Source organism: Ambystoma mexicanum, chromosome 6p, assembly GCF_040938575.1.
Source record: "Ambystoma mexicanum isolate Mex_15411 chromosome 6p, UKY_AmexF1_1, whole genome shotgun sequence".
NCBI lineage: Eukaryota > Metazoa > Chordata > Amphibia > Caudata > Ambystomatidae > Ambystoma > Ambystoma mexicanum.
The window spans coordinates 812244430-813397862 of NC_090935.1; the positions used below are offsets into that span (position 1 = coordinate 812244430).

The following is a 1153433-nucleotide window of genomic DNA, read 5'->3' on the forward strand; positions in this document are numbered from 1 at the left end:
AATGGAATGTCCTTTTCCTGCTGCCCCTGTTCTCTCCACCATACAGAGGAGGCAGACAGCATTTATGCTGGCATGCCATTTTAATGCTGGTGTAAATGCTGTGGATTCCTATGGAATCCGCCTGCTGCCTAGTGTTTCTCTCTAAATCCTGCCCAATGAAGGCCACATCCCAAAAAGACTGCTTTTTAGGACGATTTGGTGCAGCCCTCAACGGGTAGGATAATGGGTATTTTTGGGCGCTTTACCCATGATCCTCCTGCCCCACCCGCTCCATATTCCCACTGTTTCGCACGCTGGTGTGAATGTCTTTTAATATGGGAGTTTAACCCACAAACATCCCTTTTGCTGCCCCTCTCTCCTCCCTTCCCCACCACAAATATTGCGTGCCCCCACCCCTCACACATAAAGACACACACAGACACACGTACCTTCTCTCTGCACCAATGTCTTCCTTCTTCCAGACCACTCTGAGGATAAGCATGCCAGACCCTCCGCTCACTCGAGTGAGGCGTGGGGCAGGGTTCTGCCTCAGCTATGTTGTTCTGCTGCCTTTGGTGTGCAGTATTGTTTGCCTGCATTTTTAGAGCACAGGCAAAGGACTGCATACCCTTTACACAAGCAAAAAGCAGGCAGATTCCATTGGAATCGATTGTAAACTCTGATTGCCAGTTGTAAACGGCAGGCGATATTTACTCAGTTGGCAGTGTGAAATGCAAAAGGAAAGCTTGAAAATGACTGTGCTTACTATTTACACCTCCCTTCCTCCTCTTTGCACTTTGTAGTGCAATTGCGAAACATTGAATGGTGGGGAGGTGTTTGCACATGTCTTGGGAGGATAGCTCAGGGGCAACGTGCTCGCCATGGAAACAAGACAACACGGAGCAACAAAGGATCGATCACCGGGTCCGTGCTTAGAAACCCCTGGGTATTAAGCACGTTGCAAATAACCTATCATATCAAAAGTATGCATGTTTTTTACACTGGGCCATATTTTCATTGAATTGTATCCTCATATAACTTGCTAGGGTGAGATTTGGTATTGATCACATATGGGGTGCCTTTAGATTTAGATATTCCTATTGAACATGAAAACTAGATAATTGACATGTTGCAATGTTACATTGCTAGACAAAACAGAAAAAGATGTATGTCTTGAGCAAGACATGGCAGGACAGGATTTAGACGGGCTCTAAGCTAAGGTGCCCCAAGATTTATGGACTCAACATGCAAATGATAGGAGTTTAATCCGTTATAGTGAACCAGTAAACATCCAATAGACCCTAGCAAACCCTTACCAAGAAGACCTCAATATCCATTAAAGGATCAAAAGCAGAGGCAGACATTTCTGTGGTGATAGATTCCTTATCAAAAGAGAGAATACTGGTACCCACAACTAGTCCATCTAGCACTCCAATCTTACCCATAAAGGAACCCGGTTGGGAAGTATATGTATTTCTCCAGGATTTATGAGCAGTAAATGCAGTGATGCAACCCTCATTTCTTGTTCCAAACACAACAAATATATTATGTATAACGCCCAATGACACATGGTTCAAGATGGTTGATCCGTGTGTACCATTCTTCTCCACCCCAATACATCCCAACAGACAGTAGGTTTTGCATTTTAGCCCTTAAGGTACCAAATAATGTGGCCCCTCACATCACAGGGGTACTGTAAGCGATATTCAATCAACACTACAGCCAAGTCAATGCCTAGTCTGGGATGCTGAGGAAAACCCTTATTAATGTATTTTTATGTCTAGTTCAGTACTCTGGATGACCACCCTTGTATAACACGCCCCTCTTAGAATCCCCCTGACCTCACTGAGCCAAGAAGTAGGTTTGTTTTGCAAATTAAAAGGTTTATTTGAAAAATTAAACAATATATATATATCACACTTTATAATAAATTAATATCTGATAGTACACTTAGACATATGATGTTGATCAACAATGGGTAATCTGGCACTAGCACACTTCTTGACAATCCATGAAGAGTTAGTATAGGATGGATAAAGTAGCAAAAATACTTTTATGATTTCAAGGGAAAAGCAATGAGGAATAAAATGCAGTACAGAAATACTTGATATGATTTTAGCAAAAGATAAGATAATCACTTTTTCTCTGGCAATTCACCCCCCTCCCCTATGCAATGTAAGACATGGAAGGAGATGGAAAGAGGAGCACACAGTTCTCAAGAATGCAATCAAATGCAATACGAAATTCAGTTCCCCCCCCAGCAAGCATAGAGGAAACAGGTAGGAGTTTGAAACACATGCCCAAAATGCTTTTTAAATGTGATGGCAATGGATTGAGAAATATGCTGAAAATGCTTTTAATACCCTTTAGGAGGTTCAGGGTGAGTGAGAGATACTTGGGATGAGCTCAGGCTCACTTTAGCAATGATTCAGGGATGGTTATTAAGAGGCAAATGAATTTTTAGCAAAGGAAAGCAAAAAGAAGCTATCTTTTTAAGGTAAAGAAATCAGGCCAAATCACAAATCGCGGCAAAATTCGTGAGTGCGTGAATCGCGTTTACGGCAAAAGTATAAGTCGGTTCATTGGAAAGCTTAGATTCTAATTTCGTTCCTAGCCCAAACGGTTCCAGAGATACGGACGATTAAATAAAGGTAGTTTTCCGGATTTAAAGTAAACTCAAAATGACAGGTGACAGCTTGCAGCTGCAGAATTGACAGGTGACAGTTGTGCAGCTTTAAAAATGACAGATGACACGATTTCTAGGAGGCAGTTCTACTTAGGTTAAAATAGTTTGGATTAGATTATTTTAACTACGAGATTGGTTCTGCACAGTTCTGCTAGGTACTCACAATATAAATTTGAAATAGGCCTCACCACGGATCTGGTCAGGTTTTGGACTGGACTCCGGTTCTGGTCTCGGCACTTCACAGTGATCTGGGCCAGCTCTCTGGTTCTGCTCACAGCGGTCTGGGTCACTCTGGATCTCTGGTCTGGTCTCTGGCAATTGTTCTTGGCAAAAGAATTCAAACAGCTCGCCCGTCTGTGGAATAGTTTGCAAATGATTTTAAGGATGCTGAGGCCTGCTGAGAAGAGTTCTCAGTTTGTGGGTTTAGGCCCTTGCTTTAAGTTCTAAAGTAAAGTTCTGGTCTTTGGAGATTGATGGATTTGAAGTCTGGATCTCTGGATGTGAAGTCGTTGGTCAGCATGCTCCGCAGCAAATGGAATTGAATGTCTCTACCTGTCCCAGCAGTCTCTTTTTATGTGTTTTGGAAATGGGTGTGTGCCTGGGCCTAGCTAAGCCTGCCCCTCTCTACTTGTCATTGGCCCAATTCTCCCCTCTCCCATGATTGGGGGAAGGAAATGGATTGTCATCATGATGAGGTCTGTTTATGGGCCAGAGGATCCTCCCCTGGTCAGTTTGCCCGCAAATCTATATTTGATTCAAATACATCTTTCCCAGATATACAATTTGTTGAAATTACATGTGCACATTATATATTCCTTATGGTCCATGCTTGTCCGCCTCTGATCTTCCTGGGGGCTTGCATTCAAAAATGACAACATTTTGCGCTTTTTAACTGGTTTTGTAATATCGGACATTTACCCAAAATTACACACATGTGCGCAAGGAGTATGGACATTAATTGATGAAGTGTCAGATTTTTAACATGCATACATTTGGAGTGAGACCCTATTTTCCGCTAGCAACCCCCCAGAATACACCACAGGGTCCTAACACCTCTTAAAATGTTCACAGAAAAATCACAAAAATAATGATATTACTTATATCATTCTGACAAGTCCACACTATGAGTTATCTATCTTTTTAAAATTATGTCCTGGTCAAAAAGGGGTGTGGCTTCTCACATCACAGGGTGGAATAACTGGTTTATCCACTTCCCCCAAGCTCAGCTGCTAGCAGAGGCACTGCCCCTCCCAGTTTCCCCTAAGAGGAAGCCACTTTACGACGCCCCCAATATAACATTTGCCTGAGTCAAGGGAGTTGCATTGTTCTGTTCCTTCCAGTTCCCAGGTGCTCCACCCCTAATCTAATCAGAGAGGTGACAACTCCTTTTTGCAAGGGGCAGCAGGATGCAGCTAGCCCTGGGAAGAGTGGCTGAACAGGTTTCTCCTGTCGGGGGTAGTTGTCAGGCAGAATCCAGTTTCACTAAACCAGGTTTCAGCTAATGTCACTTTTTGTTCCCAGTTTTCTACATTCAAATCAAACTGACAATTTGTACCTATACATTAAATAATTACTTCCTTCAAGTCATTTCAGAATATGGTTTTACATTCTTCCACCTCTTAGCAAGTCTTTTCTTGGTCTGGTTTTGTTTCATTTGTTCAGTTATACACAAAAGTCTGGTGGTTTTAAAACGCTGGCTTTCTGATAGTGGTGAGGACTGGTAATGCAACCATTTTTGGGATTAAGAAAATGAATTCCCCACAGTTCTGAGTTGCTTTTTTTGCAATCAGCATTGCCATTCCCAATGGTTTTAGGCTACTGTGTGTGTAGCCCAATGGTGGTTTTAGGCAGTGCCCTCCTGTGCTCACAACATAGGCAAAAATGGGTGGCAGCCTATTCTTCATGTTTCCCCTGTGCACTCTCTGGGGAGTTCTGGCCATCATGATGTTGTCCATGCCAGTACTGCAGTTTTATGGTAGGGCTTGTATGCATGGGTAAAACATCCCACAAGCCCCCCCTCTTGCTATGGCCATTCTGTCCTTTCGCTGATGGAACTTGCAAGATCTGGGCTGTTCTCCTCATCTTCTTCCGGTAGATGGCACAGTTCAGCATCTTTTCCCCCATCCAGTTGTATCGATCGGTTCTCCTCGCCGGTCCTGATGGGAATATTGGGCGGTACCCCGGGCCCCTCGGGTCTCTGCTCCCGGTCCCCGGTCGTCCTCCTTGGTCAGTCTCCATGGTTTAATCTCTCCTAGGATGATAAAGCAAAGCGGCAATACACATTCCTAGACATTTTTCCACCACTATTAATGGTGTGGCGAACATATACATTTTATGAATCAGAAGACATGAGCATATACATTTTCTTTTTTAATTTAGGAGACAAGAACATATATATATATACAAGGATCACAGAATCTTATATGCTATATGTGGAATATTTTAGGGTTGGAACTGAATTACTCTGGAGCGGCCCTCTCTGGGATTCCAGTGGATTCCTCCAGTTGTTGCAGAGTGTACCTGGGATGGCAACACTTTAGCTGATTTATATGTACCCACTTGTCTTCCCCCTCTGCCAAACCGCCTTTGGGGATGCGGATCTTGTAGGCCACAGGGTTGTCATGATCTCTGCTTCCAAGAGGTCAGGGTTTTCCCAACTCCCTTGGAAGCAGATTCATAACCCAGGTTCCGAGTGCCAACCAGTCCCAATTGGGACCTTTTGGACCCAGTCCTGGCGCCAGTGGCACCAGGCTCATAAATATGCCCAGTCCCAGCGCTGGAAGCGCCGGGCTCATAATGCTTGGGTGGACTTACCTGCAGCAGACCATGCTGCTTACTTGCCTGCCAGTTGAGCCTCTGATCCTCTTCTGTTTGGAACTACTTTTCCTGTTGGGTGGGGCAGGAGCCACTCCCTAGGTTCAGAACACTGGAACTCTTCTGGAAAGCAGGAACTCTTTTCTTACCTAGGCGTGGCTGTGGAAGGAGACACCTAAGCACTACAGGAGGCTATTTAAACCACACCCGATGGATGAATCTTGCTTTGCGTTATTCTGCATCCTCTGCAGCAGAACGCTCATCGTGTCTTCTGCATCTGATCCTGGGCGTAAGGAAAAAGGCTTACCATCCTGAATCCAGTCTTCAGCAACACCTATAAAGACAAGAAAGAACAGGTTAGCATTACGGTCTTCAGTGACAGCTCTTCACTTACCTGGGCCATCGGCTGTCACCAACGCCTCGCGCTGCATTCTGAAAGACAAAACTTACCTACTCTTCGTGCGCTCCGGAGGTCTTCACACTGCATTCCGGCATCTGAAAGACAAAAGCTTACCAACTCTTCGCACGCTCCGGAGGCCTTCGGCGCTGCATCCCGCATCTGAAAGACAAAACAAGGTGCGTTTAAAGACATTGGGGAACTTTAATACTCACGTGCCATTACTCCTTTCCACATCTAACCCAGTGGGTATTCCGGCACCCTGCAGCCGCTCCGAACTTGTACCTGCAAAATAAAAAGACAGTTAGAGCGCATCGTGAAGCAGGCAACAAGCGCTTACTTACGTGCTTCCAGGCGCTTCTATTCATCACACGGGCTCCATCTTCAACTCACTTCAGCCCGTCATCCACCATCGCCGGAACCCTGCAAAACAAGAGACATCATTACTAAAGACTTTAAAGACATTAGAATTACTCGAAACTTACCGTTCGTGCAGTAAACGACGGACAGCAGTCCTCTGAAGTCAAGAGGCCTGCTCCCCTTATCCAGTGAAGAAACTGGTTACAGCACCCTGCCCCGAGGCAGATGGAGAGTACGGCGTTCACTTACCTAAGGTGAGAGCGTTAACCTTCGGGGTCCTACAGGAGAAGAGAAAGGGAAGAAGAGAGAGACATTCAATAACCCAGTTCATTAATCCCATATTTTCTATCTGCAGACATCTTACCCTTCGAGTCAAACATACAGTGCACAGAGGTCCAGCCCAAAGAGCCAGCCGTGTGTTACACATCACCTTTGAAGATACGGTATACGCCCAGTCAAGACCGGCGCCTCTACGGGAATCAGGTGAGCGTTACAGAACGCAAAGCCTACCACAAAACTCCCGTCCAGGCGCTATGGAAACCTCGGATACCGACCAACTAGCCCAGTTACTTGGGGAACTAAGGGCAGAAGTGCATGCAGCCCGTCAGGAAACAAACGCTCTAAGAAGGAACTGATTATTTCCAAGGAGCGAACAGATGATCTCGCTAGACAATTGCTACAGTCACAAGCCGGACAGACCCCGTTACCCGCATCTGGGGGAAATCTTCCTTCTACATCCTCTATGAATCCAGTGCAGATCAACCTACCTGGGAATGTACCTCTGGCTCCGCCCGAACGATTTTCTGGTGACCCAAAGAGGTTTGCAGTATTTATCAATCAGTGCCGGTTGCATTTCTTATGCCGGCCAGCAGCCTTTCCAACTGATCAAGTTAAAGTAGCTTTCGTGCTTTCGTACCTTAGTGGCAATGCAGCAGACTGGTCGATCCCTCTAGTAAATCAAGATGATCCGGTCCTCCATGATTTTCAAGCTTTTCAGCTCAGTATGGAAAAACTGTTCGCAAGACATTCACAGGGGCAGGCCTTGGACAATGAGCTTCTTTCGTTGCGACAAGGTAATCAAGACCTTTTGGCTTATATTGCGTCTTTCAACAGACTGATAGTGGAAACTCAATGGCCTGAGGACAAAAGGATTACGCTGTTTTATAGAGGTCTACGTGGAGAGCTCAAAGATGTGTTAGCCCAAGTAGTGAATCCCCCACAAGATTGTTCGGACTATATAGACTTAGTCGTTCAAATAGATCACAGACTGCAGAACAGGAAGGCCGATCGTTCCAAGTTTGATGCTCGAGTATTTTCCAAACCGCCAACTCCTTCCAAAGGAGTAGACTCCGGGGAACCCATGCAAATAGGGGGTCTGAAAGGTCCTCTAACACAAAAGGAGCCGGAAAGGAGAAAACAGTTGCAATTATGCCTCTATAGCGGAAACTCAGGGCACTTTCTTCGAGACTGTCCGGTGAAACCTGTTAAGAAGGTTGTAGGAGCTGCAGTTACCAAAGTTACAAACTCTGAGCAGGGAAACGACCTCGCCCGACAAGAATAGAGGTCCTCTTGCCGAGCGTGAAAACCAGTTCTGTGACCTCGCATTTCGTGATACCTATGGTTCTCATTAGCCCTGATAATCCGGATCGATTACATGCAATTGAAGCTTACGTCGACAGCGGTGCCATCGGCAATTATGTGGATCATGAAATGGTTTTGAGGATGAATCTAACTCTTTGTCCCAAGGCTGTAAAGGACGTCATTACTACGGTGGATGGTACGGAGATAGCCTCCGGGCCAGTAACGCATACCACTCAAGAAGTGACGCTAATAAGTCAAGATGGACACAATGAGAAGATCGTGTTCGATGTGATCAAGGCCCCTCAGTTTCAGATTATTCTAGGAATACCTTGGTTAGAGAAACACAATCCTCTGATCGATTGGCGAGCAAGAACGGTCCAGTTTCCAGAATGTGTCTCTACTTGTCACCCTCCACCTGGTGTTGCACTGGCAGCAATTTCTTCAGAGACTCCCCAGTTACCTCCCGAATACCTAGAACACCAAGATGTTTTGCGGAAGGATCAGGCTAACTCTCTACTTCCTCATAGGTCTTATGACTGCCAGATAGACCTGATACCTGGATCTACTCCTCCTTGTAGTAGAATGTATGCCCTCACCGAGCCTGAGAACCTTCACCTTCGACAATACCTGGATCAATACCTGGCAAATGGGTTTATTCGTCCTTCCAAGTCCCCTGCTTCTTCAGCTTTGTTCTTCGTTCCAAAAAAGGAAGGAGACCTTAGAACTTGTAAAGATTATCGCTCCCTGAACCAGATCACCGTTAAGAATAGATATCCGTTACCTTTGATCCCTGAACTCCTGGACCAAGTCAGAAAAGCATGCATATATACAAAGCTGGATTTTAGAGGAGCTTACCACTTGGTACGAGTAAAAGAGGGCGATGAATGGAAGACGGCCTTCCGCACCAAGTATGGGCTATTTGAATATCAGGTCATGCCCTTCGGACTTTGCAATGCCCCGGCCGCCTTTCAATATTTTATGAACGATGTCCTCAGAGAGCTCATAGATGTGTGTGTTGTTGTTTACATTGACGACATCCTCGTTTATTCTTCATCGGAATCTGAACATCGGAAACACGTGAAAATGGTCCTCGAAAGATTGCGTCAACAGAAACTTTTCGCTAAGTTGGAAAAATGTGTTTTCAACGTGACTGAAGTTGAATTCTTGGGATTCATATTATCACCTGGCGCAGTGCGTATGGATTCAAAGAAGGTCGATGCAGTTCTCAAATGGCCATCACCATCCTCCGTAAAAGGTGTGCAAAGCATGTTAGGCTTCGCTAACTTTTACCGCAGGTTTATCCCCGAATTCTCTCGAATAGTCCAGCCCATCACTGCCTTGTTAAAGAAAAACAAACGTTTTGAATGGTCTACCGAGGCGGAACAAGCTTTCCAGGATTTGAAGACTAAATTTATCTCTGCACCAATCTTAAAACACCCTCGCCCCGAACTCCCTTACATCGTGGAAACTGATGCTTCAAGCCTTGCCATGGGGGCAGTTCTATCACAAAAGGACCCGGTAACCAATCAATTGCATCCCGTGGCATTTTGGTCCCGCAAATTGTCGCCTACTGAAATCAATTACACGATTACTGACAAGGAACTTCTGGCTATCAAGTCTGCCTTTAAGGCTTGGCGGCATTATCTGCTGGGGGCCCGACACACCGTTACTGTGATTACGGATCACCGAAACCTGCAATATTTGAAAACCGCAAAAGCCCAATCCTCTAGACAACTCCGTTGGGCATTATTCTTTGCCGAGTTTGACTTCATAATTACCTATCGACCTGGTACAAAAAACAGTAAAGCTGATGCCCTTTCTCGGATGGGAGTGGAAGAACACTTGATCAATCCTAAACCTGTACCAATCATTCCCGAACAAAGAATCCTGTGTGTAATCGCCACACAATCCATAGAGGAAGTTAAGGATAAAGCCAGGCAACTTGTAACTCCAGCAGACATACAGAATTGGCATCTGCAGGGAAAGGACTTTGCAGTAAAGGACAACTTATTGTATTTCCAAGAACGATTATACCTACCCAGCACAGATTTACAGAAAGAAGTAATCTCTTGTTATCACGATTCTTTAATGGAAGGACATCCCGGTATAGCCAAGACCTCAGAAAAGATCAAGCGCTACTTCTGGTGGCCGTCTTGGAAAAAAGATATCAGAGACTTTATAATGTCCTGTGGAGTATGCGCCCAAAACAAGAGTCAAAAGGAAAGACCAGCAGGCGTCTTACGCCCTATTGACATCCCACCTCGCCCTTGGCATACGCTTTCTATGGACTTCATCACCGATCTACCTCCATGCTCCGGATACAATACGATTCTAGTAATCGTGGACTTATTCTCCAAGATGGCGCATTTCATTCCGCTCAAAGGCTTGCCAACAGCAGCAACTCTGGCCCGAGAATTTCTCGAAAACATCGTCCGACTGCACGGTTTTCCTTCGGTTCTAATTTCGGATCGAGGTAGTCAATTTATTTCTCATTTTTGGCGAAGTTGCTGTCGGTCGGCTCAAATTGATGTGAGACTATCGACCAGTCACCACCCTCAGACCGACGGACAAACCGAGAGGACCAATCAAACTCTGGAACAGTATTTACGCTGCATGCTGCAACAAACTGAAAAAACTTGGAAAGACATCCTTTGGATAGCCGAATATGCCTACAATAACTCTGTCCATTCGGGAACTGGGAAAACTCCGTTTTTTCTTTTGTACCGCAGTCACCCTCGAACCTCGGAGTTGGATCCCCTCCAAGATCTTGAAACACCAGCAGTAGACTACCTGCATTCTACAATCACCCAAGCCTTTAAGGAAGCTGTTTCTCACCTTCAAAGGGCTAAAGAACAATACAAGAAAGGAGCAGATCAACATCGGAAGGAAGCCCCTCAATATCGAGTAGGGGATCAAGTCTGGTTATCCACCAAATATCTACCTCTAAAAGGGCCACGCACATTCAACCCAAGATACCTTGGTCCCTATTCCATCACTACCATAGTAAACCCAGTAGCGGTCAAGTTGGACTTGCCCCCGCACATGAAGATACATCCGGTCTTCCACGTCTCTCTATTAAAACCCGTGCAACCTCAAACCCGACTAACTAAATCTCCAAAACCTATCCTAGTTGATGGGGAACTCGAGTTTGAAGTCAAAAGCATTCTGGACTCCAAGATCTCCAAATCTAAACTATTTTACCTAATTGACTGGAAAGGCTACGGCCCCCAAGAGAGATCCTGGGAACCTGCTGAATATGTCCACGCTCCTCGCCTAATCAAAAGGTTTCACCGAACATTTCCTGACAAGCCAAAACCCCCGGAGAAGCCCGGTTTGGGAGGGGCCTTGAGGGGGGGTACTGTCATGATCTCTGCTTCCAAAAGGTCAGGGTTTTCCCAACTCCCTTGGAAGCAGATTCATAACCCAGGTTCCGAGTGCCAACCAGTCCCAATTGGGACCTTTTGGACCCAGTCCTGGCGCCAGTGGCACCAGGCTCATAAATATGCCCAGTCCCAGCGCTGGAAGCGCCGGGCTCATAATGCTTGGGTGGACTTACCTGCAGCAGACCATGCTGCATACTTGCCTGCCAGTTGAGCCTCTGATCCTCTTCTGTTTGGAACTACTTTTCCTGTTGGGTGGGGCAGGAGCCACTCCCTAGGTTCAGAACACTGGAACTCTTCTGGAAAGCAGGAACTCTTTTCTTACCTAGGCGTGGCTGTGGAAGGAGACACCTAAGCACTACAGGAGGCTATTTAAACCACACCCGATGGATGAATCTTGCTTTGCGTTATTCTGCATCCTCTGCAGCAGAACGCTCATCGTGTCTTCTGCATCTGATCCTGGGCGTAAGGAAAAAGGCTTACCATCCTGAATCCAGTCTTCAGCAACACCTATAAAGACAAGAAAGAACAGGTTAGCATTACGGTCTTCAGTGACAGCTCTTCACTTACCTGGGTCATCGGCTGTCACCAACGCCTCGCGCTGCATTCTGAAAGACAAAGGCTTACCTACTCTTCGCGCGCTCCGGAGGTCTTCACACTGCATTCCGGCATCTGAAAGACAAAAGCTTACCAACTCTTCGCACGCTCCGGAGGCCTTCGGCGCTGCATCCCGCATCTGAAAGACAAAACAAGGTGCGTTTAAAGACATTGGGGAACTTTAATACTCACGTGCCATTACTCCTTTCCACATCTAACCCAGTGGGTATTCCGGCACCCTGCAGCCGCTCCGAACTTGTACCTGCAAAATAAAAAGACAGTTAGAGCGCATCGTGAAGCAGGCAACAAGCGCTTACTTACGTGCTTCCAGGCGCTTCTATTCATCACACGGGCTCCATCTTCAACTCACTTCAGCCCGTCATCCACCATCGCCGGAACCCTGCAAAACAAGAGACATCATTACTAAAGACTTTAAAGACATTAGAATTACTCGAAACTTACCGTTCGTGCAGTAAACGACAGACAGCAGTCCTCTGAAGTCAAGAGGCCTGCTCCCCTTATCCAGTGAAGAAACTGGTTACAGCACCCTGCCCCGAGGCAGATGGAGAGCACGGCGTTCACTTACCTAAGGTGAGAGCGTTAACCTTCGGGGTCCCACAGGAGAAGAGAAAGGGAAGAAGAGAGAGACATTCAATAACCCAGTTCATTAATCCCATATTTTCTATCTGCAGACATCTTACCCTTCGAGTCAAACATACAGTGCACAGAGGTCAAGCCCAAAGAGCCAGCCGTGTGTTACACATCACCTTTGAAGATACGGTATACGCCCAGTCAAGACCGGCGCCTCTACGGGAATCAGGTGAGCGTTACAAGGGGAGATCTTGTCTATAATTTCAAACGGTCCCTTCCATGTAGGCAAGAATTTTCGCTGTTTGGCCTGGTTCCTTTGGAAATTGTATAGGTAGACCCGATCACCCACCTTATATTCCTTTCGGGTAGTTTTTAAATCATAGTGGGTCTTCATGCTCTCGGCTGATCTTTCTAGATTCTGCTGAGCATAGGCAAAAGCATGCTGAAGGTGTTTCCTTAAATTCTCCACATACTCATGAGTTGTGGAGGCATTTATCAACGTTTGCTCTTGGGTTCTTTAGAACAAATGCTGGGGGAGCACCATCTTGCGTCCGGTCATCAACTCAAATGGTGACATTTTGGTTGCAGATGAAGGGGTAGATCTGATGGCCATTAGGACCAGAGGTAATCGGATATCCCAACTTGGCCCAGAATCTGCCACAAACTTTTTTAAAATGCTCACAATGGTTCGGTTATATCTCTCTACTGCTCCAGAAGAAGCTGGCCTGTAAGCAATGTGTAGCTTCCTTTTAACCCCCAGTATCTCCCACATCTTTGTCATGACTTCACTGGTGAAGTGGCTACCCCTGTCTTACTCAATCCTTTGAGGTAGACCAAAACGGGAAAAGATGTGGTTAATCATCAGGGCAGCTGCTGTTTCTGCCTTGCAATTTGGGGCCGGGAGACATTCCACCCACTTGGTAAACAAGCATGTAACGGTCAACATGTACTTGTTTCCTCTACACGAGCGAATCACAGGGCCTACAAAGTCGATTTGCAAATCTGACCATGGCAGTGTCATCCCCCTCTTTTGGAGAGGCGCACGGTGTGTGAGGGATGATGGCTGAAATTGTGCACACACAAGACACCCCTTCAAGTATTGGTCGAGGTCCTGCCCCATGTGTGGCCAGTATGCAACCTCTCTTAAGATTTCCAGTGTTGTGTGAAACCCCCTATGTCCGGCGGTGGCTGCATCATGGGCGTGACTTAACATCAGGCTTCGGAATGAGGTAGGAACCACCCACTGATCGTGGCCAGCTTTGGATTTCCTTGCCAACAAACCGTCTTGGATTCAGAACATTTTTGGACATTTCATCAACACTCTTAGGTCCTCTTTCCCAATGTAATCGGTATCCGTCAGGGGAAAGTTCTCAGGGTCCTCAAGATGTTGGTAAAACTTACCAATAATTGGATCCCCCTTCTGAGCTGTAATTAAATCAGCATCAGGGGTCTCCTTACTCCATTGTGCAGTTGAAAGATCATTGTGAGCATTTGTCTGGGACCTAGTGCTAGCAGTGACCTGGATTTCCCCCAACAGGGAATCTATTTCGATTAGATCCCCTTGGATGGCCCCGGTTTTGGCCAGCTGATCAGCTAAGTCATTTCCAGTTTTGTCTGGTCCCTCTACTTTGGAATGACCCTTGATCTTCTTCCAGTAGATGGTCATCCCATTCGAGGTGACCAGATCATCAATGTTTTGGATTAACTTCCCATGTTTCAGGGGTTTGTTATTAGCACATAACATGCCTCTGGTTTTCCAATTAACCAGGTGCTCCACGAACCTGTTCCGTACATAATCCGAATCGGTGATTATGACCAGTTCGTGGAGTTGATGTTGGACAGCAGTGAGGATGGCCTGATGCACAGCCATCAACTCTGCCACCTGACTACTTCGGGGACCAATTTTGTATCCAGCGGAGGGTTCTGGAAACTCCTTCACCCAGGCATTCCCTACGCCGGCCACCAGTTCTTTCTCCCCGTGGTTGTCAACATGGTAAGAGCATCCATCCACATAGACAGTGGGCATTCCCTCACACTTGTCTTCTTCAAAGACTTTGTGTGGAAAATTAAGGTATGCCTCCATGTTGTCCTTGATTTTTAGACTGTCGTCCTCGAGACAGTTTTCTCTGGCACAATCATGCAAGTCAGCCAGACCTTGCGCGGGGGGACTCTTCTTGTTTTGGCCATATCTGACCTCCACAGGAAAGCCTTGCATTGACAGAATCCAGGAAGTAATTCAGGAATTACTCACATTTCCGGCCCGGATTCTGTCACTTTGGAGATATTGCAGAGGCTTGTGTGGAGTCTCCACTATGATGTGTTCCCCCTGGATAAACGGGCGGTAATTCTTCAATGACCACACCGTTGCCAGGAGTGCCTTCTCACAATCGTTGAATTTTTCCTCGACAGAGGATAAAGTTTTGCTCGCATAGGAGATTACTTTATTGACCTTGTCATGCTTTTGGTATAATACTGCCGTCAAGCACGTATTAGAGAACCCCGTCTCCAGGAAGAACTCCTTGTTTCTGACAGGGTAAGCTAGGCAAGGCGCTTGTGAGAGGCTTCTTTTGAGTTGTCTTACCGCCTCGGATTGTTCTGGACCCCATTCCCACTTGACCCCCCCCCTTCAAGAGATGAATCAGGGGTCTAGTGATCTCTGCGTAGCCTTCAATGAACTTTCTGCTGTAATTAGTCAGTCCAAGGAGGCTCCTTAGTTCCCGCAGAGTTGTGGGGTCTTTCAGTTTCTGGAGTGCTTCCACTTTCTTTTCTTGGGGACAGAGACCCTGAGGAGTAATCTCATGCCCCAAGAAATTAACACGGGTTCTACACCACTGTGCTTTCTGAAAGGAAAGTTTTGCTCCAGCGGCCCTCAACTGTGTCAGAACATAACGGATCTCTGCTATGTGTTCCTCCACAGATGAACTTTGATGAGGACATCATCTACATAAGCCAGGTTACCCCTCGCACCCAGGTCGGGCATGGCCTTATGTAGGAAAATGTTGAATTCATTGCCGGAGTTGAGGTATCCGAAGGGAGTCCGGGTCCATGTATACTGCTGGCCCCCAAAGGTAAAAGCCCGTTTGTATTGGTCCTCCCTACTGACAGGCACGGTCCAGTATCCATTGGTCAGGTCTATTGCTGTGAATACCTGTGACCCCTGAATCTGGGCCAGCCCTTGGTCAATGTAGGGCAGAGGCCATCGGGAAGTATGGACCCGTTTGTTGAGCTCCCTAAGGTCGGCGCAGAGTCTCCACTGGCCGTTTGGCTTCAATATTCCCAGCACCGGATTATTGAAAGTGCTGTGGACTGGACAGATTATTCCCCGGGACTCAAAGTTTTTAATTATTTCAGTAAGGGACTCCATGGATGTGAGAGGCAAGCGATATTGCTTCACAAACACTGGAGTCATTCCAGGGTCCGTGGGAATTGTTGTGGTGTGGATGTCGGTGCGACCACAGTCATATGAGTCTACCGCAAAGAGATCTTGGAAATCCAAGAAAACTTGTTTCAACTTTTGCTTCTGTTCCAGAGTCACACAGGCATCAGCTAGGTTGACTCTCTCTTCCACCATCTGCCTGAAGCCTGGAAAGACTTCTGGTTTGGCTATCTCAGCGGCCTCCTCCAGCTGGGTGGAGAAGTCCCTGGTCAGAGTGCTGATTTGGACTGGAGGCTTCAGGTGGGAAAGGCAGCCCTCATGGACCTGGAAAATCACCTCATCCCTCCTGAAGTCACAAGTCACATCTTCCTTACCATAAGGGCAAGAAGTGTACACCAGGAAGTTCCCTCCATGCCGGGTGAAAATCCTGTCTGGTGTTGTATTGTCCTCACTGTCACTGTCAAAACAGTCCTTGGGGATTGGTCCTAACAGTTCATTTCCTAAATCAATGGAGAAATGTCGGTCATCAACCGCCATTCCAATAGTGGTGCCTGCGGCTAGAGTAATATTCTGCAAGTCGCTGTTATCCACCTCTTTTGGAATGGTGTCATGTTCTATGTTGACTAATGGTGTTGGGTTTACCCCTAACCCTTGCTGTTGGAGAGAAGCATTTAGATGAATATAAGCATCAGGGTTTTGCAATTTTTGTCCTCTTTTAACTTTCACTTCCAGGGAGAATTGTCGGGTCCTTTCTGGGATGGTGACTTCCTCTTTGAGCTGAATTTCAACTGCATAAGGTAGCAATTGAGCTTACCTGAATGCTTTTTCTGGATCATCAAAGCCCATGGGATTATCCGCTAATCGGGACCAAGCTTTGAAGTTTATTAGGTCCAAACTAATGGCAAAGCGATTGAGAATGTCACTGCCTAAGTAAAAGGCGGCAGTGACGTCTCGCACGACCCAACAATTATGGACTATGCTCTTGGTGCCAATGGAGATTTTGAGCATACACCTGCTTGGCAGGAGATGTTTGGAATTAGGTGCTTCCAGGTCCATTTCCCATTTGTCTATCAGTTTAAATGTGGGAATGGCTGGATCTTTTGGGAGTTGGCGGAACATGGCTTCGCTGATGAAGCTCTTACCGCTGTTCACACACACTCGAGCGAGAACAGAGTCCTTCCCATCATTTAACTGAACAGGGATGAACAACTGCTCTCCAATTTGCTGAATATCAGCCAGGCCCTGAGCTGATTTCACATCTTTCTGGACTATAGGAGTGGGAGTTTCTGATTGTGGATTAGTAAAGAATTTCAGGGTGTTTCCTTCCAGTGTGGAATACCACCTTAAACTGGAAGGAAGGTTGATTTTCAGAAATAGAGAGGACCCCCCATCACCAGTCTGTTGTCCTACTGCTATTACTGTCACGTCTGGTTGTTCTGGAAGTGAAATTCTACTTGGTCAGATTTTTGTTCAACCATGTGGCAGGTGCCGTTTAAACTAACATGGTTGACACTCTGTTTTAATTTTATTGGTTGGCTAGTCTGGGTCCAGAGGACCGTGTTTACACAATCTATTAGGGGTGACAACCTTCTCAGGAGGTCATTCCCTAGTAAACAAGAGGTGCCCTCTGGAGTCACTACTATGACCGGGTGTTTCACCTTGTGTTGCCCAATTTTAATGTCCAAGTCTGCAGTCCCCTCAACAGGAATTTCCTTCCCGTCAAAGTTCTGCAGTTGTCCAGGAAGAGAGGTGAGAGGAATTCAGTAATTCTCCCCCCTTCCTGCATTTAGTTCCTCAAAGGCCCTTTTGGACAGAAGGGTAGCTTGGGATCCAGTGTCCACCAGTGCCAAAATTGTACCCTGCCCCTGTACTTGCACCGGGGCATAGTATCTTCCCTCCTTCTCCTCAAGGAGGCACAGATAATGCACATTTTTGGACAACTGGTGGGCTAACTTTCTGGTTTTGGACATTGCTAGCGAAGAGATTTGGGCAGGATTATGTGGAGAGCCTTGGGAATCTGAAAGAAAAAGTTGCCAACTGGAGATCAGAGCCATTGTGGGTTCCCCTGGTTCCGGTTCTGGGCCGCCCCGCCCTTTTTGGAGGCAGTCAACAGGATGGGTTTGACCCTTGGGATTTTGGTATTGTCGGTCCTGGGATGAGATGATGGGCGGCGGTAGCTCAGTCTCCACATCTCCCCAGTCTGGATGGGAATCCCTTGGGACCCATTTTTCCTTGGGAGGAGTTCCCCCATCTCTGAAGGAGAAGATCCTTTTCCCAGGATCTTCTGAGGATCCCTCTCCCTCAAATTGGAAGACCTGTTCCTCCTCCACAAAGTGGGTCTGTTGGGTCCTTTGTTTCTCCTACCCCCCCTCTGCTCCTTGGGAGGCAGGCTTTCAGGGGCAGGAGATTTTGTTTCCGGTTCCTGGTTTTCCAGGGGCTGTTTACAAGTTGGGAAAGGAGCTTCCTCCAAGGCTTTACACCCCCCTTCCCCTTGTGCCTCCTCCCTGGGAACCGGTGGGTTATCGGGGTGCTGCCCCCGTCATTGTTCTGGAGCACCAGGTCCAGGGTTTGGGGCATTCTGCGGTGGCATGCTCATCTGAGGGTTCTGTTGAGCCCTAAGTATGTGACCCAGATCTCGTGCCATATTTTGGACCTGGCGCTCAAGTTGTGAAACCCGCTCAGGCTGATACGGGGCTCTATTCTCTCCCCTGGGCTGATCCCGGGAAGGGTAGCTATCCCTTCTCTGGTAGTACCCCTGGTTGGGAAGATTTTGGTACTCCTCCACCCTTGGCCTCCCCTCTCCCGGATTAGGTTGTCTGGGATCAGGGAATTGGGGAAAGAAGGATGGATGATTTTGGGGCTGGAAATTGGGTGGATACCTGGGGAAAAAGTTCTGCCCAGGATTTGGAGAATTTCTGCCTTCTGTGGGAAGTTGGGAGGGAAGGTCCCTGTGTTAGGTGCTTGGCTGGATCCCCCCCTTGGGCTGGAGGAGTCCACACATAATCCAGGATTGGTCTGTTTACCTTGTAGCAGGGACTTACATAGTCAGGGGGGCGGGGGACCCCATTTGTGGGACTACCTCCTCGACTCCCTGTCTGTGACTGGCCCGAGGGCCTTCTGGGCTGTGAATTATTTGGTGCAGGCAGGTTTTTAGGCCCCCCCATCTCCAAATCTAAAACGGGGGCAACCTTTACCTCTGCCACCTTGGCAGCAGCAAGGGTGCTGTTGGTTTTGGGGTTTTTCGGCGCATTATTTTTATTTTCGATGGGCTTCTGCACCTCATAGATCCGGGTAGCCTGTTCAATGACCCAGTCTAAAGATCTTTTCTCATGAAAATCTCTCACAAGCTGGGTCATTATGTATTTGGGTAAAGCATGGAAAAACGTATTGATAAATTCTCTGCTATCCGTGCGCACCCTTCTGGTGTTCTGCGCAAAAGCACGCTTTAATTCTTGCACAAACTCTTGTGGGGCCTGATCCTCCCCACATTGCAAATTGTAGGCTGCCTTGCGAGCCTCTTGAGTATTTCTGTGCACAGAAAAATGTTTCAAGATGGCCGCCCTGTATGTGGACCACCTTGAATGGTTTTGATCCTCCAGCCCCGCAAAGAAACTGGAGTATTCTAGTGAGAAGGTCCACTTTACATATTGAATACAGCTTGGGCTGTCCTTCAAATGGAAAGTCTCCATCATTTGCTCATAGAGCTCCAAGTGTTCCCAAACAGAATACTTGGCGTTCTTATGATAAGGCGTGATGACACTCCTTATTGCCTTTATTTGTTTCAATGGGTCCTTAAGCAAGGCCCTTTTTGCCTTATTGGCCTTTTTGGTTCGGGTAACCCTGGTCCATTCATCCTCCGACTCAGAAGCGCTGCTCCCAGAGGTGCCCGTCTGACCTTCCAGGTTTTCCCGGATTCTGCGAGCATGGGAATGGATGACAGAATGTGGGGACCTGGTCTCCTGTGTCCTGTAATGCTCAGAGGAGTCTTCAGACCCCTCCTTGCTGCCAGGATTTGATGGGTATCCCCCCCCACTGACCTAACTGGGCAGCGGTTTTCAGGATGCCCTTAATGGGCCTACTCTCCTGGGGTTCCCCACTAAATTGCACTGTTCTTGGGTGCCCATACCCGGATGCCCGCCCATCCATTCCTGGGAGGTACTGGCCTATGAGCCCCATACTTCTACCTGGATAGTAATCTGCCATCCCCGTGGCCCTGGGCTCATGTGCGCGAGGGGACATGGGGGTGGCAGAGTCCAGGGACTGGGAGAGATGAAGGCCTCTGGTACTAGGGCTCCTGAGGTTATGCTCAGGAGTTTCTCTTTCCCAGCGAACCTCATCTCTATCCGCCCCTGTTCCCTGTTGCAATGCAAGAGCCTGCGCTTTCAGTTCCTCAGTTAAGGCCTTACTAGACTCTATCAGTCTCTCCTGCATCGCTACCTGTTGCTGGAGCCTATCATTGTGCTGGCAGAGAGCCTCATTCTCTCTCTGTGCCTCCTGATTGGTCCTGGAGTACTGGGCCAGTCTTTGCTGCAGGAGGGGTACCTCCTGAGCTGTGTCCCTATCAGCCTGCTCCTTTCTTGCCAGAGCATCCTCCACCCTCCTGGTGTGCTCTAACAAGTTCTGGTGTTCTTTTTGGAGGTCACCCATTCCCTGGAGGGCCAGGTGATTTTCTTCCATTTTCCTTTTTAAGTGGCAGATTTCCTGGCCTAAGGTATCCCTTTCCTGACTAAGAGCCTGCATCTGTGCCGCCAGGTCGTCCCTTTGCCTTTGGAAGGCACCAGCTTTCTGGCGCTCCTGGTCAAACTCTGCCTGGGTATCCAGGTCTTTCAAAATCAGTTTATTGCTCTCTGCCTTCTCCCTATCTAGGTGGCTTTGCACGGTGACTACCTGCTCGGCACATGCCCTATTGAAATCTAATTGTTGCTCCAGCTTTTTCTGGCTCTGCAGTAGGGAGTCCAAACCTTCTTGGTACTCCTTCTGCAAGGCCAGAAATCTGGTATCCTGGTCCACCTTTTCCTGTTGCAGCACATCCATATCCTCCTTTATTTAGTGATGTACTGTTTGCTGTCCTTTTTTGACTCCTGGCTCCTGAGCAGCCTCTGCTCAGAAGAGTCCAGATCAGATTGGGCCTTCTCTAACACCATCTGTTGCCTATTTGCCAGATCTTGGCCTTCAGCACATTTGTCCTGCATGGCTCCCATATAAAGATTGCAAATTGTAGGCTGCCTTGCGAGCCTCTTGAGGATTTCTGTGCACAGAAAAAATGTTTCAAGATGGCCGCCCTGTATGTGGACCACCTTGAATGGTTTTGATCCTCCAGCCCCGCAAAGAAACTGGAGTATTCTAGTGAGAAGGTCCACTTTACATATTGAATACAGCTTGGGCTGTCCTTCAAATGGAAAGTCTCCATCATTTGCTCATAGAGCTCCAAGTGTTCCCAAACAGAATACTTGGCGTTCTTATGATAAGGCGTGATGACACTCCTTATTGCCTTTATTTGTTTCAATGGGTCCTTAAGCAAGGCCCTTTTTGCCTTATTGGCCTTTTTGGTTCGGGTAACCCTGGTCCATTCATCCTCCGACTCAGAAGCGCTGCTCCCAGAGGTGCCCGTCTGACCTTCCAGGTTTTCCCGGATTCTGCGAGCCTGGGAATGGCTGGCAGAATGTGGGGACCTGGTCTCCTGTGTCCTGTAATGCTCAGAGGAGTATTCATACCCCTCCTTGCTGCCAGGATTTGATGGGTATCCCCTCACTGACCTAACTGGGCAGAGGTTTTCAGGATGCCCTTAATGGGCCTACTCTCCTGGGGTTCCCCACTAAATTGCACTGTGCTTGGGTGCCCATACCCGGATGCCCGCCCATCCATTCCTGGGAGGTACTGGCCTATGAGCCCCATACTTCTACCTGGATAGTAATCTGCCATCCCCGTGGCCCTGGGCTCATGTGCGCGAGGGGACATGGGGGTGGCAGAGTCCAGGGACTGGGAGAGATGAAGGCCTCTGGTACTAGGGCTCCTGAGGTTATGCTCAGGAGTTTCTCTTTCTCAGCGAACCTCATCTCTATCCGCCCCTGTTCCCTGTTGCAATGCAAGAGCCTGCGCTTTCAGTTCCTCAGTTAAGGCCTTACTAGACTCTATCAGTCTCTCCTGCATCGCTACCTGTTGCTGGAGCCTATCATTGTGCTGGCAGAGAGCCTCATTCTCTCTCTGTGCCTCCTGATTGGTCCTGGAGTACTGGGCCAGTCTTTGCTGCAGGAGGGTTACCTCCTGAGCTGTGTCCCTATCGGCCTGCTCCTTTCTTGTCAGAGCATCCTCCACCCTCCTGGTGTGCTCTAACAAGTTCTGGTGTTCTTTTTGGAGGTCACCCAGTCCCTGGAGGGCCAGGTGATTTTCTTCCATTTTCCTTTTTAAGTGGCAGATTTCCTGGCCTAAGGTATCCCTTTCCTGACTAAGAGCCTGCATCTGTGCCGCCAGGTCGTCCCTTTGCCTTTGGAAGGCACCAGCTTTCTGGCGCTCCTGGTCAAACTCTGCCTGGGTATCCAGGTCTTTCAAAATCAGTTTATTGCTCTCTGCCTTCTCCCTATCTAGGTGGCTTTGCACGGTGACTACCTGCTCGGCACATGCCCTATTGAAATCTAATTGTTGCTCCAGCTTTTTCTGGCTCTGCAGTAGGGAGTCCAAACCTTCTTGGTACTCCTTCTGCAAGGCCAGAAATCTGGTATCCTGGTCCGCCTTTTCCTGTTGCAGCACATCCATATCCTCCTTTATTTAGTGATGTACTGTCTGCTGTCCTTTTCTGACTCCTGGCTCCTGAGCAGCCTCTGCTCAGAAGAGTCCAGATCAGATTGGGCCTTCTCTAACACCATCTGTTGCCTATTTGCCAGATCTTGGCCTTCAGCACATTTGTCCTGCATGGCTCCCATATATAGATACAAATATGCCGCTATCCTGGCAATCTTATTATGTTCATCTTTGGCTTTAGGGGCCATATATAGTTCACTCAGGGCCACATGTAGGGGACCCTGATCTCCCCATTTATCTGACCCTGTTTCAGTGACCTGTTGCGCGATTTCCTGCAACCAGACCGTTTGGTCCTGATGGGTCCACTCACCTCTCACAAATAGCTTATGTAAGAAGTGCTCTCTGGCTATTTTGATATCTACCAGTGTCGTCATTCTGGAATTTGAGTTCCTTCCTGATTTACAGAAGTTTGTATTTTATTTTTTGCAAAACAGACCTTCTCCTTAGAGCGTTCCTTTGAGGAGTGCTTTACAGCGTAACACAGCGTGCTGATCCGACCGGATGTATGTCTTCTGTCAGTTAGCACACTGTATTAATCTGCACAAGTGATAGATCTAACCCAGAATCTCCGGCTACGAGCCCCCACTTTTGTAAGCGATATTCAATCAACACTACAGCCAAGTCAATGCCTAGTCTGGGATGCTGAGGAAAACCCTTATTAATGTATTTTTATGTCTAGTTCAGTACTCTGGATGACCACCCTTGTATAACACCCCCCTCTTAGAATCCCCCTGACCTCACTGAGCCAAGAAGTAGGTTTGTTTTGCAAATTAAAAGGTGTATTTGAAAAATTAAACAATATATATATATCACACTTTATAATAAATTAATATCTGATAGTACACTTAGACATATGATGTTGATCAACAATGGGTAATCTGGCATTAGCACACTTCTTTCCAATCAATGAGGAGTTAGTATAGGGTGGATAAAGTAGCAAAAATACTTTTATGATTTCAAGGGAAAAGCAATGAGGAATAAAATGCAGTAAAGAAATACTTGATATGATTTTAGCAAAAGATAAGATAATCACTTTTTCTCTGGCAATTCACCCCCCTCCCCTATGCAATGGAAGAAATGGAAGGAGATGGAAAGAGGAGCACACAGTTCTCAGGAATGCAATCAAATACAATACGAAATGCAGTTCCCCCCCAGCAAGCTTAGAGGAAACAGGTAGGAGTTTGAAACACAGGCCCAAAATGCTTTTTAAATGTAATGGCAATGGATTGAGAAATATGCTGAAAATGCTTTTAATTCCTTTTAGGAGGTTCAGGGTGAGTGAGAGATACTTGGGATGAGCTCAGGCTCACTTTAGCAATGATTCAGGGATGGTTATTAAGAGGCAAACAAATTTTTAGCAAAGGAAAGCAAAAAGCTGCTATCTTTTTACAGGTAAAGAAATCAGGCCAAATCGCAAATCGCGGCAAAATTCGCGAGTGCGTGAATTGCGTTTACGGCAAAAGTATAAGTCGGTTCGTTCGAAAGTTAAATTTCGTTCCTAGCCCAAACGGTTCCAGAGATACGGACGATTAAATAAAGGTAGTTTTTCGGATTTAAAGTAAACTCAAAATGACAGGTGACAGCTTGCAGCTGCAGAATTGACAGGTGACAGTTGTGCAGCTTTAAAAATGACAGATGACACGATTTCTAGGAGGCAGTTCTACTTAGGTTAAAATAGTTTGGATTAGATTATTTTAACTACGAGATTGGTTCTGCACAGTTCTGCTAGGTACTCACAATATAAATTTGAAATAGGCCTTGCCACGGATCTGGTCAGGTTTTGGACTGGACTCCGGTTCTGGTTTCGGCACTTCACAGTGATCTGGTTCAGCTCTCTGGTTCTGCTCACAGCGGTCTGGGTCACTCTGGATCTCTGGTCTGGTCTCTGGCAATTGTTCTTGGCAAAAGAATTCAAACAGCTCGCCCGGCTGTGGAATAGTTTGCAAATGATTTTAAGGATGCTGAGGCCTGCTGAGAAGAGTTCTCAGTTTGTGGGTTTAGGCCCTTGCTTTAGGTTCTGAAGTAAAGTTCTGGTCTTTGGAGATTGATGGATTTGAAGTCTGGATCTCTGGATGTGAAGTCGTCGGTCAGCATGCTCCGCAGCAAATGGAATTGAATGTCTCTACCTGTCCCAGCAGTCTCTTTTTATGTGTTTTGGAAATTGGTGTGTGCCTGGGCCTAGCTAAGCCTGCCCCTCTCTGCTTGTCATTGGCCCAATTCTCCCCTCTCCCATGATTGGTGGAAGGAAATGGATTGTCATCATGATGAGGTCTGTTTATGGGTCAGAGGATCCTCCCCTGGTCAGTTTGCCCACAAATCTATATTTGATTCAAATACATCTTTCCCAGATATACAATTTGTTGAAATTACATGTGCACATTATATATTCCTTATGGTCCATGCTTGTCCACCTCTGATCTTCCTGGGGGCTTGCATTCAAAAATGACAACATTTTGCGCTTTTTAACTGGTTTTGCAATATCGGACATTTACCCAAAATTACACACATGTGCGCAAGGAGTATGGACATTAATTGATGAAGTGTCAGATTTTTAACATGCATACATTTGGAGTGAGGCCCAATTTTTCGCTAGCAACCCACCAGAATACACCACAGGGTCCTAACGCCTCTTAAAATGTTCACAGAAAAATCACAAAAATAATGATATTACTTATATAATTCTGACAAGTCCGCAATATGAGTTATCTATCTTTTTAAAATTATGTCCTGGTCAAAAAGTGGTGTGGCTTCCGACATCACAGGGTGGAATAACTGGTTTATCCACTTCCCCCAAGCTCAGCTGCTAGCAGAGGCACTGCCCCTCCCAGCCACTTTACGACGCCCCCAATATAACATTTGCCTGAGTCAAGGGAGTTGCATTGTTCTGTTCATTCCAGTTCCCAGGTGCTCCACCCCTAATCTAATCAGAGAGGTGACAACTCCTTTTGGCAAGGGGCAGCAGGATGCAGCTAGGCCTGGGAAGAGTGGCTGAACAGGTTTCTCCTGTCGGGGGTAGTTGTCAGGCAGAATCCAGTTTCACAAAGCCAGGTTTCAGCTAATGTCACTTTTTGTTCCCAGTTTTCTACATTCAAATCAAACTGACAATTTGTACCTATACATTAAATAATTACTTCCTTCAAGTCATTTCAGAATATGGTTTTACATTCTTCCACCTCTTAGCAAGTCTTTCCTTGGTCTGGTTTTGTTTCATTTACACAAAAGTCTGGTGGTTTTAAAACGCAGGCTTTCTGATAGTGGTGAGTACTGGTAATGCAACCATTTTTGGGATTAAGAAAATGAATTCCCCACAGTTATGAGTTGCTTTTTTTTGCAATCAGCATTGCCATTCCCAATGGTTTCAGGCTACTGTGTGTGTAGCCCAATGGTGGTTTTAGGCAACATAGGCAAAAATGGGTGGCAGCCTATTCTTCATGTTTTCCCTGTGCACTCTCTGGGGAGTTCTGGCCATCATGATGTTTTCCATGCCAGTACTGCAGTTTTATGGTAGGGCTTGTATGCATGGGTAAAACATCCCACAGTACACAGAAAGCAAACCCTTTCCTGTCAAACCCAGAAGAAAGATTTAGATGAAATCACAATTCTGTGGAGTTCTACATTACTGCACATACTCCTGACCCACTGGTCACATCTCACACATACGAAGCATAGAAACAAGATACAGTGTTGTTAACAGCTTTAGAAAAGAAAGGACATAAAGTGTCAAAGAAAAGTTGCAATTATTCAAAAGAAAGTTGCAGTACCTATGTAATTATATAGTGTCAAGTAGCCAAAGATACACAAAATCGTGCACAGAGGTCCTATTGAAATTATCCAAACCAACAGGAATTAGTCAAATGATATAATTGTGGCTGCCTCTGAATGCTGCCACCAGTGGATAGTTGTTAATGCATCTATGGTGAAAACACTCCAGGAAACGCCCAAGCCCTTAATCCGGACAGAAGAAGCATAGAAAGCGTTTCCTCAGATTAAACAAGCCCTATGGACTTCTCTTACACTTGGGCTCCTAGATTATACAAAAACACAGAGACAAACACTGCCCACTCTAATACCATAGTACAGCACTAGATACATTCGCGCCGAGGCCTGTGTGTTGCCAATATTCAGTATCGGCAGCTGCACTGGCCGTACAGAGTTCCAAAAATATAGTGCTGGCATCACACCTTGTAGAGGCAATGCCACACAGGGTGACTACCCTAGGGCTTAAAACAAAAATGCAGCCCCTCTCTACATCACGCCTGACCAAATATGAACTAATAGTGTTGCATTTGGCAAGCGCCACACTTTCATGTTGTTCTGTATCTCTAACCATCCCCTCCCACAGATGAAGAGGAACCAGGAGTGTCCATTACAAAACCTAGAAAAAGAGATGTATGTAGATGGAAGTTGTGTGAGAAATTAAAAGGTTAATTGAAACTGGCGTGTGCTGTATGAACCACATTGGGAGTCATAGGAAGTAAACAACTAGTGTGAGTGAATTCAGCTCAGATAGCAGAATAAGTCATGTTAATGTGAGTGTGCACCAAAGCAGCAGGAAAGTGAGTTAATATTGATTCAGACTCTTGCTATGCTTTTGGGACAGTGTTACTGCATGACTTTGGTAGCTTGTCGAGAGAGAGTTGTTGTTCAACTGCTGCAGAGGAACCAATGACAAATGCATAATATGAAAATGCCCGTTTAGAAACAATAAGACTCCTAAAAGAAATAGTGGTCATGAAATGCAATGCAGATCAGACCCCTCGAGATGATGTCGGCAAATGAAAGGTGCGCGCTTGTCAAACAGCAAGAGATGTGCGTGCAAAGTGCACACAGAGTTACATCAAGGGAGACATTGTGATGAAGGAATGGAAATAGACTGAAAATAGGCTGGCGGTATAAATTGCTTTTCAGAAAAACGATTGTACAAAAAGTGTTGTTCTATTTTTCGAATCCAAAAAACTGTATGAAAACTATTGATAAATCCAGAAATGTTGTGGTATTTAAATGTGAGCAATGGATCAGATCCAGAAACATGCAGCTTTCCCTTAGTGCCTTCTGGAGAGCCATGATACAACACTGGCAACAAGGGAACCCACTAGTGCTGTACCTACCTGCTGATGTATCCGTGCTGCACTGGGTGGAGAGCCTGAGGGACATCTGCCACCCCCAACCAAAGGGTAACCTCACCCTGCTAGTTCTGAGACTGCCAGCCTCACTGGAAACTGACGTCATCCGTGCTGCGCATGTATACCATTCTGCCCGGGCGCAGTTGGCTTCAATGCTGATACTGATGTCTACTGCTCTGAGAGGTGCTTCTCATACCAGAAACTAGTGGGTGGTTTCCATTGTGTGAGCTGAGTACTAGGGATCACCCCGTGGATGAAAGCTGCGCAGTAAATGCGACTAGCAGTAAGTAAGCACAATGGTTTTTTTTGCAGCTCTCATGTTGAGTGAGGAGCAGAAACAGCTGTACTGCTTGCCTAAGCTGATGCTGGGGGATAGCAATGGCTTACCAGGGCCATGTGAAGGGCTACTGTCTGGATCAGGTGATGACTGGACTAAACTGTGGCAAACTATCCAGCTCCACTGTTGTAATGAAACTCATGCTTCATGAGTTGGTGTTTAAATTCGGTTTATTGGATGGAAGTCCCCAAGAGGACAACTCTCAACAGCCATGCATCATTAAAAGGAAAGGTCCTCGACAGTTGGCGAGGCCCCTAACTTCTTCACCGTGCTCGTATCCTGATCTCTCTATCCATGCTAGCCACTGTGAGTCTCGAAACTCTTGCTCTCAGATCCACATGGTGTGATAGATCTTATTTCAGGCACTCCAGACACGGAGGCCTCTCTTAGTCCCCCATCCATCTCCTCTGTCTATCGCACACCTAGAAGAGTGCAGGCTCCAGACACACAAGAGTGTTCTTTTCGGAGTACGGTGGAAGATGGCATCTCTCCAAGCTTACCTGTCTCTCTCTCTCCCTGTCCATTAGATATGTCTGGCGCGGCTTCTACTGCAGCCCCTCCCGTGCAATCAATCCCCCGAGCTCAAAGTGTGCAGACTGTGCCCATGCCCTCTACTTTGGAAGCCGTATTAGCGGTAGCTCCTGCCTTCCCTCCAGTGCTTGATATCACCTTAGCTGCTATGCAGCTAAATCTGCAAAGTCTGTTCAAATTATTTGAAGGACTAGATGCAAAAGTAACAGAACAATCAGTGCAAGCCCATGAAATTTTGTCTTTATTAAAAACCTTCGTTAGCCATCCTAAATCGAATCTGCAGAGTACTCTGACTGCTGATAATGCTTTAGGCGATGAGGTCTCAATCATTACTATTGGCTCACCCGGTGTAACGCTCACCTGATTCCCGTAGAGGCGCCGGTTTTGACTGGGCGTATACCGTATCTTCAAAGGTGATGTGTAACACACGGCTGGCTCTTTGGGCTGGACCTCTGTGCACTGTATGTTTGACTCGAAGGGTAAGATGTCTGCAGATAGAAAATATGGGATTAATGAACTGGGTTATTGAATGTCTCTCTCTTCTTCCCTTTCTCTTCTCCTGTAGGACCCCGAAGGTTAACGCTCTCACCTTAGGTAAGTGAACGCCGTACTCTCCATCTGCCTCGGGGCAGGGTGCTGTAACCAGTTTCTTCACTGGATAAGGGGAGCAGGCCTCTTGACTTCAGAGGACTGCTGTCCGTCGTTTACTGCACGAACGGTAAGTTTCGAGTAATTCTAATGTCTTTAAAGTCTTTAGTAATGATGTCTCTTGTTTTGCAGGGTTCCGGCGATGGTGGATGATGGGCTGAAGTGAGTTGAAGATGGAGCCCGTGTGATGAATAGAAGCGCCTGGAAGCACGTAAGTAAGCGCTTGTTGCCTGCTTCACGATGCGCTCTAACTGTTTTTTTATTTTGCAGGTACAAGTTCGGAGCGGCTGCAGGGTGCCGGAATACCCACTGGGTTAGATGTGGAAAGGAGTAATGGCACGTGAGTATTAAAGTTCCCCAATGTCTTTAAACGCACCTTGTTTTGTCTTTCAGATGCGGGATGCAGCGCCGAAGGCCTCCGGAGCGTGCGAAGAGTTGGTAAGCTTTTGTCTTTCAGATGCCGGAATGCAGTGTGAAGACCTCCGGAGCGCACGAAGAGTAGGTAAGCCTTTGTCTTTCAGAATGCAGCGCGAGGCGTTGGTGACAGCCGATGGCCCAGGTAAGTGAAGAGCTGTCACTGAAGACCGTAATGCTAACCTGTTCTTTCTTGTCTTTATAGGTGTTGCTGAAGACTGGATTCAGGATGGTAAGCCTTTTTCCTTAGGCCCAGGATCAGATGCAGAAGACACGATGAGCGTTCTGCTGCAGAGGATGCAGAATAACGCAAAGCAAGATTCATCCATCGGGTGTGGTTTAAATAGCCTCCTGTAGTGCTTAGGTGTCTCCTTCCACAGCCACGCCTAGGTAAGAAAAGAGTTCCTGCTTTCCAGAAGAGTTCCAGTGTTCTGAACCTAGGGAGTGGCTCCTGCCCCACCCAACAGGAAAAGTAGTTCCAAACAGAAGAGATTCAGAGGCTCAACTGGCAGGCAAGTAAGCAGCATGGTCTGCTGCAGGTAAGTCCACCCAAGCATTATGAGCCCGGCGCTTCCAGCGCTGGGACTGGGCATATTTATGAGCCTGGTGCCACTGGCGCCAGGACTGGGTCCAAAAGGTCCCAATTGGGACTGGTTGGCACTCGGAACCTGGGTTATGAATCTGCTTCCAAGGGAGTTGGGAAAACCCTGACCTTTTGGAAGCAGAGATCATGACAGTACCCCCCCTCAAGGCCCCTCCCAAACCGGGCTTCTCCGGGGGTTTTGGCTTGTCAGGAAATGTTCGGTGAAATCTTTTGATTAGGCGAGGAGCGTGGACATATTCAGCAGGTTCCCAGGATCTCTCTTGGGGGCCATAGCCTTTCCAGTCAATTAGGTAAAATAGTTTAGATTTGGAGATCTTGGAGTCCAGAATGCTTTTGACTTCAAACTCGAGTTCCCCATCAACTAGGATAGGTTTTGGAGATTTAGTTAGTCGGGTTTGAGGTTGCACAGGTTTTAATAGAGAGACGTGGAAGACCGGATGTATCTTCATGTGCGGGGGCAAGTCCAACTTGACCGCTACTGGGTTTACTATGGTAGTGATGGAATAGGGACCAAGGTATCTTGGGTTGAATGTGCGTGGCCCTTTTAGAGGTAGATATTTGGTGGATAACCAGACTTGATCCCCTACTCGATATTGAGGGGCTTCCTTCCGATGTTGATCTGCTCCTTTCTTGTATTGTTCTTTAGCCCTTTGAAGGTGAGAAACAGCTTCCTTAAAGGCTTGGGTGATTGTAGAATGCAGGTAGTCTACTGCTGGTGTTTCAAGATCTTGGAGGGGATCCAACTCCGAGGTTCGAGGGTGACTGCCGTACAAAAGAAAAAACGGGGTTTTCCCAGTTCCCGAATGGACAGAGTTATTGTAGGCATATTCGGCTATCCAAAGGATGTCTTTCCAAGTTTTTTCAGTTTGTTGCAGCATGCAGCGTAAATACTGTTCCAGAGTTTGATTGGTCCTCTCGGTTTGTCCTCCGTCGGTCTGAGGGTGGTGACTGGTCGATAGTCTCACATCAATTTGAGCCGACCGACAGCAACTTCGCCAAAAATGAGAAATAAATTGACTACCTCGATCCGAAATTAGAACCGAAGGAAAACCGTGCAGTCGGACGATGTTTTCGAGAAATTCTCGGGCCAGAGTTGCTGCTGTTGGCAAGCCTTTGAGCGGAATGAAATGCGCCATCTTGGAGAATAAGTCCACGATTACTAGAATCGTATTGTATCCGGAGCATGGAGGTAGATCGGTGATGAAGTCCATAGAAAGCGTATGCCAAGGGCGAGGTGGGATGTCAATAGGGCGTAATAGGCCTGCTGGTCTTTCCTTTTGACTCTTGTTTTGGGCGCATACTCCACAGGACATTATAAAGTCTCTGATATCTTTTTTCCAAGACGGCCACCAGAAGTAGCGCTTGATATTTTCTGAGGTCTTGGCTATACCGGGATGTCCTTCCATTAAAGAATCGTGATAACAAGAGATTACTTCTTTCTGTAAATCTGTGCTGGGTAGGTATAATCGTTCTTGGAAATACAATAAGTTGTCCTTTACTGCAAAGTCCTTTCCTTGCAGATGCCAATTCTGTATGTCTGCTGGAGTTACAAGTTGCCTGGCTTTATCCTTAACTTCCTCTATGGATTGTGTGGCGATTACACCCAGAATTCTTTGTACGGGAATGATAGGTACAGGTTTAGGGTTGATCAAGTGTTCTTCCACTCCCATCCGAGAAAGGGCATCAGCTTTACCGTTTTTTGTACCAGGTCGATAGGTAATTATGAAGTCAAACTCGGCAAAGAATAATGCCCAACGAAGTTGTCTAGAGGATTGGGCTTTTGCGGTTTTCAAATATTGCAGGTTTCGGTGATCCGTAATCACAGTAACGGTGTGTCGGGCCCCCAGCAGATAATGCCGCCAAGCCTTAAAGGCAGACTTGATAGCCAGAAGTTCCTTGTCAGTAATCGTGTAATTGATTTCAGGAGGTGAGAATTTGCGGGACCAAAATGCCACGGGATGCAACTGATTGGTTACCGGGTCCTTTTGTGATAGAACTGCCCCCATGGCAAGGCTTGAAGCATCAGTTTCCACGATGTAGGGGAGTTCGGGGCGAGGGTGTTTTAAGATTGGTGCAGAGATAAATTTAGTCTTCAAATCCTGGAAAGCTTGTTCCGCCTCGGGAGACCATTCAAAACGTTTGTTTTTCTTTAACAAGGCAGTGATGGGCTGGACTATTCGAGAGAATTCGGGGATAAACCTGCGGTAAAAGTTAGCGAAGCCTAACATGCTTTGCACACCTTTTACGGAGGATGGTGATGGCCATTTGAGAACTGCATCGACCTTCTTTGAATCCATACGCACTCCGCCAGGTGATAATATGAATCCCAAGAATTCAACTTCAGTCACGTTGAAAACACATTTTTCCAACTTAGCGAAAAGTTTGTGTTGACGCAATCTTTCGAGGACCATTTTCACGTGTTTCCGATGTTCAGATTCCGATGAAGAATAAACGAAGATGTAGTCAATGTAAACAACAACACACACATCTATGAGCTCTCTGAGGACATCGTTCATAAAATATTGAAAGGCGGCCGGGGCATTGCAAAGTCCGAAGGGCATGACCTGATATTCAAATAGCCCATACTTGGTGCGGAAGGCCGTCTTCCATTCATCGCCCTCTTTTACTCGTACCAAGTGGTAAGCTCCTCTAAGATCCAGCTTTGTATATATGCATGCTTTTCTGACTTGGTCCAGGAGTTCAGGGATCAAAGGTAACGGATATCTATTCTTAACGGTGATCTGGTTCAGGGAGCGATAATCTATACAAGTTCTAAGGTCTCCTTCCTTTTTTGGAACGAAGAACAAAGCTGAAGAAGCAGGGGACTTGGAAGGACGAATAAACCCATTTGCCAGGTATTGATCCAGGTATTGTCGAAGGTGAAGGTTCTCAGGCTCGGTGAGGGCATAAATTCTACTACAAGGAGGAGTAGATCCAGGAATCAGGTCTATCTGGCAGTCATAAGACCTATGAGGAGGTAGAGAGTTAGCCTGATCTTTCCGGAAAACATCGTGGTATTCTAGGTATTCGGGAGGTAACTGGGGAGTCTCTGAAGAAATTGCTGCCAGTGCAACACCAGGTGGAGGGTGACAAGTAGAGACACATTCTGGAAACTGGACCGTTCTTGCTCGCCAATCGATCAGAGGATTGTGTTTCTCTAACCAAGGTATTCCTAGAATAATCTGAAACTGAGGGGCCTTGATCACATCGAACACGATCTTCTCATGGTGTCCATCTTGACTTATTAGCGTCACTTCTTGAGTGGTATGCGTTACTGGCCCGGAGGCTCTCTCCGTACCATCCACCGTAGTAATGACGTCCTTTACAGCCTTGGGACAAAGAGTTAGATTCATCCTCAAAACCATTTCATGATCCACATAATTGCCGATGGCACCGCTGTCGACGTAAGCTTCAATTGCATGTAATCGATCCGGATTATCAGGGCTAATGAGGACCATAGGTATCACGAAATGCGAGGTCACGGAACTGGTTTTCACGCTCGGCAAGAGGACCTCTATTCTTGTCGGGCGAGTTCGTTTCCCTGCTCAGAGTTTGTAACTTTGGTAACTGCAGCTCCTACTGCCTTCTTAGCAGGTTTCACCGGACAGTCTCGAAGAAAGTGCCCTGAGTTTCCGCAATAGAGGCATAATTGCAACTGTTTTCTCCTTTCCCGCTCCTTTTGTGTTAGAGGACCTTTCAGACCCCCTATTTGCATGGGTTCCCCGGATTCTACTCCTTTGGAAGGAGTTGGCGGTTTGGAAAATACTCGAGCATCAAACTTGGAACGATCGGCCTTCCTGTTCTGCAGTCTGTGATCTATTTGAACGACTAAGTCTATATAGTCCGAACAATCTTGTGGGGGATTCACTACTTGGGCTAACACATCTTTGAGCTCTCCACGTAGACCTCTATAAAACAGCGTAATCCTTTTGTCCTCAGGCCATTGAGTTTCCACTATCAGTCTGTTGAAAGACGCAATATAAGCCAAAAGGTCTTGATTACCTTGTCGCAATGAAAGAAGCTCATTGTCCAAGGCCTGCCCCTGTGAATGTCTTGCGAACAGTTTTTCCATACTGAGCTGAAAAGCTTGAAAATCATGGAGGACCGGATCATCTTGATTTACTAGAGGGATCGACCAGTCTGCCGCATTGCCACTAAGGTACGAAAGCACGAAAGCTACTTTAGCTTGATCAGTTGGAAAGGCTGCTGGCCGGCATAAGAAATGCAACCGGCACTGATTGATAAATACTGCAAACCTCTTTGGGTCACCAGAAAATCGTTCGGGCGGAGCCAGAGGTACATTCCCAGGTAGGTTGATCTGCACTGGATTCATAGAGGATGTAGAAGGAAGATTTCCCCCAGATGCGGGTAACGGGGTCTGTCCGGCTTGTGACTGTAGCAATTGTCTAGCGAGATCATCTGTTCGCTCCTTGGAAATAATCAGTTCCCTTCTTAGAGCGTTCGTTTCCTGACGGGCTGCATGCACTTCTGCCCTTAGTTCCCCAAGTAACTGGGCTAGTTGGTCGGTATCCGAGGTTTCCATAGCGCCTGGGCGGGAGTTTTGTGGTAGGCTTTGCGTTCTGTAACGCTCACCTGATTCCCGTAGAGGCGCCGGTCTTGACTGGGCGTATACCGTATCTTCAAAGGTGATGTGTAACACACGGCTGGCTCTTTGGGCTGGACCTCTGTGCACTGTATGTTTGACTCGAAGGGTAAGATGTCTGCAGATAGAAAATATGGGATTAATGAACTGGGTTATTGAATGTCTCTCTCTTCTTCCCTTTCTCTTCTCCTGTAGGACCCCGAAGGTTAACGCTCTCACCTTAGGTAAGTGAACGCCGTACTCTCCATCTGCCTCGGGGCAGGGTGCTGTAACCAGTTTCTTCACTGGATAAGGGGAGCAGGCCTCTTGACTTCAGAGGACTGCTGTCCGTCGTTTACTGCACGAACGGTAAGTTTCGAGTAATTCTAATGTCTTTAAAGTCTTTAGTAATGATGTCTCTTGTTTTGCAGGGTTCCGGCGATGGTGGATGATGGGCTGAAGTGAGTTGAAGATGGAGCCCGTGTGATGAATAGAAGCGCCTGGAAGCACGTAAGTAAGCGCTTGTTGCCTGCTTCACGATGTGCTCTAACTGTCTTTTTATTTTGCAGGTACAAGTTCGGAGCGGCTGCAGGGTGCCGGAATACCCACTGGGTTAGATGTGGAAAGGAGTAATGGCACGTGAGTATTAAAGTTCCCCAATGTCTTTAAACGCACCTTGTTTTGTCTTTCAGATGCGGGATGCAGCGCCGAAGGCCTCCGGAGCGTGCGAAGAGTTGGTAAGCTTTTGTCTTTCAGATGCCGGAATGCAGTATGAAGACCTCCGGAGCGCACGAAGAGTAGGTAAGCCTTTGTCTTTCAGAATGCAGCGCGAGGCGTTGGTGACAGCCGATGGCCCAGGTAAGTGAAGAGCTGTCACTGAAGACCGTAATGCTAACATGTTCTTTCTTGTCTTTATAGGTGTTGCTGAAGACTGGATTCAGGATGGTAAGCCTTTTTCCTTAGGCCCAGGATCAGATGCAGAAGACACGATGAGCGTTCTGCTGCAGAGGATGCAGAATAACGCAAAGCAAGATTCATCCATCGGGTGTGGTTTAAATAGCCTCCTGTAGTGCTTAGTTGTCTCCTTCCACAGCCACGCCTAGGTAAGAAAAGAGTTCCTGCTTTCCAGAAGAGTTCCAGTGTTCTGAACCTAGGGAGTGGCTCCTGCCCCACCCAACAGGAAAAGTAGTTCCAAACAGAAGAGGATCAGAGGCTCAACTGGCAGGCAAGTAAGCAGCATGGTCTGCTGCAGGTAAATCCACCCAAGCATTATGAGCCCGGCGCTTCCAGCGCTGGGACTGGGCATATTTATGAGCCTGGTGCCACTGGCGCCAGTACTGGGTCCAAAAGGTCCCAATTGGGACTGGTTGGCACTCGGAACCTGGGTTATGAATCTGCTTCCAAGGGAGTTGGGAAAACCCTGACCTTTTGGAAGCAGAGATCATGACACCCGGACCTCAGCCTTCCATTCATTTGCCCACTTCAATTCTTCCTGCATTTGCTGACATTATCACTTCAGAGGATCACGTGAGTGCTCCCACAGTCCCTGCTCCTTCGAATAAGTCATGGGTGAGCCTCCCGCTTTCCCCACGTGCTTCTGAGCCCCTTCATATTCCAGCTTTGGTGACTCTTACGAATCTCCCCAAGGAATGGAATAGCATACTTTGTTTGCCAGTTATGAGAAAAAATAAAAAGGCTATGAAGGTGCCTCGCCCCACAACCAAGAAGAACCCCAAACATTTCACACTGAGGGTTCTGAAACAAACAATGAAAACCTTCTTTCAAACCTTGAAACCAGTGTCGGTGCCGACAGTCGCCGTGCAAGCCGCCCAGTGTTCAGTGCCTCTGACAATCCCTGTACTTCCGATGCCAACATCTGCCCCTGCTTTACTATCCACTGTTAGCTCAGAGAAAACTGTTCTACCTGTGCAGGCTCTTCCAGCACCTTTGGCAATTGACCCAGTGATATCATTAAAGGAGAACCTGCCCGCTCCTTCGTTGCGACAGGGCTTTTTAGAGCCCCTTCCTAGGCCCTTTGTCCCCGTGGCCCAGCCAGCGTCTATTAGTACCTCGGCTTCAATTTACCCTCCCTTGAATGCGCTAATCCGTGAACTAGATTTGGCATCTGCTCGAAAGCAACTCATCCCTGACAAAAGCTCAATGGGCCAGGTTGAGTGCGGTCACACCATGACCCCTGTTGCTAACGTAAGAATCAAAACTGCTTCTGATCTCTCAATCACTCAAATACATGAAGCGGTGGATACATATTTAGCATCTTGTTCCCAGCCTATCCCTCTTATTCCACCCCATAAGCCTTCCCACAAGCCATGTGAAATAAATCCCAACTTGCACCAATGGCTCCTCCCAAGTTCCCTGCCAACGATAGCTGGTATTCCTCAGCATTCTATGTCATCTGTCAGTTTGCCTCAGGTTGCTATAGCCCAGTGCATGGAAATGCCTAGACATCAACTGATCGAGGTTCCTAAACCTGTTAACCCCAGCCACGAAACGGCTCGGCATTGATAATCAATCCCCATGCTTTAGCCTCCCGGAAATGTCATTCATTGATTTTAAAATGTCGGGGAGGGAATTTTGGCTCCTATGATCTCAATCGACGTAGTGTGCTAAATATTTTTTCCGAACTAGTGGAACTCGAAGATATTTGTTCAAGTGACATTGAACAAATTGAATTTATCTCCGAGAACACTTGTTCGGTAGTGCGATTGTGGATACCGTCGGGAATTGTCCTAAATACTATGTGGAAATCAAAAATGCAATTGTTTAACATGGGCTTCTTATTAGTACAAGATCCTGTACGTATGAATGTGGGAACCAATGTAAAACAAATGGCTTCTCACACCAATTCGAGTGAATCACATGTAAATAACATCTATGGTGTTCAGTCTCACATGTCATAACCATCAAGGATCTTGCAAGAATGCCTCATTCCTATTGCTAGTTGGAACACCAGAGGCCACGCACACTTGCAAACTTCCATTGCTGGTTTTCCGACTGTATTTGATATAATAGCACTTCAAGAAACCTGGCTAATGCAAATTCCAGCATGGAATAACTATGAGATAGTTTTACTTCCTGCCATGGCTGGCCAAAAGGGCCGACCGTCTTCGGGCCTATTAGTCGGAGTAAATATGTCCAGAGGCTTCGCTGTCCAGGCTTGGGCCTCGGTATCGGTTTTTATTCAACTCGTAAAAATGACATGCCCGCTGCATACTATTGCACTAATCAACATCTATCGTAACCCTCTTGGGCTAACTGATCTTGCTTTCTATGCGGGTTTGACTAGTCTTCTGGATTTAGTACTTCTCTCTACGGACATTACGGACACCCTGATTGTGGGCGACCTCAATTTAGATTGTCTCCATCCTAAGGGGAAAACCACCATTGATAAGGTTAAGCGGTGGTCTTCCTTTATGATGGAACGCAATTTCCATATGACCAATGGTGCAATAGAGGGTGATATCCCAGCCCAGCCAACGTGGCAAAGAGGGTCGGTACACACTACAATAGATTATATATACACTCATACCAACCTAACTGGGCAATAAAATCTTTCCAAATTATCCCTCAGGTGCATAGTGATCACCATTTGCTGGCTCTCACAAAATATTGAAATTATGTAGCTCCTCATAAGTCCTATTTGTCTGAGCTGGTGGTCAATAGTGCTAAGACGCGTTTTCGCTGGTCGAATTCTAACTTATCAGCCTTATCCCATTTGATCATTTCGAATAATAACTCCAATAATCCAGACAGTATACTAATATTCTAATTACATTCCGGCATGTAGCAAAACATAGCAATCAAACAGAGACACCCCACAAACCGTCTTTCAACCCTCTAGTCAAAGCTAGAAATACTGAATTCTATCGTGAAAAAAGGGTAATCAGTACATTAAAGCAGGCCAATTGCATTCAGCAATTGAGAGCAGCCAAATCCAGATACCGCAATTGGATGCGTCAACACCGAGCACACGTCCTGCAAATGGATAGTGAGCACATGCTCAGACTAATAGCGAACAAAAACACAGCTGAAACCTGGGCTATTATTAATCAATGTGCCCACAAGAGCCAGAGTGCCCTACAGGTTCTTAGTGTATCTGAGGCTCAGTGGATCGAACACTACACCAATCTATATGCGGACCTGTCCTTTGTGCATCAGGACCAGCTACCTGATAGCCCCCAGAGTTGGTCTCTTGATTGCTGCACGCTTATTCTTGAGGGTTATATTAAGCATATCAGTTCTTCTAGAGCCAAAGGCCCTGATGGCCTTAGTAACTTCATGTTTAAATCGAATCCCCCAATGTGGGCTAAAATCTTGAACAATCTTTTCCAAAACATTATCCTCTTTCGTAATATCTCACATTCATGGAAAACCTCTATCATCGTACCCATCCACAAGAAGGGTGATCGTACCCTTCCCTGCAACTATAGGCCTATTGCCCTTCTAGATGCTCCAGGCAAGCTTTTTTCCAAACGTATACTTCGGGATTTTAACAGATGGACCAAAGCTGCCCACGCAAGAGAACCTTTGCAGACAGGCTTTCTTGCTGACCTAGGTACAAACATCAATTTGCTTTGTCTTAACGCCATTAAATCCCAAGCACAAAGTTCCAAACAAGCATTATATTTTGCTTTCGTGGATCTTCATACAGCTTTTGACGCCATTTCCCATCCTATTCTTTTAGCTAAACTCATCAGAGATAACTGCCGCCGGACATTACAGCAAATTATTCAATCACTTCATTGCGAGACATCTGTGCGCATTAGACTAAATCTAGAAAATCTATTATCTAGGGCTATTCCGACTGCCCCTGGTCTCAAGCAAGGCTGCCTTATGTTCGATGTACGTCAGGTTTTTGAGGCAATATCAACGGATTCACCCAAAATAAACAACCATAAAATTCAGACCCTTATGTATGCGGACGATTTGGTGTTAATTTCCAAAACCCCATCTGGCCTGCAAAAACTACTTGATGGTTTCAACAGCTACATAGTGGCTAACGAACTGTAGGTTAACACTGCTAAAACCCAAATTGTCTTCTATACACCACATAACACGGCTAGATCCACGTCACGCTGGTCTATTAACCAAATGAAATTGGCTACAGTATCGAGTTGTATTTATCTGGGTATGATCTTTGATGGTAGTGCCTCAGTTGTTGCTCATTTGGATGTTATAAAGTCCAAACTTGATTCGGCCATCTCCCAGACTAAAATCATAATGCACCGTTTTGGTGCTTTTACGATGAAACCGGCAGTACTCTATTGGAAACAAAAAGCGACTCCATGTATTTTATATGGGCTTGAGTCACAATCACCCTGGGAGTCAGGAGTTTTAGATAGGTTAGAAGGAACATTTTGGAAAACAATTCTTCAACTCCCACAATGTATCCCAATAGCTTGGGTGTGTTATGAACTAGGCCTAACTTCCCTGAATGCACAATACCAGTGGAGAATTTGTGCCCTTCTTCGGAAATGTCTGTTGCCTAATTGGGAATACAATGTCTTGCAACTCCTGTTGAATTACATCTTTCACACTACGCATCATTTTGTTAAGCAGTGGTTACGTGCCATTTATTACATCTTAGTAGAAGCAGATGCATCCCTTAATATGCTTTTGACAAATCCCGATAAAGTAAAACAGCTAATGTATCGTAATGATTGGATCAAGAATCGATCCAAATGTCTCCAATACAAATCTGCAACACCTGAAAAATTTAGGCATAAAGGTTGGGATACATAGAACCATATCTTCTGAAATTCCCTTGTAAAAAAATACGATCAGGTATTCTGAGAATGCGCCTGAATTTATGGCATACTCGCGAACGACTGGCTCAACGTAAGACTGGCGAGGGGGTTGTAACTTTCTGCAGATACTGCCTAGACACTAAGGCCACAGAAACCCTGGAACACATTTTATCGCTGTGCCCAGCCTTGGTCCAGGAGCGCCTGAAATATTGTTCTAGTCATTGTAGTTACTGTCATGATCCCTGCTTCCAAAAGGTCAGGGTTTTCCCAACTCCCTTGGAAGCAGATTCATAACACAGGTTCTGAGTGCCAACCAGTCCCAATTGGGACCTTTTGGACCCAGTCCTGGCGCCAGTGGCACCAGGCTCATAAATATGCCCAGTCCCAGCGCTGGAAGCGCCGGGCTCATAATGCTTGGGTGGACTTACCTGCAGCAGACCATGCTGCTTACTTGCCTGCCAGTTGAGCCTCTGATCCTCTTCTGTTTGGAACTACTTTTCCTGTTGGGTGGGGCAGGAGCCACTCCCTAGGTTCAGAACACTGGAACTCTTCTGGAAAGCAGGAACTCTTTTCTTACCTAGGCGTGGCTGTGGAAGGAGACACCTAAGCACTACAGGAGGCTATTTAAACCACACCCAATGGATGAATCTTGCTTTGCGTTATTCTGCATCCTCTGCAGCAGAACGCTCATCGTGTCTTCTGCATCTGATCCTGGGCCTAAGGAAAAAGGCTTACCATCCTGAATCCAGTCTTCAGCAACACCTATAAAGACAAGAAAGAACAGGTTAGCATTACGGTCTTCAGTGACAGCTCTTCACTTACCTGGGCCATCGGCTGTCACCAACGCCTCGCGCTGCATTCTGAAAGACAAAGGCTTACCTACTCTTTGTGCGCTCCGGAGGTCTGCACACTGCATTCCGGAGGTCTTCACACTGCATTCCGGCATCTGAAAGACAAAAGCTTACCAACTCTTCGCACGCTCCGGAGGCCTTCGGCGCTGCATCCCGCATCTGAAAGACAAAACAAGGTGCGTTTAAAGACATTGCGGAACTTTAATACTCACATGCCATTACTCCTTTCCACATCTAACCCAGTGGGTATTCCGGCACCCTGCAGCCGCTCCGAACATGTACCTGCAAAATAAAAAGACAGTTAGAGCGCATCGTGAAGCAGGCAACAAGCGCTTACTTACGTGCTTCCAGGCGCTTCTATTCATCACACGGGCTCCATCTTCAACTCACTTCAGCCCGTCATCCACCATCACCGGAACCCTGCAAAACAAGAGACATCATTACTAAAGACTTTAAAGACATTAGAATTACTCGAAACTTACCGTTCGTGCAGTAAACGACGGACAGCAGTCCTCTGAAGTCAAGAGGCCTGCTCCCCTTATCCAGTGAAGAAACTGGTTACAGCACCCTGCCCCGAGGCAGATGGAGAGTACGGCGTTCACTTACCTAAGGTGAGAGCGTTAACCTTCGGGGTCCTACAGGAGAAGAGAAAGGGAAGAAGAGAGAGACATTCAATAACCCAGTTCATTAATCCCATATTTTCTATCTGGACCTACAGAGGTCCAGCCCAAAGAGCCAGCCGTGTGTTACACATCACCTTTGAAGATACGGTATACGCCCAGTCAAGACCGGCGCCTCTACGGGAATCAGGTGAGCGTTACAGAACGCAAAGCCTACCACAAAACTCCCGTCCAGGCGCTATGGAAACCTCGGATACCGACCAACTAGCCCAGTTACTTGGGGAACTAAGGGCAGAAGTGCATGCAGCCCGTCAGGAAACGAACGCTCTAAGAAGGGAACTGATTATTTCCAAGGAGCGAACAGATGATCTCGCTAGACAATTGCTACAGTCACAAGCCGGACAGACCCCGTTACCCGCATCTGGGGGAAATCTTCCTTCTACATCCTCTATGAATCCAGTGCAGATCAACCTACCTGGGAATGTACCTCTGGCTCCGCCCGAACGATTTTCTGGTGACCCAAAGAGGTTTGCAGTATTTATCAATCAGTGCCGGTTGCATTTCTTATGCCGGCCAGCAGCCTTTCCAACTGATCAAGCTAAAGTAGCTTTTGAGCTTTCGTACCTTAGTGGCAATGCGGCAGACTGGTCGATCCCTCTAGTAAATCAAGATGATCCGGTCCTCCATGATTTTCAAGCTTTTCAGCTCAGTCTGGAAAAACTGTTCGCAAGACATTCACAGGGGCAGGCCTTGGACAATGAGCTTCTTTCGTTGCGACAAGGTAATCAAGACCTTTTGGCTTATATTGCGTCTTTCAACAGACTGATAGTGGAAACTCAATGGCCTGAGGACAAAAGGATTACGCTGTTTTATAGAGGTCTACGTGGAGAGCTCAAAGATGTGTTAGCCCAAGTAGTGAATCCCCCACAAGATTGTTCGGACTATATAGACTTAGTCGTTCAAATAGATCACAGACTGCAGAACAGGAAGGCCGATCGTTCCAAGTTTGATGCTCGAGTATTTTCCAAACCGCCAACTCCTTCCAAAGGAGTAGACTCCGGGGAACCCATGCAAATAGGGGGTCTGAAAGGTCCTCTAACACAAAAGGAGCCGGAAAGGAGAAAACAGTTGCAATTATGCCTCTATTGCGGAAACTCAGGGCACTTTCTTCGAGACTGTCAGGTGAAACCTGCTAAGAAGGCAGTAGGAGCTGCAGTTACCAAAGTTACAAACTCTGAGCAGGGAAACGAACTCGCCCGACAAGAATAGAGGTCCTCTTGCCGAGCGTGAAAACCAGTTCCGTGACCTCGCATTTCGTGATACCTATGGTCCTCATTAGCCCTGATAATCCGGATCGATTACATGCAATTGAAGCTTACGCCGACAGCGGTGCCATCGGCAATTATGTGGATCATGAAATGGTTTTGAGGATGAATCTAACTCTTTGTCCCAAGGCTGTAAAGGACGTCATTACTACGGTGGATGGTACGGAGATAGCCTCCGGGCCAGTAACACATACCACTCAAGAAGTGACGCTAATAAGTCAAGATGGACACCATGAGAAGATTGTGTTCGATGTGATCAAGGCCCCTCAGTTTCAGATTATTCTAGGAATACCTTGGTTAGAGAAACACAATCCTCTGATCAATTGGCGAGCAAGAACGGTCCAGTTTCCAGAATGTGTCTCTACTTGTCACCCTCCACCTGGTGTTGCCCTGGCAGCAATTTCTTCAGAGACTCCCCAGTTACCTCCCGAATACCTAGAATACCAAGATGTTTTCCGGAAGGATCAGGCTAACTCTCTACTTCCTCATAGGTCTTATGACTGCCAGATAGACCTGATACCTGGATCTACTCCTCCTTGTAGAAGAATTTATGCCCTCACCGAGCCTGAGAACCTTCACCTTCGACAATACCTGGATCAATACCTGGCAAATGGGTTTATTCGTCCTTCCAAGTCCCCTGCTTCTTCAGCTTTGTTCTTCGTTCCAAAAAAGGAAGGAGACCTTAGAACTTGTATAGATTATCGCTCCCTGAACCAGATCACCGTTAAGAATAGATATCCGTTACCTTTGATCCCTGAACTCCTGGACCAAGTCAGAAAAGCATGCATATATACAAAGCTGGATCTTAGAGGAGCTTACCACTTGGTACGAGTAAAAGAGGGCGATGAATGGAAGACTGCCTTCTGCACCAAGTATGGGCTATTTGAATATCAGGTCATGCCCTTCGGACTTTGCAATGCCCCAGCCGCCTTTCAATATTTTATGAACGATGTCCTCAGAGAGCTCATAGATGTGTGTGTTGTTGTTTACATTGACGACATCCTCGTTTATTCTTCATCGGAATCTGAACATCGGAAACACGTGAAAATGGTCCTCGAAAGATTGCGTCAACACAAACTTTTCGCTAAGTTGGAAAAATGTGTTTTCAACGTGACTGAAGTTGAATTCTTGGGATTCATATTATCACCTGGCGGAGTGCGTATGGATTCAAAGAAGGTCGATGCAGTTCTCAAATGGCCATCACCATCCTCCGTAAAAGGTGTGCAAAGCATGTTAGGCTTCGCTAACTTTTACCGCAGGTTTATCCCTGAATTCTCTCGAATAGTCCAGCCCATCACTGCCTTGTTAAAGAAAAACAAACGTTTTGAATGGTCTACCGAGGCGGAACAAGCTTTCCAGGATTTGAAGACTAAATTTATCTCTGCACCAATCTTAAAACACCCTCACCCCGAACTCCCCTACATCGTGGAAACTGATGCTTCAAGCCTTGCCATGGGGGCAGTTCTATCACAAAAGGACCCGGTAACCAATCAGTTGCATCCCGTGGCATTTTGGTCCCGCAAATTCTCACCTCCTGAAATCAATTACACGATTACTGACAAGGAACTTCTGGCTATCAAGTCTGCCTTTAAGGCTTGGCGGCATTATCTGCTGGGGGCCCGACACACCGTTACTGTGATTACGGATCACCGAAACCTGCAATATTTGAAAACCGCAAAAGCCCAATCCTCTAGACAACTCCGTTGGGCATTATTCTTTGCCGAGTTTGACTTCATAATTACCTATCGACCTGGTACAAAAAACGGTAAAGCTGATGCCCTTTCTCGGATGGGAGTGGAAGAACACTTGATCAACCCTAAACCTGTACCAATCATTCCGAACAAAGAATTCTGGGTGTAATCGCCACACAATCCATAGAGGAAGTTAAGGATAAAGCCAGGCAACTTGTAACTCCAGCAGACATACAGAATTGGCATCTGCAAGGAAAGGACTTTGCAGTAAAGGACAACTTATTGTATTTCCAAGAACGATTATACCTACCCAGCACAGATTTACAGAAAGAAGTAATCTCTTGTTATCACGATTCTTTAATGGAAGGACATCCCGGTATAGCCAAGACCTCAGAAAAGATCAAGCGCTACTTCTGGTGGCCGTCTTGGAAAAAAGATATCAGAGACTTTATAATGTCCTGTGGAGTATGCGCCCAAAACAAGAGTCAAAAGGAAAGACCAGCAGGCCTCTTACGCCCTATTGACATCCCTCCTCGCCCTTGGCATACGCTTTCTATGGACTTCATCACCGATCTACCTCCATGCTCCGGATACAATACGATTCTAGTAATCGTGGACTTATTCTCCAAGATGGCGCATTTCATTCCGCTCAAAGGCTTGCCAACAGCAGCAACTCTGGCCCGAGAATTTCTCGAAAACATCGTCCGACTGCACGGTTTTCCTTCGGTTCTAATTTCGGATCGAGGTAGTCAATTTATTTCTCATTTTTGGCGAAGTTGCTGTCGGTCGGCTCAAATTGATGTGAGACTATCGACCAGTCACCACCCTCAGACCGACGGACAAACCGAGAGGACCAATCAAACTCTGGAACAGTATTTACGCTGCATGCTGCAACAAACTGAAAAAACTTGGAAAGACATCCTTTGGATAGCCGAATATGCCTACAATAACTCTGTCCATTCGGGAACTGGGAAAACCCCGTTTTTTCTTTTGTACGGCAGTCACCCTCGAACCTCGGAGTTGGATCCCCTCCAAGATCTTGAAACACCAGCAGTAGACTACCTGCATTCTACAATCACCCAAGCCTTTAAGGAAGCTGTTTCTCACCTTCAAAGGGCTAAAGAACAATACAAGAAAGGAGCAGATCAACATCGGAAGGAAGCCCCTCAATATCGAGTAGGGGATCAAGTCTGGTTATCCACCAAATATCTACCTCTAAAAGGGCCACGCACATTCAACCCAAGATACCTTGGTCCCTATTCCATCACTACCATAGTAAACCCAGTAGCGGTCAAGTTGGACTTGCCCCCGCACATGAAGATACATCCGGTCTTCCACGTCTCTCTATTAAAACCCGTGCAACCTCAAACCCGACTAACTAAATCTCCAAAACCTATCCTAGTTGATGGGGAACTCGAGTTTGAAGTCAAAAGCATTCTGGACTCCAAGATCTCCAAATCTAAACTATTTTACCTAATTGACTGGAAAGGCTACGGCCCCCAAGAGAGATCCTGGGAACCTGCTGAATATGTCCACGCTCCTCGCCTAATCAAAAGATTTCACCGAACATTTCCTGACAAGCCAAAACCCCCGGAGAAGCCCGGTTTGGGAGGGGCCTTGAGGGGGGTACTGTCATGATCCCTGCTTCCAAAAGGTCAGGGTTTTCCCAACTCCCTTGGAAGCAGATTCATAACACAGGTTCTGAGTGCCAACCAGTCCCAATTGGGACCTTTTGGACCCAGTCCTGGTGCCAGTGGCACCAGGCTCATAAATATGCCCAGTCCCAGCGCTGGAAGCGCCGGGCTCATAATGCTTGGGTGGACTTACCTGCAGCAGACCATGCTGCTTACTTGCCTGCCAGTTGAGCCTCTGATCCTCTTCTGTTTGGAACTACTTTTCCTGTTGGGTGGGGCAGGAGCCACTCCCTAGGTTCAGAACACTGGAACTCTTCTGGAAAGCAGGAACTCTTTTCTTACCTAGGCGTGGCTGTGGAAGGAGACACCTAAGCACTACAAGAGGCTATTTAAACCACACCCAATGGATGAATCTTGCTTTGCGTTATTCTGCATCCTCTGCAGCAGAACGCTCATCGTGTCTTCTGCATCTGATCCTGGGCCTAAGGAAAAAGGCTTACCATCCTGAATCCAGTCTTCAGCAACACCTATAAAGACAAGAAAGAACAGGTTAGCATTACGGTCTTCAGTGACAGCTCTTCACTTACCTGGGCCATCGGCTGTCACCAACGCCTCGCGCTGCATTCTGAAAGACAAAGGCTTACCTACTCTTCGTGCGCTCCGGAGGTCTGCACACTGCATTCCGGAGGTCTTCACACTGCATTCCGGCATCTGAAAGACAAAAGCTTACCAACTCTTCGCACGCTCCGGAGGCCTTCGGCGCTGCCTCCCGCATCTGAAAGACAAAACAAGGTGCGTTTAAAGACATTGGGGAACTTTAATACTCACGTGCCATTACTCCTTTCCACATCTAACCCAGTGGGTATTCCGGCACCCTGCAGCCGCTCCGAACATGTACCTGCAAAATAAAAAGACAGTTAGAGCGCATCGTGAAGCAGGCAACAAGCGCTTACTTACGTGCTTCCAGGCGCTTCTATTCATCACACGGGCTCCATCTTCAACTCACTTCAGCCCGTCATCTACCATCGCCGGAACCCTGCAAAACAAGAGACATCATTACTAAAGACTTTAAAGACATTAGAATTACTCGAAACTTACCGTTCGTGCAGTAAACGACGGACAGCAGTCCTCTGAAGTCAAGAGGCCTGCTCCCCTTATCCAGTGAAGAAACTGGTTACAGCACCCTGCCCCGAGGCAGATGGAGAGCACGGCGTTCACTTACCTAAGGTGAGAGCGTTAACCTTCGGGGTCCTACAGGAGAAGAGAAAGGGAAGAAGAGAGAGACATTCAATAACCCAGTTCATTAATCCCATATTTTCTATCTGCAGACATCTTACCCTTCGAGTCAAACATACAGTGCACAGAGGTCCAGCCCAAAGAGCCAGCCGTGTGTTACACATCACCTTTGAAGATACGGTATACGCCCAGTCAAGACCGGCGCCTCTACGGGAATCAGGTGAGCGTTAGAGTTACCTGGGGAACTTAGACTCAGTACAAAGGTGGTCCACTCTATTGTGCACGACAAAAGTCTCCTTACAAATTGCAATCGTACATTTTCTCTATGCAGTGAAATTGGCTTGTTGATGAATTGTGTGATTACTTATTTCCTGGCCCTTTTCATTTTTGTTTGTATTTTGTCAATTGCTAATTTGTTTGATGTTTTATATTAATTGAATAATTCTATCCTCTTTTAAGGATTACTACATGTGTAAGATTCATCTTATATTTATGAAATGGTGTTAAATTTTATCCATCATTAATCGCATGTAAAGGTTTATATTGAAAAGTTGATTTATTTCAACGATATCAATAAAAATAAAAATAAAAATAAAATAGCCAAGCATCTTCTTGTATGGTTCTGGAATCTTCATCATACCAGAACCATGCAAGAACATGTAACTAAGAATACAGAACTATATACAAGTTAACATAGCTACATCACAACATCTTTTCCCCCACATTCATTTTATAATCAACAACCAAAAGAAAACAAACATGTCCCCCACATTCAATTTGTAATCAACAACCATATGAAAAATGAATATGTAAGACTATACCATATTATAAGTAAAACACCAAAATGACAAAGTTATAGCCAACAGAACATTGAAGATGGTCATTAAACAACTTAAAAGGATACAAGCGGCTGTGGGTGTCTTTAAAATCTGGTAGGTTGGACGCGTATCCATCACTGTAATTGTCCTACTATTTTGCCATTAAAGTTTAATAATATATAAAATCTTACTTGCAATTCCGCACAATTCTCCCGGGTCTTGAAGACATATAATTGTTCCCACACATTTCTCCATTTAGTTCTTTGTTGTAATTGTCTTCCAACATCTCTCTGGTAGAACTTTGATTTGCTTAATTTCTCAATATTTCCTCCCTCTTTGCAAGCATGACATCATTACAAGACCATTTCTTACCATCCTCTAAAGGTACTGACTTTTTAGAGAAATCCCACACTCTTTGAGGAGCCCGATATCTTGACTCTCCTTTCATTACTTTCTTAGGTTCCTTAACTGTGATCCAATTACCCTTTTCAATTCTGCTCCCTAGTACATGTTTCTGTTTATCATAATATTTTTTATATTCATCTTGTCTTTTCTTCACTTTATTCACACATTCTTCCAAATGTATTTCTTTATTTTTCCTTAGTACCATCCAAGCAGGTCTTAGTCTATTAGTGGCAACTCTCCCCCTCATCAAAGTGAACGGTTCCTCTTCGGTCACAGGGTGTGGAGTGACTTTATATGTGTTGAGTGCTTCCTTAAGAGTCTCTTTCCATGGCAAACTATTTGCAACAGCCAATTGAATAATACCTTTAGTAAAACGGTTCATTCTTTCTACTAAATTGTTACTCATAGGATGATACAATGCTGTTGTACTGTGTTTGATCGCACGCTCCTTCAAAAAATGTTGAACTTCCTGTGACATAAATTGGACTCCATTATCGGATATCAATTCCTGTGGTTCATCTTCTCTGCTGAATATCCCTTCTAAAAATGTTATGACTTTCATGGCTGAGACTGCTTCTTCAATAATTCTGCACTCTACCCATTTAGATTTGTAGTCCATCAACACAATGAAGTAGACTTTTTGTGGTCCAAGTATCTCATATGGGCCAGCTATATCAATGGCTAACTTTGTCCATACTGAGCTGGGTACTCCTATAGGTTGCAACGGCGTATTCCGGGTCAATTTTCCTTTATCACTTACTGAACACACAGTACATTCTTTGACCAAACTTTGTAGTTTACTCCACATTTTGGGCCACCAGTAGGCTTCTCTCACTCTTCTCTTTGTTAAGTTTCTTCCCACATGGCCTTCATGGGTGATTTCTATAATTCTCTCTCTCAACTTCACTGGAGGAATTATACGATCCCCTCAGTAAATAGATGTATTATCACATGATATTTCATCTTTTATTTTCACCCAGGATCTAAAGCTTTCATCCACATCTCTCCAGTCATTGCCAATTGCACTTATCAGATATTCTTGTTCTGTATCTTGATTCATAGCCTCTATCCAAGCTTCTTTCGAGAAACCAGGATGTATGTGTGCTATGATACATTCCATTCTCTGATCTTCCGGTAACTCCTCGTTGATATAATGATCATCACTTTTGATGTCACATGGCAAATGAGAAAAACAATCAGCCACTACATTTGTTCTTCCTGGTGTATATTTTATGGTAACATTGTATTGCATGATGACTAATGTCCACCTCCTTATTCGTGGAGATGCCAAGTGAGAGTTTCTGGAATTCACTACATGTATAAGCGGTTTTTGATCAGTTTTGAGGTCAATAGGAATGCCCCAAATGAGCCCTTTGAAATGTTCTAAAATCCATTTAACTCCTAAAGCCTCCTTCTCAATAGTCAAATAATTCTTTTCTGCTCCTCTAAAAGTCCTGAAGGCAAAAGCAATTGGAACAACAAGACCCCCTTGCACTTGTTCCAAAATGCCCCCCAAGCCTATATTGCTGGTGTCTACTGATATCATGGTTTTGGCACTACAATCAAACATTGCTTTGTTAATTAACGTTTTGATCATATTGAATTCTTCCTTGCATTCTTCAGACCAGAAAAATATTGTACCTTTACACATTAAATCTCTCCTTTGTCTGGTTTTGTCTGAGTAGTGGTCTACAAATTTGGAATAGTACTCCGTTAGACCCAAAAAATATCTAAACTGATCTTTATTGATTGGATCAGGAATTTTAAGGATGGTATCCACTAATGCTTCCTTGTGTTTTATGCCATCGGCATTGATACAGTGACCTGGGTAGGTTACTTCTTTCTTCTTTATTTTACATTTCTCGATCTTGAGTGTCAGACCTTTCTGTTGAATAACTAGTAAAACCCCTAACAACTTTGCATCATGTTCATTTTCGGACATAGCGGACACCAATATATCGTCTTGGAAGCAATGTACCCTTTGTAGGCCATTGAACAAATGATGCATAAGTCTCTGGAAAACAGCAGCTGCTGACGCTAGTCGAAACGGCATCCTTTTATACCTGTATGCCCCCAATTGTGTTATGAATGAGGTGAGATGCCTGGATTCCTCGTCCAATACAACTTGGTGATATGCAGAAGACAGGTCTAACGTTGTGAAGAACTTCGCGGTTTCATTGTGGTAAGCATTTCCTCAATGTTTGGCAGCGGATGACGATCCACCCAAATATTGTTGTTAAGATCTCTCAGGTCGACACACATTCTGATCGACACATCCTTTTTTTTACGATGACAATTGAGGGTAACCATACAGAGCTCTTGATTGGTTCAATAATGTCTTTCATGTATAGTTTTTCCAGCTCGTTTTGTAATGCTTCTCTAGTACCAATCGGTATATTCCTTACCTTATGCACTACTGGTTTTGCCCCTCTCTTGAGTATAATGCGATGTATGAAACCATTAAGAACTCCAATATTATCATTGAATATTTTAGGAAAGCTCCTGGCCAAATTATCAGATGTGTCACAACTCTTTTCAGTTATATTCAGTATGGGTACACTCTCGCCAGGATGTATCCTGATTCTCAAAGACGCTTGTTCCCACCAATCAACTATGGAAAACCCATTTTCAGCCACATATAACCTGCAGTAGGTTTTCCTTCCTTCAAAGTCTAAACTTACCCATGTATAACCTATAATATTAATAGGCGTCTTACCATATCCAGTCGCTCTTACTTTAGTCAACTGTAAATCCTCAATTTTCTTTTTTAACACATTCTGAAAGGTTTCCACATCCACCATTGTATATGGAGAACCAGTATCAACCATAGCTTGTAATGTGACACCATTTATGGTCAGAGGCACCCATGGACCAACCATGCCTTCAGCTTGCGTAAAGGCCAGTATTTGTACTTCTTCTTCAAATCCATTTGTGATTGCCAACAAACTACTTGGACCAGCAATCTCTTCCAAAGCTTTTATGCTCGTCCTGGCACCTCTCCCATAGCGACCGGCATTCCTTTGTGCATTATTCATATAACGTGAATTGAATCTGCCTCTTCCTCTGCTGTTTCGACAGACCTTGCTAAAATGACCTACCTGTCCACATTTGTAGCATTCAGCTGAAAGTGCTGGACAATCCTTTTCTGGGTTCGCATGTCTTTGCCAAACACACTTATAGCATCTGCTATGTGACTTATATGTGTTGTCTTTATCCTGCCTGGAACCTAAACCAAAATCTGACTTGACAATTCTCTTCACCATGGCAACCAAAGCCTCCTCATGCTTGTTAAATCCTTCATTGTCAATTCCTTGGACTGACTTTATTTCGATATTTTCCGGTTTGTTTTGAATCTCTCTCATGCATCTCTCATCCAGTTCTATTGATCTGGCAATTTCAACTGCTTGTTCTAGTGTCGGATTCTTTGCCTGCCACAAGCGTTGTTGAATACGGGGATCCGCCACATGTAAAACAAGTTGATCCCTCAAATATTCATCTGCCACTCCCGTGAAATCACATGTTGATATCAGATCTCTCAATGCAGCAATGTAGGCATCAACGCTCTCACCCTTATTTTGCTTCCTAGAAAAGAATCTGTACGTTCTAGCACAATGTTGGTTTTATTTCCAAAGTGTTTGCTTAGTTTTGCCATTGCAGACTCATATTTTCTGAGTCCCCAGAGCCTTCTTCAGCGTCTTCTAACTCTGGTAATGTCCTAAAAATCCTCAGTGCCTCTGCACCTATACAATTGAGCAGGGTGGCTTCTTTCAAATCGTCATTATATTTAGCCGCTCCAATCGCTCTTAGATAAACTTGGAAGTTGCCCTGCCATTGCTCCCACTAGCATATAGGATTCCCCGGCTGTGCCAAAAATTTAATAGGGGCCGCAAAGTTCTGCATGTTGCGAATGTATTTCTGGCTGATTTTCACCCCAAGTAACTTATTCTCCGATGTGGATGATTGTTATTATTGCATAAAAATAATAACAAAAAAAACTTCTTTTTAACACTGTGAAACTGAAGTTTGCCAATGTTGTTGTGACACAGTCATGAATATGCCGTTTTGAACAATATATGTCCATATGTGGCCTTTCCACTCTTACTTTGGTGCTCATACAATTCTGCACATGACTGTGGCGATGTATACACTGTCAGGCCGATTCATGGAATAATTAGCGCGGCGCAAGTGGGCATAAACGTGCGAATCGCAGTGGAATAGCGAAAATCGCAGTGAACGTGCGAAAATCGCACGAAAAGCAGCGCACGTCGATTCATGGAAGGCCGTGCGCGAGAAAACCAGCGGATGTGCGATAAAAAGTGCGCGGCGCACGTTAGCGCACAGGCCATCTAACAGCGTGCGCCAGGTCACAGCGAAAATCGCACAGGCCACAGCGAAAATCGCACATAGCGCGGCGCACGCAATAAAAGTAGGCGGAACACGGGCGTAACACTCGGAATGGGGAACAACTTGCCAAAACGTGGGCGTCACGGGGGAAGTACAGGGCACAAGTGCGCGGAACGCCCACACGCTCGCCTACAACACGTATTCATGGAATAGAATAGGGGAAAAAAGCGCACGCTCAAACCAGCGCACAGGCACAAACACGACCGCCACAAGAAAGGAGGCGGTAGCGTCTCTGCGGCTGTAAGAAATGTGCGCCAAAAGGTGCGCCAACAAATAGCACCTATATACTGCCATGATGAATGTCCCATACTGTGGCCCTCCAGGAAAAATGACGTGCAAAGGGGTACCCACAAACACGGACACCCGCTGACAAAAAATACGTGTGCATGTATACCGGGGTGCGCGGGAAGTGTCACACGCGATTTGCAGGGTACGTGCATCACAGGGGTTCGCGTGAAGTTATTCACGCGATCGGGCCTGGGGGAGCGGGCTACGTGTATTACAGGGGTTCGCGTGAAGTTCCACACGCGATCGGGCCTGGGGGAGCGGGCTTCGTGTATTACAGGGGTTCGCGTGAAGTTCCTCACGCGATCGGGCCTGGGGGAGCGGGCTACGTGTATAACAGGGGTTCGCGTGAAGTTCCTCACGCGATCGGGCCTGGGGGAGCGGGCTACGTGTATTACAGGGGTTCGCGTGAAGTTCCTCACGCGATCGGGCCTGGGGGAGCGGGCTTCGTGTATTACAGGGGTTCGCGTGAAGTTCCACACGCGATCGGGCCTGGGGGAGCGTGCTACGTATATTTCAGGGGTTCGCGTGAAGTTTCACACGCGAATAGCCTGGGCGCGTGAATTTGAGGGGTGCGCGGGAAGTTCCTCACGCGATCGGGCCTGGGGGAGCGGGCTACGTGTATTACAGGGGTTCGCGGGAAGTTCCACACGCGAATAGCCTGGGCGCGTGTATTTCAGGGGTGCGCGGGAAGTCCCACACGCGAACAGCCTGGGCGCGTGAATTTGAGGGGTGCGCGGGAAGTTCCACACGCGAATAGCCTGGGCGCGTGTATTTCAGGGGTTCGCGGGAAGTTCCACACGCGAATAGCCTGGGCGCGTGTATTTCAGGGGTGCGCGGGAAGTTCCACACGCGAATAGCCTGGGCGCGTGAATTTGAGGGGTGCGCGGGAAGTTCCTCACGCGATCGGGCCTGGGGGAGCGGGCTTCGTGTATTACAGGGGTTCGCGTGAAGTTCCACACGCGATCGGGCCTGGGGGAGCGTGCTACGTATATTTCAGGGGTTCGCGTGAAGTTTCACACGCGAATAGCCTGGGCGCGTGAATTTGAGGGGTGCGCGGGAAGTTCCTCACGCGATCGGGCCTGGGGGAGCGGGCTACGTGTATTACAGGGGTTCGCGGGAAGTTCCACACGCGAATAGCCTGGGCGCGTGTATTTCAGGGGTGCGCGGGAAGTTCCACACGCGAACAGCCTGGGCGCGTGTATTTCAGGGGTGCGCGGGAAGTTCCACACGCGAATAGCCTGGGCGCGTGTATTTCAGGGGTTCGCGGGAAGTTCCACACGCGAATAGCCTGGGCGCGTGTATTTCAGGGGTGCGCGGGAAGTTCCACACGCGAATAGCCTGGGCGCGTGAATTTGAGGGGTGCGCGGGAAGTTCCTCACGCGATCGGGCCTGGGGGAGCGGGCTACGTGTATTACAGGGGTTCGCGGGAAGTTCCACACGCGAATATCCTGGGCGCGTGTATTTCAGGGGTGCGCGGGAAGTTCCACACGCGAACAGCCTGGGCGCGTGAATTTGAGGGGTGCGCGGGAAGTTCCACACGCGAATAGCCTGGGCGCGTGTATTTCAGGGGTTCGCGGGAAGTTCCACACGCGAATAGCCTGGGCGCGTGTATTTCAGGGGTTCGCGGGAAGTTCCACACGCGAATAGCCTGGGCGCGTGTATTTCAGGGGTTCGCGGGAAGTTCCACACGCGAATAGCCTGGGCGCGTGTATTTCAGGGGTGCGCGGGAAGTTCCACACGCGAATAGCCTGGGCGCGTGTATTTCAGGGGTGCGCGGGAAGTTCCACACGCGAATAGCCTGGGCGCGTGTATTTCAGGGGTGCGCGGGAAGTTCCACACGCGAATAGCCTGGGCGCGTGAATTTCAGGGGTGCGCGGGAAGTTCCACACGCGAATAGCCTGGGCGCGTGTATTTCAGGGGTTCGCGGGAAGTTCCACACGCGAATAGCCTGGGCGCGTGTATTTCAGGGGTTCGCGGGAAGTTCCACACGCGAATAGCCTGGGCGCGTGTATTTCAGGGGTGCGCGGGAAGTTCCACACGCGAATAGCCTGGGCGCGTGTATTTCAGGGGTGCGCGGGAATTTCCACACGCGAATAGCCTGGGCGCGTGTATTTCAGGGGTGCGCGGGAAGTTCCACACGCGAATAGCCTGGGCGCGTGAATTTGAGGGGTGCGCGGGAAGTTCCACACGCGAATAGCCTGGGCGCGTGTATTTCAGGGGTGCGCGGGAAGTTCCACATGTGATTTGACAGTGTGGCTCCTCCCAGGTGTACCCTGTACACCCTCCACGGCCCCTGCAGGCAGCCCACACCACAGGGGACTACCCTGCATCCCTGGTCATGTCCCGCAGGCAGCCCACCCAACATGGGCATGCCCCCCAGCAAAGGCACATGTCTCCTTGAACTAATGAACACCAACACATGTCCCCTTGCACCCCCACCCCCCAGCACTGTGGGGCACCTGCCAGCAGGCCCCCACCCATGTCCAACTCATGTCTCCCACCACCCCCAAACCCCAGCCACCAGGGTCACCCTCCACCAGGGCCCCACTCATGTCTCCCACCACCCCCACCCCCCAGCACTGTGGGGCACCTGCCAGCAGGCCCCCACCCATGTCCAACTCATGTCTCCCACCACCCCCAAACCCCAGCCACCAGGGTCACCCTCCACCAGGGCCCCACTCATGTCTCCCACCACCCCCACCCCCCAGCACTGTGGGGCACCTGCCAGCAGGCCCCCACCCATGTCCAACTCATGTCTCCCACCACCCCCAAACCCCAGCCACCAGGGTCACCCTCCACCAGGGCCCCACTCATGTCTCCCACCACCCCCACCCCCCAGCACTTTGGGGCACCTGCCAGCAGGCCCCCACCCATGTCCAACTCATGTCTCCCACCACCCCCAAACCCCAGCCACCAGGGTCACCCTCCACCAGGGCCCCACTCATGTCTCCCACCACCCCCACCCCCCAGCACTGTGGGGCACCTGCCAGCAGGCCCCCACCCATGTCCAACTCATGTCTCCCACCACCCCCAAACCCCAGCCACCAGGGTCACCCTCCACCAGGGCCCCACTCATGTCTCCCACCACCCCCACCCCCCAGCACTGTGGGGCACCTGCCAGCAGGCCCCCACCCATGTCTCCCACCCCCCCACCCCCCAGCAGTGCAGGGGCACCCACCACCAGGCCCCCACCCATGTCCAACTCATGTTCCTCACCCCCCCACCCCCCAGCACTGTGGGGCACCTGCCAGCAGGCCCCCACCCATGTCCAACTCATGTTCCCCACCCCCCCAACCCCCCAGCACTGTGGGGCACCTGCCAGCAGGCCCCCACCCATGTCTCCCACCCCCCACCCCCCAGCAGTGCAGGGGCATCCACCACCAGGCCCCCACCCATGTCCAACTCATGTTCCCCACCCCTCCCACCCCCCAGCACTGTGGGGCACCTGCCAGCAGGCCCCCACCCATGTCTCCCACCCCCCCACCCCCCAGCAGTGCAGGGGCACCCACCACCAGGCCCCCACCCATGTCCAACTCATGTTCCTCACCCCCCCACCCCCCAGCACTGTGGGGCACCTGCCAGCAGGCCCCCACCCATGTCCAACTCATGTTCCCCACCCCCCACACCCCCCAGCACTGTGGGGCACCTGCCAGCAGGCCCCCACCCATGTCCAACTCATGTTCCCCACCCCCCACACCCCCCAGCACTGTGGGGCACCTGCCAGCAGGGCCCCACCCATGTCTCCCACCCCCCGACCCCCCAGCACTCTGGGGCACCTGCCAGCAGGCCCCCACCCATGTTTCCCACCCCCCCACCCCCCAGCAGTGCAGGGGCACCCTCCCCCAGGCCCCCATCCATGTCTCCCACCCCCCAACCCCCCAGCAGTGCAGGGGCACCCTCCACCAGGCTCCCACCCATGTCTCCCACCCCCCCTCACCCCTCAGCACTGTGGGGCACCTGCCAGCAGGCCCCCACCCATGTCCAACTCATGTTCCCCACCCCCCCACCCCCCAGCAGTGCAGGGGCACCCTCCAACAGGCCCCCACCCATGTCTCCCACCCCACAGCAGTGCAGGGGCACCCTCCACCAGGCCCCCACCCATGTCTGCCACCCTCCCACCCCCCAGCAGTGCAGGGGCACCCTCCACCAGGCCCCACCCATGTCTCCCACCACCCCCACCCCCCAGCAGTGCAGGGGCACCTGCCAGCAGGCCCCCACCCATGTTCCCCACCCCCCCACCCCCCAGCACTGTGGGGCACCTGCTAGCAGGCCCCCACCCATGTCTCCCTCCCCCCCACCCCCCAGCACTGTGGGGCACCTGCCAGCAGGCCCCCACCCATGTCCAACTCATGTCTCTCACCACCCCCACCCCCCAGCACTGTGGGGCACCTGCCAGCAGGCCCCCACCCATGTCCAATCCATGCCCCCCTGCACCTGGGTCCCAACATTCCCCAATCATGTCCGTAATGCCCATCCTCCCCTGCCAAAAGGCCCAACCAACTATCACACCCACCCACATATCAAAGCCAATTACATGTTACACCCCCAATGTAAATAATGCAATTTAACACATGTCTGTCACACACAATGGCTGCAAGTGAATGACAAAACACCCAACATGACATGCCTGAAAGCAATGAGATGATACGACACATTGAAGATTAAAAAAATAATATGTATTGAACAGCAAATAAGAAAAAACACAAAGCAAATCAAACAAAACAAGATGAATGTCCAAGAAAAAATTATGAAAAATTAAAATAAGCCAATCAAGAAGATAATCCTGGGTCCATGAGCCCTACCAAATTAAACCTAACTGACTACTAACTAAAAATGGAACTATATACAAAAAAGTGGTGCATTGTCCAATCGCAACCCAAAAAAAATTCAAAAAAACAAAGGAAACCTAACCCTAACTATACAACTATATACAAAGGCAGCGGGCTATTCGGACGGCTCACTGGTTGTCGTCATGGGCCAGGGCATCCTCGAACTCCTGGTCAATGGCTTGGAGGCGGGCATGTTCCCTGGCCCCGAGGTCCCGCAGGGATAACGCAGTGTCAAGCTCAAACTCCCTGCGAAGACCCTCGAGGCACTCAGCCCGCCTCAGCGCCCTCCGCATGGAGTCCTCCGCCCTGACCATCGTGAGCCGTTCCTCCTCTGCCCGCTGCCGCTCCGCACCTATCCGCTGGCACAACCTCTCCCACACGGAAGCCACTCCCATTCCAGGGTTCTCCTGCCCTCCGGCCGATGCCTGCACCCCTGATGTTGATGGCCCCGAGCCATGATGCCTCCCACGTTGAGCCTGCTGCTGCCTCCGACGCAACTGCCTGTGCCAGCACGACGGCATCCAGGCTGATGGAAACCACCGACGCCGTCGTGCACGTGCCCTGCCCGATGATGCCGTCACATCCTCCATCTGCTGGGGTCCAGTTGCTCTGGTGTCCACCCCTGCTGGATCTCTGACTCCCGACTGTGGCAGGGATGGGATCCCCACCGAGCTGGCTGCATTGGTCGGGGCAGGTCCACAGGGGGCCCTGGTGGCATCTGGGCTGGAAGACGGCAAGGAGAACGACTGGTGGATAGCCTGCACAGAGGAGGAGAGGGCCGCCACATTGGCCAACACATGCAGGAAACCCCCGAACATGGCCGATCCCAATTGGGCCACGTCGGCACGGTGCACTTCGTGATGACGTGCGTGCTCCTCCCGGGAAGCACGCACGGCATCACGAATCGCAGCCGTGCGCAACGCGACCCCAATCAGGACCTTCTCCGCACGGCCAGGGGTTCCCACGTCCGCAGGTGGAGGGGAGTCAGGTGACATGGACATCCCCTCTACCTGCGGACAGGCCTGGGACGGGGCATCCCTGCTGGTGCATGGTGGTGCACTCACAGGGTCAGGGACAGCGACATGCACAGGCCCCTCCACGGTGACCTGTGCTGCCTCCTGCCCCTGGCCCTGGACTGCACCACTTGCACCAGCAGGGATGCCCCCACCAGGCCCCATGTGTGCCCCAGTGGCGGCCTCCTCCTCCTCTGTGCAAAGCACCAACCTGGATGGCTCCTCACCGTCTCCCACCGTAGCAGGCCCCTGTGGGGGCTCACCCACCCCTTCCGCTGCAGCCGTGGGGGCATCCCCGCCGCCTTGCTCCACAGCGCCGTCTCCGCCCTCTTCTTCACTAGCCGCTGCGTAGAGGGAGACAAAGAACACAAGCATCAGGGCACTGTACAATGGTCCCCTAGACAGGAAGCAATAGCATATGAGCACCACTGTCAAAGTACACTTCCATCATGTCCCTCCACAACACATGGGCCAGTCCAGGCAAAACACACACAGTAACAGGCATGGTGCATGCCATGGACATTTCCATGCATGTCCAATGGACTCTTGAAACATTCAATGATATGTAACTCACATGCATCATGCCTCATGCCCATCACATGCACACACATCACCTCAGTCACATCCATCTGGCCCCAAACACACCAAACACAGCGGATACAAGGGTAATTTTGCTGCTTTACTGAATCTCTGCATTGTCACACACATGTGTCATGCATCCATGGCATGCACAAGTCACAGACACGCAGGTCAGGCACACAGACATGGCTACCATATATGTACCTGGCATCAGCACCCATCCCTCACCCCCACCCATGTTCAGGTACAGAGACTGGCATGCTCTCATGTTCATAATCTGATTAGGGCTCCCCATGCGGCATATCAACACATGCAACAACCATGTGCATCACACATCACTGGTCGCACATGCATTACCATGATGTCCCTGCACACATACATGCATACATGGGCTATGGCACACATACAGGCAAGTATCATAGAACCAGCACACCGCAACATGCCCTGTCTCACACAGTAATGCATGGACACTTACCGCTCAACTCCAGACGGGCCTCCCTCTCAAGGATCTGGGCGTGGAGCGCTGGGCGTACGCGTTCCAGGACCCTCATCTGGATGGTACTCATGCGGCCCCGGCCCCCCTCCACGAGGCGCCGGGCCTTCACAAGGGTCCTGGACCTCAAGTCCTCCCAGCGCTTCTTGATCTTCAGGACGTCGCGGGTTGCCACCCCCTCCGCGTTGATGGCAACCACACAGTCGGCCCAGATCCTCTGCCGTCCTTCCTTGCTGGCGCGGGACGATCCAAAGAGGGCATCATACTGCCCCAGGACATGCTCCACCAGGACACCAACTTCGGTGACAGTGAAGCTGGTGCCCCTCTGCCCCTCTGGCCTGGGGTTGCCACTGGTGCCAGATGTGGAAGTGCCCGACATGGCAACCCCAGAGGCAGGTGTGGGTGGGCAACTGGGTCCTGGGGCTGGGCTGTGGAGCGATGTAATACCAGTCGGGAGTCTTCAGTTCCAGCAGGGGTGGACACAGCAACTGGACCCCTGCAGATGGCTGATGTGCAGGCACCAAATGGCAGGGCACGGTGGCAGCAGGCAGGCAGGCAGCAGCAGATGGCACGTGGGAGGCTGCTCGGGGCACTGGGGGGCAGTAACTCGGCCTTCTGGGCAGGAGCGTGGGCTTCCGTGTGTTTTCGCGTGGCCAGCTTGATACGGAGTGATTTGGCACGTGAAAATCCTGCACGTCAGCGTGAAATCCGAGGAAAGGCCCTTAGCGCGTAAGCGCGTCAGCACGCATACGCGATTCTATTGGACCAGAGTCCCTCAGCGCGTAAGCGCGTCTGTGACGTGACCCGCACGGGTGTTCCCCACTCAGGACGTGATGACGGGGCACACGTGGAGATACTGCACGTCAGAGTGTCATCGCGTGTAATTGGACAAAAGTGCGCGTACACGCGATTGGCCTATGTACGTGTATTTAATGGGTGCGCGGCCACTTACACACGCAAGTACGTCAGCGAACCTGTATCCCGTGGTGCGTGTGAATTTCCACACGCTATTGGACTGGGAACAGGATTCCAGGGCTGCGCGGGTCACACGCTGTATCCCGTGGTGCGTGTGAATTTCCACACGCTATTGGACTGGGAACAGGATTCCAGGGCTGCGCGGGTCACACGCTGTATCCCGTGGTGCGTGTGAATTTCCACACGCTATTGGACTGGGAACAGGATTCCAGGGCTGCGCGGGTCACACGCTCGCCTAGAACACGCGCTAAGCATAAATTGCGGACTTTAACAATAACAAGCTCAGACGCCAGGATGAACATACCGTTCCTAGCAGCAGTGGCAGTGGGCTACCAAAGGAGGAGGAGGAGGATAGTCAGGGCCAGAATATTCACACCCAGAACCAGCCTTTTCGGGATGCCTGATGACCAGGTGTATGGGAGGTACAGGTTTCCACCACACATCATACTGGACCTGGTGACTGAGTGGGAGGATGACCTCACATCACCCACCCTGTGCTCCCAAGCACTCAGCCCCCTGGAGAAGGTCCTCAATGTACTGCACTTCTTAGCCACTGGATCATTTCAGCGGACAAGTGCCATAGTGGGTGGGGTGTCACAGGCCACCCAGTCACGCTGCCTACACCAGGTCTTGAACATCATGACTGCACGCCCATCAGTCCGCAGGCACATATACCTGCCCAGAACACCTGCAGAAAGGCATGCTGCCGCCCTGGATTTTTACGCAGTGGCACGATTCCCCAAAGTGCTAGGTGCCATCGACTGCACCCATGTGGCTCTACGTCCCCCCAGGGCATCTGAGCACATCTATAGGAACCGCAAGCACTGGCATTCCATCAACGTGCAGGTAGCATGTAATGCCAAGGGAATCATCACCTCAGTATATGCCAACTATCCCGGCTCCACCCACGACAGCTTCATTTACCGAATGTCCACCCTAAGCCGGGACCTAGAAGCTGGGCGGCATGGCGATACATGGCTGCTTGGTGAGTATGTATGCCACTGCACATGCATGCATGTTGGATACTGAGCAAGGTCACAACCTCACCAATGATACCAATCCCCACCTCCACAGGGGACAGTGCCTACCCTCTCAGCCCCCACATGATGACGCCAATTCGGAACCCCACCACGCCACCCCAGGTAAGATTTAACACAGCCCACATTACAACCAGGGGCATAGTGGAGCGCACATTCGGAGTGCTGAAGTCACGCTTTCGCTCCCTTGACCGTTCTGGCGGGCAGCTGTTATACGCTCCCCCAGTAGTGTGCAGGATCATAGTGGCAGCATGTGTCCTGCACAACGTTGCAACACGCCGGGGCCTGGCCGTGGACATGGTGGTGGCCCCACATCCCCAACCACATGCACAGCCGCTGCGCATGGGAGGGGAAAGGGCACGGGGGGAGGCAGCCCGTACACAGCTAGTGGCTAATTACTTCACATAGAAATCACACCCCTGTGGAGTGCACACTGCCCTGGCACATTCCATCTGACAATCAATGATGACTCAACCTGACACTGATCCTGAATGTGTGGAGAATGAACCGGGAATTCCATGTCAGCCTGAGATTGTTCACCTGGAAGTGTCACAATGTGTGCATCCCTACCCACAAGGACACCACCAATGCAGTTTTGTGAAGTTACACATTGAAGCAGCTAAAATGAATACCCACTTGCAAAATGCAACAAGAGGACAGTGCCATGTCAGCCAACCCAACCCCAGCACTGCCACACGACACACCGTGCCATGTCATGCTAATTGCAGGTAAACAAAGTAATCCCCACAACATGACATCACTCTCACTATGTACAGTGGCACTATTAGAAACCTGCAACACCTGAAATGCTCACAGCAATGCCGGACCAACAACATACTTGAGCACGTAGTACCATTAACATGACATCAAAAATGTAACATATTAGTAGTCTCACCACCTGGAAATGCCTGCACTCCCACCACTACCAACTGTGCAGTGTTGGCGCCATGTAGAGTTGTAGGTGCACTGCTGCCAACATGGTCCCCATCGCCAGACTAGAGGTCCTTGTGTGGACTTGAGGAAGGGACCTGCAAATTGGGAGGTAGACACAGAAGAAGAGTTACACATCAATGCAACATGCAGTGTACAACACAACAGCAATATGCACTAGGAATGTATACACAGTATTGACTACAGACTGGCCACACTGCTCATGGGAGTCCAACGTCACTGTGTAATTCACTGTCACTTGGGCACACCCTTTGCAAGCCCATGGAAACGGGAAGCAGGAGGGGTGTGTGTGACTCAAACCCAAGCATCTGAACCAAATACATTACAAGCCTGCATGTGCCCAGCCACAATGCAGCGTATGCCCACAGGAACCACGGAAGCCAACAGATCGGAGCCAACAGATCGGAGCCAACAGATCGGAGCCAACAGATCGGAGCCAACAGATCGGAGCCAACAGATCGGAGCCAACAGATCGGAGCCAACAGATCGGAGCCAACAGATCCTCCCAAAAAAATTGGGAATAAAAGAAATCAAAATCAAAATAAAAATAAGAAACAATCAAAAATGGCCATTGATGGGCCCGGGGGGGTTGGGGAGGCCACCCAGGAGGTCCGAGGACAGGATGCACACCAGAACCCACCTGCGTGGATCCTGGGAAAATAAAACACCTCCATGGGCTCATGGCCCACACGGCTACCCTAATGTGGGAGTGTCACTGCTGTCGCTATTATCACCCTGTGCAGCTGCATCCGGAGGTGGTTGCACTATGGGAGGCAGCCCACGCAAGGCCCTAGTCTGCTCCTCCATGGCTGCAAGCATGCGGGTGTGGTAGGTCTGGTTCTGGAGGATGAGTGTGCGGAGGTCCCCATGCAACAACTCACGGGATGCCCGGACCTCCGCCCTCGTTGCCTGCATCTCAGCTGAGAGCGTACGGGTGAGACGCTCCAGCTGCTGTTCTGTCCTTTGGTGTGTTGAAGCCTCAAGCTCAACAAGAGTCGTCCTGAGGTGTAGGAGCTCCTGCCTCAGGGCTTCCCTGTGGCCCTGGGACTCAATGGAGATGGCCTCCTGCAGAGTCGCCAGTGCCGCCCGCCTGTCCCTGTTGGACCCCAACATGTCCTCCCTGTGTGACTGGCAGATGGAGTCAGTTGCCTGCTCTAGTCGCTCCATCAGCCTTTCTGGGGGGACAATGGAAGTGGCCACCCTATCCATGGCCTGAGCCATCATCTCGGATGATGCAGCCTGTTGGGTAGCCATACCGTAAATGGATTGCTCCCATGCGGTATTGCCAGGTGGCGTACGGCCACCACGTCGGCGGGCACCACACCTGTCTGGGGCAAGGCGAACTGCGCCTTGCTGTGCCGGCACTGCCTGAGGCTGCAGGACTGCATTCCCCCTCTGATCTGCTGGCCCAGGAACAGGATCAGATGTCGCGGAGTGTGACCCTGCATCCGTAACCACCGAAGGCGTAGCTGCCAACACTGACATCCCCATGGAGGGTACTGACCCTGGTGCAGGTGGGTGAGACAGAACAGAATCCCTCCCTGGAACACTCACCTGCGACGGCACGTAGGTCTCATCCGAATCAACACCTGAGTACAGCTCGGGGGAGGTGCAGCCAGAGACACCCCTTGAGAGCACGACCTGCAGCACTTGTGGGTTCTCCCCCACCACCACACCACGTCCCTCACTGGTGGTTGGTCGGCCCTGGGACACCTCCTGGGTCTGCACCATCTCCACAACCCCAGCAGTATCAGGTGCGTCTTCCCCTGCAAAGACATGAAAACAAAGTAATGGAAACAGGCATTAGCACCATGGCACACATTGAGGGCTGAGAAGCAAGAGAACCAGTACTTGATTGACATGTCCCACATGACTAAAACCCTCCCATGCATGCACCCACACTGCGTATGAAGTGCAGGCAAACGGCACACACTGATGACACCAAGATGGAAGATGAACAAATTTTCTGCATGCTGCCTGGCAGTGGCATCACACATTGGCCTGTGATTGGCAGGTGAAACACACATGCCATCACACAGATGGCATGTACCATTGCTATTGAGTGAAGATGGAGAGGAGGGCAGCACCTATTCATTCAGTCCAGTTCCCGCATGTAATAGCTTTTCTGATTCTAACAGGTCAGATTTTTCACCTGGAGCTGCCAGTCTGTAATGGTCAAATTGCACAGGGACATGTGTGTACAAATGATATCCAGGTAACAAAGTCACTCCCCTTTACCATACCCATGTCAGACATGTGACTAGTGGACAGCGACATGCCTAGTGAAAGTGGTGGAATGCAAACAAACTGACTGAATGAACAGTGAAAAATAAGCAAATCTGTTGTGTCAAGGTGACACTTCAAGGGCAACTGGCGTGCAGTTGTGCTAGATGTCTACTGTTGGCAGAAGGGATACTGCTATGGCCAAATGCAGCTGCGCAGGAAGTATTGCATGAAGCACATGGCTGACCCATACGGCTGAGGCGCACACACTCTCTCCTGCCACCCAAACAGAAGCCCTCACACACACACCATGCACATGTATGACACACACATGCATGTGCACTCACCGGACAATGCCTCGTAATCAGCCAGATCTCCCACGCCTTGGATCTGTTCCTCCGTGACGTAGGTCCCAGCGACTGACTCATGTGGAGTGAGTTCCATGTCTACTACTGGAGACCTACCTCCAGTCACTAGAGTTGCGGCATGACTTGAGGCCAGCTTACTCTTTGCCCTGCGCTTTAGGTCATTCCAGCGCTTATAGCAATCATTGGCTGTGCGCCTCACGATTCCAAGGGCACTTACGATGTCCGCAACGGTCTGCCAGTGTGCCTGGCGTTGTGCAGGTGTGGTCTTGGATCCTGCAACAATGACCATCTCGTTGTCATGTCCGGACACATACTCGACAAGTGCATTCAGTTCGTCATCCGTGAAGCTGGGCTTCCTGGACGGGCCGGACTGTGTAGCCGTGTCTGGGGCATCAGCCTGTGCCGGACGAGCACTCTTCCTCTTCCGCTTGGAAGGTGGTGGTGATCCTGAGTGTCCTGCGCCGCTCTGGACACTAGGGGCAGGAGCCCTGGTGGACTCTGTATCAGGAGTGTGGGATTGCACACTCAGCATGGGAGTTGGTGCAGGCATTGGCTCTAGTGTGATGGTGTCAGGGGGAATGTCAGCAGCATGGACTAGGACCGACACTGTCCTGGCTGGGTGTGTGAGGGCTGGGGTGGATGGAGCCGCAGCTGCCCCTGCAGCCACTCCGCCCTGCCTCCTTGGTGCAGCAGATGACCTTGCTGCCCCAGATCCACGTGGCATGATGGCATCAACGTGCACCAGCGCACGTGTCGTAGCCCTGCTGACCTGGAAGTCAGCCATGGAGTCAGCCAGGTCTGGTGCCACAATGGGCTGGTCCAACAAGGGCTGAGCATGGATGGTGTCAGCCACTTCAGCCTCAACGGGAGGGGGGGAGGGGGGGGAGGGGGGGGGATGATGGGTGCCCTTGACTGGTCCTCCACACATGGGGGGACAGGCTCACCCTGCAAGTTACGACCACGTCCCCTACCGGATCCACCACGGCCACCACTTGTGGCTCTTCCACCTTTGCCACCCTTACGGAATCCTCGCCTCCCAGCCATGGCACTGATATTAATGTGCGTATGGGAGTGGGTGTAGACAATTGTCCTGGGCAATTGGGGGTCAAAGGGGTTGGGTACCAGATGGTAATTGTACCCTAGTGCTCTAGCACGGCTGATTGTAACCCCTGGGGAAAGATGACGGGTCACGCAACGCACAGGAGGCCCAAAAAAGGGAGATGACGTGCACGCAACCCCTCCTAGACCACGTGTGCAGAAAGAAAAACCTGCACTACGCTGTGGCACCCAGTAACACAAGAATGAACGTATGCGTGTCACACGCAGCCTAGAATGACCTCTGAAGGGGTAGGCAACACACGGGGCAAGCACAGAAGTTGGATACGTGCGTGACTCACCGTCTGCCAGGTAAAAGAGCGTGAAGAATGAGCGCGTTTGGCTGGCTAAACCCCCGCCAAAAGAAGATGTGTACGCTGTCTGAGAAGACAGGACAACAGTAGAAGGGGACACTGTTTGAGGGAACAGGCCCAGGTAAACCAGTAATAGAGAAAAAAGAGAAAAAGCTGTCAGAGGTAACAGGGAATACGAACTGGAAACGCCGTGAAGTAAATCGCGTGTGAAACGACAAGAAGTACAGATTTCACCCACTCGCTCTCCACGAAAAGCACGTACAAGGAAATGGTGTTCTACATGTACCTTATATACAGGCCCACACGTACAGCGTCACTTACGCGGCGTGTACGTTCACCAATCACACGCTTTGTCACTCCTGCGTGTAGATCCATTTTCACCAATCACACGCTTTGTCACTTCTACGTGTACATCCATTTTCACCAATCACACGCTTTGACACTGGGACGTGTCACGCAACAATTTCCTGCACGTGCAGGTGACTATAGGCGCGCATATGCTGTTGACGGGTTTACGCGCTAAGGGCCTTTGCTGACGTGTGGGATTTCACTACCTATCAGGCTGTCCACGCGTTCACACACGAGAGACCACGCTCCTGGCCAGGTGGCGAAATTACTGCCCCCCCAGAGCCCTGAGCACGCTCCCACCTGCCATCTGCTGCTGCCTGACTGCCTGCTGGCCACGTGCCCCACAGTGCTGGTGGGTGGGGGTGTTGGGAGACATGGGTGGGGGCCTGGTGGAGGGTGCCCCTGCACTGGTGGGGGTGGTGGGAGACATGAGTGGGGGCTTGGTGGAGAGTGGGAGACATGGGTGGGGGCCTGGTGGAGGCTGCCCCTGGTGGCGGGAGGGTGGGGGTGGTGGTAGACATGAGTGGGGGCCTGGTGGAGGCTGCCCCTGCACTGCTGGGGGGGTGGGGGTGCAGGGGGACATGAGCAGGTGTGCAGGGTAGTCCCCTGTTTTGTAGGCTGCCTGCAGGGGCCGTGGAGGGTGTACAGGGAACACCTGTGAGGACCCACCCAGCCTAATCGCGTGTTAAACTTCCCGCGTACCCCTGTAATACACGTACCCTGGCTAATCGCGTGTATAACTTCCCGCGTACCCCTGTAATACACGTACCCTGGCCAATCGCGTGTTAAACTTCCCGCGTACCCCTGTAATACACGTACCCTGGCTAATCGCGTGTATAACTTCCCGCGTACCCCTGTAATACACGTACCCTGGCCAATCGCGTGTTAAACTTCCCGCGTACCCCTGTAATACACGTACCCTGGCTAATCGCGTGTATAACTTCCCGCGTACCCCTGTAATACACGTACCCTGGCCAATCGCGTGTTAAACTTCCCGCGTACCCCTGTAATACACGTACCCTGGCCAATCGCGTGTTAAACTTCCCGCGTACCCCTGTAATACACGTACCCTGGCTAATTGCGTGTTGAACTTCCCGCGTACCCCTGTAATACACTTACCCTGGCTAATCGCGTGTTAAACTTCCCGCGTACCCCTGTAATACACGTACCCTGGCTAATTGCGTGTTGAACTTCCCGCGTACCCCTGTAATACACTTACCCTGGCTAATCGCGTGTTAAACTTCCCGCGTACCCCTGTAATACACGTACCCTGGCCAATCGCGTGTTAAACTTCCCGCGTACCCATGTAATACACGTACCCTGGCTAATCGCGTGTATGACTTCACGTGTACCCCTGTAATACACTTACCCTGGCTAATCGCGTGTTAAACTTCCCGCGTACCCCTGTAATACACGTACCCTGGATAATCGCGTGTATAACTTCCCGCGTACCCCTGTAATACACGTACCCTGGCCAATCGCGTGTTAAACTTCCCGCGTACCCCTGTAATACACGTACCCTGGCCAATCGCGTGTTAAACTTCCCGCGTACCCCTGTAATACACGTACCCTGGCTAATTGCGTGTTGAACTTCCCGCGTACCCCTGTAATACACTTACCCTGGCTAATCGCGTGTTAAACTTCCTGCGTACCCCTGTAATACACGTACCCTGGCCAATCGCGTGTTAAACTTCCCGCGTACCCCTGTAATGCACGTACCCTGGCTAATCGCGTGTTAAACTTCCCGCGTACCCCTGTAATACACGTACCCTGGCTGTTTGGCTGCCCTGTAAACTGGTCCAGAGTTAGCGCAGCCCTTTGCGATGATTTCGCGATTTTGCTGGCTTTTCCTTGCGCGAGGGCGTTCTTGGGGGCGTTACTGGCGCTGCTGCAGGGTCGCTGCGATACTCTGCGCCACGGCTGGTTTGGGAGCATGAAATCCATGAATACGCTGTGCGCGGAAATCGGTTTTATCGCACGTGCCTGGCGCAGTCAATCGCACGCGGACACTCTGCGCCAGCCGCTTGCGACACTTTTCTGCGAAATTCTATGAATTACCCTGTGTGTCTTTATTCGGGTGCCAATAACATAAATATTTTGTATAACCCTGTGATACAAACAAATCCGTTATTAGATTCTACAAATATGATGCATTGCGTCTGTAACATACCATCCAGTACATGAAACAAGCATATTTACTATTTTGTCATATGCGCGTAATACTGCACTAAAGCTCTGTCTCGCGGTAACCATGGTAATCTCAAACACACAACGAAATGGTGGCACGTAATCCACGTTGGAAGGTACTTTACTCTAGATTCTTTGCCGTACCTGCAATGTTTTAATAGGCTGCACGTAAATGACGTTCTGGGTGCTTTACTTTAACTGTGCTACCGTTGGCCTCCTGGTCTCGTGCGCCTTTTGGATGATGCAGGTCGCTGGTAAATATTGAATGAATGTTATGTCCTTTTTCTTTTCTATTTCTTCCAATTTAAATGTATGCCGCACTGATACAACTTGCCTCCATCTGCACGTAGGTGCAAAATGTCTTGTCAATGGGCCTCATTACACGGAAGGCGGTAAGGGTTAACCGTCACCGGTAATGGTACCGGTGACCGTTAACCCTTACCGCCTTACTACGAGGTCCCTTTGCGGGTAGGTACTTTAACGCCTGCTGTTTAGCAGGCATTAAAAACCAACCCGCAAAGGGACCAGGTTGCTAATTACGGTACCGCAATTTGCGGCACCGTAATTAGCACCTTCCCCATTCCCATAGAGCCCTATGGGGCAAAAATGGGAATGGGGAAGGGCAATGGGGGAAGGGGGAATTACCGCCCCGCCAACTTTGGAATAGGGCGGTAATTCTCCTTTCCACCAAGGCAGTGGCGGTATTTTACCGGCATGGACCAAGGTGCTAAAAGCACCTTGGTCCTCCGCCTACTGTGTAATGAGGCCCAATATCTCTCCATCATCAGTAACTGCATCCAGGAAATCAACACTGCAGTCGGGGCTGGGGACTTCCCTCAAGACAGCTCCTCATCGCCAATTGTTGTAATGAAACTCATGCTTCATAAATTGGTGTTTGAATTCGGTTTATTGGAAGGAAGTCCCCAAGAGGAGAACTCTCAACAGCCAGGCATCTTCTTGTATGGTTCAGGAATCGTCATCATACCAGAACCATTAAAATAACCCGTAACTAAGAATATAGAACTATATACAAGTAGACATAGCTACATCATAACATCCACCCTGCACGCTAGCTGGAGTTACAATGATAATGTGACAAAATGAGGATCTCGGGAACAAGTGTGCACAGCCTCCGGAGCATGCTGGTTTATGACGTTACCACATCTACGCATTCCACATTCTGGACTACGGTGCATTTGCCGGATCATGCCCTGGAGTGTGAATAACCATGGCTGACCAACGGTGCTGCCATTTACCATGCATCCTTAAGATGGGTGCCTCTCTTCAGTGGTCAATGTGGGTACTAATGTGCTCAACTATTTCTTGAATTATGTTCCGATTGAAGGTACATTAAAGTTTAGAAGTCTAGCTTTACCATGTCTCTCCACCCAATTATCCCAACATCTATCATCTCTCATGCCTTCTGCCATTAGAATTGTCTTAGAACTTGACCTTGCAAAGTATCACTGCTCCTGAGAATAGAAGGGAGTGTAAGCACGTTCTTATCTTCTGGTCTGGTGCTGCACGCCCAGTTTCTATTTACACCTAATGTTAACGTTAAAGGATATTTGTACCGTGCACTATCACCACCAGATTGGTCCCCTGGCGCTCTGGCTGCTCTGAAAAAAAGGAGGGGGGTGAGTTAGTGGGTGTGAGCAGGAAAAGTGCAAGATAGCGGTGAGGTGCTGTTGGCAGCCTCAGCCCGGTGGGTCCATTGGCTGAGCTTTGGGTGTTTTATGGTCGGTAGTCGTTGTGTGCTGTTGTGCAAGTCTATGTGCGGTTTGTTTTGTTGTTGCAGTGTAGTGAAGTTTGTGTGGTTTGCTGAGTTTAAGGCTTGTGGTTGTGTTTTGTTCGAGTTTGAGAGGTGTATGCAGAGGAGTGAAATTGTTAGTAGGTTGGTTATTGATTCATGGATTGCACGCTTGGTCGAAGCTTGGCAAAAGAGTCGTATATCAATCGTCAAATTACATTTTTATCTAGATGTGACAGAGGCTACATTGAGGAATCCATCTAAGTGTGCAACACACTAACATTCACAATTCTATCTAGATGCGACGCAGGCTAGGTTGAGGAGTCCATCTAACTCATGTGACAAGAGACCGTGTGACAGGAGACCGTGCTGTGGCTCCTTTTTCGTATTTAATAGTATTAAATGAATAAAACTTGGCATTAATGGTGATAACTAGTTCTTGGCTGCCCCAGCCTTTGACACCAGACCAGACAGCCTTCTCGATCCTTCCTCGATCTTCAGCTGCTTTCTTCGCTGTGCCACACTTTCAGCTGTTAATCCTTCTTTCACCATAAATCTAAGCTTACTTAAGTTGCAACATCAAATACCCAGATTCTCTATATGAACATACTGGTGGCACCACCTGCAGTCCATTAACTACGTATAGCTAGCCTTCATGAATACTTAGCCTACTTGCGTTGCTGCATCTGAACAGAAAACGGCTTGCAGTTTCTGCAGTGCTTTTCACACATGCAATCTTCATTCCGCTTGTGAACATTTTCTCGATTCTTTACTTCGTTATCAGATTTTATAAGGACTATACATCCTTTCCTTCAGTCACTCTTCTCCGTGCGTCACCTTTATTTCATGTGACGTCACCAATCTTCTATTTTATTCATCTTTGTATTCCTTTGGGAACTTCTTCCTGGAGACCATCAGCTCTCCAGGGGTACATCAGATAGGGGTTTCTCAATGGATATATTGTCTCAAAGGCTTTTTGTGGTATAGGAATCATTACTGGCGTTGCACAGGTCACAACGTCTGGTTCCGGTAGAGGTATTCAGCTGCTTCTCTACACTAGGGCCTCGTTCTGAGTGTGGCGGTCTGGAAAAAAGGGTGCTGTTAAACTCACTGATACCCTTGTTTCCGGACCACCACACTACTAGTTTGCCTGCCGGTGCTGCTGCTGCACCCGACATGTCTGACCCTGCTGTTGGCAAACACATCACGGAAGTATCAGCACTATTAGTAATGGTGCCCATGCTTCAGTGAACCCATTCCCATGGAGTCCTGCTGGACTCCATGGGAATGGGGAATAACATTTATCGGCAACCAGCTTCCTGGTCCACTGGGGCTTGTTATGTCCTGGTGGCACCGGGAAGCTGTGTGTCGGTAGGGTTACCGCTGGACTCTTAATGAGGCTCATTTTCATAGTCTGAGACCACTAGAGTGAACTTATTTCAGTACAACCTCTGAGATTACCAGCAGAAGAATGTGTAGTTTTGCTGTCAGAGCTGATGTAGAGCCCAGGTTTTTGGTGTGTGTCTTGGTGTATAAATAATTTCTCATGTGTAAATTATCATTTTACTGAGTTGCATGGAACTGCATATTTTGAGTGTGAAATAATCACAGGAATAGTAGACTCATCTGGGTAAAGAACTAAAGAGTAGACCCAGAATGGGATATCAAGTATTGCATTACTTGTCTCAGCTTGCACTATTCATTCTACATTATACATAGTACATTACCTTTTCTAAACGCATACTGCCATAGAATCACACCATGCATACCTAGAGAGTTTTGTCATCTCCAGCCTAACTCCATTCTTGGCCTGACTGTAAATGTTGTACTTCATTACGCACTAACACACTAGCCAATGTTAATTAGCGGCACATCTATGGAGAAATGTCAAGGTTAGCCTGCATCACCTTTGGACAGGTGTAACAATGTTAGCATGTACCACACTTAGCTGGAATTCTCAATTTTAGCTTGTGCCGCATATAGATAGAAATGTGAATGTTAGCATGTACCACACTTAGCTGGATTTCTCAATTTAGCTGGCGTCACATCTAGACAGGATCATGAATGTTAGCATGTACCACACTTAGATGAAACCGTAATGATGACAAGGGCAACACCCGGATGGAATCCTGATCACTAGCCTTCCTCACATAGACAGAATTTTGAAATTAGCAAACACCACACACTCAGATGGAATAGTGAATGATAGCAAGCATCACACCTAGACATAATTGCAAGGACAGAAGGGCCAACTAACCAATCCACTAACAATTTCACCCCTCTGCATACACAGCTCAAACTCTAACCAAACACAACCACAAGCCTAAAACTCAGCAATCCGCACAAACTTCACTACACTGCAACAACAAAACAAACCACACATAGACTTGCACAACAGCACACGCCGACTACCGATCGTAAAACACCCCAAGCCCAGCCAACGGACCCACCGGGCTGAAGCTGCAAACAGCAAATCACTGCTCTCTTGCACTTTTCCAGCCTATTCCCACTAACTCAACCCTACCCCCACCCACCTTCTTTCAGAGCCGCCAGAGCGCCAGGGGACCACTCCAGTGGTTATAGTGCACGGTACAAATATCCTTTAACATTAACATTAACATTCTAAATCACACACATTCAATCTACATTGTAATGATGTTTCTCATCGGTTGTGTATTGAGAAGCATCTCATTGTATCCCATACAAATGTTGCTCTTCTGCATTTGGTAATACTGGTGCGTGTGGCTCTTCCAACTGCACCAAATATGATCCTCTTGTTCTGTACTAGCTCCTTGCACAGAAGTTAGTATTTGGAATCTTTGCCCAGAGAATAAGGTACTTACACGCCAAACTGCGTGCAAATCCGCGTTCGTCGATTCATGGAATTGAATGCAACGTACTTTTCCTGGACATGTGTGGAGTTCGCACAGGCTCAGCATGTCTCTGCGAGCTGCCGAGGGACTTGCGCGAGACTCCACGCAGAGCCCACACTCTGCGTGGAGTCTCGCGCAAGTCCCTCGGCAGCTCGCAGAGACATGCTCTGCGTGGAGTCTCGCGCAAGTCCCTCGGCAGCTCGCAGAGACATGCTGAGCCTGTGCGAACTCCACACATGTGGCTTGCGCAGAGGGCTGGGAAGGGGGAGGAAAACCAAAAAAGGGCAAGAACTTGCGAAAAATGGCTGTTTCGAGGGACGGCATACAGGCAGTCACTTGCACACCCACAATTGCATGGCATGAGACGTATTCATGGATTCGATTGTGCAACCTCTCGGCTGGGAAATGGCCACGCAAGTCTTTCATACTATCCGCCACCCAAAGACAGGCGTAAGTACACTTGAGCGTGGGATTTGCAGCATGGATGTAGGGTTGCATGGGGAATTTCGGGGTGTGTGTACTGAATCGGGGATCTGATGTAACTTAGGGGTGCATGTATGCAGTTAAGCGGGGTGCAGGAATGGTTTACGGGGGTTTGCACGCAGATTCCCCAAGTAATTACTGAGTTACGATTTTTCTATACCATGTTGTCAGGGTACCGGATAGAGTTATGAGGTACTCCGCGCAGGGTCCCTAAGATGTAGGCCTGCTTGCAGGGGACCCCATGCACCGTTTTAAGGGTGCATGTATGCACGCCTAGGAGAGCGCACAAAAGGAGCTGTTCTGGCTGTTATTGCTTTGCGTGTGGGCGTGTCGAGGGCATTCTGGACGCGCCTTGCGATTACAGTTACTTTGCGTTGTAAATTCCATGGATATGCAGAGTGCACATTTTTCTTTCTGTGCTGATGCTTGCACTGTGTACTTCTCGTCACGCAGCCCTTGCAGGATTTCTGAGCACATTTCCATGAATTGAGCCCTTAGTGTCTCCAAAGTTAAACATTGGGGACCTAATTTACAGACATTTTTGTGTGGCATAATGTGACTTTGCGCTGAAAAAGGCACACTTTGCACCTTGCTAAACACCATTTGGTGGTTCATAGATCAGATTTGGCGCTAGTCTCTACCACTTCTCCTGCTTTGCGTCCTACATGAGCGCTTTGCATTGGCTTGACATCAATGTGAAGCAAAGGGCCTACGCAAAGAAGGAGAAGAGGGCGGGGCATGCAAATCCCCTCATTAAAAGAAGAACATGTGGAATAACATGAGCGTGGGTAAGGAGGCACTGTGCAAACTACAAACATGTCCCATCAAGCGCTAAGTAAACGGTATTCACAGAATCAATAGTGTTTCTGCATTGACAGCAAAGGAGAACGATCCTACCACCACCCGTCAGCTGTCGAAAAAAACAAATGCGCAATGAAATCCCACGTATAAAAAGTGCAAAAAGGGCAATGCAATTCCAGCAACCAATGGATTGCCACAATGCCAGATCCTGCATTGCTAGCACTGATATTACTACATGGAATGAGGAGAAGGAGGAGGAGGAGGGCCAGAATCGTCCATGCACAAACAACAATATTTGGCATGCCAGATGAGGAGGAGTATGGAACATACTTTCCCCCCCCATGTCATCCTAGACCTGGTCAGGGAGTGGGAGAATGACCTGACATCACCAAACATGTGCTCATAGGCTGTAAAACCTCTGGCCAAAGTGCTATCAGCCTTACATTTCCTGGCCACTGAATCATTCCAGCAAACCACAGCCATTTTTGAGGATATTTCACAGCCCACAGACTCAAGATGTCTCCACCAGGTCTTGCGTTGCATCTTAGCACATATGCATAGGCACATTGACATGCCACGCACTGTGTAGGCAAGGCAAAGAGTGTGCCAGCAATTATATGCAGTGGCCCACTTTCCCTCTGTCCTGGGAGCCATAGGCCCTGATTAATGGAATTATTTGCGTGTAAAATGGGGATTTGCGTGCCATTCTGCCCGAAAATACCCATTTGTCAAACAGGAATTTGTAGGCACATTGGCAACGCAAATCCCCGTTTTACACACAAATAATTCCTTGAATCAGGGTCATAGACTACATCAATATATCGCTACGACTCACCCTCGCCCCCGGGGGACAGATCACATATGTTGCACCAGGAAACATTGTCATTCCATAAATATGCTGGTGATCTATGATGAAAATTACCCAGGATGCATGCATCAGTCCCCTCTGTACCAGGCACTGGCTACTGGAACCTTTGGCAAGATGTGGCTAATAGGTGAGAATCAACCATCATGCACACACAAGCAGTCACATTCCCCACAGACACACCAGAAATTACACTACATGAACTCAATAACTATTTACTAATTTTCAGGGGACAGTGCCTACCCACTGCCACCATTCCTGTTGACACCGATCAGGAATCCAGCCACCCACTAAGGGCATAGTGAAGCGCACGTTAAAAGTGCTTAACTCACACTTCCACTCCCTTGACCACTCAGGTGGCATATTGCTATATGCCCCAACTGTAGTATTCAAAATCATTGTGGCATGTTGAGTCCTGCATAATATTGTCACATGTCATGGCATAGCAGTATAATATGATAAGTTATTTATAACGCACTTAATACCCAGAGGTTTCTAAGCTCGGACCCGGGGAATCGAACCTGTGGTGCTCCGTGTCGTCGTGCTTCCAAGGCAAGCGCGTTGCCCCTGAGCTATCCTCTTGAGAAAAATGAGGTGCAGGAGGGCTTGCACCTTAATCCACAGGCACCACCTATTCCCTTAGCAGGCCAATGGGCACAGGGACTGGATATATGCAACCAGGTAGTGCAAACGTAGTTCACATAAATAACAACCACTGTAGAAGACGCACACTAAAACCACACCCATGATGGCCTTCAATGATGAAATCTGGCAAATCCAGTTTGCTCATAACAACACCCTGAGAATGCGTGTCTTGGATGGGAAAATTGTGTGTGCCCCATAACATTAAAAGTACATCCTTGGCATAAAGTGCACAAACCATGTCCACACTCATGTCAAGTAGAAAGAAATGTGTACATGTCAAAGGTACAATAATCCAAATATTGCAAACCTAGCCACAGGCACAATGTCTCCTTTCAATGTGTTCCCCTCAGGCGCTTCGGAAGTGAAGTCGGTCTTGCGCCGGTCCCGCCGGCCTCTACAAAAGGCCCAATCTCAGTCCACACCCACCAGGGGTGTTTGTTGTCAGGTCATCAGGCAACACGCTGGTGAGCCCGTTCATTTTGTTAGGAAACAGACTTTGCTAGGAAACAGAACAGACCTTGTTCAAGGAGGACGGCAGCCTTTCTGCACATATTTGTTTGTAATTAGGAAACTTTGATCTACCATTACCTTTATTGAAGTACCTAACAGCTAAGTTAAGTATTGTAATTATCTAGTACTATATCCGCACACACACGCTGTGAACCTTTAAAGCAGCGTGTTAGTGTTAACCATTGCGCAGTAAATTTAAACAAGCAATTTAGAACTGCAATAGATTGTGTTCTGTAGTTGAATTGGAAAGTGTGAATGTGTGCTTATCTTGGCTGCAAACACAGCTTTAGACTTGGAAATCTAATCAGAGTGCACAGCAGTATAGAACACTCTTGCACTCCTGCCATGCGTGACTCCATCAGAAGGACTTCAAGTCCCAGAAACGCCTGGCTTGCATTAAACGAAACATCAGGAGCTTCAGCGCCGGCATTTCTGAAGCCAAGCCAGGGACCCTGGTTTTTAGTTCTAAGGCTCCACAAAGAGAGCTTCTCTTGTAAAGAGGTAAGAATAGGGTTCAAGGAAGCTAGCTCTGGGGGTTCTGAACTCATCTATTAAGCCTGCGTAGAAATGGTGTGTTATGTTGCGTATTGGGTCATGGAAAGAGACAAACCCGTAAAGTGCAATATAGATTATGTAGGATCTCAAGGCCAATATCCACAGACACACTGAAGGACAATGCACGTGCCCAAGGTGCATAACCAAAAGATGAAGGCCTTAAGTTCAAATAAAACCCTCAGTTCACCTAATGAAGGAAATACAAGACAACTTAAAGTCTGCCTATTAAACACACGATCACTTAACAAACATGCGCAAGACATCCATGATTTAATCATTGACAAAGCCAATGACATAGCTTGTATTACGGAAACATGGCTGCATGACCCTGTAGGGCCAACATGTTCCATTGCTGTCCAAAATGGGCATGTGATTCACCACAAAGCCAGGGAAAATGTTATAGGAGGGGAAGTTGCCATATCATCAGAGACTCCATCCAGATGTTTCCATCTACCACCTCAAGTGTGGGTTGCGAAATACTCCATCTCAAACTCACGCCATTGGAAAATCACTGTATCAATATCATTCTACTATACAGGCCTCTGTCTCTCATTTCTGAGTTTAATCACACAGAAAATAAAACTCCTTGAAATGAGCAAACACTGCAACACTGGTTCTAGGAGACCTCAGCAGATGGTGTGGGAATTCTAAGGATAAGGAGGCAATTTGCCTAGAGAAAATCCTGAATAATATTGATTTCCGAGTTATGAACTCGGACCCCACCATGGAAAATGGAAATCATCTGGATTGGGTTATTATCCACATTCTGGAGACAAATGGATTTCAAACTAAACCATGCATCTGGTCAGACAACTCCATTGTGTCTTTCTTCCTGACCATAAAAACTCCTTTGAGGAATAACAACGAGAATGTGCCAACAATAAATCCATAACAGAAACTATAAAAGAAATAGACTCAGTACATCTAGAGCAATGTATCTCTAAAACATTAGAGGGAGCTAAAGAGGAAGACAAAATGGTTGCAAACATCCTTCACCAAGCCAACCTAATGGTGGAACAAAAAGCCCCACAAAAATCCAAGCTAGTAGGACCTAACAACAACCATGAGAAATGGTTCAATAATGCTTTAATTGCACTAAAAGAGAGGACATATGGCAAAATAAATCTCAAGAAAACAAGGATAGGTGGAAAGAAAGTGAAAAAAACCTACAAAAGTTGCATGTGTGACACAAAAAAAACTATTTCAACGAACAAATAAAGACAGCGGGACACTCCACGAGCAGACTGTTTGAAATTAAATTAAAATCCATTGAAAGGCCCAAAGCACTAGTTCCGTCATTTTCTCCCACACAGGAAGACTGTGATAACATTCAATCAGCCTTTACTGAAAAATTCAAAAGAGCTAGGGACCTGCTAACAAATTCCCAGAAAGAGTCATCGGGCCTAACACATCCCTCATTAGGAGTTACAATTCCTTGCAATCAGGAACCTTTCCACTTTAAAAAAATCACCACAGAGGAAATACTCAAAACCCTGAGCTCAATGAAACCCACCACATGGGCCGAAAATGTCATCCCCCTAAACTCATTTTGGAAAATGCAAACATCTTCACTCCCCTTCTCACCAAGATGGTTAATGCATCATTTCGTGATGGACAAGTCCCGGTAAGCATTAAATCAGTCACTGTAACACCGTTGGCAAAATAAAACAGAGCTAGATCAAAGAAATCCAAGTAACCTAAGACTGATAACAAACTGTAATATTCTGGTCAAAGTAATAGACAGGATTGCCACCTCTCAACTTCAATTCAGCAATCTGGATTTCGTGAGGCACATAGTACTGAAACAGCTATGTTGGACCTTCAGTCCCACATGCTCAGCAATGTGGAAAGGCGAGCACTGGGCTCTTGATATTGCTCAATCTCAGTGCAGCCTTTGATCTTCTAGATCACGATCAACTCAAACTCGCACTGGAGAAGGTCACAAACTATTCCACAGAAGCAATCAGTTGGCTTACATCTTTCCTTTCGGACAGAAAATCTAGGGTCCACTGGGGTGACAACTTCTCCTTTGAGGGCTGCATCAGCTGTGGTGTACCCCAAGGGGCAAGCCTGTCCCCATTGCTCTTTAACCTGTTTATTAGATTCTTTTGTCTGGTCCTAGACAAAATGGGAGCCTTTTTCACAAACTACGCTGACGACACCCAGCTAGTTTTGTAACTGAGTGGGAACGATACACAGGATAGCGTGAAGGTGGAGGCACTTTACAAATCAAATAAGAATTGGATGAATAACAATTGGCTGTGCTTAAAAGCAAAAAAGACGGAGCAGATGATCTTTGGTCCAACTCAAGCTAGGGCCAAACTTGACCACCAATATGAACTTCCTCATAGATGATTCGTAAATACAGGTGGTTAATAAAGTTAAAACATTGGGAATGTATATGGAAGCATCCCTGAGTGCGGAAGCTCAAGACCTTCAGTTAAACAAGAACTGTTCCCACTATATCCGGCTCCTCAGAACAATTTGCCCATTCCTAAGCAATGACAACTGTTCTACAATCGCCAGAGCAACCATTTTATCTAGGCTGGATTATGGCAAGGTGCTCATGTTAGGGGCAAACAAGGGACACATCACCAAACGCCAAATAATCCAAAATAGCGTAGTCAGGATTATAAAGAGGAAAACAAAAAAGGAGCACATTAGTGAACAGCTAACCAATGCAGTAACCTGCATTGGTTAGCTGTTGAGGATAGAATAATTTTCAAGGCTCTTACTCTAACACACAGATGTATTCATGGAAAGGCTCCAGCCTACCTTAAAAGCAAATTGGTGACCTACCTGCCAAAAAGTGCGCTAAGATCAGAATCAAAAGGCCAAATAGAGATAGCAAGATTTGGGCAAAGCATTCCACATCAAAGCTGCTGTTATGTGGAACAACCTCCCTCTACAAATCAGGCTAGAACAGAAACACATGCTTCTGAAAAAAACTCAAGACTTACCTCTTTAAATAATCCCCCTGTAATCAGTAATATGATCTCTGACACTCTATGTATGAGTTAATACTGTCCAGTGACTGTTATATGTTTTTGTCCATTTGTCTACATGTTGCCGCCCCGATGCTTTCAAGCTCACGGTGCAATACAAACAAATAAATAAATAAAAAAATGCATCAAGTGCAACCGAAAAGGCTCACTGAGTGCCATGCAGGTCAACTACTTACACTGAACACGTTCTTGGTCACAGATTGCTGCACCACCTTTGCCTTATCCCTTCATGTGTACCCCTGTCCTTCACCCCTGCCCCACCTATCACAGTCTTCCATACAACATCCGTCCCCTTGCTCTCATCCCCCACCTGCACTCAGACATCCAGCACCTTAACCCCAAATGACACTGCTGATGCACCACTCACCTCCCTCAGCTTTTTAGCCCCCCAGTGGCCAACAGCCTACTTCACACAACCCTGCTGCACCCAGCTCCTCCCCATCTGCCATGCCTTTGACCAGTCAGTTTCAGGCTTACCTGAGTGCCATTGTGATGCAGGGTGCCTCGGCTCCATTGCTGCTGGTTCTGCTCACCTCCACTCACCTCCACCATGTACATGCTCCTACAGTGGGAAAAAACAACAGCTGCCCACCCACTGTACGGGTTTACCTTCCTTTCCCTATCCCACCTTCCCCAATCCCATTCATACCCCTGCCACTTACATCTACTTGTACCATCTCCACTATGTAAATCCATCAATGCCCCTCACAAGTCCTGTAGCACCCTGTACCACTTCATATCCCTAACACCCCAAGTGACTCCTTCCTCCACATCTTACCACAGGGCGTCACCCCCGACACAACCTCTCCTACCTTTATGGGGAATGGCCTGCCCATTATCTTGCTGCTCATTGCATTTGTGGGCATACCACCTGATGTCCCCACCTCTGTTTCCAACCACGGTGAAGCCCCATTCCTCCTCTGCTGCCCTGCCACCATCCGTAGTAGGGTTGGACCAGTTCACCTGTCATCTGTGGCCACGTTGGTTTATGGAGCTCTGGCCATACACCCACTCTGCCTCATGCTCCCCAGAGCGCACCCATCACACTATACATGAACAGTTGTGGCACATGTGGCTACAAATCCTTACCATGTCCCTTTTAAACCCACACCGGCAGTACCCCTGCTAATCTCCACACCTACTTATCCCTGTGTGTCCTCCTGCCCCAATGCCCCATCAACACAGGACCTACACCCTTTGTCAGCATCCCAGCCTCCTATCAAGCTCCTCACCTGCACCAATCTTGATGTCAAATCCCCCTACTCAATCCACTCTCTTTAGCTGCCCCTCTCTCCATTTGTCTACACCCTCCTCCTCTGTGTTTACATCCGATCACTTTGGCACTCCCAGTTCCTGTGCATCCATCTCTGAGGTACTCCGTCTCCACCCCCACCTGAACTGCCATGGCTAACACCAACTCAACCAGCTGCTGCATAAGTGCCCTACCAATGAGACAAAGGCCCACCCACTGCAGCTCTTTGGGTACATGCCCCCCTTCCATTGAAATTCACCCCGCAACACTGGCCCATGCAGCAACTGTCAGAGATCAGTGGAGTCAACAGTCCCCATGCAAAATACCAGGATCAAACACAACCTACTCACCCCTGGGCGTTAACCACCCTTTTACACTAACCCTTGTCTCACCCACCCAGAGAGTCACCCCCCCGTTGGCTCTCCCTGTCAAACACAGAATCATGGGGTGTTCCTTTGCCATCCTTTGCCATGTTCCCTGGGAAAAGTCAATATGGAAGCCTGCACCAACCCCTCTCACCTGCCGGCAATACTTGTCTCCTTCGCCTGTCCCTCTTTTCATGGCTGTGCCTGCCCAGTAGCAGGAAGCTGGAGATCCTCCCACCAAAGCTGAGTACTGTTGCTGCACAGTTGCCTGCAAAACTATGTCCAACAGGTTATGCAGCCCAGCCTGAACTGTTCACAAAACACAAAATGCTGTCCACCTAGCTCACATGTCCCGGGGTTGCTCAGGGCCACATCCCATCCTGCAGTCCCTGGCCCCATTGCGGTGTCCAAATATCCCTGAGTGACAAGATGCTCTGTGCCCTCCGGGATCCACTATTCACAGCATGCTTCACTCATCATCTACATGCATACTTGTTATCTGGATCATCCTCTTACGTGGAAAGTGAGAGTCAGGGGTGTTGCATGCTCATTAAAAAGTGGCTACTTGACATGACATATGTCAGGAGATAGCATGCAGTGCTGACATGACAGGAGTGTAAATGTAATACTTCACAAAAAACAGGCTACTGCATCACACCTCACCAAAAACATGTGCGCATGAGCAACCTGAGGAGACTGACTCCAAACATCATGCTGTGGAGGTGTAACCAATAAGACAAAGTGCATGCATAGTTGATTAAAGAGACATGTCCTCACTTAATAATGTAGGACAACTCCCATCGTTAGTGACAGTGACCATCATCCATATTTCACCAGATACATTTATTCATGCTCATCCCTGCGTGTGCCACTATTGATATACATAGATCAACAGCAATGCTAATGCATGACGGTGCACAACCTTACCTGCTGGTACTTTTGGTGTGCTGTGAATCCCTCACCACCTCCACTGAACACTGAGGCTTTGCATTGGCACTAGGAGGGTCCAGCAGAGGCAATTGGGACTTGGATGGGGATAGAGGGCTCAGGGTGTTTCCTCAAGAAGTGTGTGTGGGTGCTGGTTGAGCTAGGAGATCTGAACTGACATTGGACATTTGTTAGGACCAGCTAAAGGAGTATGGCTGACAGACTGCACATGTCATACACAACCTTGTTCAATGGAATGTTCACCTGTATGTGTGAGTCTGTTGCAATCCAGATGACCACGTCAGTTGGCTTCACTGAGAATGTCTGCATGTACAGTCCCCCAGCTCAATCTCTGCACAATGGCATTGGCAGTTAAATCACTGCACTCTAAAAGACTATGGCTCTGTCAGGAAAAGAAATACAGTCCTCCTTGGACGGGAACAAAAACAAAATATTAAAAAAAACACTGCATCCAGGGTGCATAAAGAAGGGGTGGTGGTAGCAACAGGATAGGGTTATGTGGGGACATGGTCAATAGCATCACCTGCATGATTCAGTTGGAATCCCCATCCTTTGGTGGATACAGGAATGGGGAGCTCTGACCACTCATGGCCAAAGCCTTGTCATCATTGGCTAGGGCCACTCATGAGTGGGATGCATGCATACGTCGTCCAAAGGCAACAAGGTCCTGATGATGGTTACCGTGAGTGGCCAATGTGTCAGCATGCATGCTGACCTTTGACTTCTCCAACTGCATGACTTCCCCTCAAGGGAAAGTGGCAGTTAAGACACAGATACCTTAAGACAATCTCTGCATGAGGAGATGTTTGACTCAAGGGACACCCATTGCCAAGAAATGGCCACGTTGCGGGGAAGTCTCAACATGATATGCAAAGATATGATAAGTCATTTATAATGTGCCTGACAAGACACGGATGGGGGGGACTGAAGGAGGACAAAACAATGATCTTATTATGTCTTCTGTCATTCAGATCACACAAGTGTGGGGAAGTCATGCAGTTGGAGAAGTCAAAGGTCAGCTATCAGTGAGCTTTAGCACACTCAAGGATTAGACATTATCTAATGTAGAATGTCCAACAAACTTTGTGACTAATTACTTGTAACTGGCTTTTTAGTCAAATATTCTTGTATAGGGAAAGTCTCTCCACTCTATAACTCTTAGATAGGCGGTGCAACACCCGACCTCTAGGGAAAGTCCGTCAGAGATAGGGACAGCGTGTTCTTCCAGCAGGGACAGTTTGTATGTGTGTGTGAATAATTAGATGGTGACACATATACACTATGTTATTAGTATGTTTACTCCAAAAACCGTGATAGAGTGTTACAACGTTGCATGATTAACGGTAGGAATGCAAGGTATGGTCTTTAGTTATACCCTCTGTGTTTCAGTAACTCTTTAGGATGCCACATACTGTCCTCTGGTGCCTTCTACAGGACATGGCCTGTTTGTTCCTTCTGCATGTCAAAATGGGTGTGTGTTACAGTGAGCATTGACCACTCAAGTGCACTGCAGGAAGCTCATGATTGTGTACTCACAAAACCCATTACATGTGCTGCACACCACCTTCACACTGAAGTTGCTACAGTATTTCCACATCACAGTGTGTTCACCCTGCACTCTGTGAAAGGCCTACACTGACGGCGGGCAAATCACTGAACACACAGTGCCTCTTATTTACTTCTAACACTGTACTGGCAGAAAGGATAGTCCATGACTTCACATGCACAGTGTACAATGACACAGTATGGATGTGTGTGTGCAGGTTCTGCCTATCTTCAAATGTACACACAAATGTGAGCCCACATAAGGAATGCACTGGTGCTTCACGTTCAATACTCAAATTGGAGGAGTATGTGACCATACATACATACATATATATATACATACATGAGAGTGGAAGATGTAGCAGTAGACAAATGGAATAAATGGAATTCCTGACTTCATTGCTGAGCCCATTCTTCACTTCATCCATGAATACTTACAACATGTGAAAGTATCATTTCTTTTCATACTGACAAAACCTGCAGTAACTTGTGTTGCCAACATCGCCATCATTGCCTTCACCTGATTGCCCATGGACAGATGTGTAGTTACTCATGTTCATATGCATCTGAGCCATGCGTGTAGCGACTACAAAACGGGCATGACCAGCGTGCACTTGCATGATCACAGAAACACTGACTGTCCCGGCCAGTGCATGGATTACTCTGACATCATCCATTCTCTCACATCATTCACTTCTGAGTGTGATTCAAAGTAATAGTGCATTCACACTGCCCTATCCACAAGCAAGACACTGTGGGTATGCCCAATGACGTGTGTGCTCGATGGACCCCAGCTGGTCCATAGGACTGGGGTTTTCCAAACAGCACTTTAAGATGAGCAGCAACACCCTTGAGATGAATGGGATAGAGATTCGTACTCTTGCACCAAATCAATAATGACAACTCAATAGTTTGGCAAAGGGAGTCTGTTTAATGACAAGTACAAAAAACGGGGAGTTCAATGAATATCAGCAATCGCTCGATCTTCCTTCTCGCTTCAACTCCAATTAATTTCAGAAAAAACACAATATGTATACCAAAAACTCATCATCACTGACGTGTAACTTTCAAAACTTAGCATGCAACTTGATTGGTTCTAGCAAGGTAACTTTAATATAGGTACTACATCTGTGTATGGTAACGGGGAAAGGGATTGGAAAATGGCTACTGTAAACGTCACTAAAAGTATGACGTCTCATTGGGTCTACTAACTATAGGACCCTAGATTACATGGTCCACTATGATTGGGTTGGCATAAACCCCACTCATACTTTTCCACTTGCTTAGCAGCGTGCAGAAAGGCCAGCCAGGTGCCGGGAGTTTGTCTGCAGTCCCAGCTTTCCTCCAATTATTGTTACAATCAATCATCACTTCAGTGGTTATGTGTCAATTATTTATTTGTGGTTGGCCTCGAGTCTGCTTCATGGTCTGGGAAAGATAAGGCGTCTGTGCATGGCAAAGGTCCATGTGTAGGTGTGAAAGTTTCATCCCTTCCTGCTCGTCTGGTCACGTGATTCTGACACCGTGAAATCGTCTTTTCTTCATGCAATTTTGTGTATTTGATTCAATTCTGCCAGTCGCCTGCCATCTGTGGTTTATCTTGACCTGTCTGAACAGGATAATCTGTTCTTCTTTCTCTTAATTGTATCCACTGCCAGCCTATTCCAGCCGATGCGACCTTGGCTTCTTGGCATAGTTACCCTCGTCTGAGTTTCTCTCTGTCTTTAATTCTCGATTTGTTTGCTGCAAAGCTCTCCTCTTGAGACCTTTAGTAACCTTTGGTTGATTCTGCTCTTGTGCATAGTGGAAGTATACTTATATAAAGTGCTTATTTGAGGTAGATATATGTATAGGTGGCATTTGCTGACATTTATCTTACTACTAAGGATAAGCAAACCTCACTATTTCTGTGCTTCTTGTGGTTACTTTGTATATGTACAAGTTTAAACTGAGTGAATATCTTCATCGTGCATATGGCATAATTTTCTGACATTTTGACATGAATTGTTTCACTTTAGGCTCAGGATGTCATTTAAACATGGTATTTCGTCTCCTTTTGTCATCATTCTCAGGTCGTCATATCTTCTATATGTGAGTCAGTCTAGGTTCTTATGACGTCACCATTCATCTTCCTTCAGTATCTTTTTAGCTTCTTCAGGTATTGTATTCAGACAATCGTCATTCTGTCTCACTTATCGATTTGGTTTTCTCAATGGGTACCTTACTGTCCAGGTTTTCTTAGGTGTCGGTACTTCAGCAGGTGCTGTTCTTCTGATAGGTACTGGACAGAGCCCAACTGCGGCTCTCTGCTGGTTTCTTTGCTCTTCATACATCACAGATTTCAGCGTGAACGTTCATAATACTTCAAAATGGGCGATTGGAGTGTGAATCAAGCTTGGCACCTCCTCTACACGTGTCTTGCAGACCATTGGCACATATATGTGCATTGCCCTTATTCTATATTTCTGTACACAGTAATGTGTTACATAATATCAATGTCAACGGGAGACATAGACCAAGTGATGGGTCCGCAAATCTTCCTGAAGAGAAAAGAACATGCAGATTGTGTGGTGAGGAGATTCTTAAATCTTTGAAACACTTGACTTGAAGAAAAAGTATTTTATAAAATGTATTCATGAATTGTCATTGTCATCACTAGAATTTATATGAAATGTTTTTCTACTGGCCAATCAAATGTCATTGATTTTAGCCTTTCGGTAGAGTGGTTTTTGAGCAATAAGATCAACTAAAACAGAAAAGAATGTTGCAGTGTGCGAAAAAGTACTCATATTCTCAATTGGTTGTGATATGCATTGCATTTTATGTATCATATTGTAATGAAATGAAATTCTATGTTTTGTTTATGAACTAGGTGAAACTCTTGCAACTACCATAACATCAAACATTAAAAAATATATAGATGTAGTTTGCTGTAACATGGAGTTTGTGACATAGGGCCGTTATCTGGGGAGAAACATTTATAAAGAAAACTAATCCTTTGCATCTACCCTGTGCAGAAATAGCAGGATGGCTATGTTAAAAAAAGAAAAGAAAGACCTACCATTTATCATAAATGAATGGATGTATTCATGTTGTGGATCTAAAAATGTCATTTCCCAATGTAGATCCAAAAGCACAAAAGGGCTGCTTGTTCCCCATACAAAAATGGCAAAAAGAAATAGACAATATAGAGGACATTCAAAAAGTCAAAGGGAAAAGAAGAGTCCTTCATTTCACATTCCAGAATGCACGGAAAGGGGCAGCTGATTGCATTTTAGAATTTACCAAGCCCTTCAGCAGAAGTGGTATATACAACCAAGTGGCCATTTCATACTGACACTGAGGCCACACTTCCTTAATACCAAATCAGTCAGTGGCTGCCTAGATTCTCCTCTCATCTCCCAACAGAAGATACACACAACACAACATAATCTGGCAATGCTGTGTAAAGTGGGCAATGCAGAATCTGGAGCTGGAGCTATGCTAACGGAAGTGACATTTTAAAAATGGAGCCCAGCACTGTTGGACATCATGGAATTGAACAGTGCTATGGCATTGCCTTGCTAAATGGTCAGAGCTGAATTTCATACTGTACACCTAGCTGGACATAATCTAATCTGGGTGTATTTCACTATCTGGGAACTATGGAATCTGGCTTTACTATGTTAACTGCCTCCCTCAAAACCTTGCTCTTCAAATGAAGGCTTAGTCCTCCAATGGGAGTGAGGTTTCTTCGGCTCGCATGATTTATGTTAGTCCTGTGCTTTTCTGTCCTTCTTCTGTGTTTATGTTGGCGCGGTATGCATCAATAAATAACTCAAATAATTAAATCGGCCACTGATGGAATAACAGGGCCTAATAGTGTCTGGATTTACTGTGTTTCATTGGAGCCTGACACTGAAGAAAAATATCACATAATGAAATATACAACAGCTGTGTTAACTAGCCAAAATCGACTCCGACATTGCTGCATTAAATGGGCACAATGGAAACTACCTTTACCATGCAAACTGGGCATAATCATAAAATCTGATCTTGCTGGGTTAACTGGATATGCTGGAACATAGAAGTGCTGACCCAAAAGGGTCTGGTAGAATGTTACACTGCTCCGCTAATTTGGGCATAATGAAATCTGGCACTACTGTGCTGATTGGGTATAAGAAAATGTTAGGGTCTCATTAAGAGGTTGGTGGTAGTGTATTTGGAAATACCACCTGTTTTGCCATTCCACCAGATTTAGGTTTTGGGAACCACACTCAGGAAAATCACCTCATTTCGAGTGGAGGTAAAACAGCTGGTGGTTGGGGCAGGAATGTCAGCGGTAATAGTTGGCAGTATTATTATCACCTGCCCCAAATGCAGTCAATGGGTCTCCAAAACTGTCAAGTCAAGTAAACATTATTTGAGCAATATAAAATGCTTTGACACACAAAAGTGAATAAGATCTAAACAATAAATATTCAGTAAACAGCAAAGTAATACCATGAACACGAAAACAAAAACAGTACAATTTGAAACATTTAGCAACATATACATTCCTGCCCACTTCGTGTGATGTTGAACATGTGGAGTGCTTACACACAAGCTTTCACAAACATGCTACCCTTTCTCTTCTTAACATCCAGGCTCTCCATATATACTGAGTGACCACAACAACATTGCCTCGCGGGTGTGGCTGTGAGCCCACACAAGGGCACCTTGCAAGTGCAAAATATCTACCTTCGTTCGTAGACGTTTCAGCCATTTTTGTCCTGGTGAGGTGATTTGAGAAGATGAACAAGAAAAGCAGAGTTGCTTCAAACAAGCAATCACATACACAGGGACATTTGCCCAGAGCCTGCTCCTTCCTTCGCCCTACCACAGCACCTATTGTGAGGGTGTCTATTCGAAATGCATCTAAATCCTATCACTTAAGAATTTTAGGTTGAAGTATTGTGAGAGTCTAGCATTACAAAGAAATGTTCCGAGTAACACTCTGTCCTTACCTTCCCAGTGCCTTGCCTTTAAATCCTGCCTATCTGTCCTGGACATTTGCATCAGGCGGTCGCATAGGTAGCGCATATTCATCTTGGTTAAGCTATAATAATTGGATAGCTTGGAACCAATCTAGTTCCTTACAACCTGGCTGGACATGAAGCACTGTCAGGTGGTCCTTACTGAAGCCCATATCCTGCCCAAACGGTCAGCTGCTCTAGGGCAGGTTTGGCACATATGGCTTTAACATCTAGCATGTGTGCTGGCTAGGATCATAGAAGGTGTCACTGGTTTGAGGGTTTTAAGAACGCATTATCAGCCTTCTGGAGCGGTTATTATTCTGCATGGCACCAAAGCCAGCCACTACCGTGTCTCTGTAGGAGAAGAAGAGACCAAATGCCCCCATAGTGACAATTAAAGTGGGGATTCCCCCATCCCTGCATTGTCTGTTTTAATGTCATAGTACCTGTTCCCACCTGCGATTTCCATGGGTCTGTGCTTGATGCCGAGGTAATTGAACCACTGGCCTTGTTCGAGAACACATCTTCTTAGAAGGATCCTAGATTTAAATGATTTGTTCATTACCACAATCATTATTTTGGACTTACGCCCATTGATGAGGGAGATGCTTAAGCTGGCAGCAGTTGTTACACCCTTAAAAGAGCAGGCCAAGAACAGGTTCTTTCTTGGAGAGGACCACTGCATCATTCACAAATAAAATAATTGAGACTTGCACATTACCCATCCTTGGTGGATCCCCCCCCCCTATTTGCAGCTAGTCATTTATTTCATGAATATATACATTAAATAGCATGGGGTTGAGAACGTGGCCTAGCCTCACAACTCTGGTGTTCTCAAAGTCCTAGCAAGCTCTCTACTAGGGCCCAATCTTACTCTGCCCCCTGACCCTTAAGGAAGTGACTTAAGTAGGTCAATCAGAGCGTAATATAGGCAGAAGCCCGCTGGACTGCTTTCAGAAACAGCCCCCAGTGTTCCCACTCCTGCACCCTAGACCAAAATAGCATAAACCGCTCGGGCCGCTTTCAGAAATCAGTCATGTACCTTAGCCAAAACAACGTATGTGTCCTAGCCAAAGCAACCTTTGAAAAAATTCACCTGAGGCTCTCAAGGCTGATATAGGTCTATAATTTGTGAGATCGCCCTTGCGCCCCAATTGAAAATGGGGACAATTTCTGAGAGCTTTTAGGAGGCAGGAATGACTCCTGTTCTTAAGATAGAGTAAATCCAGCTCCGAGGTTTGGAACCCATACAGCAGGTTGGGTTGAAACATGATAAATAGTGCAAGGCTTACCTCTCACAAAGAAAAGAGAAAGACCTGGAATGGAGTTATAGTAGTATCCAACGGCCGGCTATTAGCCGGACAGTCTCAAACTATTCTACTGTCCCCAATCATCCTGCTTCCATGAAATTAAGTGGTTCGTCCAGGTATCCCCAGAGATCCTACTCCCTGGGCCTCATTCCAAGTTTGGTGTTATCGCGCAAGTAAATCCGTCAGGATACCGGCAAACAGTAATACTGTTGCCGGCACTTGGTCTGCAGGATACAAGTGCTGGTATGGTATGTTAACACACATTCCATGGAGTCCAATAGGACTCCATGGGGTATTGGCCAGTATTACCAGCACCGGTACGGTAATATCAGCAATATTTGCTGGTGGGGTGGTGGAAATACCTCCAGCCCTTAGAGGCAAACTACAAATTTGCTGGTGCAGAAAAGTGCCGGTAAACTGAATTACTGGCACCTTATTTCCACACTGGCAAACAGCATGAGGCCCTCTGTTTTTGCAGTAAACAATGCTCATGCCCCATGTTACCAGTGATCAGAAGGCCTGTGAGCCTTTATTGTGTATGTCTTGGGACAATTCCTCTCAGGAGAACTCCGAGCCCCAAGCTTTTTTTTTTTTTTGGTTCAATCAAGCTCCCTGTACTCATTCCTAATCAAACTGTCTTGAGGGTAATACTCTCTCCCAACTAGTTTAAAAAATAATTTCCACTTCTTACTAATGCACTCATTTTCAAACTAGGAGCACCTCAGAGACTTCTTTTTTTAATGGAAATTTAACTGGAATTTTCCGAATGCCTATAATGGATTACAAAACATCAGGCATGAGACAAATTTTAGCCCAAGGCCCCTCTTCCTGACCTACTAATATCAGGAGTATAGTTGAAAACATGGCTTGAAGAAAACTAGATAAACCTACATTACAACATCTTATACTTCACCCACTGTTTGTGATCGTACCCAAAACCTTGCCCTCTGCCTCGGGTGTTCAAATCTGTATATGCATAAGGCAAGAACAATATGCCATGGATCGTGATCACTTTCAACTCTTAAATCAACCCAAAAACCCTTGATGTGAGCCAAAGACTCGAATAAGAAAAAATCAATGGTCAGTTCTAGAGGTCCCCTGGTGAGCGTTAAACAAATGTGCTGGTGGCGAGGCCCTCTGGGATCCCCCAATAAAAGAGCTCTAAAATCCACACCAAGGGACCAGTCTCTTTTCGGGTGGCCCAGGCTGTTAGTTGCATCACTGGGGCAGATCATTGGTGGGACCACCTTCATCCAGCAAGATCCAATAAGCGCACATCAGTACTTTCTCTGCTCATTTCATCATTGAAGTCTCCTACAACAACAGCTGCCCAGGCCCCCTTTTAAAGCAGGTACCCAGCCTGTGCCAGGGTTAATGATGGATGATAAGCAGCTAAAATCTGACTCCTCCTTTAGATATTTTGAAACAAAGTCGCAAGGGGTATGTCCTGAGTTACAGCCGCTGATCCCTCAACACCGGAGAGAGAATGTTTGAAGAACCTGAAACCAGATGGCAGACTCCTTGTGCCAATTTGATAAACACAAAAACAAGCATACCCCCTTATAGTCGACCTTTATGTGTAGAGGTTGCAGGGACACAGAATGAGACAAAGCATTCTTTATAACATTGACCCACAGCTCAGGGTACTTTTAACATAATAATGTTCTCCTGGCTAATGTAAGAGTGGTAGTCCTTATCTCCCAATTTCCCTGTGATCCCTGAAATGTTCCTTCTAAATATGAACTGGAATTTGAAGTTTGAATACCGAGAAAGGCTCAGAGGAAGAGGACACAGTGGATCAGGTATAGACTTAGGAAACACTTGTCAACCAAAGACGTCCATCTGCCTCACCTGATTTAAATCTTGGTTATCGTCTCATAATTCACGTGCTTCTTGTATGATTAACTTTTTCTTCAAATTGAGAGATTGTCCCGCAATCTCGGAATTTCTCCTTCTGTTGCAGGGTGCTTCTGATGGCCCATGATGGATCTGAATTATGGAACTGAAACCTGTTCTAGTGAGAACTCCGGATCGGAAGGGTACATTTTATTGATATTCACACATCTGGAGTGAACCCTCTACCAGACCTGTATTTCTCGACTTCACTTTAACACAGTTTGCACATGGAGTGGAACCCTTCCCTTGTAATCTGTCAATATCAATAATTTCACTCCAGAAGACAGATATGTATCCCCTAGTATCCCTGAGCCAGTGAACTGCGTTATTGGTTCGTGATTGATTTTGCTCCTTGAACCCTTTACATTCCCTTGAACTTCTGAACTCATCCCTAAACGAGCATTGGTATTGCCAACAGTTTGGGCTTTTTTGTAGGTATGGGAAAGGCGATTTCCATGTACAGCCATAATGGTATTAACTGGCTATTGAAGGTAGCAGGTGAAAAGTGGTTCGAGTAACTGGGCATCTAATAGCAGTGCCTGGCAAATACCTTATTCTTATACAGAAGCCAAAACTGTAGGCTTTGCGAATGCTGGTTTTAACAAGACTTCAGTGAAGCACAAGCAGAGTGTTTATAAATGGAGTTGCTGAAGGTACGCCTGTAAGACATTATTATTACACCAGTAGTGGGTTTACAACTCCAATTGAGTCATTACTTCACATAAGATTTCTTTGAAAAAACACTGGCAGGCACTTTGAGTGCCAGGTTTGGTAGTTAGGCTTGGTTTACGTGAGCTCAAAGAGTTTCCATGAGGGGTGGGAATGGCCAAGGAATTATAATGGCCATGGGCAGTCAATGGGTGGGCATATAACCAAACAACACCTAAATTCTGTGTGTCACTCGTCATATACCATTACTCCCTATCTGTACTCTAATGCAATAGTTTCAGCTTATAGGTGTTGCAAGTGACATCTACTAGCCCAAACTCCAAAAAGGCACTGGAATTTATCAAAGAAAATATACAGAAATACAGGCCAAGAGGAAGTAGGGGCAGGGGCAAATGCTGAACAGGTAGTAGAGTGTCCCCAAGACTGTTATGTGGGCTTCCACCTCCCCTTTGCAATGCTGTTATTGTAGGTTGCTGATCTTCATCTCTGCTCCTCAAGGAGATGCCCCCCTCCTCCCTATCCCACAGTCAAGTAAGAAGGTCTCAGCAGTGAACGTGCAGTGTACGCTCTTGCTGCACTCAGTCCCACCTGTGGTGGCTCTAGCAAGAAAGGTAATGATTGTAGTGGTGAGTCCAAAGGAACAGCACCCAAATGGTCCTTCCTGGAATTAGATTCTTCAACCCCCTGCTTTGGGCTCTCTATGTTTTCCTAAGCAGTATCCAGAGATATTTTGAGCAGGTCTACTTCTGTCCACATCAAGGTTAAATGCTCCCAAGAGGTCATAGTTGGAGAAGTCCAACTTGAAATATGCTGAGATATCTGATCAAACTCATGACTACAAGGCTACGAAGGAGTTAAAGGACTTCTGCAGACCTTTATAAGCCAATATATTGTCCACTGGAGTGCAACCAACGGCTGACAGGTTGGGGGGACACAGTACACACTAGGGGCACTACAGGGTAGTGGCGTAGGGTTAGAAGGTTGAAGCTAGAAGGTAGAAGCTATACTCAATGCAGAAAACATATTCCAGATTTCAAAGAAAGATCTCAAAGTGTCTGACACTACAGCTCTGTGTGGTGCATCAGCTGTGAATTCTCAGGGAGCTCCCTCCTGCGCCAAATCCTATCCCTGCCTGGGGTGTGGTCTCGAACTGACAAGTGAGCTCCCTCACCACAAGTGCCAAAATGAGTTCCAGGCAACCCTGTTCTGCCCCTTCCTCCCTCCTCTTGTTTTTTCACTGTATCCCCATGTACAGACTCCCAAAGGGCCTTCCCCTTTGAACTGCCAAAGGAACAAAAACATAGGCCACTAACTGCAATTGTAGGAAGAAAAGGACCACCAGCAACAGTCGCAAGCCACACACTCCATGTCAGCACCAAGTCAATCCATGATCAAGCCAGACACACACATCAAATTGCGGGATATCGCCCTCCCACTGAAGTCGGTCTGCACAAACGCTAACAACGTTTTCAGCATTAACTGCTCCAAACATAAATCACGACAATCGTAAATCTAACTGCCACTTGTCCCAGTCTCAAATGTATCTACCATGCGCCAGTCAGCCCCGAGAATGCCCAAACTAGGTGCAAAACAGCATAGTCAGACGCTCAAACCGGAACCGCAATAGGCGACAAGGGTCCAGCATATAGTGGGAAGGAGCAGGAAAATAGAGAACTCAAGTTGCATCCCCTACTGGTGTTCCAAAACGTTTGTAACATATGTTGTGCAAGTGGCGGGGGCTGCCTGCCAGCTCAACTCGGGAACCAAACCCTGACTATCTCAGTGGTAATCGGTATTTACCACTTGCAGAAGTGGTCATCAAGTTTGACTGAATTATCCGAAGTAATACTACCAAACTAACAGTGTGGCCCTTAGACTTTCAGGTCATTCAGCATAATGGTATCCCCTCTGTACATGGGCACAAAGGAAGCTGGCACTCCTATTATACCTGAGCCGATTAGGGTCTGGCCTTATTTTGCTAACAGGGCATAATGGAACCTGTAGCTTCAGTGCTACCCGTGCATAAGGGAATCTAGTCCTGCTTTGCTCGCTTGCCAAAACCGAATCTACCTGATGAATGACGTAATAATCTTAGCATGCCTGGCCAACAGGGTGTTAAATGCGGGGGACAGAGGCATTGCTGGGGGCGAGGGGCGTGAGGGGGCTATAGCCCCAGGTCTTTTGGATGGATCCCCAGATAGAAGCTCAGGTGCTACAACCAAAATGCTAGCTCGCCTGGGTCCTGTCAATCCCGACATTAGCCTAGCGCCGGATCTTTTCCAGACCTAGCAACACCCCAGGCGGGGGATATGATGGCAATGTCTGGCAATGGTGTGAGAATCTGGTAGTACAATGCCAAAGCCCAACCATCCCTCTACACGGCCTACACAAAAGCAAATACAATTGGCCTTTTCAATTCTTGTTTATTTCTTGTGCTGTAATCCTAGGGATGCATCCAAAAACTTTGCTGTGATCTTTTTGTTGAAATTCTCTTCAGTTGCGTGTTTATCTGAAATGAAACGCAGGTGGCGTTGCTACATGAGCACCAGAGGTCATATTTGGAACAGTCCAAATCACGTCAGATGGAGCAACAGTTTTACGTAGCTCTCTCTCGGTCGGCCAATGAGCAATTAACGTCTCTACGCTTGTGTAAGCCATGAACCAAGGGGGTTTCACTGGTTTACAAGTCAGTGAGATAAAAACAGGCCTGCAGATGCGCAACGCAGTTGCAACATGGTCCTTTCTTTTAATTCGTGACCTGCAGGATACTCCCGTAAACGTTACGAGGAATAAACAAAAATCCATTTCTGTAATATGGTTAAGAATTGACTGCGTGCCTTCGCAAATATTTATTAAAACGCGTGTGGACATTTAAATGGCAGTGTGTTTATGCGATGTCTTAATTGGATGTTTATTAATGAGTGCCGTCTCAGCAATAAAAGCAAAAAATAAGTGCAGCCATAAACCGTTGGACCATAATCCATCCCGGGCAGAGGGTAATAGATGGGGGCCTGGCGCTGTTAATGGCGGTTGGCTTCATTCGTAAATGAGCGAGTCCTTGCAAAAAACAGGAAATTTTCATTAAAGAGGCGGGCGCTCATGTTTTTCTATTAGTCATGGAAGTAAGCATGAGGGGCATGGTTCGAGCAAAGCTGAAATCTAGTGAATTTCCAGGTCGATCTCCCCGGTCGGGCTTTGCGCAGTTTTCCCCAAAGTTGGAGATACGAGGTTCGACCGCTTTTCTATATAAGGACAGGCAAGTAGAAACTCCCACGTACTGTCACCGGTTTCACAATGACACCCATTTCACATCCAACACTGCGAACGAAAAATAATGTTAGTTTATGGATTATATGCGGAAATCTAAAGGGGCCTAACATGGTAAACATGTAGGGAGAGAACAAGGGGAGGGAGGTGTAAATAAGGGGGAAGGGTTCAGGTATGTATAGTGAGCAAAACCCCCATTTAAAACAACCGCTGGCAATGCCAAAATGTTCGACTTTCGTGTAGGCATGGAAAAGGCACTTGCCAGGACCTGCTGTAGTGGTATTAACTGACCATTGATGGTAGCAGTTGCAAACGTGGTTCAATAATTTAGCATCTAATAGCAGTGCCTGGCAAATGCCGAATTCTTAAGCACAAGCCATAGCTGTTGACTTTGCCAATGCTGGTTTTTAGCAGGACTACAGTGAGGGACACGCATAGTGCTTATACACAGAGTGACTGAAGGCAGATCTGGTTAAGACATTTGTGTTGTGTAGTGTATTTTGTGGTGGGTTTTCAACTCCAATTAAGTAATTGGGGATCATTACAGCAACACCTTATGGCCGCCTGATAGTCCGGTGCCAATGGGATATCATAAGTGGTGGCGGTAACGGTTACTCCCCATTTCCATAGGACTGCATGTAAATAGAGCCACTGAAGCATCGGCACTGTTACTAACAGTGCCAGTGCTTCAGTGAGAGACATGCCGGTAGGGGCCTGAAACCCAGCAGCTCAGGCCTGCCGGGGGATCTGTGGCATTCTCGTATTATGGCGGTCCAGAAAGGGTTCCGGTACATTGCATAGGGCCATTAACTCTCAGAAGACTGCTTATGAAAAACACTGGAAGGCACTTTGAGTGCAGAGTTTGATGGTAAGGCTTGTTTAAAGCAAGCTCAGAGAGTTCCGAAGAGGAGGTGTTTTGGGTGCGTAGGGTAGGGTAGGTGGGTAGGGGCCTGAACTGGGTTACCATGGGCAGCCACTGGGTTGTCAAATAACCAAGCAACACCTACAAGCTGTCTATCCCTCCTCAAAGGCCATCCATTTCTCCCTATATGTACACTAATGCAATAGTTTCAGCTTTAGGTGTTGAAATCGCTCCCTACAAACCCAAAATACAAAGTAGCAAAATATGTTTTGCAGAGAGAAATGCAAAATGAAGGGCGAAAATATAACCCATTTTCATTTCAAGGCAATTTGAATTCATAACATACAGCCAAAACTCAGGACAATCGATGATTGGCATATGAAGAGGAAGGAGCAGCATAAACCAGGTAGGGAGGGATTTGTAGAATATTTAAGATATGGAGTGAGGGAAGTAGGTTTGATTTTTTGAGGGGTTTGGTTTGTGGGTGGTTGTTGAATTGTGGCTGAAGGGGCCCTACAACCCCCTTACATTCTGTACAAGATGGCCAAAGCCCTGTGAAACCCACATGCATTTTCTAGACATAGAAGACTAAAGCACTGAGAACTGCTTGTGTATTTACTGGGTGTAGGAGAAGGCCATAACCCTGAGAGCCCATTGGCTTTTACTCGATCTAGCAGAAGGCCAAAGCACTGAGAAACCTGTATGAATGTATGAGGTCTAGAAGAAGGCCACTGCACTGGAAACCCCATGTGCATTTTGCAGAGGAAGGGGAAGGCGAAAGCACTGAGAAATCCATGTGCATTTACTAGGCATGGAAGGATGAAGCACAGATAACCCACATGCATTTATAAGGCATAATAGAAGGCCAAAGCACTGAGAAGCCCATGTGCATTTACTAGGCATGGGATGATGAAGCACAGAGAACCCACATGCATTCATAAGGCATAATAGAGGCCAAAGCACTGAGAAGCCCATGCATATTTACTAGGGATATATGGCTAAAGGACTCAGAATCCCGGGTGCATTTACTAGGCCTAGGAGAAGGGAAAAGCATTGTGTAACCACCATGCATTTAATAGACAAAGGAGAAGGCCAGGGCACTGAGAACACCATGCCCATTTATTAGTCTTAAAAGACTAAAGGACTCTGAATCCCAAGTGCATGTGCTAGCCATAGGAGAAGGGTAAAGCAGCTTGAACCCCACATGCATTTAATAGGCAAAAGAGAAGGCCAAAGCACTAAGGATCCCATGGGCATTTACTAGGCATACAAGGCTAACTGACTCATTATCACAAGTGCATTTACTAGGCAGAGGAGAATGCCACAGCACTGAGAACACCACAAGTATTTAATAGGCAAAGAATCCCATGTGCATTTACAAGTGTTTCAGAAGGTCTTAGCAAAGAGAACCCAAAATGCATTTCTTAGGCAAATGCACTGAGACTGCCACATGCAATTAGTAGGTGGAGGGGAGTGCCATAGCACTGGGGGTCCTGTGTGCATTCACAAGGCAATGGAGATGAGGTAAGTCTTGGTCTGGGAATGTATCTGTCTGGCATTTTTCACCTGCTACCGCAGCAGTGTTGGGTAAGGCAAAGTACATCACATGCATTTACTGGGTGAAAGAGAAGGCCATGCCCATTGAGTATCCCATGTACATTAATTAGGCATATGAGTAGGCCACAGCAATGGAAAACCCATGTTCATGTAGTAGGCAGTGGAGAAGGCCATTGCGCCGAGCACCCCATGTGCATTCACTAGACATAGGTGAAGGTAAAAGCACAGAGAACCCCGCCTGCCTTTACTAAGTGGAGGAGAAGGTCAAGGCACTGAGAACCCCGCATGCATTTATTTAGTGGAGGAGAAGTCCAACGCACTGAGAACCTCACCTGCATTTACTAGGCAGAGGAGAAGGTCAAGGCACTGAGAACCCTGCCTGCATTTACTTAGTGGAGGAGAAGGCCAAAGCACTGAGAACCTCAACTGCATTTACTAGGCAGAGGAGAAGATCAAGGCACTGCTGAGAACCCCGCCTGCATTTACTTAGTTGCGGAGAAGGCTGTGATGCTGGAAATGCATCGGAGGGACAGGACCTCCGTATCCTTGTCCTTTACTGCTTTTTGTGTTCTGTTGTGTTTTCCACGCAGGAGTTCAGATGGGACTCCTGGCGGTGAAGCTCTCTTTCTTTTGGTTTGGTGAACGGACTGGTGGGATACCCTTATGGCACCTATATGTGGGGGTACAACCCTATGCCCCGAGTGTATGTTTTTGGGCACCTGTGGGTGGCCCGCAGAGCAGGGTATGGGCTGATGGCAGCTCCATGCTGAACTTGACAGGTGCGCGGAGTATCCTCCATTTTGGGATACCCCGGCCCTGCAATTGGGATCAGTTGATTCCTGATGGAAAACAAGATGGCCCCTGTGGCCTCTTGCTTTCTATCACCCATTACCTTGTTTTCCCAAAGTCCTGGGAAGCCCTGACTCTGTCCCTTCCCCCTGACTGGCTGTTGGGTGGAAATGCCATACATGGTGTTGTTGTGAAGGCCTGGCCAGACTAGCTGGAGCCTTCCTGGTGATGTATGTTGTGGGTACCACCTGTGGGTGGGACCTGGGTGAAAAGAGTGTGTGACGAATATGCATTCTGTGTTGTGGGTGTCTAGTATCTGGTGGTTGACACAATGACTGAGACAACCCTGCCCGAAACCGGTATGAATGCAGCTTGGAGTGTTGAATGGCTCAGTACTTGTCCCAATACACATAACTTGTTGTGAGTGTCTGGAGAGAAGTGAATGGCCTGAATACCTCGTGTGCCTGATTGGCTGCCTGCCTGCATGAATGCCCGTAGTCGTGATTGGATGCTTGAGTGTGACCCAGCGGAATGAATGGGAGATCAACAGTTTATCTGGGGACCTCTCACTGCTAGGAATCGTGTTCAGAAGCCCACTACGACGAGTAACTGGAGTAACTGACGCTTGACCTTGAAGCCCCGCTGGACGAGAAGGAGTGCTGTGGCTCTCCCTCGCAATCTGAAAGCCGCTGTGTTTCCAAGGACTGACCCAGAGAGGACCTCGTAAGGCGCCCTCTTCCCGAGCTACCAGGGACCATCGTGCACAGCTGATCTTTGCCAAAGCTCCCTGGTAGACAGACCTTCGACAGGCTGCTAACCCGATACAGGGACTGCTGCAGAAGGCCAAGGAGAAGCAATCGGACTGTTGTCCGCCACTGTCGACGACCGCCGTCGCCGACCGGAGCCGCCGTGCTCCCGTTTGCCTAAGAACTTCAATTGATCATCGGACGCTCTCGTCTGCATCGTCACCCGCTTGTCTCCCGCTGGAGAAGGCCAGACCATCGACGCGCCGAGGAGCCTCCACCGGTGGGTTTCCTGCCACCTAAGGACCACAGAGACGCTGACGACTCGACACCCTTGCTGGGCCACAGTTCTTCATCCTCTCTTTGCGATCCAGAACTATCGTCAGCGAGGTGCCCCGCAAGCCTCTTCCTTGCAGGACGCCAACGCTCTGTTGTCGACGAGCACCGCTAGGAACGAAGATGTCACTTCTCTGCCGTAGTTCACCCTGTTCCCCGTCGGACATTCAACGACCCGTGACTCCTCTCTTAAAGGGAGGGCACTCAAGAAGGGCCGTCGATTCCCCGACACCGAACGCCGAGCTCCTCGACACCTCTCGACGATCCGTGGCTCCTGCCTGAAAGGGAGTCACTCAAGAAGGATCGGTCGACACATCGTCGAAGAACTCTACTCCACCAGGTACATTGGGGGGGGTAAAACCTTAATAGGAGGAAGTAAGACTATCGAACATTATATGGATTGGGCTTGTGCTATATATCTTTATTTACAGGTTGCCCAGGTGGGGGTTCTCAACTGTGCCTCGTGGTAGGGGTCAGTATTCTGCCTACTGTTTCAACCATCTTGCGTTCCTTCCTATCCCTATTGCTGGTTTCCTCATTATTAATCTGTGTGACATGTTAACCGTACAGTTGATGCACTTTAATGAGATTTGATAACATTAGTGGTACCACTTTAGAATTGTATATATTTATCATTATTGACTTCCGAGTACAAAGTGCGTTATTGTGATCGTGTACATACCTTTGAATATTAATTATATAAAGATTGTGTTTTCAGTAATACAGTGTGTGGACATTCCTTTGTGGGGGTCGGGGACTACACTGTACTTAAGAACCAGCCTGCATCACCTCCTGAGAAGCTAGGCCTTGATTGCTCGACCACGTACCAATAATAGAGAATCTTGGCTGGGGTCCTCTGTGCCTCTCCTCTACCATATAGAGAGCGGAAGTACAGACACCCCCTACCAGTCTTTACACTGGTGGCAGCGGTGGGATGCTTATGGTTTTAAGAATCAGTGTATAACCGTGCCACTTACAAAATATCTGCACTTTATTAGATTAAGGTTTGGGTGTGGACAAAATAACTGCATTACAAGCAATGGAGTCTATTGCGAATGGTAAATTGACTCGGATGAGCTTAGAGGCTCTCCAGAGTGCTTGTGAAGCCAGGGAGTTAGACTTTGTGGGTATGTCTAGGGCTGAGCTGATAGCTGCCCTGGTGGACTACCAGACCGATGGTGAAACTCTTGATGAAGGGGGGAATGCAACCAATGAGGACTCTGCCCCTGGGGTTTCTACTGAATCTGTTTCTGGGAATGGCGCCATTCCTGCTGCCTCTGTTCCGAACCCCAGCAATACCTTGGAGCTTGAGTTATTAAGGATGAAATTGGCCTTTGAATATCGCAAGTTGGAAATAGATGCTGAGCTTAAGAAGGAGGAGTTGGCTCAACAAGTGGAGCTCAAGAATAGGGATCTTGAACTCAAGAATAGGGATCTTGAACTCAAAGACAAGGGGCCTCATTATAACTAAGGCGGTCCGGAAATAACGGTGGCGGTAAACCCGCCGCCACCGTTGTTTCCGGACCGCCTGATCCCAACTCCTGCAGGCGGGAGGTGATGTTCCCGCCAGGTCTAACCTGGCGGGTTTAACACCTCCCACCTGCAGGCGGACGAGGAAACACCGGCAGCATTACGAGATGCTGCCAGTGTTTCAATGATCCCCATTCCCATCGAATCCTTTAGGACTCGATGGGAATGGGGATTAACACCATTCCGCCTCAGTGATTCCTGGAAAACCGGGGTGCTAATGCCCCGGTAATTCCGGGAATCACGGAGGTGGAATGGTAATACGAGTCCGGCGGTAACCAGGCGGTTTTACCGCCGCGGTTACCGCCTGACTCGTAATGAGGCCCAAGGACACTGAATGTCAGAGAATCCAGCTAGAGAAAGCTCTAGTGGAGACTTCAGCGAAACCCAATGAGAGTGTCAGGTCCCCAGCAACTAAATTTATGAAGGATTTAGTTGGTGTGTTTTCGGAGGGTTCTGATATCCTCCGAAGGATTGAAGCGTTTGAAATTCATGATGTTGACAAAAGAGATTGGGCTAAGTGTTTGCTAAGCAGAGTGCCTCAAACTGGATATGACTGTATTCTGAAGCTGAGTGTGGAAGAAAGAGGTCAGTATGAGTGTATGAAAGCTGCTTTGATTGCCAAGTTTGGCAAGACACCTACCCAATACCTTAAAAGGTTCAGGGATTTTAAGAAAAGAGAGAATGTGTCTTGGGTTGACTGGGTGAGTGCTGCGCACATGAATATGATGGGGTGGATAGATGGTTACAAGGTGAAAACGTTTGTTGAATTGTCCCACCTGTTGTTTTTTGAGCATTTTTCTGAAGCCTGTTCACCAGAGCTGCGTCAGTATGTTGCTGACCAGAACATTTTGTATCGCTTTAAGCCCCCCTAAGGACTCCAGTGGGAAGGACAAGGACAAAGAAAAGGGGGCCTCTCAGAAAGCTGAGGAGTCCCAAAAGCCGTCACAGTCGAATAAACCTAAACCCTCCTCTCCTAAGACCCAAAAATCTAGTGGGGATAAGTCCTCTGTGGGTGGGAATAAGAGTAGTGGTCCACCTGCTGCAAAGCAGGCTCCCGGTGGTTCCAGTACCGTACCCCGCACTCCCGGCACTTGTTGGGACTGTGGGGCTCTGGATCACAAAAGGGGTGACTCCAAGTGTAAAGGTAAGGCACTCGGAGTACAGGCTGTTAGCCTGACCTACCCTCACCCCATGTCTGAGGTGGAGGCCACTGTCCTCCCCTCCTCTACAGGGATCACATTTGGTGCTCCCGTAGAGATTTCCTTAGTGTCCCTTGGGGCCTGGGACCAGTACGCGACTATCCCACAGAACACCCGTAGATTTTTGAGAAGTGTCCTCCTGAATGACCAGCCTTCTACTGGTTTGAGAGACACTGGGGCAAGCATGACAGTGGTGGACAGGACCCTGCTCAAGCCAGAGGACTATGTAGATGCTCCTCTGAGAACCACCAGGTTAGCTGGTGGGCCTCCCAAATTATCGCCTGTAGCCCGAGTCACACTCGTAATTGGAGACAAGACAGCAAAGCTTCCTGTCCTGGTTCAGGACAATGTCCCTGCTAACATTCTGTTAGGTAACAATCTAGTAGAGTTGGGGTTGATCACGGATGGTCTTCCCATGACTGCTTCTGCGGTCACTAGATCACAGATGACACCGGGTCTGGCTGTAAGTCAGGTACCCGAGCCGAAGGCGCGGCCTAAGGCAAGACGAAGGAAGAGCAAGAAGGCCACCTCTGTGGAGGGAGCTCCTTCTCTTCCTGCTGTTCCTACAGCACCCATTGGGATCCATGCTCCGGACAGGCTGGGTCCAGTGGTAAACCCCGTCTCAACTCCTGTGGGAGAAGAGCCAGAAGACTCTCCTGTGGGAGAGGTTCCCAACCCGGAAGATCATCCCGATCTTCAATGCTTGTTAGCTGAAGGGGGACCCTCCCCGGCAGACTTCTGTAAAGGACAGAGAGAGTGTCCCTCTCTCGAGGGTCTGAGGAAACAGGCCCTGTCCCAGGCACAAGGAGAAGTGCCTAGGACTTTCCGGATTTATTGGGAGGGTGAGCTCCTTGTTAGTGAGCCCACTAAGCCTGAACCTGGTGCCCTCAAGAGGTTGGTGGTACCCCAGGTTTAGAGGCCCTTCCTACTGCAGTTGGCGTATGAGGTGCCCTTGGCTGGTCATCTTGGTACCAAGAAGACTAAGCAGACGCTCTCTGCCCATTTATGCTGGCCTCGGATTGGAGTAGAAGTGGAGTCCCACTGCGGGACCTGCCCGACTTGTCAGTTGTCTGGCAAGACTGGAGGCAGTGTCATGGCCCCACTGCAGCCATTGCCAGTGGTTGGCACACCATTTGAGAGGGTGGGCATCGACATTCTCGGTCCCCTTGACCCTCCTACGTCAGGTGGACATCGGTTCATCCTGGATTTGGTAGATCATGCCACCAGGTACCCTGAGGTTATACCCCTTCGGACTGTTAGGGCCAAGGTGGTTGCCCGGGCTCTCCTGGGCATTTTCACCCGTGTTGGATTCCCCAAGGAGGTTGTCTCTGACCGAAGATCCAACTTCATGTCTAGGTACATGAAAACCATGTGACAAGAGTGCGGGGTAACCTACAAGTTCTCCACTTCTTACCACCCCCAGACCAATGGTCTGGTTGAGAGATTTAATAAAACTCTCAAGGACATGCTAGGTGCTTTGGAAGAGCCCCTAAGGAGGAAATGGGATCTCCTGCTGCCATGCCTGCTGTTTGTTTACAGAGAGGTACCTCAAGGGAGCGTTTGGTTTCAGCCCCTTTGAGTTACTCTTTGGACATCCCGTGAGGGGGCCCCTCTCCTTGATCAGAGAGAGGTTTGGAAGCCACCCCTCCCGGTCCCGCCAAGCAAGTGGGGGACTACGTGTTAGGCCTCAGATGGAGGATGACACAAATGATGGGTCAAGCAACAGCGAATCTCAAGGCCAGCCAGGAATTGAACAAATACTGGCATGACCTTAAAGCATCGCAAGTGGATTGGACTCTGGGACAAGAGGTCCTCGTGATGGAGCCTACCAAGCCTCGGGCATTGGCAGATAAATGAATTGGACCCTTCCAGATAATCTCCAAGATGGGCGAGGTCAACTATCTGGTTGACATGGGAGTCCCAGGGGTAGCCCCTCAGGTATTCCATGTCAATAGGCTCAAGCCTTTCCACAGGCGAGCAGAAGTCTCATGTCTCTTGCTAGCTTCAGAGCCAGAACAGGATGAGAGTGAGCCCCTTAATGATTTGCTGCATAGCAACCCTCAGGATGGCTCAGTGGAGGGAGTGCAGCTCTCTCCAGATTTGACAACCGAGCAGCAGAGAGCCTGCAGGACTTTGCTCCAGCAGTATGCCTCTCTGTTTTCGCTGACGCCAGGCCTTACACCGTGGTGTAAGCACGAGATCGACATTGGTGACAGCTGTGGGATGTTTTACCCATGCAACCGAGCCCTACCACAAAGAAACTGTGCATTACTGGCATTGAAAACATCATGATGGCCAGAACTCCCCAGAAAATGCACAGGGAAAACATGAAGAATAGGCTGCCACCCATTTTTGCCTATGTTGTGAGCACAGGAGGGCACTGCCTAAAACCACCATTGGGCTACACACACAGTAGCCTGAAACCATTGGGAATGGCAAGGCTGATTGCCAAAAGCAACCCAGAGCTGTTGGGAATTCATTTTATTGATGTCAAAAAGTTGCTAAAATCATGGGGGTGCAGTACCAGCTTTGTCCACAAACCGGCGCTAGTGGTCTAAACTCTGACAGGAGAACTGCTAATTCAGAAGCTAAACAGCCTCCTGAGACAGCTGGAAACTTCAAAGGCCCGCTGGTTAATTAAAACTCTTAACCACCTGCTGTTCCCAGAGACAATCTGATTGCATTAACAGGCCAAGAGGCTGGGAAACCTTCTCACCTCAGAGACCCACACAACAGCCCAGGAAATCACAGGTTTATGCTAACCAAATGCAGAGTGGCCCTCTGGCCTGCTGACCTCAGCCGACACATTAGAATCTTGCAATTGAATGGGGTATGTTGATTTTCAGTGTGGACTGTAAACAGAGCCCTGCCTGGGAGAGGAGAGACATGTGGTACTCCCAAGTTTCTGGGGGTGGACTCAGACACGTTTGTGGAATCATATTGCAGCAAATATATGTTTAAGTTAAATGCTTCTAAAATATTGTATTAAGCTCACAAAAATGTGCAATTTGGAGAACCTTAATCTAAGAAATGTACCCACAATTCAAGACTTGATTCAACTTTGTACCATGTTCTGAGGCAAAACCCCGCTATTTATTGATATTACAGACACTGGGTTTATGCTAGAGATCTAGTAAATTACTGGAATGTGTGTAGAAGGAGGGTGTACATTTGTGTAATTTTTGATACAGAGTTAACATTGGTAAACCAACTAAAACGAAAATAAGTTGTCCTTTTTGGATGTAAGCCCCCAGGAAGATCAGAGTTGAACAAGCATGGACCATAAGTAATCTGTAATATGTACATGTAATGTCAAACAACTGTATATTGGGAAGTATGTGTAGTTATGAAAAATGATTTTCCAAGCAAAAGTAAAGGGGCGTTCTTCAATAGATCATAAATGGCTGACATTACTCTGACACTCTATTTCCTTCCCCCAATCAAGGAAGAGAGGAGGAACTGGCCAATGATAAGTTGAGAGGGTTGGGATGCAGAATTAGCCGACCCACCCACTTTCTAAACACATAAAAAGAGCCACTGGAAGCCAGATAGGACTTTCTTTTTCACTTTCTGCGGAGCATTTTGACAGACAACTCCACATCCTGATTTCAGGCTTCACATCCAGAAACTCCAAGAACTCTAGAACCCAACAGCTGAACGCCTATCAGCAGGCCTTCAAAACCTAGCAACCAAACCAAACTATTCAGACAGCCGGGCTGAGCTGTCTGATTCTGGCTAAAACACTGTGCCAGAAGCACCCAGAAAGCAGAGCTGTACCCAGAACCAGAGACCAGACCGCCATGCAGTGCCAATAACTTTTGTCAGAACCAGAGATCCAGACCGCTGTGCAGCGCCGCTAGCAGAGCTGACCCAGATCGCTGTGAGCAGAACCAGGCAGAGATCGTCCGTGGCGAGAGAACCGCCAGGAGTCCAGTCCAACCGGTTGACCCGATCTGTGACGAAGTCGCATTGCTGTCCAAAATCTAGTGTGAGTACCCAGCTAGCACTGTGCCAAAACCAATTTCTTAGTTTAAAATAATCTAATCCAAACTATTTTAACCTATTAGAACTGCCTCCTAGAATCGAGTCCTTCTGTCATCTTTAAAACTGAAAACTGTCATCTGTCATTCTGAAACTGTGATTTCATTTCTGAAAAACTACCTTCACAAAATCGTCCGTATCTCTGCAACCGACTTGCTACCCCTTATAGTGCCTCCGTAATTGCGCTCGACGCACGCGACTAAATTGCCGCGATTTGACATTTTGCTTCATTTCAGCCATGGGAAAAAATATTTGTCCTTGCTTTCCTTTGCTGAAATTCGTTTTCAACCCGACAATCATTCATAGAGAATTGCTAAAGTGATCCTGAATTAATTTAAAGTATCTCTCACTCACCCTGCACATCCTATAGGGAATTAAAAGCAATTTGAGTATATTTTTCACTTCATTGCCACCACATTTAAAAGGATTTTGCCTGTGTTTAAAACTCCTACCTGTTTTCCTCTAAGCTTGCTAGGGGGGAACTGAATTATATTTGATTGCATTCCTGAGAACTGTGCGCTTTCCTTCGATCTCTTTACATTGCATAAAGGGGGGCGAGGGGGTGAATTGCTACCAGGGGGATACGTGATAACATTGTTTTGGTTGAAATCATATCAAGTTTATTTTCTGTATTTCATTTCAATTCATCATTGCATTGTCTTTGAAGCCATATGAGCATTCTCAGCTACTTTATCCTCTCTATCTCAACTTCTAAGCCATTAAAAAGAGTGTACCTCTATAACATTATCCATTGTTGATCAACATCATATTCTCAAGTGTGATATCAAATATTAATTTATTATATAAAAGTGTGATATATATATATCTTGTTTCATTTTCAAATAAACCTTTTAAATTTGCAAAACAAACCTACTTCTTGGCTCAGTGGGGTCAGGGGGATTCTAAGAGAGGGGTGTTATATAAGGGTTCTCATCCAGAGTAAACAAACTGGACATAAAAATACATCAATAAGGGCTTCCATCAGCATCCCAGACTAGGCATTGACTTATCTGTAGTGTTGAATTGAAGTCGCTTACAAAGTGGGGGCTCGTAGCCGGGGATTCTGGATTAGATCTATCACTTGTGCAGATTAATACAGTGTGCCAGCTGACAGGATACATATCCGGTTAGATCACCACGCTGTGTTACGCTGTAAAGCAGTCCTCATAGGAACTCTCTAAGGAAACGGTCTGTTTTGCAAAATAAAATACAAACTTCTGTAAGTCAGGAAGGAACTCAAATTCCAGAATGACGACACTGGTAGACATCAAAATAGCCAGAGAGCACTTCTTACATAAGCTATTTATGAGAGGTGAATGGACTGAGCAGGGCAAGGATGCGTGGTTGCAGGCAATCACACAACAGGTCACTGCAACTGGGTTAGATATCTGGAGAGATCAGGGTCCCTTACATGTGGCCCTGAGTGAACTATACATGGCTCCTAAAGCTAAAGATGAACACGACAAGATGGTTAGGATAGCGGCATGTTTGTATCTATATATGGGAGCCATGCAGGACAAATGTGCTGAAGGCCAAGATCTGGCAAATAGGCAACAGATCGCGTTAGAGAAGGCCCAATCTGACCTGGTCTCTTCTGAGCAGAGGATGCACAGAAGCAAGGAGTCAGAAAATGAGAGCAGACAGTATCTCATTAAAATCAAAGAGGACATGTGTATCCTGCAACAGGAGAAGTCCGACCAGGATACCAGATTTCTGGCCTTGCAGAAGGAGTACCAAGAAGGTTTGGACTCCCTACTGCAGAGCCAGAAAAAGCTGGAGCAACAAATAGATTTCAATAGGGCATGTGCTGAGCAGGTAGTTACCCTGCAAAGCCACCTAGATAGGGAAAAGGCAGAGAGCAATAAACTGATCCTGAAAGACCTGGCTACCCAGGCAGAGTTTGATCAGGAGCGCCAGAAAGCTGGTGCCTTTCAAAGGCAAAGGGACGACCTGGCGGCACAGATGCAGACTCTTAGTCAGGAAAGGGACACCTTAGGCCAGGAAGTCTGCCATTTAAAAAGAAAAACTGAAGAAAATCACTTGGCCCTCAGGGGCTGGGTGACCTCCAAAAAGAGCATCAGAACTTGTTAGAGCACACCAGGAGGGTGGAAGAGGCTCTGGCAAGAAAGGAGCAGGCCAGTAGGGATGGGACTCAGGAGGTAACCCTCCTGCAGCAAAGACTGGCCCAGTACTCCAGGACCAATCAGGAGGCACGGAGAGAGAATGAGGCTCTCTGCCAGCACAATGATAGGCTCCAGCAACAGGTAGCCATGCAGGAGAGACTGATAGAGTCTAGTAGGGCCTTAACTGAGGAACTAAAAGCGCAAGCTCTTGCATTGCAACAGGGAGCAGGGGCTGATAGAGATGAGGTTCGCTGGGAAAGGGAAACGCCTGAGCATAACTTCAGGAGCCCTAGTACCAGAGGACTTCATCTCTCCCAGTCCCTGGACTCTGCCACCCCCATGTCCCCTGGCGCACATGAGCACAGGGCCATAGGGATGGCAGATTACTATCCAGCCTTAAGGATGGGGCTCATAGGCCAGTACCACCCAGGAATGGATGGGCGGGCATCCGGGTATGGACACCTAAGTATAGTGCAATTTAGTGGGGAACCCCAGGAGAGTAGGCCCACTAAGGGCATCCTGAAAACCTGTGCCCAGTTAAGTCAGTGGGGGGGTACCCATCAAATCCTGGTAGCAAGGAGGGATCTGAAGACTCCTCTGAGCATCACAGGACACAGGAGAACAGGTCCCCACATTCTGCCAGCTATTCCCAGGCTCGCAGAATCCGGGAAAACCTGGAAGATCAGACGGGCACCTCTGGGAGCAGTGCTTCTGAATCAGAGGATGAATGGACCAGGGTTACCCAAACCAAAAAAGCCAATGAGGTGAAAAGGGCCTTGCCTAAGGACCCCTTAAAACAGATTAAGGCAATCAGGATTGTCATCACGCCTTATCATAAGAACGCCAAGTATTCTGTTTGGGAACACTTGGAGCTCTATGAGCAAATGATGGAGACTTTCCATTTGAAGGACAGCAGTAGCTGCATCCAGTACGTCAAATGGACATTCTCCCCTGAATACTCCATTTTGTTTGCGGGGCTGGAGGACCAAAACCATTCAAGATGGTCCACATATAGGGCGGCCATCTTGAAAAAATTTTCTGTACATAGAAATCCCCAAGAGGCTTGCAAGGCAGCCTACAATTTGCAATGTGGGGAGGATCAGGCCCCACAAGAATTTGTGCAAGAATTGAATCGTGCCTTTGCGCAGACCACCAGAAGGGTGCACACGGACAGCAGAGAATTCATCAACACATTTTTCCATGCTCTTCCCAAGTACATAATGACCCAGCTCGTCAGAGATTTTCACGAGAAAAGATCTTTAGACTGGGTCATTGAGCAAGCCACCCGGATCTTTGAGGTGCAGAAGCCCAAAGAAAATAAAAGTAATGCGCAGAAAAACCCCAAAGCCAACAGCACCCCTGCTGCTGCCAAGGTGACAGAGGTAAAGGTTGCCTCTGTTTTAGATTTGGAGATGGGGGGGCCTAAAAACATGCCTGCGCAGAATAAGTCTAACACCCCAGGGCCCTCGGGCCAGTCACAGACAGGGAGTCAAGGAGGTAGTCCCACAAATGGGGTCCCTCGCTCCCCTGATTATGTAAGTCCCCGCTACAAGGGAAACAGACCAATCCTGGGTTATGTGTGGACTCCTCCAGCCCAAGGGGGGGGATCCAGCCAAGCACCTGACCCAGGGAACTTCCCTCCTAACTTCCCACAGGAGGGCAGAAATTCCCCAAACACTGGGCATAACTTTTTTCCCAGGTATCCACCCAATTTCCAACCCCAAAACCATCCATCCTTCTTTCCCCAATTCCCTGAGCCCAGACAACCTAAACCGGGAGAGGGGAGGCCAAGGGTGGAGGGTACCCAAATCTTCCCAACCCAGGGTATTACCAGAGAAGGGATAGCTACCCTTCCCGGGATCAGCCCAGGGGAGAAAACCGGACCCCGTATCAGCCTAAGCTGGTTTCCCAGTTAGAACGCCAGGTTCAGAACATGGCACAGGATTTGGGCCGCATGCTGAGGGCCCAACAGAACCCTCAGATGGGCATGCTGGCACAGAATGCCCCAAACTCTGGACCTAGTGCTCCAGAACAATGACAGGGGCAGCACCCCGATAACCCACCGGTTCCCAGGGAGGAGGCACAAGGGGAAGGGGGGTGTAAAACCTTGGAGGGAGCTTTCTTCCCAACTTGTAAACAGCCCCTGGAAAACCAGGAACCAGAAACAAAATCTCCTACCCCTGAAAGTCTGCCACCCAAGGAGCAGAGAGGAGGTAGGAGAAACAAAGGACCCAAACAGACCCATTTTGTGGAGGAGGTACAGGTCTTCCAATTTGAGGGCGAGGGCTCCTCAGAGGATCCTGGGAAAAGGATCTTCTCCTTCAGAGATGGGGGAACTCCTCCCAAGAAAAAATGGGTCCCAAAGGATTCCAAACCAGACTGGGTAGATGTGGGGATTGAGCTGTTGCCGCCCCTCATTCTATCCCAGAACCAACTAGACCGAAAACCCCTGGTTCAAACCCATCCAGGTGACTGCCTCCAAAAAGGGGGGGCTGCCCAGAACTGGAACCAGGGGAACCAAAAACCACATCAATATCCAGTTGCAAACTTTTTCTTTCAGATTCCCATGACTCTCCACAGAATTCTGCCCAAATCTCTTCTCTTGCCATGTCCAAAACCAGAAAGTTAGCCCGCCAGTTGTCCAATAATGTGCATTATCTGTGCTCCCTTGAGGAGAAGGAGGGAAGATACTATGCCCCGGTACAAGTATAGGGGCAGGGTACAATTTTGGCACTGGTGGACACTGGATCCCAAGCTACCCTTCTGTCCAAAAGGGCCCTTGATGAACTAAATGCAGGAATGGGGGAGAATTACCGTATTCCTCTCACCTCTCTTCCTGGACAACTGCAGAACTTTGACGGGAAGGAAATTCCTGTAACGCTCACCTGATTCTCGCAGAGGCGCCGGTCTTGACTGGGCGACTACCGTATCTTCAAAGGTGATGTGCAGCACCCGATTGGCTCTTTGGGCTGGACCTCTGTGCCCTGTATGCCTGACGTGCAGAGTAAGATGTCTGCAGATAGAAAATACGGGGTTAATGAACTGGGGTTATTGGGGTGTCCCTATCTCTTTCCTCTTCTCCTCTCCTGTAGACCCCCACAGGTTAACGCTCTCACCTTAGGTAAGTGAATGCCGAGCTCTCCATCTGCCTCGGGGCAGGGTGCTGTAGCCAGGTTCTTCACTGGATAGGTAGCGCAGGCCTCTTGACTTCAGAGGACTGCTGTCCGTCGTTTACTGCACGAACGGTAGTTTCGAGTAACTCAAATGTCTTTAAAGTCTTTAATAATGATGTCTCTTGTTTTGCAGGGTTCTGGCCATGGCGGATGACGGGCTGAAGTGAGTTGAAGATGGAGCCCGTGTGATGAATAGAAGCGCCTGGAAGCACGTAAGTAAGCGCTTGTTTCCAGCTTCACAAAGCGCTCTAACTGTCTTTTTATTTTGCAGGTACAAGTTCGGAGCGGCTGCAGGGTGCCGGGATACCCACTGGGTTAGATGTGGAAAGGAGTAATGGCACGTGAGTATTAAAGTTCCCCAATGTCTTTAAACGCACCTTGTTTTGCCTTTCAGATGCGAGATGCAGCGCCGACGGCCTCCGGAGCGTGCGAAGAGTTGGTAAGCTTTTGTCTTTCAGATGCCGGAATACAGTGTGAAGACCTCCGGAGCGCACGAAGAGTAGGTAAGCCTTTGCCTTTCAGATGCCGGAATGCTAACCTGTTCTTTCTTGTCTTTATAGGTGTTGCTGAAGACTGGATTCAGGATGGTAAGCCTTTTTCCTTAGGCCCAGGACCGGATGCAGAAGACACGATGAGCGTTCTGCTGCAGAGGGTGCAGAATAACGCAAAGCAAGATTCATCCACCGGGTGTGGTTTAAATAGCCTCCTGTAGTGCTTAGGTGTCTCCTTCCACAGCCACGCCTAAGAAAGAAAAGAGTTCCTGGTAAAAAAGAGTTCCTGCCTTCCAGAAGAGTTCCAGTGTTCTGAATCTAGGGAGTGGCTCCAGCCCCACCCAACAGGAAAAGTAGTTCCAAACAGAAGAGGATCAGAGGCTCAACTGGCAGGCAAGTAAGCAGCATGGTCTGCTGCAGGTAAGTCCTCCCAAGCATTATGAGCCCGGCGCTTCCAGCGCTGGGACTGGGCATATTTATGAGCCTGGTGCCACTGGCGCCAGGACTGGGTCCAAAAGGTCCCAATTGGGACTGGTTGGCACTCGGAACCTGGGTTATGGATCTGCTTCCAAGGGAGTTGGGAAAACTCTGACCTTTTGGAAGCAGAGATCATGACAGTACCCCCCCTCAAGGCCCCTCCCAAACCGGGCTTCTCCGGGGGTTTTGGCTTGTCAGGAAATGTTCGGTGAAATCTTTTGATGAGGCGAGGAGCGTGGACATATTCAGCAGGTTCCCAGGATCTCTCTTGGGGGCCGTAGCCTTTCCAGTCAATTAGGTAGAATAGTTTAGATTTGGAGATCTTGGAGTCCAGAATGCTTTTGACTTCAAACTCGAGTTCTCCATCAACTAGGATAGGTTTTGGAGATTTGGTTAGTCGGGTTTGAGGTTGCACGGGTTTTAATAGAGAGACGTGGAAGACCGGATGTATCTTCATGTGCGGGGGCAAGTCCAACTTGACCGCTACTGGGTTTACTATGGTAGTGATGGAATAGGGACCAAGGTATCTTGGGTTGAATGTGCGTGGCCCTTTTAGCGATAGATATCTGGTGGATAACCAGACTTGATCCCCTACTTGATAGTGAGGGGCTTCCTTCCGATGTTGATCTGCTCCTTTCTTGTATTGTTCTTTAGCCCTTTGAAGGTGAGAAACAGCTTCCTTAAAGGCTTGGGTGATTGTAGAATGCAGGTAGTCTACTGCTGGTGTTTCAAGATCTTGGAGGGGATCCAACTCCGAGGTTCGGGGGTGACTGCCGTACAAAAGAAAAAACGGGGTTTTCCCAGTTCCCGAATGGACAGAGTTATTGTAGGCATACTCGGCTATCCAAAGGATATCTTTCCAAGTTTTTTCAGTTTGTTGCAGCATGCAGCGTAAATACTGTTCCAGAGTTTGATTGGTCCTCTCGGTTTGTCCGTCGGTCTGAGGGTGGTGACTGGTCGATAGTCTCACATCAATTTGAGCCGACCGACAGCAACTTCGCCAAAAATGAGAAATAAATTGACTACCTCGATCCGAAATTAGAACCGAAGGAAAACCGTGCAGTCGGACGATGTTTTCGAGAAATTCTCGGGCCAGAGTTGCTGCTGTTGGCAAGCCTTTGAGCGGAATGAAATGCGCCATCTTGGAGAATAAGTCCACGATTACTAGAATCGTATTGTATCCGGAGCATGGAGGTAGATCGGTGATGAAGTCCATAGAAAGCGTATGCCAAGGGCGAGGTGGGATGTCAATAGGGCGTAAGAGGCCTGCTGGTCTTTCCTTTTGACTCTTGTTTTGGGCGCATACTCCACAGGACATTATAAAGTCTCTGATATCTTTTTTCCAAGACGGCCACCAGAAGTAGCGCTTGATCTTTTCTGAGGTCTTGGCTATACCGGGATGACCTTCCATTAAAGAGTCGTGATAACAAGAGATTACTTTTTTCTGTAAATCTGTGCTGGGTAGGTATAATCGTTCTTGGAAATACAATAAGTTGTCCTTTACTGCAAAGTCCTTTCCCTGCAGATGCCAATTCTGTATGTCTGCTGGAGTTACAAGTTGCCTGGCTTTATCCTTAACTTCCTCTATGGATTCTGTGGTGATTACACCCAGAATTCTTTGTTCGGGAATGATTGGTACAGGTTTAGGGTTGATCAAGTGTTCTTCCACTCCCATCCGAGAAAGGGCATCGGCTTTACCGTTCTTGGTACCAGGTGGATAGGTAATTATGAAGTCAAACTCGGCAAAGAATAATGCCCAACGGAGTTGTCTAGAGGATTGGGCTTTTGCGGTTTTCAAATATTGCAGGTTTCGGTGATCCGTAATCACAGTAACGGTGTGTCGGGCCCCCAGCAGATAATGCCGCCAAGCCTTAAAGGCAGACTTGATAGCCAGAAGTTCCTTGTCAGTAATCGTGTAATTGACTTCAGGAGGCGAGAATTTGCGGGACCAAAATGCCACGGGATGCAACTGATTGGTTACCGGGTCCTTTTGTGATAGAACTGCCCCCATGGCAAGGCTTGAAGCATCAGTTTCCACGATATAGGGGAGTTCGGGGCGAGGGTGTTCTAAGATTGGTGCAGAGATAAATTTAGTCTTCAAATCCTGGAAAGATTGTTCCGCCTCGGTAGACCATTCAAAACGTTTGTTTTTCTTTAACAAGGCAGTGATGGGCTGGACTATTCGAGAGAACTCGGGGATAAACCTGCGGTAAAAGTTAGCGAAGCCTAACATGCTTTGCACACCTTTTACGGAGGATGGTGATGGCCATTTGAGAACTGCATCGACCTTCTTTGAATCCATACGCACTCCGCCAGGTGATAATATGAATCCCAAGAATTCAACTTCAGTCACGTTGAAAACACATTTTTCCAACTTAGCGAAAAGTTTGTGTTGACGCAATCTTTCGAGGACCATTTTCACGTGTTTCCGATGTTCAGATTCCGATGAAGAATAAACAAGAATGTCGTTGATGTAAACAACAACACACACATCTATGAGCTCTCTGAGGACATCGTTCATAAAATATTGAAAGGCGGCCGGGGCATTGCAAAGTCCGAAGGGCATGACCTGATATTCAAATAGCCCATACTTGGTGCGGAAGGCCGTCTTCCATTCATCGCCCTCTTTTACTCGTACCAAGTGGTAAGCTCCTCTAAGATCCAGCTTTGTATATATGCATGCTTTTCTGACTTGGTCCAGGAGTTCAGGGATCAAAGGTAACGGATATCTATTCTTAACGGTGATCTGGTTCAGGGAGCGATAATCGATACAAGTTCTAAGGTCTCCTTCCTTTTTTGGAACGAAGAACAAAGCTGAAGAGGCAGGGGACTTGGAGGGACGAATAAACCCATTTGCCAGGTATTGATCCAGGTATTGTCGAAGGTGAAGGTTCTCAGGCTCGGTGAGGGCATAAATTCTACTACAAGGAGGAGTAGATCCAGGTATCAGGTCTATCTGGCAGTCATAAGACCTATGAGGAGGTAGAGAGTTAGCCTGCTCCTTCCGGAAAACATCTTGGTATTCTAGGTATTCGGGAGGTAACTGGGGAGTCTCTGAAGAAATTGCTGCCAGTGCAACACCAGGTGGAGGGTGACAGGTAGAGACACATTCTGGAAACTGGACCGTTCTTGCTCGCCAATCGATCAGAGGATTGTGTTTCTCTAACCAAGGTATTCCTAGAATAATCTGAAATTGAGGGGCCTTGATCACATCGAACACGATCTTCTCATGGTGTCCATCTTGACTTACTAGCGTCACCTCTTGAGTGGTGTGCGTTACTGGCCCGGAGGCTATCTCCGTACCATCCACCGTAGTAATGACGTCCTTTACAGCCTTGGGACAAAGAGTTAGATTCATCCTCAAAACCATTTCATGATCCACATAATTGCCGATGGCACCGCTGTCGACATAAACTTCAATTGCATGTAATCGACCCGGATTATCAGGGCTAATGAGGACCATAGGTATCACGAAATGCGAGGTCACAGAACTGGTTTTCACGCTCGGCAAGAGGACCTCTATTCTTGTCGGGCGAGGTCGTTTCCCTGCTCAGAGTTTGTAACTGTGGTAACTGCAGCTCCTACTGCCTTCTTGGCAGGTTTCACCGGACAGTCTCGAAGAAAGTGCCCTGAGTTTCCGCAATATAGGCATAATTGCAACTGTTTTCTCCTTTCCCGCTCCCTTTGTGTTAGAGGACCTTTCAGACCCCCTATTTGCATGGGTTCCCCGGAGTCTACTCCTTTGGAAGGAGTTGGCGGTTTGGAAAATACTCGAGCATCAAACTTGGAATGATCGGCCTTCCTGTTCTGCAGTCTGTGATCTATTTGAACGACCAAGTCTATATAATCCGAACAGTCTTGTGGGGGATTCACTACTTGGGCTAAAACGTCTTTGAGCTCTCCACGTAGACCTCTATAAAACAGCGTAATCCTTTTGTCCTCAGGCCATTGAGTTTCCACTATTAGTCTATTGAAAGATGCAATATAAGCCAAAAGGTCTTGATTACCCTGTCGCAACGAAAGAAGCTCATTGTCCAAGGCCTGCCCCTGTGCATGTCTTGCGAACAGTTTTTCCATACTAAGCTGAAAGGCTTGAAAATCATGGAGAACCGGATCATCTTGATTAACTAGAGGGATCGACCAGTCTGCCGCATTGCCACTAAGGTACGAAAGTACAAAAGCTACTTTAGCTTGATCAGTTGGAAAGGCTGCTGGCCGGCATAAGAAGTGCAACCGGCACTGATTGATAAATACCGCAAACCTCTTTGGGTCACCAGAAAATCGTTCGGGCGGAGCCAGAGGTACATTCCCAGGTAGGTTGATCTGCACTGGATTCATAGAGGATGTTGAAGGAAGATTTGCCCCTGATGCGGGTAGCGGGGTCTGTCCGGCTTGTGACTGTAGCAATTGTCTAGCAAGATCATCTGTTCTCTCCTTGGAAATAATTAGTTCCCTTCTTAGAGCGTTTGTTTCCTGACGAGCTGCATGCACTTCTGCCCTTAGTTCTCCAAGTAACCGGGCTAGGTGGTCAGTATCCAAGGTTTCCATAGCGCCTGGGCGAGAGTTTTGCGGTAGGCTTTGCGTTCTGTAACGCTCACCTGATTCTCGCAGAGGCGCCGGTCTTGACTGGGCGACTACCGTATCTTCAAAGGTGATGTGCAGCACCCGATTGGCTCTTTGGGCTGGACCTCTGTGCCCTGTATGCCTGACGTGCAGAGTAAGATGTCTGCAGATAGAAAATACGGGGTTAATGAACTGGGGTTATTGGGGTGTCCCTATCTCTTTCCTCTTCTCCTCTCCTGTAGACCCCCACAGGTTAACGCTCTCACCTTAGGTAAGTGAATGCCGAGCTCTCCATCTGCCTCGGGGCAGGGTGCTGTAGCCAGGTTCTTCACTGGATAGGTAGCGCAGGCCTCTTGACTTCAGAGGACTGCTGTCCGTCGTTTACTGCACGAACGGTAGTTTCGAGTAACTCAAATGTCTTTAAAGTCTTTAATAATGATGTCTCTTGTTTTGCAGGGTTCCGGCGATGGCGGATGACGGGCTGAAGTGAGTTGAAGATGGAGCCCGTGTGATGAATAGAAGCGCCTGGAAGCACGTAAGTAAGCGCTTGTTGCCAGCTTCACAAAGCGCTCTAACTGTCTTTTTATTTTGCAGGTACAAGTTCGGAGCGGCTGCAGGGTGCCGGGATACCCACTGGGTTAGATGTGGAAAGGAGTAATGGCACGTGAGTATTAAAGTTCCCCAATGTCTTTAAACGCACCTTGTTTTGCCTTTCAGATGCGAGATGCAGCGCCGACGGCCTCCGGAGCGTGCGAAGAGTTGGTAAGCTTTTGTCTTTCAGATGCCGGAATACAGTGTGAAGACCTCCCGAGCGCACGAAGAGTAGGTAAGCCTTTGCCTTTCAGATGCCGGAATGCTAACCTGTTCTTTCTTGTCTTTATAGGTGTTGCTGAAGACTGGATTCAGGATGGTAAGCCTTTTTCCTTAGGCCCAGGACCGGATGCAGAAGACACGATGAGCGTTCTGCTGCAGAGGGTGCAGAATAACGCAAAGCAAGATTCATCCACCGGGTGTGGTTTAAATAGCCTCCTGTAGTGCTTAGGTGTCTCCTTCCACAGCCACGCCTAAGTAAGAAAAGAGTTCCTGATAAAAAAGAGTTCCTGCCTTCCAGAAGAGTTCCAGTGTTCTGAATCTAGGGAGTGGCTCCAGCCGCACCCAACAGGAAAAGTAGTTCCAAACAGAAGAGGATCAGAGGCTCAACTGGCAGGCAAGTAAGCAGCATGGTCTGCTGCAGGTAAGTCCACCCAAGCATTATGAGCCCGGCGCTTCCAGCGCTGGGACTGGGCATATTTATGAGCCTGGTGCCACTGGCGCCAGGACTGGGTCCAAAAGGTCCCAATTGGGACTGGTTGGCACTCGGAACCTGGGTTATGGATCTGCTTCCAAGGGAGTTGGGAAAACTCTGACCTTTTGGAAGCAAAGATCATGACAATTCCTGTCGAGGGGACTGCACATTTGGACATCAAAATTGGGCGACACAAGGTGAAACACCCGGTCATAGTAGTAACTCCAGAGGGCACCCCTTGTTTACTAGGGAATGACCTCCTGAGAAGGTTGTCACCCCTAATAGATTGCGTGAACAAGGTCCTCTGGACCCAGACTAGCCGACCAATAAAATTAAAACAGAGTGTCAACCATGTTAGTTTAAACGGCACCTGCCACATGGTTGAACAAAAATCTGACCAAGTTGAATTTCACTTCCAGAACAACCAAATTCCAGATGTGACAGTAATAGCAGTAGGACAACAGACTGGTGATGGGGGTCCTCTCTATTTCTGAAAATCAACACTCTGAAATTTTTTACCAATCCACAATCAGACACTCCCACTCCTATAGTCCAGAAACATGTGAAATCAGCTCAGAGCCTGGCCGATATTCAGCAAATTGGAGAGCAGTTGTTCATCCCTGTTCAGTTAAATGATGGGAAGGACTCTGTTCTCGCTCGAGTGTGTGAACAACGGTAAGAGCTTCATCAGCGAAGCCATGTTCCGCCAACTCCCAAAAGATCCAGCCATTCCCACATTCAAACTGATAGACAAATGGGAAATGGACCTGGAAGCACCCAATTCCAAACATCTCCTGCCAAGCAGGTGTATGCTCAAAATCTCCATTGGCAACAAGAGCATAGTCCATAATTGTTGGGTCGTGCGAGACGTCACTGCCGCCTTTACTAAGCTTGGTCCCGATTAGCGGATAATCCCATGGGCTTTGATGATCCAGAAAAAGCATTTAGGTCAGCACAATTGCTACCTTATGCAGTTGAAATTCAGATTAAAGAGGAAGTCACCATCCTGGAAAGGACCCGACAATTCTCCCTGGAAGTGAAAGTTAAAAGAGGACAAAAATTGAAAAACCCTGATGCTCATATTCATCTAAATGCTTCTCTCCAACAGCAAGGGTTGGGCTAAACCCAACACCATTAGTCAACATAGAACATGACACCATTCCGATAGAGGTGGATAACCTCTAGCCGCAGGCATCATTATTGGAATGGCGGTTGTTGACCGACATTTCTCCATTGATTTAGGAAATTAACTTTTAGTACCAATCCCCAGGACTGTTTTGACAGTGACAGTGATGACAATACAAAACCAGACAGGATATTTACCCGGCATGGGAGGAACTTCCTGGTGTACACTTCTTGCCCTCATGGTAAGGAAGATGTGACTTGTGACTTCAGAGGGGATGAGGTGATTTTCCAGGTCCATGAGGGCTGCCTTTCCCACCTGAAGCCTCCGGTCCAAATCAGCACTCTGACCAGGGACTTCTCCACCCAGCTGGAGGAGGCCGCTGAGATAGCAAAACCAGAAGTCTTTCCAGGCTTCAGGCAGATGGTGGAAGAGAGAGTCAACCTAGCTGATGCCTGCGTGACTCTGGAACAGAAGCAAAAGTTGAAACAAGTTTTCTTGGATTTCCAAGATCTCTTTGCGGTAGACTCATATGACTGTGGTTGCACCGACATCCACACAACAACAATTCCCACGGACCCTGGCATGATTCCAGTGTTTGTGAAGCAATATTGCTTGCCTATCGCATCCATGGAGTCCCTTACTGAAATAATTAAGAACCTTGAGTCCCGGGGAATATTCCACCCAGTACACAGCACCTTCAATAATCCGGTGCTGGGAATATTGAAGCCAAACGGCCAGTGGAGTTCTCTGTGCCAACCTTAGGGAGCTCAACAAACGGGGCCATACTTCCCGATGGCCTCTGCCCTACATTGACCAAGGGCTGGCCCAGATTCAGGGGTCACAGGTATACACTGCGATAGACCTGACCAATGGATACTGGACCGTGCCTGTCAGTAGGGAGGACCAATACAAACTGGCTTTTACCTTTGGGGGCCAGCAGTACACATGGACCTGGACTCCCTTCGGATACCTCAACTCCGGCAATGAATTCAACATTTTCCTACATAAGGCCATGCCCGACCTGGGTGCGAGGGGTAACCTGGCTTATGTAGATGATGTCCTCATCAAAAGTTCATCTGTGGAAGAACACATAGCGGAGATCCGTTATGTTCTGACACAGTTGAGGGCCGCCGGAGCGAAACCTTCCTTTCAGAAAGCACAGTGGTGTAGAACTCGTGTCAATTTCTTGGGGCATGAGATTACGCCTCAGGGTCTCTGACCCCAAGAAAAGGAAGTGGAAGCACTTCAGAAACTGAAGGATCCCACAACTCTGCGGGAACTAAGGAGCCTCCTTGGACTGACTAATTACAGCAGAAAGTTCATTGAGGGCTACGCAGAGATCACCAGACCCCTGATTCATCTCTTGAAGGGGGGGTCAAGTGGGAATGGGGTCCAGAACAATCCGAGGCAGTAAGACAACTCAAGAGAAGCCTCTCACAAGCGCCTTGCCTAGCTTACCCTGTCAGAACAAGGAGTTCTTCCTGGAGACAGGGTTCTCTAATACGTGCTTGACGGCAGTATTGTTCCAAAAGCATGACAAGGTCAATAAAGTAATCTCCTATGCGAGCAAAACTTTATCCTCTGTGGAGGAAAAATGCAACGATTGTGAGAAGGCACTCCTGGCAACGGTGTGGGCATTGAAGAATTACTGCCCGTTCATCCAGGGGGAACACATCATAGTGTAGACTCCACACCAGCCTCTGCAATATCTCCAAAGTGACAGAATCCGGGCCGGAAATGTGAGGAATTCCCGAATTACTTCCTGGATTCTGTCAATGCAAGGCTTTCCTGTGGAGGTCAGATATGGCCAAAACAAGAAGAGACTCCTCGCGCAAGGTCTGGCTGACTTGCATGATTGTGCCAGAGAAAACTGTCTCGAGGACGAAAGTCTAAAAATCAAGGACAACATGGAGACATACCTTAATTCCCCCCACAAAGTCTTTGAAGAATACAAGTGTGAGGGAATGCCCACTGTCTATGTGGATGGATGCTCTTACCATGTTGACAACAACGGGGAGAAAGAACTGGTGACCGGCGTAGGGAATGCATGGGTGAATGAGTCCCCAGAACCCTCTGCTGGGTACAAAATTGGTCCCCGAAGTAGTCAGGTGGCAGAGTTGATGGCTGTGCATCAGGCCATCCTCACTGCTGTCCAACATCAACTCCACGAACTGGTCATAATCACAGATTTTGATTATGGACGGAACAGGTTTGTGGAGCACCTGGTTAACCGGAAAACCAGAGGCATGCTATGTGCTAATAACAAACCTTTGAAACATGGGAAGTTAATTCAAATCATTGATGATCTGGTCACCTCGAATGGGATGACCATCTACTGGAAGAAGATCAAGGGTCATTCCAAAGTAGAGGGACCAGACAAAACTGGAAATGACTTAGCTGATCAGCTGGCCAAAACCGGGGCCACCCAAGGGGATCTAATAGAAATAGAGTCCCTGTTGGGGGAAATCCAGGTCACTGCTATCACTAGGTCCCAGACAAATGTTCACAATGATCTTTCAACTGCACAATGGAGTAAGGAGACCCCTGATGCTGATTTAATTACGGCTCAAAAGGGGATCCAATAATTGGTAAGTTTTACCAACACATTGAGGACCCTGAGAACTTTCCCCTGACGGATACCGATTACGTTGGGAAGGAGGACCTTAGAGTGTTGATGAAATGTCCAAAGATGTTCTGAATCCAAGACGGTTTGTTGGTAAGGAAATCCCAAGCTGGCCATGATCAGTGGGTGGTCCCTACCTCATTCTGAAGCCTGATGTTAAGTCACGCCCATGATGCGGCCACAGCCGGTCATAGGGGCTTTCACACAACCCTTGAGATTTTAAGAGAGGTTGCATACTGGCCACACATGGGGCAGGACCTCGACCAATACTTGAAGGGGAGTCTGGTGTGTGCACAATTTCAGCCAACATCCCTCACACACCGGGCGCCTCTCCAAAAGAGGGGGATGACACTGCCATGGTCAGATTTGCAAATCGACCTCGTAGGCCCTATAATTCGCCCGTCTAGAGGAAACAAGTACATGTTGACCGTCACATGCTTGTTTACCAAGTGGGTGGAATGTCTCCCGGCCCCAAACTGCAAGGCAGAAACAGCAGCTGCCCTGATGATTAACCACATCTTTTCCCGTTTTGGTCTACCTCAAAGGATTGAGTCAGACAGAGGTAGCCATTTCACCAGCGAGGTAATGACAAAGATGTGGGAGATACTGGGGGTCAAAAGGAAGTTACATATTGCTTACTGGCCAGCTTCTTCTGGGGCAGTAGAACGCTACAACCGAAACATTGTGAGCATCTTAAAAAGTTTGTGGCAGATTCTGGGCCAAGTTGGTTTATCCGATTACCTCTGGTCCTAATGGCCATCAGATCAACCCCTTCATCTGCAACTAAAATGTCACCATTTGAGTTAATGACCGGACGCAAGATGGTGCTTCCCCAGCATTTGCTCTACAGGACCCAAGGGCAGACACTGATATATACCTCCACACCTCATGAGTATGTGGTGAATTTAAGGAAACACCTTCAGCATGCTTTTGCCTATGCTCAGCGGAATCTAGAAAGATCAGCTGATAGCATGAAAACCCACTACGACCTGAAGACCACCAGGAAGGAATATACTGTGGGAGACCGGGTCTATCTATACAATTTCCAAAGGAACCAGGCCAAACAGCGAAAAATTTTGCCTACATGGAAGGGACTGTTTGAAATTATAGACAAAATCTCCCCAGTAGCTTATAAGATCCACATCCCCAAAGGTAGTCTGGCGGAAGGGGAAGACAAGTAGGTCCATATTAATCAGCTAAAGTGTTGCCATCTCAGGCACACTCTGCAATAACTGGAGGAATCCTCTGGAATCCCAGAGGGGGCCGCTCCAGAGTAATTCAGTTCCAACCCTAAAATATCCCACATATAGTCTCTAAAATATTATGATTCTTGTATGCAACTGTCTTTGAATTATATCTTGTTTTTCAAAATAAGAATGCTATGTCTCTTGATTTATAAAATGTATATGCCGCCCCACTATATCAATAGTGGGGGAGAAATGTCTACGAATAAGTATTGCCGCTTTTGCTTTATCATCCTAGGGGAGATGAAACCATGGAGACTGACCAAGGAGAACTATCCGGCGACCGGGAGCAGAGATCCGAGAGGCACGGGTACCGCCCAATATTCCCATCAGGACCGGCGAGGAGAACCGATCGATCCACCTGATGGAGGAAAAGATACAGAACTGTGCCATCTACCAGAAGAAGATGAGGCGAACATCCCAGATCTTGCGAGTTCCATCAGTGAAAGATCAGAATGGCCATCGCAAGAGGGGGGGCTTGTGGAATGTTTTACTCATGCAACCAAGCCCTACCACAAAAAAACTGTGCATTACTGGCATTGAAAACATCATGATGGCCAGAACTCCCCAGAAAATGCACAGGGAAAGCATGAAGAATAGGCTGCCACCCATTTTTGCCTAAGTTGTGAGCACAGGAGGGCACTGCCTAAAACCACCATTGGGCTACACACACAGTAGCCTGAAACCATTGGGAATGGCAAGGCTGGTTGCCAAAAGCAACCCAGAGCTGTTGGGAATTCATTTTATTGATGTCAAAAAGTTGCTAAAATCATGGGGGTGCAGTACCAGCTTTGTCCACAAATCGGCGCTAGCGGTCTAAACTCTGACAGGAGAACTGCTACTTCAGAAGCTAATCAGCCTCCTGAGACAGCTGGAAACTTCAAAGGCCCACTGGTTAATTAAAACTCTTAACCACCTGCTGTTCCCAGAGACAATCTGATTGCATTAACAGGCCAAGAGGCTGGGAAACCTTCTCACCTCAGAGACCCACACAACAGCCCAGGAAATCACAGGTTCATGCTAACCAAATGCAGGGTGGCCCCCTGGCCTGCTAACCTCAGCCGACACATTAGACTCTTGCAATTGAATGGGTTATGTTGATTTTCAGTGTGGACTGTAAACAGAGCCCTGCCTGGGAGAGGAGAGACATGTGGTACTCCCACGTTTCTGGGGGGGGACTCAGACACTTTTGTGGAATCATATTGCAGCAAATATATGTTTAAGTTAAATGCTTCTAAAATATTATATTAAGCTCATAAAAATGTGTAATTTGGAGAACCTTAATCTAAGAAATGTACCCACAATTCAAGACTTGATTCAACTTTGTACCATGTTCTGAGGCACAACCCCACTATTTATTGATATTACAGACACTGGGTTTATGCTAGAGACCTAGTAAATTACTGGAATGTGTGTAGAAGGAGGGTGTACATTTGTGTATTTTTTGATACAGATTTAACATTTGTAAACCAACTAAAAATGAAAATAAGTTGTCATTTTTGAATGCAAGCCCCCAGGAAGATCAGAGTTCAACAAGCATGGACAATAAGTAATCTGTAATATGTACATGTAATGTCAAACAACTGTATATCTGGGAAGTATGTGTAGTTATGAAAAATGATTTTCCAAGCAAAAGTAAAGGGGGGTTCTTCAATAGATCATAAATGGCTGACATCACTCTGACACTCCATTTCCTTCCCCCAATCAAGGAAGAGAGGAAGAACTGGCAATGATAAGTTGAGAGGGTTGGGCATGCAGAATTAGCCGACCCACCCACTTTCTAAACACATAAAAAGAGCCACTGGAAGCCGGATTGGACTTTCTTTTTCACTTTCTGCGGAGCATTTTGACAGACAACCGACAACTCCACATCCTGATTTCAGACTTCACATCCAGAAACTCCAAGAACTCTAGAACCCAACAGCTGAACTCCTATCAGCAGGCCTTCAAAACCTAGCAACCAAACCAAACTATTCAGACAGCCGGGCTGAGCTGTCTGATTCTGACTAAAACCCTCTGCCAGAAACACCCGGAAAGCAGAGCTGTACCCGGAACCATAGACCAGACCGCTGTGCAGTGCCAAGATCTTTTGTCAGAACCAGAGATCCAGACCGCTGTGCAGCGCCGCTAGCAGAGCTGACCCAGATCACTGTGAGCAGAACCAGGCAGAGATCGTCTGTGGCAAGAGAACCGCCAGGAGTCCAGTCCAACCGGTTGACCCGATCTGTGACAAAGTCGCATTCCTGTCCAAAATCTAGTGTGAGTACCCAGCTAGCACTGTGCCAAAACCAATCTCTTAGTTTAAAATAATCTAATCCAAACTATTTTAACCTATTAGAACTGCCTCCTAGAATCGTGTCATTCTGTCATCTTTAAAACTGAAAACTTTCATCTGTCATTCTGAAACTGTGATTTCATTTCTGAAAAACTACCTTCACAAAATTGTCCGTATCTCCGGAACCGTTTGTGCTAGGAGCGAGTTTTAACTGTCATCTTAAAGCTAAGATTCTAAGCTTTCCAACGACTTGCTACCCCTTAGTGCCTCTGTAATTGCGCTCGACGCACGCGACTAAATTGCCGCAATTTGACATTTTGCTTCATTTCAGCCACTGGTAAAAATATTTGTCCTTGCTTTCCTTTGCTGAAATTCGTTTGCAACCTGACACTCATTCATAGAGCATTGCTAAAGTGATCCTGAATTAAATTAAAGTATCTCTCACTCACCCTGAACCTCCTATAGGGAATTAAAAGTAATTTCAGTATATTTTTCACTTCATTTCCACCACATTTAAAAGGATTTTGCCTGTGTTTAAAACTCCTACCTGTTTTCCTCTAAGCTTGCTAGGGGGGAACTGAATATATTTGATTACATTCCTGAGAACTGTGTGCTTTCCTTCCATCTCTTTACATTGCATAAAGGGGGTGGAGGGGCGAATTGCTACCAGGGGGATAAGTGATTACATTGTTTTGGTTGAAATCATATCAAGTTTATTTTCTGTATTGCATTTCATTCATCATTGCATTGTCTTTGAAGCCATATGAGCATTCTCCGCTACTTTATCCTCTCTATCTCAACTTCTAAGCCATTAAAAAGAACCACTATAACATTATCCATTGTTGATCAACATCATATTCTCAAGTGTGATATCAAATATTAATTTATGATAAAAGTGTGATATATATATCTTGTTTAATTTTCAAATAAACCTTTTAAATTTGCAAAACAAACCTACTTCTTGGCTCCGTGGGGTCAGGGGGATTCTAAGAGAGGAGTGTTATATAAGGGTTGTCATCCAGAGTAAACAAACTGGACATAAAAATACATCAATAAGGGCTTCCATCAGCATACCAGACTAGGCATTGACTTAGCTGTAGTGTTGAATTGAAGTCGCTTACACAGCGTGCCTGTCAAGAGCAGGAGCTACCGAATGTCAGATACGGTTAAGAACGACATCCAGGCTGAAGTCGCCAAGATGTTGGATCTGGGTTTTATTGAACCTTCAACCAGTCCCTGGTCCAGTCCCATGGTCCTTGTCCCCAAGGCAAGTTCCCAGGCAGGTACCAAGGATTGGAGGTTCTGTGTGGACTACCGAGGAGTCAATGCCGTCACCAAAACTGACGCGCACCCATTGCCCATGGCTGATGAGCTGATGAGCTCGTGGACACCATAGGTGCTGCCAAATTTGTGAGCACCTTTGACCTCACCTCAGGCTATTGGCAAATAGCTCTGACGGACCATGCCAAGGAAAAGACGGCGTTCTCAACACCAGAGGGACTCTACCAGTTTAGGATCATGCCTTTTGGGTTGAAGAATGCCCCTGCCACCTTCCAGAGATTGGTCAATCATGCTCTCAGTGGGCTGGAAGCCTTTTGTGTGGCTTATTTCGACGACATTGCAGTCTACAGTTCCACTTGGGAAGAGCACTTGACACATCTGGGTAGAGTGTTGCAGGCCTTAAAGAGGGTTAACCTCACTATCAAGGCCACCAAGTGCCAGATAGCTCAGGGGAAAGTCACGTATCTTGGTCATGAGGTAGGAGGGGGTCAAATCCAACCTCTCTCCAGTAAGGTACAGGATGTACAGGACTGGGAGACTCCCACTACTCAAACCCAGGTGAGAGCCTTTTTGGGCATCACCGGGGATTATCGCAATTTCATGGCGGACTATGGAACCATAGCTGCACCACTGACAGCTCTGACTTCACCCAAGCAGCCTAGGAAGGTTAATTGGACTGAATACTGTCAGAGGGCCTTTGATGGCTTGGAAGAAAGTCTGTGTCGAGCACCCGTGTTGTGTGCGCCTGACTACAGCCGACCCTTTATTGTCCAGATGGATTCCTGCGACACCGGAAGTGGAGCTGTCTTGTCCCAGTTAGATGACAAAGGGAGAGAACATCCTATCATATTCCTCAGTAGACAACTCAAGGGTAGAGAACTTAGGTGGGCTACTGTTGAAAAGGAATGTTTTAGTATAGTTTGTAGCCTTAGGTGTTTTAGGCCCTACCTTACGGGGTCTACCTTCAAGGTCCAAACAGATCATAAGCCCCTAAAGTGGCTTATGCAGATGAAGGGTGAAAACCCGAAACTGCTCAGGTGGTCCATTAGCCTGCAAGGGCTAGACTTCACCATAAAGCACAGAACAGGGAAGAGTCACGATAATGCAGATGGCCTTTCCAGAAGGTATGTTTACCGTCTTGGTGAGGGTGTCTATCCCGTGGGAGATTAGGCACCCTCCACCTCAGTCTGGGGGGGGCGACTGTGATGCTGGAAATGCATCGGAGGGACAGGGCCTCCGTATCCTTGTCCTTTACTGCTTTTTATCGTGTGTTCTGTTGTTTTTTCCATGCAGGAGTTCAGATGGGACTACTGGCGGTGCAGCTCTCTTTCTTTTGGTTTGGTGAACGGACCCGTGGGATACCCTTATGGCACCCATGGGTGGGGGCACAACCCTATTCCCCTAGTGTATGTTTTTGGGCACCTGTGGGTGGCCCGCAGAGCAGGGTATGGGCTGATGGCAGCTCCATGCTGAACTTGACAGGTGCGCCGAGTATCCTCCATTTTGGGATACCCTGGCCCTGCCATTGGGATCAGTTGATTCCTGATGGAAAACAAGATGGCCCCTGTGGCCTCTTGCTTTCTATTACCCATTACCTTGTTTTCCCAAAGTCCTCGGAAGCCCTGACTCTGTCCCTTCCCCCTGACTGGCTGTAGGGTGAAATGCCATATATGGAGAACTCCATGTGCATTTAGTAGGCAGAGGAGAAGGGCATTGCGCTGAGAACCCCATGTGCATTCACTAGGCATAGAAGGCCAAAACACTGAGAACCCCACCTGCATTTACTTAGTGGAGGAGAAGGCCAAAGCACTGAGAACCTCACCTGCATTTACTAGGCGGTGGAGAAGATCAAGGCACTGAGAACCCCGCCTGCATTTACTTAGTGACGGAGAAGGCCAAAGCACTGAGAACCTCACCTACATTTACCAGGCAGAGGAGAAGATCAAGGCACTGAGAACCCCGCCTGCATTTACTTAGTGGCAGAGAAGGCCAAAGCACTGAGAACCTCACCTGCATTTACTAGGCAGTGGAGAAGATCAAGGCACTGAGAACCCCGCCTGCATTTACTTAGTGGCGGAGAAGGCCAAAGCACTGAGACCCTCACCTGCATTTACTAGGCGGTGGAGAAGGCAATGCCATTGAGAACCCCTCATGCATTCACTAGGCATAAGAAAAGGCTACAACAAAGAGAACTCCATGTGCATTTAGTAGGCAGAGGAGAAGGGCATTGCGCTGAGAACCCCATGTGCATTCACTAGGCATAGAAGGCCAAAACACTGAGAACCCCACCTGCATTTACTTAGTGGAGGAGAAGGCCAAAGCACTGAGAACCTCACCTGCATTTACTAGGCGGTGGAGAAGATCAAGGCACTGAGAACCCCGCCTGCATTTACTTAGTGACGGAGAAGGCCAAAGCACTGAGAACCTCACCTACATTTACCAGGCAGAGGAGAAGATCAAGGCACTGAGAACCCCGCCTGCATTTACTTAGTGGCAGAGAAGGCCAAAGCACTGAGAACCTCACCTGCATTTACTAGGCAGTGGAGAAGATCAAGGCACTGAGAACCCCGCCTGCATTTACTTAGTGGCGGAGAAGGCCAAAGCACTGAGAACCTCACCTGCATTTACTAGGCGGTGGAGAAGGCAATGCCATTGAGAACCCCTCATGCATTCACTAGGCATAAGAAAAGGCTACAGCAAAGAGAACTCCATGTGCATTTAGTAGGCAGAGGAGAAGGGCATTGCGCTGAGAACCCCATGTGCATTCACTAGGCATAGAAGGCCAAAGCACTGAGAACCCCACCTGCATTTACTTAGTGGAGGAGAAGGCCAAAGCACTGAGAACCTCACCTGCACTTACTAGGCGGTGGAGAAGATCAAGGCACTGAGAACCCCGCCTGCATTTACTTAGTGACGGAGAAGGCCAAAGCGCTGAGAACCTCACCTGCATTTACTAGGCGGTGGAGAAGATCAAGGCACTGAGAACCCCGCCTGCATTTACTTAGTGGAGGAGAAGGCCAAAGCGCTGAGAACCTCACCTGCGTTTACTAGGCAGTGGAGAAGATCAAGGCACTGAGAACCCCGCCTGCATTTACTTAGTGGCGGAGAAGGCCAAAGCACTGAGAACCTCACCTGCATTTACTAGGCGGTGGAGAATGCAATGCCATTGAGAACCCCTCATGCATTCACTAGGCATAAGAAAAGGCTACAGCAAAGAGAACTCCATGTGCATTTAGTAGGCATAGAAGGACAAAACACTGAGAACTCCACCTGCATTTACTAGGCAGGGGAGAACGTCAGGGCACTAAGAACCCCATGTGCATTAATTAAAAGGAAGTTGTAAATTCAATTAACATGTCTGAATCTACTGCAGTAACCACACATTGTAGGGGACAAGTTAAGGGTTGGGCTAGGAATGCATCTGCTGGCCATTGTTAACCTGTTACAGCAACAACATTGGATAAGGCGAAAGTGCTTAGAAACCCACATGCATGTACTCAGTGTAGGACTGGGTACATGCGTGTGGCTAGTGCTACTTGTAAATGCACATGGGATTCTCAGTGCCTTGGTCTTGTTCTATGCCTAGTAAGAGCAGTGCTTTGGACATCCTCTGACAGGTGCAACTTCTTCCAAACACGAAAGGCCTTGTAGTTGGGCCACTTAAGTCACATCCGGTGTGTCCACATAATTATGACTACACTTACACAAGTTGTAAACTATGCCTGCAGATCCTAAATTTGTGATTCGTGTGCTTTTCGTATAACTTGAAGTCAAAATACAAGCGCTTTAAAAATGTGTGCTTGATTTGGTTAAATCCCGTTTACTATAAATGCATCCTCTTTCTCAACAAAAGAGACACGTCCTTCACATCACGCGCACAGTAAACGAAGATATTTCTTTACGGCCTTGTCAGTTGTCACGTTTATAGTTGTTAACGAGCACCTCATAGGTCTGTGTTGAATGCTGGTTTGATTTCTCATTGCTCCTCCATTTTGGTGTCTGGTTATCCACTTGCGTAGGCGTTTGGAATTTGACTGTCTATGTACCCGCGGTGAAGTAAAAGTGTTCTCATGGGGAGCTTGAGGGATATAAGCAGCCAGGACTTAGACTCGAGCAGTTCACACGAGAGCACTTAAACGAGGCGCTATAAACATATCATTACTGAGAACACGTTTGTTCTATTCGACATAATGCATCAAAGGGAAAATATAGTTTTGTTTGAACGTAACGCCTCACTCTTCCTGCAGGCATTCACATGGATTTAGAAATTGACATGGCACAACATGAGGGGACATTTCTTTTGAAAAATACGTGTGTGCAGCCTTCATCAAATGATTACAACGATGTGCTTGAATCCCATTTGCTTACAGAAATACATATGTTTGCATTTACACTCTTGAATCTGCACGCCCTACACCACTTTCGCTGTAGCACTTCTCTGGCACTGGACAGTGTTGGATCAATCCGCGGGCAGCAATCAATTCTTTTAATCTGAAACTATTGCATTAGGGTACAGATAGGGAATAACGTCACATGAGGCGGGCGACACAGCTTGTTGGTGTTGTTTGGTTATTTACCCATCCAATGACTGCCCATTGCCATGCTAATCACCATGGCCATTACCACCCAGTTATTGCCCCCCTGCACACAAAACACCAACTCTTTCAGCTCACTTCAATCAGGTCTGCCTTCAGCCACTGGACTTATAAGCACTCTCTGTGTCCTTCACGGAAGTCCTGTTAAAGGTTTTGGCTTGGGTATGCGTTTCAGGCAATGCTATTAGATGGCCAAGTAATCACTACCATCAATGGGCAGTTAATACCATTAGCATCCCGGCGAGGGAGCCAGCCAATCAGATGGCTAGGAATGTGGGCATGAACCACCGCACCAAACCCGCGTTCCAAGCCGCCTGACGACTGGCTCCCCTGCCACCATCTTCCCCCCACCCTCTGTTCCTTTTTAAAAAATATCAAGGGCAAATCTTTTTTTAAGCACCCCAGGTTACAGCTTTTGGTACCAGATGCTAATGGCGTTAACACCCGATCCAGCCTGCCAGATTGGGTGTTAACGCTACATTAAGGGTGTGCCTAGCAAGTGCTTTTCCCATGCCTACAAAAGCTACTGGCACTGCCAATGCTTGTTTTGTTATGTTGCTCTGACATTGTTCAAACACACGTGCCTGTCTGACAAAGTATGTCAGTGAGCTGAGCAAATGACCAGTAATTTGCAGGTAACATGGGTGTATCCCATCAGGACACAATTTGAATCTGTTATTTATTTATTTATTTATTTATTGTTTTCTTGCTAGACCCTTATACAATAAGAATAGACTGTTTCAAAGTGCTCACAGGACTGGGAGGGAGAATGGGAAGTACAATTACAATATTACACACACTATTAGGAGCAGAGGGAGGACAGGAAGGGGGGGAGGGGTGAACCTGCTATGCCTTGTGAGAATTCAGAATGTGCAAGTGCAAACAGGAACAGGGGGTAAGTGCTGGGGAGTCCGGGCCCGTGGGTGAGCCATGGACGAAGTACTAGAATGTTGAGTGCTACATGGCCTGGCTGCAAGAGGTGAAGTGAGAGTCTCCAGAGTGGAGGGTATGCAGATGCAAAGTGCTGAATCACACAATATTGATTGTTTCGCCCAAAAACAGGATTTACCAAACTTTGAGAATGGTTTGGGCAGTACACCCCCCTCCCCCACACACACACACACACCCACACACACACACACAATGGCACCCCAGGCCACTCCCTGGGCATGCCTATGCAGCTAGCATGACCAGGGGACATGGTAAGAAGCGGAGCAGCATGAGCAGCTAGACCAGCTATACCAAACATCACTGTAAAGTGCCATTGGTCGTAATGTGGGGAAGATGGTACTGCAACAAGTATTTCACATAAGTCGACCTCTGATTGTGAATTGAGCCGCATTATCAGAGGCATGTAGAAGGGATTCACTGCTATAAATGCTAAAGTGGCTGCAAATGTTAGCTCTTTCCAGTCAACGCTTGACAGAGAAAGAGCCCACATCACTGATGCCAGAAGTAGAGTAAGCAGTGCTTAATTTCTAAAACAATAAGTGCCTGGGCCCAAATATTCTCTAGCAGTGAGGGCACAGGGGGGGGGGGGAATTCCCAGCCCCCTGCTGCCACCACCCATGGCTGCTCTCGACAATGCCGGTTTATGTACGGTTAAAGCAGCAACTTCCACTACCTATTGTGGGTGAAGGAAGCACAAACTATTGCAGAAGTGCAATTTATAGATACCAATCAATATAAAACAACATAACATACTGGTAGGTAAGATGTTCAGTTTAGTGGTAAATCTCCCTAACTTGTGAAACCCCCAGTACTGTTTGCTGGACTGGTGGATTATTTGTCCTTATACCTCAGCGAGTGGGAATCTTTTTCCACACGCCCAGCTTCTTATACTCTTTTCATGGGTGTCATTTTAAAGACTCCCCATAGTGGCTTTTGGATTTTATCCCATTTGACAACTTTTTGGCATATACCTTTTATTGTTGCTGGGTTGCCCTTTGGGCTCCCTTTTGAATTTTCTCTGGCTAACCTTGTGAGAACTACAGATCCCAAGGATCGAAAATATCCTCTCTAAACTTTATTTTTGTGAGAGCTGCACACCCCACCTTATGTGCGGTGCTGGGGTGATACAGTGTATCCCCTTTTTCAGTCCCACTGTAACCTTTCTGTTGCAGGGAAAAGCTTACACTAAATGGCTGCTGGCAGTGAAACTTTTTACTAATTCGGTGCCCCTTACCGCAGGCTATTTCCACAGCTAAGGCACCTACAGGTGCCCATTTTACCAAAATGGCCTAATCTTCTTTTTTTGCCATTTTCAAGTTTCTTGTCCTTTCCTGATCGTTCCCCTACTGTTCAGGGTGGGGAATTCCTTTGTGTGGGATTTGTCTTTGGCGAGAGACCTTGGGGATGCCTGCCCAGGCTCCAGAGTTTCTAGGACAGCAGGAAGCGAGGGAGGATTCCAAAACTCTGCAGTCCTTTGTCTTTCAGCCTGCCTTCTGGAATCCGTTCCAACTGAGAGGTTGGCTGTCCTGAAAGGACTGCAACCCCCTGAGGTTTGAAAGTTGCATGCCTGTCTGATTGGCTGGGATCCTTCACTAAGCTCTGATCCTGGAAGCTGAAGAGGTACTCGATCACTGGAGCTGAAACCGAAGAGGAAGATGCCGAAAAGATAGCTGTAGCAATTTCCAGCAATCGGAGAGCCTGTTGTGTAACCAGGACCTGCTGTTACCCTTCCCTCCAAGCGATCTGGGGATCCCAAAAAGGATGACCCTCAGCCAGAGCCTGATGAGATCCACTAGACTCAATAAGATCTGCCTTTTCGAGCCATCCCACTGTGTGCTGCGGCCTTCCGGCTGCAATACTCTAATACACTGGGATCTCAAGCCATCGGGCGGTGCACAGTCTTCTGAATTCTGAATCTTGCTGAAGCTTTGGGGGCATCCTGCTGGACCTCCAGAGATATGAATGAAGTCTGTCAAGTACCCTCACCAGAAGGCTGGACCAGTCTAGCAACGAGAATCCAACCAGTGATATTCATTCTTCTCTTGGTTCCTGAAAAGGGCGCCAAAACCACAGAACCGCATCCAGCCATGGAAATTCTTACTTGGAGCCTTCCCTGTTGTTCTCTACTGTAAAATCCTTTCCAGTGTCCTGTCTTCAGTCTTCATGAGAAGGAATTAATCAACCAGGTATTTGGCTGCTTATCTCTTCTTCTGTGCTGAGGTACTGTGTTGGCTGGGGCATTATTTAGCTTAAGCCATGTGTGATTCCTGAGTAAATTTTGGCGTGTTTCATTTGATTTGGGGTCCTCTCATCCAGTTTACCCAGGCTTACTGCTGCAGTCCTCTGAGGGTGTCTTCTCTGACGTCCCTGCACCCTAACTAACTCCAAAGTGAACTACTTATCTGTTTTTAAAGTGACAGGAACTCCGACTGTTCCTGCATCTGTGCCTATTCTGATGGTCTGCTGGACACTAGAGGACTAGTGAGCTCCTCCTGACACTGAGAACACTTGTGCTTCAAGAATAGGGAAAGACTTATAGGGTGTGGGCCTTTTGGCTAAGAAATGTAATAAGTGTTTAAAAGTGCTTGTTAAAAAGTTTGTTTGGTAACTGGCCCTCTGAAAAAGGGACAGTTGCACAAGTTCTCACTATCCTGTGAATGTGTTTTGCCATTCTGAAAAGTATATATAAGGTTATCTTACTCACCTGTGAATTGGGTCCCCCTCTTCCCAAAAGTAATGCAGTTGGCTTCACTTTACTATTTATTTTAGGATATAAATGTATACGTTCGCCAACTGGGTCTTGTTTCCCCTGACCTGATGTTTAGCCTGTTTAGAATAAGTCTGCCTTGGGGTTTACTTACCTTGAGTAGCTGTGTGTAATTCGTAATAAGTGTATTGTGGGTTTTATTAAACTTGGCCTGCCTTGTGCCAATCAAAAATAAGTTATGCAGCTATTGCTTACCTTGGTCTGTGTTCCACTGATCTGAAAAGCAACTGTAATTGTTAATAACAACATTAGGTTTTACTCACCTAACTTAAATAAGTCTTATTCTGAATGTAGTTTTAGGTTTATACTGTTCAATGAATTTGTATTTCACTATTCAGAAAAGTATCCTGATAACAGGGTTGGTTTACTATGTGATTCCTTAGCTGAGTGTCACTCCATGACTGTGAGCTAAAGACTCTGGGTTAGGCTCTCGTAACCGGGACTAATGTCCGGCAGAGGGACTCCCAAGACCCTCCTTGTTTTTTTTCATAATTTAAGTAACTTTGGGTCTCACCCTAAGTTATTAGGGGAATCCAGGTGTGGACCCCTTGCTTACTATTCTTAGAGAGGCACAGCTCTGCCCTACTGATGAGGTCCAACCAGACCAAAACACGTGTCTGGGGTTGCTGTTGGTACTCTTGTTCAGAGGAGTATTTCCTAGCATTTCGGTGCTGGACAACCCCTGGGCAGGACAAAAACTGATATGTTTTGGATATTTCTCATCTGTGAAAGATAGTGAGCTAAAGACTCTGGGTAAGGCTCTCGTAAACCGGGACTCATTTCCAGCAGAGGGACTCCCAGGACCCCCTTTGATTATTTCATGTCACTGCATGACTGACAGGGTCTATTACCCTTGACATACTGTGAAGTAATCTAAAAGTAGCCCCAGTCCTAGCCAACATTTTCATGGGCATGCTTGAAGACAAAGCTGTTTATCCGGAAGCGTTCTACAGAGATAAAATCAAGATGTGGACACGGTACATTGATGATGTTTTTTGCATTATTGATGGGAGCATCGATGACTTTCAGGACTTTGTGACATCTTTAAACTCGAACTGCTTCGATATTCAATTCACAGGGGACTGCAACCAATATGAAATCAATTTTTTGGATCTAACAATACACTCAGACGGCCATAAATTACAGACATGGACGTACAGGAAACCAACCGAAGTGAACTCGACACTATATGCTAACAGCTGTCATTTTCATCCGACTATACACAATATACCATTAGGTGAATATATTAGAGCCAGACGTAATTGTCAAAAAGAAACAAAATTTGAAGAGGAATGCACTCTATTGCAACAACGCTTCAGGAAAAGAGGTTACTCTGACAAATCCGTAAGAGCTGCATATAAGAAAACAAAACCTATGAAGCAACAAGATACTTTAGAGCACCGACCAAAGGACAATTCAGACTCAACCAGGGCAATAAGTTTCATCACTCAGTATTGCTCTGATCATCATAAGATTCAGAAAATATTGAATTGGTATCTATTGAAACTGGATGACCACATTTGCAATTTCGGGGGTGACCGCCCACGTATGACGTACAAAAGAGCAAGCACTCTCACATACATTCTCAGCCCATCTCTTCTGCCAGATATCGTAAGGGACAATCAAGTCACATGGTTACATAAGAAAGAACTTGGTTTCAGGAAGTGTGGCATATGCCCGCAATGTAAATATGCACATGATCAAACCACGGTTTTTGTAGACATCAATGGTAAAAATTGGACCATCAAACAAGGGATCAATTGCAAGACAAAATGTGTGGTTTATGGTATTATTTGTGTATGTATGAAATATATATAGGTAGCACAAAAAGAGAGTTGAGAATCAGAATACGTGAGCATCTGGCAAAAATTGGTAGCCAGGACCCATCTATCCCACTAGCTGAACATTGGCAGAAGATGCACCAATTACATAATAAATCGGAGATTAGATTTATCGGCCTACAACAGGTTACTATTAATAAAATAGGTGGGGACAGGTTGAGAATCCTAAGACAAGCTGAGGCACGAGCAATTTGCTATTTCAATTCAACAATCACAGGTCTCAACAGTGACAGTGAAATGGTGTCATTCCTGTAGTGTTAGCCCATTGTAACTTAGCGACTAAGCTCCTGATTACCTGTAGCATATAACAGGTTAATGGGTATAGTCACTTTGCCTGAAGATTCCTATAACAGGTGCATTTTTCAGTGCTCTTATTACAATGTATCAGTACATGGTGGTTTTCTTAACGACTTCCAGATCTAGGTTCGCAAATTCTGAGCACTACTGTATGACGTGATTGGGTGTGAGCACGTGCTGGGGCGTTGATTAGAGTTGTTTCTTACACATTAGAAAGAACATTGTTTATCTTGCTGAGATATTTCCAATATTAGATTTGTACAAATTGGTTTGTTGAAATCACAACATTTGAAATAATCAATCCAGGGTAATTACAGCCACTTTGGCTTTGGTTGTGAACTTTAGACACCACTCAATAATGGTGGAGTCCATCTACAAGATGGACAATAGCCACTGATGCTCTTTTTGCGTCAGTTGCTACTGTAGCGCACCGCTTAACGCGGATCACCATGGCGACGTGACTCACGTTGCCATGGTCACCGTGTTCAACAAAGTTATCAAGATGGCGTACGCAAAAGGCTCCGTACTTTGCCGATGCATGCGACTTTTTCTGCTTGCAGGAATCAGGTAAGCCTAGGAGGTTTTAGACTGGCATTACTCGTATCTTAACGATTGATTGTGCTTACTTTGCAAACTCTGATTATTCATAAGGTGGGCCATACGGGCTCAAGATTTGTCATGTGTAACGCTAGTTCTCCGGTTTGGTCGTAGTCTGTGATTATTTCGAAATTGTTTAATGAAGGATGCCTATCACAGTGCTTGAACGCATTTACAATATGGTCTGTAGATGACAGCAGGATGATATTTAAGATTGTGCACACATTAGCTATATGCCCCACACACCTAAGCCCATGGCTAGTTTTATACAATGATGTACTTTATGAAGAGTCAAAACAATACTTAATATGAGTCAAATGCAGGGAGATAATTTTCTTTTGTGGATTTTCATTCCAATAATGAGTATACATTTTATAATTATACCATGACAAACCTGATTTCACATTTATTTAATTTCAGACTCTATACTGGGGATATAACCCCGTTACTACTACAGGGACATCAGTCCTATGGATTGATTATATGCAAATACGGGTAAGGACACCTGATTGATTTTGGTTCAGGATATTATAGGGGTCAGTTGACCAGTATGGATTTGTTACCATCATTTCAAAATAACGATACATTTTTCAATTTTTTTCTCTTTTGTTCTGTCTATTTATGTTTTGATCTTTTGAAATTAATATGCATCTATGATGGGTTTTTTGCTTTTTCTACACCCTTGAATCCTCCTTTCACCAATCCTTGTTTCTCTGTCTACTCACTATACGCTTATTACTATGATATTTATTGTTTTATTGCGGCATGATGGAATAATGCAACGTGCAATATGACCTTATAATTGTTTGTACATTTATGTCATGTTTTCGTGTGAATTATATATTTTTTATTATAATATTATGTTATTTACGTATGGTGATTTGTTGTGGAATATTATGTAGCCCAGATTTGAAAAAGGCTCAGCAGAGCCGAAACATGTTATCATATATGGGCTTCTTCTTTTATGTGTGATTATGCAATATTATTAAATTTACACACATTTTGATGGCGCAGAATCCTGCATTATTTTCTTTTTTACACTGTTTACGGTGATGGTGAGGCTTTATTACCGTCTGGATACAGGGACCTGCGACATCTTTGAACTTATCCTATGGCCTCAAAGATACGGCATTAGATTACCAACTCAAATTGATACCAATTCAAGGAATTGTAAGGTGTCGTCCTCCAGAGCAACTTACACTAAAGCCACCCTTTTCAGTTAATCTAAAAGTAACTTGTGGTTTTACTCCCCCAGAAATGGTGTGTTCTATTCTTAATGTGTATGATTAGTTCTGACTTGCCTAGAAGTACTGTTAGTTATTCTGAACAAGGTCCATGATTTGGCCTGTGTACTTTAAGCATTGCTTTGTGTTTTTACATTGTGTTTATGATTCTATTACACAGTACTTACTCACCAGGATTTACCTTGGCCTATTTATATTTATAATAAACCTTTTAAAAAATATATACTTCTGGGTGTTAGTGTTTCCTTTGAACCATTTGTATGCTACAGATTCTTTGTACCTTCCTTTGAACCATTTGTATGCTACAGATTCTTTGTACCTTCCTACAACGCTCTCTCCCTTCTAAGATAAGCCTGGCTGCTCTGTCTATGCTACCAAATACTGGTCCAATGGCTGGGTACAGTTCGTGGTGGAAGGTCGAGGCGTGCCTATGGGCAGCAGACTATGTGGGGCATGCAGTAATGCAGCAAACCTTAACAGCAGTGTTAGATTGTTCGTCACGTAGGCTAGGTCAATGAAAGGATTGTTTGCACGGTGTGCAGTAGAGCACAGTACTTACACTGTGCCTTCGGCCTCCACCAGGGTTGGAGGGACGTCGGGCTAATGACGGTGATTGCCTCAGTAAGGAGCCAGACCTGTCACGGTGATAGTGTGGGTAGTTACCCAAGTGATTCTCCGGCAGTCATAAATAGCAGATAATGGGCTTGACTATGGCCAGCTCTTGCGCCTGATGGCGGATGTTCTGCTGTAAAAGGAATCAAGTTGCCTAAAAACCAGAGGGAAGTGTAGCCTCGCTTCCATGCCGCATCGCAGCCGAAATTTTGGATGAGGGCAAAGTCGGCGCCTGCAGTTCCGCTCAGGAAAGCAGATAAGGAGAGAAGATATTAAGCAAAAATAGGGGCAAACTGGTGCCCAGGCATGGCACAACCTCACCAAAGGGCCATGATGTATATATGGATGCCTAATCATCGCAGTTGTGATGGTGAACTCATGAATATCTGTGATGGCTAGCCGTGGATCTCAGAGTGCTCGGACTGGCACTTGAATCGATCACTTTAAGGCTCTCCCATCCCTAATTAGAAGTGGCAAAAGTCAGAGCATTTCAGTTGCGTGTTTTGCTCTGGAAATCTGATTGGAGTGCTTGATCCTCGAGGTAGTCAACAATGCAGTTAAGAACACCACACTGAATGCGCCCGATCTCGTCTGATCTCAGAAGCTAAGCAGTGTCGGGCCTAGTTAGTACCTGGATGGGAGACCGCCTGGGAATACCAGGTGCTGTAGGCTAATAAAAAAAAGCTTCTGAGCCATTTCCAGAGTTGGGCAAGGCTATCCCCCTCTGTAGACCCACTACAAACGGGTTTTCAAAAAAATGCAAGTACGGCAGCTAATATAATGATCCTGAGTATCATCAAAGATAAAGTCTTGTCGGGAGCACCAAGGGTCTTCCTAGCTTTTGTTGACCTCTCCCAGGCGTTCGACCGAGTCGACAGGTCATTATTGTGGAACAAATTGAAAGCGTGGAAGTGTCCTGAAGACATCCTGGATCCCATAATTGGCCTTCACTCGAACACTAGGATGGCCGTTCGCCTGAACAACCAAGGACTGCTATCCGATCAAATTCCATCTTATCGTGGAGTGAAGCAGGGTTGTCCGCTGGCCCCCGCACTCTTCATATCTTTCCTAGGCGACTTTAAAGACTCCCAAGATATGATCAGGTCATTTCCACCTAAAGTCGGCAATGTAGTGGTCAATCGGCTTCTGTACGCCGACGACCTAACAATCTTGGACCATACGCAGATCGGACTTCAGCGGCAACTCGACAATCTTGTCCAATATACAAAGGATAACAACTTGGAGATAAATAAATCAAAAACTAAAGTCCTGATTATTCAAAAACAGGGGACGAAAAAGAAAGAAAATCTACAGTGGTTCCTCCACCAAACAAAAATTGAAGTGGTCACATCATTCAAATACTTGGGAGTTGAAATTGATAGCTCTAAGAACGCTACCACAATGCAACAAACTCTATGGATAAAGGCGAAACATCTAACATCTCAGCTTCAAGCAGTCCATAGAAAATATGGCAAATTCAGTCTCCTTCCTGCAATCCAGTTTTACAAAGCTAAAGTTATCCCGTCCTTAACATACGGCATGGATGCAATGCCTACAATCCCGTCGACGCTCTGGACTAAACTGGAAGGCTACATCTGGCGAACAGCACTTGGACTTGCAAAATCCACATCCTCTCCAGCAATAAGACGCGAATTAGGTCTGCTCTCTATAGCTGCAGTGGTGACACAAAGTACGATCCAGCTATTCAGAAAAATAAGACATCCAGAGAGTCTTCAAATATATCGTATGATTAATGAAGAAATCAGTAAGGGAAACAATAAGCTACTTAAAAACTGGGTTGAAACTCAGCAACAAATCCTGCAGGAGATAGCCTGTTCAGAAGACGAACTACTCGGGAACCCTTCAAGAATAAAATCAAAAATGGAGTGGTTAGACTGGATAAATACTAACGAAAAAGCATCATCAAACAAACTGCTAAACCATCTGCCACCCGCTTTTAACAAACTGAAAGAGCCTATGGAGTATTGCAAAAAATACCCGTGCAAGCGGTTGATGAAAACTCTATTGAAAGCCCGTCTCAATTTGTTTCCTACAAAAGAAATTTTAGCTATCCGAACTGCTACTAACGAGAAAACATGTCGCCTCTGTAAAGATCCTGAAACTACAGAATCTATAAGACATCTCCTGATGGTTTGCCCGGCGATCGCACAGGAAAGGGACGCCTTTTTTGGTCCCTGGCTTATAAATTCTTTCATCAACGACGAAGATACGTGGTGGAACCGTCTAATTACAGGAGCTCAAACTAGATGGCTAATCCCGACGGCAAAACTTTTAAACATCACCATGGAAAAGATTAGTCACCTCTGATATCTTCGATATCGAACGAGAAAATCCCCTCAATTTTGACAAACCTTGGACGGCGTAAATAAGCTATATGTAATCATGAGAACTTCCTTTGTAAAAATCTAACAAAGATTATATACAAATAATAAAAAAAAAAAAATAATGTTTTTGGAATGGTGGTGAGGGGAGATAAGGGTCTGTAAAAGGAGGGATTGCTACAGTAAGAAATGTGTGCCGGTCAGTTTGGGGATGACAGTGATTATTCTGTTGCTGACAAAAAAGATGCTGTTGAGTTAGAGAGAGGAAAGAGTAGCTGACAGGTCTGAGCTCCTTACGTTTTTGTGATTCAATGGGGTTCATGGAAGCACAGGATGGGTAAGCTAAGTGGAGTTTGGTTAAGAGTTTGGGGAGAAGTGCTACAGTAAGGAGAGGGTAGGGGTAAGCGGAGCTGTAGAGAAGAAGGAAGAAAGTGGGGGATATAAGAGGGTGGACTGGGTGAGAAATAGGAAGCAGAGAGAGGGGCGGAAAGGGGGAGCATTTTCGAGAAATAACATTTTTTCTGGGGTGTGCGTGAAGAGAGAGCATAAGGTCAGTAGTGTGAGAGAGGATTGACAGAGCGAAGAGCAGTAGTGAATGCCAGAAGAGGGACTTTATAGGCAGGTATAATATTAAGGGAGTGCTCCTTGTGCAGCAGTGTAGGTGTAGGTGTATATTCTCCTGTGAATTGCCTCCAGAAGTGGCCATATTATACTTTAGCCTTCTAGCCACCCCAGCCTTGCTTGCTCGAAGCCCCTCTGTCATCTCGCTCCCCGGGGGCCTTTGTGATTGGGCTTTAAAATAAACTCGTTTTTCTTTGTAGTTGTCACCATGACTGTTGGGCAAAATCCAGGGGTTGAGCCCTGCTCCACAAATATAGGCATGGTCTGGTTACCCGACTAGGGCTAGGCCTCACTGGTTACGTTTGGCCTTCCTAATACTGCCAAACCGCCAATGAGACAGTTATTGTCACCTTCCCACCGGTAATCCATTTTGCTTTCCCAGTTTCCGCCAAAATCTTGTTGCCAATGAGAAATTGTTCACTCCTGTACATTTTGTGTCTATGTAATTGAATCCCGGGTGACCGGTGTAATGTGCTGTGCACCAGCAAAAATCCTCCATTACCTCCCATTTTATTTTTTTTACCTTCAACCACGATTATAGTTTTTGTGAGTCTGGCAAAATATTCCATTGGTTTCTGAAATACTACACTTTTCATGCCTATAGGATAGCAAAACATGGGACATCTAAATTCGTAAAGAAAAGGCAGTACCCACAAGAACAGCAGAGTGGGTGGCAGGAAATCTGCCTTCGAATGACTGGCAACTCATGCATCTCCCTTGGACTTCGAGCATGGAAATAAGAAAGCAAGTATGTTTTACATGCTAAACTAAAGAAGTCAAAGAATAATTAGGGCCGGGTTATTGTCAAACCGTAACATCAAAATACAAAGAGCTTGCGAGGACATATTTGGAATGGATTTCTTTGTAATGTATCTGCCTCTGTGAGGTGCAACAAGCAAGCAATTTCATTGTGTGGAATTCTATTATTCGGCACCAACGCTGTGACATGCTGGGACTACTGAATCCTTTCAAATTCGCTATTAATATCTAATGTCACTTTGCAAGTGAATATATGCTTTTTCTTCTTTGCCTGTACTGAAAATATTGCAAGGCTTGTACATACTCAAAAGCTCAATTGAGCCTGTCAAACTAACACAGCATCCTTGATGCCGCCGCGGGAAATAGGAAGGTATTGTTTAGCACCGCCAACTAAAATCACGTGCAGTCATTCCAACGTCAGGACATTGCCACTTTTGTGAATTCATGTGTAGTTTGGGTTGCCCCGTTTTGAAAAGAGAGTCGTACTTTGTCTCCACATCAGCAAAACTACACCAGTCAATCGGTTAATACATTTGTCCTTCTTACTGTGAAAGGTTCCTGTGTGCCAGAAAATCTTTTATGCCTAGAATCTGGGAGCATTGAAGAATATAATATTGCCCCCCTGAAAAATGTTTGATACAACAGGAGACTGTGTTGAAAGAGATAGCTTTTTTGGTGTGTTTTGAGCTGGTAATATATTTTGCATAGCACCATGCATATAAGACCACTGCAAGGTACAAAAAAAGAAGACACGTTAGACCACAAAAGGGAACATGAAGGTTATGGAAAGGTTCGAGAGAAGAGTAAAGTGTTTTGGTCTAGCCTCTCCATCTAGAGATCTGAAAGGAGAATAAGCCATTTGAACCAAGTCAGACATGCCAGAGCGCAACCTAGTATCCTTCTGGTGAAGCTCATCTCCAGTTCAGAGCCACATGAGCAAAGCATTGTAGGGTTGCAAATGAGCCCAAACATGATTCTGTAATCCAGGAAGTTGTCTTTGTCTCACAGGGAAGTGCTCTTTTATACATAGCAATACACCCACAGAGCAGATAGTTCTCCAGGCTGCACATAACTGCATACCAGTTTCAGCCTTATTGAGGGATTTTCAGTTTAGTATAGTCTAATAAACTTGTTTTTGGAGCTTTGGGGCATGTGCAGCAAACACCAGGAACGTTATACAGATGTGTAAATTAGGAGGACTAGGAATGCTGAAAGGAAGTCTCTTCCAAATGTTAGGAACATACACTAAACAGTTTCATCTCTCCTACCCAGATATATCAAGAGAGGCACATTTAGTGATAGCAGCATTAAGATGTCTACAGGAATGTGAGGATTATCTGTTCCTGAGGGTAAGAGGGTCCAGGAAATGTCATGTACTGCAAACACATTGGGGGTCATTACGAGGTAGAAGGTAACCATGCCGCTATTAGCAGCATGGCTACACCCTTACCGGTTACCGGGTCCGGGTTCCTTGAATGAGGAATTACCGAGCCATTCCGACCTTGGAGGGCCCGGTAATTCCTTATTCAAGGAACCCATCCCCATTCCCATTCCCATTTAAGCCCCGATAGGGCTCAATGGGAATGGGGTGGGTGCTAACAACGGGCCCATTATTAACAGGCCCGTTGTTAGCACCCTGGTCTGCTCGTGGGACCCGCTAAGGACGCTTGGTTTTATCAGGCATCCTGAGCGGGTCCCGCGAGCAGAACACGTAATGAGGCGGTAAGGGGTTGATGGCTCCGGCACCTTTACCAGCACTGTTAACCACTTACCGCCTACCTCATAATGACCCCATTTATATTAGCATCAACCCTGTACAGTGAGACATAGCTTGAAAGAGAACAAGATAACCACATGTTCCTGTAGATTTGGTAACACACACCCACATAATGATACTATTAATAATAATTCTGTTTTGTTTTTAAATAGAGCCTCTATAACTGGGGTCCTGTTTCAGAGTGCTTGATGATAGGTGTTAGGAATTGCTATAATTATTTGTGGAACTTAGTTTGTGAACCAGGTAGGATGAAAGAAGGTAGGATGAAAGAACATGTCAACCAAGAGGAGTATCAACCCCTTGTCCATGAGGTAGCTTCTCCTCATCTGAGAAGTGTACACTATTTATAGAATTATTCGCTCCTCTTATACGTTAGGTACCCACCCACTTGCACCGGTCTACCAGATGCTTGAAAGACATTTTCCAAATGTCTGGATTCTCTCTCCTCATACATGGGCACTGACAAGATGAGTTGGAGATCCACAGGACAAAGCAAGGAGATCAGATTGTGGGTTCACTCCCTGTCAGGGTTAGCGGAGGTCTCTGCCCTCACTCTGCAGGCTGCACCACTTGCTTGCTCAATTTGTCAACGCCGTTACGATGAGGATGGAGGTTTCCTCGTGTCTGGGACTACATGCATACAGGACAGCAGCAAGCAATGCAACGATGCCGGATGCTGGAAGACCTTCGGCGTTTAGACCCAGCTTAAGAGGAAGAAGGCGCTCCACAAACCATTGTCTAGTTGCATCTATTTTCCATATTGATTCTACTGAGTATTGTGTGTTTTTTTTTATCTGGACTGTCTGACCTGCTCCGTGGAAGCAACAGTTGAAAGAGGTTCATCTTTCTCTTTGCGGGGATTAGCAGCATCCCACTCTCTCTCACTTGTCCTCTCATGACCTTCTTCCCTATCCTGGGCATCTGTAACCCTGGTTTGTACTACCGAATGTTGACTCCTACTGACTAAAAAGTGGCTTGGGCTAGTGATAAAGTGCCTAGTATCTAAACTCCCTCAGAGGCTTCCTAACTGTCCCTACTCTAACCATATGTTAACGATCTAATGGGATTTGGGATGTTGTCATGTTTTATCGCTCTGTCTCCTTTAGAACACCCTAAATCCTGATGTTGTTTTGCCTACTGTGATTTTCAAGATTATTGACAGAATGCCGTAGCCCTTGAAACCTGTTTTCTAGACTGGTTCTTATTTCTGTCATCCTCACATTTGGGCACACATGCTCAATGTGCCTCCACTGTCATTTTGAAGTGTTCATCTCACTCCTGTACAACTGTCTCTCAGCAATCCCTTCATTCATTTGGAATATAAATGGTTGAAGAGCGGCATTTTCTACCATCAGGTCTGATTATGATTATTCAGATTAGGATTTATGCGGGATGGAGGTTGGGTGTTTTGCTTGGTTCCCGCAGTGAGTATTGTGGTGATATGTGTTACATTTGTAAATGTATAGTTGTCCATAGTTGTTTGGTTTCAAAAGATGAGGTTGATTTTTAGAGCGCTGGAGAAAGAGAAGGAGGCTGATAGGTCTGGGCTGCTTCTACGCTGTAACCTTAAAATTAAGAATAAAGATGAGTAACTCACCACAGCTATGCAGGCATCTTCATAATACTGGGGGCAATGCTTTGTGGATGCTGCAGCAGCCCTAGTTCCTTGGATGCCGCCTTCATCAGGGATGTTGTTACTCACCTGGCGTGATCACCTGGTGGTTTGAGGTTTGCCGCTCTGTGGTTCCACCCAGTGTGGGGGTAAGGGAGCGGGCCATGTGTTTGGCTATCGAGCGTGTGCCGCCTAGAGTACCTTTTCAGGTGACACGCACATCAGTGTGCGCATTTGTGGAGCGTGAGGCACGTTGCGAACTTTGCGGCATCTAATGTGTGGAAAGCTACAGCTGTCTCTGCAACATGCTTGGCGTCCTTTACAACGGCACATGAGTTTGGTTGAATGGACAGCTAGATAGAACATAGCACTATGTGAATATTGAAGCACTATTTGTATAACAGACGGAGGGGTCTCACCAGGGGTGTATGACACATGTTTGGTTAGTACAGCAACTCCTTGTTGGAGTGAGATGTCAGCAAGTCAAACAGGCACAGGGGGATATCACATGATTTAATTATTTAAGAACAAATAAACGTTGTAGCAAGCACAGAAGACAGCCAATCTTAATACGATAACATGGCAAATCTCCAAGGACCACCATTGCTTCTGCAGTCACCTGGGAGTCTCTCATAAAGTGGGAGTCTTGAAAAAAAGGATTTCTACATTACGTACATGGGGCCTCATTACACGGAAGGCGGTAAGGGTTTACCGGTACCGGTAAGGGCACCGGTACCGGTAAACCCTTACCGCCTTACTACGAGGTCCCTTTGCGGGACCCGACCTAAACAGCTGGTGTAGACCAGCCGTTAAAGTTGGGACCCGCAAAGGGACCTTAGTGCTAATTATGGTACCGCAATTTGCGGTACTGTAATTAGCCTCTTCCCCATTCCCATTGAGTCCTATGGGGCAAAAATGGGAATGGGGAAGGGCCATGGAGAAAGGGGGAATTACCGCCCCGCCAACCTTGGAATAGGGTGGTAATTCCCCTTTTCTCCATGTTGGTACCGGTATGGTACCGATATGGTACCGGCGGCAACCATGGTGCTAACAGCACCATGGTTTACCGCATAAAAAAGGGCCTCATTACGACCCAGGCGGTAAGTTACCGCCTGGGTCGTACCTTTACCACCATGGCGTAAACTACTTTTACGCCATGGTGGTTGGCGGACTTAACGCCCCATTCCGAGGTGAGTGGGGCGGTAAGTCCCCATTAACCCATTTACCCTTCCCCATTCCCATTTTTGCCCCATAGGGCATAATGGGAGTGGGGAAGGCGTTAATTACGCCACCGTAAATTACGGTGGCGTAATTAACAACAAGATCCCTTAGCGCCATGGATTTTAACACCTGCTAAAAGCAGGTGTTAAAACCTCCATGGCGCTAAGGGACCTCGGAATCAGGCGGTAAGGGTCGGCGCTGTTTACGCCACCGTAAACACCTTACCGCCTGGGTCATAATGAGGTCATTTGCTGCAGACAGGAAAGACTGCCTCCTGAATCATTGTCTGGGCCATGAAGGTCAAACAGTGTACAAAAGATTGACTAATTTATTGGAGGCGGAAATCGTTGATATAAACGTTTTTGAGGACAGTTTGAAGAGACTTGATAAACATTATTTGGTACAAGAGGATAACATTCTGCTGTGATATCACTTTGCTACAAGGGAGCAGAAAGCAAATGAGTCCATTGAATAATTTCTCACTCCTTTGCGTGGTTTGGCAACAAAGTGTGATTTGGGGCATTGTAGGGAGGAACACTTGAGAGATCAACTAATGATCAAGTGTAATAATCATAAGATTCGGGAAGCCGTCTGGAGAGATGTTGACATTACAATAGAAATAGCAAAGATTGTGGAACATATGGAAGCATGCATAAACGAGTTGGAAGGTGATCGTAGGAACCCTGCACAGGATAGTGTGAGCACAGTGGAGCAGTCAGAAAAAGGGAAACCTGTGAGGGAAAGTCCCACAACATTTGTGAAGCAAAAGACTGAAGGCAAGAGGAAGTATGGTGCACCAGGGAGATGCGCTTGTTCTGGAAGCACAGAACATCTTTCAAGTGACAAGGAGTACTTTGCCTGTCATGTGATGTGTAGGAACTGTGGGAGGAAGGGGCACTTTGCCAAGTGCTGCAGACATCGGTCGAGTGGAGTGAAAGTCGTCTATGAAATGGCATTATCTATGGGTGGGACAGTGCCAAACGGGGGCGTAGGAGACACATAAAATCTGGGGAGGACAGGGGACATTATTTATTTATTTATTTATTTATTTATTTATTACATTTATTTATTAGATTTATATAGCATGCAGGCAGCCCAGGGGCATTGTGGCACCGTTATTTTAGGGGAACTTAGGTACAGGTACAGGTTGTGCCATGGGTTACAGTAAGGCAAGATCCTGTGTTAAGCAATAAGGAGTATCATACACCATAGTACATCATACATGTTAGTCATGAGAGTTTAAACATATGGGGTTGGTTAGGTGAACAAAGTAGTTTTCATGGCTTTGCGGAAAGCAATTAATGAGGGTTCAGCTGGCAGAGAGGTGGGAAGGGTGTTCCAATGTAAAGCAGCAAGGTAGGGGAAGCTGGCGCCACCTGCTCTAGCTCTTTTTACCCTGGGTACGGAGAGCATATTGGCATAGGGTGTCCTGGTGGGTCTTGTAGATGCGGCCGGGTGGATTCTCTGGGTTAGGTACGCTGGGGCTGAGAGGTGGATGCATTTGTGGGTGATGCTTAACGCTTTGAATAAAATCCTTTCCTTTATGGGGAGCCAGTGGGACTCTTTTCTGGCAGCAGTGATGTGCTCTGTCTTGGCAATGCCTTGTGCAGCACGCAGGGCGCTGTTCTGGATTATTTGCAGCTTCTCTAGGTTTTTGTTAGAGGTCCCTAGTTAGAGAACATTACAGTAGTCTAGCCGGGAACCAGTTATGGCTCTGGCTATGTTGGTGCAAGTGTCTTTTGACAGAAACGGCCTGATTGCGTTGAGGAGTTTTGCATGGTAAGCCTCAGAGGAGGTGATTGCATTTACTTGTCTGGTCATGGACAAGTTGGAGTCAAGATAGACCCCTAGTGTTTTTACCGTGTCCAGTTCTGGAATTCTGATTGAGTCAATGGTAAAGTGGCTAAACTGGGCGTCATGTTTCTTGAGGGTGTCGGGGGAACCTACGAGTAGCAGCTCAGTTCTGTCGGAGTTAAGGCAAAGGCGGTTGATGGCCATCCACATTTGGATTGTGTTATATATGTTGTTGAGAGTTGCGCAGTCAGTGTCATAGTCACCTGTTAATGTGAGAAGGATCTGAGTGTCGTCAGCGTAGTTGATGTAAGAGATGCCCATGGCATCGATGATAAGGAAGAGGGGGCGGGTAAAGATGTAGTATAGGGCAGGGGAAAGGCAGGAGCCTTGGGGCACACCACATAGCATGATGGTGGGTGACGCAGTGGCTAGGTCAGAGAAGATCTGCATGGTCCTACCTTGGAGGAAGGAGGTGATCCAGGTGGTGGCTTCTTGGGAGAAGTTGGCTGTGGAGGTGAGGAAAAGGCAAAGGATGTCGTGATCTACGATCGAAAGCTGCAGAGAGGTCGAGGAGGAGGAGCAGGACAGGTTTGCCTTGGTCCCTTGCGTCATCCATTTGGTTTTTTAGGTCGAGTAGGGCGGTCTCTGTCCCGTGCCTAGGCCGAAAGCCGGATTGTCTCAGTCCTAGGAGGTTATGCTCTTCGAGGAAGTGCTGGACCTGCAGGTATGCTGCCTTGTCTAGAATCTTGAGGAGGAATGGGACTGTGGTGATGGGGCGGTAGTTGTTAAGGGAGGTGGGGTCAAGTGTAGTGTAAGAGGTCGGACCCATGCTTCCTTGAGGCATGAGGGGACTTTCCCCGTGGTGAAGGAGGCATTGACGAAGGCTGTTAGGAAAGGGGCAAGGTTGTCTGCGCAGTCTCTGATGATGGAGGCGGGGCAGGGGTCTCCTTTGCAATTGGAGGGTTTGATGTTTTTCATGATGTTGATCATGTCTTTCTCCTGAATGGTTTTGAATAAGAAGGTAGGGGGGGGCCTCTGTGGCTGAGGAAAGGGGGGATGGTTGGAGGGAGTAGGGTGGGTGGTTAAGGGGGTAGGGGGGGTGGGGAGCGCTAGTTTGGTGTTCAGAATTTTGGCTTGGAGAGAGCTGATCTTGTTTTGCATGGCTGTTTGGATGTCATCACACCATGCTTTATCTTTGGTGAAGTTTTGGGGGTGGGTGTAGGGGTCTCAAGTTCCCTGAATATGGCGAACATTTCCTTGGAGTTAGATTTGGCCTCAGAGATTCTATCTTCAAATGATTTGGCTTTGGCTTTGATGATGGCTTTCTTATAATCATTTGCGAGGGATTTGAAGTTAAGTTTGTCTTTATCATTACGGGATGATTGCCATTGGGCTAATGCTGCTCGTTTGTCAGTGCGCATTTTGAGAAGGTCTTGGGTGAACCAAGCATTGGTGTGGCTGGTAGGTTTGGTTTTGCACGGTTTAAGTGGGGCGATAGCATTGATTGCTGCCGAGATAACAGAGTCGTAATTCTTGGCAAGAGTTTCTGGGTCATTGGAGAAGGGGGGTCTAAAGGCAGGTCCCTGTAGGAAGGGTAAGAGTCTTTCTTTGGTCAGTTGGCGGCCACTTCTTGTGAGGGCTGGTGGTAAGGGTTGGGGGGGATAGGGTGGAGGTGGGGATGTTGAAGGTGATGGTGTGGTAGTCGGACCACGGGGTGGGGGTATTGCCTGTGACTGTGAGGGGGCAGTTGTGATGGGCTATCCAGTCTAATGATCTGCCTAGGGCATGAGTGGGGTCTGTGATGGTGTTGGTGAATCCTAGGGTGGCTAAAGCTGCATCAAGTGATTTGGCAGCAGGGTCTTTGGTGTCATTTAGGCCTAGGTTGATGTCACCGAGGAGAATGGCTTTGGATGACTTTTTTAGGTTGTCAGCCAGGAGGTGGGTGAGGGAGGCCTGAAAGTCTCCCAAGGGACCTGGTGGCCGATAGATGAGGTGTAGGGTGCTGGTGCAGTGGTGTGAGATAGTGAGTTTCAATTGAAGGTAGTCACTGTTATTGTTGATAGTTTTGTCTACTTTTCTGATGGTGATTGAGTCTTTGGCTATGAGAGCGACACCGCCTCCTGTGGTCAGGTGATCTTGTCTCGTGATGGCATAGCCTTGTGGGAGAGCGAGGGATAGAGCGGGGCCTGAGGCTTCATGTAGCCAGGTCTCAGTGACCATTAGAAGATCTAGATCTAGGGTGGTGATGAGGTTGTGGATGTCTAGGCCGTGAGCATTGATGGATCGGGCGTTGATGAGGGCACATTTGAGGTGGGGTTCAGGGGTGGCATTGGTGGTAGTGGATAGCATGGCTGTGGTGGAGGAGTTGCCCATTGCAGTAGTCACATTCAAAGTAGTGGGGGCACATTTTCTAGGGTCCTAGACACAGGTAAAGTAGCATTTACATCAGTGGATAGCCTGGTTGTGGTAGATCTTGGGGACTTTGCGTTATTTATTTATTTATTTATTTATTTATTTATTTATTGTGTTTTAGTCAAAGAACTTGACTTTTCACAAAATTAGAATTCAAATAGCAGTACATCTTAAATTACAAATATCACTGTATAAAACAAGTGAAAAGAAGAAAAGAAAACAGAAGAAAATTAAAGGATGCAGCAGCAAAGAACATGTCTTTGTATGTTGCATTTCTGGATTTTTCATCTGACAATGAGCTCATGGTAAGAGAGAGGAAATAACAATTACTTCCAGTGGGCCACAGCTAGGACACCAGCTTGTTAAGAGGCAGATCACCTGTAAGTGGACTCCTGCCAAATAAAGGAGTTGAAGCCTTTTCTACCAACTACAAGTTGCTACTTTATTTGTGTGGGGCAAGGAGACGTGTGTGTCTCTTGGAATGGAAGGATGGGGGTTTCAAAGAAAGAGCAAATCTTGTTTGTACCTCTGAGTAAGCCCTGTTATGGGAGTAGAGGGACCAGGTGTGTGATGTTGCTGCTTTGACTGTCCTCCGGGGAGGGAGGGGGTACAGCAAACAAGGAGGATGAGCGATCGCAAGCCCACCCCATTATAAGCACTCCCCAGTAGGTGGGGTGTATGTGGACCCAGGGGGTGGCCAAAGGGGCAGCCCGCTATGTGGGCTGCCCCTCTAGTGCCCCTGTGAGGGCCGGGCCAGCCTCTCACGATGAGTCTGGTCCCTCTTATTCCATCTCATGCTGGCTTCAGAGCCTAGCCTTTCTTTGCCTTTGTTATTCTGAATTCAGAGCTGGACTCTGTTCCTTTCTCGTTTAACATTTGCTGCAAAGCCTGATCTATTTGATTCTCGCATATGCTGCTAGGACGGCAGAGCATGGGTCCTCTGCCCTGTTACATTATTCAAAGAGCCCCTGTGGGCTTTCTTTGCCTCTCCCTTGTCTCACTGCTTGCTTGCTTGCTTAATACATACCTCCTTGCTTGAACACTCAACATATTCTCCCTAACACAGCAATTGCAGCTGCAGTCTATCTTAACTTCTATTTGTTCCATGTCTTCAATTGGTCTCTTATTTCCGCTTGTCTGTCTTCAGGGGAAAGGCATTTGCCAGTCACTGCCATGATGGTTCTAGCTGGCCATAAGAGGGCAACAGCTAGCCAATATTGGAAGAACGTGGCAATATTATGCCAGAGGCTGGCAACTGTCTTCCTAATGCCTACACAAGAGACACAACTCTTGCCTTTGTTTCTAACAGTAATTCAGTGGATGAAGAAACGCGAGAACACACCAATTGCTTATAAATGAAGGGGATGATGTCACACTTGGTTAAGACATTTTGATCACGCCAGGAGCTAATTTCCAGCTGCAATTAAGCGATTACCCTTTAGACTTCTGGCTTTAAATAACGTTAGTATCACCTGGAAAGCACAGAGGTTGCTCAACAGGGTTCCTGGAGCACGATGGGTACCCTACTCCTGGGCATGGATGATTGAAGGGGAAGGGTGAAGGGGTGGCAAAACGTACTGCCCCAGGCTTGGGGGGTGGCTCTTTGCAGCAGCATTCCTCCACCCCAAACGGATGGGAACATCTCATGTACCCCTTCCTAAGGGCAGGACATAAATTGCCCCCTCATCCACTTTCACCTCCCTTTCAAACACAAAAAAATCTTGGTGGTCTACTGCCCCCCCACCCCCACCCAAAACAAGTTATAATATATATATTTTTGTTTTGCCCTTCCCTAGGGGCAGATGGGCACATGTGTGTGGCCATCTGCCCCCGGGGGGGAGTCAAAAGGTACTTCCCCAGGCTTGGGAGGGGTGGCTCTGCCAATATTGCAAAAAGCAGGCGTTAAATCCCCCAACCCGCAAAGGGACCTCGTAGTAAGGTGGTAAGGATTTACTGGTACCGGTAATCCTTACCGCCATCCGTGTAATGAGGCCCAATATCATTAACACCTTAAAGTTACTTTTAGAATGAGAGTGCTAAGATAGGATTTTGGACCTCTTGACACAGGACAGACCCTTCATTTTTGGGTGAGTAAGGGAAACACCTCCTAGATTAGGGGCAGTCAGGCATTTTCTAATACCCTTTATTATTTAACAAAGTGTATACCAATCACCATGAGTCCTTGTGTCCACGTCTCATTCCTGGTTCCTCACAGTTGTAATGCTGGTGAGACATATGCTACGTGTGTGGCATATGTATGGCGGGGCTGGCTGAATGAAACAGTTGGGGATGATCTTAACAGTTATCGCAGAGTGAGAATAGAAGTAGGAACGGAAGGGTAGAAGGCACAGGGTTGTGGTGCCGCAGAACATGAGGGAGAGGATAGTGGGAATTGCACATGAAGGACATGGGGGTTGGGGAAGACTAAGGCACTGATTAGGCAAGATTATTGGTGGCATGGGATGGATGAGATATACAATTTATTTTTAAGGAGTGTCATGAGATGAGCAAGAGCGAAAAGGTGTTGATTGCCAGGACTCCCCCACTGAAGGTTCCTCAGATGGTGTGAGACTTGGTGGACATTTTGAATCCGTTGGCTATGAGGGGAATTCAAGGGAATTATGTGGTGGTGTTGATGGGTGTGTTGTCTAAGTGGCCCGAGTTGTGTGTGGTGAAAGAGATTTGCGCCAGGAAGATAATTCATTTTATGGAGTCAGTGTTTTGACGTGAGAGTTTCCCTCAGTGGATTGTTTCTGGAAGAGAATGGGATTCAACACTCAACAACACTGTTGTTTACCCCAAAGGGAAATCTGTTGTTGAAAAGATTCAACAGGATGATAGTGGATGCAGTGAGGCTGGCATCCATGACAGGAAGGGAGTGGGTGTGTCTAGTGATGGAAAGAGTATTCCAGTATAGGTAGGTATCCCATGATACCACAGGAGGTTGGTTTGTAGAGGGCTGAAGGAAGAGAAGGAGGATGAAAGGCTTGTGCTGCTGCCACACTGTAACTTTAACAAGAAGAATAAAGATGAGTAACTCACCACAGCTGTAAAGGCGTCTTCATAATAATATACATGCAAGCAATTGTGGGTTTTGCTGCTGCATCAGATATGCAGACTGGGAAGCCAGACCTGACCTATCAGGATAACCCCCAACTTTTGTAAGTCCGATTTTTAAAACAAGTGCATAAAGAAATGGCAGCGACACCAACAAAGACTTAGCTGACGTAATTCTCAAAAGATTAACAGACCAAAATGGAGATGATACAAATCATAACCCAAGTCCTATGGTGGTTATGGCACTGTAGTGAGAATTGTATTCCCAGGTGCTTGCAGCAGTGACTGAGTGTGAGCATCCCACTGAGGGAATGGGGCACAGTAATGAAGAATCAACCTCCCCTGCTGTGATGGTAAAAGTGTTACAGGGATTACGCGGCACCACAGTGACAGAAAAGGATTGGGCTGGTGGTGGCAAGATCGAATGTGGCTAAAACCTTAGAAGAATGATGTGTTACAAAACAAGAAGCCACATTTGTAGTGAATGATACACCTATCATCCATACCTTTTACATCCTTCCTAGAATGTAATTAACCTGCCTGGTTGCCCTATTGTGTCTGGTATTTCATCAGTAAGAGAACCGTTACTCAGATTATTTTTTTAAACCTTTTGTACAAATAATAGATTCATATAAGCGAGACTCCACAAGTGCAATTCATACATTTTAACACTACCCCTTTAATTCTAATAGTGATATCTACCCCTTTAATTCTAATAGTGATATCTTGATCACTCTTGATATCGACAGATTTCACAATGGGCTACCCTAGAGGCAGTTGAGGAATGCTTGCAGAATAGGTAAGATCCTCTTTCAATACCTCTTTCAATACTTAACTCATTCATCTTGTGGTGCACAGAGTTAGCATTGGCTAAGAACTACTTTCAAATGTAGCTGTCCATTTACAAATAATCTAGCCAATTTATATTTCAACATGTTTTAATTGAAGGATGTTTATGGAGGAAAGAATGGATCCCTTTCATGCACCCATCAAGATCAGGCTTTGCTACATAGATGATGTGATATTGATTTACTTGGGCAGTCACATGCTGGCGAAAGCATTCACAGCATGGCTCAGTAGTAAGAATAATTATTTAAACTTAATTTTTTCTATGAGCAAAGAGGCAGTGAATTAGTTCAATCTAACTATTTATGTCTAAGAAGATCATCTTGAAGTCAAACGATATCACAAGCCTACAGACCGTAATGCATTATTTATTTATAAGAGTAATCATGGGTGACATCTAAAGGACAACCTGCTCTTCAGTATATATCTTGGATTGAAACAGAATATATGTCAAACCCATACATGTGATACAGAGGCAAAACTACTCGGAAGTTACTTCAGAGAGGAGACCCTAAGAAAGTAGTTAAAAATGCTGCAAAAAGATCCAACAACTATTATAGAGATGCACTCTTGTGTTTAAAACAAGGACGTAAAAAAGCTACCTTGCTAGTCTGTGTAATAATTTTCACAAATGTATCATACAATATTAAACAGATACAAGTTGGGAGAAATGCTATCATAAAACCACTAATGGTTGCTTTAAAAAAAAACATCATGATTGGTAATTTGGTAATGAAGAATGATATCAGTGTGAATAAACGTCACACTCAACCACTCACAAAAAGTTTGGAGTTAAATCCCATACAAGGACACCATCCATGTAGCAAATGCATGGTCTATGGACTGACTAAAAAGAGCACTGAAATTGATACTGGTTTACCAAAACCATGAAACCAAACCACATTCACAAGTTGTGACACCAGGAACATAATATAGATTCTGTAATAATTTTGGTAAAACAGGATGAAAAGTCAAGACGAATGATTGAACTTTTTAGCTGCCTACGGGACAACGTTGACACAGAGTCCTTGCTAAGGCATTAACAGGACACATAACATAGGTTTGATGACTTATTCTGGGGAGTAATCCTAAAAGTGACAGGTCGGAATGATGCTCAAATCTAGAAAAAAATAAGGACATTTGGAAGAAAAGTTCATTTTATTAACTAGAAGCGATATTGTCGAACTAAATGAAAATATTGAGTGGCAGACGGTGACAACTAACATGTACGTTGGAAACTTGTTCTGTGGGTAATTAATGTAATAGCCAGAATAAGTAGGAATCCCTACCTGTTTGAAAATGTTTGCTGCTTGAATTATATTTTCATTTTGTGCATGATGCACATGCAAGAATAGTAGTTGAGAAGTATCTCCTCACAAATGTGCACTCAGTATCATGTCTTTTTCTTTCACACGGATGTTTCCATATACAAGTTGGTCCCAGGAATATTTCCTCATATTCCTTTGTTACAAGCATATCAGTATGTGACTTGGTGACATCTTACATAAGTTGCATACAGTTGTTATGCATGGGCCAACAATAACCTTTGGTGCATGTGGTTTTATGTTTCACCAATCCTATTGCTTTTTCTAGGCTCAGTTGACTACTATCTGTCACAGCAGTGTGTGATCAACCGATTAGCTGTGTTACATTAATTCTTTACTGATAAGAGGTTGTTTATTAGTTGCTTAAATCATATCATGGTATTACATTACATTCACATTTGAAAAAACATACACCCTTGTAATTGATATGTATGGTTGGTTGTGTTCCATTTGGTAGTTCGGGGACGGCTCACAATGGTTTCTTGTGTTTCACTCACATTCTTATGCTCTAGTTGTTTGGCAAATGTTTCAAATGCAACGTATTAGTTGTTCTCTGTTATTTCACGTTATAAGGTTGTTCACAATGAGCGGGGTCCTGCTGCTTCCTGCAAGAGTAGATTGATAGTACCATTCCTCACAATCATTATGTGTTCATATAAAATGATGAATTGTAGTGTACCCTGATTGTTAACCAGAAATCAATAAAATATTGTTTTTTACATATGTTTGAGGTGCACATAGCATCCCATGAAGGGAAACTGAACTATAAATAGAAATAATGTGGGATAAGTTATTGATGAAAATAGATCAGTTGGTACCGAACATTAGAAGGACATGAATACAGTAGAACTTTGTTATATGTAATTACGTTTAAACATGTTTACTTATGTGTTGTAACAGGTCTGTGTATGCAGTACAGCAGTTGGGTGTTCTTATCCTGCATCTGTGTAGAGTTATGGGATTTTCATTCAGCAATGGAATGAGTGCATACAGTGTATGTACATATGGGAGGCTAGAATGTGAGGGAGGCAGTTGTTTGCTGGAGTGCGGAGGGGAGTTGGATTTAGGTTGGGGCCTCATTATGGTGGACATAACCAATAAAGCGTAACTAAAGACAGATGGGTCTAAGTCCTTACTCAACACACTCCTTTCCAAAATGTCCCCCGGGAAAGCGTTTGCCTTATACCATAAGAACACCTGTTCACTAACATAATGATGTGATTTTAAATCACCTCAAATTCATTTCAAATTAGCGATTTGTAACATGGAAGAGAGAGGTGCGTTAAAATGGGCACCATATTTGATAAACATGGATTTCTTGAATAAGGTGAATTCAGATAGAATTGTATCATTCAATCCGTATAATAATCGGCTTGATAATAAATGATGATCATTTTTACCCTTTGATGTTTCCAGAGAAGAGAAATAGCTAAACGACCTCCGTCCAAATGCAAAATAAACAATGAGGTAAATGCTTCTTTGCATTTATAATTGACCAATACCGAACAAGTACTTCTCTGTTATTGAGTTGTCCGTACCTAGGTTAGACTAATGAAATTATACATTTTGCATTGTAGGCAAGATAATAACCCATTGTAGCACCTATTTACACATGGGACTGGAGGATTCACTCTGCGACCCATGAGAAAAGCTAAAGTATCAAGTAGGCCCAACTCCAGTGGGGGGGTGGGAGTGGCTGAAGGGGATTAAGTCCCTCCAAGGCCACCGCCACCCCCAAGAAAGGAGGCCTCCTTGCCAATGGTGTTAAACACCACTGGGACCAGAGGGATTGGTGGCGGTAGGGTAAACATGCAGTAGTAACAGCAGTGAGATTGGTATTCTGAGAGCCTACAATGCAGGTGACCCAGACAGAATTTGTTTGCTTGCCCTGTACAATGATTTCCATAGCCATGAAAACACGCATGACCACAGAGATGGTGGCCCATTTACATCGTGAGGTAGCACACTGTTGATCAAGTAGACTGCCTAAACTATTTTTTCAAACATAAAGTCACAAGTTGATTTCTGTAAATTAAAGTATGTTTATTATTATTTTTGGTGGAAATATAACAGTTATTCCTGTCATAATAAGATGATGAACTGTATCAAACAATAAATGATTGGTGAGTTTACTTGCACACAGATTTCTGCAGCAGGTACATCAACAGACTGAGGGCCTTAACACATTTTGTTCAAAGTATATATTCTGCTGCATTAACTACTTGATGATAAGTGAAACAAATGTCATTCTGGTTATTCTGGAGGGGAGAATGTCGTAAAATCAAAACATGATAGATGCAAGCCTTTCAATTAAACATTACCACTATCATGGCTCTGGGGAACATTCCATGCCATAATTCTTTAGTATGTCCGTGCCATTTCAGAAGGGGACCAAGCATTAGCAAATGACTCTTGGTTCTGGCACCAAAAGGTGCAGTTCAATTTCAATTGAAAGGTCATGTATCCTCTGACTGGAACACAAGCATCCACAGGCAATTGTAGGCCTTGTGGTCTAGCAGTCTAGCAATTTGGGTAGGGCTGCTCACATTGGTGGAGAGGCCAAGGCTGATTTGCAAACAATGGTATTGAATGCCTACCAGAGCAATGGCTGTTGTTATGATTCATTCAGATAATTGCATCAATCCTTTTTTATGTTTTGCCTTTTCAGTGTAAGGAGTGGAACACAGGTAGGATGGAGATGGGATGTGATGACAAATACCAAACATACTATGGGCATGTTTGTTCATTTGGCCACCCAATAACTTAGCCATGGCTGTGTTAATGCCTATGGCATTACCACCAACTACGCGCCCCTTGCTGCCAAATGCAGCCTTTCAGGAACTCTTTGAGCAAACTATATTACAAAGTAACACCAAACATTAGGTCTCATTATAAGTTGGGCAGTGCAGGTAAAATGCAGCGTATTACCGTATACTGCTGCATTACCGCACTGCCCAACTATGAGTTTGGCAGAAAGTTAGAGGATTCACCTCCAGGTATGAGCGAGTGGTAAATCTGTCACCTTTCTGCCAAATTTCAGCAGAATTCCCGCCTGTAGAATTCCTGCCGCAGTAATTCAGCCAAAATCCCCCATGCATTCCTATGGATTCCAATTAAATGTGGACTAACACTGCCACTTCCACTTGTAATCTGGCAGTAAGACCGCCAGACCTACTGGCAGTAACATTATTACAGTTTTGTGGTATCTCAAAAGATTTACCACCGAAATACCACCAAACTCGTAATGAGCTGTGCTATATAGAGCCTGCCAGTGTTATATCTAAGCATTCTTTTGAATGTTTAATGACTTAATTGCCTCTTTAAATGAGCTCTTGGTGTAATACAAATATTTTAACAATGTTTGTCTTCAGCCAGTTAATTGTATAAGTGAATGTGTGTCATTGCCTCCGTTCCTTCCACTGGAGTCCTTTCTAAAACAAGCAATCACAATGCCAACCATGTTGGGTTGTATATAGGTATTAGACAGACATTTGCCAGGCAATGACATCATATGACCTGGTACTTGCACCATTTTCCAGCTGTTCCCATCTTTTGGCCAGGATGTACCCTTATGGCAGTGCCTGACAAATGCCTAATCATGCCTACTCAAAAGCCCAAGCATGTTGGTTTCAGTTTGTCTCCCTCAGTTAAAGTGGTATGCCCAGATGTTGGTGCTGTGCTTGCTATGCCTAGGGAATGAAGCTGCACCTCACTGATTTGGCTCAACAAGGCCCTTTCTGAACATGACAATGCTAGGATGGCATGAATGGACCAGTTTCAGATCTTCTTCTCTTGTGTACTTAACAGTAGGGTTCCGGCATACGTAGACATCTTTGGCTGTGTGAAAGCCTAGACTGCCCTGGCAGACCTTTTCATAATTCAAACTGATAAGTACGGGCTTAATAACCTCATCATGTTTGAGTACTTTAACAGAGTTTGCATACAAACAGAATATATCATGTGTATCGTGGGACTTGTTTGGAAAGTATGATGTAAATCCTGGGTTCTGGGTGTTTAGGCAGTGCCGGAAATGGCAATTATTTGTTGTGGGATCCCACCATTGATGGCGGGGGCGAGATGGAAGTAATGTTCCCACCACCCAATACAAATTTGCCCCTACGTCGATCAATCATGAACCCCTGGAAAATAACACAAGAGTGTTTCCTGCAATGTTATGGGCAAAGTATTAAAGTTGCACATCTTTTAAGCATAAAAAGCCGAGTTTGAGTGCAATCAGAGGTGGATTTAACATTTGGAAAAAGAGTAAATGGCCCTGCCCCATCCTGCTCTGCTTCTCCCCCCTCATCCATCCCAGTAAGGTCTTATATTCTCAGTGGCAGATTATTTAAAACAGGAAGTGATTAGCGATGGGAAAATGTTACTGGCAAGTATCATTGCTGTGGCACTTAAAAAAAAACAGACATAAGGTCTTAAGGTCAATAGCTTGGAAGCTATTGGAAGCTATGACCTAGGGGGGCTACGCACCGAAATGGGGGGATTTGCAGGTGGGGGACATTAACTATGCGGACAATGTAATGCTGATGGATTGCACCCCGGCAGGACTTCAGCGCTGCTTGACTGAGCTTGGAAACTATCTGCAAAAGAACCACCTCACAGTGAACCCAGCCAAATCCCTTGTAATAACATGTAGTAGGAGGAGGAAAGGGAAAAAATCAGCTGCACATGGAGGATCAGTGGGTCACCGATAAGGAAGGTGGAATGTTTGCAATATCTGGGATTCTCTTTGTGTGTTTTATAAGGAAAAGGAGAACTGAGGAAGGCAAGATGGAAGAAAGGGTAGGGACATGTCTATCTCTGGACAGGAGAGTTAAGGGTACTCTATGTGAATTCTCATTTCTGCCTCTCATAGAATTCTATCAGGCCAGGTTATCTGCAGTGGTGCTGTATGGTGGTGAGTTAACCACCGGCAGGTGTAGAAAGTTCTTCAACGTCATGGAAAGGAAGATTCTGAAGACTGTCTTAGGGCTGCCAACCTCAGGGCCGGTGAGTCTGATTAGACTCGAGCTGGGGCTGGTTGCATGGAGGGCACAACTGGTGAAGCGTAGCCTCACTGTGTTCTTCAGGATGACAAAAGCAGAACATCCCCAGATAGATTACGTCTTAAATCTCATGATGGGGAAACAAACAAATCCCTTCCTTTCCAAATTCCCCAAAAAGTGCAAAATGTTAATGGAAGAGCTTTTGGGTCTGGTCTCGGATGCCCTACTAAAGACAAGGATAAAAAGATGGGATAATATAGCGTGCCTGCACAATATAAGCCGATTGAGAAGGTTCAGGTGTTATGACGCAGTGTTCCTACCAATGAAGGAATCCAGATTGTATGAGAACAAACTCCCTTCAGCTAAGCATTGAGATGGGTACCTAATGTTTAGGTTTAATTGGCTGCCAACGCTCAAAGTAATGTGGCCCAAGTTGGAGATCTCTGCGGAGATGTGAACCTGTAGATTGTGTGGGCAGGAAACAGAATCACTGAAACATCTTGTAATGGATTGCCAAAGGTTACTGAACAGACAGATTCACATAATGGGGCCCTTTGACAATTCAACAGAGGGCATTATAACTGCTGACTTGTGGCACAGGCTCTTGACAACATCCCATCTTTCATTCACGTTGGCCTTGATGAAATTCTTGATTTTGAATTTTTAAAGTCTTGAGGAAGTAATGAGAGCAGTCACAATTTGGGGGTGGTCTAATCTGGGTGGGAGGGGGCGTTAGGGCCCGCTCCAAAGCGCCATGGACAGAAAGTGCAAAAGGATTGGGACCATCTGTGAAATGTGTGATTGGATTGGCAAATGACTCATTGAATAACTAGAAGGTGGTAAGATTAACTTAGTTTACTTATTCTAGAGGGCTCTAGTGCCGTGTATTTGATTTTGTGCTTCGTTAGTCCCTGTGTATAATGGACTTGTTAGTGAAAGTTACATGTAATATAATGTAAAAGGAGCCATATGTACTGAAAACATTGGTAATACATAAATGTACATTTTCTTTTTAAATAACCTATTATTGGGGTGGTCATGAAAAGATCCAATGGAGAAGAGGGGTTCATGCTGCGAGCGCCATATTTGTGACTGTGGATGTGGCAAGGTTAGTGTGAAGTTGCAGTTTTTTTATATGTATCCAGTGTAGTTAAATGTGAATGGATGTGTTACTTTAAGTGTTAATTTGTGTTCAAGTTGATACATATCAGCTTTGGATGTGCATAGAAAGATAAATGCCAAACACTCTCACAGGGCATTTATAAATCTACATGTAGTGGTCATTTTTATAAATGGATTAAAATGTGGCAATCAGGGTTTGATTTTGAGAAACTGATTTTGAAATGTTTTCAGAGGCCAGAGGATGGTTAACTAAGTAACTACAACCCAAACTGCTTATAGTTATATGGCCTATTAGTATTGCAAAAGCAGATGTAATCTCTTTTAAGTGCATGGGAGCTGGAAGGAGGAGTTTCGGCTATTTTCTTTTACCGGCAATAAAGATGGGTGAAATGGCGCTCGAAGCCAGAAGTGACCAATACTCAGGGGTGTTGATTGTTTTTCAGGGTGTGCCACCCATGCTGAAATGGTAGTCGTTTGATTAGGATTTTACAATGACGCCAAAGAAAGGGTGGGTGAGATGGTTATTGACAGTTTAAAGGGAAACTGTTTATTCTGCTCTCTCTCATGTTGTTTGAAGTATCCCTGCAAACCATGTGCAAATTACATTTAGGATTAAGAGATCTCAGACCAGCTGGGACTTGTAATGAATTATATGTGTATGTGAATGTTTAAACTGTCTGATGATGTCATGACCTACCACGGACGAATACTAAAAGAGGTGTGTTCTACACATGAGCTAAATATGGTAGTTAAGATAACAATGACCAATGGGAATTGTGGAATTGGAGAAAGATGGGATTTATTTGTACAGGTTTTGACCAATCATGTATGGGGTGGATTGTAATAAAATGTATGGGAGTGTTTTACCTGTTGCAAACATTTATATAATGTGTCAACTATAATGCATTAGACTTTAGTTAGTTGGACTCGACAGGGTCATATAGCTCCTCCCCGGACGATTGTACAATAAACCTGCTTTAAGTACAACCATGCACTTGTTCTGTAAGTGGTGGGCCTACTTGGTTAAAATGATTAGGGGCTCAGCCATACACTATTTAAGTGTGATTGTTGGATGATTAGAAATGAAGGGGATACAGAACAAACTGTGTGAAGCTTTGCCATGCATTTCATTTCACGTTGTGTCCGCATAAGATTTTTTTGTAATTTCTCAATTTCCATGCTGCAGCTTGACGGCTTCAATTCAGAAAGGGGAAAATAACACTACATTGATAGGGGGTCATTTTCGAAGTAAAACAGACTGGGAAAAGTGGTGCTAAAAGCATTTATCACCACTTTTTATGTGCTGCAGGATTTTATATGATTTGGCAGGTGAGGTCGGAGAGCAGATCAGACTTAACAGGTTTGCCTGCTCTTAAAGGTCCCACTGCAATATCCTATGCCTTACATGCCTAAATGAGGTGCCTCTAGCAGTGTTTCAGTTTACAGTATAGGCTATTCCAAAAAAGTCTCACTCATGGTTTAATAGGTGGCCAGCGTAGGGTTTAGGGCCTACCAAATACACACACAAACACAATCACACATCATTCTTTGAAAAGATCAGGCTGCATTTATTGAACAAAATGTTGAAATTCAGTAGCATTGGGGCATAGCAGAAGAGCAAGGGCCCCCTCCTTCCAGCCACGCCCAACCAAGAGCAATACCAGGAGGCTGCAAACCGCTCGACTTGACCATCTGCTTCCTGATCTTGCTACCCCGCTCTGGCTCTCTCTCTCCTGCATGCTAGAACTCCCTCATACTCTCAACTCAATTAAAATGTGGTGCACAAATTAAAGAAAGAAATCAAATTTAGTGCCATTTTCGAGAAACAAAATTGTTACAGTGTTCAGGAGGGCGTGGGTTCTGCCCTGCACCTGCGCACACACCTGCACCCACACCCAATGGAAATTGGGACCCCCTGATCACCAACCTGTCCAATCCATATGAAAATTCCTGGAGCCGGGTCTTGTCTCAAGTAGGATCAAGATCAAGTTAAAATTTGAAACTTTTATATTATTGACCTACCATGTATGGATAGAAATATGTGAAATAAACCTTTGATTTATAATCCAAAGTGGAGATGATTAAAATGATGCTAGATGGTGTTGACTAACTACAGGATTAGAAGTGAAAAAAAAAAAGAAATGTAGTGGAACTATGCATTGTAGATATGTGCTTATAGTTAACTCCGTGAATCTGGAAACAAGGGTTGGATTTTATACAACAAAACATAACACTAAATTGGTTGTTTTAACAAGGATTTCTCTGATGAAAGTCTAAATACTAACACTTGAAGACAGAAACTTGTTGGAAGTTGTGATTTATGTCATATTTAATGTGCTACAATTGGAATTCTATCTGTGTACAGAAATTTCGGTAGAACTATGGCATTGTTTTTAACAAAAGGTGTACAGTTGATTTTGATATGTATTTGTATTTGTGAACTGTAGGAAGTATTAGTCGTTTGTTATGTCATTTGGAATTAATTGTTGTGTTATTTCTTTATTATGTTGATGAATTAGTCTAATGATAAATAGAGATATGTTAGCAGCACTGTACTGTTTGTTTTATAAGAGATAATAAAGTAGAAAGAATTTAGTGGGCCATACTTCTGATGTTTGTAAGTATTAGGTAGATAAGGTTGGCTATGGCCCATTCTCTAATTATGTGTTTACAGTAATGTTTGTGGTCAGGCTATAGATGGATGAAGTGATAGGGGACCTGTGACATGGGCACTAGATGTGTGTGAGGGATTAGTCTGGTGTTATCAGGGAGCGAATTGAGAGATGGCCTGCTAAAGGCCACATGGAGGGCAGGGTCATCACTGAAAGGGACTGCATCCTAGGCCAATAAGTGATTTGGATGGTGGCTGAAAGTGAGGCAGAAGTGGAACAATTTCCCTACTCACCCAGTGCTCCTTTGACCCCTTTGAGAGAGGGGCAGTTAGTTCGAGCAGGATCCCACAGTTTGGGTTGCACCATGGTGAGGCAGTATAGAAGGGTCAGTACCTGATAAAAACAAATCTATCCCTGATGTATGGTGTCATTTATAGTAGCTAATGATGACATCAATCAGTGCAATGTCAGGGGAACAGAGGACAAAGCCCATCACCTGTTTACTTGTATAACATCTTCTATTTTGCAGGTTGCTTTGAATTTCAGCTGGCCTGGCAGTTGGGGGGGGGGTGCAGAAGAGGTGATATCTCCTTGGCCTCGGGGACAAGATCCATACTAGCAGTCCAGGTCCAAATAACAGTACAACAAAGAGGGTCCTACCAGTGAAAAACAGGGATCCACTTGTTATTTTATTCATTAATCTGGATCTGTTTATGATGCACAGTCAACTCTTACATTTCACAGGAATGGTAGCTAAAGATATGTTACTACATATTTTTCATTATGATGTAATCAAATGTTTTTCAATGATTTTTTGACTGCATACTTATAAACACACACACTTATAAATACAGTCACATCCCACATTCACACTTTTGCAGAGCATAATAAATGAATATCAATCACCCAGTTGTGATGAGACACAGGACACAAAGTGACCAACAGATAGAACCTAACTATCAATTGTAAACTTCAAAATAAAGTATTCTAAAACAATGACACAATGTAATTGCAGGATTTTTGCAAGCTCTACGCATATACAGCGTTTCAGTGGAGATAGATGTATTGCCTTCCTCTGGAGTAAGTACCTAGAATCTTCAGAATACAACTATAGTTTCCATGAAAGGAGGCAATGAATGGCTCACCAGTTTATTCTTGTTAGTGGTCCCATGTTAATTTGAGAACATGAATAATTCAAAGAACCACTGCATTATAGCAGGGTTAGTTGTCTTCATAAGATTACTTTTTCTTTGGAGACATACAGATGCACACAAAGGCAAAAGAGAATAGCATTGCAAGTGTTTTTAGAATGTAGCTGAGTGTCCTAGAAGGCAGCTGTTAGATGCTGTATACATTCTTCACAGCAGATCATCCCTACCTTTCGGACCGACCTTCCCAGGTTGAACTGGGCCCTTTTCTATCCTCCATCTGACTCTCTACCTATGGTGTCCCTCAGGGCTCTATCCTCTTGCCTTGGCTTTTCAGCATCCAGCGTGCCCCTCTAGCCCATTTGATCTCCGCCCTCTCTCCTAACTTCCAGTGTTATGTAGATGACAGGCCGCTCTCCTTTAAGCTTCCTTCCTCTGCCTCCCCATCTTCCTCTCTCATTCCTGATTGTCTGTCTGCTATTCAGGCATGGTGCACTGCTAACAATCTCTGCCTTTATGCCATTAAGACTGATATCCTTCTCATTGGGATCCCAGCTCCCTCCTTCCCTCCTACACTCTGACCGTCCTCCATATGCCCCCTCCTCCTACCCTCCTGTGAGGCAAAAAACCTTGGTTTCATCTCCGAATCCTCTGTCTCCTTCAATCCTCACATCACAGACCTTGCCAAGAAGGCCCACTTTCAGCTGCACCTCCTCATAGGCATTCTCCGTTTCCTCACCTTCCCCCAGAAACTCAATGTCTCCAGAGCACTGGTCCTCTCCAGGCTGGACCACTGCAACACCCTCTTCCTCAATCTGCCTAACTCCTCCCTTTGCCCCTTCAACTAATCCAGAATAGGACTGCAAGACTTATCCTTGGCCTTAAACCCAGTGACCGCATCTCTCCAGCCCTAAAATCGCTCCACTGGCTTCCGGTTGCTGCGAGGATCAAGTCCAAGACCCTTTGTATCACCCACAAGGCCTGGAACTGCAAAACATCAAACTCTCTCTCCCTACCTCCCTACTAGAGCCCTTCGTTCTTCTAGCTCCAACTCTATGCAGATCAGATGCTTTTCCAAGCAGAGAGTGGGGGGTCGATTTCTCTCCTCTGCAGGTTCCTCCCTCTGGAATGACCTCCTGGCCTCTCAGACTTGAGCAGGATCTCCTTAAGTTCCGGAACTTTCTCAAGACCTCCTTTTCTCTTCCCCCTTCCCTCTCCCTCTCCCCCGCTCATGTTCCCCTCTGCCTTTTGACTGGCTTCCTGGTTCATTCATATTCTTACAGGGCATCAGGCCCTCCCCGACCAGTCTACCCCTGCACTTGGTCTTCTCTGCTCCCTCACAATCCTGCACTTGCCCTCCTGGATCCCTCCCGCTGCACTAGCCTGGCTGGGCCTGCACCCCTGGCCCTTCCAGCCCAGTCCCTTGTGCTTTGCATGTGGACCTTCTCTCCCCTTCACTATCTGCATTCCCCTGCCACTGTCCATCAGGCCTCCCCTGAGACACGCTTCACCCACAGGCCCTTCCGCCCTGACCTGCACTTCCCCCTGCCCCTCCCACCCACACTTCTTGGTACTGCACTTGCACAATCCGAATGTCACAAGGCCTCGTATGATCATTTTTGTTTCTTCATCCCTGTCTTGTTTGATCCCCCCCCTGTCTTGTTGTGCCTTGATAACACTGTGCATTATAAATACCCATTAAAAACATTTACATTTTTATTTAAATTGCAGGGTATAATATTGAGGCGGTCTGCCCTTGTAGAGACGCCCTTTTTGAAATGGCGAATGCAGCGCCCCTGGGCTCAGGTCAGAAGTGCTTGGTTACAATGCCTAATATTGCATGGTTGACTTGGGAATGGAGAGGGATGGTCCAAACAAAACAACTATATATATATATATAAGAGACAGAGCTCAAAAACATGTTTTACACTGAACTCTAGAAGTAAAAAACTTTATAAATCTTTAATCTAGTACACATAAAAGAATATTAAATCACTCTACAAATAACAAGGACTAGTTCCTACATACAGAAGTTAAGAACAGTAACTAAAAAACAAGGATTTCGTCAGAGACCATCAAATGGTTAGGTGATACGTATTTCTATAGTACATTCAACAAACAAATAACAATGTACTTCAGTTTCTGATTAATATAAGATAACATCAGTTATTCTAATCCTGTACATATCCAGGACATTGTCTCGACATGTTTCAGTTCTTGAAAGGATTACTCAGAGAACATTCATCAGGAGAATTATTCACGATTACGAATATCCACTTTTTAAAAATCATCAGGTGTTATATTAATATAACAGTGTAGTGTACTCCTGCAACCTGTAAAGATAGAATGAAAAAGGAGACAGGTGAGGAGCTAAATAATAGCTAAAATGTATCTGTCTATTGCCCCGTTAGAGGGGGCAGAGTGAGGACCAAACGATGGGTTATAATTACCTTTCGCAGTGCTCGTGGGGGCTCACAACGTGAAATAATCAAGTTGCAGTCAGCTCAAACATATGCTGAAGCACTGTAATAAATACGTGAAAAACCTATATAAGTGTTTTTCAAAAGAGCTTAAAAAAACGGCATTCGAGAATTCCCAAAGGTCATAACAACCGGTCATAAGACTGCCAGACTCACCTGATAGTGATTCAGTACCTGCAGTCGTGGCAAAAAGAGATTAGGAAGGGCACATCAGGTCACTCCTCGATAAGAGATCAAGCTTCGGTCCCTCTTCTAAGTCACCAGAAATGTGAAGACTGGCTTCCAGTCGGAAGACTCTAAAAAAATCCAACCATCAATTCTTAGCAGTTCCTTAGTCAGTGGATAGCTAAATGCAACCACCTCTACAATCTGAGGGGTCACTGTATATGGGCAACAAGCTCTGGAGCATTCGAGTATAATTCGAATATAATCAAATGGAACACCAAAAACTCAATGAAACTGGTATAGTCGCAATATAGAGTGTGTCCAACCAGGGTAAACCAAAGAGGTGAGGAAACAAGTCAGGGGATCCTAGAACAAGCATGACCAGGTGGTAGAGTAGCACAATAGTTACAGAAACCTCAAATCCATGCAAGTACCAACTATATTCCCGGTTCGTACATTGTCCCTTGGGTGCGACCCGTGTAACGCGTTAGTGAGGCGTTAGCAAGGTGTAAAATAGCACTTACCGCTATTCAGTTAATCTGTGCCGTAACGGGTGTTACTCGGATACTGGAGCCTTGCGTTATGCAGGCCCTTGATCGTCGGCCAGTTGTGGAAAAATACGTCTACATCGGGAAGGAAAAGTAAGAAAGTCCTTGACACATCTTTACTTTCCCTCGTATCTAGACAAGCGTGTACAGTTATATTGGTTTATCGAACTCAGTAGCGCTTGCACGTACCTTCAAAAAAGATATAAATCAGATATAAATCGGTCCGCGGGTACCAGGCAAGCCTTTAATGCTGTGTCCGTAGTGTTAACCTGCATCTCTAGCTACTGCGCTCGGACGCCATCTAAGCTTAAATCAGTTGCTTTGGAAACCTTGCAACCCGGCGTGTGGTGACCCGGAAGAAGATCCAAAACCTAGCAAAGGAGAATGGAGCGGCCATCTTGGACGTGACTTGGCTAAGATGTTAAAGATATATCGCAATCTGTAGCTTCTAATGTAGTCAAAGAGCTCACAATTCTGGTGGACAATATAGTAAGGGCGACTCCCGCCTATCATGTCGGATGCATGCATGTAGAAAACTCCACGGAATAACATGTCATTCGCCGGGGATGGTGTATGCGGCACATAATTAACGATGAAAAATGGTTACATGTAGATGTGCTAGGACAGTTAGATGGCATCAATAATATTCCACATTGCTCAAAACAAATGTTTCCAATTAATTCCGCAATTTAAAGCAATATTAACAATTATTTTTCAAATAAACCGTCATGTCTAGCAATAGCTGTCTATGCATTCTTACACATTCTACTCCTCAAGTCTAGTGAAATTTAATGTGGTACCAGCATATGATCTAATAGATCAACGGTTACAAGTATGTTACATTTCTACATGCGTGTCATCTATTTAGTTGTTAGCCCCATACTTCATCCATTCTGATAAATCAATAACTTCAGGCATGCTTCTGTATGTAAACTGCAAATGTTGGTACATGCTAATTAATAAATTTTGTGCCATTCTACAGCGTCGTTTAGACCCCTGGTATCACTTTGTAGTCTAATAATAATTTCCTGTTCTTTCCTTAAAAGTCTATTTTCTAATGTCTGTGGGTTGCCACCTGTTAGTGTCAACAAAACAGTCCAGGTAAAATCTTCATATTCATGTTTAGCCTGAGTAAAGTGTTTGACCATAGGTGCATTATCAGTTTTGTTCTTAAGGCAACTACGGTGTTCCATAATACGTATTTTGATCTTGCGTATAGTTTTACCTACAAACATCAGACCACAATTGCATTTTATTAGGTAGACTACATAATTGGTGTTACAATTAGTAAGGTTTTTCTGAACCCAGGGTTTTGGGAGTCCTACATCAATCTCTTTACTTTTGCAGGTAAGTTTACAGACTCCACAAGTCCACTAGCTAGTGGCATGCCCCAGAGTGTGGTTAAATTCACTATCTTCGGAGGTTGAGATTTTAGTCTGCTTCCACTTATTCTGTTTTCAATTGTGGTGCTTCTTTTGTAGGCAAACATCGGTGTAGGTAAAGATGCTTTTGAGGTTTTGAAGATTTTCCATTCTTTGGTAATCACATTCTTGATTTTCAGGCTGAGGTCGGTGAATGTATTAACACATACAATTCTTTCATCCTTGGGTTTCTTAGGTTTATCCTCTAGTAATGCATCTCTATTGTTATTGAATGCTCGTTTGGATGCGCGTTTAATCAGTTTTTGGGCACCCAGTGGGGGGTGGGACACAAACCCCCAGCCAATTTTTTTTTTTTTCTCCTCTCCTCTCTATCATCTCATTCTCTACATGAGCCCCAGCTGATAGAGGAGATACAGTCTCCACACATGGCCATAAGGAACTGCAGTATCCACCCACTGACATCCAGGGGTCAAATGCACCACGGCACAACGCAGGAAGACGCCACACACGCGGCATGCACGTGTGATCACGGCAACCAGATGTGGTAAGCACCTGGATCGAGGCAGCAGACCCGTCCGCCACAGCTCCAGAATTCAGCCACAGAGGAGACCACAGACGCCTGAAGCTACGCACCAAGGTGAGGCGAACAAACCCCATCAGGTGACAGCGAGGCCCTGCTATGGCGACCGGCGCATCCACCCCCAGGCCCGGCACGTCTTCGAGACTTGCGGCTAATCTGTCGATGTCATCATCGCAAGCGCGCCCACAAGGGGGCTCCTCTGTAATGATGCAGCCATTTGACCCATTCACGGATCCATCATCAGTTGGCCCCCGGTGGCAGCTATGGATTCAAAAATTTGAAATGGCAATGGAATGTAAGGACATAACCACCGACAGGAAAATTAGATCACACCTGTTGCTAAATGTGGGGGATGAAGTGCTACGTATTTTTTACTCGCTAACCATTGATGATGGCCAGGACATCTACCAGCAAGCGAACGATGCTCTGACGGCTCATTTTCTCCCACAACTCAACCCTGATTACGAAACCTTTATATTCTGCACCACAATTCAAGCAGAAGAGGAGACCTTAGATGCCTACCACACCCATCTCAGGAAGCTGGCAATATCATGCGAGTTCACAAACGTTAAAAAAGAAATCCGAAGACAGCTCATCAACGGCATCCAATCTGAGAAACTGAGGAGAATGATACTGAGTGAAAGAGGCATCTCCCTAACACGCATTCTGGAATTGGGTCATCAAAACAAACTGGCACACGCTAGGGCCGCTCACAAGGGCACTACTCTTCAAAAACTACAGCCTGCCCTCACGACAGCCATGGTAGCCCAAGTCACCAATCGACAGTCGACAAGGGATGAGACTAGCGGAAATTACACGCATGCCAGATGGCAACCACAAATCCCCAGACCTACGGAGTGCAGATGGTGTGGTGGACCGCGACATGGGCGGCGGAACTGCCCGGCGCAAGGGACAACATGCGGTGCATGTGGCAGGAAGGACCACTATGCTAAGGTGTGCCGGTCATCGAGCACCCCACAACCACCACCACAAAATCCTCAAGAGAAGAGTGGGACCAAGAAAAAGAAGCAAGCAAGTGCCCAGCGAGTGGAAACGACAAACTCCTCGACTGAGGAGGAAGGAGATGACACGACCGGGACCCAACAGGAGCCTAGCAGGGAACAGTGGAAGAAAGGGAGAAAGGTCTACCTGGTATCAGCCCTGAATCATGGACATGCCATGCAAAAAGAAGGGCCGAGGAGGCGCAAGTGCCAGGTCACACTCCAAAACCAACAGGTATGGATGACCATAGACACGGGAGCATCCGTAAATGTTATGCCCATGAGCACATTTCAAACACTGCAGCCACAACCAGACCTGAAGGACACAGACACTTTGCTGTTTGCATATGGGTGCAGGAAACCCCTACCGGTGGTTGGCAGATTCCGCACTACCCTCAGCCATGGTGAAAACATTTTACCGTCAAAAATCTACGTGGTAAATGTGGGCATCGAATGCCTTCTAAGTGGTGATGCGGCCGAAGACCTGGGGCTAGTAAAGTTCATCTGTCAAGTAAAGGAGGCACAAGAAGTCAAGAAGATCCTGGCACAGTATCCCAACTTGCAAAAAGGAATGGGGTGCTTAAAAGGAAAGGTAATCAAACTCCACATTGACGAGTCGGTCCAGCCAAAGGCCGTAAGACACAGGAGAACCCCATTCCACATGCGCGAACAAGTGGAAAAAGAACTCAAAGGGCTGGAAGAAGCCAGCATAATAGAAGAAGTAACAGGACCTACACCATGGGTCTCCCCGATGGTAGTCACAAAAAAACGCAAACAGCCTGGAAAAGTCCGGATTTGTATCGACATGCGTCTCCCGAACGCTGCCATCAAGCGGGAGCGCCACATCACACCTACCCTGGAAGAAATTGTGGCTGATCTCACGGGGTCAAAAGTTTTTACCAAAGTTGATTTGAAAGCAGGATACCACCAGCTAAAACTGCATAGGGAATCTCGTTACATAACCACTTTTTCGACACACATGGGCTTGCGAAGATATAAGCGTTTGAGCTTTGGGATCTCCTCAGCTGCCGAAGTTTTTCAACAGACAATTCAGGAGGTCATCCGGGGCATACCAGGTGTCCTAAATGTGAGTGACGACATCCTGATCCATGCCCAGGACAGTGAAGAACACTTGAGGAGGCTGCAGATGCTCCTGGGCAGACTAGAAGGAGCTGGACTAACTATTCACAAAGAAAAATGTGAATTCTTCAAAATGGAAATATCATTCTTTGGCTACCAGTTCAGCAGCACTGGCATATCACCGGATCCCCAGAAAGTTGCAGACATCCAGGCTGAGAGTCTGCCCATGACACCCACTGAAGTGCGTAGTTTCATGGGGATGGCCACATACTGTGGGAGATTCATTCGGAATTTGGCCACACTCTCGGAACCCCTTCGAGAACTTACCAAACTCAACACAAAGTGGGAATGGGGACAAGCATGTGAGGAAGCTTTTGAAAACATCAAAGAGTCGCTATCGGCAGACACGAAAATGGCGTACTATGACAGCGGGCTCCCAACTGAACTATATGTGGATGCCAGCCCCGTAGGCCTGGGGGCCATCCTCATGCAGGTGACCAAAGAGGGTGAGAAGAGGCCAATTGCATACGCCTCAAGAGCTCTCACAATGACAGAACAACGATACTCCCACATTGAGAAGGAGGCAATTGCCGTACTTTGGGGGTGTCGTCATTTCCATCTCTATCTGTATGCCAGAAGATTCACAACATTTACGGACCATAAACCCCTGCTGCCAATTTTCATGGGCACATCCTCCCACCCACCGGCTAGAATAGCAAAATTGCTGCTACATCTCCAAAAGTACAATTTCGAGTTGGCCTATCAGCCGGGAAGTGGGAACCCGGCAGACTTCATCTCAAGACACCCTCGAGCGGTGACTCCACAAGAAGTTCAAGTAGCCGAAGAGACTGAGGAACATATCTGCCAGGTGGTGCGTGCCATGAGACCAAAGGCCATCATGACATTGCAGAGGAAACACACAAAGACCCGTGTTGTGACCTACTAAAAGACACCATTATCTCAGGCGATTGGAAGTCCTTCATGAAGAACACCCACAACAGGACAGCGGAAGCAAAGGCATTTCTCACGGGGATGTTCACCATACGGCAAGACCTATCTATAACGGAAAAAGGGTTACTACTCAGGGGAATCGCATCATCATCCCGCCGAGCCTTCAGGACAGGATAGTGGCGTTAGCCCACTAAGGCCACCAAGGGATGGCCCGGACGAAAGCTCGAATCCGGTACCGAGTGTGGTTTCCACAGATAGATGAGAAGGTCGAAAGACTAATCAACACCTGTCTACCATGCCAGATAACCGGAGCTCCACCTGACCCTGAACCCATCCAGTCAGCAGAACGTGGACTTGGCAGATGGGACGCAATCAGCATCGATTTTTGCAAACTACAAGAAGGCCTGCACCTCCTGGTGGCCATTGACGACCACTCCAGATACCCCGAAGTCGAAATCTTTTGCAATGCATGGACTGCCCACAAGAATAAAGAGTGATAATGGCCCACCATTCCAAGGGGAGGAGTTCAAACAATATCTGCAAGAACTAAACATACGTTACCATCACATCATGCCAAGGTGGCCCCAGGCGAATAGGGATGTGGAACAATTCATGAGGACACACAACAAAGTGCTGAGGTTATCGAGAGCAAATGCCAGTCCGTGGAAAGTCGACCTCTATCGTTTTCTGCAAAACTATAGGGTTACCCCTCACAGCACGACTGGCGTCCCACCAGCCGACCTGATGTTTGGCACAGTCATAAAATCTTCCATTCCACATCACCCCAGCAGAAGCCCAGACAGGATTGACAATGAGCGCACCGAAAGAAGGAGAACGTAAACCAATGCACACATGAGCGCCAAGAGGAGGTCGAAACCATCCGACCACCAGGTGGGAGACCAGGTGGTCATGCTGCGAAACCCGACAAAGTCCAAACTGGACTCCCGCTATGAGTCTCTCCCATGGTCTGTCAGTGAGAAACAGGGGACCATGATAACTGTACGAAGAGGACACCAACAGGTGACACGAAATGCGTTGTGGTTCAAGGCGGTGCCACGCAACGTATGGACGGATGGAGAATGTCTCCAAGAAGATGAAGACCCACAGCTGAACGAAGGAGAACCCGATCACCCTCAGGAAGAAGATGAAGTGAGTGACAGAACGTGGGAGCAGTGGAGCGAACCTGACATGGGTGAGCCGGACATGGAAGGTGAGACACCCAATGAGACAGCGGGGCCCAGCACCAGGGGTGGGAGATATGGTTTGAGAACCGCCACCAAGCCGCCAGCTCGGCTCAAAGACTATGTGTGGTAGCCAGCCCCATAAGAACTATGAGACGGGGAGGCCCCTTATTTGTAGTTGAAGTATTTGCAGATGTATGACATGTTTTGTTTGATGTTGAGTTAAGTTAAAATAAATGAGGAATGTTGTATTCGCCCTGCGTCCCGCAACGCGGTGACGCAGGGTGTCTAAATAAAAGCCCCGCCCCCGCGGATGGGAGCCAGTTCCGGGCCGAGATACCAACGAGGTGTGGCGTGTCTTATTTCGCTCCTGCCGGAGCTGCGCCGCTGCGGCCTACTTCCGAGGCCTCTGACGTTCTGTCTCCCCAGGCGCCGCAGCGCAGAGCCAGAAAGTAAGAGGGTCCTTCCATTATTAGCACAGTGAGAAGTCCAATAAACTATTCCTGTCAGTACCTCTCACTGTTGTTTTGTAGGCAGGCCATTTTCTTCTGCTTGAAGCAGCCTCCAACTCGATTTTGGGAACCGCACAGAGAAGCCGAAGACTATTCATGAGACGGCTCCTTGGCTCAGTTGCACAGGGCACCCGGTTTCTATTTGTGTGGCATTTTAACATCATACAATTAAGGAATACTAATATCTTCTCTATTTTCCACAACATCAAACTCCCTCATTGTGAAAAAATGCAGACCTACTCCTATAGATCTTTGTTTAACAGCATTCAACAGTTCGAGATATTCACATCCATTTCTTCTTTGGCTCCTCGTGGATTGTGTAATTCTTGGATCCCATTTTGATTTCCCAACCCATGTTATTGGATTGAATACATCCTTTTGCTCCTCTTCCTTCTTTGCGTTGATCTGCGAATACTATAATGAACTAAACGTATGTAATCAGTTTGTCTGAGAAGCAATGTCACCGACTGGTGAAAGGAGTAGTATACGTGCAGAGACTGTATCTATAAGGTTTACTTGGATAACTGCTGTCATTTGGTGCTCCAATGAAAAGGAACATAAAAGGAAATGATAGTTGCACTTTAGTGAAATTAACTAATGCACTTTGCGCATGGTCACTCTAAGCATACAGAAATACGTGTAGATCCAGTTTTGTCAATTATTCACAAAATAATGGGGCGAGTCACTGTCTATATTGTGCAGCCTTTGCATCTGCCTAGAAAGTCAATGGTGAACAGTGATGCACAGTCAATGGTGAACAGTGATGAACTCGGGCAGACGCCCTGGGCTTGTTCAATAGGTAATTTCTGCCTTACTCATGTTGTCCCGGTGACAACAACATATCCATTTCACTATCAACATGTTTATGTTTCATAGGGCACTTCGGGACTGTGCAGGTAATTCAAGTTGCTCACATCCCCTATTTCTATACTAGCAAATGGGAGCACACCACTCTTGAAACAATCCTACCCATTCCTACTATAAGAGCGACGGGTGAGTACATATTCAGGCCCATAATGCTCCATTCAAAGTTCTTATCTGGGGGAGGCAGAAGTGAAATGTCAACTTTCCAGATAATGCCTGTAGTCTCTTTTGCAACAAAAAAAGGGAAAGGAATACTTCTCCCCACAATCATACGTCTGAGAATTTATGGTCTGTCTTTGTTTTTATGTCATCTGGTTGATGTGCAATATATATCACCCAATCAGTATTCACTTACTACTCGCTACCTTGGAGGTTCTCCTTGGCAGTTTTGATACAGAAGTTAAGAAGCAAAGAGCCACGATCTGGCAAGAACTCCCATGCTCATCCATCATGCCCACCACACATAACAATTTTCAATTTAAGAGACACTTTGCACCTGATGCCTTGCAACTTTACATAGGAGTGTACGCTATTTGTTGACAGCTCACAATTGCCTTTCCTCTGGACACCTTCCCCTGGTTCCCATTGAGATGTTTCCTGTCCTTCCTTGCACTTGAGCTGTTGAATTACAGTCTCCCTTGGCCTCTGGAGTTTACTAGCTTCAGCCTCTTCTTCTTCGCCCTGCTTGATTTTTTTGACAGATCCACCTTCTCGTCTACTCTTTGGAACATTGGTTTACTGTCTCCTTTGGATCATCTCCAAAAGGCACTAATGATATTATATTAATAATGCAGTGTCATATCACTGGCCTGTAACTGAGTGTGAGACTTACTTTAGCATTGTTTTTTCCACAGGGTGCCTGTCTCTATCATTCCTTGCGTGTGAGCCCTTACCTTCCTTCTGTGTACTAGCCCCTGGCGCAAGACGTTGCCAAAGTGTCAGTAGGTCTGAGGTCAGGAGATTACCCTTCAACTCTTGTTTGGCAGCCACTTATTTAATGTCCTTTAATGCTCTTATCTAATTGGAGCGCTGCTGCTGGATTGTTATTTCATATATTACTCATTGCCATTCAACTCTCCTTGGGCAGGCACTTATTTAATGTCCTTGAATGATCCTATTTAATTGGAGCACTGCTGCTGCATTGTTATTGCATTGATTACTAATTTCCTTGTAGCACGTAGGGCAAGTGGCTGCTTTGACAATTGGTTGTATCCATATAGTTCAAGTTACCATTGGTTGTATCATTTTATTTCGGATTCTGTGATTTGTTTTTACTTTCCTTGCACTGCAACTACTCCTGCTTGGAGTCTGTACAGACTCTGTGTTATTTTCTGATAGTTTATGAATCTTGTTTATTTCTACTCCCTCTTACGATGGACATCATATTTGACCAAATTGGTCTCTCTCCTTATTGGTCTACAGGCATCAGAGAGCCTTCGTGTCACACTTATGTGCAGACAGACAAAGTCTCTGTGTTGCTTCAGATAAGGAGGTTGCTCTTCACTGTACTCCTTTTCATGATCTTGTATTCTCCAACTTACTAGGAGAGTTGTGGTTATCTGGAAACTGCTAATAGTTGTTTCCAATTTTACTTATTTCCTTACAACCTTTTAGGTACGTGGATGCCTGAGCACTTGATTTTATCATTTGATTTAAGATTCTGTGATTTCTATATCCCTTTACTTCCCTTGGATTGTCATCTACTGATGCTTGGAGTCTTCCTGGGCTCTGCCAGTCAGCGCCAACAGCCCCTGCTCACTACCTGGTCGAGTTAGGCTTCAATTTATGATGATCCATGAATTTGGACCACCAGTGTGACTGCCATTCGTCCCAATGGAGCAGGTATTTTGAAACCTGGGAGATCCCTGATTGTCCCTTTGACCTCGGGTGATTGCAAGGCTACTGATCGTTTTGTCAGTCTAGAAAAATGGATACCTCTACTTTGTGACCGCAAACGTATTTGGGTGGCCGTGGGCCAAGCGTCTCATGCACGATATGACAGAATATAGGTTTTCGAGTTTGCCAATGAACGGCCATTTTGATGTAACAAGAATCACCATTTTGTTTTCTAACCATTGCTCATTGCTTTCTGTTCCTATTGCTTTGCAGTATATTTTCCGCTTACACTGCTCGACTGTAAAACATTGTTGTCTGTACGTAAAAAGGACAAGGCCGCAGGGCCGAGAGGATAACAAGAGTTTGTTGGAACACAAACGTAGGCAGCGCCAGGAAGAATGCCCGGCTCCCTCCCGAATGTAGCCTTGAAGCAGAGCTGCAGGGCATTTAATCATTTTGCAGCTGCCAGCCAGTCTCGTTATATGGTCGAATATGTTAGAATAATATAGCTAAAGGCTTGAATTATGCTTTTCTTACGGCCCCCCCTTTGCTGAGCCCGCTAAAGCGTGTCGGCTCCCAGGACATGAATAGCACCTAATAGATAGCAAGGTCCGGAATGCAACTCTCCCCCCCCGTATGTAGCTCGCTTCCAAGAACAGAAGCGCTGTGTTCTATTCAACAACTGAAAGATGCCTTCGCACTCACAAATTGCAAATTGTTACTAGAATAGATGTTTGAAGGTGTCATAGTTGTCGGAGATGTCCATCATCACACCAAGTTCAAAGAAACCCAATAAAAGGGGGGTGTTAAACATGTCATAGCTGATTGTTTGATATGCATTTTGTAAATATGTAACTGATGTACGTAATTCACTCTCTTGCGTCCCTCGAGGTCTAGAGATACATGTCGCGGGGCGTGAGACCGAGTTGGCCAACTGAGACTTTTGCTTTGCAATAAACCCTAGCTTTGGGAATACAACCTCTTGTCTGGCGTATCTATTGTGTGTGGTGACTCGCCTTGTTTCCATAGACGTTAGGGACCCCTAGGGGCCCCTTTCAGTTTCTTATCATCATTGCTCTGTAAAGCATTGAGCTCCTTATTGGACCCCAGAAGATAGATGCCTGTAACAAGCCCTGCTCTTTCCCTGGTGGCGTTAGAGACCAGCTGAAGAAGATCCCTTCAGTTCAACTGCCATTGTGCCTGGCCTTTGTCCAATCTGAGCAATTTGAGCAGCCATTTTGTAATCATTCAGCTCCCTCATTGGCCTTTCCATCCTATTGTCCATCCAGAAATTCCCTGTCCAAATGTGTCTCACCAACTGGCATCGACAGCAATGTGCTGCACAGATAGGTCCAAGTTGGCACTGTTAGAGCCTGGTAAGACCTACGGGAATCCATTCTGTGCTATAACTGTATAATTCCTGTTATGAAATTCCATGTATGAATATACCAACTGCACCTTGTCCATCAAACTATTTGGTCACCCAGATTTTTAAAATTGTCTGTCAAACAGGAACTTGTGCTTTACTAAAGTGTACTGTTGAGTCGTGTAGGAGCCTGTGATTTTTTTATTTAATTTGAATATTGTGTTTAGTTTATTTAAAAACCATTCACAATTATACTTATATATATATTCAGTGAAAAAACTTTGTTAAAGGGACGTTATGGTTAAGTTGCGCTACTAAAACCTATGAAATTCAGTGACAAAACATTGTTAAAGGGACGTTATGGTTCAAAGTAAAACCGAAAAACCCCTGAAATTCGGCAGTTATGGTAAGATAAGCAACCATAACTCGCGCCACCGTGCACTGTTAACACTAACACCCAGGACATCAAAGATGACATCACAAATGTCATTGATGACATCACTGATGACATCACATGGCTGGCTCTTCCTTTTTTTCCTTTACTGACATATCTAAGCCACATAGTTTTCTTCAGTAACAGTCAGGAAGTAAAAATTGAAAAGGTACTATATTTGTAGACCTAGGGTCAAGTCAAATCATATGAAACATATACATAGCGGAAGACACAGGCTTGAAAGAGAGAAATCCTTTCTGTGCATGAAGATAATCATTAGGGTTATCAACACTTTCTCATAGCTTTATTTATATTACTCTACCTTCCCTGTATATGCTCATATTTGTATACATTATACTCACTCTCCTTTCCTTTGGGTGCAGTCACATCATGTGATACACATACATATGGTAAGTAGCAGCTTTGAAACAGAGCAATAGTTTCTCTGCATAAAGACAATCAGTTAGGTTATGAACTCTTTCTGCTACTACTTCTGCTTTTTTGTTTACTTCACTGTCCCTGTATATACTCATATTTGTATGTGTTGTTGTCTCTTTGTGTTTTGTCTGTAATAATTATGTATTAAGTGGGTTTTATTATCTACTTATTACATGTTTCACAGTACGCAAAACTCTAATAAGAAAGCAGTTATCATTTCACTATTCAACATGGCAAGATCATGAATATGGCACCTTCATCATGTATGCTGCACACACTGCCTATGTTTCTGCATGAGTAGTTTAGTATACTGGATAGAACTTCATAATAGAATGCTATTTATATCAATGCATTGCTTAATGCACTAATTAGCTAATGATATTTATCCCAATGATCCTTGACAGTTTTTGGTCAGCATTATAAGAATCCCTTGTACAGAGTTTTTACTAAAAGTAAATGCACATGTGATGTCATCAGTGATGTCATCAATTACATTTGTGATGTCATCTTTGATGTCCTGGGTGTTAGTGTTAGCAGTGCACGGTGGCGCGAGTTATGGTTGCTTATCTTACCATAACTGCCAAATTTCAGGGGTTTTTCGGTTTTACTTTGAACCATAATGTCCCTTTAACAAAGTTTTTTCACTGAATTTCATAGGTTTTTAGTAGCGCAACTTAACCATAACATCCCTTTAACAACGTTTTTTCACTGAATTTCATAGGTTTTTCGTAGCGCAACTTAACCATAACGTCCCTTTAACAAAGTTTTTTCACTGAATTTCATAGGTTTTTAGTAACACAACTTAACCATAATATCCCTGACTTCATACACATGTAACATAGAACATACTGAACCCCCACGTAGTGATTTTGATGTCCGCGGACTACCGCCATGTCCGCGGACATATCGAGAATCTGAGCGTGGTGAATGTAAATTTAAATAGTGTGCCCCATTTCCCCTTTGAAGTTGGCTCTGAAAAGAGCCAGGTTTTTTGTTTTTTTTTACAGATGCTTGACAGACACCTGTTATTTTGTATTTTTTTTCTTGTTTTTTTTTCTTACTTTACTCCTAACATCTTCACATAACCTTCTCCAAAGCAACCCTTACATTCCAAAATAGAAAGGCATTTCCTGTAAAAGATAAAGAGATGCCATCTTCTTTAAAATTAACAGTATTACTGGCATCAATATTCTCATTATTAGAGAAGAACATACCAGCTCGAAGCATGAAGGCACACATGCCTCGGTTGATGACACACCTAGCACTGTTTTGCTGAGGACAAAAAACTGAACTATTGTCCCATATTGCCCTAGGTAGTAATCCAGAAAAAAGATTTGCTGGAAAACCCCGGATGTAGCACACCATGTCCATGGACAGCCGTGGTGTCCGCGGACCGCGTAACTCTTCGACACCCCTTCTACCATTTCCACTTTACTCTCTGTGCCATTCCCTCATTGCATACAGACATCCTCAGAACACCCCCATTTTGTTTATTTTCGAACATTTCAGGACAATTATCATTTCATTATGCAAAATATTACCATTACAAATATTATACTTTCATCTTGTACGCTGCACACAATGCTATGTTTCTCCATTAGTAGCTCAATATACTAGATAGAACCCCATAATACAATGCTATTTATATCAATGCATTGTTCAAAGCACTAATTAGGTTATGATATTTATTGCAATGATCCTTGACACTTTTTTCGCAACATTATAATAAAAATCCCTAGTACACACATTTCATGAAAAGTAAATCCACATGTGATGTCATCAGTGATGTCATCAATCACATTTGCCATGTCATCTTTGATGTCCTGGGTGTTAGTCTTAGCAGTGCACGGTGGTGGCGCGAGTTATGATTGCTTAGCTTACCATAACTGGCGAATTTCAGGGGTTTTTCGGCTTCACTTGGAACCATAACGTCCCTTAAACAAACTTTTTTTATTAGCACGCCAACAATATGCAAAGTGTAAACACCAAGTTCTCACAGATGGCTTTACACAGAATGTTGCAAAGTAAGCATTTATGCTCGTTCACAGTGAAGGTCAGCTGCTTCCATTTTTTTCTCGCGGCCCGGAGAGGCCCACGACTCCCAGTATAAGGTTATATTTTTTTTTTACCTTGACAGACAGAGATTGTGCTGAAAGACTTCTTTTGAAGAAGTGTAGCAAAAACCTAAGACACGATAAAGATGACATTTCTGAAACGAAACCACTTTTGTATATTATATCACTTTGAGAAAGATCGTTGGCACACGCAGAGTCGTATTTTGGGACTGCACTACACTTGGACAATGGAAAATGCAATTATAATGTAAGTAACCCTTTAGATTATTTTATACCAGAATATAATAACAATAGCGTGGCATTAAAGCCCGGTCAAGTTGTACTTGTTCGTTCAATGTGACATATTGTTTTCTACCGCGCACTATCACCGCCGAATTGATCCCCTGACGTTTAGAGGGCTCTGAAAAAGGCAGACGACACAGGGTGGGTTAATAGAAATAATTTAACCGGTCTGTAGCCGGTCAAGCGCTCTACTCGCTGTGCCTCTTCACTGTAGCCGGTCAAGTGGCACAGCGGGTAGAGCGCTCGCTTTTCACATCCGTGCACAGCTTGCTAACGCAGGTTTGAATCCTGGCACAGCCAAACTCAGCCTTTCATCCTTCCGTGGTCGATAAATGAGCACCACACACCATGGCTAATAATAAGCAGTGCTGAGATACCTGACGGTTCTTAGCACTATATAAATTCGAAAATATTATTATTTTATTATTAACATACTCCTTTTCACTATCTTTGCTAGCAAATAGTTTCACGCCCTAATAAATAAAATGAATATTTTTAATAAAGATCATCTGGTGAGACTAATTTATGTTTTTTAAAACAGGTATGTTGCCCCATTTTGCCAATGTCACGATTTTCAGACTCCGGCGGATGGATTTTTCAACTGCCAGGTGCAGCTCCATGTAAGCAACTTCATTACCCTCACCATTTTATGGGACAATCGCCAAGGACCAATATGCCCTTACGCAGTGGTGGTCTAATGCCTCGTTGTTGGACCAACCTTTCGATTATCAGTGCGACCATTTACTGCTTTTATCATAAACCAACAGCCTATCTACCGCAAAGGAACAGCGCGTGGCTCAAAATAAACTTTTGCTGATCGACAGCAGAGACAATTGCAAATTGCTGAATATTCACTAAACATTTCATGTGAAATAAATGTACTTTACCAAATGTACAATCCTGCTGTTTACTTTTAAACCACAGTTTAATATTCCGAATTGTGGCGCACTGTTTTCTAAGTTGATCTAACACCCTCTGTACCGCAAAGGAACATCGCGTAGCTCAACATGCACTTTTGCGGATCGACAACAAAGACAAATGCAAATCGCTGAACATTCTCTAAACATTTGATGTCAAATAAATGTACTTTACAAAATTTACAATCTTGCTGTTTGCTTTTAAATCACAGTTTCACATTCCGAATTGTGGCGTGCTATGTTGTGACATAATGTGTGTTGTCTTCCGGGTTCTGTGTAAAGTCACGTAGGACTGGAGACGACTGGGCGTGTTTGATGACGCACCCTGTAACGCCACGGAGAGAGGCAGGGAATATGAATGCTTTCATAATGTCAGGCTTAGGGGCGGGAGATATGATTTAGTGTCGCAAAAGCAAGTCAGCCAGGTCAATAGCGCCAGTCATAGGATTATCACATAATGTCGGCGCACACCAGCCTGATTTATCGTTTCTTTAGTGGACAAAAAGTCGGGTGAGGCCCATAGGAAATTGTACTATTAGCGGACAAAAGGAGGGTTCGTAGAACACTTTCAACCTGACAACGAACAATACAAACAACGTTCTCAGAACACCCCCATTTTGTGTAATTGCAACCATTTCGGGACACCGCGAGTGTTCTTAGAACACATTCAACTTGACAGATTACACTACGGACAGCGTCCTCAGGACACCCCCAGTTTGTGTATTTACGAACATTTAAATATACCGCAAGTGTTTTTAGCTCAATTTTACCTTCCTTGCGAACAAAAAGGACACATACTCCGTCCTCTGAACACCCCACCATTTAGTTTATTTACAAAATGTCAGAACAGCCGTGTTCTCCGCGGACAAATTGAACACAACAAAAGGGTATAGCACATAAAAAAACAAAACATTGAACCGATCTCATACTCCCCCACCCTCCCCAAACACTCTTACACACCAACATACTCCACTAAATACAATTTTTAATCCAAGTTTCACCGCGCTGTACGCGGTCGACGGTGAATACAAGATGGCGGGCGCCACAGAAAATCTGGCGCGCTCCACGCCCCACGCCGTCCAATCAGCGAACACGTCGCATGTCCGTGGACATGACGCAAGCCCATGGGCCAATCGGGGTGCTGTCCGCGGAGCGAACAGGGAAGTCTGTCCGCGAAGCGAACACAGATATCACACATTTTTTTTGCCTTACATTTTGGTCATTTTTAAAAGAACTACTGGACGGATTTACACCAAATTTGCAAAAGCACGCTTTTGGGACCAAGCCGCCGCTCCTGCCGCAAATTTGGTGTAAATCCGTCCAGCGGTTCGGGTTGTAGCCGTGCGCAAAGTTTTTCCCATTATGTCTATAGGAAAAAACAAAAGTTTTGGGACCCCCCCTATAACTTTGCCCCCCCTGCACCAAACCTCTCCAAACTTTGCAGGAAAATCCAGAGTGGGCCATATACTTGTTTTGCAAAGTTTGGTGAGGATTCGTCCAGAGGGAGCGAAGTTATAAGCCACCCAAAAAGTGCTCTTCCTATGGAAACACCAACTTAACCATAACTACATGGACGCTAATGCGTCCATGTAATATATATCATATATATATATTAAGCCTGTCAGATAGCACTGCGAGTAGAGCGCTCGCTTTGACATCCGTGCAGAGCCTGCTAACGCAGGTAGGGCCAAACTCTGCTTTTCATCCTTCCGAGGTTGATAAATAAGTACCACACACCATGAGTAATAAAAAGCAGCACTCAGCTGCCTGAGGGGTCGTAGCGCTATATAAATGCAAACATATTATTATTATACATAAGCATATAAACGATGTACAATTTCCACTTCAATGTTAAGAACACTTAAAACATTATTTCAATGTCAAAACAAGTTTGAAAACCAAATTTTACTAATAATTTTGTCATATTAAACTAACTATCATTTGAATGGATGTTAAAAGTACAATACCAATGTCTCTTCCCTTGAAGGCGCTATTCAAAACAGCATAGCTTTTTCCTAGTTTGAAATCAGGAATCCAGTTAATTTCCTTGAATAATACAAAGTTAAGCTGTTCAAAATTAATTCCTCTCAAAACCTTCTATGTGCAACAATTATCGCCCATTTTGGCTAATGTATTCACTGTCGACCGCGTACAATATACAATTCACCTCTCTTTTCCAACGCCATACCCCCTCAATGGGATTAGCCCAAACTCCAACTCCAACAGCAGATACTCCATGGAAGTAGACAGGGACAGTCCTAGGACTGTACTCCAGAAAAAGCCCTCTAATGTGTTCACCATGTGTACTCAGTCCTTCATAGCTAAAGCCACTAAACCATAAAGTATAGTAGGACAGAAAGATTGCTTGTATATTGTCAGTATACCTTCCATGGAGTATCCTGCATGTTGTCCAGCAAACCTACACACCTGGTTCATGAGCTGAGAGGATTTTATCTCTATTATTTCAGCGTAATCAGCTGTATTACTAATATCGAGGCCCAAGCATGGGTAATTTACCGTGTAAGCCAAAGTGCTCAACACTATGTTCATTACGAACCTATTAACATTTTTCCCTGTTACCGACATAACACAAGTTTTGTTGAGGTTTATGGTCAAGTTGTTTTCTACTGCATAGTCATTTAGTTCATTAATCATTGTCTTCATTCCTGTGAAAGTCTGATCGAGAATGACTTAATCATATGTGTATAACATTGCAGCTATTTGGGCGGTACCTATTCTTGGGGGGACAGTTAGCCCCATCTCTAAGACACTGTGGAACGTCAGCTAGATATACATTAAGTAGCAGGAGAGCCACCACATAACCTTGCTTGACTCCCCTGTTTATCAACACAGGAGGTGACAACAAACCTTAATTGTTCATACGCACACTAGAGCTGGTGTTATTAAGTGGAGCAATTACTATATGCAGCAGCCACTCCGGGTATCCGAGTTTTCACATTTTTAGCCACAGGGTTTTGTGGTGTACCTGATCAAAAGCTGACCAAAAATCAACGTAGGTGATATATAAAGATGGTCTGTCACCCAGTTGAGCTCCTTCGATCAAGGAATCTAACAGCCTGATGTTATGCACCATGGCTGAACCAGAGCGAGAGCCATTTTGAAAAGGGTTTAGAATGGTGTCTGACTTAACCCAGCCTTGCAGTTCTTGCTATACGAAGGAAGCCAAGAGCTTTCTTGTGACGTCCAGCATGGACAGCAGTCTGTAGTTGCCCGGGGATTAGGCAATCTCCCTTTTTATACACCGGTACTAAAATGGACTGCCACGTCTCTGGGACACAACGCTCATTAGAAACTCTCTCAAGTAAGAGGTGCAGAACTCTAGACCACCTTATCGATATTTTTTAGTACTGCATTGGCTAGGCCATTAGGACCCGGGGCGCTGGAACTTGTTATCTTTACTATTGCCTCTTGTACAGCTTCAATACTCATTTGAAGAGGCTGCATCTCTTGTGCTGAATTTGGGGGAGAAAATCTGCGGGAACATCTTAGAACGTATGTGTCTGTCACGCTACTTCAGTAATTGGATTGACTGTGGTGGTCTATCTCTCTTAGCAAGGGACAGTACCTGCCACAATGAGCGAGTTTTACGGCTACTAAGAGTCTCTAACATTCGTTGTCAATTTACATTTACAAGAGAGACGCATTGTGCCTCTTTAACCAGTTTTAATAAGCGTTTTTCCTTTTTCTGGTCTTTTCAAGAGCCTCGGACCTAGAGCAACTGGTTTTATTGATGTCCCTAATGTCCCTATGAGGTATACACTTTGCATCCCATATCTCAATGTCAAAGGGTTTTTTACGCTGCCTTCTGGACACCATATACGATTTTCACATTGGTTGTGAGATCACTTAATTCTGTCAACGTGACCTCCTCTAAATTAATAATTCTTGCACAGGCTTTTTCTATGTTAGCATTCAACCAGTACAGAAGATTGCCTGCCTGGTTAGTTACTAATTTTCCACCATCAAAGGTTCTTACCTTCTTGTCACCGGTATTAAAACTGAGGGAGAGAATAGCGTGATCACTATATGTATTAGTTATTATCTGCAAATCAGTAACTTGTTCCAGCAGGGCGCTGCTCCCAAAATAATAGTCTAGTGTTGCCGACCTAGTCCCATTGTACCAAGTGTACTTAGACGGGCAATCGCTCTTCGTATGCCCATTTAACATTGTCAATTCCCACTCTTTCAGGAAACTCAAGCATTGGTTTTCACGGACATTAGAGAACTCATGGGCCATTACACTCTTAGCCTTAACATTCTCCTAAGAGGCAGACATTTCTCTATAAAGACATCTAGCATTTAAGTCGCCCCACACTAACACAATGTCATTCTCAAGCGAATTAAACCATAAGGCTAGTGCCATGTCTATGTAATCTTAGACATTATCATAGATGGATTCAACTGTGCCTTCATAAATGTTAATAAGCAACATGTTTGCTAACTTCACCAGAATTGTTCACAACCTCCACTGCTATTAAATTACAATGTTTATCATCTGGCAAAATGCTAATTGAGTTTAGTTCGTTTTAACTCCTACAAAAAGTCTGCCGTAAAGGCAGTCTCTGCTGCATTTTTGCACACACTTGGTGGAGTTTATAGCCGTCTAGGTGAATCCAAAACAACAACCACATCTCTTGGAGCATGAATATGTCACGGTTCAACAATCCTTCCAAATAACCATCTTTAGCCAACAGATATGAATGGCTCCTAGTGTTCCAACATACTGTTTTATATATTCAATGTGAAGGGCCCCCAACATCCGGTAGTACACTTCTCAACCATTCCCACCCTCATACATCATTATATTTTGAGGCATTGGGTGGGCAAACCTAAGGTCCCCCATTGCACTTAGCGTTCTGTTGCCCCTTGCACTTTTGGCAAAAAGATGTTGCCTCGAAGACACGTACTTATACGTGTTGCTGTTTCAGGTAAAAAGCAGTGTATAAGAGATGTTTTCCCCGCATTGACTACTTAATGGCTCTATAAAATCTAAGTCACTGGAATTCAATATTAGCGTTGGGATTCTTTGAAATAGTCTTAATAGTTCCGAATGACTAATACATTTTTTAGGATTGTCTGATGGATCTACGCTATCGTTAAGACTCTTGAATCCAAACAGAAAGGTTGGTCACCTCCTTTGTCAGTTTTTGTGCATAATCTTGTGGTGTGAGAAGGACATGGTTGTCATTTTCGTTCACTCTAGATAATCGTGTTATGGGAAGTGCTGCGGGGGGTTTGTTCCTTTTCTCCTTTAATGCACACTCCTGCACCGCAAGCCAGCTAGTTAAAGTTTCTACAGTCTGGAGGGACCTTCTCTTTCAACGTGCATCTCTTTTCCTTTGATTTTATTTGCGGTATTGACGCAATTGTGGCTTTAAAAGGCTGCTTGTAGAATCGCTGTTCTGTGGAATTGACTGTAGCACGTTTAGTGGCTGCTTGTTGTTGGCGTTTTTTCATACGCCTTTCCTTGTGTGTGGGATAATTAAATAAGGAGACTGCAGATTCCTCAGCTATGTTGTTTTAGTCCTGAGTTTCTACCAATATATGCTCAGGTAACAATGGAGGGGGCTGTACATTTTCACTGTTTTTGGGTCGAGGATTTACTTCTGTTTTGCTTTCAATCAGGTTTTGCAATATGTGTATTGAGTCTCCTTGCCACTTGATGTCCTCTGTATTCTTCCATATAAATTTAGCAGAAATGTTACTGCGAATTATAGAGCTCCATGACTGGTATTGGAGCTTGCTTTTGTTAAGTCCCCTGCATTACTAGCTGAAAGGCAACCTGCAGATGATACTGCGGGCTGTCCTCTTCTCTAAGTGTATCTGATTCAAAACACATGGTTGGGCATGCTTATAGAGCAGGAGAGTTATGCAGGTCTTTAGGTAGAGGCAGCGAAGCTGACATTTCTTTGGATCGTGAATGGCTCTGTGACTTTTGTGTATGGTGAAGGAGAGAGTAACATAGCTCTAACAAACAGTTGTTATCGATATCATTGCCGTTACGTGTAGACCAACCTGAGTGTTTTGCTCCTCAATCCTCCCAGTTGTATTTGATTTATTGAAAGGACGGAAAAAAACAGTTATTTTCCAACACGGTTGGGGGCCGCTGGGTAGTTGAGGGTTTGCGGGGGGGTCTTCTCTCCTCTCTCTAGAAGCATTTACATTAACCCCACTCAGTAGATCAGGAGTCACAGTCACTGTGTTAGGACTCCTTTTGTCTCCTTTCTTTTTTCTGTACGGTTTTGCCTTCCTCAAGTGGTAGATTTTAGTTTTGTCAGTAACTTTCTCTGGCATTTTTGCAATAGACGGGGTCTGACCAGGGAAGAATGTCTTTGTGTACATGATGCATTACTACTATATATCAGTCAATTCCAGTTAACAGTTCAGAATGAGCTTACCTGAAATGCTCTCAGGATTTGATCAATACTTTTTCTGTGCCTGTACTCCAGTCCCAAACAGTCCTCATACGGACCACAAACAGACCACTTGTGAAACCACTTTCACACCATGCTGCTCCCCGCTCTTCTGAAGCGGTTTTAAAGTGGTGCAGGTGACCGTGTTGAAAGCTCCTCCTCCAGCTCCTCCAGCTGCAGGGAAATGGCAGAAAGACTCCTGGGCACAAATACAAACAGACCACTTGTGCAACCACTTGTACGCCACCATTTTTAAAATTGTGTTCTTTGGTCGCCCAGGACCCTGCCGTACCCCTACAGCCTACCCATCACTCCTTTCCAACTATGCTCCTCCCAATCCTGCTTATCCTCTTTAATATTTTACCATTTTTCTCTCTTGCATGGCCTTCTTCTATCCCCTTTCTATCCTCCACTCACCATTTCTCATTGTCTCCATTCTTTACTCCTCACACATGTGACTCAGACCGCTCCTCTCTCTCCCCTCCCACAAACTCCAACCTCATCTGCCCTAACTGATTGCTTTATCTACTCCAGCAACTACCTCCTTTTCTGCTGCTTCCCCTATTGACCTCACTATGGGACTCCAGAAAGCCCAATCTCCCTGCAAAAAACCCTTCCACACAGATCATTTTTATTCCCATCACCTCACATTATTAGTGATGGCTACAGAAACCTGTTTTCCAGCCCATTACACTGCCAAACTGGTAACCCTTCAGACCGACTTTGTCTCTTTCTCTCACTCCTTTTTCATCACCACAAAAGGCACTTGTTTTGTTCTCATGAGCATCAATGGCCCACTATTGGAATCCCTTCCCCTGTCTGATTTTCCTCCCTCCTCCTTTTAGCAAATCTCAGCCCAACTCATCACTCCCACACACCTTACTAGTCACATGTACTGGCAACTGAGCACTCTCAACCTCTTCTTCTCCGACCTTGAATTCTAACTTGGAAGGCTTCTAGTGGATGTCCGCACCATCATGATGGACTCAACCTCTACAATATGACCGAAGCCAAACTGCTCCAACTTCACACCACTGTTGCTGACAACTCACTAGTCAACCTACACCTGAAGCAATTCTCTCGATGTTATTTTGCTACGTTCCACTCTGCTGCTTCCACAATTTACCCCTTCCTCTCTGACCCTCTCTCATTAGTTCACCATCTCTACACACCCACAATTGTCCATTCCTCTCCCTCATCTATCACTACATGTAAATTCATTCTAAACAACATGGTCCCTAACTTGACAAATACCAAACCTTACTTTGTAATTTCCATATCCTGTATTCTTGAAATGCATAACCAATTGCCTAACTTCCATTTGTCACTGGCTGGCTCTATGATACCTTATGCTAAACTCTTCAAAGATTAAAGTCATCTTGCTCCCTGCCTCCAATGCCAAACAGACTCTACCCTCTCCCCTTTCTTTCCCCCTGACCTCCTCACTCCTAAACCATGGTTCACAACCTTGTGGTTATCTTTGACAGTGGCCAAAGGTTGTCCTTCACAACTGCCAAAGCAGCCCAACTCAACCTCCAAAACATTAGAAAACTCCACCCACACCCCATGCACAACTCAACTAAAACCCTTAATCTACTTCTTGGTCTACCTCCTCTATTCTTTTTCTCCCCTCACCAAAGCCCCCATCTTTACGACACACTCTTTTCTTTCCTCCTCTGTAATGCCTTGCCAGGCGAAGAACTATGGTCTGAAGGGTTTCCCAAAGCAATGCCAGATGTTAAGATTATTTCTAAACTTTCCAGCCATCACCTCTTGTGTTTTGCTATAGTTCCCCTGAGTGGTAGGGGTAAGCCCAGCTGTGGATCCTGTCCATACTGGGTCAGAGACCCAAGGTACTCCTCACTGATGAGGCCCAAAAAGGCTGAAACATGTCTGGGGATGCTTGTGGTCGTGTGAAGAAGGGATGTGATCTATCTGTTTGGGCTGGACTGCCCCTTTTGGGGTGAGACCAAGCCTGATTTGCATATGGTGTTTCCCCTTCTGTAATGGCTTGGCTGGTGAAGAACGATGGTCTGGAGGGTTGCCCAGAGCAATAACAGCGGTTAAGATTAATTTTAAACCTTCCAGCCATCACCTCTTGTGTTTTTGCTATACACCCCCTTTTCAGCCAACTCAGACCCTGCTCATCTTTATCTACCATCACCACGCTGTTGCTCTTTCCTTAAATTTCAGCTACTCATCTATCACTCCATCCGTGGTCTTGCAACTGCCCACTAACTTGCTGACTGCATCTCACTGTACATTTCCTCTTGTATTCTTAACTCCTCATTGCTTCACGGTTCCCACCCCACTTGCCTCCTCCCAATTTTGTCATATTTCCCTACTTGCCGCACACTACTGGAATGCTCTCCCCTGGCCATCAAAGTGATCTCTTCAGTGGAATTCTTCAAAAGGATCCTCAAGCTCCACTTCCTATCAATGAAAGAAACCCCTCAAACCCTCCACCCTCATATCAGAATTCACTACCCAATCCACTTCTCCTACATTTTGCCCTCAGGACTACACTATGTAGTTGGTAAATATGTAAATACTGGATTTAGGATCTCAATGCTGTCACACGTTCTTGCCCATTATATTTATTTCTTTGTAGCCCTTGAAGAAAACTGTTGCCTACGCATTTGGTTTGATCATTTAATTTTGGATTCTCTGACTTTTTACTTCCCTTTGCTTTTTTCCTAGTCTTCTAACTTCTGTGATGTGTTATTTTTCTCTTATTGTTCTACTCCCTCCTATAAGGGCCATCACATTGAACTAAAATATGCCCTCTCCTTATTGGCACCCAGATGGCACTTGATCTTGCTGACAGACTACATCCCTGTGTTGTGTGAGGTAAGAAGGTTGCCCTGTGGCTCTGCTTTGGCAGGCTTTTATGTAGTTTCTGTGTATTCTCTGACTTAATAGGAGCACTTTTTGTTGATCTTCTGTCGAAAGTTGCCTGTTCGCCTCCTACAGTCACTGGTGTTCATTGGGACAACGTATTACTTAGCCTTGTAATTTTCTTTTGATGTATATGAATGTGTTGCTATTGTATTATATTTTTATATTAGATTTTAACAATCATTTTATGTACAGACATTTTAAGCTCTTGATGAAATCTGCTAAATTATTCTTCATACTCTGGTTGTTTTATTGTACGAACACCACCCCATAAACACCTCATCACTCCCATCCCATGACAAACCGGCCTATCTGCTCACATAAGCGTTCTACAGGCCTAACACAGCCAGAACCCAGTCTGGGTGTCCAATCACCAGACTACACACATTTAACTGATTTCCCCTCCACCACACCTAATGCTAGGATGCAGCTACCATCAGGCTATTACATCAGCTGCACACATAACCATTGCACCCACGCACCCTACGACACTAACTCTCTGTACTCTCTCTACTGACCTGGACTGAGGTCCCCGAGGGCGTTCAACCCACCAGCGCTTTGAGGTCATACCAATGATATATAGAGCGCTATATACAAGCAAAATAACATAACGTAACATATACGATTTTCACATTGGTTGTGAGATCATTTAATTCTGTCAACGTGACCTCCTCTATATTAAGGATTCTTGCACAGGCTTTTACTATGTTAGCATTCAACCAGTACAGAAGATTGCCTGCATGGTTAGTTACTAATTCTCCAACATCAAAGGTTCTTGCCTTCTTGTCACCGGTATTAAAACTGAGGGAGAGGATAGCGTGATCACTATATGTATTAGTAATTATCTGCAAATCGGTCACTTGTTCCCGCAGGGCGCTGCTCCTAAAATAATAGTCTAGTGTTGCCAACCTAGTCCCATTGTACCAAGTGTACTTCCCGGGCAATCGCTCTTTGTATGCCCATTTAACAATGTCAATTCCCACTCTTTCAGGAAACTCAACCATTGGTTTCCACTGACGCTAGAGTACTCATGGGCCATTACACTCTTAGCCTTAACATTCTCCTAAGAGGCAGAAATATCTTTTATCAAGACATCTAGCCTTTAAGTCGCCCCGCACTAACACAATGTCGTTCTCAAGCGAATTAAACCATAGGGCTAGTGCCATGTCTATGTAATCTAAGACATCATCAGAGAAGGATTCACCTGGGGCTTCATAAACGTTAATGAGCAACATATGTTTGCTAACTTGACTAGAATTGTTCACATCCTCCACTGCTATTAAATTACAATGTTTATCATCTAGCAAAATGCTAGTTGGTCTTAGTTCATTTTAATTCCTACAAAATGTCTGCTGTAAAGGCGGTTTCTGCTACCTTTTTTTGTACACACTTGGTGGAGTTTATAGCCGTCTAGGTGGATCCAAAACAACAACCACATCTCTTGGAGCATGAATATGTCACGGTTCAACAATCCTTCCAAATAACCATCTTTAGCCAACAGATATGAATGGCTCCTAGTGTTCCAACATACTGTTTTATATATTCAATGTGAAGGGCCCCCAACATCCGGTAGTACACTTCTCAACCATTCCCACCCTCATACATCATTATATTTTGAGGCATTGGGTGGGCAAACCTAAGGTCCCCCATTCCCATTGGTTTTAGCATTCTGTTGCCCCTTGCATTTTTGGCAACAAGATGTCGCCTCGAAGACACGTACTTCTTTGTCCAGGGTGTACACAAGATAACCTAAGGATGTTTGATTTGAATGTATACGTGTTGCTGTTTCAGGTTAAAAGCAGTGTATAAGAGATGTTTTCCCCCCATTGACTACTTAATGGCTCTATAAAATCTAAGTCACTGGAATTCAATATTAGCGTTGGGATTCTTTGAAATAGTCTTAATAGTTCCGAATGACTAATACATTTTTTAGGATTGTCTGATGGATCTACGCTATCGTTAAGACTCTTGAATCCAAACAGAAAGGTTGGTCACCTCCTTTGTCAGTTTTTGTGCATAATCTTGTGGTGTGAGAAGGACATGGTTGTCATTTTCGTTCACTCTAGATAATCGTGTTATGGGAAGTGCTGCGGGGGGTTTGTTCCTTTTCTCCTTTAATGCACACTCCTGCACCGCAAGCCAGCTAGTTAAAGTTTCTACAGTCTGGAGGGACCTTCTCTTTCAACGTGCATCTCTTTTCCTTTGATTTTATTTGCGGTATTGACACAATTGTGGCTTTAAAAGGCTGCTTGTAGAATCGCTGTTCTGTGGAATTGACTGTAGCACGTTTGGTGGCTGCTTGTTGTTGGCGTTTTTTCATACGCCTTTCCTTGTGTGTGGGATAATTAAAGAAGGAGACTACAGATTCCTCAGCTATGTTGTTTTAGTCCTGAGTTTCTACCAATATATGCTCAGGTAACAATGGAGGGGGCTGTACATTTTCACTGTTTTTGGGTCGAGCATTTACTTCTGTTTTGCTTTCAATCAGGTTTTGCAATATGTGTATTGAGTCTCCTTGCCACTTGATTTCCTCTGTATTCTTCCATATAAATTTAGCAGAAATGTTACTGCGAATTATAGAGCTCCATGACTGGTATTGGAGCTTGCTTTTGTTAAGTCCCCTGCATTACTAGCTGAAAGGCAACCTGCAGATGATACTGCGGGCTGTCCTCTTCTCTAAGTGTATCTGATTGAAAACACATGTTTGGGCATGCTTGTAGGCACTGTTGCTTTCTTAGAGCAGGAGAGTTATGCAGGTCTTTAGGTAGAGGCAGCGAAGCTGACATTTATTTGGATCGTGAATGGCTCTGTGACTTTTGTGTATGGTGAAGCAGAGAGTAACAGAGCTCTAACAAACAGTTGTTATCGATATCATTGCCGTTACGTATAGACCAACCTGAGTGTTTTGCTCCTCAACCCTCCCAGTTGTATTTGATTAATTGACAGGACGGAAAAAAAACATATTTTCCCAAATAGTTGGGGGCCAATGGGCAGTTTGGGGATTGCAGGAGGTGGTGTCTTCTCTCCTCTCTCTAGAAGCATTTATATTTACCCCACGCAATCGATCAGGAGTCACAGTCCCTGTGTTAGGACTCCTTTTGTCTCATTTCTTTTTTCAGTAAGGTTTTGACTTCCGCAAGCTGTAGCCTGTCCCAGCCCTGTGCCCTAATTCTGTCTGCAATTTAGGTGACCCACTATTTGCCTGACTGTCGCATTTACAGCATTTTCAACCTATGTTCATGGTTGAATTTATAGTGATTTTAGCTCATATTGCTCATCTCGAATTTAGGTGGCCTATTACCTGTGCTCATGGTCGCATCTACAGCATTTTAGCCTGTCTTCATGGTTGCTTTTATAGTGATTTTAGCCTATATTACTTATCTCGAATTTAAGTGGCCTAGTACCTGTGCTCATGGTCGCATCTACAGCATTTTAGCTGTGTTCATGGTGATTAAGCATCAGCGTCCTCCGCTGCCCAGCGTGACTTATCCTACACCTAGGTATCGCGCATTACCACCATGCGGCGCTCCTTATACTGTGCCACGTTCTGCCCTCTCAGACAGCCATTGCCACTCAGATACCCACACCTCCCCCACGGCTAATAATCAATCATCTATTTGACACCCTGATGCACCTAAGCCCCCTCCACCTGACTCTGCCTAGTGTGATCACTACAATAAGGCCCGCGACCACCACCATAGGCCCACATTTCATTAATAACTACACCAACCTCTAGCTCAATGGCCCAGGCCTCTGGCTGGAACACTTCGATAGGAAACCTACTCCGAATCAACCATGCTCTTTATCTCTCAGAAACAAGAGATTAGGCACTAGATTCCGCATACGACCTACCCGCAGTAACATCCCCAAGCAAACACTACATACATCACCGTGCTCACCCTCTCCAACCAATAATAGCAAATCCTCTACTACAAAGGCCAAACTGCCTCTCATCAAGGGCGCCCCTATCAACGCCAGATCTCTTCCAGCGCACGCACTAAACATTGCAGACCTCATCACATCCTCAGACCTTGACTTTATTGCCATATCTGAAACTTGGCTACATGTCGCATCCGGCCCCTCACTGTCCCTTGCCTTACCACCCGACTACGGTATCACGTGATGTGACCGCACCACTGCCCAAGCGAGAGGCGGTGGGGTAGCCATCATCCATAAAAACACTCTTGATCTTAGAGTATCGACCAACCCTAAACTTGAGTCAGCTGAATTACTATCAGTTAAACTCTCACTAACTCCCAATCAAACAGCCACCCTCCACCTTATCTACAGGCCCTCAGGCCCTGCACCATCCTTTGACGGAGAAATATCCACCCTCCTCCTCGACAATACCAAAACCCAACTCTCAAATTATCATCCTAGGCGACTTCAATCTGGGACTTGGAGACCTGAAAGATCCCACTGCACTGGACCTGGAGAACGCTCTAACCAACATTGGTTTAACCCTGCACATTCAGGAGCCTACTCATACTAAAGGCAGGACCCTTGACTGGTTAGCCGGCTCCAATTGCAATATTAATGTCCTTGCCAATACCCCCTGCTTATGGTCCGACCACCACATCATCCCCTTTACCATTGAAGCCACCCCCTGTGTCCCGACTCTGATCGCTCCAGCCCTACCTACTAGAAATAAAAGGGACATAACCAAGGAGAAACTCCTCCCTCTGCTACTCCCATCTCTTAATGCTGCCACTGACTCCTGTAATGATACCACCACCCTAGCAGACATCTACAACGGTAGAATGCTCACAGCTATAGACTCTATCGCCCCCATCAAACTCAGGAAGGCTAAACCACGTGCACACCTTAACTCCTAGTTCACACCACAGTTAAGAGAGCTTCGCAAAGCTAAACTCTGTGCCGAAAATCGCTGGAAAAGTCACCCTTCTGATGTGCATAAAGACAGCTTCTTCCTGGCATCGCTCACCTACAAAGAAGCCATTATCGCGGCGAAAAAAGACTACCTTAATAATCGCATCCTGCAAGCTGACTCGAATACTAAGGAACTCTTTAAGATCCTAAAAGAGCTTGAAGCCACCCCCCCTGACACCTGCATTAAAGATAGTAAATGGTGTGCCAACATTCAGTCAGCCCTATTGAATAAAATCTCTATGCTCGAATCCAAAATTAAAGACAAACATGATAGTCTGAAACTGGACAATCGCCCTCCCACCCCTGCATGGGCCCTGTCTCCTGACTCGCCTAGTTCTAAACTTTTTGCCTTCTCACCGCTCACTATTGCTGAGGTGGAAAACATCATCTTGAGGATCAAACCTTCCAACTGCCAAGGTGATCCATGCCCCCTCCCATTGTTAAGGAATCTGCCCACGATTTGGCCTCATTCATTACGTCCTTTATCAACTCCTCCTTTTAAACAGGTATTGTCCCTGACAACCTTAAGGACGCATGGGTGATCCCATTGCTTAAAAAACCCTCCTTAGACCCAAGCATACCCATCAACTTCAGACCCATAACCACCGTCCCGTTCCTGCTAAAAATTTTAGACTGTGCAGCATACTTGCAGATCCAAGAGCACTTGGAATCCAATAATCTTCTTGGCCTTAGACAATCTGGATTCCGCTCCAGACATGGGACTGAGACGGCTCTAATAGATCTCAAAACACAAATAGAAGTCTTGAAGGACAAGGGCAAACTAGCCATGTTACTCCTCCTCGACCTCTCTGCGGCATTCGATCTGGTCAATCACCAAATCTTATGCAGGCACCTCCACTCTGCTGCCCACTTCTCTCGATCAGCCACGCCCTGGATCAAATCCTTTCTGAGTAATAGATCTATGCAGGTCTTTTCTCAGTCCGCAGCTGCAGATCCCTCCCCAATTCACTGTGGCACCCCTCAGGGTTCTTGCGTGTCACCCACACTCTATAATGTCTTTACTAAACCTCTCTTTGATGTACTTGACTATCTGGGTGTCTCCTACACAAACTATCAAACTATGCCGACGACACCCAGATACTCATTCCCATTACTGGACACTACATAGTTGACACCAAGACCCTGAATGACGTCTACCTGGTCATCCAAGCCTGGATGGCCCAACACCATCTACGCCTCAATGACGATAAGACCGAGCTCCTCATCCTGGGCACTACGCAACACCTTAGCAAACTTGAGCCATCCTACCAGTCGTTTATCATTGATGGCAACCCCAACCAAGTTTCGAAAGACACAAAAACCTTAGGCTTTTACCTTGACGTCACTCTATATCCTTATCTCGACAAACAAATGCAGTCAGATCCGCCTCTGCATACACCTGCAAACTCATTGCAGCCTGCAGGCCATTTCTGACTACTCCGAACAGTGTCACACTAGCCAGAACCCTCATTATGTCTAAAATTGACTATGGTAGCGCCCTCTACTTAGGAACTAGCCAAGAGAGCCTGAATAAACTACAAATCACCCAGAACAATGCTATCAGAGCTGCCTTAAACATCCCTCGTAACCACCACATCTCTGAATCCAGAACTAACCTACAGTGGCTACCCGTCAAACAGAGAATTACACTGAAATCACTCGCCCTCACGCACAAATGCTTGGCCAACAAGGCCCCCCGTACCTCTGCATTCGGTTATCCCGCCATGTGCTTACCCAACCTCAAAGAACCGTCCAGACCCACTGTTTATCGATCCCTAGGTTCAAACTTCAAAAAGCAGGGGGCACAAGCTTCCCTGTCCTTACCTCCAAGCTTTGAAATGCTATCCCCATCTCCATCAGATCTGAAGATTCCTTTAACGCATTCAAGTCCAAAACGAAATCCTGGCTTTTCAATCAGCACTAAAACATGCTCTTCACACCTGAAACTATTTTGCACTGCCTAAGAAAGTATTTGTTATCTATTCTATTAACTTGTGCCTTTTACTCCCATTTAAAGTGACTGAAATGCCATATTGCTCCTATTTCAGGGGAGCCTAATTTACTCAGAAACGAATTGGTTCAGTACTGAAGTGTGTTTGTGTATGATATTATGTTGCCTCCTTCTAGTGAATGCTTTCTAAATGATTGTGTTTTAAATTAATAAGTGTTTTACCAAGAAACCGTGAGTGTAAGTGTCTACTTGAACCACTGTGATTGTAAGACCTCTGTGTAACATTCTTGTACTGCTCACATTCCCTCTTGAGATAAGCCTGGCTGCTTAGCTCGCTACCAAAAACAGTGTAGTGCAGACTTATACCAAAGGTTGGTTTTGCTTACACCTGTAGTCCTAATTGTATGTGGTGGTCCCAGAGGGTACTGCATGCAATTCTGCCTAACAGGGGGTTATTACAATACTGGTGCAATGCCTATATCATGCAAGATGACAGGGTCAGTGTGCAGGCATGGAAAGCACAAGTGCCCAGTGTTCTCCCCTTGCAGCTCATTATTTTTCATGAAAATGAAACACTAGCCCAGAAGCGCCACTGCGCCTCATCAGGTTCAAGATTAGCAAAGAGCTGACCCAGAAGGCACAGACATGTGCCCATGAACATTGTTTTTGCTTGTTGTGTGACAACCACAGACACAACAGTGCCAAAACATAACATCATAATAGAACTGAGTCTAGGAAAATAAGTGCAGGAGCTCAGGAATACGTGCCAGGGCTCACCCATGGTAAGCACCCCCAGTAATTAAGAAGTTCCTCTTTGTAGGTGTCAGAGTGTAAGCATTCGAGGCGTTACACAGGGATGGAGGTATGGGTTTTCAGCAAAGCAAATATGGATTGTTTCAGTGCATGTTTGCACTGGTTCACATCTTGTAATGACACAAACATTGTACTGACCCAATGCAATGTTTTAGTATTATGGGCCAAGGCGTTAGTGACTATATTATTCCAAACTTTGATATGTGAGCAGAGTGCATGGCTAGAACATGGATCTCCCTTTGCATATACTGCATTTTCTCAACTGCAACATTTCTAAGGACAATTCAACCAAGCAGCAGCCATGCACACATGCTATCATACAAACACCCAGTTACAAACCAAACAGACAAACTGCCACACAAAAAGACGGAAATCCCAAATCAACTTCCCTCCACTACTCACCACTTCATCCATCTATGAACTTCGCAACACATGCACATACAAAAGCCAACCATGTGAGCGTTGGCATTGCTTGTTCGTTAAATCATCTGATCTGACACGATTTTGAAATAACTCCAAGTCAACACACTCATAAAACCAAATTAAGAAAAAAGGAAAATAATTTATTTTTACAGTTGTACAAATGATAAGAAGGCAAAGAACACATTGTACGTAACATCATAGACTGATAGTAAACAGAGCACTTCTTCATATTATTGAAAAGGCCTGAAGACCTAGCTATACACATCATGTGACTGTGCCCAGTAGTACTGTGTGTCAATGCTGCCCTCTCTTCTGTGTACCCCTATTAGGTACTTTGCAAGTTACCCACGTAAACACCAACAATGCTTAAACGTTAACAAAGATCGTAAATGCAAAAATCTAGATTGTTTAGACACACGCAAGGACCAGAACAAGTGTGTCCTTTGGAGGGTTTTTTCGCAAGTAAATGTAACAGCAACACAACTACATTCTTGTTTCTTCTTCCTAATCTTCAGACTCGCTGTCTCCCGACCGCACACGCTATAGTGCGCCGTATCCGCGAGTCCCTCGAGTTTTATCAGTCAAGTGCTACATTATGTGTAGTATTATGAATTCGTCAGAATACCCATTTCTGCGCTCGCTTAACTGTGTATCCCAAGTGATTTCATTACGTTATTACTTCTGGGCTTTTGCTCCGAGACATAATTGGATTTCAAACGCTTTGCAGGAAACGGCATCACATACAATTTACAGATTTTAATTGGGCGATAATGAACATGAAACATAATGCGGGAATGCTAACGTATGTGAATGACCTGCTTGCAAAGACAGCAATGCCAGGATAGAATGGAACAAAGGAGACGGCCAATGGGATGGTAACATTCTAAGCGCTATGTCTGAATTGTGAGGCTCGCAGCTGCAGCTGCTTTGGGGCAATTCTCCTACTTTCAGCGGGGGTGGGAGGACTGGGGGTTTTTAAGAGTCGGTGAAATGGACAATGTTCACAGCGCAGAAAGAATGGCTGACTTTGAGGAAAATCTGCTCCATTTCATTGCATTCTATGGGCAATGCTAACATTGGTGTTTTGCACCGAAAATGGGTGCGTGAACATTCCACGCCACTTTGGAGGCACATGTTTTGGCCTCAGTGACCAAATTGGTTGAGTGCCTACTGCAACAGCCACTAAATATGGAGGAAGCCTTGGAGAGAATTCCTCTGGCGGTGGAGTGGTGGAATTATGGGATTAATCAGCCAATACCAGTCAGCTGGCAGAAATGTTACCCAACCCCAGTTGTTATAGAATTCATTTTGATTGCCTGTTTTCAGACGTGACAAAGGCAGGAACACCCATGGGAGCTGGCAATGGACAAAGCACATGGATATTAAATGCACAATGTAAGACAAAGAAAAAAACGGATGAGTTCAGTTAATTGCACCCGTGCTTCTGACTGATAGCACGTTTGACGGTGAGGTGGCAAGACACCTGCTTGAAGCCAGAAAACAGCAGAGCAAATGGCCCTTACAGTGGTTGCTCCCTCTCTTTTCAGATGCACAACTTCTTAGATGACTTTCCATGGAAGGATAGCACAAGTAATCAGGGCAAGGCTCAGGCACACAGAGCCCCCAACCCACCTTTACTAATGAGGTTATCACTAACCTTTTAAATTGTAGCAGTGGTATCTGTAGAAGTGAAACTCTCCCTTTCTTTACAAAAATAGTTATTTTTCAGGGGTCACTGAAGCACTGCTCTATCTAGGGGAACTTCACTCCAGTGATCATCTTAAAAACACAGTGTGTTAAAACCATGCATGCTTCCCAGCCAAGGGCAAGACCATCATGTTCACCTATACGATGCCATTTCTCCGAGCCAGGGGCAGGTTGACAGCCGGCTTAACATGTATGTGTGAAGCAGTAGATTCCCAGGATATCAACAGGCATTTGCGACTTTCAATAGGGGCCAGGAGGCACATGACCCGATTATATTTGGCCTGGATAATGGAATTTAGTGCATGTTTCTACAAAGGATAGACAAGAGGGATGGTCTATATGAATCACAGATCCTGAGAGCTTTTCAGAACTAAGTTGAAGCTCCTGAGAAAGAAGTTTGAATTAAGAACAAGGTAAATCATAGACAGGATAGCAAAACAATGCATCCACAAGAAGATTTTATTTATTGCTGATGGTTGGCTTTTCTACTTAAACATTTAATTATGGTCGTGGACCATTTACATTCAAGATCCCAAATGCCAACAAAAGGTGGTTAGTGTATTCTAATTCCCATAGTCCTGTCTGCAGTCCATGATCACAAGACAAAAAATAACAACACATGTGAAGCCCAAAATATTGAATTGAGGTTCATAACTCAAAATCCATTGGGCTAGCAATTGAGAACATTGAAGATGTTTTTCTAAAGCAGCAGTGTGTTTACCAGGGGTTGCTTTTTTGGTCACAACAATGGCAAGCAGGCCATATATTGTGCTTCACACATCCTTAATGTATTTGCAATATAAAGGTGTACAGTCTTCCCCACAGACTAATTTGCTTGTATACAAAAGCTACAGAAAACGAGTGTTAGTGATGAGTAGAGCTCAAACTGATAAGCAGCCATATGTCAGCTCATGCAAGAGATTTTGAAGGGAGTAGGGTTAGGAATTGCAAGATGGCGGGACGAGGTTGAAATTGCAGCTTGAACAGAAAAGGAAACATGGCACTCACATTCTTAGGAACATGAACTGCCAATATGAACAGGACCTCGCAGATTACCAAAGCAATGATCCCCGCATTTGGTGTGGCACAGAGGGACGGTGACAGCCCAAGCCTAATGTAGGCTCAGCAAGGGCTCATAACTGTTAACAGCCCTGTCCCTCCCAAACGTGGGGTGATTGCTATTCACACCAAAGGGCTCCATTTAGGGTGCAACGTATTTTTTTTTATAGAAACTGGGCTCTGGGAATAATGTACATGCCCAATTTCCTTTAAAAACATGGAATCAAAGATGACCCTTGCGATTGACATAGAAGAGAAAATATTTCCCCTTTCTATTTCTGTTATGGTGGCTAGGGAACATAAGTAGACAGCATGGAGAAAAAGGTGGCAAATGTTAGTTGGGGGTGCTGGCTGCAGGACTTGTGGTGGGATGCTCCTGGAATGACAGGTGAGAGCCTGGAGGAACAGCGAGGTACAAAATATCATTGGACCGTGGGGAGAGGTGCTAGAGGTCAGGAGAAACAAACGTGGGTGGTGACTGTGTATTCATGCCTGAATTCCTGACATACTGATCGGTCATCACTTCTCATCGGGTTGAGAATAATACTTTCTAATAGATTTCAATTGGTTGGAATTAATCAGGCCCCTTACCATCTAACCAATTGAAATATTTATCACAGGTTAAGTGAATGATCTGGAAAATTATATTGTTTTCCTCGGCTGAACAAGATTTGTTACCTCTATAGAGTTGTAAGAAGCATATGCTTATGAACCATTTTAACTTTGTTCAGGTCAGATCTTATTTTAGAACGAACATAGTCAAATAGTGACCATCTGGTCCTGGTCCTTTGTAATTATGACACTTTTTAAGAGCCTGTTGGGATCGCATCCAATACATTTCTGTGAAGCCACAACAGGTCGTGGAGGACCTCACTGTGGGCATTTGGGAAAGGAACTGCCCATGCTATCGGAATCACCAATCAGCTTGCTTCTCCTGGAAGAATGGGGTTGGACAATGGAAGATGTTGTACAATGTTCATGTCGATGAAGATTAAATTCGCATAGGGCACTTTCTTTTTCTAGACGTATCCTTCCCTTGATTCCCAAGTGAGGACACCTGCACCTAATGTGGGAAACTTGACAGAAGTGCCACTATAGTCTTAAGATTTAACAATGTTTTAGTTTTCCTTAATTTCTCATCTATAGTGGAAAAGGCCCATTGATTCATGCCCATGGCGATTGGAAGGAGAAAATACTGTATTGGACTCATACAACACCACAACTACTAATAGAAAAAACACCCCAAAAAAACGATGTTCCTTGTTAGGTACCCAGTTTGACCCGTTGCCAGATGGATAAGCAATGGTGATGGTGTCACAGGGAAATGGAGACTAAGCATGTTGTAAGGAGACAAAAATACATGGCCTGACCACAAGGCATGCTATTGGTGTTGTCATGTTAACACATCTCACCATTCTGGGTAGTGATTAAGATTGGCTCATCTGTAACCATGTTAGGAAACTAAGGCATTTGCCATTATTGTTGTCCAATGGATAAAGGGGATTTTGTTTACTTGTAAACACTAGTTTGGCTGGATATTTGATATAAAGCTGAAATTTGTATAACTGTACACATGAAGAGAATGAAGTATGACATGTAAAACTCCTGAAATTCAATGCATTGGGGAACTCAAGACCGGATTATCTCTGCACGTTCCTGATGATCTCCCCTATAATACTATATCCCCCATAATGCCATTTTCTATGGCTTTGTAAATCCCTTCACTTCTAATAAATATGTCCTCTTCAGCTTTGCAATGGGAATGCACCTTCGGCCTTAGTGAAAATGTGGAGTTTGTAGTGCAGTGTCTGCAAAGATATTGGCGGACAAAGAATCACTGAGCCGCTGGCTCTGAGCTGGCCAAGGGGAGCTTCGGGCACCAGATGGGAAGTACTCTTTGCATATTTCTCATCAGCTAGGTGCATCTTTAATGTCTATCAGAATGGCACTGTCATGGCACAGGGCTCTGAGCCCAACTTCCTCCTTCTTGATAGGCGACTTCTGTTGCTCATCAACTTCCTCCTTTGCCCTACCTCCCCTCTGCCTGCCACCCCCTTGACCCTTCCTCATCTCTGACGGGTGTATCACATACCTGTACCCCTCGTCGGAAGACCATCAAATGTGGCAAGCAGCTACACCTATCTATCCTCAACATTCTCTCTAGTGTTAAAACAATCCTCTGATCGCTGTCTCCTTCTTGAAGACTTTGAACTTGATGTTCTCGCTCTCACTGAGACCTGGTTCACTGCCAGCTCTGTTACTGCTTTTCACACACTCGTCCCTGAGGACTACAAGATCCTCTCCAAGCCCAGGCCTAACGGATCTGTAGGCAGAGTGACCTTGATCTTCCCTCAATGGGTCCCTTCTACTATTATTCTGCCTCAGACCTATTCTTCCTTAAAATGCCTCATCTACCGGCTTACTGTCTCTCCAACCTTCTCATTGATTCTTGCCACCATCTACAGGATCCCCGGTCCGGTATCCCTCTTCCTCTCTGAGTAGTCTGATCTCTCCTCTTCTTGCCTCCACCTCCAAACTTCTCTTCCTTAGAGACTTCAATATTCACCTTGACTCACTCTCCTGATTTGGCTACTGGACCCATCCACCGACTCTGTGACTTTCTTTTTACTATTAATCCCTCTGATCCTATGCACTCAGCTGGACATACTTTGGATGCTCTCATCTCAGCAGACATCCCCATCTCCAACCCTCTCACTGTATCCCTTTCCTGGTCGGACCATGCTCTCCTGTCCAATCACCTGGATCTCTTAGGTGCCTCGGCTAAGCCTCTGTCTGCACTGCCAGTCTCCTTCTCCATCATTTGTCAGATGAAGCGAGTATCAGCTGCTGCTTTTACAGCCACTATCATTCCCCCTCAAATTCCCTCCACCAACTCCCACACTGACTCTGCCCTAGCTAATCTTCAACTCTCTATCACCAACACCCTGGTCCTCACTGCCCCTGTCATGAAGATCCGCATGAAGCCTGCCTCCAAGCACAACAACTGGTATGACTCTGACCTAGCCTCTCTGAAACAAAATTGCAGAGTTGCTGAGCGGAAGTGGCAAGCATCAGGTACACCCACTGACAAACTGGCTTGCCGCCTTCTCCAAAGGAAATTCAGACTCTCCAGTCACTTGAAGAAGAGGGCCTATATGCAAGCCCCCATCTCTGGGGACACTTACAGCATGGGCATATTGTTTAAAATCTGCAAGGAGCTTGCTAATCCTACGGCAGTCTCCACTTCTTCCTTGCCATCTCTGGCCCTCTGTACTTCACTGGCCTCCCTCTTCTTAACCAAAACCCAGGACATCCTCTCCTCACTCTCCTCCCTCTCCTGCTAGGTCTCCCTTAGCCCCCTCTACGCTTCCCTACTACTCTCCTCTTTCTCGCCCATAGCACCACTGAGGTCTCGAGGCAAGTCCTCTCTATTAAAATCTCCTCCAAACAGGTGCTCCCATGCTCCTCCAGAACCATCAAGGACAATATTGCCTCCCTTGCGCCAGCCTTAGTCGATTTCTGTAATCACTCATTTGCCGCTGGCTCCTTTCCGCTATCCCTCAAGCACTCCCTTGTGTATCTTCTCCTTAAGAAGCCCTCTGCCAACCCCATATCCCCTGCTAACTACCGCCCTATCTCCATTACCCTTTTCCTGGACAAACTGGTGGAGAAGCTGGTCATCTTCCAACTGATCCAACACACTGAATCTGTTGGTTCCTTCCACAACCACCAGCCTGGCTTCAGGGCATGGAAACTGCTCTACTGAACCCCCTTGAAGACTTGCTCTCAAATCTTGGCTCCAAATCTCCATCCATTCTTATCTTTCTGGATCTTTCCTCTGCCTTTGACACGGTCAATCATGCCACCCTGACTAATCGGCTCCATGACACCCTTGCCATTACAGGTCTGGCACTTGACTGGTTGACCTCATTCCTCTCCGACCGACCTTCCAAGGTTCAAATAGTCCCTTTTCTCTCCCGTCACATTCTCCACCTGCCGCATCCCTCAATTCTCTATCCACGCGCCGTGGCTCCTCAACATGCACATCGCCCCTCTGATCTCCTCCTTCTCTCCTCACTTCCAGCGATATGCAGACGGCACACATCTCTCCATCAAGCTTCCCTCTACTGCCTCCTCTCTCATCCCTGGCTGTCTGACTACTGTTCAGATCTCTGCCTTAATGCCAGTAAGACGGAGATCCATCTCATTGTGACCCCTGCTCCCTTCTTCAATCTGGCCGCCCTCTATGGGTCCCACCACACCATCTTGTAAGGCAAAAAACCTTGGTGTCATCTTTGACTCCTCTCTCCCTCTCTTTCTCTCCTCACATTTTGGACCTTGCCAAGAAGGCCAACTATCAGCTTCATCTCATCATAGGCATTCTCCCTTTCCTCACCTTCCCTGAGAAACTTAATATCTCCAGAACGTTGGTCCTCTCTAGGCTGGACTACTGCAATAGCCTCTTCCTCAATCTTCCTTTTTCCTCCCTTCGTCCCCCTTCAACTAATCCACAATAGGACTGCAAGACGACCCTCTTTGTCTCTTCTTAGTTCCGTCTCCCCTCCCCTGCTAACACCCCCGTCTGTTGCATTGACAGGTTGCTTGGTTCCCTCTTTTTCCTAAAGGGCACAAGACCCCACCTCCCTGCCACCACCCTCCTAGCACTTAGCATGTGGACCCTCACCACCTGCAATCCATGCAATTCCCTGGCACTTAGCCTCCTGTCCTCCCCTCAGCACTCGTCTAGCCCCTGTTGCCCTCCCCTCTCCTTCACTCCGCCTTCCCTTGCACTCTCTCCTCTTTTCCCTGTACTTCGCTTCTCACCCTAGCACTTAGCATTTGCACTGACTGGCACTTTCCCCACCTTCCTCTCCCTCTCACTCCTTGTTACTGCACTTGCACGATCCAAATGTCACAGGCCTAGTAGGACAGTCATTATCTTCTCCCTTGCCCCCCCCCCCTTTTTGTCTTGTGGTGCCTTGAAACACCATTTGTTGCATGGGCACCTAACAAATATCCAATAAAATAAATGCTCACTGTCCATTTTAAAACACTAGCCACTAACCATGACCTTCGGCCATGTCCAATCTATATTTTAGAACACTACCAGACTAGCCATGGCCATGGACAGTGGTCACAGCCTTTGGGCATGCGCACTGTCCATTTTAAAACACTACTAGACCACTTCAACTAATCCACAATAGGACTGCAAGACGACCCTCTTTGTCTCTTCTTAGTTCCGTCTCCCCTCCCCTGCTAACACCCCCGTCTGTTGCATTGACAGGTTGCTTGGTTCCCTCTTTTTCCTAAAGGGCACAAGACCCCACCTCCCTGCCACCACCCTCCTAGCACTTAGCATGTGGACCCTCACCACCTGCAATCCATGCAATTCCCTGGCACTTAGCCTCCTGTCCTCCCCTCAGCACTCGTCTAGCCCCTGTTGCCCTCCCCTCTCCTTCACTCCGCCTTCCCTTGCACTCTCTCCTCTTTTCCCTGTACTTCGCTTCTCACCCTAGCACTTAGCATTTGCACTGACTGGCACTTTCCCCACCTTCCTCTCCCTCTCACTCCTTGTTACTGCACTTGCACGATCCAAATGTCACAGGCCTAGTAGGACAGTCATTATCTTCTCCCTTGCCCCCCCCCCCTTTTTGTCTTGTGGTGCCTTGAAACACCATTTGTTGCATGGGCACCTAACAAATATCCAATAAAATAAATGCTCACTGTCCATTTTAAAACACTAGCCACTAACCATGACCTTCGGCCATGTCCAATCTATATTTTAGAACACTACCAGACTAGCCATGGCCATGGACAGTGGTCACAGCCTTTGGGCATGCGCACTGTCCATTTTAAAACACTACTAGACCACTAGCCATGGCCGAAGGCCATGCCCAATGGGCACGGCCCATATTCTTTTATTGTTTCATTGTGTGCATAAGTAGGGTAATAACTCTCATGACCAGTTTCAAGAATAACATATGCCCTGTATTGAGAGGTTAACCTCGAAATCCACCATAATGTAACCATAACTCGAAGATGTTCATCAATCACAGACTGATTTTGACCTATTTTGACAGTGGTATTGTTATGTATAAAAGATGACAGACTTTGAGAACTCACAATTTTTTGAGGCAATGCACAGTGACATTAAATTATTTGCCAAGGATCACAGACTTATGGTGCTACAAGCCCTGTGTGTTATGGCTGGTCTCTTGGTGACCGTTGTGATACATTGTACGAGCCCGCACTAACTGCATTTAAGCAGCACAGAAAAGGGAAAAATTACCAGCTGCAAGAATAACATATGCACAGGTAACTTTGCCCCATTGCGAAAATCAAAAACTGGCTCCCAGGAATATACGCACAGTAAGTGCACATATATCTTGAAGTGAAATATACAAATGTAGCTCAAATGACCGTCCCCTTCGAAGAAAGTGTGCAAGACAAAATAGCATAGGACTTTAAGATGATGTGTTTTGCCATCAGTGGCGCTTACTATCGTTCCTAACAATCCCTAAATGAACTATTTTGGAAAGAAGTCTGATGAAACCTGCCATCTGTAGGCCCAGATCTATAAAACAAATATCTCACACTAAAAGTAACATTTTTGGATCCCAGTGTTTGCAAATGGAACAATCTTCAATAAAACTCAATCAAGACTAGACAGATAGAGCCTGTAAGACATCAAATGGTGCACACAGCGTGACGTAAACTGGTGCACAATTCTGCATCAGGCATGTTTTATGAGTCCTTTTATTGTACTTTCTGTGAATATTGAGCTTTAGCTTTCTGAAAAAAATATTTGCGAATACCCTATCATCTTAACTCTCGCTCTAAAATGAATTCAACGGGAAACAAAATCCACTGCATATGGTGATCACACAAATTGCACCAAATGGGCCTTTATCACCAATGTAGCTGGGATAAACATAGAGATGGCAGCTGCTTCATGTTTGGAGTGTTTTTAATGTTTTACATATTTGACCAAATCTCTTCCATGTAGAGAAGATGCTGACCTTTTTATCATATTGCATTTGGTAGTGAAACGTGCTTTTACATCATGATAGAATGGAATAATTCACAATAACCTCTTGTGGTGCTAGATTAAATATAATCGGGCCGGATGCAAATGTCTACCAAGTAATCTATCTTCAAACATCCTGGGTCAGATTATGTAACATGTTCACAGTAACAAAACACACAAATTAACAGTAATACCGAATTGGGCAAACAGGTTTTGTCCCTCCCCACATTTTCTAAAAACGTTTGCAATAGGGCACACGTGAATTAGACTGTTTTTGCAACATAACATACAAAGAAATCTGTTTATTATATTTATTTGTATAATATAATATACAGCAAACTTAGTACATAGGTTTTCAGATAATACAGTTGGGGGCAAAACCTGCTTACTCCCTTCCTTATTATGCATGCAGCAAACCTGGTGCTACATTCATTCGCTACATTGTTTTCATAGTCTGACCCTTGGAAGAACACTTTGACATTCAAACATGGGAATCAGATTCTATCCATTTTAATGTCCATATCGATAATCATTCAAAGCTTTGGATGGATAGCCACACAATAACAATAAAGTTGTGTCGATAATGCTCCCACAACCTGCTGATTTAATTTGACTGTGCTGCATACTGATTAAAATTGTGCATGCTTACCATGGATACTGTGTAAATAGAGAAAGACCTTGTTAATACCATACCACACAAAAGCAAGCAAAGGGGCAATTTGTAATCGGGTTCTGCTTATATGTACGTGGCTCTCTTGAATTGTTTTTTGGAAGTGCCTCTTGAACCCTTATCCCAACAGTCCATAGTGTCCTCTGATCATGAGTGACCTTTTGCTTTGTTTCTATCCTGTTTCAAACCTTCTACAGATCATGTTTTTTTTTTTACTTTTCCAGAATTTCGAATGTCTCAAGACCTATGCGTCTATGCCCGAAAGGTGACAAGTTACTTTTTACGGCTCTTAAATGTCATAACTCCAAAAGCTATGGGACATGTTTCAGCCCAACCTTGTTGGCAATGCTGCACGTGAAAAAAGGGAGATGAGGGCTTGCCATGCATCATGGAATACATGCGTGTTGCACTCACAGGAATAGGATTTTGATCAAGAACTCAACTGCAGTTTAGTAGTGTTGAATGGTGGTATACCAGCGTTTTCTGAGTATCTTCTGTCAGACTGGCGTAGGAGCATTAATTTGTGGAAAATCGATTCTTAGGCATCAGTATTACAATCAACTGCTTCATGAATACTGCTCTTGAACATCCAATGTGGCTGTGATGAGATTGTATGGATGTAAAATGTGTTAAATACGTTATGTCTTGAAACCCTTTTTACTTTATTTTATGGATGAGGTTTTGTAGAATGTATGCATTCAATTTAATATTACGCTTTTGTAACAATTGGCGAAATAAAGCTATGTTGACTGAGTGACACAAGAACATGTTTAGTGACATAAAAAGCATGCAGTGACTGAATTCCACAACAGTATGTCAGTCACTGCCATTTTAAGAAGTCATGACATACATATATTTCTCACACCCGAATCTTAAATCTTAATAACGTGAACCCACCAAATATTGCTATCTATCATATTGCCTAAAACCGTCAGTCCCCAATCTGCTTCCATGAAGTAAATTGAAAGAATTATAAATACTTAATACACATGTGGCCACTGGGCAGCGGCTTGTTTCAGGTCTTGATCTTAATTTTAGACCATTTAATCCATACATGTTGCCCAGTTTTTTTGCACTCTTGTGCCAATTTTTTTACCAGGTTCAACTATGTATTTCAGCAATGCATTTTACCAGTTGGAGAATTGCTGTATGGCAAATGCTGTGCAAAGTGACACTGCATCTGGGCAAAGCTCAAGCAGTTTGGGCCCGATTTGTCAACAGCTGTAGGGGCTCTTCTTGATCTGGGCAGGTATCATTTGAAAGATATTGAAATGGTTGACTGTGGCAACAGATAAAGAACAAAGTTTAATTAATGAAGAACATAACTTGCAAAACAGGAGGCAGAATCAGTGGACTGGAATCAGAGTGCATGTTCATAGAGTTGGAGTGATACAGGGAAATTAGAACTGTAATGTTGAAAGCTATTTTTGCTTCTGTCAAGTAGCTGTGCAACAGCCAATGGGAAGCCCACACGAATCCAAATACTTGTCTCCTCATCCACTGCATTGATGATCATTGGCCAATAAACCTTACAACAAAGTTACTGCATTGATGACCGATCGTTGGCCAATAAACCTTACAAAAAGTATTTACAATTTCTGGTTTGATAGCAGAGCAAGCCCGGTCCTTGATAGAGACTGTGCAGCAAAACAAAAGAAAGATATTTTCATTCCTGTAAGGAAGAAGGTGGCAGGTGTCGTACATCAGACTTTTTTTAGTTGGTTCAAGTGAAGAAGATTAACAGCCATTTCATTAATATCTTCTATGTTTAGAGTGACGCAAGCTTAGTATTCACAAAAGAGTAGGATGTTTAAATTGCGAATTGTGCTCATGTTGGACATAGATCTCCACCAAATCGCAGAACTCTAGGATGTTATCTATGATAGTTGCACGCTCTGTACTCGAATGGATAACCCAGGTGCACAAATTGTGAAACAATTCATATCCACTTTTTTTCTTTTTGTTACATTTTAGTGTAACTCAATGAAAGGCATCATTATTTCTGATAATCGTTCTGTATCTTTTCACATGAATCCTGCATGTTTACTCTACTTAATGTGTTTTTTAACTGGAATATAGAAACTCTGTGTATAATAGCACTTACCCTCTATGGATCTTCAGTTGGAATATTACTATTTATAAATTACTAGCAGTGAGCCTTATTCAAACATATTTGAATGAAGGGCAGGATTTGTGCAGAAAGCCATTGTAAAGTGCAGTTGTTCTACACATACACACATATTTCCTTGAGTAAATGCAGCTTCATACCACAGGCTTATTCTGGCCAGAAGCAGTTCATTCAACACTGTAGTACACACATCCAGTTCTATTTTAGAACAGAATTCATGAAGCACACCTGCTTAACAATACATCTGGGGTGAAATCTCATAATACTGCAATTACCTTTTTGAAAGAATTCTTTACATTGCCAGATGATTGAGTCTTGATAAAACATTATTTTGCTCACAAAGCCACTTCAGGTCTGTCTGTTGCCATGTGAATACTGAAGGAATACATAGAAAATGTTGTAGCAAACTAACAGAAAAATGTAATTACATATCATGTTCAAGTCTTCTTCAGTGAATGTATTCTATACCGTGAGTTCAACAAGGGAACACTTGCAAAAAAGTAGATTTTATAAGACAGTTTAAGACTCTTCATGTACACTGAAGTACGGGGGATTATGTCAAACACATAATGAATTGTACACCCTCATTGCCCCCCAACAGCAGAGCATCACAGTACTAACTGTGCATGTTAACTTCATAAAAAGAGTTGTTGTGTTTACAAAATCAGTGTATTCTTTGGTACCAAAAGTAAGGGCACCTTCATTGTTTATGATCACTTACCCAAAACTACACATTACACAAACTTTCTTTATCCGTCAAATTACTGAATTGTCATTCATGTGGAACAGCATGGCAAATAAATACACCTCATTATCACCTGAAAGCTCCTCTTTTCATTTGGGTAAATCTCTCCACTGGTTGGCAGCAGTTCAAGGATGAGACTTTTTTGTATTATCACCACACTATTTCCACTTTGCTACGTCTTCTGGGGTGCCAGGCCCCTTCATTTCACATACCAATAAAAAAGGCAAAAACACCCTTAACTTCACACTTACAAAAACAGAGTATTGTACAACGTCAGACACAGTAATGACTAAAGGCATTGTGTTGATCTGCTAGAAGACCACGTTGAACTGACTTTTCTAATGACTTCTTTACAAACTCTCCTTAGTTCTTAAGTTCACTGTGGTGGAGTCTTCCATAATGAACATCTCCATGCTGTTGCGTCTTTAACCTGGAAGTTAAAAGCTGCTTTCTCCTCACAGACTGACACTGTATTGATTTGTTTGGATCAAGAAAACGGCTCTTACGTACATTCAAGCTCTCCTCTTGTATAAAATGGCCCCTATGAGGACCTTCGGAGTTTTGATGCCACAGTATTATAGCACCTTGCAACGAAAGAAATCAGCTATAAATTAAATTCGTATAAGCTTCTTGTTTTCAGTGGCTTGGTATATATTGAATAATCACATCTTTACTTTCAAGCACAGTGCGACGCAAGAACTAACGTCTCCTTGAAGAGTGGCATAGCTAGTACTTGATTTTAATCTCAGCACACTTCTATTGCTGTTCACATTTTCCTGTCGTCAATTTAAGTGCTCCTTTGTTATGAAGTGTATTTAGCGTCTTAAATTCGAGAGGCATCCTGTGCGGGCTTGCATTAGAAAAGTATCTATATTTTAATTCATCATAATAATGGTATTTCACTGAGTTCCCATTTAAATCTTTTGGGAATGGCCAGAATCCATAGAGGTGAATTTCATCACAGAATCTAGTAGCCAGGGTATACATGAGTAGTCCTGTGCTGGGTCGCTTGATATGCACCTTGTTTGTCAGCCAGTAACTGCAAGATAAACGAGAAACAATAGATGGTGATCATTATGCTGGCAAACTAAATATGTCCAATCAAATATTGCATCTATACTGCATTAAGCATTGATCAGTTGTCATGCATGCAAATGAATCGATTACATTGCCAATGTTAGCCCATTCCGTGTCACACAAATGTTCAAAACAATATGCCATACAACTCTAGATCCTTGGCCACCATTGAATAACAATTCACATTTTTTCACAGCTCTTCATCTTTCCCTTTGCTCTGAACTGACTGTTACCTCAACAAAATACTATTCATTTTAATGATCTTACACTTTTTTCATCTGTTGCTATTCATATTTCCATTTGATTAACATAAATCACATACAAATAAAACAATATTTTCACTTTGAATCAAATAAAATTATTGAAGGCTAATTTCCATCTGACTGATGGAATTATAATTGTGTGTACAGTTGCAAATATAATTGTGAACATTTGTTAAATAATTGTAGGATTCACATTAAGTTCAATGAACCTTCCACTTCTTCGAAAATTACATTATCGTTGATGACCAGACATTTTAAGATACAATTGTACACTGTCATGTCTGCCATCAGCTGCTATCATTTTATAAAGACATTACTCATGACCAAATGTAGTACTTTCATGTTTTTGAAAGTACTTAAAGCAAAACAGAATTGTTCTAAATGGCAAGTTAAAATCTCCAAACACATTAAAGTAATTCTGCGTCATGACCAAGACAGTGCAACTGACATTTATTTTGCAATGCTGTCCTTTCCCAAATCTAGTACTGCTCTTCAAAACGTTTTTTTTATTTTAACTTATTTATATTTGGGTGTCTAACCAACTTTCCTCCATCACTGTTTGCAATTATATTGTATTATGTTGCTTTATATCGCATATATTTAAAAAAAATACTTGTACTCCCAGAATTCTGCATCCACACTCTTAATACCTGCCCTAAAATCACTTTATTTTCCACCATTCAATCAAACAATCTTATTCATGACCATAAGTCTGAGCCACTGAAGTCAGAGCAATAGTCATCTCCTATTTCGACTCTACAGACATTGTGAAGGCATCATGAAGTATGACACAGACAACAGACTTCAAGTTCAAACAAACACTTTTATTTAGCTTATATGTGAGGATGGTTGAACCCCTAACTTGCCCAGTGCTAAGATGGGATTTCCCAACCTAAATAAAACTAAGGAAAGTCTGAGTCAAAGAGTTCAATTTAGGAACCTGTCTGTGCCCAAAACCTACGCTTGCCCTCACAACTAAATCTGTGCAGTGTTCAATACAAAAGTCTGAGCTTCATTTAGCTTGCAGCTTCCTTCCAGCTCCCTTCCCCATGTGTAAAGCAGTTCCACAAAAAGTCTTAAAGTTACCTTCCTTGGATTCAAGAGGATATAGTTTTAACCAATTCTCAGGGTTCCCTTCTCCAAGTTCCAAGCCACAAAACATAAGGGAACCTTGGGACTCCGTCCTCACAATGTCTCAGATCTCAAGGGTTCCCTTCCCCAAGGTATAAGTTGGTTAAACAACACAGTTCAAAAGAAAATAGCTTTGCCTTCTTTATTTTAATATTCACAGTTCCGTTGTTTCCATGTTCAAATATTTGTTCTGGTAGCTTCTAGCTTTCACCCAAATTGAAAATTATATTTCTTTCTGTTGTCTAAGTTTAAAGTTCCATTATAGATTAGACTTCAGGTTTTATTTACTTATTCTTCAAAGTTATTTTCAATTTATAACACAACATGTAGTAGTTTAATTGTTCTTTAAAGTTATATTCACTTTGAACTCAGCATATAATGGTTTGCTTGAATTTTGGGTCCCGTTCCCTCTTTAGCTTCAAAAAGGTCTTAATTCTGTTGGTTTGCAAAGTTTTAATTCAGTACGGTATGCAATAATTGTGGATTTCACGCATAACTAATTTTTACATTGTCTGTTTTTCAAGAATTATTTTGCTGTTAAGTATTTGTTTGTTTTGCTTTGAATGTCCAATGATTGTTTATTCCACTTTAAAGGTTCAATATTTGTTTGTTCCGCTTTAAATGTTTAACGTTTGTTTGTTTCGCTTTAAAGATTCTATAATTGTTCTTTTCACTTAAATGGATTGCCAAGTGTTCGGAGACCTTCAAAAACGTGTTTCATGCCACACGCGACCATTCCGATACAAAGTATTCCTGGCGCTATAGAAATTGAAAATGTGAAAGACAGGAGACTTTCAAAAACGTGCTCATCTGAGAAATGAGACCACTCCGCTACAAAGTATTCCTTGTTAACACAGTTCACACACTTGCGCACCGGTCACTTTGACAGTTCTTGGTGCAGCTTGGAGCACACAGTCTCTGACTTCCAAGGCCAGGCTCCCACCTTCTGCCACTTAGGCAGTCCTATGTTGGCCTCTCAACACAGGGGAACGAGCGACGCGAGCATGAGGGAAAGGGACAGCCTCCCCACACAGCTTCCCTCATTTCATTCCCCCCACTCCAGGGAGTACCAGCTCCCAGACCACGCTTCCATGGACCACCCATATCCATGGTCCTAAGCGTCGGGCTCCAGGAAGGTTCTTTGCTGATTGCCCCGCCATTCTTGCTGCTTTTTCTGACAACTCTTTTGCTGCTCTGTTGAGCTCCTTTTATACACCTGTAGCCCCTTGACAGGCTGCAGATGTGAGGGTTCAATTAGCCCTGTCGGAACTCAATTAACGGGACATGTCTCACCCTTACAACTCTTAGCAGGCATCTTCCTCGTCCCACCTTTACCTGGACACCTGCTCAGAGGATCCAAGGGGTTTAGGAGAGAAACATTCCCTCAGGTTTCTCACAACATCAAAATCGGCACAAAGAGGAATATATGTGCCTCAGGACACAACAGTTGGAGTCACCACCTTTCACCAGACTCATTCATGCTAGGTATACTATAAAAGTATACCCTATCCTACATGGGTGTATATTTTCAGGGATCTGTCATCCATCCTCAGGTGCTAACGAATAAATGTGCATTTAATAAAATTGTCATGAGCCAGTACATGTTTCACCCTAGTCCTAAGGCAAACATTCCTCTCGTGCAAAAATACATCAGAAGAACACGTTTATTTGCACTGGCCCAACTTTTGCTCTCATACTGATTCCTCTTCCACTGGTGCAGAATTTCTATAAGGTAGTGTCTTAATATTGTGCAGCATACAGTTGATTGCTGTAACTATACCCTAAACCCTGCACCCTAAAAAATCCATGAGATGCCCTGCTTCTTGATTGCTTGGTTTGACCTGCTGGCCAATTAAACACATCAGCAATGTATAATTCAGATGTGAACACCAAAGACATTGCAAGTAGTTCAAGCTCTATATTGCCCCACTATCTGCCAGGAGTGGCACAAATGAGACATTTTTTAAATGGCTCCAGCAGAACAACTGGTATAGCAGGCTTCTCCTATAATATCAAAAACAAACATATCACTGTAACCATATAGTCTACATCCATTTGCTGAAACATACCATTCTTAGCTTGTCTATTTACTTGAAGTTTGATGTGAGAAATGATTGCGGCATGGTGTTTTTGTGAGAATATCACTCTGCTAGAGTTTATTGAGCTTATGAGAGTGGAGAGGGAGATGGGAGGGGAAATATGTTTTTGCATCATACTTCCCACTCCGCCTGCAAAACCTTTCAATGTTTTGCCAGCATGAGATGTTCACATTGGCGTACAATTAATGGACTCCTATGACATCTGCCTGCAATAAGTACCTGCCAAAAGCGGCTGGATTCCATAGGAATGCATTGTAAATTCCATCTGCAAAAAGTAATTTGCAGGCAGCATTCAAGTTTTTTTTACAAAAACGAGAATCAAACAGCACAGGCTATTTTACCTTATTTTTTCTCTTCATTTAAATTCTGCTTTATAAAATTTGAAAACGTTGAATGCTCTTTCTACAGTTGTGACCACATAATCATATCGAAGTGGTAGCTTGAGGATGCTGTGGGAACCAAAACAATTTCTATTCCCTGAGCAGGTTTACAAAGTGTCTAACTTCATTTTCATTCATAGCAGCATGTTTGAGGGATGAGGTGTCTAAGGTATCTTCTGGTGTGACGAATCGAGGGAATGCGTTCCTTCTCCCCATAGGGGAGCCTCGCCCTTTGAGGCTAGGAAGATGAGTCTGCTCTGTTAGACACTCCCTAGGAGTCTAGGCAAGGGGGAACTCACTGGGAGAGACTCCTCCTTAGGGCACAAAGACTCATGTTCCGCTGAAGAACTCTCTAAGCCATTCCAAGTAGTGGAATATATGGGAAGATCTGATATGCAAAGCACAACAACATTAAGAACATTGGCTGTATACAAGAATAAAGTATGTCCTTTTCATCAAGAGAAAGGTTCTGTTGCTGTAAGCAAAAGCCTCCAATTAACTACAATAAGGAGGTTGAAGAGAGAGGATATGCCGAATTATTATAATTATAATTGTTTTTTTATGACGCACTTAATTCCGAAGAGATCTCTAAGGGAGGACCCGGGATTCGAACCTTTGTTGCTCTGCGTCGTCTTGCTTCCAAGACGAGCATGCTGCCACTGAGCTATACTACCCGAGGGTGAACGAGAGGAACCCATATGTCAGCAGTGGAGCCCCTCTTTTCAGCGTAACACCTGACGGACAGGTAGCCAAACAGAGGTGCGTAGCCCGCAAAGTTCCGATCCACTTTCAACGTGAGAGACAGATTCTGGAAAACCAGCATGTGCAGTCGGAGAGAAGCTGAGAGAAGGAGAACCCAGATACCGGTGGTGGTGTGATCACGATGACTCCGTGGTGGGCAGGGTGCCCGATCAACGACTTCGACACCACCCGGTTTAGAGATCCAGCAACCTGTCCCGGTAGCAGACCTGCTACCGGGACGTTGAGCGTAACCAGAAAAGGACACAGGCGAGAGCAAGCCAACACAGAAGTATAAGCGAGTGAAGGGTCCCCAGCGACTGCAAACCCCAGAGATGTTCCCCTGTAATGATAGAGGTAATGGGGAGAATGATAAGATACATGGGACTCATTATGAATGGAAAGAAACTTGTCCCAGTAACATTGACAAAACCTTAAATACAAATTTAAGAGAAACTCATCCTAGTAAAATGGATGAAAGCCTGTATTTAAAATTGAGAGAAACTCATCCCAGTGAAATTGACAAAAGCCTGAATATAAAATGTATGCACTTGAACTATAATAACCTGAGAACGAGAACACGGAACACACCATGGAATAACTATATTAACTCTGGGGGTAAAACCCTTCACAGGAAGAGAGAAAATACCACGAAGTGAAGACAAGAGAAGTCTATGAGATAAAAGGTACACAGGAGTTACCAGAGTTGAGAAGGGGGAACACTAGTTACTCCAAAGAGACACCCCATCCAAGAGAGTATAACTTTGAACAATACCCAAGGCCCAATAGCTTGGACCAAAGGATCAAAGAAAGTTCAAGAAAGGGCTTGTAGAGGACAATCCACAAAGATGGGGGGAAAGCCAAAACCCTAGTGAGCGTTAAAAGAATTGATACAGAAGGTGACCAGAGAATATCTGAACATTTGATATTAAGAGGAAATCTATAAAGAAATTCAGTACACCATCAGGTGAAGGAAGTCATTCTCCTGACCTTAGTCTGTTTGATTGGTGGTAGGGTCAGTTAGGGTTCGATTTTGTCCTTTTCATTTGGACACTTCCTCATGACTGACAAGCACCTTAGTTATTAATATAGCTAGGGAATAGCCCATAGTATTGGGGAAAGATAGGCCTTATTCCTATTATTTAGTAAACACATATTGGAAATGTCACAGTGTCTGTGTTCTTCTTCTGAACCTTGGATCGCTTCTGATTTCATGGAAGCAGACTACCTCAAGTGCATCTTTCCTGCATATGAGCAATTCTGTTTTTAGGGAGTTCTCACTAATACCACATTAAAACAAGGAACCAAGGGTGGACAACTACATTTTCACACCCATGTACTAAATGTTCTAGAGCTCTGAAGCAGAAAGGTGACTCATAGCGATGGTACCTCCACTGGAGACACTTGGACAAGAAGGGGCGTGTCATGCCTTTTTTCCCTCTGAGGCTGTTGTGGAGGAGGGGTTTTGAAAAATCCCTTGCCCCCCACCATGTTTTGCTGTTTCCTGCGATGCGGACTCGGAGAACGGCCCGGTTGTCCGGACCTCCGATCTTGGAAGCCTTGGAACCCACCAAACACCCACCCCTTGTCGGAGCCTTGCTGCGACTGGGTGTAGGCCTTGGGCGTGGCCCTTGTAAGAATAGATAAAGACTTTGTGGTTTGCAAGCTGTTCTTCTTTTTATCTAATTCCTCATCAGTTGTGGGGTGGAAGTGGTCACTGCCCTCGAAGAGAAGGTCCAATATGCTTTCCTGGACATCGCGATTAAACTTAGTAGCCCGGAGCCAGACCATCCTTCTCCTATCCGTGGCAATGCAGATGGCCCGGGCAGAGGTATCGATGTGGGCCACGGTGGACTCCATACTGTCTTGCGCTACCAGCCTGGATTCTCCTAGTTCTGTCTTGAAGTGCGCTTGGGACGGTGTCGGATGTTCTGGGAAGAAGTCTGCAATTTCCTGCCAGACCCCTTTGTTAGTGGCTGCCAAAATGGAATCTGCATTAGCCTGCCGCAGGTGCAAGGAGGCGTTGGAGTACTGCTTCTTCCCGTACACCTCCAAGATCTTCTCCTCCTTCTCTAGCAGCATTGAGGACGAGGTGGCCGAGGACGACTGAGGCTTGGAATGGAGTGACGCTGCAGCTATCACAGAAGAGTGCGGTTGAGGATGCGCTGAAATCAAGAGTGTGTCCCCCTCCATCTGCCTGTACTTAGTGTAGAGGCACCGATTGACAGGCTGGGCCGAGTGTGGCTGGAGCCACCCTCTCTTAGCCAGGGCAACTACATCTTTCTGCATCGGGATACCTGTTTTGGTAGGAACTCTTGGGATGAGGACTTCTTCTAAGACCCCCTCCTCGGGCTGCTCTACCTCGGGCTGAGCAAGGCCCACATACTCTGCCAAACCTGCCAGGCGTTCATGGAAGGCCCTGGCTGAAGATGCTGTGTCGGGTTCCTCCTCCTCATCCTTGTGTGCCAGGCTCGGGGTGTCCGGAGCTGGTGGAGGAGTGCTGGGCGCCGTGGGTTGCGGAGTGGAGACCGGAGCCGGTGGCTGCTGCAGAGGCTGGTGTGGAACCGCCTGTACTGTGGGAGGCAGGGAAGCTGGAATCGGAGGAGTCGGCTGGGGCAGCAGCGTCTGCGCTGGGGCCTGTGGCACCAGAGCCATCGGAGGAATGACTATAGGTGCCGGTGGGGTGACCTGAGGGAGCATGTCCCTGATGGCATTCCGGAGGATGGCCCCCATCTGGGGAGTTCACATCAGCCCTAGGAACATTTTGAAGAACCTGTCTTCGGAGGCTGAAGAGGTGGCAGCTGATATTGACGGAGTGGCCAAGGGCAGCTGGGGCCGGGGAACACTCTGCCTGGGGTGCAGGGGAAACCTGCCCTGCGCTGGTGATGGATAAACTGTAGGCCATGCATCTAGCTGACACCAGTCCCACCTTGTGACTCTTTCCTCCATCCGCTCTGCAAGAGGGGGTATCGGATGAGCGGCCATCTTGTCTGGCACAGTGGCCATTTTGTCGAGCTGCGTGCCACGTGCCGAAGCTGTGGTGCCTGGCCTGCTGGAACCAGCCCTGTCCAAGACGCTTGGTGCTGGAACAAAAGGCCTATCCCGCACCTCAGGCTGTGACCTGGAAAGCGTATTTCCCTGGGCAGAGCTGCCAGTAGTGCTGCGTGAAGGCGCCCACCCTCGGACGTAATGCCGGTACTAGGGCATTGCCCTTTGGGTGTAACCCTGGTAAAAGAATCTTGCAGTCGCTCAGCGCTGACACCGGAAGGATCCGGAGACCCCTCGGCCGTGAGGCCGGTGGCTGGACTAGCCTTGACACGTTTTCCGGTACCAGGGCGTTGCCCCACGGGAGTAATCTCAGTATTTCAGGCCGAGACCTGGTAGGCGTTTCGCCCATGGGATATCTGCCAGTAGAACTGCATACAGGCGCCCCCTCAGACATGTTGCTGGTACTAGGGCGTGGACCCTCAGGTAAAAAAAACTTCTGGTCCCTCAGCACTGTCCCCGGGAGGGTCCACTGAACCCTCGGCCTGCCGGCTGGTAGCTGACTTAGCCTCGGTACTCATGAGATCCTGAGTGGTTCGTCCCGCACGGCCGAGTCCCTGGAAGGGAGTCTCCCTTGCGGTGTGAACTGGGAAAGAGTGGCCCTACCTTGGGCCTGGGCCGATGATTGCCGAAGTCCTTCAGGTCCTCTGGAGGCGATCTCTGGAAGAGCTCCCTCCACTTGGCTAGTCTGTTCTTCAGAGACCTCGAGGAAAGCGCGTTGCACGCGGTACAAGCTTGCCAGCCGTGGTCTGAGCCAAGGCAACGTAGGCAGAGGGCATGGGGGTCTGAAGTTGGAAAGAGCCCATCGCAGATGGACACCCGCTGAACCCTGTAGAAGTCGACATGCGCCGGGGAGGAGCGTGATGCCTGAGGACCGGGTACCTGAATAATAAAAAGACAAAAAGACAGAAGAGAAGAAGTATCCACGCAAGGAATTACATGGCCGAAGCCAAACCCAGGAGCGCTAGTGAATTTGGCCCGTTCCCGTCGACGCGGAAAAGGGGACTGAGGATTGGCGGCGGTGGGCAGAGTCAGGCGAGCACATGCTCCCAGGACATGCCCCAGCGCGCCTCTAAATTGAAAGGGGAAGAAGATTTTTTCGGGTGAAAAAAGTTCTGTCTCCCTTCCCTCGCGAGGGACGCCCATAGAGTATGGAGGAAAGGGGACGGGACGTAAGAGTAAAGAATGCTATGCAATTTCTTGAATTCCTGTTGTACAAATAGTTTAAGCCGACTGCTAATATTATCATCTTGACATTTATTTGTGGTATTTGGTTAATACATTTTGACAATGAGTATAGCAACAATTGCCAACATTCCTTAGCTCTCAACTGTTTTGCATTTTGCTTGTAGTTTCCTGCACTCCCAAACATCACTTGCAGAGCATAGCTTAATCAATAGGTGGGTGATAGCTTTGCTCCATTTATCTGACGGGTTATTAGGAAGATTTCTAAGAATATTACATTAATTTACAAGTATATTTAAAACATCTGTTTGGCCTTGGGCTTCCTCTAACAGGCATAGGTAAAACATACAGTTGATTTGTAGTCCAATGTAAACTGGCTTCATGCAGAAAGCAGTAGGGGGCTATTACTGGGATAGCATGAAAAGCAAATGTGAAACCTGTGGTGCTGATTGATGGAAGTCGGAAGTGGCCAGAACCTGAGTGCTGTTTTGTTTCTATTTATCTGCTTTTAAAGAGAATGGTATCACCGCCTACAAGCTATTGCTTTTTGCTAAATGGAGAACGTTGATACACACTGGTCCAATGCAAGGGCAGAGTAGAGGGAAAGTGAAGACTCTCTAGGGAGGCTAAAAGATAACTAACTTTGTAGTCAGGTGGTCTAGGGAAAGAACACTATGGCCAGAGCAGGCTAAATCTCTGTTAGGGAGGATTCTCAATGTGTGCTAATTTCCCTTACCTTTTGCGACCCCCAGCAACTTTGCTGGATTTCTAGGATTTACATTTTTTTTTTACCTGGGAAGAGTGTGAGCCTTTTTTTCCCACTCTTTCAGACTCCCAAGGTTTAAATACCTTCTCTGGGACTGACTACCATCTCCCAGAGTATGTAAAGTTAAATTGACTTTACTAGTCTTTTTAAATTTACTGACCACACTATCTTCCTATAGAGTGCTGGAGGGGTTGCCTAGTTTCCCGAGTCAAAACACTCATGTAACAGTAAAATGTTACCTTTTCCTATTTTAAATGGCTGGTGGCAGTGGTTTAGATCAACTACCGTGATTTTTCGCAACTGCTAACAACGGTAGCTAAAAATCAGAACAGCCATGTTTTTCAATATGGCGCCCCAGACCTATCTGTAAAAACAGACTCAGGTCATCTTTTTTCGCCATTTCTTTTAGAAAAAGTCCTTCTTGTGTTTAACTCTGAGCCCCAAACCTGGTTTGGTCCCTTTGTTCATGCCCTTTGGCGGGCTTCAGTGCTGAAGCCCTCCTCTGGTGCCACAGTGTCTGGGGTGGACAGGATGTGAGGGAGGTGCCCGAAACTCCCTGTGCTTAGTCTCCTAGGAGACCTGAATGCACTCTGGTGTGATTGGCTGGGTGACTGTACGGCAAGGACAGCCACCCTGCTGGGTGAATGAATGGGGGTAAACTGTTTGAAAGCAGGTCTCTGGGACTTGGAAAGCAGAGTTGACCACTAGAACGAAATAACCGAAGACGAGCTGAAGGAAGAGGACTGCTGGTACTCCTGGACGACTGGTGAAGCCCTGCTGCAGGTCCGAATTGCCTGAAACTCCAATCGACAGAGAAGCCCTTCAAGGTTAACTTCTTCCCTCGAGTTTGGTGGGAACAACCAACTCGTAAGCCACTGGGACACCGTCCCTAACTGGTCGAATTTTCAGTAGAGTGCTGCTGAAAACCGGATAGCCAGTGGGAAGGAAACCAGCTTCTGGACTTTAAGGCACTCACCTTAAACCAACGTCTTGCTACAGCTTTTGGCCTCATCCCTGGGCAGTGCAGGAACCTCCCGATGTCCTTAAGCCCAAGGGTCAATGGCTGCACAATATAAATGTATTAAAGTAAAGTAACTATATGCAGAAAACGTGGCTTAACATTTTATTCTCACACACATCGTTGCTATGTGCGCCTTGGATATTTTTCAATCTCAGCTGCACCCTGCTGAAGACCTGGCTCAAATGCTCTTACATTGGGTCCAGCCAGTTTTAATTCTCATTTTGATCTTCCATGTTTTCTGTAACCATATAATCTTGTTGACACTTTATTATACATTTAATTTGCCTTTGTTGTTCTATCATTATTTGTTTAAATGTATGCTATATTCAATGAGGAGAATACATGAGTGCTTTCCAAGTAATGAAAAAATATATTTTGGGGGGACACATGTTATGCTACCCTCAGTGAGTCCATGAAAATTTGGAAAATTGTTCATTTTGAATAATAAGGACATGCTGAAAGTATTAGATCTAATGAATGCATCAAAAAAGAATTAATTCATATCAATTAGACAATAAATATATTCTGTTGCAATATTGTTTAAATAAACAGGAATAGTAACTGTTGCTTCCTGTTTACATCCACACTTTTTTGACATGTGAAAATGTATTACAGTTTGTGAACAGTTTACGTAATAATCATGTAATCTTTAACATTTCAATCTGTGGAGAATAACGAATGTTAATGACATGACTTGACAGAATTTCAAATTACTTTTGAGCGATTGATCTAACAATTCATTTGAAAGCCATAATTAAATGGGTGTATTAACAATGTATTACTGGGCTGTGTTTATCTTCTACATATTGATTACATTATTTGTGTGATGAATGATTTAGGCAGTGGTTCTGCCATGTTAAGTAGACATTCTGTTAAGGGTTTGATTTTTTTCTGTGAGGTTATTTAATCTGAGACAAATGTTTCTGTGAGGGTTTAAAAACACTCCATTTTGGCAAAGTTAGAGTGGTGAAGCTGGTTTGGCACCGTGATGAGCTATCCTGATAGACAAGGGAGACCAGTGAATGGTTCTATCAAGACCTAACGTTGGTGCCGTTATACGCAACAGGAAACATTTCATTTCAAATTGTAGGCTTCTAGCAAGCCATAAAAAGACAATCGTACATTCAGACAGAATATTTTTTACATGCCAACAGTCAATTATCACTAGCCAACGGCTAGTGGTGAGTGCAAACTTTGCGCCCTGAAATGACATCAGTTCCCGTTCAACTGGCATTCACAATGGGACGAGTCAGCATTCCTATTTGAGCACAGAAACACTTTGATGTATGTGCTACTAGACAGAGACAGTAGTAGTGAGTAGCTATTATGTTATTCAGAAATTGTTAAGTGAACCATAGAGTTGTGAAACATTTAGACCAATCTACACCACAAATGAATGTTAGGATGTTTACAGATAGAGACTGGCAATATCCTGTACACATCAATCTACATGGTGAAAAAAGAAATGCACTTGAGGGACCAATGTGCAGTACTTCTAAGAGACAAGATTCCCAAAAGTTCATATTAATGTTTGGAATTTTAGGTACTTCAGTTAAATAGATTTGAATAGGTGAAACGAAAACACCACTAATGATGTTTAATGTATACATTCTTTGTAGGAAATGTGACTTATCATACTATGGAAATGGCCTTTTTATGTACAATTAAGCAGAGGAAGAATTAAAGTGAACAGTTAGGTTACTTATAATGCAATTCCTTATTTATGATTGGTCAAATTCAAGGGCAGGCACAAGACTCGAAATATGATAAGTAAAGGTGTAAAATGTTACAAAAAATTCTGGTTTGTGCCACGACATTCACTGACAATGATTAAATAAAAAATCACTATTATTCGTTGATATTTGTAGGGTTCAAAGGTAGCCCAAAGACAAAAGGAGACTGCGTTCGGCTGACTGGGGCCTAAAAATTCAGAAACACTCTCCTGGAATTTAAAAGCACACTATTAACTGGCAGAGTGAAAAGTCAGCATGGACAGTTAAACACTACAAAATACACCAACAGTGTTGACAGAAACAGGAAGTGTGCCAGGCATTCGAACGACAAGACTGCAAAGAAACCAGGCCATTATTTCATTACATTATGAAAAAGGAAAGGAACCTCTGACAAAAATAAAGCTGCCATGAAAAATATAAATAAACTAATTCTGCAGCATGGAAAAATGAAGACAATTATATCTGGAATTGAAAGGAACTGTTTACCAGTGAAACTCCAGTGCCTGTGCCAGGTTAATCTAAAGTACAATTTAAAGTGGGACATTGATGGAATGGTGCAATATATTAAAGCAGGCCAATGTGTGAAGGAATTGCAACATTCAAAATACCAGCTTTCTGTGCATGAAGAAAAGCTGGGCTAGCACGAAATGTCATTGGGGGTCACTATGAGTGTGGCGGTAAGGGGTTAACGGCACTGGTAAGGATGCCGGTGCGGTTAACCCCTTACCGCCGCATTACAAGGGTCCCTCGCGGGACCCGTTCAGAACGTCCGGTCAGACCAGACGTCCTTTGCGGGTCCCGCAAGGGGATGAGGGAGCTAATAACAGGCCCGTTATTAACAGGCCCATTATTAGCTCCCTCCCCATTCCCATTGAGCCCTATGGGGGCACAATGGGAATGGGGATGGGTATTTTGAATGGGGACTTACCGGGTCCCCCAAGGTTGGAATGACCCGGTAAGTCCCCATTCAAGGAACCCGGACCCGGACAGGACTTTGGAGGCAGCCATGGCGCTAATAGCACCATGACTGCCTCCAAACTCGTAATGACCCCAATTGTCTCATGCCATTCAAAGGCCCAGGCAATGCACACCTCCCCCTTATCAGAATCAGAGGAATGTCTTTGGAGCTCACAGAGCCAAGAAAAGAGGTGGGGCTTGTGCCAGACTAAAGGGTTGATGAGGTCAACAGATGGCCCGTTAAAACAAAAGGCCCAGTTAATGGGTTGAACTCTGAATAATCATTGAAAATAAAATCCAAATCTGTGGTTCCTCTCTCTGAGCTGAGGACATTTTGCAGACACCAGAGGGGTCACATGAGTCAGAGGGTGGGGTTGTATTTCTCTGCTCTCAAAGATAAGAAACAGATGGGCATTAACCCTGGAATAAAGAAATGTTAAGTGATTTTATGACAGGCTTCGGTCAACAAAGGCCTGGTCAGGCCTGCATACAGGTCATAGGAAGAGAATTGTGCTGTTTGCTTGTAATAATAATACGCAATTAATTAATAGAATGCCATAGGGTTAAACGGAGGATCATACTTTGTCCATTATCTTTGGAACCATAAATCACACAATAATGGTTCCGGTATCATTCAAAAGCTCATGAACAGACCTATCTGTAGTGACAACCCTCTAATAATTTGACCTTGGAAACAAGAGTTACAACCTGAAATGTGAATGTATCTTCCCAGAAAATGTCATGAAGCAGAGATTGTGGGAGAAGTAGCTTAGTGAATTAGATAACTGTGTGTACAAATGCGTGACACTGACTTTTATCATTTTTGAATAATACACGAAAAGCTGTCATTCAAACCTTCAACCTCATGCTGACACAGGACTCCTTTCATTAGGTCTGGCATGATCAAACACATCCAAAAATATATATACTAGGATTCTTATTTGTAAATTACATTGTATTGCCACAGAGTTTTTAAAGCATAACAGAAGTGGAAAGAAAATTCAATTTCAAAAGGGTGGAGGCATGGCTCTCGAGGAATGATGCCCAGTAACTAAAAATAACTAGTCGGAGAAAAGGGGTGGACAATAGATGTCCAATCCAAATCAAGAGCCAATAAGCTAGAACTGATCATTTAGACATTTGTGGGAGAGGTTAAAGGTGTATAAGGGAACACACAATGGGGAACAGGGGAGAGCTGTCTGATATGATGTGAGTGGGGCTACTGAAAATTTGCTGGAGAATAAAGATTGCCTGGGAAGTAGACAACCAGGGACTGACAAAATGTGGGACTGATACCAGGAGAGAAAAATTAAAGGAGATTGATGCTGGAGAAATTCATGACTGAACCTTGAGAGGGCAGTTGACCAGATACCTTTCCTTTCCCTATGAGATGATTCATGAGATCTCAGGTGGTGTATTTTCCTGATTTTAAGTAAGTACCCTGTCCAACCAGACCAAGTCTTGTAGGGATCTGTAAGATCTACCCTTATTGATTGGGTGGGCAGACTAAGTAGATCCTTAGTACTTTTACTAAATAATAATTTAATGAATTCCCCTATAATCAACTGACAAGGGTTGATTGTGTTGAAAATCGAAATAAACATCCCTTACAGTTTGGATAAAAATACAGTCTGTTAAAGTAATTGGGTACTCCTATTTCTTTTTGCCATCCCCAAAATGTCCTTAAAGGAAGGTGTGCATAAGAAAACAATATTCCCATCTGTTCACCATTCCTCAGTCCCTGTCTTAAAGCAGAGGGATTTCAATCCAAACTCTATATTTGAGTTGTTGTGCAGAGGCAGAATAGTGTCTTCCCAAAGTTAAACAGAGTGAAGCCACTGATTTAAAAGCACATCCCTGTAGAAAGTGAGAAAGTGACTCCTGGTAGAAGATTGTTCATTGAATAGGGGTGAAGTAAAAAGGGTTCCATATATAAATAATAAGTGTTTTGTCCTAAACAGTTTGCTGTGCTATAACAATTCCACCATTCAAAATTGCACAGGCAGATCAAATAAATAGTGCTGTGCATGTCAATATTTCTTTTACCATTGCGAAGTGCTATATGTGATTTAAGTTGGACCCTATGGAAAGGGTTGTCAAGTGTATGTTCTGCCAGGATGAGTTGTGCCTTCCTGGGCACCTTACTTTTAAATAAGTGTTCCCCGCCCCTGACTATGCTTCCTGGTCTCTCCTTCCCCACCTTCCTCCCGCCCACCACGTTCCCATTGACTATCCGGCCTGCTGAAGCTGCAAGTGTACTCGCTGCCTGCAGCCCTCTGCACCATTTCCATTGCCAGTCGCCGGGGTGAGTAGTGCCTTCCTACTTTACAAAAATTGTTCCCTGCTCCTGTGCCGCAGCGTGTGGCTCTCCAGTCTTCCTCCCTGACCCCGCTTCCTGGTCTCCCCCCCTTCCACCATGCTCCCATTGGCCATCCGGCCTGCTGAAACTGCGAGTGTCCTCGCTGTCTGCAGCCCTCGGCACATTTCCTTTCCGATGTGCCGGGGTGAGCAGTACCTTCCTGGGCACGTAACTTTGAAATAATTGTTCCCTGCTCCTGCGCCCGCAGCACATGTCTCTCCCGTCTCCCTCTCACGACCCCGCTTCCTGGTCTCTCCTTCCCCACCACCCTCTGGCCCACCATGCTCCCATTGCCCATCCGGCCTGCTGAAGCTACTAGCTCCATTCCATTCCAAGGTGCTGGAGTGAGTAGTGACTTCCTGGGCACCTTACTTTTACATAATTGTTCCCTGCTCCTGCTCCGCAGCGCGTGGTTCTCCAGTCCCCCTCCCCCACTTCCTGGTCTATCCTTCCCCACCCACACCCCACCCACCACGCTCCCGTTGGCCATCTGGCCTTTAAATTCATCCACAGTAGGCCGCCCCTGCCATGGCAAAGATCCCCAAGGCAAAGGATATCTCCAGTGGTGTCAGCCGCTGTCCCCGGGAAGCAGCGAGCCTGCTGCAACAGACCAGGTGGGTATGGTCGAGGGGGCAGTTATCACTGTACCCCACAAAATTGACCCGCTCCCCCTTTAATCATTCCTACGTTGTTACTGCACCACATATAGGTATACCAGCTAATCGTTTGTTAGCCTTCCCTCACATCTCCCCAGGAAATTCACTTTTTGCATTGCTGTTGTGTTTAAAAACCAGGCCATTTCCCCTCTTCTAGGCAAGCAGAATCTGGGTGTTTTGCATTGCTTCTGTGTTTAAAAACGAGTCCTTTTTCTCCTCTTCTAGGAAAGATGAATCTGGGTGTTTTGCATTGCTGTTGTGTTTAAAAACTAGGCCTTTTTCTCTGTTTTAGGAAAGTTGCATCTGGGTTTTGGGCATTGCTGCTGTGTTTAAAAAAACAATCCCTTTTCCCTACATTTAGGGAAGTCAAAACTAGTTTTGCATTATGGTAACTCTAGCACTGTTAACTGTGTCTTACTAGGCTCTCTCCCACTCGCTAGGTGCCCGCCCAGCGGGAGTACCTTGTACTGCTGAGTGTACCCGTCTGCCCCTTCTGCGTGTTCCGTACTGTGTGATGGCCCCCCTGCGCATCCTGTGCTGAGCGGTACTGGCCTGTGCAATGCTCCTCTCTCTTTGCTCTCTCCTCCTACTATTTCCTCCTTGCACCCTCTATGATGCTTTCCGTCTCCCCCATCTTCACAAACTGCTACTCTATCTCCAATCCTAGCCCTCTCACTAAGTCAGGAAGGAAGAAGTTCAAGCGGGACATCCTGGTCTCCAACCCAGTCCTCCCTATTGCTGATACCTACATCAGTGCTTCCTCCAGACAGACTCTCACCTACATCCTCTTTGTCGTTCCCTCACAAGACCTATGGACCCCTCATATGGTCTTGGCTCTCTCCCCTTTCTCCTCTTCTCCCATTAATGGTGGCACTCGATGGGAGGCCCTGTTGGCCTCCTTCCACTCCTCCAAGATCATCATTAATGTCTATCTGAATGGCACCATCTTGGTCCAGGGCCTTCCTCCTTTTCGATAGGCGTCTCCCGCATCTTATCAAGTTCCCTCCTTCTCCTGCTACTCCTTCTAGACCCTCTCTCACTCCTCTGCCACCTCCTTCTTCAGCCCCCTCTCTGACACCTGCCTCCTCCTCCCTGGCTATGATGCCACCTCCTGCTACTACGTCTGCCCACTCTCGGGCCCCTCTAACGCCTCCGCTGGGCATACCTCTAGCCTGTACCCCACCCCAGAAGTCTTTCAAATGTGGCAACCTGCTCCATGTCACCATTCTCAACTCCCACTCTGCTGTCAAACAAACGTTGTAGAACGTGACCTGGATGGTTCACTGCCAGCTCTGTCACAGGTTTTGACACTCTCCTCCCTGATGGCTACAAGATCCTCTCTGAACTAACCAACCCGGAGGTGGAGTAGCTCTGTTCTTTCCAGAGTGGGTCCATGATTCTGGCATTCTTATGCAGGTCTATTCCTCCTTTAAATGCTTGGTCTGCAGGCTCTCTATCTCTCCTGGCCTCTCTCTGACTGTGGCCACCATCTACAGGCCACCTGGCCGGGTTACCCTCTTCCTCTCAGAGTGGGCTGACCTCTCCTCTTCTCTCCTGGCCTCCACCTCTCACCCTCTCCTCCTTGGAGACCTCAACATCCACCTAGGTGCTTCTAATCCCTCCTCTGGGCTCTTCTGCAACCTCTGCAACACTCTCGCTCTCTTTCCATTCTACCCTCTGTTCCGAGACACTCTGCCAGACACACCTTGGATGTTCTCATCTCCTCAGACATCCCCCTCCCTAACCCTCTTACCACTCCTCTCTCTTGGACTGATCATGTTCTGCTCTACTCTCACCTGAAACTCTCTGTCCCTCAGGCTAACCCTAGCCCAGCACTGCCACCTACCTTTTCGGTCATTCGGCCCATGAAGCGTATATCATTCTCTGCTCCTCCTATGCCTGCGGCTGACTCACACTCTGACACAGCCCTCTCTAACCTGCATCTTTCTATCTCCAACACTCTGGACTACAATGCCCCTGTCATGAGAATCCGTCTGACTTCTCCAAGTGCAACTCTTGGTATGACTCTGACCTCGCCATCCTAAAGCGCAAGTTCAGGGTGGCTGAGAGGATGTGGAGGGCTTCGGGTGCATCCTCAGACAAACGGGCCTGCCGCCTGCTCCAAAGGCAATACAGACTCTCTGCTCTAGCCTTCCTGCCCGCCAGGTCGGACCTGGTGGAAAGAGCGGCACCCGCGAGCACAGCATGCCGCATGCACCGGAACCATTCATGAATGGTGCCGGTGCATGCAGCTTCCCTATTCCCATTGAGCCCTATGTGGCTCAATGGAAATGGGGAAGAATTTGTTCCAGCGCCCTGGAATGGGCAATTACTGGTCCACCGGGGTTGTAATACCCCAGTAATTGCCCATTCCAGGGCGCCGGAAAAAAACTACTCTGGCTGTATTACAGGCACGGCTGTCCACCAGGGTCGTAATGAGGCCCACTGACAACCACTATGGTTTAACGTACAAAAAACAAGAATATTACAGCGTCAAAGCAAAGGAAGCTATTCCCTAAAGCTAAAGGACTAACACTGATCAAAGATACTGGAAAATAATACCATCCATCGATCTAACAGAGAAACTCAAATCTCAGCCATTCAAACATTGATACAATCTCAGACCCATGTGAATTTATTTATTTTATTTTATTTAGATTTATATAGCGCGCAAGCAGCCCACGGGCATTGAGGCGCTGTTACTTGTGAGAGCTTAGTTACAGAGGTACAGGAATGGTAGCAGTTGTTGGTACATTATAAGTATTACAGACATAATACAATACTTACAGCTTCTGCGATTGGTCATTACATTCCAGCTTATGCAGTGGGTCAAAATGTATAGTATTCATGCTGATGTGAGGGACCTTATGTGAAGAGGATGGTTTTCATAGCTTTACGGAAGGCGATGAGGGAGGCCTCACCTCGGATAGTGGGAGGTAGGGCATTCCAGTGTGTGGGTGCAAGATATGGGAAGCTGGAACCCCCCGCTCTGGCTCTTTTTACTAGTGGCACATAGAGCATGTTGGTATAGGGTGATCTGGTTGGCCTTGTGGAGGAGACAGGGTGGATCCTTTCGGAGAGGTAAGCGGGAGCAGTGAGGTGAATGCACTTGTGGGTCAGTGTAAGAGCTTTGAAGACGATTCTTTCCTTAATTGGGAGCCAGTGGGCTAGTTTTCTGGCCTCCGAGATGTGTTCTCTTTTAGCAATGCCTTGGGCTGCACGGAGAGCACTGTTCTGTATGACTTGTAACCTTTCCAGATTTTTGTTGGAGGTTCCTAGGAAGAGTATGTTGCAGTAGTCTAGCCTGGAGCCAGTGATGGCTCTGGCTATGTTTGTGCAGTTCTCTTTGGAGAGAAAGGGCCTGACTGCGTTGATTAGTTTAGCGTGATATGCAGCTGAGGAGGCTATTGCATTGACTTGTCTCTCCATGGATAGGTTGGAATCCAAATAGACTCCAAGGGTTTTGACTGAATCAGAGACAGGTATTTTGATGGTGTCGATGGTGAAGTGACTGAATTGGGAGTCTAGATTTCTTAGTGTGTCGGTGGAGCCTATCAGGAGGAGTTCAGTCTTATCGGAATTGAGGCATAGTCCATTGTCTGCCATCCAGGCTTGAATGGTGTTGTAGAGGTTGTTAAGGGTCAAGGAGTCAGTGTCGTAGTTGCCAGTGAGGGTAAGGAGGATCTGGGTATCGTCAGCATAGTTAGTGTATGAGATACCCATAGCGTCGAGGATGAGGAAGAGGGGCCGTGTGAAGATGTTGTACAGGGTGGGAGAAAGGCAGGAGCCTTGGGGCACACCACAGAGTATGAAGGAGGGTGAGGCGGAGGCTAGGTCAGAGAATACTTGCATGGTTCTGTCTTGTAGGAAGGAAGTGATCCATGCAGTGGCGTCAGGGGAGAACTTGGCAGTGGAGGAGAGGTGGGTGCAAAGGACGTCGTGATCAACAAGATCGAAAGCCGCGGATAAGTCAAGAAGTAGGAGAAGTGTTGGTTTGCCCATGTCTCTGGCATCGTCCATCTGGTTTTTCAGGTCAAGTAAGGCGGTTTCCGTCCCGTGTCTGGGGCGGAAGCCAGATTGACGGAGTCCCAGGAGTTTGTTCTCTTCAATGAAGTGCTGGACCTGCAGGTAGGCTGCTTTGTCCAATATTTTGAGGAGGAAAGGGACAGTGGTGATAGGTCTGTAGTTGTTGGGGGATGTTGGGTCAAGAGTTGGTTTTTTTAAGAGAGGGCGGACCCAGGCTTCCTTGAGGGAAGCGGGGACTTTCCCTGTGGCAAAGGACGCATTGACAAAGGCTGTCAGGAAGGGAGCGAGCGCTTCAGTACAGTCCTTGATGATGGTGGCTGGGCAAGCATCCCCTTTACAGTTAGAGGGTTTGATATTCCTCATTATGTTGATGATATCTTTTTCCTGTATGGGTTTGAAGGAAAAAGGTTGGGGGGGGTCCGAGGCTGGTGGTGGGACAGGGATGTGTGTATTAGGTAGGGCTAGTTTGGTAGCCAGTATTTTGCTTTGGAGAGTCTTCAATTTGGTCTGCATGGCCGTTTGTATTTCGTCGCACCAGGCTTTGTCTTTGGTGAAGTTCTGGGGGGCTGGGGTGGGTGTCTCCAGCTCCCTGAAGATGGCGAAGATTTCTTTTGAGCTAGATTGGGCTTCTGAGATTCTGGATTCAAAGGATTTGGACTTTGCTAGGGTGATTGCCTTTTTGTATATGGTGGAGCGGGTTTTAAAGATCAGCTTATCTTCGTCGGAGTGGGATGTTTGCCATTGCGTAAGTGCAGCCACATATCATCCCATACATGGCAACACTTCATTTAAACACCTTTGAAATTATATGGTAAGAAGGTGTCATATAAATAAAGTTTAAGATGGAAGCACCTACTTTTCTTTGCAAGCACTGACCAGCTTCTGTGATTATGGATCAAATTGACATATTGGCCCAGCACGGTCAAGCCGCGCAATACCGCTCTCTGAATGTAAATTGCTCTGAAGTTATTTATTTAATTAAAACTCAGCTAGAAAAATAGAAGAACACTCGAAGAAACTATCCAACTACATTTTAGTATTTTAGACTGATCTCCTGTGTCCCAAGTTCCTCAAAAGGCTAACAACAACTCAATTATAGGCATGTATTGTATCACTAGGCCTTTTCTAAAATAAGAGGTGTATTCTGTATTCTTTTAGCAGGCCCCAATCATGCTATTCACATCACTGGACATCAAAGCATCCACACATCAATGGGTCTGGAAAGACCAGGCTTCTGGACTGGATTGATTAAGTCTGCACAAATACAACTGAGCGTATCCATCTTGAATAGCAAAGCACACACTGGCGGGTCCTGGAAAGGTCATCTCTATAAAGTTGGTTCTAAAATGGCTCCTTTACTCCCTGTGGAATTCCTTCTTGATTACAACACAGATGCATTTCAGCTATATGCAGACGCCATCCAACTAGGTTTTATGACTAAGGACAACAAGACTAAGGATGCTCTATCCTGTGAATGCCTAACCACAATTGAAAACTAAATGATAGCTAAGAAATTATGCTGAAACCCAGGACAAAATGTAATTGCCAAAGTGGGCATTAACCTAAACATGCACATTATTCTCAAATAGTCTACACACCTGTGAATTCTTCCCACAGAGAAAAGTAAGAATTTAGGAAGTGCAGTTTGACTCTCACTTCTCATTTTTAACAAACAAATCAATTCACAAACATCACAAACCGGCAATTGCAAATGCTGAAAACAAATATTCCCTTTATATAAATTAACAGCAAGGTGGAGCTTATTTAGGCAATATTTATGAACTAGATTATTCTAACAGATTGTACATATGACGTCCAGATTACATAATCAAACAAATAGAATTGGCAAAAGGGCACTCGATTCGGCAGTCTGCTGGTTTTCTTATGCATTGATTTACCTGGCATCCTGACTCTGTCACATACACTAAAGAGGAGAAAAGGTTTACAAACTGCAGTATCCACAAAACGGATGTGAAGGGTCAGCAAAGAGGCAGTCGGTTTGACCGTCCATGTGGAGTCCACAAGGCATAATCAGAGTAAACTGTAAGCTGTAGACCCCTGAAATAGCTTATTTTGGGAAGGAACAGAGGCTAATTTTGATGGCCATAAAGGCTCTGTCTCTCGACTGAACCATCCGGGAGTTCAAATGAAATCTGCCCGAGAACTATCTCCCCGAGAACTATCTCACAAAGCAACATTGATATGCTTCTTTCTCCTGCAAGAGGAAAAAAGGATTCTACCGTTCCTATAATTTGCCAACAAAACAACCACCATCATCGCTCTCGTCATGTCCAGAGTAGACTACGCCAATAGCCTATACTTGGGAATGCCTGAACTACTTCTAAAAAAACTACAACGCATAAAAAATGCGGCAGCCACATTGCTTCACAAACTACCCCGAAGAGAACACATCACACCTGCGCTAAAAACACTACATTGGCTACCAATAAAACAATGAATAAAATTCAAAATAATGTGCATCGCGCACAGAGCAATACACCAAAAAGGCGCTGAGTTCCTGAGAAACAAATTACACCTACATCAACCAACAAGTACGCTCAGATCAAGCAACGACATCCGCCTGGAATCGAAACCCTACAATATTATAAGAAAACTCGGCGGATCTTCTTTCTCTCACCAAGCACCAAAAAATTGAACGACCTACCAAAGAACATACCCAACATAAGAAACCACCTACTATTCAGGAAACTACTCAAAACATGGCTCTTCACTTAATAACTAGAAGACCGCCCACAGGGACACACAGAAAACTAAAACAACGATGAATGAAGAGACAGATCCCGATTCACAGCAAGCAGTAGACTGGGAAAAGACTCTAAAGAAGACACTCTAAGACATACCGAACGACTAACCGAGAGATAGCCATGATAGGACACTAAAGACCGAATACATAACAAACCAAGACGGAAGTACTAGGTCGAATCATCAATAGCACCCTGGCCCTAAACCACTCCTAAACTCTAATAGACCCCTGTCACGATAGATAGCAAGGTAATAGGGAACAACCATCCCTCAGCTCCGAAACCAGAAGGGGAGGAATAGAATTACACAGTCACATTATACAAAGCTCATTAGGATACAGCTGGGAGTGCGCCACGCCACCACACACAAGCAACAACCAAACAATAGGACACAGAGACTGAATACATAGGCTAACCAAGACGGAAGTACTAGGACAACTCATCAACAGCACCCTGGCCCTGAACCACACCAAGCTCCAACAGACCAATGTCACAATAGATAGCAAGGGAATAGGGAGCATCCAACCTCAGCTCCCACACCAGAAGGAGAGAAACTAGACACCTCCAATCACAGTATATAATGCTCATTGGGATACAGCTGGGACCGCCCTTGCACCATCACACACTACAGTCAGATGGCCAATAAGAAATCAGCAACAACCCCACCCACATGAATACAACTCAAATGGAACAAGAAGTATTAGAACCAGGATACAGACTCAACTAACCCAACTTTCAAATCTCTGCATACCCAACCCACCCAAAACTCACACAACCACCATTTCTTATCCAGCAATCCACACGCACCTTACCACACTGCATCAACAACATGCAAACAACACATAAACAGCACCCACAGCACACAAGGTCTCGTCAGATCTGAAACTCGCACCAAAGCTCAGCGCACAGTGTATACCGAACTGAAGCCGCCAACAGCACACCACTTATCCCACTCTCCTACTCCCCCTCCTCCCGACTACCCCAACCCACCCTCCTTCTTGTTTACAGATCCGCCAGAGCACCTGGGGACCAATTCCATGGGTGACGGTGCGCTATATAAGTACCTATAACATAACATAACATAACATAACATGGTTGCTCTTGCTACGATTGGAAATGTCTCTTTACAGGAACTCTGCTACAATCTATAAAGAGCATCCACTGCTTCTCCTCTGGAGTCTAATTGAAAAGTGTATTTCTTGAGTAATTGTAGGATGCTTCTATGAAGATTAGTGCACCGCTTCGAAAGCATGGCACTGAAAATAACAAGAGTATCGTTGGACATTCAATACCTAATTCAGAGAATGGCTCTTCTAATTCTGCTCAAAATACTATATTATCTGCTTATCCAAATGTTACTGGCTTAATTGATATTTGAGTGGACTAAAATGTACTTCCCACAGCTCCGTGATCACTACATGCTGTACACATTAGGTCATGTTCGTTGTGGAAAAATGTGAATGAAAGACATAAAAGCCTTGAGAAAGGCTTTAATGCCTTCCATTCACCATGTGTCACATTTTCATTAATCTGTGTAGTGGAGAGGAGGGGCAGAACGCACTTGAGTTTCCGCCACCTTCCTTCTTCTCAGTCATACAAATGCATCATCATGCCAGGCAATGTTTACTCACTTTGCACGGCAGAGTGCAAAGGGCAGGGCAAAAGGCAGCGTATGCACGTGTTTCACATACACGTAGGCGACTCCCCACCGCCAAATCATGCATTTGGAGAAAATGAGCCCCATTGTCTTAAAGGCCTTGATTAAGCTATGAGATAAATTAGCAGCAGATTCTGTACAACATTGTGTCATGACAGGTACAATTAATGTCACTTGCAACTTCATACTGGGTCATATAAATCATTTCGAGATTTCACGACTGGCAGATCACGAAGAATCTGATAAGGCTCACTCCAGTGACAAAGCAGACTGTCAAATTGGCAGCAATGTGTCTGTGTTCACTTCACATATATTTTGGCATGAGCTTGGGAAATCTCCTCATTTACATGAATTAGAATGAAATGTGGTAAGAAATAGATATGGCAGTGGGAGACAAATCAAATGGGCCTTCAAATTTAGCTGGAAATATTTAAAAGTGCCCAAAAACATCTAAGAAAGTAAGGAGCTGGTTATTCAGGGGATTGAAGGTGTTTCCTTATGAAAGATGGACATGGTTATTACACATTATACAAAACATTGCCTGATAATAATAATAATAATAATTAGTTTTTATATGGCGCTAAAATCCTGCAGTTATCTGAGCGCTGCAATAACAGTTGTTATTATTATACCACTGCGTGGTACTTAATAAGTCAGTTAAAAGAAAGCATGGCAAAGAATGGCAAAAGGGAAAACCAGCTAAATGGCTGGATAGTGTAGGTCATAAGCCTTTGAGTCTACAGGGCATAAGAGCCTCATTCAAAGCTGGTTAAAGCTTTGCTATACCAACTGCTACAGGGGATAAGCATTTACTGAGGTCCATTTTGAGCTTAGTCGTTTAGGGAATTTCGGTTGCAAATATAAAAATGGGAACATGAGGAAATATAAGACAAAGGTTGCTAATATGAACATTTCAACAGATTCAGTGGACATTGTCAACAATTGAATACTTTTATCACCCATGGCAACAAAGGCTTTGGATAGCTTGCAGGGATGGCAGCGAAGAGGCGAGACGAGGGTTGCGTAGTAGGAAGATTTGGCTAAGTCAATGGCAGAGAAGCGTGAGAGGAGGGCTTCCTCGTAAGAAGGTAAAGAGCATGGGATAGTCACATTTAAGCTCTAGATTTTATATAGCAGGGGAGATCGAAGGTTGGGGCCTGGTCTGATATGGACAGGTTTGAGAAGAGTAGATTTGATCCCAGGGAGTAGCAAGGGCACTGTAGAGTTAATGAAACACCATTTCAATAGGGCAAGCATCTGGGGGTGGGAAGGCTTGGAGGGAGTAGTTCACCATGGCTAAGAAGGGTAGTAGATTCAGACCAAAACATCTGTTTTGTCATCAAGGTTGGTGGAGGAGAATAGAATTGTGGAGGGACAGAGACATTGCATGGGATTAATAAGTGGTTTAAGGTTCAGGGGGTCAAAGGAAGGGCCTGGGGATAGGAGGGAGAAGGACAGGAGGATCAAGCCCAGAAGGTTTCCATGGGCATTGGTGGATTGATTATGGCGAAAGAGCAGGGAGTCATCAGAGAATTGAGCATGAGCCAACATGGCTAGGTCACATGTCAAGCAAGGGTGACTGCAGTATCTCATGAGTGTGGTTTGACCTTAGACGGGAGGGATACCAAGTGAAGATCAAGGCCATGGTAGAATAGGTTGTGTGCCAGAGCTTGTGAATGCAAGTGAGTGCATGTGAGCAGCAGACATATCTTTTGCAAAAGATTCCAATTTAAGCTTTCCAAAATCAATTCCATTAACACAACTATGCCCGTTAACCTTCCTTCCATTAGGGTACATTCAGCAGTAGAATGGATCTATGTTTTGCTAATGAGCAAGATGTTCACATACATACCAAGAACGGACTATTTCAAATGATTGTAAATCTACTAAGCTCCTCAGCCTGCGCTTGGAGCAAGAGGTGAGCTCTGCACACATTTCCAACATATTTTCTGGTTGTTGCTCTCTTTACCACACATGCCAAACTCTTTACCTTTTCCCAAACTCCACATTCCCACCACTCCCCTACAGCCAACAGACAGAACAAGTCGCCACAACTCCCTGCTTGAACCCAGAGCACATACTTGCTTCCATCACCACTCCTGCATCTGTAACATGGAAATGGGAAAGAGGCAATAGGTACATCTACTTTACCTTATAAAATCCCCTTGCTGAACCGAGGATTTCAACCTGGCCTACAGAAGCCATGGTGCCGGATATGGCCCAACGACAGGTTCAATAAATCTTCATTAGTACGAGGGAAGGTGAAGCCAAGACTCACATCGAGTGGAATCTGAGCTTTAATATCGATAATGCTTGGAGAGTCCATGTTATCTGCTCCCCTCCTTGCACTTCCAGTCTAAATCCTTCACCTGCTGGGAGCGATTACACACGAGTGTAGCACCCACAAACCAGACACTAACGTATATCTCGTTTTTACTTCATCACACTAAAATTGCCTGCATTTTCTGTTTTACAGGCCAAAATAAATCTGAAAGGTGCTGGGTTTGTCTTCGACCTTCAGTTCCTTTATTTGGTTTTCCTCTTTTTACTGTCTCGTCCCTCTAACCATATTTTTATATCCCTCGCACATATGTTCACATGTCTGTTTCATAGTGCCTTTCTTCAATGGACAAATTGTGCCTATTAACTTCCTTCTTTTGTAGTCTGTGTTTCATTATTTTGTTTACGAACGCTTTACTATTCCTACTTACTTTGTGTAGGTATGCATCATTTTATATCTTGGCTGCCAGTGCCAGCTTTACTGTTGCTTAAATACTACTTCTGTCTTCTGTGGTTTCTATCCACCCGTCTAATATGCCCCTGCAGCACATTTAGCTGCGCTTGCACCCTATCCTACCCTAAATGCCAGCGCCCTGAAAAGCATTGGCATAGTTTCAGTGAAGTGATAACTTCAAGGGGAGTGGGTTACTGGATCGATGTATACATGTATTTAATCAATCTTAGCCTGAGATAGGGGGCTTTCTCGGCCATTATCGTTCCAAATACCGTGGCCCCCTGTCAGGTAACATCAAAGAAAGCCTGCAATAGAAGGCTGAACAGCTTAAGAATGTGGTACTTTCTGCTGCCACATGCCGTCTTGAATTACTTACTGACAAAGCAAGACTGAATTTATTATTGATACTTTTTTTTTCATAATTACAGATTTCTGGGATATTTCTTTTGAACAGGTGTCAAGGAAAAACTCTTTTCACTGTAACTGCATTCAGCAATGCAAGCTACATTCATCAACAGTGGTATTTTATTTGTTATTAACAATACTCATAATAATAATGATAGCAATAATGATCCGACTAAGCATTTACACAATTCACAGTGCAAACTGAATTGCTACTCAACAAGTCTACAATAGGAGGATTACTACTTCATAATAAAGTAGTGTTCATGCATGTTTTTAGGCTTGAGAGGAGAGGCTGCTGCTGCGATTCGAGCATGTGCCCCGCGTGGTCTGTACGCTATGGATTGGTGTGGACCTACTGTAACTTCCCTGGTCATGATGCATCACACCAAGGACTGACATTTTATAGTTTATCATACACGAAGAGCGTTGTGTGCCTCTTCTCTCTCTTCATAACATGTCTATGCCTTTTTCTATGAACACAGTGGAATATTCAATGCTTTTTGCCGGAATATAGTCTCCTCATTCCTTCTAACTATATCTCGCTGAGGGCATCCAGTCGGTTGTGTACATAGCAAGTGATGACTGTTCCCCGGGACTCATTTGTTATAACTTTATTCGAATTGAACATTACAATTCATGAAAGTAAGTACAATTTACCATATTAATAAAACAATTGCGATAAAAAAGAAGCAATTCATAAAAACAATCCGTTATTAAGTCAGAGCATCTTATGTAATATACATCGAAGGCAAATGGATTTTCTTAAATATTCAACACTAATGTCACCCAGGTTTCTTTACATAAAATCAGAACATTCAAAGACGTTTCCTCATGTTCAATATGGGAATCAAGAATTGTACACATTGGGCCTCATTATGACTCCAGCGGTAGCCATGCCGGTAAAAACGGCAGGCTGCCGCCAGAGTCATGTTTTTTTTCAGCGCCTGGCAATGGGGAATCACCGAGGCATTACAGCCCCGGCGGTCCCTATGGCCAGGTGACGGAAAAAGAAACTCCCCATTCCCATTCGATTCCCATTGGACTCAAATGGGAATAGGGAGGACAGATGCATCGGCACTGTGTGTTCAGAATTATCATTGTCCCATTGATGGGAGGTAGGCACTGTGTCACGAGAAGACGCCGGTTGGAATTTTCCCATTTGGAGGTAAATTTCATGAGTTCCAATCCTTGGAACCTGTAGAGGATGGCCAATTTAATGGCTCTCCTTAGCATGTTTTCTGATATTTATTTTCAGTCGACATGGCTCTCCCCCTCCCATTCCTCATTAGCATCTTCTGTGTTTTCGTTAGATATTTAGGTGCCGGTGTTGTGCCATCACGGGTGCCAGAAACAACCTAGGCAGCACGGTGTTGAAGAGATCCAAGGTTTTTACCAATAATCCCCTGAAGAATGTTCTCCCGAGATTGGGCTTGATGAACAGAAACATGTTGGGATTGATATTTTAATGACACATTGAGAATGTTGTATTTTTGTTATTGATATCTTTTGTGTCTTGTTGATTTGTATGATTGTTTGGTGTTATTGTTTTAGATTCAGTCGCCAATACTGTATGTATCACCTTGTTGTGTTAGGGTTGTTTATATGTTTGAGATACTTGGAATTTAATTGAATAAATATATTTTTGTAAATTAATCAATGCACATAGTACATTTTTTCAGGACATGAAGTGCCGGGAGATCATACAGAGGTGCTAAGTTGGGAGGTATTTATTGAGTGAGTGGAGATAGGAATCATCTGACTCCTTATTTTATCACATGCAACAATGCCGGTGCATCCATCAAGTCTGCGGGTGGGTGCCGTTCCACCCACCAGGTCAGACTTTCCGGGCTGCAAACTTGTACCCTGCTGCTCCGGTCACAACGGTGCCGGTAGCTTAGCGGCACCGTTGTTACACACGACTGGCAGAGTTATTATGAGCCCCATAGAATAGAATGTTTTGGGCACAACAAGACAAATTGAAGACTTGTCTCTTCCTTATCTGGACAGAAGGGGCAGCAACCATTTAATGCTCAGGATGATTATTCCATAACTAAAATTAAGAATTTAATGGCAATAGGTTAAATCGAAAACTAGTGAAAGCCCATACATAAGTATGGCTGTAATCCTAATGATGACATAGATTAATGCTCCAAAATATTTTCCTCCAATAACACACCATTAGCAAAATTGCCCCTTTTAGTTCCACAGTACCTTGTATTTATTTACTATGCACTTTGGTCAAAGTGAAACTGGAGGGACACAAGTAGTGCACACTCTTAACTGTTAGACATTGTAAAACATGATTACACCAAAGAATTGTGCTACCACTTTGTTGGGGCATAATATGCTCTACAATTATGTTAGACAACACAACCTTGGTATTTCACTGCATGACTAGCCATAGATTAAGAGGTGTACTCTCCCAAGTATGGAATATAGGACAAATACCAAGTTCACTATATAATTCATAACGAGGGGAGCATACAGACCTAAAATCTTACAGCAAAATAGATTTTCTACCGTTTGGATCTTGAATGGTTCCTCAAAGCCCCATACCTCAGCACCAAAAGTCCCCATTGCTCTAAAGTAAGCATCAGACATACCCATAGTAATCTGCAATGATTGGCGTCTGTAAACAGAGCCAAATGTATAATGGCCCCACATCTTTCTAGCTGCAGTGGAGAGATGCTGAAAACTAAAGGAATCTTTTTCTGGGATCCTTTCGTCAAGCCCAGTGGAGTAGATAACATGTGTATTCTGGCGTTTCCTTATTTGGAAATGCCAGAATAGGAAGGTGACTACCACTGATTTAGTCACATTAACATTTAGATCTAAAGTATTCATGAAGTTCACGTACCTAGCATTACATTTTTCTAATGAGCATGGTGTCCTGGCGATGAGGGCGACACCATCAACAAACGTCAAGACCAGAATTCTTCTAGAGCCTAAACATGGAACATCCATTTGCCCATGCAGCAATGCAATTTTAAGTTGATGGTGTAGAGAGAACAGAAGGTGTGCCAAAACGCACACCTGCCATACGCCTCTTTCGACCTTAAACCAAGGCGTACATTCTCCTGATCGCCCTACTCTAACAGCTGCCCAGTTATCTCTGTGGAGTTCAGCTAGGACACTGACCATATTTTCTGGTATGTCCAGTTGGCAAAGCACCTTCCACAGCTTTGACCTGTTCACGCCATCAAAGGCTGTTGAGAGGGTTTTATGAACAATTGCTGAATATTTTCTGCTGACCTCCAATTTTGCCAACACATTTTTTACAGCCTTTTTCACTTTTGTTTACCACAAAATGCGGAGTGAGACCTCCCACACTCTCCGCCCTTATTACCCCAACCGTCCCATCCCCATTTATACCTTACCCCAACTTACTATCTGCATTTTTCGGCAAAGAAAGTGGTGGAAAAAAGGTCGGTAGGAATGACTTGGGTGAAACTGTAGGTCAGCAAAAGGGCGCTAGACCATTCAGAGGTCCATACATGCAACATATATAGGTGTGGCCTTAATGTGAACAGTACTGGCAAGAATCAGGTATCAATTCAGCACCTTAGTCGCAGTGCCAAGTCCTTTACTAAAGACCAATTGTGAGTCAGTTAAAATATTATGCATCTCCATCCACTGGCTTCATTTGTACAAAAAGGTATGCGAAAAAAATCTTTAAACTGCTGCTTAAAAGGGTTATTGGTCGATATGAGGTTGGAAGGATGGAATTGCCATGTATATATATTGTACACAATAATGTGTCCTTGCATCTATTTGGATAAACATTAAATTCTAACATTCCATTAAAAATAAAAAATAAGATAACGCACCAAAACTAAGGGTCGTATTTAAAAAGGTATGATGGAACTATCAGAACCCAGTGCTTTTCCACCTCTCTGAACCGCCACATACTCACAAGGAAATCTCAACACTTGCCGGATGGACTCTTCTACTGGCATGAAAGCGAGGTTATTATTCCCACAGTCTAGAACTACCATTTGACTGGAGCATTTCAGTGTCTATCAGAGGAAAGATCAGTAAAAGGGGCCAACCATACAGCTCTAGGAACCACACTCTTTACTTCCAGTCGTCCCGTAAATGAGAGGTAACCCAAATTCGCTAACTCCCAAAATCTCCTAAAGTCTTTGACCTGTGAGTCTTCCAGGAGCATGTTGCATTAGTGATCCACCAGCTAATGTATCCTATTCGTAATGGCGTTTTTGCATGCTGATCTTCTCTTCCCAATTTCTGAAGCATCAATAGGTTTTGTTCACAGAGTGATCAATACGTTTTTTTCTTGCTAACCTACAATGGTCAAACTAGCCTTTATTTGTACCACTATATTAGTCTTACTTACAGTCTCAAAATGTCCCATCAGGAAGAAGGACAACGGTCCCAGCTCCCCATATGCTGACCACCGATTGTTAAAAATTCAGGGCTTAAAAGTTTCTGTTTGCAATTATTTTCGTCAATTAAAAGTACCAGAGGCATCCTCAGGATGCCAATGAATAGAACAGCAATTTGTAACATTGGGCCCAATTAACCCTTTTGCGGTCTCATGCAATATAACAACACTATATAAACCACGCCAGTTTAAGGGACTCATGTACTTCCAACATCATACTCGATGGTTGCATATTGAGTGCACCGGGTACCTCTAGAATAATTTGTGGGAAAATGCCATACCTTGTTGATACTGCATATTTGCGGGCAGTGTGGCATTTGAGGAATATTTTGGAATGTGTTTGGATCTTTCACACTTTTTGTGGGCTTTCAAAGCGTTCTTCAGCTGTTTCCCTACTCTTCCTTTGTCTCCTCCTCTGTCTGACCCTGTCTGGCTGGCTCTGTGGTCATGTGACCCAGAAAAGGGAAGAGTTTTCTTTCACTGAATCTACGATGCTTATGGCACTTTTCAGCTTTGGTGTTTGGAAACAAGATGAGACATTCCAATTCAGAGTTCCCCTTTAGAAGCTGGGGCATTGTTTGCGACTTTACTTTCTTTTTTGGGCTGTTCTCCTGCTTTCCCTCTGACCACAGAATCCGACTTTTTAGGGCAGCAAAAGGACAAAGACAAAGGGATACGCCTGTTAACCGTGACACGCAAGCCCTGCTCCTGCCATAATGCCTAGCCAAAACCACACACCACTCAATGACCAAATGATAAATACTATCCTACCATGATTCACATTCTAGTGTTTCACTATTAACAGTTTCTCCCACTGCAGCCGTTGCTTGCCCTGTATATTTTGTTGTCACCACAGTACTTTATTTCTTGATGTTCTAGATTGTTTGCCCTAGATTTAAATGTGGACCCACGGTAGCTTTGTTCCCGATGTCCTAAAGTAATTGTTGTTTGCCCTAGATGAATTGTTGCCCCATTGTATTCTGTTATTTTGCATCTTAAATGTTTTGCACTAGATGTAATGGGTGTCCTACTGTATTGCGAGGCTTGATGTCCAACATTAATTGCCTGCCTAAACCAATTGGTGCCCCCCTGTATTTCACACTTTTGCATTATCATTTTTCTGCCCTAGACTCAATTGGGGTCATTACGACCCAGGCGTTAACCATGGCGCTATTAGCGCCATGGTGGATGCTGGTATTTTACCGATTGCGCCATGGTGGATGGCGGAATTAACGCCCCATTCCAAGGCTGGCGGGGCGGTAATTCCCCATTCACCACTGGCCCTTCCCCATTCCCATTTTTGCCCCCATAGGGTTCAATGGGAATGGGGAAGGCGGTAATTACGGTACCGCAAATTGTGGTACCGTAATTACCTCTTAAGTCCCTTTGCGGGTTCCTTCCTCAACGGCTGGTAAAACCAGCCGTTAAGGTGGGGACCCGCAAAGGGACCTTGTAATTAGGCGGTAAGGGGTTAACGGGGCCACCACCCTTTATGGCGCCGTTAACCCCTTACCGCCTGTGTCGTAATGAGGCCCAATATTTGCTCCTCAATATTTTGTTTCTTGCCATTTTAGATCAAATGCTCCACCCTTGGCTTAGTTGTCCCGCTGTATGTTGATCCTTGACCTCCTAAATTAGTAATTTTGCCTAGATTAATTGTTCTCTCACTGTATTGATTGCTTGACCTAGATTAACCTTTGCCTTACTGTTTTTCTCTTTGATGTTATAGAATCATTTTTTGCCATAGAATATTTGTTGCCCTGCTGTGTTCATTGTTCTGCCACAGACGTATTGATGCCTAACTATTTTCTTCCATGTAATCCTACATTGCACCTCAACCCTAGATTGTTGCCCCACTGTATTAAGTGCTGGCCTTAAATATATTGTTGCTCTGCTGTTTCCTTTTTCCTTGGCATCTTAGATCATGTGTTTGCTCTTCATTGATTGTTGTGTCACTGTATTAATCTCTACCAGTGCATGTATGCCAATTAGATGTACCCCTTGTTTGTCCACTCTTCTCCAACTAACCGACTCACCTCTAAATCTATGAGGTATATTCAAATTACCTTTGCTATAACAAAGCTCTGATCTGCTTATCTCTACCATCCCCCAACATCAGCGGCTAATATAGACTCAGAGCGCTGTAATCTATCAGATTTTGGTCTCTTTCGTCAGGGTGGAGATATTCCCATGTTCACCTCCAAACACATAGGGCCTCATCACTACTTTGGCGGTAACCCTTAAATCCGGCGGTAGCGCTATAACCGCCGGATTTAAGGGTCCGCCAAAGCAGGACTTCGGCGGATTTCTCCCCAGCTCTGAGCTGGGGGGAAATGCGCCGAAAATTCGCGCTATTACCGCCGGCGGGAAATCCGCCGGCTGTATTAGCGCGAAATTTCCCCATTGAGCCCAATGGGGAATGGGGCATTCCTGAATGGGCTCAATGGTGAATGGGGATTGACATTACCGCCGAACTCGTGATCCGGCGCTATTAGCGCCGGGGAGTTCGGCGGTAGGACTAATACCGCCCGCGCTAATAGCGTTACCGCTACCGCCCAAGTCGTGATGAGGCCCATAGAATAGAAGCAGAACTCCGAAATCAGCTACTTCCGACCTGCATCCATCACCACAGATTGGACATATGCCTCTCACTCTATACCACTAACAAACCCTCCTCCTCTTTTTTGTGGCATGGCCATGCAAAACGAGGCCACCAAAAAGGCAGAAGGATGCCATACAAGACCTCTCATCTTATTCTTACAGGACATCGACACTTCTGAAGCCTAACAGAGCTCAGCTGTCAATGTAGCCTTTATTGAGAGTCTGACCCCCACTTCCGGTCATAAAGAGGCCAAGCTCCTAAGGCTATATGTCACTGTCTCCCGCACTTTATTATCCTCCGCTGTGCATTACAGGCTTCCTTTTCGGCACTGTTGTCTTTATCTGATTAACACCAGTAAGAGGGTATTTTTTTGTGATTTAACATTTTTTGTCAACTCTCTCCAAATCACTTGCTGCTGACACTGCCTTTGCTTGTTCTTTTCCGCCGTTTGCTAACCAATGATTAGTGCTGCTAAAACGGTCTTCTAAATAGCCATATTATGCAACGTTCTCCATCTGAAAGGGAACACGTCTGCCTGTCTTTTGTCCCCATGGCCATTACTTTAGATTTCATGATGTTGATTTTGATTATATGTTTGTCACAGCACATTTCCATGCCACCAAGTCATCTCAGCATTTTCACGTTTTTTTTCACTCTGAAACGGGAACCATGTACATAGAACAGGTCTTGGCATGGCGCATGCACAATGAAAGTGATGTCCTGGGGAGGTTCTGCTTCTGTGCTTCAGAGTTTAGTTCTCATTTGCGCTGATGTCAATTGCATCCTTGTTTCGTAACTTTTTGGCTCATTGTTTCCTTATCTGATTTTGATGTTCGTCTTGATGAAATGCCATAAGAGCATCCATTACAGTTCTCTGTCAAGATAATCTCATGTTAGTCAGAAACAGTACATTAGCTCCCGGAGCAGGGGAGCCAGCCACTCAGGTTATTTGGATTGCAGGCTGAATCTACCAATAAAAGTCTGCGTTCCAAGCAACCTGATGGCTACTCCCCCACCCCACCATCCCCTTCCCTCAGTCCTCAATTACCGCCCCCACTCAACATATGAGAATGTAAACTGGGGTGTTAATAGCAATACCACCTGATCATACAGCACCGGGGCCCATCTTTAAGCCCATCGCTGTGCTTGGGCCTTTAACTTGGGCCCCTGCCAGTTACCAGCCTATCGGGCCGTCCATATCTGGTGTTATTGCTAAAGTAGTCTATTCAAGTGCCTACAATTTCAGAGACCAAGGAAAAAGGTCCAAGGGAAGCAGTGGGTTTTAACAATACGTTTAATGGACACATAGGCTGGGTTTTATTTCTATTTGCATCCAGACCAAAGGCTCAGGTGCTTTCCTTTTATTATGGTAGCACGTTAATGTTCCAAAGGCAGTGCCCTTTGGATACATCATACATGCCAACATTTCACAGTACTTTGGGGGAGATTCTGCTACAGAAAGCAGGGGAACTGGATTATGCTTTCTCTCTTCTCTCTTTACTTAAAACTCGAGCAGCATAAAACAGTTACAACTCATGAAAAATTACACATAAAAAAACATTTTCCAGATATACGCTTTTTTGTGTAGTCCATTTTTTGCAATATGTCCATAAAACCATGTGACATTTTTAAAACAAATCACAACACTATGGGCCTCATCACGGGTTTGGCGGAAGGGTTATTGCCCATTCCCCATTGGGCCATTCGGGAATTCCTCATTCCCCATTGGGCCCAATGGGGAAAATTTGCGCTATTACCACCGGTGGATTTCCTGCCAGCGGTAAACGCGCCGAAAATCGGCAATTTTGCCGTGGATTTCCACCCAGCTCAGAGCTGGGGGGAAATCCGCCACAGCCATGATCTGGCGGACCCTTAAAAGCGGCAGTAATAGCGCTACCGCCGCATTTAAGGGTTACCGCCAGACTCGTGATGAGACCCATATGTCCCTTATCCCCGTCTACATTCCTTTGTCCTTCCTCTTACTTTGCTGCTCGGGCAGCCAGTTAAGTGATTACTTTTATTACTGAGGTTTATGGTGTATGGTTGTATGAGAAAGGGCTAAGAGGGCCTAATGTATATGTGTAGCGCGAGCGGCACGTAGGGACCTGGCGGAGCGTATCCGCAAATGGTAGGAGTGTTGAGGGCACATCGCTATGGGACGGTTTAGCTGCGGCGAGCGAAAAATGTACCCGGTGAGTGTAGAGGGGGCAGTGTTGTCACAGAAGTGATCCTCAGCGCAACAGGACAGTTTAGGTTCCGGCATTCAGTGATCACATTCCGGGCGATTGAAAAGAGCAAATACACAATGCTCCGATCAACAACAAAATCTCAATAGAATTAAATACCTCTGGGATTTAACGAGCCAACACTTACACATGCAGAGAGAGGTCTGCTCACAGACTGACATGGGGGCTCGGCAGAGCTAGCACAGAGCACTACCTGGTGGACAATTAAATAACCAACAGAAGCAGGTTGGGAGAAGCGAGATCACTTACATTTTTGCAAAAAAGGCAGCAGCTTACAAATTGGCAAAGTGCTGAGCATGTAATACGGGCACACACCCAAGATAAACTGTCACAGCAACTTAACCCAGGCCCACTGAAGCTTCAGATTTTGATGGGTACAGGCCCAAGATCCTGCAATAACCCACCAGCAGAAAGGAAAATGCATAGCTCCAACAAAGAACTTGAAGAACCCCACACTAGCAGGCAATGAACAGCGTCAAATAAGGCCCGAGGAGTACAGTGCATACTGGGGGCAGGTTTGAGGGGAATGTCGCATTGTAGGAGCTTGGTGGAGGGCCTTATTACCTTCTCCCAGGGGATGGAGGCCCTGAGCGGAGGATCCCTGGAGAGATACCAAGAGAGGCAAGGGGGAAGAAAGAAAGCCTGCAAGGCCCTCAGCAGCCAAACCCCCAATGGGCACACCACACAAGACGAAAGGTGGTGAAAAAAGGGTGAGGTCATGGGTGAGTAGAGGCAAAGCATACACATAGGATGATACCTATTCAGAGGATATAGAAGAGGAGGAATGGGATGAGACGTCAGAGGAAAGCTCAGAAGAGTGTAATACATCCTCCCCAAGCCATCATGACAAGCGTAAGGTTGTCAAGAGAAGGAAAAGACAGAGAGAGGAAGACGAGATGGGCAAGGTATTCGACCAGACTCTCTCATACATCCAAGGTCGGCTGAGTGGGAGTCCCCCACCAAGATTACCAATTACACAAAAAAGAGGATCCGTAGCACCCTGTCTAAAATAGCCATGAACAAACTACGGGTGGAATGCCCCAGGCCTCAGGTGCCCGAGAGAATGGCGGAAATGCCAGAAATTGATGAAAATATGCTGTCATTCATGGGCCGCTATGGAAGGGACTTCAAGAAAGGGATAGATAGATCCTGGAGATCGTGCTAGGATAAACTCCTGGATGTCCTGGGCCTGTTAGCAAAAATTTGGCAATGGCAGAAGAAGCAGGAAAGCTGGAGCAGAAAGTAGGCCCAAAGATTCTAGCGGGTTGGGCAAAGAGAGCAATTTGCCTGCTCGGCAATGCTAACAACACCCTAACAACTGAGCGAAGGAGGTCCATCCTCGTCAAGATAGACCCCAGAATGGGCAAACTAGCTCCTGCAGAATCAACATCCAGCAGTAGATGGAAACTGTTCGGTGATGCGTTTATTAAGGAAATGGCAAAGTTTGCAAATACTCACGCTGAAATAGACAAGGCACAAGCATCACTGAAGAGAGTCTTCGGCCAAAGGGTTTTCGGAAGGGCTGGCCTGAGCGGCGCCTGCCTCGTACAGGCCCAACTTCAACACCAGAAATGTCTGGAGAAATCAAGAAGACCGCCGACCCAACCCCTTCTTCCAGACGAGCGGAAGGGGTAGAGGCACAGGCTGCAGAGGTAACAACAGAAGCCAGCAGGCAAACACAGGTGAGACTGGACACAGATTTGCACAAACACCCAGCAGTAGTAGGTACCCCAGCGGTTGGGGGGAGAACAGCACAGTTAGAACGGTGGAGAGAGTTATCAGGAGATGCATCGGTCGAAGAAACAGTGCTGGGTTTCCACCTGGAATTCTGGTATGAAAAAGTACAGTCAGAATACCTGAGGCCCATAAGGTTCGCCCTAGAAGACAAAGAGTTTTTATTCTAGGAAATAGTAGAACTATAGATAAAAGGTGCCATTGCTAAGGTGTCCAACTCCTCAAAAGGGTTTGTGAGCAATACGTTATTGGTCAAAGGCATAAAGAAGCAGATATCAGTGAGAAACTTGAGAAGTTTGGACAGATTCATAGTATGCAGGCATTTCAAGATGGAGGGCATCCATCTTCTAAGGTACGTGTTGCAGAGGGAAGAATGGTTAGTCAGGATAGATCTCAAGGATGCATATCTGCCGATCACGGTATCGAAGGAAGATCAGAGATTCCTACAGTTTTGGTGGGGAGGCCAGAAGTGGGAATTTACATGCCTCTCTTTTGCTCTAGCATCAGCACCTTGGGCCTTTACGAAGTTAATGTGAACAGTTGTGGGCCACAAGGCATCAGACTGATAATATATTTAGACAATTTTTGTCTGATGGGACAAAACAAGAAGAGGTTGTTAGAACAATCAGAAAAGACAATCCAACTATTACAAGAGCTGACCTTCCTAATAAATTGGGAGAAATCTTTGTTAGAACCAGTACAGAGAATAGAGTTCCTAGACTTTGTAATAGATACAAGGACAACCACGCTCAGTCTACCGATGGACAAAGTGAATGGGATCAAGAAAGAGATCAGCTCAATAATAGCAAAAGAAGAGTTATCGCTCAGGGAGCTAGCCAGTCTAGTAGGACGATTAGCATCATCCATTCAGGCGATCTGCCCCGGACACTTGCATTACAGAGCTCTTCAACGCCTGAAGATCCAACACCTGTGAAAAGAGTTATCATACACACAAAGGGTGCCAAGCTCTGCCGAAGCGAGGACACATGGATGCATGGAATGGGAGAGCGATATTTGGCTCATCCCCGGACCTCATTATAGAATCGGATGCCAGCCAGTGGGGCTGGGGAGCCTTTTGCAGAGAGATGACAACGGGAGGCAGGTGGTCAGGCAAGGAGCTGGAGTTCCACATCAATTGTGTGGAGCTACTAGCAGGGTCCTTTGCGAGATGCTGGACCCAGGACAAGGTGAACTGTTGCATACTACTAAAGCTGGACAACGTCTCAGCAATACGATACATAAACAGGCTAGGCGGGACGAGGTCCAGGATGCTAGCGGAGCTGGCGAAGGATTTATGGCACATGTGCCTGGAGAACAAGATCAGCATCATGGCAGAGTATCTCCCAAGTCTGCAGAATGTGGTGGCAGACTGGAATTGGAGACACCTGAGAGATGACAGTGACTGGCAACTGGACAGGACAGTATTTGTGTCCTTAATGGAAACGAGAGGTCCATGCAGGACAGATCTGTTTGCATCCAGAATTAACACTCAGCTGGAGCGATTCTTCAGCTGGAGGCCCGATCCAGCATCAGAAGCAACGGACGCATTCCTGCAAATATGGGGGACAGACAAGGAATATGCGTTTCCCCCATTTGCAATGATTCTGAGACTGTAGGAGTCAGGTACGGTTCCCGGACCTTCTTGAACTGTCAATCGACATACCGCTGGTGTTACCACAGTTCAGGGAACTGATTCAGAATCCAGTGGGGGAGAATCACCCACTGAACCAGGAAGGGGAATTGAGACTGATCGCGATTTCCGGACAACCCGGCACAAGCCAGTACTTTTGGTAGATGCTGAAAAATTCATCAAAGAGGCGTGATTCTATAACATCAAAGAGAAAAACAGTAAGGCAAAAGTTAATCTAGGTCAAGCAATTAATACAATGGGAGAACAATGAATCTAGGCAAAATGACTAATTTAGGAGGTCAAGGATCAACATACAGTGGGACAACTAAGCCAAGGGTGGAGCATTTGATCTAAAATGGCAAGAAACAAAATATTGAGGAGCAAATATTGAGTCTAGGGCAGAAAAATGATAATGCAAAAGTGTGAAATACAGGGGGGCACCAATTGGTTTTGGCAGGCAATTAATGTTGGACATCAAGCCAATTAAGCTAGGTACCAAAAAGGCTTACAGACTGGCCTGGGCAAGGTGGACTAGCTGGTGTGTGGAATAGCAAATCCATCCCACTAGAGCAGATGTAACACAGATAGTACATTTCTTAGCGGCTTTGGCAGCTCAAGTCAAGGCATACAGAACAGTAAAAACATGTAAGTCAGCCATATCTGCTGGCCACCCTAAAATAGAGAACGTGGTGGTGGGGGAGCACCCACTCGTATGTAGACTCCTGAGAGGAGTGAGACTTCTAAAACCACCATTACCCAAATACTCATAGACATGGGCCGTGAACACACCCCTACATAGGTTTAATAACTGGCCACACAATGATCAGTTGATAAGGAAAGCATTATCGGCAAAGCTTACCACACTGCTCTGCCTCATATCATGCAAAAGAGTGTCGGATGTAAGAGCATGTGAAATAGGCAAGAGGTCATTCAACCCTTTGGTGGTCACATTTCAGGTTAGCAGGAGAACTAAAACAGGTATCAGAACAGTGTCATACCAACGTAAGTTATGCCCGGTCCGGTGCCCAAGAAGGTACAAAGAGGTGACCAGTACGCTTACGGCATAACAACTGTTAATATAACTAATATCACTAAGGAAACCATTCAAGGACATAGCAGGGGCAATCCTAGCCGGATAGCAGGCATTGACATTGGAGCATACAGGGCGCATTCCATTAGTGGAGCTTTGGTGCCCAAATCCTATAATGCAGGAGCTAGGTTAGATGACATCCTAAAGGCAGCAGACCGTTCTAGGGAGTCAACATTTAAGCAATTTTATTTCAGACCAATAGAGGAGATCTCTGCGTTGGTGATAGGTATGCTTTAAATAAGTATAATCCGTGCCTCCGGACTTGACATTGAATATTGATTTTCCATAATAACGTTAGAGAAAGTCAAGATTCTATTAAAGACACTGAGGCAAAATATTATCACACCTAAGTAATCATTATATGGAAAGTTAATGCAGTTGGTATACGGAATTGGTGACATGCAATGCGTATTTGTTATTGAAAATTTGTTGCAGACATGCAATGTTTATGAGATATTAAGGTGATGCTGTTTAATGGTGACATAGCGATTACCCACCCTATCACAGCCATACTCAGCTTGTTGTTTAATTACTCTACAGGAACGGAGGTGAAGAATACAGGCACATAAGCAAAGAACCGGAAGTTAAGGATTAATGCAGCGCTGACCAGTTGTGGGGCAGATGTTAAAGTTGGAGACAAATAAAGAGGAAGGACAGAATGTAGATGAAGATAAGGGACATAGGGCCTCGTTACGACCCTGGCATTAACCAATGGCGCTATTAGCACCATGGTTAATGCCGGTAATTTACCGGATCCGCCATGGTGACATGGGGAATTACCGCCCCATTCCAAGGTTGGCGGGCGGTAATTCCCCATTTACCATTGGCCATTCCCATTTCTGCCCCATAGGGCTCAATGGGAATGGGGAAGATGGTAATTATGGTACCGCAAAATGAGGTACCGTAATCACCTTCAAGGTCCCTTTGCGGGTCCTTACCTTAACGGCTGGTACAGACCAGCCGTTAAGGTCGGGACCCGCACAGGGACCTCGTAATCAGGCGTTAAGGGATTACTGGTACCGGTACCCTTACCGGTACTGGTAATTCCTTTATGCCAGGGTCGTAATGAGGGCCATAGTTTGTCGTGATTGGTTTTAAATATGTCACGTCGTTTTATGGAAATAGCAACAAAAAATGAACTACACAAAAAAGCCTATACCTGGGAAATTAAGTTTTTTGATGTGTCATTTTTCATATGAGTTGTAATTGTTTTATGCTGCTTGAGTTTTAAGTAAAGAGAGAAAGTATAATCCTTCACCTCTGAGTCTTTAATAGAATCTTGACTTTCTATAACGTTATTATGGAAAATCAGTATTCTCCAATTGGATTGCATTCCAGCACAAACTATTTTAGGTGGGAGAAAGTAAACATCAGCAACATTTTTGATTGAAAAAATCAATAGTCTCCTGCTTAATTCGGGACGGTTGGCATGTCTGCTTGGAGAGCGAAATGTTTCCCCCAAAAACGGAGGATGAAAAAATGCCTGCAAAGGAACACTCTCAGAAGAGGCCAAGGCCCCCTTCTACTGCTATGCATGGCTGTGAGAGTGGCGCTTATAGTGCAGACTAGAGGAACAGTAGGGCGATGGCAGCACTGCTGCAGTAGATCAGATAATGGACATTGAGCCTGTTAGCTGTCCCAGAGCTCTGAAACAATGGCGGGTGCGTTTGCAGTACTTCCAGTAATAGTTTTCTGACTTTTCCTGGGTGCCAACAGATAAACAGTTTGCACTTTGTTTTCAATTTGTGCTGTATCGATATGAGCTGTGGATTCTGCCGCAAAGACAGCTTTTAAATAGGCAAATAGTGCTATTGTCCAATCGCCTACTGGCCCCTCTTTGTGGAAGCTAGCCAACGCTATAGCACTTATCCTGATAATTTCCAACATTAAAATGAATATTCACTTACACTCCTGCGGTTCAAAAGTCCAACCAACCGCGGTCTCCCTCACATGTTGTGTATGTACACTCCACTGCAACTCAAAATGACCAGCCTGACAGATCAAGTGTCGCATCCCACCTGGTGACGTCAGATGATCCATGGCACCTGGATCCTTGGGCACATAGTCACAAAGGTAGTCTTGGGGATCGTGGCAATCATGGAGTCCTTCAAATGGCTCTCTGCACACATTTTATTTTGTAAGGATGCTGCTTGAGTCATTTGTATTTCTCGACACTGACGTTTGCAAAGGAATAACGTATTGTCAGATCCCGGAGATCACATACGAAATCACCAACGTAGTTCTAGGGCCTAATCAATGCCTGAATCGATCCAACTATACATAAGAAATGTAAGTGGACGTTGTCTAGGGTCTGTCAACAACAGCTCCTGCCATTAGCCAATTCAACATGGCTGCGGCCGGGGATGCTTCTTCCATACCTTCTGGTAACCCCAGTATATCAGCCTTTAGAGATGGTCACTTGCGACACGATCTCTCAAAAGAATGAGAGTGCCCCAGAAAGACCCTTCCAGAATCTATTTTTGAAAAAAGATTTAAAATGACTGAAGCACTGCATCTGTTATTGAAAACCATCAATGAATGATTGAAGGCAACTGAAGAGAAGTGCGGCAGTACAACAAAATACATGGGAATGGCCAAACAGTACATTATTAACATTGAGGAGTAGCTTTCGTTCGCATGTTCTGCCTGATCGAACAAAAGGCGTTGACATGGTGACCTTCCTGAACACCTATATTCCAGTGTTGCATCAGAGAAACCACAGTAAGATCCTTAATATTCAGACTGCTCCCTGCCTGGAACCAGAAAGGTTGCAGTCCTGCCCCGAGCCCTGGCTTATGGACATCCAGGTGCACATCCACCTGAGGCTTGTGTTGAGGAATGCCAAAGACATTGTGTATGTAACAGGAGCAGCTCTTTCATACCACACGGAACAATGCTGTGCCCGCCAATGATCCACAAGCAGTTCCTAGTGATCCACCGTACTCATTAACAGTTCAACATTATGTACCTCCTGTACCAAACTTGTTGCCATCAAACCATCTCAATAATAAAACTGCTACCTTCAATGATCCAGAAAACCTTAAGAACCTGCGACTTGTGGATGCAGAGGTGAGAAGAGCGGCCAGTCACAGCTAAGGTGTTGCTTGAAAAAAAAGTTCAGTTGAGTTCAGATTTTGATTTTCAGTCCTACAGCTCGATTTCCAATAGGCCTCTGATATAATGTATTTATCCAGGATGACACATGTACCCAGCAATTGACTGCTGCAATGCCTTAATCTGAATGCGGAATTGGTTAATAGACTAATTAATTCTTTGGGAACAATTTCGTTCATGCTGTTCATCTGACTACGTGTTTATGTGTGTTACTGGATTAACACATTCCTAAATGAAACGGTTTTCCATCTCTTGATGACATTTTTTATTTGCAGTGCTATGCCCTTGTGATTTATGCTAACTTGATGTACTAATTTCATTCCTTGACTGATTCATTGACTGATCGTCTAGAGTATTATTTGTTTCATCAATTGCTGTTAAACTAGCCATGTGACTGAACATTTACTGTGATACGTTTTAATGGTTTTGTATCTCCTCATAAAGTGTTATACTTGAAATGCTGTGTGCTCAAGCTGTAAAATGGGGTGGGATCAAACTTCTTGGTGTGTGGTGCTTGAGCTCCCCTTCTTGTTAGTTTGGGCATATAGGGGGCACTTTAGCACCACCTATGAGCCGAAAATATTACATTACAATACAGATAGAGAGAAGCGGCATATGAGAAGGTACACAATGCTTGTGTTTGCTTATTTGCCCATCTATTGACTGCCCATGGCCATGCCAATCACTATGACCATTCCCACCCCGTTCCTGCCCCTCTCTGCCCAAAATATCTCCTCATGGGAACTCTTTGAGCCTGCTTTAACCAAGCCTTGCCATCAAACCTTGCACTCAAAGTGCCTGCCATTGTTTTTTCAAAGCAGTCTTCAGAGATGGTGAGGCCTGATTTACAAACACTTTTTATAATGGTGCACCCCCATTGGAAAAGACTTTGTTAATCAGGCCCATTAACTTAATTGGAGTTGCATACACGCTACAGGTGTCAGGCCCATTTCGTAACCAGGTCTAGCTTCAGCCCCTCTATTCATAAGCACTATGCCTGTCCTTCACTGAAGTCCTGTCGAAAACAAGCATTGGCAATGCCAACAGCTTTGCCTTGTGTATACGAATTAGGCATTTGCCAAGCACTTCTATTAGATGCCCATGTACTGGCACCATTTTGCCCCTACTGCTATCAATAGCCAGTTAATACTACTACGGCATTGCGTGGTGGCAAGTGCCTTTCCCATGCCTACACAAAAGCCCAAACTGTTGGCATTGCCAATGCTTGTGTTTGTATGCAAAAAGGGCACCATTCTTATCTTTATAAATGTCTATCCAAGAAATAGTTTTACCATTACCCATAATTCCATGTCATGGAGAGTAGAGGGATCAATCACCCAAGTAGGAGGCAACAAATAAGTTTACATCTTTAACAGTATGGCACCCAGTCGCCCTGCTGCCAGAAACTCACCTCGGTGCCCAAGAAGGTCTAGGTGTCAGAGGTCTTGTGCGCTCCTACAGCCAATAACAAAGGAGTTGCCATCCTTCTGGTGCATCAAAACCTTAATATTGCCCGCTGTTATATGTGTGCCCAAACTGAAAGTGAGCCGATTGTATGCCTACTACTTTCCCAACCATTTACGCGTGATCCCAATGCAACTCTTTATTTTGGGGGAGAGATATGGAAGACATTTATGACTCACAAGTTCACTATCCTCAATGTGGCTAGGAATTGCAATCAAATGGTTGAGTCAATCCTGGACAGCAAAACCAAGCCAATGGTACTTCAAGATTAATCCATAATGTTTTAATGTGTGTTTTGGAAGCAGGAATAATTTACCACCAATTTACGCTTTGGCGTAAAGCAGTGCTTTGGCGAAAACCGCTTAATAAATCAACAAATACAAAAAAAAAAAATGCTAAGGTATATACATTTATCTTCCAACTCCATTGTTTGTTGTCTTGGTCTAACCTCATGTTTCCGAATAAGACATTTATAAGGGAATGGTTAAAGCCCCCCTGTGTCCTGTAGTTATCCATGATCACCTCTATTGATGTGGGGTGTTACTCCACACCAGCCTTTTTACAGAGATATCTTAGCTGCTAAAGTCACGTCAGTTACTATGTGGCTAATGTTAAAAGGTAATGGGTGTCAAAGAATAACTGTGTCGCTAATGTTAAAAGGTAATGGGTGTCAAAGATGACTAAAAAGATCCAGGCTATTGATGGGTTTCAGTTGGTGTTCGGGCTATGACACCCCATAAGCACTCTTCCATATGCAGTCACTTTGAGGGTCAGGAAGTGCACTCACTAGACAACTAGAGTTCCTTCAAGTGCATGATTAACAGGGGGTAACTGCACAGATGGAGGGTCTCTCCAACCACATTTGAAATCATGACAGCCCACTTCCTTAAAACTAAATAACCTTTGTGAAAGTGAAAGAGGATCACGTCTGGCAAATTAACCATTTTCACAACTAGCACACTGCACAGTGATTGTAGAAGTGCTCTCATAGTAATTAAGGCCAAACATTATATTTAATACTACTTCGACAGCATTCTCAGGATGTATTTGAAAACATCGATTCTAAAAATTGGCAGAACTGAAGGCAAAGTATCAATCCATATGTTGGCTACATAACACGATTGGACAACAGATCTTGTTTTGAAAACCATTAAAATAGGTTTTACAGAGGATCAACACGCAATTTCTTTGTGCAAAGGAAGACTTCACTTTTTCATAAAGGAGTCCACATATATTGGTATAATCCTCGGACTGTTGACTCTGTATGAAGTAGAATTAGCTTTCTCTTTGGCAGAGACAGTGAGAGAACAACACACGTCACATTTGGTTTCTCTTTATATGACGGGCTTTTGTATTTACTCTAAACAAATATGTAATCATCCTGGTTACATGCTTTTCTGTGCAATGGGTATACTGACGATATCTATGCTATTGTAATAAAAAAGAACATTGATTACATGTTTTTTATGTTTAAGATTTTTTACAACAGAACACATCATTAAAAGGTGGTATAGTCGTTGCTGGGGTATAACAGGTGGATCAACTATAGTAATGTTAGCTTCAACGACCCTGCCGATAGTAAAGCCATCATCCTCACTACTACCGCGACAGAAATGAACCGTGTCCAAATGGTAACCGCATCCACCCATGCCAAAGACTGCATCCTTGACTGAATTGTTAACTTCAACTCAAACCTCTCCATAACAGCCATTGAACCCCTCCCTGGATGGATCACTCCATTATTGAATACAGTATTCTACATAACCTTAGCACCACTACTAGCCAATCCACCACCTCTCCCCCCATTATGACCTGCTATACTCGTAAACTCACTAAGGAAATGCTAGAACCCACTATCTCAAACGTTCGTATTTCGCCCTCAGATTGCGAAGACCCGCACTCCATTGTGTTGGGTGTTCTGACCCACGTTTGGACTATTATGCTACAACATTTGGTGCTGTGGGAAATCCAAGATGGCCGAAAAAGCCCACATGTGCGCCAGAATCTATGAAAACCGCGCAGTTGTGCACACTAAAATGGTTGCCTAACTTGCCACCCACCAATGCAAGCAGGATGGGCCGGGGTGCCATGAGTGAAATGGGTTGCCAAAGGAAAAACAGTAGCGCCGGTTAGCTTCAAAGCGCTTTAAAATTACCTTTGGTTTCCCTGAATGCAAGCTTCAAATGCCCATTTTAAACATTGCAGGATATGCAAAATTTTCACTGAACACCAGCAGACATTTGGCAGAATGGAGTTTTGTGTGCTTACAAAATCTGGAAGATGAAGAGCCCAGAACAGTGTTGATAACAGAACTAGCTGAGCTATGGAGTCAGCAGTTTTAAATTAAACTGAACTACAGACATTAAAAATCTAAATGTTTAAAAGAAATGAGTGACCTACTTTTGAGTGTCACATAGGCTGCAATTGTTTAAATGTCATAGTTTTAAACTTAGAATCAGCATTCTAGCTGCATATGTAAAAAATTGTTAGTTATTTGAATGCAGAAAACTGGGGAACAGAAACGACATGTGGCTAAAAACTGGCTTAAAGAGATTCCAATTTTGCCTGGCAACTACCCCCATCAGGAGTGAAACTTGATTCACAAGTAACTTCCCAGGCCTGGCTGTTTCCTGCTGGCCACACTAAGGATATGCCATCTCTCTGATAATTGAATTAAGGGGAGCCCCCACAGAATACAGGAGCTCTGAACAATGCGACCGCCTTCACCCAGGCAGATGGTTTATTGCAGATGTCGTAAAACAGCTTCCTCTTGGCAGAAGCTGGGAGGGGCAGGGTCTCTGAGCTTGGCAGAAACTGGAAAGACTGGTTTCTGTACCATGTGACCTGAAAAGACACATCCCTGTAGCCAGAATATGGTTTTAGAAAAAGATGAATAACTCATAGTACAGACTTGTCATAATTATTTAAATGATGCCATAATTCTTGTGATTTTTCGGTGCACATTTGAAGACGTGTTAGGACCTGGTGGTATGTTCAGGGGGGTTTTAGCGGAAAAGAGGATATTACTCAAAATGTATGCATGTGAAAAATCTGACACTTCATCAACTAATGTCCATACTCCTTGCGCACATGCGTGTAAATTTGGGTTAATGTCCGATATTGCGAAACCAGTTAAAAAGTGCAAATGTCGCCATTTCTGAATGCAAGCTCCCAGGAAGAGCAGATTTGGACAGGGTATACCTCCTGTGATGCATGATGGGTGCATGTAATTTCAAACCACTGTGTAGCTATGAAATATGTCTTTTGGGTCAAAATATAGATTGTGTGTAATTTGACAGGGGTGGGTTCTCTGTACCATAAACAGACCTCATCATGATGACACTTCATTTCATTCCCCCAATCAAGTGGAATAGGATGAAGTGGCCAATGACAAGTGGAGAGGGGTAGAGCCTAGTGATGCTGCACACACACCCATTTTCAAAACACATAAAAGCAGACAGACAGGACAGATAGGGACCTTCAAATCCATTTGCTGCGGGACGCTCTGCCGGGAAAATCCATACTCTACCTCCATCAATCCCTAGAGAAAGCTGTGCAGAAAGATCCAGACTTCAAATCTATCAATTTCCAGAACCAGAGAGAGAGCAGAGCTGACCCAGATCACTGTTAGAAGAACCAGAGACCCAGACCAGACCAGCAGAGTAGAGCTGACCCAGACGCTGTGCGCAGAGACCGTCCGGGGCGAGTGAAGAAAACCTGACCAGATCCGTGGCGAGGCCCATTTAATTCAAGAATATGGTGTGAGTACCTAGCAGACTGTGCAGAACCAATCTCTTAGTTAAAATAATATAATTCAATCTATTTTAATCTAAGTAGAACTGCCTCCTAACTGTCACCTGTCATTTGTAAAGCTGTCACCTGTCATTTTCTAGTTGCAAGCTGCACTTGTCACTTTGAATTTTAACATTCCAAATCCGAAAAACTACCTTTATTTAATCGCCCATATCTCCGTAACCGTTTGTGCTAGAGACTTGCAGTAACTTTCCCCAGAAAGCTTAGAATCGTGGCTTTCCTACGAACCTACCCCCGATACTTTTGCCGCAATCGCGAAAAACGCACTCGCGAATTTACCACGATTTGCAAATTTCTCAACGTGTGAAAACAGCAGTTTTCTTGCTTTCAGTTGCCAAAAATTCGTTTAACCTGCTAGTTACTCCTAGATCCTTGCTAAGGTGAGCCTGGACTAATATTAACTTGATACCACTCACCCTGAACCTCTAGAGGGAATTAAAAGCATTTTAGCATATTTTTCACTTCATTGCCAGCACATATAAAAGCATTTTGGGCCTGTGTTTCCAACTTCTTTAGTCTAAGCTTGCTGGGGTGAACTGAATTACAGTTGATTGCATTTCTGAGAACTGTGTGCTTTCCTTCCATTTCCTTGCATTGCATAAAGGGGGGAGGGGATTGCCAGAGAAAAGTGATTACATTGTTTTGTTGAAATCATATTGAGTATTTTCTGTATTGCATTTTCATTCAACATTGCATCCATTCGAACCCTATAAAGCATTCTCTACCACATTATTCTTCTGTCCCTATTTACCAGTGTTGCTATCTTATCCATCCTATAACCACTCATCATTGATTATAAAGAAGTGTGCTAGTGCCAGACTATCCATTATTGATTACTGCTCAGATTAGGTGTGATATTCAATTATTAAATTATTATAAAGTGTGATATATATATCTATTGTTTAAATTATCAAATAAACCTTTTAACTTGCAAAACAGAACTACTTCTTGGCTCAGTGGGGTCAGGGTTATTCAAAGAGAGGGGTGTTATATAGGGGTAGTCATCCAGAATGCATGAACTGGACATAAAGATATATTAATAAGGGTTTCCATTCAGTATCCCAGACTAGGCATTGTAGTGTTGAATTGAATCCTCTTACAAATTGGGGGCTCGTGCCGGACGTTTGGATTAGATCTATCACTTGTGCAGATTAATACAGCGTGCCAGCTGACCAGATACACATATCCGGTCGGATCACACGCTGTGTGACGCTGTAAAGCACTCCTCAAAGGAACGCTCTAAGAAAAAGGTCTGTTTTGCAAAAATAAAATACTAATTTCTGTAAGTCAGGACAGAGACCAATCTCTAGAATGACGACCTTAGTAGACATGAAAATAGCCAGAGAGCACTTCTTACATAAGTTATTTGTGAGAGGTGAGTGGACTCACCAGGACCGCATGGTTTGGTTGCAGGCCATCACGCAACAGGTCACTGAAACAGGGTCAGATATATGGGGAGATCAGGGTCCCCTACATGTGGCCCTGAGTGAACTATACATGGCTCCTAAAGCTAAGGATGAACAAGACAAGATGGTTAGGATAGCCGCATACCTGTACCTATATATGGGAGACATGCAGGATAAATGTACTGAAAGCCAAGATCTGGCGAATAAGCAACAGATGGCGTTAGAGAAGGTCCAATCTGACCTGGTCTCTTCTGAGCAGAGGCTGCAGGGGAGCCAGGAGTCAGAAAATGAGAGTAGACAGCACATCATTAAAATAAAGAGGGATATGGACATCCTGAAACAGGAAAAGGCTGACCAGGATACCAGATTTCTGGCCTTGCAGAAGGAGTACCAAGAAGGTTTGGACTCCCTACTGCAGAGCCAGAAAAAGCTGGAGCAACAATTAGACTTTAACAGGGTATGCACGGAGCAGGTAGCCACCCTGCAAAGTCATCTAGATAGAGTGAAGGCAGAGAGCAACAAGCTGATTCTGAAAGACCTGGATACCCAGGCAGAGTTTGATCAGGAGCGCCAGAAAGCTGGTGCCTTCCAAAGGCAAAGGGACGACCTGGCGGCACAAATGCAGGCTCTTAGCCAGGAAAGAGACGCCTTAGGCCAGGAAGTCTGCCATTTAAAAAGAAAAACAGAAGAAAATCACCTGGCCCACCAGGGACTGGGTGACCTCCAAAAAGAACACCAGGACTTGCTAGAGCACACCAGGAGGGTGGAGGAGGCTCTGGCAAGACAGGAGCAGGCCAATAGAGACACAGCTCAGGAGGTAACCCTCCTGCAGCAAAGACTGGCCCAGTGCTCCAGGACCAATCAGGAAACACAGAGAGAGAATGAGGCTCTCTGCCAGCACAATGATAGGCTCCAACAACAGGTAGCGATGCAGGAGAGACTGATAGAGTCTAGTAATGCCTTAACTGAGGAACTGAAGGCGCAGGCTCTTGCATTGCAACAGGGAGCAGGGGCGGATAGAGACCAAGTTCGCTGGGAAAGGGAAACTCCTGAGCATAACCTCAGGAGCCCTAGTACCAGAGGCCTTTATCTCTCTCAGTCCCTGGACTCTGCCACCCCCATGTCCCCTGGCGCACATGAGCACAGGGCCACAGGGATGGCAGATTACTATCCAGCCAGAAGCATGGGGCTCATAGGCCAGTACCACCCAGGAATGGAGGGGCGGGCATCCGGGTATGGGCACCCAAGCACAGTGCAATTTAATGGGGAACCCCAGGAGAGTAGGCCCATTAAGGGCATCCTGAAAACCTCTGCCCAGTTAGGTCAGTGGGGCGGTACCCATCAAATCCTGGCAGCAAGGAGGGATCTGAAGACTCCTCTGAGCGGTACAGGACACAGGAGACCAGGTCCCCACATTCTGCCAGCCATTCCCAGGCTCGCAGAATCCGGGAAAACCTGGAAGAACAGACGGGAACCTCTGGGAGCAGTGCCTCTGAGTCAGAAGATGAATAGACCAGGGTTACCCGGACCAAAAGGGCCAATAAGACAAAAAGGGCCTTGCTTAAGGACCCCTTAAAGCAGATTAAGTCAATCAGGAGCGTCATCACGCCGTATCATAAGAATGCCAAGTATTCTGTTTGGGAGCACTTAGAGTTGTTTGAGCAAATGATGGAGACTTTCCATTTGAAGGACAGCCAAAGCTGTATCCAATATGTAAAGTGGACATTCTCCCCAGAGTACTCCAGTTTCTTTGCAGGGCTGGAGGACCAAAATCATTCCAGGTGGTCCACCTATAGGGCGGCCATATTAAAACATTTTTCTGTTCACAGAAATCCCCAAGAGGCTCGCAAGGCAGCCTACAACTTGCAGTGTGGGGAGGATCAGGCCCCACAAGAGTTTGTGCAAGAACTGAAACGTGCCTTTGCGCAGACCACCAGAAGGGTGCGCACAGACAGCAGAGAATTCGTCAATACATTTTTCCATGCCTTGCCCAAATATATAATGACCCAGCTCGTGAGAGATTTTCATGAGAAAAGATCTTTAGACTGGGTCATTGAACAGGCTACCCGGATCTATGAGGTGCAGAAGCCCATAGAAAATAAAAGCAATACCCAGAAAAATCCCAAAACCAACAGCACCCCTGCTGCTGTCAAGGTGGCAGAGGTAAAGGTCACCCCCGTTTTGGATTTGGAGATAGGGGGGCCTAAAAACCTACCTGCACCTAATAATGCTAGGCCCAGAAGGTCCTCGGGCCAGTCACAGACAGGGAGCCAGGCCCACAAATGGGGTCCCTCGCTCTCCTGACTATGTAAGTCCCCGTTACAAGGGAAATCGACCCATCCTGGGTTATGTGTGGACTCCTCCAGCCCAAGGGGGGGGGGATCCAGTCAAGCACCTAACCCAGGGAACTTCCCTCCTAACTTCCCACCGGAGGGCAGAAACTCACCAAATCCTGGGCAGAACTTTTTCCCCAGGTATCCACCCAACTTCCAGCCCCAAAATCCTCCACCCTTCTTCCCGCAATTCCCTGAGCCCAGACAACCGAATCCGGGAGAGGGAAGGCCAAGGGTGGAGGGGTATCCAAATCTTCCTAACCAGGGGTACTACCAAAGAAGGGATAGCTAGCCTTCCCGGGATCAGCCCAGGGGAGAAAACAGGGCCCCGTATCAGCCTGAGCGGGTTTCCCAGTTAGAGCGCCAGGTTCAAAACATGGCGCGGGATCTGGGTCACATACTGAGGGCTCAGCAGAACCCTCAGATCGGCATGCCGGCGCAGAACGCACCCAACTCTGGACCTGGTGCTCCAGAACAATGACGGGGGCAGCACCCCGATAACTCACTGGTTCCCAGGGAGGAGGCACAAAGGGAAGGGGGGTGTAAAGCCTTGGAGGAAGCTTCCTTCCTCACTTGTAAACAGCCCCTGGAAACCCAGGAACCGGAAACAAAATCTCTTGCCCCTGAAAGTCTGTCTCCTAAGGAGCAGAGGGGGGGTAGGAGAAACAAAAGACCCAAACAGACTCAGTTTGAGGAGGAGGTACAGATCTTCCAATTTGAGGGAGAGGGATCCTCAGAAGATCCTGGGAAAAGGATCTTCTCCTTCAGAGATGGGGGAACTCCTCCCAAAGAAAAATGGGTCCCTAGGGATGCAAATCCAGACTGGGGAGATGTGGAGACTGAGCTACCGCCGCCCACCATCTCATCCCAGAACCAACCGCAAGAAAATCCCCTGGGTCAAACCCATCCTGATGACTGCCTCCAAAAAGGGGGGGGCGGCCCGGAACCGGAGCCAGGGGAACCCACAATGGCTCTGATCTCCAGTTGCCAACTTTTTCTTTCAGATTCCCAAGGCTCTCCACAGGAGTCTGCCCAAATTTCTTCTCTTGTAATGTCCAAAACCAGAAAGTTAGCCCACCAGTTGTCCAAAAATGTGCATTATCTGTGCCCCCTTGAGGAGAAGGAGGGAAGATACTATGCCCCGGTACAAGTACAGGGACAGGGTACAATTTTGGCACTGGTGGACACTGGATCTCAAGCTACCCTTCTGTCCAGAAGGGCCTTTGATGAACTGAATGCAGGAAGGGGAGGGAATTACCAAATTCCTCTCACCTCACTTCCTGGACAACTCCAGAACTTTGGGAAGGAAATTCCCGTCGAGGGGACGGCAGATTTGGACATTAAAATTGGGCGACACAAGTTGAAACACCCGGTCATAGTTGTGACTCCAGAGGGCACCCCTTGTTTACTAGGGAATGACCTCCTGAGAAGGTTGTCACCCCTAATAGATTGTGTAAACAAGGTCCTCTGGACCCAGACTAGCCGACCAATAAAATTAAAACAGAGTGTCAACCATGTGAGTTTAAACGCCACCTGCCACATGGTTGAACAAAAATCTGACCAAGTAGAATTTCACTTCCAGAATAGCCAAATTCCAGACGTGACAGTAATAGCAGTAGGACAACAGACTGGTGATGGGGGGTCCTCTCTATTTCTGAAAATCAACCTTCCTTCCAGTCTAAAGTGGTACTCCACGCTGGAAGGAAACACTCTGAGATTCTATACTAATCCACAATCAGAAACTCCCACTCCTATAGGCCAGAAAGTTGTCAAATCAGCTCAGAGCCTGGCTGAGATTCAGCAAATTGGAGAGCAGTTGTTCATCCCTGTTCAGTTAAATGATGGGAAGGACTCTGTTCTCGCTCGAGTGTGTGTGAACAACGGTAAGAGCTTCATCAGCGAAGCCATGTTTCGCCAACTCCCAAAAGATCCAGCCATTCCCACATTCAAACTGATAGACAAATGGGGAATGGACCTGGAAGCACCTAATTCCAAACATATCCTGCCAAGCAGGTGTATGCTCAAAATCTCTATTGGCAACAAGAGCATAGTCCACAATTGTTGGGTCGTGCGAGACGTCCCTGCCGCCTTTTACTTAGGCAGTGACATTCTCAATCGCTTTGCCATTAGTTTGGACCTAATAAACTTCAAAGCTTGGTTCCGATTAGCGGATAATCCCATGGGCTTTGATGATCCAGAAAAAGCATTTAGGTCAGCTCAATTGCTACCTTATGCAGTTGAAATTCAGATCAAAGAGGAAGTCACCATCCCAGAAAGGACCCGACAATTCTCCCTGGAAGTGAAAGCTAAAAGAGGACAATATTTGCAAAACCCTGATGTTTACATACATCTAAACGCTTCTCTCCAACAGCAAGGGTTAGGGGTAAACCCAACACCATTAGTCAACATAGAACATGACACCATTCTAATAGAGGTGGATAACAGCGACTTAAAGAGTATTACTCTAGCCGCAGGCACCATTATTGGAATGGCGGTTGATGACCGACATTTTTCCATAGATTTAGGTAATGAACTGTTAGGGCCAATCCCCAAGGACTGCTTTGACAGTGACAGTGATGACAATACAACACCAGACAGGATTTTTACCCGGCATGGGGGGAACTTCCTGGTGTACACTTCCTGCCCCTATGGTAAGGAAGATGTGACTTGTGACTTCAGGAGGGATGAGGTGATTTTCCAGGTCCATGAGGGCTGCCTTTCCCACCTGACGCCTCCAGTCCAAATCAGCACTCTGACCAGGGACTTCTCCACCCAGCTGGAGGAGGCCGCTGAGATAGCCAAACCAGAAGTCTTCCCAGGCTTCAGGCAGATGGTGGAAGAGAGAGTCAACCTAGCTGATGCCTGTGTGACTCTGGAACAAAAGCAAAAGTTGAAACAAGTTTTCTTGGATTTCCAAGATCTCTTTGCGGTAGACTCATATGACTGTGGTCTCACTGACATCCACACAACAACAATCCCCACGGACCCTGGCATGACTCCTGTGTTTGTGAAGCAATATCGCTTGCCTCTCGCATCAATGGAGTCCCTTACTGAAATAATTAAGAACCTTGAGTCCCGGGGAATAATCCGTCCAGTCCACAGCACCTTCAGTAATCCGGTGCTGGGAATATTGAAGCCAAACGGCCAGTGGAGACTCTGCGCTGACCTCAGGGAGCTCAACAAACGGGTCCATACTTCCCGATGGCCTCTGCCCTACATTGACCAAGGGCTGGCCCAGATCCAGGGGTCACAGGTATTCACTGCAATAGACCTGACCAATGGATACTGGACTGTGCCTGTCAGCAGGGAGGACCAATACAAACTGGCTTTTACCTTTGGGGGCCAGCAGTATACATGGACACGGACTCCCTTCGGATACCTTAACTCCGGTAATGAGTTCAATATTTTCCTACATAAGGCCATGCCCGACCTGGGTGCGAGGGGTAACCTGGCTTATGTAGATGATGTCCTCATCAAAAGTTCATCTGTGGAGGAACACATAGCGGAGATCCGTTATGTTCTGACGCAGTTGAGGGCCGCCGGAGCAAAACTTTCCTTTCAGAAAGCACAGTGGTGTAGAACCCGTGTTAATGTCTTGGGGCATGAGATTACTCCTCAGGGTCTCTGTCCCCAGGAAAAGAAAGTGGAAGCACTTCAGAAACTGAAAGACCCCACAACTCTGCGGGAACTAAGGAGCCTCCTTGGACTGACTAATTACAGCAGAAAGTTCATTGAGGGCTACGCAGAGATCACCAGACCCCTGATTCATCTCCTGAAGGGGGGGGGTCAAGTGGGAATGGGGTCCAGAACAAGCCGAGGCAGTAAAACAACTCAAAAGAAGCCTCTCACAAGCGCCTTGCCTAGCTTACCCTGTCAGAAACAAGGAGTTCTTCCTGGAGACGGGGTTCTCTAATACGTGCTTGACGGCAGTATTATACCAAAAGCATGACAAGGTCAATAAAGTAATCTCCTATGCGAGCAAAACTTTATCCTCTGTGGAGGAAAAATTCAACGATTGTGAGAAGGCACTCCTGGCAACGGTGTGGGCATTGAAGAATTACCGCCCGTTTATCCAGGGGGAACACATCATAGTGGAGACTCCACACCAGCCTCTGCAATATCTCCAAAGTGACAGAATCCGGGCCGGAAATGTGAGTAATTCCCGAATTACTTCCTGGATTCTGTCAATGCAAGGCTTTCCTGTGGAGGTCAGATATGGCCAAAACAAGAAGAGACCCAACGCGCAAGGTCTGGCTGACTTGCATGATTGTGCCAGAGAAAACTGTCTCGAGGACGAAAGTCTAAAAATAAAGGACAACATGGAGGCATACCTTAATTCCCCCCACAAAGTCTTTGAAGAGGACAAGTGTGAGGGAATGCCCACTGTCTATGTGGATGGATGCTCTTACCATGTTGACAACGACGGGGAGAAAGAACTGGTGGCCGGCGTAGGGAATGCATGGGTGAATGAGTCCCCAGAACCCTCCGCTGGATACAAAATTGGTCCCCGAAGTAGTCAGGTGGCAGAATTGATGGCTGTGCATCAGGCCATCCTCACTGCTGTCCAGCATCAACTCCACGATCTGGTCATAATCACAGATTCGGATTATGTACGGAACGGGTTCGTGGAGCACCTGGTTAATTGGAAAACCAGAGGCATGTTATGTGCTAACAACAAACCCTTGAAACATGGGAAGTTGATCCAAAACATTGATGATCTGGTCACCTCGAATGAGATGACAATCTATTGGAAAAAGATCAAGGGTCATTCCAAAGTAGAGGGACCAGACAAAACTGGAAATGACCTAGCTGATCAGCTGGCCAAAACCGGGGCCGTCCAAGGGGATCTAATTGAGATTGAGTCCCTGTTGGGGGAAATCCAGGTCACTGCTATCACTAGGTCCCAGACAAATGCTCACAACGACCTTTCAATTGCACAATGGAGTAAGGAGACCCCTGATGCTGATTTGATTACAGCTCAGAAGGGGGATCCAATTATTGGTAAGTTTTACCAACACCTTGAGGACCCTGAGAACTTTCCCCTGACGGATACCGATTACATTGGGAAAGAGGACCTAAGAGTGTTGATGAAATGTCCAAAAATGTTCCGAATCCAAGACGGTTTGCTGGTAAGGAAATCCAAAGCTGGCCACGATCAGTGGGTGGTTCCTACCTCATTCCTCAGCCTGATGTTAAGTCACGCCCATGATGCGGCCACCGCCGGTCATAGGGGGTTCCACACAACATTGGAAATCTTAAGAGAGGTTGCATACTGGCCACACATGGGGCAGGACCTCGACCAATACTTGAAGGGGTGTCTTGTGTGTGCACAATTTCAGCCATCATCCCTCACGCACCGTGCGCCTCTCCAAAAGAGGGGGATGACACTGCCATGGTCAGATTTACAAATTGACTTTGTAGGCCCCGTGATTCGCTCTGCTAGGGGGAATAAGTACATGTTGACTGTGACATGCTTGTTTACCAAGTGGGTGGAAGGTCTCCCAGCCCCAAATTGCAAGGCAGAAACTGCAGCTGCCCTGATGATTAACCACATCTTTTCCCGTTTTGGTCTACCTCAAAGGATTGAGTCAGACAGGGGTAGCCACTTCACCAGTGAAGTAATGACAAAGATGTGGGAGATACTGGGGGTCAAGAGAAAGCTACACATTGCTTACAGGCCAGCTTCGTCTGGGGCAGTAGAGAGATATAACCAAACCATTGTGAGCATACTAAAAAAGTTTGTGGCAGATTCTGGGCCAAGTTGGGATATCCGATTACCTCTGGTCCTAATGGCCATCAGATCTACCCCTTCATCTGCAACCAAAATGTCACCATTTGAGTTGATGACTGGGCGCAAGATGGTGCTTCCTCAGCATTTGCTCTACAGGACCCAAGAGCAGACACTGATAAATGCCTCCACAACTCATGAGTATGTGGAGAATTTAAGGAAACACCTCCAACATGCTTTTGCTTACGCTCAGCGGAATCTAGAAAGATCGGCTGATAGCATGAAGACCCACTATGACCTGAAGACTTCCAGGAAGGAATATCAGGTGGGGGACTGGGTCTATCTATACAACTTCCAAAGAAACCAGGCAAAACAGCGGAAATTCTTGCCTACATGGAAGGGACCCTTTGAGATCATCGACAAGATCTCCCCTGTGGCCTACCAGATCCGCATCCCCAAATGCGGTTTGGCAGAGGGGGAAGACAAGTGGGTCCACATAAACCAGTTGAAATGTTGCCATCCCAGGCACACTCTGCAACAACTGGAGGAATCCTCTGGAATCCTAGCGGGTACTGTCTCAGACTAATTCAGTTCCAACCATAAAACATACCACATCTAGTCTCTAAAATATTGTGATTTGCATGAAACTGTCTCTTAGTTATACTGTTTTTTTTTCAAAATAAGAATGTAATGTTTCGTTATGATGAAATGCATATGCTGCCCCACTATCTCAACAGTGGTGGAAAAATGTCTATGAATAGGAATTGCCGCTCTTCCTTTGTCGTCCTAGGAGAAAGAAAACCTGGAGACGGGCCAAGGAGGACGATCCGGAGCCCAGTGTACCGCCCAATATTCCCATCAGGACCGGCGAGGAGAACCGATCGATCAATACCGGATGGAGGAAAAGATGCTGAACTGTGCCATTTGCAGAATTGGAAGAAGATTATGCGGACATACCAGTGCGTGGGTCAAAACCCTTGTGCACCCGACATCCCCTCGACTCAATCCAAGTGCCGTCGTGCGGGGGGGTTTGTTGGGTGTTCTGACCCACGTTTGGACTATTATGCTACAACATTTGGTGCTGTGGGCTTAGGAAATCCAAGATGGCCGAAAAAGCCCACATGTGCGCCAGAATCTATGAAAACCGCGCAGTTGTGCACACTAAAATGGTTGCCTAACTTGCCACCCACCAATGCAAGCAGGATGGGCCGGGGTGCCATGATTGAAATGGGTTGCCAAAGGAAAAACAGTAGCGCCGGTTAGCTTCAAAGCGCTTTAAAATTACTTTTGGTTTCCCTGAATGCAAGCTTCAAATGCCCATTTTAAACATTGCAGGATATGCAAAATTATCACTGAACACCAGCAGACATTTGGCAGAATGGAGTTTTGTGTGCTTACAAAATCTGGAAGATGAAGAGCCCAGAACAGTGTGGATAACAGAACTAGCTGAGCTATGGAGTCAGCAGTTTTAAATTAAACTGAACTACAGACATTAAAAATCTAAATGTTTAAAAGAAATGAGTGACCTACTTTTGAGTGTCACATAGGCTGCAATTGTTTAAATGTCATAGTTTTAAACTTAGAATCAGCATTCTAGCTGCATATGTAAAAAATTGTTAGTTATTTGAATGCAGAAAACTGGGGAACAGAAACGACATGTGGCTAAAAACTGGCTTAAAGAGATTCCATTTTTCCCTGGCAACTACCCCCATCAGGAGTGAAACTTGATTCACAAGTAACTTCCCAGGCCTGGCTGTTTCCTGCTGGCCACACTAAGGATATGCCATCTCTCTGATAATTGAATTAAGGGGAGCCCCCACAGAATACAGGAGCTCTGAACAATGCGACCGCCTTCACCCAGGCAGATGGTTTATTGCAGATGTCGTAAAACAGCTTCCTCTTGGCAGAAGCTGGGAGGGGCAGGGTCTCTGAGCTTGGCAGAAACTGGAAAGACTGGTTTCTGTACCATGTGACCTGAAAAGACACATCCCTGTAGCCAGAATATGGTTTTAGAAAAAGATGAATAACTCATAGTACGGACTTGTCATAATTATTTAAATGATGCCATAATTCTTGTGATTTTTCGGTGCACATTTGAAGACGTGTTAGGACCTGGTGGTATGTTCAGGGGGGTTTAGCGGAAAAGAGGATATTACTCAAAATATGTGCATGTGAAAAATCTGACACTTCATCAACTAATGTCCATACTCCTTGCGCACATGTGTGTAAATTTGGGTTAATGTCCGATATTGCGAAACCAGTTAAAAAGTGCAAATGTCGCCATTTCTGAATGCAAGCTCCCAGGAAGAGCAGATTTGGACAGGGTATACCTCCTGTGATGCATGATGGGTGCATGTAATTTCAAACCACTGTGTAGCTATGAAATATGTCTTTTGGGTCAAAATATAGATTGTGTGTAATTTGACAGGGGTGGGTTCTCTGTACCATAAACAGACCTCATCATGATGACACTTCATTTCATTCCCCCAATCAAGTGGAATAGGATGAAGTGGCCAATGACAAGTGGAGAGGGGTAGAGCCTAGTGATGCTGCACACACACCCATTTTCAAAACACATAAAAGCAGACAGACAGGACAGATAGGGACCTTCAAATCCATTTGCTGCGGGACGCTCTGCCAGGAAAATCCATACTCTACCTCCATCAATCTCTAGAGAAAGCTGTGCAGAAAGATCCAGACTTCAAATCTATCAATTTTCAGAACCAGAGAGAGAGCAGAGCTGACCCAGATCACTGTTAGCAGAACCAGAGACCCAGACCAGACCAGCAGAGTAGAGCTGACCCAGACGCTGTGCGCAGAGACCGTCCGGGGCGAGTGAAGAAAACCTGACCAGATCCGTGGCGAGGCCCATTTAATTCAAGAATATGGTGTGAGTACCTAGCAGACTGTGCAGAACCAATCTCTTAGTTAAAATAATATAATTCAATCTATTTTAATCTAAGTAGAACTGCCTCCTAACTGTCACCTGTCATTTGTAAAGCTGTCACCTGTCATTTTCTAGTTGCAAGCTGCACTTGTCACTTTGAATTTTAACATTCCAAATCCGAAAAACTACCTTTATTTAATCGCCCATATCTCCGTAACCGTTTGTGCTAGAGACTTGCAGTAACTTTCCTCAGAAAGCTTAGAATCGTGGCTTTCCTACGTACCTAGAACCGCATTCCTACCCCCGATACTTTACCGCGATTTGCAAATTTCTCAACGTGTGAAAACAGCAGTTTTCTTGCTTTCAGTTGCCAAAAATTCGTTTAACCTGCTAGTTACTCCTAGATCCTTGCTAAGGTGAGCCTGGACTAATATTAACTTGATACCACTCACCCTGAACCTCTAGAGGGAATTAAAAGCATTTTAGCATATTTTTCACTTCATTGTCAGCACATATAAAAGCATTTTGGGCCTGTGTTTCCAACTTCTGTAGTCTAAGCTTGCTGGGGTGAACTGAATTACAGTTGATTGCATTTCTGAGAACTGTGTGCTTTCCTTCCATTTCCTTGCATTGCATAAAGGGGGGAGGGGATTGCCAGAGAAAAGTGATTACATTGTTTTGTTGAAATCATATTGAGTATTTTCTGTATTGCATTTTCATTCAACATTGCATCCATTCGAACCCTATAAAGCATTCTCTACCACATTATTCTTCTGTCCCTATTTACCAGTGTTGCTATCTTATCCATCCTATAACCACTCATCATTGATTATAAAGAAGTGTGCTAGTGCCAGACTATCCATTATTGATTACTGCTCAGATTAGGTGTGATATTCAATTATTAAATTATTATAAAGTGTGATATATATATCTATTGTTTAAATTATCAAATAAACCTTTTAACTTGCAAAACAGAACTACTTCTTGGCTCAGTGGGGTCAGGGTTATTCAAAGAGAGGGGTGTTATATAGGGGTAGTCATCCAGAACGCATGAACTGGACATAAAGATATATTAATAAGGGTTTCCATTCAGTATCCCAGACTAGGCATTGACTTAGCTGTAGTGTTGAATTGAATCCTCTTACAATTGTCATCACCTACAATTCCACCATACTAAATATTTTGGACCTCCATGCTCCTCCCAAATTCACCATCCCCTAAAAATCCTCCAAAACCACAAATGGTTCTCTGATGAGCTATACACCCTCCGCAGACATAAATACGCCCTCAAGCACCTTTGGAGTAAACACCCCTCAGCTGCAAAGAAAGACACCTACATCTCTTTGGCCAAAGCCTACAACTCCACCATCATCTTCACCAAATCGAATACCTATAACACCAGGATCATGGAAGCAAGCTCTAATGCTAGAGAACACTTCAAAATTCTCAAAGAACTCGAGACCCCTGCTCCCCCCATCGGCAGCCTCCCCAAAGACAAAATCTGGTGCACCAGTATTCAGTCAGCCCTTCTAAATAAAACCCTCAAGTTGAGAGACAAAAGCACCCACAAGAAAACCCTGCTTGCCTCAACAAAAATAAACACTACCCACTCCCTCCCTACCTCCACCGGCCCGCCCTCCTTCCAATTCTCATCAGTCACCACCTCAGACATCTCCAAAATCATCCGTCTCCTCAAACCATCTAATTGTAAAGTAGACATATGACCGGCACACATAGTCAAACTTTGCTCAGAACCGCTTTCACCCATTATCATTAAGTTCATGAATGCCTCATTCGCCTCTGGCATTGTTGCCTCGTCCATCAAAGAAGCACGGATCAACCTGCTACTTAAAAAATATCTCTCAACCCCACTTCCCCACAAATTAGCACCCCATCACACAGTCCCCTTCCGACTCAAAATTCTCGACTGCACAGCACACACCCACATCCAAGCATACCTCAAACACTACAACTTGCTTTGCTCACGCCAATCCAGATTCAGACCTAGGCATAATACAGAATCAGCCCTCCTTGACCTCAAAATTCAACTCGACAGCATCCGCGACTCAGGGGATATGGTCCTCCTACTCCTCCTCAACCTCTCCTACGTGATCATATCACCACAAACATCTACTTCTCAACAGCTGTCGCATGGGTAAAGTCCTTCCTCAGCGATCGCCCATGCAGAGTCTTCTTTGGTGACGAGGCTGCTGACCATATCCCTGTACCCTGTGGAATCCCACACGGCTTATGCATCTGCCTCACACTCTACAACATGTATTCTAACTCCATGTTCTGTCACCTAGACAACCTCAGCATCCCCCACATCAACTTTGCAGATGACACCCTAATACTACTAAAACTCACAGGTGATTATTCCCAAGACTTAATTTCTGTCAATCATGTCTGCAGCATCATCAAGAATTGGTGGGCCAAGGATCATCTTTGCCTTATTGATAATAAAACCAAACTACTCATCGTAGGATCCCCCCACCCTCTCAAGACCCCCGTGCCTGCATTTTCATCACTTACCATCGACGGCATCCCTACCTCGGGCTCCAGCCATGTAAAAATCCTGGGGATGTTCCTGGATGCAAAACATAGCATGTTCAAACACGTTAATGCCCTTGCCTCAATCGCTGACTACTATCAATCAAAGCAGAACATTCTTGTCACCAGACAAATGCCTTACCCTCGCCAGGGCACTTATTGGGGGTAAACTGGATTACTACAATGCTTTACTCACCGGTACCTCCTCCAAGAATCTTTCAAAACTACAGCTGCTTCAAAACAATGCTCTCAGAGCTGCCTGGGGCATTAAACGTACCAACCACATCTCACAAGCTAGGCATGATGTCCACTGGCTTGCAATCAAAGATCAGATTGAATTCCAAATCTTGACAGTTGCTCACTGCTACATCCACAATACTACACCCAACCACCTCAGTCATTGCCTATCAAGAAAGACCAACATACGCAGCCTGGTATTCTCCTCTACCCTTGCTCTTGTCACAGCTAGATTTAACAATACGCAAGATGGAGGTTCCAGCTTCCTGGTCACCGCCCCCACTCTGTGAAAAACCCTCCTGCCCTGCATCAATGACGAACCTTCATATTGTCCCTACAGACGATAAAAACATGGCCGTCTGATAAATATGACTAAGGCTCTTATGTTGCCGATCTTTCTTTTTTAAATCTGAAACCTCACACAAAATGAACAATATAACATGAAATATATATAATTGCAAATACATTAGTTTACACAGAATAAAAGAAAGAAAAAACTATGAAACAGCTTAAAAATATGGCAAAATCCACAGCATGCAAATTTGGATTGAAATATTAAAAACACTTTAAAATTAAGAGATATACAAGTCAAACAACATAATTCATATTTAGATTGATGGAAATAAATACATCATCTTAGTCTATTAAACTCAATCATTCACAAAATGCATTCCTCCTAATTGTTTAAAAATAGCATCAAGTTCATCAAGGCAATTATGAGGGATAACATTTTCCTCAATGATTATACGACACCACAAGTTGTTAGAAATAACTTTGGATGTACAGTGCACACATTCTCCCAGCATACTTAACCTCAGTCCACTCAGTGCCAGACAGTCTACAACCAAATGCCTGAGAGTTTCCATTATCTGATATTTACATAACGTGCATGTCCTACCTTTGCTTTGAAGACTCATTCGAGGACCCAGTTCTTCCAGCGTGAGTAGGCCACTCAAATGAAGTCTCAAAAACGACATCCTACATTTTATCAATGGTGATTTCCCCAGATATGATTAAGGTTTCTGCAACCCAGTTGAACTAAAACTAAATTCTGTAGCTTGTAGCTACACACTTTATCCCAAGTTTCACATCTGTCTCATAGTTTTTTTTCTGTTTAAAACAGAATGTGTCCAGTCACCATGAATAGAAGCCTCATTTAACAAACCTCTTCAACTTTCCTAAAAATGTCACCCATATTATTAACAAAAGATGGGGCCTGGCCATTCTTATTCTTTAAATATAGCAAATACTTATTATATTCATAAGTGAACCAAAAGGAGTGCCCACCCAAGGCCCACCTAATTACAGTAATTGGGGTGCACTTTGGGAGAAACCTTAATTTTGTCAAACCAAAATATCTCATTCAATGGCATCAATTCCAATCCATACATCATTTTGGGAGTTATCGTCAGTTTAAAAAACTGTAATAGAGGCAACAGTTAGAATTGAAAGTACTAACTATGAATGATTCTCATCTGTGTTACTATCAAATATAATTTCATTAAAACCTTAGTTTTCACTGTTGCAACTTGAAACCTTGAGGCAAACATATATCCCACATATACCAGCTTATCAACCTCTAAAATCCTATTGTTTTTGATATACCACTTATGGTTTTTATGCTTACTACTTTATTTATAAATTAAGATTTTTGACTTTATAGGATACACCATTGACCAATTTTCATCAATATAAGCGCTACAGTGTTCAATGCAACCCAGCCGGGTTCATATCAAATAAAAGAATGTTGTTGGCATAAATGAGCCAGCCTACTTCCAGAAAGCCCCGTCTTGGCAGGAAAGTAAAAGACACCTTTAGGACTGGCACAAATGAGACATATACAAGTTACAGAGGGAGGAGGCAAGCACACACCCTTGCCTTACCTCATAAAGGCACCCGTTAGACCAGGGTACTAATGTTTTTTTTTTCCCGGCTGCGAGGCACACTGTATTTTGCAGCCAGAAAAAAAAGTTTTAAAAAGTTTTTAAAAAATGGGTGCCACGGACAGAAAACGTAGTCCATTTTCTCTTTCTGTGGCGGCCATGGTAAACAAAGAAAATGGCCACCACGGAAGGGAGAAGGTACTACGTGTAGTCGCTTTTCCCTTTCAGTGGTGGCAATTGAAGGAAGTAGAAAAAAAGTAAACAAAAACCATGGCCGCCATGGAAAGGGGGAAGGGACTACATGTAGTCCTTTCCCCCTTTCCATGGCGGCCATTCCGGAACAAAAATACCATCGGAGATGGGAGCGAGCTGTACGCTATTGCGTGGTCGGGATTACCATCAGGTAAGGCTCGGAATCCAGCAAACCACAGGTGAGTGTTATTTGTTTTGCTGCGCCGGATACTAATATGCAATAACATAATCAAATGCAAAAGCTTAGAAGGACCCCCCATTCAGCAAACCTCTTCCACTTCTTCCACAACAATCCTCTGTGAACTCTGTCAAAGGCTGCCAAAGGCTGCCAACTTATCTAGGCTAGCCACATATATTGTTTTTTAGGGTTCAGACTTGTAGCCTTAGTTTGTCAGAGGGAAAAGATAAGGCCATTCAGTGATGTTCCTTGACCTTTTCCAAAGCCAGTTTGCAAATGATGCATAATTTGAAATTGATCTGCCTGTTTAAGTAATAGGGTTGAGAAAAGTTGTCCCATTGAATCGATCAAAGAGATTGGTTGATAACTCCTAGGCTCATCCCTTGGCCCTTTTTTTATAAATGGGGACAATAACAGCTGTATACCAAGATATAGGTAAACACTGCTGATGAAGAATTGCTTTAACTAAAATGGTGAGAATTCCGGCCCACATATCTGATTTATTTTTTAGAACAATGTTAGGAGATTTTGTCAGGACCTCTCGTTATTGAGTTTTTCAATGTATTAATTGAAACCTTTACAACATTCACAGTCCAGCATGGATCCCATTGTGAATCCGCATAAAACAAAAAAGAAGGCTCACCACTATCACCATCTGAAAATACCTAACTAAAATGTTCAACCCAAATATCCTCAGCAATTACATTCATTTCACTCTTACTATGCCTATTAGAATAATCGTTTCTAGTTCTCCATATGTGCCTATTGTCCAATCGGGCACAGTGTAGCAGTATTTTCTGGTTCATACTAATATGCTTATTTATTTTGTAGGGTTTCAGCCATTTTTTTAAAATCAGCTTGCAAAAATTCAATTGCACCCGAATGTCGTCAATCAAGGACCCTTTACTCTTCATTATTTGGACTGCTCATTTACCCACCTCCTACCAAAACCATCAATCATATAGACATGGGGATCACAAACTCATTTTCTCTTTGACCATTCAACCCACTACTTTCAACCTGACCCCCCCCTTAGACATACCTTTCTCAAACCCCACCTAATCAAAATCAGATTGCGCATTGCTAGCACAACATCATATAATTATATTTTTTCTTTCTTTTTACACAAAAGATCTTCCTGAGCTGTTAATATCAAGTCAGAGACAAAATCAGTATAAAAATAAATTATACTTAGCCCATGGATCTAAATTCCACCTTCTCTACATCTAGGCTCGTTTCCATTCTAGGATTCACAACAGGGGTCCGCCCTATTACCACTAGAGGATGCAACACAATGGGCCTCATTACAACCCTGGTGGTAGCCGTGCCTTTAAAACAGGGATGGCTGCCGCCGGAAGTGCATTTTTTCTGGTGACCTGAAATGGGCAATTACTGGATCATTACGGCCTTGTCAGACCCGATATTTGCCTATTCCTGGGCGCTGGAAAACATTCATCCCCATTGAGCCCCATGGGGCTGACTTGGCAGAATGAAAGGCACCGGTGAGCACAACTCAGAGTTTGCCAATCCGGGTACAACGATAGTGGTAAGCTTACCGGTACCGTTGTATCCAGACCGGCAAACTCGTAATGAGGCCCAATGTCTTTATATAGGGATTCTATAGAGGGCTCTTTCTCTATATTTTATATAGTGGCAGGTTTGTTCATGCCTCCCACAGTTCGATTTTGTGCCCTTTTTATTCTTAATGTTCCTACTTACACGTTTCTTCTTCTTATCCTCCCATTCCCACCCCCTGGTCATCACCAGGGTTCTTTGAAGGGAATGCAAACTCAACAAATCCTGCTGAACTGGACGATCCAGTACGTCATTCACTGAATTATCATCAGACGGAACGATTATGTGGCCTATCTTTTTTAAGCATAGATCTGTTTTTTACCCTTTCACTTCACTTCTACTCTGATCTTGCACTAGTGTCATGATACCTTCAGGTTTGGGCGCTGCCATGAAATGAAATAAATAAACAAAATAAAATAAATATAGTAGGATTATTCAAAAGCAAAGTAGAGAATGGCAGCTGTTATTCATTATTAAAAACTGTGAACATGAAAACCCACCCTTATAAATGTTTCTATGCAATCTTACCTAATGCATTGCAAAGTATGAAGATCATTGGAAGGGGCACATAAATCACCTGCAACCTACAAATATCAACGCAAAGTAGAGATACAACTGACACAAAAAAGTCAAGGCATACAGCACTGAAGGTCCCTTAGTGGCTTCATATCAACACCTGCAACACATCCATAGTAATCCTTACAGGCAAAGATTGTTAAATGATGACCATATATCCAAGCAAACTAACCTCTTCTTAATCCATACTTTTATACATTCACTTTTTGTACTCTGACAGTCTTTGTTGCCTGCCACCCAAGGAGGGATTTGTCTCTTCAACAAATGAAAGATTTGTTAAACAAGCATATATTGTAATGATAAAGTTAACCATAACAAACTTATTTTTATTAATAAGCCATGAAAAATGAAGTTCATTTCATGAGATAGTTTGACAACGGAAGACAAATTAGCAGCTTACAACATTTTCAATTCTGTTTTTTTACAGAATAATTAATGTGCACACCAAACACAACTGTCACACCCATAATACAATTCTGTGGAGCTTATTAAAAAAGAATGCCACTGGCAAGGGAAGCACTGCTTAGTTAACACTTCTCTGCAAGCAGCCTCCCCATGCTATTTTGATTGTTTTGCAGTTGGGTTGCAATTTGGGCACACTAATCGAGGTGGTCCTGGACTTACATGCACAACCTTCACCCGATCACTAAAACAAACACAACTGCCATTCGCTATGGCTGTGCATTGTGGCTGGCCTTTACACACATCCCAATGAATGTGGGGTGGAAAAAGCAGGCAGAGCTTCATACGGGTCCTAGCATCTCAGACTGCATTAAGATGCATGCATGGGGAGTGTCTATACAGAGTGGCTGGGGGTGGCGGCTATAGACTATTAATGCCTCGCCCAGCTCTGTTCTGAACATGCACCAGAACTGCAAGTCTGTGATCTCTGCCAGTAAATTAATAATGATTCCTCATCAACATATGCACATGAGTATCCTCCTTTTCTTGATTTGTTGAGAGGTCAGTTTGGGATCACCTCCCTGTGACTAATAGAATGGTACGAATGGTCAGTAAAAAGACTACCCAGAGGAAAACACATGGTGTAGTTGGGATATGGCAGTCAAATTCAATGAGGTACAACAAGCTGCACCAAGATTGGTCTTATCCTTTTGTCTGGAACCAGAGTTCATTCATGAGATGGTAGTGGACTTCCAGCAACTTTGATTAATCAGCCAGGGGACTTCCAGAATCGTGGGGCTAACGCACAGAAGGCTGATTAAGAGTTTGCCTATTTTTCATTTATGAAATATGAAGACAAGCTAAGTTATCTTTTCGAGTTAGTTCAGAGCTGTAAGGAAAATGTAGGCAAAGGCATTTAACAGCCGGTGGTGTAGCCTGCCTATGAAAAGTATCATTAAGAGAGGGGATATCTTATGGTGGTGTTGAGCAACTCGCTGATATTAGTTTGAAGTCAGTTTTGCATTCATGATTGATGGATGACAGACACGTTGTGGAACAAGCAGTGACAAACGGCAAGTTCTCTGTGCTGTTGTCACAACATTCTATCATTGTTCCAAGTGTTTGTGTGTCTTTCAATATATATAGCAAAAGTATTACAGTGTTTCCAGTTCAATTCTTACCAAATAAATCCACACTGTATGGTCATGTTCTGCCTTGAACCAGAGGTGTTAGCCAATCCACAGTGGTCACCTAACACCCTTAAAAAGGCTTGCAGCATGGTTGGAATAGTGTGTGACTTAATGAGGCCACAAGGCTGCTGTCAGCTGTTACAGCCTCACAACCTGTCAGTGTCCCTTTTAGCATCCTGGTCCACTGTCCAAGCTTGGTACTGCATCTACCCAGAATATTCTTTGTTTTAAACGTACAATACAGATGTCCATCAGCAAAACAGAAATTGGCCTCTTGGAAAAGTCTATTTTATATTTCCCAGGCAGCTGAAGGAAATTGAAATGAAGCAGAGGACAGTGCTTTATAAAGAGGGCCTTTAAGATGTCTGGGGAAGGTTGGGAACAGTGCGTATGGGGTCGGAGGGAAATCTGAAGAGGATTTCAGCTTGATCAGAATGCAGGAGATTATCGGTAAATCCAGCCCACCATCCTGGAAACCTGATTTGATACTCCTGAAAACAGGTTCTGAGGTTTGTAACAGCTGGTAAATGCTCACAGGCCTGCGTGAGGACAGAGCCTTCTATAAGAGCTTGTAGACATTACAGTCAGTAAGGAATTCAGCACCCAGCACTGTTGCTAGCACAGCCAAATGGCGAGAGTGCTAGTGGTTCCTTTTTCATTAGACACTGGAGTGTTGGCCATGTGTACTATTTCCAGCAAAAATAACTACAATCAAGATTGGTGCTAGGCAAGTACAAACCTCAGAAGTCTTTTCCTTTTTTCTAGTCTGTCAGATGAGCATGAAGATGGCACAGATGGCGCAGATGAAATTGGACAAGAGGTAGAGGAAAGTATTTTATTAGAGTGTGGTGACTCAACACAGCCAGCGTGTGCTGGAGAATGAGTGTAGTGGATGAACCAGGGGAGCCAGCCAGAATATCTGACCACTTGCTCAGACCACTGGTCATCATTGATGAATCCAACCTACTTTCCAAACAACCCGAGTGGCTTCTCTTGAAATGTCAGGCGCTGCGGGATTTTAAAAGCCTCGATGATGCATATGGGTATAACACCAGAAGTATCCCGTTATTCTAAATAAACCTGCATCTTCCTGAAAGTGAAATGGAGAAGAGGGTATGGTGAGAAAGGGTGAATGCTTAGTGGAGATCATGTCATCGAGTTCACTGTAATATACCATCACCATTAATCGAAGCAATATAGTAACCATTACCTTTCACCCAAGCGCACAGATACCCCTGGGTCAGGAGCGCCATGTAAACAAAACAAACAATATGATGCCTTGTTCGTGTCTCGATTTAGAGGGTAAAAAAACATTTGTGACACATTTTTCCAGCTTCATGTAATTCTCTAGGTCTATCCATAAAACAATATCCATCTATATGTCTTCACATTTTATAACATGACTCTAATTTGTGTTTTGAAAATATATACCAGAAATAATTATGCAAAAATGTCAAATCATTTGTTGTTACAATATGTTGTGCCAATGCGAAGAATATGCAAGCGAAGAAAAGTAGCACATGTTGCAACATAGCAAGTCTAGGTCAACACCCCTCCTGTGACCACTGAATACATCTTGGATGTGGTCACTAACAGAATATTATATAGGAAAAAGAATTGTGGACACATCTCATAGAAATGTATAATCGATTGCAAATAACTTCAGCAGGCTGATCTCTAATGCGTGTGGAAATGAAACAGTAGATGGGTCCTACCCAAATTCCCCCAAGTAGAAGAAAAGTCTCTTGATAAGTAGAGCTCAACATTTGTCACACCACAATCTGGAAGAAACGCCTCTCTGGCCCTCTGGCTTTGGTATTTCTGTGTTTAGCACGCTTGCTAGTATGCTCTATTCCTTTCTGCGGACGTGAGACTATGGGCGTCGCTGCAGTCGCGCACATACTGCCAGACGATAGCATTACCCCTTCCTCGGGGCACAGTAGTGATCAATTTTAAACATTTTTTTACATATCCACCATAATGTTGACGGTGACAATAGATAATACACGATAGTGATTCAGATTTATATTGGAAAAATATATAAATGCATAAAAGGTTCATTTATGACTCTTTTCTACATTAAATGGAAAGACAGTGGGAGGGTGATCATAAGAGTTCTCCACTTTCCAACCCCCTTTTATTGTCACTGTCACAGGTTGCAAATCTGCTTTGTAATGGGGTTAGTATTTAGTCCCGCCTGTATTTTTTTGCAATACAACTGGCGATATATACCTCTGATCCAGAAATCCAGTATGGGGTAAAACAGGTGGGGATGTATTGACCCCGTAGAGCTCATACAATAGCTTAACACGCACTGTACCAACGCAGCATAACATTTTCAGTTATTCCAATGAAAGGTAACAAAACGCATTGTCCCACCCTTTAAAAACACTTTGTGGCCCAATTCATGTACCTTTCGGGGATAGCTTTGGATTATTTTAAGAATGGCTAGAATATCTTTGTGATATAGCTAATTGATTATTGTTTTTCTTAAATGTGCACATCTGATTTTATAGTTGTATTTCCTAATTATTATAATGATGCTGCTTCTTTAACTTACAACACTTTCCTTTCCTTATGAAATGAATAACTTTGCTTGGTCAGCTACCAAAGACTTGGGCCTGATTTACAAAAGCCTTTTACAATTGCGCAATCCCATTGAACAAATAAGGCCCCTGATGATTCAAGAAATCATTGCCTCTTTGTTTTACACAACTAGAGTGTGTGATGTGAGTGAGGCTTCTTCTTCAATGCTAATCCACACCCAAGCCATCTTCTTAGTCTGAAAAATGAGTGAAACCCAGAGAATGCATCTTATCATGTTGTTGCTGGGCAGTGTAAACATGCAGTGTGCTTCACTGCGTGCAGGGTGTGCGTTCTATCACATGTTGTTTATGAGCTGTCAAAGTATGGAGCGAGATTTTTAAAAAAGTAATTGGTTTGGGTGCACAAAAAAACACATTTTGTATTTAATTTCAGACAGCTGCCATATTCCCCGTCAAATCTAAACCAAACAAAAAAACGGCAACTATGTTAATGTGAAGAGGAAAATATGCATCACAATTACAATCTTCACACCGCACACTGTTCACTGTAAAACGGGAGTTTAACACAATAGCGTGACACAACCAAAACATGCTCTAAGTATCAGAGAGGAACACTTCAAGAGTAAGTTTAGTATGATATGAGGAAGCATGGCTCTGTCAACCAAACTCTGAGAGTTCTCAAACATGTTTAGAAACTGCAAAGGTGTTTCGTTGTGCACAGATGTACCTAATACATGCATTAGACAGAAATGAAGCAAGAGGGGTGGACGATAGCATACACACCCTTGGACATTAAATGACAAAAGAAGAAGGGCCTGAACCACAACGAATTGAGTGTCTGAGAAAAGGGAACATGCACTTTTTTCAGATGCCAAATTCGTAGAAACGACAAGACACACAACTCGCAAACATGATCTGCTACTCTCCTGGGGTCTGTGCATTTAGCCAAATAATGTTAAATGGCACTAATGTATATGTAGCCGCCCAGCACCCATTCATTTCAAACAAATGTATTCATAGGGTGTCAATACCCGTGCACGGGGCTGTGCATAACCTTTGGACCTGATTGAAATTGCATCCTGTTGTTAATAAGAGAAGTGATTTCCCATGCAATGGCATCACTTCCAACTGAGCCAGTAGTTGCACAATTGTGCAAATAAATTCACTAAGGATCCACAAACTGGTTCAAGCAGAGTAATCCCACCTTTCACTCATCTGGCCAATCTTTTTATGTTCTGTTCGTCTTGTTTTGTTTTTCTATGCGCCCTGTAGCCCACGGGAATGTGGCATGTAACAAGAATTAAAATAAATAAATAAATAAGCACAAATCAAATATTACACATTTCCCTAAATTAGACTACGTCAACCTTTTCAATCATTCATTAAGGTTGGGGCCAGTAGTGCTCTGAGCAAGTTAAACGGAAGTGTTACATACAGCACGAAATTCGAAGTGAAGAAATATTTTGTGGCAGAAGCTTAGGGAGGTATGCAGCTTGGGTCAGTAGTCGGGTTTCCTATACGGAAAGGAATTATTTTAGAAGAAGCATGGACTATTAGGACAGTAATTAGTTGAGGTTAAATCAGAATAAAAAATGAGATCAGGGCTCTAGATTTATGAATTATTATGGTAAACATGTGTTTTCCAGAGATAATGTACAATCACAGGATGACAGCGAATTACTAGAGAATGGCACGTGAAATGTGTGGCCCACAACCAAATCACAGCTTGACAGGGGATTTCTGCAAGATGCAACACAATAACTAACAGTGGTTCATGATGTTTCCAGGCGAAAACACAAAATCAGACACAGAGATGTGAAATGTGTAGACAAGAACATGAAATTGCTGAGGGTGATACTAGATTATTTGTGAGGCAACAGAAAATCATTGATAGAAATTCATGTTAACTGCATACACCAGCCTTAAAGCAAGGTGTGGTACATGACCTTTGGCAGTGAGAATGCACAGTGACATTGACACTTTATTTTTTCAGGAGAAACACACACAATCACAGAGAATTATATGTTATCTGTGAGATAACAATAAATCATTGAGAGTAGCACACCATTTTAGAAAGTTGGCAACATGAAATCATAGAGCGTGAATTCTTTTTGGCATCAGAAAACACAAAATACAGTGAGTGACATGATTCTTGTGGGAAAGAGCACAGCACTGTGTAGTTTGTAGTACAAAAGCATATACAGTGGTGTGTGCTTTTTGCCATTGAGAAGACAAAACAAATGAGAGGCATGCCTATTTTATTGCACGCGACAACACACAATTAGAGATACTGAACATAATTTGTATTAGACAATGAGAAAAAATCACTGCGAGTGACACTTGACATTTGCAAGTGACAGCACCTAATCACAGTGATTACCAGTTGATTTGTTTGCAGAAAATACAAAATAACATAAAGTGATCCATTATTTTTTTAGATGGCAACACAGAAGGACAAAGAGTGACACTTTATGTTTGGTGGGGAAACACAAAATCACACATAGTATTATATAAGTTTGTCAGTGGCAACAAAAAATCACAGAGATTGACATGTGATATTTGCAGGACAGAAATCATATTCAGAGATTATTGAAGTTTGCAACATAAAAAGACAGGTAGTCACCCTTCACATTTTGCATCCAGGAAGTGTTACTCTCCACATTTTGCATACAGCAACAAAAAATTGCAGAGTGGCAGGGATTTTTCTGGGTGAGTTTATAAAATCAGATGTATGTTTTTAAATGATCTCTCAGCCAACAGAATATCATTGAGAGTTACATATACATTTTGCCAAGCAGAAAAGAAATTGACTCAGTGAAAAATGACGATTGTGGTTTACAAATCACAATCCCAAAGTGCTGTGAATGTTGTGTGAGTCAACACAAAATCACAGATTGAATAATAATTTGATTTACAAAATATTTGTGTTTAAGGAAAGACACATTCTCAACAATTGACGCAGAATTTCTGCATAAAAGCAACACAAAATCACAGTGACAGGTGATGTTTGCCATGTGATTAAAACAATAGTCATTTATTCCAAGCCCAACTAGATTGTGCACCTGCTTTTTCCATAGCAACCAGACACAGAGACGACATGTCAAAGCCACGAAAAGACAGACAGATAAGGCCTTTGCCCTGGGAACGAGAAGGGAGCAACATCTTGAAACTGGAACATAGCAGTTCCCCCACTCCTCTGTCCCCACCATGTACCACTTGGCACAGCCTAACAGAACCAAGGCTGGATGAGAACATAATTGGCCAATCCAAACCTATTTCACCTTATCAACTAATATGGTAGAGTGCCAACCAATGGCATTATAGATTCAAACGTATCACTTGTCAAAGAATGTATCCAGGTGGAGTTATTAGCTGTGAATGAACTAATAGAGTATGGCTCACCTACAGGTTATCGTATATTCTATATTCCACTAACTAACCAGCGATAGAGTAGACTTTTTTTTTAATCATGTTTACTACCTCTGACGTCAGTGATGACGATCATGTTGTTAAAAAGCTTTTTGTTCTTACCACCATTTCGAGATTGGCTTTTGTATGTTCTACCAGCGGCTGTTTGCTGACCTACTGAGAGGGATGTCACATTCACAAATAACCCAACAAATGAATTTATTATGCAAAACCCAGGCCATTGCAATTTGTCGGTCTGAGTTATGAGTATTTGAATCAAATAATAAGTATTGGAGGCTAATTTGGCTGTAGAACAGGAATTGAATCACATGTTCCTATGTGATTGTCACTATGCTGGACTCACGCACTTTCACTCTCATTAGAGATGCATAGGCACTGGGCAGGTAATATTCTTTGGCTGAATTCGATCATTTGTGCATTGAAATCAATTAACTGCTCACAGAGGTTTGTTGCTACTGAGAATATTAATACGAAAGGTAGAATGTTAGCCAAAAATGCATTTTATCATAGTACTATACATTATAGGGAAAACAATGAATTGCTTAAGAAGGCAAACACAGCTAATTTTCATTTTCGCCATACTCGTCTTTTAAGACATATTTGTTATGGATCAATTCTGCTCTGTACAAGAAATTGTTTATTTGTCTTAGACATAATTTGTTACCCATTGGCAGTGTAACTTGTTCATGGTTAATTATTCTTGTTATGCCCTTGTTGTGCACAGTGGAGTTTCCTATGAATGTATATTATGTTGTAATATGTATTCATACATTTCTCGAAAAACTATTTTACCTATTTTAAAGTATAATGGTTTTTCTAAATGTCACCCAGTTCTTTATGACTGTTTATTAATATTTGAACATGTGGTAGCGTATGCTGTTGAATGCTATGTATTGGAATTAGGCTTAGAATAAGGAATATGAGTTCATTATTCATTTTTTTTCTATTTTCTATTTTCTAGTGCCTTATGTCTTCCTGTTGTACTCTATATATTGTTCTTTACAGATATCTTGTATGGATATTGTTTCCGAAACAAATATTTATTGATTGGTTGCTGGTCAAGCAATCGGATGGGGTCCCACCTCAACAAACATGTCCACATCAATGTCACTCTACTCTGATAAGCTTTCAGCCTCTATGTTACAAACATACAGAATATTCTCAGCCATAGTAGTGGCAGCCCCCAAAGCATCCGCCTGTAGCTTCGTAATATGGGTGGTGACCCAAACAGGTGCAGAGCAACTGCTCCCTTGTCATGTTCTCTCCCAAACCCCCATCACACAAAAGAAAAGTACACAGAATAAAGTGCAAACAGCGACAAAGGTGAATGAGCAGACAAAAGGGTAAACATGAAAGAGGACATGGAAGAAACTCTTACTAAATATTGGTTCAATGACGAAATCCTTTTGTTACGGCGAGCCACAGACCGTGACTGGCAAAAACATCCTTCACCCGACTTGTTAGTTGCCTTTAAGCAGCCTATAGTTCAAACTTCATTTCCTATGTCTAACTGAAATCTGGATCCCCCCCCATAACACTTCAGTCCCCACTTCCCTAACCACCTCCTCGTCCTCCTTCTCCCATGTCTCTCGCGCTACTGGCTGTGGTGGAGGCGTTGGCCTCCTCTGCCACTCCAAATACCTCTCCTCCTCCTCCTCACCATCTCTTCCTTCTTTCCCTTCCTTTGAATTCCTTTACAAATCTTTCTCCTCTCCTCACCCTATTTCTTTCTAATCATCTATCGTCCCCCTGGCCCTCTTTCTTCCTTCTATGAAGATCTTGATCACCTTCTCTCGCTTATCTCTCCCTTCCCCTCTCCTCTAACTGTGCTTGGCGACTTTAATCTTCACCTTCCTTCTCCCCATCAACCCTCTCCCCTCTTCTCTATCCTTGACTCCTACCTCCTTTCGCCCCTTCCTTCTTTTCCCACTCATTCCTCTGGCTCCACCCTTGACCTCATCTTCAATTCTTCCTACCCCTCCTTTCCCCTCTTCTCCTCCCCCCTCCCTCATCCTGCATGTCCTACTTCTCACCTATCTCCCCTTCTGAAGTCTCCACCCTCCTCTCCAAAGTCTACCCCACGTCCGCCCCAACTGACCCTCTCCCTTCCCTTCTTATCCCTAAGATCTACCCTCTTCTTATCCCCTACCTCACGTCCTTCTTCAACATCTGTCTCTCCTCAGCAACCTTTCCCTCTGCTTTCAAACATGCCACGATCATCCCTATTCTGAAGAAACCTTCTCCTGATCCCCTTCTCACCTCTAACTTTCGACCTATCTCTCTTCTTCCATTCCTCTCCAAGCTTCTCGAGCGCCTCGCCTACTCTCAGCTCTCATCCTTTGTCACCAATCTCTCTCTCCTACCCCCCTCCCAATCTGGCTTCCGTCCTAAACACTCTCCTGAAACTGCTCTCACCTATATCCTTAACTCCCTCCTCTCTGCTCGACACTCTAAGCAATCCTCTATCCTTATTCTCCTCGACCTCTCCGCTGCCTTTGACACTGTCGATCATCCCCTTCTTCTCCACACGCTTTCTTCCTTTGGGTTCAAAGGCTCTGTTCTCAACTGGTTATCCTCTTACCTCTCTTCCCGCTCTTTTACTGTCTCCTGGGGTGGCCGGTCCTCTCCAACCCATCGTCTAGAATACGGCGAACCTCAAGGTTCGGTGCTTGGTCCTTTCCTATTGTCTCTTTACACCGGCCTCCTAGCCCCTGTTATCTCCTCATTTGGCATCTCCCACCATTTCTATGCTGACGACACTCAACTCTTCCTTTCTTTCTCCTCCTTCTCAACTGACCTTTACCAAAAACTTTCTTCCTGCCTTACTGCCATAAAGAACTGGATGTCTTCCCGCTTCCTCTCTCTTAACACTGACAAGACTGAAGTAGTATTCTTTCCCTCCAACTCTATTCTCCCTCCCTCTCCTCCCCCCTTCATTCACTTCCCTCTCTCTAATCTCCTTATCTCTCTCCATGCTCGTAATTTAGGCATTCACTTCGACTCCTCTCTCTCACTTCTCGCATCTGTCACTACCACCTCTTCAATATTCACAAAATCCGTCCCTCTCTCACCTTCCATGCTACCAAACTCTTAATCTCCTCCCTCATCTCATCCCGCCTCTTCTACTGCTCATCCTTATTCTTTGGACTACCTATTTCTCATCTTTCCCCCCTCAAATATATCTACCACTCTGCTGTTCGTACCCTCTGTCTCCTTACCTCCCGCGACTCTATCTCTACTTCCCTCTCTTCCCTTGGTTGGCTTCCATTTCACTCCCAACTTAAATTTCACTTTCTCTGCCTTGTCTTCAAATCTCTCCATGGTCTTGCTCTCCCTTATCTCTCCTCTCTTTCTACTCGCCCTCCCGTTCCCTTCGGTCTGCTGACCACTTCCTTCTCACTGTACCTCTGTCCCCCTGTACCTCCTCTAGTTTCCGCTCCTTCCAACTCCTAGCCCCCCTGCACTGGAACTCCCTTCCTCTTGCAATCCGCTCTACCACCACCTTCTTCTCATTCCGCACCTCCCTTAAATCTCTCCTTCTCCATTCTCCTCCTTGAAACCCCTTCCCCTTCCTGCCTCCCCTCCCTCCTTTATCTTTCCCCTTGACTATCTCCCTCCCCTCCCCTACCTCCCCACTCTCACCTTTCCGCTTCCCTCCTCCTATACATCATCACCCCTCCCCCCACCCAGTCCTTCTCCACTATTCTCCCTATTTCCTTCAGTTAATTGCTCTTCTCACTGTTTTGTTGACTGATTCATAGTGTAATTTGCTTCTACCGTTACATTGTTTATGTTTTCATGTATTAAGTTGTTCAATTGTACAGCGCTTTGGTGTAAAGTGCTCTATAAATCAATAAATACAAATACAAATAAGAACACAGTGAAAATATTCAAAACTGCTGTCACTAAGGCCAAAGCTGTTTACTACAGCAATCGCATCCATCAAGCAAAATCAAAATCAAAAGAACTTTTCGCCATTCTTCAAGAATTCAATGCTAGCACACAGACAACCCTGCAGGCACCTCAGGACGTCTCCTGGTGTCAAACTATTCACAAGGCCTTTTCTGCTAAAATTGCCTCACACTTAGAAGCTAGTGTGTCTTCTTCTGCTAATATTACTGTGATCCCCCTAATAGCCTCTGCTCCTCCGCTCCCCGACTCACCTGAACAATCTCCTTCAACGAAGACTTCTTTCAATGAAGCACAGGACCAATTCTCCTCCAGTCTACCCACAGAATCCTCCCCCTGCCTGCTTCAGGACCCTACCCATAACCCCTCTACAAAAAAGCCCTTGTTTTCTTTTACCCCATGCACTGTTTCTCAGGTAACTAAAATCATATTGAATATGAAGCCTACTTCTTGCAAAGGCGATGCCTGTCCGTCTAGGCTCCTGGTACAAAACCTTCAGACCATCAGTCCCTGGATCACCAAACTGATCAATCAGTCCTTCAAGGAAGGCCAAGTCCCGGCAAACCTCAAGGAAGCATAGATTACACTTTTGCTTAAAAAAGCTAATCTGGACCGTTCTCTTGCCAAGCACTATCGGCAAATAACCAATGTGCCCTTCCCTTTGAAGGTTATGGACCGTGTAGCTCATCTTCAGCTACATAAATGTACTGACGACAATGCCATACTTGGTCCCCGTCAGTCTGGTTATCGAGCCTGTCATGGCACAGAAACTGCCGTGCTAGATTAAAAATCGAATCTCGGGACCATCATCGACCGTGGCCATCCTGCCCTTTTGATGTTGCTAGATCTCTCCGCTGCGCTTTAGTTGACCATACATTTCTGGCAACAAGATTACAAACACTTGTTGGCTGTACAAATCTTACGACACAATGGCTAGCCTCTTTCCTCAGTCCCCGGAATGCCCGTGTGGTGATCCAAAATTCATCTTCTATACCTTCCCTGCTCACCCGCGGTGTACCCCAGGGATCCTCTCTGTCCCCTACTCTCTTCAACATTTACATTCTCCCTCTGCTCCTGTTGCTCAAAGACCTGGGTGTCTTACATACCAACTACGCAGATGACACCCAGGTCATCCTCACACTTTCAGGCCCTTACTCCACTGACTCTAAAGCCATTGCTGCCATCTACTCCGTCATCCACTCCTGGATGAGTCCGAACTTTAGGGCATTGAATGCCGATAAAACAGAGATACTCATTGCCAGATCTAGTCACATGTTAAAGAATCTCTCTGAGGAATAAGCATCATTTACGATTGCCAATGTCTCAATTCCGGTGGCCCAAAGCGTTAAGACCCTCAGCGTTACTATTGACGCCAAACTCTCCATGCGCCCACACGTGGCCAAAACTCGAGCATCATGCGGCTGGATTAATAGGCAACTGTGTGCAATGCAATGAAATGGGGGCCGGGCGGTAATATGGAAATCACAGAGGACCATGAGGGAACACTTCTAATAACAAACAATATGTGGGGTGAAAGGTGAAATTGCAACATTTTTATCTGTTAGCAATATGTCTCTTCTCGCATCTGCCCTCGTAATCCAGGTTGGACTATTGCAACAGTCTTCTAGCGGCACCTATGCTGGCAACATCGCTGCCTTGCAGATCACTCAAAAAGGCGCGGTCAGAGCCATGCTGGGTCTACCTAGGCACTTCTCCATCACCGAAGCCCAGAAGAAACTGCACTGGCTTCCTATCAAGCACAGGGTTTCCTTTAAGATACTCACTCTTACTTTTAAATGCTTGAACAACTCGGAACCCATGTACTTGACACAGTGCATCCAGGGCTATGTCCCTGGTCGATCACTCAGGTCGACTGAGCAGGTCTGGCTCAGTCAGCCTCGCTTTCGCTCAGTCAAATTTGGAAAAACCAACTTCAATGTCACTGCGCCAGCTCGGTGGAACTCACTCCCTCTTCACCTTAAGAGCTCCACCTCACTGGTTATCTTTAAAAAGAACCTGTTTTTGTTGTTGTGTGCGCCGTGAGGCCTGCGGACGATTTGGCACGTTATCAAGAATTAAAATAAATAAATAATTAAAATGGACATTTAAAGGGTACACTTTATTTCTTTACAGGAAAAGGTCAAAAGGAACACATCTTGGCTTTGGAAAGCTGATAAGGGGGACTGTTCTTTTATGTGTCTCTAGAGTTAAAGGTAAGGAAAGAATGTTAATAGAGTGATCCCTGTAAAATGTTCAACACCCATCGAAAGGCAAGAAAGGTTAAAGCCTTAGCATCATTCTTTACCAAGGTCACGGGGAAGCGTTGTGACGTACATGAAATGGGGGCCGGGCGGTAATATGGAATTCACAGAGGACCGTGAGGGAACACTTCTAATAACAAAAAATATGTGGGGTGAAAGGTGAATTTCTTTTACAAAGTAGGCAGTGAGATCTATGAAAACAATCAATTCTCTTTGCAGGCCCATCTTTATTACCAGGCATTATGATTGCAATAGTCGGTTTAATTGAAAGGAGTTCGTATAAACTTGAAATTCACATTAGATGATTAATCTCAATATGACCAACATGAAGTCAGTTCAGATGATACATTCCAACATGCTTCTGTCAGGAGTGCTGGCAGTACCTTTAACTTCATTAAAGTGCACCGCCAGACAGGCAGGGGCACTTCTAAATTAGGCTTGGTGTAATCACCTCCAACGAATGGTCCTAAATGTAGTGACCAGCAAGAGATGTTTCTCGCAAGCTGCAGGTGCTTGCTGTGGTACCCTGATGCTGGTACATACACACTTTACCGCCACATCGATCTGCAGTAGTACTGTATCCCAGTTAGACAGAGCCTTTATATGAACATTGAGCAATCAGGGTTGAGAGAGGCCCTCTCCCTGTCTTTTATTTTCTTAGAGACTGGCATAAATAGTCCCTGATGAAGTTGCATTGGACACTTTTCTCTTGCTGGTCTCCACATTAAAGAAGATGTATTATGAGAATACAGTTGATATGAGACTTTGAGATACCTATGTTTGATTTGTTTGTTCGAATAATCAATATTTGTTTTGCAAACATTCTGCATTTTTGAATGCTCAGGATAAGGCAGCACCTTGGGTCATAGATTTGTCACTGAAGTGTGACAATGGCTGCTGCCTGATCCAAATACTTAGATCACAGATGTTGAATTTGTATGCATTTTGGCAGTATTAGTAATCAGGTGGTGCCCGCCTCCCTAGTTATCATTAAATGCCCCAAAGAATTTCCCTTTGTTGGTGGAGTTCAAACCACCCCAATTCGGAGCTGGGGTTCGCTATAAGGTCCCGCCGCCCTGCTGGTGCTCTTTGGGCAATAGAGGGCAGTAGAGTGCCAACAACTACCTCCTGCATATGGAATACATGTGTTCTTGGTTATTGGCTTTCACCAAACGTCTGCAATTTTCAAGAATCTGTCTACCTAATCATTCCTTTGTGAAAGTGTGTAGTTTTACATTGGACATTTACGGTGGTGGATCTTTCAGCTATTAGTGGCAGCAGTGAAATATTTCTCCACACCGTTAGTTGACTGTGGGTGGTGTGAGAAATCTGAAGGTGCCTCTCTAACTAGTCCCTGTGGATCTGTCATCCAGGTGGCCAGGACACGGCCATCGTTATTGGATCCAGTTCCTGGGGGTGGACCAGTGAGGTGGGATCATCTGGATGGAGGATCCTCGGTGAGTGGGAAACCTGTGGCTAAAACACGGTATCCCCCTTCTTTCAACACCTTTTCCACATCCTACCCCATAGGATATTCTGAAACACTGCCCCCTTTCCCATACAAACACTTGTGCACACCATGAAAGAAAATGGACTGACACCAGAGCCGTTTACCTGACATGTCCCAATACAAGGGTCAGGCAAAGATAGGCAATTGACCATGATCACACACATGTGACAGACTTTTCCCTTCCCCGCAGGGATAAAAGGTGGGGCACCAGAGCACATGACGAGCAAGGCAGACCGCAAAACATGAGAGCTAACTCACCACAGCAGTTAAGAGGAGGAGAAAGACAGCGTGAATCGAGAGGGTGACAAGGAAAGAAGCGACCTTGCCCTTTCCGAGCCAGGCTGTGAAACCTCCACAGAAGCAATCGTAAGACCACAAAAAATGGTCAGCGTGTGTTGCAGCAGATGTCAACGGTACACGGTCCCTCTTCCTCTGCTAACCAGGCCGGGGAGAGACGCTTGCCACCATTGTACTGGCCTTGTTCATCATAGCCAGTGAGTTGACGGGAAAGCCTATAAGAAACCAAACTATGTTGAACAAAAGTAGCAAATGGCTAATTGTAGAAAGGTACAAAGAACTGTTAATACGAGAGGGGAACCCAGCTGCAGAGGAGTCGGCCACCACGTAGGTGCTCACCCAAGAAACTCTGGGCCATTATCCTACTGTTGAAACTACACTTACCAGAAGGCCTCTGGAACAGGGTAGAAAAGGGGTCAAAGTGGTCATCCAGGGCTATAGCAAAATCCTCTGTGCAGTCAAAAGTCTTTGACCGGATGAAGTTGAAAAGCTAAGGGAAGTGAATCCTGCATCATAAGAAAGTAAAAGAAATTGTGTTTAATTGGCAAGAGTGAACCCGACTGAGTTATGCCGATGTAAAGCGATGAAGCATGAAGTCCTGATGAACAGTCTGTTGACAAAGGTGAACCTAACAGAGGGATGCCCAAGATAAACTGTTTAAAAAGACATTAAGACTTGTAAATACAAGGAAAGCCATAGTGAACCTGATAGATGGAGGCTGACGTTCGAGAGGGGTCTGAGCTCAGAGGAAGTGGATTCAGAGGAGAAAAGTCATCACCCAATGTCCATTTGAAGAAGTAACTTTGATTTGTTGTTTTGGATACATCAGGTCCTCGAAAGCAAGAGACGTTTGATGGGAAAGAGACTGGTCATCGAGGCTGCTGATAGCTGAGAACGAAACTGTTGTTTCGTGCCTGGAAAGCTCAAAAGTGTGCTGTGCTCCAAGGACCCAACTTGTCCCGTGCTCAAAACGTGGGGAAGGAAGAACCCCAGCCACTGCATCCTGACATATTATTTGTGAACACTTCTTTCTTTCTTGTGAATTCTATCCCACACTCTATTTGTATTTAGCTGTAAAGACTGGCAAGGAACAAGTTACTTACCTGTAACTGTTGTTCTCCAACATGGGTCTGGCATGGATTCACATGCTCATGAATATTCCCCGTCGTCAGGCTGGGAATCCTCGGTAAAGAAAAAATCAGTATCAGTTTCGTTTCTGATCTGTCTTTCGTAGTAGCAACCAATCACTGATCTCTGCGTCATACTGACCACAGCCAATGACTGCCCTCTACCTAAGCCCCGCCTCTGGCAGCAATCTTCAGATTTGGTAGCACGTGAAGTGGCAGTATGACCAAGTGAAGAGCCGCAGAGGGGTAGGCGGGAGGGTTCGCATGTGAATCCATGCCAGACCCATGCTGGAGAACAACAGTTACAGGTAAGTAACTCCTTCTCCAGCATGGGGTCTGGCATGGATTCACATGCTCATGAATAAAGAATACATAGCAGTACACACATGCACAACCACGGGAAGTGGCAAAGGCTCAACATTAAGCACTACATCAAACTCAACACTAAGCACTTCTTACCTCCTCACCAGGCTCACCTTAGGCGAACAGATTGCGCAGCACTGCTTGGCCGACCCTGGACTCCTCCCTGGAATCCCGATCGACGCAGTAGAATTTCGTGAAGGTGTGCGAAGACCTCCACGTAGCAGCCCTGCAGATGTCCAGCAAGGGCACACCAGATAGGAACGCCGTGGTAGCTGCGATCGCTCTGGTGGAATGGGCTCTCGGACGGCCAGGCAGCGGTCGGTTTGCCAACCGATGACAGTACATGATACAGCCGGAGAGCCATCTGGAAATGGAGGCCTTTGAGAGCGCCTTCCCCTGATTGACAGGTCCAAAGTTCACAAAAAGTTGTGACGTCTTCCGAAAACACTTTGTGCGGTCCATGTAAAACTTCAGCGCTCTAGCCACATCCAGCGAGTGCAAAGTCCTTTCGGCCGGCGACGAAGGCGACGGGAAGAAAACAGGCAACACCAAGGGTTCGTTGAGGTGGAATTCCGACAGCACCTTGGGCATGAAGGAGGGGTGCGTCCTGAGCACTACCCTCGTGTCGTGAAAAGTCAAGTACGGGGGCTTGCAGGAAAGGGCCTGGATCTCTCCCACTCTTTGTGCGGAGGTCATGGCCACAAGAAACGCTGTTTTCCATGACAAGAACTTCAACGGAGCCGAGTGCAGAGGCTCGAACAGAGGTCCCATGAGCTTGGTCAGCACCACGTTGAGCTCCCACGCCGGGGCCGGAGCCTTCACCGGCGGGAACGATCTGAACAGTCCCTTCATGAATTCTTTCACCAGACGATGAGACCACAAAGACGTCCGCCCCGTGGTTCTGGTGTATCGGGAGATCGTAGCAAGATGAATCTTGATGGACGCGTGCGCCAGTCCAGCCTTGGCCAGCGTCAGAAGGTACGGCAGTACCTGGGGAGCCGTAATCCGTAGAGGGTTAATCTTCTGTGCGTGGCACCAGACAGAGAACCTCTTCCATTTGTGTCCATAGCATTTAAGAGTTGAGGACGCCCTGGCCTTTGCAAGAACCTCTCTGCAGTCGGCCGGTATGTCGTATCCTCCAAACTCTAACGCTGCAGGAGCCAGGCCTGCAAGTTCAGCGACTTTGGGTCGTGATGGAGGATGGCACCTCCTTCCCTGGAGAGAAGATCCCCGTCCACTGGCAGCTTCATTGACGGGGACGCTGACAAGTCCAGAAGGTCCGGGAACCATATCTGCCTCGGCCACGCAGGTGCGACGAGGATCATCCTGCACCGTGACCTCTTGAGCTGGTTGATGAGCCTGATCAGCAATGGCAATGGAGGGAACGCGTATAGAAACAGGCCCTCCCAGGGGAACGAGAAAGCATCGCCCATGCTCCTCGGCTGGGGAAACCTGCTGGCGAACCTCCGGCACTTGGAGTTCGTCGCCGTCGCGAACAGATCGATCTGGGGTGTGCCCCACCGTCGGAAGAGGCGGTCCACTAGATCCTGTCGTAGTTCCCACTCGTGGCACGAGCGCAGCTCTCTGCTGAGCGAGTCGGCGATGGTGTTCTTTATCCCTGCCAGATGAAACGGCACCAGAAACATCCCTTGGGCGACGGCCCAATGCCACAGATCCTGCGCCTCCTTGAAGACATCATTCCGAGGAGGGACTTGATGGACCTCACCCTGGCCGCGTCCGCAACCAGCATCCGCTGCACCATGCCCAAGATGGCCCTCGTCCTTTCCTCCGACGGAGAGGCCAGAAGCGACACTGTGTCGAGCTTCGCTCCCAGAAACAGTGCGTCTTGCGCGGACACCAGGTGGGACTTGGCGTAGTTTATGAAGAATCCCAGGTCCGTGAGTAGTTGGACGGTCCTTGCCGTGTGCTCCACGGCGAGCTCCTTCGTCTTTGCTCGGATGAGCCAGTCGTCCAGGTAGGGGTAGACGTGGATCCCCTCTCGGCGCAGCTGCGCCGCCACCGGTGCGAGGCACTTGGTGAACACCCTGGGTGCCGACCTTAACCCGAAGGGGAGGGCTCTGAACTGGTAGTGACGCCCTTGGACCACGAACCTGAGAAACTTTCGGTGTCCCTTTAGGATGGGAATATGGAAGTAGGCATCCTCCAAATCCAACGACGACAGGAAATCGCCCTCCTCCAGTTGACCCAGGACGTGTTGGAGGGTGACCATCCGGAACTTCTGTGCCTTGATGAATTTGTTCAGTCGTCGTCTTCTTCTTCACGAGGAAGTATCTTGAGTAAACTCCGGAGCCTCGAAGCCTCTTTGGGACGAGCTCGATGGCGCCTTTTTTGAGCATCGCCTTTACCTCCAAGAGAAGTTGAGGGACGTGAAGTTCTTTCCTGGCCACAGGGGGGGCGCGCGGGCACCTCTTTAGAAACTCGAGCGCGTGACCCTGAGCTAGGGCGTCCAGCACCCAACGGTTGGTGGAGATGGACTCCCACACGCTGACGAAGCTCACCAGCCGGCCTCCCACCGGGGTGCTTCGGTGGGGCCCCGACCCCACGGCCGGTTCAGTCCTGCTTCGATGAGGCTTTGCCGCCTTGTCCTCCTTGGCGACGACGGCGGGGTCTGCCTGACTTGCATCGTCCCCTGTAAGCTTCCTGTGACGACGAACGGGCCGCTTGACGGTAGGTGGAAAATCCGCCGCCGGAACCTTTGGAGGCACCCTGTTTGCCTCCGCCGCTCCGAAAGGGCGGCCGCCGTTGCTGGAGAACCCCAAGAGCCCGGGCCGTCTCCGTGTCCGCCTTGATGGCTTGAAGGGAATCGTCCACTGTTTTCCCAAACAGGTTCTTTCCGTCGAACGGCATGTCCAAGACTCTGGTCTGCACGTCCTGACGGAAGTCAGTAGCCTTGAGCCATCCACGCTGCCTAAGGCACACGCCGTTGCCCAACTGGCGAAATCCAGTGTCAGCGATGTCCGTCGCAATCGTAATGGCGTGGTCCGACGCTACCTCTCCTTCCTGCAAGATCTCTAGGGCTTCCGCCCTCTTGTCATCTGGTAGGAAGTCCAGCAGGGGGGCCAGTTTGTACCACAGCTCCCTGTTGTAGCGGGCTACGATAGCCAAGGCGTTGGCCGCCTTAATCGTCGTCGCTGCCGACGAGATGACTCTGCGTCCCATCGTGTCTAATTTCTTTCCCTCGCCGTCCTGCGGGGAGGTCGACGTAGAGGCCGCGCCCCCCCCCGCTTTCTTCCTGGCCGCCACGGAGACGACCGAGTCCGGGGTCGGCTGTTCCCGAAGGCACAAGGGGGCCGCGTCCGGGACTTCTTCTCGTACCGATCCCTTCTAGCCGGCGTCGTGGATGGGTTCTTGAGGAGGGCGAGGCCCTCATCCCAAATATCGTCCAGTAGAGGTACAGCGAGGACCGTCTTCCTCTTGGCCTCGCGCCGTTGATAAAGGAAACCCTCCTTCTTCTTCTCCTCTGGAAAAGCTCGGATGCCCTGGCGATCATGGAGTGAAACGATCCAATCTCGTCGGGCGGGGAAGCCCGGGTGGGAGGTGACGACGGGAGATCCTCGTCGTAAACCTCGTCGTCTGTACCCGTCGCGGCCGTGTCAGTCCCCGTATCATCCCCACGTGTCGTGGACGGGGAGGAGGGCTGAACAGGGCGCGATGGCTGAAAAGGAGGTGGAGGATGAATCCTTCTTCTCTTAGGGGGAGGGCTCCCCGAAGGGCCTGGCTCTGGGTCCCCCGTCGGGAGCGGTTCCTCCGTTGGTGGTAACGGCAGTCTCGCCCTTATCTCTGAGCATAAGGACTGTATAGCCAACAAAATGGCCGCCGAGTTGTCTTGCGGCACTGGTTGAGGGGAGTCCGACGGGCGGTCAGGAGCCCCGTCGGCCCCCTCGACGTTCTCGTCGTCTCCTACGTCGGGGTCCCTTCCGACGGGCTGGTCTTCTTCCATGCCAACGCCGTGGCTTAAGACTTCGATCAGCTCCTCCTCAGAGGTTGAGGCCGAATCCACGACGACCTCCTGCCCCCCTTTTTCTTCTCCGTCGGAGGTTTCACGGGGGTCCTGTCGATGGGCATGAAAGAGGACTCCCTCCACGGTGGCAGGGAGACTCTGGGCCCCGAGGTCGCCACCACTGGTGTAGCCTCCACAGGCTGAGCCAGGGCCGCCGCGACTGTCTCGATAGAGGCCTTGACCGGATGGATTAAGGCTTTCACCACCTTAGGTGCACTCACCGCCTTCTCCTTGGGGGGAGGGTCACCGCCTCGCTCCCCCTCCGATGGGGCCTTCGAGCTCGACCGGGGTCTCTCCAGGAGCTTCGCCGGGTGCTCGGCCTTCCTCTTACCTGAGCCAGAGCGTTGGTTCGTGGTTGATGGCGCCGGGGAGGATGCGCCCTGCCTGGCGCCCGTAGAGCCCGACCGTTCGGCGCTCCCGGTGCCAGCGGACTCGCGGTGCTTGGCCTTCTGTTGGACCCCCGTCGCCGGGGCGCCCTCAAAGGTCTTAGAAGACCGCTCGGACTTCTTCTTCTTCTTCTCACCTGACGGGCTCTTCCCTTCCAGCCAGTTGGCGAGACGTTGATGGCGGTCCTTCATGGTCCGCTCCGACATATTGCCGCAAAACGCACAGTCCTTCTCCACGTGCGTCTTGTCCTCATGTAGGCAGTAAAGACAAAGGGAGTGTTCGTCCTCCTTAAAGACATTCTGAAGCTGGCATCCAGGGCAGACCCTGAACAGCTTTCCGGGCGTCGAGCTTCCCTTCTCCTGGGCCATGTCCGAGATGGGCCTGAGAAACTTCTGGAGTCCTCCAAAAGCGTGGCTCGACGAAATCTTCACCCTTGAGGGGCGTAGACGAATCCGACACGGGTCCCCGTTGATCAGATGAAGAAACGGTGGAGCTTGAGGCTCTTTTGACCGAAAAAAGAGAAATCTTTTTGAGAAAAAACGTGAAAAATAGCACTAACGCTCGAGAGCAATAGCACGAGGATCCCAACACTTGAACGTGCGGTAAAAATCTGAAGATGGCTGCCAGAGGCGGGGCTTAGGTAGAGGGCAGTCATTGGCTGTGGTCAGTATGACGCAGAGATCAGTGATTGGTTGCTACTACGAAAGACAGATCAGAAACGAAACTGATACTGATTTTTTCTTTACCGAGGATTCCCAGCCTGACGACGGGGAATATTCATGAGCATGTGAATCCATGCCAGACCCCATGCTGGAGAATAGTTTTTATTTAGTATAGGCCCTTTGATATGACGCCACTAGAAATGCCTTGTTTTTCATCATTTGATAGTCGTAGCTTGCTCCCATCTTTGCTTTAGGTTTAGACGTTTTTCCAACCTGAATATTCAGTTTAATAAACACCCATGAACTGTGATCACTTGTGTCCGTCTTCAGTGTTGCCACCATGAGTTCCTTACATAGGTTTTATCCTTCTGGTTTCCAGCCATCTTGCTAAAGCTCTCTGATCAAAGCCAGATGGGACTGCCCCTGTTCTATATCTTATCCGATTCAAAAAAGAACTGTGACATTTAACTGTCAAAGAAAAGGATTTGGTGCTGCAGATTCTTTATTTCATTTCGTTTTTGTATCCTTTTTCCAAGTCCCCTTGAGTGCATGAATATCAAAAGTTAATCCACCGTGACTTTTCCTAAAATAGGCTCTTCCAACAGCTATGGGCTTCGGCATGAAACCTCCAGCGGTGAAGAGCGTGCACACTTTGAAAAGCTCTGCTGGAAGTTTTAGAATTCGAACACCATGTGCCGAATGGAAACATTTGAAAAATGGCAAAATAATACCATAGCATATCTACTCAAATAGAAGATCATAATGGTATTTCTAGAAAGAGTCCACCAGATACAGGTCCACAGTAAGTGCAAGATCTGTATGAGCAGGTGTGAATATGAAGGAATCCCCAACCTTGCCTAGCATGGCTGCATTAAATAGAGCTGGGAAGTTGAAGAGGATGGGCGGCAAAGATGGCAGCTATGTCTATTGAAAATGAATGTATCCTAATCTGATCACTGAATGGACAGACAACTGTGAGTGCCTTGGATTCGGGCTAAGTCTGCTGGTAGGAGCTCCAAGCATTCTCATGGCTGGCTACACACACTTTGCACTTGCCTCAAACTGCTTGAATTTCACGTATTACACGCAAAACATCAGGTGAAAGGCACGGCCCTGCTTGATGAAGAGGTCTCTGAGACGCGGAAAGCCGATGCACTTCCATTGCATTGTAATATTTTCAGTTAGTCCAATAAAAGGTATCAAAACTTGGATGTTTGATTTCAAAACTGGACTAACATAGCACCAAACTCTTTCTTTGTATTTATAGTCTCTAAAAGAAACTCTCCTGTCACCACACTACAGCCACCACATATGCCTGGGTCACCATGAAAAGAGAAAATGGTCTCTTTTTTGCACCTCCTTTCCTTTTTTCATGGTGGCCGCCTTGACATGATTTCCGTTTCTTTTACTGATAAGATGCTCTCTTGTATTTTTGTCTTCAAAGGAAATGAGTGTTCATGGCAAGCCAACACCGGCCCGCGAGCAGCTATTAATAGTAGCTGAGGCAGCAGGCTGTGCCAGATGGTAACGGTTAGCCCAGCTGAGTTAAAGGCTAGAGAGAAGCTCAGTGCTTTCAATGTTATTGCAATTCATTTGTCAGAAAAGAGCTTGAGAGGCAATGTTGATCGTTCTAGTAACTTGTGTATCATGTAGACATAGGGTCTGATTTACAAAACGTTTTTTAATGCGATTTGCCCATTGAAAAAACACGATGTAAATCAGGCCCATAGGGTCTAGTTGCATTGATCAATAAATCAAATGGCATGTAGGCAAGATGCCTGTATCCATCTGATGATTTACCTCAAACCGTGGAGGGACACAGAAAAGGGTGTTCTCAGATCTTATACTACTCCAGACTCTCATGTCTCAGGTCAGATTATCAATGATTATATCTTATGTCGATCATTGGAAAATGATCACGTTGAATTGAATATTGCACACTAGGAAGTGTATAGGGAAAACCAAAGCTTTCTCACACAATATTTTAAGGAATATTTTTATTCACAACACAAATAGGATCCAATAAACAAAATGCTTGTCTGGGCAATGTGTTCATGAGAGGTAGAACAAAATGGTCGACTTTGAATATGGATCTCTAACATCTGCAGTTTGCAATGCATGTCTTCACGTTACACTAGACCAGCCATGTGCTCCAGATGCAAACTGTGTTAGTGCGGCATGTACCATGTGGCTAATAACTTCAGTGCTGATTGGCTCCCTGATTCACAGATGGATGCGTTGATAATGACGAAGTCTTAGCAGCAGTCTTTCTCTAAGATTTATCAGACCTCGTGGTGGCTTAGCTCAGGGGATAGAGAAATTCAGGCCAGAATCAAATAATATGCATTTACATTTATTTGCACTTGTTCACTCCTACTTCAGGATTGGAAACATACATACAAGAAGCATTTCAGTTCATGGGGTGGTTGAAAGGCTATCATCTGAGCAGAACTTCCAACGCCCGGTTTGGTGGAGATGCTGATGACAGTGGGCTCCTTCACCTCCCCCATGTGTGTGCTAGGAGGCTACTCATACATGAGTATTAAGCACTCACATATGGATGCACTAGCGCTAGCAGCCCAGTTTTCCTGCATCACACAGCTTCACTTTGCTTCCATGATGAGCCTGCTGGGAGCAGGTCATCATGGCCACCGGCTGAATGGTCTGTATAATGCATACGTCTTTTTTTTTTAAATTATTTGCTAATGTTTATGTGAACAATGCCCTGGAAGCAATTCTAACATGTTTTAATGCTAATGACCCATAAGGGAGGGGGGTTCTGATGTGTACTGTAAAATGTTGCCATAAAGGCTTTTCATGACTATGATCATGGCGGGTGAATAAACCATGATATGGGAGGAGTCCAGAGACAGTATTCTATAGCTACAGTAATATAAAATATATATGGGCCCTAGACATTTGTTGTTTTTCTTTTTCTTTACACTGACTGTGAATAGGTATATTCCCACCTTTTGGCTGTTGGTAACACTTGCCCCTAGAGCTTCTACTAAAACGGACATGTGCTAGAGGACTGCAGAGGCAGCGCTTTTTGAAGCTCTCAGCGGTGGGTGAAGTCCACATGTACCTCCATCTTGGATCGTACTGCCCTAAATCTGTTTGGACAATAGGGTATTATTCTCAACCAGATGTGTGCCAGGGGTCGTCAGCACCACAGCCTTCACCTGTGGAGGACAACAAACGAAAACCCTCAGACTAGAGCGACTGACCCGGAAAATAATAACCATGCCGTCCAAGGAGAATAAACGGACACTGAAGACAGACTACAATTGTTTACAAAGTGTTTAATTGTGCTAGAACGCGGGCAGTGATACCTAAACGGATGTACAACAAATGTAAAGGGACAAGGCCATGATGAGCTATAAGGAAAGGCGAACTGGGTTATTACTTTTGACAGCAGTTTAGTAGGATGCTATTATCTGTTTATCATTGTTGCAACCACCTAATAAATGTAGTCTTGCTTTGTCCATTTCCGATACGACTCTGGCACGCAGGAGTACAAGGATAAGTAGTGGCTAAACCGCATACTCATCCCTCACACTTCTACAAAACAAGAGTGTTCCCAATCATAAAGGCAAAACAGGCCCAGGTAAGCAATATACCTACTTTTACTTTTGTGGTGACAGGGGCAGGCTATACTCTTATGAGGGATGTTAATGTGAAACAGTAGCAACCCAAACAGCAAAGTGCAAACGTCCAAAATAAAGGAATGTTCAATCAAGGTTCTATAAATATATATATATATATATATATATATATATATATATATATATATATATATATGGGATACATTACTCACCGTAATCGTATTTCTGATGCTTGTATCTGCTTAGATTCACATGCTGTGCATAGGCCGACATCTAGTGGAAGCTGCGGAGTATTACAGTTTGTTTTTCGAAAGTCGAAAATGGGCGTCGACACAGGCGTGCCAGTAATACTATCCCTAGTGTGACGTCCACTGTACCCAAGATCCCTCACGCGTGTAGGATCCTCAGATTGTATTTTTTCTGACATGAGGAAGCATGAGGAGTAGCGTGAGTACAGATAATCCAAGCAGATAGACAGAAAGGTAAGACTACAAGCAATCATGCGCCTTCTCTCGGAGGGGAGGAAGGGTGGGTCGCATGTGAATCTAAGCAGATACAAGCATCAGAAATACGATTACGGTGAGTAATGTATCCCTTCTGAGGCTTGTGGAATCTGCTTAGATCACATGCTGTGCATAGATTAGCGAGCAGTACCAGAAGAAGGAGGTGGGATGTGAGAAGGGTCATGAGCAAACAGGTGTCTTAGAACCGCTTGTCCCACTTGTGTATCTGTCTTGGAATGAGTGTCAATGCAGTAATGCTGAGTAAAAGTGTGAATAGAGCTCCAAGTAGCCGCTTTGCAAATGGTGTCGAGGGGAACATTTGCAATGAAAGCCAGAGTGGCACCAATGCCTCTAGTAGAGTGGGCCCTTGGCGTAAAAGGCAGAGTCTTTTCAGAAAGAGAGTAACACAGCTGTATACAGTTGATAATCCACTTCGAGATAGCGCCCTTAGAGACGCGATCCCCCTCTCTGCCTGTAGCTACGGAGACAAACAGTTGATCTGTTTTCCTTAGCGGTCTGGTTTTATTTACATAGTATAGGACCGCCCTACGCACATCTAGGGTGTGTAGTTTCACCTCAGCCGAGCTTTGCGGGTTCTGGAAGAAAGTCGGAAGCTCCATGGACTGGTTTACATGGAACTTGGATATGAATTTAGGTGAGAACCTAGGGTGTGTGCGTAAAACCAGTTTGTCCTTGTGGATAGTAAAGAAAGGATCCTGCACTGACAGAGCCTGAATTTCACTGACCCTTCTTATGGAGGTAATGGCTACTAAGAAGGCCGTTTTATAAGTCAGGTGTTTGAGACTACTTTTATGCATGGGTTCGAATGGGGGTCCCATGAGCTTAGCTAGCACCACGTTGAGGTCCCATCCTGGCGGTGGGTTCGAAATAGGAGGGTGAAGTCTCTTTACTCCTTCCATGAAGGCTTTAACCACTGGTACTTTCCACCACGAGACCTTGTTATGGGATGTGGTGTAAGCCGAGAGGGCTGCCAGGTGTACTTTCAGCGAGTTAAAAACCAACCCTGCATCCAGCAGGTGGAGCATGTATGTCACAACGTTGGAAGGAGTGCAATCAACCGGGTTGATTTGTTTATTCTGGCACCAGATAACGAATCTTTTCCACTTATCAAAGTAACAGTGCCTTGTATTTGGTTTCCTGGACTCCTTTAGAATGTCCATACACCTCTGTGGTAATTTGAGATGTCCAAACTCTATGACTTCAGGAGCCATGCTGCTAGGTTCATAGAGTTGGGTTCCTGATGCACTGTTTGACCCTGTTGCTGGGACAGTAGGTTGTACCAGGCTGGGAGTCTGATGGGTTCGCACACCGCCATCCTGCGTAGGTGTGGAAACCATGGTTGTCTCGCCCACATGGGAGCAACTAGGATGAGCGTCATCGATTCCTTGTTCATCTTGTACACCACCTTCCTGATGAGAGGAGTTGGTGGAAAAGCGTACGCAAACATCCCTGACCAGTTCATCCACAGGGCATTCCCTTGGGAGTCCGGCTGGGGGAACCTGGATGCAAATCCTGGGCATTGTTTGTTTTCGCTTGTGGCGAATAGGTCTATAGTGGGGAAACCCCACTGAGAGAAGAGATCTTCTACTACGTCTCTGTGAAGGACCCATTCGTGTTCTTCTGGGACGGAGTCTCTGCTTAGAGCATCCGCTAGGGAATTGAGCTCCCCTGGAACATGTTGCGATGACAGGAAGATGTTCCGTCTGAGTGCCCATATCCATATTTTCTGGGCAAGCTTGGACAGATTTGGCGAACGAGTCCCCCCTTGCTTGTTCAGATAGAACATGGCTGTCGTGCTGTCCGTCCTGATCTGCACCGACAAGTTCAGTAGATGGGGCTCGAACGCCCTTAGCGCTCGGAATACTGCCAGAAGCTCTAGCATATTGATGTGGTTCTTGGCTACTGAGTGAGACCAGAGACCATGAGCTGTGTGGTGGAGATGGTGAGCTCCCCACCCAGTCAGGCATGCATCTGTAGTCACCACGGCTTGTACTTCGGGATCGTAAAAGGGTTTCCCCTTTGCGAGATTCTCTCTTGTCCACCAGTGTAGGCTCTGTACGAGTGTTGGCGAAACGACCACTAGATCGTCCCAATGACCACTTGCCTGAGACCACTGTTTCGCCAACCATTCCTGCATGGGACGCATGCGCAGACGCGCGTGGGGGACCAGGTAAATGCATGACGCCATCATGCCCAGTAACCGCATAGCTTTGCGTACTGTTATCTGTTGACCTGACTGATAATGCGGAATTTGCAGAAGTATATTCCGAATTCTCTCTTCCGAAGGGAAGGTCAATCCTTTCTGAGTATCTAGGATAGCTCCTAGAAACTGTTTTGAGGTGCTTGGCACCAGACTTGACTTTTTCTCGTTGATGGAGAAGCCTAATTCGTGGAGGAGGTCGATAGTCCTTTGAATGTTTGACCTGCAAATTCCTGGGGTTTCCCCCGTTATGAGCCAGTCGTCCAGATAAGGGTACACCGGGATTGCTTCCCTGCCTAGGTGTGCAGCCGCCACCGCCAGTACCTTGGTGAATACCCTTGGTGCTGAAGCTATCCCGAAGGGCAGTACCTTGAATTGGTAGTGGCGACTGTCCACCTTGAAGCGCAAGTACTTTCTGTGCGCTGGGAGCATGGAAATATGAAAATAAGCATCTTTCATATCCAAGGTTGCCATGTAATCCCCCTTTTTTAGGAGGGGGATTACCTCTTGTAGCGTGGTCATACGGAATTTTTGGGGCTTGACATACTTGTTGGCAGGCCGTAAGTCCAATACTGGGCGCATTGTCAAATCTTTCTTTGGCACAAGGAAGTAAGTTGAATAGATACCCTTGTTTACCTGGTGTCTTGGGACGAGTTCTATCGCGTCCTTTTCTAGCAGAATGGCGATCTCCTCGAGAAGGATCTTTTGATGCTCTAGGGAGTGCACTCTTTGTCGTGGAGGATGATTCCGGGGACGCTGCAGTAGTTCTATACAATATCCTGCGGATACTGTTGACAGCACCCATCTGTCTGAGGTGATCCCTTCCCAAGCCTGGGTGAAGGTGGAAATGCGTCCCCCTACTGGGGTTGCGTGGCAAGGGACCCTGAACTGAGCGTCACTGTTTTGGTGGAGGCGTGCCACTTCCCTTGTTGGGGCTGCCTCTGCCTCTTCCACGACCTCTCTTGTTACCCCTGCCGTAACTCTGGGTAGACTGCTGGTTGTTATTCCATTGTGTACCTTGTCCCTGGGCATAGTTGCCTCTTTGTGAATTTTGGCCGCGTGGGCGACGAAAATTATTGTTCCCCCTCTGGTTAGGGGGTTTGTTGGTAAGCTGGCCAAGGGATTTGAGAGTCTCATATTCATCTTTGGCATTTTTAAGTGCGTCTTCGACCGCTTTCCCAAACAATAGGTCGGGTTCCACTGGCTTGTCTATTAAAGAAGCCTGGGTTTCTGTCTTGAATCCCGACTGCCGTAACCACGCATGTCTCTTGATAACAGTACCTTCTGCTATCAATCTCCCTGCGTTGTCAGCGGCGTCGAAAGTTGCTTTTAAAATGCAACCAGACACGGCTCTCCCCTCTGCTGAGATCCGAGCCAGCTGGCCCTTTAACGGTTCTGGAGCAGAGGCAATGAGCGCCGCGACTTCTTCCCATTGATGGCAATTGTAACTAGCCAACAGGGTGGTGGAATTCGCAATCCTTGCTTGGTAGGCGGACGTTGAGGCTACCTTTCTGCCAAACCCGTAAAGTTTTTTGCTCTCCTTATCGGGAGGAGCTTCTGATGAAGATAAGGGCGTGCCAGCCCTTTTTCTAGTGTTGGTCACCACTAGGGAATCTGGTTTAAGATGTCCCCTTATATACAGAGGGTCAGACTGGGCTGCCCGGAAAATCTTTTCAATTCTGGGGTTGACAGCTCTGGTGAGGTTAGGATTCACCAGGGAAGGATCTATTCTTCGTTGGATGGATTTAAGGATAGGGATGGTCTGAGCGACCGGTCTTCTCTCTCCTACAAACTCCTCCGCGAAGTCCCTTTCCTCCTGTACACCGTGGGTGTCGATGTGGAAGTGTTCCGCTGCTCGAGCGAGAACCTCGTTGAGGAGGGGCTGGTTATCAACTGGAGAGTCAGTAACTGGGGCTTCGCTTTGTACTGGGGAATCTACTCTGTAAATTTCCTGCTCATCTTCTTCCTCCTCCAGGTCCTCATCCTCTGCATAGTAATCTGTCCCGGTTTGTTCTTCCATAATTTCAAACTCCTGGTCCTCTTCAGGGAAAACTTGTCCCTGGTAACTGGGGAGTGGAGTAGAATATGGAGTGGAGTAAGGCTGAACCTCGAAGGGTTCAGGTCTTTCGACCCGGGGCTTTTTACTTAGCGGGATAGGATCGGAGGAGCCTGAGGGTGTGGCCCCTTGAGGGTTATATGAAAGAAAGTGTTCTGGGTTCTTATCATAAAAATCAGCCAAGGAAGACATCCTAGACATAACCCTGTCTATGTCTTCACTGGACCATTCCCTGGAACAGGGTATTACTTTAGCAGGAGATGATTTATGGAACTTTTCAACGGTAGACTTGTGTTTACTTGTCTGCCTAGGGTGAGAGGATGGCTTTACAGGGGTGGAAGGCTGTGCTTTCAGCTGTTTCCCCCCCTCCCCGTGCGTGGAAAAATGTTTTCCCTGTCCCTTGGAGGCCCCAGAGATTTTCGACGCCTGGCGCCGAGGGTCTGGAGAGGTATCTGTGTGCTTCGGGCGTGGGGCCTCACTGGTGTTAACCGCGGTCTCGGTATCTTGGAGCGCGGCCTGGGGGTGGAAGTCGTCTTCGTCTCCCGACGATCGAACTTCCGTTAATGTGTGTAGCGAGGCACTCTTGGCAAGAGTGGATGATTGCCTTGCGTCGTGAGGTGATCTCGATCGAGAGCGCCCAGAGGACACCGAGTCGGACCGTTCTTTTTGTGCCTCTTTCCGGGAAGTCGACGTCGTCGAGGTCCGGTTGGTCTTAGTGTGTTTAGTGTGTGTTAGGTGTGTAGCGCTTGCGTCGCCGGGGGTCTTCCCCATAGCCGCCCTGCCGGACGACCTTCCGAGGTCGGGGACCTGCGCTCGCCGGCTGTCTTTCGACGCCATAATGCCCTCGCCGTCCGAAAGTACGGCGTCGCTGCCATCGCTGAAGGCGCCCTCCGCTGCCATGGCCTCCTGCCTGGCGTGGTGGGCCCAACGCTTTGTCGAACGGTCCTTAAGTGTCTTAGGTTTAAACCTACTACACGCTCTGCAGTTCGCTTCGGGGTGATCCCTCGGCAAGCAGAGATTGCACGTGGCGTGCCTGTCGACCCAAGGGTATTTGCGATTGCACTTGGGGCAGAATTGAAAAGGGGTACCCTCCATACGCACCTTAAGGCAGCGGGCTGCTAAGTGTAGGAATATATAAAATGTAACTATATATCAAGAGTGAAGAGTATGTCCCACCCCCCACTCTCCCTACTTGTAAGGGCCGAGGCCAGCGGCCTACTAGGCCCGGGCCGAGGCCAGCGGCCTTCCGAGGCCCAGATCCGTCGTGCAGCAGTCGACGGTCGATGACTTCTCCAGCCGTCGTCGAGGTTGAGGGTCGACGTTGGGGTGGGGAAGGGAATGAATAAGAATTATAATTATAATAACAGCAAAAGTATGGCTAAGGCCAGGAAACTCCGCAAGATGCTTCCGACCAGTATGGCGGAAAAAAACAATCTGAGGATCCTACACGCGTGAGGGATCTTGGGTACAGTGGACGTCACACTAGGGATAGTATTACTGGCACGCCTGTGTCGACGCCCATTTTCGACTTTCGAAAAACAAACTGTAATACTCCGCAGCTTCCACTAGATGTCGGCCTATGCACAGCATGTGATCTAAGCAGATTCCACAAGCCTCAGAAATATATATATATTTTACAGGGCCTGCTGTAGTGGCCCTGTAGTTATGGTTAGGTTGCTCAGCCCATAGGAATAGCACTTTTTGGGTGGCTTATATCTTTGCCCCCCTGGATGAATCCTCACAAAACTTTGCAAAAAAAATGTATATGGCCTTGTCAGATTGATTATGTGAAGTTTGATGATGTTTCGTGCGGGGGGCGGCAAAGTTATAGGGGGTGTCCCAAAATGTGTGGACGCAATAAAAAAAATTTTTTGCACATGCTAGAGCCCAAACCGCTGCACAGATTTTCACCAAATTTGCGGCAGGAGCAGCGGCTTGGTCCCGAAAAGCATGCTTTTGTAAATTTGGTGTAAATCTGTCCAGTAGTTTTTTTTAAATCGACCAGAAATTTGGTAAAAAGAAAATAGTGATATCTGGGATTGGTCCACAGACTTACTTCCCTGTTTGGCCCACGGACGAGCCTCTGAATGGCCCAGAGGGCGGCGTGATGTCTGCGGGCGTCACACATGCCTGCTTATTGGATGTGGAAAGCATGAGGTGCGTCCGATTTTTGGAAACACCTACCGTGTTGGATTGGCAGACTGCGCCCGTAGTCCATGAACAATGAGGTAAAAACATATTAAAAAACACAACATTGCACTTGTCAAACTAATAAAATAATATCTGGACAGGTGAGAGGTGATGAGGATGGGATATGCCCTTAAAAATCCCCAAAAACGGGTGGTTTTATAACTCTGATATCTGCTAAAGTCCTGTGATGTTCGCGAACATCTGAGATGTTCGGGGACATGTATGCTTATTTCTGCATTACAGGGTTGTTGAAAAGACATTTTTGCATGGCTTCTAACTTTGGCGCCACACAATGAAACTGCATGAAATTTTGGAATGTCATTCTAGACCTGACTCTGAATAGTCCTGTGGTGCTGTTTATCAAGAGTGAACAAAATTAGAGGGGGTTTCTCAAAATATTTTAAAGGCTTATAAATGTGGTGCCATTTGACGAATCTGCACAGACGTTTGCAAAAAGATTGTAGACCTAGATATGAGTATTTTTGCAAAGTTTGGTAGGATTTTTTCAAGAAGTGGCAAAATTAGAGGGCGGTGTCAACATTTTTAGATGGCTTATAACTTTGTTGGCGTTTGACGAATGTGGACAAACGTTTTCAGAAAGATTATAGACCCAACCTTGTTTGTGCAAAGTCTGAATGGATTTTGTCAAGTGGGGACCAAGTTATATGACTATTGTATTTACGTACATTTAGACAATTTTGAAACACTAAAACATGGGCGGATTTGCAGCAAACTCGTGTAAGGAGCATTGGCAAGGACCTGAAAGCATGATTTTGCAAATGTGTCCATGTTTTATTTTTTGAAAAGTGTCATAATGTAGGTACACAAAATAGTGGTATACCTCTGGTGACTGAGGTATAGCCTGTGGCCATCTGGCTACAGGCCATGACCACAAGGCACCAGCAATGGGGTTAAAGTGGGCATGGCCACCAGGGACAGGCTGTGTGGTAAAGTTTTTTTAAATTGGGATAGGTTGGAATGGGAAAATAAAATCTGCTCGTGGGTACAGGTTGAAGTGCTGGATGGGATTGCAGCAAATATGCACAAGGAAGGTCAGCAAGAACTTGAAAGCATGGTTTCACAAATATGTCCTGTTTTTATTTTTTTCAAAAGTGAAAAATGTAAGTACACAAAACAGTGATATCAAATTGGTGTCTGGGCAATGGGCATCACATTGGTGTCTGGGCAATGGGCCTGGCCATTAGCAAGGAGAAATGTGTACTGTAATTTGCTTATTGCGGCATGCGGCTTGGCCGAAACGGTAGGTTTGAATGGGAATACATATTCTGTTTGCGGTTACAGCCTGAAGTGGTGGATTAGATTACAACAAACCTGTGTGTCGAGCATTAGCAAGGACCTGAAAGTATGCTTTCGGAAATATGTCTTGTGTTTTATTTTTCGAAAGTGTAAGAATGTAAGTAGAAAAAAAAAGTGATATACATATGGTGTCTGGGTAGTGGGCCTGGCATCGGCAAACACAAATGTGTACTCTGATTTGCTTATTGGGGAATGCGGCATGGCTGAAGCCTATGCCCCATGGATTTGGAGACTGGCCATGGCTGCAAGCACTGGCCATTGGTTACATTATTAGGGTATAGTGGACACTGAACTAGAATGCAGGGTAGGTGCAGTGACTAATAAGGGTGGTTTGGTTTGGCTGGGGTCATGGGGGAGCCTTATGCCGTAGGCAAATGAACGATTATTTCCATCCCCAGCATGCACTGCTGATAACGACAGACATAAGCATGTGCTGGAACAAAACAAATGTCTTGAATGAGGCTTATAGTTCTTTCATATATATGAAAAGAGGAATGATTAAGAACTTATGTACAGTGATGTAACACCATGAACCATTTTCACTTATAAAAACCTATTAAATTTACAGAAAAAACGTTGTTAAATGGATGTTATGGTTAAGATGCATCCCACCCTTGGGACTTCTCTCCTCCAGTAGTTAGCCAGTGGCATCCCACCTTGGCATCTGAAATGCAGATGCAAAAGATTTGTAGAAGATTGCTAAGTGACAGTTGGTGTGTGGAAGCTTAAAATAGGGTTATATGTACACATTTTGGAAGTGATTGGTGGATGGATGTGTGACTGTTTGAAAGCAGGCATTGAGGGAGTATTACAAATATAAAATCAAAAATGGTGTACACGTGCCATCCGGGTCTTTTAATGATCAATGGCATGCAAAGGGGACTGTGGAGACAGTGGGTAGTTATAAAGGTACATCAATTATGGTCCTTATTGTATGCTAGAGAAAAGTATTTGGCACAGAAAATTGTTTCTGTCCTTTTATATTTTTCTCTAGTATATAATTGTCCATTAGCACCCTAGGCATGGGATCCAGCCTATCAGGTGGCTAGGAACGCGGGCTTGAACCGCCAGTACAATCCTGCATTCCAAGCCGCCTGATGGCGCCCTGCCTTCCCTTTCCATGGCGACCATCTTGGAAAAGGATTTTCCTTCCTACATCGAGATGCCACGCACCCTGGTATACCGCTTTGGCAACCCAGGGTGCTAATGGCCTTCATCCCCCGTTCCAGGGGCTGGAAGGGGGATAACGTCATGGACCCCTCGTTATCCACCCTCGTATCACTTGGGCCGATAACTTGGGCTGCCGGGCCATTATGCCGCGCTACAGCCTCTGGAACGGGCCATGAACGCCACATAATTCCCATTAGCATAACACAAAATGCTAATGGAAATGTTGGAGAATCTTATTGAGTCTATCTACTTTATTGAGGCATGTAAAGTAGATGCAGTCTAAAAGATTATTTCTTTTAGTTCTTTTTTTTAACTGTGAAAGGTGGTTCCTAAAGGAACCTTTTTATTTTTTGCAGGAGAGGTCAGAAAGTAAGATGGGGAGGGAAATGAGGGGAGAGGCACCAACCACTAATATGGAGGGGCAGGTGAACAGGGGAAGATGTTGTGCATGTGTTACATCTAAGGTAGAGGCAGTGTTTCTCATGCTCCTTGATTACAGCTTCAAAAGCACTTCGGAATTGCTCCCCCCTGCAGAGTGGTGTGTTGTAGTATATACAGAGTATTGTCTTCAAAGGATATGGATCAACAGCCTCTTTTATTGCTTGCAAGGTTGCTGGTGTGATTTTGTGTCCCACAGAAGTAGGCTGTGTGGTTACAGCATTGGTTGAGGCAGATGAGGTGGAGGAAGATAGCCTACTACTTGCTAAGAAAGGAACAATCTTTCTGAGAGCATTGCAGTGGTTGGATTTGATGTGGCGGCACATGAAGGTGGTCCCGTAGGAGTACTGTCCAGGTAGTCTGCAATTAATTACAGCGTTGAACTCAGTGCATTTCATTTTGTTAGCTATAGCCTTTGGTACATTCCCAACAATGGTAAGGAATTGCCAGACCCATGATTCTCTCAGGGTGCTAGAGGTAGGCACTTCCTCTACCTCATCTTCTTAGTCCTCTTCATTGTCTTTGGAAGTACTGCGCTTTTTTGTTGTGTAGGTCCTCCAGCTGGTGATGGTGGTGGTGGATCTTGGGGGGGGGGGGGGTGGCAATAGCCGATGCCATTTTTAAGATAAGTAGCAGTTTTGCTAATATTCTTCCAAGTATGTGTTCTTTGCTAGATTGTTAATGGATAATGAGTAAGGATAGGTGTAGGAGCTGTGCAGGGGTACATTTTGAGCTTCAAAGTTCCTAAATGAGCTGAGAAATGCAGTTCCGAATTGTTCATGACGCACCGACCCGTTCGCGAAGTGCAGATGCATTTGCGGACACGTCATCATGACAGGTACGAGTGGTAACATGACACTGTCCGGCAAAGTCAGCGATGATGTCAGAGGTTCGCGGACGTCGACAAACACAAAAACAGTGGGAAAAGTTGCAAAAACTGTAGAGAAGTGTTAAAATGATGCTAGAAGGTGGGGAGTGGCAGTTTTAAGGTGAAACTTTGTAAATTGGACATGGGGTAAGTATGATATTAGTAAGTTGTAGGAAATTAGCATGCACTGGTAAAATCCCATGAAATTCACTGAAAAAGCTTTGTTAAAGAGACATTTTGGTTAATTTGCACTAGTGGAATCCTATGAAATTTACTGAAAAAACTTTATTCTAAAGGGACGGTATGGTTAAGTTGCACTAATAAAAACCTATGAAATTAAGTGAAAAAAACGTTGCTAAATGAACATTATGGTTACAAGTAAAGCCCAAAAAAACATTTGGCAGTTATGGTAAGCTAAGCAACAATAACTCGCACCATCACCATGCACTGCTAACACTAACACCCAGTACATCAAAGATGACATCACAAACAATGGTCCCATGCTCTTTGCTTAAAACAATGTTTGAGCCAAGTCAGGCTTGAAGCACGGAGGCTCTGTGGATTTTCCCAAAACTTGCTCGCTTTCAGATTGGTCAATAGGTTTTTCACATGGGCTATCCAGTTCAAGCTTTTGCCTCCATCAAGAGACATAACATGTAGCAGTGCATTCCTACAATGCCTTAGGCAAGGGTTGAGTCCATACTCTTACCCAAAAGGATACTGGTCTGAATTCTAGTTCTGCGCACAGAGAAGTGGTGCCATATTCTAGATGGACAAGGGCAGTTGGTACACTAACAAGTAATAATAATAATTTCTTCATAAAATAGGTTTCCCTAACAAGCATCCTCTCAACATTCGCAACCCCCCATAGTTCTGAACCATAAATTGCTGCTGACAATGCTTGCTTCTGGTACAATTCCAATGCTGGTGATAAAGCACTGCTTCCATGGTGGGTAAAAAAGAATAAGATGGAGCCGCTAAATATTTCCAGCGTGAGGGCCTCCCTACTGGTCTCTGCCACCCATCCTGGCTTGCCTGCAATCTTACTTCTGCGCCTCTATGCATATGGGCTTAGTCTCGGTGTGTTATAAATACATTATATAAATAAATAAAAGCTGTGAATGCTACTGACCTGTTCAATTGGATCCTCCTCTATCGTCAGGTTAAATGAAATATACTTCCTGTGATTTGGTCTAAAAAACACCAACTTGGTTTTAGACCTATTTACAGTAAGACCAAGGTCTCTGCACTTCCTCAGGAAAATAGAAAGGGATTGCTTATGACTCTGGGACGTGGTAGCAATCAGGACTTCATCATCCACAAAGAACAGGACCGGGAACTGGGTTGAGGCTTAGGGCAGTCCTTGCACCCACTTAATTGCGCGTCTATGGTCTCCTGGATGTAGATGTTAAATAATAGTGGGGCCAGGACACATCTATGCCTGCCACCCAAACCTACTCTAAAAAGGGTTGTCTGTTCACCTCCCAGACCGTATCAAACACAAGCTTCGGTGTCAGAGTAAAGAAGTGATAATATAGTGATAAGGTACTGGGGCATCTTTCAATTCATCAGTACCCTCCACAACTCATCACGAGGCACGGAATCAAATGCAGTCCTCAAGTCCAGAAATAACACATACAGGTGTGTTTTACATTAGACAGTGTCCTTCTGAGCTATGAGGTAAAGCATAAAGCATTGGTCAACTGTTCCCGAACCCTTCTGGAATCCAGCCTGATGTACGCTAATCACATCATTTTCGGTTGGTGAACAGTTGTAGATGGTTCAATATGACTTTCCCGAACAACTTCCTGACACCGTCTAAAAGGGAGTTAGGTCTATAATTAGCCGTAATATACCTTCCACCCTTCTTATCCATTGGGACAGTGACAGCTTTATGTCAGGCATCGGGAATCCTCCCTGTGGCCAATATAGCTTTAAATATCTGACAGAGCTTAGGGGCCCAAATAGACGGCTCATCTTTAAATAGATCTGTTGGTATAAGGTCCAGCCCTGCCGCCTTGCCACTCTTTGCAGCGCCAATTGCATACTCAACTTCCTTAGAGTAATCTATGGCACATCTGTACCTGGCTTGCAGTGGATAGTTACTGGGGTAGTATAGGAGAGACAGTAGAGTACAAATTAGAAAAATACGCCCTCCATTCCTTACCAATGCGACAAACCAATAATTGGTCCCCTTTGGGCTCATTATCAGACACCAATTTCCAAAATAGTACATTGTCTCTTGCATTATGGGCATTAAATAGCCCTCCCATTTCCCTGCCAGAAATTCTCTCTTTTTTATAAGAATTAAGTGTTTACATTTGATTCTTAGGCGCTTAGGTTTGTCGACCCCCAATGGGTCACAAATACATTTAACAATGGCTTTTTTTGCGGCTCAACAGGCCCTATCGTACCATCCAGTCCCACCCACAACTCGTTTATTTGCTATTGCAGGGACTGATACATACGGTAAGATTTACCCTTACTGTTTTAGAACTCTACCAAGATTGTAGCAATCCTATGTCCTCGGATTACAAATACATTCTATATTGTCCAGGATTGAGGCATATATTTTTTGTTTACATTCAGAAGATAACTTTTTTTCCCAATTTAAAGACTTGCGAACTGTACCCTCAGAATCACGCTGTAGTGGTCCTGAGGCAATAACTCCAGAGCCAGGCCCCACCAAATCCCACAAAAGGCTGGTGGATAGAGGAAGATGATCACTTTCTGTCCTACCGAGTATTCTGAAGTCGTTCACCCATGCCCAGTCGGTCGCAGAGATGAAAATATAATCGATTAATGAGCTGCCATTATGCCCAGTAAAAGTCTTTTTGGCTGGTTGGTCATTGGCGAATCTACCATTACAGGCCTTTAGATTTAAATTGTACATGATGTTAGACAATTGGGCCGCTAGACGATGCGTTGTTTGTGGGCAGGCCGCAACCAGGGCTGGAATATCACAAGCCAGGTCTTAGTCGTCCCATAGCCCTTCCAAGTTATTAAGTGGTTCCAACTGACGATTGAAGTTTCACACCACTAATATAACATGTTTACGTTGCAATATAGAGTTATTTTAAATAACACAGTTTGGAGACACTCTAAACATGCCAAATCATTTGGGCTCCAAGGTCTTTTATAGATGTTAACTAAAAGTAGCAACTCAACTTTGTTAATCTTAAAACTAAGCATTTGCACATCCTCTGAATGAGTTATAAATTCCTTTACCTCCCAACCCAAAGAGGCTCAATCCAGACCAGTAGCCTTCCCGATGCCCTGTAGCATGACTGGCTTCAGGGCCCAAGTCTCCTGGAGGGCAATTACATTATATCCTTGCATGAAGTTGCTCCACATCAGATCATCTAACAGCTTATTCACCCCTGCAATGTTCCAAGATTGCTCCGGCCCCACCGCTGCCCAGTCAATCAACTACCTCCAAAATGGCAGGATTGGCATCCAATTTTTGGGCAAAGAAGCCAGAGTGCCACTTATCGCTTTTGCTTGACCCTCTAGTACATGCACACATCGGGGCAGAGGTAGAGGCACATCCTCTAGGGTATTGTCTAGAACAAGAGGCATGCAGCTCAGAATAAGAGTGTACTTTTGAAACCTGCTTACGACATACTATAAGTTTGTATCCCATAGATAGTAGAATTTCAGAGCATGCATTTAATAGTGAAACAATCAAAGGTGTTAAAAATTCAATTAAAACCCAGTCAGAGGCGCTGTTCCATTTCGGTAGTTCTATATGAGTAATATTCCTGTTTCTGATTGAGGATAAGAGGGAAATCTTACCCCACATTTCCAAGGGATAGAGGAACGGTTTAAAAATTCACTTTCCACTTTAGAGTCGATTTGCAGACTTTAAGCCTAATTCACAGAAGCGTTTTATAATGGCAAAACCCTGTTGGAAAACGCTCTGTGAATTAGGCCCTTTAAATGCAGCATCTGTGCTGAAGTGACTTTGGTATCAGAGCAGTGCTCAAAATGGCACCTGTGACCTCAGAACCTGCTCTGTGCCACTGGAGAGCAGACACTGCAAATCAGGACACTGATGCAGCAAGGCGCAGGTGTATGCTGTGCTTTTGCCATGGAGCTTATAAAAGGGGGGCCTTGTTAGCAGACCACCCTTTCTGAGGTGGAATCACTCTTCTCATTTTAAAGTTAATAAAAAAACTAAAAAAACAGGGCGTGTAGACCTTTGCTAAATGGCAAATCCTTAAAGGAAAATTCCAGAAGAAAAAAAGGGGGGGCATAGAATTATTAAGGACCAGCTGAGTAAATTAATTATTATTATTTTTTTTTATTGATATAGTTGAATTTAATCAACTTTTCAATTTTTTCTTTTAACTCGTGATATCAAAATACAGAATAAAACAAGTAGTATATACATAATATAAAAAATAAGCATACATTTAGACATTAAAGAAACAGCAGGACAACAATAAGAAAAGAGAGGATGAGCAAAACTACATCAAATCAAGAGTGCAAATTTCCCTTTCATACTTCTCCAATCTAGAAAGAGTTAGATGAAAGGGGAAAAGGCAAAAAAAAGAAAATAAAATCCCAATGTGATAGCATTACACATGTCAACTGTTACCCAAGTTAATAAAAAGAAGAATCAATCAGCAATTCGGAAATATTTTTCTATCCTATCTTATTGTTCTTAAACAGTTGACCCTTCTTGTTAACAGCCTCAAACCACATAGCATCATACTAGAAATTACATTAGTCCTCTTTAGGGTCAAGTTGCAAAGATACCAAATAAGTTACAATAGCAAGCTGAAGGGGCAAATAAGAAGAGCCAAGTCTAAACGACCAGCACTGATGTTCATTCATTGCTTCCAGATATCGACAAAATGTAGTAAAGTGTTGTCATCTCCTATTAATTAGTATGGGACAGTAGGCAATCATATGTTCAAGTGTTTCCAGAATATCAGAGTTATTACAAAAACGACAGATACTCTTATTCTTCGGCAACAATTGACGTAGGCACAATAAGTCTCTAGTTTGCCATAAAAACAGGTGGAAGCGCAAAATCGAATGTCTATAGAACACAGATGGTACTTAACATAAATACTTTTCCATCACTCCTCTTGATTTAGGAGGGAATCGCTGACTGGAGGCAGCTTTATATTTTAAACAAGTAGTTTGATTATCGATCCATTCCATATCACAGATTTTTTGTTTGAATTTATCTGGGTTTGAAATGAGAATGTCAATTGTTATATCTGTATGTACCAACATCCGGTAAATTATGGTTAGCAATTTCGTAAGAACAGATCTTGTGTCGAAAACATATATTTTGACAAAGTTTTAAGTATGACTTCCAGGTCAGTGGAGACTAGCCATTTGCAGAAGAGAGCACACATTCTCCAATAGAAGACTAATGCTAATGAGGTTAACCCCAACTCATACTGAAGCCATGCAATAGGGGTGCATTGTGGCAGTTGCAAAACTCACCGCCACAATTTAGCCTCCCTTCTATCAAGGGTCTGGATGGTCAAAGGAACACCAGTTTCCAGGCCATAGATTATTGTTGGTATGACTTTCGTTTTCCAAAATAGCACAGCCGGACTTAGAGAACATTTTGCATACCGGGACAAGGTGATTCGGGTTTGAGATGTCGCTGAGGTCAATTTACGTTTAATGTTATTAAAATGTTTTGTCGATTTTAATATACCTTCAAACACCATCCCCAGATAGGTATAATCAGAAACAATTGATAAATTCACCTTATTGATGGACCAAAGTCTCAAACCACTCCTCTGCCGCTTCGGGGAGTAAACAACAATTTGAGTCTTTGATGTACTGACTCTGAGTTCATTCTCGGTAATATAGGCATCAAAAGCCATCAATAGTTTCTGGAGTCCCAGAGGGGTCTTAGATATAAGAACAATGTCATCGGCATACATTGGAGCAATAATTGGTGTGCCATTGATTTTGGGAGAGTCAGATTGAACCTAATCAAATACATGTATTACATCATAAATATGATAATTAAACATGGCAGAGGCTAAAAGACAACCTAGTTTGAGGCCACGTGAGGTAGAGATGGGCGCAGATAACAGACCATCAAGATTAATTCTGATTCTTATTGAGGTAGACGAATGAAAGCTGTAAATGATATCAGATAAGGTTGCGGGACACTGATCTCTAGCAAGTTTCGACATCAGTTTTACCCTAGAGATTGAGTCGAAGGCAGAGCGCAGATCTACAAAAGCGAAATACACTTGCTGTCTTAGCGACTGACACTGTAGCTTGAGTATGTTTAAACAAAGCAGATTTATACTCGTGACCATCCCTGCAACAAATCCTGATGGTTGTGGATCACAATAGTTACATTGTAGGGTCCAGGCACAGAAATCTCTAAGGACAAACTTAGCAAAAATGTTCCCTGGGGTGTCAAGTAGGGCTATAGGTCTATAATTCATTGGAAGAGATTGGTCCCCTTTTTTGAAGATGGGGACAATTAGCGAGGTGTGCCATGATGATGGTAATATTTTTGCGCATAATATTCGTTGAAATAAGGTGGATAGAATGTGAGCCCATAACTCAGGATTGGCCTTTAGCATGTTGTTATTCAAGCCATCTGGCCCGCTGCTCCGGATCTGTTTGCAGCTCTAATATAGTCGCAGATTGAATCTATAGGACAGTGAAGCAACCATTTTGTTTTAGTTTGTAAGGTATATTTAAAGTTGCCAAATTGTGTATCAATATACATCTTTGTAAAATGAGATACCCAAAGATGTTCTTGTACGCCATTCGCCTGCACTCCTAGCTGATTGGAACAATGCTGATGGTTGAAAATCCCCCGTATATCAGCAGCTTTTTTTGATGCTAAGGTGTTGAGCATTCTCTCTCCATCATGCTGAAACAGGATAGAGTGTTGAGCTCGTATCCAATTAGTATATCTACATTTAGCAGACCCCAGGGCTGCATGTGGATAGGAAGAGCCAGAGCAGAGTAGAAGCTTTCGTTCTCTTCTATATACTGCTTTTCTTTGTTTTAAGTCTATACCAAAGGTATGCAAATGGACTGCTGGATTAGATTTCAAAATTAAAATGTTATCTTTAAATTGATCGAGAACATGAGCATACTCTATTGTGGAGCTGTGAGCAACATGCCACATCAGTATATTATTAACCTGATGGAGCTTAGTCTCTGACCATGTAAAACGCTCTTAGCATGATTAACTGTGAGGGATTGGGAATACCATTGTCTAGTGGCACCCAATTGAGACCTAAACCCTCCAACATCTAGGGCATGTAAGTTATGATCGCTATGCTGTTGGGGTACAACTAGTAAAGAAGAAATCTGTGAGAACAACAGAGCATCCACATAGATGTAATCAATAGTGCTGGAAGATTTATCCTCGTGCCAAGTTGTGTGCACCGGTAGGTCCCCTTCTACGGCCCCATTGACCATTTTAAAATTTGTCTCCATCATAAAGTTCAACCAACATCGAGTCTCCCTAGTGGCTTGATCATTTTTAGGATGTATACAATCAACAGTTATGTCACCTGCCACAATGGTAGCTGTAATATCTTCTGACAGGGCAACATTCTCCTAAATGGAGGAAAGCTCTTGGTAAAACGTATGTTCCGAGATACCCAATGAGTTACGATAGATATCTAATAGTGCGATGTTACCACTATGGCTTATCAATTTTACCAACTGAATGTAAAAATCATATGAGAGCCAAGGTTCCAATTTAAAGCCAGAGGTAGGCTTTACAGCCACCAGGAGGCCCGATGATGGTTGTTCCCTAATATCCCTAATGGCAGGAACTAACGATATCTCATAGTCCCACACCGGGATAGACATTAACCACGTTTCTTGAAATACTAATAAATCATAAGATTCTGGGAAATTTTGAATTAAGTTCTGAAGATGGATATGACCTTGTGTATTCCAGCTACACAAGGAGAAAAGGGAGATATTACATGTGTTGGGTGGTTATGAAAAGGATTTTTGTGGATTGGTAAGTTTGCGTCTGGGGATGCACCATGAAAACTGTGGAAACAAACCTGATATAGGTAAATTGCCTGCGTGCGCCGCAGGGCTAATGATGTTATGACCACGTGAATCTTGATTTGAATGCAATGATTCATGATTGGAAGTTGTTGTCAAATGTGAACTGAGAGAAGCAGATGTAGAAGTGCCATGGATCATATTAGACTTTATGTTTGTGGGACCCACAGTCATATCCTTTGCAAAAAAGGCATCTACTACATTCCTTATTTGGGTCGTGAGACTATGGGAATCAGAGGTGATAGGTGTGGGATTTGATGTAGAGACCATACTTGTGACAGGAAGAGCATGATGTAAAGAAAGGGAGGGTTGAAAAGTCTGAACCGATACTGGTTGAGGAGCCGGAAAAGACGCCATACCAGATGACAGCTTGGCGTTCAGATGCGTGTCAACCATTTGTTTCATGTGGTCCAAAGATAAATTTGTGTCAACAACATTCTCATGAGACATGTCGTTACCTTGGGTGCTCTTTAAATTCTTCTCACTTGATTTATTAGGATCGGAAAGCAAGACACTATTAGTTAATTTCAAATTAGATTGTTCCATAGCATTGACAAGTTTTTTCAATGGAGAATAGTCTAGTGAAGGATTCGTTACATTGAGCGCCCGCCTAAATATCCGAATCACCTCGTTGTGAGGAAATATTATTAGCTACACATAATTCAGATTAGGAGCCAGTGGATACAGCTTTAAAGAAGGTAGCTAAGGTGTTCTTTGGGATTTAAGGGGCTAGCATGTTTTTTGTTTTCTTAATCAAATATTTACATGAAACTCGTTGTTTATTCAATTGTGTTTTCTTTTTTTGGAGGCGACGATGTGGAATGGGATCATGTCCGGACTGGTCCAACTCGACCCCTTGTGTCGCGGACAAAATCACAGGAGCGTGTATCTCAGGATCCTGCGGTTCACTCATCCACGAGGCATAGCCCGTCAGTTCATTGTCTGCAATGGCTCCCAGTCAATTGGTCGAAAACGTTTGGTCGACAGGACAACTGGTCGACACCATTTGGTCGAATGCCAAATGGTAGAATTTTTTTTTTTTTTTTTTTTTACCCCTTTTTTGGTTTTTTTTGGGGGGGTCCCCCCCAACCCCCTTTTCATTTTTTTATTTTTTTCCCCACACGAAAACCCACAAAACACATATATAAATATAAAAAAAAAAAATTTCCACCATTTGGCATTCGACCAAATGATGTCGACCAAATTGCAGTCGACCAGTTTGCTGTCGACCAATTGACTGGACACCGTCTGCAATATCTAGAATTTCAACGGGCCGGATAATTTCAGAAAAGGAAGGCAGTACAGGTGTATCCTCCACACCAGTGAACACAGACACAACATCGTCCTCAAGGATGATGGGCAAATGATTTTCAGCAGACAAAGAAATTGATGTCACAGGTTTTACAGAAGTTATCCATTCACATATGGAATCGATTTGAAGCGATTGTCTGGATGCTTTTTCATCCAGGTGCTCAAATAATTTAAACAAACTTAGAATAGTAGTGTTAATTGCTGAAAGAGTAACTTCCATAATCATAGGAATGGATGGATTAAGATCCGAAACAGTGTTGGAACGTTGTCGGGGAGTAGGATGTACATATAAAGATGTTTCCTTAGTAACACTAGATATCAAGGAAGCATCATTTTGTTAATCCATCTGTTCACTGCAGATTGAAATGGGAGATTCACACTGACTCGCATATATTGAAATGTTGTACAGACCTGCTAAGTGAAACATCTACACATGATGGAGAAGTTGGAGCGGATATAGAGTCAATGTCCACAACTCGATCTGACGATACAATGGTTGAGTCAGAGAGCAAGTGTGGCATCAAAGGAACGTGATGTAGAAAGACCTTTGCATGAGCAGCGCGATGTGGTCTATTTAAATCACGGCCATGATGTTGTATGAAACCTGAGGTTTTTTGTTGGTCACGAGCCAGCAATAGTGTATTGACATCATTTTTAGGAGTTTTAACTAAACAATCAATAGCACTTTTCATAGAGCCATTGTGCGGCATTAACATGATAGACTTACGTGAGGTACAGAGTTCATTTCAGTTTCCCAAGCCCCCCATTTTGAAAAGGTCATGCAAGTGTGTTGGCATAGACGATGTTAACATGTAAGAATAATTAAACATACGCACACACGCTAAGCAAAAATATCATTAGTACCTTTTCTGCATGGAAATCTTGAACTAACACCAATACAAGCAGATAGTTAAGGCACAACGACGAACAGCAACGCTGGGGGAAGCGGACAAGGCGCTACTTAGATAAGGTACTTCGGTTACAGATGCCTGTAATATAGGAAGCACCAAGATTCCAGCCCCTGCAAATGGTTGACCAGAGGAGATATTATCATGCTTAATTATCTGCTTAATTATGAAGTAGATAGAAACATAATGCAAACTAGCAACTCTTGATTTACAGCCTACTTAAAAAAAAAATACACATGGATTTGAGGGACATTTCGATCTTGCTATTGCACTAGAGTTGATTGTTTTTAGAGTTGTATGCGGGCATCCTGCCAGTGTCATTTTATGCTATTAAATGAAAAGAGTTGTACTTGTATGAAGGCACCTGCAAATAACTTCGGCAGAGACATTAATACATTTTCGCTTTATCTGCCAAATAAAAAAATCCGTCCGAGTTAAGTGGATGAAACCTGTCGTGAAGATTTTAAATGTAAGTGATGTGCAAGTACTGTTTCACTTGTGAGATCGACTTATTTATTTTGTAACTTTAATCTATATTTGCAAAACCAGGAGGATAAGAAACATAATTTTTGCGGACAGAACAGGTCTGTACTTAACGACGTGGCAGAGTTTGATACACCTTAGATTTTAAAGAACCATTATTTTTATTTAGGAGCCGCATGGGTACCGGTACTTATGTATGCAGCTGCATTACATTTTAGGATATGTGCAACTTTGCCTTTTGTGAAAGTATATTTTTTGTAACATATTACTATGTTTTGTATAGTAACTGGTTGTCTGCTATGGCTTTGGGATGCATGATGGATTGTAAAGGAGACTGTAGAAGGTTGTCTCCCAATGCACCGCGCATCTCACGTCCAGCAGGTGGTCGAGAGAGGTGACCCTCAAGCATCACCTTGACTTGATACAAGATAAGGAACAAGTTACTTACCTGTAACTGTTGTTCTCCAGCATGGATCTGGCATGGAGTCACATGCTCATGAATATTCCCCGTCGTCAGGCTGGGAATCCTCGGTATAGAAAAAAATCAGTATCAGTTTCGTTTCTGATCTGTCTTTCTTAGTAGTAACCAATCACTGGTCTCTGGGTCATACTGCCCCCAGCCAATGACTGCCCTCTCCCTAAGCCCCGCCTCCGGCAGCCATCCTCAGATTTGGTAGCACGTAAAGTGGCTTTATGACCAAGTGAAGAGCCGCAGAGGGGTAGAAGGGAGGGTTCGCATGTGAATCCATGCCAGACCCATGCTGGAGAACAACAGTTACAGGTAAGTAACTTGTTCCTTCGCCAGCATGGGGTCTGGCATGGATTCACATGCTCATGAATAAGAGAATACATAGCAGTACACACATGCACAACCACGGGAGGTGGCAACAGGCTCAACATTAAGCAATACAACAACTCAACATTAAGCAACTCTTGCCTCCTCACCAGGCTCACCTTAGGCGAACAGGTTGCGCAGCACTGCTTGGCCGACCCTGGACTCCTCCCTGGAGTCCCGATCGACGCAGTAGAATCTTGTGAAGGTGTGCGTTGACCTCCACATCGCAGCCCTGCAGATGTCCAGCAGGGGCACGCCAGACAGGAAAGCCATAGTAGCAGCGATCGCTCTGGTCGAATGGGCTCTCGGACGCCCGGGCAGCTGTCGGTTTGCCAACTGGTGACAGTGCATGATGCAGCCGGAGAGCCACCTGGAAATGGAAGTCTTCGAGAGAGCCTTCCCTTGATTCACAGTCCCAAAGTTCACAAACAGCTATGACGTCTTCCGAAAACTCTTTGTGCGGTCCACGTAGAACTTCAGCGCTCTAGCTACATCCAGCGAGTGCAAAGTCCTCTCGGCCGGCGACGAAGGCGACGGGAAGAAAACTGGCAACACCAAGGGCTCGTTGAGGTAGAAGTCCAACGGCACCTTGGGCATAAAGGATGGGTGTGTCCTCAGCACCACCCTCGTGTCATGAAAAGTCAAGTATGGAGGCTTGCAAGATAGGGCCTGGATCTCTCCCACTCGTCGTGCGGAGGTGATGGCCACGAGGAAAGCTGTCTTCCATGACAGGAACTTCAAAGGCGCCGAATGCATAGGCTCGAATGGGGCCCCCATGAGCTTGGTCAGCACCACATTAAGCTCCCACGCCGGGGCAGGAGCCTTCACCGGCGGGAATGATCGGAATAGTCCCTTCATGAATTCATTCACCAGGCATTGAGACCAAAAGGACGCCCGTCCCGTCGTCCTGGTATATCGGGAGATTGCAGCCAGATGTATTTTGATGGAGGCGTGAGCCAGTCCAGCTTTGGCCAGCGACAGTAGGTACGGCAGTACTTGAGGGGCCGTAATCCGCAGAGGGTTAATCTTCTGTGCACGGCACCAGACAGAGAACCTCTTCCATTTATGTCCGTAGCACTTGAGAGTTGAGGACGCCCTGGCCTTTGCAAGAACCTCTCTGCAGTCGGCCGGGATGTCGTACCCTCCAAACTCTAGTGCTGCAGGAGCCAGGCCTGCAAGTTCTGCGACTCCGGGTTGTGGTGAAAAATGGCGCCTCCTTCTCTGGAGAGAAGATCTGCGTCCGTCGGCAGCTTGACTGGTGGGGACGTTGACAAGTCCAGAAGGTCCGGGAAACAGATCTGTCTCGGCCACGCCAGTGCGACGAGGATCATCCTGCACTGGGACCTCTTGAGCTAGTTGATGAGCAGGAGCAGCAATGGCAGCGGAGGAAATGCATAAAGAAATAGGCCATCCCAGGGGAACGAGAAAGCATCGCCCATGCTCCTCAGCTGGGGGAACCTGCTGGCGAACCTCCGGCACTTGGAATTTGCCCCATCGTCGTAAGAGTCGATCCACTTGATCCTGGCGTAGTTCCCACTCGTGGCACGAGCGCAGCTCCCTGCTGAGTGAGTCGGCGATCGTGTTTTTTATTCCTGCCAGATGTAGAGGCACCAGAAACATCCCTTGGGCGACGGCCCAATGCCACAGATCCTGGGCTTCCTTGGATAGGGCCGGGCACCTGGTTCCGCCCTGCTTCCGGATGTAGAACATCGTGGTGGTGTTGTCGGTGAAGATCCTCACCACTTTGCCCTTGAGGGATGGAAGAAAAGACCTGAGGGCCCAGAACACCGCGCGGAGCTCCAAGATGTTGATGTGGAGAGACTTCTCCTCCAGGAGCCAAAGGCCTCTCGCGTGAAGATCTCCGGAGTGTGCTCCCCAACCTTCCAGGGAGGCGTCCGTCGTCACCGTCACCTGGTGAGCAGGGGTCTGAAAGTCCGTGCCCGCCGACAGATGAGAGCGGGTACCCCACCACCGGATCGCCTGACGGAACGTCTCGTTGAGAGGGATCCTGTCCTCGAAGCTGCCCGTCGACTGGATCCAGCGGGCGTCGAGGAACTCCTGTAAGGATTGCATCCGAAGACTGCAAAGGCGCACCAGATAAATGCAGGAGGACATCATCCCGAGGAGGGATTTGATAGATCTTACCCTGGCCATGTCCGTGGCCAGCAGACGCTGCACCTTGCCCACAATGGTCCTGGTCCTTTCCTCCGACGGCGAGGCCAGCCGCACCACTGTGTTGAGCTTGGCTCCCAGAAACAGGGCGACTTGCGACGGAACCAGGTGGGATTTTGGAAAGTTGATGGAGAATCCCAGGTCCGTGAGTAGCTGGACGGTCTTCGCAGTGTGCTCCACGGCGAACTCCCTTGACCTTGCCCAGATGAGCCAGTCGTCCAGGTAGGGGTAGACGTGGATCCCCTGTAGGTGCAGCCGCGCCGCCACCGGTGCGAGGCACTTGGTGAACACCCCGGGTGCCGACTTCAATCCGAACGGGAGGGCCTTGAACTGGTAGTGCCGCCCTTGGACCACGAACCTGAGGAACTTTCGGTGTCTTTTTAGAATGGGGATGTGGAAGTACGCATCCTCCAAGTCCAACGATGACAGGAAATCGCCCTCCTCCTGCTGTCCCAGCACATGCTGGAGGGCGACCATATGGAACTTCTGTGCCTTGATGTACTTGTTCAGTCGTCGTAGGTCCAGGATGGGGCGCCATCCTCCTGTCTTCTTTTTTACGAGGAAGTACCTTGAGTAAACTCCAGAGCCCCGAAGCCTCTTTGGGACGAGCTCAACAGCACCCTTCTTGAGCATCGCCCTTACTTCCAACAGTAGTTGAGGGACGTGATTTTCCTTCCTGGCCACGGGTGGAATGCGAGGGCACTTCTTCTCAAACTCGAGGGCGTGACCTTGGGCCAGGGCGTCCAGCACCAAACGGTCAGTGGAGATGGACTCCCACACGCTGACAAACCTCGCCAGCCTGGCTAACACCGGGGTGCTTCGGCGGGGGCCCGACCCCACGGTCGGTTCAATCTTGTTTGGAGGCCGCCTTGCCTCCTTGACCTCCCTGTCGACGACGACGGGCACCACCTGACTTGCTGCGTCCCCTGTAGGCTTCCTGGGACGAAGATCTTGCCGCTTGGCGGTACGTGGAGGAGCCACTGCCGGATCCCTTGGAGGCCCCCTGTCTGCCTCCGGAGTTCCGAAAGGACGGCCGTCGTTGTTGGAGCACTCCCAGTGCCCGGGCAGTCTCTGTGTCTGTCTTGATGGCCTGAAGGGACTCATCAACTGCCTTCCCAAACAGGTTGTTCCCGTCGAAGGGCATGTCCAAAACCTTGGTTTGTACGTCCTGGCGGAAATCCATGGCCTTGAGCCATCCTTGTCGTCTCAAGCAAACGCTGTTGCCCAACTGACGGAAACCGGTGTCGGCGATGTCCGTTGCCACCGTGATGGCGTGGTCCGAAGCAATCTCCCCCTCCTGTAGGATTTCAAGGGCCTCAGCCGTTTTGGCGTCCTGAAGGAAGTCTAACAGAGGGGCGATTTTGAACCATAGCTCCCTGTCGTAGCGAGCTATGATAGCCAGGGCGTTGGCCGCCTTGATAGTCATCGCTGCGGATGAGATGATCTGTCATCCCATCGTGTCCAACTTCCTGCCCTCGCCGTCCGGCGGGGAAGTTGATGTTGAGGCCGATGCCCCCCCAGCATTCTTCTTTGCCGCCGTCGCCGAGACGACCGAATCCGGGGTAAGTTGTGCCCGAAGGCACAAGGGGGCAGCGTCGGGGACCCGGTACTTCTTCTTGTACCGGTCCCTCTTTGCCGGCGCCGTGGCAGGGTTCTTGAGGAGGGCGAGCCCCTCATCCCAGATGTCATCAAGAAGCGGTAGGGCGAGGACCGTCTTCCTTTTAGCCTCGCGCCGTTGGTAAAGGAACCCTTCTTTCTTCTTTTCTTCTTCGCAGAGCTGAAAAAGCTCGGATGCCCTGGAAATCATGGCATGAAAGGATCCAATCTCGTCGGGTGGGGACGCCAGAGCAGGGGGCAACGGGGGACACGTCCCGTTGTCACCTCCATCATCATCTGTGCCTGTCGTAGCCGTGTCCGTGCCTGTATCATCCCCGTGGGTAGTAGACCGGGGGAAGGTAGAGCAGGCCGCAGAGTTGGGAGAGGTGGCGTAGGATGCGTCCTCCTCTTATGCGGTGGACTCTCCGAAGGTCCTGGCTCCGGTTCCCCCGTCGGGTCTGGCTCAGGTACCTCTATCGGGGGAAGGGGCAACCTTGTCCTTATCTCCGAGCATAAGGACTGAATCGCTGACAAAATGGCCGCCGAGGTGTCCTGCGGCGCCGGAAACGACGGGCGCGAGGGCTCTTGAGGAGCCTTGTCAGCGACACCGTCGCTCTCGTCGTCGCCCTCGTCGGGATCCCTCCCGATGGGCTGGGTCTCTTCCACGACTTCGATGAGCTCTTCTTCAGAGGTCGTGTCCGTATCCACGATGGCCACCAGCCCCTCCCCCACCTTTTTCCAACGAGGACTTTGTGGGGGTCTTCTCAATGGGCCTGAAAGACGACTCCCTCCGTGGTGGCAGGGAGACTCTGGGTCCTGAGGACGCCTCCACTGGTGTAGCCTCCACAGGCTGAGTCAGGGCCACGGTGACATCCTCAATCGAGGTCTTAGCAGGGTGAATTAAGGCCATCGCCACCTTCTGGACGCCTGGGGCCTTCACCTTGGGGGGAGGGTCCGAGCCTCGCTCCCCCTCTGCCGGAATCTTCGAGATCGACCGGGGCATCTCCAGAAGCTTCGCCAGGTTCTCGGACTTCCTCTTACCCGAGCCAGAGCGTTGGCTCGTGGTTGATGGCGCCGGGGAGGATGCGCCCTGCCTGGCAGCCAAGGAGCCCGACCGTTCGGCGCTCCCGGTGCCCGCGGACTCGCAGTGCTTAGCCTTTTGTTGGGCCCCCGTCGCCGGGCGCCCTCACAGGACTTAGAAGACCGCTCTGACTTCTTTTTCTTCTTCTCGCCTGACGGGCTCTTCCCTTCCAGCCAGTTGGCGAGACGAAGGTGGCGATCCTTCATGGTCCGCTCCGACATGTTCCCACAAAACGCACAGTCCTTCTCCGTGTGTGTCTTGTCATAATGGAGACAGTAGAGGCATAACGAATGCTCGTCCTCCTTGAAAACATTCTGAAGCTGGCATCCAGGGAAGGTCCTGAACAGCTTCCCGGGCGTCGAGCTTCCTTTCTCCTGGGCCATGTCTGGGGTAGGCCTCGGAACTTCTGGAATCCTCCAAAAGCGTAACTCGACGAAATCTTCACCCTTGAGGAGCGTAGAAAACTCCGAAACGGATCCCCGTTGATCGGATGTAGAAACGGTGGAGCTTGAGGCTCTATTTAACCGAAAAATGAGAAAAATCTCCTGAAAAAGCGCGAAAACGCATCAAAAGCTCGAGAGCTACAGCACAAGGACTCCCAACACTTGAAAGTGCGGTAAAAATCTGAGGATGGCTGCCGGAGGCGGGGCTTAGGGAGAGGGCAGTCATTGGCTGGGGGCAGTATGACCCAGAGACCAGTGATTGGTTACTACTAAGAAAGACAGATCAGAAACTAAACTGATACTGATTTTTTTCTATACCGAGGATTCCCGGCCTGATGATGGGGAATATTCATGAGCATGTGAATCCATGCCAGACCCCATGCTGGAGAACCATGTTGTTCAAATGTCAAAAGCCTCTTGCAGCACCCCACACCCAGGCCTGTATCAGGTGACCCATTTTTGGGTTTGTCATTTTATTTTGGTGGGTTATAAGTTAGAGCTGGTGTACATTTTGCCACAATTACATCGCACACATTGTTTACCTAATCTTATTTAGCATCAACTTATTTATGCAGAGGTTATTTTACATCCGATTAAAAAAAACCCAAATCACCCCGCACCCCACTGGGTAACAGGTTCCAGAGGATGTGACTCTGAAGACCAAGCCCCTGAACTAGAGACAAAAACAGTCTTTCAATTGAGCTTTCGCTTGCCTTCTTCAATCCCAAAGATCAAAAGGAAGAAATAAGAAAAGAGGAAGTAGAGAAGAAGCGAAGAAACAAAAGAGAGGCAAAGAGAGGACGGGAGATTGGCACTAAGGTAGATTGAACAAAAGGGAGAAAAATGAAACAGTTAATGAAAGCGCAAGAGAGATGAAGATGAGCAGAAAGGAAAGAAAAGCACTGGCTAGGGTCCCTGGGCTCAATCTGTGGTGCAGATACGGTATACACACCTGCCTGCTATATTCCCTCCCTCTCCCTGCCACTTCCCGTCTGCCTTTCCCCTTCCTTCCACCTATCTACTCGTGTGTTGCAGATGCACATAGCCACGACTCACCAGCCTCCTGGCTAACATGGTAATGGAAGAGCCTTGCATTGCATTATGATGGTGGCCATTTTGGGTCAGTATTTGTATGAAACAATATCCAGTTATGCTATGTTATGTGGTATTGTACCATGCACTGCTGACACTTGCATGGTCTCTTGGCGTTCAGGTGGTTCTGTGAATAGGAGGGGGGGGGGGGGGGTGTTAGTGGGAGTGAGAAGAGCAAGAGGGCTGTGATGTGCTGTTGGCAGCTTCAGTTCAGAAAAAATAGTCACTGAGCATTGGTACGTTTTTGGTTGGTAGCCATCATGTGGTGCTGAGGTATGAAGGTGCTTGGGTGCTTTGTGTGTGCTTGTTTGGCTTCATGTTGAGTGTTGTAAAGTGTGTCGGTTTGTGGTGTGGTAAATGTATGGTTGTTTAGCTTGGAGTTTGAGGGATAGAATGCAGAATATTGAGTTTATAGTACGGTTAGTTGAGTGAAACACATTTCCTACCCCCACCAATCCATCCAAGTGCGACGCATTTGCTACCCCCTTAAAAAATCCACCTAAGTGTAACACAATTCCTACCCCCAAACTACAGCTATGTGTGACATATTTCCAACTCCCAAAATACTGCTCCCACCTGTGAGGCTAAAAACCTCGAAGTCATCTTCGACTCCACACTCTCCTTTTCTCCTCACATCTCTGATGTCTCCAAGAAGTCAAACTACCAACTGCACCTCCTCAGAGGTATTCTTCCTTTCCTTTCCTTCCCCCAGAAGCTCACTGTCTCTAGAGCTCTGGTTCTCTCTAGGCTGGACTACTGCAACAGCCTCTTTCTAAATCTGCCTGCTTCTACTCTCCGCCCTCTGCAACTCATCCAGAACAGGACTGCGAGACTTGTCCTTGGTCTCAAGCCCAGGGATCGTATCTCTCCAGCACTGAAATCTCTGCATTGGCTCCCAGTGGCTGCAAGGATTAAGTTCAAGACCCTCTGCATTGTCCACAAGGCCTTCTGGGGTCTGGCGCCTCAATACCTCCAACTCTCTGTTCGCAAATACCTTCCTACTCGAGCTCTGCACTCCTCCACCTCCAACTACCTCAGGGTCAGTCGCTTCTCCAAGCAACGAGTTGGTGGTAGATATCTTTCTTCGGCTGGGGCCTCCCACTGGAACAGCCTCCCTGCCTCTCTGAAACTTGAGGAGAACCATCTCAGGTTCCGGAAGCACCTCAAGATTTTCTTCTTTGCTTCTGTTTTCTCTCTTCCTTTCCCCCGCTGATTTCCTGTCTGATACTGCACTGGTCACCTGGCTACCCTCTGATTCGGGCCCAGGTCCCTGTCCACTCAGTTGCACACCCGCACTGCCTCCCGGCAACCTGTGCACTTGGTTCTGTATCTGTAACCCTACAGTCGCCCTACCTGCACTTGTGGACACCTGCTGTTTGCACTTACCCTTTCACCTGCCACCTGCTGGGCGCACCTCTTGTTATTGTTTTGATCCCATGTACAGTACTGTCCACTCCCCTTTCCCCTGGCACTTTCCCCCTCCCCTGCACTTGCACGATTTCAAAGTCACTCGGCCTAGTAAAATCGTTGTCTCTGTTCCCCCTTCCTTACTTCGTCGCGCCTTGAGGCACTTGTGTATGTATGCGTTATAAATGCCATATCAGATCATATCATATCATACAGCCTAGTGCAACACGTTTTCTATCCCCAAAAGTCCATCTAAGTGCAACACATTTCCTACCCCAAAATATAGCTAGAGGTTACACATATCCTGCCCCCAATGATACATCTAAGTGTGACAAAACCTACCCATTAAATATAGCTCACGGTTACACATATCCTGCCCCCAACAATCCATCTAGGTCCAACACATTGCCTACTCCCAAAATACAGCTAAGTGCAACACATTTCCCATCTCCTAAAGTCCAAATGCACCACATTTCCGACCCCTCAAATACAGCTAAATGCAACACGTCTGCACCCCAAAATACAGCTAAGTGCAACACGTTTCCCTTCCCCCTAAAATCAACCCAAGCGCGACACATTTCCCACTCCCAATAATCCATCCAAGAGTGACAAACTCCCTATACCCAGAACACAGCTAAGTGCAACACATTTCCTATTCCCCAGAAATCCATCCAAATGCAACACAAGGATAACTCCCAACAAATCTATAGGGTTATCTAGGGTTGAAGCAGGTAATTTAAACGGTATTATAATATGATGTTGTTAATGTAGAAGTGGCAGGGTTTTAATTGAGCACAGTAATGGCTGTGTTCATTGCCCGTGCCACCCTACCTTAGTTGTATCTGAAGGGTGCTTTTTCGGTCATCCGGGGCTAACAGGGAGGGAGCTGTCCATAAGGGAGCTGCCATTTGCCTTTGGCCCTTAGCCGGCTGCTGGGCAAGGCTGCCCTGGGAAGGTCTGCAAAAAGATGTGGTTCCGGTCATGTGACTGTCACTGCCAGTCAAATGGTGAAGTGAGTAGGAAGGCCGGGGGTGTGGTGAGGGAGGAAACACAGGGATTAGTAGGCAGAGAGGAGGGGTAAGGAAAGGAGAGCTGGGTTGCACAGACAAATTAAAGTAATTTTTTTCAGGGTGTCTGGCCTCAGATTTGTCTAGTGTCTGCAGGTACTCACCAGGAAGGTGTTGCTCCGTTGATGTCGGAAAAGGCTGGAAGTAGAAGCTGTCATAGGGTGAATGGGTCGGTGATGAGGGAGAGAAGGGGAGAACCTCTTTCAGAATGTTGCAGGGAATGACCCCATTTTGAGGGCCTTTATGAAAGCGAGGTGCTCCTCTTCAAGGCAGATGTTCAGTGGAAGGGAGTTCCAGATGGTGGGGCTTGGACAGAGAAAGCTGATCCTCCCATTCTGGTGAATATGTAGGGGGGTCACAATGAGGTAAACAGAGCCAGATCTAAGTTTTCTGGTGGGTTGGTAGCATATGAACTTGTCCTGGAGGAATTCTGGGCCAGTATTATGGAAGGTGTGGTGTGTGATGCACATGGCCATAAAAGTCACCCGTTGGCTGATGGTAAGCCAGTGTAATACTCTAAGGGCAGGGGTGATATTTTTTTCTGGGTGAGAGGGAAGGAGGAGTATAGCCACATCATTTTGAATTTGTTGGAGTTTCCTGAGCTGATACGCTGGAGCGCCCTGAGGGAATTGACGTAGTCTAACCGGGAGAGGATGATAGCAATGTATTGCTGAGAATCTGTGTGGGTAGGAGAGATAGGGGAAGATTCACCTGAGCATGCGTAGGTGGAAGTGACAGGTTCTGGATACAGTGCTGATGTGGTGGGAGCGTGATTAGTTCGAGTCTCGGGTGCATGCAAGTTTCTTTACAGATGATGATGCTATGGGTGTGGCTCCTAGGGAGTGAGGCCAGGGGGCTGGTTAGGGAGAAGAGGTGATTTGCTGCATATTAGGATTTCAGTTTTGCCAGGTTTGAGGATGAGTTAGTTATTCATCATCCGCTGGTCGATTTCAGAGAGGTAGGAGATGAGGTCAGGTTGGGGAGAGGTTGGTGACTTGGGGACTTGAGAATGATCTGGGTGTCATCCGCACATTTATAGGAGGTTAGTTCGTGAGAGCGGATGAGTGCCGGGAGCGGTCTAAGGTAGAGGTTGAAGACGAGGGGGACAGGGAAGCTCACTGTGGGGCTCCTTTGCGAACAGGGTGGCCGGGAGGAGAAAGGGGAAAGGAGAATCATTTGAGAGTGGCTGACATTGGAGAGTCTTTGGGTAGAGTCCATAACTTTCCACCAAAATTGGGTTGTCAAAAAAGTTGCATATAGCCTACGCTGATAATCTGCCAATATTTGGTACAACATATGTGGGGATCTGCAGAAGTGCAAAATCAATAATTGAATATGCAAAGTCCAACGACTTGGTTAATGACTTAGCCAAATGAAAATTCAAGAGGCTTATAAAAGCTAAAGAGAGTAAAGTGAGCATTTCCGATATCTGAGGGTTATATGAACAGGGTCTATAGCTATTGTTATCTAGGCTATGATGTCGGCATCCAGCCAACAAAATTGTTACTTTTTAAAAAACACCATTCAAAGGATATATCAATCATGGTCTCGTTAAAAAGCGTAGTTACCAGTGATGCTGGTTCTAGCCTAATAGGCATTTTCACGTTGTATCATCAAAAACTAGTGACTAGCATTGCAAATGCACTGGAATGCTCATTTATAGATTCCAAGTACTGGGCAGAGCGCCTAGAAGGCTATACCTGGCATCAAATATTGGGTCACACCAATTCAAGCAATAAGACTAGAGCTTGGTTTGACATCTTTGAGCACACTGGTGAAAATTAATAGGGGAAATTTGTTTATGAAAATCATGTGTGCAGAGAAAGACGCTGTGCTTGTTACCCTTAAAGAAGAAATGATTAAGGGTGCCAGCAAGGCCCTATTGGAGTTTAAAGCTGCAAACAAGATATTTTTTTAAAGAATCGCCTGGACTCCAAATTGGGATCTGGGACGTGCAGTGCTCGTGGGTTCTTTTAAAAAGAGACCATTGGCTTGGGATTGTACCCAGAATCACGATCATGAGGGCAAACTATATTCTCTGTGTGATTACATCAAATTATATTTTCCCTATCGAAAACCACAGAAATACATTGTTTAATTCCCTAACCCAAAGTTGAGACACACCTTCATGCAGTTAAGATTAAATAAACTACTGGTTACGGCATTTAAGTGTGGATCTACCAATGGATGAGCGACATTGCCGCCTATGTGGAGATTGTGATGCTATAGAATCACTCAGGCATGTTCTCATTGCCTGTAAAGCTATGTTAAAGTACTATATTCAATATAGCATGCATTTGGCTTTCTGGAAATTCAGAATTAATTGTTCTGGCTAAATGGTATCTATGGGTGTAGTTTATCGAGAGCAATTGCTTTGGTTCAAGTGTGTCAAGCTTATGAGCATGAACTTGTCAGTGTACTATAATGTGTATACATTCTTTTTATTATACATTGTGTACATTTGATATAAGCTTTGTGTTGAAGATGCTTTTAGTATATTAATTTGTTATGGACAATTTTATTCATTCTTTCTCTTGTTTTTTTATGATGCTTAATTAATTTCTGTTGTCTTATGTGAATAGTTCAATATGAACTGCAACACAATAAAATGAAAAGGAAAGAGGAGATCCATCTAAAAGCATGGTCGATAGTGTCAAAGGCAGCAGGTGGGTCAAGTAGGATGAGTGTGGTGCAGCCTTCCGACTCTGCCATTCTTTCAAATCATCCAGGATGGACACAAGATAGGATTCTGTTCCTCAAAAAGGTCTGAAACCAGATTGGGCAGGGTCCGGAAGGCAGTTAGCTTCTGTGAAGAGCCCAAGCTGTGTGTGTGCTGTGCGGTCTAGGTGTTTGGCAATGACGCAGGTGTTTGAGATAGGGCAATATTTGCAGGGACGAATGGAGACTTAGAAGGTTTTGAAGGCTTCCGTGAAGATGCCAGAAGAAATAGAATGGGTAATTATGGTCCGTGCACCGCTGCCTGCACAGGTGGTCTATAGGATGTTCTTAAGGAGTGATGGGGGGGGGGCAGGGATTTCCAGCGGGAGACTGAGGGGCAGCTTTTTGCTAGACATTTCAAGAACTCAGGATGGGAAATGGGAGTGGAGGAGGAGAGGATCGGCAGAGTAGGTAGGGGCTATGTAGGGGAGGAGAAGGGGGTCGACATTGCTAATTTGGAGATGATGGAACAATGTCTCTCAATAGTGATGTTATGAAAGTGGTCAGGCAGTGCATCGCAGAGTGTTTGGGAATGAGTGGGAGGGGATTTGGGCCACCTGGCATCTTGAATTCTACGATAATCTAGTGGAGTTCGGGGCTGGGGTTATGAGAGTCAAAGATCCAGGTTCCATAGAAGTTTTTGGGGGACTTTTCTAATTTTGGTCCGATAGGCCCTGGTCAGTCTGCCATAGGAGGATTTATTTTGAAACGTAGAGTTGGTCCTCCAAGTCTGCTCCAGGCGATGTTTCAGGATTTTAAGGGCTTTGAGTGAGGGTGTGTACCACATGGGGTTGGAGCCTGATCTTTGAGGTGTAAGTCTCGTTGGTGTGAGAGGGAAGAGGGTGGAGGGGAGCCAATGATCGAAGACATCAATGGAGGGGAGTCCTTCATGGAGTGAGTGAGTTGGGAGAGAGTTTAGAGGGGAATTGGCCAGGTCAGGGTTTATAATGATTTTGTTCCAGAGAGGATCAGGGGAGGGAGAGGTTGAAACAGAGGTGCAGTAGGGATGGGATGGTTTGGGGGAGGAGGTCTAGAGAAGAAGATTGCAGAGTGATCGATCCAGATTAGAAGTTGGGGAGGCTGAGTGGAGATTAGGTCAGTGGAGCTGTATAAAGCGTCAAGGGTGTGTCCTGCTGTATGAGTGGGGTGTGATATCAGTTGGGTAATGTTTAGGGCTTCCAGGTTGTCAGTGAGAGAGAGGGTCATATGGTTGGAGGGAACATCAAACCAGATGTTGAAGTCTCTTAATATGGTGAGGGGCAGGTGGCATATTAGGATTGCTAACAAGGAGTCGCTGAGTGAGTCTGCAAAGTTCCTATTGTAGCCAGGGGGTCTGTATAGGAGTAAGAAACTGTGGGTGGAGGAGGGGGAGAGTTGAATTTTTACTAGCAAAGATTTGCATTCAGGGTGATTTCTCTGTGAGTAGGACAGAAAGGTTTTCTTTGTAGAGGATGGCTTACCGTCCTGCTCTGCTGGACCTGTTGTGTATGATCAGGGAGTAGCCGGGGGTGGGTGGCGCCTTGTGTGCAATGGATTCGTAGTTGTCAGAGAACCAGGTCTCCATGATAAAGTGGATGTCTGGGTTTTCATCTGAGATTAAGTAAAAAATGCTATGTTTTCTTTTAAAGACAGATCTAGCGTTGATGGGGATGCGGGTAAGGGTTCTGATGGAGGTTTGGAATGGAGGTGACACAGGGGCTGCCATGATGGATGTTGGGGAGGGGTGATGTGTGAGAAGGTCTATTTGAGATAGGGCAGAGAGGTGAATTTGCGAAGCACTGGAAGGGAGAAAGTGGGGGTGAGTTGAGGTGGTAGGTGAGAGGATAAGGGGGGAAGCAGGAGAAGGCAGGAGATGGGGTTCTGAGAGTAGGGAAAGTTGGGGGCTGGCAGGAAGTGGGGGTTTAGGAGGGTAGAGGAAGAGGGCCTGGACAGGTTTGGGGAATGGGATGGGAGGGCTGGGTGGAGTAAGGGGGTCTACGGTGAGTTCTTGGGCAGAGCTGGGGAGAGGACTGAAGGAGCGAATTTGTGCAGACGGTAAGACGTGTGCGTTTTGGTAGGTGTCTGGGGGCTAAAGGGGTGTGTGAGAGCATGGGAAGGACTGTTGAACATGGGGTATTGGCCAGCGTGGCTCGTGCTGCAACCAGGGAAGGGAAGTGAGAGTGGTGGAAGCTTGGAGCTGGTTGTAAGGAAGAAGGGGGTGAAGAGAGAGACAGGTGGTGATGGGTGGAGGGTACCTGCATAGGTGTCTTGGAGGGAGAATGGCATGTGAAGTGGGATGAGGGGAGTGAGCGTGGCATTTAGGTCTAGTGTTCTGGTTTGTACAGCACCAGTGTGCAGCTCTATTCTTGGATGTGTGAGGTGTGCATCAGAGGAGAGGGAGCGGGTTGGAAAGGATAAGGGGAGGGTGAGAGATGGAAGGCGGAGGAAAGAGTGTTGGGTAGAGTGAGAGGGAGAGAGGAATGTGAGTATGAGAGAGGGCGCAGAGAGGGGGAGATGGAGGAATGGGAGGTATAGTGGTTGGGAAGGGTATTGATAAGGTTTTTGGCACTCCATCATGCAGTGTCAGGTATGATGGAAAGAAGAGTGGCCTAAGGTAGAGAGGGGAGGAGATGGAGCTGAGGTTGATGGGATAAGAGCTTACTTTAGATATCAAGATTTAAAGAATGAACACTGCCAAGAAACTGTCTATATTCAATACACGAACAAAGCCCAGAAACTGTCTTGATTCAATACATGGGCAGCACTCAGGAACCGTCTAGATTTCATACATGAGCAGTACACTAAGACACTGAGGATTGCCTAGGAAGCAAGGCGGGAACATAGCATGGTACAGTGCAATGATATTTGCAACATATACTGGAAGACAATGGTAAATTGGGCTTTAGGGGTAATAAGACGTAACAGGGTTTTATTCAAGCACAGTAATTGCTGTGCCCACTGCCCATGCCTCCTTAAGCTTGTTGTAGCTGCAGGGTGTCCCGACAGGAGTCCATGGGTGAACAGGGGTAAACAGGGAATGGGAGCTGCCCTTTGCTGTAGCCATGGAAACACATTTTTGGGAAACAATGGGCCTCATTACGAGTAGGGCGGTAAGGGATACTGGGCACCGGTAAGGAGACCGGGGCTGGTAATCCCTTACTGCCTACTATGAGTTCCCTTACCGGGTCCCTCCTTTAACGCCTGGTCTGACCAGGCGTTATGGACGGGACCCGTTAAGGGACTTCAGAGCTAATAACGGTACCGCAATTTGCGGTACCATTAGTAGCGCCTTCTCCATTGCCATTGAGCCCTATGGGGGCTCAAATGGGAATGGGGAATGGCTTTTTCAATGGGGACTTTCCAGTCCCGCAAAGGTCGGACTACACAGGTAAGTCCCCATTGAGCCATACCGGTGCAGGACCCGTTATCGGAGGCAGTCAGGGCGCAAATAGCGCCATCACTACCTCCAATCTCGGAATGAGGCACAATGTTTTTGTTTCTGCCAATGGGCCTCATTCCGAGGTTGGTGCTAGTCATGTCGCTATTAGCGCCATGACTAGCACCATTACCGGTACCGTCTCCGCCCTGGTTCAATGGGGACTTTCCGGTCTAGTCCGACCTTTGCGGGACCGGTAAATCCCCATTGAAAATACCATTCCCCATTCCCATTTGAGCCCCCATAGGGCTCAATGGGAATGGGGAGGGTGCTAATAACGGTACCGTAAATTACAGTACCGTTATTAGCTCTGAAGTCCCTTTGCGGGTCCCGTCCTTAACGCCTGCTAAAACCAGGCGTTAAGGAAGGACCCGCAAAGGGACCTCGGAATAGGGTTCAAAGGGATTACCGGCACCAGTGTCATTACCGGTGCCCGGTAACCCTTTGCGCTTGGGTCGTAATGACCCCCAATGTTTTTGTTTCTCCCGCAGCACGTTCTCCATATGTTCCAGTACTGGAAATGTTTATATAATTATATCATGTTGGGATTGCTGATACGTAGGAGACAAAAAAATGTTTTGTCCCAACAATGTTTTTTCTGGAGCTATAATGACTCAGACCCGTATGAAACAACGGGTCGTGGCCAGTATATACATTGCTGTTAGCACCCAGAAACCTGGGACGGAAATATCAATAATGTATGTGAATGGGCCATGATAACATGAAACACTTGTGTAAAGGCGTGTTTTAAATGCCGTATCATATCATATATCATGTCATCATATCAAAAAACATTTTACCACCTTCCACTACCATCTGTTTAAACATAAGCAAAAGAAGTTAATGTATAGTTAGCGTTGCTAAGCTAATAACGTTAGACTCGCTGAATGGAGCAGGCTAAAATGTCAAAATAATGTCTTCCACCAAACTGGAAATGTTGTGGCAAATCTGTTAAATGGTTCAAAAGTTCCGAAACAAAGAAAAAAAAGCTGTGTTCGGCCTACTGCCGTTTCTCTACCCAAAGAGAAAACAGTGCTTTCATTGAACACGTGAACCGCAAAGAACACTGGATGGATTTGTGGCAAATAACAGACAAGATGGGCACACAGTATTATGGACACTTCTTTTTTTGGTCTGGTGTAAATCCATCTTGTAGTTTTTTTTAAGTCTGTTAGGGAAGGGGGTGACCTTACCTTTACATATCTCTCCTATGGTGCATTTCAGCACTGAGGCTTTTCAGAAATGAAAAGGTGCCATTTTATATTTATTTTGGCTCAATGTGAGCGGTTCCTGCAGTAATCCCACAGGAATGTAAAAAAGAAAAGTACACAAAATGATTATTGGCAGCGGGAAAGAGGAGGTTTACATCAGGGTAGGAACAAGGAGGGTGAAAGCGAGTCAAATAGATAGTTTCGGCATTTTGGGGAAGGCTGTAGATTGTTTTCATGTTTCCGCAGGTCTTTACGGCTATATTTGGTGTTCATCAGTAATTTACTTGCCTTAGCCACTGGTTAAGTGTTACCCAAAGGAATACTTAAAAATGCAGTTTCATTGATCTTCCCTGTTTTCCTATTTTAGCAATCACACATGAAGCTGCGGGATCTATTGGATGGTAATGGCCCACCAGTCGAGGTAAAAGGCCTGAGCACAGCAAAGGAGTTTTCATACAAGACTATTATCATCCAATACAGCCCAGAACCGACAGTGATACGTCTATTCTATTAGCAGGCGGTCATTAGCATCAGTTTTCAATTATAAAGTCAATACAATATGAGTATTCGTTAAAGAGGACAGAACCGACCTAGGATCCATGGCTCATCCGTGGAGATGGGGATGGGTGCGGTGGAACGGGAAGGTAGCAGGCAACAGGTACATTTAGCAGTCTGAGAATCTGTGGCACGCCACCATGTTACTAAATAAAGGCCACTCCAGGAGAAGATGAGTTCGTTATTCTTGAAACGCCTATTGCAGGAAACTGTGCATTACAAGCTAGGAAGGGGGCAGGACGAGTATTACAGGTAAAGATGTCATTATTTCAAGCCAATTCAGATTGTTCACTGCCTCGGTGACTTCGCAGGGGTAATGCAAGGCATTATTGATGTATGTCGGTAAGATGTTGTCTAGACTAGGTGTGTGTGCAACACACACAAATCAAAAAGAGGTTTCCAAATGCTAACAATACTTTTGCTATTTAAGGAGGGACCCTAACTATAGCCAACAAAAAAACGCATATGGCTAAAAAAGGAATGTATCGATGGCACGTTATCACTAAGCGGATGCTTGCACACTATGCTGTCCGAGAAGAACAGAATCACTGTGACAGAGGAAAGCGGGCATTGCCATTGTTTACTTTCTGAAGGCAACCCTAGATAACTGGAAATCGGGTTGCACTGTTAGGGATGATGTCTATGATCCTAGATGGCAAACACTGTACGGGTGAGGGTAGGCACAGCACTTGCTTTTCCGAGGATGTGAGTTAGGGTGAGGGTAGCTAGGCACAGCACTTGCTTTTCTGAGGAGGTGAGTAAGGGTGAGGGTAGGCACAGCACTTGCTTTTCCGAGGTTGTAAGGGTGAGGGTAGGCACAGCACTTGCTTTTCTGAGGATGTGAGTGAGGGTAGGCACATCAATTGCTTTTCTGAGGATGTGAGTAAGGGAGAGAGTAGGCACAGCATTTGCTTTTCTGAGGATATGAGTAAGGGTGAGGGTAGGCACAGCACTTGCTTTTCTGAGGATGTGAGTAAGGGTGAGGGTGTGCACAGCACTTGCTTTTCTGAGGATGTGAGTAAGGGAGAGGATAGGCACAGTATTTGCTTTTCTGAGGATGTGAGTAAGGGTGAGGGTAGGCACAGCACTTGCTTTTCTGAGGATGTGAGTAAGGGAGAGGATAGGCACAGCACTTGCTTTTCTGAGGATGTGAGTTAGGGTAGGCACGTCACTTGCTTTTCTGAGGATGCGAGTAAGGGAGAGAGTAGGCACAGCATTTGCTTTTCTGAGGATGTGAGTAAGGGTGAGGGTGTGCACAGCACTTGCTTTTCTGAGGATGTGAGTAAGGGAGAGGGTAGGCACAGCACTTGCTTTTCTGAGGATGTGAGTGAGGGTAGGCACATCACTTGCTTTTCTGAGGATGTGAGTAAGGGAGAGAGTAGGCACAGCATTTGCTTTTCTGAGGATATGAGTAAGGGTGAGGGTAGGCACAGCACTTGCTTTTCTGAGGACGTGATTGATTCCGTCTTGGTTGACTGATTAAGGAACTGGGCTCCTGTGAGCTTCACCACCCAGTTCCTCACTGCACATAGGCAGTATTTTTCCACTTCCTCTTCACAGTTTCAATACAAAAAACGATCTGGCATGATGCCTGCCAACACTTTCACAAACGTTGCCACGTAACACACGATTTATTTTTTAGAGGAAAACAGCAAGAGCATTTTTAAATTCAAACAACACTTTTCACCTTCACGTGAATATAGGAATTCTGCTGCTTCTCGTCCCCTTTGAGAACCTGAATTGAGTCCAGCTAAGTTTTGTTTCAAGATTTCAGCATGCTTCTTTGTGATCGAAGTGAGCGGGAACGGTCGGGAGCGGTGTTCCACTACTTACATTTTTTTCAGTTTACCATTCATCTACTTTTTATGACCAAATTAACCATTCTATATAGAGTATTTGGCCATTCATGTCCTTGTGCAAGTGTACATTTGTAATTGAAGTTTTAATAACTAGTCAGACTATTGCAATTCCCCGGCTGCAACACCTTGTCACATGTTGCACTATGCTTTTACCCACCCTCTCCCCTGTCGAGCCCACAGGTCCACTACTTGTTTCGGTACATTTCTACCTCTGTTCTTTGTGACAAATCGTGTGCTCAGTTGCAGTCATCCACAATGCGGCCCTCATCGCCGAGCATGCAGTGCAGTCATCCACAATGCAGCCCTCATTGCCGAGCATGCAGTGCAGTCATCCACAATGCAGCCCTCGTTGCTGAGCATGCAGTGCGGTTATCCACAATGCAGCCCTCATCGCTAAGCATGCAGTGCAGTCATCCACAATGCAACCCTCATCGCAGTGCAGTCATCCACAATGCAGCCCTCATTGCCGAGCATGCAGTGCAGTCATCCACAATGCAGCCCTCGTTGCCGAGCATGCAGTGCAGTCATCCACAATGCAGCCCTCATCGCTAAGCATGCAGTGCAGTCATCCACAATGCAGCCCTCATCGCTGAGCATGCAGTGCAGTCATCCACAATGCAGCCCTCGTTGCCGAGCATGCAGTGCAGTCATCCACAATGCAGCCCTCATCGCTGAGCATGCAGTGCAGTCATCCACAATGCAGCCCTCATCTCTGAGCATGCAGTGCAGTCATCCAGAATGCAGCCCTCATCGCCGAGCATGCAGTGCCTTTGGCAGTCGTACAGAGTTTTTGAGAGAAGATATTTCCACCCGAAGCATTGCGGTTACCTATTATTGCATTCTAGCCCAACTCAGAGCATATACCTGCACCTTAAATCCCTAGCCTTTCCCCATTTCCCCATGTCGCGGGAGGATAGCTCAGGGGCAACGTGCTCACCTTGGAAGCAAGATGACACAGAGCACCACAGGTTCGATCCCCGGGTCCGCGCTTAGAAACCTCTGGGTATTAAGCACGTTATAAATAACATATCATATAATTTCCCTTTCCACTCACCCACCTATCCTTTCTCTCTTGGGTTGAACACTTCGTTCACCGTCTTCACTTGCCTATTTCCTTTACCCTCCATCATGCACCTTGACCTCGCTCATTTCTCCTTGTACCCACTTTTCCCCTCCCCTTCTCTCGTAGCCTTCAGCCACAACAGAGTTGGGGGGCCCAGCAGTTCCTGCCAGACTCATGTGAGGGGACTGCATATTCTCTTTTTGTAAACTGAAAACATAGCTTGCTCCTTCGCAGGAATAGGCCATATTCTCTGGAATATCCATTATGCCACTTACTGCATCCTATTTAATCTCTTTGCACAAATAAAAGATTTTCCGCCAGGCAGTAACATCCAGCGTAACATTACAGGCACACTACATCCCTGCCCTTACAAATGAGATTAGTGATGGGAGTCACTGGTCAGCAATACCGAATTGGTTAACAAAGTCGATGGCGATATGGGGATGGAAATGATATGTTTTACTATTTTAATCACACACTCACTGATTATCTCACACCTGTGGCTGTTAAATGTCTATAATCGCTCTGATATACGTACTGTGCATAGGATAATGTTGATACATTTTAGCACAATGTAGTTCTATAAATAGAAAATATCACACACAAACAGAAATACGATGTGCAGTTATGGGCCGGGTTGCCACACTTCATAGATCAAAGTGTCTTCTTTGTGTAGTGAGACAGTATGCCTACACTTCCCATAACATCTGGAACGTTCTGGAATGCAGCCGAAAAGCGCGGGTGATTTATGAACGGGGCGCCCTGCTCACGCAGAATGCAGCGTATGCACCGCTTTAAATCAGGCCATGACAGCTTTATTCTGAGTAATGATGCACTTGTAAGAAAGTAACTAGGCCGCATCTGTCAATCACCCCTCGATAACGATTCCCACCCACAGAAATCAATGCTCGCTCTGCGCCCTCCTCCCCTCTTGTGCTCTTTCATTGCTAAGTGCTTTGTGTTAAATATTTGGAGACCTAAGCAGGTTGCTGCTTATACAGTAATTATTGACTGAAAGGCCATTAGCCAGAGCTTTTAGATGTTAAGCTTTACGTCCCTTAAATCTTCGAAGAAGAGTAAATAACGCTGAAAATAACATTATGCCATCCTCGTGAACACCGCATCGGGAGGTACCGGAATCCATTTCCGGTGCGCACGTATACATATTTAGTGCACGCCAAACTCCACAAACACCAAAGTGTAGACCTTTTGCGATGGTGGAAGTTTGAAAAGAAAGGTGCCCAAAAGTCAGCGGAGGTCATTCCGAGTTTTCCAGTATTACACAGTATTTCCAAAGTTGGCCACTGTGACCACCACTTGGTTTTGCGGATTCAATTCGGGATTATGATTGACACATGGCAGTGTTCATCCCCTTCTAAGCCCATATGACCAGGGGACTTGTTGGATTTACCACAGGTGGTAAATTCTCCCATGCTTAATCCATCCATATTTGGATTTAACTGGAGGATTCACATCACTTTAAGGCCAAAGCTGGAATTCGGAGGTGGGTAAAAAGGCCCCTAACTCTCTTAATGATAACACAAATGGTGATAATGATCATGGTTTTCCGACATGTACACATCGGAAGGTCTTTCGTTTTCGGTCATTATCCCTCGATGTTGACAGCATTACAATTTGCTTTTCTATATCTTTTGCGTAGTTTGATCTTATGAGAGCATCTGCGACCTGTAGAGTATTTATTTTTTATTTTGAGGAACAGAGTCGCCCCGATGAAGGACAGGTCTCTTTTTCCAAATGCATTAGCCATGCACACGGCTTTTCCTCTGCTTGAACACGTTTTTATGAGATTTAATCGCCAACCCCATGCCTGTTTTGTCATTATTTCTCTCAGACACACTAATGTTTTTTTAACATTCTTCGATACCAGTATTTATAGTGCACATGGGTACATGTTTTGTGGGAACGTGGCATTAAGGCTAGCTGGTCCTAATCTTCGGTTTCGTTCTGTTCTCCCAGTTGGTGGAGGCTGTGGGCCTACAGTACTCCTCTTGACTTGAATGCACTTTCTTTCCAATTCAATTTTCTACATTTGTACCCCATTAGCTGTGCCTACTCCCCTTGTTCTTTTTAATAATGAATTTACTGGCATTTTTATCCCACACAGCCAAACTCAGGATAACCCCAATACGGATTTAGTGAGATCTGTATACGTGCACTGTTCTAGGACTCTAAGAATGTAGCAACACAATTACAGGATTCGCAATCGCTGTTCAGATACAGCACGTAAACAGCCACCATATGGTTTATTGATAATGCACTCTCCATCATGGGCAAAGTTCATTCATGTCCCCTGATCATTTGAACTTTCTGCAAAAATTCTGCCCACAAAAGAAGTCTTATCTGTTAGATTGAAACCATGCCCAACTAAAGTTGAAAGTAATTACTGTAACGTGCAGAGGAACTCAGGATCGCTAAAGCATATGCTATTTTGTACAGCCTGGACCATTTGAGGACCAGGCATTTTAACTTGTTCTTATACTCTATGGGCCCGATCCATGGATTTATTTGCAGGGTTCAAATTGACTGCACTGCTGAAAAGTGACTTTGCACTACTGACACAATGAGTACTCTATCCCCAGAGGACTGGTGGCAGTCTCTTCTGAGTGGGGAGAACACATCTTTAGTGTTGGCTACTGTACGATTTTTAGATGATATTTTTTAAGTTAGGATGATTTTGTGACCTGCTTATGAAATTGAAGTTGGGAAGCAGATCATATAATGGGGAATACAAACTTTGTATGCTTATGTAATGTATTTATCTCACTGAGGGAAGAGATGGATTGTTGTTTCTTTCAAATGCAAAAGAGGTTTGTAATAAACCAAATGTTGCAATAAATAAAAAATAAAACAAATTACAGGATTATCAATCGCTCGCTGTTCAGATGCAACACTTAAACAGCCAACATACGGTTTATTGATAACGCACTCTGTATCAAGGGTAAAGGGCATTCATGTCCCCTGATCGTATTTTAACTTTCTGCAAAATTTCTAACAGGATATCTTTTGACAGCTATATTCAGGAGGGTTACGACGAGAGACCACATTTTATCAAAGGAAGATTTGTTGATTGGACACTCTTTGCTGTCATCTTTTCCAATCCATGCCAAAGTCCCAACATAAGTCAGTTTTATTTTGTATATAGGACAAATACTCTTTGACTAGTATTACAGACTCCCAATGAAAGATAAACATTCCATTTGAAACAAAGTGAGAGGATGTAAGACAAGACCCCAGACAATAAAAACACTCCTCTGGGGAAAAAGGCTTGGTGCACTGCTTTACAATGAAAACAAGATTTATGTTGTATTTATGTTGTATACAAAAAGGAAAAAGGTGTCAGACGGTCCCGTAGAACCAAACTGACGCAGAGCTCTCTGTTTGTTCAAAGCAAATAGAAGGTTTTTAAGGAAAGAAATCATCACTCATGACGTTGACCGATTGGCCACATCCTAATCTACCCCTGCCGTGTAAAACATGCTTCCCCTATTCCGTCACTTGGCTCCCAGCTACTGGATTGGTGGATTGCTGGGATATTACCCGCCCCATCGGCCTAGTCACATGGTCGTCTGCATGAGCTTAGTGGGCAACTCTGAGTTCAAATTGGCACTTTGAGATAATAGTGCACTGCTCATGATACCAGGCCCATGCCTCCCCAGCTCTGGACTAGATTTGTTAGCATCACCTCTTGCTCTTCGTATCACAAATTCTGGGATGTTTTGCTGCTTGTCCCCCCTTATCAGATGCACACCAGCACTAAACTATCTTGTTCTCTTGGGGACCACACCAAGCGGCCCAATTCTGATGGATTTATGTAGTCTACTTTCCAGCTGCCTGGCAGTTCAAATAGGATGGCCATTGTCCCGGGGGCACTAGTGCCCTAAATCAAAACATAGCATTTTGGCAGCTCGAGACCTCTAACCTGGTATCCATGGATTTGTCCTTCGGGAAGGGCGCAGCCCTACCCTCGCTCTGCCATTCACATTCCACTCTTGTGCCACAGGTCTACAACCTGATACAATTAAACAATGCCACTATTCTCAGCTTCACTCCTGGGGCTTGGGAAAAGGAAAGTCATGCACACTCTTCATTATGCCAAGCTGCTACACCTGCAACAGGGAATGCAAAATGCTAACTTCACTTCCAATATGATGATGCTTCAGTATTTCCCGCACCCAGGCCTTGTGTCTGCATTATCATCCTTACACATATTTCACTACTGCTACACAATATCATCCATGCCCTATACCTGGGCCTACCTAAGCCTCTATAACTACTTTGAAAATACATTTGCTGCTCCCAACTGGCCTCCCACTCCTCTGCAGCCGCGGACCTTCACTTTCTCGTGCGCTAATAGATTTTTCCTAGCCTGGATCGTTGTTAGGGAGACTTCTCTTATAAGGCTAATTTCCCAAACCTAATGAGTCCCCCAGCAGCTTTGCTGTATTTTTGGGGTTTGTTTTTTTCTCCTGCTAAGAGTGAGACTCTTTTACTCCCACTCTTAGGCATGATTTGAGGTATGTCTCTGACTTGTTAGGTGCTTATGGGCTATGGGGTTTTCTTTTTACTCCATAGGGTATCATCTATTTTTTGTGTATGTGTTACACAGCACCCTCAGTGCAGTAACACAGGGTTGTCATAATGACTCCCAAACATAGACTCCATACCCTGGGACTGACTACTGTCTCCCAGGGCATGTAAAGTCACCATTGGCTTTACTAGTCCTAAATTGTGAACAGAACTAGTACAAACCATCATATTGTGGAAGTACTGGAAGGGGTTAATTATATTGCCCCTGGGTCTGTTTTCAAGGGGGCACTGTCCAGTCCCCCCTTGTCGGGTTGCTGGCTGGTGGCAGTAGTTACCACGCAAAATATTCCACCAGAATATTTCCTATGGGATTTTCCCATTGATTTTAAACGCACCACTGTTTGGTGCAATGTTAAAGATACCGCCGGTTTATTTATTTAATATTAAATCCACGGTTGGGTCTTTTTTCCAGAACTCAATTTCTAAAATGGCGTTCGTGTCCGTCTCTGTAACTTTGACCAAGATGGAGCCCTTTGTTCCACTTTTTGGCGGACTTCTCCACAGAAGCCGTCCAAATGGTGCCACTCTGTCTGGGTTCCACAGGATGTGTGGGGAGGGGAATTGGAACCCTGGACTGCGTTGCCTTAGCAACTCAAGTTGCACTCTATTCTGATTGGCTCAGTGGCGAGCCGCCCGGCTCACCACTTAGCATGTTTGAGTGACATCTATGCTGTTGAATGGGGTTTTTTCTGCATAAAAGCAGGGCTTTTCGGACTGGAACTTGAGAAGTCGCCACAGGACCTAAGAAATCCGAAGAGGGAAGAAGCTGAGCCATCTGCAACGACGACACCACCGGTGGAGCCCTGCTGCAATGACCTCACCACTTTCCCGGCGACAAGAGGAGATCTTCTGCTAGAAGAGTCTTCTCCCTCTGAGCTGGTGGGATCAACCAGTTCGCCACTTCGCCTTCCAAAGACGTCTCTTGGTCGACTCGCCCGTGCCAAGCACCCCGGCGACCGGATAGCCAAGCTTCACCACTTTGACTGCATATAAAAGGAACGCACCTTTTACCGACAAACTCCGCGGCTGGTCTCTTCCCTGCGCAGTGCAACGACTACAAGTTTCCTCCTCAACAAGATCTTCTCTTCCCCTGGTCGAAACCACGACTTGCATCCACTGCCAGGAACAACTGCCGCCGCTAGAGCTTCCTCTCTCTTTAAGGTACTGTGTTCCACCTGGCCTCCCTTTCTTCAGATTGCTAAAGGTGACCCTTAAATCCTTGTCTTTCCAACTGGATTAGCTCCAGACCTTCTAACTTTACTTTTCGAATCACCCCAACCTCTTTGGAACACTCTGCAAAGACTTTTAGTGCATTTTAAACCGTGTGATCCTGGGCACATTTTGTTTTGCTCCATTTAAAGTGGGCCTGGCCTATGAACTTTGGCTCTACTGTGTATACTGCCTTCACTGACTTGCTTTGGACTTAGAAAAGTGTTGGGAATTGTTTTATTTTTATGCTCTGCCTTTTTCTCTCCCTTTAGCTTAACTATTGGAGTGCCATGTAGGTTACGCACTCACATATGTTTTAACAAATAGTGATGTTTTAACTCTGACTTGTCTAATAGTTATCAAGGGTAGTGTTTATACTTTATCTGACTGTGTTTTAACTTGCTTTTGATTTAGAGTGCTTAGTGTATTACCTAAAGTGTGTTTTAAATAAATAATTGTATACTTTTGATACAAAGCTCTGGTCAGTGTTTGCTTGTTCCACTGTGTTTTCGGCCCTATTGTATATACTCTATATACTGCCTTACTCTTCTTGAGAGAAGTCTGACTGCTCAGCCACAGCTACCAGGTAAATCTGGGTGGTACAGACTGCTACCAATTGGGTTTACTGCTTACTCCTGTAGTCTTAATCTTTTTGCAGTGTTCCCCAAGGGAACTGCACAGGATTCTGCCTAACAATCGTTTGGCCGTGCATCCCAACAAGGACTTGCCAGAAGCTAAGTGTAAACATGAAGTAGATAGGACATTTACACTCTATTTCCTGTACATTTTGACAAACCGTCAATCTCAGGAAAACACTTCGCTTGGATCAGTCATGCTTGGATGTATTTGTATTTTATTGTATTTATTAACTTATAAAGCGCTTTCACCAAAGTGCCAAAGACAAACAATTGTTACAAATTCATAATTAAATGAACAAAGGAACTAACAGAGAGAACAATTAGGACATATTAGAATGTAAATGGGTTTTGAGTTGTGTATGGAAAAGAGTCAATGGGAATAGACCTGATTTCGAGTGGTAGAGAGTTCGACAGTTTGGGAGCTAAGAGCAAGAATGAGCGAAAAGGGATGTTCTCAAAGGGTGTTATTGATAAGCGAAAAAGTATATTTGCTGGAAATTGGAATTAATCTGCTGCCTACCAAAATGCTTCTGTAGGATATGATAGCTAAAAGTGGGACTGAAATGAGAAAGAGATGTGAGAGAAGCCACAGAGAAGACAGAGCTATCATAACAATACATTACTGTTAATAATGAATGCAACTCATGTGATTTTGAATAGGACGAACTGTTGGCTATGATCTCACTTACCGCAACATGGGGAAAAAGGGTTGGGCTGGTATATTCATCCTTTGCCTTTAAATACTGCATGTTATGCCTCTCTACGGGTACTGTTCTTTGGCCGGTGGAATGATAGCATCTCAGGGAATTTTGACGGGATGAATTTTAATGAATTTGAAAGGCAAGCCCTAACGCCTCTGGGATGCTCACTCTTTGCAAATGGGAGCAAGCTTAATGTTGCTTCTATTAGGCCTTCTGACTCTCCCGACCTTTCCAATCACTGATTTCTTTTAAGATGGCTCCTGTAGGCAACAAGGATTCCACTCCACCTTCTTATACTGTTAATCATAGCCCCAACTCTGTTTCTTTCTGCATACAAAGGAATGGTACTCATCCAGTGGGAAATTTCGAGGGTTGTACTAATATTGCAAACTTGACCAGTGAGAACATACCTTTGTATGTAGGTGAACCTGTCTACTTTGTTTGCAGTAATGAGGCTTTTCCATGGCTTCCTACGGATTGGCAGGGAACTTGTTATTTTAGGAATTCTGCTACCAGGGGTATATGTAGCCAGAACCGCTGAAATCTCTAGGGCTCGTCCAAGGCGGGACAACAATGGTGATACTCCTTCATAAGTTCTGGGGGATGTAGCAAAATCTTTTGTACCATTTTGGGGACAGATTATGAATTCCGAGGATATTAGGAGACTAGCAAGAGTATTGGAGAGAACCATCAACCGGACCACTGACATACTCTATAACATGACTCTAGAACAAAAGGCAATTAGATTAGTGGCACTACAAAACCGGATGGTATTTGACGTCATCTTGGCTGAGCGTGGTGGAGTATGCAAATTAATGGGGTCCGCTCGTTGCGTTTTCGCACCAGATTCCTCCCCAACCTTATTTAAGGCAATACAAAATCTGCATGTCCTAAGTTCAGAAGTGCACGTTCCCGAGGGAAACTGGAATCTTAGTACTTGGTCCTGGGACTTTTTACGGTCTTGGAGATGGAAGCTTTTCTCGGTCTTAATGATAATCCTTGGCATTTTGCTGTTTTGTTGTTGTTGTGTACAATATCTTCCTGCCATATGTTCAATACTAGCGGAATGTTGTGCGCAAACAGTAGTAGCACTAGGACCAAAAATACATGCACCTGAGAAAGACCTAATGGCGATTGATATATCTGATGAATGTGATTCAGGATGTATGGACATTGAAGCGTGAAGTTACGAGTAAAGCTCTTGGCTTAGGCCAAAAGGAGGGTTTGTGAAACGGTAAATATATAGTGCCTCCTTTTGATTTATATTGGCCTAAGCCTAGCCGCTTTATGAGGAAAACTGCCTCCTGACCTTTGAGTCATTTTAATGTTTATGCTGCCTGAGAGCCGACTGTTTAGACTAGGTAAAGAGACCTTGCGCTCCATATGAACTGTCATCTAAGTATTGTCTATGCACATAAGACTCATCCTTGTTTAAACGTTGGGAAAATGTAGAACAAACCTCGAGTGTATACTTAGGCCGAACTGCATTGTGTAGGAATATAGACTAAGGCTTACTGCAGGATTTGGGAACATACATCGCCATTGTATCTCTATAGAAATGCAAACCTGTGTAATCCTTTAATCCTTTGCATATTATTGTATAAACTGTATGTGAACTAGGCACAGACTCTAGACCACAAATTATTAACATGAAGAGACTGGACAATATTATTCAAATTGTATAAAAACATAAATGTTTAGACTTCCAGCACTCTCTCACCTCTCTTTGTCAGGGTGTTATACGTTGCGGGTGTTGAGACCCAGATAGCTATCTGTGTTTTTATTTGTAAACTGTACAAAATAAGATCTGTGAATCTTTTCAGCCCGTGATTTGTGTATTTCATTTGTGGTACTCGATACTTCTTTGTTCTTACAATTAGAAAAACCGATACCCAGAAAACCACGGACAGTAAGGTATCCATTGAGAAAACCTTACCAGCAAATGAAACGAAATGAAGATCCTCTGAGTACAGTCCCTGAAGAAACCAAAAAGGCCTTAATAGAAGACGAATGGTGACATCACGAGGGCCCGGACTGACTTGAAGATAGAAGAAATGACAACTAGAAAACGAAGCAAAGAGAGGAAACGCCATGAATAAGGATATCGTCTATCGTGAACATAAAGTGAAAGGGCGATGTCGAAATGCAAAGAAGTTTAAAGCTGTAAGCAAGATGAAGATATTCAACCAGTTAACTAACACCTGTAAATATGCTTGGAACCGCAAGAAAGCTAAGAAAACAATGCGGCTTGCTATGCTTGGTAGAAGAAATAGTGCGGCAAGCGCCATTATACAAAATCTACCTCAAACGAAGCACTTTAGCATAAGTATATTTCTACTTTGCACAAGAAGCAGAATCAACCCAGGTTACTAAAGGCCATACAAGAAAAGTGTCACATTTAGCAAGAACGAGAAGAGACGGCTGAAACGAAACTCAGCAGAGGCAGCTCTTGCCAGAAGAGCCAGGTCATGCCAATAGAAGTTATGAACAGTAGCTACATTTAATTGAAACTAAGAACAGAATATCCTGCCTCTGAAAGGTTGAGATAAGAAGGCGAAGGCAGGTGGTGGGTGAAACGAAAATCAAATACACAAATTGAGAGAAAAAAGACAAATTCACGATGTCGGAATCACGTGACCAGCCGAGCAAGAAGAAGGGTTCACACCTACGCTTGACACCGGACCAAGCAGAGATATCAGAACTTTTCCAGACAGAAGATGCAGTTTCGAGGCCAACTGCAGAGAACTAATTGACACATGGCTACTAAAGTAATGATTGATTGTAACCATAATGGGGGGAAGGCCAGGTAACTAAGGGGCACCCCGCACCTGGCCAACCATTCTGCGTGCTGCTTAGCGAAGTGGAAAAGTATTCATGGGGTTGGTGCCAACCCAATCACAAAGGACCAAATAATCTAGGGCCCTATAGATAGTAGAACCAATGGGACGTCATACTTTTAGTGATGTCTACAGTAGTCATTTTTGAAGGAAGGGCTTAGACGCCCACCTGACAGTATTTACCCAATCCCCTCACTCCGTTACCATATACGGATATTATATCTATAGTAAAGTTACCCTTTCCTAACCAATTGAATGGCATATTAACTTTTGAGTGTTAAACATCCGCAATGATGAGTTGTGAGTATACATGTTACAACTTGTATGAAGTTCGTTGGAGTTTGATGCGAGAAGGATGATCGCATCACTGCTGATATCCATGACTCCCCGTTTTCTGTACTTGTCATTAAACGGACTCCCTTCGCAAAACCATTGAGTTGTCCTCATTGATTGGTGTTGGAGTAATGAATCTGCACCCCATCCATCTCAAGGGTGCAGCTATCTCGTCTTAAAGTACTTCTGAGCAAACCTCTGCTCTATGGGCCGGTCGGGGGTATCGGAGTACAATATGATAGATTATTTAAAACATGCTTAATACCCAGAGGTTTCGAAGCACGGACCAGGGGATCGAACCTGTGTTGCTCTGTGTCGTCTTGCTTCCGAGGCAAGCATGTTGCCCCTGAGCTATCCTCCCGTGACTATGTGGATAAGCACATTAACTCAGAAATGTCCTGTAATTAGTTATTCCTCAATAAGTTATAAATTAATCTTGAACTAATTTATTTATATAAACCCTGAATCAACCGAAAATTGGGTGAATCAATGTTTGCGGGATGATTCATTTGAAATGATCTTCCAGAACAGCTATTGGTGGGATGTGAGCCATGTGCCCTCCCAAACCACATGGCCCTAAAATGGTGGCCTGCATCTATGCTTGCCTCGCTCTTAAAAGCAAAGTTAGGCGTATTTCTCTATGCCCCGCATGAGCAAGTATCACACTAGATAGAGAATAAATACAATTTCCAGCATATGGCCCTACCATACAGGAAATTGAAAATAAAAAAAAAAGATTCCCAACAAGTACAGGTTTTGCTATAGAAATTGTCCACACTAGCAATATAATTTCTTTCAGTTTTCAGTAGTCGGTCAGTCACGCTGGAAATTCGATTTTCTAGAATGGGACATTTATGGTGTGCAGCCCACCGGCTCATGAAATTAAAAAGAAAATATTTACAGGCTGGAAAATTTCTAGTGGGAAGCCTGCTTGTATTGGAAATATCTGTTTTAACAGCATTCCCGGCTGCTGTCCAATGCCCACAATGCCCACAAAGAAATAGTAAAATATATATATGGTGACTACCTTAGAACTATTGAGTCGGATAATGATTAATGAAATGCAAACTCAGATTCTAGTGTGTCGACTAAACCATGAAAATCGTCTCTGAAAAAACGAAACATTTCACCTAAAACAACCCAGGAAAAATCCCACAAAGGATGCTTCACATATGGAACTTAATGCCAAACAACAAAGTGATTAACTTTTCAACACGCCTATCAGGGTGTCAACAGGAGCATAGCAAGAAACGAAATGGAACATCAACAAACGTCCTTTATGTGCAATGATGCAACCACATGACGACTTGTGCCAGCTGAAACACTACAACATGCATTGAACTAGAGTGACATAAGGCCACTGCAGAAGTGCAAAACTTGCAACATGCGTGCATTCGATTCTTGGTGTGGAGCACACTCCTACACATGCTGGGACTAAACCACGGCTCCAGGGTCCCAGGTGCAGATGGATAAGCATTCTATGCATTTGCCTGACATGTGCCCACAAACAATACATTTCAGACACTACCTTAGGAGATGTCCATTCAAAGACCATGACTATATACACTAGGTACAAATATTAGTGAATCCCAGAAGGGAATGGACAATGCAAAAGAGAGACATTGGACCATGCACTGTTTGTGATACAATGGTGCCATTTGGCAAATAAACTGGGCAAATATATGTTCATCCAGAGAACCTACCATACAAACATGTTTTGATGAAAAAAGAGAATGGTTTAATTGGCTTTGGATATTTACAAGTAACTCTTAGATAAAATTATGGAAGACATGTCTGGATCCAAACGGTTTTCCTTGAATGATAAAGTTACTAATTGTAGGCAGTAACATGTACCCCCAGACAGTGGAGGATTTGTGCCTTCAGTCATTTCAATGGGAAAGAAGCAATCAATCATCTATGGGACAGAATCAAAGAGTAAGAGTTAGGGATCCATCTTACAGACGCAGGAAGAGCTGTGATGAAAACAGTGAAGACGTACTCGACCAAGAACAATCTTGAATGCTAGTAGAGGCAATAACCACTTCTTTCATTTTATCTTAGGAATACACAGATCACATTGTTCCTGGGCCGGTTTTGTAGATCCACACTGTTTTGAATTCTATGGTTTGTGAAAGAAAGAATGTGTTAGTTTGCATTGTAATAATTGAATTAAAACAAGCACTTCTTGAAAGAAATATGTGGCCATAATGTCTAATAGAAGTGTGCATATGTGATATGCAGTAAATATAAAGAGGTATTGGACAGAAATGTGCAGCATACGAAACCTAAATTGGACCTGGACATTGGGGCTCTGATGCGGGAGGGGTAGGTAGGGGTGGCCATGGAAGTGCGTCAAAGTGAAGATTCTCCAGCTGGGATCAAAGGTAAAGACAATCAACCATGGGGTTAGTGCCGATATTGCTGTTCCCAAACCCCTTGGTAGGCCTGTCTGCTTTGTTGGCCAGGGAGCACAGGAAGCCATATGTGGAAACATGGCTAATGGGGTGGGAGGCGATGATGAAGGTGGAGCCATGAGGGATGTAGTCATAGTCAATAGCCGGAGACGGACTGGGAGTGACGTGGGAAGAAATAGCACAAATGAGATGTTTAAAGGCTACCAACACACTGGCAATTTTCTGCCTCTTGTATTTATAGATGGAAACCCTGTATTGCAAGATGTGAGGAACTTTGTATGTGGACAGTAGCCACCTCCTAGTATTCACGTGCATGAGGAGAGCCAGATACGAGTGCCCAAGCACCATTCACATCCCCTATTGAGGAGAAGAGTCTAGCATCCATGGCAGAGAAGTCTAGTTCTTAAGGTGTCACAGACATTACTCAAGTGGACTTGGGACCACGTTGCCCGTACAAACAATCACCACAACACACACAATAGGAATTCCTGCAAGCCCATGTCCTTCAGTGGCAATAGAATGTAACTTGATGCTCCAGAGCCTTCTTGCAGTACTGAGCCAGGTGTGGCTTTTGCATATTATTGTATAAACTGTATGTGAACTAGGCACAAACTCATCCAAATATCAAAATGTCCAGGTAAAAGGATACCATTGAAAGCTGGCGCTGTAACCTCCTTGAAAGTACCTAGCAATGTAGAATCAGCCACAGCTGCGGTGCAGATGTTGTCCATATGGGGGAGGATATTGTGTGAAACACATAGGTGTGGAGGTCGCTCAACCAGAACTAGCCAAGCGACTGGTCAGGGTACATTCCTTGCCATTATGTCAGGAGAAACAGATGCCTGTGTGTTACTATGCAGCACACTGTGCTTTGGCTGTGCGTGGTGTGTGGTCTTCTCAGCCTGCTAGCAATGGCATTTCTCAGTTCCTCAGCTGCACCTCTATAATGCTGTTTTGGTATTTGTGGTTAATTGGGTCTGCTTTCTAAATACCTTTGTGGGCAGGGATGATGTCATGGGTGGGGCAGATAATTGTTTAAGGTGTTTCTTTGTGAGGTGCATAATTTGAAGGCAGTGCCAACGCCACGAGGCTATTGACATGCATTGTCTTTCATGGGGCGGGAAGAGGGCGCAGACAAGAACAACCATAATTCCAAGGCCATTATTGCCATTATCATTAGTGGTTTGCATACAGAAATGGCAATAAAGCAAGTGGAAAGAGAAAAGCGAAAAAGGAGTGTAGGCTCGCGCAGAGTGCATGGCGCCATCAGCACCAGCAGGGACGAGGGCTCCGTGTGCCCAGGGAGGCTTGATCATGCAAAGTAGCGAGAGACTTGCTGGGACAATGGGAGGATGAGCAGGGGAAGGCCAATCACGGTGGTGGTGGTCCATTGAAACGAGGAGGCAGGGGAAAAGGTGTCTGAAGGATGAGGCATGGTAGCTAGAAATGCACAAGAGGCAGCGGTGACGTAATGTGGGGAACGTGGACTTACAATGGAAGATAACGCCCATATTTGCTGCCAGCTGATTGGTGCATAAAAATTCCAAGGGTGCTAATAAATATTGAGATTCGATTTAGTCTAAAGCAGGTTCAGAGTATGAAACACACCTTTGCATGCTCAAGGCCTGGCCGTCTGCCTAGTAATAACACTGAAAACAGTGATATTTTACTTCTACAACTCTGTAACTTTTTAGCTTTTTGTTCATGCACCCGAAAAAAATATTGGCATGGTAAGTGGTAATGGCTTAAGTAATGTGTCATTAGTCCCCTTCTGTATGTTTCTGGCATTGCGATTTGGTGGAAGGTCGATGTCCTTTATATGTGCTGCAGTCCCACATCGCCGAGGCTTGACAGAAACAGTGTTGAGCTCTTTTTTTCTTTGACGTGTGCTGTTTTTTTTGTTTTAAGTTTTAATTGTTAAATACTGGAATTATAGTTTTCAATTTCAAGGGTGCGAACTATAATTTTAGTCATGTACGTGAGGTGTTTTGCGCACATTTGCCGCTGCACGCGACAAATACATGGAAAATAAAAAAAAAAACATCTGTTTTGACAAGGCTTGTCCGTTTGTCTACGGAAGAAACCAGGAAATGCGCAGAGCCTCTTGAAGGAATCGGGTCCCAACGGACATTAGCAATGTGAACTTGGCCAAGTGCGTAGGTGTCAGAACCGCTGACAAGCGCATCTCCCTAGTCAGTCAGGCCCGGCGTCCAGGCTTCCCCAAGCATGACTGACTTGTGCGAGGCATGAAAGAACGCAGCGCGTGGAGCGACAAGCAAGTGCCAGAATACAGCACACTTGAAAGAACCCTAGACCGGCCATCTGCGCTAGGATTATGACAGATATACATTAAAGATAAGGCCACAAATCTCAGTCAGCTGCTCGCAGGACTAATACAATTAGGGAGCGGCGGGTATTGCACTCCATGCAAGTGCACTCGGCTGCACTAGAGAAAGCTTCACCCGCTATCGCACGTAAATCAGTGCTGAGGGTTGCCCAAGAAAATACGTTAGGCGAAAACGAATGTTTGACTGGCTCTAAAAGGGGTTCGATGCCAAGGGCAAGAGTCTATTCTTCGAAAGCATGCTGTGGCTATTTACAATATAGTCACAAGAAAGAAATTATAGACAATTGCCATTTGGACGCGAGATGTGAAAATGAATAGCTGATACACTACCTTATGAATGTAGGTGTTGTTCTCAGAGGACAAAGGCCTGTGTGCAATAATAGCTCCACAGACACACCCTACCACAGTCACTCTACTGGGTGCTGTTACATTCTGTAATATCAGCACCTGTTGTTACAATTCTTTGAAACGGGTTTACTCTAGCATGAAGTCCCACATGACTTTACTCTCTTGAGTCCCCTCGTGTGCTAAAATCATGGGGCAATTAAAACAAGTGCCAGACCCATCAAGACACAGGATTACTGTGCCTTTTTCTAAAAAAATAAGGCACCCGGATGCGTTCAGTTGTTTTAGGGTGCTGTCCATATTGGAGATTATTGGTAAAGTCTATCTAGTATAGTAAGCTACTCACCTTGAAGACTGGGCTGCACTAAATAACACTCTCCCAGGCAGAGAAAGTATTTGTCGGTAATGATTTTATTACAGCAGTCGACTATATAGCCCTTTATGTTGCTTTATGTTGAACTAGCTGAGGCCATTTGAGGCTATTGACAGTTCTTTACTATGGGTAATTTGAAACAAAATACTCCTCCCTGATGGACTGTACCAGGCTTAATACGATATTAGCACCTAGGGTGGGGGGGGAGGGGAGCAGCCAATCGTGTTCCACGGATCGGGGTATGAACCACTGATCTCACCCACCCCGGACTTCCAACTTGTCCCCACCCTCCTTTTTCTTCTCTTTTCAACCCCCCTCCCCAGCACGTTTTACCTGATTGTAACAGCTTCCCTTCATTTTGTTTTTCCATCCGCCATGGAAATGGAAGAGGTGCTCTGTACGGAGCCCCGTCTTCCACCCCCATGGTGGACATCTTAGAAAAGTGTTTTCATTCATTGAACGGAACACACACGGCGTCCCATTCAATGAATAAAAATACTTTTTGTTTAGCTCCCTGGATTACGGCTTTGGTAACTTGGGGTGCTAATAGCGTTACTAACGCGTTCCATGGGCTATACCAGGGGTAAACATCCCGGTGCCCTAGTAACTGCCACGCTTCACTCGGCCCGTTAACTCGGGCTGCTGGGCTGTTTACCCCAACACGTGGAAGGCGTTACTAACGCTTAAGTCTATTTCAGAACAACTGTAGGGTGAGAACTCATCAGAGAGGTTTGATGCTAACAGGGGAGGCAGGCAAGGCTGTTCACTGGTCCCTCTTTATCCTCTTATGACCTGTTCTTTCAAAAGTAGAGAGTTTGGAAAGTATTATATCTGTTTGATAAAACTTAATAACTGCCTATATAGTTTGCAGCTTCAAGCAGATGGTACTTACATTTGTTGTCTGACTACTTACTTTGGGATTGCAATACAATTTAGCAAAAATCAAACCATGCATTGTTTTCTTAGCCCACCAAATTGGATCACAGTTGGATAAGGTTAGGGTGGTCTGTTTTGGTTGTGATGCTCCCAAGTATAATGGTTAAGAGGGGAACCCATTACAGCTATTTTGGGATTATCTTTGCCAGAACAAGTATCCGGTATCCAGGCTCCTTACACAAAGACGATGTAGGATTCACAACCGAGAAGCTTGATTAAATTATGTTTTGACTTGCGATTTCAAGCCATGAACAAACATCTATGCCCCGAAAAGTCAATAGTGTTTTACACCATGCAGCTGAAATTTGGCAAGGATGGCTGTTACTTTGAAACAAACGAACAACCTACAAAATATGTCCTTTCACACAGTATTGTGCTGGGGGATATTACAGAAGGTTTGCCCCTGTGGTGGTATTTAGGTGGGAGATAGAAGCACTGGAGCTATGATATCAGCGGTCATAGCTGAGGCAGACACGCACTGGGCATCAGGTAAAGTTGTGGCCTTCAGGGATTTCAAGGCACAAGAGGAGGAGGTTCTGGACCCAGCAGAGGGTATGGCTAGTTTGCATCGTTTGACAAGATTAGCTCTGATTAAAAATTATTTTAAAAAACACTATGGGGAAATAAGCTGAATCCTAATGTCACACATTTCGAATCCAATTGGTGGCACTCTGGGAGAATGGAGCAGCCGAGGCGAGGTGGTTGGTAAGAATTTGGTGGTCGACTAGATCGAAGGCTGCAGACAAGTCCAACAGGTGCAAGATGGCCAAGTTGCCCTTGTCTTTGGCTCCATCCATTTGGATTTTTAGGTCCAGGAGGGCTGTCAATAAATAATACATCAAGAAGAGGGATGGTGGAGAGATTTTGTGCAAGGGAGGAATTCGCAATTTACGTGTGTTGGAATAAACTTTCTAGGCCAACTAATGAAAGAGCAAGCTACACTGTTGGAAAGGACATGAGGCAAGAAGCCTAAAAACAAGCATAAGAAAAGAAGCTAGAGGATAGCAGAACTCTGAACAAATCTAAAGAATAAGGCTGTGACTGTAAGAGATTAAAGCAATAAAGGACAAAAAATGTACGTACATTGTAACAATTGGAAATGTGCAAACAAGTGCTTATATAAAACTAGTTCACAACAAAAAAATAAAAAAATACATCAAACACACATACACACACTGATATTTATGTTATAATATAAGAGGGCTTAGTTTTAAAATGTGAATCCTGTTTAAAAAAAAAGTGTATCCTTTGCTGCGCCATTGGAGAAAAGGAAGCCGTCTGCACAGACGCATAAGGCATGCGTGTCTGGGGCTAGACAACAGGTACTGCCAGGCAGGCTTGGTGATAATGTTTTATTTTTACCATTGCAAGTTCTGCCCCCATGTAGCTCAGCATTTCTGCCACGGCTTTGTCTGTAGCGGAAATTCTATGGCATTGATTGGCTCCAGCTGCCCTTCTCTTCAGCAGACCAGCCATCCATCTGACAGCCAGGACTTCCTTTGTGCTTCAATCCAATCACCTTTCACACTCTATTACTAGTGCGGCAGCCAAACGAGCAACCTCCGCCAGCCCTCCCTGCACTCTCCACATATCGCGGGCCATGAGCACCAGGGCTTAAAGCAGAATGCAATGTGACGCGGCCATGATCGCCTTTGTTGAGTTTCTGGCGCTCGCCCATCAATCACAGGAGCACAGGGCAGATCATGTATTGCTGCATATTTGTTTGTTAAAACGTACAGCATTAATACTTGAGTTTCACGGAGAAGGGACGGGGCTCCGATTGACGCCTCGGCTCACAAGCCTTTGCCAAATCAGAGACCTGCGACACACTCGGATAAAGAAATCGCTATCGAATCCTTGGATGCCTAAATTTAGACGGAACCATATGTTGGTTTCTTGCCACTGAAATGATAATTTCTCACACACTGGCCCTGGAGCGTGCATCACTTTGTATGCAGAGCTCAACAACAAAGGCTGCATTCTATGTTCTTTAGCCCATTATCAACGCTTTTAAAACCATTTCAGCATATGTTAATTCTAAACAATAGACAATGGCCCTCCTTACAACACCGGCGGTAACCAATGGCGCTATTAGCACCATGGTTGCTGCCGGTATTGTAACGAGTCCGCCAATGGTAAATGGGGAAATACCGCCCCATTCCAAGGTTGGCGGGGCAGTAATTCCCCATTTACTATTGGCCCTTCCCCATTCCCATTTTTGCCCCATAGGGCTCAATGGGACTGGGGAAGGCGGTAATTACGGTACCGCAAATTGCGGTACCGTAATTACCTCGAAAGTCCCTTTGCGGGTCCATACTTTAACGGCTGGTCCAAACCAGCCGTTAAGGTCGGGAGCCGCAAAGGGACCTCGTAATCAGGCGTTAAGGGTTTAACGGCGCCGACACCTTTTACGGCGCCGTTAACCCCTTAACTCCAGGGTCCTAACGAGGGCCAATATGTATTCCTATGTGAATTTTGGATTCATCTATGCCATTTGGTATCACCAGTGTTTATTCTAATAGTGTGATATGCAGAAGTGCAGAAAGCTTGCATTCGTACAAGTGCACTTGTCATTAGGCAAAACGTGTTCTTGGGTAAAACTCCGATTGAAAAACGCTTCAGTGAATCAGGCCTATATTGGGCTTGATTCATGGAATTTTTTAGCGCTGTGCAAAGCACCTTTGCACTGATGCAAAATGACGTTGCACTGCCTACAAACACCTTGAGACTAATTCATGAAATGTATTGCACTGCCAACAAACACCCTGAACCATTAAACAGTGCAAAGTGTTTTTTTGCTGTGCAGTGTCACTTTGCAGTGCAAAAGTAAATTTTGCACTGCTCCACCCTGATTAATCAGAGTGTTTGTTGGCAGTGCAAGGTGACTTTTGACCATTAAAAAGTCACTTTGCATTGTGCAAAAATTCTATGAATCAGGCCCCTCAAGTCACTTTGCACTGCTCGGTGAATCAGGGTGTTTGTTGGCAGTGCAAAGTCATGTTGCACCAGTGCAAAGTCACTTTGCAGGGCATGAAATATTCCAGGAATCAGGCCTATTCTCTCTTAAAACCTTTTTGCACTAGGACAAATTATTAGGACTAGGGAAATCATTACCCTGGTGCAAAAATGGACTGAAAGCCTCAGGGGCAAACGCAAAAAAATACTGCAAGTAAAAAAAGCCCAGAGGATACACTTTTTAAAATTTGCATTCGTTTTGGAAATGCACAGGTCACCTTATTCTCAAAGGGGGCGTGCACATTTTAGGGGGGCTGGGCAGCAGCACAAAAGGTACACTGGCCAGCCTTCTTGCATACATAGTGACAGGGGCGTGCTTCTTACACTAATGCCTACTCAAATAGGTGATAGTAACGCATTTCACAGTGACATGCTCTCAATAGGCCTGTCACAGAGAAATGGTAAAAACAACGTCTATCCCAGTTTGAGGGATCCAAATGCAAGTGAGATATTAGCGTTTCATATGGCTGCTGTTCCATTTTTAAAACTATGCATTAAAAGGGTCGGAAGGACCCAGTCATGCAACGAGCATGCCCCCGCACCCTTTTCAAACAGGCACAGAGAATGCCTTTGTTTTCTGCACATTTCAAAGTGCATCCGCTCTTTGAATATGCAAAGTACTTTCAAATGTGCAAAAAACACCCCCTTATTTGCGCAAATGCACTAGGGTGGAAAAGAGAAAATCTGAATGTGCCCTTTGTGCATTGGGCACATCTTTTCTTCCACCAAATTGATGAGATGTCTGGCATTTAATTGAGCTGAATTGTAGAGGGCCTAGATCCAGATAAAATCGAAGCAGTGCAGTGAGGCCGAAACAAAGGTGCATTTGCTCCCTGATTTAGAGGGCATTTAAGAATGCATGGGATACACTGGTAAGAAAAAACAATACAGCTGCCACAGAATATTTAAACCATTTGATCCGTCTTAAGACAGTGAAGTTTATTAGGCTCATGAAGGAGACATGACTCAACAATGTTCTCTTTTTTAGTGTAGTCGATACAATTCAATTGAACATTTAATTCTTTATGGGAACGGTAAATCCATTATAAACACTTCAATTGAATGTAACACCTGAAGACAGATTAAATGCATAAATAATATTGATTTTGTACAGCCTTCTCTTCTACTGTCTAGCATCTTGGATGCATTAAGCTCCCACTGAATGAAGAATTGCAGAAAATATATCGCTAGAGATCCCCCTCGAGTATTGCTGTAGTAACATGAGGTTGCAGAGGGCGGCGCTAAAGACCCCGGCGGCTGTGAGGTATCGCTGGGAAATCTAGCGCTGTCAGCTGAAAAGCTTGTGATGCCATAACTTTCCTAGGTGAAATAAAACAACATTTTTCGAGACCTCATAACACCTATTCCCTGCTTTGCATGTGATTCATGCCTGTGAAAACTCAAACTGTCCGCGCATGCTTGAATATCAAAGGTGAGTCTGCAGTGGTACGTTTTTTTGAGTGTTTGCGCCACACAGACCATGAACGGAGAATAGTACAGGGCAATGCGCTGGTCTTGGAAGCAAGACCTTACAGAGGTTCGAATCCCGGATCCGCACTAAGAAACTGAACTCAGGTATGGCATTAGGTGTGTTATAAAAAAAGTTTCAAATATATAAAGCGCAAGGAGAGTGTTATGGAAGGGTCCAATGCAAGTGATAATAAAGATTGCCCACGCTAATAGCTCACAAAGTCTTCATTCTATTAAAGACAAGGAGGCGAGCATTATGCTTTATCTTTCTTTAATACTGCCATCTCAGCATTTTAACACTTTAACTTAACTTAATTTTAATATTTTCTGATGTAACAAAAGAAAAAATAAACAGTAAGTTCAAGTTCCACATATCATAAAAACTCATAGAAGTGTTTTGAACCACGACTCCCATGATCCTCATGCCTTCAGTAGTCCTGACCCCTGTCTGTCCACCTATCAGCACCCAGCGTGGGGTATAAGCACTGTGAACCCAATGTCCTTTCCTCTTTCTTTGCCATTAGAGTTCTCCTTCTGCATATGAACGGTCCTTAAACTCTGGAGCCTTTGATAACTTTAACAGTTCCTCTGCTGCGCTAACACTTGGTCCAACTGGGACAACTCGCTACAACTTCTCTTTCTCTCGTCTACATCTTCTTCAAGACGCTTTCTGGTCATCTCCTGCAAGAATAGAAAAGCTACCATGAGGGTGGGAATGAACAAAGCTTAGCATACAATATATCACAATGTTCATTTCATTGTCATTTCGGGTGGGATATAATGCTCGCCTCCTTGTTTTTAATAGAATGAGGACTTCCTGAGCTATTAGCGTGGGCAATCTTTATTCTATGACAAGACAGGAGGCTCGCATTATGCTTGTTCAAAGTTTGCTACCACCCTGATCGGTATATCTGACACTGGTTTGAAATAAAATGTCTTAAATGTCGACTCAGAAGACCAATCTGCTGATTTCATGTCTTGAAGTAACACCCCAGCTGCAAACGCTCTAGAAGCCATTGCCCCTCTAGCAGAATGTGTGCCAAACAAGGATAAGTCTATGCCGGCCCATTGCATTACCTCTCTTGCCCATCTAGCTATGGTCGCTGTTGCTACTGCATGGTATGGTTTCCTACGCGCTATAAGCAGTTGGGTTACTCCACGAGGCCTAATCTGCGCTGTCGCTGTCACTGCCTTGTAATCTTAAATGCATTGCGCTACGCAGAGTTTCTTATTTTCTGTAAAGTAAGGGTAGAAAATCACCCTAGAATCGGTCTTTGTTCGCTTGGCGATAGAAAAGGCTACTCCTTCCAGATAAAAAATCTTTCTGTCTACTTCTAGCGCTTTAACGTCTGACACTCTCCTGCACGCCACTAGGCATAGAAGCATAGCTAATTTCCTTGATAATTGGGATCAGGATAAGTCTTCCTTCTCGGGGCACCTCAAGAACAACTGAAAAAGTCTCTTACGTCCCACAGGACTGAATACTTAGGCTCTGGGGTCTTCTCAATTTGATCCCTTTGAGGAGCCGTAAGACTGCTGGATGTTCCCCGACTGCAGTCCCTTCCACTTTATCGTGGCCAGCGGAGATCGCTGATCTGTAAACTCCTATCGTTCTGTAGGCACTGCCTGCTTGGAACCTCGAAGCTAGAAAGTTAAGGACTTGTACTAGAGGAGCTGAAACGGGATGCAAACTGTGTTCCGCACACCACAATGTCCAACCATTCCAAGTGGTACTATAGCTCCTAATAGTGGAAGGCGCCCAGGAATCTCGGATGCAATCTGCTGCGTGCTCCGAAATTCCTGGCAAATGCCATCTTTTCCTGAAACCCTGCATGCTATCAACTGCCCACATTTATCATCGGATGGACTTGACCAGTCGGGTCGAGTAGAAGGTCCGGCAGACTCGGAACCATTCTCGGAAAATCTGTAGAAAGTTCCATCGCTACTGGAAATCAGGGCTGCGCTTTCCAACATGGCAGCACCATCACCAGCTCGGCTTGGTACCTGCGGACTTTCGCCAGGGCTCACATGATCATCATGAATGGCTGGAAGGCGCAGTGGACTGCTCCGTTCCACTGATGTAGGAATGCGTCTGTACCTGCTGACCCCGGATCTATCCTCCAACTGTAATAGTTTTGAGTCTGTGCATTCAGTCTGGATGCAAACATATCTATGTCTAGGGGTCCCCATAACGCTTGCAAGAGTTTGAATACCTGAGGATAAAGCCTCCAATCGCTGGAGTCTGCAAGATATTGAGAGTTCCAGTCTGCTACACTGTTCTGACTCACGGGAAGATATTCTGCCGTGACTGTAATCTTGTTCTGCAGGCAATAATGCCAAAAATCCTTTGCAAGCTCCGCTAACATCTTGGACCTTGTCCCCCCAATTTGTTGATGTAGCGGACTGCTGAAATGTTGTCCATTTTGAGCAACACGCAGCATTTTATCTTGTCTTCCGTAAATGTCTGGACTGCGAAGGAGCCTGCTAGAAGCTCGAGGCAATTTATGTGTAGGTTTAATTCCTTGTTTGACCACTTCCCTCCTGTCTGAATATGATTGCACCTTGCTCCCTAACCTGACCTGGTCGCGTCTGATTCTATGATTAGATCTGGAATGTCTCCGAATATGGCTCGGCCATTCCAAGCCTCCATATTCTCCAGCCACCACTGAAGTTCCGTAATGGCTTCGAATTCTAAGCTCACTATGTGATGGTAAGCCAACCCTTCGCGTAAATGTCTGATTTTGAGTCTCTGTAACGCTCGGTAATGTAATGGCCCTGGGAATATAGCTTGAATGGAGGCTGCTAGAAGACCCAATACTCTGGCTAGATTCCGAAGCGAAGCGAAATAGCTTTTTTCGTTATCACCGCTCTGATTTCCTTCTTTATCGCCCTCACTTTGTGACCGGGAAGTTCTAGAATCGCTTTCACTGTATCTATGGTGAAGCCCAGAAATTCTAATCTCTGAACTGGAATGAGCTGAGCTTTTTCCAAGTTCACTAAGAATCCTAGGGATGATATGAGATTGAAAATCCATTGCATGTCCCTCATTAGGATTTCCTTGCTGGCACCCATCATCAGAAAATCATCTAGATAGATGATCATGCGAATCCCTCTCTCTCTGATAGCTGCTGCTACTGGTCTCATTAATTTCGTAAAAGCCCAAGGGAGTGACGCCAGACCGAACGGTAGGCATGTGAAACGCTATATCTCTCCTTCCCATCAGAAGCAGAGATACTTCCGAAATACTGTTGCTATCGGAATCGTGAGATACGCATCTTTGAGCTCTAGACGCGCTAACCAATCTCCCATGCGTAGCAGGTCTCGAAGGAGGTGGATGCCCTCCATCTTGAAATGGTTGTACGCAAGCCAACAGTTTAAGTTTTTTAAGTTTATGACGGGTCGGATCTTGTACCCTCTGTGAACTAAGAACATGTTGCTGAGGAATCCTTGTCCTCCTAGACATTCGCGCTCTATTGCATTCTTTTGTACTAACTTTAGTAGTTCACTGTGCAAAATCGCTTCTTCCTCTCGCGGCATGTGGATGGGGTGCGGCTCTGTCACCTGAATTGGGTCGCCTATGAACTGCAGTTTGAGGCCCGTCACTGCCTTCAAAACCCAAGCATCGCTCGATAAAGCTTGCCATTGCGTCACAAAGTGGAGAGTTCTCCCTCCTACCGTATGGTTGGTGTACTCACTGCCTGCTGCACTGGGCTGGCGATACGAGCCTCTTCCTCTGCGGCCTCTCGTATTCCTTCCCCTTGCTGGGAAGAAGGTATCCTGTTGGCGTCCTTCCCAGTACTGGGCGCGAGGGCCTTGAGGTCTGAGTTGATAACTGAATCGACCGGACGAACGACCTCTGAAGCGTCCGGTCCCGGCAAAAACACATCCCAGGAAAATCTTCCTTATGGAGCTCTGGGCTCTCTCTAGCACAGAATATGTTCCTATAAACGGTGACATATCTTTAGCGAAGGCTTCCCCGAAGAGAAGACCCTTCGCTCCTCATAAGTGGCTAGGTCGCTAAGTTTGTCGTCAATTTTCAGGAGGACCCCTCTCCTTCTCTCCGAAGAGATATCACAATTAGCATTACCCAAGAGGCATACTGCCCTCTGGGCCCAGTTACCCAATGCTTGGGTATCTACTGGGACTCCCGTATCTTTAGATTTTTCCAGCAAGTCCATAATTTTAGCTAATGGTCCCGCCAAGACCAGGACCTTATCCTGACAACCTTTCCAGGTGCGATCTATACCCTTTCTGATGTCTTGTGCGGACTTGGTAACGAAGGTGACCATTTTAGGATCCAGATCCGGTATCTCAGCGAGCTTCCCTGGAAGCTCTGGCCTTGGACATTCTGCCCTCATGCGTGATCGAACTTCCCTGTCGAGTGGCTTTCTAATATGCTGGGCCATATAAATCGCCACTCTAGGTGAAGGTGCCCATTCCGATGATCTCGGGTGCCTAATGGCTTCCGGATCAAACATGTCTAATACGTTTTCTTCTTCTTCTGGCACATGACTCTTAATCGGTTCTACTATGTCTTCCTCTGCGCCACCTTCATCGTCGGGTGTGTAACCCCCTTCATACTCCCCTGAATTGTCCACCCCTGGGGCAGGGGGTCTGTCTTTGCATTCCGCCATCTTTGCTAGAAAGACCTCTTTCAACCTTGCGACAGGGTCGCTTTCTTTTTGGGGAACAGAGTTAACCCTTTCGTCCATGCCCGCGGGGATAAGAGAGTCTGCGCTCTTCAGGCTTTTTTACACCCCTTATTATCAACCCCTCTTTGGGGGTGTCCTGCTGACATCCCTTCTCCAGGGCTATCTGCCTGTCCTTTTCTGGCTGATAATTGTTCCTGTTGCTCAGCCATGAATGCTTCTAGCATTTCCAACCTTTGCGTCAAAGGCTGCACTCCCTGGGAAACTGCTTGAGTCAGGGAGTCTCCCAGCACTTTTTTTTTTAAAGCTGAGGGATAGATCAGAGTCTACAGTCTCTTGTAAAGTGGGTTCCTCGTCCCACTGTTCTTCGGTCCACTCCGGGGTGGTGGATTGGGATCTGTATGTTTTCTGAGCCATAATTTCCTGTTAGCAATGCTAACTTCTGGGAAGTCAGCAGCAATCCGGCTACAAACTCAGTCTGTGAAAACAGAGACTGTGGCCTTCTAGCAATGTTGTATCACTCTACAATAGAGCTTCCCAATTCAATTATAAAATCTTTTTTTTTCATTTTTTTTTCTTCAAAATTCCTTTCAGGAACACTGCCAGCTGCTAATCCGCTCTGTTCGTCGTATTATTGGAAACGAACAAGCGTTAGTGTGCAGCGGAGCATGCTGGGAAGGTTCTCCTGAGCTTTGGCTCTTCTGGGTCCTAAAGTCTGTTGTGTTCGCCGGCGCCAACACTCAGCATAATGAGGAGAGTGGGGAGAGCGGGGACGGCTGCCTACTGCGAGCGGATTTGCCCGCGGCACTGCCTCGCCTCTCCTTCACACAGAAATGCTCTGTCAAAGAACTCTGTGAATACTACTGAACGCGGGGAGAAAAAGGAAGCCTAATCTCCAACGCGCTATTAAAATACTTCAGCGCTTCAGTGATGCTGCGCAGTAGGTTACCACATTTTATAACCCATAGTAATATTTTAGAGCAACTCTGCTAAACCCAGTAGTTATTTACTCATGCATACTATGATAATTATTCAAAATAACGTTCACTCCATAACACATAATCAGAACTTATCTCGAAATGGCAGCAAAAAGAAAGAAAGGACATTGGGTTCACAGTGCTTATACCTCACGCTGGGTGCTGATAGGTGGACGGACAGGGGTCAGGACTACTGAAGTCATGAGGATCATGGGAGTCGTGGTACAGAACACTTCTATGAGATTTTATGATATGTGGAACTTGAACTTACTGTTTAATTTTTCTTTTGTTACATCAGAAAATATTAAAATTAAGTTAAGTTAAAGTGTTAAAATGCTGAGATGGCAGTATTAAAGAAAGATAAAGCATAATGCGAGCCTCCTGTCTTGTCATAGAATTTGCGATATAATATTCTGGAACATCGCCAATGGAATTTCCCACACTTATGTGCACCAATAACTAACAGAACACTGGTCTGGTCTACAGAAGAAGGAAGAGATAGTGGGCACCCAGCCTGCAGTGGCTGCTTTACAGCATCTGTAGTGGCTGGGAAGCAATTTGAGGTGGATGAGGGCTGCACCATTCAGGCAAATTTGGACAGACACTATACAGTGCCCGAGAAAGTAGATAGGTGCAGCTGGATGACCTAGATATGATGAGCTCAAGGGTAGGTATCTGGACACCCCTTATTATAATCCTCAAGGATACAGAGAAATAAAGGGAGACAGACACACCAGACCTTTGCAACCCGCTATGCTGCAAATCAAGAAAAGAGGGACACATTCTATGGGGCCCGATTCTTAATGATTTCTTTGGTGCGAGCGATGGGAATTATCTACCTCATTCACTTCATTAGCACCCAAAGTAGCACCCAATTCACACAGAGATTTCAGATGGCCCTCACAAGCCTATAATACGTTAGTGTGGAGAGCATTGGCCCTAACACTAATGTGTGCAAGGCAGCAGGCCAGTGGATCATTTGCACTGGTGCACAACCTCCCAGGAATGCGCATACTATCGTAGTAACATGGCCTGTTCATGTGCTCGTTGGCACCCCCTTCTTCAAGCCCCACCTCCACGTAAAATGGGGGGAACCAGTTATGTGGATGGAACGTGTGAAGATGAATTATATGTGGATGGATGACGCGTAGAAAAAGGATAATATGGCTAGAACGAATGAAAGGAGCAGTGCTTAAATTGGTTGGAGTGCATAAAATGATTTAAGTGCTTGGAATGAGTTGGAGTGCATGGAACGGATGCAAGTGCATGGAACGGATGCGAGTGCATGGAACGGATTGGAGTGCATGGCGTGACTTACATGGAAAGGTTTGGAGAGCATGGTACGTCTGGAAGAGCACCGAAAGGAATGGTTTGAGTGCTTGAAACGGTCAGAGTAATTGGAACAGTCGGAGTACTTGGAACGGATGTAGTACATGGAACTATTGGAGTGGGCTCGACCTAATGTAAACCACCATACTCACATCTCCACACTAAATCTCTTCACTACACCACCACTCAAATAGAACACAGCAATACTATGCCACCGGTCGGTATAGCTGTTCTCATACCATAATTTGCCACATACTCCCCATCACTCTAACTAAACACTGCTGGTTACACACCCACCAGCCTAGGCGTTTCTCCTCAGGCCTAACGCAGCCAAAATCGGTCTGGATAACAACCTGCCAGGACTAACACATACTCTTGATCGTTCAACCTCCACACCTACCGTTAAGAAGCAGCTATCATACGAATGTCACACCAGCTGCACACATATCCGGTGCTCACACGCACCTTTTGACTCCCTCTACTGACCTGAACTTCGGTTCCCAAGGGCGTTCAACCTACCAGCGCCTTGAGACCATACCAATGGTACATAAGGCGCTATATAAATGCAAAGTAACATAACATAACACATATGTTCCACCCATGGTGATGGTTATTGTGCGCCAGTGTTCTTGAGCCCTTTAGTGCCCCTTACTTACCCATTGACCTTTGTACACATGACATTGATCCTTGCACCGGCTATGCTCATGGCACCTAGTAAAACACCTGGGATTCCCAGTGCTCTTAGTAACTCCTTCCAACATGCTCTTATTTCATTCCATGCTTCTTTTCCCTTTTTGCCTTCAATGTGCCTTCTTTCCATGGATCTTCCCACAGGGTCGTGAAAATTCACCCCTATAAAACGTCTTCCTCTGTCATTCTTAGGGCACCCTGTTCCCTTCTTGATTCTGCCCACATTTGCGATCTCCAGTGAGTTTCAGAGGTCTCACTAAAACGCAGATTTCCTTTCCCAAAACCAGACCTATTGGTTTTGCCAGTGTGTGTGTACCTTCTTCTGCAGTTCAGACATCAGAGTTGGAGCCTATTAAGGTGCATCTATTTCCAAAGCAAATCAAGCCAGACATTTCAATATTCCTGGCTTGCCTGCTTCCGCTATGGCAGGGGATGATATTGGAGACTCCCCATTTCATTTCTGCGGTCTTTTGGAACTTTTGAATAAAAACAACTAATGACTTCATCATGGTTATGAAAGTCTTTCTTTTTGCTGCTTTCCTCCCAAAGAATTCTACAAAACTCCCTTTCTTTTTGGTTTGTTTTGACTCCTGACCTGACTTTTTGGAGGTCTGTAAATACTTCTGCTTTACTTCCCTTGGCTTTTTGCTCATTTATACGGGGATACTGATAAATCCATACGGCTATCAGTACTGAGAGACTATGGGCTTGATCCTATCTTCACATTGTGCATCCGGCCTTCATCTCTTTCCTCTTGTGATGAATACAACATGTCTGTTTTACATTCTGCAACAACATTAAAATCATCACATCAATAAAATGTACTCTCCCATTCCCCATTATGAAAGCTAATTCCATATTGCACAATGTGATTAAATAAACACATCTGTTGTTTATGCAAATTAGCAGTTCCCAGTCTCACTTCCACCATACATTTTTGTCAACTGGAGCAATTCCAATGAGCCAGTCCATAATCTACTTAACCAATCTATTCCATATTGCACCTTCATGTCTTCACATCTGAAGGCAAGAAAAAACGTTTTTCTTTTGTGGCCACAACACATAGTTGTATTCTTTTCATTTACTGCAGACATAATTTATGTAATTGCAAATATTAGTGTAACCTGAATATGTTATACATTCGTGGAGCTGTTACAACCACACCTTGGTTTACCACTGCACTCACTTTTGTAGTGACACTGTGGTCCTGATACATGGAATTTTTAGCATGGTGCAAAGTGACTTTGCATTGGCAACAAACATCCTGATTCACAGAGTGGTGCAAGGTGTATTTTTGCGCAGCACTAAATTGGGATAATTCACGGTGCAAATCGCTTTGTGAATAAAGAGTGTTTGTTGACAGTGCAAAACCACTCGGCACCAGTGCAAAGTCACTTTGCACCGTGCAAACTGCCTTTGCACTGAAAAATACACTTAACAACAAATCCAACCAATACACTGGGCATCACTTTGTGAATTAGGGTGTTTGTTGGCAGTGCAAGTCACTTTGCACTGTGCAAAAAATCCAATGAATCAGGCTCTGTGACAACAAATGCTTACCCTCTCCCAGTCACTAATCTACCACTCGTCCACCACCTGGTTATCCTCGCGTTCCACCAAGTCTTACATAAACCTATTAAGCTGCGTGTAAATCAGACGCTACATTGGTTGTACTCGACATGAGTCCTGTAAACAAATGCCCACCCCTATACTCATGCCGTAGCAACTCCCTACTGTCAGTTTCCTGGTATTGCATGGAATAGCCGATTAATCAACTACTCAAGGGCAGCCTGGCTGTCCCAGAGTACTTCCATATAATGCAGGTTTATATCACGCCGAATAAAAGTTAAACCTTCAATTTCTTTGACCCAACATGAATCATTTCACCAGGTGTCCGCCTATGTACTAACGCGGTAACCTCACACCTGCTATCCATTTCCTGATCATGTACGGCATTACAGATCAACACAGCATTTCAACGTGGGTCTGATGACAAGGGGTTCCACTCCATCAGCATATGCGTGTCCATTCATACGCCTCACAGAGCTGAGGCCTCTAGCTCAAAACATTCTGAAAATGTGGAAGACGCAACGCCCTCTAGTGGTATAGAGGTTGCTTTACAACACACTGCTATGGCAATCGTATAGATTTTCATAAATGAAAACAGTGTAAACACACTGATTATTGTTTTCCTGGTCTCTCACAATGCGATTATACAATTAAGGAACTTCACTCAATACTGACATGTAAGCCTTGTTTTACAGTGTCAAATCTCTTGATCAGCTTCTGTTCAGCTTTCACCAGGGAAATATCCACATTCCCTCCTCTTATTTTAGGTATTTACATAATGCAGATGACATCTTTTGGAGCACAAACCAAAAGATGTCATCTGCCTTATGTTGATTCTGAATGAAGTGCTCAACTAAAGGTCTCTATAATAATGTATTCTTCACACAGTTTCTGTGGTCACACATTCTTTGTCTGATGCATCTCTTTGTTTTGCCGATCTAGAGGAGATCACATGGACATTTTATTACATAGTACCAGAAGTACCCGTTCTCTGAATGGGTTCTGTAGCCAGGCATGATAACATTGATCATGTAGGTCGCTGTTCCGATTCGCTTATCGCTTGATGTGCTTTTCACACTTAAGTAACTGCACTGAGAATGGGCGTGTGTGGCTGGCTGACATACCCCGGAGCAGACATTGGAGAAGGCGAGTGTTGTTGTGCTGCTGCATACTGGGACCTTCTGTGCTCTATCCCCACCTCTCGCCTCACACTGGTGTGGTGCAGTTTGCTCCGGTGCATTGCGGTGCAAATATCTTAGAAACCTTGCATCCTAGAGCCTGCACCTTGAGTTTTGTTCCTTGTGTCAGGACCAGTCCTTCTACGACCATATTGAGGTTTCGCAGATTTCAGGCAACCGTCTCATGTGTGAAGATGATGAAATCCGGGAAATGGGTTGGGGTGTCCAAATGTCCAGAGGGTCGTAACAGGTAACTAAGAAAAATGTGGTGCAGATTGGTGAAATGGTGTGAGATTCTACAAGAAACAATACTTCGCAAAGCCACAAACACATTTTGACTTGTGCTGAAATTCGGGCAACGGGGAGGGGTGTCCAAATGTCACATAGCCAGTAATTTCCAGAGAGTCCCAACAGGTAACTATGCAACATTTGGTGCAGATTGCTGAAATGGTTTGGAATTGTATAAGGAATAATGCTTCGTCAAGCCACAAACCCATAAACACATTTTGACTTGTGCTGAAATCCAGAAAACGGGTTGGGGTGTCCAAATGTCATGTAGCCAGTAATATCCGGAGGGTCCTAAAGGGCAACTATGGAAACTTTGGTGTGGATTGCTGAAATGGTGTGCAATAGTATGCTGAACAACTTTTTTGCCAAGCCACAAAACGACAAACCCACAAACAAATGTTGACTTTTGCTGAAATCCGAGGAACGGGTTGGGGTGTACAAATGTCATGTAGCCAGTAATCTCCGGAGGGAACTAACAGGAACTATGAAAAATGTGGTGTAGATTGGTGAAAGGGTGTGGAATTGTATAAGGAACAACGCTTAGGCAAGCCACAAACCCCCAAACAAATTTTGACTTTTGCTGTAATCCAGAGAACGGGGTGGGGTGTCCACATGTCATGTAGCCAGTAATGTCTGCAGGTTCGTAAAAGGTAACTATGCAAAATATTAGCATATAGTGGTAGTAGCAATACATGTTTTGCAGTTTTGTTTGTGACGTAAAAACATTGCTTTACTAGTAAGTAAAATAAATCGACAAACTAAGTTAGTAAATTAAATGTGGATTATTTTATTGTGTTTAAATAACATCATGAGTTAAGTTTGTATTTTATTTACAAACTTGGTTAAACAGTATTTTATAAGAAAGTTAAAGCATTTTTCGAATGTTGTTAGCTTTTGCGTGGTAAATAAGAGGTTGCCTCGAAAAAATGGTCCTCCCAGATAGGAAAAAAACGTGCTTGGAAATTGTATTGTGGTTTCCCTGTCTGCTTTTGAATTCAGAATGTTCACAATGAAGTCGATACCAGTAGTTATTGCCTGTGCTCCAAAAATTCCAATTGGTTGAGAGTGGGTCAATAACAATCTCCATGTGCTAACATTGATTAACATGTGGATCATTTCACAACGCTTTTCTACATTCCATGTTACACTTTCTTTATTCTTAAAAACTCCAGATAATCCTGTAAAGCCTTCAAATACCCAGCAGCAGCTAGGCATTGCAAGGTTATGAAAATGTCATTTGAATAGACACGCGTTTTTATCCCTGCTAATTTAAGGAAAATCACAAATGTGTCCTCTGAAATCAATATTTATCGCCATTAAACTGAAACACCCATTCTTATTGTGTAAGGTGTAAAGAAAAAGAGCCAGAGTTTGCCCATATCCAATATCAATGCAAACACTGTAAAATCTCCCAACTGCTTTCATTCAACAGGAGGTAAGAACTAACATTTATCCTTGGGGGATGACCATGCAATTTGTAAGAAGTTACATGCTATGTTTACCGTTTGTATAATCATCATTGCTGGGTTGAAAATTATGACATGCTGGTCCCCAGATAAGGCCCCTCCAGCTCAAATGTGGCAGGGAAAGGTCGATAAATCCATGATTCATAACTTAGCCAAATATAGATTTACATCTAGTAAGGAGCGACTGCCCAGTTAACAATACTGGTCTTAAAAAGATTGCTGTCTAGTGAATTATTCTGCATTTCAGCATTGAGCTGTTCCCTCAATTCTGCTTTGTAACAGTCCCACGTTGGGGACCCTGGTTATGGATTCAACAAAATCACACAATTAATTGTATCCACATCTTTAGAGGACCAGCAGTCTTCCATGGGTTTCTCATGTTAGTTTAAGTTTAAGGGGATCTTTTAACACAATATGTAGTCAAACAGACAATTTACTTATCTGTCACTATCAATGCAAGGGTGACTCCAATATCAACACAAATGCTTCTGTTTTCTTCCTCAACAAATAATGTATCCAAATAATTGGTCTCGCAGGGTACTACAGACATTACGCAGTGTTGTAGTGCCATCTACCTACATGAAAATTGTAGTAAATATTTTGAGTAACTCTCTGAATTGACCTTTGGGACATACCAGTCCCAAAAGATCTCAAACAAGAAATCTGTGTTTCAGGATGCTGGTACTAAGACTGTGGCCGTTCTGTTGCAACGAGATCCAACTGGATAATGTTAGCTTGCTGATTTCTAATAAGGAGATTAACATGCCCATCCCCGTCCGCCAGAGAATTTGATTACCCAATGGAATTTCTTAGGACCTAGCTACGAGTGATTGTCTTTACAAGTATTGTATACAGCGCATTCTGTAGTGCAGCTTTTAAGGGAAAGATGATAAGCACACAAAGCTCACTACGAATACAAAGGGAAGACTGTCAGGGGTTCCAAAGAGGCAAGGTACTGCCGAAGTGCACAAATGCAGTTAATGCTGTTCCAAAGAATCAACTGGCATTACAGCAATTTGAGAAAAAAACACACTACGTGTTTACTGCCAGCTTAATACCCTCACTTTCAGAAGAGTTGAGTTACTTTCAATGTCTTCACAACCGGTCCCTTTTAATTTTGTGACAAGTGTGGAGAAAGTCCCTTTAAAATCTACAGTACAATGAAGGCTTAAGACTGAGACAAATGCCATGTGAAAAGAGATGAGAACACATACTTCGTTTTGAAAATAACCCAAAGGAGATTAATATAGGTATCCACAGAGGGGTCGGCTGTGAACACTTTAGCACCCTTTACATGGATAACCACCAGTAAAAAACACAATTAGAACCCCGGTCTAATGGGCCAGGGAACAAATGGCATTAAGTCCCTCACCGGTGGGGCATTAGGCTTATTGCATAATGCATCTATCTTTTCTTTTAGCTTCCCCAATATCACCAAGATCACCTCTCCCACCACTCTAGGCTTGCTCTTTTTTACTCACTTACATTCTGTTTTCTTTGCACATTCCTTGTGCATAAACCTTGTGCCACCTCTTCTTATCGTTCATCGCTCATTACTGTCACTTCTGTCTCTAAAATGCTTCAGATCTCTTCACACTTGACTGTCTCTTGCCCCTCTGTGGTCAGTCCTGTTTTTGCTCTTTTTACTCCCTGCCCCTTAACACTGGAAGGATCTTCCCCCTTCTGTTAATTTTCTCCCGAGATCTCTTTACTTCACTCTCTTTTCAAAATGGATCTTCTTTCTTTTCTCTCCTCTTACACATTCCATATTACATGCAAAGATTGTGCTTTTCATGTTCAGGCCTTGCCCTTGATCCTGGTTCCAGCAGATCAACGGTCTGCAAAGATTGGATCGCAAGATGTTTTGGACGGCAATTTCTATCAGGCCCAGCCAACATAGTCAATAGTGAGGTATCATGGGAGTCATAGCCAAACACATCTGGAGAGCCACATGCTGCACCCGCCACCCGCCCCCCAAATACTTCCTTATGGACACTTTGGAGAGTTTCTGAAAATGTTTTCACTTCCCAGTATGAAAACAATTATAAAGAAGGACCCACTGACATGTATTATATAAAGGTAACGTTTTTTGCAATGTTCACACAGGAACCCATGGAGACCTCGCTGCTGTGATCTGTGTGTGATCAGCAGGTCGCCCGCACCAATCCAGGAAAAGCCAACTTAGCATAATTAATTGAGTATCAATTTCATTTGGGTAATAATCGTATATGATAATAATTCACATTTATATAGTGCTACGAACCCTCAGGCATCTGAGCACAGCTTATTATGTATTACCCACGGAGTATGGTGCTCATTCTTTGACTTAAGATCCATGAAGGACTGAGTTGGGTTTTGTCAGAATTCGAACCTGCGTCCGCAGGATATGCACAAATGTCCAAGCAAGAGCTCTACTCGCTGTGCTATCCGTTAACCGGCTAGTAACATGATATTTCTATTAGTTCAAACATTTTCTATGTAACTCACTCTGGTGCATGCACTATGTAGAAATAACATATCAAGTAACAGATTACTTGGTTAATACATGTATCATTCTTTGTCTGGGCCTTGCATTCTTAACCTCTTGGCAGTTTCTCTGTATGCTAGTGTGTTTCTTGCATACCTCTGCCACTCTGATTGGGAAGCACATCTCTGCCGAAATGAAACCCAACAGTTTATGCCTGCATGTGTGCACAGATTGTTAGGGCCATGGTGTTGTTGGAGCGATGGCAGGTCAAGTTAATTATGTTTTTTCAATACCGTTTTGATTTTACAAGTCCCTTTATTTAAGATTTGAGTGCAGACATTGTGATCTGGAAGTAGAGGTGTAGCTGTGAGTACAGGGCAGTTTGGAGGCGTCTAGAATGTGTGCGGCTGCAGAAGGGTAATTCAGAAAGGACATGAGAAGTGATAAGATAATTCTATTATTTCAAAACGTGTTTTTAGCAACCACACAAGGATTAGCTGCTCTCATAAAAAAAAGCACAGCATGTGTGTGGGACAACTGCAACTGGTTTACATTTGAATGTGTGCACGCATTTTCCTATTCCGTGCACTGCGTTTGTGCAGCTACTTCATGTGAGTGCACTTTGCACATATGATGTATGTTTGTAAAAAAATAGGTTGGATCCAGTGTACTTCCATTTCCCCAGAATTTGCACATGCATATTTGGAGTGACCGAATGACGGAACGAACAGTGGGCCACATATGAATGGAGAGAACATACAAACCTACATATACCGTACGGATTATACACAGCTATCTACATCAGGCACATCAACCATCTAAAATGTCTTACTGGCAAAAGTACATGGGTATATGTGGCAGTTGGAATTATTGGGGGAGGTAGAGAGGGCACAAGTAGTTTTGAAACTACTGATAAAAAGATAACATGGCATACATATATACAGCATCAAAACCTATGTAGTATCTTTCACATCCACTGTAATGATTAGAAAACCTTCATTCTCCCCTTAAAACGATCAAAGCATCTGTGCTATGAGTGAGTTTGTATGTAAACACTTCCATTCTTCCCCTTATCTATGTTTTAGCTTATATGTGGGAAGCTGAGCACGGGTGTGTGTGTGTGTGTGTGCGTGTGCGTGCGTGCGTGCGCGCATTCGATGTGGATGTTGGTTGTCGGGCTGTGTGAGGTGCGTTTGATTGTGTGTTATGTGGAGTTGAGTTGTATATTTTTGAGCACATTTTCTCTGTATAGACATTCTTGCCTATTCTTAAGGGCTTTGAGGTGTCTGGGAGTTGGCTGAAGGACATGCAATGAGCACAGTGTTGACAGGGCATAGCTGAAAGCCATGCTCTATGGACACAATTGATGACTTGGAGGTGCCAGGGACATATCTCCTGGCCATGATCTGTGTGCACTCTTTGTGCCCGATTCATGGAAACATTTGCTTGGAAAATCGGGGATTTGGACGCCCTTCGGCGAGTTTGCGCAGGCTCAGCCTGTCACTGTGAGCCATCAAGAGCCTTGCGCGAGAGACCACGCAGAGCATGGTAGTGGCATGTGCAGAGGGCTGGGAAGGGGGAGGAACTCAGAAAATGGGGAAGAACATCTGAAAAAGTGGGCATTACGAGGGACGGCTCACAAGCAGTCCCTCGCACACCCACATTTCCGCCAAATGAAATGCATTAATGGAAAACTGGCGCAGCCTCTTGGCATAGGAATGGCCAGGCAAATCCCTTGATTACTACGCCACCAGAAGGCAGGTGTAAGTACACTTGCGCATAGGATTTACAGCACAGAGGTGGGTTTGCATGCCAGATTTAGGTTGCGTGTATGCAACACCGAATTACGATTTTCCATATGCATGTTGTCAGGGAGCCAGCAACAGTTATGGGGACCCTGCCCTGCCTGGGTTCCCCGAGATGTAGGCCTGCTTGCGGGGGCCCCACGCACTGTTTGTAGGGTGTGTGTATTCACACCTGGGGGAGCACGCAAAGGTAGCTGTTCTGGCTGTTTATCCTTTGCGTGTGGACGTGTTGGGGGCGTTCTGGGCACAAGTTGTGAATTCCGATACTTTGCGCAGTTTATTCCATGAATGCCTGGGCACGCATTTTTTATTCTGCGTGCAGGCTTGCGCTGTGTCCTCCTCGGGGCGCAGCACCTGCAGGATTTCTGCGCACATTTCTATGAATGGGGCCTTTTGTGTTTAGGAAACTCCTAGTGCTTGGTTGAAGACCTTGCCCCTGGCTAAGTGCCAAGTCAACAAGGCTAAAGGTTATGGCCTTTGGCATTGTAAGTATCTAGTTGGATTGTGTCCCAGGCAAATTGTCAGATTGGGTGTCTAAGAGGTGGCTGCACATGGGTGATAGGAATCCTTTGGGTAAAATATCGAGCACATTGGGCTTTCACTAATTTCCTATGGCATTGCTGAAGGCCATGCCCAGGACAAATTGGAAAAGGTGCATACGTTTGAGGCTACTGTAGGAGATGCCATATCTTGTGAAGTCATTGGTAAAGTTGACTTCACAAAGGTGGTGGGGACCAATCTAAATCTGTTTCTTTTGAACATTCTTAAGGGTATAACTCTGGAAAGGGGGAATAGAATATATATGGCCTTTATTGACATCAAAAAAGCATTTGACAGCATTGACAGGGAGCAGCTCTGGAGGAAAATGGAGGAGTGGTGCTGCCCCCTGAGCCTGTTATCTGCTATTAGACTACTATATCAGGATACCAACATCAAAATCAGGCTCAACGCTCAAGGTCTGCTATCGAAATCCATTCCCATGGTAAGAGGGTTGAAACAAGGGTGCCCCCTCACCCCAACCCTTTTCAACCTGTTTCTGTCAGACCTACCCACCACATTGGACAGGGTGAATGCCTTTCTCCCCAAATTAGGCATGTCCAAGATCAGTAGACTGCTCTTTTCGCCGATGAACTGGTCCTCATGGATCAGACCCCTATTGGTCTACAGCCATCGTTAAATGCGCTGCAGGAATACATGAGGGAGAATGGATTAGAAGTTAATCCAGCAAAAACTAAGATCCTGAACTTTGGGAGTAGAAACAAGAGGGGCATATTGGGGGGTGCAAATGGTTCTTGGAAGATGACCCCCTAACGGAAGTCCAGTCTGTGACCTATACGGGTGCCTTAGTCAATAACAAACAAGATGATGGCCCCAGGTGCCTCTGCCTAAAAAAGAAGAATGCTATGATGACGTCCCAAGCAATATTACTCCACAGGAAGTTTGGAACATTTTCCTTGGACCCACTGGTTACTTTCTATGAGGGTAAGGTTGCTCTGTCCCTGATCTTTGGAGCAGAAGGCTTCCTCTTCACATCCTTTCAAGGTTTGGGCATCTCTAGAAGGGAAATTCTGGAGAAAGCTCCTAAAGTGGTCAAACCTAGTGCCCACATCCATAATAAGGTAAGAACTTGGTCTCATTTTGCTCTATGCGAAAACTGCCTGGAAGGCCCTTTTGCTTTTTCGGAAATGTTCACTAGTGCCGTCAGCCCTCCCTTTTGAAATACTTTCCCAACTAACAGGTGGAATGGAACCTAGCATATTGATTCAATGGAAGAACAATTGTCAAGTTCTACTGGACTCGCTAGACTCAAGCAGCAAACTCTTATTGGCTAATCCAGGTAAAGTCAAAAGGAAAGTCTGGGACCAAGATTGGATCAACTCTCTTGAGGACAGAAGCTCTCATAGGTAGCAACGGGGATTGTGGAACGAATCAAAGGCTTTTGGCAAAAGACTCTGCTACTTAAAGCTCTTTCCATCCCCATGTTATAGAGCTCAGTTCCTGAGACTGAGATTCAACTTGCTCCCTACCAACGAGGTCTTGAAGAGATGCGGCAAATCCAAAACCGATATGTGCAGGTTTTGCAATCAGGACGAGCAGGTAGAAACACTGTGGCATGTCCTAGTGGAGTGCAGGAGGTTGACTGAGTGTCGTACCAAGTTCTTGGGTGAATTCCTAGTTTCTAGATATTGTGAAGAGGCAGATTTCTTTTGGTCTCATCTTTTGGGTGGGGAAGACTTTGGTTTAATTTTCACCTAGTTTCAGATTTTGTAAGAAGTTCTTCATGTGTGAAAAGTGCTAGACCAATTGTAAAATCAATTGTGAAGTGTGTGAATTGATTTGTGTTGTATTATTACTGGCTTTTGATGAAATTATTTGAATGAGCTTTAAGGAATTTGATAAAAGTTTGTAAGAAACTGTATTCAGTAAAAAAATTAAAAATAAAAAGAATTGGTAAAGTTATGTGAGGCAGCATGAGCAGGCTATGGCAATGGGTGAGTTGTGCTACTTATGTCCCATATCTTGTACATGTCGCAGTTGTGATGTTTTTGCAATGCAACTATAAAGTTCCTTCATTTAAACATTTCTGGGTGAATTTGTTTAATTTCTATTACTGTATGTAAACCATAACTATTCTGAACAACATTTGTGCTGACTATACGTGTCTGTATTTCTGCATGTGTGTTTGTTGTTTGTTTATTTGTCATGCGCGCTGGACCCTTAGGTAACTGGGCGCCAAAGCATTCAAGGTTACTTCAAGCTTAGTTACAGAATGAGGTCAAGTACAAATATAAAGGCAATACATAATCAACAGGTCTAACTAGAGGATATACAAAAAGAGTACATAAATATGCATAGGGGTAGGTTCAAAGGGAACAGGAGTCAAATGATCCCAGGTACAATGTATATTGTCAAGCAAGGCAGTCGTTAGAGTGTAGCCATGTGAGGATGTTTCGTCTGATGTTGTAATAGGATTGGTCTTTTCTGAGGTCAGGTGGGAGTGCGTTCCAGTACTGGGCTGCCTTAACCGAGAAGCTACGTCCACCTGATTTTTTTAGTCTAAATCTAGGTCCTAAAAGGCAATAAGAGTTGGCAGTTATAGTAGGACGAGTTGATGTTCTTCTGACTATTCTTTCTGTCAGGTACGGTTGGGCTGCATTATTAAGGCACTTGAAAGTAAGTGAGGCTGTTTTCAGTGAAATTCTATCTCTGATTTTTAGCCAATGATGTTCTTTTCCCAGGTCAGATATATGTTCTCCAGTGGAAAGGTTCAAGGCCGTTCTCAAGGCATTATTCGGTAGTATCTGAATTGTATCCGTGATGTATTTATTGGCTCCTAAGCAAAGGGCATTGCAGTAATCTAAACTGGACAGTATAAGGGCATTGGCGAGGATAATACAGCTAACTTGAGTTAGGAAAGCTCTGCATGCTCTAATAAGTTTGCATGTGTAAGCGGTTGAGGACGCTAGAGAGTTTACCTGCTTCTTCAGTGTTAAAGTGGAGTCAAGGTAAAAGCCTAGCGTCTTTACTTCTTTAGATACTGTAATTGTATTACCATCAATGTTAAAAGCATAACAGCCAGTGCTGAGTTTTTTGAGATTGGCAGTGGTACCAATGAGCAGGATCTCTGTTTTCTCATCATTCAGGCAGAAGCCATGGGATGCCATCCATGCCTGAATGATAATTGTATACAGACTGATCTGCTAGATACCCAAATTAATAGTTCTCCTCTGGTATGGCAAGTAAACCTCCCATCTGTAGACGACATAGAAGAGGGTATTTGGCCTGGTTTGTTATCAGTAGATATGTTTCTATACTCTTGTCAATGTTGAAGCACTTGCAGTTTCATCATTGCTTTTTGCTGCCTGTGCCCATAGAAATGTTGCACTTATGACGCACGCCACTGACGATGACTAAAATGACAATAACACACATGCAGGGTCTCTGTTCATACTCTTGTTCAGAGGAGAATTGCCGGGTATTTTGGTGCTGATATATATATGCATGCATAGGTATATGTAGATATTTAGAATAACATTTCAACTCAGTTATGTCACTAGCAAGATGTGAACTAGGTTTCAGTGGTGACTCTTCTCCCTCCCACTGCGCTGCAACACCCATCATCAATATGTCCCTACATCTGCAGACAGTTTGAGGCAAGCTTTACCCCCTCTCTCACACCTCCTTGCCTCACTACCCACCGCTCCTCAATTCTTGTTTTATATAGCGATAACCTTCTGCTGCCTTGGAAGTGATGTTACTCTGTAACATTGTCTACATACAGGAATTTAGAATGATAATCGCAACAAACAATGTAGTTGCCAGTTAAGAACGGAACAAGGTGATTTGTTTCTTATTCGAGCTCTGTGATAAAATATGTACATTTTATGAAACATTAAAAGCACATTTAAAAGTGAGTTTCTTCATAGATGTGGTCAAGATAGTGTCAGGCAAAAATCCGGTAAATGGTCTGATAAAAAGGCACTAATATGACTCACAGTCCACTGAAGGATTTCAAGCATCTGTTTGGAAATATTATATTGCACTTTTTGGGGACATGTGAGGCTGCACGGGGTAAATGACGCTAGCAGCTGCACACGTTGGTTTATGTGCATGGAGGCTGTACATGGCATCTGAAACCAAAATCTATTGGCTTTGCCTGTGCTTGTTTTTCATAATTAGATAATTAAAGGTGACTTTTCGGTTGCTGCTGTCGTGTATGATCCGGGAAACAGAACCAACACATGACTACTGAATCTGCTGTGGGGTGGCTGAATAGGCTGCTGAGTTTTCGATGAACCAGCAACTCTGAAAAGGACACAGGGAACGGGCCACTGGTATGTTCATCAGTAAAAGCAACCCACTGCCGTTCTGTCTGTGCAAATGTCTTGCAAACACTGTGTACTTCATGTGTTTTCAGTAGCGTTTGAGGAGACTAGTCCCACAATTCTTCAATCTGACGTCTAGCCTCTGCGCATGTGTGATACCAAAGATTTGAGATAAGAGGAAGTGAAAAGAGAAACAATGTGAACATTTTGGCAGGAGATACTCTCGTCTGAAACTCGACTAACGTGACTGAAACCTTAAAAAACGATCGTGACGTTTTTGCCAGTGACCCATCTGACAATTTAAAGAACTAACTCTGGCGTGTCAGTATTGACAAGAAGAACATTGCCTTTGGTTCTTGAAACCCACAACAACGGTGGTGGTAACTGCACATTTCCTGTATGTTAGGTACAAACAGCAAGTGTGTCATTTGTGTGTGTGTTGGAAGTTTACAGGTTTTGAACATTTTATGTCTGAGTTAAATGTTTAAAACATTAATAAATTGGGTACTTGGTTACTTGGTAAACATATTTGTATACACTCACACATGCATACACATCTATTCCTCCAGAAAGATTTAATTTGCGAGGCATGAGGGGTCATGATAATTGTATTTTAAAATAACATTCTAATTTTGATCTGTGCACATATATTGCTGTGTGGTGACCCGCTCTGTGAAGAAACAGAAACACAGCATTGCTAAGACTTATTACACAAATGTGGTCATCATGGAGTTTGGTTAGGACTTCCTGTTGGGTGCAGCCAGCAAGGCATTGTTGTGAGATTAGTGTACTCTGAAACTGACTGCTTTCTGGGTTGTCTGCAGCACTTCCTTCAATCTGCAGTGCACCACGACTGATGATGCTCCCATTCAAAGCATTCCTACCTCCAGAGGTATTCATGGCATTGAGTTATCGGGTGTGTGTCTCGTGTAGCACTGGATAGTGAATGGGAGTGAGATCTACAGAGATGGCAGGGAGGTGACAAACACCAGAGGTCTTTAGAGGAGGGCTTGATAGTGAACTGTGACTTCACCCTATAATCTGCGACATGGTGTGCACTACTCATTTCCAGCTTTCTTGTTATGGTGGACATCACTATTACAAATGAGTGAATTTTGCAAAGTCCCACAAATCCCTTTCCCTAAAATTCACATGACAGCCTTTCACTTGTTATAGGGTGGTACAAAGAATGCTATTATGGAGGGAAATAGAACCCGTTAGGAACAGTTCAAATGTAGTTCACATATTCTATTTCGGCTGACTACTCAGGTGCTTCTGGAGAGAATTCTGGTAAATAGTAGCCGTCCGGCCATAGTAAAACAAGGTGAAATGTGCACTTTATAAAAATCACCTAGGGTAAACTGGTGAGATAGCTAAGGACTTAAAGATGCCATTCCAATAAGATAGCTTTCCATGTCAATGTGCTGGCTGCAGAGATCTGTGTGCAGCCTGCTGGTTACCTGCCCAGTAGTAGTGGGGGAGACAGTGGAGGCTCGCCACAAGGTTTCTTGGCTGACACTGAACCTCCACACAATTGGTCCATGGCAGAGACATTTTAAATCTTCATAAGATACCTGGATTGGTCATAATACATGAGTTTGGGACAGCTCCATTGTTTTGAAAAACATTAGAATACAAGCCATAATAAGGTAATAATTCCAAAGTGTACTAAATAAAGTGAACAGGTCATTGGGAATACAGCATTAGATGAGGCTTCAAATCAACATGGCTTCCATTTACTGGGCGCAGTTACAGTTCAGAAAACTACTGTCAATGGATATCTTTAACTAATTATGGATCAGCTTCTTAGCTATGCTGGAAATGGGCCCATATTTGACAGATTGTGTGTCATCCTGTTTCTTTCGTTGTACTTGAAAGCCAAAGCAAAACCAACAAACAAACAGGAACAGAGCTCGAAAATTAATGTATGCGTGCTGTCTTGGAACAGGTGATCCTGGGCCCTCATAATACCTGCATCCCTGGTAGCCAAGATAGCAGCCTTGACTGTCAATTTGGTTACACACAGGTAAAGAAACAGACACAAAACACTCCAAATATGCATTAGCCACATATGTAGACAGTTGTGTTCATCCTGGAATTTGGCAGCACTGTCTTCAATTTGCAGTGCACCACGACTGATGGTGCTCCCATACAAAGCATTGCCACCTCCTGAGGTATTCATTGCATTGAGTTATCAGGTGTGTGCCTCGGGTCGCACGGGTAATACATGGCCGTGAGATCCAGGGACATGGCAATGAGGTGACACCATTCATTACAACACAAGAGTTGTTTAGAGACTAGTCAACTTGCACAACACTGAAAGGGATTTGAGAATACCTTGGCTGGGATTTGTTCATCAAATGTTATCCAAAGCTAAGGTCTCAACGTTGTCGGATTTGCTTATGATAATATCGATCCTCTATGAGCTTGTGAGTATTCTTAGCAAAAGAGGGAAACCTCAGAGCTGCCTAACCCACTAAATATGGCTACAACAACTGTCTCGTTCCCTGAAGGGCCTGAGCAGTATTTGACTCAAAGTTTCTTTTTAACAGACTGACTTTATATTACCAGGCTGCGTGTTAATTGATTGTCTAAATGCTTGCTGGCATAAGCCACCTGGATATGAAGACGAAACAGAACAGAGGGTGTGCCCTTTTTATCCAGGTACACCAGAAAGTCCTTTTCTTTTTTTACTTTTTACATTGTGTACTACGGTTTCTTAAACACCTTAGACACATAATTAAATACATCACACAAATTATCAAAATATTATCAAAAATATTACACAAATGTACAATTAATCACATATCACAGTGCATTAAAATATAAATATACCCTTGCTATGATGCAAAGCAACTTTCTTTTAGAGGGAAGCAGATTTATACTCATAAATTCTTAATCAGTTTTCATTGGTACGCACATAGAAATCATACTCCAAAATTGGTTAGAGTCAAAATCCTTCCACCTGTGTACAAAGGAACTATAACCAGCTGTGTAGTTAGGGGATATATTCTACTTTCTTGTTGCATAATCTGCCAAGTCGAGAAGAATGAGGAATACCTTTTCACACTCCCAAGACTTCTTGCGTAGGCAATTGATTACATCTTAAACGCAACATAAAATCATGCATTCTTTTGCTTTTACGTATCAGTAAGTAATTTTATGCATGCGGAAAACTGAACCCCTGTTTGACATACTCAGAGAATGTAATCTTAGATGTCAACTGGTGGATTTCTATGCCTCTATCTCAATAATTTGCTTGGCTTTTGAAATTCTCCAGTGGTTGTAGACAAGATAAAAGGTTCTTTTATTTTAAAATCAATTTCATAAAAAAATAGAGAATTACCACTTCCAATCTTTGAAAGGCTTTTGTTTTTTTACTCTCATTCATTACCATAGTAGAACTGTACGTCAATAGAGTTTCAGCTTTCGTATTGGGGGTCCGATAATTTAGGAAAAAACACTTCCCGATTGAGTCTCCAGGTTGTTTGCAATAAGGTTAACCCCAACTCACAATTGATAGACTCAACAAGGACACACTGGGGCAATCCCAGTAGACATCTCCATATTTTCCCTTCTAAGACATGTAACATCTTATCTCGCTTTCCATAAAAGGGTCGAGGCCATATAGAATGCCTGGATCAAGAGAAGACTTATATAATGTAACTAACACAGCTACTGAGTAACCATCTTTATGAAGCACAAAGGATTTAATTGCGCAAATCTTCTTTAGGTTTTCTGTTAAAACATAAACTCGTAAAATGTCGATGTTTAACCAGACATTTTTAGGTATCCCAAGATAAACATATTCCTGGGTAAGCTCAATAGAAGTTTTATCCAGTTTCCAGTCAAATGTTTTCTTATTTCCCTCATAAGGAACAAGTTACTTACCTGTAACTGTTGTTCTCCAGCATGGGTCTGGCATGGATTCACATGCTCATGAATATTCCCCGTCGTCAGGCTGGGAATCCTCGGTAAAGAAAAAAAAACAGTATCAGTTTCGTTTCTGATCTGTCTTTCGTAGTAATAACCAATCACTGGTCTCTGCGTCATACTGACCACAGCCAATGACAGCCCTCTACCTAAGCACCGCCTCTGGCAGCTATCTTCAGATTTGGAAGCACGTGAAGTGGCAGTATGACCAAGTGAAGAGCCGCAGAGGGGTAGGCGGGAGGGTTCGCATGTGAATCCATGCCAGACCCATGCTGGAGAACAACAGTTACAGGTAAGTAACTTGTTCCTTCTCCAGCATGGGGTCTGGCATGGATTCACATGCTCATGAATAAAGAATACATAGCAGTACACACATGCACAACCACGGGAGGTGGCAAAGGCTCAACATTAAGCATTACATCAAACTCAACATTAAGCATCTTACCTCCTCACCAGGCTCACCTCAGGCGAACAGGTTGCGCAGGCCTGCTTGGCCGACCCTGGACTCCTCCCTGGAATCCCGATCGACGCAGTAGAATTTCGTGAAGGTGTGCGTCGACCTCCACGTAGCAGCCCTACATATGTCCAGCAGGGGCACACCAGAAAGGAACGCCGTGGTAGCTGCGATCGCTCTGGTGGAATGGGCTCTCGGACGGCCAGGCAGCGGTCGGTTTGCCAACCGATGACAGTACATGATGCAGCCGGAGAGCCATCTGGAAATGGAAGCCTTCGAGAGAGCCTTCCCCTGATTGACAGGTCCAAAGTTCACAAAGAGTTGTGACGTCTTCCGAAAACACTTCGTGCGGTCCACGTAGAACTTCAGCGCTCTAGCCACATCCAGCGAGTGCAAAGTCCTCTCAGCCGGCGACGAAGGCGACGGGAAGAACACAGGCAACACCAAGGGTTCGTTGAGATGGAAGTCCGACGGTACCTTGGGCATGAAGGAGGGGTGCGTCCTGAGCACTACCCTTGTGTCGTGAAAAGTCAAGTACGGGGCCTTGCAGGAAAGGGCCTGGATCTCTCCCACCCGTCGTGCGGAGGTGATGGCCACAAGAAACGCTGTTTTCCACGACAGAAACTTCAACAGGGCCGAGTGCAGAGGCTCGAACGGAGGTCCCATGAGCTTGGTCAGCACCACGTTGAGCTCCCACGCCGGGGCCGGAGCCTTCACCGGCGGGAACGATCTGAACAGTCCCTTCATGAACTCTTTCACCAGACGATGAGACCACAAGGACGTCCGCCCCCTGGTTCTGGTGTATCGGGAGATCGCAGCAAGATGAATCTTGATGGACGCCTGTGCCAGTCCAGCTTTGGCCAGCGTCAGCAGGTACGGCAGTACCTGGGGAGCCGTAATCCGTAGAGGGTTAATCTTCTGTGCGTGGCACCAGACAGAGAACCTCTTCCATTTGTGTCCGTAGCATTTAAGAGTCGAGGACGCCTTGGCCTTTGCAAGAACCTCTCTGCAGTCGGCCGGTATGTCGTATCCTCCAAACTCTAGCGCTGCAGGAGCCAGGCCTGCAAGTTCAGCGATTTCGGGTCGTGGTGGAGGATGGCGCCTCCTTCCCTGGAGAGTAGATCCGCATCCACCGGCAGCTTGATTGGCGGGGACGCTGACAAGTCCAGAAGGTCCGGAAACCATATCTGCCTCGGCCACGCAGGTGCGACGAGGATCATCCTGCACCGTGACCTCTTGAGCTGGTTGACGAGCCGGATTAGCAGTGGCAAAGGAGGGAACGCGTAGAGGAACAGGCCCTCCCAGGGGAACGAGAAAGCATCGCCCATGCTCCTCGCCTGGGGAAACCTGCTGGCGAACCTCCGGCACTTGGAGTTCGTCGCGAACAGGTCGATCTGGGGTGTGCCCCACCGTCGGAAGAGGCGATCCACTAGATCCTGCCGTAGTTCCCACTCGTGGCACGAGCGCAGCTCCCTGCTGAGTGAGTCGGCGATGGTGTTTTTTATCCCTGCCAGATGAAACGGCACCAGAAACATCCTTTGGGCGATGGCCCAATGCCACAGGTCCTGCGCCTCCTTGGACAGTGCTGGGGACCTGGTTCTGCCCTGTTTCCTGATGTAAAACATGGTGGTGGTGTTGTCGGTGAAGATCCTCACCACCTTGCCCTTGAGGGACGGAAGGAAGGACCTGAGGGCCCAGAACACTGCACGGAGCTCCAGGACGTTGATATGGAGGGACTTCTCCGTCGGGAGCCAAAGGCCTCTCGCGTGCAGATTTTCGGTGTGCGCTCCCCACCCTTCCAGGGAGGCATCCGTGGTCACTGTCTCCTGGTGGTCTGGGGTCTGGAAGTCCATGCCCGCCGTCAGATGCGCACGGGTGCCCCACCACCGGACCGCTCGGCGGAAACTCTCGTCAAGTGTGATCCTCTCCTCGAAGCCCCCCGTCGTTTGGATCCAGCGCGCGTCCAGGAACTCCTGCAACGGGCGCATCCGGAGCCTGCACATGGGAATGAGGTAGATGCAAGAAGACATCATTCCGAGGAGGGACTTGATGGACCTCACCTTGGCCGCATCGGACACCAACATCCGCTGTACCTTGCCCAGGATGGACCTGGTCCTTTCCTCCGACGGGGAGGCCAGAAGGGACACTGTGTCGAGCTTTGCTCCCAGAAACAGTGCGTTTTGCGCGGGTACCAGGTGGGACTTGGCGTAGTTCACGGAGAATCCCAGGTCTGTGAGAAGTTGGACGGTCCTTGCCGTGTGCTCCACGGCGAGCTCCCTCGTCTTGGCTCGGATGAGCCAGTCGTCCAGGTAGGGGTAGACGTGGATCCCCTCGCGGCGCAGCTGCGCCGCCACCGGTGCAAGGCACTTGGTGAATACCCTGGGTGCTGACCGTAGTCCGAAGGGGTGGGCTTTGAACTGGTAGTGACGCCCTTGGCGACAAACCTGAGGAATTTTCGGTGCCCCTTTAGGATGGGAATATGGAAGTAGGCATCCTCCAAATCCAACGACGACAGGAAGTCTCCTTCCTCCAGCTGACCCAGGACGTGCTGGAGGGTGACCATCCGGAACTTCTGCGCCTTGATGAACTTGTTCAGACGTCGCAGGTCTAGGATGGGGCGCCATCCTCCCGTCTTCTTCTTCACGAGGAAGTATCTCGAGTAAACTCCGGAGCCCCGAAGCCTCTTTGGGACGAGTTCGATGGCGCCCTTCCTGAGCATCGCCCTTACCTCCAGGAGAAGCTGAGGGACGTGAAGCTCTTTCCTGGCCACGGGGGGGGACGCGCGGGCACCTTCTTTGAAACTCGAGCGCGTGGCCCCGGGCTAAGGCGTCCAGCACCCAACTGTCGGTGGAGATGGACTCCCACACGCTGACGAAGCTCGCCAGCCGGCCTCCCACCGGGGTGCTTCGGTGGGGGCCCGACCCCACGGCCGGTTCAATCCTGTTTCGATGAGGCTTTGCCGCCTTGACCTCCTTGGCGACGACGGCGGGGTCCGCCAGACTTGCCTCGTCCTCTGTAGGCCTCCTGAGACGACGAGCGGGCCACTTGACGGTAGGTGGAGAAACCGCCGCCGGAAACTTTGGAGGCGCCTTTGCCTCCGCTGCTCCGAAAGGGCGTCCGTCGTTGCTGCAGAACCCCAAGGGCCCGGGCCGTCTCAGTGTCCGCTTTAATGGCCTGAAGGGAATCGTCCACTGTTTTCCCAAACAGGTTGTTCCCATCGAACGGCATGTCCAGGACTCTGGTCTGTACGTCTTGACGGAAGTCCGTAGCCTTGAGCCATCCACGCCGCCTAAGGCACACGCCGTTGCCCAACTGGCGAAACCCAGTGTCGGCGATGTCCGTCACAATAGTGATGGCGTGGTCCGACGCCACCTCACCTTCCTGTAGGATCTCCAGGGCATCTGCCCTCTTGTTGTCCGGTAGGAAGTCCAGCAGGGGAGCCAGTTTGTACCATAGCTCCCTGTCGTAGCGGGCCACGATAGCCAAGGCATTGGCCGCTTTAATCGTCGTCGCTGCAGACGAGATGACCCTGCGTCCCATAGCGTCCAATTTCTTTCCCTCGCCGTCCGGTGGGGAAGTCGATGTGGAGGCCCCGCACCCCCCCCCCCCGCTTTCTTCCTGGCCGCCGTGGAGACGATGGAGTCCGGGGTAGGCTGCGCCCGGAGGCACAGGGGGGCCGCGTCCAGGACCCGGTACTTCTTCTCGTACCGGTCTCTTCTAGCTGGCGTCGTGGAAGGGTTCTTGAGGAGGGCGAGGCCCTCATCCCAAATGTCGTCCAGTAGAGGCACCGCGAGGACCGTCTTCCTCTTGGCCTCGCGCCGTTGATAAAGGAATCCTTCCTTTTTCTTCTCCTCAGGGCAGAGTTGGAAAAGCTCGGATGCCCTGGCGATCATGGAGTGGAACGATCCAATCTCGTCGGGCGGAGAAGCCCTGGTGGGAGGTGACGACAGTAGATCCTCGTCGTATACCTCGTCGTCCGTACCCGTCGCTGCCGTGTCAGTCCCCGTATCATCCCCTCGGGTGGACGGGGAGGAGGGCTGGACGGGGCGCGACGGCTGAAAAGGAGGTGGAGGGTGAATCCTTCTTTTCTTGGGCGGGGGAACACCAGAAGGTCCCGGTTCAGGATCCCCCGACGGGAGAGGTTCCTCCGTCGGCAACGGTAGTCTCGTCCTTATCTCTGAGCATAAGGACTGTATAGCCAACAAAATGGCCGCCGAGTTGTCTTGCGGCGCTGGCAGAGGGGAATCGGACGGGCGATCAGGGGCCCCGTCGGCACCCTCGACGATGTCGTCGTCACCTGCGTCGGGATCCATCCCGACGGGCCGGTCTTCTTCCACGCCAAGGCCGTGGCTTAAGACCTCGATCAGCTCTTCCTCCGAGGTTGAAGCCGAATCTACGACGACGCCCTGCCCTGCCCCCCTTTTTCTTCCCCGCCGGGGATTTCACTGGGGTCCTATCGATGGGCACAAAAGAGGACTCCCTCCGAGGTGGCAGGGAGACTCTGAGCCCCGAGGTCGCCACCACTGGTGTAGCTCACCGCCTTATCCTTGAGGGGGGGGCCACTGCCTCGCTCCCCCTCCGATGGGGCCTTCGAGCTCGACCGGGGCCTCTCCAGGAGCTTCGCCGGGTGCTCGCCCTTCCTCTTACCCGACCCAGAGCGTTGGCTCGTGGCTGAAGGTGCCGGGGAGGGTGCGCCCTGCCTGGCGCCCGTAGAGCCCAACCGTTCGGCGCTCCCGGTGCCAGCGGACTCGCGGTGCTTGGCCTTGGGTTGGACCCCCGTCGCCGGGGCGTCCTCAAAGGTCTTAGAAGACCGCTCGGATTTCTTCCTCTTCTTCTCGCCTGACGGGCTCTTCCCTTCCAGCCAGTTGGCGAGACGTTGATGGCGGTCCTTCATGGTCCGCTCCGACATATTGCCGCAAAACGCACAGTCCTTCTCCATGTGCGTCTTGTCCTCATGTAAGCAGTAGAGACAAAAGGAGTGTTTGTCCTCCTTAAAGACGTTCTGCAGCTGGCATCCAGGGCAGACCCTGAACAGCTTTCCGGGCGTCGAGCTTCCCTTCTCCTGGGCCATGTCCGGGCCTGAGAAGCTTCTGGAGTCCTCCAAAAGCGTAGCTCGACGGAATCTTCACCCTTGAGGGGCGCAGACGAATCCGACACGGGTCCCCGTTGATCGGATGGAGAGTCGGTGGAGCTTGAGGCTCTTTTGACCGAAAAAAACAACGTTTTTGAGAAAAAACGTGAAAAAATAGCACTAACGCTCGAGAGCAATAGCACGAGGATCCCAACACATGAACGTGCGGTAAAAATCTGAAGATGGCTGCCAGAGGCGGTGCTTAGGTAGAGGGCAGTCATTGGCTGTGGTCAGTATGACGCAGAGACCAGTGATTGGTTATTACTACGAAAGACAGATCAGAAACGAAACTGATACTGTTTTTTTTTCTTTACCGAGGATTCCCAGCCTGACGACGGGGAATATTTATGAGCATGTGAATCCATGCCAGGCCCCATGCTGGAGAATCATATTTTTTGTCTTTTGGGGGTTTATGGTCAAATAATTATTTTTTGTCTAATTTGCCAAGGACCATATGCTGCGTTGTAGTCCTATTGCTGTATTGTCCAACAACAGCGTAAGAAAGCCATGCCAAGGGTTTATGTTTAATATTAGGGAGGAAATTTACGACACTAATCTAAACAATAGTGCATATCCAAAATGAATAGGTTGTAAAGCAGGGGTGCCAAAACGCACCCCTGCTTTACTCCATAATTGGTTTCTATTTCAGATGACAGGGTTCCGTTAGCATCAAGCCTAATGCTGACAGTAGTATTTTGATATAGTTGCTTGATCATTTCCAGTATTGATGGATCAACACCAAGCTTAGACATTGTATGCCATAAAAGGCATCGAGGTAGAGAATCAAAAGCTTTGGTTAAATCAATGAAGCAAATATATAATTTGCTTCCCTTCTTAGCTAATGCAGTTCTGATCAAATACAGAAGAGGGAATATACTTAAGCAATAAGCCCCGAGCCGCGGGGGCATTACCGAGTCAGGTAATGCACCGGGGCCCATAGTTAAAGTCCCAAGCGAAGCGAGGGCCTTAACGAAGGCCCCACGGTGAGGATATGTGGAAAAGGGAGGTGGAGGTGAGGGGAAGGACAGGAGATACAGGGAGCGCATTTACCTTCATTCCCGGCAAGGGACGATAGCGGCTTGCCGCTCTTAGGATGCTCAGAGAGGGGTCTTTCCTGGTGTGGTAAAGACCCTGTTCTGAGCTTCCTCATTGGCTGTGAGTCTGGCAGCAGGTACTAATGATTGGTAATCCTCCATCTTCATGTAGGTACTTTCAGAGCCTACACTCTTTGATATAGTTGAATTTTCCCATATCCCATTAGGCATTTACGAAACCTGTCGCTATAAGAAAAATAAAGGCGTGCTGGGTCCTGAGAGAGAACACGTTTTAACTGAAATGTCAAAAAAGAAAAGCAGAGCATCAGATAATACAGCAGAACAGCTTCACCTTTCAGCATTGTTTACCTGACCTTACTGAATTTACTGACATTCCTATGATCCAAAGTTTGGTTCAAGTTGAGTAGATCTTTTGTAAGAAAAACCTATCAATAGAGAGAGCCTATGCAACTTTACAACAGCTAAAAAAAGTCGCAATGCATTTTTCAGTGATTAATGCGAACATGAATCCTTCATCTAGAAATCAAGAACAGTTGCTGGATATAGAGCAGCATGGAGGTACACTTGGCCATTGGCGAACCCAGGTCATTTGCTCACATTGATTTACCAGATGTCTCAAAATGTCCATTAGAACAAATGGGTCCTAACGTGAGTCTGAGAAAAAAGCATCCAACTATAAACCTGGTAAAAATGCAGGTGCCCAAGGATGAGTGTGTGGTGTGGTGAGGGGACTTGGTGCCTGGCTTTGCAGGGTTGTTTTTGTGGCCCGAATGGACTTCCAATCTAGATTTTAATGTGGAGTGATAAAAGGGATGCACAGTCCCAGAAAGTTGATTGGGGCTGGTCACCGAAGGATGTGCCATTTAATGACTATGGTCCTACGAATTGGCCATTAAGCCTCCCAATCTGTAATGTACAATTGGAAGGCTTATGCTGCTGACATTTCTTCAGGCCAGTGTCTCCCCCAATCTGCGGAGCTTCTCTGAATGTCTTAATCTACCAGCTTGATTGGATGGATTGCACTTATAGCAGTAGCAATTCTTCGTAATTTTGAGAATGTGAGCCTGAGAACACACTAATCATGTGAATTTAGTGATCACAGCCATGGCCAGTTCTATTACAATCAAGAATCTTATGGTTCCCAGAAGTGTCTTTTAGAAGTCAGCATTTTAGGAAACGTACAGAAATATAAAATACAGATCAGGGGGTCGAAATATCAAGTTGCAAATATCACTCACTACTGGTAACTGCACATATTGAGGCCTGATCTAGGTACTTGATGGCAAAACTCAAATCAACTGTGGAAAACAGAAAATAAAAAAGTCTGGTTTTGAATGGAAGGCCTCTATCCCCACACCGTCCTCTCCACTTTCATCTATCTCGTGTAGATTCCAGGTGGAAGGGAGCTCTAAACTACACACATGTTCTACTCTTAAGTCATCAAAAGAGTTTGCAGAACAGACATGCGTAACACAGAATCACTAGGGAGCACACTTCGATTCTTGGGAAAGGTCCATACCATTAGGAATTAAGCATAAATGCTTTTCACAACCCCCAAATCACATTTATCTGGAAAAGGTGGGGGTCGGATCCTGCGGGAGTTATGAGGAACTACTCATAACCCTCAGTGCGTCATGTTGGAGACATGGATACATAGCAGTAGGTGAGACAGGTGAGAAGCATGAGCTATGCCAGGCATGACAGAAGTGGCAATGGAAGCGTGTCTCGTTTAATAACTTCCTTTAGCACAGATTCAAATCAGGATCTCAAGGTGAGTGCAAAAGGGGCACCCTGTCCACTGCAAAACTGGTTTTACAAAATGTATTAAGTTGTTTGAAATGCCCTCCTGATGCTGTCTACTCTCATCACTGGATAATTGACATTCCAAGACATCTCTAAACAAATACATTACAGCAGGCGTTCAGAGTTAACAGTACACTTTAGCAGAGTGTTTATCTAGCAAGTTAGAAGAGTATTTTTTTAAATCACATTTAGCATGACTACAATGTGACAGAGAGCCCATACTGCACGCAGAGTTCTCAGAAACCTCTTCACCCTCATAAAGGAGAAGCTGCATATGGCTTCACCCAACAGAAAGAAGGAATAAATGACCAAATGCAAGACGGCCAACGCGGTTTACGTCACCTGACCTTCCTATATCACCTGACAGGACCCAGGAAGCAGTGCAAGACGTGAAAGTGCCAGAGCCAAAACTGACATAGGGCCTCATTACGACCCAGGCGGTAAGTTACCGCCTGGGCCGTGACTTTACCACCATGGCGTAAACTACGTTTACGCCATGGTGGTTGGCGGACTTACCGCCCCATTCCGACCTTGGCGGGGCGGTAAGTCCCCAATCCCCATTTACCCTTCCCCATTCCCATTTTTGCCCCATAGGGCATAATGGGAGTGGGGAAGGCGTTAATTACGCCACCGTAAATTACGGTGGCGTAATTAACTCCATGGTCCCTTAGCGCCATGGATTTTAACACCTGCTAAAAGCAGGTGTTAAATCCGCCATGGCGCTAAGGGACCTCGTACTCAGGCGGTAAGGGTCGGCGCTGTTTACGCTGCCGTAAACCCCTTACCGCCTGGGTCGTAATGAGGCCCATAGACAATGGAAATTAAAAGAACTGGGGGTGGGGAAGTTCTCCACCATTTAGAGATCAAGCGAAGTGCACAAGAAAAGTAGGATTGCTGAAAAAGAGCAAGTTGTCATCGGGAGCAGCCACAGGACGCACTGAGTTGCTCTACGAGGAGACTGGTGGATACAGGGCCTCATTCTGAGATTGGAGGTAGCCATGGTGCTATTTGCACCATGGCTGCCTCCAATAACGGGACCACACTGGTCTTGTTCAATGGGGACTTACCGGTGCAGTCCAACCCTGGCGGGACCGGTAAGTCCCCATTGAGCAAACCATTCCCCATTCCCATTTGAGCCCCTATCGGGCTCAATGGGAATGGGGAGGGCGCTAATAACGGGCTTGCGACTTGCAAGCCCGTTATTAGCGCCCTGGTCCCTTAGCGGGACCCGTAAGGGACGTGTGGTCAGACCACACGTTCCTTACGGTCCGCGCCAAGGGACCTTGGAATAGGGCGGTAAGGGATTACCGGCACCGGTCTCCTTACCAGTGCCCGGTATCCCTTACCGCCCAAGTCGTAATGACCCCCATAGTCTCTGCCTCCCAGTTCCTGGCTGCCAGATGCAGAGGTTGTTGCAGTGAGAAGCCTCTGACACAGTTTTGAAAGTGCTTAGAGATGGAGGGGTGCTGAGAAATCTGAAAGATGCCTAGAATTTACGCAATGGCTGAGGATCCTGAAATATGCACACAGCCTGAGAGGGATGTTGGAAAGTTCTAGAAAGTGCCTACAGCCTGAGAAGGTCACTGCAAAGCCTGATAAGGTGCCTAGAGTCCAAGAGGGGTGCTGAGCATCCTCATAGATGCCTAGCGCTTGAGAGGCTTCTTGAGAAGTTTTAGAAAGAACAGAAGCAATAGAGAGGGGCAGAGAAGCCGGAAAGTATGTCAGCCTGAGATGTATTAAGCATTACGGGAGACTTATAAAGACATCTGGAAACCAAGCAGAGACTGACAACCGTGAGAAAAGAAGTAAAGAGGTTAAAGATGAATTTCTGAGAGTGTTAGTGATCTTCACTGTGTAAGGAGAAATCTGACTACATGCGAGTAACTAACAAACCAGCGAGGTGGCAATTATCACTTTAAAATAATATGATTTACGTTCAGTAGACTCCAAGCCCTTTACCACTGGGCAAACTGAAACTTATGCTACTTTTTGAAAAACAAATAAAGGCATACACTGACAAGGCCCAGAAACATCTACAAAGTATTGCGTAAGAACTTCATTCTGGCAGACGCATACCAGGATATGCTTCTAAAGGCAGTGGATGTATAGTTGCGCCTATCACGACAAGGTAGGTCAAGAAACTGAAAATCAATAATTGGTATTCAGCTGAATTTCAAGACCTGAAAATAGTTACGTGTAAAGCTCTTGAGCTGTGGAAAAGCAATGTCTCAGATGAGAGCAGAGCAAGATATGCGTATATTGCAAAGAATCACAAATTGGCAATTATTGAGGCAAAAATATGCTCCTATGACCAAAGGATAAAAAATGCTAAATCAGATGCTAAATACCTCTTCAGATTTCTTCAGGAGCTTGAAGATCCACTTCCTTTAGTCCCCATGGTAACCAAAAACAAAGGCTGGTGCATTCATGCAGATCTGTATGATGGACAAGATAAAGTCTATTCAGAACAACATCATAAATAAACGGGTGCTTTTGGGCAGGCCTAATGGGATTCTGGAGAATTCGAAGCTTGAGAATGGCAACCCCGGTTTGAGTTTAGTTTGATCATAGAACTTTAGATGTCCAACTTACTGCTCTAGCTAAAGCCAACCAAATGCAAATGAGGTATGCGCCTTGCAGCGGCTGTTAAGGACTGTGCTGCCCAACAGGATCCCTTGATCACAAAATATTTGAATGCGTCCTTTGATGAATGTTTTGTGCTGTCCTGCATTCAGCAGGCCTGGATCTCCCTCCTTCAAAAAAAACTTTGCTGGACCGTAGTGTCCCTACAAACCATAGACCAATTACTACCGCCCCGTTCCTGCTTAGGAACTTGGATCGGGCAGCCTATATGCAAGTTCTGAATTTCCTGGAAAACAACATTCTAGGCCAAAGGCAGTCTGGCTTTCAAAGGCCGCACAGCACAGAGTCTGCCCTTTTGGATCTCGAGGCCAACCCGATGGAAGTCTTGGAGAGGGGTGGCACAGCTGTTTTGATGTTGGTAGACCTGTTGGCTGACTTCGGCGTGGTTGATCATGACATGTTGGCTGAAAGGCTTGTCCACTCTGTGTCCTTTTCGCAAGCAGCAGCCGGTTGAGTCAGATCATTCCCCTCAGATCGGACAGCCAGAGATTTCTCTGGTGATTCCAAGGCAGATGATGTTGGAATGATGTGTGCATTCCATCAGGGCTCCTGCTAGTCCAGCACACTATTTCATTTATTTATTTTATTTATTCTGGCATTCATAAAGCACGCCTAACCTGAGGACATCTGGGCGCTGGTTTACAAGACGGGAGAGTTGGCACTTTGTTACAATAAGGTTGCAGGTTAAAAAAAGTTATATAGGTATTACATTAGTTACAATTAGATACAGGTAATGGTTGCAAAGGTTATGAACATAAGTGATACACACATGTTATTTGGATCAAAGTTTCTGATCAGGGTGGAGGTGGCGGTGCCAAGAGATGTCGGTTTTGGGCGTGCTCAGTTAAATTTGGGGGGACTTGAGAAATGAGCCAGGTTTGAGGCCTTTCGGAGCGACCAGAAGGAATCATCAGATCTTAGGGGTAGTGGGTGGGCATTCCACAGTTTTGTTGTGATCACCAGGAAGCTGCTTCCCCCTGCTTTCTGGCACCTGTATCTAGGGATGTCAAGTAGGTGCGAGTAGGCAGCCCAGGTAGGTCTGGAGGATTGGGCCTTGGACATTGTTCTGGACAGGTAGGCGGGGCAGTGTTTGAGATTCATTTGTGGGTCAATGCTAGCGTTTTGAACATGATGTGTTCCTGGACCAGGAGCTAGTGGATGTTTCATCTGGCTGTGGTAATGTGGTCTTTTTTGGGGATGTTTAGTGCTGCTCTTACTGCATTATTCTGAATGACCTGAAGTTTTTTAAAATAGTGCGGGCATTGATGCCTGCAAAAAGGGAGTTATAGTAGTCGAACTTGGATATTATGAGGGCTCTAGCGAATGTGATGCAGCTGTCAGTGGATAGGAATGGCCTGCTGCAGCTGACGCGATAGTGTTTACCTGTCTAGTTAGTGATAACGTGGAGTCTAGGTATACTCCCATGGTCTTTACCATTTTGGCAAAAGTGATGATGTTCCCATCGATAGGAAAGGATTTGTATGAGTCATTCAGCATGTTTAGTCAAGATTGTGTACCAATAAGGAGTAGTTTGCTTTTCTTATCTTTGAGGCATAGTCTGTGTTGTGCCATCCAAGCCTGGATGGTTTGGTATAATTTGCTTTGTGCGCTGGAGTCAGTGTCATAGTTGCCTGAGATAGTTAGGCGGATTAGGGTGTCATCCGCATAGTTAGTGTACCCAGTGCATCAAGGAGGTCAAAGAGGGGTTTGGTGAAGATATTATACAAGATGAGTGAGACACATGAACCTTGAGGCACTCCACAGGTGACTGGGGCAGGGGGGGATGTCGCTGAGGTGGTGAATACTCTCATTGTGTGGTTGGATAGGGGGGACTCTATCCAGGTATGACTTTGTCCACAAAGTAGGCAGCTGAGGAGAGGTGTTGGCAAAGGATTGTGTGAATGACCAAGTCATTTTCTCTGGGACATTGCCAGTTGAGAAGGAGTTATTGATTACCGCTGTGATGAAAGGGGAAAGCCCTTCAGCGTAATCCTTTATGAAGGTAGCCATACACATGTCTCCTTGGCATTTTGATTGTTTCAGACCTTTAATAGTCTTAGTGGTTTCAGAGGCTGTGAGTGGGGTGAATTCGAACCCGGGAGTGGAGAGAGGGGTGGGGCACGGTGGCTTAGGAACTGGTCAGATATCGGGAGATTTTATTTTGCATTGATTTTAGTTTGGAGAAGAGACATTTTGTCGAGGAGAGTGTTTTGGATGTCCTTGCACCAGCTGATATCTTTGGCAGAGTTATCAGGTGGGGGAGCTGGTGTTTCAAGCTGACGTAAAATAGATGTGCCCAAGCGTGCTTCTTCAATTCTCCTATTATATGTGGCGCTTTTGGTTTTCAGATAGCTTGTTTGTACTCTTTGGAGGGGGCTGTGAAGTGCTGTTTGTTCTAGTCTGAAGGTGTTTTTAACAAGGCAGTCTAAGCTGCTCTTTTTGAGCAGCGTAGGGTTTTGAGACAGGGGGTATATCACAAGTTAAGGTGGGCACTAGGTTTGGGTTTATGGATGCTCAGAGGTGCTACTTTGTTGATGGCTTTGAGTAGGGTTTGTTTGTATACCTCAACCATGGAGGTGGGGTCAGTGCTTGCGTGTCAGTGAGCTGTTAGAGGTAGTAACAGGGGGAGTACGTTGGTTGGCGATATGTTCTGAGAATTTCTCAAGAGGGAAGCCGGTGCTGGTTGAGACGAGACCTCTGAGTGAAATGTCTCGGTAGCATTGAATGTGATTACTTTGTGGTCTGACCAGGGGCAAGGATTGTTAGTTAGAATGTTGGTGTTGCAATTGAGGTCTGCTATCCAATCTAGTGTGCAGTCTTTATCATGAGTGGGGCTTGAGATCTGGTGGGAGAAGCCTAGGGATTCAATGGTGCTGGCCAGGGTGTTTGTGTGGGAATCAGATGGGTTGCTTAGGCCTAAGTTTACATCTCCTAGCAGAATGATTTTGGAAGAGGGTTTTTTTTCAGTGGAGAGGAGTTGAGCAATGTCTTCCTCAAAGGAGAGTAGTGGGTCTGGATCGTAAGGGTAGCTGTAGCGGATAAGGCGATTTTGATCAAGAGCTGCTCGTCTGAGTTGATAGTTTGGTTTGGGTTTTCTCTGATAGGTAGTAGGTTTCTAGCAATAATGGCTACTCCACCTCCTTTGGATACCAGTCTACCTTTTATGAAGATGGTGTAACCATTTGGGATGGCTAGGGAGAGGGAAGTGCCAGCAGCTGGGTGCAAGCATGTTTCTGTGATAGCCAGGAAGTCCAATTTGTTGATGGTGATGAGGTTGGATATGTCAAGGGCATGGGCAAGGAGGGATCTGGTATTGATGAGCGCTCCTGTGAGCAGTGTTATGGTATTCGGTTTAGTGATACAGGTGGAGATTATCTTGTTGGGTGTGTCTTCTAGGCTAGCAGGAGATGAGGGTTTAGATGTTGTGGAGGCTTTGGCCTGTGCTGCGGCCACTGTGTCTAAGTTGGAGTTAGTAAGGATGATGGCTGGGGAAGCTGTCATGAAGGTAGCGTGGGAAGTGCCTGCGGCAGTATCGCTCTTGAGGATATTGGGCTCATGGGAGAGTGTTGTTTTCGTGTTGTGTTTATGGTACATGGCTGGGGGGTTGGGGAGTTTGATGTGTTCTCGTGGTGCCGGAAGTGGTAGAATTGAGGCATACATTCCTCCATGTTATCAGAGGGGTAGTTGTTTGTAGATGCTGCCGGCAAGTAGCTAGGCGGGATGCCAGTTTTCTATTCCGATTGCCAAGGGAACAGGGTTAACTGGGGCTTGAGGTAGTCTTACATCCTGTGTCTTGTTGGATAGAGGTGATGTTGAATGGGCATGCCTTGGACAGGAAGAGTGAGGGTGGGATGACATGTGAGTCAGAGAGAATGTTTGACATTTTTAGGGTGAGCGTGTGTTGATAGCTGGTGGTGGTATGCTGTGAGCGGTTGGTGGGGCAGATAGTTGGCGTCCGGTCATCGGTGGGTTGGTGGGGCCAGGCATGGCAAAGGCTGGGCCTAGTGTATGGGTGTTTGGTGAGGGCAGCATCCCTTGGTGACTCCCAGGCGAGTCCGGCTGGAGGGGTTGCATAAGTTTATCAGAATCTGGCAGTGGAGGGCCCAATGATATGGGTTGGGTGCACATTTGCGCAAGGAGCAAGGACAGAGTGGGGCTCACGAGTTGATGCCTATAGCTATGACTATAGACTATGTAACATCTTTACCGGGCCCCTGTACGATCTTTTAGGTGCTAATGGTGTTTGTTACACCAACTATGCAGATGATAATCAGTGTCTCAATTCACTTTCAGGTGACCACACCAGGGACACTGAGGTCCTCAATGCATTCTTCACCCTCATTCAGGTCTGGATGGCAGACAACAGTCTAGCCTTGAATGACTCCAAGATGGAGCTTATGATACTTGGTACGGCGGCTTGACTGAAGAAGCTTAACCCAAACTATCGGCATTTCAGCAAGGGGGCTGTGTCATAGTCACACTTCCTAAAGTGAAGACTCTGTGGGAACAATCCTTGGCCAAGAACTCAGTATGAGGATGCATGTGAGCAGCCTTGTGTCGTCCACCTCGTACTACCTAAACTTGCTTGCCCAATTGAGACCTTTTTTGACTCATGTGCCACTGTTACACCAGCCATAATTGGTGGAGAATTTGATTATTGTGCCAGCCTCCTGCCGGGGGTAAACAAGGGTGAGATTGTGCAACTACAAATAGTCCAGAATAATGCGGTTATGGCTGTTGAAGGCTTTTGCAAAAATGATTGTGCCTCAGAAGCCAGGAGGGCTTTACACTAGCTTCCTATTTCTGGTAGAATTGCTTTCAGACCCCTGTGTACTACACAGACATGCCTTTATGGTGTTAGCCCTGGCTACCTATCCAATGGACTCGCCTGACTGCCGGCATGTAGATCGTTGAGGTCTAACAACTTGGCACTCCTTCATGTCCCAAGGGCCAATCTCAACTGTGTCATCCAGGGATGCTTTCTTCATGCTGCACCAAGAAGCTGGAATGCTCTTCCACCTGACTTAAGGACATGTCTATCGCTTGAAAAATGTAAGCGGCGACTGAAGACATAGCTTCATAGCTGTTTCATTGACCACATTCATTATTGCTCCCCCGGCTGCTGGTAACTGGCCAGGCCCACGTTTTTGTGGTGTTTTATGTTGTGTTCGGTGTTCCAGATAAGATTTATAAGTGTGAGTATTTTACTACCTATTTTTTAAAGTTGGGAGTAAAATGACTTTTTAGGGAGTAAAAATGCCAGTCCAATTCTCTTTGAGAGTATTTTATAAGCAAGTGAAAATAAGCTTTAACTGGAAAACGGAAATGTTCTTACAATAATTATTTCTTTGCACCTAGTTATTCATGCACATTAAATAACATATTTGTTTGCTTCTGATCAGGCATTTATAATAGTAGTTTATTCCGGTGGCACTTCCTGTGGTCCAAACATATCCATGGAGCTGTGTGCGTGAAAGCAGGGGCACAAGGCTCTATGTGTCCGTTTCCTATTTTCTGTTGGGAGTATTTTTACTCCCTATTTACATTTTTTGGCAGTATTTGTCTATTTTTAGGGAGTAAAACTGGCCGATACACCCCTTATCTGTAGGGTTAGTTGTGCTTGTTTTGTTCAGCGCTGTTATGCCTAGACGCCTGTGTATAGCGCAATACAAGTTAATAACGCTAAAAGTAAAAGTATTCTGTATAGTTTCATGAATGACTTTTATCTTGGATACAAAGAAATCATTAAAGTCATTAGCCAATTAAGGGGAAGATTCATTATTCTGTATAATACATTCAAAATGTGTGAATGCATTAACAATCAAAAAGAGTTTGTGGGATTTTTAAAAGCTGAATGGACTCACTCATGTACAAATAGGCTTTGCCCTTCACTATCATGTTTTTATAAAGGTGCAGAGCCTCAATGCACCACCAATAGTCCTGTTTAAGACGTCTTAAATCTGTAGAAAAACAATGATTAGATGATTTCTTTTCTTGGTCAGTTTAACGAATGGAACTTTGAAATACTCTACTTTCTGCAAAAATGGATTGCCACTGATCACAAAATCCCTCACCGTGTTATATAGGAAATATGGTCTTATAAAGGGAAGGTAAGTAAAGATTTTTTTTTTTGTGTGAAATTCTTGGAGAATTGATCAACACAGAGACACAGTTGGTTTAGCAAAGTTAAGGATGAATATCCTCACACCATGATTGCTCCAGGAAACTTGGGTAGTTTCAATAGAAGAAATGCTCAATTCTCTAAAAACATAAGATCAAGATAACGCCCATTAGAATGAGGGGCAGAAGTATTACAGGTCTTCAGGGCATGACAATAGAGCAGATTTGATACATTATCCGAATCCAGAATATCAGGGCAATCGTGCCACATGTTAAACTTGGCAGGAATTAAATGTTTATTGGTATTGAAAGCAACAGTGGATAGGTAGAAATCCAACCCAGTGTCAACACTGCCTGCAAGACGAGGTGCTCAATAGAAAGAATGGCTTTAAAAAAAGAGACATTCTGGAGGTTCAAGGTAAAAGAGCATACTCAAGAGGCTTCCTCCGAATCAAGTCACTCAAATGTGGAGACAGAAAAAGATGACCTTAAGGTTAATGCAGTTTCACTGCCACCATGATCTTTTCTTTGAAACGTTTTAATGGTAAAACTATTGGGAACAAGCAGGTACAAACTATCGTGGCAATCCTCCGGCATCCGGGTTCCTTTTGCAAACAACATGCCCAGATGATACTGAGTAATACATTCTAAGCATTAGTATCTGTAGATCCAGCACTCAGCAGAGCACATACCAGAGCCTCTTGGACCCACTCCGGCAGGAGTCAACGAGCCCGGAAAGACTGTGCACTGAAGGTTAATGGAAGGCTACATTTGTTCCGTAAGCAGGGTCTGAACGGCTCACATGATAAGGAAAGCTGTTTGTCAGAACATATGTAAAATACTTAACACATTAACATAAGTCGCTATTGAAACTCGCATACGAGTGTCACTATTGAAAAGCGCTTTTCAGTCTAAAATGCATTAATTGCCCTACGCCTGGTCCTACAAAGAAGCCTAGCTCTCTAGTATTGTTATGCAAAGCACCATGACTGCGGGATCAAAATGAAAGGATGGAATGAGATTTACATTGTGTTTGTTTTTCACATGCAAGACATAATGTATTTAATAATAACCTTCGACTGTTTATTCATTTACACATGTGTTCAAATTGTTGCTTATAAGAAAAAGTGATCAATAGAATTTTACTTTGGCTTGATCACTACTGTTGCAATACATCCTCAAAGTCAATATTTATATTTTAAGGAATACATGCTCTCTTGAATAGTGATAGAATGCATTTCTAAAAGCTGATTGTATTCTCCATTACAAGGAAAGCATCAACAGTGTGATTTAGCTTTTTAGCTACATTGAAAGGACAGTTGCGCATGGAGAAAAACAACAACCCAGAACTTGAATAATTCATGTTCATGGGAGCCACCTTTTTGATTGTTTTTCACAGAACGTGTTTAGTTTCTTTTCTCAGAAAACAATGCTGACCCAGAGTGATACGTAATAGCCAGCTAATTGCGCTTTACTGTGGGCTGGTGCTGTTTTGTTCTGGAGTGAGGCCAATATTGCAGGTTATGACATCACCATATCATTAATTTCCAAAGACTTTTCAGAAATTAAAACAGTGTTTGAGCTATGGAGAAAATGTGTGACTAGCTGGTCAATAAGATCAAAAAGATCATGTACTGAGATTAGACACTGATTCCCCCGCCCTACAGGTCAGGACCGACTGACAGGAAATAAGTAGCGTTTAGATAAGCCTCCACACTATAAAAGAAGTACGAGTGGTACTTCTAAGTTTTCATGGTGAGTAGATTTCATGTGTTGGCAGGCAGAGCAGAAACACACAGCTGGAGAGGGGTCCCGACTGCCTTTGGTATGAAGAACCAGCATCCATTCTAACATTTATACCAGATCAGAGCATGTCCTATCTCTGGGCCTAAGATCTATCACATTTGGGCTGCAATAAGTCTATTGAACCCTTTTGAAGCCTTTTTAAAGGCAATGTTTATCTTTCGATGACCTTGGAAACCCAGTAGGGGACATGAATATTTATCTTAGGCTAGCTTCTAACTACTCTATAGTGTGTGGAGAAGCACAGATACATGGTGGTTGGCACTCTGGGCAAAGTACATATGAAAACACCTGCTCTGATTTGAAGTTCCTAAAGCCAGAATAAGTGACCCACATATCTACTAGTGGGTGAAAGGGAGGAGGCAGGTGGATTTCAACTGTGTTATCTTTATTTTAAAAACATTACTTAAGATTGTGTCGAGAGACAAATGAATGTGTCATCCATGATGTTAGACTCTCTCCTGACTCTTATCGCAGAAATGAGAGAAGTGTATCAGTCTTGGCGACTGCCCCCCCCCCTCAACCGCCATACTGCAGACACGAAAGGCGTTTTTCACTAAGACGACCCTATCAGCCTTATGCCATGTATGGCAGATACAGCATGTATGGCAGATCGAAGAAGATCTGCCATACATGGACATGCTGTAGCTGAAGGATAACGAAAGCAAGTGACGCCATCCAACTTCTGACACAAGTAGATGCCCGAGACACAAAGCAGATATACATTCACCATGAAGTTACACAGACATTAAGTCAACTTGCACTTATACATGAAGAATATATACACTGCACTAAAAAGACACTTAAAAACATATACTCGAATAAATACGCTGTAACGCAAGATGCATAAATAACACACATATTGCTTTCTCAATGGAGAAATGCAACAGTAATAAGCAGACATCTAGGATGAAATGGATGGCACTGTCATGCTCAAATAAATGGGAGAGAGTGAAGGAGCATCAAAGCTGCAGTAGAACAAACTTTGTTGAAATAGCTAAAAGGCACAGAGATGAACAAAACTAAACAGTAGCTGTACAGCATGCCAAGGCCATTGAAGAAAAGGGAGGTTTGGACTGGCACAGACAAGCACATAAGATAAACAGTTCCCAAGCGCGAGACATATTTCTCTTAGATTAAATAAAGAAGCAGACAAACTTCAAGGACCAGGTGCTCATTACTTAAGACTAATATTGAAAGAGAAATAGCTCAAACAAATCTCCAGTGGATAAAAAGGGTAGCATCACCCATAGTAAAATAGGTAAAAACCCTGGTAAAAGCTGAGCCTAATAATTCAAACATGGTCTCCCCACATGTGACTCAGAGTTGAAGGACAAACGGCTATTCATCAACTTCAGGCATAGAGGAACCAAGACCTTCACTCCCTCTGAATTCTCAGAATAAAAAATACAAGATAGAACCCAGTTCAAAGCTGAAGTCCTGGCTCGTGGCCTAGGAAATCAGAGATGGTGGGTTATAATTGGGAAAGGCAGCACTTGGATGTCGATCCACCTACCATAAATAGTTGCCCATGTGCTGATGACCTGCCAAGTGATCAAGGTTGGCGATGTCAATGCCATTAAAAAAATTATATACAGCCACCATTATCAGTTTAGAGGTGGTCCCAGGTGGAGCCATCAGATAGGGCAAAACCAATAAGAATGTCGACTCCTATAGATTATATACTTATATGATACAAACAACCCAATCCCACTTTCTCGTAGGTTTTACCAACCCAGATAACGTTGTGATGTCAGAAGTGACATATTTTCGCATTACGAAAGTATAGAGCTTTGAGACTTGTGCACTTACGGCTGTCCTTGTTTTACAACTGTTCAATAAAATAGGACTTTGTCATTTACTGTGACTATTCCGTTTTTTGGGCCCAGGATTTACCAGCCTACCTGGTCTATTTAGGGCTGGGGTACTCGGTCCCTCCATTTCAATTGGTTTCATGAAATTGCCCTAATATTTCATGGCCCTTTGACAAGAGTGTTTAGCCCTTTCCGTTTAATTTGGTTACAGTACTTTTGATAAGGTGACGTGTCTACTGGCTCAGCAATCCAGACAGAAATACTGTGAGTAGATCTTTAAGAATTACTACACCATATTCTGTGATGCTAAACACATTAGTGATTCGTTTTAGGCTATGTATTCTTAGAGGTGAATAGATTGATGAAGAGTAGGATGCTAGGACTATATTCAACTACATTATTGATAATATTGGGGCAGCTTATTGGTTGACTAGACTAATGTAATTGCTTGCACATTCCTTACATTAGAGAATAAATATGCATAAATGCTTTGTGAAAGGGTGAGAGCATTCTCTGTGTGTCTCTATTTGTGACTATAAACAGGCATTATACGTGCAAATGTGTGTGGTTATAGTGATACAACTTTATTGATATCATATGTTATTTACTGAATGGTAATATTATTTGGTTCAAGGATGGGCCTATGGTAATGTTGCTAAGGATAAACTTTTACTTGCACTATACACAGATATCCAACTCTCTCTAGAGTTTTGTGTTGGGTTTAGCCCGATTCTCTTACACCATTCCCTAGCACACAACCTGTTAGAGTTCGACGTGGGCATTTTGCCTGCCTCTAGGGTGGAGCATTGACTTTGGCAGTGATGCACGATGAATGCCTACTGCTTACCAACTACTATGATGATGATGAGAAATGAAATGTTTTGTCTAAATAGAAATTGTACTTCGTAAAGTGAATTTCAAAGTCTTCAGTCCTTGTGCATATAACAACTTTACAGAGTAATCATTTAAAACCAAACTGATGTCCTATAACCTTTCATAAAGACTGGTTGTGGTAATTTGGCTGCTCCTGCATAGTATATACAGATATAAATAGGGACTGGAGGTATGAAGTGGTGAGATAAGAGGAGGAAGAATGTGGGTAAGGCGATAGAAGGGGGAATGAGGTGGATGCCGTAGTAAGAATGAAGACAATGATTATATGGCAACAGTGAATTTGCCACAACGATACAGTCTGATATAACATTTGTGGAGATGAAAACACAGAACGATGGTGATAGGCACACAAACGCTTAACCATCTGTCAGTCCCAGTCCCTGTATGTAAAACTGGAGATGGATCTTTTTCTAAGCCTTTATAAACCCAACATAGCTGTGCTAGTTTCTGTTAATATGTCCCAGTGCGCCAATCGCAAACATGTCTGACTGTATTATATTGAAGATCCCTAATAAGGGTGGAACATGTACACAGTTGTCTCCATCCTTGACACCTGTATGTCTTGGCTTGAAAAAGCTTTGTAGAAAACTGCAGTGGCCTATAAAACAAGGACAGTTTTCTGAAACGAAAGGCTTGCATTTACCTAATTGGCCTAACGAAAATGTATTGCTAATGTGGCTGTGAACTGGAAGTGAACTTCCAGTAATGGCTTGTGAGTGGCGCGCTGGCATGTGCAACTTAGCTGAAATAGCTTTCACATTTCAGGTGGAAGGTTGTTAAACCCAAGATAACTATCCCATAAACAAATTCAACTGCTGCAAAAGAATGTGAATGTTATTTACACAATTCTCCTGGGCTCTTGGGTTCTTCTCGCAAACCACCACACCCTCCGAGCCTGCTCTAGTTGTGTTGGTCAGTTTCACCATGAACCATCTGAATCGTGTGCTCCACATAACACCCCCAACATGATTAACTAGATGTGCTCCATTATTGCCAGCAATTGTATTGTAGATTGCTAAGCCTCATTCACCTGCCATCTACTTGTCCGTTCCGCTTCTCTCTTCATCTCGTTTCAGTTACATTGGAAGGCTCGAATTTCACTGTTCAAGGTACTACCTCATCCGTTTTGTGTTCCTACCTGCACCTTCCCCAGCCCCTCTTAATTCATTCCTCCCTCCCCCGCTTGTCAGAAAGTAGAATGCACTCTTTAGTTTAAGCATTTCTGCTGAAACTCTTACTGCTTCCTATTCATATTGACCCATACTCAACCATCCGCCTGATGGAATATAAGGTGGTTGCCCCCACCTGACTCTCTTCATCCCAAATCATTCCTCTGGTCACAACTCACCTTTCTCCATCTCAGGAGCTGGAATGCACCATTCAGGTTCAGCTGTTAGTGTCTCCTATCCCTGTTCCTCTTCACTTCCCCCCTGTCAAGAACTGGAGTGCAGATTTAGGGCTTAAAGGCAAAGGCTTTCCTGTTTCCCTTTCTCTTACCCACAGTTTGAAGGAATCATGCATGGCAATTGTTGACGTTGGCAGCCCCCAAGGGTGGGGAGATCAGTTACATGGTAGTGCCATAAAGGCACCACATGACATATGCCGTTTTGACATGTGGATAAATGATGATGTGGGGAGGGAAAAATGTTATCTGTCATAAATGATCACCCCAGACATTGAAAGCCTGAATCCATTTTAGCATCAATATTAGTATCATATGACCCAGAGAGTTTATTATTTTTTTCTATATTTTAGCAGACATTTGGTAGGGTAATCCCAGTCTATGAACTTTGGGCAATACTTGCACTCGAGGGCTCTCTGGTGAGCATGCGCTGTAGGTCTACTAAAATATTGTTTGGGAGGCTCTCGAGCGCACTGCTTGAAGGCCACAAAGCTGCCATCTTTGGATCCGGCCGGTCTTTACCGGTTGTCACAGTGGAGCATTATTTCCCAGCGGATGTACGTAAAGAGGTGGTGGCTCGATCCATGCCCCCAGACCAGGACACTGGGCCTCATTACGACCCAGGCGGTAAGTTACCGCCTGGGCCGTGACTTTACCACCATGGCGTAAACTACGTTTACGCCATGGTGGTTGGCGGACTTAGCGCCCCATTCCGACCTTGGCGGGGCGGTAAGTCCCCAATCCCCATTTACCCTTCCCCATTCCCATTTTTGCCCCATAGGGCATAATGGGAGTGGGGAAGGCGTTAATTACGCCACCGTAAATTACGTTGGCGTAATTAACTCCATGGTCCCTTAGCGCCATGGATTTTAACACCTGCTAAAAGCAGGTGTTAAAAGCACCATGGCGCTAGGGGACCTCGTAATTGGCGGTAAGGGGTCGGCGCAGCTAACGCTGGCGTAAACCCCTTACCGCCAGGGTCGTAATGAGGCCCACTGTCTAAAACAGTTGACCCGGAAGAGGAGCATCACGTGACTACTCGTAAGGAAAAGGAACTGGAAATGGACAAAGGACTCATACAAGTTACAAAGGTGCACATTGTTATGCTGAAGGGCAGGAAAGGTTAATCAGAAGTGAAATGTTCAGAATAGGGTTGGAGCACAGTGTTATAATAAGGGCAGGTGAGTTGGGAGGATGGGCTGGCTCGACTCAGGTGGTTGGGCATGAAAGGATACCGACTGTTTTTTGACTTGCAAGTCCAATAAATGGGACCAAATTTTGTCCATTCCTAATAAGGCTTCTCATTGACTTCTTTCCATACTTCTATACAATGTAGTGTATTATAAATGAACAAATAAATGAGTACAAAAACATTACTACAATATATTATGCAGAATGTGACAAGTCTTTCAATCTCTTTTGTAAAATGTTCTTTCCTTCAAAATGTTTAGTTCTCTATCACATTGCTGATCAAATATTACCCAGTAGCTAGCCAAAGATTTTGGAAGGCTGTGTTTTAGTTGTTAACTTTAATCTGTTGATTGATTTACTCTTATCTGGTTTATATTGAATATTGTTTGTTTATTCTTCTGTAATTTTCGTACATGGTTCATGTTTTTGTACAGCGCTCTGGTGCACTTGTGCAAAATGTCAGGAAAGATGTTCTTTTTGCAACTTTCCCTCCATAGATTCCTGTGGGACTCTTTTTGCTCTGTTTGTGATCCTGTCATGGGTTTTCGAAGGGAAGTAAAGCCTACAGCTTCACTTCCCTTGCCCTTTGCTCACATGAGGAAACTGATCAGTCCTTACAATGCAGTGCACGTGGGATATTTTGGATCACCCTAGCTTTATTACACAGATGATTTTTGGTTACTTTTATATATACCTGAAGACAAGCTGGTGGCAGCAGTTACATTTGTACCGTTTTTGCATTATGTTTAGTGTGCACATTCTCCTTTATCACATATGGCTACTAAACATGGCTAGGGCTCTAAAATGGCCGTACCATGAGCTTCTCGCTTGTTCTTTGCCCATATTGTAGTTTGCCCTTCTTCCTGCCCTCTCAGGTCAGGAAAGTCCATATAAGGCCATGCACTTGCCCGGGATAGTGAGCCTCTGTATGTGTGTCTAGTCCCAGTCCACATCCTTGGTGCCAGAGAGTTTGCTACTGGGACGGATGTGAAACCAATAGTTGTCCCTTATTGGGAAGCTACTGACTGTTTGAATGGTGCAGATCTTTACCATTGATAGCCTTGGACTTGCTTCCAGCTCGAATCTTGGATAAAAGGAGGACCTCTGCAGCTATTCTTCAGATCTAAAATGGACCCAAGAATCCCTCGAAGAAGAGCAGCCTGCTGAAGATCCGAAGACGAGTACTCAAGTGGCCCAGCATAGGGTCCTGTGTCTGGCTCAGTGAAGCCCTGCTCCTCTGCCTGATCTCTGAAGACCCTGAGCTGTGCTTCAGCCAGTGGACTAGTGTGACCAACTAGTCTCAACACCTTCTCAGGGATCCAGCCCTTCAAAGCCTTTGGAAGTGTCCCTTTAGTGCCCATTGGACTGACCAGCTCTCTCATGGGCTAAATTACCAGAACCATCGACGTTCCACATTGAAGTCTGGAACTTTGGTGCTTGTGACACAAGTCGCCTTCTCTATGAATTTTAGTTTACTACCTTTGCAGGAACTATTCCTGGAGCAACTGCTGCGACTGCGACTGGAAGGAGGCCTGTCATCACCTGCAAACAGTGATTATCACTGCAACTGGCTTTCCTCTATCCAGTGAGGTGTCCAATCTTGCATTACCAGCCGACCGGAAGAATCCTCAATACCCAAAACTCCTGGTCACCTCTCACTGGAGCCAATGGTGGAAGATCAAGCCCCCAGCGACCCTCAGACGATTCACAAAGAGATTTTGGAAAATCGAAGTCATGGGGTAAGTAAGCATTAGTGTGCCTGTCCTCCATAGGATAACATTGGGAACAAGTCCCTTTGTCTCCTATCTCCATTACACTCACCTTTGGTTGTCAAACCCAGGTCGGCTAGCATGCCCCTGGGTTAGTCTTGGGTCTGGAAGAAAGGGGAACACTTACCTTTCCTTTGTTTTAAATTAATCATCATCACAAGACAATTGCATCCTTTCTAAAGATAACTCATACTGCTGAAAAACACTTTACTGAACCCTGTTACTTTTGGGCGCAAGGCCCCATTTATCTCAGAGTTTGGATCATTTACTGTGTCTAAGTTACTTACCTGCTTTCCTTACGTTATCTGAGTGAACCTATGATGACTGTATATATTTGTATAAAAGTATTTTGTGATAACACTACCTGTTAGGTTCATTTTCCATTTTCCAATGTGTTCATAAGACATACAATAAATGACTGTATTTTTAGAACAGACTGTCTAAATAACATGCTTTGTGTTCTACAGTGTGTGAACTCATTAAGGGCCCATTACCTCATTCACAGTCTTCTGAGCCTTGACTGTTCATTGACCTACAAAAACTGTTACTGGATGCCTCAATTCTGGCAAAATAAATAATTCTTTATAAATTACTAGAGGCTTTGGTATCTCCTATTTATTCTTCTTTTCTGGAGTCTTCCTCTTTGCTTTACCCCTTTCAGTCTGGGTTTCAACCCAGGAGTGGTACCGAGAGTGTCCTGGTATACGTTGTTGATGACCTGGCCATGTTGGTGGACAGTGGGGGAGTGGGTGGCCTGATATTACTTGATCTGTCGGCAGCTTTTGACACTGTCGACCACTCCATTCTACTGTCCCGCCTGGCCTCTGCCTGCCTCTCGGGTCCTCTCCTGGCTTGGTTTACCTCCTTCTTGGCTGACAGGGGCCAATCACTATATTTACCTCCTTTCTTATCCTCTTCTCACATGCTTTCCTGTGGTGTTCCTTAGGGTTCTGCCTTGTCCCTAATGCTGGTTAACATCTATGTACATTTCTTGATTGGTCTCATCCGCTCTCACGGCTTCAGTTGTTACCCTTATGCGGAAGACACTCAAATCCTGGTCCATTTAGATCTTGACCGGACGGAGGTGTCGTCCCGTTTGCGTGAGTGCCTGGGGACCATGAAGGACTGGATGAGCAACAACGGGCTCAAACTTAAAGGGGACAAAAAGGAGGTCCTGGTGGTAGATAGCCCTTCTGAGTTAAGATCTTGGTCTTCTTCTTTCTGGCCGGTTTCACTGGGTGATGTTCCTATTCCAGTAACTGTAATGAAGAATCTTTGCATTTATCTCTCGTCCTCACTCTTTATGGCTTCCCAGGTGAGTGCAATGTGCAAAACAGGCCATTTCTTGCTGAAGGTGCTTCGTAAGGTCTTGCTTTTTTTACCTGCCCACCTGCGTCTGGCAATAATAGCCTCGCTTGTCATGAGTCCCTTGGATTATTGCAATGTTCTGTATTTGGCCCAGCCCATCGGCCTCATTCATCAACTTCAGCTGCTGCAGAATCTTGTGGCACACTCCCTATGGCTCCCACATTAGCCCAGTGTTACGATCCCTTCACTGGCTCCCAGTGGCTAACAGGATTGTCTTTAAGTCCTTATGTATGGTCCACCAGGCATAATATCAGGTGGGAGAAGATTTCCTTCGGGACAGGTTTCTACCTTATATTCGGGAAGGGTTCTCCACTCCGGCAATGATTGCCTGGTTGTGGTACCCACATTTTGTCTTTGCAGATTTGGGGTGTGGGCTTTCTCGGTGGCTGACAGTAAACTGTGGAATGGCCTCCCGTGTTATTAAAAATCATCAGCAGTTTCGTTGTCATCTGAAAACGTTGTTATACTAGGCTGGGGTGATGTTGCTGTTTTTCTTGTGCTATCCTCGCGCCAAGATGCCCCTGGGCGTATGTGTGCGCTATACATGTAATTAACATAACATAACATTGACCTACCTTGATTGGGTTTTAGCTAACCTCTCAGAGCTCCCTGTTCATAATAACTAGGGTGTCTCCTAAAATCTGTCCACCAGGCCAGATTCTAGAAATCCATTTAAACACAAAAGCGTCATAAATCAGTCATAAATAAATAAAACAGCAATATGTTGTCTGAGCATTGACAGTCTAAAAAGTGTTAAAATACTTTTTAATTATGAGTTTAGATCACACTTGATGTTTACTGTGTGCAGTACTTGGTACTGTGCGCCATAAATATGTGTTACTTTCTATCTACCCCATGTCATACATAACCCATGTGATCTCAACTCAAAATTATTTTGCATTTTGAAGGCAGGTGGCAATTAAAATACCTTATATTGTTATCATTATCAAAGAGGCAGGATAGAGGAGGAGGATGAAATCACCCGTACGGTGACTCTGCCACTCAAGAGTGCATGGCTCTTTCCTGTTTACAAAACCCTTCTAACAGCCTCTCTGTAATGCGGCTAAATTAATTCATTCGGCTGCACCTCACTGATGCAAGATGTGTCGGATGATGCATGCATGTCCGTGCAGAGATCATGTGCCCTAGCAATCTGAGCTGAGCTGCTTCTTTTGGTGGCAGGACCAGGATGGATCCAAATATTCCTGGACTCCTTTGGTAATGGTGCAGACGGCCAAAGTTATAAGAGTTATACAGGGGCGCTCTACTAATAAACATATTCCACAAAGAGCGTCAGGACTGCACAAGGGCCTTATCAACCGAGGGTGAGTGTTTTAATTTGTCCTTAGGCATCACTGAGCTCCTTTTGCCTCTCCCCTTCCTCTCCATTCCCAGAGCGCTAGCATGTTCGGACCAGCCTCCCTTTTCCCAGCCGCATTCGGACACCGAATTGGTGCCCTTGCTGGGCCAGGCAAGCCAGCTGCACAGCTTCTTAATCGTCTCCCACAGGTCAGTCTTGCCCGGGCAGCTGGCTGAAGCCTCAGGCAAAGGGTGCCCCCCCCCCCAACCCCACACCCCTGTTTGCCCTTTCACCCTGGACGCCCCAGCCTCTGCCAGGCCTCGGATCATGTCTTCTGCTACAATTAAGTAGGAGACAAAGTCGTTTTGTATTTTAGTACTGTTGTAGCCTTGCATTCTGAGTTGCGGTTTCGTGCCACTACTCTGCATCTTTTTCCACAGGGATAGTATTGTAGGCTTGCATTTTGGGTCTCTTTGCTCTTTTTGTGTCATTACTCTGCTTATTTTTCCACAGGGATAGTATTGTGGGCTTGCATTTTGGGTCTCTTTGCTCTTTTTGTGTCATTACTCTGCTTATTTTTCCACAGGGATAGTATTGTAGGTTTGCATTTTGAGAGTCTCTTTGCTGTCTTTGTGTCATTACCCTGCATCTTTTATCCACAGGAAGGGAGGATAGCTCAAAGAACAACATGCTCGCCTTGGAAGCAAGATGCGCGTAGAAACTTCTGGGTATTAAGCGTGCTATAAATAACCTATCATATCATACCAGGGATAGTCTTGTAAGCCTGCATTTTGAGTCTCGTTGCTGTTTTTTTTACCACTACTCTGCATCTTTTTCCACAGGGTTAGTGCTATAGGCCTGTATTTTTTTTCCACATGCATTTAGGCGCTGGCCCCACACACCCTCATTCACTCGACAGTCCACCCACTGCACCTTCCTACACAGTACTTCCTGTATTAAACCCACGTGCGCACCCAACCCACTAGTGTGGATATCTCCTTCATTGCAGCTGCTGCTCTGCTCTGTCCCCGCACTCTCTCATCTCCCTCCCTTAGTTACATGCTTACTGGTCCAGCATCATGCCTAGCAGCTCCAATGTTAGAGGTGCACACTGGTGCACCAGAAACTCCACCATGCCGCCATTCAGACACCAGTCCTACGTGCCACCCCACCCTCCTCTACCTGACCCCCGAGATACCCCCCACCCGGCCTACCCAGACCTGTTCCCCCACCTCATCTGCTCATGCCCCCTACCTGATTCTCCCAGGCCAACTGCACCTCACCCTTCCCTCTCACGCATTCCCTCCTTTCATCCACACCACCACCCTTTGTATCCCTAAACTCGGCCTGTGCAATCCTAGCCACAACCCCCCACTCATCCATCCCTCTAACCCTCAAACACATGCCCTGTGTCCCCCAGAATCTCCTACAACACAGACACTGCACTACCCGGGCACATTCTACACTACACACCCCACCCCATTTATCTTCTAGACCCATACAGCCCCCCTCACATACACCCTTACAGCCTCCCCCAAGCCACCCAACCCAGTGAAATCTCTCCTCAACCTGCCAAACACACCTGGCACTTACACCATGTTGTTTAAGCCTCAGGCCAAGTGATCTTTCAAAACAAAGTATTGAACAGACTATGTATTATGCTAACCAGGATTTTGCCAGCGCGTTTGTCCCCTTCAATAGATTTAGAACCGAATTTAAATGGTGCAATTTTACAATTGCATTGTAAAATAGGTCAGCGCCTGTTTCATACTTTTCAAGCGATTTGGATGTCAACAGGACAATTCTTTAGTGTTTGTGCTGTTTCCGTTGGGATGATTTTGTTCTCAATTTTGCCTGATCCGGGCAGAGAGATTAGGTTGGACTTTTCCATGCTGGGAAATTGGCAAAATGATTCGAGTTGCTGGTCTATGTATTATTGGATTTGGAGTTCAGTTTCCAACTTTTTGGTATTGATAAAAGTAGACTAGTTTCGAACAAATTATAACAGACTGATTTGAAGTTTGGATTTATACCAAACTTAATCGAGATCCCTCTTCTCAGCATGAACATTTCAGGAAGACATGTTCTCCACTTTTGGGGGGCAGTTAGTGATGCAAATGATGTCAGCTCAGTCGAACCTCATTTTGGGAAATGCAGTTGGGGTGAGTTGCACGGCATTTCTGATAAATACTTCAATTTTACTGTTCACCAAAAGAAAAGATGTCAATGTGCTTGGCCTCAGCAACCCAAATTCCCATATGAAAATGCGGCGTGATGTGAGGGTCAGTTGTACGTGCAATCCAGTCGCATACAGAAGAGTTGCAGAGTGAACCCAACTGAAGGCTATACGAGGTGTTTTATTGCCAGTGAATTCCCTCAACGCAGTCGAAAAGCCAGGGCTATTTTGTTGTAAGGTTAGCTAAGAAGCAATCCACTTCTGTGAGTCACTAGCCATCACCCACAATGTTACCAGTTTGTTTGCGGTTCCATGTCCTAAGATCCATCTCTGGGCTAAATATTCCATGGGAAAAGCAAAAGTATGAAAGGATACAATCAACACAACTTAACGTGTGAGATGAAGCTTTCACTGTGACATAACTTGTCATGTGAATAACGACACCAATTTGAAACTGGAAGTGGATTCTGTTGTTGTGCATGTGTTTGTATTCAGTGCTTTCCAAATGGATCTAGACTGTACGAAGAAATTATTTCCCACAAGCAATCCAGCAATAATACGTGCAGGGTCAATCAACGTAGTGAAAGTCTGTAATTGAGCGTCAATGTTATGTTGTTATTTGGTGGCATTTATATAGCGTTCTATATATCATTGGCATGACCTCAAAGCGCTGGTAGGTTGAACGTCCTCGGGGACGGCAGTCCAGGTCAGTAGAGGGAGTAAGTGTCGTGAGTGCACCAGTTATGTGTGCAGCTGAAGTAATTGCCTGATGGTAGCTGCATCCCAGCATTAGGTGTGGTGGTGATGATGATATCAGTTGAATGTGTGCAGTCTGGCAGGTGGACACCCAGTCTGAGTTTTGGCTGCGTTAGGCCTGTAGGACGCTTATGTGTGCAGCTAGTCATTGTCATGGGATATAGCTGAGTTTTATTAGAGTGATGAGGTGTTTATGGGGTAGTGTTCGTATGTGAGCAGCCAGGCCGAATTTATCACGGGGTATAGCTGTACTCTAATTGAGTGATGGTGTAGAGTAGAGAGTAAGCGTAGTGATATGATAAGATGGTTCATCTACAGAGCGCCTCGAAGCGCTCGATGACAAGCGAGGCAACGAGGGAGAACGCAGAGACACTCCACAGGCCATGGGCAAGACTAGTTACTGCACTTGGTCTAGAGACATCCAGAATACGCAAGTGCTAAAACAGGGACAGGAGGGCATGCCTGGGAACCGTACATGAGGGCCATAGGGGCTGGGTACATAGCGACATTCCGGGGGACCCATTCGCTCTGTGACCTCTGCTGTTGCCACCATTTTTCTTCGTATCTAGTAGCTCCATTTCAGTTAGTGTGATGACCAGCATGCAGGCTGTAACCAATGATATTGAGCAGTGATGCAATACCTTCTGCGCACCTCTGACTTTCTGATCACGTGCCTTTTGCTGCTTCGTGTAGCGTCTTCTCGCTTGTTCGGTCACTGTTCATTTACCCTCAACTGACCTCACCACAATGGAAAGTGGACTATTTCTTTTCTTAACGAGCCCCTATCTGTTTTTATGGTTGCCATTGCCTACTTTTCAGTTTGGGCTATTTGGTCATGCTTTATCGCCACCTTTAAGCTGAAGCTATTGCATTAGAATACAGAGAGGGAGGAATGACATATGAGGAGGGGCACAAAGCTTGCAGGTGTTGTTTGGCTATTTGCCCACCCATCGACTGCCTATGGCCATGAGTATCCTTGTGGCCATTTCCACCTAGTTCTTGCCCCTCCCCACCCAAAATACATCCTCTCGGCATCTCTTTTACCTAGCTTTACCACCAAACATTGCAGAGTTTTTTCAAAGAAAACTTCTGAGAGTTAATGACTTAATAGGAGTTGTAAACGCGCTACTGGGGTAATAAACATTTCTCAACCAGGACTTCCTTCAGTCACTCAATTTATAAGCACTATGCGTTTCCTTCACTGAAGTTCTGTTAAAAACAAGCATAGACAAAGCCAAAAGGTTTGGCATGTGTGTAAGTCTTTGGCATTTGCCAGGCACTGCTATTCTCGTCGTTGTGCGCCGGCTACCATCACTAGTCTGTTAATACTGCTATGGCAGCGGCTGGCAAGTGTTTTTCCCATGCCTACACAAAAGCCCAAACTGTTGCCATTGCCAATGCTTGTTTCCTTATGAATGCAACTCGGATTTGTATGCAATTGGTGCGTGAACTAGTTTGAATCATTGGTGAAACGAGATACAGGCCCTTCCTTTCCTCACCTGCAGATCTAATTTCCTAAGACGGGAGCGCAGCAAGGACACAGCCAATCAGTAGAGTCATTACCCCATTGGGCTGCCTATCACCCCTTCCACTGAGCCCGGACGCTGAATGGCAATAACACCTTTCTTTGGCCCATTAGATGCATCTATCATCCCAATTCAGAGGATATTTGGTTTCACAAACGGGTGCTAATCATTGGAGGAGTGAGCCATCTAAAAGATGAGCCCAGCAGTTAAGTCTTTTCATCATAGAATGTTTATTGATGTCGCCTGGGCAGACATTGTTTTCTCTGCCACAGTGCGTGTGATGCTGTTGCCATACTAATGATTGTTTAAACATGTTGGCCCTGATTCACAGAGCGTTTTCCAATGGGGCTTTGCCATTGTAAAACACTTCTGTGAATTAGGCCCAAAAACTCTGCTCTCCAAGGTGAGAGACTTGAAAGGCTCTTGTTTTCCCACTGTCACCCCTAACCTGAGCATCACAGCAGAGTTCTGTCTTCAACCCACAACTGCCTCAATTTGTTTGGGCTTAAGCCCTCCAAAGCCAGGGCCTGGCCTTACCACTAGAGTGTGGGTAGCAAAATTAAATAAAAAAAGACCAGAAATTTACCTGATTGCAGAAGGTAATTTTTCCAGTAAGCATAACTGTAAAACCTATGCAAAGGTAATGGTATGTGCCTATTTCGGCTTCAGTATTTACATTTCTCTTTATTGCCGAGGGGGAAAACACACAGGGCCTCATCACGAGTTACTGCCGGGAAACCGCCCAGGCTAATAGCGTTACTGCCACCCAGTAACCGCCCAGGCTAATAGCGAAAATGGGCGTTAAGTTGGTGCATTTACCCCCAGCTTATAGCTGGGGGTAAATTCTGCCAGACTCGTGATTGGGCGGACCATCAAATGCGGCAGTAATAGCGTGATGAAATTACCATTAAATGCGGCTCAAGTCTGAGAGAGGCAGGGAGGCCATTCCAGAAGGAGGCACCTGCGGAGGAGAGAGATCTGCCCCCAACTCTCTGCTTGAAGAAGCGTCCTTAAGAGAGTTGAAGTTAGAAGACAGAATGGTTCTAGCAGGGTGGTATTTAGGACAAGAGATGGTTGGATGTTGCAGGGTCCCAGGCCCCAGAAAGACTTGTGGATGATGCAGAGGGTTTTGAACTTGATCTTCGCAGCAACCGGGAGCCAGTGGAGAGATTTTAGGGCTGGAGAGCTGCTGTCCCTGGACTTGAGGTAAAGGATAAGTCTTGCAGTCCTATTCTGGATTAGTTGAAGGGGTGAAGGGAGGAGTTAGGTTGGTTGAGGCAGAGGATGTTACAGTAGTCCAGCTGGAGAGGACCAGAGTTCTGGAGACATTGAACTCCTTAGGGAAATTGAGGAAAGGAAGAATCCTTCTGAGTGGGTGAAGCTGAAAATGAACTTTCTATCAAGGTCTGTGATGTGAGGAGAGAAGGAGAGAGAGGAGTCGAAGATGGCATCAAGGTTTTCTGCCTCACAGGAGGGTAAGGGGAGGGGGGCCATGGGGGTTGCCAGAGTGTAGGGGGAAAGGAGGGAGCTGGAGTCTCAATGAAAAGGATGTCTGTCTTACTGGCATTAAGGCAGAGATCATTGGCTGTGAACCAAGCCTGAATAGCAGACAAACATTCAGGTATGAGAGAGGAAGAGGAGGAGGCAGAGGAGGGAAGCTTGAAGGAGAGTTGCGTGTCGTCTGCATAGCACTGGAAGTTAGGCGAGACAGCATTGATCAAATATGCTAGAGGAGCAGTTGAACCTGGGAAGGTCATTCAGAGAGGAAGGAGATCAGACAGTCCAGAGCCAGGTCTTTGATGCGAAGGGTATCAGAGAGCATGATTGACTGTATCAAAGGAAGAGGAGAAGTCAAGAAAGATGAGAACGGAAGGAGGGTTGAAGTTGAGATTAGAGAGCAAGTCTTCATGGATGTTCAGGAGTGCAGTTTCCGTGCCTCAGGTAGCTCTGGAGCCAGACCTGTGGTTGTGGATACCGCCAACAAATACAGTGTGGTGGATAAGCTGGGAGATGGTCAGAACCTCCAAGAGTTTGCCCATCAAGGGGGTAATGGAGATAGGGTGGTAGTTAGGTGGACAGGAAAGATCGGCAGAAGGCTTTTTGAGGAGAGGGTGCACATGGGAGTGCTTGAGGAGTGACGTGAAGGATTCAGTGGCCAAGGAGTGATTGCAGAAATCAACCAACGCTGGAGCAAGGGAGACAATGTTGTTCTTGATAGTTCTGGAGGAGCAGGGGAGCACCTGTTTGGAAGAGACTTTCCTAGAGCGGACTGCTCTAGAAACCTCATCCGGTGATATGGGAGAGAAAGAGGAGAGTAGGCGGGTGGGGGCAAGGGAGGCCTGAGAGCGGTTGAGGGAGAAGGTGACGGAGAAAGGTGCGGTGTAGAGGAAAGAGTTTTAGTAATGAAGTGAGAGGACAGAGAAGTGCAGAGGGCCAGGGAAGGCAGAGAAGTGGAGACTGCAGTAGGATTGGCGAGTTCCTTGCAGCGTTTTGTTAGTGGCCCCAGAGATGTGGCCATGGATATAGGTCCTCTTCTTCGAGCAGATGGAATATTTGTATTGCCTTAGGAGCAGGCAGCAGGCCAGTCTGTCAGGGGATGTGCTCGAAGCACGCCACTTCTGCTCAGCTTCTCTTGCGTTTCAGAGAGGCCAGGTCGGACTTATACCAGGAGTTGCACTTGAAAGCAGGTTTCATGCAGATCCTCCTGACAGGGGCAACGATGTCCATAATGTTGGAGATGGAGAGTTGAAGGCTGTGCCTTAATGGCAGGAGTAGGAGGGGGAGTAAAGGTGGTGGCAAAAGCAGCAACTGACACTCACTTCATGAGTCGAATGACAGAGAAGAAGGCTAGCAGTGCGGGCGGGGGCTTAACCGGAGGACCCAGGAGGTCCAGGTGAGAGGACAGGAGAGAATGATCAGACCAGGAGAGAGGAGTAATGAGAGGGTTGGAGGTGGGAATGTCTGCACAGATGAGAGCATCCAAGATGTGTCTGGCTGAGTGTGTCGGACTGGCGGGAAGAATGGAGAGGGAAAGAGAGTCACAGAGGATGCAGAAAAGCCCAGTGGTTGCACCAGGGCAGTCGAGGTGAATATTGGAATCCCTGTGGAGGAGAAGCTTTGGGGCTGAGGCCAGGAGAGACGAAGTGAGGTCAATCCACTCTAAGAGGAAGAGGGAAACAGGGCCACAGGGCCTGTAGATAGTGGCAAGAGTCAGAGAAAGGACAGGAGAGACAACAAGCCTGCAGACAAGGCATTCAAAAGAGGAGTAGGCCTGAGCATGTATGACAGTAGGAGGGACACACTCAGGTAAGATCAGGGACCCCCCGCCCCCGGACCGGTTAGGCCTGGGCTTAGATCAGATCTTGTATGAGGCAGAAGGAGGAGTGGCATGAGAAGGGAGGAAGTTGATGAGAGTCGGAAGACACCTATCAAGAAGTAGGGGGTTGGGCTGAGAGCCCTGGACCAAGACAGCACCATTGAGGTAGACATTAATGATTGCCGTAGAGGACAGGAAGGATGCTAAGAGTACTTCCCAGCGGGTGGCACCATTAATGGGAGAGGGGAAAAAAAGGGTAGAGCACTGCTACCAAATGGGGAATCCAAAGGTCAGGAGAGGGGACGACAAAGTGGATGTTGTGAAAATCTGTCTGGAAGAAGCGTTCACATAGGTGTCAGCAATGGCCAGGCCTGGATTGGAGACCAGGATATCCTTCTTGAACTTTTTTCTTCCAGACTTTGAGAGAGGGATAGGATAGGTGATAGAATAGCAGTTAGAGAATTTAGGGGATATAGAGAGCACCATTGAGGGAAAGCGTGGAGAGAGGAAGGGGGAGAGAAGGTACGAGGGAGAAACTGCAGTGCACGAAACCAAACTACACCACCCTGCAAGCAACAATCAAGAATCAGGTGTCCAGGAGAGGGAAAAAAAGGCAGGGGTTACATCATGCAGCAGAAAGGCAGGACACTATACATGGACATCATTTAGGGGTCGCCAGGGTTCGCAGCTGCAAACCCGAGGTCTCCCTTGCTACCCCTGTGGTCTCCTTTGCTACATCTAAAAAAAACATTTTTTTAAAAATGTAGGCCTGTGGGCTGTGGTCAGCAGCATGTGGCTCTTTGTTTCTGGAGTGGCTGGTTTTCTGCTAGCTGTAGCGGTAAGATAGCTCAGTGGGGTTATCGCTCACTGCTGCAATGTGTGTATGATCTGTAGGTTGCAGGTTTGACTCCTGGCAAGGTCTACTCAGCCTTTCATCCTGCTGAGGTTGATAAATGAGTACTAACACAGTTTGGGTGATATTGTATGTATATTTGTTCTATATAAAATGCTTAAGTGCAAGTGATATATAATAACACATCATTATTGTTTAGCCTTGGATGTCTGATTGCATTCAGAGTAATTTGGTAATATGGGCCTATACGCAATGATATCAATGATACATTTGGTGATCCATTCTTGTATGCCATGTATATCACTTTACAGTGCTATCATAACCATATTTTTCGTTGTATATTTAGAAACAATGCTATGCGATGTCCCTTTCTGTTTTGCAAAGGGGAGAAAGGTTGTGTTCCTTTGCTTCCTGTGATGTCACTTCAGGGTTAGGTCAAATCACATCCTGTGATGTCATCAGATGTCAAGGGTTGTGTGATGTCACTTCTGCTACCCCTGGCATTGTGGTGAAATGACGTCCCTACACCTGTAAGCAAGTTATCAGGATAGAGGGAACATCCTAGACAGAGGGAAAAGCCTACTATTTTAAACTCAGCAGCAAATGTAAAAAACACACAGATTCGACTTTCATGAAAGAAGGTGAAAAGCATAATTTTTAAACACAACATCACTGTAAAAACACACACATTCAACTTTCCTGAAGAGGGGGAAAAAGCCTTATATTAATAATAATTTGGCATTTATATAGCACTACGAACCTCCAGGTATCTGAGCGCTGCTTATTATTACCCACGGTGTTTGGTGCTCATTTATCGACCTCGGAAGGATGAAAGGCTGAGTTTGGCCCTGCCGGGATTTGAACCTGGGTTAGCAAACTCTGCACGGATGTCAAAGCGAGCTCTACTCGCTGTGCCACGTGACCGGCTAACATAATATTGTTGCCTGCAATGTTAGCTTGGTATTTCAATGGAGTATGAATGCAACTATCAAAATGAAAGTATCTGTGTTACACAGCCACTGTATTATTAGAGGGTGCATTTTCTTTATCCTGCATGAATTGTGCGTGCTGCCTTTTACAGTGACACGGATCCAGATAACACTGAATGAGAATGACAACACACCTTTCACCAGAACTTATATTGCATTCTTGGTAGCAGGGCCATAAATTGTCTATATGGGGAAACATGTACATGTACATACATGCAGGAGGCTTGCATTGGCCACAGCTGTGTTTTTTGTGAAACACACTTGTGAAAGTTGGAAGGGTGTTCTTGTTTCACATGGTGGGTGAAAGGGAGCAGAATCCCTTTCAAGAGACCAGAGATGTCTATGCATTGGCTGAATTGAGGTTGTGTCTAACAAAATGAGATGGACAAGTTTTTGCGTGCCATTAAAAAATATACTCTGTCTCCCGCGCTTCATTCTCTTTCAGAGGCAACCAATTTGCCAATTGGGTGCACTCTAGTAGAAGGCAACACCTCAATACAGTCAGAGGGGGCTTGTAGTGGGACCACACACTGACGATCAAGGGAAGGAAGGGGGTAATGTATATAGCAAGTGACCAGTTTGGAAAGGAATTCAGTGAAGATGGGATGGATTTCCAGGCTTACAAGTGCATTCCCTCCCCACCTCCAGGAAGAATGAGGCCATTAAAGGGAGTGTTGCTAGAAAGGCATTGCCACTTGCTAGCCAGAGTACATGTGATAATTTCACCAGCTTTCAGAGTGTACCTAAAAGGCTCTCTACGCCCCCTGTTTTTGAATAATAGCAATGCATGACGTCAAGTGTCAAAGTGGGACGTCTACTGAAAGGAGAGCCCTTCATGCCCAGGTTTCATGAACATATTACCACCAGGACTCTGTGCCAAAACATTTATCACAAGGTCGTTCCCCAGGCAAAAGTACTACGCGTGATTTTCTGATGGCAAAGTCTCACTCCAGGGGAAGTCTGCTGTCTGTTTTTGAGGAATGTTGGGGGTCCCTCTGTTGTTTACAGTTCAATAAAGGACATACAGGAAGAAGTTCACACCTGTTCATCCATGTTTTCTTCATATTTTCTTCAGCATGCTAAGAGATTTGAGACATCTTTTAGCCTGCAAAACCACATACTAAATAAGTTTAATTGTACAACTGTAGACCTCAAATTTCAAGCAGGTCTTCCTCTGAACCACTAGTCCTTGCCTCCAGTAACCCCGTTTCTGGACTGCCCCTTTCCCTCATCTGCCAACTCTCAGATGCTTGTTTTAGTTCCTCCTGGGATAAAATGTATATATTTCAGATAGAGATAGTAAGAGAGAGAGAGGGAGAGAGAACGGATTGGCAGAAGGCACTGAGAGCTAGAGAAATGTCACCTCTCTGCAAATGGCCTGGGGTAGAAGTTAAGAGTTGCCGGTTGTTTTTCCATGTAAGGCCTACTCCCCACTTCCCCAACTAACCAACTCCCCTCTAATATCTCCACCCACCTTACACTACAAACACAAACCCCACCACAGAGAGCCACCTTGTGCCTTGTCATGAGCACATCAACACTAGCAGAACTACCACTAAGTACTCCTCTTTAGCCCTATCACACTCTCCCGCATCAACAGCTAATAAGACCCAAGTACTGTAGTGGATCAGACCTTCCCTGTGGATAACATACTCACGGGTTGATGTTAAGAACATCTGACAAAGCAAACCTTTTTTAAGCTAGTAGGTATCATGGATAAAAATACATTGTGAAAAGGAGCCTTATTCTGTTACTGGCCTTAGCTGATTTCGAAGCGAAAAGAGCTTCGCCAGGTAACTGATGAAGTTTGCGGTCTTTTAGTTGGAAATGTCCTATGACGCATAAGGCAGGCTGTTCTGATAACAAACAAATGTGTTTGCAAGGCTGTTAAGATTCCGGCTGTATAGCCTGGGACTTGTGTGTGTCATCCTGGCCATGACTTTGTAAATGGGCAGTTGCTTATTGGAGCCGAGTTCATTATATGTTTGGCACTGGATAAAGAAAATGCATCCAGGAAGCTTTTCGTGAGCCTATGAACTAAAGCACGTTAAAATATATAATTAACTAGTTGTAAGGTTTGTATTAGACTTCCATCTCTGTCGAGAAATCCCTCTAATCCCATTTATTCTCGGAATTCTGGAACTCATAGTCCTAAATATAAATTAAATTAACTGGATAACCACTGGATAACCTTCATATGCATGGAATTGGGAAACCTGAGAGCTCTGCAGGTACATTTTCAGAAATTAACATTGTCAGTTTATGCAGGCTTCACTATGGATCACAGTAGACCTAGTGTCCACAAACTACAAAAGGGGGGCCCTGATTTTTGGCGCTGCACAGACTGGCGAGATGGCCTGCATGCAGAGCGCCCACTGGGGGGTATTTTAAGGGGCAGGGAAGGTTCGGGAAGCAGGCGACGGTTGGGACGTCAGATTGAGCAGTCCTGGTCGCCTGCTCCTGAGCCTTCTCTGTCTGGGCCCTGTGAGGGGGTTTTCTGAGGTGGAGGTGAGGTTTTTGTAGAGCAGCTTTAGGGTTGGGCAGGTAATTAGATTAGATATATAAATTAAAAATAAAAGAAAATGTCAGAGGTACCGTAGATAAGGTACCTCCATTTACCTGGTGGTAGAAAGGTGCTGTTCGGCCGTCTGCTTCCTGGAGCCTCTGTGTGGCTCTGGTGTTTTCGTATGTCCTCGTGCTGTGCTTTTATTTGTTAGAGCGGCACGTTCCTCCCGTTTGCGTCAGGAGTAGTTTGAATTTGGGGTTGGGGCTGGGAGCGCTGCAAGAGCCAGGCTCTCTGGGGGTTTTTGCAGGCAGTTCAGGAGGTCCGCCGACAGAGCTGTGGAATAAGCAGGACTGTTTTCAGCCTGTTTGCTCGGCTACGCAGCGCATCGCGCGGTAGCATTCAGCGGACAGAGGGAGGCAGTGTGGCTCCCTTGAAGGGACCGCTCTGTTTTGTTTAGTTAATGAGCATTTCGAAACATTTGTTCATTTCCCATCCAGGGGGCAGGGGTTTTGCATATTTTCTGCTACTCCCTTGTTGTATAAGGGCAGTTTGGTTCTTGGGGAATTGCTAACTGCAATTAGGAACATAAGAAGTGTGGGTGGAACGGAGTGGTTCTCTTCATTGCTCAGCCAGGGGTGTAGTGTTTCTTAGCGCTTCCGGACCCCCTTTGGGCAAGGGCAAAGGGCACCCTGGTTCTGGGGCGAAAAATTTTGGGTGGCGCAAGTTAGGTATTAGAAGGGGGTGCTTTACAAGGCATAAAAAAAATTCGATTTAGTTGTAGTGGATTGATTATTTATTAAACATAGTTTTTGGATTCTTAAGAGTATAAGAAATTAAATTTTGGGAATTCCCCTCTTTCCGGGGAACATTACTTATTGGGTGTCCACGGGTAGGTGCTGGCTCGGGAGTTGTAGGGTAGCTAGGTGTCTACTTACATGGCATATTTGGTGCACTGCAATATTTGTGGGGGCACTATGGTGTGCAGGGAGCTGGTAAGAAGGGGGTGGTGGGTGCCAGGGCACTAAGGGAGGCCCTAGAAATTATCAGCAGGGCATCTAAGGCACAATAGGAGGGGGCGGTGGTTGAGGTTATGGGAGAGGGGGAGGTGGGTAGAGGCAGGCCGCAGCGCAGAGCAGCGGCAGATGCGGCTCTTGCGGCAGTGGTGGCTTGCACCCCTGCGGCTGGTAGGGGGGGAGGTATGGGAATCCAGGGGTAGGAAGATGAGGAGGGAGATTAACAGGAGAGCATCCAGGGGAGAAATGCATTTGGTTGGGAAGCCAGATAGGGATGGGGTTAATAATGACCAGAGGGAGGTAAGGGATATTAGGAGTGCCCAGAAAGGGGTAGGTCACGGGAGCCACCTCAGTGGGGGTGATGGGGCGCAGATTGGGGCGACAGGGCAGAGGGGAAAGGGGGAAAATACCTGCGGAAGAGCGCAGGTGGGAGGAGGGAGAGGTCCCCATCAATTAGTGAGGTTAGGGAGGGGTGTGGAACGCCCCCCCCCTGGTTAGGAGTTCGGCGGAGGGCGCTGCGCAGCCCCCGCTGTTCCAGAGGAGGAATATGGAGAGGGTTTAGGAACGGCCCCTCCTCGGTCGGCGCAAGGACAGTCTAGAGGGCGCAGCATGGCCCCTAGCGATGAGGACCACAGGGTGGAGGAGAGCACACCTTGCCCGAGAGAAGAGGAACAGGAAGGGGTTTCTGCGGCCCCGCCAAGAAGACGCCGAAGGAGTGGCGGGGCGGACGCCCCGGGCTCACAAGAAGAGGATCTACTCAACCCGAGCATGAGCTTGCATCAGCAATGGTATTTCAGGGGTGATGAAGTTGGGATTGAGGAATATGTGGGGCAGTGGGAGGATGAAGGTTATAGGGCGGTAAGGAGGAGGGGGATGAGAGAAGGGGTTTTAGGTGGGATTGTGAAAGACGGGAGCATGGGGTACGGGGGAACAATTGGCTGGATGAGACTGCTGACATGTTTTGTCCCCTCAGTAGGAGCCCAGTAAGAAAAGTGATGAGGAGTGGAGGTCAGACCGCAGACAGGCGTTGGCGGTTTGGAAAGAGGTGAGCGGGAAAGGGACTAGTCAACTGCATGGCAGAGGGCGGATACGAGAACGGGGCGTAGGAAATTAAGGGTCTGGTCTGCAAGGGGCAAGGAGAGAGATCGGTGTACAGGCTATTGGAGCCATGGAGGGTGAAAAAGGAAATTGTTCGGTGGAGGTACAAATGGACAAGGTGGTTGAGCTATTGGCGCTCGAGGTACAGGTTTCAAAAGGAAAAGAAACTGAAGTGAAGGGCAAAGAGAAAAAGCTACCTTATATGGGCATCACAAAACCTTTGGGGGCGCACTTGATGGCAGCGACTAAGGATAAGATCTCAGGCAGGGGAATTTGTGGATGTGTTTAAGCTGCTTCATAGGGAAGTGAGAGCAAAGGAGGGTTCTAAGGAAGAGGAGAGAGAGCTGACCTCGCACCCAAGACTACCAGTGACAATTGAAAATTGGACGTCGGAATTTATTATTTACTCCAGTGTCTATTGTGAGAAATTTCCACAGCGATGTGTGGCTCTGCTAAAATATATGGATGTGATCAGGAAGGCGTTTACGAGTTTCAGGGGCTTTGGGTGGGTGCGTTACGATGAGGGATTCAGAGCAAGAATGGCTGAGGACAGTCGGGCTGTTTGGGGGGAAATAGACATGGATCTATGGCTGCAATGGATGGCACAAACGAGGCCTGTGCCGACATTGAACACAGCAAGTGGTCGGCCTGTGCCTTTCCGGCCCTTTCTTGGTCGCCCCGCCCAGGAGGGGGAAGGGGGAGGAGGCAGAGGGTAGTCCTCAGCAGCGTGTTGGGCATTTAATAAGGACGGCTGTACAAGGAATTTTTGTAGGGTTCAGGCATGAATGTAGCAAATGTGCAGGGAAACACCCTCTCACTCAGTGTTTCCAACAGGGAGACAAGGGTAGGCTCAGTGTTTCCAACAGGGAGACAAGGGTAGGGGGAGAGGATCCGGCAGAGGTGTTGTGGGTAAAGGCTTTTACTCCAATTATGTTGGATGTGCTGGAGAAGTGGTTGGAATTTTATCCGGACAGGGAAGGGGCTAAGATTTTGAGTGAGGGTTTTTGTCATGGGTTCAGGCTGGGTTATCAGGGTCCAAGGGTGTGTCGGTGGGCGGAAAATTTGAAGTCAGCCAAAGAAAATGTTGAGGTGGTAAGACAAAAATTGGGCAAGGTAATAGCGGCAGGGAGGATACTAGGGCCATTTGATGATCTGCCGGGTGATTTAGTTGTCTCCCCGCTGGGTGTTGTGCCTAAGAAAGCCCCGGGGGAGTTCAGATTGATACACCATTTGTCATGGCCCGAGGGCATGTCCGTCAATGATTTCATTGCCCCTGAAGAATGTGGGGTTGTATATGCAAGTGTGGACCAGGCGGTGGACTTGGTGAGGAAAGAGGGGCGCGGGGCCTTCATGGCCAAGTGTAATATTAAGGCGGCTTTCAGGTTGTTGACAGTGTACCCGGAGGATTTTTGGCTGTTGGGTTTGCAATTTGAGGACCGCATATACATCAACAAAGCTTTGCCAATGGGGTGTGCAATTTCCTGCGCATTGTTTGAGCGTTTCAGTTCCTTCTTACAGTGGGTTTTCTCATACAGTTCCGGTTGGGAAAGCGTTCTGCATTACCTAGATGATTTTCTGTTCATTAGCGGGGCAGAAAGAGAGAGAGAGTGTGAGGAGATGCTAAAGTTGTTTCAGGATTTGATGGGGGAGTTGGGGGGTGCCTCTAGCGGAGGACAAAACGGAAGGGCCGGCAGTGGGGTTGACATTTCTAGGGATAGAACTGGATTTGATGGCCATGACCTCACGCTTGCAGCACGACAAGGTGAGAAAACTGGTAGGATTGCTAGAGAAAGCGGTGGGGGCCAAGAAAATGATGCTAGTGGAAATGCAGAGATTGGTGGGGCACTTCAATTTTGCATGCAAGGTAGTGGCCCCAGGGCGGTCTTTTTTTTAGAAACATGGCTGTCTATGGCGGGAGCTAAGTGCCCACATAATCGGATAAGGGTATCAGGTGAATTTGGCTGTGCTTTTTAGAGAGCTTTAACGGAGTGTCCATGTGGTTGCAGGGAGATCCGGTGTCATGGGAGGTGCAGATATTTTCGGATGCAGCAGGTGCGGGAGATTTTGGAGTGTTCTGGCGAGGAAAGTGGTGTGCAGAGAAGTGGCCATCGCTTTGGTTGAAAGAGGAAGGAGTAGAGCATTCCTTGAATTTTTCCCTTTGTTGGTTGCATTGGAGTTGTGGGGGAAGGAGTTGCAAAACAAGAAAGTGAATTTTAACATTGACAACGAATGCGTGGTTCATGTAGTGAACAGGAAGTCAGCAAGGGATCAGAGGGTGGAGTGACTGATGAGAGAGTTTGTTCTGCGTTGCATGGAATGGAATGTGGTGTTTAAGGCAATACATGTGCCAGGGAAGGATAATGGCATCGCTGATGCATTATCTCGTTTTCAATGGCAGAGATTCCGTGGATTGGCTCCAGATGCGGATCAGGAGGTGCAGCAGATTCCGGAGGAGCTGTGGAAAATAGGAAGCTGAGAGCGCTTGCAATGGTGGAGGGATCGCTTGCCCCGGCATCTAGAGAGGCATACAGGAGAGCTTGGGAGGATTTCATAGGAGGGGGAGCTTGTAGTTGCAAGGGTAGGGGGGATGCGGAAGAAAGGAGAAGGGATGATGTCACTAACTTCCTCTTGAGGTGCATGGATAGGGGTTGGTCTAGGGCAACTATAACGGGGAAATTGGCAGGGATTGCTTTCTATGGGAAGTGGTTTTGGGGTTTTCAGCCGAGCGGTGGAGAGATGGCAAACAGGATGTTGGAAGGATGGGCAAGGGAAAGTAAGAGAGAAAAGGATAAGAGGAGACCGGTATCGGCGGAATTGCTAACAAGGTTGTGTCAGGCGGTGGGGTGCGGGGGGGTTTGCTGGTCGGCCTGGGAAGGAGAGTTGTTTGCAACTTGCTTTACTTGGCTATTCTTTGGAGCCTTTAGGGTTTCTGAGCTGGTGGGGGGAAAAGGTGGGGCAGGGAGACTGCGATGGGAAGATGTTCAATTTCCGAGCTAGGTTTGGACATCAAGATCAAGAGGTCTAAGACAGATCAAAAAGGAAAGGGCTTTGCTGAGGCAGGGGAGCAAGGATTTATGCCCGGTTCAGACAGGTTTGGTGTGGAAGGAGCGGTGTGGTCGAGGACAGGTTTGGTTTTTCAGCATGATGATGGGGCGCCGGTATCAGCGGTACAAGTTCTGGGGGTACTACGAAAGGTTCTGGTAGCGTTAGGGGAAAAGGCGGAGGATTTTGGAACACATTCCTTTAGGATGGGTGCAGCATCTGAAGGTAGTAGGCAGGGCTTTTCGGAGGATAAAGTGAAATGTTTGGGGCGTTGGAGGTCTGGGAGATACAAAGGGTATGTCAGGGATTTGGGTAAAGGGGATGTTTGAAAGAAGCTTTCAGAGGACCTAAGGAGAGTGGTATGTTGGTTTGATTTGTAAGTGATTTTGTAATCTCTTTTTCAGATGCTGCTCGGAGGTCGGGGGAGATGGCGCAAATCTGGATTGTCGGCGGGGAAGGAAGCAGAGAAAAGGGTTTGTGGCAGGCAATTGGGTTGCAGCTATAAGGAGGTATTGGTAAGATGGTCCGGTTTAGGGGGGCTCCGCTGGGATTAGTTACTGCCTATGTTGGCTGGGTTGAATGAACGCTACTGGTCTCCAGATGGAGTGATTATTCATGCAGGGGAAAATGACCTTGTAAGAGATACTGGTGTGGCTCTTCTTAGAAAGATGAAAAGGGATTTGTTATGGGTCTGAGAAATGTGGCCTCAAGCATGTGTAGTTTGGACTAAGTTGTTTCCGCAGAGAGTTTGGAGGGGGGCGAGAAGTGAGGGAGTGATAGAGTGGGCAAGGAAGGGGATTAACAGAGAGATGGTAAAGTTTTGTGCCTCGGCGGCAGTACAGGTTTTGGACCACAAAGAAATAGTTTATGAAGGATTCATGATATTTAGAGAGGATGGGGTCCATTTGTCAGTTTTTGGAAATACTTATTATTTATCAGAGTTGATTTGGTTGGTGTGAGACATGGTAAAGAGTTGGAAGTAGAAAGGAGTGGGGGAGGGGGGGTGGGGCCGAAAGAACACCTCGGGGGAGGGTTTTTCTGGTGGCGGGGGCATGGCCGCTTTAGATGTGGGGGAGGGAAGCACAATGAGGGAATGGCGAAGGAAAGGATGGGGGTGGTGCTGTTTGCACAAACGGTCTACCCCGGGGGAACAGGTATTGAACCTGGAGGGGCATGGCCCCGGGGAGAAAGCGGGAGGCCTTGAGAAGTGGTAAGGAGAAGGTAGGGATAGTTAGGGAGGAAGTGGAACTATTTAATTATTTCATTGTTGGGGAAAATAAAAGTGTTGAATTATTAATTGGTTGTTAAAAATATTTTGTTAGTCTATAAGGCCATGGAGCCAGGTAAGCGGTTATTTGTGAGCTTTGGCCTGTCACATTAAAGTGACCTTTTCCACTATAAGCGAGTCTGGGTTTTTGTGCAGTAAGTCAAAAAGAATACGATAAGGACATACAATTGTAAAACTCAATAAACAAGTATGTTCACCTGTCCAGGCGGCTTAATAATATCTCAACAGGCCATCGGATCCAGGACACACTTGAGACTAAAATCACAACAGACATTGACACATAGGAAGAGGGAAAACATAGAGGCATTACATGGATCAGAATACATCCCAAAAGTGAGAAGACACCCCTTCATTATATCAGTACACATCTCAGCAGACAACCCTGAAAAGGAGAGATGTTCCAAACCCCACAAACCTGGAGGAACACAGGCAACGTACAGTAGTGCCTCAATAGCCCCAGTGGCTCACTCACCTCACAGCTGCACCAGAGTGAGTGTCTCTTGGTGGCCTTATCGAGGAGTTTAATGAACATTTTATAGAAGGGAGCAATATTCCTTTCACTGTTGGGTGTTCTGACCCACGTTTGGACTATTATGCTACAACATTTGGTGCTGTGGGCTTAGGAAATCCAAGATGGCCGAAAAAGCCCACATGTGCGCCAGAATCTATGAAAACCGCGCAGTTGTGCACACTAAAATGGTTGCCTAACTTGCCACCCACCAGTGCGAGCAGGATGGGCCGGGGTGCCATGAGTGAAATGTGTGCCAAAGGAAAAACCGCACTTTAAAATCACCTTTTGTTTCTCTGAATGCCAGCTCAAAATGCCTATTTGCAACACATCCAAAAATCTCACTGAGCACCCGCGGACATCTGGCAGAATAAAGTCTTGTGGGCATACAAAATCTGGAAAGAGGATGAAAAGTTAAATTCTGAAGTGACTTGAAGGTTTATAACAAGACTGGCTGAGCTGTGGATTTCAGCAGTTTAAGTAAATTTGGACTGAAAGACACTAAAAATCTAAATGTTTAAAAGAAATGAGTGACCTACTTCTGAGTGTCACATAGGCTGCAATTGTTTAAATGTCATAGTTTTAAACTTAGAATCAGCATTCTAGCTGCATATGTAAAAAATTGTTAGTTATTTGAATGCAGAAAACTGGGGAACAGAAACGACATGTGGCTAAAAACTGGCTTAAAGAGATTCCAATTTTGCCTGGCAACTACCCCCATCAGGAGTGAAACTTGATTCACAAGTAACTTCCCAGGCCTGGCTGTTTCCTGCTGGCCACACTAAGGATATGCCATCTCTCTGATAATTGAATTAAGGGGAGCCCCCACAGAATACAGGAGCTCTGAACAATGCAACCCCCTTCACCCAGGCAGATGGTTTATTGCAGATGTCGTAAAACAGCTTCCTCTTGGCAGAAGCTGGGAGGGACAGGGTCTCTGAGCTTGGCAGAAACTGGAAAGACTGGTTTCTGTACCATGTGACCTGAAAAGACACAACCCTGTAGCCAGAATATGGTTTTAGAAAAAGATGGATCATTCATAGAGCGGACTTGTGAAAATTATTTAAATGATACCATAATTCTTGTGATTTTTCTGCCCACATTTTAAGACGTGTTAGGACCCGGTGGTATGTTCAGGGGGGTTTTAGCGGAAAAGAGGATATTACTCAAAATGTATGCATGTTTAAAATCTGACACTTCATCAACTAATGTCCATACTCCTTGCGCACATGTGTGTAAATTTGGGTTAATGTCCGATATTGCGAAACCAGTTAAAAAGTGCAAATGTCGCCATTTCTGAATGCAAGCTCCCAGGAAGAGCAGATTTGGACAGGGTATACCTCCTGTGATGCATGATGGGTGCATGTAATTTCAAACCACTGTGTAGCTATGAAATATGTCTTTTGGGTCAAAATATAGATTGTGTGTAATTTGACAGGGGTGGGTTCTCTGTACCATACACAGACCTCATCATGATGACACTTCATTTCATTCCCCCAATCAAGTGAAATAGGATGAAGTGGCCAATAACAAGTGGAGAGGGGTTGAGCCTAGTGATGCTGCACACACACCCATTTTCAAAACACATAAAAGCAGACAGACAGGACAGATAGGGACCTTCAAATCCATTTGCTGCGGGACGCTCTGCCGGGAAAATCCATACTTTACCTGCATCAATCTCTAGAGAAAGCTGTGCAGAAAGATCCAGACTTCAAATCCATCAATCTCCAGAATCCAGAGAGAGAGAGCTGACCCAGATCACTGTGAAGTGCAGAGACCAGACCAGAGTCCAGTCTAAAACCTGACCAGATCCGTGGCGAGGCCCATTTAATTCAAGAATATAGTGTGAGTACCTAGCAGAACTGTGCAGAACCAATCTCTTAGTTAAAATGATCTAATCCAAGCTATTTTAATCTAAGTAGAACTGCCTCCTAACTGTCACCTGTCCTTTGTAAAACTGTCACCTGTCATTTGTAAAGCTGTCACCTGTCATTTTCTAGTTGCAAGCTGCATTTGTCATTTTGAACTTTAAAATTTCAAATCCGAAAAACGACCTTTATTTAATCGCTCATATCTCCGTAACCGTTTGTCCTAGAGACTTGCAGTAACTTTCATTTGGAAGCTGAGATCCTAGGCTGTCCTAGGACCCCAAAACGATAGTGCTAGTCCCTATAGTGTTGCCGCAATCGCGAAAAACGCACTCGCGAATTTGCCGCGATTTGCAAATTTCTCAACGTGTGAAAACAGCAGTTTTCTTGCTTTCATTTGCCAAAAATTCGTTTAACCTGCTAGTTACTCCTAGATCCTTGCTAAAGTGAGCCTGAACTCATCCCAAGTATATTTCACTCACCCTGAACCTCCTAAAGGGAATTAAAACCATTTTTAGCATATTTTTCACTTCATTGCCAGCACATATAAAAGCATTGTAGCATATTTTTCACTTCATTGCCAGCACATGTAAAAGCATTTTGGGCCTGTGTTTAAAACTCCGATCTGTAATCTAAGCTTGCTGGGGTGAACTGAATTACATTTGATTGCATTTCTGAGAACTGTGTGCTTTCCTTCCATTTCCTTGCATTGCATAAAGGGGGGGAGGGGATTGCCAGAGAAAAGTGATTACATTGTTATGTTGAAATCATATTGAGTGTTTTCTGTATTGCATTTTTCATTCAACATTACATCCATCTGAACTTATATAAAGTATTCTCTACCACCTTATTCTTCCGTTCCTATTCACAAGTGTGCTAGTGCCAGATTCTCCGTTGTTAATCTTTATCATATCAGATTAAGTGTGATATCCAGTTATTAATTTATTATAAAGCGTGATATATATATATATATTGTTTAAGTTCTCAAATAAACCTTTTAACTTGCAAAACAGAACTACTTCTTGGCTCAGTGGGGTCAGGGGGATTCCAAGAGCGGGGTGTTATATAGGGGTAGTCATCCAGAACGCATGAACTGGACATAAAGATATATCAATAAGGGTTTCCATTCAGTATCCCAGACTAGGCATTGACTTAGCTGTAGTGTTGAATTGAATCCTCTTACATCACTTAAGGCTGACTGACATTTTGTCCATGAATGTTCAGAAAACATAATGGGCTCAACACGTGGTCTAGCACAACTGTTTTTCATTTCTCCAATAAGCGAACACAGTTTCTTGTACAACAGCAATGTTCACTTTGAATGTTTCACTATTGGGCTGTTTGGCCACATTTTCTCTCCACCATTTAGCCAGAATTACCCAACCTCATTCACTTGCCAGTTGGGCCACAGTAATACCACACCCTTCGTCAGTAGTCAAACAAGTCACTTCTGTCAAAGATAATATGATCAGATTCTGCCATACCACAGTGCCAGAATAGGGATTCCATACAGTTCTAGTAAGCAGAAAAGTAGCAACTAGCTTAGATTGCAGACCCAGCACTATACATTGTTCCATATTTTCTTCCAATGATTCAAGTACATGAATTTCTTGCTTTGGTAGTGTCAGTTGTGCTCATAGACAATAGATGGACAGCCAACACAATGGGAGAAGACAAGAGATTTTCCTGTTTGTGCTTTTTAGGCACTGGAAGGGCCAAAGCGTCTTTTCCATGGAAGCAAGTAAGACATTATTATGGGGCTCATATTCTAGCTCCCAACGGTCCTCTCCATCACATTTTGGTCGTTTGCACAGCAGAGTGCATAAGTGCAGGGCAAATGGTGTTGTAAATGCATGTTTGCCACTTTTTGCCCAGCACTTCTGCGCTCAGCCATACAAGTGAAGTAAACGCTGCCTGCCATGAATGCATGCTTACAATGCAGGCTCCGATTATCGTTACACCCCTCACCAAAATGAGCCCCAGGTATCTCCAACAACCACAAACCATCTCCACACACACACTCGCCAGGGTTTGTTCCCGCAAAGAAGCTCAGCACTGAACATTCAACCTCGCAAACCTTTAAGTTTCCATAATAAGCACCCATCCACACCCACACGCCACTTGCATACTACAATGTTTCGTAACGCTCATTTGGCCATCCTACATGCTGCCGACATTGGCATCACTACTCATAAGCTATAAGCCATTTTCATCACCAAAACCTGGCTGCACCCATGTTGTCAACATTCCTCATTCCACTCGCATCCAACACGTTAACCGATCATGGAAGATTGGGGGAGGTGTGGCAGTCATCCACAAGATCAAATGGCCTGGAATGTGGTGCAGACAAACTGCATTAGAATTTATGGAGATCTTTATATGTAAATTCCCACTATCAAAGAAGAAGTCTGTCACTTTTCACCTGTTATACCGACCACCTGGTAGGTGTGGCACTGTAATGGACAAAATCACTGACCTGCTCTCATCTGCTTCAGTCACCCACTCTACCAACATCTTTATAGAAGTCTTCAAACTGCCCAGAACCCAGGCAACCAAACACACCAGAGATGCTTTTTCTAGGCTAACAGAATCCCTGCACATAAAGCAACATGTGCAAACCCCAACTCAAATCAGAATAAACATCCTTGATTCTTTCTCCTTCATCAAATGCTTCCGCACCACCCCACTTGATTGGACAGATCATGCCACAAACCCTTGTCACAAACCTGACATATCTACACTTTGCTCCTTCAAAGAAGTCCCGGCTGAAGCAAAATAAACACGCCCCTTTAAAAATACAGCATGTCAGAATCAGACCCTCCATTCCATGGTACACTCAGGAATTAGCTGTGCGCAAACGCTCATAAAAAATGGTGCAAACAAACTTGAGGATATCTACACCCTTAAGGCCTTATTCTCAAAACACTAGACCCTGTTTATTGAAATCAAAGTCTCCTACTACTCCTCAATTGCAGCCACCTCTAATAGAGGCCACCCAAACCCAGATAGATCAGTATTTCGAGAACTACAATGCCATCAATGATTTCTTCATTGGCAAAATCAACACAATTAGCCCACCAACACACTTGTGTGACAAAATGTAACCATCTAAACCAAGGGCCTCCTACCACCAACCATCCCAAAAATATCTTAGGCCATTGTGCTCCTTCAGATTACTAATACATCGCTCATCCAGAGAATTTCCTAAGCTGGTTGAAACACTGGACACTGACGACCTTGCTAATTACCAAATAATCACAAGCCTCTCACTCATTGGTAAGTACATACAGAAGGTAGTGATGAATCAATTTCACAAGCAAACCAGCGAGTCTGCATTGCTCCAGGACTGCCAATTCAGGTTCCAACCTAAATGCGGAACCGAATCAGCCATGATCCAGGTCATCAATGTTCTCCAGATCATGGAGAAATGGGATTTGCGTCTTCTGGATCCCCTGGATCTCTCTGCTGTCTTTCATACGGTGGACCACCAAACTCCGATTAGGCTCCTCACACAAAGAATAGGCTTTGCAGGAACAGTTCTAAACTTGTTCTCCTCTTGCCTCTCTGAGAGATACCAGATTCTCCAGGTGGGCACCTTCAGATGACAGCGATCAATCTTCTCCCTGGTGTTCTTTAATCTACAAGTAGAAGATCTGGGTTGAATCCTTGAGGACCCAGACATCTATCTACATCAGTACTCAGATGACACCCATCTGTGCCTTCAAGTAAACTGCTCCACTACCATCACTTGCCTCATTCAAACATGGATGACGGGTGCATACCTAAACCTCGAACTGGCCAAAAAATGGAAATCATGCTCCTTGACCACCCAACCAAACTGAAAAACATCCAAGAATAGCTTAACAAGACACCTTTTATTTATTCATTTATTTATTGTTTGCACGTTAGGCGCTTATACAGCAAATACATTCTCTTTCAAAGCACCCACAGGGCAACAGGGAGAGGATAAGGGGATGAGAAACATTAAACAACATCAAAAATATTAAATACTGTGGGGGGAGGTGAACCTACTATGCCTTATGAGTGTTCATAATGTGCAAGTGCAGAAGGGAGGGGGAATGAGATGGGTGCAGAGGTGCTCATGGGTGAGCAAAAGGTGAAGCCTCCAGGGTGGATGGTGTGCCGAGGCAAGTGATGAGGATAGACAGAAGCTGGGGGCGATTCATTGTGGGAGGTCAGTGCCCCGAGGATGCATAAGGGTCCTGGACAACAAACAAGCTACTGGGAGAAGGAGAAGGTAAAGATGAAAGTCTTGAAGCGCTTCCGGAATTTAAGAAAGTTCTGCTCAAGACGAAGAGGGAGCGGGAGGCTGTTCCAAAGAAGGGAGCCAGCTGAGGAAAGCGATCGACTTCCTTTCCTGTTTAGCTAAACGCATTACACACAAAGAGTTGGTGCCAGAGGAGTGCAGAGGTCTAGAGGGGGGAATATTTAGTAAGGGAGAGTTGCAGATAGTGTGGTCCTCGGCCCCAGACAGCCTTGTCTATGATACAGAGGGATTTGAATTTAATCTGTGAAGCAACCGGGAGTCAGTGAAGATTTTCTAGGGCAGGAGAGATGCGGTCCCTGGGCTTGAGGTCAAGGATAGGTCTTGCTGCCCTATTCTGGATTAGCTGTAGGGGTTGCAAAGTGGAATAAGGTACATTCAGGAGAAGGCTATTACAATAGTCAAGCCTAGAAAGAACCAGGGCTCGGGTAACATTGAGCTTCTGGGGGAAGGTGATAAAAGGTAGAATTCCTTTGAGAAGGAAGAGCTGAAAGTGGGACTTCGTGGCAATGTCCTGAGTGTGAGGGAGGAAGAAGAGAGAGAAGTCAAAGATGACTCCAAGGTTTCTGGCTTCAGAAGAATGAGCAGGCGGAGAGCCCACAGAGGAAGGCCAGAGTGAAGGGAAGAAGTCAGGAGCAGGGGTCCCAATGGGAGTGTGGGGTGAACTATAGCCCCCGAATGCCAGAAATAAAGAGGCCAGAGTGATTTGGGAAGTGCCATTGAAGTATTAGACCAGCACAGAAATGGGGATGTCAGACATGAGGCCAGCCTATTGAACCAAAAACAGGCCCAAATCTCAAATCAAAGAGAGTGGGCTTGAATCTCAAAAGTGCAGAAATATGCACAATGCATTTCAGCAAGAAGAAGAAAAACATGACAATGCTGTTTTACTAAATACATGGAGAGCTGCACTTTTACTTTAAGAGACAGATAACAGTGTGTACATTATCGTCAATGTAATACCAGATTGTGCTCCAGTCATCTCAAGTGAAACCAATCTCATTACAATTATAAGAAATAAAAGAACTCCTGTTTTCCTCATCCAAATGAGAGTGTGCTAAGAGAAGTGCTCACTAGACTTTCAGAGTTTGAACATGGTTTTCTCATATAACTGCCCTATACATATGGACAATCCAGATGTGATACTCATGTATTTTGCAAATGTGAGATTAAAGAAGTACATTACACATGGATATAAGACCCAGGTGCCTTATAACATGCAATGGAAAATGCATTGTGTATGAGTTTAAAAGACATTGCTTGCAGAAGTTTACATGCAGTCGGTCATTTCTCCTACAAATGAAACTTAACCTCCAAGACCTTTCCTCTGCTTGTCCTGGAGAGGGAGGTGTGGTTGTCAACCATCAATCGGGGTCCTTGCTTAAAAATATAGAAAGAAATACACTGCCTAGATTTAAACCACGGTGGAAACAGATAAGGCCATGCCTGTTCTTTCAGCCAAAGTGGCCTTGAGGTCACACCTCCCATAAAATGTCCATTAGAGTTGCAGCCAGGGCCATTAAAGCCATGAAGGGAGAGGCAAAGATAAACATGAGCCAGCCTCTGGCTGATCACATGCTTAAGGGGAAATGCAATTTAAGAGAACAAAGGAAAGGCATGAGTTTAGTTAACGGAAAAATACATATTATTGCATAAAAAGGGCAGCCTATATTCCACAGCAGCCATTCCAGACCTTTATTAAAGGTGGCAGTATCCCCATTTGAACCATGCTAAAAAGATGTTTGTGTGATAAACATAGCTAAAGTTATTAATGAGAATTTGATTTGAGACTTCCATTGATTCCGAGTGTTTTGAAAGTTGGTGTGAGGGTGAAGGGTAAAATTAACATGGGAACTATGAAGTGGCTTACTTTTCACTGATACGGCTCCTGAGTAAACAAAGAAAAAACATATCTCTGAATAGGAACAGCGTGCTGACTTCAGATTAGCATCATCTGATTTGCCTTAAAATGTATTTCTTAAAAATATAGCCATACAAATAGAAAGAGTTGAAAAATTAAGGTACTTGCCAAGTTGATAGATTTTCCGAGTCTAAACAGGCCAGCCCACATGTCAGTTTGGGATGACAAAGCTTTCTCCTCACACAGCTTTCCTAACTCACACCCCTCATCTTCTTGTCCTATTAGCACACAAGTGGGAGGTGGGTAGAGAAAACCAACCAATCCCTTTTGCGGGAACCATGACAAGTTTGTGATGTAATTTGCCATATAAGTAAACCAGTTTGCATTAGAACTGGTCTTTTTACACTTATTCCGGGAGGTAACCTGCTGCTGAAGTCTTGCGAGAAACACCCAAGCAGAGGGGCCCCAACCCTTGCATTGGAGACATAGAAGCTCACTGGGACCCCTTCGAGGAGCCAGAGGGGACTATCCTGGACTGACACCAGAGGGGACTATCCTGGACTGACACCATTGCTGTCCCACAGATGCCCTGCTTTTCCCTAATGTCCATTAAAAGGCCTTAGTTGTAATTGAAACTATCCCCAAAGCCAAAGCCATAGATCGGCCCTGCATTTTTCAAGTATTGTTCTAGTTATTTCCCCATAGCAAAATATCTTGTTTGTCTGTGTAGATCCTTAGCATATTTAATTCAAGTAAATCAATTAATTTGCCTATTGAAATCAAGGGATGCGTTTTGTTGGCATTCAAAACTAACAAACTCGTGCCAGTGTGTTTTGTGCCGGTATAGACATAAAGATTTGCCAAAAGAATTAATCCCAAAACCCTGTTTCCACGTCAGTGTGCAAGGTGCAAAAACGAAATTGCCCCTTTGTTCCTATTGTGCTCTGACCCAAACCACAAAGCTCTGCCAAATTGTATTTAGGTGTGGCAAAGCGAATGCTCCCATTGCTCCCATTGCTTTTCTTTCCCTCATATTGCATCTGTGGTAATAAGTAAAAAACAAATATTTTTCCCCTTGAATGCCTTTTGCAAAGAGTGCATTTTTATCAGAACCCCAAAACGATTTTCCCATTGTGTTCCTACTCTCTTCCACTGGCCTTCACTGTTTTTTTTAATTATTCTTTTTCTGTATTGATGGTTAATATGAAGAGAAAGCTGCAGAACATTATGACTGCATATCTCAGCATTATCTCTGTGTTGGTGCCATTACAGAAGTAAGTTTGTTCTTGTGTTGCCACAGCATTGGTGGCTGATGTTAGTCTATTTGCCAAATTTGGTTTCAATAAATTAATAAATCTATATTCTTACTTCACACCGGCCTGGTTTCTAGTCCATTGTGGCACTGGGTATTTGTTGGGGTTGGGTGCAAGATGGGTTGGAGGCCTTACCAAACTGAACCTTAAATAAATTAATAGTGCTTTATTGTGCGCCACATTAATTGGGGGGAAAGGAACTACCTGAGTTGAGTGTGCCCGCGTAATAAACCATGACAGGAAGGATCTCCGTTTTGCTGGCATTGAGGCAGAGATAATTGGAAGTGCACCAGGCCTGGATGGCAGATAGGCAGTCAGGGATGATGGAAGGTGCAAGAGGATCTGCAGGAAGTTTGAAGAAGAGTTGTGTGTCCTCTGCATAAAACTGGAAGTTAGCGGAGCATGAGGAGATGAGGTGTGCCAGCTGAGTAAGACAGATGTTAAAGAGCCAAGGCAAGAGGTTAGAGCCCTGGGGGGCACCACAGGTGGAGAAGGAAGTAGGAGAGAAGAAGGTGCCCAAGATGACTTGGGAGGAGCAGTCATTTAGGAAGAGATCAGCTAGTTCAGTGCGCGCTACGAGATACCAAGGGTGTTGTGGAGCCTTTATATTAGGATGCAGTGGTTGACCGTGTCAAAGGCAGAGGAGAGATCAAGAAGGATTAGGACAGCTGGGGAGTTGGAATTCAGGGATGCAAGCAGTACTTCACAGGTGCTCAGAAGAGCAGTTTCCGTGCCTCTGGATGCTCGGAATCCAGATTGATGGTCATGGAGACCACCAACAAATTCAGTGTGAGAGTTGAGTTGGGGCAGGGATAACTTCTCCAGCAGTTTCCCCAGGAAGGGGGTGATGGAGATAGGGCGGTCGTTGGCTGTACAGGTAGGGTCTGCTTATGGTTTTTAAGGAGGGGGGCAACAGGGGAGTGGTTGCAGGAGGAGGGAAAAGAACCAGTAGTAAAGGAGTGGTTGCAGAGATCAGCAAGTGTAAGGGCAAGAGAGCCAATGTTGTCCTTGATGGTTCTGGATGAGCAAGGGGAAACTTGTTTGGAAGAGACCTTCATGGAGCAGACAACTTTGGTGACTTCTTTCGGTGTGACAAGGGCGAAGGAGGAAAAGGAGGAAGCGGGAGGGGGAATGGCAATGTTAGGCAAGGGGTGAGTGATGGGTTAGGAGGGTGAATAACAAGGCTGTTCAGGATGTCTGGAGTTTTGGTGGTGAAGTGAGTGTCCAGTGCGTTACCGAGGGCCTGAGAAGGAATAGGGGAGAAGGAGATGGCGGAATGGTTGGCTAGTTCCCTGCAGATTTTTAAAAGTTCAGCCGTGTTGTTGGATGCGCAGATACTTGTGCCTGAATGTGAGCAGATTCACATCCCAACATGTCCAGGCCATCAAATCCCTCATGGTCAGCATGGACATCAACATCTTTCAGCAGCACATCAACAGGAAAGTCCAGACTGTGTGGTACCAGATCACTCTGCTCCAAAATATTAAGCCTTTTCACCCTTTGCAAGTCTTCCAGAGCATGGTACGGGCTCTCATGATTGCACACATGGATCGGGTGCTCCCCTGCAACACACCTGTATTCTCTCAAAGCATTTGTTCACGGAACAGCCAGCCTTATCAAAGCTTCTAAAAAATTAAACATCATCACCACATCCTGCATTGCTTTCACTGTCTCCCTATCCTTGACGGGAATCCCGTACAAAATTGCCTGTATCACCGACCAGGAAATCACTGCATGCAGACTTGCCTACCTTGTGGACAAATTTAACACTGGGTGGTACACGCTCCCTTAGCGTCAGACCATTGTTAGGCTGTAAACTAAACTAGCCCACATGGATAATACCAGGAATCACTCCTTCTCCTGCTATAACCATGCATACCGGAACAGCATCCCAGCGGCAATACAGACAACTCCAATGCTGTTGCAGTTTAGTAAAGAACCCTGCTCCCTGCCATCAATTGTAAACTGCCCTCCAGTTCCTTGAACACTTGTATAGCACTCCACTGCTCTTGACCTAGGTTTGCACGTTATAAAACACACATGTAAATAAAAATACTAATAACAAAACAAGGACTAGCATACTATGTTACACATCAACAATCCAGTCACATCAGAACTATATACATCTGCCAGGAAATAGTGCTGCCAATGTGAGAAGGCAGCTCCCAAATATTGAGCACCACCACAGCTTAGCACCCTGTTTCCAGCTCCATGCCTCAATTGCAGAATATTATGCCCAGCCTATCATCAGTACTAATTTAAACACTTCCAATCACTTCACTGAGAACAACACTTACCAGCACCCACCAGGTAGCAAACGATAGATGGCAGACAAATGGTGTTGCAGTAGATCCGTATGTAGATTCTGGGAGGCGAACTGTCTCCAACTCCAGCAATGTTGCTCCTTCATCCATGTCCTTTAAGTCAGACACAAATGTATGCAAATACCATCTCCAGTTAGACGGATTGTCAAGCTTGGCATTGCCATACCTGGCAGTGATTTCAATGATGCAGGGTCTGAATAAGCTAAAATAATTCTCGATGGCCCTGTCGATGCCTGTGGATGGCACTCCCGAGATTACACATGACTTCTCATCTCAAATAGTAATGAATATGCAAATGTAAGTGGGCTAAATGCGTCATACCACAAACAGTGCACTAGCCGGCTCTGCAACAACCATTGTCCTGGTTGTGGCGAGGTTGGGAAAAAACTTCGGATACAAGGCTTTCCACAATCCAGCCATCCAACACCAGTCATCGGATAAGTGAAGGGTGCATGCATGGTGTGATTGGTTGAGGTTCACTTACATCTCAACCCCATGATGTAACGACGGCAGCTGATGCTTTTCTGACTGGTTTGAAAATTATAAGTTACTCACCGTAGTGACTAACGTACTCTTAGTCCATAGTCCCCTTTCCTCCATACTGTATGGGCGTCCCTTCCAAGGGACGGGAGACGGAACCTTTTTCACCAGAAAAATCTTCTTCCCCTTTAAATTTAGAGGCGCGCGGGTGACGCAGCCCAGGGAGCATGCGCTGCCCTGACTCCACCCTCCGGCGCCACACCTCAGTCCCACTTGACGCGTCAACAATAGATTTCACATTGCCTAATGACACCAGTATTATTAGGGGGAGGTTGGTGGGACGCATGGAGGAAAGGGGACTATGGACTAAGAGTATGTTAGTCACTACGGTGAGTAACTTATAATTCCTCTTACGTCTCGTCCCCTTTCCTCCATACTGTATGGGTAATTACAACTGATTGTAGCCCCAGGGTGGACAGCAGACCTTCCTTAAGCAAATAGGTTTCTGAGAACCGCCTGTCCGAAAGCCGCATCAGATCTAGAGCCGGCATCCAAACAGTAATGCTTGCAGAAAGCCGAGGGAGAGGCCCAAGTGGCCGTGCTGCTTATGACTTGCCAAGGGACATGGCGCTGGATTGCGTTGGCCGTTGCCTTGGCCATGACTGTGTGTGCATGCATGTTGGCTGGGAGCGGCTTGTGCTGGCACTCATAGGCTTCCTTGATGGCAGAGACCATCCAGCAGGATATGGAAGCCTTAGAGGCCTGATATCCTGGCCTCGAATCGCCAAAAGTGACAAACAGGGCGTCCGACCTGCGGAAGACCTTGGTCCTGTCCAAGTATAATTTTAGGGCACGCCTGACATGCAGGCAGTGCAGCACTCTCTGTGCTTCATCCTTGGGATCAGGAAAGAACGTAGGAAGGTCTATTTCCTCGATCAAGTGAAATGCAGATGGAACCTTGGGCAGAAATGCCGGGTACGTCCGCATGACTACCTTGTCCTTGTGAAAGGTGGTATATGGTTCAGAGGCGACCAGCGCATGAATCTCGCTGACTCTCCGAGCAGAGGTAAGACCGACTAGTAAGGCCGTCTTGATTGTGGCCAGCCTAATGTCCACAGACACCATTGGCTCGAATGGCTTGTGCTCCAGAGCACCCAAGACTATATTAAGGTCCCACACAGTGTGCAGTCTCTTGACAGGCAGGTGGAGCCTAGCAAGAGCAGTCAGGTGTTTCTTGATGATAGGGTTGAAGGAGGAAAAGATGCCTTCCTCCGAGTTCCTGTAAGCCCCAATGGCTGCGAGGTATGTACAGCAGGTGTCGACCTGTACACCCGAATGAGCGAGGTGTGCCGAAAAGGAGAGCACGTCGTCCAAATTCCTGGCCAGGGGGTCAATTCCCTTGGAGTCTGCCCAGTGACAGAACCTGGTCCATTTGCTCTTGTACTAGGCCCTGGTGGCTTTGCTCCTGGCGCCCTGTTTGATTTCCAGATTGGCCTGTGAGAGGCTAAGGTGCCGAAGCGTTACCTGCTCAGGTACCACGATGTGAGGGCTAGTTTCCCTGGCGTGGGGTGGAGGATCCTGCCCCCCTGCTGTGCCAGAAGATGTGCCAGGCCCATCAGGAGGTGTATCGGAGGAACTTCTGAGAGGCTGAGGAGCTCCGAAAACCATGGTCTGGCCGGCCACCATGGAGCAATCAGAATGATGAGGAGTCAGTGCGACTCCTTGATCTTGCAAATTACCCTGTGGATCAGGGAGTGGGCGAAAAGGAGTAGGCCCTCATGCCGGTCCACTGGAGGTGAAATGCATCGCCCAGAGAGCCGGGGCCCTGACCCGGCCAGGATGCAAACTGGGGTCGCTTCTTGTTGTGCCAGGTGGCAAAGAGATCTACTTGGGGGGTGACCCCACTTGTTGAAAATCTCCTGAATAACGAGGTTGTTTAGCTGCCAATCGTAATTGTCCGCTACCAGCCTGCTGAACATGTCCGCCTCCAGGTTGGATTCCCCCGGGAGGTGGACTGCCGAGAGGTAAATTTCGTTTTGCAATGCCCATTCCCACATGCTGATCGCCATTCTGCACAGAGGAGGGGATCTGGTGCCTCCCTGCTTGTTGACGTAGTACATGCTGGTTAAGTTGTCTGCCTGGATGAGGACAACCTTGCCCCTGAGAAGTGGCAGGAATGCTCTGAGCACTAGCCAGATGGCGTTCAGCTCCAACCAATTGATGTGGTATTCCTGCTCCTGTCGAGTCCAGGTACCGTGGACCAAGAGATCATCCAGGGTGGTTCCCCAACCCTCGAGCAAGGAGTCTGTGGTGATGGTGGCCTGCGGAGAAGGTGGCCGGAAGGGCTTACCCGTCCGTAGGTTGCAGTCTCAGGACCACCAAGTTAGGTCCGGATGGAGAGATGGAAGAACGATGATCATTTCAGATTGAGAGCCCAGTTCCTGATTCCATGAGGCTGCGAAGTGCAGCTGAATCCTTCTAATCCTTAGTCTTGTGTGTGGAAGACCCAGGAGATGTTGATACCACCAAGCCGAGGTCACATCTCTGCTAAGGAAGTGGACTGTGGCCCTCTTGATGGCCGAGATCTTGTCTTCTGATGGGAAGTCCTTCTCTGAGCACATGTCCCAAATGAGTCAGCGTCTGCGTAGGGAGCATCTGTGACTTCTTGAGGTTGAGTGAGAAGCCCAGGCCGTGCAGTGTGTTCATAAGGGCATGGGAGGAGTGGTGGACCACCTCCGGAGATGTAGCCCTGACGAGCCAGTCATCGAGGTATGGATAGATGTGGAAGCCCCGTCCCTGAGGAGGGCCGCTACAGCGTTCATGAGTCTGGTAAAGACCCTGGGGGCTGAGTTGAAGCCAAACAGGAGGACCTTGTATTGGAAATGGTAGCCCATGATCCTGAACCGTAGGAAAGAACGATGGGGCTGCCAAATCGGGACATATGGGTACGCGTCCTTCAGGTCGAGGGAGCATATCCAGTCTCCGCTATGATACGCTGGCGTAACCATCTTGAACTTTTGCTGGAGTAAGGAGAGGTTGAGGGTGGAAAGCTCCAGCACAACTCTCAGGCCCACCTGGTTCTTCTTCTGAATGGCGAAAATCCTGGAGTAGAAGCCAAAGCCTTGCTAGGAGGCTGGAACTTCCTCCACTGCCTGGCTCTCTAGGAGTGACCGGATCTCTGCCAAAAGAGTTGCTGTCCCAACCTGCGGGAGTGGAGGAGAGGCTGGGATGGGTAGGCGGTACCCCGTGGATACTACAGAGAGGATCCAGCGGTCCATGAAATTCTGGCACCAGAAATTTGAATGGAGAGCAAGCCTGCCCCCCACCGGAGACATGTGGACCCGAAGGGGCGTGTCATGCCTTCTTTCCCTCGGAGGCTGAGGAGGGGGACTGAAAAAAGCCCTTACCCCCCCTTTTTGTTGTTTGTGCCAGCTCTGAGACGGCGAGCGGTCTAGCTGCCTGGATCTGCGTTCCTGGAAGCCGCGGAACCCTCCATATGTATGACCCTTCTCTGAGCGCTGCTGAGATTGGGTGTAAGATTTGGGTGTGGTCTTTGTAAGAATGGATAAAGACTTTGCCGTTTGTGAGCTGTTTTTCTTCTTGTCCAGCTCTTCATCCGTAGAGGAGTGGAAGAGGTCCCCCCATCAAACGGTAGATCTAGAATGCGCTCCTGGACGTCTGGGTTGAATTTCGTCACCCGGAGAAAGGCTGTGCGCCTCATGGCCGTGGCAATGGAGATGGCGCCTGAGGTATCGATATGCATCACAGTGGATTCCATGAGGTTGTGCGCCACAAGCTTGACCTCCGCTAGCCCCGCCTTAAAGCGTGATTGACATTGGGAGGGGAGTTCCGTGAGGAAGTCCGCAATTTCCCGCCATAACCGTTGGTTGGCGGCAGCCAGCATGGCATCTGCGTTGGCCTGGGGCAGGTGCAAGGAGGCGTTGGAGTAGATCTTCTTTCTGTACGCCGCCAAGATTTTCTCCTCCTTGCCTAGCAGTGCTACAGAGGAGGAGGCTGAGGATGACTGATGCTTGGAGTAAAGTGATGCTGCAGCGATCACCGAGGAGTGTGGCTGAGGATGGGTCGAGAGCAAGAGTGTGTCCCCTTCTATCTGCCTGTACTTGGCGTCCAGGCATCAGTTGACCGGCTAGACTGAGTGGGGCTTAAGCCAGCCCGTCTTGGCCAGGGAGACTACATTGGTTTGCAGTGGAATCCCTGTGTTGGCAGAGGGGCGTTTTGTGAGGACTTCAGCCAGGACCCCCTCTGCCGGCTGTTCGACCTCGGGCTGAGGGAGGCGTAGGTACTCCGCCAGGCCAGCAAGACGTTCATGGAAGGCCCTGGCTGAGGATGGCATGTCCAGATCTTCCTCCTTGTCCGTGTCCTGCGGATCTGGAGGATCTTGTGGAGGAGGAGGGGTAGATGGTGCCAGAGACTAGGGTACAGGGACCGCAGCCAGAGGCTGAGGAGGCGCCAGAGGTTGCGGCTGCACCGGGGTCAGGGAACCCAATGGAGGCGTCTGTGGTGCTGCTAGCATGGCGGGGAGGACTTCCCTGACTGTGTCCTTGATGATAACCCCCATCTGAAGAGACCTCATAGGGGCTGAGGAATTTATCGAGGAATACCTCCACACTGGCCGAAGAGGTGGCAGGGGGTACCGACAGGGTAGCGGGGGGACTGCCGGAACCACTGCATAGCCATTCCGTATGGACGCATGGGAAAGCTGCCCTGCGCATAAGAAGGGTAGACTGTTGGCCACGTACCTGATTGTGACCGGTCTCACCTTGACACTCGTTCTTTGCTGAATTTGTGGAATTACGTCGGACGAGTGTTCCTGTCTGGCGCAGCGGCTATTTTGTCGAGTTGCCTGTAACGTGCCTGCGACGTGTTGCCCAGCCCGCTGGGTCCGGCCTCGTCCAAGACTCTCGCGTGTGCATCACAAGACCTACCCTGCTCCTCGGGTCTCGGCCCGGTAGGTGTGACACCCTGAACCCGGGGGTCGGTAGAGCTGCGTATAGGCGCCCCCTCAAACGTATTGCCGGTATTAGGGCATAGCCCCTCGGACGTATTGCCGGTTTCAGGGCGTAGCGCCTCGGCCATTGCCCCGGTAAAAGGGCGTAGCCCCTCGGGTGTAGACCCGGTACGAGAACCTTCCGGTCCCTCGCTGCGTCCAGGAGGATCCGAGGACCCCTCGACCCGAAGGCCGCCTCGGTGCATGTGATGGTGGAAGGACCTGGCCGGACCCTCCCACGCGGGAGAGTCACTGGGAAGGAGTCTCCCTTGCGGGGTGCGCTGGAAAATATCGCCCCTACCTTGGACCTGTGACGATGCTTCACAAAGTTCTTGAGATCCTCTGGAGGTGACCTCTGGACAAGCTCCCTCCACCTGGCTAGTCTGTTCATCAGCGTCTTCGAGGACAGCGAGTCAAACGCCGAACATGATTGCCAACCGTGGTCTGGGCCAAGACAACATAGGCAGAGGGCGTGGGGGTCTGAAGGCGGGAAGAGCCCGTTGCAGAATGGACACCTGCTGGACCCTGTAGAAGTCGACATGCGCTGGTGAGGAGCGTGATGCCTGAGGACCGAGTACCTGAAGATAGAAAAGACAAAAAAAGACAAGGAGAAGAAGTATCTGCGCATGGAATTACATGGCCGAAGCCAAACCCAGGAGCGCTGGTGAACTCGCCCCGTTCCTGTCGACGTGGAAAAGTGGACCGAGGTATGGCGCCTGAGGGTGGAGTCAGGGCAGGCATGCTCCCTGGGACGCGCCTCTAAATTTAAAGGGGAAGAACGTTTTTCTGGTGAAAAAATGTTCTGTCTCCCGTCTCTTGGAAGGGACGCCCATACAGTATGGAGGAAAGGGGACGGGACGTAAGAGTATGATAACAATGTAATTTCATAGTAACCATTTAACATACCTTTGTTAAAATAAATACAGTCTCGCATCATGTTGTTACAATATTATGCAAGGTTTATTTGCACGCACCATTGAATGGTATTTTGAAAAATACACCTTTTTTTTAGAGTTACAGTATTTCTGTGTTGAAAGATGCACCTGTTTTAGAGTTATAATATTTCTGTATGGAAAAATTCACCTTTTCTTAGAGTTACAATCTTTCCGTGTGGAAAGATGCTACTTTTTTACAGTTACAATATTTCTCTGTGGAAAGATACGCCTTTCTTAGAGTTACAATATTTCTGTGTGGAAACATGCACCTTGTGTTCATATTCGTAACTGTGAGAACTAGAACATGGTTCGAATGGTATATGTTTCATGGTTACACTTATTGTTGAAGATTCTCGTGATGATATCCTTTTAAATGTTTCCACTGATTTTTTTTAAAACAAAGTAATTACTCCATCTGGGTTTATGAACTCTTTTGATGGCTGCCCTCGACCAAGAAGTCCTGTTCTTCTTTCCAGGCGAATTGTCTTTGTTCATAATTTGGCTTTTACAAGCTCGGTGGTTCGCTTACGGGAATTACTTTATAATGAACTGATTTGGCTGCAGAGATACACTGAGCAAAGTCAGTGCAGCCAATTATAGATTTTTCCACACATTGTGTGTTTTTAAAATATTAATCATATGTCGAGCATCATGGCTCTGATTGTGCTGAATTGGCGAGTAAGCTGCCAAAAATGATGTACATGTTTGTGCACTATAATGACAACGATTCCTGTAAATAAACGGATAGTAAACCAATGTACGTGAACAATTGTAAATACAAAGTAGTTAAAATAAATAAAATAAAAAATATTGGAAGAATGATGAGCGAACTTAATGTGGTGTAAGAAATGTATGCAATATCACGAGTTTACGTCAAAGCCATACGCGGTAACAATCACATGCCAACATTCAGAGCCACCTGAGAGGGGGATTTTAACAGGGAAATCGGGAGAACTACATCTCCCCATAGGAATGCATTGGGGCTAAAGTAATTTTAGGCGGGAGAATGTGAAAAACAGCTATATTTTTCACTGAAAAATCGGGAGTCTCCCGCCTAAATCGGGAGGGTTGGCATGTACTAGCACATGAATCTGTGAAAAGTAGGGCAATTATGGCCATGCTATCCAGCATTTGCACCAGGGCTAAGGACTGAGCATACAGCCGGAGCACCGCTTCTGTTGCCTTTCCCAAACGGAACGGACCAAAGAGGTTTTGCTCTGGGGCAAACATCAAGCAATCTGGTTGTTGTGCTAGGTCTGCTGTGTCACATGAAAAGAAAAAGATGTTGCTTCCAACAAAGTCCCATCTCTCACAGTCAAAAAGTGCAGCAATATTTTCCCTTTTTGCTTAAACAGAAAAAAAATAAAACTGCGACCAGCTTTTGACTTGGTTCAAAAATAGGGTGTGAACTAAACGTGGAGCAAGTCATATTTTGTATTACCCTGTCAAACTGGCTAAAGAAAAAAGGAAAACTATTTTACTCCTTCACATAAATCCTTATGCATTATGAATCGGAATTAAACCTGTTTGCTCGTTCCGTATCTCTCAAGCAGCACAGGTGGCGCTAATTTGCTCAATTCTTAGCATCGGTGCACACTTTGGATAATCTGTCACTTACTACTTTTAACTACGGTCAATGCTGGACGAGCTCACTTTTGGCGAGTACATGGTGTGTGACGCTGGTATTTGGGCAAGAGGTATCATTATGGGGCTTTCCCCGCTGTCTTTAGGAACAACCTGTGTAAGATGTCCCTGGGCCTTTGATGGCACAACACATTGATTTGTATGAATCCGCACAGTGGGATGACTCCATGCTAGAAACCACAGAGATCACGGAATGCAGCCCCTGTCATGTCCTGCCACAGGCTAGTTTGTATCTGAACCTTACATTCTGCTTTGCTCTGCTGAGTGTTTCAATGTGTTAGACTTCAGTTTTGAAACTGAAATGGTGTGTTCCCATGCATTGCTACATGTAACAGCACACTGCACGTTGGCTGCAATTCTTGTGCATTGTGTTGCTTTAAAGCCCAGTAAAGCCCTTTATAGGGCCCATCTGTAAGAGGCGAGGCAGGAGGGAAAACACTGGCCATTCATTGAGTACTTCAGTGGTCAAAAGGCCAACCTATGATGATGGCTGCCTGAGCAGAGTAGAAGGGAGATGGGGGGATGGTGACAAAGAACCCCTCCTCTGGGCTCTGTGGCACATGTCTCCAACTCAGCCCTGAGAGGTTTCAGAGCAGTCATGAGTGCCAGAAGACAGAGGGTTACCTTATTTTGGATTACCCCACAGGTCACCTTAGTCGCCTCTGCTTTATGAACATCTGTAAACAGCAAGCTCTTAAACGTCACTCATGTGCCTATAGCGGATAGATATTATCTGCATAACAGTTGTGTCTGAGTTTTGGAATGCAGTACAAGAACACATCTGGACTAGCGGGATAACATGCAAACAAGCCAAGACAGGAATTATACTCCTGGACCCCTATCACAGGCTTAAGAATCAAAATGCTGCTCCGTCCCTACCTTCACGGTTCAGTGGTACCATCGCCTACAGGAAAAGGTCAAATAGTTAGGCTTGCTTTGGGATGCAGATTTAGGGATGAAATCATGAATTATTGAGGTAGTTAAGACTGCTTACTATTGCTGCGTCAGCTCTAATACACTCTTCCATCCCTCCCTAAAGAAGACCATGACGTATAGCTTAATAGCTCCACGTACAGGCTTTATCATTTGATAATGACCCTGAAGCCCAAGTTAGCATTGGCTTGGGGACATTACCACCCGGTGCCGGCTGCGGCTGCGTGCAATAAAGCTATTCAATACGGCCAGATAGGCTATGTGTGCTGCTAATCGTTGGTCGGCATGTAAGCGACGTAAGATGGATGTGGGCCTGCACTGTGAATTGCTGGTGTGGCAGTGGGAAGCGTGAGCATGTGGAAGAGGGAGAGTGGTGCATCAAGCCTGGCTGGGTCATGAGAGGAACTAAATTGGCAGGTTGGTGGAGGGCACCGTTGACAATAAAAAAGAGAGCTGTGTGAGGGGCAGAAACACAGAGAGAAATATGTGGGCTACACCAGTTCATGTAACTTCCAGCTACTTGACTGCCGTAAATAGGGGCCTAGTCGGCTAACCTGAACCACTTGACAATATAATTTGAAGCTTTGAAAAGCAGTCTCTCTGATGTGCACATTTTGCCAGGAACGTCACACGTGGCTCCTCGTGAAGCTGTGCAAGAACCCCAAACTCCTCAGACCCCTTTGAAGGCTAATTAAATTTGTAGAAAATCAGCCTTAAGACAGCTACTGGCGCCCGATGTTGTTGATGTGTGTAGGTTGTTTAGTTAAAGATTCTTCCTTTTTGTAGTCTAACTGGCAGCTCTAATTCAAAATACAGTTTCCCTCAGGCTGTCCAAGCCCTTTGAAGGCTACCCAAGCAGCAGGCCCCCATGCTTTTCCTTGTGTGTTGAGGATATTGTCCATACTCCCAAAGACATAGAAGAGTCATTTGCTCAAAAGAAAGCTTTGCAACATTAAAGCTCTTGAAAAATAACACTTCACCTGCATTAAGTGGTTGCAAGAAATATATAATTTTTCAAATAACAGAATTGCAAATAATCACCATACAATTCCAGACAGATATACGGTTATATGTATTTGCCCTCTGAAACATCAGGCATAGCATCTCAATGGTAATGAGCCAGCCTTTGAAGTTGCTCCTCCGAAAGAGATTTAAAAGATCCCCCTAGCATGATATGATTGGTTATTTATAATGCGCTTAATACCCAGAGGTTTCTAAGAGCGGACCCGGGAATCGAACCTGTCTCGTCTTGCTTCCAAGGCAAGCACGTTGCTCCTGAGCCATCCTCCCGAGCTAAACATGACACCATGCACAAGCAGCCCCTGACCCATGCCCACTTCTAAGGGTTGTTGATAAACTGCTTCAGTTCTTTATCATTTCATCAATTCTTTACTCTGCAAGGTGTTCTTCCTTCAAATCGTGAAAGTGTTTGCTAACATCCTGACTTAAAAGGCCTTCCGTAAACCCATGCCAGCATGCCTTTACTGTAAAAACAAAAACAACCTTAGAAATGTGGTAAAGCTTCAGTTGCAACAGTTTGTGCAAGCCAATAACTGCTTGGGCGATACACATTCCAGCTCTAGGCAGGCAGGAGATCAGAGGTGGCACATTTACATTCTGATGAGGATCTTCGGTGGAAGTCTGGTGATCATGGCGGCTCCCTGCTTATTATGGTGACTCTGTCCACAGCAGCATTTGATACTGTGACCATGGGGCCATTCTTCACAGACTGCATGGCATGGCAAGGGCATCTGACAATGCCGTGAATGAAGCACTTTAGTTCTTTGAAGACAGGGCACATTGCATTCGTTTGTTTGGAATTGAAACTGAATCCACAGTGGGACAGTGTGGGGTCTCTCAGTGGTATGCTTTTTCCCCTCCTTTATTTAATATTAATATTAAACCCTTTCACACGTTTTACTATGCATAAAGGTGGACACCACTGTTGCACAGATGATCCACAGCTGTTTTGCAAATTGAACAGTGGCAACAGTTTTTATAACATATTTACTGTAATACAAACGTGGGTGCCGCAAAACCAGTCTGAGCCATAATTGCAGAAGAGGGAAGCTTGCGATGGTTTGCATGTGATATAAAGAAAGGATAATAAAAGCTCTGCTCTATAGATTTGAAATTGAATCAATTATGCCCCCCATCTTTCTTCATGTCAAAACTCTGGGCATGGCTTTCGCTTTTCACCTTGAAATGTAGACTTAAGTCATTGGTTGACTTGGCAGACACATCTAATCCATTCTTCTGTTCAGAAAGATGAGCCCATACCCCAGTTAAAAGCATCTTGGCATTATCACTCTTATTTAGAAACTCCTTCTACATAGGTTTCAATAAATGGATTCCCCAGAAAATCTTACTCAAGCCTAAACTGGCTTTTATATTATGCCAATTCTTCGCCCCCTTCATTGGTCCCCTACCCAAGGAAAAGTTCATTTCAAAGTGGTTACCTACTATATGCACATCACTACACCCATTGCTCAGCACCTGATTACCTCACTAATAGATTACAACTTCACAAAACGTATATAGCCTTACACTCATCCGATGGGTTCCCCCTAGAAGTACCAAAATGTAACCTCCCGTCTGCGGCAAGGAACAGGAGGTAACGGGAGGTAACCATTTACTTGTGTAGGAGAAAAGTTGTGGAACTGTCTTCATGAACATTTGAAAATCACCTCCGATCGAACATGATTTAAAAAACAGTTAAAAACGAACTGTCGGTGTGCTGATTCCAAGTCACCCTTGCGTACTGTAATTAATACCTATCGTCCTTAGTGCGATATGAATATAAAAACACCAGTCAACTAATGTTCAATTATGTTTCTTTTTAAAAAAAACAAAAATTCTTCACTTTCATGATTTAGGACCTAATTCACAGAAGCATTTTATAATGGCAAAACCCCATTGTAAAACGCTCTGTTAATCAGGGCCTTAGTCTGTTACTCCATTTCATAATTTAATCTGAACCACATTTTGAGTGTTAGCCTGTATTGCTATTTGTTGCTCTTTTGTTAAACAAAGGGCCTCATCCGAGGTGGGCGCAAAGGGATACCGGGCACCGTTAAGGACATTGGTGCCAGTAATCCCTTTGCGCCCTATTCCGAGGACCCTTAGCAGGACCCGCAATGGGCGCCCGGTTTTACCAGGCACCCTTAGCGGGAGCCGCTAAGGTACCAGAGAGCTTATAACAGTACCGCAAATTGCGGTACCGTTATTAGCTACTTCCCCATTCCCTTTGAGCCCTATGGGGGCTCGAATGGGGAGTGGATTTTTCAATGGGGACTTACTGGTCCCTCCAGGGTCGGAATGGACCGGTAAGTCCCCATTGAACCAGGTCGGACCCGGACCCGGTATGGGAGGTTATCATGGTGCAAATAGCGCCATGACTACCTCCATAATCGGAATGAGGCCATAGTCTCTTTGTTGCGTTATTGTTATTTGGCATTCTGACATGAGTTTTATCATACGCCACTTAACAGTGCCAACCCACCACCCAGCAGGTAGTCAAAATGACCATCTGGGCTGTGGAAGGTTTTGTGGCAGAAAATAGTGCTGCACCCGATGCAAGGCTCTGTACAGAGTTGGTTATATGCATTTAACGCAAGAGAAGCAATTACACGTGAGTCACTGCTGGGTGAACAGAACCCCAGTGGCAGCTGGCTCAGCTGTTTTCATTTTTTTTTGTTTGTTAATTTTCTTTCTCCATTTCCTGATTTCCTTGTAGGCCTACCAGCCTGGTGGTGCATTCAGATGTTTTTTTTAACATTTCTAATTCATGTTATTGCTAGTTTGGCTTTATTTGTTCTGGAGGGTAGCTGGACTCCAATTCATGGATTTCCTCGATTGCAACTGGCCCGCTATGGTTGGGGCAAATGATTCACTCACAATAGGGGACCTCTGATTGGCTATTGTGTTATCGAATGGCATGCACAGTTTCAACCAGCATATTAAGAAGGAGATGGCCCGCCTATACAGCGTGTGGATTCCGAACATTCACCACCTGTGCACAGGAGATGCACCCGAAGCAAGCACATCCCAGACCCTGCAGGACCAACTGCACACCTGGACCAGGCACACTCTCCCTAAGGACTTCCCCTCAGACAACTATAGATAGGCATACGATCCCTCAGAATGCATATTATCATTAAATACTTATTTAGGCATTTCGCCACAGATCTTTGATATATTTCAGGAAGAAAAGATACGAGGAGTAAGATTGAGTGGGTATTTATTTATTTATTTGAATTTATAAAGCGTGCAATGCGGCACGTGGGCATCGTGTGCTGTTACAGCAGTATTTACTTAGATACACAAGACACAAACACAAAGAGATAGAAGCACCTGTCTGTGGTTCTTGGTTACATTAAACCATGGCCAGACAGGTGATAGAAGTGTTGACATACGAAGTAAAGAGAAGACAGGGCAAGATGAGGGGAGAAGGGATACAGTCGACTAAACTAATGTACAATAACATAATTTGCAGAGTTAGATTTCCCATGTGGGGGCAGCGGATCCTCCGGGAGGAGAAGAGTCTGCGGGAGAGCTAGTTGAAGAGTTCAGTTTTAAGATTTTTGCAGAAGGCTAAGTATGAGGTCTCGTTTCGGAGGGTAGTGGGGAGGCCGTTCCAATACTTAGACGTAAGGCTGGAGAAGCAGGTTCCTCCTGCTTTGGCCCTTTTGAAAGTGGGGACTTTCAGCTGGTTGCCGAGGTGTGACCTTATGGGTCTGGCTGATGTAGCTCTGGTGATTATCTCTGTAAGGTAGGGGGGAGCCGTGCAAGCAAGACATTTGTGTGTTAAAGACACTGGGCCTCATTACGAGTTGGGCGCAAAGGGATACCGTGCACCGGTAAGGACACCGGTGCCGGTAATCCCTTTGCGCCCTATTCCGAGTTCCCTTAGCGGGTCCCTTCCTTAACGTCTGGTTTTACCAGGCGTTAAGGACGGGACCCGTTAAGGAACTTTAGAGCTAATAACGGTACCGCAATTTGCGGTACCGTTATTAGCGCCTTCCCCCTTCCCATTGAGCCCTATGGGGGCTCAAATGGGAATGGGGAATAGCTTTTTCAATGGGGATTTACCGGTCCCCCAAAGGTCGGAATAGACCGGTAAGTCCCTATTGAACCAGGGCGGACTCGGTACCGGTATTGGAGGTAGTCATCGCGCTAATAGCACCATGATTATCTCCATACTCGGAATGAGGCCCAGTGTCTTGAAGCGTATTCTTTCCTTGACTGGCAACCAGTGTGCCATTTGTCTGGCTTTGGTGATGTGCTCTCTTTCTGGGATATTGAGAGTAGCCCTAACCACATTGTTTTGAATCACTTGGAGTCAGGCCAGATTTTTGGCGGACTTGCCGGCAAACAAGACGTTGCAATAGTTTAATTTGGCTCCAATGTTTGTCCTAGCGATGAAGATGCAGTTTGAGGCGGATAGGTAGGGTTTAATTGCATTTATTAGTTTCGTGGTGAAGGCTGCTGAAGTAGCTATGACGCTGACCTGGCACGTTAATGGAGAACGTTGAGTCAATGTACACCCCAAGGGTTTTGACTGCTGCTGAGACGGGAATTTGAGAGTTGTCAATACGGAAGGAATTGTACTGTTTGTCTAGTGTGTTGAGTGTTTCCTTGGTGCCTACAATAAGGAGCTCTGTCTTATCCCCATTGAGGAATAGCCCATTGGCAGCCATCCATGCTTGAATGGTGGAGTAGATTTTACCTAGTGCTTCAGCATCTGTTTCATATGAGCCAGTGAGGGGGATGAGCACTTGGGTATCATCAACATAGTTCGTGTAGGCTATGCCGAGATTGTCAAAGTAATTGAAGAGCGGCAGAGGGAAGAGATTGTACAATTTCGGGGATGTGCATGAGCCCTGCAGGACACCCCAGTGTATGGTATTAGGGTTAGCACAGGCCTGTTCGGAGAATACTTTCATGGCTGTCCCTTCGAGAAAGGAGGTTACCCAGGCAGTAGCTTCTTTGGAGAATTGGGCTGTATTGGTGAGTTGTCTGCTGAGAGTCGAGTGGTCCACCAAGTGAAATGCAGCAGACAGGTCGAAAACGAGGAGGAGGGCAGGTTTTCCTTCATCCAATATTTCACCTAATTGGTTTTTAAAATCTAGAAGGGCTGTTTCCGTTCAGTGCCCAGGGCGGAAGTCTGACTGTCTTTTTCCTAATATGCCTTTAGTTTCTAGGAAGTGTTGGATCCGGTTGTAAGCAGCTTTGTCCAGGATTTCTAACAGAAAGGGCTCTGTAGTTGTTTGGTTACGCTGCGTCTAGGAAGGGTCTCTTAAGGAGCGGGCAAACGCAGGCCTCTTAAGGCACTCTGGGACAGTGCTGGAGGCGAAAGAGGCATTAATGAATGCGGTTAGGAAAGGCGTGAGCGAGTCTGCTCAATCTTTGATGAGATTGGCCATGCAGGTGTCACCCTTACAGTTGGAATGTTTTATGTTTTTCATGATGGCAAGTACTTCTCCTTCGGACACATTTCTGAAAGAAAAAAGTGATTTTCTTCCTGTGGAGAGAGGATAGTCCGCTGGTGGGGTGGGCAGAACCGGCTTGGGTAGGGCCACAAGGTGCGGTTTGATTTTGCTTTGTAGGTGTTCAATTTTTTTGAGCATGGCAGATTGGATATCCAGCTCATCAGTTTGGGAAGATGGCGGGGTAGAGGAGACGGCAACAGTTGGGGTTGGGTGAGATTGGGCCAGGGAAGGGAGACGGGGAGTTTGAAGAATTTTCTAGGGAACGAGTTTACACCCACGCGCTATTGCGCATGGATCTGAAGAAATGGGAGGATAGAGGCGAGACTGGATATGGATGAGAGATGAGGGACCTTAAGATAGCAACCTGGAATGTCAGGGGGCTCAATAGTTATATGAAGAGGAATAAGATCATGATGTATCTAAGGAGACAGAGAATAGACATCGCCCTATTACAAGAAACTCACCTTACGAAGGAAAAACAGGATGTGATAAGGAAGAAATGGAAGGGGACCATCATAGGGGCTGCATATTCAGCATACGCCAGAGGGGTAATCACTTGGATAGCACCACATGTCCCCTTTCAGTTATTACAGTCCACCGTGGAGTCTGATGGGAGGATGGTTGAGATACGGGGATTGATAGAAAATAGAGAGCTGTGTATTATTAACACATATGCCCCGAACCAAGATACTGAGGCCTATTTTAAGACCTTATATAGCAAAGTCAGCACATACCTTGAGGGCACAGTTATATGGGGAGGAGACTTTAATTGCACGCTGGACCCCAGGGTGGACAGATCAGATAGGAAGCTAGATAGACCTGCCCCTGCAGCCAAAACCTTGAGGACCCTCTTGCGGGACTTTCATCTGGAGGATGTATGGAGACTGCACCACCCACATGAAAGACAGTATTCTCATTACTCTGCCCCACAAAACTTGTATACACGGCTAGACTATATGTTTGCTACCTCATAGCTGACGGCGGGGCTAGTGCGGTTGGAATACAAAGCGAGGGTCCTCTCAGACCACTCGCCACAGATGTTAACATGCCAATATTTGCCTCCTAGAGCTAGGATCCCAACGTGGCGGCTCAGAGGAGAAAGACACAGTGTTCAGAGGGGACTTGAGAAAAGAAATTGTAGAATATTTCGAAAATAACACTGGAAGCGTAGAATCGGCTGGCACTCTATGGGAAGCATTTAAGATGGTGGTGAGGGGAGAAGCTATATCTAAATCCAAAGGTTTGCAAGGAGGTATAACGCAGGTGTTGCAAAAGGCAGATGCGAAATTAGAGGCAATTATGCATAGAGGAGAGAACTCCCTTGAGGAAGCTGAAACCATAAGTCAATTGCAGCAGGAGTGTGGAGGGCACTGGGAGAGATTATGCAACTTGATCTACAAGAAATACATAGAGAGGCAGCATGCTGGTGGGGACAAGACGGGGAGGTTGCTAGGATGGTTGTATAAAAATGAGACACCCAGACCAACGATTAGAGCAATAAAGGGGGAGAATAGACAAATACACTACACCCAAGAGGGCGTGAACGGTAGGTTCCTTGAGTTCTACCAACAATTGTATGGAGACGCTGAGGGGGGTGATTGGAGTGAGATGGTTGAAACGCTGGAGGATATTGGCTTGCCTAAATTGGGAACTGAAGAGAGGGAGAACCTAGAGGCCCAAATTACATTGGAGGAACTAGAAGCAGTGATAAAGCAATTACCTACGAGCAAGGCCCCGGGAGCGGACTAACTCCCCAGTGAGTTCTACAAAACATATAAGAAGGAAGTGCTCCCCCCGTTACTGTCAATGTTCAATGAAGTGTTACTAATAGGGATACTGCCGGAATCCCTGAGATAGGCAATTATTATTCCGCTTCTCAAGCCTAACAAGCCGAGCATGGACTGCGGTTGTATAGACCGTTATCCATGCTGAACAGGACAGCAAGATACTCGCGGCCATGCTGGCAAATAGACTGAGACAGGTTATTCGCAAACCCATACATCCTGACCAGACCGGATATGTCCCGCAGAGAAGCATATCCGACAATATCAGAAGGCTCCATCATGTCGTAGAGCAAACAGAAAGGGATTCGCACAAAGTTGCAATTATTCCATTAGATGCAGTGAAGGCCTTTGATTCTGTCAAATGGCCTTGGCTGATGTCAGCCCTAAAAGAATATGGAATAGGGCCTGGGTACCTGAAGTGGGTGAAACTACTGTACAGTACGCCACTGGCCAGAGTCAAGATGGGAGCAATCATTTTAGAGAAGTGGCAACTCAGTAGGGGTAGCAGACGGGGATGCCTTGGTCCCCGATGCTGTTTATCCTTGCATTGGAATCCATAGCGATATATATGAGGCAACAATATGAGGAGGTGGGGATCTATACAAAAGAAGGACCGCGTTTAATATCAATGTATGCTGATGATATGCTGTTATACCTGAAGCATCCTGAGGAAAACTTGCAATACATCTTAGAAGTAATGGAGCGATTTGCGGTGCTCTCTGGCATTACAGTCAATCCTAAGAAATCATGTATATTTCCCTTGGGGAGATATAAGGGGGTTCCGCGAGAAAAGCTACCAGTATTACAAATACATTGGGAGACTAGAAAATTTAGATACGTGGGCAGTGATATTTATCACACAGTAGAGGATGAATACAAACATAACACAGAGAAGGCAGTGGCAAACATTGAGAATCGCATGAGATTCTGGTCTAAACTCCCTTTGGCCATGCTAGGGAGGGTGGCACTGTTGAAGATGGTTGTATTGCCGAGGTTGTTACACTTTTTTGGGAATATACCATATATGATACCCAAGCGATTCTTTGTTAAACTTCAAAGCATACGTAGAGGGTTCATATGACATAATACCAAGAATAGAATAGCCCTGTGGAAACTGCAGAACATGTGTGACAAAGGAGGCATAAAACTGCCCAACTTTGAGGTTTATTATTTGGCTAGTCAACTACAATATGTGGCTAAGTGGTTAACGGAAGACTCAACATCGGAGTCTAGATTGTTGAGGTCTGAATGTGTTCCATTTTTTTTAAAGAATGGACATGGCTGCCAAAACCCCCCAGAGGATTGCTCAATTCAAGAACGCAGGAATAAAAACATGTCCCAAATGTGGGAAAGTGAACACAGGGATGATACAAATGTTCTGGGCATGCCCGGAAACTGGAAAATTCTGTGAAGAAGCAGCCCACCGCTTAACCGAGAAAGGGATCACACTAGATGTGAAATCTGTGTGGACATGCATGGTAGGGTGGGTTTCTAGACCGCGCAAACTGAAACACGTGAGTAAACCCAAGGACTTGGCCTATATACTGGCCAAGTGCAGAATTGCCATGGGTTGGAAAGCAAACAATAGGCCAAAGGTAGATGTTTGGTGGCACGATCTCCAGAAATGGGCAGAAGTGGAAACGGTGGTATGGAACAAAGCGGCCAATAGAGGGGGAGATGAGGAAGCAGAAACTCTGATGGCCTGGAGACACTTAGTGGCCACACTGTCTGGGTCCACCCAGGCCTACCTAGGTGAACATGATTCCTTTAAAAATACAGAGGCGGAGGTACCCCTAGAGCAAACAATGGCAGATGGCGCAGTGGAGTAGGCTCGTGTTTGAGGGGAGGGTAATGGGGAGACAGTGGACATTTCACAATATTGTATATAATGCTTGCTTCATATGATATGCACTGTTGGGTTTGTGCTGTTTTTTGTTGATTGGTTGTTGTAAAAGTTAATAAAAATTGTTTAAAAAAATATTCAGGACTCAGGCTCCAAAAAGTTCCCTTTGTCTGAGGCTCTTAGGAGGACCTGTTTCACCCAAGCAGGCGTCTTAGCAGCAGACAGAATGCAAAGGCACACAGAGTTGCAGCAATTGAGTTCCAGTCCCCTGAGAGTTTCATATCCACAGAGCCAGGCGGGAACCCTGCAAAGCGATCTGGAGTGGCCAATTTGGAGTGGAGTGGCCAATAGAGCTGTTGGAGCTGGTGTATCTCTCATCAATTTACCAGACTGCTTAATTATTTACTGTATTTTGCAGATTAATTGTTTTCTGTTTTCAGTACTTTTATGGTAAATCCGTCAGAAATAAAGTCAGTTAATCACCAGTTAATCAGGTAGGGTTAGGCTGGGCCAGCTGTGGTTTGGACCAATGTTTCAGTAATTGCTAGGCGATCTAAGTTATTAGCCAGGATGAGGTTGGCTATGTCAAGTGGGTGGGCTGGGATAGATCTAGTGTTCACCATTGCAGCTTTAAGAGCTGGTGAGATCATGCTAGAGGTGCATGGTGAGGTTAGCAATGTATTTTTCTTTGCATGTGGAAGGGGGCAGTGGTGAGCATAATGTCATAGAGGAGGTTGAAGTAGGGATCACTACTAGAACGTACCTAGGTTTGTGCAAGCGTGTCCCAGCAGCCATCACTTTAGGGGCATATTGCAATCTAAAAAGGAGTGTACAAGCAGCAAGGAAAAGAAACAAGTTGTATTACCAGCTGGGAGAAAAACCAGACAGCTCAGTGGAACTGAGCTGAAAAAACATTTCTAGAATTGCCACTTCTGGACATGACCTCTTGAAGCAGAATTAACAATTTCTTCAATCATAACTATTAGTATCATTCTAACATGTTGATTGGCTGCTCGTCATCGACCCCCTAAAGAACCAAATACATTAAAAAGTCTAATTGGAGGTTTCACTTTTCCCACCCTTAAGAGCTCCCACCCCTTGATGGAAACATAGTCTGCTGGTCAGCACAAAACGCAGCATTTTGATTGGCTGGCATCCTCCATAGTGCAAGGTGATAAAATGCTTGAAGCTAATTGGACCGTTATGTTGTCAACAGTGCAGGCAGTAGCATCTCACTGAAACCGAACAATGGCATTATGCATGGAAATCAGCCAGGGCAAAACTATATTACACGACTTACACCACCCAACTACACAATTTATCGCCTGGATAGACCTGACTCCAAAGGCGGGGTGTTTGCTATCAAAGCAAAAGTGTACCTAGGACTCAGAGAGAAATATGCAATCCTACCTTTTCTTCTGGCGAAAACCTGACCACCAAATTGAGCCTATCCCACACCTCCACTTTAAACCTTCACCTGATTTATCGTGCTCCTGGCCCACCTCTACGTTCGAAGAAGAGCTACTGTACCTTTTCTCTACTTTAAAGCCATCCTCTAAAATGTTTCTCCTCTGAGACTTCAACCTGGTATTGTATGACGAAACTGACGCTAACGCCCTATGACAAGACAACTCTCTTAGGGCTATTTGCTGTATTCAACACATCCCACACACTCAAAAGGCTGCATTCTTGACTGGCTGGCTGCCTTTAACTGTAACACCCGATAACCTCCAACAAGCCTTGCCCATGGACAGACCACACCATTATCCTATTCACTATACCTATTTTCAACATACCTCCCCCCCGCCCCTCTGCTCGCTACCATTGCCACAAGGTGCTCTAGAAACATCACCAATGCCAATATCCTGTCATTTCTGAATGGCCTACTTGACCCTCAGTCTTTTTCTAATGACCCAGTTGCCTTAGTGATCAGTACAATGTGCTGGCGCAGGTGATAAACACTGTAGCACCCCCCAAATTTCAGAAACCTAAAGTGGCCTCACACTGCAAGGATTGGTTCTTCTCCAACCTCAAAGCACTTCGACTGCTCAAACGTGAAGCTGAAACTAAATGGAACAACACAACTGCTTTAAACAAATCTACTTTCACCCTTGCCTCTACCAAATACAAAAAGGACATCCAATTACAAAAGAGTTCGACCTACAATGCCAGAATCCTGAATGCTAAATCAAGCACTAGGGGACTCTTTGCCATATTAGGGGAAGTTGAGTCCCCTGGACCCCTCCCCACAAACTGCACACAGGATCTCACATGGTGTGTAAACATTCGAAATGCCTTGCTTCTCAAAACTGAATCGCCACAAAAAAGATCAGCATCAAGAGAGACTCACTAAACACTACTGCACCTCACCTCACACACCTGAGATCCAAGTCGGCCCACACAATCTTCCTTGTTTCAAATTTAATCTGGTCACTGAAAATGATGTCACTCAAATTATTAAGGGCCTCAAACCCTTGCACTGCCAGGGCAACATCAGACCTGCAGGAGCCATCAAGGAATGTGCCGCTCCACTGGCATCATTCATTGCCTTCCTCATTAAGGCCTCCTTTTCGACTTGCTTTGTACCTACCAGCCTCAAGGATGCCTGGGTCCTCCTTAAACTAAAAATAAAACCGTCGACCCAGCTATCCCGACAAACTACCGACCGATCACCACTGTCCCCTTCCTACTTAAATTCCTGGTCTGCGAGGCATACTTACAAAAGATTCAACTTTACCTGTAAATCAACAATCTCTTGGGCCTACGGCCATCTGGCTTCCGGCCTGGATATGGTACAGAATCTCCTTTGCTCGATCTCAAGAGCCAACTGGATGAAATCAAAAACATTGGTAACTCAGCCCTCCTTCTCCTATTGAACTTATCGGCCGCCTTCGACTTGGTCGATCACCATATCCTTTGCCGTCACCTGGAGTCAGATGCACTATTTTCATCAGAAGCCATCACGTGGATCAATTCCTTCCTCTCAGAGAGAACCTCAACCGCATCAGCCCCCTCGGCCCCCATCACAGGCGGTGTCGCTCAAGGGTCATGTGTCTCCCCTACCTTGCACAAAACATTCACAAAACCTCTCTTTGTCTTACTAGATGCTAAAGGAACATCTTACACCAATTATGCGGACTACACACAAATTCTACTACACCTCATGTGAAACTATGAAATTTACACTAAGAACTTACACTCAGTCTACCACACCATCCAGACTTGGATGGCCTTCCACCTCCTTTGTCTTAATGATAAGAAATCTGAGATCCTTTTGGTCACAAACCCAACAAGTTGGACTTATCCTATTATTCCTTTATCATAGAGGCTAACACCATCCAAGTCTCCAACAACATCAAAACATCAGGTGTTTACCTTGACTCCACTCTGTCCTCACACGTCAGGCCAACGCGATCACCTCCTCTGCGACCTATACATCCAAGTTAATTAATGCATGTAGACCATTCCTTAACATCGAAAAATGCACTCCCATTGCGAAGGCCCTCATCAGCTCTAGATTGGACTACGGTAACACCCTTTTTGCATGTACCTCCTCTCACAACGTCAACAAACTGCAGCTTATTCAAAACAATGACCTCAGGGCGGGCCTCAACATACCAGAGTGTGATCACATCTCAGCTGCAAGAAAAAGTGTTCATTGGCTTACTGTACGAGAGAGCGTATCATATTTAAAACTCTAACCAGTACACATAAATCCCTGTCTAACACTGCCACGAAATACCTGACACAAAAATTTGCCAAATCACAATCTTCAATACCGACCCGCACCTCATGCTCCCACTTACTCTCCATTCCGTGCTTCAGGCACACAAGATCAGGGGGAGCCAACTTCCCAGTTATAGCTGTAAAAAACTGGAACCACCTACCACCTTACCTAAGAGCTGAACAATCATACTGGGCTTTCCGGAAACAACTCAAGACCTTACTGTTCTCAGACAACAAGCTCCTTGTCTAACCACAAACTCACCTGTATACATTTTTGCTCCTGTGATACCACCTTGTGTAACCAGCGGCTTGATGCCCCAGGGCTTAGTGTGCTTAATAAATGTCAAAATAAATACATAAAACCAAGCCCCACCTACCTGCTCTTCTACCTACTAATATAGTGTACTGACCCAAATTTTCTTTGACCCTAGCCCTATGCATGTGTTTCTGCTGCTTCACCCCCTCCCTACTAGTTCCCTGATGTGTAGCACAGCTGTGTATATTCTAATTACCAGGTGATGTCATCAATCCCCATGACCACTGCATCGCTACCCGGCCCAAAGGCCTTCTAAAATACTTTTCATAGCGTGTACTTGCACCACGCTATAGAACGCTAGATCTGCACCTTCACAAAGGTCTCGCCCAACCGTCATACAATGGAAGAGGTGTTAACTTGATCACTGACTACATCTTAATTCCTGTGCATGAATGGCCAAAATGTGCAAGCTTTGGAATGCTGAGAAGAATCAAAAGCTATCACAATGCTCCAACCATTAAAAGAAAATATTACAATGAGAGTAATAGTGAGATGGGGTTCCAGGCTTCGAAGTTAACTGATCCAATCTAATAATCTTGGAACCAGATGGGGTCTTACCTTATGACGAAACATTTTCTTCAATGACACCATTGGCTAATAAAGAGAGAACAATATCACCAAGCGAAACTGGGCCCAAAAATGAAAACAATCATTGTTTTGATCACGAATATGCTAATCGAAATCAGAACTTTAGGGTCATGCAGTTAGTTGATTACAAAAGTAAGAGCCCAATATACATTCAAGGGCCACGAGTAGAAAAGAGTATCTTGATGTTTTTAATTGGGACATTATTGAATGGAAGCGACTATTACCAAAGATGAGTGGGTTGATCACTTCACTGATATCTTTAATGATGTATACTGAGAATTGGACACAGTGAAGTTTGCAAATAAAGTGATTGCCAGATCTGCCAATGGTCAACAAAGCTTTCACACTGACTCCTTGCAAGATTGTTTGAAATGTCCACTCATGTTGGAAACACTCCATTTAAATAATACAAAAATCAATCTTTCATCAAGCAAAGGGCAAGGATCCTGGCTCAAATTCCATACAAGAGGACGTTTTTCTCCATGTTGCGCCTTCATGGCCCCCTTGTTGGGGGCCTGTTTCTTAATTTCATAGACACAGAAAAATGTCTTTAGTCTTGGCATAATAGAGTCATCATGCCTCTTTACTAATGTGGCTCCCCAAATTTGGTGAGAGCTTTCAAGCCAATAAACTTGAAAGATATTGACTTCAAAATCTTTTGTCACATAATTTCAAGGGCAGTAAATCATGGATCAGTGAAAAATAATCCATTCTTAACCTTGCACACGGTCACTTCAGACCGGGCCTGTGGACCATTGATCATATCTACATTCTCCAAAATAAAACCCATTGGCTTTTCAGAGCCAAAAACTGCATTTGTACAAAGCCTTCTTGGACTTCTCCTCAGGCATTTGATCTTGTGGACAGAGCACAGTTATGGGCAAAATTGAGAACTGTGGACAGAGACGAGACCTTGTTGACAACTATTAGTGCCCTTTACACAAACACTTATTCACAAATCAAGTTTGATGCTCACGATAAAATCTCCAGGAAATTCGTGACCTTGTGAGATGTGAAGCAGGGCTGCTTCCTAGTACCAGCACTCTTTTGCCTGTATATTAATGATTCAGCAGAAACACGTTTGCTGGCTGCCAAAGATGTTCCCTTTAAAAGAAAAAAAAATACCAAATTATGTTACCGCTATATGCTGATGACTCAAAAAAGCTTGCAAGTACAGCTGAAGTCCTTTGGGTGCAAATAAAGGCTGCTGAGACATAGGGCCTGATTTACAAAAACGTTCTCCTATGGGAAAACCATATTCAAAAACGCTTTGTAAATCAGGCCATATTGTGCTGAAAGCAAAGATGGTATTATCAAAGCTAAATCAAAGATGATGTTATTTGGGTGCCACAGATTTTGAAAAAACAAATAAGAAATAACTATCTATCTGGATGGCATGGCGCTGGTAAGTGTCAGTCTCCCTTACCCAGAGGTTAAGTATATCTTCAAACTAACATTGTGTTAGGGAGAATTCTCTCTTTAGGCTGAATTTGCTAACCTAGTGAGTCCCCCAGCAGCTTTGCTGGATTTCTGGAGTTTGTTTTTTTCTCCTGCCAAGAGTGAGACTCTTTTTCTCCCACTCTTGGACATGATTTATGGTGTTCCTTTGACTGTTAATGTGTTTTATGGGCTATGGGGACCTTTACTCCATAGGGTCTCATGTGTTTTTACTGTGTGTGTTACACAGCACCCTCTGTGCAGTGACACAGGGGTGTCATAGTGACACCCCACCATAGACTCCATACCCTGGGACTGACTACTGTCTCCCAGGGCATGTAAAGTCACCATTGGCTTTACTAGTCCCAAATTATGAACAGAAACCAGTACAAACCATCATATTTTGGACATACTGGTCGGGGCAATTCGATTGCCCCGGGGTCTGTTAGTCGAGGGGGCACGTCTCTGTCCCCCCTAATCGAGTTTTGGCTGGTGGCAGTGGATACTACTTTTTATATTCGACCGTGAATATATCCCTATGGGATTTTCCCATTGTTCGAGGCTACCCACTTTAATTATTTAATTCTCATAGCCTCGAACATACCTCCAGTTTATTTATTTAATATTAATTCGCCGGTTGGTATTTTTTGCCAGGACTCGATTCTAAAATGGCGTTTGTGTTCTCTTCTGTGACTCCAACCCAAGTCGAGCCCTTTGTTCCACTTTTTGGCGGGCTTCTCCACAGAAGCCTCCAAAAGTGGTGCCACTCTGTCTGGGTACCACAGGGGATGTGGGAGGGGGTTTAGGTACCCTGGACTGAGTTACCTTGGTAACTCAAGTCGCACTCTTGTGTGATTGGCCCAAGTGGTGAGCCGGCCGGCTCAACACTTAGAATGTTTGATTGACAGCTAGGCTGAGTGAATGGGGGGTGTGCTGCATAAAAGCAGGGCTTTGAGGACTGGAACTTCAGAAGTCGCCACAGGACCTGAGAATTCGACGAGGGAGAAGCTGAGCCGACCTGCCACGACGACACCACCGGTGGAGCCCTGCGGAACCGACTCACCACTTCCCGACGACAGAGAAGATCTCCCGGCTGGAGAGGCTTCTTCCCCTGACTGGTGGGCACAACCAGTTTACCTTCTTTTCCTCGCATCCCAGGACGTCTGGTGGTCGAATTGCCCGTACCAAGCACCCCGGCAACCGGATAGCCACTTACCACTGGACCGCGAATAAAAGGACCGCTCCTTTTACCTGAGAACTCTGCGGCTGGTTTCTTCCCTGGCAGTGCAACGGACTCTTGTCTTCCTCCCCGACGAGATCCTCTCTTCCCCCGGACGAAGCACCGACTTGCATCCGCTGCCAGGAACAACTGCCCCCGCTAGAGTATTCTCACCACTTTAAGGTACCGTGTCCGCCAGGCCTCCGTTTCTAAAGATTGCTACAAGGTAATAATAACCTCTTAACCTTCTGGACTGACCTGGCCGCCTTGACCCTCTAACTGGTCCCTTTCTTTTGGTCCAACTCTTTCTGAACCTTTGCAAGACTTTTGTGCACTTCAACCGTGTGACCTTGGACACATTTCGTTCTGATCCTCTTAAAGTGGATCCGGCCTTCTGAACTCTAACTTCATGGTTTTACTTGCCTTGCTATCTTGTGGTGTTCTTGTGAAAGTGTTGGGATCTGTTTCAAATTATACTCTGCTTTTCTCTCCCTTTTAAAACGAATTATTAGAGTGCCATCTGCGTTAAGCGCTCACCGCTGTCTGAAAATAAGTAGGGCTTTACTTAAGACTTGTCTAATATTCTTCTAAGGGAGTGTATATCTTTTAGTGACCGTGTTTTTAACTGCTTAACATTAGTACCTGTGTGTTTTTATAGATGTGGTTTTAAATAAATAATTATATCTCTTTTACACCAAGCTCTGGTCAGTGTTTACTTGTTCTACTGTGTTCTTTTGACCTATTGTGAATACTCTGTATACTGCCTAACTCTTCTTGAGGGAAGTCTGACTGCTCAGCCACAGCTACCAAATGAATCTGTGTGGTACAGACTGCTACCAGGTGGGTTTACTGCCAAACACCTGTAGTCTTAAATCTTTTGCAGTGGTCCCAGAGGGAACTGCACAGGTTTCTGCCTAACACATTGTACATGGCATATCTCTTTGGCCATAGAAGAAAATAGAGGCAGCAGACAAGGGCTATCCCAGTTTTGGTCTGTAAGCATGAGAATATAATTTTCACACAAGTGAAAACTGTATTTCGGTTAAAATCTGGAAGCACCACCACTTATGGTGCAGAGGTTTGGGCGCTGTATTTGGCATGTGCTAGGATTGGGCTCAGGAAAAGGGCCTTTTGGAGAAAAACAAAACATCTGCTCCTCCTTAAAGGATTCCCAGGTGATCCCTTAGAAGTTAATATTGGCTCCCTTTCTGCCTTGATAAGGTTGTGCGCAATCTGGCCCCATAGGCACATCAGAGATTATTTTCATACAAAAATTATCGGGTTGATATGGCTTGAAAGGATTATCTATCCACTCCACAAAGCTAAGTTACTGAAGGGCCTGAAAAAAGGACCTCAAAAATTTGAAACTTGAAAGACAGTGAGACCTCCAAATTTCTAAGTTGCTGTTGCACGCGGAGTCACTACACACGAAAACAAAGAAGATGTTGTGGGAATGTTGTCGGATAGAATGCTGGAAAAATATCTTGTCTTCCTTGGGTTGACATCTACACAGCTGACTTCTTCCAACAAGCCTATTTAAAAGTGCTAACCAGACAACAAGAAAGGTGTTTATTTTCTTTGGCCAGGTGTGACAAAATATCCTGGGACAGTAATTTAACAAGGTGAAAGATTTTCCAACATGTTTTATTAGTTTGCCCCTGCTACCATAAACAAAGATACAAGCACATAGGAAAGGTTCTTAGGAAGGAAAGATTAGTTATACTGAAAAAGATGCCATGGTGTATCTTCTAAGAAATGCGATTCGAACAGTCACAAGAATGGTGGCCAGTTTTCTTGTGGTAGTCTTGCAGATCAAGCCCAGAAGTGTGGCACTTTTCTGGGGTATATGGCAGTGAGAGGCTTCTGTTGCCTTTCACTTCAAACATAATTTTCCTGGTAACATGCATTTGGCACCTGGCGGTTCCGTAATCTTTTATTAAGCTCTGATGGCAATGCTATTTTATGTTTTTTAATCAGTTGTATAACATTATTTTTTTTATTAACGTTTCGTCTTTTAAAATATTGTGTATTTTTCTATCACAAAAGGCTCTTGGAGTTTAAAATTGTAAAATCAAAACACAAACTCACTAAGTTTGGGTGATTTTGATAAAAAACAGTTATTGAAATGGCCATTTCACTTAGGTAATGACTTGCTTGGGTGCAATTGTGCCCTATCTGGCTTATTATAGCCCGGTACCCCCTACTTTTATTATCCATTGATTGATAGACCATGCAGGAGTACCTTTTTTGTATTAGAAACTTGGGTAGAACTATCAATACTGCAGCCAGTGTTACCTGTGTACAGGGAGTTATGTATCAGCCCTTTAAAAAAATTCACTTAAACTTTTAGGGATTCCCCAATTCTTCCCCCTCACCCCTCGCTTCTGCGGAAAAGGATTTGTTCTAAATTGTCAAGGGCTATTGATGCTCTGACACAAGCTTGCACCTTGTGCGGAAACTTACACAAAACAAACAACTGTTCAATCATGTTTCACCATGCCTCAGTGAAACAACGCCGCTTAGCCCTAAACCTTCCACACCCTAGCAAACTCGAGAATTCAACCTCAACAAAAGAACCATCAGATAACAAGAAAAGACTTGGGGGCAATCCTGCAGTGCAGCCAACCTCGATGACTGATCACCACCCCCAAGGCCAGCTACTACCAAAACACCATAACCAATGCTAATAATGAAAGCAGTGCTCTTTTCAAAGCCATCAAGCAAGGCAACAACTCTCTCACTGACCGATCTGTATGCACTCCATGAAATAATCCACCGCCATCACCGTTTTCTTAATGACCAAGTTCAGCATGATCCACAAGTACAACTGACACGACACCACACATCCCAGCTCACAAAACCACCACTACCTGGACAATCTCCCAGGCACTTGCCATAGAATACCTGATTTCACCATAGCATCCTTCTAGGCCACATCTTACATGGACAACATCCCTACTGCCTCCATACTAAAGACCCGACCGACTGAAGCATTCTCCTCTTGCCTGGCAATCATCAACAGCTCCCTCACATAAGGCACCTCAACCCTCAAGAGCAAGAAAAAAACCTGCTTCTCAATAAAACAACACTGGACCCCGACACCCTCAGCAACTACCACCCACCCATTACCCATCTTCCTTTCCTAGGAAAGACCCTTAAGAAAGCAGTACCCATTCAACTCCTTCATCACATCAAAAGCAACAATCTCAAGTCCTACCAATCTAGCTTCAAATCCAGATACAGCACCAAAATGAATACCATAAACCTGATCAATGATGCCCTGATCATCCTTGATGATGATCATCCTTGCCTCCTGGTTCTCGTCGAACTCTCAGCTACCTTGGACAGTAGAACACTAGACACTCACTGACATTCTACATTGCTGTATGAGGATCAGGGAGATTGCTGGTTCAGATCCTACATCTCTATTTGCCACCAATGTGTCCAAATTGATTCATCCAGATCCCCGATGCTACTCATCACATTTGGAGTCTGTAATGAACCAACCTCTGTTCCTTGAAATTCATACTTGACATGGTCCCGCTCGGAACTGCAACATCCACATACATCAATATGCAGATGACATGCAAATGTACCTCAAGATATCCTCCATGAAAGACATCCATGGGCCCAAAGATTGCCTCACTATGATCCAGTGATGGATGTGTCCAGTGCAACAACACCAAACACTCTGACATCCATGGCTGACTCTCTGCTTCAATCCTTGAGAGCTTCACCGCAGCTGCCCACCTGCACCAGGTCCCTTGGATTCTACATTAACAGACACCACACCTTCAAGGAGCACATAGAAAGGAAGACACAAATGGCTTGGTACCAATGTTCCCTCTCCTGCGGAAAGTCAAGCCCTTAATCCCAGCAAAAAATGTCAGATCGAGATTCCAAACCTTGGTCCTCTTCCACCAGGAGGGTGGCAAACCACCTGGAAGGCTCTCAGGCGATCACAATGTCACCCGAGATGTACACTACATGCTTCAGCATGACACATAAAAGGACCATGCAAATTCGCTGACATCACCTGACCCTCATTGAACAGCACTGGCTTCTGCTATGAGCACTTATCACTTTAAAATACTGCTGCACCATCTACAAGGCCATCACCCTCAAATGCCAAGCTACCTCCCTGAGAAGCTCAGCATAAATGAAGGCCTACGATCCACCAATTCCAGGACATGTGCAGACTTAAACTCTGCTGGTGCAGGACTTCTCTATGTCCCAAATTCTAGCACCTCATCCCCATCAACACCTGACCGACTCCCTCACTTCTACAAGACCCTCCTCTTCAAGCAATGCATCATCATGAATTATCATCAACTGACATATTACTGGGGAAAAGTCTATGGTGTTAATTCCAAATTCAAATATCTTTACACACTTCACAACTATAAACAAATGATTAAAATTATCCCAAAATTAATTTTACTTGGAAAATGTTATTTCCAGCTGTAATCCTGCTGTTTAAAATCATCCAGGAACTTTGATCTCAGATATTTAGAATGTTTAATGTTCCCCTTTACAGACATTGGGCCTCATTCCGAGTGCGGCGGTAAGGGGTTAACGGCACCGGTAAGGATGCAGGTGCCGTTAACCCCCTACCACTGCATTCCGAGGTCCCTCAGCGGGTCATACTAAGGCCGGCTGGTTTTACCAGCCACCCTTAGTGGGAGCTGCTAAGGGACCAAGGAGCTAATAACGGGCCCGCTATTTGCGGGCCCATTATTAACTCCTTCCCCATTCCCATAGTGCCATATGGGGGCTTGAATTGGATGGGGAATGGTTTTCGGATTGGGACTTACCGTGTCCGCAAAGGTCGGAATGTCCTGGTAAATCCCCATTCCGCCACCACGGACCCAGGCTTGGAGGCAGCCATGGTGCTATTAGCACCATGGCTGCCTCCAAATTCGTAATGACCGCCATTCTCCTGTCAATTATCTGTATATGGGCCTCATTATAACATAGGCACTCCCATAATGAAGGGTGCCGGTACGGGACCGGCACCCTTCATTACGGGATGCCCTAATACAAGGTTCCCTAGCGGGACCAGGAACAGACGTTTGATAAAACCAGACTTCCTTTCCGGGTCCAGCGAGGGGACCAAGGAGCTAATAACGGGCCTGTTATTAATGTGCCCTTCATTAGCTCCATCCCCATACCCATTGAGCCCTATGGGGGCTCAAATGGGAATGGGGAATGGTTCTGTGCCTGAGTAATTACCGGGTCCTCCAAGGTCGGAATGACCCAGTAATTCCTCATTCACAGTCCCCGGTATTGGAGCCCGGTATGGAGGCAGCCATGGCGCTAATAGCACCATGGCAACCTCCATACTCGTAATGAGGCCCTATGGGCCTCATTACACGGTAGGCGGTAAGGGTTTACCGGTACCGGTAAACCCTTACCGCCTTACTACGAGGTCCCTTTGCGGGTCCTCCCTTAACGCCTGGTTTTTCCAGGCGTTAAGGACGGGACCCGCAAAGGGACCTCAGAGCTAATTACGGTACAGCAATTTGCGGTACCGTAATTAGCACCTTCCCCATTCCCATTATGCCCTATGGGGCAAAAATGGGAATGGGGAAGGGTAAATGGGGATTGGGGAATTACCGCCCCCGCTCACCTTGGAGTAGGGCGGTAATTCCGCCATCCACCAAGGCGGACTCGGTACGGTTCCGGCGGCAACCATGGCGCTAATAGCGCCATGGTTACCGCCTACCGTGTAATGAGGCCCTATGTCTCTGAAAATACAGGCTGACTTGCTATAAATAGCCACCTTATGTTACACACGTATCCTCTTCTGGGTCCCATCACATTTGCACATCTGGTTTTGATTCAGTGAACATTCACTTTTAAACAAGGCAAAGAAAAACCAACTTGCCACTATGAGATCATTGGAAAAAATACTGCAGGGCAATGACACTTTGCAGGCCGAATTTTTTTTTTTACTAAATAGAGATTATCAATAGCAACACACATGTGTGTAAGGTTGTGGGTGCAACATATTGAACCCAGTAGTAAGTAGTTTACATGTGTTTAGACAAACAGCTTTATTTAGCTGCTAAGCCGTTCAGAACTAGCCTGCATAGAAAATTTGTCAATTCAGTTTACTAGCTGATTCAATATTTAAGCGCTGCTGGGATATTATGGGAAAATGTTCTATCTGCAGTCTCTGCATAGATTAGCAGTTCATCCGCACAAAGAGATATTCCTTTGTTCCATCTTCCACAATGGAAAGGTCATATCTTTTGATTGTTAGAAGAGAGTAAACATCATGTCTCGTGTATTTAAGTAATTTGGGGCACAATGAGTACAAGGGTCTAGGCTGAGGAATGGAAACATATTTACAAAAGCATAACATGTGCCATGTTTCACCAATAGCAAGGCGATCATAGTTGTTCAGTATTAGTCACCAGTAAAAGGACAATGACAAATCCAAAATATATTCTTTGAAACTAAATATGGCCTTAAACATGATCCATCAGCCCAGGAAGCTGTGATACAGCTCTGCCACTGCATATTGAGGGCAGGTCACAAAAAACCCTGCCCTTAAACTGTAGGGCCATATAATTGGATAGTTCTAGATTAGATCAGCTATTGAACAAATCTTAACTGCCATTTTTCATCAAACCAAAACACAGATTAAGCTACTGCCAATTCATTTGCTTCTAGCAAATCTTATCTTCGTCCCGTGAGTCTAAACCTCCAGAGTGTCTCTGCCTCACATTTGTACAGCAATGCACCCGTTCTCTTTCTAGGCCAAAAAATCCAATACCAAGCCACATTGCAATAAATGGGGTGGATTTGGTGAATGACATGGAACCACACCAACAATGAGCTCAAATTGCACAAATTGAGTGAGTTTATGGTCCCCCAAAGGTAAATGGCTTAGAGAAGCAATGGCATAATATGGGAATTCTAAGCACTCTTTAATGGCAGAATCATAGAGTCTCCTGGATATAAATAAGATCCATTATTGTCCCAGTCCAGTCCACAAGTGAAGCTAGATGTGGTCTCTAAAAATGTCTATTCTTGTACTGATGACCCTGACATATATACGGGTCGACTTAATTTCCAGACTATGGGCCTCATTATGAGTTTGGCGGCAGCCATGGAGCTATTAGCTCCATGGCTGCCGCCAAACCGGGCTCCTTTACCGGGTTCCCAGAATGAGGAATTATGAGGCCATTCCGAGTTCGGAGGGCCCGGTAATTCCTCCCGCTTGGAACCCGGGAACGGACCTTCCCCATTCCCATCTGAGCCCCCATAGGGCTCAATGGGAATGGGAGAGGGAGCCAACAACGGGCCGATTACAACCGACCCGTTGTTAGCTCCCTCTACCCCTCGCGGGACCCGGTAACTACGCCTGGTTTTACCAGGCGTCCTTACCGGGTCCCACGAGCGGACTGCGTAATTTCGCGGGACGGGTTAAACGGGTCCGTCTCCATTAGCGGAGCCGTTAACCCGTTCCGCAAAACTTATAATGAGGCCCTATGAGTTCTAAACCAACAAATTTGGTCTTTGAATGTTTTCCACCAACCATTTGCATCAAAATAACCTGGTAAGGTATTCATCTTCATATAAAGTCTTATTGAAGCATGGGTCATAAAGACAGTATCATCGAGATAGATTAAAATTCCGTCATGGGCCCACCCTGCCCTTTGTAGTAGCTGGCAGGATTTTTGTGCTCTGGGTTTCAACTGTTTTATCCCTCCACCACTAAAACACTTCTTTCTGAATGCAGGTACATTCTCCCGGTTTGGGTATCCTGCTGCATAGCAGTATTGAAATCTGTGCTGTGTTTTATAATTTAATCTCTCAGCTGAATTATGATTCACATTCAAATTTAATTTTTATTGTATTTGACAAATCTGTTTAATGGCAAATCAATGAATCCCACATTTTAACATGTGCACCACACCAAATAGATGTGTTCTCTGATTTTGTTTTAACTAGCAGTTAACATAATTTCAACCACATTATGATGCATGTCTTGCCCCGGGATAAAAATGAAATTGGAAATAAAACAGAATTGATGTTTTCTTCGTCTTCAGCAGTCACTATGGGCACAATTGTGTTACAAGATGCAAGCACTAGTGTCCACCTCGTCTGGCAGGACACTGGTGCTGTCTGTTGTGCTTTGAACAATTTGGCCTGTTGGGAGCAGAGTGTGTGTCTAAACTCCCAAGCACATACAAAAACTATGAAAATGATAGGGTCCTCTCAGTGCTTAATTTGTAAAATAAATAAGAGCCAGGCCCAAGAAATTTTGGCTCACTAATGCCGGCAACTGCGGAGCCGCGGCCCGGCTCAGTGCTAGATCAGACCACCACCAGTCTATCATACTGCTGCGGCTCCATGTCACATGTCGGGCGCTGCAGCATCTGCCGGCACGAGTTAGAAGTGGATGGATCGGATCCAGGCAGGTCCACCTCCTTCCTGTATCATTCATAGGGCGATAAATTATGAACCGTTACATTGGGTAATAGCACCTGTTGCCACAACGCCTAGCAGCTACAGAAAGCTGCACCGAATCACTATATAAAACACAATAATATTATGACCATCACTATTCTGATACATACAAGTGTCCATCGAAATGCGTATTGTACATTGTGCATTGCAATCGGAAGTTGGACACTGTTTGGGACCCAAATGTTATTCTTTTCAACTTTGCAATGGGGGACATATATGCGACACACGATAGTGATTCAATGGTAGAATTGTTTTAATGCAGCATGAAGCTTTGACCTTCTCAGAAGACAGTAGTAGATGCATGAACAGCCGAGCCGGGTTTGTCACCCGATTTGACCAGCAGCGTCTCCTCCTGTGTGCGCTTTCTGCAGCTGAGAGCTATACATGGTGTGGCTGGCATGCGCCGTTTAATTCTGTTTTAGCATTGCTGTGGAAGGGTGTGAGCTTGCTGGCTGCCGCAGCACACTGGCTGGGTCTGCTGCTGCTGACCACGGGAGCATTGTTGCATGGCAGAGCAGCAGCAGCCACTGTCACCTGTAAGTTGTAACCTGGCTGCTACTGTCTTTCTCTCATGCGACAGAGCCCCAGCCAGGGCCTGCACGCAAACGGGTATGTCAGAAAATGCCTCAGTCCAACCACAACTCCTCTCATACGACAGAGGCCCATCCAGGGACTGCGCGCAAACGGCTATGTCGGAAAAGCAACAGTCCAACCACAACTCCTCTCATGCGACAGAGCTCCAGCCAGGGCCTGCGCGCAAATGGCTATGGCGGAAAATGCCTCAGTCCAACCACAACTCCTCTCATGCGACAGAAGCCCAGCCAGGGCCTGCGCACAAACGGCTATGTCGGAAAATGCAACAGTCCAAGCACAACTCCTCTCATGCGACAGAGGCCCAGCAAGGGCCTGCGCGCAAAGGGCTATGTCGGAAAATGCCTCAGTCCAACCACAACTCCTCTCATGCGACAGAGGCCCAGCCAAGGCCTGTGCGCAAATGGCTACGTCGGAACATGCCACAGTCCAACCAGAACTTCTCTCAAGCAACACAGGCCCAGTCAGGGCCTGCGCGCAAATGGCTATGTGGGAAAATGCCTCAGTCCAACCACAACTCCTCTCATACGACAGAGGCCCATCCAGGGACTGCGCGCAAACGGCTATGTCGGAAAAGCAACAGTCCAACCACAACTCCTCTCATGCGACAGAGCTCCAGCCAGGGCCTGCGCGCAAATGGCTATGGCGGAAAATGCCTCAGTCCAACCACAACTCCTCTCATGCGACAGAGGCCCAGCCAAGGCCTGTGCGCAAATGGCTAAGTCGGAACAGGCCACAGCCCAACCACAACTTCTCACATGCGACAGAGGCCCAGCCAGGCACTGCGCGCAAACAGCTATGTCGTAAAATGCAACAGTCCAATCACAACTCCTCTCATGCGACAGAGCTCCAGCCAGGGCCTGCGCGCAAACGGCTATGGCGGAAAATGCCTCAGTCCAACCACAACTCCTCTCATGCGACAGAGGCCCAGCCAAGGCCTGTGCGCAAATGGCTAAGTCAGAACAGGCCACAGCCCAACCACAACTTCTCACATGCGACAGAGGCCCAGCCTGGCACTGCGCGCAAACAGCTATGTCGTAAAATGCAACAGTCCAATCACAACTCCTCTCATGCGACAGAGCTCCAGCCAGGGCCTGCGCGCAAACGGCTATGGTGGAAAATGCCTCAGTCCAACCACAACTCCTCTCCTGTGACAGAAGCCCAGCCATGGCCTGCGCACAAACGGCTATGTCGGAAAATGCAACAGTCCAAGCACAACTCCTCTCATGCGATAGAGGCCCAGCCAGGGCCTGCGCGCAAACGGCTATGCCGAAAAATGCAACAGTCCAAGCACACCTCCTCTCATGCGACAGAAGCCCAGCCAGGGCCTGCGCGCAAATGGCTATGCCGGAAAATCCAACAGTCCAAGCACAACTCCTCTCATGCGACAGAGGCCCAGCCAGGGCCTGCGCGCAAACGGCTATGTCGGAAAATGCAACAGTCCAAGCACAACTCCTCTCATGCGACAGAGGCCCAGCCATGGCCTCCGCACTAACGGCTATGGCGGAAAATGCTTCAGTCCAACCGTAACTGTACAACAACTTTGGCCCGGCAATGGGATTTGGGTATGCCCTGAAATAATGCTCTCAAAAGTGGCCGTCATTTAAAGGACCCCAGCCACTGTTTAATCCTATTTTCTTTTAGCAACAGATTGAGGGCGCTATCCCAAATGCACACCTATTCCATCTACATCAAGAAGCCCCAGGGTACAATGGACTCTAGTTCTCCGGTGGCTGTTAAGAATGCATTTTTTAGATCAATTATATTTTGTTTGTGTAACAGATGTTTATGAAGATTGGATTTTCTTGCAATTTGAGTTCAAAATGCACGGGCACCCATGTTTACTTAATGGGGCCGCTGGACAGCTGCTAAGGATTCCAAATGTGCTGACCCTCACTTTACCTGGGTACCCTCACTCCACATGACGGCACCCTGTTCTCACACTGCATACTCTTAATGAGTAGTAATAGTTTTGCAGAAATTTCACTGCAAAATAAGGCTGGGCTCATTTCCCCATTGCATCGTAAAAAAAACGATACCATGTTTTTACAACAATCAACAAATATGGAGCTCCCATCCACCCATTGAGATTAATTTTATGTGAACATTCTTCATACTTATAAATTGTGGATAACTTAAAACCCTCACTGGATATTGCCTTCAGATCTCAGGGCGATAAGACAGGCCTATGTTAAAGGTACGTCGACCTCGACCACCAGACTGATGGCCATACACTGCCGCCCCAATCCCCATCCGTCAGCTCACCTTGAGCCTACAGGTACAGCCAGGCCCTAGCCCAACCATGCTGGGAGCTGTAGCCGGAGGAGACAGACAGGAGGTCTGGACTACTGCCGTTGCTGTGTTCTGATAGCACCGCCCCACTGCCTACCCGCCCGTGTGCACCGGCAAGCGCCAGGGTGTGGTCAGACTCACTGAGTCTGCGCCCCCTGCCTGGCTGGCACGCACGGGCCCCGCAGTCAGGAACGAGTCACACACCGCCGTGACCTGCAGGCTGCACGTTGGTAGGCACTGGAAGCCCGCAGGCACCTGGATCAGGCGCACTAGCACCGTCAGTGGCAGACCATGAGTGACAATATCTGTCACACTGACACACGGCCCTGCGTGGCTGACATGCCGACCCACCGAGCCCGACCCGCATCGCAAGAAAAAAAAATCAGTCAATGTTAGTGCGCCGGAGCAAGCGGTGCAGCACATTCAGAGTTGAGTTTTACATTAATTCAATCTCAAAAATGAGTGCTGGTGTCCGAAAAATTGTGCTAGTGTTGCCCACAGGCAAACACTGGCACAAATTAAGCACTGCCGTCATCTGCTATTCCATGTGGGGGCATCCAGGGGCTCCAATGAGGACAACATTTGGGATGTAGGTGTATATTCCTTGGCACAGAGAAAGAGAATGCTCAGCCTGGTTTATGGAGGGCACTAAGACCCTGGGAAGGTAAATGTGTGCACCCTGTGTAAATGCAGACAAGCTCACTGGTGGTCAGCATGTGTGCTCCCTTTAAAAACACCCCTTTGAATGTTAAAATGTGCATCTCAAAGTATACCCAAGAGGTTTAACAGCACATGCGCATTCAGTGATACAGAAGGGGCCTGTTCAAAATGTCATTCTGAGAATTGTGGGTGACAGAAGTGGCAATGAGCTAGCATGGCCATAGCAGAGCCTGGTCCAATTTGCGTCCTCATCTCAGATTCTTGTTCATGCCAGCGTTTCTTAGTGGCAAAATGTTCAAGAGATAAATGCAGTCATATACTGATGGTGTGAAACTAAAATGTATTATGAAAATTATTTCTGCAGAAAACCCCATGTTTAGAAAAGGGCATTTCAGATTGGGTATATAACTGCTACCAGAGCATGCACACATGAGCTTGATATGTAGGTCTTCATTAGTTTCTAAAATGTAACATACCATCAAAATGCTAGGATATCATGGGCCATATTATGTAAAAGGTGGTAATGGATAGCCCAGGGGTACGCAGGGGTTTCGCCTGAGGTCCATTTTTGCCCATTACATAAATCTGCGATTAGGGGCAAGGCTCTCATGAGTGGGAAAAAAGGCTGCGGATGAGAGCCCCCTCCCAGTGCAATCTGAGCTAGAGCGGCTGATCAGCATGAGGGCACGTTGCATGCAAATCCAACCGGTCGAAAAACTGAGTATGTCGATTGCTAATCCGGATGATCGAAAAATTGGTTCATTTTGCAGTTTGCGTAGATGGGTCTAGGAAGAGACCTGAGACTTACGTAATCCCAATTCACCCAGGCATTACTTCCTGATAGAAATATGTACAATCCACCGAGGCCAGCAGTAAATATTTTGGTAATATGGGCTTGCATACCTCTAAGGGATGACTCTAGTCTTTGGGCTGGAAATTGCAACAGCCTGTATACCTTTGAGCAATGACTCTGTTTGAAACCTAGTGTTGTTACTCCCAGTTGCAATAACCATGCATTAATTTCACTCTCATTAGGGAATGTCGGCGTGGTAGTTGTTGCATGCTTGAGAGCTGTTGGTCTTGGGCTGATGAAGGTATGCATACAGTAACACTACCCAAAAAACAATTATGATAATCTCGAATGCAACAAAAATGCCATAGTGTATCGTCTATGGCTCTCATATGGTGGTGAGCTTCTGATGATGGCTACTAAGTGCTACTGTGACAGCTACCAGTGCCACTGTGACATGCATGGCTTCTTAACTGAAATTCCATGCATACTATCAGACTATATGGCCAAGGGTTATTTTATCAGCAGTTTTTAAACCCACCAAAATGTTGACAGTGTTGAGTAAACCTGGTATTGAATAAACGTGCCCCAAAGCTCCAATCACAAGGAAGTGAACTGCACTATACGGACAATCACCAATATGTCGGAAAGCTGTGTGTGGTATGAGAGCTGTCGTCTCGGCTGATAAAGCTATGCATAAAATAGCACTGCCCTATAAGACAATAGCGTTATTCTTTTAAGGAGCAACAATGCAAGCGTGTAATTATACGGCTGCATACTCGTAGTGCTTTGCTCTCTGGCTATGAAATGGATTTGCAACTTGGTGATGCTGTGACATGTATGTCTTGTTAACGGAAATGTCCTTTTCTACTCTCCCAATATTTGGTAGAAGTTTGTTGTCTTGCTTTATTTAAAGCCCACCATTATAATGATGGATTCTGTATTCAGTTATTGGTGATTTGTAAGGTGATTAATGCAGACAGAGCTGCTTATGGGCACTGGCGGGGGGCTGTCTAGAGGGCAGCCTAGGCGATGGGATCAATAAGGGCGACAATGGAAGGGAGAGCAGAGGGCTGCTAGGGGCACTATGGGGTACACTAACCCATCTGAGTGCCCCAGTGCATTCCAGGTTACAGAGGTGCAAGTGCAATTACAGCACTCACATTCTTTGGGGGAGCATGATCCCTGTATGCAAGCAAAGGCCACCCTTATATTCTAACTAGGAGGTGACACACACATTAGGAATGGCAGCCCTCATGTCTGCTGTGTTGGGGGTACATGGTTTAGGGATGAAGTGATGCTGGCCTGTAAATTATGGGTGTATTCTCTGGATGGAGTCTCCAGTCTCAGGTTCAAATTCTACCTCGCCCGCCTCAGGCCTTCGTTCTTAGATGCATCATTGAGCGTAATTAAATTGCGTTGCATTAATTACTGCTATGACAGTGATTACGAGTAGGGAAAAAACTACAACACTATAGAAAAACAGTGCACAATAATTTTGAGTAGGTGTCGAGTAGTTATTTCAACTGGTATTGTCCGTTGAAGAGACACTTCGTATTTCCCCCTACAAAACAAGTCAATGCTATATCGGAGTACCTATTATTTAAAATGGGACACCCCTTTTACTTCTGTGCTTGGTCTTGCTAAATGCCAATCGTGCCTTTACTGTGGGGATAATCAGGAAACCGTTTTGATAAAATAAACATGGATACTTTACTGACAGCGCAGTTAATTATCAAATCACGCTTCTACTGCCTCAACCACTCCCTCAAGTGCAGCTATAATGTGCCACCAGCACTTTGTCATCATACATATGTCCAGCTTACTGGCTACAATATGAAAAGAACTTGCCCCTTATCCAGCAGTCGAAGTGTACGAAAAGAAGTCAATGTAAATGTGTTCCCTACTGGCCTGCCCCCGCGCCCCACAAACCCCCAAACAAATCGCCCGCACCCTCCTAAGCACAATACAAACCCCCAAACACATGCACTTGCTGTTTAAGGGAACGTTCGGTGCAGTGCACTGAAGTGCATTTTAGTTCTTCCTACACTTTTATTTTAAAACGAAAACATTCCGGAACGGTTTCTTTTTTTACATAAAAGTATAGGAACTGTTAAACATAATTTAAAAATGTAGCGGAGCACCGCTCCCAATCACTCCGGCCCACTTTGACCAATGCTATTATCCAAAGGACACTTTATATTTTCGCTTTTACTAACTGCACATAAACACCTACTTCAGAAAGCAACGCGATGACTCCATATGAAGGCCACGTACAATGACGCGAATTCGTCAGAAAGAGTAGCAAGCCAACTTAAGGGAAAATGAAAGCCCATTAAACGAAGCAGTCTATGCTTGTCCCATTACCACTGCACGTGCAGAGATAACGTGATCATTTCAAAGCTGCCACTGTCGCCCGAGAGCGCTCATCACTTGCGCTTCCGGTGCTTCCAGAAGTTTACCAAGCCAAACAATGAGAGCTGATGACATAGATTCTTATGCAAAAGGTTGTTTGCCTCTAAGATTCTGAAAGTCTCAAAAATGTGGCGAGATGAAAATGTATTGGTCTTTGGCACAGCGGGATAGATTATGTGGAGCGTTTTCCAAACCAGATGGTTCAGATGGGTACTTTTAATTCTGTTAAAAAGTAACCAACATGTTCCCGGAGACAATTAGGCACGCAATCCTAAAATCTGAAACGCCACATACCTGACTGAGAGCGCCATTACGGGTACGTACGCAGAAACCCAGTTTAAAACAAGTGCTAGGTTCACTAGGTCAGCACGCGAAATACCACATTGTGTATCCCGGGTGGAGATAGGAGACCAGGATCGCGTAGTCATTGGGATTAGGATCAAATAATATGTCACGCGTGACCAGGAAAAGGCAGCTTGAAAGATACCAATATTCAATGTTGTAATAATGAGTGGGGAAAATTAGAGGCCTTTTTGTTAATCGGAGAGTGTAGAAATTAAAAGTATGACCTGGATACATCAAACCATTACTTCTACAGCTGCTGCATTACCAAAAGGATATTTATATATACGAAGCATGACACCATTATTAACTAACTGTACGTTTGGCTAGAGAAATGTTACTCTCACTGCATTTGTATGGCAGGGAAAAGATGCCACAGGGACGTAGATGAGCAAGTCCTCACAGTGGGCACCCGCGTCCTCCTGCATGTAATCAGGCAAGTACCAGTTTAACCGCTCTTCAGTCTAGTTCCACAGGAATGTGAGGACAGAGACTTCTTCCAACATCCTCCAGAGTTGATCAGAGGACACCTCTTCCTATAATCTACCTTTTATATTTATGTTTCATATTGTGTCTTTCAATGGGTGCACCTTAAACTGATTTAGAGTAGATATTCTACTAATGTAACCCCATTTTCTATTTCGGGATATCCGGATTACGGAACCCGCATTGAGGATGAACGTGGTCACTAGCTGTAGAGAAGACCCTCAACCTCCAAATGGTGAATGCTGCGCAGTTGCAGTGCAGTTGCGACATGCCTACACTCCCTCAAATTGGAGGGACATCCCCGCCAGAAAAAGGTCCATCACGAGCTGTGTGCTTGTTTGTTGACACCCTTTGATGCACTCCTAGACATAGGTCTTCCCTGTGCCTTGGGAAGTGATGATAGGGTGAGAGATTCTGGAGCAGATAGAGGAGATACCACATGAGGGAAGAGGTCAAAGATGGGCAAACCTGCTCCATGTGAAATCTCATTCCAGAGACTGGAGCCGAGAGATGAGATCCTAACACAAGGCACAGCGCAACTGTAAGAAAAGGGATTCTCCCCGCTCAAAGAGCAGTAGGGCCTACCCACACTGGGCTCTCCTTGGTCCCCACTGCACATTACGTAACCACTGCAGTAGAGGGTCTCCATCAGGTAATGGAGGGGATAGTGGATTCATCCCTAAGCAAGAGGATTCCCTTCACCTCAGGCCCAGTGCCCTGCCATTGCCAGCAGAGCTGCCCTATCAAGATCCTGATACTCAAGGCTCATCTGCAGACACCCCACAATCATTTGAACCAAGAACTGATGACAGAAAGGGGTCTGGGATTCAATGGGAAAATACCTCAGGTAGAAGTTGATTATTGAAGTAACAATCTATCTACTGGTTAATCTGGCCCTCTATGACATTTTTCCTCTAACACTCTCCACACCTGAACTTGTGGATGGCTACAGCTGGTACGTGCCTATCAGAGCCAAAGAACTCCCTCTCCCCCAACGTGTCTGCAGCATCATACGCAAGGAATGGAAGGACCCTGAGGAGTCAGAAATCCCTCACCACTGGCCAAACTACTCACCCGGTGATATAGAGGAAGTAGAGTCACCGGCTACCCAGGCCTAAGGCGTGACAGGGGGTCGCAATATTCCTTGCAGTGGAGCTAGGAGATTACTAGCTGGAGAAAAAGATCACCATGGAGTATAACAAACAGGAAGGTTTATTTTATCAGGAAGATATGTTTACACAATTCTTTATGTGCCGTGGCACATAATGTATGCATACTTGTAGTACATTTACAGGTTGCATATCGGTGAGTTAGTAATCATAAAAAAGTGACAAGATATTCCATGTATTGTTTACATTCACAATACATTTAACATTGTCGACACATAGGTTGGTGTTTCTGGTTCGGTAGGTTACAAAGCCATCCTTTCTATGATATCCACAGGGGAATTTCTGAGCCCAGTGGGCTTTGATGGTGCCTAATCCCACATGGCCATCAGAGAGTTGTACCGGTTCTTCCTAAGACTTGCAACTCAGTCGTGTCACTAAGACTACTTCTTTATGAAACAGCTCCACCTTGATATTTACCACTCCAACTGGTGGACACTCATCAGTACACTGGGCTCTCCTGCACTTCTGCAACAGATTCCCGAGTGAGGCAGTCCTGGTGAGGATGGGCAACATTGTTACCAAAGTCTACAAAAACCACCACCAGTATCAGTTCCAGAGGCTTGATTCAGATCGCTTGCTCAATCCTGGTCTGGACGGAACTAAAACTCTACTCCCTGGAATAATCCTACATCCCAGTGTTGGAGAACAGCATGGCCAACAGACTCAGGAGAATTTTCTCATTATTGGGAGGAATGACACTTAGTATAAGACTTTTAATTGTTGGTCTTCTGATCATTTGCAACACTGCCAGGTTCCTATTGCTGTCCTTCTTGTACTTACTCTTTGCCACTGACCAATGTAAGGCTGCAAAGGGTTGGTGATGTCTTGACCTGTAAAGACCTATTCATGTATCTTTCAAACAACAAGTTCCCCAGGTTTAAGAGAGAGATGTGATACTTCATACAGTATCTACATATGTATTCCCTTTTGTTCTATTTAATATCCAGACCTCCACCTAACGTGATACGTGTTCGCTTCGTTTACCCTTAATTTCCAGTGTGATTTAGTAAGCTTCTTCAATGCTTAATTTTCCATTGTAACAAGCCAGAACCTACACAGTTCATGACAGAAGTCAGATCTTATATGTCTTAGATGAACCATCAATACACTACAATGCAAGGAAGACTGAAAACGCAAAAGAAAAGGGAAAGAAAAGAATAATACATAATTGCATTCTGATTCAAGTATCTTTGCATGTGTTACTTACACAACCTTACTATCACAGATTTCTCATCTATTTGTCCACTAACAATCACATGAAACCTTGACAATACACCTTGAAAATATACAGGCTATATTTGTATCTTCCTTGAATTTAATATTTCACATCATGTTATCCATCTATATATTTTATCCGACTTCTTGTGATATAATCACCTTATCCAATTAAAACACCTAATCAGAAATCTTACTTCATAGTTATAAATAGGTTCCAAAATGGCTCCGGCTGAATGCGAGCTGCCAGAACAATGTGCTCTGCAGAGCAGGAGAAAATTCTTACAAGGTAATCTGAGTGAGTGATACTATGGATGGCGATTATGTGTTCATATTTAATTGATCGATTTTGGAGCACATGAAGGGAATCCTACTAATGGACTCATTATTCACAGAATGAAAAATGATGTTTGATGGACGGGATCCTTTTGACTAAGAAGAATGACTTATTTAACAGTACAGGTGAATACGGTTATTGTCAATCTCTAGCTCACCTCTCCTTAATCTGGAAATCCTAAGCAAGGATTGTGTACTAAGTTTAGCAGTCTTATCCCTCCATGTTCTGCTCTTTACGGTCAGAGCAATTAGAAAACCCAGTTGAGGCACTGGAGAAGTAGAAAAAGATGACTTCCATATCCTTTAAATGGTTATGATCTAGAGCCCTCCAATGAGTTCTCTCTGTCCCTCCAGGGACCTTCTACTGAACACTGCATCATTTAACCCCACAGGGGATACCCCTATGGCACTCCTCAATTACAAGGTGCTTATTATCACCTTGTAATCATCTATGCCAGAAGAAACGTAGAATTGGAGTCTCTCCTTTGCGCTTACCCTTCAATTCTGTCCCAATCTTCTTTCTTCCTTCCATTGATACGAGTGCTATTTGTTTTTCATGGCTTGCTGGGGGTGCCCAATGCTGGCTTGGTATATCCTCATCACTGAAGACTGGGATAAAGAACAGGTATGAAAGGGTAATGAATGAGGTATTTGTTAGGCTACTCTTCCTCATTTCATCCCAGCTGACAGACCCTCCCACCCTGGGAATGTTGCCCTTGTCACACGCTGCTTGATTTATATAACAGGTGGGTTGCTGGGATGGCCTTCCGCAGTCCACAGGAGAGAGGTAGGAGCTAGAAAGGTAAAACATGTTTTTAATTTAGCACAGGTGTTGCTTGTCTGGGAGTGGGTTCACGTCAACATTGAAGACTGGGACGAGGAAGAGTAGCACTCATGTATTGAAGATACCCAGTAAGGAATCTGGGTATTAACCTTTCCGATGGGCACCTATAAGAGCAGGGGAGCTCAACCCCACAGGATGGGCCGCAAGTGGTCCATGCTTTGTGTAGCACACATGAGAATGAAGGGCTAAGAAGTGTGAAGTACACTTCATTTTCAGCCTCTGAAAAAGAATCACCGACACCGAACTAGAGAGCAGCTCAGGTCAGAACTTGAATATCCTTGTTAATTCGTGAAGTACTTTGTGTTAAGTGCTTTTTTGGGATGCCTTCAGGCAAGGGCACACACGGTACATGCAGAATACCAATGTAGGCTTAAGCCCCTTGAAAAAATGCTGTTTACTAAGATAAAGTTTTCTGTACGCAATGAATTTATTGAATCACATCAAACATCACAAATTACAGATGATCTACTGTAATGATCTGGCATGAAGCAAAAATAAGAATGATTTCTTAAGAATAATGCTGAATACGTTTTCCATATTCATTCTCCCCTGGAAAGACATTTGGGGCATATACATTGTGGAATGCAGAAACACGAGAATGTTAGTGTATCTCGTCTCTTCAAGTTATCATAGTTAGAACTGGACTGATCCAGAATAGGGTGGGGGGGGGCGGCACCATCTTAGGTTATGGTGCAAAAAGCCCAACATTTTGTGAACAGATTAATCAGGCACACAAGCGCAGCTTTGGAATTCAGACCTCAAGAGGGTGAGCTGTTTAAAAGTGGAGTTAAGTTCGATTGAGGGCTTCACTGGCCTCGTAAATCCCGGGAGTGCGTGTTCAGTAGCCCAGAGAATACATTGGCAGGTTTGGATTTAAAAGGATAAGTAGATAGTTGCACTGTAAGCAGGGATAAGCTTTAAGAGCCACCAGGCCACTCTGAACTGTACACAACAGTAAGAAAACAGATGAAAAGGGGTTTCAGTGCTACTAGAAGGTGGCTTGAACATTGTGTCAGTGCTCAGTGACGGATACAAAGGAAAACACGTGCTCACTGCCCTTTCCAACAGCTGTTTAAGAAGGCGCCGAGTAAAACACTGAAAGGCTTAGTGCTTTGTCTGAACTTCAGTGCTCAATGGGAATAATTGAGACGAAGGGTGGAAATGGCATGAAAAGATGTGGCGTGCCTTGCATAAGTGCTCTAATGCTTTCCAAAGCTAGGTCCACGCTTAATAAATACTCTAATAAAAATAATAATTATAATTGGGAATATTTTAAATAAGGGGGCCTTGATCTGTTTATAAAATGAGACAAGACATTGCCAATCCTATAGGCAAAACAAAATACCAGTGCTTAGCCTATAGGTTTTGACAATGGGCCTGATTATGACCGAGGCGCTAAGTGTTTAACGGCGCCGTAAAAGGCCCTATGGGGCAAAAATGGGAATGGAGAAGGGCCATGGCGGCATGGGGAATTACCTCCCACCAACCTCGGAATGGGGTGGTAATTCCCCATTCCGCCATGGCGGACTGCGGCATGGACCATGGTGCCAATAGCACCATGGTTTAGCGCCGGAGTCCTAATGAGGCCCAATGTCCAGGTTAGGCCGGCACAGTAGGTTGAATTCTAATGTCTAGCAAAGCATTCACAAAGCATTCCAATACAGTTTAAAGTGACTTTGTAAACAGTGCGTTCAGAGAGTCATCCATGCATATTTAAACTACTAATAAAGACTGGTTGAGCCTGGTTATAGACAGCCCACTGGCGAAGGAGATAGACTATTGGGGCCACCCTTCACCTCTTGCCTATAATCATGTTTACAGTTTCCGATTGCGTATGCAAACCTCGATCAAGCCAGAGTTATTTTATTGTTCATTTATAACGCGCTTAATACCAGCGAGTGGTTTCTAGGTGCAGTATCGGGATTTGAACCTTGGTTGCATTGCGTTGCCTTGCTTTGAAGACAAACGCGTTGCCCCTATCAGCCGAGATCTCGCAAGACTACGCGCAGGTAGTACGCAGCGGCCCGGAAACCCGGCAGAGTAGGAGCGAGGCGCCAGGAGGACAGTCAGACCTCGGCGCTCCTCCTGAAGAAGGGAATCAGCCCTTCAGACTGAAGTCTGCTCCACAAGCACGTACCTGAAGCTGCAGAGCGCAATTCTATGGCTGAAGGCAAGTCTTGTGGGAGCTCTAGCAGGCAGGGGATGTTTACAGGATGTACACCATCCTTTATATATTCACTGCAGTGAAGCCAGCTATACTGTGGAAGCAGGACGGAACTGTGAGTACTACCCCCTTCTCTGGACTATTTCCCTCTGCACTGTTTATGCAAGGTGTCACAAATAAACAACTTTACCTCCGTCAAATGTCCTGTGTTCATTGGGGGCCACCCCATTATTGGCGACGAGGACCAGAAATGACCCACGCTGCAATCATGCAGGGCGCCACGCCACCTCCCCCTTTTCTCCGTTCATTGAGGGCCACCACACTATCCTTCCACCTCAATGGTATACCTGCGCTGCGGCCTCCACCATGGAAGACCAGCCGATATAAAAGCTAAAGAGCCTTGCTCCGCCGGCTGTTCTTTGCAGTGCTACCCCGCAGATATCCATGTTCGCCCCAGATCTAGCATTTTGTTTGGTGGGACAGAGCTGTGAGTTCAGAAGGCTTGTCTGAAGTCCTCAGAAACTGCAATCTTGCCAGAACCTGAAACCAGGGAGAGTGTAATGAGCCCAGCAGGTTTTGCATGCAATACTCAGTCTTTATCATTACATTCCCCTACATAGGACTCCCGCTGGATCTCTTCCTGTACCAGCGACTAAGGGTTTCACGCTTCTTACCTCAGGTGCTTTAGACACAGAAGACATTTATCGAGATCTGGTACTTTTCCCCTCTGGCATCGCCCGTCTGATTTTTGCCATTATGTTATGTAAATAAACCCCACAAAACAATATAACTCTTACTGGACACTGGTAATTTCCATGAGGACCATTGTCTGCCTTCTCGCTAGTGCCCAGGGCGCGTTACTTTCTGAGCCTGAGCTCAGACATCCGCCCCTGAGCTGGGATTATAGCAGAGGTGTTGCTGGGGGTGTGGGGGAGCAGCGGGGGCTATAGCCCCGGGTCTTTTGGTTGTAGCCCAGAATAGAAGCTCAGGGACTACAAACAGAAGGCTACAGCTAGCCCCGACTCCCGCCAGTCCCGACATTACCTTAGCCCCTGATCTTTTCCAGACCTAACAACACACCTGGATTCTAGCAAGTTACTCTCACACTGTTTAACATCTTTAACCATCGCATGGCTGTGGCCAGATTGCTGTTTACCGAATTCAGCACAGTATTACCTATCATGTTTTCTGTTTACGGCTGTACATATTTTGAGTGTGTATACGGAATTTGTTATTAAATGTTTTATGTAAAGTTTTAGTTGTATCACTCTACCCATGAATACCTGCAGAGTTACATGTTTGGCCATTGATGGTGTTTTGTTAGTCCCATTTTTAGTAATCTGGATGGAGGCATGCCTTCGTTCACTTCCAGTGAAGCCATACCAGAATCCCACTGCCCACGCTATACATGCACAGAGGGCGAGACCCCTGCTCCGGTTTCATGCCAGGAATACGCTTTTACCACACCAAGTGATAGCCATGAGAGTGTTGGGGAAGAGAGGGTTCATTTAGATGTGCAATGTGGAATACATTTCTACCCAATAGTTAGGTGTAGGAATGCATGGTGTGTAGCAGCATTGCACAGCATACGCGCTGCTTTATTTTAGGGTAGCCATGCACAAAGGGGTCTACCATATGGTGCAAGCTTCTGCGTGGAGGAACTATAGCATTACTGCCGTATGCGAATTATGGATGCACTGGTATCGAGGCAGGCAGGCAGCAGCAACAGTAATGACCGTTTATATGCATGGTATACAGTGTTTATATCGAATGTTTTATATTGAATATCCCTATATATTGAAAAACGCCAGCAGGTTCATGCCTTGTTTGTAATTCCTGACATGCGCACTTTGCATTTTGTCACTTGTTCTGCCTCAAACATCCATGTGGTTAGTCACAAGGGGAAGCATTTTCTTTTAGAATAAGAGTCTATGTAAAGACGTACACATTAATGTTTTCCATTGCCAAAAGTATCAGGTGGATAGCAGGCTGCATCTGATCCTAGAATGTTGGAGGATCACGCAGTGGGAGTGGCATGGCATGCGACATGTGCCATGAGTGAGGCTGCCCTATTTGGAAATAATGGGTGTCAAGTGCATTGGCCAGAGGTGCTCTTGGCCCGTGGCGCTCAGGAGTGAGGCTTCAGGCAATAGGAGTGAAAGTGGCAGTCGTCATCCCAGCTGCAACTGCGGGATGCACCGAGATTGGCTAGGCCTACTGATTACTGTGTGCATTCCTTGGCATCCATGTGGTGGCAATTTGCCTGCAGTACGAAGTGCAGTGTTGCTGCCTGCGCTAAGGCTGTAATTGGCATGGGGCAATGATCGGGATGTGATATGTTTAAGTGCCCTGGGAGGAGTTGCCAGGTTGTACACGTTTAAAGCATTTTAAGAGGCCTATTCCTTGAGGTGGTGAATTCACAATGGCAGAGTCTTTAAGTGTGTGGTGGTTTCCCAGGAGGGATTATGGAATTCGATCCAATGTTAGCATTTTAGGTGGAGGTTGTGTCTCAGCAGCTAAATGCGCAGGTTGAACTCCAATGCCTTGTATACGGTGTGACCACCATGCTTAGGACATGCAGCATTTAACCAGTAGCCACACAGTATCATTTAGGGCCACAGAGTAATGCTCCCAGGGTTTGTAATGGACATGGAGTCTGGCTGCAGAGCTCCAGACATGCTGCAGATTGCAAATCCCTTATTATGGTGCATTTAGGAAAAGATTGTACGCATCAGAGCATACGTGTCATTTGACAGCTTTTTTGCATCACTGGGCATTGTTCTCTACTATTCCTGAGGACCAATCGCATGTTGCCGTGCTCTAATTGTAGTATTTGTCAAGTCGTGGTGTACAGGTGAAGTGCGCCAATAATTCAAGGATTCCATCCGGTAATACGGGGAGTGGGGACATACCATGTGAGGCAGAAGAGCTCCACTGAGACCCAACAGGCTTTGGGGTGATTACAAGCATTGCAATACAACCCTCAGTCATGTGTACGTTGCATCTCACTAGTCCTCACAACCTGAGATGTCAACTTTTCGGCACTTACAAAAAGGAGGGAAGGAACAAGTTACTTACCTGTAACTGTTGTTCTCCAGCATGGGTCTGGCATGGATTCACATGCTCATGAATATTCCCCGTCGTCAGGCTGGGAATCCTCGGTAAAGAAAAAACCAGTATCAGTTTCGTTTCTGATCTGTCTTTCGTAGTAGCAACCAATCACTGATCTCTGCGTCATACTGACCACAGCCAATGACTGCCCTCTACCTAAGCCCCGCCTCTGGCAGCCATCTTCAGATTTGGTAGCACGTGAAGTGGCAGTATGACCAAGTGAAGAGCCGCAGAGGGGTAGGCGGGAGGGTTCGCATGTGAATCCATGCCAGACCCATGCTGGAGAACAACAGTTACAGGTAAGTAACTTGTTCCTTCTCCAGCATGGGGTCTGGCATGGATTCACATGCTCATGAATAAAGAATACATAGCAGTACACACATGCACAACCACGGGAGGTGGCAAAGGCTCAACATTAAGCATCACATCAAACTCAACATTAAGCAAATCTTACCTCCTCACCAGGATCACCTTAGGCGAACAGGTTGCGCAGCACTGCTTGGCCGACCCTGGACTCCTCCCTGGAATCCCGATCGATGCAGTAGAATTTCGTGAAGGTGTGCGTCGACCTCCACGTAGCAGCCCTGCAGATGTCCAGCAAGGGCACACCAGATAGGAACGCTGTGGTAGCTGCGATCGCTCTGGTGGAATGGGCTCTCGGACGGCCAGGCAGGGGTCGGTTTGCCAACCGATGACAGTACATGATACAGCGGGAGAGCCATCTGGAAATGGAGGCCTTTGATAGAGCCTTCCCCTGATTGACAGGTCCAAAGTTCACAAAGAGTTGTGACATCTTCCGAAAACCCTTCGTGCGGTCCACGTAGAACTTCAGCGCTCTAGCCACATCCAGCGAGTGCAAAGTCCTCTCAGCCGGCGACAAAGGCGACGGGAAGAAAACAGGCAACACCAAGGGTTTGTTGAGGTGGAAGTCCGACGGCACCTTGGGCATGAAGGAGGGGTGCGTCCTGAGCACTACCCTCGTGTCGTGAAAAGTCAAGTACGGGGCCTTGCAGGAAAGGGCCTGGATCTCTCCCACCCGTCGTGCGGAGGTGATGGCCACAAGAAACGCTGTTTTCCACGACAAGAACTTCAACGGAGCCGAGTGCAGAGGCTCGAACGGAAGTCCCATGAGCTTGGTCAGCACCACGTTGAGCTCCCAAGCCTTCACCAGCGGGAACGATCTGAACAGTCCCTTCATGAACTCTTTCACCAGACGATGAGACTACAAGGACGTCCGCCCCGTGGTTCTGGTGTATCGGGAGATCGCAGCAAGATGAATCTTGATGGACGCATGCGCCAGTCCAGCTTTGGCCAGCGTCAGTAGGTACGGCAGTACTTGGGGAGCCGTAATCCGCAGAGGGTCAATCTTCTGTGCGTGGCACCAGACAGAGAACCTCTTCCATTTGTGTCCGTAGCATTTAAGAGTTGAGGACGCCCTGGCCTTTGCAAGAACCAGTCTGCAGTCGGCCGGTATGTCGTATCCTCCAAACTCTAACGCTGCAGGAGCCAGGCCTGCAAGTTCAGCGACTTCGGGTCGTGATGGAGGATGGCGCCTCCTTCCCTGGAGAGCAGATCCGCGTCCACTGCCAGCTTGATTGACGGGGACGCTGACAAATCCAGAAGGTCCGGGAACCATATCTGCCTCGGCCACGCAGGTGCGACGAGGATCATCCTGCACCGGGACCTCTTGAGCTGGTTGATGAGCCGGATCAGCAATGGCAATGGAGGAAACGCGTATAGGAACAGGCCCTCCCAGGGGAACGAGAAAGCATCGCCCATGCTCCTCGGCTGGGGAAACCTGCTGGCGAACCTCCAGCACTTGGAGTTCGTCGCCGTCGCGAACAGATCTGGGGTGTGCACCACCGTCGGAAGAGGCGGTCCACTAGATCCTGTCGTAGTTCCCACTCGTGGCAAGAGCGCAGCTCCCTGCTGAGTGAGTCGGCGATGGTGTTTTTTATCCCTGCCAGATGAAACAGCACCAGAAACATCCTTTGGGCGACGGCCCAATTCCACAGATCCTGCGCCTCCCTGGACAGGGCTGGGGACCTGGTTCCGCCCTGTTTCCTGATGTAGAACATGGTGGTGGTGTTGTCGGTGAAGATCCTCACCACCTTGCCCTTGAGGGACGGAAGGAAGGACCTGAGGGCCCAAAACACTGCACGGAGCTCCAGGACTTTGATATGGAGGGCCTTCTCCGTCGGGAGCCAAAGGCCTCTCGCGTGCAGATTCTCGGTGTGCGCTCCCCACCCTTCCAGGGAGGCATCCGTGGTCACTGTCTCCTGGTGGCCGGGGGTCTGGAAGTCCATGCCCGCCGTCAGATGTGCGCGGGTGCCCCACCACCGGATCGCTCGTCGGAAACTCTCGTCGAGTGTGATCCTCTCCTCGAAGTTGCCTGTCGTCTGGATCCAGCGCGCGTCCAGGAACTCCTGCAACGGGCGCATCCGGAGCCTGCACAGGGGGATGAGGTAAATGCAAGAAGACATCATTCCGAGGAGGGACTTGATGGACCTCACTCTGGCCGCGTCCGCAACCAGCATCCGCTGCACCTTGCCCAGAATGGCCCTCGTCCTTTCCTCCGACGGGGAGGCCAGAAGCGACACTGTGTCGCGCTTCGCTCCCAGAAACAGTGCGTCTTGCGCGGGCACCAGGTGGGACTTGGCGTAGTTTACGGAGAATCCCAGGTCCGTGAGAAGTTGGACGGTCCTTGCCATGTGCTCCACGGCGAGCTCCCTCATCTTGGCTCGGATGAGCCAGTCGTCCAGGTAGGGGTAGACGTGGATCCCCTCTCGGCGCAGCTGCGCCGCCACCGGTGCGAGGCACTTGGTGAACACCCTGGGTGCCGACCTTAGTCCGAAGGGAAGGGCTCTGAACTGATAGTGACGCCCTTGGACCACGAACCTGAGAAACCTTCGGTGTGCCTTTAGGATGGGAATATGGAAGTAGGCATCCTCCAAATCCAACGACGACAGGAAATCGCCCTTCTCCAGCTGACCCAGGACGTGTTGGAGGGTGACCATCCGGAACTTCTGTGCCTTGATGAATTTGTTCAGTCCAGGTAGGTCTGGATGGGACGCCATCCTCCCGTCTTCTTCTTCATGAGGAAGTATCTTGAGTAAACTCCGGAGCCCCGAAGCCTCTTTGGGACGAGCTCGATGGCGCCCTTCCTGAGCATCGCCTTTACCTCCAAGAGAAGTTGAGGGACGTGAAGTTCTTTCCTGGCCACAGGGGGGACGCGCGGGCACCTTCTTTGAAACTCGAGCGCGTGACCCTGGGCTAGGGCGTCCAGCACCCAACGGTCGGTGGAGATGGACTCCCACACGCTGATGAAGCTCGCCAGCCGGCTTCCCACCGGGGTGCTTCGGTGGGGGCCCGACCCCACGGCCGGTTCAGTCCTGCTTCGACAAGGCTTTGCCGCCTTGACCTCCTTGGCGACGACGGCGGGGTCCGCCTGACTTGCCTCGTCCCCTGTAAGCTTCCTACGACGACGAACGGGCCGCTTGACGGTAGGTGGAAAATCCGCCGCCGGAACCTTTGGAGGCACCCTTGCCTCCGCCGCTCCGAAAGGGCGGCCGCCGTTGCTGGAGAACCCCAAGAGCCCGGGCCGTCTCCGTGTCTGCTTTGATGGCTTGAAGGGAATCGTCCACTGTTTTCCCAAACAGGTTGTTTCCATCGAACGGCATGTCCAAGACTCTGGTCTGCACGTCTTGACGGAAGTCAGTAGCCTTGAGCCATCCACGCCGCCTAAGGCACACGCCGTTGCCCAACTGGCGAAATCCAGTGTCGGCGATGTCCGTCGCAATCGTAATGGCGTGGTCCGACGCCACCTCACCTTCCTGCAAGATCTCTAGGGCATCCGCCCTCTTGTCGTCCGGTAGGAAGTCCAGCAGGGGGGCCAGTTTGTACCACAGCTCCCTGTCGTAGCGGGCTACGATAGCCAAGGCGTTGGCCGCCTTAATCGTCGTCGCTGCAGACGAGATGACCCTGCGTCCCATCGTATCCAATTTCTTTCCCTCGCCGTCCGGCGGGGAAGTCGACGTGGAGGCCGCACCCCCCCCGCTTTCTTCCTGGCCGCCGCGGAGACGACGGAGTCCGGGGTCGGCTGTGCCCGGAGGCACAAGGGGGCCGCGTCCGGGACCCGGTACTTCTTCTCGTACCGATCCCTTCTAGCCGGCGTCGTGGATGGGTTCTTGATCCCTCATCCCAAATATCGTCCCGTAGAGGCACGGAGAGGACCGTCTTCCTCTTGGCCTCGCGCCGTTGATAAAGGAAACCTTCCTTCTTCTTCTCCTCCGGGCAGAGCTGGAAGAGCTCGGATGCCCTGGCGATCATGGAGTGAGACGATCCAATCTCGTCGGGCGGGGAAGCCCGGGTGGGAGGTGACGACGGCAGATCCTCGTCGTAAACCTCGTCGTCCGTACCCGTCTCGGCCGTGTCAGTCCCCGTATCATCCCCACGAGTCGTGGACGGGGAGGAGGGCTGAACAGGGCGCGATGGCTGAAAAGGAGGTGGAGGGTGAATCCTTCTTCTCTTAGGGGGAGGGTTCCCAGAAGGGCCTGGCTCCGGGTCCCCCGTCGGGAGCGGTTCCTCCGCTGGTGGTAACGGCAGTCTCGTCCTTATCTCCGAGCATAAGGACTGTATAGCCAACAAAATGGCCGCCGAGTAGTCTTGCGGCGCTGGTTGAGGGGAGTCCGACGGGCGGTCAGGGGCCCCGTCGGCACCCTCGATGATATCGTCGTCTCCTACGTCGGGATCCCTCCCGACGGGATGGTCTTCTTCCACGCCAACGCCGTGGCTTAAGACCTCGATCAGCTCTTCCTCAGAGGTTGAGGCCGAATCCACGACGACCTCCTGCCCCCCCTTTATCTTCTCCGTCGGAGGTTTCACGGGGGTCCTGTCGATGGGCATAAAAGAGGACTCCCTCCGCGGTGGCAGGGAGACTCTGAGCCCCGAGGTCACCACCACTGGTGTAGCCTCCACAGGCTGAGCCAGGGCCGCCGCGACTGTCTCGATTGAGGCCTTGGCCGGATGGATTAAGGCTTTCACCACCTTAGGTGCACTCACCGCCTTCTCCTTGGGGGGGGGGACACTGCCTCGCTCTCCCTCCGATGGGGCCTTCGAGCTCGACCGGGGCCTCTCCAGGAGCTTCGCCGGGTGCTCGGCCTTCCTCTTACCCGAACCAGAGCGTTGGCTCGTGGTTGATGGTGCCGGGGAGGATGCGCCCTGCCTGGCGCCCGTAGAGCCCGACCGTTCGGCGCTCCCGGTGCCAGCGGACTCGCGGTGCTTGGCCTTGTGTTGGACCCCCGTCGCCGGGGCGTCCTCAAAGATCTTAGAAGACCGCTCGGATTTCTTCCTCTTCTTCTCGCCTGACGGGCTCTTCCCTTCCAGCCAGTTGGCGAGACGTTGATGGCGGTCCTTCATGGTCCGCTCCGACATATTGCCGCAAAACGCACAGTCCTTCTCCACGTGCGTCTTGTCCTCATGTAGGCAGTAAAGACAAAAGGAGTGTTCGTCCTCCTTAAAAACATTCTGAAGCTGGCACCCAGGGCAGACCCTGAACAGCTTTCCGGGCGTCGAGCTTCCCTTCTCCTGGGCCATGTCCGAGATGGGCCTGAGAAACTTCTGGAGTCCTCCAAAAGCGTAGCTCTACGAAATCTTCACCCTTGAGGGGCGTAGACGAATCCGACATGGGTCCCCGTTGATCGGATGAAGAATCGGTGGAGCTTGAGGCTCTTTTTGACCAAAATAATCGAAGTTTTTGAGAAAAAACATGAAAAAATAGCACTAACGCTCGAGAGCAATAGCACGAGGATCCCAACACTTGAACGTGCGGTAAAAATCTGAAGATGGCTGCCAGAGGCGGGGCTTAGGTAGAGGGCAGTCATTGGCTGTGGTCAGTATGACGCAGAGATCAGTGATTGGTTGCTACTACAAAAGACAGATCAGAAACGAAACTGATACTGGTTTTTTCTTTACCGAGGATTCCCAGCCTGACGACGGGGAATATTCATGAGCATGTGAATCCATGCCAGACCCCATGCTGGAGAAAGGTGGGCATCACTAATTGATTAAACAGTAATAAACAAATATATAAAGAAAATAGTCAAATATTAATCGGCTCATACCAGTAAAGCCTTACAAGGATGTAAAGATTCCACAAAAAGGGAGCTAGGAAAGATTTCCTAGCTCATAATACGCTCACGCTGTGCCCTTAGACAAGTTGCAGCTGTTTGCTAAATGTTCAAATAATATTGACAAGGCTTCAGGAATTTTAGTCCATAAATCTTAATGTAAAAGTATCCCAATCACTTTAATTTGACGCAAGGCAGTGTGCATCCAAAATGTGCGTCCAAAAAGTAATTGCCCATGCATTTCCGAACGGAGTACGTCATCATTAACATGATATTACACCAAAATAGGATACATAAAAACAAATCAGAAACAAATACATACCCCACAATTGTTGATAACACCATACAGTTGATACACAAATGATGAGGGAAAGAAAGTATTTCAAAAACTAGAGTTAAATCATATGCAAATGCATCATCTGTAGTGAGTTCATCTATTGGAGCTCTACAGCACACTCTCTAGTTAAAGATCAAATCAAATAATGTACCTGGCTGTGAAAAGCCTTTACGCGTCTATAGGGAAACAAAAGCACGACAACACAATAGCATGTAACATTTGTACAATGCGCCGTGCATATATGTTCTAAGAGTAACATGAAATGTATCCTATATTGTGTGAGTTGATATTTACCTGGGGATATATAGTCATCCTAGTGACTATCTGGAATGATCCATCTCTACCTGTTGCTAAATGGAAGGAACAAAAAATAAAAAATTGCTGATGGAGTAACCCACTACTGTGAAAAACCACTTATGTAACAAAATCCATTTGGTGCGCGAATAGCAAGTCATGTGGTCTTACCTGCCGCTGTCCAGGTCACAGTAACATGGCACCAGGTAGGAGAAAGCTCGGGCCTCGAGCATCTCTCCAATGTTTATGCTTCTCTTGCCATTGTTGCTAGGCGATGTGACGTCACGGATACGCGGTGACGGCATGCGCCGCGCGTCCCGCGCGCCCAGGAGTCAGGGCGAACGGGAAGGCATCCACAATGCGGCTGGCATATTTTCAAAACAAAAAACATCTCAGGAATGGATGCCCAAAAAAAATGTAGAACAGTAAAACACTGTCAGGGTAATTCATAGAATCCAGCGCACAAGTAGCGCACGCGGCTGGCGCACAGCGTGCGCCTGCGATAGTCTGCGCCAGGCACGTGCGCTAAAACTGATTTCCGCGCACAGCGTATTCATGGATTTCATGCTCCCAAACCAGCCGTGGCGCAGAGAATCGCAGCGAGCCTGCAGCAGCGCCAGTAACGCCCCCAAGAACGCCCTCGCGCAAGGAAAAGCCATCAAAATCGCTAAATCATCGCTAAGGGCTGCGCTAACCCTGGACCACTTCACAGGGCAGGCAAACAAGGAAAGCAAAGCGGGCAATCTTCAAATCAGGAGTACGCGGGAAGTTCTACACGCGACTAGGCAGGGAACGTGAATTACAGGGGTACGCGGGAATCATCACACGCGAACAGCCAGGGAACGCGTATTACAGGGGTACGCGTGAAGTAGAACACGCGATAGGCCAGGGAACGTGTATTACAGGGGTACGCGTGAAGTAGAACACGCGATAGGGCAGGGAACGTGTATTACAGGGGTACGCGGGAATTATCACACGCGAACAGCCAGGGTGCGTGTATTACAGGGGTAGCGGGAAGTTCAACACGCGATTGGCCAGGGTACGTGTATTACAGGGGTACGCGTGAAGTAGAACACGCGATAGGCCAGGGAACGTGTATTACAGGGGTACGCGGGAATTATCACACGCGAACAGCCAGGGTGCGTGTATTACAGGGGTAGCGGGAAGTTCAACACGCGATTGGCCAGGGAACGTGTATTACAGGGGTACGCGTGAAGTAGAACACGCGATAGGCCAGGGAACGTGTATCACAGGGGTACGCGGGAATTATCACACGCGAACAGCCAGGGTGCGTGTATTACAGGGGTAGCGGGAAGTTCAACACGCGATTGGCCAGGGTACGTGTATTACAGGGGTGCGTGGGAATTATCACACGCGAATAGGCTGGGTGGGCCCTCACAGGTGTACCCTGTACAACCTCCACGGCCCCTGCAGGCAGCCCACAAAACAGGGGACTACCCTGCACACCTGATCATGTCCCCCTGCACCCCCATCCACCAGGGGCACCCTCCACCAGGCCCCCACCCATGTCTCCCACCACCCCCACCCCCCAGCAGTGCAGGGGCACCTGCCAGCAGGCCCCCACCCATGTCTCCCACCACCCCCACCCCCCATCCACCAGGGGCACCCTCCACCAGGCCCCCACCCATGTCTCCCACCACCCCCACCCACCAGCACTGTGGGGCACGTGGCCAGCAGGCAGTCAGGCAGCAGCAGATGGCAGGTGGGAGCGTGCTCAGGGCTCTGGGGGACTGTAATTTGGCCTCCTGGCCAGGAGCGTGGTCTTTCGTGTTTGAACGCGTGGACAGCCTGATAGGGAGTGATTTTGCACGTGAAAACCCCACACTCAGCGAATCGCGCGAAAACCCGTCACCAGCATATGTGCGTCTATAGTTACCTGCACGTGCAGTGTCAAAGCGTGTGATTGGTGAAAATGGATCTACACGCAGGAGTGACAAAGCGTGTGATTGGTGAAAATGGATCTACACGCAGGAGTGACAAAGCGTGTGATTGGTGAAAAGTGAGCTACACGCAGGAGTGTCAAAGCGTGTGATTGGTGAAAAAGGATCCACACGCAGAAGTGACAAAGCGTGTGATTGGTGAACATGGGCCAAGCACGTACACGCCGTAAGTGACGCTGTACGTGTGGGCCTGTATATAAGGTAGTGTAGAACACCATTTCCTTGTACGTGCTTTTCGTGGAGAGCGAGTGGGTGAATTCTGTACTTCTTGTCGTTTCACACGCGATTTACTTCACGGCGTTTCCAGTTCGTACTCCCTGTTACCTCTGACAGCTTTTTCTCTTTTTCCTCTTGTACTGGTTTACCTGGGCCTGTTCCCTCAAACAGTGTCCCCTTCTACTGTTGTCCTGTCTCCTCAGACAGCGTACACATCTTCTTTTGGCGGGGGTGTTGCCAACCAAACGCGCTCATTTTTCACGCTCTTTTACCTGGCAGACGGTGAGTCACGCATGTATCTAACTTCTGTGCTTGCCCCGTGTGTAGCCTACCCCTTCAGAGGTCATTCTAGGCTGCGTGTGACACGCATACGTTCATTGTGTTACTGGATGCCACAGCGTAGTGCAGGGTTTTCCATCAGCACACGTGGTCTAGGAGGGGTATTGTGCACGTTCCTTAACTTTTCTGGGGTGCCTGTGCGTTGCGTGACCCGTCATCTTTCCCCAGGGGTGTCATATAGCCTTGCCACTGCACTAGGGTACGAATACCATCTGGTACCCAACCCCTTTGACACCCAATTGCCCAGGACAATTGTGCACACCGACTCCCATACGCACAATAACATCAGTGCCATGGTTGGGAGGCGTGCAAGCCGTAAGGGTGGCAAAGGTGGCCACGTGGTGGCCGTGGAGGATCCACTAGGGGACGTGGTTGTGACTTGCAGGGTGCCCCTGTCCCCCCCAGTCTGGAGGACCAGTCAGGGACACCCATGCCCCCCCCCCCCCCAGTTGAGGGTCATGTGGCTGATACCAACCCTGATCAGCCCTTGTCGGACCAGCCCATTGTGGCAGCAGACCTGTCCGAGGGTGATCCCATCGCTGACATCCAGGTCAGCAGGTCCACTGCACGTGCACCGGTGCACATTGGTGTCATCAGGGCACGCGCATCTATGCCAGATAGGTCATCTGCTGGCCCCCGTAGCCAGGGTGTGGCTCCATCCACCCCACCTCTCATACACCCTGCCAAGACTGTGTCGGTCCTAGTTCATGCACCTCAGATCAGGCCTGACCCCATCCCACTACCCCCAATGCCTGCACCTACTCCCATGCTGAGTGTGCAATCCCACACACCCAGTACTGAGTCCACCACGGCTCCTGCCCCTAGTGTCCACAGCGGCGTAGGACACTCTGGATCCCCACCCCCTTCCAAGCGCAAGAGGAAGAGTGCACGTCCGGCACAGGCTGATGCCCCAGGCACGGCTGCACAGTCCGGCCCATCAAGGAAGCCAAGCTTCACAGACGCCGAACTGAATGCACTTGTTCAGTATGTGTCAGATCATGATAGGGAAATGGTCATCGTTGCAGGGTCCAAGACCACACATGCCAGACGCCAGGCACACTGGCAGACCATTGCTGACAGAATAAGTGCCCTTGGAGTAGTGAGGCGCACAGCTAGTGATTGCCAGAAGCGCTGGAATGACCTTAAGCGCAGGGCAAAGGATAAGCTGGCCTCAAGTCATGCCGCAACCTTGGTGACTGGAGGTGGGTCCCCAGCACAGGAAATAGAACTCACACCACACGAGTCCGTAGCTGGATCCTACGTCACCGAGGGACAACTCCAAGGTGTGGGAGATCTCCCTGATTACGAGGCATCATCCGGTGAGTGCACATGCATGTGTGTATTATCCATGTGCATGGTGTGTGTGTGAAGCATTCATGTTGGGTGCCTGTCAAGGAGGTGTGTGGCAGAGTTGATAGTGGCACCCATGTGCCTCATCCAGTATGTTCAGTGCAACACCATCTGCCCACAGCACTATCCCAACTGGCAACAGTGCACATATGGCCCTACACCATGGAAGTTGCCCTTGAATTGTCATTTTGTCACTACATTGTTGCTCATACTCCCCTGTCTATTCATCTGATGTCTTACATACCATTCCTATACTTTCCCCCAGCCAATCAAGTTTCATCTTCACATGCCTGACATGCAATGATACCACATGCTAATGCGTCCTCTGTATATAAATGCCAACCAACATGCTGTCATACTGTGGATGTTGCCTTGACATCCACCTCCTACCTGTGTGCTTTGGTACCGTCTGGTTTCGAGCCCCATTCCCTCACACTCCATGCTGCTCTTCATGGTCTATCTTCCCTGACTTCTACAGTTCAGACCATCGTGCCCTACTCACGACACCTGCTTGCTAACAGTCAAATGAGGGCACCCTGCCCTCCAATGCGACCCACCCTATTGCTGACAAGTGCATCTGAGCCTACTCAAAGCCAACTCTCACTGACATCTGCTCATACATGCCTTTGCCTGTCCCATAGACCCTTCACATGGTCCCTGTCCTCTCTCCTTGCTCCTCTTCCACCATCAATGGTGGGACCCGTTGGGGTGTACTCCTGGCCTCCTTCCAATCCTCAGAGGCCACAATTGATGTGCATGGTAATGGGAGCATCTCAGTCCAAGGCCCTTAGGCCAACCTCATTCTCCTTGAGAAATGCTACCCACATCTCATCAACTTCCTTTCCTCTCCTGCTGTCCCCCCTCCTCTCTCCTCATCAATCCTGCACTGCCTCCCTGCACCCTCCCATGATCCTTCTCCGCCTCCCACTCCAACTCCTACACATGCTGCACCTCTGATCTCTAGCACTCCCCGTAAGTCCTCCAAGGCTGTCAACCTCCTCCACAATTACACTCCTTTCACTGCGGCTGCATCAGGCATTCCTCCGATATCTGTCACTTACATGAGGTTATGCACCTTGACATCCTTGGTCTCATGGAAACATGTCTGACGGCCAGCTCTGTCTGCATCCTTCACACACTCCTACCTGATGTTCAGGAGACCCTCTCCTTGGCCCGCCACTACTGTGCAGGGGGGGTGTGCCCTTGGCTTCCCTGAGGGTATTCCTGCCACTGTCACTCCTACTTAGACCTACTCCACTCTGGAATGGCTTGTGTGACGTCTCTCTCTACCACACCTTGACATTCACAAACTGTGCGTACTGTGTCTGGGAAAACTGGTCAAATGTACTACTTCCTTTCTGAGTGTCCTCACCTCTCCTCCTCACTCATGTCCCCAGACACAGAAATCCTCTTCCTTGGTGCTGTACGCATCCACCTGCATGCTTGTTGACCCCCCCACGTGACCTTTCTGTGACCTCAGCAACTCCCTCTCACCCTCTAGACTCCCGTCTGTCCCTACTCATTCTGCAGGGCACACTCTTGATGCTCTGATCTCATCTGACTTTCCCCTCTCCGTCCATCTCTGCACTCCTCTCTCCTGGAGTGATCACATTCTCCTCTCCTCCCAGCTCACCCTCACCACCCCACAGGCAAAGCCACCCTCACCACTGTCACACACCTTCTTGGTATTCCAACCCATGAAGTGTGTGTCAGTCGAGGCTCATGCTGCCAAAATCTCCCCCCCATCCAGCTCCCCCTTAGGCTCACTCCCATCCTGACAGGGCCCACTCCATGCTCCACTCTATGTCAGGTACACTGGATGTCTTTGCCACGGTCATGACCACCTGTCTGAAGCCCCATGCCAATGCAGAGTCCTGGCATGACTCGGATCTTGTGAACCCAGACCACAGGTGCCGGGTGGCAGAGAGGGAATGTCCTGCATCATGCTCATCCTCTGGCAAACTGGCCTGCCACATGCTCCAAAGGCAATAGTGCCTCACCCTTTTCACCAAGATGAGATCCCCAATCCAAGGGCACATATCTGCGGCATGTGACAACTCTGCAGGACACATAGAAATCTGCAAGGACCTTGCCGAGCCAGATGCAGTGTGTACCTCCCCTGTCCCCTCCGAGCCCACAGCACTGCATGATTGTCTCTGTACCCCTATAGGCCACCCCCCCCAGCACTTGTCTGCGCCTAACACCATCTGCCCTTGACGTTAAGTCCTACTTACCTTGTACAGCACTTCCAGCCGCCACTTCCCCTTGCACTTCATTGTGCCACCCACCCCTGCACTTGCGTGACATGAATGACACCAGCACCAGTAGGATTGTTGACTGGCATCCCCTACTGCCCCACCACCCCTCAGTGCTCCGCTGTACCTTCATACATTTCTGGACCGGTGCTTCACGAATGCTATATGATTCCTTTACAGGTGATGGGGAGGTGGAATCTCATTGTTTACTGCATTTTGTTGATGTAGACAAGGCACTGTGCATCGTGGCCAATTTGGACTAGCAGATCCATGTACAACATGTTAACTTATTGATGTGATGATGCAATGTCAGGACCAGAGTGGTTGAAATCCAAAAAAGTTGCCCTCCTCTCCCTCTTCACTTGGTGGCTATGTCACATGCCATGTGTGTGATGGCATGTGCCTTTGACATGGCAATCACCGGCCAATGTGTGATGGCAGTGCTAGGCAGCATGGTGAGCAGGCGTTGCTCTCCAATCTGTACATTGTATGCCCTGAGCCTCCCCTACAGACCCAGTGATGGTGAATGCATAGGAGGTCTCCCAGTCATGTGGGACATGTGTCGTAGAACTACTGCCTCTGTTGTTCATCAGCCCTTGTTGCATGCCATGGTGCTAATGCCTGTTTCCATTTTTCTCTTTCATGTCTTTGCAGGGGACGAAGCACTTGTTGATGCTGGGGATGTGGTGGTTGAGCCGTCCCAGGAGGGCAACCCGGGCCGACCTTCCACAAGTGAGGGACGTGGTGTGTTTGTGGGTGAAAACCCACAAGTGCTGCAGGTCGTGCTGTCGAGGGGTGTCTCTGGGGGTTCCTCCCCCGAGCAGTATTCAGGTGTAGACTCGGAGGATGACACCTATGTGCAGTCGCAGGTGAGTGTTCTTGGGAGAGAATCTCCTCTGTCCGACCCACCTGCAGCCGGGCCATTGCCCTCAATGGGGATGTCAGTGTCGGCAGCTCAGCCTCCGGTGGTTACGGATGCAGGGCCACACCACACAATCTCTGATCCTGTTCCTGGGGCTGCAGATCAGAGAGGGAATGCAGTCCTGCAGCCTGAGGCCTTGCCGGCACAGCAAGGCGCAGTCCGCCTTGCCCCAGGCAGGTGTGGTGCCCGTCAACGTGGTGGCCGTATGCCACCTGGCAATACCGCTTGGGAGCAATCCATCTACGGTATGGCCAACCAACAGGCAGCATCATCCGAGATGATTGCACAGGCCATGGATAGGGTGGCCACTTCCATTGTCCCCCCAGAAAGGCTGATGGAGCGACTGGAGCAGGCTACAGAGTCCATCTGCCAGGCACACAGGGAGGATATGTTGGCGTCCAACAAGGACAGGCGGGCGGCACTGGCGACTCTGCGGGAATCACTTTCCATGGAGTCCCAGCGCCACAGGGAAGGCCTGAGGGAAGAATTCCATCACCTCAGGTCGACCCTGTTAGAGCTTGAGGCTTCATCCCATAGAAGGACAGAGGAGCAGCTGGAGCGTCTGACACGGACGCTCTCGGCCGAGATGCAGGCAACTCGTGCGGAGGTCAGGTCATCCCGGAAGTTACTGCATGGGGACCTCCGCATGATTATAACCCAGAACCAGAACTACCAGACCCGCCTGCTTGCAGCCATGGAGGAGCAAACCCGTGCTTTGCGTGGGCTGCCTCCCATTGTCACACCATCTTCTGAGGCAGCTCCCCCACCTCCTGAGTCAGCTGCAGGGTCTGGCCAGAGCGATAGCGACTCATCTCCAACAACAGAGTAGCCGTGTGGGCCACGAGCCTATGGGGTGTTTTAGTTTCCCATGATGCACACAGGTGGATTGTGGCGTGCATCCTGTCCTCGGACCTCATAGGTGGCCCCCCCCCCCGCCGGCCCTTTCATGGCCATTTTTTCTCAATTTTCTTTTTTCTTTTCCAAGAGTGTTGCCTTGTGTGGGTACCTGGGCATACACTGTATTGTGGCTGGGCACATGCAGGCTTGTCCTGAGTTTGGTTTCGATGCTTGGGTAGCAGACATCCACACCCCTCCTGCTTCCGTTTCCATGGGCTTGCAAAGGGTGTGCCCAAGTGACAGCAAATTACACGGTGACATTGGACTCCCATGAGCTGTTGGCCAGTCCATAGTCAATACTGTGTAGACATTCATAGTGTACATTGTTGTTGCACCTAACTATGCATGATGGTTTGATATGTGCCTCTACTTACATATGTTGCTCATGTTTTGCAGGTATTTCACACAGTTCTTCACACGGGCATACTCTCTGGAGTCAGACTACATGTCGGTAGATGTGCACTGACACTTTTGCGTGGCGCCATCACTGTACATCTGGACGGTGAGGACATACCAGCAGAATCAGGTAATGAGACTACCATTGATTACATGCATTGTGTCTTGTTTGGGTGGGCTTCAGGGTGGGTTGGTGTGTAATTTGATTGAAATTACTCTTACACAGGTGTGTAGTAGTGGCTCCAGCGCGGTTAGCTGTTCAAGTGCGGCTATGTTCCATTTGGGGCACTGCTATTTGTGACACCGGTGTCATGTTGTGATGGCCAGTTTGTTTGCTCTCACATACCATGACATGGTGTCCTCAGTGGCGGGACTGTGAAGGGAATGGGTGACATGGCAATGTTGTCATGTAGTGAATCGCCTGTGGCAATGCATATTTGATTGATGGAGTTGTGTCTTTTCGTTGTGATGCATTGCTGGTGTATGTGTAGGTAGGGGTGCACACATAGTGACACTTCCATGTTAACAATCTCAGGCTGATGTGTATCTGACAGTTTATTGTCAAGTAATTTTGTGACATTGTCAGGTAGTGTCATCATTGATTGTCAGATGGTATGTGCCAGAGCAGTGTGCACTAGCCAGCACTGTGATTCCTAGGTGAAGAAGTTGGCCACCAGTTGCGTACGGGCTGCCACCCCCCGTGCCCTTTCCCCTCCCATGCGCAGCGGGCGTGCATGTGGTTGTGGATGTGGGGGCACCACCATGTCCACGGGCAGGCCCCGGCGTGTTGCAACGTTGTGCAGGACACATGCTGCCACTATGATCCTGCACACTATTCGGGGAGCATATAACAGCTGCCCGCCAGAACGGTCAAGGGAGCGAAAGCGTGACTTCAGCACTCCGAATGTGCGCTCCACTATGCCCCGTGTTGCAATGTGGGCTGTGTTGTACCTTACCTCGGGTGGCGTGGTGGGGTTCCGGATTGGGGTCATCATGTGGGGGCTGATAGGGTAGGCACTGTCCCCTGAGGAGGTGGTGATGGGTATCATTAGTGGTGTTGTGTCATGACCCAGTATCTGACATGCATGCATGTGCAGTGGCATTCATGCTCACCAAGCAGCCATGTATCTCCATGCTGGCCAGCCTCTAGGCCCCGGCATAGGGTAGACATTCTGTAGATGAAGCTGTCGTGGGTGGACCCGGGATAGTTGGCATATACTGATGTGATTATTCCCTTGGCATTGCATACAACTTGCACGTTGATGGAATGCCAGTGCTTGCGGTTTCTATAGATGTGCTCTGTTGCCCTGGGTGGACGTAGAGCCACATGTGTGCAGTCAATTGCACCAAGCACTTTGGGGAATTGAGCCACACCATAGAATTCCTGGATGCACGTCCGCCTTTCTGCATGAGTCCTGGGGAGATATATGTGCCTGCGGACTGATGGCCGTGCAGTGATGATGTTCAAGACCTGGTGTAGGCAGCGTGACTGCGTGGCCTGTGACACACCACCCACTATGGCACTTGTCCGCTGAAAGGATCCAGTGGCCAAGAAGTGCAGTACATTCAGGACCTTCTGCAGGGGGCTGAGTGCTTGGGAGCACAGGGTGGGTGATGTGAGGTCATCCTCCCACTCACTGACCAGGTCCAGTATGATGTGTGCTGGAAACCTGTACCTCCCATACACCTGGTCATCAGGCATCCCGAATAGGCTGGTTCTGGGTGTGAATATTCTGGCCCTGACTCTCCTCCTCCTCCTCCTTTGGTAGCCCACTGCCACTGCTGCTAGGAACGGTATGTTCATCCTGGCATCTGGCTTGTTTATTGATAAGTGCGCAAATTAATGCCTTGCGCGTGTTCTAGGCGAGCGTGTGACCCTCGCACCCCTGGAATCTAGTTCCCACTCCAATAGCGTGTGGAAATTCCCACGCAGCAGGCATACAGGTGCGCTGACGTACTTGCGTGTGTAAGTGCCCGCGCACCCCTGAAATACACGTACATAGGCCAATGGCGTGTACGCGCACTTTCGGCCAATTACACGCAATGAAATACACGTACATAGGCCAATCGCGTGTACGCGCACTTTTGGCCAATTACACGCGATGTAATACACGTACATAGGCCAATCGCGTGTACGCGCACTTTTGGCCAATTACACACGATGTAATACACGTACATAGGCCAATCGCGTGTACGCGCACTTTTGGCCAATTACAGGCGATGACACTCTGACGTGCAGTATTTCCACGTGTGCTCCGTCATCACGTGCTGAGTGGGGAACGCCCGTGCGGATCACGTCAGACGCGCTTACGCGGTGAGGGACTCTGGTCCAATAGAATCGCGTATGCGTGCTGACGCACTTACGCGCTAAGGGCCTTTCCTCGGATTTCACGCTGACGTGCAGGAATTTCACGTGCCAAATCACTCCGTATCAAGCTGGCCACCCGAAAACACACGGAACACCACGCTCCTGCCCAGAAGGCCGAGTTACTGCCCCCCCAGTGCCCTGAGCAGCCTCCCACGTGCTATCTGCTGCTGCCTGCCTGCCTGCCTGCTGCCACCGTGCCCTGCCATTTGGTGCCTGCACATCAGCCATCTGCAGGGGTCCTGTTGCTGTGTCCACCCCTGCTGGAACTGAAGACTCCCAACTGGGATTACATCGCTCCACAGCCCAGCCCCAGGACCCAGTTGCCCACCCACACCTGCCTCTGGGGTTGCCATTTCGGGCACTTCCACATCTGGCACCAGTGGCAACCCCAGGCCAGAGGGGCAGAGGGGCACCAGCTTCACTGCCACCGAAGTTGGTGTCCTGGTGGAGCATGTCCTGGGGCAGTATGATGCCCTCTTTGGATCGTCCCGCGCCAGCAAGGAAGGACGGGAGAGGATCTGGGCCGACTGTGTGGTTGCCATCAACGCGGAGGGGGTGGCAACCCGCAACGTCCAGAAGATCAAGAAGCGCTGGGAGGACTTGAGGTCCAGGACCCTTGTGATGGCCCGGCGCCTCGTGGAGGGGGGCCGGGGCCGCATGAGTTCCATCCAGAAGAGGGTCCTGGAACGCGTACGCCCAGCGCTCCACGCCCAGGTTCTTGAGAGGGAGGCCCGTCTGGAGTTGAGCGGTAAGTGTGCAAGCATTACTGTGTGAGACAGGGCATGTTGCGGTGTGCTGGTTCTATGATACTTGCCTGTATGTGTGCCATGGGCCATGTATGCATGTATGTGTGCAGGGACATCATGGTAATGCATGTGCGACCAGTGATGTGTGACCCACATGGTTGTTGCATGTGTTGAAATGCGGCATGGGGAGCCCTATGCAGATTTAGGACATGAGAGCATGCCAGTCTCTGTACCTGGACATGGATGGGGGTGAAGGATGGGTGCTGATGCCAGGTACATATATGGTAGCCATGTCTGTGTGCCTGACCTGCGTGTCTGTGACTTGTGCATGCCATGGATGCATGACACATGTGTGTGACAATGCACAGATTCAGTGACACACCCAACTTACCCTTGTTTCGCCTGTGTTCGTAGTGTTTGGGGCCAGATGGATGTAACTGAGGTGAAGTGTGTGCATGTGATATGCATGAGCCATGATGCATGTGAGTTACATATCATTGAATGTTTCAAGAGTCAATTGGACATGCATGGAAATGTGCATGGCATGCACCATGCCTGTTACTGTGTGTGTTTTGCCTGGACTGACCCATGTGTTGTGGAGGGACATGATGGAAGTGTACTTTGACAGGGGTGCTCATCTGCTATTGCTTCCTGTCTAGGGGACCATTTTACAGTAGCCTGATGCTTGTGTCCTTTGTCTCCCTCTACGCAGCGGCTAGTGAAGAAGAGGGCGGAGACGGCGCTGTGGAGCAAGGCGGCGGGGATGCCCCCACGGCTGCAGCGGAAGGGGTGGGTGAGCCCCCACAGGGGCCTGCTACGGCGGAAGACGGTGAGGAGCCATCCAGGTTGGTGGTTTGCACAGAGGAGGAGGAGGCCGACACTGGTGCACACATGGGGCCTGGTGGGAGCATCCCTGCTGGTGCAAGTGGTGCAGTCCAGGGCCAGGGGCAGGAGGCAGCACAGGTCACCGTGGAGGTGCCTGTGCATGTCGCTGTCCCTGACCCTGTGAGTGCACCACCATGCACCAGCAGGGATGCCCCGTCCCAGGCCCGTCCGCAGGTAGAGGGGATGTCCATGTCAACTGACTCCCCTCCACCTGCGGCCGTGGGAACCCCTGGCCGCGTGGAGCAGGTCCTGATTGGGGTCGCGATGCGCACGGCTGTGATTCGTGATGCCGTGCGTGCTTCCCGGGAGGAGCACGCACGTCATCACGAAGTGCACCGTGCCGACGTGGCCCAATTGGGATCGGCCATGTTCGGGGGGTTCCTGCATGTGTTGGCCAATCTGACGGCCCTCTCCTCCTCTGTGCAGGCTATCCACCGGTCGTTCTCCTTGCCGTCTTCCGGCCCAGATGCCACCATGGCCCCCTGTGGACCTGCCCCGACCAATGCAGCCAGCTCGGTGGGGATCCCATCCCTGCCACAGTTGGGAGTCGGAGGTCCAGCAGGGGTGGACAACACAGCAAGTGGACCCCAGCAGATGGAAGATGTGCCGGCATCATCGGGCAGGGCACGTGCACGACGGCGTCGGTGGTTACCATCAGCCTGGATGCCGTCGTGCTGGCAGAGGCAGTGGCGTCGGAGGCAGCAGCGGGCTCGACGTGGGAGGCATCATGGCTCAGGGCCATCAAGATCAGAGGGGCAGGCATCGGCCGGAGGGCAGGGCAACCCTGGCATGGCGGTGTGTTCCGTGTGGGAGGAGTTTGGCCAGCGGATAGGTGCGGAGCGGCAGCGGGCGGAAGAGGAGCGGCTCGCCATGGCCAGGGCGGAGATCTCCATGCGTCGGGCATTGAGGCGGGCTGAGTGCCTCGAGGAGGCTCGCAGGGATTTTGGTGAGCACATGGGGTTGTCCCTGCGAGACCTCGGGGCCAGGACAGAGTCCCGCCTCCAGGACATTGACATGGAGTTCGAGGATGCCCTGGCCAGCATCACCAAGTGAGCCGCAGGACTAGCCCGCTGCCTTTGTATATAGTTTTTTAGTTAGTTAGTGCTAGGTTTCCTTTATTTATTTTAATTATTTTGGACCGCTCGGACAATGGCCACTTTTTTGTACATATTTTTTTTATTAGTTAGTATTAGGTTTCATTTGTGGTGTTGGGCTCATGGACCCTGGAACATTCCTGTATATATTGTTATTTTTTGGGAGATACATTTTTTTATTTTCTTATTGTTTACACCATGACGTAATGGTTTTTCTTTGATTTCCTACTACATGGTTTTGCTTTGGACAAATTCTATTGATTTTTTAATCCTTTGTTTTTTGGTTTATCATTTTTGTTCTCGGACATGGACCTTTTATTTACTTTGCCACATAGTTGTATGTTTTATTGGTTTACTTAATTTTTGTTTTTAATACATTTTTATATTATCTTACACTTGTGTTATTTTCTCTTTGGTTTCTTACATGTCATGATATGGGTTTTGACATTCACTTGCACCCATTGTGTATGTGTGTGTGACGGACATGTGTTCTTTTGCATACTTGCCTTTGGGGTTGTGTCATGTGATTGCATTCACTATGTGGGTGCATGCAATCCTTGCCTGGGTGTTTGTGCTGGGTATGCTGGCCATTACTGCCATGATTGTGTATCGTCAGGACCTGGGGCCAGGGGGACATGGGTGGGGGCCTGCTGGCAGGTTCCCCACAGTGCTGGGGGTGGTGGGAGACATGGGTGGGGGCCTGGTGGAGGGTGTCCCTGGTGGATGGGGGGTGGGGGTGGTGGGAGACATGGGTGGGGGCCTGGTGGAGGGTGTCCCTGGGGGGTGGGGGGTGGGGGTGGTGGGAGACATGGGTGGGGGCCTGGTGGAGGGTGTCCCTGGTGGATGGGGGGTGGGGGTGGTGGGAGACATGGGTTGGACATGGGTGGGGGCCTGCTGGCAGGTTCCCCACAGTGCTGGGGGTGGGGGTGGGGGGAGACATGGGTGGGGGCCTGGTGGAGGGTGTCCCTGGTGGATGGGGGGTGGGGGTGGTGGGAGACATGGGTTGGACATGGGTGGGGGCCTGCTGGCAGGTTCCCCACAGTGCTGGGGGTGGGGGTGGTGGGAGACATGGGTGGGGGCCTGGTGGAGGGTGTCCCTGGTGGATGGGGGGTGGGGGTGGTGGGAGACATGGGTGGGGGCCTGGTGGAGGGTGTCCCTGGTGGATGGGGGTGGGGGTGGTGGGAGACATGGGTGGGGGCCTGGTGGAGGGTGACCCTGGTGGATGGGGGGTGGGGGTGGTGGGAGACATGGGTGGGGGCCTGGTGGAGGGTGTCCCTGGTGGATGGGGGGTGGGGGTGGTGGGAGACATGGGTGGGGGCCTGGTGGAGGGTGTCCCTGGGGGGTGGGGGGTGGGGGTGGTGGGAGACATGGGTTGGACATGGGTGGGGGCCTGCTGGCAGGTTCCCCACAGTGCTGGGGGTGGGGGTGGGGGGAGACATGGGTGGGGGCCTGGTGGAGGGTGTCCCTGGTGGATGGGGGGTGGGGGTGGTGGGAGACATGGGTTGGACATGGGTGGGGGCTTGCTGGCAGGTTCCCCACAGTGCTGGGGGTGGGGGTGGTGGGAGACATGGGTGGGGGCCTGGTGGAGGGTGTCCCTGGTGGATGGGGGGTGGGGGTGGTGGGAGACATGGGTGGGGGCCTGGTGGAGGGTGTCCCTGGTGGATGGGGGGTGGGGGTGGTGGGAGACATGGGTGGGGGCCTGGTGGAGGGTGTCCCTGGTGGATGGTGGGTGGGGGTGGTGGGAGACATGGGTTGGACATGGGTGGGGGCCTGCTGGCAGGTTCCCCACAGTGCTGGGGGTGGGGGTGGTGGGAGACATGGGTGGGGGCCTGGTGGAGGGTGTCCCTGGTGGATGGGGGGTGGGGGTGGTGGGAGACATGGGTGGGGGCCTGGTGGAGGGTGTCCCTGGTGGATGGGGGGTGGGGGTGGTGGGAGACATGGGTGGGGGCCTGGTGGAGGGTGTCCCTGGGGGGTGGGGGTGGTGGGAGACATGGGTGGGGGCCTGGTGGAGGGTGTCCCTGGTGGATGGGGGGTGGGGGTGGTGGGAGACATGGGTGGGGGCCTGGTGGAGGGTGTCCCTGGGGAGTGGGGGGTGGGGGTGGTGGGAGACATGGGTGGGGGCCTGGTGGAGGGTGTCCCTGGTGGATGGGGGGTGGGGGTGGTGGGAGACATGGGTTGGACATGGGTGGGGGCCTGCTGGCAGGTTCCCCACAGTGCTGGGGGTGGGGGTGGTGGGGGACATGGGTGGGGGCCTGGTGGAGGGTGTCCCTGGTGGATGGGGGGTGGGGGTGGTGGGAGACATGGGTTGGACATGGGTGGGGGCCTGCTGGCAGGTTCCCCACAGTGCTGGGGGTGGGGGTGGTGGGAGACATGGGTGGGGGCCTGGTGGAGGGTGTCCCTGGTGGATGGGGGGTGGGGGTGGTGGGAGACATGGGTTGGACATGGGTGGGGGCCTGCTGGCAGGTTCCCCACAGTGCTGGGGGTGGGGGTGGTGGGGGACATGGGTGGGGGCCTGGTGGAGGGTGTCCCTGGTGGATGGGGGGTGGGGGTGGTGGGAGACATGGGTTGGACATGGGTGGGGGCCTGCTGGCAGGTTCCCCACAGTGCTGGGGGTGGGGGTGGTGGGAGACATGGGTGGGGGCCTGGTGGAGGGTGTCCCTGGTGGATGGGGGGTGGGGGTGGTGGGAGACATGGGTTGGACATGGGTGGGGGCCTGCTGGCAGGTTCCCCACAGTGCTGGGGGTGGGGGTGGTGGGAGACATGGGTGGGGGCCTGGTGGAGGGTGTCCCTGGTGGATGGGGGGTGGGGGTGGTGGGAGACATGGGTTGGACATGGGTGGGGGCCTGCTGGCAGGTTCCCCACAGTGCTGGGGGTGGGGGTGGTGGGAGACATGGGTGGGGGCCTGGTGGAGGGTGTCCCTGGTGGATGGGGGGTGGGGGTGGTGGGAGACATGGGTTGGACATGGGTGGGGGCCTGCTGGCAGGTTCCCCACAGTGCTGGGGGTGGGGGTGGTGGGAGACATGGGTGGGGGCCTGGTGGAGGGTGTCCCTGGTGGATGGGGGGTGGGGGTGGTGGGAGACATGGGTGGGGGCCTGGTGGAGGGTGTCCCTGGTGGATGGGGGGTGGGGGTGGTGGGAGACATGGGTTGGACATGGGTGGGGGCCTGCTGGCAGGTTCCCCACAGTGCTGGGGGTGGGGGTGGTGGGAGACATGGGTGGGGGCCTGGTGGAGGGTGTCCCTGGTGGATGGGGGGTGGGGGTGGTGGGAGACATGAGCAGGTGTGCAGGGTAGTTCCCTGTGGTGTGTGCTGCCTGCAGGGGCCGTGGAGGGTGTAAAGGTAATGCCTGGGAGCACACAGCCAATTCGCGTGTGGAACTTCCCGCGCACCCCTGAAATCCACGTACCCGGCCATATCGCGTGTGGAACTTCCCGCGCACCCCTGAAATCCACGTACCCGGCCATATCGCGTGTGCAACTTCCCGCGCACCCCTGCAATCCACGTACCCTGACTAATCGCGTGTGGAACTTCCCGCGCACCCCTGAAATCCACGTAGCCGGCCATATCGCGTGTGGAACTTCCCGCGCACCCCTGAAATCCACGTACCCTGCCATATCGCGTGTGGAACTTCCCGCGCACCCCTGAAATCCACGTAGCCGGCCATATCGCGTGTGGAACTTCCCGCGCACCCCTGAAATCCACGTAGCCGGCCATATCGCGTGTGGAACTTCCCGCGCACCCCTGAAATCCACGTACCCGGCCATATCGCGTGTGGAACTTCCGGCGCACCCCTGAAATCCACGTACCCGGCCATATCGCGTGTGCAACTTCCCGCGCACCCCTGAAATCCACGTAGCCGGCCATATCGCGTGTGGAACTTCCCGCGCACCCCTGAAATCCACGTACCCGGCCATATCGCGTGTGGAACTTCCCGCGCACCCCTGAAATCCACGTACCCGGCCATATCGCGTGTGCAACTTCCCGCGCACCCCTGCAATCCACGTACCCTGACTAATCGCGTGTGGAACTTCCCGCGCACCCCTGAAATCCACGTAGCCGGCCATATCGCGTGTGGAACTTCCCACGCACCCCTGAAATCCACGTACCCGGCCATATCGCGTGTGGAACTTCCCGCGCACCCCTGCAATCCACGTACCCTGACTAATCGCGTGTGGAACTTCCCGCGCACCCCTGAAATCCACGTACCCGGACATATCGCGTGTGGAACTTCCCGCGCACCCCTGCAATCCACGTACCCTGACTAATCGCGTGTGGAACTTCCCGCGCACCCCTGAAATCCACGTACCCGGACATATCGCGTGTGGGACTTCCCGCGCACCCCTGCAATCCACGTACCCTGACTAATCGCGTGTGGAACTTCCCGCGCACCCCTGAAATCCACGTACCCGGACATATCGTGTGTGCAACTTCCCGCGCACCCCTGCAATCCACGTACCCTGACTAATCGCGTGTGGAACTTCCCGCGCACCCCTGAAATCCACGTACCCGGCCATATCGCGTGTGCAACTTCCCGCGCACCCCGGTATACACGCACACGTTTATTTTTTCTCTCAGCGCGTGTCTGTGTTTGTGGGTACCCCTTTGTACGTCATTTGTCCTGGAGGGCCACAGTATTGGACATTGATCATGTCTGTATATAGGTGCTATTTGTTGGCGCACCTTTTAGCGCACATTTCTTGCAGGCGCAGAGACGCTACCGCCTGCTTTCTTGTGGCGGTCGTGTTTGTGCCTGTTTGTGCCTGTGCGCTGCTTTGAGCGTGCGCTTTTTTGCCCTATTCTATTCCATGAATACGTGTTGTATGCGAGCGTGTGGGCGTTCCGCGCACTTGCCTCCTAAACTTTCCCCGTGCCGCCCACATTCTTCCCCATTCCGAGTGTTGTGCCCCATTTTATTCCCCATTCCGAGTGTCCCGCCCTGTGTTCCGCCTACTTTAGAGCTGTGCGCTGCGCTCGGAGTGATAGCGCAGTGGCCGTGGCGCACGACGTTGGTTGACCTGTGCGCCGGCCTGCGCCGCGCGCTTTTTCAGCGCACGTCCTCTGCTTTTCTTGCGCACGGACTTCCATGAATCGACGTGCGCTGGTTTCCCTGCGCTTTTCGCTAATTTTCGGCGCAGCGCACGTATTGGCCCCTCTGCGCCGGGATTTTCGGCGCACATTTATTCCATGAATCGGCCTATGTGAGTGTATACATTTACCATTAATAATGTGAAAGTGCACAGTAAGGTCCCAATCATACTTTCACATGCCTCATGTTGTAAAAACCATAAACATTGGAGAGACGCTCGAGGACCAAGCTAAGTGGGTTACTCCATCAGCGCCTTCCCCTTTGCTTCACCTCCTCAATTTTGTGGGTGTTCATAGCCCAACTTGTGCAGGCTTTCCTGCGTCCAGCATGTACAACCATCATTCTTGATTTTGTAGGATCAATAGTCGAGTCAGTTGCCTTCCTGTAATGACCAAAGGACTTCAAGATGCACTGAATGAGTTGATCTAAGAGCAAGATATTATCCGCGTAGGTGAGCCAGCCAGTTTTAAACCCAAACATAGATGGGGAGACAGACACTGCATCTGCCAGTGTCACTCTCACATCCGACATATAGATGTTAAATAATAGGGGGGCCAGGACACAGCCATCGTGCAACCTATTAGATGTAGGTATGGCAGAAGACAGTTTTCCCCCTTGACTTAGTATTATTAGGTATGGCAGAAGACAGTTTTCCCCCTTGATTTAGTATTATTCTAAGTATTTTCTCGGTGTGTACTTTAATCAGAATTGACAGCAAGTGGTTAGGAGTGCCCCAATTATTTAGTTTGGACCATAGCACACCTCCCTCAACTCTGTCAAATACCATTGATAAATCAATGGATACGATATAAGTTTCTGGGGTGCGCTTATGCCAAACAACCTGTTTATGTGGTCAATAATGTACCTTGCAGTTGTTGTCCCGATCCCTTTTCTGAAGCCTATTTGGTTTGGCTTCAAGACTCCTGCACTAGGAGCCCATGGGGATAGTTCAGCCAAGACCAAGGATGCAAAGATTTTAGAATCCACACCTAAGGGAGCTATTGGCTATAGTTTGAGGGGCTGTACTTCACCTCTTATATCACATGTTTTAAATATGTTTTTTTATGGCGGTTCCCAAATTCTAGTTTGCTTTCGGCTGTGTATGCTGCCTATGAGAATTTCCTATGCTTTTTCACAATGAACCACTGTGACGTCAGGACAATTTGCTATTTTTAAACCCTGTATTTAAAATACCTTTTAAACATGGCCATTTATTGCATTAACTTCTGGGTGGCTGTTTCTTGCTATGTGATGATTGTTCTGATGTTTGCACTTGAAATTAACACAATTTCACCACTGCAATCTGACTCTTTGTTTTAATGCAATGTGTTAAAAGAAAAAGTCACCAATTCCACTGACAGCTACAAAGTATTTGTCAGACTTATGTATGCATCCATTCAAACCAATAATGGGAGCAAACAAAATCCCTATGATTGTCCTTAGCTCCTATAGTTCTGTGTGTCTGAACTCAATACGTTTTGGTGTAATTTTCCCCTAAATGTAAAATGATGTCCATGGCTCATAACTTTTGTACTCATTTGACATATCTGTATACAATCTTCCACCCGAAGATGCTTTTCGACAAACACCCCCCCAAAATTGGAAAGCTTGGTTGAAATTCATGGAACGATTTAAAAAATATTAAGCACTGAAAACAAGCATTGGTAAAGCCTACAGTTCTGGCATTTGTGTAGACATAACATAGTCATTTGGCAGGTACTGCCATAACGGTACTATCTGACCGTGAGACGGCAACAGATGGATAATCACTCGTGTATCTGAGCATATGATAGCAGTGGATGGTGAATGCCTATACGCATTTACACATTTACAGCTGCAATTAAGCCATTAACGCTCAGAGGGGTGCTTTGAAATAACACCAGCAGGCCCTCCACAGTACAAAGTTCAATGTTACAGCTTGATATTGCTAGCTCAAAGAGCTCCCAGGGAGATGTGTTTAGGAAGGTCGTGGGTGGGAATTGCCACACGGGCTAATTCTGCCAACGACTTTTAATGAGTGGGTAAATTGCCAAACACAACCACAGGCTGTGTGTTCCTCCTCACCTGTCACCTCTCCTATCTTCATTTCCTATGACAAGAGTGTTGGCCTATTGCTTTGAATAATCATCCATTGAACATGTGCAGTCTAAACTACTGAGTGGATTAGCTTCAAATTCAAAATAAGTTGGGCGCAGAGTTGTGCAGATGTGTCTTTGAGTGGATTAGTGCAAATCTGTCCAGTAGACTTTTAACATTTGGCAAAGAGCAGGATGCCCCAGCTGCAGAATCTTTTATACAGCTCCCAATGTGCATTTTTCATCAATGCAAGATGTTCTCATGATATGTTTGTGAGAATTAGAAATGACAACATGCTTAAAATAAGAGTAGTAGGGTGTGGTATCTTCGGTGTGTATGAATGCATGGATGTGATGTCTGTTGTCTATGTCAAGCTTGTCCTCCATGAACGCTGGTAGAATGTTGATGAATGTGAGTGAGGACAGCTCAGGGAATGTAGGATGAATGTTAGTGTGTGAATGTTCTAAGCTGAAGTGAGTGAGTTAGGTGGGTGGGTGTGTTAACTGATAAGAGTAACTAGAAATGTGTCATGGTGTATTTCGACAAGCTGGTCTTCAAATTAGAAGGCTAAATGTGCTGTGGAGGGGGCACATTGAAGATGGCACACTCACTCGCCCCAATAGACTTTCCAACCATCCTCAAGTGAGAACCAACTTTGTTGTTTGGACCTGCAAAGATTTTGATTTCCCCAGACTCTGTTACCATCCAGTGTGCTCACAGTGTGGCACAACATGGAGCACTTTGAAGGTACCCCCAGTGGGCCTGCTCAAGTTATTCGTGAATGGCAACATGCCCAGCGTGGTCATTACGCTTTTCATTACATTAGATCATCAGGCTAGTTTGTTCACAGCGCAGAGCTCTGCTGGTGTTAGGAAGCTGCTTTTTTGATGTTTCAAGTGCCTGTATGCAGAAGCAACGCTTGTCCACACATACCTTCGTAGGACCCCGTGGGTATGGAGTCTACACTTTTCTCAGTATGCCAGTCATTGAGTTCTGGGTGAAGGAACAGAGTGCCATTGAGCATTGCCAGAGCAGCTCATCTTGTGGCATCCTGCTGGGTAATCGTGGCATCATGGAGCATCCTGGGTGGTCTGTTATGTCTAGTGCGTGAAGTGCTATCACAAACCGCATACTTTGGTGGATGAAGAAAGAGGTGCCAGCGTTGTTCAGGCCCACACCCTTTGGTGGATGAAGAAAGGACTGGGAGGACTAGGCAGCGTGTTCTGTCTGGAGAGACTATCGAAGGTGCTTGATACAGCTGGGAGAGTATTGCTCGAAGAATGGAGAATTATCTTGTAGTAGTGCACCTGAACACAGGTGGGGGGCTTCCCAGGCAGGCTGATAATTTCTTATTGCAACCTGCACAGATCTTGTTATTTTCCTAGTTGTTGGGCCAGGTTTAGTTATGTGCCAAAGCCATGTGTGTGGTCATACATCGCAATATTATGGCCTCATTGTCAGATACAAATTATTGTGTCTTGGGCAAGTCCTAACTTTCTGAATTGTCTGGGTGACATTTTCCAGACTCAAGAGTGTCTATGTGTTGTGGTATCACGGCAAATATAGGTAGACTGGGGTTTCTTACATTTGTAATTGTGGTGATTGTGTCTTCCTTGAGGGTGGATAACGGTATGAGCTGTTCAGTGAATATTTTACGCATGCCTAAACTCGCATTATCCTGTAGACAGGACATTCTGGGTCTAATACTTTTCAACATTTACCAGCTAGCAAAGTGCAACAGTTAAATGGACTGCATACAATGATGCTTTCCCTTGTGTTTATATAAATATCTATGCACACAGCTGCACCCCGGCGGATGTTTGAGTATCCTCCGCAATGCATTGTGGATTGTTGCTGAGAAGGATGTAAGCCTTATTTATGCAGGTTAGGGTTTCAGCCATTGGCGTTATTTATTTTTAATTTTTTTAGCAGGCCTCCATCGGCTGATTTCTTTTTCATGGTATTTCCCCACCCCTCAGGATTCCTTTTGTGTACCCTGTGGGATGTTTTTACCCATGTATCCAAGCCCTACCATACAACTGTGCATTACTGGCATTGAAAACATCATGATGGCCAGAACTCCCCAGAGAGTGCACAGGGAAAACATGAAGAATAGGCTGCCACCCATTTTTGCCTATGTTGTGAGCACAGGAGGGCACTGCCTAAAACCACCATTTGGCTACACACACAGTAGCCTGAAACCATTGGGAATGGCAATGCTGATTGCCAAAAGCAACCCAGAACTGGGGGGAATTCATTTTCTTAATGTCAAAAATGGATGCAATACTGGTGCTCACCACTATCAGAAAGTCGGCGTTTTAAAACCACCAGACTTTTGTGTAAAACTGAACAAATGAACCCAAACCAGGCCAAGGAAAGACTTGCTAAGAGGTGGATACAATGTAAAACTATATTCTGAAATGAATTGAAGGAAGTAATTATTTAATGTATATTTCAAAAAAATAGCTGGGGATGTCAGCAGCTTAAGTGAATTTGGGTTTAAAGCCACTAAAATCGAAATGTTTAGAATAAATGAGTGACCTACTTGTGAGTGTCACATAGGTTGCAATTGTTTAAATGTCATAGTTTTGAACGTAGAATCAGCATTCTAGCTGCATGTGCAAAAATTGTAAGTTGGATTTGAATGTAGAAAACTGAGAACTAAAGTGACATTTAGCTGAATTCTGCCTGACAACTACCCCCGACAGGAGTTGAACTGGCTCAACAACTCTTCCCAGGCCTGGCTGCATTCTGCTGCCCCTGATAAAAGGAGATGACTCCTCTCTGATTGGATTAGGGGAGGAGCACATGGGGACTACAGGAAACTAAACAAAGCACTGTCACTGGCTGAGGCAAATGTTATATTGGGGGGGGGCCGTAAAGTGGCTTCCTCTTGGGAGAAACTGGGAGGGGCAGTGCCGGTGAGAGCAAGCTGAGCTTGGGGGAAGTGGATAAACCAGAAATTCCACCATGTACTTTGGAAAACCACACTCCTTTGGGCCAGAGCATGATTTTAAAAAGATGGATAATTCACAGTGCGGACTTGTCAAAATTATATAAATAACATCATCATTCTTGCGATTTTTCTGTGCAAATTTTAAGAGGTGTTAGGACCCTGTGGTATGTTCTTGGGGATAGTAGCGGAAAAAAAGGTTGTTACTCGAAATGTATGCATGTTAAAAATCGGACACTTTATCATCTGAAACCCATATCCCTGGTGCACAATTGTGTAAAATCTGGAAAGGTTTCTAGGTCGTTATCTGGATGAAAAGGGGAGAATTCTGTCATAAGTGGACACAACATCGTACAAAGACAGGGATCGGATGGTTTGGTGCTACAGAAAATATGTTAACTGGACCTATAATATTAGAAAAATGGTACATAGATAAATATGTATTTGGGTCAGAAATAGATTTGTGTGCAATTTGACAAGGGGAGGTTCCTCTGACCATAAAACCTACACCATCACTCTGACACTCCATTTCTTTCCCCCAATCAAGGGAGAGAGGAAAGCTTGGCCAATGATAAGTGAGAGGGGCAGGCTTAGCTAGGCCCAGGCACACACCCATTTTCAAAACACATAAAAGGAACATTGAAACCCAGGTAGAGACATTCACTTTCCACTTTCTTGCAGGACGCTTTGCCGGGAGACTTCAAACTTCACATCCAGAGATCCAGACTTCAAATCCATCAATCTCCAGAGACCAGAAATTAACTCCAGAATTTGTAGCAGAGAGGCCTGAATCCACAAGCTGAATCCTCTTCAGCAGGCCTCAAAACCAACCAAACTATTCAACAGCCAGATGAGCTGTTTGAATTCTTTGCCAAGAACTTTTGCAAGAACCTGTAGCAGTATCCAGAAAGCAGTGCTGTATCCGGAACCAGAGAGAACCAGAGACCAGATCGCTGTGAAGAACTGCTAGCAGATGTCCAGCCAAGCCTGACCCGATCGGTGACGAAGTCGCATTCCTGTCCAAAATCTAGTGTGAGTACCCAGCTAGCGCTGTGCCAAAACCAATCTCTTAGTTTAAAATAATCTAATCCAAACTATTTTAGCCTATTAGAACTGCCTCCTAGAATCGTGTCATTCTGTCATCTTTGAAACTGAAAACTGTCATCTGTCATTCTGAGCTTTAAAATTTCAAATCCGAAAAACTACCTTTACTAAATCGGCCGTATCTCCGGAACCGTTTGTGCTAGGAGCGGGTTTCAACTGTCATCTTAAAGCTAAGATTCTAAGCTTTCCAACGAACCTAAAACCGACTTGCTACCCCTTATAGTGCCTCCGTAATTGCGCTTGACGCACGCGACTAAATTTGCCGCGATTTGACATTTTGCTTAATTTCAGCCACTTGTAAAAATATTTGTCCTTGCTTTCCTTGCTGAAATTCGTGTGCAATCTAACAATCATTCATAGAGCATTACTAAAGTGATCCTGAATTAATTTAAAGTATCTCTCACTCACCCTGAACCCCCTATAGGGAATTAAAAGCATTTTTAGCATATTTCTCACTTCTTTGCATACCACATCAAAGTATATTGCCTGTGTTTAAAAATCCTACCTGTTTTCCTCTAAGCTTGGTAGGGGGGAACTGAATTATATTTGATTGCATTCCTGAGAACTGTGTGCTTTCCTTCCGTCTCTTTATCTTGCATAAAGGGGGGGGGGGTGAATTGTCAAAGAAAAGTGATTACATTGTCTTTTGTTGAAGTCATATCAAGTTTATTTTCTGTACTGCATTTTCATTCATCATTGCATTGTCCTTGAAGCCATAAAAGCATTCTCAGCTACTTCATCCTCTCTATATCACTTCTAAGCCATCAAAAAGAGTGTACCACTGTAACATTATCCATTGTTGATCACTATCATCCTCACAAGTGTGCTATCAAATATTAATTTACTATAAAAGTGTGATAGATATATATTGTTTAATTTTCAAATAAACCTTTTAAATTTGCAAAACAAACCTACTTCTTGGCTCAGCGGGGTCAGGGGGATTCTGAGAGAGGGGTGTTATATAAGGGTTGTCATCCAGAGTAAATGAACTGGACATAAAAATACATCAATAAGGGCTTCCATCAGCATCCCAGACTAGGCATTGACTTAGCTGTAGTGTTGAATTGAAGTCGCTTACAACCATGATACTGATGTTACTCCTGGGCAAATTATGGGAATATTTTGCCAGTGTGAGTTTTTAAGAGCATCCGCTGAAATTGAGGTTGATCCCCTGTCCAGCATTCTGTGGTGAGTGAGTAGGCATTACAGTTATGGCCCCTTTTGGTGTTTCTTGGTGTTGGCACTTGTGTAGATGTGCTACCTTGGTTGAGTCCGTCACCCTTATTAGGATGGGTGGGCTGGGTGTTTTGCCTAGTGGTGGTGGTTGTGTTTGGATCTAGGAAATGTCAGATCTTGTTTTGGTGGTTTCCTTGTTTGCACCGAAGGTGAGTGAGTGTTGGTGTGTTTTCTTCAGTAGTGTGGATCTACGGACCTCCTGCTGTAGGTGTGGTGGATTGCAGGTTTGCACCCGAGGTGGGTGATGATGTTGGTCTGATCCCTTTTTGTTCAGCTGAGTTAATTCCTAATACAATTGTTACTTTTGTGTGTGCCCCTATGTGGGTGAAGGATAGGGCTTGAAATCCACATGTAAGTCTCTAACAGCAACAGCTTGTGAGGGTGTAGTTGAGTGTGCATGAGGTGTGAGCATGCGTCAGTGTCATTGTTTGGATGTTAATCAGTGTACACAGTGTGTTTTGTTCCCCTCTTGTGGTGTGTAAAGGAGGGTGGTGTGTGGAATCTTGGGTCTGTATGAATGCATGGATGTGATGTCTTTTGTCTAGGTCCCACTGATCCTCCATGCATGCTGTTCGAATGCTGGTGAATGTGAGTGAGTGACAACTCTGGGAGCGTAGGTTGAAAGTTTATGCACAATGTTCTATGGATGTCAGCTGGTGACTGAGCTGGAGTGAGAAAGTATGATGAAACGACCCCACACATTCCCATCCCTATTTGTCATTATTGCAAAGCGGAAACTGCCCACGGTCAGACACCATGACCAGCTGGCCACGGACATGTAATGCAGAAAAAGTCTACTTAGAAATATACTGATAATATTGAATATGACATATGTGATTTATAAAAAAGTACTACAGGCGGTGGGATATATCACATAACAAAACCCTTGAAAATCAGTGACAAAACATTAGTTACAAGAGAGTTAAGTTGAAATAGTTCACCACAATAAAACCTCTGAAAATCAGTAGGAAAGGTTTAGTTGAAGTGATGGCAAAGTATAGTTTAACAAAGCAAAACCCTTGAAATGTTGGAAAATATGCCACCTTAACTCTGAACTTTCCTGTCGTGCGGCCAATGACCACACTGAGGAGATAACAGTTGGCATCACATATGACATCACTGATAACATCACTTATTACACTGTTGATGACACCATTGGAAACTAGAGCATACCAATGAGCATACTGATGACATCAAAACATATATCACAGAATAACACTTTTTCTTGTCTCTTGGCTTACATCAAAACATGAGAAAAACATTGTAAAGGTGACTGTTTAGTGCATGAAAAAGAGCTGCAATACAGGATTGAATCCATCAAAGGGGTAAAGTGGGCATTAGGCATGGCCACGGGCCAGACCCACTGGATACTTCGGCTGTACTGCCAGGGCCTGGGGCATGGCAGGAGGCTAATCCCAGCACTGTGGTCACAAGCCCCTATCCGGTAAAATGACATTGGGCTGGACTCAGTAGCTAGTTTGGGCAGGGTCAAGGGCATGGCCGTAGGTCACGTGTGAATGTGACAAACGGTCATGGCTGCCATTGTGTGCTCTTGTTTCCTGTGATGTTATCAATGATGTAATATGGGACGCTATTAGTGATGCCATCAGTGATGTCATCATTGTGCTCATGAGTTATGCAATGGGGACACTCAGGCGTAAAGTGGCATAGCTTCTAACATTTCAAGGGTTTTGTTGTGTTAAACCATCAAATTAACGTCACTTTAACAAGAACGTTTTCTACTGAATTTCAATGGTTTCATTACATCGTTATCATCTGGAGTCCACCCTGGATACATTTTAATAAGATAATGTCCTCAGTGAAGAGCTAGAAAACAAAAAAAGGTCAAACGTTTAGCCCTTCACATTTTATAGCTTTCAAGGGCATTCATAGAAATCAATGAAAAGTACATTTGTTGCTAACTATGGGCTGGAGGATGAATTATTCCTATTGGAAACCAATAACACACAATCGCATTCCTTCTGAGATTTACAAAAACCCCTCCGTGGCTTGCTTAACTTTCATTCAAGAAGTCAGGTGATTCGTCTCCAGCGACTTACCCTCTGACAGCATGAATAAGTCTCAGCGATGGGTAGGCAGTTCGCACTTTCAGCTGGTTCTTGAGAATCAATGCATTCACCCATTCCACATGCTTCTCTCCGCCTTTCACCATGAATGCCGGGATCCAGAGGACACTGTCATTCAGCATGGATAGTCTTTGCACAAATTTTTCTCGATCACTCACATTGCGGAATCCCCCAAATGCTCTTTGGACCACTGAAGGATTCATGGTAATGAAGTCAGACTTAGTCCCAACGTCATCGGCAAACTCCACCACTGGTGCCAGATTGCATCTGAAAGACAAAAATAATCAGACAAATCATACAATTGTGTATAGAAAAATGGCCATAAGTAAAATATCATTAAGGAATGACCAATCGGATCCTCTGTTTGAAGTGAAGGATACATGCCCAAGTTATTATTATATTTGGAATAACTGTTACCGATACTAGTAGTAAATACTACTACTACTACTGCTACTAATACTAATAATAATACAAATAATGTATTTATTTATTTATTTATTGGTGGCCATGTTTTAAATATGGATTGTAACGTGAAGAAATAAGGTATGTTAAACTGAATGGGTTCATTTAAAAAAAATTCGAATTAATTAAATGATGTATAAAATTATGCCTGGCAGTTAGCATTAACAATGGATTCCCATAGAATCCTCCTCCACTTAGCAGTTTCTTAAATGCAGGCTGAATCCACGGGAATCCATTACTTTACCACCAGCATGAGAATACATGCCGGAGTCACACCATGTGTGCCTCGGAGACCTAGGAGTATTGCATGCTGGAGAGTTATTTCTGCTTTGCTCCACTTCTCCACTTTCAAGGAGAAGTAAAATCTCCCAGAGAGGGAAAGCAGTGTCCATACCTCTTTATGCCTTGGTGCTATGCCGTGCGTTACCTCTCTGGGGCTTATACAATGACCAACCCACCACAAAATTGAATTTAAATAAAGCTCCCTTCCAAAAAAAAAAAAAAAGGAAAACATTGAGAGAAAGGGCTCCATCACGAGATTGCCAGTAAGCCGCCGGTAGAACCTGTGGCTTACCGGCACCCTCGGCATACCGTTTTTGCCACCCTATATCTCGGTATTACTGGGAACGGTGGAGGAACAGTACGGGAAAAACTGAAGCACCAGCAACGCATTAACGGTGCCGGTGCTTCAGTGAATTATCTGCCGGTAGGAGTCTGAACTCAGAGTATGCCAGTCTGGAAAAGATGCTGATACACATTGTTCCAGACACCCTTTTCCGGGCCGGTATACTCCTAATGACCCCCAAACCCTGGCGAAATCAGATGCCTTAGATAGTACAAACATTCAGCAGGAGAGTGGTTATGTAGCTATCCACATACGGCGTCTTTTGGTTTTAAAAGAGGAGAGCGCATGTTGTCCCTTCCCCTCTCTCCCTCCTATTGTATGATGGTAGAGGCCAGTGAGCGGAGCAGGCGCTGCTGCTCTTGTTTTGCTGTGGTACAAATCGAGAAGGCGATGCCCCATCCTTGTCCCATAAAAAAACTATGAGGGAGTGCAGAAAGTATTAACAGGCAAAACAATGGCTTCCTGTTACTTCGAACTTTGCTAGTGTGGAGAAAAAGTAATCCAATGAATTCAACATGTTTTCTTAGTGAGGCGCATTCCCGCAAAATGTGTCTATAGATTTATACCAAGCAGAAAATATATGAATAAGACATTTATTAAAAATGAAAACAATTTATTTTACTTTAAATGAAAATTGTTCAACTATACAAATGCAATTGAAATTAGAGATTATTTCTGAATGTGGTAATGTTGTAAAATACATCAAATAAAAAGGGCATTAGCCTTAAACACCCACAATGGATTGTTGATGACCTCACATTCAATAGCAGAGGTAAATGTGCAAAGTAAATCCTTAAGGATATAATGGGTTATATGGCTAATACCACTGGTAATGTCATGAATAAAAGTATGGAAGTTGTTTCCCATTGGAAATCACATGCAGTGCCATGTGGGACATGAACAGACAGTTACGTGAAGTTTTAATGTCTGGAAAGTATCGTCCCTACTACTCGTCGAGGATCTTGCTTCCACCACAGCAACATGTGATTCTTAGCACATGTGTGACCCCCACCAGGAGTCAGTGATTCTGCAAAATTGGACATGTGATGGACAAAACAATATCAATAAACCGACCAAAGAGTGGGGATGGGAGGCAGGATGGAGCCACATCAAAATCGTCCCTGGGGCGTGGGGGCGGTTTCTGGCCATGCCTGGGCTGGTTTGGAATAAATAAAAATGTGAATATTTTTTTTTCAATGTTTTTTTTTTTTAAAGCCTTTCATCCTTCTTACGTCGATAAATGAGTACCAACACAGGTTGGGTGATATTTTATGCATATTTGTTCTAACAAAGAGAGCTTAAGCGTAAGTGCTATACAATAACATTCTCATTTGGCCTTGGACGTCTGCTTGGATTCACAGTAATTTAGTGTACTTAGAAACAATGCTATTTGATGCCACTTCCTGTTTTGTCAAGGGGTGAAAAGTTGTGTTTCATCGCTTCCGGGATGTCACTTTGGGGTGGGGTCACTTCCGGTTATGTCATCAGAGGTCAAGGGTTGTGAGGCAAGGGGTGGGCTACTTTTTTGAGGCGAGGGTGGGCCACCTTTTTTTGGGTGACCGGGCCTATTTCTTGTCCCAGTCCGATCCTGTGCTCACCCAACAGGTGATATTATAAATATGATTTCACACCAGAGGGCTGCCCTTTGATATCTTGGACTAGAAAATTCCAATTACAACCTTAGATTATAGTAGGTCTGCAGTCCTTTGGCTGACATTCCTACAACTGTAAGGGAGACAAATATACTATAGTGGAGAGCAGCGGGCAAAATTAACACGCTTACAAACCACCCCAAACAGCTGGTGATCACATCTTCTCAAATGCGAGCCTCACCTGGACGTCACAGGCACCGGCCCTATAACTGTGATGATTTATTTTCCCCTTTTACCGTCTGTATTTGTTTTACTTTTCTACTCGTGGGTTATGACCCAGGGCTGGTCCTTAGTCCTTGCAAGTGATGGGAGGTGGGGGGATAGGTCCAAACTCCATTCTTTTGTTTTTGGGGCTACCCCTAGTGACTTTAAGGACAACGCTGCTGTGAAGTTTTATATGCATCCTTTTATGGAATTCTTGTTCGTCTTTTTTGAAATGTGGGCGTGCATCCTTTAGAGCCGCCAGCCTAAAATAGTGCTGCTCTATATAACAATGACGTGAATCTTGCATGGCGCAACATGGCAAGCTTTTCATTCGATGGCTGCATACCCACAATGCCTAGAGTTTATGGCAAAAGATGGCACTGTGGCATGTGGGCTTGTTAAATGAAATGGCCTAATCTACTCTCAGATGTTTGGTCAATTTCAGAGTGGGATCTTCATATCTTCTGCTGGATTTTGTAGGCCCCTTAACAATTATTAAAATGCAAAAACTACTGCAAAGTGAAGAGGCAGCGGGAACACTGCATGTGATTGGGCATGAGATCCTCGCTGTCAACTGGGCAGTGCAGTGAAGGGGTAAGGTTTCTGTTTTATTTAGGAGCTACTAAGCCATCAGGATGTCGATTCTTATTTATTAGGCTTTTGTCCACCACGTGCCTCCTCTGTCATTAGTATTTTATATTGATTAAGCTATGATCCACATAAAAGCTCCTAAATCTCTTGTACAAAATTATTTAAAGAACATCCTTATATGAGTAATAAACAACAGCAGTGGCAGCTAGATCAGTTATTAATGTTATTTGTGTCTATTTTATTAAAAGGTTGTCTGATTTAATACTGAGTATCTAGCGGTCACATCTTGTTACTGGGTATGTGAGGGTATTTGTTAGGACTGCTCCTCGCCACATGTGCCCTGTCCCCTCTGGGATAACGATGGGAAACTGGAGAGATTATGTTTGATGTTGTTCCTCCTGGACCACTTCATTCTTGACCTTCTCACCTCACTCTTTTCCTAATTCTCAAGCAAGCCAAAATGTGGAGGCATGAATAAGCAGTTGCAAAGCCATACACGTTTTTACTCCCTCTTTATCATGGCAAGTCTGTCTTCACAACCAAGAGGAAATATTTATCACTGATGTATCCCTAGGGGAATGTATGCAAGGCACCAACACTTTATTGATATCACTCCATAAAAATGCAGAGTACGAGGATGGTAAATCTGAGAATTCTGCTTGCAAATTCTGTGTTATGCAAGAGCAATTTCATCATTATTAGAGATACTGATTAGTTTGATCTGATAGCTTAGTGAATTTAACAGTGTTTGCTTTGTAGATCTAAACTCAACCTGTTTGCTAGCCCAGGGCAAACTTCATTTAAACGGACCATATGATATGATAGGTTATTTATAACGCACGCTTAATACCCAGAAGTTTCTAAGCATGGACACGGGGATCGAACCTGTGTTGCTCCGTGTCATCTTGCTTCCAAGGAGAGCACGTCACCCCTAGGCTATCCTCCTGAGACAAATACTCCTACGTCACCGCCCTTTAAATCTCGGGTGACGTGTGACTATCCGTGGTCAAATTGCACTACCAAATAATAAACCATAATGCGGGATCTGGTAGACAAGCAAAACTTGCAAACGGCACAGTGGGAATACTGTTTCCAGTATAGACATGCATGCAACAAATAATATGCTTAATATTTCTATTGTAGTCAGGTATGCTCTTTGAACTAACACATTTTATTTAGCCAAATGGACCTAGGACAGACAGATCTATATGCACTAGAAATAATACCACAGCTCGTTTATACTCGCAAGACTCAGGAGCCCGAGGTCTCGCGAGAAAGGCTCTGTGAGAAGCACAAGCATCGCAGAACGAGATTCCCGCACCGGCAGCAGGATTAGCGGAAGAACCTCCCAGTACTCCTTATTAGAGCTAAGAGTAGGACCTCTCTGGGCAATAGAGACCCATTGTGGTCTTCCAAAGACATCTGAACAATTGAGGCAGTGAAGCAACTGTCTGCTGTAAATAGGCAATAAAAGAAGCAAACAACCTGCAAAGAGTGCCTTATTAATCCACAACATAAATGGCGATAAGGAGGTAGCCGAGATACCAAGACCAATACGATGCAAGGCGTGACGCCACTCCCACCGTTTCTCCAATCTCCAGGTAGGCCCACAATACCATGACCTCAGTAAGAGCCGCTGTTTGTCACATTTGTGGACGCGCTGGGTGGTGTGAATTTCACGGCTGTGAGGAAGAGATCAATGCTCCTCAATGAATTGGGAGTGGAAGGCCAAAGAGTGTTAGCCAGTTTGATGCCAGAAGTGACCGTGGATGACAATGACAAGGGATACAATGAAGCCGTGAGGAGGATAGTTAAGATATTTTCCAGCAAGGAGAACACAGTGCTGCACAGGATCAGGTTCTACAGCCGGAAACAGGAGCCGTCCGAATCAGTGGACGACTACGCCACAAAGCTGTGTGAATTGGCAGCACTTTGCAGTTTTTGAAAAAATGCAGAAAACATGATTTGTGACATGCTCACAGTACACACAAACAGCAGAAAAGTTCAGGATAAGTTCATCATAGAAAAAGAATTGCAGCTGGACAAGGCCACTGAGATAGCGAGAGAAGTAGAAGAGACTATGGGTAGATGCAAGGAGTTTGCTGGCAGCAAATTTAAAGAGAGAGAATCCAGGGCCAGGGTGGGACAACCATCCAAGCTCAAAATCAAGCTGGACCCTAGTACGGAGGACCAAGTGTTGGTAGTAAATGCAGGAGGAGCACCGGTATCAACAGAAGAAATCCTCAGATTGTTCTCCGAAGGGCCTGGTAGAATCAAGAATTACGTACACAAGATAATGTTCACTACCAACGCAGTCCACATAAAACACAAAGTACGTCCAATGCCAGCGACAGCAAGAAACGAGTCGAAGATGCAACTGGAGAAGATGGTGAGGGAGGGCACCATTGAGGAAGTGGAGTCCTCCGAGTGGTTGAGCCTAGTGATAATCAAACAACAAACTCAAACGATCTGATGGTATGCATAGATCTCCACTGTCTAAATGTGGAGGTCATTACAGACAGTTACTCCCTCCCTTGCATAAATGAGCTGATACTAATGATGAAATAGGCATAGGTATTTTCCAAGCTGAACATGAGGGATGCCTACCGCGAAATATACTTTCACAAGGAGTCAGGAGTCTTCCTCTGCAGCTTCAGCAGATGATATCCAGCTAGGGAATAAGTCCCAAAAATTTTTTTGCAGGCCATTGTAAAAGCTCCGGCACCCGCAAACAAGGATGAATTGTGATAATTCCTAGGTCTCGCCGAATATTACGCAAAGTCCGTCTCCAATTGCAGTGTTGAGGGAATTGCTGAAGAAAGGAGCTGAGTTTGCATGGTTGCAGGGGTAGAAACATGCATTTGAGTCCATCAAGGGGAGAATTGTAAGAGCTTCTTGCCTGCAACCATTCAATCCCCAGTGGGACACAGTCATCACGACCGATGCAAGTGAGTACGGCTTGGGTGCGGTGCTGACCCAAAGGAATGGAGTTACCGAACATATAGTGGCATTTGCCTCTAAAGCATTCTCCAGCGCTGAACAAACACTACTCAACAGTGCAAAAGTAGATGTTAGCTTGTGCATGGGCGGTAGAATATTACATGACATACATATGGGGTACCAAATTCAGGTTAGTCGCAGATCACAAAACATTGATCCACAAGTTAATACCTGGTGGGACGAGAACATCCACGCTCCAACTAGCCCGCATCGCAGTGAAGTTACAAGAATATACATTTGGAAATGCGGATATTGCAGGGTGGAAAATAGCCCAACTATACTGTATGTCAAGGTTACCGGAGAACAGGGAGAAAGCTACCTCATTTCTCAAACACAAGCGTGTGGTGGTGTCAATCTAAAGATCTGATGAGAAAGTTCTTCTTATAAATGAATGAAGGCCATTGGAAAGAAGAAGCCAGTAGAGACTCCACAATGTTGAGGCTCACCGAATGTGTTAGGAAGGGCTGGCCGGAGGAGAGGGCTATGCCGGAAGGTATGAGACCATATTGGAAAGTGGTGGAAGTAATCTTCCAAGTGAAGGCCTGTTAATCGACAGAGACCAAGTGATTCCAACTTTAGGCATGAGAAAGCTCATCGTATGCAGGACCCGTTCTGGACATCTAGGGAGCACCATGACACAGCACCGCTTGAGAGAAGCTTACTGGTGGCCCGCCATGGATCAGGATATACGCAGGATGATCGAGAGATGTCATGAATTCCAGAATAGTGACAAAAGGTTGAAGACAAGACAGGCACCCATAGTACCTACAGAAGTACCTACAGAAGTGTGGCACAAACTAGGTTTGGATTTTATAGGCCCTTTGGAGGCAATGCCCTCAGAACATTGGTGTGGGGTGGTCATGATTGACTATCTATCGAAGTGGGTAGAAACCAAATTCATACCGAATACTATCAATGCGAGCTTAATTGAAGTGTTAGCAGTCGATTTCCAGAGGGAAGGACATCGTTACAGACAATGGAGTCCCACTGGTCTTCCAGGAAATGGAGAACTTCATGAAAAACAACACCATAAGACAGATCAAAGCAGCACTATATCACCCCAAGCAAATGGACTGGTGAAGAGAACAAACAGGTTAATCAAGGGGCAGTACAACTGGCCACGGCCTCGGGCATGGACCCTTTCAAGACCCTGCTGGAAGCCATTTCAGCTTGTCGCTTGACCCCCAACCGCATCTCCCATGTATCGCTGTTCCACATGCAAAGGGGAAGAGGAGCAGCGTCCACGCTAGTACCTTCATGATTGTCATGTGTGAGGGAGGATGATGAGGTAAATATGAAAGATGTAGTATGGAGGATATAGAACAGCAAGAAACAGATGAAGGAATCGAGTGCCCAATGAAGCGCAACCCAAACGCAAGGAATTAGGGAAGACGACTGGGTCAAAATCTGTTTGCCGCACAAAGGCCAAGTGACCGGTTCCAAGTTCAGTTGTCCGATCAAGGTAGTGCATAGAGGACCTCTCTGAGCAATAGAGACCCCTTGTGGTCTTGGAAAACAATTGAGGCAGTGACGCAACTGTCTGCTGTAAATAGTTAAAGTGCATGCTGCCAATAAAAGAAGCAAACAACCTGCAGAAAATGCCTCATTAATCAACAACAGTGCCTTATGTTAGATTCCCCCAGCTCCTAAGCGCTGTAATTGTAGGTATCATTATTAACCAATTAAATGGTGCCTAATTTAACAACTTCAGAAGGATGAAGGACAATGAGTTGCCATGGGCGGGATTCAAACCTATGCCGACAGGTCACAGGCAGAGCGCTGAAGTGAGTTCTGAGCTTGCCAGGATTTATGTAACCAGAGACCAAGGGCCTGATTTAGCTAGCATTTTTCAATGATTTAGCTAGCAATTTTTGAAACACCTGTGTATAGGCGCGTTACAAATGCCATATCATATCATATCAATGGGGTTTCTCATTCAAAATGCTTTTGTAAATCCGGCCCAGAGTGTTATTTTGGAAGCCAACCTCCCTTACAACGGGAATAGATTTTCCATAGTTAAAGGCACAGGGGAACCCTTTAGTTTCCCAATGCTTGAGGCACCATTGGTCACTCTCAATTGCTGCACGTGCCGGTCAATTTACTTGCTGCGGTATCTTGATGGAAAGTCTGAACAGGACTATTCAGTAATATGGGACTGATTGATCAACCTTGGTTTACGTTTTCACTGGTCCTGTATTTGAACAATTAATTACTGTTCAGCTGATTTGTATTGGAACATTTATTTACAATCTGTGGATGTGGTGGTAAAGCAGCCATAACTGAGAATTGCCACTTAGCATATACACCTTTTCCTAGAAAAAGGTAAAATATGTGTGGGGGTAACAGCGGAAACCTGTGTTGTTGACCAATTTGACATTTTGTTTCAAAGGTGGAGTCCTCACCGTCCTTTCTAATATTATCCAATTGATAAAAAAGTTTGAGATTTGTGTACCACATACCCATTGTGCAGTGCAGCAATTAGCAAACATTACTGATGATCAACATTTTCATAAGAGCATTCTTCACATTAAAATATACATAGTCATACAATGAGTATAGCTCAAACTCATAGCAATTGACGTAAGTCTCCAAATTCACATACTTCACCCATCCCTTCCCAGGCATGGATGAACTAGATGTCCAACCTGCATTCCCAACAACTTGTGTAAGGCTGGACCCACACCAAATGGCACACCTGGACCGACCGCTGCATTAGAATCACCGGAACAGCCCCTCAGTGGGTCAGATCCTTCCTCAGTGAACTGTGGTTACAGGTAATCAGTGTCTTCCAATATCATCCGTTAACCAACATCCATGTATGATCTCCAGGGAAGCTTCCTCTAGCCACACCAATTCATTGCATACATCAGACTGTTTGCTGTTCTGGTCCACTAAACCAAATACACGCGGAAACAGAGAGGATTAATCAGACTGAGTGTCCTAGTCCCTTCTATGTGGAAAACCTTACTCCCTGACCTGATAATGCAGTGCCAACACTGCTTGTCAGGAAAAACATGAACGCCTTACTGTTTGTTGGGAGGCAGATGAATACGTCATCTATGGCTTGTACACCGTTCCCAGGCCCAATACCATAGAGGTGACAAGCCTTACTCACTGAGGCAACCGTAACACCCTTTTACCAGGCAGGTGAAGCAAGACAGAGACAATTTAAGCTGAAGATGGCAAAACTTCTTATTGCTCCTAAGCAGTTACCTTCTGCATGTTTGCACTGTACTAAACACCAAATAAATATTAATAAAATAAAAGAAGATGAAAGGTCACTTGATTTCAACTTCCCCCAGTTGTCATAATCCTATCAATAATCCCCTAGCGTTGACTCATAAGCGAGAAAAAAACAAGAACCTTAACTTGTTCAAGGAATGGAATGCAAAGATTATTAATGTCTGATTATGGTTTAGTGTGCGCATTCTGTTGCCATCCATAAAAAAAGATGTCTACTTCCCACGCCAGTCTTAAACAGTGTGTCCATTAATCTTTCCTAGCAATAACGAATGAGTAAGCGTCCCGATGGCATTAGAAAACATACCTCATCCGACTGAAGAATGGTTGTATTGTCGCCGTCTCAATATTTAAAGACAATGAAGCACTTCAAGAGACCCATATTTCAAGAAAGAGGCTCATAAATCAAGGAAATGTTGACTTGATTAATTCATCTCCATACCACCTCGAAATCTAAAGTGTAGCAACATATTACGAAAATAACATTAAATGCGCCAGATATCTCATAAAAGAGTGCTGTCATCAATGTTTCTAATAAAGCAAGGAGCACATAATTGCTGCCTGCTTTCATAGCTGCTGTTTGCTATTTATGTTGCTCCTCTGGCATTACGAATATGTCAAAAGCATCCTGACATTAAAAGGGATTATTATAAAGGATTTTATATATCAATGTTGAATAACAATATACAGATGATAGCTTACCATAGGATTCAGGTGAGGCAGGCGATTTAGAAACTTTTACAAAATAAGATGTCCACATTCTGGATTCAAATAAATTGATTATGCATGATCTACGATTATCACAGAAGGTGGAAATAAAACTAGAACTGACTCTTTCACCTACTATGAAACAAAAAGTACCAGAGCGAACAGTCCTGCTGCGCGTTTATAATGAAAGTCTCATGGAAGGTGTCTAACTGAAACCTGTTTAAGACCCACTGGAGGCTAAATTAAGGCCTAGGATATGTGCAATGGGGAGAGGAGGTGGCAGCCAATACATGATTGCAGGATAGAATGACAAAACCTGACATGACCTAAATCAGCACATGGAAATCGTTATTTGTTTATTTTTTGGGTTTTAATATTTTTTATTTTCAATAAAACACGTCAAGGAAATCGTTATCTCATGAAATCAGAATGTTCAAAGCGCAGTCAATAACTACTAGTATTGACTAGTATTGACTGCACTCTGAACATTCTGACTTCAAAGAAGACGGAAACAACAATGTAATTCCCAGGAAAGATTTCTTTCAATAAGACACTTCCCTCTTTTTTCACTTCAACATCCTATTTAGCAGAAGAACAAGCAAGCTAAAACATGGGAAAATGCTTCCACTTTCTTATAGAGAAACGTTTACTTTTACATGACCCCCAAAAGCATGCCAATGAACACAAGCCTACGAAAATAAAACCACATGTACTTGCATAAACTCATACCACATAAACTCAGTTTATAGATTTTTCTTTCTCATTATTAAACTAACATTTTTACTTCAAGTTCAAAGCTTCAAAACATGTGTTGCTACTACCATTATGTGCTAACAACCTTATAGAACTAGGGAGAGCTCATCTTCGCTTGGGATAATGAACCTTGTCCAATTTATGGCCCCTCAGCACTTGGTGGCAGGTCATTATCCTGGGATAATGTCCCCTACTTCGATCTATAAGACTATAGTAATGGGAGTATGGAGACTTCAAGGTCTTTAATGAAATTATTGGGCTTCCTTTATAAAGCATACCCAAGAACCGGAAACTTGTTTTTAGTGTGCCTGATATTAAGCAATAATACCCTAACAAAGTTACAGTGCCGAGCAAAGCAATGGCCTTTATCATGGGCCGGGTGTGTTACCGCCCATACGGCCCGCCGGCGAGGGTATTATTTGCATTAGCACCCCAGGTTTTTAAACTAGTCAAAAAGAAAAATAGGCAGGGATCGTTCTTATCTTCAAAATGGATGAAGTTTATTTTTCTGTTGTGATCAAATGACTACTGCTCTGAAGGAGTACAGGGAGGAGTATTGTTCTTTACTTCTACTCAGCCCTACACTCATATTAGACCAGCAGTGATCTCAATAATAAAGGTGAAACAGGCACAACCTCAATGGTACGCTCCCTTTGCCTCTTTAATGACAGCACAGGGACCGCATCTCTCCAGCCCCAAAATCTCTTCACTGGCTCCCGGTTCCTGCGAGGATCAAGTTCAAGACCCTCTGCATTATCAACAAGACTATCTGGGGCCTAGTACCCCTCTACATCCAACTCTCTCTCCCTAAATACCTCCGTGCTACTGTCCTTCGGTCGTCTGGCTCTAACTCTCTGCAGATCAGACACTTTTCAAAGCAGAGAGTGGGGATAGATCTCTCTCTTCCGTAGGTGTCTACCTCTGGAAAAGCCTCTTTGCACCTCTCAGACTTGAGCCTGATCTCCTTAAGTTCCGTAGGTTTCTCAATAACTTCCTTTTCTCTTATTCCTTATCCCTCCTCCTCCCCTGCTAATGTCCTGGTCTGCTTCCTGACTGGCTGCCTGGTTCCTGCAGAGTCTTACAGGGCACCACGCCCACCTAATCCAGTCTACCCATCGAATTGGTCTCCCCTGACCCCCCCCGGGCCCCTCAACCTGCACTTGCCCTTCTGCAACCCCCCCTGCACTAGCCTGGCTGGTCCTGCACCCTTGTACCCCTTCCAGCCCCTTGCCTCACACTTAGCTCATGACCTTCCTTCCCCTGCACTCTCTGCTTTCCCCTGACTCTGTCCACAAGGCCTCCAATGGGACTCATTTTCCTCACTGGCCCTTCCGCCCTGACCAGCTCTTCCCCCCTTCCCCTATCCTCTGCACTTCTCTTTACTGCACTTGCACGATCCGAATGTCACAAGGCCTAGTAGGATCCTTTTTGTTTTGTCCTCCCTGTTCCCACTCCCTCTTGTCTTATTGCGCCTTGAAACACATTGTGTATAGGCGCTTTATAAATACCCAATATAAACTAAAATAAATAAACTGGAAGACTCCGAGATCAGCACTGGACTTATTGGCGTATTTGTCTCATCGCTCATTTATTACAACAGTGTGTGAGACATCACTTTTGAATCATACACATTAAAATGTTATTTTCCATTAGGACATTTCATAAAATGACTGCTCCATGTTTAGAAAAAAGCTTCAAAATTGTACTGATGTGGATAATAATCAAATGTTCGTGTTTGCTCCAGTATTTATTGAAAGGTCCCTTTTTAGCATGTTTGAATAGTTCCACGTTCAGCACTTTGATGCCCTGGCTTTCAAAGAGCTCAGACCTACATTACCATTAATAGCGCAATAATTATCAACACATTACCTTAATGATTTTACTGATATGCAGCACAGTCCAAATTAGAGTTAGAAAATGGGGAAATATTGAAAGTGTAATATATTTGACATGCAAAGTAACAATACCTAGGACTAGTGAAGGGAGTTTATTTATTTTTTTTTTTTTTAATGAGACCGCACGTGACAATACGAGAAATATATGGGATACATTACTCACCGTAATCGTATTTCTGATGCTTGTATCTGCTTAGATTCACATGCTGTGCATAGACCGACATCTAGTGGAAGCTGCAGAGTATTACAGTTTGTTTTTCGAAACTCGACAATGGGCGTCGACACAGGGCGTGCCAGTAATACTATCCCTAGTGTGACGTCCACTGTACTCATGATCCCTCACGCGTCTAGGACCCTCAGATTGTATTTTTTGACATGAGGTAGCATGAGGAGTAGCATGAGTACAGATAATCCAAGCAGATAGATAGATAGAAAAGACTACAAGCATCCATGCGCCTTCTCTCAGAGGAGAGGAAGGGTGGGTCAAATGTGAATCTAAGCAGATACAAGCATCAGAAATACGATTACGGTGAGTAATGTACCCCTTCTGAGGCTTGTGGAATCTGCTTAAATCACATGCTGAGCATAGATTAGCGAGCAGTGTTAGAAGAAGGATGTGGGATGTGAGAAGGGTCATGAGCAAATAAATGTCTTAGAACCGCTTGTCCCACTTGAATATCTGTCTTGGAATGGGTGTCAATGCAGTAGTGCTGAGTAAAGGTGTGAATAGAGCTCCAAGTAGCTGCTTTGCAAATGGTGTCAAGGGGTACATTTGCGATGAAAGCCAGAGTGGCCCCAATGCCTCTTGTAGAGTGGGCTCTTGGCGTGAAAGGCAAAGTTTTTTCAGAAAGTGAGTAACACAGCTGGATACAGTTAATAATCCACTTAGAGATGGCACCTTTAGAGACGGGATCTCCCTCTTTGCCTGTAGCTACGGAGACAAACAGTTGGTCTGTTTTCCTTAGCGGTCTGGTTTTATTTACATAGTATAGGACCGCCCTACGCACATCTAGGGTGTGTAGTTTCACCTCAGCCGAGCTTTGAGGGTCTTGGAAGAAAGCCGGAAGCTCGATGGACTGGTTCACGTGGAATTTAGAAATAAACTTAGGTGAGAACCTAGGGTGTGTACGTAAAACCAGTTTATCTTTATGAACCGTAAAGAAAGGATCCTGCACTGACAGAGCCTGAAATTCGCTTTCCCTTCTTATAGATGTAATTGCTACTAAGAAGGCCGTCTTATAAGTCAGGTGTTTGAGACTGCTTTTATGCATGGGCTCGAATAGGGGGCCCATGAGTTTAGATAGCACCACATTAAGGTCCCATCCTGGTGGTGGGTTAGAAATTGGAGGGTGAAGTCTCTTTACTCCTTCCATGAAGGCTTTAACCACTGGTACTTTCCACCACGAAACCTTGAGGTGGTGTATGCTGACAGAGCTGCCAGGTGTACCTTCAGTGAATTAAAAACCAACCCTGCGTCCAGCAGGTGGAGCATGTATGTGACAATTGTGAAAGGAGTGCAATCAACTGGGTTGATTTGCTTATTCTGGCACCAGATAACAAATCTTTTCCATTTGTCAAAGTAGCAGTGCCTCGTGTTTGGCTTCCTAGATTCTCTTAGGATGACCATACATCTCTGCGGTAAATTGAGATGTCCAAACTCTATGACCTCAGGGCCATGCTGCCAGGTTCATTGAGTTGGGTTGAGGATGCACTTTCTGACCTTGGTGGTGGGACAGTAGGTTGTGCTAGCCCGGGAGTTTGATGGGTTCGCACACCGCTAGTCTGCGTAAGTGTGGGAACCATGGTTGTCTCACCCACATGGGAGCAACTAGGACGAGCGTCCTCGATTCTCTGTTCATCTTGTTGACCACCTTCCTGATTAGAGGTGTTGGTGGAAAAGCGTACGCAAACATCCCTGACCAGTTTATCCACAGGGCGTTCCCCTGGGAGCCTGGCTGGGGGAACCTGGATGCGAATCCTGGGCACTGTCTGTTTTCGCTTGTGGCGAATAGGTCTATAGTGGGGAAACCCCACTGAGAGAAGATATCTTCTACGATTTCTCTGTGTAGACACCATTCGTGTTCCTCTGGGAGGGGATCTCTGCTCAAGGCATCTGCCAGAGAATTGAGATCCCCTGGAACATGTTGAGATGACAGGAAGATGTTCCGTCTGAGTGCCCATATCCAAATTTCCTGGGCAAGCTTGGACAGATTTGGCAAACGAGTCCCTCCTTGCTTGTTCAGGTAAAACATGGCTGTAGTGCTGTCCGTCCGGATCTGCACTGACAGGTTCAACAGGTAGGGCTCGAACGCTTGGATCGCTCTGAATACTGCCAGAAGCTCTAGCAGGTTGATATGATTCTTGGCCACCTAGTGAGACCAGAGACCCTGAGCTGTGGTGCAGATGGTGTGCTCCCCACCCTGACAGGCATGCGTCCGTTGTGACTACCGCCTGTATCTCGGGATCGTAAAAGGGTTTCCCTTTGGACAGATTTTCTCTTGCCCACCAGTGAAGGCTTTGTACAAGTGTTGGCGAAACAACCACTAGATCGTCCCACTGACCACTTGCCTGAGACCACTGTTTCGCCAAACATTCCTGCATGGCGCACGTGGGTACCAGGTAAATACATGACGCCATCATGCCCAGCAAACGCATTGCTTTGCGTACTGTTATCTGGCGACCGGCCTGATATTGCGGAATTTGCAGCAGTATATTCCGAATTCTTTCCTCTGATGGAAAGGCCAACCCCTCTTGTGTGTTTAGGACTGCTCCTAGGAACTGTTTGGAGGTGCTTGGCACCAGACTTGACTTTTTCTCGTTTATGGAGAAACCTAATTCGAAGAGGAGGTCGATCATTCTTTGAATGTTTGTTCTGCAAATCACTGGGGTCTCCCCCGTGATGAGCCAGTCGTCCAGGTAAGGGTACACTGGGATTGCCTCCCTGCGTAGGTGTGCCGCCGCCAGTACCTTGGTGAATACCCTTGGAGCCGAGGGTATCCCGAAGGGCAGTACCTTGAACTGGTAGTGCTGACTGTCCACCTTGAAGCGCAAGTATCTTCTGTGCGCTGGGAACATGGAAATATAAAAATAGGCATCTTTCATGTCCAATGTTGCCATGTAATCCCCCTTTTTTAGGAGGGGGATTACCTCTTGGAGAGTAGTCATGCAAAACTTTTGGGGCTTGACATACTTGTTTGCAGGCCGTAAGTCCAATACTGGGCGCATTGTCAAATCTTTTTTTGGCACAAGGAAGTAAGTTGAATAAATACCCTTGTTACCTGGTGTCCCAGGACGAGTTCTACCGCGTCCTTTGCTAGAATATTGGCGATCTCTTCGAGGAGGATCTTCTGGTGGTCTAATGAGTGTACTTTTTGTTGTGGAGGGTGGTTTCGGGGACGCTCTAACAGTTCTTTGAAGTATCCTGCGGACACTGTGGACAGCACCCATCTGTCTGATGTAATCCCTTCCCAAGCTTGGGTGAAGTTGGAAATGCGTTCCCCTACTGGGGATGCGTGAGAAGGGACCCTGAATGGAAGGTCACTGTTTTGGGGGAGGCGTGCCGCCGCCTCTACCGGGGCTGCCTCAACCCTTACCACAACCTCTTTTGTTACCCCTGCCATAACCCTGGGTAGTCTGCTGGTTGTTGTTGTTCCATGGTGTACCCTGCCCCTGGGAATAGTTGGAGCCTCTCTGGGAATTTTGGCCACGTGGGCGACGAAAATTGCCATTCCCCCTTTGATTGAAGGGTTTGTTGGTTAATTGGCCCAGGGATTTAAGAGCTTCATATTCATCCTTGGCATTTTTTAGCGCGTCCTCTACCGCCTTGGAAAACAGTAGATCAGACTCCACCGGTTTGTCTATTAACGATGCTTGGGTCTCGGGATTGAACCCAGATTGCCTTAACCAAGCATGTCTTTTGATAACAGTGCTCTCTGCTATCAATCTGCCGGCGTTATCCGCGGCATCAAAGGTTGCTTTTAAGATGCAACCGGACACGACTCTTCCCTCTGACGCAATCCTTGCCAACTGGCTTTTTGAAGGGTTCTGGGGCGGAGTCGATGAGTGGCGCGACTTCTTCCCACTGGTGGCAGTTGTAACTCGCCAGTAGGGTGGTGGATTTGGCAATCTGCAGTGAGGCTACTTTCCTACCCAAACCATAAATCCTTTTGCTCTCCTTGTCGGGAGGAGCTTCAGACGATGATAGGGGCGTTCCCGCCCTCTTCCGGGTGTTTGTCACTACCAGGGAGTCCGGTTTCAGATGCCCCCTTATGTACAGCGGGTCTGATTGGGCTGCCCTGAATAGTTTTTCGATCCTGGGGTTTACTGCCCTGGTGAGGTTAGGATTTACAAGGGAAGGGTCTATTCTCCTTTATATAGATTTGAAGATAGGGATGGCCTGGGCAACAGGTCTCCTTTCTCCCACTAATTCTTTGGCAAAGTCCCTCTCTTCCTGTGCTCCCTGGGTGTCAATGTGGAAGTGTTCTGCCGCTCTGGACAAAACTTAATTCAAGAGAGGTTGGTTGTCGACAGGGGAGTCGGTAACCGGGGGCTCTTTGTCTACTGGGGAGTCTACCCTGTAAGTTTCTGGGTCGTCCTCGTCCTCCTCTTGGTCCTCGTCATCCCCAAAGTAGCCCATCCCAGTTTGGTCTCCCAACGTGCCCAAATCTGCATCCTCAATAAAAAGTGGATCCTCATTATATTGAGAGTAGGGCTGTATACAGAAAGGGTCCGAAGACCGACCTTGTGTTGGTGTTTCAACCCGGGACTTCTTACTTGGGGGTATCGGGTCCCTAGAGCCTGAGGGTGTAGCCCCGTGAGGGGTATAGGAGAGGAAGTGCTCAGGATTCTTTTCATAGAAGTCTGCCAAGGCTGACATCCTAGACATAACTCTGTCTATGTCGTTACTAGACCATTCCTTAGAGCTGGGAATTACTCTTTCCTGGGAGAGTTTCCCTGTTTTATCTTGACTGGACCTATGGCCTTGTGCAGGGGTCTTGGGTAAAATGACAGAAGGCTGAGACTTGTCTGTCTGTTTTTGTGGAGTAGAAGACTGTGACCTGTCTGACTGCTTCTGTGGTGTAGAAGAAGGTTGAGAATGCTTCTTTTGTTGTTTTCCCCCTCCCCGTGGGTGGAAGAATGTTTCCCCGGTGTTTTCGCCCCTTTGGAGCTTTTCGATGTCTGGCGTCGAGGTTCAGGGGTAGTGTCCCTATCTCTAGAGTGTGGTGGTCGGGACCCGGGTAAAGCCGTCACGCGGTCTGCTGACGCCGACTCCTGGAGTGCTGCCTGGGGATAGAGGTCGGCTTCGTCTTCCGACGATCGAACCTCCGTTACCTTAGGGAGCGAGGCACTTTTGGCAACAGTGGGTGGCTGCCTGGAGTCATGCGGCGATCTAGATCGAGAACGCCCAGAGGACACCGATTCGGTGGACCGTTCTCTGTGTGCCTCTTTACGAGAACTCGACATGCGTGTCGAGTCTCGGTGGGACTTTGCGTGTTTGGTGGAAGTGCTGTGAGTAGCGCTCATGTCGCTGGGGGTTTTCCCCATAGATACCCTGCCGGAAAACCTTCCGTGGTCGGGGACTTGCGCTTGGCTGTCTATCGACGGCACATTGCCCTCGCCGTCTGAAAGCACGGCGTCGCTGCCTTTGCTGAAGGCGCCCTCCGCTGCCATGGCCTCTTGTTGCCTGGCATGGTGGGCCCATCGTTTGGTCGAACGGTCCTTAAGGGTTTTCGGTTCAAACCGACTACACGCTCTGCAGTTGGCCTCGGGGTGGTCCCTCGGCAATCAGAGGTTACACGTGGCGTGCCTGTCAACACAAGGGTACTTGCGGTTGCACTTGGGGCAGAATTGGAAAGGGGTACCCTCCATACGCACCCTGTGGCAGCGGGCTAGTGTGTGTAGGAATATATAAGAAATGCCTATATATATTTAGAGTGTAGAGTATGTACCACCCCCCACTCTCCCTACTTGCAGGGCCTAGGCCAGAGGCCTTCCAAGGCCCGGGGCGAGGCCAGCGGCCTTCCGAGGCCCAATTCCATCGTGCAGCTCTCGACGGTTGTTTTTCTTCTCCGCCGGCGTCGAGTGTCGAAGGTCGGTGACTCAACGTTGGGGTGGAGAAAATGGTGAAATATTACGATATTTAGCAAAATTATGGCTAAGGCCAGGGAACTCCCTGGGACGCTGGAAAAAAACAATCTGAGGGTCCTAGACGCGTGAGGGATCATGGGTACAGTGGACGTCACACTAGGGATAGTATTACTGGCATGCCCTGTGTCGACGCCCGTTTTCGAGTTTCGAAAAACAAACTGTAATACTCTGCAGCTTCCACTAGATGTCGGCCTATGCACAGCATGTGATCTAAGCAGAATCCACAAGCCTCAGAAATCCTCATATTTTCTTTAGAATACAAACGTTATTGAATTTTAAATGTGTGCTATTTTGAGTCTAAATCTGTGAAAAGTATTGATTCAAAGGTAATTTAGAAGAATCCACATGAATAACAAGACATTGGTCCACATTATAACTCCGGCGGTAGCTGTGCCAGTAAAAACGGCAGGCTGCCGCTAGAGTTGTGTTTTTTTTCCGGGGCCTGGCTTTAATGAATCACCAGAGCATTACAGCCCCGGCAATCCATGAAGTCAGGCACCGGAAAAAACATAACTCCTCATTCCCATTCGAGCCCCATAGGACTCAATGGGAATGGGGAGGACGTAAGCACTGGCACTGTGTGCAACAGGTCACACCTGGCGGGCGGGAGGGCATCCGTCTCGCAAACTTGTACTCTGCCCGTCTTGTAACAACGGTGCCGGTGAGATTTCAGCCATGGATGTAAACGAGAGTGATTTGTTAGGATTCTCTGACTGAGCTGTACTATTTTGGCTTACCTTTGTTGCACTGCAGATTTTCATGCTCGCCCCTTAGATTTCACATGTGATGATTGGGGGAAGGAGCCCTGTTTCCCATTCACAATTAGAATACCACCACCCTTACAATCATGATGCAATGAAAGTGACAACAAGAACAATCATTCCCCACATTCTGATGGGCAACAACACTAGAGGACCTCTGCTTTCACTGTGATGGCAGGCTGGAACTCTACTGGTTCAGCACAGGGCCGAACTATGGGAACACTGAAGAGCATTCCACAGAATATTATCTGAAGATACATATCATCAGAACTGGGGACCTCATGATGTAGTAAACACTACTGCACAGTAAACTCACTCAATATTGACAAGTACATAGACAAATCAGTCTTGTTCAATAAATCTTATGTAAAAAGTGCTCTTTATTGGTGCATCCATTGTTTTCTCATAACCAAACAAGCAGACACCAAAGCTGATGCATTAGGGACCAACATGTCCGTCATCAGGGCAATTTGTACAAAAATCTATACAAGTGATTACTAATTGTCCGTACATAATAGACAATCATCCAAAATGTATCCGGAACAACTAAAAACACATATCCACCCTGCCTGTCCTTCTAAAAGTGATGACACACCCAATAAAAATATCTGAAACACAGTGATACAAATATGTATACTAATAGTAAAAATAAATGTACTAACACCAACATTCAGGTAAAGTTAAACCTCTTGTCAACAACCAACATAGTAATGACCTTGTTATGGAGAAAGTGTTTGTAGCTCATAGTTTATTGAAGAGAGACAGATGAGCGTGTCCATTATTGCATCAGCCCTTTCCCTATTTCGATGTTACAGACATGAACGCTGTACATCGCGCATGGCATCTACTCCCTCACCACCATTGTATCACTGATGCGAGAGACGTTACTCCATGAGGCAGCCCTACAGACCCCACCCAGACGACGTCACTGAGACAATAAACGGGCAGGCGATGGAGCAACTGAACAAGCTGTAATCATGAAGAAGAAAATGACATCTTGGCAGAGGCCAACACATGTAGGTGCATTAGACACGAAGCACATACACATCCAACATGAAGATACACGCTCACTAGGTCAAATTGCACATAGACACAAAGAACATGCTTGCATCCCCTAGGTTAGAAAACAAATACTCTCTTCTCTCTTTTCTATGCTGAAACGCAAAAAACACGAGAATACACATAAATCTTGCCTAGTGCAGAACGCAACTAAATGAGTGGCCATGTAACCCAAGATGGAGAGCACAGTCACACTTAGGGAATGGGAGACATCGAGAAGCCTTGAGACTGCAGAGAAACCCTGTCTTGCTGAGCCAGCAGAAAAGCTAAGCTTGAACAGCTGAGACAGCAAGTGCACAATTTGCCAAGGTTATCAGGAAAAGAAAGGTTTGGATTAGCACCCGATAAGTACATACAGTAGCTAGGTCCCAGGCGTGAGACACAATCTTTGCAGAAGAAGCAAGGAAACAAATTTTGCTGTAATGTCAGATTCCCACTGACTCAGACCTGACATTCAGATGAAAGTAGCTCGAACAAGGTTCTAGAGGCTAAAGGAGGTAATGACCCTCACAGTAAAAGGGCTAAAATCCTGATAAATTACTCAGCAGAATAATTCTAAATGCGGTCTCTACACACGTGACTTGCAGCTGGCAGAGCATGCCTAGTCATTCGACAGAGACCTTTGTTCCCATCCATCCCTTTGGGACAAAAGATACAATACAGTATGAAGTTGAAAGCTAAATGTCCTGGCTTGCGGCCTAGGGAATCAGAAAATGGTAACCTTACTGGGACACCTTTGGGCCATTGTCAGCACCTTTAAATTGTTGCTCATGTGCTGGTAACCGTGCAGGATGACAAGGCTGAGAAAACCATCCCCGACCAATCATTCCTCACCTTTAACACTCGCTTCAAACGAGTTGCAGCCACCACTCACAGAATGTCCTGATGACATATTTCCCCATGTAACTTTTTGAAGGTGGTCTCAGCCGGAGCTACTAAATATGGCCTGACCAATCAGAGTGATCCCTGTGCCAAGGCATAGAAGAAGGGCCACACCCCGATGGCCTACTAGGGCAGTGATAAGAACAGAGGTTTCCTTTGTCATGAGTTAGACAGCAAGGCGGCCACAGGTTATCTTTTTTAATTGTTGTGTTGTGTTAAAGTGCTCTTATATGTTGTATCTATATAAAGGTTGTTGACATAAGTAAAGAAAAGTGAAGAAGATTGTCAGGAGAGTATTTTTCAGAAACAGAGTGTACATAGGATGCGGAAGATTAATAAGAGGAAGGTGTTTGCCCATGACAGAGGGCATACCGATTGTAGTAAAGTGACAGAAAGGATTTTGGTTTTGTGGTAAGAGGTAATAGCCGAAGAAGGGGGAGTAGGCTCAAGGTTGTGCAGAAAGGTTGTTTTGGTATTGACAAAGGCTCCAGAAGCATGTGGAATTTTGGATTGGCCTTAAAGGGCGGAGTTTGAAGTATGGGCAGCGACTGTGGTAAGCTCCAACTGGTGTTGGTGAAGCCAGAGAAGCTTGTGGGAAGGCTTAAGAAGTCTTTAAATTCAGAGAAAATATATTGATTGTTAATAGAAAATTGTGAGAACAAAGTAAAGATATTTGAGGTACAAACAAAAGCCCATTTTGAGATCAAGTAAGTATCTTCAGTCACAAGTGTAGCATGCCATTATGGGAGACACTCCCTAATGCACATGTACAAACCACTTCCACAGTATTAAGTTACAATTTGTACGTATAGTACGGAATGGACTCGTGAGACAGTGGGCAAGATGGTAAAACCATGGCCCCAGGAGGGCAGTTTTTCGAAACCAGTGCTGCAACATATGGCCACATACTTACATACTGCAAATAAGGGCAAGAAGCAACAAAGCAGGCTAGCAGTTCTAGAACTATGGAAGATGTTCGAGGACGAGGTGGAGGACCCACCCAGGAGATAGTGGATTCTTAATCAGCACGACATCGGGAGCGAAGTGCCCACGGCTCTTCCCCTTCCTCCTCTGCAGAGCACCGACCCACCAAGTGTGGGACATAGATTTTACCAATTGAAAGAATTGAAGGCAGCGTCAAGTTACACTACCCCTTGTATGCACCCCCTGCATATAGCAGTCAAAATGCAATGAATGGAGCCAAGTTAAATAATTCAAAGTCACTACCCATGCGAGGTGAGTATAAGGAGTGCTGCGAGTTTCAGGTGAAGCTAGTAGAGAGTCACAAGGAACAACAGATGACAGCGGATAAGAGCGAGTGGGTGGGAGTATAGATATTGCTTAAACTAGATGGACAACACAAAAGCGAATCCAAAGACAAAGAAAGGGAAGCTACAGACAAACGGGACAAAGAGGAAGAAGAAGCATGCCAGAGAAGGAAGTTAGAAGAGGAAGAAAGAGAATGGGAAAAAGGGATAGAAGAAGTGGAGGAAAAGTAGGGGAAAGAAACAAGCGGCAGGAGAAAAGGAGGAGGGAGTTAGAAGCTGAGAAGGAAAAAGAAAGGGAAGTGATGAGAAAAAAAGAGGAAGAAAGGGAAAGGCAGAAGGAAGCAGAAGACAGGGCAACAAGGGTAGTAGAGGAAGAAAAGAAGAGACAGGAAGTTGAAAGGTTCGTCAGAGAGTGCCTACGCAAGAGTGAGGAGAATAGTGAGGTACAGGAGCAGGAAAGAGAGAGGAGCTGAGAAAGATGAGTTAAGAAAATGGAGGAAATAATGAAAAATCATATGCTTCCTGATGAGGATGAGGGAAAGGGGATAAGAAGGAGGATTGGGACATTGCACCGGAGCAGAAGGGATAGCCGGGCTACCGTTACGGAAGCAAGGAGCTCAGCGGGGTCTCTGCAAAGAGAAGAGTCAGGATCGTTAGACAGAGCCATGAAGGGGCGATGGGGGAGAAGCATACTAAAACAGCTGAATCTTGAGAGTGAAGAGGAAGAGGGGAGTGATGGCAGTTGTGGGGCAACGGGGTCAGATGAAGGAAGACAAGCGGGAAAGTGAAGATGAGGAAGAGGGAAAAAGTATACACGGACCTTCTGAGGGGGCAGGCCTAGAACGGGAGGCAGAATGGTCCGAGGGGGAAGAGGTAGAATGAGAAAGGTGTGTGCTTAAGACGCACACAAAGCGCCCAAAGGGCCACCTGCGCAGCCTAGCTGAGGTTACCCCATATGCCCCGAGGTAGAGGACATAATCAGGGCGAAAGATGGCAAGCATGACTAGAGCATTCACAGTAACAAAAGGCTTGGATGCACCCAAGAGTTACGCCGAGATAACCCAATACCCGCTGTTAGAGAAGGGCGATGGACAGCCACAATACAGACCATGGCCACAAATGGACTAAGATAACCTTAGATGTAAAAAGCCATTATTAACAGCAGGGGGTGGGTAAATGGATCTATGATATAGAGAAACTGACAGCTGGGATGACCTTAGCATTGAGCGACAATAAAAGCCCATTCTTGGGGAGAGGGGTGACAACATTTGGAAATGGGCAGGATATACTGGGGTGACTGCAGAGAACACGTCACATGACGGAGCACCCTGTAGTAACTGCAGGTCAGCGGTATGGCAGGCACTGAAGAGTACAGTACCACAACATGTCAGACATAAGCGCAATCATGACATGCAAAACACGTGAAGATGAAAACCACATTGCACATATATTCAAGAGATCCAAGAGCATTGGCGTCTTAAGACTTGTGAGACATGGCACAAGACAATGGGTTTATTTTATCACATATTAAGCCAGGCACTACCCGAGTATGTACAAAAACAATTGAATAAATGAGTGGGGATGGAGGCGAGACCGTGGCCAGAGATTCAGTTCACCATAGTACATTATTGTCGATTAATGCAAGAGAATGCTAGAAAGAAACGCAAAGTTAGTTCTGGAAAAATTGTCCAAATATTCAATGGATGGGGCGATGCTGACGAGTGGAGAGGGACTGGTTATGCAAGTCCCACAGCACAATCAGAAAATGACAGGATGGAACTTTGCGGGAAGGGGAGCGTATAAACATTGACCCTGGGGAAGAGGGGGTGTACCCAGAGTGAGATGGGTTGGATTTCAAGCCAGGCGAGGAGGCGGGTTTAATGGGAGACAGCCCAGACCCATGGGACACCCACCACAATGTTGGATGTGTGGGAAGATTGGGCACATAGCTCGAGTATGTAGGAGCACCGGTTCAGGGATTAATCTATACCCACAATAGGACAGCCCACAGACTGACTTGATGTGTTCAATTCTATCCGTCACTCCTGACACACAAGAGGAGCCATGAGTGGGTCTGACCATACGTGACAAAATGTTCTCTTTTCTTGTAGATACAGGGGCCACCAAATCCTGTGTTAGTGACGGGAGATACCCAATGTTATACATTCCCATGAATGCACAAGGCTTTTCTGGGGCCAAAAATGTGGTTCCATTTACTGACAAATTGCCCCTTACTGTTGGGGAAGAGGATCTTACCATGCCACTACTATATTCCCGCCAACCCCAGTGAAAATAATGGGAAGGAACATGATGAGTAAACTCAACATGACCATCTCCTTCACCGAGCAGGGGATAGTGTGCTCCACTCATGGGATTCATTTCATGAGTGCACAGAAATGTATTCAAGCATTCTGTGGTCAGACGGCACATAGGGTGGCGCCCATAGATCAAGAGTTGTTCGAATATGAAGTGAATCTTATACTAGCGTGGCTCCTTGAGATACAACACAAAATATCACGATTAACAACAGAGATTCTGTTTAGGCCAGAGATCCCCATGGATGAGGAGGATATGTTCACACTAGAATTGGAAACAGTCATAATAAGCGATGAGACAGTAATTTTCCACGGCACGGATGATGAGGGGAAAGCATGGCAGGCAGTAATCACCCTGGACGAACGACACAGACTGACTGATTTGAAGGAGGAAGAGTGGTTTCGAGATGACTAGTCAGATAGTGAAGTGGTGTTTTTTATAAGCATTACTTATAGACTGAGAATTGAGAACGGGGAAGTACCATTTCTTGAAAACGACTTGGCACACGTGCCAGCCGTCTTGTGGACCAGCAGTCCTTATGACGTAGGTCTACTGAATGGAGTAGGGAAAGTCAGGATCAAATTGAAGCCAGGAGCAATTTTACCCTGAGTGAAGAAATATCCCATGTCCAGACAAGGGCATTTTTGAAACAATTTCAGCGTTAGTACAACAAGGAATCCTGGTGCCATCAGAGTTCCTGTGTAACACAGCTGTGTACCCAGTGAAGAAAGCAACGGTGGGGTCATGGAGATTTATTCAGGACTTGCACCCCTTAAAGATCATTGTTGAGGCAGTATTTCCACTAGCTCCCAACCCAGAAACCATATTATTCAACATCCCAGCCAAAGCCACACATTTCAAAGTGATTGATCTGAAAAATGCATTTTTCTCAACACCACTTCACAATGAATCCCAAGATTTGACCTAAAAAAAATGAAAAGTGGAAATATACAAGATTACCCCAGGGGTACTGTGAGCTCCCTTCTATAATTAACAGGGTATTTCAATGGAGTTGGGGAAGGTACACATGGATAGTGCAGTAATCCACTATGTGGATGATATTTTGGTGTGTAGTGAGACAGAAGAACAGTGTCGGAGAGACTCAGTACAGCTGATGATGGTTTTGGCAGACATGGGGTACAAGGTGGACAAAGTCAAATTGCAGTACTGTCAGAAAGAGGTTATATAAATTGGACACTTAATCTCACAGGAAGGCAGGAAAGTGGAAAGAGCAAAAGTGATCACCAAAACTCCACAGCAAAGGACAGCGAGGGAGATGCAACAATTCTTGGGTCTGTGCAATTATTGCAAGGCATGGGTCTTCGATTACAGCACATATGTTAGGCCCCTCCTAGTAGGACTCAAAGAGGCTCGGAGAGACAACAGTGAAAGAGCCTGGACAAATGAAAGGATAGATGCTTTTGACGAATTGAAAAGAGCAATATGCACTACACCAGCTTTAGGGATCCCTCACTACAACGAAGAATGTTATCTATTTTCACGCTCCAATGGGGTGGTGATGACAGCAGTACTCATACAGAAGACTACCCTGTGACACAGGCCCTTGGCTTAGTACAGCAGACTCTTAGATCCAGTAATGAAGGGTTATTACCCCTGTGAACAAACACTGGCTGCAGCAGCCTTTGCGCTTGAGATGTCAGCGATCATCACAATGGGCTGCGGAAATAATACTGTATGTGAAGCATGCCCTTTTTGCCATTCTTGAGAAACCCAAGAGCACATTGACAACAAATAGAGCGTCTGAGTATGAAGTGATCATTTCAAACGCAGAAGTCAAAGTGGTGCGGTGCAGATTAGTGAATCCAGCAACGTTCATAGCAGAACCAGTTGAGGAAGGGGATTGCGTATACGACTGCACCAAATACACTGAATATTCGGACAACATATGCTACGTTAAAGAAAATGCCCTCGGGGGTGTACTCTTTATTGACGGGTCCTTTACAATTGACTAGACTTCAGAGGAAAGACACACTGGGATGGCAGTGGTGAAGGTGAGACAGAGTAGGATCTTTGAGGAAGTGGCAAGCATGAGATTGCCCTCTCACCTTTCTTCGCAAGCAGCAGAGTTAGTGGCACTTTTTGTAGCTCTCGAATCACATGAGGATGAGGAAATCAGTGTATTCTAACTCTGCCTACGTGATGTCAATAGTACACGCAGGACTGTCATGTTGGAAAAGGCTGGGCTTTCTACGTGTTGACAGCACATTCGAGCAGCACGTGCCCCTATTGGACAGGCTCATAGATGCACTACAATTCTCAGTGGCCATTGCCGTGGTGGAGTGCATCGCCCACACGAGGATGGAGGACATAATCTCTTGCAGAAACAAATCCAGAGGCCGAAAGAGAAGCATATTTTTCTGAAGTTACTGAATAAGACACCCCATGAAATAAACGCATGCAAGCGTGCAATATGATGTTGAAGGAAGGTTTCAACTCACCGCCCCTTACTCAAATAATAGAATGGCAGGGAAGAGCGCCACCTGAAGAGCAGGAGTTTTGGAGGAGGAGGGGGTGTCCAGTATCTCCCACAAATGCCTTATGGCACCAGGAAATCACTGGTAAACCGGTTATGCCCCTTGCATTATTGCAGGTAGCATTGGAGAAGTTCTATCACCCAACCCATGCCAGTAAAGAGAGTCTTGCAGCACAGATTGCGGGATATTGGTTCCCTCCAAATTTGGCACAGCATGTTGCTGCCTTTGTTTATAACTGTGTTGTGTTTCAACGATATACAGCAGGACATATGTTGCGAGTAGTAAGAGGAGCAATACCCCGACCCACAAGGCCCTTCCAACATTTGCACATAGACCATGTAGATTTGATTCACAACTGGAATGGTTACAGGTACATGTTGGTAGTCATATGCCCTTTCTCACACTGGATCAAAGCTGGAACGTACATCCTGCCCGACTCGAGCTGTGCTGCCAAATTCCTCAAAGAAGATGCATTCCCACGATGCGGTGTGTGCAATGTTCTCTGGTCTGACGAAGCACTGCACTTCGTAAACAAAGTCTTTGAGCATATCAGGACTCTATTGGGGATTAAGCATACATTTTAGTGCGTGTATCATCCACAAGCGAATGGGACTTGTGAGCGCCTCAACAGCCTGCTCACAGAGAAAATAGCCAAACTGAGGATGACATTGAAAAAGGGATGAATTCAATGCCTACCCCTAGCGTTTCCTGAACTATGCAACTAGCACTTAACTCCTCATGAGTTGGTGACAGGACGATGCATGCGCATCCCACTTGCTCCTCCCACTTGAGCGCTAACTGATGCCCAGAATGCTGCTGTTATTTTGGGAACTGGAACGCACAAGTTACTTGAAGCTTTGATGGTGTTTCTTTCATTTCTCAACAGCTTCAAGCACGGCAGGGGAGGTTGAAGAAGAACGAGGAAGACAACGAATCATCAAATACACAAGAACTGCTTAAACCCCCATCCTTATATCCTGGGGACACAGTCTTACTGAGAAAGTTCAACAGGGCATGGCACAGGCCACGTTTTGATGGCCCTTTCACAGTTCATAATGTCACCCCCACAGCTTTTAAATTGATAGGGAAGAGATGCTGGTTCCATATAGGAGATGTCAAACGCTATACAGGTGAGCCCCCCGCTGCACCACAACCCAAACGAAGCAGTGCAAGAAGAAGTTGAAGAACAAAGACGCAGTCCATGACAGGAAGCAGATTAGCAATAACAGAGAATTAGTCTAGGCACACTGTCTTTCTTTACTTAAGTAACCAATGTGCACGCACAAACTATATCTTTAGAAAAGGACTGTTTACCTGCAGAGTAAAAGAAGAGAGACACTGTTTCTACAAAACTAGAATGCAAATGTCAAATGTTGGCCTTTCTGAGTTTTACCTATACCTTTCTCACATATGCAACAAATAGCTATCAAGCACTGAAGAAAAGCAAGGTGCCCATTGCTGCCTTACTTAGCAATCCCAAGACACAATTTATCTTTGAGCACATATTGTTGGCAATTTTGATTCAATTATTTTTGTAGAAGTTTTAGTAGAAGATAAAAGAGAAAGAAATTATGGTAAAACACAATGCTGTAGATTATGAAAAGCATAGAGTTATAGCATACAGACAAATACACGGGAATACACACTTGAAAGACATGAATTACACTACTAAGGCAATTGTAGCAATATTGTTGGCATTCTGCTGTCTCTATCTCTTTAACCTCCTAGCATTACGAAAAGCAGCACTGTATATGCTAATGTGAAACCTGTCCCCTTAGTAACTGAAGCAATGACCCAACCCCTTACAAGTGTCACTCAAGAGATAAAGAGGCTCAAATGGATTGTCACAAACAACTTTTAACATGTATATCCTGACAAGAAAAATTCAGCCCACATCACCGATAATATGTGATACTAGCACATGACCTGTGTTGGGAGGGAGGTTTCAGGGCAGAGCTATGTTTGTTCTGAAGAGGGATGGTCGAAACCTACCCCTGCTCCTCCTCCCATAAGACATATGGCCCAGAAGAAGAAGCGAAGATACCATGATCACCCATACCATTTCATACAGATTCCAGTGCTGCTATGATAGACAAGTATGTCGAGAGGTACCCATTCAGCCAGCCATATGGCCCAGGAGCAGTGCAAATACTACCCAGAGTTGATGACGGGTCTCAGGAAACCACCAAGGAGACCTCAATTGACAGTATCAACTAAAGCGCCAAGAACCCATGTATGACATCTTTAGAGACACAACGACGTGCAGCGTTAGACATGAAGCACACGTGCCATCCACACATCGAGACACAAAACACGCACCCGAGTACACGAAGAACATATGCAGAACAGTTCTAAAGATAGAGGACACATACATATACATACTGCCATCGCTTTATTATTCTTGCCATTAGGTTAACCGCAGAAACCGCAAGAAGCAAGAGACCCTGAACAAGCTTGCAGATGCTTACATGCAAATAACCTATGGAACTGCAGGAGCACTTATGGGACCTGACAGCACCAATGTGTTACTAACATATGGAGAACTATAGAATAACACGGACATGTAGAAGACATGCCATGGTTTAGGAAAATCACAGTAGGCCACAAACGTCTCTGTTTGAGCTGAGCTGAATTCAGACTGAACAGAAGAGCAACCGTGGGGGACAGGGCTGGCTGCCAAGGCCACCAAGCTACGAGTGACATTCCATTCCCTGCACGCAAGTAGCACAAGCTGCAATAATATGAATACATCCACATAAATCGGAGTAATTCGGGGCTCCAGAAGCCCACAACACAGTCTCTGAATACATGACTCGGCAGCTTGGAGGATGAATCGAAACTAGCACTGGGAAAGGGGAACAATCTCACGTCACCAGACAGAAGCTTGCAACAAAGTCATTACAGCAAGAGACAAGATTTGCATGATGTGAATGGGCACTCGCATAGACTCTGGTGGTACATACACGTTGCAATGCAGACACATAGTTGTTCTCATTACCTTGAAGAGTGACACCTCGAGCTGAGAATCGTTTCAGATCCCAGGCCTATGGATGTCAGCTCTAGCCAATCACGGTTCAGGACCCTAGGGGTGGGTTGCAATGGGCAAGAACCAATGATCGGACCTTCACACTGAAACATTTTTTAGTAATAACAATATTGGGATGGGCCAGGCCTAACATCTGACATGGGAGAGCCAGTAAACTAACACATATAGGGTCCACTATAGGTGGACTACTACTCAACACCCAATCCAGTCGCATGATAGGTTTTCTGGAGAGGGGCCCAGGTTGTGACGTTCTCATGACGCAATGTCCCACCAAAACTGGCCTGCAAGCCAGAGCTCACTGAGATGTTCCAGGATTTTTGCCCATCCTTGTACTGATCCCTGTTGGTTTTGGCTGTAATAAACCGCAGTTGAACTTGCTGTGTCTACGTTCCATTTGGGTGAAGTTGTTGGGCCTTCACTGAGTTCGCAAACTGCTATTAGCCCTCTAGACCTGCCTGGGAGTTCATCCCCAACAGTTCTCTCATTCCCTATGCCATGAAAGCCTCCAGGACTTCCAGAGCCACTGAAATCCTTGCAGCTAGAGCACAGTGCCTAATAAACTTGGTGTTTTGCTTTTGTTTTGGTATTTTATAAACAATAAATAACCAATTATAACTAGGGGCCAGTTCCATGGGAAGTGGGCTACACTGCGATGGATGTCGCAAAGGATGTTTGGTATGATATGGTATGGTATTGTATTGTTCATTTATATATCGCCTGTACACAGGCAAGTGTTTCAAAGTGCTCGTATGAGGATAGCTAAATAAAAACACAGTCATTGATAGAGGACTACTGGAGAGCAGAAAAAATGATACAATATATACTGGATGGCCAAACAGAGGGGAAGCTAGGATAGTAACAAAAAAGGAGTTGCAATGCCCTAAAAAGGCAAGAAGAGAGGTAGCAGGAATGCCTGGATGCTGGGAGAGACACCAACTACCAGTATATGGACAGGTATTCACAGGAGAAGAGTGGGTCGAAGGGCTGATGGGATGAAAAGTACAAGCAAATCAGATCTTCAGCCCAGAATAGCCTCCACGTCCCTCTTCCTTGTCTCAGTGCATACGTATGAGGCTCCTTGCCTAATAGGTAAGTACTGGGACGAAGAAGAGTGGAGTAATGAGGATTAATGATAACGAAACCAAGCATTACCTTCACGTCCCACTACCTCATCCAGTACTTGTGTACGAAGCAAAGTGCCTGATACACAAGTACTGGAACGAGGAAGAAAGGGGCTAGGGGCAATGAAGTTTACCAATTAATAATCAAGGCATTAAACACAAGCAGTTGCACAACACCATTGAGCTGACCGGGCTTCAGCATCCCGCAATTGTGGACACAGATTTTAAACGCACCTGGACTTTGCTGTTACCAAAGGCCCTGCAAGTACTAACGTAAAGCATTTCACTGTTAGTACATGCAGTCAAATGAGATCCTGATGTGGGTTTATTACTTGCATGCCGGGTGAGTGATTGGCAAGTATAGAGAGGACAGGAGACCAATCATTCTCACAGCAGTCATTAAGTGGGTGCTTTCAGATTTAAAGGAGAGAGTTAACTGCTTTTAGCATTGATGCTGCACTAGAATAGTCTCATTAGATGTGTAACGCTCACCTGACTCCCACGGGGGCGCTGGCCTGGTTCGCGCTGCTGTGACCTCGTCTACGGTGATGCGCAGGGTTCGGAAGACGGACTGGACCGGGCCCCAGATCTGGCTTGTCTGACTCGCAGAAGTATCCTTCTGTAGGTGAGAATAGAGGGTTAACTGTCTGCGGGGTAATGCAATCGGCCTCCCACTTACCCCTCTCACCCTCCTCAAAACCCTTCTGTGCTTCCCCGTAGCGTCTCACCTTAGGGTCTGGAAGGACGAGCTCTCCATCCTGCTTCTGATGCAGGGGCGCGTTGGTATCCAGTTACGTCACTGGATTTTCGGATGGGTGAGAACCAAACTTGCTTGGCTTCCAGGTAAGTTTTTCTATAAGTGGTTCCCCTTGTGTCCATGCATTAATGTTCTAATGCTAGTGTCTTTTTCCCCATAGGGGCCGGGGTACGGAATGCCGGGGAACAGGCACCGACCCGAGGTGAGCGGTGAAATCCTTGTGGAAATCAGGTAAGTCTTTAATGAGTGTTTGGTAATGTCTTTTCATTCACTCATTAACGCTGATGTCTTTTTCCCCTTAGGGGCCGGGGTCCGAAAATGCCTGGCTGCGGCGCGGACCCGAAATGAAAAGGGAATGACCCAACAGGTAAGTCTTGACATGGAGTTTTAGCTTCCCTTTTCCCTTCTTTCTCTCACCTTTGTTCTTGTCTTTTTCTCCCTAGGCGCGGGGGCGCGACTGCGAATCCGGATGGTCGCTGCTGAACATGGAGGCGCCCTGTAAAGGTGAGTAGAATGCGGCGCTGCAGCCATCGATGCGATGTGCTTTTAAAAATAAATGTCTTCCTTTTCAGGATTGTCGGCGAAATGTCTCTGGGATGCAGATTTAGCAGGTGAGGCCTTTTCCTTCTTCTGTTCTCTTGTTCCCTTCCTTTGCAGGTGATTCAGGATGCTGGCAGGTGTGGCAGAAGTCAAGATGCAGGAGCAGACACGGTGAGCGTCCAGCTGCTAGATGCAGAACAACGCGAAGCACGTGTGGCTGATCGGGTGTGGTTTAAATAGCCTTGGAAGAAGTTCCTAGAATGTGTCCTTCCTCCAATCAGGTATGTATCCTTCCCCGACCACGCCCGGGTGGTAAATGAGTCCCACAGGTAAAGTAGTTCCTTTCAGGCCTCAAGGAGGCCGGGGTTCTGCAGCATGGTCTGCATCAGGTAAGTGCACCCAAACACTTTCATAATGAACCTGGCGCCTATGGCGCCAGGACTGACGTTTTCTATGAGCCTGGCACCATAGGCGCCAGGACGCTGTCCAAAGGGCCCCTATAAGGGGTTGCTGGGACCTTCCCCGGGGACTTGATGTCTGCTTTCGGGGACGCAGGGCCTGAGCCGGCTCCCTGGGAGCGGGCATCGTGACAGCACTCCCCCCCAAGGCCCCTCCCAAGGTTGTTCCCTCCGGGGGTTTTGGTTTGTTTGGGAAGAGTCGGTGGAATTTCCTGACTAATCGAGGTGCCTGCACATGGTCACTGGGTTCCCACGACCTCTCCTGAGGTCCGTACCCCTTCCAATCAATTAGGTAGAAAAGCTTTGACCTAAACATTTTTGAATCTAAAATGTTCTTCACTTCGAATTCGGGTTCCCCATCTATTTGAATAGGTTCTGGAGGTTTGAGTAGTCGGGTTCCGGGTACCACTGGTTTCAGAAGTGACACATGAAAAACAGGGTGAATTCGCATATTAGCTGGTAAATCAAGTTTAACCGCTACTGGGTTAATTATTGCCGTAATAGAATAAGGTCCCAGATATTTTGGGTTAAAAGTTCGAGGCCCTTTGAGCGGTAAATGTCTGGTAGCTAACCACACTTGATCCCCAATCTGATACGGAGGTGCTTCATTCCGATGTAGGTCAGCATTCTCCTTGTATTTTCTCTTGGCTTGTTGCGTGGTTGCCTCTTTGAAGGCTCGGGTAATGGTAGAATGCAGATGTTCTACTGCGGGCACTCCGAGGTTCTGAGGTGAGTCGAGATTTGAGGTTCGAGGGTGATGTCCAAACAAGGTATAAAAAGGACTATGGCCAGTTCCAGAGTGTACCGAATTATTATAAGCGTATTCGGCTATCCAAATAAGGTCTTTCCAGTTGCTTTCAGATTGCTGTAACATACACCGTAAGTACTGCTCAAGGGTCTGATTTGTCCTCTCGGTCTGACCATCGGTCTGAGGGTGGTGACTGGTCGATAATCTTACGTCGATTTGTGCCATTTGACAACATTTGCGCCAGAAGTGGGAAATTAATTGGCTTCCCCGGTCAGAGATTAGTATAGATGGGAATCCATGTAGCCGAACAATATTTTCGAGGAATTCTTTGGCTAGGACAGAAGCTGAAGGTAAACCTTTCAAAGGAATGAAGTGGGCCATTTTGGAAAACAAATCCACAATTACCAGAATGGTATTGTATCCCGAACAAGGAGGCAAGTCCGTAATAAAATCCATTGATAGGGTGTGCCAGGGTGCTGGCGGTATGTCTAGAGGTTGAAGGAGACCGGCTGGTCTTTTCTTTTGACCTTTATTTTGGGCGCAAACACCACAGGACATCACAAAAGATTTAACATCTTTTCGCCAAGAGGGCCACCAGAATTGTCGTTTCACCTTTTCCATTGTCTTGGCAATACCGGGGTGTCCCTCTATTAATGTATCATGATAACCTGAAATAACTAGTTCGTGTAAATCCTTGTGCGGCAGGAATAAGCGTCCTTGGTAATAAGGTAAACCATTATCTATGGTAAAGTCTGATACCTTTTGTATCCAATCCTGTAGGACTGTAGGGTCCAGGAGTTGTTTCACTCTGACTTGAATGTCTTCAAGCGTCTGTAACGAAGTCATGCCTAGAATTCTCTGTTCGGGAATTATTGGTACTGGTTCTGAGTTTGTATCAGATTCTCCCATTCCAATTCGGGATAAGGCGTCTGCTTTGCCGTTCTTGCAGCCAGGTCGATAGGTAATCACGAAATCAGATTCAGCGAAAAACAAAGCCCATCGGAGCTGCCGTGATGACTGAGCCTTGGCGGTTTTCAAATACTGTAAATTCCGGTGATCAGTGATCACCGTGATGGTATGTCGAGCGGCAAGCAGGTAATGCCGCCAGGCTTTAAAAGCGGACTTTATGGCTAACAGTTCTTTGTCAGTGATTGCGTAATTAATCTCTGGTGCCGAAAATTTTCTGGACCAAAATGCTACGGGATGCAGTTGGTTGGTTTCAGGATCTCTTTGAGACAGAACTGCTCCCATGGCTAGGCTGGATGCGTCAGTTTCGACGACATACGGGAGATCTGGACGTGGGTGTTTCAATATAGGTGCGGAGGTAAACTTAGCTTTTAAATCCTGGAAGGCCTGCTCGGCTTCTTCAGACCATTCAAAACGTTTATTTTTCCTCAAGAGTGCAGTAATGGGTTGTACTATGCGTGAAAATTCTGGGATAAACCTGCGATAGAAATTGGCAAAGCCGAGCATGCTTTGAACCCCTTTTACAGAGCTAGGTGATGGCCATTTGAAGATGGCATCCCCTTTTCTTGAGTCCATTCGGACTCCTTTGGGTGTCAGGATGAAACCGAGAAACTCAACTTCTGTGGTATGGAAAACACATTTCTCCAGTTTAGCAAATAGTTTGTGTTGGCGCAGTTTTTCCAGAACTGCCCTAACGTGTTTTCTGTGATCAGATTCCGAAGAGGAGTACACTAGAATGTCATCGATATAGACGACAACACAAACATCGATGAGTTTCCGAAGGACATCATTCATGAAGAATTGGAAGGCAGCAGGCGCATTGCACAACCCGAAAGGCATTACCTGGTATTCGAATAATCCATATTTTGTACGGAAGGCTGTTTTCCATTCGTCGCCTTCTTTTACTCCCACCAGATGATATGCCCCCCAGAGATCTAACTTGGTGTATATGCAAGCGTCCTTCACCTGGTCAAGGAGTTCAGGAATCAGAGGCAGAGGATAACGGTTTTTAACCGTTATCTGGTTCAATGCGCGGTAATCGATACAAGTTCTAAGGTCGCCTTCTTTTTTAGGCACGAAGAACAAAGCCGAGGATGCCGGGGACTTTGACGGGCGAATAAAACCATTGGCGAAGTATTGATCCAAATATTGTCTCAAATGCAGGTTCTCAGGTTCGGTAAGGGCATAAATCCTGCTACAAGGGGGTTGTGCACCGGGCACCAGATCGATTTGGCAATCGTACGATCGGTGAGGAGGTAACGTGTTGGCCTGTTCCTTTTGGAAGACGTCCTGAAAGTCCTGGTATTCCGGAGGTAATTGCATGGAGGCAGAGGTTACAGATGCTAGATTAATCCTCAGGTTTTCTGGGTAGCAGGTTTGTGCACAATCCGGGAAGGTTATTCTCTTAGCTCGCCAATCAATTCGAGGATTATGTGTCTCTAACCAAGGAATTCCAAGAATAACCTGAAACTGTGGAGCCTTGATTACATCAAACACAACTGCCTCCCGATGGCCGTCAGGACCAATAAGAGTCACCTCAGTAGTGGAATGTGTTACCGGTCCAGAGGCAATTTCAGTTCCATCGACTGTGGTGATGACATCTTTGCTGGTTTTAGGACAGAGAGGGAGGTTAATCCTAGAGACCAATTCACGGTCCACATAGTTACCAAAAGCCCCACTATCGATGTATGCCTTTATTGCATGCAACCGCTTAGGCTTTTCTGGATCTACGAGAACCATTGGCACAATGAAATGCGAGGTCTGAGAGTTAGTTTTCAAGCTCGGCAAGCGGACCCCTACGCTTGTCGGGCTGAGTCGTTTCCCGAAACAGAATCTTCATGGTTTTTATCAGCGGCTCCTACCGCTTTTCGGGGCCGTTTTGCCGGGCAATCTCGTAGAAAGTGTCCAGAGTTCCCACAATAAAGACATAATTTTAACTGCCGCCTCCTTTCACGTTCCTTTTGAGTTAAGGGTTCTTTAACCCCTCCAATTTGCATAGGCTCAGAGACATCAACTCCCTTGGGGTTAGCGTGGGTCTTGACCAACACCCGGGTCTCAAACCTGGACCGATCTGTTTTTCTGTTTTGAAGTCTGTGATCCAATTGGACCACTAAGTCTATATATTCTGTGCATTCTTGGGGCGGATTTACAACTTGGGCCAAGACATCTTTAAGTTCTCTGCGTAGACCTCGATAAAATAACGTGACTCTTTCATCCTCTGGCCATCCCGTTTCCACAATTAGTCTATTAAAAGTTGCAATATAGGATAGGAGGTCCTGATTGCCCTGTCGCAGGGATAGAAGTTCGTCATCCAGAGCCTGCCCCTGAGAGTGTCGAGCAAATAACCTTTCCATGCTTGTTTAAAATCCTTGAAAATCACGGAGAATCGGGTCATCTTGAGTAACCAGTGGAACTGACCAATCAGCAGCGCAGCCGCTGAGATATGACAATACAAAGGCTACTTTGGTCTGATCATTAGGGAAGGCCCCAGGTCTGCATAGGAAGTGCAAACGACACTGATTCATGAATACGGCGAATCGTTTGGGGTCCCCAGCAAAGCGTTCAGGTGGGGCCAGCGGCATGTTTCCAGGTAGATTAATCTGCACAGGGTTACTGGGAACCACAGGAGCGGGGTTCCTTCCGGAACAGGGTAGAGGAGTTTGTCCAGCTTGACCTTGCAAAAGCTGTCTGGCCAGGTCATCAGTTCTTTCCTTTGATATTATTAATTCCCTCTTGAGGGCATTAGTCTCTTGACGAGCGGCATGTACTTCGGCCCGTAATTCCCCCAGTAATTGGGCCAACTGATCAGTCTCAGAAGTTTCCACAGCGCCTGGGTGGGAATTTGTAGGAAAGCTTCGCGTTCTGTAACGCTCACCTGACTCCCACGGGGGCGCTGGCCTGGTTCGCGCTGCTGTGACCTCGTCTAAGGTGATGCGCAGGGTTCGGAAGACGAACTGGACCGGACCCCAGATCTGGCTTGTCTGACTCGCAGAAGTATCCTTCTGTAGGTGAGAATAGGGGGTTAACTGTCTGCGGGATAATGCAATCGGCCTCCCACTTACCCCTCTCACCCTCCTCAAAACCCTTCTGTGCTTCCCCGTAGCGTCTCACCTTAGGGTCTGGAAGGACGAGCTCTCCATCCTGCTTCTGATGCAGGGGCGCGTTGGTATCCAGGTACGTCACTGGATTTTCAGATGGGTGAGAACCAAACTAGCTTGGCTTCCAGGTAAGTTTTTCTATAAGTGGTTCCCCTTGTGTCCATGCATTAATGTTCTAATGCTAGTGTCTTTTTCCCCATAGGGGCCGGGGTACGGATTGCCGGGGAACAGGCACCGACCCGAGGTGAGCGGTGAAATCCTTGTGGAAATCAGGTAAGTCTTTAATGAGTGTTTGGTAATGTCTTTTCATTCACTCATTAACGCTGATGTCTTTTTCCCCTTAGGGGCCGGGGTCCGAAAATGCCTGGATGCGGCGCGGACCCGAAATGAAAAGGGAATGACCCAACAGGTAAGTCTTGACATGGAGTTTTAGCTTCCCTTTTCCCTTCTTTCTCTTACCTTTGTTCTTGTCTTTTTCTCCCAAGGCGCGGGGGCGCGACTGCGAATCCGGATGGTCGCTGCTGAACATGGAGGCGCCCTGTAAAGGTGAGTAGAATGCGGCGCTGCAGCCATCGATGCGATGTGCTTTTAAAAATAAATGTCTTCCTTTTCAGGATTGTCGGCGAAATGTCTCTGGGATGCAGATTTAGCAGGTGAGGCCTTTTCCTTCTTCTGTTCTCTTGTTCCCTTCCTTTGCTGGTGATTCAGGATGCTGGCAGGTGTGGCAGAAGTCAAGATGCAGGAGCAGACACGGTGAGCGTCCAGCTGCTAGATGCAGAACAACGCGAAGCACGTGTGGCTGATCGGGTGTGGTTTAAATAGCCTTGGAAGAAGTTCCTAGAATGTGTCCTTCCTCCAATCAGGTATGTATCCTTCCCCGACCACGCCCGGGCGGTAAATGAGTCCCACAGGTAAAGTAGTTCCTTTCAGGCCTCAAGGAGGCCGGGGTTCTGCAGCATGGTCTGCATCAGGTAAGTGCACCCAAACACTTTCATTATGAGCCTGGCGCCTATGGCTGACTGACGTTTTCTATGAGCCTGGCGCCATAGGAGCCAGAACGCTGTCCAAAGGGCCCCTATAAGGGGTTGCTGGGACCTTCCCCGGGGACTTGATGTCCGCTTTCGGGGACGCAGGGCCTGAGCCGGCTCCCCGGGAGCGGGCATCGTGACAGATGCCCCCACACAAATGTCTGCCCTTCCCCCACTGCCCCTTAAGTTAGCGACTCTCCCAAAATTTGAAGGGTTGTCCTCACCCCCCTGTAAATTAGGTTGTGTAGGGCCCCTGAAGACAAGAAAACATACCATACACACAGTAACACACGCACGCCCAGCCACCCACACATGTTAGTGTGTACCCTTTCACCATACACTCACACAGGCATTACCGGGCAGCGACCCATACATCATGCACTCACTCATTCACACACATTACATTATAGACATAAACCCACACACTTACATGCACACACACACATTTAAAGAAAATATATTTTCTTCTGTTTTTGAATGCATTGGCCCAGGGAACGATGCCTTCAGTTCCCTGCAGCAGCCTGGAACGAGTGTTCCTGTCATCTGCAGAGGGTCTGGAGGCCTTCATGTCCTTGGTTTCTCCCTGAAGTCACTCTGACTTCATAAAGACATTAACGGACGTCATTTCTTTATGAAGACAGAGTGACTTCAAAAAGAAAGCATTTATTTTTGAAGTCATAGGCCTCCCTCCACCCTATGACATTGAGGACTCCAGCCTGGAGGCTTCAATGTTATCGGGTGGTGGGAGCCCTCAGACTTCAAAATGAAATCATTTATTTTTGTAGTCACTCTGCCTTCATAAATAAATGACGTCTGTTATGTTGCAACAGAAATCATTGTCATTGGATATTGACCCGCTTCTCCTCGAGCCATAAGTTGTTGAAGGGTCATTATCCCAAGCGAGAATGACACCTCCCAAAGTCTATAAATCTATTAGCACATGGTCGTAAAGGCAACAAAGCGTTTGAAGTTGTGGTGGTGAAGTAAAACATGTTGGTTTAATAGTGAGTAAATCACAAGAAAATGGTTATTAAATGAAATGGGGTTTTAGTTTGCAGTAGTTAAATACCGTAATTGTATTTATAAGGTAAGCATTTTAATTGCAAACTTGGTTGAACTGGAATAGTTTCAGAAGAAGCTTGCATTAGGTTCAATGATAGCGTGCACAGGTTTTCATTAAAAAAAAGTGTAAGCATTTTATCATGTTTTCATTTTCACTTTAGTGTGTTTTTTAAGGTTGAAATGCCCTATTAAAAGACATTTTGTTCTGAAATTACATTGCATTTTAGTTAAGGCACACACATACTGTCTGTCTATTTCCTGGCTGCCTCTGTATTCAGAATGTCAGGAATGCAGTCAATACCAGTAGTTGTTGACTGCATTCAAAACATTCTAAATGGTTGACAGGAGGACGATTTCCATGTGCTTATTTAAATAAAAAAACATGCTTTAACATTTCCCTCAGAAAACACTGTCAACACCTATTGTTCTTTGGAAAGCACTTCCATGGAAGGTGCAGTCAAAACCAATAATAGGGGAAAGGAGTAGAACTGCGCTTGTCAGCTCACCTACTAGTTTCCAAAATGAACAACAATTCTGAAAATAATCTCCATTTATTTAAGTAAACGGCTTTCAACTATACATCTGCAAATCCTTACTGGATTTTACTGATCTTTTACATTCCGTACAGCCTTGCAGTAAATTACTCCAGGATTACAAGTAGATAGGGTAGAGATGTGTGAGTGATGAGGGTGGGAAAGGGGGTACAGTCGTGGCAGGTGCCAACCTAACAATATAGTTATAGCAGCATAGGGTTGTAGCTTCATTTGCCTCTTCCTGAATAGAAGTCTGCAATTACCAGCATGGAAAGTAACATGAGCATATAGAAATTCATCTGGATTTTAAACTGTGCGAGTATTGTCTCGGGAGGATAGCTCAGGGGCAACGTGCTTGCCTTGGATGACAGGAAGCACCACAGGTTCGGTCCCCGGGTCCGCCCTTAAAAACCTCTGGGTATTAAGCGCGTTATAAATAACCTGTCATATAATATCATGAGTGAAAGAAACACTCTGAAACAATATGCATGACATGATTACAGCATGTAGTCATTGTCTCACACAGCATGCAGCTTTAGGTACTCCCCTTTCTAATGGCCCAATCATCACATGACCAATGCTGTGTCTCCAGCCATCTCAAGTTAATCAGACGTTTATTTGTTTGAATGAAAATCTGGAGAATAGCTTTTCTAAACTTGGTAGTCTGTCCCCAAACACTAGATGCAGCTATGGTGCAGTGTGTGGCAACTCAGGTCTGAGCTTTTCATATCCCTGGATTTGGGATCTGGGGGTACACAATTTTTACTGATGAATGAATCCCAGAAAATCAACACAAATACAGAACTGCCAGAATCCAATATCCAGCATACAGTAATTATGTGGTGTTTAAAAAACGATTGAGTGCTATATGCAGAGTAAAATGTGGGTAGACACATTTTGAAAGTAGAACACCGATTTTCTATCTGACTTTTAAGATATATGCAACCAAAAAGTATTCCACTAAAGCAAATTGATGCCGAAAAGCTGCACTGCTTCTTTCAAGTGTTCTGCACATGGCTCAATTGTAAGGAGAATTATTCTGCTGATTAATCAAGCAGATAGGTGTCGCTGCATGCAATGCACAGCGCCCAACAAGAAACATGGAGACTGCCTCAATTTAAAGTGAAGAGGCACTGGCATAATGTGTTGCTTCATTTGAATGTGTGCATGTTTCTTTCAATTGCCACAAATAGGGTGTCTGCAGGACGCAGGTTGTTATTTGCTTCCATGAGAGACAGCACGTGACAAACACATAGAGTTTGCCATACACCAGGAACATGTTTGACTGATATTAAATCCAAATCAGAACTGCTGAAAAGTAAAACTCTCTGCACTCATTTCAAGTGTTGCCTTTTCACTCCGGAATCAATGCAATGAAAACTAACTAAAACTGGTGGCAGTTACTATAACCAAGAAAACATTATTATTGTTGAAAACAACACCAGCCTATATATTTACCTGTAATGTTATAAATCAAAATGTTGGTATGTGTTCACAATCAAGCATTAGAGTGTACCATATTTCTGTATTATTGGCAATGTTTAAATTGCAAAATGATTATTATTCTGTATATGTTGAATAAAACGGAGCGAATTCATTGAAAAGTGTTTGATCATAATGGCTTAAAACACATCAGTAGAATAGAAGTCAATAGACCTTTCAAGCATACAAAAATGATATGATGTTCTGAATGGTCTTGCTTTGCTGTTTTCATGCTATTTTGACCATTAGTTAAACTTCTCTTCAGCCTTACACGCCTAGTCAAATGTGGGAAAGGTTAGGTGTTCCATGCCTTGGCCAACTGGAATGAATAAGGTGCCTGTGTTAAAAAAAAAAAACATTAGGTTCACAGAAGAATAGGTGCTCTGTAACAGGCTTCTGAGTTAATGTGATGGCCACACTCTTGTGAGTTAATTTCAATGGAGGATCTCTAATTAATACATTGGAATACATTCCACAAAGGCTAAATCCACAGTGTACTGACCTGATAAGAATCAAAACTGTTTACATGACCATCTAGTCTATGTTAACCTAGGCCTGATTTCAAAGGCTGAGATACACTTAAGAGTTCACATTTGTTATCAGTTAATCAGTAAACTATTAACTAGTCACACCCGGTCATGTCTGCCCATACCCAATTTAAAAGCACAAAGGGGCACTTAATATTACAAATGACATTTCAGATTCATTTTTTGCCTATATATCTAAAACCATATCACTTAGAAATAAAAAGAACAAGCTGTTATGTCCACGGAGATCTCCTCTATGTAATGACTCAAAACGGATTGCGTATGAGTCAGGAATTGCCCTCTGGTAAATGTGTAGAAGCCCTGTTTTTTTTAATTGTGATCAATTAATATAACAATGCAGGTGATTCCATCTCATAATGGGTGACCTGCTAACCTGATCCCACTTTTATAATCTCCATGGCAAAAGCATAGTGAGGCACGGAGGATCAGTCTCCTAATGCTCCATGTGCATCAGTCTCCTGATCTGCAGCACATGCTCTCCAGTGGCACAGAGCAGGTACAGAAGTCACAGGTGCCCTTTTGACAGCTGCTGGGACAGCTATGTCACTTCAGCACAGAGGCTGCAATTAAAGTCTGTACCTCGACTCCAAAACCACATAGTTATGAGGATTTACGCTTTTGGTGGCAGTTTGATCTTTAAACATATAGCCAGACTTAAATTTAGGGTATGGTGGATAATATAATCACATAATTATAATTAACCACATCTGATTTATATCATACATGTGTCAACATTGTGAGCCCAGGCTAGATGTGAAAGGATTGTGTGAATTCTGGCCAGGGCAAAAGATTGAAAGACTGTGACTCTCCTTTGATATTTGTGTGGCCAGCCTCCAGCAGGTGCAGACCTGAGAAACAGGAATCGAAGGGCACACTCTACATAACAAGAATAGCATCACACCATGGTGTTGCATACCAATGGGCCTTTCGTTATGTGGGTGTGAGAAGCAGACAGAGTTACTGTAATCAGGGAGAGCTCAGATCAAGTGTCAGAGAGTTCTAGCATCTGGTTTCTCTCTGTACCTCCCCTTCATTCCTTTCTCCTTCACTTCCTTAAAAAATAAAACAAATAAATGTGTAAGCAAGCATGTACATAACAAAAACAGGACCAAAAAAAGTCTAAAAAACCCATTTCTTTTCTGAGACAGTACTACAGACCCAACTCCTTATCCTGTTTTACATTTAGCCGCCCCAACACATCCCCCTTTCTCCCCTCCTCCCTACCATGAAAAGTCAGCAGTTTACGTTGAACGTTAGGCTTTCACGTGCCACATCTAGCCATTTTCTGGATGGGAGCCATGGAAAGGAAACTGTGTAGCGAAAGGCACTGTTTATAAGATTGGTGGGTCAGGTGTGTACTGAAAAAGTGTACCACAAGGTTTCTTTGCACAAAGAAGTGCAGAAGGCTAAGGTAGAAGTGAGCAATGTAAGGAGCAGGCAGCCTGGGTGTATGCATCAAATGTATGTATTTCTTTGGAGTTAGTAACATGCAAGGTGTGCTGCGTGTGCCCAATACTTTTTGACAAGTGTGCAGTAAGGGGGAGTAGTGCCGAAACCTAACAACAACTTTGCAGTGTACACAGTAAGTGGCAGGCATCCCACTGTTGTGCATGCATTGTGTTCATGATATAATATGATGTGCTATTGTATGCTACGGCATTCGTAATGCGCCTACACACACGTGTAGCAAACCACAATGAGGCAAAGGAAGGCAAACAGAGGGAAGACAGAGACAATGAACCTAATAGGCTATGTGTGACTTAGATCCCCCAAGTGCATGGGTGGAGGGAGGGGAAGGCACAGTACATGTGAAGAAGAAGTAAAAATATGGGCCAAGTGTACGGGTAAGTGCACACACGAGGTGGTGGATAAACTGTTAGGCATACAGGAAACAGTCCTCAACTGCATGGTTTGCTAGAAAGCCAGTGCAGGGGTTCACCTGGCAGGGGGAGGTGACATGGGTTTGACATCACAGAGTCGTCAGGTAAGTAGTGCAGATTAAGTGTACATCATGCAGTTAGCTGGGGAGATGAGCAGAAACAGCAGACGCAAAGAGAAAGACTTTGAGGTACTTCCGGAACCGGCGATGGTTCCTCTCAAGTGTCAAGGAGGCAGGGAACATGTTGCAGAGGGAGGCGCCAGGTGAAAAAGCACATCTACCAACAATTGCTTTTTTGTAGAAGCGCGTGACCTTGTGGGAGTTGGAGACGGATGAGGGAAGAGCTTGCGCACGCACACATTTAGGGAGTTAGATCTCAAAGGATTGTGGTCCCAATGCCCACAAGGCCTTCTGCATAATGCACAGTCTTCTCCCTTTACTGCTTGCAGCCACTTGGCACTATTGGCGACATTTCAGTGCAGGACAGATACTATCCCAAGTTGCGCACTCCTTTTCTGGATGCGTTGCAGAGGGCGGAGAGAACAAGGGGGCACATTTAAAAAGAGCCTGCTGTAATAGTCCAGCCTACCCAGAAGTACAACTGTGCATACAATGATCTTTTGCAAAGTTGCTTTCCATGAGTATGATACAATTAATGCTGCTATTGATGCCATTTTTGTACACTTAATGTAGGTAGTGGGTTAGTTGGGAAAACATTTTGAACCATTGTGGGAAGGAAAGCAAGGAATTCCTATGTGGTTATTACACTGTATGATATGGGTCAATGAGAACGTTGCAAGCACATATCACTAACGTGCCACTTTATGGTAGGGGATGGGAAAAAACGGTATGCCTCTAAACACCCTAATGGCCGCTCAGTGGCAGATACCAGGCGCAGTGGTGCTAATGACACAGTAATACGCATACTGCAGAAGCATTTTTAGCACCTTACATTTGTGGTAGTGGGTGCGCAGGTGGATGAATGTGGATTAACACATTTTGCAATCTATTACCGAAATGTGTAGTGGACGTGCTGGCAAGTGACAGTACAGTAGCAGGCTGATGTTCAGCACAGCCAGTGTTAGATGGTAACGTCTTTGATGGCATTGGTGGAATCATGTGTGCCCATTTACTCATACCCAATGAGGTGGTGCTGGACAAAAGGCAGTGGCAAGGGAAGAAGTACTGGTACTGGTTTCCTGGGGGGCAGCCCTTGCGGTACTTTGGGAAACGCACGTGCGAGAATCTGCGCTTTTTACGTTGTTGTCCAATGAACATGGGAGTTTCGGAATTATCCAGGTACTGTGGGTGTGGTTCACTGGAAGAGCGTCCTCACTGCTGTACATCATTCGCTGCGTAGTGAGGCTGGTTGACATGGCGAAACCTATTGTGTTGCCTATAGTTGATGCCTTTCTACTACATGTGCATGAGTATGCCCTGGAAAGAAACTTTGATGGGAATTTCGGTTTGGGAGGAGTAGTCGCATTGTGGAACGGTGTGTAGGAGCGCAGTTTCGACAACATCGATGCACTTTGCAAAGATCTGGCAAGTTTCGGTAGAGGCAACGTGATCGTCACCCACTACTTTTTTGTCCGCTGCTGGGATGTTCTTCTGCAACAATGACCTCATTAGTGGTGGAAATGCAGAATTTTACCAACCAGATGGCATTTCTTTATCGCCCATTGGTAATGCTATTTTGTTTGCCCGTCTACAAGATGCGGTGAAGAGTTTACCTTAACAATGTCCGCAAACAGAAAAAATAAATAAAAGACGGTCTTCCTCTAGAAGCCTTTAAAATACAAAAATTAACAAAGCTCTTTGAAGAGCCGCCCCTTATAACAAACTTCCCCTACCCTGGTTGCACATTATGCCCCCACGCTTGCATGCAGCACGAGAACCACATCCGGACATTTTCAGGATGGCGCCGATGGAAACGGGACTATGGAGCTATAGGGATTGCACAATAACATATCTAGGCGTGCTGTGTACGCAGAGGACTATTGGACAGAAGTGATACTGTTACATGCAGACCTCTTCAATGTCATTGGCTGAAGCGTGTGGAACTTCTTAACAGTACGCAATGACGGCGTGCTGCAAAGAAGAAACTGGAAATGCAAGAAGAAATGTTTGTGCTTCATTTGGTAATTTTTTTATGCTTCATTTGGACAAGGCTGTCGCCATACTTGGGTACACGCACTTGCCTATACTCCCTTTTTCTGGACCTTACCAATGACATTGCGACAATGGGGACTATCGCTGCTATGGGTGTAGGTGCCATCAAGGCCCGTTCATAATTTCCGCAACTACTGTGCGTACTTAGGCACAGTCACATGGCTGCTACTAGTTGTAGACGCACTATAGGTGAGCAGATGTGGTGCACCATTACTTGCAGGGCCAACCTATCTGCCGCATTCCACTGCTCAGAAAAGGCACAAACACATTACACAGCCCTTCTACGGTGTACCTTTTGGGCAGATTGTTATGCAGATTTTTCATGCGGAAAGCAGCCATACATTGTCCGGAAACATGCATGCATGTGCAATGGGACATAGCGATGTATTTGTAAGGCTGCTCTTTCCAAAAAATATTGCGCACATTGCTCAACCCTATGCTTTGCCGCTGTCGGAGAGTCTGGCTCCTGTCCCCGAAATGAGTGCCCGCGGGCACCGTTGGTGTGGTTGCCGGGTCACGTTGGCAATGGTGTTGTTACGCAGCTCGAAAGGCACATCCGGAGACTTTGAGGATGGCAGCTAAGGAAATGGGCCTGTACAGGCACAGGGATTGTGAAACTACATTTGTGGCCATGGTGTGTACGCAGCAAGCTGTTGCAAACAACTAATACTGTGACATGGAGAGTTCATGAATGTTATTGGTGGAAGTGTGTGCAACTTTTTAAGAGTACACAATTTCACTGTGCTGCAAAGAAGGCACTGCAAAGGGAAGAAGTAATGTTTCAGCTTCATCCGGCCAAGGCCGTCGCCATCCTTGGTTATATGCACGTGCGTATACTCCCTTTTTCTGCAAGCTACCTATGACATTGGGACAATGGGGACTGTCGCTGTTGCGGGTGTGGGTGACAGGAAGGGACATTCATAATTTCTCCACTACTGTGCGTATTCAGCCTGAGTGAAATGGTTGGTGGTAGTTGCAGACGCACTGTAGGACACCACTTTTAGCCATTCCACCATTGAGAAATGTGAAATACACCCAATTTATTCTAGAAATGGTTTCAAGAGACACTCTTTTACCCCAGCCTACCCAGGCCTGTCACATGCATTTGTGACATACTGCTCAAGAATATTCAGAGGCCCCCTGCAGTGCTTGTGTACCGTTTGCGGTATGACTGATTGTATAGGAAACAGTGTTATCTTATGAAAGTCGCTAATGCACTTTGCACAGACCCCCCACCAGTGTATGTGTATCTTGTGAGGTCTGAGTGACTGTGTACGGAAGTCAGTGATGTCTTATTTGAGCCTTTATGCACCTTTCACAAACCCCCACTAATGTATCTGTTCCTTCTGAGATCAGATTGCATGTGTAGGAAACTGAATGATACATTGTTTTTTTATTTTTTTATTTATTCATTAGGATTTGCAAAGCGCACTAGCAGCCCAAGGGCATCAAGGCGCTGTTGCATGACATTGTCTTAGTTACATGAACTTGTCTTAGTTGCATAGGGATACTTGGCTCTTGGTTACAGTGATTTACTTTTATAAAAATCTTATACACAATACAATCCTTTAACCAATCCGAACACACAAGAATACAAGAATTGCAATCAATGTGCAAAAGAAAAGCAAATTTAAAGCATAAACTGTCCTAACAAAGAAACTCATGCTCATGGCCACCAACGAAAGCAGTATCTCCTTCTTCCTCTACATCAAAGAAACATTAGATTATGAAACCCATTCCATTCAACTAGTACAAAAAGCATTGATAAATTGTCTTGTGAAATTATAAAACAAACGGCGAAATCATAAGTAGGACAAATCAACATAAGAGTACTTTGCACCTCCTGAAGATGCACACTTTCTGGTGAAACACGTGTAGAGGACTTATTCTTGAATAACTAAGGACTGTTTTCTGGAATCATTTTGATGTAGATGTGTTATAATGTTTAATTACAGATTGTCCCAAATTGACATAGTTGTGGTTGTTTGGCAGTAGTTGGTGTGGGATTCAAATGTAGCTCCTGCTAACTGTTGACTGTTAAACTGGGCGGACCCTTCTCTGCTACAAGTAGCATGTTCATTGCTCCAGGCTCCCCTGATTTTGGAACCCTGTATTGTATGTCTGCTCATATTTTGGCTCCATTTCTGTGATTCTTACTTATTTCAATGTAACATTACAGTTTGTAACACCAAGTACACTTGTTTTTTTTTAAAACGTGAGGCTTTGTTAGGCCTCTACAAAACAAAATCTGTTTGATGTCAAGGTACTCTTTGCTATTTACCTACTTAGTACACTATTATCACTTTCTTTACTTGCTGGTCTTTACTTACTGACATGTTGTTTGTTTTACCAAGGCCTATTAAAATGGTTCATTTGTATAAAAGTAGTACATGTGTCTTGATCTCATACATTGTTCACTAGGTTTCATCGAGTTCTAAAAATCCCAGGTGAATGGTGAATTACATTGTTGTTATTGATATGTTTCAAGAGGAAATTGAGTTCTGCTAATAAAGACACAGGTGACACTATGCACAAGTCACTCATTTGGTACTTCTCTTTATCATGATGGGTCAGAGGATATGGGATGGAGCCCACCAGGCACTCAGTTCCTGTGATCTCTTGAAGGCCATATGCCAACTGAGGTAATTTCCTGTGATTTCATAAGGTGAATGTTAATGTGAAATAATGTCCTGTGATGCTATGTACTGTCATTTCATTGCGTGAAGTTGATGTGGCATAATTTCCCATCATGTCTTCAATATGGTAGGTATGATTGTTGAAACGTTATCATCCCTACACATTTTTGGGCACAGAATATTGGCATGTATGATTTTGGACGACTGCTGGACGCGTTTTGGGCATACTACGCTGTGTGCATGTGCCTGGGTGAAATACACCCAGGCACATGCACACTGCCTGGGTGAACTATGCACACTGTTGCCAATTTTCTACATGCTAATAGTGCGCAACACGTGCGCCAACCATTTTGGGAAGATGCTGGCTACTTATAGGGTGCACCAGCTGGGATGCTTATTTGCATACCTATCTGTAGGACGTGGGTGCACGCCCCGACCACATTAACGTTCCTTTGCATATGCTGCAGAGTGCTGATGTTACCAGGACACAGAGGCAAATATACACATGCCTGCACTTGCAGTTCGCACAAACGTCCGTTCCCACACGCATTGCCAGGTGGTGGACAACATGCAGCCATGTGGAGCCTGCTGCCGTCGTAGGGATGCGTCCATTGTGATTGTGGGTATTCCGTAGGACACTTATCTTTCGCTTAATTAGAAGCAATGCAAGGAGGACTGTGTGCCGCTGAGTCTGAGCGCAATTTCAGGAAAAAAAGCATACCACCCAAACACTTAGCAACACTATCATTATTAAGGTTCACTTTTGCACATTCCTACAACCCATTAGGGAAGGGAAGGGGTAGCACAATTCCATACTTACTGTGGGGAAATATGGATTTCTACAACTTGGTTGTTAGGAAAGGAAGAGATTGCTGTGTCACTGTCACGTCTCCCATGACACGATTTTTGAGGGGATGGCGGCCTGCGACATGGGGAAGGTGTTTACATGCAGGTGTGCCACAGCCATTTCATTTTATCCAAAACATTTGTTTGTACGCAACTTATCTTAAGGCTTTATATTATAATAGCTTCATAAACCAGCTACTAGCTGCATATGAACAACAGATTTGGCATGTACTAACCTCACAGATTGCACTAAGTGCTTATTTGAAATTAAATTGCAGTGATAAACTTATGAAGGCAAACTATTGTTGTTAACTATTTATATATTGTTTCATGAATAAAATATATGATATGCAAAAAATTGGTGAAGCCCTGCTTTAAGTGGTTTGAGTAAACGCCATACCGGCTGGCCTCTAATTGAGCGGATTGAGAAAGGGGTAGTTGATGTGACCTGTTCACTTTTCAGTTACGCAACTTGTAAGGGGGCACAATTATTCCCCATTTTTTACTTCCAGCCTCTTCTCTTTGTTATTTTCACAGTTTCTTTCCTTTGCTATGAGCAAATGGTGTTGTGCAAGGATTGCGACTTCTACTGCCTTGCTTTCCTTTGCTTTCCTTTCCAATATGTTTTCTTATGGAAAACAGAATGTGTTTGCTGTACATGCAGGAATATATAGTACATAATGTACACTTCACTCTACAATGCGTACCAGTGGGGTTACTGTACACAGTCATTCTGTTATGAGGAACATTTCTTTCCTGCAACACAAAGGTGCTTGGCATTGGCGTGTTTCAAAAACAGACGTTACACATATGTACTATTGCATACTGCAGCACCTGTGCAATCATTAGACACTGTTCTCCTTCTTTACTACATTGTACTGAGGTTTTACTGTAAGATCTTGCCAGTTGTTACTCTGCCCCTTACTTTTTTGTTCCCATCTACAGTAGCATTGCAGTACGATTGGTGAAGGGAGACGTTAATTCTGTTGTTGATGCATTCCCTTATGGTGTCCTCCCAATGTCTTTCTCCTGTTTGCTTTGTACGTAACATTTTCTACACCTACTCCATTTTGTCTTGCCTTTGTTTGCCATGCTGCTGTTTTCATATATTTTTTGCGTTTGGTGATTGGCACCACTATGTAAGAAAGCAGGTGCCTTCCTGAGCAGGTTGCATGCCACCCAATGTGTGCAACCAGACGCATAGTTTGCGACTGCTGTCTGCGTTACCATGCTGCCAGCAGTTTCACTATGTTGGAGAGTTCTTCTTTACAAACTAAGCATATCCTGCTAAAAACCAACTAAATTCACTAGCAAAAATCGTTGTTAAAGGAACGTTATGGTTAAGTTGCACTAGCAAAAACCTGTGCAATTCAATGGACAAACGTTGTTACAGGGTTATTATAGTTACAGGTAAAACCGGAAATAAACCCGAAATTCGCAAGTTATGGTAAGCGAAGCAACCATAACTCGCAACCATAACTCGCGCCACCAGTGTGCACTGCAAGGACCAACACCCATGACATCAAAATGCCATCCCAAATCTCATTCATGACATCACTGATGACATCACATGTGTATTTAGTTTTCATGGGAAGCCTCCACAAGGGATTGTTATTGTTGTGATGGCAAACTATGAAACATCATTGGAAGAACTACGAAGAGAGAAGTAGATCATTGAGCAATGCATAGCTATACGCACCATTGCATTACACACTTCTTTGCAGTACATGAACCAAATCATGTGGAAACGAAGCCATTCTCTGTACCATGTCCCATTGAAGTGTAATAATGACATCATGAATGCTTTTGTTTTACAGTTTTGGGTACTGTGAAACATGTAAGAAGTAGCTACCAATCTCTTAATAAATACATAATTGCACTACTATACAGAAAACATAAAGACACCACAATGCATACCAATATGAGCATATACAGGGAAATTAAAGTAAGAAAAAAAGGAGCACTATTACCAGAAACTATTCATAACATAACTGATCATCTTCATGCACAGAAATGCTTGCTGTGTTTTATGCTTTCTTCTTCCCCTATATGTATATGTATGACATCATATGAGTGTACCCTGAGGAAAGTAGTGTAACAACATATGAGAAGGGTGCCGTACACAAAGACAGAACCTTTTCAACTCTTACTTACTGACTGTTAGTGAAGAAAAGCACCTGACCTACCTATGTTAGTGAACAAAAAAGAGGGAGCCACACATGTGATGTCATCAGTGATGTCATGAATGAGATTTGTGATGGCATCTTTGATGTCATAGGTGTTAGTCCTTGCAGTGCACACCGGTGGCGCGAGTTATGGTTGCTTAGTTTACCATAACTTGCAAATTTAATTTGTTTTTCTCGATTTTACCTGTAACCATAACATCCCTGTAACAACGTTTGTCCATTGAATTGCATAGGTTTTTGCTAGCGCAACTTAACCATAACGTTCCTTTAACAACGCTTTTTGCCAGTCATATATATTACACAGCCACGGTAGTGGCTGTGTAGTTATGGTTAAGTTGCTAATCCCATAGGAAGAGCACTTTTTGGGCAGCTTATAACTTCGCTCCCCCCGGACGAATCCTCACCAAACTTTGCAAAAAGAAGTATATGGCCCATTCTAATTTTCCTTGCAAAGTTTGTTGACATTTGGTCCAGGGGGGGAAAAGTTATAGGGGGGGGTCCAAAATGTCTTTTTTCCCATAGACTGAATGGAGAAAAAACTTTGCTCACGCCTACAGCCCAAATCGCTGGACGGATTTTCACCAAATTTGCGGCAGGACCAGCGGCTTGGTCCCGAAAGCGTGCTTTTGTAAATTTGGTGAAAATGCGTCCAGTAGCTTTTTAAAAAATGACCAAAAAGTAGGTCACAAAAAATGTGTGATATCTATGTCTGCTCCGCGGACACACTTCCGTGTTCGCTCTGCTGACAGGACACCGATTGGTTAATCGGCTTGCGTCATGTCCAGGGACATGCGACATGTCCGCTAATTGGATGGTGAAGAGAGTAAAGTGCGTCAGATTTTTGGAAACGTCCGCCATCTTGGATTCGCTGACATCTGCTGGTGTCTACGAACATCGCAGTAAAAACATATTAAAAAACACAACATTGCACTTGTCAAACTTATCAAATAATCTCTGGGGAGGCAAGGGGTGATGAGGATGCGATGGGATATGGCTGCAAGAAGCAAAAAAAACAGGTGTTTGTTGCCGCAAAAGTCTGCGAACAGTTCGGATGTTCGCGAGCAGTCCTGAAAAGTTTGCGGACATCTCAGCATTACAGGGTTGGTGAAATGCAGTTCTTGGATGGCTTATAACTTTGCAGCCACTTAATGGAACTGCATGAAATTTTGCATGCATATCTCTGTGCTGATTCTGAGTGGGTAAGCAAAGTCTGGTGGGATTCTGTCATGAGGGGGCAAAATTAGAGGGGGGCCCCAAAATAATGTAAAGGCTTATAAATGAGGTGCCATTTGACGAATGTACACTTAATTTGGGAAACCGATAATACATTTAGATATGAATGTTTTTCTGAAGTTTGATGGGATTTTGTGAAGAGGGGGGAAAATTAGAGGGGGGGTCCCAAAATATGACACATCTACACAAAGGTTTGCAAAAAGATTATAGATCTAGATATAAATGTTTTCGTAAAATCTGAATGGATATTGTCAAGTGGGGGCTAGGTTATATGACGATTGTATGTGCATACATTTGACACTTTTGAAAAAATAAAACATGGGTGGATTTCCAGCAAATTTGCGTAAGGAACATTGGCAATGACCTACAAGCATGGTTTTGGAAATGTGCCAGTGTTTTATTTTTAGACAAGTGTCATAATGTAGCTACAAAAAATGGCAGCCTACCTTTAGTGACTGAGGGGTAGCCTGTGGCCATGGGCAGTGGCCAGATTGTCTGGGTCATGAAATAAGGTCATGATCCGGACAATTTGGCTACTGGCCATGACCACAAGGGACAAAACATAGGATTAAAGTGGCCATGTCCACCTGGGACTGGCTTTGTGGTAAAGTTATTCGACATTAGGATAGATTTGAAAGGGAAGAAAAATGTGCTTGTGTAATATGGTCATAGGTTTCTCTTTTTGCCTTCTGCAGGCTGCCATGGAAAGCGAAGAGGGGCCCTGTATGGAACCCCCGCCTTCCCTTTCCATGGTGGTCATCTTGGAAAAGGATTTTCCTTCCTACACCGGGACGCCTGTGGCACTAAGTTGCACTAATGTAAACCTATGAAATACAATGAAAAAACTGTTAAGGGGACGTTATGGTTAAGTTGCACTAATACAAACCTATGAAATTCAATGAAAAAACTTTGTTAAGGGGACTTTATGGTTAAGTTGCACTAATAAAAAACCAATGAAATTCACTGAAATGTTTTTGTTAAAGGGACATTAGGGCTAAGTTGGACTCATAAAAATTCACTATACTATAGTACGAAGTAATATATTTGTAGACTTATACTTCAAATATGTTCTTACAATAATTCACTTAGGGTCCACTCAAAGCATATGAAACATATACAAAGGGGAAACAGACTTGGAAGACAGCAATGCTTTCTATGTATGAAGATGATTAGTAAGGTTATCAACACTGTTGTTCAAAGTTCTGTTGTTTTTTTATTACTGTACTTTCCCTGGATATGCTCATATTTGTACACATTGCACTTACACTACTTTCCTTAGGGTCTAGTCACAATATGTGATAGTTATACATAGGGAAGTAGTACCTTTGAAGCAGAGCAATCATTTCTGTGCATGAAGATAATCAGTTAGGTTATGAAGATTGTCGGGTAATACTGCTCTTTTTTGTTTACTTCACTTTCCCTGTATATGCTCTATTTGTATGTGTTGTTGTCTGTTTTTGTTTTGTGTGCAGTAATGCAATAATGTAGTAAGTGGGTTTGATTAGGTACTTATTAAATGTTTCACAGTATGCAAGACTCTAATAAGAAAGCATTTATAATTTTAGTATTTAACATGGCAAGATTATTAATATTGCATCTTCATCATGTCTGCTGCACACTATGCCTATGTTACTACATGTGTACCTTAGTATATTGGAAAAAACTTCATAATACAATGCTATTTGGATTAATGCATTACTTAATGCACTACGTACCTAATGATATTTATTCCAATGATCCTTGACACTTTTATTATTAACATTACAATAATTACATTACATTACAATAAGAATCCCTTGTACAGACTTTTCATGAAAGGTAAATGCACGTGTGATGTCATCAATGACATTTATGATGTCATCTTTGATGTCCTGGGTGTTAGTCTTAGCAGTGCACGGTGGTAGCGCGAGTTATGGTTGCTTAGCTTACCATAACTGGCGAATTTCAGTTTTTTTTCGGTTTTACTTGGAACCATAACATCCCTTTAACAACGTTTTTTCACTGAATTTCATAGGTTTTTAGTAGCGCAAATTAACCATAACGTCCCTTTAACAAAGTTTTTTCATTGAATAAAGATATATATATTTATGGAACCTTGATTGGACGTTCCTTTATTTTGGGCTTTTGTGTTGGGGCATGGTTGCAGCCCTACCGGGCCTACCGGGGGTGAGGACGCTCGGGTCCGACTTCGCCCTCTGCGCTTATGTGGTGACTGGTGGTAATAGGTGATGCTGGTCGGTACTGCTCCTGTTGATTAGTTTTGGCAAGCACTCTGTCCTGCTGCTTCTGTCAGGGGCGCTTGTATGATCTGGACCGAGTTCCTCCACTGGTCCCTTGCAAGTGGTAGTCCAGTCCTGCTGTGACTAAGCCACTATACTTCAAGTAAGGGTTCCTGTTTGCCTTTGTCTTTCCTTGTCTGTTTTTGTTGTATTGTAAAGTTTGTTGTCTTGTATTGTTGTCCGTTCCACTTTTGATGTTTGCTCTTTTGCTTTCTTCCCTTGTAGGTGATGTTGCCGGCCCGACAGAAGCTGCGGAGCTTGAGGCGACAGCCAGAGGGAATGAGGAACGAAACTGCAGTGATACAGTAGTTGGTAAATTGTTAACTAGGGGGCACTCGGGGTTCAACTGCAGCGCGCCCTAGGACAGATGTTCTAACCTCGTCTTTCTTCTTCTTCACAGGGTCCGAGTTCGTGGATGCGGAGTGCGGTGTGCGGCGTCGGGATCAAGATCGCTGGATGTCAGGAGATGACTCTGCGGATGAAGCGATGAAGCACCGGTTTCCTGGAGATTAGTATGCAGGAGAACGCCTGGTTTCCAAAGGTAAGTAAACCTGTCCAAGCGCTGGTGAGTGTCACGTTGCACATGAGTGCACAGTAACATGAAGTACCGGCCTTAAGGATGGAGCAGCTTATATAGCTAAGCTTCTGAAGCCACGCCCACCAGGTTCAGCCTGCCTGTCACACCCGATGAGTCAGCACATGAAGACCAGGCCTAGGGAGCCACACCCGATGAGTGAGCACATGAGGATGTTCTTTGGAATAAAGACTTTCAGGTCCTGGAAAGTTCTTGTGAAATAAAAGCACTTGTGCACTGAAATAAAGTGTTCCTGCTCACATCTCTATATGAGCCTGCATTCTGGCCCAATTATTGTTATTTAAAAAAGTTTCCTGCACAATTTAACATCTCATTGGACGTCTCGGTAGACATCTTTTGTCAACGTGTCAAAACTTCAAAGGGGCATTTTGGAAACTTCTTTCCATGTGCATCGTCTTTATACATCTGAGTTTCTCAAATAAGTGGTAACGTAATGATACCAAACTAAAAGTGAGCAACGGTTGCCAGGCCCCTTAAGTGTAGTCCCCGTCTATTGCTAAAATGGCTCTCCATCGTCAAATGATTGCTCTTATCTTATCTTAATCAAAACAGCTGGTCATCCTTGCTGTCTACACTGCCATAGTCGGGATATACTGCTTAAGAGACGCAGATACTTGTGCTATATGCGTGGGTCACCTAAGGCAAAAATGCAGATATTGTATGTGCACGAATAAAGCTTCCAAATAACCGAAAACGATCATAAACTTAATCTAGCGCTCATTTACAAATACAGTACACTCTCAAAAGTGGAGTGTTCTGCAATACAGATGATGTCGTGAGTTGATGCTGGCCAACAAGTTTTTTTCCCTGTAATGTCGAACTGTTTTAAAGAGCTTTTTGAATGGTGTTGGAATTGCAATACTAACCAACAAGGGGAGGTGATGTTTAAAAGAAATAAGAAAATGGAATGAGAAAAACATGTCCCTCTCAATTTTAATACATTGACGTTTACATTCAAAACCGGTGTCATTTTCAGTTATTTTCCCTTTTTGAGAAATACACAGTAAAATACCAGCAATCAACAGTTGACAGGTTGCATGTGTACAGTATTTCTCCTCTGTATAAGTAAAGGTATTTGGCTAATCCTTCCCCCCGCCCAGCTCCTCTGCTGGCCATGCACCTTACTTGTATCCACCTGAATGCATCACCTGTGCACAGGGCTCTGTTTCTTCTCATCTAGGATTGCACTTAAATCCCATAAAGGCATTCGCACATACTTTGATACAGCCCAAAATAATAATTTTCGGATCATTAAAATATAGAAATAATTCAATATTAACACTACGAGTTGTATAGTGTAAAATGTTACTCAAACATACAGGAATGCTATACAAATTTTATTTTAATAACGATTTAATAAAAACACACATTTATGAAAAATACAGGAATAACAGAAAACATGTGTACAATAGTATTGGAACCTTTAATACATATGTTTCCCTTTTCCTCCTAAATGTGTGGATTTACAGTTGCTGGAGATAAAGACCCTCATCACAAATGTGGCAGTAATTAGATGTGAATTACCGCCAAACTCATTTACTGTTATTGTGACTTGGTCCTGTGGATTGTGGAATGTTTTTACCCATGCATCCAAGCCCTACCATAAAACTGTGCAGTACTGGCATGGAAAACATCACGATGGCCAGAACTCCCCAGAGAGTGCACAGGGAAAACATGAAGAATAGGCTGCCACCCATTTTTGCCTATGTTGTGAGCACAGGAGGGCACTGCCTAAAACCACCATTGGGCTACACACACAGTAGCCTGAAACCATTGGGAATGGCAATGCTGATTGCCAAAAAGCAACTCAGAACTGTGGGGAATTCATTTTCTTAATCCCAAAAATGTTTGCATTAACAGTACTCACCACTATTAGAAAGCCGGCGTTTTAAAACCACCAGACTTTTGTGTAAAACTGAACAAATGAAACAAAACCAGACCAAGGAAAGACTTGCTAAGAGGTGGATACAATGTAAAACTATATTCTGAAATGAATTGAAGGAAGTAATTATTTAATGTATAGGTAAAAATTGTCAGTTTGATTTGAATGTAGAAAACTGGGAACAAAAAGTGACATTTAGCTGAAACCTGGCTTAATGAAACTGAATTCTGCCTGACAACTACCCCCGACAGGAGTTGAAACTGGATCAACAGCCACTCTTCCCAGGCCTAGCTGCATCCTGCTGCCCCCTGCCAAAAGAACCTGTAGCACCCCTCTAATTAGATTAGGGGTGGAGCACCTGGGAACTGGAAGGGACCGAACAATGCAACTTCCTTGACTCAGGCAAATGTTATATTGGGGGCGTCGTAAAATAGCTTCCTCTTGGGAGAAACTGGGGGGCAGCTGTGCCTCTGTGAACAAGCTGGCTTGGGGGAAGTGGATAAACCAGTTATTCCACCATGTGATGTGGGAAGCCACACCCCTTTTTGACCAGGGCATAATTGAAAAAAAGATGGATAATTCATAGTACGGACTTGTCAGAATTATATAAGTAATACCATTATTCTTGTGATTTTTCGGTGCACATTTTAAGAGGTGTTAGGACCCTGTGGTGTATTCTGGGGGGTTGCTAGCGGAAAATAGGGTCTTACTCCAAATGTCTGCATGTTAAAAATCTGACACTTCATCAATTAATGTCCATACTCCTTGCGCACATGTGTGTAATTTTGGGTAAATGTCCGATATTGCAAAACCAGTTAAAAAGTGCAAAATGTTGTCATTTTTTAATGCAAGCCCCCAGGAAGATCAGAGGCGGACAAGCATGGACCATAAGGAATATATAATGTGTACATGTAATTTCAACAAATTGTGTATCTGGGAAAGATGTATTTGAATCAAATATAGATTTGTGGGCAAACTGACCAGGGGAGGATCCTCTGACCCATAAACAGACCTCATCATGATGACAATCCATTTCCTTCCCCCAATCAGGGGAGAGGGGAGAATTGGGCCAATGACAAGTAGAGAGGGGCAGGCTTAGCTAGGCCCAGGCACACACCCATTTTCAAAACCCATAAAAAGAGACTGCTGGGACAGGTAGAGAGATTCAATTCCATTTGCTGCGGAGCATGCTGACCGACAACTTCACATCCAGAGATCCAGACTTCAAATCCATCAATCTCCAGAACCTGTAGCAGAAATTAACTCCGGAATTTGTAGCAGAGAGGCCTGAATCCACCAGCTGAATCCTCTTGAGCAGGCCTCAAAACTAACCAAACTATTCAACAGCCGGGCGAGCTGTTTGAAGTTTTGCCGAGAATTTTTGCAAGAACCTGTAGCAGTACCCAGAAAGCAGTGTTACATCCAGAATCCAGAGAGGCTAGACCAGCAGAGCAGAGCTGACCCAGATCGCTGTGAGCAGAACCGGTGCCTGATTGACACGCCGAGCAGACAGAACCGCAGCCGGACGTGTTGACCAGATCCGTGACGAGGCCTAGTTCAAATTCATATTGTGAGTACCTAGTGGAACTGTGCAGAACCAATCTCTTAGTTAAAATGATCTAATCCAAACTATTTTAACCTAAGTAGTTGGCTCAATTTCTCCACTTGTCAAAATAGCAGCTCAATTCTTTCTTTTGTTAAAATCCGTTTGCAACTTGGTAATAACTCATAGAGCATTGCTAAAGTGAGCCTGAACTAATACCAACACGCATCTCCCACTCACCCTGAATCTCTAGAGGGAATTAAAATCAGTTGGCACATTTTCCCATCCATTGCCATCACATTTACAAATCATTTTGGGCCTGTGTTTCAAACTCCTACCTGTTTCCTCTAAGCTTGCTGGGGGGGAACTGAATTTCGTATTGTATTTTATTGCATTCCTGAGAACTGTGTGCTCCTCTTTCCATCTCCTTCCATTTCTTACATTGCATAGGGGAGGGGGGTGAATTGCCAGAGAAAAAGTGATTATCTTATCTTTTGCTAAAATCATATCAAGTATTTCTGTACTGCCTTTTATTCCTCATTGCTTTTCCCTTGAAACCATAAAAGTATTTTTGCTACTTTATCCATCCTATACTAACTCCTCATTGATTGTAAAGAAGTGTGCTAGTGCCAGATTACCCATTGTTGATCAACATCATATGTCTAAGAGTACTATCAGATATTAATTTATTATAAAGTGTGATATATATATATTGTTTACATTTTCAAATAAACCTTTTAATTTGCAAAACAAACCTACTTCTTGGCTCTATGGGGTCAGGGGGATTCTAAGAGGGGGGTGTTATACAAGGGTTGTCATCCAGAGTACTGAACTGGATATAAAAATACATCAATAAGGGTTTTCCTCAGCATCCCAGACTAGGCATTGACTTGGCTGTAGTGTTGATTGAATATCGCTTACAAAAGTGGGGGCTCGGAGCCGGGATATTCTGGGTTAGATTTACCACTTGTGCAGATTAATACAGTGTGCCAACTGACCAGATACACATATCCGGTTAGATCACCACGCTGTTTTACACTGTGAAAGCATCCCTCAAAGGAACGCTCTAAGGAAACGGTCTGTTTTGCAAAATAAAATACAAACTTCTGTAAGTCAGGAAGGAACTCAAATTCCAGAATGACGACCTTGGTAGATATGAAAATAGCCAGAGAGCACTTCTTACATAAGCTATTTGTGAGAGGTGAGTGGACTCATCAGGACCAAACGGTCTGGTTGCAGGCAATCGCGCAACAGGTCACTGAAACAGGGTCAGATATATGGGGAGATCAGTGTCCCCTACATGTGGCCCTGAGTGAACTATATATGGCCCCTAAAGCCAAAGATGAACATAATAAGATTGCCAGGATAGCGGCATATTTGTATCTATATATGGGAGCCATGCAGGACAAATGTGCTGAAGGCCAAGATCTGGCAAATAGGCAACAGATGGCGTTAGAGAAGGCCCAATCTGATCTAGACTCTTCTGAGCAGAGGCTGCTCAGGAGCCAGGAGTCAGAAAAGGACAGCAGACAGTACATCACTAAAATAAAGGAGGATATGGATTTGCTGCAACAGGAAAAGGCGGACCAGGATACCAGATTTCTGGCCTTGCAGAAGGGGTACCAAGAAGGTTTGGACTCCCTACTGCAGAGCCAGAAAAAGCTGGAGCAACAATTAGATTTCAATAGGGCATGTGCCGAGCAGGTAGTCACCCTGCAAAGCCACCTAGATAGGGAGAAGGCAGAGAGCAATAAACTGATTTTGAAAGACCTGGATACCCAGGCAGAGTTTGTCCAGGAGCGCCAGAAAGCTGGTGTCTTCCAAAGGCAAAGGGACGACCTGGCATCACAGATGCAGGCTCTTAGTCAGGAAAGGGATACCTTAGGCCAGGAAGTCTGCCACTTAAAAAGGAAAATGGAAGAAAATCACCTGGCCCTCCAGGGACTGGGTGACCTCCAAAAAGAACACCAGAACTTGTTAGAGCACACCAGGAGGGTGGAGGATGCTCTGGCAAGAAAGGAGCAGGCCAATAGGGACACAGCTCAGGAGGTAACCCTCCTGCAGCAGAGACTGGCCTAGTACTCCAGGACCAATCAGGAGGCACAGAGAGAGAATGAGGCTCTCTGTCAGCACAATGATAGGCTCCTGCAACAGGTAGCGATGCAGGAGAGACTGATAGAGTCTAGTAAGGCCTTAACTGAGGAACTGAAAGCGCAGGCTCTTGCATTGCAACAGGGAGCAGGGGCTGATAGAGACGAGGTGCGCTGGGAAAGGGAAATGCCTGAGCATAACCCCAGGAGCCCTGGTACCAGAGGCCTTTATCTCTCCCAGTCCCTGGACTCTGCCACCCCATGTCCCCTCGCGCACATGAGCCCAGGGCCACGGAGATGGCAGATTACTATCCAGCTAGAAGTATGGGGCTCATAGGCCAGTACCTCCCAGGAATGGATGGGCGGGCATCCGGGTATGGGCACCCAAGCACAGTGCAATTTAGTGGGGAACCCCAGGAGAGTAGGCCCATTAAGGGCATCCTGAAAACCTCTGCCCAGTTAGGTCAGTGGGGGGGGTACCTGTTAAGACGGATTTCTGAACTCTGTCCTGGTGGCGCAGAAGTTCAGAAGGCCAACCTAATTACTTGGAACAGGGTAACCTCTGGACGAGCCAGACCAATCAAGGTAGCGATCGCGGCAGTCAAGACTAGGTCTCAAGAGGGGTGAGGGTGACTGAAAGCCCGCAATGAGCACACAAAGCAAGGACATTTACAAACTACTCCAAACAGGTGTTATATTAAAAATATATACACATTTATTCCAAGGCCTTTAAAACAATGACCGTAGCGAGAAAATCACAATATAACTATAGTAAACCAGCACATACCATACTAATACAATATATATACAAATACAACAAGTCTCAAGCGTTATATGCACGAAATGTGTAGTCCACCTAAAAGGGAAGGAAAACAGGCAGTGCGAAATAATGCTTAGACCCAGTCCGCCTTCAGAGGCACTTAACTAAAAGGAAGTCCAAGCCCTGTGAAGAGTGGAGCCTTGTGCTCAAAAGTACCTGCACACGCTGGTGCCAACGGGCAAAAGGGGAGTCTCTTCGAAGGAAGTCAGGCAGTTCAGTTTAGTGCATAAATGAAGAAGAACAAGTTCCGCGACTCAAGAGCAGCCTCCCCTGTGGGCAGAAGCAGAGCGCGAGTACGGAAAAGGGTGCTGTTTTGACAGCGGGGAAAAGCTATGGGTTCCTGCAGGAGGGCGACCAGTTCCTAGCTATGCTACTCACCGGTCGCCGATGCAAGCAGACCCAGGCTTCTCCGCGTCTGTTTCAATCGCTGGCAGGTTCAGAAGAGCAGGGAACGTCTCGTCGTCGTGTTGAGTCTGCAGCAGCAGAGTTGAGTAAAAGATGTCCCAATCGAAGAAACCCGCACAGTTTGTTACCACAGCCGGGCAACGCAGCGGCCGTGTGTATCTGAGCCAAATGTACACTACTCACTTCAGACCTGGGAACGCCAAGTGTACGAAGCGTGTGAGAGTGACAAGGACTCGAAATACTACACAACCTGGCGGCGGTTACAGAGCAAGACTCCCGTGTAAGCTGGTCAGTCTACTGGATGGCCCAGAGACGCTTCCGAAGGCTTACTGGCAGGAGATGGTGAAGATGCCGAGAATAGCTGTTCCCGCTATTCCAAGGGTCGAAGTACCAGTACAGGCCTTCTGGTTCGATCAAAGTTGAAAGGGGTTTCACAAGGCGACAGCAGTGCAGAGGAGCAGTCCTTCAGCGGGTCACCAGCGATTCCTCGGTCCAGCCTCTTGGTTGCAGGATACTTGGCTCCTGTATTCCTTCGTTCGTGAGAACTCAGGAGATCGACATGGTAGTGGTGTTTCCAGCCCCCTCTTATCCACGGTTCCCTTCGCGCCAAAACGGAGGGGACCCAATGGGAGATCCGCTCATCAACACTCACACCATTCGTGGACCAATCACGGACCACGGTGGTCCCAGGCATTCACACCACCCTAGAGTCTCTGGCATCCAGGATGTGTATTGGGACCAGACATCCCAGCCCACATCCTGGAGGCACACACCAGGCATGTAGAAGCCCGCGGAAGCATCCGTGTTTCGTGGGAAAGTACGTGCCCAAATAAGGAAGGCCCCGGGTCGGCTCGACCTGGGGAAGGTGAAGGGAGCAAGACGGTCAGCGGACAGGACAAAGGAGCCTCGTGGTCTGGCCATTTTGGGAGCCAGGCCACCATTTTGGGTTAAGCGCGAGAAACGCGCTTAGAACGCCAAAAGGAGCTCAAAACACAAGAAACGATCGCTGCCACCATTCCCGTCCGTGAATCACTTGCACCGATCAGTTACAATCCTAAAAGAGTATCTAGGGCCTGTAGAAGGCTAGAGACCCAAGAGAGCTGTAATTTAGCTTACAGTGCCCTCTTGTGTCATGTTGCACGAAAGCCGCAACATGATAAAAGAAACTACGGAAAACAGCGTTTCCCGGTACTGACTGTTTAGGGGTTGCCACATGGAAGGAAAATTATCTACAATTACGAAATCTTTCCTAACAGTACCCATCAAATCCTGGCAGCAAGGAGGGGTCTGAAGACTCCTCTGAGCATTACAGGACACAGGAGACCAGGTACCCACATTCTGCCAGCCATTCCAGCCCCAGGCTCGCAGAATCCAGGAAAACCTGGAAGATCAGACGGGCACCTCTGGGAGCAGCGCTTCTGAGTCGGAGGATGAATGGACCATGGTTACCCGAACCAAAAAGGCCAATAAGGCAAAAAGTGCCTTGCTTAAGGACCCATTGAAACAAATAAAGGCAATAAGGAGTGTCATCCGGCCTTACCATAAGAACGGCAAGTATTCTGTTTGGGAACAGTTGGAGCTCTATGAGCAAATGATGGAGACTTTCCATTTGAAGGACAGCCAAAGGTGTATTCAATATGTAAAGTGGACCTTCTCACCAGAATACTCCAGTTTCTTTGTGGGGCTGGAGGATCAAAACCATTCAAGGTGGTCCACATACAGGGCGGCCATCTTGAAACATTTTTCTGTGCACAGAAATCCTCAAGAGGCTCGCAAGGCAGCCTACAATTTGCAATGTGGGGAGGATCAGGCCCCACAAGAGTTTGTGCAAGAATTAAAGCGTGTTTTTGCGCAGACCACCAGAAGGGTGCGCACGGATAGCAGAGAATTTATCAATACGTTTTTCCATGCCTTACCCAAATACATAATGACCCAGCTCGTGAGAGATTTTCATGAGAAAAGATCTTTAGACTGGGTTATTGAACAGGCTACCCGGATCTATGAGGTGCAGAAGCCCATCGAAAATAAAAATAATGCGCCGAAAACCCCCAAAACCAACAGCACCCCTGCTGCTGCCAAGGTGGCAGAGGTAAAGGTTGCCCCCGTTTTAGATTTGGAGATGGGGGGGCCTAAAAACCTACCTGCACCAAATAATTCACAGCCCAGAAGGCCCTCGGGCCAGTCACAGACAGGGAGTTGAGGAGGTAGTCCCACAAATGGGTTCCCCCGCTCCCCTGACTATATAAGTCCCCGCTACAAGGGAAACCGACCAATCCTGGGTTATGTGTGGACTCCTCCAGCCCAAGGGGGGTATCCAGCCAAGCACCTGACCCGGGGAACTTCCCTCCTAACTTCCCCCAGGAGGGCAGAAATTCACCAAATCCTGGGCAGAACTTTTTCCCCAGGTATCCACCCAATTTCCAGCCCCAAAATCATCCATCCTTCTTTCCCCAATTCCCTGAGCCCAGACAACCTAATCCGGGAGAGGGCAGGCCAAGGGTGGAGGGGTACCAAAATCTTCCCAACCAGGGGTACTACCAGAGAAGGGATAGCTACCCTTCCCGGGATCAGCCCAGGGGAGAAAATAGAGCCCCGTATCAGCCTGAGCGGGTTTCACAACTTGAGCGCCAGGTCCAAAATATGGCACGAGATCTGGGTCACATACTGAGGGCTCAACAGAACCCTCAGATGAGCATGCCACCGCAAAATGCTCCAAACTCTGGACCTGGTGCTCCAGAACAATGACGAGGGCAGCACCCCGATAACCCACCGGTTCCCAGGGAGGAGGCACAAGGGGAAGGGGGGTGTAAAGCCTTGGAGGAAGCTTCCTTCCCAACTTGTAAACAGCCCCTGGAAAACCAGAAACCGGAAACAAAATCTCCTGCCCCTGAAAGCCTTCCTCCCAAGGAGCAGAGGGGGGGGTAGGAGAAACAAAGGACCCAAACAGACCCACTTTGTGGAGGAGGTACAGGTCTTCCAATTTGAGGGAGAGGGATCCTCAGAAGATCCTGGGAAAAGGATCTTCTCCTTCAGAGATGGGGGAACTTCTCCCAAGGAAAAATGGGTCCCAAGGGATTCCAATCCAGACTGGGGAGATGTGGAGACTGAGCTACCGCCACCCATCATCTCATCCCAGAACCGACAATACCAAAATCCCAAGGGTCAAACCCATCCTGATGACTGCCTCCAAAAAGGGCGGGGCGGCCCAGAACCGGAACCAGGGGAACCCACAATGGCTCTGATCTCCAGTTGCCAACTTTTTCATTCAGATTCCAAAGGCTCTCCACAGAATTCTGCCCAAATCTCTTCGCTAGCAATATCCAAAACCAGAAAGCATACCAGTTGTCCAAAAATGTGCATTATCTGTGCCCCCTTGAGGAGAAGGAGGGAAGATACTATGCCCCGGTACAAGTACAGGGGCAGGGTACAATTTTGGCACTGGTGGACACTGAATCCCAAGCTACCCTTGTGTCCAAAAGGGCCTTTGAGGAACTTATTGCAGGAAGGGGGGAGAATTACCGAATTCCTCTCACCTCTCTTCCTGGACAACTGCAGAACTTTGACGGGAAGGAAATTCCCATTGAGGGGACTGCAGACTTGGACATTAAAATTGGGCGACACAAGGTGAAACACCCGGTCATAGTAGTGACTCCAGAGGGCACCCCTTGTTTACTAGGGAATGACCTCCTGAGAAGGTTGTCACCCCTAATAGATTGTGTAAACAAGGTCCTCTGGACCCAGACTAGCCGACCAATAAAATTAAAACAGAGTGTCAACCATGTTAGTTTAAACGGCACCTGCCACATGGTTGAACAAAAATCTGACCAAGTAGAATTTCACTTCCAGAACAACCAAACTCCAGACGTGACAGTAATAGCAGTAGGACAACAGACTGGTGATGGGGGGTCCTCTCTATTTCTGAAAATCAACCTTCCTTCCAGTTTAAGGTGGTATTCCACACTGGAAGGAAACACCCTGAAATTCTTTACTAATCCACAATCAGAAACTCCCACTCCTATAGTCCAGAAAGATGTGAAATCAGCTCAGAGCCTGGCTGATATTCAGCAAATTGGAGAGCAGTTGTTCATCCCTGTTCAGTTCCATGATGGGAAGGACTCTGTTCTCGCTCGAGTGTGTGTGAACAACGGTAAGAGCTTCATCAGCGAAGCCATGTTCCGCCAACTCCCAAAAGATCCAGTCATTCCCACATTCAAACTGATAGACAAATGGGAAATGGACCTGGAAGCACCTAATTCCAAACATCTCCTGCCAAGCAGGTGTATGCTCAAAATCTCCATTGGCAACAAGAGCATAGTCCATAATTGTTGGGTCGTGCGAGACGTCACTGCCGCCTTTTACTTAGGCAGTGACATTCTCAATCGCTTTGCCATTAGTTTGGACCTAATAAACTTCAAAACTTGGTCCCGATTAGCGGATAATCCCATGGGCTTTGATGATCCAGAAAAAGCATTTAGGTCAGCTCAATTGCTACCTTGGGCAGTTGAAATTCAGATCAAAGAGGAAGTCACCATCCCAGAAAGGACCCGACAATTCTCACTGGAAGTGAAAGTTAAAAGAGGACAAAAATTGAAAAACCCTGATACTTATATCCATCTAAATGCTTCTCTCCAACAGCAAGGGTTAGGGGTTAACCCAACACCATTAGTCAACATAGAACATGACACCATTCCAATAGAGGTGGATAACAACGACTTAAAGAGTATTACTCTAGCCGCAGGCACCATTATTGGAATGGCGATTAATGACCGACATTTCTCCATTGATTTAGGAAATGAACTGTTAGGACCAATCCCCAAGGACTGTTTTGACAGTGACAGTGAGGACAATACAACACCAGACAGGATTTTCACCCGGCATGGGGGGAACTTCCTGGTGTACACTTCTTGCCCTTATGGTAAGGAAGATGTGACTTGTGACTTCAGGAGGGATGAGGTGATTTTCCAGGTCCATGAGGGCTGCCTTTCCCACCTGAAGCCTCCAGTCCAAATCAGCACTCTGAACAGGGACCTCTCCACCCAGCTGGAGGAGGCCGCTGAGATAGCCAAACCAGAAGTCTTTCCAGGCTTCAGGCAGATGGTGGAAGAGAGAGTCAACCTAGCTGATGCCTGTGTGACTCTGGAACAGAAGCAAAAGTTGAAACAAGTTTTCTTGGATTTCCAAGATCTCTTTGCGGTAGACTCATATGACTGTGGTCGCACCGACATCCACACCACAACAATTCCCACGGACCCTGGAATGACTCCAGTGTTTGTGAAGCAATATCGCTTGCCTCTCGCATCCATGGAGTCCCTTACTGAAATAATTAAGAACCTTGAGTCCTGGGGAATAATCCATCCAGTCCACAGCACTTTCAATAATCCAGTGCTGGGAATATTGAAGCCAAACGGCCAATGGAGACTCTGCGCCGACCTTAGGGAGCTCAACAAACGGGTCTATACTTCCCGATGGCCTCTGCCCTACATTGACCAAGGGCTGGCCCAGATTCAGGGGTCACAGGTATTCACAGCAATAGACCTTACCAATGGATACTGGACCGTGCCTGTCAGTAGGGAGGACCAATACAAACTGGCTTTTACCTTTGGGGGCCAGCAGTACACATGGACCCGGACTCCCTTCGGATACCTCAACTCAACATTTTCCTACATAAGGCCATGACCGACCTGGGTGCGAGGGGTAACCTGGCTTATGTAGATGATGTCCTCATCAAAAGTTCATCTGTGGAGGAACACATAGCGGAGATCCGTTATGTTCTGACCCAGTTGAGGGCCGCCGGAGCAAAACTTTCCTTTCAGAAAGCACAGTGGTGTAGAACCCGTGTTAATTTCTTGGGGCATGAGATTACTCCTCAGGGTCTCTGTCCCCAAGAAAAGAAAGTGGAAGCACTCCAGAAACTGAAAGACCCCACAACTCTGCGGGAACTAAGGAGCCTCCTTGGACTGACTAATTACAGCAGAAAGTTCATTGAAGGCTACGCAGAGATCACTAGACCCCTGATTCATCTCTTGAAGGGGGGGGTCAAGTGGGAATGGGGTCCAGAACAATCCGAGGCGGTAAGACAACTCAAAAGAAGCCTCTCACAAGCGCCTTGCCTAGCTTACCCTGTCAGAAACAAGGAGTTCTTCCTGGAGACAGGGTTCTCTAATACGTGCTTGACGGAAGTATTATACCAAAAGCATGACAAGGTCAATAAAGTAATCTCCTATGCGAGCAAAACTTTATCCTCTGTGGAGGAAAAATTCAACGATTGTGAGAAGGCACTCCTGGCAACGGTGTGGCATTGAAGAATTACCGCCCGTTTATCCAGGGGGAACACATCATAGTGGAGACTCCACACCAGCCTCTGCAATATCTCCAAAGTGACAGAATCCGGGCCGGAAATGTGAGTAATTCCCGAATTACTTCCTGGATTCTGTCAATGCAAGGCTTTCCTGTGGAGGTCAGATATGGCCAAAACAAGAAGAGTCCCCTTGCGCAAGGTCTGGCTGACTTGCATGATTGTGCCAGAGAAAACTGTCTCGAGGACGAAAGTCTAAAAATGAAGGACAACATGGAGGCATACCTTAATTCCCCACACAAATTCTTTGAAGAAGACAAGTGTGAGGGAATGCCCACTGTTTATGTGGATGGATGCTCTTACCATGTTGACAACGACGGGGAGAAAGAACTGGTGGCTGGAGTAGGGAATGCATGGGTGAAGGAGTTCCCAGAACCCTCCGCTGGATACAAAATTGGTCCCGGAAGTAGTCAGGTGGCAGAATTGATGGCTGTGCATCAGGCCATCCTCACTGCTGTCCAGCATCAACTCCACAAACTGGTCATAATCACAGATTCGGATTATGTACGGAACGGGTTCGTGGAGCACCTGGTCAACTGGAAAACCAGAGGCATGTTATGCGCTAATAACAAACCCCTGAAACATGGGAAGTTAATCCAAAATATTGATGATCTGGTCACATCGAATGGGATGACCATCTACTGGAAAAAGATCAAGGGTCATTCCAAAGTAGAGGGACCAGACAAAACTGGAAATGACTTAGCTGATCAGTTGAGATTGAGATTGAGTCCCTGTTGGAAGAAATCCAGGTCACTGCTATCACTAGGTCCCAGACAAATGCTCACAATGATCTTTCAATTGCACAATGGAGTAAGGAGACCCCTGATGCTGATTTAATTACAGCTCAGAAGGGGGATCCAATCATTGGTAAGTTTTACCAACACCTTGAGGACCCTGAGAACTTTCCCCTTGACGGACACAGATTACATTGGGAAAGAGGACCTAAGAGTGTTGATGAAATGTCCAAAAATGTTTCGAATCCAAGATGGTTTGTTGGTAAGGAAATCCAAAGCTGGCCATGATCAGTGGATGGTTCCTACCTCATTCCGAAGCCTGATGTTAAGTCACGCCCATGATGCGGCCACCGCCGGTCATAGGGGGTTTCACACAACACTGGAAATCTTAAGAGAGGTTGCATACTGGCCACACATGGGGCAGGACCTCGACCAATACTTGAAGGGGTGTCTTGTGTGTGCACAATTTCAGCCATCATCCCTCACACACCGTGCGCCTCTCCAAAAGAGGGGGATGACACTGCCATGGTCAGATTTGCAAATCGACTTTGTAGGCCCTGTGATTCGCTCGTCTAGAGGAAACAAGTACATGTTGACCGTTACATGCTTGTTTATCAAGTGGGTGGAATGTCTCCCGGCCCCAAATTGCAAGGCAGAAAAAGCAGCTGCACTAATGATTAACCACATCTTTTCCCGTTTTGGTCTACCTCAAAGGATTGAGTCAGACAGGGGTAGCCACTTCACCAGTGAAGTAATGACCAAGATGTGGGAGATACTGGGGGTCAAAAGGAAGTTACATATTGCTTACAGGCCAGCTTCTTCTGGAGCAGTGGAGAGATACAACCGAACCATTGTGAGCATATTAAAAAAGTTTGTGCCAGATTCTGGGCCAAGTTGGGATATTCGATTACCTTTGGTCCTAATGGCCATCAGATCTACCCCTTCATCTGCAACCAAAATGTCACCATTTCAGTTGATGACTGGACGCAAGATGGTGCTTCCCCAGCATTTGCTCTACAGAACCCAAGAGCAAATGTTGATAAATGCCTCCACAACTCATGAGTATGTGGAGAATTTAAGGAAAAACCTTCAGCATGCTTTTGCCTATGCTCAGCGGAATCTAGAAAGATCAGCCGAGAGCATGAAGACCCACTATGATTTAAAAACTACCCGAAAGGAATATAAGGTGGGTGATTGGGTCTATCTATACAATTTCCAAAGGTACGAGGCCAAACAGCGAAAAGTCTTGCCTACATGGAAGGGACCGTTTGAAATTATAGACAAGATCTCCCCTGTTGCCTATAAGATCTGCATCCCCAAAGGCAGTCTGGCGGAAGGGGAAGACAAGTGGGTACATATAAATCAGCTAAAGTGTTGCCATCCCAGGCACACTCTGCAACAACTGGAGGAATCCACTGGAATCCCAGAGGGGGCCGCTCCAGAGTAATTCAGTTCCAACCCTAAAATATTCCACATATAGCATATAAAATTCTGTGATCCTTGTATATATATATGTTCTTGTCTCTTAATGTCATGCATGCTGGTCGCTACGCTCGTAGGACAGCGAGACCGTTCTACTCCAAATGGAGACTATTCGATACGTTACCGGGAAAACGACGTTTACGCTTTTCACGTCGCTAACTTCACGTGACTTTTGCTTCGTCACGTGAACTACGGTATCACGTATTTAAGCAGCGTAGAAACTTCACTCGCTGCTTCTGATCGTCTCTATTGGCATTGTGTAGCTGAACCTCTGATCTACTTCCTGGCATAACCCTACAGCTACTTTTGGGCCTTCGATAGCGTGTGTTCCGCCACACGCTGATTCCTGGATCTATCCCTTCGCGTGATAATGCACACGCGTTCTCTGTCTTCGATTGCGGCTGGCCAAGGCTGCGTGAATCCTGCCCGCGTGTAATTCCACACGCGCTCCTTGTCTTCACACGCGGCTGGCCAAGGCTGCGTGAATCCTGCCCGCGTGTAATTCCACACGCGCTCTTTGTCTTCACACGCGGCTGGCCAAGGCTGCGTGAATCCTGCCCGCGTGTAAAATCCACACGCGCTCTTCGTCTTCAAGTGCGGCTGGCCAAGGCTGCGCGAATCCTGCCCGCGTGTAAATCCACACGCGCACGATTGTCTTCACACGCGGCTGGCCCAGGCTGCGCGAATCCTGCCCGCGTGTAAAATCCACACGCGCTCTTCGTCTTCAAGTGCGGCTGGCCAAGGCTGCGCGAATCCTGCCCGCGTGTAAATCCACACGCGCACGTTGTCTTCACACGCGGCTGGCCAAGGCTGCGTGAATCCTGCCCGCGTGTAGAATCCACACGCGCTCTTCATCTTCAAGTGCGGCTGGCCAAGGCTGCGCGAATCCTGCCCGCGTGTAAATCCACACGCGCACGTTGTCTTCACACGCGGCTGGCCCAGGCTGCGCGAATCCTGCCCGCGTGTAAATCCACACGCGCACGTTGTCTTCATACGCTATTTTCTTCTAACTCCTGCATCTGTGGAATTAACAGAAGGATTGATCCCTAAAGTGGGAAGGAAGCCTTTCAAGGATCATTGGAAGTGACTTTGAACTGAACTTTGGACGCTATCCTGTGGTGAATTCAACCCGTATCTAGCGTGAGCCTCGTTCCGTTCGGGATAAGTCTCCCTTACTAATTTACCCTTCCCTGTCGTTTTGTTCTTCGTTTCAAATCCATCAAGAGACTTCTGGATTGTTCTACCCAGAGATACAGGTCAGTGTGATCATTCCTGTCATTATCTAATTCATCCTACTCAGGTTGGAGCAGTTATTCATGATACTTTAATTTGTCCTAGGCTGGATTACTATACCTTACCCACGCCCTTTCCAGTGATCCATCGCTCTGCCTGTTTTATCAGCCAGAGGGTTGTATCATTTGGAAGGTCTTTGTTGACTTCACGACTATCAAGTCGGGTGAACAGGGATCCGGAAGACCCTACCTCCTGTATCCTTTTGAGTATTGTATCCTTTTCAGTTGATACTTTGGTACAATTCTGACAGAATCAGAAGCCATGGAGGGTACGGATCCTTTAACTGTTTTGACACAGTTGATCAACGATTTGAGAAACGAAATGGTTACTGCACAGGACATGTTACGGCACCGTATGGACGTTATGCAAGACGCCCTACATGGTAGTCCTCAGGGAGCACAGGCGCCGATGGCTACTGCATCTGGATCTGGGACTACGGCACCCCCACAGGAAACTATTAATGTGGTTATGCCCACTCAGTTTCCCTTGGCCCCTCCGGAAAGGTTCACGGGTGATCCCAAAACCTACAGAACCTTTGTAAATCAGTGCCGACTCCATTTCCTTTGCCGTCCTGCATCTTTTCCTGATCTAACCACAAAAGCAGCCTTCGTGCTTTCCCATTTAGGGGGCACAGCCGCTGCTTGGGCTAACCCTTTGTTGGAAACTAATAGCCCTTTGTTGTACGATTGTGACGATCTCTTGACTGCTATGAGTAAAGTCTTTGACATGCGTTACTCTACTCAAGCCACAGATCTAGAGTTGCTTAACCTACAACAGGGCAGCCAACCCCTTATGTCTTACGTTGCCCGGTTCAATCAACTGACGGCGGAAACCCAATGGCCTGACAGCAAGAAAACGGCTGTTTTTTACAAGGGTCTTTCTGAAGAACTGAAAGACACCTTATCTACTGTTCCTGTGGTTCCTACGGGTTTCCCAGAGCTGCTCGATTTGGTTCTACAAATCGACGCCCGAAGGAATGCCCGAAAGGGAGAGAAAAAGCCCTTCATGCCAGTCTCGGGGCGGTCAGAGACACCAGCAGTCGTCTCTAACGACCCTGAACCCATGCAAATAGGCGCCGTGAGAGGCCGATTGTCCAATGCAGAACGGGAGAACCGAAGAAAAAACCACTTATGTATGTACTGTGGTTCTTCCGAGCATTTATTGGCAACATGTCCTAAAAAACCCGTCAAGCGTGCGGGAAACGCCAAAACTCGACATTAGCAGGAGTCCCTATGTCGAGTATTTCATCGGACTCCAGTTCCATTCCTAAACATGCACCTGTAATAGTTCAGGTGACGTTACATTGTGATGAGCGAGAAGTGGTTTCCAAGGCCATGGTTGATTCTGGAGCCACCAGCAATTATATAGACATCACCTATGCCAAGAACCATTCCTTACCCCTTGTAAACAAAAAAAAACCTGAAACGGTGAACACCGTGGACGGATCTGTTTTAGTTTCTGGTATGGTAACCCAGGAGACGGTACCGGTTCAGATGACGTTATCTAATAACCATTCAGAAGAAATCATCTTCGATGTTATTGCTGCTCCGCAGTACGAGATCATACTTGGTCTTGCATGGTTAACCCTTCACAATCCTGCTGTTGACTGGGTTTCGGGATCGCTCCAATATCCTTCGACTCATTGCAATGAACATTGCTTTACCAGTCAGGAGGTGTCAAATAAACAACACATATTGGCCTCTATGGTGGAGGAATCTGCTATCAGTGTTGTACATCGATGTGACAATATAATACCATGCGAATACACTGATTATGCTGATGTCTTTGATAAAGGCCAGGCAGAACGATTACCTCCTCATCGACAGTACGACTGTCCTATCGAATTGATTCCTGGTGCCAAAATTCCTACAGGCCGTGTTTATTCTTTAACACCTAAAGAAGATGTCGTGTTAAAAGAATACATTGACAAAGCGCTAGCAATGGGCTTTATACGGCCCTCACAATCTCCTGCTGCATCTCCTCTATTCTTTGTGCCTAAGAAAGAGGGAGACCTCAGACCATGCATTGATTACAGGGCACTTAATGATATCACCATCAAAAACCAATACCCCTTACCTCTAATAAACGTTCTGTTGGATCAGTTAGGCACTTCCAGTTACTTCACCAAATTGGACTTGCGAGGTGCATACAATTTGGTTCGCATTCGTGAAGGCGACGAATGGAAGACCGCTTTTAAGACACGGTATGGTCTTTACGAATATCTGGTAATGCCTTTTGGTCTGTGCAATGCTCCCGCCACATTTCAATTCTTCATGAATGACATATTCAGAGACATAATGGACCGATTTGTGGTTGTCTATCTGGACGACATTTTGATCTACTCATCATCTTTATCGGAACACGTCAGACATGTTTCTACAGTCCTACAAAGACTTAGGGAGAACCATCTTTATGTGAAAGCCGAAAAATGTGTCTTTCATTCACAGGAAGTGGAATTCCTGGGTTACGACATTACCAATCTAGGTGCTCGAATGAGTCGTTCCAAGGTAAAGGCCGTCTTGAACTGGCCAATTCCACATAACGTCAAGTCACTACAGTCTTTCTTGGGCTTTGCGAATTTCTATCGCAGATTTATCCATTCCTTTTCCAAAACAGTAACTCCTTTGACGGCTTTAACTAGTTCCAAAGTACCTTTCTGTTGGAACCAACATGCCCAAGCAGCATTCGAAAAGCTGAAGGAAGCATTTACCACTGCACCCGTGCTTCAACATCCGGATCCTGATCGCCAGTTTGTCGTTGAAGCGGATGCATCCAGTGTCGCTATTGGCGCAGTGCTCTCACAAGTTTGCACGGAAACCAAGGAGGAACACCCAGTGGCTTTCTTCTCTCGTAAACTCACCCCATATGAACGGAACTACACCGTTACTGAGCGGGAACTACTGGCTATCAAAGATGCCTTCCGAGAATGGCGTCATCATCTTCTTGGGGCCAAACAACAGGTGTTGGTGTACTCTGACCATAGAAACCTCCAAGCATTCAAATCCATGAAATGCCTTACGGCCCGTCAGGCCAGATGGCATGTCTTTTTTGCCCAATACGATTTCCAGGTCACCTATCGTCCTGCCCGAGAACATGTTAAGTCGGACGCTTTGTCCCGTATGAGTAAAGAGGCGCAGGAAGAAAAACAAGTACAGACCCAGCTGTTGGCAGATCATGTGATTTGTAGTTGTTCAGTTCAACCATCCTTAAAAACCGAAATACAAGAGTGGGTAAAAAACAATCCACAAGTAGTCCAGGATATGAATCTGGACGTGCATAACGGTTTACCATTCACACAAGGAGTGCTTTATCTACCAACTCCTTCAATGCGGAATGAAGCCCTCAAATGGAATCATGATTCCTTGATTGCAGCCCATCCTGGACAGAAGAAAACACTGGACCTGCTCAAGAGGTGGTGCTGGTGGCCATCCATGGCAAAAGACGTTATAAACTACGTATCTTCTTGTTCTATATGTATCCAATGTAAAAATACACCTGGTAAACCAGTGGGCTTACTCCAATCCCTGCCTGTCCCTACCAAACCATGGGACATGATATCAATGGACTTTGTGGTAGAACTCCCCCCAAATCAGGGATATGATACCCTATGGGTCGTAGTGGATTATTTCACCAAATTGGCCCTATTTATTCCTTGTATTGGTTTACCAACTGCTACTGTTCTGGCTGAACTGTTCATCCAACATATATTTCGTTTCTTTGGTCTACCGTCAGTAATCATTACTGACAGGGGCTCGCAGTTTGCGTCACGCTTTTGGAGAGCTTTAACATCTGCCTTACTAATTGATGATAGAATGTCCACCGCTTATCATCCACAAACCGACGGACAGACTGAAAGGGTCAATTGTACTATGGAACAATATCTGCGGTGTCTATGTTTGCAATACCAATCGGATTGGCTCACGGTACTGCCGGCGGCTGAATTTGCCTATAACAACTCTTATCATAGTGCCATAGGCACTTCACCGTTCTATGCTCTCTATGGACAACACCCCCGATCAATACCTCTGGATTCCGGTCTATCCCTGGACACGCCTGCCGCAGGCCGTACTCTTCGTGATCTGAAGAGATTACAAAGAAAGGTGAAGCAGCAATTGGAGCAGGCTAAACGACGTGACAAGTTCTATGCCGATGCTCATAGGGTATCCGCACCTGTCTATAAGGCTGGGATGAAAGTCTGGCTATCCACTAAGAACTTAAGGATTCCAGGCAAAAAGAAATTGTTGCCTAGATACATCGGTCCGTATGAAGTGCTCCATGTTCTTAATCCTGCTGCTGTACGTCTGGCTTTGCCACAACGATGGCGGGTGCATCCTGTATTCCATGTCTCGCTCATCAAGCCGTTCTCTGACACTACTAGACTGCCTGTACGGCCTGTTGCTATTTCTGTGCGGGGGTCTGATGAATACGAGGTACAGGACATACTGGATATGAAACTCCGTTCTGGTAGACCATATTATCTGGTAGACTGGAAGGGCTATGGTCCCGAAGATAGGTCCTGGGAACCTCTTTCCAACATACATGCTACTGCTTTATTGAAGCGCTTTCACGCAAGAAGGGGAGAGGTTGTCCCTTTGGGGGATGGCACTGTCATGCATGCTGGTCGCTACGCTCGTAGGACAGCGAGACCGTTCTACTCCAAATGGAGACTATTCGATACGTTACCGGGAAAACGACGTTTACGCTTTTCACGTCGCTAACTTCACGTGACTTTTGCTTCGTCACGTGAACTACGGTATCACGTATTTAAGCAGCGTAGAAACTTCACTCGCTGCTTCTGATCGTCTCTATTGGCATTGTGTAGCTGAACCTCTGATCTACTTCCTGGCATAACCCTACAGCTACTTTTGGGCCTTCGATAGCGTGTGTTCCGCCACACGCTGATTCCTGGATCTATCCCTTCGCGTGATAATGCACACGCGTTCTCTGTCTTCGATTGCGGCTGGCCAAGGCTGCGTGAATCCTGCCCGCGTGTAATTCCACACGCGCTCCTTGTCTTCACACGCGGCTGGCCAAGGCTGCGTGAATCCTGCCCGCGTGTAATTCCACACGCGCTCTTTGTCTTCACACGCGGCTGGCCAAGGCTGCGTGAATCCTGCCCGCGTGTAAAATCCACACGCGCTCTTCGTCTTCAAGTGCGGCTGGCCAAGGCTGCGCGAATCCTGCCCGCGTGTAAATCCACACGCGCACGATTGTCTTCACACGCGGCTGGCCCAGGCTGCGCGAATCCTGCCCGCGTGTAAAATCCACACGCGCTCTTCGTCTTCAAGTGCGGCTGGCCAAGGCTGCGCGAATCCTGCCCGCGTGTAAATCCACACGCGCACGTTGTCTTCACACGCGGCTGGCCAAGGCTGCGTGAATCCTGCCCGCGTGTAGAATCCACACGCGCTCTTCATCTTCAAGTGCGGCTGGCCAAGGCTGCGCGAATCCTGCCCGCGTGTAAATCCACACGCGCACGTTGTCTTCACACGCGGCTGGCCCAGGCTGCGCGAATCCTGCCCGCGTGTAAATCCACACGCGCACGTTGTCTTCATACGCTATTTTCTTCTAACTCCTGCATCTGTGGAATTAACAGAAGGATTGATCCCTAAAGTGGGAAGGAAGCCTTTCAAGGATCATTGGAAGTGACTTTGAACTGAACTTTGGACGCTATCCTGTGGTGAATTCAACCCGTATCTAGCGTGAGCCTCGTTCCGTTCGGGATAAGTCTCCCTTACTAATTTACCCTTCCCTGTCGTTTTGTTCTTCGTTTCAAATCCATCAAGAGACTTCTGGATTGTTCTACCCAGAGATACAGGTCAGTGTGATCATTCCTGTCATTATCTAATTCATCCTACTCAGGTTGGAGCAGTTATTCATGATACTTTAATTTGTCCTAGGCTGGATTACTATACCTTACCCACGCCCTTTCCAGTGATCCATCGCTCTGCCTGTTTTATCAGCCAGAGGGTTGTATCATTTGGAAGGTCTTTGTTGACTTCACGACTATCAAGTCGGGTGAACAGGGATCCGGAAGACCCTACCTCCTGTATCCTTTTGAGTATTGTATCCTTTTCAGTTGATACTTTGGTACAATTCTGACACTTAATTTAAAAAAGAAAATGTATATGTTCATATCTTCTGATTCATAAAATGTATATGTTCGCCACACCATTAATAGTGGTGAAGAAATGTCTACGAATAGGTATTGCCGCTTTGCTTTATCATCCTAGGAGAGATGAAACCATGGAGACTGACCAAGGAGGACGACCGGGGACAGGGAGCAGAGACCGGAGGGGCCCGGGGTACCGCCCAATCTTCCCATCAGGACCAGCAAGGAGAACTAATTGATCGACTGGAGGGAGGAAAAGATGCTGAACTGTGCCATCCATGGAATTGGAAGAAGAGGAGGCAAACATCCCAGATCTTGCGAGTTCCATCAGCGAAAGGGCAGAATGGCCATCGCAAGAGGGGGGGCTTGTGGGATGTTTTTACCCATGCATCCAAGCCCTACCATAAAACTGTGCAGTACTGGCATGGAAAACATCATGATGGCCAGAACTCCCCAGAGAGTGCACAGGGAAAACATGAAGAATAGGCTGCCACCCATTTTTGCCTATGTTGTGAGCACAGGAGGGCACTGCCTAAAACCACCATTGGGATACACACAGTAGCCTGAAACCATTGGGAATGGCAATGCTGATTGCCAAAAAGCAACTCAGAACTGTGGGGAATTCATTTTCTTAATCCCAAAAATGGTTGCATTACCAGTACTCACCACTATCAAAAACCACCAGACTTTTGTGTAAAACTAAACAAATGAAACAAAACCAGACCAAGGAAAGACTTGCTAAGAGGTGGATACAATGTAAAACTATATTCTGAAATGACTTGAAGGAAGTAATTATTTAATGTATAGGTAAAAATTGTCAGTTTGATTTGAATGTAGAAAACTGGGAACAAAAAGTGACATTTAGCTGAAACCTGGCTTAATGAAACTGAATTCTGCCTGACAACTACCCCCGACAGGAGTTGAAACTGGATCAACAGCCACTCTTCCCAGGCCTAGCTGCATCCTGCTGCCCCTTGTCAAAAGAACCTGTAGCACCTCTCTGATTAGATTAGGGGTGGAGCACCTGGGAACTGGAAGGGACCGAACAATGCAACTTCCTTGACTCAGGCAAATGATATATTGGGGGCGTCGTAAAATAGCTTCCTCTTGGGAGAAACTGGGGGGCAGCTGTGCCTCTGTGAACAAGCTGGCTTGGGGGAAGTGGATAAACCAGTTATTCCACCATGTGATGTGGGAAGCCACACCCCTTTTTGACCAGGGCATAATTGAAAAAAAGATGGATAATTCATAGTACGGATTTGTCAGAATTATATAAGTAATACCATTATTCTTGTGATTTTTCGGTGCACATTTTAAGAAGTGTTAGGACCCTGTGGTGTATTCTGGGGGGTTGCTAGCGGAAAATAGGGTCTTACTCCAAATGTCTGCATGTTAAAAATCTGACACTTCATCAATTAATGTCCATACTCCTTGCGCACATGTGTGTAATTTTGGGTAAATGTTCGATATTGCAAAACCAGTTAAAAAGCACAAAATGTTGTCATTTTTGAATGCAAGCCCCCAGGAAGATCAGAGGCGGACAAGCATGGACCATAAGGAATATATAATGTGTACATATAATTTCAACAAATTGTGTATCTGGGAAAGATGTATTTGAATCAAATATACATTCGTGGGCAAACTGACCAGGGGAGGATCCTCTGACCCATAAACAGACCTCATCATGATGACAATCCATTTCCTTCCCCCAATCATGGGAGAGGGTAGAATTGGGCCAATGACAAGTAGAGAGGGGCAGGCTTAGCTAGGCCCAGGCACACACCCATTTTCAAAACACATAAAAAGAGACTGCTGGGACAGGTAGAGAGATTCAATTCCATTTGCTGCGGAGCATGCGGACCGACGACTTCACATCCAGAGATCCAGACTTCAAATCCATCTATCTCCAGAACCTGTAGCAGAAATTAACTCCAGAATTTGTAGCAGAGAGGCCTGAATCCACCATCTGAATTCTCTTCAGCAGGCCTCAAAACTAACCAAACTATTCAACAGCCGGGCGAGCTGTTTGAAGTTTTGCCGAGAATTTTTGGAAGAACCTGTAGCAGTACCCAGAAAGCAGTGTTACATCCAGAATCCAGAGAGGCTAGACCAGCAGAGCAGAGCTGACCCAGATTGCTGTGAGCAGAACCGGTGCCTGATTGACCCGCCGAGCAGACAGAACCGTAGCCGGACGTGTTGACCAGATCCGTGACAAGGCCTAGTTCAAATTTATATTGTGAGTACCTAGCGGAACTGTGCAGAACCAATCCCTTAGTTAAAATAATCTAATCCAAACTATTTTAACCTAAGTAGAACTGCCTCCTGTCATTTTTAAAGCTGCACAACTGTCACCTGTCAATTCTGCAGCTGCAAGCTGTTACCTGTCATTTTGAGTTTACTTTAAATCCGAAAAACCACCTTTATTTAATCGTCCGTATCTCTGGAACCGTTTGGGCTAGGAACGAAATTTAGAATCTAGGCTTTCCAACGAACCTAGAACCGACTTCCTACTCCCTATACTTTTCCCGTAATCACGAAACACGCACTCGCGAAATTTACCGCGATTTGTGATTTTGGCTCAATTTCTCCACTTGTCAAAATAGCAGCTCCATTCTTTCTTTTGTTAAAATCCGTTGGCAACTTGGTAATAACTCATAGAGCATTGCTAAAGTGATCCTGAACTAATACCAACACGCATCTCCCACTCACCCTGAATCTCTAGAGGGAATTAAAATCAGTTGGCACATTTTCCCATCCATTGCCATCACATTTACAAAGCATTTTGGGCCTGTGTTTCAAACTCCTACCTGTTTCCTCTAAGCTTGCTGGGGGGGAACTGAATTTCGTATTGTATTTGATTGCATTCCTGAGAACTGTGTGCTCCTCTTTCCATCTCCTTCCATTTCTTACATTGCATAGGGGAAGGGGGTGAATTGCCAGAGAAAAAGTGATTATCTTATCTTTTGCTAAAATCATATCAAGTATTTCTGTACTGCATTTTATTCCTCATTGCTTTTCCCTTGAAACCATAAAAGTATTTGTGCTACTTTATCCATCCTATACTAACTCCTCATTGATTGTAAAGAAGTGTGCTAGTGCCAGATTACCCATTGTTGATCAACATCATATGTCTAAGTGTACTATCAGATATTAATTTATTATAAAGTGTGATATATATATATATAGTTTAAATTTTCAAATAAACCTTTTAATTTGCAAAACAAACCTACTTCTTGGCTCAGTGGGGTCAGGGGGATTCTAAGAGGGGGGTGTTATACAAGGGTTGTCATCCAGAGTACTGAACTGGATATAAAAATACATCAATAAGGGTTTTCCTCAGCATCCCAGACTAGGCATTGACTTGGCCATTGACTTGGCTGTAGTGTTGATTGAATATCGCTTACAGGATTTAGCACAGGATTCAGAGTGATGGTAAAGAGGAGTTTATACCCACCTTTGGAGTCTGAAGGATTACTTAGTGATTTTGTTAGATTTACTGCGATAAGTAATTCTAGTGCAGAAGATCCAATGATTTTTGGAGGGAAGTTGGAGGTTTTGTTGCTATCTAAATGCTGGAGGTAAACCCTCCAATGTATCCTCTAATTTTTTAATTCTGCAGTGAGGGAGAGTGGCAGTAAAGTGGCAGTAATTCCGATAATGCCATTTTTACCTGCGTAAAACACCACCAAACTCATAATGCAAGTATTCCACCAAATATGAATGATGGTAGGATGTGATCTGTTCAAATCTTAGGATCTCCTTGCGACAATTTATGGGAGCGGCCTTCTTGTAGAAGTTCTAAGGCAGAGAATTGTCTTGACGTCACCTTAAAGTGCCATATATGCAGGCTCACTCTGGCGAGCCCAGGTAATCCAGCTGATTGCACGTGACTGCTGCTGCACGCGTGCAGTTCACACCATTAGCCCAGGTTCTCATGATTCACCACATGCAGGGGTGAAACGCAAGTGGTTCCTGGGTGCAAACATGGCAGCCAAAATGTCGGCATTGACTGCTACATACTGCAATAGCCTGACACAGTAAAAAGGGCACAGTCTGCAGCAATAATCAAGTGGGTGGGCATTGGAATACTTGGGTCCGAGGAGCTTCTTTTGGATCCTGCGCTTTACTGTTTCCTTGAAAGGGTCCTGCTCCATGCAGGGACTCATTCAGACTAGGGCAGACCTGCAGCAAGGTACAAGAACATTTTCCACATACATTTTCTCTGTGTCCGCTTCATTTAAATGGGGCCAGTAGTAACTGCAACTGTCGCCAATGCGGGTGTTTGTAAAAAGGCCAATCGTTGTGTAAATATAAATAAATTCGTACTCTTTACGAGTCCGACGATAAAGGCTAATGTGAAGGTAACAGAATAACCACCAATGTTAACATTCTGCCTAATTCCAATGAGCACAGATCAGCCAGTGACTCCTTGAGCCCTAATTACTCTGGAGGAATCAGCCACAGGGGAATTGCTGCCAGAAGATGTATGGTAATTCCACTGTATTACAGAAAAATCAAAATACACCTGAAAACAGACAGCAATGCATTGCATTTACCTCCAGCTTTGAATACGTCCCCTGATGAAAATAAAGCCATGGCTGCATCCAATAGGTTCCCAAAGGTCCACAACTTCCTCAAACATCTTCACAAACGAAATGCAGCTCCTAGAAGCTGCAGCTCTATACAATCTCGTGCTGTGTATAGACCTGCAGGGGCATGCAGTGCTGCGGCTGGCACATTCCCATCCTGGCAAAAGGCGGAGCCGGTATGTGAGAGGAGACTGACCATCACCTGGGCACTCATTGATTGGCAGTTAATGAACCTGTGCTGCCTGAACCGGGACTTTATATCAGACCTGCTGGCCCAGGTGCAGGCATACATAAGAGTGGGATGAACATCCTGACTGCAATCCCTCGCTTGCTGAAGCAGGGGTCCTTCCTGCATCTTTCTGCCATGGGCAGATATCATGGGCATGCTGCATGGCATGTTGTATCTAGTTTTACTATGGCTGGGATAGGCGCTTGATGCCAGTAAGGCCAGTTCAGTGTCAAAGACAGCAGCATTGGGCTGTATGCGTGTGGCATGGATGCCACCCCAAGAAGTGGAGCAGGTTTACTGTAACAGGACACACTACTATTTGAGAAATGGTTAGAGGACCTGTAGGGCAATTTTTAGCATGTGCCACTGCAATGCCTAACTCTCTGGTTCCACTCATGATGTCAGGTTGCTGCAATACAGCACCCTGCCAGGATACATTGTCACCCACCAAGGACAGCGCTCTGTGATTGTGTGTATGTTGCCAAAGAGACAAGATCACACAGCACATGACAGGCATGCATAACCACCCCCTGTCCTGTTCATGATGCATTTGCCCATAACACTACCAATTGCTTGTGCCCTTGTTATCCAGCGCATGCAAGTGGATAGATGGTTAAAAACAGAAATATACTCAACATGCGCTCGTCACAATCCTTGCGATAGTAATCAGTACCTACGCTATAACAAAGTTATGTTAATAACGCTACATGTTGGTTATGACTAATGCCTGCTCTTGGACAGTGCAGTCTGTGGTTAGCACCACGCTATGGGGAGAGAGGAGAGGAGACATTATTATTAAGTGTTTTTAACAATGGTGAAAACAAAATAATGATAGGCAGAGACACAGAGTATACTGCAGCAAAGGGTGCATCCAGATTCGAGAGGCATTACAAATGCAGATGACAAGTACTGCCCACCTTGGACAGCATTGATTCCGGGGAATTAATCCCAATCAACTATATTCTCATGGAAGTGGCACCTGATCCCTTACAGTATTACATTCTATTTTGGCCTTTATTCCCCAGGGCATTTCTTAAATTGTTGCCCCTCATACATTAACATAGCGCTAATCTGAGTCAACGCTCAGGCCTGATTTTTTAAATATTTTTACACTACGTAAAATGGTATCTTATTATTTTCACTACTGAAAAGCCTAATTTCATTTCAAACACTTTGACTTGTGTTGTTTCATCAGCCTTTAGCCCAAACTGGTAATCATTTTATTGTATTTAGAACTGATCTGCTGGCAAACTGTAGGGAGAAGATGTAATACCTTCTGGGGTTGGGCTTAACCAATGCCTAGTGCCATTGTGTGCAGATGATTTTGTCATCTCGCAAATCCCGAGCGGGGTTGCAGTGCCCCTTGAATGACTTGGGGATATACACCACGTCATTAACCATCATAATAACAAACATGCATAAAATGATAACTATTTTGATAAAAACCATCAGAATGAATCTGTACACCAGTACTAACAATACATTATTAGACATTTATGATGATTCACACATGATGCCCGTACAACTAGTCTGGGCCACCTCTAGATAATCTAACCATCTACTTCTGGCTTAGCTAACAACATTGGATACTGAGAATCTGCTGCATTAGAGTCTGTTGATTTGCATAAACGACTGCACCATAAACAGACCTAGTGTCATTCAGTTCCAGAAAAGGTAGCACCAATTGCCTCTAGATATCATAAGTATAAGTAAACATTTCCTAAATTTGCTTTATTAATATGTCTTAAACTTCTACTTTTTATAGGGTTCATTTCACTTACCTAGTCCTCTGGTGAAAAAACAACTGCATTTCCAGCTCTATAATTCAGCAAAATTGAAAATGGATCTGTATCCGCCATCTCTAATCCACAACATGTTCCTAATTCTCATCTCCAGTCTGCAAAAGCTGTAGAGATAGTGTCCTGTGTGTTTTTCAAATTAGCCTGGCATGCTAGGTTTCACAGTTGTGAGCGTGATCAAAACACTGCTCTGCCCAGGATAAACATCAACCTGCGCCTGTGCACAATTCCCAGGGACAGCATGCTGTTCCTGTTTTTTGGCTGCTTTCCTCTCATTAAGAACAAACCTACAAGAGGGAACATTTAATTGGGAGAAATTAAATAAAGCGTTCACAACTAAAAAGAAATAGATTTACTGTGAGTAACTGGATATTACAAACGGTGCCCTCGAGGCAAAGGGATTTCGTTGGGATCAATGTGAACTCGGAAAATGGCATGAAGAGTAAATAAGAGAATTAAGAAGCGCTAATGAGGAATCAATAATGACGAATGTGTCCGTAACACTGCAAGCGCATTACCCACCATTCCGAAATGAAGAAAACATGTATTTTTGTACAGAACAAGAATATTTCACATTTCTGCTCCTCCACGTCTTTTATTTCAATATTTCATCAATATCCGGTTAACAAATCATCAGAATAATTCCTTTAGGAATTTACTCCAAATATGCTCAAGGGCCTCATCAAGAGTTTGGTGATAAGTCGGCAGTAAATCTGCTGATTTACGACCAGAATTGTTTAGTTACCAACACTTAAGTCGTATGACATTACCACAGGATTACGCGAGGAGCCCATTTTTGCAGTCAAAAGGATTCCATGGGGATTTTTGGGGGATTTGCCATGTGCGGTAATTCCGTAGGGTAAATCCTCTGATTTTATTACCTGAAGGTGAAGGATTTAATTTAAGATTGGTTTTGTAGGGGCCCAACTGGTAACTTTTTGGAAGCTCCGTAAATGCCGTTGAACAAGGTCTGATGCCGAAGGACCATGAAGATTAAAAGGTGCTTACCAGGTAACTGCATCAAATTAAAGCTGGTTGTTGGGAGGCCATGTTCACTGGTTCACCGTTCCTCTGGCTAGCTTGCTCCATTAGATTCTTCATAGTTGCCTATTGTTGGAGTTAACACAGAAGCTGACCAACCACTAATTAATTGGTGCCTTATGTGACCTTGCTGATTTTTGAGACCCGTGGTTGAGATCATTTGTAGTGCTTGAGCCTAACTAGGGTAGGGGTGGTGGGCCATTATTGGCCCTTTGCACCCCAACTGTGTGGTGATCACCATAATCAGACCCTTTAAACTGCCCTGTTGAATCCCTGCATCTGCGTCTACATGTTCATCCTTTGCCTTCTTCTGCTATGAGTGAGGAAGCAAAATAGGTTCCTTTTTCATCATCCCAGAGGACCGCAAAAGGGGAAAGTGATTAAGGAACTCCTACTACATTTTCCAGCTTCTTCCGAGGCCAAAATTGGTTTGTTTTACACATTAACTCTAAACCAAATGTTTCTGTGTTTCTCACAAGTATTCCACGCCTCTGACCACGGATGCTTTCTTACATTTTCAAAATCATGTAGTTAGATAAAATTCAGAGAATATATCCCCATAGGCAGAAGGAATTAATATATTGGGGATTAACTCTGAGCTCACGTTGGGCAAACAGCTTCTCTCTTGCCAACAAATGCTTCTCCCCCACATGGGGCTTGCCTCCCTTTATGTGTTCTTTCTTTCTTTGTGGAGTGACTCCCTCCTGAACTACGCTAACACTATGTCCTGCCCTTCTAGCCCAAATGACTCCCTCTGTATTTTGGGGGAACCCACAGAGCCCCCTGTCACCCATCACCACCCCATCCTTGCAGACTGGGAACTAGCTAGCCTCCTCTTTAGCCACTTATCTGGCTGCTTTTACAGTCATCCACATCCTCCTCGCTCCCGGTTTTAAGGAAGATCCAGAAAGAGGTCTCAGATCTTAGATGAAGCAGTAGGGTGTTCCAGTATTTAGCTGCCACAACTGGGAAGCTGTGGCCTCCTGTTTTTTTAAATTTGAATCTGGGCATGGAAAGAAGGTGGGAGTGTGCGGCCCTCGTTGGTCTCTTATTTTGGGATTTGTTGATTTTATTCAACAAGTATTTGGGGGCAGTATGTGCCAGGCATTTGTAAGTGAAAGTGAGCGTTTTAAAATGAATTTGGTCACAAATAGGGAGCCCGATGACATTCCTTCTAGCTGAGGAGATGGGATGTTTTTTCAGAATATTCAGTGCTGCTCTTAGGGCATGGTTTTGAATGGCTTGTAATTATTTTTATATAACCAATAGTCGCAGCAAAGAACGAATTACAGTAGTTTAGTCTGGAGACAATGAGGGCTGTAGCTAGTGTGATGCAGCTGTCTGCAGAGAGGAAGGGTCTACTGGCATTGATAAGCCTGGATGTGTAGGCTTAGGAAGAGGCTTTGGCATTAACCTACCTGTTTAACGTGAGGGAAGAGTTCAGATAAACCCCTTAGAGACCAGTATAGGGGTGCCATAAATGGTGAAGGTTTTGTAGGCACTGTTGAGTTTATTTAGGAGGTTTAAGGAGCCGATAAGCAACAACTCAGTTTTCTCATCATTCAGGCACAGGGAGTGCATAGCTATCCAGGCCTGGATACTTTGGTAGATTGAATTCAGTGAGTTAGAGTCAGTGACAAAATTGCCTGTTATGGGTCGGAGGATTTGGGTATCATCCGTATAGTTAGTGTAGAAGATACCTTAGAGGCGAGGTGATGACAGGATTTTGTGATCCACCAGTTCGAAGGCCACCGACAAGTCTCGCAGAAGGAAGAGAGCTAATTTACCATTGTCTTTTGATTCATCCATCTGTATTTTGAGGTAAAGGAGAGCAGATTCATGCCCCATGGCTCGGGCGGAAGACAGATTGGCGCAATCCAAGAAGCTTGTACGTTTCAAGGTATTTTTGGATCGGTAAGTATGCTACTCTGTCAAGAAGAAAGGGGACGGTTGTGATGGTGTGATATTTAGTAGGGATGCTTGGATTGAGAGTTGGCTTCTTGAGAAGTGGGAGGAGCGAGGCGTCTTTGAGATTGGAGTGCACAGTGCCAGTGGTAAATTAAATGTTGATTAATGAGGCGATGATGGGGCTAATTCGTTAGTGCAGTCTTTGATGACAGCAGCTGCGCAGATGTCACCTTGACATCTGGAAGGTTTAAGGCCTTTGATGATTTTAGCGACTTCTAAGTTAGAAACTTGGGACAATTCGAATGGGTGGGTGATACGGTCAAGAGGTGGTAGAGTTTGTATTGAAGGTGTTCCAGAGGATATGAGCTGTCTTTTAGGCAGCTGGCAGGAGGGACAACGGGTGACTCAAGTTCACGTAGGAGAGCAAACAGCTCTCTCGATCCAGACTGCACTTTGACAATCCTCTCCTTGTCTGTGGCCTTTTTTTACTTGGAGTATGGCTTGTTTGTATGTAATTGCTATGTTAGAGAAGAGGACTTTGTTGGAATCAGAGGAATCCTTTTTTCCAGGTTGTCTAAGCTGCTTGCTTTGTGGTGCAAATAGTTTTGAGCTTTGTGGTGAAGCAGGTGTTCACATGAGCTGGAGGTTTGGGTTTACGTAAGTTTTACGTAAGTTCAGAAGAGCCACTTTGTCGATGGCCTGGAGGAGAGAGTTGTTGTATAAGTTGATCATTGCTGAGGCCTCAATGTCCGAGGGTTGGAAGGAAGTGAGGGACTTAATTAGTAGGAGGATATTGACAATAGCAATATTAAATGCTTTCCTCGTACAGGTGTTAGGAAGCAATGGAACAGTTGGTGAAGGTGGGTTACTCGCAGGGATAATGAAGGAGATCCCGTTATGATCTGACCCAGGGAATGGCATGTTAGAGATTATCTTGAACTGTACTGTATACATGACACATACTTACTGTGAGAGAGTGCCATCTGCAAAGATTTACTCTCCTTCATTTGCTTTCAGTTTTGCAACCTAAACTGAAGGAGTCTTTCTTTAAGTGTGTTCTACTAAACTGACAAACGTTTTGTTCAGAAAAAACTGAGGACATATCTGATCAGACAATCCATTGACTACTGAGGCTGTTCTGATGTACAGCTGTAGGAGGATATGGCCTCTTGCTTCATGCCTTATGAAAATCAGACATCCCTTCCCCACCCCTTTCCTATACCTTTTTCCCTACTTTATAATTGGGGCATTACAAAGCTATGGAGCAACTGTGTTTATGGTTGGCACCTTATAAAAACAACAAATAAGTAAATACATTATTAAATATGCTTGTTGGTTAAAAGATTAGGTTGTGGCCTGCACCTGAGCTAATAACGTGTTTAGTGAATGGGTAATATAATTCATGCCACCAATTTAGTGGACAAAAGTAGACTTGTGCTGTGCACAGTCCAAAAACAAGTGGCTTAGTACACTTCAGCCTAAGGTAGGAGTGGAATAAAAGAGCTTCAGCTTTACGTCATTCTCTGGAGGTGACCATGAACACCCCGCAAGGGTAGTGGTGCTTGAATACCAAAGCTCAAACCTGTTGGTACTGACTAAAATACCAGCTTGATGGTGTAGACTGATCTACAAAAACAAATTTAAAAGACTTGAAAACTAGGTGTCATTTACCTGGCTTCCTAAGTGCCCTATCTGCTCCAAAGACATTTTCAGAAATATGTTTGTGTATTCCTGATTTAAAACATTTCGCACCTATTTGTTCCATCCTGCAGTATAATTCAAGGCATATTCAAAATACATATCAGTGTATTTGTGTGTGTGTCTACTATATATACAGGGTGCAAAATGTCCACTCCCCATGCCAAGTGAAAATTAGACTGATGAGAGAGTAAAATGTAAGCTTGCATTGCAACTTGTCTCCCTGTCTCCAGCGACTTCATATGCAGTAGCTCCGGGCAGGCATTGCTCTCAGAGCTTGAGGTGTTGGGAGCAACTGCATGGTGCCAAATGTTTGGTGAGGGGATTCCAAGATGGTGGCCGGAGAGTACAGGACGTGAGGACAGAAGCTCCATCCCGCAGGCGTCCTTCACACTAAAGATACGCATCAAGAGGCAAGTACCCGCAATACGAAATATCCCTGTGGCCCCCCATAACGGGTGCAATTCTGGGCAAACTCTGAGAACAACTGCTGTTGTCGAGACCTGTGATAAATGGCAAGACGGAGGGCGAACGCCAAGTAGTACCACAGAGAGAAAGGCAACGGAACCTGGAGGTGGTGGCAGCCTGAGTCAGACCTGGTGATGGAGAGTTTCGGAGAAGGGGAGAAGGCCCCCGCCCTCCCGCAACAGGTCCTGTGCAGATCCAGTCAGACGGTGAGGTGGGGGCGAATTGATATTTGCAGGGGACCCCTATTCGGGTTAGGACTTCCCTCTTATGAATACATGTGTTAGGTTATCAAAGGTATGAACACTAAAATGCTATATTTTTTAAATCAATGGAAAACAAGATTGTTATAGAGAAAGGAAATACAATACTTGGGGAGGTTTTTACTGCTACCATCAAATGTGGACTTTACGTTATAATTAAAGAAATAGCACACGTATTTGTTTTCATTTGAATGTTCTGAAAAAAGACATAGACAACCTCATACAGTACAAAGACAGTGACATTGAAGAGTGAAAGTGTTTTACTGTGGGAGCCGCCATCATGCTAAGTGGTGTCAATGCACCAACTTACATCACGCCATTGTGAGCCACTTAACAGAGCCTCTTTTTAGAAAGGTCCTGTGGTTGCAAACATGTGAACGCCAAAATGTTCTTCATCCATACTAAAATGAGGTGAGCTACATTTAATGATTGTAAAGGAAAGGAGGTAAATAAGGGATACAGATACAAGAGTGATAAAAACGTGTTTATTAGTTATGCAAGTGTCCCCGCGACCCCAAAGTTGTTGGGCACATGGGCTTGCGACGCGTCATTCCACCACACTTCTTTAACAAATGGGGGCAAGTGACTTTTGGGTGTGGTTAGTCACCTACAAGTTGAAATTGTGCACCCTGATATATATACAATATACACATATTTCCTGTTATCTTCCTTCCATTTCTGGGATGAGTTTTTGCAGCTTTTTAGCAAAGAATATGGCGTTCATGTCCGCTCAGGAGGGCGGACATGGCTGGTAACTGCTGCCAGCCCAAGCTAAGCCCAAGTTAAGGCAGGTCTGAGCGAAGGGACGGCATGAGCGTGCATGGAAGCCTCTTACAGCTGCAGTGACAAACAAGTCTCTGCAGTACACAAGTTATTTGAAAAATATGGGTTCTATGTTGGACAGTCTTTTTTTTGGATGGGAAAACTCATTGAAAATGTACTTTTTATTTCTGGGGGTTCCACCAACCCATTGTTTTCCTATTAATTGTACACTCTTCCATGCCCCCCACCCCTTATATACCCTTGCCCACACCTCCATATATTTTTCTATTTGTTTTTTCGGGGAAAAAACATTTTGGAAAAAAAAACATCGAAAAAATGACTGTCGATGAATAAACGTTATACCAAAATATGAACCGCTGTTCCGATAAGTACACAACCCTTAGGAGGTTATCCTGGTGGCACATAAAACTGTAAATATAAGCCATACCTGAGTTAGGGTATGGTGGTGGGCATCTTTCAGAGTTTTCCCAGCCACATTAAAACGATTTCGCACATCTGCCAGCCATGTGGGCCCAGTTTAGCTGTGGAAGGATTATGTGTATTCCTCCCAGAAAGGGCACACCCCTGTCCACTAACAGGACTAGTCTTGGGGGATTGCTTCTCTTTGTTCCTTTGCAAGGGTAGGTAACACCCTTTCACAGGAATAAAGTCACTCCACAGGACGAAGGCCTGGGAAAAGAAACCAAGAGGCACTCACATTCACGCACAGCCAGGCCTCTCACCAGGGGGTTGCATTTATGAAAGACATTTGAAACTATTGAGAGGGGAGGGGGCTGAGTTAGGTTAAGACAGAGATGGCTCTGCACATTTTTTGGAGTCTTGATTCTCTCTGTCTCTCTTTATCTTTCCTGTCACCTCAACTCCCTTTGGAGCAAAGCACTTTGGATGTGAAATCAGGCGGGCGAAGTCCACTCATTTCAAGGGCACGGATTGGACCCCTAAAGCAGGATACCTTTAGTCCAATCACCTTAGGACTTTTGTCTGTAAAAGAAGGGATGGCTCCCCACTTCTTGGAATCATCTGGAATCATCTTGAACCATCCCGAAGATTGCGTTGGACCCTGGTGAGAGAGCAGTCCTCTCTAATGTCCTCCATTTGTGAGGTGGAGGCAGGTGTTTCTAAGGCAGAGACCAGCTCTGCCCCCTAACCATCCCCAGGGACCATTGTGGTTATCTGCTGCTGGAACATGCCCTACCTATCTGCCAGCCACAGCGGTACACAGGACCTCACTGTGTTGGAGCACCCCTGACGTTGTGTGCCAGCCTCCCCATGTTTGGGAGCCTGTGAACAAGGACCCATCTTGTCCCTCAGTCCCTGGAGTGGGACTCACAGCAACCTAAGACGTGACCTGATGCTGGAACAAGACCACCTCTCTGCCAGCCACAGCAGTACCCAAGACCTCACTGTGTTGGAGAACATAGTTGTGTGGCAGTCTACCCCGTGTTTGGGAGCACGAGAAAATGGCTCATCTTGTCCCTCACGGCACCCTGACAGCCAAAATAGCCAGGATCCTAGTGTTGTTCACCATTGAAGTGTGTTGGAGCATGTTTCAAGAACTGTTCTCCATATCTGCACCAGCAGGAACCTCAGTTGCTGCTTTTTGCTCTCTCCTGATCTTCACACAGTGCCAAGAAGTCTGGTTTGGCACTGCTGAACACCAAGAACTGTAAAGAAGTTACTATTGATTTCAAACTGTCCCCTTGGACCATTACGGCCCTAGAGACTGGTTAGATCACTTTGAATGCTTTTTGTTCACAAGTACATATTCTTTTTCAAGAACATTGTTGCTTTTGCTTGCCTTTCACTCCAAATTCATTACCCAGAGTGCTGCATCTACTATCTTTTCTTATTCTGTGTTCTTTCCTCAGGGGTGGGTTTTGTGTAGGGTTTTCTAGTTAGTTATTATTATACATGGGGTGTTTAATTAAAGTGTATATATTTTTATACAACCTTGATTGGACATTCCTTTATGTTGGACTGTTATATTTCGCTGTTTGGGTTACTACTGAACCACATTCACACCCCTCTTTAAAGTATAGCCTTCCCTTAGCCTACGTTACCAGAAAAGGCCAAGGAGGTATACCTGTTGACTAAGACTGTTTTACCTTTATCATTAGGTTGACTCTTGGTTTGTAGAAGTTTGAGGGCTGAGTGGGAGTTTTAGCCTCTGCTCATAATTGTACTCCTGCAGGGCAGAAGTATATTCACCACAATGTCACAATTACGGTCTACAAAAAAAGAGTGTGTCTCTGAGTCGTTCTCTGCGAGACACCAACTTTAACTGTTGCACGTTTTAAGCAAGGTAAAAAGCCATTCCAATAGAATACACAGGTTTTCAGGAACATCAGTCAAGGCTGGGAAAATTGCATGGAATTAGAGCATCTGGCACAGAAATAAAGCACATGTTTTAATGCTTCATTGTTCATTATGCTAGCTGATGTATGAGTGGCTTTTAACCAAGTAGATACGTTATGTGATAGTTATATAGTTCCTAACTTACACTGCCACAGCAGCAAAGCACTTTATGTTGACTTGGAGATCCACAAATCATAGTCTGGACATACATGATGAAAGGTACATTGGATTGCATGAAAAGGACATTGCAAGATATGTGTGTTTTTGAATGGAAATAACAATTTCATGGCAGAGATGACTGGTACTGCAACATTTTACTTAGCAAATGTATGTGATCTGTGATTTTCCGTGCCAGTAAATCTGTGATTGCTGGCACGGACTGAATTTGGCATCTGACTCATCCAGCTAATATGGGACAGCTGCCCTAAAAGGTGCGGCGCGTAACATGTACAACCATGACTAACTAACCTTGCAACAAGTGATTGCAGTAGAGGTCTCTGCAACAAAATACATGTGCATTACATGCACATATGAAATATGATGAACATTACATGCACATTACAAGCATATCTGGTTGGCATTACATGTGCCTTACCACAGAATGAACATACAGGATAAATGGAAGTGACATTGAATGGCACTGTGCATTTGCTACTCAATGTAAATGACAACCTTGTGCAGTATAAACATTATATCAGAAAGAGTGAAAAATTGTGAAACATGCTTCACCGGTCGAAATACCCTGCACCAAATACTCAGAAAGGTAAACACCAATACAAGTACAGTTGGCCACTTCTAAAAACATAACTATAATAATTCAAATATACCAGGGCTTAAACCAATGGTGCATGATGCTGCACTCCAGTTGTCTCTTTATATAGCAGACTAGCCTACAGTCTTGAACACTACACAATCATTGCCTCTCATGCACACAGGTAAGGCCCTATAAAAAGTGTATTAAACTCAGACAGTATGCTGACCTAGCACCAGTTATGTCTACCATACCTCTAGGCACCGGAAAATGACTGCTCAGAAAATAACCTAAATAAAATAAGCATAGACAAAAGAAAGGTGCTGATTTCCTACTGAAACAGTCCATTATATATCGTGAATTTCAAAAAACTGAAAATCGTATATGATTATCGATATTCAAGGATTAGGCTTCATAATGGATTTGTCAGATCCAGAAGCACATACACACAGTGGGCCTCATTCCGAGTTGGGCGCAAAGGGATTACCGGCACCGGTAAGGACACCAGTGCCGGTAATCCCTTTGCGCCCTATTCCGAGTTCCCTTAGCGGGTCCCTTCCTTATCGCCTGGTTTTACCTGGCATTAAGGACGGGACCCGTTAAGGGACTTTAGAGATAATAACGGTACCACAATTTGCAGTACCGTTATTAGTGCCTTCCCATTGTGCCCTATGGGGGCTGAAATGGGAATGGGGAATGGCTTTTTCAATGGGGACTTCCCGGTCCCGCAAAGGTCGGAATAGACCGGTAAATCCCCATTGAATGAGGGCGGACTTGGTACCGGAATTGGAGGTAGCGCCATGACTAGCTCCATACTCGGAATGAGGGCCATTGTGTCAATAAGGGCACTGTTGAACTTAATATATTCCCCTACAAGCAGTTGAGTCTGTGTTTTGTAGAGAGCTTTGCCACTGTAAACGCATTCTCCTAGCTCTGCTCACCCAAGAACACTGAAAGTTATTTAGTATTTAGTGCTTTTTTGAAAATCAGATGATTATCAATAGATTTTAATGCAAAAGGTAGTGTGTTCTAAAGGAAAGAGACACAGAAAGGAAAAGTCCTTCCTTAGAGAGATTGTATTTTTATTTTTGGTATCCATAGGAGTGAACTCTAAGTGGATCTTAGTGACCGAGCTAGAACATACAGTGGGAATTTTTGCTGGCACAAAGTAGGCCCTAGCCAGTGGATTTCCTTATGTATAATGCATAGTGACTTGTACTTTACTCTCTTCTCTGTTGGCAAACAATATCTTTTAGTGTAAAATGGTTGAGCCCACTCAGTCTTGGCATCATCCTGGATGAAGTCAGTTATCTATGCGGGGTGCTACTCCATGCCCATTTAGGTCAAGCACTGCCTGATTAGGTCCAGCTTTAGTTAATGTGGTGCACTTGTCCACAAAAAGTAGCTTTCTGTCCTCCACAATTATGTTTTGTGCCCGTCAAAAGAGAACATCTTGAGCAGAACACTGATAATTGCATTTGCAGACAACGTTCACTTGTATTCCTTCGTTATTTCTAACATGGGGCCATTTTCTAATTTAAAAAGGGATTTGTGAGACACTTATTTGTTGGTTTGAAATGTTTTAGGCACCTTTCCTTTAATTGCAGTGAACTTAGAAAAGCTTGCTGTTTTGTTCTACGTGAACTTTTTTAACTTCATTGAACAGTTCAAGCACTTTGCAATGACAGTTTCTGGTTTATTTATATTTATTTATGTATTTATATAAGCGTGCCAAGCCAGAGGGCATCAGGGCGCTGGTTACAGTAAGGCTGAATTGGCTTTGTGTATTATATTGTTGCAATGGGCCTCCAGTTATTTTACCCATCTGTTTCATAGAATAGAATAACACGTTATACGTAAATAATTGTTTGAAATTCTTGGTTACAGCGAATGGGCAAACATTTTATAAACCCCTTTCAAGCACCTAATATTCAGATTTTGAAAGCATGCAATGGCAAATATGTGCATCATCTTTCTGAGCTTTGATACTCCGTATTATGAGCTCTTTTCTTGCCCATCCCCGGCGTGGCCTTTTTGAGGGAGAACATCTCCTAAAAACCGAATTTCTAATAGGTTGTGCTGTTATCCTGTGAGATTGATGCCTAAAGGACATGTTCATATTGATTTTCATCTCCAGCAATTGTTCAGCATATTGGAAACGACCTGTTACTGCATTATTATGAAATTATTATGAAATGTATCTCTTCTTTCTTAGTGTGCATGTGCAAACCCTATTATATCAACGATTGGCGGTGCCCCGTTTATGCCTTTATAATTTGGTTTTGAGCAGCCCATTTCCTTACTGCTCCAAAATGTTCCAGAGGTTTTTCCCATTTACATACCGGCATACATTTTTGCGAAATCAATTGTACATAACTTCAAATTTAATTTGCATCAATCTCCATTGACAATTATTGTCTTGTTAATAATAAGAAAATGTCTACCTACATTTCTAAGTTCATCTTCTATTTTACAAAGAATTATTTAATATTTCGGCACAGTTTTATAATTGGCAGTGCTGGAGCATGACTCCTGGAACTCTCGGTAAATGTCTCATATGATGGCACTGTGCTAAAGCAGTAGCACACACATTTACATAGACGTTTATGCATTAGACGTTCTAGCTGATTAACACAACTTGTTTATGTGTGGTTCTTTCTTGAACATTCAGTACAAACCCCCCCAGATCAGCCTCTTCCTCCGAAAATACATGTGCCTCTCCACGTGTTTCTCTATGGACTGGGTGACAACTTTCGATGCGTTGATCCTTGGTCTGGTGTCATGTTTACCATCTGGACATGCATGTAAAAGTGCGAACCTGAAGATTTGATCAGTGAGGTTCGAGATATTTGAATGTTACTTTAATTAGTGATCATGGGCCCTGCAATAATTTGGGGATTCTCTGTATTGGATCATGTATTCTATTGTTTTCTTCTATATTGCACTCCATATAAGGTTTCTGAATTATAGAAAGGAACTAAAAATACAGGCCAGTATAATTGAAGGTATTGGCAAGGGGAAATCTGTCCATTTATTATAGCTGCATATTACATAAACTTTGCATTGGTACAAGGTCAAAAATTGCCACACTGACAAGTTATTTTAGTGCATTTTTCAACAATCATATTTTGCACTACTGCTGTGACTAGGGCAAACTTCAACCTAGTGCAAACATTGCATTGAGGGTCCTGATATCTGAAGGGATCAGAATACGCGGGTCATTGACCTGTTCATGAATGGCACATGTGTGATTGAAGGGCATGCTCTGATGAAGACTTCAATAGCAGAGTCTTGGACGCAGAGAAATCTTCCTCCTTTCGCAGTGTGGTTCGAAAGAAGGAAGAGTGGGCTTGCTTGGCTTGGTTGATGTTAAAGCTAGGAAAGATGAGACATGTAGCCAAAAGACAGATGCTTTTGCTTAAGGGTGAAGGTGCAGATCCTTCAGCGCTGACATGATGTGGGAACAGCATCTGAGTCTAAAGAGGATTTTAAGGAGCATAGCTCTACACTCTTTTTAAATAACATTACATAAAAGGTAAGGTAGAGCATGCTGCAAATGTAAGGGTCAGGGTATAGCGTTGTGTGGGTAGCAGCACAGGAAGGAGCCCTAGAGTATACGCTGACAGTACAACGCATTCCTTAATGCAGCATTCACTTGGGCCTTGATCGACATGGCATTATCGAAGATTATTTCAAGTTTACACCCACGCATTGGGGCAGTAAGGATGCTCACAGACAGTGATCGCACATGTAGAAAGAAAAGAAGGTATAGGGAGGTTGGCCTATGTCAATATTTTGAAGTGGAAATATACCAAAGATATAAATTAAACAGATATGTCATACAATATGTAAGGTGTAAAACCCTATGATGGGGGAAGAGCAGAGTCCTGAGCCAGGGATGCTACACCTTACCGCACACATGTGCAAAGGGGAAGCAAGGGTGAGGTAATAGTTTAGGCTTTTCCCTTGTTGTATTTCTTCAGCCCAGCCCAGCCCTGGTGGCTAGCTGTCCTTTGGTTGACCCAGGTTAAATAAACAGTCACAGCCTCATGTGATTTGGTAAGAGTAAAACTCCTTATTTATAAAAGAGTATTAGAAAACAGATCAGCTCCTCTGTATGCCCAAGTAATATTTAATTTACAATGTCCCCTAGTTCAGATACTGCCTTAACATTTATAAGTCCTTCTTACATTTCCTCAAAAAGTTAGAATACTCTTTAACCCCAGTGTGGTCACTTGGGGGGGGGACAAAACCAGTCAAAGTTGATAAACCAATAAATAAATATCTCAGTGGGAGCACTGGGGAGCGATGCCCTTCACATTTGATAACTAAATAACTGTTTTCCCTTTAGTAGGAGCAGCTTCACACAACATCTGTCACATTTGGTAAGTAACCAACTGTTTCACTTGGATGGGGAAGCACTTGTGAGCAAGATCATTCAAATTTGATAAATAAATAACTCTCATCTTATGGGGAACATTTGTGAGGGAGATCATTCACATTTGATAAATAACTCTTTCGTTGTTTTAGCACTTCCCAGGCAGCTGCCGGCTACCCATTACGCCCCACATACCGTGCAGACACAAAACACACAGTACCCCTAGGTCCTGAAGGAAAACATCCCCAACGAGAGTCACTCGGTGGTCCGGGCAAGTATTGGCCATTAAAGAAATCGCCCCTGCAGTACCCGTGGAGAGCGTAACTCACGGTTTATGAGCTCAGCAGGGATTGCGATAGGTAGAATGGTTCGGCAGAGTGCCTTGACACTCACACTTTGCTGCCAAGAACTGTCACGCTAATTTTTTCACCACCTACAGTGGCACGTAGTGAGGCCAATTGAGGCGCCCCTACAATTGCGCTGTGGCTCTATGCAGCTGATCAGCCCAAAGGTGTTCACTTAAGTGAGTCCCCACGGAATCCCTCTTCTCTGACTGCTTACTTTTGCAAGTCGCTGGCTGTCATAGCAGCAACTAACCCTGCTAATATATATTCTACTACACACCCCAGCGTTCTCTTGCTCCAGTGGTGACAAGAAACTGACAGTGCCGCACTATGATAAAAGCGGCCAGACAATATACTTTTTCTTCTTCAACAGTGCCGCTCTATGTGGCTCACTCCGTAAACGTTCCCACTCCTACCTCCAGTCCCATAGAGGGGAAAAGTAGACTCGCGTCCGCTACCGTCTGTCTCTCACGACGGACGTGAACACAAAGACACTACCAGTCCGCGTTGGGCTGCATCCCTCACAACGCGGATCGCTTCTTCAACCGTGGAGAGGGGAGAGCGCAAGTTGGCGCAGTGCGGCCCAAAGCAGAACTTTTCACACCTGAGGGCCTGGCCACCCTGTGTTGTTCCTGAAGACGACTCTCCTCAGCACCGCTGCTTACCGCAGCTATATAAAATCCATGGTCCTGTCCACCTGTCACCCAGATGCGGGGTAATAGTGACAGGATTTGTTCTGCAATCACCTCATCCACCATTCCACCCGCGGGCGGGCCAGACCAAGTCTCCCGGGACCTCAGGAAGAAGAAATACCCACAGACATATACACAGGACTGATATCATGCACATAAGTGCACCATTTATACATAACAATGAAACACCCATTCTGGAATGTGGGGGTTTACAAATAAATACAATTTGTAGAGGAACTAGAATTTGTAGGGCATTGAAAGAGACTGTGTGCATGCCAATTTACAAGATGTAGGCTTATAATGATCCATGCATTAACAAATGAACCATTGATGATTAATTCAATAAATACAATCAAAACAAATAGTTACCGACTCTTAATATAAACCCCTTCATCCTATCAAGAAATATACAATCTTTTCTTTGCAACTCATAGCCATTAAATGACATGAACACTAAAAGGCAACACACTTTGCTGCATAATCTGATTTCACTCTCCTCCCTCAAAATATTTCCAATATGTGGAAGTCACAACTTTGCAACTTGAGACAAGTATTTGGGTTGGCCGCCCAAAGACGACACAGGCACATACAGTCACAGAATACAATCTACCATTTCCTACAATGAATTAAAGAAATATTCTCTCAATCTACTAACTACAAAATGTAATGGCCACTAAAAGACAAAGCACTTAGTGATACACACTGCTTATAATCGCCTCATGATTACAAAGCCATAAATGAACTAAAGAATAAGTTACTTCCCTAAAATACCAGTTGTCCAGCATTGATACATACACATGCTGTTTCAATATTCCACACCATCAAGCTGGAAATCCTTGCTAACATTAAAGCAGTTTACTTTTACATGTTTACAACTGTGTGTCACTTTAGTGCTCTATCAGAGTCATTCTGGGTCATTTTGCCCACCGCCAATTAGAGAGGGTTCCCTTAGCTCCACACATGGAGGCCATCTTCAGATTTGGCAAGGGCATGTGATGTGGCAGTATGAGCTAAGAAGAGCCATATCTGGAGCAGGCAGGAGGGCTGCATGTGAACCTATGAAAGATACAAATGCTGGAAAACAGGAGTTGCTGCTAAGTAACGTATTCCTTTTCCAGCATTCAATCTTTCACAGATTCACATGCTGTTGAATAAGATTACACAGCAGAACATACATACAACCATAAAGGTGGAGGCATAGCTCAACAGAAGGAACCACCTCACCTCAGGAACCCTAATATCATGCAAACAGGTTGTGAAGAACTGCTTGGCCAACCCGGACTCCTCCCTGCAATCCCTATCAACGCAGAAGAACTTCATGAAGATATGGAGAGACCTCCACGTGCCCACCCTGCAAATATTCAGCAGGGGAACACTGGGCAGGAATGCTGTAGTAGCAGCGACAGACCTTGTTGAGTGTGCTTTAGGACTGGGCGGAAGGTGCTGCCTGATGGCAGTGTGAAATATAAGCTGATAACCGCCCCGCAATAGAAGACTTTGAAAGGGTATTGCGCTTGCTTGCAGGACCAAAAGCCACAAACAATTGTGATGATTTGCAGAGGTCCCTAGTGCCACCCACACAGAACGTAAGGGTCCAGACCACATTCTGGAAATGCAAGAAGCACTGAGGAGGAGATGAAGGAGAACAAAGAGCACAGACAAAACCAGTGGTTCATTAAGGTGAAAGAAGGCGGGACCTTTGGCATGAAGGGGTGTTTTTGGAAAGGTCCACCTTTGACTGATGAGAAGTTAAGTATGGACACTTACAAGAAAGAGCCTGGATTTCCCCCACTCGGCTGGCAAAAGTGATGGCAACTAGGAAGGCGGTTTTCCAGGACACAAACCTCAAAGAGGTTCTGTGCAGAGGCTCTTAGGGCGGTCCCAGAAGCTTGGAGAGGACTATGTTCAGTTCCCAGGCTGAAGCAGGTGCTCAGACAGGAGGGAAGGAGCAAAACAGTCCCATGAGGAATGAATTGACCAGTCTGTGAGACCACAGGGAGGGCATACACAGGGAATGTGAATGACTTGAAATGGCAGCCAAATGTACTTTAATGGAAGAGTACGCCAAACCTGCTTTGGGCAAAGACAGGAAGGATGACAAGACTTTTGGTGATTGAATGCGAAAAGGGTTGAGACGTTGACCTGCACATCGGATGATGAAGCAATTCAGGACAGTGCAGATGGCGCATGGGCCATGGCTAAGATATCCCAGCAGTCTGTAAAAAGAGGTACATTGCCACTATAGGGATACAGGAGCCAGACTGTCAGGTTGATAAATGCTGCATCATGGTGCAGCAAAGAAACCTGATGGAAGGAGCCTCTGAGAGCTGCAGGAGATCCAAGAACCAGATTATTCGCAGCCCCGATGGAACTACTAGGCAGTGTTGTTTCCGCGCACTGAGCACCAGATGCAAAAGTGGGATGGGGGAAGGTGTAGAGGAACATCCCTTTCCAATGGATTGAGAACGCATCTCCCAGACACCCCATCTAAGGAAATTTGCTTGCAAATGCCTTGCACATCTTGTTTCCCACAGTCATGAAGAGATGGACTTCTGGAAATCCACACCTGGAGAAGATGAAGGGAACCTGGTCTTTTAGAAGCTACCCCTTGTGGCAGGACTGGAGTTCCCTGCTGAGGGAATCCACCACAGTGTCGTGGATCTCTGGTAGGTAAGAGGGAATCAGGAACATATTGTGCATCAGGTCCTCCGACCACAGCGCCTGGGCCTCTGCTGACAGTACCAGTGAGCTGGTGCCCCCCTACTTGTGTATACAAAACATGGTGGCCGTGTTGTCTGTGACGCAGCAAACCACCTTGTTTTGCCGTTGATGTCTGAAGGACTTTAGGGCCCAGAACACAGCCCGTAGCTACAGGAGATTGATATGTTTTCTTTTTTCATCAGGTTACCAGAGGCTTCTGGGGTGGAATCTACCCAGGTGAGCTCCCCAGCCCTCTAGTGAGGCGTCAGTCATGAAAATGACTTGATGCTCTGGGAGGCTAAAGGGCACACCTTGAGCGAGATGGAGATGGAGACTCCACCAATGGAGAGTGTTGTGGAAGGGACATGTCAGGTGAATCTGGTCTACCGAGGATTCCAAAATCGGTTGCACATTTGTAATCAATCATAACCACTGGCACAGCTCTGGGCAGCCATCCAGACCATCATTTTCCAGTCTGCCAAGCCATTACAGAAGGGGAAAGACCATATGCAAATGAGGCCTGGTCCCATCCAATAAGGGGCAGTTCAGCCCGAACTGATAGGTCACATCCCTTCTGCACGAGACCACAAGCATCCCGAGACATGTTTTGGCCTCACTGGGCATCATCCGTGAGGATTAGCTTGTGTCTCTAGGCCCAGCAGTCTCGGTACCAGCGTCTGGGCATACCCATCCTACTCAGGGTCACAGAAACAAAACAGAAAGGTGATGGCTGGAAGGTTTTTCAGCGGGAAAGACCATATGCAAATCAGACTTGGTCCTGTCCCATAAAGTCATATCCCTTCTGCATGTTTCCGCCTCATTGGGCGTCATCAGTGAGGATTAACGGTGGTTTGGAAGGTTGCCCAGAGCAATGCCAGTGGTTCAGATTTATTCAAAACCTTCCACTGCACACTTTCTTTTTATAGTATATCTCCCAGTGTGAGAGAGGGTATGCCTAGACATGAGTCCTTTGCTTCTCCTCTGAGGTTGTGGCGACACACAAGATCGTGTTTAGATGGGACCCTAAAAAGAGAGCGTTTTGTGATGGAATCGAGCAAGACCTTGCATAGTTCAATGAGGATCCTGGTGACACTAAGCAGAGGATTGTCTCTTCTGTATGTCCAATTGCTAGTGGAAGCGATGGAGCCCTCACCAAACAGTCGGCAAGATAGGGGTAGACCTGAACCCCCGAACAACAGAGATGGGCGCCAACTGGATCCAGGCACTTTGTGAATAGTCTTGGTGCTTATTTCAGGCCGAAGGTTAAGGCTTTGAAGGGCAAGGCTTTGAACTGGTATTGCTTTCCTGCTACTTTGGAACAAAAGAAATGTCTGTGCAGCCGATGGATTGAGATATGGAAGTACTTGTCCTCCAGGACTAGCGGGGAGAGGAAATATTCTTCTTGCAGCTGGCTCAAGATATGCTGGAGTGTCACCATGCAAAAAGTCAGAGACCTGAGGAACTTGTTGAGCCTGCACATGTCGAAATGGGCCTCCAACCTCCTGATTGGTTCTTTACCAGAGGGTACCTGTGCTCTGGGCTGAACTGGGAAGGGCTCGATCACTCCCTTGCCAAGGAGGGAAGGCAGAGGGGGAACTCCAGAGTGTGGCCATGTCGAGTGATAGATAATACCCATTTGTCAGTGGGGATGGATGCTCAATGCATGATGAATTTGGAAAGCCGCCCCCACTGGGGTGTAGAAGTGGGGGGCTGGGGCCTTGTCACGCTTGTTTTGAAACCTGGCCTCTGGGGGAAGAACCGTGTCAATGCTGGTTTCCAAGAAAGGCCTGTAATCTATCCACACCCTCCTGATTGTAGCCAGAACAAGACATCTGTGAGCGGTAAGAGGGTCTGTAGACCCGCAATGTCCTGGGAAAGTGAGATGTGTTAGGGCAAAAAGACTGTCATCGCTGATGTAGAGTCCTTAGGAAACGAGTTGTGTCTCTGTCGGGCCTTGATGGGACTCATCCATCTTCTTGCCAAACAGGTCAACACTGTCGAACGGCAAGTCCACAAGCTTGGAATGCATTTCAGGGCGAATGTGGGTGGCCTTGATCCAACCCTGATGGTGCAACACAGCTCTGTTGCCCATCTGGCAGAATCATGTGTCCACAATGTCAACAGTGATGGAAATTACATAATCTGGTGCTGCTTCACCCTTCATGTGGAATCACCGGCATCAGCGCCTCCTCCAGCTTGTCATCTGGCAGAAATAGGCCCAGCTATAGGCAGGATAGGGCCCAGCGTATAGCAGAACTCCCGTTCATAACTGGTGAGGATCGCCATAGACTTGGCCTCCTTGATGGCGGCACTGGAAATGACAGGCTTACCAAAAGTGTCCAGCTGCTTTCTTTCCTTGACCGGAGAAACCATACACGAAGAAGAAGGGTGGGCTATGCGTTTGCGTGCAGCCGTGGAGACGACAGAATCCAAGCTAGGTTGGGTATGGAGAAACTTATTGTTGAGGATTTCAGAGCCGGGTATGTCCTCTCAAAGCGATCTTTCTTGGGGGTTCCAGTGAATGGAATCCTCATCACCAGGAGACTGTCTTCCCAAATATCTTTGAGGACCGGATGGCCACTACAGACTTTCAGGTAGATTCTTGTCTTTGATAAAGGAAACCTTCTACTTCTGTTTCTCTGGGAGAAGATCCAATTATTTCACTGCCCGAGACATGAGCATGTGAAAGGAGCCCGCTGGTACCAGGTTATCAAACTCATCAGTCGAGTTGGTATGGAGAGAGCCATCAGTAAGAGAATCATCAACATCTGAGTGGCCATCCATAAGCTTGACTGGCGGAGAAGGAACCAGTACCAGAGAGGGGAAACCGGATGGAGGTGGCTGAACTAGCTCTTTTCCACAAGAAAAAAGCGCAAGGTCCTGGAGACATCACCTGAGCGTGAAGGAGAAGGTGCTAGCCCAGGCCTTGAAGTGGTCTCTGGCTGAGCAGGAGATTGCTGGGAAGGCTTGGAACATGAACTGGGAGCTGGCTCCAGCTGAACGTGGACATGATTAACAGGTAGCCCTACCGGTGCCAATGGTGCACTTGGGGGTGGCATGTTAGGAGGCGGAAGTACATCGCCATCGTTGTCAGCTGAAAAGACTCTTTCTTGAGTGTCCAAAATCTGATTTAACCCCATGCTGGAAAGGTTCTTCAGGGGGGACCCGTACCAGGGCAGGGGACGCCAGGTTCTACATATGGAGTTACTGAGAAAAGTAGCTGCAGGCAAGTCATCCTAGGGAGGAACGACAGCGGCGATGAAGTATCTTGATTCTGTGCAACCGACTTGGAAGTCATAGAGGCAGTATCTGCAGTTTTCGGCACTGCTGACAGAGTGGTCGACGAAAACCTTGCAATGAGCGTTGACGGGATGTGCTTTGTCATCAACGAAGTGGTGGCCGCCGACGAAGCAGACTTGGACCTCCTGTGGGTCGTCAATGAAGAAGGTGTGGATGTAGAAGTCGTTGACACTGTGGAAAAGCGTCTCTTCTCAGACGTGCAGTATGTGGGCTCGGGAAGCGAGCACACGCGTCAGAAACTCAGCAGAAGCTACATTGGTTCCCTGTGGAACAAAGAGTACAGCATAAATTGTACTTTCTTGTTTACAAGTGCTTGTCGGCTGTTACCCCTTTGTATCTGTGCTCAAGCATTCAAAAAACATCCATAAGACAAACCTTACGGTGTAATAAGGATACACTCTTGATCTGTCCACGCTTCCATCTAAAAAACTAGGAGGTACCTGCTTTGACATCTGGGCGCCAGTGTCGTGGAATGCCCTGCCCTTTTTGCTGACAACAATAGCATCACTACCTCTCTTCAACAAAGGTCTGAAAACTTTCCTCTTCAATATAGGTAAAACATAGTAGGCTGCCGTCTTAATCGTTTAGCTCTATGTATGTTCTATGTTCTTGTCTGTCCTGTCAGCGCTCTGAGGCCTTCGGATGTGTGGTGCTATAAAAAAACAGATAGATAGATAGATAGATAGATAGATAGATAGATAGATAGATAGATAGATAGATAGATAGATAGATAGATAGATAGATAGATGAGGATGGTTTGCATGCACAAGCTGTCACCGAATCGACTGTAGTCGATATAGTCGTAGACGAGGACATCAACGGAGTCGTCAACGATGGAGCAGCTCAAGCAAGTGAACAATGTCCCTTTTTTACTCTCTTCCCCGGGCAGATTCTTCATGGGATCTTGACCTTTTTGATGAAGGAGTATGTTAAAAAAGCCTGCTTTGCCTTACAGAAGCGTAACTGCAGACAGAAGTACCTCACCTTCATCCAGCTATGCGACTAACCTCCTGTGGTGATCCATCTGAGACTTGGAGGAGAATGACTGGTAGATGGAACAGTTTTTCAGGTCATGGTCTAGATACAGACAATATAGACACTCGTCATGAAGATCCTCGGTGTACACGTTCTTGAGGTGACAAGTCAAGCAGGCCTTGCACAGGATTTTCTTCTTAGTGTCTGCCATGTTGTCTCAGTCAACAGACTTTCGAAGGCCTCGATATAAGGAAGCAGGACAGCAATGCTGGAGGCAACAGAATGGCCCGGACTGCCACACCAGTCAGCAAATTAAATAATCGGCTCCAAACGGTGAAGATCTCAAAGAGAAAATGAAGAAATGTAGACAAAATTGTTAAATGATTGTAGAGAGATTTTTCGAGGACTCCCAACACTTAACGTGCAGTAACAAATCTGGAGATGGCCTGCAGGGGTGGGGTGAAGGCATACCTGTCTAATTGGATGTTGGCAATATAACTCTGATAGAGCAATAAAGTGACAAGCAGTTTTAAAAATGTAAAAGTACACTGCTCTCATGTTAATGAGGATTCCCATCTTGGGAATATTCAAACAGCATGCAAATCTATGAATGATCCAATGCTGGAGAAATAACAACACACTAATTTACAGGTAGTGACACAAATCTTCTCATCCTACCAATAATTAAAACATATTTTCTCTGAAACAATTAAATAGCACTTTGTATACACACTAAAAGAAAACAAACTCAGTTACAGACACTGCGTGCACTTTGTTATCTCTAAGGAATTCTAAGACACTTGACAAATATTTGATCTGTCCTCCAAAAGAAGGCAAAGTCACTTACCTATTTTTTGTACAAACTTTCAAATATAATCTCATTTCAACCAATAATGTTAAGGATATTTCTCTGCAACTACTAACTAGTATTTAGTTTGACAGTTAAAGAGAATGTACTCAGTTACAGAAAGTTTAATTGAACTCTCCTCCTGCCTACCAAGCATTATACAACGTTTTCTCTACAATTAGTATTTGATATTGGCGCTATATCACAAAACACTCAGTCACAGATACTGAGCATCACCTGCTCCTGCCTATAACGAAATAAAAGATTCAGCAACTGCTATTTTGTGTGGCCACAAAAACATATATCACACTGACACTCTGCTTTAGACAATATAATCTCTTCTCACATACCAAGAAATATAAGACATTTTCTTTGCATATAGAAATTGGTATGTCTACTAAACGATGCTGCAGTCACTTTTACAGCCACTGATTTTAATCTCATCTCCTGCCTGACTCAAAATGGTTCTGTCATGTTCTGCCCTGTAAACTGACATGAAATGTCATGTGTGTTTCTGTAATGCAAGTTAGTCACTTTGATGCAGAAAACAATAATGACTCTAAGATGGTGTATCTTACTTCAATTAACTCTGTGTTCCTAAACAAATGTTAATCCTATTTCAATGTTTTCCTTTCCCAGACTAAATCCTATTTTATTTTCTACCGACTGTTGCATAGGCTACCTCAACTAATGCCTATTGTATTTAAATACCTCTCACTCAACTCAATCCAATTAATTTTCTATCTCACCCTCACCTGAAGTCTATTCCCATAACTGCTATAGTGAGCACCTTCCACTCTGTTTGCCTAACAAGCTATTAATTACTGTATTTGTCTAGGTATGCACACAGCGAGATGTCCTATGCTCTTCTACGCTTGAAAAATGCACAGAAAAGCAGTCAGTGGATCGCACTATCTACACACCATAGACTTAGTCTATCAATTACATATGTTTTTCCATATGACATATGATTTTCTGAAATGTTCACTATCTTCCCGGGATGCACAATTAATGAACCCATTTCCACCCCTCAGTACTAACCAATAATTGGGGCCATCTTTATGAAGATCACTCCCCACAATATAAATTCCCTTTTAGATAATACTCACATCAGGATTTCTTTTGGCTGAATCACAGACAGGTGGGCACCTAATATCTTAATGCAATCCCTCCAAATCACTTTGCCTTTAACCACTGATAATGCTAACAACTAATTAATTCGGCAAACATATGCAAACCTCTGGTGGCATTTTAATTCATGTCCAAATAGTTAAACCCTGGCTTAGTCTGGAAGTGCATGTTCTGTAAATGGCTGTAGGCTGCGCCGTATGACTTGCTAATTGAACAGTTTTATTGACTTTACTCAAGCATGCATATGATCAAATTCACAATATTTTGTAATTTTTACACTTGGAGGATTTTATCTCACTTTTATTAACCACAGCACACAGGCAACTTTGTCCTAAGGTAGAGTTGTCTTCAACTCGAAAAACCTATTGGCATTAGGACAGTACTTTGAATAATTAAATTAATGATTTGATACATACATTGTACAATTAAATTTGACGTGGTCATGTAGCAATTAAATTACTGATCTGATGATTCATCAAATGTATTATAACAAGAGAACACCATTAATCCATTAATGCAAATAGTTTTAGGCTGGTATGCTGTCATATCAGAAATTACTATAATATTCAAGAGTATGTTAAGTAAGTGTCAGAAAACAAAATAAGCAAGTAGGAGGCTGCAGTCTTAATAGTATGAAACAAACAAATCAATGAAAGGTTATAAGCACAGCTCAGAGTACTATATGTGTATAAACATTAACAATGAACACTCAGAATATATTCATAAAACAACAAACGTCATTTACTACACAATTAAAACCCAAACGAAAATGGCAGTTAGGTGCTTAAAACAGAGGACAAACTAATAACACATTAATCAAACTGTGGAAATTCACCCATTTTAAGAAGGATATCTATCTCCTAATGGAGCACATTTGTTACCATATGAAGAGATAACTCTATGAAGTTGACAGATTTGACAGGTATATGAACCAACAAGTACAAAAGTACCTCTGGTATTGTATTCAGGCAGCAAACATACTCATATTATAATCTTTAACAGAAACATATTATTTATCAACATTTATAGTTTTTGATATCACAGGTTTCTAAATGTATGAGCCATAGAGAATATCACAGTAAGAGAAATTGCTCAATGATGTTACTTTATGTTTATAAAATGTTTTTAAGCTGACCCAAGGAATGGCATATTGATTAATGCTCACGTCTTAAATGCTCTGCTCTAAAAATATACATTTATTTAAAGATACAAAGAGAAAGAACTAATAGTCCAATCTAGAAATGGTAAGAATTTAATTAAAAGCAACTATTAACATGCTACACATGGTCCACAACTGGGTGCCTGGCTGTGGAACAAGCTTCATCTCTTTGCAGCTAAGTGTGTACCATACATGCAAAGCTCTCTGGTCCTCAGACAAACTCCTATTGAAGATACCCCATTTTCACCATATTCATAAGGGTGGTTGCTCTTATTCTACTCATGCCTCAAGCTTGTGGAATTTCCGCCCACTCACCAGGCACTTAATCTTTATTTCCTCCATTCCTTAAATCTTCAGTATTTAAAACTCTGTGGAGCTCATTTTCCAAGTGCCCAGCATAACAATTAAGGTGCTAAAAATAGGCATAAAAGTGGTACGCCAGTCTTACCTCCCTTATTTATGCTCCAGGGCATTTTCATGCTTTATTAACGCATAGAGGGGGCACGGAATGGGAGTTACATTTTCGCCTCCCTTTTCCTTTCTGCCCTCACAACGCGATTGGTTTTACACCAGCATGATATTTTCATGTTGGCGTAAAACCAATTTATTCCTATGGAATCCGTCTGCCTTTGAAACCATCAAAAAGCCAGTTGATTTAATTGGAATCATTGTAAATGCTGCCTACCACGTGAAAATGGCAGAAAGTGTTTACTCTAGTCACACTACATAGTGCAAAAGGGAGACACAAAGGCAATGTAGCTAGCATTTTACACCTCCCTTTTGGAATTGGCAGTGTAGATGACGAACATTGACCAGAGGGGGATCTGGCTGCACATAAGTGCAAACAGAACAAGTCCTCTCTGGCCCATTTACTCCTGGGAGATAATTATACCTATCTATTTGCCCAGTGCCAAACACCATACCTGTGGGTAGACAAGCTCTTCAAAAATGGAATTAACCTAAGAAAAATTAACCAAAGATAATGGGTATCATGAGACAACACTTAAAAACTGTCCTTAACATTAGGACATCTAATGCAACATTACGTTCATGTTCCTTCTTTTTAACTTTTACAAAATGGCCATATAGGGTTTGGTGACATGAGTGTTGATTCTTTGTGATGTAAGTGAGTGAGTGAGTGACTGTGTTTAAAACCACTGATTCTTCAACTGAACAGTTTCTGTCTATTCTAATGAATTAGTCTATTTATTCCGAGTTGCTTCTTTACCTTCTCATCCGAGAGAGTTGAGTCATTGTAGTGCTAGTTGAAGGATCAGGTCAGAGAGTGGCTCATGGCGTGATCCAGTTTCACATGTATGCGATCTGAAATCAAGGTATTCCCAGTCAGATTATTTGTTGAGTTCTGTGTGGCCTCTACCAATGCAAGAACACATTGAGTCTCGAGTATGCATGCATGCAAGGGATTGGGAATGAAGTCTAATCTCTTTCCAACCATCGGATGCTCTAATCTCTAGGTTTCACAGCAATGCATGCTCACGGATGAGATTCATCAGCGCTTCAGTGGCCTTACTTTGGCACACATGATCAGTCAAGAAATGGGTGAAGGACGTCAGTGAAATCCACCACCACTATGTTACTTATGTACCTCTGGATGTGTTATGAAAGTCTGAAAGCAGTGCAGTAGACGATGTTGCTGTCCTCCGCCCTAATTCTCACAGATACAATGTTGCTTTCCTTGTCATGGGTGGAGGAGATTACAGAAACCTGCAGGTTTTTTAAAGCACAGTTTTGTGACTCTCCTTCAGATGGAGTCAAAAGAAGAGTAGTTAGCCGTCTGAACCTACACTATCCCCAGTTTTCCAGCCTCTTTAGCCTGCAGGTGTGGCTCTATAAGAATGGCACATCAAACCCCATGCTATTAAAGTAAGACAACACGTTCTTCTTTTTCACAGCTATTAAAACCTATGAGTATGAAGCACTAGAATAGAAGCAACAATTTGTAAGCCACCCGAATAGGAAGCAAGTAATCAGGGTCCACTCCAATCATATGGAACACAAAGACCCTAACCCACAACTAGAAGCCCACATAGAGTAGGGGCAAAAGCCCCCTAAATGAAAGAGCTAAAAAGACAGCGTGCAGCACCACTGCAAGAAACCCACTAACTCTAAATCATTAGGCTATGAATATTTAATGAATCAAACACGTTTGAGGGAACCAGTTTGAAGCACTTCCACTCATTATAAGGTTTAGGAAGCTCTAGCCACATTGTAAAAACTAAAGAGATGTTTTGCGATGAATTGAGTCACTCCCTACCCCAGGCTGAATTTGTCTCTACCCAGAAATGCAATTTCTACCACTGCCTGGTTACACTCTGACTTGTCAATCAATGCCATAGGGTCATCAGGGTAAACCTATCTAAAGAGCGTTAATTACCTTAGTGCATAGTACCCTCCACTGACAAGGTCTGAAAGCAACCACTATACTACAGCACTCACACCTAATGCCCAGGAGTAGACGACCATTGTCTACCCTACCAAAAGACCCATCCACTCAAAAGAGGATAGGAATGACAGGCATTTCCAGGAGTTGCAATCCCAGTTATACAGAGTTACAAAGACCTAATGGTCCAATGTGTTAAGTGAAGTTATTCAGGCATACCAGGATACCCAGAAGATTGTTTAATCTACCCGTGTGCAAACCATAATATGGTCATAATCTTGTAACACCTCACAATTTGTGAGCCACTGGAACCCATCGACAACTCCCTACTACATCGACCTTCCTTCCCGTATGCAAGGATTCCACCAATACAACAATAAGCTCTGAAGTAGGCATCAAATGCACCGCTCGATAAAAGCACCATCACAGATGATTGTGGATTAATTAAGGGATTCATGCCCACATTCACGGCTTGTTCCAAATCACTTGTTACACAAGTTGTGTCTGTATTCAGAGCATGCATGCATCCCTTCACAAGCCATGTAGTACACACAGTGAGTGATAATATTTCTCTGCACGTTGTCTATACCTGCAAGTGCCAACTCATAGAGCTTATATCATACTGTGCTTGTATAAGGGGTCGGGAGGATAGATCTGGGGCAAAATGGTTGTCTTGGAAGCAAGACAACGCCTAGCAACACAGATTTGAGTCCCAGTCTCATGCTCAAAAACTGGTCTTTGGTATTAAGCATGTTATAAAGGAACAATTATAATTATAAGTTGAAATCAGACATATTTGCATATGCCTGCCTCCTTTCACGGCTTATTCAGCCCCCTTCCACTAATAAAGCTGTCAATGTTCTCTGTGCTGTGGGTTTGTACACTGTTTCATAATAGGTGAAATAGCTACATGAGCTATCAGCAGAAGATTTTATTTGTGCTCTCTTTTGGAACAAAATCCATGTTCACCAGTCTCTAAATCAAAATACCACCCCCTTACTCGACAGACAGGTCAGAGTTTCAATTCAGTCAACCTTTGTGTATATGAATGGCTTCTAGAAAAGAAAATGTATATTTAATCACTGTGTGAAATATGCCTTTCTTATTTTCGATGGGCACTTTGAATAGTAGAAAGAAATGGAAAGCGAATAATCACCCTATCCCTTTTATCTAGAGAAATGTAGCTTTAACAACAGTATTCTACTCGATGGTGTAACCAGGAAGTGACTTTAATTACTGTATTTGTCTACGTCTGCATACTGCACAGAGATCTCTGTGCTGGACGACTTGACTCGCCTAGTCGGCCAAGGTGGTGTGGGAGCACTCCTCTTATTGGATCTGTCAGCAGCGTTCAACGCGGTTGATTATTCCACTCTCATCATCCGGTTGTCAGAGGGCCAAGTTCTTAATTGGTTCTCTGCTTTCCTGGCTGATCCGTCTCAGTCAGTCTCTCTCCCTCCTTTTTGCTCGGAATCTGCGTTACTGTCTTGTGGGGTTCCTCAGGGATACAAGCTCTCGTCTATTTTTTTTTACATTTATATCTGTCCTCTTCTCCTTCTTATTCTGTCACACGGTTTCAGATACTATCCCTATGCCGACAACACGCATATCCTGGTTCATCTGGATCCCTCCCGCCCCGACAACGCATCCCAGTTTAGGCGGTGCCTTGAGGATCTGGGCGCTTGGATGACTGTCAACTGGTTAAAACTAAATGGCAATAAGACGGAGGTTCTTGTTGTCGGCACGGCCACTCCACTCTCCTTCTGGACTCCAGATTTCTGGCCCGCTTCTTTGGGCCCTTTACCCTGCCATCCCTTTCAGTCAGAAATCTGGGTGTGAAGTTTTCGTCCTCTCTATCTATGGCGGAACAGGTGACTGCGGTCTGCAAAGCAGGCCATTTCAAATTGTGCACTTTGCTGAAAGTTCTTCCTTTTATTCCTTGTCATTTCCACGTTCTTAGCACAGCCGACTAGTGAAATTCACTTTATTTTGGTCAGCCGCAATATCTTATAAACTGGATCCAGATGCTCCAGAATGCGGATGCCAGAACAATCCTGCGCCCTCCTTTTAGAGCACACATATCCGTGCTTCTAAGACAACTTCATTGGCTCCCGATTGAGAAGCAGATCCTATTTAAATCACTGTGCATTGTTCATCGTGCCTTCTACAAACTGGGGGAGGAATATCTACAGGAAAAATGTTCTCGTTATGTTCCTGCTTGACCCCTGTGCTGTTATTCTGCCCTTCTGCTCTGTGTACCCCATGTCCGACTGTCGTGGATTGGAGGTCACGCCTTTTCTGTGGCAGCTGCAAGGGCATGGAATGACTTGCCCTGGGCACTCCGAGCCACTGCTGGCCATCTTGCTTTTTGCCGTTCTCTAAAAACTCTTTTGTTCTAGGTTTCCCCTCTCCTCACTACTGCCTCACCTCTGCTGCTTAGCACCAAGATGCCCTTGGGTGTATGTGCGCTGTAAAAACATATATAACATAACATAACAGATCTCACTATCTACACACCATGGACCTACTCAGTCAATTACATATGTTTTTCCATATTACATATGATTTCCTGAAATGTTCATTAGCTTCACGGGATGCACAATTAATGTACCTATTTTCACCCCTCAGTATTAACAAATAATAGGGGTCAGGATTTACTCTAATTCCCTTTATAATATCACTCCCCACAATATGAATTTCTGTTTAGATAATACTCACATCAGGATTTCTTTTGGCTGAATCACAGACAGGTGGGCACTCTTTTAAGGACAACTTCAATTCTGCCCCTCCAGGAACAGGTGGGCATCAGCCAGTAAGTTAGGATCAGCTTTTCTCCACATCCTGTCTGCTTTCTCTTCCACTGAAGAAGGCCTAGGACTTTACCACTTTCTAGGCCTCACTTACATTATCTACTTATAATCCATCAATGGGTCCAAAAGTAAGGAACAAGTTACTTACCTGTAACTGTTGTTCTCCAGCATGGGTCTGGCATGGATTCACATGAATAATATTCCCCGTCGTCAGGCTGGGAATCCTCAGTAAAGAAAAAATCAGTATCAGTTTCGTTTCTGATCTGTCTTTCTTAGTAGTAATCAATCACTGATCTCTGGGTCATACTGCCCCCAGCCAATAACTGCCCTCTCCCTAATCCCCGCCTCCGGCAGCCATCCTCAGATTTGGTAGCACGCCAAGTGGCAGTATGACCAAGTGAAGAGCCGCAGAGGGGTAGGTAGGAGGGTTCGCATGTGAATCCATGCTAGACCCATGCTGGAGAACAACAGTTACAGGTAAGTAACTTGTTCCTTCTCCAGCATGGGGTCTGGCATGGATTCACATGCTCATGAATAAAAGAATACATAGCCGTATACACATGCACAACCACGGGAGGTGGCAACAGGCTCAACATTAAGCAATACAGCAACTCAACATTAAGCATCTCTTACCTCCTCACCAGGCTCACCAGGCTCACCTTAAGCAAACAGGTTGCGCAGCACTGCTTGGCCGACCCTGGACTCCTCCCTGGAGTCCCGATCGACGCAGTAGAATCTTGTGAAGGTGTGCGTCGACCTCCACGTAGCAGCCCTGCAGATGTCCAGCAGGGGTACACCAGACAGGAACACCGTGGTAGCAGCGATCGCTCTGTTCGAATGGGCTCTCGGACGGCCGGGCAGCGGTCGGTTTGCCAACCACTGACAATGCATGATGAACCCAGAGAGCCATCTGGAAATGGAAGTCTTCGTGAGAGCCTTCCCTTGATTCACAGACCCAAAGTTCACGAATAGCTGTGACGTCTTCCGAAAACTCGGTCCACGTAGAACTTCAGCGCTCTAGCTACATCCAGCGAGTGCAAAGTCCTCTCGGCCGGCGTCGAAGGCGACGGGAAGAAAATTGGTAACACCAAGGGCTCGTTTAGGTGGAAGTCCGACGGCACCTTCGGCATGAAGGAGGGGTGCGTCCTAAGCACTACCCTTGTGTCATGAAAAGTCAAGTATGGAGGCTTGCAACATACGGCCTGAATCTCTCCCACTCGCCGTGCAGAGGTGATGGCCACGAGGAACGCTGTCTTCCACGACAGGAACTTCCAGGGCGCCGAATGCATAGGCTCGAATGGGGCTCCCATGAGCCTGGCAGCACCACATTAAGTTCCCACACCCGGGCAGGAGCCTTCACCGGCGGGAATGAACGGAATAGTCCCTTCATAAATTCCTTTACCAGGCGATGAGACCACAAGGACGCCCGTCCCGTAGTCCTAGTATATCGGGAGATGGCAGCCAGATGTATTTTTATGGAGGCGTGAGCCAGTCCAGCTTTAGCCAGCGACAGTAAGTATGGCAGCACTTGAGGGGCCGTAATCCGCAGAGGGTTAATATTCTGTGCATGGCACCAGACAGAGAACCTCTTCCATTTATGACCGTAACACTTGAGAGTTGAGGACGCCCTGGCCTTTGCAAGAACCTCTCTGCAATCAGCCGGGATATCGTACCTTCCAAACTCTAGCGCTGGAGGATCCAGGCCTGCAAGTTCAGCGACTGTGGGTCATGGTGTAGAATGGCGCCTCCTTCTCTGGAGAGAAGATCTGCGTCCGCCGGCAGCCTGACTGGCGGGGACGTTGACAAGTCCAGAAGGTCCGGGAACCAGATCGGCCTCGGCCACGCCGGTGCGACGAGGATCATCCTGCACCTGGACTTCTTGAGCTGGCTGATGAGGCAGAGCAGCAACTGTAACAGAGGGAACCCGTATAGAAACAGGCCGTCTCAAGGGAACGAGAAAGCATCGCCCATGCTCCTCGGCTGTGGGAACCTGCTGGCGAACCTCTGGCACTTGGAGTTCGTCGCCGTCACGAACAGGTCGATCTGGGGTTTGTCCCATCGTTGGAAGAGTCGATCCACTTGATCCTGGCGCAGTTCCCACTCGTGGCCCGAGCGCAGCTCCCTGCTGAGTGAGTCGGCGATGGTGTTTTTTATTCCTGCCAGCTGGAAGGGAACCAGAAACATCCCCTGGGCAACGGCCCAGTGCCACAGATCCTGGGCCTCCTTGGATAGGGCTGGGGATCTGGCACCTCCCTGCTTCCGTATGTAGAACATCATTGTGGTGTTGTCGGTGAAGATCCTCACCACCTTGTCCTTGAGGGACGGGAGGAACGACATGAGCGCCCAGAACACTGCACGGAGCTCCAAGATGTTGATGTGAAGAGACCTCTCCTCCGGGAGCCAAAGGCCTCTTGCATGGAGATCTCTGGTGTGGGCCCCCCAGCCCTCCAGACAGGCGTCTGAAAGTCCGTGCCCGTTGTGAGGTGAGCCCGGGTGCCCCACCATAGGATCGCCCGACGGAACTCCTCGTCGGGGGGGATCCTGTCCTCGAAGCAGCCCCCCGCCTGAAACCAGCGGGCGTCGAGGAACTCCTGTAACGGACGCATCCGAAGTCTGCAAAGGGGTACAAGTTAGATGCATGAGGACATAATCCCAAGAAGGGACTTGATGGACCTCACCCTGGCCACGTTCGTGGATAACTGTCGCCGTACCTTACCCAGGGTGGTTTTGGTCCTCTCCTCTGAAGGGGAGGCCAATTGCTCCACTGTATCGAGCATCGCCCCCAAAAACAGTGCTACTTGTGACGGAACCAGGTGGGATTTGGGGTATTTGATGGAGAACCCCAGCTCCATGAGCAACCGGACAGTCCTCGCCGTATGATCGACGGCGAGTTCCCTTGACCTTGCTCGGATTAGCCAGTCGTCCAGGTAGGGGTAGACGTGGATCCCCTGCAGGCGCAGCCGCGCTGCCACTGGTGCCAGGCACTTGGTGAAAACCCTGGGTGCCGACTTTAATCCAAACGGTAGGGCTCTGAATTGGTAGTGGCGTCCTTGAACCACGAACCTGAGGAACTTCCTGTGCCTTTCTAGAATGGGGATGTGGAAGTTGGCATCCTCCAGGTCCAGCGACGATAGGAAGTCGCCTTCCTCCAGCTGTCCCAGTACGTGCTGGAGGGTGACCATCCTGAATTTCTGCGCCTTGATGTATTTGTTTAGCCGACGCGGTCTAAGATGGGGCGCCAACCGCCTGTCTTCTTCCTGAAGAGGAAGTACCTTGAGTACAATCCAGAGCCCTGGAGCCTCCTGGGGACGAGCGCGATGGCACCTTTCTTGAGCATCGCCTTTACCTCCAACAGCAGTTGAGGGACGTGATTCTCCTTCCTGGCCACGGGAGGAATGCGAGGGCACTTCTTTAGGAATTCCAGCGAGTGCCCGTTGGCCAGGGTGTCCAACACCCAACGATCGGTGGAGATGGACTCCCACACCCTGATGAACTTTGTCAGTCGGCCTCCCACTGGGGTGCTTCGGTGGGGGCCCGACCACCCGGCCGGGTCAGTCTTGCTTGGAAGCAGCATTGCCGCCTTGGCCTACTTGGCGACGACGGCGGGAACCCCCTTGCTTGCCGCGACCTCGGTAGGCCTCCTGGGAAGAGGAGCGGGGCGCCTGGCGGTAGGTGGAGGAGCCACCGCTGGATCCTTTGGAGGCACCGTGTCTGCCTGCAGAGCTCCGAAAGGGCCGTCGCTGCTGAAGCACTCCAAGGGCCCGGGCCGTCTCCGAGTCGGTCTTGATGGCCTGTAGAGACTCATCCACCGCCTTACCAAAGAGGTTGTTGCCGTCGAGCGGCATGTCCAACACTCTGGTCTGGACGTCCTGGCGGAAGTCTGTCGCCTTGAGCCACCCTCGTCGTCGGAGGCAAACTCTGTTGCCCAGTTGGCGAAATCCGGTATCGGCAATGTCCGTTGCCACCGTAATGGCGTGATCCGACGCCACCTCGCCCTCCTGCAGAATTTCTAGGGCCTCTGCCCTTTTGTCATCAGGCAGGAAATCTAGCAGCAGAGCTATCTTGAACCAGAGCTCCCTGTCGTAGCGGGCCATGATCGCTAAGGCATTGGCCGCCTTAATCGTCGTCACCGCCGACGAGATGACTCGTCGTCCCATAGAGTCCAACTTCTTACCCTTGCTGTCCGGCGGGGAAGTGGAAGTTGAAGCCGCCGCGCCCTCTGCCTTCTTCTTAGCCGCTGCCGAGATGACCGAGTCCGGCGTGGGATGGGCCCTGAGGCACAAGGGGGTGCATTCGTGGACTCTGTACTTCTTCTCAGACCTGTCCCACTTGGCGGGTTTCGTGGCAGGGTTATTGAGGACAGCAAGCCCCTTGTCCCAGATGTCGTCGAGTAAAGGCATTGCGAGGACCGTCTTCCTCTTAGCCTCTCGTCGTTGGTACAGAAACCCCTCCTTTTTCTGTTCTTCAGGGCAGAGCTGGAAGAGCTCGGATGCCCTGGTTATCATAGCGTGGAAAGAGCCAACCTCGTCGGCTGGGGACGCCCGCCGGGGGGGTGACGACGGGATGTCTGCTGTGTCATCGCCGCCGTCGTCGTCCGTCCCCGTATCCGTCGTATCCTCTCCTGGCGAGGGGGATGAGGGGTCCACCGGCCTCGGGGGCACGAAGGGCGGAGAGGGGTGGACTCTCCTCCGCTTGTTCTGAGGGTTTACCGACGGGCCTGGTTCTGGATCCTCCGTCGGGGTCCGTGGTAATCTCGTCCTTATCTCGGTACATAAGGATTGGATTGCCAACAAAATGGCCGCCGAGCTATCCTGGGGCTCGGGCAATGGCTACGACGGATGGGATGGCCGTTCCACTGGGCCCTGTTCGTCCTCCTCGTCGCTATCTTCGATCACATCAGCAGGGACCGTCCCCTGGGATCGAACCTTCTCGAACCTCTCGTTGAGGTTTATGAACCTCTCATTGAGGCCTATGGACCTTTCGTTGAGGCCCCTTGCGGTCTCCACAAGTTCCTCCTCAGAGGCTGATTCCGAGTCTGTAACGGCCACCGGCCCCCCCTCTTTTTCAGCCGGGGGCTTCACGGGGGTCTTAGCGGTGGGCTGGAAAGAGGATTCCCTCCGCGGCGGCAGGGATACTCTGGACCCAGAGGTCGTTTCCATTGGCGTAGTCTCAGCCGGCCCCTCCAGGGTCGCAGAGAGCACTTCAGTAGAGGCCTTAGCTGGGTGGATCAAGGCCCTCACCACCTTAGGTGTGTACTGGGCCTTCGCCTTGGGGGGAGGGTCAACGCCTCGCTCCCCCTTCGAGATCGACCGGGTCCACTCCAGCGGCCTACCCGGGTTCTCGGACTTCCTCTTCCCCGAACCAGAGCGCTGGCTCGTGGTCGAACGTGCCGGGAAAGTAGCGCCCTGCTTGGCAACCGAAGAGCCCGACCTTTCGGCACTCCCGCTTGGCCTTCTGTTGGGCCCCCATCGCCGGGGCACCCTCAAAGGACTTAGAAGCCCGCTCAGCCTTCTTCTTCACCTTCTCACTTGCTGTGCCCTTCTCCAGCCAGGAGGCGAGGCGGGAACGACGATCTTGTTTGGTCCATTCCGAAAGGTTCTTGCAGAACTGACAGTCCTTCTCCATGTGCGTCTTGTCCCCATGGAGGCAATAGAGACATCGCGAATGCTCGTCCTCCTTTAAAATGTTATATAATCCGCATCCAGGGCAGTTCCTGAACAGCTTGGATCCGGGCGTCGAGCTTCCTTTGTCCTGGGCCATGTCCGTTGAGGTAGGCCGCATATCTTCCGGAATCCTCCAAGAGGTGTAAACTCGACGAAAACTTCACCCTTGAGGGGCGTAGAAGAATTCTGAAACGGGTTCCCGTTATCAGAAGTAGAAACGGTGGAGCTTGAGGCTCGATTAAACTGAAAAAATGAGAAAATCTCCTGAAAAAGTGTGAAAACGCAGTAAAAACTTGAGAGCTAAACACGAGGACTCCCAACACTTGAGCGGTAAAAATCTGAGGATGGCTGCCGGAGGCGGGGCTTAGGGAGAGGGCAGTCATTGGCTGGGGGCAGTATGACCCAGAGATCAGTGATTGGTTACTACTAAGAAAGACAGATCAGAAATGAAACGGATACTGATTTTTTCTTTACCGAGGATTCCCAGCCTCACGACGGGGAATATTATTCATGAGCATGTGAATCCATGCCAGACCCCATGCTGGAAAAAGCTAGCTATTCCTTCTCCTTCCTGTTGTTATCAATTCATATTTCTTTCCATCAGACATTGAGTGAGCAAGTGAGTCTCATTGGTGAGTGTCCATGAGTAAGTGTCTGAGCCCTATGTTTGACCTTTTATGGAACAGAAAGCCCCACCATTTTAAGCTGTGTATAATTTCACCAATCTAATTGATCAATGTGTATGATTGGAAAATGTTCTCAAAGTGGTATAACAGCAGATCGCCCCCTCAGTAGTCATTAGGCATATTAATGAAGGGGGCAGTCAATGGGAGTACCTTCTACACCCAGTTTCCCTCACTTTTAATGCAATGTCATCTCAGAGGATTCTGGCATTAAAATGTATCACATTGTGAAACATTAGATTGCACAACAACAACAACGCGTATCTTGTTTTTTTCGAAATCTGAACTTGTTGAACCCTCCAACTTTATTTTAGTTTATTTTAGTTTAGAGGGGTGCATTTGTTCAGGATAATCAATAAAGAAATAGACAGAATTCAAATATTTTTGTTTAAAATATCAATTATATGATAACCAATGTTTCTCCACGAGACGCCTTATGGCAGTAAAAACATACGGAGACTGATGAGAACTAAGTGAACAAAAGTAGCAGTGATTCATGGACATGCATTATAGCAGTGGCACTGTAGGCATGCCCCCTCCAAGTCCTGGGCCTGGCCGTGGGTTTTCCAATCTCTGTTCATCCTGCACGTGCCCATTGACAATTTTAATTAAGGTGTAGCATTGACCCTACCAGAAGCCCCACCCCAAAACACACATATTCAACGTCTATTGGATCAGTAAGACAGCCAATAGGTATTGAATGTGGTGTGATTGGCAGCAGATCCTGGCCTTGGATTGGCCCAGGTCTGTTGTCCGGCATACACAGTGACCTGCACTGTTACAACTTGTGCTGTTTGCGCATAAGTAAGAGGTAGCAGGGCTGACCCGAAACGGCCCACTGTCCTCTTAAAGGAAAGTCCTGTTTGGTTTCACATTATTTGTCTGCCACTTCCTTCGTGCCTTGCTAGGTAAAAGATGTATTTTATAATGAACTTACATCTTTTACCTAGTGTCTCAAACAACGAGGGCCCCACTCAGAGGAGCCACCACTGCATACTGTCCAGCCAGACATTTGCGCTCCGCGTCACAGTTACTCCTTAAAATACAGAGGTATAAGCGGGAACGGCTGGGAGGTCGTTCATTCTCAGTTATGGCTCCCAGGCTGTGAAATTCACCTCCACTATATCTATGGGTCATGGATGAGTACCTCTCCTTTCGTAAGGCACATAAAACCCATTTGTTCTAACTTATTAACTGTACCATTTTGAGTAGGAGATGTTTCTCACATTACTGTCGACATCAGCGCCTAGACACCCTTGGCCCTTAGTTGCACTTTATACATTTTCATATAATTAATAAATCTATGCCTCCACAAGGACCCAAGGAAAGTTTGCTTCAGAGAAAGAGAGGTTGACCAGGCGTATCACCAATGGAACAAGCGTATGCATACAGGCCTTAAAGGTGCTTGATGGACAACTGTCCCCCAAGCAAAATGTTGATTTCATACTTGTAACAATTTTAAGAATGTGTTCCTCTGTGCATGGTTTCAATTGAAATAAAGCTTGAACATGTTCCTTACTAAGGATGTGGTCTGGAATGTTGGAGGAATTTGAAAAGTTAGGAGTTATGGACTGGTCAAGATCTAGTTTAGCTGCTATGGATTGTAGGTGTCCCAAAATGTTCTGGTTGAACTCATTGTGTACTACTTGACACCAGGCTGAGTCCTTCACTAATGTTGTTGCAACTGCAGATTTTCCTTTGAATTCTTTAAGAATTGCAAATAACTTGTGTGTATTAGATTTTGCAGAGGATATCCTGACATTGAAACTTTGAGATGTTTCACCAATTACTGCGTTCTTCAGATTATGAACATCTTGTTAATATAAAGAATGAGAGAGAGGAGAAGAATTCCTTCGCCACTCTCTGTTGACTTTCCTCTTCAGACGACATAAATCAGCAATGGAATCATTAAACCAAGTGCTTCTGCTGGTTTTAACTTTTACCAGTCAATGTTGTTTTCGGACAAGGTCATCCACAATTGCATTAATAGTATTGGTGAGATGTTCGACCAAATCATTAGAGTTATTAAAGGTATCCACTGGTCTAGGTTTAGGTAAAAGCTGAGACAATAAGGATCATGGCATAATCTTTATTAAATTCCTTATAGGAGTGGAATTCGGGCAAGAAAAGGTAGCTGGTATTGAAATGGAAAAATTCACCATCATGTGATCAGACCAAAGACAGTGACAGATGTTAGTTTCAAGCATGGAAACACGGTGTGTAAGGATCCAGTCAATAGTGTGACCTGCATTGTGGGAAGGGACAGAGAGCATCTGATTGAAACCAATGGAAATCAGTGCTGCTAAAAGAGAAACCGCTTGTTTGTCACTAACATCATTTGCCCATAAGTTAAATTCACCCAGGACAATTACAGGCGTATTTGCCTTGGTGGTTGACATAAGCAGATCAATGAGTTGCTCCTCAGAGGATGGCATATCTGCGGGTGGGCGGTATATAATAATAATCGTCAGGGAACTATTCTCCTTCAGCTTAATTTTGAATAACAGACTTTCGCAGCCGTCTAATGGGGTGTGAGGATTCTCATGAGCGGTAAAACAGTTATTTGTAATGGCAGCCACTCCTCCACCTCCACGGTTAGCACGATATGCTCTCCGAATTGATCGATGCTAGTTGATACAACTATCCCCAGATTATTCTTTATGGCTCACACTGGTTAACTGTACCCTTTCCTATCTATGTTACTTTTAAAACAATGGGCATGCTTAACATTAATGTACATTCATCATTGCATATGATTAGCTTGTATGACTACCACATGCAAGTACCCCATTTATACACATACAGTTTTGAAAGCCTACAACACAGGAATGTTCAGTTGTTTTATTATTGCATCTTTTTTCACAGGTATAGTGCCGTAGGCCAGTATTTTAAAACTAGCTGCATTTTTAATCTAGCCACTGCTTTATGCCGCTGCTTTTCATCTTTTTCACAGGGATGGTGCCATGGGCCTGCATTTTGCGACTGGCTATATTTTGAATCTAGCTACTGCTTGACCCACTATCTTGCCTCTGTTCCCACAGGGCAGTGTTGTAGGCTTGCACTTTGAATATTGCTGCTTTCTTGTGTCACTACCCAGCCTCTTTTCCTGCAGAGATAGTGCTGTAGGCTTGCCTTTCAAAGCCTACAGGGACCCTTAGGTATGTATACCACTCCATTTCAATGGAACATAGCCGTATCGCTCCCAGGGCACGGGCCACTCACCCGCAAACATTAGCAGCAATTCACTACTTCACTTCATAACGCACATCACCTCTGCCATTAGAATGCAGCTGAATCCCAAGATAGAAATGTGGTCCACTGGGCACATATTCAGTCTCGTTGACTTGCCTACTCCCCTGGCGGTCTATCACAGCACCCATCCACTAGCCAGATCTCCAAGGGTCACTAGCAGGGACTTAGCCAACCCTCCCTACCTATGTGCTGGCTAAAATACACACACGCATTCTAAAAAATCCTTCATCAACTCTCTGACATATAACATAACATATACTTCTTATCATTATAACACACAAACTTTATGAGTTATAGATGTTTCCTGTTATCTCATATCTACATTTAGATTCTCATTATTTTTCCATCCCAACATAACTGGCTCGTCACTGGGAACGCTCGGATGTATGACACACTAGCGTGAGCCCTATTTTGCCTCAAAATACAAATGTGCCTAATTTGCAAATTAAAACTACATATTAAAACACAGTTTTGGTCCATCTAATAGAGGATTCTGGGCTGGACATTTTGACACCGGAGGTGATATAAGCAATTAAATGTACATTTAAAGGGCCTTTTTCTTCATAAAAAAAATTCTCTGCTGCCTAAATCCAAAGACGATCAACATGGTAATTTTCAGTTATGGCTGTAAATCTGCTCTTGATACTCAGGCCTGGTACATATAATCTGTATGTCTCAGGGCCTGGCTGATGAAAAAGCCTTTGTACAGTGTTACTTCTGTCTCCTCTTGAGATGTTTACAGACATGCATCCAGTCAAGTGTTAAATTCTTACATTCAGGAAGGACTGCAAGATGGTGTTAATAGATTTGATTGAGCAGGACCAAAGATTCATCTGAATTAAAAAAATGTTTTAAATATTCAGCCCTAACACACTTGCAGGGCAAGTAATAAAACTCAACACTTAAACTTTATGGCTCAGTCTGATTTACTTTGCCTGTTTGAAGAAGGTTCCAGATTGGAAGTAAGCAGGCTTCAAAGAGTTTATTCGCTCGGGAAGGGAATTTATCTGTATTGCGATCCTATATGCTGAGGGATTGGGATCTTTGTGAATTGAAAGGATTCCCTTATGTCAGAATTCAGTGCTGGCTCCATTTACAGTTGGTTTTAGTCACAATTGCAACGTATGTGTCTATTTTCATAAAACATCACAGATTATATTGCATTGGGTTATCAAACCCCTATCAACAGTCCATATTCTCAACATTGATAGGTTTCCTAATCACACACAGCAGTAAAATGCAAATCCGTTTTTCTTTCTATAACTGCTGTCCGTTCTCCTCAGATTAGCAGTTCAACATTTCAACAACAGTTGCAGAATATTTTCTTGTACTTGAAATGTTCATCTCAGGCCTTGTCAGGTTTGGTTTTGATTGGCTGCAAAACATTGAACATTTCGTTTGTGTGTGTGTTTCCCAACTGCTGTGCACAGGCCGCCCCACAAAGTTAGCACTTTTATTCAATGGGGATATCCTTACAGTGTCAGCCATGTAGGTGATGCCCGGGTGGAAGGACTCATGGAACAGCTTAGGAACCAAGCGGGCATTGACTTATTTGCTCTAAGCTCCTCACAGACCCTTATAAGGCACACGTTCTGATTACATATCATGATGGCCAACTGCAAATCCAAATTATACAGCTATTTGAGCTCAGCTTGCATTGCACTGTAGGCTATGAAGCTTCCATCAATCTCACTCTCCAGGCCTCTTGATATATCCTCCACCTGTGTGTGATGAATTGTCATTTTGCCAGGATGTGAAAGGCCAGGTTTTTATTTTTTTATTAAGCAATAAAATGGGTGGGTAATTCAATCTCTGAAATCAATCTGCTAATCAGATTCCCCTATGAGGCTCCACGGCAAAGCATAGTATCATGATTCTCAGCACCTGCTCTATCAATGGCACAGATCAGGTTCAGAGGTCAGAGGTGCCCTCTTGACAGCTGCAGTGACATCCCAGTCTCTGCAGCGCAGTGGCTGCATTTAAGATATGGCCCCCTCTTCCAAAAACTGCATAACCCTGCAGATGCTGTCCTGGTCGCACACTAAACTGTAAATATAAGCCAAACCTGAGCTAGGGCATGGTGACCACTACCCCTCTGATTTATCCCAGCACATTAAATTGATTTGGCACATGTCTAAGCCCTGTGGGCCCAGTTCAGCTGTGGAAGGATTATGTGTATTCCTCCCAGACAAGGCACACACCTGTCCACTGACAGGACTGCAGTCTTGGGGGATTGCTTTAGTAGAATCACCTGGGGACTTTTGCCTATAAAAGAAGGGGTCTCCCACCACTTCTCTCAATCATCTTGGGAATCATCTCGTAGCATCTTTGGAATATCACTTGAGAGGATTTTGCTGGACCTTGCTGAGGGAGCAGTCCTCTCTAAAGTCCTTCAGTTGTGAGGTGAAGGAAGGTGTTCCAAGGCAGAGACCGGCTCTGTCCCCTAACCATCCCAATGGACCATTAGGGGGGGAATTCTGCTGTTTAACCATGAGCTTGCCTCTCTGACAGCCAGCCTGTTGCCTAGGATCTCACTGTGTTGAAGGTTCCCTGAAGTTGTGTGCCAGCCTCCCCCATGTTTGGGAGCCCAAGAAAAGGACTTGTTTTGGCCCTTTAGACTCTGGAGTGGGATTCACAGCACCTGGACGTCCATACAGCCAAGGCCCTTATTGTCCACGATGACCCGTTTCGAGTCGTGACTCAAGCGCACTAGACACTGATCAATCTAGCAGGACCCTGCGATGCTGTCCTTTGGTATCCAGTGTTATCTGGACCGTGGTTCGCTGTTTGACTCTGTTTGCCGCGGCAACAAGCCAGCAAAAGCGTGTCCTTGCCTTGGTTCAAAATGCGAAGTACCGCTGACTTGCTTTGCTCGAAACACCAGTTTCTTCATCGCCGCTCCTGTAAATCAAGCGACGCGACCCAGGTGTGTCCCAAATAGCGACCTCCAAGCCTCCACATAGAATCCACTCGCCTGCGCATCCTCATACCAGCTTACTTCCGGCGAACTGCGACTGCCCATCAGCACATCACAAGTAGACATTTCGAGACCGCAGCCACCTTCTGTTTGACCCTGACTCGACAACAGCTTGCCGCTGGGCATTCGTGACTTCTGCATCCTCGACAGAACCGACACCGCAATCAACACTGAGAAGCCTGATTTGATGCCTTTGAAGCACCAAGACATGTGCAAAAGTAGACTTGAACGTTATCTACACCCCTTGTCCCTCTTTGGGCCTTAGACACTGGTTAGGTCACTTTGAACCTTTTTTGCTCACAAGTACATATCCTTTTTCAAGAAATTGCTAGCTTTGCTTGCCTTTCATCCCTGATTCATCACCCAGAGTGCTGCATCTATTCTACCTGTGCGTATTCCGTGTTTCTGCTGCAGGGGTGGGTTTTTCAGTGTTTTCTTATTAATTAGTAATGTACATGGTGTGTCTTCTGATTAAGCTATATATTTGTGTAGAACCTTGAGTGGACATACCTTTATTTTGGACTTTATACTTCGCTGTTTGGGTTGCTTCTGAACCAAATGTACACCCCTCTTAAGAGAATAGCCTTCCCTCCATCCACGTTACCGCAAAAGGAAAAGGTGGTATATATCTTGACTTTATCTGTTTTACCTTTATGATTGTGTTTTCTCTTGGTTTGTAGAAGTGGGAGGGCTGAGTGGGCATTTTAGTCTCTACTCATCCTTGTTCTCTTGCAGGGCAGAATTCAATTCATCACAATTTCGCCCCACCCCTCAAGGTTAGTAACCTTCCCTGAGAGGTCAGCCAAAGCAATGCTCATCTCAGCAATGCCACCTTGAAAAGCAGGGGCTAAATGTCAGCATACTTTTTCTGTCTTCACAGCAGGGCTCACAGCCTCTATTTCTTGGATGATGTGTCTGTAGCACGTTCTATCTTCTTATTGGCTAGAAAGACATCAGAGGTATTTGTTCACGTAGTAATAATGATCTGATGTCATTTCATATTTCAAGACAAATAAATGCGAGGAGGGGAGAATGACCTTACAGTGTAGGCTGCTGCTGTGTTTAAAGCTTCAAAATCAGGAAACAGTGCACCTACTTTAACAGTAGTGGCATTTAAGAAATTGGTAACACTAAGTGACATCTACAAAATGGATAAGTGATCAATAAGCATTTGGGAAACATCCTCTGTTAGGAGCTTAACAGCGTTATATAAATGCCTCTGATCCTACATAACATAAAATAACAAAAGTCTCATCTTTATCCGGAGTATGTTTATAAGATAATATTTTGTGGAAGCCCTTGGATATTTATTACTAGCAGGTGTACCCGTGCTTCACACAGTAATTCCTACTTCAGTCCTAGTTTGAAGTTTATTTAATGAACTAAACCAATGCTTCTTTGTAGAAAATATTGCTAGACTTTCCTGTGGGAGCTGGTGTGAACAAATTGTCTTTGTTTCGAACTCTGGAGCAAGCCACATAAAGCTGACCATGAGAAAAGCATGAATCTCGTAAATCGGTTCCAGCTACTTTGAGTTAGAGCATTAAGATTGCACGGCAACATTATTGGGGCCCCGATCTACAGCCGAGGCAGCAGCAACCTCAACATAAGTGCTGTACCTGTAAGGCTGAAGTAAGTAAGCTTTGTATTGTGGAGATGGCATACATTTATCAACGTCTGGGGGAAATGAAGGTTCTGTTTTAATAATGAGAGATTTGCCACAATGTGACGGGCACTATTGAAGAAACACGCCGTTTCCTTTCACCTCATTACTACAAAAGCACTGTATTGTGTCACCCGCATGACTTCATAAGTGAGTGCCGATCATGTCAGCTAGAATGCTGATAGTGTGGAAAGTTTATGAACAGTGAACTGCTGAAGTTTTATGAACTGCTGAACTTTAGCAACAATGAACGTAGAACTACGGCAGAACTATGGCGCAAAGAGAAATATGGGGGAGGTAAGCATTGCAGACCACTTAAAAAAAATGCCAAAAACGTATGTTTTATGCTTGTTACATTGTCTACACCATGGAACCTACCCACATGCCAAATTTCCGGTTTGTAGCATGTTGCGAATTATGCTTAACATTTCGAACAGACACACACATCCAAGCATTGCAGACCACAACAATAAGAAAAATGTAATATTAAATACCTTTTACATTGTCTACAATATGGAACCTACCCATATGCCAAATTTCAGGTTTGTAGCATGTTTGGAAATATGCTGAACAATTAAAGCAGACACACCCAGACACACCCACACATATCCACAAAAGCCCCTTTTACATTTCTAGAGATCAACAACAAGTGTCAAACACTATCTGTGCTCTGGACCCTCTTAAATTAGTTTTCTTACCACAATGTGAGTATTTGTTTAATGTAATTCATCCCTCTAAGAAACCATTTATTGATTAGATGATACCTGAATTAACAGCCTGGAGTGATACTTCAGCGCAGAAGTAGTGTATGGCCTCCCTCCCGCCCCCAACCTATCTCCTTCCTGAAAGGCTAACTGTAATGAAATCCTATGAATGGCCTAAAATCCTCATGTGCTCATATTGTCCAAAACAGACCTGTGTGGCTGCGACCGAATGCAGGGAGACATGACAGGTGTCTCTTCCGAGGGCTCGAGTCCGACCTGTGGCGGATGAAGACTGATTGTTTTGCTGACACGTTCACAATCAAACAACGATTTATCCAGACTGAATAAGCTCGTTTGTCTTGAAGTCATCAATGAAAGTGTTAAGTAAACTCCCCACTCCCGCGCCCTGAAAGGATTACACACCAGGTGCCACGAAGTCAAACATATCGCTCAGGATTAGTGAGCCGGTAATTCCAAACCAATCATATAAGTGATACCCCAGACGAACGCTTCCCTACGAAGTTCATTCACACAGGCGGCCGAGGTGGCGGCGCATGTCGCAGCATAGGAAAGCTCACCTTATTACGAAGTCGTGGCTGTCAATCTCCTTGCCACATTCGCTGTCAAGGAGGATGCCCGAGTTGCCCACCACCGCGCACATTTTGAACCGCCGGCTCTTCATTGGCGAGACTTCGGGAAGCAGGCTGTGTAAATTGTGTGAAATGTTCAGAGTACGGCGTCTGTCCAGCACGTAGTGGATCACGTCACCCGGCTTGAAGCTGCTCTTCACCACTGAGACGTCCCTTTCAGCATCCAGGAATCGAAGGATGTCTTTCCTGGATAGAAAACAAAGGTGATAATGAAGCGTCACGCGAGGCTGTCTCATTTGCCTTCCCATTACAGCAGCATGTGCTGTATTAGGCTGATTTGTTTTATTCATTTCCCAAACATGAAAACGTTGAATGAGCTGTAAATGGGTGTGTCAAAGAAACACAATCGGGGCACATTATTTGAAAAGTCACAGCACAACAAAAAGAATGCAAAATAACAAGTGGATTTTCCTCTTTCATCGACATCCCTGACGAAAGAAAAATGCTAAACATTTCTGAAACAGGTGTCGAGCAGCTGAATGTTTAAATAACAGTTCCCAAGCAGTGAAAAACATCCGTCTTTTACAAGCAGTTAATGTATTCTCTACAAGCAGTTAATGTATTCTCTAAGCATTGAGTAAACTGCTTAGAAAATGTTCACAGCCTGTTTACTTAACTAACATTGCCAGTGCCCTATGCATGCCTTGGTAGGGCTTTGGAAATGCTTAAATACGTACTTAGTCACTGCTTTCTTTTTTACTAGGTCCTTGTTTCACATATTTAATTTGACATTTTTAGAATCCTAATCGCACACTGGAAAATACAGCTTTAATTGACCCTTGATTCAATTACTGGAAAGTATTAAGACGGCTTGTGTTAGCATGTTTGACGACTAAAAACAGAACTAATTAATTCATCTTTCATAATTTGCTTAAGACCAGGGCTCAAATCGAGGGTATAATCGGGCGGAAGGAGTCAACCCACTTTATTCAGAGGAAGAACTCAGCCCCCCCCCAGCTAAAATGAGAAACGGGAAAAATATGGGGAAAACTGTTACAAGGACATGATCTTAATATTATTTTTCATATGATTAACTTTGTATGGAAATTCTTAAACAATTATCGCAAGATGTTTTTATATTACTTAAGTGAGTGTTATAATGTTTTAGCTAGAGATTACTATGAACTGTTACTATAGTGACATTTTATAAATGGAACATTTTAAACTCTGTTTTTTTAAACAAAGGATGAAACGATTTTAAGATGTAATATGTTAAGTTAAATGATGTTAAGAATGTAATATGTAAAGCCAATTATGGCTATATGCATATTAATAATAAATAAATAAAATGAGAAACATTGAATGTCCTCTTTGAATTTATGAATTAAAGCCGACCTCAGAGATCAAATGCAGACATCAGGCTTGTAGGCCAGACACTTCACCACTGCAGTATATAACTTGATGGAAAATTACAAATAACTAAAGGCGAAATGTCCCATTTTGGTACTGCAAGTCCAAGGGAATACATTTGTATTGGATCTTGGAGTTTAAAACATGGACACCTTTTGACGTTTTCAAAAACACTATTAGAATGAAATATCCTCTCTTGGTTTTGTGTGTGTGTGTGCTGATTTTATGAAAGGCAAATGCTGTTCATCCAGTGCAATTTGGGTCTTTATGCAAACCCAGTTTAATGAAATGTGCATATTTCACCTTGATATGCTAATTTCTGGCGACGCCACATCCCATTGTGTTTGTTGATGAGTCCCGCCCACCTACATTTTTAGGACTTGATCGCTGCTTAAGACCAGAGACCAGCCTCTGAGTGCAGGACCAGGATTCAAACCGTGTTTCTCTGCGTTGACGTGTCTCCAAGATAAATGTGTTGCCCCTGAGCTGTGCTCCCAGCCCTAACTACATGGCAAACACAATTTAAGAGCAACATTGGATAGAATTAATAATGAATTATTAATTAATTAAAAGCAAATATCTTTGGCTTTCTTGATAATATCTACAAGTACTTAGATGTGTCTAAAAAGATTTGAACAAAAAAGGAAAGTACACATACTGCCCCCCAGAAGACAAAAGAGCAAAGAACAGCAGAAGTACTGATTATTATTTGGAAAGCTGGAGGGAGGCTATGAGTGGGTATTGCCTTTCTGCTTAATGCAGCATGCCACTGTTATAATGCAACATGAACATATCTAAGTGCTGATCAGTGTCATTGATAGTCTGTGCCATCTGATGCTAAACATGCTATATAATATTGTGATGAAAGGACTTCTGCTCTGCAGGAGTACAAGGGTGAGTAGCAGACAAAACAGCTTACGCCACCCTCACTCTTCTACAAACCAACAGTGATCCCAATCATAAAGCTACAGCAGACACTGTTAAGGAGATATATCTCCTTTGCCTTTTGTGGTTATGTGGGCCGAGGGAAGGCTATACTCTCAAGAAGGGCGTGGATGTGATACAGTAGCAACACACACAGCCAAGTATGGCAGTCCAAGTCCAAAATGAAGGGAATGTTCAATCAAGGTTCTACAAATAATTTCATTTAATAAAACATCATCAGTGAGAAAACAAACTAAGAAAACACTGTACAAAAATCATCCTTGTTGAAAGGACAGAGATTATTCAAGAATGGAAGATGCAGCACTCTGGGTAATGATGAAGCAGGAGGTTTAAAGGGCAATAATTAGCCACAATGGCTGTAAAAGGGAAAAGGGGATTAATGGTGACTGAACCAGTCCGTAGGGCCCAGATATGGCCCGATAACAGACCAAGGGGCGCAGGCTTCAGCCAATAAAACTTTTCTGGCAAACTAGGCTTCAAGGTGCTGTTTGTGTGGTTCAAAGCAGCTCGAATGTGACGGTTGTGTTGTTTTAGACAGGGAGCGGCGTCAAGGAGGAGCAAAAGGTAGTTCATTGCAGTTTAAAGGAAAGCATGAAGAAGGGCAGATCATGAGGGACATCAGGGTTGTTCAACAGTTGGTTTGACTGCTGGCTGGATGCACTATTCTAATGGATTAGTTAGATGAGGAGATTGTGAGGGCAACCAAGGTTGGTTCGGCAGTCACCTCAACAGCAACGATACTGGTGAATCTGTGAACAAATTGGCAGTTTGATGCAGCGTCCAATGAACAGGCTTTAATGGTGCACCTGGGTCAGACCGACTGGCGATGAAGATCAGCAGCTAAGATGGTCGAACATTGCTTCGAAGGCCGTATGTGCAACAGGGAGCTTGGAGGTTGAGCCGAGGCTATGAGGAACTCAGCTAGCACGGTAGGGTAGCAAACTGGTTTGAACATGCAGTTTAGTAGTTCGAAGAGCGGGTAAATGCCAGAGGCAGCTTTGGCGGGTCTGCAGTCAAACTAGGTCGAATCACGGATTGCAGTGTTTCGACAGTGAGGAATAGAGGAATCCTAGCTGTCTACGCTCTCAGGTGCTGTGATTCCCTCTCAGCAGTCTCAGGGACAAGTGATGTCCTAGTTCTTGGGCTCACAATGCAAGGGAGGCTGGTGCACACTTCCAGGATTCCATCACCACAATATGGTCCTGGGCAGTATTGTCACTGCCAGAGATGCAGGTCCTGTTGCAGCAGCAGGTCAACCCCAATGTGGCTTGGGAATGAGTAGGCAACAGAGCTCACCCCTGTCTTGGACACTCAGTCTTTACCTCACTGGTGGAGGTCTTTAGAAAGTCAACTCTCCCAACAGAGATCCAACTAAATTCTTCCTTAGGTGTTTCTTCCAAAGTGGGAGACACCTCCTTTTAAAGGCAAACGCCTTTATGTGATTGGACAAAAACAAACCTACTTTAAGTGTCCAATCCCTGTACTTGGAACACGTGGACTTTGCCTTCTGACATCACACCCAAAGTGCTTCATGCTACAGGAGGTGGAGGGGCCAGGAAGGAAAGATAGAGTCAGAGAGAAACAACATGATGGAAATTTCCTGCAGCTGTACGGAGCTCTCTCTACATAAACACTAACTTGGTCCCCTGCCCTTCTCAAAAGAATAAAAGGCTCTTTTGTTAAACAGCACCCTGGTGTGATACTGCTCCTTCTGTGAATGGGTGTTTCCTTTTATTCCTGTTCACAGGACAGTTTCCTCTGGAGTGGTTGTTTATCTGCGTAGGGTGTTACCCACCCTCAGGAAGGAAACAAGAGATGAAGCCCCCAGGGCTATAGTCTTGCTGGGAGCAGCGAAGACAGCATGGGTGGAGAAATACACATAGCCTTTCCACAACTGAATCTGGGCTCACACATGTGTGATTACAAATTGATATGGCATGGATAATTATGAGGGTTTAAGACGAAAATACCTAAGTAGAAAAGTCCTACCAACAAAAGTCTGACCCCTATTTATTCGCATATGTATATGTGGGGGTAAAGCTAATAAAAATGTATAGATGTAAGGTGGGGGGGGTCCCTATATATGGGATACATTACTCACCGTAATCGTATTTCTGATGCTTGTATCTGCTTAGATTCACATGCTGTGCATAGGCCGACATCTAGTGGAAGCTGCGGAGTATTACAGTTTGTTTTTCGAAACTCGAAAATGGGCGTCGACACAGGCGTGCCAGTAATACTATCCCTAGTGTGACGTCCACTGTACCCAAGATCCCTCACGCGTCTAGAATCCTCAGATTGTATTTTTTCTGACATGAGGAAGCATGAGGAGTAGCGTGAGTACAGATAATCCAAGCAGATAGACAGAAAGGTAAGACTACAAGCAATCATGCGCCTTCTCTCGGAGGGGAGGAAGGGTGGGTCGCATGTGAATCTAAGCAGATACAAGCATCAGAAATACGATTACGGTGAGTAATGTATCCCTTCTGAGGCTTGTGGAATCTGCTTAGATCACATGCTGTGCATAGATTAGCGAGCAGTACCAGAAGAAGGAGGTGGGATGTGAGAAGGGTCATGAGCAAACAGGTGTCTTAGAACCGCTTGTCCCACTTGTGTATCTGTCTTGGAATGAGTGTCAATGCAGTAATGCTGAGTAAAAGTGTGAATAGAGCTCCAAGTAGCCGCTTTGCAAATGGTGTCGAGGGGAACATTTGCAATGAAAGCCAGAGTGGCCCCAATGCCTCTAGTAGAGTGGGCCATTGGCATAAAAGGCAGAGTTTTTTCAGAAAGAGAGTAACACAGCTGTATACAGTTGATAATCCACTTCGAGATAGCGCCTTTAGAGACGCGATCTCCCTCTCTGCCTGTAGCTACGGAGACAAACAGTTGGTCTGTTTTCCTTAGCGGTCTGGTTTTATTTACATAGTAGAGGACCGCCCTACGCACATCTAGGGTGTGTAGTTTCACCTCAGCCGAGCTTTGCGGGTTCTGGAAGAAAGCCGGAAGCTCGATGGACTGGTTTACATGGAACTTTGATATAAATTTAGGTGAGAACCTAGGGTGTGTGCGTAAAACCAGTTTGTCTTTGTGGATAGTAAAGAAAGGATCCTGCACTGACAGAGCCTGAATTTCACTGACCCTTCTTATAGAGGTAATGGCTACTAAGAAGGCCGTTTTATAAGTCAGGTGTTTGAGACTACTTTTATGCATGGGTTCGAAAGGGGGGCCCATGAGCTTAGCTAGCACCACATTAAGGTCCCATCCTGGCGGTGGGTTCGAAATAGGAGGGTGAAGTCTCTTTACTCCTTCCATGAAGGCTTTAACTACTGGTACTTTCCACCACGACACCTTGTTATGGGATGTGGTGTAAGCCGAGAGGGCTGCCAGGTGTACTTTCAGAGAGTTAAAAACCAATCCTGCATCCAGCAGGTGGAGCATGTATGTCACAACGTTGGAAGGAGTGCAATCAACAGGGTTGATTTGTTTATCCTGGCACCAAATAACGAATCTCTTCCACTTGTCAAAGTAACAGTGCCTTGTGTTTGGTTTCCTGGATTCTTTTAGGATGTTCATACACCTCTGTGGTAAATTGAGATGTCCAAACTCTATGACCTCAGGAGCCATGCTGCCAGGCTCATTGAGTTGGGTTGCTGGTGCACTGTTTGACCTTGTTGCTGGGACAGTAGGTTGTACCAGGCTGGAAGTTTGATGGGCTCGCACACCGCCATCCTGCGTAGGTGTGGAAACCATGGTTGTCTCGCCCACATGGGAGCAACTAGGATGAGCGTCATCGATTCCTTGTTCATCTTGTACACCACCTTCCTGATGAGAGGAGTTGGTGGAAAAGCGTACGCAAACATCCCTGACCAGTTCATCCACAGGGCGTTCCCTTGGGAGTCTGGCTGGGGGAACCTGGATGCAAATCCTGGGCATTGTTTGTTTTCGCTTGTGGTGAATAAGTCTATAGTGGGGAAACCCCACTGAGAGAAGAGATCTTCTACGATCTCTCTGTTAAGGACCCATTCGTGTTCTTCTGGGAGGGAGTCTCTGCTTAGAGCATCCGCTAGGGAATTGAGCTCCCCTGGAACATGTTGCGATGACAGGAAGATGTTCCGTCTGAGTGCCCATATCCAGATTTTCTGGGCAAGCTTGGACAGATTTGGCGAACGAGTCCCTCCTTGCTTGTTCAGATAGAACATGGCTGTCGTGCTGTCCGTCCGGATCTGCACCGACAAGTTTAGTAGATGGGACTCGAACGCCCGAAGCGCTCGGAATACTGCCAGAAGCTCTAGCAGGTTGATGTGGTTCTTGGCTACTGAGTGAGACCAGAGACCCTGAGCAGTGTGGTGGAGATGATGAGCTCCCCACCCAGTCAGGCATGCATCTGTAGTCACCACTGCCTGTATTTCGGGATCGTAAAAGGGTTTTCCCCTTGCGAGATTCTCTCTTGTCCACCAGTGTAGGCTCTGTACAAGTGTTGGCGAAACGACCACTAGATCGTCCCACTGACCACTTGCCTGAGACCACTGTTTCGCCAACCATTCCTGCATGGGACGCATGCGCAGTCGCGCGTGGGGGACCAGGTAAATGCATGACGCCATCATGCCCAGTAACCGCATTGCTTTGCGTACGTTATTTGTTGACCGGACTGATAATGTGGAATTTGCAGTAGTATATTCCGAATTCTCTCTTCCGTAGGGAAGGTCAATCCTTTCTGAGTATCTAGAATTGCTCCTAGGAACTGTTTCGAGGTGCTTGGCACCAGGCTTGACTTCTTCTCGTTGATTGAGAAGCCTAATTCGTGGAGGAGGTCGATAGTCCTTTGAATGTTTGTCCTGCAAATTCCTGGGGTTTCCCCCGTTATGAGCCAGTCGTCCAGATAAGGGTACACTGGGATTGCCTCCCTGCGTAGGTGTGCAGCTGCCACCGCCAGTACCTTGGTGAATACCCTTGGTGCTGAAGCTATCCCGAAGGGCAGTACCTTGAATTGGTAGTGGCGACTGTCCACCTTGAAGCGCAAGTACTTTCTGTGCGCCGGGAGCATGGAAATATGAAAATAAGCATCTTTCATATCCAAGGTTGCCATGTAATCCCCCTTTTTTAGGAGGGGGATTACCTCTTGTAGCGTGGTCATACGGAATTTTTGGGGCTTGACATACTTGTTGGCAGGCCGTAAGTCCAATACTGGGCGCACTGTCAAATCTTTCTTTGGCACAAGGAAGTAAGTTGAATAGATACCCTTGTTTACCTGGTTTCCTGGGACGAGTTCTATCGCGTCCTTTTCTAGCAGAATGGCGATCTCCTCGAGAAGGATCTTCTGATGTTCTAAGGAGTGTACTTTTTGTCGTGGAGGATGGTTCCAGGGACGCTGCAGTAATTCTATACAATATCCTGTGGACACTGTTGACAGCACCCATCTGTCTGAGGTGATCCCTTCCCAAGCCTGGGTGAAGTTGGAAATGCGTCCCCCTACTGGGGTTGCGTGAGAAGGGACCCTGAACTGAGCGTCACTGCTTTGGTGGAGGCGTGCCACCTCCCTTGTTGGGGCTGCCTCTGCCTCTTCCACGACCTCTTTTGTTACCCCTGCCGTAACTTTGGGTAGACTGCTGGCTGTTGTTCCACTGTGTACCCTGTCCCTGGGCATAGTTGCCTCTTTGTGAATTTTGGCCGCGTGGGCGACGAAAATTACTGTTCCCCCTCTGGTTAGGGGGTTTGTTGGTTAGTTGGCCAAGGGATTTCAGTGTTTCGTATTCGTCCTTGGCGTTTTTCAGTGCGTCTTCGACCGCTTTCCCAAACAATAGATCGGGTTCCACCGGCTTGTCTATTAATGAAGCCTGAGTTTCTGTTTTGAACCCCGACTGCCGTTACCACGCATGTCTTTTGATAACAGTACCTTCTGCTATCAATCTCCCTGCGTTGTCCGCGGCGTCGAACGTTGCTTTCAATATGCAACCAGACACTGCTCTCCCTTCTGCCGAGATCCGAGCCAATTGGCCCTTTAACAGTTCAGGAGCAGAGGCTATGAGTGCCGCGACCTCTTCCCATTGATGGCAGTTGTAGCTGGCCAACAGGGTGGTGGAGTTAGCAATCCTTGCTTGGTAGGCGGACGTTGAGGCTACCTTCCTGCCAAACCCGTAAAGTTTCTTCTCTCCTTGTCGGGAGGAGCTTCTGACGAAGATAAGGGTGTTCCAGCCCTCTTCCGAGTGTTGGTAACAACTAGGGAGTCTGGTTTAAGATGTCCTCTTATATAGAGAGGGTCAGACTGGGCTGCCCGGAAAAGTTTTTCGACCCTGGGGTTGACTGCTCTGGTGAGGTTTGGGTTCACCAGGGACGGATCTATTCTTCGTTGGATGGATTTAAGGATAGGGATGGTCTGAGCGACCGGCCTCCTCTCTCCCACCAACTCTTCTGCGAAGTCCTTTTCCTCCTGTACACCGTGGGTGTCGATGTAAAAATGTTCTGCAGCGCGAGCGAGAACCTCATTAAGGAGGGGCTGGTTATCGACTGGCGAGTCGGTAACTGGGGCTTCGTTCTCTACCGGGGAATCTACTCTGTAAATTTCCTGCTCATCTTCTCCCTCCTCCTGGTCCTCATCATCCGCATAGTATTCCGTCCCGGTTTGTTCCTCCATAATTTCAAACTCCTGGTCCCCCTCAGGGAAGGGCTCTCCTTGGTACCTGGGGTGTGGAGTAGAGTATGGAGTAGAGTAGGGCTGCACCTCGAAGGGTTCAGGTCTTTCGAACCGGGCCTTTTTACATAGGGGGATAGGATCAGTGGAACCTGAGGGTGTGGCCCCCTGAGGGTTATACGAGAGGAAATGCTCTGGATTCTTGTCGTAAAAATCAGCCAAGGAAGACATCCTTGACATGACCTTGTCTATGTCTTCACTGGAACATTCTTTGGAACAGGGGATGACTTTAGTAGGCAATTTAGGGGACTTATCAAGGGTACCCTTGCTGGATGTTGATCTCTCAGTAAACTTGTATTTGTCTGTCTGCTTTGGGGGGAAGGATGGTCTTACAGGAGTGGAAGAATGTACTTTCCGCTGTTTCCCCCCCTCCCCGTGCGTGGAAAAATGTTTTCCCTGTCCCTTGGAGGCCCCGGAGACTTTCGACGCCTGGCGTCGAGGATCGGGAGAGGTATCTGTGTTTTTCGAGCGTGGGGCCTCGCTGGTGTTAACTGCGGGCTCCGTCTCTTGGAGCGCGGCCTGGGGGTGGAAGTCGTCTTCGTCCTCCGACGATCGAACTTCCGTTAGTCTATGATGCGAGGCATTCTTGGCAAGAGTGGATGATTGCCTTGCGTCATGAGGCGATCTCGATCGAGAGCGCCCAGAGGACACCGAGTCGGACCGTTCTATCTGTGCCTCTTTCCGAGAAGTCGACGTCGTCGAGGTTCGGTTGGACTTAGTGTGCTTAGTGTGTGTAGGGTGTGTAGCGCTTGCGTCGCCGGGGGTCTTCCCCATAGCCGCCCTGCCGGACGACCTTCCGAGGTCGGGGACCTGCGCTCGGCTGTCTTTCGACGCCGTTATGCCCTCGCCGTCCGAAAGTACGGCGTCGCTGCCATTGCTGAAGGCGCCCTCCGCTGCCATGGCCGCCTGCCTGGCATGGTGGGCCCAACGCTTTGTCGAACGGTCCTTAAGTGTCTTAGGTTTAAACCTACTACACGCTCTGCAGTTCGCTTCGGGGTGGTCCCTCGGCAAGCAGAGATTGCACGTGGCGTGCCTGTCGACCCAAGGGTATTTGCGGTTGCACTTGGGGCAGAATTGGAAAGGGGTACCCTCCATACGCACCTTGAGGCAGCGGGCTGGTAAGTGTAGGAAATATATAAGTGTACATATATACCAAGAGTGAAGAGTATGTACCACCCCCCACTCTCCCTACTTGCAGGGCCGAGGCCAGCGGCCTACCAGGCCCGGGCCGAGGCAAGCGGCCTTCCGAGGCCCAGATCCGTCGTGCAGCAGCCGACGGTCGATGTCTTCTCCAGCCGTCGTTGAGTGTCGAGGGTCGACGTTGGGGTGGGGAAGGATGTCAATAAAGAATTATAAATTTCAAATATTAGCAAAAGTATGGCTAAGGCCAGGGGACTCCGCAAGATGCTTCCGACCAGTATGGCGGAAAAAAACAATCTGAGGATCCTAGACGCGTGAGGGATCTTGGGTAGAGTGGACGTCACACTAGGGATAGTATTACTGGCACGCCTGTGTCGACGCCCATTTTCGAGTTTCGAAAAACAAACTGTAATACTCCGCAGCTTCCACTAGATGTCGGCCTATGCACAGCATGTGATCTAAGCAGATTCCACAAGCCTCAGAAATATATATATATATGCAGAAAAATGAAGAAAATAAAAAAACAGACTTTTGGTGGTCGGACTTTTCAACTCGGTAATTTCACGCAGATCCATTATGAGCGATGCTAGACACCATACTTCAAACTCATGTATGTTTTAAAATTACAGTTTAACGTGCCACCAGGATAGAATTCTAATAGTTATGTAGTTTTTGGAACAGGGTTGCAGGGGTACATTTCTTAAATGCAGGCCCTCTGCTGCACTTGCAGCTGTCAAATGGGCACCTGTGTCCTCTGAGCCTGCTCTGTGGAGGCTGCTGATCAAGCAGGCATAGATGTGCACTATGCTTTTGACATGGAATTGATGAAAGGGGAATCTGATCAGCAGATCACCCTTTCAGAGATGGAATTACCCACATCATTTTCTTAATTAATAAACATAAAAAAGCCAGGGCTTCTACACCCTTGCCAGATGGCATTTCCTTACACATATTAATAATAAATATATTCAAATAAACATGGTTTTAAGCACTCATTGCAACTGACTGCTTTCATTGAAGAAGTCAGCGTCCATTACATTTGAACTGTAATAAGAAAATATACTGCTTTCAGTTGTCAGAAACACCCAGAGAACACATTCTTAGCCTCAGTAGAGTTAATTGTAAAACAGTTACTAACAGTAAAAATTATTGCAATGCACAATAAATGTTCAATTAAACCAACATAAGTCAACGGAGTCACGTGTTTCAATCGCCACAATTTTCGCTGCAACTATTTTCACCCCAGCTATTTCCACCCTTAACTCTTAACACCACCCCCAAAATCCCTACACAAAATCCCTACACATACACACAACACGTATATATATATTTTTTTGAAAAATCATCAAAAACGGCTGGGGTGAAAACACCACAGTGAAAATAGCCATAACGAAAATTGCGCTGATTAAAACACGGTGACCGAAGCCAACACATATGAGCAAATCATACAATTGTAAATGTTCTTTTTTCGCATTAAAGTTTACATGGTTTCTTTTCAGTCTTTATTTTATAAATGTACTGTCGACATCCACATTTAAATCTCAATTCAGTCCTCAAATTGCTATTTGCGAAAAATCTTGCAGTTTGCTTTGGCATTTGCCTAGCTCTAGACAAGTGGAATTGAAAATGGGTAAAAATAGCGCTTTCACAAACTGCACCAATTTCTGATGATGGATGGTGCTTGTGATTTAATATAGATCTCATTTCTTTGATTAATGTTTCCTAGAAAAATGTCTTAACACACACTAATGCCCACCCACCCACAACAGCGGAGAAGTGCAAGTAGAATGTTCTTATAAATAGAAAACGTGGATTTATTTATGTGCTAATCGATTAAAAAAAATAAGTAAACGCTACATTACACCTGATATTTTATGAATAGCCTAACACCTCAACTTAGTTTCTTAGCCAGCGTTCAGGACAATACCTTAATTAGACAACTAGAAGGATAACGTCTACAGTAAAGCATGTTTGTTTGCATTTCTTAAAAATGGTAGACTTCAGACAGATCTTATCTGCATCCTGGCTCTTTGCTAAAATGATTTCACAGTGTGCCTAGCGTACTAGGACTGCATAATACTTTCAAATAGTTTTGACTTGGTGTGATATTTTATTTATGTATTAATTTATTTGACAGCTGCGTCCCGTTCCCCCTCACATACCCAACCCTTAGCTGGTCCTCAACCCATTCCCTCCCTATATGGGGATGTTAACAGGAATCTCATGGCAGGCATTTTTACCGTCAGCATTAACACATTTGCAGAACTCCTGGTGCCGGGAAACATACATTATTTCTGATGGTGCTATGGTTTTTGGTTAATGGTAAATAGGTGCAGTTGTTGGGTCATAACTTTAACCTGTATGTGTCACTATTCTTAAATTGCATAGATGCATTTTTGCAGGGGGTATTTCTTAATTGAAACCTTAAGACGTCAGTCATCCCACCCATGGATCACAGGAGGCAGGGTACACCAAAGTCCTCCTTACCCAGAGTGTATGGTTGCCTGTCCGGTCCTGTCAAATGTTCTTTTTATTCTCGTTTTTAAATCTCAAAGATATTATAAAAAAAGTGAGAAGGAAGGAAGGAAGGGAGGGATCGAGGGAGGGAGGGAGGTAAGAGGAGGGAAGGAGTGGAGCAGAGGAGATCCTGGCACCAGCTCGGCCCCTAGACTGTGGAGTAGGCATTGCAAATATATTGAATGAAGACACTATTTGGAATGTGCATGAAATTGATTCTGCACGGCAGGAGTAGGGGTACAATGGCCCACTCAGCCCTCGCACTTCTTCAAACCAAAACCCAATGCAAATATAAAGGTAAACAGGGACAGCTAAGAGACAAACCTCCTTTGCCTTTTGTGGTTACGTGCACCAAGGTAAGAGGGGTGTCAATGTGATCCAGTAGTAACCCAAACAACACAGTAACACACTCCAAAGTAAAGGGAATCTCCAATCAAGGTTCTTTAAACATATATATACTTTAATTAAACAAGCTATCGGCAATAGAATGAAATAGTAAGCACTGTACAAAAATCCACCTCAGTGAAAGACAAAGAGGAAGCAACAGACTTATTTGACAGACAGTATTGTGAAAGAAGGTGCCAAGCTGATCTAACCAATCTGTAAGGTCCCAGTGGAACGAGGGGGCAGTTTGTGGTCAACAGTACCTGGTTTCGGTTCTTGGGTGGCTTGACCAGTGTCAAACATTGATGCGAGTGGATCAAGCACAGTTCGCACACGTTGGATCATATGGGTCCAAGCAGCAAGTGGGCATCGAGTAGGGGCGAATGTGATCACTCTCTGTGGTCGAAGGAGGGCTCTCAGTGATGCAGGTCGGGGAGGTCCCAGGAACTCTCCCCAGTTGGGCCAGGCCGGGGCAGCCTTTAGCTGATGGGAGGGGTCAATGCGTAATGCTCCGGCAGTTCGAGTGAGCTTCAGCTGGTCTGGTCCTCCGGTTGCTGTGAGATACACTAAAGAGGACGAAAGGACAGGATGGTTCGGTTCAGGATCTGCTCTCCCCGCTTTAGGAGGATATGGTGCAGAGTGGCGAATCCCAAATCACAGCAAGGCTCACCCCCAATGTGCTCTGGGAGAGGGCAGGGGGCAGATCTTTCGTCTGCCTTGAACTGCTCCTTCTTCACCTAAGGGTGATGGCTTTGGAAAGTGCAACTTTCCTAAAGGAAGTCTAGTGAGTTCTTCTCAGGTGCTCAAGAGCAAATATTTAGAGGGCCTTGAGAGGATCTGAAAAAGAGGTGGGAGACCGCTTCTTTTAAAGGCACGCGTCCCCAGATTGGACAAATGGTCCAATCCCTGCTTTTTGCCCTTCTGATGTCACACCCAAAGTGCTTTGCTCCAGAGGAATTGAAGGCGGCAGAAAATAGAAAGAGAGACAAAGAAACACAAAGTGGTGAAAGTCTCCTTCCATTGACAGGAGCACACCTGCCTTCTCTAATCCCGCCCCCTCCCCTTTTTACTAAGAACAAAGGCCTCTAGAGATGCAGAACCTTGCTGTGAGGGTACTCCTTTTGGATGGACATGCTCCTTTTATGCCCGGGCCCAGGACAGCTGCCCGCTTTGTGGCTGTCTCTGGTGAAGGGTGCTACCTGCCCTCACTAAGAGATCAAATAAGCCCGGGCCTCCAGGTTGCTGTCCTGGGCAGTCTCCACAAAGCTGACCAGAATACACATAACTTTTCACAGCAGAGCTGACACACAGGAGCTGACACTTGTGCGATATCAATTGAGATTTGGTGGCCATGATCATAAGTAGTGCCATACACATGCCTAAACTCAGGCACAGCTTTATTTTCATGTTTACCCTGCCACCATCATTGATTACTTATGATTACTGTAGTTTTGGTACAGAGGGGCATATCATAAATTCTGCCCCTGCTCTGCAGAATCTTTTCCTGGGTTTTGCGATTTCGAATTTGTGAGTCAAGGTTAGTACCACAGGCTTGGCCTCACCTCCCCAACTCTTTTCACCCGGGAGGGTCGGAGGCGTCCTTGAAACACAATGCAGTCTTCACTTGTGGGATCTGGCCTTCTCCATGTGTCTTTCACGGCCTGTCAGAGGTAACGACCTCCAGTAGGGAACTCTTGTGGTTTTCTACCCTCAGCTCTCGTCCCTTGGTCCGTCGCTCTGCTCCAGTAGGTTTGCCTTTGTCCAGGAAGTTCTGCTCGTACTCGTGTTCCGCCTTGCTCAGAGTGTGTCTTTAGGTGTTGCTTTTTATTTGTGTGAGGAGAGCTAACTGGTATCATGTGTATCTCAATATCTGCCACTGGCATGTGACCCCAATGCACGCCACTCTTACATCATCATGTGTGTGCACTGTTCACACACACAACACATTCCTCATATAGAAACAGCTCTTTATGGATGCTGCCTTTTTAAGATCATTTAAAATCTAGTCTTATTTTGAGTGTTAAATACATCCATTACCTGGCTCCGACACCACAAGTCATGAAGCATGTTTTATAACACATTTTGAAGAGCCAGCAGGGTTTCAATTTGGGATGGTATAGCATGACCAAATCAGCCCTAAGAGAAGTATCAAAAATGCTGATGCTAAGGCCAAAAAGGAATTCCGATCTGGCTCCACCCATAAAAGGAATGCCTTAAGAGACACCCACTGAGGTAATGTCTTTATTGGTGTGGCTAAATCCTGTCCCGGATAAACATGGAACTTCAATCAATCCAGAAAGACTTAACTGAAATCAAAATGGGCCTTAATAACAAGTCTACCCAGCAAGATGAAATGGAGAGGTAGGTGAACTTTCTTGAAGACAGGGCCCCTCTCATCCAAAATCGGAGATCGGCATTCTGAGGAAACAGTTCAGCGACTTCAAAAACAGAAATTGATCCAACAATAAGGTAATATATGGCATTAGCACCAGGGGCAAAGCCAATCAGGTTTCGCAGAACATGGGCTGAAATTTCCGATCTCAGCCTGTGTTCCATGGAAACGCAGGCTGCTTCTCCTGCTGCGGTCTGCCATCTCGCACCCAACCCCTGCCATCCCATAACTTTTTAAATTCCCAGCCCTGCATCCTCACTTAAATTACTGTTGTAGTATTGACCGCCGCCGCTGCAGCTTCTCCTTTCCGGCCGCCATGGTCATAGAAGAGGGCTTCCGTACGGAGCTCTGCCTTCTATAACCATGGCGGCCATCTTGGTAATGTACACTGTTATTTTCTATTTGATTTTTTTGGTTCATTATGAGTTTTTTCAGGAGTCCTAACACCTTTAGTATTTGCAGAATATTGCAAAATTGCTATCTATGCAATCTACTCTAATACCGCCAGAGGGAAAGTCCTACAGTTGATTTCTCTCTAAGTACATTGGCCCTTATTAGATGGTAAACCCTGCTTACCATATCCGCTGAAGTAAGTTCCAATTCCCATGCAGTCCCACAGGACTCCATGGGAACAGTGAAGCACCAGCACTGTTGTTAACGATGCCGGTGCTTCAGTGATTTTTCTGCCAGTTGGGGCCTGAACTAACGGGAGGTCAGGCCTGACTGTTGTTCACTGCCCCTACCGGCAGACTCAGAGTATGCCGGTCTTGAAAAGGTGCCGGTAACCGATGTTACCAGCACTGTTTTCCAGACTAGCATGCTCATAATGAGGGCCATAGAAGAGGAGATCACAATTCCAATGTGGCAACAATAATCTTTCCAACATTTCTCTCAGTGAACAGAGTCAAAGGCAGGAACATCAATAAAGTAAACATGTTTTTAGTGTGGGCCACGTTAGAGGGTTGAAAATGTGGTAATTTCTGATGCCCATTTGTGGAGACCTCGCAATATTGCGAGCAGACGATCTCGCGAGATCTCGGGTCCGCGAGAAGCGCAAGGACCCATGCTCCTGGACATCGGTAGCGGATAGCGCAGTGACCACACCGCCCCAGTGCTGCTCCTGCACAGAGGAGCCCAGTGACACCAGATCACTAGAACTAAGGGCCCCAGCTTCCAGGAACATAACTCCAAGGCCACAGGAGGCCACATGGGTGCCCTGGAAGCTTACAGCGTGCCACCATTGTGCACACCCTGCCCTCAGTGAAGCAACTAGAGGGCACATGATCAGAACTGTGAGTACAGCCCCTCTCCACCCATGGACAACAGTTTACCTGTTATGTTGTAACTACCCAATAAACACAGTTAGAGGCACTACAGACGTCCTGTCATCATTTAGACCACCACACCCTCACTTACCACTTTACCATGTAATGCATACAACAGCCAGTAATTACCCTATAATGCACTACATAGTGGCATTCATTCTGCCATCACATTGTAGCTGGAAATTGACATATACAATATACAAATAAGTGGTATTCCTGGAGTATTGCCAGTGCTAAACTCTGAATTTGGCATATTTGCAAAAATAATGCTGGTGGAGGTAGTATTTACAGATGGTGGTAATTTTGCAAAAAAGTCAGCTGAACCTGTAATGACATCCTTAGTGTCCTTTTTTATGTTGCCTTGATTTCAAAGAAGTCCCAATATATATGAAATAAAGGATTAATGGAGACCTGGCCATTCTGAAACGCAAGTGCAGAGCGGATGAGTGGAAGTGACAGGCCTCTGACAAACTGGCCTGCTGCCTGCTCCAAAAGCAATACAGACTCTCCATCTGCTCAAAGAAGAGGGCCTTTATCCAAGCCCGCATCTCTGCAGCCACTAACAACACGGCTGACCTTTTCAAAATCTGCAAGGAACTTGCCAACTTCTCCTCTGCCTTCGCTGGCAGTCTCCACTTCTCTGCCTTCCCTGGAACTCTGCACTTCTCTGGCCTCTCAGTTCATTTATAGAACTCAGGACATCTTGTCCTCACTCTCCTCTACTCCTCACCCTTCTCCTTCACACGCTCTCAGGCCTCCCTTGCCCCCCTTCTTCCTTACCCTCACACTCTCCTCTTTTTCTCCCATAACACTTGATGAGATTTCTAGACAAGTGTGTTCTATGAAGCGCTCCCCGGCTTCTCCAGAACTATCAAGGACAACATTGCCTTCCTTGCTCCAGCCTTGGACAATTTTGCAATCACTACTTTGCCACTGGTTCCTTCCCCTCACTCCTCAAGCACTCCATTGTGCAACCTCTCCTTAAAAAGCTTTCTGCCGACCCTTCCTGTCTGGCAAACTACCGCCCTATCTCCATTACCGCCTTCCTGGGTAAACTCTTGGAGAAGATGGCCATCTCCCAGCTTATCCACCACACTAGTTTTCTCCATGAACACCATTCTGGCTTCAGAGCTGCAAGAGGCATGGAAACTGCTCTCCTGAACATCTGTGAGTACCTGTTCTCTAATGTCGGTCCCAGCTCTCCTTCTGTTCTCATCCTTCTAGACCTTTCCTCTGGCTTGGATATGGTCAATCATTCCACCCTGATAAATCGACTCAGCGACCTTCCCAGGTTTAACTGGGCCCTTATCTCTCCAGCTGCAGAGTCCCTCACGGCTCTATCCTCTCGCCATGGCCGTTCAACATTTACCTGGCTCCTCTAGCCCACTTAATCTCCACTTTCTCTCCTAACTTCCAGTGTTATGCGGATGACACACGGCTCTCCTCCTCCGTCTCCTCCTCTTCCTCTTTCATTCCTGACTGCCTATCTGCTATTCAGATATGGTGCTCTACTAACAATCTATGCCTTAATGCCAGTAAGACAGAGATCCTTCTCATTGGGACCCCCACACCCTCTTTCCCTCCCACACTCTGGCCACCCTCCTTGGGCCCCCACCCCTCACTCTCCTGTGAGGCATAAAACTTTGATGATCTCTTCGACTCCTCTCTCTCCTTCTCTCCTCACATCACAGACCTTGCCAAGAAGGCCCAATTTCAGCTGCACCTCCTCAGATACATTCTCCCTTTCCTCGCCTTCCCCCAGAAACTCAATGTCTCCAGAGCTCTGGTCCTCTCTAAGCTGGACCACTGCAACAGCCTCTTTCTTAATCTGGCTAACTCCTCCCTTCGCCCCTTCACTAATCCAGAATAGGACTGCAAGACGTATCCTTGGCCTCAAGCCCAGCGACCGCATCTCTCTAGCCCGAAATCTCTCCACTGGCTCCCGGGTGCTGCAAGGATCAAGTTCAAGAGCCTCTGAATCGCCCACAAGACTTTCTGGGGCCTGGGACTCCTCTACATCCAACTCTCTTTCCCTAAACACCTCTCTGCTAGAGACCTTCGATCATCGAGATCTAATTCTCTGCAGATCAGACGCTTTTCCAAGCAGAGATTGAGGGCTAGATCTCTCTTCTCTGCAGGTGCCTCCCTCTGTAATGGCCTCCCTGCCCTTATCAAACTTGAGCCAGATCTCCTTAAGTTCCAGAAGCTTCTCAAGATCTTCCTTTTCTCTTCTTCCTTCCCTGTCGACCTCCCCTACTAATGTCCCTATCTGCTTCTTGACTGGCTACCTGGTTCCTTCAGAGTTATTCTGGGCACTAGGTCCCCCATTCCAGTCTACCACTACACTTGGCCACCACTGCCCCCCCCTCTACCTGCACTTCCCCTTCTGCCCCAACCTGCACTTGCTTGTATGGGACCTCACCCTTGTAGCCCTTCCAGCCCCTTAGCTCACACTTAGCTCGTGGGCCCTCCTTCCCATGCATTCTTTGCTTCACCCGGGTCTGTCCACCTGGCCTCCGCTGGCACTTGCTTTTCCTCACACGCCCTTCCACCCTGACCGGCACATACCCCCTTCCGTTTCAGCATGCACTTCTCTTAATACACTAGCATGATCGGAATGTCACAAGGCCCAGTAGGATCTTTTTGTTTTGTCCTCCGTTTCCCCCACCCTCTTTTCTTGTTGCGCCTTGAAACACATGTTGTATAGGCGCATTAGAAATACCCAATAAATAAAGTTGAAACTGGATTAGAGAAAATCATCATCATGGACACAAAAATGTTATGAATAACAGAAGAAACAAAAAAGGCCCAGACGCTACTCTGAATTTGTTACACTACAAACTGCTTCTAGTTTGCCAGTGAACTCTTACCAGAATGACACCCACATGCAAACTGATAGAGCACAAATACTACTGGTGACATTGCCAGCATTGTCTGGGTGTGCTACTCCATTATGAGTACATATGGGCATTTGTAACGGCAGTGATGACTAGAGAAGAAGCCAGAATCCCAAGAGAAGGCTTTTTACACAGCTTCTCTGTAGTCCTTGTCATGGGCAGTTGTACTATATTCCAAAACACAATGCACAGTGCAATGCACCCTTTGCCCCAATGCGAGACTCATTCTCTCGTGGAGGCACGACTGCTTGATTTATTTATTTTTTCTGTTGCCTATATCACCAGATAGAAAGTAACTGAAACCCTTCATTCTCTACACAGTATGGTGCTAGACATAGACCTCCCTGCCCATAGGCAAGCTTTGGCCATGTGCAAAGTTTTGCCTTATCAAGTGCATGGTGATATATCGGGATGTGTTAACATGTGACTATCACTTCTTAAATGCTGAAGCTGCCCTCCCCTCACTCTCCGTCCCACCACTTTTCCAGCCATTCACCCATGACAGCAACTGGGTCTCATGTGAAAAGGTGCAAGGTGCAAACAGATGCAATAGTAAGCACTCTGCAGGAGACTACCAGCTCCACCACAAGAGCTACCAAAACCTAAAATGTAGTGGTACTATATGAAAGGAAAGGAATTAAATAGGTGACCCAACTGTAGTGGACATTGCAATACAGATGTTACAATAAAGAGACCCCAATGTGATTAATATTATTTTAGCTGAAAAGCAACAAACAATGTTGTTTGTCAAGCATTCCTGAAGCTGTGCGATTCGATACCTGGGGGAGATTATTATCCATCAGCATCTCGATACATGGAGACCCTCTCCAACAGAGCTCAGATCCCCCGGCCTAGACTAAGCCGAAATAGTACATTGTTCTGCAAGTGTACCTCCGTGTACATATAGCAGCGTAAGCTTTGACTATTATTTTGTATTACGTTTTTGAATTGTTTGGGGTATTTATTTACTTTTAAATGTCTATTTATTAGATTTTGACAGGATCATACAATAAATTAGTTAAACAACATGAGGGAGAAACCCTCCAGCAATAAAGTCAACGATTTAACCCACTGTTCCCCCGTTCCTCCTCCCTCTTCCCTCTGTATTACAAGCAAGTGTTCTTCTTAGGCGGATTCGAAGTTAGGCCGTATGCTCCGGGTGAAGTCTTTGGCCGAGTAGGCTGTAGCCATATTGTCCTTACCTCTCGGGGTATCTGGCGCTCCACTTTCACCTTTTATCTTATACATTGTCCGGATGGGTTGGTTTCACTCATGAAATCACCTACCGCCCCCCACCCCCTTACATTACTAGAACAGGTTATGAAACTGCGGCCGTTCAGCTTCCACTGAGGAACTGCCTCTGTGTATTGCTGCAGATATCTTCTCCATGAGATATATGTCTTTAGCTGTGGTGGACCACTCTTGCACTGTGGGGAGAGGTTCGCTCTTCCAGTGTCTGGCCCTGCATGCTCTTGACACTAAGAGGAGGAAGTACACCAGGGGTGATGGAGCGCCCCATCTGTCGTCGGATCGTTGAAGCCCAGAGTACTAACAAAGGGTCTAGCTCGTGAGTCCCCCCCCATCGCATCCCTGATCCATCCCAGAACTTCAGCCCAGAAGACCTGCACACAGGGGCAGTCCCACCACATGTGCCAGAAGCAGGTGTTGTTTTCCAGGAATACCCACTATTTGTTTGTCATCCCTCAAATGCGGGACCGTCGCCCTGAGTTGTGCTGCCCTGTAGTAGGTCATCAAGTCAGGGAGACGGATCCCTCTCCTCTCTTTCGGCAGGATGAGTGTCTCATAAACCACCCTCGGCTTCCAGCCCTGCCATAGGAACTTTGTGATGCACCCCTTCGCCGCCCTCAGGTGTTCAATTGGTGCGCTAATTGGGAGCATCTGAAATAGGTATAACACCCCTGGCAGGCGATTCATTTTATCGCGTTTAACCTCCCCATCCATGGCAGGAGCCCCTTTCCCCACTCATCCATTTAGGAGAATAATCTGTCAAACAAGGGGGGTTAGTTAGCCCTATTGAGATGACTGTCTGGCGGACTATATTAATCCCGAGGTATCTCAGCCCCTCCAACAGGATCTGCAGTCCTAGTGGCTCCAGTTCCTCTACTTGTGTCTCTGGGTCAGGGGCAAATGGGAAGGCCACTGATTTATTAATGTTGACTTTGAACCGTGAGAACCTCCAAAATTCACCATTTACCTCCATGGCTGTAGGGATGGATTGTGACGGATGCCTCAGGTGGTGCATGACATTGTCCGCATAGAGCCCAAGTTTAAATTCCCTGCCACCTACTTTAATGCCCTCCACCCGTGGGGAGGTCCTGAGGTATTCAGCTAGTATTTCCATCGTCAGTGCAAAGAGCAGGGGCGATAGAGGGCAACCTTGTCTCATCCCCCTTTAGAAAGTCCTGGACAGTCGCCCATTGAACGTTACCCTGGCCGTTGGGCCTTCATATAGGGCCTGGATGCCCCGTCTGATCCCCTTGACAAAACCAAACTTGTCCAGCTCCCCAGTAAGGAATTCCCATTCTACCTGATCTAAGGCCTTCTCTGCATCTATGGCCACCAGTACTGGGTTGCCCTCCTCCCCCACGGCTGTCCTCATGAGATGAAGTGTCTTATGTAGAGTGTCTGCCCCCTGACTGCCTTGGATGAATCCCACTTGGTCTGAGTGGATGAGTTTCGGCATAAGGCCCTCCAGTCTTGTGGCCAGTATTCTTGTGAATAATGTTGCGTCCACATTGAGTAAAGAGATGGGATGATAGAATCTGCAGTCTTTGGGGTATTTATCCGCCTTGGGGATGACTGTGATGAGTGCCCACACAAATGATGGGGGGGCCCACGTAGTGATCATTATATCAGTGAATAAGACAGCCAGATATCACGCCAGTGGTCCTGCGAAGGTCTTGTAAAAACCTGACGTGTAGCAATCCTCTCCCAGTGCTTTCCCTAGCTTGAGGCCCGCTATTGCTCTCAACACCTCCACCAGTGTGATTGGCTTATCTAATTCTAGACACTCCCCGGGATGGAGCTTTGAGAGGGGCACTCCTGCAAGATAATTCCTCAGCCCTTCTTCGTCAAAGCCCCCCCCCCTTTCCCATAAAGCTTTTCGTAGAACGAGGCAAACTTCCCTGCCACTGCTCCTGATTCTGTGGTCCTCTAGCCCTCTTTACCCCAAATCCCTGACACCCACCTCTCGATCCTCTGCCCTTGAGATTTGCCGCCAATAGCGCATCCACCTTGTCCCCCTTTTCGTAATATCTTTGTTTCAGGTATTGGAGGCTGGAGATTACTCTTCCCATCACTATATCCTTCAATTCCTGTCACTTCCCTCTAGCCACCTTAAATTCTCCCCCTCTCTCTTCCGCCTCCTTGCCCTCTACCCTCGCTAGGATGCAGATTTTCCCCCTGAGTCTACTGGAGGGTTCTGACCCTTTTTTTTGGCAGACCCTTCCCTAATGAGGAGGCCCCTCCATGTTGCCTTTTTGCGGCATCCCATACCAAATTTATTGACACTTCCCCTGTGTCGTTGATCTGAAAGAATTATACAATTGCCTTCCTCATTTCTTGTACAAAGGGAGGGTCTGTAAGTAGGAGGTTATTGCAGCTCCATAGGGATTCCTTAGGTTTCAACCCGGACAAGACTATCTCCATCTGTACTAAGTCATGGGCTGACCAACTGATCAGGGAGTGTTCACAAGCACTGACCCTGGTAAGGTGTTGCTGTTCCATGAACAGATAGTCTATCCTTGTTCTAGAACCGTGGACTGGCGAATAGAAAGTGTAGCCCCTCACTGTTGGGTTATAGTCCCTCCACACATCACTGAGCCCTGAGCTCTGAGCCCCTGGTCCCACATATAATCTGTGAAGCAACTATTTGCTAATCCCCCCTGCTCTCTGAGGGGATTTGTCCACCGCTGTGGTCCAATTCCCTATCGCCCACATGTTGAAGTCTCTCCCATGATGAGGAGGCCCTCTAATCTGCCCATGATCTCTCTCATGGCTTCCCTCAGGAACTGCATTTGGCCCACATTCGGGCAGTAGACTGACACCATGGTCACCCTAACATTCTCTATGGATCCGAAAGCCCAAAAGAACTACCCAATATGTGCCCCTGGGACACGTCTCTCTTCTCTGAGTACTGTACGGGTTTCCTGTACCATGAGAACATCTAGGTTGTGGTTTTTCATTTCTTTACCCAGTAGTGAGCGTTTTGTGGGGGAGTTAAGGCCCTTCACATTCAGTGAGCCTACTCTGAATCCCTCCACCCGGCCCCCACCTTCATGGAGCACCATCCATAGCCCAGATTGCTTTCCTCAACCACTCGGTGTAATAAAGTACGGAGTCTCTCCTTCGTATATTTGGTCCACCTTCCCCGGTGTGAGTCCCCGGTTCCGCCCCCACCTCTTCCCTCCCCCCTAAAGTTTACATGTTTCGAGACGCCCACCCTAAGGTGTGCCACTAGGGAAGAAAACACCACGCCGCCGTTGGTATCCTTATCCCCGCACCTCCCCCCAGTGGGAATTATGCATTTTAGGTCACCCCCCACTCATTCGTCAGGGACTTTCTTAACTGTCATATCTTGTTCCCCCTCATCGTGTGAGGGGGGTGTTCAGCTTCTTAAATGTTCTGCCTCCTTGCGTCTTCTTTTTTGTGGCCCGAGGGCCACTGGGCCCACGCTGCCGCTCCTGCGATGCCACCACCGCACCCTCCATGTCTCCTGACTCTTCTTTGCCTTTGATGACCTGGAGCACCTGCAGAGCTTCTGGTCCACTGGTCACTCGGTAGTCTACTTGCCCGAGGTCGAAAGTCAATGCAAAGGGATCGGACCAGCAGTACCTAATGTCCTTGTCTGAGAGCCATTGCTGAGTGAACGGCAGGCTCTACGACGGGCCAACGTCAGAGCTGAGAGGTCTTGGAATATCTTGACTGTGTCACCCTCGTAGAGAAAGCCCCACAGGCGCTTTGCTTTTTGAGGACTTCCATCTTCTCCCTGTATCTAAGGAATCAAACAACTATGGATGGCGGGCCTTTACCTCCTCCTCCTCCTCCTCTGTGTGCCCTGTACAGTTGTACCTCTTTGCCACCTTTGAGTGTGAATAGTTGATTTATCAGGCCCTGTACTTTCCTTTCAACTTCGTTCGCAGTCTCCCCTTTCTGTTTGCTCACTCCGAGGATCCGTAGGTTATTGCACCTTTCTCTGTTCTCTAAATTGTCCAGCTTCAACGCCATCTCTTCTTCCTTCGGTTCCAGATCTGTTAGGCGTGCTTCGTATTTCATGTCGAGAATGTTTAGTTGCAGGTGGTTGTGCTCCATTCCCTCTATTTTGTCCTCAAGTTTGTCCACTCTAGCTTTGATGTTGCTGAGAGAGGCCTGTATGTCCATCCTTATTGCCTTGATTTCTTGGAATATGTCCTTCAAATCCTACCTGGTCAAAGCGGGGGCTGCAAGGTTCTCTCCGGTTGCCATCCCGCAAAGGAAGGAGGAGGTTGTTCCTTGGGTGGTTTTTGGGTGTCTTCGGATCCTCGTGGAGACCCTCACTATATCAGTGGCCTGTCCTCTTTATCCTCCAGGTTGGCTTCCTTATGTTTTGATAGAGTGGCACTCCAGCTCTGCCCTCAGCTCTCAGGGTTTTTTTGAGGACTGACTATCCTAGCCTGGTCCTTTGTGCCTGTCTCCCTGGCGTTCCGGGGCTTGAAGCTGGTGTCAGAGTGCTCTGTGTGACCTTACTAGTGAGTTTGATCAACCCCCATCCGTCTGACCACCACTGTGTGGTTGGTACCTCGATTGGAGAGTCCAGATTGGGGCGTGTCCCTTGGGTGGCTTGCGTGCCACCGAGACTTTGGGTATTTCAAGGAATGCCTCCCCCTACTGGCTTCCACTGCACCGGTGTGGGGCTATTTCGCTTGGAGCATCAGGCTAGGTTCCTTGACACCTGCTTGGTGAAAAATGTTCATTCCCTGGATTATACCCCAGGGTAGAGGGGAACCCAGTCCCTCGAGGTCCCCTTCTGTGTCCCTCTATGTCTCTGCCACCCCTCATGCACTTATCTCCTCACCTTCTCGAGGTGCGTCGCAACAGTCTGCGAGGTTGCGGCATCTCTGGGTTCCGCCTCCTCTCCTGGCTGTTCCTGCTGGCTATGATGCATCCAGTCACACCGTAGGTGTCAGGGCTGTGTTATCAGGTGCCCCTCAGTTGCGGGTGGAGATGGGACGCCGGCTACACACCTCCAACTGTAGGCTCCTCTGCCCACACTTCCTCGGCGTATTGTTCGGCCCGGTCTAGGCCGGGTGTCTCTGGGTCGCTTGTGGATTCCAAGGCCTGGGCAGGGGGCCCCAGCGCTCCTGCACACCAAACCCAGGGCTACAGTGTCCCTGCAGCGTAGGTCCACCGGGTTAGTCACCTGTGCCTTCTCCGACACGGGGGCCGCGGGATTCTCCCTGCGCCGGGTTTTGGTTGCCTACGCACCTTTTAACCATGTGCAGGGGGTCTCTGTTGTTCTCCAGACCTCTGCCTTATGCACGCTGCCCCATTTTCGCAGGGATTAGTATGGTTGCCACCTTCACCAGTGGGGCCCAGCAGTGGGCTAGTGAGAAGAGTGCTATCCAATCCTGCGTCCCACGCTGGTTGTGTGAGGTCGAGTTTGCTCAGGAGGTAAGTTCTGTGCTTGTTTTCTCAAACTCCTGTTTCTGCACTTAGATTCCTGCTTGCTGAGCGTTTCGCCCCTCGCCGCTATGAGCACCTGGTTGTTCGATATTGAGCTGGGGCCTGCACGTGGCATGCGGATTGGTGGGTTAAGGCAGCTGTGTCACCTCGAGGGGGCCGCTGTATCAGTTCAGCTCCCAGGTGTGGTGGTCCGGTTGTTGCAATTGTGCCCTTGCCGTATGTTGGTACCTCCTTTCTACCAGTGGTCTAAGGGACACAACGGGCCTCATTACGACTCAGGCGGTAAGGGTTTTACGGCGGCGTAAACAGCGCCGACCCTTACCGCCTGAGTACGAGGTCCCTTAGCGCCATGGCGGATTTAACACCTGCTTTTAGCAGGTGTTAAAATCCATGGCGCTAAGGGGCCATGGAGTTAATTACGCCACCGTAATTTACGGTGGCGTAATTAACGCCTTCCCCACTCCCATTATGCCCTATGGGGCAAAAATGGGAATGGGGAAGGGTAAATGGGGATTGGGGACTTACCGCCCCGCCAACCTCGGAATGGGGCGGTAAGTCCGCCAACCACCATGGCGTAAACGTAGTTTACGCCATGGTGGTAAAGTCACGGCCCAGGCGGTAACTTACCGCCTGGGTCGTAATGAGGCCCAACGTGTCAGAGTCTCTTCGCTGGAAAACTGATGCATTGGCCGAAATTACGATGCAAGGTCCTTCAGGTGATATCCCTCGGACAGGGATCAGGGGGGTGAGGTCACGCCCAGCTCCGTGGTACCCTCAGGCCACATATGAAGGATTGGCGGCAGTGATACATGTCTATCAATGCCTGCGTCGGTGCCAGTCACAGCCCACACAATCACACTCCATGGGGGGCTGCCCCATTGTTCCAAACCGCTCGGGTCGTTACCCACTATATGGGGATAGTTCTGTGTGACCAGCTTACTGCCTTACAGATCTCGTGGTCGGTGTTAGCACAGAGCAGCACTCCGTTGTCTTGGTACGGTTCTGCCCTCCTTCCCTTTGTGTTGTAGCTTCTGTCGGTGTTGCAAGTGCCGTCACAGATGGACCACCTCAGTGATTTGGCGGTACAGCCTGCAGCGCGCACTCTGTCCCCCTCGCAGTTCCCGATTGAGGGCGTCTTCCCGCGCTTCTCGACCTTCTTTGTTCTAGTGTCTCTCTGGGCAGAACTCTGGCAAAGGGACCTTGTCTTTCCTGGTCCAGGATCGCTGTCCGGGTCAGGGCTTCCCAGGTCTGCTGCGCTGATTCAGTGGCTGTTGCTGGGGCCAGCACTGGATTATCCAAGGGCCCCCATTGCCACTCACGGTTGAGTCACGCCTGGTTCACACTTCCTCTGTGTTGGGCGCATGGGGCCGATTCGATGGGCTGTTGTATCGGATGTGCCTTCCCGTTTCGCTCAATTTTCGGAGTGCCTATGGTCAGCACCTCCTTACACCTGCGTATAGACTTTTATCCAAGGCCAGTCGTTTTTAGGCAAGGTTTGTGTCCCTGTTCCCAGTTCGCCTCTAGGGCTTGTGTTGAATGCTGCTTACAGCTTTGTGCGCAGCAGCATCTCAATGGAGTTTTCATCTCAGGGTTTTGCTGTTATGTGCCTTCCCCCTGAAATCCGTTGTAATTCGGGTTGGGGGGGGTTGCTATTTCACTTTTTCCAGTGTGACTATGGCTCCAGGGGACTCAGATCAGCCCCAGGCAGCCCGCTCTCCACCGGGGGGGGGGGTGGGGAGGAGAACAAGGTACAGCAGGCCCAACGACTGGAAGCGGAGCGACATATTCACACGTCCATGCTGGTCTGCACCCCCTAGTGGTCTCGTTTTAGGTATTTTAAGGGCTTGAAGACTTCAAAACAAAAAGACAAAATACATTTTAAAAAATGCCAATTCCGAAAGGAGATGTTGGTGGTAAGAGTCAAACCCAGATCTGCTTGCTTCATACAGTGGAGGCAACTGCTCTCACAGCCAAATTTGTGAAGATGATGCCTCTGGAAGTGTAGAGATGCATCAACATATCCCTATCCATCACAATGCACTGTATTACAATGTGACATTCGCATTGCACTGTACCACTTAATGTAAAGCTCATTGCTACTGGGTGTGCTTCTGTTTCTGGTAAAATGTACAAAACCATCAAAGCAAGTATAGGAAAAACTAGTTTTGACGTTTGTATGGGGGTCTTCAACCTGAGACTCTTCGATACGTTGTACTTCAACACTGGTGATCCCTTGATATTTTTAATGCTGGATAATTCTGATGGGAGTTGAAATCCAAACCTCACGATGAACTAATGATACAGATTCCTGAGTATAGTAATGGGTGTGTTATGCTGGACCACTTCAAAAAGACACAAAAAGACAATAATGCTATGCTATGTTTTGATTATTTCAGCAGGGCAGGTGCCAGAAAAGGTCTTTGGGGACAAGGGGACTTAGGCCTAAGAAAACAGCTGCGAAAGCTGTAGGAAGGAGGCCGGACTCTACATCAATGCTCACTCTCCCGCATATTTGTTTAAGTAGAGATTGTGAATGGGAGGATGCAATGTGTAAGCAGGTGAGTAGTGGACAATGGACAACTCAATGATACATTCTACCCTGCAGAGCTTACTGTAGCTTACTGTTGTCTTCTCAGTCAAGCTTCTTACACAAATATAAGTAATTACTACTGAAAGTTCACTGGTTCGTGTAGCTAGCCCTGCAAATTAAAGTATGTTCTACCATTAAAGTTTCTATTTGCACCAATTGATTTCTTTTACTCATTGCGTGTTTCCTTTTTTGTGGGAATGCAACTTGTATCATGCATAGCAAGAGGATGAAACTCTGACAGCACTATTATATGTAAAAAGGTGCTTCTCCTAGGCGTGGTTCCCTGGATGAGCTCTATGACTTACAGCCTTATAAAGGCGGTGTCGTCTGGGGCCAGAGCTTTGGCATGCGACGCGTGTGAATGTAAAGGGTAATACCACCATAAAAGTAATATGTTTCCATGCATGATGAACTAGAGTACACAATAGTGTGTCAGATTTAGCACAATCTAAATTCAGAAAATATGTAATAAATCCCATCCAACTCTGACACTGCATCCAAACCTCTCCCTGCGTTCTCCTTCTATGATACCACCTTTCAAGGTGCAGTGGTGATAAAGGTTGGGAGGGGTCTCACATGATCCACATTTTTTACCTCCACGATTCACCTAAATTCTGTAACTTGCTTCCCTAAAAATAGGTTTTCCATATTATAAATATATGAAGTTTGTCCTATGATGTCAAAAAAACAATACAATCCAAAAACAGTCCCTATCATTTATAACTGGTAAGGTCATACTTGGCAAGGTTCCAATCCTGTCAATTTTAAAAATGCCTTTGGTGATGTACCGGTGCTACCACTAAAGGCTCCCTGACTGGTGCTACCACTAAAAGTTCCTTGCATGATAATACCAATCAACCGCATATTCCACAAAGCAATGGCAATAAAATTCCCAACCAGAGTAACGACGTGAATGTGGTCATGTAAATCACCCTTTTAATGTTGTATTGTACTTGCAGGGAAACAAAGCACTGACACCACTAAGTACAAATATTGTACTGTAATCTATAAAAAATCAAGCTTTAGCTGCAGTCTTGGCTGCCCACCCCCTCTAAACCCACCCACTCCTCAACCACAGATGTAAACTGAGAGCAGCCATCAAACATCAATTAGCAAATCGATTGGAAAACATTGGCAAAAACGGGTACCATTAACAAATGTAATTTTATGTATTTATTTATTTTCATTTGTAAAGTGCCTAAGTCCACGGGCATCAGGGCACTGTTGCAAACCAGTTACACAAGAAGTCAGCTTTGTGATGTCTTATTATTTGTATTTGTATTTTATTGTATTTATATAGCACTAGCACATGAAATTTGAACCCAGCAATCACTGCTGCTATAGAGATTGATGGGCATCTGAATGTGTTTGCATGAAAGGACCCCTACATCACACTCTCCTCACACTCACAGTGCGCCTGTGGTCAGAGCCAGCTCATAAAAATGCCGGTGCTTCCACTCCCTTTGAATGACAATAAACTGCCAAGTAGTGAAATAATAAACAGAATTCTAATGGGAAGGCACAAGCAGTATTGAAGATATACTAGGGCTAAACCAGTTTAGAGGTACATGGAAGGTGCAAATGATTCAGCCAATGGAAAAACAAGGTGATATGTACAAATGTTACATTCAGATCCTGTAGGTTGCACAGATTAAAATGTGGAGCACACAGGTGTGCCAATACAAAAGACAATATATCAATGATCTGGTCAGGAAGGCCCCATACAAGGAGATGATATAAAGACTGACTACCAGCTTTGTGCACTGAGATCAACAAAGATTGTTTCCACGAATATGGTATTCTATTTTCTATTTTATTATCATTCCAAAGTATGAATAAAGCCCCTGCACCCGGAGCATGGGGTTAGCTTTTAAGATATTATTAGCTGGTCCATCTGGTCCAGGGGCACCAGAGCACTTAAAGTGCAAAATAAAAGTGCCACATCATCAACCGTGTAAGGACTAAGGTTAAACACTTTTAATAGTGCAATAAAAGGAGTTTCAATCTTCTCATGGTATATATTACTTATGTTGCACACGACCTTCCTCCCTCTATCACATTTGATTGAGACCCTTCCAAGGTGTAAGCTCTTTAATTAATAAAGCGCCAGATCTTTTGAGTATCGTTTACAGCCAACGTTCTAAGCATTAGTTGCCATTCTACCATTTAAATTGAGCCACTGTAATTCTTTAGCCAATTCTTATGCCTAGTTTTGCAATGTTTCATAGCCGACAGAGTCAACTCAGGGTTTATGCAACCTTCTTTCCATATTTGATGTATCGATCTTCTAGGACCACCTTTATCTCACCATCAAAGAATGTCCCATTACCCTGCACTTTTTCCCTCAAGATAGTCCAAAAACCATTGGCAAGGTGTATTATCCAACCCAATAGTTTATCTGGCAAATTTGTCATTAAGGAAGGCGACAAATGCCTCTTGAGGTACAAATATATTAGCATATATACATATATTACGTTAGGCCCAGCACATGCGTTTCCCCTGTTTATTTATTTCGGTAACACCCCTGATGCCTATGGCCTCACAATCTGTATTTATACTCAGATTTAACAGAAGGGTGGCACGATCACTAAAGTAATTTTCATGAACTACCAATTGCTTGCATCCTTTAAGGAAATAGTCCAATGTTGCCACTTTTGCCCACATGCACTATGTAGGATTGACAGGAGTGTGTGTCACCCCGGATCCTCCCATTGATCATCATCAGACCGTAGCTGGACATAAAATGAAGCCACTGAGACCCTCCTTATTTCCATGCTTACAGATTAAGTGTGCCATAGCAATCAGGTCTGGGACCATGGAATTTAACCGCATAGTGTTGTATGGTTCTCCGCAGTGAGCATTCAGATCGTCACCGATAAGTCTAATGAGCACACTTGCACCAAGCTGATAGGCCACAGTTATATCCTCAAGTGTATTCATGATGTCCCTAGTTCTCGATTCACCTTGAATGTCATGAATGTTAATTGTTAACAAGGGCAACGTTTTATTAATGTAATATAACAGCCAAACCTTTGGAGTTAGATGGTGAAGTGTGAACAACATACATTTGTTAAGTATGACTTACCCCAATTAGCATGCCACCAAAGGGGTGGCCCAATTTTCCTTTGATGGCAACACTAGCCAATTCAGTAAAACCGTCCAAATGGACCAAGTCAATTAAGCAGCTTTCTTGTGTTACGAATATATCTGAATCAAAAACGAACCTTCTATAGGCTTCTGATCCAATGAGGTGTTTACATCACCTAGAATTCCAAGACAGGATGCAGAAGTCTTTTTTTGTAAACATTAGGGTTTGCATTGACATTGGAGAACATGTGGTAACCAGGCCCATTCACCATGGACTTCAGATGTATCTTACGGTTCACTAGTTAAGTTCTCATATCTAACCATTCTAAACTCTAACAAGCAGGTTATTTTAATAAAGGGATTGTCCATTGGAATTCCTGCTCTTGTAGACTTATCAACAGTTAAGTAATTTCCCATTTTTAAAAAAGATGTAACAAAAAATATATAAAAGGAACTATTTGTCATGATCTGCAGTGGACACTGGTTGCCTTAACTGTATTTTGCAATCTACAGTCCTCCTTGGCCCATAACAGGCCCAATCAGGTTCCACAAGATCCGAACCTTTTTCTGTGTTTGGGGATCAATCTGCAACCTTTTCCACTATGGATTCAGATATTATCAACACAGTGCGTGATTCCTCTTACAGATTGACTGAATTATCGGGTCCCTCTCTGTTCCCATCGTCAATTATCAGGGATTGTTTCACAACCCATGTGTCAAAATCACTGTCCGCTTTTTCTTTAATGTTCTTATTTTCTTTCTTTTATTTCCTCTTAGAAAGTTCCTTTAAAGAAAGGTGGCCATTCCCTGACTTAACAAGTTCAACGTTGTGCTTGTCTTGCATGAACATAAACCTTACCTTTTTGTTTACCACCTTTGTTTTTGGCAAGTATCTGCTGGCCATTTGCCCTTGTATTCGTTCTGCAGCGCTGCAGAGATGTTTTGTCAGCTGAAGTGTGTATAGCCAAGATCTCAATTGATTCCCATCGCAGGGACGCTGCTGTAAGCACATTTTGTACAGCTATGGACGCTTCGACGACTTCTTGTAAATAATCAGTATTAACGACACTGTCAATTTCACCTTGTGGGGCATTTACATTACAATCTCCCTTAACATTTACAAGCTCCCTGCAACATTTTGAGCTTCACGTTTGTCCGGTCAAATAGCAAGCCTTCAGCACCACAGCCCATCCATCATGCCAGTGATGTCAATCACACATACATCCTTTTTATTAATGGGTGTATCAGTGGGTTGGAAAATGTTCCCCATCGGTTGACATGCATTCCAGGCTCTGCTGGAACAGGATTCTGTGGATTGGACCCTTAAGATAGCTGCATTGCTCCTCAACTCCTTTGTGATTTTGGGCTGGGTGCAGACAGAATGCTAACACCCTGTACTGGAACTGGCCCCAGTTCCCACTGGACATCAGGTGCCCCCCCTAGCCTGAGCACCCCTTTTACCGCCTCTTCAGAAAGCACAGTTTGCTGAATTAAAATGTTCTCTGGTCACCATCCCCACTTGCACTTTCATCAGCATCATCTTCCCCACTTATTCTGGACTGATGGCACGCCAAACGGAACTGTTAACAAGAAATAGCTGTTGAGCCGGGGCCTGGGGGGATGTTTCTTCGCATGTGAGCTATTTTCACATCTGGTAACCGTATTTCCAAATGCAGTGACATGGATTGAATGCATGGTGAGTTTACCATCTCAAGATGCATGGCGTTCAAGGCGTTATCATACAGTGTCCCTAAGTTTAGTGCATTTAGTAGCATTAATTATTGTTTGTTATAAATATGGGACAATTACCACTCATTACATGAGTCCCTTAGTGCCAAAACTGCGTTGTCACTGCTGTCCTTGTCAATTTTTCCCACATGCATTTTGACAGAGACAAGCCAGAGGGAAATTGTGAATGTGTGTCAGGATTTGTTCTGGTGCAGTTAGGGCTAGTGAAGAAAGGGAGTACCTGTTGCCCTCTTCAAGGATGGAAGGAAAATATTAGAAGAGATGGAAGATCAAGTTCAAGAATAGCTTAGGATGATTGCTTTGCAATCTATTTAAAATTTGGCATGACACTAAGGGCTCATCAGAGCGGGCACAATGGAGCACACGGATGAAGGGGACGGTGGGGTAAGTGGCATGCGCGGACTCAGGGAGAAAATATTACAGATCTTGACAGGTTTGCCACAAGAAACCTAAAACCTTCTTGCAAATATTCACAATCGGTTATTACAGGGCGTAAGTGTGCAATCGCAACAAGCCTTTGGCTAGTGATATTTGACTGTAGGCGAGTAAGAAATGGTGTGCTCGGTGTATCTATAGCACTGAGGCGGCGAGTGACTTTTTATGGTTAGCTAGTGGCTTGCAACTTGTATTTTGTATTACATACTACTGCACTTTTTTGTAGTTCTAGGAGTTACTTGGAAATAAGAAAATCCAGATCATGAAATGGTATTACTGAAAGGGGGCTGGCCTGCGTATAGCGCGTCTATGGGGGGGGTATTTAAGGGGCAGGGAAGGTTCGAGAGCAGGCGACCGTTGAGGGCGAGTCTTTGTCCGGGTTGCCTGCTTCGAGCCTTCCTTGCCTGAGGCCTGGGTTGGTTGGGTGGCGAAGTAGGAAGGTGGGTGCGAGGTGGTTTAGGGGGAAGGGAGTGCGGGTGAGTTTTTAAAAAAAATAATAATAATAGAGACGGTGTAGGTTCCAGGAACCTGCTTACCTGTTGGGCGGTTAGGGGACTCGCCGTAGATAAGGCGGTCCCGGGCGCGTTGTGTTGTGGGGAGGTGGTTCTGGCATCCGTCGGTTTCGTTGCAGGCAGGTAGCTGCGGGGGGCTCCTTAGTAGGAGGTTCGGCACGAGGGCCCCTGGGCTCGCCCTTCTGGCGAGCGCGAGCTCGTTCGGCAGGCGAGGCGCTCTGCGGCCGCCGGGATACGCGTGCCTTGGGGCGGGCGCCTGTGGGGGCTTGCAGGGCCGGGGGGGCTCCTTGGGAGGGAGTCGCGCACCTTTGGCTGGGGTCAGGCCTGTGCCGCTCTCCAGCCCCAGCGTCGAAGGTCGAGCCGCGCGGGTTCTGCGGGTGGCCTCTTCACGGTGCGGGAGGGGCTAAGGGGAGGAGGTAGTGGCTCAGTGAGCGGCTGCTCCTCTCTGCGGCTTTTGCGTCCAGAAGTGCCGGGGGGGGTTTGGGAGCTGAGGTCGGCGGTTTGGGAGAGGGGGTGGTGGGAAATATTTTTTTTTTAAAAAAATAATTCGGACAAGAGAATACGGGCAATCTTTACTGAGCAGAGCTAGGCAGGCGGCCGGGTTGATCGGCTGTTTTGGGGGATATCAGTTTGCCCGGGCATAGGCAGGTTTTTTACCCCGGTGTAGGTAGGGCTGTGGTCACTTGTGTGGGGCCTCCTTTGGCTCGGTGGGGTGCAGCAGCAGGAGTTTCAGGCGCTGGGGGGCCGGCCTGAGTTATTGCCTTAGCTTAGGTCCGGGCAGCGTTTAGTGTAGGGGGCAAGGGCCGGTCAGCACTGCGTGCGCAGGGTGGGGTAGGGTAAATAAAACAAAATTTAAAAAAACACAATTTCTCAGGGTTGGGGCGGCAGAAGCTGGGGTAGTTGCTGGGGCTGGGCAAGTTGTTTGTTTTGGCCTGGCATAGTGGGCAGCGGTCTCCAGCCGGTCGCAGGTCGGGTGGGGAAAGTAGGAGGATGGTGGGCCGAAAGTCTGACAAGGAGGGCATTATTGATGCCAAGGCCCTGAGGGAGGCTTTTGCGATTATTAGCAGGGCGTCCAAGGCGCAGCTCGAGGGGGCGGTGTCAGAGGTTACAGGGGGTAAGGAGGGGGAAGGAAGTAGACCGCAGAGGCGGGCTGCGGCAGATGGAGTGCTGGCAGCGGTAGTGGTGTGTAGCCCAACGGTGGGGAAAAGGGGAGTGGAGGAGTAGGGGGCCAGGAGGTCCAGGAGGGAGACCCCCAGGAGAGCAGAAGGAGCGGTTAAGGGGGGCGGTAATGGAGGTAGGTTTGTAGAAGTGGGGGATGCAGGAGGAGTTCGGGAGGTGATGATTAGGCGTGGGGGGACAGGGCAGGCAGGGGATGTGAGAGAGGGGGTGGAGGTCCAAGGGGGACACGGGGTGTGGAGAGGTAGGGGAGGTAAGTATTTACAGAAGAGCGCGAAAGTGAGAAGGAGGGAGCAGTCACCGGAGAGCAGTGAGGAGAGGGAGAGGTGCGGAACGACCTCCCTGTTTAGGAGGGCTTCGGGTGGAGAGTTTGGGGTGGCCCCCACAGCGCGGCAGGAGCAGCCAAGAGAGGGTTTCAGAGCGGCCCCTCTAGAGGATGGGGGAGCACAGCCTAGAGGGCGCAGCACGGCCCCTAGCGAGGAGGACCAACGGGTGGAGATGAGGACCCCTCGCCCAGGAAGAGAAGACCAGGCAGGGGTTTCTACGGCCCCGCCTAGAAGGACGAGAGGGAGCGGTGGGGCGGACGCCCTGAGTTCACCCGAGAAGGAGCTACCCGGAACGAGCAGGTGCCCGCAACAGCCCTGGTATGGCTTTGGGGATGAAGATGGAATGGAGGAGTATGAGGGGCATTGGGGTGATGAGGGTTACGGGGTGGCTAGGTGGGGGGAGGGGTGTTGAAGGGTTACCGTGGTCTGGAAATGTTGAAGGGTGTAGGGGTCTGCAGTTGGGCAGCCGGGGGAACATGTGGTTAGATGAGTCTGCTGATATGTTTTCTTCCCGCAGCAGGAGCCCATTGAGGAGGGACATGAGGAGCGTTGGCGTGGAGGCAAGGTTGCAGTCGGGCAACGGCAGGGCTGAGCGAGGTGAGCAGGGCAGGGAGTGGCAGCTGCATGGCAGAGGGGTGAAGCAAGGTCAGGGGCGAGTGGGGAGGGGGAAGGGGCGCAAGGGGCGAGGAGAGAATGTGGCGCGCCGGCTGCAGGTTTTTCAGGTGGGGGAAAAAAGTGTTGTCAGTGGAGGTTCAGACTGATTGGGTGATGGAGCAGGAGGTGACAGAGGGGCGTGCAACAAAAGATAAGGAAGAAGACGGTAAAGGAAAGGATAAGAAGCTGCCATATATGGGCATCACTAAACCATTGGGAGCACATTTGATGGCTTCAACGAAGGATAAGATTTGGGCCGGAGAGTTTGTGGATGTTTTTAAGTTGTTACACAGGGAGGTTAGAGCCAAGGAGGGTTCGAAGGAAGAGGAGAGGGAGCTGGCGTTGCATCCGAAAGTCCCGGTGACAATAGAGAATTGGACATCAGCGTTTATCATATATGCCAGCGTTTACTGCGAGAAATTTCCAGAGAGGTGTGTAGCACTGTTGAAATATATGGATGTTATACGGAAGGCTTTCACGAGTTTTGGGGGTTTTGTGTGGGTGAGGTACGATGAGGAATTTAGGGCGAGATTGGAGGAGGATAGCCAGACGGTTTGGGGGGAGATAGATATGGACCTCTGGCTGCAATGGATGGCGCCGACAAGGTCTGCGCCGATGGTGCACACTGCAAGTGGCTTACCCTTGCCTTACCGGCCCTTTCTTGGTCGCCTCGCTCCTAAAGGGGTGGGGGGAGGAGACAGGGGTCAGCAGTGTGTTGGGGTTTCAACAGGGATGGATGCACGCGGACGGCGTGTAGGTTCAGGCACGAGTGCATCAGATGTGCAGGGCGGCACCAGGTTACACAGTGCTTCCAGCAAGGAGACCGTGGGCGGGGGCGGGGAGCGGGACGAGGGATTATGGAGAAAGGCTTCTACTCCGGTTAAAGTAGAGGTTCTAGAAAGGTGGCTCAGTTTTTATCCGGACAGGGAGGGGGCGGAGATTCTGGGGGAGGGTTTCAGGAATGGTTTCAGGTTAGGGTACCAAGGTCCGAGGGTGCGCAGATGGGTGGAAAATCTGAAATCAGCCAAAGAAAGAGGGGAGGTGGTTAAGGAGAAGTTGCGCAAGGAAGTGGCAGCCGGGCGGGTGGTTGGGCCGTTTGTGGATTTACCGGGCGATCTGGTGATATCCCCGTTGGGGGTGGTGCCCAAGAAGGTGCCGGGGGAATTTAGACTGATACATCATCTATCATGGCCGGAGGTATTGTCAGTAAATGATTGCATTGCCCCGGAAGATTGTGGGGTGTCCTACGCGAGTGTGGACCAGGCAGTGGAGTTGATAAGGAAGGCGGGTCGCAGGGCATTCCTGGCCAAGTGTGATATCAAGGCCGCGTTTAGGTTGCTGCCGGTGCACCCGGAGGATTTTTGGGGTTGCTGAGATGCAATTTGAGGATCGCATTTATGTGGACAAGGCGCTACCGATGGGTTGTGCGACTTCTTGGGCTCTGTTTGAACGTTTTAGTTGATTCCTGCAGTGGGTTTTTTCTGTTCAGTTCAGGTGCAGAAGGCGTCCTACACTATCTGGATGATTTTTTTGTTTATCGGAGGGGCGGATGATGATTCTGAGTGCAGGAACATGCTTGAGACCTTTCAGGCATTGATGCAGGAGCTGGGGGTGGCTTTGGCAGAGGATAAAACAGAAGGGCCGGCGCTGGTTTTGACATTTTTGGGGATTGAACTGGATTCCAGGACAATGACATCACGCTTGCAGCACGACAAGGTGATTCGTTTGGTGGGTTTGTTGGAGAAAGTGATGGGGGCTCCAAAGGTGAGTTTGCTCGAGATGCAGCAGTTGGTAGGGCATTTGAATTTCGCATGTAAGTTGGTGGCACCGGGGCGTACATTTTGTAGGAACATGTCAAGGGCCATGACGGGAGCCAACTGCCCACATCATCGGGTGAGGATTTCAGGGTGGGTGCGGGAGGATTGCAGGTTATGGCTGCGCTTCTTGGAAAAGTTTAATGGGGTGTCCATGTGGCTACAAGGGGATACAGTGGTCTGGGAGGTCCAGATATTTTTGGATGCAGCAGGTGCGGGGGGTTTCGGAGTCTTCTGGTGGGGAAAATGGTGTGCAGAGAGGTGGCCATAGAGGTGGTTGGAGGAGGGGAGGAGTATCACTTTTCTGGAATTTTTTCCATTGTTGGTGGCATTGGATTTGTGGGGCAGGGAGTTGTCAAATAAGAAGGTGAATTTCAATGGGGACAATGAGAACGTAGTCAATGTCGTCAACAGGCAGTCAGCAAAGGACCAGTGGGTGGTGAGGTTGTTGAGGGAATTTGTGTTGCGATGCCTTGAATGGAATGTGCTGTTCAGTGCTAAGCACGCGCCGGGTAAAGATAAGGGCATCGCTGATGCATTATCTCGTTTTCAATGGCAGAGATTCCGTGGATTGGCACCTGGAGCAGACCGGATCGGGCAGCAGATCACAGAGGACCTGTGGAAGCTAGAAAACTGAGAGCTCTGTCGCTAGTGGAGGGCTCTTTGGCACCGTCGTCTAGGGCAACGTACAGGAGGGCATGGGGGGAATTTCTCAAATTGGGGGCCCGTAGCTGGAAGGGTTGGGAGGATGCAGAGGAGCGCAGGAGGGATGATGTGGTTCATTTTCATTTGTGGTGTATGGATTACGGATGGTCGAAGGCCACCATAGTGGGAAAATTGGCGGGAATAGCCTTTTACGGCAAGTGGTTTTGGGGGTTTTCACCCAATGGTGGAGAGCTGGCGAGCAGGATGTTAGAGGGTTGGGCGAGGAAAAAAGGTGGGGTGAAGGACAACAGGAGGCCAATATCAGCAGCCCTGTTGGTCAGATTATGTAGGCCCCTGGAGGTAGTGTGCTGGTCGGGTTGGGAGGGGGTTATGTTTCAGACTTGCTTTACATGGTTGTTTTTTGGGGCATTCAGGGTGTCAGAGCTCGTGGGAGCGAAAGCGGTTGCGGGTGGTTTACAGTGGGAGAATGTCAATTTTTCGGATTTGGGGGTGATTATTTGGATTGGGAGGTCGAAAACTGACCAGACGGGGAAGGGCTGCTGGGTGTCGCTGGGGTGGGGAAGTAATGTGGTGTGCTCGGTCAGGGCAGGCTTGGCGTGGAAGGAGTTGTCAGGAGGAAGGTCAGGGTTGGTTTTCAGACACGCTGAGGGGTTAGGGGTGTCGGCAGCGCAGGTACTGGGGGTTCTGAGGAAAGCTTTAGATGTGGTGGGGGAAAAGCCTGAGGATTTTGGGACACATTCATCTAGGATGGGTGCAGCGTCTGAGGGTAACCGTTTGGGGCTGTCGGAGGATAAGGTTGAGTTTGGGTAGGTGGCGGTCTAGGAAGTATAAGGGTTATATCAGGGAGCTGGGCAAAGAGTCCGGTTGAGAAGGGGCATTGGGGGTCAGGGTGTGGGGGGGTCTCTTGGTGGGGTGTGGAGGTGTGTTAGTGACACTGTCAGAGTCGGCGAGGAGGCCAGGGCAGATTCGGCAGATCTGGATTGTTGGGCACTCGATTGTGAAGTGGGCGGGTAAAGAGGCAGAGAAGATGGTTTTCGGCATGCAATTGGGCTGCAGCTATGAAATGGCGATTGTGAGGTGGTCGGGGCTTGGGGGCTTGCGTTGGCATCAGCTGCTGCCCATGTTAGCTGGGATGAAGGAGCGTTTTGGGGCCCCGGACGGGTTAATAATACATGCTGGGGAGAATGATTTGGTGCGGGATATGGGAGTAGCTTTGTTGAAGAAGATGAAAAGGGATCTGGCATGGCTTAAGGAAATTTTGCACTCAGGTAAGTTTGGTATGGACTAAGTTGTTACCGAGGAGAGTGTGGAGGGGCGCAGTTAGAGAAGGTGCGGTAGAGCGCACAAGGAAAAAGATAAACAGGGAGATGGTAAGGTTTTGTGGTCTGGTAGCGGTACGAGTGCTTGAGCACAAGGAGATTTTATATGAGAACTTTGAGGTTTTTAGGGAAGATGGAGTGCATTTGTCACTGTACGGTAATAGCTACTAACTGCTGGATTTAAGGTTGTTGGTGGAGGATATGGTGAAGAGCTGGAAGTGTTGAACACCTCGGTGCAGGGCAGAAAAGAACACCTCAGGGGAGGGTTTTTTCTGGTGGCGGGGGCATGGCCCCTTTGGATGAGGGGGGAGGCAAGCAATGGGGGGGGAATAAGGATGGGGGTAGTGCTGTTTGCATGAATGGCTACCCCGGGGATGCAGAGAGGGGAGCAGTTCTGGAAGATGGAGGGGCATGGCCCCGGGGAGAAGGTGGCAAAAAGCGGGGACGAAGGCTGGAGAAGATGGTTAGGGGATAGAGAGGACCTGGAGATAGGTAGGGAGGAAATTGGGGCTATTCATTCAATGGTTGGGGCTTTAAGAGTTAATTATTTATTTATTGTTTGGTGGAATGTTAAAATGATTAATTTAGTCTGTAAGGCCAAGGGCTAGGTTAGCGTTTATTTGTGAGCTTTGGCCTGTCACATTAAAGCGACTTTTTCCACTTTAAAGCGAGTCTGGGTTTTTTGTGCAGTAAGCCCAAAGAGGGAGCCCGGGGGGAACGCGCAGCATTTCCCCCTCGGGGTGGTTTTGGGCGCTGCACAGGCCAGCGAGCTGGCCTGCGTATAGTGCGTCTCTGGGGGGTATTTAAGGGGCAGGAAAGGTTTGAGAGCAGGCGACCATTGAGGGCGAGTTTTGTCACCGTCCCCCCCCATTTTCTTTTTGGTGAGGTCCATTGGGGTGAGTTAGGGGGAGGTTGATTTGTGTGTGGGAAGTCGGGTTTAATTTTTCCCCTGGTTTTGGTTTTTTAGGTCTTTAATGTGGGTGAGGTACAAGGTAAAGGGGGGTTGTTGGTAGCCTTGGTGGGACAGGTCGGGGCGTTAGTTTGGAATGTAAGAGGTTTTGTTGCTGATGTGACAGGTCGGCCTGGCTGCGGGTCAGAGGTAGTAGGAGATTGGTGCTGAGGGGAGTCCTTGGGGTGCAGGAAATAGTTGGGGGGCATGGCCCCTTTGGATGAGGGGGGAGGCAAGCAATGGGGGGGAATAGCTCAGGTAAGGATGGGGGTAGTGCTGTTTGCACTAACGGGCTACCCCGGGGATGCAGAGAGGGGAGCAGGTCTGGAAGATGGAGGGGCATGGCCCCGGGGAGAGGGTGGCAAAAAGCGGGGACGAAGGCTGGAGAAGATGGTTAGGGGATGGAGAGGACCTGGAAATAGGTAGGGAGGAAATTGGGGCTATTCATTCAATGGTTGGGGCTGTAAGAGTTAATTATTTATTTATTGTTTGGTGGAATGTTAAAATGATTAATTTAGTCTGTAACGCCAGGGGCCAGGTTAGCGTTTATTTGTGAGCTTTGGCCTGTCACATTAAAGCGACCTTTTCCACTTTAAAGCGAGTCTGGGTTTTTTGTGCAGTAAGCCCAAATGAGTGATTGTAAGAAGAAAGCATTAGCGTGCATCAAATGATCACAAACATGATGTGCTTTTTTGATGCAAACCTCCCACATCTTGATAGATCGGCTTGACCTTTCAGTACGCCACTGAATTCATTGGCAAGAAATGAGGGGGAAATAATGTAATTGAGTTGACACTCTGATTTATTAATAAAACCTCTCATTAAACCATAATACTTTTCCAGTTCTGCTCCCATGCATATTTGAAAGCTTTACAGTCAAAAAGGGAGTGAAACTAAAAATAGTTTCAGGTACCCTACAATCTTTGAAATGGGAGAGAAAACCAAAGGAATAGTGATGAGATGCCTTTTGAAGACACTTCATTAAAAGACCAATTCATTGCTTCAAAGCAAAGAAGTGGAACTTCTTTCAATTGCACAATCAGTGGGTTCACCACGTCTGCGCGATTCACTCTTTCATTAGTAGAACATCTAAAATAATGATTAGGATTGGGTGCTGCTCAAAATCCATCAATAAACTTGACCATACTCATTTTCCTCTACTAAAATAATTCAGGTCCATACATCAGTATGATCAACATTGTCTGGCTACAGCTTCTTACTTCAATGAATGGCAGGCGCACAAGTTCAAAGGCCAAACACACACAAGATAATCCACCCAACTCACTGTTGACTTACCTAATGTCCATCACCAGTGAAGTATTGATTTGCCAACCTTCTGCTGAGTGTTGAAAGATGGAAGATCCGCCTTTACGGAGAATTTTATCGGAACTATTGACCATCAGCCGGCTGAACGTCAGTTCCCCATCTCTGAAATGGAAGCCAAAACGGACATTGTTAAATGTATTGTGTACTGCTAAATAGACACGTTTTTGAGAGCTCTTGAAACCCGCCCAAAATGTCTCTGTGACAAGAGATAATGTGCAAACAGTGGTACTATGATTATTTTCTGGGAAACAAATCTCAGTCATTTACCTTCAGAACTTTTAGTAATACTTTTGAGGACATTATGAGGAATGACTGTACCATCGATGTGGAAAGGACAGGGGGGGGCTTCAGCTAGACATAAATGTTTTGCTAGGATTTTTGATTGGCACAAGGTGTGGGAGATCTGACCAGAGTAACGAAGACTGGGCTGTGCATGCCCTAGTGCACTCAGGCTGTATCTGTCTTGGCACAGGGTTCCAGGCCCGTCTAAAAATATATATATATATATGGCTCACCAAAGCCCACCCAAAGGAGCGGTAGAGATCAAGTTACAGAAGAAGGGTGGGTTCATCTGCTGCTCTGTGAATGGTCTGCACCAGTGGGATTTCATTCACACTGACAGTACATCCTCTGATTCACTGCTGTCAGTGTTAGCACATGAACACCAAACACCATTTGTGAGAGAGCCAGGGTCCCTCTTGTGTGTGGCCCGCACAGAGGGTGCATGCTAACCAATATTTGCCCTTCTAAATGGCAATCTGGGGGTGCAACGGTGGGAGGGGGACTAGTCATTAAACAAGTCAGGCATTCACCAAGTGGGCCAGCGCCATCAAAGATGCAAGGACTGGTCACTTCACTGTTTAGGGCTGACTCCCTACCTGTGATCGCCACCCTCCTCCCCTCTCAACCCAGGGCTGACTCAGACACAAGACAATCAAAAAAACACCTCTGCATCACTCAAGAACATGCAGAGACTTTCTGCAGCACCTTCCTCCTAAGGTCACTAGTTGGCCACAACTGCAGGGAACATGTTAATTACTGTGTTAGGTATTCAGCACACCTGTGGATAACATGTTCAAGCCCAGGGAGGGCCAAATCAGTGTTTCTCTCTGGGTAAGGTGCATTGCCACCAGTACTGTAAAGCATGGCAAGAATCACTACATAAAAACAATCTATTAACAGTTCTGTTTACTATGGCTGGGACACACTGAGTTTGTACAATAATTCTGAACAAAGTGTTGGTTAGCAAATGGTTTAGAAGTGTCAGGGTTTCGTAACATAAAGACATTAAATGTGCCAACGCCCACATTTCTATGGGTGCTCTTCGCTGCTTTGATCAGTGCCATGGTGGTTATACGCTTGACATTCTGATTGAAGCATATAAGCACAAAATGGATCTCTGGTGACCTATATCAGTCCTATGGACAGGGACTCCGGTCCAGATGATCCGATTGGAATTGGTCCTGATGTCATGTGCCACCATTGCCTTTTTAATAATATTCTCACTGAATACAGCAAGGCAGTTTGTTGGATTTTTGATATGCCTCCATGCTTGTACTAGGTTTCTGCCCTGACAGGCTGGTGTTGTGGCTCCTTTAGGACCAAACATTAGACATATATTTTCTTACAACCATCGTGTATTCTCTGAGGTTTCTATATCAAAACTGTTCTGTTAGAGATTACTGCAATTGCCTAGGGATTGGAGCATAGGCAATGGAAAGCAAACCAGATAGCGTCTCTGAGCGACTCGAATTACTCAGTAGTAAACGCAAAGGCTAGAGTAATGGACTGGAGTAGTAGTAGAGATTTTACATTCACGCGTAGGGATCATTCCAAAATGGTTCTTTTGCTATACGCTCATCCCTGATGTAGACCGCTTGGGAAATATTGCATTATGCACGTGGATTCAGGCATGTGTAGATGAGACCCTGCTAGAACTTGTTTCACTTGTAGTTTCAATCAACTGAACTGATGCCTTGAGATGAAACACCTACTCAGCACCTGATGTTTTCATTGTTTACATGGGTGTGTACGCAGAGGGCTTTAAACTGCATTAACATGTTAGCGGTAATAGATTGATCGTACATGCAGTGACCATGTATTTGAGGAAAGACAGAAGAGAATGTATTATTCATGCAAAACATGTCCATATTACAACAATTTAGCACTTTGAAACCCCAAAGCAAGGTTTTTAAACCAAGAGCTGATATCCATGTTTTTTCAATACAGCAAAGAAAAACGACATTTCTTCAAATCTAACGTGGAATGAATAAATACACATGATTTTCTTGCACCTCTTGCCTGATTTCTTATATTCTTCACGTGAATGGCCATGCCTGATCTAACTGCACATTTGCTGTTAGATCAGGCATGGGATCAGGATTCACATACTTTCACTCCTATGTGGAACCCATGGATTCCGACCCAGCCCTGAGACCCCCAGGAATGCAACATGTACCCCTGTTCTTCGGGCCCTCATAGTCATACAAACAACGTCAGATATTCCAATAAATGTCAATGGCCACCGTTGAGCAAATGAAGCATATTAACTGCCAAACATACTGGGACTCGCCTCCTGGGCCGAAATGGCCAAACCAGCATACAGTGTAGGACAGTTGTTTTGGGCTTAAGTGGGACGGTTTGGTAAATTCACTGTGCAGCCAGAGCTTTATCAGGAACTAGAAGAAGTACCCATTCTCAGAATGGGTTTTGAAGACAGATATGATAACACTCATCCTGTAGTTCGCTGTTCCGATTCCCTTATCGATTAATGCGCTTTGCATCCTGAAGTAAACTGCACTGAGAATGGGAGCATGTGGCTGGCTGACATACCGCGGATCAGACTTTGAGGGGAGACAATAGTTGGTGTATTGCTGCATACAGGGACCTTATGTGCTCTCTCCCCACCTGTCGCTTCACCATGGCGTAGTGCAGTTCATTACAGTGCATTGTGGTTCAACTATCTTGGAAACCCTGCATCCTAGGGCCTGGACCTCGAGTTTTGACCCTTATGTCAGTACCAGGCCTTCTACGACCACATTGCTTGGGACCCCGCACGAGACAGAAGCAAGGCTATTTTCCCCGACACACTCAATGTCTTCTAAAGCTCTAAAACGAACCCTTGCTAATTTGACTTCGGTAGACGTGTGGCCGGCATTGATGGGGCAGGGGATTCATTTTACCCGCATGCACATCGTACGTTCTCTCGTATCGAGTAAGCCTGAGTTTCCAAACCTATTTTGGGAAGAGTTACCTCAATGATATGTCACCCTATTGCAATTTCCTATCACAATCCATTCACTGTACATCCTGACATAGAAGGGATGACCCAAAGGGTATGGGTGTGGAGATTCCCATATGTGTTGGTGCAGGACACAGTGGTAAGGGAGAAATTGGAAGCTAAAATAGAGGAATTGTTTAACCTTAATATAACTTCCAATATATGCCCTAATATTGTGCGGGACGCTTTTAAGGCATAAATCCTTGGGATTTTGATAGCAGAGGCGGATAATAAACGGCAGCAGAGAATGGCACTGGAAAGGTCCTTGGAAACAGAATTACAAGTAATGAGGGAAATGGAAACGCATACTAACCCGGCAATACTAAAAGCATATAGAGTAGCAAAATCGAAACTTAACTTGCTCCTGACAAAAAGGCCGGGAAAATCTTTAATGTATATGCACCAATCTTATTATGTTTAGGCCAATAAGGCAGATAGATTATTGGCGAGACAACTGCACCAGAGGATTGCCTCACAAACAGTCCAGGGGATAGATTTGCTGACGGGGGCACTGTAACTGAAACTCCCAAAATCATAAAGCAATTTCACACTTTTTACTCACAGCTGTATAGAAATGAGAACTTAGATGTACAAGCCCAGGCACTGTATTTGCAATCAGTCAATCTCCACCGGATTTCGAAGATAGATTAAGATATTCTGAAAAGTGAAATTACAGTTGAAGAGGTGCTTAACGTTATCAAATCACTCCCTTTGAATAAATCTCCAAGACCTGATGGGTTTTCGACTTCTTTTTACAGGATTTTTGGCAAGGTGTTGGCTCCAAGATTAGTGCATCTATATAACTCATTCCTTAGCACAGGTAGTATCTCCCCCTCAATGGAGGAAGCCAAGATCATACTGATTCCAAAACCGGGTGAGGACCCAAACACGAACAAATGCGGGTCGTACCGTCCCATCGCCTTAATCAATCTTGATACCAAGATTTGCTAAAAAATCTTGGCAAATAGAATGGAGGATTTACTTCTGTTAATTATACAGCCAGATCAGACTGGCTTTATTAAGAACCAACAGACGCATGACAACATACAGCGCCTATGTCATATTCTGGAAAAAGTGGCAAATAAAAGTATACCTGAGATTCTTTTATCATCGGATGCCGAAAAGGCTTTCGACTGAGTTGAATGGTCATTCCTTTTCCAGGTCATGGCTAAGATGGGGTTTGTCCCACAGTTTATGGCAAGGGTTAAAGTGAATTATAATTTTCCGGTGGCACAGTCATTAATCAATGGGGAACTTTCACCCCTTATTTCTCTTCAGCGGGGAACAAAGTAGGGATGCCCCATTTCGCGACTGCTGTATGCCATTGGATTGGAGCCATTTATAGCGACAATTTGGCATACGTTAGATAGCCATGGGATACAATTCAGGGCGGGTAGAACACAAAATCATGGCATATGCTGATGATATGATGTTAGTGACCTCAGAACCTGACAGATCATTGCCTGGAATAGAGAGAGAAATGGAATATTATGGCTCGGTCACGGGTCACGGTCAAAGGTCTGAAGGTTAATCTTGGCAAATCAGAAATATTAAACCTATCCCTGCCTCCTACTATTGTGTCCTCGCTACATACTCAGACTAAATTTGGGTGGGTTCGGGGTCAAATTAAGCTCTTGGGAATTATGATAACCCTGACATTGGAAGGCCTATACAAAGCTAATTTTCCCTCGTTTGTGAAAGCTATTACGGATCCACTGGCGTAGTGGGGTCCACTCTCAATTTCTTGGCTTGGACAGATGAATGTTATAAAAATATTGATTCTTCCAAAAATCTTATACTTCTTCCAGGCACTTCCAATCTGGATTCATCTGACATTCTTTAAAACTTTGCCTTGGGGAATTTCTGAATTTATTTGGAATCATACACCTCCTATAGTGGCATATGAGGTCTTGATTGCACCCAAATTGCACCCACCAGGAAAGGAGGGTTGGGGCTTCCCGATTTGTACAAATTTTATCAGGCAGCACAGCTTCGGGTAATTAAAGATTGGTGGGGAGTGGAGGAAGGAAAATGTTGGCTACAGTTGTAACGGGCATTGGGGGGTCCAAATTTAGGGGAAGTCTATGGCATAACAAAAAAGATAGTTCTCCCAATATTCATAGGATGGGGCGGTGAGACAGATTAGGCTCACGACTTTCCCTTCACCGTTTACTACAGTTTTCTTTAATCCTGCTTTCCCTCCGGGCGGGATTCTCTGGCCTTTTTTCACTGAAAGCAAGCCGGATGCAGGAAGGTTCGAGATTTGTTTGTAGGTGGGGAGGTTAAAACTTTTGCACGATGTAAGGTGGACTTTGGCTTAGATGATAGGGAACACTTTCAATACTACCAAGTTCGCCATTGGATACTGGCTCCACCTACTCGACAGGCGGCTATTAGAGAGCTCACTTCTTTTGAAAAGTTTGTTTCTACTAACCCAGGTGTTGAGGATCTAATATCAAATATCTATAAAATCTTGCCCGCCAGATACTCCCTTATGGCATTACACAACTAGATGGAAATATACGCTGGGGTCCCCAATTGCAGGGGCATTCCCTTCGTCAGATGTATGGAAATTCTCCACCATTGAAGAGCCTGCATGAGCTGGCCGTTGATGGTCAACTTGTCCGACCAGCGCCCTTGACTCTGTGCCCATCGATGCGCCAAGAATTCCTGAAGAGGCCTCATGAAGAGGCGACAATTGTCGATCAAGGGTATGCAGGACGACATGGTCCCCAGCAGGGACATGTACCTTCGCACTGACACTCTGGTGTCGACCTTTCATTCCGATGCCTTTTGTTGCAGTTTGTGAATCCTTTCGAAGGATGGCCTCACCAGCCCCGACTGTGTGTGGAACTCTGCCCCCAAAAAGACCAAGGTCCTTGATGGCTTTAATGAGGACTTGTCCAAGTTCACTGCGAAGCCCAAACGTTGTAGGAGGGACATGGCGGCATCTAGGCTTTCTTGTGCCCTTTCCGGAGACAATCCCCTCACTAGCCAGTCGTCCAAATAAGGGTACACATGGTGACCTTCCTTTCTTAACCAGGCTGCTATTGGAGCCAGACATTTGGTGAACGTCCTGGGGGACGATATTAGTCCGAACGGGAGGACCTTGAACTGATAGTGGGTTTGTCCGACGACGAACCGCAGAAATCTTTTGTGTTGTCGACGCATCAGGATATGGAAGTATGCGTCCTGAAGGTCTAGCAACGACAAATAATATCCGCCATTTTCCATTTGGTTTCTTGACGACAAAGTAACTCCCTGTCCTTTTTCTGCCACTGGGACCAGTTCTATAGCCCCTTTCTGTAGCATAAGCGCCACCTGCTGCAGTAGTATTCGAAGGTGGGGCTGAGCTGAGAACACCGGTGGAATGTATGGTGGCTTGTCCTTGAACTGTAGAGAGTGGCCCAGATGAATCGTGTCCAAAACCCATTGGTCTATTCTTATGCGCTCCCACTCGTCGACGTGACGAGACACTCGGCTCCCCAGGACGTCCTGAAATATGTCATTGTTGGTTCTTGGCTTGTTTATCTTTCGTCGACGAAGGGTAGGCACCCCACCGTCTGGAGGTTTGGTAATCTCTGCCTCTACGAGAAGACTGGGCCACCCGTCTGTAGCCTTGGGACGAGTAGGAGGGTCTGTTGAAATGTCGGTCTCTAGATGACCCAAACCAGGAGTTACCAGAAGCCCCTCTGAAAGGACGAAAGGAACGAAAATTCCTACCACTCTGGAGGGCTCCGAGTGACCGCGCCGTGTCAGTATCCTCTTTCATGCCCTTCAAGGCCTCATCAACTTTTTCACCGAACAGTTGTTCCCCTTCACACGGCATATCCAAGACTTTATATTGCACCTCCGGTCTGAACGTAGTGCACTTGAGCCAGGCTTGTCTTCGTAGTACTACGCCATTATTGATTTGCTTAAATCCGGACTCGGCTAGGTCGACAGCAATGTTTATAGCATGGTTGGAGGCCTCTTCTCCTTCCCATACTAGCAACATGGCGGACTTTCTATGTTCTTCGGGCAAATGTTCCAAGATAGGAGCAAGCCGGTGCCACATTTCCCTGTCATACCTAGACATAACCGCCAAGGAGTTGGCTCCTTTAACTGTAGTCGCGCCGACCGACAGCACCTTCTTGCCAAAAGCGTCTTGCCTCCTGGCTTCGTTGTCCGGCGGGGTCGTGCATTTATGTTGAGACCTAGCCTTTCTAGCCGCCACCACAGATACCACTGATTCCGGCGAAGGTTGAGACGTCAAGCACTTGGGAGTCGATTCCGGAGCCTTGAATTTCTTCTCCAAACAACCTTTTACTGCTGGTTCTGAGAAAGGATGACGCATGGTCTTCAGGCCCTCTTGTCAGACATGGTCTAAAATAGGGATGGCGAATATGGATTTCCTTCTCTTGCCCATATGATCAAAAAGAAAACAATCCCTTTTCTCTTCTTCAGGGACTAGGCCAAACTCAGCACACACCTTAATCATCATGGCATGGAACGCCCCTACGTCATCAGGTGGTGATGGCTGCGCCGGACTTCTCGGAGCTTCCATTTCCGCTTCAGAGTCCCATGTTGAGTCCCTTGAGGGGGATAGTGAGATGTCTGAACCCGACCCTTCGCGGTCTGAATCCGAGTCCGGTAGTTCTCCCTCTTCTTGTGGGCGAGAGCGATCTTCCGCAGCTTGGGAAGCGGCAGTAATCCTGGTCGTCGAGCGAGGAGCCGGGCCCGGCTCGTCGACGAGTGGAGTAGACTGTAGCAGTGCCGGGGCACTGGGCTGAGGTATCCATGTGTCCAAACGCTCTAACAGCTTCTGTAGCGTATTTAGCACCTCCAAGGACAGAACTGCCTGGGGGTTCAGTAATGACGAGGTCATAGGGATGGTAGCCCCACTCAAGAGCGTCACCGCACTGGTTGGTTACAACCCCAGATCGGTTGGGTGCGCGACCGGGCCAAGTTCCTCGTCATTCGATGAGATGGAAAAAGCCGCCTCTGGTTGCAGTAGGGCCTCAGGCGGAACGGGGTCGAAAACCTCCGGTTGCCATCCCATAGACGGAACCACCATCGACGACGATATGTTTCCTGCAGCCGCAGTCTGAACCGTGGGAGGAGCCGCCGATGACGCAGGCGTCGACGAGCAGGCCGTCGACGAAGCAAGTGGCGCAGGGCCTTCAGGTGTTCCCGCCGCTTTCGGGGCCGACTTGCTGGCCGAGGCCTCTCGACTCAAGGTAGACTTATGATGGCCTCCTGAGGAGGATTTAGATGGTTCTTTTCTCTCCTTTTTAGACGAGGAGGAAGAAGAAGACACCTTGTGTGGAGAGGGGGCCTTCGATTGTTTCTCCGAATGCTTCTCTGAGGGGTGTTTTTCAGCAGAACGCGCCTTCTTCGTCGGGGGTTCTGACTTACTTCTCGAGGCCGTGGAGCCCACCTCCGATGCCGGGTACGCACCCGCCCCGTCATTGAGCCAATCGACAAGGCGTCTTTTTCGGTCTTTGAGGGTCTTCTGGGAGAAGCCCTGACAAATTTCACATGTGTCCGCTGTGTGGTGAGGATGAAGACAGTAAATGCAGTCCATATGGCCATCCCCTTCGTATACCTTCTTAAGACCGCATGTAGCACACGGACGAAACAACGCCTTTCCAGACATTTTCTCGAGAAGAAAAAACAGTCACAGAAGTAGAAAGTACAACCTAACCAAATAGCAGATACGCGAGGTAATCCCACTACTTTGGAAGACGGTTGAAATCTGAGGGAGCCGTGGGGGCGGGGCTATATATACCTCTACGTCCTAGTGGTGCCGGCGTGCGCGGCCCAAAACGACGTAGATAGGACACAAAAGTGTCGGAATTTTTCCTATGGAAAATGTCTATATAACTTACCGAGGATTCCCAACCTGACGACGGGGAATATTCTAAGCATGTGAATCCATGAAAGATCCAATGCTGGAGAAATTCATGAAACTCTCTATAACCAATGTCATCTGTTCAGGGCCTCTGGTGAATGAGATGCCTACCACACACATGAATCTATCTCAAAATAATTATTCTTAAGGAACAATAAATGGAACATTCCAGCAGAGTTATATCCACGTCTTCTAAAGACATGAAATCTAAATAACTTTGCATTCAAGGAGCTCTGCTTTCCAAACTCCTGGGCTTCACAGATCCATAATGTACTTAGAGTGTCAACTTTTGAAATCAGTTAAGCAATAAAGTACACCATCTGCTATCTAATGAAATGCCTTACTAACAAAGGAGGCATGCCTGCAAATCCTATTAATCACAAACTGAAAGGCATGCCTGGACACACGTTTTCATAATTCAAGTAAATGGAACTCATTTAAAGTTAGCACCAGGAATGCATGAAATCATTATTTGTGACATAACTCAACAACAATATGACATAGAATCAAATGGAAGAATTTGTAGTGACTGTGGGATTCTCCTCTATCAAATGAGTCTAAACACATTTGTATGATTACTAATAATTAATAACATTATAAACATTAGCAATTCATTAAAAAAGAATATTCACAATTTCGTATTGAATATCCCTGCATTCAGGAGGACTACAGTAACTCAGAAATCTGTATTTCATTGATGTATCACATTGCTGAGATCAGAAATGGAATAAAATATGATTTTGAACTCAAACACTTCCAGAGTATGTATCCCATCCGTTTCACATGCTTACGAATAAGATCAACCTATGAAAGGGATACATTCTCTGGGAGTGTCTGTCTTTTGAGCAAGCCAATGGAGAGACATTTTCAATTAAAAAGTGTGATCTCATAATGTCATAGGTGCGAATAATGACAATTATAAAATTAGAAACACACAGGAAATTAGGATAGCTCTCTTGATTATACAGGCTGCAGAGAAGGGGAAACCCTGTTCCATAATATCTGGAGATTAAAGGTACCTTATCCATGAGGAAGCCTAAAGCAGGATTACCTGAGGGAGACCTCTTTTTCTAGAGGGTGAAAGGGACCAGAAGGGACAAGCTAACAGCAAATTCACTGGGATCACTTGGCAGTCCTACCTGACTATGTGCACTTATTCAAGAGTAAGTATAAATTTCCCTAAGTAATTAGACGTAGGCCATCTAGAACCATTTCTCTTATACGTCCCAGGAGTGGGTGGGCAGGGGAGGTAAATTCCACTAGAGGGACCTCGTTCCAAATAGAATGCTTGAGCATGTAAAGTGGGGAATGCACTTTGCTTTCACTATATTGAAAACCAAGCTAGATTTGTTTTACATGTGTAAATATAGCTTTTCTGCTTAGATAAAGCACAGTAAATCCATAGCCAACCAAATGAATCCTTCATTTTCACGGGTGTAGTCTGACACCTGATATGTGGAAGTGTTACATTTCCACATCTCCAGAATGGATTAATAATTTGTGACATCTAAAAATCATAGATATTTAAAAACACAGATTGTGGATGAAAGAGAGCTTTGCTGTGTCACTTCAATTTCCATAGCAAATGATGTCAAAGTCAATTACAGAAACTCATCGGTCATAACATCGCACAGAAGGGGGAGGACCTACCACCAGTGGCATCTGATCTGTGAAGTAAATTGGGAGGGGCATTTATTCCTTTATTACAGAATTACAAAACGGTATCCCTAAATTGAGTGGATGAAACCTACACTGTGCGTTTTGAATTGAAAGCTCAATGTCCCCAAACACATGCTTAAAGAGTTGATTCAACTCACATCAGCTTGCATTCAACCTATGCTAGAAACTCACAGCACCACATCTATACAGAGGAAAATACATTGCAAATGCGTTTTACATTAATGCAATTTTTTATGCAATCATTCTTGATACCTATACTTGCTATTAATAGTGTAGAAAATAAAATGTTTTCATTTGCTACGTGAAGAAGTTAAATATACTGGCTGATAAGCAGTGATGTAATTATGGACTTGGATGATGTTGTTTCGAAATTACATTGTCCTATTAGAACTAGAGTTAGAAATATGATTAATTGATATATTGTGTGAATGTATGTGTGCAGAGTGTATTAGTAAGATGTGCACAAGCAGCTAAATTCTTGTTTCTGTAAACTAGTTTCAAATGTATTGATATTTCATAGTGGTGACGTCCCCAGCATAATGTTAGGGGACAAACTTTCAAGCGATTGGATTTTTAAAAAAACACAATTTTGATTCCTAATACAGTTCTTTCTTGGGCTGTGATTGTATATTGGGGGTGTTTAATTGGAGATACCCACTTAAGGATGAACAGTTATAATATGCACACATTGGGCCTCATTACGAGTTTGCCGGACCGGATACAACAGTACCGGTAAGCTTGCTGGTACCGTTGTATCCGGACCGGCAAACTCTGAATTGTGCGCGCGGGTGCCTTTCATTGCGCCAGGTCTTGAAAGGCACCCGTGAGCACAGCAAGGCTGTAGCACCGGCACAGTAATGAACCGTATCAGTGCGACAGGCATTCCGATTCAGCCATATGGGGCTCAAATGGGAATGGGGATCTACCGGTTCCGGCACCCGCAAAAGGGCAATTACCGGGTCCGGCGGGGCCGTAATACCCCGGTTATTGCCCATTCGCGGGTGATGGATATTTTCAGAAGTTTGGCGGCAGCCTGCCGGTTTTACCGGCAAGGCTACGGCCAAACTTCTAATGAGGCCCATTATCTTAACAATACAGCAGGTTACTACAGATTCAAAGCACTCATGTCAATTCCTTACACGTCTGCTTTTCTGTACCCCTATACTATGATATGAAGTGGAACCCTCAGCGTAACCGTTGTATATTAGGGTGCCTATCCTGCCCTATATTTTTGACGGCCACATGCAGCTTATGTGTAGATGCATGCAACCTACCTTTTTAAAGTTCTTGTGCAAGTGTAGTAGTAGCATTAGATGGACGCCCAATAGGTGTATTCCAAAAAAAGATCACAAACTGTAACAGAAGCAGCATAAACCAATCATAATTTAATTTTGTTGTACCTACATATTGCAAATCGGAAAAAGGGAGCAAGTGAGTGAAAAACAACAAAAACCGTGTCTAACTGTGCGGAGGACAACATCAAAGGCTGTCCAAACACTTTTGGTAAAGATTTTTCTCCACTATTCTTCTAGAATCTAGAGCTAAAATAACCCATCAAACAACAACAGAGGTTTTGCCGAGTAAAGCCAATGGGCCCAATTCAGAGGACCAGGCAAAAATGGAAGCCACCATATTCTGTAATAAGAAAGAATGTGGCTGCCTGAAATCCAAGCCTCCACGTCTGCATGTCCCTACCTTACGACTCTGCTTACTGTCAGCACTGCAGTGAGGCTCTATGTGAGATTTTTGCATTTTAAAGGTCGAACACAGGCATGTTTTGTGTGGCCCTTAAAATGCCAAAATATCCAATTCCGGCTCTCCCCACCAGCCCCTCTGGCCTCCGAAACTGATTGGCTCGCCCACCACCACCCTCTCCCGGCTGGCTTTCTATTAATTCAGGGGGTTTAACCACCCCAAATGCCCCTTACCTAACTCCACACCCCCAACCCTGTCCAATACCCACTCACTCCCAAACCAAACACATACACACACACGCACACGCACACGAACAAAACATTACCTCACGGGTTGCTCCTTTCCTCTCTTGCCCGCGCTGTCAGCCCCGGCGCGCACTCATGTGTGGCAGTGGCTTGACAGTTTGAATTAGAAATACCACTTTGTACGGTCACAAAAACTAGTTAAAATACGGCACACCTGAGGTGTTGTTAACAATTACTGCAAAAGAAAGTCTTTTGCAAAGGATGGCATTTCCTGCAAGGCTGTGCCACTTTTCTGTTTCACTGAAAGAGTCACTGATCATCTAAATGCTCAGCAAATAGTTGGGTAAGTCAAAAAAGTGGCAGAACTTGAGTGTAGTGCTTGCAGTAATGCTGGTGTATTCACTGCCCCCACAACACTAGTCTTCATTGGCTCCTTTGTGGTACAACGGTAAATAGCACAGAATGACTAATACTATCCTTGTACCATACATGTGACTCATGCGCACGGTTGGCAGAATTATTGAGATCAGGACATGCGTTTGTATCATGAGCACATGCATTTTCCAATATTTGAGCGAAGCACAACCAAGTCCAGAATGTGTCTTCTTGTAATCACAACCACACGTTGCTAACTATGCAAAGTTGCCAAAGTGTAAAGGTCTGGAATCATTGCCTGCAATACAAAGGGGGTCTGGGAGTCTCTCTACCAGCACGAAAGGCCCAGCACCACACGGGCTGATACATCTTTGTCTATTATTCATCATTGAGCTGTCCGTATAAAAAGTGTAACGTCTTCCCATGGTCTTATATTCCACAGCCATCTATGCATATGTATTATGAAACCACTTCAGTATTATTTTATTACTTTAAATTCCAAGGGACATTTCGAAAACACATCCAAGTATTTACTCTATTATACAATGTCCACGATGCTCACAATATGCAAAAGACTCAACTGTAGTTAGGTTGATGGGAAAAACCATCTCTTACCGTTCATGGCTCAAATAATTCAAATGCTCCCAATCCCTAATGACTAGATGAGACTATAGCAACTCTATCCATATGGGCCTCAATAAACACTCTATTTGCCAGATACAACTCCTCCACAATAAGGCAGCAAGACTGATATCCTCCCTCCAATAGGGGATTCCATCACACCAATTATACATTAATAGAAATTATTCATTTTAAGACTCTCTGAACTGAGACTGTCTAACAAAGGCCCCGACTACCGCCCATCTCACATCAAGAGACATATCCCTTTGCGGAGCGTGAAATTCATCTCTCTGAATCTTCTCAGCACACAAACGTTCCGAACAAATCAACATGATAGCCATTCCTGTGCTGCTAAAGTCTCCAAACATTAAATCTCCTGCCTGAACTCAGAAATTAAGCATCCTTCAAAAGGTTACACAACAAATGCAGAACATCTCTGCTATCCTTGGCATAATAGATTCACCTCATTCATCCACCACCACTCGGCAGAGAACCAACAGAGAGAAAATAGAATGGTGATTTGGAACCTCAGAATAGTGGAAGGCCAGCGAACCTGCACTTTGCAGGACAAAATAAAAGCCATCCCATCCACAAATAAATAAAGCGACACAACATGAGTGGGTGGCAAAGTCTTGCTCTCCTGTTTCCCTTTCTTTTACTTCTCTTGTTATGCTCCAGCCCTTCTTTATGGTGCATCTTTGCAGTTGCTTGTACCTTTTATTGCCTTGTCCTAAGTACTGCACGTGTGTTGTTTTTTCTTCCCATCCTAGAATTTCATGTCAATTTGTAACTTGTCTCGATGATTCAAAGTGATTGCACCAGAACGTTGGCATATTATAAAACTGGGCAGTAAATAAATAAACTGGTGACATGTTGCTTAATCATGGCTCAAGTGGGGGTTAATCAATGTGTACCTACAGTAAAGGGCGATAAGTGCCATCTATCTGCCAGAAATGCCATATATATTATCTCAGTGAACAAGGAATATATTATCTAGAGCTTTTTTTGTGTGTATTATATAGTTGAGTAAAGTCAACCATTAATAAATTACATACAGCATTAGAACATAAACATCAAAAGGACGTTAAAACATCAAGACATTTGAAGAATAAATATTCCATAAAAAAGTAAAATAAGCATTTCAAGTAGATAAAACATTTCATGACCAAATAAAACACTCTAACCAATTCATAGAAGGGTATCACATTTTAAAATTGGAATAGCAACACAGTTCAGTTTCCAATTTCAATGCATTAATGAATCCTGTTACAACCACTACAGTTTAAGTTGTTCGACCAGCCAATGAAACAGTCCAGATCAATTGATTTCCATCATCAGATTTCAATTCATAACATTTCCTTAAATAGATAGAACGGAGCTGAGATAGTGCCACACTATCTGTTAACCAATGTTTTACTGTCTCAGAGGCACTTTTGCAGAACCTACAGAAAACTTGATCCTTAGGAAGTACACAGAATCGTGTAAGTGTTTCTTTCGATAGGATTAGGTTCCAACGAAAACAAAGGAAGTTCAACCGGGTAGCTCTGTCTGGATAAATGCTAAGAAATTGAGCTAATGTTCCTAATTGTTTATGTTCCCCTTGTAGATATCAAAGGGAACTATTCGTCTAGAGGTTTTGAATGGTAAATATCAATGTATGGGCTTCTATGTCTAGCTTAGGGTTGTACAATTTCGGCAATTATGAACCCGTGGAAAAGTCATGGTAATATTTTTGGGAGGAAAATTAAATGTATACAATATATACATATTCATATGTCTGTTCATATAAGAATACACTGGAGTCATTTTACATTGAGCAGAGTGGTGAACAGCATTAAAGCAAAGTGTTAAGCATTTACACCTTGCTTTAACACTCTGGGCCATATTCCTCCCTTTGAAGACCGAGAAGGGGCACATAGCAAAATGAATGTTCCAATGTTCCACCATGCTTTCCTCCTCCGTCTTCAACAAGCAGGACGCCAACTAGCTAATCCTGAGTTGAGTGCCAGCAGGAGGGGTGGTCATCTTTTAACTCAAATGTATAGAAGTTCACAAGGCAATGAAGACACAGAAGAGTGAGGAAACACCTGGGCCCGGCAGGATGCCCATCAACCTCTTTAAAGATAAACCGTGTGTTTGGGCTCCTGTACTTCTATGCCTTTTCTAATGCAGTTATCCGTGAAATGGAAGGCACAGTCCTGGCATAAGGCCGAAATTGTCCCCATATATAAAAAGGGAGGAAAGGACACCACACGCAATTATTATCGCTTTAAGGCAATGAAGATATTTGCCAAAACAATATTGCGATATCTCCAGGATTGGGGTGATGATGTAGAGGCAATTAACAACCTTCAAGTAGGTTTCCAGTGTGAAAAACGCATCTTGGACCAGGGGTTTAATTTGTTCCACCTGGTACAAAAATACAAAGTCTGTAAGAAAGTCAGGTTGTACGCCATCTCTGTGGACTTGAAAACAGCTTTCAACGGAATTCCCTGTGATATGCTATGTCAAGACTTGGAAAGTAAGAATGTTCTTAAACACCTACTATCTATCCTTCATGCTCTTTACCGTGATAACCAGGCAGTGGTTTGCTATGGAATGGCGAGTGAGGTCACAACATCTATCAAGGTTGAAAGAGGTGTTGGACACGGTTGTGTCCTCACCGCTACTCTTTTGCCTTGACATCAATGAGGTTATTGAGGAGCTGCAGCTGCAATGCCAGTATCCACCTAAAATTGGTAGTGATAGTTATCCTCATTATTTTTGCAGATGATGCAGTTCTCCTCTCCACATATCCCATGGGTTTAAAATCCACATGAGAGTGAATCCTGTATAAGTGTAAAGAGCTGGGTTCATCACTTAATGCAGGGAAAACTAAGACCTTGAGCTTTCGACCCATAAATAGCAAACGTCGAGAGTAAATATCTCTGCTGATGGCAGCAGGTTGGAACAAGTCCATACTTATGATTATTTGGGCATCAGTTTATCCAAGACCTGTATATGGTCAGCTCAGATTGATAAAGCCTGCACCAACCTACAAAAATATAGTGGAGCCGCAAGATGTTTTTTGAAAGACATGGTAGAGGTGCAGTATCCCCTGCGCTTGAAATGTATAAAAAGCAGGTTAAAACCTCGGCCCGCTATGGTGTGGACATTTGAGGATATGGTAACTTACAGCGTGTGGATATAGTTGAAAATACATTTAAAAATATGTGTTTGTGCTGCCACAGGGCACCCAAAATGCACTGCTCCATATGGCGATTAATCAATGTCCTATTGGAGACGAGGCTAGGTTACGGCCAGTAATGTACTGGGTTATGATGTGGGGTGCTCCTGCCCTGGCTAGATATCAGACAGCCTTAGTGCATGTATCAGCGGCCATGGGTGGCAAAGCTTTACCATGGCTTGTCCATGTTAAAAGCACTCTTGCCGCACTAGATATAAGTAGCCTGTGGACCAACCCATCCTCAATTGACAAAGCAACACCCAAGAAAGTGAAAAAGGCATCTTTAATATCAGCTAGAAGGAAGAGGAAGGAAACAAGTTTGTGGCTGAGATTAGGCCCGGCCTACCTTATGAACAAACCTGATTTTGGATTCGAACCTTATCTAGACACCATCTCCCCATCTTTTGCACTGACACTTTATTTCGAATTTAGGTTGGGCATATTGATGGTCGCTTTTTTTACAAAGACATGGGGAGAAGTGAATGTGGGTAAATGCCTGCTTTGTGGGAGTGCTGAGGTAACTGTAGTGCACTTCATCTTCATTCGTGAAGAATTTAAAGTCCAGAGTGGTGCCTATTTAAAACCGATTAGTTACTCCTTAGCACTTCTGATGCCATGGCAATCTGCAGATACACAGATGATATAGGTGTGGTGCACTGGGTAGCAAAATGTATCCATCGCGCATGGTTACGCAGGCGCCATGCAATCAAATCGCTCGGTAATTAGCTTCCTCACATCTGCATTGTAGCCTGGCGTTACGGCCGCGGTGGTGACAGTCATAATAGGTAGTCGTATCTGTATCTCCCCCTTTGCACTTTAATACTTGGAAGGCGGATGCTTCTCAGTTTAAATGTATTTGCTCTTCCTTTTCTAACTTACTGCTATGTACATATTTTAATGTTTTTAATCATTTAGTGACAATGTTTTTATAAGATTGTTGTACTTTGTATCGGCCTGAAGACTAATGTCGAACGAAGGTTATATGATCCAGAACCAAAGTGCAATTAGTTTTACACCTGCATGATTTTTTCATGCAGGTATAAAACAAATGGATTTCTACGAACCCTGTCTGCATTTAGCGCCTGCCAAATGCAGATAGATTACATATGAATCGAGTGCACATGCTGTCTGCAAAGCACAATTTGCAGACAGCATTTACAAATTTTAAAAATATTTAGAGTAAAATAAAAGAGTAAAAGTGATTTTGCTCATTTCTACTCTGTCATTTAACACTCCAGATTATAAAAGTTGAAGCGTGAATTCAGTGGACCCAATAAAATTGAGACCCACAAGAAAGTAAAAACCCTAGGGGTTCAAATAGAGGCCTCTCTCTACTCAGATGCAGAGGTAAATTATCTCTGCCTAAACTGTAATTACTACCTAAGGCTTTGCCAGTCTATTCACCCCTACCTACCTCAGTGAAAAGAACTGTGTGACCATAACTCGGGCAACTATCTTGACTAGATTGGACAATTGCCATGCCCTGCATCCAAAACAAATATCCAGGCCTGTCAAATCATTCAGAACAACGCCGTTCGCATTGTCAAGAATGTTCCTAGAAGATCCCACATCTCCAACTCCAGGAGAGAACTCCACTGGATGCCCGTTCATGAACGCATTTAAAATGGGCACCTGGTGCACCACTGCCTTTACGGCGTGTCACCACAATACCTCAAAGTCTTGGTACCTCTGTACTAACCAAAAAGAAATCTACGATCCTCTACCCTAGGCCATATTCAGGGACCTAAATACACATGATCCAGGGGTCTTGGTAGATCTTTTCCAGTCGAAGCGACCTCCATTTGGAATGCTTAACCACCTACAATCAGACTCATGTCAAACCTGAAGCTTTTCAGGAAAACCCTGAAAGCTCACCTATTCAAGTGAACTCCATGAAATCTGATACTTAACCTCTATACCTCCCTGTCCCGTTCTTTCTGTTGTCTATTTGTGTTCATCTTGCGCCCTGATGCCCGCTGGCTGTTTGCGCATTATAAACATAAATAAATAAATAATATCACATAATGGCGAATGTTGGTGGTTCCCCTTTATACAATTAACACTTTTCATAACATAACCCTGAAAATGTATTATCTATAAACAGCATTGCACATGGAAGTGCAATGTTTAATATTTGTGTTTAAGGTAGAGGCAGAAAAGTGTAATTTTGTGATTTAGTGCCAACCTTGATTCAAGGCAGCTATTAGACTCCTATTGAACACTTAGTTGCATGCAGATATGTTTCTCATCTATCTGCAGACACTGGTTTTGGTACTATGCAGACGCAATAACACTCTTAATGGAGACACAGTGCTTCTGCCTACACATGTTGGTGTTTGATTTGCAGTTCACCCTTAAGTATTCTGGTAAATCAGGAGGAACAGTGCACTTAAAAAAGGAAAACAATGTAAGCTTTACAAGTAAAAGAAAATAATGCATTTTGATTTCCAAATACATCTGTGATGAAGGTCTCTCTCTGATGTAAACCAGGAACATCAGGGCACTTGCTGTATTTATGTATCTGTACTTGTATTTGCATCTTTATAGCATGAATTTATAGAGGAATCAGCAGAGTAATCTGGGGTTAACAGAAATCGTTGGAAGGGGATGTTACAGGTTATAATATCAAGGCCTAAGTGACCGTCAGGTATTCCCTAAGCAGCGTCTTGAGTTCCTTCCTGCACTGCAGTAATACTGGAGTAGTCCTGACTGCCACTGGGGTGGTGATCCAGGAGGGAGTGGAGAGGAAGAAAGAGAAAGAGAAGTCCTAGTTCCTGTTTTTTATTGTGTGCCAGCTTAGTCTGGAGCCTCACAAAGGTCTGGGATCCTAGAAGAGTGCTTCCCAGCTGAGCGTGTGTATGTTTTTGTATGGCTAGGTAGGCTGGTGATTGAGCAGTAGTTGCCTTATATCGGATGCCTGGCAGTTTCCTGGCTGGGATGGTTAGTCAGCGTAACTCTCTCAGGATGGGGGGATGTGGTCATATTTCTTAGTTCCATTATCAGGCATGCAGCAGCATGTTGAACGGTCCTAAAGGGGGGCTATGTGTGTGGTAGGGAAATGGTGAGGGCATTCCCTGCATCGAGGATTGTGGTTGACAGAGTCCTTACCAAGGTTCTGAAGTTAATGTTAATGTTAAAGGACATTTGTACCGTGCACTATCACCACCGTAGTGGTCCCTTGGCGCTCTGGCGGCTCTGAAAGAGGAGGGGAGGTTGAGTTAGTGGGAGGAAGCAGGAAAAGTGCAAGAGGGCAGTGATGTGCTGTTGGCAGCCTCAGCCCGGTGGGTCCGTTGGCTGGGCCTAGGGTGTTTGCAGCCGGTAGTCGTCGTGTACTGTTGTGCAAGGCTATGTGTGTTTTTGTTTTGTTGTTGCAATGCAGTGAAGTTTGTGCGGTTTGTTGTGCTGTAGGTTTTGGTTGTGTTTGGTTTGGAGTTTGAGAGGTGTATGCAGAAAGGGAAGTTGTTAGTGGGGTTCGTTAGTTTGTGTCTCTATCTTGAATTGAGGCGCTCGGCTTGCGTAGTCTCCCCTGTTGCGGCTCTGTCCTGATCTGGGTCTGACTGGCATACAGGTTCCAACCTCCACTAGTCCCCGCCACTAACATGCTCTCTCATAGCTCCCCTTATCCTCTAGCCTCTAGTGGCCAGTGCATCTGCCAATGACAACCTCTCAGGTAGTGGGGAGATTGCCGATGTCTCGATAATTCCACACCAATGTAGTACCTGGCGGTAATTAAATTAAGGGGTGGGCGAAAGTGTTGGTGGGATTGTGTGGGTTGGTTGACTCAATCTCCGTGCGTGCCGCCTGTGTTCCTGTCTATCCGATGTCACCCGTCCAGTTGCTGTGGGCTTTACTCTTCCCGGTCAGGGATGTCCGTGTCTTTTCGGTTTAGTTATCCTTTTTACCAGTTTCGTTTTCCAGGTTTATTCTGTGGTGTTGTAGAGCCAGGTTTTTAGTGATTTTCTGAATTTTAGGTGATCTTTAGTGTTTATTATTTCCTTTGGGAAGTTGTTCCAGGTTTTTGCGGCTAAGTGGTAGAAGGAGGTGCCTCCAAATTTTTTCTTGAGGTATGGCTTGAGTTCCAGGCGGATTTCGTTGCTCAAAGTCCTCAAGTAAGATGAAAGGATTTGTCTTTCAGGTCAGTGCTATTTGATACCAGGCAGCTTAGGTTTTCTTTCTTGCTGCGTTACCAGAAGAACCTGAGTGATTTGGCACAAGGGGTCAACAGAGATGTGAATCCATCAAGGTGCATATCATTCATCCACCCTTGGAGGACCTCCTGTTAAGATGGATGGCATAGTAGGACAAATTCCATTTTGGTGTGGTTCAGTTTCAGGTAGGTGCTTGTATATAAATTGTTATCCAAGAATGGATAGAGGTGAATTATTTCCTGAAGCATGACATATCTTGAGTGCAATTACCTTAGTGGTATCATTTTATATCGTCAGCCTATTGGTCAAGTAAGATGTTAGGTCATTGAAAAGTGGCCAGAGTAGTACCATTGAGAGGTTCAAGATCACTGGGGGGGGGGGGTATTGATCCCTGGGGGCTCAGCAGGTGAGCGGGCAATGGTCAAATCAGAAATTACCCAAATGGACTTCTTAGTACCTGTCGAAGAGGTAGGTAGAAAAGAAGTGATGTTTTATGTGCGAGTAGCCTTGTAATGTGGCCAACCAAATCAAATGCAGCAGAGCGGTTAAGGAGTCGGGAAGCTAGATCAGGGCCAATGCGTTTGTCTGGAAAGCAAGACAATGCAGAGCAACACAGGTTCGAATCCTGGTCCTGCACTTAGAGAATGGTCTTCAGTATTAAGTGTGTTATAAAAGATGAATTAATTAATTAAAAGGAGCTGAGGCAGAGCAATCTTTAGCTATGGTTTGGGGAGCATCATCTATGGCCTGAATGGTGGCAGTTTCCATACTGAACCTTGGTCTAAATCCAGACTGAAAGTCACCATGAAGGTAATGTTGTTTAATCTGATCATGGAGCTGTTCGGCAACTGCCTTTGCAATGAGTTTACCAGTGAAGATGAGGCTAGTGATCAGACAATTGTTCACAAGAATTTCTAGGTCTACCCCATGTTTTCTGAAGAGTGGGCACATTGATCCTGTTTTAAAGGTGCTTGGGATTATAGCCTGATCAAGCAAGGCATTCACTATTTGGAGAAGGGAGGAAAGGAAGTCATCCTTTCATGAGGTAGCTTTTATTGGCACAAGAGTATCAGTGAGGTACTTTTGGGTGAGCGGTGTTCAGTTTGTCCATGGTTGTGTTGCACACAATTGAATCATGAACAGTGGGGCACCATTGATATGTTTTCTGATCTTATCGACCTTGGTGATGAAGAAGTCATTAATGGTGTTACATTATCCCGTGGACTCGGGGATTACCGTATTGGGCAATGAGTTGGAACAGTGTTCGACTTCTGCAAAGTGGACGTCCCTCCTGTTAGCGGATGTTGCGATTGTCATGGGGTAATATGCAACTTTAGCTTCATTAATGAGTGCCTGGCAAGTGTATGAAAATAAACTCTTTGACCAAAGAGTTATCCTCGTCATAGATAATGGAGATTTCAAATCCAGTAAAATATCACCAAGTCTATCTCCCAGTGTTCAAGCCGAGCAGCTCACAAAGATAGCAAAATTGCTGATACAAATAAAACTGTACCTGAAACACGTGCTACTCAGAAAAACGAGTTACATTTCCCTGATTCTGCTTTAGTGTGTACCCTTGTTAGGTCTAATTTCTGCCCTCACCTAGTACTAGTGCAGACGACCAGAAGAAAGAACAGGAGAAAGAAGATACAGTCGGAAAACCCATGCCAAAAACTAAATCTGTTCAATTAAAAATAAAGAAATGGCTCAAAGATCAAGCTTGATATAAACTATTCCTGCCAAGTCCAGGGTGACAACACCATCACGCAGTATCAACGTACGTTACAGGACAAACAGCACTTCTTTGGCAGTTCTTGAAAGTGATACGTTGGGAATTTGATAAGTAGATTCAGCAAAGAAAATGTCAGGTGAAGGAATATCACATTCTGAGATCCATCAATAGTCTTCTTACCATTTGTTTCTGAGTAATACCTTTGAACTTTTAAAATAATGATGTTGGTACTAGGGGCCTACCGAACTTCGGCTTCGAGTAGATATTCGGCCGAATTTCGGCTGAAAACCAGCTATTCGGCTGAAGGTTCCTGGAAGGCTTACTCAAAGCCTAAGTTAAAAAAAACGTTTTGTTTTTTTAAAAGTCCTATTTCTGCGATTAGCAATCTTCTCTCAGTGTGAGAGACGATAGCCAATCCTAGAAAGAGAACAGTAGGAAAGCAGTAGTAGCCAGTAAGCTGATAGATTACTGGCTACTGCTGCAAGCAACACAAGGAAAAATACCATGCAGGGGAACCTGAACAAAGTTTCCACCATGATGTACAAATATCACTGGCTCCATGCATCTAAAATGCCCCTCAGGCACGGCGACCGTCCTGGGCATTTTCCGCGCAGCCAAGCATGGCCCAAACATAGCTGTCAGTACGGAGACCGCCCAGAGTACACAATGGAGGCAAGAAAAGCTACAGATGCGGTAATACAGTACATACAGGTAATCTGGTGGTACAGCGACCGCCAGAGTTCAGCCAGCAACACCAAATTTAAGCAATCTGCAAATTCGAGCCATATGTGGCGCGGTTGTCACTGCACAAATGGTGTGTCGCCTGTACAATTAAAAAAACGTCCCAAATTCACGCAGTGCTGAACCCGTGCCACAGGCAATGGTGGTGCGCGACGGTCATCCATCTGTAAATACAAACATGGCATGAAACCAGCATCCCTCACTCCTTTCCAAATACCATGCATGCAGCACGCACGGCACAGTCCAACCTGCATTGACCTAAACATGGCGCAAAAACCCTGTGCCCCTTGACTTCTCTCAGCCAACATAACCCTAGCACCAACTACAGCACCCCCAAAATGCAAGGCCTGATCCAGCAACCCACATGCATGTGAAAGCAGCCACGTGCATGTCAAACACATTTGCCAATCACCATTACTTACTTGTGTGGCCTGAAAGCCATTGTATCCGTAACTCGGTGCCATAATGGGCGCACGTAACCTCACTTGTGTGAGAGGCACATATGACCCGGGAAACCGGCATTGCTGCCCAGGCCCCACAAGAGAGTACCCTTAGAGTGCATACCCCGTCTTCCTTTGGAAGCGAAACCATGGCAGAAATCCTGCCTATATTGAAGGGGCGCCGTTTGAAGCAGCCGATACTCGAGTCGTCAGGAATTATTCTTTTCTGTAGCCTCCCCCATCCACTTCTCACGGGATTTCTCTGGACTCTCGTTCTTCATCTACGGTCTTCTCACCACTTTTTGCTTGTGTCTCTCTGTGGTACCCTTTTTTCTCTTCCCGAGTCGCCACTCACTCACCACTTTTCTTTCACTTTGCATTGCTTTCTCACCCCCACACCATTTGCACCTGCCAGGCTGTTATTCTTGTTATCCCCATCACTTTCTCTTATTTCTTTCCCTATTTTGCCCTCTTCACTCTCTCTACCTCTTTCCTTGTCGCCTCTACTCGCGTTCACTCCTCCTCTCGTCCTATCACTTTAATTCATCTCACTTTTTCTCTTTATTGATTTGTGATTTGGGACACCTTCCCCCTTTCACTCTCACCTTTTGGGCCTGATTTACAAAAATGGCATGATATTTTATTTGATGTAATTTGTTTTCTTATTTCACCTTCATCACTACCCTTGCTTCATTCCCTTGGTTCCTAATCTCGCTTCATTCCCTACTCACGCTTGCTTTCCTTGTTACCCTTGCTTTCTTTCCTTGACACCCTGGCTAGCTTTCCTCGCCGCCCTTGCTAGCTTTCCTTGCCACCCTTGCTTGCCGGCTTTCCTTGCTGCTACACCTGCTTGCTTTCCCTGCTGCTACATCTGCTTGCATTTCACAGTGAAAGCCCCTTAGCTGCACTTATAGCCCTATTTGAGAGATGGGATACAAATGCCAGTGTCACCAGGGGCGGACTGGCCTGTAGGGAACTCTGGAGATTTCCCGGTAGGTCTTGGCACACTGGGCCTCTTTTCTGTGGTATTTCCGCATTTTCCCATAGTAAAAGGGCTAGGCATGCTGAAAATGTATAATATGGGGCCAATTTTAAAATTATTTCCAGGTCCTCTTTTGGTTGTGCAAATGCTCAAATGGGGTTGAAAAGGGCAGCTGAATGTGTGCATCCATGATGCGTGCATTCACATGCTCGTTACCTTCTTGTGATGCAGTAGTTCTCATGTGCTGGACAATGTATTTAAAAAAACAACTATTTGGCTCACTATTCGGCTTTGGCCGAATAGTTTTGCTAAATATTCGATATTCGGCTGAATAGTAATTTCACTATTCGGTACACCACTAGTTGGTACCCAGCTATGTAGCATTTGGACTTGGTGATGCTAATGACCTATTTTGTTCAGATATTATGCTACTGGTGATATAATAGTAAACACAAAAAAAGCATAGTTACTTTTTAACTTTATTGTAACAGAATTGTGCTTTCAGACAAACATTTCAAATAACACAATGTTAACATAATTGGACCAAGGCACATCTCAGCCGCAGAACCAGTAGAATAAAAAATATTCTGCCAACTTGAGATTCAGCATGTGGAGAACATATCCTGCGTTACATTTTGAGTGAAGCGGAAAGTTGAGTTCAAGGGCTGTGAGAGGGGGTTGTAGCACCAGGGTGGGAGAAATAAGAGGGGATCTAGCTCTATAAAATGTGTGTTGAGTTTGTTGGAATTGATGGAAAAATCAATGCCCACAATCAAAACAATCATCCTGAAAAACACATTTGCCTTTATTCACTCCTCTTTGACATAGTCCCATTCACACTCTGGTGCTCCGATGGCATACAAGTGTATCATACATCAACATGTAAAGACCTCGTAATGGGTTAGACAAATAGAAATTATCTGTAATTATTGTGACCCGAATGCATCCTGCTTAAGAAATGCAACAATTTGGAGGCATTTTTCGGCAGTGAGTGTCTTAAAGTTTGCCACAACTTTGCAAGACCGAACTAGACTTATAATTTGATGGGGCTATCCTGTTGAATGCATCTTCTTCTGCGCAGGTATACAGTCAAACACAGCTTAGATGGTCTTGTCAAAGATACTTACGTGATAGGTATCAGTCGATGGGCTTGTTGTCTCAAAAAGACTTATTGTGATATCCGAGTTTCATTTGCAAAGCCGTTGCTTCACTGCACCTGTGTGCTATACTCCCAAAGTAGTATTGATAATTGCAAATTGTTGCTTTGCTGCTGTATTCCCATTGCTAGGTGTAATTAATTAATTCATCTTTTATAACATGCTTAATACCAGGGGCCGAACCCTAATCGCAGGATACGAAAATACGTTGCTCTAAATTAACGCGTTGCCTCTGAGCTATCCTCCCATTCGAAGTCAATCGGCACGTTCTCTCAAAAAGACATTGGGTCTCATTACGAGTCAGGTGGAAACCGTGCCGGAAAAACCGGCAGGTAGCCATCGAACCCGTAATGATTTACCGGCGCCTGACTTGCCAGAATAACCGGGGCATTACAGCCCCGGCGGTCGGGCAAGTCAGTCACCGGTGAAATGTCGCTCCCCATTCCCGTGGAGTCTCATAAGACTCCACGGGAATGGGTACCACAGAAGCACCCAGTGATTCCATGAAAGTGTGCTGGCGGGTGCCGTTTCGCTCACTAGGGTCAGACCTGGCGAGCGGAACGGCACCCGCCAGCAGACTCATAGTTTGCCGGGCCGGAAACAACGGTGCCGGTAAGCCTACCGGCACCGTTGTTTCCGAACCGGCTAACTTGTAATGATTTCTGAGTTTCAATTGCAAGATCCCTGCATGTATGTGCTATACTCCCGAATGTAAGTGATAATTGCACATCTTGACCTCGCTGCTGCTTCCCCATTACTGCTTCTAGTAGGAATTAATTCATATTTTACAACACGCTTAATACAGGGGACCAGTTTCGAAGCTCAGGACTGGGATTCAATGCTGTGTTCCACTGCATTGTCTTGCTTCCAAGACAAATGCGTTGCTCTTGAGCTAGTAGTTCATAATAAAGTGTATGGGTCCCGCTGGAGAGGTGCAGAGGGTGAGGGGGTTCCATTTCCTTGCATTAGCATTGTATACCTTTAAAATGTTGATAAATCGTACGTGTGATAGCAAGACAAATGCTTATGAAAGATTTAATTCTCTGTGAGACATCACACACGCACTCACACAAGCGCATACACCCCGCACTGTTCTACTTACTGTGCTGCATTTAACAAGACTCCCTTCCCAAATCAAAACGTCACACTGGGACCAACACACACTTCTGGTCCAAAATCCGCCTGCCCAGGGAAGGAGATAAACATGAAGACTCAATGTGAAAACATATAATGGCAAACATTTTATGCCATCCAGTAGCAGCTCATAGCTGGAGTGCATCAACAATAGTTGAGGAACACGCAAGTGCTGTAAGAACAGCGCACACCCTCTCCTCGAACCACCCCATCGTGCAGATGAGAACATAACAACAATCCTTAGCCCACCCTTGTACAAATGTACATCAGAGGCTGTCCTCTCTGCTTCGAAGCAGGAAGGAAGGGCCGGTCATTAGAGGAAGTGACATCCTGCTCACGTCCATAAACACTTGCAAAGAAAAAACAGCCAAAATAAAGCAAATATGAAGGCAAAACCATAGGCACACTACAGCACTTGTTGTTCGAAAGAAATCACTTAAAGTGACTCTCATATTTACTAACACATGCCCTAATGCAAGTGAACAGGTCCCTTATATAAGATAACATTAAATCCGAGTATCTAACAAGTGTATAGATATCCTGTATGTAGATATGCCGATTGCATATTGTGTAAACTACGTAAATACAGTACATATAAGTGCAGAGTCATTGTGCTCATGCGCTAGGTAAAAAGCGCTTATTTTCTTACTTCGTATATTTTAAGGTAATACCTGTCTGCATGTTTAAATGCAAATGGTGAAATGCGTGCTGTGTGCTGACTATTGGGAGGCTAGAGTCTGTGTGAGGGGTAAATTAGAGAGTAGTGTTCATTTTTTGACACCTTCCAACTCTAAACGTTCACATTGTTTCCCACTTAGATAGCATTGAACCCCTTGAATGTGTTCAGTGGTTTGGAATGGAATGTCCTGGAAGCCACATTTAAGAATGAACTGAGGACTACTGCACTTCCATTTTTAACGTGTCGCTTGTTTGTGGTTACATGCTCCCCACTAGGTGATCTATTCTATCCTGTTTTAGTATGTACTGATTATAAATGCATGGCCAATTGTAGGCTTATTAAATATCCAAGGTAGTTTGCCCATGATGGGTGATGGGGAACCAACCCGCCACCCATTATGAAGAAGCAAAACAAGCCAGCCCAGGGAAACCATTGAGCTCTCCCATGTGGCAGCAAGCAGCTTGTTGTAACATGAAACATGGCCAGCCCACCTTAAGGAGAGAACCACCTTAAGGGAAGAAGAGGGAAGCCAGGGACAAAGGGGACGAGGGAGGAAGAGAAGAGGCGAGTAGACCCGAGGGAACAGAAACCTGAAGATGGTAGTAAAGAAGGTTGAACAGCTTCCTGTCTCTCTGTGTATCTGTGAATGTTGTGCGAGGCCCAGGCAAGTGGAGCTCCAGTGAGGGGAGGCCAGTCGGCCACAACAACAGGCGACGAGGCGGAAACATTATCCGCGTGTCAGGGGGAGATCCTGATGACTCTGAAGTGAAAAGAACGCTGGAGAAAGCAAACGGGACGGCCACAGGAGAAACTGCACAAGGCGGGGGCCACAAGAGGGACTGCCCAAGGAGGGGGACACAGTAGAGACTGCCCAAGGAGGGGGCCATGGAAAAGACTTCCCAAGGAGGGGCAACGGGGGATGCTGCAAAGGAGGAGAGGGTGCTGAAGAGGTACCAAACAAAGGAGAAAGCAGAAGCGTCTGCCACAGGCAATGAAGCGACGTTCCATGCTGTGAAACGGCACCGCTGTTTGCAGGATGCAGAACCAGGACCGCTGGAGGCGAGTGTAACTGAGGGTGAGGAGAACCCAACAGGGCGCTGTAGAAGGGAAGGAGAGCCGCCATGGAAGACGAGTGAACCTCGCGGGAGACCCAGTGAAAGAGGGGACCGATCCTGTCAGCAGAAGCATACTGAGGCCGCCAGAAAGATATGCCAGGGCGAGGAAGATCCAGTGTAGCGGATCGCCCAGAGAAGCAGCGCCCAGCATCAGCCAGTAAGTTAGGAGGGTGAGGAGTACCCACACAGCTGACGGTAAGCTGCGCTCACCAGCGGTCAGAGGTGGAGGAATGTGTGCACTATGTGCTCACCAATGGGAGCCAACTACGCAGCTGCAGGGGGAGGAGCAGCGTACATAAAGCACGTGGCATCTACACTACGCCGCCAGGGAACATCCCGCCATGGGAGGCGACACATTAACCAGCATATCACACGCGGCTGCAAGGACAACAACAGCGCACACAACACACGTGGCATTCACACTACGCCACTAGGGAAAACTTCAGCAAGGGCGCTGGTGCATCACACGCGGCTGCATGGAGAGGAGCAGCATGGCGACCACTGCAAAATCAATAACCATAGGGATAAGAGAAGAAAGGTACAAACAAGGATACACGTGGCCACCACACTACGCCGCCAGGGTGGAATATAAAACAAAACTGGGACTAACAAACAAATAGTGCCACTCCTAAAACACAAGAGCACAAGCCAGAAACACTATGTGTCAGGACACAACCAGGCCTGCCCTCAAAAGTCAACTGGACACTGGGCACGAAGCAATCAACCACAGTAGCCCCCCACGGTCAAGCCATCAAGTCCAACAAGACAAAGGACCTTTAGGAAGCCCATACACACCAGAAAAGCAGTACAAGCAAGAGCATTCACAAATCCAACATGTTACAGGAGGCACGACTAGCGGCTGGGGCAGGCGCAGGAGCTCAAACCGTCCTCGAAGAACTCCTGCCATGCTGACAACCGGCGTCCCGAGGACCCCACCAGACATCGTCCGCCTACCGGCCGAGATACTGACCGCACTGGAAGGCATGAACATGGCAATAGAAGAAAACACTCTGGTTTGGCTCTCAAACAGAGAGAAAGCAAAGACAAATAGTGCCACAGGAAGTGGTGGGACAGAGAACACCAGGAAAGAAGACCATGGAGGAAAAGAGAGTGGGGACAGGACTCCGGACAGGTGCATTCAATGCACTGGACAACCAGCTACCAATCAAACATGCCCAGTCAAGTGAGTGGACAAATGGGGCCCACAACTAACCCCAGATCCTCCACCACCTGGTGCATGACTGCAGTTTATCTCTACATGTGTCACCTGCCAGGGGTAACACTCTACTTACGAAGGACAAGCAACCAGAACCGAAAAGAGGACTGGCATGGAGACAGCATGCTTCAAAGCTGGAGGCCCGTCAAGTACTGCAGGTGGGGACGAGGGGACACCCACTGCTCGAGACAACAGACAAAATAAGTACAGTGGACTGTGAGGAAAGTGCATGCAAACACCTGGTGTTCCCGGTGGGGAACTGGGCCACAGCCTCCACAGTAGCCAGCACAACCGCTACTGCTGATCAGCAGTGCCCCATGCAGGAGCAAGAGGCAAGAGCAGACTCCAGTTACCAAGAATGCCACATGCAGCATGGACAGGGGTATCAACGACATCATCGGTCTAAAGGGGGTGCTAGCAAATATACCAGGCTAGAGTAATCAACAGCCACTATGTCGATAGTGGGCTGTCACAGGCCACAGCTATACAACCAGGCAAGCAGGCCGGTACCATCTCTACAGATACCCTTCCCACCACTGAGGCGACCAGCACAAGTCTTGCTACACAAGCTGCCTCCTCTCTGAATGCTATGATTCCAGGTGATAAAAAGGCAGTCCCTGACACCTCGATCTATGACAAATCTGGATTGTCACTATTACCCGAACAAGGGACTTTACTACAACACCAACCTTCAATATGACTACAACTCACCGACCGCACAGTACGTGTACTGGGAGGGTGGGAAACCAACCTATCTCCCAGCGGCAAAAAAACAAATGGCACGGCCACCAACACAAAGGACGAGAGAGACGGAAAAGAGAAACACAAGTGCAGAGCTCCTCAGCAGGATGCCAAAGAGATGGAGTGCTGGGCTAAGAGTTTGAATGGACAGAAAGGAGATCCTAAGAACAACTTTCAGACATTGCCCTCCAAGGATGAAGAGAGAAGGGGATCAGCAACAGCAAACACCAGCATCATCTGGTCTGAAGGAAAGGGCGCTCAGGCTGAAAGTCAGCTAATGATGCCATAGAGGAGAATGCTAATGGGGAAGAAGGGTGTGGAATAGGAGCAAGTGACAGAGGGTGAGGAAGATGTCAGCGCTGCCGAGGTTACCGAGGACTGCACCAAGGAGACACAACAGTGTAGACCACAAGTACGAATGCTGTGGGAGGAAGATCTCATCCCGAGCAGCTTTGCTAGGATAGCACGCAGGTCCCGGCATGATTTCAGAGAGGAAGAACAGGAAATGGAACAAGATCAAGGCGAATACCACAACGGCCTCCAGAACACAGGAGAAGAAAGATCAACCCCTACAAAGATGATAAGATGACATGAAACATGGCCAGCCCATCTTAAGGAGAGTACCACCTTAAGGGAAGAAGAGGGAACCCAGGGACAAAGGGGAGAAGGGAGGAAGAGGAGGGGCGAGTAGAGCCGGGGGAGCAGAAACCTGGAGAGGGCAATAAAGATGGTTGAAGAGCTCCCTGTCTATGTGTGTGTATGTGAACGTTGTGCGAGGCCCAGGCAAGTGGAGCTCCAGTGAGGGGAGGCCAGTCGGCCACAAAACAGTTGAGGTTACATTTCTGCGCTAGCTTTCTATTCTTCAAGAAAACATGAGTACGTTACCTCAGCCATGCAGGTCAAATGTGTATGGTAGCACTCCAGCTCCAAAGTGCATTTCAGGAACCAGTAAGCTCTCTCTCATTCCTGTTTGTGAGTGGGAGCCATGGTGCTTTGTAGTTCTGTGCTAATGCCTGCCACATATCAGGATAAGAGTGTAAATAAATAGGCAGGAGATGTTAAAAGATAGTCACTTTAGCCATGCTATTGCTAGCATTGCGTGTAAATACATCTATGTCACCTCGTTCATGAGCATTCAAGGCCATCTGATTGATATTCAACATTTTCATGATGTCACAACCACTCTTATATCTATGTTTGGGATTTCTTCAGTTTGTACACATGTTTAATGTGTATGTTGTAGTGTATGGAAGAGTTTATGAAAAAAGTAGCAGTGTGTTGTTTGGGTTTGTGCTTGAAAGGGAGAACAGTGTGTGCATTGTATGGGTTTGCATTTGAATGAGATAGAATATATATTGAATGGGTGCACGTGTGAATGTGTATGAATGTACGTGCATGCAAACGGAATGGGGAGTGAGAATCTGATGGGGATGGCTAAATTGGTTCAGCGCAGACGGCGTGGCCATGTTTTCTAACAGTAGCATAGTCTTTTTTCCTACCATTATCCATTATAGACAAAGCCTACTTTGGGAGTAATCTTAAATGGCTATAGTGACCTACATTGAAGCAGCAAATATGGACATATATTCTAATAAATGCCATGGAATTTCTTACTGCCATTATGGGCAAAGCCAACATGATGCTGTTCATAAATGCCTATACTGGCCTACATTGGTGTAGCTAGTATGGTTATGGTTTCTTACAGTTGCATGGCAGTGTTTACTGGCATTATTTTCAAAGCCAACGTGATCTTGTTCTTACATGGGCATACTGACATATATTGGCAGAGCCAGAATGGGCATGTTTTGTTATTTTATCATTACTGGTACTACGGTCAAAGCAAACTTGAGTATATGTGACAATATTGGCATATATTGTTGCACCCAGCATGGATATATATTGGTCCAGTCAGCATAAAAATCTTTTTTTTAACACAGGCAGAATACTAGCATATATTGTGGGAAAAGTCATCATGGAAATGTGTTGAAAAATGCTCCTCTACACTGTTGTTGACTTGGCATTGAATGGATTTTTTTCAAGTGTTACCCTACAAAAATGATTGCAAGCTTTGTGGAAATTAGCCCAATTTTCACAGAAATCATGCTGTAAAATGCACCATTGTAACCCATTATTTAAAAAATGGTCTCAGGGAGAACCCCTTTCCCCCAAGTCTCCCTTGGTTGGATCGGACTCACTCGCAATACTCAATGCACTGGACAACCAGCAATACTCAGTTGCTCCCAGCCCTAGAGATAAGGGGTATATCGGCCATTTTTACTCCCTAAAAATAGTTACATACTCCAGAAAAAAAACAGGGAGTACAAATACTTCCAAGAAAAATAGGAAACGCACACTTTGGACCATGTCCCCCATGTCCCCCTGCAATTGCCGGCACAGCTCCAAGGCGATGTTGGAAAGAAATAGTACATGTAGTATGAGGTGAGTTTTAGGCTCTAGGAATGGAACCTGCCAGTGCTAAGCTCCAATTATGTTGTGATTACGTTTTTAGGCAAGATCACAGGAGCGGTTTTGGGGTTTAGCCTAAGCCCCAGTTTGGTAAATTAGAAAAGAAAGGTTTGTTGCTCCCGGCTATCTTGCTTGTAGTTTGTGAAATAATTATTACTGACACCTTGGTTAGTATGAATTAATTCGTTTATTGTTCGTTGTTTTTCTGGGTGATTTTTTCTTTCAAATACATGTGTTTATGAAAAACACTCTTTGGAACTTGATGAGCAAGTTAGGTCAGCCGACACGTGTTTCGACCTTACGGTCGTTCTCAAGGCCAGTTGCGGTTTGCTGTGTGCCCAAAGTGGGGTTCTGTAATATAAACTGTCCTTTACGGCAGTCCTGGCTCCTGTTGGGCCCTCTATGTTCCGTCTGGCGTCCTAAAGGACAGTTTATATTACAGAACCCCACTTTGGGCACACAGCAAACCGCAACTGGCCTTGAGAACGACCGTAAGGTCGAAACACGTGTCGGCTGACCTAACTTGCTCGTCAAGTTCCAAAGAGTGTTTTTCATAAACACATGTATTTGAAAGAAAAAATCACCCAGAAAAACAACGAACAATAAACGAATTAATTCATACTAACCAAGGTGTCAGTAATAATTATTTCACAAACTACAAGCAAGATAGCCGGGAGCAACAAACCTTTCTTTTCTAAGTACATGTAGTATGACAAGAAAAAACTACTATTATCATTGCCTGATCCGAAGAGGTACACATGTATGTTTTAAAGAGCAAATAACAAGGTGCAAAGAAATAATTATTACCCCAAAAAAGTTTTGTTTTCCAGTAAAATCTTATATTTTATTCACTTATAAAATGCTCCCATTAGGAATGAGACTTACTTTTTTACTGCCTTAAAAATCATTTTACTCCCAACTTTGAAAAAAAGGGAGTAAAATAGTGCCACTTCAAAATCTTATTTGGAGCACTGGTTGCTCCTGTATGTTCATGGGAAATCTTTACGCCCCGCCAATAAAAAAAATCACCAGATGTAGCAGCTATATAAACAATTCAACATTTTGAATCAATCTCATAAAGTATGTAGTGGCTGCTAGATTTACCTTGCAACGTGATCATACTCCATAAGAATTACATATCTTATTTTATTGGTGTTTGCAGATCACAGCATACACCCAGGGGCATCAAGGCGCTAGAGCAACATGCAAAGTAGTCATAGAGTGGAGAACTAATTGAACAGAAAAGTCTTCAAAAAACTGCGGAATGAGAAGTGATCCATAGTAGCACATAGCAGCTGTGGAAGTGAGTTCCACAGATTAGCTGCAGCCACGGAAGAGACACGGCCGCCCCCCCAGAGTTAGCCGTACCTGAGGCACTTGGATAGTAAGAGATTCCTGAGAACACAAGGGGTGACTAGGCACATAAAGAGAACATTTAAGCTGTAGGAATTCCGCTCCAGTGCCATAAAAGCCCTGCTGCACTATGCACATAGATTTAAACTGGACTCTGGACGACAGGGAGCCAGTGCAGTTGTCTTAATGCAGGAGAAATGTGCATTGAGAAAGGGGTCTGAGTTGCCAATCTGTCTGAAGCAATTTGCAGGAGTTGGAGGTGGTGCACCAGATAGAGAGGCTGGGCTAAGAAGGTTAAATAGCAGTAGTTGATTGTGCTAAGCACTAAAGAGGCTACTGCAGGTAGCAAGATTTTGTTTTATTTGACTATCAACATTTTAAATACATAAACCTACGTTTGTGAGTTTGTTCCTTACTCTTGGGCAAATTGTTCTTTTCTTTATTCTCCATATCTTGGAGGAGATGACCTACGTGCCAGTCAGAGTAGAATTGTAGCAGAGGACTAAGACAAATTGAAACCTTTTAGGGGATAAAGGAAATAGCTCCTCACACCTGGAGTCTTTGAAATCCTCAATGGAGACAAGCAGATAAGACTCTGTTCAAGGTTGCCCTTCTGGCTTCAAGCACAGTAAATTGAATATGAAGTCCTTGCATGCTAAATGTATCAAAAATATGTGTTACCCTTATAGAGCCACCATAGCCAAACACGTCCTCATAGCCTATTTATGATTTATGGCTTGTGAGGAGCTGAGTATTATACTACTGGGATCAAGGGTAAAAGTGCAGAATAAACTTAGTTGATCAGTTCCCACAGTGGCCGGAGAGGAAGGGCCCCTGGAGCAAAAAGTGTTAAAGTTGTTGGAGGGCAGGTAGATGGCAAAGGGGCGCATACGCAAAAGAATGAGTTACTACTCGATTTTGCTCATATTTATTTTGATCACGGTTTTGTTGTGGCTTTGAAGACAAAAAGCATGCATACCTAATGTGATCAATTTATGATTTTCCATTTTAACAGGATACACCACAACATATTCATCTGTAAGCAGGGTAAGCTCTATCTGACGTCCCCTATACACACGAACACGAGTCCGCGAGCAGCATTGTACCCATTCTTGTACATTGGTTTACTGCTTACCAGCTTTGTAGAAGCAAAGCAGAACAGTTTAACTTTAAACAGACTATCAAGTAAAATGAAGAGGCATCTAACAGTAAAACAACTGTTCTGGAACTGTACAGAATGTTGTAGAAAGCAATAGAACTGTTAACAGAAATAACTAAAGCAGTGAAACTAATTTCCTGTAAGTTCTCGGCCCACTTCAACTGCTAAATGGATGAACTTGCATTATGCCACGTGGTTAGGGTTTTTGATTCTCCTTTGTTCTACCAATAGTTACTGTATTTGAGAATACAATCAAGTACAATGTGTTACAAAAAGCACACAAAAACACCTTGAAATAATACAATGTATACATTGAATGCATTACAGAAGATCATTATGATTAACCTATTAGTGCAGTCCGTGGAAAAAGCATTACATAGAAAGAAAAATGTGTATGCCCCAATTATAATAAAAGCATTCATGATTAGAGAAAAGATACAGACAAGAATCCTAGTTATGGCATTAGACATGTTAAAATGATGAGGGGCAAATCTACAGTATTTACAAAGTGTATTTTGTAAGAGGTACATTCATAATAAAAGTATACGATTGAGCACCAATTAAACTCTTTTCTCTTAAGGCCACTAGTTAAATATGTCTCCAACATAAAACAGGTCAACTGGTCTGATATCAATAAGAAACACAATGATACAGGTTTGTAGTTTTTGAATCCTCTATAGTTAGTAATGTTTTTGAAGTCGAAGATCTCACATACTTACACTTTGGCCAAAACGCTATTTTATTGTGTGATTGACACCTGATAAAGAAGTCCCTATGACTTTGAAAGCTTATGGATCTACCCTCTTAGCATAATATTTTCAGTTAGCTCAATATAAGGTATCTAAGCTTAGATTTTGTTTGATTGTTTTTTATTCTAAAGTGTTACATAGTTTACAAACTACACACATATAAAGTACTTCATATAATGCATAATCAAAACCAATAATAAATAACATTATAAAAATGTTTTCATGTTATTTACCAAATACATTTATCTTCAGATTTTCATTTTTAAGATACTGGTCTACGATTTATTCCATAATTCTATTATTGCAATCATGAGAGCTAATTGCATTTCATCCAAAAATAGGAAGACCTTATTGTTTACAAAGTATTTACACCTTTCTCAAAATGTATGTAATATGAATCAGAAAATCGTCACATGCCATTAAAAGATGTCTTGTACTTTCCAATTTTTCCGGGATCTTACAGATTCGATAATAATTTTATCTTTCCCAATGCCAAATCTGGGTCTAAGTACTGCAAGACAAGGAAGTAAGTTCAGGCGTAATAATAAGAATGTTTGTGTGTACTCACATGATGGGAATTTCAGTAGATATTGTTGCGGCTGATCATAAATAGAGGCAAAACAGAACAATACTTGTGAATTTTTCAGTTTTTCAATAGCAGATATATCCTGCATAAAAACGCACCATTCCATTTTTTCGTTGAGTTCTTTTTTAGCAATGTTAACACACATCCTTCCAGTAGATCCTAAATTGAATGTACCAACTATATCTTCAACATGTTGCATCAGCTCTTTGGTGGTTGAACATTTAGTGGTATTAGCAATGTCAATGAGAAATGTACATCCAGCTTTTTAGCTTAGCCATAGTACTTAGGAAGGTGATGCCAAATTGTAATCTTATAACTTTGAGACTTACACAATTTGTTAGACCTAACACCTTTCTCCAGAATATTCCCTCCAATTTGTGCAACCATTCCAATTTAGTTACAGGTTTGGCTTCAATGGCAGTTCGTGAAGATGGATGTAGACTTTGTTTGTTAATTAGTAAAAGCCTCCCATTGCTGCAACCTCTGTGACAACATACAAACACTCTTATTTAGCCTACTTTGTGGAAAAATTAGTGCGTCTGTGTTCTTGATCTTTGATTTTGGACTGTTTGGAAGCAGAAATAACACAGAAAAATGGATATCGAACACTCCTTTCAAATCCATTTTGTACAGCTTCCCTTTTTTACCCAAGGAAGGACCGTGTTTGCTAAACCACAAGATCTTTGGCTTTTTTGCCTTTATTAGCAAGGCATTTTCACTTCCCACCTACAGATGTATGGTCCAATAATACAATATCATCGGTATATCCCATCCGTTGGACATGTCAGTGTGCAATTTGGATGGGAAAGTGTGAACCTTCTTTAGTGCCTGTGGCATATCAGCTACTTATAAATTGTAAAGGAGGGTTGCAACCACGTATCCCTGCTTTAAGCCCACATTAGTTGGAACAGGTTTAGACAACCTTCCTGTGCTGTCCAATCAAATCTGTACTGTAGTGTTACTGTATAGTTGGAAGGTCAATTTGATCAAACCCATCGGAATGCCTATGTTGATCAATTTGCTCCAAAGTCTGCGCCTATCCACTTTATCAAAGTCCAAGCTATAGTTGACAAAGGTTCCATATAGAGGGGCACTTATACATACCTAAAGTTGCTCTATAAATAAGGGTCCTTAGAATATAAACACTTTGTGTGGTGGAACAACCTTTCCAAAAGCCCGTTTGTAGCGGGTGTAATGCATTTTGTTTGGTCACCCAGTTAGGTAGTTCAGCGTATACAATTAAAGCAATCAATTTACTTGCAACGTCCAACATCACTAATAGTTGGCAGTTCCCAGGTTCCATTGTATTCCCTTTTTTATATGTAGGGACTTGAACAGAATTTTATTTTTCCAGGTTGCAGGCACCACACCACCTTGGAACACTTTGCCAAATATTTTACACATACTGGGCGATCGTACACTGAAATTAGGTTTTATTGTTGCGTTTTATGGGCTATCAGGCTCAGATTTTTTTTATTTTAAAGCTAAACAAAAACAGCCTCAAAACCTTTCTCCAGACAAAACACTAAAAAGTGAATAATCCTTTTAGATATAGAATCACAATCTCACACTATGTTAATTTGTGTCTAGTGCACTGTGAATATTCATAGGGATAAGCAACTCAGTCCTATGAGAAAGCTCAAGAGATTTCTTCTAAATTGGTTAAACAAAACAAAATGATATTGACTTCAACCTGATTATGGTGCCACAGATAAGCCTTGGTCATGATTCATTTTGCGCAGCAAACAATTTTTCCAGCTGGAACAATAAAGACAGCTCTTTTTTGGTAATTGTTCCTTTAGACACATTTATGTGGTGTCCCGCTAAGCATCTGTTTTAAGCTGTTTAATCATAATATTCATCATATGCCAAGGGAGGCTATTAGTGATGCCACCTAACAAAAGATCGTTCATAATCAAATATGATAGTGTGAAAGCATCCCTTGACCAGGTGAAGATCCAGAGCTCATGTTGTCTTATCATAAACTGGTTGGTTATGGATGACATTCCCAATTGAAAGTTGTCTTTTTAAGCCGAAGTGCTGTGCGGAAATTCCGAGAGATGACGAAAAAAGGCATCCTATATACATTTGCCAGACTGAGTGTTGGTGGCAGATCTTGTCCTGTAAATTTCTAGAAGAGGTGTAACTGGTCTTACTGTTGGCCTTTCTGTGTCCCTAGTTGCAAACCTAAGCATAGCTGCTCTTTTTTTGTGCCATGGAGGTTACCCCTTTATCAATGTTTGTTGGACAAAACGGATTGTTAGCAAAGCATAATGCTAAGTAACCATATTGGTGACCCATTATCAAGTAAAGTTCCAATGCTTGCAATTTAAGTTTATAACCCTTGATTTTGTCACATTCCCAATCAGACCCTTATTTGCAAGGAATGAAACATTAATAAATCAGCTTCTGATGAGTCTTAACTATCATCACTGCATTATCTGCAGAACATAAAATAAGCACACAATGCCCTGCAATGCTTCATTCTGAGTTTGGTGGTGTGGCCAAAAATGATGGTAATGCAGTGGTAATAGAGTTACCACTGCATTACTGCTGCATTACCGCACCACTGAACTACGGGATTGGAGGCAAGGCGGGGTGCAAAAACCTCCACTAGAATACTGGAGGTAATTCTACTACCTTACTGACAAAAAACAGCAGAATTACCGCCGGATGTAATTATGCTAAAATCCCCATGGAATCCTATGGACTCAAATAAATAGGGACTAACACCTCCTACCACCACTTGTAATCCGGAAGTAATTCCGCCAAAGTGGCTTGAACAGTAAATCCATTTTTTGGTATTTCAGCAGAATAACCACCAAACCTATAATGAGGCCCTATGGTATGCCTTTTTCAAACACAGTTGACAGCAATCCAGAATATAAATCAATAATCAACAGTGCCAAGATAGGTGCCAATATTTCTCTTGTATGCTCTCCAATCTGCCCATATCTCACCTGGGCCATAATAACAGTATATACCTCAATGACTGGATGTATAAGGGTTTCTAGAATGCCCATTGTGACTAGCACAACCCACAAATGTACACAATCCAGACACTCAAAAATGGTTGCTAAACCCAGGTATTCCAAGTGTAGGGGTGAGTTGTAGTTGTGGGCATACCTAGATATAATCAGGTAGCATTTTTAAATCCTGTATTCTTGAGCCTAGCCCCTCCCTAAAACTATACTGGACATCAATTCAAATTCCAGTCTTTCCTTGCCAAAGGTCCAATCTATAATAGATGATTCTTCCAAATATTTTGCACAATGAATAAACAAGTGAGATGGGGGTGGGATGATTAAGTAGTGCATCATTGCCTTTGTTACAGATTGGAACTATTGTAGCGAGATTACTAATTCCTGCGTAGTAGCCAATGGGATGAAACCATTTAAAAAATATGATGGCATTGCTTTAGGGCTCTGATTATTCTTTCTGGAGAAACTTGAGTTCTTAACATCACTGGAACCTCCTTTATAATAACAGGGGCACAAAAGCTAGTATTAAATTCCATGGTGTGTGTGTTCACCTCGTCTATTTGCTTGTCCATGTCTATTATGGCTGTATTCATATTTTGATAATGTATATGAGGATGTTCTAACTCATAAAACTATATTTTACCCACACCTTTGCAGTAATTCGAACTGCATAGGGAGGCTACTTATAATCTCTCCTCGGACCACTGTTGATCACTTTCCAAACAGCTTTCAAATGATTGGCATTTTATACCTCAATTAGCTCTTCCCATACCTCATGTTTTCTGGCTCTAAAGCCCTGGCAATACATTATTCCTGGTCTGACTCCTGACTAATAGGGATTTTAGAAGTGTACTTAAAGTCCAGCTCTCTGTAACAAATCTGTTCCATCTACTCGGCTGAGTAACTCTTTGGGCCTCATTAGGACCCTGGCGGTAGCCGTGCCCTTATTAAGGGCACGGCTGCCGCCGGTAATTAAATTTTACCGGGTCCATGGAATGGGCAATTACCGGGTCATGGCTCAATGGGAATGGGGATGATGCTAACAACGGGCCCGTTAATAACGGGCCCGTAGTTAGTATGCTGGTCCCCTCGTGGGACCGGCAAAGGGCGTCTGGTCTGACCAGACGGCCAGAGCGGGTCCCGCGAGGGAACCTCGTAATAGGGTGGAATGGGTTTAACAGCGCCGGCACCTTTACCGGTGCCGTTAAACCCATTCTGCCAGGGTCGTAATAAGGCTCTTAGTGATAAAATACTGTTCCTGTCATAAAGACTTTCTCAGGAGGGCTCAACCTATTGCTGAGGCCTAATTTCCAGGTGATAAAAAGTTGATTATGATCACCTTCCTGTCTGTCCATGACCTCAAGGGATTTCACTGTATGCTAATAAATTGACAATTTCTGTAATGTTTTGACAGGTAGATGTTAAATGGACTGGAGGGTTGCCCAAAGCTATCCCAGAGGTTAAGATTAATTCTAGATCTTGCATCTGCCACGCGTTTTGTTTTGCTTTAGTCACGACAGGTAGGATGGGTATGCCCAGATATGGGTGCCGAGACTACCGGGACTAGAGACTCAAGCTACAGCTCACTAATGAAGCCCGATGTGGCAGAAGCATGTCTGGGGTTGCTTGTGGTCCCATGCAGAAGGTATTTTGAGGTATGCCTAAGGCTGATTTGCATATGGTTTCTCCCCTTCCTTAAATGGCGTAGCAGACCGAAGGACAACGGATGAAGTGTTGCCCTGAGCTATGTGTAGAGGTTAAGATTCAATCTAAACCTTTCAGAAATCGCCACGTTTGTTTTGCAAATTACATGTGTCATAAAATAGTCAATAACATGAAAACCCTCTTCAATAAAATGTGTAACGTTGGCTGGGTGATGTTAAGAGTACATCAAATTATATTTTGAAGATCTGATTGCATATGGAATGGCAACAACTTCAGACCCCCTGTGTCTGATCTTAACTCATTCGTTAGTGTAGATTCGATTTTTATTTTTGTCAATAACCGGTGGCCAGATTTCAAATGAAAACAGCCACCAGTTAGAAGGCTTGGAGAATGTGTACCCAGTCACATGAGCTTCTTATGGTGGACATACTGATGAGTTTCAGCAGGGATATTAGATATAGCCTGATCTATGTCTCTTCTTGTTTTTTTGTGGATGTTATCTGTTAATACCAGTATGTCAAAAGAAGGACAACAATGCATCCTCTTACTGCTTTGTAATTTCGTACTAATGCCTTCAACTTTCCAAATTAAAAGCCTTACAAATGGCTCCAAGGGCAAGTGGACTAGAGTCTGGGGGTGCGGGGCAGGGGGCGATCTGGCCTTGAGACCTTTGAGGAAAATCTCATGATGCAAGAGCACTGACTACACCCGATGTCGACCGATCTTGTCTATGGCCATGTCTGATGTCTGGCATTGTTGCATAATGCTACACTGGCGTCAATGTGTATTTAAACTTGAATATGTTAATAAAATGTTTGTTTGAAAAGAAAATGTGTGGGAATTTTAAAAAAGACTTTCAATTTAGCTGTGGTTTAGAACAGGCAACATATGTAGGGGTTTGAGGTCTATTAGGTCTCTGCTAAACCTCCTGGAGGGAGACAAATATGGATGTCTTGGGTTTGGCCAGCAGAGAATTGCACAAAGTTTTCAAGCAACAGAATGTCATGTTTTAGTACAGCTAGCATAGATTCCAGTATTACATGACAAGCAATATCTGGGCATGGCTAGAATTAAAAGGGACAATATCCATGATTCCACAAATTCACCAGATGCAATTACAATTATTGCAATTCCCCTTGGATTCTACCACTTCCTTCAGCATTCGGAAACAGTTCCCTTCCATGGAAAGCTATGTGGGAATTGTAAGATATACAGCCTTTTGCAAACCATGTCCAGGGTGCTACCTTTGTATTTCCTTTAATGGCCTGCAAATGTAGTGATTTCGCAATGTACATAAATAAATAAAGCTCTAAAGGCCTGATTTACAAAAGCGTTTTTTTATGGGAAAGTCCCATTAAAAAATGCTTTTTAAATCAGGCCCTAAATCTCTTTTTTGTCCTTTCTAAACTTATTCAATTCTATTGACGAGCACCTTGATAAAATCGGCATTATATAATAATCATTGGCAAGGGCAGGCCAACATCTACAATCCCTGATTTGGGTGGGTGAATGAAATTTAGTATGCTGAAAGATAAGTACCTGCGGGCAGATGCATGAGGTACATGCATTCAAATAGAAGGAATAGGCTCCTCGATTCAAACTTAAAGTAACCCCAAGAGAGTGCTTCTTATTGCCAGGGAGGAGCGACATATACATGTAGTCGCCCTGACCATTGACTCAGCCATAAAATTATTCTCCTCCAAATTGCCCACAGATTTCTGTAAATAATGCCCACAGATTTCTGTAAATATGCCAGAATGGATTCCATCTGGAAAGGTGCATATGATTTATTTCCCTCTCCACCTTGTGTGCCAGTTTGAGCTTTTCTCTTTTTCATCAGTGAAATTAATTTTATGTAAAAATAGTTAATAGGACCATAGATTAGAAAACAATAATACACCTGTATTTTGTATTTGTATTTATTTGAATATAAGTGCCATTTTTTATCAGAAATGTTTAACAATAACACATTTACAGATGGCAGAGGAATTGCCTGGAATGGTGGCTGTACAATATCACGAAGATGAGAACATGTGGTGGCCAGTTTATAAAGTTCGGATCAAAGTCAGACATAGAGCTCCGACAGAATTAAACAAAACACAAAATCTAAGAATCATGTGACTTACATAGGTAACATTAACCTAGGGGGGCATGTGCTTCAGCTTACTTAGGAGTACTGCACAGATATAAAAAAGTGGTATTATGCAGCACTGGAGAGAGTGTTGGAGTAAGGTAGGGAGAATAAGGGAGAGGGTGAATGCATTTCCCCCTTTGACAGGTAACTGAGGTTTAACCTTAGCTTTGAGGAGATCCACACTTAAGCTGCCTTTTGTTTTGAAAGGCTGCAGGTTCCAAAGAGGGGGGCGAGTAGGGAGAAATATTGGAAACGAGAGGAGGCACAGGGGGAGATGAAGTAGTGGAAGAACTGGGCCGTTTGTAGTCTGTACAGAAAGACGAGGAGTAGACACTAAGAGCAGTTCGAAACAGACACATTTTTCGGATGTTGAGGTTAGTACAAGCACCAGGAGAAAGGAGATTGGAGTGTAGTAATGGCATTGGAAGGTGGGTGAAAGATGACTTCAGTTTTCGAAGAGTTCAGCATGAGGCAGCGGAGAGCCATACAGTGATGGATTACATTGAGGCAGTTGGCAATATGCTCTAAAATGGCTGGGGTGAAAAAGGCAAAGGAGGAAAAGATTTGAGTGTTCTCAGAAAAGAGGTGACAGAGAAAGCCAAAGGAAACAATAATTCTTCTTACATCAAAGGTATAGAGGGAGAAGATTGACCCTCAAGGGAAGCTGTAAGACAGAGGGGTGGTGTCAGAGGTTTACGAGTGTCTGGATTTTTTATAGGAGCGACTTTTCAGAGAGTAGGCAATTCAGGCCAGATCAGATTTGTGAACCCGACAGTCCTGGAGAGTGAGGAGTAGAGGCATGGGTGACAGTGGCAAAAGCAGCAGAGGGGTCCAAAAGGAAGAGTATAGAAGGGAGCTGGAAGTGGTGAGCATCAGGCAGGAAGTTGTAAATATGCATGAGTTCAGTCCCAGTTGGAATGTTTACTAAGGAATCCAGATTGGTGTGGATATCCAAAGGTGTTTTGTGAAGAAGTTGAGCACTGCCTGTTCAATGACCTTTGAACTATGAGGTAAGAGCGAAACCAGACAATAGTTCAATGGGATGTTTGGGTCAGCAAAGGGGTGCTTCAAAATGGAACAGAATTGAAGGAGGCAGGGAAGCGTCCAGTGGGTGGGGAGAGAGAGGGGAGTTAAAGAGCTCAGAGAGATGAAGGAAGATGTTTAGGACTAAGTCTTTGACCTTTTGAGGAGCAAATGGATTAAAAGGAGCGCAAGATGTTAAAACAGCAATGTGGCATGAAGCACCAGTGCAAAGTGCCCAACAAACGCCTGTCTCTGGCAGTCTGTCAACAGGGAGCCGGTCAGGAGATGCCCATACAGACCTGTAGAGGTAAGACTTATAAACTTCTTAACTGAATATTGTGCGTGCACTAGAAACCAACATAACCCTTAATATATTCTCTTAAACTCTACAGCAGTTCCACAATAACTGCAATCACGAGAAAGAGAAATGAAATAACCTCCCCATGGGAGAGTGTGGCAGCAACATTAACTCAGTTAATGGAAATTTTAGATTTGTACCCCAAAGAAGTGGTGAGTGAACTGGATGCCCAGATTAGTGGGGTTGATTCAAATTTAAGCAATGCATCCAGTGTTGGGGAGTTGGATGCTAATTCGGTAGATGAGGTTGTCGAGAAGTAGTCAAGAGAAGAAGGGGTAGTGATAGAGGATGTGGACAGAAGGAGCAAAAGTGAACAAGAGATGGGAGGGTTTTAGGATAGTCAAGAACTGTGGAGGTTATGGAGGAAATGTAGTGAGCAAAGTCATTAGGAGCGAGGGGGGCGGCAATGGATATTGGCTCGGGAGTTGTGATCAAAACCAATGGAAGCGGCCTGAACAGGGACCAGAAGAGAAGTCAACACATCATCAAGGTAAGGGCAGCATACCCGACGGGGCGGAAATGTGTGAAAATGCATGCAGGATAGTGTTGGTCAAAGGGAGGTATAGGGCCATAGTGAAAGTCAGAAAAACATTGCAAATGACAGCAAACCCCAATCACGTACGGTTGACCCACTTACAATGTCCAAGGGAAGCTCACCATGGTTTTGTCCCTGCCAATCCCAGAGGAAGAAGTTTAATTCAAGTGTGAGTTTCGAAGGAATAAACTCACCAACCAAATCAACACAAATAGGGTTACACATTCCGTATGTGGAAGTTAGATGGAAAATGAAAGACGAGTCATCTTTGACATGTCAAAGGTTGCATGGTAAGGGTAATCTAGGTTAAGAAGCTAACTCAGTAAGTGTCTAAACCAGCAACCCTTCAGGGAATGTTACATACTGTCTCCCAATCACCTTATATTAATGCATTCTCTGTTGTCTTGGTCAAGTCACTAGGTTCTGAAGAAATGTTGAATGCCTAGCCTAGCACATCTTCCACATACCGCTTTCTTACTAGGGCCATACACTTCAGCACTTGTACAGTTGCCACTTGTTTATTCCCTTTTGAACAGGAGTCTGGTCAATGTGCTCTAAGTAGGCGCTAACCCATGCCCCCCTTCTAAACCAAAATACCCTACTTTTCACCTTTCGAATGTTACAAATTACATATTAGAAACGTGCAAATGTACACTATGATTTCTAAACACCCTTATTGTTCCGTTTGCCCTCCACCGGCCTACCCTAAATAAGTAGCCACAGTCTTGAAATCAACCCAAAAAGAAAACAGAAATGCACAATTCGTCATTTTAATCTGAAATTCTTTCCCTGTATTGGATTTCTCTTTGCTTTACGTGATCTGTCAACATGACCAAACATCTCCGTTCCATGCTTTACTGCTATGTTTGGGGAAGGATTCTCAGAATTAAATATGGATAGATGCAACATGAAGTAACAGATCATGTATACTCTAGGACATGTCTGCTTCCCCCAAGGTCTTTAAAAAGCATTGTAACCATACTAATGGGCTGATTCATGGAATTATTTTCTGCGAAAAACGGGGATTTGTGCGCCAGTCTGCCCGCAAATCCCCATTTGTTAAACAGGGATTTGCGGGCAGAATGGCGCACAAATCCCTGTTTTTCGGCTTAAATAATTCCATGAATCAGCCCCTCTATTTCCCCATTACTGTGTGTTCTTGGCAAGGCACTCAGGGGGAGCACATACCGCTAACGGCTCGGGCTGTGTCCTCTTCTCATTCATTCTGCGCGCAATAGTAGGCAATAGCAGGAGTTGCACATATGTGAACACAAAGTTATCATTATTCCCGTATGTATGCAACTTCTTTACAAGGTAGCGGCCCATGTACCCCAGATTATTATTATTAGATGTCACAGTCTGTACGGACATGCATTTTCCAGAAGTACCTCGCCTGGGAACCCAAAGGAATCCCAAAGAGGAATCCCAAAAAGAAGGTCACTTTTGTCAGTGGTTCATAATTTGACAATTTTTTTCAATAGATCTTTTTAAATGCACATAAACATCCTGATTAACAAAAGCCTTGTAGTATGGCGCAATCCCATTGAAAAACGCTTTGTAAATCAGGCCCAAAGAGTTTACACGTCCAGTCTAACGTGAACACTGGCTGTCTGCGCCGCTTAGCCCCGCGGTTAGATGCTCATTGCTCTAGATGACTGAGTAGAAATGAGTTATTTGCTGTCTGACTGTGAACGTGGCCACAAAGGCACACAAACAGTTGGCTCTTAAGGCAATGACGTTGGTTGGCAATCTGATTGGTTGGCACCTTCAGCTCAGGTGAGTCACAAAAGCTGTTTGGTTGGCTGTCTGTTTCCTTGAAGCAGGGGTGGTTCTCAGACTGGACTATTTCTCACGTGGAATGCTTGCAGATTGTACTGGTTAAGGCCAGGATTCAAGTGTAACTGGAGTTCTAGAATTTGACTGTGACTGAAATGTGACTACTGGATTATTACCAAGAACTGAGGTGAGCCACATGAGATGTTTCATCCCTTGGCTGTCTCGTTTTAGTGGGATGGTGTTCACAATTTGCATTATTTCCTATTTGGCCTGATGCAGTGTATAGCTGCAGTATACCCTGTTCCTTAAGATGGTCTCTGTGGGTCTATGAGACACACGCCTACTTTGCAGGTGATGCAGTGGCTCCAAATGCCCCTGTAAATGCGCACGTAAATTCGGACTGGTTCATTTAATTAAAGAATGCCACCTGTGAGGCGTCAATACCAAGGTTAAAAATGGTGACTCAATTGTATTATTTATTCATTCTTCTGATAGCAAATAGAGTCAGTTCTTGATTAATGTTGAAGGCACATTGAGTCATTTGACTTTTATAGTAGAGAGAAGGGCTCACAAAATCTACTAGCCCGCATGCATTGGCAAGGAGATTTTATGATGGGAGAATACCATTTGCATGGTACTCGAACTTTCTGGCGAGAATGGGGATTCTTGAAACTTTTATTTGACATTTATTTATTTAGTGTGTTACAGTTCAACTGAATTTTTCACACATTTCATATATTATACATACATTAGATATTTCATATCTATACATAACATCCTAATAAAACCATACATTTCACTTTCATAAAAATGTTAAAAAATGTATAATACAGATTTCCTTACAGATTTATAGAGAAATCATACAATCAAATCGCAGTCCTCACTACCAAAATTATAAATAAATCTCCAGCTTACTGTACTAAAGTCGGTCATATCATGAACCTGTATAATACTACTATTCACACTTACCACAGCCTACTTAGGGAAATCGTTAATGACATATTAACTCCTGGTAGGCATCTCTTCCAAAACCATTGTGATTTAATGTGTTCTAAATTATGGGCAAACCACAATACATACTAAACTGCCATCATAATACATTCACTGAGTAGTACGTACATGCCTATTAGACTCCACATTACTCTGCATAGTCGACCGATTCTTTGATTTTTAGTCATTCCCATTCTGGGGCCCTCAACCATCAGAGTGGGTAGTTAGTTCAATCTTATCAACATCAAGAACCTTCTTAGCTTAGGCGCTGGACATTGCACAAGATCATTCTGCTGAGTCCTTAAGCAAAAATACCAGTCACCAAATGTGCTCCAGCTCTTTTAGTGAGATATATGCTCGTGGTTGTGTTGTTAGTCCAATCCCACTCATTAACTTTTTTAAAGAACGCTGCACTTAGTTTATAGCAACATCGTTCCCATTTTGGTTCCCAACCAATCCTCTGAAAAAGTTCCCCATTGCTTTTAGCGTGGTTCCCAATAAATTCAAAGGCGAGCACTCTGGGTCCGTCATCGCTTTTATTTATAAAAGACATTTTTTAAAAAAAATAAAACCTGACTTTTCAATTAGCCAAGGGCAGGTTCAAGGCATATAGCCGCAATAAGGATGCCATTCGCTAAACGCAGTAGTTTTCTACAACTCCTACCCTGTAATATTTTGAGCTGTTTATAGTTATAGGCATAGCTTACCCCGAATCATAAGTTATTGAGGTAATTAAACTCTGTTTATATGCCAAGATGATGCCTTTTAAACTATATCCAGCTGTCCTTGTTGCAAATTTCTTGAGCATGGTCAGTGAGGAGGGAGCCTTCCGTTGTTTAATTTCAATGAGTTCCATTATCTTGTTATCTTGTGATACTACGTATCGCAAATCAGCAATTTTTACCACAGTTGTTCCCATCCAACAGCTCAAAGGCTGCCCTGAAATACAAAAGGTATATAAGGTGTATAATTGAAGGTCGTTTCTATCTATTGCTGTCTTGATCAAAGTATTCAGTCCCCAACTATTATGTATAGTAGATGAACCAGGCCTAAAGCCCGTTTGAAGTGCATTTAAAGATTTTTTCTTGTGTAGTCCAGTTCTGAAGTTCTTTCAAGACTGTAGTTGCATAAAGCTTGCTTGATACGTCTAGTAATGAAAGTAGTCTATAATAACTCGGGTGAAGCCTAGACCCTTTTTTGTGTATGGGTATTAAGAGTGCTTTTTTCCATAACTCTGGGATTATCCCCTCCTTAGTTATTTCATGTATAGATCCGTGAGTACCAGCCAGTTATGGGTTCTTCAACAGCACTGCATTTGCCAACCCGTCCGATAGCGGGGCTCCTGAGTTTTTCAATTTAATTATATGATGGTAACAATGTGCTCAATGTCAATAGCAATATAAAAGCTCTCCTATTTGATTTCACGCGAGATAGAGGCTCAACATTATTATCATCACGATATTTATTTAATATGTATGTACTTCATGATTTCTCTTCAATAGGGTTGATAATGATATCTACTTTTCCTCCTTTTAATGGATTTAATGTGTGCAAAAACATTTTCGTATCTCCCCTCCTGAGAGTGTCAGACATAGTTTGCCATTGCACATTTTTTTACAGAGAATCTGTGCCATTTAATCCTGTTGTTTTATTCGTTTTTTGCTCTTCTTGTCAAGGAAATTAATTCCATGGATTTGGGTTCATACGTTTTTGCATCTCTTATGGCAACATTGTACATGCCTTTAAGCTCTATTATCACACTTCGATGCCGACACAGAGACTATGGGCATCATCAACTAGTTAATTCTGTGAACTAAACTATCAATTAATTAGGGCGTAACTCCTTCAGCTTAGATAAACTGTGGTAACTTAATTCTACAATACTTTGGCTTATTTTATTTAAGTTCTGTTGCGTCCGTCTTATTCTATTTTGGCCCACACTTACGTCGTTGATGTCTCCTATTTCCTGGTTAAATTTCAGGCTGATTCTAAATTTAACTACAGAATCAGGGTGGCATGATCCCTCGATTTATTAAATGTTGAGGTCGAATAGCACACATATTTAACTGCCTCCGTATTGCCAAATATGTAATTGATACTGGCGTAGCTCTTGTAGTTGCGCCAGATGTAATTCCCTGGGCTAACACCCTTAAGGAGACCATTGAACATATACATTATACAGTCAGCCATGCTTCCTTTCCTTCCTTGTATGTTTTCCTTGTTTTGTAGCATAAAGGTACAGCTCGGGTGCTGCCACCACCGCTACCTGGCCTACCTCACTGGCCATTCCAAGGATGGGAACTGCAGTTCTCTGCCTGGCTGCCCCTTCTCTACTTCGCCTCTCCTCATCCAGCTCTACACTGTGCTCCTCTTGCCTCACCGAAAGAGGAGCTCGCGCAGGCTTAACTTTTGTGTTTTGTCTGTATCATTTTTTGCTTTTTGGCAACTGCTAAGTTTGCTAATCACTATAATGCCCTTGTTGTCAAGATGTACCGTCTTGGCAACGCCAAACATTGGCAATGCCCTTACTTCACTTGAGTCATTACCTATGTTACAGCCTGCTGCAAACGGCGTTGTCGCCTAAGAAATAAGTGCTAAAATGATCCAGAGTGCAGCTGGGAAGCACACGTTAGAGTGCTGGGGATACAACTGGCCCACAATCTGCCAAAATGAGTCAATACATCTGCTGCAGAAATGAGTAACATTGTGTTCAGTACAACTCCTAGAATCCCAGCCCTCATATTCCCATATATGGTGTCTGATAGATTGGAAAAGCATCGTTTAAGTTCACATGCAGGAAAACAGCTAGTACTGAAAGGGGGCAGGAGTGATTGCATTGCAGTGTTGCCTTATGATCCTGGAGATTCTGAGATTTTGTTTCAAGGATTGTAGTAGCTTGGATTCAGGATGTAATGTCATGGATAGGCTGATGGGACCAAGATGGCCGACGGGAAGTAGCACTCCACAGTCGTCCCTGAGTTGAAGGTACAAAATCTGCTTTCATCTAAGTATTTAAATGCCATCTGCAACTTAAAGATACCTTACTGTACACACTAGCACATGGCACATACTTTGACCCAATTTTGTGGTGTTTTGTTAGGATCTTCTGTGTATTTGTCTCATTCTGTGATGCCTTCCATATTGCTCTGTGATCGTCTGCATCTATCCTTCATGGAGCCTTGCTGCTTATATGTTATCTTTTTTTACATTCATACACTTTGTACGCTACCTCTCACCTGTTTATGTATGCTTAGCAACGCAAGCATTTTATGTACCCGTAACTATTATGCAATCTGCCTCTACACATTTTGTAAGGTTTACCATTCTATGCTTCCTAGTCTCTTCAGTCTTCGGGAAATCAAGCAGCCATCACTGTTCTCCCAGAGACACTCCCTCGGACGGCGCAGGGATGAAGGAGGCGACTCTTCCAAGGGACGTTGGTGTCTGCAGTGCTCCTCCAGGCGGGTGCAATGCATATGTGAGGGGGTTAGGCTGGGAGTAGCAACAGGTGAGAGAGTGAATCGACAATCTGAGGTTGAATAGGATTGCACAGGAGAGGCCTTAGATTTGGCCTCGTATGAGACTACGTCAATGGCTGTCTATGCGTCAGGGTGGTTGGATGATGCAACGGAAGTACTCCAGGGCTTCTCATTGGTTTTTCCGGTGTGCCGTGGAGTTTGGGTCCTTTCCAAGCACTTTGGGGGGGGGGGGGAGTTTCTTGGGCGCTGCAGGACCTGCATGAAGTCCTGCTGGCCCTGGCCTATTTCTTTGTCCTCTCACAGTTTTGGGAAAGGTGGTTCTACACAGTTCTTGAGTGATTTCAAAGAGAGTTGTGGCTAGGGATGTATCGGCAGGGATCCCCCTTGGGAATGGGGGATGCAGTAGTGGTGGCAAGGAGGGGGGATTTTCTGGCTGGCAAAGCCTCATTCTCATTTATGGGGGAGTCTGGTGCAGGCATGTCCCTTGCCATGGTGGAGAGGCAGCCTGCGGTTGGAGCTGCTCGCTGTTGTAAACCTGGGGGCGGGGGTCAGATCCATTCTGTTGTCTTTCTGGGGCTGAGCGCCATCAGTTTTCGGAGGGAGCACATCGCTGATCCACTTGCTGGCACTGGCGGAGCCGAAGCTTGGGGCACATTGTAAAGCCCAGTAGAATAACCAAGTAGCCAGCCATCCTATTCAGCTGTCCACCATGATGTGCTTTCTTGGCCCACATGAAACCGCTTCATCCTCTCTGCACTAAGGGCCAATGGGGAAATAGGGGAAGGGGAGAGGGTGGGGTCCCTTTCTGGGGTGGGGGCCCTTCCCTCACACTACAAGAGAGCTTTAGAAATAGGATTGGTTGATAAATCCTTTGATGGCGCAGATAAGAACTGCACCGGCCTGGCCACGGCCCCACTCACATCCAAGCATGTATGAAAATACAACCTGAGAACCAGTCTGTAAACAGTCAGTAAAACACTAATGATCACACAAGTCGCCATGAAAAGTAGAATAGGTTGTCCGACACAAGTAGGGCGAGAAGGATTTTGCATTTATCAAAGGAGGGAAAGGTTGCAAAGTACCCAGACAGGGTTACACAAGTAGTATAAAGATGAGCAGGTTGGGAGAGGTTGCAGCGTACAGGGCCAGGGAATAATGAATGGCGGCATGCAAGACACAATGGGTCTCATTACACGGTAGGTGGTAAGGGTTTACTGGTACCGGTAAGGGCACCGGTACCAGTAAACCCTTACCACCTTACTACGAGGTCCCTTTGTGGGACCCGACCTTAAAGGCTGGTGTAGGCTAGCCGTTAAAGTTGGGACCCGCAAAGGGACCTTGGTGCTAATTACGGTACCGCAATTTGCAGTACCGTAATTAGCTCCTTACCCATTCCCATTGAGCCCTATGGGGCAAAAATGGGAATGGGGAAGGGCCATGTAGGAAGGGGAAATTACCGCCCCACCAACCTTGGAATGGGGTGGTAATTCCCCTTTCCTCCATGGTGGCACTGGTATGGCACCGGCGGCAACCATGGTGCTAATAGCACCATGGTTTACCGCCTACCGTGTAATGAGGCCCAATGATCGCTAACATGGCAGAGAAAGAGCAGAAGTATTGCCATTACTTAGACCAACTAAGAAATACTGCATCCTGACATAAAATTGCTTAACACAAAGTCCTAGGCCTCACGATGCTCAGAAAGTAGCCCAAGCACCAAGGTCAGTGAGCCGAGTCGAGTTCTGCTTAGAAGCTGAAACCACACCAGATAGCGTTTTCCAGGGCACAGTGAACAATTATTAAGTTAATTAGTTGCTATTGGTAGCAGTGAGAAAACTGACACGTCTTTGAATGCCAGGTGCAAGTAGCTACCGAGCCAGTTGATCTCATAACAAATTAATACATAGCTCCACAAGTGATGGCCGAAGGAAAGCACACACACATTAGGACAGTAGAAAATCCAATGAATAGACGATAATGAGTTCTGAACAGTGGTCCCTCGCCACAAGTGATTGAAACAAGTGATCGAAACAATGGTAATTTACTCCAGGCACAATTTGATAGTTCACCTGCCACTTCCTTAGTACATCCAGACACCAAGATGACATGCCAAGGCCACGAACAGACTGGCAGATAGAGGCCTTAAGCTTGAGAACGAGTAGGGAGTAACTTCTTTAAATAGGATCATAACGGTTTGCCAATCTCTCCTTCCCAACCACATACCTTGGCATCACATAACAGAGCCCAAGGCTGGATGTACGAATAATTGACCAATCAGACACTTCCCTGACTTATCAAACACTGTAGTAGAATGCCAACCAATTGCAAGTTAGATTTATATGTATTATGTTTAGAAGAATGAAACTAGGAGGGGCTATTAGTTGTGAAAGAACCAATAGTAGAATGTTCACTTATAGTTAACTATATTTTCTATATACCACTAACCAACTGAATAAGAGAGCAGACGTTTTTATGATAATTACTAATCATGACATCAACTATGGTGTTTTTTCTACTTAAAACGTTGTTGTTCCTAACTCCATGTTGAGCTTATCTTTTGTACGCTCTCCCAGCAGCCGTTTGTAGTCGAAAAAAGCTGTGTTTTCTCATGCACCTGGACTTACTCCATTATTGAGATGTTCTCTTTATTGGCACATTTGCGCCTATCTTAACAATCCATTAATGCATTTTACATGAGATCCACACATTCAGGCATATCTGTACCAATGTCATGTTCTAGATTATACCACCTCACTAAGGGAAGACAGCAGGGTGCATTATTTTGCCTTTACAGACCAGCACTTTCAGGCCTCTGGGAATGAACTAGGTTACCATTTCACTTTTACTTTGCACACTTTTACATGGCGTCCTGCCGATACTCGGATGATGTGGCGAGGGGATATGTCCCTTTCCTTTTCTCCGGCCTTGCTTGGTTTATCCTCTCTTCTCAATCTTTGCCTGGAGGAGCTTATCCTCTAGTGTTAAGCTTGCAAGTGAAGTGGTACGTTTTAGTTTCTATTGTGGTATCCTTATCTATCTAGCTAAAGAATTTTTATATTGCGCTAACACGCACTAAGGCCTCAGAGCGCTCACAGAACAAGAAACAGTAAAAGAAGGGAGTGTCAGATGAAGCATCAAGCTGCAAAATAACCAGGTTACTCACTGTAGTGACCACCTTACTCCTAGTCCATAGTCCCCTTTCCTCCATACTTATGGGACATTCCTCCGTCCTGTGGGACGGGACCGGAGCACTTTGAAAAAGCATCAAAATTTTGCAAAAATGTTCGTCCTTCCTCTCTTTCTACGCGGGGTACAGCACACGGCCGTAACCCCGCCCATCTTAGCTCCGACCCGCGCATCGCCCATCAGTCCTTTTCTATCGCCAGGTCAGAGACCTTTAAGCAATAACAGAGGAACCTTATTACAGGGGACGGCGGGCGGGCGTATGGCAGAAAGGGGACTATGGACTAGGAGTAAGGTGGTCACTACGGTGAGTAACCTGGTTATACTCCTACATCCCGTCCCCTTTCCTCCATACTTATGGGAGATTCACAAGCACTCCTTACAGGAACTACGGGTGGATGGAAAACCCCTTACTGAAACAGGTTCTTCAGCACAGCCTGGCCAAACTGAGCATCAGATCTGGAGCTCAGGTCAATACAATAATGTTTACAAAATGCCGATGGGGAGGCCCATGTAGCCGCTTTTGCGTTAGTCTCTCAGGGGACATACTTTTGAAAGGCAACTGCAGCTGCCTTGCCCCACACCAGGTGTGCATGAATACCTTTAGAAGGCTGCAACCCTTGGACAGTGTAAGACTCCATAATGCAAGCAGCGATTCATCTGGAGATGGTCGCCTTAGAGGCCTGTTTACCTTGTGGATTACCAAAAGTCACCAATAGTTGAGAAGAGCTCCTAAATTCCGCTGTTCTGTCTAGTTAGAACTTAAGAGCCCTTCAAACATCCAAACAATGCAGAACCCTTTCCGCTTCTAAAGCAGGGTTTGGAAAGAAGACTGGCAGTGAGATTGACTGATTCAGATGGAAATCAGAGACCACCTTTGGCAGGAAAGAAGGATTTGTCCGTAGGACCACCTTATCCTTGTGGAAAACCAAGAAGGGATGCTCCACCGACAAAGCTTGGAGCTCACTCACACGCCTCACAGAAGTAACGGCGACCAAAAAGGACACCTTCCACGAAAGGTGCTTAAGGTCCACCGTGGCCATTGGTTCGAAGGGTTTATGGCACAACGCCGTAAGGACCACCTTCAGATCCCACGTCGGGTGTGGTTTGCGAACCGGGGGGTAAAGGCGCGACAAACCCGCAAAATGCCTCGTAATCACTAGATTAGCCAGAGACTAAAGAGCATTGGTCCGTGGATAGGTAGGCGGATACCGCCAAAAGATAAGTCCTGCATGACAGAACGTGAATGCCCGACTCTGCTAGGTGGGATACAAAGGACAGCACAGTGTCAATCGTAGCCGCCCTTGGGTCCAGCTGTTTGTCTAAGCACCAATGACAGAACCTAAGCCATTTGCTCCTATACTGAGACCTTGTTGAGGGTTTCCTGGCTGACTGAATAATGCGCATGTTATCAGCAGACAGGTTGAGATGTTCTAAGGACCTGAACTCAGGCACCATGCCGCCAAGCTGAACGATTGTGGGGAGGGGTACCACAGCTGCTGGCTGCCCTGGTGAAGCAGGTCAGGGTCACCGGTAGCCTGACCGGTGCACACACCGACAAGTGTTTAAGCTCCAAGAACCAGAACCTGGCCGGCCACCATGGGGCTATGAGCAGAAGCGAACAGTTCACTGTGCTCTTTAGCTTGCAGATTGTCCGATGAACTAGAGGCAGAGGCAGGAATGCATAGGCCCTCATGTTGTGCCAAGGAATCTCGAGAGCATCCCCCATAAAGGAGGCTCCCAGGCCATTCCTGGAGGCATACAGAGGAAGTTTCTTGTTTGCCGACGTCACGAAGAGGTCCACCTATGGCATGCCCCAACGCAGGAAACTCCATGAGAGGATCTCCGCCTTCAGCTCCTATTCGTAGCTGACCATTTTCTGCCGACTGAGGGTGTCTGCCGTAACGTTCAGCTGGCCGGGGTGTGTACTGCTACCAGCCAGACACCATGATGAACCGCCCACTACTAAATCTGGATGGACAGGCCCACGAGCGGGGGAGACTTGGTGCCCCCTTGCTTATTGATGTAACACATTGACACCACATTGCCCGTGCGGATATGGACCACTTTGTTGGCAATGACCGGTCTGAACGCTTTGAGTGCTAGAAAAATAGCCAGGAGCTCCAGATGATTTATATGAAGGAGCTTGTCCCGAGGCGACCAAAGGTCCGAGACCTAAAGAAGATCCAACGTTTCACCCCACCCCAGCAAGGAGGAGTCCGTTGTGACTGTCACCATCGGGGTTGGGTCTTGAAACCCTGCACCCACCGACAGGTTGCTGAGAGACGACCACCACTCCAGGCCCGCTCTCATGGAAGCCGGAATCAATATCAACTTGGAGTCCGGATCCACTGCATGACGCCAAGAACTCCGAAGAGCCATCTGAGTCCACCTCATCTTGAGACGAGCGAGAGGTAAGGCCAAGACACACGAGGCCATGAAGCCCAGAAGCCTCTGGAACCACCAGGCCGACATGCTCTCAGACTGCGCAAAGATCTGACAGGTGGCCAACAGATCCGCCATTCTGTACCCGGTCAGGTAACCTCTGCAGTCGATCGTGTTCCAGCGAAAACCCAGGAAAATCAAGTCCTGAGAGACCGTCATGGAAGATTTCCGCCAGTTCATCGACAGCCCGAGATGGAACAGGAGCTGGAGGAGAGACTGCAGACTGCACGCGGCCTTCACTGGGCAAGGGCAGTGTAAGAGCCAATCGTCCAAATACGGATACACATGGATACCCTGTAGACTAAGATAAGCTGCAATCACCAACATCATCTTCGTGAAGACATGCGGCTCCGAGCTGAGGCCAAAAGGAAGTACTGAAAACTGGAAATGCTCCTCTCCCACAGAGAAAAGGAGGTATCTCCTGTGTGGATTCGAGATCAATATATGCATGTACACATCCTGAAGGTCCACCACGCTGAGCCAATCGCCCATCTGTAAAGAGGACCGTATTTGGCCGGGCGTGATCATCTTGAATTTCCCTTGGGGTAGGAAAAGATTGAACTGGGAAATGGTGCGCAGGTCAGCCTGGTTGGGTTTGGGCACCGTAAAGAGTAGGGAGTAGAAGCCCTCCCCTCCTTCCCCTAGGGGAACAGGCTCCACTGCTCTGAGTTCCAGCAACTTCTGAATCTCGGCTCTGAGGAAGGGCGACCCTGATTGCTGGAAAGGAGGGTTGAAGGGTGGGGTAGGTGGTAGGGGTACGCAGAAGCCCGCCCGAGCGACTGACGAGACCCACCGGTCTTCGGTGATGGTCTGCCACGTCTCCCAATGAGACGCAATGTGTCCTCCCACCGGGGTCTCGTGCGAGCGCGGAGAACCCTCATTTGGCAGGTTTTTCGGTGGTGTTACCACCTGAGCCTGAGGAGGAGGCTGAGGAACGAGAGAAAAACCGAGTCCGTTGCTGCCTCCGGCGGGAATTCCCTGAAGGGGTATCCACTCTGCGAGCTTTCCGATCTAGAAACCCCTGAAACCAGAGGATGGCCGGCTTTGTGACTACAGTCTGTGAGTCCTAAAAGGGGTTTTAACCAGGACGGACAAGGACTTAGCTGTCTGGGTGCTGTCCTTCGTTTTGGTGAGCTCCACATCCGTTGAGGAATGAAAAAGCTCCTTACCGTCAAACGGCAGGTCCAACACTTTGTCCTGCACCTCTTTTGAGAACTTGGTAGCGTGCAACCAAGCCTGCCGAGAGGTCTCAACTCAAAGCATAAGGCCCCGAGCCGAAGTATCAACGTGATGAGCCGCGGCCTCCAGCAGATCCTGGGCCAAGACCCTGGCATCCGACAATCTCGCCTTAAAGTCCTCCAGCTTCTCGACCGGAATGAACTCCTCGAACTCCGCCAGACCTTTCCACATCTTCATATTCGCCCCCGCTAACACCAGTTCTGCAGTGGCCACCCGTAGCAGCAGGGCTGAGTTAGCAAAAATCTTCCTGCCAAGTGAGTCGAGGAGCTTATCCTCTTTCCCCAGGACCTGAATAGCCGTCGTAGAAGAGGATGCTGCAGGCCTGGTCTGTAACATGGCTGCAGCCACCACCAATGTTCCCTCTAAGCCGTGCGCATGTGCGCTTGCCCAGCTTCCTTCTGGGTGCCGCTCAGAAGAATTTTAGCAGCGCACACAGACAATTCTCACCTATTCAAAAAGATTCAATAAGGTACAAGCCACAGCAATTACCTGAAATGTCCTCTCTGAAAATAAGCAACTAGTCTTGATATTCTGCTAATTCCATAACAGCAAAATACAACATAAGAGGTTAAAAACTAATATGAAAAACTGACTTCATGAACAGAAGAATCTAACCAAGATATGTCTGCACACATTAACCAAAAATGTTCCCTCCCCACCCATCACTCCTAAACCTGATTCTAACACAATTTAACCTTATGACTCTAACTTCTGCCAGAGAGTACATTAAGATATTACCAGACAACCTTGACTCTTCCTCTCTTGGCTCTGCAAAATGTTAATTGACGTATACCTACATCCACTTGTTTTATGTTTGTTGTAACATGAAAAACGTTCACACGCCAGAATTTCTGTTACTCATTGTGCCTTACCAAAAGCGTCACCCATAGTATAAAGTCTAACTCTCAGCTCAAATATCGGATACTGACTGTAAGTAGGCAGGCTACTTGGATGTGTAACCAAATCCCATACTTCCTCTTCTTTGTTCATATGTCACGCAAGTGCTTTGAAGCGGCCCACTTGTAAGTTAATGCATTATGAAAATCAAATATTAATTTGCCCTCTAAAGATTTTGAAAAGACACATGTGATGTTCAACGTCTCCTAATTTAGCATTACTAACATTACCCTATAAGTAGAGAGCAACATTGCAATATTATTTACTTAGCCTATAAAGAATAATATCTATGGACTATACCTGGGATTACTCGTCCATGGTATCAGGGCACACAGGAGAATGCTTTTCCCAGAATCTGCATCATTTCCAAGTGTTCAGAGTTCCTTTGGGCATAGACCTTCACACATTATATGGTAACTCGCTTCTATACAAAAACAGTTTCCTACACAATGATATAAGGGTGGGGTATGTTGCAAACAATCTTGTATACACTGCAAAAGAATTATGTACATGTAACATTCTTGAAATGCACATCATATGTTGAGGCATGTCTTGCTTGCAAAGTATTGTGGGTCTGCAAATATCCCAGTGAGTGTTTACTGCTACAATCCATCACTTTTTACAGTGCTCTATCAACTAGTATTGGAGGCAAGGACTGGGGTCGGGGAAGGGTATGGGTGGAAGCATCACTTCTTGTCAACAAAGCAGCACATTTCAAAGACAAAGTCAGACGTTTCGGCAGTACACTGGAGGAAAGGTGTTGCATGTTTGCTAAAGGATAGGAAATTCTAGTACCCATTTAGACAACAGCACCTTATATTTCTTTCTATGCTCCACTACTGAGGGCTTTTCAGTATGACCATGTGGTTCTGTGTGTGCAGTCTCTAGCATCTCTGTGCATGTTATTTAACTGATCATAACGAATTACAGAAGAGGGATCCATAATTATAGAAGAAGGCACTAAATAATTTGTATCTCCGATTAATTGATGCATTTAACTTAACTGGCATATATGTGTGATTTTCTTCAACAGGGCTCCATAATAAACCTCAGTAAGGCTCTTGTTTAATTTTATCTAGGCTGTGGTGCAGAAGGGTGGGCGAAACTATACACTTTATTAGGGGCCCTGTCATTTTACTCCCTATGTCTGGGGTACAAGCATGGTTCTAATCAGATTTTGCTCCCTACTTGGAGTCAAATGATTTTTCAGGGAGTAAAAAAGTAATTAGCTTTGCCAATAGGGATACTTTCTGCTTATTAAAAGATGTTCTTTCCCTATAAAATTCGTTATGTGATTGGGCATTCATATTATTAGAGTTCCTTCCTGCGCCATGCTCTACTGGTCACTATTTTGAAAAAAATATCAGTGGAGCTTTGTGGGTTGAAGCAATGATATGTTCATTGTTTCTTGTTTTTGTTAGGTGCATTCTCCTTTTTTAGGGAGTAAAAATGCATGGTACATGTGTCTTTTAGCTCTAAGGCTGGTGTTATCACTACGAACAGGAGAACGTAATGTGGATAGTAACCAGAGGCACAGGAATTTTGGATCATCATATTCTAAGGTGCAGTTATTCTGATACAATTATCATCCTTACACAAATTATTTGAAGAATGTTCTCCTGCCCCTTGAATTACTTCATTAAAGTGGCACTTGAACTCCTTTCATAATGTTTTTGACACATTGCTTTTAATTGCCATTAATCCATCATCAAATGTATTCTGGGTGAGTTTCTTGACAGCCACATCAGTTATGACAAGACATATTTGAGGGCGACAAATGCCAGGGACTTAGCTTATAGGAGTAACAGGCTGCCAAGCAAGCCTATTCAAGGAGTGGAACCCACCTACTCCACCCCACCAACCAGAGCCAACCTACCTAATTGTCAATGAACAATAATGCACCAACCTTGATAAAGACCCCTTGGGTCGAAACACGTGTCAGCTGACCATTAGATTATCGCATCAAGAATAAAATTCTCTTTTTTTTGAAAAATCAGAATACAAAGACACATTTCTTTAAGAATAAATATTGTTTGCGCAAGATATCTGGGAACACAACTAAGACATTTGTGTTTTGTAATACAAATGAGTGATTTTCCAGTGGCATAAAACATACAGTGCCTCATTAAGACTTGGGGCAGTATCCCGGTAAATCCACCAAAATACTGCCGAAACGAATTACTGTTACCACCACGTGGTCTGGAGGAATTTCCACTGGATTACAACTGGTGTTGGAGGTGTAATTCCCCATTCATACTGAGTCCATATTGAGTCCATTGGACTAAATGTGGCTTTTTGGTGGAATTACCGCAGTGGAAATTCTGACGATTTCAGCGTTGAGTTGGAGGATTTACCTCCAGGATTTTCCTGGAAGCAAATCTTCCATTCCAGGCCCGAAATCGTAATTTGGCGTAGTGGTAAAGTTTGCAGCAATGGAGTTACCACCAACTTTACCACTTACCGCCAAACTCGTAATGAGGCTGATATTTTTCTCTGCACGGAAGTTCCTTTGCAAGGTAATATGGCAGATATTGAAGTCTTGGACTGGTTGATTAGTTTTCTGTATAACCACTTGTGACATATTTTATTTTCGCCCATGTGTTTGGAAAAGGTATTGTAAGATTTATAAAGAATTGCAGTGGTTGGGAAGAGGAAATTCCTTTCCAAACTCTCTTCTAAAATGGTAGCTCACAAAATGGCTTACCTCATTAGTCAGATGTGCACATGGAAAATAATGTGCGCACAACAGCCAACCGGTTCAGCACATAGAGAAAAATAATTAGAGGGAACATTGGCCACCACCGTGGAGGTTTGGGGCGGACAAGATGCTAGATCCACCTCTTTCGAAGAACGCAGCCTGTAGCGCGCGTCAATTTTCTTATTGACGAAAAGTCCAGAGTGTGGTTTCTCCCAGACTCTACGGACCTCAGCCAAAACGTCCTTCTGCAAGAACAGGCCGGTACGCTCTGAAGGAGACAAGGTCAACGCCCCCGAAAGCACACCCTCCTGCGGAGCGGGTGCCTCGGGCACTAGGACCACTAGGACATCCAATAGACACATCATGTCCAGTACCCGGTCGTGAAAGGCTCTGATAGAGCGGGGCTGGTCTTCGCTGTCTTGATCGCCCTGCGCATCATCCGACGGGTCAGGATCCTGCTGAACCACGTCAGGCACCACCGGGGACAACAGAAGCCCGGGCGGAAGGGTAGGGGGAGGCCCCGCAGGCAAGGGTGGCACCGGTGGAACCACTGGAGGCGCGAGTAGAACCTGTGGCGCAGGCGGGCCTATCTCCCTAAAAAGACCCTTGAAATACTCTCTCATGGGGTCGGTACACACAAGTACCTGAAATTTGCCCAAAAAAGCGTCCTCCAGAGAAAGCTTTGGAGCCACCGGAGAAGGCCTATCATGAGGGGGATAATTCCAAGGACGCAGAGGGGAGGGTTGCCAAGTGAGCCTATCCCCAGAGGTGTCCACATAAATTAACGGTGTCGAACCGACAGGCAGCGAGATGTTGTGCGGAAGGGGCATCCGGGCGTTCCAGTCGTAAACTGGGCGAAACGGATGAGCACAAGGAACCTTATAACCAATACCTACAGCTGGGGCCGATGGCGTAGTTGGAGGGGAAGCACCCAAAATGACCACTGTGGTCTTGGCGGGAACGGCCGCCATTTTGTCGTCACCTGAGGGGAACTACGGCACGTGTGGAAGTGAGGCAGGGGTCCCCACCGGTGGATCAGGGGTCTTCATTTTAGCCTTTACACAAGGAACCTCGGCCGAGCTGGTACTATGCGGCCTGGGATGTTTCTGTGACCAAACTATAGCCAAACTAGCCTTCACAGGAAGGACCTCGGCACTGCTGGTAAAGGAGGAACTACGGTTTGAAAAATCACTCCTTGCCCCCTCAACGGTTCTGGCGTCGCCACAAGAGCGGGATCTGTGAGAAACACCTTTCACCGATAAGGCTTTCTCAGGCCTCTCAGAACTGTTGGTTGCCTTAGCCTCTGTACTAGGGACCTCGGACCCGGGTCCGGTAAAAGCCTCTTCACGGCGGGCCTCAAACATACGTTCGGTTTCACTAAACCTAGGTGAGGTCTCGGGCGCACGTTCTTCTCTTCGATGAACGTTAGAAAATGCGCTGGAGGAGCATGTTGGAACACCTCCTCCCACCGCTCCAAATCGACGTTGAAGCGCCCGGACCGAAAGGGAATCGCAATAGAAACAGGAGTCCCAACGGTGATCGGGACCCAAACATTCTAAACAAAGAGGATGGGGATCCGCCCTTGCGAAGCGCTGCTGACACAAAGAACAATTCAGGAAGTCTAGCTTAAACAGCATAGACAGACCAATACGTGATCGCTAGCGAGAACCAGAGAGGAGGAAAAAAGGAAGAAATTCTTCTGCAGATGCAAGTCCGTCCAGTCCCGAACGAGCGGAGAAAAGGACTGATGGGCGATGCGCGAGGCGGAGCTAAGATGGGCTGGGTTACGGCCGCATGCTGTACCCCGTGTACAAAGAGAGGAAGGACTACAATTTTTGCAAAATGTTGATGCTTTTTCAGAGTGCTCCGATTCCGTCCCACAGGATGGCGGAATGTCCCATAAGTATGGAGGAAAGGGGACGGGACGCAGGAGTATTAGGGGACACAAGATCTTAATGGACTCCTTTATCAAAAAGGAAGGTTTTCAGGCTCTTTTTGAATTGATCCATAGATGGAATAAGTCTGAGTGAACTTGGCAAGGCGTTCCATGTGGTGGGTGCCCATACATTGAAACTGGATCCTCCAATCCTTTTTAGTGTACAACGTGGATGGGTCAGTAAGTAATCCTTATTTGAGCGCAAAGCACATCTAATAGGTGCTCTTTTAATTTGTGAGGATAAATAAGTTCTTCAGCCAAGCATTTATACACCAAGGAGGATGCCCTCAAAATGTATCCTCTGTTGCACAGGGAGCCAGTGTAGTTTCCTACGGGCCCGAGGTCCACACTACAAACAGCTCGGACTGCTCCATTCGGAATTATTTGAAGCCTTACAATAGTACTCTGTGTAGTCCCCACCAATAGGCTATTACAGTAGTCTAGCTTTGTGTTAATCATTGCTGCTGCAATCAAGCTCTGTTCTTTTCTGAAAGGTATGGGTGAATCTACCAAGGTAAGTGTGTCATGTACGCCCAGGAAGAACTTAAATGTGAAACATGCTTCTTAAAAGTCAATTGGGGATCAAAAAAGACCACGAAAGGGTTTACATGAGCTGAGGCCAAAATTATATTCCCCTCAATCATGAAGGTATTATATTAAATGTCCAGTTTTTTCAGCTTGGCACCTGTACCAAGAATGAAGATCTCTGTTTGTTTGTTGTTTAGAGCCAGTGAGTTCCTGGCCATCCATGTCTTTATGGCACCAAAGACCTCATTTAACCTTGCCAGATCCTTTGCAAACGATCCTGACAACTCCTCAGTTAGTTCTATGTTTGCCTCCTTTTGCTTCTGTATCCCTCACATGGTACCCAACCTTGCTGCACAACGGTAGGATTTGCCATGGCTTAGCTGCTATCTCCTGGAATCACTTCTGTTCACACTCATTTCACTTTCACATTTGATCAGTGCTTTTGCACCAGTTTATTACATACATATACTAGGTTCCGTTGGGTTTTACTGTTTCTCCCACTATGTTTCAATTAATACCTTCTTTTATTTGTCAATTTGTGAATCACCTTCGTTCATAGAGTGAAATCTAGTGGTACACATGCACTCTCTACGATGCACCCTATATAATTATTATCTATATATAAAATGCTTTGGTATGTTTCCGTACTGATGCATTTTATCAGTATTAGGTTGCCCTCTGTTGTCCAAATGGCAAAGTGCACTTCTGTGGGCCCTTCCAATTCAACAACAGCTATCATTTTAACAAACAGAATGAGCACAGTTCTACGCAGTCAACTTCAAGTGACTTCTTTCCACCCCCACTTCTCTTCGGACAGGGCACGGCGGTTCCAGTGTCAATGAACAGTTAATTACCAGGTCAACGTTTCAGTCTCTAAAGAGCAAAATGCTGTTTCAGAAATGCCTCCTCACAAGCAAAAACTGAAGGTAGATGGTGTAATTATGCTACTATGTAATCTTATGCCATCACGGGGACTCTGCAATGGAACAAAGTTGACAATTACGCGTCTACAAAGACACATCATAGAGGCCTGTGTAATCGATGGAACTTAGATACTGTTATTATACTGCGCATACCTCTCATTCATTCTGAAACAAATATGTTTTTCAAATTCAAAAGAAGACAGCTACCTGTACTTTTAGCCTTTTCAATGACCATTAATAAGTCACAAGGACCTAAGCCCCCTTCCTAGAAGCGATCAATGGTAATTCCGATATTTAAGAAGGGGGACAGAATTGACCCTATGTTTTATGCAGGAACGGCAACTTTCTTTATATTTCCCATTGGTACCCATTGCATAGGATAAGGTCAGGCCTTCAAGTTACTTAATCAGGGTTCGAAATTTAGGGGAGCTAGGCGCTATTTAGCTCCTACTTATAGCATATTAGAGCCTAGTTAGCTTGAAACCAACAGCTACGAGGAGCTACTTTTGGCTCCTAGGGTCAACTGGTGCCTTACAAACATGTAAATGTGACCTTCACTTTGAGTATTTGCGAATATTAATAAAGAATAATTAGAACATATCTAATACACATTTAAACACAATGGCTCATACAAAATGGACAAAGTTAGAGGAGCATCCCTAGAAGCTCCTGGTTCTCCGGGGATGCCCGACACCCAGAAGCTGGTTTTAGCTCCTGCTTATCGAGTCTCAATTCCGAGCCATGCTTAATTTGCACTGTCAGTCTCTCTGCCCTTTTTTGTCCCCAGACCTTTCTTTCAGCACACAGCCAGCTCTTGGCTCTGACACCTCTGTCAGCTGGCTCAGTAGCACAAGGTCTCTCGAGAACTCCTCATAATGGACAAGATACGAATATCTGGTCTCTAAGCCTCCAGAACATCCAGGAACTCTTGCGCACATCTCAAGGCCATCACACATCGATAACCTTACTTATAATTAAACCCACCGCAAATCTAAAACACATTACACTTCTACACTCCTAACTGAAAAGATAATTGATTGCCCACTATGGACAGCTCTTGATTCTTTTCACGGCCATCTTTGGGCTAAACCCATACCATGGCACATGCATCCAGCTAATTCTACCACTCATTCCCCGTGTAATCTTTCCCTTTCCATCTCATCTTTGTTTTATGCTCTCTCTCTGGGGTTTCTCCCGCTGTTCCCAATTCCCACTCACCTTTAATACTCATTTCCATCTCACCCCTCAGACCACTGTCTGCTTTTGCACCCTAGGTGGGATCACAGTCCACCCACACAAGCAAGACTTTGGCACTCTTAGACCACTACGGCGGTGAGGTATGCAGTATAAAAGCTAATTAACATAACATAACATAATACTTTTGTTCTTAAGGTGCACTGTATCTATTTCCTGGTCATCAATACAATGGGCATTAAGATCTTCTCCCACTATTTACTGCAAATAAAACCTTCGCTGCGCATGGGTGGCCTTTGGGTGGCAACATTGCGCCAAATACGAAGTGTGTTTAAGGTGAAATGCACCATTTTACTGAAAGCACTGGTAAATATTATTTCACCATGGGGAGAAAGCATTTCTCTTAGGTACAGTACGATTTTTAAGAATTTAGGAGACCTGGAGAGTGCATTAACAAAGTCAATCTCCTGCAGTACAAATAATAAACCATTCCGGCCATCTACTCCATCACTATGGTACAAGACAGGCAGTGATAACAAACATTTGAACCACCATGCTCACATTCATACATCCCACTTTTTATTCTTCTCATCATGTAGCATTTGCATAAAATGTAATGTATCAAAGCTCCTTCGTAAGGAACTTCCAACTTGCATTAGTGCTCCTATCGAAGGGAAGCAGTGAGGTAAAACATTAACGAATGTCAGTGTTAAAAAGAGGGAGTAAGATTGATTTGCCTTTGCCGGTGGCCCCGACAATACCTATGACTCTGGTCCTTATAGGTTTTCTCTATCAATTAATGAACCGGACCTAAAGGCGATAGATACCCTTGTGAGTGACACGACATGCAAGCAGCAGTAAGACATCTTACACTGCTAACTTTTTTTCATCATGTCTACAGTCATTTTCATCATCTCTGCATTATGCCCTCCTTGACCCTGCCATTCACTTCATATTATTTACACATTTGTTTCAAGTAGCTGGAGTCGACGAATCCTCCACAATTGATTTTCAATCATTCTTTCAAGATTTCATCAACTGATATTGGTTAATTCACTCCCTCTTTTTTCCTTTCAACGTACCTTACACTAATTGCATTATGCAATCCAATCATGTTAATTTCCAAGCTTTTGTGATTTTTTTCCGTTGATGCACTTGTCTGTTTCCTTAAATGCATGGATTGTGTATGCTAATCATGTTGTATCCTCTTTAAGACGTTTGTTCTTTTGTTCAGGTAGCATTGAATATGCCTGATTTCATGTTTTAATCCTACTTGGGAATCACTCCCTTTTTTCTTGTACAGCATATTTATGATGACTCAACTTCCAGGGCACCAGTTGTCCAGGGGTGAATATCGGTTTCTAAACCATCAATCAACCCCACACCTCTAATAAACCAGAAAGGATCCGAACAGATTGGAATAACAAGCAAATTATAAACCTCCTTGTCCAATTTTGGTAACATGAACGGAACAGCAGGCTTATCTCTGAAACGTTGTGGATCGTTGGTTAGTTGTAACAAAGTGAAAACACAATTATTGACCATTGATAAAAGAGTGTCCGTCCAAGGTTGTATTAAAAATATGTACTTTATTAATCACGACAGTCTAACAACACTACAAAATACATCCCACCCTATAAAGGAATGCAGAAGACAGACAGTTTCAAAGATAGAAAATGGATGCATTCTGGATACTGGCAGGAGGGTAGTCAATATGGTTAATAACCACAACAGTTTGTTAGATTTCTTGGCTGCAGCACAAAGGGAGCAAAGGGCCTTAACATGTCTCTAGGGCCTTCTCAGAAGAACCAGAGGGACAGAACCACAATGCTGTAGGTGTTCCTGGTGCTTGAGAGGGTCGAGTCACCTTCAGCGTGCATTGTAGGCTTCTGTGACAGAGTTCGAGGCAGGAGTCAGCTGAGGGTATCAGGCGGCAAGACAGTTCGGCGAGCAAAGCTGGATGATCAGCTGCAGGCTGGTCCACATGGCGGCTCGGGTCAGGAATCGTAAACTGGGCGAAACGGATGAGCACAAGGAACCTTATAACCAATACCTACAGCTGGGGCCGATGGCGTAGTTGGAGGGGAAGCACCCAAAATGACCACTGTGGTCTTGGCGGGAACGGCCGCCATTTTGTCGTCACCTGAGGGGAACTACGGCACGTGTGGAAGTGAGGCAGGGGTCCCCACCGGTGGATCAGGGGTCTTCATTTTAGCCTTTACACAAGGAACCTCGGCCGAGCTGGTACTATGCGGCCTGGGATGTTTCTGTGACCAAACTATAGCCAAACTAGCCTTCACAGGAAGGCCCTCGGCACTGCCGGTAAAGGAGGAACTACGGTTTGAAAAATCACTCCTTGCCCCCTCAACGGTTCTGGCGTCGCCACAAGAGCGGGATCTGTGAGAAACACCTTTCACCGATAAGGCTTTCTTAGGCCTCTCAGAACTGTTGGTTGCCTTAGCCTCTGTACTAGGGACCTCGGACCCGGGTCCGGTAAAAGCCTCTTCACGGCGGGCCTCAAACATACGTTCGGTTTCACTAAACCTAGGTGAGGTCTCGGGCGCACGTTCTTCTCTTCGATGAACGTTAGAAAATGCGCTGGAGGAGCATGTTGGAACACCTCCTCCCACCGCTCCAAATCGACGTTGAAGCGCCCGGACCGAAAGGGAATCGCAATAGAAACAGGAGTCCCAACGGTGATCGGGACCCAAACATTCTAAACAAAGAGGATGGGGATCCGCCCTTGCGAAGCGCTGCTGACATAAAGAACAATTCAGGAAGTCTAGCTTAAACAGCATAGACAGACCAATACGTGATCGCTAGCGAGAACCAGAGAGGAGGAAAAAAGGAAGAAATTCTTCTGCAGATGCAAGTCCGTCCAGTCCCGAACGAGCGGAGAAAAGGACTGATGGGCGATGCGCGAGGCGGAGCTAAGATGGGCTGGGTTACGGCCGCATGCTGTACCCCGTGTAGAAAGAGAGGAAGGACTACAATTTTTGCAAAATGTTGATGCTTTTTCAGAGTGCTCCGATTCCGTCCCACAGGATGGCGGAATGTCCCATAAGTATGGAGGAAAGGGGACGGGACGCAGGAGTATTAGGGGACACAAGATCTTAATGGACTCCTTTATCAAAAAGGAAGGTTTTCAGGCTCTTTTTGAATTGATCCATAGATGGAATAAGTCTGAGTGAACTTGGCAAGGTGTTCCATGTGGTGGGTGCCCATACATTGAAACTGGATCCTCCAATCCTTTTTAGTGTACAACGTGGATGGGTCAGTAAGTAATCCTTATTTGAGCGCAAAGCACATCTAATAGGTGCTCTTTTAATTTGTGAGGATAAATAAGTTCTTCAGCCAAGCATTTATACACCAAGGAGGATGCCCTCAAAATGTATCCTCTGTTGCACAGGGAGCCAGTGTAGTTTCCTACGGGCCCGAGGTCCACACTACAAACAGCTCGGACTGCTCCATTCGGAATTATTTGAAGCCTTACAATAGTACTCTGTGTAGTCCCCACCAATAGGCTATTACAGTAGTCTAGCTTTGTGTTAATCATTGCTGCTGCAATCAAGCTCTGTTCTTTTCTGAAAGGTATGGGCGAATCTACCAAGGTAAGTGTGTCATGTACGCCCAGGAAGAACTTAAATGTGAAACATGCTTCTTAAAAGTCAATTGGGGATCAAAAAAGACCACGAAAGGGTTTACATGAGCTGAGGCCAAAATTATATTCCCCTCAATCATGAAGGTATTATATTAAATGTCCAGTTTTTTCAGCTTGGCACCTGTACCAAGAATGAAGATCTCTGTTTGTTTGTTGTTTAGAGCCAGTGAGTTCCTGGCCATCCATGTCTTTATGGCACCAAAGACCTCATTTAACCTTGCCAGATCCTTTGCAAACGATCCTGACAACTCCTCAGTTAGTTCTATGTTTGCCTCCTTTTGCTTCTGTATCCCTCACATGGTACCCAACCTTGCTGCACAACGGTAGGATTTGCCATGGCTTAGCTGCTATCTCCTGGAATCACTTCTGTTCACACTCATTTCACTTTCACATTTGATCAGTGCTTTTGCACCAGTTTATTACATGCATATACTAGGTTCCGTTGGGTTTTACTGTTTCTCCCACTATGTTTCAATTAATACCTTTTTTTATTTGTCAATTTGTGAATCACCTTCGTTCATAGAGTGAAATCTAGTGGTACACATGCACTCTCTACGATGCACCCTATATAATTATTATCTATATATAAAATGCTTTGGTATGTTTCCGTACTGATGCATTTTATCAGTATTAGGTTGCCCTCTGTTGTCCAAATGGCAAAGTGCACTTCTGTGGGCCCTTCCAATTCAACAACAGCTATCATTTTAACAAACAGAATGAGCACAGTTCTACGCAGTCAACTTCAAGTGACTTCTTTCCACCCCCACTTCTCTTCGGACAGGGCACGGCGGTTCCAGTGTCAATGAACAGTTAATTACCAGGTCAACGTTTCAGTCTCTAAAGAGCAAAATGCTGTTTCAGAAATGCCTCCTCACAAGCAAAAACTGAAGGTAGATGGTGTAATTATGCTACTATGTAATCTTATGCCATCACGGGGACTCTGCAATGGAACAAAGTTGACAATTACGCGTCTACAAAGACACATCATAGAGGCCTGTGTAATCGATGGAACTTAGATACTGTTATTATACTGCACATACCTCTCATTCATTCTGAAACAAATATGTTTTTCAAATTCAAAAGAAGACAGCTACCTGTACTTTTAGCCTTTTCAATGACCATTAATAAGTCACAAGGACCTAAGCCCCCTTCCTAGAAGCGATCAATGGTAATTCCGATATTTAAGAAGGGGGACAGAATTGACCCTATGTTTTATGCAGGAACGGCAACTTTCTTTATATTTCCCATTGGTACCCATTGCATAGGATAAGGTCAGGCCTTCAAGTTACTTAATCAGGGTTCGAAATTTAGGGGAGCTAGGCGCTATTTAGCTCCTACTTATAGCATATTAGAGCCTAGTTAGCTTGAAACCAACAGCTACGAGGAGCTACTTTTGGCTCCTAGGGTCAACTGGTGCCTTCCAAACATGTAAATGTGACCTTCACTTTGAGTATTTGCGAATATTAATAAAGAATAATTAGAACATATCTAATACACATTTAAACACAATGGCTCATACAAAATGGACAAAGTTAGAGGAGCATCCCTAGAAGCTCCTGGTTCTCCGGGGATGCCCGACACCCAGAAGCTGGTTTTAGCTCCTGCTTATCGAGTCTCAATTCCGAGCCATGCTTAATTTGCACTGTCAGTCTCTCTGCCCTTTTTTGTCCCCAGACCTTTCTTTCAGCACACAGCCAGCTCTTGGCTCTGACACCTCTGTCAGCTGGCTCAGTAGCACAAGGTCTCTCGAGAACTCCTCATAATGGACAAGATACGAATATCTGGTCTCTAAGCCTCCAGAACATCCAGGAACTCTTGCGCACATCTCAAGGCCATCACACATCGATAACCTTACTTATAATTAAACCCACCGCAAATCTAAAACACATTACACTTCTACACTCCTAACTGAAAAGATAATTGATTGCCCACTATGGACAGCTCTTGATTCTTTTCACGGCCATCTTTGGGCTAAACCCATACCATGGCACATGCATCCAGCTAATTCTACCACTCATTCCCCGTGTAATCTTTCCCTTTCCATCTCATCTTTGTTTTATGCTCTCTCTCTGAGTTTCTCCCGCTGTTCCCAATTCCCACTCACCTTTAATACTCATTTCCATCTCACCCCTCAGACCACTGTCTGCTTTTGCACCCTAGGTGGGATCACAGTCCACCCACACAAGCAAGACTTTGGCACTCTTAGACCACTACGGCGGTGAGGTATGCAGTATAAAAGCTAATTAACATAACATAACATAATACTTTTGTTCTTAAGGTGCACTGTATCTATTTCCTGGTCATCAATACAATGGGCATTAAGATCTTCTCCCACTATTTACTGCAAATAAAACCTTCGCTGCGCATGGGTGGCCTTTGGGTGGCAACATTGCGCCAAATACGAAGTGTGTTTAAGGTGAAATGCACCATTTTACTGAAAGCACTGGTAAATATTATTTCACCATGGGGAGAAAGCATTTCTCTTAGGTACAGTACGATTTTTAAGAATTTAGGAGACCTGGAGAGTGCATTAACAAAGTCAATCTCCTGCAGTACAAATAATAAACCATTCCGGCCATCTACTCCATCACTATGGTACAAGACAGGCAGTGATAACAAACATTTGAACCACCATGCTCACATTCATACATCCCACTTTTTATTCTTCTCATCATGTAGCATTTGCATAAAATGTAATGTATCAAAGCTCCTTCGTAAGGAACTTCCAACTTGCATTAGTGCTCCTATCGAAGGGAAGCAGTGAGGTAAAACATTAACGAATGTCAGTGTTAAAAAGAGGGAGTAAGATTGATTTGCCTTTGCCGGTGGCCCCGACAATACCTATGACTCTGGTCCTTATAGGTTTTCTCTATCAATTAATGAACCGGACCTAAAGGCGATAGATACCCTTGTGAGTGACACGACATGCAAGCAGCAGTAAGACATCTTACACTGCTAACTTTTTTTCATCATGTCTACAGTCATTTTCATCATCTCTGCATTATGCCCTCCTTGACCCTGCCATTCACTTCATATTATTTACACATTTGTTTCAAGTAGCTGGAGTCGACGAATCCTCCACAATTGATTTTCAATCATTCTTTCAAGATTTCATCAACTGATATTGGTTAATTCACTCCCTCTTTTTTCCTTTCAACGTACCTTACACTAATTGCATTATGCAATCCAATCATGTTAATTTCCAAGCTTTTGTGATTTTTTTCCGTTGATGCACTTGTCTGTTTCCTTAAATGCATGGATTGTGTATGCTAATCATGTTGTATCCTCTTTAAGACGTTTGTTCTTTTGTTCAGGTAGCATTGAATATGCCTGATTTCATGTTTTAATCCTACTTGGGAATCACTCCCTTTTTTCTTGTACAGCATATTTATGATGACTCAACTTCCAGGGCACCAGTTGTCCAGGGGTGAATATCGGTTTCTAAACCATCAATCAACCCCACACCTCTAATAAACCAGAAAGGATCCGAACAGATTGGAATAACAAGCAAATTATAAACCTCCTTGTCCAATTTTGGTAACATGAACGGAACAGCAGGCTTATCTCTGAAACGTTGTGGATCGTTGGTTAGTTGTAACAAAGTGAAAACACAATTATTGACCATTGATAAAAGAGTGTCCGTCCAAGGTTGTATTAAAAATATGTACTTTATTAATCACGACAGTCTAACAACACTACAAAATACATCCCACCCTATAAAGGAATGCAGAAGACAGACAGTTTCAAAGATAGAAAATGGATGCATTCTGGATACTGGCAGGAGGGTAGTCAATATGGTTAATAACCACAACAGTTTGTTAGATTTCTTGGCTGCAGCACAAAGGGAGCAAAGGGCCTTAACATGTCTCTAGGGCCTTCTCAGAAGAACCAGAGGGACAGAACCACAATGCTGTAGGTGTTCCTGGTGCTTGAGAGGGTCGAGTCACCTTCAGCGTGCATTGTAGGCTTCTGTGACAGAGTTCGAGGCAGGAGTCAGCTGAGGGTATCAGGCGGCAAGACAGTTCGGCGAGCAAAGCTGGATGATCAGCTGCAGGCTGGTCCACATGGCGGCTCGGGTCAGGAATCGTTGTCTTAGTGCCGATCAGAGGTTCTGAAGCACTGCTCGAGACGTCTCGGATGTCTTTTAGCGACAGTGGCATGACAACATTCAATGTTGCCATCGGTTGCAGGTCGAGGAACTCGACTGGCTTAAAATGTTCTTTAAGCCGAACGTTGGTAGATGCTTGTCGAGGCACTTCTCCCAGCTTCTTCAATGGGCTTGTGTCATCCTTTAAAATAGACGGCCCACAGCTGTGGAGTGTGTTGAAGACAGCTGCCTGGTCCTTGGTTGTAGGTTCAGAGACCTTCTGGAACTTCCTATTGAGGAAGCTTGCTTGCAGAGCCAAGCAGGGCGTGCTGGGTGCTGGATGGGTACCGGTTCTCGAGCGGCTGGAGGGTCTTCTGAGTTCTGTATCTCCCTCTGTTCCCTGGGAGATGTTTAGGGGAGGGATCTTGCTTCCCTCTTTGGATGTCCTGGTCTTCCTTCACCAACAGAAGATGTAAGGCAGACTGTACCTTCAGCCAGAGACCAAGGTTGAGTTCTTCTTTGTTACTTCTGGTGAGGTCTTCAGATGATCTGCCAAAAGAGGAGCTTAATCCTCTTTTAAAGCCAGGTGGGCCACAGGGATTGGTGTAGGCTTAGCCTTCCTTGGTGAACCAATCCAGGGGTCTCTACCAACAATCTCCTGTATGCGTGAGGTCATAACCAAAGTGCTTTGCAACAGGAAAGGTAAAGGGGTAAAAACAGGAACAAGGTGCACCCCAAAACTAAAATGGCTGAACCTTTCTCTCAACAGAAAGAGCTCTAGGCTCACTCCCTTGTTCTACCAAGTCCCACCCATCTTCCTGTCTGTTGTGTTCAAAGACTCTCTTTGTTTAATGGTCCTCCTTGTGTGGTTCCTGTTAAAGCGCCAAGTCTCCCTCGAAGCTGCAGCGAGACCAGACTCTCTGGCTCCTGCGTACCACATTCTTGTACCTTATGAATGGGGTCCCCCTAGCAGGGTGGCCTACTGTAAACAACTGACCCAGACATGACAGTTCACTGCCATCAATACTGAGAGGTGGGAGCTGGCTTCAGGTTGAAACAGTTACATATGAAAGGTTGTTGTGTTTCTTGCCTCCTTTGTTATCCTCTGCAGTCAGGCCCCGTGTGGGCCTGTTTGAAGTACCCCCTGTTGCCATGGTAATCACTGCCACCAGCTGCAGGGCCTACCAAAAGAGCAGGGTGGATCGATGGAGCCTTTGTCAGTTAATCAGGCTGGCCATGGCAGGGGGAAGGTTTGGTCTCCCCCTTTCTCAGATGACATTGTGCCCTCCCCGGCTGTCAAATTTCAGCTAAATATGACATGGGCGGGCGGTGCCTGTCGGCGGAGTACACAGGTCTATGATTTTGTTGTGGTGTGAGCATAGGAACTTGTGTGTGGATTAGCACCACACACTTTCCTGAGGTCAGTCTACCATCATCCCATTCAATAAAAAATGTCATAAAAGTCCGGATAAGCTGATGCCTACCATGCGGATGGTCGAATTCCTCACAATATTAAATTCTTTTTGTACACACATGATAATGTTTATGATTACATTTTGTCCTAAAGTGTTTTCTTCATGTGTGATATCTTTTACTATACCTGGACATTAGAATGTCTGGGCTGAAGGCAATCAATATGATTGCACAAGCTCCTTGCATAGTGACTACCAAGCTACTAATGCTACCCATACATGAGAAAGCTATCAGTAACATAGCTGTACCAGTTGCTTTAGAGGAAGGCTACAGGTGTCTCTCAAAATATACCACTATGAAATCTACATTTGGAACTTACCACATTGTAAACGTCTTTGGAACCACCAATTAATGTAGTTCACACACAGGTTTAAGAAGCAAATGATTATACCAAACATTGCAGCATCTGAAACTGGCAATAACTATTAACTCAATCATGAAACTCAGCCAATGTGAGCACCTATGTTTACGCCATTGTAATCTATGTGCAAATGATGACTGTCATATAGGAAAGGAAAGGAAATAAGACATTATGAATGTGGCAAAGATGAAAGTGACTTTAAGAATTGAACATCCTGTTTTTATTGTCATTATGTGAGAGAGTCATACACCAAGTTCCATGTGTTACTGTCTGATTTTACCTACAGATTATGTCTAAAATGTCCAATTTTTCCAGGCAGGGTCTGCAGGGAGGAGCTCAGTAATACCCTATCCCCTCCCTCGTGGTCTGTTTCTTTTTAACTCCATCACTTGGCAATGTATTGTTCTGCGATGCAATGCGCAATCTGTGGTAAATACGAACATAACATGTATGTCCGATCTCCTCTGAGCAGGAGGCCAGATCCAGAGAACGAGAGTTCATCCCTTACTTTCCATAGCTGTTTAAGAGTAACTTTTGCCTCCTGCGTCCTCTGCGCCAGATTGTCCAGCACCGCCTTCCAGGACCCTTGCTGCATTGCTGATCTCAGGATGAGGAAACACTCATCCAGGGCTGCCGCCATCTCCAGAACTCCCAGCAGCACAAATTTGGGAGTCGCTGCCTCCACCACCAACCGAATGTGTGGCTCTGCCTCTTCCGCACAGTCATCTGCCCAACTTTCCGAACTACTTCTGGGGTGGCGAGATAAATAGTCAGCCGCGTTGTTACTCCCAGGCTGATAAACCAGCGAAACCCCATATCCGAACAGTGCCAACATCCACCGCTCAGTCCTCGCAGGTGGTTTGGAGGATAAGCCTGCTAGGATGGGAATCAGGGGTTTGTGGTACGTTACCATCGTCACTGGTTGCCCTAGAACATAAAGTCTAAAATGCCTGCATCCCCACAAGACAGCCAGGGCCTCCCGCTCGATCTGAGAGTACCGTTGTTCCGTCTCGGTGAGAGCCTTGCTGGCCTATGCCACTGGCCGAATGCTTGAGTTGGCGTCAACCTGTGTCAGAACCGCCCCCAGGCCAAACGGACTGGCGTCCACCACGATCTCTGACTGCAAAGCCAGGTCGAAGAACGCCATGGTGTCTTCAGCTGTGAGGGCGCCCTTTATGTCGTCGAACGCCGCCTGTTCCAGTGGCCCCCACTGCCACGTGACCTCCTTCTTAGTCAGGGCTCGCAGAGGCTTGGATCGAGAGGCCAAGTTCTTGATGAAGTGACCCCAGTACGTCACCATGCCCAAAAAGCTGTGTACCTCTGATACATTCTCCGATGGTAGTGCCTCCATAATGTCTTTGACCTTGCAGGTGTCAGGTGACCCCCCCCTCTTTGAACACAAATCCGAAGAATTCAATTGTTGACTTAAGAAACTCATACTTGTCACAGTGGAGCGTTAGGCCAAGGGAGTGGAGCCGTTCAAACATCTTGGCCAGTGTGTTTAAGTGTTCATTTTCCGACTTGGCAAAAACCAGGATATCATCACTGATGTTGAGGACTCCATCCAGGTCCACCAGAGCACCACGTATAATGTTTTGAAAGACCTCCGCTGCAGAGGACACTCCAAAGCGTAGTCTTTTGTAATGGTATAAACCCCTATGAGTGGTGAATGTCAATATATACCGTGACTCAGGGTGCAGCACCACCTGGTGGTATCCAGCTTGAAGGTCTAATTTGGAAAAGAACCTGGCTCCCTGTAACTCAGTGATGATGTCATCAATGGTTGGTGTTAAATGCCTCTATCTCTTGATGGCTTTGTTGGGGAGGCGCATGTCTACACAAATCCTCACCGAGTCTGGCTGCTTCGGCTTTCTTGCCACTACGATGGGGGACACCCAAGGGGTTGGGACGCCAACCTTTTCAATGATATCAAGGGAGACCAGATTGTCCAGTTCTCGATCCACCAGCTTCCGCAAATGTAAAGGCACCCGTTGATGTTTAAGAGCAATGGGTTGCACCGATTCGTCAATGTGCAGCCTCACCGGGTCACCTGCCATTCGCCCAATACCTTCAAACAGTCTAGAGTACTTGTCGAGTAGCATTTGAATGTCCTCAACATACACAGAGTACGCAAAACTCACAAGTCCTAGGGCTTCAGCCAGCCGCGCAGCTTAACAGAGTGTTGCTGCTCACAGGTGTCACATAGAAGCAAGTCCTTATCCAAGAAATTCTGTGTCCCACATCAGCGCCAAAAGCACAGTAGAGGGGGATTAGTTGTGACCCCCCAAAAGTGAATATACGTGCCTTGGGAGCAGCCAGTTGTGGGGGGCACTCCATGGCATCGTAATGTTCTCTTGCCATGACATTGACAGATGCTCCAGTGTCCACCAGCACCAGGACGGATGACTTGTTGACTGTGACCAGACATCGACGGGGGTGGCGCCTGCGGAAGCTCTCTTCAGACGGTGCGCCAAGGGAGCTGATACCTGAGGTCGGGGAGAAAGAGCCGTGTGTCATTGATGATCAACAGGTGGAGCGTGACCGGAGGCTAGGGACTGAACAGTAGAACCAGAGGAGAGGCCTCAGGTCTCAGCAGCTGATTCCCGGGGACGAGGTGCTCATCAGGAACAGGCATCCCCATGGGAAAATGTCATATACTTACAAGCCAGAGCCGCTGGATGTGGTGGCTGACAAAGGGTCCATGGCGACGGCCTCGGACGACAAGGCGTCTGTAACCTGAAATGTGAGCTTCTTTAAGAGACTGGGAGAACCTTGGGCGGAGGTATCCCCGGACAGGGACATAATGGAGGTTCCACATGAGGGCGGGGTGTGGCCCTTCTCCCTGCCCTCCAGCAAGAGAAATGGTTGACGATGGATCCCCTATCTGGGAGGCGGGCAGGAGGTACCCCCTGAGGGCAGGGTGAGGGATACCTGTCCGCCTAAGGTGACTATGTGCTGGAGTCGTGAATCCGGATGAACCGGCTGGGATGCAGAAGTGTCGTGGGGGTCCGGGTGGCTGTGATTAAAGGGGTCTAGCGTGGGGTTTTGGTTGCTGTGAATAGTGGGGGTTAGTAAAGAGGTTGTTAAGTTGTTTTGTTGTTGTCCTCATGACAAAGGAGGAGTGTAGTGCTGGCCCTTTAAGGGTTGAGCACACGGCGGTGTGACGTTGCGCTCTGCCGCATGCGTATAAATAAACGGGCCATTCCTGGCCGTGTGGGTCTTTGGCAGGAGGGGGCTCACGGAGGACAGCGGGGCTGGGGACTCGCCCACAACATATGTCACATTATTAGCGGTGGGAATGTAGTGTCAAACAAATTCCCGGTAATAAAGGAATCAATGTACTCAGACATGGAAAAGGCAGTGAACAGCCCCAGGACCTATCTGTGCATCATGTAGCCATTGTTTATACATTTCTTATCTACTCTCTACTCAGGCTACAGATCAAATATCCATACTAACAATAGACTCAAGATTCAATATTCCAGAACCCAAACGGCATCTGTCCTAACTTCTCTTTCATATAGAAATAATCTCTTGCAAATCTGTATTAATTTCAAAGACTCAAATAAACATATACATTTTTCCATAAATCAGTTTCAATTTTTCAGCAATCTGGTTCCACATAACAATTTCCGATGCGTTTCAGATATCCCAAAAAAGATTCCACTGTGCAGCCCTTAATGCTTACCAATTAAGAAAATATGTAATCTTTATGAGGTCTGCGTTGTTTTGACAAGGTTAAAAATATTGTCATAGTCTACTTTGACATAACTACTTTGTTGGCAAGTGAATAGTTACATATGTATTAAGGGGTTGGGAGCATAGGTTAAGTTGGGTGTGCCTACACTGCGAGAGGCTAGAGGTGTTTGGGGGGCCCCCATTGATCAAAAATAAAATCAACATAAGAAACTAAGTATTTTTCTCCAGAAAAACAATGTAGAATCCTTTAAGAATAATATTATCAGGGGGCAGAAATTCGGTGAAAAACGATTAGCCATCCAATACGAAAGTTCCTTACCATTCCAATTCTATACATCCACAAAACACACCATTTCGTACTAGCCATGAGTCAACTATCACTAGCCAACGGCAGTTGGGGAGTGCAAATATTGTGCCCTTATTATACCCAATGGAGATGTCAGATCATTATTGTTTTCATGTCCACTAACCTGAGTCCATGTTGTCATGTGCTAAATATTGTCGTTCCATCACAATATTTCTTCACATCTGTTGACACATTTCAATATGTTACAGTAGTATTGCAACATAGAAAACGTACTTATCAAAAATCCTTGAAAAATTCCTCAATCTTACCTAAATGATCGTCCAACACCTCTGTTGTTTTAAAATAGATCTCTGCATCTTTCAACATCTGAAATATATACACCAAAACAAATTCTAGATACCAACTTTGTTTCATTAATCAAACACATAAATAATAACGTTCCGCAAACGTCCTTACCAGCAAATGTAAATATGCATCATGTAAATATGTATAAATGTTTTCTGTATCCAATTATGTTGTCTTGTATCAGTGCCTCCATGCCTCAGGGCTGTCACGCGCCTTTTGTTCGTTGTAACAAGTATGCTTGCTGTAACAGCGCCTCAATGGCCAGGGCTGTTGCATGCTTTATAAATGCAAATAAATAAATAAATAAACCACGATGATCGCTTTGTTCTCACTGAATTTTAAACAGGACCCGAATAAATCAGCAAAAAATGACAATACATGTCTAACAGCTGGATAGGATGTCACATGCACTAGACTGACCATAGTTTTACTAGTATTTGGTATAAAGAGCCACCATCTTATAAGAGTACAAAAACAATCAGTTTAGGTGAACAAATTCATAATGATATACAATGTATGTCCTCCATAGAGCATACAAAAAGGCACAGTAATTCCTTGAAAGGTAGTTAAAAAAACATTCCAAATTAATTCCTTACGGGGGTCAAAGAATCCCGATTTTTAATCCAAAAGACTTATTACCTTGTTAATATCTGATTCAAATTGCTACTCCTTAAGGAGTCTTGGATTTTCTTCCAGTATGACATATTTTATCACAAAGATGTGTGGAGTAACAAACTTAAAGAGACACAGACTATTAAAAAAGAAAGCAAAAAGAATACCCACAGCAGAATGCAAAGCAAAATGAAGAGGGATAATGGCCTGGCTGGGCAAACAAACAAAGTGAACAGCAATAATTAGGTCTGGAAAGAACCAATGTTTGTAATAACAACTTAGTAGCAGCAGCAGAATTAAGAAAATGGCAAATACCTTTTTTCATAATTTACTGTGAGGAATTCGACCATCCACACATTGGGTGTGCGCTCACCTGGGCTTATTTGAAATTTTAAATGAAACTGAATGATGATAGACCAACCTCTGGGAAATGTTTGGGGCTAATCTGCACACATTTTCCTATGCTCACTGCACAACATACACATAGACCCATGTACTCTGGGTGGACACAGCCTACAGGCACAGTCCTCCCTGTCATATTTAGCTAGGATCTGACAGGTGGAGTACACGATGCATCTCCAAAGGGGAGGGCCAAAACATTCCTCCTGCCATGGCCAGCCTAATTAACTCGGCTACATGGATCCGCCCTGTCTGTTGTTTACCCTGTGCAGAGGTTGGCCGCAATTAACATACTAATAGAGTATATCTCAAATTAGCCCACATGGGGCCTTGCTGTAGAGGCTAAAACAAAAGAGAAAGGAAACCCCAATAAACATTTACCCGTTAAAGGTGCCGGCACCGTTAAATCCATTCCACCCTATTACGAGGTCCCCTTGCGGGACCCGCTCTGGACATCTGGTCAAACCAGAATTCCTTTGCGGGTCCCGCGAGGGGACTAGCATGTTAACAACCGGCCCGTCATTAACAGGCCCGTTGTTAACATGCTCCCCATTCCCATTGAGCTCTATGGAGGCTCAAATGGGAATGGGGATGTTCCGGGTCTGGGTTCCCTGAATGGGGAAATATCAGGCCCTCCAAAGTCGGAATGGCCCAGCATTTCCCCATTCAGGGACCACGGACCCAGACCCGAGTTTGGAAGCAAGGACATGGCTACCCCCAAACTCGTAATGAGGCCCTATGTGTTTACCCCATTCAGAAGGTACGAGTATGTGGATTGATGGAGACAGAAAGTCCGTTCTCGATGCAGCTTCAAGGGAGACCTGATGTTTTAATCAGGAACCACCAACAGCTCAATTAACCAGAGAGACCCTTTCAACCACAACAGACAGGAAGATGGGTGGGACTTAGTATTACATGTTTTCACCCCTTTTCCTTTTCTGTTGCAAAGGACTCATGCACACAGGAGATTGTTGGTGGGGACCCAGGATTGGTTCATTGAGGTAGGCTTAGCCTGCAACAATCACTGTGGCCCATTTGGCTTTAAAAGAGAGTTGAGCTCCTCTTTTGGGAAGATCATCTGAAGACTTTGCAAGGAGTAACAAGAAGAACTAATTTGGACCCTGGCTGAAGGTACAGTCAGCCTTACAGCTTCTGCAAGTGAAGGAAGGCCAGGATTTCCAAAGAGGGAAGCAATATCCCTTCCCTAAACATCCCCCTGGGAACAGAGGGAGATACTGATTCCTGAGGACCCTCCAGCAGCTCCAGAACCGGTACCCAACCAGCCCACAGCGTGCCCTACTGGCTCTGCAAGCGAGCTTCCTAGAAGAGAAGTGCCAGAGAGTCTCTGAACCAAACCAAAGACAAGGCTGTTGCCTGCAACACTCTCCTCAGATTTGGGCCGTTGGACTTAAAGGACGACACAAGCACAGTGAAGAAGCTAGGAGGAGTGCATCGACAAACATTAACCAGCATCCGACTTTAAGGAACTTTTCGAGCCAGTTTGAGCTCCTCGAGCTGCAACTGACTGCACCACTGACTGTTGTTACGCCTCAGTCACTCATGCCGTCTGAGACACCTCGACAGTGCTTCAGACCCGCCAAACAGCACTGAGACAATGACTCCTGACCCCAAGCTATCGTGTAGGCAAGCCTGTAGCGCCCTCCAGCCTCGCTCGCCAAACTGGCTGCCGACTGATACCCGCAGCTGTCTCCCATCTTGAACCCTGTCGCAGAAGCTGAAAAGCACCAGAATTTCCAAAGAGGGAAGCAAGATCCCTCTCCTAAATATCTTCCGTGGAACAGTCGGAGATACTTCCAGAGGAATCTACAGCAGCTCCAGAACCGGTACACAGCCAGCACACAGCGTGGCCTGCTAGGCTTTGCAAGTAAACTTCCTAGGTGGGAAGTGAGAGAGAGTCTCTGAACCAAACCAAGGACAAGGCCATTGCCTGCAACACTCGCTTCAGCTTTGAGCTGTCTGCCTTAAAGGATGACATAAGCCCACTGAAGAAGCTAGGAGGAGTGCATCGACAAGCATCAACCAGCGTCCAACTTAAAGGAAATATTAGAGCAAGTCGAGCCCCTCGAACTGCACCCGACTGCACCATTGACTGTTGTTATGCCTCAGTGACTCACGCCATCAGAGACGCCCCAACCAGTGCTTCAGACCCGCCAAACAGCACTGAGAGAAGGATTCCTGACCCTGAGCTGTCGTGTAGGTCAGCCTGCAGTCTTCCTCCAGCCTCACTCACCGAACTGACTGCTGCCTGATACCCGCAGCTGACTCCCGTTGTAACCTCTGTCGCAGAAGCTGCAAAGCGCCCTGAAACTGACTTGACCCTGTCAAGTACCAAGCACTTTTACCAAGAACTTCTACAAGCACAAGGTACATTGTGGTTCTGTCCCCCTGGTCCCTCTCCAAAGGCCCCTAGTGATATTTTATGACCCACTGCTCCCTTTGCGCTGAAACCAAGTATCCTTGAACTATTGCAATTCATTACTTTACCAACTACCCTCCTGTCAGTAGCCAGAGTGCATCCCATTTCCTTCTTGAAACTGTCTGTCCTCTGTATTTCTTTACAGGGTGGGTTGTATTTTGTAGTGTGCTAGAACTGTCTGTTATGATAATAATAAAGTAGATATTTTTATACAACATTGACTGGACAGTCCCTTTTATCATTTGTAATAATTGTATTTTCACTGTGTTGCAACTAACAAACGATCCACGTTTAGATAAGTCTGCCGTTCTGTATATGTTACCAAAATTGGACAAGGAGGTTTATAATTTGCTTGTGTTTCCAATCTGTTCGGATCCCTTCAGGTGTACTAGAGGTGTGGGGCTGATTATTGGTTTAGAAATTGATATTCAACCCTGGACCACTGGTACTCTGGTCGTTGATTCGTCACACCCTACAAATCCGATTGTACACTGTTTGCCTTTTTACCTAATGTATCACAACAAGTGTACTGTAAAATATTGCTCTGGCGCTGGGGGAAGAACCCCTCCAAACCCACCTTGAGTGGTTTCCTCTCCCTTGCAAAGCTTGGTAGCCCCTGCCAATTCTGCCGTGGGCAGAAGAAGCCCAGTTCCCTCTTCGGGCTCCCCTTAGGGTGAGACCTACTATATTAGCTAAGGCAGGGCCTGGGTATTTCTTCTTATGTTTTGGAAAGGGTTGCTAGTAATGTGTCTCTTAGGGAGACGATGCCTCAAGTTAGTAAGGAAGAATATCTATACGTAACTGAACATTCTGCCAGTTGGACACTGGAAAGCGTTTGTAGAGCCTGTAACAGCAGAGACAGACGAAAAACAGGATGTGGAATGGGTGTGGGAGGGTTTTATAGGTCACATGACAGTGTAAAGCAAAAAGATTAAGCAAACATAGAGGAAGGACTAATGCAGGACCTGGGTCTTTCTTATGTTTTGGAAAAGCTAGCTAATAATGTCTGTCTCAGGGAGCCAACACCTCAAGTAAGTAAGGACTGTGACAAGGAAGGGAAGAAGGATGAAGGGGTAATGAATAAACATACATGCGTTACAAAGAAATACGTTTTAAACAGCTCAGGCTACAAGGAGTAGTTTGGATCTGTAGAAATGTGAGGCGTAAATGGAGTTAAGGTAAATACCATTCCTTTTTAATCAAGTGATTAATTAACTACTGCCACTGAATACAATTTATACTTTCACGTTTAATTAACTACATGACAACAAAGTTGTGAAAAAAAGTAAACACTATTACAGTGTGTTTAAATACAGGACTACCTTAGCCAAGTAGGAATTGCACAAGCCAGCGGGTCTTAGCAGGCTCACAGGCTGGCAAGTCTTCAGCATCATCCACAAACGGATTATTATCCAGTAAGTAGTATTTTGGGTGAAAATTGATATTGTCCCGAATGCATCATTTGGAAATTTAATGTGGTTAGCACTGTGCAATTGTTCATTGGGGTACACAGAATGTGTTAAACAATTGTCCAGGGATTCATAGATGGAATGTGGATTTAATCTGTGGAAAATTGTATATGGAGATGTTTCCACTGTACACCTTTAAGAAAAGGAAGACATTATATACCTTCGCTCATTTTTCTAATTGTACTCTGTGTGTAAAAGAGTCATTTTATTCAATACTAATTAACCCTTTGCCCATAGAAAGTATATCTGTATGTATATGTATATGTATATAAACAAATATTTACAAATTCAAAAATAAAAGACACTATGTTGGATCAGGCAATGAGTTGATTTCACCAAATTATGATAGAAAGAAACCATATGTCTTCTGTTTGCAAACTCTTTTCTCTTTAAGCTGACTTGGAGCTTTAAACTACTTTTTTATATCTGTTTTGACATGTTCCCTCATTACTCACTTCATCAGTTTCATCATTCAGTCCTGCCATTTTCCTTTTTTATTGTCAATCGTGGAAGATCCTTTACATTCTTTTTTTCTATGGCTACAGAGAGTATGCTGCTCCATTTTCCACTCTTTCTTCTAACAACAAATTGCACAATACTTTCAAACCATAACATCTTTTCAACTGTGATCCACATACTTGTACTCGCTTACCCAGGAATCATCAACTATCATATTCCATAAATTGTTCACAAGTTTTTTTCTTCCTATGTACATTAAAACCCTGCCCCATAATTGCTCTTGTCTTTCTCCAGTTAGAGTTATCTTGCTCGCAGAAATTGCTTACATGCTTTAGAGTAAAAGAGAGAGTCAGTAAATCCCATGTAAATACCGAATGACCTCCCAAATCCCAGGGATCAGCTTTGCCTGAACTGCCTAATGATTGTTGTTAAACTGTTCTAACATGTTCAAACCTAATATGTCCACAACAGAGACCTCCACAAACATAATTCATGAAGTTTGGGACAAACGTGGACTGAAAAGTGAACTGTGGCTGCTAAACCCACGATTCAATATGCCTGATCCCATCAAAAAGAAAAAACCTGGTAGTGGATGATCCAACTAAAACTTGGCCCATGCCTTGTTGGCCAGTGGAATTGGATACTGCCCTTCAAGTGTGACAAAGGTGGAAACCCTTGGAAGTATCTTGAACGCTGAGCTGTTGATGGAGTCCCAAATTAGAGATTTGGTTACAAAGGCTTCCTCTCATTCACAATCTATTGGAATTTTATTAATTTCCTCCGTTGAGTTCCTATCACTCTGACCTTACATACTGTCAGTTTTAGTCTATTCCAATTGTGTCTGTTAAGTCCTTCCTAGATCCCATCGAAAACTCCTTCAATGCCTATTAATGCCCCTTCAGAAATATGAGCATGTTTCTCCAGCACTCAGGGCTTTGCATTACCTTCCGTTCGGGCAAAGACTGATCTTTGAGACCATGCACATGATACACAGGCTATGCCATTAAAAAGGCCCCCCAATTCATTCAGAGTAAACTTGTGAAATATGTTCCCCGAGAGAAATCGTCAACCTGCGACATCTGACCTTTTCTTGGTCCCTAAAACTGCAAAAAAAACTAAGACTGGTAACAGTGCCTCCTCAGTATGTGCCACCAAGATCTGTAACTCTCTGCCTTGGGACATTGGAGCTTTGGCAAATCATCTCACCTTTAGGAACCACCTAAATACATTCCTTTTCAGTTGCACTTTTACATGGAGATCTGCATTATAAACTATACTTAACATCCGTTACACCAGGGAAACCAGCTTGTTGGTGTCAGTGTATTTTATACTGTTAAAGGTTCCCCCGCTGTGTGTCTGCAGTGCTTGTTCATATTACGCTTCAGCAAATCCTGCTAAGTGCCCATGATGCAGAATACGCAGTAAATACTGAGGAGCAGTGTTGGTCCCTTGTTGCTTCATTTGTGCATTTATATTGGTGATGGATTATTTAACTGTTCAACACATTCATTTGTGTAGTTTTGGGCGGAAACGTGTTCAGCACATACTCCTTTCAGTCTGTGGACTTTAATTATAAAGCTGTTTCCTGTGTTTTCTTTTTTACGTGTTTTGAAGGATGTGTGTCTAGGAGGGTGGAAATCCAGGGCAAAGTTAATGTAGGAAATTGTGTAAGGGACTGTTCCTCGTGCAATATCGCTTGCAGCTGAGGACTGTGGCAGGTCACAGGTTTGAATACCAGCTGTGCCAACCTATAACCTTGTAATTTAGATAACAAGAGTTCTGTTGTTCTGAGAAAATAGCTTAGTAAACACAGGGCCACTGCATGAAAAGTCCTACACAAATGAATAGAGACTATATAATGGGATGGCAAGTGTTACATATGAAGTTTTAGTGATGATACGGGCCGGTGTTATTTGTGGTTGGTGGCCTCTCTCTTCCAGATGAGCTGTCATTTGATGGGGATATTGTGCTGCCAGGAATTCAGAGCACAAAGTCCACTCCCTCTTGGTCTTGTTGCTGAATGAAATCGTGGACTTTGTAGCAGTGTGGTAGACTTCCTTTTACTGGTGTATTCATTATTAGTAATGTATTTGCTCCCTTGAGAGTTTGTGTGTATATTAGGCCCCTGTTGTCATGTTTCCTCTTTTACTCTTAGGGAGTGTTGGGTTAATCTTTCATAAGAGAGGGTGGAAGGGCATTGTGGCACATTGTAGGGTAGATTAATTTGCTTAGTTGTCTGAAATGGTTGATGCTGGAGACCAGTATAGAGTGGAACGAAAGCCCTCGGAGTGCAAAATATAGAAAACACCCAGATACAGGTGATGCATCTAAAGCACATATTAAAATGAGTGCCTAACTATTCTTTCTGGAATTAGCAGAACTTGCCACCATATGTGATGCTTCTGCATGGAGGACAGTGATGGGTCTTTCACTGATGTTGGTATATGTGGAACTTGTTGCAAAGCCTCCTGAGCATCATAGCACAGAACAGAAAGACATGCTACGATTAGGATTTCTTCACAACATGCTTTCCGTAATGGATTTGTACCACCTTAAAGGTTATGCAACAAAAAATAAACATACATTCCATATGGATTGAACCTTGACCATGCAGCATTATACCACTGGGATTACCAGCAAAGAATCGCACACAATAGCAAATATTTCTTCAGTATGAAACATATGGGTGGCAATAGTGATGGGGTGCAGCACTCGTGAAAATGTTGTTACGGTACGGTGACAAGGCAGTGGTAGATACAGGATTTCAAAAAGACTGCTGTGCCATACAAGATGGGACCTTAAGAGTCGCAAAGAGGAGGGAAAAGGGATTGGTGGACAAGGCCTTAGACAATTAATTTGATTTGCAATGTGTACATTTGACAACAGTATCTGGATATTGGCAACCATAAAAGAAATCAGATCTCTCTTTAAAAAAGCACAATAAACAGCCAGTGAAACAACCGCGCTTTCTGGAAATTGAATATCCAATAAAGTAGTACTTTATTTCAGTCACTGTCACTGCTATTGTTTCATGGTCAGCTGGGTAACAGCAAACACTCTGTAGATAGTCAAAATGCCATCTTCCATTTGCGTTGCTGTGAAGCGTAAAGATTTACAAAATCATCCATAACCTTCCCAGTTTCTTTACAGTAAATTCTTATTGGGTTAAAAGAATACATTAAGCTCATTTAGTCTATTTTCAGTCAGCTTTGAGCTGAGGTAGGTCTTCAAACATCTCACAGTTGAAAATGAACTTTTTCCACCAGCTGTTGAAACTGGGCTTGTTTCAAACAGTTGAAGTGACTGCCAGATTGCTGGGAAAATGTTCAAAGGCAAGATGCAAAAGCATCACTGGTATTATATGGTAATTCACCATCTTTCTTTCCTCTTCATGAGTTAACCCACATCTCTTATTCACCTTGAATTGCATCTGTTGTTTTTTGATAAGCCAATGAATGATGGAACAGTACCAAAATACGTTGGCAGCAATGCCAAAAGTGTATACACAGTGTAGTGAAGATTGTAAAAAAAACGAACTAGAAGATTAGCAAGAAGGTGGACTAAAAATTAAACAAACACATTCCGCCTGTATTAATATTCAGTACTCTCTCACATTAAATGTGCTTGCTTTTTTCTGTGTATTTAGTCTTGGCTTGCATAATTGCAGATCTGTTTACCCAACCAGCACACTGTGGCTCAACCCATAGACGCAAGCACAGTCTTTAAGTTTAGACACTGCTGATCTAGCCTACAATAGTTGTAACTATAAGTTTAACACAATTACACAAATCAATGTTAGTCCTTTGTAAGATTTGTGAGATGAGTTTTGTAAAGCTGAGAATTGTAGTGGGCACCACCAGGGCCACTAGAAATTCAGAGCCGATTCTGAACGAGGTGTTAATTACCGAAAAAGTCAGTAATTAAAATCTATTCTCATGGTGTCAGATTTCTCGAGGGGAGCACAGAAAGTGCCACTTTACAAACCTGTGCACCGTCTCCTAGGATTGGCTGGAAACCAACATGGCAACGGCCAATTTCAGAAAATGTTACTTAGCATATGTATTGTGGTGTCACTCCTCCACATTTGCGATATTGTAAAATTGTAGTACATATACAGCACCTCCTTTGGTGGAGGTCCATTCACTGCAGTTTCGCTATTGTGGAAAAGTAACACCAGGTAAAGGCACTGTACACCCTCTCCTCTCACATCCATAATAATGGGATGTGGAAGCCAAATGGCAGTAACTCAGTTGACAAAGTGGATATGCGCCAAATAAACAACTGTGTTGCTTCACAATTTGACAAGTAAACAAAAGTGTTTATTGGCCCTCTGTGATTACACATGTTTCGGCAAAAACTATGCCTTTTTCAAATCAGGGAAAGTCTAAGTTTGCATATTATGATCTCAGTTTTAGGCGTTGAGAAACTCTGTCACAGGTTAAATCCCTCCTGAAAATTCTGCATCCCTTCACGTCTATTTCCGGGAACAGAGTTTCTGTAACGCTCACCTGACTCCCACGGAGGCGCTGGCCTGGTTCGCGCTGCTGTGACCTCTTCTAAGGTGATGCGCAGGGTTCGGAAGACGGACCGGACCGGGCCCCCAAATCTGGCTTGTCTGGCTCGGAGAAGTATCCTTCTTAGGGTCTGGAAGGACGAGCTCTCCATCCTGCTTCTGATGCAGGGGCGCGTTGGTATCCAGTTACTTCACTGGATTTTCGGATTGGTGAGAACCAAACTTGCTTGGCTTCCAGGTAAGTTTTTTGATAAGAGGTTCCCCTTGTGTCCATGCATTAATGTACTAATGCTAGTGTCTTTTTCCCCATAGGGGCCGGGGTACGGAATGCCGGGGAACAGGCACCGACCCGAGATGAGAGGTGAAATCCTTGTAGAAATCAGGTAAGTCTTTAATGAGCGTTTTTTGGTAATGTCTTTTCATTCGCTCATTAACGCTGATGTCCCTTTTTCCCCTTAGGGAACGGGGTCCGGAAATGCCAGGATGCGGCGCTGACCCGAAATGAAGAGGGAATGAATCAACAGGTAAGTCTTAACATGGAGATTTAGCTTTCCTTATTCCCTTCTCTCTCTCACCTTTTGTTCCAGTCTTTTTCTCCCTAGGCGCTGGGGCGTGTCTGCGAATCCGGATGATCGCTGCTGAACATGGAGGCGCCCAGTAAAGGTGAGTGGAATGCGGCGCTGCAGCGATCGACGCAATGAGCTTTTAAATAAAAGTCTTCCTTTTCAGGATTGTCGGCGAGATGTCTCCGGGATGAGGATTTAGCAGGTAAGGACTTTTCCTTCTTCTGTTCTCTTCTTCTCTTCCTTTGCAGGTGATCCAGGATGCTGGCAGGCGTGGCAGCACCGCCCGCCCCTCCCCTCCTGCTTTAAATGGAGGGGGAGAGGGCCGAGAGACGAAGCCGAGCAGGGAAGGCCGTAAGGAAAGGCCTCCGGTGCTCTTTGCAGCTCCGCTGCGAGCACGAAGCATCCCCGACCAGCTGTGTGCCTGATCAGCTGCTCTGATCCACTTCGGAGCGGCCGCGTGTTCCCCTCCACCCACGCTGCAGGCCGCGTGCACCGAAGCCCCAGACAAGATGGCCCCCGTCTCCATGGCAGCACAATCAACAAAATGTGCTTCACGAATCACCGCCGCGGGCCCGTGTCCCGATTCGCTGCCTCACCCCGCCCGCCCCTCCCCTCCTGCTTTAAATGGAGGGGGAGAGGGCCGAGAGGCGAAGCCGAGCAGGGAAGGCCGCAAGGAAAGGCCTCCGGTGCTCTTTGCAGCTCCGCTGCGAGCACGAAGCATCCCCGACCAGCTGTGTGCCCGATCAGCTGCTCTGATCCACTTCGGAGCGGCCGCGTGTTCCCCTCCACCCACGCTGCAGGCCGCGTGCACCGAAGCCCCAGACAAGATGGCCACCGTCTCCATGGCAGCACAATCAACAAAATGTGCTTCACGAATCACCGCCGCGGGCCCGTGTCCCGATTCGCTGCCTCACCCCGCCCGCCCCTCCTGCTTTAAATGGAGGGGGAGAGGGCCGAGAGGCGAAGCCGAGCAGGGAAGGCCGTAAGGAAAGGCCTCCGGTGCTCTTTGCAGCTCCGCTGCGAGCACGAAGCATCCCCGACCAGCTGTGTGCCCGATCAGCTGCTCTGATCCACTTCGGAGCGGCCGCGTGTTCCCCTCCACCCACGCTGAGGCCGCGTGCACCGAAGCCCCAGACAAGATGGCCCCCGTCTCCATGGCAGCACAATCAACAAAATGTGCTTCACGAATCACCGCCGCGGGCCCGTGTCCCGATTTGCTGCCTCACCCCGCCCGCCCCTCCCCTCCTGCTTTAAATGGAGGGGGATAGGGCCGAGAGGCGAAGCCGAGCAGGGAAGGCCGTAAGGAAAGGCCTCCGGTGCTCTTTGCAGCTCCGCTGCGAGCACGAAGCATCCCCGACCAGCTGTGTGCCCGATCAGCTGCTCTGATCCACTTCGGACCGGCCGCGTGTTCCCATCCACCCACGCTGCAGGCCGCGTGCACCGAAGCCCCAGACAAGATGGCCCCCGTCTCCATGGCAGCACAATCAACAAAATGTGCTTCACGAATCACCGCCGCGGGCCCGTGTCCCGATTCGCTGCCTCACCCCGCCCGCCCCTCCCCTCCTGCTTTAAATGGAGGGGGAGAGGGCCGAGAGGCAAAGCCGAGCAGGGAAGGCCGTAAGGAAAGGCCTCCGGTGCTCTTTGCAGCTCCGCTGCGAGCACGAAGCATCCCCGACCAGCTGTGTGCCCGATCAGCTGCTCTGATCCACTTCGGAGCGGCCGCGTGTTCCCCTCCACCCACGCTGCAGGCCGCGTGCACCGAAGCCCCAGACAAGATGGCCCCCGTCTCCATGGCAGCACAATCAACAAAATGTGCTTCACGAATCACCGCCGCGGGCCCGTGTCCCGATTCGCTGCCTCACCCCGCCCGCCCCTCCCCTCCTGCTTTAAATGGAGGGGGAGAGGGCCGAGAGGCGAAGCCGAGCAGGGAAGGCCGTAAGGAAAGGCCTCCGGTGCTCTTTGCAGCTCCGCTGCGAGCACGAAGCATCCCCGACCAGCTGTGTGCCCGATCAGCTGCTCTGATCCACTTCGGAGCGGCCGCGTGTTCCCCTCCACCCACGCTGCAGACCGCGTGCACCGAAGCCCCAGACAAGATGGCCCCCGTCTCCATGGCAGCACAATCAACAAAATGTGCTTCGCGAATCACCGCCGCGGGCCCGTGTCCCGATTCGCTGCCTCACCCCGCCCGCCCCTCCCCTCCTGCTTTAAATGGAGGGGGAGAGGGCCGAGAGGCGAAGCCGAGCAGGGAAGGCCGTAAGGAAAGGCCTCCGGTGCTCTTTGCAGCTCCGCTGCGAGCACGAAGCATCCCCGACCAGCTGTGTGCCCGATCAGCTGCTCTGATCCACTTCGGACCGGCCGCGTGTCCCATCCACCCACGCTGCAGGCCGCGTGCACCGAAGCCCCAGACAAGATGGCCCCCGTCTCCATGGCAGCACAATCAACAAAATGTGCTTCACGAATCACCGCCGCGGGCCCGTGTCCCGATTCGCTGCCTCACCCCGCCCGCCCCTCCCCTCCTGCTTTAAATGGAGGGGGAGAGGGCCGAGAGGCGAAGCCGAGCAGGGAAGGCCGTAAGGAAAGGCCTCCGGTGCTCTTTGCAGCTCCGCTGCGAGCACGAAGCATCCCCGACCAGCTGTGTGCCCGATCAGCTGCTCTGATCCACTTCGGAGCGGACGCGTGTTCCCCTCCACCCACGCTGCAGGCCGCGTGCACCGAAGCCCCAGACAAGATGGCCCCCGTCTCCATGGCAGCACAATCAACAAAATGTGCTTCACGAATCACCGCCGCGGGCCCGTGTCCCGATTCGCTGCCTCACCCCGCCCGCCCCTCCCCTCCTGCTTTAAATGGAGGGGGAGAGGGCCGAGAGGCGAAGCCGAGCAGGGAAGGCCGTAAGGAAAGGCCTCCGGTGCTCTTTGCAGCTCCGCTGCGAGCACAAAGCATCCCCGACCAGCTGTGTGCCCGATCAGCTGCTCTGATCCATTTCGGAGCGGCCGCGTGTTCCCCTCCACCCACGCTGCAGGCCGCGTGCACCGAAGCCCCAGACAAGATGGCCCCCGTCTCCATGGCAGCACAATCAACAAAATGTGCTTCACGAATCACCGCCGCGGGCCCGTGTCCCGATTCGCTGCCTCACCCCGCCCGCCCCTCCCCTCCTGCTTTAAATGGAGGGGGAGAGGGCCGAGAGGCGAAGCCGAGCAGGGAAGGCCGTAAGGAAAGGCCTCCGGTGCTCTTTGCAGCTCTTCGCTGCTCGTCTGCCGTCTGCCCAATGCCCTTGCAGCACCTACAAGGTAAGAAGCACTATTCTAACAAGCTTCTTTCTGAACCATGTCTCGCCTTAAGACTTTTCAGGCTGCGCACCCGTACTCAAGAAGCAGCCCGTAGCTCGCACCCCACCCCCACGAGCACCCGTAATACACGGCTATGCTCGCGTAATGCAAAAACTCCTACATGTACTGATAAGGTCAGACTCCAGCGCACAACCTTGAAGGCTGTATCCTCCAACGATATTACAATTACAGCAACCAACAAAGTACATTACCCACATCGCAACTGTCATACCCACATTACAAATACAATTAATCCTGCGCCCACCACCACCCCCAGTATAAAATCTATGTTGTGCAAATCTTCTACCACCATTTTGAATTCTATTGTGCCAAATGCTATGCCACCTGTGTCCACCACCCATGAAAATGCGCCCCCCAGTGTAAAATCTATGTTGTGCAAATCTTCTACCACCATTTTGAATTCTATTGTGCCAAATGCTATGCCACCTGTGTCCACCACCCATGAAAATGCGCCCCCCAGTGTAAAATCTGTGTTGTGCAAATCTTCTACCACCATTTTGAATTCTATTGTGCCAAATGCTACGCCACCTGTGTCCACCACCCGTGAAAATGCGCCCCCCAGTGTAAAATCTGTGTTGTGCAAATCTTCTACCACCATTTTGAATTCTATTGTGCCAAATGCTATGCCACCTGTGTCCACCACCCATGAAAATGTGCCCCCCAGTGTAAAATCTGTGTTGTGCAAATCTTCTACCACCATTTTGAATTCTATTGTGCCAAATGCTATGCCACCTGTGTCCACCACCCATGAAAATGAACCGCTCCCTGTAAGACTCGTGATGGGCACCGCCCACAACACGCTCGATGCACCTAGCCCCTCTCCATACCACCACCTCTCATCACGAGCTCCCCCACAGCCACTGCTGAACCCCACCTGAAATGCGCCATGATTAACGCTAGATCCGTCAATGCCCATGCCCTAGACATCCACGACCTCCTAACCTCCCAAGACCTAGATCTACTTATGATCTTAGAAACTTGGCTACATGAGGCCTCTGGCCCGGCGCTCTCACTCGCCCTACCTCTCGGCTATTCCATTACTAGACAAGACCGCCTCTCCAAAGGTGGAGGTGTAGCAATTATCGCCAAAGACTACCTCTCTGTCAGAAAGGTAGAGAAATCCCTAAACAACAACAGCGACTATCTCCAAGTCAAAATAACCCTCTCCCCCCACTGCACAATTACTGTGCACACCGTATACCGCCCACCAGGCCCAACAGGAGACTTTCAAGCCTCTCTCATCCACCTCCTCTCGGACAACCTCAAAAAGCAGTCTAAAGCCATTCTCCTGGGGGATGTCAACCTAGGGCTCCGGGATAGTAAGGACGTAGCAGCAAAATCCCTCGACTCTGCCCTTAAGGCACTAGGGTACAAGAACACCAGACTTAGCCCAACTCACACCCAAGGCAGAACACTGGACTGGATAGCACAACACAACTGTCCACTCATCATCACTGGAAACACTCCCACCCCATGGTCGGACCACCACACTATCACCTTCAGCATCCCCACCACTAGTTCCCCTGCTACCCCTTCACCCCAACCACTCCCTCCCTGCCTCGCCAGAAGCTCCCGCCAACTCACTAAGGAGAGATTACTGCCCTTCCTCCAAGGCCCAGCCTTCAGACCTCCTTTCGCTTCAGACCCTGAAACAGTCGCATCAACCTATGCTACTGCCATCAAAGCAGCCATCAACACCACTGCCCCACTCAAACCTCGAAAATCCAAACCCACTGCACATTCCAATTCTTGGTTCACGCCGGACCTCCTCTCACTCCGCAACGAGAAAAAAGCCGCACTCACACAGTGGCAAAGGTCCCACTCCGAAAAAGATAAGATGATCTTCAAAGCCCTTTCCACCAAATACAAAAAGGCAATCACCCAAGCCAAAGCCAAATCCTTTGAATCCAGAATCTTGAAAGCCCAATCCAGTACCAAAGAAATATTCGCCATTTTCAGAGAACTCGAAACACCCACTCCTGCCTCCCAGAATTTCACCAAAGACAAGGACTGGTGTGACGGAATACAGAAGGCCATGCAATCCAAAATTAGCCTCCTCAAAAACAAAATACTAGCCACTAAACAAGCTCTACCGAGTAAGCACATCCCAGTCCCACCGCCCGCCCCTGATCCCCCCGTACCCTTCTCCTTCAAACCCATTCTGCAAAAAGACGTCATCAACATAATGAGGAACATTAAACCCTCTAACTGCAAAGGTGATGCTTGCCCAGCTTCCATTATCAAAGACTGCGCAGAACCGCTAGCCCCCTTCCTAACAGCCTTTGTAAATGCCTCTTTTACCACAGGGATAGTCCCTGCCTCCCTCAAGGAAGCCTGGGTCCGCCCTCTTCTAAAGAAGCCAACGCTCGATCCCACCTCCCCCAATAACTACAGACCCATCACCACTGTCCCGTTCCTCCTCAAAATATTGGACAAAGCAGCCTACCTGCAGGTTCAACACTTCCTTGAAGAGAACAAACTCCTTGGTCTCCGCCAATCTGGTTTCCGCCCCAGACACGGAACAGAAACCGCCCTACTTGACTTGAAAAACCAGATGGACGATGCGAGAGACTTGGGCAAACCTACACTCCTCCTACTCCTCGACCTCTCAGCGGCCTTCGACCTCGTGGATCATGGCGTCCTATGCCACCACCTCACCACCACGGCCAAATTCTCCCCAGAGGCTACAGCATGGATCACCTCCTTCCTACAAGACAGAACCATGCAAGTATTCTCTGACTTAGCCGCCGCATCACCAACCACTATACTCTGTGGGGTGCCCCAAGGCTCCTGCCTCTCCCCCACCCTATACAACATTTTTACACGCCCCCTCTTCCTCATCCTCGACGCCATGGGCATCTCCTACACCAACTACGCTGACGACACACAAATCCTCATCACTCTCACAGGCAACTACAACACTGACTCCCTGGCCCTCAACAACCTTTACAATACCATCCAAGCCTGGATGGCAGACAACAGTCTATGCCTCAACTCCGACAAGACGGAACTCCTACTGGTAGGCTCTCCCGACACCCTAAAGAATCTAGATGCCCAATTCAGTCACTTCACCATTGATTCCATTAAAATTCCAGTCTCCGAATCTGTCAAAACCCTGGGAGTTTATCTGGATTCTAGCCTATCCATGGACAGACAAATCAATGCCATTGCCTCTGCAGCGGCATATCATGCCAAACTTATCAATGCAGTCAGACCATTTCTCTCCAAAGAAAACTGCACTAACATAGCCAGAGCCATCACCGGCTCTAGGCTAGACTACTGTAACGTACTCTTTCTAGGAACCTCTAAAAAAAACCTAGAGAGACTACAAGTAATACAGAACAACGCGCTCCGGGCAGCCCAAGGTATTGCAAAAAGAGAACACATCTCTGAGGCCAGAAAACTAGCCCATTGGCTCCCAATAAAAGAAAGGATATTATTCAAAGCCCTAACATTGACCCACAAGTGCATCCACCACAATGCACCTGCATACCTCTCACAAAGGATACACCCTGTCTCCTCCACCAGGCCAACCAGATCACCCTACACCAACATGCTCTCAGTACCCCTAGTAAAAAAAGTAAAAGCGGGCGGATCCAGCTTCCCTTACCTTGCGCCCTCGCACTGGAATGCCCTACCACACACCATCCGTAGAGAGGCCTCCCTCACCACCTTCCGCAAAACGCTGAAGACTACCCTATTCACTTAAGGCTAGACATTCCAGCATGATTATCCCATGTATATCGTATCATATGTTCAAAAGCAATACTTGTAACAACAGTACGTCATCCTGCAACATTGACAATGGGCCTCATTAGGACCCTGGCGGAGAGGGTATTACGCCAGCGTAGTGCATGGCGTACCTCTCCGCCATACTACGAGTTCCCGTAGCGCCATGGAGGTTTTCTCCGCCTGGTTTTACCAGCCGGAGAAAACCATGGCGCTACGGGACCTCGTTGTTAATTACGCCACCGTATTTTACGGTGGCGTAATTAACTCCTTCCCCACTCCCATTATACCCTATGGGGCGAAAATGGGAATGGGGAAGGGCAGAATGGGGATTGGGGATTTACCGCTCCGCCGAGGTCGGAATGGGGCGGTAAATCCGCCAACCCCCATGGCGCTATCGGCGGCTTTCCGCCATGCTTCGCGGTGCATTTAGCACCGCGAAGTCCGCCCGGGTCGTAATGAGGCCCAATGTGTCAACATCCGCTATCTTACCTGTACCATGTAACTAAGTTCATTGCAAGTAACAGCGCCTCAATGCCCCTGGGCTGCTTGTGCGCTATATAAATGTAAATAAATAAATAAATAAATAAATAAATAAGAAGTCAGGATGCAGGAGCAGACACGGTGAGCGTCCAGCTGCTAGATGCAGAACAACGCGAAGCACGTGTGGCTGTTCGGATGGGGTTTAAATAGCCTTGGAAGAAGTTCCAGGTATGTATCCTTCCTCCAATCAGATATGTATCCTTCCCCGACCACGCCCGGATGGTAAATTAGTCCCACAGGTAAAGTAGTTCCTTTCAGGCCTCAAGGAGGCCGGGATCCTGCAGCATGGTCTGCATCAGGTAAGTGCACCCAAGCACATCCATAATGAGCCTGGCGCCTATGGCGCCAGGACTGATGTCTTTTATGAGCCTGGCGCCATAGGCGCCAGGACACTGTCCAAAGGGCCCCTATATGGGGTTGCTGGGTCCTTCCTTGGGGACTGGATGTCCGCTTTCGGGGACGCAGGGCTTGAACCGGCTCCCCGGGAGCGGGCATCATGACAGCACTCCCCCCCAAGGCCCCTCCCAAGGCTGTTCCCTCCGGGGGTTTAGGTTTGTCTGGGAAGAGTCGGTGGAATTTCCTGACTAATCGAGGTGCATGCACATGGTCGCTGGGTTCCCACGACCTCTCCTGAAGTCCGTACCCCTTCCAATCAATTAGGTAGAACAGTTTTGACCTAAACATTTTTGAGTCTAAAATGTTCTTCACTTCGAATTCGGGCTCCCCATCTATTAGAATAGGTTCTGGAGGTTTGAGTAGTCGGGTTCCGGGTACCACTGGTTTCAGAAGTGAAAAACATGGTGAATTCGCATACTAGCTGGTAAATCAAGTTTAACAGCAACTGGGTTAATTATTGCCGTAATAGAATAAGGTCCCAGATATTTTGGGTTAAAGGTTCGAGGCCCTTTGAGTGGTAAATGTCTGGTAGCTAACCACACTTGATCCCCAATCTGATACGGAGGTGCTTCACTCCGATGTAGATCAGCATTCTCCTTGTATTTTCTCTTGGCTTGTTGTAAATGCGTAGTTGCCTCTTTGAAGGCTTGGGTAATTGTAGAATGCAGATGTTCTACTGCAGGCATTCCGAGGTTCTGAGGAGAGTCAAGGTTTGAGGTTCGAGGGTGATGCCCAAACAAAGTATAAAAAGGACTGTGGCCAGTTCCAGAGTGTACCGAATTATTATATGCGTATTCGGCTATCCAAAGAATGTCTTTCCAGTTGCTTTCAGATTGCTGTAACATACACCGTAAGTATGGCTCAAGGGTCTGATGTGTCCTCTCGGTCTGACCATCAGTCTGAGGGTGGTGACTGGTCGATAATCTTTCGTCGATCTGCGCCATTTGACAACATTTGCGCCAGAAGTGGGAAATGAATTGGCTTCCCCGGTCAGAGATTAGTATAGATGGGAATCCATGTAGCCAAACAATATTTCAGAGGAATTCTTTGGCTAGGACAGAAGCTGAAGGTAAACCTTTCAAAGGAATAAAGTGGGCCATTTTGGAAAACAAATCCACAATTACCAGAATAGTATTGTACCCCGAACAAGGAGGCAGGTCCGTAATAAAATCCATTGATAGGGTGTGCCAGGGTGCTGGCGGTATGTCTAGAGGTTGAAGGAGACCGGCTGGTCTTTTCTTTTGACTTTTATTTTGGGCGCAAACACCACAGGACATCACAAAAGATTTAACATCTTTTCGCCAAGAGGGCCACCAAAATTGTTGTTTCACCTTTTCCTCTGTTTTGGCAATACCGGGGTGTCCCTCTATTAATGCATCATGATAACCGGAAATAACTAGTTTGTGTAATTCCTTATGTGGCAGGAATAAGCGTCCTTGAAAATAAGGTAAACCATTATCTATGGTAAAGTCTGATCCCTTTTGTATCCAATCCTGTAAGGTTGTAGGGTCCAGGAGTTGTTTCACTCTGGCTTGAATGTCTTCAAGCGTCTGTAACAAAGTCATGCCTAGAATCCTCTGTTCGGGAATTATTGGTACTGGTTCTGAGTTTGTATTAGATTCTCCCATTCCAATTCGGGATAAGGCGTCTGCTTTGCCATTCTTGCAGCCAGGTCGATAGGTAATCACAAAATCAAATTCAGCGAAAAACAAAGCCCATCGGAGCTGCCGTGATGACTGAGCCTTGGCGATTTTTAAATACTGTAAATTCCGGTGATCAGTGATCACTGTGATGGTATGTCGAGCGTCAAGCAGATAATGCCGCCAGGCTTTAAAAGCAGACTTAATGGCTAACAGTTCTTTGTCCGTGATTGCATAATTAACCTCGGGTCCCGATAATTTTCTGCTACGGGATGCAGTTGCTTGGTTTCGGGATCTCTTTCGGACAGGACAGCTCCCATGGCTAGCCTGGATGCGTCAGTCTCGACGACATAAGGGAGATCTGGACGCGGGTGTTTCAATATAGGTGCGGAGGTAAACTTAGCTTTTAAATCCTGAAAGGCCTGCTCGGCTTCTTCAGACCATTCAAAACGTTTATTTTTCCTCAAGAGTGCAGTAATGGGTTGTACCACGCGTGAAAATTCCGGGATAAACCTGCGATAGAAATTGGCAAAGCCGAGCATGCTTTGAACCCCTTTTACAGAGCTAGGTGATGGCCATTTGAGGATGGCATCAACTTTTCTTGAGTCCATTCGGACTCCTTTGGGTGTCAGGATGAAACCTAGCAACTCGACTTCTGTGGTATGGAAAACACATTTCTCCAATTTAGCAAATAGTTTGTGTTGGCGCAGTTTTTCAAGTACTGCCCTGACGTGTTTTCTGTGATCAGATTCCGAAGAGGAGTACACCAGAATGTCATCGATATATACGACAACACAAACATCGATGAGTTCCCGAAGGACATCATTCATGAAGTATTGGAAGGCAGCCGGGGCGTTACACAATCCGAAAGGCATCACCTCGTACTCGAATAATCCGTATTTAGTACGGAAGGCAGTTTTCCATTCGTTGCCTTTTTTAACTCGTACCAGATGATAAGCCCTCCAGAGATCTAACTTGGTGTATATGCAAGCGTCCTTCACCTGGTCAAGGAGTTCAGGGATCAGAGGCAGAGGATAACGGTTTTTAACCGTTATCTGGTTCAAAGCGCGGTAATCGATACAAGTTCTAAGGTTGCCTTCTTTTTTGGGCACGAAGAACAAAGCCGAGGATGCCGGGGACTTTGACGGGCGAATAAAACCATTAGCTAGGTATTGATCCAAATATTGTCTCAAATGCAGATTCTCAGGTTCGGTAAGGGCATAAATCCTGCTACAACGGGGTTGTGCACCGGGCACCAGATCGATTTGGCAATCGTACGATCTGTGAGGAGGTAACGTGTTGGCCTGTTCCTTTTGGAAGACGTCCTGAAAGTCTTGGTATTCCGGAGGTAGTTGCATGGAGGCAGAGGTTACAGATGCTAGATTAATCTTCAGGTTTTCTGGGTAGCAGGTTTGTGTACAATCCGGGAAGGTTATTCTCTTAGCTCGCCAATCAATTCGAGGATTATGTGTCTCTAACCAAGGGATTCCAAGAATAACCTGAAATTGTGGAGCTTTGATTACATCAAACACAACACCCTCCCGATGGCCGTCGGGACCAATAAGAGTCACCTCAGTAGTGGAATGTGTTACCGGTCCAGAGGCAATTTCAGTTCCATCGACGGTGGTGATGACATCTTTGCTGGTTTTAGGACGGAGAGGGAGGTTAATCCTAGAGACCAATTCACAATCCACATAGTTTCCAAAAGCCCCACTATCGATGTATGCCTTTATTGCATGCAACCGCTTAGGCTGTTCTGGATCTACGAGAACCATTGGCACAATGAAATGCAAAGTCTGAGAGTTAGTTTTCAAGCTCAACAAGCGGACCCCTACACTTGTCGGGCGGAGTCGTTTCCCGAAACAGAGTCTTCATGGTTTTTATCAGCGGCTCCTACCGCCTTTTGGGGCGGTTTTGCCGGGCAATCTCGTAGAAAGTGTCCAGAATTCCCATAATAAAGACAAAATTTTAACTGCTGCCTCCTTTCACGTTCCTTTTGAGTTAAGGGTCCTTTAACCCCTCCAATTTGCATAGGCTCAGAGACATCAACTCCCTTGGGATTAGCATGGGTCTTGACCAACACCCGGGTCTCAAACCTGGACCGATCTGCTTTTCTGTTTTGAAGTCTGTGATCCAATTGGACCACTAAGTCTATATACTCTGTACATTCTTGGGGCGGATTTACAACTTGGGCCAAGACATCTTTAAGTTCTCCGCGTAGGCCTCGATAAAACAACGTGACTCTTTTATCCTCTGGCCATCCCGTTTCCACAATTAGTCTATTAAAGGTTGCAATATAGGATAGGAGGTCCTGATTGCCCTGTCGCAGGGATAGAGTTCGTCATCCAGAGCCTGCCCCTGAGAGTGTCGCGCAAATAACCTTTCCATGCTTGCTTGAAACCTTTGAAAATCACGGAGAATCGAGTCATCTTGAGTAACCAGTGGAACTGACCAATCGGCAGCGCAGCCGCTGAGATAAGACAATACAAAGGCTACCTTGGTCTGATCATTAGGGAAGGCCCAGGTCTGCATAGGAAGTGCAAACGACACTGATTCATGAATACGGCGAATCGTTTGGGGTCCCCAGCAATGCGTTCGGCCAGGTGGGGCCAGCGGCATGTTTCCAGGTAGATTGATCTGCACAGGGTTACTGGAAACCACAGGAGCGGGGTTCCCTCCGGAACCGGGTAGAGGAGTTTGCCCAGCTTGACCTTGCAAAAGCTGTCTGGCCAGGTCATCAGTTCTTTCCTTTGATATTAATTCCCTCTTGAGGGCATTAGTCTCTTGACGAGCAGCATGTACTTCGGCCCGTAATTCCCCCAGTAATTGGGCCAACTGATCAGTCTCAGAACTTTCCATAGCGCCTGGGTGGGAATTTGTAGGAAGGCTTTGCGTTCTGTAATGCTCACCTGACTCCCACGGAGGCGCTGGCCTGGTTCGCGTTGCTGTGACCTCTTCTAAGGTGATGCGCAGGGTTCGGAAGACGGACTGGACCGGGCCCCCAAATCTGGCTTGTCTGGCTCGCAGAAGTATCCTTCTTAGGGTCTGGAAGGACGAGCTCTCCATCCTGCTTCTGATGCAGGGGCGCGTTGGTATCCAGTTACTTCACTGGATTTTCGGATTGGTGAGAACCAAACTTGCTTGGCTTCCAGGTAAGTTTTTTGATAAGAGGTTCCCCTTGTGTCCATGCATTAATGTACTAATGCTAGTGTCTTTTTCCCCATAGGGGCCGGGGTACGGAATGCCGGGGAACAGGCACCAACCCGAGATGAGAGGTGAAATCCTTGTAGAAATCAGGTAAGTCTTTAATGAGCGTTTTTTGGTAATGTCTTTTCATTCGCTCATTAACGCTGATGTCCCTTTTCCCCTTAGGGGCCGGGGTCCGGAAATGCCAGGATGCGGCGCGGACCCGAAATGAAGAGGGAATGAATCAACAGGTAAGTCTTAACATGGAGATTTAGCTTTCCTTATTCCCTTCTCTCTCTCACCTTTTGTTCTGGTCTTTTTCTCCCTATGTGCTGGGGCGTGACTGCGAATCCGGATGATCGCTGCTGAACATGGAGGCGCCCAGTAAAGGTGAGTGGAATGCGGCGCTGCAGCGATCGACGCGATGAGCTTTTAAATAAAAGTCTTCCTTTTCAGGATTGTCGGCGAGATGTCTCTGGGATGCGGATTTAGCAGGTAAGGACTTTTCCTTCTTCTGTTCTCTTCTTCTCTTCCTTTGCAGGTGATCCAGGATGCTGGCAGGCGTGGCAGAAGTCAGGATGCAGGAGCATACACGGTGAGCGTCCAGCTGCTAGATGCAGAACAACACGAAGCACGTGTGGCTGTTCGGATGGGGTTTAAATAGCCTTGGAAGAAGTTCCAGGTATGTATCCTTCCTCCAATCAGATATGTATCCTTCCCCGACCACGCCCGGATGGTAAATTAGTCCCACAGGTAAAGTAGTTCCTTTCAGGCCTCAAGGAGGCCGGGATCCTGCAGCATGGTCTGCATCAGGTAAGTGCACCCAAGCACATCCATAATGAGCCTGGCGCCTATGGCGCCAGGACTGATGTCTTTTATGAGCCTGGCGCCATTGGCGCCAGGACACTGTCCAAAGGGCCCCTACATGGGGTTGCTGGGTCCTTCCTTGGGGACTGGATGTCCGCTTTCGGGGACGCAGGGCTTGAACCGGCTCCCCGGGAGCGGGCATCATGACAGTTTCTCAACGCCTAAGACTGAGATCATAATATGCAAACTTAGACTTGCCCTGATTTGAAAAAGGCATAGTGATCAGGGTTCAAGACTTTAGCTGTGCAACCATGTTTCACCATTTTGAAGACCACCAGTCATAGATTTCGTTTGATGGCGGATTATTGTCTTGATTGAAATCTGGTGAGTTTGTTTCAAGTTGGTTGTAAAAAAATACATTTCAAAATATTTTCCCAGGTGAGACACCATTTTGTGTAAAAAGGCCTGGGATCAGCAAAATGCACACATGTTGGGCAATGTTGTGCTGTTGTAGAAAACAACCCACTGGGTTAGAATATGGACAGCCTGAAAGTTCTCCCTCTTATGCTGTGTGTATTAAAAAGGGTTAGGAGAAATTGTTTTCAAGAGAATAAAAAGCTAAGGTCAGAAGTAACAGCAGGAGACTATATTCTGGAAGGGAATGAATTAGCTGTCTCACATATGCTGCCTGACTACCATACCCTTGAATGAAAATATTTGTTAGAACAAATGGGAAAAACACTTACCCGAGAATGGCGCAAACTCACTGATACAGCAGTACCCAGAGAATTGCAACATTTAAATCATTCAACATGCACCATCAATTCACTAGAAGACGCACATCAGCACTTATCTGAGCTGTTCTCACCTAAGGAGGAACTGCATGAATTACAGATAGCAAAGCTAAATGCTTAAGGAATATCTCAGCCTGTAATAAAAAACACGTTCATTCAGAAGAGCACTCTCCCCAAACCCAGTGGAGATACTGTAGAAATGCGCATCATCATTAGCGACGCTATTAGTTGGATTTGTAACCCATCCTTTTCCCCTATGGAGATCCATGACACATTTAAGCAATACTCCCCACCCATTCAGAAACAGGTATTACAAATAATGGCTGAATACCTACAAGACAAATACATTAAAAGGAAATTGTGTTGCACAGCAGATGTTATGAAAATATATAAGCGCACCTTCACAGATGACACTGCACTCACTTCCCTGTCCTTCGACTTAGCTTTACTGTTCAACAATAGGATTGATAAGGCCATCGCTCAGATGCCCATGAGAGAGGTGCCTCTGACACCTGTCCCACAAAGAGAGGAGCCAGCCAATGGTGACGGCACTGCTAGAACAGTTGCTGCACACTAAATTTAACAATTTGTATATGTCCTGTTTTCACAGACAAGAAGTTAATAGCTATCCATCCAGACATAAGGAAGAACCCCACCAGGTTCTATAAGCAAGTACAGTCGGTCACGGCTTCATCAGTTTTTACCTTCTGATTTATGGAAGCAAATCAGGAACATAGATGATAACGGGGCATTGGGGGAACATGGCCAGAATTCATGGCCGCCGACATATAGAGAAGAGCAGGTGAGAAACCTCCAGAGAAAATATTAGCATTACCGAACGCCAGTCTTGCTAAACTTAAGACTTTAGCACCAAAGAAAAGGATTATATGGGACAAATTAACAGCCTGCTTACAGGGAAAATCTGAATGGGCAACAGAGTATTTCAATAGATTTGAACAGGTGTTTGCTGACTACAGCGGACAAGATTTGAGCACTGAATCAGGAAAGAGATTGTTTGTTGACAAGTTTGTACATGCTCTCTTGCCTGAAATTAATTCTCAAATCACGACTTTGGAGAGTGCCTGGAAAACAAAGACCCCTTCCAAAATACTGCTGATGGCTCAGTATTATGAGAACATAGTTAACAATAAGAAGGAAAGGATAGAAAAGAATAAAGTAGATCTGAAGACTATGGTGTTGTTACAGCAGGGAGCTAGGGGACTGCAACGATATGCCCAAAAAGGGGATAGTGAATGAGAACCAGTGCGCCACTGAAGGGCGCCATGCCCAATGCTCCAGCAGAAGGAAAACAATATGTACACGAGACGAGCAAGAGGGCGTAGTAATGGCATGCAGGAACCAAATAGAAGCCACACCCTACTAAGCCCGCCAACATTTTCAAATACACTGCCTCAAAGAATTATTTTCCCAAGGATTACACATCTTTCAGCATATTCTTTGGCTACGACAAGCCGAAAGAGGGGCTGGAACCTACCGCTATCCCTGTTAATCAAAAAGGACCCTACATTACAATGAAAGGAACAAGTTACTTACCTGTAACTGTTGTTCTCCAGCATGGGTCTGGCATGGATTCACATGCTCATGAATATTCCCCGTTGTCAGGCTGGGAATCCTCGGTAAAGAAAAAACCAGTATCAGTTTCGTTTCTGATCTGTCTTTCGTAGTTATAACCAATCACTGGTCTCTGCGTCATACTGACCACAGCCAATGACTGCCCTCTACCTAAGCACCGCCTCTGGCAGCCATCTTCAGATTTGGAAGCACGTAAAGTGGCAGTATGACCAAGTGAAGAGCCGCAGAGGGGTAGGCGGGAGGGTTCGCATGTGAATCCATGCCAGACCCATGCTGGAGAACAACAGTTACAGGTAAGTAACTTGTTCCTTCTCCAGCATGGGGTCTGGCATGGATTCACATGCTCATGAATAAAGAATACATAGCAGTACACACATGCACAACCACGGGAGGTGGCAAAGGCTCAACATTAAGCATTGCATCAAACTCAACATTAAGCATCTTACCTCCCCACCAGGCTCACCTCAGGCGAACAGGTTGCGCAGCACTGCTTGGCCGACCCTGGACTCCTCCCTGGAATCCCGATCGACGCAGTAGAACTTCGTGAAGGTGTGCGTCGACCTCCACGTAGCAGCCCTGCATATGTCCAGCAGGGGCACACCAGAAAGGAACGCCGTGGTAGCTGCGATCGCTCTGGTGGAATGGGCTCTCGGACGGCCAGGCAGCGGTCGGTTTGCCAACCGATGACAGTACATGATACAGCCGGAGAGCCATCTGGAAATGGAAGCCTTCGAGAGAGCCTTCCCCTGATTGACAGGTCCAAAGTTCACAAAGAGTTGTGACGTCTTCCGAAAACACTTCGTGCGGTCCACGTAGAACTTCAGCGCTCTAGCCACATCCAGCGAGTGCAAAGTTCTCTCAGCCGGCGACGAAGGCGACGGGAAGAATACAGGCAACACCAAGGGTTCGTTGAGGTGGAAGTCTGACGGTACCTTGGGCATGAAGGAGGGGTGCGTCCTGAGCACTACCCTCGTGTCGTGAAAAGTCAAGTACGGGGCCTTGCAGGAAAGGGCCTGGATCTCTCCCACCCGTCGTGCGGAGGTGATGGCCACAAGAAACGCTGTTTTCCACGACAGAAACTTCAACGGGGCCGAGTGCAGAGGCTCGAACGGAAGTCCCATGAGCTTGGTCAGCACCACGTTGAGCTCCCACGCCGGGGCCGGAGCCTTCACCGGCGGGAACGATCTGAACAGTCCCTTCATGAACTCTTTCACCAGACGATGAGACCACAAGGACGTCCGCCCCGTGGTTCTGGTGTATCGGGAGATCGCAGCCAGATGAATCTTGATGGACGCGTGTGCCAGTCCAGCTTTGGCCAGCGTCAGCAGGTACGGCAGTACTTGGGGAGCCGTAATCCGTAGAGGGTTAATCTTCTGTGCGTGGCACCAGACAGAGAACCTCTTCCATTTGTGTCCGTAGCATTTAAGAGTCGAGGACGCCCTGGCCTTTGCAAGAACCTCTCTGCAGTCGGCCGGTATGTCGTATCCTCCAAACTCTAGCGCTGCAGGAGCCAGGCCTGCAATTTCAGCGATTTCGGGTCGTGGTGGAGGATGGCGCCTCCTTCCCTGGAGAGCAGATCCGCGTCCACCGGCAGCTTGATTGGCGGGGACGGTGACAAGTCCAGAAGGTCCGGGAACCATATCTGCCTCGGCCACGCAGGTGCGACGAGGATCATCCTGCACCGTGACCTCTTGAGCTGGTTGACGAGCCGGATTAGCAGTGGCAAAGGAGGGAATGCGTAGAGGAACAGGCCCTCCCAGGGGAACGAGAAGGCATCGCCCATGCTTCTCGCCTGGGGAAACCTGCTGGCGAACCTCCGGCACTTGGAGTTCGTCGCCGTCGCGAACAGGTCGATCTGGGGTGTGCCCCACCGTCGGAAGAGGCAATCCACTAGATCCTGCCGTAGTTCCCACTCGTGGCACGAGCGCAGCTCCCTGCTGAGTGAGTCGGCGATGGTGTTTTTTATCCCTGCCAGATGAAACGGCACCAGAAACATCCCTTGGGTGACTGCCCAATGCCACAGGTCCTGCGCCTCCTTGGACAGTGCTGGGGACCTGGTTCCGCCCTGTTTCCTGATGTAAAACATGGTGGTGGTGTTGTCGGTGAAGATCCTCACCACCTTGCCCTTGAGGGACGGAAGGAAGGACCTGAGGGCCCAAAACACTGCACGGAGCTCCAGGACGTTGATATGTAAGGATTTCTCCGTCGGGAGCCAAAGGCCTCTTGCGTGCAGATTTTCGGTGTGCGCTCCCCACCCTTCCAGGGAGGCATCCGTGGTCACTGTCTCCTGGTGGGCTGGGGTCTGGAAGTCCATGCCCGCCGTCAGATGCGTGCGGGTGCCCCACCACCGGATCGCTCGTCGGAAACTCTCGTCGAGTGTGATCCTTTCCTCGAAGCTGCCCGTCGTTTGGATCCAGCGCGCGTCCAGGAACTCCTGCAACGGGCGCATCCGGAGCCTGCACATGGGAATGAGGTAGATGCAGGAAGACATCATTCTGAGGAGGGACTTGATGGACCTCACCTTGGCCGCGTCGGCCACCAACATCCGCTGCACCTTGCCCAGGATGGTCCTGGTCCTCTCCTTCGACGGGGAGGCCAGAAGGGACACTGTGTTGAGCCTCGCTCCCAGAAACAGAGCGTCTTGCGCGGGTACCAGGTGGGATTTGGCGTAGTTCACGGAGAATCCCAGGTCCGTGAGAAGTTGGACGGTCCTTGCCGTGTGAACCACGGCGAGCTCCCTTGTCTTGGCTCGGATGAGCCAGTCGTCCAGGTAGGGGTAGACGTGGATCCCTTCGCGGCGCAGCTGCGCCGCCACCGGTGCGAGGCACTTGGTGAACACCCTGGGTGCCGACCGTAGTCCGAAGGGGAGAGCTTTGAACTGGTAATGACGCCCTTGGACCACAAACCTGAGGAATTTTCGGTGCCCCTTCAGGATGGGAATATGGAAGTAGGCATCCTCCAAATCCAACGACGACAGGAAGTCTCCTTCCTCCAGCTGACCCAGGACGTGCTGGAGGGTGACCATCCAGAACTTTTGCGCCTTGATGAACTTGTTCAGACGTCGCAGGTCCAGGATGGGGCGCCATCCTCCCCATCTTCTTCTTCACGAGGAAGTATCTCGAGTAAACTCCGGAGCCCCGAAGCCTCTTTGGAACGAGTTCGATGGCGCCCTTCCTGAGCATCGCCTTTACCTCCAGGAGAAGTTGAGGGACGTGAAGTTCTTTCCTGGCCACGGGGGGGACGCGCGGACACTTTCTTTGAAACTCGAGCGCGTGGCCCCAGGCCAAGGCGTCCAGCACCCAACGGTCGGTGGAGATGGACTCCCACACGCTGACGAAGCTCGCCAGCCGGCCTCCCACCGGGGTGCTTCGGTGGGGGCCCGACCCCACGGCCGGTTCAATCCTGCTTCGATGAGGCTTTGCCGCCTTGTCCTTGGCGACGATGGCGGGGTCCGCCAGACTTGCCTCGTCCTCTGTAGGCCTCCTGAGACGATGAGCGGGCCGCTTGACGGTAGGAGGAGAAACCGCCGCCGGAACCTTTGGAGGCGCCCTTGCCTCCGCTGCTCCGAAAGGGCGTCCGTCGTTGTTGCAGAACTCCAAGGGCCCGGGCCGTCTCGGTGTCCGCTTTAATGGCCTGAAGGGAATCGTCCACTGTCTTCCCAAACAGGTTGTTCCCCTCGAAGGGCATGTCCAGGACTCTGGTCTGAACGTCCTGACGGAAATCCGTAGCCTTGAGCCATCCACGCCGCCTAAGGCAAACGCCATTGCCCAACTGGCGGAACCCAGTGTCGGCGATGTCCGTCGCAACGGTAATGGCGTGGTCCGAAGCCACCTCACCTTCCTGCAGGATCTCCAGGGCCTCTGCCCTCTTGTCGTCCGGCAAGAAGTCCAGCAGGGGAGCCAGTTTGTACCAGAGCTCCCTGTCGTATCGGGCCACGATAGCCAAGGCGTTGGCAGCTTTAATCGTCGTCGCTGCAGACGAGATGACTCTGCGTCCCATAGCGTCCAATTTCTTTCCCTCGCCGTCCGGTGGGGAAGTCGATGTGGAGGCCGCACCCCCCCCGCTTTTTTCCTGGCCGCCGCGGAGACGACGGAGTCCGGGGTAGGCTCAGGGGGGCCGTGTCCGGGACCCGGTACTTTTTCTCGTACCGGTCTCTTCTAGCTGGCGTCGTGGAAGGGTTCTGGAGGAGGGTGAGGCCCTCATCCCAAATGTCGTCCAATAGAGGCACTGCGAGGACCGTCTTCCTCTTGGCCTCGCGCCGCTGATAAAGGAAACCTTCCTTCTTCTTCTCCTCAGGGCAGAGTTGGAAAAGCTCGGAGTGGAACGATCCAATCTCGTCGGGCGGAGAAGCCCTGGTGGGAGGCGACGACGGTACATCCTCGTCGTATACCTCGTCGTCCGTACTCGTCGCTGCCGTGTCAGTCCCCGTATCATCCCCTCGGGTGGACGGGGAGGAGGGCTGGAAGGGGCGCGACGGCTGAAAAGGAGGAGGAGGGTGGATCCTTCTTTTCTTGGTAGGGGGAACCCCAGAAGGTCCCGGTTCTGGGTCCCCCGACGGGAGAGGTTCCGTCGGCAACGGTAGTCTCGTCCTTATCTCTGAGCATAAGGACTGTATAGCCAACAAAATGGCCGCCGAGCTGTCTCGCGGCGCTGGCAGAGGGGAATCCGACGGGCGATCAGGGGCCCCGTCGGTACCCTCGACGATGTTGTCGTCACCTGCGTCGGGATCCATCCCGACGGGCCGGTCTTCTTCCACGACGAGGCCGTGGCTTAAGACTTCGACCAGCTCCTCCTCCGAGGTTGAGGCCGAATCTACGACGACGCCCTGCCCCCCCTTTTTCTTCCCCACGGGGGATTTCACGGGGGTCCTATCGATGGGCACAAAAGAGGACTCCCTCCGAGGTGGCAGGGAGACTCTGAGCCCCGAGGTCGCCACCACTGGCGTAGCCTCCACAGGCTGAGCCAGGGCCGCCGCGACAGGCTCGATAGAGGGCTTGGCCGGATGGATTAAGGCCTTCACCACCTTAGGTGCGCTCACCGCCTTATCCTTGAGGGGGGGGACAGTGCCTCGCTCCCCCTCCGCCTTCGAGCTCGACCGGGGCCTCTCTAGGAGCCTCGCCGGGTGCTCGGCCTTCCTCTTACTCGACCCAGAGCGTTGGCTCGTGGTTGATGGCGCCGGGGAGGGTGCGCCCAGCCTGGCGCCCGTAGAGCCCGACCGTTCGGCGCTCCCGGTGCCAGCGGACTCGCGGTGCCTGGCCTTATGTTGGACCCCCGTCGCCGGGGCGTCCTCAAAGGTCTTAGAAGACCGCTCGGATTTCTTCCTCTTCTTCTCGCCGGACGGGCTCTTCCCTTCCAGCCAGTTGGCGAGACGTTGATGGCGGTCCTTCATGGTCCGCTCCGACATGTTGCCGCAAAACGCACAGTCCTTCTCCACGTGCGTCTTGTCCTCATGTAGGCAGTAAAGACAAAAAGAGTGTTCGTCCTCCTTGAAGACGTTCTGCAGCTGGCATCCAGGGCAGACCCTGAACAGCTTTCCGGGCGTCGAGCTTCCCTTCTCCTGGGCCATGACCGGGCCTGAGAAACTTCTGGAGTCCTCCAAAAGCGTAGCTCGATGAAATCTTCACCCTTGAGGGGCGCAGACGAATCCGACACGGGTCCCCGTTGATCGGATGGAGAGTCGGTGGAGCTTGAGGCTCTTTTGACCGAAAAATGAAGTTTTTGAGAAAAAACGTGAAAAAAAATAGCACTAACGCTCGAGAGCAATAGCACGAGGATCCCAACACATGAACGTGCGGTAAAAATCTGAAGATGGCTGCCAGAGGCGGTGCTTAGGTAGAGGGCAGTCATTGGCTGTGGTCAGTATGACGCAGAGACCAGTGATTGGTTATTACTACGAAAGACAGATCAGAAACGAAACTGATACTGGTTTTTTCTTTACCGAGGATTCCCAGCCTGACGACGGGGAATATTCATGAGCATGTGAATCCATGCCAGACCCCATGCTGGAGAAGTTGGAGATAGGCCAAACACATTTCTAGTTGATACTGGTGCACAGAAGTGCTCCATTGATGTAAAGAGTGGTATGAAAGTAGTAGGTGTGCTTTCATAAATGGTAGGTAGCAGTGTCAAATTTGCATTTCAATCTGGAGTATAAACATTTTTGTGTTAGGTGAATTACTTATGTAATTTTGAATTGTGTGTTGTTTTCTGATCAACAATATAGACAAAAATAAAGTACTGTTTCTTTTATATCCATTGAAATATTGCTTTTGTTTAAAAAATCTTGTTATACAGGGCATTGTACTTCTTTTTCTGTCCACCATCCAAGATGCCCTTGCTAACAAAATGTACCTAATACGAAATAAAATCCTTGCCAAAATAAAACAACTTGCCACCAAATCCCTTCTACCGGTCACCCTACTGCCACTAGACCACTCCTAACGTACGTGTTCAATCCCTTTCTCCTTTTCTCAGGTTTCCCAAGTGACTGTCCTGGAGACCATTGTGAGAAACCAGAAAATGTATCACCCACTAGTCCCCATGGATTTCTCTCTCAGGTGGCCAGTGCATGGCCATTGCCTTTGGATCCAGGCCTTGGGAGTGGACCAGTGTGGGAGGATCACCTGGGTGAGCGGTCCTCAGGGAGTCGAACGCTGAATGGTGAGACACGGTATCCCTCTCTTTCCTGTAACACCTTTACCCCATCCTATCAGATAGGATACGTAGAAACTCTACCCTCCCCCCTTTGCCTGCACAAACACTTTGATACAGACAGCCAGCTCTGGGAGAAAACAGACTAACACCCGAGCAGTATACCTGACATGTCCCAATACAATGTTAGAGAACAGAAAGGGTTGGTCTTTCCAATGGTACGGCTATAACATACTCTTGGTCTCAGTATGTATTATTTACTGCGAACAATGGCTTATATTAGATTAGCTTCAAAAGTACCTGAAGAAACCAGGTCAACAGCAGGGGAGTAACAAATGTATTAGTTAAACTCCACTAACATACACATATATATAGCATTACACATGTGTTTTCTCAATGAGCGGTTCTGTTTGTAGCCGCTATTTATTTTTGCTTTCTCTAGATCCATTTCTGAATACATTACAATGGTCAGGTGAGGTCAGGCAATTACTGACCATCGCTCACACCTAGCTTCCATTAAGCTTCCCCACACGGATAAAAGGCGGAGCACGAAAGCACACTCTGAGCGAGGCAAAGCACATGAGGAAACAGCAGTTTCGAGATGGCAGCTGAAAGAGAGAAGAAAGACGGCAAAACTGGAGGGGATTGGGAGGAGGGAAGTTCCCTTGACCTTTCCGACAAGAAACTGTTACTTTCAAGAACCCTCAAGATTAGAAAGTATAAGACCATGAAACCAGGCAGAAGAATCCTGTACTGTGTGTCGGAGATACCTGGGGCCCTTTTGCGTCACTAATCAAGGTGGGGAGTAGCAGCAGCCACTGTGGTGCCGTCCTTGGCGCCAAGAACAAATCACCATCAGTGAAATCAACAGAGCCGGTGAGTTGGGGAGAGAAATACAAGAGCGGTCTGTGTTAAAGCCAAGGTTACAAGCAGCAACATTGTATGGTGAGCGCTAGAATGAACATTGTTTAAACGTGTGTGATAAAAGACGCAAGTAAAGTTGAACTGCCAGTGAGTGTTTGAACTTTGAAGAGAATTTGATACGATACCTTTGACAGAGTGGCCCAGCACCGTGTGGGTGCTTAATCGAAGGTCTCTGTAAGGTGCCCAGCTGAGAAGTGGCAGAAGTGAAAGTTAAAAGGGACATATTAAGAGGAGAACAACGAATTGTGAATCAAAGTGGTCCTGCGACAAGTCAAGCAAAACCCAGCGAAAGTTGAAAGTCTTCGATTTTGTTATAGTAAAGAAAGTTTGGAAAATGAGATAAATTGGTCCGGGCCCGGCAGGGGAGACCAATTGAAGGTTTTGGGTTAAAGTGGGTCGGAGCCGGGCGGAGGTGGACCCGGGGTGTACAGTGAGGGGTGTACAGTGAATCACCAGAGAATTTGTGCATAGGAGAATTTTGAAGAGAAAGGATCTTTGGATGTTTGTTTGTCGCTTTAGGCCCTCTGAAATAAGAGACTTTGAATGGCAAAGAGACTTTGGATCCAAAGGTCCCAATACTGAGATTTTGAACTGCATCCTTGTGCCAGAAAAGCCAGAGTATGTGCTAAGTTCAAGTGTGCCACCTTGTTCTGTGCTGAAAAAGTGGGGAAGGGAAGTTAACGGCTCAATTAACCTGACATATCATTTCATGAACACTTTTCTTTTGTATAACATAGTTTCCCACACCATCTGTATTTAGAATTAAGGATTGGCAATAGGTTTATTTGTATAGGCCCTTTTACTTTGACCAGACTCTACTAGGACTGCGTTCTTTATTATTTTATGGTCCAACCTTGCTTCAAACTTTAGATTTAGAATTAGATAGGCGTTTTCAAATCCAACTGAAGCTCAATAAACACCCTTTAACTGTGATCACTTGTGTCTGTCTCCACTGTTTGATACCATGCCTTCCTTACACCATACAGTCACCAAAAACTTCAAATTGTAAAGGAGAGTCTTGTCCAGCACAAATAGTCAAGCTTTGTGCTACCACCATGGCCCCCTTCATTTTCTAAGTTCTTCAATGCCTCCTTCAAGACCAACAATGTCCACAACAGTATCAAAACAGCATGGATCACCCCACTCCTCAAAAAACTATACCTTGATCCCTCATTGCCCACCAACTAGCGACCCATCACTACCATCCCATTCTTGCTCAAAGTAAAGTTTTCACCGCATAGCCTACTCCCAAGTCTAACAATTCATAGAATCCCATCACCTGCTAGGAGCCAGACAATCAGGGTTCTGCCCAAAACATAGCACGGAAACAGCTCTGTTTGACCTAAAAATAACCTAGAAATGCAGCTAAACAGCATTCGGGACTGAGGCAATATAGCCCTTCTCTGCCTCCTTGACTTGTCTGCAGCATTCAATCTGGTTGACCAAGACACACTTTGCCAACAATTCGGCTCTCACTTTCAATTCTCCACGGACGCTATCGCCTGGGTCAAATCTTTCCTTGGTGAACGTGCCTCAAGAATCTCCATTGGCAACTCAGCAGCTGACTCCTTCCAAGTTCCCCTGGGGGTTCCCCAATGTTCCTGCCTGTCGCCTACCCTGTATAACACCTATACCAACCCCTTATTCAACATCCTTGGCTCAATGGTTATCACATATACCAACTTTGCTGGTGATACCCATATCCTCATCCCAATTACGGGGAACGACACCGAGGAGTACTGTCATCATTAACAGGTGATACTGCACTATCCAAAATTGGATGGCCTCTCAAAACTTCTGCCTTAATGATGACAAAACTGAGATACTCAATGTTGGATCACCGTACTGTCTCAAAAATCTAGATGCTGCTTACTCCTCCTTCCCTATCGATGGGATCATAATTCCAGTCCTCAAACAAGTTAAAACACTGGGGGTTTACTTGGACGCTGAGCTTACCATGACCAAGCACATTAACACCTTGACCTCCTCCATTGATAACTAATTTCGCTGAGCAGACAATTTCTGTCACTGACGAGTTGCCTCACACTTGCAAGTGCAATCATCATCAGCAAACCTGACTTCTGTAACATTCGCCTCATGGGCACATCAGCAATTAACCTGGGACTGCGTAGCTCAGATCACATTTCAGCATCCATTTGCGTAGTCCACTGGCTGCCCATTAAAATCTGCATTGACTTCAAACCCCTGACTTTAGCACATCGCTGCATTTACAAGGAAGCCCCTCTTTACCTGAACAAGTGTATCTCTCAGAAACACCACTCTCGTGTACTCCGCTCCTCCGATAGTATCTCTCTTAACACTCCATGTTTCAAAAAATTTAGAGCAGGCAAGGTACATGTTTCAGTCACTGCCCCATCACTCTGGAACTCCTTACCTCCAAACATTAGAGATTAATGCTCCTACAATACCTTCAAGAATCTCGTGAAAACCTGCCTCTTCAACACATTTGAATAATGACAATTCATATTTACCTATCACAGTCATCATTTGTTGTATCTTTACTTCCTCTGTACAAATGCACTGCTTGAGACTACATTGTTATTACTTAATGTAAATATGGTTCTTCTGTACAAACGCTGTGATACCCTTGGCACTGGGTGTTACATAAATGTTATAAATAAATATCTACAAAGGAAAGGAATTCCTTGACAATTAAGAAAGCCTCATAACACTCGACCCATCTTGTCACACATTGTCAATTCTTGTATTCTGCTTGGTTTATTTCTTGGACCTTTAGAAGAAAACAATTTTTGGATGGTCTTGTGAACACCTTATTATAGGCCCCTGTTTGTTTCCCTGTGCTTCCATTCCACTCTCTACCATTTACGGACCTGCTTCTCCCTCTCTCTCTGGGACTTTACATTCATCACGAGGCTGCATTTGACTTTGGGAATGCTGCTGCCTAAATGGATCCTGGCATGCTCCACTTGAAGCTTGATGCATACGATACTCTGGAAATCCATAAATCTCAGTGTGCGCACTCAGCGTTATTTTGACTTGTTACATCTAGTCTGGTGAGTGTGCGCAATGGATCTTCAGTGTTTGTGTTGTTTGCAATGCTCAGCTTTACTTGGGCCATGTGCTAGAAGCCACCTTCCAAGATGGTGGCTCGATTCTACTATCCCATTTGTCCCTACTTGCCACAGCGCCTGCTGAGTGTGATTGGTCTCTGAGATACACTTAAGGACCAATCCTGACACCGGCAGGTGGACGCCGGCCCTCCTCCCCAAGGCCTGCCTTCAAAGGCCCAAGGTTTTTTCCCTGTTCGTTGCCCGTATCGTGAGGCGAGTGCCCCCCCCCGTTGGTCACCTGTGTGCATGTTTGATCCCCCAAACCCCCGCTAGTCGCCTGTGTACATGTTGGATCCCCACATCCCCCCGTTGGTCCCCTTTGTGCATGTTTGATCCCCCCAAGCCCCCGCTGGTCATCTGTGTGCATGTTTGATCCCCACATCCCCCCATTGGTCACCTATGTGCATGTTTGATCCTTCCACACCCTGTTGGTCGCCTGTGTGGCATGGTGCCCCCCCCCCATCGTTTTGCCCTCATAACTGTGTGTAGCTGCTGCCCTTAACTAGAGACTGGCACCACTTTACTACCATTGATCAGAACTATTGTATTAGTATGTACCTGCCACCTTGTTACATGGGGTTGGCACCATGCTATTCCATGCAAATATTAACCCTGCATTAATGTGTAGCTCGCCTCCCTGTATTTTGTGGCTGGCACCATGCACTTACCCATTGATTCTGACCTTGAATCTCTGTGTAGCTGCCGCCATGCAACATGTGGCTGGCACCATGTACTTGCCTATTGATTCTGTCCTCGCACCTGTGTGTAGCTTCCACCATTCAACATGTGGCTGGCACCATGTACTTGCCTATTGATTCTGTCCTCGCATCTGTGTGTAGCTGCCGCCATGCAACATGTGGCTGGCACCATGTATTTGCCTACTGATTTTGACTATGCAATTGTATGCAGCTGCCATCATGTAACATGCAGCTGGCACCTTATACTTATCCACCAATCTTCTGTACATATTGTAACTAATGGCACTTAATGTAACTGTACCGTAACCGCATTCTTAAGTCACAGCGCCTTGATACCCCAGGGTTATGATGTGCTTTATACATGTTAAAAATAAACATAATCATTTACAAAGTTGGTTATTTGGCGGATAGTCAACAAGCAGTTTGCATTGCTGTTTGCATTGCTGCACACTTACTCTCTTTTCTAATAGTCAAGTTCAGGCATTGAGCTGCTCAATGGATAGTTTTGGTCGCTAGATAGTGGTGTCTCATTTCACTAATTGTCCTGTTATATGGATCTGTTATATCCATGCCCAATCAATTATTCAGATCAAGGTCTGGGCATTTAAGCTCAGTAAATATACTATTGGCTATTCCTTTTTCTGGTGTATCAGTCACAAACTTGAAAGTCTTCCACAAGCACTAAATTTATTTCCCTATACCTTACACAAAGGCTTTGGATATATCAGTAGTTTTATATGCAATATCTGTGAACGAGCCAGCATCTTTCACTTATTACACGATGCCATCCAACTGATTTTTATTGCATGTATAAAACCAATAGATTTCTCAACTGCCTCTCCGTAGTACTGCCTTTGTTTGTAAAGTGTTTCATAAACGTCCTGCCCAAATAGCTAGTAGAAGTTCTGCAATGATCCATTAACGAGGTATGCCACATTTCGTTCCTTCATATTGGTTGTTTATATTGGCAAGATTGATAAAAAGAGTCCTTAGAAAATATGTGAATAGGAGGGGAAGATGCTGTCCTTTGGAGGTTCCAAGTTCAAAGATCTTTTTTTCAAAATTTCCTTTTTTACCTTTTGGATGGACATAGGGCCTAGAGTAATCATGGCCTGGAGTCCATGGACTTGTTAGAACCATTAACTTTAGATCACCACCGATTCTGTTTCTAATTTAAAACTTCAAAATAGCCTTGTGGATGTCTCATGTGGTCAAGTTCGGAGACAGACAATTTTGTGAGCAATTCGTACATGTTTGGCAAAGGCCACCATGACTGTCAGAAACAATGGTCGATATTTCAGAAGTACAATCTTCTGACCTTAACCTTTCAGGATTGCAAGCAAACATGTTTTTGCGACATTCGCCTCTAGTGGATGATTTTAGCACATGTGAAGGTTTGCCGGCTGACAACAGCAGAAGGGGCATACGCATCTTCAGATCATGTGCCAAAGCATTTAGGAGGATTGTTTCAAGTAGGCAATTTCTTGGGCTGCCAAATCAAATCCATAATTTTTCATGTGAGAGAAGGTTTCCCTTCTAGATTGTAGAAATGTGTAACATTTAACAATCTTCCTTTTTTTCACGTTTTTTAAAGAAAAAGTACAAAATAATAAAGTAATTTGAACTCACACAAGATGGCGTGTTAATTATATAGCATAGCAATGCATAGTTAAAAAGAAATCACAGTGAGAAATGTCTTAATGGCGGGAAAATTAACAAATATGTAAACGGGCAAAAGACTTCCGATTCCAAAGAAAGATGCCTGCTGGATGACAGTTTCTTATTAACCTATATCTCTACATCATACATGCCAAAAATATCCCTCCCTCTGCACAGCTTTAGATACACCGTTCAAGCACTGGTCCTATCTCACCTGGATGGGGCAATGCCCTTCTCGAAAGACCTTCTGTCGTTCTGCCTTGTGCCCGAGAAGTGACCTGCATGCAGATGCATGACTCATTAAGGGTCTACAGAGATACAATCACATCAACCCGGACCTCATCAACCTTCACTGATACCCACTGCACACACAAATCACCTTCAAGTCTTGCTGTGTCAAGTATAAGGCAGCCGCCCTCAATTCACCCAGCTACCTCACGTAGTAACTGAACTATTCCAGCGGACAGCGCACCACCAGAAGCCAGGGCACGTGCTGACTTGAAATTCGCTGCTACAAAAAGTAAAGGACCATAAAACAAGCCTTCTCTGCCTACGCCCTAAGACTATGGAACCTCCTCCCTGTGAGCATGAGACTTGCCCCCACACTCCTACAATTCAGAGAAGAACTCAAGACGCACCTCTTCAAGTCTCTCCTCCTCCTCAACACCTAAGCCATCACGTCGCCCTGCGCAACCTGACTCGCTAGACGCTGTCCGCTCTCCTCCACCCTGCAACCCTCTACAGCTGTGCCCCTCCTCTGTTCCCCCCCGTATCCTGCCCCCTGCTGCATATCTGTTCTGTTGTTACCTCTGAAAGCACTCAGTTATGCATCTGTCCTGTTGTATACCTCAGTAAAGCGCTCTATTGTGTATCTGTATTGTTGTATACCTCTGTAAAGGGCTCTGTTGCTTCTCAGAGCTAGGTCCGTGCTCAATAAATAGTACAAGCCCGCGTTCCAAGCCGCCTGACGGCCGACTCTCCCTGTCACCATCTTCCCCCCACCCTCCATCCCCCCTTTTTTTTCTTTATTAACCCACTGCACCCCTGCCCCACTTACCTCATTTCGGCTACGGCACCGCCACAGCCACATCTTCCTCTCAGCTCGGCCGCCGTGGAAACGGAAGAGTGCTCCGTATGGAGCCCCGCCTTCCCTTTCCATAGCTGCCATGATGGTAAAGGATTTTCCTTCCTACAGCTGGACTCGCGTGGCATCCTGTTGTAGGAAGGAAAATCCTTTTTTTAGCACCCCGGGTTGTTGCTTTGGTAATCCGGGGGGCTAATGGCATTATATAACCGTTCCACAGGCAACACAGTGGGGTAACGGTCCTGGGCCCACATCAATGACCCTCGCTTCGCTTGGGCTGTTAACTGGGGCCACAGACTGTTACCCCCTGGTGTTGCCCTTGGAATGGGTACATAACGCCACATAATAATATGCAATATTGAGACTAAACTCATGGGCAAAGAAGCATATAGGTCAATTGGAGCCGTGGTGTAACTGGTGCACCCATATTTATGTGGATTTATGCACATATGATCTTCAGGCAATACAAGGAGGGTATATAATTTTCTGAAATCCATTCAAGTAGAGGGTGTTAGTGAAGGTCTTCTAAGGTACAACAAACAGGAGCCTCATAGTTCCTGTTATTTTAATCCCTGACTCACCATTATGATTTTTGGCAAGTTGTTGCCAGCTGCTACTCTTCTCCTCTAGTTCATAAGCGGATACAAGTGGTCACCATCATAGCAAATTATATTTATTTATTCATGTACAGGGAGGAACAATGCTCATTTGATCACAAAAGAACATACTATGGATAAGAAATCAGAATTGACAGGAAGCAGTCAGCGTCTTACAATGGGGTGAGTTCAACTGACATTCTGACCAGGTTAAGGACGGGAGTAAATGGAACGGTTACCTGGGACAATACATGGGTGAACATACATAGATTAAGGAAAACCAACATTAGGAATATTTAAGTGCAGGGAGGCAGTACGGCCAGCTGTGTTAGGGATGTGACCATGATGGATAAAGTGCTAGATTGGAAGTAGAGAAAGTGAGCAAAAGAGGCAGGCTAGAGGCGAGGGAAAAATGGTAGCTAGGAGGCAGATGAGAGGTAGGTTATGAGGGTAACTCTGAGTCAAGACCTTTAGTTTGGTTCTGAACAATCAATGTGGACTGTTTCATGGATGTCCGGAGAAGAGAATTCCATGCAAGTAGAGCAGGAAGAGAGAAAGAACGTAAGCAAGAGGAAGCAGAGGGAGGGTGAGGTAACACAAGTGTAGTCGAGAAGTTTACGTTAGTTTAGTTCAGTTTATTGTTTGATTGCTAGATGCTTATACAGCAAATAACTTCTGTTTTAAAGTGCCCACAGGCCAAAAGAAGGAGAGGAGGAAGAGGGAGGAGGTCTTGAGGTGCTTTAAGAACTTAAGAAGGTCCTGCTCAAGATGCAGAGTGAGGGGGAGGCTGTTCCATAGGAGGGATCCAGCTGAGGAAAGCAAACAACCTCCTGCTCTCTACTTAGCTCTCTGTTGAGGAGGCAGAGCAGAGATTACGAGAAGGCTTGTAGAGTTGGATAGAGGAGGATATATACAGTGGTGTCTTACCGTGCATAGAGATGAACCATCAGATGAAATTAAACCTGGCCCTGTTCTGCATCATCAGTTATCCAGCCTGGTGACGGTACAAGAAAGTAGGTGTGAAGTGAGGGAGTTCAAAGAGAGTCCTAGTAGCGAAGTTAATGATCTTGTCAAGAAGACAGAATGCATAGTTAGGGAGACCAAAGAGGATGCTGGCACAGTAGTCCAGTTAAGTGAAGACAAGAGTGGTTAAATGATGCTTGCTGATGTTGAAGGGAAGGAGGTGCCTGATTTTTCTAACATTTAGGAGGTGGAGGTAAGCTACTGTTGCAGATTTGGAGATGAAAGTAGGGATGGTTTCATAGATGAAGGCAAGGTTTATAGCTGAAGAAGAGTAGGGGAGAGTGGCTAGGCAGGCGAAGAGATGAGAGTATTTGGCAGAGAAGAAGAGCACCTCTGTTCCATCCAATATTTAATGGCAGAGACAGTTTGAAATTTTGATAGAGATCAGAGGAGAGTTGAGGAAAAGAGAAGAATATTTGGGTGTAGTCCGCAAAGATTTAGTACGAGAACCCAAAGAGGAGATTAGATCCCCAAGAGCTGAGGTGTAGAGTGTAAAGAGGAGAGGAGAGGATCCAAGACAGGGCTTTGTGGGACACCAATAGTTAGACGAGTGTATTGAGAGGTGGTATTATGGCACAGTTTTGTGAAAAGGATTCTAAGAGTCTCCAATCTTTTTTTATTAATGCGACCATCTGTATTGTTTTCCTCCAAACAGAACATGAAAAGAACACCATAAACATAACCCACATTGCTTGCCATAGCAACACAAAAAATCACAATAATGGGCTTTCACATAAGCCCGGCGACACCGTTGCACACCGCATCTTCAGCTCGTTTGTCATTCACATAGCTGCCCTCTAACCCCCACCTGCTCCTCCCATTTACCTCACACCTTCAGGAACTTGGCAGAGCACCCCCTTGCATTGTACACACGTCTTTCCAGGGGCATACATATGTCCATTTTGCCCTCCTATCGAAGCATCTATGAACTTTCTTGGAGAACCCTATATTGAAGCGATAACTTTCTTTATTAGTCCCAGGGCGACTGCCAGAAATGGCTTACCGTATTTGAGGAACCCCTCATCTTCAGTAACTTTGTCAAGTTGCCTATACATTTCCACCAGAACAGTTGTGCCTGAGAGCAGTACCAAAGGGTATGATAGAAAGTACATCCCGGCATCCCACACCATAGATAACAATCGTTATCAGCCCTCCCGACCTGATGCAAAATCCACTGGATAAGGCGGAGCCTGGCTGACATACCAATTTCCTGGGGGAACATCAACGCGTCCACCAATTCCTCGGCCTCCAGAGACCCCACATCCCTCTTCAACCTATTCTTGAGACGGGATAGGTCCTGAGCCCTGTATGCAGATATCACTTGCTACAGTGTGGACGTGACCTTTGTCTCGATTCACCCATGGAGTATATTTTCCTCCAATGGAGAGCACTGTGGTATTTCGCTCAAGACCGCAACGTGAGCTCTCACCACACAAGGCAACTGTATGTATCTAAAGTGTTTGCTACCGCCAAGGGAAAACCTCTCCAGCAGCAACTGAAAGGGAAGAAAAACATTCACCTGTACCACGTCCTCCAGGCTCGTCCGCCAGGCACCGGATACCCAAATTCTCCCAACGCCTAAAGTGACCCATCTTCAGAAGAAGCTCCAATCTTAAAAAAAAAAGATTTGTTCGCTGAAGACATTGCAAAAAAAGAAAAGTAAAAAAGTATTTGAAAAATAAAAATAAAGATTTATACTTAAAAGTCAACTAAATTCCTTTCCAGACAAACTAAATTTATACATGTTACTGCATTTTTAATTATAGTCCAGAGCTATTTACTGAGCCATTACATACAAAAGACAGAGCTGGATAACATACTGCATGGTTCGAATGTGAGATTCGATGAGCTTCCGGGGGTCAGGCATCACCCTGTAGGTAGGAACTACAACAGGGGAACCATGATCTACCTGGAGATGTTATGTTAACTATTTGCCCATCATGTGATCCATTGTGTTTAAATGTTTCTTAGATGTGTCCTAATTCCTCTATATTAGCATTCTCAAATGCTCAAAGTTTAATGTCACATATGCATGTTTGTAAGGCACCAGTTGGCCTGATGAGCAATCAAAAGTAGGAAAGTAGGTTCTGGTGGTTGTTGGTCTCAAGCTAACCAGGCTCTCCTATGCTAGAAGCAGGAGAAAATGAGCTCCTGGCTCCCAGCAATTTCAAACCATTTAGTAGGAATGCTAAACATTCAGAAATATGGATAATCTCCTCTGTCCACTCCTCAAGAATGCACTCATTTCATATACAATGTGAATACTGCATATTTTCTCAAATATGTCACCAACAGTGCACATGCCAAGTGCAGAAACATTTTCAAGTGCTGTTTCTAAATCAACGGGATGGGGGTGACTTTACTTGAATGTGACTATTTGTAAGTATACATTGTGAGAAACCTAAGGGCGTCCTCACATCCGCTCCCCTTCGGTACTCTTCTCAGGTGGCCAAGAAAAGGACATTGCTTTTGGATCCTGACCCTGGGGGTGGAGAAGCGAAGGAGGATCACCTGGGTGGAGGGTCCTTGGGGATTGGGAATGAGATGCCCTCAGGCGAGACACAGTTATTCCACATTTCCCTTTCCCGAATAACCCTCTATCATAGAGAAGTTATGGGCTATTGCTATCCGTACCCCACTAACCAGGAAAGTATCCAGAGATACAACCACTCTAGAAGCACCGAAAGAGGGGGAAGAAGAGAAGGGTCAAGGAAGAGACATGGTATCCCCCTTTCCCTATTGAAAAACAACCTAACCCTTCCCCGGCCTCTGTGGGCTATTGTAAAAGATATGCCCTCCTTGTCACACAATTTTCCTATGACAATACTTGGATGAGGAAGAAGCAACTAGGAGTGGTGAACACTAGTAACTTATTTCACCACTCTAGTACTGAGAGGAGGAAGAGGTGATTAGGAGTAATGAACACTAGTTACTCCTTTCACCACTCGAGTACTGGGACGAGGAAGATGCCTGCAGAGTACTGTGAGGATCAGGCATGTCCCTTTAATTATAGTGAGACAGGCCCAATTGAGAATCCACACCTGCAACCTGTCAGGTGGTTGCAGGGCTATAAAGGGAGAGTCAGCAGATAGAGCAACAGGGAGGCCTTTGTGGGAGAGACCAGCAGGTGACCCTTTTCATGAGGAGGCATCCGTGGTGGGACCTGAGACCGAGCCAGGAAAACCGGCCGACATCCCAGAGGACCTGTGGAGCGCAGGTGTGGGAGCCTCTATATTGGAGAGCGAGCAGCTGGAGCTGCGAGCAGGGAAGAAGAGGGGACACCGTCCACGTCCGTGCAGAGGCAGCGGAGTTGCTGGAGTGTGCAAGACAGCATCCGGTGTGCGAGCCGGGCTCATAGAGGCTGGCCCGGTGAACTGAGAAGCAGAAAGGAAGCAGCAGGAGCCTCTGTAGAGGAAAGCTGAGGACCTGTGAGTGGCAGGGAAAGCCACTCAAATCCAGGGCGCTCCTAGCGGACGGCGCATAAGTAATGAAAAACCAGACTGAATGAAAACTTGAAACCAAGCCAAATTATACATATTGAATACCGAACTGAATGAAAACTCAAAACAAAGCCAAATTATGCATATGGAACACTGCATTGATTGAAAACATGAAATGGAGCATATTAAATCATGAATTGAATAAAACGTTATGGGCAAAGCAAATAGCAGATGGCGGCCAAAGGGAAAGTGCCCATGAGAAAGCAACATACGGAAAAGAGCGCAAGTGTGAAAGAGTGCCAGAGAAAGGTGTTACATGAATAAGACCACCACAATGTGAACCTTATGAATGGATGCAGTGGGGCAAGGCCAAAGTCTGCCAGGATGTGTTTGACACGTTATGGCAAAGCCAAGAGGCTAATTAGGAGAAGCCAGAAGAGTGTAAAACTGCACTTAAAGCCAAGAGGCCGATAAATAGGAATGTGACTCTGTACACAGGGGCAAGTAGAGAATAACCAGTATGGGCTGAAGAGCCTGTGATGTGTGAACCGTGTGGTCTGATAACTGCGCCTAGACCAGTGAACCCTGAGTTGTGAAAACCAAAGACATTGTGAAACAAGCCAAGGAGAAGCACTGTAAAAGAACTGGTAATGCAATCCAGAAGGAGGGTCAGGTTGACCTAGAGTTGTGTTGAACTTTTGAAAAGACTGAATCAAGTACAAGCGGCTACGTAAAAGTCTTGGGGAAGGGAACCCTGAGACTTGGATAATTGCAAATGTTGTCTTGAGAACAAAGCCTCAAGACCCTTTTCTTTTGAACAGTGTTGCTTGGAACTTAGGGAAGGGAACCCCATGTTTTGTGTGGAGCTGTATTGCATTGAACCCGTGAAAGGTAATCTTGAGACTTTTGTGGAACTTTCTTGAACTTCTTGAACTTGCTTCTACCCCTCTGTATATGTATCATATGATGTGACTGGACCCTAAGGAAATTACTGTGAGAACATATTTGAAGAGTAAGTCTACAAATATAGTACCTTTTGAATTTTTAGTTCCTGACTGTTACTGAAGAAAGCCACATGTCGTAGATATGTCAGTAAAGGAAAAAAGAGGGAGCCAGACATGTGATGTCATCAGTGATATCATCAATGACATTTGGGATGTCATCTTTCATGTCATTGGTGTTAGTCTTAGCAGTGTATGGTGATGGTGCAAGTTATGGTTGCTTATCTTACCATAACTAGCAAATTTCTGGGGGGTTTCGGGTTTACTTGCAATAACCTTTATATGGATAGGTTGTTATTATAGCACAGTAACTATAATGTCCCTTTAAAAAGTTTTTGCACTGAACTTGTTAGGTTTTTAGTAGCGTAACTTAACCATAATGTCCCTTTAACAACATTTTTTCACTGAATTTCATAGGTTTTTAGTAGCGGAACTTAACCATAACGTCCCTTTGACAAAGTTTCTTTTACTGAATTTCATAGGTTTTTACCAGGATACCCTTAGTTTGCATAGATGTACCATACAACATACTGAACTGCCTGCCCCCATGCTGATAACCTCGGGGTTTGAGGATTGTGCAACTGCCCACGGGCCTAGGGTAGCATCCACACTGCCCAAAAGCTCAGAGGTTCTCTAACATTGTAGCGGGTAACAAAGACACTCAACGTGTTGAAAGAGCAGCACATAAGTAAATTACAAAGACAAATGAAGGTGTACAAACTCTATATTTAAGAAAGCAACAGTGCATTTGCATAGGGTATGCAACATAATGCAATGCACCAATAACAAAAATAAACTGTGCTTCCAGCAGTATTATCTCAGTGATGCTTTACACAGAAACTAAAAATCAACTGGCAGCACAAGGACAAAATACTGACAGCACAACTAAACTACAAACTGGTAAGTGCACTACATTGTTTCCTATAACTGCGCAGTTTGTTCAGTGTGCAATACTGAAAAATTATTTCTCTTTTTTTTTTTTTTACACAGAAATGGTAAGCACCCTGGAGTGGCTTGAAGAGAATTTTTTAACAGTACATATAAAAAATAAAGGTAGACAATACCATTATGGAAGAAGAAACGTTGCTTGCAAGAATATCCCCAACAAACCTAGAATCAACTCTCCATTCCACCGAACCAATATGTCTTGTGTACAAATGGCAGTGCACATCAATGTGTAACGTTTACAAACAATCTTTCAAACCCATTGCAGCAGTTCCTCAATCAGTAAGTGAAAGCCAAAGACAAATTAAAAATTAAAATATTACAAACTATGGACTCCTTTGCAGTGAGCAATTACACAGGACTACAAGGACATTCATTAGCCTGCATTTCTGGAACTGCTTGCAAAAGCACCTTCCACCACATCAACACACCATTTTACAGTACCAAATCTCGTTCAGAGACTATACTATGCAAAAAGTCCTGCTTTAGTACTGGAGCATTTAAATCAGATTCTCCTACATGGTACAGCCAAAGAAATGCTCAAAGAAATAGATCACATCCAAAAGAAATATTTTGGAACGGAAGAGCACTTACAAGATGCAGTAACTTTAGAAAAGAGTATCGATAACCTTGCAGATGTCAACCTTCTATTACACACGTACATAAAAGAAATAGCAAAGTGTAAAAGCACATCTGCTGAATTACCAAATCAAGTATGTGTGTGTTGCCGCAGAACTTTTTATACAAAGATCACCAAAACTATGGATATAACATACAAAATAGAAGACAATGAGCAATCCCAGTGGTTCTAATTAGCTCTCTATGTTATAGAAGAAAACAAATACGAAATTACTAACCCCTCAATATATACTGCACTGCAAAACTTGACAATAACCAAATGCCTTCACAGGCTATCACTAATAACTTGGAAATATTCCCACTGGCAAATCCACTCGAACAACTTAACTTGCATGAGACCATTATAATCCAAACAGTGCACCCATTTCAAGCGATAATACACCTTCAACCGAAAACAGTGAAACCCTCCCTCTGAATTACTGAAAGGCATTCGTGGCAAAGTAGTTTATTTGTCGTTAGATCTCAAAGAAATGGTAGACAATCTAGGAGTGCAAAGGCCAATAGATCAATCTTTGATTATCCGAGTGAATGGTGTACCTACAAAAAAACAAAACTATTTGGCAGCAACTAGTAGACTTAAACAAAGTTAGAGAAGCCCTGCAATATCTTAAAGGCAACAATGAATACTACAGAGAAATAAACATTGAAGAAAATCTGAGAGAAACCACCAAAATAATTCAGGATTCCTCATCATCTGGACAATTTCAACTTCTAGATCCTACTACAGCCTGCAATATTGTAGAGCAGTATACAATTCACCCACTACACTCCAAAGACACCATAGACGATACACTAGAAACATATCAAATGTGCCAAGCCAAAGGCTCTCCAATCAGCATATGGGAAAAAAGTGTAGACGCACGTGCCTTTCCTCTACTGTTTCCTACTGGAAAAGGTGGAAGATCTGATGAAAGATGCACACAAATAACAGCATCAGAATACCGATCTTTACAAATGTATTCTGAAGACCCCAGATTCAGACAAAATGTGGAAAACATATTCCACCTACTCTTTGAAAGCAAACTAGCAACTCTAAGTTATGGAGTTGCACACACATTGAAAACAGGTTCCAACTTTCTAAACATGTCTGCTACAGAGCTACTTCAAAAGGTGCAAGAGAAAGATGAAGTTTTACAGTCAAGTATTACAAATCTTTTGGCAAACATGCGTGGTGCAAACGAATATTGGTTCTGACGTCACGGAGACCTACGCTGTATGCTAGGAAACCTTGGGCCACCCACATGGTTTGTCACTTTAAGTTGTGCAGAGTATGCATGGGAAGACTTGCACTATTTCCTACGCATCACAAATGAAAACAAATCAGGGATAGACATAAAAACACAAGGAGAACTCTGCTCTCTTGACCCTGTAAATGTGTCAAGGTACTTCCATCATCGCTTATTGCCATGCTGCACTTCATTTGTAATAAAACAATTTCTCCCATCAGAGAAGTGGAATACTTCTTTTGGAGAAAAGAATATCAAGGCAGAGGAGCACCACACATCCACATGCTTTTGTGGATTAAAGATGCTCCTAAATTTGGTCAGAACAGTGATAACACTGTTTTGCAGTTCATTCATAAATATGTCACTTGCAAAATCCCTTCAGAAAGTACACATAGTGACCTACACGCAAAAATTTTGCAGTTTCAAAAACACAAGTGTGGCAATTATTGTTGGCGCAAATATAAAAAGAAAGGCAAATACTTTTCGGAAAGACAAGTAAACAACTTCATGTCTTCTGTTAGACACAGTGTGGAAGGCAAATTACCTAACAACACATACTACATAAAAAAGAACCGAAGCATCAAAGTACATCAATGATTAAAATGCAATCATTGCTCTCCCCTGGAATGCAAACATAGATGTACAGTACATTGCAGACAATTCCACTACAGATGCATGTTATATCACAGCCTACTTAGCCAAAGCAGAGAAAACAGAGCTGAAAGACCTCTGGGATGACATATCCTCCGACAAAACACTGTCACAAAAATTGTACAGCTTTGGCATAAAAATGCTCTCCCATAGAGAATGTGGCTGCTACAAAGCCACAGACCGTTTAACCGGCACCGCCTTGTATAGCAAATCTGAAAAACATAGGTTGGCTAAACCTTGGTCCTTCTGCATCCAGAAAAAAGAGTTCTCAAATCGTACCAAGACATAGAAACAATAGCCAAAAATGGTCCCAACAGCCAGGACATTTTGAAAAATAACTTACACATACTACCCCAACAGGACTACTGCTTTTGAAACCATGTGCCTATACCACATAGCCCAAATCTTCTCATACAAAAATTATATTAAACCAGATGAGAAAAAAGATAAATACATAGTCAAAAGTTGTGAGGGAAGCCTGGTTAAACGCAGCCTGGTTAAACTTACCAAACGCAACCTGATTAATCATATGAAGCTATCGTTAAAAACTCCTCAACATAGAGAACTGTACTTCATGTCCCTACTGCAACTTTTTAAACCATGGAGAAAAGAAGAAGATTTATTGGACAACTATATCTCCTATGAAGATGCTTTCACTGCAACTGAAAGCACTATAACAGATACAAATTTTACACAGTACAAAAACATGTTGGTCAATGAATGCCAACAAGGAGAAAAACTTCGAGCACAACTAAATGTAGACACTCCTCAGAGCAGTCAACCTTCTCTTACAGAAAGCCAAGAACCACTTGGACAGCCACTCATAGCAAATGAGGAAGAATTAGCCATAACTGAAGTAGAAAACACCATGGGCCTCATTACAACTCAGGCGTTAAGGGTTAACGCCACTGTTAACCCTTAACGCCTGATTCTGATTTTAACGCCTGCTTTTAGCAGGCGTTAGAATTCATGGCGCTAACCTGCCATGGTGCTAATTACGCCGCCGTAATTTACGGCGGCGTAATTAGCGCCTTCCCCACTCCCATTATGCCCTATGGGGCAAAAATGGGAATGGGGAAGGGAAAATGGGAAATGGGGATTTACCGCCCCACTCACCTTGGAATGGGGCGGTAAATCCGCCATCCACCATGGTGTAAACGGAGTTTACACCATGGTGGTAAAGTTGGTGCACTTAGCACCAAGGTTGTAATGAGGCCCCATGTGTCAGTATAAGCAATCTGAAGAAAACGTTGCTCTACTGAAATCACAACTGAACTATGAGCAGCGTAGCATTTTCCTAGAAGTAAATAAATTGAACATGGTGTGCAGCACGGAACTAAAACTTGAACCTGTCAAAACTATAAACCTCTACTCTGCTGGTTCAATCAAAACAATCTTGATAAGAATTATCAGCAAGTTCCTCCAACAATTGACAAACAACAAGCTTTCAGCTGTTGTAACTGCCCCCACAGGTTTAGCTGTCTGCAACATAGGTGGTATTACTTTACACTAATCGCTACTCCTCCCAGTAGAGCACCAAAACAAATTAGACTACAACAAACTTTCAGCAGAGTTTTGAAACAAATGGAAATGCTCCTAATGGATGAGGTGAGCATGGTCTCCAACCAAATGTTGACTTTAATTCAACTCAGACTACAAGAGGTCCTTAAAACAGACTACGAAGAACTCTTTGGAGGAAAACACATTATTGTTTTCAGAGATCTTCTTCAATTAACACCAGTAAAAGTTGAACCTATATTTAAAACCTTAGGACACAAACTGTGCTGTAACACACTTGGCAGCATAGAAAATGTAAATCGTTGGCAACATTTTCAATAGAGAGAACTGACTGGAAACATGCGTCAGTCTGCAGACCTCACCTTTGCCAACATTTTGAAAAAGCATTTACATTGGTGTGCTTTCTAAGGAAGCACACTCTATCTTAAATAGCAGATGTATCCATGAGCTATACAGGCATAACACATGCCCAACTGATGTCATAGAACAATTAGCACACAACAATGTAAACTGTATATCATTAACGCGAACCCTAGCAAGCTGTGCACAATTCAATTAAACAATGTTGAAAAAAGAAATGCAACCACTTGTGCAAATTGACTCCATAGACAAAGTGCATGGTATGACAGTACCTATGTGCCAACAAGCCACAGCACGACTACTTACCTTAGAGAACACTATCTCTAACACAGCTGGTTTGGAGAAAATGTTAACATTCTGTTTAAACTATAAAGTAATGCTGAAGCGTAACCTTGACGTCGAACAAGGTTTAGTTAATGGTGCACTTGGTACAGTTGTTGGCTTACAGACATACCTACGTGACAACAGCATTCAGTTTGTCAATATTCAGTTTGTCAAACTTTCAGAAGTTAAAAGGATAGCACGCTCAACAGCCCGATTCCTTTGTGGGATGTTTTTATCCACGCATCCAAGCCCTACCTCAAAAACTATGCAGTACTGACATGGAAAACATCATGATGGCCAGAGCTTCCCAGAAAATGCACAGGGAAATGCATGAAGAATAGGCTGCCACTCATTTTTGCCGATGTTATGGGCACAGAAGGACACTGCCTAAAACCACCATTGGACTACCCACACAGTAGTCTGAAACCATTGGGAATGGCAATGCTGATTGTCAAAAGCAAACCCATAACTGTTGGGAATTAATTTTCTTAAATCCCAAAAAGGGGTGCAGTACCAGTACTCACCACTATCAGAAAGGCGGCGTTTTAAAACGACACCAGATTTTACTTTTTTGTGTAAAACTGAATAAATGAACCCAAAGCAGGCCAAAGAAAGACTTACTGAGAGGTGGATCCAATGTAAAGTTATATTCTGAAGTGACTTGAAGGTTTATAACAAGACTGGCTGAGCTGTGGATTTCAGCAGTTTAAGTAAATTTGGACTGAAAGACACTAAAAATCTAAATGTTTAAATTGACTGAGTGACCTACTTTTGAGTGTCACATAGGTTTCAATTGTTTAAATGTCATAGTTTTAAACTTAGAATCAGCATTCTAGCTGCATATGTAAAAATGTTTAGTTTTATTTGAATGCAGAAAACTGGGGAACAGAAATGACATGTAGCTAAAAACTGGCTTAAAGAGATTCCAATTTTGCCTGGCAACTACCCCCCATCAGGAGTGAAACTTGAGTCACTGCTGTGTTCCCAGTCCTATCTGCCTTTTGCTGGCCACACTAAGGATATGCCATCTCTCTGATAATTGAATTAAAGGGAGCCCCCACAGAATACAGGAGCTCTGAACAAAGCCCTGTCCTGACTCAGGCAAATGTTTTATTGGCGGGAGTCGTAAATGGAGCTTCCTCCTGGAAGGACAGGGGAGGAGCACTGCCTGTGAGAGCAAGCTGGCTTGGCAGAACTGGAAAAACCAGAAATTCAACCTTGTGCTGGGGGGAAACCACACCCCTTTGGGGGCAGAACCTAACTCTAAAAAGATGGATCATTCAGACACCATTCCAATAGAGGTGGATAACAGCGACTTGAAGAGTATTACTCTAGCCGCAGGCACCATTATTGGAATGGCGGTTGATGACCGACATTTTTCCATAGATTTAGGTAATTAACTGTTAGGGCCAATCCCCAAGGACTGCGTTGACAGTGACAGTGATGACAATACAACACCAGACAGGATTTTTACCCGGCATGGGGGGAACTTCCTGGTGTACACTTCTTGCCCTTATGGTAAGGAAGATGTGACTTGTGACTTCAGGAGGGATGAGGTGATTTTCCAGGTCCATGAGGGCTGCCTTTCCCACCTGAAGCCTCCAGTCCAAATCAGCACTCTGACCAGGGACTTCTCCACCCAGCTGGAGGAGGCCACTGAAATAGCCAAACCAGAAGTCTTTACAGGCTTCAGGCAGATGGTGGAAGAGAGAGTCACCCTAGCTGATGCCTGTGTGACTCTGGAACAGAAGCAAAAGTTGAAACAAGTTTTCTTGGATTTCCAAGATCTCTTTGCGGTAGACTCATATGACTGTGGTCGCACTAACATCCACACAACAACAATCCCCACGGACCCTGGCATGACTCCAGTGTTTGTGAAGCAATATCGTTTGCCTCTCGCATCCATGGAGTCCCTTACTGAAATAATTAAGAACCTTGAGTCCCGGGAAATAATCTGTCCAGTACACAGCACCTTCAATAATCCGGAGCTGGGAATATTAAAGCCAAACGGCCAGTGCAGACTCTGCGCTGACCTTAGGGAGCTCAACAAACGGGTCCATACTTCCCGATGGCCTCTGCCCTACATTGACCAAGGGCTGGCCCAGATCCAGGGGTCACAGGTATTCACTGCAATAGACCTGACCAATGGATACTGGACTGTGCCTGTCAGTAGGGAGGACCAATACAAGCTGGCTTTTACCTTTGGGGGCCAGCAGTATACATGGACCCGGACTCCCTTCGGATACCTTAACTCCGGTAATGAGTTCAACATTTTCCTACATAAGGCCATGCCCGACCTGGGTGCGAGGGGTAACCTGGCTTATGTAGATGATGTCCTCATCAAAAGTTCCTCTGTGGAGGAACACATAGCGGAGATCCGTTATGTTCTGACACAGTTGAGGGCCGCCGGAGCAAAACTTTCCTTTCAGAAAGCACAGTGGTGTAGAACCCGTGTTAATTTCTTGGGGCATGAGATTACTCCTCAGGGTCTCTGTCCCCAGGAAAAGAAAGTGGAAGCACTTCAGAAGCTGAAAGACCCCACAACTCTGCGGGAACTAAGGAGCCTCCTTGGACTGACTAATTACAGCAGAAAGTTCATTGAGGGCTACGCAGAGATCACCAGACCCCTGATTCATCTCCTGAAGGGGCGGTCAAGTGGGAATGGGGTCCAGAACAAGCCGAGGCAGTAAAACAACTCAAAAGAAGCCTCTCACAAGCGCCTTGCCTAGCTTACCCTGTCAGAAACAAGGAGTTCTTCCTGGAGACAGGGTTCTCTAATACGTTTTTGACGGCCGTATTATACCAAAAGCATGACAAGGTCAATAAAGTAATCTCCTATGCGAGCAAAACTTTATCCTCTGTGGAGGAAAAATTCAGCGATTGTGAGAAGGCACTCCTGGCAACGGTGTGGGCATTGAAGAATTACCGCCCGTTTATCCAGGGGGAACACATCATAGTGGAGACTCCACACCAGCCTCTGCAATATCTCCAAAGTGATAGAATCCGGGCCGGAAATGTGAGTAATTCCAGAATTACTTCCTGGATTCTGTCAATGCAAGGCTTTCCTGTGGAGGTCAGATATGGCCAAAACAAGAAGAGTCCCCTCGCGCAAGGTCTGGCTGACTTGCATGATTGTGCCAGAGAAAACTGTCTCGAGGACGAAAGTCTAAAAATAAAGGACAACACGGAGGCATACCTTAATTCCCCACACAAAGTCTTTGAAGAGGACAAGTGTGAGGGAATGCCCACTGTCTATGTGGATGGATGCTCTTACCATGTTGACAACGACGGGGAGAAAGAACTGGTGGCCGGCGTAGGGAATGCATGGGTGAATGAGTCCCCAGAACCCTCCGCTGGATACAAAATTGGTCCCGGAAGTAGTCAGGTGGCAGAATTGATGGCTGTGCATCAGGCCATCCTCACTGCTGTGCCGCATCAACTCCACAAACTGGTCATAATGACAGATTCGGATTATGTACGGAACGGGTTCGTGGAGCACCTGGTTAATTGGAAAACCAGAGGCATGTTATGTGCTAACAACAAACCCTTGAAACATGGGAAGTTGATCCAAAACATTGATGATCTGGTCACCTCGAATGAGATGACCATCTATTGGAAGAAGATCAAGGGTCATTCCAAAGTAGAGGGACCAGACAAAACTGGAAATGACTTAGCTGATCAGCTGGCCAAAACTGGGGCCATCCAAGGGGATCTAATTGAGATTGAGTCCCTGTTGGGGGAAATCCAGGTCACTGCTATGACTAGGTCCCAGACAAATGCTCACAATGAGCTCTCAATTGCACAATGGAGCAAGGAGACCCCTGATGCTGATTTGATTACCGCTCAGAAGGGGGATCCAATAATTGGTAAATTTTACCAGCACCTTGAGGACCCTGAGAACTTTCCCCTGACGGATACCGATTATATTGGGAAAGAGGACCTAAGAGTGTTGATGAAATGTCCAAAAATGTTCCGGATCCAAGACGGTTTGCTGGTAAGGAAATCCAAAGCTGGCCACGATCAGTGGGTGGTTCCTACCTCATTCCGAAGCCTGATGTTAAGTCACGCCCATGATGCGGCCACCGCCGGTCATAGGGGGTTTCACACAACATTGGAAATCTTAAGAGAGGTTGCATACTGGCCACACATGGGGCAGGACCTCGACCAATACTTGAAGGGGTGTCTTGTGTGTGCACAATTTCAGCCATCAACCCTCACGCACCGTGCGCCTCTCCAAAAGAGGGGGATGACACTGCCATGGTCAGATTTACAAATCGACTTTGTAGGCCCCGTGATTCGCTCTGCTAGGGGGAATAAGTACATGTTGACTGTGACATGCTTGTTTACCAAGTGGGTGGAATGTCTCCCAGCCCCAAATTGCAAGGCAGAAACTGCAGCTGCCCTGATGATTAACCACATCTTTTCCCGATTTGGTCTACCTCAAAGGATTGAGTCAGACAGAGGTAGCCACTTCACCAGTGAAGTAATGACAAAGATGTGGGAGATACTGGGGGTCAAAAGGAAGTTGCATATTGCTTACAGGCCAGCTTCTTCTGGGGCAGTAGAGAGATATAACCGAACCATTGTGAGCATCTTAAAAAAGTTTGTGGCAGATTCCGGGCCAAGTTGGGATATCCGATTACCTCTGGTCCTAATGGCCATCAGATCTACCCCTTCATCTGCAACCAAAATGTCACCATTTGAGTTGATGACTGGGCGCAAGATGGTGCTTCCTCAGCATTTGCTCTACAGGACCCAAGAGCAGACACTGATAAATGCCTCCACAACTCATGAGTATGTGGAGAATTTAAGGAAACACCTTCAACATGCTTTTGCTTATGCTCAGCGGAATCTAGAAAGATCGGCTGATAGCATGAAGACCCACTATGACCTGAAGACTTCCAGGAAGGAATATCAGGTGGGGGACCGGGTCTATCTATACAACTTCCAAAGAAACCAAGCAAAACAGCGGAAATTTTTGCCTACATGGAAGGGACCCTTTGAGATCATCGACAAGATCTCCCCTGTGGCCTACAAGATCCGCATCCCCAAAGGCGGTTCGGCAGAGGGGGAAGACAAGTGGGTCCACATAAACCAGTTGAAATGTTGCCATCCCAGGCACACTCTGCAACAACTGGAGGAATCCTCTGGAATCCTAGCGGGTACTGTCTCAGACTAATTCAGTTCCAACCATAAAACATACCACATCTAGTCTCTAAAATATTGTGATTTGCATGAAACTGTCTCTTAGTTATACTGTTTTTTTTTCAAAATAAGAATGTAATGTTTCGTTATGATGAAATTTATATGCCACCCCACTATATCAATGGTGGGGAAGAAATGTCCATGAATAGGTATTGCCGCTCTTCCTTTGTCGTCCTAGGAGAAAGAAAACCTGGAGACGGGACAAGGAGGACGATCCGGAGACCGGGAGCAGAGACGCAACGGGCCCAGAGTACCGCCCAATATTCCCATCAGGACCGGCGAGGAGAACCGATCGATCCGACCGGATGGAGAAAAAGATGCTGAACTGTGCCATCTATAGGAAGAAGATGAGGAAACATCCCAGGTCTTGCGAGTCCCATTAGTGAAATAGAATGGCCATCGCAAGAGGGGGGCTTGTGGGATGTTTTTATCCATGCATCCAAGCCCTACCTCAAAAACTGTGCAGTACTGACATGGAAAACATCATGATGGCCAGAGCTTCCCAGAAAATGCACAGGGAAATGCATGAAGAATAGGCTGCCACTCATTTTTGCCGATGTTATGGGCACAGAAGGACACTGCCTAAAACCACCATTGGACTACCCACACAGTAGTCTGAAACCATTGGGAATGGCAATGCCGATTGTCAAAAGCAAACCCATAACTGTTGGGAATTAATTTTCTTAAATCCCAAAAAGGGGTGCAGTACCAGTCCTCACCACTATCAGAAAGCCGGCGTTTTAAAACGACACCAGATTTTACTTTTTTGTGTAAAACTGAATAAATGAACCCAAAGCAGGCCAAAGAAAGACTTACTGAGAGGTGGATCCAATGTAAAGTTATATTCTGAAGTGACTTGAAGGTTTATAACAAGACTGGCTGAGCTGTGGATTTCAGCAGTTTAAGTAAATTTGGACTGAAAGACACTAAAAATCTAAATGTTTAAATTGACTGAGTGACCTACTTTTGAGTGTCACATAGGTTTCAATTGTTTAAATGTCATAGTTTTAAACTTAGAATCAGCATTCTAGCTGCATATGTAAAAATGTTTAGTTTTATTTGAATGCAGAAAACTGGGGAACAGAAATGACATGTAGCTAAAAACTGGCTTAAAGAGATTCCAATTTTGCCTGGCAACTACCCCCCATCAGGAGTGAAACTTGAGTCACAGCTGTGTTCCCAGGCCTATCTGCCTTTTGCTGGCCACACTAAGGATATGCCATCTCTCTGATAATTGAATTAAGGGGAGCCCCCACAGAATACAGGAGCTCTGAACAAAGCCCTGTCCTGACTCAGGCAAATGTTTTATTGGCGGGAGTCGTAAATGGAGCTTCCTCCTGGAAGGACAGGGGAGGAGCACTGCCTCTGAGAGCAAGCTGGCTTGGCAGAACTGGAAAAAACAGAAATTCAACCTTGTGCTGGGGGGAACCACACCCCTTTGGGGCCAGAACCTAACTCTAAAAAGATGGATCATTCATAGAGCGGACTTGTGAAAATTATTTAAAAGATACCATAATTCTTGTGATTTTTCTGCCCACATTTTAAGACGTGTTAGGCACCGGTGGTATGTTCAGGGGGGTTTTAGCGGAAAAGAGGATATTACTCAAAATGTGTGCATGTGAAAAATCTGACACTTCATCAACTAATGTCCATACTCCTTGCGCACATGTGTGTAAATTTGGGTTAATGTCCGAAATTACAAAATCAGTTAAAAAGTGCAAATATTGCCATTTCTGAATGCAAGCTCCCAGGAAGAGCAGATTTGGACAAGGGTATACCTCCTGTGATATGTGAGGGGTGCGTGTAATTTTAAACGAATGTGTACCTGTGCAAATATGTTTTTTGAGCAAATATAGATTGTGTGTAAAGTTGACAGGGGTGGGTTCTCTGTATCATAAACAGACCTCATCATGATGACACTTCATTTCATTCCCCCAATCAAGTGGAAGCGGATGAAGTGGCCAATGACAAGTGGAGAGGGGTAGAGCTTAGTGATGCTGCACATACACCCATTTTAAAAACAGATAAAAGCAGACAGACAGGACAGATAGGGGCCTTCAAATCCATTTGCAGCTGGAAGCTCTGCCGGGAAAATCCATACCTTACCTCCCTCAACCTTCAGAGAAAGCTGTGCAGAAAGATCCAGACTTCAAATCCATCAATCTCCAGAATCCAGAGAGAGAGCAGACCCAGACCAGACCGCTGTTAGCAGAACCAGAGAGAGCTGACCCAGATCACTGTGAAGTGCAGAGACCAGAGTCCAGTCTAAAACCTGACCAGATCCGTGGTGAGGCCCATTCTAATTCAAGAATATAGTGTGAGTACCTAGTAGAACTGTGCAGAACCAATCTCTTAGTTAAAATAATATAATTCAATCTATTTTAATCTAAGTAGAACTGCCTCCTAACTGTCACCTGTCATTTTCTAGTTGCAAGCTGCACTTGTCTTTTTGAACTTTAAAATTTCAAATCTGAAAAACGACCTTTATTTAATCGCTCATATCTCCGTGACCGTTTGTCCTAGAGACTTGCAGTAACTTTCATCTGGAAGCTGAGACCCTAGGCTGTCCATTTTGATTGTCCTTGTAGTTCCTCTGTAATCGCGCCCGGCGCACTCAGAAAAATCTGCCGCGATTTGACATTTTGCCGCGATTTGCAAATTTCTCCACGTGTAAAAATCTGCTGCGGCTTGCCTTCCGTTAAAGAAAAAATTTGTTTAACCTGCCAATCATTCCTAAATCATTGCTAGGGTGAGCCTGGACTAATATTAACTAGATACCACTCACCCTGAACCTCCTAGAGGGAATTAAAAGCATTTTAGCATATTTTTCACTTCATTGCCAGCCCATATAAAAGCATTTTGGGCCTGTGTTTAAAACTCCGATCTGTAATCTAAGCTTGCTGGGGTGAACTGAATTACATTTGATTGCATTTCTGAGAACTGTGTGCTTTCCTTCCATTTCCTTGCATTGCATAAAGGGGGGGAGGGGATTGCCATAGAAAAGTGATTACATTGTTATGTTGAAATCATATTGAGTATTTTCTGTATTGCATTTTTCATTCAACATTACATCCATCTGAACTTATATAAAGTATTCTCTACCACCTTCTTCTTCTGTTCCTATTCACAAGTGTGCTAGTGCCAGATTCTCCGTTGTTAATCTTTATCATATCAGATTAAGTGTGATATCCAATTATTAATTTATTATCAAAGTGTGATATATATCTATATTGTTTAAATTCTCAAATAAACCTTTAACTTGCAAAACAGAACTACTTCTTGGCTCAGTGGGGTCAGGAGGATTCCAAGAGAGGGGTGTTATATAGGGGTAGTCATCCAGAACGCATGAACTGGAAATAAAGATATATCAATAAGGGTTTCCATTCAGTATCCCAGACTAGGCATTGACTTAGCTGTAGTATTGAATTGAATCCTCTTACACCTTCTTTTCAAAGACATGTATATACACAGAGAACAGTTTTCTCTGCTTCTAGCATACGCATTCGCTTATCATAAATCGCATGGTCTAACCCCAGATCAAGCATTGATGGACATTGGCAGCACAATCTTTAAAGAAGGCAGGAGTTGCGTAGCACTGTCACACCTGCGTACACTTGAAGGACTATTTCTAGTCAATGTTGATGCAAGTAAAGTCAAATCTGACATTCCTTGCATCATAGAGTACAACAGACTACACACACTCTACACGCCCCATCTCAAAATGCACCCAGTACCTCAAAAATGCAAACTTTGTAAAAGGAAACTAGAGCAAACACAAATTATACACAATCTCCGAACAGCACCACAAAATAAATAGAAAACAGCTGGTTCTCCATCAGTTAGCACAACCACAGAAGGATGTACTGAAAAGGCAAATGCATACACAACCTCAGAAACAAAGTAAACTACCTCTTCAAAGACACCACATAGACTTCCATCAAATGAGTCAGACACAGGACTGTCTGGTCCATTCAAATGTTCCAATACAACTGGTGTAAATTGCTATGCAAATTTAGCAATCAATTTTCTATTCCAATTGCCACCAATTGTTGAAAACATTTACTTAAACGCCACAGACCAGTTGTCTTTCTAAATGCTACTCCTTCACAGAAATGCAACAAACAATCCTGAGAACACTTACAGTGTCTCAGGAATAAGACAGGAATTGGATTACTGTGTGTGAATGGTGAGATTCTCTATAAACACACAAGAAGATCAACAGGAATGTCTAATATACTTTCTGCAAGTACTAGAAAGCAAGCACATACCTATAAATGACATCTTCCAGATTTCATACATGTGGAAACATACATGCACTCTCTGCAGCCATGTGGTGCAGGAACAAGTCCCTACCAAGTGCTTTGTGTATGTATCTATACCTAACTAACTCCATTCCATTTCAGCAGCTTCTTCAAATTGCACACCATGGCATATTATGTAATATTTGCAATTCCGATAATCGCTCCACCTTACAGATACAATCACATAGCCAATATGTAATAGTAATGTTATTATCATACAAAGCAAATGGTACCAAAACAACTGCAAGCTTACTAGCTTCACACATGGACAAGTATCACTTGGTAAGAAAACCTTCACAATGGTAAATCTACCAAACAGACGCCACAACCAGTGCAGGTCACTATACTGAATACATTTAAAACAAATGTGGATGGTTTGAATGCAATGATACTTCCATTATTCTGAAGCAGAGATTACCAGCAAATCTTGCAAATGCCTACTTAATATTCTTGAAACCAAAATGTATTCACTAATCTACGGCCCAATACCCAGCATCACATATGAGGAACTGTTAACTGTTAGAATACACCAATTGGTATCTAAATACAACCATAATACTAAAATATTACTTCCCATTAATCCACCGGCAAAAATGAAAGTTCTTCTGAGGAAACCCTTCAACACTTATTAAGTATAAACAACCAGCATACACCAACTGGTATTTTACGGCACCCGCAGTACTATAATGTCTAGGCAGATGGCTTAGGAGCAGAAGTTGAATATTTGGATGTACAGTTTAATGTCTCAGGATAAGAAAGATACAGCATATTAAAACTGTCAAAGATAGTGAAGAGAGTGTGCACATATATATTACATGGCCACGTTAGTGGCCATGTAGTTATGGTTAAGTTGGTGTTTCCATAGGAAGAGCACTTTTTGGGCGGCTTATAACTTCGCTCCCCCTGGACGAATCCTCGCCAAACTTTGCAAGTAAAGTATATGGCCTACTCTGATTATTTTTGCAAAGTTTGGTGAGGGTTCGTCCAGGGGGGGCAAAGTTATAGGGGGGTCCCAAAACTTTTTTCTTCCCATAGACTGAATGGGAAAACATTTTTGCTCGCGCCTACAGCCCAAACCGCTGGACAGATTTTCACCAAATTTGGACCAGGAGCAGCGGCATGGTCCTGAAAGCGTGCTTTTGCAAATTTGGTGAAAATCCGTCCAGTAGTTTTATTTAAAATGACCAAAAAGTAGGTAAAAAAAATTAGTGATATCTGTGTTCGGTCCGCGGACACACTTCCCTGTTCGCTCCGCGGACAGTGTCCTGATTGGCCGAGTGGCTTACGTCATGTCCGCGGACATGCAGCGTGTTCGCTGATTGGACGGTGTGAAGCGTGAAGCACGTCAGATTCTCGGTAGCGCCCGCCATCTTGGATTCGCAGACGTCCGCAGACAGCGCAGTGAAAGTTTGTTGAAAATGTGTATTTAGTAGAGTGTGTTGGTTTGTAGGAGTGTTTGGGGAGGATGGGAGGGTATGAGATAGGTTAAATGTTGTGCTTTTTATGTTCTAAATAAACTGAATGGGGGTGTTCTGAGGACTCAATATGTGTCCGTTTTGTTCGCAAGCAAGCTGAAACTGTTCTAAGAACACTCGCGGTGTCCTGAAATGTTCGCAAATAAACAAAATGGGGGTGTTCTGAGGATGCTGTCCGTACTGTTCTGTGGCAAGCTGAATGTGTTCTAAGAACACTCGCGGTGTCCTGAAATGTTCGCAAATAAACAAAATGGGGGTGTTCTGAGGACGCTGTCCATATTGTTTGTTGTCAAGTTTAAAGTGTTCTAAGAACTCTCGCGTTGTCCTGGAATGTTCGTAGGGGGTGTCCTGAAGACGCTGTCCGTATTGTTCTTTGTCAAGTTGATTGTGTTCTAAGAACACTCGTGGTGTCCTAAAATGTTCGTAGGGGGTGTCCTGAAGACGCTGTCCGTATTGTTCGTTGTCAAGTTGAAAATGTTCTAAGAACTCTCGCAGTGTCCTGAAATGTTCGTAGGGGGTGTCCTCAAGACGCTGTTCGTATTGTTCGCTGGCAAGTGGAATGTGTTCTCAGAACACTCGCGGTGTCCTGAAATGTTTGCAAACAAACAAAATGGGGGTGTTCTGAGGACGCTGTACGTATTGTTCATTGTCAAGTTGAAAGTGTTCTAAGAACACACGCGGTGTCCGTTTTGTTCTTTGTCAAGTTGAATGTGTTCTAAGAACACTTGCGGTGTCCTAAAATGTTTGTAAATAAACAAAATAGGGGTGTTCTGAGGACGCTGTCCGTATTGTTCTTTGTCAAGTTGAATGTGTTCTAAGAACACTTGTGGTGTCCTAAAATGTTCACAAATAAACAAAATGGGGGTGTTCTGAGGACGCTGTCCGTATTGTTCGATGGTAAGTTGAATGTGTTCTAAGAACACTCGTGGTGTCCTGAAATGTTCATAGTGGGTGTCCTGAAGACGCTGTCCGTATTGTTCGTTGAAAATGTTCTAAGAACGCTCGCAGTGTCCTGCAATGTTCGCAAATAAACAAAATGGAGGTGTGTTCTAAGAACTCACGCGTTGTCCTGAAATGTTCGTAGGGGGTGTCCTGAAGAAGCTGTCCGTATTGTTCAATGGCAAGTTGAATGTGTTCTAAGAACACTTGTGGTGTCCTGAAATGTTTGCAAATAAACAAAATGGGGGTGTTCTGAGGACGCTGTCCGTATTGTTCGTTGTCAAGTTGAAAGTGTTCTAAGAACTCTTGCGTTGTCCTGAAATGTTCGTAGGGGGTGTCCTGAAGACGCTGTCCGTATTGTTCTTTGTCAAGTTGATTGTGTTCTAAGAACACTCGTGGTGTCCTAGTTGAATGTGTTCTAAGAACACTCGTGGTGTCCTGAAATGTTCACAAATAAACAAAATGGGGGTGTTCTGAGGACGCTGTCCGTATTATTCAGTGGCAAGCTGAATGTGTTCTAAGAACACTTGCAGTGTCCTGAAATGTTCGCAAATAAACAAAATGGGGGTGTTCTGAGGACGCTGTCCGTATTGTTCAGTGGCAAGCTGAATGTTCTATGAACACTTGCAGTGTCCTGAAATGTTCACAAATAAACAAAATGGGGGTGTTCTGAGGACGCTGTCCGTATTGTTTGTTGTCAAGTTGAAAGTGTTCTAAGAACTCTCGCATTGTCCTGAAATGTTCGTAGGGGGTGTCCTCAAGACGCTGTCTGTATTTTTCTTTGTCAAGGCGAATGTGTTCTAAGAACACTCGCAGTGTCCTAAAATTTTCGCAAAAAAAACAAAATGGGGGTGTTCTGAGGACGCTGTCCGTATTGTTCAATGGTAAGTTGAATGTGTTCTAAGAACACTCGTGGTACCTGAAATGTTCATAGGGGGTGTCCTGAAGACGCTGTCCGTATTGTTCGTTGACAAGTTGAAAATGTTCTAAGGACTCTTGTGGTGTCCTGCAATGTTCGCAAATAAACAAAATGGGGGTGTGTTCTAAAAACTCACGCGTTGTCCTGAAATGTTCGTAGGGGGTGTCCTGAAGAAGCTGTCCGTATTGTTCAATGGCAAGTTGAATGTGTTCTAAGAACACTTGGGGTGTCCTGAAATGTTCGCAAATAAACAAAATCGGGGTGTTCTGAGGACGCTGTCTGTATTGTTCGATGGCAGGTTGAATGTGTTCTAAGAACACTTGCGGTGTCCTGAAATGTTCACAAATAAACAAAATGTGGGTGTTCTGAGGACGCTGTCCGTATTGTTCGTTGTCAAGTTGAAAGTGTTCTAAGAACTCTCGCGTTGTCCTGAAATGTTTGTAGGGGGTGTCCTGACGACGCTGTCTGTATTGTTCTTTTTCAAGACGAATGTGTTCTAAGAACACTCGCGGTGTCCTGAAATGTTCGTAGGGGGTGTCCTGAAGACGCTGTCCGTATTGTTCTTTGTCAAGTTGATTGTGTTCTAAGAGAACTCGTGGTGTCCTAGTTGAATGTGTTCTAAGAACACTCGTGGTGTCCTTAAATGTTCGCAAATAAACAAAATGGGGGTGTTCTGAGGACGCTGTCCATATTGTTCAGTGGCAAGCTGAATGTGTTCTAAGAACACTCGCAGTGTCCTGAAATGTTTGCAAATAAACAAAATGGGGGTGTTCTGAGGACGCTGTCCGTATTGTTCGTTGTCAAGTTGAAAGTGTTCTAAGAACTCTCGCATTGTCCTGAAATGTTCGTAGGGGGTGTCCTGAAGACGCTGTCTGTATTGTTCTTTGTCAAGGCGAATGTGTTCTAAGAACACTCGCGGTGTCCTAAAATGTTCGTAAATAAACAAAATGGGGGTGTTCTGAGGACGCTGTCCGTATTGTTCTTTGTCAAGTTGAATGTGTTCTAAGAACACTTGTGTTGTCCTAAAATGTTCGTAGGGGGTGTCCTGAAGACGCTCTCTGTATTGTTCGATGGCAAGTTGAATGTGTTCTAAGAACACTTGCGGTGTCCTGAAATGTTCACAAATAAACCAAATGGAGGTGTTCTGAGGACGGTGTCCGTATTGTTCGTTGTCAAGTTGAAAGTGTTCTAAGAACTCTTGCGGTGTCCTGAAATGTTTACAAATAAACCAAATGGGGGTGTTCTGAGGACGGTGTCCGTATTGTTCGTTGTCAAGTTGAATGTGTTCTAAGAACACTCGTGGTGTCCTAAAATGTTCGCAAATAAACAAAATGGGGGTGTTCTGAGGACGCTGTCCGTATTGTTCAATGGTAAGTTGAATGTGTTCTAAGAACACTCGTGGTGTCCTGAAATGTTCGTAGTGGGTGTCCTGAAGACGCTGTCCGTATTGTTCGCTGACAAGTTGAAAATGTTCTAAGAACTCTCGCAGTGTCCTGCAATGTTCGCAAATAAACAAAATGGGGGTGTGTTCTAAGAACTCACGCGTTGTCCTGAAATGTTCGTAGGGGGTGTCCTGAAGAAGCTGTCCGTATTGTTCAATGGCAAGTTGAATGTGTTCTAAGAACACTTGTGGTGTCCTGAAATGTTCGTAAATAAACAAAATTGGGGTGTTCTGAGGACGCTGTCCGTATTGTTCTGTGGCAAGCTGAATGTGTTCTAAGAACACTCACGGTGTCCTGAAATGTTTGCAAATAAACAAAATGGGGGTGTTCTGAGGACGCTGTCCGTATTGTTCGTTGTCAAGTTGAAAGTGTTCTAAGAACTCTCGCGTTGTCCTGAAATGTTCGTAGGGGGTGTCCTGAAGACGCTGTCCGTATTGTTCTTTGTCAAGTTGATTGTGTTCTAAGAACACTCGTGGTGTCCTAGTTGAATGTGTTCTAAGAACACTCGTGGTGTCCTGAAATGTTCGCAAATAAACAAAATGGGGGTGTTCTGAGGACGCTGTCCGTATTGTTCAGTGGCAAGCTGAATGTGTTCTAAGAACACTTGCAGTGTCCTGAAATGTTCATAAATAAACAAAATGGGGGTGTTCTGAGGACGCTGTCCGTATTGTTCGTTGTAAAGTTGAAAGTGTTCTAAGAACTCTTGCGTTGTCCCGAAATGTTTGTAGGGGGTCTCCTGAAGACGCTGTCTGTATTGTTCTTTGTCAAGGCGAATGTGTTCTAAGAACACTCGCGGTGTCCTAAAATGTTCGTAAATAAACAAAATGGGGGTGTTCTGAGGACGCTGTCCGTATTGTTCGATGGTAAGTTGAATGTGTTCTAAGAACACTCGTGGTGTCCTGAAATGTTCATAGGGGGTGTCCTGAAGACGCTGTCCGTATTGTTCGTTGACAAGTTGAAAATGTTCTAAGAACTCTTGCGGTGTCCTGCAATGTTCGCAAATAAACAAAATGGGGGTGTGTTCTAAGAACTCACGCGTTGTCCTGAAATGTTCGTAGGGGGTGTCCTGAAGAAGCTGTCCGTATTGTTCAATGGCAAGTTGAATGTGTTCTAAGAACACTTGTGGTGTCCTGAAATGTTCGCAAATAAACAAAATTGGGGGTGTTCTGAGGACGCTGTCTGTATTGTTCTGTGGCAAGCTGAATGTGTTCTAAGAACACTTGCGGTGTCCTGAAATGTTTGCAAATAAACAAAATGTGGGTGTTCTGAGGACGCTGTCCGTATTGTTCGTTGTCAAGTTGAAAGTGTTCTAAGAACTCTCGCGTTGTCCTGAAATGTTCGTAGGGGGTGTCCTGAAGACGCTGTATGTATTGTTCTTTGTCAAGGCGAATGTGTTCTAAGAACACTCGCGGTGTCCTGAAATGTTTGTAGGGGGTGCCCTGAAGACGCTGTCCGTATTGTTCTTTGTCAAGTTGATTGTGTTCTAAGAGAACTTGTGGTGTCCTAGTTGAATGTGTTCTAAGAACACTCGTGGTGTCCTTAAATGTTCGCAAATAAACAAAATGGGGGTGTTCTGAGGACGCTGTCCATATTGTTCAGTGGCAAGCTGAATGTGTTCTAAGAACACTCGCAGTGTCCTGAAATGTTCGCAAATAAACAAAATGGGGGTGTTCTGAGGACGCTGTCCGTATTGTTCGTTGTCAAGTTGAAAGTGTTCTCAGAACTCTCGCGTTGTCCTGAAATGTTCGTAGGGGGTGTCCTGAAGACGCTGTCTGTATTGTTCTTTGTCAAGGCGAATGTGTTCTAAGAACACTCACGGTGTCCTAAAATGTTCGTAACTAAACAAAATGGGGGTGTTCTGAGGACGCTGTCCGTATTGTTCTTTGTCAAGTTGAATGTGTTCTAAGAACACTTGTGTTGTCCTGAAATGTTCGTAGGGGGTGTCCTGAAGACGCTGTCTGTATTGTTCGATGGCAAGTTGAATGTGTTCTAAGAACACTTGCGGTGTCCTGAAATGTTCACAAATAAACCAAATGGGGGTGTTCTGAGGACGGTGTCCGTATTGTTCGTTGTCAAGTTGAAAGTGTTCTAAGAACTCTCGCGGTGTCCTGAAATGTTCACAAATAAACCAAATGGGGGTGTTCTGAGGACGGTGTCCGTATTGTTCGTTGTCAAGTTGAAAGTATTCTAAGAACTCTTGCGTTGTGTCCTGAAATGTTCGTAGGGGGTGTCCTGAAGATGCTGTCCATATTGTTCGTTGGCAAGTTGAAAGTCTTCTAAGAACACTGGTAATGTCCGCGGACATTAAAAGTTTCCATAGACCATAGTTGAAATGTTTGACTCTATGGGTGTGATATGCAGCGGTGGTTGTGGCCAGGGCATAGAGTGTTGGGTGCATGACCATTTGGTCATGCACCCAACACTCTATGCCCTGGCCACAACCACCGCTGCATATCACACTTATAGTTGCTTATAACTTTGGGTCAAAAACAAATTTATAAGGAACAAAGTTATAAGATATTATGGGTGTGATATGCTGCGATGGTTGTGGCCATGGCATAGAGTGTATAATATACTTACTGTTTGGTTTAGTAACTGGAGTAAATGTATTTCTTGTTAATTTCTGTGATAAAAGAAAATAGCATGTTAGTATTAGTATTTTGTAATGACTTATTACATTGTATAATCAACATTTTTTTTTTGGACCCTCATATTTAGTAGATTACAAACCAGAGTACTGTGCAATTTGCTCAATTTCTGTGATCGCTGTTAAAATCATTGGGTCTGTGGAGAAAAAAAATCCATGTTGGATAAAAAAAAAACTTTTTCTGTTATGCTACAGTTTATTTGTTTGTTTGTTTTCAGTGTTCACTTGTTGCTTCTGGCTAATTCTTTATACATTGGGTTGTTGCATTTTTTTGGAGCACTAACATATTATTTATTTGTTTGGCTATTATGACATTTTGGAGCAGTTAGATACCAGTAGGCGTATTCTAACTGTCTATTTCTTTATATATTTTAGAAGTATTGATTTGTCTGTTTCAATATTGTTACATTTTGGGACAGTTAGATACCAATTGGCGTATTCTAACTGTCTATTTTTTGCTCTAATTTAGTGGTATTCATTTATCTGATTAGTTGTTGTATAATCTTTGGGCAGTTAGCTTTTGGAATATACTAACAGTTTATATTTTTTTCTACAAGTTTACTTAAGGTTTAAGTACAGTTTAGTTATCACATTTTGGTTTTAAGTTTTGTAAGATTTGCTGGTAATCTCTGCTTTAGAGTAATGGTACTATCATTACATTCAAACCATCCACATTTCTTTTTTATATATGCAGTGTAGTGCCCTGAATTGGATGTGGCTCCTGCGTGGTAGATTATACCTATTGTTGTAAAGGTTTTCTTACCAAGTGATATTTGACCATGTGTGAATCCAGTCAGCTTGCAGTTGTTTTTGGTACCATCTGCATTGTAACGTAGAAGCATTAGTATTACGTATTTACTATGTGTTTGTATTACTAACTTGGAGCGATTATCTGAATTGCAGGTAGAACATAATCTACCATGGTTTGCATGGAATGGATTCACAATTAGGTATTGATATATATATGAAGCGTTCATTGGGGATTTGTTCTTGTGTCACATTGTTGCAGAGAGTGCATGTATGTTTCCACATGTATGAAACCTGGAAGATTTCATTTATAGGTATGTTTTTGCTTTTCCAGTACTTGTAGTAAGTACATTAGACATTCTCGTGGATCCTGTGAGTTTATAGTGAATTTCACCATTCCAGCACAGTAGTCCAATTGTTGTCTTATTCCATAAACACTATATGTGTTGTCAGGATTGTTTGCTACATTTCTGTGAAGTACTAACATTTGCATACACAATGGGTCTGTACTGTGTAAGTAAATGTTGTTAACAATTGGTGGTAATTGAAATAGAAAATTCATTGCTACATTTGCGTAGCAACTTACACCAACTATATTTGAGAGTTTAAATGGTCCAGGTAGTTCTGTATCTGACTGCTTTTTGGAGTTTGTCTTCCTTCTTTGAAGAAGTACCTGGTCTACTTTCCCTAAGTGATTCTTTTTTGCTTGGGGTACTTGATGAAGTATTACCTTCTTTTACTCTCTTTGGAGGATTTGCAGTGACATCCTGTTGCATTTCTGTTTGATTTATTTTTCTTTTATAACGTTTTACTTTTTGTGGAACAGAATATGTGTTTAGATGGGGGGTGTATAGTGAGCGAAGTCTATTGTATTCTAAAATGCAAGGAATATCAGCGTTTATTTTACTTGGATAAAAGTTGATTAGAAATAGACGTCAAGTGTACGTAAGCTTGATAGTGCTACGTAGCTCATGCCTTCTTTAAAGACTGTGTTACCAATATCTATCATTGCTTTGTCTAGGGTAAGGCCTTGTGATTTATGAATCGTGACTGCGTATGCAAGAGTTAGAGAAAATCATTCTCTGCGTACATACATGTCTTTGAAGAGAAGGAATCGAGTTGTTGAGCGTCCTATCCTTTTTACTTCTGAAAGTTTGTCAAAGAGTATATTGACAAACTGAATTTTGTTGTCACGTGGGTATGTTTGAAAGCCAACAACTGTACCCAGTGCTCCATTAACTAGTGCTTGGTCCACGTCAAGGTTACGTTTAAGCATTACTCTGCAATTTAAGGATAATTTGAATATCTTTTCTAAGCCTGTTGTGTTTGAGATTGATTTTTCTAAACTATTTAGTCTTGTTGTGGCTTGGTCACACATGGTTAGTGTCATACCATGTGCATCTAGTTTGTCTGTGGCGCTAATTTCCATTATTGGTTGCATTTCTTTACTTAACATTATTTCATTGAATTTGAAACAGCTTGCAAGAGTTGTCATTAAGGCATACAATTGACATTTTTGTGGGCTAATTGTTCCATAACAACTGTAGCACATGCATTATCGCCATTAAGTGCATTAATTTTCCGGGTTTTCAATATTGCTTCTGCTTCTTTAGAAAGTATACCAACTCTGATACTTTTTAAGATGTTGGCATAAGTGAGATCTGCAAATTGCCGCATGTTTTCTGTTAATTCTCTGCATTGGAAATGTTGCCAAAGGTTGACATTTCCAATGCTGCCAACAGTTTTACGCAGAGTGTGTGTCCTAATGTTTTAAAAATAGACTCCCCTTTTACTGGTGTCAATTGATGATCTCCGAAAACAATAATGTGTTTTCCTGCAAAGAGCTCTTCATAGTTTCTTTTGAGTACTTCTTGTAATCTGAGGTGAATCAAAGCCAACATTAGGTTGAAGACAATGCTCACTTCATCTATTAGTAGCATTTTCATGTGTTTCAATACTCTGCGTAGTTCCATTGCAGCTTCTGTAGAAAGTTTGTAATAGTCTAATTTGTTCTGGTGTTCTACTGGCAATAGTGGTAATCGGTGTAAAGTGACACCACCTATGTTGTAGGCAGCTAAACCTGTGGGGGCAGTGACAACAGCTGACAGTTTGTTGTTTGTCAATTGTTGAAGGAACTTACTGATGATTTTGATTAGGAATGTTTTGCCAGAACCAGCTTCACCACTGACGTACAGTAGTATAGGTTTATAATTATAGCAGGAACATTCTTTATTTTCATGTTGTACACCATGTGCAATTTGTTTTGTTAATTCTTGAAAAATGCTACGTTGTTCATTGTTTAGTTTTGATTGTAGTATAGTTAAGTCTTCTTTATCTTCATACTGACACATGGGGCCTCATTACGAGTCCGGCGTTAACCGAGGCGGTAAAACCGCCTGGTTAACGCCGGACTCGTATTACCATTCCGCCTCCGTGATTCCCGGAATTACCGGGGCATCACAACCCCGGCTTTCCGGGAATCACGGAGGCGGAATGGTGTAAATCCCCATTCCCATTGAGTCCTATGGGACTCAATGGGAATCGGGATCATGGAAACACTGGCAGCATCTTGTAATGCTGCCGGTGTTTCCTCGTCCGCCTGCAGGCGGGCGGTGTTAAACCTGCCAGGTCAGACCTGGCGGGAACATCACCTCCCGCCTGCAGGGGTCGGGATCAGGCGGTCCGGAAACAACGGTGGCGGCGGGTTTACCGCCACCGTTATTTCCGGACCGCAAGGGTCGTCATGAGGCCCATGGTGTTTTCTACATCTATCATAGCTAATTGTGCCTCATTTATTATTAGTGGTTCTCCCAGTGGTTCTTGGCTTCCTGTTACAGAGGGTTCACTACTGTCAAGAGTGTCCTTATCTAGCTGGTCCTGGAGTTCTTCTTCGTGTTGCTGTTCATTGTGCAACATTGTTTTGTATTGTGTAAAGTTTACATCAGTTATAGTGCTTTAATTTGCTTTGAAAGCATCTTCATATGAGTCATAGTTATCTAGTATTTATTCTTCTTTTCTCCATGGTTTAAAGAGTTGTAGCAGGGACATGTAATATACTTCTTTATGTTGAGGAGTCTTTAATGACAATTTGATATGATTAATTAAATTTGGTTTAGTGAGTTTAACTAAGCTGCCTTCACAGTTTGTCACTCTGTATTTACCTTTTTTTTCATCAGGTTTTTTATATTATTTTTGTATGTGTAGTTTTGGGCTATGTGGTATTATTTCTGTTTGGGTAGTATGTGTCCAATAAATGGTTTTTTAAAATGTCTTGGCTGTTGGGATCACGTTTGGCTATTGTTTCTATATCTTTGTATGATTTTAGAACTCTTTTTCTAGATTTAGCTGGACCATGACTTAGCCATACTATATTTTCAGATTTACCATACAATGCAGTACCAGTTAAACGATCAGCTGCTTCATATGATCCACATTCTCTATGGGAGCGCATTTTTATGCCCAAGCTGTATAATTTCTGAGACACTGTTTTATCTGATGGCAGGTCATTCCAGAGGTCTTGGAGCTCTGTCTTTTCTGCTTTGGTTAAGTATGCTGTGACATATCTGCAACTGCAGTAGAATTGTCTGCAATGTACTGCACATCTATGTTTGCATTCCATAAGTGGGCAATGATTGCATTATAATCATTGATATATTTTTCTTCTTCTTTTCTTTTTATGTAATATGTATTTTTAGGTGACTTACCCTTAACACTATGTCTTACTGAAGACAAGAGGTTGTTCACTTGACCTGTATTTGTAACCGGTCTAGGGAAACCAAATCGGCATTTGGTATATTATTTCCCTTTGTTTTTGTATTTGCGATGACAATATTTTCCACATTTGTGTCTTTGCAATTGTAAAATTTGTACATGAAGATCACTATTTGTGGCTTCTGATGGAATTTCACAAGTGACATATTTTTCAATAAACTGTAAAACAGTGGCATCACTGTCTTGACCAAATTTAGGAGCATCTTTAATCCATAAAAGCATGTGGATATGTGGTGCTCCTCTGGCTTAGTATTCTTTTCTCCAAAAGAAGTGTTGCACTTCTCCAAGGGGAGGAACAGTTTTATTACAAATAGAATGTAGCATAGCAATGAAGCAATGGTGAAAATATCTTGAAACATTAACAGGATCCAAAGAACAAACTTCTCCAGGTGTTAGTATATCTATGTTTGTTTTGTTTTTGTTTGATATGCGTAGGAAATCATGTAAATCTTCCCATGCATATTCTGCACAAGTTAATGTAACAAAGTGGGTGGTCCAAGGTTTCTGATCATACGTCAAAACCTTTACTCTTTAGTACCACGCATATTTGCTAATAGATTTGTAATATTTGATTGTAAAACCTCATCCTTTTGTTGCACTTTTTGTAATAATTGTGTAGCTGTCATATTGTGAAAGTGTGATCCTGATTTTAACATGTGTGCAACTCTGTAACATAAAGTTGCTAGTTCACTTTCAAAGAGTAGGTGGAATATGTATTCCACATTTTGGGCCTCATTACACGGTAGGTGGTAAGGGTTTACTGGTACCAGTATTTTACCGGTACCGGTAAATCCTTACCGCCTTACTACGAGGTCCCTTTGTGGGTTGGGGAATTTAACACCTGCATTTTGCAGGCGTTAAAAGCCAACCAGCAAAGGGACCAGTGGAGCTAATTATGGTACAGCAATTTGCGGTACCGTAATTAGCGCCTTCCCCATTCCCATAGAGCCCTATGGGGCAAAAATGGGAATGGGGAAGGGCAATGGTGGAAGGGGGAATTACCGCCCCGCCAACCTTGGAATAGGACGGTAATTCCCCTTTCCTCCAAGGCGGTACCGGTAAATTACCGGCATGAACCATGGCGCTAATAGCGCCATGGTTTACTGCCTACCGTGTAATGAGGCCCTTTGTCTAAATCTGGGATCTTCAGAATATATACGTAATGAGCGGTATTCTGATGCTGATATTTGAATAGGTCTATCATCGTACCTTCTTCCTTTGCCAGTAGGGAAGAGTAGAGGAAAAGCGCGTGCTTCTATACTTTTTTCCCATATGCTGATTGGTGATCCTTTTGTTTGACGCATTTGGTATGTTTCCAGTGCATCTTCTATGGTGTCATTAGAGTGCAAAGGATGAATTGTATAATGGTCTAAAGTATTTGATATTGTAGCAGGATCTAGGAGCTCAAATTGACCAGTTTCTTGTGTTTCTTGAATTATTTCAGTTGTATCCTTCAAGTTTTCTTCAATATTAATTTCATTGTAATATTCATTATTCTCTTTAAGATATTGCAAGACTTGTCCAACTTTATGTAAATCTACCAGCTGTTGCCATATTTCTTTGTCTTGTGTAGGTACTCCATTTACTAAGATAATTAAAGATTGCTGCATTGGACGTTGCACTCCTAGAGTATGCACATTTTCTTTTAGATCTAATGGTAAATAAACTACTTTTCCACAAATGCCTTTAACCAATTCAGAGGGAGGTAATTTTGCTGTTTTTGGTTGAAGGCGTATTATTGCTTGAAATTGGTGCACTGTTTGAATTATGATGCTCTCATATAAATTAAGTTGTTGTAGGGGTTTTGGTAGTGGGTATAATTCCAAATTATTTATGATAGCACGTGAAGGAGTTTGGTTGTTGTCAAGTTTTGTAGTGCAGTAACTGCAAAGTATTAAGTGGTCAGTTATTTCGTATTTGTTTTCTGCTACAAGGTAGAAAGCTAATTCAAACCATTTAGAATCTTCATTGTCTTCTATTTTGTATGATGGGTCTACAGTTTTTGTGTTACTTTTATAAAAAGTTCTGCGGCAACATACACACACATGGTTTGGTACTTTAGCTGATGTACTTTTAAATTTTATTATTTCTTTTTTGTATGTGTTTAGTAAAAGGTTGCCATGTGTAGAATTGATGCTAATGTGGTTTAAAGCTATTTCATTCTGTAAGTAGCTTTCACTTCCAAAATATTTTTTCTGGATATAGTCAATTTCTTCAAGTAGGTCTTTTGCTGTACCATGTAGAAGAATGTTATTTAAATTTATTTATTTTTTTATTGTAATTTTTAGTTTGAATCAAACTTTTATCACAACACATTTCTTATCGTAACCTTTAAGAAAACAACCATCCTCCATCACAATTCACAAACCCAGACTTAAGTTTCGATGTCCAAGCAGGCTTCCAGAAAGTTTATTACTGAGCACGTCAGATGAACTGAACTTCCACCTAAGATTCTTAGCCACCATTCATCCATGTTGTCATTTACTGGCGCAAATTGTTTTAGGTGGATTGACCTTAAGATCTTAAGTTCTGTTATTAGATGTTTAAGTGGTTCTATGTTAGTCCTGCAGAATCTGCAACTGCTGTCATCTGATTTTAAAATGTGACGTGCCACTAACATTTGTTTTGTTTTTATGGCATTTAAACGCAATCTTAAGAATCCATTTTGATGATGACGAGAAGGAAATTTCTGCAAATATTGTAGCAAATTATCTAATTTGTTCATTACAAGACTATGGTCCAGAGCAGTTGATATATCTTTATGTTTGGACAGATTTAGAATCCAAAACCATTGTTTTATTTTTTTCTTTGCGATTTGAGGCTGGTCTAGCAAAGTTTCGATCTTGATGTCGCTCACCTTTAGGACTTCCTCTAGCTTTTGTGTCCAGGTCTTGAGTAGTCCAGAATATCCCAAATTATCTCTTGGCGCTAATAACTTATATGCAGGTTCTGGATTTGCGATTAGCATTTTTCGTAGGATCACTAGGGATTTCCATACGACGCAGCCGTATAGTTCTTCTAACGCAAGTTCGTACCTTATTACAATGATTGAGATATAGTTTGGTAGTCTTAACACTCGCCGCCAGAAGATTCCCTCTAGTTGTGCCCAAATTTTATGGTCTAAGTTCCATCCTGTTTCTGATCCATATGTGATTCCAGGGACTACCTTTTGCACATAAAAGTGCCGCAATGGGATTAAGCTGAACTTTCCAAACAAGGCGTGGATTCGCGCCCCTTGTAGAGCGAACGTATTCATTTGTTGCAGCAGGTTTAATACCCAATTTCTTTCTCGAATTGACTTATTTATTAGAACTCCCAGATAGCGTATTTCACCCACTGCTTCGATTTCTTCGTTGTCGATCTTCCATTTGAAGTCTCGGTTTATTTTTCCTTTTGCCGGGCCAAACTTCATTATTTTGTTCTTTTTTACGTTGATTCTTAGGTCATTTTTCTCCATGTATTGTTGTAAACCTGATATTAGTTGCTGTAACCCTATTTGAGTTTTGTCAATCAAAACCAGGTCATCTGCATAAGTTATGCACCAAATTTGGTGACCATTTATTTTTGGAGAGAAGCGGTGTATGTTTGTTAAGGCATCCGGGATATCTGCAATGAATAGTTTAAACAAGACTGCAGCTAAAGGGCAACCTTGTTTTACCCTTTTATTCGTGTCTATTGCTTCAGTTAATTTGCCCTTTCCATTTATCTTTACACGAATCGATGTTTTTGAATGGAAGGCCATTATTGGATGTAGAATATTTTCTGGGCAACCCCAATTTTTAAGTTTTCTCCATAGAAGTTCACGATTGACTGTATCAAAAGCCTGTTGCATGTCTACAAAGGGAAGGAATATATTTGAGCTTTTCAGTAAAGCTTCCAGATTCAGTAGGTTTACTATAGTGAGATTAATATCCATCCCGTCTCCTCTAGTAAAACCTGTCTGACGGCATTTAATGTTAATTTTTGCTGGAGAAAGGTCGCCATTATCTTTCCAATAGTATCAAGAAGGGCGATTGGCCTGTAGTTGACTGGGTCTGTCCGATCCCCCTTCTTGAATACTGGCACAACAATCGCCTCGGTCCAGGATACTGGTAGTGATTTTTGGTTAGCAATTCTGTCAAACAGTATAGCAATGAAGATGGACCATTCCATTTTATGTGCTTTTAGCTTTACATTGGAGATGCCGTCTGGCCCTGCTGCTCTTGAATTCTTTAACTTGGAGATTGCATGTTGTATGTCGTCCTCGGTTTCCGATACTTCCCATCGCTTTAACTCACTATTCGTGTCTGTTATTAGGCCCATATGCGATTGTTCAAAAACGCCTTTAAAATGATTTTGCCAGGCTCCCTCAGAGACTCCATTTGCTAACATGTCTGTTTGATTTGCATTGTTGTTGTTTAGAATGCGCCAATTCTCTCTCGCGTTGTTATTTAAATTTGCTAGTGCTAAAGCAGGACTTTTAGCATAGTAAAGTTTAGAGACTAGATTTCTTATAGTTGAATGATGTGTTGATATCCTTTTGATATCATGGAAGGTGGGTTTACAAGTAGGTCCTGTAATGCAGGCCAATGAATGTCCTTGTAGTCCTGTGTACTTGCGCACTGGACAGGTATCCATATTTTGCAGTAGTTTAATTTTGATTTTGTCTTTGCTTTTTACATATTGATTGAGGAATTGGCGTAAAGACTTGAAAAATTGTTTGGGAATGTTACACATTGACGTGCATGGCCATTTGTACAGTAGATGTTCTGATTTAGTTGAATAGAGGGGTAATTCTACGTTTTCAGGGCATATTTATTTAAGGAGTACTTCTTGTTCCATTATGGTATTATTCACTTGTTCATAACTTCGACCACTGCTATGTATGGCAATTGTATTTGTTTGCTTTTGTTTGTAGGCTTCTTCATTAAAGTATGGTTCTGTGGTTGAAGTGTGACTCCATTCACCTCCACAGATATTTCGTTTACTGACATTTCGTTTATTGAGAAGTCTTTTTTGTAATTTAGTTATTAGTTTTGTTAGTGGTTTCATTTTGTTTAACACTAAAATAAATAACTTTCTTTTGAGAAGAACTGCACTGTCTATCAAGAATAATTTCCTACGATAGGTTTTAAGGGTTGAACCTGGTTTCTCTCCTGTTTTTATAAGATTTTGAAGGACTCTGTGATGAAACATTTTGGCTAAAATACTTTTTTTGATATGCTTACTTTGAACTTTATCAAGATTTATAGAAGCAGTTTTATCTGTAGTGATAGCTGATTTTTTGTTAATTGTTTTCTGGTCTGTTTTACATTTTGATAAAGAAGGCTAAGTTTTTCCACTTGAAACTTCTTTTGTTTCACTAAATGACTGTATTAGCTGTTTTGTTTCAACTTCTTTTACAAATTCCGCTAGATATCGATGCTTATGTTGGACACTTTTATTTTAATTTGCTCTACTTCTGCGTTGCTTTCTACGGACTTGACTTTTGGTAGGCATTCTTTAGGGTCTGTTGAAAAAAATAAAGAAGGTATGGGTTAGGGTGTTCTGCAATGTATGTGTGCTGTGTGCATGAGTGTTTGAGTAAGATGACAAAGATGTATGTAATGGTGTGTGATTGTCCATTGGGAACTACAACTAGTAGGGATGGGTATTCTTGAATTTATATGCTACTAAACTGACAGAAAAAAGTAAGCTAGTGGTGTGGAGAAGTACAAATAGTAAATCTAATGTATACAATTAAACCAGTTGTTTGTTCTATAATATCCAAATTGTAGCGGTTGAGTTGGGTAATTTGTGTGTCCATAAATAGGAATTTGTGGGCCATTCTGTCTGTAAATCGCTGTTTAAGACATGGGGATTTTTGGACAGAATGGTGCACAATCTCTATTTTTAGGCACAGAAATAGCATGAATTAACTTTACAGTGTGTTTCTATAATAATACAAATATCATTGTGATATTCTACTTACTTTTTTTTTAAATGAACAGGTTAATTCTTAGTTCTTCTTTGTTCTTCAAATTTGGTTGCTTCTTTTCAGGAGAATGGTCTTCACTGCAATTGTAAAAGAAACAAATTAGTAATTTTGTTTGTATATAGCACTGTTTTTAGTTTAGACATTGATATTTTTAATTGTAATCCTCAGTGCCTTCCTCAAAACAATTAAAACTATCTTATTTACATAAGATACGTCGCATAAGTTCAATACACATGATATGTTCTTAATGAACAAATTGTATTGTAATGACTAACTTTAGCAAACAATATATCTTTACTATGTTTGTGAAATTCATAATGTACCACTGAATACCACTATTTCTGTAACTAAGGTCTTCCAGGTAATAGTGTCTCAATGTCATGCTTAAATTAAAGTAATTGAATAAATAAAGAAATAAAACAAAAATATTAAGTCAGTTTGGAAATGTTTTCATGTATTGTACAGAAAATATGCATACCTGTAGTTTGTGTTCATGCATTTGGATATGCATGGAGGTGCAAGTAGAAATCTTGGAGACTTGTACAGTATTTCTTGTAGATGGGGCTTGCCAATGATATGACATCTGTACTAAGAGAGATTCACAGTACATTTGCAGTGCTGATCTATGATGATGCAGTTAGATGTAGAGGTCTTGAATGTGATTGGTGGATGGTCATGTGACTGTGAAGTGGAAATGGTAGAAGGGCTGTTCAGGTTACGATATGTCCGCGGACATGGTGGCAGTTCGCGGACATCAGGTGTTACATCCGGGGATTTTTGGGTTCAGAAGTCATGCACATGAGAATGAGCACTGAAAGGGATTGGTCAGGAAAGTTTAGTGGGTGTGTTGTGCCAGGAGAGAGTTTCTCAGATACTCTTTTTGCTGAGAGAACAACAGATAGCTATGGCTGTGTGTTTCAGAAAGATTGTTTGGATTTTGGGAGATTCATGGATACATTGGTTGAAGGTGCATGCAGAAAGCTGTGGAGTAGCTGTAGATCTTAGATTTCCACATGTGGAAGTAGACTGGCATGGAGTACGTGGAATGAAGTGGTTGGACTTGCTACCTCTTTGTGCTAGTTTGGAGACAGAGCAACATCCAGACATAATTGTAATTCATTGTGGAGGGAACAGTTTAGGACATGTGTCTGGAATTTCTTTGCAATTTTCTATGAAAGAAGGACTTGGGAAGGTCATGGACATGTTCCCTGATTCTCAAGTAATATTTTCACGGATTGCACAGAGACAAATGTGGCTTCGTTCTTCTTCATTTGGTCCACAAATGGAAAAAGCAAGGCGCAATGTTAATAAGGTTGTTTGTGCCTTTCTAAGAGATTTTGGCATGTCCTCTTTTCACAATGAAAATATTATGTTTCATAGTACATACATTTTTCGCAGAGATGGAGTCCATCTTACTTATACTGGCAATCAGATTTTTTTGAGAAATATACAAAATGCATTACGACCTTTTTTAGAATTACAGCATCCATTTTGAAGTAGGTGTTAAGTATTTATAATTTTTGACATACAAACACCTCCCAAAGGCTCTTTTCAGAGCCACCACTTCCTACCAGAGAAAATTGCAAGGGTTATGATAGGGTAGCAACCAAATGTTTTAGATGTCGGCAGACTGTCCGCAGACTTCTAAAAAATACAAAGGGCCCTGCTTCATTTATTTTCTTCTATTTTTTAACTGTGAAAGGTGGTTCTGAAAAGAGCCTTATTTTTTGTTAGTTTTGTAATTTTGTATTTTTTTGGGTTTTTTATACACGACCCACTAGGAGAGGAGGGGAAAGGAGGGGAAAGGGGGGGACACCAACCACAGGGATAAGAAAGGGCGAGCCGAGAGAGGAAGATGTAGAGTGGGTTTTATTTGGGTAGTGAGCAGGTCTTCTCATGCTCTGAGACGATAGTCTCAAAAGCACTGCAAAGTTGCTCCCCCCTGCAGAGTACTGTGTCACAGTACATACATACAACTGTGACCCTCGAAAGGTAAGGGTCATCAGAATTCTGTATGGCCTGTGAGGCAGCTTGAGGAAGACGCTGTCCCACAGAGGTGGTCCTTGTGGTGACAGGATCAGAAACAGAGGATGAAGTAGAGGAAATCAACCTACTACGTTCTTCACAAGATACAACCTTGCAAATAGCCCCAGAGGTGTTGCTCGTTGGTAGTGGTCCCAAAGCTGTACGAACCGTGCCTCCTGCGACTGAGTATCATTTTGCACTCATTGCAGGTGACACGGTTCGCACAAGCCTTAGGACCATTCCCATGAATGGTAAACAACCGCCACACCCAAGACTCACGCCTAGTGCGGGTAGTAGGGATTTCCTCTACCTCATTCTCCCCATCCTCTTCTTCCTCCTCTGCATCCTCACTCCTGTTCCCCTCTTCAGGCCCTTGGGGAGGTGGTGGTGGTGGAGGGGGTGGTGGTCGTTCTGAGGCAGACACAGCACCAGGTGGCAGCAGTGGAGCCACATAAGCCATCAGGTTGAAGATGGAAATCTGCAGGTTGCGGCAAAAATCGTTGTGCTCTGTAGAATAGCCAGAAACACAATGAGAATAAGCACTAGGGCGTGGTCTTTTATAGGGGTGCTCGTGCGCGGTCCGCGGACATGCGCGCTGTCCGCAGACAGATCAAACACAAAAAAAGGTTCAAAAGGTTTCAAAAAGTATGTATAAACGTATAATTAGTATTTGGGACTTGTGCTATGGTGAGTTTTTATTGGAAAATATTGTGGATTACTTGAAAATGTACTTTTAAATTGTTTGGGGACACAAGTCTGCATTCAGAACAAGCGATCAGCATGGACGCGGTCACATGATCGCTTCGCGAACATGTTTGCAAAGGAAGCGGCTGTTCGCAGGCCACCAAATGCACGGGCATTGGTTTGCGCATGCGCGTTGATGTTCTACGGACACTGTTCGGGTCCTGAAGTAATTAAAAGTGTGTCAGATGTCAAACGAACAGTAACGGACAGGCGTTTGTTCTTAGAACAGTGTCAACTTGCTTGCGAACAATACGGACAGAAATAGCGTCCTCAGAACACCTCCATTTTCGTTTCTTTACGAACATTTCAGGACACCGCATGTGTTCTTAGAACAGTTTCAACTTGCTAACGAACAGTACGGACAGGTATAGTGTTCTTCAGGACACCTCCATTTTCGTTTACTTACGAACATTTCAGAACACCAATTGTGTTCTTGGAACAGTTTCAACTTGCTAACGAACAGTACGGACATGTATAGTGTTCTTCAGGACACCTCCATTTTTGTTTATTTACGAACATTTCAGAACACCAATTGTGTTCTTAGAACAGTTTCAACTTGCTAACAAACAGTACGGACAGGTATAGTGTTCTTCAGGACACCTCCATTTTCGTTTATTTACGAACATTTCCGGACACCGCATGTGTTCTTAGAACAGTTTCAACTTGCTAGCGAACAGTACGGACAGGTATAGTGTTCTTCAGGACAGCTCCATTTTTGTTTATTTACGAACATTTCAGAACACCCGCGATGCCGCGGACACCTACATTGTTTTTTTTTTTAAACGGAACTAATTACAACTCAATATAAAAATGTAACTTTATTTAACATATATTAATAATTTATGACAGAGAAGGTGAGGCAGAAACGGAAACAAAAACAGGAGAATTAGGGGTTTCAACATGATTGGTATCAGGTGAAGAAGGGATGGAAGTCTCATCAAAACGTTTTGGGTTATGGAGAGAGTTTGGGGATAATTGACTGGGATATGGTGAGGGGGGACAAGAACATGTGGGGCAATGGTATGACGTTTTTGTTTTAAAATGATCTTCAACAAAAGTTTTCAAATTATTAAAATTGGTCAACAATAAATTCATTTTTTCTTTTATGCTGTCAAGCGTGTTTTCCATAACAGCTTCTTCAGAGGTATTTTCTATTTTGGTATGCTCTGTACAAAAAAAAATATATATATATGTTAAATGTATATAAAATAATAATAATGAAATGGTTTATATTGTAAAGTGTTTACCATTAGTTTCACTATCTTGTGACATTTCCTCATGTGGGAAATGCTGCTCTAGCCATTCCAGAGTACTAGACCTTTCTGTGAGAAAAAAAAAGATATTTTTTTTAATCTAATACAGAAAGTTTATAAAATGAAGTACACTTAATATTACAGGTAAAATAAATACTGTGTAGGTCTGGTGTTCTTAGTTCTGTAGTGTCTGTGAGGTAATTATGTTGGAAGCCAATTTATCTTCTTCTGGTATATTCCATTTTAGAACATATTGGGCCTCATTACGACCCAGGCGGTAAATTACCGCCTCGGCCGTACCTTTACCACCATGGCGTAAACTACGTTACCGCCCCATTCCGAGGTGAGTGGGGCGGTAAGTCCCCATTAACCCATGTACCCTTCCCCATTCCCATTTTTGCCCCATAGGGCATAATGGGAGTGGGGAAGGCGTTAATTACGCCACCGTAAATTACGGTGGCGTAATTAACAACAAGGTCCCTTAGCGCCATGGATTTTAACACCTGCTAAAAGCAAGAGTTAAAACCTCCATGGCGCTACGGGACCTCGGAATCAGGCGGTAAGGGTCGGCACTGTTTACGCCGCCGTTAACCCCTTACCGCCTGGGTCCTAATGAGGCCCCTTGTATTTAAATGAATGGTTCGTGTGTTACATATATGGGTTACATTTCTTATGTATTACTACATATAATGTGTATGTGTGTTGCTTTTTGAATTTGGTAAATGTTCCTATGTTATGATATAACAATCAAACATACCCCCCTAGAGTTTTTAGGTAGTGGTACTGTTCTCCGAACATGGCCGCGGACATTAAAAGAGTTCGCGGACATCAAGTTCAGTAGAAGAGGTTCAGTATATTCCATATTATATGTATTAAAAGTTATTATTGTTAAGTTGCGCTACTAAAAACCTATGAAATTCAGTGAAAAAACTTTGTTAAAGGGACGTTATGGTTAAGTTGCGCTACTAAAAACCTATGAAATTCAGTGAAAAAAAAACTTTGTTAAAGGTATGTTATGATTAAGTTGCGCTACTAAAAACCTATGAAATTCAGTGAAAAAAACTTTGTTAAAGGGACATTATGGTTCCAAGTAAAACCGAAAAACCCTTGAAATTCGCCAGTTATGGTAAGCTAAGCAACCATAACTCGCGCCACCACCGTGCACTGCTAAGACTAACACCCAGGACATCAAAGATGACAACACAAATGGCATTGATATATCAGACAGTAATGGCATTTAAATATCAATGGTACACTATTTATTTTATTATTGAATCGGTTGAATTCAATCAACCTTTCAAAAAGATTTTTTATCACAAGAAATAAAAAAAAAAGAAAGAAAGCAAAATAAAATTGCAGATGTCCATACAAACACTATAAAATTTCACAAAAAAAATCTTAAATTACTCCTCAATTTGATTATCAATTAATCACAATCATCCTTATTATAGAAACTTCCCTGTATCTTATTACATTTCAATTAGCAAAATATTTAAACGGTAATTGACTATAATCATAATTAAAAACCAAAACTCAATTTAACAAGTTCTGCTTGATGTCTCTATGTATTTCTTTTTCTCCTCTGTTTTCATTATCATTCTCCAGATTAAGGCTATCCAAAAAATGTACAGCAGCCACTTGAATTGGAAGGTAAGAGCTATTCAATATTATTGCCCAGCATTGATCTACTTACTGATTGCCCAGAGATTGACAATGTCGTGAAAAGTGAATTTTTCTTTTTTGAAGTAGTGCTGGACATTGGGTTAATATATGTTTTAAGGTTTCAAAAGTAGATTGTAATTTACAAAAACAACAATAGCTTTCTTGTCTTGCTATTAGTTTCCATTTCAAGAGCAAGGCTCGAATTGGCAATATGTTGAACCGTAGTCGTAAAATATGAGCACGATATTTTGGGCAGGGTGCTCTGATGAGATATGCTGGTAATAATATCATTTTCTTTGGTGGAAAACGGTGAAGACCTCCATCAGCATATAGGCGACAAAGCTCACATGTCTTAATCCAATTGGTGCTATAAATTTGATTTTTTGCCTTATCAGGATTATTAATTAGCATATCAATTGTTACGTCTGCATTAGCAAGAATAGCATATGCCCTGTTAGTCCAGAGTCAAAAAACTTGTGATCAGTTGAGAACATATGTGTAGTCAATTCTTTCAGAATTACATTGTTTATGGTTGATATTAAACATTTTCTGAACAGAGAACATAGTTGCCACTTATATAGGGCTAGGAGGGAGATCAGACCTAGCTCATATCGAAGCCAGGAACACGGTATGGACACAGGCAGAGTTAACACTTTTTTCCAAAAGCGAGCTTCCCATTTATCAAAGATGAATTTGGAAGAAACAGCAAGTCTCTAATCCGTATAGAATACATGGGATGGCTTTTTGGGTCCAGTAGAACCAAACAGGTTTAACTGAAAATGTTCCATACCTGTGCATTAGGATCCTGGATTGTGATATTGCAGTGTCTAGTCTCTTCTCTACTTGCTCAAAATGGGTGACTGGTTGAGTTAAGCCGTCTGAAATCATACCCAAATAAACATATTGTGATACCAGATCCAATTTTATCTTACTTATGTGCCATGAATATTTATTGCAACTATTTCTCTTGGGTGCATACATAATTATTTGAGTTTTATTTGTATTTATTATAAGTTCATTATTCACTATATAAGAATTGAGTGCTGTAAGAAGATTCTGAAGGCCACTCTGAGTTTTTGACATTAAAACCATGTCAACAGCATACATCAGGGTATGTATTTGATGATTATTAATCTTCGGGGAGTCAGAAATCACCTTATTAAAAAACCTGAGTCACATCATGAATAAAGTAATTGAAAATGGCGGATGCCAAAAGGCACCCTTGTTTCAGTCCCTGAGCGGTTGCAATCGGAGCTGACAGAATTCCATCTAAAGATAAGCGGACCTGTATCGATGTGCTTGAGTGTAAGGCATAAATGATCTCAAATAAGGTAGTGGGACATTGGTCTCTCTTCAGCTTGTCAAACATAAGGACTCGAGAGACAGAGTCAAATGCATAGTTTCAATCTACAAAGGCAAGATATAATGGTTGTCTACTATCTTGACAGTGTGATTTTATAGCGTTTATAGTTATTAGATTCATTTGAGTGCCCATGCCTGCAATGAATCCTGTCTGCTGAGGATCTCGGTAATTGTTATCTAGAGTCCACTTGTTGAAATCGTGGAGTACAAACTTTGAAAAACTCTTCCCTGGGGAATCTAATAGAGCAATCAGACGGTAATTATTTGCTTCAGATCTATCCCCTTTTTTAAAAATCGGGATGATTACCAAGGATTGCCAAGAGGTTGGAATAGATCTAGATGACACCACAAGTTTGAAGATATGAAGTAGAATACGGGTCCATTGTACAGAGTTACTTTTAAGGGTATAATTCGAGATACCATCTGGGCCAGCCGCTTCGGACGTGCTAGACTTTTTGAAGGTATCTTCAATTTCATCTAAGGTGAAGTCTAGATTCCACCTGGGCTCTAATGATTGCATATAATTTGTCTCTTTGATCTAGAATCTTCATATAAAGTAATAAAATATGCAATCCATTGAGCTTCATTCACCGCATTTAATTGAGCTTTAGCTTCTCTGTTTGATGCATGATTTTCAAGGAGATGGCACATTTCAGCCGAATTTTTATTACTCATTGCAAATACCATCTGTTCGCTATCTCTTTGAAATATTAATCACTTGTGGCTTAGTACCCAATTTTTATACCGAGTTTTAGCCAACGTTAATTGTTGCCATCGGGTCTGTGACTGCGACGAGATAATCCTTCTTTTTAGTTGTCTGAATTCTCTTCTTTTGATCTGAATAGCCTCATTAAATTGATGTTTATGTTTGATTTGGGCCTTAATTGGCATAGTAATAGTATGAACAAAAGTGATAAGAATTTCAGTATATTGCAGCCTCACTCTCGGCATATTCTGACGCAAGAGATACTCAAACTCACAAACCCTTGGATTTGTCCATTTTATTCGTGTTTGTGCTTTGTTGACTCCAAGCCCTACATTCTTTGAGCATTCCCTTGATTCTAAATCATTCCAGTTAATTGAAAGAGCTAGCAATTTGTGATCACTACACGGCTGTGCACTAATTTCCAGTTTCTGTATTTTTTTTAACAGACTCTTATCGACATATATATAGTCAATAGTGCTGGAAGAATTTTTGGGAAACCATGTAGTTTGAGGTGGCAGATCACCAGTAACTGACCCATTGACCATCTGAAAATGTCTCTCTGTCATGAAGTTTTGCCACATTGTTACTGCATTAGAGAGCCGCTTTAAATTAAAGCAATCTAAATTAAGGTCTCCAGTCATAATCGTATGAGAGGATGATGCAGATATGTTAATCAATTCCAAAAGTCTATTCAGAGCGCCATAAAAAGTGGCATCAGGCCAAACCATCGGATTTCTGTACACATTCAGGACAGCTAATGATTATGCAGCAAATGTCACCTTAACTAATTGTAAATGAATATTTTCCTCAGCCCAAGGTTTAATTGACAGAAAGAACAATTTCATGTCCATCGCAAATGAGAGGCACAGTGGACCACGTTTCTTGGAAAACCAAGATATCAAACTCAGTGAACAGTGACTGTATAGAGGATTGGAGAGGTGCATGACCTCTCGTGTTCCATCTAGCAATTGTCAGTACTTGTTTATGTGAGTTTTTTAATGGTTAATGTCTTTGAAAATTTTGAGAATCCATAGTATTAGCATTATTTACTGAGTGACTCAGGTAGATATTTGATTTAGATATCTGGCTCTTAGTTGGATTTATGAGTATTTTAGGTTCCTGGGCAAGTAAAAATCCCATCTCAAATAGAGACATTTTAGCCTGCCAAATTATATTGGCTACCACCCCAGATGGAATCCATAATCTGACAATTGCTGACGATGTGTCATAAATTAATTCAATCTGTTCTATATCTCTTGACGTGACATCTTGCAATTCAGCCACATCTTTAAAATGTTCAAGGCGCTACATCTGTTCAGATCATACATTGGGAATTGTCCTTCTCTACACTTCAAAATGAAAGAGAACGGAGCTACCTTTTCCAACACAGATGGTAATTTAGAAGAGGTGTTAGAACATGCACAATTTATAACATCAGAATTTGCTTTTTTTGCATTCAAATATTGATGATGCTGAGACCACATATTATTCATAGGTGTATCATGAGGGATTCAATGAGACTCAAAGGATGTCGCCATGGGGTGCGGGATGTTGAGCGTTGAAGGCTGAATTGGGTGGAGCAACATTCACTGACTATCTTTTGAGCAAGGAAGCTGCTCCATCAAGTATGCATCAACTTCCTGCTTTAGTAAATCAGTAGCGATAAGGCCCGGGTCCTTACTGAGAGAGGATGGTAAAGGCTGTGGTGGTATTGGAGTAGCCTTTGTAACATCAGGTCGTACAAAAACTCTAGTGTGAGGCACCTGTTCTGATTGGGAAATGCTCTCCAGGAGATTATCAAGAAGGGCATATTCAAGGCTGTTTTGATTTTTGTTAGTCGCTGGATCAGCTCCAGGAGTGGGCACTCGAGTATCAAACCGCACTGATTCATGTGTTACACTAATCGAGACCATTGTGTTTGACGGTGGCACCCTTGATAAAGACTTGGAGACATGTGCTAAAGGAACAGATCCTCCTATCGCTTTAAAATAAAGCATTCAGAGTACTTTTAACTCCTCTGCGAGCCAGGAGATTTCTGGATTTCTTTGACATAGAGAGGTGTGATTGGGGCTTGGGGCGAGAGGGTCGCTTGCCCCTAGGGCCCAGAATATGTTGGACTTTGGGAGCTAATTCTGATACAATTGATACATATGATGCAATTGCTATAGAACGATTTTGAGAGTCATATGCCTGTGCGCTTAAATCAACCAGTTCATCGTCAGCCAGACGAATGATTTTACTGAATTGCAGTAACTGAGAAGAAATCTGACGTTGAACTGGCTTGCAGGGGACTTGATTGTGCAACTCTCCACAGTCAATCACAGAATTTTCAAAATCTTTCGCAAGGTGGGGGATGACAGATGGGACATTATGGGGAGATGATTATGATTTTGAGTCCATAGGAGAATCATCTCTAATTGGGCAGCCTGTTTCTGTAATTTTTCATACATTTGTTCAAAAGGTTTGTGCACACCCAAGACAGAGGTATTAATGGCAGAGAGTGCTACTTCTGACATAGTGGATGTCGGTACATCAGGATGTGTTTGTAAAGGTCTCACGGCTCGAGGAGTCGGAAAGACAAAAGATGCCACCGGAGAGGTTGTTTTTATAGAGGAGGAGTCAGAAGTCGAGCCCTCACTTACCAACCGGCGACCAGCAGAACAAAGGCACTGCTGGCATGTAGAGTGATGCCAGAAGTATTTTCAGACACGCTCAAAGATGCAATAGGGGCAATCGGGGAGATATTCATTAGAGTGTGATGATAATGTCTCTTTTTTCTCTTATCCATTTTCAAAGAATCCAGAATAGTTGTATCTGAAATGAATTGAGTCGGATGCACATTATTCAGAGAATGAATACTTTCTCCCCACTTTGATCCATTTGTGATAGTAGCACGCGTTTGTAGGGGTAAAATAGGGGTGGGATGATTAATAAGATTAATAAGACAGACCTCAGAGTTCACATGTAATTTTTTAGAAAGCATAGCAGTAGAAAGAGTTCTGTTTGGCAGTATAGGCAAGATAGAGCTCCTCAGAGTAAGTACAAATGATGCAATTTGAGAGTTAAACATTTGTGGTATAGTGCGGAGTTGCTCTGGAGGAGCAATGTTGTTAGGCATATTGGATTTAAGTGTATAAGCTATGGACACCATATACACCAGTACAGCTTAGAACAATTTAGCAACACTATTAAAGATCTTACCAATTGACCACAACGTTGAAACCCAATGCAAATTCAAAATAACACAAGAGGCAAGGCCACGGCCGCCATGCCACAGTGAAGCGGCAAAGCGAAACTTAGTCGTGAACTTGCTCGTGCACGTGCGCTGTGCACATGTGAGCAGTTTTTGTGCACGTTGGAGCCCGAAGTTTCCTGGGCGGGCCCAATGCGTCCTGTCAATCACAGGCAATGCTGTAAAGAACTACAAACAAATAAAACAACACAATCAGGCAGAGTCAATCAGGCAGCAGCACCAGCAGGCAGAGTCAATATGCTGCCGTTATAGTTGTGGAATAAGTCACCTGGGTAAAGACAGTGGGAGTCACAAAGTTCAATCCGTTTGTAGCAGCAAAGAAGCAGGTGAGCAGCAGAGAGTTCCAGCGGTAAAGCGGCACTTAGTCGTGAACTTGCTCGTGCGGGCGCGCTGTGCGCGTGTGAGCAGTTTTTGTGCACGTTGGAGCCCGAAGTTTCCTGGGCGGGTCCAATGCGGCCTGTCAATCACAGGCAATGCGAGAAAGCACTGGGAAAAGACAGTGGGAGTCATGAAGTTCAATCCGTGAGTAGCAGCAAAGAAGCAGGCGAGCAGCAGGCGAGCAGCAGTGAGTTCCAGCGGCAAAGCGGAACTTAGTCGTAAAACTGGACTAACACAGCATCAAACCTTTCTCTGCTTTTCGGGTTTATGTTTCGCATCATTGCCAGGAGACCGTTTTCCTAACAGCACCTTTAAGCTGCTTATGATGCACTGCGTATAAAACTACAGTGCCCACCATATACCCAACACAAGAGTGCGTGTCAGCTAACCGGTACACTTTGCAGATTCTGAGGTTGCAAAAAGGAAAGGTTAAAGGGCAAAAAGGAAAGGTTAAAGGAAGAAAACCAGTTAAACAGGTTCTGAGGGCATGTGAGTATACTTAAATCTTCCAATGAAGTCTAGATAAAACCTTTCCCAGCAAAAGCAGTCTAAAAGCAAGTTATCACCTCTGAGGGACAGAAAATATCAAAGTCAATGGACTAGAAAAGTGTGCAGGGAGCCAGGACAGCCAAAGTCATTGGAACACAGTCTATGGAGCTGAGGCACTTCGTAGTTAATAAATGTTTGCACAAAGTTAGAGAGTTTTGTAGAAATCACTTGTAGGGTCACAAGCTGTTGTGGAAAGCAGAGTTGGAATCAACTCTATCAAAAGTAGGCACTGCTAGTCTGAACTGAGAAGAGCAAAGCTAAAGACACTGAGATATGTACTCCAAGTCTGAACAGTACCTCTGGTTTGAAGACGAGTGGAACACAACAACAATCAGGGAATTTGGTAAAAGGAGGAAAAATTATATCCTAGGGTGTTACATACAACAACAGTTATATCACACAAAAACACTTTCTAGGAGCATATTGAAATGCTATTTTGAACCCTTATTTCTGGTTTGTACATCAAATGTGTTCCCTGTAAACTTCCCTAGGCAGAAGAACACCATATCCCTGTATTGTGTAGCTGTCCCTAGGTAGAGGGTGGTGCAATAGGGACAGGAAGATGTGCTAACCCTGCTTCTAAAAATGTTTATGTTAACAAACACTGTGAACTGTTAAAATCGTTGCACCCAATCTACTTATCCCGCCATGGACATTCTCTGGAGGTCTTTTCTGTTTATCTATGCTGGGTGCTAGGCCCCTAGATATGCTTTATTCACCCCTATCAGAGGGCTGTGCATGAGGTGTAGACCCGTAGTGTGATGCGGTTCAACACAACCAATAATCAACCCAGACTCAGTGTGTTTGTCTCTGGAACCTGTAGTTGCTGTTTGCCTTACCGCTTGCTGTAGCAGGTCTTGTCTGGATCCCCTGTGTTTAAATCAAGTCAAAAGGGGAATGTTAACAAGCTCCATTAATTGCCAGGTAGCTGACAGTCTCTTATGGTATTCAATAAGTGCAACACGGTAAAGAGTGTGCGATACTGCCACCTTTGTCCTCGATCAATGGACTAACAGCCTCCTGTGCCCGCTATGCAACTGGGAATAACATTTCAATTGTAAAGTTTAGCAGTTTTGTTTTAGCTGTATACATGGCTGTCTGGGTCTAGCCGTATGGAATGTATCTCATAAGTATGTCCCATCTGTGCCACAGTGAGGGAATACATGCTGCGTGCAGCTATGTATTTAGAGTCGTGCGGTGCTGATTAGGCAGAGAAGTCAATTAGGGTAGTATTGGTCTCTGCCCGCGTGTGAATGGCAGAGATCATGTCTGTAGGCATGTGACCCACTTCAACACTGACCAATATGTTGCCCAGGGTGGTGCCACTTACCGTCTCAGTCGTCGAATCTTGCTGGTGGGGCAGCCGCGGTATCTGAATGTACACCGCAAGCGCTAAGCAAACACAAATGGTTGCCAAGTGACGCGCTGGACTCAGACGTCTTTTGTGTTTACTTGTCCACACTGGTAACCAAGATTATTTATTGAATATTTTTATTGTTATAGGGTCTGAGGAAGATGGAAATTGACTGTTTTGTATCCATGAAATTTATTGTTCGTGAATTGTTTAAAATATATGTCTGAAAATGATGTCCTGTACTTTTCCGGTGTTGCATTCCTTTAATAACTGTTTTAAGCTCTCTTGAAAGGTATTATACTACATTCACAAGCAAAATCTCATGGGTTTACTGTCCCCAATGTGATATTTGAATACCCCATGTGTGTAATCTCACGTGTTTATTGCTTCCGAATTTGGTATAAAAAATAAAAATAATGAGTTGCAATATATGCGGGTGCGCCCTGATCGTTGTTTCATTATTTATAGATTGGTGCTGCTCGGGGTGTGAAAGGCGTATGTAGTGTCGCTCGGAAGTATTGGGTGACGCAGAAGGTGTGGTTTTACGGAGCGGCACATTGGAAAACGTTTTGTTGGAGAAGGGAGTGAGAGGTATTTGAAATAGACATCAGGTAAACACATTGGTACGGTAAACTGTGACGTACCATCATGGGGCACACTCCCATTATTCATTTGTGTAAAGCATTACCCCGGTACAAGGAAACAATCCTTAAGTACCATGCCAAATGGGTGTAGGACAGTGCAGGCAAAATGTTTACACCTTGGCCGCAAGAGGGCACAAACTTAAAATCAGTGCTGCAACACACAAAGCATATTTAAATGCTGTGTGTAAGGGAAACAAGTTACAGAATAGACTAGCCATTTTGGAATTGTGGAAAGTGTATGCAGAGGAAACGGAGAAACCACCCGTGAAAGAATGGATGCCTAATCAGCACAATGAGGGGAACATAGCTTTAACGGCTCCCCCCCTCCTCCCCAGAGTAGCGATCCGTTCCCTGAAGCACTGGAATTATAGCCACTATGAGAATGAAACGCAGCACCAGGATACACTAACCATATAAGCATCCCCTGCTTATAGCAGTGAAGATATTATCAATAGAGAAAAAATAAGTAAGCCAAAACCAGTAACCGTGATGAATATAATAAACGTTATGAGTTATTGACAAGATTGACAGAAGTCAAGGAGGAGGTCCGGAGACAGAGAGATAGACAGGGTGATAGGGAGGAGGCAACAATTGTGTCAAATGAGTGGGTATGAGGACTAACAATGTTTAAGTTAGATGGAAGGGACATGGATAATCATAATGAAAGGGAGAAGGAAGTCAGAGAAAGGCAGGAGAAGGAACAAGAGAAAAAGCACAAGAAAGAGAAGTGAGAGAAGGGGGAAAAGATATGAAGAAGAAAAGAAATGAGAAGCAAACAGAGAAACAGAGAGAAAACGAAAAGACGAGAGAGAAAGGGAAAGGCAAAGGGATGCAGAAAGGGAAGAAGAAAGACAGAAGGATGAAGAAAAGGATAGGGGAAGACAACTAAAAATAGAAAGAAGCAGAGAAAGAGGGAGGAAAGAAGCTGATGAGATCATCAGGGGACCTACGCTCCCAAACAACGAGAGGAACCGGAGACAGGAAGAGAGAGGAAGAGAGTGGAGTTTCGAAAGTTGCTGCAAGGAGGTAAATGAGATCCTTAGAAAACATACCCTTCTAGATGAAGGTGGGGAAGAGGCAATACAAAGGAGGATTAGTAACTTGTACAGGAATAGAAGGGATGGTACTGACAGCATGATGGAGAGCAGAGGGTCCTCGCCAAGTAGGGGAAGACATTTATTGGAGGAGGTGATGAGTGGAACCTACATAACAAGTGCCCCTCAGAAGATTACATTTTGAGGACAGGGAGGCTGATGAAGAAGATGAGAGTGACGATACTATATCTGACGATGAAGAAAGAGAGGAAAGTGTTAAGGAAGAAGCTGCACAAGCGCCTTCTACATGCATGGGGCTAGGAAATGAGATACCGAGGCTAGACTTGGAAGAACCAGTGAGGAGGCCAGAGCCCAGTCAATCCCTAAATGCCCTATGAAGAGAGTAAGCAGTTCAGAGGATAAAACACCATATGGAAATGTGAAATTTACCGGAACAAAAGAAAATCAGTAAGACAGACGCAGTGACAAAAAAACAAAGGACAGAGCACTGGGTTTACCCAGTTCCCTTTATTAGAGAAAGGGGGAGGGGCACCGCAATATGTACCGTGGCCACAAATGGACAAAAATAATTTGATTTGTCAACTTCCAACGCCGATGTTTGTTAGTTAGGTTCTGCACCATGGCAAAGAAAGGGTTGTTAACAAATTGATATATAAAACAGAATGTTTATTAAAGATTAGATCAAAGGGTCTGTAGGATCATTTCAGTACAATCCTAAATTGTGCAAGTTTCTATCTGAGCCAACATTAACCAGATGGTGGCACATGATAATGTTTCACCCTGTTGTCGGCTTTGTCAAGGCATAGCATTATAAATAGGCAACATTAGAAACAAAAAAAATAATACATTACAAAATAAACTGGTCAGAGTCACAGGCGATAGTGGGTTAGTAGCATTGTGCATAACATTTCTTTTGGTTATCTCAGTATCCAGTTATGTTTAGACGGTAGCAGCCTTGGTTAATCAGAGTTAGCATTTAGTATGCTCTTTTCGACATTAGTGACATGCATTTGTGTGCCAATGCTATTAGATTCTTATATTAGTAGTTTGTATTTTTTCACAAAAAGCATGTTTTACATATCAATTTAAGATATTGCCCATTTTATGAGTTTTCCATTTGAGCACATGTGTGCAGCCTAGTACAGTTTGGTTTGCATGTCCAGCCTTGCAAGTGCCTCTGGCTAGCGTATGCATTAAAACATATGTCCATGGTTTTCAGTAGCTTTTAAATGTATTCTCCTGGGTAGGAGTTTGGGGAACTTTGGACTCTGGATTCTGGATGGTGGTGCTCCCAGGGCCCTGCAGCCGGTAGAATTATGATACTCATACATTGAACATCTACCCCACACAACGTAAAGAGGCGCACAGACATACTTTTTCCCTACTACCTGAACTTCCAGGGCTGGCTAAGGAGCAGGTAAATGGATTTATGAATTGGAGAGAATGACAGCCAATACGACCTTAGCAGAAGGTGACATAAAAAGCTTGCTAGCTGCCACAATAGGGGAGAGGTCAGACAATATTTGGTCACAAGCGGGCTATCCTGAAGTGATTGCACAAAACACTGACCATGACAGAGCACCCTTTATTAATTGTCAAGCTAATGTTGCTATGCAATTATGTAGGTCTGCTAATAAAAACTTGTATAGCAAAACTAGTCATTTAAGATACCCTGTTCAATGACAAAACTCACCTTGCAGTCATCTCTTGCCCTCAGGGCTCCCTCTCCACCCTCTTTTCTATGTGCGAGTTCAAAGGGGCTAATGTATGGAGAAAGTGCTGCAGTAATCATCTCCTCCACTCTTAAGTGCCAAAGGCCTGTGTGGGAGTGCTAGACAAGATTTTTCAAATAATTGCAAACCTGAAGTAAATTGGCAGGATACTTTTTTTAAGCTATCTATTTCCTGTCTGGCAGTAGGTGTTAACTTTATTTTCTTTAAAAGACAGTCATGTAATTCCATTCTTAAACATGTAAGCCATTACATAATGCGTTATTACAGTATTGCTACTGTAAAGCACTGCTCTGTCTACATGCTTTTCATTAAAATTTAGGTTAGTGTATCTAAATCTCATGGTGTCATCTATATTTCATTTTGTCGGGATAGAGCCATCATATTGACGAGTGAACAGTTTTGAAAACGTACATGATCACATAGCCAAATGCTATTGATGGAAAACCTAGTTCTGTTACATGCTGGTTGCATGCATCTGTGCAACTGGTGCTCAACCCTTGAGCTGATCCCTTACTTCTTGACATCTTATCACTATGTTGCTTTATACCACCTACTCCGAAAGTGAAATGGCACAAACTAAAATATTCTTTGTAGTGTGGCCAGTTCTCTGCCTGCTTTGCCATCCAATCTGTTTAGTTTCTTACTTTCTTTTGTCTTGCATAGTGAATTCACAAAGCTAGTTAGGTCTTTACACAAACTAGTGATTAATAGTTACAACCAGTCTGTACATCTACAAATCTACTGCAATACCATGCACTGTAGTAAGCCTCCAGACCTCGCTTTGCTCTGTGAATGTGATTGCATGATATATTAGCACCTGAGGGAGACAGAAGGCCAAACTGTTGTCAGAGCTTATTTAAAATTATTATTTTATTATGTCCATTCATACAGCTAACCTTTTACATTTTACAGACATTCAACCAGGGTTCGCAAACCCACTAGCATAGTGAAGTCGATTTTTGGAAAGGATACCATTTGCAGGGGGATGTTTGAAACTTTTATTTAACATTTACTTTGTTTGCAATACATGTCAAATAAAAGTTAAACTGTGCATGGCTGGCCTCTGGTTGACAGCAGTGTGCCAAGGAAAGCGGGCATGTGGTGACATGCACCATTTTACATAAAGCGCATTTCATTTGTGTCATCCGTTGTTATGGGTTGAGTGCATTTCTCTTAGGTAGTGTAGGCAAGGCAAACTAAGTACCCAAACTCATCCCATACGAGTGCTATTATGACGCGCAAAATTAGAGCAGGTGAAGACCCAGTGATATATATTCAGGAAATTCTGAAGAAATGGCGACTAGAAATGAGAGAACCATAGAACTAACACATAACTGTTTTTTATCATATATTATGCCACGGGCTACCCAAACCAGTACAAAGACAGTTGAGAACGATTGTGGAAATGGAAGCGAAGCCATGGCCATAGATTCAGCTGATAATTGTTCGCCATTGTCGGCTATACTAAGAAAAAGACAGAAAGAAAGAAAGTTGAAGAGAGGAAGATGGAGGGGGCAAAGTTAGTTCAGAAAAAGCTGTCAGAGCTCAGTGGAAGGGGAAGTATTGACAAGTGGAGAAGGGTTCCATACACAATGGGCACAGCTAACAGGAATTTTGTAGGAAGAGGAGAGTATAATTATTTCCCACAAGGGCGAGAAGCATTGCCCAGAGGTAGAGGGTGTGGACTTCAGGCTCCACAGGGAGGGGGGTTTAATGGAGGGCAAGCAAGTTTTGGAGAGCAGACACAGCAATGTTGGACAAGTGGTAATATGGGGCTTATGCAGAATCAGAGGGGGATGCAACTGAATTGGCCGGCAGCTGATCCAAGAGGGGGGAACACATATCCCCCACCATATAGCACAGAGCCACCTGAATATTATGCTCAAGATCACATGCAGTACCAGACACAAGCAGTACAAATACAATCCACACAACAAGGAATGCCGACCCAAATGCAACAAGCACCAATGCAAACACAGTAAGCACCAGTGCAGGCACAGCAGTTACCAATGCAGACGCAAGCACCTGTACAACAGAATTCAGTGGGGCTGTAGAATGCGTACATATTGCCACAGACGCCCACTCCTAGAATAGGGGGTGTGACAGTAGTGGGAGGGAATCCTTTTACCGGCACAGGAATCCGCAATAGGACAGCCCATAGAGGCACTTGATGTGTTCCATCCTATAAGTTGCACCAGACTGGTGATGGTGCCATCAGAACCCCAATGTAACATAGCTGTGAACCCAATTAAAAAATCAACAGGGGAGGTGGGTCATGGAGGTTCATTCAGGATTTACGCCCCCTGAACAATAGTGTTGAAGTCGAGTTCCTATTGGTCCCAAACCCTGCCACAATATTGTGTAATATCCCATCCAAAGCTAAATATTTTACAGTGAATGTTTTTAAAGAATGTTTTCTTTACGATCCGACTCCATGAAGAGTCCCAAGATTTGACCTTGTTTACCTATTGTGGGATTAAGCTAAAACATACTCATTTGCCCCAGGGGTACAGCAAGTCCCCCTCAGTCTTCCACCGAGTGCTGCAGATGGATTTGCGGAACGTACAGCCTGACAGCACAGTAGTTCAATACATAGATGACATTCTAGTGTGCAGCGGAACGGGGGAACAGTGCAGAAACAAATCAGTACAGCTGATGACAGTGTTAGCAGAGAAAGGTTACAAGGCTGACAAAGAGATGTTATGTTGTGTTGATTTATACCATGCACCGCTACCACCCAAAGGCACTCTCCGAGCACTCAGGATGCAATATTGTCAGGAAGAAGTCCTATACATAGGCCACCTAATATCACAGGAAGGATGAAAGGTACCCCCTGAAACAGAAGAAGCAATTATAATTGGTTAATTCTGAAGACACCCAGGCCAGATACAGTTGAAGGATTACAACAATTCCTAGGACTTTGTCAGTATTGCGGGGCATGAGTCTTTGATTACAACACATATGTGAGGCCACTTTTAAAGGCACTTAAAGAAGCACAGAAAGAAAACAGTGACATTGCCTGGACAGGTGAAATGATAGATGCGTTTGATGAATTGAAATTAGCAATTAGCACCACACCCATGAGAACAAGCACTGACCGCAGTAGCCTTTGCGAATGAGAAATCTGCTAGCATAACCAAGGGATGTGCAATAACATTATATGTGGAACATGCCCTATTTGCAATCCATGAAAAGCCCAAAAGTACACTGACCACACAGAGAGACTCTGGGTACGAAATTATTATATCCAACCAATCAATCAAAATTGTCAGGTGCTGAGTGGTAAATCCAACACGATTCATAGCAGAACCAGTGAAGGAGGGAGACAACATGCACGATTGCACAAAGTGTACTGAATATTATGATGAGATACCAGATGTTAAAGAAAATTCCCTAGGAAGGGGGAAGATTCTCTTCACTGACGGGTCCTCTTCGATAGACCAGAGCACGAGTCAATGACACAGTGAGACCGCAGTGATAAAAGCAAAAGTGACTGATACATTTGAGACAGTAGTAGGTGCCTACATGACATCAACAGTACATGCAGGACCTTCATGTTGGAAAAGGAGGTGTTTCTAATGCGCAGATAGCATGCCAGTGCAGCATGTGCCATTATTGGATAGGCTCACAGATGCACTACAACTCCCATTGGCCATCGCCATGGTGAGGTGCGCAGCTCACACTAGAGGCATAGACTTGATTTACTTGATGCCAAAAGAGCAGCATATTTCCCCAAAATATCTGAATTTGAGGCAGCACCGAATAAACACACACATGTATACAATTTTGAAATAAAAGGGGGGTTTAGTACATTGCCCATAGCACAGATTATTGAATTATAGGGAAGAGCACCACCAGAAGAGAAGGAATTATGGAAACAAAGGGGGTGCTCACTGTCTCCCACAGATGCAATATGGCAGCAGGACATCACTGGGAAACCAGTTAGGCCTTTAGAACCGCTTAAAATAGCATTATACCAACTGCATTACGCAGCACACACATCTAGAGAATGCCTTGCAGCATTGATTGTGGATAACTGGTGGGTCCCCAACCTGACTGGGCATGTCACAAATGTTATAAATTGTCTGACTTGCCAACAATTCACTGCTGGACACACTTACCAAACAGTGAGAGAAGCAATACCCTGTTCTACGGGACCATTTCAGCATTTGCATATAGACTATGTAGACTTGATCCAAATTTGTAACCGCTACAGGTACATGTTAGTAATCGTGTGTCCTTTTTCCTTCCCAAAGGATTGAAGCAGGTCTATGCACACATCCTAATGCCACGTTCCTTGAATGTGAGGTCTTACCAAGGTGGGGATTGTGCAAACTACTCTGATCCGACAATGGACCGCATTTTGTAAATGAAGTATTTGAATATAACACAATTTGGTTGGGTATTACGCATACATTTTTTGTCTGGTTATCACCCACAAGTAAACGGCATGTGCAAACCCCTCAACGGCCTCCTAGTGGAGCGCATTGCCAAACTAAAAGTGACACTGAAAACAGGCTGACTCCATTGTCTTCCTTTATCATTATTTATTACCCAATCAGCCCGGCTCAGACCATCACCTGACTTCACATGAGCTGGTGACGGGACGCTGCATGGGCACATCCCTTGCTTCTGCCAATCAAGCTCTCACTGACGCAGAAAGTGTATCTACTGTATTGGGTACTGAGTTGCATGATTGTTTCACGGCTATAGCAGAGTCTGTTAAATGTATGTCTCAACAGCTTCGAGTGCAGCAGGGGGAGTCGAAGAAGAGTGATGAAGATACTGAACAAGTTGAACCAGCAACATTGCAAAATCCCTTAGAGCCTGATTCACAGAAGCGTTTTATAATGACGCAATCCCATAGGAAAACACTCTGTGAATCAGGAACCTAGTGTTATTACCAGGGGATAAAGTCCTCTGCAAATGGTTCTGTAGGATGTGTCATCAGCCATGCTTCAACAGCCCATTCGTGCTGGAAGCAGTTACTCTGACAGCAGTGAAGTTCCAGGGAAGAAGAGCCTTGATCAACCTCAGTGATGTCAAAATCTACAAAGGAGAGACCCCCATGCCTGCCAGCTTGGAGCATGAAGGTGAAGAGGAAACAAGAAGAGTCCAGACCTGTTCCATGGCAAGAACTAATCAGCAGCAAAAAGAATAAGAAACACATTGATTCGCTAAAGACACACAAGGACTGAACAAACATGTTTATCGAGATACTTGTGCGAAACAGAAATTGACATTCAAACTTTGAAAAACAAATATATAGTGAATGCTTCCCCTGACAATTAAGTTTTGTATGGCTTTATTTTATCTAGTGAACACATATCCTTGTTTAGGATTGCGGAACGTTAGCCTTGCTGTGCTAGTAATGAATGTAAAAACCTATTTTATTTCTAAATAACTTTTCTTGCCGTATTAACAAAATGTTCCTGTGAACATTGACTTCTGAAGAAACGGACAAAACTTTCTGGGGGTGAAAACAATGGGATTTTTCAATATTGTTAGATATTCACTTTTGGCACGTAGAAGAAATAATATTTCTAAATATTTGCAAAAGTAGCAAAATGAGGTTCAGAGATAATATTCACGCACAGTAAAACGTGCTTTTTGAACAAATATAACTTTCAATGTCTATTAAAAGACCAGTCCGTCCATATGCATATTCTTTGAGATAAATTGTATTTATTCCATCTATTTCTAGAAACAGCAGACACGTGTTCCGACCAGCTTGGTCGTTATCAAGGCTGTGTAATATTATAATTAGCAAATAAACATTATTCCAAATGTAGAAAACATGTTGAATACCAAGCATAAAAATATAAGATTCATGTCAAAGCATATTGGAAAGCAACACATTTTTTTTATATGATGAAATGAATTGCACATACCACATCAGAAGTTGCAAACGATAAAGGGACCCGCATCATGGTAAGAATATCAGAGAAGAGAGAAGAAAAAACTCAAATAATGATCGCTATTATTATCACATCTTGAAAAACAACAAACATAATGTTGTGTAACTTGTAAAAGAATAAAAAACATATTAGATGTATATGTCTTGTTAACCTCAGATCATTGACAGAAAATCTAGTGTGCAGAAACACTGATCCACCCTTGTGTGTTAGACAGTTATGTGGGTAACCATGAGATGTGATAAAGACAATGTAATGTGTACTAGAGACAAATGCCATGCATGATTGAAATTAGAAATAATCATACGGATATTACCCCTTAAATCAGAGAATATGACTAGCTAAAACATTAGCCAGATAGAAAATGAATGAGTGATCTTTATGGGAGGCTTGCCCCAAACTGGAAGTCAGTCTTTGTAATTCTGAAAGGTGAGTAATATGATCTGTTATGAACCTTACAATGGCCTCATAAACACGTAATAGAGCAAAAAAGATTTCCAATGTACTTCCAATAATCTTTGGGGAAAAGTCATCATACCTTAAATATTTGTCCTAATCTTAATATGTATAGTAGATATAACTTGCACTTCAAATGTGGATGTTGTTTAGCAGATATTGTTCAACCGTCCTGTAATAAATTGAAAAATGATATACTAAATCATGGTGAGACACCATCCCACCTTGTGATGGTTAAATATGAAGTAAAACATTATCCACATCTCCTTATTAGCCATACTGTGCCATCAGATATTGCACACTCTGCTTATTCACTATATATTCGATATATCCATGCGCCCTTGGTGATTATATGAGAAGCATTTTGAGTGTCTGTGTACATAACTTCCATTAATCATAATTCTCTGATTTGTTGTGGCGTTAGACGCCATCGAGCTAGTACGCAAAGACCTATATTATATTCAACAAATGTATTGGCTGTTAGAAGGCCTTTGGATTCCAAACATCTTACCCGAGTATCAAAAAATAATATAGAAAAGAAAGAAACAATGTCACGGACAACAATGTTAAATAACCTCAGTTACCTGGTTAGTGGTCCATAAATAGCAGAGCACAAAAGAGATAATTGACAGGGTTAGATCCCATTCACATGTTCACAGCCACAAATGGCATGTATCCAAAGAGAAAAACCCGGCTGCCATGTTGTTTGTATAAACCTCCTATGCAGAGGCCGTAAAAAACATGACGTCACACGTAAAAATGTGTGTGACATCAGAATGTCAACAAACCCTGTCATAGAGAAAACAAAAAGTGCATCAGTGCACATGTGTTGATCGGTACTATATACGCTGCTCATAGAATATCATTTTTTCTTTTTTTTATTTATTTGTTTAATCAACAAGAGATTTTTACAAAAAAGAATATGATTATTAAACTCCATCCTAATTTACTGAAATTATGAGGCTAGTATGTGCCTGATTGTAAAACCAATATATATCACAAGTTGAGTGCACAGACAGAAAATAGCAGTTGCTGCAATATTAAATGAGCAATCCCCAAAAATCGGAGTGTATTGCTAAATGTGATAGCTGAGGTGCAAAAATGATGGTGAGGTTGATACATTAGCAATAATGCTCATAGCAAAATATTTTACATTTTGTAGCCTTTATTTTATCATTCTAATGGCACCGAGAGAGTTGGTCTTTTATAATGTGACCAGACCAGTATATAGCACTCTAACTCCCATCACAATGGTAATGAAATGGTTACCCAAGAATGTCCTGTAGTAGCCAAGCATATGAAGAGATTGAAAAGAAGTGTGACAGATAATATTGAGCACATGAACACATATATGACCGAACCCACTCAAGTAACTAATAATGTGTGTTATCAGCACATGAGCTAAGTGAGGAGAGAGACATCTGATGAGAGCTGTTATGTGTGCTCTCTTATCCCCTATGCCTTGAGTGCTTGCCGAGTTTTTATAGCAAAAGAAGTACCTGCGAACAGAGCACATTGCCTAACGCACTGTGCACTTTGTATGACTAGAGGGCAATGTCAGGTTCAGATGGTTTCACTAGTGTGGATGAACAAAGCGAAGTCCCCACAGGAGGGTAAATACATACAAGAGTTGAAGATGATGATAAACACCGAGACACAGCACAAGGTGCACAACGAGCTGGGGGTAGATCTCTCTCCGCAGCAGGGGCCTCCCTCTGGAACAGCCTTCCTGCCTCCCTGAAACTTGAGGAGAACCATCTCCGGTTCCGGAAGCACCTCAAAACCTTCCTCTTCGCTTCTGCCTTCTCTCTCCCTCTCCCCTGCTAAACCTGCCTAACTCCCCACTGAAATTCTGCACTAAACCTGCATCTTGGCCACTCTCAGCGACCTCGGTCCAGGGCCCAGCCACTCTCCACTTGCACTGCCTCCCTGGCTCCCCCTGCACTGTGGGACTGTCACTGTATCCCTACAGCCCCCTTCCTAGCACTTGCTCTGCACTTACCCCGCACTTGCCACCAGCTGGCCCTTTTATTTATTATTTATTATTTTATTAGGCTACTTACCGTGTACTGCACTTTCCCCCCCACCTCCTCCCCCTGCACTTTCTCCTTTTCCCCTTACCTCTGCACTTGCCCGATCTGAATGACACCTGGCCTAGTAGGATCGTTTGTCTGTCTTCCCCTTGTTTCCCTCCCTCCCTGCCTCGTCGCGCCTTGAAACACTTGTGTATAGGCGCGTTACAAATACCATATCATATCATATCATATCAAGGTGATAAAATATATGCCATCCGAAACCAATGGAGCAGGAATTAGAATAGAAGACAGTAAAATGCTGCAGTGCAACGATAAGAAAAGGAAATACCTGGATGTTGGGAAAGAGGCCAGTTACAAATAAAAGGTACAGTACTCACACTAGAGGGATGGTCCGAAGGATTGGTGGTGTACAAAGGACTAGCACTCTTGGAGTAGTGGGAAGAGGTCATGCTAAAAGCAAATAAATCACGTCTCGGAGTATGGCCCAAAATCACAAAGTTACTCACATGCGTCCATAATGAGCAGGAACCAGTACAGATAGTACCCCTGAAAAATGCTACCCAATGCTTCTGAAATAATGGTGCAGCACAAGTTGGAAAGAATACCAGGTGCAGACGCATTTTCGATGTAGAAGGCATGAAAGTAGGGACAGCAGTATTAATGGACCACTATTGGGCTCCAAGGCTTATATGCAATTGCTTCCAAATTGGGGATACCTATGTACCATAGCACTCATAAATACACCAGCTCTAGTAGTACCCCAGAGTGAAGTACAAATTGGTGACACCTAAGAAACAAGAGAAAGGCAGTAGACGAGAAAATTATTTCTCAGTCAAAAAAGTAGAGGCCTATGATGATATACCGGATGAGCATAAACTGTTCAGCAGGACGGCAGTCTTCTTTACATCTTTTGTTAATCCCGGTTTCGAGGCAGCAAGGAATACAAAATGGTTACAAAAAACCAGATGGGAGTTGCTACAAACAATACATGCAACCATGAACGGGTTTAATGCCATAAAAGAGGAAATGAGGGCCATAATATTTATGACCCTCCAGAACAGATATGTCTTCAATTTGAAAACGGCCATGGAGGGTGGCATGTGTGCAAAAATCGGGCCGTGCTGCACGCACATACCTTCCCATGATGGAGAAAATTGAACCCTCACAGAGGCCAGAGCCACATTAACAAAATTGCACACAAAGATGTTGGAGGAAGTTGATGAAACTGAAAATGATGATTGGTTCAGATATTTGTTCTCATGGATACCCACCTGGCTAGCGAATGCATTCAGAATATTGATAGCCATAGTAGTATTCATACTACTGTTTTAAGAAAAGCAATAAACAGTTGCAAGAAGGCTGCCAAGCAGTTGGAATGGAAATAGTGATAAAACTGAATGCTCAGGTTCATGAGCATACACATATCGATGATCTACCTCCTGCTCACGTAAGGAAAAGCCCTATTATCCCTCCAGGATCAATATGTACTTAACCCCAAGACCCTAGTAACTATATTGGGTGATGGATATATTGCAATTCGAGTGCTGCTATGTGACCTGAGGTGTGGACAAACATGTTAGATGTGCAGGCAACCTCAGGGAAGTGACTAAAATAAGGACCCCCAAAATACCCTATACGGGGGAGGACATGAACGAGGGTGTGGTCGGGGACTCAACCAGAGGGGTGAATGTTGAGGGACAGATGAAAACGTCACCCATAGCTACTGCCCCTCCCCAACCCTATGTTGAGAAACATTATTCACTAAGACCGCCGAACTGCCCATATGCCACACAGGTACATCAGAATAGAAACAAATGGTAAGAATAGGCAAGTTTTTAGTGAAACCACACATGTGCATGCATTTGACACGAAGCAAATATGCACGCACCATGAAGAACGAACACTAGGTCAAATATGCACTTACACACACAAAGAATATTGATTGCATCCATTTAGATATGAAGAATACTAACATAAGCAATCTATAAACTCAATGCAACGTGAACAACACATGTATAAAGCTCATTAACATAGAAACAAGATAGTAGTGGGTAGCCATCTTTTCCAAAATGGATGCCACAGCACGCATTGAAGTAAACGAAAGGCCTCAAGCTTCACGAGAACTCAAAATGTTGAATCCACTGAAATACAGATTATAACTCCCAAGGCACAAGCCATACATTCTTAGATTAATTAAAAGAACAAACAGTCTTTGAAAACCAGGTGCAGAATAATTATAAGTTAAAGACTTCAAAGGGAATGGATCAAGTAAATCCCCAGTGGTAAAGAAAACCATGAGACTCACATTAAAATGAGCTAAAATCCCCAAAAATGCAGGGTGAAATAATTTCAAACATGATCTCATCACACGTGACACACTTGAAGAACGTCTATCAATTAACAAGATCCCAAATGGCAATTTACTTCCAGCCACCTTCGTACAAATGCAGTTTGTTAGCCTCTGCTGCACTTTTTTATAAGCTTATCATTCGAATGCCTACCTCTTCGGCCATGTCTCCTGCACCGATCAGTGTTTCAGAATCTGCACCCTTTTCTTACTTTGAATTAGCCTGCCAGCTTGAACTTTCTAACAGCTTGGCAGAAAAATGTCTTCTCATTAGGCTAACCATTCAAATTTGAAAAAACGACAACTTGATTGTAGAGGTTGTCTTCTACCAAAACCAATTATTTAGGCTCTATTTTCGGTCTGTTGGAGTGGTCATGTGTATTTGATAGCAGCTTTCTTGATCAACATATCCATCTTATCCATTTCTTAAGTGTCTCTCTACATTAGAGATACACTTTTCCTAGCAATTAATGTAAATCTTGCTCGTTATAGTCAGACCTGCACTTGTGTTTTAGAAGTCATCTAGCGGTGGGGAGCTGCTATGTACGACTGGCCTTAAACAATGTTTTCCGGTTTATTTGTATGGTACGTTACCAGGGTAAACTTCCAAGCTGTTTTAACAAATGTCCTGGTGTCTTCTATATGTATGTGTGAGCATATTTTAGAGATGGCATGTATTTACTATTATCAATTTAGAGGTGGTTCTAGGTGGAGCTGTCAGATATATGTAACCCAATCAACGTTTAACACATATAGTCTATATGTAGTCAATTTCCACTTTCCACGCAACCAAACTCATAATCTCCTCTCTCATCTTTTCTCGCCTCTTCTATTGCTCCTCTCTTCTCTTTGGACTACCAGCATCTCATCTTGCCCCCCTTAAATCCATCTACCACTCTGCTGTTCGCACCCTTTGTCTCCTCACCTCCCGTGACTCCATCTCTACCTCGCTCTCTTACCTTGGCTGGCTACCATTTCACTCACAGCTTAAATTTTACTTTCTCTGTCTTGTCTTTAAATCCCACCATGGTCTTGCTCCTCCTTATCTCTCCTCCCTTCTCTCCTTCTACTCCCCCTCCCGTTCCCTTCGCTCTGCTGACCACTTCCTTCTCACCGTACCTCCATCCCCCTGTGCTTCCTCCCGTTTCCGCTCCTTCCAACTCCTCGCACCCCTACACTGGAGCTCACTCCCTCTCACAATCCGCTCCTCCACGACCTTCCCCTCTTTCCGTACTTTCCTTAAATCCCTCCTTATCCATTCTCCTCCCTGAAACCTCCCCCTCTACCCTCTCTGCTTCCCCCTCCCCCCTCTTTCTTCCCCTTGATTTTCCTCTCCCCTCTCCTACCCTCCTCTCTTCAATTTCCCTCTTCTAACTCTCCACCACGCCCTCCCCCACCTGCCTAATCCCACTCCCTGTTCCCTCTCCCCTTCAGTCAATTTCTCTTTTCACTGTTTTATCGAATGATTCATGATATAATTTTGCTTCATCTGTTACATTGTTGAAGTTATTATGTATAATGTTGTTCCACTGTACAGCGCCTTGGTGTAAAGCGCTCTATAAATCAATAAATCAAATCAAAATCAAATCAAATTCCCCTAACCTATTCCCTCATCGCATGGATTTTGTAGTATGATGTCGTCTTTGTGACGTCTTTTTGGTTTAAAAGGTACTGTTTTGTATGAGAACTCTGAGAGTTGCAACCCTATTGCTTGTAAACTGTCCCTAATTTATTTTGGAGGTTAATGAAGCTGGATTTTGCTTTTCACTTTGACTATTTCCGTCACTGAGTCTGGGTTTCACTGGCTCCACCGATTGCATACATCTGGGGTTTGCAAGGCCATCATTCCAATTTTGTTCCTTAGTGCCTTGAATTTACATTTGAATAATTTTAGCTCACTGGAAAACCTCAGACAATTGAGATGCTGGGTTTCCTTTTTTTTCGGCAGGGTCCATCGTGCACTTTATCATACCGTGTGGTTTGGTCATTGCAAAGCTATTTGGCAAACTCAGCAGAGCAGAGAGCCTTGACTAGGGGCAAGATGTCTTTGCAACCCATGATTTGGTGAACCAGCAGAAATGGGTTTCAGAAAACCACCCTTCTGAAAGCACGGATTGGTGTTAGTCTACAAAGGAGATGGTGGTCTGACCATGTAACAGGGAGATAGTTATTGCAATGCTTGTGTAAGTACCCTACAGCAAGTACTAATTTAAACATTTCTTTTGCATAAAACAAGTTAAAAGAATTGCCATTTTATGCATGGTTTTAAGGATGTATTTCAAATTAGTTTATATATCACATCATTCCAGGTGCGAAAGTGAATACTCCCAACAGGAATGCCTTTGTTGTCCTATATAGTTTTACTGCCGAAGTTCCCACTGGGGTAACCAGAGTACTTATATTTTAAATGAGGGGTGAATGTGATCCAGGCGTACCAAACCTATATGGGCATGAGGGGCAAGTCTGACCCTCATGTCCAGAACACAGATATATTTGAGGGCGAACGGCTTGGATTTCCCATGAGAAATGTTATAAAGCTGGCTGGACCACTTAGCAAAGCACTGCTTATGTTAGTGCATTTCTGAAAGCCAAATAGTTCGTCTCTTTTAATGTCTCCCTTTATAGTTCATACTAAACGGACCAGGACTGCATATTAAAATTTTTCCCTCAAAAATAGTGATTATGAAATTAGGGCTTTCAATAACATGTGTCTTGCCCCTGTATCATTGCTTGATTATGCATTCTGGTAATTGGACACTAGGACTGATAGGCAGGCCATGCCGAAGGCCACAGTCCTATTAATGTGTAGTTAGTGAAGGTGTTGTCGGATCTCTTAAATTGGATATCTTTTTCAAGTTCCCTTGTGTGTCTTACTGTTGAGTGTTGTGCCACTTAGTGTATTTGCTCAGTTTCTTCTACAGCCTTTTCTAGAGGTGTTTCCAGTCATTAATGTTGCATGTAGTTGCTATACCTAATATGTCCTATGCTTGTGTCGATGTACCAAACAGCAGGTATTTCTTAGCGTGTTGATCTTTTTGGAGCCTTCTTCAGAGGATCCCGTATCTATGGATTTAGGAAGCTAAATGTATCTAGATAGATCCCCAACGTGTGACCAATACTTTTAGAGTTCTGGCCTTGCTAAAGAGAAATGGCACAGAGGCTGTGTTTTACATGTTTCGATAATGCCAGGCTGGGCCTATATGTCAATTATCTGCTAGCTCCATGCAGATTAGTTACCCCAAGAAGTGGGTATTCTTTTGCCCAGAGTTCGGAGGTCTGAGTACTGAGGCTGTAAGTTGCCGATCAAACACTGCCTTACTAATCCCCCATACGGTATCTACACAGCCATCCAAAACAACTCCTGGCTCACCTCATAAGGTACTGGACTGCTTCTTCTCCAGGGGTGGAACTCTGGAGATTTCCCAGTAGGCCACTGCACTCTAATCCTCTTTTGTGTGGTATTTCCAAATGTTCCAATAGGAAAAGGGTTGACCTTACTGGAAATGTGTATTATGGGGCTACTTTTAACATTATTTCCAGGGCCTCTTTTGGCTCACAATCCATCCCTGTTCTTCCCCCCACAGATTCATGTAGAGCCGTGAATATCTATTCTCCATAATGTGGTGTGCGTGTATCCACCGTACCTCCTTTATAATAGATTGTATTCTGGCAATTGTCAAACACTGTATGTAACTGACTATGCATGCAATGACTCTCTCACAATGTATTATCAACAAATGCACCCTGCTTTGTGTTCTGTTTGTATGACTTTACGCTGCTTGCTGGTGAACCACTAACTTTATTTTCATTCCGGGGGGTGAGGTACCTGCGTTTAATGTCAATTTCTTCATAAAATGCCTCACTGTTTAAAAAAGTGTTCTGAAAACATTGTGTTTGAGAAAGCTATTCTAAAGTGATTGGTTGTCATGGGACCAAGGGCACCTGTCAGGTGTGAGACTATGTGGGCTGGTAATTGTGTGGGGCCTCTACACTAATTAAAACAAAAGACCATGTGTTATGAGTGTACTTTTGCAGCCCAAGGCCCAACATTGATACAAGTTATGCACCAGCTGATTCAGTTTAAAACTTCTTTCCAAAAATGCTCCTAGGGTGGGTTAAGCAGCTATATAAATGAACCCCATACAAGGAAAGCAAGCTGACATCTAAACATGACCTCAACATGCTTGTTATTGTCACTGTAATTCTGGTGCTGCGTGCAGATGGGTCGATCCTGACCTAACCACGCTGGTGACATAGTTTCCTTAGTTAGGATTTCACGTCAGAGACCTGTATTCGACATCAACTCACAAGTTCAAGTCCTGCTAGGCCAACTAAACTCTTCTCCCGTTCTAGGGCCATGCACAGGGTATCATTAAATAGGTTAATAGAATTACCAGTACAGCACTTAGAAGCAGAACGGTCTGTCATAATCTTCCAGGTATATAAAAGTGAAAATGTGTGGGTTTGTGGCTTCACAAACGTTTCCTATACAATTCCAAGCCCTTTCTCCAATCTACACCAAATTTTACAAAGTCATCTATTAGGACCCTCTGGACATTACTGGCAACATGACATCGGGACACCCCAGCCTTCACATCTGATTTCAGCAAAAGTGAAAATGTGCGAGTTTGTGGCAATCGCATGTTCCTTATACAATTCCACACTGTTTCACCAACCTGAACCACCAAACTTTCCATAGTTATCCATTAGGACCCTCTGGACATTACTGGCTATTTGACATTTGGACACGCCACCCCGTTCCCTGAATTTCAGCATAAGTCAGAATTTGTTTGTGGCTTGGCGAAGCTTTGTTCCTTATACAATTCTACCAGATCAAAGCCCTGTGTTTTTATTGGCGGCTTGACAACACCTCAGGGCCAGGACCTCAACTGGTTTTACACGCAAACGGCCAATGATGCTACAAATTGCTTACACAACACATAGAGCCAGCACCTTCAAGTGCTGACATACGGCCCTCCAGCAAACCCTCACACCACCACACTATCACAAACATAGCGCTTCCTGGCTGCATCACCTGTCCCGAAGTCTGTCAAAAACTTTACTAATTTTCTCGTCCGCCAGTTAAATTCACACTCTTCTCTCCTCAGACTAAGGGCCGGTCACTCTTGGCGGAACCACAATACGCTGTGATCCGCTCAAGACAGGTGCTGTGAGACCACAACAGTGGTGAATTGTAGCAATATAAAAACTTCATAACATTACGTGATTGCTTCAATAGCCCCTTGTGATGCACTCATTAACACTTTTTTTCTTAAACGTTTTCAAAAAGGGACAACGAGTCAGCCTGCAGCCAGGGTCGGACTGGTCTATGGGGCAATGCCCGAACCAAAACCACAAAATGCTAGAATGGGCCATTTTTTGGGGTGGTCACAGTGGCCCACTTTTTTGGCCCATGTGGGCCATTTTAATAAGTTACTTCACCATGCGATAGTAGTTTTGACCCGTGTTACTGAATTAATATTCTTTAAAAATGCACAACTTTCGACACATTTTACCAAAAAGGGCCCATTGTGTAATACTACTCGGTCTGCCAGGAAAGCAGTGAATTGCCACTTGCAGCTCTGGGCACTTTTTTATTGGTGCCCGAGACAATGTCGTGACCGAGTTGCCGCAGAATCATGCAATCTACCGGCATCAGCAGCGGGGCACACGGGGAACTTAGTCACGCCCGCTATTTTGACGGGAATCTGCGGCCACACGTGAGCTAAGTTATTTCTCTCGTGTCATCTGATTTCCTGTCTGCGCAAATGGAACTTGACGGCTGAAGTGTTACGGAATTTAAAGAAAACAGGAAACTGCACATCTGAGCGTCTAGTGACACATGAGAGTTCCTGGCCAGATGTGACCTGCCCCCTCCCCTTCTCCACACCCTCCGTCTCCTTCAACCTTCTTCACGCAGGACCCATGCACGTCACCTGTCTTGGGGCAGAAGGCGTGTGCTCCAGACAAATTCCCCCCCTGATCTGAATATGCCCCCTTCCTTCTTCCCCTCTCTATCCCCCCTCTACTTTTCTCCCTCGCGCACACCATATCCATCCCCACTCTCTTCCAGTGTTACAGCTCTGCTTTCTGCTCTATTTTGGTGCCACCACTTTAGTTTCTTTGTCCCTCTGTCTCGCTCCTTGTCTGCCTTGACCTCTTCTCCATCTCGCATTATCCGTCTCTATGCCTGTCTCTCACTTGCGGTCGGTCTTTACTCACTTCCCCACGCCCCCCTCGATTTTCTTCTTTTCTTGTCCCTTTCTCCCATCCCATCTTTCCTTCTCTCTGTCATTTCTCCTACTCTTTCTCTTATCGCACCTCACCCCCATCTCCTCCTCTCTTTCTTTATGCCACTCTGCAGCCCCTCTCTCTTCCGTCTGCCGCTCTTCTCATCTCCCCGGCCCAGCTCTGCCTCCTTCCCCCTTTGTCTCTCTCCGTTTCCTTTCTTCCCTTCGCTGACGTCCCCTCTCCCTGTCTCTGACCGCCTGTGTGTATGTATGCACGCATACGTGTTTAGTGCACACTGCACAGCTGTGTGGAGTTAGCTTAATTAAGTCTGTTCTGTGTTTATACCCTCGTATGCACCGCCCCCTGCACTGTACATGCCCGTACTTCGAAGCACTCATTCACATCCTCCATGCAAATGATCACGGTCTATTCCATTTTTGGGTCTCCATTTACAACTCTCGCAGGGGAGCTTTCCGTGCATGTTTGTGCATGGTGGCTTTGTGCCCTGCCCCTGATTATGAGCCTCGGTGGGTGGGTGCATTGTGCTAGCATCCTTCTGTCTTCGCTCTCCAGCCACACGGCTGCTGTGCAACACACGCTAGCACAAGCCAGTCCTCGCTCCTCTGCTGTGCTGTAGGTGTGTCTGTATCTTTTGTCTCAGTCTGCACGCATCTCCTCCACCCGGCTTCTGGGCCGCTGTCACACGCCATCTGCATGACGGGCTCCGTCTCCACTCCCGGGGTGCACGCCGAGAAGGCGGAGGGTCAGGAGGGGGGGGGGTGCACTGGGCTGGAGCAGCAGTCTCTAAATCCCCAGACCCCGGGCGTGCAGCACGGCCACATTCGCCCGCAGCACCTCTGATGCTGCATGCGATTGCTGCCCCTTTAGTAATGCCCGGCGTGCCCAGATCGGGTGAGAGCCGTGGAGGCGCGGCATTCAAGGCAGAGACAGTGTAGCAAACAAAGCCCTTTCAGCGCTGCACATGCAAGCTTTCTCCCGGGGAGGCAGGGCACCCAGGGGCGCGCGCGTGTTCCTGCCCCTCCCACCCCGGCGTGCCAGTGCTAGCGCCGCGAGCGCTGTGGCTCCAATTCAGCGTGCAGAAATAACTGCATTTAAATGTAGGTGAATGGAGAAAGGGGGCTGCTGGGGGAGGGGTTCTTTTCAACTCTTTCAATGGCCGAGCACAAGAAAGGGCATGCGAGAAGAGCGGAACTTTCTTCTTTTAAGAAAAGATCGACCAGCAAAAGAAAAAAATGAAAGCCCGGTCCAAGTAAAGGTTATAAATGGGGGAGGCGCGCCCGCCGCCCCCGCAGCCTGTTGACCTGTCTGCGGATGGGCATGGCAGGGCAACCAAGACAATGCCTTTTGCACAATGCGTGCAAGCCCCCCTTAGACACCATGTGAATGGCATTGGGTCTCAGGGGAGGGGGTCGGTGGCCACTTCAGTTACAGCCCGCCCGCTGGGGCCGGTATAGATAGGTAGCCGGCTGCAGCCGGGCCATTGCTGAATGTGTCACGTTAACAGGCACCGCGCAAACCTGCGGCTGGTATCTGGCATTACCCCGCCTGGTATCTGGCATTACCCCGCCCGCCTCCTGGCTATGGTAGGAGATAACGGCACTGGGTTTACATCCAGTCACAAGTCACGCCCACCACTTCCTTCATACACACTATCCATGGTCTTGAAAATACACACACACACACGTACGTCGTGATTTCTGTGCGGCTCTTTCAGATACAACAAGTTACTGACGCACATTTTGCAGAGAAGAGAAAAGCAGAGCATTTTCAGCACAGGCAGCCGCCACTTCCCTCTTTCAGTTTCACGCTGTCTGGACAAAACAAGCTAAAGTAAACTCGCGCTAGCATGTACACAGCTGGCACCAGGCGCCCCTTCGCATTGGCAACCACGCCTTTTCTTTCTCCAAACCGCAAACAAGCCAAATTACCCATTAAGTTGTGCTTCCTGGTGTTCGTCCTCCGTCCTTGCAATCTCTTTAGTCTTGTAGAAAATAAGAAGTATACTTATTGTGCAAACGGTCCACCTCTTCCTTAGCCACCGCATTTCTTTGCCAGGAATCAAGACGGCCGCTTTTCCTTAACACAAACGTGTTCCTTTTGTTTCCAGCAAAAAACAACTCACATACAAATAGCAAAGCCAGGCACTGAGCGGCAAGTGCAGCTCCCTCGTCTGGCGATCAGCGGGTCCTCCCCTCTGTCTTCCAAGCAGTCATTGCCAGGGGGTTGCACAACAGTAGCAGCAGCAGCGGCGGCGCGCGCTCTCATTGCACCTCCTTCCTGCCCAGGCCCCGGCGTGCGACTAGAAGACGCTGATTGGTACTTCCCTGTTCCTCGGCTGGGAAATGATGAGAAATGGGGCAGCCAATGAGAGCAAAAGCGGAGGCGGGTTTTGCTTCTTAACTTTGAAACATTCAGCAGACGAGCACAGGCACCACGTGCGGAAGCGGCCACCCAGTGTGCCAGCAGCACCCGTGATCTCCAGTGAGAAGCAAGAACTGGCTCAGAAACTGCTATGTGGTCGCGGGTTGTTTACAATTGTTTGGGTGTTTTCTGTGGTGGCAATGCACAGAGCCTGCTCAAGGTCGGATCAAGTGCTGTAGTCGCACAGGGGTGCTGCGCCACTAAAGGGCGCCTCCAGTTCATACAATGTACAGTGTCATGACACTGTACATTGTGTGAGCCAGCAGCACCCTTTACATGACACTGTCACTCACTAATAGAAAGTCATGTAAAGTGTCAGTTAATGATTTTCCATTAGTGAGTGACAGAGGTGCTGCACCAGCGCCTATTCAACAATCACGCCGCTGCGGGCGAACGGTAGGGCGCTCACCCTGTGTGAAAAATCTCACACAGGGCGCAGGTAGAACTGGGGACGGAACTGGCAATGTGTTCCTCATTTAGAGCCAAATTCATAGAAAAAGCACTATGCGCAAACTACTCTGCACCATAAATAACATTGCGCCTACTAGCACATGAAAAAAGTTTAGTGCTGTTTGCTGATTCATGGCTTCTAACGCGCAGACTAACCCGCAGCGCAAACAACAATGAGTTGCACCCGGGACGCCCACAACACAGCCCCACGCAAACATAAACTAGCACCAACTAGCAACTAGCTCTCATTGCACCTCATTCCTGCCCAGGCCTCGGCGTGCTACTAGAAGACGCTGATTGGAACTTCCCTGTTCCTCGGCTGGGAAATTGGCAGCCAATGAGAGGAAAAGCAGAGGCGGGTTTTGCTTCTTAACTTTGAACATAAACTAGCGACAACAAACAACCTTTGCACCTGCCTTTGTGCCACCATCAAGCACCCCGCAAAACTGCAGACTGTCCCCTGCAACACATGCCACCACTCCAGTGAAACTTCAAACCGTCCCCTTCAACACAAGCAAGCACCCCAGCAAAACTGCAGACAGTCCCCTGTAACTGAAATTAGCACCCCAGTGAAACAGCACGCCGTCACTCCTAAGTTTGGCCAACGCTGCAGGGCCGTCGCAGGGGAGGGCAGGTAACTGCTGTCCCATGGCAGCAGGGTCAGGAGAGAGGCAGCAGCCCTCCCCTTGAGTCAGCTCCCCTCTCCTCCTCAACAGATAAGGAAGACAGCGCGGTCTGGCACTTCAAAGGGCCGGGAAGGTTGAGGTAATAAAAATACCTCACCTTTCCGCGAGAATATATGGGTGCAGGCAGGGAGAGTAGAAAGGGGTGCCCCCCAGGAAGGGGTGTCAATTAGTCAGCTGCAGGCAGGCCTGAGGGCTGGTGCACAGCCCCCACACATGCTACAAAGACCCAGGGGCTGCCCTGGATCCTATGTAATGAGCTGCTTGCAGCTCCAAAAAGCACAATCTGTTTGTGGACCCTGCATGGGGACCACTCAGCTGAGCACTCAGCGTCTTCCTGCTCTTTTTCTTTCTCTTTCTCCTTTTCTCTGTATTTCCTAAACGTTTGCTGTGCACTCAGGATCGTTTGTAGCTGCATCAAGTGTTCGCCGTATACGTGGCGTCACTGGGACCCCCCCCCCACCTCCACTTTCTCTCAATGAACATTGATCTGTTGTATGAGCCCGGCTCGCTTTAGGCGTAAAAGAAAAACAAACAAACCTCTGCTTTGCCTGAGAGAGGCCCAGCTGTGCTCTCGAGTGATGACAAACGGTGAAGACCAGGCTCGGGAAGCTATGTGGAGCCCCCGGGAGACAAGTGCTGCATTCCTCGCAGACAGGACCTCAAGGGTTGCCATCGGGAAAGAATCAGCAGATCCCATACCAGTCCCGATAGGCGTCCCTCAAGGTTCCTGCCTCTCCCCCACTTTGTATAATGCCTACTCCAAGTTGCTTTTCACAGCATTGGATGCTGTGGGTGTCATCTATACCAATTTTGCAGAAGACACTCAGATCCTTATCCCACTAACAGACAACCATGAGCAAGACTCCCTGCTCATTAACAAAATCTACTCACTAATCCAAAACTGGATGGCCAACAACAGCCTATGTCTCAATGATGACAAAACAGAGCTACTCATATTAGGATCATCGGCCAAAATCGCCTCCCTTCAGCCTGTTTACTCATCGTTCATCATTGATGGTACTACAATCCCAGTACTCAAACAAGTAAAGACACTAGGAGTTTACCTTGACGCAACACTCACCATGTGCAAGCAAGTAAATGCCCTAGCATCAACATGTCCAAGCAAGTAAATGCCCTAGCATCACCATGTCCAAGCAAGTAAATGCCCTAGCATCCTCTACCTCCTACACAGCCAAATTGATTTCTCTTAGTCGCAAATTCACCAGAAAATTGCCTCACACTAGCAAGAGTGCTCATATTATCAAAGCTTGACTATTGTAACATCCTCTTCTTAGGCACCTCCAACATCAACCTATCCAAACTACAACTCATGCAGAATAAAGCCCTCTGTGCTGCATTAGGCATAAAAAAGTCCGACCATATGTCCAATATCAGGAGACAAAATCACTGGCTTCCCATCAAATCCAGAATACTCTTTATGCCCTTAGCATCTCCCACAAATGCATCGCCAACAACGCTCCCAAATACCTTCTCAACACAGTTAACAAGAAATCCCATTCCAGACTCCTCAGATCGAATAATAACAAAAACCTCGAAATCCCACGTTACAAAAGAGAAAAAGCAGGATGCAGTAGCTTCAAAGTACTCGCTCCTAGGCACTGGAATGCCTTACCTATCAATATTAGGAATGAAAAGTCTTTCCCACTATTCAAAAAATTACTCAAAACTTGGCTTTTCAACCAGTTCTAAGTTGATCCCAATTACAGTCCTAAATTGATCACAATTACATGGTATTTAAGACCAACTCCGCATCTTCACTGTATATAAATGTATACAATTGTATTTATTGTAGAAAGGTAAACCTGTATCTTGTGTTCTATTGTCATGATCAACACCAAGATTGTATTTGCTTGTGTCTGTAACTACGCCATGATACCTCAGGGTCTGGGCGTAAACAAATGTAATAAATAAATAAATGAATAGATAAGGAAGAATCCCAACGCCGCAGCGATCTTGCTACTTCATTTCAAGTAAGTCAGCCACGGCACCGGGCGTTCACGGCCCAAGGCTCTGCAGGAGCATCGCGGCTAAATGAAACTAATTTAGCTTCATTGGAAGCAAGTCAACACGAAGCAACGTGGTCAGCTACAACACTGGGGTGACAAAGAGACCTGAAAATATGGGGGAATTTCCTCACAAACTACAACAGGACCACACTTTGCCGCACACCATTGAACACGTGGGGGAAGAGGGTCCTCTTTAATGATGCAGCAGGGAGCAAGGGTTTTGGGGCTATACAAGACACTGAATGGGTGGCCGGACAATGGCCCAAGTCATGGCACTCAGCAGGATGGTCAAAAAACATGACTCTGTTAGAGATATTCCCCATCTGGCTAACCATACGTACATGGGCGGGGCAGCTGGCAAACACGGAATTCATGGTATGGTGTGACAACATGTCAGTGGTAGGAATCATAAACAAAAGGCCTACCAAATGCCACCTGGTGCTCAAAGTGTTACAAGCCATCACAGCAGTCACTCTGCACGAAAATATTGTTGTCAAAGCAAAGTACATCGCTGGAGCAGATAACATTGCAGGTGCTTTATCTCGCTTTCAGTGGACAAGATTCCGAGAGCTAGCGCCACACGCCCAGGATAGGATGACACCGATCCCGGCGCACTGCTGGGCAATAATGGGCAGCTAGAGAGAGTTGCATCAACGCCTGCGCCGGGGGGCAAAGGCTGGGATGCACAACAACAAACAGGCACCTCAAAAACAGGTGCCATCAGCATGCTGCCTACAGAAAACATGAACCCTGCCAGAAATGGCAGGGAAAGCTCTGGCAAGCAGCACTACAGCCCAGTACAGTAAGTGTCTGCAAACAGTGTTTAAAATAGCAGGTTTAAATCATGTGGAGTTAATTACAATAAAAGAGATATAAATCTTTTTGAAGTGGGCTGACCAGCAGAGGTTTAAAAGAGAATGGGCTAAAAGACATTTGGTAGCAATATCTTACTTTTCAAAATTATGGGGTGACTCAGACCCCACACAAAGTGCGGTAATTTCATATGCAATGAAGGGTTGGGGCAAGATCGAGGGTCCTCAGGTAGATACTCGCCGCCCATTGGTTTTTGATAAATTAGTGAAAATAACAAAACTATTAGACAACATATGCTTGCACCCCTATGAAGTTTTATTATTCAAAGCAGCGTTCTCACTAGCATACGTTGGAGCTTTTAGGGTGGATGAGCTCGTAGCATCCAGCACCAAAGCCAACAATGGTTTAGGCATCTTGGAAACAAGGGTAAGAAAGGACAGCATCAGCATAGATATTCAACAGTCAAAAACAGGGGCCAAAAGGGTCATTAATGAACCTCTATTACGCACAACGGCACAAAGTGGGGGAGATATTCTTAATCCACAGAAACACCTCTGCCTTGAGCACTACCAATTTAAAGGGGTGCTGATGAGGGCAATCAGCAAAGCGGGGTGGAATCCAAAGGAGTTTGGCACCCACTCATTTAGGATTGGGGCGGCAACCGCAGCCTGGCAAGGGGGGTTGGGCTCTCAACATGTAAAGAAAATAGGGGGTTGGAAATCGGATTGTTACAAAGGATACATTTATACAAACAATACGGGTGCCCCTTTGTGCAAGCGTGAGAGAGGGCAAAATATACTTTTTAAAGCAGAACCAAACAAGGTACCCACGCTGAGGACAGTCCTAATTTCTGTCAGTTATTTTAATTATATCTCCAAAATAATGCAGAAGGATTGTGCTTAGAAAAAGTCAGATAAAGAGAACCAAAGAGAAAGTCTTTAGAGTACAAAAATGTAATAAAGAGTACAAAAATGAAAGATGTAAAAGGAGAAAACAACATTAAACAAAGCATTCACAATATATACATACATTCACAAAACAGAGTGTATTCATTAAAAGCAGTTTGGATACATTTCAACAACTTAATTGAAGAAAAATCCCAGTAGGAAGCGAATTGTTCCTACAGAGTCAGAGATACCAGGGTGTATAAAAAATTACCCTGATAAGTACATTTGTATAGTTATCTGCCACACAAAGGATACATCAGACCAGAACTAATGTAGTTTCCTCCTTTTCCCTCCTTTTCCACCCCCCATCCCCTACATACCCACTCTCAATTTTTCTCTACAGGAAAACCTGTGGAGCAGGAGGCACCCTTAAAATCATGCAGCTGGAGAGACACAGACATTTATTTTTCAGCAATCCTACCTAGAAAAACATGGCAAGGGGCCACCTGTTATAAATCTATAGACAACTCCAGGAGAAAATTGAACAGAGGGCTTGAAAAATTCTGTATAGCTAGGGGTTTGGGTTTCATAAAACACCCGTCCATAACCTAGGTGACCCCGATCTTTTTCATAAGGATGGCACCCACCTATCCGGGTGTGGCATGGAGCAGTTGTATAGAGAAATCACTCATACTCTAGCCAGCAGGGCTGCAAGTAACCTAACTTTGGGGGAACACAGGCAGCGAAATACCTACCTGCGTGTAGCAGCACGGGCCAGACGGGTAACCTCAGGACCCGGTGCCCAAAAATGTTATTACGATATGTGATTATTGTTTATGTTCCCATAACCATATCTGTATCAATAAAAACCTACAGCCTTTTATTGCCAACACTTGACCAAATTGTTGTGGTGTAATATTCCTGGGGTGGACAAAGGCCATATGACAGGACGCACACACCCCACAACAACAAATGTAAGTCTGCTGCATATGGGTCCAATAGTTACAAGACACCTAAACTGTGGGTGTACACACCTAAGTTATAGCAGCCCACTCAAGTCCTTCCACCTTCCACCACCCCCACTGACCTACGCCCACTATCTCAGGCTGACCCCTCAAGTCCTCCCACCTCCCACCGCCCCCACTAATCTACGCTCACTGCCCCCTCAAGTCCTCCCACCACCCCCACTGACCTACGCCCACTACCCAAGGCTGCCCCTTCAAGTCCTCACACCTCCAACCACCCCCACTAATCTATACCCACTGCCCCCTCAAGTCCTCGCACCACCCCCACTCACCTCGGCCCACTACCCCAGGCTGCCCCCTAAAGTTCTCACACCTCCCACCACCCCCACTCACCTATGCCCGAACCCCCCTCAAGTACCCTGCTAGTTTGCACCTCTTCTGGCCTGCCCCCAACATGAAGTACACTGGCCACACCTCCTCCTCCAACATGAACAACTGGGAGCGCTGCTGTTGAATCCATGTCCGTAGCTCCTTACAGGACTCCATGGTACATCACACTTAGTTGCACATCAACAGGACAGCATAATGTATCACCAGCTACACTTTGACCACTCTGTGTACTTGTGACATAGTAATGCAATGGAATCTAGTGTATCATTGTCCCTATGTGCCATGACAATGGCCTCAAAGTGCTGTAGGTGAATGCCCTTGGAGGACCCAAGTCTGAGCTATCAGAGATTGTTCTGAGTCATTTGGAATGCATGTGTGCATTGTAGCATGTACAAAGGAAGGAAGGAAGGTAGGTAGATGGGTAGGTAGGTAGGTAGGTAGGTAGGCAGGGGTGGCAAAGTCCCTGCAAGTGACCCAAGTAGTGCAGGCTTGTGGTTGGGTGGTGTGAAGTCTGTCAGAGAGTGTGCAAGTCGAGGAGACGGATAATGTGCATAGCTAGACCGATATATCAATCCTGTGATTCTGCAGCAAGTCGCAGATATGCAGCACGATATGAGAGCAGGTACTGGGCGATTGCAGATGTGTGCGGGTGGGTGGCCTCCTTTGGGAGGGATACAGCTACCGAATATCAAGTGATGAGTGTAATTCACACATCCACAGTGAGGGTGCATCCCTCAACACCCACAATGCTAAATACCCATACCACTGAATGAAGTGTGGTCATGTCTACATTGTCAAGCAAATGCCAAAAGAACACATAAACATCAGTGGGCCAGAAAGGAACTCAACGTACATTGAACTCAACCTTCAATAGTGAACATGCAGAGGTTCATGAGCTGTCACTAGATACAACACAAACCAACACCATGTGGATCATGCTCCAATACACATGAACAGGTCAGTATCAATCACCAATGAGACATCCCAAACACCACATACACCTCACACATCACTACAATCATCCCGTATGCACACCATTCTACACATAAAAAAACTTCACACCCACGGGACAAACACACTGACACCAAACACACAATGCCCCTGCACAAGCAATTGAGTCAGATAAACAGCCATTGCTACCCCCAGCCACCTGATGGCCCCACTCCTACACGTGAAACACATGCACACATGTTCAAATCAATCCAAAGAATACCACTATGTCAAGCAAGTATAACACACTACATCATCAAACAAACATGAACACATGCAGCAATGGAGTACATACTCAACCACAGCATACAACTATCACACACACATCCACACCATGTACACAATTCAACAACATAACAGTAATGCAAAGCACGCAAGTAGGCAAGCACCACATGTGCATATCAAAGCTGTCAAAAAATTAAATACCAAAGAACACCACCTCCCCACATATACAAGAGACCACCCATGGTGGCAGTGCATGGATGCAACATCCATCACACACAGGGAGCATGCCCACCTGTCCCACAACAAATATCACAGTAACAACATGACACACACAGTGAGGCCCCAACCCATGTGACAGTCATATATCAAATGCATTTGGATAACATGATAAAAGTGATTTTGCACATCGACGAAGAGCCTGCAAGAAGTGTGGTATTAAAAGGTTTAAAACCTGTATTCCAAATATGTACACTAAAATACAAAAATATGGCTACGTGTAAAAATGTCAAGGGATTAGAATAAAATCAGAGTCCAAAATGAAACCTAACTCTTGTGCAGAAGGGCCTTCAATCCCCTTAACCCAAATAGGCCCACCACTTAAAAAGTGAGTAAATAGTTGTAGAAAAAGCAAGTATATTGTACAAAGCTCTGGGTAGCGGTTAGATGGTGTTGCAGGACCAAACTAACCCAAGCCTCAAAAATACCACTTCGTTTCACCTCTTTTATACTATTTTGCAACAGTTAAAACACTCCCTAAATACTCTATTGCAATCCAGCCCCAAACATGATTGCACACAGCCCTCTGTAATACTACAACTGTGGTAAACAGTAAAGAACTGAAGGTTATTTCACTAACCTGGGCAGATGCAGTAAGAGATGAGTTGAGAATCCTCCTAGTCACCCTGCACCGTCCCGCTAAGTAAAGCTAGGAAAGGACAGGGTTGTCATGATCTCTGCTTCCAAAAGGCCAGGACTTACCCAACTCCCTTGGAAGCAGACCCATAACCCAGGTTCCGAGTGCCAGCCAGTCCCAATTGGGACCTTTTGGACCCTGTCCTGGCGCCAGTGGCGCCAGGCTCATAAATATGCCCAGTCCCAGCGCTGCAAGCGCCGGGCTCATAATGCTTGGGTGGACTTACCTGCAGCAGACCATGCTGCTTACTTACCTGCCAGTTGAACCCCTGATCCTCTTCTGTTTGGGACTACTTTTCCTGTTGGGTGGGGCAGGAGCCACTCCCTAGGTTCAGAACACTGGAACTCTTCTGGAAAGCAGGAACTCTTTTCTTACCTAGGCGTGGCTGTGGAAGGAGACACCTAAGCACTACAAGAGGCTATTTAAACCACACCCGATGGATGAATCTTGCTTTGCGTTATTCTGCATCCTCTGCAGCAGAACGCTCATCGTGTCTTCTGCATCTGATCCTGGGCCTAAAGGAAAAAGGCTTACCATCCTGAATCCAGTCTTCAGCAACATCTATAAAGACAAGAAAGAACAGGTTAGCACTACGGTCTTCAGTGACAGCGCATCTCTTACCTGGTCCATCGGCTGTCATCAACGCCTCGCGCAGCATTCCTGCATCTGAAAGACAAAGGCTTACCTACTCTTCACGCGCTCCGGAGGTCATCGCACTGCATTCCGGCATCTGAAAGACAAAAGCTTACCAACTCTTCGCACGCTCCGGAGGCCTTCGGCGCTGCATCCGCCATCTGTAAGACAAAAGAAGGTGCGTTTAAAGACATTGGGTAACGTTAAATACTCTTGTGCCATTACTCCATCCACGCCGAACTCAGTGGGCATTCCGGCATCCTTCAGCAGCTCCGAACTGGTACCTGCAAAATAAAAGGACAGTTAGTGCGCATCGTGAAGCAAGCAACAAGCGCTTACTTACGCACTTCCAGGCGCTTCTATTCCGCATACGGGTCCATCCTCAACTCACTTCAGCCAGTCAACCGCCATCGCCGGAACCCTGCAAAATAAAAGACAGCATTACAAAAGACTTTTAAAGACATTTGAAATATTCGGAACTCACCGTTCGTGAAGTAAACGACGGACAGCAGTCCTCTGAAGTCAAGAGGCCTGCGCTACCTATCCAGTGAAGAAACTGGTTACAGCACCCTGCCCCGAGGCAGATGGAGAGCTCGGCGTTCACTTACCTAAGGTGAGAGCGTTAACCTTTGGGGTTCTACAGGAGAGGAGAAAAGGAAAGAGATAGGGACACCCCAATAACCCCAGTTCATTAATCCCATATTTTCTATCTGCAGACATCTTACTCTTCGAGTCAGGCATACAGTGCACAGAGGTCCAGCCCAAAGAGCCAACCGGGTGCTACACATCACTTTTGAAGATACGGTAGTCGCCCAGTCAAGACCGGCGCCTCTGCGAGAATCAGGTGAGCGTTACAGAACGCAAAGCCTACCGCAAAACTCTCGCCCAGGCGTTATGGAAACCTCGGATACCGACCACCTAGCCCGGTTACTTGGGGAACTAAGGGCAGAAGTGCATGCAGCTCGTCAGGAAACGAATGCTCTAAGAAGGGAACTAATTATTTCCAAGGAGCGAACAGACGATCTTGCTAGACAATTGCTACAGTCACAAGCCGGACAGACCCCGTTACCCGCATCAGGGGCAAATCTTCCTTCAACATCCCCTATGAATCTAGTGCAGATCAACATGCCTGGGAATGTACCTCTGGCTCCGCCCGAACGATTTTCTGGTGACCCAAAGAGGTTTGCAGTATTTATCAATCAGTGCCGGTTGCATTTTTTATGCCGGCCAGCAGCCTTTCCAACTGATCAAGCTAAAGTAGCTTTTGTGCTTTCGTACCTTAGTGGCAATGCGGCAGACTGGTCGATCACTCTAGTTAATCAAGATGATCCGGTTCTCCATGATTTTCAAGCCTTTCAGCTCAGTATGGAAAAACTGTTCGCAAGACATTCACAGGGGCAGGCCTTGGACAATGAGCTTCTTTCGTTGCGACAGGGTAATCAAGACCTTTTGGCTTATATTGCATCTTTCAACAGACTAATAGTGGAAACTCAATGGCCTGAGGACAAAAGGATTACGCTGTTTTATAGAGGTCTACGTGGAGAGCTCAAAGACGTTTTAGCCCAAGTAGTGAATCCCCCACAAGACTGTTCGGATTATATAGACTTAGTCGTTCAAATAGATCACAGACTGCTGAACAGGAAGGCCGATCGTTCCAAGTTTGATGCTCGAGTATTTTCCAAACCACCAACTCCTTCCAAAGGAGTAGACTCCGAGGAACCCATGCAAATAGGGGGCCTGAAAGGACCACTAACACAAAAGGAGCGGGAAAGGAGAAAACAGTTGCAATTATGCCTCTATTGCGGAAACTCAGGGCACTTTCTTCGAGACTGTCCGGTGAAACCAGCCAAGAAGGCGGTAGGAGCTGCAGTTACCAAGGTCACAAACTCTGAGCAGGGAAACGACCTCGCCCGACAAGAATAGAGGTCCTCTTGCCAAGCGTTAAAACCAGTTCCGTGACCTCGCATTTCGTGATACCTATGGTCCTCATTAGCCCTGATCATCCGGATCGATTACATGCGATTGAAGCTTACGTCGACAACGGTGCCATCGGCAATTATGTGGATCAGGAAATGGTTTTGAGGATGAATCTAACTCTTTGTCCCAAGGCTGTAAAGGACGTCATTACTACGGTGGATGGTACGGAGATAGCCTCCGGACTAGTAACGCATACCACTCAAGAAGTGACGCTAGTAAGTCAAGATGGACACCATGAGAATATCGTGTTCGATGTGATCAAGGCCCCTTAGTTCCAGATTATTCTAGGGATACCTTGGTTAGAGAAGCACAATCCTCGGATCGATTGGCGAGCAAGAACGGTTCAGTTCCCAGAATGTGTCTCTACTTGTCACCCTCCACCTGGTGTTGCTCTAGCAGCAATTTCTTCAGAGACTCCCCAGTTACCTCCCGAATACCTAGAATTCCAAGATGTTTTCCGGAAGGATCAGGCTAACTCTCTACCTCCTCATAGGTCCTATGACTGCCAGATAGACCTGATACCTGGATCTACTCCTCCGTGTAGCAGAATTTATGCCCTCACCGAGCCTGAGAACCTTCACCTCCGACAATACCTGGATCAATACCTAGCGAATGGGTTTATTCGTCCTTCTAAGTCCCCTGCTTCTTCAGCTTTGTTCTTCGTTCCAAAAAAAGAAGGGGACCTTAGAACTTGTATAGATTACCGCGCCCTGAACCAGATCACTGTTAAGAATAGATATCCGTTACCTTTAATCCCTGAACTCCTGGACCAAGTCAGAAGAGCATGCATATATACAAAGCTGGATCTTAGAGGAGCCTACCACTTGGTACGAGTAAAAGAGGGCGATGAATGGAAGACGGCCTTCCGCACCAAGTATGGGCTATTTGAATATCAGGTCATGCCCTTCGGACTTTGCAATGCCCCGGCCGCCTTTCAATATTTTATGAACGATGTCCTCAGAGAACTCATAGATGTATGTGTTGTCGTTTACATTGACGACATCCTCGTTTATTCTTCATCGGAATCTGAACATCGGAAACACGTGAAAATGGTCCTCGAGAGGTTGCGTCAACACAGACTTTTCGCTAAGTTGGAAAAATGTGTTTTCAACGTGACTGAAGTTGAATTCTTGGGATTCATATTATCACCTAGCGGAGTGTGTATGGATTCAAGGAAGGTCGATGCAATTCTCAAATGGCCATCACCATCCTCCGTAAAAGGGGTTCAAAGCATGTTAGGCTTCGCCAACTTTTACCGCAGGTTTATCCCCGAATTCTCTCGAATAGTCCAGCCCATCACCGCCTTGTTAAAGAAAAACAAACGTTTTGAATGGTCTACCGAGGCGGAACAAGCTTTCCAGAATTTGAAGACAAAATTTATCTCTGCACCAATTCTAAAACATCCTCGCCCCGAACTCCCCTACATCGTTGAAACTGATGCTTCGAGCCTTGCCATGGGGGCAGTTCTATCACAGAAGGACCCAGTAACCAATCAGTTACATCCCGTGGCATTCTGGTCTCGCAAATTCTCGCCTCCTGAGATCAATGACACTATTACTGATAAGGAACTTCTGGCTATCAAGTCTGCCTTTAAGGCTTGGAGGCATTATCTTCTGGGGGCCCGACACACCGTTACTGTGATTACGGATCACCGAAACCTGCAATATTTGAAAACCGCAAAAGCCCAATCCTCTAGACAACTCCGTTGGGCACTATTCTTTGCCGAGTTTGACTTCATAATTACCTATCGACCTGGTACAAAAAACGGTAAAGCTGATGCCCTTTCTCGGATGGGAGTGGAGGAACACTTGACCAACCCTAAACCTGTACCTATCATTCCCGAACAAAGAATTCTGGGTGTAATAACCACACAATCCATAGAGGAAATTAAGGATAAAACCAGGCAACTTATAACTCCAGCAGAAATACAGAATTGGCATCTGCAGGGAAAGGACTTTGCAGTAAAGGACAACTTATTGTATTTCCAAGAACGATTATACCTGCCCAGCACAGATTTACAGAAAAAGGTGATCTCTTATTATCACGAGTCTCTAATGGAAGGACATCCCGGTATGGCCAAAACCTCAGAAAAGATCAAGCGCTACTTCTGGTGGACGTCTTGGAAAAAAGATATCAGAGACTTTATAATGTCCTGTGGAGTATGCGCCCAAAACAAGAGTCAAAAGGAAAGACCAGCCGGCCTCTTGCGCCCTATTGACATCCCACCTCGCCCTTGGCATACGCTTTCTATGGACTTCATCACCGACCTACCTCCATGCTCCGGATACAATACGATCCTGGTAATCGTGGACTTATTCTCCAAGATGGCGCATTTCATTCCACTCAAAGGCTTGCCAACAGCAACAACTCTGGCCCGAGAATTTCTCGAAAACATCGTCCGACTGCACGGTTTTCCTTCAGTGCTAATTTCGGATCGAGGTAGTCAATTTATTTCTCATTTTTGGCAAAGTTGTTGTCGGTCGGCTCAAATTGATGTGAGATTATCGACCAGTCACCACCCTCAAACCGACGGACAAACCGAGAGGACCAATCAAACTCTGGAACAGTATTTACGCTGTATGCTGCAACAAACTGAAAAAACTTGGAAAGATATCCTTTGGATAGCCGAATATGCCTACAACAACTCTGTCCACTCAGGAACTGGGAAAACCCCGTTTTTTCTTTTATACGGCTGTCACCCTCGAACCTCAGAGTTGGATCCACCCCAAGATCTTGGAACACCAGCAGTAGACTACCTGCACTCTACTATCACCCAAGCTTTTAAGGAAGCCGTTTTTGACCTTCAAAGGGCTAAGGAACAATACAAGAAAGGAGCAGATCAACATCGGAAGGAAGCCCCCCAATATCAAGTAGGAGATCAAGTCTGGTTATCCACCAAATATCTACCTCTAAAAGGACCACGCACATTCAACCCAAGATACCTTGGTCCCTATTCCATCACTACCATAGTAAACCCAGTAGCGGTCAAGTTGGACTTGCCCCCTCACATGAAGATACATCCGGTCTTCCACGTCTCTCTTTTAAAACCCGTGCAACCTCAAACCCGACTAACTAAATCCCCAAAACCTATCCTAGTTGATGGAGAACTCGAGTTTGAAGTCAAAAGCATCCTGGACTCCAAGATCTCCAAATCTAAGCTATTTTACCTAATTGACTGGAAAGGCTACGGCCCTCAAGAAAGATCCTGGGAACCTGCAGAATATGTCCACGCTCCTCGTCTAATCAAAAGATTTCATCAAACATTTCCTGACAAGCCAAAACCCCCGGGGAAGCCCGGTTTGGGAGGGGCCTTGAGGGGGGGTACTGTCATGATCTCTGCTTCCAAAAGGCCAGGACTTACCCAACTCCCTTGGAAGCAGACCCATAACCCAGGTTCCGAGTGCCAGCCAGTCCCAATTGGGACCTTTTGGACCCTGTCCTGGCGCCAGTGGCGCCAGGCTCATAAATATGCCCAGTCCCAGCGCTGCAAGCGCCGGGCTCATAATGCCTGGGTGGACTTACCTGCAGCAGACCATGCTGCTTACTTACCTGCCAGTTGAACCCCTGATCCTCTTCTGTTTGGGACTACTTTTCCTGTTGGGTGGGGCAGGAGCCACTCCCTAGGTTCAGAACACTGGAACTCTTCTGGAAAGCAGGAACTCTTTTCTTACCTAGGCGTGGCTGTGGAAGGAGACACCTAAGCACTACAAGAGGCTATTTAAACCACACCCGATGGATGAATCTTGCTTTGCGTTATTCTGCATCCTCTGCAGCAGAACGCTCATCGTGTCTTCTGCATCTGATCCTGGGCCTAAAGGAAAAAGGCTTACCATCCTGAATCCAGTCTTCAGCAACATCTATAAAGACAAGAAAGAACAGGTTAGCACTACGGTCTTCAGTGACAGCGCATCTCTTACCTGGTCCATCGGCTGTCATCAACGCCTCACGCAGCATTCCTGCATCTGAAAGACAAAGGCTTACCTACTCTTCACGCGCTCCGGAGGTCATCGCACTGCATTCCGGCATCTGAAAGACAAAAGCTTACCAACTCTTCGCACGCTCCGGAGGCCTTCGGCGCTGCATCCCGCATCTGTAAGACAAAAGAAGGTGCGTTTAAAGACATTGGGTAACGTTAAATACTCACGTGCCATTACTCCATCCACGCCGAACTCAGTGGGCATTCCGGCATCCTTCAGCAGCTCCGAACTGGTACCTGCAAAATAAAAGGACAGTTAGTGCGCATCGTGAAGCAAGCAACAAGCGCTTACTTACGCGCTTCCAGGCGCTTCTATTCCGCATACGGGTCCATCCTCAACTCACTTCAGCCAGTCAACCGCCATCGCCGGAACCCTGCAAAATAAGAGACAGCATTACAAAAGACTTTTAAAGACATTTGAAATATTCGGAACTCACCGTTCGTGAAGTAAACGACGGACAGCAGTCCTCTGAAGTCAAGAGGCCTGCGCTACCTATCCAGTGAAGAAACTGGTTACAGCACCCTGCCTCGAGGCAGATGGAGAGCTCGGGGTTCACTTACCTAAGGTGAGAGCGTTAACCTTTGGGGTTCTACAGGAGAGGAGAAAAGGAAAGAGATAGGGACACCCCAAAAACCCCAGTTCATTAATCCCATATTTTCTATCTGCAGACATCTTACTCTTCGAGTCAGGCATACAGTGCACAGAGGTCCAGCCCAAAGAGCCAACCGGGTGCTACACATCACTTTTGAAGATACGGTAGTCGCCCAGTCAAGACCGGCGCCTCTGCGAGAATCAGGTGAGCGTTACAAGGGTTTCCAGGGAAACCATCTGGGGAATAAAACCCTGTGACGCCTCTGGCACGGTAATCTCAATGTCTCAAACGTCTTGTCTGCGGATGCTTGAAGGGCGTCGACTGTCTAGATGTTGTCTTCAGTGAGGAGAGGGAGCCTGGGCACTGTAACAAGAAGGACGAGGGTTACAGGAGTCACTTCCCTTCCTGAACAGGAGCCGGTTAGGTATCTGATTACCCTGCATTCCTTTTGGAGAGAGCAGAGGGTTGTGTGGTAGTTACATAAGTGAAAGCTGAAGGGTGACGAGCGGCCGTGTTCTGCAGGGCAGTTACTGCGGAACGCTATTATGTTAGAGAGAGAGCCGTTCTGTGCGGCGAGGGTTGAATCAGGAAAAGGGCTGTGCTGTCTGTGCCGTGAATACGTGAGGATTTGCAATTTTTCAAGCGGAAGGTAGAATGACGCTGGAGGGTTGCCGGAACTATGGTGTCTGCAGGGAGTTGCTGGGAAGCACGCAAGTCGTATGAGATGATAGGCAGGATGAAGCGCATGCAAATCAGAGTAGTTACATAAAGTGCTCCTGCTTGAGGCTCTGTTTGAGTCCTGACTGCTCCAGGGGGCGGAGTACAATGCACATAGTGTGCCTGGGAGACTAGACAGAGTCTCACACCACCAGCCACTATCTTGGGGGAGAAATGAGATAGCACAGCAACATGCTTCCAGTGCCCCCACAAAGACCATCGGCCACCCTGCCCCATGACACTATGTCCCCTCCAAAGGGGAGATCCCCCGGCTTCCCGGGATGAAAGAAATGGAAACTTCGGATCAGGCGAGGAGTATGTACTGCAGAAGCAGGTTCACAGGATCTCTTAGCTGGGGAGTACACCTTCCAGTCAACCAAGTATTGAAGGGTACTCCTGCAATACCTGGAATTTCAGATGGCTGAAACCTCAAATTCAGGGCCCATGGCAGTCGACACCAGAAGGGGATGACCCTTGCCTCCCCGGTGAAAGCAATCTGAAACATCCCTCTTGAGTTGGGAGACATGGAATACGGGCTGAAGCCTAGACCATGATGGGGAAGGCACAATGGAAAGGCCACCAGACCCCTCGTGTCCAAAACCTGGAAAGGACCAAAATACTGGGGAGACAGTTTTGAAGGCACAAGATAACGAGGAAGAAACCTGGAGGCCAGACAGATGTGATCACCAATGGAAATATCCGCCATCGGAGACCGACGCCGATCAGAAAAATACTTAATCTGGTCCTGAGAGGCCTGAAGGGCTGTCTTTGCGGACTTATGACTCTGCTGTATAGCAGTTATGAGAGAGTCAACATCAGGAAAAGGAGAAGCCACTGGCCGGATAGACGGGAAACGGGATGGATAGAAGCCATACGTGCAGTAGAAAGGACTGGTCTTCAGTGAAGCATGTGAAGCATTATTATAAGCGAATTCCGCCAAAGGAAGCAGTTCCACCCAGTTGTCCTGGGCTGCTGAAATGTAGCAACAGAGATATCCTTCCAGAGTTTGGTTGAGCCGTTCAGTCTACCTGTTGGTCTGCAGATGGAAACGTGAACTCAGTGTTTGTTTAATGTTAAGAATCGAGCAGACTAATTTCCAATACCGAGAGGTATACTGGGAGCCCAGTCAGAGATAATAGTGTCAGGGAGTCCATGTTTGGCAAGATGTTTTCGGTTAATACCCGTGCCATCCGGAAGGCTGTGGGTACACCAGGTAGGGGCACAAAGCTTGCCATCTTAGTGAAAGTATCAATAGTCATCATGACGGCAGTGGCCCCCTGGGAGGGTGGCAGATCCACAATAAAGTCAGTGGATATAATCTGACAGGGACGATCAGGCAGAGGCATCTTGACCAGAGTACCCTGGGGAGCAATTCATGGACTCTTGGTTTGCAGGCAGATCACACATGAGGAGACAGAATGCTTGACGTCAGCTAGCAGTGAACGCCAACAAAAGCACCCTTGTAACAGTTCAGTTATATTGGCGAACATTCGTGAAGACCATTCGGAAGTCTGAGAGCGTGGATTGGCTAACTTGGCTTACTGCAACTAACTTGGCTATGTGTTTACAACGCTTATGTGAACTGGAAACAATCTAGTGCAGAACTTCGCCTTTGTCCCTCCCTCCTTACCCTCACTTCCTAAAACTTCACGGCGCACACGCATTTGCGCGTGCGCATTCGTGAAGTCCATTCAGAAGTCTGAGGTAGGCTGGTTTTCTGCTCCTCTTCATATGCGCATAAGGCTTCATTTGATGAACTATCATTCCAGCGAAGCAATCCTGTACTTCGAGTGAGAAACATTATTTGTGAACTGACATAGTTTTCTGTTTGTTGCAGAGCGTGGATTAGCTAACTAGGATAACTGCCACTGACTTGGCTTTGGCTACGTGTTTACGTGGTTTATGTGAACTGGAAGCAATCTAGTGCGGAACTCCGCCTTTGTCCCTCCCTCGTTACCCTCACTTCCTATAACTTCATGGCACACACGCATTCGCGTGCGCGCCTTCGTGAAGTCCATTCGGAAGTCTGCGGTAAGTTGCTTTGCTGCTTCACTGCGACGCGAGCAGCGAGTGACAACATAATTTAAATTGTATTCAATTGATTGTGGGTTCTACCAAGTATTTGTTGGTCGTTCACTCTTAATTACGTCTGTTAATGCAATTACATTTGTGCACCTTACATTCGAACATGTAATTACGTACGGTTGTTACTAGGGCGTCATCTGTTTCTTTTTTTTTTTTTAATAGTTGTTTTAGTTGATTAATAACTTTACAACATATAAGAACACAAATTGTCATTACAGAAAAAAGAAAGAAATTGATAAATTCATATAAAAGGAAAAACTGTGTCTTTACAAAAAAAAAAACAGAAGAGCAGAAGCTATCACATTTCCATAGATTTAACAAGTGCAATTAAAATCATCACTACTTTATATAATAGTATATTAAGATACAATGGTTAAGAGAAAAATGATAAAATTCCCCACGTCCTTTTTATACCGTGAACAGGGCTTCTAAACATCTTTTTATGGCTATATATACAGAAGTTCGATTTGTTAAAAAGAATATATTCAATTTTTCTTCTTGAGCAATGATTTCGTACTGTTGGTGATATTTATACAGAAATAGTTCTCTCTCTTGCATGACTCCTGGACAATGCATAAACACGTGTTGTAGGGTTTCTTCCATCTTGGTGTTTGCACAGTATCTACAAAAGTTCTGAGATGTGGGAATTTGTTTTCGTTTAGCCATTAACGATCGAGTCGGCCATAGATTTAATCTAAATCATAGAATGGCTGAGTGAAGGAACACAGAAGGGGAACAAACTAAATAAGATTCACAGGTACCAAACTTTTCACTGGGAAATGGGTTGTCTCTGAAGTCTTTATATGTACCACATAGCTCTCTGGTTTGAATCCAGTCATGGATGTACAACTTTTTTTTTTTGGCTCTGTCCGGATTTTCTAATAGTGTCTTTAATGACACATCTGCAGCAGCCATTGCGTCATACAAAATGTTTTCGCCACTTAACCGGAGAACTGTGAGCTGACTTCAGGGTGTATAATGCTAAAGATGCGAGCAGGGTGTTGGGGTTGTCAGCAAGAACACATTTCCTTAGCAAAGCACACTGCCGCCACAGGAGTCTGACATAAAAGGACAGCAAACCAATTTCATGTCGTTTCTGTTTCGAAGGGTCGCTCTCCGAAGCCCCTGTCCATGACTCAATCAGGCAAGAAAACAAAAAAAGCTGTGGAAAACTTGAAACTTGAGCCAGCGAATGTAGATATTCACGAATATTGCACAGTACGAGCTGAAATAGCTTCAACTTTGTCTGAAGCGGACTGCTTTTGTACTCCTAGTGGCTTAGACCATCCAGTCTTTTTTCAACACAATTAAATGAGTCACAGAGTCCCATAGCTGGATCTGTGCCCATTACTGATTCAGTGCTTCTAGCGAATGCAAATTGTACAATACTTTGGTTGTTGAATAGCCTTCATGCGTATCTAGAAAATCTTGTTCTGAATCAGTTATGATTGGTGATACCTTGACAGAGGATGCCTTTTTAGCAAATAGAGTAGACATTAATGATATACCCGACTACAGGGCTAATTGCGTAGCCACTTCAGATAGTGTCCAATCAGTATTGGAGAACAACACAACTATTTTGCAAAAACCCTTACATTCATTACCTCCTTCTCATAATATTGATATCGACCATTCAAATGCGCTATCTCAATCCCCAGATATATTTAAGATATCCAAACGAGATTTGTTAGTCTCATCTTTTATTCAGCCTACACCGCGTAAAAGTGGGATTATGCATAGTCCAATACCACCTTCACACATCAATTATAATGTCACTAACTCACAGTCCCCAATGATTGAGATTACATTAATAGCAATGCACACTACGATACAATCTCTAGTCAAATATTTTGACACAATGGACTGTAAAATTACAAAACAAGAGCTCCAAATTGAACAGATTGTAATGTGGATGGAGGCAATGCAAAAATGTGCTTTGAAGGAACAGTCCAGTCCGTCTCGAAAAAATAGTGATCTAATAATGTCCGTAAAGCACAAGATAATCACTGCAGTCCCCATTGTGGTGACGTCTAGAGACATATTACAAGCTGCCCTTCCTACTGTCCCCCACATTATATCCTTGGAGGGTGCCTACCCTGATGCTCAACCAATTATGGCAGATGAATCTTCCCAACCTAGTGACTTTCAATTAAATAAGTTTCAAAATAGAAATGCATCAATACAAGTTCTTACCCCACATGCAATTTTTAATAGGCCAAATAAAAATAACAAAAGTGGTGGTAAACAGGATCAAATTGAAATAACTAAAAAAAGAAAAAGTCTAAAAATGAGAAATCTATGAAAGCGTCAACATCTCAATTTAAGCAATTTGTTCAACAAAATCATATTCCAGAAACACGAAATAAGATTGCGAGTGCGGCGGTTCTTACGAAATATAAGAGCATGGTAAGTGGTACCAAGGAGAAGAACTGTCTCAAAACAAAACTACCAGCTCCTCATCACCCGGTAGATAACCTAGTTAACATGATTGAAGATGATCAAGGTAACAAGGTAATCTCTCAGGCTAATGAGAAGTCCTCGCAGGATACTAGTTTGACGCAAGGTCCTTATAATAAACAAGATATGGACCTAATGGTGAAAGAAACATAGCTACCCCAAATAAGAGCAGAAACACATAAATCAATTGAAGACTATTTACAGGCAAAAACACATCAACCATTGCCTGCATTAGCCTCTAGAAACACGCAATTTGATCTAAGTGATAGGGGTATATCATATGAGGATCAGCAAACCTATATACACGCTTCCAATTTTGTTAAGAGTGTGGCGGTTTACTGCCAGGTTGAGGGCCCTCTAATTATAACCGACAAAGAACTGCATGTTGTTAGCTCATCCAAAATAAATAACATAAATCAATGCCATTGGTTGATTATGAAGTGTCGCCCTTCTCCCTTTATCACTTACGACCTGTGCCGTTCTAGTATTTTAAACATTGTCACCGAAATTCATCAACTGGAAGACATTTCCTCAATAGATATTGAGCAAGTGGAGTTCTTAAATGATAAACACTTGTCAATAGTGAGACTCTGGATTCGTTCAGGCTTGTTAAGGAACACTATTTGGCAAGCAAAAATTGATTTATTCCAATTGGGATTCGGTGTAGCACAAGATCCCACGATATTTAATCCTCCTGCCAGTCAAGGCAGCCAGAATGAAGTGGTGGACAGACTGCAATACTGAAGATTTAATAAGGTATCCCAGCATGCAACTACGAATTATACAAACAAATCCAGTGCTCCAATTGAACAATGGAGTTCAATTGCAAAATGATAGCTAGTGGAAAATAATACAGATTAGTTGATACGTGTTGCATGCTGGAATACACGTGGGCATGTCCATTTGACCAATGAAAGTGCTGACTTGATTGAATCGTTTGACATATTGATATTTCAGGAGACCTGGTTAGTTGATCAGCCCACATGGAACAAGCATGAGATCAATTTAATTCCAGCTTTAACTAAAAAAAAAAGGCTGACCAACATCAGGCCTAATGATAGCCGTCAAAAATGACACAGCGTTGAATTTACGAGCCTGGTCTTCATCAAATCAACATTTACAACTGGTAAAGATTGCTAATTCTGGTGGAGTATTTGCCTTAATTAATGTATATAGAAATCCCATAGCTTTGGTTGATAATACATTTTTTAAAGATATGGAGGAACTGCTAAATGCAATATATATATCCCCTGATATTACACACAGTATTATAGCAGGTGACTTGAACATTCAATGTTTGAATAGTATTTAAAATAAGAAATGTGTAGCACTTCATAGGTGGATATCTCTTATGGAAGTTAACCAACTAAATATGCTTAATGGTTCAGTTAGAGGTGACGTGCCTGCAGCCTTTACATGGTGTTTAGGGATAATCAGATCCACCATAGATTATGTATATGTTGATTCAGGCACCTTCACCATGATTGAGAAATTCGAGGTATCTAAACTGTCTAACAGTGACTATGATCTACTCTTGTTTCAATGTTTGTTACAATTGAATTATGCTCAAAGTAAGTGCAAGCAGTATGATGGCAATTTACAAGTAAATAATACAAGAACTTGATTTAAATGGAATATGGAAACATTGTATCATCTTAATGAGAATATCGTTGAAGGCCAAAACCAAAGTTCTAGACATTGTATGATATTGGGTGATAAGTATATAAATGCCCTTCAGATATTTAAAATCCATTCTATATCTAAGACGTGGGCCTAACTATAAACACATCTTTGACCCAGAGATCCGAGATCGAAAAAGAAAATTGAGAAAACAGAGAAAGCTAGTTCTGTTAAAACCTATCCATGAAAGACCTGGTCTCCTAAGATCGCTGAAGTGCCAATTTAATAATTGGCGCTGTTCTAAAAAAAATACAACATTACCAATCAGATGGTGAAGCAATGCTAAGAGCTATTTATGGGAAAAATACGGCACAGATTTGGGGATTTCTAAACTTAGCTACACATAACACCCAGCTCCCTGTTCAAATAAATGGAGTCAGTAATGAAAAGCGGATTCAACATTTCACTAACCTTTATGTGCGCCCATCCATCGAATGGTCAAGCTATGGCTCTTGGATCTTGCTATCACGTGAAGATTGATGAAGAAGATGTTCTTGGTTTTATAACGAAATCAAGTGATTCTCGGGCCCCTGGTCCAGATGGCCCCAATAATAGAATGTTCCTTAGAGAACCCTCAGGCCTGGGCAAGAATTCTTAATAATATATTTCCGTCTATACTTGCCTCTGGAACTATTCCAGAGTCATGGCGTTGATCAATAATTGTACCTATATTCAAGAAGGGCGATTGGTCGTGTCCTACCAACTATCGACCCATCACCCTTCCTGATGCTCCAGGTAAAATCTTGTCCAGATTTATTCTGAGAGAGTTTAATCAATGGAAAGTCCAACATCATCATCGTAATTGTTTTCAAACGGGATTTGTCCCAGGACTAGGTACGTCTATCAATTTGTTTACGATTGTTGCCATACAGTACCATCATTTTAATTTTATGGCCTTTGTGGACTTCCAGACTGCTTTCGACTCTGTCTCGTGAGAGATTCTATTTCAAAAATTGAAAAGAGCGAATTGTCCATCTAATCTCAGTGAGGTGATTGAAGCGTTACATACGAAAACTGAGATTAGAATAAGAATCTCTTTGCAAGGTGATTTGACTACAGAAATTCCAACAATTTGTGGGCTGAGGCAAGGATTCATCCTTGCCGCAGCCCTTTTTATTTTTTTTATTTCAGACATGACAGAGTGCTTCGAGGATATTGATAATGATGCACCAAAATTAAATGGTCAACAAATTCCTGCCCTTTTCTATGCGGATGACCTTGTTTTGATGTTAAAGACCCCACAAGGCCTCCAACGCCTATTGGATGCGTTTTCAAAATATGTTAATCAAAATCTGTTGACAATTAATCTGAATAAAACAAAAGTGATGATATATAATAATAACAGATGGAAAAAACACATAATGAAATGGTTTTAACACAACGTGCCCTTTGAAAATTGTGCAGCAATATACATACCTAGGCATGGTGATTAGTAATACTAAATTTAATAAAGAATATTATGCGAATTTAGAAGCAAAATTAGACACAGCGATAGCCCAGTCTGTCATCATTCAGGCGAAATAGGGAAAATATTCTCTTAGTCCTGTTATCACATTTTTCACACAAAAAAATGGGGCGAAACAAAGGCCATTCTTAGTGAATTAATGCTGTTGAAATTTGAGGGGCGATATTGGAGGCGCATATTGAGCTAACCCAACTGTGTACTAGTTGTGTGGGTTGGAGATGAATGTGGTTTGATTTCCTTGTAAACCAGATACTTATGGCAATTAATACAGAATCAAACATGCTATTAAGTATTTTATCCAAGTATATGTTTACGTGAACCAATAGGTTTGTGCAGAAATGGAATGATAAAGTCATTTGGACTTAGTTGGAAGTAGAAATATCTGTGCAAACCCTCTTGGAAAATCCTTGTAGAGCTAAAACTAAGCTATTTGAACATGAGTGGATTCTCACTCGAGATAAATGTATGAAATATAAAGATTTTAGGAATAATCCATTTCATGAGAAAGAAACAGGGCACTGTTGAACAATACATGCTCAAATCACCTTCTGCCTCTCACAGATGTGACTTTTTGTGGTTTAGGTTGAATCTATGGCCTACAAGAAACATCCAAAATAGACGTGGAATCATTCAGGATTGTGCAATCGTGTGTCGGTGTTGTATGAATGTACAAACTAAAGAGACGTTACAACACCTATTGATCAATTGTCCAATGTTACATGATTTACGCACTTTTGCACTTTAAGAAGTTGTTAGAAAAACATTTTGTATTGACGATAGATCAATTGTGGGAACATTTATTTTCAGGTCAACATTCCCAATTGCTGCTCAGAATTTTTTACATGCATTGAAGTTGAACTAATACAACTATGTGAATTGTGAAATAATGAAAACGAATTTAAAGAAGTATGATAATAACATTGTTTTAACTCTGGGTCTAAGGAAAGTTCAGCCTTCGTATTAAGTTAATTTTAGAAAGGTTTTAGTAATTGTAATATATTGTGTTGTGTAATGCTTCATAAAAGGTCATCTTAAATGTGAAATTTTAAAGTTGATTAATCATCTGCATCAATAAAAAAAATGTATTGGCCATATCCCTAGGGCCAGCTGCGACTGAGTCATGGCATAGTCTGAGCACTTCTTTCTGAAGATGCTCAGTGGGGACAATGACCCTGTGGTCCCGAAAATAGCACCCTCGATCTTTCACCAAACCGTGTGCATTAATAAATGCAGAGTCGTGAACCTCTAGATGCCAGGATTCAGATTCAATAATCTTCAGGAAGTCTTGGATGACATGAATGAATCTTGCTTTAGGAAAGATGGGTTCTGGATGGAACCTGGACAAGGATGAGGGTTCTTTTCGTGACAGTGCATCTGCTCTGAGATTATTCTTGCCTGGAATTAACTGGAAGAAGATATTGTAGGGGGAAAAGAAGTGGGCCCAACGAGCTTGATGACTATTGCGTGTCTGTGCATATTGCAGAACTTTGAGGTTGTGGAGGTCTGTTCTTACCTCTACTGGATACTTAGCACCTAGTAGCAGATGCCTCCATTCCTGGAATTCTTTCTTGATAGCAAGTAGTTCCTTCTCGAGGACCGTGTAATTGATCTTGGAGGAGGTCAAGGTCCTTGAAAGATATGCGATAGGGCATTTCACCCCCTGATCATCTTCTTGCAGCAGGACAGCACCTAATGCAAAATGACACGCATCAGATTCCAGAATGAATCTCTTGTTCCGATCTGGGGGCCATAAAAATGGGTGCAGAGGTGAATCTGTTTTTGAGATGGTCAAAAGCCTGTTGGGCGAGGGTAGACAACTCAAAGAGAGACCCTTTTTTGAGTAGTTGGGTCAAAGGACAAATGATTTCTGAGAATACAGGAATAAAACACCTATAAAAATTGGTGAAACCCAAAAACCTTTGGATGTCCTTGACAGATGTTAGGGGAGGTTAGTCCAGTACCGCTGCCACTTTTGATGGATCCATGGAGATGCCTTCCTTACAGAGCACATAACCTAATAAGAGGCCTCGCTTTGGTTAAATTCACATTTTTCAATCTTACAGTAGAGATGATTATTCTTCAAACGATTCAAAACTTCAGCACATGATGGGTGCGAATCTTTGGATCGGATGAAAAAACTAGAATATTATCCACATATACAATGATAAAATGTAACAAAATATCTGAAAAAATCTGGTCCATGAACCACTGGAATACCGCAGGGGCATTGGAAAGACCGAAAGGCATCACTTGGTACTGGAAATGACCAAATGGAGTACGGAACGTGGTTTTCCACTAATCGCCGGCTTTTATTCTGATGAGATGGCACGCTCCACGTAGATCCAATTTTGTGTAAATGACTGAACCTTTGACGGCCTCCAGAATGTCAGGTATAAGGGGCATCGGGTATCTGTCCGGGCTGGTAAACCGGTTGAGACCGCGGAAGTCCATACAAGGGCGAAGTTCAGTAGAGTTTTTCTTGGCGATAAAAAACAGCGAAGCCCCAGCTGGAGACAAAGATTTGGTAATCAGTCCGTTCCTGAGATTGGTTTGTAGATATTCCTTAAGGACTTCTTTCTCCTTGGCAGATAAGATGTACATCCTGCCAAAGGGGATAGGTTGATCTGGTACTAAATATATGGCACAGTCGTCTCTGCAGTGTGCCAGGAGCTCAGAATATTCTGCTACAGAGAAGACCTCTTGATGTTGAGCATATTGAGTGGCTATACCTTTTTCTTGATTATGAACAGCTGTGTCTGATTTCGTGGGACCTTGTGGGGACAGAACATGAAACCCTACCGCACCTTGAGAAAGTGTTAAACAATATTCAGAACCTAAAAAGAAAGTTCTGGCTGACCATTTGATGAAAGGGTTGTGGTCCGTTAACCACGCTAGCCCTAAAATAACCAGGTAATGGGCTGCATTAATAATATTCAAACACATTTCTGTATGAGATGAAATAGTCATGAGGAGGGGTGATGTGTTCTCCGAGATTGGGCCTGATGTCAGAGGACTGCCGTCAACACTTTCCACGGGAATCAAAATTGCTTCAGAGTAATGGGGGATACCATACATGTATGCCCATTTGTTGTCAATAAATTGCATGCAGCCCGCTGTCTATGAGGGCCGATACGTCCGTGGTTTGTGTCTTCCCCCAAGAAAATGTGACTAAGAACACAACCATTAGTGTTTCTGAGATGACTGCACTATGAGAGACTATCTTGCCCATTGGGGAACAGTCAGACCCAACCCGAACCGTGGTTCCATCTAGGTTCGGGCGCTGAAGTTTCCTGATTTCCTCACGTGGGCAACTGGACATTCACAGGCCAAGTGGTCACTGGCCCTGCAATACATGCAGAGTCCTAAAGTCCTCTGACGGGGCTTTCCTCGGGAGATAAGGGACCTCACTCTGCCCCCAACTGCATGGGCTCCTGTGGAGGAAGGGCTTTTCACAGAACTTCAAGCTTTGTTGGGTGTGATGTAGGGTCCAGAAAGGGCATGTTGGATCTGTTCTTTCTTTTTTCAGCTTGCCTTTCATGCAAATGGTAGTCCAGCTGCATGACAAGAAAAATCATCTCTGCGAGATTAGGAGGTCTGGGGACTCAAAAGACTTTGTCCTTTAGATCCTCATTAAGTCCCCGGAAGAATAGTGTTACTAAAGCATCATCCGGCCAGGATGTATCAGTGGCTAATTATTTAAAATGAGTGGTGTATGACAAGATGTCCTGAGATCCCTGGCTGTAGTCTAATAACTGCTCCTGAGCCACCACTGTGATTTCTTGCTTGCCAAACATTGACCTAATGCTATTAACAAGTGCGGGGAAAGAGTCTAATATTGGATTATTTGTGGTGACTAGAGGGGTAGCCCGTGCCAGGACTGGACCCGTGAGGTGAGGAATCTTATGTCCACATCTGTCCCTGTCTTTTGGAAAAAAGGCTACTTTGCACCTAAACTGGATCGTGCAGGCTTCAATAAATTCTTTAAGCCTGTCGGGATTTCGTCAAACCTACAGCAGGTTAAGGGACCGGGAGGTATCGCCGAGCTTTGTGGGGATTGGACCATCTGTTGACACAATGCCACATTCTCCTGTTTGGGGCTTGGTCTTCGGTAGTTAGAGATTGGACCGCTGCCATCAATTGGTGCATCTGGTCCCTGGTACAGGTCAATCTCTATGGGCATAGCTATCTGTAATACTATAACTGCTGTAAAAAGTAAAGAACTAAAGGTTATTTCACTAACCTGGGCAGATGCAGCAAGAGATGAGTTGATAATCCTCCTGGTCACCCTGCAACGTCTCGATAAGTAAAGCTAGGAAGAGACAGGGTTTCCAGGGAAACCCAATGGGGAATAAAACCCTGCAACGCCTTTGGCACAGGAATCTCAATGTCTCAAACGTCTGGTCTGCGGATGCTCTAATGCGTCGACTGTCTAGATGTTGTCTTCAGTGAGCAGCGGGAGCCTGGGCACTGTAACAAGAAGGACGAGGGTTCCAGGAGTCACTAGCCTTCCTGAACTTGAGCAAATTAGATATCAGATTACCCTGTATTCCTTTTGGAGAGAGCAGAAGGTTCTGTAGTAGTTACTTGAGTGAAAGCTGAAGGGTGTGGGCAGAATTCAGCACATTGAGGAATGGCCGCGTTCTGCAGGGCAGTTACTGTGGAATGCTGTTCTGTTAGAGAGAGAGCCATTCTGTGCGGTGAGGTTTGGATCGGGAAGAGGGCAGTGCTGTATGTGCTATAGATACACAAGGATTTGCAATGCTTCAAGTGGAAGGTAGGATGACGCCGGAGGGTTGTCACATCTACGGTGTCTGCAGGGAGTTGCTGGAAAGCACGCAAGTCGTGTGAGATGATAGGCAGGATGAAGCGCATGCTAATCGGAGTAAGTACGCAAAGTGCTCCTGCTCGAGGCTCTGTTTGAATCCTGGCTACTCCAGGGAGCAGAGTCCAATGCACATAGTGAGCCTGGGAGACTAGAGCCGGTCTCACTCCGACAGCCGCCATCTTGGGGGAGAAATGAGATAGCACAGCAACATGCTTCCAGCGCTGCCAGAAAGACCATCGGCGGCCCTATCCCATGACACCCTCTTCAAAGAAATCCCATCTTTTCCCAATTCCTATGATTTCATTGGCCAGGGTAATTGCAATAATTATCTTCAGATTATATTCATTACACATCTCTTCTTATGATTTGTCCATAGTAGGTCATGGCGACAACACCTGTTTAAACATTGGTATTGAAAACATAATTCATTACTAGTGATAACTAGCCTTAACTGTTTAAACCTAACTCTTGATTTGCACATGGCTCACATGAACATTTCCCACAATATGATGAGGCTGGGTGAATGATTTCTCTTTGTGCATGATGCTATCTCCTGTGCCTGGTCACTGTTCCCTTGAAACTTTCCAATATTCAAAGCTCCCACTTTATCGCACAATTGAAAATTCCTAAATAGCTTTAGGCACCAGCTTACCCTGTGTTTTACTACTGACCAGAATAAATATCAATACTCCCTTGGTCACGCTCTTAACAGCATGAGATTATATCTATGATCTACAAGACTTACCAGACCATAAAAACTCAAGGCTATTCCTGCAGCTGCTGACCACAGTCACTCCTTCTCCTGCTTTTCTGCCATATGAAAACCTGTTTAAAAGCCAAAGTGCATTTTGCAAGAAATCCCTAACCACGTGTTCTGATTCATTATGAAAAGGCCACTTATATTGAGATTCATGAATTCCACATGCATTTATATTAATGTGCATACATGTTTTTACATTTGGTGGATTTAATGCTTTATCTTTCTGCGCGCGTGCAAGCTAATATGTATCAGTTCTGAACAAACAGTAGCACTCGCGCTCGGTTCACTGCAAAAGCAGTCATCCATATGGTGTGTGCAGCATTAATCCCTCATAATGACGGGGACCCTTCCTGACCACGCAACATTCACCCTTAAGTTAATATACTTTAACTAACAAATCATAATCATCTTCTTGAAGAACATCCCTACAACCATCTTCCACCCCAGTCTCAAAATGGACATACTCCTCCGCTGAACAAACCCAACTCGTCCTCCCACCATTCCAGCAATCTACCCGCTGTTCCAAACAAGCATGCCAATTTGGAGGGGACACAAGACACCTTTAGTTTGAGTACCCATGTGAGATGTAGTGGTGGTGACCCTATACCTGGACAGGGTTACAGTCATCATAACGGCAGCTGTCGGTACCTGGGCAGAACAGCATTGTGAAAGTATTTGGTCAAAACAAAATAGAAAAATGAAAAAAAATAGACAAAGAAAACTTCAGAATGAGGCTCAACCAAGAAGGTACTCCAAGAGAACAAAGAGCTGATCCACGACTTGGTGATCCCAGCCTCAGTCTCAATGATCACTTTCAGTTTATACATTGCAGCAATAGTTTGTGTGCTTTTGATGATGCTGCTAAAATGCAGTTCAATCTTCTGCTAGATTCCCATTGGTCTTGAGTCTGCCACTGGTTGGCAAGTGTATACTTGGTGTCTTGTGAGCTTAGAATGAGTTACTCAATCCACTCTTCGTTAGTGTTAAATAACCCTTTTATAGTAACACGCCATAATCGGTATAATGCAATTTGCACTCTTTCAGACTCAATTTTAAGGTAGTAATTCCAAAAGTCCACCTGTTTTATTGAGTCGTAGTCGTGTACAAAAGTGCCCCATATAGTCACGTATGCCGGGCCAAGCGATTTGTACTCTGTAAATAAATGTTTTGCAGTTTCCAGAGCCCCTGTGACTTTACATTTTCGACAAAGTCTAAGTGAAACCGGGATCTTCGTCCTTGCACCAAGAACAACTTGCAGCAGTATTTGGTTTGTCCACAGTCTGAGTAAGAAGTATTGGATTGCGTGGCTAGGACACTGTCGCATATATCTTTGGGTTAGTGAGCTTAGTAAACTGAGATGCTCCCTGATTCTGATGTGCAGCTCTCTTATTGTGCTGCCAATGTATTTACGCCCACAAACACAAATAATGATATAGACCACACATTTTGTGCAACAGTTAATGAATTGCTTGATATTGTGCTGGTCTGTGTCGCCGAACTTGATTGAGCTGGTGGAATAGGCATATGGGCACATAGTGCAAGTCCCGCAATTGTGAACCCCTTAGGCTTGAGCAGTCAGGAGCCAGTTGGGTTGGGCTGTGGTAGTGGGTGTCATGAATAAAGGGCTGAGCATGTTCTTAAGCGTGGCTGATTTCATGAAAGCAAATATTGGGAAATTGTGACACATGGTTTGATTTCAGTGTCTATCTGGAGAAGGTGCCAAGGTGTTTTAATAGTCTGCTGAATTGTGTGGCTATCTTGGCTGTATCTAGTCACATATCCTGTTTTGTTTTCATTTGTTTCCTTAGTCTTTACCTTGGTTGTCAGAAGGGTTACCAAGTCAATTCTGCTTGTTTCATTCTCCGCTTTCGATATAATTTCTGTGGGATACTCTCTGGACAGGAATCTCTGCCTAAGAAGTTCACATTCGTGTTTGAATGCTGGTTTGTTTGTGCAGTTTCTTTGCGCTCTTATAAATTCCCTTGTTGGTATGTTTTGAATCACATTTCTCTTGTGGCGGCTGCTGGCGTGTAGCCCAGAGTTAACTTCTGTTGGTTTACAGAAAGTCATTGTGTCAAGTTGTACCTCGATCACAGTGATGAGTATATCAAGAAAATCAATGGTGATACCGCTGCATTTAGATGTCAAAAGGATACCAAAGGCGCTGGAATTAAGGTATATATTGAACTGAAGTTGAATTAGGTACGCTGGATGTGGCGCTACTCCGTTGCAGGTAATATTTGGCTGCTTGCCAGTGATCTTTACCAAGAAAAACAATGAAGTAGGGTATTCAAAAAGTGCCTTAATTACCAATGGTGACCTTTGTGTTGACACGTGTTTTGACCGATTCCAGGTCTTTTTCAAAACTGGGCACTAGAACTGTACAGAGTATTGTGGTCTCTGTGTTACGAAGCAATATGTGGAAAACATAATCAGCAAGGTACGGTCAGAGGGTTGCCAATGCCCATGCGTACAAGTAAACATTGTATAAACAAAACCTAAATATGCACAACGAAATGGAATGATGGGAGTTCAAGGGGTTGGTGATGGAGAGGATTTGTAGGGGAAACAAAGGAGACCTGCAACCCCTGTTCGAGAATATTTGCCCACAATAGGGTGCCAATACCCTAAATTTCCTTTTGCCTTTCACTGGCAGACTACTCATCAATTAGACAACAAGAAAGACCTGAGATTCATTGGACTCAAGAGAATCTTCTGTGCTAAACGGGAAGGAGACAAGGAGAGAAAACCTTGGCAGTCTGAGTCGAGAATTATATGCCAAATGTGTACAACCCTAACTGGTTTGAACACCAATCACAAAATGGGATTCTTTTTGCGATGACCTGAATTGTTTGAGTTGTGTGTATCATAGACCTCTGTGTATAATTTTTTGCTTGTCACCTTTACATGGCCGACTCTCAGATCTACAGAGAGGAGTGAGAACGTTGATTAATGCTTTCGAGTCTTAGCATGGGCCAACTGACAAGAGCCATCTTGGATTATACTTCATTCTCAATTTTTAAGCGTTCCGGCAACTTTGGTTTGGTTGGTCTTTCTGCGGCTTTTGATTTAGTTGACCATGGAGTCCTTTGTAGTCACCTAGATACAGCTGCCCACTTCTCTGCGGAAGCCATAGACTTGATTCAATCCTTTCTCTGTAATAGGACTATGAGAGGCTTCTCCCCGACTGCAGCCACTATACCGATCCCCATCACTTGTGGAGTGCCCCAGGGGTCTTGTGTCTCCCCTACCCTCCATAACATCTTCACTAAGCCCCTTTTCGATGATCTGGACCTTCTGGGTGTCAACGACACTAACTATGCAGATGACACTCAGATCCTCCTACCTCTTTCTGGTGATTATTTTAAGGATGTGGCCTTGGTGAACAAGATTTATCTCATCATCCAGGCATGGATGGTCACCCACGGTCTATGCCTGAATGACGATAAAACGGAGATCATCATCCTGGGCACTTCTGCATCCCTCAATAAACTTAATTCTAATTATTCCACCTTCAATATTGATAATAACACTATCACTTTGGCTAAAGAGGTGAAGACACTGGGCTTTTACCTAGAGTCAACTCTATCCCTTAACAAGCAAGTCAACGCGGTGGCTTCATCCACAGCCTACACGTGCAAATTGATTAGGGCTACCAAATCCTTTCTTTAAAATAGTAGTTGTATCACCTTAGCCTGAGCCCTGATTTGATTTGATCAAAATTGGACCATTGCAACGCCTTTTTCATAGGGACCAATAAACAAATCATCAAAAAGGTTCAGACACTGCAAAATAATGCTTTTAGAGCGGCATTAGGAATTGCCAAACGTGAACACATTTCCGTGATTCGAAGAGCTAATAATTGGCTCTCCACACTCGACAAAATCAAGCTGAAGGTCGCAACTTTGACCTACAAATGCTTGAATAATGCTGCACCTAGCTACTTGGCCGAAAGATTCAACAAAAGGTCTACAACCAGGATTACTAGACTTTCTAACACTAACCACCTTGCTATCCCGAGATTCAAATTAGCAAGAATTGGGGGTTGTAGCTTCACTCTTAAGGCAGCTGAATTATGGAACTCATTACCACCCTCACTAAGAGTGATGCAGTCTGCCCATAACTTCCGCAAGAGCACTATTAAATGGCTCAAAGAATCAGACCTATAGCCTGCATCAGACATTGGATTGCATTATGACTGTAAATAATGATTGTAAATACCCAGCCTCAAATTGTATAATTATGTTATGTACACTACTTTGTTACCTCCTTACCTTCTCGCCGTAGTATATTGCACCTACTGCTGTCTCTCCGCTTACTTGCTACCCTTATCTTGTGTACCCTAATTGACTACTTCTGTAACTGTATTATGTAACCAAGCTTTGAATTACCTTATGTTCTGCGCCCCGTTACCCCCGGGTCTGGTGCGCAATACAAATAAATAAACAAACAAAAACAAACAAACTCTTATCTGTTATAATTGTTAATAACCAGCACCACAATGTGACCTCTTCAATTGGTCATCAATAATACAGTGATATATGTATGAACATATGTTGCAAATGTAAATGCTTTTTTAGTACACATTCATGTCACGGCAGCTTGCTGGTAAGGAACCCACTTACACATAGCTCCCAACCATTTGTGTCTCAAAGGCGGGTGAAAACACCAGATTTTAGTTTTGTCGGGTGAGAGGCCCATTGAAACGAATGGGAGTGCTGGAGGCTAGGCGAGGAAGCCAGCTGTTTGCAAGGCAGGTGACACCCGCCAAAAGCGTATGATTTGAGAGCTATGACTTATGTGCTTTGTTCATGTGTAAATAGCTTTACCCATGCGTAGCCCAGGATCCCAATTCATGAGTTTCACCAATGAGCCAACCATCTATATATTTGTAATCACAGTTATGTTTTCTGCAACTTTAGCCATCGATATGCAGTGTTGATTTATATATTGGCACTGGCGGCCTTAATCCTTCTGTTATACTAAAGTTGAATGTTCTATATGTAATATTTGGTTTAAACATATGAATTCAAGCTTAACCAGGGGTAACAAGCCTAGACCCTTCCAATATGGCTTCTTAGTAACATCTGTATGCGGCACATGACAGCACGCACATGCGCGTGACGTCACCGCTACCTTCACTATTATTTGGATAAACCTAATGGCGAACCCGATCCAACTAGTTTGCAGCACGACATCAGGCATTGAGATCCCGCAGTAACAACGGGAACCACATTACTATGTACAGGTAAGCGTGCTCTGTCTCTCAGCATTTGTTATTTACAAATTCACGCCAATCTTTAGTAACGCCGCTGCACTTTGTCTTTGATACTCACTTTAAGATTGTGTATTGTTGCTAAGTGACAGCATGGATTTGCAATCATACACAGGAAGCAATGTTTTGCGAAACCTCTGTACTATTGCGTTGCATAATTGACTGCCAGTCCACGCTGCACCCTTTTTAGGAAAAAGGAGCACATGTAGGTCAAGCTCCATACCCCAAACTTGCTTATATCAGTTATTGACTCTAACTAAAGGACACCTCTTGTGTGTCCCATCTACAATATGCAAGTGCTTGCTCGCCCAGACTCTTTGAGTGCTCCATTAACTAGTATTAGGATCCCACTCTTGACCTCTGCACAGGGTTTTGGGGAAAAAAAGGGTGTACTGTTGCATATAGACCAGCATGTCCACTTAAAGGTACGAGTGTGTGAACTACTCGTCTTAGTGTTGCTTGTTAATCACCAACACTGAACGCTCTCTGACCATGCTTTTTGTAACTACAAGTTTGGACCCTTATCCATTCAAACAAAAAGGTCCAGACCATTACACTACCAACCAATAATGGACAGATATTCTGTCCTATATCAGTGTGACACGGAAATCTTTGGCCAGATAAACATCAGGTTACATTTTTCTTACAGGAACCCGGTGATCCTACCGCATATATATACAATTGCACTCTGCACGTATGGGTCCTGAATGATAGAAACATACAAGTTGAGTGCGCCTTTGTCTTAATGATCTGTCAAATACACTGCATGTATTCCATGTATTTATAATGATTGGAAGATGGTTTATTAATAGCGCACTATCAACAAGGATGGATATTCTAGAATAGTGGCCCTTATAAATGGCATCCAAATTATTTAGCCATTTCCATGACGTCTTGCTATCAATAACGTAGCAGTAGCATTCTTCCCATTACTAATGTAACCACACTTACTCAGGGATCTTGTCTCTCTCTCTCTCTCTCTCTACTGTTCTCTTTTCTTTACCCTACAAATCCTCCCCATCACCAACCCCTTGAAAACCCATCCTTCAATTTTGTTATTCCTATTTGGGGTTTGTTTATACAATATTTACGGGTAAACATGGGCATTGACAACCCTCTGCCCATAACTTGCTGATTATGTTTGCAACACATTGTTTTATAACACAGGGACCATATTATTCTGTATAGTTCTAGTGCCCAGTTTTGAAAAAGACCCAGAATAGGTCGAAACACGTGTCAACACAAAGGACACCTTTGGTAATAAAGGCACTTTTTGAATACCCTACTTCATTGTTTTTCTTGGTTAAGATCCCTGGCAAGCAGCCAAATATAACCTGCAAAGGATTAGCGACAATTCTAGAGTACCTAACTCAACTCATGTTTTGGGTATACCTTATCGGTACCTGGGGCAGCTAAAGTCCTAGGCCCATCAAAAACAACTCACACACAGAGTAATTTTGCCCATTGGTTAGTGCACAGTGAACAGAATTACCCAAAACTTGAATCTCGAGATATTGAACTCAGTTAGTTCTTCTTCTGAACCGAACCAAATTATAATCACATTGGCGATGTAGAGCTACCATTTCAGAATGTACTTGTTGTACCTACTGTCTGATAGAGCATGGACCTTTTAAAAGTTTTTCATGAGGAGGTTGGCAATTGCTGGGGCGTAGGTGGCCCTCATAGCTACCCACTTCTTTTGTCTGTAGAATACTCCATTAAAAAGAAACACATTAAGAGGGCGCTAGAGGGCCATCCAAGATGGCCGCCATGGTCTGAGCTCCCGTTGTGCCCCACATCAATCCTGCACAATCCTCCCACCTCCTGTACGTAAAAGCCTTAATTTCCCGACTCCTGGTCACCCGCCCGGCCCAGCAGCCTACCAGTGGAATCCCGGCGAAAATCGGCCATTCCTACCTGTTCGGGACCCAGCGTGACCCGGGCCCCGAGACCGGCGGTGCCTGCCCGACCCCCAGCGGCGGCTGGTCCTGCGCTGTACACCCCCTCCGCCTCGAGGACTGCGCACCGGACCCCCGAAGAGGCATCAGCGGCGTGCGTGGGGCGCGGCGGGTGCCCGAAGAACGAGAGGGGTCCGCCCGCGGTGCGTCTGTGGGGGGCCGCCCCGGAGACGTCCCGGACCTTGCCTGGTGGAGCGGCCGGATCGGGGGATTCGCCCGTCGGCGCTGTGGTGGGCCGCAGAGGCTCGGCAGTGGAGGAGGCCCAACATCCGCTTCCCCGGCGCGCGGCTTTCGCTGGAGCCCGCCCCCCCTTCCTACGAGACACCCGGGCCCGCGGTGAAGCTCGCCTGCAGCGGAGATCCTCAGCGAACGTCGACGTGCGGCAGAGACATCAGGTACGGAGGGGAGGGGGGGTCGCGCTTCGTGAAATAGTCGGGCCTTCCCGAGCTGGCCCGCCCCCCCCTTTCGCCCCCCCTACCACGCCAGGCCGGAGGGATTGTCGTGCCTCCCGTGGCACTCCGGAAAAGTTGCTACATGTGGACTCGGGGCAGCGAACTGTGGGCCCATTGAAGGGCTCTGGAGTGATCGGATTTCGGGGTATAGAGCTCGCTCTCTCCACCCACCTAGCTCTAAATCAGGTGCCAACTCGGGGGCGGATTGCTCCACTCGGGCCTCTCCGCACACACTCTGCTGCCGGGCCGAAGTAGCGCCATCACATCAGCGTTATCCATCCCCCCACAGCGACTTCAGCAACGCGCTTCTCATAAAGAAAACACACTGTGCGTCGCATTCCTCCCCCCCCCAGGTCAGCCAAAATCGGTCCCACAGAGCGTTTCGCAGAACGCACGAAACACAGCACAAGAGAGGGGAGCTAACACACCATACAACCGAAAGCCCCCCAAATTGGTCCAGCCGGGTGGGTCCAAAGATCACCCATAGCACAGTAAAGCACTGCTGGTCTCACTCTAAGATCCCCAGATTCACGTTGGAAATGGGGAAAAGCGACAAATCTCAGAGGAAGTTAACTTTTCGAGGGGGGTGCGACTCCTAAAGCCCCCGTTAATCGTGAGGATCAGATTCCTGCCCCCGGTAATTCACCCCAGATGGAATCAGAGGGTAACCCATCTGAAATCAAAGAACTCCTATTGGAACTGAAAGCTGGCATTGGAAATTTAAACAACAAAATGGACGGCCTCGCCTCCAAAGTCGACCTCCTTCAACACCGCATGGACACACACTCAGAACGCTTAAACGAGGTCGAACAAAGAGTGTCAAATCTAGACGATGGCGCTTCGACCCTCTCAACCAAAGTCTCGCTGCTCGAAGCTCAAATGAAAACAACAATGGCCAAATGCGAAGATTTAGAAGGCCGATCAAGGAGAAATAACATAAGAATCATCGGGGTGAGGGAACAGCAGCCACAAGGTAGAATGGAGGAGTTTGTGGAGTCTCTCTGCACGTCACTCTTCAGTAGAGAGGCACTGTCTCAAGTTTTCATCGTAGAGAGAGCACACAGGATCTCTTCTGCCCGTCCTGCCCCCGGCGCGTCGCCTAGGCCAATCATCGCAAGGATGCTTAACTATAAGGACCGAGACATCATCTTACGCCTAGCGAGAGAGAAAGGAGATCTGTTCCATGATGGTGACAAAATCCATATCTATCCAGACTTCTCTCCTACAGTTCAAACCCAGAGGAAATCCTTTACCGCCATCAAACAAAGACTCAGAGCCAATCAATTACCCTACTCGATGCTCTATCCTGCACGTCTTAGAGTACAGCAAGGAGAGAGGGTCCATTTTTTCCAATCGCCTGAAGATACAGGCATGTTTCTCGACCAGATGGGCTGCCCTGATCCGAGCCCCGGCCGCCCCAGGCCCCAAAGAGACAGAAATCTCAGGAACCCACCATAAACCGGAGCGACCAGAGTCGGCTTACAAACTCGCAATAAGTTGCAATAAGTACAGGTACAACTCTTCTTGTTTACAACGCGGGGCAGGGATGCTTGGAACGCCCCAGGCGCCCCTAGCACAGCTCCAGTTCATTCTCCAAAGTTCACTCAGCGACCAGTTTAGTTTTTTCTTGTTTTAAGCTGAGTCCCTTGGGGGTAAAGTTCTCACAGCGACATGGTATCCACATGTTTCGCTTTCCGTTCTATTTGGTTATTGAGGGTTCTCCCTGTGGGCCAGTTGGGGGTTGCCCACCTCAAAGTGAGAAACACCACGGGCCATTGGGGGTCTACCCATGACCGGTGCCCTCTGAGTTTATCAGGGAAGTTCTGCGCCTCCAGTTCTCAATCACCCCCCTGTTCTCCGCCTCCCAATCAGATGCCGGGGTCGTCTTGTCAAGCTGTATTCCAACACCTCAGCACCAGCTCCAGCAAAACCCACCCCGACGCCACACCACGGCTATTCTCAGGTGAAGATCTCTGGTCATATAGTAAGATGTACCCCTCCCATTCAACGTTCTAACATGGAACATAAGAGGCGGCAACATTCCAGCTAAATCCAGGAAAATATTGCAATACCTCAGACGGCACGAAATTGACGTGGCGATGATTCAGGAAACCCACCTCCTCCCAGGGAAGGACCACCAATGGGCCAAGAGTTGGGGCTGTCACAGATACTACTCCTCCTACTCAACTTACTCCAGAGGAGTCGCTATTCTCATCCACAGGAGGTTGAGCTTCCGCATGATACGCACGGCGAAAGACGCAGAAGGGAGAGCGATCCTAGTGAGCGGCATAATAGCAGGCCAGAAAGTGACCCTTGTGAACTCCTACGCTCCAAACACGGATGGCCCAGACAATTTTGGATGGGTGCTCACCCAGCTCTCCATGCAGGACCCTGCTTCCGTAATCTGGGGTGGGGATATGAACACTGTTTTGGACCCAGTAAGAGACAGATCGAAAGCCTCTTCACAACCTCCTACCAAAGCGAGACTCCAAATAAAAGAAATTTGCAAGGCCTTCAACCTGCTAGACATTTGGAGGGTATCGAACGGCGGGTCGCGTGAATTCACATTTCACTCACCAGTACACAACACGAGCTCCCGCATCGACTATTTCTTTGTCTCAGCCAGCAGTCCATTTTCAGGTGATCGCTGCTGCATACATCCGAGAACACTCTCCGATCACTCCCCTCTTTTCCTCAGCTTCACACCTGCCACTCCTTCCCCGCCATTACAGCGATGGCGCTTCAAAACAGGCGCAATGGGAGATGAGGTGTTTGCCTCTGAACTAAGGGAGGAGATCAACATGTTTCTCGAGGTCAATGTAGGATCAGTCCCCTCAGCAAGTACAATCTGGGAGTCCCTAAAATGCTTCATCAGAGGAATCTGCCACGCCAAGGAAAACAGCATCCTAAAACTCATCAGGCGCGAGCTCACAACCAGCGAAGACAGGCTAAAAGCTCTTGAACTCCAAGCCACAAACGGGGCAGATCCCAAAATAACAGCAGACCTGAAAGAAGAATTGCTAAAATTTAATCTCGCAGCAGACCGGGAGGTCAAATTCCTGAATCGCAACAACCAAGTCCGTCAACACGGTGAAGGTCAAAAACCTGGAGCCCTCCTAGCAAATCTAATCAGAGCTGATAGCAAGCACGCGCAAATCGATCTGTTTCGGACCAAGACAGGTGAGTTGGTTCACACCGACGAAAAGATAGCAGAGGAGTTCCGTAACTACTACCAAGACCTCTATAGTGCGAAACTCAGCAAGTCTTCAACCGCCCCACTAGAATACCTGGAAGACACGGAGCTCTACTGGGTCGAACAGGCTCTCCGTGAACCCTTAAATGAAATGATCACGCAGGAAGAGATTATAGAAGCCATAAAGTCCCTACCCAGCTCCAAAGCACCGGGCCCTGACGGACTGACAGGAGAATTTTACAAGTCATTTGCGAGCACCCTGGCCCCCCTCCTGGCTGAAGTCTATAGAGAGGCACTGGAAAGGGGACACCTCCCACCCTCCTCCCGTGAAGCCAATGTCATTCTGCTCCACAAACCTGGCAAGCCCCCCGAAGATTGTTCATCCTACCGACCAATTTCTCTCCTCAATCTTGACAATAAAATTCTCGCCAAGGTGCTGGCGGGGAGATTGATGCCATTGATGCCAGCCCTCGTATTGGCAGATCAAGCCGGCTTCATACCTGGCCGCAACACGACTTTCGGAATCAGGAGAATTTTCGGGGTCATTGCCGCACTGGACCCCTCGCTACAGGCTGTGGCGGTTCTTCTCGACGCCGAAAAGGCCTTCGACTCAGTGGAGTGGCCGTTTCTGTTCATGGTTCTCACCAGGATGGGCCTGGGAGCCCGCTTTATCAACCTTGTTTCCCTTCTCTACACCAGGCCACGAGCCAGCATCATCGTGGGTACAGCCAAGTCAGCTCCAATAGAGTTGCAACGAGGCACGAGACAGGGCTGCCCACTATCGGCCTTAATTTTCGCTCTGGTGATGGAACCACTGGCCTCCAAACTCCGTGAACAACGGCAGCAGAGGGGACTCATTATTGGTCCTCACAAGCTCATCATCTCTCTCTATGCCGACGACGTTGCACTGTTCATACGAGACCCTGAGGACAATCTGAATCCAGTCATGAGGGAAGTCATCAAGTTTAGAGCAGCGTCAGGCTTAAAAATCAATCAGACTAAATCCATTGTATTCCCTCTGACCCCAGCCACCAAACAGATTCCAGACGACTTCCAACTCACATGGAAATTCTCCAAGGTTCGGTACCTCGGCATACAATTATCCCTAAAGTGTCAGGATGTGTTTCGTGATAATTACGAAGAGGCGGTCAAGTCTCTGCAAGACAGGATTTCTCGATGGAAGTCTCTTCCACTAACCCTCTGGGGTAGGGTCTCCCTGGTAAAGATGGTGATTCTACCAAAACTATTATATCTATTCAACAATATCCCTTTGTTGCTGCAACAATCCTTTTTTAAAAAATTGAAAAGCCTGGTCCTTGAACTACTCTGGGCGGGCAAGCCTGCCAGAGTGGCGTACACCACGCTGACACTCCCGGTCACAAACGGGGGACTGGCGCTGCCTGACCTCGAGAGATACTACTGGGCAGCTCAAGCACAGTTCCTCAGCCACTGGTATGCCTCTCCAGCTTCCCGACCACACGTACAAGTCGAACGTGCCCTCGCCACACCGAACTTCCTAACCGCGGTCGTCCTTAGTCACACACCGGTCCCCAGCTCCACGATGAACCTAATGCTCACGACGTACAAAGTCTGGAAGACTCTGGCCCAGAAACTTGGAGTGCATTCTCGGTACTCCCCACTCCTACCCGTCAAGTTTATTCCCGGAGTCCCACTGACCTCAGAGTCGGTGTTCCACCAGTGGGTTGAAAAACTGAACATACGAACCCTAGGGGATCTTTTCACGGAAGAGGGCTTTCTAACTCCAGAACAAGCCAAAAACAAAGGGGGCCACACTGCATTGGATGTATTCCTTTACTTCAGGACCCGCTACACTATTCAGGCGCTGCTGCCAGACTTCCCGCGTCAACCACCAACTTGGCAACTACTGCATAATGTTATCCAAGCACAGGGTGAAGGTAGACTGGTGTCTCAGATCTATAAATCTCTCATCCCCAATACAACCGTCGCCATCGCAGGTGCAAAAGCCAGATGGGAAAAGTCATTGCACGTTAACATTTCAGACGAAGACTGGTGTTATAGTCTGAAACAAACTCAAAAAGTGGCACTTAACTCACGCCTAAAACTTGTACACTTCAACTTCCTCCATCAAACTTATCACACACCAGCAAAAACCAACAAACATCACCCAGACGCAGAAGCGAAATGCAGCAGATGCGGGACAACTTCAGCAAACTTTGTGCACCTAGCTTGGGACTGCCCCGAACTATTGTCCTTCTGGAAACAAGTCCTGGAGACGACGGCTGCTGTTGTGGGAGAGCCAATACAACCGAGCCATACAGCAGCCCTGCTGGGCATGACTAGGCTGCTCTCACCTCCAACAAGAAAACTCGCCGGGGTTCTGTTGACTCTGGCTCGGAGGAGGGTTGCCATGGCCTGGGGTTGGGGCCCCCCCCCCCGACAGTCGCCTCCTGGCGCAGAGACCTGCTTTATTACCAAGATGTTGATACAGACTTCATCAAACTCCTCCCACTGCATGCCCGGCCACCTGACATCTGGGGACCATTGACACTATTCTTGAGAGGTGAAGCGGAGGACCAATTGTCTGATTCCTCGGACTCTGAAGTTATCCAGCGGTGAGGGCTGGCCTTTGGTAATTCCATATCCTTGGAGCGTGAGTTGGGGGTGGCCCACAGGCAGCAGGAGATGACATTGTATCTGGGGGGGCGGAGATGTTGGGGAGGTGCGGGGGTGGCCACCGGGTGGGTACTGGGTCATGGCGCAAAGTTTAAAGTCCACCCTAATGTGGGTGCGAAGTTGTATTGAGGATTAAATACCTAAAAATAAAGTTTTTAAAAAAAAAAAGAAACACATTGTTATAAAGTGAAAAGAGTAGTACATCTTTTAACATCTCTATATGTGAGAAGAAGGATGCAGACTCATTAGCAAATGTAAGTCCATGGCTTGTAATGCTAGGGTATGATCAATGGATGTGTAAAGAGTTTGCACATCAAGTGTGACAAGCATTTAATTAGATTGCCATTCCAAATCTTGTAGGATATGTAGAATGTGCATGGTGTCATGTACATGAGTTGGAACCTATGTGACATCCCTTTGGATGATATTGTTGATATATTGGGCTATTGGCTCTGTAACCCATCCAATGGCACTCACGATTGGCCTCCCTTTCAGGATATTAGTGAAATACTTCTGCACCATCGGTAGAAAATATATGGTGAGCATTTGGGGATGCTCTACCACCAAAAAGAGAGCCTCAGCATCAGTCAGCAGTCCAATTTTGTGCCATTTGTCAATGATATTCTTTTCTTCGATGTTAATGCTCTTGATGGGGTTATGTTCCCGTGGTTCATAACGTACCACGGTGAGTGTAGGCCATCTTAATATAGTCTGCTTTGTCCATGGTCACAATGTTCCCACCCTTGTCTGCTTCTTTTATTATAATATGATTCTCATGTTTAAGTTTGTCAAGAGCCTTTCTCTCCACTGGGCCACGATGTTGATACATTCTCCTTCTGTTTTTATTCAATAGACCTTCCATTCTGTATAAGTCCATTGTTACAGCTTTCTGGAAGATATCGATTGCATTTTTTAAATTTTATTTATTTTGTCATTTGTGTAGCGCACCGAACCCGGGGAACCTGGCATTACCTTCCTGCAGGTTGGGGGTGAATTTTGACTTCTTCTTTAGTTCTCTGGGTTGTTATAGATTGTTCTTCTATTTGTAGATGGTGTATGAGTTCCTGTTTGGAGATGTTTTCCATCTCTTCATTATCACCTAGGTTTAGTAGGAGTAGAGTATCATTCAATTCTTCTATCGTGGTTTCACTCAATGATGGTTTATTTGCCGGTTGCTTCCATGGTATCTGTCTGGCAAAGAATTTCTTGAGTCTTTACTTCCATGTGTATTTAAACAGATCATTGTGCGAGTCAGTATAGTTTGCGGTACTGGTTAGTGTGAACAAAGGCCCTTTGTTGAGCATGTTTTCTTCAGTCTCAGTGAGTGCATATTTGTAAAGATTCAATGCTAAGCTTGTGGTCTTTGCTCCTGCTGCTGTTCTGGAATTGGGAACTTGTAATTCTTGAATTGTCTTCCAAGCCAGGGTTTGTGTATGCCACCCCTCTTTCCTCTGTTCTCCCCCTCTGAATTGGCATATTTGTTTCTATAGGGTCCTGGAAGTTAATGTGCTTCTGAGTGCTTGGTTGTTTGGATTTCCTTTTTTGTATCTCCGGATTTGTTCTAAAAAGAAGACCCTGGTTGTGGAGTGTCCCTTGTTGGTGAGTTCAATCTGGTTGTCTCGTTCATATTGGTATTGCCAGGGTCGGACTGGGACAAGAAATAGGCCCGGTCACCCAAAACAAAGTTGACCACCCCTCGCCTCAAAAAAGTGGCCCTCCCCTCGCCTCACAACCCTTGACCTCTGATTAGACCCCACCCAAAAGTGGCATTCCGGGAAGTGATGAAACACGACCTTTCACCCCTTGACAAAACAGGAAGTGGCATCAAATGGCATTGTTCCTGAGTACACTACGGAAAATATGGCTATGATTTCACTAATGGGATATACATTTCATACAAGAATGGATCACCATAAGTATCATTAATATCTGTGTGTGTATAGATTCATATTGTCAAATTACTGTGAATCCAAGTAGACGCCCAAGGCCAAATGATAATGTTATTGTATAGCAATTACACTGAAGCTCTCTTTTTATAGAACAAAAATGCATAAAATATCACCCAACCTGTGTTGGTACTCATTTATCGACCTAAGAAGTATGAAAGGCTTTTTCAAGAAAAAAAAAGAAAATGTCAAATTTTTTTCACCAAACTGGACCAGGCATGGCCAGAATCTGGCCCCCACTCCCCAGGGACGATTTCAGCCCGGCAACTGGCCGAAAGGCTGAGGGGTTAATCCGACCATGGGTATTGTTTTTGGGTTAGCTGTCGACTTCTGAGCTGGCCAGTGAGGTGTTTGGTGTACTCTCTCTGGAGGTATTCCTTTTCCTAACATCAAATGTGTGCTGCAACGTAAATACTTGGTCGTAGATGTAGTGTTTTTCATCCCTCGAGAATGTTCTGGATTTTCTTAGTTTGACTTCGTCCTGGTGTCTCTTCAATATATCATGCACGATTCTGTAGTACTTTTCTTTTGTGGTTGTCGCAGCTGGGTGTTCTGCAATTTCTTTCTTCATGTTATTAATGTCTGTTACCATTCTCTGATGTTCTCGGTACACATGCTCAATGAGTAAGTCCAACATCACTCTTGAGCCTAGCAATAGGTTGTCCTCATATTTCTAGCCCGATATGCCTCTTTTAGGTTTTCAAAATCAGGATAAATGAGTACCCAGAGACCTCTAGGTATTTTGTCCAGGTTGGTGTACTTCTGCAAGGGTATTTTCTCACAGAATGTATTTATTTCTTTTGTGCACAGTCTCTCCAATTGCAGACATATCTGTCTCAAATTCACAGGTTCTTTTGTCCTTGGTCTAATGCGTGTTCAGTGGATACCCTCGGGGGGAACCACATCTTGATACTGTCATTTCTGTATGGCAAGTATTCTTCCATTTTATTGCATTGCTACTATAAGCAGCTGCAGTGTCCCAATTCAAAGAATATATAGGAATTGGTGGGAGCAATAGAAACACAGGACTGCCACACTTGATTATGAGTTTGCTGTGTACCCTGCTCCATGTGTATAGGTCCACTTAAGACAGTGCCCCACTGTCCTATGCAGAAAATTGGAAAGGGGGTTGAGACCCTCCACATTTTTGCCAGGTACTGTGATGCGATTGAGAGTAAATTCTCCCTAAATAATGGGTACAAGATCTTGGTTTTCAGGAGTGTAAGAAGTATTTATTAGTGTTGCCGACACATGCTTCAACCTTCAGGGGTCATTTTCAAGGGTAATTATGGACAATGATTGAAATCAATGTTGAATTTATCACCCCATGGTGTATTACCCCATAAAGTTTGGCAATTGCAAGTGTGATACATACATTACACCAGGAATGGTTGTATTGGTGAGTGAGTTATATAGCGAGTTACATGTGTAGTGTGATAGGTGATCACACAAAAAGACAACCCAAATTACAACCTTGCCGGTCCGGAAACAACAGTGCCGGTAACTGTTTACAGGTCCGGCGGCTACCTGCCAGTTTTAATGGCACGGTTACCGCCGGACCCGTAATGAGGCCCAAAGACAATCAGGTGAGACAGGTCATAAAGAGGGAGATAGTGGGCAGGGAAGGGGGAGAGAGGAGAAGAAAAGTAAGTTGTTCTAAATTGGAAACCCCTGGGGATGTGGGCACAATGGATGGTCTGAGTTGGAAAGAAGGCATGAGCTTACCAAAGGAGGTTGTATTCAGACTAGTTATTTAGTCATGCGGTGTGCAGGGGAGGTGCATCATTAGCTATTCACGTGGTAATCCAAAGTTCTGATTGGTTGTAAACCCTGTGAGGGGGAAAAGAGGTAGGTACATTAGGACCCTAGATGGGTTGCAATTGGCCAGTGCAGATAGCGGTGTGCCCATGTGTGTGGTGGTGGACGTAGTCTGTAGTGCCCCGTGGGCTGGTGTCATGATCAGGTAAGTACAAGAATGTGTATGGACCCACCCTTTCGGGTGGGTGGCTAGGCCAGGTTGCTAATTAATTCTGTGCCATATTGGCAGGATTAACAACTGGCCCCTTCTAATTACTGAGTGATCAAGGGGTCAACTAGAATCTTAGCACAGGATTTAGCAGGCAAGAAATAAAGTTCAGGATTCTGTACTAGCTGGTGAGGTGGGCGATGTGTATTGTGAATTGGAAAAACCCAGGCAGATGAAATACAATGCCTGTTAGCCAATTAGTGCAGAGCATCAAAATGCTGAGGCTGTGCGGGCGGTTGAGGTGCCGAATGGAGCCCCCTTTTTCACTGGTGCGTTAACCTCTTCCCAATTATGACAGTACAGGATTAATTGACACGATAATGCATGGGCTTGTGCCATGAGCCAAGCAAGTCCTGTAAAATGGGAGTGGGATGCCAAGCCAATGACAAATGAGTTGGCTTGAAAATGTTAAGCAGAAATAAAACAGTGCCGCCTTGCAGGGCGAGGCAGTGACCAGGTAAAGCTGAGCACACTGTGAACCGAGTGTTACGGTGCGGTGAAGTGCAAATGTGGACGTATGTTAATAAGGTGTTGAATAAAAATGCTATGTACGGGTCCCCCCATGGTTACCCAGTGACCCGGATTAGGTAAACCATCTATGTAACCAAAGACACACATTTTAAATGGCCCAAGTCATGTGGGGGTTCTTAATTTGAGCACCGTGAGGACCGGGCATTACGGTGTAGTCATGAAACAGTTGTGGACGTGTGCTATAACATGTGGCGCAGCAAAAGTCTAAAGGCGGCTTCCACTGTGTTTACATGCTGCGCCTCAGTGAGTAAAACAATAAAGCATGAAGAATTACAAACATTTGAGCAGCAGTTCATTGACTGCTTACCTAATCAGATACTCTGCACCATGCCAGTCGGCCACACTGTGTTCAGTGTTGGCCGCCATGATTGTTGCCCTACATATAGTTCGCCTTCTAGGCAGATGTGATGATGTGTGCGGTGGCCGTGTAGCCCAATCTTCACTAGGTTGTTAAGGCCTTTGCACTTTGAAATTAATGCACAATTGGAGTCTCCCAAATATACAAGACCATAATTTACTGCCAATTAATTTTACAAAAGTGGGGGAGGGAGGATTTTGGGGAAAAGAAAGAAAAAGAAATATTGAGCTCATGTCTAATGCAAAGTAGTCTGCAGGCACTTAGTAAGCGTAAGGGGCAAGTTGTGCTCCATGAAGGGATGTTTCGGAAGCCCCCTGGATGGTGGCAGGCAGATGGTGTGCTGCTGGGGGTTGGAGCACAACTAGTATAACATTGGTGCAGATGTCTATGTTGAGAGGTAACCACAAGGGGGGCGGGGCGCTACTGGTGGGAAAAGGGTGTATGTTACCCTGAAGGTCCAGTACATAAATGAAGGCTGGAGGCCATTCAGTGAGGACATGGGTTGTATGCAAGTTGAGTCAATGTGGTGGTGGTGAAACCCTATGCGTTTGGATGGATAAGCCGGGTGCGAGGAAATTAGTCTGAATGGCGTATAGGTCTATGTACAATACACTTGAGTGGTGGGTGAAAGGGAGCACCCCATAGTGTGCAAAAGCATATTCATGCATTTGTCAAACATCGAAAACAGGAATTTACAGGAAAACATTAAATTCATGGTCCTTATTCAGGCTAGTGGACTCTAGTCAGTATTTGCAAATCACTCTTACTTCTTGTTGTGGTAGGTGCAGTTCCATGTCACCTCCTCTGATGTTTGGCGGTATCTGGTCCAGTCCTGCAAAACAAATGTCCTTCTTGTCGTCCATTTGGTGCAGAGTCTGCCAGTGGTTGGCAAGTGAATACTTGGTGTGTTGTGACGTTATAGATTTTTATTTATTTTTTTTAATTTTTTTATTATTTTATTCAAACCAAACAACAATACAACAAAACATAGTTAAGAACATTTAACAACATAAACACTGCACTCCCCGTCCTCCCCCCCTTATGAGCCTGTTTCTTCCTCGCCCTCAGTATCTGTTCCGTGTGTCAGGTCGTCGCTGCTCTCAGACTCCGCTGGGGCCGATACTGCTCCAAACATTTCAGCTATCAACCGTTTCCATGCCATGAGGTAGCCCATTTCCTCATCCCCCCCGTGTTACTGGCCTCTTGCCACACCACTGTTTCAGCCTCCGTCCATTTTTGTAAATCCTTCCACCAAACCTCCACTCTCGGCTTATTACATTCCTTCCAGCCCATGGCAATCTTTCGTTTCGCAAGCACATATGCCAGATCTTTCAATTTCCCCACATGTCTGCGTTTCCGCGCTCTGGGATACCCCCCTAGCAAGCAGGCCCAGGCCGAGTCTATTATGAGCGTGACCCCTTTCTCCGCTAGTTTCTGTGCCACTTCACCCCAATAGCCTTCAATTACCGGGAACGCCCAGAACATGTGTATCATGTCTGCGTTTTCTTCATCACACTTAGGGCAAGCCTGGCGCCCACATTTCTGAACTTTGATATTCTCCGGGGGGTCATATACGCCCTGTGCGTTATGTACAGCTGTAGTTGTTTGAGCCTAGCATTTCTCGATACCTTCTTATGATATCCCAAAGCCCGTTCCCACATCCCATCCTCCATCGGGGCTCCCATCTCTGTTTCCCATTCTAATCTCAAATGCACCAGGTCCTTTCCGATCTTAGTCATCAGCATCTCGTACAACCTGGACACCTCATGCCCACCCTCAGATGTATCGTATATCACCCCGACAGTAGTGTCCGACAGTAGTGTCCGGCTCTTCCGCCAAGATGGTTTCAGGCCACCTACTCCGAATCTCCTGTACTACCCTGTGATAAGTGACATATTGGCCTACGTGCAATCCCGACGCTGCCCCAAGTTCCCCCAGCTCCATAATAGCCCCATCCTGCCAGATGACTCCCAAAGTGACTAGACCCACCGTTTCCCAATAAGTCCTAATGATTACCCTCAGTTGCTTGTCCCCCTTTGCCAGCGCGACCACCGGAATCTGCGGGACACATGGGAAAGGGTCCCCCATCATACGGCAGGCTCGGCGCCACATGTTCCATCACAACAACAGCATTCTAGGGCGCTCACTCATATCCGAGCCAGCCACCCAGATCATTTCCCGCAAATAAAAAGGAGCACAGTTCCTCCCGAACAACCTGTGTTCAGGGGTCTCATCATCAGAGAGCCACTGAGCCACATACTGCAATTGCGCCGCTACATAGTAAGCTTCAAAATTAGGCAGTTTAATATCCCCTTTCTCATAGAAATTCTGCAGCTTCCATAATGCAATTCTGTTTCGAGTGCCATGTCACAAAAATTCTCTGCACATACTGTGCAGCTTAACAAAAAACTTCTTAGGGATCATGTAAGGGATATTGTTGAAATAATGTAAAAGCCGAGGCAGGACCACCATTTTAAGCATAGCACTACGGCCCATCATCGCTAGGGGAAACCTCTCCTAAAACCTCATGCATTTCCCGATTTTTCCTATGGCTATATCAGTGTTGCGCCTGTGCTCTTCCTCCATCGAGTGATATACATCTATTCCCAGGTAGCGGAAGGAACTCCCTGCCCACGGAATCTGCAACACCTGCAACCTCTCTACAGGCCTTCCAACATAGCTACCTAGCGGAAACAGGCAAGATTTCCGAGGGTTCACCGCTATCCCGGACAGCCCGGCATACCTCTCCATCACCTCCAAAATATACCGAAGATTCTCCTCTGGGTATTTTAGATATAACAACAGATCATCTGCGTACAAGGATATGAGATGACTCTCCCCTCCCACCTCAATGCCAATCGGTTCATATTGTTGCCTGAGGTATATTGCTAACGGCTCCAGGGCCAAAATGTACAACATCGGGGACCATGGGCACCCCTGCCGAGTGCCTCTGCCCAGCTGCCATATTTCCGACACCACTGCACCCGTACGAACCCTGGCTAGCGGTTCGCTATACAAGATCTCAGCTCATTTAATATAGCATGGCCCCATACCGTGCCCTCGCATGGCCGCCAGCAACCACGGCCACTTAACAGAATCGAACGTTTTGACTGCGTCCAATGCCACAATCGCTATTTCACCGTCATAACTGCACCCCCATTCAACCACTCGGTGGAGTCTTCTGTGATTGTGAGTGATGTTCCTACTCGGGACATAGCCCGTTTGGTCTGGGTGAATTAACTTGCCGATCACTCTTCGTATTCTGTTGGCCAGAACCGCTGTTAGGATCTTACTGTCTTGGTTGAGCATCGACAGGGGCCTGTAGGAGCCACAGCTATGTCCCCGTTTATTGGGCTTGGGGAGTGGTATAATAATCGCCTCCCTAAGTGACTCCGGCAACCGTCCCACCTCAAACGCCTCATTGAGCATTTCTAGCATGGGTGGGAGCACCTCCTCCTCATACATTTTATAGAATTCGCTAGGGAATCCATCTGCCCCCGGGGCCTTACTGGTGGGCAACTGCCTCACAGTCTCTTTCAGTTCCTCAAGGGTGATCGGTGCATCTAGCTCCTCCCTCTCCTCATCACTAACCTTGGGCAGGCCTATGTCCTCCAATACCTCATCAATCTCCTCTCGGCTGCTCCCCCCATCGTCCTCACATAAAGCCGTATAGTATTCCGCAAATGCGCTATTTACTCCTTCTTGAGTGTCTACCGTCTCGCCCTCTTCACTGGTTACAGTTCGAATCGGGGACCTAGGGGTTTCGCTCTTACACACCCATGCTAAAAGCCGGCCCGTTTTATCTCCTCCCGCGTGTTGCCTTTCTATATATTTTTTATAGTTTAAGTTACAGAGCCTGTCCCAGTAGTCCGCGCACTTCCGCTGCAATCTGAATATCTCCTCCGTATCCGCCCCACCTCCATCCAGCTCTCTCTCCAGTTCGGTCTCAGCCCTATGAAGGTCAGCCAGAACTCCGCCCAGCAACCCCCTTGACTTCGCAATGGCAATCCCCCGCATTACCACCTTAAAGGCCTCCCATAAAGTGCCCGCCGACTGCACACTGCCAGTATTCACCTCGAAGTAAGCAATAATCTCGTCCCTTATGTCCTCCCTGAAAACTGGGTCTTTGAGAGCCTCTGCCCGGAGGCGCCACGCCGGTATTCGTGCCCTTGGGGGGGCAATACTGCCACCCGAGGACCAGGGGCGAATGATCCGAGAGAACCCTCGCTTTGTAGTCTATATGAATACTCTTGGCAACCACGTCCGGAGTGGCAAAGATATAGTCAAGCCTCGTGTGTAGCTGATGTGGAGCCGAATAGTGCGAGTATTGCCTCCCATCAGGGTGTTTTACTCTCCACACATCTGCCAAGCCAAAGTCCGCTAGCAACGTCTGCAAAACTTTAGCCGCTGGGCTGCGCCTGGCTGCCCCCTCATCCGACCTGTCTACTCTTGGGTTCAAGACGCAGTTAAAATCCCCTCCCCAAATCACTGCAGCTGCCACGCACGCACTCAACTTGGTACACAGTGTTCTAAAGTATGCCGACGTGCTCTGGTTAGGGGCGTATGTATTCACTATGCATACTTCTTTGTTCTCCAACAGCCCCCTAACTATACCCAACCTCCCATCTGCTAATTTCTTCGGTTACCTTAAATGGGACATGCAGCGCCACCCAGACAAGCACTCCCCTTGCATAGGCAGAATACGATGAGCCCACCGCTATCCCTTTCCATTTCCTCCCCACCAATTCCATTTTCTCCCTTGTCAGCTGTGTCTCCTGCAACAAGGCGATGTCTATCTTCTGTTGCCTCAAATACAGCATACCCTTATTACGCTTCAAGTAACTGTTGAGCCCTCTAACATTCCATGTTAATATCTTAAGGTCCCCCATGGTCTATTAATGGTTCCCTTTCCCTGCCCCACACAGCCCTCCCCCCACACCAAACAGATTCCTGATAATAGTACTTCTACAAAGGCTCATATTTAAACTCAAACACCCCAACCCAACTAACTGCCCAGCTCCATCCCTGGATCTCAGGCATCCCCGCGTTTGGCTCTCCCTTGGCAACGCAATTCCGAGAACCCAGCAGGGTGTCACCTTACTAACAGTGACCTAACTAAACTCTAAATGGGGGTATAAAGATCGGCCCCGGGAGGCTCCTTCCTCGCGCAGCAGTATCCGTGCACACGGATCATGTTTCCCACCAGCCAGGACGTACCTGCCGTCCAGCTGCATCAATGACTATAATCAAGTCCCACATTCCGCAGTCCCACCAATTCTAAAACTTCACTTATCTCGTCCGGCTCCATCTTCTTTCTGGATATTTGGCTCTTGGGGGCAGCTCTGCATATCTAGCCACCCCATGGCGTCTTCTGGAGTTTCGAAGAACAACATCTTGCTTTTATAAAAAACCTTTAGCTTGGCTGGATAGAGCAGCATGTATTTGTGGCCAGCTTCCCGCAATCTCCTCTTAACCGATCCAAAGTTCATGCGGCTTTGCTGTACCTGCAGGGTATAGTCCGGATAGGTAGTGATGCTCGCCGCACCTCGCTTTATTGTTCCCCCTTTACGGAAGTGTTCAAGGATTCTTTCTCGATCCCGATAATTGAGGATCTTGGCGATCATTGGCCTGGGCGGGTTTCCCGGCGGTGGCCTCCTTGTCAGGGCCCTGTGCGCTCTCTCCACGGCAAATCCCTGAGAGAGGGTTCCCCCAGTGATTTCCTGTAGCAGCATGTTTTCCACGAACTCGGTCGGGTTGTGACCCTCAGCCCCTTCCGGCAGACCAACGATACGAATATTGTTCCTCCGAGCACGCCCTTCTGCCTCCTCCGCCCTACTCTCCAAATTGCCCACTCGTTGCACCAGGGCATGTAGCTCCCGTTTGTGTGCAGCACAGTCCACTGCGGTTGGTCCCATCTCTTTCTCCAGGGTCTCCGTGCGTTCTGCCAGGGTCCTAACATCCTGCCTGAGGAGGTTTACATCTTCCTGCACCGCCCCAATTTGGAGCTCCATCGCCGTTTTCAATTCTGTCACAGCCAATTGGAGTTTGGACTCCCAAGCCGCCTTCAGATCCGCGATTGCCTCAAGGACCTCCTGGTTTGTGCTTGCAGCGGCCATTCCCCCTGCTGGAATCTTATCTTTGCTCTGGCTCCTTCGGGCCAGTCGGGGTTCTGGCATATTCATCCAGCGTGGGCAGTTTAGCCTTCGTTCTCAAGGGCTTACTGGACATTCTTTCGGTTAGCGACAGCTTCCTATCCACACCTGTAAGTCCAGGGGCGGCCTGTCTATGGTATACGGGAGGATCGTGCCCTGCACCCTGGACAGTGCTGTTGCCCGGCGGTGTGCCCAAGCGTGGCTCCGCTCACAGTGGCCTGATACCTTCCATAGAGCTTGACTCTCCACTGGCCATACTGCAGTTCACTTCTGTGGTCCTCTCGGGCCGTGGTCTTTGCCGCTTATTATGGGAAGGGTGTCCCGAGTCCCCCCTTCAACTGTCCTGGGGCAAGTGTCTCCCAGCGCCTACCGTGCCAACTGCATTCCCAGATGGGCGACAATGTAGTGTGTTAGTGCCCTTCTGCCGCTGATTCAGAAGAAGTCTCTCGGGGGGTGGTATGGCCCCCTATGCGGTGGCGTTTGTATGGCCTTCCCTCCGGGCCCCTCTGCCTGCTCAGTTGCAACAGTACCCGGCTGGTGAACAGAGGATTCTCCGCAGGCCAGCGCCTGATGTTCACAGATGGGCTTTGGAGCGGAGCCCCTGCTCTATCAGCCTTAGGCAGACGTCCATAGAGGGGCGCAGGGCATCCCCCCCTCGCAACATCACTTCTCTCTCTGCAGATCACCCTTCGTCAGCTGTTCGCACGGCCCCCCCACACCTCTGTTTTAAGACTTTCTCCATGCGTGCTGCGGGTGCATACGGTGTCCGTGCGTGCTCCGGTGGAGCCCTCCCAGCACTCCTGGGGCTCAGCCCTCCCCAGCACGTCCTCGTAAGCTTGTGGCCACAATGTTGCTACTCCTCAAAGTTCTCGCGCGTGATGCGTCCGCCGGCTGAGTCCCGCCGGCGCTCATCACAATGTATCTTCCTCAGCATGAGCGGCCTCCCTCGCGTCTTCCGTTCAGGACGCCGGCAGATCTAAACGTCCATGGTCATAGCCCGCATATAATGCGTGCCGTCTTCACCCAGGGGGCACTTCCCAACTCCGTGCGGCGCTCCGCTGCAGGTTTCTTTGTCCTCACTGGGGCCCGCTCAGCATACCTTGCGTGCCGGTTCCCTCATCCGTTCTCGCCTCTCCTCCTGCATTTGCCGGGTCCCGCGCAGCTGACGGTGCCGGCATCCGCACCGGCGGCAAGCGTGTTGCGGACCTCAGCGACCCCTATCCATTCTTTTGTTCCGGGCGGACCGCCATTTTGTTTTATGTTTCGGCGAGACACAGGCTGGTGTTTTCAGTTCCAAAGTCCTGCGTGCCGGCCTCGATCCTTGCGATCCGTTCCGTATGTGTGCGGTGGGTCTTCACACAGCTGCTCCTTCGTTTCTAGCACTGATTACAACATTTCTCGGGCGTTTTTGTACGCAGCATCAAGGATCGTCAGGAGCTCCCTCTGAGACACGTCCTTTCACATGGCTCTGTAGCCACGCCCCACTGTGAGCTTATAGATTGAGGTGCTCCCAGATTCTGGTGCACAGCTCTCTTATTGACATCCACAAACACAAATAATGGCATACTCTACAAATATCGAGTGACAGTTAATAATGTGCTTGATGTTGTGCTGGTCTGTGCCACCAAACTTGATTGATCTGGTGGAACAGGCATATGGGCACATAGTGCAAGTCCAGCATTTGTGAAACCCTTTGGCTTGTCAGTCAGGAGTCAGATGGTTTGGGCAGCGATAGTGGGTGTCATGAATGAGGGGCTGATCACATTCTTATGCATGACTGATTTCATGAAAGTGAATAGCGGGACATCTGAGACCTATGGTTTAATGTCTGTGTCTATCTGGAGAAGGTGACAATGTTTTTAAATAGACTGCCGCATCTTGTTGCTATCTTGGCTATATCTAGTCATATATCCTGTTTTGTTTTCATCTGTTTCCTTAGTCCATACCTTGGGTGTCAGGAGGGTTAACCTGTCAATCCTGCTTGTTTCATTCTCCGCTTTGGATATAACCTCTGTGTGATAGCCTCTGGATAGGAATCTCTGCCTAAGAATTTCACATTCTTGTTTGAATGCTGGTTCGTTTTTGCAGTTTCTTCGCGCTCTTATAAATTCTCCTTTCGGGATGTTTTGAATCATACTTCTCTTGTGGCAACTGCTCACATGTAGCACAGAGTTGACTTCTAATGGTTTACGGAAAGTCATTGTGTCAAGTTGTCCCTCAATCACAGTGATGCGTATATTAATAAAACCAATGGCAGTATTGCTGCATTTAAATGTCAAAAGCATACCAACGGTGCTGGAATTAAGGTAGACATTGAACTCAAGTTGAGTTATGTACGCTGGATGATGCACTAGTCCTTTGCAGGTCATATTTGGCTGATTGCCAGTGATTATAACCAATAAATACAATGAAGTAGGGTATTCAAAAAGTGCCTTTATTACTTAAGGTGGCCTTTTTGTTGACACATGTTTCGATCTATTCCAGGTCTTCTTCAAAACTGGGCACTAGAACTGTACAGGGTAACGTGGCCCCCGTGTTACAAAGCAATATGTTGAAACATAATCAGCAAGGTATGGGCAGAGGGTTGCCAATGCTCATGCGTACAAGTAAACATTGTATAAACAAAACCCAAATAGGCACAGCAAAATTGAATGATGGGATTTCAAGGGGTTGGTGATGGGGAGGATTTGTAGGGGGAAAAAAGAGAATAATAGAGAGAGAGAGACAAGATCTGTGAGTAAGTGTGGTTACTATTGGTAATGGGAACAATGTTACTGCAAAGTTATTGATAGCAAGAAGTCATGGAAATAGCTAAATAGTTTGGATGCCCTTTATAAGGGCCACTAGTCGAGAATATCCACCCGTGTTCATAGCGCGCTATTAAACCATCTTCCACTAACCATGAATGCATGGAATACTTGCAGTGTATATAACAGATCATAGATCGTTGAGACAAAGGTGCACACACCTTGCATGTAGGAATGGTCTGGACCTTATTGTTTGAATGGATAAGGGTAAGAAGTTGTAGTTACAAAAATCATGCTTAAAGAGCATTCAGTGTTGGAGATTAACAAGCAACACTAATGTGTGTAGTTCACACACTGGTACCTTTAAGTGGACATGCTGGTCTATGGGCGACGGTACACCCTTTTTTGTCCCAACACCCTGTGAAGTGGTCAAGAGTGGGCTCTTGATACTATTTAACGCAGCACTCCTAAAGTATGTGTGGGCAAGCCTAAAAAGGGTACATTTTCATCAATTCTGCTGCGTAAATGTACACAGGTTTCATAATAATGGCTTCCTGTGTATTGATTGAAAGTCCATGCTGTCACTAAGCAACAATAAACAATCTTAGAGTGAGCGTCCTAGACAAAGTGCAGCATTGACAGTGGATTTGTAAATAACAAATGCTGAGATACAGAGCACGCTTACCTGTGCAGAGTAATGACCCTGTGTTACTGTGGGATCACAATGCCTGATGTTCTTCAGTGATCTGTTTGGATTGAGTCCGCCATTAGGTTTGTCCAAATAATAGTGAAGCGCGTGATGTCATGTGCCCCATACAGATGTTACCAAGAAGCCATATTGGAAGGGTTTAGGCTTATTCCCCCTGGGTTGAGCTTGAATTCATATGTTTAAACCATATTTTACATCTAGAACGTTAAACGTTACAATAACATGGTATTGTGAGTCAAGACAACGGTGTGCATTGATGTAGTGAAAGATTATTATTAATAAACTGAAGGATTAAGGCCGCCTGTGGTAATATATAAATTAACACTGCGTATCAAGGACCCCTGGTGCATAACTCCACCAAGAGCATTAACACCGAAGCCAAGACGATCATTGAGAAATGGCAAAAAATTGGACTGCTGACTGATGAAGGGGCCCTCTTCTTGGTGGTAGAGCATCCCCAAAATGCCCACCATATATTTTCAACCTAAGGTACATAAGGATTTCACTAATATCCTAGAAGGGAGGCCTATCGTGAGTGCCATGGGCTGGGTTACAGAGCCAAAAGCCCAATATATCAACAGTATCATCCAGGGGTATGTCACCAAGATTCCCACTTATGTATGTGACACCATGTATATCCTACAAATCCTACAAGATTTGGAAAGACAATCTAATTACATGCTTGTCACGCGCAATGTGCAAGCCCTTTACACATCCATTGATCATGCCCTAGCATTAGAAACCATGGACTTTAGATATGCTAATGAGTCTGCATCCTTCTTCTCACATATAGAGATGTTAAAAGTTCTACTACTCTTTTCACTTTCTATCAATGTGTTTCTTTTTAATGGAGTATTCTATAGACAAAAGAAGTGGGTAGCTAAGGGGGCCACCTACCCCTCTGCAATTGCCAACCTCTTCATGATTAACTTTGAGAAGGTCCATGCTCTTTCAGACAATAGGTACAACATGTACATTATGAAATCGTACCACTACATCGATGATGTGATTATGATTTGATCCAGTTCAGAAGAAGAACTAACTGAACTTAATTCCAGCACCTTTTGCATCCTTTTGACATCCAAATGCAGCAATATCACCATTAATTTCCTATCGATATGCATCACTGCGATTGAGGGACAGCTTGACACAATGATTTTCCATAAACCAACAGAAGTTAACTCTGTGCTATATGCCAGCAGTCGCCACAAGATAAGTGTGATTCAAAACATCCCGAAAGGGGAATTAATAAGAGCCGGAAGAAACTACATAAACAAACCAGCATTCAAACAAGATTGTGAATGTCTTGGGCAAAGATTCCTGTCAAGAGGCTCTCTCATGCAGTTTTTATCCAAAGTGGAGAATTAAACAAGCAGAATTGACAGGGTAACCCTCCTAAAACCCAAGGTAAGGACTGAGGAAACAGATGAAAACAAAACCAGACTTGTAACTAGATACAGTCAATACAGCCACACAATTCAGTGGACTGTTAAAACACATTGGCACCTTCTCCAGATAGACACAGACATCAAACCATGGGTCTAAGATGCCCCGCTATTCTCTTTCATAAAATCAGCCATGGTAAGAGCATGCTCAGCCCTTCATTCATGACACACACTACCAAAGGCCAACCCAACTTGCTCCTGACTGCCCAAATCAATGGGTTTCACAAATGCGGGACTTGCACTATGTGCCCATATGCCTATTCCACCAGCTCAATCAAGTTTGGCGAAACAGACCAGCACAATATCACGCAATTCATGAATTGTCGCTCAAAAGTTGTGGTCTATGTTATTACTTGTGCTTGTGGGTGTAAATACATTGGCAGCACAATAAGAGACCGAAATCTACTAAGCTCACAAGACACCAAGTATCCACTTGCCAACTACTGGCAGACTCAGCACCAAATAGATGACAAGAGGGACATTTGTTTTGAAGTAATTGACCTGATACCGCAGAACATCAGAGGATGCGACAGGGAACTGCACCTACAACAACAAGAAAAACTGATATGCAAACAGAAGCTAGTGTCCACTGGCCTGAATAAGGACCATACATGTAATGTTTTCCTCTAAATTCCAGTGTTCAATGTTTGACAAATTTATGATTATGCTTTTGCCCACTATGGGGTTCTGTCACTGTATGTAAAGTAGCCTGTCTCGATATAATACAGAAAGATTTGCAATACACCCCACTATATATGCTCACCTGATCGAAGTCCAGTTCGGAGAAGAGCAATAGAAAGCCTCCCTTTCCCTACTCCTTTCCTGAATACATGGAATCAGTTAAAGGAGGAAGGCCAGGGAAACCCTCCTGGCCAAGAAAAACCATGCACCAGGCTGCAGTGCTGAGCTGCCTTGAAGATCATTCTCTACAGTGGTGATATCAGAGTCCGGAGCTATACGAAGTGTGTATGGCTGCCAGAAACCCCAGAATGACGGAAAACAGAGGGGAATCAAATTCAGAGACTATAAAGTATCGTTAGGATCTGAGGGATGAGGAATGGCTTGCGCTTCACGGGGACTGAGGAACATGTTATGCGTAAGAACTGGGATGAAATTATTCCGGAGTGTCGAATAAGCGGGATATATAGTATAAGAGGAGAGTTAAGGAAAGACAAAGGCAGACGGGATGGGATGGAGTGGAGTGAGAAACAAGGGATATGCAGCAGCTGGCTATACTTATGTGGAGGCGCATACTAGAAAGTAGCAACGCGCCGGGCTGAGGGCTGCATTCTGTATTTAACCGGAAGAAGAACCAATTATTCATGATGAGGTTTGGAGGACATCTTGGAATACACTAGAATGCTGAAGTCATAGCTCTCAGCCTTTCATGACCCCTTGGTGGGTGAAAACACTGGATTTTGTATTGGGCAGGTGAAAGCCCGCTGATTGCTATGGGCATGTAGAGAGTTTGGCGGGTGAGAGAGCTGCCTAAGTGGCTGGTGACACCCGACAAAAGCAGGTGAGTTCAGAGGTATGGCTGAAGTAGGTTTAGCACAGTGGAACAATTGGGATCCATTTTGAAAAGGGTGAGTGCACTTCTTATGTGCATTCTTTTCCATCTGTGCCACAAAGACCACAAACAGGTTCTCCTTTCCCCCACCACTCCAGTGTATTGTACATAGACCCATTCGCCATTCAGACTAATTTCCCCACACCAAGCTTAACCACCTTAATGCATAGGGTTTCACCACCACCACATTGGCTCAACTTGCGTACAACCCAGGTCCTCGCAGTATGGCCTCCAGCCTTCATTTAGGGACTGGACCTTAAGGGTAACATACACCCTTGGCCCACCGGGGGGCAGCCCCCCTTTGGTTACCTCTCAACAGAGCCCTCTGAACCAATGTTATGCTAGCTGTGCTCCACCCCGCAACAGTACACCATCTGTTTGCCCCCATCCAGGGGGCTTCCGAAACATTGCTTCATGGAGCACAACATGCCCCTCACGCTTACTAAGCTATTGCAAACTACCTTACAGTTGACATGAGCTGAAACCTTTTTCATCTTTTTTTCCCCAAACCCTGTGCCCCCATCTGTAAGATTAATTGGCAGTAATCTAGGGTTTTGTATATTTGGGAGACTCCAATTGTGCATTAATTGCAAAGTGCAACAGCCATCACCAATTAGGTGATGGGCTATACGACCACCGCACATGTCACCACGTCTGCCTAGAAGACGGCCTATATAAAGTGCGCAAATATTTGTAATTCTTCATGTTTTATTGTTTTAATCACTGCGGTGTACTTGTGTTGTGCCACGGCACATAAGAATTCCTTCAGACAAAACTTCTTCTCTTTTCTTTGAAAATAAATGCTGATCTTTGTTTCATGCACACTGTGGTGATTTTTGTCTGTGGCTAACTATCAATACAGTATTTTTCTTGCAAGGTCCTACCGACCACCCATCACGCTACTGGCTAGGGAAGCCTGTTGACTCTACCCCCTTATAATTGTGTATCTTTTCTACCCTCAAGAGTCAGGCCCCCTAAAAAAGAGGGTTTCTTTGCCCATATATTTTTTTCCCCCACATCATGGCAAGAGCAACGTCATTGTCTCTAGGGGCTCCGAAGTCTGACAGCATGCCCCCTCCCAGGGACCATCGGACCAGGCTTCTAAGGGTGCACTCAGTGAAATCGGTGGATCAGTGTGGGGGCATGCACATTCGAGGCAGGCTCCTAAGAGCGCTCTGAGAGCTATCGTAACCAGCCCAATCAACCAGGTACTGTAAACATCCACTAAATATCTGGAGTCACAGAGACATTGAACAACAAATTCCAGGGAACCGTCTATATGCAGATGTGGAGGTTCAGCTGGCCTTCTTCTGGAAGAGGAGGCAGGTAGGTATTGTTTCAACAGGGAGGAGTGAAAAACAGGATTAATCCTTTTCCAAGAATAAGGTAGGGCCAGTTCAACAGCGACAGGGTTGATGACTTGTGTGATACGAACAGGGCCGAAGTATAACGGTGAAAGTTTAGATGCAGAAAACCTCCTTGGTAGATGTTTTGAAGATAACAACACCAGGCCACCTGTTTGATATGTGGGTTGTTGGGAATGATGCTTATTGCCATAACGTTTGATCTGGTCACAAGTGTGTTGGAGTTGTACTAAGGCATGCAGCTGGCCTTCATGGATATTTGTGATGTGATGATCCACAGATGGAGTAGCAGGAGGCAAATGGAGTGGAGAAGCAGAAGGGTGGAAACCATAGGAACAATGAAAAGGTCTGGGTTTGATTGAGGAATGGTATAAAATATTGTAAGCAAATTCAACAGTGGGGAGCAGGGGGACTCAATAGTCTTGTGTTGAAGTGGAAAAACATTGCAGATATTGTTCCATTGTTTGGTTCGTCCTTTCTGTAAGACTGTTTCTTTGTGGATGATATCCAGAGGAGATTGACCTTTTAATACCAAGGCTGTGACGAAGAAGAGACCAGACTTCAGATGTTTATTATGATTCTCTGTATGAAATGATGGAAGTGGGTAAACCATGTAGACAAAATACATCCTTAAGAAAAACTGATGCCATTCCTGCAGCTGAAGGAAGTTTGGGTAGTGGACTGAAATGAGCTTGTCCGCTAAAGGCATCTACAGTTACCAGTATGGCGGTACAGCCTTTTGCTGGAGGTAGGTCGACAACAAAGTCTGTAGCGATGGTTTTCCGTGGAGGCAAAGGCAGAGGGAGCTGCTGAAGTTTCCCGATCACGGCTTGAGTGGGCCTTTTGTTCTGTGCACAAGTGGAACAGGTTGCAACATATTGTTTTACGTCTCTTCTCATTGTGTGCCACCAAAAAGATATTTCCAATAAGTGGATAGTAGGCAAGACACCACAATATCCTGCAGGCCTACAGTCACGACAAAACTAAAGGATGTGTTGCTGTAGAGAGGGATACGGTACAAGGACCCTGTGTTGTTTACAGAGTAATCCTTCCTTAAGGGCTATACATTATTCAAGGATAGTATGATGATTATCTTTCAGGAAGAGAGACATGCTTTCTCGAATCCTTTGTATAAGAGATTGAACATGAAACAAGAAGATCTTGGTTCCCATACTTTTTTCTTGGGATCGTTGGCTAGTGATTATATCAGTATATCTTCTAGACAGAGAATCAGCCATGACATTAGGTGATCCTGGAATATAAGTAACACAAATATCGTACTGGGCAAAGAAGTAGGGCCAGTTGGCTTGTTGGCTTTTCCTGCATTCCAAATTCTGTAAGGATCTCATATTCTTGTGATCGGTGCTGATTTCCACTGAATAATGGGCCCCTAACAGAAGATGTCCCCATTCAGAAAATGCTGCCTTAATAGAGAGTAGTTCTGTTTCTAGGACAGTGTAATTATTTTCATGAGGAGTATGGGACATCTGAATGTTCTTGCAAGAGAACAGTTCCGAGGGCATTGTCGGCGGTATCAGCCTCTATGATAAAAGGCTTGGAAGGATCCGGCTGACAAAGTATCGGGGCAGAGGAGAAGATGGTCTTTAGATGCAAAAAGGCTTTGTTAGCTGCTGTGTACCACAGGAAGGGAACATCTTTCTTCACTAGGTTGGTTAAAGGTAGGACAATGTAGCATAGTTATGGATGAATTGTCTGTAAAAGTTGGAAAGACCAAGGGACTTTTTAATGTCTTTCACTGAAGCAGGTGTTGCCCAAGTCGGGATGGCTTGAATTTTACGTGGGTCAGTGTGAATGCCCTTACTAGATAATATGAAACCCAGATTTCATCAATAGATTATGTTCAGGAATTTAGATAAGACTTTGTTCACATGATGAGTATGATCCGACAGGTTCCGAGAATAAATCAGAAGATCATCTAGATAAATTATCATAGTATGAAATAGAAAGTCAGAAAATATGTGGTCTAGGAAACGCTGAAAAACTGCTGGTGCATTGGTCAAACCAAAGGCATAACCTTGTACTCAAAGTGGCTGAATGGGGTACAGGGTTTTCCATTTGTCTCCTTCCTTTATTCTTAACAAATGATATGCTTCTCTGAAATCGAGTTTATGGATGTGGATCTTACTCATACATCAATAATCAGACTGACTCAGGAAGTTTGGCAAAAACCAGGGCTGTTTTAATAACACTTGTTAAAACAGGTAGCACAACTGGCATCCACGGACACTGCACAGTTTTTACTCTCAAGAGTTTCTCAAAGCATTACATGTACAAGCATAACTTTATACTAAAAAGTTGCATACGTGACGTCATAATACGTGCCAAAATAAGAAAACCTACTAGGGGATATGATAGGCTTAAAGGGAACATCTAAGTATACTTTCTATAAGGGCTGGGATTGTGATTGGGTCTCTGAGGTCAGGCGGTGAACTAAGCCCACTTCAAGTGCGAGTCGTCTTCCATGTCATTAAAATACACAACATTTTATTGGCTTCTCGATCACTCGCTAGCAGCAGGCACCCTGGTACCCCAGGTGCTGGGGGTTGGCCTGGTCATGCCTCCCCACCCAATTAGCCCAACATCCATCATCACTCCTGTGTTCTGTCATTCAATTAATGTGTTTGAACTCAGCCTTGTGAAGTCTCACTGTGCCTGAGAATAAAAGGGAGTGAAGGCATGGCCTTATCTTCTGGTCTCGTGTAGCTCACCTAAAGTCTATTTTCATTCAACCATGTGACTGGAGACCACTAGTTGAGCTCCTTCAAACTATAACTTGGGTACAGATAGTTATTTCGCACATCCGGTTGCTGAATTATCTTCATCTGTGTCCTGAGACTTACACCCCTTATGTCTGAGTTGATCTGAAATTACAGATATACTAGTGGTCATACATGTTAAATAGGCACATAGCTCATTTCCTAAAAATTCTGCAGTCGTCTGGGCATCACTTCTACTCCTTGAAGGAGGTGACGGGGTGCTCTCATTCGCCTCCCTGTTACTAGCTCATGGGGTGTGAGGTGGTGGTCTGACCCAGGCTGATTCCTTAATGCATATAATGAAAGGGGCAGGCAATACAGCTGTCCCTTCTTCAGTTTCAATTGGAGTTTAGCAATTCTTTCCATGAGAAGACCGTTGAGTCTCTCACATATACCGTTCGCTTGCGGGTGATAAACAGAAGGAAACATGTTTTATACTAAGCAATAAGCAAATCTGTTTGAATACTTCATTAACAGAATGGGGCCCATTGTCGTATCTCAGCACCTCACACACTCCCCATCTAGGAAAGACTTCTCGGAATAAAAACTTTGCAGCACAAGTCAGAGGCGTATACAGGGTAGGCCCTGAGTGGGCAAGGCCCATCCAAAATTTGTGGGCATTTACAGATGTCACTGTGCAGGCTAATTTGTGCATTTCAGGAACTAGGAAGCTCTCCCTGCTTCCTGATACCCATCTGTGCCTACAGAGGAGCTGGAGGCCTATGGAGCAGGGAGCAGCTGAGAAGGCAGCATCATGCTGAGTCCGGTGGGAAACAGTTAAGGAAAAACAAACGTCTTTTTGTATGAATGTGTGTGAGGATTTTATGTATGTAGGAATGTAGGCATGTCTCCATGTATGTTCTGGGTGCACATATGAATGACCGCAAAGCTGTGTGGGAGTGTGACTAGTGGGCGAGTGTGTGTGTGTATGTATGCAAGGCTGGGCCTGGGGGGGGGATTAATGTATGAACATTTAAGACTGGGGCATGAAATCTTTTACTGGCTTTTTTGGCCAAAGACAACTTGAGTCTTATTACGTGAAGTCGGGGTTGCAGTGGGGGAGGGTACCACAATGTGTGTGGCTGGGTACTACTGTGGCATGGAATTTTGTACTCTCTTTAAGGGCAAATGCAACATGTTCGTGCTCTTACATGTGGAGGCATGTTTCCTTACAGTGACATGACATTATTTTGTACTGGTGTCAAGGTCAAAGGTGAGATGGTGAGTGTTCTTACATGGGAGAGCATTTGTTCAGCCCTCACGGCAATGTTTTCTTACTGTGGCATAACATTTGTTACTGCCATTCTGGGGGCAAATACAACATGAGATATGTGGGGGATTTGCATAGCCAGCAACAACATGTTTTCTTACTACGGCATTGGCTCTTCTTAGTTTGGGTTAGCTAAAACTATTGCACACACAGCTTGTATGTGGTGTTTGGCTATTTTCCCACCCATTGGCTGTCTATGGCCATGCTAATACCTTTGCCCGTTCCCACCCAGTTCTTGCCCCTCCTCCCCAGACAAAACACCTCCTCATGGGAACTCTTTGAGCTAGCTTTAAGCAAGCCTTACCATCAAGCCTTGTACTCAAAGTTCCTGCCACTGTTTTTTCAAAGCAGTCTTCTATGAGTTAATTACTTAATTGGAGTTCTAAACCTGCTACTGGTGTAATTAAAATGTCTTAAATATCTGCCATCAGCAAATCAATTTTAAAGCACTATGCGTGCCCTTCACTGAAGTCCTGTTAAAACAAGCATTGGCAAAGCCAACAGTTTTGGCTTCTCTCTACATATTAGGCTTTTGACAGGCACTGCTATTAGATGCCTATGTACTCATACCATTTTGCACCTGCTCCCATATATGGCCATTTAATACCAATATGGCTGTGCCAGGCAAGTGCCTTTCCCATACCTACACCAATGCCCAAACTGTTGCCAACGCTTGTTTTTTTACTGGCATTAAGGCTAAGCTAACAGGAGTATGTTCTTATGTGGAGATACTGGCATATATTGGCTGAGCCAGCATGAATATATATATATATATATATATATATATATATATATATATATATATATATATATATATATATATATATATATGTACTTTATACCGCAGTATAAAGTTAAACGGAGTGCACTCAGAAAAGCAGTCCAGTGAGACTGTGCCACACCAAACACAGAGTCCAAGAACCAAGGGTCTCCAAGCATCCAAAATATACTTTTATTAGTTAAATGCCATGGACAGATGAAAAAGTAACACGAAAAACAACGCGTTTCACGGCAAACTGGCCGCTTGTTCACTTTTATACATATATATATATATATATGTGTGTGCACCAGCATGGTCATGTATGGGTACAATTAGTATGAAAGGTTTTCTACACTAGCAGAGTACTGGCATATATTGGGAGAAGGCATTATAAAAATGTGTTGGGAAATGCTTCTGTGCATTGTTGCTGACTTAGTATCTACTGGATACTTTTCCCATGTCTTACCATACAAAACTATGTGGCTTTTCCCCTAATTTGTCACAGAAAGTGTAATGTAAAATGCACCATTTTAACCAAATATTTAAAACATTTTCTCACGGGGACAAACCCCCCAAACCCATCTTGATTGGTTTGCACCTTCTTGCTACTCATTCAGCCGGAGGCAGAACAAACTTCTTTTACTCTGTGGGCCTGGCGTGGGATGGGCACTACTACATAAGATCCAGGCCCCACTTGTGAGACAATCCTGGGTATGCCTGTTGCGCTAGTGGCATCAGGGTGTGTACATGGGCCAGCTTCAATCCATCTCGAAAAGGGGCATACCACCACTAGCATATACCTATATCCACTACATACTTGCAGCATGTTGACATAGTCAATATGTCAATGCTGAAAAGGACTATTTGGTCGAGGAATCCATCCTCTAATTGTTCGCAATTTGTTCCCAGCGGTAAAAATTTGACATACAATGCAATTTGCTACATAAAAGGCAACATGTTGTAACAAGTTCGGTATGAACCAGTCCTCAGCAATAGCTGCTGCAAGGCTTTCCCTAGTTACATGCGAAGGGTAGTGCACCTGTTCAAGCGCTACCCTTAATAAGGCTACAGGCATCACCGGCTTTCCACTGCAGTCCTTTCGCCACAATGCTTCAGAGGGGGACAAGGAACACCCCCTCCGTTTCCACAATTCTTGCTCTTCCTGAGGAGCACGGCCTTGAACCTCCATCAAGTGTGTTCTAGACAAAAGATTTAACCCTTCATTTACAATCATAATCATGACCACTTTTTCCTTTACATCTGTAGTATCAAAACTAAAAATATCTGGGGCATATGCAACCCTTTTGGTCTCTTCATCTGTGGCTTTGTTCCAGCGTGAAAAAAGATCTGTTCTCTTAGTATGCGCTGTACATTTAATTATCGCGATGGCTACTGGGAGTTGTAGTGCCTTAATAAGCCTGTCCAATAATGCTGTCTGTTGCACTGGAGGGCTGTCCGCTCGGAGGTAGCCCCTCCTTTTCCAACGTGCTAGCCCTGCATGCACGGTTGACATCAAATAGGCAGAGTCACTGTACACTGTTACTTCCTGCCCTGCGTGTTTCTCGAGCTGGACAATAAGCACCACCAATTCTGCAGCTTGTGCCGAAAAGTGAGACGGTAGTCTTGCAGTTGCTACCACTTAAAATTCCCCTTAGCTCTGTGCTTTACCACAGCTGACCCTGAATGCCTTTCCCCATCAGTTTGATCAATTTCTGAAGACCTGGCAATAAAGAGAACCTCCCCCCTGGTAGAGCATTCTCCTTTACCCTTGGAATCACATTGTAAAACTCTTCGTAATTGGAGCAATCATACACTTGCTCATCCAGAGTCACATGTTCGGCTACAAACGTGGCAGGATTCACTATTTTACACCTGACTATTTTGATTGCTGGATTTGATATAACTACCTCATATGCAGAAGCCTTCTGAGATGTCAATGTACTTTAAGGTTTCTCCAAAACACAAACAAAGCATGCTCAACAAATAAAGTCATGGAACACCCCATGACAGTGTTTGTAGACTTCTCAATGGTGAAAGTGACTGCTGCCAATGATTGTTTGCAAGGAAAGTTTTGCAATATTGCAACTTCTCCTTATCTACTTTATATCCCATTTCTGCTAGGATAGTCATTAACTGAATCGAATCTTGTCTGCACTCATCTTCTGTCGTGCTGCATACTAAAATGTCATCTACAACTTTAGCACAACACTATTTTCCAATTTAATATTGCCTAGGTCCATCTGCACGAGACTATTAAAAATCGATGGAGACTCGCAGTACCCTTGGGGCAAATGAGTACTTTTCAGCTTAGTCTGATGAAACGTGAATGACGTAAGGTCTTGGGAGTCCTTATAATGATAATGATGATAATGATGTGTTATTTATATAGCGCCTTAATCCAAAGCGCTTTACAGAGCACATATTTACATAAAATGCAACAGGATTGAGAAAAATAAATTTTTCAAGTCAGTCACTGTGAAATATTTTGCCTCTGTGGAGATACTACATAAAATCGTCGCAGGATTTGGAACTAAAGAAAACTCTGCCTCTACAATCTGGTTAATTGGCCTCATGTCCTGAATTAATCTCCACGACCACCCTTTCGATTTTTTCACATGGTACACAGCCATATTACACTGTGATTCTGACATCACCAAGATACCTTGTTGCATCATGACCGATATAGTCTTAAAAATGCCCTCAACCGCCTCTCAAGACATTGGGTACTGTCTTGCTTGAGGTAAAATTGCTGCTGGTTTCAGCTTAATCTTAACTTCTCCCACCCCCCTCAATAGGCCTATGTCATAGGGGCTTGTAGTACATAAGGAGGTTGGAACTTTTTCCATGTCCTCATCAAAAAATGCTGGGGGCTGCCGCCCTATCACCATTTGCTGTGGGATTTCCCTTCTCTCTAATCTGATCCAATATGTAATACTCATCTCGAATACTACTTCATCATCTGATTGGTGAACTCTAAACATATGAGCAATTACCATTCTACATGGCCTGCCCTCGTCATCGGTTCCTTCGAGCATAGCCATTTCCCCTCGCACTATGGCTGCATGTAACTCTAGAGGAATAGTCTGTCCCCCCTCTTCGTCCATAGGTACCTGTGACTTGAACAAGAACTCATCAGGTATCCTCATAATCTTTCCCTCTAGACTGGGCAGCCATGTCAACAAAATGTGTACCCCATAAAGAAAGACTTATGGCTCTAATGGGATTACTCGCAGAGCCATTTGCCCTGTAAATGCCATCATAAATTCACCCACGTTTAGTTAATGTATCACTGGAGTGGAACACACTATGCCTTCATCAGTAAAGAATATTGTCATATTTAACTTTGTCATTAAATCTCAGCCCAGAATATTAACCAGTGCCTGCCTTGAAAACAATAATGGAACAGACATGTCACATTCTCCTATCAAGATTGGTAATTCATCAGTAAAATGAACTCTACTTTTAGCTCCAGAGACGCCCTGAGCATTGATGGCATTTCCCGATAACAGATATTTTCCTTCTCGTATACATGAGCAAGTTGTCCCAGTATCTACCAAAGAAGAAAAAAAATGTGCCTCCTATGCTAACATCAACCCTTGGTTCCTCTTGGGGGTCTGGTGTTAACGATAGTACTGAACACATCAAGTCACCCTGTGAGCTGTCCTATTGTGAGTACATGATTATTCCCATACCTGCAAAAGGACTTCCTCCCATGACAGTGACACCCCCTACTCTAGGTGTCAATAACTGTCCTGTGTTTGCACTCTGCTGTATCTGCATGCGTGTGTGCTGTGACTGCCCTTGCGATGGATTCAATGGTGCTTGCTGTGGTTGCAATGCCTGTTGCAATTGCAACGCTTGTGCTTGATACACTGTTTGATCTTGGGCAAACCCATCCCTATTTTGTGAGCTATATGCTGAAGGATAAGCTGTCCCCTCTCTTGAGAGTTCCCATTCTGTACATACAATTGGCTCCCACATGTTTGCGCGAAATGCCATGTCATGCCACATGTCCAACATATAGGAGGGGCTCGCCTGACCAGCCCCCCTTGATTAAAACCTCCTTGCACATTTTGATTATCATTCTGAACATTCAGAAACACGCCTTGGTTGAAACCCACCCTGATTATTCTCGAAAACCACCTCTGAAACCCATTCCTCTGCCTCGCGGCGTAAACCTATTCCGTCCTTGATCTGTTTGGCGTTGACTATTTGATTCCCAGCCCTTCTCCGCTTGTCAGTACCACACCTTCTATGGCGTACTTTGACAATTTATTCTGGACTAACTTAGCTTCCTCGAGTTTTCTAGTGTCTTCATTCTTCTTATTTTTCTCTTGCAACAATCGGCAGTGATGCGCGATAGTCAACTGTATCTCTGCCCATGGCTTTGCTTCCATTCCCACTAATTTCTTGAGCTGTCTCTGTACCTGATCCGGCAATCCCTGACACAAAATGTGGTAAAATACTGGCACTGATTTCCCCCACAGCTCCCTCGTTTCCAAAGTCCAGCATTCCTAAATACTTTGAATGTAAGCAAGCGGATCTTCATCATCTTTCATTTTACATGCCATAATTGCACCCATATCTGACGTATCATGATACTGTACCCTGGCCCTCATTACAACACCGGCGCTAAACCATGGCGCTATTAGCACCATGGTTGCTACCGCTATTGTAACAAGTCCGCCATGGTGAAAAGGGGAAGTACCACCCCATTCCAAGGTTGGCGGGGCGGTACTTCCCCATTTCACCATGGCCCTTCCCCATTCCCATTTTTGCCCCATAGGGCATAATGGGAATGGGGAAAGGCGGTAATTACGGTACCGCAAATTGCGGTACCGTAAATTATCGCCAGGGTCCCTTTGCGGGTCCCTGCAATAACGGCTGGTTCCAGCCGCCGTTATGGGAATTGGGTGCTAAGGGATTACCGGTACCGGTAGACTTACCGGTACCGATATTCCCTTAGCGCCAGGGTCGTAATGACCCCCCATGTGTGCTCTCCAAAAATCTGCTCTGCAATTATTAAATGGCGCTCCATCATGAGCTGTGTTCTGTGCTGTGACTCTTGAGTAACCTGCTTTCGTCCAAATTTCATCAGCCTTTCCCCAAGAATGGCTGCTAGGAGACCTTTAATGTCCCCTATGGCTAGAAAATTTCCTCCTGTCATCTTTTCTAGCTCTTACATCCATTTTCCCACATCTTCTGTCAAACTAGGGAGTTTACATCTTAAATTTTCCTTGTCCATTTGAAGCCAGGGGTTATGCTGTGGTCTGACCCCTCCTTTCTCCAATAAGGGGAACTACATGAACCCAAATCCGCAGTCTGCTCCCATTGTCTGCCTATCCATAGTGGAGACAATGGTTCCTGATTGCCTTCTTCCTAGCAATGACCTCAACCTGTTCACATATGGTGGAAATTCCCCCCTCTCACTATGCGATCGTCCTTTTGGTCGCTCAGGGTACACCATGGGATCTGGCGTCCTATCTTTAGGTTGCTCTAGGTCAGACCATCTCACTTCCTTGTCTATCTGCAGACATCCCTCGGCACCGCCTACACTTTCTCCCTCCTCCCCACGGGAGGTTTCTCTGTCTTTGTCTGACATATCTAGTCCCCAACTAATATGGCTTTCATCCTTCTCATTCCTATTTAAAGTCAGCCTGTCTAAAGACTAGGGTCTATGCCCGAGACTAAACAGGCTTCCTTCCTTGCCCTGTGACTGGGCAAATATAGATCGATCTCCTTTTCCTCTGCTTCCGGATTCACCTTTTGCCCTCATCTCCTGATACGCTCTATCGATCTTATCTCCAATGCTTCCTTTCTTGAAATTCCCATCTAGGTTTACCCTAGTTGGTCCTGGCATTACTCCCTGCAACGGGATAAACTCCTGTATGTTGCCCCAAGATATTACTGGACTCGATTCATCAGCTCTTTCTCAATGCGATCAATATCACGTGCCCTCTGTCTTCTTTTTAACTTCATTTGCTCGTCTAATTGCCTTTGTTTCTTCTTTTCCCATCCAACCCTTTCCTCTTCTTGTCTTTTTTTCCTTCTTCCATTTGCTCTACGCACTTCCTCTTCCCTTCGTCTTTGCATTCTTTTATCCCATAATTTCTGAGCTTCTTCCTCTTCTCTCTTCTTTTCTAGCTTGTTTTGTTCTTCGAATACTCTCTGCCTTTTGTCATACTTCCTTTGCTCCTCGGCCTTTTCTTCCTTTCTCAGTTGCTCCTCCTGATACATCTGTTCTTGTCTTTGCCTACTCTTCCTTTTATACTCATCCTCTTTCAATTGTTTCTCTCATTCCCTGTCTTTTCTATCCTGTTCGTCTTGATCTTCCCCTTGCCTTACTTCCTCGATACTTTTCCCATCGAGCTTGAGCAATATCTGTCCACCCATCCATTCGTTCTGTACTAGGGTAACCTCGTCAGCTCTGTCCTTTTCTCCTTTCCATCTCTTAATCTCCCATTCTATATCTATGTTGTGACTCAGGTTATACTACCCCTATTAGCCCAATCAAAGGATACAGGTTGGTATTCAAAAAGGATACACGAGGAGTCGTCCCTGGTGTACAGATTGATCTGAGGTAGAACAACGTCCGTCAATGTGAGACCTTCCATGTAATGTCACTCTCTGGCTAGTTAAGGTAAACAGCCAAAGAGAGCAATTAGTGGAAAGGGTGAGTAAGGACCAAAATACACCAGGCTGTTGGTAGAAAATAAAGAATTACATTAGGAACTGACCTACCACCAAGAAATTAGTTAAGTGTCTTTCTATGATACACTAACCTGTATTTCAGGACAGTCACAGGTGGAATCCAGAATTGTCAGCAGGTAATCCTTGGGAAAAAGGACAAGGAAGGAAGTTCGTAGAGGGAACTAACCCGGGTGGAACGAGGGCCACACTAGAGTCAGGTTGGTGCACACAGGATAGCGTCCAATAAATCCAGTGCACGAGTCCTGAATGGAAGCCAAAAAAGGTGTAATGGAATTGGAATATACTGTTCCAGGTAAATGATTGTCTGATTAGTGCCCTTATTAGGAATGATTGAAATAATCTGAATTTGCAGGGTGATTCAAAATATCAGAAGTCCTGGATAGTGAAGATACCGCCATTAAGCTGATTGGAATAGCGGTTGTCACTATCAGGATTGCCAATTGTAGACAAAGAAGGCTGCTCCGAGTTGGGACTGGAACGGGTAAGTGGTAATAGAAGACTTCTGTGGAGCACGGTTAAATGGCTGCTCCTAGGTGGAACTGGAGCGGCCCTGAGCAAGAGAGGACCACTGAGGGACGCGGTGCAAGGCTGCTCCGAGGCGGGACTGGAGCGGGTAAGTGAAAACTGAGGACCGCTGTGGAACGCGGTAGAGGGTTGAAGCCGTCAAAATAGAACTTTAACTTCAAAGCTCCAGAACGTGAGGTATCCTGCAACTATCAGAAGCATCGTTAACCTGGATACGTCGCGTTATAAAGAATCACGTGACCACTCACGGACTACGCGTGATCCTGAACTAGCCAAGGAATGTCATGTTAGCAAAGGAATGTCACGTTAGCAAAGCATATCAAGTGATTTCATACCGGCAGCTGTAACAACCGTAAACAATGCAGAAAGAGGCGCACTTGAAAAGATGTAGTACCATGTGTTTAAGGAGGTGTTTAATGGAAGCGTTTCTCCGGCAGCTTCCCAAAGACTCTCCACTGTGTGTAGAAAGGCCTGGCAGTCCTAAGAGCCATGTGGTCAGGTAAGTACAGCCTATTGGGAGTCCTCCGTGTAGCAACAGGTCTGGAAGCAGATGTACTGGGTTGACCTAAGTTGGCAGGCATGACAGTTCCATCCCCCAAAGAGCACCCCACCCCTCTGGTGACATGGAAGCGACGCAGCAGTAAAGGAGCATGAATGTTAGCCAACGGTTCCCTGGACCGGTCTTCGGGGCCGTACCCTTTCCAATCTATGAGGTAATGGGGAATGCCAGCACGCATTTTCATATCCAGAATGGCCCAGACCTCATACTCATCGGAGCCTCTCACGGAAACCACTAACGGCCAGATGGGCAACCGGGTCCCGGTCATACAAGGTTTCACTAGAGAAACATGAAAAACCAGGTGTACCCGCCAGCGTGAGGGCAGCTCCAGATGGATTGCTACCAGATTAAGCAACTCAGTGATTCTGTATGGCCCAATGAAACGCAGCAGTAGTTTCTTCTTCCCGGGTATCTTAAGGTTTCTGGTGGACAACCAAACAGACATGCCGGTTTTATAAAGCGGGGCAGCCGTCCTACATCTGTCCGCATAGTATTTGGAGCGAGTTTGAGCCCTCAGTAGATGCTTTTTAATCCTAGCATGTAGAGCAGTTAGTGCTGCCAGTTTGTCAGCCGCCCCAGGAACAGACCTGGAAGGCTCTAAGTCCACTGGAATGGATCTTGGATGTTGCCCATATAGGGCATAGAACGGAGAGGTACCAGTTGAGGAATGCCGCGTGTTGTTGTATCCAAACTCAGCTGCCGACAACACCGAATACCATGTAGTCTGGTATTGCAGACACAAACAACGTAAATATTGTTCCACGGTACCGTTAACACGTTCTGTTTGTCCATCGGTCTGAGGATGGTAGGAACTAGACATACAATCATCGATAAGAAGGGCTGAAGTTAACGCCTTCCAAAAACAGGACGCAAACTGCAACCCCCTGTTGGTGATCACCACGGAAGGTAATCAAAAGAGGCGAAAGACATGCTTCAAAAACAAATCTGCCAAGACACTTGCTGTGGGGATGCTTTGACATGGTATGAATAATGCCATCTTGGTGAAGAAATCAATCACCACCCAAACTGTATCGTATCCATGATTGGGAGGCAAGTCAACAACAACGTCCATGGATACCATGTACCATGGTTTATGAGGAACTGGTAACGGACGCAACAGCCCCATAGGTCTGCTTGGTGAATCCTTGCACTGAGTGCACACAGCACATAAAGAGACTTTTGGCCTCATTACACGGACGGCGGTAAGGGTTAACGGTCACCGTTAATGGTACCGGTGACAGTTAACCCTTACCGCCTTTCTACGAGGTCCCTTTGCGGGTTGGAGACTTTAACGCCCGCTTTTTGCCAAAAACCAACCCGCAAAGGGACCAGGGAGCTAATTACGGTACCACAATTTGCGGTGCCGTAATTAGCACCTTCCCCATTCCCATTATGCCCTATGGGGCAAAAATGGGAATGGGGAAGGGCAATGGGGGAAAGGGGAATTACCGCCCCACCAACCTTGCAATAGGGCGGTAATTCCCCTTTCCTCCAAGGCGGTGCCAGTATTTTACCGGCATGGACCAAGGTGCTAATAGCACCTTGGTCCACCGCCGTCCGTGTAATGAGGCCCATAGTCTACAACATCCCTTGCCATTATTGGCCACCAACACCATCTTTGAAGTAGATCCAATGTTTTTTTATGACCTGGATGGGCTGATACTAGGGAGCTGTGACCCCAATGCAATGCTTTGTTACGAGTTTCCTCTGTGGGTAAATACAAAACTCCATTCATGCAATGAAGACCACCTCTGAGTTCCAGATTGAGATCATGCACCTCCTGAGGATTTTGGGAAACCAAGTCTAGTACCTCCTGCTTCAGAGAGGGCTGTGCAGAACAAGTGCAAATTATATTGTCTGCCAACAATGGAGGTTTCTTTGAGTCAGTATCGTCAATACCAGTGTGAAGGTGGGATAGAGCATCCGCTTTGATATGGTCTCTGGAAGGCCGGTATGGAATATGGAAATTGAACTGGGCAAAAAACGAATGCCATTGAGCTTGTTGTGTAGTAAGACACTTCATTGTTTTGATGGCTTGTAGATTACGGTGATCTGAATAAATGAATACTGGATGTTTTGCCACACGGAGATGGTGCCGCCATGTAAGGAACACATCTTTTATGGCCAATAACTCTTTCTCGGTTACTGTGTAATTTCTTTCGTAAGGAGCCAGTTTACGCAAGAAAAACGTCACAGGGTGTTCCACCCCAGTGTCTTTGCATTTTTGTGAAAGAATAGCACCAATGGCCAGACTAGAAGCATCTGCTTCTACTTTAAATGGAACGTCTGGATCCGGGTGTTGTAGGACGGGGGCCATGGTAAACGATTCTTTAAGTAGATCGAATGCTACCTGAGCCTCTTGTGACCAATGAAATGATTTTTTTTGGGCTTGTTAATGCCGTAAGAGGCGCTACCACCTTAGAAAAAGGGTGGATAAACCTCCTATAAAAGTTAGCAAATCCAAGAAATGATTGCAGGGATTTGATGGAGTCAGGCAAAGGCCAATCTAGGATGGCTTTAACTTTAGAGTGGCTCATTCTTACTCCATGATTAGTAATGTCATAGCCCAAAAATTCTACGTCTTGAGTGTGAAAGACGCATTTCTCTGCTTTCACGAAAAGATGGCTCTCTCTCAATCTCTGCAGTACTTTAGACACATGACATGTGTAATGTGGTCCTCAATGGATGCTGAATAAATCGGTGGGCCTCATTACGAGGTATGCCGGTAAGGCAAAAACGATGCCGGTATGTTAATACCGGCATCGTTTACCGTCCCGTCGCATTCCGACCCGCAAACCCGGTATTAGCGGCACACTAAACAACGGTGCCGGTAATAGCGGCATAGGCGCGTACACGCGCACCTTCAGAGAGTAAATACAGGCATGCCGGTAAAAGGGGCTAATTCCAACCCACACATACATGCAAATACCGGCATCGCGAAGCCGGTAATCACAGGCTGCATGATGCCGGCCATACAGGCATCGCGGGCCTCCCGCAAACAGCAAGCAGGATACAAGGCAGCTGCCACAGGTGCACACAATCCCCACAGGTGGAGTCAATGGAGGCTGTGCCAGTATAAACTGAGCACACCAACACACCACAACCCCCCCCCCCACAGGTGTAGGCAATGTTGAGTGGCCCAGAACAAAAGGAGCACACCTACACAGCACCCGCCTTCCTACACCAAAATGCTACCACTAGCAGTTGCAATCATGATGCTGGAGGACATGCATATACTGCTACAACTACAGCAACAACAGCAACAACAACAACAACAACAACTACAGCAGCAACAACAGGCAGCACAGATGATACGCAGGAGGAGAAGGAGGGTGAGACAGGCCCAGAAATTACCACCAGCGCAGCCAACAATCCCTCGCACCAGACCCAGCCCATTCAACCTAACCCCTGAGCAGATCCACACCCTGTACCGGTTGGACCGTGACACCATCACCACCATAGTGGACATGATACAGAACGACATTGCCAGCCACATAGAAATACGCACAGCCATCCCCCCACTACTTAAGGTGGTGCCTGTGCTACACTTCCTGGCCACAGGCACCTACCAACACACAGTGGGGCAGCTGCATGGCATTTCACAACCACCATTCTCACGCATGCTGGACCACGTGCCTGGCTGCTCGGTGAGTTGCACAACAGGCCCATGGCCATGCTTTGGGGTACGGATGTGTGCGGATGCAGAAGGGGGGGCTACTGTACCTGGGTAGGAAAGGGGGGGATAGTTCACCAGGGTGGGAAGGGGGCGGGAATAGTGCACCTGAGTGGCAATAGCCAGTGATTGGAGAATGCATGCAGATCTAAACACACCTCACCTGAACTAGCCAAACGGAACATGACACATTACTGGGCCATATATCCCAAATAATGCATATGGATGACTACAAGTAAGTGGCACAACCAGGCACCATGGTGATGGCAAGCAATGCATGACTGAATAGGATGGCAACTGTGGCAATGTGGCTAGTGTGACCATGCATAGTAAAGAATACACATCATGAATTGGAGGCTAAACATTGTTGCACTACCACTGCACATCTGCCAGAGCATGCATGATTACACCCTGCATCATCTATTAAACCCGTTCCAGTGTACCACACCTCTTTACGGGTTACATTGCATATAGGTGACTATTTTGTACACATACTGGGACATGTGCATGCCCACACCAAATAGCTGCTGCCATGACTGTGCTCCCTGAAGGTGGCAGTTCAGAGTGACACACACCTATTTGTATCTGCTTGCAGGTGATGGAGGATATCCCTTGAGGCCGTGGCTACTTACCCCTGTGCGGAACTCGCAGAACAGCCATGAAGAGGAGTACAATTGTGTGCACACTCATACCCATGTGTGTGAATGAGCAGACCTTTGGCCTGTTGAAGGCGCGGTTCCGCTGCCTAAGCAGATCTGGTGGGGCACTCCTATATAGGCCTGAGAAGGTGGCAAAGATCACCATGGCCTGTGTCATGCTGCACAACATGTGCGTCCAAAGGAATGTACCACTGGCACCTGACATTGACATGCATGGGCCGGGTGAGGATGAAGGGGATGGAGACGGAGGTGAAGGAGCCCCCCTGCCAGTACGTGATGCATGGGATGGCCATGGTGTACGCCAAGCACTAATTGATGAATACTTTTGAAACGCAGGGACCATGAAAGTAATGTGCCTGTGACCCACTGGCTGCATGTGGACATGCACACTTGTTTTGTCAGAAGTGCCCCACTGCACACCATCACACATTAAATGTACATGCACAAAAAGAAGTATGTCCAGCCAATGATTTTCTTGCACACAACGGGTGTATTTTCCAGACACGTGATAATGTGAACATAATCCCCTCACAACCCCTAGTGAACTCCCTCACCCACCCTACAAACCCCAAAAATACCCAAGTAAACTCCCTCACCCACCCTACAAACCCCCCAAATGTCCCCATATGTACAACAAACACTGGTCCCTTGACCAACGTACATTTTTCAAATGTCATTGTCTGCCCACTCTATTTCTTTGGTTTTTTGGGATCCGGGGGTGCCATGGTCAAGCGCCGTGCACTCCTCGGCGACAGCCGCCCAGGGCTCGATTGGGCTGAGGTAGAAGGGTTGGGGCAGTGGAGGTGTCGATGGTCAGTCCCATGCCTGCCCCAAGGTGTGGGCGCTGCATATGAGGCAGGTTTACAAGCAGGGCCTGCGTAAGTGCCCCCAGACACTCCCTCATGGCACTTGTGGATGCCTCAACAGCAGCAGTGTTGGCTGCGATGGCTCTGGCAATGGCCCTCATGGAGTCATTTCCATCTGATATTTGTTGCCGCATCAGTTCAAGCATCGACTCCTGTTTTGCCTCAACCCTTGACAGGCGAGCCTCGAAGGAGTCGTTGGCGCAGGAGTGCTGGTGACCGGGGTGGTGGTAGGCAGGGTGGTGGTAGGCAGAGTGGTGGATGGCACATGTGTGGTGCCCACGTCCAGGGCACACTCCTCCTCAAAGAGGCATATGTTTGACTCATCAAGGTCCGAGTCGTGGAGGCAGGGATCGTACATGCTCTCTGCCTCTGTAGGGGTAGGGATGCTGGTAATGGGGCTTGGGGTGGGTGTGCCGGACATGATGTCACCCTCATTCTCCACCTCTGCATCTACAACGTCCGCGGTGGGTGGCTGCTGCTGGACAGTGGGTGCAGGTGTTTCCTGCAGGGTTACTGCCCAGTGTGGCACACTGCCTGTTGCTCTGGGCAGTTTCTTGGGCTGGGTGGTGGCGGTGGCCCTGGTCCCATGCCGTGCAGTGGATGAACTTGCACCCCTGTCCTGCATGCCATCTTCCTCATCGGTGCCTGGGGGATAGAAGAGATGCAGGTCATCAGTGGAACATGTCACATGGCAGCGATAATCCATTGCGCTGTGATATGTTCATACATTCATGCATGAAATTATTTTAGGGGTGTGGCAGTTGGTGTTCTGAGGGGGCATGTGGGCAATCAATGCATGGCTGGTGGCATGGCATTGGTATGGTGGATGTGTGGTGAGTTCCATGGGCACGGTTCGGTCATGTTGCACTTGTGTTGGGATTGGGATTGGCACTCAGCATGCGTGTGTAGCAGGGTGTGGCACACATTCTTGACTGGATATGTTGATGTGGGCCTGGGACATGCATTGCCTTGGCTAGTCTCACTTCCACGTCACTGGTGCCACATCATGGTTTAGCCTACACGGATGTGATGGGTCACTCACCTTCTTCTGTGGATGATGCGGCACCCACCTCCTGGTCTCCGATTCCCTCTATGGATTCAGGATCTATAAAGGTACTGGCTGTCTCCTCCGATGCCGTCAACTTCACTGGGGAGTGTGGGCCTCCGCCTGTCGCCATTGCGGCCCTTCTGTTCTCCGACAGGATCTTCCTCACCCTGAGGCGGAGGTCATCCCACCGCTTCCGACAGTCACGCACACTCCTTGGGGTGGTTCCCACTGCCGACATCCTCTGTGCGACCTCCTGCCACACCTCCTTCTTTTTGGTCTGGGCCGCATGCTTCATGTCAGTGCTCCTGATGGTGTCCGCATGCTGGGCCAGGGTGTCAGCGCGCATACTTAGCTCAGCGTCTGAAAAACACTGTTTGCGCTTCCTGTGGGTCGCCTTCCTGGTAGCCTTGGACATCCTGCTTCTATTCTGCCACAGCACAACACAAAAGAACTGGTGGTTGGGGAGGATGGCAATGGGTTGTGTTTTTAAAGATGGTCGCCGGCCCATTTCCCGTTCCTGCGCGATGACGTAATTTCCGGGTCAGTTTTTTGCAAACACGGTATTACCATGCCGGTATTACCATGTCGGTATTTAGGGGTTGGTATGAGGCGGTACTGCTATGGGCGGGTCCTGCGATGCCGGGATGGGGGGGTTGGAGGGCCTTTAGCGGCATGCCGGTATTACCATTACCGGCATGGGGGCTCGCGCATGCTCGTGCTATTAGCGGCTTCATACGAGCGCGGACCCGCTCTTACCGGCATGCCGGTAATGGACCCGTTTTTATCGGCCAACTTGTAATGAGGCCCAGTATGTCGTCCAGATAGACAACTATGAACTGATCCATGTAATCTCTGAAGATGTCATTCATAAAATACTGGAAGGTCTCGGGGGCGTTGCACAACCCAAAGGGCATGACAAGGTATTCGAACAGACCATATTGTGTTTTAAAGGCGGTCTTCCACTCGTCACCTTCCCTAATACGTACAAGATTGTACGCGCCACGTAAATCCAGTTTAGTGAAAATGACAGAAGCGCCCAATTGATCCAATAGAACATTGATCAAAGGCAGAGGATACTGATTTTTAACCGTTATGGCATTGAGTGCCCTGTAATCGATACAGGGCCTCAAGTCTCCTTCTTTTTTGGGGCAAAAAATAAAGGAGACGCCACCGCTGATTGTGAAGGACGTATAAAGCCGTTCTTGAGTGCTTTATCAATATACTCCTTTAAGACAGCATCCTCCTTTTGAGTGAGTGAATACACACAACCGGTTGGTGTCTTAGCTCCAGCAACCAGTTCGATTGGGCAATCATATTGTCTGTGTGGTGGTAGTAGTTCTGCGTTGCCTTTGTCAAATACTTCTGCATAACCGAGGTACTGCTTGAGTATCGATTCTTGGGTTGTCATGAGTGTACTTATTTTAGAAATCCCGTCAAGGAAAGCCAATACAGGGGTGTGATGAACCACCTGGGACACCAGAAAGCACTTCTCATTACAATAATCATAGGGGTACTGGATCGATGACTGGATTGTGTAACTTAAGCCAAGATAGACCCAGAATCAACGGATATTGGGGTGCAGCAATCACATCAAACACCAATTTCTCAGTGTGACCATCAGGTAAAGACACTGTAATGGGTATTGTTTCTTCCGTTACCAAGCCGGAAGACAAGGCTGAACCATCAACAGTATTGACCAATTCGGGAACCGGTTTGGTTACCATAGGGATAGCCGATTGTTTGGGAAAAGTAACGTCAATGTAGCTATTGGATGCAACAGAGTCTACCATAGCCTTGGTCTGAACGGTACTGCCATTGACACTCAGAGATATGGTAACTGCTATGGAAGCGGCTGAATGCAATGTGGAGTCCGGTTTGGTACTCGACAGAGGGACCCCCACTATTGCCGAGCTTTGGCGTTTCCCGTATTTTTATTTGGTTTCTTGGGTCATGCAAACAATAAATGTCAGAAGAACCACAATACATGCATAGGTTATTTTTGCGGCGGTTTTCACGCTCAGCAGTGGACAAGCGACTGCGAAAGGCACCTATTTGCATTGGTTCGGGTTTGTTGGAGGCAGTCTGTGAAATCACAGGACGACTGGGTGCAGATAAGAAGGGTTTCTTTTCGCCTTTTCTAGCGGATCTCCGTGCATCGGTTTGCAGGATGAGGTCCAGTAGTTCTGTGAACCCTGAAGGAACTACGGGAACCGTTGACAAGGCTTCTTTCAGTTCCTCAGACAGACCTTTATAGAAAACTGCGGTCTTCTTATCCTCTGGCCATTGGGTTTCTTCCGTCAGCTGGTTGAATCGAGCGACATAATACAACAAAGGTTGGTTACCTTGTTGCAAACTCAACAGTTCTAAATCTGTTGCCTGAGTTGCATATCGCATATCGAACAGCTTACTCATTGCTGACAACAGCTCATCACAATCATATAATAATGGGCTGTTGGACTCCAACAACGGGTTTTCCGCCCACACATCAGCAGTGCCCCCTAAATGTGACAATACAAATGATGCCTTTGTGGTTAAGTCCGGAAAGGAACTGGGCTTGCACAGAAATTGGAGGCGACACTGATTCACAAAAGTGCGATAGGATTTGGGATCTCCCGTGAATCTCTCTGGAGGAGCCAGAGGAAACTTAGTCGGCATCAATACCTGAACGGGTTCTCTTGGAGGTGCTGCTAAACCTGAACTAGAAGCAATGGGTTCAGGGTTCACCGCCCCTTGAGGAGATGCATGCATTGCATCTTGCAACACATCCATGCGATGGCGCAAGGTATCCTGAGCTGTGATCATTTCCTGTCTCAGATCTTCCACCAACTGAGTGAGAACAGCCAAGGGGTTGATGCCCTCCATAAAGGCTTCTGATTCTGTTGTGACTCAGGTTATACCACCCCTATTACACCAATCAAAGGATACAGGTTGGTATTCAAAAAGTATACACGAGGTGTCGTCCCTGGTGTACAGAATGATCTGAGGTAGAACGACATCCGTCAATGTGAGACCTTCCAACTAATGTCACTCTCTGGCTAGTTAAGGTAAACAGCCAAAGAGAGCAATTAGTGGAAAGGGTGAGTAAGGACCAAAATACACCAGGCTGTTGGTAGAAAATAAAGAATTACATTAGGAACTGACCTACCACCAAGAAAGTAGCTAAGTGTCTTTCTATGATACACTAACCTGTATTTCAGGACAAGTTTAACACAGGCGAGTCCCAGTCACACTGCGCCAAGGAAATATGCAATTAAGAGCTGATAGTCAAAAAGGTTTATTGAACACAGGAACAGCCTGACACGTGTTTCGAGCCTAAACCGGCTCTTAATCAGAGAAGTTGAATATTAAATGACATGGTGGCATACCACCAGGGGCAGAACCAAGGAGTAAGTAAGCCAAGTTGCATAAATACATATGAACATGTATTAATTCAATGCAGTAAACATAAACAGTTAGCAAAAAGAAACAGAAAAAATCAGTACCGCATTTGGTGGAGTTCATTAGTTGGCAAGTATTCAATAACCGGAAGAAACAAGAAAAAAGGGGAGAAAAGAAAATGCAAAATTACAATGCAGGTGACTACAGCAGTGCAATTCAAAAACAAGTGCTTTATTGGGTCAAAACAATGTATGTATGTAATAGACCAATAACAAAAAGCCCAAAGGATATTACCTTGACTTGATATTGGGGGCCTTGTGATTTCAAATTGTGGGCAGTGCCAAGACAACTCCGCGAAAGTGAATTGTCAAGGAATTTATCAATTTGGAAAACCAGGATGAATTGAATTAGCCAAAGAATTAATGAAAGTCATACCTCAAAGCTTCGCTATTGCGGTAGTACTGAAATAAGAATTAAAAATAGAGAAGACAGAAAGTAAATATCTGAAGTACTCACAACAGACCAATACAAAGTAATTTGTAATCCAGTTAAGGGTTCAAAAATAATTGGCACACCATCAGAGCCAAAGTCAAAATGACAATAATTAAATAAGCCGAAAGCAGAATGACAATAATTAATTAATTGGCCCAAGACGTGTAACTGCATTGTGTGTTGATTTAGCTGGCATAAATTGCCTAATTAGATGAGGTAAATGTAACATGTGCACTAGATTTTGGATGAGACGGACTGCAGGGGTCGTACAAAACGTCATGGGTGGTAAGAAGTGTTTGTAATGAGATTTGAGACGGTCTACCATCTCAAATCTCATTACAAACACTTCTTCCCACCCATGTCATAATGACTCTGGATGATGTAGCACCACAATCTCCAACCAGTATCTCACAAGTTCTCAAAGAACTCGATATTGTTCAACAAAATGTATGTATTAAAGAACTGACAAGAAAATGTAAATTTACATCTACATTCCCTCCCGACAACATCATCGACACCTTTCACCAGGAGGTAATCAAGGATATTCATTCCCTGAAAGACTTTGGCCTAACACCCAATTCCATGCTAACAGCAATCTCAATAAACTTGAATTTCAAGCAATCCAACAGTTGTCTGGCAATACTGATTTAATTATTAAAGAGGCTGATAAAGGTGGCAATGTTGTTGTCATGAATAGACTTGATTATATTACCATGGGTATGCATCATCTCAACTCAGCAAGATGTTATTCCATTCTTCCCAATAATCCCTTGCAGGTAATTCATGCAGTGGCTAACAAAGTAATTTTGAAATGGCATAAATTCGGCCTACTTACTGATGTGGAAAGACATTTCCTAATGGTAGATGGGCCTATTATGCCCTCTGTTTATTTCCTCCCGAAAATTCATAAAGAATTTGTAGACATTCCAGAAGGGAGACCAATAGTCAGTGGTGGTGGTGGCGTGTTAGTGCCGATTTCGATTTACATCAATGAATTCTTGTTACCAGTTGTATTGAAGACCCCCACATTTATCAGAGATACAATGCACACATTAGAAAATCTTGATAACCTTAATCTTCACAACAAATGTGGGTTGGTAACTTTAGATGTTAAACCATTGTATACTTCGATTGACCACTCAAAGGCATTACAAAGTGTTGATTTTCTATTTCGTGAATTCTCTGAATCTTATTTTGATCATATTGAAATGGTTAAAGAACTTTTGACATTTACTTTGCAAAACAATGTATTTGTATTCAATAATGAGTACTTTAAGCAATTGATTGGTGTGGCAATGGGTGCAAGTTTTGCACAAGTGCTTGCAAATGCCTTCATGCATTATTTTGAACAGTCATATGTGTTTGTTAACTCTGTCTATTCTCCATTTAAACATCTATGGAAACGATATATAAATGATGTTATTTTAATCTGGACTGGTACACAAGACCTGCTTCTTGAATTTGATTTCTTTTTGAACAACAATGATTGGGGCCTATAATTTACCTCAACCTTTGTTAGGCAGAAACCTGTGCAGTTCCCTTTGGGAACACTAAAAAAGATTTAGGACTACAGGTGTTAGCAGTAAACCCACTTGGTAGCAGTCTGTACCACCCAGATTTACCTGGTAGCTGTGGCTGAGCAGTCAGACTTCCCTCAAGAAGAGTTAGGCAGTATGCAAAGTATACACAATAGGCACTCAGATACAATAGCACAAGCAAACACTGACCAGAGCTTTGGTATCAAAGTATATAATTATTTATTTAAACACACACTGTTTGAAACACTCCAGCACTCTTATTGTAAAACACTCTAAACACAGTTACTATTATGATATATACAACCCTTATTCCTTATCAGACAACTCTTAGTTAACACCACTTATTTCCAGACAGAGGTGAGCGCTTAACTATAGATGGCACTCCAATAAGTTCATGAAAAAGGGAGGGAAAAAGGCAGAATATGTGAAGATACACCACTCTAAGATTTAGGAACACTTTTAGCAAGGCAGAAGAGCAAAAGTCACTGGTGAGCCAAAGTCCATAGGCTGGGCCCACTCTTAGAGAGAGCAGAGCACAAATGGGCCCAAGATCACACAGTTACACTAGGCTTTGAAAGTCTTGCAGAGAGTTCGAAAAGAGTTTAGAGAGGCTCAGAAAAGTTTAGCCAGGGTGTCCCAGGCTAACCCAGGTTCGAAAGCCGGGGGCTAAATCTACCCCGTACAGTCGGTGGCAAGGGAAGCCAGGCGGAAAACGGTACCTTAAGTGGGAAGGATCCTCCAGCGGTGGCAGTTGTTCCTGGCAGCGGGTGCAAGTCTCGGCGTCGTCCAGAGGAAGAGAAGGTCTCGACTTGGAGGAAGGATGAAGGTCGTTGCACTGCCAGGGAAGAAACCAGCCGCAGAGTTTTCCGGTTAAAGGTATTACCCTTTATTTCGCGGTCGTGGTAAAACGTGGTATTCCGGTTGCTGGGGTGCTTGACACAGGCAAGGCGGCCACGAGATGCGTCGGGAAGGCGAAAAGACGGTGAAACTGGTTATCCCCACCAGTCAAAGGAAGAAGACTCTCCGGCGGGAGATCTCCTCTGTCGTTGGGAAAAGTGGTGAGACGGTTCAGCAGGGCTCCACCGGTGGTGACGTCGTAGCAGGTTGGCTCAGCTTCTCCCTAGGTCCTGTGGCGACTTCTGAAGTTCCAGTCCCCAAAGCCCTGCTTTTATGCAGAAAACCCCCATTCACTCAGCCTAGCTGTCACTCAAACATGCTAAGTGGTGAGCCGGCCGGCTCACCACTTGGGCCAATCAGGACGGAGTGCGAATTGAGTTGCCTAGGCAACTCAGTCCAGGGTGCCTAACTCCCCCTCCACCCCTCCTAAGTACCCCAGACAGAGTGGCACCACTTTGGAGGGCTTCTGTGGAGAAGCCCGCCAAAAAGTGGAACAAAGGGCTCGACTTGGGTTGGAGTCACAGAAGAGAACACAAACGCCATTGTAGAACCGAGTTTTGGCAAAAAATACCAACCGGAGAATTAATAATAAATAAATAAACCGGCGGTATGTTCGAGGCTATCGTAATTAAATAAATAAAGATAGTAGCCCCGAACAATGGGACAATCCCATAGAGAAATATTTGCGGTTGAATATAAAAAGTAGTATCCACTGCCACCAGCCAAAACTCGATCAGGGGGGACGGAGACGTGCCCCCTCGACTAACAGACCCCGGGGCAATCGAATTGTCCCGGCCAGTACGTCCACAATATGATGGTTTGTACTGGTTCTGTTCAGAATTCAAGACTAGTAAAGTCAATGGTGACTTTACATGCCCTGGGAGACAGTAGTCAGCCCCAGGGTATGGAGTCTATACTGGGGGGTCACTATGACACCCCTGTGTTACGGCACTGAGGGTGCTGTGGAACACACATCACAAAAACACATGAAGCCCTATGGAGTAAAATACCCCATAGCCCATTAAACACATCTAGAGTCAAAGGAACACACTCAAATCATGTCCAAGAGTGAGGGTAAAAGAGTCTCACTCTTGGCAGGAGAAAAAAAAACCAAAAATCCAGCAAAGCTGCTTGGGGACTCACTAGGTTAGGAAATTCAGCCTAAACAGAGAATTCTCCCTAACACTTGCTCCCCCACCCCCAGACTAAGGGACAGGAGGATTTAATCCGCTCCTGGATGAACCTCATACCTCTAGTCGATGACATACATCCTAGAGAGTCCATCAGCATTTTGATGGTGACACCTTGACCTATGTCCAAGAGTGAGGGTAAAAGCGTCTCACCCTTGGCAGGAGAAAAAAATAAACCCCAAAAATCCAGCAAAGCTGCTGGGGGACTCACTAGGTTAGGAAATTCAGCCTAAACATAGAATTCTCCCTAACAACCTTCAGCCAAACACACATTGAATTTTTGGATCTGTCCATCCATTTAACCCCAAAGGGCTTGGTAACCAAAACATTCTGTAAATCCACCTCTATTAACTCTACACTTCATGCAGAAAGTTGCCACAAAAATCATGTAATAGCGAACATTCCAAAAGGTGAGTTTATTCACGCTATGAGAAATTGCTCTAACCTGCAGGATTTTGATTCTGAAAGTACTCTTATTTAATCAAGATTCCTAGAGAGAGGTTATCACAATACTAGTCTTGACAAATTATCAGCTACAGTACGCCAGCTCAAGAGAGCGGATTTGTTAGTGCTCAAAAAACGTGACAAGTCACCAGTAACTCATAAAATTAGGTTTATCACAAGGTTCAACTTGGACAGTCACAAAATCCATAATATTTCGGTGAAACATTGGCACCTGTTACATCTTGATTCAGATATAGCCGATTGGCTTGATCCTCACGTCAGTATAACGTTTAGCAAAGGAAAGTCTCTAAAAAATAAACTATGCCCTTTCTTCATGAGCATGCCAACACCGACTACTACCTGGTTGCACTCTGCACGAGTAAATGGCTTTCACAAATGTGGCTGCTGTAATATGTGTAAATTCACATTCGAAACATCAAAGGTCTCTTTTGGAACAAGAGGCGATTATGAAATCATGTCATTAATTAATTGCAATTCCAAATTTGTAATTTATTGCATTATTTGCACGTGTGGCCTCAAATACATTGGCAGTACCATCCGACCACTTAAGAAACGCATCTCTGAACATCTAGCTACAATTGGCAGTCAAGATGCGAAATACCCTCTTGCCAACCATTGGCAAAAATCACACCAACTCAATTGTAAGGAGGATATTCGTTTTGTGGGCTTATGTAAAGTCACATTGCCTCCTAGAGGAGGCAATCTAACCTTGAAATTACGTCAATTAGAAGTTAGATTAATATGTTAATAACATACTGCATACCTTGGATTAAATTCTGATCATGAATTTGCCACTTTCCTTTAAAGTATTGTTGATTCATTGTACATTTATTGGTGACATTATTATTTTATTATTATGTTTTTTCATGTACATGATTTGTTAGGCCTTCAGCAGCGCACTCACAAACAGTGCCTTTCTAGCTCGTGTTATTTCCCCCTCCCCTTTTCTTTCGTCCTTAAATGGCATTCATTATTCTCTTTCTTGTGCTTACAGTAGCACTTAGGAAAATTGCGTATTTTCTAATTTCTTTCTGTTTAAATTCATTGCTTTGCTATTTTCTATGTGCGCGTCATTATATTCGCAAGTTCAATAATTTTAAGCCTTTACGCATTTCCTCAATTCCTCATCAATTATTAATGCCTAATCTATATTTGAATAGGTCTTTTACTCAGTTCCCCTTGTGCCATGCATGCAAGTAGTTCTGTGTTACTTGGCAACGGCCCTGCATTCGTACTTGGTTTCTTTGTTACACTCAACATGGCGGTCATATTCAGACACCATGCGGGAACGTACGTACTTCACCTCTTTGTTTCTCTCTCCGAGTTTAGCTTTTTAAGTCCTTCTACCATGTTTGCGGCTGCCGCGCTGCACTCGCTTCAGTAAATCGACCACGGGCGTCTAGGTAAGACGTTTTTGTACCATTTACTGATTATTTGTACCAACAATGTATGTTATTATTTATGTTTATGGCAAATCAAGAAGTTCCTTAAGTTTAGCCTAGCCTCAGATGAAGAGCCGGTTTAGGCTCAAAACACGTGTCAGGCTGTTCCTGAATTCAATAAACCTTTTTGACTATCAGATCTTAATTGCATACTTCCTTGGCGCACTGTGACTGGGACTCACCCGTGTTTAACTTGTCCTGAAATACAGGTTAGTGTATCATAGAAAGACACTTAGCTTCTTTCTTGGTGGTAGGTCAGTTCCTAATGTAATTCTTTATTTTCTACCAACAGCCTGGTGTATTTTGGTCCTTACTTGCCCTTTCCACTAATTGCTCTCTTCAACTTCAGTGGATCTATATTGGCAGTATAACCACACCTCCCAGACACCTGCAGCCTCGCTGCCTTCTTATCTCTTTACATACAAGTGCTGTGGATTTGTGACTTTTTCTGCCAAACTGCTTTCCTACTGTATTTCAGGACAGTCACAGGTGGAATCCAGAATTGTCAGCAGGTAATCCAAGGGAAAAACAGCAAGGAAGGAAGTTAGTAGAGGGAACTAACCCGGACGGAACGAGGGCCACACTAGAGTCGGATTGGTGCAAACAGTATAGCGTCCAATAAGTCCAGTGCATGTGTCCTGAATGGAAGCCAAAAAAGGTGTAATGGAATTGGAATATACTGTTCCAGGTAAATGATTGTCTGATTAGTGCCCTTATTAGGAATGATTGAAATAATCTGAATTTGCAGGGTGATTCAAAATAACAGAAGTCCTGGATAGTGAAGATACCGCCATTAAGCTGATTGGAATAGCGGTTGTCACTATCAGGATCGCCAATTGTAGACAAAGAAGGCTGCTCCGAGTTGGGACTGGAACGGGTAAGTGGTAATAGAAGACGTCTGTGGAGCACGGTTAAATGGCTGCTCCTAGGTGGAACTGGAGCGGCCCTGAGCAAGAGAGGACCACTGAGGGACGCGGTGCAAGGCTGCTCCGAGGCGGGACTGGAGCGGGTAAGTGAAAACTGAGGACCGCTGTGGAACGCGGTAGAGGGTTGAAGCCGTCAAAATAGAACTTTAACTTCAAAGCTCCAGAACGTGAGGTATCCTGCAACTATCAGAAGCATCGTTAACTTGGATACGTCGCGTTATAAAGAATCACGTGACCACTCACGGACTACGCGTGATCCTGAACTAGCCAAGGAATGTCATGTTAGCAAAGGTATGTCACGTTAGCAAAGCATATCAAGTGATTTCATACCGGCAGCTGTAACAACCGTAAACAATGCAGAAAGAGGCGCACTTGAAAAGATGTAGTACCATGTGTTTAAGGAGGTGTTTAATGGAAGCGTTTCTCCGGCAGCTTCCCAAAGACTCTCCACTGTGTGTAGAAAGGCCTGGCAGTCCTAAGAGCCATGCGGTCAGGTAAGTACAGCCTATTGGGAGTCCTCCGTGTAGCAACAGGTCTGGAAGCAGATGTACTGGGTTGACCTAGGTTGGCAGGCATGACAATCTAGGGTAACATTTGGTTGTTCACTTTTCTCCTCTTTGTCTTGTAAGACCTTGAAGATCTCCTCTTTTCCTTTAGCCTTTTCTGAGCTATCATCACTGCTATAAGCAGGTGGTTCATGTATCGGATTACTATATCCAGTCGCCGCCTTAAATTCCCTTCATGGATACAATCCTTCATCTTTTGTACTAGCGTCATTTACACTCGGTGAGGTAAGAGGAGCAGAAGGCTCAACACCTTCTTCCCCACACTGATTATTCATCCAGTCCTCAGAACGTGGGTCTCCTCGTTCCTCCTGGTACATTTTCCAGAGCTCTAAAGTAGCTAGCCTTTTCTCCAATGTATTCCCTGTGTACCTAGCATGCAAGTATGTGGTCATGTGTTGCAAAACTGCTGTTGACAGCGATCCCCCTTGCGACCATGGCATGAACATTTTATCCGCTGTACCCTTGACCCATTACACACTATACTGTTTGAGCTTGGGTGCATGTTTTGACAGTGTTTTGCAAAGGTGCATCAGTGGAGTAACATACCCCATTGCTACAAGTCTCAATTGACTGCCAATATTTACCGTTGATTAACACAAAATACGTTTCAGAAAAATAACAAATAAGAGCGCGCACCACCTTTGCCGCTCAAACGCTCTACTTTTTCAACTATTCCAATCTACCTGTTCAGTCGGCGCCGACAATGACTAAAGAGATAGATAACACGTTTTCCACTTTAACCTCACAATTTTACTTTTGTTGTTCCTCAACACATTTCTTCAACTTCAAAATACACAAACAGACAAACTAGTCGACTTTTACATATATCTTGTCATGACACTCCTTTTCTCTTAGCCCCTAAAATACTCCGACTGGAGTTTGAATCATTCCCTATCATAGACCTTTCTTTGTACTGCCTAAGTACCCCTTGGGTTTTGGAATAACGTCTTGTAAAAGCTCCTTGAGCTTAGGACTCTGGACTCTTATTGACGCTCCTCGTCATATATTACTCAACCCCCCGTTACTTTATTCTTTCATCAGAATCCCCATTCCCTTATTTTGCCAGTCCCCTCAATCTACTCACCATTAGCCTTTCAGTTCCTGACCCTTGGGATCGTCTCCTCCTCCAATCAGCTATCTTCACCTTCGGTCCGCTCAGCTCTGTGGAAACCAGGAGGGATTTTGTGAAAGAGGGACCTGTCCCACCTGTATCATTTTTTTCTTACACGACTTCTATATTGGACGCTCTCCACAGGAAGCCTTGTGATCCTCCAGCTAAATGGCAGAGGACAGCCATTGTTCTAAAATTCTAAAAACCTACTCGTCAATGGGTCTTTTTAACCATCCTCTCTCTGCTACCATGTGAACCCGTAGGTCCTTTAAGATGAGGTAACAGTATCTGAGATGGATGGGGATGCAGATCTTATTCATACATCAATAATCAGACCGACTCAGGAAGTTTGGCAAAAACCACGGCTGTTTTAATAACACTTGCTAAAACAGGGAGTACAACGGGCATGCATGGACGCTGCAGAGTATTTACTCTCAACAGGTCCTCAAAGCATTACATGAAAAAACACAACTTTATACAAAAAATGTATAATACGTGATGTCCTGCTACGTGGCAAAATAAGAAAACCTAATGGGGGTTATAATAGGCTTAAAGGGAACATCAAAGTATGCTTTCTATAAGTGCAGGGATCGTGATTGGGTCTCTGAGGTCAGGTGGACAACTAAGCCCACCCCAAGTGCAAGTCATCTTCCATGTCATAAAATATGCAACATTCTATTGGCTTCTAAAACTGTAGGGCTCCTTCATACGTGGCCCTCTACAATTGGTTGGCACGCTTGTACCCTTCTGGAATATTCCACTCACTAGCAGCACGCAAGCTGGTGCCCCAGGTGCTGGGGGGTTGGCATGGTCATGCCTCCCCACCCAATTAACCCAACATTCATCATCTTTCCATGCGGTCTGCCATTCAGTTAATGTGCTTGAACTCTGAGGATAAAAGGGAGTGAAGGCATGGTCTTATCTTCTGGTCTCGGTGTAGCTCGCCCCAGTCTATTTTCATTGGACCATGTGACTGGAGACCACGTTTTGAGCTCCTTCGTTGCATTTACTACTATTAAATGAAGAAAACCTGGCATTTCTAGTGTTTTTCCATTACACCTCAAACAGGAGCTCATCTCGCTTCTCAGGTTAATTTTATCTTGGCACAAATCTTGACACTGGGCCAGGCAACCTTCTCAATCCTTCCTTCCCCGTTAGCTTTTCTATTCTGCTGTGCCACATTTCCAGCCCTTCATTCATGGTGTCCAAGTTTGCTTAAATGTGTTGTGGAGCACCAAGATTCTGCAGGCTATTCACTACGTATAGCTAGCCTTATGATTACTTCGTCTACTTGCGTTACTGCATCTGTGTCAATCTTATTGACGCTCCTCGTCATATATTACTCAACCCCCTGTTACTTTATTCTTTCACCACAATCCCCATTCCCTTATTTTGCCAGTCCCCTCAATCTACTCACCATTAGCCTTTAAGTTCCTGACCCTTGGGATCGTCTCCTCCTTCAATCAGCTACTGTCGCATTCGGTCCTCTCAGCGCCTGTGAAAACCAGGAGGGATTTTGTGAAAGAGGGACCTGTCCCACCTGTATAGTCTTTTTCTTGCAAGACTTCTATATCTCTATATCGGGCACTCACCACAGGAAGCTTTGTGATCCTCCAGCTAAATGGCGGAGGACACCAGTGGTTCAAAATTCGAAAAGCCTACTGGTCAATGGGTCTTTTTAACCATCCTCTCTCTGCTACCATGTGAACCTGTAGGTCCTTTAAGAAGAGGTAACAGTATCTGAGATGGATGGGGATGCAGATCTTATTCATACATCAATAATCAGACCGACTCAGGAAGTTTGGCAAAAACCACGGCTGTTTTAATAACACTTGTTAAAACAGGGAGTACAACGGGCATCCATGGACGCTGCAGAGTATTTACTCTCAAGAGTTCCTCAAAGCATTACATGAAAAAACACAACTTTATACAAAAAATGTCTAATACGTGATGTCATGCTACGTGGCAAAATAAGAAAACCTACTGGGGGTTATAATAGGCTTAAAGGGAACACCTAAGTATACTTTCTATAAGGACAGGGATCGTGATTGGGTCTCTGAGGTCAGGTGGACAACTAAGCCCACCCTAAGTGCAAGACATCTTCCATGTCATGAAAATATGCAACGTTCTATTGGCTTCTAAAACTGTAGGGCTCCTTGATACGTGGCCCTCTACAATTGGTTGGCACGCTTGTACCCTTGTGGAATATTCCACTCACTAGCAGCACGCAAGCTGGTGCCCCAGGTGCTGGGGGGTTGGCCTGGTCATGCCTCCCCACCCAATTAACCCAACATCCATCATCATTGCTACGGTCTGCCATTCAGTTAATGCGTTTGAACTCTGAGGATAAAAGGGAGTGAAGGCATGGCCTTATCTTCTGGTCTCGGTGTAGCTCTCCCCAGTCTACTTTCATCAGACCATGTGACTGGAGACCACGTTTTGAGCTCCTTCGTTGCATTTACTAATATTAAATGAAGAAAACCTGGCACTTCTAGCGTTTTTCCATTACACCTCAAACAGGAGCTCATCTCGCTTGTCACGTTCATTTTATCTTGGCGCAACTGTTGACACTGGGCCAGGCAACCTTCTTGATTCTTCCTTTGCCATTAGCTATTCTATTCTGCTGTGCCACATTTCCAGGCCTTCATTCATGGAGTCCAAGTTTGCTTAAATGCGTTGTGGAACACCCAAATTCTATACACATATATAAATATATTGGTGGCACCGTCTGCAGTCTATTCACTATGTATAGCCAGCTTTATGATTACTTCGTCTACTTGCGTTACTGCATATGTACATTTATGAAATGACTTTGCATTTTCTTCAGTGCTTCTTCGCACGTGCAATCTGCATTCCGCACATGAAACGTTGCTCAATTCTTTACTTGGCCATCAGATTCTATAAGGTCTATATACTTTCTTCACTGGCATCTCTTCTGGGTGCTTCATTTCTGCTTAATATGACGTCACCAGTCTTTTCTCTCATTCAGCTTCACACTTCTTCCGGAACTTCCTTTTGGAAGACTGTCACTTCTTTGAGGATACATGTAGGGTTTTCTCAATGGATAGATACCTCAATGGATACCTTGTTTCAAGGGCTCTGTGTGGTATAGGTACCATTACTGGCTTAGCGCATGTCGCAATTTCCGGCTGCCAACGTATAGGTAGAATGGGGGCAGGACTTCCGGTAGAGGTACTTGGTTCCTCCTCTACACTGTCATGTATGAGCAGGTGGGTGTACCTGTACTTTCTCATAATGCTGCTAAGACCTCTGCAATGCAAGCAGGGACGAAGTTCCTTACAGTCTTTTTTAGGGACAAAAAACAATGTAGCTCCGCTTGGGGCTTTGGAATGAGTGATAAGGCCATTCTGTAAATGGACCTGCAGATACTCCTGAAGGGCCTTTATTCTGCTTCCGAAAGCACAAACATTCATCTAAAAGAAACTATGGATCCAGGCATTAGATCAATAGCACAGTCATACCCTCAATGAGGTGGTAGACCCTTCCCCGGCTGTTCCTGGAAGATGTCAAGGTATTCAGAGTATTCACTCAGTACCATCTGTATGTTTCCAATGGGGCTCACCGGAATGTTTCTTTGACTCGTGAATGTAGGTTCGGTACATGCAGTGGAGGGAAAACAATGTTCCTTTCAAAAGTTTGAGGACAGATGTACTAAATGATCGGACCAGTCGATATAAATAAATGTATCATATCACATCATATCGCTAGGTTATTTGCTTGAAGCCAGGGCAAGCCTAAAACTAATGGATAGTGTCAACCTTGATTAGGTTAAACATTATGATTTCCTGATGGTTTGTGATATGTAGAGAAATTGGTAATGTGTGGGAAGTAATCGGCCCAGAACATAAGGGTTGGCCGTCTATTTCTTCCACTGGCTGTGCTTCTTTTTTGACTCCCAAGGGATGTTATGCCCATTCGGTTTCCATGAAACAACCAGCGGCTTCAGAATCGACAAGCGCGGTTGTTTCAATGGTGTGTCCGTTGACAATTAAGGATACTCGTAAAATAACCATAGAGGTTTTAGAATCGGTGGATGAGCATAATGTCATGGAGGCACTAGGTTGTATTTTCTCCTATTCAAATGTTCCTATTTTGTACGGGGATATTTGTTTCCTGAATGCCTAGGTGGAACCAGAGAGCAGTCCTTTAATAAATGGGTGTTAGGGCCACAGTACATGCATAATCCCAGGTCTCTGCGCCTCTTACACTCTTCATCTGTTAGAGGTCCCCAGGTTGCAACCAGTTTCATCGGCTGTGGGTCCATTAATCTAGGCTTGTTGACAGTGGAAGGTCTGGAAGGATATCAATCCTTCTACTTTTCATTCCTTCGTTCTTGCATTTGAAAGTCAAGCTGCATGCCCGATGTTAACAACTCAGAAAAAGAGGAAGGACGGTGTACTCTTGCCAATTCATCCTTAATTTCCTCGTGTAACCCTTGGCAAAACAAGGTGAATTGTGCGGACTCAGGCCAGCCAGTTTCTGTAGCAACCTGTATGAAATGAGTAAAGTAAGATAGTAGATCCCCTGAACCCTGGTTCTGTTACCATGAGCAGCATATCATCAGCGTAAGCCATTACTTTATGCTTCACGCCGCCAAACATAACACCTTTTATTTTCTTGGTTTGTCTGATTGTAGCCAGGTTCCAGGTGTAACACATAAAGCATTAGGGAGGGAGGACATCCCTGCTTAGTACCGCTTAGTACCGCGACAGAGGGAAATTAAGAGAGATAACTGGCCATTTATTCAGAGCCTCGCAGAGGGATTCTGATAGTCTGCTCTAATTCATTTTATATAGTTTGGTCCAAATACAAATCTCTCTAGTGTACGAAAAAGAAAAGACCACTCTCCGCGGTCAAATGCCTTCTCAGCGTCTATAGAAACTAGCACTGCAGCGATCTGTTTTTTCTCAACCGTCTCCAAAATATGACATACTTTACATACGTTGTTGTGTGTTTGTCTTGGTTTGATGCCGGTTTGATCCATGCATATTAATGATGGTAGGATATCTACGATTCGATTGGCCAGCACCTTGGTAAACATTTTCGCGTCTAAGTTAATGAGTGCGATGGGATGATAGGACCCACAAATTGTTGGGTCTTTACCAGGCTGTTTGGAAACAGGATTATTTTTGCTTCTTCCATGGTCGATGTTATTTGACTCGTTTGTAAAAAGGAATTGAACAACTTAGATAGAATGGGAGGTAAAATGTATGCATACGTTTTGTAAAACCTGGCGGGAAAGCCATCTGAACCAGGCAATTTATTGAGTGGTAGATCTCGGATGACTGCTATTACCTCGTCAGTCATGATAGTTTTATCTAAGGTTTGACTTTCAGCCAATGTCTGTTTGGGAAGTACAACCGATTCCAAATATTCTGTTTGAGTGAGCAGATCTAGCATATCAGATTTATATTGATTGGAATAAAATATATGAAATTGTGTAATTAATTATACCAGCATTTTCGCTGGTCGTCTCACTAGAGGGTAGGTTAATTTGTTGTATAGTCTGGGAAGCCACCCTTTGGTGTTGTTTAGCTACGAAAAGATGTTTCATCCTGTTAGCCTTGATGTAGTCCCTTTGTTTAAGTGATAAAAGAGCTGTTTCTGCTTTCTTATTGAGGTGAAGTTTCAACCTGCCTTGTGCTGCGCAGAGTATTTTCTGCATACAGGGACCCGTGTCAGTTTCCATCTTTCTCATGATGTGTGATAATTCCGCTTCTAATTCTAATTCGAGGGAGATAAGCTCTTTACGTCTATTAGCATCTGCTGCTATCAAAACACCCGTCATGGTAGCCTTAAATGCATTCCACACAATACCGAATGGAGTCTTCCCTGGTAGATTAAGGTCAAAATATTCTTTGATATGCACGGCCACTTCATCTCTGATGACTTGGTCTTGAAGCAAAGTGTGCACGAATTTCCAAGACCAAAGCTGTGGATTGGAGGTTGCAATATCTAATGTTACTGTCATTGGGGCATGATCTGAAATGGTAATTGGGTGTGTGGTTATTTGTGATAGAATGCCCAGTAGTGGAGTGGAGGACCATGCCTAATCTATATGTGAAAAGGATCTGGGAACGGGTGAATAAAATGAATAACCTTTCTCCTCCCCCTTCAGGACAAGCCAGACATCAACTAAGGATTGATCTGCAAAAATACGTTGCAGCACGCTCGAGGGGGAGGATGCGGCTCAGTAAGCCGCCCTGATCCTGTACCGTACTGGGTCCCATGACAAGGTAAAATCCCCCAGTAGTAAAAGAACTCACTAAAAAGCTCTAGTAAGTTCATCACATGTTTCAAGAATCCATTCTGATTGAGATAGGGGCATATAGTGTTGCTGCTGTTAGTTTGATAGAGAATATGCTGAGAACCACAAAGACATATATGCCCTCCCTGTGTGTTTTAGTACAGAGTATTTGAAGGCTGTGACTTTCTTTAACGGCCGTTTTACTCGCGCCGCATGCTTGTATTATTGTAGGATAGTAACGTAGGCGGAATTTGTTTCTGCCAGTTTTACAGATATGGGTTGCTTGAAACGCCACCACGTCCGGTTGGTGCCGCCTCAAGAAGAATTCCACCTTCCTATGTTTTTGTGGGATGTTGAGCCCCCTAACATGCCACGTCAAGCAGTTGAATTTTATGTGTGCATAGAGTATTGCAAAAAACTAGGGAGTACTACCACATTGCTGGCCTTACACATTGGTAAGCATCTTACATTTTCTCTGCAGGTAAGGATCCCCTCCTCAGCAGATAACCCCGTCCTCCCACCCTACTCCTGAGAGGCCCTCAACATAAATGCCATCAGGCATATGCTCCCCCCAACACCCAGAAACCCCCTCCGTCCCATAATTTCCAGGTGTGAATCACAGTTCCTCACATGTTTCAGGACTAACTCACCAGGCTGCAAACCACCTTTAAAACTAGGTAAATATGCAGAGAGTCCTAGCTCCCCAATCTGTTACTAAGAAGAACAGATAGATTCCAAAAAGGGGAAAAACAAAAAAGAAAAAGAAATGTTACTCTCCGTCTTACTGCATGCCAAGGATCCATGAATAGTCCATCCGGATAAAGATCCCAATAGAGTCTCGCCAAACATGGGCCTTAGGACGGTGGTTTAAGGAATGGGCCTCTCAGTCGCGAGTGCCAGTCTTCTCTTTGCTGATCTCGGCGAGTCTTTTTTGGTTGTGTGCTGATTTGCCATTCCACAGATTTAGGTTTGTGCCTTTTGTTGCAGCGTTGGGTCGGGCATTTTCCGATGCCGCACCGGTAGAATCGTCGTCTAACTGTAATACGGTCATACATGCCTCTCTAGTCATTATTCTTTGCTGCCTGCCATCCAAAGTAAATGATAGTCCGAAAGGAAAAATACATTGATATCTTATGCCTTGGGTTTGCAGGACTTGTACCACTACCTGTAAATCCTGATGCTTTTGCAAAATAGTCCTCGAAAGATCTTGGTACAGTTGTATTTAAGACCCGCTATATGAGATAGTCGCAGTGGCCCTTGCTTACTTAAGAATTAGTTATTTTTGGGGATATATTGCACAAGCGACCAGGACATCACGGGGGGGCGGTAGCCTGGTTCAGTTCTTTTCGGTCCGACCCTGTGAACCCTATCAAGCAGAATATCAATGAATACCTCTCCAGCTAAGAGATTACCAAATATCTGCAGCGTGGCCTCTTTTAGTTCTGAGTCCAAGATTGTTTCAGGCAAATTCCTGATCTGAATGTTAGATCATCGTAATCTGTTTTGTAGGTCCTCATATTGAAGTTCTAGGTTATGTGTAACCTAGAAAGGTCTTCTAGAGCCTCATCCGTTTGTTTGCAATCAGCGTCCAAGGTTTGAATGACATGTTCAATTTGGGCAAAGTGTTCGGCTAGAGATGTTATTTCTTTACTGACCTCTGCCAGTGAGTTCCTTATATCGCCCGTAAATGCCATAAATTGTGATTGAAAGTTTAGGGTAAAGCTATCTTGAAATTCCTGGAAGCTTTTTGCAAAATCTTCCTTAGAAGCCGCTATTTCCGAATGTGTACGTTGCTGTAGTGGAGAGGCTGAATGCTGTGATGTAGTGGTGGGTCCAGGAAGAGTTTTGTTACTAGCCCAAAGGTTATCAAGTGATTTTTGTGTTTTTTGCTCGGATTGAGGTTGCCGAGCTTGGGTGCATTGTCTCTGCCCCCCAACATAAATAAGCTGGCATAGGAGAACTAAGGGGGTTCACCCTAATGCGTAGCTTGTCACTATGCTAGAAAGTCACTCTCGAGGGGGTGTTTTTTCCTCTCTCAGGCGTGTGTGTCCTTGAGTCAATGCACTAGTAACATTATGCTCATGCTTTCCAGCTTGGGATATAGTGCTACTTATCATGAGTCTCTGGCAGGGAAAAACCTGTTGACAGTAGGCAAAGTCTCATTCTTTGTTGGAAAGAATATGGAATGATTATAAATATGGGTCGAATTTGAGCAGGTAGTGGTACCTACTAGAGCAGGATTTCAGTGTTGCTGTTGTATATGCGGTTTGCGAGATGCACCAGCCTCACAAATAATGTTCCAAATGGTAGGCACAAGCATGCGAAGGGCCTGATCCCAGTGACCCGTGTTTGTTATACATCCCACAAGGAGTCCCATGTAGTGAGCAGGTAACCCATCGACTGTAAAGTGGTGAACCCCAGTCTCACCTTATGTGCTGATATTTTAATCTCAAAGTGAGCTTCCTGTGGGTAATAGCAAAAAGGCTTATAAAATTGGATATCATTGTAGTTCCTGGGAGCAGAGATTTCGCTTCAAAGCTAGGTGTTTGCCGGGTCACAAAAGGCTGTTGAGAAGCTCCATGTCCGTCAGGTGTCGTTTGATCTCCCTGCTGGGGAAGTGGTTATTGCTTTTTGCTGGATGCCCTCCCAGTCTATGGGGCACTGCACTTCACAAAAAAAAGAAAAGAAAAATGAGGGGTAATGCACTGCACCATGCCATGCTACTCCTTTTGGCGTCTGGGGGACAGTGTACATAACGTGGCTCCCGGATCCTGCCGGAGTGCCACAGCTGCTCATTCTGATGATAAGGTTGCAGCTACCAGAGCCGGGCGTGGTCGATCGTACGCATCCTGCTGTTATTGCCGCTGGCTGAGGTCTGCAGCCGAATTTGGTGTTGGCGAGATAGTAAAGGAGTATCCAGCTACCCCCGCATCACGAGATATCACGATTATTGAGGGTGACAATGTTCATCGCCGGTTATAAGATTCAGGAACAAAGACAGAGAGTGCTCCGGCACGTCCAACTTATTCGGCGGCCATTTTTTTAATCTTAATCACTCTTTTAACACATTTCAGGGACACATAATTGTTACACAGCCGCTGCACGCTTGATCATTCCTGCTGAACTGATTTAACGTAAGCGAGTGGTAAGTACCAATCAACCTCATCTCTTGGTCTCTCTAAGGTTATTACTCATGCATTAGGGTTATCTAGACATTCTATCACATCTCCCATTTTATAACACAGAACCACACCAGAGCTGAGAAATCAACCACCTTCAAGAGAGTCTGAAACCAGACTATCTAGGTTAGTGTCCATTGAATCCCTTATTTCATACACAAGAGATGTATTAACCTCTGGGTTTTTACCACTGTTTATCCCTGCGTGTATTTTGCAGGTCTTTCAAGAACTCATCACTGGTGAGTTTGGTTTATTCTAAGCAGTTCTCCGTCACTACCCAAGTGAACCGTGTACTCATTTTTTATTTTGTATGTATACTCACAGTCCTGCTAATATGGCCTTAATGCTAGCTCACTGACAGTTTTACTCCAATTAGGAAGTTATTTTAAAAAAAAAATTCTGTATGCACAAACCATTATTTGGTGGCATCTGCGGTTATGGGACTTTCTGGTTTCTTCTTCCTCCGCATCCTCATGCAATACGCTTAGCAGAATCTGTGATCTCTTTTGGTACTAGACCAAAATAATTATTCCATATTACCGAACTGAACATGTTTTGCATGAAGCATGTTAATAATTGTAAGGCGATTGCCTATGTCAATGCAACTAATTCTACTCCCCTTGTCCACTTGACGCCATCTCTGTCCACACCCTCCCTAAACCCCGTAATTGGTATGTATTGATGATTTTTGTTTCATTTTCTAACTAAGTGAATACAATCAATGTTTGTATATGCTCAATGTCCACTGAACAGCCTTGACAAAGACGATTACCTAGGCTGGAGCAACAATCCAGACCCACCAATACACTTTCACTGTTTACCTTTGGGGTTGGGTGTAGAGCCTCAAGGTTCTGGATGTGCAGCAAGCCGGACTACATGTTAGGACGGGAAGTGCACTTCTGTTCCGATCTACTCAAACACTTAGAATTTACCTTATGTATACTTTGCACCACATTCTGTGGACACAAGACCCAGGCACAGCCACCCATCCATGCACCCTAGAATGCAGCTATGGCTATGCTATTCTGGTCTAACGGGCACACATAGCCATCCACATTGAAACCCCTGATGTACCTTAACACCTCTGCCAATAGTATCCAGCAACAACCAACATACAAATATCTGTCTAGCTGGGCACACATCGAATCTCTGGCACTAGCATTCTATCCTAAACCACCAACAGCACCCGCCCATGTGCCTGACCTTTGGGCTGCTTACTGGAGTCTAGCCAGCCCATCTAAGTCCTAACCTGGCAAAATGCACACATGCATCTTTAATTTAACTCTTCGAACCTCCCACACATGTACGGCAGTCACCGAGGGGGTTCCAACCACAAAGCAAATTGAGGTCATACAAATGGGGAAAGGGCACTGTATAAATGACGAATACAATACAATTGTTGTTATCAAAAAGATTATTATTGGAATTTCTTTTCACTCTTAGTATTTCCTCCTCAGACCTCAAAAAACTACAACATTTTAAATGTCCCTGTTTTATACTAGTTGTCACCTTCAGACTTGATGGACCAAAAAACCACAAACATGTTAATTTTTACACAATTTACAACCTTAGACATTCTTTTCCCTATACAAAAATGATTTAAAACCCACTTTACACTGAAACGAAGAGTGAATCCCTAGGGCGTACTTAACTACTATGCTTGCTGCTGTGCAGGTGGAGGGCTGCTGGTATCCCTTCGAGTATCTGTCAGGTGGATCCAACTCTTCTTGCCTCCACCTTTATGGCAGTCGCAGCTGCGCAGATCACTGCACGCAGCCCACAGAAACGCCATTAATTCCAGCGATGCATGAAGGCGTGGATATAGATGAGGTGTCCAGGGAGAAGCTTTGTCTTGCGCTGATCATCGGTAGTCTCACTGTTTCCTTCTGTTGTCTGTTGGTGAGATGACACAAACTGTGAAGATAAAAACGTAACACCTTTCGTACACAGGGACCAACCTAAAGCCACCAGGAGAATGGACAAGCCACGGCAATTAGATATTTGAAGTTGTTGCACCTTATTAGCATGTCCACAAAATCGATGTGGAGTTCCTTCAATGGACCAGGGGGCCTGGGCAAGACCCCTCTGACCGATCGCATGGTATTTCCATGATTGAACTCCTCGCACACTACACAATTCCCTACAAATCTACTTACATGTTCTTGTAGGTTAGGGATGACCAATGCTCCTGGAGCTCTGCTGTGCTTTGTTGTCGAGAAGTATGTGACAGGTAATGTAGTTGCTCTAGATACAAAAGAATCAGTTCTACAGGCATTACTACCTTCCCAGTCTTTTTCTGTCTCCAAATCAAATCTGTGGATGAGAGAACACACCCTCTCTTTTTCCAGAGCTCCTGTTCCTCTCTAGGGGCTTTCCCTTGCAATGATATTATCTGTAGCACCGGGACTACAGTGTACGGGGCTGGTAACTGTACTATTTGCGACACGGTTTCCATTTTCTGGGAATCTGTGAAAGGAAAATACACTGCTTCCTTTGCTGCCTCGTCTGCGGCATCATTTCCGCTGACCAGGTTAATGCTTCGATTAGCCAGCATGGCAGTGCAGTATGCTGGTCAGGGGACCTGTCAGATCTGCTAAACCGTCTTCTCTGCCATCCTGATAACGCAGAATGGATGGTATGGTGACGTACATGGAGCCAGAATAAACTGTCCAGTGCCCTGCTCCCCATCTGCCTCCCTCCCCTGGTAATTCCCTCTGTCCACCCCCTCTCGCTGTGGTGCTCTCATCTTCCCTAGCTATTCTAACTGCTACTCTATTACCTATCCTCACTCGAGGTCTGGAAGGAAAACCTTTAAGAAGGGTCTCCTAGCCTCCAACCCAGGCCTGCCCATTGCTGACACCTACATCAATGCTACTTCCAGGCAGAATATCACTGACATTGGGCCTCATTATGAATCAGCCGGTCCGGAAATAACAGTGGCGGTAAACCCGCCGCCACCGTTGTTTCCGGACCGGCTGATCTTGAGTTCTGCAGGCGGGAGGTGTCACACCCGCCAGGTCTGACTTGGCGGGTTTAACACCACCCGCCTGCAGGCAGACGTGGAAACACCGGCACCATTAAGGCATGGTGCCGGTGTTTCCACTTCCCCATTCCCATGGAGTCCACTAGGACTCCATGGGAATGGGGATTTACCGAATTCCACCTCCGGAATTACCGGGTCACTGGGGTTGTAATGCCCCGGTGATTCTGGGAATCACAGAGGCAGAATGGTAATACGAGTCTGGCGGTAACCTGCCGATTTTTCTAGCTCGGTTACCGCCGGACTCATAATGAGGACCATCCTCTTTGTCACGCCTCATCCTGACCTATGGACTCCCTGTACAGTCTCTGCCCTTTCTCCTTTCTCTTATTCACCCATTAATGGTGGCACTAGATGGGAAGTACTTTTGTCTTGCTTCTCATCCTCCAGGTGCATCATTATTGTCTATCAGTAAGCACTGTCATGGCCCAGGGCTATCAGCCCAACCTATCCCTCCTTGATAGACATCTCCCGTCTCTCAGTAACTTCTTTCCTTCTCCTGCCAACCCTCCCTCTGGCCTCTCCACCTCCTGCGAGGGCTGTACCCCACCCCTGAAGCCCACCTAGGAAGATTCGGCAAGGGGGGCAATCAGCTTCACTTAGCTACACTCAACTCACGCTCTGCTGTCAAAAACTCCTCTGACATCTGTCACCTCCTTGAAGACCTTGATGTCCTGGCTCTCCCTGAGACATGGTTCAAGGCCAGCTCTGTCACTGCTTTTGACACTCTTCTTCCCGATGGCTACAAGATCCTCTCCAATGCCAGACCTTCCCTCTGGTTCGACCCACTCAACCGGACACATCTTGGATGCGCTCATCTCCTCCTACATCCCTCTGACCAACCCTCTTACTGCTTCTATCTATTGGCCTGACCAATCTCTCCTCTCCTCCCATCTGGAGCTCCCTGACCACCCGGCAATGCCTCTGCCCGCACTGCCAACTTCCTTCTCCATCATTCGACCGATGAAGCATTTGTCAGTCGGTGCATTTGCTGCCACCTTTGTTCCTCCTCCTACCCCTCCCATTGATTCTCATACCGACTCATCACTTGCTGACCTCCATCTCTCCATCTCCAAAACCCTGGACATCCTTGCCCCTATTGAGGATCTGGATGAAGCCTGCCTCCAAGTGCAACTCTTGGTATGACTCCGACTTGGCTGCTCTAAAACGCAAATGTATAACTGCTGAACAGAAATGGCTGGCCTCAGGCACATCCTCTGACAAACTGGCCTGCCATCTGCTCCAAATATAATTTCGACTCTCCATCCGCTTTAAGAAGAGGGCTCATATCCAAGCCCGCATTTCTGGGGCCACCAGCAACAACACAGCTGAACATTTCAAAATCTGCAAGGAACTTGCCAATACTACTGCTGTCTCCTCTTTCGTCCCAGTCCTTCTGCACTGCACTGGCCTCCCACTGCTCCACCAAAACTCAGGACATCCTGTTCTCACTATCCTCTTCTCCACCCAGCCTCCTGCTTTCTTTCCTCCCTTGACCGCCTCTCTCTCCCACCTTACTCTCCTCCTTCCCTTCCATTGCACCAGATGAGATCTCTAACGAAGTCTGCTCTATGCACGCTCTCCTAAAAAAGCTGCCTGCAGACCCTTCCTGCACGGCTAACTATCACCCTATCTCCATCAAACCTTTCCTGGGCAAACCCCTGGAGAAGTTGGTCATCCCCCAACTGACCCACACACCGAATCTGCTGGCAGTCTCCATGGCCACCAGTCTGGCTTCAGAGCATCCAGAGGCACAGAAACTGCTTTCTTAAACACCCTTAATGTCCTGCTCACAAACCTTGATTCTAACTCTCCCTCTGTTCTGCTCCTTCTCGATCTTTCCTCTGCCTTTTACACCGTCAATCATACCATCCTCATAAATTGACTCTGTGATACCCTTGGCATCACGGACCGGGCACTGGCATGGCTCACTTCTTTCCTCTCTAACCAACCTTCCCATGTATATCCTGGCCCTTTCCTCTCCTCCACCACACTCTCTCCCTGCAGCGTACCTTATGGCTCTATCCTATCGCCATGGCTTTTCAATATCTACCTTGCCCCTCAGGCCCACTTGATTTCCACTTTCTCTCCCACTTCCAGTGCTATGCTGATGACACACAACTCTCCTCTAAGCTTCCCTCTTCCACCTCCTCCTCCTTCTCCTCTCTCATACCTGACTGCCTGACTGCTATTCAGACTTGGTGTGTTGTTAATGATCTCTGCCTTAATGCCAGTAAGACTGAGATTTTTCGCAAGTGGATGTCTGCTATCGGTTTCCCTCCAACTCTCTGGCTGGCCTCCTTAGGCCCCCTTCTCCCTCCTTTTCTAAATTTTTGCGTATAAAGCACCAAAGCCGAAGGCATCCAGGTGTTGAACTGTGAGGCAAACAATCGCCTCCTGTGAGGCAAACAATCACAGGGTCCTCTTCAATGCCTCTCTCTCCTTCTCCCCTCACATTTCAGATCTTTCCAAGAAGTCCAACTTTCAGCTCCACCTCTTTAGAGGCATTCTTCCTTTCCTCATCTTCCCCCAGAAGCTCAATGTCTCCAGAGCTCTGGTTCTCTCGAGGCTGGACTACTGCGATAGCCTCTTCCTTAATCTGTTTCTTTCATCCCTTTGCCCTCACCAACTAATCCAGAATAGGGCTGCAAAACTTATCCTTGGCCTCAAGCCCTGGGACCACATCTCTCCAGCCCTAAAATCTCTCCAATGGCTCCCGTTGACTGTGACTGCAAACATCAAATTCAAGACCTTTTGCATCATCCACAAGGCTGTCTGGGGCCATGGACACCACTACATCCAAATTTCTCTCCCAAAATACCTCCCTACTAGAGTAATTTAGTCCTCTAGTTCCAACTCTCTGCGGGTAAGACGGTTCACCAAGCAGAGATTGGAGGGTAGATCTCTTTCTTCGGCTGGGGCCTCCCTTTGGAACAGCCTTCCTGCCCCTCTCAGACTTGAGCCAGATCTGCTAAAGTTACGGAAGCTTCTTAAGACTTTCCTTTTCTTCTCCTCCTTCCCTCTCCCCCTCCTGTGGTAATACGCATCCTGCTGCTGCGACTGGTGCCTGGCACTTTATGACTCTTACTGGGACCAGGCCCTCCCCTACCACTCTACCCCAGCACACTAATTCCAGCACTTGCCCTCTGGCACTCTGCCCGAGCAGCCTGTTCCTGGTCCACCCCTCCCACACACTAGCTGTTCCCCTATCCCGGATATATCCTTGCACTCGCCTTCCTTGGGCTCCCATCAGCTCTTGCCCAGTCCCTGGGGCCCCTCTGTCCTGCACTTCACCCCTTCCCCTCTCCCTTACCCCAGCCTTCCACCCTCTCCTTCCCCTTCCCCCTGCACTTATTCTGCTGTACTTTCATGGTCTGAATGTCACAAGGTCTACTAGGACCGTCTATCGTTGTTTTTCTCCCACTGTCTCCCCTGCCCCCTTCTTGCCTTCTGGCACCTGGAAACACTTGTGTATAGGCAGCATACAAATGACCAATAAATAAAATAAAATAAATAAACAGTGACTGCCTTCCCCTTACACATTTCTAGCACCACTATAAGTGCCACCAGTTCACTGCTTGTGCAGAGTAATGAGAAGGCAACCCTCTCTTTAGTCTGACTCGGTACTCCCCATCCACAAGACCCATCATGGCTGTATCCGTATGCCTCTCACATGTCTTCTGGTTGATGGTCAAAAGACCCTTCATCAAAAGTCACTTCGCCCCCCTCCAAATCATCCTCTTTCACATTCACCCTCTCTTCCTCTTCTCCCTCCTACGTGGCTCAATCATGAACAATATCATTTGTTTCACTGTGACTGGCTGAGACGTATTTTGAACTGCAGTGGTTCTCTCTGGCATTACATTCCTTTCCTGTAGGTGATATTACTTGCCCCAAATCGATAAGGTCAGATTGATTCGCAGAACTGTGCACCACTCTACGGCTTCCTCATCTGTGCCTGAGAAAACCACCCTGTTCTTCCTGATTACTACAGCATCTCAGCAAATCGTAACAATGGCGCTTGCCATTACTTCCTGTGGGACATCAGGCCAATTAAAAAACTCAAATGGAACTCGCCATACCTGATTTCTGATCACTGGGACCCAACTCAACAAAATAATCACCCCATAAAGAAACAATGCTGCAAACTGGGGAACCCCCTCTAATCGCGCTGTCGCTACAATAGGTCTAAAAACATGTTGCTTCCCTTACTGGCTACAACCCTGGCGTCGAGCATAAACAAATCTACGTGATCACCATGCCGCCCATAATGTCGACTACTGAACTGCCGATCATTATTGCCTGGCGCAATGATCACATAGATCACTGTACCCAGCATCCCCATAACCACTCCCCCATCTACTTACCTTTTCGGTGGCACACTGTGAATTGTGCCACCTACTCTCCTTCGGCCCTGCAGCGTCAGTTCTCGGCCACTAACGTGGGTCTGAACTGGCGTTGCAGGGTCCTTTTTTCTTTTTGTTTTTGACTTATTTATTCTTTATTGTCCTCCGCAACACCCACTACCATTAGTCAGTGTAGTGGGGGTCAGAAAAGGCGCAGTAATGAAGAGGTCTCAATTTTCGGGTCAACATTTTAGTATTAGTCCACATAAACTACCTTCCACCGTGAAGGTAATCGACATCTGCACCTTGCTCAGGATGTCCCTTCCCAAAATATTTGCTGGGGTGTCCATACAATACAACATCGTGGCTGATACATTTTGATTACCCACCTCGATACGAAGATCTTCAATAAAAGGAACCACAGGATGTCCATTGTGTTGCTTGACAAGGTGAACTCACCTTCCTTTATACAAGACTTGGTGGTGCCTTTCTGAACCATTAATGAAAACATTTGGTCACTTACATGCACATCTATCTGGGGTTCCTCTCCTGGATTGGTGGTAACGGACAGGACCTGATACATCAGAGACCCCTGTGGGTTGTTTTACTCCTGGCACATGTTAGCACCTGGGACAGAAAAAGGATTTAAACCGAAAATAATTGCTCCAGTGTAGTGTACAACTGTTCCTTGGGGTAAAGGAATTTTATCCCATGTCTGCACCAATGCTTGTGCTGGCATGGTCCATGGGATCCCAAAGGTCTGTGCAGCCACAATCGCTGGGTTCTGTTTAACCCATGCCTGCTGCGATTGCACAGAGCCTGGGGCATATGGCAGGATCGGGGCCTGCAGCTGTTGAGCTCCCATGTTAAAATACTGTGGCCGTTCATGACAATCCGGTGGCATGTGTCCCAACCTTCCACACAACCAACACTGAATCTCAAAAACTCCTCCATAATTATTTTCTGTTGGCCCATTAGATCGGGGCATCGTTCCTCCAGGAAATCCTCCCCTGACCCTTCTCTCATCAGCCATGGACCGGGATATATCCGTCCATCCTCCCCTGTGTCATACCCAGTTCACTGTGTCCCTGTTGTCCCGATTGCCCCTGATGTCCCTCCATAGGATTCATGATTACTGCTCCTTCTAGACAAAAATTCACCAATTTCATTTGTACAAGCTTAGCCCCTGCTTTTTGTGCCTGCTCTACATTCTCCCTCTCTTTTTTGTGTTTTCTCTTGCAAAAATGCGTGCCTGAATTTCTGGCCAACACTTGGCCTCATCACTACCACTTTATCTAAATCGTGCTGGACTTCTTAGGAAGTCCCTTCTTCACCACGTGGTCAAAAATTGCCACATTCTTGTCCCACGCTTATCCCGTTTCTGGCCTCCACATCTTCTGAATTAACTGGATGTGTGCAGGAGGATCATCATCCAATTTCATTGTCTTAGCAAAAATCTAATTGTTATCAGGCATATCGGGATACATAATCTGCAAGGCCGCCCCATACCTGCGCCCTAAGATTACTAGAAGCTGTTCCATCATGGGTATTTTTATGCAACTGAACTCACGGATACCCCAATCTCTTCCAAAGGTTGTTTGACCGCTCCCCCATTTGGGCCATGAATAAGCTCTTCATGTACCCTCTGGCCAACATTACACCAGCAGTGTGCTTCTCCAATGCATAAATCCACTCCCCCATCTCTGCAATGATCGAAGGGAGTGTCTTTATCAAGTTACTCTGGTCCATGTGTGACCACAGGACATAATACACCCTTGACAGACACTTCTGGAGCAATGGAAACTGAGTTACCTCTGTTTGTTCTGGGGCTTCCCCCATCCCTCCCTTACCACTTACTAGAGCCATGCAAGTATTCTGGCGCATCCTATGGCTCCAGGGTGTGCTTTCTATCGCTGTTACTGGAGTGGGAGGTAGGGTGACTACACCCCACTCTCCTTGTTTGACATCCCATTCCTCTCCTTCTTCATTGTCTACTCCAGCTACAACATCCCCTGACCCTTCTAAAGGCACAGAAGAATAATCAGCACTACCATAGCGTGCTGTCTCCCGTCCATCCTGCTCAGCCTCTGGACCCATAGCAGCATCCCTGTTCTCCATGTGCACCTCAACCATTCTGATAACCGAATTGTCCAATCTAACAAGAACCTGTCTATGTCTCCACCTTAGTTCTTCTACATCCCTTGCCTGTCTTTTCACTTCCACTCGCTCTTCGTGTCTTTGCTGCCACAGAGGCACTACCTCTTCCTCTGCTAGCCTTAGCGCTTACTTCATTTTTTCCCACTCTTGCGCATCTACCACTCTTTGCAGCCTTTCCTCCATCCTAGCAGGAAGAGGCCTAACCTCTTCTTTCTGTCTCACTTACAATTGTTCTTCTGCTCTTCTGACGACCAGCCTCACTCTTTTTTTCTCCTCCACCCTTAATCCATCTGCCAACTCAGCAATTGTGGGGGTGGGGGGTTACCCCCTTCCCGCGCTCCGTTTTCAATCTCTCAGTAGCCCCAACCATTGAAGGAGCCATCCCTCCACTTTCCTCCAAATCCCAGTTCTCAGAAATCGCAACTGATGGGGCGTTACCTGTGTCCGTCTTGCAACAACTGGAGTAGCTGCTGGGGAAAATGGTGGTACGAACTCAGTGTCTCTGTACCCCACTGCATGCAATAAAGGATAGCACCCATATGGGGGCAGCACAGAAGAAATTCTTTTTCGACCCTCGCCCCACAATTTCAACATTACTGCCCTTTCTTCTTTTTTCATACATCCTCCATAATTCCAAGATGTTAGACTGCTTCTCTAACTTCATGCCTTTGTGCTTTGTAGTTAAAAAGGTATGCAGGTTCTCCAATATCCCTGTATCATAGGATCCCTCCATAGTCCAGGAATTTATAATTTTCTCCTTTCTCTCCCGCATCCATTCTCTATGATATATGAAAATGTTCGCCTTATTGCCGGGCAACACATGGCACAAATTATTCAATTGAGTCGCTTTGCTCCAACCCAAGTTATCAAAAAATAGTTTCACAAAAATCGGATACTGAGCCGAACCTGCGCACCAAAAACCTTTCACTTAAGAGCTCAATTTCTACCCTTACCCAATTCCTTAGTCGCACTTCACATGCATTCACTGTAATTGTATATACCGCAATTACCTCACTTCACTATTTACTCCAATCACTCATACACAGAAGACAGCGGGCCTCATTACAGCTCACCCGGTATGGAAACAGTGGTCACAAAAGACTGTTGAGAAGCTCCATGTCCGTCAGGTGTCGTGTGATCTCCCTGCTGGGGAAGTGTTTATTGCCTTTTGCTGGAGTCCCTCGCAGTCTATGGGGCACTGCGCTTCACAAAAAAAAGAAAAGAAAAATGAGGGGTAATGCACTGCACCATGCCGTGCTACTCCTTTTGGAATCTGGGGGACAGTGTACATAACGTGGCTCCCGGATCCTGCCGGAGTGCCACAGCTGCTCATTCAGATGATAAGGTTGCAGCTACCAGAGCCGGGCGTGGTCGATCGTACGCATCCTGCTGTTATTGCCGCTGGCTGAGGTCTGCAGCCGAATTTGGTGTTGGCGAGATAGTAAAGGAGTATCCAGCTACCCCCGCATCACGAGATATCACGATTATTGAGGGTGACAATGTTCATCGCCGGATATAAGATTCAGGAATAAAGACAGAGAGTGCTCCGGCACGTCCAACTTACTCGGCAGCCATTTTTTTAATCTTAATCACTCTTTTAACACATTTCAGGGACACATAATTGTTACACAGCCGCTGCACGCTTGATCATTCCTGCTGAACTGATTTAACGTAAGCGAGTGGTCTCCCATTTAAAAACACAGAGCCACACCAGAGCTGAGAAATCAACCACCTTCAAGAGAGTCTGAAACCAGACTATCTAGGTTAGTGTCCATTGAATCCCTTATTTCATACACAAGAGATGTATTAACCTCTGGGTTTTTACCACTGTTTATCCCTGCGTGTATTTTGCAGGTCTTTCGAGAACTCATCACTGGTGAGTTTGGTTTATTCTAAGCAGTTCTCCGTCACTACCCAAGTGAACCGTGTACTAATTTTTTATTTTGTATGTATACTCACAGTCCTGCTAATATGGCCTTAATGCTAGCTCACTGACAATTTTACTCCAATTAGGAAGTTATTTTAAAAATAAATTTCTGTATGCACAAACCATTATTTGGTGGCATCTGCAGTTATGGGACTTTCTGGTTTCTTCTTCCTCCGCATACTCATGCAATATGCTTAGCAGAATCTGTGATCTCTTTTGGCACTAGACCAAAATAATTATTGCATATTACCGAACTGAACATGTTTTGCATGAAGCATGTTAATAATTGTAAGGCGATTGCCTATGCCAATGCAACTAATTATACTCCCCTTGTCCGCTTGACGCCATCTCTGTCCACACCCTCCCTAAACCCCGTAATTGGTATGTATTGATGATTTTTGTTTCATTTTCTAACTGAATACAATCAATGTGTGTATATGCTCAATGTCCACTGAACAGCCTTGACAAAGACAATTTGTCGAAACACGTGTTGGCTGAAGGGCTGAAATGTTTGACTGTCAAGAAAAATTGACAAAAATTAATCATTAAAATTCTTTATTCTTTCAATTTACCTATGACTACTCCAATGATGATTACCTAGGCTGGAGCAACAATACAGACCCACCAATACACTTTCACTGTTTACCTTTGGGGTTGGGTGTAGAGCCTCAAGGTTCTGGATGTGCAGCAAGCCGGACTACATGTTAGGACGGGAAGTGCACTTCATTTCCGATCTACTCAAACACTTAGAACTTTCCTTATGTATACTTTGCACCACATTCTGTGGACACAAGACCCAGGCACAGCCACCCATCCATGCACCCTAGAATGCAGCTATGGCTATGCTATTCTGGTCTAACGGCCACACATAGCTATCCACATTGAAACCCCTGATGTACCTTAACACCTCTGCCAATAGTATCCAGCAACAACCTACATACAAATATCTGTCTAGCTGGGCACACATCGAATCTCTGGCACTAGCATTCTATCCTAAACCACCAACTGCACCCGCCCATGTGCCTGACCTTCGGGCTGCTTACTGGAGTCTAGCCAGCCCACCTAAGTCCTAACCTGGCAAAATGCACACTTGCATCTTTAATTTAACTCTTAGAACCTCCCACACATGTACGGCGGTCACCGAGGGGTTCCAACCACAAAGCACATTGAGGTCATACAAATGGGGAAAGGGCACTGTATAAATGACAAATACAATACAATTGTTGTTATCAAAAAGATTATTATTGGAATTTCTTTTCACTCTTAGTATTTCCTCCTCAGACCTCTAAAAACGACAACATTTTAAATGTCCCCATTTTATACTAGTTGTCACCTTCAGACTTGATGGACCAAAAAACCACAAACATGTTCATTTTTACACAATTTACAACCTTAGACATTCTTTTCCCTATACAAAAATGATTTAAACCCCACTTTACACTGAAATGAAGAGTGAATCCCTAGGGCGTACTTAACTACTATGCTTGCTCCTGTGCAGGTGGAGGGCTGCTGGTATCCCTTCGAGTATTTGTCAGGTGGATCCAACTCTTCTTGCCTCCACCTTTATGGCAGTCGCAGCTGCGCAGATCACTACACGCATCCCACAGAAACGCCATTAATTCCAGCGATGCATGAAGGCGTGGATATAGATGAGGGTCCAGGGAGAAGCTTTGTCTTGTGCTGATCATCGGTAGTCTCACTGTTTCCTTCTGTTGTCTGTTGGTGAGATGACACAAACTGTGAAGATAAAAACGTAACACCTTTCGTACACAGGGACCAAACTAAAGCCACCAGGAGAATGGACAAGCCACGGGAATTAGATGTTTGAAGTTGTTGCACTTTATTAGCATGTCTACAAAATCGATGTGGAGTTCCTTGAATGGACCAGGGGGCCTGGGCAAGACCCCTCTGACCGATCGCATGGTATTTCCAGGATTGAACTCCTCGCACACTACACAATTCCCTACAAATCTACTTACATGTTCTTGTAGGTTAGGGATGACCAGTGCTCCTGGAGCTCTGCTGTGCTTTGTTGTCGAGAAGTATGTGACAGGTAATGTAGTTGCTCTAGATACAAAAGAATCAGTTCTACAGGCATTACTACCTTCCCAGTCTTTTTCTGTCTCCAAACCAAATCTGTGGATGAGAGAACACACCCTCTCTTTTTCCAGAGCTCCTGTTCTTCTCTAGGGGCTTTCCCTTGCAATGATATTATCTGTAGCACCGGGACTACAGTGTACAGGGCTGGTAACTGTACTATTTGCAACACGGTTTCCATTTTCTGGGAATCTGTGAAAGGAAAATACACTGCTTCCTTCGCTGCCTCGTCTGCGGCATCATTTCCGCTGACCAGGTTAATGCTTCGATTAGCCAGCATAGCAGTGCAGTATGCTGGACAGGGGACTTGTCAGATCTGCTAAACCCTCTTCTCTGCCATCCTGATAACGCAGAATGAATGGTATGGTGACGTACATGGAGCCAGAATAAACTGTCCACTGCCCTGCTCCCCATCTGCCTCCCTCCCCTGAGAATTCCCTCTGTCCACCCCCTCTCGCTGTGGTGCTCTCATCTTCCCTAGCTATTCTAACTGCTACTCTATTACCTATCCTCACTCGAGGTCTGGAAGGAAAACCTTTAAGAAGGGTCTCCTAGCCTCCAACCCAGGCCTGCCCATTGCTGACACCTACATCAATGCTACTTCCAGGCAGAATATCACTGACATTGGGCCTCATTATGAATCAGCCGGTCCGGAAATAACAGTGGCGGTAAACCCGCCGCCACCGTTGTTTCCGGACCGGCTGATCTCGAGTTCTGCAGGCGGTAGGTGTCACACCCGCCAGGTCTGACTTGGCGGGTTTAACACCACCCGCCTGCAGGCAGACGTGGAAACACCGGCACCATTAAGGCATGGTGCCGGTGTTTCCACTTCCCCATTCCCATGGAGTCCACTAGGACTCCATGGGAATGGGGATTTACCGAATTCCACCTCCGGAATTACCGGGTCACTGGGGTTGTAATGCCCCGGTGATTCTGGGAATCACAGAGGCAGAATGGTAATACGAGTCTGGCGGTAACCTGCCGATTTTTCTAGCTCGGTTACCGCCGGACTCATAATGAGGACCATCCTCTTTGTCACGCCTCATCCTGACCTATGGACTCCCTGTACAGTCTCTGCCCTTTCTCCTTTCTCTTCTTCACCCATTAATGGTGGCACTAGATGGGAAGTACTTTTGTCTTGCTTCTCATCCTCCAGGTGCATCATTATTGTCTATCAGTAAGCACTGTCATGGTCCAGGGCTATCAGCCCAACCTATCCCTCCTTGATAGACATCTCCCGTCTCTCAGTAACTTCTTTCCTTCTCCTGCCAACCCTCCCTCTGGCCTCTCCACCTCCTGCGAGGGCTGTACCCCACCCCTGAAGCCCACCTAGGAAGATTCGGCAAGGGGGGCAATCAGCTTCACTTAGCTACACTCAACTCACGCTCTGCTGTCAAAAACTCCTCTGACATCTGTCACCTCCTTTTTTTTTTTTTTTTTATTTGTATATGGTTTTATTAAACCTTTACAAAAAGCATCAAGACATAGAATCAACACATAGAAAGAATAAATACACAATTACAGATTTACACAATTACATATTTAGAATATTACAGAAGCTTGGAAGTATTTTGCAGTGAAGAAATCCAAGAAACATCATAACATCATAAAATTACAAGAACAAACAAGAACAAGAGCAAGCGCAGTAGCAGCAGATTAACCCATATCTTTAACCTTTAACCTATATCTTGAAACAGCATGGTAACAACAGGTATATCTATTCAAGATGGAGGTTACGAATAAAGCTAGATAAAGCCAGACCCTCCCTACTTGTTCCAATACACAGACAGCGTTGCCATACTAGGTCAGTCGGGAGACCTAGGAATTGTAATTTCAAGGCATTCAAACAAGAGTCTCTCAGGACATTGAGATGACTACAGAACAGAATGAGGTGTTTAGCCGTTTCAGGGACTAAGCCGCAGAATCTGCAGAGACTGTTAGCTGCTGTAACCTGTTTCCACCTCAGTTTAGTATCCAGAGTAGGTAGAATATTCCACCGTAGTCTGAGTAGTGTATGTCTGTGATCCCGATTTGGGAAGATCTTAAGAATTGAAGAAAGAATTCCTCTTTTTTTATGTTCATGAGCCAGGTGTGACATAGAAGTATATGCATGAAAGGCATCCACAGTCCGGCACCAATCAAAGTCCCACAACTTCATTTTAGTTTTAGTGGGATTACTGATTAGTTCCTCTAAATCTGAGCCGATATTGGCCAGAATATCTTCGCAGAGCATAGCAAATTTGTATAGGAATCCAGATCGGTAGATGTTGTTGCCAGCCAGTTCATATAACGTGTTGGCAGTAGGGGCCTTAAGTTTAGCATAAAGCAGCAGCTTCCTCCAATCAACTCGTGCTGTTAAAGAGATATAGCCCAGCTCGAAGCGAATGGCGGCCAGGGGTACTGCATTGGGGACGAGTAGGACCCGTCTCCATATGTCCCCTTCAATACCATCCAATTTGGCGCTGGTTAGCCGAGTACCGAGCTCTAGGCCATATGTCAATTTCGGTGCGATTTTCCCCTCAAAAAAGAGTAAAGCAGGTCTAATAGAAAATCGGCCATATTTACGGTCAATTTTAAGGACCTGACTGGCCAGTACCTTAGCTTTATTCAGGAGAAGAAGGTTCTGCCCTTTTGAGCCTCTACTTGCTCCCAGATAATAGCCCAGATAAGTAAGACAAGTGGAGCAGGTTATAGTTGCACCTCCTAGCTTCCAGAGGTTTGTTTTCTTCCTAGCAACCCCTTTAGATAAGGCAAGGATTTTGGTTTTCGCAGGATTAATATTCAAGCCATTGAGTTGAGCATAGTTGGCGAATACATCCAGCAACTGCTGTAACCCCACCTTAGTTAAATCAAATAGAACAAAATCGTCAGCGTAAGCCAACCAAATAAGCTTCAAAGTGCCAATACTCGGCGCTAATAGCCCCTCTTTCACAAGGTGCTCTGCTACATCTGAAACATATTGATTAAACACCCAGGGGGCTAGCACGCAACCCTGTCTAACCCCACGATGAGTACGAACAGCATCTGACATGTCCCCCTTTTTGTTTAACCGGATTCGAACAGTAGAATTGTTATATACCCCCTCCAATAGGCCAATTAAGCCCCTTGGCAGACCCCAGGCGTAAAGTTTTTGCCAAAGCCTATTTCGGTCAACACAATCAAAGGCTGCCGAGAGATCCACTGAGGCCATAAAAATAGGTCCCCTAGTTGAGCTCCAAGCAGTCTCTTGAATACACTTAACTACCAGTCCATTGATGTTAGTAGAGTGGTTTTTACGGAAGCCCGTTTGAAAGGGGCTCAAAGGATGGCTAGTTTTTTCCCAATCCCTTAGGTGTGAAAGAAGAAAAGCAGAGAAGATTTTACAGTCCGCATCTATCAAAGCGATAGGCCGATAGTTTTTGGGATCGGACCTACTACCGCATTTGAAGATCGGGATAACATATGCAGTGGACCAAGAGCTAGGACATGTCCCAGTTTGCAAGATATCCCGGAACTCAATACATAAGAGATTGGCCCAAAGATTCGGGTCTGCTTTAAAGGTATTGTTCGTTAGCCCATTCGGGCCAGGGGCTCTTGATCTCTTACATCTGTGGATTAACTCCAGGATCGTATCAATCTCTAATGGTGGATCCCATTTAGGATGGGGGACTAATGGGTCATAGTCAGTAAAACGGGCCATTGCCGCTAGGGGGCTAGGAGCAAATCTATTTGAGTAAAACTCCAGCCACCCTTGTTCCGCAATCGGATTAAGTTCAGCAATGGCCTGATTACCATCCTGTCCATTAACGATCTGCCAGAAGGCTCCCACATTTGTCTTCAAGATAACCTGTAACATAAATTCCGAGTCCTGTTGTACTAACTGATGTTTAATTGTTTTGCAGTAATTCTTGTAGGCTTGTTTAACCTTCTTAATAAGGATTAGGCGAGTGGACAAGTCGCTTATTGCAGTTTGTAGTTTCCTAATATTTTTGTTCTTGATAGTTTTTGCTGCTTCCACCTGAGAGTTATATTGATGTAAATGCCTAGTGACTGGAATTCGGCTTACAAGATTAGTGCCAATATCATCTACTGCCACTTGTATCAGGGTAGTGACCATTGCAGAATTAAAAGTTGCCAATTTCCAGTCAAGAGTAGTCTTATTAAGCATGTCCCATAGTTTACCATTCAGAGTTTCAATGTTTTTAGGGGACCACCGAATAGCAGATCCTGATAAATTTGGAGAGACCACGGTCGAATGGCACAGCCGCCCCTTTGTCAGGCAGATGTTAAAAGTTGCCGTTAATATACCATGGTCACTCCATGGGTTCAGGAAGATTTCAAACTTCGAGCATCTTGTAAGTAGATAATCATCCACAAAGATGTAGTCGAGCATAGAGGTGGAAGACCCCCGCCGCCAGGCATAACTACTAGGATTTGAAGAGGGTTGTGAGAGGTCACGCAGAGGTTGTAAGCCTAGATTGCCCAATTCAGTGTACCAAGTTTGACTAGCCAGTTTTTTCCTTTTATCACATCGATCAAGGGGATACAGCTCACATAATACCCATGGAGAAAAGTTGAATAAACAATCACAGTTCAAATCCCCAGCTAGTAATACATGACCTGAATCATTAGCCAGCATCCACTCCAAAATAATCTGCGAGATAAGAGACACAAACAGCTTAACTTCACCAACCCCTGTGTGCCAGTAGATGTTGATAATTAGTAATTTTAGTTGGCCAATACTTGAATTCAGAACTACCCCCAGTGCCCCATAGGGGAGACCCAATAGAACCCTGCCGGCTAGCCCAAAGCAGTTATCCACTGCCACCAATAAACCACCCGAAGGTCTACCCCTCAAATTATATTGGGCCGGCTGATCGAAAATTTGGAAGCCATCTAAGCAAGGGGTTGAGGTCATCCAAGTCTCTTGAATACATATAACATTTGCATCTCTCAACAATTGTAGGCACTCCAAATTCGAGAATAGATGTTGATTGCCTCTGGAGTTCCAAGATTTTATGCAAAGGTTCGACTGAGTATCTGAGGTCAGATTTGGGGGGGTAAGCCTAAGGCACAAGTTTTTGCCACAGGGTGGAGATGATGGCGGCCCAGTCAACGTCTTTGTTTTGTTGATTCAGTGAGGTTATTGGTATGGGCAGAGAATCCTGGCCACCTGCATGGGCCCCTATTGGTTTAACTGCTGATTGTGAAGAAGAGGGCCCATTGGTCGACAATTCCCATGCTGCAGCCGCTTCAACTCTGAATCCCAATTCCTTCAGAGAGTCTTTTTGGGTAAGAATCAGTTCTTTGACAAGTGGTGACGCAAGAAGAATCATGCTCATATCCAAAGAATTACAGTCCAGGAAGGCCACTCTATCAATATCCTTAGAGGAGATGAGAGCGAGGGCTGGGATTTCAGAAAAGATAGATAATACATTATGCCGATTCAAACAAACAGGCTCATCCAATTTCAGCAGGCTTTGAATCTTTATCAAGTGTAAAGAATTAGGTTTCTTATTGTTCGTAAGTTCTTGGCGTGTTAAAGTGCCCGCTGATAGATTTTGAGAACCCTTCATGGTTAAATCAAGATGTTTGACAGCAGCAGGGGGCAGAGGTCTGGCCTGTGGTTTATATAGGCGATCCACCAGGTTGCGAATCCCAGCAGAGATTGTGGGGTGGGTAGAGGCAGGCTGATAGTTGGTATCCTGAAAGAATCCCCTCTCCAATCCCCGATCCAAGGGGAAGGCAGGGAACAGGGGCTGGTTAGGTATTGTGTTCGTAAGAGGTTGCAGTTGAATGGGGCCCCAATTTGCCGGGATTTGATTAGGCCTTAAGGCCGACGAGCTCTGTAAGAAATTTAGATCGGTAGCTTGAGTCTTAACATGAGATAGAGGAGTTACTTCGAAGTTTGTAAATTTTCCAATACCACACCCCTGTTGTAATTTGGTATGTTTTACACCTTGTGGAATCGAAAGAATAATAGGAAGTTCTTCTCGGATCTTAAAATTGCCAGTACCACTAGCTAGAGCCACGCCAGGAGCCAACAGAGCTGCTTCGTAGGTTTTAAGTTTACTAGTATCAGCTCCAGGTTGTGATTTGCTGGGGTTTGCAGCTTGTGCAACCATTGGAACCATTAGAGTTTGCTCACTGGACCTAAATTTGCCTGTACCACATCCCTGTTGAGATGGTAACAAAGGGCACAGTTTTGGAATAGGGGAGGCATGTAGAGTTTCACTTATAGACTGTTTGGGGGGGGGCCAAACAGAATTTTGGAGGGTTTCCTGACCACATGTCTGAAACGTAAGTAACTGAAGGGTTACAACTATCGGTTTGAGCCATGGAATCAACCAATTTGGTCATTGGAGGCTGAAAAACATTCGGTGAATTACCCTTAGAGATAGAGGCAGTGTACAAGGAAGTAGAGACCTTTGCAGTAGATTTAGTGAAGAGAAAGTTGGTTTGCTTTGTAGCCAATTTCCGCTTGATAAGGCGCGTTTTACGTGAGGCCGACATTTTCTTGAGGACTGGGTGCTTAGTAGCATTGTCTTGTGTACGTTTAAACACTTGAATTGGGATCAAGCTTGTTATAGGACTGGGCTCAGTCGGCTGAGTAAGTTTTATAGTATTAAATAGGTCCTCAGCAGTATTGCGGGGAATAGCCGGTGAAGTGGGCTTAGTTTGTTCAGAAAGAATTTCTTTACTAATGGCATTTACTATAGTAACTTGGGACCAAATAGAGTTAGATTGACCCGGATTGGGGATCAAAATAGGCAAACTTTGGATAGGGTCGGCCAGTAAGCCTGTAGAAATGGCAGGAGTGTCAAGACCAGCAGGAATTGCTGGTAAATCCTGATCATGAGCAGCAGCAATATTAGAGGGTTCCACTGGCAAGTTGTTATCCGATATCTCTATAATTTGTGTATTGACAATGGGTGTTTGACTAAGGGGGGTTGGAGAACTTTCGCCCTGTGGAACTTGCACCGGTCACCTCTGAGAAATCTCAGTGCCGATCCAGTCCACTTTATTATTAAGATCCACTAAGATATCTGTACCAATACAGTCAATTTTCAGATTAAGTTCTGTCATTGCAATTTTGACAGATTTAAGCTCGGACCAAACATTGTCATAAAGCTCAACAAAGGAGCTCAGAACAACGTTGAGGGCTGAGACTGTCGGATGCGTCAATCGAATCCGTTCATCCACGTCTTTTAATGTATGGTGTAATTGTGGAGAATTTACTTGGTTCTGATTGGTGGACACAGGAGCTAAGTCCGGATCATAGTCCGCTATGTTGTTTTCAATGTCTTCAATAATGTTAGTTAGGGCGGTGGGTGTATTATCTGCCACTGGCTCTTGAGAAGAGGATCTAGAGATTTCCGGAATTCCAGTAGTAAATGGCAGATTCATCGCTTTATCCGCACACTCAATTATGCTAAGATCAGTGATATTATTATTTCCACCAAAAAAAGCTTGTGTAGACATTGCTGAGTGATCTAGCATAGCGTTGCCTCTAAAAACTTTAGGAAGTTTTATTTCTGTACTGGTTGAGGTTGCTTTTAAGATATATTTGTCCATGTATGTCTGCCCAAGTACTTGTTGGTATAGTTTAGGCTTTCTAGGAGTTTTATGTACTACAATATCACCTGCTGCAGAAACACTGGTAGTAACATCTGTAGTCTCAGGGTTATGGATCATAGCTTTATGAATGGCTAATGGAATACTAGGTTCCAGGGTGTTTAAAATAATAGGCTTTATCGAAGTGAGGCTACAGGACATGGCATTATTTAAAAGAGGGGTAGATTCCACCGGGAATGAAGCAATGCAAAGAGACTTAGAAGTGATTGAGGACACAGTATTAGATAATCTACACTTAGCCATGATGCAAGTAGAGTCAACCTGTATAGCCGGATCAACTAAAATAGCGTCTGATAAAAATAGAGGGCCTTTTTGGCTGCGCAAACCAGATCTCATCGTAGGGTTAAATAAAATCAGTGTTTAAACAATGAGATAGCGTTGTAGAAATAGAACTTTGCCACCAGCTACCCCCAAAAATAGAATACTGAGTTAATCTTAAATCTGGGAAACCAGAGAATGAGTGTGGCCAGATGTAAAAAATAGCAGTCAGTATGTGTGTTATTGGTCTGCAGTTCCGCTGTCTCTAAAAGCACAATTTCCTATTATGAAAAGATAAAAATAGTCAATGACAGTAACTTTATAGTTGATATTATGTCGGTGCGAAAAGAGCAGCCAGACAGATTAATAAGTCTGGAAGAAAGAAGGTCTTACTAGTTGGAAATCGCCGTCCACGCCGAACAGCAGAACAGCGTCTCCAGCCCTTACAGCCTCCAGGGCTTAACGCCACAAGGGTGGATATGCCGGCAGTAAATGCTGGGATCAAGTCACGTGATCGCTCACGTGTACGCGATAGGCCCCGCCTCCTCCAGGAAGCAGGGGAGCAGCAAGAGCTCGGCTCGCAGTGCTGCTGGGCTCGAAATGAGCTGCAAGCAGTAGAAATGCTTCGTTCGTCAAGCGCACCTCCAGATAATCAAAGACACACGCCACTCGGGCGGATATGCCGGCAGTAAATGCTGGGATCAAGTCACGTGATCGCTCACGTGTACGCGATAGGCCCCGCCTCCTCCAGGAAGCAGGGGAGCAGCAAGAGCTCGGCTCGCAGTGCTGCTGGGCTCGAAATGGGCTGCAAGCAGTAGAAATGCTTCGTTCGTGAAGCGCACCTCCAGATAATCAAAGACACACGCCACTCGGGCGGATATGCCGGCAGTAAATGCTGGGATCAAGTCACGTGATCGCTCACGTGTACGCGATAGGCCCCGCCTCGTCCAGGAAGCAGGGGAGCAGCAAGAGCTCGGCTCGCAGTGCTGCTGGGCTCGAAATGGGCTGCAAGCAGTAGAAATGCTTCGTTCGTGAAGCGCACCTCCAGATAATCAAAGACACACGCCACTCGGGCGGATATGCCGGCAGTAAATGCTGGGATCAAGTCACGTGATCGCTCACGTGTACGCGATAGGCTCTGCCTCCTCCAGGAAGCAGGGGAGCAGCAAGAGCTCGGCTCGCAGTGCTGCTGGGCTCGAAATGGGCTGCAAGCAGTAGAAATGCTTCGTTCGTGAAGCGCACCTCCAGATAATCAAAGACACACGCCACTCGGGCGGATATGCCGGCAGTAAATGCTGGGATCAAGTCACGTGATCGCTCACATGTACGCGATAGGCCCCGCCTCCTCCAGGAAGCAGGGGAGCAGCAAGAGCTCGGCTCGCAGTGCTGCTGGGCTCGAAATGGGCTGCAAGCAGTAGAAATGCTTCGTTCGTCAAGCGCACCTCCAGATAATCAAAGACACACGCCACTCGGGCGGATATGCCGGCAGTAAATGCTGGGATCAAGTCACGTGATCGCTCACGTGTACGCGATAGGCCCCGCCTCCTCCAGGAAGCAGGGGAGCAGCAAGAGCTCGGCTCGCAGTGCTGCTGGGCTCGAAATGGGCTGCAAGCAGTAGAAATGCTTCGTTCGTGAAGCGCACCTCCAGATAATCAAAGACACACGCCACTCGGGCGGATATGCTGGCAGTAAATGCTGGGATCAAGTCACGTGATCGCTCACGTGTACGCGATAGGCCCCGCCTCCTCCAGGAAGCAGGGGAGCAGCAAGAGCTCGGCTCGCAGTGCTGCTGGGCTCGAAATGGGCTGCAAGCAGTAGAAATGCTTCGTTCGTGAAGCGCACCTCCAGATAATCAAAGACACACGCCACTCGGGCGGATATGCCGGCAGTAAATGCTGGGTTCAAGTCACGTGATCGCTCACGTGTACGCGATAGGCCCCGCCTCCTCCAGGAAGCAGGGGAGCAGCAAGAGCTCGGCTCGCAGTGCTGCTGGGCTCGAAATGGGCTGCAAGCAGTAGAAATGCTTCGTTCGTGAAGCGCACCTCCAGATAATCAAAGACACACGCCACTCGGGCGGATATGCCGGCAGTAAATGCTGGGATCAAGTCACGTGATCGCTCACGTGTACGCGATAGGCCCCGCCTCCTCCAGGAAGCAGGGGAGCAGCAAGAGCTCGGCTCGCAGTGCTGCTGGGCTCGAAATGGGCTGCAAGCAGTAGAAATGCTTCGTTCGTGAAGCGCACCTCCAGATAATCAAAGACACACCTGTCACCTCCTTGAAGACCTTGATGTCCTGGCTCTCCCTGAGACATGGTTCAAGGCCAGCTCTGTCACTGCTTTTGACACTCTTCTTCCCGATGGCTACAAGATCCTCTCCAATGCCAGACCTTCCCTCTGGTTCGACCCACTCAACCGGACACATCTTGGATGCGCTCATCTCCTCCTACATCCCTCTGACCAACCCTCTTACTGCTTCTATCTATTGGCCTGACCAATCTCTCCTCTCCTCCCATCTGGCGCTCCCTGACCACCCGGCAATGCCTCTGCCCGCACTGCCAACTTCCTTCTCCATCATTCGACCGATGAAGCATTTGTCAGTCGGTGCATTTGCTGCCACCTTTGTTCCTCCTCCTACCCCTCCCATTGATTCTCATACCGACTCATCACTTGCTGACCTCCATCTCTCCATCTCCAAAACCCTGGACATCCTTGCCCCTATTGAGGATCCGGATGAAGCCTGCCTCCAAGTGCAACTCTTGGTATGACTCCGACTTGGCTGCTCTAAAACGCAAATGTATAACTGCTGAACAGAAATGGCTGGCCTCAGGCACATCCTCTGACAAACTGGCCTGCCATCTGCTCCAAATATAATTTCGACTCTCCATCCGCTTTAAGAAGAGGGCTCATATCCAAGCCCGCATTTCTGGGGCCACCAGCAACAACACAGCTGAACATTTCAAAATCTGCAAGGAACTTGCCAATACTACTGCCGTCTCCTCTTTCGTCCCAGTCCTTCTGCACTGCACTGGCCTCCCACTGCTCCAACAAAACTCAGGACATCCTGTTCTCACTATCCTCTTCTCCACCCAGCCTCCTGCTTTCTTTCCTCCCTTGACCGCCTCTCTCTCCCACCTTACTCTCCTCCTTCCCTTCCATTGCACCAGATGAGATCTCTAACGAAGTCTGCTCTATGCACGCTCTCCTAAAAAAGCTGCCTGCAGACCCTTCCTGCACGGCTAACTATCACCCTATCTCCATCAAACCTTTCCTGGGCAAACCCCTGGAGAAGTTGGTCATCCCCCAACTGACCCACACACCGAATCTGCTGGCAGTCTCCATGGCCACCAGTCTGGCTTCAGAGCATCCAGAGGCACAGAAACTGCTTTCTTAAACACCCTTAATGTCCTGCTCACAAACCTTGATTCTAACTCTCCCTCTGTTCTGCTCCTTCTCGATCTTTCCTCTGCCTTTTACACCGTCAATCATACCATCCTCATAAATTGACTCTGTGATACCCTTGGCATCACGGACCGGGCACTGGCATGGCTCACTTCTTTCCTCTCTAACCAACCTTCCCATGTATATTCTGGCCCTTTCCTCTCCTCCACCACACTCTCTCCCTGCAGCGTACCTTATGGCTCTATCCTATCGCCATGGCTTTTCAATATCTACCTTGCCCCTCAGGCCCACTTGATTTCCACTTTCTCTCCCACTTCCAGTGCTAGGCTGATGACACACAACTCTCCTCTAAGCTTCCCTCTTCCACCTCCTCCTTCTTCTCCTCTTTCATACCTGAGTGCCTGACTGCTATTCAGACTTGGTGTGCTGTTAATGATCTCTGCCTTAAGGCCAGTAAGACTGAGATCTTTCTCATGTGGATGTCTGCTATCAGTTTCCCTCCAACTCTCTGGCTGGCCTCCTTAGGCCCCCTTCTCCCTCCTTTTCTAAATCTTTGCATATAAAGCACCAAAGCCGAAGGCATCCAGGTGTTGAACTGTGAGGCAAACAATCGCCTCCTGTGAGGCAAACAATCACAGGGTCCTCTTCAATGCCTCTCTCTCCTTCTCCCCTCACATTTCAGATCTCTCCAAGAAGTCCAACTTTCAGCTCCACCTCTTTAGAGGCATTCTTCCTTTCCTCATCTTCCCCCAGAAGCTTAATGTCTCCAGAACTCTGGTTCTCTCGAGGCTGGACTACTGCGACAGCCTCTTCCTTAATCTGTTTCTTTCATCCCTTCGCCCTCACCAAATAATCCAGAATAGGGCTGCGAGACTTATCCTTGGCCTCAAGCCCTGGGACCACATCTCTCCAGCCCTAAAATCTCTCCACTGGCTCCCGGTGACTGCAAACATCAAATTCAAGACCTTTTGTATCATCCACAAGGCTGTCTTGGGCCTGGGACACCACTACATCCAAATTTCTCTCCCAAAATACCTCCCTACTAGAGTAATTTAGTCCTCTAGTTCCAACTCTCTGCGGGTAAGACGGTTCACCAAGCAGAGATTGGAGGGTAGATCTTTCTTCGGCTGGGGCCTCCCTTTGGAACAGCCTTCCTGCCCCTCTCAGACTTGAGCCAGATCTGCTAAAGTTACGGAAGCTTCTTAAGACTTTCCTTTTCTTCTCCTCCTTCCCTCTCCCCCTCCTGTGGCAATACGCTTCCTGCTGCTGCGACTGGTGCCTGGCACCTTATGACTCTTACTGGGACCAGGCCCTCCCCTACCAGTCTACCCTAGCACACTAATTCCAGCACTTGCCCTCAGGCACTCTGCCCCGAGCAGCCTGTTCCTGGTTACCCTCCCACTCACTAGCTGTTCCCCTATCCCGGATATATCCTTGCACTCGCCTTCCTTGGGCTCCCATCAGCTCTTGCCCAGTCCCTGGGGCCCCTCTGTCCTGCACTTCACCCCTTCCCCTCTCCCTTACCCCAGCCTTCCGCCCTGTCCTTCCCCTTCCCCCTGCACTTATTCTGCTGTACTTTCAGGTCTGAATGTAACAAGGTCTAGTACGACCGTCTATCGTTGTTTTTCTCCCACTGTCCCCCCTCCCCCTTTCTTGCCTTCTGGCACCTGGAAACACTTGTGTATAGGCAGCATACAAATGACCAATAAATAAAATAAAATAAAATAAATAAACAGTGACTGCCTTACCCTTACACATTTCTAGCACCTCTATAAGTGCCACGAGTTCACTGCTTGTGCAGAGTAATGAGAAGGCAACCCTCTCTTTAGTCTGACTTGGTACTCCCCATCCACAAGACCCATCATGGCTGTATCCGTATGCCTCTCACACGTCTTCTGGTTGATGGTCAAAAGACCCATCATCAAAAGTCACTTCGCCCCCTTCCAAATCATCCTCTTTCACATTCACCCTCTCTTCCTTTTCTCCCTCCTATGTTGCACAATCATGAACAATATCATTTGTTTCACTGTGACTGGCTGAGACGTATTTTGAACTGCAGTGGTTCTCTCTGGCACTACATTCCTTTCCTGTGGGTGATATTACTTGCCCCAACTCGATATGGCCAGATCGATTCGCAGAACTGAGCACCACTCTACGGCTTCCTTATCTGTGCCTGAGAAAACCACCCTGTTCTTCTTGATTACTACAGCATCTCAGCAGATCGTAACAATGGCGCTTGCCATTACTTCATGTGGGACATCAGGCCAATTAAAAAACTCAAATGGAACTCGCCATACCTGATTTCTAATCCCTGAGACCCAACTCAACAAAATAATCACCCCATAAAGAAACAATGATGCAAACAGGAGAACCCCCTCTAATCGCGCTGTTGCTACAATAGGTCTAAAAACATGTTGCTTCCCTTACCGGCTACAACCCTGGCATCTAGCATAAACAAATCTACGTGATCACCGTGCTGCCCATAATGTCGACTACTGAACTGCCGATCATTATTGCCTGGCGCAATGATCACATAGATCACTGTACCCTGCATCCCCATAACCGCTCCCCCATCTACTTACCTTTTCGGTGGCACACTGTGAATTGTGCCGCCTTCTCTCCTTCGACCCCGCAGCGTCAGTTCTCGGCCACTAACGTGGGTCGGAACTGGCATTGCAGGGTCCTTTTTTCTTTTTGTTTTTGACTTTTATATTCTTTATTGTCCTCCGCAACACCCGCTACCATTAGTCAGTGTAGTGGGGGTCAGAAAAGGCACAGTAATGAAGAGGTCTCAATTTTCGAGTCAACATTTTAGTATTAGTCCGCATAAACTACCTTCCTCCGTGAAGGTAATCGACATCTGCACCTTGCTCAGGATGTCCCTTCCCAAAATATTTGCTGGGGTGTCCGTACAATACAACAAACGGCTGATACATTTTGATTACCCACCTCGATACGAAGATCTTCAATATAAGGAACCACAGGATGTCCATCATGTTGCCTGACAAGGTGAACTCACCTTCCTTTATTCAAGACTTGGTGGCGCCTTTCTGAACCATGAATGAAAACATTTGGTCACTTACATGCACATCTATCTGGGGTTCCTCTCCTGGATTGATGGTAACGGACAGGACTGGATACATCAGAGACCCTTGTGGGTTGTTTTACTCCTGGCACATGTTAGCACCTGGGACAGAAAAAGGATTTAAACCGAAAACACTTGCTCCAGTGTAGTGTACAATTGTTCCTTGGGGTAAAGGATTTTTATCCCATGTCTGCACCAATGCTTGTGCTGGCATGGTCCATGGGATCCCAAAGGTCTGTGCAGCCACAATCGCTGGGTTCTGTTTAACCCATGCCTGCTGCGATTGCACAGAGCCTGGGGCATATGGCAGGATCGGGGCCTGCAGCTGTTGAGCTCCCATGTTAAAATACTGTGGCCGTTCATGACAATCCGGTGGCATGTGTCCCAACCTTCCTCACAACCAACACTGAATACCAAAAACTCCTCCATAATTATTTTCTGTTGGCCCATTAGATCGGGTCATCGTTCCTCCAGGAAATCCTCCCCTGACCCTTCTCTCATCAGCCATGGACCGGGATATATCCATCCATCCTCCCCTGTGTCATACCCAGTTCACTGTGTCCCTGTTGTCCCGATTGCCCCTGATGTCCCTCCATAGGATTCATGATTACTGCTCCTTCTAGACAAATCTTCACCAATTTCTTTTGAACAAGCTTAGCCCCTGCTTTTTGTGCCTGCTCTACATTCTCCCTCTCTTTTTTGTGTTTTCTCTTGCAAAAATACGTGCCTGAATTTCTGGCCAACACTTGGCCTCATCACTACCACTTTATGTAAATCGTGCTGGACTTCTTAGGAAGTCCCTTCTTCACCACGTGGTCAAAAATTGCCACATTCTTGTCCCACGCTTATCCTGTTTCTGGCCTCCACATCTTCTGAATTAAACGGATGTGTGGAGGTGGATCATCATCCAATTTCATTGTCTTAGCAAAAATGTAATTGTTATCAAGCATATCGGGATACATAATCTGCAAGGCCGCCCCATACATGTGCCCTAAGATTACTAGAAGCTGTTCCATCATGGGGTATTTTTATGCAACTGAACTCACGGATACCCCAATCTCTTCCAAAGGTTGTCTGACCGCTCCCCCATTAGGGCCGTGAATAAGCACTTCATGTACCCTCTGGCCAACATGACACCAGCAGTGTGCTTCTCCAATGCATAAATCCACTCCCCCATCTCTGCAATGATCGAAGGGAGTGTCTTTATCAAGTTACTCTGGTCCATGTGTGACCACAGGACATAATATACCCTTCACAGACAATTCTGGAGCAATGGAAACTGAGTTACCTCTGTTTGTTCTGGGGCTTCCCCCATCCCTCCCTTACCACTTACTACAGCCATGCAAGTATTCTGGCGCATCCTATGGCTCCATGGTGTGCTTTCTATCGCTGTTACTGGAGTGGGAGGTAGGGTGACTGCACCCCACTCTCCTTGTTTGACATCCCATTCCTCTCCTTCTTCATTGTCTACTCCAGCTACCACATCCGCTGACCCTTATACAGGCACAGAAGAATAATCAGCACTACCATAGGGTGCTGTCTCCCGTCCTTCCTGCTCAGCCTCTGGACCCATGGCAGCATCCCTGTTCTCCATGTGCACCTCAACCATTCTGATAACCGAATTGTCCAATCTAACAAGAACCTGTCTATGTCTCCACCTTACTTCTTCTACATCCCTTGCCTGTCTTCTCACTTCCACTCGCTCTTCGTGTCTTTGCTGCCACAGAGGCACTACCTCTTCCTCTGCTAGCCTTAGCGCTTACTTCATTTTTTCCCACTCTTGCGCATCTACCACTCTTTGCAGCCTTTCCTCCATCCTAGCAGGAAGAGGCCTAACCTCTTCTTTCTGTCTCACTTACAATTGTTCTTCTGCTCTTCTGACGACCAGCCTCACTCTTTTTTTCTCCTCCACCCTTAATCCATCTGCCAACTCAGCAATTGTGGGGGTGGAGGGTTACCCCCTTCCCGCGCTCCGTTTTCAATCTCTCAGTAGCCCCAACCATTGAAGGAGCCATCCCTCCACTTTCCTCCAAATCCCAGTTCTCAGAAATCGCAACTGATGGGGCGTTACCTGTGTCCGTCTTGCAACAACTGGAGTAGCTGCTGGGGAAAATGGTGGTACGAACTCAGTGTCTCTGTACCCCACTGCATGCAATAAAGGATAGCACCCATATGTGGGTAGCGCAGAAGAAATTATTTTTCGACCCTCGCCCCACAATTTCAACACTACTGCCCTTTCTTCTTTTTTCATACATCCTCCATAATTCCAAGATGTTAGACTGCTTCTCTAACTTCATGCCTTTGTGCTTTGTAGTTAAAAAGGTATGCAGGTTCTCCAATATCCCTGTATCATAGGATCCCTCCATAGTCCAGGAATTTATAATTTTCTCCTTTCTCTCCCGCATCCATTCTCTATGATATATGAAAATGTTCGCCTTATTGCCGGGCCACACATGGCACAAATTATTCAATTGAGTCGCTATGCTCCAACCCAAGTTATCAAAAAATAGTTTCACAAAAATCGGATGCTGAACCGAACCTGCGCACCAAAAACCCTTCACTCAAGAGCTCAATTTCTACCCTTACCCAATTCCTTAGTCGCACTTCACATGCATTCACCGTACTTGTCTATACCGCAATTACCTCACTTCACTATTTACTCCAATCACTCATACACAGAAGACAGCGGGCCTCATTATAGCTCACCCGGTATGGAAACAACGGTGGCGGTAAACCCGCCACCACCGTTGTTTCCATACCGGGTGATCACGACTCCTGCAGGCAGAGGCGTCAATCCCGCCAGGTCTGACCTGGCGGGTTTAACACCGCCCGCCTGCAGGCGGACGAGGAAACACCGGCACCATCACAAGATGGTGCCGGTGTTTCCATGTTCCCCATTCCCATGAGTCCTATGGGACTCAATGGGAATGGGGATATACACCATTCCGCCTCCGGAATTCCCGGGTCACTGGGGTTGTAATGCACCGGTAATTCCGGGAATCACAGAGGCGGAATGGTAATACGAGTCTGGCGGTCACCAGGCAGTTTTACCACCTCGGTTACTGCTGGACTCGTAATGAGGCCCATCATCTTATTGAAAAAAATCCTCCGCCGGCATATGTATCTGAGATATCGCCACCACTCGAGCATAGGAGGGGTGCAATGCTTTCCACTACAGCACCGCTGCTCTCGCTATCTTCATTACTAGTATAATTGTCTCAACGACAAAACCGTCTTTTCCTGACTGCAGGAAGTTTCCCTTCACTACTTCGACTAACCAAGAAAATCGAGGTGAGGGGCTCTGCATGCACAGCAAATACAAAATAATGTCAACACCTACTTCAGAAAGGTATGTACGGTTGGACTTACCTCAAGATACAACCCCACTTTCAGGTGAGGTCTCTAGCCAACCAGACAAGCAAACTAAAGGGTATCAGGACAACCTTAACACTGGGTGTGCAGGGTAATATACACAGGGGACTTACAACACAGAACAGTTCAACAACTCTATCAAAAACATTCACTTTTCCAATCCCTGCATCCTCAACTGATTTCACACTCACACTCCAAGTGCACCCTTACCAAAAACCCCTTAAACCAGCGAAACAACTAATTTTTTATCCCTATTCCACTCTTGCTTTATACCCCCAACTGTGTACTCACGTGACACTGAGGTGCTCTGATGTGGTTCTTCATTAAGTTGTCCTACACAGTTAGGCCACGGCACCATGTCTCTGGGGAGCCGACAGACCTTTAACCAATATGGCGTCTGCATACCTTTTTTTTTACTGTGCATGGACCGCTGATCCCCGTCGTGAGGTGCTGCAGCTGAGAGGAGTGGACAGAAGACCCCCAACATCTTGGAATGCCTGGCTCCTACCCTGGCTTGCCAAATGTGCAGATGGGCCTTCAATCATCTTAACCCAAACTGGCCCCCCACTTAAGAAGTGAATACACAGTTATACATAAAGCAAGTTTATTGTACAAAGCTCCAGGGAGCAGTTAAGTGGTATTGCAGGACCAAACTAACTCAAGTTTCAACAATAACACATCGGTTCACACCTTTTCTACAATTTTGCAACATTTAAAACACTCCCAGCATACTTTATTGCAATACACCCCCCAAACATGATTGGACACAACCGTCTTCAAACAAATTCCATCTTTTTCCAATTCCTATGTTTTCATTGGCCAGAGTTATCTTAATAATTATCTTCATGTAAATATTCATAACTCACTTCTTCTTATGATTAGTCCGTAATAGGTCATGATGACAACACATGGTTAAACATTGGTATTGAATTCATTATTGGCGATAATTGTGTAAACAGTTTAAATCCTAACTCTTGATTTGCACATGGCTTGCATGAACATTTCCCGCAATATGAGGAGGTTGGGTGAATGATTTCTCTTAGTTCATGATGCTATTTCATTTCCCAGGTCACTGTTCCCTTGAAAATGTCCAATCCTTAAAGCTTCCACTTTATCGCACAATTGAAAACTCCTAAATAGCTTTAGGCAACAGCTTACCCTGTGTTTTGCTACTGACCAAAATAAATAACGAAACTCCCTTGGTCTTGCTCTCAGACAGCAGGAGATAATATCTACTATATGCGAGACTTAGACCATAAAAACTGAAGGCAGTTCCTGCAGATGAGGACCGCAAAGGCTGAAGCCACTCATTCACCTGCTTTTCTGACGTCTGAAAACAAGTTTAAAAGATGAAGTGCTTTTTTCATGAAATCCCTAACCACCGTTTTCTGATGTGAAATGGACACTTACATTGAGATTCATGAATTCCACATGTATTAATATTAATGTGCATATGTGTTTTTACATTTGGTGGATTTAATACTTTATATTTCTGCATGCATGCAAGCTAATATGTATCAGTTCTCAACAAAAAGTATCACTTACGCTCAGTTCGGCTCCCCCCAGTCATCAATATGACACTTGCAACATGAATCCCTCGTAATGAGGGGAAGCCTTCCTGACCGCCCCAACACTCTATTCAATTATATACACTGGCAGCGGGCTACTCCTCCCCAATGTCTGCCAATGCTTTCACCAGGGCTGAGTCACTCTCTTCATCCTCTGCCTGTAGGCGGGCCTCTGTTCTTCTCCACAGGGCTTGCAGGCCTTCAACTGTCCACATCTCCTCCTCCACATCCCTGCAAGCGTCCTCCAGAATGGCTGCACGCCTCCTTGTCCACCTCTCTGCCACGTCAGCCCTGGTCCTTGGAATGGCTGCCTCCTTACACCACTGCCTCACAACCAGCATCTGCCTGTTATACTGTGCACAAATGCACACCATCTCCCTTAGCCGCCTCCGTTCCTCCTGCCAGATGTTCACCAATCGTCTGCCACTTTGCCTCCTCAGGGTGGAATGGCTCTGCATAAACTGCCTCCTCACACTCCTCATCTGCTGATGCCTGGCAGAATCTTAACTGTGTACGTGCTCCCTCCGGCTGTATGGCCCTTGTCGGAGTTTACAGCACCTGCATTGTGCTGAATTGCCAGCTGTCCCTCCACTGCCTGTTCCTGTGCATGTGCCTGGGCAGACACTGTGACCACCTCATGGGGCATTCTTGGAACGTCCACCTTGGGCAGGGATGTAGGCACAACTGGATTGGGTGGTGCTGGTGGGACTGGTGCATAGGAGGCTGTGGTGGTATGTGGCATGGAAGGCTCCCTGGAGGATGACTGGAGCAAAGATGAGGAGGTGGAGGAGGTGACAATTGTATGAGCCAGTGAACAGAGACACCCAAGAGCAGTGCAGTTGGAAGCTGGCCAATGAAGTGACTCATCGGCTTGTGATGTTGAACAAGCTCCTTGCAAGAAGCTTTAACAGATTCACAAATAGTTGAGGTCCACCTCGGAATACCAGCCAGCAGGGGCTGCACCACATCTCAGATGACCACCTCGGTCTGAAGCCGGTCCTTGATCTGGATGGAGGCATCCAAGAAGGTGGTCACTGCTGCAGCAGATGGCCCAGGGACAGGAGGTTGTGCAGAATCCCCCACGGTGGACTGCACATCCTTATGTCCCTGGGCCAGGGGTGCAGCTTGAACACCCTCCTTGATGCCCCCACCTTACCCCATGGGCTGGGCTGCAATGGCCTTCTCCTCCACCTCCATCAGCCATGATGACTCAGAGAGCCCTCCGACCTTGATGGCCCCTGTGTGGCAGCAGGCTGCCCCACAGCTGCTGAGGTGTCCCCCACCACAATCCCCTCCTGGAACCTACCCTCAGCAGCCTCACCTGATGGTACTGGTGCTCCCCCAGACACTTTGCTCTCAGAAGAGGATGAGTCAACTGTGTGTGGCTGGGGTCTGTCCCTGGGTCTGGAAGCCATGTGCCTTCTTCTACACTCCACAGCAATGCTTCCTCCCTTTTCGTCAACTGCAGCAGCTGAGAACAAGTTTACAAAGTACATTGACATCAGTCAACAGTGACAATGCATGTGTAGCATACACAACATAAACTGCCATGCAATCAGCATGAATACTGACACAGGCGTATATGGACAATGATGATTTACAGTCATGACACACGCACATGTCTACCCAGCACATTGACGTGTGGCCACAATCACATTGCAAGAAATATTGATATGGCACAATACCAATGCTAAAGTGACCCAAATGTAACCCGGAGCTAGGGCCATGGGAAGTGTACCTGGGCACATGCCTCACCAACACCATTGCATGTCTTGCAAAATCACCTTGTCTGCTCACATAGGCATGCAGTGTGGGAAATGCTACAAACAGGACCACCACGAGGAGTCATGCATGGGACAGGGAAACTTGACAGCCATGGCCTACACAGTGGCACACAAGTGTGGAGGCACAATGTGCACAACTGGGTCCATGCCATTGATGGACTAGCGCAGTACCGACCTGAGAGACTTGGGGACCCCAACTGCCTTATAGACCCCACTAGCACTTCCCTGGGACACCTACTGGGGGCTGTGTCCAGCTTGGACCTACTAGTCTTACTCAGCCACTCCTGCAGCATCCAGACCTGTAGTCATGCACCTTCTTTGGTGCCTTGGTACTAGCACAGAGGAGCCCCTCAAACTCCCATGCCACATGTCCATCACACAGAGAGACACCAACCACAGACTACAATGTATGCTCAAAGAGGGTTCCATGGGGCACGGCTGCAGACAAATGTGGGACACAGCTGGACCAGCTGTGACTCAGGCCATCTGGAAGGCATGGACTGGCTACATGGGCAGTTGTGCCTGGCTGAAGGTACTGGCCTAATGAACCGATGGATGTGTGGCCATGAGGCACGGCTAGCCATAAGGCCACCATCCAGGGTGTGGCCTACAGCCACCAACACCGTGCTAGGGTCGGCTAGTGGCATAACATCGTCTGTGGTTTGATACCCATCAAAATGACTTATAATCCCTGAGCGGTGCTGGTAAGATGGACACAAAATGTCCCATGCCCATATTCACTGTCGGATGATGAAATAGGACTGTGCACTGTGTACTTCACACATTACTCAATGTGTCTGAGGAACTTCTGGACATGGAACAATGATCCACTCAAGTAACATGCCCTAATTTAGCAGTCCGCATCCTCGCTATGACTACGTAGCAATGTGACAGTTGTCTCGGTGGGTGGGCTGGGATGAGCATCAGACCCTCGGGCCTGTCCATGTGACCTCAGTGTCTCTGGATGTCCCAGTGCTGCAGGGTGGTGGGAACCTGTTGGTCATGCATGCACCAGTAGCCGAGCTGTATGGTTGGGAGGAAGAAGCTGGGCCCAGGCAATAATCTTGCAATTGAGGAGAGGTGTTTGTTTTCCGTTCTGGATTTGTACATAATAGTATGACCACAAAAGAATTCATGTCTGTAATTATGGCTTTACTCTTTTTGCGGATGTTTGTCGTGGGTGCATGAACCCAGACTACATTAAAATTTCAGTTTGTTTTCTAGCTATGAAATTTATTTTGTCTTGAGATACATACCAAGAGAGGTTGGTGGTGCGGGGGTGTCTTTCTGCACTACTAACTTAACATATGAAGTTTTTAAAAATGTTTTCAATTTGCTAGTAGGACCTGTGTCCACATAGAGTGCGGTGGGGTTACCTGTTGGTAACAACAGGTTGTGTGAAGGATGCAGCTGCTGTCCATGCACACACCACTGGTGTGAGTAAGGGTGGGCTTTCACTCGTGGAACTGTCGTCACCCTTGACTGCAGTTGGAAACCGAGCTCAGTAGAGAGGTGCATGGGCAAGGCTCAGGTGGGCCCACACCCACTGTGTGTGTTGGCCAGGCGCTGTGGTCAGCCCACCATGCTTGTACTCATACATGAGCCATGGTGAACTGCTGGCCTGCTCTGACTCTGCACTGCTTGGAGGAGAGAGACACCCATGTAAGGGGGCACTCCCAGAGGGGGCACGCCTTTGAGTCAACACTACGCAGGTGGCATGTAAATGCCTGTCTCAATGACCATGGTCTGACAAGCAGTACAACCCAAGATGAACCAAGTGCGCAAGATTATCGTGTGGAATTACGGGAGCTAGGCGGACAGGCTGCCCTGCTGGTGCGGCGCAAATTATCGATGGTCATTTGACAGCCAGGCACCCGGCTGGGTTGCAAAAGTACTCGCCCACTCAGAAGAGCACCCCAAGCAGGCAGAGCTGTGGAGGCACATTGCGTGGTGCATGGCCCTTGTCCGTCCTGGTGATGTGTAGAGCTTGTGTGTGTCAGCAAGTTCCAAGTGGAGGGCTGACAGGACCCTTACACACTGTTAACAGTGGGCCATAGGAAGGTGACAATGCCCACTCGTGAACTGTGTACCATAGGTGACGACAGAGGAGGAGTGCTGCCTGAAAGTTTAATGCCTGTCCATGGGCACAACAGGAGTACATACCAGATGGTGGCCAATCCAGACCTCAGGAAACCGGCCAGCCTTCGGGACCTAACGTGCATTCCCAAGGTACAACATCAAATGACCAGGCAGTCCAAAGGATCCCAATGCGCACATGAGGCCCATGGCTGTGGCCCCTGGGGCACAACAGAAGTGTAGAGGGGTGGACAGTGGGTCACTTGGTAGGGTGGGTAAACATTGAATGCATGGGAGCATAGATGGTCTGGGGGACTCCATAGCTGGCAAGCCACCCTCTTATATGCAGGACCACTCCAGCCTGACATGATTTGATTACACACATTATGGCCATGCGAGTGGGTGGAGACCTGCTTGGGCAGGTGTACACCCAATTACATGTAGCAACATGCATCCCTGAAAGTATGACCTGTAAGCATGCAACCCACATAGGCACACATTGCTGAGGTACATGCACCTATGCTGTTTCTCCCAGCTCAAACAAATGCCATTATCGCATATCATCTCTGTCTCCCCATGCCATGGGCTGACAGATCACACTCCCATCCCTGCGAGGTCAATGCACCAACATGTCATTCCCAAATATCCATACACATGGGTAAGTCCCAGCTGCTGAGTGTGGATGATGCAATATTCACTTGCAAATGAGCAATCCATGGAGGTGTTGTGCATGCATGTGCCTCACATGCCCCCAACATCGTAATCTGCCATGTGTACCAGTTCAGAGCACTTGTTGTCACCAACGAACATTGCATGCACATGAGTGCACCAACTCACAAAAAACTGACTTTGGACATACCTACGTTTGTCCACTTCACAGATGTTTCCCATCACATATGCGCAGCATTGGCCAGAGGCTGCATGTTGGTGTAGATCAGTGAAGCACACATGCTGTTTAGAGAAGGGCGTACCTGCAATCATGCATACCCATGCTCACACAACACATATACACTGTACATACACATGTATCCCAGCCTTCTTAGGTTGATTCGCTAGGTTTATTACCAGCTTCATAGTTTACATATAAGTTACATTTAAGACATAAAGTAAAATAGATATAGGACATATAACACTGGCAGCCCATCACCCAGGCCTCTGCCTGACCAACTGACCAGGTTAGAACATTCACCCATGCATTCCATCACTCAGGCATAAACACTCCACATGACATCACATCATTCCTTCGCAAAGCCAAGCCATACACAACACATCTCCTCCCTTTACATTGGCACATCACACACAAGCACTACCTGCCAAATGCCCTTGCGTCATGCCATTCCACACCCATACTGAAAACATGACTGAAGGCGCTACCCCCAGAAGTCACATTTGGAAGGCACAAACATGCTGACCTGGCACACATACGCCATCAGCAAAACTATACTTATATATTTCATATAAGTTTCACCCAAAACCAAACACATGGGAGGCGCTACCCCCGCAATAACCAGACAATCATTTCCACACCCATACAAGGGATAATAAGAGATGCAATAAATGCTCGCAGAGACACGTTGTGTGAATAAAGAGGATTTATTCAGGTTACTAAGCAGTACACTAAAGACCCCCAACCTTCCCTCTCCTAAGCCAACTGCCTCCTTTCAAACACAAACATTCCCTTCACAGAACAAGTTGACATCATAGCACCATGACATTCGAAACACTACTGTCATCTGCTAAGGAGCTCTACATCCCCTTCCCTTGAAAAAACACATTATTAGCACTCCCAAATACTCCCCTCGCATTACATTATATGGACATAGAAACAAAAAAAAATGCATACAAAGAAATACAATATAGCATTGAAATGGAAACACATTAATCATAATATTTCGCAAAGTAATATGAATAAAACAAAATATTTACCAGACACCTCATATCACGAAACATCTCAATAAAATGTTGTAAACGCAACCTACACCCGTAAGGGCAGTCTCTGTCTCAACCCACTTTACCCACCTTAGCAATTTCAACATGTTCCACACTTGACCACGCTCTAACCTGACAGCTCCTTTGAACACCTGCACCACCCACACAGGATCTGAATACAACAGATCCCCTTTTCTTGACACCACACACTTCTTCACCTGCACCATGTCGCCAACTTCCACAATACTTTCTTTCCTCGGAAATTTTTCATTCACCTTCCTCACCCACCGCTCCTTTCGCCCATCCATTCTTTTTCTGATCTCCTCCACCACACCATTGGTTTCTCTAGCTCTTCCCAACCACGCAGGAAATAACATAGTATTTGGTTTTCTACCTCTCATGAGTTTGAAAGCACTCACCCCTCTTTCCACATGGGGGGCCATGCGCAGTGCATACAACTGTTCCTTAATGGGCACTTTTCTGTCACTACTACACGCGCCAGCCAACCTAACAGCATCCATGATGCTGCGATTCAGCCTCTCGACCATGCCATAGCTCTGAGGCTGATAAAATGCAGTACGTTTGTGTCTCACGCCACATCTCTCCAAATATTCTCTAAACAAACCTCCTATAAATTGTGGCCCATTATCGGTAAGTATGGTTGTGGGTAAACCTTCCCTCTCAAATATTGTCTGAAGAAATTCTACCATACATTGACCCGTTACATCCCTTACCACCTTGAACTCACTCCATCGTGAAAAGTTATCAACCAACACAACCACAAATCTACCACGGCCACACCCTAAATCCATTGGACCAAGAATATCCATGGCAAGATCTTGCCAGACGACCCCCGGTACCTGTACTTTTTTCATTGGTTGCAATCTAGCCTGAACATTTTTCGCTGACCTAGCACATTCTTCACACCCTCCAACCACCCTTTCGACGTCCTGATCAAATCCTGGCCACCAATAATCCCCCTTTATTATTTCTTTGGTTTTAAAAATTCCAATATGACCCTGGTGTCCTACCTCAATCAACCTACTCCTCAATCCATTAGGAACCACTAGGCGATCCCAACGGTACAACAATCCTTCCTTCAAACTCAATTCCAATCTCACTTCCCACAACGCCCTCTCTTCACCGCTTAACAATCTTTTCTCAGGCCATCCATCCCACACAAATCCCACAATCCGTCTCCACACTTCGTCACTCTTCATTACTTCTACCCACTCTTCCTTGGTTATCACTCCTTCACAAGTGACAAAAACATATCAGTCGTGATTTCACTATCACAATCCATAGCTTTGTTATTATCATCGGCTTTCAACCTCGAAATGTGATCTGCCTAAACATTGTCTTTGCCAGGTATCACTTCAACTTTAAACGTATGGCATTGCAATCTAGTCACCCAACAAGCAACCTATAACGCTCACCTGATTCCCGCAGAGGCGCCGGTCTTGACTGGGTGAATGCCGTATCTTCAAAGGTGATGTGTAACACACGGTTGGCTCTTTGGGCTGGACCTCTGAGCACTGTATGTCTGACTCGAAGAGTAAGATGTCTGCAGATAGAAAATATGGGATTAATGAACTGGGGTTATTGGGTGCCTCTCTCCTCTTCCCTTCCTCTTCTCCTGTAGAACCCCAAAGGTTAACGCCCTCACCTTAGGTAAGTGAACACCGAGCTCTCCATCTGCCTCGGGGCAGGGTGCCGTAACCAGTTTCTTCACTGGATAAGGGTGCAGGCCTCTTGACCTCAGAGGACTGCTGTCCGTCGTTAACTGCACGAACGGTAAGTTCTGGGCACTGCAAATGTCTTAAAAGTCTTTTGTAATGGTATCTCTTGTTTTGCAGGGTTCCGGCGATGGCGGATGGCGGGCTGATGAGAGTTGAGGATCGAACCCGCGTGAGGAATAGAAGCGCCTGGAAGCACGTAAGTAAGCGCTTGTAGCCTGCTTCACGATGCGCACTAACTGTCCCTTTTATCTTGCAGGTACAAGTTCGGAGCTTTAGAGAAGCTGAAGGGTGCTGGAATACCCACTGGATTCGGCGTGGGAAGGAGTAATGGCACGTGAGTAATAAAGTTGCCCAATGTCTTTAAACGCACCTTCTTTTGTCTTTCAGATGCGGGATGCAGCGCTGAAGGCCTCCGGAGTGTGCGAAGAGCTGGTAAGCCTTTGTCTTTCAGATGCCGGAATGCAGTGCGAAGACCTCCGGAGCATGCGAAGAGTAGGTAAGCCTTTGTCTTTCAGATGCCGGAATGCAGCGCGAGGCGTTGGTGACAGCCGATGGACCAGGTAAGAGATGCGCTGCCACTGAAGACCGTAGTGCTAACCTGTTCTTTCTTTGTCTTTACAGGTGCTGCTGAAGACTGGATTCCAGGATGGTAAGCCTTTGTTCCCTTAGGCCCAGGATCAGAAGCAGAAGACACGATGAGCGTTCTGCTGCAGAGAATGCAGAATAACACAAAGCAAGATTCATCCATCGGGTGTGGTTTAAATAGCCTCCTGTAGTGCTTAGGTGTCTCCTTCCACAGCCTCGCCTAAGAAAAGAGTTCCTGCTTTCCAGAAGGGTTCCAGTGTTCTGAACCTAGGGCGTGGCTCCTGCCCCACCCAACATTAAAAGTAGTCCCAAACAGAAGAGGATCAGGGGCTCAACTGGCAGGTAAGTAAGCAGCATGGTCTGCTGCAGGTAAGTCCACCCAAGCATTATGAGCCCGGCGCTTCCAGCGCTGGGACTGGGCATCTTTATGAGCCTGGTGCCACTGGCGCCAGGACAGGGTCCAAAAGGTCCCAATTGGGACTGGCTGGCACTCGGAACCGGGGTTATGGGTCTGCTTCCAAGGGAGTTGGGCAAGTCCTGATCTTTTGGAAGCAGAGATCATGACAGCACCCCCCTCAAGGCCCCTCCCAAACCGGGTTTCTCCGGGGGTTTTGGCTTGTTAGGAAATGTTCGATGAAATCTTTTGATTAGACGAGGCGCGTGGACATATTCTGCAGGTTCCCAGGATCTTTCTTGGGGACCGTAGCCTTTCCAGTCAATCAGGTAAAATAGTTTAGATTTGGAGATCTTGGAATCCAGGATGCTTTTGACTTCAAACTCGAGTTCTCCATCAACTAGAATAGGTTTTGGAGATTTAGTTAGTCGGGTTTGAGGTTGCACGGGTTTTAATAGAGAGACGTGGAAGACCGGATGTATCTTCATGTGAGGGGGCAAGTCCAACTTGACCGCTACTGGATTTACTATGGTAGTGATGGAATAGGGACCAAGGTATCTTGGGTTGAATGTGCGTGGTCCTTTTAGAGGTAGATATTTGGTGGATAACCAGACTTGATCTCCTACTTGATATTGGGGGGCTTCCTTCCGATGTTGGTCTGCTCCTTTCTTGTATTGTTCTTTAGCCCTTTGAAGGTGAGAAACGGCTTCCTTAAAGGCTTGGGTGATTGTAGAATGCAGGTGGTCTACTGCTGGTGTTCCAAGATCTTGGAGTGGATCCAACTCCGAGGTTCGAGGGTGACTACCGTATAAAAGAAAAAACGGGGTCTTCCCAGTTCCCGAGTGGACAGAGTTATTGTAGGCATATTCGGCTATCCAAAGGATATCTTTCCAAGTTTTTTCAGATTGTTGTAGCATGCAGCGCAAATACTGTTCCAGAGTTTGATTGGTCCTCTCGGTTTGTCCGTCGGTTTGAGGGTGGTGGCTGGTCGAAAGTCTCACATCAATTTGAGCCGACCGACAGCAACTTCACCAAAAATGAGAAATAAATTGACTACCTCGATCCGAAATTAGAACTGAAGGAAAACCGTGCAGTCGGACGATGTTTTCGAGAAATTCTCGGGCCAGAGTTGCTGCTGTTGGTAAGACTTTGAGTGGAATGAAATGCGCCATCTTGGAGAATAGGTCCACGATTACTAGGATCGTATTGTATCCGGAGCATGGAGGTAGATCGGTGATGAAGTCCATAGAAAGCGTATGCCAAGGGCGAGGTGGGATGTCAATAGGGCGTAAGAGGCCGGCTGGTTTTTCCTTTTGACTCTTGTTTTGGGTGCATACTCCACAGGACATTATAAAGTCTCTGATATCTTTTTTCCAAGACGGCCACCAGAAGTAGCGCTTGATCTTTTCCGAGGTTTTGGCCATACCGGGATGTCCTTCCATTAAAGAATCGTGATAACAAGAGATTACCTTCTTCTGTAAATCTGTGCTGGGCAGGTATAACCGTTCTTGGAAATATAATAGGTTGTCCTTCACCGTAAAGTCCTTTCCCTGCAGATGCCAATTCTGTATGTCTGCTGGAGTTACCAGTAGCCTGGCTTTATCCTTAACTTCCTCAATGGATTGTGTGGCGATTACACCCAGAATTCTTTGTTCGGGAATGATAGGTACAGGTTTAGGATTGATCAAATGTTCTTCCACTCCCATCTGAGAAAGGGCATCAGCTTTACCGTTTTTTGTACCAGGTCGATAGGTAATTATGAAGTCAAACTCGGCAAAGAATAGTGCCCAACGGAGTTGCCTAGAGGATTGAGCTTTTGCGGTTTTCAAATATTGTAGGTTTCGGTGATCTGTAATCACAGTAACGGTGTGTCGGGCCCCCAGAAGATAATGCCGCCAAGCCTTAAAGGCGGACTTGATAGCTAGAAGTTCCTTATCAGTAATAGTGTAATTGATTTCAGGAGGCGAGAATTTGCGGGACCAAAATGCCACGGGATGCAACTGATTGGTTACTGGGTCCTTTTGTGATAGAACTGCCCCCATGGCAATGCTCGAAGCATCAGTTTCAACGATGTAGGGGAGTTCTGGGCGAGGATGTTTTAAGATCGGTGCAGAGATAAATCTAGTCTTCAAATTCTGGAAAGCTTGTTCCGCCTCGGTAGACCATTCAAAACGTTTGTTTTTCTTTAACAAGGTGGTGATGGGCTGGACTATTCGAGAGAATTCGGGGATAAACCTGCGGTAAAAGTTAGCGAAGCCTAACATGCTTTGAACACCTTTTACGGAGGATGGCGATGGCCATTTGAGAATTGCATCGACCTTCTTTGAATCCATACGGACTCCGCTAGGTGATAATATGAATCCCAAGAATTCAACTTCAGTCACGTTGAAAACACATTTTTCCAACTTAGCGAAAAGTTTGTGTTGACGCAATCTCTCGAGGACCATTTTCACGTGTTTCCGATGTTCAGTTTCCGATGAAGAATAAACGAGGATGTCGTCAATGTAAACAACAACACACACATCTATGAGCTCTCTGAGGACATCGTTCATAAAATATTGAAAGGCGGCCGGGGCATTGCAAAGTCCGAAGGGCATGATCTGATATTCAAATAGCCCATACTTGGTGCAGAAGGCCGTCTTCCATTCATCGCCCTCTTTTACTCGTACCAAGTGGTAGGCTCCTCTAAGATCCAGCTTTGTATATATGCATGCTTTTCTGACTTGGTCCAGGAGTTCAGGGATCAAAGGTAACGGATATCTATTCTTAACGGTGATCTGGTTCAGGGCGCGGTAATCTATACAAGTTCTAAGGTCCCCTTCTTTTTTTGGAACGAAGAACAAAGCTGAGGAAGCAGGGGACTTGGAAGGACGAATAAACCCATTCGCTAGGTATTGATCCAGGTATTGTCGGAGGTGAAGATTCTCAGGTTCGGTGAGGGCATAAATTCTACTACAAGGAGGAGTAGATCCAGGTATCAGGTCTATCTGGCAGTCATAAGACCTATGAGGAGGTAGAGAGTTAGCCTGATCCTTCCGGAAAACATCTTGGAATTCTAGGTATTCGGGAGGTAACTGGGGAGCCTCCGAAGAAATTGCTGCCAGTGCAACACCAGGTCGAGGGTGACAAGTAGAGACACATTCTGGAAACTGAACCGTTCTTGCTCGCCAATCGATCTGAGGATTGTGCTTCTCTAACCAAGGAATTCCTAGAATAATCTGGAACTGAGGAGCCTTGATCACATCGAACACGATCTTCTAATGGTGTCCATCTTGACTTACTAGCGTCACTTCTTGGGTGGTATGCGTTACTGGTCCGGAGGCTATCTCCGTACCATCCACCGTAGTAATGACGTCCTTTACAGCCTTTGGACAAAGAGTCAGATTCATCCTCAAAACCATTTAAGCCGGTCAAGTGGCACAGCGAGTAGAGCGCTCGCTTTGACATCCGTGCAGAGCCTGCTAACGCAGGTTCGAATCCCGGCGGGGCCAAACTCAGCCTTTCATCCTTCCGAGGTCGATAAATGAGCACCACACACCGTGGGTAATAATAAGCAGCGCTCAGATACCTGAGGGTTCGTAGCGCTATATAAGTGCCAAATTATTATTATTATTATTATTATTTCATGATCCACATAATTGCCGATGGCACCGCTGTCGACGTAAGCTTCAATCGCATGTAATCGATCCGGATGTTCAGGGCTAATGAGGACCATAGGTATCACGAACTGCGAGGTCACAGAACTGGTTTTAACGCTCGGCAAGAGGACCTCTATTCTTGTCGGGCGAGGTCGTTTCCCTGCTCAGAGTTTGTGACCCTGGTAACTGCAGCTCCTACTGCCTTCTTGGCTGGTTTCACCGGACAGTCTCGAAGAAAGTGCCCCGAGTTTCCGCAATAGAGACATAATTGCAGCTGTTTTCTCCTTTCCCGCTCCCTTTGTGTTAGTGGTCCTTTCAGGCCCCCTATTTGCATGGGTTCCCCGGAGACTACTCCTTTGGTAGGAGTCGGTGGTTTGGAAAATACTCGAGCATCAAACTTGGAACGATCGGCCTTCCTGTTCTGCAGCCTGTGGTCTATTTGAACGACTAAGTCAATATAGTCCGAACAGTCTTGCGGGGGATTCACTACTTGGGCTAACACATCTTTGAGCTCTCCACGTAGACCTCTATAAAACAGCGTAATCCTTTTGTCCTCAGGCCATCGAGTTTCCACTATCAGTCTGTTGAAATACGCAATATAAGCCAAAAGGTCTTGATTACCCTGTCGCAATGAAAGGAGCTCATTGTCCAAGGCCTGCCCCTGTGAATGTCTTGCAAACAGTTTTTCCATACTGAACTGAAAAGCTTGAAAATCATGGAGAACCGGATCATCTTGATTAACTAGAGGGATCGACCAGTCTGCCGCATTGCCACTAAGGTACGAAAGCACGAAAGCTACCTTAGCTTGATCAGTTGGAAAGGCTGCTGGCCGGCATAAGAAGTGCAACCGGCACTGATTAATAAATAACGCAAACCTCTTTGGGTCACCAGAAAATCGTTCGGGCGGAGCCAGAGGTACATTCCCAGGTAGGTTGATCTGTACTGGGTTCGTAGAGGATGTTGAAGGAAGATTTGCCCCTGATGCGGGTAACGGAGTTTGTCCGGCTTGTGACTGTAGCAATTGTCTAGCGAGATCGTCTGTTCGCTCCTTGGAAATAATCAGTTCCCTTCTTACAGCATTCGTTTCCTGACGGGCTGCATGCACTTCTGCTCTTAGTTCCCCAAGTAACTGGGCTAGCTGGTCGGTATCCGAGGTTTCCATAGCGCCTGGGTGGGAGTTTTGCGGTAGGCTTTGTGTTCTGTAACGCTTACCTGATTCCCGCAGAGGCGCCGGTCTTGACTGGGTGAATGCCGTATCTTCAAAGGTGATGTGTAACACACGGTTGGCTCTTTGGGCTGGACCTCTGTGCACTGTATGTCTGACTCGAAGAGTAAGATGTCTGCAGATAGAAAATATGGGATTAATGAACTGGGGTTATTGGGTGCCTCTCTCCTCTTCCCTTTCTCTTCTCCTGTAGAACCCCAAAGGTTAACGCCCTCACCTTAGGTAAGTGAACGCCGAGCTCTCCATCTGCCTCGGGGCAGGGTGCCGTAACCAGTTTCTTCACTGGATAAGGGTGCAGGCCTCTTGACTTCAGAGGACTGCTGTCCGTCGTTAACTGCACAAACGGTAAGTTCTGGGCACTGCAAATGTCTTAAAAGTCTTTTGTAATGGTATCTCTTGTTTTTCAGGGTTCCGGCGATGGCGGATGGCGGGCTGATGAGAGTTGAGGATCGAACCCGCGTGAGGAATAGAAGCGCCTGGAAGCACGTAAGTAAGCGCTTGTAGCCTGCTTCACGATGCGCACTAACTGTCCCTTTTATCTTGCAGGTACAAGTTCGGAGCTTTAGAGAAGCTGAAGGGTGCTGGAATACCCACTGGATTCGGCGTGGGAAGGAGTAATTGCACGTGAGTAATAAAGTTGCCCAATGTCTTTAAACGCACCTTCTTTTGTCTTTCAGATGCGGGATGCAGCGCCGAAGGCCTCCGGAGCGTGCGAAGAGCTGGTAAGCTTTTGTCTTTCAGATGCCGGAATGCAGTGCGAAGACCTCCGGAGCATGCGAAGAGTAGGTAAGCCTTTGTCTTTCAGATGCCGGAATGCAGCGCGAGGCGTTGGTGACAGCCGATGGACCAGGTAAGAGATGCGCTGCCACTGAAGACCGTAGTGCTAACCTGTTCTTTCTTTGTCTTTACAGGTGCTGCTGAAGACTGGATTCCAGGATGGTAAGCCTTTGTTCCCTTAGGCCCAGGATCAGAAGCAGAAGACACGATGAGCGTTCTGCTGCAGAGAATGCAGAATAACACAAAGCAGGATTCATCCATCGGGTGTGGTTTAAATAGCCTCCTGTAGTGCTTAGGTGTCTCCTTCCACAGCCTCGCCTAAGAAAAGAGTTCCTGCTTTCCAGAAGAGTTCCAGTGTTCTGAACCTAGGGCGTGGCTCCTGCCCCACCCAACAGGAAAAGTAGTCCCAAACAGAAGAGGATCAGGGGCTCAACTGGCAGGTAAGTAAGCAGCATGGTCTGCTGCAGGTAAGTCCACCCAAGCATTATGAGCCCGGCGCTTCCAGCGCTGGGACTGGGCATCTTTATGAGCCTGGTGCCACTGGCGCCAGGGCAGGGTCCAAAAGGTCCCAATTGGGACTGGCTGGCACTCGGAACCGGGGTTATGGGTCTGCTTCCAAGGGAGTTGGGCAAGTCCTGATCTTTTGGAAGCAGAGATCATGACACAACCCTCCTTGATTCCTTGTCCAACCCTTTACTTTCAAAGATCGCTTTAAGTGGTTTGTGGTCTGTCCGTAAGATAAACTCCTTACCCCAAAAAACATTTCTCAATTTTGCGATGCCCCAATGGCTAGCCAGAGCCTCCTTTTCAAGCACTGAATAATTCTGTTCCCCACCCCTCAACATTCTGGAGGCATGTATCACCAACACCTCATTCCCATCAATGCCCACCTGCGACAAAACAACACCTATACCCGTTTCACGGGCATCCACAGCCAGAATCGTTTCCTTGCATGTATCAAACATGGCCAACGCCTTAGACAATTTTCCTTTTCATTTCTCGAAATTCCTCCTCACACTCACCATCCCATTTAAAATCCACACCTTTCTTCAGCAGGGACCTCATTTTTCTCATGCCATCTACAAACTTATCTACGAACCTATGGTAGAATTCTATTGTTCTAACAAAGGACCTCAATTCAGTTTTGTCTCTCGGTGACTGTATTCTCTTGATCCCCTCCACCAGCTCTCTCTTTGGCTTTAGCGCTTCTTCAGAAATTTCATTTGCCAAATAGTCCACCACCTTGGAGGAAAATACACATTTCTCTGTCGAAGAGTTATTCACATTTCCTGAAGATACGTAACACTCCTTCCACATTCCTTTCAAGTTCCTCTTCACTTTCACCACATATTAAGAGGTTGTCTTGGAAACACCATACCTTGTTCATCCCCCTAGAATTGTATCCATTACTTTTTGGAATACAGACGAGGCAGATATTAAATGAAAAGGCATGAGTCGGAACTGGAATATATCATCATGCGTAATGAATACAGTGAGCTTTCTCGACTCCCGATCCAAATCAACTTGATGGTATGCACTTGCCATATCCAATTTAGTAAATAGCTTGGCATTTTCAATGCAACTCAGCAATTCCCCCATATCGGGTAGGGGATGGCGATCACTTGTTTAATTCTCTAAGGTCTACACAAACCCTCAATTCACCACTAGGCTTCTTCACAACCACCAAAGGTGAAACCCATTCAACTGCCTTTGCAGGTTCAATAATTCCCGCCTTTTTCAGCTTTTCAAGTTCCTCTTGTACAGCATTCCGCATATACAAAGGCACTGACCGCAATTTAGCACCTACCAGCGTACTATCGCTTTTCAACACAATCGTGTGTGCCATTCCTTTTAGGCAACCTACTTTGTCAGTAAATACCTCTAGAAATTTCTAAATCAAACTCATGTTACCTCCCACGTGAAGAACCTGTTCCTCTGTATTTGGATCCAACCTTATACATAAACCTTTTTGCTCCCTCCATCCCAAAAACGTTTCTTCACTTGTTGTAACATATATCTTTCCCTGAGTCACTCTACATTTGAACTCAAAGTTAGCCACACAACATCCAATCACATCTATCTTGCTACCATTGTACCCTCCTGGCTTTTTGTCTGATGGGGCTAGTTCCCCAATCTTACCACCTACAACATTCTCATATACAGTACGCAACATCAATGTTATTTTAGAGCATGAGTCCGCCATCATTCTCACTGATCGTCCATTCACACCAATCCACGCAAAGGGATGTTCACAATTGTTTTCTTCGTTGCATTTTACCATGTGGACTGTCACTACTTTAACCCTTCCATCATCATCATCGTCATCAGACGAGACTCTGTTATCATCCTCAACATACATCACTTTTCTATCATCGCCAATTGAGTCATTTTTACAGCAGTTTTCAAAATGACCCCATTTTTTACACCTTCCGCACACTATTCTCCTCCGCGGGAATATAGGCGAGGTAGACAAATGTCTAGAACTGCCACATCGGAAGCACAAACGCTCCTCCCGCTTGGGACCTTTTACAACAGATTCTCTTTGAAGTGTGTTATTGCCACTACCACCCTTTTCAGGCCCAATTTCGTTTCCCTTTACACCTGTATCTTTAGACTTCTTCTTATTTTTACGGACATCTTTCTTCTGATCTACCACTCTCAAAACCTCACCAACAGGAGGTTTTGCCTCCTTGACCGCTAACTTAGCAACACACTGCAGGGTGTGCTCTACTCTTTTTGCTGTTCCTATAACCTCTTCAAGATGGGGGTCATCTTTTAACCATATATCTTCACGGAACCTATCATTGGAACAATGGAGCATACATTGATCTCGAATATGCTTGTCCAATTTCACTCCAAATTTACAATTCAAGGACCAGTGTCTTAAACCAGTAATGAACTCTTCCACTGTTTCCCCCTCCTGTTGTGCCCTCATACCAAAATGGTAGCATTCTAGAACAATACTAATCTTTGTTTCAAAGTGCTTATCTAATTTCAACAAAGCCATGTCAAAATCGTTTGTACCACTCTCCATATCCAATTCTGGTAGCGTGTCAAAGATCCTCTGACCCTCATAACCTATGAAGTGCATCATCATTGATAATTTGCGTTCTGTAGACATGCCATTTCCACATGCTGCCTTCATATAGTGGAGAAAACCCTTTTTTCCATGGGCCCCATTTTATTTTAGGTTGGGCTGGAGTTGGCATAAACATTTGGCGACCTGGTACACCAGCCATTGCCATGTTGGAAGAAGACACACCAAGGATGCCTGCAGTACACTTTACCACTTTGGGGAATAGGCAATCTGGCAGAAATGTCACCTACAACCACTTTGCAGTACTCTCAAACGTTTGTCAGTGCCAGACAGTGCAACAACCAGAATAACCCAGACACACATTTTCTGTAATGTAGAATGCTACCACGTATCGTGTGTGCGTGGAAAACATAAGTTGCTTGCCTGGCCTGTGTTTTAACTGGATGAATCGCCTTCCCAAATGGGCCCTGGGCGATACGCGCTATTGTGCCCAGAACTTCTCCGGTTTCTTCAGTATGAACAGAAGAGCTTCACACGTGCCATCAGCGGAACATGGTACGCTGCTCACGCTTGCCCCCGCACGTTACAATCACCTGATAGGCTAGTTAGCGCTGCATGGCCACGCCCAGCGAACAGCTCGGCCGGCGATCAGGCAGTCCAGGCAATCCATGCAAAAATAAACACTGGGCTGTTTGCCTGCACTTCCTGTGTTTGCGGCTTGCTTTATAGCTGGAGCTGCCCCACGTTACCCTACAGGCACCACGGGCAGCGGCTGGGGTGGTCAAACCATTCACCACACCTCGTCACTCTTCCTCAGATGACGTGCTGATGTGGTGGAGGCAGTCAGACAAGCTTGCAACTCGAGTCCGCGAAAGCTAGCTGTCACGGGTTCCTCATCGCCAATATAAAGCTGCTCGCAGAGACACGTTGTGTGAATAAAGAGGCTTTATTCATGTTTCTAAGCAGGACACTAAAGACCCCAAACCTTCCCTCTCTGTCTCCCTAGCCAACTGCCTCCCTTCAAACACAAACATTCCCTTCACAGAACAAGTTGACATCATATCACTATGACATCCTAAACAGTACTGTCATCTGCTAAGGAGCTCTACATAACATGTACCAGTCAGAGCATGTGTTGTCACCAACTAACATTGCATGCACATGAGTGCACCAACTCACTAAGAACTGACACTGGACATACCTATGTTTGTCCACTTCACAGATGTTTCCCATCATATATGCGGAGCATTGGTCAGAGGCTGCATGCTGGTGTAGATCAGTGCAGCACACATGTTGTTTAGAGAAGGGAGTACCTGCAATCATGCATACCCATGCACATACAACACATATACACTCTACAGACACATATAAACTGTACAGCAGTGCATCCTATGGGTACTCACCAGTAGGTTCCAGATGGGTTTTCCAGTCAATGGTCTGGGTATGGAGCTCTGGGTAGAACCTCTTGAGGACCCAAAGCTGAAGGGATGACAATAGCAGCCCTCATGGTGCACCTCCACGATGGCACTGTCCTTGAGGGTTACCTTCACCTTATCATGGTTCGGATGCTTGAGATCCTCCCCGCGGTTCCTTAGAGTTTCACAGAATGGATTTCCACCCCCTCCGTGTTGATGGCAGATGTGATGTGTTCCCAGATCTTATGAAGTCTGTTTGTCCAGAGCTGCATTGCTGGGTTGAAGAGCAAATCCTACTGTGCCTACACCAGGATGCCAGCTTGAGTGGACGTGAAGTTGGCATCTCTCTGCCTTGATGCCATGGGGTTGCCACTCGATGTAGAAGAGGAGGATGGAGAAGACATAGCAACCCCTGAGTGTTACGCTAACCTGACTCCCACGGAGGCGCTGGCCAGGATCGTGCTGCTGTGACCTCTTCTAAGGTGTTGCGCGGGGCTCAGAAGATGGACTGGACCGGACTCCCAACTCCTGCTTGTCCGGCTTGCAAAAGTATCCTTCTTAGGGTCTCGAAGGGCGAGCTCTCCTTCCTGCTTCTGATGCAGGGGCGCGTTGGTATCCAGTTACTTCACTGGATTCTTGGTTTATGAGAACCAAACTTGCTTGGCTTCCAGGTAAGTCCCTTGAAAGGTTCCCCTTTTGTCCTTGCATCAATATGCTAATGTCAATGTCTTTTTCCCCATAGGGGCCGGGGTACGGAATGCCGGGGAAAAGGCACCGACCCGAGATGCGAGGTGCAATCCCTGTAGAAATCAGGTAAGTCTTGATGAGCGTTTTTGGGTAATGTCTTTTCATTCGCTCATTGACGTTAATGTCTTTTTCCCCATAGGGGCCGGGGTCCGGAAACGCCTGGATGCGGCGCGGACCCGAAATGAAGAGGGAATGACCCAACAGGTAAGTCTTAACATGGAGGTTTAGGTTTCCTCATTCCCTTCTCTCTCTCACCTTTGCTCTTGTCTTTTTCTCCCTAGGCGTGGAAGCGTGGCTGCGAATCCGGGTGATCGCTGCTGAACATGGAGGCGCCCTGTGAAGGTGAGTGGAATGCGGCGCTGCGGCGGTCGATGCGATGTGCTTTTAAATTAAGTGTCTTCCTTTGCAGGATGGTCGGCGAGCTGACTCCGGAATGCGGATCTTGCAGGTAAAGTCTTTTCCTTCTCCTATTCTCTCTTTCTCTTCCTTTGTAGGTGATCAGGATGCTGGCTGGCGTGGAAGAAGTCCGAATGCAGGAGCAAACACGGTGAGCGTCCAGCTGCTAGATGCAGAACAACGCGAAGCATGTGCTGCTCTTCAGGTGTGGTTTAAATAGCCTGTAAAGTAGTTCCAGGTATGTATCCTTCCACTCAGGTATGTATTCTTCCTCAGACCACACCCGAGTGATAAAGTAGTCCAAAAGATAAAGTAGTCCCATTCAGTCCTCAAGAGGGCCTGGATGTAGCAGCACGGTCTGCTTCAGGTAAGTGCACATTAAAACACTTACACACATGTCTTGCTTTATGAGTCTGGCGCCTAAGGCGCCAGGACTGGGGTCCAGAATGAGCCTGGCGCCAAAGGCGCCAGGACTGCGTCCAAAAGGCCCCAACTTGGGCCCGCTGAGATGTTCTTGGGGAAAATGATGTCTGCCTCCGTGGTTGCTGGGCTGGGCCTGGCTCCTTGGAGGTAGGCATCATGACAGTACCCCCCCACAAGGCCCCTCCCAAGGTTGTTTCCTCTGGGGGTTTTGGCTTGTTCGGGAATTTACAGTGGAACCTTCGTATTAATCGAGGTGCGTGAATATGGTTACTAGGCTCCCACGATCTCTCATGAGGTCCATAACCCTTCCAGTCAACAAGATAGAAGAGTTTTGACTTTAACATTTTGGAGTCTAAAATGTCTTTCACTTCGAATTCTAATTCCCCATCAATTTGAATAGGATCTGGAGGCTTGGACAGTCGGGTTCCTGGTTGTACCGGTTTCAAAAGTGATGCATGAAAAACGGGATGAATACGCATGTTGGAAGGCAAATCCAGTTTAAAGGCCACTGGGTTGATTATGGCTTTGATGGGGTAAGGCCCAATGAATCTGGGATTGAAAGTTTGTGGGCCCTTGAGAGATAAATGTCTAGTTGCTAGCCAAACCTGGTCTCCTACTTGGTAAGGAGGTGTTTTACTTCGGTGCAAATCAGCGTTTTCTTTGTACTTTTTCTTGGCTTGCTGTAAATGAGTTGTAGCTTCTTTGAAGGCTCGGGTTATTGTGGAATGCAAATGATTTACTGCGGGCATTTCCAGGGTCAGAGGTGGATCTAGGTCAGAGGTTCGAGGATGGTGACCATACAAAGTATAAAAAGGAGTTTGACCGGTTCCGGAATGCATAGAATTGTTGTATGCATATTCTGCGATCCAAAGAATGTCTTTCCAATTGTACTCGGATTGGTGCAACATGCACCGAAGATATTGCTCGAGAGTCTGATTTGTCCTCTCGGTTTGTCCGTCGGTCTGGGGGTGGTGGCTGGTGGATAATCGCACATCTATTTGTGCTAGTTGGCAACACTTCCTCCAAAAATGGGAAATGAATTGACTTCCACGATCTGAGACTAGTACGGAAGGGAAAGCATGTATTCGAACTATATTCTCCAGGAATTCCTTGGCCAGGATGGGAGCTGAAGGCAATCCTTTTAGAGGGATAAAGTGGGCCATTTTGGAGAACAGATCCACGATTACTAGGATAGTGTTGTAACCACCACACGGAGGCAGGTCCGTAATGAAGTCCATAGACAAGGTGTGCCAAGGTGCCGGTGGAATCTCTAAGGGTTGAAGTAGGCCGTCTGGCCTGTTCCTTTGACCTTTATTTTGGGCGCAAACTCCGCAAGACATCACAAAAGACTTTATGTCTTTTCTCCAAGAAGGCCACCAGAATTGGCGTTTGATCTTTTCTTCCGTTTTAGCGATACCAGGGTGTCCTTCCATTAACGATTCATGATAATGAGCAATAACTAGTTCTTGCAATTCCTTACTTGGCAGAAATAACCGCTCTTGGAAGTACGGTAAATTATCCTTAACGGTGAAGTGGGGACCCTTTTGAGTCCATTCCAGTAAGGCTCAAGGGTCAAAAAGTAGTTTGACTCGAGTTTCAACGTCCTCGATGGTTTGCAATGAAGTCAAACCTAAGATTCTTTGTTCAGGTATTATCGGCACAGGTTCTAAACACGAATTGGGTTCTTCCATGCCAATCCGGGATAAGGCGTCCGCTTTGCCATTCTTGCAGCCAGGGCAATAGGTAATTACAAAATCAAATTCTGCAAAGAATAAAGCCCATCGGAGTTGTCGTGAAGATTGGGCTTTGGCCGTCTTTAAATACTGCAAATTTCTGTGATCCGTAATTACAGTGATGTTGTGTCTTGCACCGAGGAGGTAATGACGCCAAGCCTTAAAAGCAGATTTAATGGCCAGTAACTCTTTGTCGGTAATTGCGTAATTAATTTCAGGAGCTGAGAATTTCCTGGACCAAAAGGCTACAGGGTGTAGCTGGTTAGTTTTCGAATCCCTTTGCGACAGGACAGCTCCCATGGCTAAACTGGATGCGTCAGTTTCAACAATATACGGGAGATCAGGACGCGGGTGCTTCAACACAGGTGCGGAAGTGAATTTGGTCTTTAGGTCTTGAAAGGCTTGTTCGGCCTCTGGAGTCCATTCAAAATGTTTATTCTTACGTAAAAGAGCAGTAATGGGTTGGACTATTCGTGAAAACTCCGGGATGAATCTTCGATAGAAGTTGGCAAAGCCAAGCATACTCTGAACCCCTTTCACTGAACCGGGAGATGGCCATTTGAGGATGGCGTCCACCTTTCGTGAATCCATTCGAATTCCTTTAGGAGTCAGAACAAATCCGAGGAATTCAACCTCAGTGGTATGAAAGACACACTTTTCCAGCTTCGCAAATAGTTTGTGCTGGCGCAATTTCTCTAGAACTGCTCGAACATGTTTTCGATGATCTGACTCAGAAGATGAGTACACCAGGATGTCGTCAATGTATACGATGACACAAACATCGATAAGTTCTCGCAGAACATCGTTCATGAAGAATTGAAAAGCTGCAGGCGCGTTGCACAAACCGAAGGGCATAACCTGATATTCGAAGAGCCCGTATTTGGTGCGGAAAGCTGTCTTCCACTCGTCACCTTCTTTTATTCGCACTAGGTGATAAGCTCCCCCGAGATCTAACTTGGTGTATATACGAGCATCTTTTACTTGATCAAGAAGTTCAGGGATCAGAGGCAGGGGATAACGATTCTTTATCGTTATCTGATTTAAAGCGCGGTAGTCAATACAAGTTCTAAGGTCTCCTTCTTTTTTAGGCACGAAGAACAAAGCGGAAGAGACCGGGGACTTTGATGGGCGAATAAAGCCATTGGCAAGGTACTGATCCAAATACTGACGCAAATGCTGGTTTTCAGGTTCAGTGAGAGCGTAAATCATACTACACGGCGGTTGAGCATTGGGAACTAGATCGATCTGGCAATCATAAGAACGATGAGGGGGTAGCGTGTTAGCCTGTTCTTTCTGAAAAACGTCCTGGTATTCAAGGTATTCTGCCGGTAGTTGAACAGTGGCGGGGGTTACTGTGGCTAAACCAATAGCTGGATTTCTAGGGTAACAAGTGGGACCACAATCTGGAAACGTTATTCTCTTTGCTCGCCAGTCTATTCGAGGATTGTGTGTTTCTAACCAAGGAATTCCGAGGATTACTTGAAATTGTGGAGCCTTGATTATAACAAACACTATTGCTTCCCGATGTCCATCCTGACTCACAAGTGTCACTTCTGTGGTGGAATGCGTTACCGGCCCAGAGTCTATTTCGGTACCATCAACCGTAGTAATGACATCCTGGTTTATTTTTGGATGCAGAGGAAGGTTCATCCTGGAGGCCAATTCGCGGTCCACATAGTTTCCGATAGCTCCGCTGTCGACGTATGCTTTGATGGCATGCAACCGTTGGGGCTTTTTTGGATCCACGAGCACCATTGGCAAGACAAAATGCGAGGTCAGAGAGTTCGTTTTCAAGCTCGGCAAGCGGACCTCTACGCTTGTCGAGCCAGGTCGTTTCCCGAAACAGGTTCCATTAAGTTGTTGTCAGAGGCACCAACCACCTTCCTAGGAGGTTTTACTGGACAATCACGAAGAAAGTGACCGGAATAGAGGCATAGTTGCTTTTGTCGCCTTCTCTCACGTTCCTTCTGAGTTAACGGCCCCTTAACTCCCCCTATTTGCATAGGTTCCGAAGCTTCGGTATTCCTGGGGTTTACGAGGGTTCTGATCGGTACTCGGGTTTCAAACTTGGACCGATCTGCTTTCCTATTCTGAAGTCTGTGATCCAGTTGTACCACAATCGACAAAGTCAATTTATTCTGCGCAGCCTTGGGGTGGATTCACTACTTGGGCCAGAATGTCTTTTAGCTCTCCGCGCAGACCCCGGTGAAATAAAGTGATCCTTTTATTTTCAGGCCATCCGGTTTCCACCACCAGTCTGTTAAAGGAGGCTATATAAGACAAAAGATCTTGACTACCTTGTCGTAGAGATAGCAGTTCGTTGTCAAGGGCCTGTCCCTGCGAGTGTCTAGCGAACAACCTTTCCATGCTGGCCTGAAAGCCCTGAAAATCCTGGAGAATTGGATCGTTCTGGTTCACCAAGGGAACAGACCAATCGGCAGCACAGCCACTTAGGTACGATAACACGAAGGCCACTTTGGTCCTATCATCAGGGAAGGCTCCTGGTCTGCATATAAAATGTAAGCGACATTGGTTCATAAAAATGGCATATTTCTTTGGGTCCCCCGCAAAACGTTCAGGCGGTGCTAAAGGCATGGATCCCGGCAGATTGATCTGAACAGGGTTACTCGAACCCAACGAAGTGGAAATTCCCCCGGGACTAGGTAAAGGAATTTGTCCAGCCTGACTCTGTAGCAATCGTTTGGCCAGGTCATCAGTTTGTTCCTTGGAGAGAATGAGTTCTCTTTTGAGGGCATTAGTCTCTTGGCAAGCTGAGTGCACCTCTGCCCTTAATTCCCCCAACAGCTGGGCCAGCTGGTCTGTCTCAGAAGTCTCCATAGCGCCCGGGTGGGAAATTGTGGGTAGGCTTCGCGTTCTGTTACGCTCACCTGACTCCCACGGAGGCGCTGGCCAGGATCGTGCTGCTGTGACCTCTTCTAAGGTGTTGCGCGGGGCTCAGAAGATGGACTGGACTGGACTCCCAACTCCTGCTTGTCCGGCTTGCAAAAGTATCCTTCTTAGGGTCTCGAAGGGCGAGCTCTCCTTCCTGCTTCTGATGCAGGGGCGCGTTGGTATCCAGTTACTTCACTGGATTCTTGGTTTATGAGAACCAAACTTGCTTGGCTTCCAGGTAAGTTCCTTGAAAGGTTCCCCTTTTGTCCTTGCATCAATATGCTAATGTCAATGTCTTTTTCCCCATAGAGGCCGGGGTACGGAATGCCGGGGAAAAGGCACCAACCCGAGATGCGAGGTGCAATCCCTGTAGAAATCAGGTAAGTCTTGATGAGCGTTTTTGGGTAATGTCTTTTCATTCGCTCATTGACGCTAATGTCTTTTTCCCCATAGGGACCGGGGTCCGGAAATGCCTGGATGCGGCGCGGACCCGAAATGAAGAGGGAATGACCCAACAGGTAAGTCTTAACATGGAGGTTTAGGTTTCCTCATTCCCTTCTCTCTCTCACCTTTGCTCTTGTCTTTTTCTCCCTAGGCGTGGAAGCGTGGCTGCGAATCCGGGTGATCGCTGCTGAACATGGAGGCGCCTGTGAAGGTGAGTGGAATGCGGCGCTGCGGCGGTCGATGCAATGTGCTTTTAAATTAAGTGTCTTCCTTTGCAGGATGGTCGGCGAGCTGACTCCGGAATGCGGATCTTGCAGGTAAAGTCTTTTCCGTCTCCTATTCTCTCTTTCTCTTCCTTTGTAGGTGATCAGGATGCTGGCAGGCGTGGCAGAAGTCCGAATGCAGGAGCAAACACAGTGAGCGTCCAGCTGCTAGATGCAGAACAACGCGAAGCATGTGGTGCTTTTCGGGTGTGGTTTAAATAGCCTGTAAAGTAGTTCCAGGTATGTATCCTTCCACTCAGGTATGTATTCTTCCTCAGACCACACCCGAGTGATAAAGTAGCCCAAAAGATAAAGTAGTCCCATTCAGTCCTCAAGAGGGCCTGGATGTAGCAGCACGGTCTGCTTCAGGTAAGTGCACATTAAAACACTTACACACATGTCTTGCTTTATGAGCCTGGCGCCTAAGGCGCCAGGACTGGGGTCCAGAATGAGCCTGGCGCCAAAGGCGCCAATAGAGATAGAAAAAGGGGAGCCTGATTATTGTCTATGGCCCTCCAGGCAATCTTGTAATATGATAAAGGAAAATGGGCCAACTAGACTAGAGATGACAGCTGACTATTGTTCATATCATAATAGTTTTCTGTTTATTGTACAAATGCATATGTCATACAAAAATACAAAAATATATACAATGTTTATGTTCATTAGTCGGCTCCACAGACCAACCGCAATACATCCTTTCCCAAACAGTTCATTCACAACTCATTCATACAGTCATCATGTTTACAAAGAAATAGAAAGAAGTGATGTTCTGTTTAGATCACAATAATAGGTCAGACAGTTGTAAATTAAACACTCAATTGTTTTACAATGTGCCCCAACTTGGGCCCGCTGAGACGTCCTTGGGGAAAATGATGTCTGCCTCTGTGGTTGCTGGGCTGGGCCTGGCTCCTTGGAGGTAGGCATCATGACACTGAGGCAGGTATGGGCGAGCTGGGTCTTGACAATTTGCTGTGGTCCCAGGTTGCCAGATGAGGTGGTCACAATGCCGACACAGGAGAACAGGCAATGGCAGAACAGCTGGCACTCCAACGCAGTGCTGGTGGGCAGCAGGCACTTACACCCTACCAGGCTGCAGCAGATGGTGATTTTTGGAAGCAATACAGGGCAGGAGGAAGCAAAGATAAAGGCATGGGCACAGGAGGAAGTTCCGTGCGCATGTCGCATCTGAGGCAACAGATAACCAAGTAAGGGGCCGTAGTGTGTACGTTACGTGCTACGCACCGCATGCAGCATACCTACGTGGCACAAGGCAGTGATGGGGAGATTTAAGAGGTGCAACGCGCATTACCAGTTGCACGCAAGAAGGTATGAAGGAGAATTAACTATCGCTGACATGCATTTGGGGGTGCATTGCAAGGTTTTATTTGGTTAGCAGAGCCTATACGGAATTACATACACATTTTGTTTGTTTTGGGTTGCCTATATGGCATTGCATATGCATTTATTGGTTGGGCATGACCAAACGCATTGCGCACCACATTTTCTTTCTCTAGGTTACTTACTGAGCCCTCTGCACATCGTATACTGCATCTTCTTTTGTGGGGTGCCCTGGAGCCTTGCAGGACCACTCATCTGCATTCTCAATCACGTAGCCTGTATTTTTTGGAGGTGTAATTTTGTGGGGTGAGGGGATGCTTTTCTGTTTGCCTGCAACATGAGTGGAAAGGCTACAAAATGGAGAGGATGCGGATGTGGTGATGACACACGTGCACCAGCCCCAGGAAGAGGACATGGTGATCCTCAGCCTACAGGTGTCCCGGCTCCACTAAGAGCCACAAGGACCAAGAAAGGACACCATGCAGAACAGGAAGAGGCTCCAACCCATGATCAAGCACAGGTGAAGGAGAAGGGGACACCGAGAAAGAAGCGCTTTACCATTGAGGAGCTTGAAATCCTCACTGACTATGCACAGGAACACCATGTGTATGTCTACCCCTGAGCTGGCAGCACCGTACTCACGCTCAGCGAATGAGAATATGGCAAGAGGTCACAGACCGCATTAGCGCTTGTGGTGTGGAGAGGCGCACTTCTAAATAGGTATGCAAGCAGATGGGTGACCTCATTTGAAGGACAAAGGGGAAGCTCAGTGGCAACCTGGCCTCTGCCCAGGTAACTGGAGGGGACTACCAGAGGAGGAGCTTCCTCCTTTCAAAGGGGTCGCAAGTGGAATGATCAGCCGTTAGCAGGTGCTTTGCGTGGGAGGCATGCACACCTATGTCAACACATCTGGTGAGTGGCAATCGTATGTGAAGACAATATTGCATGACATGCTCATATGTGTGAGTGCAGTTGGCTGCAGTTTGCAGACAACCATGAGCTCTGCATGAATGCTACCGTGTACACTTCCTTCACCTGACCTGCATTCAGGGAGGTGGTTGAGTGGTTTGTGTGCTTAGTACATGTTGGTGTCACAGTGAACATCACTATCTGCTGTGTTTCACTGCTGTGCCAGTAACCAAATGTGTGGCAATGGCATGCAACACACACCTCATTGTACACATTCACAGTGGCATGCATGCGTATCGTCTATTGTGAATGCTAATCCGGACTCACGTAGAATCACAGCAATGTGTGCATGATGTCACAGTCATCCATTCCCTGGCCCTGGCTGCCGGTGGACATGGATGAGCAACAATATCTGTGCATAGATGCATGAGGCCCTCTTCCAGACGGGACGAGATGTGGTTGGCTAATAGATGTTTCAGTGTAGTACATTCCACATTTGGAGTGTCATTGGAGCAGTGGCCCTGCAAGTGTGCCATGGTCATTTCCATATTGCACTCTCCTCACACATGGTTGCAATGCATCTGGTTGGGACATGGCTAGGATGCATGTGATTGGGACCAGGATAAGATCTAGCGATCTGGTCCAGGGAGCGCACTTCGCTCTGCGGATGCTGCTCTATTGAAGGTTCCTGGCTATCGTCGCAAACATGCAAGAGGCAGAGCCTTTTCCTTCACTGTCCGAAGCTCTGGAATGCTCAACCTCTAGTGTTTCAGAACACCAGGGGGTCGATTCATGGAACAAACATGCACCGAAAATCCCAGCGCAAGCAGGTGCAAGGAGGCGCAAGCGTGAGAAATCAAGCGCACACGCACGCGTGCGATACAAGGAAGGCGCTGCGCTAGTTTCCCGCTGGTCGTGCGCCAAATCCATGCATGTCACACACGGGCACACACGTCATCAAACGGCATGCGCTACACACACAGCAAAAGTGCACATAGGGCGGCGCACACAACAAAAGTGGGCGGAACAGTGGGCGTAACACGTGGAATGGGGAACAACGCATGAAAAATAAGGCATAACTGGGGAAGTACTGCAGGGAACTACACAGAAAGCCCACACGCACGCGAACAACCCGTATTCATGGATTCGAATACGGGAAACTCGCGCACGGCAAAAGAAGCGCACAGGCGTCAACGCGTCCGCCACACGAAGGCAGGCGGAAGCGTCCCCGTGCACAGTATAAAAGTGTGCGCAAACAACAAACACGTATATACAGCTACAAAGCTACAATGAATGCCCCATTTGTCGCAGCACTGATCGTGGGACACCGCAGGAGGAGGAGAATAGCCAGGGCACGCATTTTCTCACCACGGACAAGCCTTTTTGGGATGCCTGACGACCAGGTCTATGGCAGGTATAGGTTTCCACCCCACATCATCCTAGACCTGGTCAGGGAGAGGGAAGATGACCTTACATCCCCCACCCTTTGCTCCCAAGCATTGAGCCCCTTGGAGAAGGTGCTCAATGTCCTGCATTTTTTGGCCACTGGGTACTTTCAGCGGACCACTGCCATAGTGGGGGGGTCTCACAGGCCACGCAGTCACGCTGCCTACACCAGGTCTTGGCAATCATGACAGCGCGCCCCTCAGTCCGCAGGCACATATACATGCCCAGAACACCCGCAGAAAGGCAGGCCGTGGTCCTGGATTTTTACAGGGTGGCACACTTCCCCAAAGTGCTCGGTGCCATAGATTGCACCCATGTGGCCCTACGTCCACCTAGGGCCACTGAGCACATCTACCGAAACCGCAAGCACTGGCATTCCATCAACATACAGGTGGTATGCGATGCAAAGGGAATCATCACCTCTGTCTATGCAAACTACCCTGTCTCCACCGATGACAGTTTCATATACAGAATGTCCGCCCTGAGCCGGGCCCTGGAAGCTGGGCAGCATGGTGACACATGGCTCCTAGGTGAGTACAAATGCCTGTGCACATGCATGCAAGTCACACACAGACAAATACCCAAACCCTAATAATCTCAACTATTATCACCTCCCCAGGGGACAGTGCCTACCCTCTGAGCAACCACATGATGACGCCAATCCGGAACCCCACCACACCACCCCAGGTAAGATACAACGCGGCCCATATTGCAACCAGGGCCATAGTAGAGCGCACATTCGGAGTGCTCAAGTCACGCTTGCGCTTCCTTGACCGCTCTGGCGGGCAGCTACTCTATGCACCCCCAGTAGTGTGCAGGATCATTGTGGCAGCATGTGTCCTGCACAATGTTGCAACACGGCAGGGCGTACCGGTGGACATGGTGGTGCCCCCACATCTCCAACCACAGGCACAGGCGCTGCCCATCGGAGGGGATAGGGCACGTGGCGAGGAAGCCCGGACCCAGCTTGTGGCCACATTTTTCACCTAAACTCCCACCCCTGCGGAGTGCACACAGGCCTGGCACATACCAGGTGACAATCGATGATGACAAAGAGACAGTCAACTGTCACAACCTTACCACCCTGAGATTGTTGCCATGGAAGTGCCACATTGTGTGCATCCCTAGCTACTTAAACACAAGCTATCCTGTGTGACCAAAAGGCACACATATGATATATGATATGATATGATATGGCATTTGTAACACGCCTATACACAAGTGTTGCAAGGCGCAACGAGGCAGGGAGGGGGAACAAGGGAAGACAGACAACGATCCTACTAGGCCAGGTGTCATTTAGATCGCGCAAGTGCAGGGGTAGGTGGAAGGGAAAAGTGCAAGGGGGAAGGGAGGGGGGGGGAGTGCAGTACAGGGTAAGTAGAATAAAAAATAAATAAATAGGCCAGCTGGTGGCAAGTGCAAAGGTAAGTGCAGACAAGGGCTGTGAAGGGGGGGCTTTAGGGATACAGAGACAGTCCCGCAGTGCAGGGGTTGCCAGGGAGGCAGTGCAAGTGGAGAGTGGCTGGGCCAGGGACCGAGGTCGGTGAGAGTGGCCCAGTTGCAGATTCAGTGCAGTTTCAGTGAAGAAATTAGCAAGGGAGAGAGAAAGCAGAAGCAAAGAGGAAGGTGTTGAGGTGCTTCCTGAAGTGGAGATGGTTCTTCTCAAGTTACAGGGAGGCAGGAAGGCCGTTCCAGAGGGAGGCCCCTGCCGCGGAGAGAGATCTAACCCCAGCTTGTTGCTTCGAGAAGCGGCTGACCCTGACATGCAAGGTGTGAATCACACACACCTGCAAAACAGGCCATGACCATCACTCTTATGTCACTCAAACCCTCCCAAACCACAACATGACATGGCAAGCAATAGCCATACACCAACACAGGACCAATAAGGTACACATTACCATGTGAAAAATGAAAATTGGCATCAGACAATGATGCCTGACATGGAATCAGATGAAATGACTGACCAACAACCTCCCACCCAAAATAAGTAATTCCCAAATGCATCACAAAACTAGTAGCCGCAACATAACAAAGAATGCCTGTCTACATGCACATTGTGCATTGCAAAATCAACACTGCAGCTTCTGTGTGTTGTGTCCAACTCCTGCAACACACTGCTCAGCGCACAGCACAGTGAACAGCCATTGTGTGTGATGCACACCCTGAGCATCACATCTAGGCGACAAACCACATCAAAAAGCAAAATAGGCATGTACGGGATCCATAATTGGTCACAGAACATGTGCTACAGGGACACAGTGGGCAGCAGAAGGCAAACAGAGTGTACATGTGGATATCGAAGGGTGGTTGTACATGTAGTGCATCATAGTGCGAGTGTGCGGGTCAGCAAGGACATGCACTCAACATATGCATGTGCAATCAATTGACCATCAGTGTCCTCTACACATCACATGTGAACATTCACCATGTGTACACCCCAGCATGTCAAACCACAACTATCCCCTCACACCTGAAAGGTAAATACAATACATGAACATGCATTGATCAGCAGAACACATCATGTACATAGGATACCACAATTACAATGTCAGGGTTCCCATCACACTGCAGGGCAAGGCAACTATCAACAACAAAACACCCCCCCCTCCCTCACAAATGACCATGACCCACTGAACAACTGCACCTGGGTCATGGAGCCTTCAACCCTCAATTTCACCTGGCCACAGGATCACCATTCCCCTTCGTCACCATCTCCCACCTTGTGTGCCAAAAGTTGCCTGCACCCTCAGAGTCCACCTTCATTTGCAAAGACACAAAATCGAAGGCAGAAAAACGAACCTCAACAACCTCCAGTAGATGACTTGAAGTAGCAGTACCTCACAAAGTCCAAGTACTACCACAATGATGTAAAAACCAAGGTAGCACAGTAAAAAAATGTCACAACAGGATGTGAACCATGTGTGGTACATAACATAGAATGATGCACCACGAACGGATGTGTAGTGTCACAGCTCCCGTGTACAGGCACAGGAGTGGCACGAAACAAACAACCCCACCGTGGCCTGGTTGCCTGCAAGGTCAAACTCACACAGGCCTCTGAGACCCTGGTGGGGAAGGAGGGTCAGGGATATGCAGTTGGGACAGCCGTTGGCATACTGGATAACTGGAATGAGGGTCAGGAGAGGGGAGTATGAATGACACGTGAAAGTAGGGAATCCACTAAAATGGAGTACTTGCATTAATACATACACAATCATAACAAACTTGTACATCATTGTCAGGGCCTTCCAGAGTCCAGGTGCAGGAGTGGCACGAACCAACCACCCCCTCTAGGGTTTTGGCACCTGCAAGCTTGGGGCTTACACAGGCATCCGCAACCCCAGCGGGGAAAGAGGGTTAGGGAACATTGGTTGGATAGGTACGGGAAGCAGGATTACCGGGTAGAGGGTACAGGGTTTAGAATTGGATAGGACTCGGGGTGATTATGGAAAAAAAACATACCAAATTGAATTACACATTCATCCATGCAACAGTGCACCACCCAGCAAGCCTATGTAGAGCAGTTTGAAAGAAAAACAACAAGACACTCAGCTCTGGTTTTGAGTGCTGGCCTCCTGCCTGCGCACTCTCAGGTCCGGTTACAGGAGCACTTCAATACTGCAAAGAGAGCCACAGTTAATAATCTGTGCGTGCCCATAACACACAAACACACCACCAAATATGCCCCATAGCAACAAACTACTCTACAAACAGACAATCTGGTGTGGATGCTTCGTACCCATACGTAACATTAGCCCTGTGATGGTTCATACACAGTCAATGCAGTACGTCAGGCGCTGGTGGGTGCGCGGCAAATGGAACACCAATGTGTCACAATTCACACAACATGCAATGTTCCCTGGGTAAGCAGACAGACGCATATAGCAAGGTATGACTTCAGAAAAAGTCGTGTCCCACCATGACCGTAAAAAATAGGCAGTGCATGTTTCAAAATGTACATGGAAATGAAATGCACTGCACCCGAGTCTGTCCCTTGCTGTATGTCCCTGTGAGCTGCTCCTTTCCATGTCTCGGAAGGCAGCATGGGTGATACAAGTGCCTCAATGGCCCATGGTGGACCGGAGGGTATGTTAAAGGAAAGGAATAAGTGGGCACCAATTTGTATGATGATTCTTGAAATGAAGTAACAAAGTAAACAGAAGAATAAAGCTTCTCAAAAAATACTTTTAGGGAGCTGGCTGTGAAGAGTCTGGAGACACCCTGACTCGAAAAGTAACAGTGAAGGAAAAGACTAAGTATGGCCAACTTAGTCACACAGCCGCTCTCCGTTATACCCAAAACAACGGGTTATGAAGTTAAAAAGACTTTCTTCAAAATATTCCTGTATATAGGTAAACGTGCTTGTATCCAATTTCAAAAATGATAGTCAAAAAGAATTCAAGTCAGAAATAAATTCAATAATAATTTATCAAAAGATCATTGATAAGAGCACAACACTAATGGAATCTTACTGAGGCTGCAGCTACACATCACATGTTAGGTATGGACTTAATATGCCAATGCATTTCGGAGTATACAAACTCCTTCATCAGGGCAAGTCTGTATTGAAATAATGTGAACACACAACATAAAAACACATGCATAAATCAATAAAGAAAATGTAAACACATACCAGAATGTAGAATGTTCATATGAGCGTTGGAATATATGTTTGGAAATAAACAACAAAATAAATGCAGTAAGGAACAAGTAAATCAACAACATAATAAGGATAAAGGAGTGAAAAACAAATAACAAATGGTACCTCTATACCGGTGTGTAGCCAGTGTAGCTTTTTTTTAGGAGTGTCAGGCTGTCAGTAACACCCGTGGTCCAATAAAGGACAGCGGTCACAACGGCTTTCTAAAAGCATGAAAGTTAGAGTAATCAGAGGGCTACATGTGTTTAAGTGAAGCAGTTTATCTATTACAATCTAAAATGCAAAGATACCTGTAAACGCAGCACGGCCGTGAGACAAGCCGTCTGAACGCTGCAGTGCATCGCCGTATTGTGGTGTTGCTAGGAAACGGGTTATTTACATAACCACGTGACCGCATCGCGTCTATAAGACGGCGCGATGCGTGTGACTTTCAAATAGCTATGCTCTCTCGATTTGTAAGTCCCCAAGGTGTAAACTAAGTAATTATATAGTCTAATGGTGGTCAAGTACTAATTCTAGGGTGCATAATGTCTAAAATAAAATTATAGAATCAGCATAGAAATGAAAAAAATACTCTGTTGAAACAGCTATGTTGTTTACATACAAAATGGCAAATATAAACAGAATCAACAAAAATAAATAAAATCTGCCGCTAATGGTGCCATTGAAAAGAATGCCACCTTGGGTCCCAGACTGGACATCTGGGAGGCACGGCAGCAAAGTGTATACATCTATGTAAATATAAATCAACCAATTTAGCAGATTTAGAGCGACATGAACATTTCTCAATCAGGGAAACAAACATAAATATTATATGTCACCTGGAAACCCAGGCATCAAATACAGAAAAAGACAACTTCTAAAGCAGATGAAATAGCACAAGACAGTGGAATACTGTCATACGTAAAGCATGATGTCCATGTACAACAAATCTGAGGTTCAAGGGAAAGTCTATAGAGTATACTGAACCTTCAAAATTGGTTGCCACTGAATCACTATGTCATAGTTAAATGTAGCAATGATAGTTAATCTCTTCATTGAGTCCATGAGGAGATAAACTACCAAGTTTATCTATCCAAAAGGTTTCTCTCCTATTAAGCCGCAGTCCAAGGTCCTCATGTGGATTTTTCTTGCTCAATACCTCTAAGATCAAAAACTTAATTTGGGTTAGGTTATGTCTATTTTCGATCCAGTGGCGGGCCACCGCTGAATTCGAATTGCAGTTCCGGATACAAGAACGATGTTCATTCCAACGTACTTTCGCTGCTCTTGTGGACTGACCTACATAGTACTTCCCGCAGGGACACTTGATACCATATATAATGTTCGTGCTATCGCAAGTTCCAAATGTTCTCAACAGGATTTTTTGACCTGTACGGGGATGGTGTATTGTGTTCCCTTTCAATATTAAATTACAGTTGGCACAATGAAGACAAGGATATGTCCCCGTGCGTTGGGTAACAGGTTCTTTCAATCTCGGGCGTGTATGTACCAGTTCATCTCGCTAATTTCTGCTCCTTTGATATGCAAAAACCGGAAGTTGGTCAAACAGATTCTGTACTCTTGTGTCATTTCTGAGGATGTTCCAATGTTTCTTAATTGCATTTTTAATTTTATTGCTCTGTACAGAAAATTTTGAGACGTACACTGGTGATTTCAATTCCCTTGGCAATTTAACAGTGTCCGATAACAAAGTGCTGCAATCACATGCATTCACTCTCTGGGATGCAGCATCTAGTTCTGATGATTTGTAGCCACGACATAAAATTTTTTCTTTCATCAATAATTGTTGGGCTAGACAGTCTTCGGGATCACTCACTATTCTTTTCACACGCAGTAATTGACTGTATGGCAGATTTCTCAGGAGACTAGGTTGATGGAAACTCAATCTGTGCAACTGCTTCACTTAAACACATGTAGCCCTCTGATTACTCTAACTTTCATACTTTTAGAAAGCCGTTGTGACCGCTGTCCTTTATTGGACCACGGGTGTTACTGACAGCCTGACTCTCCTAAAAAAAGCTACACTGGCTACACACCGGTATAGAGGTACCATTTGTTATTTGTTTTTCACTCCTTTAGCCTTATTATGTTGTTGATTTACTTGTTCCTTACTGCATTTATTTTGTTGTTTATTTCCAAACATATATTCCAACGCTCATATGAACATTCTACATTCTGGTATGTGTTTACATTTTCTTTATTGATTTATGCATGTGTTTTTATGTTGTGTGTTCACATTATTTCAATACAGACTTGCCCTGATGAAGGAGTTTGTATACTCCGAAATGCATTGGCATATTAAGACCATACCTAACATGTGATGTGTAGCTGCAGCCTCACTAAGATTCCATTAGTGTTGTGCTCTTATCAATGATCTTTTGATAAATTATTATTGAATTTATTTCTGACTTGGATTGTTTTTGACTATCATTTTTGAAATTGGATACAAGCACGTTTACCTATATACAGGAATATTTTGAAGAAAGTCTTTTTAACTTCATAACCCGTTGTTTTGGGTATAACGGAGAGCGGCTGTGTGACTAAGTTGGCCATACTTAGTCTTTTCCTTCACTGTTACTTTTCGAGTCAGGGTGTCTACAGACTCTTCACAGCCAGCTCCCTAAAAGTATTTTTTGAGAAGCTTTATTCTTCTGTTTACTTTGTTACTTCATTTCAAGAATCATCATACAAAGTGGTGCCCACTTATTCCTTTCCTTTATCATTGCTCCGCCCTTTGTGAAGACACACACAAGTGGAGGCACACACCCTATGTACATTTGTTCACAAACTCTTTCTTTACTATTAATTTTCAGAACCATAAGAAACAAACATGTCCTTTGAGGATATCGAAGGACTATCAAATAAATGTGCAGAAACCCTAGGGTTTTCCAACGAGGAGGCAGCTGCCATACTTGAACTTATTAGTGAAACCACCATTGGCATACATGCGACTACGACCAAAGATCCGGCCAAACGGATTAAACAACTTGAATACTTAATACGTAAAGAAATTAATCGAAAGCTTCACGCTATTACATTGGGACGTTATTTTAAGAACCAACCAATTCCCAGAGGCTTGCGAATCCAATTGCGCCCCACGCTGTGTAAAGAAAGTAAAGAATTTGTGCGCAGATGGGAAGCCATTTTGAACAAGTGCAGTCTTGACCTAATTTTGTTAACGATACAAGAATTATCCAAGAATTTGGTCTCCCTCAACATTGAGATCAAAGAAATTGAGAAAGAACTTGTAGACTCTTTGGGCAAAGAAGAATATGATATTATTCTAGCAGACATTAACATTAAACTAGAAGAGTATAAAACTGAACTTGAGCAGAAGAAAGTAAAAAAGTTCAAAAGAGATACCTACACTTACATCAATGAGGAGGTATATACTTGGATGGAGAAATACGTATCTCTAGCTCCTAAAAGGCCATATAAACACCCTTCGGACAACACATCAAGCTCAGATTCAGGAGCACAAAAAGATTCTGATACCCAAGAAGAGCAGCCACAGGACAGCGATTCTAGCCACATGAGGGCTCCATCCACACAAACACCTACAACTTCAGCTTTTTTAGGCGCAAGACCAAAAGAACCCGCCGGGGGAGGAGGAAACCCCAGAAACAAACCACAAACACGATTACAACTCAAGAAAACTTAGTTATTAATATTTCCCACAGGACCTTAAATAAGATGGAAGAAGACATACTACAGAAAGGCTTGAGTTTTGTACCGACGTACAGTACTACATTGTTTGACACCAAAATTGAATTATACAAATTTGTGAGGAAATTGAAATTAAACGTTTTCTTTGATGAGTTAGAAATCCATGAAAAAACATCGGATGCACCAGATTTTCAAGAATTTAGAGCCAAGAGTGGCTTTATACCTCCTATTTCTGTACCATCTGTTGACATTTTTCAGAAATTAGTGACCAGGGATCTTGAACGCATCAGCTACAAGACTTCACCACATAAGAACCTCAAACCCCATGAAATGAAAACTATTAGGAATCTTTACTGTGACAAGAACATCACAATACGACCTGCGGACAAAGGAGGTGCGCTGGTGATCATGAACACCATTGATCATGAAGCTGAATGTAACAGGCAATTACAGGATCACACCATTTATGCACCTTTGGATCAAGATCCCACAGTGTCCATTAAACAAAATCTTGAAGTCCTACTTGACAAGGCTATGGAACTTGAATGGATCAATGAACACACTCGTAAATTTCTATACAATAACCACCCAAGAATCCCGAATTTTTATACACTACCTAAGATACATAAAGACACAGTCAGACCACCAGGAAGACCCATTGTTGCTGGTATGAACAGCATAAATCAACCACTAGGTGTGTACATTGACTTTTTTCTCCAACCTTTGATTCAAAAGACTTTCACTTATATCAAGGATACTACACACTTTCTACAAAAGCTGAATACTGCCACTTTTCAACCAGAATACTTACTATTCACGATTGATGTCAAAAGTTTATACACATCGATACCTCATGGTTTGGGAATGGAATCAGTAGAATGGCTTTTGTTGGAGTCACCTGAGGTCCGTGCAAAAAAAGAATTCATAATGGCTCTTCTCCAGTTTGTAGCAGAAAACTCATACTTTCAATTTCACAATAAATTCTTCCTACAGGTTTCCGGAACATCCATGGGTGCGACTATGGCACCGTCCTATGCAAATTGTTTTATGCACAAATTTGAAATGGACAACGTACTTCATAAGCCAGATTGGAACAAGCACATACATCTATGGGTACGTTATATAGATGATGTTTTTGGAATTTGGACGAACACAGAAGCTACTTTTGACGCTTTTTTTAATTATTTGAATAGTATTGACCAGCGGATCCAGTTTACCAAAGACAGGATTACATTTCTGGATGTTCAAATACTCAAGAGTGATACTGGTTACAAGACTACACTTTTCCGCAAACCTACTGATCGCAATAATCTATTGCACAGATTGAGTTTCCATCAACCTAGTCTCCTGAGAAATCTGCCATACAGTCAATTACTGCGTGTGAAAAGAATAGTGAGTGATCCCGAAGACTGTCTAGCCCAACAATTATTGATGAAAGAAATTTTTTTATGTCGTAGATACAAATCATCAGAACTAGATGCTGCATCCCAGAGAGTTAATGCATGTGATCGCAGCACTTTGTTATCGGACACTGTTAAATTGCCAAGGGAATTGAAATCACCAGTATACGTCTCAAAAGTTTCTGTACAGAGCAATAAAATTAAAAATGCAATTAAGAAACATTGGAACATCCTCAGAAATGACACAAGAGTACAGAATCTGTTTGACCAACTTCCGGTTTTTGCATATCAAAGGAGCAGAAATTTGCGAGATGAACTGGTACATACACGCCCGAGATTGAAAGAACCTGTTACCCAACGCACGGGGACATATCCTTGTCTTCATTGTGCCAACTGTAATTTAATATTGAAAGTGAACACAATACACCATCCCCGTACAGGTCAAAAAATCCTGTTGAGAACATTTGGAACTTGCGATAGCACGAACATTATATATGGTATCAAGTGTCCCTGCGGGAAGTACTATGTAGGTCAGTCCACAAGAGCAGCGAAAGTACGTTGGAATGAACATCGTTCTTGTATCCGGAACTGCAATTCGAATTCAGCGGTGGCCCGCCACTGGATCGAAAATAGACATAACCTAACCCAAATTAAGTTTTTGATCTTAGAGGTATTGAGCAAGAAAAATCCACATGAGGACCTTGGACTGCGGCTTAATAGGAGAGAAACCTTTTGGATAGATAAACTTGGTAGTTTATCTCCTCATGGACTCAATGAAGAGATTAACTATCATTGCTACATTTAACTATGACATAGTGATTCAGTGGCAACCAATATTGAAGGTTCAGTATACTCTATAGACTTTCCCTTGAACCTCAGATTTGTTGTACATGGACATCATGCTTTACGTATGACAGTATTCCACTGTCTTGTGCTATTTCATCTGCTTTAGAAGTTGTTTTTTCTGTATTTGATGCCTGGGTTTCCAGGTGACATATAATATTTATGTTTGTTTCCCTGATTGAGAAATGTTCATGTCGCTCTAAATCTGCTAAATTGGTTGATTTATATTTACATAGATGTATACACTTTGCTGCCGTGCCTCCCGGATGTCCAGTCTGGGACCCAAGGTGGCATTGTTTTCAATGCCACCATTAGCGGCAGATTTTATTTATTTTTGTTTATTCTGTTTATATTTGCCATTTTGTATGTAAACAACATAGCTGTTTTCACGGAGTATTTTTTCATTTCTATGCTGATTCTATAATTTTATTTTAGACATTATGCACCCTAGAATTATGACTTGACCACCATTAGACTATATAATTACTTAGTTTACACCTTGGGGACTTACAAATCGAGATAGCATAGCTATTTGAAAGTCACACGTATCGCGCCGTCTTATAGACGCGATGCGGTCACGTGGTTATGTAAATAACCCGTTTCCTAGCAACACCACAATACGGCGATGCACTGCAGCGTTCAGACGGCTTGTCTCACGGCCGTGCTGCGTTTACAGGTATCTTTGCATTTTAGATTGTAATAGATAAACTGCTTCACTGAAACACATGTAGCCCTCTGATTACTCTAACTTTCATGCTTTTAGAAAGCCGTTGTGACCGCTGTCCTTTATTGGACCACGGGTGATACTGACAGCCTGACACTCCTAAAAAAGCTACACTGGCTACACACCGGTATAGAGGTACCATTTGTTATTTGTTTTTCACTCCTTTAGCCTTATTATGTTGTTGATTTACTTGTTCCTTACTGCATTTATTTTGTTGTTTATTTCCAAACATATATTCCAACCTCATATGAACATTATACATTCTGGTATGTGTTTACATTTTCTTTATTGATTTATGCATGTGTTTTTATGTTGTGTGTTCACATTATTTCAATACAGACTTGCCCTGATGAAGGAGTTTGTATACTCCGAAATGCATTGGCATATTAAGTCCATACCTAACATGTGATGTGTAGCTGCAGCCTCACTAAGATTCCATTAGTGTTGTGCTCTTATCAATGATCTTTTGATAAATTATTATTGAATTTATTTCTGACTTGGATTCTTTTTGACTATCATTTTTGAAATTGGATACAAGCACGTTTACCTATATACAGGAATATTTTGAAGAAAGTCTTTTCAACTTCATAACCCGTTGTTTTGGGTATAACGGAGAGCGGCTGTGTGACTAAGTTGGCCATACTTAGTCTTTTCCTTCACTGGACCGGGGGTATGTGCCACTGCCCCTGCAGGTGCCCCAGACAACCTTACAATCAACTAGCCATCAGTCCACCAACACATTTGAGCTGTATTGTGTGCTTCAACACCAATATTCGTCCAAGCTCACCCTCAGTGCTGCTACTAAGCCTGCATGTGCAACTGGCCTGGCGGAAGCTTTGCTGTGTTGTGGCCCCCCTGTGCTGCTCACCTTGCCTGGAGATCCTTGGAACACGTCAGCAGTCCTAGGATGTATGTCTGCAATCCCTGTGCCTCTGCTTGCGCACACATGTGCATGTGGGCACCAATAAACGTGTCCAGAATCCAGACGTGTCTGCTGGCAAAGGTGGTCTGGAGGCTCATCCACCTGCAGAAAGGGCATGAAACACATGATTAATGCTTCAGAGTCATCTGTGTGTGTCTCTTCAGGCATCTCATTACTGGACTATGTCAGAGACGTACATCAGAAAGCACACCATCAGTCCGTCTTTCACATCCAAAGTGTGGAACACACTATCTACGGCATGAGTTGCAACAAGCACGTGTACAGTAAAGATAAGAAACATACTACACAATGCAGGGCAATAAATGTACACATTAATCATGAAACACCCCATCTAGCAAAAGCAGAACAGTGGTCAATAACACCGCAATCATCCCCACTAGGGGTGTTAACACAAGTTACACAGCACCAGACATGCCACAGATATGACAGTCCAAAGCCCTTGTGTAATAGGCTGTTACACTGAACCATCCTTGCGAGCCCATGGATAAGGGAGGCAGGAGTGGCTTATGTGAGTCAAGGACCCCAAGCAGTAAACACATACACAAGACAAGCCTGAAGGGCCCAGCTGGAACAGACAGTGGATGCTTTCAAAAGCCACAAAGCACCGCACCGTCACATGAAAGCACAATAGACAAGCAATTTTAAACTATATTAACTAATAACACTAACTATGAAAAACCTACATTACCTAATTAAACTAACTATCAAACAGAAACTTAACTAACTAAACTAAAAGAAAAATCAAAAATGGCCACATACGACCCGGGGGGGGAGGGGAGGCACCCAGGAGAGGGGAGGTACAGGGTGCTGCTCAACATACACATGCGATGATGCTGAGCCAAAAAAACCCCTCCATGGGCTCAACGCCTGAACATCCCGACCTATGTGGGAGATAGATGGTCGTCCGAGTCTGGCTCATCCTGGAAAGGAGGACGTGGCACAGTAGCCTGGCCACGCCTAGCTGCAGCTTGCCCCTCGACGGCAGCAAGTCTGCCGGACGGGTGAGCCTGGTTCTGTGTGGCGATGTGACGTAGGTCTGCATGCAGAACCTCACGTGATACACGTGCTTCCTCTTGCAAGGTAGAACGTGTAACACGGAGTTCCTCCTGCAAGGTCTGGCTGGACAACCTCTGCACCTCCCGGCAAGCCTGTATCTCAGCCGAGATGGTACGCTCAAGCTGTGCAAACCTCTCCTCTGCCCGCTGCCTCTGGGACATCATAAGGACACCCAGAGTGGATCTGAGGGAAGCATACTCCTCCCTCAGGGCATCCATGTGCGCCTCTGTGTGAACAGCAATTGCTTGACGCAGAGACAACATTTCAGCCTGGCGTGCCCTGTCTGAGGCCGCCATGCCCAGCCTGAGCGAGCGGGCCGTGGACCGTGCCGCCTGCTGCTGGAGAAGCACCTGCCTAGCAGGGGGGAGCACAGATCGGGCCACACGCTCCATGCTCTCAGCAATGTTCTCCATTGCTGTCCCCTGCCGTTCTGAATTGGCAGTCATGTCTTGCTCACACTCAGTATACTGCGGTTGCGCGCGGCGACTGCGTTGCTGGGCTTGACCCCTACGGGACCCAAGGACCGGGTGTCCTTGCTGTGTTGGCACCGCCCGCGGCTGCACGACTACAAGCCCCCGTCGACGTGATGTCCCAGGCACATCAGTGACTGGTGTGGAGGGTGACCCTGCGTCCGGATCCACCACGGGCGGAGGAACCAAGACTGTCTGACCCCTCAGTGCAGGTGTCGCGGACAGAGGAGTGTCCACATCAGAATCACTCACCCCTGACACATGGACTTGATGCTCATCCAACTCGACATGGACGTCAGAGTCGTCGTCAGGGCTGGACTCATAGGCAGCCAGAGACAAGATGGACTGTAGCACTTGGGGGTTTTCGTGGCCTACCACCCCTCGACCCCCACTTGTGCCGGGTTGATGTAGTGGTAACAACCCTGTGTCTAGCATGACAACACCATCCTCCGCCTCCATTGCGTCATCACCTGAAAAATAGATAGAAAAAAGGTCACTACACATGTCAGAAGCACACAACACACACACACACCGACAACAAACACATCAGGCAGACATGTGACACACAAAATAGAACCTGGCATGCATGCTGGGTCAACTTTGAATTGCTTCTGTGATCAGACCTGTTGAAAGGTGGCAGTTTGCATAGAGGTGGGTCTATGCAGTGCAGCAAATGTGTATGTCACTCATTACCTATATGTACAAGGACTCCATGGTGTGTGTCAGGAAATGTGAAGGTAGTGCAAGGTCAAATTCAGGCATCACGTGCAGTGTGCATTCGATAGGTAGCATATCTACAAGCAAAGCACCCCTCCACCCAAGTACAAAAGCAGGGATGCCTAGCATGGTATCAAAAGGCTGACCATAGACCTGTGTATTGACAGGTAGTGTTGACTGGCATCAACAGCTTAATATGATTCAAGTGACAACACTGCAAATGATGATGGGACAGTAAGCAGGACACATGATGAAAACTCTGGAGGCCGCCCACGTGTGAAGAAGACACTGCAACAGTCAGACAGAGTCATTGGCCATTAAACAGGCTGAGGCCTGTGACCCACACAGATTGTCAGACCCTAAACATGTGTGCAACGCAGTACTGAGCCATAGTTGACTTGGGAAGGCTGATGAGATGCCATGCAATGTATGTCACCCAGGACTTGTATTACAGTGATCATCCAGTCAAGGACACATAGGGGCATGCGTGCAATGCACATGGAGCATGAATGGGCACTCATGTCCCTGCGGGGCATCTGACCTATGCACAGTACAAGTGAGATACCCTGCATCAAGTACTAAGGCTGTACCACACAGCATAGGTCTGGCAGATTGTACGCTGGAAGTTAGCATGTACACAGGACGCATGAACAGGAAAGTACACAATGGTAAGATTGAAGCAGACCAGTGCAAAGGTGGAACTGGGGTGCAGAGTGGCAGAGGAGGGGCAAGGGAGCATGCCTACATGGAGTACCCGCATGCAGGCAGAGGACACATGCACGTCAGTCATGCTATGACATTGTGCCTGGGCTGAGAAGAAGGTCACCCCACGCCACATGCAGAAGGGCCAGTGAGCTGGAACATGGACCGGAGGGGTATACTGGTAACCAGCATGTGAGTAGGGTGCAATAGTGGTGATGCGGACAGTCCCCGTCTGCTCCACATGTCCACCATCCAGCAGAGCAGATATGCATCACGGAAGCATTGCATTACTTACACATCAGAACCATGTACACGTCACATGTAGTGGCAATCATGCACAACACATCCCACAAGTAAAACGCACACGTCCTCAACAAACACGCATCAACACTCACTGGACTGGGCATCAAAGTCCAGCATCTCTCCCACTCCTTCGACCGATTCAGGTGGTATGAACTCTGCAACGAGCGACTCATGCGGAGTGAGCTCTTCCTCCTCTGGTGCAGGCCCACCGCCAGTCATCAGAATCAAGTTGTAATTTGAGGCACGCTTAGCCTTAGCGCTGCGTTTGAGGTAATTCCAACGCTTTTTGCACTCTTGGAACGTGCGCACCTCATGGCCGAATGAACTGACATGTTCCGCAACATGCTTCTAGTGGGTGTCACGGTGGGCAGCCGTAGTCTGACTATTGGCACCCACTACCATGTCACGACTGTGGCCCCGCACGTAGTCCATGAGGAAGTCCAGTTGGTGCTTGCAGAAAGGCTTCTTCCTCGATGTGCAGGAGGTCGTGGCTGTGTGTGGGGTCCCAGCTTGTGCTGCAGGTGCAACCTTCCTCCTCTTGACTGTGGCGCAGACCCTGGCTGGCTAATGCCGCCCTGACCAGTATGGCCAGTGGGTTCGGTGGATTGAGCCAAGGGAGTAGCAGGTGGAGGGACGACCAAAGGCCTGACTTGTGTCAGTGGCAGCTGGGTGCCCTCTAATGGACCCTGCGCAGCAACATCCGCTGTGGCAGGGTCATTGACCGCAACGGTCCTGGTTGGCAGACTCACAACCGGGGTGTTGTTGGGTGCATCTGCCCCTGCACTAGCCAACACCCGGCTGTTCGGGGCAGCAGATGACATAACTGCCCCAGGGACACGTGTCTTGGTCAGAGCAGCCCTGCATGCCCCTACGGTTTCCCTCCTGACCTGTTGTAAATCTTCCAAGGGTTCCTCAAGTGCCAACGCAGCCTGCGCTGGCAGACCCTGAGCCTGGGTGGCGGTGTCCACAGCTGCACCTGCAGCTACCACTACCCTTGGGCCTGTAGCAGTCGATGGAACGGACTGCCAGGTGACACGGGCGCCAGTGCCAGATGCAGAAGCTGCATCTCCCGGAACCACAGGGGGTGGTGGCATGACTGCACCGACACATGGCACAACATTGTGCTCAAGTGGCGCACCCCTGCCTCTTCCCCCTCTGTGGCTGCCCTGGACACCCTGGAGTCCCCCTACTCCCTGGTCACCACGGCCACGTCCCCGACCACGCCCACCACAAGGAGTACGCCCAGCTGAGGCGCCCCTCACCTTTGCTGGCCTCCCAACCATGGCACAGATGGAGTAGTGCCAATGGGAGGTGTACACCACAATTGACCTGGGCAATTGGGGTGAAGGGGGTGGGAAGCAAGATGTTAACATCCCCCCTGCACCTGCAAGGCTGTATGTGACCCCGGTGATGTAGTGATGGGTCACGCAATGCTCAGGCACCTCAAAACTGCAGTAAAACCGTGCATGCAACCCTGCAGCCTACGTCCGTGGAATCAACCTCCCGCAGTACGCAGTGGCACCCAGTAAAACGAATAACGTGTACGCGTGGGACACGCAGGCTACTATGACCTCGAAAATGGGTGTGATACACAGGGGCACCCGCAGTGGGAAAAATAGCGTGTGTGACTTACCGTCTGACTAGCGCGATGCAGAAAAATACACGTAGCCAACACTACCGCCAAAAGAAGAGATACGTCGTTGATAGCTGTGAAGTTGTGATGGCGCGCGAAACAACACGAAAGGCACGTACAGCGAACTGCTGCCCCCGCTCACCTTTAACCCGTGCTGAGGGAAAAGCCTGCGAGCATCACGTCACTTACGCGCATGGGCCCTTTCCTCGGATTACACGCATTCACACGCAGATGTGCCGTTTTACACATGCGCTGAACCACTATGCTAACGTCACGAGGGAAACGGCCGCGCACCCCCGCGCACGTCACGTCACAGAGGCGCTTACGCTTGAAGGGCCTTTGGTCCAAGGAAAGTGCATACGAGTGCTGACGCGCTTACGCGCTAGGGGCCTTTCCTCGAATCACACGCTGACGTGCACATTTTTCACGTGCCAAATCACTCCGTATCAAGCTGGCCACGCGTTCACACACGGAAGACCACGCTCCTGCCCAAAAGGCAGAATCACTGCCCCCCCAGAGCCCCGAGCACGTTCCCACCTGCCATCTGCTGCTGCCTGACTGCCTGCTGTCCACGTGCCCTGCTATTTGCTGCCTGCACATCAGCCAGGGGTGCAGTTGCTGTGACCACCCCTGCTGGAACAGAAGACTCCCGACTGGGATACCATCGCTCCACAGCCCAGCCCCAGGACCCAGTTGCCCACCCACTCCTTCCTCTGGGGTTGCCATGTTGGGCACTACACCATCTGGCACCACTGGCAACCCCCAGCCAGAGAGGCAGAGGGCCACCAGCTTCACTGCCACCGAAGTTGGTGTCCTGGTGGAGCAAGTCCTGGGGCAGTATGATGCCCTCTTCGGAAGTTCGTGCGCCGACAAGGAAGGACGGACTCGGATCTGGACGGACATCGTGACTGCCATCAACGCGGAGGGGGTGGCAGTCTGCGACTTCCAACATGTCAAGAAGCGCTGGGAGGACTTCAGGTCCAGGACCCTCAACAAGGCCCGGCGCCTCTTGAAGGCAGCGGATGCTAAGGGGCGCCGGGGCCACCTGTCGGAACATCAGATGAGGGTCCTGGAACGCATATGCCCAGCGCTCCACTTCCAGGTCCTTGAGAGGCAGACCCGTCTGGAGTCGAGCGGTAAGTGTACATGCATACTGATTGGAAGCTGTGCGTGTGGTGGTGTGCCAGTAGTGTGCAGGTTGCACATGTGTTTTTCTAGGGCCATGTATGGATGTGTATGTACAGGGCTGTGAGGCAGACACATGCAAGTCCTTTCATGTGTGAGACACATGGATGGTGTATATGTGGGTAAGCATGCAAGCCAAATGCAGATGTGTGAGCACACATGTTTGGATTACTGTGTATGTCAGTTGGCATGGTTGTGGTGTCACACATGGATGTTGGTTCCAGCTGAATGTATGTGCACCGTGTACATGTGCATGTGTGTCTATTTGACAAGGGTGCAACAGTGATGCAACATGGATGCATGTGACACTGATATGTGGAAAACTGATTTGCAGATGTGACATGGATGCCGATCTCAACACTGCAAAAGTTGGCGGAGGTGTACACATGCATGTAAGTGTGGTGGCGTGTGTGCATGTGTAGTGCACTCCCTGTGTTTCATGTGATGTCTGGCTCATCTTTGGCTGCTCATGCTGTTGTATGTGTATGGATGGTGCTGGCTGTTGCAATATGGCTGTGGAATAGCTCATGTGTGTGAGTCAAAATGACATGTGTGTTGGGGATTGTGATGCCATGTCTGAAGTTTGACAATGCCACTCATGTGGAACTGTCATGTGTGTATGAGTCCATTGTTCAGTGCCCTGATGCCTGTGTTTAATTTCTCCCTGTCTGCAGCGTCAACTGATGAATAGGGCGGAGAAGGTGCTGTGGAGCACAGCGGCAGGGATTGCACCGCCAGCCAGAGACGCAAGGCCCGGCTCCCCTCCCAGGTTGTCATCTCGTCGGGGAGTGAGGAGTCCGGTGCCGCGTCCCAGGCCGCAGCTGCCGAGGGGAGGTCCAAGAGGCGGAGGCCGGAGTTGGACTCCTCGGCAGCAGAAGGGGCAGCTGAGACCCCACAGGGCCCAACGGAGGAAAATGGCATGGAGTCATCCAAGTTGGTGGGGGGTTTGGTGGAGGAGGAGGCCGTGCAAGGGACAGAGACGGGGTCTGGAGGTGGGGATTCCACTGGTGCTAGTGGTGCAGTGCAGGACCAGGGACAGGAGGCAGCACAGGCCGCCGCAGAGGTGCCTGTGTGCAATCCTGTCCCTGATCCTGTCACTGCATCATCTTGCACCAGCAGGGATGCCTAAGTCCAGATCTGTTCTCAGGGAGGGGATTGGCTTACACCAACTGGCCTTCCTCTCCCTGCGGATGTGGCTATCCAGCACCAGGTTGAGCCTGTCCTGGGTGGGGTGGCGTTGCGTCAACGTTCCATGCAAGGTGACCTGCAGTCTTTTCATGAGGAGACTGCACGTCTTCTTGCATGGCTCGTTGACCGCGGTGACCCACTGGGACAGCTCACCAGGGCCGTATTCCTCCGTTTCCTGGACCTTGTTCCGACCCTCTTCTCAACTGAACCCCCTATGCCCCAGTTGTCCTCCATGCCATCTTCCCACCCATGTATCACCTGGGTGCCCTGTGGAGCTGCCTCTGACCCTGCGGCCAGGCTGGTGGACAACAGATCCGTGCCACAGTCGGGAGTCGGACGTCCAGCAGGGGTGGCCACCTCCACAACTGCACCCCAGCTGGAGGAGGATGTGCAGGCAGCAGGAGCCAGGGCACAGGCAGAAGCACAGCAGCAGCAGCAACAAGGTGGGAGCCATGATGGCTCGGGGCCTTCATCATCGGAGGGGCAGGCATCGGCCAGAGGGCAGGAGGACCCTGGACGGGAAGTGTCTTCCGTGTGGCAGCGGTTGGGCCATGCGATAGATGCGGAGCGGCAGCGGGCGAATAGGCATGGCTCACGATGGTCAGGGCGGAGAACTCCATGCGTAGGGCCCTGAGGCGGGCCGAGTGCCCCGAGGCCATTCGCAGGGACCTGGAGTTCGAGATGTCATCGTCCCTGCGAACCCTTGGGGCCATGGAAGAGGACCGCCTCCTGGACATCGAGCAGGAGTTCGATGATGCCCTGGCCCGGGACATCAACATGTGAGCCGTTGGACTTGCCCGCTGCCCTTGTAAATAGTTGGATATTATTAGGTTTCCTTTGGTTTTTTCTTTATTTTGGACCTTTAGGACAATGGACCACATTTTTGTATATAGTTTTTTTTTATTAGGTAGGAGTTTTGATAGGTTTAATTTCTTCAGTTGGGATCATGGACCCTGGATTGTTCATCTGTATATAGTTCACTGTTGTATTCTACTTTTTTGTTTGGATTTCCCCATGGAGCAATGGTTATCACTTTTGTTTTGCCCTTGGATTTCATTTTTGGAACTGTGACTTTGGACACCTTTCCTTTGGATTATGATTTGTTGTTTTTCATTATTTTACAGACATGCAGCTTTTCTTTTTTAATTTCCATTGTCGTTTGTTTGATTTTAATTCCATTCATGTTGCTTTTAATAAATTTTTTTCATCCAACTTCGATGTGTGGTATCATCTCATTGGTTTCATGCATGTCATGATATGGGTTTTGACATTCACTTGCACCCATTGTGTGTATGTGACGGACATGTGTTCATTTAGATACTTGCCATTGGGGTTGTATCATGTAATTGGTATTTCTAAGTGGGTGGATGCAATACTTGGGTGGGTGTTTGGCATGTGGAGGCTGCCCATAAGGGCCAGGGATCTAGATTGTGATGACGTGTTGGCTGGGGAACATGTGTCGGGGCCTGCTGGCAGGTGCACCACACTGCTGGGGGGTGGGTGTGCAAGGGGACATGAGTGGGGGCCTGTTGGCAGGTGCCCTGCACTGCTGGGGGGTGGGGGTGCAGGGGGGCATGAGTGGGACATGAGTGGGGGCCTGTTGGCAGGTGCCCTGCACTGCTGGGGGGTGGGTGTGCAAGGGGACATGAATGGGGGCCTGCTGGCAGGTGCCCCGCACTGCTGGGGGGTGGGTGTGCAAGGGGACATGAGTGGGGGCCTGCTGGCAGGTGCCCGCACTGCTGGGGGGTGGGGGTGCAGGGGGACATGAGTGGGACATGAGTGGGGGCCTGCTGGCAGGTGCCCCACACTGCTGGGGGGTGGGTGTGCAAGGGGACATGAATGGGGGCCTGCTGGCAGGTGCCCCGCACTGCTGGGGGGTGGGGTGCAGGGGGACATGAGTGGGACATGTGTGGGGGCTTGCTGGCAGGTACCCCGCACTGCTGGGGGTGGGTATGCAAGGGGACATGAGTGGGGGCCTGCTGGCAGGTGCCCCGCACTGCTGGGGGGTGGGGTGCAGGGGGACATGAGTGGGACATGAGTGGGGGCCTGCTGGCAGGTGCCCCGACTGCTGGGGGTGGGTGTGCAAGGGGACATGAGTGGGGGCCTGCTGGCAGGTGCCCCGCACTGCTGGGGGGTGGGTGTGCAAGGGGACATGAGTGGGGGCCTGCTGGCAGGTGCCCCGCACTGCTGGGGGGTGGGTGTGCAAGGGGACATGAGTGTGGGCCTGCTGGCAGGTGCCCCACGCTGCTGGGGGGTGGGTGTGCAAGGGGACATGAGGGGGGCCTGTTGGCAGGTGCCCTGCACTGCTGGGGGGTGGGGGTGCAGGGGGACATGAGTGAGACATGAGTGGGGCCTGTTGGCAGGTGCCCTGCACTGCTGGGGGGTGGGGGTGCAGGGGGACATGAGTGGGACATAAGTGGGGGCCTGCTGGCAGGTGCCCCGCACTGCTGGGGGTGGGTGTTCAAGGGGACATGAGTGGGGCCCGCTGGCAGGTGCATACATGCCAACCCTCCCGATTTAGGCGGGAGATTCCCCACTTTTTAATTAAAAACAGTCATATTTTTTACTGTCTCCCGCCTAAAATAACAATATCTCCAATGCATTCCTATGGGGAAAATGCATTCTCCCGATTTCGGTGCTGAAATCTCCCTCCCAGGGGCGTCTAAATGTTGGCATGTCTGCATGTGCCCCGCAATGCTGGGGGGTGGGGGTGCAGGGGGACATGAGTGGGGGCCTGCTGGCAGGTGCCCCGCACTGCTGGGGGTGGGTGTGCAAGGGGACATGAGTGGGGGCCTGTTGGCAGGTGCCCTGCACTGCTGGGGGGTGGGGGTGCAGGGGGACATGAGTGGGACATGAGTGGGGGCCTGTTGGCAGGTGCCCTGCACTGCTGGGGGGTGGGGGTGCAGGGGGACATGAGTGGGACATGAGTGGGGGCCTGCTGGCAGGTGCCCCGCACTGCTGGGGGGTGGGTGTGGAAGGGGACATGAGTGGGGGCCTGCTGGCAGGTGCCCCGCACTGCTGGGGGGTGGGTGTGCAAGGGGACATGAGTGGGGGCCTGCTGGCAGGTGCCCCACACTGCTGGGGGGTGGGTGTGCAAGGGGACATGAGTGGGGGCCTGTTGGCAGGTGCCCTGCACTGCTGGGGGGTGGGGGTGCAGGGGGACATGAGTGGGACATGAGTGGGGGCCTGCTGGCAGGTGCCCCGCACTGCTGGGGGGTGGGTGTGCAAGGGGACATGAGTAGGGTCCTTTTGGCAGGTGCCATGCACTGCTGGGGGTGGGGGTGCAGGGGGACATGAGTGGGACATGAGTGGGGGCCTGCTGGCAGGTGCCCCGCACTGCTGGGGGGTGGGTGTGCAAGGGGACATGAGTGGGGGCCTGTTGGCAGGTGCCCTGCACTGCTGGGGGGTGGGGGTGCAAGGGGACATGAGTGGGACATGAGTGGGGGCCAGTTGGCAGGTGCCCTGCACTGCTGGGGGGTGGGGGCGCAGGGGGACATGAGTGGGGGCCTGCTGGCAGGTGCCCCGCACTGCTGGGGGGTGGGTGTGCAAGGGGACATGAGTGGGGGCCTGCTGGCAGGTGCCCCGCACTGCTGGGGTGTGGGGGTGCAGGGGGACATGAGTGGGACATGAGTGGGGGCCTTCTGGCAGGTGCCCCGCACTGCTGGGGGGTGGGTGTGGAAGGGGACATGAGTGGGGGCCTGCTGGCAGGTGCCCCGCACTGCTGGGGGGTGGGTGTGCAAGGGGACATGAGTGGGGGACTGCTGGCAGGTGCCATGCACTGCTGGGGGGTGGGGGTGCAGGGGGACATGAGTGGGACATGAGTGGGGGCCTGCTGGCAGGTGCCCCGCACTGCTGGGGGGTGGGTGTGCAAGGGGACATGAGTGGGGGCCTGTTGGCAGGTGCCCTGCACTGCTGGGGGGTGGGGGTGCAAGGGGACATGAGTGGGACATGAGTGGGGGCCTTCTGGCAGGTGCCCCGCACTGCTGGGGGGTGGGTGTGGAAGGGGACATGAGTGGGGGCCTGCTGGCAGGTGCCCCGCACTGCTGGGGGGTGGGTGTGCAAGGGGACATGAGTGGGGGCCAGTTGGCAGGTGCCCTTCACTGCTGGGGGGTGGGGGTGCAGGGGGACATGAGTGGGGGCCTGCTGGCAGGTGCCCCGCACTGCTGGGGGGTGGGTGTGCAAGGGGACATGAGTGGGGGCCTGCTGGCAGGTGCCCCGCACTGCTGGGGTGTGGGGGTGCAGGGGGACATGAGTGCGGGCCTTCTGGCAGGTGCCCCGCACTGCTGGGGGGTGGGTGTGCAAGGGGACATGAGTGGGGGCCTGCTGGCAGGTGCCCCGCACTGCTGGGGTGTGGGCGTGCAAGGGGACATGAGTGGGGGCCTGCTGGCAGGTGCCCCGCACTGCTGGGGGTGGGTGTGCAAGGGGACATGAGTGGGGGCCTGTTGGCAGGTGCCCCGCACTGCTGGGGGGTGGGTGTGCAAGGGGACATGAGTGGGGGCCTTCTGGCAGGTGCCCCGCACTGCTGGGGTGTGGGGGTGCAGGGGGACATGAGTGGGGGCCTTCTGGCAGGTGCCCCGCACTGCTGGGGGGGTGGGTGTGCAAGGGGACATGAGTGGGGGCCTGCTGGCAGGTGCCCCGCACTGCTGGGGTGTGGGTGTGCAAGGGAACATGAGTGGGGGCCTGCTGGCAGGTGCCCCGCACTGCTGGGGGGTGGGTGTGCAAGGGGACATGAGTGGGGGCCTGTTGGCAGGTGCCCCGCACTGCTGGGGGGTGGGTGTGCAAGGGGACATGAGTGGGGGCCTGCTGGCAGGTGCCCTGCACTGCTGGGGGGTGGGGGTAGGGGGACATGAGTGGGCACTGCTGGGGGGTGGGGGTGCAAGGGGACATGAGTGGGGGCCTGTTGGCAGGTGCCCTGCACTGCTTGGGTGGTGGGGGTGCAAGGGGACATGGGTTGGTGATCAGTGGTGCAAGCGGACAGGTGGCTTGTCTGTGGTGCATGGCCATGGTGGATGGGCTGCCTGCGGGACATGACCAGAGGTGCGGGGTAGTCCCCTGTGGTGTGGTCTGCCTGCAGGGGCCGTGGAGGGTGTAGAGGGAACAGCTGGGAGGACCCACACTGCCAATTCACGTGTAGGATTCCCTGCGCACCCCCGACATTCACATACCCCGCTCTGACAGCTAAATCGCGTGTGAAACTTCCAGCAAACCCCTTAAATACACGTGCCCCACTCGCACAGGGCCTATCGCGGGTGAAACTTCACGCAAACCCCAGGAATGTTGGCCCTGTGCTAGCGAGCGGGGTACGTGTAGTTCTGGGGTACAGCGTGAAGTTTTACACGTGAAAGAGCCCTGTTGAGCGGAGTATGTGTATTCCTGGGGTTTGCGTCCAGTTTCACCCGTGTTTTCAGCAGGGTACGTGTATTACGGGGTTCGCGTGCAGTTTCACCCGCGTTTTCAGCAGGGTACGTGTATTCCTGGGGTTCGCGTCCAGTTTCACCCACGTTTTCAGCAGGGTACGTGTATTACGGGGTTCGCAGGAAGTTCACACGCGAAAGGGCCCTGGCCGAGGGAGTACGTGAATTTCAGGGGTGCGCGGCAAGTTTTACACGCGAAAGGGCAACGCCCGTGCACAATACGTCACAGACGCGCTTACGCGCTAAGGGCCTTTGGTCCAATGATATCGAGTACGTGTGCTGACGCGCTTACGCGCCAAGGGCCTTAGGTCCAATGATATCGCGTACATGTGGTGACATGCTTATGCGCTAAGGGCCTTTCCTCGAATTACACGCTGACGTGCAAGATTTTCACGTGCCAAATCACTCTGTATCAAGCTGGCCACGCGTACACACAGGGAAGACCACGCTCCTGCCCAGAAGGCCATTTTCCTGCCCCCAAGAGCCCCGAGCACACTCCCACCAGCCATCTGCTGCTGCCTGTCTGCCTGCTGCCCACGTGCCCTGCTATTTGGTGCCTGCACGTCAGCCATCTGCAGGGGTCCAGTTGCTGTGTCCACCCCAGCTGGAACAGAAGACTCCCGACTGGGATACCATCTCTCCACAGCCCAGCCCCAGGACCCAGTTGCCCACCCACTGCTGCCTCTGGGGTTGCCATGTCGGGCACTACACCATCTGGAACCACTGGCAACCCCCAGCCAGAGAGGCAGAGGGCCACCAGCTTCACTGCCACCGAAGTTGGTGTCCTGGTGGAGCATGTCCTGGGGCATTATGATGCCCTCTTCGGAACATCACGCGCCAACAAGGAAGGACGGGAGAGGATCTGGGACGACGTAGTGGTTGCCATCAACGCGTAGGGGGTGGCAACCTGCGACATCAAGCACGTCAAGAAGCGCTGGGAGGACTTCAGGTCCAGGACCCTCCACAAGGCCCGGCGCCTCGCGGAGGGGGGCCGGGCACGCCGGAGTGCCATCCAGATGAGGGTCCTGGAACGCGTAGGCCCAGCGCTCCACGCCCAGATCCTTGGGAGGCAGACCCGTATGGAGTTGAGCGGTGAGTGGCCAAGCATTGCTGTGTGAGACAGGGCATGTTGCAGTGTGCTGGTAGTCTGATGCTTGCCTGTATGTGTGACATAGGCCATGTATGGATGTGTGTGTGTGCAGGGACATCATGGTCATGCATGTGAGACCAGTTATGTGTGAGCCACATGGTTGGAGCATGTGTCTTAAAGCAACATGGGGAGATCTATGTGGAATGCACACATGAATGCATGGCTGTCTCTGTTCCTGGACATGGAGGGGGGTGAGGAATGGGTGCTGATGTCATGTACGTGTATGTTGCACATGTGTGTGTGTGTGCCTGAGAAGTGTGTGTGTTACTTTGAAACGCCATGGATGCATGTGACTTTGAAGGCAACATCTTGGTTTCCAGGGGCCCTTCTACATGGATGTTGATGTTGATTGCAGGCGCCCGGACTGTTTCTGCATGTGTGTTGTGTGCATTCACCCATGTGTTGTGGAATGACAGGATGGAAGTGACATTTGACAGTGCCACTCATGTGCTATTGCTTCCTGTCTAGGGTATTTGGTACTGTGCCCTGATGCTTGTGTTCTATGTCTCCCTCTACGCAGCGTCAAGTGAAGAAGAGGGCGGAGACAGCACTGTGGAGCCAAGCAGCGGGGATGCCTCCACTGGGCGGCGACGCAAGGCCCAGCCACCCTCCCAGGAATTACCATCATCCGGGAGCGAGTGGGCTGGTGCTGCGTCTGCCTCAACGGCTGTGGCGGAAGGGCCGGGTGAGCCCCCACAGGGGCTTCCAATGGCAGAAGACGGTGTGGAGACATCCAGGTTGGTGGTCTCCACAGAGGAGGAGAAGCCCGCTACTGAGCCGCACATGGGGCCTGGTGGGGGTAGTACCACTGGTGCAAGTGGTGCAGTCCAGGGCCAGGGTCAGGAGGCAGCACAGGTCACTGCGGAGGGGCTTGTGCATGTCGCTGTCCTTGACCCTGTGACTGCACCATCATGCACCAGCAGGGAGGCCCCGTCCCAGGCCCGTCCGCAGGTAGGGGAGAGTGCCATGTCACCTGCCTCTCCACTACCTGCGGACGAGGGGTCCCGCAACCGTATGGGATCCATCCTGGTGGGTGTCGCGTTGCGCACGCGTGTCATTCGTGATGATGTGCGTTCTTCCTGGCCGGAGAACGCACGCCATCATGAAGAGCAGCGTCGTGACGTGGCACTGCTGGGAGGGGACCTGGTCGGAGGGTTCCTACATGTGACGCGTACTCTGGCGGACCTCTCCTCCTCTGTGGGGGCTATGCGCCAGTCGTTCTCCACATCGTCTTCCGGCCCAGATTCCACCAGGGCCCCCTGTGGACCTGGCCTGACCAACACAGCCAGCTTGGTAGAGATCCCATCCCTGCCACAGTCGGGAGTTGGCGGTCCAGCAGGGGTGGACACCACAACTGGAGACCAGCAGATGGAGGATGTGCAGGCACCATCGGACAGGGTACATGGACAGCAGCAGCAGCAGGAGCAGGCTGTAGGTGGGAACAATGATGGCTCGGGGCCATCAACATCGGAGGGGCAGGCATCGGTCGGAGGGCAGGAGGACCCTGGATGGGAAGTGTCTTCCGTGTGGCAGCGGTTGGGCCATGCGATAGATGCGGAGCGGCAGCGGGCGGAAGAGGCACGGCTCACGATGGTCAGGGCGGAGAACTCCATGCGTAGGGCCCTGAGGTGGGCCGAGTGCCTCGAGGCCATTCGCAGGGACCTGGAGTTCCAGTTGTCATCGTCCCTGCGAACCCTCGGGCCATGGAAGAGGACCGCCTCCGGGACATTGAGCAGGAGTTCGATGATGCCCTGGCCCGGGACATCCAAAAGTGAGCCGTTGGACTAGCATGCTGCCCTTGTAAATAGTTAGATAGTGTTAGTTTCATTTCTTCAGTTGGGATAATGGACCCTGGATTGTTCATCTGTATATAGTTCACTATTGGATTCATCTCTTTTTTTTGGATTTCCCCATGGAGCAATAGTTTTCACTTTTGTTTTTCCCTTGGATTTGCTTTGTTGGGACTTTGGACACCTTTCCTTTGGATTATGATTTCTTGATTTCCATTATTTTACGGACATACAGCTTTTCTTTTTTTATTCCCATTGTTGTTTGTTTGATTTTAATTCCATTCATGTTGCTTTTAATACATTTTTTTCTTCATACTTCGATGTGTGGTATTATCTCATTGGTTTCATGCATGTCATGATATGGGTTTTCACATTCACTTGCAACCATTGTGTGTGTGTGACGGACATGTGTTCATTTACATACTTGCCATTGGGGTTGTATCATGTAATTGCCTTTTCTATGTGGGTGGATGCAATACTTGGTTGGGTCTTTGGGCTGGGGAGGCTGGCCATAAGGGCCATGATTGAGGATCGTCATGACCTGGGGGCAGGGGACATGAGTGGGACATGAGTGGGGGCCTGCTGGCAGGTGCCCCACACTGCTGGGGGGTGGGGGTTCAAGGGGACATGAGTGGGGGCCTGCTGGCAGGTGCCCCACACTGCTGTGGGTGGGGGTGCAAGGGGACATGAGTGAGACATGAGTGGGGGCCTGCTGGCAGGTGCCCTGCACTGCTGGGGGGTGGGGATGCAAGGGGACATGAGTGGGGGCCTGCTGGCAGGTGCCCCGCACTGCTGGGGGGTGGGGTGCAAGGGGACATGAGTGGGACATGAGTGGGGGCCTGCTGGCAGGTGCCCTGCACTGCTGGGGGGTGGGGGTTCAAGGGGACATGAGTGGGACATGAGTGGGGGCCTGCTGGCAGGTGCCCCACACTGCTGGGGGGTGGGGGTGCAAGGGGACATGAGTTGGTGATCAGTAGTGCAAGGAGACATGTGGCTTTGCTGGGGGGCATGCCCATGTTGGGTGGGCTGCCTGCGGGACATGACCAGGGGTGCAGGGTAGTCCCCTGTGGTGTGGGCTGCCTGCAGGGGCCGTGGAGGGTGTACAGGGAACACCTGGGAGGACCCACACTGCCAAATCACGTGTAGGACTCCCGGGCACCCCCGAAATACACGTACCCTGCTGAAATTGGTGTGAAACTTCCTGCGCACCCCTGAAATACACATACCCTGCTGAAATTGCGTGCGAAACTTCCCGCGCACCCCTGAAATACACGTACCCTGCTGAAATTGCGTGTGAAACTTCCTGCGCACCCCTGAAATACACGTACCCTGCTGGAATCGCGTGTGAAACTTCCCGCGCACCCCTGAAATACATGAAATACACCTACCCTGCTGGAATCGCGTGTGAAAGTTCACGCGCACCCCTGAAATACACATACCCTGCTGAAATCACGTGTGAAACTTCCCGCGCACCCCTGAAATACACGTACCCTGCTGAAATCGCGTGTGAAACTTCCCGCGCACCCCTGTAATACACATACCCTGCTGAAATTGCGTGTGAAACTTCCCGCGCACCCCTGTAATAAACGTACCCTGCTGAAACTTCCCGCGCACCCCTGAAATACACGTACCCTGCTGGAATCGCGTGTGAAACTTCCCGCGCACCCCTGAAATACACGTACCCTGCTGGAATCGCGTGTGAAACTTCCCGTGCACCCCTGAAATACACATACCCTGCTGAAATCGCGTGTGAAACTTCCCGCGCACCCCTGTAATACACGTACCCTGCTGAAATCGCGTGTGAAACTTCCTGCGCACCCCTGAAATACACGTACCCCGCTCGCACAGGGCCAATTGTGTGTGAAACTTCCCGCGAACCCCAGTAATACACGTACCCCGCTTGCCGTGCTGGGACAGGGTTAGCGCAGCCCTTTGCGCTGGATTGGGGATTTTGATGGCTTTTGCCTGCGCGAGGGGCGTTCTTGGGGTCGTAACTGGCGCTGCTGCAGGGTCGCTGCGCCACTGTACGCAACGGCTGGTTTTGGTAGCTGAAATCCATGAATACGATGTGCGCGGAAATGGATTTTAGCGCACGCGGCTGGCGCAGAGATTCGCACGCGCACACTGTGCGCCAGCCGTGTGTGCCACTTGTGCGCTAAATTCTATGAATTACCCCCCAGGACTTCAGGCTTTTCAAACAGAGTCCAAAAAATCACCTGTTTGCCTAAATTGTTTTTCTTTCCTGCATTTTGTCAATGCCATGATGCCTTTGATTACAGTGCGCTTTATAAATGCATGATTGAGGGATTGACCAACCACGTATCTTGTGGGGGCATTGTTGCAATGGTGACCAACGGGCATCATAATGAACCTTAAACTAATGACTTGGAATGTGAGGGGCCTGGGCACCTACATTGAAGGAATAGGATGAAATCCTACTTGCACCAGAAAAAGGTTGAGATAGCCCTGCTCCAGGAAACCCGCCTACTACCGGAAGACCAAGACAGGGTATCTAGTCACTGGGGGGGGGGTGTGCTATGGTGCCCCATTCTCAAAATGTTTGAGGGGTGTACTCGTGTGGCTAGATGGGAGGCTACCTTTCCAGTTACTGGAGCTAGATATAAATAAACAAGGCAGCCACTTTATTCTACTGGGATATCTGGGCACCAGAGAAATATGTATGGTGAACTCATATTTCCCAAATCACTCGATCCCGACACACATCCAAATGCTATCTTATCGCATCATCTCCAAACGTGACGTCCTTTTGTTTGTGGGGCGGGGACTTTAACTGCGTCCGAGACATCCTGCTAGACAGAAGCTACCCCCCGTGACGTTCACGAGCGCAGAATACATGGGGCGCACAATATCAGACCATGCGCCTCTGGTCCTCACATGACAGCTCAGTGTCCCCACAGCCCCCATCCCTACATGGCGTATGCCCACAGATGCCCTGAGGGATCCCTTGTTCAAGGAGAAACTGCACGAAACCCTGATAAATTACAAGAAAGACAATATTGGCAGTGTAAACAGCTGGTGAGTGATCTGGGAAACTATGAAAGTGGTGGTCAGAGGGGAGGTTATTGATGGCACCGGGGGCATCCAGAGGAAACTACGGGAGGAGCTGGAGATGCTGGAGACGGCGATAACTCTTGAGGCCCTAAGCCTGGTCAGCGGTCGACCGAGGAGGAAGTAACTGAGATCCGATCTCTCTGCCAGGTGGCCTGGGAGAGGCTATCCAAGTTGGACTATGCCACGTGAATGGCCCGGGCACACATAGATGGTGACACATCTGGAAGATTGCTGGCCTGGCTATGTAAACGCGAACAACCCAGGGCACTGACTACAGTGATACATGATGAGTGTGGTGTTTTGTGGGAGTCCCAGACGGCCATCAACAACACTTTCGCTACCTATTGTACCCAACTTTGTAAGCACGAAACTCAAATACCACCGGCCGACATAGCTGAAACTCTGTGAAAGATCCGGCTCCCCAGGCTTTCCAGTGATCAGAGAACCTTCCTTGAACTACCCATCACTGTTGAAGACATTGGTGAGGCGATCACCTCCCTTTCCTCCGGCAAAGCACCAGGCAGTGACCACCTTCTGAGTGAATTTTATAAGACATACTCCCCTATCCTGACTCTGGTGCTACTAAAGGTCTTCGAGGAGGCATATGCTTCCAGCCACCTTGCACAACAAACTGGTGATACCCATACCAAAGCCCAGGTAACCCACTGAATGGTGCGACTCTTATCGCCACCTAGCCATGCTTAATTATGATATGAAAATACTCAAGACTGTACTGGCCACCCTACTACGGAAATCTATTCCCTCTCTGGTACATGTCAACTAGACTGGGTTCGTACCTGGGTCCAACAACACTCTTAATCTCTGCCGCCTACAACATATTATTGACTTAACTAATTTTCACTCTGAACACTACGTGGTGGCATCGCTGGATGCCAGCAAGGCTTTTGATTCAGTGTATTTGGAGTGGATGGTCACTGCGTTAAAGGGATTTGGGGTCGGGAGGAAATTCGTACGATGGGTGACGCTACTATATACTTCCCCAACAGAAAGAGTTAAGTCGGGCAAGAAAATCTCAGAATCTTGGAATATAGAGAGCGGGACACGCCAGGGGTATCCACTCTCACCCATGCTTTATTTATTAGCACTAGAGCCGATAGTGGCATACCTGCGGCACGCGTACATGGGGGAGGGCATCAACATAGAGGGCACCCAACATCTCATATTGTTATATGCAGCTGATGTTCTACTGTATTTACGTGAGCCACAACATAACCTACCCATTGTACTGGAAACCCTCAATGACTTCGCAGAGCTCTCTGGCATAGCCTTCAGTAAACAGAAGTCTTGACTCTTTCCTCTGGCAGGGCTGCGCGAGACAGGCAGGGGCCCCGTGCCTGATGTTGGGGTGAGATGGGAGACGGGAGACACAATCCTTGCTGTACGTGGGGATCCAGATCATGCACACACCCATGAGCACTCACACGCACAACACACTCAGGGCTGTTGAAGGTGCGAAGAAAACTATGACATTCTGTTCCCGCCCACAGCTCTCTCTTATGGGTAGGGTGCCACTAGTCAAAATGATAGTCCTCCCCAGACTTCTGTATAGCTTCACAAATGTTAACTATTACATCCCACACACATCTTTTCGCCCCCTAGTGGGACTCCTTCAAGACTTTGCCTGGGGACTGTAAGGAACTCATGGTGGAAACAGTAAAGACAGACACACGTGATCACAGTTCATGGGTGTTTATTAAACTGGAAATGCAGGGTGGATCAACGCCTAATCTAAACCTAAATCTAAGATGTGAGCAAGCATTGAACATAAAATGAAAAATATGGCAGTCCTTGTGGCATTGTGTTGAGGACGGGAGCGATCGAGCCGGGATCAAGAGGTGTCCGGGGTGCCCTGCGAAAGTGATGAGACTCCTTTGCAGATCTTCACACAGCTGATCCCTGATCGACGTGCCTGGCCAGCGAACAAGAGGGTGAGGGGCCCGCAATGAGGCAGTGCCGAGATACGCAGACACAACGTCATTGGTTGCGTCAGTATACGGACGAATTGTGTCTTGAAAAGACAAATTGACTAATCAGGTGAGTCGTGCCCCGATTCGTAAGTGATCCTGATATTGGTTGAGAGGTGATTTTGCAAAATCAAATGCCCAGAGTAAGTTTGATTAGCCAAGGGTAAGGTTAAAACATGCCTGAGATATTGTCCACCTTAGCAGGTTTTTTCCGCTGCGGCGAACAATCTTTGGAAACTTGGCAGGTTGCGCCTCCGGGGGGAACGCCGGCTTATGATATGTATGTGAAGTATGGTGTGGGAGCGATAATGTTTTGTGAAATTTGGCATAAGCAAACCAGAAAGCAGGAAGACCTTCAATGGCCGAGGAATGATAGTTTTGAGATGGATCGGATAGATAACCTGGAAAAGGTTTTGATAAGTAAGAAAGCGCGTCCTGTGGCACTTGATATCCTTAGGGATTGGAGGAGGGAAGCAATGCTCTGATTTAGAAGTAGAGAGAAACATGCGTGCAGGCATAAGCCAAAAGCAGAGAGAGCAGAGGAAAAGAGGAGGAGGAGTGGAGCAATAGTTTGAGAAAGGCAAATAGACGCGACCAGTTGAATATTGAAAAAATATATCCACAGAGAGAGTTACATGCATCAGACGAATTAATAAACAAAATACTAACCGAGACAAAACAAGGCCTGAGAAGTGAAACTAAGAAGATTACGTCAGTAGCCGTCATCCAACCCCCTCTTATTGCTCAACCTGTCCCAACACGAGTGGGGGCCTGCTGGCAGGTGCCCCACACTGCTGGGGTGTGGGGGTGCAGGGGGACATGAGTGGGGGCCTTCTGGCAGGTGCCCGCACTGCTGGGGGGGTGGGTGTGCAAGGGGACATGAGTGGGGGCCTGCTGGCAGGTGCCCCGCACTGCTGGGGTGTGGGTGTGCAAGGGAACATGAGTGGGGGCCTGCTGGCAGGTGCCCCGCACTGCTGGGGGGTGGGTGTGCAAGGGGACATGAGTGGGGGCCTGTTGGCAGGTGCCCCGCACTGCTGGGGGGTGGGTGTGCAAGGGGACATGAGTGGGGGCCTGCTGGCAGGTGCCCTGCACTGCTGGGGGGTGGGGGTAGGGGGACATGAGTTGGCACTGCTGGGGGGTGGGGGTGCAAGGGGACATGAGTGGGGGCCTGTTGGCAGGTGCCCTGCACTGCTTGGGTGGTGGGGGTGCAAGGGGACATGGGTTGGTGATCAGTGGTGCAAGCGGACAGGTGGCTTGTCTGTGGTGCATGGCCATGGTGGATGGGCTGCCTGCGGGACATGACCAGGGGTGCGGGGTAGTCCCCTGTGGTGTGGTCTGCCTGCAGGGGCCGTGGAGGGTGTAGAGGGAACAGCTGGGAGGACCCACACTGCCAATTCACGTGTACGATTCCCTGCGCACCCCCGACATTCACATACCCCGCTCTGACAGCTAAATCGCGTGTGAAACTTCCCGCAAACCCCTTAAATACACGTGCCCCACTCGCACAGGGCCTATCGCGGGTGAAACTTCACGCAAACCCCAGGAATGTTGGCCCTGTGCTAGCGAGCGGGGTACGTGTAGTTCTGGGGTACAGCGTGAAGTTTTACACGTGAAAGAGCCCTGTTGAGCGGAGTATGTGTATTCCTGGGGTTTGCGTCCAGTTTCACCCGTGTTTTCAGCAGGGTACGTGTATTACGGGGTTCGCGTGCAGTTTCACCCGCGTTTTCAGCAGGGTACGTGTATTCCTGGGGTTCGCGTCCAGTTTCACCCACGTTTTCAGCAGGGTACGTGTATTACGGGGTTCGCAGGAAGTTCACACGCGAAAGGGCCCTGGCCGAGGGAGTACGTGAATTTCAGGGGTGCGCGGCAAGTTTTACACGCGAAAGGGCAACGCCCGTGCACAATACGTCACAGACGCGCTTACGCGCTAAGGGCCTTTGGTCCAATGATATCGAGTATGTGTGCTGACGCGCTTACGCGCCAAGGGCCTTAGGTCCAATGATATCGCGTACATGTGGTGACATGCTTATGCGCTAAGGACCTTTCCTCGAATTACACGCTGACGTGCAAGATTTTCACGTGCCAAATCACTCTGTATCAAGCTGGCCACGCGTACACACAGGGAAGACCACGCTCCTGCCCAGAAGGCCATTTTCCTGCCCCCAAGAGCCCCGAGCACACTCCCACCAGCCATCTGCTGCTGCCTGTCTGCCTGCTGCCCACGTGCCCTGCTATTTGGTGCCTGCACGTCAGCCATCTGCAGGGGTCCAGTTGCTGTGTCCACCCCAGCTGGAACAGAAGACTCCCGACTGGGATACCATCTCTCCACAGCCCAGCCCCAGGACCCAGTTGCCCACCCACTGCTGTCTCTGGGGTTGCCATGTCGGGCACTACACCATCTGGAACCACTGGCAACCCCCAGCCAGAGAGGCAGAGGGCCACCAGCTTCACTGCCACCGAAGTTGGTGTCCTGGTGGAGCATGTCCTGGGGCATTATGATGCCCTCTTCGGAACATCACGCGCCAACAAGGAAGGACGGGAGAGGATCTGGGACGACGTAGTGGTTGCCATCAACGCGTAGGGGGTGGCAACCTGCGACATCAAGCACGTCAAGAAGCGCTGGGAGGACTTCAGGTCCAGGACCCTCCACAAGGCCCGGCGCCTCGCGGAGGGGGGCCGGGCACGCCGGAGTGCCATCCAGATGAGGGTCCTGGAACGCGTAGGCCCAGCGCTCCACGCCCAGATCCTTGGGAGGCAGACCCGTATGGAGTTGAGCGGTGAGTGGCCAAGCATTGCTGTGTGAGACAGGGCATGTTGCAGTGTGCTGGTAGTCTGATGCTTGCCTGTATGTGTGACATAGGCCATGTATGGATGTGTGTGTGTGCAGGGACATCATGGTCATGCATGTGAGACCAGTTATGTGTGAGCCACATGGTTGGAGCATGTGTCTTAAAGCAACATGGGGAGATCTATGTGGAATGCACACATGAATGCATGGCTGTCTCTGTTCCTGGACATGGAGGGGGGTGAGGAATGGGTGCTGATGTCATGTACGTGTATGTTGCACATGTGTGTGTGTGTGCCTGAGAAGTGTGTGTGTTACTTTGAAACGCCATGGATGCATGTGACTTTGAAGGCAACATCTTGGTTTCCAGGGGCCCTTCTACATGGATGTTGATGTTGATTGCAGGCGCCCGGACTGTTTCTGCATGTGTGTTGTGTGCATTCACCCATGTGTTGTGGAATGACAGGATGGAAGTGACATTTGACAGTGTCACTCATGTGCTATTGCTTCCTGTCTAGGGTATTTGGTACTGTGCCCTGATGCTTGTGTTCTATGTCTCCCTCTACGCAGCGTCAAGTGAAGAAGAGGGCGGAGACAGCACTGTGGAGCCAAGCAGCGGGGATGCCTCCACTGGGCGGCGACGCAAGGCCCAGCCACCCTCCCAGGAATTACCATCATCCGGGAGCGAGTGGGCTGGTGCTGCGTCTGCCTCAACGGCTGTGGCGGAAGGGCCGGGTGAGCCCCCACAGGGGCTTCCAATGGCAGAAGACGGTGTGGAGACATCCAGGTTGGTGGTCTCCACAGAGGAGGAGAAGCCCGCTACTGAGCCGCACATGGGGCCTGGTGGGGGTAGTACCACTGGTGCAAGTGGTGCAGTCCAGGGCCAGGGTCAGGAGGCAGCACAGGTCACTGCGGAGGGGCTTGTGCATGTCGCTGTCCTTGACCCTGTGACTGCACCATCATGCACCAGCAGGGAGGCCCCGTCCCAGGCCCGTCCGCAGGTAGGGGAGAGTGCCATGTCACCTGCCTCTCCACTACCTGCGGACGAGGGGTCCCGCAACCGTATGGGATCCATCCTGGTGGGTGTCGCGTTGCGCACGCGTGTCATTCGTGATGATGTGCGTTCTTCCTGGCCGGAGAACGCACGCCATCATGAAGAGCAGCGTCGTGACGTGGCACTGCTGGGAGGGGACCTGGTCGGAGGGTTCCTACATGTGACGCGTACTCTGGCGGACCTCTCCTCCTCTGTGGGGGCTATGCGCCAGTCGTTCTCCACATCGTCTTCCGGCCCAGATTCCACCAGGGCCCCCTGTGGACCTGGCCTGACCAACACAGCCAGCTTGGTAGAGATCCCATCCCTGCCACAGTCGGGAGTTGGCGGTCCAGCAGGGGTGGACACCACAACTGGAGACCAGCAGATGGAGGATGTGCAGGCACCATCGGACAGGGTACATGGACAGCAGCAGCAGCAGGAGCAGGCTGTAGGTGGGAACAATGATGGCTCGGGGCCATCAACATCGGAGGGGCAGGCATCGGTCGGAGGGCAGGAGGACCCTGGATGGGAAGTGTCTTCCGTGTGGCAGCGGTTGGGCCATGCGATAGATGCGGAGCGGCAGCGGGCGGAAGAGGCACGGCTCACGATGGTCAGGGCGGAGAACTCCATGCGTAGGGCCCTGAGGTGGGCCGAGTGCCTCGAGGCCATTCGCAGGGACCTGGAGTTCCAGTTGTCATCGTCCCTGCGAACCCTCGGGCCATGGAAGAGGACCGCCTCCGGGACATTGAGCAGGAGTTCGATGATGCCCTGGCCCGGGACATCCAAAAGTGAGCCGTTGGACTAGCATGCTGCCCTTGTAAATAGTTAGATAGTGTTAGTTTCATTTCTTCAGTTGGGATAATGGACCCTGGATTGTTCATCTGTATATAGTTCACTATTGGATTCATCTCTTTTTTTTGGATTTCCCCATGGAGCAATAGTTTTCACTTTTGTTTTTCCCTTGGATTTGCTTTGTTGGGACTTTGGACACCTTTCCTTTGGATTATGATTTCTTGATTTCCATTATTTTACGGACATACAGCTTTTCTTTTTTTATTCCCATTGTTGTTTGTTTGATTTTAATTCCATTCATGTTGCTTTTAATACATTTTTTTCTTCATACTTCGATGTGTGGTATTATCTCATTGGTTTCATGCATGTCATGATATGGGTTTTCACATTCACTTGCAACCATTGTGTGTGTGTGACGGACATGTGTTCATTTACATACTTGCCATTGGGGTTGTATCATGTAATTGCCTTTTCTATGTGGGTGGATGCAATACTTGGTTGGGTCTTTGGGCTGGGGAGGCTGGCCATAAGGGCCATGATTGAGGATCGTCATGACCTGGGGGCAGGGGACATGAGTGGGACATGAGTGGGGGCCTGCTGGCAGGTGCCCCACACTGCTGGGGGGTGGGGGTTCAAGGGGACATGAGTGGGGGCCTGCTGGCAGGTGCCCCACACTGCTGTGGGTGGGGGTGCAAGGGGACATGAGTGAGACATGAGTGGGGGCCTGCTGGCAGGTGCCCTGCACTGCTGGGGGGTGGGGATGCAAGGGGACATGAGTGGGGGCCTGCTGGCAGGTGCCCCGCACTGCTGGGGGGTGGGGTGCAAGGGGACATGAGTGGGACATGAGTGGGGGCCTGCTGGCAGGTGCCCTGCACTGCTGGGGGGTGGGGGTTCAAGGGGACATGAGTGGGACATGAGTGGGGGCCTGCTGGCAGGTGCCCCACACTGCTGGGGGGTGGGGGTGCAAGGGGACATGAGTTGGTGATCAGTAGTGCAAGGAGACATGTGGCTTTGCTGGGGGGCATGCCCATGTTGGGTGGGCTGCCTGCGGGACATGACCAGGGGTGCAGGGTAGTCCCCTGTGGTGTGGGCTGCCTGCAGGGGCCGTGGAGGGTGTACAGGGAACACCTGGGAGGACCCACACTGCCAAATCACGTGTAGGACTCCCGGGCACCCCCGAAATACACGTACCCTGCTGAAATTGGTGTGAAACTTCCTGCGCACCCCTGAAATACACATACCCTGCTGAAATTGCGTGCGAAACTTCCCGCGCACCCCTGAAATACACGTACCCTGCTGAAATTGCGTGTGAAACTTCCTGCGCACCCCTGAAATACACGTACCCTGCTGGAATCGCGTGTGAAACTTCCCGCGCACCCCTGAAATACATGAAATACACCTACCCTGCTGGAATCGCGTGTGAAAGTTCACGCGCACCCCTGAAATACACATACCCTGCTGAAATCACGTGTGAAACTTCCCGCGCACCCCTGAAATACACGTACCCTGCTGAAATCGCGTGTGAAACTTCCCGCGCACCCCTGTAATACACATACCCTGCTGAAATTGCGTGTGAAACTTCCCGCGCACCCCTGTAATACACGTACCCTGCTGAAACTTCCCGCGCACCCCTGAAATACACGTACCCTGCTGGAATCGCTTGTGAAACTTCCCGCGCACCCCTGAAATACACGTACCCTGCTGGAATCGCGTGTGAAACTTCCCGTGCACCCCTGAAATACACATACCCTGCTGAAATCGCGTGTGAAACTTCCCGCGCACCCCTGTAATACACGTACCCTGCTGAAATCGCGTGTGAAACTTCCTGCGCACCCCTGAAATACACGTACCCCGCTCGCACAGGGCCAATTGTGTGTGAAACTTCCCGCGAACCCCAGTAATACACGTACCCCGCTTGCCGTGCTGGGACAGGGTTAGCGCAGCCCTTTGCGCTGGATTGGGGATTTTGATGGCTTTTGCCTGCGCGAGGGGCGTTCTTGGGGTCGTAACTGGCGCTGCTGCAGGGTCGCTGCGCCACTGTACGCAACGGCTGGTTTTGGTAGCTGAAATCCATGAATACGATGTGCGCGGAAATGGATTTTAGCGCACGCGGCTGGCGCAGAGATTCGCACGCGCACACTGTGCGCCAGCCGTGTGTGCCACTTGTGCGCTAAATTCTATGAATTACCCCCCAGGACTTCAGGCTTTTCAAACAGAGTCCAAAAAATCACCTGTTTGCCTAAATTGTTTTTCTTTCCTGCATTTTGTCAATGCCATGATGCCTTTGATTACAGTGCGCTTTATAAATGCATGATTGAGGGATTGACCAACCACGTATCTTGTGGGGGCATTGTTGCAATGGTGACCAACGGGCATCATAATGAACCTTAAACTAATGACTTGGAATGTGAGGGGCCTGGGCACCTACATTGAAGGAATAGGATGAAATCCTACTTGCACCAGAAAAAGGTTGAGATAGCCCTGCTCCAGGAAACCCGCCTACTACCGGAAGACCAAGACAGGGTATCTAGTCACTGGGGGGGGGTGTGCTATGGTGCCCCATTCTCAAAATGTTTGAGGGGTGTACTCGTGTGGCTAGATGGGAGGCTACCTTTCCAGTTACTGGAGCTAGATATAAATAAACAAGGCAGCCACTTTATTCTACTGGGATATCTGGGCACCAGAGAAATATGTATGGTGAACTCATATTTCCCAAATCACTCGATCCCGACACACATCCAAATGCTATCTTATCGCATCATCTCCAAACGTGACGTCCTTTTGTTTGTGGGGCGGGGACTTTAACTGCGTCCGAGACATCCTGCTAGACAGAAGCTACCCCCTGTGACGTTCACGAGCGCAGAATACATGGGGCGCACAATATCAGACCATGCGCCTCTGGTCCTCACATGACAGCTCAGTGTCCCCACAGCCCCCATCCCTACATGGCGTATGCCCACAGATGCCCTGAGGGATCCCTTGTTCAAGGAGAAACTGCACGAAACCCTGATAAATTACAAGAAAGACAATATTGGCAGTGTAAACAGCTGGTGAGTGATCTGGGAAACTATGAAAGTGGTGGTCAGAGGGGAGGTTATTGATGGCACCGGGGGCATCCAGAGGAAACTACGGGAGGAGCTGGAGATGCTGGAGACGGCGATAACTCTTGAGGCCCTAAGCCTGGTCAGCGGTCGACCGAGGAGGAAGTAACTGAGATCCGATCTCTCTGCCAGGTGGCCTGGGAGAGGCTATCCAAGTTGGACTATGCCACGTGAATGGCCCGGGCACACATAGATGGTGACACATCTGGAAGATTGCTGGCCTGGCTATGTAAACGCGAACAACCCAGGGCACTGACTACAGTGATACATGATGAGTGTGGTGTTTTGTGGGAGTCCCAGACGGCCATCAACAACACTTTCGCTACCTATTGTACCCAACTTTGTAAGCACGAAACTCAAATACCACCGGCCGACATAGCTGAAACTCTGTGAAAGATCCGGCTCCCCAGGCTTTCCAGTGATCAGAGAACCTTCCTTGAACTACCCATCACTGTTGAAGACATTGGTGAGGCGATCACCTCCCTTTCCTCCGGCAAAGCACCAGGCAGTGACCACCTTCTGAGTGAATTTTATAAGACATACTCCCCTATCCTGACTCTGGTGCTACTAAAGGTCTTCGAGGAGGCATATGCTTCCAGCCACCTTGCACAACAAACTGGTGATACCCATACCAAAGCCCAGGTAACCCACTGAATGGTGCGACTCTTATCGCCACCTAGCCATGCTTAATTATGATATGAAAATACTCAAGACTGTACTGGCCACCCTACTACGGAAATCTATTCCCTCTCTGGTACATGTCAACTAGACTGGGTTCGTACCTGGGTCCAACAACACTCTTAATCTCTGCCGCCTACAACATATTATTGACTTAACTAATTTTCACTCTGAACACTACGTGGTGGCATCGCTGGATGCCAGCAAGGCTTTTGATTCAGTGTATTTGGAGTGGATGGTCACTGCGTTAAAGGGATTTGGGGTCGGGAGGAAATTCGTACGATGGGTGACGCTACTATATACTTCCCCAACAGAAAGAGTTAAGTCGGGCAAGAAAATCTCAGAATCTTGGAATATAGAGAGCGGGACACGCCAGGGGTATCCACTCTCACCCATGCTTTATTTATTAGCACTAGAGCCGATAGTGGCATACCTGCGGCACGCGTACATGGGGGAGGGCATCAACATAGAGGGCACCCAACATCTCATATTGTTATATGCAGCTGATGTTCTACTGTATTTACGTGAGCCACAACATAACCTACCCATTGTACTGGAAACCCTCAATGACTTCGCAGAGCTCTCTGGCATAGCCTTCAGTAAACAGAAGTCTTGACTCTTTCCTCTGGCAGGGCTGCGCGAGACAGGCAGGGGCCCCGTGCCTGATGTTGGGGTGAGATGGGAGACGGGAGACACAATCCTTGCTGTACGTGGGGATCCAGATCATGCACACACCCATGAGCACTCACACGCACAACACACTCAGGGCTGTTGAAGGTGCGAAGAAAACTATGACATTCTGTTCCCGCCCACAGCTCTCTCTTATGGGTAGGGTGCCACTAGTCAAAATGATAGTCCTCCCCAGACTTCTGTATAGCTTCACAAATGTTAACTATTACATCCCACACACATCTTTTCGCCCCCTAGTGGGACTCCTTCAAGACTTTGCCTGGGGACTGTAAGGAACTCATGGTGGAAACAGTAAAGACAGACACACGTGATCACAGTTCATGGGTGTTTATTAAACTGGAAATGCAGGGTGGATCAACGCCTAATCTAAACCTAAATCTAAGATGTGAGCAAGCATTGAACATAAAATGAAAAATATGGCAGTCCTTGTGGCATTGTGTTGAGGACGGGAGCGATCGAGCCGGGATCAAGAGGTGTCCGGGGTGCCCTGCGAAAGTGATGAGACTCCTTTGCAGATCTTCACACAGCTGATCCCTGATCGACGTGCCTGGCCAGCGAACAAGAGGGTGAGGGGCCCGCAATGAGGCAGTGCCGAGATACGCAGACACAACGTCATTGGTTGCGTCAGTATACGGACGAATTGTGTCTTGAAAAGACAAATTGACTAATCAGGTGAGTCGTGCCCCGATTCGTAAGTGATCCTGATATTGGTTGAGAGGTGATTTTGCAAAATCAAATGCCCAGAGTAAGTTTGATTAGCCAAGGGTAAGGTTAAAACATGCCTGAGATATTGTCCACCTTAGCAGGTTTTTTCCGCTGCGGCGAACAATCTTTGGAAACTTGGCAGGTTGCGCCTCCGGGGGGAACGCCGGCTTATGATATGTATGTGAAGTATGGTGTGGGAGCGATAATGTTTTGTGAAATTTGGCATAAGCAAACCAGAAAGCAGGAAGACCTTCAATGGCCGAGGAATGATAGTTTTGAGATGGATCGGATAGATAACCTGGAAAAGGTTTTGATAAGTAAGAAAGCGCGTCCTGTGGCACTTGATATCCTTAGGGATTGGAGGAGGGAAGCAATGCTCTGATTTAGAAGTAGAGAGAAACATGCGTGCAGGCATAAGCCAAAAGCAGAGAGAGCAGAGGAAAAGAGGAGGAGGAGTGGAGCAATAGTTTGAGAAAGGCAAATAGACGCGACCAGTTGAATATTGAAAAAATATATCCACAGAGAGAGTTACATGCATCAGACGAATTAATAAACAAAATACTAACCGAGACAAAACAAGGCCTGAGAAGTGAAACTAAGAAGATTACGTCAGTAGCCGTCATCCAACCCCCTCTTATTGCTCAACCTGTCCCAACACCAATACAGACACAGGCAGCGTTAGTAATGTACCGCCCTCTAGTCAGCTAGCCCCAAGTGTTTCACAACCATCACAGCCCCAGCAGATTTCTCCCGTGCCCACTGCCCCTTCCACACCTTCCACTCAAGGGGGTATTTCTGTTCCGACTGCGCCCCCATAAGCGAATTAGAACAAAGCGAGTGTATGAGAGTGACCTGCAGCGCGATTAGCAAGGAGAGAAAGCTGCAAGAACAGGCGTAAATGTATATAGACAAGAACAATGGGACGGCCACGTTAGCGTCAATACATGACTTCAGGAAGAGCAACGAAAAACAGGTATTGTTGGAATGCATGAGGGAATATTTGTCGGTGCAATGGAAAAGGTTAGTTGGGAAGTTACCACCTCAGCGATTGTTGGATTTGAATGCATTGGCCCGTTGTAGAGGGAGAGATGAGGAAATAGAAGAGCATGTGAAGCGACTGAATTAAAGAATTAACTTGATGAAGAATATTCTGAAAAACTAGCCACACCAGGGTACAGGAGAAAAGATATTGAGAGAAGTAGGAAGAAAGCAACAGGGTTTTATATGCAGAAATCCTTGCCACCACCGGGACAGATAGGTGATAGGCAAAGATTGCGAGTGTGTATGCGGGAAACAATGAGATGAATGTCAAGCCCAAGGATTTCTGTGGGGGAAATAAATGAGATATTTAATGAGTACCCTTTAGAAATAAGAATAGAAGCCCTGCGAACAATAGTGGGAGTTTTACTTCAGCAGGTAGCAGGACATAACAGGTGAAGGGGAAATGTGCAGAGCAGGGTTCATTTGAATATGCATGGAGGGCCTCTGGGGTTAAATCAATGTGCATATTGTAGAGAGGAAGGACACTGGCGGGCACAATGCCCACACTTGCAAAATAGAGGCGGATATGGTCAGAGGAGACAGCACAGAGGGCATCCATGAACAAATGGCCATGATAGAAACCATATGCAGCAGCACCAGAATAGTCAAGGGAATGGTGCACAAAATCAGGGCCAGGCGCCGAATCAAAATGCTTTTACTCAGAGTCAAAATTATCAGGCCAATCAAAGTGGAAACAGAGGAAGAGGCGAAAATATTTTTGATACTCAGACAGGTGCATACTATAGTAATTGTAGTGATTACACCTTGGATGATGTGTTGTTACCCCAATAGGACAGGACAGGGGTCGGAACCAGTATCCATTCCCGTGAATCAGAAAGGACCCTACGTAGAAATGAAATTTGGGAATGAAGAGCATAGATTCCTCGTAGACACGGCGGCACAGAGATGCTCGATAGATCATCAGTTGGTTCCAGATATACCTCTGTCAGGGCGACAAAATATTCCGGTGGGGTTCGTAGGCACCCCAGTAATAAATCCTGAGTCCAAACCAGTAGCAGTGACAATAGGGCCTTTTACTGAACATTGTCCATTTCTTTTGACAGAGAATTGTGGGGAAAACCTCCTAGGATTGAATCTATTGAAAAAGTTAAGCACGGTTATCCACTGCACACCAGATAGGGTATTTTTGACTATTTCTCCTAAGAGTGGGCTGACTTCTGAATTTGTGACGAAATTTTTAACAGGGGAATTAAGTGAGGTGCCAACTTGTATTTGGGCCGTGAATGACAATGATGTGGGATGCTTGAAAATAGTGCCTGTGAAAATTGTTTTGAAAGGAGTGACGTTACCACGTATTCCACAGTATAACATTTCAGCAGAAGGGGAGAAAGGATTGAAAAGTATTGTTTCTGACTTGGTGAAATTGGGAGTGATTGAAGAAATTACAGGCAGTGTGTGCAACAGCCCCATTCTTCCAGTGTATAGGAAAGGGGGTAATGAGGTACCGTACCGTTTCATAATTGATCTCCGTGAACTAAACAAAGTAGTAGATCCCCAATTTCTGTTAGTGCCAGATGTCACTACGATATTGTCAATGATCCCTGCATCGGCAGAATATTTTAGTGTTATAGATTTGAAGAACGCTTTCTTTAGCATTCCAGTACACAGAGAAAGCAGGTATTTATTTGCTTTCACTTTAGGAGGACGATCATTCACATTCACACGCATTCCACAAGGCTATACTGAAAGTCCGAGCATATAAAGCAGAGCATTGAAAGAACAGCTAGACATGTTAGAATTACGGCAGACTGTGTGTTGTTGCAATACATTGACGATTTGTTAATCGTTGCTGACACAGAAGAAATGTGTAAAAAAGGTACTGTCTTATTATTGACCCATCTAGCTATGCATGGCCATAAAGAAATTCCAGTACTGTCAGAAAGAAGTGGCTTATTTAGGTTACTTACTTTCAAAGGAAGGGAGAAGATTAACCCCAGAAAGGATAGAGAGCATTTCTGGTATGCCTATTCCAAAGACGCAGAAGGAAGTAAGAGCTATAATTGGCATGGCTTCATATTGCCATCAGTGGATTGTGAACTTCGCCTTAACTGTAAAACCAATGGTGGAATTGACAAAAAAGAATGCTGTGATGCCTTTGCAGTGGAGTGAAGAATGTCAGAAAGCATTTGACTCGCTTAGAACCATTTTGAGTTCTGCTCCAGAATTGGGCACACCGAATTATGAAAAGGTTTTCAGGCTGTTTGTGCATGAGAGTGAAGGATGTGCGTTGTCTGTCCTAACACAGGAACAAGGTGGAAGAAATAGGCCGTGCAGTTATTTTTCTTCCTCGCTGGACCCTGTAGTGCGAGCTCTACCACGATGTTTGCGAGCTGTTGCAGCGGCTGCTGCGTCAATGAAACAAACAGAAGGGATGGTATTGGGGCACACTTTAATTCTAATGGTGCCACATGCCGTAGATGTTCTACTTAATAGAACGCAGACGAAACACCTCACCTCTGCTAGATTGACTAGATATGAAATTGTATTGTTCGCCCCCCACATCCAAATCATGAGGTGTAGCGCTTTGAATCCAGCAGAATTAATGCCAATGCCCGGGGAAAACATTGATGAGACTGAATCACCTCCCCATGATTGCTTAATGGTTCCTGAGGAAGAAACAAAAGGGAGAATTGATCTACACGATACGCCACTAAAAGAACCAGATGGAGAACTGTTTTGTGATGGTTCTTGCTTTAAATTATCTGACGTCACTTCAACCGCCGCATACGCTATAACCACGTTAAAAAGCATTGTGGAGAGTAAAAGAATCCCATACAACTCTGCCCAAGCAGCAGAGATAATTGCCTTAACAAGGGCTTGTGAAATTTCAGAGAACGTGAGCGTAAATATCTACACTGATAGCCAGTACGCCTTTGGCGTGGTTCATAACTTCGGCCGACTGTGGGCCGAGAGAGGGTTCATAAAATCACATGGGGCTAGAATTCAACATGGCCCTTTGATTGTACGATTACTGTCTGCACTTACGTGTCCAAAGCACCTGGCGATAGTGAAATGCGAGGCGATAAAAAGGTGACATGCAAAGTGGGAGAAGGAAACGCATTTGCAGACAGAATTGCGAAACAAACTGCCACTGATTTGAATACAAAGATGTTAACAGTACAATCGAAGGAAGTACCCTGTATGATAGAAGATGGAATTGTAACTGTTAGAGAGATGCAGGCGGAAGCTACTGCCGACGAAATACAGGGATGGACCAATGGCTCTGCAGAACTAGACTTGGAGGGCTGTTGGGTGGACAAGAAGAGCGGGAATTGGATGTTGCCGAATGCTTATGTAAATGCGATGGTAACAATGGCTCACAGTCCCACCCACATCTGTGTGAAGAAAATAGTCCAACATTTGGCCACTGTCTGGGAAAATCCTCTCATAAAAAAGAATGCCGAAAGGCTAGTACAGAACTGCATAACGTGCCTACAGCACAATGTGGGGAAGGGAACAGTGACTCCAACAGGAAGTTTTGGACCTCCCTCTATGCCATTCGAAGTGATTCACTTTGACTTCATAGAAATGGAGAGATGCCAAAACCTCATCATATGTGCATTCAGCAAATGGGTGGAAGCGTATCCGTTGAAAGACTGCACAGCCATGAGCATGGCGAAAGTAATGCTAAAAGAGTATTTCTTTCGCTTCTGTCTGCCCCGTGTCATATGGTCGGACAATGGTCCGCATTTTGTAGGTGCAGTAATATTACAGATTTGTGCAGGTCTCCAGATCGATAAGCGATTCCATTGCTCCAGGCATCCCATGAGTGCCGGACTTATTGAACGTCATAATGGCATCCTGAAATCCAAAATAAGTAAGATTTGTGCAGGCAGCAAGCTAAGTTGGGTAGATGCATTGCCAATAGCGTTACTGTGTATGCGAAAATCAGTGCAAGCCAAAACTGGGCTCTCCCCATACGAAATCATAATGGGAAGACCGGCGAATGTGTGGTGTGCACCCCAGCCGAAAAGAATGAGAGAGGTAGAATACCCTGTACTCAGCATTTATTGTAATTTGTTAGTAAAAAAACTGCGTTTGATTCATCAGCAGGTGCAGGAGGCATTACCGGTGAGGTACACTGGTCCAGGACATGCATTGGAGCCAGGAACCTGGGTGCCGATTAGAAATGAGCGGAAAACATCGCTGGCACCCAGGTGGCATGGGCCCTACCAAATCCTTTTGACCACGCAGACAGCGATACGCGTGAATGGGTGGAAAGCGTGGATTCACGCCACGCACGCCAAGAAAGTCCCAACGCCATTTGACACTTCAACTGATCGGGACAAAGACCAGAAAGAGACATCAGCGGCTCCAGAAACGAAAAATGCAATTGCCAGTTCTTTGCCACAAAAACTGCCTGATCCTGAAACAATGCCTGATGAGATTGCCATAAGAGAGGAAGGGCAAAGGGCCCCCCAACATTGTCCAGCAGATTCTGCATCACTGCTGCCCGATATCAAACGTATACCTCTGTGGCGCCACCCATCTTCTGTTGCACCGCAGCCTGCATCGTCGCCTGGGCATTCATCATCATCTGCCATTGTGCCCCAGGCTGACTCCAAGCTTGACACCGGAAGTGCACTAGCACTATTTGTCGACCACACAATACCGGGAGCAAATCGGTATAACCTGCGGAGCAGAAAAAGGAATGATCATATCTTCAGCTTTTTGTGATTTTATTTGCCTAGAGGAGAGTGGAGTGAGGGTTGTGCAAGCTAGACAGCTCAACAAACGCAAATCCTCGGTGCTAAATCCATGTGTCCGGAACCCGAGTGGACAAGTGGGGCGCACATGGTACAAAGGCAGCTGCTCTGAAACTCTAGAGCAATGTGCAAATGCACGGGAATTTTACCAAACAGATAAGCAATCCAGGCTGAACGAGAACTGGCATGGAAGGACTGTAGACATTTATCGAACTCTCTGACATCCCAACAAGCGCATCGGCAGGAGATATTCACGACGAACACGGCAAGAGCAGAACGACGAGGGAAGATGCCGGAGCCAGCCAATGTCTCCTTCTTCATCAATGCTGATAGCGAGTTAAACGCAGTACATAGAAAGGTGAAAAAGGAACATGGTCGAAAGAATTGTATATTGGGTTAAACGATAATAATGTGTATAATGAGTATATTAGCCCCAATATTAACCATATCAGTATTATGGTACCTAGAAGAAATGCACCCCCTTGAAGTACTGTTGCCTACTGTGAACATTTCCACGATGGAAAGTCCAGTCCATGTGATTTCCTATACCTTGTCCCCAATGGAAGGGAGACATAGGGAAGGATATGGGAACAACACATTACTATTGATAATGAATATGACACACTCAATACTAAGAAAGAACAACTGTTGGGTCTGTGCCCACCTGCCGCAGCATGGTGGTCAGGGAATAGGATGGTATCTGCCATTAACTTCTGCATATTATGCTTCTCTAAGTGCCTTATATTATGGGAAATGGAACGAAAGTGAAACTGGTCGATTAGACAAAACAAACATGAATGAATTCGAGGAAGTGATTATGAAACCGGTGGGTTGCTCCCTCCACATTCCATAAAAGACGATTAATTACACCAGCAATAATGCCACAGGATAGATTGTCTGTACCTTATAAATCTTCTGTGATCACGTTCCACATGAACCCACAGGGGAATAAGGATGCGGAACCCCCTTCATATACAGTGAATTATAACCCTCATTCTGTCCCATTCTGTTTAAAGAAAAAGGGCTCTTTCCAGGTAGGAACATTTACCAGATGCAGGAACATAGCATTCCTTGATAAAGAAGTGGAACCAATATATGTGGGAGATCCTGTGTATTTTATATGTGGAGAAAAAGCATATCCTTGGTTACCTAGGAACTGGGGAGGCACGTGTTATTTAGGCTTTCTGTTTCCTGGGGTGCTTCTTTTAAAAACATCAGACATAACCAAATTGACCAGGTCACGACCTCACCAGAAAATTGAAGACGGGTTGATTGTAGGGGACATAGCAAAACCATTCATACCATTTTGGGGCCAGGCGATAAACTCCTATAACAAAAGATGACTGTCTAGAATATTGGAAGAAATAATAAATGGAAGCACCGATATATTATATAATATGACTCTTAAGGAAAGAGGAATTAGATTGATGTCACTGCAAAACAGAATGGCCCTTGATATAATCTTAAATGATCGCGGCGGTGTTTGCAAAATCGTGGATCAGCGTGTTGCATATTTGTAAGTGACTCATCCCCCACGATTTTCAAAGCGATAAGAAAATTGCATGTATTAAGCTCTGACCTTCACCCTCCTGAGAGTGGTTGGGAGTTAAATATAAGCTCCTGGTTCTGGGAAGTGTTACGGTCCTGGGGATGGAAGCTATTTGAAATCTTAGTAGCAATTTTAGGAATATTCATGACGTGTTGTTGTTGCATACATTGCCTCCCCATAGTATGCACAGAAATTAGTGAGGAATGTGTTCAAATGGTAGAACGAAAACACATTACTAGACCAAATACCCACTAAGATAATGAATCCAAAACAATTAAAGAATTAATGGCAATTAATATCGATGATGAAAAGGAGGAATCTGAGAGCGTATATGAGTTATAGTGTGAATCAGATTCTGAGCCTGATCTAAACACTTAGTCGGAGGAAGATGCAATGTATGGATGAGGCGTTTGGCATACGGCCAAGAGGAGGGTTTGTCAGTCTAGAAAAGTAGACAACCCTCCAACAGAAGGCTTATGCAGGATAATTGGTTGGCCGAAGACCAACCGCCTCATTTGAAGTATAAAGAATATATGTTCATTACTCATTACGTAGCTATTAGTTTAACTAGAGTGCGGCCATTTTAAGGTAACTGGAATCGTCATTTTTATTTTCTCAATGTTTCTCTTTAACATCGCCAATTTTGCCTCATGTAAAACTGCTTTGCTGTAGATATTATTTCACTTCAATGGTCCAAGGTTATTAAAGACATGTTGAAACATTGCGCGAGGAGCCAGACAGAAAAGCCGTTTCCCTCCTTCACATATCCTTGGAAGCGGGGAGCAAGGCATTCTTATCAGTACACGGATGCCAGTGAGTCTCCTTAAAAGAATAGCAGTGTACGAAACTAATATTAAAGGGTTTGAATTATGCTCTTCTTAACGCCCCCCCCCCGTCTGAGCGCTGTGAGCCCCCGGAGAGTAAGCTGACCTCTAGAGCGTGAATCGAAACCAGGAGATAATAAGGCCTGGAATGTGCCAGTCCCCCTACGTGCAGCTTGTCCATGAAAACAGAAGCGCTGTGTTCTCACAAATAAAGAATAGCGTCTGTAAATTCGAGATTGCAAACTGTTACTAAATATGGTGATCTAAAATGTCTTATTCGTCATCATTGTCAATCATATCCTCCACTTCAAAGGGAATGAATTAGGGGCGGCATCGAATGCTTAAAATGTGTCATTACTGATTGTGAGATGCTCATTTTGTATATATGTAACTGATGTACAATTTTCGCTCTCTTGCGTCCCCCGAGGTCTGTTAGACACACGTCTCGGGGTGTGGGTCCATTTGGCCAACTGGGACTATTTGTTTTTTTGCAATAAACCCTAGATTTTGGGAATACAACCTCGTGTCTGACGTATCAGTTCGTGTGTGGGGATTGTGCCTTGTTTCCACATCCGAGGCTCCCTCAGGGGCCCCTTCAAGAAGTGTTCACAAATAATAAGTCAGGATGTGATTGCCAAAGGTCTCCCTTCCACACGTTTTCAGCATGGGGCAAGGTGGGACCTTGGAGCAGAGCACATGCTTGAGCTTTCTCAGCACGAGCCAACAGTTCTGTATCAGCTATCAGGTTCTTCGATGGCCAAATCTCCTTTAACAAAAAGTCTCTTGCCTTCGAGGCCTGATGTTCTCGACTAACATACACAAAGTTCTATTCCATGAATAGCTTTGGGTGACAACTTCATCTCCTTGTCTCTCCCTCGTCCGGGCGCAAACCCCAAACACAAAGTTCCTTTCTCAACAAACTTTGGGTGGTGACTTTCCACCCTGGACCTCCCTCCTTCGGGGTCAGACCGCTTTTCACTCATCAACTTCCCTCCTTCGTGTTCACAATGACTCAATTAAACACTTTTCACCCCTGGATCTCCCTCGGCCAGGATCAGATCACAAATGACAAGGGGATACTTTGCTTCCCCTTATCTTGCAATATTTCCTGTATTCACAAATCTTAATGTTTTTTCAAACAATCCAGTGTGGACATCCTTCGATTGAGTACACTCTTCCCAACCTTTGCAACACACTGTTCATTCACTCATTTCACCATGCATGATTCATTTCCCTTAGCTTCTCAATCATCTGTCAGTCAAAGACTTTCGACGGTGCAGAGGATTTTACAAGACCCCTGTATGACCACTTTGAAATCTTCTTGCATCTTCCCAAGGGCTTGTGGTTGCAGTAGTCTTTCTACCTTCAGGTAATCGCCCAGAGTAATCCTGTTTGAGCACCCACGTGTTGCCGGCCTTCTCTGTTACTGGTTTTCCCTTCTTTAGCTTTTCAAATTTCAATTCAGCTGTTGGCTATTTATCGTTCAACATAGTTTGGTTTGTTATAGATACTCCCCTTGACTCACCAGCTGTGATGAACCGCTTTGCTTTCTTTTCTCCTTGGAGTCAAGGTTGGCACCACAGAAATAAGTGTCTCTCCCCAGCTAAAAAATCAGCAGAGGAGGGTCTTGTGTACCATTGACATCTGGTGCAAGACAGGCTGGCTTTTGTTCGCAGATTTATTTAGGTTTCATGGGCCTTGGTCAGAAAGGGCAAGGTTGACTCTCTCCTTGTCACCCTCTTGGTCTGCACCGTCTTTCTCCTCCTCTTGAACTGTCGAGTTAGCTCTTACGTCGTGATGTCTGTCTTGCTCGTAGGGTGCTGTCTCTACCTTTTATCCCTCTGGGGAAGGGAAAGGGCTATCAGGTGTGTGTGATTATGGTTGATTGCCTGACTTTGCCTGACCTTTGTATTGGGACATGTCAGGTAAACGTCGCTGGTGTTATTCCGTTGTCTATCGTGTTGTGCAAAAGTTTTCGTGTCGGAAAAGGGGGGCAGTGTTTTGGAATATCCTACATGGTAGCAGGGGAAAAGGTGTTGAAATGAGTGGGATACCATGCCACACCCATCAGTGTCCCACTCCCACTCCCCAAGGACCCCCCATCAAGGTGATCCTCCTGCACTGGTCCACCCCTACGAACTGGATCCAAAAGTAATGGCCTTGTCCTGGCCACCTGGATGACAGATCCCGGGATTAGAGAGAGAGACACCTTCAGCTTTCTCACAGGACACAAAAGACACAGGATAGCACTCAGTACACTGTGCCTTCCCTACAAGGAAGGTGGTGTGCAACTACTCAAGTTGGAGCTCTACTACCTAGCTGCACAGCTCAGCTTTGTCACCAAATGGCTCTTGGACGAGCACATATCAGAGACTGCACTACACCAAACACTGATGAGACCCATGCACTTCAAAGAGATATTTGTGGCTCCTGGATAACCACATTGACCCCAAACCCCTTTTGGTGAATGTTGGCAGACAAGTGTGAGCTAGAACCCACAAACTACTACACTCACCACACCCATACTCACGGAATACCCCATTGTTGGCCAATGTATGGACACGAGAGGAAGAACTGGGTATCGCAAGGAACTGGTACTCACTGGGGTTATACACCTGGGGCAATATGTAAGAGAATGGCATGTTCAGGGACCTGGATAATCTATCACAGTCGGAGGGCCTTCCTGAGGGACTATTTCTGAGGCACATGAGGGTAATGAAGATGGCCACGGCCAACTGGGGAGACTGGCTTGCAGAACCACAGGAGGACACTTGCTTAGCTTTGATGTATGCCCTGGGTGATGGCTGGAAGCCTGTTTCCAGACTGTACAAATGCCTGTAGCGCAAGACCAGCATTCAGGACACTAAATTGAGGACACAGTGGGAGATAGATGTTGGCTTCGACAGCACAGACACACAATGGGAACTAGCCTTAACCTTCACAAAACATGTATCCCGGAATGCACAATTGCGACTACTTCAGGTTAACGTGCTTCACTGCACATATAAGACTCCAAGCAGAGTGGCAAATTCAACACCAGCACCTCATCGGCCTGCCCCTTGTGTAACCAGGAAGAGGCTGACTTAATGCACATGCTGTAGAAAAGTAATGAGTTTAGGGCCCTTTAGATGGTCCCCTTGAGCCAACCACAACCCCCCATAGATTTTGCTTATTTGCCACATTGTATGATGTCACGTATAATGAGTTTTTACTGTAAAAGTGTTGTTTTCTATAAGGGGTCGGGTTGTGATTGGGTTTCTAGAGTCAGATGGACAACTCATACCCACCCCTAGTGCAAGTTATCTTCATCAGTTATTACAAACACAGTACACCATTGGCTCTCAAACTATAAGGACCTTTGTTATATGGCCCTCTAAAATTGGTTGGCACGCGTGTGCCCTTCTGGAACATTCTGTTCACTAAGCAGCATGTGAGCTCATACTCCAGGTGTCAGGGGGTGGACTGAACTGTACCTTCCCACCCAATTAGCCCAACATCTCTCATCACCCATGCCTTCGGCCAGGCAGATTGTCTTTGAACTTGGCCTTGCAATGTATTCTCATCTCTGGGAATATAAGGGAGTGTGAGCACACGCTTATCATAGTTCTAGAACTGCGTGCCCAACTCTATTTTCATCCTGGGCTCATGTGACAGGAGACCGCAATATGGCTCATTTTGCAGAATTTAATTGTCTTGAATTATTAAACTTTCCACTCATGGTGTTCTTTCTTTGTACCTTAACAAGGAATGAATCAGCTTCTCATGTTCTCTGCATTTAAGAATAGATAACCAGTCTTGGCTGCCTTCAATCTTGACACCAGGCAAGACAGGCCTTCTCGATTCTTCCATGCTGCCAGTTAATTCTCTGCTGCGACACAGCCTTCAGCCCTTCTCATCATAGGTTGAGCTTACTAAAATTGTGACACTGAAGTCCAGCTTCTACATAATGGCGGCTCTGCCTGCAGTTTATTTACTACATATAGCCAACCTCTAAGATGACTTGATCTACTTGAATTTCTGCATCTGTACAGTTATTGAACGACTTGCATTTTCTACAGTGCTCTTCATACGTGCAATCTTCGTTTCACACATGAAAATTTACTCGATTCTTAACTTCGTCATCAGTTTCTATAAGGTCCATACATTCTCTTCTTCAGCCAATCCTCTCTGTGCGTCACACTCATTTCTTGTGATATCACCAACATCTCCTTCTCTCTTTTTCATATTCCTTCAGGGATCGCATCCAAGAGATTGTCATCTCTTCAAGAATACATCTGATAGGGTTTAATCAGTGGCTACCCTTTTTCAAAGAGTCGACGCGGAATAGTCACAACTGCTGGTGTCAAGCATGGCACAATTTCAGGCTTCCAGCGTATAGGGTGGCGGGATTTCCTGCAGGGGCAGGTGGATGCTTCTCTACACTCCCCCCGCTGGTTGATTCATCAGCCACACCTTCCCTTGTTTCTACATCTTGATTTCCTTTTTTGAAGAAATGCTTCTTCGGGGTCCAAATCTTTTTCACTCCTTCTAGGGATCCTGCTGATTTTACAAGTTCACCAACACTCCAGGTCATGTAGCTGCACTGTCCATTCATATTACAATAGATCCATCATCCCACGTACTTCTTGTGATTCTTTGGATACAGGAACCTGGTTCCATCAGGTGCTATGAAGCTGGCCTCTATGTATTTTCTGATATCTTCATCTGTCAACACTTTGGGTCCCAACCCTGATTCGACATCGATCATGATCTTCATTCCTACTGCCTTCTTCGCTGTCTTCTTACACTGTGTAATTTTTTTCCTGATCACACAGAATCGAAACATCACCATCACCAATACTGCTCCAAGAAACTTGAAGATGTTTGCCATCCACTGTGGAACCCATGAGAAAATAGACGCTAACCATCCATCATCTGTGATGTCTTCTGTCTCGTCTTCCATCTTGTTGTGCAGGTTTGTCAGCAACGTTATGGCCTCTTTCAAGGTCCCATTCCCGTCATTGTGAGAAGGTATGAACATGCAACATGATGGCTCGAATTTGGCACAAACTCCTTCATCCTTTGCTGTGATCATGTCAAGGACATATCTGTTCTGCAGAGTCATTAGTCATCTGGCACTCAGCTCTTCTTTGATAGCATTGAATCCCTTTATTGTGGTGTTGATAGTCTGCAGAGGTTCCCCTCTGGTAATCTGCAACCATTTGGCATTGGCCATTGCCTGTATCCCAGGCAAATAGATAACCGTGGATATTGAGGCAGTCTTGCTGAACAACCTGTGCTCATATGGAATAGCATCAAATGCTTCTATTGATTTTGCTGATAAATAATTCTCCCTCCATGTTCAATTGAGAAATATGAGCAATCTTCTTCTTCTTAAATGAGCATCTGCTTTTGGAAATTCTCCAATGTTCAGGTCACTCTGAGGAATCACTAATGCTGGAACATGGATGAGCACTAAGGAGCTCGTGCCTCCCCAGTCCTTGGGCAGCTTCATGTAGGCTCTGGACTCACAAGCCCAATTATTATCCATCAGGGCGGCTGTCCCTGCCTTCATGCCTGGTACATCAAACATTCGGCCACACTGGCAATTCTCTCCAGCTTTCCTCATACCATTATTTCTGAAACATAAGGATGCATCCTTCAGGGGTAGTATCTGCAATGATCCTCCTTTGTCGTCGACCCATGTCAACAATCTTGCAATCTTCGGCCATTGGTCTTTGCATTCTTTTTCTGTATTTGCCACAACTGCTTCCCACTGTCCGGTTAATGCTACTGCTTTGCACACAACCAGTCTATCAACCCATCCTTCATGAGTAAGCACTGTTCCTTTGATTTGTAGTTGACCTCTTTCCAACATTCTCGTATTTCCTTCCCATTTTTATCTTTGCATTACAGAATCTTGTTTTCTTCAATCTTGATTCTAGCTCCATTCATTCCAGGTTGTTCATATTTTATTATTTGATTCATTGTTTATGGCTTCTCTCTTGTCTTCAAATCTTACACATAATTGTCTTCTCTTTGAGATGTCACTTTATTCATCCAACCCTGGATGCTCTTTGGCCTTGGGACTGTCCTCTTATCAGGCAAAGTGCGAGATGTGTCAGGCAATGTGCTTTCTCACTGATACCTCTGCGGCTATGAATATCTTAGAAGTCCCCAAAGCATAAGGGATCAGGGAACACACATAGAAACCCTCCTTTGATGTTTTCTCTCCCACCTTTTTAATGTGGTGATATTTTTACCCACGTGTGCTGTATTATCTAGATAAGTGTTTATCCCTTCATTATCTTTCTCCGCATTTCTCTTGTGTCTTCCCAATGCATGGTTTGTGTAATACTCATGAAGCAATTCAAAAGCAGTTCTCCTAGTGGGGTGGTTCATAGGGGCCTCTGCCTCAGTGGAAATAAAGAAATCAGAAGTAGTTCCCGTAGTGGGGAGGATCAAAGGAACATCTACCTTATTTCGACCAATGTAATAGAGAGTATGAAGTAGGAGAAACAGAAAGACAAAAAGAGAAATTGTACATGTATACACTATGCATGAGACCATTGACAGCCACCTCTCTCTTGCCATCCTGGTGCTGGCCGTGCTTGTTATTTCCCTAAAATCGTGTTTGCCTCATCATTCCTCATTTCTACTGTGATCATTTAAGGGAAAAAAAAACACTTTTTTACTCCTGCAATTGCAATGTCTCCTGGTGTTGCAGTATATGCTCAATGATTACAATTGACAACCACCTAATCACTGAGCCATTTTTAAGATCCTGTAAAAAAGTGGGAACATCAACGTTTCTTCTGACAAGAGCAGGATAAGCTTGAGGATAAATACAAAAGCAGCAAATAAAAGTCTTTGTACACCCCCATTGGTCAGCCTATGGGGCTAACCAAATAGATACTCAGTGAAAAAGTAATCTGGGTATTACTCACAATTCCAGTTCTTAACTAGGAACTGTCGTTTAGGCATAACTTTGACATATCCATGTGATTTTTAAAGTTCATGTTTTCAAGATTCCCGTGATTCTCAGCAAAGGTTTGCACTCCCGCTATAATATCTATATGTAGTGTCCCAATGAGTCACAGTCCAAATCCAAAATCGGCATTATCAGCTGGTTGGTTTGTCGTCTTTCTTCTTCGTCATCGATTGAGTCTGCAAATGCTGAAATTCTTCTTCTTGTATTGCTTCTTGATCGGCAACAGTAGGAGGGGTGGTCTCGCCGTTACACAACTTTCCTATTCACTTTGCGGACAGGCCTGTGGGCCAATCAGGGGGCGGTATGACGTCCATGGACATCGGACTTGTGCGCTGATTGGATGGACAGCCGCCAGGGTCTGCGGGCAGCACAGTGGTGAAAAAGACAGGAAAAGACATTTGGTGTGAGTTGGTGGTCGAAAGAGGGGCTGGAAAAGGTGTGGGGTGTAATAAAGATGATATGGAGCTATTTTTCTAGGTGAAAAAAGTGGGCGTGGGTGCCTCCTGCTCAGCGGCCACAGTGGTAGACTACGGGCTGCCCCATGAACGAGAAGCTTGGAAAACACATTTGAGGTTACTTGATGGTTGAAAGAGGGCATAGAAAGGGTAGTGGAATGGAATGTAGATGATATGGAGCTGTTTTTGCATTGTATTGTATGTCCTTGTTTTATGTTTTAATTATATTGTGGTGGTTGTGGCAAGTGGCAACAATTTTGGGGGCATGGCCACAACCATCATAGTAATACGAGTATAGTAATTATAGGTACTTTAGGGGGAGTAGAAAGTATGTGGTATTTATGATTATAGTACAATTGAGGATAGTGCTTATGGAATATTTATTTGTTTACGGTTTGTACGGTTACTTAGTTGTATAAAGTAGTAAAGCTGGAATCTCTGGTTCGTTTTCTGCAAAAAAAGTATAATTTGTTAAGCAGGATAGTTGAAAAGGTTTAATAGCATACAATTTTACATTTACTTTTTCTTTTTCTTTTCTTTTTAAATGTGTTTATTCATTTACAATATATACACATCGCAAACAAATATGAATTATAGATACACATCAGGTTATATATTACAAATGACATTAAATACCAACATATTACATAATCAATATTATCCTGGATAATTCCCAAATCATTATACACTGAACCCACAGCCTAGTAATACGCTCAATACATCTAATCCAATGCATAATAGAGTATGATGCCGAGAAACACAAAGAAACAACACAATACACTAACACAAGACAATGAGAGAAGGAAAAAAAAGAAATTCCCCCTAACCATACAAATCATTGAATGGACTCCATAACAAAAGATAGATATCTAAACAATTCTTATTCTTTAATGATACCTTCTCATATTTAGACAATATTTGCATTTTAACTACCCAATCCTCCCCCACAGGCTTTTTCATACTCTTACAGACTCTTAAAATCAACTAAATAGCAGCCATTAAAGCTAAATCCACCCATAAATTAAATTCCCTTGTAACTGAACATTTTCCTCTATGCATCAGTAAAATCATGTTCATAGCTAACCTAGGAATAACTAAGTTTAAAGTAATATCTATCCCGTTTAATACTTCCTTCTGAAAATCTTACACCCTTGGACAGTTCCAAAGCAAATGTAAGAAAACGCCTCTGTTCCCTGTACAACCCCAACACATATCTATTAGATGAAGCTTGTGCATCTTCACTGGTATGCAGTACAATCTCCCAATTAACTTTTGTCTTATGAGCCTTAAATTCATATCCAATTTTGATCAGTAACCCACTCTAGATAAATCTTTCCACTCCTCTTCAGATATCTACAGACCAATATCATTTGACCATACATCCTTAATTTCTTAACCATGAGTCTGCATATTCTTGTCCCATATCCATAGATTTTATATATGTAGACACTCCATGTACTACTCCATCAAACAACTTGCAAATATCCGGCTTCTCCTCCAAATCTCTATCAATCATAACCATTATCTGACATATGAGAGTCCTTAAATCCATATAGCGACTCAATTCTCTCTTATTGAAACCATATTTTCTTCTTATCGCTTCAAAACTCAGGACCCTACCTCCTTCCAAAACATCTCCTACCTTAAGAATGCCTTTCATAATCTAACTCTGCAAATGCAAACATTTGTTTTTTAACTGTATTTCTTGGTTATACAATATGGAAGCATCATAGATAACCCCTAAATATTGATGGTTCTCTTTAAACCAAGCCTCCATAGCATCCTCAGTCGCCACCATTGGCTGGAGCCTAATGCTTTTCTTTTAAATGTTGTCCATTGTATATATGGCATCTAAAGCATAGGGTCTACAGATCTCCTTCTCCATTTCTAACCAAATTGGGCTTCCACCACCTACTTCACCAAAATAATGTGAGCCATTTTTTATAAGAAAGCCCTGATAATATTTAAAAAGATATGAATGCCCGAACCCACCATCTTGTACCTTAAGCAACAAAATATATCTCGGAAAATGTGGCAGTTTCCACTTCCCCATAAGGTGTCTTGGAAAAACCCTATCAATTTTTTCAGATTCTTTTTTACGATTAATAAAGGAAGTGATTGAATAACATAAAACTTTAGGCAACAGCACCATCTTGATTGCATTTACTTTAGCTCATAGTGTTAGAGATAGTCTTTCCCATTTTTTAATAACCACTGAGATTCCATATTGTCAATATTCAGCCTCACAATTACTCTCAAATCTCTTATAACATGAACCCCCAGGTATTTGACTCCATTTGGAGACCACTGGCATTCCCACAACTCCAGCACTCTCCTATCATATACATTTTAGAGCGGAAAAATCTCTGTTTTGGCCCAATTAATCCTATGACCTGATAATGGTCCTACTTCCTCCAACATCGCTTTCAGAACCAAACCACATTCCAAAGGGTTCGAGAGGAGTACAGTCATGTCATCCGCATAAGTCAATATCTTCAGCTCAGTAGCACCTACTTGAATCCCTTTTATTTCATTACTTTGCCTAATATATGCAGCCAAGGGTTCTAGTGCCAAATCAAACAAAAAAGGTGATAATGGGCAGCCTTGCCTAGTGCCTTTGGATAAAGAAAACGCCCATATATTAGCCCATTAACTCACATTTTTGCAGATATATCCAAATGTATGCAATGAACCGCCTGAAGAAACTTAGGACCAAATCTCATTTCTCGCAATGTGTAATCTAGAAATTTCCAATTGACCCAATCAAAAGCTTTCTCAGAGTAAAACAAAACCATCAGGGCATCTGAATTTTTACTATTATTTGAACTTATTACATTTAGAATTGACCTAATATTATCATAACCATATCTTCCGGCAAGAAAGCCTACTTGTGATCTAACATTCAGGTTCCCCATATAGTTATATAATCTACTTGACCATATCTTCGTGAACAATTTTAAATCTACATTTAGCAATGATATCGGCCTATAATTCACACATTTCCGATTATCTTTATCTTGTTTTGGAATTACCGTTATTAAAGCCTCTTTCATTGATTCACACATAGTCCCTGATAGCAAAAAATTATTAAATACTTTACATAATATTGGCGCCAGCTGATCTGCAAATCATTTACAAAATTCCGATATCAACCCATCCGGCCCCAGTGACTTCTCTATATTAAGATTTTGTATTTCCTCTACTACTTCACATGCTTCAATATCCGCTTCAACTTTATCATTACCTTCTGCAGATAACTTTAGAAGCTTAACCTTGTCAAAAAACGCCCTCAGACCCTGATTACTTGGGGAATTGTCTTCCTTATATAATTGCAAATAAAATTCCCAAAAACGATCACACATTTCAGTGTTTTTAAGTAATATTTTCCCCTCATCTGTTAGTAGAGAAGACGTAACACAGGATTCCTCCACCATTGCTTTTAGCCTATTCGCCAAAAATCTCTCATTTTTATCCTCAAACTCCCAGAATTTCTGTTTACCATAAAATATTCCTTTCTCCGCCATTGTATCCAAATTGTTCATCATCTCCCCCTCTAATAATTCCTTCCTATTCTTTTCAGTATTAGAAAGAGCACATAATCTCTGCAGATCCCTAATTTCCTCTTCCATCTTCTTAATTTTATCAAAATCCTTTCTTCTATTAATCATTTCCCCTCCCATCACCACCTTAAAACAGACCTAAACTATTTTGATATCAGTCGTATCCATATTTTCTTCAAAGTATTTACTAATAAAAGTTTCCTATCCAATAATGACTGCTGGATCTTTTAACATTCCTGCTTGTAACTTCCATCTCTTCTTTGTACCTTTCAAATTCATGGCTCACATTTTCATATCAATAAGCGAATGATCAGAGATTACTCTCAACCTAATTTCTGAACCTAGCATATTATTACTAAACGATTAGACATAAGAATGTAATCTATAAGCGAATATGATTCATGCACCGGTGAATAAAAAGTATAAGATGCTTCCATATGATGCATCTCCCGCCATATATCCACCAATTCAGGAAACAAATTACTAATTCTTTCACCACTATACCTACAACCGGATTTCCTATCTAGTTTACTATCAAGTACAGTGTTAAAATCTCCCCCTAAATCATATTTTACCCTTTCATTTCCTTCAACAAATCACTTAATGTACCAGAAAATTGTGTATTTGAGGAACACAGCATAAATAGACCGTATTGTCATCCTTTCCCTATTATATATTACATCTACCAATAAGATGCCGCTCTCATCATCTTTAACTACCTTTTCAATTTTTACCGTCAGTCCTCTTCTGAACAAAATACTCACTCCTCTCGATTTAGAGTCATAACAATTAAACACTGTTTGTGTATATCTAGAATTAACTAAATATTTTTCCGATTGTTCAATCAAATGGGTCTCCCGAAGAAACACTATGTCACCTCCACTTCTCCAGATTCTTGCTAGCACCTTTCTCCACTTAAATACACAATTCACACCCTTCACATTCCATGAAATAAAATGTAATGACATCTTGTCCTACTAAATTGTAGCATCTATTTTAGTACCAAAGTACCGAGTATACAATACCCAAATCTCCACAAAAAGTAGTCCATTACATAAAGAACAGAGAAATCAAGGGAAAGAAAAACAAAAAAAAACCCAAAGAAAACAGCACACTACAAAAAGACATACAAATAGTCAACAAATAATTTAAGCATCGATCCAACAAAATAATCTGATATCCATCAGACATCTTATAAATTCCTTTATTTACATGACCGATAATATCCCGAACTATACCTACCAGTTGCCTATGCCCAGTATTTAAGCCCACCATCAATAATTATTCCCTTCACCCAATATAATTCCATCCCCTTTTGTACCTTACCAATCCTCATACACAGCCCTCCCCATGAGCTACTATTCAGTTTCCAGACCAATATTTCCTGTTGACCACAGTATTTGCAGTTCCTCCTATCTAGTATATTTATTACACCTTAAGGCCCCCAATTAGCTATCTAACTCTATAAAATCAATTAAATCTATATATCCACCAACCTAAATACAGATACCAACTAGATAGACCCTCAAGCAAGACCTATGTATTCTAAACTGCGCATCAACAAGCTCCCAATATAACACTGCATAACTTAACTATTCACCTAGCCCCTTACCTACAGAGAAACCCCTCTCAATCCCACATGACATCCCAAGCACTAAATACTATACACACCATACCTTATCTTCAAATCTAAACAAACTCAGCTATCCCCCTCCCGAATTAAACATATATCAATCTTCCCTAACATTTCTCATTAACCCAACCCCAGTAACTGCCTCCCATACTATTCTCATAAATAACATACTTACAGAACAATTGTACATGAATCTACTTTTACCAGTATTATAGCACAACATAAATCTAAACATATTTATCAAATAGCCATAACTTTTAGTTTTCCTAATAACCATTGGCTGCATTAAAGAAAGCGCACATGCAAAGACTATACCTTCAGTCCCATTCATTTCAATCAACATGTAAATATAATACCATTGTAACTGCTTCTGGTGGCATGCATATATATATATAAATGTAACAGCAAACAGTCAAGCATCGCAGGCCACTGATAAACCTTATACATCCCCCACAGATGAAACCAGGCTATCACCATCAGTCAATACAAAAGCCAAGCATTGTAGCATGTAATCTAAAAAAACAACAACATGGCTCTACATACACTTAAATTTCCCAGACCCATTCATACTGTATATGCTTCCACACTAACAACATATCATAGGGAGAATAGGATGGTGTAAAAGGAGACCTGTAATAATTGCAAACATAGGCCATTATGACAGCATCATATAAACTATTAACAAGTTGCCACACATTACTCAAACACTGACCAATAACATTGAAATCCATAATGCTAATATTACTGCTACTAAGATACAGAGCACTTGATCATTCGATGGCAGTATTCAGCACACATTACACTACAAATCTGCTTCATACCCCCATCAATCGTAGCAGCATTTTACAAACAGTAACAGAAAACGCCTGTAAATTGCCAAACCGCATCCCTTAGTTCTATGACAAGACCGGAGGTGAGCATTATGCTTAACTCTTTTATTGCCACTTCCCATAGCAGCCACATTTTGAAAACTTAACTTTCAAAAATACAATTTTCTTCTGTTTTTGCCAAAACACAACACCAAAAATAGAAAGAAAAACAGTCCACTTGATCAGATTCATTCTGAACTACAAGTCCCCACAATCCTTTAAGGTCCTTGTAGTCTTGACCTGCGGCTAGTGGAAAAGCGCTTCGTACGCTGGCTGTGTATAAATCGTCAATTTCTGCAGGACATGAGAGGTACGAGGGTCGCCCTATTGGGGAACATCCTGCGGTAGTGCGACTTTTGAGAGGAGTGAAGAAGCAGAAGCCGCCCGTTCCCAGAAACTCAGTCATGTGGGATGTTGAGATAGTTTTCCGACTGTTTATCGTTGTCTGGCCACTGCTTAAACAGTCAGATAACTTTCTCAATATCCCACAAGACTGAGTATCTGGGAACAAGCGGCTTCTGCATCTTCACTCCTCTCAAAAGCCGTGCTACCGCAGGATGTTCCCCAATAGGGCAACCCTCATACCTCTCATGTCCTGCAGAACTTGCCGATCTATACACACCCAGCGTACGAAACGCTTTTCCACTAGCCGCCATCTCTGCCAGAAAATTGAGCACATGCACTATAGAGGCAAAACGGGATGAATACATTGCAACCCGCACCATCCTGTCCATTTTTCCCAAGCGGCATCATGGCTCCTGAGGGTAGAGGGGGCCCAGAAATCCCTGAGGCAATCTGCAGCCTCTCTCGAAAGGCCTGGCAAATCCCATCTTCTCCTGAAATTCTGCAGGCTAAGAGATGCAGATCTCCCATCTGAACTAATGGATGCCTCTGACCTGCCGGGTTACGAAGCAGGCACGCTTCCCATGGAATAAGCCTTGGAAAATCTGAGGAAAGTTCCATCAGAGTCGGAAGCCAAGCTTGAGACTTCCAACAAGGCGTCACTATGACCACCTCCGCCCGCTCCCGACGTACCTTCGACAGGGTCCTCATTATCATTATAAAAGGGGGAAACGCATAATGTAGAGCACCCCCCCAACTGTGCAGGAACGCATCTGTCCCTAAAGCTTTTGCGTCTAGCCTCCAGCTGTAAAAAAATGTCAGCTGTGCGTTCAGCCTGGAGGCAAAGAGGTCTATCTCCATCGGCCCCCACAGCTCCTGCAATTGCTTGAATACTCTCCTGTGTAACCTCCAGTCGCTGGCATCCATGAAGTGCCTGGAGTTCCAGTCCGCTATCGTGTTCTGGACTCCTGGGATAACTCTGCTGTTATCAATAATCTCCTCTGCAGGTAAGTCATGCCATAAATCCTTCGCTATCTTCGCTAACATCTTCAATTTCGTACCTCCCAACTTGTTTATATAACGCACAGCTGATAAATTGTCCATTCTCAAAAGAATGCAACAATTCACCTTGTCCTTTGCAAGAGCTTGCACTGCGAACGACCCTGCCAATAACTCTAGACAATTTGTACAAAGTTTTAACTCCTCTTCTGACCAGCAGCCCCTGTCTGTATCTGACCACATCTGGCGCCCCAACCGGCTCTGCTCGTGTCAGACTCTGTGACTATCTCTGGCACATCCCCGAAAATGGCCCTGCCATTCCATGCTTCCATATTGTGAAGCCACCATTGTAACTCTATTCTTCCTTCCTCGTCCAGAGGGACTACCTGATGATATCCTACACCCCCTTGCAGGTGCTTGATCTTCAACCTCTGGAGCGCTCTGTAGTGCAGAGGCCCTAGAAAAATCGCTTGAATAGAGGACGCCAGAAGCCCTACTATGCGAGCCAAGCTTTGCAACAAAATAACTTTCTTCACCATTGACATCCTCAACTCCCTCTTTATACTTCTCATTTTCTGTTGGAGCAGCTCCAAAGTAGCCTTCCTGGTGTCTACTACAAACCCCAGGAACTCCATTCTCTGTCTCGGATCGAGCTCTGATTTCTCCCGATTGATCAAGAATCCTAGCGAAGACAGCAGGTTGCTGACCCAGCGTACCTGCTCCTTCAGAATCCCTCTGCTCTGGGCCATAATCAAGATATCGTCTAGGTAAACAATTATTCTGATACCTCTGCTCCTGATAGCTTCTGCAACCGGCTTCATCACCTTCGTTAAGGCGCAAGGCGCTGAGACCAGTCCGAAAGGGAGACACGCGAAGCGCCAGCTTTGCTTCTTCCAAAAGAATCTTAGATAATCCCTGAATCCTCGCCCTATGGGGATGGTGAGGTAACCGTCCTTCAAATCTAGCCTTGCTAACCAGTCTCCCTTGCGAAGTAAACCCCTCAGTAGATGGATCCCCTCTATCTTGAAATGCCTGTAAACGAGCCACCCATTCAGCTTTTTCAAGTTTATCACCGGCCTTGACTTCCCTTTCCTGTGAACTAAAAACATGTTGCTGTAAAAACTGACAAACTCGTCTGAACATTGCTCTATTGCTCCTTTTTCTACTAGCGCACACAATTCTCTCTTGAGCAACAACTCCTCCTCCCTGGAGGTCCTCATCCTTTGTGGGAACCTGTCCTGATGCGGAACACTTATAAACTCCAGTCCTAGCCCCACTACGGCCTGCAAAACCCAAGCATTGCCTGATATCGCGTGCCACTTGTCTATACACAACGCTGTGCGCCCCCCAACTTTGGGGTCAATCTCTCCCTGTACTCTTACCTCCGGCACCACTCTGTTGTCTGAAATTTCCTCTGCCTCTTCTACCCCGAAAACATCTCCCTCTAGCAGGAAAGAAGGCGTTGTGTTGCCTGCTTTCCCAGTACTGTGACCTGGGTCCTTGGGGCCGTCTTGTAAAGGAACGACCGGCCGCGCGACCCTTATTGCGGCCGGTCCCGGCGAAAACTCGCCCTGGGAAGATTTTACAGATGGAGGATTGCGCTTTCTCTAGCGCTGTGTATGTCGCCACGAAATGGGACATTTCCTTAACAAAAGCTTTGCCAAACAACAACGCTTTAGCTGCCTGGCCTTCCTCATAATTGGCGAGGTCCCCTAACTTGCTGTCAATCTTTTTTTTATAACTCTTTTTTATTTGGTTTTGTTAAACAGAGAACAAAAAAAAGGAAAAAGGTAGCACAACAACATGA

The 1153433-nt window shown here is 46.0% G+C and overlaps 1 protein-coding gene and 1 pseudogene across 3 annotated transcripts; one reads left to right on the forward strand and one right to left on the reverse strand.

The window, feature by feature from the left end:
• The first annotated feature begins 143155 nt into the window (after positions 1-143155).
• On the forward strand, positions 143156-143274 carry LOC138511781 (5S ribosomal RNA; annotated as a pseudogene).
• Positions 143275-205869: 62595 nt separating this feature from the next.
• Positions 205870-921607, reverse strand: ST8SIA4 (ST8 alpha-N-acetyl-neuraminide alpha-2,8-sialyltransferase 4). Of its 3 annotated transcripts, none has more exons than XM_069625456.1 (5): positions 921224-921606; positions 724489-724620; positions 681525-681782; positions 549376-549669; positions 205870-220125 (listed from the first exon to the last, which is right to left on the reverse strand). In XM_069625456.1, exons 1-5 carry the CDS (start codon positions 921337-921339, stop codon positions 219843-219845), a joined length of 1083 nt encoding a protein of 360 aa, XP_069481557.1. In that variant the 5' UTR covers positions 921340-921606; the 3' UTR covers positions 205870-219842. The 3 variants fall into 3 exon arrangements, with proteins under 3 accessions (XP_069481557.1, XP_069481558.1, XP_069481559.1); XM_069625457.1 differs by lacking the exon at positions 921224-921606 and adding an exon at positions 849585-849666; XM_069625458.1 differs by lacking the exon at positions 205870-220125 and adding an exon at positions 498091-498223 and having other exon boundaries at positions 921224-921607.
• Between the last annotated feature and the right edge of the window lie 231826 nt (positions 921608-1153433).

What these genes read in the sequence shown, in the direction of transcription:
- ST8SIA4 (XM_069625456.1), bottom strand. Translation starts at nt 921,339, where the DNA reads ATGCGGTGGCTAAGGAAGAGGTGGACCGTTTGCACAATAAGTATACTT. An exon ending in TCACTGGTGATGGACATTAG is followed by an intron (nt 681,783 to 724,488) that starts GTAAGTCAACAG and finishes TTTTCTATCCAG; the next exon opens with GAAAGACATCCTTCGATTCC. An exon ending in AGCCACGACTTCGTAATAAG is followed by an intron (nt 549,670 to 681,524) that starts GTGAGCTTTCCT and finishes TTTGTCTTTCAG; the next exon opens with ATGCAATCTGGCACCAGTGG.